The following is a 1,062,774-nucleotide window of genomic DNA, read 5'->3' as shown; positions in this document are numbered from 1 at the left end:
ATGAATAAAGGTAAAGTGGGTCAACCCACCGTAGGAATTTCTGCCCCTTTCCCTGAAGAACGTGGGTTTGTCCAGACTGAACATCAGAACTGTGACTGATCCATCCTCAAGTCCCCCTCAACCTCCTTCTCTCAAACATGGGAGAAAATCAGTTACAATGCTCTAGGCTGCAAGTAACCCAAATGTCAACTAACAGTGGCTTAAAACCTAGGGAGATGTTTTTATTTAAATGAAACTAAGCCTGGAGGTGGGTGATTCCAGAGTGGATTCAGTGGTTTGATGCTGTCATTAAAAACCAGGTTTTTCCCAGCCCTGGCTGGTTAGCTCAGTCGGTTAGAGCATTGTCCCAAAACAACAAGGTTGTAGGTTTGATCCCCTTTCAGGGCACACAAGGAAAGTGACCAATAAATACACAAGTAGGTGGAACAACAAATGAACACTTCTCTCTCTTTCTCTATCTCCCTCTTTCTCTCTCTCTCTCTCTCTAAAATCAATCAATCAATCAATCTTTTTGAAAAACAGGCTTTTCCCATTTTTCTGCCTTGTCATCATCAGTGCATCTGTTGCCACAGCAACATTGCATTCTTACCAAACAGTATCCCAAGAAGGAAGGAAAGGGACAAAATGGGGTTGGGAGGCTATTTGTTTGCAAGATTGAATTTTTAAAAAATAAAGTGGCCATCCATATAGACCTTAGGATAGTACTTATGACATGGTTCTATAGTTATTTCTTTAGCTATGACCACCCCTTCCCGTGCCCCCCTCCCCAACCAGCTTCTTTACAGCAGAGACTCGATTTGGGGAACTGCCTTCAGCAGCCCCTGGCACAGCCCAGGCGCCCAATGGTGCTCTCAGAAAGAGGTGACTCTCAGGGGGGCAAGAGTGAAAGGTGCAGGGGTCACAGGGGGGCGGGGGGCTGTGTCCGTTGCCAGGACTGGGGAACTCAGAGAGAAAGCGGGCATCAGACGCTGCAGCACAGCCAAGAGGAAGTGGGAAGTGGGAGGAAAGACAGGAGAGAGTTGTGCCGAACACTGGCATAGTTGGCAGGGAGACGCAAAAAAAAGGAAGGGTGTATACCCTGAGATTAGTGCCAGTTCAGCTTCCTTTAGGTCCCAGTGTCGCCTCCACCTCCGTGGGCATGTTTTCCTCCCAGAGAGGCGAATGGGTGGCTGTCACCCTCCCCAAGCATTCAAGAGCAAGTGAGCCCTTGGGCTGGTCCTTCTGATGCTGCCTGCAATAGTTGGAGGCATTAAAGAGTTCAGATCCACCTTCTTCTTACACCTTATGGTCCGATGGAATTGAATGCTCAACACCAGGCATGTTTTTAAAGAAATAGAGCGGCAGAGGCTAAAATATTGGGTGTAGTTAAGAGAGAAGGAAGTGGGCAATCTCCTATCTCCCTCCCCCCACCTCCCACTGCCATCTTCCCTCGCCTGTTTATTCTCAACATCTGGCATTCTCCGTAGTCCTGGGTCATGACCTGCCTTAGCAGGGTCCTGCTGAGGCATCCAAGGTGGGACTGGTCAGAGCAGGCAGGGGGTATTTAAAGCTGACAGGGTCCAGCTAGCTCTTATGGTGCCATCAGCTCAGGAAAGACATGCCCACTGCTGTGATCCCACCTTGTGCTTGGAGGTCAGCCCCCCACGGTCCTAGCCCGGCTCTGTCCGTCAGGGCAGGCCCAGCTCCCCTGCCCCTGTATTGCATCCTCCTCTCTCATTGCCTTCGTTCCGCTCATGACCTACTTGGAAGGGCATCATCCCAACCGGCTCAACTGCTTTTGTCTTGCCTGGGGAAACAAAGTTACATTCTGGGGATAAAATCATCTTAATGGCTGGCTGATGCTGCCCAAAACAAAACATCTCTAAGTGGTTTCTCAAAATAACATATCAAAACCCAAAATGCAACATCAAATATTTAAAATATTCCGTATGACTCTCAGATTACCTTTTCCTGCAGAAAGATAATCAGAGCAACAGTCTTCTAGGACATTCTGCACACAAGGGAGAATGTTACTGTGTCTAACAGCATATCTGCCAAGCTGCTGAGGAGGGGAGAGGATTTGAGCCTCACCCTCTGGATGATCAGTGATCTCAGCAAAGGAGTTAGAACCAAAGACTGGGGACCATGGCTGCGAGGCCTTGGGAAGCATGGGAACCTCTGTAACTTGCCCTGTCAGAGGTTTCATTATCTGCTCTTCCCTTCACTGTAGGGACAGTCGGTAAGCCTCTCAAAGGGTCAAGTGTGACTATCTTCAGCAGCGGCAGGGAAAGGACAGACTTTGCGCTGGTTTGGGGATGCAGTGTGAATGGCGTCTGGTTTTAAGAACTGAAGGTCTGAGGACTCCTGGGGCTTGAGCTCAAAAGCAAAGACCACTCAGAGCAGTTCTGGGCCTGAGAGGCCCAGTTCATGCCCAGGACCACCAGGACCCCTGCGTGGAGGGGAGCGAGTGTGGGCAAGCTGAGTGCACAGGGCTGTGGCATTCTCCAGCGCACCTCCCGCTCCTCTGGCTGCAGTGAGGACCAAGGCCCCAGAGGAGTCAGAACTCACTCAGTCCTTCCCAGGCTCCTCCAGGCTCCAGGGCCCTTTCCTCCACCCGCTAGGAGAACTTAGATAAAACAAAGGAATCTGAAAGGCAAGGCGTCAGAACTGGCTGTAGAAAGTGGAAGGAGATATGCTCAAAGTAGCTGAAGACTCAATATTTGTGACAGTGCCTTAAAACTAACTGTAAAGCACTATCCCAATGCTATTACAAAATCCTGCCTCCACCAATTTTTAAGAGAACTTCTGCATAGTAGCCACTAGGGGGCAACCAAGTCCCACATGGTCAATATGGTCCCTGGCCTGGTAAGGTCCACGGTCCACTGAGGGCTGGGAAGAAGGGGCATCCCGGTGGGCCGTGGCCCATGAAAATTCTGCCAACAGCAGAGCCAGTGGCCCCGATGCAAAGCTGTAGCAGGCCACCTTTGTCGGGTGCTTCCTGCCTTTGGCTCTAAACAGTGCGCCCAAAACACTCAGGGCTTCCTGTCTGCCGCCCAGGGCCCCACCCACTCGCTGTCCCACACGGAGCTGCTGCGCCAGCGCTCACCCGCTGCTTCCAGTTTTAGTTCTTATCCCTTGGGCTCTACTAAAATATTGGCTAATCTAAAAAACTCATTTGCACTAAGGAGCTAATGGCAGATGACAATTCACTATTAAGTCCATCCAAGGGATTTGATTCTTAATAATGGTGGTGTAACTTTAGTGTCCTCAGGCCCCTGCATTGAAGGCTTGTAAGACAACATGTTTTCCTGGCATATTCTGCCACTGTTATGGGACCATCCAAAAATTCAAGCGTACACGCTTCTGAGACTTCCAGAGGATGTTGAGCAGGAGTTCCGCCTATGCCCCGGAACTCCACAGACGGCATGAAGATGCCGCTGTTTCCACTGCAACATTAAAGGGACCCCCTACACGAAGCCCAGAGCAGTCTCTTGTTCCCTATTGTTATAATAACATTCATTTCACAGCCAGCACTTTCATAGCACTTATCACATGCCTGGCACTTTCCTAAGTACTTACATGCATTTAGTCTTCGCAACAACTGGTAGGGGAAACTATTGTTAATACCCTGTTTCACAAATGAGAAATTTGAGAAGACCAGAGAGGTTTGGTATATTGAACTAGATCACACAGCTGCTAAATGTAGGAAACAAAAGATTCAAAGGCAAGCTGTCGGGTTTTTAACCAGTGCACACACTGCCTTCTCGTGCTTGGGAAACTATACTGCTCCCAAATATTAGGGGATCTTTCAAAATGAACAGGAGGCGATAAAATATCCCCTAATTTTTGTGAGCAGCGTACATTCTCAGCCTCTTTTCACAGTAGGACTCACTGTGAGGCAGACTCTTGACCTACTCAGCCCCACCCCTTCCTACAGATCTCAGAATCTCTGGGGTTTTTTGTTTTGTTTTGTTTCAGCTAGGCCTGAGGGCCTGGCATTCCTTCCTTTTGTATTTTACCTACCAGGCTTCTCCTACAAACACAGCCCCTCTCCACCACTGCCCTGGGATGCAGAGACAGGCTTGCACTTGGAGAAGCCAGATGCACTTCTAGCAGCCTCTCTTATCTCACCCTACGGGTAGCCACCTGGTCTGATGCTACTACTGGCAGGAATTAACCCCATTAGGTTCAAGTGGATTGTAGGATCATAAAGTCCAAAGGAATATCAATGCCCAAGGTCCATCCTTTTCTTTTACATAAAAAAAGAGCCCTCAAAGGTAAAATAACTTCCTCAAGGTCACAATGCCCAACTGGGCTGAAGCCATGACCAGAAACTAGGTTATTCTGCTAATAACAACAGCAATATCTAGCATTGATTAACCACTTACTATGAGCCAAGTACTAACACTAAGCCCTTTGTATGCAATATCTCATTTATCTCCTTCAACAGCTCTGAAACCCAGCTCCGTTCTATCTTCATTTTATAAATGAAAAAATTGAGATTCCAAGAGATTAAGTAACTTGCTCAAGATCACATGGCTTGTGCTGGGATGGAAGCCAGATTTGTCTTTGACTCCAAAGGTGCTGCTCTGAACTATTACAATTTAAGGGAATCATGGCATCTTTATTAAAAAAAAACAAACAGAGAAGAGATCAAGGTTATATCTTAATTGTGATAGGAGAACTCAAGAATTAGAAATTTATCTTTAGAATTGTTGCATTTAGTTATAATCAATAGGCTTAATGGTTCATGCAAGTAAAAAGCTTTGTTGCTGGTGTGGGATACATGAATGTGCCTACTTGACTTCATGAGGCTGCAAGCAATCCACCCTTGTGCCCCAGGCCCAGGAGATCCACAAACAAAATAGTATCTAAGACCCCGTGCTCCAAGGACAGATGCCTGCTGACAAGGACACAGATAAAGAGTACTGGTCAGCAGATGAAGAAACACTAGAAGAATCTCTGGACTGCAACTTTTATCTAATCAACTTCTCCCTAAATTCCAAACCCTTTACTTATCCCTTTCTTCCCCTTTTAAAAAAATGGTTGACTGAGACCAGGTGTTAAAATGGCCTTTGGTTACAGAACCCCCATCTTCTCAGATAGTCAGCCATCTGGATAAAGCACCCAGAAAGATTTGATCCTTGTCTCTTCTTATTTGGCTGAGTGGTGACAGGCAGCACGGACGCAGATATTTTTCCGGTTTGATTTTGAGACGAGGCTCAGGTACAACAGTACGTGGAGACAGCCTACAATCATACATTCTAGTCCCCTCTTAACGCCTGAAAAAACCACACTCCTGACCCAGGGCCGTCTGGGACAGAACCTGAATCCTGAATCCTGGGTACAATTTGAGTTCATCCACAGACAGTCGGGGCTGGGAAAAGGCAGGTTGTGGGGAATAACATCAGGGCACAGGGAGGGGGAGACTGCTGTGGTGAGGGAGGATCCTGGCCTGGTGGCACTGGCTCAGAATCAAAGCCGAAGTGGCCCTGACTGTGGCGAAAGCCTGCCCTGGCCCCGTGCCTGGTGCCTGGAGGGAAGGTCCCAAGTGCTCCAAAAGAGAAGGCTGACTGGCACAGCTGAATGGGCCTGCCCACCGGGGGCTCAAGTGACTTTGCCGTAAACCTCCCACCCCAAAGGAGGAAGAATGAGGGGTCTTTCTCTATTGGCAGAGAGGCAACCCAAGTAGAATGTCGTATGGCCAGTGTAAAGCCAGCAGGCAGGGCCAGAATCACAGCCGTCCAGCCCATGCAGGTGCAGGTTCGCATTGGATTCGGACAGTCGGTAAAGAAACAACGGAGCCACAAACTGGTGGGCCATAGTCTTTAATTCTAGCTTGCACCCGGTGGGCAAGTAAAAACACACACTGGGCTCCAAAACCCAGTCACATTCAGTGCTCACAAAGCTACTGACTTATCCGAGTTTCCTAGAATCAAAGGTTTCTAGCTCACCAGCCTTATTCTCCTCATCTCCCCATCTCCTTCCTTATCCCAGATACAAACACTACACAAACTGGCATCTCACTCAGCACTCCGCCATCTTGGCTGCTTCTCCTGGCCTCCTCCACGTGGCCTTTCTCTGCTGCTGGCTCTACTCTCTCCTCTAATGATGATCTCAGGAACCAAGCGCCCAAGCTCCCGCTCTGACCCCATTTTATAGTGTAGAAATCCAAACCCTTAATCCAATATACATAATAGGGAAGTCTCTAATACAAAGTCACTTCTCTGAGGCATGATGGGATTGTACCACCCCACATCAAAAAAGGGTGGGAAAGGCTTAATCCCAAAACCAAGCCCCAGGCTACAAGGATTCTCAATACACATTAATATCACCTGGGCAACGGCCTCTTTAACAAAGTGAGCATAATACATTTTATCTGCCCAACAGCCAGCTAGTGTAGATGATGTCAAGGGGTACAGAGCTCTGGAGGAGGCCAGCGGTGACCTCGGGAGGAGTTGGAGTCTTGGCAGTGAGTGGGCTGGTGCCAGGGTCCGACGTGACCTCAGCACATAGAATCGAGAGGAAGGACCCAGATGAGACCTCAGGACTCTGGAGGGCCTGCTCATCCCGTGGCAGGGGTGGGGCAAGAGCTTCAATAAGGGGACCTCAAGGCTCAGCTTCCCTTTAAAATTCTGTGGGGATGCTGATGAAAGCAGTCATTTCTCTCTGTGCCTCTTTAAAAATGTTTATTTTTATTGATTTTAGAGAGAGGGGAAAGGAGATAGACAGAGACAGGAACATGGAGCTGCTCTTGTGTGTGCCCTGACTGTGGATCAAACTGGCAACCTCTGTGCTCTGGGATGATGCTCTAACCAACCGAGCTGTGTGGCCAGAGCTCACTATGCCTTTGGGATGTGCATAAGACCCCTTTGAAAAAAAATCTTCCCAAATATGCCTTGTCTTGACACACAAAGTTGCCCCAAACATTTGGCAAGAGGGTTTATACTCTCTAGATTCAGAAAGAAAAATTAGACACCATGAAATCCATGACAGGGCTGGACGCCCAATTGTAGTTTCCAAACTCTGGGTTGACAGGAACAATGGAATCGTGGGTCAGGAGGTGTGAGCTGAGCTGTGTCCCAGAAGCTCCTGCACCGGCAGCTCGGAGGGAGACGGAGGTTCTCATTGAGGACATCGCTGTTCACAACTCGAGATGTCATCTTTGGGTGACACTGGGGTCAGGCATGCAGATTTATTAACTTTTCCCCCTTCATTGCACATTAAAATGTTTTTTAAATAAATGATTTTTAAGCTACACATGAAACAAAAAGAGCCACAGTGAGGAGTGTCCCTCCCACACGGTCACCCTGTCCCTCCTGCCCTGCAGGCAGCCCCTACAGCCAGTAACACCTGCCCCACACTTTACAGTGTAAACAATGATTTCCTATAACTTATCTCATCGGATCCCAGCAACAGCTCCCTGAAATATGTTAGGGACAATTTTTGATTGCTTCCTTTTACAGATTGGGAGTCCAGCTCAAAGAGATTAAGTGATCTGCTCACAGCTACGCTTCTAGTAGCTGAGCCAAGAGTGAGACCGCGGTGGTCTGAGCCCAGCTTCCAGCCCTTTGTATTATCCACACCCCTCCCTCGGCAAAGAGTCCTGGGTTCTCAGAACTTGGAATATGCTATAAATAGTTCGCTTTCTACAAAGAGAGACTGTGGTTGGTCAGGAAACAGGAAAACTCTCATCATTTCTTGAGTATTTACATTCCAGAGGGGACTGTTCATTCTCTGCTGTGGGGCAGGTTTACAAGGATACTTCTCTGTATTTTAGATAATCCTACAATTAAAAAGTCAGTGTTGAGAATGCGTCCAGGCGAGACCGAGGGTCCTGTGTGGGCTGGCCTCCGAGGGCAGCCAAACACAATGCCACACACTGGGTGGCTTCCATCGACAGGAGTTCACTCTCTCACAGCTCTGTAGGCCAGAGTTTGCTCAAGGTATTGGCAAGTTTAGTTCCCTCTGGAGGCTCTGAGAGTAAGTCTGTTCCGGCCCTTCTCCCAGTTTCTGGTGCTGCCGGCAACCCTCGGCGTTCCTTGTAGATGCATCACTCCAATCTCTGCCTTAGTGGTCACACGGCATTCTCCGTGTGTGTGTGTGTGTGTGTGTGTGTGTGTGTGTGTTTTCTCTTTTTTTTAATTTTTATTTTTAATTCATTGTGTTGACATGGTTTCAAGTGTCCCACTCAATATAACACCCTCTACGCACTGTCTCATGCCCCCCATGCCCCATGCAAACTCTCCGCACCCCATTTCCCCTCTTTGTCCCGCCCCTTTCCCTACCTCTACCACCCCTCCCCCCCACCCACCACCCACCCCCACCCCCCACCCACCCCCGCCACCAGTTCTCTTTTGTAAAAACACCAGTCATTGGATTTAGGGTCCACTCTAATCCAGGGATGATCTCATTTTAACTAATTACATCTGCAAAGACCCTGTTTCTGAACAAGGTCACATTCTGAGAGTCTGTGTGGACGTGAGTTTTGAGGGGATACTTATTCAAGTTACATGATAGCTTCCTGTTGTGTTTAATAAACAAGGACGGCACTTCTAGAATACATACTCTGCACCTTCCTTAACCAGCTGCGTCCTAACCTAGGGAGGGAATGCGGGGACAACCCTGCGCGGAAGGGAAGGAAATAAGACAAATGGAGGTGTCCACAGAGCAGCTTGTCCCTGCTGCTGGCTGAAGCGGACAAGCAACATATGCCGGGCCTGGGGCGGAGGGAGAGGGGCGGAGGGAGAGGGGCGGAGGGAGAGGGGAAGCGCACCGTTTTCTCTGCATGGCTTTTGGGTCGGAATGCTTGTGTTTTAGTGAGCACGAGACCAAGAGTAAGAGCGGGACTGAAGGAAGGAAGAAGGAAGAAGGGGAGCTGGTTTCTTCATGAGAATGACTCCCCCACCCCCACTGCAAGTAGCTATGTTGCTGGGAATTCATTTAACTTGGAATAAATTATTCTTTTCCAAAGACAATTTTAAAGTGGGACCAGTTCAGAAAAACATGAATTAATGAAGAGCTACACCCTGATTCTGATTACAAAAGCTAAATAAAATTAAAATTACAACAGAATATAAATGAAAGACACAACGAGATGCATTGTAAGGTTTAAAAAATAAACAGTAAAACTCATTTGGTGTATGAGTGAGAAAAATGCCAAAAAAAGTGTTTTGGGGGGAATGTAGAATAACTAGATAGCCATTACTATATTTTATTGGGGTAAAGACAAAACAAATTGGCCAGGGGAACAGAACAGAATCTACAGAAACAGACTCAACTTATTTAAGGGCTTGATGTAAGATGAATAGCGTCAACACTATGCTTGAAGAAAGAGTCACTATTTAATAAATATCATGTAAATAGGGACATCGGCATAGATCCGAATTAGCTTATATCCATATTTTGCACACCATGCACTACAATACAGTTCAGATGGGTCATAAAAAGCCAGAGAAGGAAATGAAAAAGCTAATGTGTTTCGACTGTGATGAGAAGAAAACATTTTGTCTATTGACGAAACAGACACCAAGGACCAGACGGACGGAACCAAATGTGTTTTTAAAAGCCTTTTTATGCCACAGAATGTAATAAAACCAACACAAAAATGAAAGCCACAGAAGAGGAAGAAATCCATGTGACAAACAAAGCTTTTTATCCGAAATAGCTCAGGAATTGATACAACTATAAAAGGCCAGTGTCCTGCTCCTTTCCTGATAAGCAGACGGGGGGAAATGAGTGGATAGTTTACACACAAAGCTTTACATAGAAAAATGAGCAGCCCCACTATAAATCTTGAACTTGCAGTTTGAGCAACTTTTCTATTGTTATAAAAATCAATTTAAATGCTAAAAGTTAATGTTCAATTATTCAAATCCCCCGGAGACTAAGTTGGCAAGCACTACAAAGCAAGTCCTATCCTTTGATTCTATAATCCTATTTTTAAGGAGATGTGTAAAAGAGAAATGATTTCTACAAAGGCTTCATTGCAGGATCACTTTAAAAATTAAAAATCAACCACTCGTACACTGATGTCTAAGTCAGTGTTTCTCAAAGGGGGGGTGGGGTCTTGAGCCCCTCTACGTGGGCATCCCCTAGGAAGCTCGCAGAAATGCAGATTGTTGGACCACACTTTAGACTTGGTAGATCAGAATCTCTGAAGGGGGCCTGGAAATATTCATCTGATCAAGCAGGCCAGCTAACTCATAATTTCGCTAAAATTTGGGAGCCACTAAACTCTATAAACAAACTGCAGACCATAGGAGCATTTGGAGAACTAAACTGTGTTTCAAGCAACATGCCCTGTGCGTGCATAGAAGTAAGGAGGGAATGGTGGTGACTCCAGAGAGAACACTGGAGCCTGTGGCCAGTGGCCACAACAGCAGAGAGTAACTGAAGTCCTTGGGTGTTCATTATGTTGTATTTTGTCCTTTAGATTGTTTTAAAAATTCATCATGGTCAGACAGGCTTTCATTTGTTTGTCAAACTCCCAGGAAGATCACTTGAAGAGTTTACAGTGCACTTACAAAGAAACTCCAGGGTTCCTGCCCTAAGCCATGCCTGCCTGGATGTCCCTCCCTGCCCTTCTCCTCCCTGGGGGCCCTGTCCCGGGTAATAACAGGTCCTTTCCACTGCGGCCTGGGCCATGTCCAGTGTTGGAGCCGCTGTGTGGGATGCAGTCCTTTCATCAGGACATTTTACTGACCGTACGTTTTTGTACCAGACTGGGGGTAGGGAGAGAGTTCAGCAGGCAGCATGCTGGACCCTGTTGAGTATTATTTTTTCAGGATAAACAGGGGAGAGAGGTCTGATGGGGTGTTTTGCAAATGCAGCCCTGAGCCTCTCGGGCTTCCAGAGGGCTTCCTTCCTGAGGCTGATACCTGAGGCAGGGAAACGCCAGCAGCTATTTCCCACAGGGACCTCTTCCCTGGAACCCACAGATCCACTCTTGCCCTGAGCCTTGGGGCTCCTTGCCAGGATCTGGGGATGTTACAGATATTACTCTCTAGTCCAGGTTGGCCAACCTCCCCAAGAAGGCTGGGCAAATGCCCAGGACGCCAGGCCAGTAGCACCTGGGTGGGAGGGAAGAGCCCGCTCTCCACCATGGGGTCGCAGGGGGAGAGTGGGATAGCCAGGCCTTGCCCAGCAACATCCCCAAGATGTCATTCTTGATGCTCTGCAGCCCTGAGGGAGAGTACAGCGCCTTCTTTCCAACAGGCACATCCATTCCTGGCCCTGAAATCCCAGCTCACACTCCTTCATGGCTATCTCACACCTGCTTCCCCTGAGTGGTACCCAGCTGTCAGCAGCCCTGCTGGGCCAGCAGAAAGGGCCCCTTTTCCTTACAGGAGACCAGGCAGATGAGAGTTCCCTCAGGACACCAGAGCAGGCCCCTGGGAGCTGTCACTTTGTCCCCGGCCTCCACCCAGCACCCCGTACTCTCACTGCCACCGTCGGCTCTCCTTCCCCTGGGGTCAGACACCAGCCCCAGGAGCAGTCCAGCACCTCCCAGCCTCCTGTGCAGGGACCTGCCCTCTGGAGGAAGAGAGCAAGGAACAGAAGCGGGAGCTGCAAGGAGAGCCCTGGGCAGATACCCGGGCTCCTGCTGCGACTGGTGGACGGACCTTCCGTTCAAAAATATCTCCTGGGCCCTGGCCGGTTGGCTCAGCGGTAGAGCGTCGGCCTGGCATGCAGGAGTCCCGGGTTCGATTCCCGGCCAGGGCACACAGGAGAGGCGCCCATCTGCTTCTCCACCCCTCCCCCTCTCCTTCCTCTCTGTCTCTCTCTTCCCCTCCTGCAGCCCAGGCTCCACTGGAGCAAAGATGGCCCGGGCGCTGGGGATGGCTCTGTGGTCTCTGCCTCGGGTGCTGGAGTGGCTCTGGATGCAACAGAGCGACGCCCCAGAGGGGCAGAGCATCACCCCCTGGTGGGCATGCCGGGTGGATCCTGGTCGGGCGGATCCAGGTGGATCCTTCGGAAAAATGAAAAAAACAAAACAACAACAACAAAAAAAACAAAAAAACCCACAAAAGTATCTCCTGAACACCTGCAATGAGCTCCTGCTGAGCTGAGGGGCTTGGAGCATAGAAAGACAGACATGGCCCTGTGAGCACGGCCATCACAGTCTGGTGGAGGAGGCGAAAACCAAAGGAGGAAGCAGTCACGAAATGACATATCGATATTGCAAAGAGTGTGCAGAAGGAAGCAGTCAGGTGCTGTGATCGGAAGTGGGTCAGATGGTCAGAGACTTCTTGGAGCTGAGTGGGTAGCGGGAGACTTGAAAGGGTGTTAGGGGAGGAAACTTTAGGCGCAGAAGCCCCATGGAGGAAAAGAGCTTGTGTTCTAGGAACTGCAAGTTTGTTGGGGTTGGGGTTCAATAAGTGAGACCAAGACCCCTGGCCTGAGATGACAGGAGGGGGTAGGCAGGGGCCAAGCCAGTCAGGCCAAGTTTGGGGATTTTGATTTTTATCTAAATAGAATGGGAAATCATTGAAGGGTTTTAAGGAAGTGACATGATCTGATTTGATGTTTAAGCATCACTGGGGCTGTAGGTGTGGGAATAGGCTTTAGAAGCCAGACAGGGAGAAAGGTGAATGTTTAGAAGGACAATGAGCCTTGGTCTACGTGCCCCAAGCCTTAGTGTCTAGGTGAGAGAGACATGGTCTTAGACCCGCTGGTGGAGTGGAGAGAGGCGAGAATAGGAGACATATTTGGGAGGCTGGACCTAGAGGACTTGCTGATGGGGCTTCATAAGGAAAGGGAGGAATCAAGGCCGAACCCCAGACTTTCAGCATGAGCAGCCCAATCACGGGCGCTGGCATTTACCACAGTGGAAGATTATGGGAGGGAGGGGGACAAGGAGTGGGAGATGGGAACAGGACAGGGTCCTCAGGCTTATCCTGACTCCAAAGTCAAGGAAGTCATTATCTTGTGTTCCTTCCCGGGTTCTCCCATTATACCTGTTAACTCCTTTATGTAGGCTGGGAAGAGTGGGTTGAGCACAGTGAGTTAAGAGTTGGGGCTGAGAGATAACACCAAGGAAGCAGTTTGCATCTGGGGCTTTCTGCACTTAATCTAGTACCCTCCTTCCCAGCCCCGCTGTGAAACCCATCCCAAAGAAATCACCAGGGCCACTTTCAGCCATCTTGGAAGAGCTCTCAGGACGGAGTGCTCTGGCCACAGTATACCTTATCTCTTCCCTAATCCCCTTTGAGCCTCCCTCCTTTCCTTAAAATGCCTTGCCCGGTGTCCTCTCCTGGGCCGTGCCTATAAGGTAGGGTGCTCACGGGCTGGGACAGGAACTGAGGAAGAACAGAGACCTGAGCCTGATACAGTTTTCTGCTCCTAACTGGTCTGGGTCTGTTATTTCCCTTCTCTGAAAACCTTTTGTTTCTGATTGCAAATGGGACACAATTCCTCCTTTCTTTATGAGGTTGAAAGCAGGGGCTTCTGAGTCAGGAAGACCTCAGTTCAAATCCCAGCCAGCCGTGTAAGCTGGGGCAGGGCAGTTCTCTAAGCCACCGTCACATCACCTGAGAAGGAGAAATGACACCTTTCGTATTGGAGTCTTGTAAGGATAAAACAAGATTATGGAGGCCAAGTCCCTCAGCCCCAGACCATCAAGATAGACAGTGACTAATGCTATTGTATTGTTGTTGGACTCTTCAGGAGACCAACCAGAAGGGGACAGAGGACAAGCAGCAGGAATTACAGGATCCAAGACAATGAGCCTTGGTCTACAGGCCTTAAGCCTTAGACACACACATACACTGTAGTCTGACCTCTGCAAAGTTAGGGTAGTCCAAGGTCAACTGTGCTCCTCTGCAAACTGCCAAGAATAATTGTGCCTTCCTCATGAGATTGTTGTGAAACTTGGTTTAGCTTTTTAAACACTCAACATGTAAAGTGTTTTAGAATAATGTTGGGCACAGGCTCTTGTTTGACTTTGGTACCAGCAGCAGCAATAGCTGTGGTGGTAGCAGCGGGCTTTCATCAGTGTGTGCCCTGGAGGGGGGAAACATCTGTATAAGGACCGCGCACTAACCGATTGCGTCCCTGGAGCTCCGAAACATCTGTACCATCGTAGACTCCCCCTTCTCTCAGCCGCAGGAGGAAAGGATGGCTGAGGGCTGGACTGCTGGCAATGCAACCCACATCCAACCCACCTTACTTGTTCCTCAGACACAACTACCTCCCCAGCATAGGTCATCAGAACACGCTGTCCCCAGCAGCCTTTCCGCCATGATTTATGAGCTAGGTCATGATGGGAAGCCTCTGCATTTTCTTTATTGGATGGTGGTGATCTGCATACACCCAAAGAACTAAAAATAAACAGCAGGAGGGCTGACTTGTCTGAAGCAGGGTCAGCGTTTATTTTCTCAAAGATCAAACCTCCTTGATACGGTGTAAAGTCACACAAATGGGTCTTCGCTGCATGGACTGTGGTCTGTGGTTCAAAATACAGGTGTGTAGGATTTTCACTGAACATCCCAGCTGTAAAATCTCTGTCTTTCTTGCCTTGCTCTGAGCTTAGATCGTGCCTGGAGCATGGAAGACACACTCAGCAGGTCTCCCAGTTTGCCCTGGGGCTCTCTGACTCTACTTCACGTTCTGCCTTGACGGATTGAGCAAATGGTCACCCTTCCCTCGGCCCTTCCCCTTCTGGCAAATGGGCAGATGGAAGAGAGGGTAGGAAAGACAGCAGAATATTGATCTGAACTGTGTAGTGTCATTAGTCCCTGACAAAAAACCTCAGAGCTGGCCTTTCTCCCTAATCCACTTTTCTCCAAGGAAGGGGGGCCAATCTTCCAGGAATAGTGAGGCCGTGGGATAAAAATGGAGCATCAACTTTTACTCAACTATTTTTGGAGAAAATAAATATGGATATAATATAGAGTCAGATGCAAAATTTAGATGACATTTTTAAAATAAAAGATTAAAAAGTCAGTCCTCCAAATTCCCATTCCTTTCCTATTCCTCCCAGAGATTAAAATGCCTGAGCACTGGCCCTCAAGTTCAAGACCCCAAGGAGTGAGCCAAGGCAACCACTGTGTACGCAGAACCATCTGTCCTGTGTGTCCGCTTTACAAAACGGCAACTCCAGAAAAAGGCCCCTAATGCAGTCTACTCCCTGACACTCAGAGCAGGCTTCTCCAACAAGCTCAGTAAATGAAGTACCTAAGGTCCTGTCATGGTTAATTTCATGTGTCAGCTTGCCCTGGAGGAGATACCCAGCTATTTGTGTCTGTGAATGCATTTCTGGGTAAGAGTGACATCTGGAACGGTAGACCAGGAGAGCAGATTGCTGCCCCCCCCCCCCCCAGTGTCAACGGACCTCGTCTAATCTGTTGGAGACCTTAATAAAGCACAAAAGGTGGAGTAAAGGAGAATTCAAGTTCTCCTTCCCTGATTGTCTTCAAGCAGGGACATGGATCTTGTCCTGGCCTCAGTCTCAGACTCAGACCAGAACTTACACATTGGCTTCCCTGGGTCTTGGTCCTTCAGATCTGAACTAGAACTATTCTATCAGCTCTCCTGTGTCCTCAGCTTGCTGACTGAGACTTCTTAGCTTCCAATACCACTCCGGCCAATCCTTTATAGTAAATCTCATAATATATTTATATATCTATATGCCTCCTGTTGGCTGTTTCTCTGGAGAACCCACAAAATTTTAGGGACCCATAAAAATGTTTTAATTTTATGGAAGGATACTTGACTTGGGGTGGTAAACATACGATGCAATATAGAGAAGATGTATTGTAGAATTTTGCACCTGAATCTTATGTAATTTTATTAACCAGTGTCACCCCAATCAATTCAATAAATTTTTTTAAAATAAAATAATATCAGAAAGAATATAATAATGAATGTATAAAAATGAGTCAAGGCTGGACTATATCTATTTTTATACCGATGTAGTCTTTTTTTAATGTTTATTTTATTGATTTTAGAGAGAGGAAGGGAGAGAGAGAGAGAGAGAAAGAGAGAGAGAAACAGAAACATCGATCTGTTTCTTCTGTGTCCTGACAAGAGATTGAAGCAGCAACCTCTGTGCTTCGGGATGATGCTCTAACCAACTGAGCTCTCAGGCCAGGGCCCTAATGTAGTCTTAAAATATAATTTTTAATATATATTTTATAGAGTAATAGGTCCATAAAGACACAAGGACCCAAGGCCTATGACAGTCATAACATGACCCTGCTAATACTCAGTAGGACACCATCCTTGAGGGGTGAGGGTCCTTTTACCTGGCAGCCAGTGTCTACCATTCGTCCAACGGGTTGACCAGGATGGTGTCTATGTGACCTAGCACTGACCCTGAAGAAGAGGTAGGTTATTTCTGGAGCTGTCAGTCTTGATTTGTATCTATTAATAGAACTATGTGTGTTTTTAATGGGGGACAGGTCTAGCAGTGCAGAAAGCAGGGTAGATCAGAACCAAGCATACAGTGGCCATAGCTTCCCCTTCAAAAGAGCATGACTATCAAGGAGCACCCCTCCCTGCCTTTAGTGCCAGTTCCCTGGGTCCTGTCTTGGCTCTTGTCTAATGTGGTGGGCTTCTCTCTGTTATAGATCAGGACGACACATTTAGTGAGCCTATATGGTGTGGCAGACACTGCTCAGGGCAAAGACAGACAACTAGACGCTTTCAGCCCTTGCAGACAGACAGCCGTAAGCACGCCGTCAGAGCACGGGGACACCCTGCCGCGGGAGGAAACCACAGAGGCCTCACCAAAGAGAGAGCATTTGATCAGGGCTTAGGAAAGTGGATATAATTTTTGACCACAAATGTAGCCTCAGGGAAAAGGGGGAGGGCAGGCATGTGTCTTTCCAACGTCCCACGGGAAGAATTCGTGAGCCACGATCAGGAATGTGATAGAACCGCCAAAAGTTATATGAAGTGAGTTTTGTAAGTTGTAAGCCAGAAAGTACAACTCTGTTCTATGACCATGTAAAATGGTCAGAGAAAGAGAGAAACAAGCAAAAATTAAGAGCACCCTGCTTTTAGAAAACATACAACCACCATAAAGTATTCTGTGCCCGGAGACCTTTTTACTCACCTGCAATTGGACAGGAAAAGAAGAAAAAGAAGGGTATTCCAAACCGAGGGCATGATGCAGACGAGGGGAGGCGGGCCTGCGCTCTGAGAACGGCAGGAAGTCCTGTCTGGTCAGACATGGGGATGTGAGGATGGCATGGCCCCAACCAAGCCCCTTCCTAAAGGAAGAAATGGGTACTAAGACAAGGAGTACCCATGCCTCTTGTGGAAGCACAGCAGCCTCTTAATGATGAGCAGGGTAAAGCATGTGCCCAGAGCTGTGGTTTGAGGGTTCTAGCTAGAAACATCTTAGCTGACTGAGAAACTGTATATGTGGCTCAGTGTGCTATAATAAAATAAAAAAAATGGGGGCCCTGACTGGCGGACTCAGTGGTAGAGCATCAACCCAGCATGTGGATGTCCTGGGTTTGATTCCCAGTCAGGGCACACAGGAGAAGCAATCATCTGCTTCTCCACCCCTCCACCCCGCTTCTCTCTCTTTCTCTCTCTCTTTCTCTCTTCCTCTTCTGCCGCCATGGCTTGATTGAAGAGAGTTGGCCCCGGGTGTTGAGGATGGCTCCATGGCCTCTCCTCAGGCACTAAGAAGAACTTGGGCTGCAGAGCAACAAAGCAATGCCACAGATGGACAGAGCATCGCCCCCTAGTGGGCTTGCTGGGTGGACCCTGGTCCCAGGAGTCTGTCTCTCTGCCTTCCCTCCTCTCACTGAATAGAAAGAAAGAAAGAAAGAAAGAAAGAAAGAAAGAAAGAAAGAGAGAGAGAGAGAGAGAGGAAGGAAGGAAGGAAGGAAGGAAGGAAGGAAGGAAGGAAGGAAGGAAGGAAGGAAGGAAAAAGAAAAGAAAAAAAATGTTGCTCTTTGTGCTAGGTCAGGTACATATGCCTAAACCCTTGGAATCTCCTTGGTAAGAGCATCTTTCTTTTGTTTTTTTACTTATTTGTTTATTATTAAACTTATTGGGATAACATTGGTTAATAACATTATATAACTTTCAGGTGTTCAAGACTATAATTTAACATCTGTGTACTTTGAACACATTGCAGTTATGCTAATGAGTTGATTCTGGGTGGGACCCCCAGATAGCTTCAGAATGGGGGCCAATCACCAGAAACACCAAACACAAGATTAGAGGGTGGGATTTTCAGGCCCATTCCCAACCTCTGAGAAGGGGAGGGGGCCAGAAATTGAGTTACAAGAATTCTGGAACAAGGAGATTTGGGGAACTTCCGAGGTGGTGAACACATCCTGGTGCTCGGTGGCTAAGGTGCCCAAAGAGGTCATGGAAGGTCCCCTCTCCCCACACTCGTCTACTTTGCCCTCTGTGTCTTCTCCATTTGGCTGTTCCTGAGTTGTAGATTTTATAGGAACGTGGTAATTGTAAGTGGAGCACTTTCCTGAGTTCTATGAGTCATTCCAGTGAATTACTGGGTTTGAGTGGGGGAGTTGTGGAAATCCCTATTTGTAATCGGTCAAGCAGAAGTAAAGGTTATCTGGGGACCCCACCTGCAGCTGACTTCTAAAGTGAGGTCAGTCTCGTGGGACAGAGTCCTTTAACTTGTGGGATCTGACACTAACTCCAGATAGACAGTGTCAGAACTGAAGGGAATTGAATTGTTAAACACCTCGTTGGTGACGGAGAATTGGAGAATTGATGTGGAAAACAGCACATATCTGGTGTTGGAAAAGAAAAACACACTTTGAAGTCAGAAAAAGTGCATATGGAAATGGTAATCCATAAGGAAACATCGTCAACCAGGTTTAAGGGAGACAAATGACAAAGCAGCTCATGCCTGTCACAGTTTGCTTTGGGCTATTGCAAAGTGCTTTTGGCTTTAAAAGCCAAGCTTATGAAAAACAATCCGCAAAAATAAAGGGGGTATCCCAGGAAAAACTAAACCTTCTGTTAATTTTAATGGCACAGTAGGAGGCCCAGACACACAAGTTCCCAGTCCCTGTCCTCTCTGTCCCGGGACTGGTATAAGAGAAGGCTGTAGGGGCTTCCCGGCCTGCAGTCTCACTGGAGCCGCTCCCTCTGCAAGGATATGGAGAGAGGAAGCAGGACCCCGGGGCCCAGCCTGACTCCCCCACAGACGGCCTCCGTGCCTTTGGGCAAGTTGTCCCCTTCTTGGGCCTCAGTTTTCTCCTCTGTAAAATGAGGGGTACTGGATTCGGTGGTGCTAAGATCCACTCAGCCCTCAGAGTGGGATTCCATGGCTCTGACTCGAGCGGGTGCCCCAGGGTGCTGGAGGGCACTGTTCAGTACAAGCATGGATGTGGGCTTTATCACACTGGATAAGGAGTGCTCAGTAAGAGTTCCTCAGAGAAGCAAACAGCATCCAAATTACCCCTGCCCTGCCAGATGCCCTCCATGAAATGAGAGAAACAGAGAGAGACAGGGTGCTGGCCCTGGGTCAGCAAGGACGCGTGCTTCAAGTAATTGGAAGGATGTCCTGTCAAGCATCCCACCCTCTGTGGTCCTGGCTTCTCCCCAGCGTGTCCCTTCCCAGGAGGGCAGCACAGTTACCGCCCACTCCATTTCCCAGGGCCTGCTAGTCCAGTGAACCATAAGACGTTGGAAGCTCATTTAATATGCACATGACACAGAGCTGCTATGCTGGATAGTAGAATCAGGGTTCCAAAATGCACCTGCTGATTTGAAAGATGGGTTAAAGCTAACAAGGTTATATTTAGCAGGGAGAAATGAAAACCTCAAGCTCAGATCAAAAAGACCAACTAGATCAGGAGTTGACAAACTCCTCCCTGTGTGCTAAATCCAGCCTGCAATAGTTTTTCTAAAAGCAGGTTTTATTGGAACATAGCCATGTTCATTTGTTTATGTGCTGTCTATGTTGGCATTCATGCTGCAGAGGCACAGGGATTTCATGGTTCACAAAATCTAAAATATTTGTTATCTGACTGAACCCCTGAACTAGACAGGGTAGTCCAGTTGGGGAGACTTGAAGTTAAAGAGTTTAAAAAAAAAAAAGAAGTCTGTGTGCCCTGGCCAGTTAGCTCATTTGGTTAGAGCATCATCCTAAAACACCAAGGTTGTAGGTTTGATCCCTGGTCAGGGCACATACTGGAAGCTACCAGTGAATCTCTTTCTCTCTCTCTCCCTTCCTCTCTCTCTTTAAAATCAATCAATTAAAAAATCTTTATAAAAGACTGTGATTATTTAGTCAGCATTAATAGCATTATAATGCTAAGACAAGGAATATATTAGATAGATCGGTCTCCTTTAGAAGTGACCGAAACTAATACAAAACTAGCTCATCTGAGGAGGAATATGTCAGAGGGATGTTGTGATACCTCCCGGATAACCAAGCCCCAGAGAAGGTGGGTGAGCCTCAGAAACAGTCTAATCAGGTACTGTCTCACCATGGCCGGCTGGCTCAGTGGTAGAGCATCAGCCTGGCGTGTGGATGTCCCAGGTTTGATTCCCAGTCAGGGCACACAGGAGAAGCGCCCATCTGCTTCTCCACCCCTCCCCCTCTCACTTTTCTCTTTCTCTTTCTCTCTCTCTTTCTTTCTCTCTCTTTCTCTTTCTCCTCCTCCTGCAGTCATGGCTTGATTGGAAAGAGTTGGCCCCAGGAGCTGAGGATGGCTCCATGGCCTCCCCTCAGGCACTAAGATGGGTTTGGTTGCTGAGCAACAAAGCAAGCCCCAGATGGGCAGAGCATTGCCCCTTAGTGGGTTTGCTGGATGAATCCCGGTCTAGGCACATGTGGGAATCTGTCTCTCTGCCCCTCCTCTTGCTGAATATATATATATTAAAAATACACACACACATACATATATAAAGAAGGAACTTTCTCTACACCTCTCACTTCTTCTGCCTGTTAATTGCTGCCATCAGTAAGATCAGCTTTCTGTACATGGCCAAAACCATGGCGACTACAAGTTTCCTGTCACTAATTTGCTACTTTTTACCAATATTTGGGTTTTTTTCTCTTCTTTCTCAGTACATGGAAAGATGGCATCCACATATCCCAGCCTTCCCAGTAGTTAGTTAAGTGAGGCTTTAGATTGAAATCTTACTGGGGAATGTGGGTGGAGGTGATGTGCATCACTTCCTGCAGAAGTCATTCAGAGCAGGTGGGCCTTCTCCCAGCCCTCCCTGAGCCCTCCACTCCTCTCATCCCCTTCTTCACAGCCTAAAGTGAAAGACATCCTTAGAAGGTGGAACCTCAGGATAGAAGGCTCTTGGATCCCTGAATCACTAATTGGAAGAGAGCCTCCCAGAAGTATCCAATCTCATCAAATGTTGCATGCGATGGAAATACATTTTTATTAGATTAAACCTCTAACATTGCAGGGTTGATTCATTTCTGCAGCATAGCCTACTCTTTCCTTGTCCGTTTATCTGTCAATAACTGCTGAGTTTTATATCTCACTGTTTCAGGCACCAGAGAGGCACTCAAGCCCCCAAACCCCAGAAAATGAATTGATTGGAGCAGCTCACATGTAGTGCCAATCTCTTGGCCAATCAGCTGTCCTTGGAGACAGAACCATAGGTGAACATGGCAGCTCCTACAGGGACCACATGGGTGGGGTTTTGGGGGGTACAGTTTCCAGAAGAAGGCCTGGAGAGCTGGAGGGGTTGGAGGGGAGGATGACAAAGTGAGACAACAGACTATAGTGTGGGCCTATTTAGCACTGGAGTGTTGTGCTCCGATCATTGTATTTTGAAAGGGATCCTGAGTCAGGATTCCTGACAAATCCATTAGAACAAATTGGGAAGAAAGTGAGTGGGGAGGTAAGAAAGAAGCCTCGAAGAACTGTGACCTAAGATGTAGAACAGAAAGAAGCGGGAGATATTTAATCTAGACAATGGAAGACTTGGCAGGGACAAGGGACTCTCTTCAAGTTGGCAAAGGGATGTCCCACGAGAGGGACCCTGTACTCCTCCAAAGGGCCACACTAGGCCCAGAAGGCAGACCTGACAGAAAATTCAGATGGCAGCCCAGCTTCAGGAAGAACTCCTAACTATTGGTGAACCAGGGAGGTCTCAGAGGCTCCGCCTCTCTTAGGAGGGGCTGAGTGGGCCGTCATGATGGCACATCAGCCATCTTGGTTAGAACTGCTGAAGATGAGATTCTAATGTTCCTATCTGTCTGCACTGTCCCCTCCAAAACTGAATCTCAGAATTACTTTAAGTTGGTACCAGTGTGACCAAGAGGCCAAGAAAACTCTAATATGGGGTAGGATATGACCTATCAGCATGGTCCACATTGTCCAGGGACCGCCCACTGCCCTTGTCGTGCCCTGGAGCTTTAGAAAAGGGCTGCGTGGGCACATAGGAAACCCTGGGAAAGATGTTGTCTCACTGCCCCCTGTTGCTGATCCTTGAAGCCGAGGCTAAAAGCAAGGTCCAGTGATGTGGGAGGCAAGGGGGATCGATCTCCTGACGACTGTGGGCCATAGGCAGAGACAACATCCTCTCAGATACAACTCAGAAACTAAGCTAGTGCTACATGGCGTAGAATCAGGAGTCTTCTCCCCTCATTTTACAGATGAGGCCCAAGTGACATTGTGACTTTAGTTACTGGCAAGTACAGGATCAGAATTCTGCTCTTCAAGGTCTTATAGGAAGCAGGGAAGTGTAGGGTGGTGATTAGGAGCACAGGGCAGAGGAAGACCACCTGACTGCTACTTACAAGCTGTGTGATCTTGGGCAAGTTAATTTACCTCTCTGTGCCCCATTTCTCAGATATAAAACTAGAGATAGCACTGACCTCAGACAGCTATTTTAAGGATTGGATTGGTTATTATTTCCAAGGTTCAGAAGTACACATAGACAGGAAGAGACAGATCTAGGATTTGAACCCAGATCTACCTGATCCTGAAAACCAAGGTCCTCCTGCCCCCTCCCCTCACCATGCAGCCTTCCTCAACCCTCAAATGGAAATGTTTTCTGTGTTGTCTCAGGGAGGGCTTCCTTGGTCAAGCCTGTGTATTCAAGAAGCTTAAAAAGCTTCTGTTCTCACACATGGGAAACTGAGGCACAGACCATCATCACAGTGACATGTCACCTCCAGGAAGGGGAGCCTGCGTCAGATGTCTTTTGAGTCAGGTTCTTGAGGTGAAAATAACCCGTGTGCTCACAAGCTGCTCAAATGACCCTGGCAGGCCCGGGTACGTGCTTGGCTCTGTGTCAGAGTCTGGGTTTGACCCAGTTGCCCTTTTTCCTGGTTTCAGGTGCATCGTGAGCCTGTCAGCCGCTGGGCAAAGGCAGCCCCTGAGGCATGGAGCAGGGGAGCAGGGACGGGCGGCACCAGGAACAGCATCCTGGAGTCCGAGTGGTGAGACAGAGGGTCCGCTGCAGGCTCTGAGCCCCGCCTGGCCGGCCTCCCATCGGCCTGCCGGTCCCTGGGATGCTGACTCGCTGAATCCTCAACCACCTTCGCCTAGGTCAGGGTCAGGCTGTCGCCTTCCTGTCCATCAGGGATACACGAATAATTTTAGCTGCGCTTATTTTTTCCCCTAAAAGTTGCTGATGGACTTAGCTGTTCCTAATCCCGTGCCAGGTTGGAATGGTGTCCCTGTCTCGGCCATGGTGGGTCAGAGGCTCAGAGCTGGGGCGGCAAGCTGGGGAGTGGGAGGGGGCTGCTGAGTGAGAAATGTGTGCAGGGCACAGCCATCTGCCAGGCCTTGGCCAAGGTTCCCGAGCTGCAGAGGGAGTGGCCTAGAAAATACCAGGCTTAGAGCTCAGCCAAGAGCATCAGGGGGCCCGGGAGGCAGTGAGCATTGCTGTTACCGTAGGTCCTGCTTCTGCCACCTACCAGCTGGCTGATCTTTGGCTAGTTAAGGTCCTTGAGCCTTATTTTTCTCATCTGCAAAATGGGGAAGAATCATACATTGCTCTCAGAAAGATCTTTTAAAAGATAGCAATTCCTCAGTTATACCAGCACAGCAAGGGCTGGCTGGAGGGCAGCATGGGGTGGGGGTAAGAGCTGGGCTTCCAGGCCAAAGGTGCTTCGGGTTCAGAGCCTGGCTCTGTTACTTCCCGGCTGCTCGACCTGGGAGGGTGCACTTAACCTTTCTGCTCCTCAGTTTCCTCACCTGTCAAATAGTCATAGTCATAGTTAAATGCTTCATGCAATTGTTATGAGGGTTTAAATGGTTTAATACTTGCAAGGCACTTAAAACGGTGCTTGATGCATAATACACGAGAGTCTGCTAAATGCCCAGCTGACGTTCTCATTCATCCTTGTAAACACATGTAGCTTTACCTCTTGAAAATCCTTTTAAGGGTCTGGTAAACAAATCCTCCTTGAAACTGTCATCCCTCCTTCCTTTTAAGAATGGCACTGTCAATCCTTTTTTCTTTCATGTGACACTAACTGCACTGCACCCCCTGACCTTTCTTTTTCCTAGCCTTCTGGACCCCTTGTCCTCCAAGAGTCAGCAGGGACCCCTGTCCACACTCTCCTGCTGGCAGCAGAGCTCAGCTGGGGCTTCCTGACTGTGGGAATCCAAATACTTGTCCCTGATCTAATCTAAGGATCTCTCTCTCTCTCTCTCTCTCTCTCTCTCTCATTCATTCACCAAACACTAATGGGGCACCTTTCACATCCCAGGCACTCTGTGACACACAGATGGCATAAGATGAATAGTTCAGAAATCGAGAGACAGGGAGACCAAAAACTAAGAAAACAGATGATTAAAGTAGACTTTTGTAAGTTAAATGATAAGGGAAACTGGCTTCCATGGGAACACAGAGGAGGAGCCCTAACCTAGGCTGAGGGGTTGGGAACAGTCTCCTGGAGGAGGTGACATTACCAGCAGGGCACCCTGTGCTGGCCCAAGGCAACTATTAAACACATCTGGATGCTGCTGACCACCTGCTGCTGCTCTGACCTCTCTGTTTCTCCTCTTGGCACACTCCCTCCCTTCACTGGGCCTTCCACATACCACCCCCCCTTCCTGCAGCCTTCATCTGTCCCCACTTTGGCTCCCAATAAATGACTTTCTTCTTTTGGATCTTGGCTCACACGGGGCTTCCTCCAGGTAGCTTCCGCTGACTCTCAGATGCTCATAGAACTTTGTACCCCTGACATACACATTATATGACTATTTCATTTTCACCTTTCCTGCAGATCAAACACAAGGTTGAATGAATAAATGAATAAGTAAATAATCAATGAATAAGGCAGGACAATGTGTATGTTAATCCTTATAGACTATGGAAATACTGCCTCTTTTTCAATCACTTACTTATAATAATTATCACTTATATATAATAAAGATCACAAAAGAGTTCATTTGTTGGTTCACATATTCACTCACAAATATTAATGAAACGCCTGCTTTGCTTCAGGCACAGTCCCCAGCAGTGGGATGAGTTAGCCATGTGTCCTGTCCTCTGGTCCTTACATCTGGGTGACGAAGACAGAGAATGAAGAGACAAACAAATGAAAGAAAAGAAATCAGACTTTGGAAAACAACCGATTGTCACACCCCACAGCTGCAGACCTTCACAGCTGGTCCTGTCCTCTAAGATATCACAATGAGAAGGACAACCTTGACTTAAGAAATACAGGAAAACTCCTTGGGGAAGTCCAGCCAGCGGGCCGGGTATGAGCCACTTTGAACTGGCTCCTAGCACAGGCTGGCCAGGGAGGCTCGGTGGTTGGTACCAAATGCCCGGAGCAGCAAGCTGGCCACGCCAGATGACAGCACACCTGAGACCCCGGCTGGTGCAGGCTGAGGGCATGGCTGCTGTCTGGTGCCACATGTCCTCAGCGGGCCAGAGAGCTGCTGTCGGTTACTGACCCCTGTGGCCTGACATTTCCTGGCCTCAGCTGCCAGGAGCTGAGAGCAAAACTAGGCAGTCTCTTATGACAGTGAGTGGGTCCTACCGCCCTGGAAACCTGGGTGGGTGGGCTAGGGTCAGTGCCCACCTCTGCTCCCCTACGCGGGGGTGAACTTCAGGCTTGGGTCTTTGCTGCCTGAAGGAGGGACTTCTCAGAGTGGATTCAGGTGTGACGGGATCAGGGGGGCCTGCTCTAGGGACCGATAGGTGTGGCAGTGGGGCTGGAGTGCAGCCAGCCTCCTCCTTGAGCTCAGAGTTGACGGAATGATGTGAGGTTCTCTGCCCTTCATAGACTCACAATAGCACCTGCTGGTTCTCTCCTCACCCACTCAACAAATGCTTAGTAAGCTCCTACTATCTGCCAGACCCACACTGTGCTGGGTGTTTGGGATGTGGCAGTGAATGAGACCTGGTCCCCAGCCCCGCTAACATCATCTGAGCAATACTTTGTATTTTCTACAGCACTTGTCAGGTTTCAAGTGATCGTCGTTACCATTCCGAGTCCTATGAGCGCATCACTGTCATTCCTGTTTGATGGACGAACAAGAGGAGGCAGGGAAGGGTTAAGGCATTTGCTTAAAGGAAAGTTAAGTTGGACCAGCAACCAGGTTTTGTTTAGTCCTTCGCCGACCGCCGACCGCCGCCCCCACAAGGAAAATCAAAGTGGTATTTTATATTGATTTTTAATGATATACCCTGACGGTTAACTTAATGAGTTAGGGAAGGCTTCATGGAACCCCTTACCTTGTTTTCCTTGGTCACTATTTTATTTTTAGCACTTTCCTCCTGAGCATAACCAAGGCCCTTGACAGGCAAGGGGTACATCAGAGACCTACTTAACATTCTTGCTCTCACCACTCAGGCTGCACCTCGGGTGCCCATCTGACCAGCCCTCTGAGCCAGCCCCACTGGCTGGAGGCAAACCCAGCTTGTTTTGAAGTTGAAAGGTCTCCCAGGCGACATATCCACTTCTTAAAGGCAAGTGATACAACTTATGCTTCTGTGCTTCGTCCAAGCACCAAAGAGCACCCTGTTCCCCGTGTAGGGACTCATTAAACCCTAAGTGATTAGTTGATTGGGAACAACAATTATATAGTCAAAGTGCCTGGAAATACAATCTCCCAAAGGCTGCCAGCCAGCCGGGGGCTCAAGGGACAGGTGTTTTTGGATCAATGTGCTTGCTCATCCCCAAGGCAAAGCTTAAAGTCAGTGACTGAGCATTATTTTAGAACAGTGCAAAACTGGAAACATGCAAATACTTAGCAATAAGGGAATAGCTAAGCTAACTGGGTTATATTAAAATTCCGGAAGACTCTATTGTTTTTTCTAATTTATTTATTTTTAGATTTTATTTATCCATTTTAGAGAAAGGAGAGAGAGAGACACACACACACACACACACACAGAGAGAGAGAGAGAGAGAGAGAGAGAGAAGGGGGGAGGAGCAGGAAGCATCAACTCTGATATGTGCCTTGACCAGGCAAGCCGGGGGCCTCGAACCTACAACCTCAGCATTCTAGGTCGACGCTTTACCCACTGCGCCACCATAGGTCAGGCTCTATTGTTTTTTAAAATGATAACACACCATACTACAATACATTACAGTGCAATACAGAGAAACATGTACTGTTACCAAAGTGGGAAAGGAGAATATGAAAAGAGTGTAGAAATATACCTATATGCACTTAGACGAGACAAAAAACTGACAATTTAGTAGCTTCCTTTTTTGTTTTTTAAGTTCATTAAGCAAAGGGAATAGTTGTAGCAGAGTCACGTTCATCGCACTGTGTGACATAATGGGAAGAGTCCCTGGGACGGTGATCCCGGCGCTGTCATTCTGAGCCATGTGATCTTGAACAAGCCCAATCCTTAGTTTGTAATCTGTCAAGTGGGGATTTTAATAACATGCCTTGCCTGTCTCACAAGGTAAGGATGTAAGGCCATTTAAAATCTTCATTTGCCCCACTTAGTATCATATTCATCGGCTTCTGTGTAGAAATAACACTGTATTTTGCTGCTGGGTGCAGACTCATGCCTGGCTCAGGAGTTACAAAATATATAGCATATAAACGTTACTTTTCTTAAATCTGAAAAGTCTTACAAAATCCCACGGGTTTAGAGTAAGAAATCGTGGACCTGTACTAAGCCTAATAGGTATGTTATTTTATTTAACTTAACCTTTATAATAATCCTATAGAGTAGGTTTTACCATTGCCATTTTACAAATGAGAAAACTTGTGCGTATAGAGGTTAATTCGCTTTCCTATTAGTAATAAGTGGCCCGAGTCAAGAAATGCTTGCTAGAACTTTTGACTTGTGAGATTTACAAAGGAGATTATTTCTCCTAGTATCTGACACTGACTGCATGTTAAGCAGTGGATAAGCATCGTCCCATCTGATTTCCGCAGCGCTGGAAGGTATGGACTATTATTAGCCCCATTTTCAGATGAAGAAACTGAGGCTCAGATAGGTAATATAACACACCCAAATGAGTCAGGGACGACCTAGGATACAAACTCAGATCCAGTGACTTTAAAGCCTCTTGCATCTTTCATTGGGCAATCGGGAAGTTCCCAGGGGAACGTGGAGTGCAGAGGGCCGCATTCTGGAGCCCGAGAACGGGGATGGTTGCACACAGTGATGAATGAGGAGTGACCTGGCTCATTCCCCTTTCTGGTCCTTCCTTGCCCTTCCCCCTTCTTTGCTCTCACTCTCCCTCCTTCTGGACAACAAGGTCAGCTGTCATCTCGGGGACATGAAATGTAAGCCAGGACTGGGTGTCAAGTGCCTTTGGCAGAGTCATAGGAAAGAAAAAAAATACATAAATAACAAGAAGGGATACACAAAAACGTCAATCAGAAGAAGAAAAAAAAAGTTGTTTCTGAGGAAGTTCAGGGCCGACACAGAGGCAGAAACGACGAGCTATTCCTGCCGAGGTGCCATCTGGTCCTGCTGGTCAGTGGGCCCGCGGTCCTGGGGGAGCAGATGGAGTGAGAGTCAGCAGAATAACAACACCTCACGTCATTCTGTTTTCATTTCTAAAGTTATCCGAGGAGGCAGTTCGCCCTTCGCTGCTGCAGAGGGCCAGACAAGGCTCTGCCTCCTGCCTCGACCCTTGGCTCCGGTTCAGCAGCAGAGACGGGGCAGGCCAGGGAGGCAGTGGGCACTCGCTGGCCTTGACCGGGTATCCGGAGACGCTCGGCGGACTGTCTTCCTCTGAAGGACTCCTGGGGACCCTCGTGCGGGAAAGCAGGGCTCCTCAATCAGATTTATCACAATGTCAGCACGGAAAGTCCCACACTCTGGGAAGCCCTTTCGTTCTGGGGCAGCCGGTCACCCTACAACCAGCAGGGTGGTGAGCAGAGCTGGCCAGTGAAATGCCCCCAAGGGCAGTGCTCACAAGACTTTTAATAACAGAGATGTTTAGTGTGCTGAACTGGAATCTAACGCCCTCTCTGGTTGCTCCCAGCATTCTCGCGGTGCGGGTGGGGGAAAGCTAGAATGGGCTCCCTGTCAGTTACACTAAATTGACTCAATTTGCACTAAATTCACTGAGCCAAACCCCAGGGAACGAACTCAGTGTCTTGTCAGAAGCCATGCAGATAGTAAGTGGGCAGAAGTAGGGTTAGAATTAAAGGCTGTCTGATTTGATTCCTGTGCTGTTCCGCGCCCTCCTCCTCACCTGCTCAGAGTCTCATCCCGCCAAGGCCCCAGAGACCCCACGGGTTTGTGAGTGAGATGGGGCGTGAGTTCCCAGACAGCTTCAGGAGGGCTCTGCAGGCCCAACGCACAAAGGTTAGAGTGTACAAGGTGCGGGGTGTGTGTGTGAATGAGAGAGAGAGAGAGATTAAGACTTCTCTGTAAAGCTCTGCAGGACCCAGCCTGGTGCAAGCTACCCCAGAGGGCGGCTGTGCTTGTGTAATAGGCAGAGAGGAGAAACCAAGCAGACCCGAGTTTTAGTTATGCTGACCCCAACCCATGACCCAGCCTATAAGAAGACAAGACAGATGTTAGGGGTGCAAGGGACCCCAGCCTCTGCCTACTGTCTTCCCCTGCCTGGTCCTGCCTCTCAGGAGGGGTTCCCTGGAAGGGGTGGGGCCAGGCCCCCATTCTCCTTTCTAAAATCTCTCATATCCCATCTGTCCTCCCCACCCCCTCCCCAATCCAGGCCTCCAGAGCGCCCCACTCTGTCCCCTGCCCACCTCTCCCCCACACGCTGTACTCCTCACCCCCTTTCTCACTGAGCTCCAGCCATACCAGCCTTTTATCTGTTCCTCAAATGATCCGAACTCGTCCCATCTTTGTGCTTTTGCCCTGGCCATTCCCTCCACATGAAATATTCTTTCCCCATGTTCACAGGGCCGATTCTCCTCATTATTCAGGATTCAGCCCAAATAACCTCTCTTCCCAAAATGTTTTTAAGGGCTACCCAAGCTAATGAATGAGCTCCCTATTCATTGACATACCACTCTGTTCTAACACATACAACCTGCTATTTTCTTGTTGATCATCTGTCTCTCCCGGTCTCGCTTTACAGACATTCCAGGAACCTGGCCTGGCTCCCCGTGGACTCCACCATTCACCCCCGGCTGTTTCTGCAGACCCGTGGGTGCCCTGCCCTCTCTGGGTTCCTGGCCTTTGCATGTGCTGTCTTTTTTTTTTACCTGGTGGCCTGCTCTTCACCTCCACTGCGTCCCCTCTCCTGGCTATATCAGGCATAGAAATATTTCCTGACTCCCCCAAATCAAGTGAATTCCTTTTTCTCTAAGCCATCAGCGTTCTCAGCACTCTATAACTCAGGTGGAGGCATCACGCAGGGAGGGCAGAGCCTGCCTGTGTCTGCCTTGCTCACCCTGGTCCCGCAAGCCTAGCACAGGTCCTGGTGCTTGGCGGGTGAACGGACAAAGGAAGTCTGCCGCACTGGCCACACGGGAAGAACCCACCTGCTGCTGCTGGCGGGCCGTCACAGGGAGCGTTTCCAGGGAGACAGATCCCATCCTGAGTTTGCTGAACTAAATAGGGAGCTGGGGCCAGGGAGACCCGGTGGTAAACAGAGACCAGTGTTGCTGGCTATAAGTGAGCTCCTCAGGCTCTAGTTGGGCCAAGAGAAGGAATAAGAGTGTTGCAGCCTGACCAGGCAGTGGCGCAGTGGATAGAGTGTCGGACTGGGATGCGGAGGACACAGGTTCGAGACCCCGAGGTCGTTAGCTTGAGCACAGGCTCATCTGGTTTGAGCAAAGCTCACCAGCTTGGACCCAAGGTCACTGCCTTGAGCAAGGGGTCACTTGGTCTGCTGAAGGCCATGGTCAAGGCACGTATGAGAAAGCAATCAATGAACAACTAAGGCGTCACAATGAAGAATTGATGCTTCTCACTCTCTCCCTTCCTGTCTGGCTGCCCTATCTATCCCTCTCTCTGACTCTCTGTCTCTGTAAAAAATATAAAATAAATTTTAAAAAAAAGAGTGTCGCAGGGACAGGAGCACAGGGCCTGCAGGTCTGGAGGCAGTGAGCAGGGAGCTGATGGGGAAACTACAGGTCATTCTCCCTGGAGTGTGTGGGACGGAGGGGGAGGCGAGAAATGAGGCCACACCACAAAGGGCTGTATGAGCCTGGCTGAGGCGGTGAGTTTGATCCTAAAGGTAATGGAAAATCATTAAAGCGTCTAGAGTAGGGAGTGAAATGGTCAGAGCTACATGTAAACAGAAGAATCACAACAGCTACCAGAGGCATCTCAGAATGGAGAGCACCATCCTCTCACTCTAAATTCTTGAGTTCTCTCTCAAGTCACACCACACTGGACTCGCAGCTCTCATTCTTAATGAATTCCTAAATGGGTATGGGATACAAGGGCTTTGGCAGAAACCTCCCTCTTAATCCCCATGGAGTGTGAAATGCTGGCCTCCCCAAAAGATATGTCCGTGTCAAAATCCCTGGAAAATGCAAATGTGACTCTACTGGAAAAAGGGTCTTTGCAGGTGTAATTACATTAAGGATCTTAGGATAAGATCATCCTGGATTATGTAGGTGAGGTTTAAAACCAGCGATGAAGTGTCCTGAGAAGAGACAGAAGGAAAGACAGAGACAGAAGAGGAGGAGGCCGTGCGGCCGTGGAGGCAGAACTTGAAGTGATGCTGCCACAAGCTAGGAAACCAAGACGTGTCACAGTCATCAGACGCTGGAAGAGCCTCCAGAGCCTCCTGCTGACACCTTGACTTTGAACTTCTGACCTCCAGAGCTGTGAGAGAATACCCTTCTGTTGTTTTATCCCCCCCCCCCCCACTTCTGGTGCTTTGTTAGAGTTGCCCTAGAAAACTAATACAGTCCTGTACCGACTAAGAAGCTTCATCCTGAGGAAACTTTGTCATCGGTGAACCTTTCTAAACCACAAAACCTCCTTTCTGTTTGAAAGGTGTCATTGTGACAGAGGCAAGGATCCAGACCAGACTATCAGTGGGTCCTTCTTTTCTGCACTGCTTGGCACTCAAAGGACACCTTTTCCTACATCGAGAAAGTGTATCACAGACTGAAGCAATGGACAAATCAATGGAGCTGGGTCTTTGGTCAAGGTCCAAAGACTCTGAGAGGGGAGCTGGGATGCTGTCAGGGCCCTGCAGGGACTAATGGTTTAGAAGAGAAAATAGGACAGTGAGTTGCCATACGGTGGTGGGCACAGACATGGCAGGGAAGCCTTTGTTCAAACGGAATTCCTAGCTTCAGGTTCCCAAAGGAGCCTTGGTCTCTGGAACATTCATCCTGGCCTGTAGGGTAGGCTTGCTGGGGCTGACCCTCAAAAGCACTTCATCCATCAAGAGTTCCTTAAGGCTCTGGCCAGGTGGCTCAGTGGATAAAGCATCCTCATAGCGCTTAGAGATCGTAGGCTCAATCCCTGGTCAGGGCACATATAGCAAGCAATCAATGAGTGCACAGCTAGGTGGAATGAGGTGATGCGTCTCGGTGATGTGTGTGTGTGTCTCTCTCTCTCAAATCAATGGGGACATTTTTAAAAAAGAGTTCCTTAACGCACTCACTATGTGCTGGCTTTTCTCTGCACTGGACCCATTTAGGCACCCCCTGGGCACAGCCTCTGTCTACATTTCCGGACAGTGAGAAGCCAGCCTACCTCTGAAAGCATTGGTACTCAACCTTCAGGTCTGCGGCGTCTCTTCTCTGGGGAACTCTTACCTGTCCCGACAGACAAGCTGGGTCCCTCTGCTGGGGCTTCTCCTTCGGAGGACTACCAACATTGTACGGATGTAACCATCTGTGTGAGCATCCATGCGAGGTCTTTCTCCTCGACGAGCTGTACACACCCCAGGAACTAGCCTGGTCCAATAAGCTCCACTGCAGCTGTCCACTAAGAAGTTGAAGAACTACCCAGGTGAATTTTCAAGCCCATCTGAGTTTTCAGAAGGAGGTTTTCATTTGGTAGCTTCAAACCCTCTGAGAATTGCAGTTGGGAACCCAGGCTGAATCTCCAATAAAAGAAATAGGATCGAAGGGAAAAGGCCCAGGGTATATAAACAAATTGTGTGTGAGAGAGAGGCGTACTGTCAACCCTAAAACAGGGTTGCAAGAGCCCAAAACTTCACAACCTCCCTCCACAGGTGGGGGTCCTTGTGCCAGTTGTTTAAAGTCTTAGCTAAGGCCCTGGCTGGTTTGCTCAGTGGTAGAGCATCGGCCCAGTGTGTGGAAGTCCCGGGTTCGATTCCTGGCCAAGGCACACAGGAGAAGCAACCATCTGCTTCTCCACCCTTCCCCCTCTGCTTTCTCTCTCTCTCTCTCCCTCTCCCTCTCTCTCTTCCCCTCTCGCAGCCAAGGCTCCATTGGAGCAAAGTTGGCCCAGGCGCTGAGGATGGCACTGTGGCCTCCGCCTCAGGCGCTAGAATGCCTCTGGCCGCAGCAGAGCAACACCCCAGAGGGACCAAGCATCACCCCCTTGTGGGCATGCCGGGTGGATCCCAGTCAGGCGCATGCGGGAGTCTGTCTTACTGCCTCCTCGCTTCTAACTTCGGAAAAATACAAAAATAAAAATAAATCAAAATAAATCAAGTCTTGGCTAAGATGGCATCCTGTACCCCCTTCCTTATAATCCCATCTCTCTCCCACTCCCAAACATTAATTTCTCTCTGTAAATAGCATTCCGATGAGTTGGACTTTAACAACATCCATAATCTCATATCAAATTACAAAAGGGTACCTGACTCATCAGAAATCCTCCCCAAAATGTCTCCTACTTATATTGAAAAGAAAGGGTAATGTGGTTCATCCGGCCGCAGACTGGCTGCCACCAGACCTCCCCTGTAAGACAGGGAACAAGCAGGGCCCCCTCACATGGGAGGAAATGCCTTGAGGACTTTCTCAGTGCCCGGCCACAGTGGCAGTCGTAGGCACTGGGGGACTAGAGTGGTAAGAACCACAACTGCTTTTAAAATTAAGACTGGCTCTTCTATCTGCAGCATGATGAGTCACACTTTCGCTGGACCTGTTTCCCTGCCCACCAAACACAGGGAATTCAGCTGTGCCTGGGTTGCGCCGGGGGCAGGACGGACCACACACCCTTCTGAGACACCGCCCCCCAGCAGACAAGGCAAAGTTGTGGCCATTCATTCATTCATTCATTGTTATTAATTAAGCATTAGGCTTTCGCAAAGGCTGGGCAGATTTCGTAAGATGCAGCCTTGGCCTCAGCTCTTCTAGAGAACTTCTTTCAAAGTAGTGTTGTCACAGGGACTTGACTTGGGGAGGTGAACACACAACGCAGTGTGCAGATGATGTATTGCCGAGTTGTACACCTGAAACCTGTATTTAAAAAAAAAGTCCCCTTGGATGGGGTGAGGAGGTAAAGAAGAAAAATACCAAGAAAGACAGGCACCCACTTAGTAAAGGACAAGGGAGCTGGCCCATTGAGAAGGGGCTGAGCCCTCACAGCCTTCTGGTTCTGAACCCCAGCGCTGCCTCTTCCCTGAAGTTCCCTAAGATGGACCTTCCTTCCTTCCTTCCTTCCTTCCTTCCTTCCTTCCTTCCTTCCTTCCTTCCTTCCTCCCTCCCTCCCTCCCTCCCTCCCTCCCTCCCTCTCCTTCCTTCCTTTCTTCCTTCCTTCCTCCCTCCCTCCCTTCCCTCCCTCTCCTTCCTTCCTTTCTTCCTTCCTTCCTCCCTCCCTCCCTTCCCTCCCTCTCCTTCCTTTCTTCCTTCCTCCCTCCCTCCCTCCCTCCCTCCCTCTCCTTCCTTCCTTCCTTCCTCCCTCCCTCTCCTTCCTTCCTTCCTTCCTTCCTTCCTTCCTTCCTTCCTTCCTTCCTTCCTTCCTTCCTCCCTCCCTCCCTCCCTCCCTCCCTCTCTCTCTCTCCCTCCCTCCCTCCCTCCCTCCCTCCTTCCTTTTCTGAAGGAAGAACTTTATAGGTTTGTTCACAATGTCATGTAAACTGTTGGGGCTTTATATTTGCTCATATTTATAAGTGGGAAAGCTTTCAAAGAAACAAATACCTTCAGGTGAGTGGGAGAGGTAGAGGGCCTTCTCAGTGATTCGGGAAGCACACTGCCCACTCCATCTAGGAAACCAGCCAGGGTTCTATGGCCCAGCTGTGGCAGGGGTCAGGGCGGTGTGTGTGTGTGGGGGGGGGAGGGCGAGGAGCATGAGAGGGGCCAAGCCACCGGTAGGAAAGTGAGCAGGGGAGGGTGGGAGGAGGGGAGGACAAGGGCCGCTAGGTGGAGCAGAGGTTCACCCAGGAGGCAGCGACCGCTCCCTGCAAACGCACTGTCTCAGGGCAGGCAGCACTGTCCGGGAGCAGAACTCTGTATCTCCGAAGTGTGACTTTTAACATAACGGGAAGTAGAGAATCTGGCCTTCCAGCTCTTCGACTTGCCTTCAGTCTCCTCCCTTGCGTCCTCCCACCCATGAGACATCACAGGTCATGGCCTGCAGGTTCAGGAGGAGCTTGTCTCACAGGCAGATGCAGTTCACCCGTAACCATCCTGGATACTGCCCAAGGCTCCCCATCTGCCTTCCAGCCTGGGACCAACAGAAGGCCTAGCCCACATTATGCTACTGGTGGGCAGCGGGAATTGGGTGAAGAATTCAGGTTATCTGAGAGGGTCAGAGTGGAGGCAGGAAAAAGGACCGGCAGGGAGTGCCGCCTGCCCTCCCCACGGCACGGCCCCACCCAGAAGCCCTCTTGGTTCAGGACAGCGTGATGCCGGGGGGGGGGGGGGGGGGGGTGGCCTCCAGCAGCCCATAGGGAAAGGGCTCCAAAACAGAAGAAGAGAGAGATGGGTCAGAGCCAGTCCTGGAACACAAACACCAGTATATTTTATGTGCACGAATGTGAAAAGACAGAGACCAACAGAGACAGAGCAGGCAATGGGTGCACAACCAGTCGTGCGTCCTCCTGAAGAGCTGCTGCAGTTGGGGGACAGTCCCCCCCACCTCAAAGTCCCGTTTGCAGAGCCAGGACCTGCAGCTCCTCCAGGTCTAGGGCGGCCTCTGGGCGGAAGGTATTCTTCCTGCCTTGGCCACAGCTCCTCCAGGGCTGGGCCTCTCTCTGAATCCCCCGCGATGATGTCTGCACAGCCCAGAGCTTCATAAACACAGGTTCTCATGAACTGAATCAACTCAGTGGCTGCCTCCCCAGGAGACCCATGCAGAGGGCAAGGGACCAGGACAAAAGGATTCATGGGCACTCCCTAGGTATTATTGCTGAGAATAAGCATAGGCCATTGAGATGCCATTATGTGACTCACTGGCATCAGAGGGAACAGGGCACAAGGGACAGATACCTAGCAGACATGGAAATGGTTCAACCATGCAGGGCAGCACTTGGCGATCTGTAACTCAGAGACGCTGTGACGTCCCGTGGAGAGGCCCAGGACACGGGCGACTCGTACACAGCAAGCAGACTCTCTCCACCAGCCCCCCACTGCTTGGCAGGGCTGGGATTACTCCAAACTTCGAATCCCTGGGCACTAAGGAATTGGGGCCCTGAAAATACCCCCAAAAAGAAGAGTTGAAGTCTGGGCTCTCCCCGATCTGAGCTCTGAGCCTGCAGATCTTGTGGTCCAGCCCTGGCTTATTGCCTCCCTTTGTGGGGTCACTGTGCCCTATGAGGGATAACAGGAGCCACGGGCACCTGGACGAAGCAGACACAATGCTCTGCACACCACCAGGGAGGCAGGTTTGCTCCAGGACTTCCTGCACTTTGAAGTTTAGAGGGCCCAGAAGAGACTGTGCCAAGGAATGCCCATAGGGCAACATCTGGAGTGGCCAGGTCCAATGGGCCATCCACGGACTTGGTGAGGCTGCGAGGCTGAGAACTGTGGAAGTCTTAGGCTGGGAGACATCAACAAGCTGACTACCAGGTTCCATCATGGAAGAGGAGAGCCAAAGTGGGTGGTGTGGTCTAGGGGCCCATATGGGGCCTGCAGGGTTTTGAGGTCCTAGAGACTGAAACAGCATGGAGTTGGAAGAGAGGAAACAATGACCTGGAGGGAACAGGGAAGCCAGACACTTCTTCCTCTGGAATCCCTTCCACCGACAGATGGAAAGCAATCTACTCCCCACCAGAAGCCTAAATCCCTAGAAGCCCCGGAACTGGGGTCACAGTATAATCAAAGGTGGGGCTGGCCCCAGCAGAACACAGTTTGTGCCTGGATGTAACACGCCTACCCCAAGACACAGAGGCTGGGCCACGCCCTTCAGTCCGTCCTGGACGGGGTCAGCTGCAGAAAGCAACCTGCCCAGAACAGTCTCCCAGCCTTTCCCCCAATCCGGGCCCCACTCGTGCCCACACCCAGCCCACCTGCCCTGGCCTGGTGCTGTCTGCACGGTCCAGCAAGGAAGAGGAGTTTCTCTCCACAGGTGGCATCGTCACTTTTTAATGTTCTATAAAAAGGGAAAGGCTGATTTCTAACTAAGAGTTCTAGTGTGGTCCAGAAGAAACTGTGTACCATGGGAGAGACAGGCTGCGTTCTGAGGGACCCCTGGCCCTGGCGAGTGGGGGCAGAGCCGACGTGGGCTGGAGTGAGGATTTCCCCTGTCCACTGCCAGCAACGGGCCTGTCATGGTGGAAGGCAGGGCCACCAAGATGACAATGCCCATGAGCGTGGCAGGGATAATACTGTTTAAGGAGCAAGCACAGTGTCAGCCTTGCTGGGATGGGTGGGGAGGGGTGGCCCTGAGGAGGCTCTGCTGCTCGGCTGGGGCAGAGCCAGAACTGCCCTTTCCCACCAAGGACGGGGGGGTCTCCCTCCTTCATTCTCCGTGGGTCTCCAACACGGGATACTGCTTCCCCATTCTCTAGGATGCTAGACTGCCCAACTGGACTGAAAACCTGGCAGGTTTTACTACCCCTTCCCCATGGCACCCCCCACACACACACTGATTTGTCCCCACTGTGGATCGAGGGGGCCCAGCGAGGCCTGTGCTGTGGGTACCATCTGTTTGTAGCTGGGCCACTGCGGGAAGGGGGTATGGATGGAGAAGAGCACCAGGGGCACTGCCACAGCCCACCAGCCCGGGGTAACAGTGAGGGGAGGCTGCAGAGGGCGAGGGGTCTGTCTCAGGGTCTCTCTCTGGCAGCTGCTGTGGGAGCTGGGGAGTGGGAGGTGGGGGTTGGTGGGTGACTGACATGGATAAAGGGCTGAAAGTGGTCAAGGCCTTAAAATAAGAGAGAATCGGGGAAACGCCACCGAACACACAGGGACTGAAACCTCCAAAAGTCCAAGGTTGGTGGGAATCCAGCACCAGGGGGCCCCCAGAAGGCCAAGAAAGCAGCGTGCGGCCCTGGGGGAGGGGGAGGAGCCAAGGGAAGGCCTCCCGGCCCTGGCGGACCAGCCGGCTGCCAAGCAGCCTCCAGCCGCCCAGTCTCTCCTCAGGCTGCAGCCCAGCAGGCCCCCAGGGAGGTATTGGTTGCAAGCAAGCACCTGAATATTGCCTAATGGAACCAGCCAAAGCCCAACTAAACCAGGTGAGGGGAGCCAGGGGGCCGAGGCTGCAGCCCTGTGCCTCCTCAGGCCTGGCCTCCCACCTTTCGCCTATTTCTCAGAGTCCCTTAGCCAGGACAAGGCCTGCTGCTTCCAAAGTCACCCATGTAGTCTAGTTGCTGCAAAGCCTCAGGCCTTCTGCTGCCAGCATCTGGGCTGGGCTGAGATCCATGGGCCATTCCCAAAATCCCTCTGCTGTCTCCGCAACCCGCCCCCAGAACCAGCCCACAGCAGCGGGAATGGGGCGGAGGCCAGGCTGGGGCGGGGCTTGTGCTGTACAGAAGGAGCAACTCCACCAGCGTGGTACCTTTCTCCACAACGACCGTGAGACACCCCCTCTCGCCCCCGCCATGAGTCCCCCACTTAATCAGTCTTGACATGCCCGTTGGCCAGGGCCAGGGGACCTCCCGGCTCGCCAGGCTCCGCGTCCTTGTCAAAGCGGAGGCGGAGGGTGTTCCGGATGATGAACTGCTCCACGATGAGCGCCCCGCAGAACCAGGGCACTGCGTACTCCAGGGTGATGAGGCCCATGAAGTCAAAGTCGAACTGGGAGTAGTCCCAGGGGCAGGCGTTGAACTGGCGCAGGATGAAGCCGGTGGTGAACTCCCACAGGTAGGTCCAGAGCGTGTAGATGAGGCAGCGCACCAGCAGGGGGCAGCGGCCCCGCAGGCGCAGGTACATGCGCTCCACGATCAGGATGGAGGTGCCGTAAATGAAGAGGGCCCACACGCTCGTGACTCCCGGGAACTTCCAGTTAAAGTTCACTACAAACTCCCAGGCCGCTGTGAACATCACCTCGCAGAAGTAGCCATGGATGGCGTACAGGTACCAGCGGGACAGCGCTGTCAGGGGCTCCGCGGAAGCCATGGTGGCGACTGGGGCCAGCTGCTGGGGACATAAAGGAGACAGGTGGGGGGGGGGGCGGTGAGAGGGCTGAGCTCCTCCTACTGCCTCCAAGCCACCCAGTCCAAGAGTCGGATGTGACCAAGGCGCCCTGGATTTCCAACCTGACTCTACCTTTCTCTTTGGTTACCAGTCACAACCTCAACCTTGTTCCATGTTCATTACTTTATTCCATATTCCTTACCTGAGCCAGGTGGGCATGAGAAATGAAGAAAACAACCCCGCTGGCTTCCTCTGACTTTATTCAAATGCTTGGAAGGTGGTGTCTCTATAAAGTTTTTTGGATGACCTGTGGTCAGTGCAAGTCAGCAGTCCTGGCCCATCAAGCGCCCCCAGTCCCAGGCTAGTAGCACCAGGTGCACTCACTGAGGTCCCCACCTGTCCCTCCACTTCTTCCTGTCTGCCCTCCCAGTTCTTCTCAGGCAGTTCCACACCACGTGCTCCTGAGATCTTTCTAAGTAAGCCATCACACCTGTCTCCCATGCATATGTGTTAACAGGTACATAACATAAAATTTACCATTTTAAGTGTAGTTAAGTGGCACTAAGTGCATTCCCACTGTTTTACAGCCACCACCACCATCCCCTCCCCCAGAACCTTGTATCATCCCAAACTGAACCTCCATGGTCATTCAACACAAACTCCCATGCCCTCCCCAGTCCATGGCAACCACCAGTCTGCTCTCTGTCCCTGGACACTAGACACTAACTCATTGTAATGGAATCATACAATATCTGCCCTTTAACGTCTGGTTATTTCACTTAGCAGAACGTCTTCAAGGTTCATCCATATTGTAGCATATCAGGATTTCTTGTCCTGTTAGGGCTGTCCACTGTCATCTACCTATTAGATTTATTACATGTTGTTTATTCATTTATCCATTAATGGGTTGCTCCCACCTTTTGGCTAGTGTGCATCATGCTGCTATGCACAGGGGTGTACGAATATCTTCTTGAGTCCCTGCTTTCAACTCTTTGGGGACTCTACGCAGGAGTGGACTTGCTGGGTCATCTGGTTGCTCTGGGTTTACTTTCTGAGGACTGGCCTTGCTGTTTTCCACAGCAGCTGCGTCCCTGCCAGCCACGCACCAGGCTTCCCATTTCTCCACGTCCCCGCCAGCACTTGTTATTTTCTGATGATGGCCGTTCTAATGGGTGTGAAGTGGTAGCTCCTTGTGGTCACATTCGTCCTTAACTGCTCCATTAAGCAGGGTTTGGGTGTTTAAGTTTCGATGTTGAGAGGAAACCCATGGGCTGACAGAGGAGTCTTCCCCTCCACTTTTGTTCCCACCTCTCCTTTCTGTGAAACCCAGCCAGTCTTCAAGCCCGTCCCACAGGCCTCTCTGCTTTTTCCTTACCTTTCACTGGTGACTGTCTGGACCACTCGTTTGGCCCTTTGTCAGATGCCACCCTAGTTCCTATTTTAGGTACATGCCTTTTTGATCCAACCAGCCTGTGGACTCCTTGAGGGCGGCAAACGTTCCCAGTCCTCTGTTCTGCAGCCATGACACAGGCCTCCCCTGAGCAGGCATTCTCTAAATAACACGCGTTGTTTCTGGGACGGGGGTGGGGGAGCTCAGGGCTGCGTCCCGAACAGGAAGGCAGAGCACGGGAACACGAGTCCCAGTGGACATCAGGCTCAACACCTCTGCCAGTGCCCTCTCAGCGCTGGGAGAAGGGTCAGAGGGTTACCAGGGGACATCTACCGTCTGCTGGCCTGTCTAGGAACCTCAGTCTCACCTTTCAGCTGCGGCGGCCAAATCCCTGCCTTTGCGCATTGCCCTGTGCTCTTCCAGGCACTCGCATTCACAATTTGTCATTAGTTTCATGGGAAGGGCACGAAGCTTTACTCCCAGTTTTTATTTTATTTTTAAGATTTAATTTATTAATTTTAGAGAGAGGAGAGAGAGAAGGCAGGGAGGAGCGGAAGCATCAACTCGTAGTAGTTGCTTCTTATAGGTAGGTGCCTTGACCTGGCAATCCCAGGGTTTCAAACCCCGGTGACCTCGGCACGCCAGGTCTATGCTTGACCCACTGTGCCACCACAGGTCAGGCAGTTTTACTCCCATTTTTTAAAAAGAGAGACAGAGGGAAGAAGTCATTTGCCCCATATCCCAGGGCCAGTGAATGGAAGAGCTGAGACTACAATTCACATCTCTTGACTTCTACTTCAAAACTCATGCCTCTAGATACAAGTGCTAATGTCATTCCCTTACTCAAAAACATTCAATGGCTCCCCATTTCCTAATGAAACCCTACAGCACCCTTGGCCTGGTATGCAGGACTCCCCACAATCTCACTCCAATCTACTTTTCATCCTAGTTCTCGCAGTCCGGCTCTCTGTCTTACCTCCGGGCCTTCGCATGTCCTATTCTCTGCGTTCGGTGTGCCTCTGTCCTCGCACTTCCACAAGCACAAGCCCAGTCACAGGTTACCTTCAGAACAAACTCTTTCTCATCTTCCCAGACACAAGTCCTCTCTGCCTCCTCTGCATAGCCACCACACATAGGCCGCCTCTCTTCAGTACATGTGATTGTGTTTTATTGTGTTGACACCTTTCTGTCCCCCAGACAGACACCTTTCCTGTGTTCTATGCCTATAATCCCACTCCTCCCTGGACACCTCCATTTAAATGTCCCACAGGCACCTCCAACTCCTTTCCTAAATCACACTCATTATCTTTTCCCAGATCCTGCTTTCCTCCTATGGCCCATCCTGACTACTGGTCCCACCATGCACCCAGTGGGCAGCAGGAAGCCCTGGGGTCACTCTCTGGCTTCCTCTGCTGCATTCCCACTCTAACACGAGGTCCCTGAGAGCAAGTGCCTTTCCATCTGGTTCTAGCACGTCGTTAGTGCCTAGAACGGTGTGTAGCACGCAGTCAGCATTCCATACAAGAACAAAGGCATTTCTTTATCAGTTAGCAATAGCTACATAACAAATCCTCCCCAGACTCAGTGGTTTAAATCTACTCTCATTTATTATTACAGCTCACGTGTCTGTGGGATGGCAGATCTTGAGACCCAAGACTTCCATCCTGAGACGGCGAATCCTCTGGGGGCTCTGTCCTATGATTAGATGGGGTGGGTCTGCTCCACTTGTCCGTCATCCTCCTCCTGGGCCTAGGAGACTAGCCCCAGCGTGTTCTCATGGCAAGGGCAAGGGCACAAAAATGAGCAAGCCCAACCGCACCAGCGCTCTTCAAGACTCTGGTTGTCACGCCCACTAACGTCTTATTGGCCAAAGCAAGTCACATGGCAAAGCACCAAGTCAGCCATTAACTCCTGTGCTCTCTACCTCTTAAATATCTTTGAAATCCATCTTCTCCTCTTCATTCCTCTCTCTCATTCCTGCTGCTCTGGCTCAAATCCTTGTCATCTCTCACCTGGATGACTCCAGTCTTCTCCCTCCTTGCTTCCTTTCCAATTCACCCATCATGCTATGAACGACTGTGTGCAAACAGCAATCTTTCCGAAATGCAAACCCAATGTTTCTCCCCACTTAAAGCCCATTAGTGGATCTTTAACACTGTAAGGCTCAAACCCCTCGGAATGGCTGGCAAAGCCGTCTCTGACCCCCCTCTGCCTCAGATCCTGTCCTCTGGATCGTCACATAGCTGTTTGGGGACCTGGGGTGCCCTTCCCAACTGCTGCCTCTACCCCAGCCCCACTGTAGCCCGTGAACCTGTTATCCGTCAAGAGCTCCTCCTTCATGAAGGCTTTGCTAAGCACCTCCAACTCCAGAGCTGTCCCCTGCCCAGTCTGCCGAACTCTACACCGGTTCACTTCTGTGACTACAGTTCACACTCACTTTTGCCATAATCTATCTGAAGGCCAGCACCAGTAGCCACTTGGTGAATGCTTGTTTAATACGATGGTAAGAGAAAAAAAAAAACAGGGTTCAAAACTGAATATTTAAAATGATTTTGATTTGACAAAGGCATATATAACATGTAAATACACAAAAAATTTAGCCACAACCATCTCTGGATGGCAACATAAGTGATTCTTATCTCTTTTGTACTCTTCTGTATAGCTTAAATTTTTCTTCTATCAAAAAAAAATTTTCTTCTATCAAGTATTTTTATGAAAATAAATTTTACCTTAAAAAACTGTTAAATGGGCCCTGGCCGGTTGGCTCAGCGGTAGAGCGTCGGCCTAGCGTGCGGAGGACCCGGGTTCGATTCCCGGCCAGGGCACATAGGAGAAGCGCCCATTTGCTTCTCCACCCCTCCGCCGTGCCTTCCTCTCTGTCTCTCTCTTCCCCTCCCGCAGCCAAGGCTCCATTGGAGCAAAGATGGCCCGGGCGCTGGGGATGGCTCTGTGGCCTCTGCCCCAGGCGCTAGAGTGGCTCTGGTCGCAACATGGCGACGCCCAGGATGGGCAGAGCATCGCCCCCTGGTGGGCAGAGCGTCGCCCCCTGGTGGGCGTGCCGGGTGGATCCCGGTCGGGCGCATGCGGGAGTCTGTCTGACTGTCTCTCCCTGTTTCCAGCTTCAGAAAAATGCAAAAAAAAAAAAAAAAAAATGTTAAATGAATGCGTATTGCTCATCTTTGTGCCTTGTATATAGAAGATGCTCAATAAATTTGCCAGGCAAATGAACCCAAGGAAACCTGAAGTCACGCAGAATTAACATAGGGTCTTCCTTCCTGGGCCATCGCCAACAACCAACCACGACTCACAGGTCTGAACAGCATGTAGTGGTTAAAGCATGGGGCTCTACATCCTAACTGCCTGGGTTTGTATCCTGGCTGATACCCTCCACCCGCAGGATCTAAACCATCTTACCTGACCTCTCTGTGCCTCGGTTTCCTTATAGGTAAAGTGAAGATAATAAGAGAAACTATCCCTGAGGGTTACTGTGAGGATGAATGAGCTAACAGACACACTACTACGCATACAGCCAACGCTCAAGAAAGGCCGACTCTTGCTCTGGCACAGCAGCGTCTCCTACTTAGACTGCCCCCTTCCACCTGAGACAGGGTCATTTGGCCCCTGCCTCACTAGCGGCCAGTCAGCCTTCTTTGCCAAGAAGGTCAGGTCTTTCCCTCCACCCAGAGCACCAACCTCGCAGCCAAGTAACTCTGTGAAAACAGTAATTGCACAGACAGGAGGATGAAACCTCAGCTGAGGGGTCAATGTGAGCCTCCCGCCCCCACCTCCATGTGGCTGAGAGGGGAGGGCTTGGAAAACAAGGCTGAAGGGAAAGGGCCATGGTTCCTGGCACAGCTCCTCACACCCTCGTTTTATCCTGAACCCCCAACAGACCACTCTGTCTCCTTCCCACCCCACTCAGCCCCCCTCTGAACTTGAGCCTGTCAAACCCTCCTGCACGCGAACCCCTGGCTCCTCCATCCTACAGGCTCGGGCGAAGGAGAGTCACAACCAGCCGTGCAGCAGTTCGACGTAACTACGTTCATCACTCCTCAGCCCCCCACCTTGAGGCTGATTTTGAAAACCCTGCTCTCTCTGCCTCGGCCTCATCTTTTGGGACAGCCAAGAATGGTTTCCCCATTGGTAACAAATCAGAGGCTCCAGTCACTCCTGGAGCAGGCAACTTAGAAGAGCTGGACTCCCACACCCTATAAGCCAGGGGTCCCCAAACTTTTTACACAGGGGGCCAGTACACTGTCCCTCAGACCGTTGGAGGGCCTGACTATAAAAAAAACTATGAACAAATCCCTATGCACAGTGCACATAGCTTATTTTAAAGTAAAAAAACAAAACAGGAACAAATACAATATTTAAAGTAAAGAACAAGTAAATTTAAATCAATAAACTGACCAGTATTTCAATGGGAACTATGGGCCTGCTTTTGGCTAATGAGATGGTCAATGTCTGGTTCCATATTTGTCACTGCCAGATGTAACAAGTGATGGGACGTGCTTCCGGAGCCGTGAGGCGTGCATCCCACGTCACTGGAAGTAGTACTGTACGTGAGCGATGCCATGCTTTGCGTCTCTCACTGACCACCAATGAAAGAGGTGCCCCTTCCGGAAGTGCGGCGGGGGCCAGATAAATGGCCTCAGGGGGCCGCATGTGGCCCACAGGCCGTAGTTTGGGGACCCCTGCTATAAGCAGAAACAAGATTAAAGGGGTAGCTTTCGCAGGGAGAGAGAGGGCACGCTGCTGAACAGAAGAGAGAATGGGGAAGGGGACGGGGGTGCTGGAGGCCTGGACTCCGTTTCTGGAGTCTTCTGTACCTGAGAGAACAGGGGTAGGTGGAGGGGAAGCATATCTAGGCAAGGTCAGACCACGTCCGAGGAGCCATGCCAGGAGAACGAGCAAGACAAACCGAGGAAACCGAAGTCCTGGCTGGGGCCAGGAGGTGGGGGCAAAGCAGGGAACAGGGATGTGAGGCCGTGTCGTCGGCTGGGACAGCAGCTCACACTGTGGTGGGACAGACACTACGATCTGAGGCAGGCACTGAACTGGGTGGATTTTCAGAACGCCACACCCCAAATCCACGGGATAATAACCACGGGAGCTGTGCTTACGCTGTGAGCTCACCCACCCTCTGCGAGGTCCAGCGGACGCCTCTCCCTGCCCTGGCCTCCCCCGCCTGAGCCCTCTGTCCGGGACCCTTCCGGGACCTCCTTGCTCAGCCCTGGGACCAGAGCCTAGGACAAGCCAGCATCGGGAAGAACCAGCAGCACACGGGACGTTGGCCTCTTGCTCCTGTTGACAAGCACGCCGTCCTGAGGACCATGACGTAAAAATGGGACAGCCCAGGAAAGAAAATGTAGGGTGGAGTGAAGAGGAGGAGAGTGTGGGCAAGACTGAAGGTGAGAGAAAGCAGTGTGGAGAGCAGTTTCACAAGAGGGATTGTGGGAACACCAAGTACAAGTGTTGGTGAAACTCCTCATTCTTGTTGACCAAAGGGCCCGGGAACACAGAGCTCCAGCTAAAGGTAAGATCTCAAGGAGACTGGTCAGGGCAGGGCACCGCCCCTCCGAGGGGACAGGCGCTTGCTTTCAGAGCCCTGCTCCCGGGGGTGCCTCACCTGCTGCTCGCAGGGCCTGCTGAGCTATTCCTCAGGGTGGCAGAGGCCAGAGCAAGCAGTTGAGAGGCGCAAAGAGAAGGCTGTAAAAGTCCAAGGCAGGCTGGAGGCAAAACCAGTAAGATGACTGTTTTTGGTTTTGCCAAAAACTCCCATTTGTTCCAGGAACCTGAGGTACCAGGACACAATGACTCAGCGAATTTTGGTCCAGAGGGGACATCTCACTAGAAAATCGGGCTTCCCCTCCAGCAGCCAGTCTGGGCAGGCCTTCCTCTTTCACCCCGTTTACTTCCCAAATCTCACTCCCCATCCTCGGGTACCAAAGTCACTACAATTCTATGCTCTGGGCAGTGCGGGCACAGCTTGAGTGACTACAAGCCCCGTCCCCGGGTGCTGGCGGTGAGTGGAACCACTGAGCCGTCCCTGCATCCGGGTGCAAGATGCAGAGGTCTGAAACCGTCCTGAGCGTACCCTGTGGTCACGCTGGGGGTGGCGGGAGCTTGCGTCAGGGCCAGAGGGAGGCAGGCGCGGGAAAATACCTGGGCCACCGCTGGCCCGACACCAGTCCACCCCCTTGTGCTGTGGGCATCCCCCGGGAAAGCCCGCTGGGATGGTGCTCCCTCCACCTCCCAGGTCATAACAACACTAATAATCAGGCATTGTTTTCAGCACTTTCCATGTAGTAATGCAGATAATCTTCCCGCCCATTTTACAGATGGGGAAATTGAGGCAGAAAAAACGCTGAACGATTAGCCTGAGTTCTTACAGCTATAAAAGGCAGAGGTGGGATTCCTCTGTTCCGGGGGCTTCACTCCCAACCAGCCCAGCGCACGGCGGAGGCTGCTCTGAGGGCACTACTATTTTCTGAGCTTCTGCTTTGGAAGGCTGGGGTGGTACATGGGGAGACAGCGGAAACGAGAAGGAGATGAGCTTCTAGGTAGATCCTCAGGGAAACTCAGAACTGGGTGTCAGAGTGACCAAGGCTTTCAGCCTAGTCTGGGAAACCAAGCTCTAGCTGAGGCCAAGGTCGGGCAGGACCCCCATGAAAGTCCTCTAGGGTCACAAGCGGACCCTCTCAGGACCATGGCAGCCACCTCTCCGGGCCTCAAAGCATGTGCCATTCAAAGACCCCTCACCAGGACACATATTACGTAGCGCCTCCCCGACTGCCAGCCTGTCCCAGTGTCACTGGGAGTCTCAGACGGCCCAGCCCTGCCAGCCAAGAGCGGTGGCCAAGGTGCAGGCTGCCCAGAGAAGCCCGTGCCCGGAGCGGCAGCAGCCGTGTCGGGAGCAACCGTGCCTCACGGGCCAGCAGGCGGGAGGCGCTCGGAGGGTCCCCGCTGGCAGGTGCAGCCCTGGCACAGGGGTTCCCCAGGGCTCCAGCAACAAAGGGCACTCTGTGGACGGGGCCCGCAGGCTGGGCATCCTGCAAAGCTCTCCCCAGACCTCATGTGCTGTCTCCCTGTTGTCATTCAGACCTGAGCTCAACTATCACCCCTCAGAGACCTCTGACCCTCATGGCACGCTCACATTCTGATATTTTGCTACTTGTCCATTGTCTGTCTCCCCCAATTAGAATGAAAGCTCTGCAAGGGCTGGGGCTCTATTCACTGCCAGGTAACCAACCAGTGCCTAGAACGGTGCCTGGCAATAAGCCCCACTAGTGACTACGGAATGAACGGATGGGCCCGAGCAGACACAGACTCTTAAACACCGATATGGGCAGGTGCAAAGCGCTAGCCAGCTCAGCCTTCCTAGTCTCCTCTTTCTGGGGAAATAAAACCTTTTTAAAACATTAATTCTAGCCTGACCAGGCGGTGGCACAGTGGATAGAGCGTCGGACTGGGATGTGGAGGACACAGGTTTGAGACCCCGAGGTCGCCAGCTTGAGCACGGGCTCATCTGGTTTGAGCAAGGCTCACCAGCTTGAGCCCAAGGTTGCTGGCTTGAGCAAGGGGTCACTCGGTCTGCTGTAGCCCCCGGTCAAGGCACATATAAGAAAGCAATCAATGAACAACTAAGGAGCCGCAAAGAATTGATGTTTCTCATCTCTCTCCCTTCCTGTCTGTCTGTCCCTATCTGTCCATCTCTCTGACTCTCTCTGTCTCTGCCACAAAAAAAAAAAAAAAATTAACACATTGATTCTAGCACTTTAAAATATCTTGGTTATTTTTTCTGATGACAAACGTAACGTGCTCACAGCTGAAATTTAAACACTACAGAGAGGAATGACTTAGAAAGCAACACCTCCCATCATCCCACATCGTAAAGTCACCGTTAGTGCTGTGTTGTGTATTTATCCAGATGGAATTTAGTTTTAAAAGAAAATCCATGCATCATAGAAAAGGCGTTCGTAATTCCACCAAACTAGCCATTATCATTTCCCCTCTGCAATCTTTTCTCGTGTGTTTATTTTACAGGTTCCCACCATGCACTTATTCTGTAACGTGACACTACCACTTATTATATCTCATTGGTTTTTCCAAGCTAGTATATCCCATGTGCTCACTATTCTAATGATTGTGTATTATTCCACAAGTGGAGAACTAGAATTTACTCAATGCAGATGTTCAGCAAAGGGAAAACAACTCTTTCCTATTTCCCCTGTGACACTGACGCCCTAAGAAACACCTTTTCTTGTGCCTGTCACAGAGGTAGCCAGCCCTTTTCTTCTCTGGCAATTTCGTAATGAGTAATTCCTGAAGCAGGCCCGCTGCACAAAAGGATACAGCAGATTTAAGGTTGCTGATGTAAATCACTCTGGGATTCCGTGTTACCTGGGGGAAAGGTCTCGGGACTGAGTCATCACACTCCCACGGGGGCCTCCACAGCCATCTCTCCACGCCCATACCCCTCCCGTGGTCCAGGTGCACTCACACTACAAATCAACTACAAATTGCTACAAATCAACTCAAAAGCAACTTCCTGAAAGGACCCTCCTATCACAAACTGACTTTGCAAGCCCAGGCTCAGAGAAAAATAGGTTCTAGCGCTGAGTTTTAAACTCTCAACTGGCAGTAGAGTCAAGCTCTCCCTAAAGCTGAGAAATAAATACCTGGTGACTCTGTCCCCTCCCTGTGAACTTGTCCGTGGAATTGAAGTCTCCGGGTTCCCATGGACGGGCCCTGCTGCTCCCACAAGCTTGTCCAGCCAGGAGTGCAAAGGCTCCTGTCTCCCTGCCCTGCCTTCCAGGGAGCTCTCTGCCTGCTGATCCCCGGTCCCACGGACCGAACGGCCTCAGGCCAGACAGGCCTCTGCCGCTTGGCAGGACAGCCACTTGTCATTTTTTAAAGCATCACCCAGGAAAAGCCAGAGGCCAAGGCTGGAAAGAAAGGCCATGTGAGGACAGGTGACGCTCTGTAGCTGGGGCCTCTCGCCTTACACGAGCTTATCTGGACTGAAGAGGAGACAGAGCTAACAATACAAAAGCAGCAGACGCTCTGGTGGCCACTTTTATGGCAGCTCAGGTGCCACCAACCCCTCACCTCCCAGTGCCCTGGATGCTCCGCTCAGGGTCATGGAACTACTCACGGCACCTGAACGGAGTCAACGTCCCAGGTAAGAACAGTTCCTAAAGCACAGGAGAGCCCAAGGCTTAAGGCATCCATGAGCCTGCAGACAAGAAGAATTTGGCAAGATGCTGTCTCCTGTGTGCTGGGTGTCTCATGTCACTCATGTCGCCAATCTGAGTCTGGCCCAGTTTTTAGAGGCCATGTGGTTTAAGATGGTTCTAGCAAACGACACAGCCTGAAACTGCCAGACAGTCCCCTCCCATTCCTGCCTTATTCTCTGGGACTATTTCTGTTCTCTCTCCCTTGTCTTTCTTTTTCTTTTCTTTTCTTTCTTTCTTTCTTTCTTTCTTTCTTTCTTTCTTTCTTTCTTTCTTTCTTAAAGCGGGAGAGAGAGACAGAGAGAAACAGTCAGACAGGAAAGGAGAGAGATGAGAAGCATCAACTCATAGTTAGAATACTTAGTTGTTCATTGATTGCTTCTCATATGTGCTTTGACGGGGGGGCTCCAGCTGAACCAGAGACCTCTTGCTCAAACCAGTGACCTTGGGCTCAAGCCAGCGACCTTAGGCTTAGCCAGTGACCATAGGGTCACATCTATGATCCCATGTTCAAGCCAGTGACCTGACGCTCAAGCTAGTAAGCCTGTGCTCAAGCCTGTGACCTCAGGGTTTCAAACCTGAGACTTCAGTGTCCCAGACCAATGTTCTACCCACTGTGCCACCACTAGTCAGGCTCTGGCACTACTTCTTAAGGCATATTCCAGAAGTGGGGTCACTGGAAAGAAGGGTACAACAGCTCTTGATCAGAAAACAGGCTCAAACCGGGGCTTCCAGACCTGGGCCCATGCTGCTGAGGCAGGGAGGGCTGGTTATCCCAGGGAGCCTGTAACATACTCACTTATCACACCCTTGAGTGCAGAGCTCAGAACAGACATCGGGATCACTGTCCAGGAGTGTCCCAGGTTAACCTCTGTCCTTGTGCCTGGCTGGGTGATGGTGCCATTCTTAGCGGCGGGGGTAAGCATTAGTCCCAGGGCTCAGCTGATCCTTGGCCAGTGGGCAGGCGGCTTCCATGTGTCCCTGGGAATAGAAGAGGAGGCACTCTTTACCTTACACTGTCTCCAGCTCCGAGTCACGGGCCAGCCGGCCCTGGCTCCGGGCTCAGCACCACACGCCCCACTGCCCAGGCCACCGTACCCCTGTCCGAAACCTGCCAGCCCCTCTAGGATGTCCTGTTTGCTCAGGTCTGGTTAATTCACCCATCAGAGCCCAGGACTCCACCCCACCTCCCATGTGGGGCCAGGACTCCAGGCTTCTTTCACCACGAGGAAATGTGTGCACACGTGTAAATCTGAGCAGGGTATACTTTTAGAATCCGGCTCTATTCTCATTTGGCTTCTTCTAATGCACACTCACCTTACCCTGCAGTGGGTGCACCTGTTCTCAAGGGCAGCCCAGAGTCCTACAGAGGGCAGGCAAGCTAGGACATCTGCGTTAGCATTTGGGGAGTTAGGAACAACACAAAAATAAGCACACCAACAAAAATGTGTGCTAAAACTCTCTGCCCACAACCCCACTGCCCAAATACTTATTTCATTCTATCATTTTTGATCATTATTGTTGAGGTCCTTCCTATTAACATCAGTAACTGACTACAAGCTGATATAAATCTGACTTGATCACACCCCTTACCCCTTTTCGATATATCCCTAACACTTGATGGTTTGATATAGAGCCCCACAGTTTTTGGTTTAATATGAAGGTGCTAAAGCTTCCCTGAATACCCCCTGAATACAGCCCCATCTTCACAAGTCCCAGGACAGGTCCGGCACAACCCTGTGGAAGAACGCACTGGTCGCGTGGAGACCGAGAAGAGTAAGTGACTGGGGTGGGGGCTGGCTCCACCTCCCTATGGAAGGCCGACCAGGGTAGACCACAGAGGGGCCACCCCGTGCTGACACCCACGGTCACCTGCCTCCCTCCCCCACCACAGGCTCTCAGAGCAGGGGTGACTCAGGCCTTTGCTCCCTAAGCTGACAACTTGCAAGACAGCAGAGGAGCTGAGAAGTGACAGGGCAGGAGTTGGGGACCTGAAATTCATTGTGTGCACATGTGGGGGGACGGTATGCACCCCTCGAGGCTCTCCCCTGCACTGGGAGACATGCAGGGAGGGCAGAGGCTGTGACGGGCATTGGGCTCCTGTGCTTTTCTGTGCCTCTGCCCCCCCCCCCAACTCCTTCACAGACTGGAGCCTCCAACCCTGCCCAACCAGCCCATCCTCCCCCTCCCGTCTCCCTGCAGGCCTGATGGTGGGCAGGGGTCACCATGGCACATACCTATCACCCCGAGAAAGGGCTTTCATGGGGCCTGTGCGACACCCCCAGCACCACCGTGACCCTGTGCCTGAAGAGTTCAGTCCCGTCCACCGGTGCAGTCCCCTCCCCTGGGCCCTAAGCAGCCACACCAATAGCACAAGTCAAAACCTAAACAGAAACAGAAACCAGAGCCCACATCCGGGCAGCACAGCTTGCTGGTGGCCGCAGTCAGCCCTGGGAGCCCGTCGCGGGCTCGAGTACCTCTCTGGCAGATGAAGCCAGAGCAGTCAAGCAGGCTCCCTCAGGGCCAGCCTCTCTCTGGACGCCTCCTGCACCCTGGTCTGCAGGGTCTTTCCCCAGGGAGCTACTGGGGGCTGGACAGGGAGGTGATGGTAGAGCAAGAGTCCCAGCCCCCTCTGACACTCCAGTAGATCCTGGGGTGCACAGGGCATAGGCTCCTCTGTGGACTGTATGGTCTGAACCAGAAGTTTTTAGAGTATATGATCATGTGAAGAGCCCTGAAATCAACTAAAGTGTGGATATAACTTAGACATTTTTTAGTGTATTGTTTCTCATGATTCTCCCAAGACTCCTGCAGGGAGGGCAGGAATTAATCACCCCTCGTTCCCATTTTGGAAGTGAAAAAACACTGAAATCTTAGGACATTAAGAAGTTGGGCCCTGGCCGGTTGGCTCAATGGTAGAGCGTTGGCCTGGCGTGCAGAAGTCCCGGGTTCGATTCCTGGCCAGGGCACGCAGGAGAAGCACCCATCTGCTTCTCCACCCCTCCCCCTCTCCTTCCTCTCTGTCTCTCTCTTCCCCTCCCGCAGCTAAGGCTCCATTGGAGCAAAGATGGCCCGGGCACTGGGGATGGCTCTGTGGCCTCTGCCTCAGGCGCTAGAGTGGCTCTGGTCGCAACATAGCGACGCCCAGGATGGGCAGAGCATCGCCCCCTGGTGGGCAGAGCGTCGCCTCTGGTGGGCGTGCCAGGTGGATCCCGGTCGGGCGCATGCAGGAGTCTGTCTGACTGTCTCTCCCTGTTTCCAGCTTCAGAAAAATACAAAAAAAAAAAAAAAAAAAAAGAAGTTAGACGAAATCCAGGCCCTGGCCAGCTGGCTCAGTGGTAAAGTGTTGATCTGGCATGTGGAAATCCTGGGTTCAATTCCCAGTCAGGGTACACAGGAGAAGTGACCATCTGCTTCTCTTCCTCTCCCCCTCCCCCTTCTCTCTCTCTTTCTTCTCTTCCCGCAGCCATGGCTCAACTGGCTCGAGCACATTGACCCCAGAAGCTGAGAATGGCTCTGTGGAGCCTCCACCTCAGGTGCTAAAAAACATAGCTCAGTTGTGAGCATGGCCCCAGACAGGGGTTACTGGGTGGATCCTAGTCAGGGTGCATGTGGGAGTCTATCTCCTCTCCTCTCATTTAAATTAAAAAATAAAAGTTAGACCAAATCCACACATCTGATTCCAACCCTGGTCCATGGGCTCTGGAGTCACCCCCCTCCCCACACGGCATGCCTTCAAACCACTTCCCATCCAAATCTCATTCTTAAGGCGCATGTCTGCGCACACACCTCACTAAGGGGAATAATCTACTTAGTCCATTCTTAAGCTGCTTATCTGTAAACACACAGCCAACTCTGTCCGTACGGTTTTCCCATCACCACGCTAGGTGCTGCCAGGAGCTGGAGGGAGAAGTCACCGCACGGCTTCACGCCCTCCCCACCTGCCCTGCTCTGCAGCCCATCACACCTGCTCCTCCTTGTAGACCCTGCTCCCTCCTCATTCCTTTGATGATGACACCTTCCTCCCATCGTCCCCCAGTTATTCCATCACCAATGTTCCCACAGGCCTTCAAACATCCTTCTGTCGAAACATCTTGTCCCATCTTAAAATTATGATGTGTCTGTTTCCCCCTCCACACGATGAATTCCTTGAGACCCTGAAACTTCTGTTAGATGGATAGACAAGCAAGGGAGAGAAGGGTCCGGCTTAAACTCTTGGGTGATTGCACCATCCAGTGTTATTACCCAAACAGAGTGATGGCTCGGGATCATCCCTGATTTTCAGGCTACCATCATGGAAGGACTTTCTCCCACAAAGCACTGTGAACATTGGTTTACAATGCTCAGGGCTGTCTCTGAAGACAAGGGAAGAGAGAAGGATGTTCACTCTTCTTTCTCTCCACTCCAAGAGCCACGACTCGGGTTGAGAGGTGCAGACACACAAGGTGAGTCGCTTGGGTCCGGACAATCCAGAAGACACGTCACACGAGGTCTGGGGCAGGATCAGAGTGTCCCAGGCAAACCCAGAGACACTGCAGGCTCCTACATGGGCAAGGGGCCAAGCTCAGGCTCAGGTCAGAGAATAACAATGCCTGTTCTGTTATGTCTACAATGTGCTGGTGCTCTCAAAAGGCACAGCCCATTTTCATGAGAGTAGGATTCATTTCCCAAAGAGGTTTAACCAGCAGCTGCTGGCAGGAAATTTCTTCTGCACCATTCTCTCTCCTCTCCTATAACTATTTAGGGTAAGCTAGGCTTGCAGGGTTGAATCTCTGCTTCTCTGACCGGAACCTAAAATCCAAATCTACCCCCATACCCCGCCCCTCCCTCCATGGCCAGGAACCTAACTGGAGGCAGGAAGCAGCAGGCAAAACACTATCCCTCTCTCTCTCTCCCATTCTCCTCTTCCTTAACTCTCCCCAAATCTGCTCCAGCCCAGCGACCCAGAAAGGAAAGAGAAGATGCCTCCCAGGCCCACTGGGAGAGTTAAGGAAGGGTACTCAGGTACCCCCAGTTCTTCCCACGTGACCCAGAACAAATACTTTTATTTGTCGTGTAGTCAGATACTTATGTTCATAGCCCTGAACATAAGTGGATTTGGCAACTTCCCAAATCAAGGAGTGACCACACTCAGCTGCAGATGCATTCAGAATTCCAAATCCCCCCCCTCCTGGGGAAAAGCTGTCTCAATAGCTCCCCCTGGGGGGCAGGGAGACCAGGCCCTGGGGACCTGACTGGCATAGGGCAGGTGGGTGGAAATAGGGGATGGACTCCACTTGACCTTGCCCTTCTACTCTGTGCCCCCCAGCTCAGAGCTTAGAATCTGGGTTTCCCTGTCTGCTGGATGCCTTGCCACCTGCTTTCTGTCTCACCTGGGGGCCACCCCGTCCTGCTACCCTCCCCTCCTCCTCCTCCCCATGCAGCCTACATGCCCCTGGCATGCCCCCTCTGCACAAACCCTGACAGCCCAGCCCCTATACCTTGCAGGGTGGCCTCTGGTCCCATGCCCTTCCCCCACCCCACCTCCTGGCACTGGCTAACTGCTGCCTGCTGCCTGAAAGGCTGGACAGCTGCTGGGCTCTCTAATTAGCTGCCTGGCCTCCATCCCAGAGCGGGGCATGTGTTACTGTAAAGAGCTGCCTCACCTCCCCTTCATCAATAATCCCTGTGCAGATCCCATCAGGTGGCAGCTGAAGGGCCCTAGCGTCCTCTGGGGCCCTCTGCCAGTGGGAAAGGGACAAACAGTGGCCTCACAGCCTCACCGACAAAGTGACCAGACATTTGCTTATCTGGGTTCTCCCTATCACTGCCATGCACTCAGCGTCCCCCAGGTTACCCCACTGAACCACACCTTTGGTGCAACGGGGACCCTGCTCTCTGCTGCCTCACCAGCAGAGGCAGAAAGAAGCCCAGCAGGTGTTTCAGGGGACAAGCCAGGATGGCCTCAGCAGCGTGACACCCGGTGCCCTACTTTTCACGGCCAAGTCACCCAGAGAGTTCTAAACAACCAGGAGACCTAGTCCAAGAAGTCCTGTGGAGGCTGGTTTGATTATTCAAGGTATTGTATTCCAGTAGTCAACAAATGTTTATTGAGTGCCTGCTGCAGGCCAGGCACTGTACTCAGTGTGAACAAGACAACGTTCCCGCCCCACTGGTGCTCACAGGCTGGTGGGGAGACGATAGGTAAACCAGCCAATGGCACTCTGATTTCTGATGTTGGGCCACGCAGCGGGGGAAAGGCCTGACAGGAGGCAGAAAGAAACTGGGTGTTAGAGAGTGAGCCTTAAACTTCGGTAAGGAGGTAGCATTTGGGCATAGATCAGAAAGATGGGAAGAGGCCACACAAAGAGCTTTGGGGAAATCATTCCAGGCTGAGAGAACAGTCAGTGAAAAGACCCTGAGGGAGGAGCAAGCTAAACAAGTCGGAGAAATAGCAAGACCAGAGCAGCTAGAGCAGGTATCATTAAGGGATCAGACACGTCCTAACCCTTACTGCAAAAGTCTTCTGGTGGTCCCTGCAATGCCCGCGGGGCCAGGGCGAAGTGAACATGGCCAGTCAACGAAGACTCCCCCTGCAGGCAGGGGCTGGAAACTGCGGGTCCTGATCAGCTATTGTTGGACGCTGTGTTTACTAACAAATGAAGGAAAAGAGAGATCTTTTTTTTTTTTTCCTGAAGATGGAAATGGGGAGGCAGTCAGACAGACTCCCGCTTGCGCCCAACCGGGATCCACCAGGCACGCCCACCAGGGGGCGATGCTCTGCCCATCAGGGTGTCGCTCTGTTGCGACCAGAGCCATTCCAGCGCCTAAGGCAGAGGCCAAGGAGCCATCCCCAGCGCCCAGGCCAACTTTGCTCCAATGGAGCCTCGGCTGTGGGAGGGGAAGAGAGAGACAGAAAGGAAGGAGAGGGGGAGGGGTGGAGAAGCAGATGAGCGTTTCTCCTGTGTGCCCTGGCCGGGAATCGAACCGGGACTTCTGCACGCCAGGCCGACGCTCTACCACTGAGCAAACCGGCCAGGGCCAAGAGAGATCTTATAACTGATGGCTTGTCATTTTCATCTGTTTCTGATCAAAAGAATTTAAGTAACTTTGCCAGGCCCTCTCTGTCCTGGGTGTTTCACTTTAACAAGAAAGTAAATAATTCCCTTTTACTCTAGCTAGTTTGCTGGGTTTTCTGTCACTTGTAATCAAGAAAATCTTAACATGAGTGATTCCCTCCCCCCACACACAAACTGGAACATACCTAGTTGGCACAAGGATCATATATCTGGGCATCACCTGCCTACCTCTGCTGCTGTGAAAACTGGCCCGTGCAGACAGTAAGGTGTAGAATGAGAGTAAGACTGATCAGACGCCTGGCAAGGCGGAGCAACCTCAACAAGATGGCTATAGCGTTTGGGGCTCCCCCTTCTGGCTACTACCCCAATTTTGTCATATCTTCTTGACTGGTAGAGAGGATGATTCACCTGACTCTTGCCAGCAACCTAACACATCTTGACTATCCTCTGTAAACAGGATCTGTGAATATTAGTCGCCAGAAAACGAGGCATAAGCCAAGAACAGGTAATGCACAAACCGATTATTTTTCTACCAACTCCAGAACTGCACTATCCAATTCGATAGCCACGACCTACATGTGGCTATTTAAATTTTAATTAACTAAAAGTGAATAAAATAAAATATTCCGCTCCTCAGTTGCACTAGCCACATTCAAGTGCTCAGTAGCTACGTGTGGCTGGTGTCTACCATATGGGACAGTGCAGATAGGGAACATGTCCATCATCACAGAAAATTCTACTGGAATGCACTGCTCTAGAACTCACCAAGGGCGACCAGGAGGCTGTCAGGCACACAGACCTAAAGCTGAGCCCCGTTTCCTCACTCTTGGAAATCCTTTCCTTCTGAACTGACACCCCCTGCCCTGTCTCTTCCTCAAGCTCAGGCCACATTAACCAAGGCTACCACTGGCCACGTGTGTGTGTGTGTGTGTGTGTGGGGCTAACCCTGTTCCGTGTGAGTCACTGTCCGCTGTCTGAAGAGTGACTGACATCTAAGCCCCCAGGAGAGGGCCCTGGCTACTGGGGTATGAGGCTACTCCCTGGGTCTCCGGCCATTGCTCAGGCCAGGAGTGCTGCTTGGAGCACGAACAACTCCAAGCCATCGATTGGGCACCGTCTACGTGCCAGGCAGCCTTCACACAGGTCATCCTACTGGTCCCCTCCACAAGTCTGTGAGGCAGACACGAACTCCAGTTTATTCAGGAGGGAAGAGAAGCTCAAAGAGGTCAAGGGCAGGGTCAGCACTCATCCCCCCTACACCACTCATGAGAGATGGGAACAAAGAGACTGAATGTACCTTCAGCAACAGGTCACCTACAGGTGACAACAGGTTCTCATGGCAGACAGTCTCTTTGTGAGCTGCCCCTTCAAGCCCACTCGAGCCCACCCAGGGGCCTGGGAGAGCCGCTTTCCAAGGGTCTGGAACCCATGAGGCCCAGGTTCTGAAAGACATCACCTCAGAACCACAAGCAGGCCTTTGCACAGCTCAACCTGGGAAGGCGGTAGGGGCCAGAACACAGGCACGTGGCATCCGTCCTGGGCAAAGAAGGGAGGGGCAGGATCAAACTGTTGCTTTACAGAGCTTTCTGGACCAAGAGTTCCTTGTCTGTGCATCTGTGTCCCGGATAAAAAAAATTTTCTTTTCATTTTATTTTTATTTTAAGATTTTACTTATTTATTTTAGAGAGAGGGTGAGCAGGAAGCATCAACTCCCATATGTGCCTTGACCAGGCAAGCCCAGGGCTTCGAACCAGCGACCTCAGCGTTCCAGGTCGATGCTTTGTCCTCTGCGCCACCACAGGTCAGGCCTGGATAAAATCTAACATACAGTAGAGACCCAATATCTACGTGTCAAATGGGGGGAAAGGCCAAATGCAGGTCCTCCCAGAGTGAGGGGCCCTGGCCACGGGGAGCCCAAAGGTTGGGCTCGTTGGGGGAAGGACTGAGGAATGACAGCTGTTCTGGGAGCCATGACAGACACCGCCTGCTCTACACCTGACCCAACCCCACCGCCCCTTTCCTTTAAGTGACAGCACAGAGGGAAGGTCCGCACGCATGGGGCTGGGCACTGACCACAGCCAGGCCCCTTACCCTGAGCCTCCGCCCGCAACCTGACTCCTCACGCAGTCTCTGGCTACACAGCTCCATCTACCTCTACAGTACTGGGCTTTGCGACATGCTCAAAATATGGCTTCAAGCTGCACTTAGGCAAGAGTAATTAAAGGAATGCTATTTCACTCAGCCTCTCATTAGCCACGTAATTAGACTGCTGAAAATAATTAACATTCCTTCTGATAAAGGAAACAGAGGACCCATTACATTCATTAGGACAGCCTCAAACCAGCCTAAGCCAGGCCGAGAAGAGAGCTCATCACCTCCCAGTCCTGTGCCGAATGGACAGAGTCAGCATCCGGAAACTCAGAACCGGAGGCGGAACCAGCCCTGGGCCGGGCACTAGGACGAGCTGATGCTCTCAATGCCCTGATGCGTATTATAGATCAGTGGTCCCCAACCCCCGGGCCACGGACCGGTACCGGCCCGTGGGCCATTTGGTACCGGTCCGCAGAGAAAGAATAAATAACTTACATTATTTCCGTTTTATTTATATTTAAGTCTGAACGATGTTTTATTTTTTTTAAATGACCAGATTCCCTCTGTTACATCCGTCTAAGACTCACTCTTGATGCTGTCTCGGTCACGTGATACATTTAACCGTCCCACCCTAAAGGCCGGTCCGTGAAAATATTTCCTGACGTCAAACCGGTCCGTGGCCCAAAAAAGGTTGGGGACCACTGGTATAGATAACAACACACTTGTGCAAGGTCAGAGAAAAACTGCAAGGAAACGCATGCCTGTGCCTAGACAGCAGCCCAGGGGCATGTGCTGGCCTCCCCTGTGGCCAGAAAAGGCATGTGACAGAAAAGGCATTTTCTAGGAAGAATAAATCCTTTGCAGTTCTAGAAAACAAGAAGGAATTATATGGATTCCCTGAAGACAGAAAGCAGATGGGAATAAACATGGAGAAACCACAACCCAAAAAAATAAAATCATGAAAGAATAACAGTAACAACGAGGGTGATAATAACGGGCACTCCCACATGCCAGACGTTGTTCTAAGAACTCTGGCGTATATTATCTCACTTAACCCTCACAGAAACCCTTTGAGATAGAGACTGTTATTATCCCCACTTCATAAATAAGACCCTGAGTTACACAGCTTTCCCAAGGCACGGTGCTAGGAAGTGCCAGGACTAGGATTTGAACCCAGGCAGTGTGGCTGAGATTCTATGCTCAGTCCGACGGACAAGCCGCTCTGGGGGCTCCAAATTTGGAGGCAGGAGAAGCCCGGAGTGGATTTAGAGCCAACGGGCAAGTGGGCCCCCGCCCACCTCTCCACCCATGCTTGTGCCCTGGCCACGAGAGTTAGGGAGGCAAGGGGACACCTGGCCCAGCTCCAGCCAGGCCCCAGCGGGCAAACCCTACGTCCAGGCCACAACCGGTGGCGCTGGCTCTGGAGCACAGAATCAGAACTCAGAGAGGTGACTGAGAGACCTCAGAATATGGAGAGAGGAGCGCAGAACCCTGACTCACCAGACGGACAAAACCAAACCGCGGAAGATGCACCGAATTTAAGAACAGAAGTTCTAGTGAGAAAACTAAACTAACAAAGTTAACGGAATGAAATGTTCTTCAAAGTATGATTAGTGTCCTCTGAGGGACAAGAGGGGCTACTGAATCCTCAAAACACAACCAGCTGTTCGCAGAGAGACATAAAGGATTTTAGAAAAGAAGAAATAAAAAAGATCTTAGAAATGAAGGAAATGCACCACAGCTAACTGGTGATTTCTGGGTCAAAAATAGAGTGACTTCATTAAAATTTTTCTTTATATATTTCTATTTTTCTAAACTTCCTATACTGAATATACATTGCTTTTAGAATCAGAAGAGTTGTTTCTTTAAATGTCTGGCCCAAGGTAGGTGCTCCAATAGATTTGGTTGCAAAGTAGTTATTTCGCTAAGCAAAAGGGGGTAGATCCTGACCCCTGCAACAGCCCTTGGCCCTACAGAGGCTGGTCCGTAATGCATACCCTCCATGCTCCCGTCTCTGGGTCTCTGTGCACATGGTCCCCACCAGGAATGCCCTTGTCCTCGTCCCTCCTCTGTCTACCTATATTTGCCTGTTCTTCAAAGGTGAGCCTCGTTAAGAAAAGGTCCTGATATCCTGCTAAATCCACCTGACCCCACCATCCCGCACCCCGAAGGCACCCAGTTCCCCAGAGTCATGGGACAGCACTGGTTGTGCTGTGGGGTCTCGGGACTGCAACTTCCATGCCCTTTCCCTTTCAGTGAGTCCAGTCTGTCTCCCCAGCTCTACGGTAGGCTCCTGAAGGACACAGAGAGGCCACCAGCCTTCTCTTTATACCCCACTGTGCCCAAACAAAGCCGGGAAGCTTTTGCAAGAACGTTCTCATATGTCATTTGAGTGAATGACAAATGAGCTTCTGTTGCTGGTGGGAGCAGGAAGAGGAAAACTATTGTGGAAATGCAATCATTCAACAGGGCTGGGCCCACCATAGCACCCGGGCGAGGCCCTCGGAAATGGGCCACCTGGTCCAGACAGCTTTGCACTGCCACACCTCATGTGGGATCCAGAAATGCCCTGCAAACCCAGAATTGAAGGTGGGTAAATCCAGGCATGAAATACTGATTAAGAGCTGGAATATTTAGGGTCTGAAGGTATCTCCCCACAGCTTGTTTATTAGTAGCAAGGGGACAGAGTAAATGCACAGTGAAGAAACTGGACAGCACTTTGACCGAGCAATCGATGTTCACACCTAGGGGCAGAGACCATCCAGGGCCTCTGGATGTGACATCTTGAAAAGGATGCACACCACCCACAGAGATCCCAGCCGGGAGTGTGGACCCAGAGTCTAAACATGAGGCAACATCCAACAAATCCAAAGGGGAGCGCATCTTTTTTTTTAAAGGGGAAGATGGAGGCTATATTCTTCAAAAATATCAATGTCATGAGAGACAGAGAAAGGCTAAGGAACTTTTCTGGATGAAAGGAGGCTAGGGAGGCACGGCAACAATATGCAGTTTGGGCTTTAGACTGGACCCCATGACGGAGAGTGCAAATGCCATGAAGGATAAGACTGGGTCAGCTGACAACATTGAAATACACCAGCAGATTAGAAAAATTACTGTGTAATGTTCAATTCACTGAAGGTTATATATAACAATATCCTTATTCTCAGGAAGTCCACACTAAAATATTTAGAGTTAAAAAACCATGATGTAGGCAACTTACTCTGGGAGAGAGAGAGAGAGAGAGAAAGAGAGAGAGAGAGAGAAAGAGAGAGAGAGAGAGAGAGAGAGAGAGAGAGAAAACAAACGATAAAGCTTATAAGGCAAAATGTTAACAAGAGTGAATCCGGATAAAGAGTATATCGGTGTTTGTAGTATTCTGGCAGCTTTTCTATAAGTTTGAAATTAATTTCCAAATAAGTTTTGGGGGAAAAACAACAACAAAAGGGCCCCTTCTACTAGACAGGGGATGGGGAGAGGGCGGAGCAGAGTCGGAGGGTGACTCCGGGGAGAGCGCTGGTCATCACAGGTCTGCACTGGACGCACAAGTTCCAGCTTTGCCAAAATGTCCCTCCTGGCACTTTTCCTCTCTGGCCTGACCCTCCTCTTTTCTCCCTTCTTCATCGACTTACTCCTTCCTCTCCTGAGATCAGAAATCTCCCAGGAGGCCTCTCGATGAATACCAGAAGACAGGACTGATGAACATTTTGGGTGTACTCTTATAGGTAGTTAATATTTTCTGAAACTGTTTTGACACCTGTTTTGTCCACAAGCCCACAATAATGAGGCCGGTTATATTTATGAAGCCTTCTGGGTTTTATAAGGTATTTCATTCCCCCCTTCCCCCGCAATTCTGCGGCTAATGCTACTCATACTGCCGCCTCTCGGCCTTTAGGCCACATTCCTCCCTTCTGAGATTTCGTGTAGCCTTTCCAGTGTGAGTATCCCGTTTCCTGTGCCACCATCACCATCACCAGCAGAACTCCAGAGTAACCCCTCCCCCACCCCACCCACAGGCTCAGCCTCCCTCCCCAGGTTCACTGTTTGTCACAGCTGGGTGCGGTCACTTCAAATAACTCACCACAGCCAGACGGAGGCTCTTTAAGCAGCCTCACTGCGGGCTGGAGCAAACCATCACATTGTACAAATTCATTTACTTATTAATCATAAATCCTTGTATGCATCTTTCATGTGCAGATGATGCAAGCCTAAGCAGGCCGGAGAAGAAAAGCTGACGTTCAGCAGGGCGGCTGGTTGTTTTTAACACGTGGGAAATATAAGCTCTTGGAAACTCTACTGTGATCTCAAACACCAAAAGGCCAATAATAATAATAACTTACATTGGGACAGTGTTTTTCCACTTGTGTCCTTGAAAATATATCTCATTATTCATGTATTCATTCGCATGTTCATTAAGTAATTAGTGTCTGCGTCATGTCACCAGTACATGCAAAGACCACCCAGGCAAAGAAAGACCCAAGGCCTGGCCACAGGAAGCTGATGTTGTTCTAAATGGTCCTGGAATGCCCAACTGATCCGCTAGACCAGTGGTTCTCAAAGTGTGCGCCAGGGCACACCGGTGCACCCTAGAAGATTTCCAGGTGTGCCCTATGGTATTCCAGAGAAATATGTGCCTGTTGGGGACCAAAAATCCAACAGGGTTTTGGAGTTTAGATTTTTGGGGAACAGAGGTGTGGGGAATTGGCTGTAAGCTGACAGTTTGCCCAATGCCCCACCTCACTTGCCTGATTAGGTTGCAAAAGGCTGTTAAGCTGTGGTGCTGGATTGTTTACACTACACCCCATGTTCCCCGGAAAGACTGGAGGCAAGTTTCTTCTATCTTTTGTTTGGTATAAAGTTAAGATGATATGTATGGTGGGGGTTTTCTGCACTCAACACAATTAAGAGTAAAAAGAGAGGAATTCTTCAATGTATTGACGAGGAAATGAGAGTTTGCCTTTCAAATATATGCCCAAACATTGAAGAAATCACTAGAACACATCAGGCTCATGTTTCTCATAAACACAAGAATGAAAAAACTTAACGCATTTAGGCCAGGACCTGCCAAATTTACTAAATCTTACTAGGAATGTATCTATACATATAAAAATATAACTTTTTTGTCGTTTTTTTATTTTTAACCCCTTTTTTACGAATACTAAAAAGCATAACTCAAAAAATGTAACATAAAAATGTTTTTAATGTCAGAATAAATTTAATTTTATCATATTTATTTTGTTTAATTACCATAAAAGCATGCTTGGACTTTATATTTTTTCTTTAATATTTGACTTAATTATTATAACATGTTTCTCAGAAATTTGTATATAGTGCGCCCTCAATTATTTGTAGAATTTTAAATGTGCCCAACTTCAAAAAGTTTGGTCCACTGGACATTCAGAGGTGACAAGACCATTTGTAATTATCTGAACCTAGAACTGAACTCCTTTTCTGAAGTAATAGGGGACCCTCACTGTTTTAATATATGCTGAATTGTCCAGGAACGCCAATGGAGTACAAATTGAAGGGATATGGTACTTTAACTTCTTTGGAACTTTATTAAGAACAGTTCTCCATTTTGGAAAATCACACCAACCTCAGCAGCACCCCTCCTGGTATTTCAGTCACCCACACAACACACCTGTATCTTGTGGGTATTTGTGGCTGCTGCCTTCTCAGTGATTCTACGTACAGGTTCAAACACCTGACTCCTCCCTTCTGTCTTCCGCGTAGCCGTGCCCGGGCAATTACACCTTAGGAAACGTGATATTGTATTATAACTAACCGGTTCTTTCTATCTCTCTTCTATGGCAGTCAAGGCATTTTATTGATACTTTGAAATTTATGTAAATAGGGAGATCATATTATCTGTGAATTCTATTCAGAGTAATTAGGAGGCATTACAAATATTTGCTGAATAAAAAGGGGGCACCATTCTATATCATGTGCCCCTAGAAGCCAGGAAAGCATGGTGCTGAGGGCAAGGTGGGGGTGCACAGAATCGGGGGCTTCGAGGGCTCAATCCCACAGATAAACTCCATGGTCTTTTTTTTTTCTTTTTTTAGAGAGAGGAGGGGAGGCAGAAAGACAGATTCCTGCATGTGCCCAACCAGGATCCATCCAGCAAGCCCACTAGGGGCTGATGTTCTGCCCATCTGTGACATTGCTCCATTGCTTAGCAAACGAACCATTTTTTTAGCACCTGAGGTAGAAGCCATGGAGCCTTCCTCAGGGCCTGGGGCCAACTCGCCCAAACCAATCAAACCACAGCTGTAGGAGGAGAAGAGAGAAAGAGAAGGGGGAGGGGTGAAGAAGCAGACGGTTGCTTCTCCTGGTATCCTGAGCGGGAATCGAACCTGGGACATCCACATGTGGGCCCAATGCTCTGTCACTGAGCAAACCGGCCAGGGTCTTTCAGAGATACCAACATGAAGCTCGTGAATGATGGCTATACTGACAACATGGTAAATCTAAGGGGCTTAGGAAAACTATTCAACTGGGCACCTTTGGGAAATTTCATTTCTATGATTAATTTAAATTATACCCTATCTCAGCATTTTCCAGCGTAATGACAATAGGTAAAAGACCACAAGTCAATATGTAAGGGGCAGGGAAATGATAAATGGTTCAATGTCCAGAGGCGAAGATGCCTTTAGAAGAAGTCAAAGCAATAGATGCCAGGCTTGGTCTAGGGAATATCTTCTTAATGGATGAGAAGATGAGTAAATAGTTTGTAAGAGGATGCTTAAGGAAATGTATTTATGGAAAACGCTATATCGTGAAGCACCGTGGATGGGCACGGGGTGGAGAAATGATCTCAGAGGACCTCCCATAGGTTAAAGAGGCAGGTCAGAAACACTCAGGGCTCAGAGTCTGAGAGGGGCTGGTTATTTAATGGCGGGGATAAGGAGGCGTAAATTCCCATGGGTATGCCCCTCACTGTCAAACAGGGACAAAGGAAAAAACAAATGTGTCCTTCAATCAAGAGGGGATAGCTAACTCACTCATATGTCCTCCCCAACCCGAGGACACGGGGGCCTCGGGAGAAAGGAAGGGACAGTCTGCTTGGCTTGCAGCGCTAATGGGAGGTCCAGAAACAGCTTTTCTGAGTGAGTTCTTCCACTAACACCACCCATCTCTTCTCCTCTCACTTTACTCATCAAAAAGTGAATAAAACACAACAGAACACTTTAAATTCCATCACTGTACATTTTTCTCTTGCTTTCACATTTTTCCAGGGGCATTTGTATACTTAAAGAAAAATTTTAAAGGTCAGGTCAAAGCAGCTGTTGAAATTGACAAGCAGATAGACGCTCAAAGGAGTAGCTGCATCGCTTCTCAGAAGGAAGTAGAGGAACCAGGCTCAGTGGGGTTCCAAAGACACTGCCACACGTAGGACTTGCACCCGGGAACCAATTTACAAGTCCCTCTGGGGAGCCGACTCTGCTCAGGGCTCAACACAGCCCCCACCTACGTTACACTGAAACAGAACAGCCAGCAGGTGCCTCCCACCCCGGGGACACACTAGATCTTCTCGGAGACCAGGAAAGGAGAAGGAGGAAAGCCTTCCAGGTCTAGGAGTCATGCAGAGCTGGGACCAGGGTGAGGGAAGAGAGGCATTCGCTTCAGGCACAAAACTGAAATTTAAGGTATGCTGAAAAAAGCTTAGTAATCAAGATACATGATATGGTAATGCAATATTTTACAAAATCAAGTCGGTAAACTAAGGCGCAGCTGTAGTTGTGCTGGAACCAGGGCCAGGATGAGGGCCAGGCCAATGGGGCAGGGGCAGGTGAGGTTCTGTGATGCTGACAAGAGTCTCACATCACGCCTGACCTGTGGTGGCGCAGTGGATAAAGCATCGACCTGGAAATGCTGAGGTCGCCGGTTCGAAACCCTGGGCTTGCCTGGTCAGGCACATATGGGAGTTGATGCTTCCAGCTCCTCCCCCTGTCTCTCTCTCCTCTCTCTCCTCTCTCTCTCTCTCTCTCTCCCCCCCCTCCTCTCTAAAATGAATAAATAAAAAAATATTAAAAAAATTAAAATAAAAAAAAAAAAAGAGTCTCACATCACAAAGCCCCATCCCACCCCAGTGCCAATAACACCTTTGTGGACAAACACCACACAGAACCACAACCTCTTAGCCAAAACCCTTGGAATTCAGGATCTTAAAGATTTTTTTTAAAAAGGCAATGTAGAGCACATCTCATAGATCATACGGTCTCACAGCAGGGGCTGCGGCAGCACCCCTGCCCCATCAGACACGGGAACATTCCTGTGCCCACATCTGTGAACACTCACGCTCTGCAGAATAGACCACCAGTGGCTTTACATTAGTCCAGGCCAGGTTTTGCCGTCACTTGAGTTAAAGAAAAGCTTTCTGCTTTAGAACATCTTGGATTTTGAAACTACAGCTAGAGGAGTGTGAGTCTTAATAGCATTACATTAGCTTTCTTATAGAAAACGGGCAGCAGACTGGACCCAAAACTTTTTGTTTCAAATTTAGGCAGAAAAGACACCTGCAAAGTCCTCACCAGTGATCCGCCAGGAGAAGGCGATTTCTCAAAGCTGCTCAAGCCCAGAGCAGACTGACAGCAGCATTACCCACCAGCCAACCAACTGATATTATTAAACACGTGTGTGTAAACCTTGTGCGGAGTCCTGAAGAGTACGAGACATACAAGACCAGCTCCAGCCCTCAAGAAGGCACACGTAAATCATAGACTACTGAGAAGCGAAAGGAGCGACTCCACCACGCCCACACTTTAGAAATGATGAAACCAGGCAGTTAGTAGCAGGAAGAGGTCAGAGTCTGGGTTCGCTAACTGCCCTTCACGGCTCCTTGCATAATGATTCCAATTCCATGATGAAATGATGAGAGGAGTAAAAGATCCCAGCTGGTTTGGGTCAAATATACCTTTGCAGCAAAGATGGGCTCTGACTTTGAAAAGAACTTTGGTTTGGGGAGCGAGCAAAGCAGATGAGGGCCATCCAGGCAGGAAACGGACATGAACTACGGGTGGGCGTGTCCATAGCGGGCCAGCCAGGCAAGTGGGGCGGCCTGGTCAAGGGCACAGAAGGAGTTGTTGTTGGAAAAGCAGGTAAAGGCAGTGCACGGAGACCCTGAGTGCCAGAGCGAAGGACTGACACTCCGTCCTGAGGCAGCATTTCCCAGTCATTCTCCTTCCGCCTTCAGCACTGGCCATGGGTGCCCGCTCCCCTTGTGGGGTGAGACAGAGTTTGGTGCTGTAAAAGTATACACTCTGGGGTCAGAGTCTTTCCACTTGAATCCAGGCTCTGATGCCAACTGTGTGACCTTGGACGACCAGCTTTTTAACCTCTCTTTGCCTCATTTTACTCATTTGTAAAACAGATAATCCAAGGCACCTCTCTCATGAGGGTTAAGTGAAGGAGCATGTTCATTGCACTGAAAACAGTGCCTGGCATTCATTGTAAGTACTCAATGAATGTTAGATGCTATTGACCCTTTTATTTAAGTTAAACGCTTAGTTAAATGTATACTGTGGCCTTATCCTAAGCAATAATACCCAGGAAATCATGGGCTGCTTGTGACAGTCTTGGCTTTGATGCTACACATATAACAAGAGGTTAAATCAAAAGTCTTAACTGAGGCACCAAACACAATAGGTCTGATGCCCCCAAGCTGGTAAAGGGGCTTCCACAGGCCCACTCAGGAAACTTGATGTCTGTCTGACCCTGCAAGTGGACTGGCATCTGACCACCACCTGAGACGCCCAAGGCATGAGACACAGGCGGACCATCTGCTGTTGAGGAACTAAGGGAGACAGCTGAGGTGGAGGGGTCGGCCTGCATTCCCAGGTCCACTGTGCCAAAAAATGTGCGATTGGGTCCTTGGACTAATTGTGGGCCACGCACAAGAGAGGCCCCCTGGTCCAAAAGGGCCCCTCAGACAGACCAAGGACCTGAGCTGAAAGCAGCGAAGGAAAGAACAGTGATCTAAAATAGAGGAAATTTGTTCTTTTTAAGACAAATGGAAATAAAGGATCCCAGCAGCTGGGGACCAGGTAAAGGGACCCTCTGAGAAACCATGAACATGGCCCCAAGAGAAAGAATTGTCATGAAATACCTGCCACCCCAGGAAGCTGAAACCTGGCAGGCAGCAGGGCTGGCTGAGTGAACCCTGTCCCGTCCCTCCCAGCCTGGACAGGACTGGACACATTCAATACTGAACTGTGACTGCTAGTGACCACAGGACCTTCTACTGCCTCAGAATGACCAGAAAAGGGATGGAGACCGACTGAGTTTTCATCCCAGGGCAGGGAAAGGATGAATCCCGCTGAAACCATAAAGAGGCAGTAGGAGACAAAATTAAATCACTTTATGGGCACATCCCAGCAAGTCGTGTTTCTTTACACTAATTAGAAACATAGCTATTAAAATGGAATGTTTGTCCCTGTACCAACTAATATCACCTCTCATATTCCCATTGGCATAGTAACCACCATTGGAAATAATTGGTATAGAGGGCAACAATGAACTAAGGGAGAAAGCAAGGCAGGCAGGAACAGAAAAGATTAGCTTGGTGGGTTCAGTTTGAACATGATGAAATGAAATAGAAGGTGTATCGAGGGATAGGAGACTCTGAGTCCTTGGACAAATGGCTTTGTTCAAAGGCAAATCCAGATGGCCCAATTCCATGCCCAGAAAAGCTGACTCCCTGAGCTCCTAAGCTGAGTTTGATGTAATCTTGCTCTTTTACACCATGCAAAGGCAGCAGAGAAGAGTCACCTGGAAAGCAACAGCCAACACCCCCAAGTCCTGGAGCCCTGGAGGCATCCTGGGCTGAGCCAGTCCTTGGAGCTTGCCAAATCCAAGTGCAGAATATGAATTGTGCACCATTGCACAACTTCCCTGCTGCCTTCATGCGGGGACACTGGAGCACAAGGGGGGGGGTGTGAAGTTTAAATTTTAAGATAAGATACAAGGGGTGCTCCCCGCAGTTTAGGAAATAAAAAATACACACCTCTCTGCTGCCCCATTTAAACAATCAAAGGAGGAACTACCCCCTGGCCGGTTGGCTCAGTGGTAGAGTCCAGGGTTCGATTCCAGGCCAGAGCACACAGGAGAAGCACCCATCTGCTTCTCCACCCCTCCCCCTCTCCTTCCTCTCTATCTCTCTCTTCCCCTCCTGCAGCCAAGGCTCCATTGGAGCAAAGTTGGCCCGGGCGCTAAGGATGGCTCTATGGCCTCTGCCTCAGGCACTAGAATGGCTCTGGTTGCAACAGAGCAACGCTCCAGATGAGCAGAGCATCGCCCCCTGGTGGGCGTGCCAGGTGGATCCCGGTCGGACACATGCGGGAGTCTGTCTGACTGCCTCCCCATTTCCAGCTTCAGAAAAATACAAAAAAAAAAAGAAGGAACTACCTACCCAGTCCCCTTCACAAGAAGGTACTTACTCCACCTCTGACTTTGTCCTTTAACTTCCAATTTGGCTTCATTTTTCTGGGGTTTCTCCTTGAAACCCATCTCTGCTTCCCCAGATCTGTCTTCCTACAGTTCTAGACCAGCTGAGTTATTCCCTGAGATGGACCCATCCAGTATTATCACTCCAGCATTCGTATTTTACAGACAAGGAAACTAAAGGACTCATGTCACATGCCCAGTCACTGAGCTGAGACAAGAGTCCGAGTCCCCTATTATTCACTATCATGCGAACTCTCAAAGGGGGGTTAGCTCACCTCCTCCAGGCCAGCACCTCAACCTTCATTCTTCTTCCACAAACATCTCAAAATGGTAGAAGAGCCTCAGAGTTAACTTGCCTGAAATAAACAAGGATGAAAGAGATGAGACTCATCTCAACGAACTAGCTGGTCACTTCTGAATGGAGTGATCAGTGGCCACAACTCCTTCCTCAGGAGGATGGGACAGTCTGCTGTACTTTGCAGAGTGCACCTGGGACCCAGAGTCATGATCAGGTCTCCACAGCTGAGCCGTTAACAATGGGCAGGCGAAGGCCCAGAAACGAGGTTGGAGGATGAGAACTGGAGTCAAGAATCTGAAAAGATAAACTGCTATGACTAGTGACAATAAAATGACAGAAAGAAGAATGCTTCCCGGAGAGCAAGAAGGGGGGAGGGGGACAAAAAACTGGCATCAAAGTGAAATGGAGTTTATGAGATACATGCTATGCCAAGCAGAAAGTCTATTCTCCTCACAGTAACTCCCAGGCCATCTGGTCAACCTCCCCAATGCAGGGTACTGACCTTTCTTTTCTTCTTCCTGAATATTCACTGGGTTGTTTTTCATATAAGAATCTGAATTTCCAAATCCTTTTAATTAGCTGTGTCCAATCCACATCAGCTCTCTTTCTTATGGCTTAACTCACACTACCTTCACTTTGACCATCTCCCCACATGCAATCCATAGAACACAATGGAATCAGACAGATCTCAGTTCAAATCCCAATTTGGACACTTGCTAGTTGTGTGACATGTGCAATTATTTTCACTTTTAGAGCCTCAGGTCTTCCCAGTATGAAATGGGGATAAATAAGTAGCTATCTCATTGCTATGAGAGAAAAAGAACATACATCAAATGCTTAGCCCAGTGCCTGACATATACATAGTAGGTAGTCAATGAATGGTGGCTGTTATTGTTACTATTGCTATGATCACTGAAGCCAGCTGAAGCTCCATTTGTGGAATTAAATCTCCGAGGGCTGAAATGGGCTGTCCAAGGTCATACAAGTGAGTCAGGAAGAGATCCCAGATTTCCTGATTCCAGAAGCCTTTGCCACCCATCAGCTCTGACACCAACGACATCACTGCCCAATGACTTAGAAATCTGGGTGTCTGATCACATCCAAGGACCACAGCTGAAGACTGAATAAGCCCTCACCATGTGCTAGGAACTGAGTGGGCTGTTGGAAGGCTTTCAGGCTTCTACAGATCAGAGTGGGAAGGTCATTTCCTTCTCTATGGCAGGCAAAAACACAATTAAAAACACAAAAATCTGGAGCTGCTGCTTGCTTGTTTTGCCCAGGGGTGACAATATTTCTTGTCTATATTTAAGAGGGTAGATGTAGATGAAAGTAAGACCAACGCTCCAGCTGCCTTAGTCCCAGCTTTGAAAAGGCACTTTTGATTGGGAATAAGAGGGAGGAGGAGCCTAGGGACTAGAGTCTAGAATGGGGTTTGGCCAAGGACAGCAGCAAAAAAGAAGATGGGGTTGGCAGTGGGCTAAATATAGGTCCCCATCATTCCCCCAAAGAATGACGGTTATTGTCCACAAGGTGGGCTTCTGGCTGCACCAGGGCCTGTCCCTCTACTGATGGTGCGAAGCAGTGAAATTGTGGAGCCTCAAGAAGCACATTTTATCTTGAAGCATGAATCACCCTTCAGAAGCCCAGAAAAGAATCCTCTCTTTGTGACCCTTCAATCTTTTGGCTGGCATCCCTAGCTCCTCGGGGCTGCTGTCAAGGCTTTATGAAAACTCGAGATGAGTGACCTTTCTGATAGAAATGAAACACCCAGAAACTCATGTGGGGGAGGGGGTGTCTCTTAAAAACTGAAAGGAAACAGTGAATGAATGAACCAGCTAGAAGGCATTGGTCATTCCCGTCCAACCGCTGATGGACGCAGTCAGAAACGGCTAGCGCGCTCTGACTGCAGGACTTGGGGAGTGGGAAGCAAGGGCTGAAGGCGTGCTCTGGCTAGGATATTCTATTAGATCTCCAGATATTAAGTTAGAACTTGACCGTGCAAACCTTTTGTACTATTTTTTTTTTAAGATTTTATTTCATTGGTTTTAGAGAGAGGAGAGAGAGAAAGAGGACGGGAGGAGCGGGAAGCATCAACTCCTAGTCGCTTCTCATACGTGCCATGACCGGGGCAAGCCCAGGGTTTCAAACTGGCAACCTCGATTCCAAGTTGACACCTTATCCACTGTGCCACCACAGGTCCACTTTGTTTTTGTTTTTTAAACTGCCATGCTTTTAGAGGATGGAGCAGCAGAAAGGAGCAATCTGAGGACCCAGGGCCTTCCCATGTAGACTGCGTGCCCTAATTTCAAAGATGCTGTCCCTTCTACAATACCAGGCACACTGGGGGCCAGGAGCCCTGTAAAGATATCAGAACTCCCTGCTGGGGAGCCAGCAGAATAAAGGATAATGGGAGCTTGATGTTTAGAAACAGGACTTGGCCATGACTTTCATTACTCCTCAAATTGCCACACTGGATTGTGATGGACCCCAAAGGTAGAAGCACGAACATCAGCAGAGGGTGGAAAGTTACCTTTTAGAACCATCCTCCAAAGGAGCAGAGGGCCAATATCACTCTGTGACCACAACCCCATTAAGTTTATACGGAGGGAAACTGGTGTTAAATAAACTTTGAGGACAGCCCCAGGGCGGAGGAGAGCAGAGCCCACAGCTGCAGGAAGGGTGTGAGCAGAGGGAAGGAGCAGAGCCTTCTTTTACCTGGCAGTGTGAGGGAACACTTACTTGGCCTCAGCTCCATCTATGAATGTGAGTTGCAGGGGATGAAAACCACACCATTTCCTTACATCCCAGCAGCATCCCACAGCTCAAAGTCTAAGGCCACGGTGTCTCTGAAACCAAGCACGTGGGTGCCTAAATTCTATCAGTGCATCTTTGTCTCATAATGAAAAAGTATAACCCCTGGGTCTCTTCCAATACTTTGGTCTAAACTTTCTTAAATCCCAGGAAAAGAAAACTTCCCCAACACGGACATTCATTCAAACCACAGCCAGTGTGCTAACTCTTTCCCTCAAGGGAAATCAGAACCAAAAGGGCCACCTCCTAGCCCTTCCCCGGAAATCTGCTTAGGCTTGACTTTCCAAATACAAACCTCTGATTTCTGAGCAGTGGTGGTGGAGAAAGCAGACACCTGACCAGAGAGGCAGACTTTCCTCCTGCTCAGAATATCGAAATCGCTTCCAGCGTTACCTCTTAACCAGGTGTTGCCACAAAGGAGCTGAGAGTTTGCCAAGTAAGGAATTATCCACATCTTAAAAGGAATGTTCTTGCAATGAAAAATAAAATCCAAACCACCTTGTCTGTAAATTGGAGCAGAGGGGAGGAGGGAGCAGAAAAGTAAAGAGATACAAATTTGAAAACAGCCAGGCTGTTGGAGGGTTAGATTTCCCTTCCTTTCAGGACAGCCAGATCCCCATCGCATATGGGTTGCTGATAAGACCAAGCAGCTTCACTTTACTGCCCTCACTCAGGCCTCAGCTTAGAACATCAGTGTCCCCAACACACCATCATCAGAGACCCTTCTCAGAGCTTGGAGGGTGACTGCCCCTGACATCCAGGCTGGACACTGTCTACCTGGAAAAACCCTACTAGGAGGGAACTTGAAGACATCTGGAGAGAGAAACAGACAGAAAAACACTTACTGCCCATGTGCTACAGCAAGAGCCTTTCTGATTAATAACTATACTTTTAAAACCGACACTGAGCTTTCCCTATCACAAAAGCTGTAATTGAGCCCTTTCCCACAAAATGACACCTCTGCCTTTAGAAACAATATGTGAATCAGATACAAGTGAAATAAACACAGTATGAGGCTCCCTAACTCATTTAACATCTTTCATTCAAGGACCTGAGGCTCTTCAATCACTTTAAAAATGTAAAAATTCATGCCTCATTATTTTAAAAGAGGAAATCAGAAGGAGTATCATTTTCACATGTTACTGTCAGGAACAATCCACGGAAAATCCCCTTCTCCCATCATTGGAGGGGGAGAGGTCAGGACTCCATATTATTATCCTCAGCTCTGAATAAATAGCCTGGAATAAACCCAGCGGGGGCTGAGCAATATCAACCCTGCGCATCTAAGGGGGAAAGGACACTAGAAGTGAGACCGCTGGTGCTCTCTGATCTAGAACCTGCCACCGATTCCAGCCACAAGTTCCAGGACCATAGATCTGTAGCTCAGGGGACTTCTTTTCCTCCTGCTGCCTCTTCATGGTCCGGAAGCACCCCTCACTCCTATTCCTTTCTTTTTTTTTTTCTTTTTCTGAAGCTGGAAACGGGGAGAGACAGTCAGACAGACTCCCGCATGCGCCCGACCGGGATCCACCCGGCACACCCACCAGGGGGCGATGCTCTGCCCCTCCAGGGCGTCGCTCTGCTGTGACCAGAGCCACTCTAGCGCCTGGGGCAGAGGCCAAGGAGCCATCCCCAGCGCCCGGGCCCATCCTTGCTCCAATGGAGCCTCGGCTGCTGGAGGGGAAGAGAGAGACAGAGAGGAAGGAGAGGGGGAGGGGTGGAGAAGCAGATGGGCGCTTCTCCTGTGTGCCCTGGCCGGGAATCGAACCTGGGACTCCTGCACGCCAGGCCGACACTCTACCACTGAGCCAACCGGCCAGGGCTCCTATACCTTTCTTTTTTTTTTTTTTTTTTTTCCTTTTTGCACCCTTCTGAAGCTGGAAACAGGGAGAGACAGCCAGACAGACTCCCGCATGCGCCCGACCGGGATTCACCCGGCACGCCCACCAGGGGGCGACGCTCTGCCCATCCTGGGCGTCGCCATGTTGCGACCCTCCTGGGTGTCGCCATGTTGCGACCAGAGCCACTCTAGCGCCTGGGGCAGAGGCCACAGAGCCATCCCCAGCGCCCGGGCCATCCCCGCTCCAATGGAGCCTCGGCTGCGGGAGGGGAAGAGAGAGACAGAGAGGAAGGCGCGGCGGAGGGGTGGAGAAGCAAATGGGCGCCTCTCCCATGTGCCCTGGCCGGGAATCGAACCCGGGTCCTCCGCACGCTAGGCCAACGCTCCACCGCTGAGCCAACCGGCCAGGGCCCTATACCTTTCTTTAAATGACCAAAGTTGATACTAAATTAGCTTGCATTTCCCACCAAGGACGGGATAAACACATTTGTCCAGCCCTCACTGTCACCCAGTTACTTATCTCTTTCCCCAAACATGAAGCCTTGCAGTAGAAGACCAAGCCTCATCTCAGCCCACCCCTGCATGCCTCTCTAGACAAAGACGTCCCGCAGGCCCACCGCTGGCCCAGTCACTTGTATCATTAGCTCATTCACAGGAGCAGGCAGGAGAGTCACCCAGCAGACCAGCTGCCCCTCCCACTGCCACCCCAGTACCTTCTGTCTCCACAGGCAAACAGATGTAGCTCTGCCTTGCAATCAGGGGGAAACCCAACTCTCAAAGGGCTGTTCTTTCTGAGAGAAAGAAAGGCAACGGGCAGTCCTACCTCAGGATAGATGCCAATGGTCACATGCAAGCGGGTTAGAGCTGGAAGAACCTCATTCCTGAAGACACAAGGTCGGGACCTGGGACCTGGGACCTGGAACATGGCCTGATTGTTTTCTAGAGAGAAAGACACTGTACCACCCCCAGGGCAGGCCATTCAGCCCTCCCCTTGACCCCTTTTCCTGGTTACAGCAAAAACAGAACCCAGGCCTCCTGATGACCCAAGTCTGAAGGCCAGAGTAACAGTTCATTTGTTATTAAGTGCTGAGAACACAAGAGCATTGATGAGCAGAGTCCCCAAGGTTACACTGGCCCAGGTCCCACCCCAGGGTCTTGCTGTTTTCTTCCTGGGAGGGCCTGAAGCAGTATCTGAACAACCTGTCACCTAGGCTCTATACCTGAGGCAACTAATCACCCCTCCCCCATGGAGAAAGAGGGAGACATGGTCTCCCTGAGAAGGAAAGGAAAGGGTCATTTTATGACCAGGCATACACAGAAAGGGGGAAAGAAAGGCACCTGGAAAAGTGGCCACTACCTCTCTGCCCCTGCTGTGAACAGGGATGAAACAGTCCCCATCTCAGCTCTAACTCTCCCTCCCAGGTCCTCAGATCAGGGAGGGCAGATGGAGAGCTGGCAGCCACGGGGCTGGCTGCACCCCAGGGTGTGCAGTCCACCATCTCCTAGTTTTTCCATGCACCCCGGGAAGCAGGCAGCAGGGTCATCTTGGCTCGGTTCCCTCCCCTTCTGGAAAGTCCTCAGCCTCAAACTCTGGAAGTCTGTGGTTTCCACTCCCAAACCCTGGCTCCCCAGCTTCCACCCGGGCTGGAGCCCCCCTTTGCCCTCTCTAAGCGGCCAGGGGCGGGGGAAAGCGCTCTCCGCCAGGAGAAAGGGGGTGTCAAAAATTCCCGGCTGGTCCCTTCCCGTAGCATCTCCCCGACGCCTCTTTGTCTTCAGGGCGGGGGGGCGGGGGTTGTCAACATGCACCCCTTCCCAACACGCCCCTCTGTGTGCCCATCCCCCTCAGGGAATCCAAGCCCAGGCGCACCATCTAATCTGCGGCTAGCCCTCCAGCTGGGGCAGCCGCTTCGAAACCGAAAGCAAAGAGGAAGCGGGATGGGGCAGCATCCCCAGCCCGGTCGCCTCCGTGTCCGCCCCGTCGCCGCATCATCGTCCGCACCCCCCGCACTCGGCGCTGGCCGCCGCGCGCGGCCACCTCTCCGGGCGGCGGAAAGGCCTCTCTGCGGGCATCGGGGGCACCTACCAGTGGGGGGCTGGGGCCGCGGGCAGGGGCAGGGGCTGGGGCCGAGCTGGGCCGGCCGCCCGCCCGGCGCAGGTGCGGCCAGGAGCGCCGTTTCGCCGGCTCGCTCCCGCTCCTCCTCCCGCGCCGGGACCCGGGGCGCTCTCCTGCGCCGCCTGCTCTCCGCCCCCACGCCCGGCGTTCGGGCTCCCCCCGCGCCGAGCTGCCGGCCGAGCCTTCCCCACGCCGCCCGGCCTCCCTCGCCGCGTCTAGTTCCGCATTGTGTGTCGGCGGCCGCCGCGACGGCGCGGGGCCCGGGGGGCTGCGGCCGCCGCTGCCCGGGCCGAGCGGAGCCCCCGGCGGCGGCGGCGGCACTCACCCATAGTACGGATGCGATGCCCACTGCACATGCTCGCGTGTGACAGGCGCCCTGCCTCCGGCGCCGCTTAACTCCTTGCTCGCCTGCTCAGCCGCCGGGCGCGCTGCCCCGCCGCCCCGCCGCGCCTCCCAGCCGGGAGTCGGCGCCTGCGGCGCCAGGAAGCGCGCCCTCCGCCGGGCGGCGGCTCGGGCGGCTGCAGTGCAGAGCTCCTTGCCCTCCGGCCCCGCCACCCCGCCCGCGTTTGAGGTGTCTGCAGGAGCCGGGAGGAGAGGACTAGCCCGTGCGACTGCGTGTACAAAATCCACTGTGGGTATCCTGCAAGCCCCGCTACCCGAAGGCCTTGGGCTACCCGGTGTTGCACTGTGTGCCAGCGTTGCAGTCCGTGCAGTCCATTCATTGAAACAGCCCCGCAAGGTTGTTTTTATTAGCCCCATTTTCATGGCGGAGGAACAGGCCTCTGGAAGTTAAGGAATTTACCTAAGGCAAGGCCTGAACCTCCAACGACCAAAATTTGATTTCTACAGCAAAGATTAAACAGAAGATATTCTCTCTGAAGCCAATCTAGGGTCTTCTATCTGAAGGTAGAAAACACAGGATGACATCTGGAAGGCCTGGGGATTCTGGCACATGAACCGTGGGGAATCCTGACTGAGGGTCCTGACTTGAGACAGGACCTTCAGACGGCTCCCAGGTCCTGTGGAAAGGCTGAGCAGGGAGAGGGAACGCAACCCAACTCGTATCCCCACACCATGCCTGGGTCCTGGCCCTAGGTGCCATGGCCAAAAGAAAGGGACATTAAAAAGAAAGTGTAAAAAAAAAAAAGTGTAATGCCTTCTGGGGTGTTCTTTTGTAAATAATTCGTCCAGAGGGGGCGCCCTTTTCAAATTCTCACACCACCCCAGTGTGTGCGTGGGCCTGATCTGAGAGAGCTAATAGCTGCTTCTCTTCTTGTCTCTCCCTTTCTATAAGATGCCGCAATGACAAAGAGTTCTTAGAGCTCTAAGCACGGAGTCTTCTGAGAACCTGAGGTCATCCGGCTGGTTTTGCCCAACTCTGGGTGAGCAACTGGGCTGCTTTCCTACTGTCTGAATCTAATCCGTCTGATCCTATGTCTTCCCTTAATTGCCTGGCGGGGCCATGGGTCTTCCATCAACCTTTTGTCCCTGGTCAGGATATTTCAGAAGTGCATCCCAAACTAGTAGATGAGCGATGTGGACAAGGAGATCTAAGCCCATCCCATACATACTGTGTTCTTGGGCTCGCCGAGGTATTCTTCCCAGAAGGAAAGCACTGGGGTTGGGTGGGAGCAGAAGGAGTTATTATGTCAGGTCTTTCAAACCAGTACAGGAAGCGCAGGGCCATGTGGTGTCTGTGTCAAGGCCTTCGGCTTCCCTGAGTTAGTTCCTCCTCTGTAAGATCCAGGTGATACTGCCTATTTCATAAGTATATTTTGATGACACAATAACATGACGCTTATAAAGTTCTCAGTACACAGTAGGCCTTCGATAACAGAAAAGTGTTTTCTGCTGGGATTACTCTGCAGGGAGTGAAAAGAAAGGGTCAGGGCCACAGTGAGGCAGTGTCCCTAGAACACTGTCAAAGAGCAAGAGAGAGCACCTCTCAGGATGCCTTAGCAAGAAGTGATTTTCATTAATCTGGCAGCAAAGCCCACCTGCTGAAGAGAGACCCTCTCTCCGGACCCCTTGCCTTTGAGGCCCAGTTCTCCCGGTCTGGTCTTCAGTCTGTGGCTGGCAGCTGAGTTGGCTCCCTCCTGGGCTCTGGGAGGCAGCATTGCACGAGGATAGCATCATGGGCCGAAAGGCAGAGCTGAATTCAGGGTGACTTATCCACAAGGCACAGGAGGGGCAGTGCTGAGTGCCTGCAATATTTTAGGGCCCACAAAGAAAAGTTTGCATTCCTTTTAAAATCAGAAAAAAATAATAATAAACTTTGAGGTCTAGAAAAATATTTTCCTATATAATATTAGTATTTTTGTCCTTAGTGTATAGAAGTCATAGCGTACATAAGCCAAGGTGCCAGTTACTGAATCAGAGGAAGGAAGAGTTAGGAACTAAGGCACAAGATTTGGCATCAGCCAGTCTCTATCCAGCTCTCCCATGGACTTAACTCCATGGTCTGGATTTTCCTCATTTCTAAATTAGGAATCATTTCTTCTTAACAAGAATTTATATAATGCCTAACAATCGACATATCTTCTCTCTTTGGGGAAATGTAGCTATTTTTATCCTCATTTTATACATGAGGAAATCAAGACTGAGAGAGATTATATGTTTCGGTCAAGGTTATATTACTAGCAAAGGCAAAATGCAGTTCAAACTCAGGTCTTCTGGCCCCAGATCCTTCCCAACTACACCTGGAAGATTTCAAATAAGAACAAGTATGTGCAGAGCAGTCTGCTGGTTTTAGACCAAACTGCACTGAATGGTTGGTCCCCTGGCTGTTCACCCACAGAAGGCTGGGACATGCACACAGTGTTGTATGAATGGGCAAGGAGGGTGACCCTGGGTACGGGATGACAGTGGTTTAGTGATTCAAGTACAGACTCAAGTTAGAGGGCCCTGGGACAAACCAAGCCCTAAAAGATGCCAGCCCCTCCTTTGCCTTCTTGTCTTATCAAAGCACCCTGGATTTGACCTAGACTCCACATCCCAGCCAGATGATCTAAGGCAATCTGTTTAACCTTTCGAGGCCTATTTCCTCATCTGCAAAATGGAAATGGCAGTAATACCTAAGCCCATGACTGTTGTAAGCACAAATAAGATGATTCACGTTAGGTGTTTAGCCTAGTGCCAGGCACATAGACATAGTTAAAAGCCCCGGTCACAGTAGGGAGTTGATGGTAGTTCTCGTCACATCTCTCTCCCACCAGCAAACAGGGGAACCGGGAGTCTTTCAAGTGTCTTTCTGGTCTCTAAAATGCATTGAAGGCCCTGGCCGGTTGGCTCAGTGGTAGAGCGTCGGCCTGGCGTGCAGAGGTCCCGGGTTCAATTCCCGGCCAGGGCACACAGGAGAAGCGCCCATCTGCTTCTCCACCCCTCCCCCTCTCCTTCCTCTCTGTCTCTCTCTTCCCCTCCCGCAGCCAAGGCTCCATTGGAGCAAAGAAGGCCCGGGCACTGGGGATGGCTCCTTGGCCTCTGCCCCAGGCGCTAGAGCGGCTCTGATCACAGCAGAGCAACGCCCTGGAGGGGCAGAGCATCGCCTCCTGGTGGGCAGAGCATCGCCCCCTGGTGGGCGTGCCGGGTGGATCCCGGTCGGGCGCATGCGGGAGTCTGTCTGACTGTCTCCCCGTTTCCAGCCTCAGAAAAATACAAAAATATATATATACAAAAAATAAAAAATAAAGTGCATTGAATATGTTAGATTCTTAGCCATATTTTCTGTAAGACAAGAACTTCCCTGCCCTTCTACAAAGCAAACCCTCCATGAAAAGGTTGCTCTTGTCCACTATCTGTAATTATTTTGATGGCTTTCTGTATACTTGTTAGTGAGGACTGTTTCTCTGGGGGTTGCCTTCTGACCATAAGTCAGGAAAGGGGAATCTTGAGGGTGATTTCAGTGGAGGGACTGGGCCCGCAGCCAGATGGGGAAGAACCTGAGAAGGAGCCAAAGCATGGAAATTGGAGGCCAAGAGAGAACTATGTATAGTCTGTCCCGGATGCTAGAAAAGAAAGAGAGAAGCGAGGTTGGAGCAGAGGAAGCATTGGGGTCCAAGTCAACCTTGAGTTGGGAATTATTTGGACCAGCTTTACAGGAAAACAAGCTGGGTGAGAGAGAACAGGGGGAACCCCCAGAGAACCAACGTTCTCTAACAAACATACAGAAATCTTTCTGTTTCCCCTGAAAGTCATCAAGAAAATTACTTAGGATGGACAAAAGCAACTCCTTTATGGCTGGTTTGCTTTTTAGAAGGGCAAAAAATGTTCTTATCTTTCAAAAAAATATGGGCATGGTCTTGGCAGTAAGAGAGGGAGTCAGTTTGCTAGAGTTTGAAAATGGGGCAGTATCTTTATAACAGCCTTCTTTTTTCAAGAAAGAAAAAAGCTAAGAAGTGTGGATCAGTATCATTTAGAATTCCTTGCTTGCAAGCAACAGGAGCCAACTTTAGCTGTCTTAAGTATAAAGGAAGGTATTGAAAGGATATGATCATGTATCTCAAGGGAATGCTGGTAAAATAGACTTGGGAAGACTAGGACTAGGACAGCTTTGGGAGCCCAGATAATGGGAAGTATTTGACTTGCCTTTGGGTAGTGGGCAAATGTACACTTGAAACCTATATGATCTTGTTAACCAATATCACCCCCATAAATTTAATTTTAAAATTAACAAAGAAAAATAAAGTCTTCTTAGAGCTCTTCTGCCAGAAAACTTCAATCTTTTTTTTTTTTTAAATCACTTTTGCTCCTGTGTGAAAGAGTCAAATTTGCCTAAGTTGAGTCACATGTCTACCCCTTGGCCAGAGAAGGGCCAGCAACCCACATCATGACCGAGAGGTAAACCAGGAAGAGAAATCAAAGTGTCATTACCCAAAGGAAGAAAAAGGCTGCTGTGCCCCAAAAGTGAATGCTCATGACATGGGGGGGGGGGGCTCACAGGAAATGTACCCAACTCAGTGCCCCTGAAACATTCTTGGCTGTGAGAGAAGGTGAAGGGAGAAACACATAAGCCTCAAAAGAGTAGCAGGAAGCTCTGAAAAGTAAGGAAAGCAGAGATGGCTGAGTCAAGTCACTGCTTGTGCTGGGGTCGGGATAGACCTGGAGCCAGGAGAGGGTTGTACGGACCTGGCACGGCCCTGAGCTGTTCCCCCAGGCGCAGAGGAACTGAGATAAGGGAAGCAAGGACTAAATGTTGTTGAGGATGTCCTTGAATGTTTGTGAATTGCCTCTGAGGGTTGGAAAGGGGCACCAGCGGAGGGGGAAAGAGGAATTAGACCCCGGAGAAATGGTCAAGTTGACTGCAGCTTTATCAGAAGTTTTACTGTCCATCTGTCCGTGTGGGAAAGGCATATGTACTTTCACAGAGCTCTCAAAACAATGTGTGTGCTCCTGTGTTGGGGACAGTTAAAAGGCATGTCCTCTCTCTCTCTCTCTCTCTCTTTTTAGTCATTAAAAATAAAAGGCAGCCCTGGCCGGTTGGCTCAGCGGTAGAGCGTCGGCCTAGCGTGCGGAGGACCCGGGTTCGATTCCGGCCAGGGCACACAGGAGAAGCGCCCATTTGCTTCTCCACCCCTCTGCCGCGCTTTCCTCTCTGTCTCTCTCCTCCCCTCCCGCAGCCGAGGCTCCATTGGAGCAAAGATGGCCCGGGCGCTGGGGATGGCTCTGTGGCCTCTGCCTCAGGCGCTAGAGTGGCTCTGGTCGCAACATGGCGACGCCCAGGATGGGCAGAGCATCGCCCCCTGGTGGGCAGAGCGTCGCCCCTGGTGGGCGTGCCGGGTGGATCCCGGTCGGGCGCATGCGGGAGTCTGTCTGACTGTCTCTCCCTGTTTCCAGCTTCAGAAAAATGAAAAAAAAAAAAATAAAAAAAAAATAAATAAAAAAATAAAAGGCAGTGGATAAGGACTATGCAGTATTTATGAACACCTTGAGCCTGAAAATGAAGAACTCACTGTTCTGTGATAGTGTGAATTTATCTGTAAAGCATTAAGACAGTTATAGTAATGTGTATGCACTAAGACAGCCCTGAAAATTAATGTAGTTTCGTGAGACTAGCGGTCAATTAAGAAGGGGGCACGAGGCCAATGCTAAAAGTATCTAAAGGGAAAATATGAACATACATCGGAACTACACTACTTCTTACTTCTAAGTGTGGGTTTAACTGTGAAGGTTGTAAATCGGGGTGAGAGGAGATAGAGTTGATTATGAAGCTTGGAGATCATGAGGAGAGCCACCCCCACTCCCCAGCTGCTCTTGTTTCCAGCTCAGCAGTCTGCCCAGGTGCTGGGCAAATTTGAAAGAATTTCTGCCCTAGATATTAGAAACCAAACTCCAGGCTGGTCACCTCCCCTCCGTGCCTCCCTTTGCCAGGATACAAGGAGCTTAGTCGTCTGAGGAGGGACAAAGGGGTATTGTGAAGGGGAGCCTGGTTATGTGAAGGCTTTGCAACTAAAAGCTTTTATGCTGCTATCTAAGCCATTCTGCCCGGGGGACTCTGTGTGCCTGTCCCAACTTCGCTGGATCAGTTCAAAGAGAAATTTCAGCCGGACGCAGTGATTGCAGAAGGATATCTGGGGATTTGGCAACATTAATAGGTTAAGAATTTCTATCACAACATCTCATCCAAGTCCCAGTTCCTGGCCCCACTAGGTCCTGGGATGGGTGAGGGTGGAAAAATCCTTCTTTTTGTAGCTCTGAGTCACAGGTTTCTCCCACAGGAGCTGGCTGAGAGGCAGCCCAGCTTGGGGGTGCGGTGAAGATGGGGGTACAGGTTGCATCACCGAGGGTAAGATAAAACCTCTTTCAATTCTTTGTATCCTCCTCATCTTGGCCCTTCTAGGAGAATTCTGCCACCTTCTGGAAGGGCTGCATAGGCCTGACGGGTTAGTGATCCTAGGGACTTCATGGTGTCTGGGGAATTAGTTCACTTGAGGTGTCCTATTAGTCTCATGCTAATTAATTAATAAGTATGTATTTAGTGTTCTCTCTTCCCTAACACTGAAGCTCTGAAAAGTAACCATTGTGAGGCTTGGACTCCTGACTGCAAGGAACTTGTTATTCAGTTCAACAGCCATTCACGTCGCAGGTACTGTGTGGAGGATTAGGGCCAGACAGGTAAAAGATTGAGACCTGCCGTATGGATACGAGAACAATACACAGTGATCTATAACAAAGCATCATCCTGTGCCCCTAGCAACTGCTTTCGTTTCTGCAACTCCTGAGCAGTGGAAGGTAGGCAATTACTTGTGTTCTAGCATGGGGTTGTTTCCATGATCTGGCTTTTTATCTACTGGACTCTATGTGTAACGCAAACTCTCAGGCTTTGGCTCAAAACTGACCAATATTTGCAAGTTTACACACTTCTTTCCGTCAAGAGAATCTTTGCCCCTTTTTCTTGCTAACAGCTTAGGTCAAAGTTTCCTCTTTTATGTCCTTCAACAAGACACAGACCTGGGAAGAGGGTAGTGCCATCTTTGGTGGATTTTTCCATATCTGTGGGCAGTAAAGTCAGGTATATAGGTCTGTGACCTCCTAGGGAATACAGTTAGAAGGATCTAGGGACAGGAGGGGAAGAATAGTGGGGCTTCTAATAACACAAAGGAAGGAAAAAGAAATGCTGATTTTGTATTCAGAGTGCATAGCCTAAGAAGGATACTGACTGCTCTAGGGCCTCATTTTGACCCAATAAGTGACCACCTTATGGACCTTTTTATTATGGAGATAAACACTAGAGCATATCCTTGAGCTTTTACTATTTAAATCCCAGTTCATGACCTAGGAAGACCATGAGCTCAGCAGGTCCCATCTCCTGTCCTAACTGCTGCTAGTGCACCAGGCTGATAGAGCTGGATGGTGTTCCAAATTGCTGAGTGTCAAAGGAAGGGACATGAGGGTCTCCAGTGCTGCAGTGAAAGAGCGTGGAGGAACGAGGGTGGGTGTGGAAGAATGAGACGGGGTGGAGAAAGGACCACAGGCTTCAGACTTTCTCCTTGAATTCATTTACTGGGACGTTCCTGCCCAGAACCTCACATAGGCTTCTGGACTACACCCAACTGGCTTCATGTTCCTTCTTTCCTCAAGAGGAGGACGTGGCTGAATATGGCATTTCCCTCACAGGATGTAAATCAGGTTTGGATTAGACCTAGGCCCAACTTAACTCTGCTCCCAGACTTGTGTCTGCTCCTTCAAGACCTGGGCAACCGCCAGACCACAGGAACATAATGTATAATAGGAATCCAGTAACACTGTTGTGGTCATAGCTTCACTGCTCTCAAGAGGTAACAGGGATCCAGCAATATCAAAGGCATGTGAGTCCCCTCTGATCTGAACATCGACCCCCCACTCCCCCAGTTCTCCACTGGCCATATCCCTCCCCAAGATGCTAATCAGTTAGAAGCAATTATTCAGAGGGACCAGCATTAAACTTGAGGGAAAATTATGAAGACAAATTCTGACTCTTTGACTGGCAGATTGTGGCTTTATCGAATGATTTCTCAACTTCCTTGAATTTCTACTTTACTGATGAGATCAATATTTTTAAAACATTTTAATAGCTTTATTAGAAAAATGATGCATACTCATTATAGAACACTTATATAATAGAAAAAGAACAAAGCAGAAACTAAAAACATTACGGCTAAATTTCTATACCCAAAGTTAACCTCTGTTAATGTTTGAAAAAATAATCTGCTACCCATATGAAGATATATATATATATATAGTTTTATATAAAATAAATCATGTTATACATATTTTCTAGAAATTCTTTTACTTGAAATTAAGTAATAATGAATGTATTTCTATGTCATTAAATATAATTTTTCAACATAAAATTTAATGGCTGTATTGTATTTTATTTTCTAAATGAATCATAATTTACTTAGTCACAATTGATGGCTATTTAGGTTATGTCTTTTTCTCTACTTTGTTGTTATTGTTGCTGATTAATATTGGGGAAAATATTATTCTTTCAACTATTCTTCCTCTAACACAAATTATGAGAAATATTAAATGGTGTAGCTCAAAAAAGGACACAAGAATCATAAAACCATGTCAATGAAAGCAGGGATTTAGACGGGAGGAAAAGGTCCTTGGATCCCGGTCGGGCACATGCGGGAGTCTGTCTGACTGCCTCCTTGTTTCCAACTTCAGAAAAATACAAAAAAAATTTTTTTAGTAATCCTCACCTCTATCATTGATTTCTAATCCCATGATCATTACTATATATGTACACTGCTATCCCACTGGCTTTGAGTGGCAAGTGTATTTAGCAAAATTTCTTACTCGGAATATTCCAGTGGATTTATTTCAACACTAAAATTTTGCTTCCAAAAAAGCCATGCTCTTCCCAAGAGTATTTTTTGTTCCAGAAATCCTGGGTCCATGTAGGAATGACCCAATGCGCTGCAGAGAAATTTCTGTTTTCAGGATCAGACCATTGCAGAAGTCATCTGCGAGTTTCCCCAATGGCCAGTGGGGCAATGTGTAGTGTTTGGAGGGAGCAGCAGCCATGTGTCACTACCCCAGAGGAATGCCCGTCAGTTCGCTATACTAGGAATTTATGTGTTCTGCTCTGTCCCCAACCTCCCTTCTTAGGTACGAGACCTATCTCTCGGCTCTACCTGATTTCTGTGGGTGGGCCTCCTTCTGTAAAGGGAGAAGGACTTATATTCCCTCTTCTGGATGTGGACCACAAAATTCAGAATTTGGATGTGCGCAAATTCCTTTTTGGGAAGGTGTGCTGTGCACACCACTTCTCTGTAAACTCTAAAGCTCACTTTTACATGAACAAAGCTCCCAGCATATGGATTCTCTCAGTATTCTTCTATTTTTTTTTTTACAGAGACAGAGAGAGAGTCAGAGATAGAGACAGACAGACAGGAACAGAGAGAGATGAGAAGCATCAATCATCAGTTTTTCGTTGCGACACCTTAGTTGTTCATTGATTGCTTTCTCATATGTGCTTTGACCGTGGGCCTTCAGCAGACAGAGCAACCCCTTGCTGGAGCCAGCGATCTTGGGCTCAAGCTGGTGAGCCTTGCTCAAACCAGATGAGCCCAAACTGGCGACCTCCGGGGTCTCGAACCTGGGTCCCCTGCATCCCAGTCCAATGCTCTATCCACTGCGCCACCGCCAGGTCAGGGTCCCTCGGTATTCTTAATAGAGCAGTTTAGTTCCAGCTCTATGTCCTAGCGCTTAATCTGTGGCAGAGCAAAGATGATTCTGAACCCACAGCTTTGACTTTGCCCAGAAGAGACTCTTCCAGCCCCTGCTCTCATGCCATGACTGGGTGACATGGAACAAGTGCCCAGCAGATGGTCTGTGCACTGCTAGATCCAGGCGCCCAGAGTGGGAAGGGGGAGAATGTTCTTTCATCTTTTCCTACATCACAGACTTTTAATTTCGCTGAGTTTTCCAATCCCCTTCCCTGAAAATTGCAAAACTGAACAGGAACAGAGCATGTGAAGTTTAAAGTCTCCACCGTAGGCAGAGCTTAAAGTACCATTAATTACCTTCCGATGTGACTTGCTGTGGTCAGATCAGAAGAGAACAGATCTGGCCCTCAGCGTGAATGGAAGTCGAAATGTTGGTGTTCAGGGTCCCTTTAGAAAACAAATTATCCTAGGCATCAGATGGGGGGTATCGGGTAATCACTTAAATTATATAAATGTCTAATCACTATGGTTTACACTTAAAACTAATATAATACTGTATGTCAACTGTAATTGGAAAAAAATTTTTTTTAAGAAAATAAGCATCCGGCCTGACCAGGCGGTGGCGCAGTGGATAGAGCGTGGGACTGGGATGCGGAAGACCCAGGTTAGAGACCCCGAGGTCGCCAGCTTGAGCGCAGGCTCAACTGGTTTGGGCAAAGCTCACCAGCCTGGACCCAAGGTCACTGGCTTGAGCAAGGGGTTACTCCATCTGCTGTAGCCCCACGGTCAAGGCACATATGAGAAAGCAATCAATGAACAACTAAGGTGTCACAACGAAAAACTGATGATTGATGCTTCTCATCTCTCTCCATTCCTGTCTGTCCTTGTCTATCCCTCTCTCTGACTCTCGCACTATCTCTGAAAAAAAAAGGGGGTAGAGAGAAAGAAAGAAAGAAAGAAAGAAAGAAAGAAAGAAAGAAAGAAAGAAAGAAAGAAAGAAAGGGAGAGAGAAAGAAAGAAAGAAAGAGAAAGAAAGAAAGAAAGAAAGAAAGAAAGAAAGGGAGAAAGAAAGAAAAAGAAAGGGAGAAAGAAAGAAAAAGAAAGAAAGAAAGGGAGAAAGAAAGAAAGAAAGAAAGGAAGGAAGGAAGGGAGAGAGAAAGAAAGAAAGAAAGAAAGAAAGAAAGAAGAAAGAAAGAAAGAAAGAAAGAAAGAAAGAAAGAAAGAAAGAAAGAAAGAAAGAAAATAAGCATCCTGACCACTAGATGGTGCTGAGAGATAGTCTGTGAGGACTTCGTTAGGAAAGACAGGTTTTGTCATCTGGACACAAAAGAGCTTCCAGTAGGGTATGAGCCCTGACACTTGTAAAAACCCTGAGCCTGATGATCAGAAGCACAAGATGAAGGCCTGATTGATCAGAGGAGATAACAGACCTATTGGTTTCACACCGAGCCACTGAGTGACGGAGGAGGAAGAGCTGCCACGGCTGTATCTTCTCAGTCCTTTCAGGTGTTTTGCGTCTTCTCTTCTCTGTGAATCCTGGAGCACTTGTTGGTTCACTCTCATAGCAACCATCAGCCTGGAAGGCACCCTGCAGAGAAATGTATGTATCCCTGGAGCAGAGGAAACACACACAGCCCTACGTCAGTTCCCTGCCCCCTACAGTGGGCCACTTCCTGTCAGTAGAAGCAGCTGCTTCCAGGAGGGGAGTCAAAGAGGCCCTCCAAGATCTGGTCTGCCCTGGAGTGAGCCTCCTATTTCTCCACACTCTCCCTCCCCCACACCCTGGCCCACAGTGGGCACTCCCCAAACGTGTATTAAACGTATAGAAGCAGAACCTTGGCTTACCAGACCTCTCACACTGTTAGTTCAACTCTGAGATGAGCTAGTGGGAAATTCAGGCAGAATTGAGTGTGAGGATAAGGTAGGGGTGGGAGGGAGACTTTTCTTTCTCTCAGCTTGGGTCTGTCATCAGCTGAAGATGACAATAATGACCAGCATCTATTGAATACTTATTAAATGCCCATACTGAGCTAAGTGCCAGAGCTGGGATTTGAACTCAGCAAGTAGGACATCAGGGGCCATACACTGTCACCTTGAGAACTCAAGTGACTGGAGCTGCTACATATGTGCCACAGAAAATGAGCCAAGGCCCTGGCTAGGTGGCTTAGTGGATAAAGCATTGTCCTGGCACAACAAGGTCACGGGTTCGATCCCTGGTCAGGGCACTAGAAGAAGCAATTAATGAGTGCACAACTAAATGAAACAACTGGATGGAACAATGAGTTGATACTTCTTGCTCTCTGTCTCTCCCTTCCCTCCTCTTCTCCTCTCTCTCAAATAAGTGAGAAGAAAATAAAAGGAAAAAGGAGCCAAGGTACCACAATCAGCTCTCTGACTGGCCTGAACTTCCTTGGCTTCTTAAAACCCCGAAGTCCCTTCCCACATGGGCTCTCCAGCTGCTTCAGAACCAGCCCTCTGCTTGGATCTGGGCCCTGCCCAGCCCCGCCTGTGTCCAAATGTGAGCAGACATTGTTTTCATGTGTGACTGAAGCTGATGGAGATGAGACAGCTGGTTTAAAACCAAGACGTTGCAATTCGTAAAATGATCTAGAATCCTAGTCAGAAGGCTGGATTTACCAGGTTCTCATTCCCTGAGTTCCATCAGCTGCCAACGCAGCTCCCATTTCTCCCTCCCTGCCATTTTCTATGCCCCCTTTCTGCCCCCGTTACACTGAGCCCCCTCCTTCCTGCTCACTCAGGGAGCCCACAGCTGCACTGGCAGATCATTTTGCAATGATATATGTTGTAATTACATCAGCTCTACCCTGTGTTCCTCCACTGTTGTTGCTCTCTAAGAAGATCAGTGGAGCATTGGAATATGATGTAGGACAAACCAGTCACTACCAGGCACCCTACCAGTCCTATGGAACAGGAAAATACAGACCCCTGTGTCTGCTGATCCCAATGCCCAGGGTTTGAACCCACATTTTAATCAGTGCCCTAGGATTTTGTAACATGAGGTTAGATGAGGAATCACTGCCAACCTTCTCATGGGAGTCCTTCTCCACCAGATCCTCCTTCCACCCACTCCTCTTGTAGTTTCCAAGCCCCTAGTCTTTGGACATCTTGCTAGTCCTTTACCCCTTTATATTTTCATTTAATAACACTTAATAGGTGCCTATAACATGCCAGGCACTGGAGCTGATGCTTTATCTCCACCTGTACAACCATCCTATAAGGAAAGAGTTCTGATTCCTGTCTTACACGAAGAACCCCTCCCCACCCCTTCATCTGCCTGGCTCTCTGGCTCCCGAGCCCGCCGCTGCACTGAACAGACTATCTGTAGTCCTATATGTGGTCATTGCATCAGTTCTTCCCCCTGATCCCTGCTGGGAAGAGCCAAGATTCAACCGCAGGCAAGTCTGCTTCTGAAGACTGTGCTCCAAGTTTACTGGTCACACTTGTCACACTTTGTTTCTTCACAGTGTCTGGAAAAATAGTAAATATTTGTTAATGAATAACTGAGTGAATAAATGAAAGAAGAGTCCATACTCAAAGTTACACACACACACACACACACACACACACACACACACACACAGAATTCTGCCTCTTGGCCGCCTCATTTTCTCTCTATCCTATACCCTGTACTCCTCTGCATGTCTGACCGCTGGTCTCCCAACTCCGCTTCTGGATGGTGACTCTGAGCCTCTGACCCAGCCCGTGGTGGTGGCCGTGGCTGCTCTCAGAGAATGAGCAGTACAATTAGCCTCCTGACTTCTTTGTAACCCAAGAGCTTAGGAAGGGTCTCTTTGGAGCCCAGAGTTCTGCTCAGAGGGAAAAAAAAACTGGGGTTGGGTAGGTGGGGTCTCTAAAAAGCCCAGGACATGAGGAAAATGAATTCTCAAACATTTCACCATTTCCAGTTACTTTAGTCTCTCAGGCCATCTTGCTTATCTATGGCAATCTTACAAAAAAGAGAACTCCTTGGGAACAGATACCACCTCTGACGTAGTAGAGTAGATACCTGGTAACCTAGTAGAGTCCTGGTAAACATTAAACCTCCAGCAAATATTTGTTCCAAGAGTAAGTAACAAAAGCTACCCTTTATATAAAACTTGCTACTGTGCCAGACATCATACTAGCTCATGGAATTCTTTCAAAAACCGTAACAGTCAAGAATTATTATCCTCATTTTACAAATGAGAAATTAACCCTGAACGCTTATGTAAGGTAGCAGGCACAGAAATGGTAAAGCTACAGAAGACTTGGATTGAGGTCTGGTCAATTCAAGGTCCTCATTCTTTCCCACGTTGCTGCCCAGGGAACCAGGCACACACTAGAATGGTGTTATATTGACTCTGTAGGAATTTATATTTTAACTGTTGCAGTCCAAACCGTGTGGTGTGTGTGTATACCCTGACCCCCCCCCCCCAGGGTGGTTAGCATCAGAAGCACTCTAATCAGGAATCCACACTCTGGAGCAGGGGTCCCCAAACTACGGCCCGCGGGCCACATGTGGCCCCCTGAGACCATTTATCCGGCCCCCGCCGCACTTCCGGAAGGGGCACCTCTTTCATTGGTGGTCAGTGAGAGGAGCATAGTTCCCATTGAAATACTGGTCAGCTTGTTTATTTAAATTTACTTGTTCTTTATTTTAAATATTATATTTGTTCCCCCTTTTTTTTTACTTTAAAATAAGATATGTGCAGTGTGCATAGGGATTTGTTCATAGTTTTTTTTATAGTCTGGCCTTCCAACGGTCTGAGGGACAGTGAACTGGCCCCCTGTGTAAAAAGTTTGGGGACCCCTGCTCTGGAGGATGGTTACATAAACACTTCAACTGCCATCCACACTTACACCAGCAGGCTAAATGTGCTTGAGGGATGCTAGAAACAATCTCTCGCTGGTTAAATAAGTGGTTTTCAAAATATAGAGGTAGCCAGAAAGATTATTTGGGCCCTCGCATGAATGATGTGTGAAAAACAGACAGACCAACTCTCTGACTCCTCTAAGCAGGTGTGGAATCTTGGTGCCTGCTTGCTAATAGCTGTTTGTCATTTGGCAAACTTTGGCCTTGCCATTTTTATTGTTTTTTTGTTTGTTTGTTTGTTTTGTTTTGTTTTGTTTTTTTGTATTTTTCTGAAGTTGGAAAGGGGGAGGCAGTCAGACAGACTCCCGCATGTGCCCGACCGGGATCCACCCGGCATGCCCACCAGGGGGTGATGCTCTGCCCATCTGGGGCATTGCTCTGTTGCAACTAGAGCCATCCTAGCGCCTGAGGCAGAGGCCATAGAGCCATCCCCAGCGCCCAGGCCAACTTTGCTCCAATGGAGCCTTGGCTGCAGGAGGGGAAGAGAGAGACAGAGAGGAAGGAGAGGGGGAGGGGTGGAGAAGCAGATGGGTGCTTCTCCTGTGTGCCCTGGCCGGAAATCAAGCCCAGGACTCCTGCTTGCCAGGCTGACGCTCTACCACTGAGCCAACAGGCCAGGGCCAGCCTTGCCATTTTTAATATCTCACCTGTAGGAGGTTTTGGAAGAAGAGACAAATGGCCTCCACTCACCTTGCATCTCCAGTGGCTGCAAGTATAAGAACCTGACAATTGCCAACGGGCCAAATTAGTCCAGACCTGTTCACAATGAGTGCCCATCCAGGCCTCATCCTGCTCTCAGAAGAAAAAAGGAGGCCCTCCATTTCAGTGACCCCAATGACCCTTTGACTCTGGGCATATGCTGACTTTCTTCCTTTCTCTCTGCTGTCAGGCCCCTATTAATAAGCTAACATCGAATAGAAATGAGCTGTAGATGGGGTGGGCACTGGCCCCCAGCTTCAACCTGCCCCTCCTGCGCTCCTCTCTCTACCACTACAGCCCCGGCCACAGATGGTGCCCAAAATGGCTTTTTATTTACTGCAGTTTTACAAAGTCCCCCCTTATAATCCTGTCTTTTCCTCCAACTCTGAAATTGTCTGACTTGAAGAGTAGCTGTATTGAGGAAATAACTTATTCATTTTACACCTGGACAAACTGAGGCAGGAAGCAAGGAGATGGTTCGTCCACGCTTAGAGCCGGGCATCTAATAGTGTACCTAGAACAACTTAAAAGTCAGCTACTGGCCCTGGCTGGTTGGCTCAGTGGTAGAGCGTCGGCCTGGCGTGCAGGAGTCCCGGGTTCGATTCCCGGCCAGGGCACACAGGAGAAGCACCCATCTGCTTCTCCACCCCTCCCCCTCTCCTTCCTCTCTGTCTCTCTCTTCCCCTCCTGCAGCCAAGGCTCCATTGGAGCAAAGTTGGCCTGGGCGCTGGGGATGGCTCTATGGCCTCTGCCTCAGGCGCTAGGATGGCTCTAGTTGCAACAGAGCAATGCCCCAGATGGGCAGAGCATCACCCCCTGGTGGGCATGCCGGGTGGATCCCGGTCGGGCACATGCGGGAGTCTGTCTGACTGCCTCCCCTTTCCAACTTCAGAAAAATACAAAAAAAAAAAAAAGTCAGCTACTATGAATGAATGAATGAATGAATGGGAAGGAGGGAAGAAGAGAGAAATGTGGCGGCAGCTGATGTCATTGTCTGGGTTTGGCCAATAGCCACAGTCAAGAATTTGACTCTTGTCTCAGTTCCACAGAGAGCTAGCTACGTAGATAGTGCTGTAGACAGAAAGACCACGAGAAAATGACAGTGACTCAGTCGTCTCAGCCCTTAATCTCAGGGTTAAGTTGGAGTATGCAGCCTGGAGGCCCATAGGGATTTGTCCCTGAGGTGGAGTGACAATGTGGGGCTGTGGTTCAGGGTGATGTAGAAGCCAGGTCTCATTGGAGCCAGAACAGCTGCTTTTGCTGATTGGGGACCAGTGGGGAGGTGGAGAGGACACCAGAAACCCAACCAGAGTTGCTGGGCTGCCAGCATGGGGTGGCTGGGACCAGGCAGAGGAGGCAACACCAACAAAGGTGACTGGTAGAACAATGCCTAGTTTTAGACTGGAAACTCTGCCCTGCCTTTGAGCATCCCTCGGTGGCCTGGTTATTGATTACTTGCAGCCCCCAAAGAATGCTGGGGCCCAGAGCTTTGGAGATCACTCTGGCCCTGGAGCAGAGGGGGGGACGAGTCCCTTCTCCGCTAATCATCCATTCACTCTGGTGAGTAATTGGTAGGGGCTAATTATAACAAATTTAAGAGCTGTAAGACTTAAGTATAATGATGTAATTGGGACGATTGGGGACATAAGAATATGTCCTGCATCATAGGTGCTAGTATTGTATTGATGTTAAATTTCCTAAGTATGATATTAGAACGCCCTTGTTCTTAGGAAGGTACATGTTAAAGTGCTCAGGAGTAAAAGGCCAAAATATGTGCAAAAAGGGGATAAAAATGTTGTGTACCACTAACTCTCAAATGGGAGCGGGAGAGAGAAAAAATGCGACAATATGTTAACAACTGGTAAATCTAGGTGAAGAGTATATGGATATTTAATGTACTTTTTAATAACATTTGTAGGTTTAAATTTTTCAAAGTAAAATGTTGAGAGGAATGGTTGATGGAAAAAGAATAGCTATCACTTAGTGAACAATAATTGGATTCCAAAACATAAATATATGTAACTTTTATCTGATATAATCCTCTAACCAATTCTAGAGGGGGACATTATGATTCTCATATTAAAAATAAGGAAACTGGGTCCCAGAGAGGCTAAGGAACTTGTCCAAGTTTACAGAGCTGGGAGTAAAGCTGAGCCCAAAGCAGGGGCCAGTCACACAGGTGAGTGTGGTTGGGATACCAGTGGCTATCAGTTTCTTGAGCCTGTCCGTGTTCTAAAATTGTCTGTGCACATCATTTGTCCTCCCTTTCTAAAAGCCGTGGACTTTGTGATCAGTTCCTTCATTGGCACAGGTGGGAGGGAATGAAAGGGCACTCACATATGCTGATAAAGTGTAGGTTGGTGCAATCTCCTGTGAGGGCAATTTGACAGCATCTATTGGAATCTAACATACCTGTTGTGTTTAGAGCCAGTAATTCCACTTCTAAGTATTAAGCCATAAAAACAGTCATACTTGGCCTGACTGTGGTAGTGCAGCGTACAAAGTGTTGACCTGGAAACACTGAGGTTGCCGGTTCAAAACCCTGGGCTTGCCTGGGTAAGGCACATATGGGAGTTGATGCTTCCTGCTCCTCCCCACCTCTCTCTCACTCTCTTTCTTTCTCCCCCCCCCCCAAAAATGAATAATAATAAAAAAGTCACATTTGTGGACCAAGATGTACGAAGACAGTCATTAAAGCAAGGTGTATAATAGTCAGAGTTTGAAAACATCCTAAAATGTCCATCATTAAGAATATTAGGGAACCATTAAAAATAAGGCATCTCTAAGTGTGCTGATAAGTCACACTTAGAGTCAACAAATGGTAATGTCAAGAGAAAAAAGCTAGATACTTCTCTAAAGTTGAGGGGATATGAATACATATGCATTTATTTATAGATACTTACATATGCATAAAATATCTTGAAAGGATACACACAAAAACGTACAACAGTGGTTGTTTGGGGAAGAGTGATCTGAGAGGCAAGGGAGAGGGTGGAAGACTTACTTTTTATTGTTAGCCCTTCTCTATTATTTGAAATTTATACTATGTGCATGATTACCAATTCCAAATGAATGAATGCATGAATGAATGACTCTCCCTTACAAACTCCAGAGGACTGCTTTGGGGCTTCCTTAGGCGATTTCTAGAATGTTGAAGGGGACAGCAGAGGCCAGTGCCCCAAAGACTAGGTAGCTCACCTATCCCAGTCTTCAGGAATTATGAATCTATTTGCAAGTTCAGCCCCGGGAGTCCAATCTGGCCCAGTTGGACTTTCACCCTTGCCCTCCTGAACTACAGGGACCAGCTTTTCATAGTGTCTGGGCCCTTGAAACTGCGTGAGAATCACCTGGGAGCTTGTTAGCTGGGCAATTTCCCCACCTTCCCTCCAGAGACTCATTAAACCTGAGGTGGAGCCCGAGGATCCTTCACCGCCATCTGGACTGAGTCTTTGTAAGTCCTTTAGAGAACCCAGCTGGCGTTTGCCTTTTTGGAAGAAAGCTTTTATCCCATAACCAAAAGTTGAGTGTTCCACCTCTGAGTGTGTGGGATTATACAGGTGACTGAGGAACTGTAAGCCCTTAAAGAACAAGGGTACACTGAAGACAACCCTGCAAAGTGCCCAACAGACAGTGTCCTGTTTGGCTTTCTTCCTTCTTGGCCGGCTCCTTTAAATAAATAATGCATGCACACATGCTCGTGTAGTTCACACACACACACACACACACACACACGATACCCTCTGGGCTGCGGTGGTTTTTCTCCCCCCTCCAAATATAAATCAGAACATTAGTATGCCAGTGGGACAGAGTGTTTGAAATAAGAACTTCTGCTTCAAATATCCTGGCGTTAAAGTTTGTACAGGTCGCCGGACAATGCTGGAACCTCCTCTGGTGGTGGGTGATGGGGGAGGGTCTGGTCTTGCGCCCCTCCTGCGAGGGTCCCACGCTTGTTGGGAGCAGAGCAGATCCAGGGACGACCTCGCGGTCCCTTGTGGCGCCTGGTGCGGCCTCCGCGGAGAGCCGGGGGCCGGAGTCCTAGAGATCCCAACACCCACGGGGTGCCCCACCGCCCCAAGAACAAGCCCCGCGCGGCAGGGAGGTAGGAGGCTGGAGCCTGCTGAGGTCATTTCCTGTGCCTCTCCGCGAGCCGCCCGGGAGCCGAGCCGGCGCTCTGCCTTTAAGGAGCGGGCGGGGAACGGAGGGGCGGAGGGAGCGCGGCGGAGCGTTGAATGGGGCGCGGGGAGGTGCGGCTCGGCTCGCCTCGCCTTTGTGCGGCCAGCCTGCGGGCACCCCTCCAGGCCCCAGCCTCTCCCCGCTCCGCCCACCCCGACCCCTGCTGCCGGGGAACGGAGACCCGGCGGCCGCTGTGGACTCGGACGGGAACGACGCAAGGTCAGTGGCGGACGCGCGCGGAGGGCGACCGGGTGCCAGCTGTGCGGTGGGACGCCCGCGAGCTCGCCGGAGGTGAGTGGCACCGTTCTGCTTTGGGTAGGGCTGGGCTGGGGGTGCGCGCTGGCCTGGAGGGTGCTTGGCGGGGGGAGAGGACCGGGTCCCTACGACCCGGAGGGCAAGTCTGGAGCAGGTGCCTCCCCACCTGGAACGGGCTCCTAGCAGCTGGGAGCGTTGGGAGCCGCGCGGTCGGGCTCGGGAGCCAGCACCGGGAGGCGGGGAGTAAACTTTCTGGGGAAGACCGGGAGTTTGGGACCGGCTCGATCTAGTTGCTCCCTGGAAGAGCCCTCGGAGCGTACTTTCAGGCTTTTCTCCGCGTTGCCTCTGCTGTCGCTGGGTTCCATCCCTCCTTCTGCCCTCCCCACTTGATCTCAGATTTTTCTCTTCTGTGATTTCTCGACTTCTAATGGGTTTAGGCTGGACTCCTAGAGGCAGGTCAGCCTTGCAGGAAAGAAAACAAGTTGGGCGTCGAATGACACCAAGAGCTTTGTGTCCTAGGAGCCTCAGAGAGGAATCGGTCACTAGGGACCAGGGGGCCTTGCTAGGGGGCGGCAGAAGCAGTGAAGACCCTGATCCTAGAGTAGAATCCGTTCCCTGTCGGATTTCTCCCTGCCAGGATATCTCCATAAGCTTTTACTGTGAATCCACCTCATAAAACTCTTACAGACAGAGCCTTAGTTCCAGCTAAAACTTCTGCTTGGAAGATCATTTTAGTAACAATTTCAATGGAAAAGTCATTGGTTCTTTCATCATACTTTTTGAACTGTCTGATCTGCCCCAGGCGCTGTATATGGTAACATCACTTAACGCTTTATAAAACATCAATTCCAGTGTTTCTGCATATTATTATCTCCTTTTTACAAAGGAGGAAAGAGACTCAGAAAAATTGTGATTAGCCCGAGTTCATATAGCTAAAAAGTGGAAGAGGCCAGACACAAACACAAGCCTCCTAAATCCCAAAGGGTTTGGACCGCTGTCCAGTCTACCCTCCCTACAAGGCTGCTGGGGGGGTGTGGGTTTGCTCAGAGCTGAGTTATGGTGGGGTACACCGTGTGCTCCCAAACTCTAACACTGAAGCTTTAACAGCTGAGGAAATGCGGTGCCTCTTCTGCCCTCTTCAGAAACCACCAGCTAAGAGGGAAGACTATGTACCTCCCACGCTACTCCCCTCCTCCTCCAGCCTCCTCACTAGTCCCTTCCTCTCTCTACGGGGCTGAGTAGGTGTATGCAGAATCTGTGTGCTCCTTATGGGTTGTAGAGTGCTTTCTACGTGCTGGGGGTAGGGTGCCAGGATTCCCTCACTCCTGATCCAGGTAACTTCACAGCAGGCTGGCTGCTGAGTCCCCATCCTGGCATACCCTGGCCAGCCCAGCAGAGCCGTCTCCTCCTTCTGTCAAAAACTAATTTAAGGCTCTGACTGGGCAGCTCAGTTGGTGGAGCATGTCCCAATGTGCCCCAGTTGCCAGTTCAGCCCTAATCAGGGTGCGTACAAGAGTCAACCAATGAATGCACACATGGGTGGAACAACAAGTCAGTGTTTCTCTCTCTCTCTCAAATCAATAAGTAAAAATTAAAAAAAAAAAATTCAAAACTGACTTCTCTGGGGGAAACCCGCACATTTTGCTAGTTGAAGTAAAAATTAGAGTAGCCGTCAGGGAGGGAAATTTGGACTATTTGGCCATTTAAAAATATATATCACTTAACCCTACAATTCCATTCCTAAGACTTTATTCTTCAGCTATATTCTGATATATATGAAATTATATATATTCGTTGAATATTCGTTACAGCATTGTTTATTTTAGCAAAAGGTTTCAAACCAAATATCTGTCAATAAAGAACTCTTAAATAACAGTCATGCACCACTTAACTATGAGGATACATTTTGATAAATGCATTGTTTGGCAATTTCATTGGGTGTGAACATCATAGAGTGCAGTTACATGACCTAAGTGATCCAGCCTACTACACACTAAGCTATGTGGTATAGCCTGTTGCTCCTAGATTACAAACCAGTGCAACATATTACTGTACAAAACAACATGAGATTAAATCAAGCACAGGAGAAAATGATGCAATCAACAGATGTGGTAGCTGGCATGACATGGCACACTTTTATAGCAAACTTCTTTTTAATAAGCTGAAACAGCACAATCTAAAATAACAATAAAAAGGATAATAAATACACAAACCAGTAACAAGGTTGTTTGTTATTATCAAGTATTACATGCTGTATATAACTGTATGTGCTGTCCTTTTCTATGACTCGCTGTGCAGCAGGTTTACTTGCACCAGTATTGCCCCAAACACACGAGTAATGCATTTGTGCTATGATACTATGATGGCTATGATGTCCTTGGGGGATAGGAATTTTTCAGCTCCATTATCATATGGGAACCGTTGTATTTGCAGTTCATCATTAACTGAAACATTGTTATACAGCACATGACTGTAAAATCATGTAGTAGCCACACAACGGAGTACAATAAAGCTGTTAAAAAGCATGGAAAGAAAATAAGGCAGATATGTATATTGATATAGGAAGATCTCTAAATTATAATAAGTATAATGTGTTAGTGTGCCACCATTTGTGTGTGTGTGCAACATGTATATGAATGCTTGTCTAGGCACTGAATACTCTGAAAGACACAAAAACCCATAACAGTGGTTGCCTCTGATTAGAACTATGGATGAAGGGCAAGGGTAAGAAGAAGCCTTTACATTGTTTACTTTTTGGTTCAACATTCAAAAATAAAGAGATAAAATCATTTTTAAAAATCCCCTGTGAGCCCGACCAGGCGGTGGTGCAGTTGATAGAGCGTCGGACTGGGATGCTGAGAACCCAGGTTCGAGACCCTAAGGTCGCCATCTTGAGCGTGGGCTCATCTGGTTTTAGCAAAAGCTCACCAGCTTGGACCCAAGGTCCTTGGCTTGAGCAAGGGGTTACTCAGTCTGCTGAAGGTCCACGGTCAAGGCACATATGAAAAAGCAATCAATGAACAACTAAGGTGTCACAACAAAAAACTAATGATTAATGCTTCTCATCTCTCTCCATTCCTGTCTGTCTGTCCCTGTCTATCCCTCTCTCTGACTCTCTCTCTGTCTCTGTAAAAAAACAAAAACAAAAAAACACCATAGCAAATTTAAAATGGAATTAACCTAGAAATCAATAAAAAGTAACTGACAAATACGAAAACACAGATATTAAACACACATATAAATAACACATGGTGCAATAAAAGAAAAATAAATAAATAAAAACAATAAAAATCTCCTGTGAGGGGGCGGGGGAAGGGGATTAAAGAGATAAAAATATATGGTGATGGAAGATGATTTGACTTTGGGTGATGGGCATACAACATAGTCAATAGTTCAATACTATAGAAATGTTTACCTGAAACCTATTTATTCTTATTGATCGGTGTCATCCCATTAAATTTAATTTTCTAAATTAAAAAAAAAATCCCCTGGCCCTCTCTCCGAGGTGGATCTGGTGGTAAGCACATCTGTGGACCACATCTACTCATATGCCCAGGGCACTGTTGGTTCGCTTTTGTTGATAGTAGCTGCCATTTATTGAGTGCTTATTGTGCGCCAGGCTTTTGTAAATATCTCCTCTAATTCTCAAAAAATTTTGTATAGTTCAACCTAATATTTTTGTCCTCAATTTCAAACTGGAACTGAGGCTCAGAGAAGTTGACCAAATGGTTTAAGGTCACAGGATTAATTCGTGCCTGAGCCGGGTTTCAGATCCAGGCCTGTTTGGCACCAGAACACAGGGTCGTAGTCACTATCCTCTGCTGTTTCTCTGTACTGGTTCTGTTCTCCAGGGATGCTGCTCCTGGTTGTCCCAGCCCTTCTTCTGTGTTTAGATCCCTGAAAGCTGGAACTTGCTCAGCTTTCCTGCCCCCCCCCCCTCCCAATCACTGTGAAATGTCCTGCTTGACACCCAGGAGAGAGGTCAGGTGCATGTTGTTGACTTGATCAGATGCTCCACGCTCAGAGGGAGATGTGCCCCTGCATCCACTCCCCCTCCCCCAGCTCCGTCCTCAGAAAAGGGGCTGAGGCGCAGGGCTCTTCCCCTCCCACAGTTGGGCGGGTGGTCAGTCTTGTTTAGCAGAGCACTTTCAGAAGGTAGTGGTTGCCCCTCACAGCAGGTGGAAATCACAAAAGGTGCTCACACTCAGGGAGTGAACTATAGTAAGGTGACACAGGAGAGCCCAGTGGAAACTGTACCCAGAACAGAGTTCCCATGAGGCATCCTCTGATGCCTCCTGCAGTGACTTCTGGCCTCTCTTTTAGGCTCTTGTATTAACTGGCCCCCTTTGCAGAGAAGTTCCAGAATATTCGTGCTGTAGCCCTGAGCCTTGCAACCCGCCAATCTTTATTTCTCTCTATGGATCCAACATTGCATTTAGGAAATGCAACTTAACCAATGTTGGTGGAATTAGATTTAATCTCAGCATTTTGTCCATTTCTGGTCAAATTCCTAAACTTGCCAGACCCTTCCAGGTCAAGTTTGTGTGTTCTCTGATGCAGGCCCAGAGCCTGAAGGTGCCTCCCCACCCCCTGTGCTCTCTTTTCACCACTCATTCTGCCCGAAGCCCCTTCTTGCGAGGCCGATCTCGGAGCGCCTCTGCGGCCTGTCAGTCTGGGGTGCTAGAGGACTCCGAGTTCTGGCTCAGATGCCGGGCCATGCTGTCCTTTGATTCTCACCTGCTCAGCCGGTTAGCATGCTTGGTACTAATCGGAATCAAAAGAACTGGGTTTCACAGGAGTGGCTGTGAGTTGATGATAATTTTGTAGTTGAGTGTAGATAGAGTACATGGGGATTTATCCTACTGTTCCTCTACTTATGGGTGTTTGAAGCTTTACAGAATAAAAAATGAAAAATAACAAACTTTGAGCTTGCTTTTGTCCGCATTTTATGTCCCTTCTCTCATTTCCCTGTCTGTGACTGCTATTAGTTTTTCGGTTTTTTTAAATTATTTTTATTTATTTATTCATTTTAGAGGAGAGAGAAAGAGAGAGAGAAGGGGGGAGGAGCAGGAAGCATCAGCTCCCATATGTGCCTTGACCAGGCAAGCCCAGGGTTTTGAACCGGCGACCTCAGCATTCCAGGTCAACGTTTGATCCATTGCGCCACCACAGGTCAGGCAGCTGCCACTAGTTTTGTATCTGTGTTGGCCTAGCCTAGCCTGGTAACATGGGGCTCTGCCACCACATCGGAAGCATCTTCATGTAAAGAGGATGTTCTGTCTGTTGGGGAATCAGGGTTTTGGGTCCAGCTCTGATACTACGCTTAGCTCTATGTTTCTAAGCAGTCACAGACATGGTGAGCTTTCTCATCTGCTCATTGTCCTGCACCTCAGGGACGTTGAGAGGCTATAAAGGTACACCGTTGGCAATGCTTTGAAATGTTAAGAACCATTCTGTAAGTTTATTTCCATTGGCCCTCGTGCATTTTTATAAGAGGTGATTTAGCAGGTGAGATTCAGCTTACTGGTATCTTCCCTTCACATGCTGGGTTTTTATAGCTGCTGCTCTGACCACCTGCTTCTGTTGGAAGAGCGTCTGGGCGTAGTGCTTGGCAGCAGGCACCTTGCTCCAGATCTGTTTCGAAACTTCTTAGCTCTCACTGTGGAGACAAGCCTAGCAGGATGCCAGCTCTCTGGCTAGCAGCCCCTAAGGCAGGGAAAGGATTAGCTGGCACCAAACTGGTTCAGAACCAAGATGCCGTGAAGGTGCTTGATGGGGGAAAGCACTCCCTTTGGTCTAGGTGTGATCTCAGATGTCAGGGCTGGGCAGAGACCGTGAACATGTTTTATTTCCAAAGGCCCTGGAGATTTTGAGAGTTTGAGTTTCTACTCTCCAACGGAATCTGAGCCACGGCTTCCACAGTCAGTTAGAGGCAATTAAAATTCACCAAACTCTTTCAACACCGCAAGACCATTAAGTTTTCCAGCCCCTTGGTTTTGCCTGGGTGCTTTCAGCGCTAATTCTTAGCCCTGGTCGGCCCTGGCCGGTTGGCTCAGCGGTAGAGCGTCGGCCTGGCGTGCAGGAGTCCTGGGTTCGATTCCCGGCCAGGGCACACAGGAGAAGCGCCCATCTGCTTCTCCACCCCTCCCCCTCTCCTTCCTCTCTGTCTCTCTCTTCCCCTCCCGCAGCCAAGGTTCCATTGGAGCAAAGATGGCCCGGGCGCTGGGGATGGCTCTGTGGCCTCTGCCCCAGGCGCTAGAGTGGCTCTGGACTCAACAGAGTGACGCCCCAGAGGGGCAAAGCATCGACCCCTGGTGGGCATGCCTGGTGGATCCCGGTCGGGTGCATGCGGGAGTCTGTCTGACTGCCTCTCCGTTTCCAGCTTCGGAAAAATGAAAAAAAAAAAAAAAAAAAAAAAAAAGAATAGTAGTGCATGAATTGACTATTTGGCAATATTATTAAAAAAAAAAAAATTCTTAGCCCTGGTCTAGGTGCAAGACTTTCAGATCCTAGTTTTGGATCTTCCAGTTTTTAAAAATTTATCTAAGAATTTTTTTTAATTTATTTATTAAATTTAATGCAGTGACATTGATAAATCAGGGTACATATGTTGAGATAAAACATCTCTAGATTATTTTGACATTTGATTGTGCTGTATACCCCTCCCCCAAAGTTAAATTGTCTTCTGTCACCTTCTATCTGGTTTTCTTTGTGCCCCTCCCCTCCCCCAACCCCTCTCTCCTTCTTCACCCCCTCCCCCCCCCCCCCCCCCCCCCCCCCCCCACCCCTGTTGCCATCACATTCTCGTTCATGTCTCTGAGTCTCATTTTTATGTCCCTTCTATGTATGGATTCATAAAAACAGTGGTTAGATGCCACGAAGTAGGTGGCAATGCCTTAACCGTATGCGTGTTGTTAGGCCCGAAAGCCTCTTCCATCCTTGTCAAGGGGAGTGCTAACCTTCTCTCCTTTCATACAACACTATCTAAGAATGTTTAAAGCATGCAATACCTGACTATTTTAGTCAGGGTCACTGACTGCTTTTCCCTTAGCTTGTCAAATAAAAAAATAACAGCCAACACGACAATAGCCATCTGGTACGAATGAATCAAAATTACACCTTTTTTAATTTTTTGGTCAGATTGGGAAAGAAGATACTTTTTTGGTGTGCCACAGAATTGTAGTAATTTGTTTATGTGTGCCAGGAGATGAAAAGGTCGAAAATCACTGATCCAAGAAAAAACAAAAGCCCCTGAAAGGACAATGGAATCAGATGCAAAGCCTGGTGGCCTTGGGTCCCTCTCTGGAAGCCCCACAAGGTTCTGTTTTGTCTTTTCAGCTGTGATCTTAGCTCAGAAAAGGTCATGTTTTGTTTTTGTCTTTTGTCTTCCTGCCCGTTTCTGTTGGTCCCAGTCCTTTGAGGTGGGAATTGCTGGGAGGTCACAATGTCCGGATTGTTTGGGTTGACAGTCCGGGGGAGCAGCAGCGCTGAGATCATATGTCCAGTGTTCTGAGCAGCCCAGAGCCAAAAGACTTAAGACACTGGACCCGTCAGTAGTCTAATTGTTGGGTTTGTTGACCCTTTAAAAAAAAAAAAATTTTTAATCAGGACACGTGATAAATGTTCTGTGCTAATGGAGCTTATGGTGTCAGAATATTTGAGACCAGAATGCCCTGGAAACTCTGGAAGACAGGCTCATTTTAGCACCAACAATCCTGAAAGAACTTAGAAAATATTTCTTTTATTCTTAACAATCCACCTCACTCTTTGTGAAATCAGAATTTTTTCCGATTTCTGGGTGAGTAAAGAGCACAGTGGCTGAGAACAGGGACTTTGGAATGACTGTGTCAGACTGTCAGCCTCTCAGTCCCTCAGTGTCCCCATGCGAGACCAGGGACTGGTGATCACCCATTGACTCCTGGGTTGCAAGGATTAGAGAGGCACATGTGCCTGGCACACAGCAGGAACTCAATAAATGACAGCTCTGTGTGGTATGTAATGGGAGAAAGCTACTTTAAAAAGTCAAATGGGAGGTGGGAGCACAGTGGTGGTTAACCCAGGGAGGACAGGCCCCTGGTGCGCCAGGGTAATATTTGGCGATGGTATTGGACGTGGCTGGGTCCTGTAGAAAGGGAAAGGGGATTTTAAAATATAGAAATCTCCATGATGGAAAGTTCCAGGCATATGTTCAAGTAGAGAGATCAGTATAAAGCACCCCCATATACCCATCATCCTGCTTCAGAAAATGAACACTTTGATAAATCTTATTTCCTGTATCTCCCCCTGCTCTTCACCCTGTACCATGAAATGTTTTAAAGCAAATCACAGATATTGTGTCACTGTACCTGTAAATCTCTCACAGATGACGTTTTAAAAATATCAACCTAAAAAATAAACACTCATTCTGAGAAGTCACCTAATACTAGGGTGCCCAGATGTCATGGTTTGGGACAGACCAAATTTTTTCCTGTTGCCAAACATAATTATTAATAGCACCCTAGGAGGGGATTTTTAAAGTCCTGATGATAGATGTGTCTTCTAGCCTTTCTCCCCTCTGCGCTCACCTGTGCCCGAGTCTCCTCTCCTGTACACATTCGTACATCCTTCACTTTCTTACCCCAGCCCAATTTCTCCTCTCCAAAATATCCAGAAGACATTCGGATAGATTCCGCTGGCTGGAAAAATTATAGGTGTCTACTTGATGTGTCCTGAATTTGTATAGTGTTTTTCAAAGATTGGTGGGTTTCTCCAGAGGCTGCAGCAAAATATTTACCAATTTCCTGGTTTGCATCTTATAACTTAAAGGGAAGAGTGAGAATCTGTCCCAGTGACAGCAATGGACAGAATTCCACCTAAAGAGAAAAAACAATTTTCCAAGCTGCTTTCCATATTTCCCCACCTGCCATCTATACAGCTGTGGTAGAGCCACAACTGTACTGGAAACCGGGTTTGCCTTCAGTGAGCTGAGTGAACTCGACACCCCCGGCCCCAGCAGAGTCCCCCCGGCTCCCTGTTATCTGTATTACCCTATTTATCTGTATATGGATGAGCTATTGTGATTGCATTGTCATTTTGCAGTGAGACATCCTTGAAAAACTCAAAGGCAAGGGACCTCTGTCATTTATCTTTGCAGCTCCAGGGCCCAGAACAGTGTCTGGCACATACATGTTTGTTGAATGGATAAAAATGTGTTAAATGGAATGATTGAATGGAAAACAAATGAGCCCTACTTTTCACTTTCATAAAACTGAGACCAGGTTCCTGTTATGGTTTCTTAGGAGTGTGGTCCCCTGAGGCTGCGCAGCTAACTTATGACAGAAGGCGACCCACTGAGCTAAGGAAGGGGCCATGAGACTAACTTTCCTACCCCAGCCCCATTTTCTCCTTCCTCCTTTGGTCTCCTCTCCTCCTTTCCCCGCATAACCCCTCCTCCTACACTCACTTCTTTTCCTCTCTCTGTGTGCTGGTTCTCAGGGCTCTCTGGAGTACCCAGAAGTCGATTCCATCATGGCTGAACTCAAGGTGGAGACCCGGGCCAGCATGGACTGGCAGAAACGCTGCCTGGCCCTAGAAACCCAGCTTTTCCGGTTCCGCCTACAGGCCAGCAAGATTAGGGAGCTGCTTGCTGATAAGGTGAGTTTTAGAGAGCAGATGCCTGCCTAAGCTCACTGCAGGGGTCTGTGTCAGAGAGGGGGAGTGGGAGAAGGGGAACTTTGGGGGGGAGGTTATATTTTATTTATTTTTTTGAAATATATTTGACATATAACATCATGTCATTTAAAGTGTTCAACATGTTAATTATTGTAATATAGTTGCCATCATAGTGATAATTAGATCTATCAATTACATAATTATCATTTCTTTTCTGTGGTTGGAATAAATAAGTTTTAGTCCCTTAGCAAGTTTGATGATTTTTTTTATTGATTGATTTTAGAGAGATAGAGAAGCATTTATTTGTTGTTCCATTTATTTATGCATTCACTGGTTGATTCTTGTATGTGCCCTGACTAGAAATCAAACCTACAACCTTGGTATATTGGGAAGACAGGCTAACCAACTAAGCTACTGAGGCAGGGCATACAAGTTTGATGATTATAATACAATACTCTTGACTGTATTCACTGTACTGTGCATTTGATTCTTAGGGCTTACTACTCATTGCAGTAAGGTGAACTTTTTTTTTTTTTTTTTTTTTCCATTTTTCTGAAGCTGGAAACAGGGAGAGACAGTCAGACAGACTCCCGCATGCGCCCGACCGGGATCCACCCGGCACGCCCACCAGGGGCGATGCTCTGCCCACCAGGGGGCGATGCTCTGCCCATCCTGGGCGTCGCCATGTTGCGACCAGAGCCACTCCAGCGCCTGAGGCAGAGGCCACAGAGCCATCCCCAGCGCCTGGGCCATCCTTGCTCCAATGGAGCCTCGGCTGCGGGAGGGGAGGAGAGAGACAGAGAGGAAAGCGCGGCGGAGGGGTGGAGAAGCAAATGGGCGCTTCTCCTGTGTGCCCTGGCCGGAATCGAACCCAGGTCCTCCGCACGCTAGGCCGACGCTCTACCGCTGAGCCAACCGGCCAGGGCAAGGTGAACTTTTAATAAGATACTTTTTACATATGCAAAATGAAACCCACCCAAGATAGCTTTTTTTCTTTTGGTTTTTGTTTGTTTGTTTTGGGGGGGGAGACAGATGAGAAGCATCAACTCATAGTTGCGTCACTTTAATTGTTCATTGCTTTCTTCTCAGATGTGTCTTGATGGGGAGGTGGTGCTCAGGCCAAGCCAGTGACCCCTTACTTAAGCCAGAGACTTTAGGCCCAGGCCAGTGACCTAGGGCTTCAAGCCAGCGACCTTTGGGCTCAAGCTGGTGAGTCTGCATTCAAGCCAGTGACCTCAGGGTTTTGAACCTGGGTCTTCAGTGTCCCAGGTTGACGCTCTATCCACTGAACTACCACTACTCAGGCTTTTTTTTTTTTAAAAGATCAAAATCAAAGCAGTTTATTAAGCTGGAATCCGGCATCTTCCCTGCTCTGCTTCTTTGTATGGCACACCGAAGAAATAACACCAGTTCTCTTGCTCCTTTATCACCTGAGTCACAGGGGGCTGCAGGGGAGTTTCTGATATCCCCTTCACGTCCCTTTAGTGTGGGGGAGGAGGGTGTTTCAGGAGAGAAGGCTGGGAATCCCCATCCTACTGCTCACCCTCTCTTAAGCATACGAGCTGCGTAAGGCACCTGGGTTTCCTGGTGACAAGGACACAGGTTTTGGAGCCAGATCAACCTGGCTCTGCCACTTATTAGCTATGTGACTCTGAGCAGCTTTCTTCGCCTCTAAGGCAAGGACACTAATGTCTATCTTTTGGACTTATCTTGAGAATTGTATCAGATCACAGATATAAAGATTCTGGAATAAAATAGGTCTTAAATAGGAACAGTTAACGTATTACCTCTACAGGTTTGGGAGGGAAAGGGAGCACCACTCATAATGTTTCTGTGGGAAGGTGCATTCTGAACGGCTGACCTTCAGTGGTATTTTGGAGCATAACCCATCCAGACAGTAGAGTCCTGCACTAAAAACATATGTATAATATATAATCTTAACTGAATCAACCATTCTCTCTATAGTTTTGTTTAGTCTATTCATTTGCTTAGCAAACCCTTCTTTAATAGTATAAAAGTAAAATTCAGTCTACCTTTCTCCAACCAGTGTCAAAGTCTTCATTAGGAAAACCTGCATAAGCGACCTGTTTTAGTGACAGGCCCACAAGCTGGAGGCCAGGAAGACAAGTTATTGGCATCGTGACTGCATTTCCACTGCTGACGGGAGTGGCCCTGGACTAGCCTGGACTAGAACTCAGGAACCTTGGGTCTGTTGGCATTGCCATTGCAGAGCGGATTGGCAGGGTTCCTACGGATGTGGTTCAGTCACTGCCAATAGAAAAGGTAGAGTTCTACCACCTCAGGGAAAGGGAAGCAGGCCTTAGACAGTGGGTCTCACGGGGTGGTCCTGGGACCACCTGTGCTAGAAACCTGGCGTGCTTGTTAAGCATGTGCATTCCTGGGCCCCACCTAACCCCGCTGATCTCAGTCTGCTAGGGTGCTGCTAATAATCTGAATGTTTAACAAGCTCCCAGAAGTTGGTTTCATGCGATATACAGCTTGAGAGCCTTGCCTTAGGTCAGGGGTCTCAAACTCAACTCAGCATGTGGGCCGCAGAGCAAGATCACAGCCATTCGGCGGGCCGCACTAGGTCTACAAAAGGCAACTGTTATGCAACACTTTTCTCACTGCAGTTGAAAACAAAAAAGAATCAGTACAAAATTGTTTGGCGGGCCGCAAGTTTGAGACCCCTGCCTTAGGTTATGATGCGAGGGAAGGTAAGGATAAGTAGGGATCAGCCAGTTGATCTAAACACATCTCGGAGGGAAGAGACTTCCATTTCAAGTAATATGGACAACAAAGTTACTTTCAAAATGACCACTGTGGCTTGACCAGGCAGTGGAGCAGTGGATAGAGTATCGGACTGGGATGTGGAGGACCCAGGTTCAAGACCCCGAGGTTGCCAGCTTGAGCACGGGCTCATCTGGTTTGAGAAAAAGCTGACCAGCTTGGACCCAAGGTCGCTGGCTTGAGCAAGGGGTTACTTGGTCTGCTTAAGGCCCACGGTCAAGGCACATATGAGAAAGCAATCAATGAACTAAGGTGTCACAATGAAAAACTGATGATTGATGCTTCTCATCTCTCTCCGTTCCTGTCTGTCTGTCCCTATCTATCCCTCTCTCTGACTCTCTGTCTCTGTTAAAAAAAAAATGACCACTGTGAAACACCTAGACATATGAGATTGAATATTTAAATTATCCTTCTTGGTTTAGAGCAGGACACTGAAAATAGAGGAATCCTCAGAGGGAAGAATAAAGAGGAAACACCCAAGTGGTCCTCACCTCTGGCAGCTGAGTGGGGTGGGGGATGTGTGGTTGTCCTCCCTTTAGTAATGAATGACTTGAGGTTTGAGTTTTTACATCTGTGCAGACCAGTGAGGTCTGCACATTTGGAAGCTGGGTTTGATACTGAAACTTCCATGTAAAATCAGGACTATTAAAGGGTTTTACCCTAAATGAAAAGGTAGACAAAAAAAGACAGTCATCCACCGAGATAGGAAAATGATGGACCAGCTTCTCATACTTAGCTAAGACTCTGGGCAGGAAAAGGAAAAAGAAAAAAAAAATGTTCCCTGAGAACCTGTTGATGATCTTAGTTAAGCATTAGAATTTATACTGTCTTTGTTAATTAGGAACCCTAAGTTCTGGGCCAGAGATCCCCCTGGGGAACCTTGTAGGAAAAGACACAGAACCCCTCTGGAGAAACAAGACCTCAACCCCGACCATACAGAATCTCCACAGGAAGAGAAAAATGTTTCAGTGAAGATGAATATATGATCCAAAATGACTAAGTATTGAGAGAATAATCTATGGTGAGTGAGGGTCCAAATATACAACAAACAACCGGACTAGAGCCACCCACCCAAAGAACTTCTAATAATAGAACTGTTGGCAAGGTTCTATGTAATAAATGAGTTCAAAACTGTTGGATACATAATGAAGTAATTTGAAAACATGAGACCAGAACAAGACACTACCTGAAAAGATCACATAGACTTTAAAAAGAACCCAGTAGAACTTCTAGAAGTGAAAACTGTTTTCATTGAAATTAAATGTTCAGCCTGACCAGGCGATGATGCAGTGGATAGAGCGTCGGACTGGGATGTGGAAGACCCAGGTTCAAGACCCTGAGGTCGCCAGCTTGAGCACGGGCTCTTCTGGTTTGAGCAAAAGCTCACCAGCCTGAGCCCAAGGTCACTAGCTCAAGCAAGGGGTTACTCGGTCTGCTGAAGGCTCACGGTCAAGACACATATGAGAAAGCAATCAATGAACAGCTAAAGTGTTGCAACGTGCAACGAAAAACTAATGATTGATGCTTCTCATCTCTCCGTTCCTGTCTGTTTGTCCCTGTCTATCCTTCTCTCTGACTCTCTCTCTCTCTGTCTCTAAAAAAAAAGAAAGAAATTAAATGTTCTGTGGATAGATTAAACACCAGATTAGGCACTAGTAAAAACAGACTTAATGAATGGAAATACAGACCTGAGGAAATCATGCAAAATGTAGTACAGAGAGACAAAGACACAGGGGCTGAGACATGGATGCTAGAATGGCAGGATCCCATGTAGTAAGATGCTAGGAGTGGGGAAGAATGAAGGAGAGCCTTTACTCAAAAGAATAATAGCTTAGCCTGACCAGGTGGTGGCGCAGTGGATAGAGCATCGGACTGGGATGCGGAAGGACCCAGGTTCGAGACCCCGAGGTCGCCAGCTGGAGCGCGGGCTCATCTGGCTTGAGCGAAAAAGCTCACCAGCTTGGACCCAAGGTTGCTGGCTCCAGCAAGGGGTTACTCGGTCTGCTGAAGGCCCGCGGTCAAGGCACATATGAGAAAGCAATCAATGAACAACTAAGAAGTCGCAACGCGCAATGAAAAACTAATGATTGATGCTTCTCATCTCTCTCCGTTCCTGTCTGTCTGTCCCTGTCTATCTCTGCCTCTGTAAAAAAAAAAAAAAAAAAAAAAAAAAAAAAAAAAAGAATAATAGCTTAAATGGTTCCAAACCTGATGAAAGACATGAAACCCCAGGTTTAGGGAGCAGAATGAGTGTAAGCAGGCCTTTTTTTTTTTTTTTTTTAATTCATGCCTACTATATTAGCTAGATCAGTGTTAGTCAACCTGGTCCCTACCGCCCACTAGTGGGCATTCCAGCTTTCATGGTGGGCGGTAGCGGAGCAACCAAAGTATAAATAAAAAGATAGATTTAACTATAGTAAGTTGTTTTATAAAGATTTATTCTGCCAAATTTAGCAAAAATACAACATAAAGTACTTGGAAAGTAGTTATTATTATATGCTTTAACTTGCTGTAACTCAGCTTTATAAATTTTATAAAGTAAAGTTACTTCTCTACTTTATAAATTACCATTACTGTGGAACCAGTGGGCGGTTAGAAAATTTTCCTACTAACAGAGATACAAAAGTGGGCGGTAGGTATAAAAAGGTTGACTACCCCTGAGCTAGATTATAGTTTGGCTGCTGTAAGAAAGAACCCAGAATAACAATGGCTTAAACCAGACAGATGCTTATTTTCATCTCATGTAGTAACTCAGATGTAAGCAGTCTAATTCTAGGGTGATACCTGCTGCATGTTTGAAGATAGTTCATCCTGATGTCCACCCAACCCCATTCTTTTAAGTGCTTGACCTGGATTAATTTCTCCTCTTCATATCCCATCGGAAAAAACTTGGTTACCCACCTGCAGGGAAGATTGGGAAGGATAGTTTTTGTTCTGGATAGCCATGTACTCTGCTAAGATGGAAGTTTTATTTATATGAGAGAGAAGGGGGGGGGAACAGATAAGGAACTAGGGAATAATTAGCAGCCTGTAAGTCTAGAATTTGAGTCTAGAATAGTAGTAATAACAAATAGAGTATAAAATTTTCGAATCATTGGGCAGGAAAATAGAATAAAGGAAATTTATTAAATTCAGGCAAGGAGAATTAAAAAAAACAAGTATAGGGCCTGACCTGTGGTGGCGCAGTGGATAAAGCTTCAACCTGGAAATGCTGAGGTTGCCAGTTCAAAACCCTGGGCTTGCCTGGTCAAGGCACATATGGGAGTTGATGCTTCTTGCTCCTCCCCCTTCTCTCTCTCTCTCTCTCTCTCTCTCTCTCTCCCCCCTCTCTATAATGAATAAATAAAATCTTTAAAAAAAAACAAGTATAGGAAAAGAAGAGTAAACAGAAAGCACAAAAATGCAACAGTAGAAATAAATCCAAATATACTGGTCACAAGGAGACATACAAGGGTGTATATTGCGGCCTTAACGTTTGAAAACTGGAAATACTCTAAATGTCTATCAACAGGTGACAGATAAACATACTGAGTTTACATCATGGATAAACAATAGGATATGACACTGCAGTTAAATATAAATAAGGTAGAGCTACGTGTGTAAAATCAATAAATCTCAAAAACCAATGTTGAACAAGAAAGGTCAGAAGGATATATCTGCAGAACAATACAGCTTATTTAAAGTTTTAAAACATGCAAAATGGTAGTGTCTGTTGTTTAGGGGTATATACAAATGACAACTGCCACAAAGAGAGGAGTAACATTGGGGAGAAATACACAGGAAGCCTCAGTTATCCGTAGTGATCCATTTCTTAAAAACTTTTCTGATATAAATTAAAATTTGACAAAGGTGAGTGGTGGATACATTTTTTATTAAAATGATTCTCTGCAGGCTTCTATTGGCCTGAAATATTTCATAAGAGATGTTTTGAAATGCTGCCCTCTCCTATTCCCCTGGAGCCTTAAACACATTATTAATAAATACCTTTCTCTGCCGCTCCTTGGGTCAGAGGAGGTTGAACTTTCATAATACCAGCCCCTTCTTCTCTTCCTGGATGTTTTTGATCATCATGTAACCAGAATGCCCTCCCATAAAAATGTTGGGGGCTTGGCCCTGGTCGGTTGGCTCAGTGGTAGAGTGTCGGCCTGGCGTGCAGGAGTCCCGGGTTCAATTCCCGGCCAGGGCACACAGGAGAAGCACCCATCTGCTTCTCCATCCCTCCCCCTCTCCTTTCTCTCTGTCTCTCTCTTCCCCTCCCGTAGCCAAGGCTCCATTGGAGCAAAGTTTGCCCGGGCGCTGAGGATGGCTCTGTGGTCTCTGCCTCAGGCGCTAGAATGGCTCTGATTGTGGTAGAGCGATATCCCAGATGGGCAGAGCATCGCCCCCTGGTGGGCATGCCGAGTGAATCCCAGACGGGTGCATGCGGGAGTCTGTCTGACTGCCTCCCCGTTTCCAGCTTCGGAAAAATAGAAAAAAATAATTAATTAATTAATTAAAAAATGTTGGGGGCTTAGCACGTGACTTGGGTAAAGACGGAAGCATGCCAACATGGGGCAGGAGAGACCGTCTGTGGGAGGGGAGAGGTCAGGAGAGTGTCCTGAGTAGGAGCATCGGCTGGGAGAACTAAATAAGAAAGGACTGAGACTTAGGAAGAGATGTGGACCTCTTGGCAGAAATTCTTACGGCCACACACACCATGTTGCTCAGTGTCAGGCCTACGCCTGTCACCTGCAATCATCCCCAAACCAATTGGACAAGTTCAACGATTCTGTAGAGATTGTCCACAATACATCCAGGTAAGTTTCACACCCCAGGAAGAGATGCTTGGGTTTCTCACGGGAGCACCTGCTGAGGCTGAGCCCAGGGCCTGTCTCTGTCACTCCTCCCACAACCTACTTGTCAGTCATCATCAGTACCCACTTGCACGTGGGTGAGCCAGGTCAGTGGGGTCCCCCTAGCCGGCCCTCTCACTCGCCTGCCCCCTCCACCTCTCCACACAGCTGGCTCGCCTGTACAGTCAAGATGCAGAGCCTGGATTCCTGATGGCCGCTCACTCCCTGCTAGCTCTCTTGCAGGGCAAGCCAAGCATGGGTGTTTCCCAGGGCAACGGGCCCTGCCTGGGATCAGATTCCGCCCATTGCTGCTCAGGCTTAGAAGTATGTCCTCCTCCTTTCCCCACCACGCAGCCTACTCATACCTGACTTCCTCTGGCAGAGTTGCCATTCTACACTTGGAATAATCTGTCCTAAAAGGAGTTGCCTTTTTTTTTTTTAAGAAAAAATGTCAAGGCTATCAGATACTCCCTCACCTAAGGGTGAAAGGGGTTAAAGATGAGAGGGGAGACAGAACTTTAAGCTTTGTTTCTGCTCTTACTCCTTTCAAGGTCTGGTGTGCTGCTCTCCTGGACGCCCAGGGTGCCAGGGCCGCCCCTGGGAGCCAGATGAGCTGTGGGTTCACTTTGCATCCAGTGCGGAGGCGAGGGAATGGCTGATGTCTCAGAGTTCACATTCGCTCCGCTCCCTGGGAGGCATTGCCCCCGCTCCCTTCCTTGGTGTGCTGAAGAAGTCACACAGGCTAGTCAGGTCAATTTAAAACCTCGATACTGTTCTACCAGGCCGTGTAGAGGGGTATTGCAAGTCCATTGGACTTTCCTCATTCTTATCAAACTTGTGCCTCAGTTATCCCATCAGAAAAGTGGGAATGTAGTTTCTACCCACAAAAGAGCTTTATAGGAAGCGTCATGATGAATATGGCATCAGTATTAAAACTGGTACAGGTCCTACATTTTTAAATTTATTTACACCCTGTCTGTTTCCAAAAGGAATTTGAGTGGATTTATTAAAAAAGAAGAAATAAGTAATAAAAACAATTTTCATTTTTTTAGCTTGAATATTTTTAACTGAAGCCGCTTTTCCCAAGACCCGTTCCAGTGGGACCGAGTGCACTTCCTGTTTTCTAGAATCCCTTGCTAATTTTGTCAATCAAGGTTTTGAAATATAGTCACTCAGTTTTATATTTATAGATCAACAATTTGTAATTCAGGATCTCTTTTTTTTTTTCTTTTAAATAAGTGGTTCAGTTAATTTCCTCAAACAATGAACATCGCTCTTCCTCCTTCAGCCCACAGGTTATAGAGAGTCAGTGATTCAGCTTCGGCCCCAGTTTCGCAATGTATGGGTAGAACACGAGCCCAGTAGGTAAAACATCCTTAAGTGGGAGTCTGAGCACTGCGGAGACTGGCTGGAAACGTGCTGAAGTTCGCGTCAGCCTCAGCAGATCTCTTTGTCGACAGATCTGATTTTCTTTGGGAGCCGATGCCCTGTAGAAATTTTATTCAGTGTGTGTGAACATATGTGCATGCGTGCAGGGTGGGTGGGTGTTTGTGTGTGGGGGGGTGGTATTGTCTTCCTTACCCTCTATTTTTGTCAGGTCCACTATCAATAGTATTTCTCAGGAAGCAGAGAGTCGATAGAGCCCTGAGCTCCTGTAAAGCCATTTTAGGAGCCCCGTGCTGCTGGGCCTTGTCCTGGGGATGCCTTCCTACAGGACTCAGTGAGCTGTGCTTCACATTCTGTGGCCAGTCTGGTGTGTTTCAGGATGTGCTCTGTGGACCACCTGCATCAGGATCATCTGGGATTTTTTTTTTTTTTTGTATTTTCTGAAGCTGGAAACGGGGAGGCAGTCAGACAGACTCCCGCATGCGCCCGACCAGGATCCACCCGGCATGCCCACCAGGGGGTGGTGCTCTGCCCATCTGGGGTGTCGCTCTGTTGCAACCAGAGCCGGTCTAGTGCCCGAGGTAGAGGCCACGGAGCCATCCCCAGCGCCCGGGCCATCCCCACTCCAATGGAGCCTCAGCCGCGGGAGGGGAAGAGAGAGACAGAGAGGAAGGAGAGGGGGAGGGGTGGAGAAGCAGATGGGCGCTTCTCCTGTGTGCCCTGGCCGGGAATCGAACCCGGGACTTCCGCACACCAGGCTGACGCTCTACCACTGAGCCAACCGGCCAGGGCCTGGGATTTTCTTTACAAGCACATTCCTGGGCCTGGGCCTCAGATTTGCTAAATAGAAACCTCTGTGGGGAAGGCCCAGGACTCTTCCTGTCACAGGGTCCATATGGATCTTTCCATCCCTGAAAGTCTGAGATCTACCACCATGAGCTCCTGCCACAGCCTTGCCCGGGGCCCCATTCAGCGATCCTTCTAGTGGACGCCTTGAACCCCATGTACCTAGAGGAAGTTCTGGGCTAGGGGGGTGCGGTGGGGCCCTCGGACAAGACTTAGAGGTCTTTTCCTCCTCCCTCTCCTATAGTCAGACACCAGGGCAGCCCCACTGTCATGCATTTTTATATATTTGGGACTAAGCATATGACTTCAACTGAACAAAAGATCTACTAAAACAATAAAGTTGGAAACCATTGTCTTTTTTTTTTTTTTTGTAATAGAGACAGAAAGAGGGGCAGATAGGGACAGACAGACAGGAAGGGAGAGAGATAAGAAGCATCAGTTCTTCATTGCGGCACCTTAGTTATTCACTGATTGCTTTCTCATATGTGCCTTGACCAGGGGGCTACAGCAGAGTGAGTGGTGAGTGACCCCTTGCTCAAGCCAGCGACCTTTGGGCTCAAGCTAGCGACCTTGGGGTCATGTCTATGATCCCACACTCAAGCCAGCAACCCTGCGCTCAAGCTGGTGAGCCTGCACTCAAGCCAGATGAGCCTGCACTCAAGCCGGTGACCTCAGGGTTTCAAACCCGAATCCTCTAGGTCCCAGTCCAACGCTCGACTCACTTTGCCACTGCCTGGTCGGGAGAAAAGCATTGTCTTTGATTGTAACAGTTAGAAACATTTTATAGCTAAAATTGGGGTTTGGAAACTCAAATGCTTGCAAGTAAGTTAGGACAGTGACACTGATGGGTTCTGCAGAGCATTCAAGGGAGTGTGCTATAGGAGAGGAGGAAAACGGTCATTGCCATCAGAAAGCGTAACCCCGGTGTGTCCAGATCTTCTGAGTTTCCAAGAGAAGCTGAAGCTGGCATTGTTTGTGGAATCTGGGTTTTTCCATGACCTGTGAGGGGCACAGTGGCTGACGATAAATAGACTCAGGAGCCAGTCCTCCCGAGTTTAAATCCTGGCTCTGGCTCTCAGCTGTGCAACCGTAGGCAAGTTACCTAATTACCCTAGTTAGTTTCCTTATCTGTACAACAGGGATAATTATACCAATCTCCTAGGGTTGGGATGAAAATTAAACAAGTTAATACATGTAAAGTGTGTAAGCCAGTGTCAGACACATGGAAGTGGCCTGTTTAGTTATATCTCTGTCGGCTAAATGCCCATAGCACTGTAGGTCTTACAAGACACTCTGTTGGCTAAACATCACTTAAACAGACAGGAGGAAGGTCCTAGAAGGATAGTAATGGTTGGCACCCTCTGGCTCAAAGCCATTTTGTGTGTAGACGGATCCTAAGTAGGATAACCATATAATTTATTTTCTAAACTGAGACACTTTGGAGAGAGAAAGGAGGCCCTATTACCAATTATTCCAGATGACAGATAAACAGAATGTCCCACGCAAACTGACGTCCCTGGTCCTAAGTGCCATCTTTGTATATGAAAAACCAACAAGAAGCTTCTACCTGTAAACTGCTCAGTAAGTGCGAGGTTGTACACATGAGTTTACGGGAGGCATCCTATGTGATCTTCACAACAACCTGGGAGGTAGAGGCTTGTTCACTGTCCTTTCACTGGTGAGGAAACTGAGGCAAAGAGAGGTTAAGGGACTTACAGCCACACCGTGGCAGAGCCAGTTGGGTTCCAGAGTTAGCGCTTCCCAGTACCACTTTCTCCAGTGGGTGCAGGGCGGTGGTGAGGACACTGAACCCGCTTTTCAGAGGGAGGCTAAGACCCAGGATGGCACAGCTCTTGGCTGGGGCCACTGCTCGGCAGGCTGGTGCAGTGTGCTGGGAGCGCAGGCGAGCACCCACTGCTCCCACCGCAGCGGGGCTGCTCTTTCACAGCGTCTTGGAGTGTCACAGGAGCTGTGGACACGGGGATGAAATATCAGCCTGGTGCCAAGTGCGTCTTGTCAGGCCGCAGTAGCCGGCTCACGGGCAGCTTATGCGTCTCACTGTGCAAGTCACAGCTGGAGAAAGTGGATCTCACTTAAAAGCTGCCTAAACCTAATGCCTCCTGGGCTGGCGGGTCACCCCAGTCACCCACAGACTACAAGGACAGCTGAGGACACGGTCCTAGGGAACCCTCTGAGAGGAGAAACAGTCCCCAAGTAAAAGGCAGCCCACCCAGAGCTCCAGCCCCTCAGAGCTCTGGGTGTGGCCCTTTACGCACGTGTAATGTGAGTGATCCGCCATCACGACAGGGATGGGTGCTGGGATCGAGGGAGGACATTCCAGCATAGACATGCCTGGGACTCTTTCGACAGCATTGGAGAAAGTGCATTTTCTTTAACAAGTGGATGGAAACATGATGTTTAAAATAATTATTTCCAAACAGGGACAGCAGGGGTGTTGGTAATAATTGGAGCACAGTGATAGATACACAGATGGTCCTTCAACTCTTCTCTTATAAAAGTTTCAGATGTTCAAAATGTTGTACACTTTCGGAAGTTAGTTTTAGAGGGAAAAGAACACTCCAGCATGAAGCTGGATACAAAGTGCTTTGAGTGTCAAGTGTCCTTGCCGGGAAGATAAGAGCAGTTGGGGGGGCACCAGCAATGAGGGCCTGTGGACACTGTCGGGGCTGGCGGGACCTTCCTTCTGTCTGCTGTAGTGACAGCATACCTTAAAGGGATATTAAAATCTTGAGGGGGCGAAATGCTCACTATGTTGTCGATGTGGAGTGATTTCTGGCTCTGTCTGACCAGCATCTCTGGCCACTCTTGACCCAGACGGAAGAGTGTAGCTGGGAGGCAAGACTCAAATGCATCTGTTCTTCACTCTACTTTGGTTTCTCCATTTGTAAAATAGGAAGACAAGTTTGTCCGTCAGATGAAGTTAGAAAGCATCAAACTATCATTGCAGAAGGTCACAAATATGAACAATCACTTCCCATGGAAAGCTTGTGTCTTTTGAGCTACAGAGCAGATGTTAGATCTAAATGGCCCAGTTGGCCCTGGCCAGTTGGCTCAGTGGTAGAGCATCAGCCTGGCATGCAGGAGTCCTGGGTTTGATTCCCGGCCAGGGCACACAGGAGAAGCGCCCATCTGCTTCTCCACCCCTCCCCCTCTCCTTCCTCTCTGTCTCTCTCTTCCCCTCCCACAGCCAAGGCTCCATTGGAGCAAAGTTGGCCCGGGCACTGAGGATGGTTCTGTGGCCTCTGCCTCAGGTGCTAGAATGGCTCTGGTTGCAACAGAGCAACGCCCCAGATGGGCACAGCATCACCCCCTGGTGGGCGTGCTGGGTGTATCCCGATCGGGTGCATGTGGGAGTCTGTCTGACTGCCTCCCCGTTTCCAACTTCAGAAAAATACAAAAAAAAAAATAATAATAATAATAAAATAAATGGTCCAGCTGACGGTCAATGTAGACTTGTCAAGAATTCTCCTTCAATATTTCATTGTATTCTTAAATCAAATATTCTTGCTAATTGCATTACTTAGAGTCTTTGATGTGGGCAAACTTCAGCTCTGACTAGCTTGGGCAAACAGGGAGATTATTAGGAGGATCCTGGGACAGCTCACAGAGCCGAAGGAACCACCTAACAATCACAACGTGGTGAAGTTTGTGCATGTTCTGTGGTGCAGCTGGCTCTTCTCTCTTATTTCTCGATCCCAGATTTCAGATTCCTGGGAAAGAGAACCTGATTGGCCCACTCAGGTCTGGTGTCAAAGTGGGGAAGGTTATATAGTACTAATCTGGTCACCGAGGGCCACCATTGTGTGTCAGCCCCCCCCCCCAAGTAGAATTCTTTTTGCGCTGGGCAGCCACCCTGTATTGGTTTATGCTATATTGTTATCTTCCCTGTAGCTGCAAAGCAAATGTTTGAAGGTCAGGCAACTCCTGTAAGACAGGCCTAAGGACTCTGTGGTTGAGTTGCGAGGTTTGATCACGATTACCAAACCCAGGAGAGGAAGGAAGAGATGTGGGTGTGCTTGGACTGAGCACATGAATGCCTGTCAAAGGTGGTCTTGTCCATTGGGTGCCCAAGGGACATTTTTGTTTTAAACTTTTTTGAAAAATTGATTTGAGAGAGAGAAACATCCACTTGTTGTTCCATTTATTTATGTATTCGTTGGTTGATTATTGTGTGTACCCTGACCGGGGATCGAACTCGCAACCTTGGCATATGGGGATGACGCTCTAGCCAACTGAGCTAACTGGTTAGTTTGGGGCATTTTTGTTTTAAATCTTGAGTTGTACTTGGGAACCTCAGATCCTTTCAGAAGGAATGTGTACTGAAAGCATCCGTGTCTCCCCAACCCCGGAGAGGAGGGAGAAACGGGTGAGAAAGGGCTGCTCTCAGAAAAGAGGTGCCCCAGGTTCTGAAATGTGAACTACTGGGTAACTCTCCTTAGCTCCTCCTCGTTCATCCTTTGATCAGGGAGAGAAAGCAGAATTTCAGCTGAGAAGGGGAAAGAGAAGGAATCCCTCAGTTCATCGGTGAATATCACGCCAGGGTCCAGGGCGGAAGGAGAAGGTTGAGTAGCTGGAACAAAGGCCCCGTCGGCAGAGACGGGTGGGTGGGTGAGGGCTGGGGCAGAGCTTGGCGAGCAAGGCCTGTCTGGCCTCACGGAGGACAAGGCTGGGACAGTGTGCCTCTGATGTGTGTGGCCCTGGGGCAGGACAGGGTGAGGAAGGAAGCAGTTGACTAGCCCTTGGCACATGACGTGTGACAGGAGAGTTAAAAATGAATCACCTCTGCTCCTGCAGGACCTCTGTGTGATGGCGTGTGGCTTGGCCGAGCCTTGACCGGGGGAAAGGTGAGAGCTGAGATCCAGCCACACTCCGCTCACCAACCCACGAACTCACGAAGCTGCGGGGGACGCCGTGTGGGCCGTGGGCTGGGGAGCAGCTCCTCGGGCTTCCGCTTAGATCGGTCTCTGACTGGCCTCCTTGTATAAGGACATTGGTCTCTTTGCTTGGGCCAGTTGGCCTGATTCCAAAATTACCATCCTCCTCAGACCCGGGTGATACGGGTCTGCTGGTAGCAGGATAGCATTTTAAACATATACCTATTTCGCCTGACCAGGCGGTGGCGCAGTGGATAGAGCGTCGGACTGGGATGCGGAAGTACCCAGGTTCAAGACTCCAAGGTCCCGCGTGGGCTCATCTGGCTTGAGCAAAGAGCTCGCCAGCTTGGACCCAAGGTCGCTGGCTCCAGCAAGGGGTTACTCGGTCTGCTGAAGACCCACGGTCAAGGCACATGTGAGAAAGCAATCAATGAACAACTAAGAAGTCGCAACGCACAACGAGAAACTGATGATTGATGCTTCTCATCTCTCTCTGTTCCTGTCTGTCTGTCCCTGTCTATCTCTGCCTCTGTAAAAAAAAAAAAAAAAAAAAAAAAAACAAAACAAACATATACCTATTTCTTTAAGATTAAAGAACTCAAACAAAGTGAGAGCTGGGAATGCCATTTATAGTCAGAGGCACCCTTGACGGGGTGAGGAAGTATCTGTCCCCAGCCAGTGAGCTCTGCCCGGGTGGCAAGGGACATTTTCTCACTGGTGACATGCTGGCAGCTCGTGTGGGAACACACTCCATGCCAGGCACGCGGGTGAGCAGTGGTGAGAGGAGACTGAGGCGGGCCTGAGACTGGGGCAGCCGTGCCTCAGGGCGAATGGCAGCAGTCCTGCTCACCCCCCCAGGTACCTTACACGAGGGAGAAAGAACAGGCTGTTTCTCCCTCAACAGAGCGGACGGTGCTATGGGTTCACCCTCCCATAAAGAGTCACCGTGAGAACGTTTACCCGGCACCCTTGAGCCCACGTGAGATGGGTGTTCAAGCCCGGCCCGTGAAGAGTGTCTGCACCGTTCGCATGTCTTGATGTCACAGGCACAGTAGGGGCACCGTACCTATGTCTCCTCTTTGTCTTTGGTTGAGCAGATGCAGGAGCTGGAGCAGAGGCTGCAGGAGGCGGAGCAGAGAGCAGAGAACGCAGAGACCCAGGTAACCGGGGGAGGGGATTGACAAGAGTGTATGAGAGAAGTGACTGCTGGCCTCTCCTGCCCCTCCCCATGGACTCATGTGGACATACTCATCACGCTGATGAGCTCCCTGCAGGGACAAGGAAAACCAGCAGTCATGCATTAGAACTGCTGAACAAATTAAGGCGCCTGGAGCTTCCTATGGGCATGAATGAGTCTCTGGTGAAGGGCTGGTGCAGTGAGTGGGTGAGTGAATTAGTCCCAGGTAGACTAGGTAATGCTGAGGTGACAAACTGAGTCTGTCAGCTCAGTGGTTCATCACATGTAGTGCTCATTCGTGGTGCCTCTCCGTGGAGGGCAAGCTGGGGGTTCTGCTGCACACAGTGTTTCAGGGACCCGGGCTCCTGGAGCTCCCCATGTTCTAGCTGGGGGTTCTGCTGCACACAGTGTTTCAGGGAGCCAGGCTCCTGGAGCTCCCCATGTTCTAGCTGGGGGTTCTGCCGCACACAGTGTTTCAGGGACCCAGGCTCCTGGAGCTCCCCATGTTCTAGCTGGGGGTTCTGCCGCACACAGTGTTTCAGGGAGCCAGGCTCCTGGAGCTCCCCATGTTCTAGCTGGGGGTTCTGCCGCACACAGTGTTTCAGGGACCCAGGCTCCTGGAGCTCCCCATGTTCTAGCTGGGGGTTCTGCCGCACACAGTGTTTTAGGGAGCCGGGCTCCTGGAGCTCCCCATGTTCTAGCTGGGGGTTCTGCCGCACACAGTGTTTCAGGGACCCAGGCTCCTGGAGCTCCCCATGTTCTAGCTGGGGGTTCTGCCGCACACAGTGTTTCAGGGAGCCGGGCTCCTGGAGCTCCCCATGTTCTAGCTGGGGGTTCTGCCACACACAGTGTTTCAGGGACCCGGGCTCCTGGAGCTCCCCATGTTCTAGCTGGGGGTTCTGCTGCACACAGTGTTTCAGGGAGCCAGGCTCCTGGAGCTCCCCATGTTCTAGCTGGGGGTTCTGCTGCACACAGTGTTTCAGGGAGCCAGGCTCCTGGAGCTCCCCATGTTCTAGCTGGGGGTTCTGCTGCACACAGTGTTTCAGGGACCCGGGCTCCTGGAGCTCCCCATGTTCTAGCTGGGGGTTCTGCCGCACACAGTGTTTCAGGGACCCAGGCTCCTGGAGCTCCCCGTGTTCTAGCTGGGGGTTCTGCCGCACACAGTGTTTCAGGGAGCCAGGCTCCTGGAGCTCCCCATGTTCTAGCTGGGGGTTCTGCTGCACACAGTGTTTCAGGGAGCCAGGCTCCTGGAGCTCCCCATGTTCTAGCTGGGGGTTCTGCCGCACACAGTGTTTCAGGGAGCCAGGCTCCTGGAGCTCCCCATGTTCTAGCTGGGGGTTCTGCTGCACACAGTGTTTCAGGGAGCCAGGCTCCTGGAGCTCCCCATGTTCTAGCTGGACCCTCTGGAACATGCAGCCTCCTTGGTTGCCATGGTAGGGAAGGAGAGCTGGGTGTTTTTCCACCAGCTTTTAAACACTTGAGCCCAGAAATATCATGACATTCCTCTCAGACCCATTGGCTGGCGTGAATTCCATGCCCGTCTAACTGCAGGAGGGCTGGAAATACCGGGAAGCACGTGGCCATGCAGTGAGCAGCACACGCCTCCGCCAGTGAGGTTGGAGCGGTTCCTCTCCTCCAGGGCTGTTTGCCCTGCCTGGCTCATCCCTACCATGGCTCCCAAAATTAGAGGACCCAACTCCCAGCTGTTTCTTCCTTGTCAATTATTTTTTTGTTTGTTTGTTTGTTTTGCCCAGATGAGGTTTAATAAATGGCCATAGAATTAATTGGCCCAGTCGCCCTGGGTAAGGGCCTGGGAGTCTTGGCCTGGTGTATTAGAAAGCGTCCCCTCCCATTTGGTGACCATTTTACACCCCCACATCCCAACCCTATGAGAAGATTGATCCTTTTCAGGTGGGTGTGATGGAAGAGAAGGTGAAACTCTCCAATCTGAAGAATGTGGGCTCAGCAGGCAGCCTGCACCAGAAGTACCAAGAACTGCTGAAAGCCATGCAGGGCAAAGATGAGCTCATCTGCCAGCTGGAGGCGCAGCTGGAGAAGCAGGTAAGGGCTGCCCGGCAGCAGAGCACCAGCGTCCTCTGCAGCATCTGTGTGCATTGGCCCCAGCTGCTGGAGCAGAGCCCCTCTGCTTGGCTCCTCAGTGTGGGGAGCTCTGTTCCTCTTTCATGTGGAGATTTCATTGTTGGAAGGTACATTAAGAGACAGTCAAGACCTGACCAGGAGGTGGCGCAGTGGATCGAGCGTCGGACTAGGATGCGGAGGACCCAGGTTCAAAACCCCTAGGTTGCCTGCTTGAGTGCAGGCTCATCTGGTTTGAGCAAGGCTCATCAGCTTGAGCCCAAGGTCGCTGGCTTGAACAAGGGGTCACTTGGTCTGCTGTAGCCCCCCAATCAAGGTACATATGAAAAAGCAATCACTGAACAACTAAGATGCCGCAACAAAGAATTGATACTTCTCATCTCTCTCTCTTTCTGTCTGTTTGTCCCTATCTTCTGTCCCTCTCTCTGTCTCTGTCACACACACACACACACACACACACACACACGCGCGTGCGCGAGCCAAGCAGAAGCCGCTGATTCTCCTTTTACACACCAATAAGACGGGTTGTAATACTTCAGAGGACTGTCGGGAGAATGAACTCGGGAAATCTGTGTGTTGTATCGGACATGAGGTCGGTGTTTGGTCAGCAGAACTTGACCTTCTCCACCCTGGCCTTGTGCCCTGCCAGCACGTGGGACACAACACTCGCATGGATGTATTTATCAGATCAGCACAGAGCCAGCCCAGCAGCCTCGGTTAGCTGGTTGGCCAAAGTTTCTCAGTGACCCTGAGTCGGCAGAGACCAGCATGCCGCCTCTTCTGAAAAGTGGAGCCCCCTGTCCTGAGCACATAGGAACCCAGGAGAGGCCACTGCCCAGCATTCTGGCTAGTTAGCACCTGTGCTCTGGAGAAAAGACTTGGAACATCCCCCACCAGTTCCCTATACACAACCTCTTCCCCTTCACAACCTCATTAACTTCATTTTAATTCTGTCCCTCCTTTCTGCCATGAGGCTTACCTACCCAACTTTTCCCAGTGCCAGCACGCCTCATTTCCAACAGATGACCCCACAGTGTGACCAGACGACGTAATTTTCCACGTGTGCGCCCTCCGTGAAGGTCCCAGCTAACCCTGGCAGTACCTTGCCACCATCGTGGGCACATTCACGATCACTCATCAGCGTTCACTGACATTTCCTCTGTGGGATGTGGCTTGCTAGTCTGTGGGGCGCCACGTGTTCCAGAAAAATCATGGGAAAATAGAATTTTGACAGATGGACTCGAGTCAGTTTCCATGGATTTTAAAGACACCTCCTGTTCTCTTTTGAGGGGTCCACAGAAGTGACAGCACTGGGGATTGGTGGGCACAATGATTCCTGCTAAAGCTTAGGTCAGAAAAAAATTATTTTGCAATAATAAGTAGGTCAAGAGTAGGGGTAGAAAGAATGCTGCTCTGTAAGCCCGCAGACCTGGTTCTGGTCCCAGCTGTGCCAGGAGCAGACAGAGGTGCATCATTCCGCCCTTCTGGGCCTCGGTTTCCGCAGCCGTGGAGAGAGGGTGTCCAAGTATGCCAGGGGTCAGCAGACTTTTTCTGTAAAGGGCCAGATAGTAAATATTTTTGGCTTTGTGGGCACGTGGTCTCTGCTGCAGCTACTCAGCAATGCCACTGCAGTGTGAGAACAGCCCTTGACCGTGTGTAAATGAATGGGCATGGCTGGGTTTCAATACACTTTACTTCCAAAAATGCCCCCCCACCGCCCCTGCGCAATCAGGCGGAAGGCCCCAGTTTGCAAACCCCTAAACTAGATAACCTTGAGGTCCTTCCAGCTCAGAAATCCTGAGTCTGACATTGTCATGTTCCCGTCTCATTTGCACAGACACCCTTGTTTGGAGCTCGCGTCTGTCATCCTACCTTTATGAGGCAGTTTTTCCCCAGAAGTGGTTACTGCTGTTGTGTAAACGTCTCTAGACTGCCCTGTGTTCCCGTGCATTTTCCATCAGGGAACTTGTACTCACTGTGGACCGAGTTGATTACCTGTGCCTGGGGCACTGTGTGAGCACTTGTCACTTCATCTTCAGGGTGCTTCAGGAGGGAAGTGTGTCATCCTCATTCTCGGGATGGCAGGCAGGCCCCGAGGGTGAGCGGATAGACCTCGGCCAGGATCAAAGCTCCACGGCCTGCATCTCTTCTGTCCTAGGCTGCTGTGCTTTTAGCTAAACTTCACTTCCCAATCACCTTACAGAGTCTTTTGATTATTTTGAGGGAATTGCTGGACTCACGTGCTAACTTAGCTTTATTTTGTTTCTTTTTTTTTTCTTTTTTTTTTTTTGAGCTAGAGAGAGAGAGAGAGATAGGGACAGACAGGAACTGGAACAGAGAGAGTTGAGAAGCATCAGTCATTAGTTTTTCATTGTGACACCTTAGTTCATTGATTGCTTTCTCATATGTGCCTTGACTGTGGGCCTTCAGCAGACCGAGTAACCCTTCGCTCGAGCCAGTGACCTTGGGTCCAAGTTGGTGAGATTTTGCTCAAAGCAGATGAGCCTGCGCTCAAGCCGGCGACCTCGGGGTCTTGAACCTGGATCCTCCTCATCCCATTCCGACGCTTTATCCACTGCGCCACCGCCTAGTCAAGCTATTTTCTGTTTCTTAACTGTAAAGATAGTGCACACATATAGTAAAGAATACAAAAACCCAGAAGACCTATAAAGTGACAATTTTTCTTTCATCCCCAGTTCTTTGTTTCTGCTCCTCACTGTTATCCACGGTTCACTGTAAACAGTTCCTGCTTTGCACGTCAAAGCGCAACATTCCGTGTTCATGTTGTTAAGCCATGCCCTTCTTTGTGGACATTCAGGTGACTTCCACTGTTGAGGCTTTTTTATTTTTTTTTGTTTTTGTTTTTGTTTTTTGTATTTTTCTGAAGCTGGAAACGGGGAGAGACAGTCAGACTCCCGCATGCGCCCAACCGGGATCCACCCTGCACGCCCACCAGGGGGTGACGCTCTGCCCACCAGGGGGCGATGCTCTACCCCTCCAGGCATCGCTCTGCCATGACCAGAGCCACTCTAGCGCCTGGGGCAGAGGCCAAGGAGCCATCCCCAGCGCCCGGGCCATCTTGGCTCCAGTGGAGCCTTGGCTGCGGGAGGGGAAGAGAGAGACAGAGAGGAAGGAGAGGGGGAGGGGTGGAGAAGCAGATGGGCGCTTCTCCTGTGTGCCCTGGACTTCTGCACGCCAGGCCGACGCTCTACCACTGAGCCAACCAGCCAGGGCCGAGGCTTTTTTGTTTTTGTCACTTAATCAAATGGTAACGGTTTCTAAGCTGTGGATTTATTAGTTCCATAACATGTACACTTAAAATGTTGACGGGTGTTATCAGATTGTTCCCCCAAAAAAGGCTTTGCCAATTTTGTCAGAGGGGTTGTTTTCCAACAGTCTTGACGATTTGGGATAATACCAAACTTTTAAATTGTGTTCGTCTGATAGAGGAAAACGATGTCTTATTTTTTTTATCAAATTTCTTAAAATGATGACTGAGGGTGAACAGCGTTCTGTGGGTTGCTCTCCCTCACGTCTCCTGTTTGTCTCCTGTTCGGATCCTTGCTCTGGTTCACAGCCTCTGTGCAGGGGAGGCTGTGGGCACGTTTTCTGGATTGTGGATGCCAGACTGGCCCTCCGTGTCTGTGTCATTTGTGTTGCGCCCCATCCTCCAACTGGTCTTTTGATTTTGTTTAAAAGGGATTCTTTATCTTTATTTTTGTAGACAGTGATTTATAGTGATGATCCGGATTTGGTAGTCTTTTCCTTCATGACTTTCTGGGATTTCTCTGATGCTCAGGAAGGCCTTTCCCACTTCAAAAAATATTAAAAATATTCACGCGTGAATTTATTTTTTTTCCTATTAGGCCACCCCTTCCAGGCAGTCAGTCCCCTGATATGTCTTGTCAGGGCTTCCCAACCCCAGGTACTCGGGCACCAGTGACTGTTGTCATTCACTCCCTCTCTTAGAAGCAGATAAGAGCCGAGGAAGCCAAGAGCGTTCAGGAAAAAGCGGCAAAGATCAAGGAATGGGTGACACTGAAGTTAGCAGAGGTGAGTCCCACCCTCTTCCCGGGGAGCCTGCCCCCTGCTACTTGAGGGGCCTTGGCTGACTTTCATTTTGTCAAACGTTTGTCCTCCCTTCAGCGTGCACTTTGAGACCCTCCGCTTCACGCCCTGCCCCCCGCCCCGCCCGCAGCGGGGTCTCCCAGGAGCCCTGGTAGCTCTGTGGGGTGTTGAAGGGTGAGCCTCACTCCTGACAGGTCGCGTCAGTTTCCTGCTGGGGAGCACGCGTGGCCCTCGCCATCCACGCACACTGAGACCCTCCGCCTCACGGCCCCCCCCCGCCCCGCCCGCAGCGGGGTCTCCCAGGAGCCCTGGTAGCTCTGTGGGGTGTTGAAGGATGAGCCTCACTCCTGACAGGTCACGTCAGTTTCCTGCTGGGGAGCACGCGTGGCCCTCACCATCCACTTTCTCCTCTGTCTTCTCCATTCTTTTTAACTTCTAAAAATGTACATAAAATGTACCATTGTCACTGGGGTTTTTTTAAAGTGTGCAGTTTAGTGGCACTTTCTTCTATCTTTCACAGCCGTCAGCACGGTCTGTTTCCCAGACCATCCCACAGACTCTCGGTACCCAGTGAACATGAACTCCATTCTCTCTTCCCCCAGCCCTCGACAGCCGCTGCTCTGCTTCCCACAAACTCCATCACTTCCTAGTTCATCGCTTCCTACAGCTTTGTTTAGAAAACTCAGGGCTAGAAACTGCAGTGCTACTAGCAAAAAACAAAACAAAAAACAAACAATCCCCCCCCCAAATCCTCTTTCAAAACAGAAGGAAAAAGATGAAAATTCAAAAATACAAATATATATATATATATATATATATGAATGAAAACTCATTTCCCCTCTGTTGTGATACATGGGCTCATCCCTGTGGGGTATTAGTTATTTTGCCTCCCGTTCCTCTCTGTGGATATACATCTCAGTCACCTGCTAGACTACAAGTTCTTAGGCACAGCCCTGACTTCTTGCTAAAAGGTGTGTTGGATCTCATTTAAAAGAAAATGCAGCAACCATGAGGATGGGTCTCACAGACATTACATCGTTCAGAAGAAGCCAGACACAAAAGTACATACTGTACAATTCTATTTATAAAAAGTTCAAAAATGAGCGCAAAACAAACCAATATGTGTAAGGATTCAGACGTAGATGATAAAAACCCAGAAAGCAAGGAAGGGAGTCTCCTGTCGCTAAACAGAGCAGAGTGGTTGCCTCTGGGGAGGGAGGGGCTCGTGATGAGCAAGGGGCAAGCCCAGGGTTGTTGGAAGTCCTGGCAAGTTTCTGAACCTGGATGGTAGTCACGTGAGCACTCGTTTCAGCGTCATTGGTTAAGCTGTTCATTGACGTGGTATGCAGTTTTTTATGCATGTGTCTTTCACAGTTTTAGAAAGCTTAGAAATGAAACTAGGGGAATAAAAGTGCAGGGGTTGCCAAATGGAATTCTATCCCAACCAGAACTAGTTAGCACAGAGAGAGGGAGGAGGTCACAGGGTAGCGCTGTTCTTTCTCGAAGATTTGATCTTTAAAAAGGATTTTAAAGTTCTTTGGAATTATATGTATAAACCTGTAAGCTGAGTATTCTAAATCTCCCATTTTCCTTCTGCCTAGCTGGAGATGGAGAATCAGCACCTGAGAAGCTATAATCAGCACCTGGCAGAGCAGGTGGGAGCCCTTCAAGATGCTCTAGAAGGTAAGCGGGGCAGGGGTGTGTGTGTGTGTGTGTGTGTGTGTGTGTGTGTGTGTGTTGGGGTGTGGTGCTAAATTAAGGGAGTTCTCAATATGTCTGTTTTTGCCCCAACCATAGCTCTTCAGATGACTCCGTCAGAGAGGCTGCTGGTGGTCCCTCAGGGGGACCCAGAGCAGGATTCCGTCTCTTCGGGGCCAGGAGCCCAGCCGATGGGGCCGGACAGCGGTCCTCAGGCCCAGGATGCTCTGAAGGCAGCTCTGCCTGCACCTTCTCCTGGGTCTCTGCAGACCAAGGACTCTGCCCCTAACACGAGAAGCCCCACGGAGGAGTCCAGCTCCGTTGTGGTCCATCCCGGGGAACTGTCAGAAGCCAAGACCCTCCTGCCTCGTCTGGGAAGAGAGGGCTTTCCTGGCCAGCTGTGCATGAAGGTTCGCACTCCCAGACGTGGTCTGACATCCTGGGATGAGGTCCTGGTCACTGCTCAGGGAGGGTCGCTTCCTGGGACAAAGACCTCGGCTAGGGAAGGTGGCGCTGGCTGCAGCCTGACCCTACCGAAGGTGCGGGCTCCCAGCACCCCCCGTGACACCGCCCAGCTGGCCAAGCGGCACCACAGCCAGCCCCAGGTGGGCCCTGGGCACTTCAGCCACCTGGTGAGCATTGAGACTGGGACCCTCTCAGCCCTCCACGCCTCCGGCCTTCCCGAGGTGGCGGCCCTAGTTGGACTCCAGGAGGAACCGGAGAAAATGGAGATGGAGGAGCAAGCCCCAGGCAGGAGGAAGGAGGAAGGGGAGAGCCCGAAGGCCTTCGGAGCTGAGCTGGAGGAAGTGGATTTGGGGAGCAAACCGCCCACACCCCCGTTGCACCGGTTTCCATCCTGGGTAAGAGGCCACCTGGGGGCAGAGGCCACTATTCATGGAGCCCAGCTGCACCCTGATCATGAGAGAGGGCAGCCGTCCTCCTGCTGCCTCCAGGAGGCCTGCCCAGATTGTCCAGCCAGCGAGAGGCAGAGCCAGGATCTGGAGTGAGTGGGCAGAGGCCAGCTGCCCTGTCCTGAGCAAGCATTTGTCGTGTGCCCCTCACCAAGCTGGTGCTGTGTGTACATTTTCTTGTTTAGTCTCCGTGACTCTTGGAAGTGGTGCAGCGTGGTGGCTAAGAGCACAGGTCCCAGAATCAAACCAGTAGGGTGGAATTGCTAAGTCTGGGACCCGTGGCAAGTTCCTGAAGCTCTGTGCCTCGGTTTCTTTATATGTAAAAGGTGGGGACAATAGTCCCTCCTTTACAGGATTAACGTGTAGTACTACCTGCAGCAGTGGGTCATAAAGAGTGGCACGTACCTGTCGGCTGTCATTATTTCTGAGCCTTAGCTTCCTTACTTGCACCATTGGATAAAATGACACGCTGTCTGGTGGCATTGCTTCAGAATCAACGGTCTTGGTGGGCACACTGATTAAATACGACCAGCCAGGCGCTAGTTAATCTTTGTAGAGCTGGGTGACGAGTATGTGAGGTTGGACTTCATTTTGTTCTTTGCACTTTTATGGCTGACGTTTTCCATAATAAAAAGTTAAAATGAAAACAGGTAGAAAACAGGTGTGGGGTGGGTGAGCATTAGTAAGGTTTCACGTGCCAGTGGTGTGGATAAGATAACAGATGTCGAAAGCTGAGCACAGAGTCTGCCACAAGGGCAGGACTCCTTGCCTTTGCAAGGAGTTATGCCTTTTTTTCCCCCTAGATTTTATTTATTGACTTTAGAGAGGAGAAAGAGAGAAAGTTGGGGGCAGAGGAGCAGGAGGCATCAACTTGTAGTTGCTTCTCTCAAGGTAGTTGCCTCGACCTCAGCACCCCAGGTCGACACCCATCCACTGCAGCACCACAGGCCGTTTTTTCTTTACAGGTTAGGAAACTCCTCTCCCCATAGACCAGTGGTAGTCAACCTGGTCCCTACCGCCCACTAGGGTGCGTTCCAGCTTTCATGGTGGGTGGTAGCGGAGCAACCAAAGTATAAATAAAAAGATAGATTTAACTATAGTAAGGTGTTTTATAAAGATTTATTCTGCCAAACTTAGCGAAAATCCGACATAAAGTACTTGATAAGTAATTATTATTATATGCTTTAACTTGCTGTAACTCTACTTTATAAATTTTATAAAGTAAAGTTACTTCCCTACTTTATAAATCACCATTACTGTGGAACCGGTGGGCGGTTAGAAAATTTGCCCAAGGTTATGTAGTAGTTAGTGAGGGGGCAGGATTTAAATATAGGTTTGGCTACTCCCAGAGTTCAGCTCTCGTTACTGTCCTGCCTCTCAGGGGACATTGCAGGGTAGCTGTCATGTGTGGCCTGACCTCTGGATGCTGCTGAGGTGTGAGCCTGAGTGTCAGGCCCCCGGAAGCTCAGGGAATGGGGTGGGGAGAGGGCCAGCCTTTCCAGCAGCACCTTCCAGGGTCTCCTTCTGAAATGCTGTCATAGTCTGGGGAGCAGCCCCAGCCCGGGCTCTGGGTGACATCCTTAGCAGCGATTGCCGTAGGGAGACTTGAGTGACTCAGGACATAGCCACGCCTGGGTTAGAGAGCTAGGAGGTCCTCCAAGCTAGCCAGCCTTCAGGCCAAGCATTGCTGACCTTTCCCTGAAGTCCCTGAGTCATGGGAGGGCCTCTAAAGAGAAAGGGGCAGGTGGGACTGAGGTGGAAAGGCTTTGAAAATGGGGGAAGGAGCAGGCCAGGATGGATGCCATTGGAAGCATCCCTCTTCTTGATCCTGGTGGTAAATACAAATGCTCAGAAATCCTAAAGCAGAGGTGGGCGGGGTGCGCAGCAGGCAGGGAGCCAGAGGGCTCAGCCCCAGCCAGCCCCACAGAACCCGGCCTTTGTTCTCAGGTGACACCACCTGGGCAGTGACCATCTGGGGGAAAAATCAAGACTGAGAATTCCAAGAAGGATATCTGTCTCTCTGAGCCAGGGAATTGGATGCTAAGCCCCTGCTGGTACATGCTGGCTGTCCGTATCTCTTACCTCTTACCTGGCCATCTTACCGCCCTTATCTCAGGCTTACCTTTTTCTGGCCCTTGTGACTCACTAGTCACCTCAGGCGGCCTTTTTTGTCCCTTTATCATGAATGTGGAAAAGAGATATGCAAAAGCATAGGCAGAGCCTGTGGCTGGCTTGGGAGCCATCAAACCCAAAGCCTCCCCAGCCTGTGGATCTCCTGCAGACCCAGGGATATCCGGGGTTCCCAGGGGCCGAGGGTGGGCACCTGTGGTTCTCCTGCAGACCCAGGGATATCCGGGGTGCCCAGGGGCCGAGGGTGGGCACCTGTGGTTCTCCTGCAGACCCAGGGATATCCGGGGTTCCCAGGGGCCGAGGGTGGGCACCTGTGGTTCTCCTGCAGACCCAGGGATATCCGGGGTTCCCAGGGGCCGAGGGTGGGCACCTGTGGTTCTCCTGCAGACCCAGGGATATCCGGGGTGCACAGGAGCCGAGGGTGGGCACCTGTGGTTCTCCTGCAGACCCAGGGATATCCGGGGTTCCCAGGGGCCGAGGGTGGGCACCTGTGGTTCTCCTGCAGACCCAGGGATATCTGGGGTTCCCAGGGGCCGAGGGTGGGCACCTGTGGTTCTCCTGCAGACCCAGGGGTATCCGGGGTTCCCAGGGGCCGAGGGTGGGCACCTGTGGTTCTCCCGCAGACCCAGGGATATCTGGGGTTCCCAGGGGCCGAGGGTGGGCACCTGTGGTTCTCCTGCAGACCCAGGGATATCCGGGAGTGCACTGGAGCTGAGGGTGGGCACCTGTGGTTCTCCTGCAGACCCAGGGATATCCGGGGTTCCCAGGGGCCGAGGGTGGGCACCTGTGGTTCTCCTGCAGACCCAGGGACATCCGGGGTGCACAGGAGCTGAGGGTGGGCACCTGTGGTTCTCCTGCAGACCCAGGGATATCCGGGGTTCCCAGGGGCCGAGGGTGGGCACCTGTGGTTCTCCTGCAGACCCAGGGATATCCGGGGTGCACAGGAGCTGAGGGTGGGCACCTGTGGTTCTCCTGCAGACCCAGGGATATCCGGGGTTCCCAGGGGCCGAGGGTGGGCACCTGTGGTTCTCCTGCAGACCCAGGGATATCCGGGGTTCCCAGGGGCCGAGGGTGGGCACCTGTGGTTCTCCTGCAGACCCAGGGATATCTGGGGTTCCCAGGGGCCGAGGGTGGGCACCTGTGGTTCTCCTGCAGACCCAGGGACATCCGGGGTGTGCAAGGGCCGAGGGTGGGCACCTGTGGTTCTCCTGCAGACCCAGGGATATCCGGGGTTCCCAGGGGCCGAGGGTGGGCACCTGTGGTTCTCCTGCAGACCCAGGGATATCCGGGGTTCCCGGGGGCCGAGGGTGGGCACCTGTGGTTCTCCTGCAGACCCAGGGATATCCGGGGTTCCCAGGGGCCGAGGGTGGGCACCTGTGGTTCTCCTGCAGACCCAGGGATATCCGGGAGTGCACTGGAGCTGAGGGTGGGCACCTGTGGTTCTCCTGCAGACCCAGGGATATCCGGGGTTCCCAGGGGCCGAGGGTGGGCACCTGTGGTTCTCCTGCAGACCCAGGGATATCTGGGGGTGCGCAGGAGCTGAGGGTAGGCATTCTTGTATAGTGGGGTTCTTGGGCCTGGTGAGCTACACAGGTTTTGTAGATTGGACTGAAGCCTAATCATGATGTAATGTTATTACTATAGAAAAACGTGTCCCAGCTTCTAAATAACTGGTTTATAAAAGGTCATGCCCTCACCACGGGGCTCTGACTTCCTTATTGTCAACACCCCACTTCTAGAGGGGAGAGCCTGAGGCCCAAGAGCTGTACAATGGGTCAGATTCACAGACATGGGTAGCTGACACCTCTCCTCTGGAACTTCCTTGCCTCCAGGGAAGGCTGGGGGTTAGCTAGGCTGAATATTTAGCTGCTGGGCACTGATTCTAGTCCAGGTGTTCTGTTTACATTAATAGTCTCATTCGGTTCTCACAACAGCCCAGAAGGTATAATTACTCCCATTTTAGAGCCGAGGACATTGAGGCTCAGATATGAAGTGACTTGCCCAAGATTCCCCCCCTCCAGGAAGCAGCCCAGCCTGGATGTGGACTTAGGTCTGGCTGCCTCCAAAGCCGTGCTTTCCCCCACACCCAGGAGGGGCTGGAGCGGGCACAGCCATGGGCTCTAACCCTCCTGGCGCTTCTCATTCCAGGAGAGCCGTATCTATGCTGTGGCCACGTCAGGCATGCGTCTCTCAGACGTGACTCCCAGAAGTAATGTCACCTGCTGCGGTGAGTCCCACGTGGGGTGTCTGTAGTGGGCAGGGTGGGTATGCAGGGGGAAGAGGATCCTGAGCAACACCAGGGCTGGGGTCCCCTGGCACCGCATTCCCTGTCCCTAGCAGGTGAGGTTCAGGTGAAATCACATCCAGGGTTACCTTGGAGAGAAAAGGAAGCTATGCGGGTTCAGCCCACCACCTAATGGGTGGGAGTGGCCTTGAACAGGCTTGTAGCCAATCACAGAGCTGGAAGGGACTTTAAAGGCTGGGTCCCAGCCCAGCCTCCCACCTGCCCTGGCTTCCCTTCTGCAGGACAAGGGCCTTGGGTGGGGCAAGCCACCAGTACGGGATTTAGATGAGCCTCCTGAGGGAGGCCTGCCCTCTCCACTGTCCCCTGAGTCACAGGCAGCCACGGAGTCCCCACAGTGATGTGCCAGCAAGCCGTGCGTGGTGTGTGACTAGTCATTCACCTTGGCCAGAGTGGAACTGAAGAAGGCCTTGGCCCCCACCCTGAGATCTGTCACCTGGTGTGTCCCCAGAGTGCTGTCTCAGGAAACACTGTGGCTTTCCTCCTCCTAACTCTGCCCTGGTCTCTGCTGCCCCACTCCCCTCACGGGGCTGGTGCACTGGAGTTCATGTCACCCTCTCCCCGTCCTCTCCAGGTTCACGGCCTCCCACATTTTCGTCCCCTGGGCCTTTCTCTGGCCTTGTCTACAGACACTGCACAGCGCCTGTCTACACCGCCCTGAAGGGGGTAAGAAGGTGCTGTCCCGAGGGGGTGTCCCTGTCCGGAGAGGCCCCTTGTCCAGTCAGTGGCTGGAGTGGGGCCCCAGGTCAGGCTTCCGCACACACAGGACTCTGGGCGGGGAGTTCAGTCCAACATGGGTTATTTTATTTTTATTGTTCATTAGACTTTTATTAGAAAGATTCTACCCTTACAAAAATTTGAATCAATATGATTGTGGGCAAAGTAAAAGGTCAAAGGTTAATCCTGGGCCTGCCCCACCTGTTCCCGCCAACTTGTTGGGTGTGTCCCTGAGGTCAGCGCGGCTCCTTCAGAATCATTGATGTTCAAACGTATACTCCCCGTGTGTACTCCCGTAACATCCCTACACTTTTTAAAACAAAAGTTAAACATAAGTACAACATATTTTCATATACATTTTTAACTCCTTTCTTTATTAGTTTTTGAAATTATAAGTTGTACTTTGTGACAATTTTTGTGGAAGAGTAAAAAGCCAGAAGTGGAGTTCCCTCTCCCGTGGCTCTCCCCTCATCCCAGCGCAGAGGCAGGTCACCAGCAGGCGGGTGTGGCTCAGCCAGGCCCCCCGCTGCGCCCACGGACACACTGACAGGCTTTCTCTCTGGTGCTGCCGCTGTCTCTGGCTCACACGCACACAGGCGTGCACGCAGAGGGGCTCACGCTGTACATGTCATCCTACCCCTTGCCTGTCCGCCCAGCCGTGCGCCCGTCTCTCTGCCGAGCCCCCCCTTTCAGGGCTGGCCAGTACCCTTCGGTCAGATGCCCCGTAACTACCTTCCCTGTCCTCCACTGATGGACAGCTTGGGTCCTGTGTCTGTTTCTCCAAAGTAAATGGTGTGGTGAACATTGTGCAAGTACATCTCTGTGCACCTATATATACATTTTTCTGTAGGACAGAGTTCTAGGGGTGGACTTTATGGGCAAATGATAAGCATGTTTTAAAATCTTGACAGGTCATGCCAAATTATCATCTAAAAAAGATATCACACTGCACAGTACCCTGTTCTCCACAGTTTCACCAACAGTCTTTTAAAATGTCTAGCAACTGAAAGCGATCATTCGTTTCCTTAACCCCACACATTCTGTAAATAAAGCTCCTGCCTCACCCTTGGGCCGTGGTGTGGCTCTCTGGCCCCCTAGTGGCAGGAAGCGAGGGTCCCAGCGGTCAGGGGTTCAGCTGTGCGCCCATCCGGCAGGCTGCGTTGGCCACGCCCTGACCAGCGGGCGCTGGAGCGCAGTGCAGGAGGGATAGGGCCTGTTTTGCCATGGGCGCTGCAGTGGGAAGGGGCCTGTCTTGCAGAGAGCCATGCAGATCAGCACTGTGCCCTTTGTGGACGAGTCCTCTGGGTCCGACGACGACTGCAGCTCTCAGGCCAGTTTCCGAACTTCAGCTCCCTGCTCTGAGTCCAGGAAGACCAGTGGACTGGGCAGCCCGCGGGCCATCAAGAGAGGTACGCAGAAGGGAAGCAGGTGGGGCGTGGGGCGACAAGGGGCCTGTCACCTCCTCCCATGGGCAGTCGTATGTGGGGTCCCTGCTTGACCTCTGCCCATGACCCTCAGCTCCAGACCCCAGGGTCCCGGGTGGGTGAGGAGCTGAGACACAGGCTCTGAACCCTCCTGCCCGGCCAGGTGTCTCCATGTCCTCTCTGAGCTCCGAGGGCGACTACGCCATCCCCCCAGATGCCTGCTCCCCGGACAGCGACTACTCAGAGCCTGAGCACAAGCTGCAGCGCACCTCGTCCTACTCCACTGACGGGCTGAGCCTGGGCGCGGTGAGCGGCGTGTGGCCCCCCGGAGGGGCTGAGGCTCGCAGGGGGGAAGCTGCCTCAGTCAGGGGCAGGAGCAGTGACGGGGTCCCTGGGAGGGGAGTAGGGAGGGAGGGGGCCTGCCACTGCTGTGAGGCTGTAGGGAGTGGCTGGGGGTTGCAGTTATGGAGTCGGGCACACGGACCCCCTGAGGAAGGAAAGGGAGCCTGCTGAGCTCATCATACCAAGACTGGGCAGTTAGAAAGCCCACTTGACCCGCCACACCCCAGGGGTTTACACACAGCACCTGGTCTTAGCTCCACGCTGGCCCTGGAATTCTGGGAGCTAACATTTCTTGAGTCCTTAGAGTATGCCAGCCACCATGCTCCATGCTTTCCACGTCCTGTCTCATTTGTCCTCAGTCCTCTCAGGTTTCTAACCCCGTTCTGTGGATGAGAAGCCTGAGGCTCAGAGATATGCTGTTACACTACACGCTGCAGCCAGATCTCCTCCCCCAGGCCTTGCCCCACACCGCCATGCTGCCCCGTCTTAATCTCCCCCGCTCCCAGAGCCCTCCACCCGGCCTGGCTGAAGCACCCATGGTTCCCCAGCCCTCTCCCTTCCCTGCTGCCTGGATGGCCTTCCCCCTCCTGGCTCAGCTGTGAGGGAAAGGCTCGCCTCCAGCACCAGTGCAGCCCTTCCCGGGAGCCCTCCTGGGCCGCCCCTCCCTGTGCAGCCCCTGGTCTGCCATCCATTCGTGGTCAGGTGTGTGCCCAGCCAGCAGGACCTCCCACAGCAGAGCCAGCCATGCTCTGTGTAGTCCTCTCTGAACCCTAAGCAGGACACAGTGCTTTGAACACACACACAACAGGCACTCAATTTTTTTTTTTCTAGTGATGACAAAGCAGTGACTCACCTCGGCCACTTGGGCCTGTGTGACAACCGGAAACCTCAGTGATCCGCCCTCTCTGTTGACCTTCTCCTCTGCACCCTTCCGACCCTGCAGGAGTCGCTGGAGAAGTCAGGCTACCTGCTGAAAATGGGGAGCCGGGTGAAGACGTGGAAGAGGCGCTGGTTTGTGCTGAGACAGGGACAGATTCTGTACTACAAGTCGCCGGTGAGGCCCTCCTCCCCCAGGCCGGTTCGTCTGAAGGACCCCGCCCCAGCTTCAGGACTGTATGCCGGGGGCTGGGAGAGAGGCAGCATGGCCCATGGTCTGAGGGAGAAGGTCTGGCAGGTGGCGAGAGGCTCTGAGTCTCACAGACCATGCGGCTGGCTGGTCACTGGTTGTCACAGTGATACCAGGCACTGAACAAGCAAAGGCAGTTCTAGACAAGTTGGCTTGGAGATTCCTTCTTCCTTCAGAAGCCAAGTTCTTCTTTGCCTGATTCTGTAAAAGAACTGTTCTAACAGGCAAGCCCATTGCCTCCTCCCCATCCTTCCTACACTGTTCCGGATTAGGGAACCTTGGATGTTGGAACCTACTTTTACATGCCCTTCCTGATCAATAACCAATGTTAATGTTTTAGCCTGACCTGTGGTGGTGCAGTGGATAAAGCATAGACCTGGAACACTGAGGTTGCCAGTTCGAAACCCCGAGCTTGCCTGGTCAAGGCGCATATGGGAGTTGATGCTTCCTGCTCCTTTCCCCCTTTCTCTCTCTCTAAAAATGGATAAATAAAATCTAAACAAGCCCTGGCCGGTTGGCTCAGCGGTAGAGCGTCGGCCTGGCGTGCGGGGGACCCGGGTTCGATTTCCAGCCAGGGCACATAGGAGAAGCGCCCATCTGCTTCTCCACCCCTCCCCCCCTCCTTCCTCTCTGTCTCTCTCTTCCCCTCCCGCAGCCAAGGCTCCATTGGAGCAAAGATGGCCCGGGCGCTGGGGATGGCTCCTTGGCCTCTGCCCCAGGCGCTGGAGTGGCTCTGGTCGTGGCAGAGCGACGCCCCGGAGGGGCAGAGCATCGCCCCCTGGTGGGCAGAGTGTCGCCCCTGGTGGGCATGCCGGGTGGATCCCGGTCGGGCGCATGCGGGAGTCTGTCTGACTGTCTCTCCCCGTTTCCAGCTTCAGAAAAATACAAAAAAAAAAAAAAAATCTAAACAAAAATGTTTTTATAAGGGCAAAATGGCCTTGTCTGTGGTACAAATACAGTTGATTGGTAGTGGCTATCTTGAACACCTTGTTGAGGATTCTGGGCCTGTATTGCTCAATAGGCAGGCATGCTCTGATTGATTAGTAATGTCTGCAGTGGCATGGAAATGGTAATGGTGATATATACGCCATTTATTTGCCACACTTGATATAAAGGATGTAGTAGAGCCTGACCAGGTGGTGGCACAGTGGATAGAGCGGCGGACTGGGATGCGGAGGACTCAGGTTTGAGACCCCGAGGTCACCAGTTTGAGTGCGGGTTCATCTGGTTTGAGCAAAACTCACCAGCTTGGACCCAAGGTCACTGGCTCCAGCAAGGGGTTACTCGGTCTGCTGAAGGCCCACAGTCAAGGCACATATGAGAAAGCAATCAATGAACAACTAAGGTGTCACAAGGAAAAACTGATGATTGATGCTTCTCATCTCTCTCTGTTCCTATCTGTCTGTCCCTATCTGTCCCTCTATCTGACTCTCTGTCTCTGTCTCTGTAAAAAAAAAAAAAAAAAAAAAAAAAAAAGATGTAGTAGAAAGAATTTAAGGGCTTTATAGCTTAGCAATAACCTGGTGGCCTCTGACCCAAGTTTAAAGATTCAGTGCAACAGTGTGGATGGACCTAGAGGGTATTATATGACATAAAATAAGTCAGAGCAAGAGAAATACCACATGATTTTACTTATATGTGGGATGTACAGAACAATATAAATGAACAAACAAACCATAAAGAAAATTATGGGTACAGAGAATAAGTGGATGCTTGCCAGAGGGAGGTGTATTGGGAGACCTGGGTGAAAAAGTTGGAGAGATTGAGAAGTACAGATTGGTAGTTACAGAATAGTCATGGGGCTGTGAAGTACAGCACAGGAAATACAGTCAATGATACTGTAAAAACTATGTATGGTTCCAGGTGGGTATTGGAAATATTGGGAGGATCACTTTTTTTTCTTTATATATTTTTTTATTTTTCTGAAGTGAGAAGCGGGGAGGCAGAAAGACTCCCGCATGCACCCAACCAGGATCCACCCGGCAATCCCACCAGGAGGCGATGCTCTCTCCATCTGGGGCATTGCTCTGTTGCAACCAGAGCCGTTCTAGCACCTGAGGCGGAGGCCATGGAGCCATCCTCAGCACCTGGGCCAACTCTGCTCCAATGGAGCCTTGGCTGTGGGAGGGGAAGAGAGAGACAGAGAGAAAGGAGAGGGGAAGGTGGAAAAGCAGATGATCGCTTCTCCTGTGTGCCCTGGCCAGGAATCGAACCCAGGACATCCACACACCAGTCTGACGCTCTACCACTGATCCAATGGGCCAGTGCCAGTTTAAGATTTTATTTACTGATTTTACATAGAGGAGAGGGGAGAGCGAGAAGTCTAGTTGCTTCACTTAAGTTGTTCATTTGCTTGCTTGTTGTATGTGCCTTGGGTTTTGAACTGGCGACCTCAGCATTCTAGGTCTACATTCTACCCACTGTGCCACCATATGCCAGGCTGGGGGAATCACTTTGTAAAGTATATGATCATCTAACCACCATGCTAAACACCTAAAACTAATACAAAATAAAGATGAATATAAACTGTAATTTAAAATATTTTTTTAAATTAAAAAATATTAATAATAAAGATTCAATCTATACATTCTAAGGCTTGGGTCAGAAGACCCATGTCTAATCATTGTTCCATTTAGCTAGAACCAGGATGCAGAACAAGTTGCCCATCATGCATAGCCCAGGAAGGCTAGGCAACCACTTTCTCCTTTGCCTATGACCTGGAATAAGATCATTCCCTTCTTTACAGAGTGATATCATCCGGAAACCGCAAGGCCAAGTGGAACTGAACTCCCACTGCCAAATTGTTCGAGGGGAAGGGGCACAGACATTCCAGGTGAGCATGGTCCTAGCAGCTAGAATTTTAGTCAGAGGAGGTGCTGGGTTTGGGTACGGCTGTGATGGAGACAAGGATGGGGCAAAACAGGCATGGGCGAAGGAAGTTATGTCCACATTTGCGGGTGATCCTAATTTGTGAGTGTGAGGGAGGAAGAGGACACAATGTGAGAGAGAGCGGAGGTAGGAGAGACAGGGAGAACAAGACTGGGGGGGAGGGGGTACCAGGGAGGGAAGAAGGAAGGCCCAGTGGGCTCAGGGACTTGTGCCACCTCAGAGCCAGGTTTCTGTTACTCTATCCTCCTGTCTCCCGGCCCCACCCCCATCCCTCACTCCTGCCAGCTCATCTCTGAGAAGAAAACCTATTACTTGACGGCGGACTCACCCAGCCTGCTGGAGGAGTGGGTCCGAGTGCTGCAGAGCCTGCTGGAGGTCCAGGCCACCGGGCCCCCAGCCCGGCCTCAGGGCGGCGCCAAGCCCACTGTGAAGGGCTGGCTGACCAAGGTATGGCTGCGGTCGGTGGGGCAGGAATGTGGGCCTCCTGAGAGTCAAGGGGGGCCAGGAGCAGGAATGCCGGGAGCATGGGAAACCCTCTTTATACACAGCTCCTTTCTCCAGGCATTTCCTCACAGGCATTAGCTGGCTGTGTGGCCTGACCAACAGGTGATGGTGGGCGAGTCCCTGGGGACAAGAGTCTGAATTGTTAGAACGGTTGTTCTCAAGACGGGGAGGAAGGGAATGTCTTGTACCCATTTTGAGGTCATTAGGGGTTGCCCCTCACCCCAACCTGTACCCACTAGTACGTAGAGAGGGAAGCTGTAACCTAAACAAGGTAGATGTGGTCACTCAGAAACTGACAGCATCCCAGGCCTGCCCTAAGACCTGTGAGTCAGGGTTCTTCTGATGGCAGGGAGTGGAGCAGCCCGTGTTAACCCAAAGGAAAAGGGACGTTCACAAGGAAGCACACTAACTCGGCCCGAACGCTGTCAGGAAGCAAAGCGGCTTGTTGGAGCGAGCCTGGGGCTCGGGGCTCGGGGCTCAGGGCTCAGGGCTCGGGGCTCTGTCTGCCACTGCTACCTGTTCAGTCTCCTCTGGGTGCAGCCACCGTTCCCCACGACTTACTCTGGCCTGCTGCAGCCCCTCCCTCCCCCTCAGTCTTCTTGCTGCTCTAGCCTCTGCTGAGAGAAGTTCTTCCCCTGTTCGCATTTCTGGGACAGGACATCTGATTGGCCTGGTTAATCTTTTTTTTTTTTTAGTGAGAGGAGGGGAGGCAGAGATAGACTCTTGCATGCACCCCAACCAGGATCCACCCGGCAAGCCCACTAGGGGGTGATGCTCTGCCCATCTAGGGCACCACTCTGCTGCGACCGGAGCCATTTATAAGCGCCTGAGGCAGAGGCCATGGAGCCATCCCCAGCGCCCGGGGCCAACTTGTTCTAATAAAGCCATGGCTGCAGGAGGGGAGAAGAAAAGAGAGAGAAGTGAGGTGGGGAGGGGTGGAAAAGCAGATGGGCGCTTCTCCTGTGTGCCCTGGCCAGGAATCAAACCTGGGACTTCCACATGCCGGGCTAACGCTCTACCACTGAGCCAACTGGCCAGGGGCTGGCCTAGTTAATCTTTTAATGTCAGGGTGGGTGGAGTGTCACATGGTACTCACTGTGGAAGGGCTGGTCCCATTAGTAGGGAGTCTGGGTGGCATCTCCACTAAGGACCCGAGTTTGACCAGAGGTTTGACATCTGCCTCCCTGTGGTTTCTCTTTGCCGGTCCTGGGCTTACTCGTGGGGGTCACCTGGTTCTAGTAATGCTGGCGCATTTCTGTCTTACAGGTAAAGCATGGCCACTCCAAGCTGGTCTGGTGTGCTCTCATTGGGAGAACCTTCTATTACTACCGGAGCCATGAGGACAAGGTACTTCCTGACCTCCCGACAGCACCCACTCTCTCTTCCCCGAGACCCCGTTCCTGTGGCTCCACGTCCGAATGGAGCATTCCACGTCCCAGCTTGCCTGAGGGCCTCAGGATTCTGAGAGGCGGCTCCCTCGTCCCCTGCCAGCTCTCCCGTTCACGGGAGGCTCCTGTTCGCAGAGACCCCTGGGCCACCTGCCTGTGCAGGACGCACGCGTAGAGGAAGTGGATCGGTCCTGTGACTCCGACGAGGACTACGAGGCGGGAGGGACCCGCCAGCTGCTCTCCTCCCACTGCACCCTGGTGCTCCAGCCCCTGGAGCACAGCCCCACCTACCTCCTCATCCGCACCAAGCACGAAAAGGTAAAGGAGGGGCTGGGCCCCTGGACACGCCCAGGCCAGTGAGCCTCCTCTCCCCTCCTCTCTTTCCCCGATTCAGGCTTCTCTCCCTCCCAGACATTTTGACGAGTATTCCCTGACTGGGAGGGAGTATTCCTGCTATTGAGTTTATTCCCAGTGCCCATCTCTTCACTGAGGTAGAACCACAGGCTTAGAAACTCGGGTTCATGTTCACCTGATCCCAAGTCTTTCTTCTTAGAGACTGGTGTCCTTGACCTGTGCTAACCAAACCAGCTGAACCCCACGCGGGGCGGGGCCCCCTCAGGGCAGCCTCTCAGGAGCTCTTGCCTCCATCTTCCCACCCCAGCCCCATCAGATGGTCTCTGTCCTCTTCCAGGACACGTGGCTTTACCACCTCACAGTGGCTGCAGGTGGCAGCAGTGCCAAGGTGGGGACCGCCTATGAGCAGCTCATTGGCAAACTGATGGATGGCGAGGGAGACCCAGGTAAGGCAGTGTGGCCCTCGTGCTGGGCTAGAGGGTGCTGGCCAGGTGGCTGTTGGTCTAGAGCTCAAAGAAAGCACTGCTGTCCCTGGTGCTGTTTTAGAACCTCTGGGCCGCAGAAGGGCTCTCCCACCCCGAGCTCCAGGGCCCTGTCTCCGGTGGAGATACTAAGGTGGCCACTCAGCATCTGGGGGAGTGTCTCTGGGAAGCAGACTTCCCAGTGACCTGGGTCAATGTTTTACTTTGTTCCCTCTGCAGCTTTGCTGGCTGGGAAGAGAACTGAGGAAAGGAGGTAGCTGGTTAATCTATAGTTAGAGATGTTAATAAATGATGCCTCAGCTAAGCCAGGGGCACCATGGGGTCTCTGTTTTGCTACAGATTCTTAGGACCCCAAGGCGCTAACAGCACACACCACACACACCCCTTTACTGCAGCTCCGCAGCTAGTTTACTTCAGGCTGAGGCCCCTCTGCCACCCAGACCTGCCCCTGCGGGGAGGGGGCTCCCCTGCACACACATGCTTGCACTCAGGTGCCCACACCTCCCACGCTCGCCCCTCGTGCAGCCCCACGGCAGAGCAGCAGCCGCCTTCCCGTGAGCTGTGCTTGTGAGCGTGCTGGACGCGGCGCGCAACTGCATGCCCCACACAGATGTAAACCCAGCACAGCCCGTGTGTCCCAGGCGGGTAAACCCGTCTTCCCTGCAGATCAGAGTGGGCGGCGGGAGGCGGGTTCCCTGGCCAGGGGTAACTGCTGCTGCCCCCTGCTGTGCTCTGGGCAGACTCCCCGCTCTGGAGGCACCCCACGCTGTGCTACAGCAAAGACGGGCTGCACACTTCCCTCACCACCCTGCCCTCCGAGGCCCTGCAGACGGAGGCCCTCAAGCTCTTCAAGGTAAAGAGGCCATGGAGCCCGGTCCCACCAATTGCGGGTGGGCACCCTCGCCATGTGCCCAGGCTCTGCCCCCAGGATTTATGCCCCACATGGTCATCCTTGAGTGCCCCATGCAGTTAGAGCAGGGGTCGGGAACCTTTTTGGCTGAGAGAGCCATGAACGCCGCATATTTTAAAATGTAATTCCATGAGAGCCATATAATGACCCGTGTATGTTACGCATTATCCAATAAAAATTTGGTGTTGTCCCAGAGGACAGCTGTGATTGGCTCCAGCCACCCGCAACCATGAACATGAGCGGGAGGAAATGAATGGATTGTAATACATGAGAATGTTTTATATTTTTAACATTATTTTTTTTATTAAAGATCTGTCTGCAAGCCAGATGCAGCCATCAAAAGAGCCACATTTGGCTCACGAGCCATAGGTTCCCGACCCCTGAGTTAGAGGGTGGCCCACAGAAGAATCTTAAGAGGGAGGAAGGGAAAGAGTCCCCCAGAGTCCCGCCGTGCCCTGTAGGACAGGGAGGCTGGAAGGCCTGGGACTTTATTCACAGCCCTGGGGAAGTGCCCGGGAGCTTGCCCTTGAAAGCCCCCGCCTCCTGTGGTGAACAGGAAAGGACAGGTTTATGTTGTTTTGGGGCCTGAGAGCTTCTGACCCATTTTAGAATGTTCTTGTGCCTGTCTGAATAGTCTGTCTTTAAAAAAAATTTAAAGGAGAGAGATTCTCCCAGAGTAACCTTCTCAGCAAGCAAAGATGTTCTCAGCAGTAAGTGTTCCTCTCAGAAACATTCTCTGCAGTGAACTGGGACCTCCCTGAGCCCTGGGGGCACGACCCAGTCTGTCCATCGTCATAGAGGACAGTGGTCAGGGGTGTTGGGCTGCCTGTGCCCACTGTCCTTTCCCTGCCAGTCCTGCCAGCTCTTCATTAACGTGCCTGTGGAAGCCGCCTCAGTGGACTACCACGTGTCGCTGGCCCAGACGGCCCTGCAGGTCTGCCTGGCTCACCCTGAGCTGCAGAGTGAGATCTACTGCCAACTCATGAAGCAGAGCAGCTGCCGCCCGCCTCAGAAGCACTCCCTCACACAGGTGGGGGCTCCCCGGCTGAGTGGCTGAGCTTGGTGGCCAGTGGGCAGCCTTCGTCCCCACGCTGCCTCAGCACACGGCCCTCTCTGTGCCCCTTCTTGTTGGCTGTGCAGTTAGATGGTGCGATTGCTATTCTAGCCAAAGCCTGACTGTGCTGGCCGGCCAGTACCCAGAGAAGGCGGGGGCTCTGGTTTGGAGAGTGCTGGAGGCTCTGCAGCTCAGACTGTGAGGGCCGGGGACACGGTAGGCCCCCCACCCACCTGCCTGTCCCCTGCAGTGCTGGCAGCTCCTGGCTCTGTGCGCCCCACTTTTCCTGCCGCAGCACCACGTTCTCTGGTACATCAAACAGCAGCTCCAGCGCCATGCAGACCCCAGGTGGGTGAGCGCCATTTCCTCTGATACTCCCTCACTCTGAGTGTGGCATGACTGAGAGTGTGCGGGGGACTCCGCGGTGGATCAGATCACCCCCACCCTCTGAGATTTGCTCCGTGGTCGTGGAGGCCTCACCGTTGCTATACACGCAGATGGGCACGTGGAGATCTGGGCATGCCTGTGCTTCTCTGCACACCAGTTCACGTAGGCGTGGATGTCGTGTGGGGGCTCATTGCTTCCAGATTATTCCCAAATGTTCATTCTCTGTTGCTATGTTCATACAGGCCCTGAGTGGCAGATGAACACCCCAGGCCAGTCCTCAGGGCTCCTTTCTCAGCCTGCTCCAGCTGCTAGCTTGGTCCTGGCCAGGTCCGGGTGGGGAGCCAGGCTGTCGAGGTGGCAGGGAGGAGTGGATTCCCTAATATACCCTTCTTCCATCTGTCGTTTTAGAAATGAAGCTGGCCAGTATGCCACCTACTGCCAGCGGGCAGTGGAGCGGACCCTGCAGATGGGGGAGCGGGAAGCCAGGCCCTCACGCATGGAAGTGGTATCCATCCTGCTGCGGAACCCCTTCCACCATTCCTTGCCCTTCAGCATCCCCGTGCACTTCGCCAACGGCACCTACCAGGTGAGGGGCAGGCGTGTCCCGGGTCTTCTCACATCCCTGGCCCACAGGGGAGTGGCTTGGGGCCAGGTGGGTCCTAAGCCTTCTTAGGATGGGCAGATTCTTAACAGGCAAACCAGGAAGAGAGTGGGCGGGGGACTGAGGGGTGGCCGTAGGGCGGCCAGGGCCAGTGTGGCAGGAGAGAGGAGCTTGACTCACAGTAGCGCTCCGCTGTGTGATGTCCTGGGAGGTCTTTTTAACCCATTGCGTGGACAGGGAAGCTGAAACACTGACTGGGAAAGTGGCATGAAAGGGCCTCCAGAAAAGTGAGTGAAGGAGAAACAGACTCCTGTCCGAGTCCGGTTTCCGGTGGGCAGGCCCAGCCCGTCGGCACGCACCCTCTGCATGTGTATGCAGGATGGAGGATTTCTTTGGCTCTTGCACTCGCCCATGCTCCTTGCGGCCAGGCCTTTCCACCTCTGCATGCAGACCCATCCACGAGCCCTGGTGAGCATCCCTCCGGGAGCTCCTCAGGGCCTGACACCCCTCCCCTGCAGGTGGTCAGTTTCGATGGCTCCTCCACGGTGGATGAGTTCCTCCAGCGGCTGCACCAGGAGACAGGCATGAGGAAGTCACCCCACTCTGGCTTTGCCCTCTTCACAGATGATCCTTCCGGCAGGGACCTGGAACACTGCCTGCAGGGGAGTGTCAAGGTGACACCTTCGCCACTAAGCCACTGAGCCCCCTGCCCAGCCACCGCCTGGCTCAGGGGTGTGGGTGTGGGGGGGGCTATCTGGTGGATGCCTGTGTCGCACCGTTTGGTGCTGAGCTCCATTTCTGTGCCATCCTACAATGTACCCGTATGGGCAGAGAAAAGTCGTTTGTGCCCTTGTCTCAGGAGAGAGGACCTCTTATATGTCCCTCTCTCCCTCGAGTGGCTGTGCTGCATCCAGGGGACAGGTTGCTTCTCAGCTGCTGTGGGAAGCACAGGGAGGCACTTCTCAGCAGCAGCCCAACCGAGCCCACCGGGCACATGTATTACACGTGCACACACATGTGCGCGCACACCATGCACGTTAAGACGCGCACACACAGGTGGACAGCTGCATGCCTAGGCCCACTGGGTGCCGTGTCCTGCACTGGCACCTCCCTCTCTGTCCGCCAGGCCTGTGCTTCACATACAGGTTCAGTCACATTTGTAGGAGGTGGGTCCTTACAGTATTTCTGTATTAAAGGCCCTTGAATGGGATTAAGAACCGATCTTGTATTGTGGTCTGAAGTTAGAGCCGTGGTGCACGTTAAGGGTGGGAACGTGCGTAGTGCTTGAAGACGAGTGTTTGGGCCCAGTGTCTGCTTTCTTGACAGCTGCAGGACAAAGGCTTCTGTAGTCTTTCACCACTGCCTGGAAACACCACGCCACGTGCCCTCTTTGTAAATGCCAGGGCCTCTGTGAGGCTCTGCTACGTGGCAGGCCTCTGGGTGTACTTGCTGCAGAGGAGAATGGCGGTCAGTGGGATGGAATTGAAGGCCGTGGCTTTTGACTGGGACCTGCCTTCCCTCTGCGGAGGCCCCCTCAGATGTTAAGGCCAGTAGTGGCAGCTGTGCTTTGCTTTCCCGTTCACACCATGCCCAGGCTACACCTGTCTGTCTGTGAGGACGTCACAGGCACCTGGGGTCCTGGGAGTAAGAGCGGGAAGCCCCGCAGGTCACCCTCCTCGCGGAGGACAGTGGCTCGGCTCTGCCCCATCGCTCTGCCCAAGTCCAGCCCTGCCTGGCCATTGTTCCTTCATCGGGCACCTTTCTGACTTCCCTTTTTTGCCTCTCCAAGATCTGCGATGCTATCTCCAAGTGGGAGCAAGTCCTGAAGGAGCTGCACTCTGGAAAGTCTGAGGGTGGCACTCGTGTCGTGAAGCTGATGTACAAGAACAGGTCCTGAGCTCTGCCCAAGGGTGGGAGCATGCATGAGGGCTGCCAATGGGGCCAGCTCATCGCTTCGCCAGCCGGGTCGCCTGTCCGGCACAGGGAGGAGGCCCCCCCCCACAGCACACCGCATGGCGGTCATTAGCTGGGGGCCAGGCACAGGGAGGAGGCCCCCCGCTGACAGCACAACGCATGGCGGTCATTAGCTGGGTCTGGCACGGGAAGAGGCCCCCCCCCAACAGCACACCGCATGGCGGTCATTAGCTGGGTCCGGCACAGGGAGGAGGCCCCCCCCCAACAGCACACCGCATGGCGGTCATTAGCTGGGTCTGGCACAGGGAGGAGGCCCCCCCCCAACAGCACACCGCATGGCGGTCATTAGCTGGGTCCGGCACAGGGAGGAGGCCCCCCCCCGACAGCACACCGCATGGCGGTCATTAGCTGGGTCCGGCACAGGGAGGAGGCCCCCCCCCACACACAGCACACTGCATGGCGGTCATTAGCTGGGTCCGACACAGGGAGGAGGCCCCCCACACACACAGCACACCGCATGGCGGTCATTAGCTGGGTCCAGCACAGGGAGGAGGCCCCCCCCGACAGCACACCGCATGGCGGTCATTAGCTGGGTCCGGCACAGGGAGGAGGCCCCCCCCCCACACAGCACACTGCATGGCGGTCATTAGCTGGGTCCGGCACAGGGAGGAGACCCCACACACACACAGCACACCGCATGGCTGTCATTAGCTGGGTCCGGCACAGGGAGGAGGCCCCCCGCCCACAGCACACCACATGGCGGTCATTAGCTGGGGGCCAGGCTGACCGGGCCGCTCAGGCTCTCAGTCCCTGCACTGCGTGTGCACACACATGTGCACATGCTCACACTCACGCTAAGAACTCAGACAAACCTCATGAGATGGCTGTGTTACCTTAGGTGAGTGAAACTTTGTAGGAATACTAGATATTTAAGTCTAAAAATAAACTCCTATATCAATCCCAGGGAATACAGAAGTTAAACATCCAGACTTTTTACAAATTTGAGTAAGAAAATCTTATCCCAAGATCTATCTCCAGGCAAATAATTCCCATTAGTTTCTTGGTTTCCTAAGTCATCCAGTTCCCAAATAAGCTATGGCTCCTGGTACCAGGTTCCCTTCACCAAATCCATTAAGTCCAATGGTGTGTCCAGAATTAACCACGTGCTACTGGTGCTATGAGATCTGATAGCCTTGCATCTGCCCTGTCATGCTTGCTTGAATTTTTAGGAGATGCCTGACCAGGCAGTAGCACAGTGGATAGAGCATCAGCCTGGGACGCTGAGGACCCACGTTTGAAACCCCGAGGTTGCTAGCTTGAGCTGGGGTTGCTGGCGTGAGTGTAAGGTCATAGACTTGATCCCATGGTCGCTGGCTTGAGCAACGGGTCACTGGCTTGGCTGGAGCGCCCAAGTCAAGGCACATATAAGAAAGCAATCAGTGAACAATTAAGGTGCCACAACCATGAGCTGATGCTTCTCATCTCTCTCCCTTCCTGTCTTTCTGTCCCTGTCTGTCCCACCCCTCTGCTTAAAAAGAAATTTAGGAGGCAACAGAAAATAGGCTCACAAATGGTATTAAGGAGAGTAATTTCTTTCTTTGGAAATCAAGATAAACAGATGTTAAGATAACCTCATCCTTCTGGGACGCCAGCTGACCTGGCTTCTCCCTTTGTTCCCTGTAGGCTATACTTTCGGAGTCAAATTAAAGGGGAGACGGAGCGGGAGCGTCTGCTGCTCGCCTTCCAAACCAGCGGGGAGATAGTGGCGGGGAGGTTTCCTGTCAACAAGGAACTGGCTCTGGAGATGGCTGCCCTAATGGCACAGGTAAGGTTCTGTTCAGGAATCAGGAGGGTCTGGAGACCGCCTTTGGACTCACAGGTGGAATGCGCGACACAGCCCGAAGCAGGAAGTTCTGCAGATCCTGTGGTGCCAGAGGGTAGGGTGGCCTTGCCGTCCCCGGCTGCGGAGAGAGGCTGACTCCTCACCCTGCAGAGCCCTCATGGCAGACACAGGCTGTGTGCACAGCTCCGGATGTGGAATCTAGCGGCCTGGGTTTGAGCCCTAGCCACTATCTGCTGTGAGATCTTGGCCACGTCACTTTAGTTGTATACGCTTCAGTTTCCTTTTTTTTTTTCCTTTTCTTTTTTTTTTTTTTGAAGCTGGAAACAGGGAGAGAAAGTCAGACAGACTCCCGCATGCGCCTGACCGGGATCCACCCGGCACGCCCACCAGGGGCGAGGCTCTGCCCACCAGGGGGCGATGCTCTACCCCTCCAGGGGGGGTCGCTCTGCTGCGACCAGAGCCACTCAAGTGCCTGGGGCAGAGGCCAAGGAGCCATCCCTAGCGCCCGGGCCATCTTTGCTCCAATGGAGCCTTGGCTGCGGGAGGGGAAGAGAGAGACAGAGAGGAAGGAGGGGGTGGAGGTGGAGAAGCAAATGGGCGCTTCTCCTATGTGGCCTGGCCGGGAATCGAACCCGGGTCCCCCGCATGCCAGGCCGACGCTCTACCGCTGAGCCAACCGGCCAGGGTCCAGTTTCCATTTTTGTAAACTGAAAACAAAAATACCTCTGTACGTGCCTCCACAGGGTTGTGCTATGATTCCTAAATAATGCTTATCACATAATGTATGGGATAAAATTTGTACTTAATTCTGTCAAATATTTTAACTAGAATTAGGAAAAGGAACACACATGCAGACTTTGACTCTTCTCTCTGATACCTTTAGGAGGCATGGATCTACATACTGGAAATGAAGAGGAAATAATAGCTGATCTTTAATATAATAAACACTTATTGAATACACTGTAGAGGTCCCTGTGCTAAATATTTTATACATATTATCTTATTTAGTTCTCATTTCCACGTAATAGATGAGAAGATTGAAGCCCAGAGAGTTTCAGTAACTTGGCCAGGGTTACAAAGCTGGTAGGTGGCAGAGCTGGGATCTGCGTCAGGTGTCCCACGCCAAAGGAGTCCTCACTTAATGTCGTCAACTGGTTCTGGGACTTCAAGTGAAACATCTCATTGTTATAATAAAATGATGTTGAACAGAACAGTGCTGTTCGAGGACTTCCTATACTCCAGGATCTGTAGCTTCTTCAGTCCAGTATCCCATGTTTTTGGATTGAAAGCCAACATTCCTACATTGTTTTCCCTGGTCTGCCACTAATTAACTGGGTCTTTGGGTAAGGCGCTTGACCTCAGCTGGAAATTGAAAATTGGTCTAAATAATCTCATATTCTAGGACCTTTACGTTGTTTCCCTAGTGTCTGTGAAACTGGAGATAAAGGGTCTGTTCGTAAGAACTGGTTTTGGTTTTGTTTTTACATCCATTCACACCTCACCAAGAAAGTGATGAGGCAATGGTTTATTTCACCTCTCACAACAGCCCCCCTTACCTCTACCGCCATCCTCCCCCAGTTCTTGACCTATGCCTCCATGTGCTTCCATCACAGGTAGAGTTCGGGGACTTGGAGAGGCCCCTCCCACCAGGTCCTGGGGGCACACCCCCTTCCAAGGTGCAGCATCACCTACAGCAGGTCCTGGACAGGTTCTACCCAAGGCGCTACAGACACCACAGAGCACCCCCTGAACAGCTGAGGTAGGCCACAAGGGCTTTCAGGGAGTTGCTGGGGGACACAGTCTCAGAGCTGCCACAAAAATATGTTGGTACTTGACTGCCACCATTTCTGTCCATCTGTCCAAACCAGGCACCTTGTAGATCAGCTGACCGCAAAGTGGGCAGCACTGCAAGGCTGCTCCCCTCCTGAGTGCGTCCGCATCTACCTGACGGTGGCCCGGAAGTGGTCCTTCTTTGGTGCTAAGCTTTTTGCTGCTCAGGTAAGTGCAAGTGGTTTCCAGTAGGAGTGGTGCCCACACCCTCAGAGATGCCCCGTTTCTCCAGGAACTGCTGTCCCTGGTCACGTTTGAGCCAGTCCGTAGCGCCAGCCTGCAGGCTAGCAACCACCAGGGGTCGCTATCTCTCCACCCATTTCCATGGTCCAGAGCAGTTGATTCATTGCTTTGGGGCTAGGAGTATTTCTGGGTGACCCTCATCTTTCCTTTATTGACTCCTTTCTCAATGCTACCCCTGAGGGGGGGGAGGATGAACTATGTAATTACAAAGGCATATTTATTACAGGGGGCCCCACTTTAAGAAGCCGGGGAAAGCTTCTGAAAAAAGTTATATGACTGCTTCCCCAACCTTTTGGATAGGAGAGGTGGGAAATCTGGATTGCTCTACTGCAGCCCTGGCAAGTGAAAATTAGTTATTCCAGGAACTGTCCACCAGTCACTTTTCTTACTATTAGCATTTAAGGCCCGTAAGATTGCATTCTTGGTTTCCTATTTCTTTTACAGTCCCTAGGAAGTTTTTTGCTTTGTTTCTTAATTTTTATTTATTGATTTTTTTTAGTGAGAGGAAGGGAGAGGGACAGGAACATCGGTCTGTTCCTGTAAGTGCCCTGACTGGGGATTGAACCAGCAAACTCTTGGCTGCAGGATGACGTTCTAACCAGTTCTATCCAGACTGGGCGGTTCCTAGGGAATTGATTGAAGCAAGATGCACATCAGCTGGGAGAGACTGGGTGCAATGCTATCAGTTTCTGAGAGCTAAGAGGAAACAGCCTGTTCTCCACGCCCATGACACGGCAGCCAGGGATGCTCTCTTCTATAGCACAGAGCTCCCCAACCAGTGTGCTGGGGCAGGAGAGGCTAGAGGTACTCTACAAAGCGGTCCTTTCCACCTTGGCTTGTTAGTAGGTAGCCAGAGCCCCAAGGCCAGATGCCTCCTGTTTACTCCAACGTGCTGTACAAATACCGTCTTCTGTGTTTTCCAAGACGAGGGGAAGTTGGGACATTTCTAGCAGACCCCTGCATCTTCCTTTTTCCTCACAGCACTCTGATAGTTCAGAATCCCTAGCTGTAGATATGTCTGATGGGATTTTCCTGGTTCCCCAGCCTGCACAGCTGTCTTCCAAGGAGAGCGCTCTGGTGTGGATTGCTGTGAATGAGGATGGTGTCAGCATCCTGGACCACAACACTATGGTACCGGAGGATGAGGGCTTCTGACCCCTCCTTTTCCTGAATAGTCTTTTCTCTTCCTCTCTGGACTCAAAGGCCCGAGCTAAGTGACCGTGGTCCCCCTCCCCCACCCCTTACCCAAGCACTGCTATTCTCTAGTCTAGATACAGCTTGTAGATATTGAAGATGTAGAGTTACAGATTATGACCACTTCAGAACTCTTCCTTCCCGGTGAATACTGTCTGTGCTTAGAAGAGACGGGATGCTGGTGCCTAGCTCCAGAGGCAGATGGAAAGTTTCCCTAGAACTAACCGGCTCTTTCCTGCAGCGAGTGCAAGTCACCTACCCCTACTCTTCAGTGATGACCTTTGGTGGCTGCCGGGATGACTTCATGCTTGTGATTAGATCCATTCCAGACCAGAGCTCTGGAAAAGGCCACATTGAGAAGTTGATCTTCCGGATGGCCACTCCCAAGGTAGGTCTGAGAGCTACTAAGACATCTTACTCTGATCTGGTAGGGAAAGTGGGCTTGGAGCTTAGAAAGGAAGCTGGGGTTATGACAGTATTACAGAAGAGCCCTGCCCCAAATAAGACTTTTGGCCTTATCTATAAGTATTGTATTACTCCAGAGGGTTCAGGGAGCGCTGCATCTCAGTCACTGCTGAGCTGGCAGGTGCGGGGCTGGCTAGGGAAGGAACTCCCTCTGGCCCAGCCACTCCTATTCTGTTCACATTCTCTTTCCTAGTTCTCTCAAGCCTCAGCACCAGGCAGGCTTGAGTCGAATGCTCACTTGCTGTTCTGCAGCAGGCCCAGGGCCAGGGCTGCTGCCTCCTCAAGATGTTCTCACCTTATCCTACACTGGTCACAAAGTGGGACAATCTGCGTGGTCCCTCTTCCTTCCGATTTTTTTTTTTGAGAGGAGGGGAGATAGTGAGACAGACTCCCACATGGCAACTCATCTGGGGCTTGAATCACCCAAGCTATCAGGTCCTCAGGCTGACGTGCTCAGACCAACAGAGCTATCCTCAGTGCCTGGGGCAGACACTCGAACCAGTCGAGCCACTGGCTGCAGGAGGGGGAAAGCAGCCGATAGGTCGCTTCTCTTGTGTGCTCTGACTGGGAATCAAACCCAGGACATCCAGACACTGGGCTGATGCTCTGTCCGGAGCCAACCGGCCAGGGCCCTTCAGATCTTGAAGACCGTGCAAAGACTTCTTTGCCTTACAGTCTTTATTCCCACTCAGTACAGGAAATGCTGACTGGCAAAAGTAAGAATTACAGACTCACAAACCTAAGTCCTGACTTATAGTGCCTGGCTTCTTTTTGAGAGTAACTGGAAATCATGTTGCTTTAATCGTAAAGTTGGAGTTTTCCAAATCTCCCCCTCCTTTAATACCACCCGACAAAGAAGCTAGACAGACCCTGTCCTCCAGGGAGGCTCCCGTCCCTAACTTGGAGCTAACCAGAGTGCACGTTGCCTCTCCTGTTCTCAGGAGGGTACTGTCCATCTCAGAGGACCTCCAAACCAATTGGCACCCATTTCACTGGGCCTCTGAACCTCACAGTAGTGACTGCCTTTGTACATTTTCTCCTGGGTGGGTATTTTAAGAGATAAACTGAAGCCTAGGAAGGTTATATACCCTGTCTAATAGCTAGTAGGTGAGAAAGCCAGTCCTCGAGCCACGGCGAGTTCCATTCCCATATCTCTGTTGTCTCCTTAGATCGCAGAGGCTACTTTCGTCGTGGCCAGCTACATGAACCACTGCTCCGTGACTGGGAACCCACGTACCAACCCACCTGCTGCCCACCAGCCATGGGAACTGGATGGACGACAGTTCTTTGCTTCTGTTCCCTGTGCTGCCAAGGGGCCAACGTTGCTGTGAATAGTTCTCCTGCCCCTTTCCCAGCACCACCTGGTGCCTCTGGGGTTGGAGATGAATGTTCTGGGACAGGATTCTACTGTGATGGAGCAACCCCCACCCTGGTTTGTTCTGTGAAATGTGTATTTCAGGGTCCACGAAGTCTTAACATTCAAGGTGCCTTATAATGTTTCAGGGCCCAACTTTTAAAAGTCCAGACCCAGTATAAAAACCACTCTCTTTTCCACAAGAATACTGAGCTCTGGATACTACCTGCTTCTAGACAGACAGGGATGGTTACTGAGGGCAACGGTGCTGTAAGTGAGAGCGCTCCCCACTGACACCCTCAGGGAGGCTAGCATTTTTTATGTTGCATATACTCCTTATGTGGGGTTTATACTTGAAGTTTTCCTAACATCCCTGAATAGGTCTAAAATTTCCACTTCACTGGGACTCTTGACAAAAGCCTAGAACTCACTAAAACTAGACTTACTTTCCCCAGTGGGAAAGGTGTGGGCAGGGCTGGAGAAAAAGGAGTAGTGTTGTCTTTCCCCTCCCCCTGCTGCAGATGAGCAGGTGTTCTGCCCCGCCCCTCGGGGGCAGCAGCTCCTGCCTTTGTAGGACAGGGAGCTCTCCCTGCTGAGACTGAAGCTGTTTTCCCTCACACTGGACTGCAAGCCCAACTGGGTACAAGCAAAGGCAGGGGGCAGCTCCAGCCTGACCTCCCGTGTCTCACTGTAACCACTGGACGGGGCCCAGAGAAGGCTGTGCGCACTACTGGAGGACGAGGTGGTCAGCACTGTTTCCTTGCCCTTTGAAAGCCCAAGCAGATGCACTCTGCTGTTTGCTGCTCTGTGAGCCACCAAAGACAGTCGGAAACAGAAGAACCCTCCAGGCTCGTGGGCCTGGATTTGTTCCTCAAGACTTCTGGCGAACTTCCGCTGGGAATTAGTTTGAGGGCAGAGAACACAGGATCTTGGTCCTAGCCTAAGAGCATCAGGGGAAGAAACTGAATGATTCTTTCACCTTTTGCCTTCCTAGTGATGCCAATCTCCCCTATCCCCAACTAAGGGACGATCTTTGTTTCCACCCTCCCCTAACAGAAAAAAAAGACAAAGAGTTCACTGATACTCTGATTTTCCAACAGTGGAGAAACTGAGGTTTATTCCATAGCTCCAAGGCAGTCCTACTGGTTGTCAATAAAGTGCTGAAAACTGTATGGTTTTAGCAGTTGTATCCAAGAACCCGGGTGGGGTGGGGTGGGGTGGGGTGGTGGTGTGTGCGTGCACACGGCTGGAACTAGTTTTGTGAACACCTCAGCTCTTGTACGCTTTTCCCTCGTACTTTAAACTGACAGGTGTGATGGAAAGGAAGAACAGGAGAGTGTCTGCCTCTTTTCAATGAACTTGGCTTTGCAAGGCTGGCAGTTTCACAGCCTTCTGCCATTTTTTTAGTGAGAGAGACAAAGAAAGCAAGAGGAACAAACAGACAGGGGAGAGAGATGAGAAGTATCAGTTCTTCTTTGCAGCACATTAGTAGTTCATTGATTGCTTTCTCATGTGCCTTGACCTGTGGGCTACAGCAGACCAAGTGACCCCTTTATCAAGCCAGCAACCTTGGGCTCAAGCTAGCAACCTTAGGCTTCGAGCCAGAGACCTCTGGGCTCTAGCCAGCGACTTTGGGCTCAAGCTAGTGACCATGAGGTCATGTCTATGATCCCACGCTCAAGCTGGATGAGCCCTCGCTCAAGCCAGCGACCTCAGGGTTTCAAACCTGGATCCTCTGAGTCCCAGGCAGATGCTCTATCCACTGTGCCACCTGGTCAGGCCCATCTGCCATTTCTGTTACTGCCTTTCCCCCAGAATTTAGGATCTAGTTGGGACAATTCTACCTCAAACAGGTCAACAAATTACATGTACCACAGGCTTCTGAAGAACCCCTCCAGGACTGGTATAAAAGGCAAATAAATGATCACTCTGCTTTTGTAATACCTTGAGTATCTCTAAGGCCCATGAGGATTCTATAACAGAGGTCCCCAAACTACGGCCCTCGGGCCACATGCGGCCCCCTGAGGCCATTTATCTGGCCCCCGCCGCACTTTCGGAAGGGGCACCTCTTTCATTGGTGGTCAGTGAGAGGAGCATAGTCCCCATTGAAATACTGGTCAGTTTATTGATTTAAATTTACTTGTTTTTTATTTTAAATATTGTATTTGTTCCTGTTTTGGTTTTTTTACTTTAAAATAAGATATATACAGTGTACATAGGGATTTGTTCATAGTTTTTTTTTAATGTCCGGCTCTCCAACAGTCTGAGGGACAGTGAACTGGCCCCCTGTGTAAAAAGTTTGGGGACCCCTGTTCTATAATCTACCTGGATTATTAAAATTAAAAATTAGAATCCTAAGGGCCCTGGCCGGTTTGCTCAGTGGTAGAGCATCGGCCTGGCATGCAGGAGTCCCAGGTTCGATTCCCGGCCAGGGCACACAGGAGAGGTGCCCATCTGCTTCTCCACCCCTCCCCCTCTCCTTCCTCTCTGTCTCTCTCTTCCCCTCCCGCAGCCAAGGCTCCACTGGAGCAAAGTTTGCCCGGGCGCTGAGGATGGCTCCATGGCCTCTGCCTCAGGCGCTAGAATGGCTCTGGTTGCAACAGAGCAATGCCCCAGATGGGCAGAGCATCGCCCCCTGGTGGGCATGCCGGGTGGATCCCGGTCGGGCGCATGCGGGGGTCTGTCTGACTGCTTCCCCGTTTCCAGCTTCGGAAAAATACCAAAAAAAAAAAAAAAAAAAAGAATCCTAAGGAAAAAATAAGAAAGAATAGAGCTATATTTATACTGAATTTGGGGGTCAAGCTATCTCCCCCACCTGTTTCCTTCCTGACCATTCAGGAATCCTCCCTTAGTTGATGGATTTCATACAGAAGAAACTGCCTTATGAACAAAGGCTTCTATAGTTTGCATGTTTGTCCTTCTGGAACATGCCTGGAAACCAGTCCATTTCTCTCTGGCCTTTTGTCTCATCCTTCTTGGCAAAAGAGGCTTTGAAACCATACACAATGCTGAGTGACAGAAGAGTAGTAATGTACTTGACACCCCATGCCTGAAAGTCACTAAATAATTTGTCAGTAAAAAGCAGCTGTCTGTGAACCAGGCAATTACTGTGTATGTTTAGGAAAAGATACCTTTTCATCAAGAGAGTCATCATAAATTAATCCTGTACAGACACAGGAGGTAGGTAGACAGAGACTAGTCTTACTAGTCTTTTGTAGGACATTTCCTGCTAACCCAGTACTTGAAGGGCTTGACTTTTTCTTAACTTTACACAGGGGTACTATACAGTTAGAAATTGTCTTTCTCAAGAAAGCTGGTATCAATTTCCCATTGTCTTGCTCTACAAATTTCAACAAAAAGTAAACTTGAATGTGCTTAGGTATTTCACAAGTGCTCTTTGTCGACATTACCTTTGACGTATCCTTTGAGCTCTCCCCTGGTTGGCAGAGTAGGCAATATCTCACAAGGGGAGCACTGAAATGCACAAATACTCTGCTCAACACCACACGGTGAGTTGGGTTTCCAGTCATCTGCTCTATGGCTCTGAGCTCCGCTGCATCCATCCTGGTTCCTAGGACCGGTCCACACGATGGCAGGGGTACCCCAGCTCCTAGGGCTTGGGAGTCATTTCCCACAGAAGACAACGCTGGCCTCTGAATGCTGGGCCTCATGGGGTTCTGGATGTGGCTTTCTGACGGGCCAGGATCTCCTGGCAGCTCCTGTACACTTCGATCAAGCAGTCCAGCCGGGGCTTGGCATTCTGAATTCCAAAGGGGAGAGATGCACAGCCGAGATGAACGTCAGAGTGCTTAGCAGTGCTGCATCCACGTGCCCCTCAATCTGCCACCAGGCCAAGGGGTCTGTATGGCACAGGTGTGAGCTGAGAGGCGAAGTTCGACTTCATAGCACCTTGCCGGCAGAGTCCCTAACTAGGCCCATGCCCAGCCTATGAATTGTGTGAAGCAGGATCTTGAAAGATAGTTTTTAATCTGTATAAATTTCATGATCTCCATGAAATCTCCATGAAGAGCAAACAAGAGGAGTAACAAGGATAGACCCTCCTGGGAAGTGTCACAACTGTGAAACAGTCCTCAGAGACAGGAAGGGACATTTAATATGTAAATATGGAAAAGTAGTTTGTATAATGAAATGTAATAAAACCCAAATTTTAAAAAATGTCACAGAGGCCCCGGCCAGATAGCTCGGTTGGTTAAGAACATCGTGCTGAAGCACACAGGTTGCCAGTTTGATCCCCGGTCAGGGCACACACAGGAACAGCTTGATGTTCCTGTCTCTCTGTCTCTCTCTCCCTGCCTCCCTCACTAAAATCAATAAAAAAATAAAGTCACAGAATGGGAAAAACATGTGGAAAGCATATTTAATAAAAGTTTGATACCAAAATATGTAAGTTGTTACAAACACATGATCAATATCTAGATTCTACTTGACTAAGAGAGGAGATATGTATAGTTTAAAACAAAAGGAAATACAGGTTAAGTGTAAGGAAATATGAAAGTCTGTTCTTTAAAGATATACAAATTGGAAAACTTTAAATTATCTACATACTAAACTAAAAAATAGCTAAACCCATTGTTAGCCAAGACTGTAGAAAACAAGCACAAATTCCCAAAGTGTGATAAAGTTGTCCAATCTCTGGAACCAAATTTCTAACACTGTAAAAATCTATAAAACTGTTCATAAGCTTTACTAAAATAATTTTGATGTATAATGCTTAGCTGCTTTAAATACTTTGTGAGCCCTGGCCGGTTGGCTCGGTAATAGAGCGTTGGCCTGGCGTGCGGAAGTCCCGGGTTCGATTCCCAGCCAGGGCACACAGGAGAAGCGCCCATCTGCTTCTCCATCCCTCTCCTTCTCCTTCCTTTCTGTCTCTCTCTTCCCCTCGAAGCCAAGGCTCCATTGGAGCAAAGATGGCCCGGGCGCTGGGGATGGCTCCATGGCCTCTGCCTCAGGCGCTAGAGTGGGCTCTGGTCGCAACCGAGCGAGGCCCCGGATGGGCAGAGCATCGCCCCCTGGTGGGCATGCCAGGTGGATCCCGGTCGGGCGCATGAGGGAGTCTGTCTGACTGCCTCCCCCTTTCCAGCTTCGGAAAAATACAAAAACAAAAAACAACAACAAAAAAATCCTTTGTGAAACAGGGCAGTGAGGCAGTTAACTACATACATAAATTATACACCTATAAGGTAATTTAGTATCATTATGTTTGTATAAGTGGTTTTTTTTATAAGAGCAAAAGAAAAATCCAAATGTAATTTCAAAAACTAGCAATAAAGCCTGACCAGGCGGTGGCGCAGTGGATAGAGTATCGGACTGGGATGCGGAAGACCCAGATTCGAGATCCCGAGGTCGCCAGCTTGAACGCGAGCTCATCTGGTTTGAGCAAAGCTCACCAGCTTGGACCCAAGGTCGCTGGCTCCAGCAAGGGGTTACTCGGTCTGCTGAAGGCCCGCGGTCAAGGCACGTATGAGAAAGCAATCAATGAACAATTAAGGTGTCACAATGCGCAACAAAAAACTAATGATTGATGCTTCTCATCTCTCCGTTCCTGTCTGTCTGTCCCTGTCTATCCCTCTCTCTGACTCTCTCTCTGTCTCTATAAAAAAAATAAAAATTTTAAAAAAGCTAGCAATAGAGTGGCTAAATAAACTGATACTTGACATGATATAATTACATAAAATAATAAATATAATGGCCTTTGTAGATGCATGAAAATATGCATGTTAGATTTAAAAAAGCAAAATACAAAACAGTGTACAATATATGTATAGGTCAGCAATGTCTCTGTAAAATCATATTGGTAGACTGAGCCAAAGTAGATGAATGATGATTTATAGGCTGAACTTGCTATGCACTTCTTTTTTCGCTAAAATTTGTAGTATTTCTGAAAGCCTATATTTGCCTCAGAAAGGAGCTTCTGAAATAATTAAAATTCTAATTTTCACTAAAAATAGCTGTCAGGTATCCTTAAATGATCCTGACAATGAAAGTTGCTACTAAACATAAGTAGCAGTGGATACGTAAGAGGGAGGAAAGGCAGAGGATGTCTTTGGAGAAGAAAGTTAAGCAAAGCAGTGTTCTGTGCTCACCTGGAAGACAGGTACTACTTGGGATATTCGATGTGGTTCCAACGGATCGTTCAATAAAATGCACAGGTAGTAAATCACCTTCTGCTATAAGAAAATAAGCCAAACAGCAAATAGCTAAGTGAAACTTATTTTTTCCCTTAAAGGAAAGGCTAAAACATTTTTGTGGCCTGACCTGTGGTGGCGCAGTGGATAAAGCGTCGACCTGGAAATGCTGAGGTCGCCGGTTCGAAACCCTGGGCTTGCCTGGTCAAGGCACATATGGGAGTTGATGCTTCCAGCTCCTCCCCCACTTCTCTCTCTCTGTCTCTCCTCTCTCTGTCTCTCTCTCTCCCTCTCCACTCTAAAATAAATAAATAAAAAATTAATAAAAATTAAAAAAAAAAGAGTAAGGATTTGTTTTAAAAAAAAAAACATTTTTGTAAATGGTTATCTCTAAGTAGAACGCTTGACAGCTTTTGAAGTGAGGGAGAAGTTAATTCTCATGCTTTAAATGGAAAAAAAAATAACAGCAATAATAACCAGAGAAGATTCTGAAGCTGAGCTAGAAAAGAAAATTGAAATGTTGTGTCTCTTCGAAAATAAAAGGATGCTCTGGACAAGTAGCCAAGTTGGTTAGAGTGTGGTGCCAATACACCAAGATTATGGGTTCGATCCTGGGTCAGGGCACATACAAGAATCAACCAATGAATAAGTGGAACAAGTGGATGTTTCTTTCTCTCTCTCCTTCCCTCTCTCTCTAAAAGCAATAAATAAAAAAACTTTTTTAATAGATATATCTTTTTTTAATGTTTTATTTTTAGTTTTTAGACATGCCAGCCCAAAAGGAAACACTTCATTTTTTTAATTAATTAATTAATTAATTAATTTTTTTAGAGAGGAGAGGGAGAGACAGAGAGAGAGAAGGGGGGGGAGGAGCTGGAAGCATCAACTCCCATATGTGCCTTGACCAGGCCAGCCCAGGGTTTCGAACTGGAGCCCTCAGCATTTCCAGGTCAACGCTTTATCCACTGCACCACCACAGGTCAGGCCAAAAGGAAACACTTCAAATAGTACTGGCAGAAAGTCTCCAGCTTTAATTTTTTGACATCTAATACTTTAGGTATTAAAATAGTTCAAATCCAGGCCTATCCCAAGGGCTCCCTCCTCCCAAGAGAGGGGTGTAATGCCACTTATATACTTACCATGTAAATAGCCTCATTAATGATAATATCCTTCACATCACCCATTTCAATGAAGGTGGTGCTTTCTTTGCCAGAGGCGTAGGATGAAGTCATCTGGATACCAAGGGAATCAATGATTAACAGGGTCTCTTGATCAATCTTCACAAAATGGAGGTAAGCAAGCAGGCCTAAGAGGGTGATGAAGATGGCAGCAGAGAGGATCATGCTGTTCTGAAGAGAGAGCCAGACACAGGCAGTAAGATTACCCAGTGGTCCTCTGCATATATCTGCTGTTTAATAAGTCCACTCTAGGCAATGCGGTAAAAAAGCCTGTATTCTAAAGTGAGTTGAGCACATGAGGGAAACAGGCATGAAGGAAGAGGAATCACCTTTGTGTTCTGTAGAGCTGTGAAAGCATATGATGAAATAAATCCAGACAATAAATGGATAGGCCTGTGGAGGAGAACCTCCATCAGCGAAATACCCACCATCACACCACTCAGAAATTTTCCTTCCAAATTGCAACTTAAGGACTCAGACCTTTTCCTCTCACACTCCCTCAGAACAATACATAGTGCAAAATCAGACTGAACAGGCCTGACCTGTGGTGGAGCAGTGGATAAAGCGTCAACCTGGAAACGCTGAGGTCACCGGTTCAAAAACCCTGGGCTTGCCTGGTCAAGGCACATATGGGAGTTGATGCTTCCCGCTCCTCCCCCCTTCTCTCTCTCTCTCTTTCTCTGTCTCTCTTCTCTATAATGAATAAATTAAAAAAATCTTTAAAAAAAATCATAGACTGAACAAATAATAAAACTGCTTAGCACAGTGTTAATAGATACTACTCAACAACCATTCCTTCCCTTTTTTTTTTTTTTTTTGGAGAGAGAGAGCAAGAGAGAGAGGGGAGCACGGACAGACAGGAAGGGAGAGAGATGAAAAGCATCAACTCCTTGTTGCCGCACCTTAGTTGTTCATCGATTACTTTCTCATATGTGCCTTGATGGGGGTGGGGGGCTTCAGCTGAGCCAGTGATCCCATGCTCAAGCCAGAGACCTTGGGGTCATGTCTGTGATCTCACGCTCAAGCCAGTGACCCCAGGCTCAAGCCCGGTGAGCCCACACTCAAGCCGGAGACCTCAGGGTTTTGAACCTAGGTCCCTCAGCATCCACTGTGCCACCATGCCACCACCTGGTCAGGTCAACCACTCCTTCCTAACTTGGTTAGTTCCCACTCTTACCAATGACTGGTTTAGAAATGGACACATGATACAACTCAGACCAATGAGATGTGAGGGGAGGTCTGCTGGAGGGGCTTCTGTAAAACTAAGTCCACTTTTCTTTTTTAAGTTTTCCACTGATCTGAGAAAGAAGGAGGGTAGAGAGATGGGTGGAGAGAAAGAGAGAAGAGAGAGAAGCATCAACTCATTGTTCCACTTAGTTGTTCCATTTAGTTGTACACTCATTGTTTGCTTCTTGTACGTGCCCTGACTGGGGATGGAACTTACGACACTGGCATGCCAGGATGACGCTCTATCCACTGAACCATCTGGCCAGGCCTAAGTCCATCTTAAAAAGAGATCTAAGGAAGATAAGTTCCCTACAGCCTGAGGTTCTGATGTCTGGAAGTACTGTGGACTCTGTCGGACCATGTAGAAGGCTAGGCTGAGAACAAGTAGAGTATATCAAGATGAAGAAAACAACCTACTGAGCCTTTTATGCCCTCTAGAGCTCTCCTACCTACTGACTTCCTGTTTTGCCAAATAATAGAGATATTATCATTTAGGGCTCTTTTAGTCATTTTGGGCTGTGACTGATATGTTAAGGGCTCAAAATGGAATTTATTCCTTTGATTTTAAGACACATTTACAACCTTTTATCATTTCTGAAGTTGAAATGTGTTTCTTTCATGTGGCATTGTTTTCTTTTTTCCATAAAGCTATTATATAGAAGGATGGCACAGAAAAAAATCATTGATGACCTAGAATCAAGAGATTCAGTAATTTATGACTATCATTCCTTGAGGGCAGGAAGTCTCTCATTATTTGTTACTGACAAGATGCCCTCCTTGACCTAACTCTAGTCTAGCTCTTCTAAGCCCCTGGCGTTGGCATCCATCCTTGTTGGGCCTACATTGCCCAGCTGTAGCTAGAATCTCGCTAAGTCAGTTCAGAGAGAACCCCCACCCTTAGTATCTGATAACCCTGGCCTGTCTTCAGCAAGAATCCTTTCAAGTCAGTTTAGCCAGAATCACCCTTTACCCCTGATGTTTCCTTTTAGTAATTTCCCATCCCCCAACCCCCATCCTGCTCCTAGGCTATAAATTTTCACTTGTCTATGCTGTACTCAGAGCCCAGTTCTATACTAAGGTCTCTTTTCTCCTAGTTTCTGAAGCAAATCTGTTTTTACCACTTTACTGACCAGCTCTGTTTTCTTTGAAAGTATCTTTCTACTTCTTTCTACCTCACAGATACTAAATGTTAGATCAGAGGTCTGCAAACTATTTGGGCCCATGATCTATTTTTGTCTGGTCCACCTTGAGCTAAAAATGACTTTTACTCCAGCCCTGGCCGGTTGGCTCAGTGGTAGAGCATCGGCCTGGCGTGCAGGAATCCCAGGTTCGATTCCCAGCCAGGGCACACAGGAGAGGCGCCCATCTGCTCCTCCACCCCTCCCCCTCTCCTTCCTCTCTGTCTCTCTCTTCCCCTCCCGCAGCCAAGGCTTCATTGGAGCAAAGTTGGCCCGGGCGCTGAGGATGGCTCTGTGGCCTCTGCCTCAGGCACTAGAATGGCTCTGGCTGCAACAGAGCAACACCCCAGATGGGCAGAGCATCGCTCCCTGGTGGGCATGCCGGATGGATCCCAGTTGGGCACATGCGGGAGTCTGTCTGACTGCCTCCCTGTTTCCAACTTAAGAAAAGTACAAAAAAAAATGACTTTTACATTTTTTAAAGAGTGGTTAAAAAAGAGAAAGAAGAATATGAGACAGAAACCTATAAAGCCTAAAATAATTATCCTTTTTTTTTTAAGAGAGAGAGAGAGACCAGGAAGGGAGAGACAAAGGAAGGAGAGAGATGAGAAGCATCAACTCATAGTTGCTTCACTTTAGTTGTTCATTGATTGCTTCTCATATGTGCCTTTACCAGGGGGCTCCAGCCAAGCCAGTGACCCCTTGCTCTAGCCAGTGACCTTGGGATCATATTGATGATCCTGCGCTCCAGCCAGTGACCACGCACTCAGGCTTGAAAGCCTGCACTCAGCCAACAAGCCCAGCTCCAGCCAGTGATCTCAAGGTTTCAAACCAGGGACTTCAGCATTCTGAGTCAACACTCTATCACTCTATCCACTGCACCATCGGTCAGGCAATTTGACATTTTAAAGAAAAAGTTTGCTGACTTCTGTGCTAGACAACTATTTGGTTTTTGGTTTTTTATTTTATTGAATTTATTGGGGTACTATTTGTTGATTAACAAATGGAGGATGGAGAAATCTATGTGCTGCATGTCTGATGTTTCAGAAATATCTGCTTGGAGTCAATTAAATGCCTAGCATCTAGTATAGTATCTTGTATATAGTTTGCACTGATTTTTATTTATTTTTTTTTAAGATTTTATTTATTCATTATAGAGAGGGGAGAGAGAGAAAGAGAGAGAAGGGGAGAGGAGCAGGAAGCATCAACTCCCATATGTGCCTTGACCAGGCAAGCCCAGGGTTTTGAACTGGCAACCTCACTCAGTGTTTCCAGGTTGACGCTTTATCCACTACACCACCACAGGTCAGGCTAGTTCACACTGAAAAAGAGTTATAGAAGTTTGGAGAGAAGTAAAATTCAGCCTTGGCCTTAACAGGTTTATTAGAGGCAAGATTAATTTATATATAAAATATTTCTGGAGAATGCTATAATACTGACTATAACTCCTAAGAAGGGGGGGTGAAGATTAAAGCACTAAGGAATGTCCCATGAAGACTTCCAACGAAATAAGATTTAATTGGTGCAGAGGTCGTGGTTATTGAGACATCTACTTAGTTGAGAAAAGTAAGGGGAAAGAACAACATTCTAGATTGCAATAAATAAGATAAAAACCTGGAATTTTAATAGAACTGGGAATTCAAAAACTGGGAAGAAGGAAAGAAGAAAAGTAAATGCTTAGAGAATTTGATCCATATCAGTTTTTCAGGAAGGTAATTTCTGCCCCAAAGATTACTACCTAAATATGTAATGCACCTAGTGCTCAACTTACGACCACGATTGGTTTCAACAGACGGGTCGTAACACGATTTGGTCATAAGTTGAGTAGGCTATGTGTACAGTACTGAGAAATGATGTTATAAAAATCTTTAAGTCATATTTTATCATAATTTTCTTTCATTATTGTTATATATCATAATTTTCTTTGTTCATTTTATGCCATTTGTTCATCTCTACACCATTTTGTTTCTTATTTTTACATTCATCAGGTTTAAGTAAAACACTGCATTACCAGTACAACTGGTTTAATATCTGCAAAGACAATTTCCTCTTGGTAGACATCTTGGGAGGGGTTTGATGAAAAATATCCAGGACACAAAACACAAATTGCTGTACCGAGTCTGGGATAACAGTTGAAATGGTGCACGCAGATGGTAGTGCTGCCGGATGCTGGTCCGCACTGTTGTGTGCCCAGCTGGGCAATGCTTGCGCTGCCAGTCAAGGAGAAGTCGTGGCTAGCGATTGTGGTCGTAAAGTCAAATGGTTGTAAGCTGCATAGGTCGTAAGTCGATCGATATTTGTACTTCATTTTTCTAACAATTCAATATTCATTTAGGTTGACGTTAAGCCATGTTTTAAGAAATTCCTTTGTGCCTGACCAGGCGGTGATGCAGTGGATAGAGCGTCGGACTGGGATGCAGAGGACCCAGGTTCAAGACCCCAAGGTCGCCAGCTTGAGTGCGGGCTCATCTGGTTTGAGCAAAAGCCCACCAGCTTGAACCCAAGGTCGCTGGCTCCAGCAAGGGGTTGCTTGGTCTGCTGAAGGCCCGCGGGTCAAGGCACATATGAGAAAGCAATCAATGAACAAATAAGGTGTTGCAACGCGCAATGAAAAACTAATGATTGATGCTTCTCATCTCTCTCCGTTCCTGTCTGTCTGTCCCTGTCTATCCCTCTCCCTGACTCACTCTCCGTCTCTGTAAAAAATAAAAAAATTAAAAAAAAAAAGAAATTCCTTTTTCAGATTTCTTCTCACTCATAGCTGATTCATTACTCTGATGAACAGTTTTGAATAGGAGGAAAGATAAATTTTGGTTACACAGAGCCCTTAAGAAGTGTTGCAGGGGAGTTTAAAGGAAGATGAGGTTACAGAGTCCTGGGCATTTGAAGAGGCTAAGTGATATCATGATGAGAGAGATAAGTACAAAAGGGAGCTGGCACAAAAATTTTGCCTAAGCAAGCCCTCCCTAAGGAGGAGACATCACAGTTTAGTGGGAAAAAAAAGGGTTTCAGAGTTAGAAAGTCCTGGGTTTGAAGAACAAGTATGCCACTTACTGGCTTTGTGATTTTGGATGTGATTACTCTCTCTGGGCCTTGTTTTTCTTCTAAGGTTGCAATGAGACATTCAGTAAAGTAGCTGGCACATTAAAAGCAGTAGGCATTTAATAAGTTTATGTGCCCTCCTCCTTACAGAACCACATGGCCAGAACTCAGGCTAGCATTAAACTATATTATAAATTAAATCATTTTCAGGGGGGAGGAAAAGGACTGTCCTGACAACTTAACCATTTTAACTTACCTATGAACAAACTTTTAAATACAATTTGGTACAAATTAAGGCAGTTTTAATAATGCATATATCATTCTCTGATGGCAAAATAGATAATGAATGCAGAAAAGGATGCAGTAATGGAAGCAATATTTAAATTACAGAAATAAATAGCCCAGTTCTACTTAGCTCTGCTCAGGTCACTCCTGGAATAATATATTCAATTCAGGGCACTACATATAAAACGGAAAAGGGCAAGTAGGATGATTCCTTTTATTTGAGGGCTGTCACAAAACTACTGCATGTGACCCTCACAATATTGTGAAGCTGGCATGGCAGCTATTAATTCCATGTTAGAGAGGTGGAAACTGACACTAAGAGAATAAGATTGAGTCTGAATTGAGCATAGAAACCATCCACCTTGGAAATTTCATAATTCTTTAGAAAATACTTGAAGTTGGGGAAGCGGCTAGGAGGAGGGGAATCAGATTGCTTGAAAAAGTTATTAGAAAGAACTACCAATATTAAGCTCTTAAATAACTTGTATATAAATTGTAATTTGTACACACACGAACACACACACATACACACACACTTACAGGGGAGACAGGCAGTTTCTGGATATAGAAACTGAAATATCTATATGCCGGGGTATCCAACCGGCATATAGCAGTGATTCCTCTGGGGAGTGGAAGTGATGGGTGAGGACGATCCACTCACTAGTTGTCTGAACCCCTGGAACTGAATTACGATGAGCATGTACTCATCAAGCACATGGAAGTAAAAGTTTTAGATTGTCTTGGAGGACTAGGTGTATGCTGGGTGGACCACAGAGGACAGCAGAGACCCAGGAGAGGGGTAAAGCACGTAAGCACAACTTTCACTAAACGTAATTTAAAGCGCTGTCCAGCAGCCGAACAGAGTCCCCAGGGCCAGCGAGTTCCTGCCCTCCGGCTGTAGGAGAGTCGGGAGAAATGTCCGGGCTCAACCCGAAGACCTCAGAGACGGTTCCACAATCGAGTCCCGGAACACCGAGCGCGGGAAGGGGCGGACCTCCGATTACCTCGCAGAGGGCGAAGAGTCCGTAGGCCACCAGCCACACGGTGCAGGTGACAGCGGTCAGCGAGCGCAAGGAGAGCCGAGGGCAGCTGAGGCAGAACTCCCGGCAGAACGGGGAGTAGCAGCGGCGCTGCAAGGCCAGGCGGCCGCCGTAAATGTCCGAGAAGCTCATCTCTTCCTCCATGGCTGGAAGGCACCCCCCTGCGGCCGGCCGCCCGCCACAGCCGCCAGACCGCGTCCTCTCCCGGGCTCTGGGCCCACTTCCGGAGAGCGGAGTTGGCCACGCCCCTCCACGCTCCGCGCAGCCTCAGTTCCGCGCCGAGAGTCCTTGAACTGTCTTGCGGGATCGGTATTCCGCGCTGCGAAGTCTAGGGCGGTGTATTCCAAAGCGTCTTAGGGGGCCAGCAACCCAGCGGTCAGCTTAAAAACGCTATTAACGTCCGTTTTCTTTTATTTTTAATTTTTAAATGTATTGATTTTAGCGAGAGAGAGACAGGAACATCGATCCGTTCCTCTATGTGCCCTGACGGGGTATCCAACCGGCAACCTCTGTGCTAGGCATGATACTTTCAACGGAGCTACCCGGCCAGGGCAAACGTCCTTTTTTCTTGATAAACTGATATCTATTTCTAAGCCAGGGTACACACCAAGGAGACAATCCATAGGTAATTAGTTCATTCTCATTCATTCATTCAGGTAATTTTAGGTGCTGAGAGTACAGCGGTGAACAATACTGACAAGGTCCCTGCCTTTAAGTAGCTTTCTTCCTGGTAAGAGAAGCAGTATGGAAATTATTTCAGAGATTGCTGTTGGCAATAATATGGCCGGTAGGGATGGCTTGGGGACTGTCAAGAGAGCAGTCAGGAAAGCCTCTCCAAGGAAAGACACTGGAGCTATGAGGATGAGAAGCCAGACTGTTCTGCGGGAGCACTGGAGGGGGGATTTGCGGGGAAGGAAGACCTGGAAAAGCAAAGCCCCTGAGGCTGAGACAGGGTTGGTTTATTGGAGGAATTAAAAGGTCAGAGAAGCCAACGCTTGGAGAATATAGTTGGAACTAGGTGAGGCAGGTAAGGGTCAGATCCAGGAGAGTCTTGCAGGGCCTGGCAAGGAGTTTGGATTTCACTGCCTGGGAGTTCTCTCTCTCAAACCACTGAATGGAACATTGAGTAGGCAGACAAATCCAAGCTGGGAGGTAAGCAAAAGTGAAAGGCGCAGAAGGTATGGAAAATAAAATTAATAAATTCATGAGTAATTGCAGCCTCTGGGTCCTTTTTCTTCTTAGGATGTGGCCCTAATGAATGGCAGTGTGGCTTGTTAAAGAGTTATGGTGCTTCAGACCCAAGGCAGCACCATGATTAAAGAATCCATCTTTTTGTGTATAAAGATAAATCGCATAACAGTCTCACCAGCTTTAAGTCTCTCTGATGAAAGTGAGGCCAAGTTTTTCCATCTTCATCTGAGATTTTGTTTCTCTTTTTTTTCCTAAAGGATTTTCAAATATTGCTTTGTTTTTCCAATTTGTATATCCTGAATCTTACCAAGCAATACAGCCCTCTCATTTTGGAAAATATGATGTGATATACTTTATGATTATAAAAGTTGTTTTGGTTATTGTGGAACATTTGAAAAATGCAGAAAAGAAGAAAATTTTAAATAACCTATATTTTCACCACTTAGAAATAAACACTGTTGATGTTCGGGAGCAACCTCTAGTCTAGTTCTTAACCTGGGCTCCATGGGTAAAAGGTAAAGTTTGATCTTTAGTTTCATTAACTTCTAATTAAAAGAGAAACTATAGCCCTGCTCTGATAGCTCAGTTGGTTAGAGCATTGTTCCAAAACAAAGAGGTTGTGGGTTTAATCCCTGGTCAGGGCACATACAAGAGCAGATCGAGGCCCTGGCCGGTTGGATCAGCGGTAGAGCGTCGGCCTGGCGTGCGGGGGACCCGGGTTCGATTCCTGGCCAGGGCACATAGGAGAAGCGCCCATTTGCTTCTCCACCCCCCCTCCTTCCTCTCTGTCTCTCTCTTCCCCTCCCGCAGCAGCCAAGGCTCCATTGGAGCAAAGATGGCCCGGGCGCTGGGGATGGCTCCTTGGCCTCTGCCCCAGGCGCTAGAGTGGCTCTGGTCGCGGCAGAGCGACGCCCCCTGGTGGGCAGAGCATCGCCCCTGGTGGGCGTGCCGGGTGGATCCCGGTCGGGCGCATGCGGGAGTCTGTCTGACTGTCTCTCCCCATTTCCAGCTTCAGGAAAAAAAAAAAAAAAAAAAAGGGCAGATCGATGTTCCTGTCTCTGTCTCCCTTCCTCCTTCTCTAAAATCAATCAATAAAGAATTTCTTTTAAAAAAGAAACTATATATAATATACCTTCGTGGATATTTTGTTCTAGTTGTCTGTTATCTTTTAAAAAATTAAATTTATTGGGGCAAGGCAGCGACCTTGAGCCTGGGCCACATCCCAGGCAGGTGCTGTGGGCAGGGCTGGGTGTCCCTATGGTGGCAGCGCCTCTGCTCCACTGGATCCGTGGGCTTCCCCTCTCTATACACAGTAGGTTTGGGCTTCCCCTCTCTGTACCCAGCGGGTTTGCCTCGCAGACTGAGGGGGAAGCTCAAAGTGACATAAATTCTGAAAGAAAACTTTCCTTAAGCTACAGGTATCAAAGTCACTGACATTTCAGGAGGCTATAGGTGATGTACAAACTCATCCCTATTGTCCCCTTCACCCCCAACACTGTCCCTGGCATCCATTCCTGCAGCGCAGACATCCAGCACCAGAGAAAAAGACCAGGGTCGGAGTGCTCATTTTCACTTGCCAGTATGTGCCCTGATTTGGAGAGGAGGTCATAACTGATTAGAGGAAAAAGGCCTGCGCCTGGACTTTGAATTTCAGGAGGAAAGTCTCAAAGATAGCATAGTAATAAAGGCACCTTCCAATAATCGGGAACATCTGTCCCCCCATGGGTTCTGGCCTGGGCCAGTGGCATTGTGTGGAGCCTGTCCCTACCTGAAAACTTCTTTCTCTCCTAATTCATGAGCCGGCAGGATGTGGTAGCTGTGCTTTCAGAAGGCCTTCTCAGAGGCACGTGTCAAGTGGACAGTGTGGTTCAGCTCATCAACGACGGTACCAAGGTAGCAGTTAGCAAGCATGGCTGAACACCTCTGGTTCTCACTGTCAATAAAGGCCATCTTTCTGTGGTCCAGCTCTTGCTGAAGGCTGGCTGTAACCTTGATGTTCAGGATGATGGGGATCAGACCACCTCGCATTGGGCTGCGGTGGTGGGGAACACTGAGGTCATCATGGTGCTCATCCAGGAGAGCTGTGCCCTGTACTCACAAGACAGGGACGGAATATGGCCCTGCACAAAGGGTCCTGGCACAGTTCAGCCAGTCAAGCTGCTTGTTAAAGCAGGAGCCAACGTGCTTGCCAAGAACAAGGTAGGGGATATGGCCCTGTACCTGTCCTGTCAGAATAGCCACTCCCAGAGCACATGCATCCTCCTGCTGGGTGGGACCCACGCTGACCTCAAAAATAATGCAGGTGCCTGACCTGTGGTGGTTCGGTAGATAAAGCATTGGCCTGGAACGCTGAGGCCGCCCGTTTGAAACCCCGGTTTGCCTGATCAAGGCACATATGGGAGTTAATGTTTCCTGCTCCTCCCTTTCTCTCTCTCTCTCTCCTCTAAAAATGAATAAATAAAATCTTTTTTTTAAATTTTTATTTATTTATTCATTTTAAAGAGAAGAGGGAGAGACAGAGAGAGAGAAGGGGGGGAGGAGCTGGAAGCATCAACTCCCATATGTGCCTTGACCAGGCAAGCCCAGGGTTTTGAACCGGCAACCTCCGCATTTCCAGGTTGACGCTTTATCTACTGCGCCACCACAGGTCAGGCAATAAATAAAATCTTTTTAAAATTTTTTAAATAATAATGCAGGTGACACCTGTTTGCATGTTGCCATGCGCTGTAATCTCTTGTTCATCCATAAGCTCCTCCATAGTGCTTTCTGTTCTGTCCATGCAAAGAGCCAGGCTGGAGACACAGCACTTCATATTGCTGCTTCCCTAAATCACAAGAAAGTGGTTAAAATCATACTGGAAGCTGGAGCAGAGGAGATCAGTGTTAATAATGCAGGCCAGACCCTGCTGGACACTGCCCACTACCACGATATTCTGGAAATTGCTCTTCTCCTCAGTAAAGCTCCCAGGTCTTACACTTCAGTTGTGGGCAAAGCCTGAGGAAAAAGAGAGGCTTGAGGAAGAGAGGAGAGCTCAGTCTGTGCCAAGAGATGAGCTGGCACAAAGCAAGGGAAGAGTTTCTGCAGGAAACAACCAGAGCAGTGATCAGGCTGCACAAAGAAAAGAAGAGGCCCGAGGCCGATAAGATTTCCTATCAGCCTCTCCCCCGGAGTCCTGAGCAAAGAACAGCAGGAGGTGAAAGTCAGGGTCCAAAGTGTCAGCATTTTCTGACCCCACCCCACCTGCAGAACAACAACCTGGACACCGGAACTTGTACGCTCATAATACCCTAAAAAGAAACCCAGTTGTCGACGTTTACCCCAATCCTTTCCCCAACGGGTTCAGAGCGAACCAGTTCTACACACTGTACTGGGGCAAGGACAGGAAAGTGATGCAGGCACCAATATACAGTTGTCAGTGTGAACCCCTAATCGACAATCTGGAGAATCAGTAGGAGGCAACTGTGGAGGAGATCAAAATGCAATATCTGACTATGAGTTTCCAATTTTTCTCACATCCTATGAGTTGGAATTTTTGAGAACTAATAGTGCCCTTTTCTCACAGCCATACAATTGAAGGTAGAATAATTTGATATAAACTTTAGAGAGGCCCTGGCTGGTTGGCTCCTGCATCGGCCTGGCATGCAGGAGTCCCGGGTTCGATTCCCGGCCAGGGCACACAGGAGAGGAGCCCATCTGCTTCTCCACCCCTCCCCCTCTCCTTCCTCTCTGTCTCTCTCTTCCCCTCCCACAGCCAAGGCTCCATTGGAGCAAAGTTGGCCCAGGCGCTGGGGATGGCTCTGTGGCCTATGCCTCAGGCGCTAGAATGTCTCTGGTTGCAACAGAGTGATACCCCGGATGGGCAGAGCATCGCCCCCTGGTGGGCGTGCCAGGTGGATCCCGGTCAGGCGCATGCGGGAGTCTGTCTGACTGCCTCCCTGTTTCTGGCTTCAGAAAAATACCAAAAAAACCCCCAAAAAAACAACAACAAAAAAACTTTAGAGAAATCACCACAACAGCTCATACATAGACAATCTTTGTGCCTATTGCAGAAAGATCATCAGCGACGTTCTAACTTCAGACCAAAACAATCTAACAGACAGACTGCCTGCCTTCACTCCTTCTGAAGATGATTCAAGACAGACATCTAGAAATCTTGACTATATGCCTTCCGAACACAGAAACCGATATTATAGTCCGCTCCAATCATAAACCTCTACTTTTCTTTTGATTCCATAGAGATGCCTCTTATTAAATATCTGATTGCTTGCAGCATAGGTTTAACCTTGGGAGCCCACTGGCATTACCCCCTCCTGAAATGAGACACAACTGTTTAACTGAATTGAACTTCTCTTACAACCGAGACTGGTTTAATGAGATATAGAACAATTGGCCAATCCAACTTCTATAATATGAACCTTCCAGGGAAGCTTCAGAGGGGAGGGTTGTAAGGGTTCAGAAAGAGCTAACCCAAGATGTGCCTCTGTGGTATGTGGATTATTTTGAGCTAATGGCATCTGAAACCCTGTGGGCTCAAGAGAAACTTCTGTCCCCCACAATATAAACTTATAAGTAAATTATATTAAAAATGAAGATAATGCCCTGGCCATTTGGCTCAATGGCAGAGTGTCGTCCGATGTATGGAGGGTCCAGATTCAATTCCTGGTCAGGGCACACAGGAGAGACGACCATCTGCTTCTCCACCTCTCCCCCTTCACCTTCTCTCTCTCTCTCTCTCTCTCTCTCTTCCCCTCCTGCAGCCATAGCTCAATTGGATCCAGCGAGTTAGCCTCAGGCGCTGAGGATAGCTCTGAGGCTTCCACCTCAGGTGCTAAAAAAATAATGGCTTGGGCCTGACCTGTGGTGGTGCAGTGGATAAAGCGTCGACCTGGAAATGCTGAGGTCGCCGGTTCAAAACCCTGGGCTTGCCTGGTCAAGGCACATATGGGAGTTGATGCTTCCAGCTCCTCCCCCCTTCTCCCTGTCTCTCTCTCTCTCTCTCTCTCTCTCTCTCTCTCTCTCTGTGTCTCCCTCTCCTCTCTAAAATGAATAAATAAAAAATAAAAATATATATTAAAAAAAAACTTTATAAAAATAAATAAATAATGGCTTGGGTACTGAGCAACGGAGCAATGGCCTCTGAGGGGCAGAGCATCACCCTTAGTGGGCTTGCTGGGTGGGTCCTGGTCAGAGTGGATAAAGGAGTCTGTCTCTGCCTCCTCTGCTCTCACTAAAAAATAAAAAATTAAAAAATAAAAATAAAAATGAAGATAATATATACTTAAAGCCTATCATTGCCTTATTATTTTACTATATCTTATTATTTATTTGTGTTCTTGAGATTTTTTAATGTTGATTGTATTTATACGGTAGAAATATTATATGAGCACCTATTCCCAATCCATGTTCAGTGACATCACAACTGGGGGGGTGGCTATTTATACCACGGAAATTGACAAATGCCATAATCAGGTCTTACCTACTCGACGCCCCCCCACACACACACTCCCAACAACCTTTCAAGGGATAGAGTGTGTGTTGGCAGCCACTGAATTCAATAGGAGAGGCTTCTCCCATAATGAAGAACAAAAGCAGAACAAGCTGGTTTATACCTGGGGAAGGGTCCTAGAGCTATGTGATCATTGAGTACAAGTTTTCAATTTCTAAAACTTAGCTCATTCTTTTATGACTTTTATAACCTTAGGATATTATCTTTAATAACTTCTTTGGAAAATAAATGCCCATTTTGAAAATAAGAGACCAGTTACTTGAACTTCGGGGTTTTTTAAATGAATTATAAAAATTTCAGATATATAGAAGCAATTTGAATTTTAAAGGATAATAATATAACAATCTACTGTTTAGTCCCCTGGTGCATAATAATGTGGAACTAGTAACTTACTTCTGACTAAGCCAAGGGTAGTGGAAAACCACTGAAAGCAGGATTAATTTAGAATGGTCAGTCTGGTAATTCCCAGAAAGCATTAAAAAAAAAAAGAGGTTTTTGCAATAGTCCAGGAGATCCTGAAGTAGTTGGTGCCAACATCAACTTCAGAAACATAGGAAAGAGAAAAAAAAATTAGATGTGGTGATGGGCAAGAAAAAGGTACCAAAATAATTCCTGAGGATCTAAACAAGTGTGACAGTAACTGACTGAATTCCTGACCCCACCCCTGTGGTTCCCTACAGCTCTCCACCCTGGAGAGCTTGTTAAAATTTAGGTTGCTAGTGCCCCACCCCCAGAGTAACTAAGTTTAGGGATAGGGCTCAATAACTTGCACTCCTGACAAGTGTGCAAATGTTGATGCTGCTGATTTGGGAACACACATTGAACACCATTGCCTTACAATAATACCCTGCTTGTTTTGCTAAGGATTCAAAGACATTTCCTTTTTAAACCAGTAGGGGGAGACAGGTATAAAATTTATTCTCTAAATAGAAACACACTGCCTTAAACTACTAAAGCTGCTTGGAATTATGTTGTTGCCATGGAGACTTCTGAAATATTTTGGAAAGCTGCATGTAAGATGACATCAGGTGAAATATTTTTCATGTGTTTACATAAAAAATTATTTTGGTAGGACTAACGTCCAGATTCCTATAAGCCATAGTGTCATAGTTAAGAGTTTGGAATCTGGAGTCACAGAGCTCTGTCACTTTCAAGCTACATGACTTTGGAAAAGTTACTTATCTTCTCTGATCCTAATTTCTTATCTTTAAAATAGTCTCTATAGCAGTCCCCCCTTATCCTTGAGGATATGTTTTAAGACACCCCCCCATGGATGCCTGAAACCATAGATAGTACTGAACCCTACTATTATTTCTTATACATATATACCTTTCACTTAAAGGAAGCACTCTAGAGCTTCTCTTTGGCATATCTGAATTGCCAGCATCATTACTCTTGCATTTAAGGGCAATTTTTGAGTAAAATAAGGGTTACTTGAACGCAAACACTGTGCTGATGCAATATGGGACAGTTGATCTGATAGCCAAGACATCTCCTGAGTGCCTAACGAGTGGGTATCTTACACAGCTGTGGATAAACCAGACAAAGGGATGATTTACGTCCCAGGCAGGATGGAGAAGAGTGGAGATTTCATCAACAACTCAGAATGATATGCAATTTAAAACTTAAGAATTGTTTATTTCTTGAATTTTCCATTTCATATTTTCAGACCATGGTTGACCATGGATAACAAACCTGGGAGAGCAAAACCAAGGATAAGGGGTGACTACTGTACTTGATAGAATTGTTAGAGGGCACCTGATCTGTGGTGGTGCAGTGGATCAAGCATCAACCTGCAATGCTGAGGTCACTGGTTCAAAACCCTGGGCTTGCCTGGTCAAGGCATATATGGGAGTTGACACTTCCTGCTCCTCCCCCCCCTCCTCTAAAATGAATAAATAAATAAAAATTAAAATAAAAAAAAAGAATTGTGCCTGACCTGTGGTGGCGCAGTGGATAAAGCGTCGACCTGGAAATGCTGAGGTTGCCGGTTCGAAACCCTAGGCTTGCCTGGTCAAGCAAGGCACATATGGGAGTTGATGCTTCCAGCTCCTCCCCACCTTCTCTCTCTGTCTCTCCTCCCTTTCTCCCTCTCTGTCTCTCTCTCCTCTCTAAAATTAAAAAAAAAAAAAAATTAAAAAAAAAAGAGAATTGTTAGAGGGCTAAAAGTTCTTAGAACCTTCGCTGGTTGCTATAATTAAACAATTATTATACTCTAGTTAATTGTTACTTTCAGCTTTTCAGCCTCTAAGATTTAGAAATAGTCCAGATATGTTGCTATGTTTAGTTTTTAATAACCAGTGCTTCCGTTATTTAGGTAAAGAATAAAAAACATCTAGAAGGTAATTGTTTTGTAAATCCTAATTTTCCCATCCACAATACCTAAAATGGGTGGGATTTTATTAACATGCCTGGCCCAGAGAGCTCTAATCTATATTTGATTTCCTAGCCTTCAATTCCCAAAGGTAAGTGCATTGCTGATCATGAGCTCTGAGATGCAACGGAGCAACTGATGTCTACTTGGTCTTGGAGGGGTACTCACATGGGATCGGGTCGGACCAAGCCCAGCCCAGCCGCTTCCCGCGAGTGGACACACCTGAACGTAACCACGCTCTTAATGGCCAGTCTCTGATATTGGCTTTATGGCGTCAACCACAAGGGCTCGTCTCTAGAGGGGGAGCTGCCTCGGCCGGTGGTGGTGGTGGGGGTGACATCAGTGAAGGCGTGTTCGGCCCGAGGAGCAGGGGCGGGGCCTGAGGGAAGGTGTGCGGGGGGCTGGTCGGGGGCACGGCCGTCGGGGCGGGGCCGTGACGTCTCGGGCTGCGCTGTGCGGCTTCCGCACCCGTAGGTAACCGCAGTTCCCGGCGGCGGCGCTCACTTGAGGCGGGGAGCCGCACCGAGCAGCTTGTAGCTTGGCGACCTCCGGCGTTGCCCTCATGTCCCTAAGAAGCAGCCTCTTGCGTCTCCGGACGCAGGTGCATTTCGTCCTGAAAAAGTCTGTCCACTCTGTGGCTGTGATTGGAGCCCCATTCTCACAGGGACAGGTGAGAATTAGGATCTAACACCCTGGAGCAAAATCTCCTCCGCCCTCAGAACCTGACAATGTGTGTGTGTGGGGGGGGGGGGGGATGGGGACGAAGCGAGGAGAGGATGAGGAGAAACCTAGTGGGGACGGACCTGGTGGGTTCCCGCGATTGGGCACCGGGAGAGCACGTGGGGTTTTCTCCGCTAGAAAATGGGGAAGGGGGAGGGGATGGAGAGCACCCTGTGTGCGAATCAAACAGGGGGCAGCGAGCTGGCGGGTTTCTGCGGCCTCCCCGGGAGGAGCGAGAAAGTGGTGGGTCCCGCTTGGGGTGATGGAGGAGAGGGAGAGTATTCCAAAGAGAGGCTGAAGGAGGAGAAATCGACGTGTATCTCCGGTGGAAAACAGCTATAGAGAGCGAGCTCTAAGAATTCAGCATCCATTCTCAGCACTAATTAGAAAGGAAATTGGCGCTGGTCGCTCTAGCCGCGGGAGGACGGCGAGGGGCTGTTCTCTCCTCAATGAAGGGAACGTGCAGGGCATTTTCACAAACACCCCAGCTCACTGGTGGGGAAGCTCGGGATCTAGTCTCTGCCAGCCACACACCCAACAACCAGATAGATCTTCACCTGGCTCAGCCTGTCCTGGCTTCCGCTTGCTCTTCACACATGAGCTTGGAAGATTAATTTGATTCCAGTGATTGTTGTTTTCCCCTCTTTCACTGCAAGTGTTCGAAATAACAAGATCTCATGTGAAAATAATGATAATGTCAGGTGTCCCGAGGGACCTATTAGAGTAGGTCCCTCCCTCAGACTTGCTTTCCAATATTTCAGTTACCCATGGTCAACCGTGGCCTGAAAATATTAAATGGGAAATTCGATTAATAAACAATTCATAAGTTTTCAATTGCACACTGTTGTGAGTAGCATGATGAAATCTCGAGCAGTCCTTCTCTGTCCTGGCAAGACCAGCAGCATCCCTTTGTCCAGTGTATCCACGCCATCTGCACCACCCACTGGTGAATCACTTAGCCCTCTTGGTTATCAGATGACTGTTGAGATAGCTCACTGCTTGTTCTGCTAACCCTTATTGTTATAATTGTTATATTTTACTGTTGTTAATCTCTTACTGTGCCTAATTTATAAATTAAACTTTATCATAGAATCTGGTACTATCTGAGATTTCAGGCTTCCACAGGGGTGTCCTGGAATGTATTCCTTGCAGATAAAAGAGTGGGGAGACTACTGTATAAGATAGCAGATTTCTGTATTTTTATGAACTATAAATTTCAATCATCTTCCCTCACATCTCACTGTGTAATTTATGTGTCAGAAAAGAAAAGGAGTGGAATATGGTCCTGCTGCTGTACGAGAAGCTGGCTTGATGAAAAGGCTCTCCAATTTGGGTAAGTGGGGGATCTGAGATGTCTGTGCAGGGAGGTAGCAGACCAGTTCAGAGTCTTCGATCCAGGGACCTCACAGCATGAGCTATGCATTGGCTTGGGAAGAGTCTTCCTTGTATTCCATCTACAGCTTAAGATCTGTCAGTCTTTTTTTTTTTTTTTTTTTTTTTTACAGAGAGAGGGATAGATAGGGACAGAGAGACAGGAACGGAGATGAGAAGCATCAATCATCAGTTTTTCGTTGCGACACCTTAGTTGTTCATTGATTGCTTTCTCATATGTGCCTTGACCGTGGGCCTTCAGCAGACCAAGTAACCCCTTGCTCGAGCCAGCGACCTTGGGTCCAAGCTGGTGAGCTTTGCTCAAACTGGCAACCTTGGGGTCTCGAACCTGGGTCCTCTGCATCCCAGTTCGACGTTCTATCCACTGCACCACCGCCTGGTCAGGCTGTCAGTCTTCAGGCAAAGTCTTGTTGCAATAAAGAGTGTGTGGAAGGCAAAGAGATAGAGAGAGGGAGGGCCAGGAACAAGCTGCTAATGAGAGCAAAGTTGTGTAAGAATGCTAGCTCCGACTCGAACTTCACAGTCGATCTTTCCCTCTAGAAGTCTAGCCTTCCTCACTCAATCATGAGGTGCATTTGACTCATCAGTCTGGCCAGTTTCCTTCTTCAAATCATTCATTTCTTCCCTAGGATTAACAGCTTTATATTACTATAAGCAGAGCCTTAGATTAGTGTTTTCTAAACTTTCCTAATTAGGAACATCAGTTGGGCTGCTTGTTAATAATACTTATTCCTAGGCCCCTTCATGAAAGAGTCTGATTTATTGGCACTGAGATAGGACCGGGGCATTTTCACAAATACCCCAGGTAATCAGAAGTAAAGTTGCAGTCCTGTAACTAGGATGGTACTATAAATTTATAGAAGCAGAATCAATGGGACCCAGAGATGAATACTATTATAAAGTAATGGAGAACCCTTCTTTTAGAAATAGGGCACCAAATTCCATCACCTTTATGGTAGGAAGGTTCTTCTCTATGTCTAACCCAAGTGCTTCTAGTGGATGTTAGGGGTCGTTTCCTCCATTCATATTAGTACCATTCACATGTGTCTTTTCCAGAGCTGTAAGTGCAAAAGGCATGGCAACAGGAAGCTGTAGGTCCTGGAGCTAGTAATACAGAATCTAGGTGAGCTACAATCCTCTCATTCCTGCTTTGAAACCTCCTCAGCTGATCATTGGGTCCATTCCAGATGGTTCATCTCCTCCAAAATACAGCGGAATAATGAAGTCACTGGAATCACTTTAAGTGTTCTTCATATGCCTCTGGGCTACATATGGATATGGTATTTTGGGTTGAATGCTCAAAACTTTTCTTGTTAAGTAATTGAGGTTCCTTCTTCAATAGGGTTTCTTTCTTAATTATTTTAATTATTCCCCAAGTTCAGCATGATGATCAAAGATAAATTATTACAATTTAGTTTTAATGTGTCACATGGTACCTAATGGAGGAGGTTTTTATTCTTGCTTGTAAGTGAGGATGCTGTCTCTTTAAATCAGCTCTACACATTCTGCCTTTTAAAAGCACTATTTTACACTGAAGACAGCAACCTCTGATAATCACTATTTTTAAATACTGGACAAATATGCAGCCCCTCTGATGAGCTGGGCCTGGCACTGCTCCCATTGCTTGCTCATTGCTGGATTCAGCCTTCAGAGACTCCTGACAAGAATCACTTCCAGCCTCTCACACAGGAGACAATATTCAGTGGAGGCGCTGAATGAGGAGGATGGGCGCATTTGTAGCAGCCTCTTACTCATGCTTTGTAAGCCTCCTTTCCTGTCCCAGTTCATGGTATTTTTCCACTCCAACCTGAGGCAGCCATTCTCCCTTAAATAGTATAATACTTCCTCTGCAAACTCTCAACCTAAAGTGATGTGTTTTGTTGTTCTTTTGTTTTTTATTTAAGATTTTATTTATTTTACAGAGGGGTGGCAGCAAGAAGTATTAACTCATAGCTGCTTCACTTTAGTTGTTCATTGCTTGCTGGTTGTATGTGCCTTGACTGGGCAAGCCTGGGGTTTCAAACCAGCGACCTCAGCATTCCAGGTTGACCCTCTATCCACTGCACCACCACGTCAGGCTCCCTTTCATTTTTAAACAATAGTTTTAGTTTTATAGTTTATATTCTTACATTTCAGTTGATTGGTAGATCAATTGGTAGCCCAGACTGATGGTGAGCAGTCTGAAATAGAATCGCATTGCGTATTTATAAGATTGTGGCACTCAGCAAATTTCCAGCATGTGGTTGGGCTAATCTCCAGGAACATGTTAGAGAAAAGCACTGAGAGAAATTTCAATGCTCTATTCTGAAATAGTACCAAAATAACTTAAGTCCTTCAAGCACTTTCAAATAAACAGCATGGGTCAAATTTCAAGAGAGAGAAGACCCATGGAAAGGTAACTTTCACAAATCTCTTTGTTCCTTGCTCTCTGCTCTGATGTCACAGGCTGTCAGTGTTGCCATGGCATCAGTTAAACTTTCTGTTTTCAGAAATGAATGGATTTGACCTATTGTCTGGGTTTAGTGAGGACAGTCAGTGGTTCCTCTCTCAGGTAGCCACTTAATTTTAAAATGAAGAGAACCTGAGAGAAATAAAAGAGGCAATTGGCCTGGCAGGGCTCAGATGTAGTGCCCCTGCTCCCGATTCCGGCTGGCTCTGATAGCCATGGTAATTTGCCCTTTTTCCTTCAGAAGTAGAATGAATATTCTGTGGGGAAAGGCAGCTGTAAACTAAGATGAATGGTTTGAGGTCTCTCTCATTGTAGTTATGGTAACTTGACCTAGCTGTGGTAATCAAAAGAGGTGACAGCCTCTGGCACAACTATCCAAATGAATATGTCACTGTGACCAGGCCAAGAGTCCTGGAGTTCGGTAAGTCATTTGGGAGCTATCCTAACCCATTTGGAACATTTATTCCCATTTATTTGTCCCAATTTAGGATATCTGTTCTTTATGTTCCACTGGCGTGCCATCAAAGAACCGGAATCGCTTTGGTTGAGATCCAAGAATCTAGTCTGCTTCAGCAAGAACTGATAAGAGGCCCTGAGAGAATTGTTTAAACATAAGGACCTGAGGTTTGAGAGCTGTTTCTCTAGAACAGATCAGCATGTGAGTTCAGGGGTTTGTATTTGCTTTCAGTGGTTGATGGAGAATGTTAGCAATCACAAGTTTAGTTGTTCGACAGTGATGCTTCAGCATGGTTCTCATCCAACCATTCCCCAGAAATGGTCCATCTTGAGCAAGCTCACTGATTTGTCAGCCTTTATTTTTCTGGACATCTCTATTGCACAACTAACCACTTTATTCTTGAAATATTGTGTTAGCCAAGACTCCACTCTCTCCTGAGTCCTCCCTCTCCATTGACTGGTCCTTCCTGGACTCCTCTGTAGGATCCTCTTCCTCTTTCCAACCCTCAAATGCTGATGTCCCCACTTTTCCTCCAACTTTGCTCTAAGTAATCATAACTCTCACAGATGGCTCAAACTCAACAAATTCTTTATCTTTTCCCTCAAATCTGCTTGTCCTGCTGTCTTTCCATTGTCTCTTTCATACTGTCATTCATTATCTACTCAAGTTGAACTGCAAGGCAGTCACAATTCTCTTTCCCTTTTGTCCCTTACATCTGCTGCTCACAGTCCTGATTTCACTCCTAAAGGGTTAGAATTCTCTAGTGGCACTGCTCTGGCTCTGCCCTCTCCTTCTCACACCTGGCTATAACTTTCCAATGGTGTTTCTTGCCCCGTATTTGCCTTTCTCAGTTCACATTCTTTCCTGCCACCAGAGTGTTCTAAGACTGTACTTCTCCTTTGTTTAAAGTCTTTCTATTGCTCTTTACATGCAACGATGCTTCTCAATTTTGTCAGATGCCATCTAATTTGCTGTCACATTGTATATTTTGGTGTTTTTTTTTAAGTTTTTTTTTAGCTTTTATTTATTCATTTTAGAGAGGAGAGGAGAGGAGAGAGAGAGAGAAAGAAGGTGTGTGTGTGGCGGGGAGGAGCAAGCAGCATCAACTCCCATATGTGCCTTGACCAGGCAAGCCCGGGGCTTCGAACTGGCAACCTCAGCGTTCCAGGTCGACGCTTTATCCACTGCACCACCACAGGTCAGGCTGGTGTTTTTTTAATTGGCTTTAAAGCTTCATACTTTTATTTTTTAATTTATTGGCAGTAGCATTGGTTAATAACATTGTTTCGTGTGTACAGTTCTATAATACAACATCTGTATATTGCATTGTGTCAGGCTCACTACTCACACTCTAGTCTTCTGTCACCCCTTTCTCCTTTCCCTACCCCCTTACCCCTCTGGTAACCACCATACTGTTGTGTGTACCTATGACTTTGTTCATTTGTTGCTTTCTCTTTTTTATCCCACATACGAGTGAAATGATTCTTGTCCTTTTCCAACTGACTTGTTTCACTTAGCATGATACTCTTAAGATCCATCCATGTTTTCACAAATGGCACTATCTCTTTTTATAGCTGTGTACTATTCCATTGTACATATGTACTACAGCTCCTTTATCAATCATCTGTCAAAGGACACTTAGCTTATTTCCACATCCTAACTATTTTTTTTTTTTTTTATGTGCCTTGACCGCAGGCCTTCAGCAGACTAAGGTCTTCCGCATCCCAGTCCAACGCTCTATCCACTGCGCCACCACCTGGTCAGGCTCTTCTTTTTTTATTCTTTTTTTTTTTACAGGGACAAAGAGAGAGTCAGAGAAAGGGATAGACAGACAGGAACAGACAGAGATGAGAAGCATCAATCATCAGTTTTTTGTTGCGACATCTTAGTTGTTCATTGATTGCTTTCTCATATGTGCCTTGACCGCGGACCTTCAGCAGACCGAGTAACGCCTTGCTGGAGCCAGCGACCTTAGGTCCAAGCTGGTGAGCTTTTGCTTAAACTAGATGAGCCGGCGCTCAAGCTGGCGACCTCGGGGTCTCGAACCTGGGTCTTCTGCATCCCAGTCCAACGCTCTATCCACTGCGCCACGCCTGGTCAGGCAAAAGTAGCCATTCTAATGGGTGTAAGTAGCCATTCTCATTTGGTATTTCATTGTGGTTTTGATTTTCATTTCCCTTATATTGTAGCTAGTGAGGTTGAGCATCTTTTTATATATCTAATGGCCATCTGTATAACTTCTTAGGGAAAATGTCTGTTCAGGTCCTCTACCCATTTTTTCATTGGAGTATTTGGGTGGAGTTTTCTTATTTATTTATTTATTTATTTATTTACTTTTTTAGATTTTATTTATTCATTTTTATTAGAGAGAGAGGGGAGAGAGAGAGAGGAAGAGATAAAGAGAGGACAGGGGGAGGAGCAGGAAGCATCAACTCCCATATGTGCCTTGACCAGGCAAGCCCAGGGTTTTGAACCAGTGACCTCAGCATTGGGTGGAGTTTTCTTTGTTGAGTTGTATGAGTTGTTTTTTTTTATATTAGCCACTTATTGGAGGTATCATTTGCAAATATATCCTCCCATTAGGTGGGTTGCCTTCTTGTTTTGTTGATAATTTCTTTTTCTGTGCAAAAGCTTTTTTAGTTTGATGTAGTCCCCTTCATTATTTTAATTCAATTAATTTCCCTTGCTTTTGGGGTCAAGTTCACAAAAAAACTCCCTTGAGACCAAGGTCCATAAATTTAGTGTCTATGTTTTCTTCTATATATTTTACTGTTTCACATCTCATATTAAAGTCTTTAATAAATTTTGAGTTAATTTTTGTGTATGGTGTCAGATAACTGTCTAGTTTCATTCTTTGGCATGTGGCTCTCCCAACACCACTGATTGAAGAGGTTCTCCTTTTGCCATTGTATGTTTTTCGCTCCTTTGTCAAAAATTAGTTACCCATATATGTGTGGGTTTATTTTTGGACTCTCAGTTCTATTCCATTGGTCTGTATATCTGTTTTTCTGCCAGTATCCTACTGTTTTGATTATTGTATTATAGCCTTGTAGCATAATTTAAAATCAGGGAGTGTGATAACTCTCTACGTTTGTTCCTTTTTCTCTGGATTGCTTTGGCTGTTTGGTGTCTCTTGTGGTTCCTTACAAATATAATTTTTTTGTTTGTTTTTATTTCTTTGAAAAATGCCATTGGAATTTTGATTTCATTAAATCTGTATTACTGCTTCAGCTAATATGGCCTTTTTAATATGTTAATTTTTCCAATCCATGAACAGAGAATATCTCCATTTCTTTGTGTCTTTAATTTCTTTCAATACTGTCTTGTAGTTTTCATGAATAGGTCCTTCACTTCCTTTGTTTATTCCTAGGTGCTTTACCCATTTTCTTGCTATTGCAAATAAGATTGTTGTCTTCGCTTTTTCTTTAAGATTTTATTTATCAATTTTAGAATTAGGAGAGAGAAAGAGAGAAAGGTGGGGCCAGAAGTGGGAAGCTTCAACCTGTAGTAGTTGCTTCTCATATGTGCCTTGACCAGGCAAGCCCTGGGTTTTGAACTGGCAACCTCAGCATTCCAGGTCAACGCTTTATCAACTGTGCCACCACAGGTCAGGTGTTTTCTTCATTTCTTTTCTGATATTTTATTGTTAGTATATAAATATGCAAAGTATATTTCTATTACTGATTTGTATCCTGCAACTATATTGTATGTTTATTGTTTCTAATAGTGTTTTGGGTAAAGTCTTTAGGGTTTTCTCTATATAGAATCATGTCATCTGAAAATAATGACAGTTTTACTTCTTCATTCCCAGTTAGGATGCCTTTTATTTCTTTTTCTTGCTTGATTGCTCTGGCTAGGACTTCCAGTACTATGTTGAATAACAGAGGTGCGAGTGGACATCTTTGCTTTATTCCTGATCTTAAAGGAAAAGCTTTCAGTTTTTTATTGTTGACTGTATTACCTGAGGGTTTATCACATGTGGCTTTTATTATGTTTAGGTACTTTCCTTCTATACCTATTTTATTGAGTGTTTTAATCATAAATATATCTTGTCAAATGCTTTTTCCTGCATCTATTGATGAGATCATATGATTTTTATCTTTTATTTTGTTAATGTGGTGTATGACATTAATTGGTTTGCTTGTGTTGAATCATCCTTGTATCCCTGGAATGAACACTTGATCATGATGTATTATCTTTTTGATGTATTATTGTATTTAATTTGCTAATATTTTGTTGAAGCTTTTTGCATCTATGTTCATCAGATAATGGCCTGTAATACATTTTTTGTGTGTGTTGTCCTTGCCTGGTTTTGGTGTCAGTGTATTGTTGGCCTCATAAAAGTAGGATGTATTTCCTCTTCTTCAATATTTTGGAAGAGTATGTGGCTGAAACAACTTTGCAGATAGAGGGAGTTTCTTCTGCCCACATAGTTGGCATCATGAATAGGATACCTCACTGGCTGGGCACTGCTTATGCTGAAGCTCCTGCAGTAGAAAGATCCTGAGACTTCTAGAATGAGCAGACAAAGGTTAAAATTCTTGCCTGGGCACACTCCTGTGCATATAAAATATCTTTATATGCAGAGTTTGGTCATGTACTCTTCCAAAAAAATTTAGATTAGCAGGAGAAAACTTGGAGTCATGTACCATCTAAATTGCTATATTTATTTTGGTTATTTTTTTGATTGGATTTAAAGTTTCATACTTTAAAATTAACCTGTCCCTACTATAAACAATGAAATCTCAAGCTTGTGCTAGATACATCTTTCTAATACATTTTCATTTTAAGTTTTACATTTTGGTATTTGTCCTTCAACCATGACTGGTGTGTGTTCCACACTTAACCAATACTATAGGTCCTCCATAATTTGACCTTCACCTAGCTTTTTAGACTTATCTTCACCCACATCTCACCTTGTTTTCATTTCAGCAAGGGCTATGAGCACTTGACCTAAGCTCCGCCAACAGAGGCACCCATCCTAAACTTTGATTTGAAATTCAAGGAGAAGGGGAAGCGAAGAACTCATTTTGTGATGGGCACTGATGGCAGCAGCAGAGCAGTAGCTTCTGTCCAGTGTCATGGGGATCAGCCATGTAAGCTGCTAGTGCCTTTCTCTAATAATGGAGGCGACAGGCAACAGTATCATTACTGTTCCGTCCTGCAATGTGATCGTTGGGGCCATTATTTCTGCCAGTCTGGCCTTTAAACCGGATTTGGGCCCTCTTAATTAAAGATTCTGTGAATTACACACACACACACATACACACACACACACACACACACACACACACTTCTATGAATTATACAAATTGAGCAGATGCTTTTCTGCTGGAATTAGCCAGAACAGGTTTCAGTCGTCTGAAACTTAAAGAACCTGATTGATGATAAAACAGTTTACAAATTCCATTGAGAAACAAACTTTTAGAGATAGAAGCAAAAATTTGGAGATAGAAAGATGCCTGGAGTGTTCAAGGACCAAAAAGCTATTTTTGGGCTCTAGCCAGTGGTTCCACGTGGGAAGAGGAGGGCTTTCTACTCTTCGCTTTTTCAAGAAATGCCAGAAATCTAAATTTTAAAAAAATTATTTTTATTTCTTCATTTTAGAGAAGAGAGATAGAGAGAAAGAAAGAGAGCAGGGGAGGAGGAACAGGAAGCATCAACTCCCATATGTGCCTTGACTGGGCAAGCCCAGGGTTTTGAACCAGCAACCTCAGCGTTTCCAGGTTGATGCTTGATCCACGGCACCACCACAGGTCAGGCCAGAAATCTAGATTTTAATGGGAAATTTGAATTATTTAAAAAAAAAAGTGATACATCCACACAATGGAATATTATTGAGCCATAAAAAGGAATGAATTGCTAATTCATGCTACAACATGGATGAACCTTGAAAAAGCATTATACTAAGTGAAAGAGGCAGACACAAAAGGCCACATATTGTATGATTCTGTTACATGAAATGTCCAGAACAGGCAAATCCTTAGAAAGAGAAAGTAGATCAGTGGTTCCCAGGTCCTGGGGGGAGAGGGGAATGGGGAGTGACTGCTAATGGGTACTACTTTCTGTAGGGAGTATGATGAAGCTTTCCCGGAAGTAGTAATGTGCTGGCGCCTCACAAAAGCATAGACTACCAATGATGAGCCTGAATATAGGCAGATGTATTATTGGAACTTGAAAAATTTAAGTATAACTATATCCTTCCTGCTTATAAAAGCAGCAAATAATTGAACGCACCTCTTTTATTTCAAAGTTGTTATATATCTAACATTTACCATGTTCTAGACACTGTGCTAAGTTCTTACTATTTTGTCATTCTTAATCTGTTAAAAGCAAATTATGATACCCATTAGGATGGCTAACATAAAAAAAGAATTAACATGTTGGAAGGAAGTGGAGATACTGGAACACGTGCACCTGGTGGGAATGTAAAGTGATATAGGCACTGTGGAAAACAGTATGATGGTTCCTCAGAAAGTGAAAAATATGATCCAGCAACTCCATTCTGGGCATATATCCAAACATTGAAAGTGAGGTCTCGAAGTGATATTTGTACAGCATTATCCATAGTAGCCAAAAGGTGGACACAACGCAAGTGTCCATTGATGGATGAGTGCTTGAGCAAAATATGGTACATACATAACAATGGAATATTATTCAGCCTTAAAAAGGGAAGGAAATTCTGATATATGCTATAATATATGCTTGAAAACATTGTGCTAAAGGAAATACACCAGTCTCAAAAAGACACACGTACATTTACAAGGCACCTAAAATAGTTAAATTCCCAGAGACAGAAAGTAGAACGGTGTTTCCAGGGACTGGGGAGAGAAGGAATGGAGAGATATTATTCAATGGATACAAAATTTCAGTTTTGCAAGATGAAAAGAGTTCTGGATATGGATGGTGTTGAGAGTTACAGCACAATGATGAATGAATGTACTTAATACCACTTAAAAATAGTTTAAGATGATTATTTTTATGTGTATTTTACCACAATTGAAAATATAAAAGGGAACATTTAAAAGTAAATTAAGATAGCCTGACTGGTGGTGGCGCAGTGGAAGAGCGTTGACCTGGGATGCTGAGGTCCAAGATTTGAAACCCCAAGTTCGCCTGCTTGAGCATGGGCTCATCTGGCTTGAGTGTGGGGTCTCCAGCTTGAGCATGGGATCTTCAACAGGATCCCATGGTCACTGGGTTGAGCCTAAGGTCTCTGGCTTGAGCAAGAGATCATCGGCTCGGCTGGTGAACAATTAAAGTGTCACAACTACGAATTGATGCTTCTCATCTTTTGCCCTTCCTGTCTGTCTGTCTGCCTCTTTCTCTTTCTGTGTGTCTCTTCTCTTGCTTAAAAAAAAAAAAAAAAAAAGGCACACTCCCAGCTAAAACTCCTGCCTCTCTAGATGGGAAGAATAGATATTGGACAGGTATCACTTAGCCCACCATGTCCCTGGGCTCTAGATCCCTTGCCCTCCTGTGTTCTCCCATCCAAGTACTAACCAGGCCCGACCCTGCTTAGCTTCCGAGATCAGACGAGATCGGGCGCGTTCAGGGTGGTATGGCCGTAGACCCTCCTGTGTTCTGAGGGTCCTTGATCCTGTAGTTGTCCCTTCTCTCCACTTGTTTCTCAGTTTCTACTAACCTGGCCCTTCGATAATTAATCTTATCTAATCTACCTGCCACCCCCTTGGCCTGTGTAATCTTCTAGATGTTATAGTTATTTTGTTTCCCTTCTGAGCCATAACTATCCTGCTTTCCCGTCTGCCTTCTTAAACTTCAACTTGCCATAGTAGTGTCCTGACCCATCACTGAAATGAAACTGGTTTTGCTGAGTTGCTACTTTCTAATATTGTAGACAACATTCACCTTATTTGAAACATAAACTATTCCTTCCTTACTGAAACTGACACCACCCTCTTCTGGTTTTAACTCTTCTGGTTCCTATACTAACTCTTCTGCTTCCTACTCCTTCCATGTTGGTGGTCCTCAGGGTTCTGTGCTTGATCCTCTGCCTTTATGTTATCTGGGTTGACACTGTCCATTTCCATGGCTTTCCAATCGCCTGTTTGCTAAGGCCTCTGAAGCTTAGTCTCCAGCACTTATTTTCCCTCCCAGCTCCACACCTGTATGCAAGCAGGCCTAGATGTATCTTCTCTTTTTATTATGGAAGCGTTCAATCATAACAGTATTAGAAGTGGGAACATGATGAATTTCATGCATCTATCACCCAGCATCAATCATCAGTACACAGCAATATTTTTCACCCTGCCTCCATACCTTTTGAAGCAAACGAGATATCATAGTTTTGTCTGCAAATATTTTATTATATATCTTTAAAATAAAAGAATTCTTTAAAACTTTTTCACAATACCATTATCACACTTAGAATAAGTTAATATCAACCCAGTGTTGAGTAAATATAATTTTTAGAAATCTCAACTGAGAAAACCTTTCCACAAAAGTAGAGGAAGAAAACATTTTATTATTGAATAAGCATTAAATCAGGCAATCTGCTAATAGGTTGCAAAGACAAATCTCACCCTTTTATATAGCCAAGCAGGTGCAAGTCGTTAGATGTTTTCAAGCTAAATAACTAGTCCTCCAGTAAGAGGATTTGATAGTACCTTTGTCACATAGAGCACTTCCTAAATTAAGGAAATTGGAATGGCCTCCTGGGTTGGTTGATTGGTTTTACCTGGAAGGGACTTTTCATATCTTAACTCAGAAGGTAGTTTTGCAAATTAGAGCAAGGCACCCACCGCCTGTGCCCACAGAAGTTAGCCTATTCTGCTCCCACAAAAAATGGGAAGTGGGGAGGGGCTAGGTATTTACATTTCAAAAAGACAGTTCCCAAATCCTTGAGGAAACATTCTTGGGTTGTGAGACTGGGAAGAGGCTCATTTAGTCATTTATAAAGGTTTACAAACATTTGAAAAGGACAGAGAAAGAAATTCTGTAAAGGAGGGAATAAGTCTATTCCTTTATTTTCTACATTTGTGTCTGCCCTTGCACCTTTTAATGTTCTCACTGCTCCTATTAACTTACACTTTTTATGTTTATTTTTTTACCATTTCCTCAGCACCCTGCATTCTCTCCTCTCTCACTCTGCAAACATGGCTTCTTTTTCTGCCTTGTCTTCTTTTCAAAACTTTCTGGCAGGAAAACCTCTCCTCCAGCAAACATTAGCAAGACAATGACCCTTCCCAAGCAGGAAGGTAATTTGCAATTTCACAGACCACATACACCTGGTGTTGCCCAGCCCCCAATGCAAGCTATTAGTGAACAAACAAAAAAATCCTATTTTACAAATTTCTTTGACCAACAGTAGTCTCCTGCTGTGCAACGAAACTAGTTTGCCCATGTAGCCCGTAAGTAAGTACAATGCTAATGGCATAAACTGAAACACTCAAATCTCTTATTTTTTTAAGTTTTCATGGGAGTGAGCATCATAAACTCAAGATGTATGTCAAGACTGCTGTAACCCGAGGGCCCCTTGTAGGTTCCTGTTATTTCCTCCTTTGTAAAGCCAGTATCCAAGGCCACCATCACAGCCGCCTCCTGGCCCATGCAGGTTCGCATTGGATTCGGACAGTCGGTAAAGAAACAATGGAGCCAAAAACTGATAGGCCATTTTCTTTAATTCTAGCTTGCACCCGGCGGGCAAGTAAAAATACACACTGGGCTCCAAAACCCACTCACATTCAGTGCTCACAAAGCCACTGACTTATCTGAGTTTCCTAGAATCAAAGGTTTCTTGCTCACCAGACTTATTCACCTCAGTTCCCCATCTCCTTCCTTATCCCAGATACAAACTCTGCACAAACTGGCCTCTCACTCAGCACTCCGCCATCTTGGCTGCTTCTCCTGGCCTATTCCACGTGGCCTCCTTCTGCTCTCTGCTCTGCTCTCTCCTCTAATGATAATTTCAGGAACCAAGAGCGTAAGCTCCTGTTCTGCCCCCATTTTATAGTGTAGAAATCCAAACCCTTAATCCAGGGGTCTCAAACTCGCGGCCCGCCGAACAATTTTGTGTTGCCCGCAGACCTGCTAATCCAATATACAAAATAGGGAAGTCTCTAACACAAAGTCACTTCTCTGAGGCATGATTGGATTGTACCACCCCACATCAAAACCGGTGGGAAAGGCTTAATCCCAAAACCAAGCCCCAGGCTACAGGGATTCTGCCTGCCTTTAGCCCACTCCCAACACACATTAATATCACTTGGGCAACAGCCTCCTCATGGGCAGCGTCATATTTAACAAAGTGAGCATAATATACTCTATCTGCCCAACATCCTTCCTTGCAGTTTATTTGTAGAAGAAACTAGGTCATGGGTCTGCGGACTGTCTCAGTTTGGATTTTGCAGATTGCATCCTGTAAAGCCAATAGCCCCACCCACCATCAGAGCAGCCTGGCCCATGCAGGTTCGCATTAGATTCAGACAGACAACAGACGGTAATGAAACAATGGAGCCAAGAACTGGTGGGCCATCATCTTTAATCCTAGCTTGCACCAGGTGGGCAAGTAAAAACACACACTGTGCTCCAAAACCCACTCACATTCAGTGCTCACAAAGCTACTGACTTATCCGAGTTTCCTAGAATCAAAGGTTTCTAGCTCATCAGCCTTATTCACCTCTGTTCCCCATCTCCTTCTATCTGCACAAATTCTGTACAAACTGGCTTCTCCTTCCACACTCCACCATCTTGGTTGCCTCTCCTCTCCTCCATGTGGGCTTTATCTGCTCTCCTCTCTGCTCTCCTCCTAGAACATAATCCCTCTTCCCTGGAACAACAGGTTTCTTTTAAAACCTTTTGGCGCGAAAGCCCTCTCCCAACACACATTAATATAATCATGGCCATCCCAAGCAAGAATATTATCACCTGGCTGACGGGCTTCCACGTGAGCAACACCATCTTTAACAAAGTGAGCAGTGTGTGTGTGTGTGTGTGTGTGTGTGTGTGTGTGTATATATATATATATATTTTTTTTTTTTTTTGTATTTTTCTGAAGCTGGAAACGGGGAGAGACAGTCAGGCAGACTCCCGCATGCGCCCGACCAGGATCCACCCGGCATGCCCACCAGGGGGCGACGCTCTGCCCACCAGGGGGCGATGCTCTGCCCCTCCGGGGCGTCGCTCTGTTGCGACCAGAGCCACTCTAGCACCTGGGGCAGAGGCCAAGAGCCATCCCCAGCGCCCAGGCCATCTTTGCTCCAATGGAGTCTCGGCTGTGGGAGGGGAAGAGAGAGACAGAGAGAAAGGAGAGGGGGAGGGGTGGAGAAGCAGATGGGCGCTTCTCCTGTGTGCCCTGGCCGGGAATCAAACCCGGGACTTCTGCACACCAGGCCGACGCTCTACCACTGAGCCAACCGGCCAGGGCCAAGAGCATAATAACATATATATTTTATCTGCCCCATGTCATCCTATGACATGTGTTTTTCTTATTTTTTTTTTATTTTTTTAAAAATTTATTTATTTTTAGAGAGGAGAGACAGAGACAGAGAGACAGAGAGAGGAGAGGCCGAGAGAGAGAAGGGGGAGGAGCTGGAAGCATCAACTCCCATATGTGCCTTGACCAGGCAAGCCCAGGGTTTCGAACCGGCGACCTCAGCATTTCCAGGTCGGCGCTTTATCCACTGCGCCACCACAGGTCAGGCCTATGACATGTTTTTTGTCCTCTGTATATCCTGTAAATTGGTAATTGGATCAAGATCAGATTTACGTTCAATTTCTTTTTCTGGCAATTCTGCTTGATAGACTGCGTATATACTTTCATCAGAAGTGATGTTATCAGCCATTAAATATTGCCTAGAATTGAGTCAATAACTTGTTTCTGTTTGCTGCAAAGTTAGCTCTTGGTTCTTGAGTCTGGCAAAGAAAGAATTCAGAGCCAAGCTAGCACAAGAGAAAGTTTATTGGCCCTGGCCGGTTGGCTCAGTGGTAGAGTGTCGGCCTGGTGTGCGGAAGTCCCGGGTTCGATTCCCGGCCAGGGCACACAGGAGAGGTGCCCATCTGCTTCTCCACCCCTCCCCCTCTCCTTCCTTTCTGTCTCTCTCTTCCCCTACCACAGCCGAGGCTCCATTGGAGCAAAAAATGGCCCAGGCACTGGGGATGGCTCCTTGGCCTCTGCCCCAGGCGCTAGAGTGGCTCTGGTCACGACAGAGCGACGCCCTGGATGGGCAGAGCATTGCCCCCTGGTGGGCGTGCCGGGTGGATCTCAGTCGGGCGTGTGCGGGAGTCTGTCTGACTGCCTCCCTGTTTCCAGCTTCAGAAAAATACAAAAAAAAAAAAAAAGAGGAAGTTTATTTAGAATGCAAAATGAAAATATATTCAAAGAGAAAAATTAAGTGGCTGCTCAAAGGCTGCCTTTTAGAAAGTTAGAAAGGCAAACCCTGGCTGGCTCAGTGGTAGAGCATCGGCCCAGTGCATGGATGTCCTGGGTTCGATTTCTGGTCAGGGCACACGGGAGAGGTGCCCATCTGCTTCTCTACCCCTCCCCTTCTCACTTCTCTCTCTCTCTCTTCTCCTCCTGCAGCCATGTCTCGATTGGAGCGAGTTGGCCCTGGGTGCTCTGGATAGCTCCATGGCCTCTGCCTCAGGTGCTAAAAAGAGCTTAGTTGCTGAGCAATGGAGCAACCCCCAGATGGGCAGAGCATTGCCCCCTAGTGGGCTTGCTGGGTGGATCTCAGTTGGGGCACATATGTCTCTGCCTTCCCTCCTCTCACTGAATAAAATAAAAAGGACGTCACAGAGGCAGAAGAAGTGAGCTAGTTGGGCTGTATGGACTCAACAAATAAGTTATCAAATCAAAAGAAGGGCCCTTGGAGGCAGGGTCAGAAGTGTAGCCGGGGATGAGCTGCTGCTGCCTGCTGCTCCCCTGGTTGCGTGTCTTGTGGGAATTCTTAGAGCTTAGAAAGAAAGCAAAGATACACACCTGAAGAAAGAAGGCGTGGAAGTGATCTAAAGAGAGAGCATGCACTGGGTCCTTTGTGTTAAGGGATTTTGGCTGTTTACTAAAGGCAGGAATTTTAGGGGTGGTCTCAATAGAATATTAACCAACTTTCCAACTGTGTCCTTTAATATGCTGATTAATCAAAATGAGCACATAGGGTCAGGAAATTGGTCTCTACTGATTGGCTGGTGCTAGGGCAGGGGGTCATTGGTCATTATATCTGGTCCTAAGGCCAGCCATGGTATCACTTTGTCTGGTTTTGCTGCTTTTATAGGCCTTGAGCTGAAATACAGCTGAAGCCTAGATGTTAGCTCTAGTTTGACCAAATCTCTGTCACTGTAGTCAACAGATGTTGTGAGGCTTTGCTCCTAAGATTATTTTATGCTAATCAGAACCCCATTGTCCTGAAGGCTTAATGCTTAAAGGACTGGTTGTGTAAGGGAAATGGAGGCAGGTGAGTCAGGGTGCTGGATGAAGTAGTTTGAATCAGCTATATGTCTCAGTTTCCCCGTTCCACTTGCCCAGGAATTTTCCTCGCTTCTCACTATTCTGCCTCATTTCCGTGTTTGTTTTGTTTTTGTGACAGAGATAGGGAGACAGAGAGAGGGACAGATAGGGACAAACAGGAAAGGAGAGAGAGAAGAGAAGCAACAATTCTTCATTGTTGTTCATTGATTGCTTTCTAATATATGCCTTGACCGGGGGCTACAGCAGAGTGAGTGACCCCTTGCTCAAGCCAGTGACCTTGTGTCCAAGCTGGTGAGCTTTTTGCTCAAGCCAGATGAGCCCACGCTCAAGCTGGCAACCTTGGGGTTTCAAACCTGGGTCCTCCACGTCCCAGTCCAACGCTCTATCCACTGCGCCACCACCTGGTCACGCTCCATGTATTTTCAACAGGATAGTCAGGCACCCCAATGCTAACATAGTCAAAACTCAATTTATAATCTCCACTCCTTTCCCCTGTGTCTTCCTTAAAATTTGTCAGTTGCAGAACCAGAAAGCTGGAGGGCAGACCCATTATCTCTCCTCCTATCCCCTTTAAGTGCTGCTGGAATCTGTCAGTTCCCTCCCACTGCCCTCTGTGGAGCTGCTCTTCTCCCGGCCTGTTCCTTTTCCACAGGACACCAGGTCTCTAGATTCATAGTGCAGACTTGATTTGCCACTTCCTAACTTGAAAACCTTATTGATTCTCTAGTGCTGTTAAGACTTGGACCCTGATTCTCTAGTGCTGTTAAGACTTGGACCCTGCCCCCTCCTCTTGCTTCATCTCTGCACAGTCCTCCTGAATGACCTCTGGGCAACAGAGATTGGATTGTTCTGGGAGGGCTGAAGATATGCGCCTATTCTGCTTGGTAAGCCTTTCCCATTGAGTCCTGGCTAAAATCTTCAAGATTCAGATGTTGCCTCTTCTGAGAAGTTGCCCTGGGTCTTCCTGGCTCTGAGTCAGCACCTGCCTTTGTTCTCACCACACCCTGTGCACAGCTGCATCATAGCAGTTAGCACAGAATGTGCTTTCCCTGTCTGTCTGCTGACCAGGCTGTGAGCTCTTTGAAAGCTGCAAGCCATACCTTCTCTCTCTATCCCTAGGGCTTAGCAGAGTGCCAGGCACACAGTAAGTACACAGCTTTTGTGAAGAAAGAGGGCAAAGCATCTGAAAGGGTAGCAGATATTGCCACCTAAAAATGCCTCTTTGGGGTGTTGATTATTTTAGGCTGGTTAATTTTTTTTAAACTTTTTTTTTTTTTTTCTGAAGCTGGAAACGGGGAGAGACAGTCAGACAGACTCCCGCACGCGCCCGACCGGGATCCACCCGGCTCGCCCACCAGGGGGCGATGCTCTACCCCTCTGGGGCTTCGCTCTGTTGCAACCAGAGCCACTCTAGTGCCTGGGGCAGAGGCCAAGGAGCCATCCCCAGTGCCCGGGCCATCTTTGCTCCAATGTAGCCTCGCTACGGGAGGGGAAGAGAGAGACAGAGAGGAAGGAGAGGGGGAGGGGTGGAGAAGCAAATGGGCGCTTCTCCTGTGTGCCCTGGCCGGGAATCGAACCCAGGACTTCTGCACGCCAGGCTGACACTCTACCACTGAGCCAACCGGCCAGGGCTAGGCTGGTTAATTTTAAGGAATGACAGGCATGGGAGAAGCCAAATAGAAGTTACCCTCAGTAAAAGCACATTTATGTTTGTAAGGGAAATCTCCATTTGTAAGCGTGTCTCCCTCACTGTAGCAGGCCTTCACCCACCATGAATGCAAAAGGTAGGGACTTAAATCCTCGTAACAATCTTACCCTTGTTTACTGTGGTTTACCTGGTAAGCTCCTATAACTGACTCTGCATCCCCCAACGTCTTTTGTCTTTAGCTAAAGATAGTCTTTAAAGTGGTGGAACTAAGTGGTCCTGGGTCTCTACCGTGTATACTGGAGGTATGCATGTGGTTACATTTTGTTTTTCTCCTGTTAATCTATCATGTCAATTTGATTATTAGACCAGTCAGAAGAGCCTTGAAGGGCAGAAAAAATTTTTCTTCTCCAACACATTGTGTTTTTCTCCTATAACTTCAGTTGACATAAGAACATTCAAATCTGTAGGGAAAAAAATTTTATTGATTGATTTTCAGAGAGCGCAAGAGAGAGAGAAACATCGATTTGTTGTTTTACTTATTAATGCATTCACTGGTTGATTCTTGTATGTGCCCTGAGTGGGAATCAAACTCTCAACCTTGGTGTATTGGGATGATGCTGTAACCAACTGAGCTACCCAGCCAGGGCCAGAAAAAAAAAATTTTATTTATTGATTTTAGAGAGAGAGGAAGGGAGAGGTCAGGAACGTTGGTCTGTTCCTGTATGTGCCCTGACTGGGGACTAAACTCACAACCTCTGTGTTTCAGATTTACATTCTAACCAACCAAGCTATAAGGACAAGGCCAGAACATTTTTATAAGAGTCGTTTGAGTTTGAGTTATGGGGGAGTGTAAAGCCAGTGGCCAGGGTCACCATGACAGCAGCCTGGCCCATGCAGGTTCGCATTGGATTCGGACAGTCGGTAAAGAAACAACGGAGCCAAAAACTGGTGGGCCATCATCTTTAATCCTAGCTTGCACCCAGTGGGCAAGTAAAAACACACACTGGGCTCCAAAACCCAGTCACATTCAGTGCTCACAAAGCTACTGACTTTTCCGAGTTTCCTAGGATCAAAGGTTTCTAGCTCACCAGACTTATTCACCTCTGTTCCCCATCTCCTTCCTTCTCCCTGCACAAACTCTGCACAAACTGGCTGCTCACTCAACACTCCGCCATCTTGGCTGCTTCTCCTGGCCTCCTCCACAAGGCCTTTCTCTGCTCTGTGCTCTCTCTTCTAATGTTAATCTCAGGAACTAAGAGAGCAAGCTCCCGGTCTGTCCCCATTTTATAGTATAGAAATCAAAACCTTTAATCCAATATACAAAATACGGAAGTCTCTAATACAAAGTCACTTATCTGGGGCATGATGGGATTGTACCACCCCACATCAAAAAGGGTGGGACAGGCTTAGTCCTAAAACCAAGCCCCAGGCTATAAGGGTCCTGCCTGCCCACAGCCCGCCCCCAACACACATTAATATCACCTGGGCAACAGGCCTCTATGTGGGCAGCGCCATCTTTAACAAAGTGAGTATAATATATTTTATCTACCCAACAGGGAGGAAGAAACTTTCCTCAAGGTTCTTTCAACTGATCTAATAATCAGATAGACATGAGACAGATTAGCAAGAGAAAACAAACTAAATTTAATTACATGCATATCTATGGGAACCCCACCTACAGGAGAGGTTCAAAGATCATATACAAGACATTCCGAGCTAGGGATGAGGTAGGGCACCGTGAGGGCCTCAAAGGGAGCCGATGTTTAGTAAATAGAAGTTTGCCCTCCCTAATAGGTGAAAAGAGGTTATCTTTTATAGGCAGGGCCCCTAATTTAAGTCCTAGGTAGTTAAGGGAAGGACAGAGCCTTCTCTTGAGTACAGCTAAAGTTAACTTTAGCTCAGAATCTACATACTACTGAGTCACATCTCAGGGTGGCAGTTCTGAACCCCCACAGAGCCAGAGGATCCACCTGCAAGCAAGATCTCAACAGACCGAGAAAATGCTCCTGAAAATGACAGTTTTGCGATTTCTTTTATATATTTGAAATTAAGGAGGGAATTTAATGAAGATTACACGAAGGAGGATTACACAAAGGTGGGAGAAAGCAAGGCAGGGATTGCCCCTAAGGGGTCTGAAAAAGGATTACGTTGACAAACAATGGATAGAGCATTCTTTTTTTTTTTTTTTACAGAGACAGAGAGTCAGAGAGAGGGATAGATAGGGACAGACAGGAATGGAGAGAGATGAGAAGCATCAATCATTAGTTTTTTGTTGCAACACCTTAGTTGTTAATTGTTTTCTCATATGTGCCTTGACCCTGGGGCCACAGCAGACCAGGTAACCCCTTGCTCAAGCCAGTGACCTTGAGTCCAAGCTGGTGAGCTTTGCTCAAACCAGATGAGCCCGCGCTCAAGCTGGCGACCTTGGGGTCTCGAACCTGGGTCCTTGGCATCCCAGTCCGATGCTCTATTCACTGCGCCACCACCTGGTCAGGCTGGACAGAGCATTCTTAAGGCATAAACCTTTTACTAAAGAAGTCATATGCATGGGGTGTGACTACCCACCAATGACCTGCCGAGTTAGTAATTTACTTTCAAAGTAAATTACACAGTAAGTACACAGTTTTTGTTAAGAAAGAGGGCAAAGCATCTGAAGGGGTAGCAGATATTGCCACCTAAAAATGCCTCTTTGGGGTGTTATTTTAGGCTGGTTAATTTCAGTCACTGGACTTGTCAGATTTGTTAGAGCCTCTTTTTCATCCACACTCCATTCACTGACCCATGAGATTTTCCTAGATCACTACTTCCTTCCTCTTAAAAGTGATTTGCTCCCTAGAAGCCATCTGGTCTCCCAGATTTTTTTTTTTTTTTTTTTTTGTATTTTTCTGAAGCTGGAAACGGGGAGAGACAGTCAGACAAACTCCCGCATGCGCCCGACCAGGATCCACCCAGCATGCCCACCAGGGAGCGACGCTCTGCCCACCAGGGGGCGATGTTCTGCCCCTCCGGGGCGTCGCTCTGGCGCGACCAGAGCCACTCTAGCGCCTGGGGCAGAGGCCAAGGAGCCATCCCCAGTGCCCGGGCCATCTTTGCTCCAATGGAGCCTTGGCTGCGGGAGGGGAAGAGAGAGACAGAGAGGAAGGGAGGGCTGGAGAAGAAGATAGGTGCTTCTCCTATGTGCCCTGGCCGGGAATTGAACCCCGGGTCCCCCGCATGCCAGGCCGACGCTCTACCGCTGAGCCAACCGGCCAGGGCTGGTCTCCCAGATTTTTAATAATGTATGGCTCAAAGAATAACTCTCACAAGGTGTTTGGTTACCAGATAATGATGTTAGTAGGGGTTAATGGCCAGTTTTTGCCCCCCCTTTTTTATTGCAGAGACAGTCAGAGGGAGGGACAGATAGGGACGACAGACAGGAAGGGAGAGAGATGAGAAACATTAATTCTTCGTTGCGATTCCTTAGTTGTTCATTGATTGATTTCTCATATGTGCCTTGACCAGGGGCTACAGCAAACAGAGTGAGCCCTTGCTCAAGCCAGTGACCTTGGGCTCAAGCTGGTGAGCTTTTTGCTCAACCACATGAGCCCGCACTCAAGCTGGCGACCTCAGGGTCTCGAACCTGGGTCCTCCACATCCCAGTCCGATGCTCTATCCACTGTGCCACCGCCTGGTCAGGCTGCCCCCTTTTTGAGATATAATTGTTTTTGAACCAGGACCTGATGATGACCGTTTCAGGTGAGGCTGACTTCTAGTTACTTAGTGTGTTGCATTATTCCTTCAGTATCCAAAATAGCACATTTCAGAGGCCCAGTTACTGTGGTTGGTTTAAATAATTTAATCCTTGAATAAATTTACTCTCTATTTAATGCTCTTGGTAGTGAGTGTGTGTTAATATAATAAGTGTGGTAATGCTCAGATTTTAAAAGAAGGATGAAATCTTCCTGGCTCCCTCTCTCACCTGTAGAGGCCAGAACCTGAATAGGAAGAGAAGTAGAAAACACCTTCCTGTGTGACCCAAGAATTGAGCCACAGCAGGGTGCAACACAGTGGTTGGCAGGGTTTAGGGTGTTCCAAGATTTAACTGGGTGTTGACATAGCTGTAGTGTTTTTGTTTGTTTGTTTTTAGTTTAAGCCAAACTGATGACAACTGCCAGGAAACAAGATCTCAAATGCTATGGAAAACAAATTTTGCAATTTCCTTTATCATTTGGAATTTAGAAGAGAATATAAGTAAGATTGCATTAAGGTGGGAGAAAGCTGTGTGTGTGTGTGTGGTGGGGCGGGTCCTCTATGATTGGATTACAGGATAGTTAAAAAAGAGGTCTGGAAGAAAGGATTACTCTGTCATTTCAAAAGTGTGTATGTAAACCCAGATGCACAAGAACAATGGACAGGGCTTGCCTGAGGCAAAGATAAACCTTTCATAGGCTTGGGCAGTGACTACCCACCATAATCTGGCCACAATTCCCTCTTTGGGTCATAAATCAATCGGAAGGATGCATCAGTGACCCACCTCTGGGTCGGACAGTGTTGCCTCACATCGCTAGGAAGGCTTATTCCTAGGAAGCCTCAGTGTCCACATCATCTTGTTGCATTTTCCCAAAAGGGAAGGGCGGGTAAGTGCAAGGCAGTCAGGTCTCGTGGCCTTCATTGCAAAAGTACTGTAGATCATTTCTACCGTGATCTAAGTTTTGTCACCCTTCTCATTTTTCTGTCTTTTCCATCTAGTACAACATTTACATAAGACATAACAGGAGGATTAAAAGTTATTATACATGTTTAGTAATCATTAACAGTTGGAATATATAGAAAAATCCAAAGAACAAGTATATCTTTTTTTTTTTTTAATTTTCCATTGATTTGAGAGAGAGAGAGAGAAAAAAAGCATCAACTCATCGTTCACTAAGCTGCTCCATTTAGTTGTGCATTCACTGATAGCTTCTTGGTATGTGCCCTGAACATGGATCAAACTTGCGACTTCTGGCACACTGGGTCAATGCTTTATGTACTGAGCCTCCCAGCCAGGGTCCAGGTATAGTTATGTTATAGCTAATATCATTAGCAGACAGGAAAAGATAATCAAAATAGCTGGTTTCTGAATTCAACGTCAGTTGTTAGGTATGTAGGCCTTGTGGATGTCTTGGGGTAGCTGTCTACCTCTGATGTCAGTGGCTTCTTGTCCTTGAGGAGTCTTTAGTGCCTGTTGTAGGTGGAGGCGAGTGTCAGAGTCAAGGGTGGTGTCCACTGACATTAGGCACCAGATATGGTCCCTTATAATGAGGTTGGAAAATGTTATTTTATTTATTTATTATTATTATTATTTTGTATTTTTCCAAAGCCAGAAACGGGGAGGCAGTCAGACTCCCGCATGTGCCCAACTGGGATCCACCCGGCACGCCCACCAGGGGGCGATGCTCTGCCCATCTGGGGTGTCGCTCTGTTGCGACCAGAGCCACTCCAGTGCCTGAGGCAGAGGGCACAGAGCCATCCTCAGCACCTGGGCCATCCTTGCTCCAATGGAGCCTTGGCTGCGGGAGGGGAAGAGAGAGGCAGAGAGGAAGGAGAGGGGGAGGGGTGGAGAAGCACATGGGTGCTTCTCCTGTGTGCCCTGGCCAGGAATCGAACCCAGGACTCCCGCACGCCAGGCCAACGCTCCACCACTGAGCCAACCTGCCAGGGCTGTTATTTTATTTGATATCCTTTCCTTTTCTTAAAAAAAAAGAAACTTTTTAAAAATTGATTTTAGAGAGGGGAAGGGAGAGAGAGAAAAACATGGATTCTGTTCTACTCACTTATGCATTCATTGGTTGATTTCTCTATGGGCCCTGACTGAGGATTGAACCCAAACCTTGGTGCATCAGGACAATGCTCTAACCAACTAAGCTACCTGGCCAGGGCTGGTGTTTCTTTCTATAAATACAATCTCCAGGTGGTAGCCAGTGATCTCTAAAGTCTTGGTATCCTGGGAGTTCTCTGTGAAAGCAAGCAGATACCTACTCGGCATTCTCTTAAAGTGACTTGATGAAACCTTGGCAACAGTGTAAGATGTTTCCTTTCAATAAGTTCCTTCATCTAATTCAAGTCCAGCTTAAATGCACAATGTACGAAGGAACATAAAAACCAAAAAGTGAGGTTTGCCAGGGAGCCCAGAAGAACCAAGCAGCTGTTTTGGGTTTCCCATAACCCCAACTATTTGTTTAATTTATCACCATTGTTTACCCATACTATTTACCCATGAAGGTTTTTTTTTTTTTTAATCGCTTATTTACAATGCTTCCCATAGACTGGGCTTGCCTGGTCAAGGCACATATGGGAGTTGATGCTTCCAGCTCCTCCCCCCCCCCCCCCCTCTCTCCTCTCTCTCCCTCTCTCTCTCCTCTCTGAAAAAAACCCAAACAAACAAACAAACAAACAAACAAAAAAAAAACCCCACAATGCTTCCCATGGAATTTAACATTAAAAAAAAATCTTTTGAGGTGTACCAGAGGCCCTTCTGGAAATACCACAAAGTTATTCCTACAGATATTGATATTTTAACCCTTGAAACCTCAATTTCTATTGAAAACTAAGAAGTAAGCAATTAGCATTCTTTACGTTGGACAATTTATGAAGACATGAAACCTCTGGAAACATGTTTCATAGACATCAACATTAATTTTTTTTTTTTTTTTTGACAGAGACAGAGAGAGTCAGAGAGAGGGATAAATAGGGTCAGACAGGAAGGGTGAGAGATGAGAAGCATCAATTTTCTGTTGTGGCTCCTTAGTTGTTCATTGATTGCTTTCTCATATGTGCCTTGACGGGGGGGGGGGGGGGGGCTACAGCAGACCGAGTGACTCCTTGTTCAAGCCAGTGACCTTGGGTCCAAGCTGGTGAGCTTTGCTCAAACCAGATGAGCCCGCACTCAAGCTGGCGACCTCGGGGTCTCGAACCTGGGTCCTCCACATCCCAGTCCGATGCTCTGTCCACTGTGCCACCACCCAGTCAGGCTCAACATTAATTATTAACATGGACTTATGTTTGTTAAACCTGGGTAAAATACTATATATTATACTTAATATAAATAACTCAAAAGATATATCTGTTCTACTTAAACCAACAAACTTTAACTTATTTACTATGGATTAACCTTAGATCACATGAACTTGAAAAGCATTTGAGTTAGTTTCTACATTTCTGAGAATTTTAGAATATTGAATCCTTACAACCACGAGGAGAAACTTCGGTTTATAAAAATTTGGGTCTAGATCTTGTTTTGGCAGTTGGGATAAGACGACAAAAAAAGAAGCAAAAAAATATGAGATGAGTTTTATCTGTCCTTGACAAGTCAAGCAAGTTTCAAATGACCTTCCCACTTTTAAAGTAAGGACAGCTGTTTTCAATACCTCAAAAGAATTGGGTTGCCACCTAAATGACATCATAGGTTGATCCATTTATTTAAATCTTTTTAAAGCTTTGGTTTATTAAAGCCAATTTGGTGACATATTGGGAAGCAATTAAATATGCTTTCCATTCATTCTGCCTAATTTTATAGCTGGGTTTTTCTATGTAGTTGTGTGTTCAAAAAATTAATTTGGAAGTATCAAAGAATCCTCATTTTGGCAATCTCCCTGCAGGAGTATGAATGGGAGGCTGACTAAGGTTAGGCTCTTTGGCCTCGGAGGCATGATTTCCTACATTAATTTGTTTCCTTTGAGATCTGTAGTCTGAACAAACTTCTAGAGAAATCCAGCCTTTACGTGCACGGCTCCGACTGAGCCAAACGCAGTGGATATCCCTATAGCAGTGATTTTCAACCTTTTTTGAGCCAGGGCACATTTTTTACATTTACAAAATCCTGGGGCACACCACCTACCAAAATGACACAAAATGACACTCTGTTAGAATTTATTTAAAGTTTAAATAAATTACATTTATTAAAAAAAAGTTAAATAAAAAAGGATAACCCCCTCTTATATACAGTCCTATGTAACATCCCTCATATATACAGTCCCACGTAACATCCCTTATAAATAGTCCCATGTAACATCCCCTCATATACAGTTCCATGTAACCTCATATATATAGTCCCATGTAACCTCATATATACAGTTCCATGTATCCCCTCATATATACAGTCCCGTTAATAGATACTGGAGCTTTCATCAAGGTTGTGGGTTCAAATCAATTTGGCGAATACTCTATATAGAGACTGGACAAAATCAATTTTAGAAAATGTTGGGTACTTGTGTAACATCATAAATCCTCAGAGCATCTCTACTGTCAGATTGAGAAGTTTGCTTTCTAGGTAAGGATTCTGATAAATACTAGAGTTCTCCCTTAGGTTGTGGGTTCAAATCCCATGGTCAGCTGGGTGCAGGGGCCTTGGTTCTGTCTGTTTTGGTGGTGTATATAGAGATTTGAGCTCTTTAAGAAGACCCTTGGCCCTGGCCGGTTGGCTCAGCGGTAGAGCGTCAGCCTGGCATGCGGGGGACCCGGGTTCGATTCCCGGCCAGGGCACATAGGAGAAGTGCCCATTTGCTTCCCCACTCCCACCCCCTCCTTCCTCTCTGTCTCTCTCTTCCCCTCCCGCAGCCGAGGCTCCATTGGAGCAGAGATGGCCCGGGCGCTGGGGATGGCTCCTTGGCCTCTGCCCCAGGCGCTGGAGTGGCTCTGGTCGTGGCGGGGTGATGCCCCGGAGGGGCAGAGCATCACCCCCTGGTGGGCAGAGCGTCGCCCCCTGGTGGGCGTGCCGGGTGGATCCCGGTCGGGCGCATGCGGGAATCTGTCTGACTGTCTCTCCCCGTTTTCAGCTTCAGGACAAAAAAAAAAAAAAAGAAGACCCTTTAGGAGGCCTTATACAATATAGATAACATTGTGATGCATTGTATATCACCTTCTGCGGGGACCTCTTTTAAAAAGAAAAAGGTCAAATATCTTTATATACCATCAGGATAGACATAACCAGCTGAGGCTGAGGCTTCATCTAGTGGTGGCAACATTTACCTCCAGTCCTGACTAGGATTAGAAATTGGGACCATGGGGAGGAGTAGCAGCTTCAACTACTCCCCGTGGCCACATAATGACCTTCCTGGGTGTGGATGAGAGGCGGCCTACTATTGGTTTATCGCTAGTGGTCGGGATGAATCCTAGAAGGTGATTGGTCAGTGAGCGTTCCCTGTGCCTCCAATCTTCCTGTCGCTGATAGCTGGAGGGATTGTGAGGGGAATATTTATGTTCAGATGGAGGCGGCTGGCGGCAGGCCGAATAAATAGCCTCCCGGACCATATCCGGCACGCAGGCCGTAGTTTGGGGCCCCATGTTTAATTTCCCCATGGCACACCTGACCATGTCTCACGGCATACTAGTGTGCCGTGGCACAGTGGTTGAAATACACTGCCCTAGAGGACTGCTTCACGTCCTGGAGGACATTTTTCCTCGGGCTGTCTCACAAAGATTTTTCTTCATTTAAGAATACCTGAGATTTGGGTTGTGGAAGCAAGTTCCTATCTAACAGCTACAGAGAGTTCAGTCTCATTTAATCAGTTAAGATTTTGTGTATAGACTCTCAGTAAACAGTCCACTAACAAGCTGAAATTAAAAGCAGTCACTCATTTTCCCCCTTTTCCTGGATTATCTCAACCCTTATCCACTCTAAGATTTTTTTTTTGTATGTTTATTTTACTGATTTTAGATAAAGGAAAGGAGAGAGCAGGAAAGAGACAGCAACATTTGTTCCTGTGTGTGCCCTGACCGGGGTCTGAACCAGCAACCTCTGCGCTTCAGGACGATGCTCTAACCAACCGAGCCATCCTGCCAGGACAGGCTTTTATAACAACAGCTCAAAGTCAGGATCTGCCACGTAAAGTGGGAGGTCTGGAATTCCAAGTGAAAACTCACCCAAGTTCACCCAATGCAGCATAGAAGGGAGTGGTGGGGCACAATGGGCCCATGCTGGTACCTAGCACCAGGTTCTGGTCCACTGGGTGATCGTGGGTGGGCTTCTTCAGAGTCCTGCTGACTACTCCAAGTAAATTTTGATGTCAGAGATGTCCAAACCTGTGGAAAATTTTTATAAGGGTTTATTAGAGCCAAATTGGTGACATATTAGGAAGCAAGATCTCAAGATCTCAAATGCTCAGGAGAATGATGGTTTGGCAGTTTCTTTTATATTGATACATTTGGAATTAAGGAGGGAAGTTAAGACAATTATATAAAGTAGGAGAAAGCAAGGTACAGGATAGTTAAGATTATGTGCTGCCCTGAGGGTAGTTACATAAAAAGAGGTCTGGAAAAAGAGGATCACTTCTATCATTTCAAAAGTATACTGTTCACAAAAATTAGGGGATATTTTATAGCTTCATATTCATTTTGAAATATCCCCTAATTTTTGTGAACAGTGTATATAAACCTAGATGTACAAGAACAATAGACGGGCCTTCTTTCTTTTTCTTTTTATTTTTTTTGTATTTTTCTGAAGCTGGAAACGGGGAGAGACAGTCAGACAGACTCCCGCATGCGCCCGACCGGGATCCACCCAGCACGCCCCTCCGGGGCATCACTCTGCTGCGACCAGAGCCATTCTAGCGCCTGGGGCAGAGGCCAAGGAGCCATCCCCAGCGCCCGGGCCATCTTTGCTCCAATGGAGCCTTGGCTGCGGGAGGGGAAGAGAGAGACAGAGAGGAAGGGGGGGGGTGGAGAAGCAAATGGGCGCGTCTCCTATGTGCCCTGGCCGGGAATCGAACCTGGGTCCCCCGCACGCCAGGCCGATGCTCTACCGCTGAGCCAACCAGCCAGGGCCCAGGCCTTCTTTCTTAAGGCAAAGATAAACCTTTTACCGTATATGTCTGACTAGCCACCATGACCTCCCAGTTAGAATTTTATGGTTATATTACCATGATGTTACTTTTGGTCCTTTATTACTGAGCCCCTTTTTCGTCCCCATGGCCTTGCTTTTATATCTTTTTACAGGGAATATAGAAAATTCAAGCTATATGTGAGAGTTGGACTCTTTAGGAACCATTTCAATGAGAAATCAATGGATCTGTGTTTGTTTTCTAATTCTCACCAAAAAGTGCCTTCAAATGTAAGATAGTCATATTACAGACAGGTTTTGGGAAGTCTTAGATTACACCATTAGTTTCAAGGAAAAGAAAAAGGGTAGAGTGGGGGTGAAGGAATTCAGAAGAAGCCTCCCCAAAATATGCCACTTTGGCATGTGGATTACTTTCAGCTAAAGTCAGCCAAGGCCCAGAAGACTCAGCAAGAGCTTTTTACTTCCCCTTTAACTGTCTAAATGAATTTAAAAAATTTTTCTTACTGATTTTGGAGAGAAACATCGATTTGTTCAGGCGTGGCCAACAGTTTTTGCCCCTGGGCCAGATTAGAAAGAAAATATTTTTCACGGGCTGGACAAAATACTAATTAAAAAATGTTAAATAGCCCTAGCCGGTTGGCTCAGCGGTAGAGCGTCGGCCTGGCGTGTGGGGGACCCAGGTTCGATTCCCGGCCAGGGCACATAGGAGAAGCGCCCATTTGCTTCTCCACCCTCTCTCCTTCCTCTCTGTCTCTCTCTTCCCCTCCCGCAGCCAAGGCTCCATTGGAGCAAAGATGGCCTGGGCGCTGGGGATGGCTCCTTGGCCTCTGCCCCAGGCGCTAGAGTGGCTCTGGTCGTGGCACAGCGATGCCCCGGAGGGGCAGAGCATCGCCCCCTGGTGGGCAGAGCATCACCCCTGGTGGGTGTGCCAGCTGGATCCCGGTCGGGCGCATGCGGGAGTCTGTCTGACTGTCTCTCCCCGTTTCCAGCTCCAGAAAAAAAAAAAGTTAAATACAAAAACAATTTGTTTAACTAAACAAAATTTTATTGTGTAATTTGTTTATGAATAAATGTGAGTGAAAAAAATTTTAATATACGATATTATTTTAATAAAAATATAATTACATACTGTATAAATATCCAAACTGTATCGCAGTCAATTAAAATATTTAATTAATAGAATGAGCTTGAAGGGTTTATATTTCAAATAAAACAATTATTTCGTTTTACAAACAGCCTAGACATGTTTTCAGTTATCAACTTCAGGTATTGTCTATACTACAATGCCAATTGATTCAGCACACATAACCACAAAAATAACAAACTGTTTGAACTTGGGTGCGCACTGGCAAACTCCGCCTAAAGAATGTGGGTTTCACATCGCCACTAAACGTCAAACAGTTCATATTGAGTACAGATGAGTACAAAAGTTGTAAATCTTTATAATGGAATTTAAAAAAAAAAAGAAGTATCGTGAATCCATTCGACCAATTATTGGAAGTTAACCCTAGATTAGTCACACGCGGAATTCTTTTCCGCCTATCACTATCTTCTTAAATATCTCGATTTCCAATAATCAAAGACGCTTCCGCTTCTGAGTTGCTGAGATTTTAAAGTAGCGGAGAATATTAAAAATTTAATCGCGGGCTTCATAAACTCATTATGCGGGCCGCATCAGCCCGCTGGCTGTATGTTGGCCATGCCTGGATTTGTTCCACTTATTTATACATTCACTGGTTGATTCTTCTATGTTCCCTGACTGGGGATTGAACCTACAACCTTGGCAGATTAGGATGAGGCTCTAACCAGCTGAGCTACCCAGTCAGGGCTGCATAAATGAATTTAGATAGAAGGCCTGGTTCAGGAAGAGAATTATCCCCCGATATAACTGCAAAGAGTATGGGCTAGGTGTGGTAAGTGGAGAGAGCTTAGCAGGTCCTGTTTGCTCCAAGTCCAAGTCCTCGGTTTCTGCCCAGTATGGCAAACGTTCATTTACCAAAAATTTGCTCTTCCCATCTGCGAATTGTCCTCTTTGCCTTTGAAGACCCAGTCACCCCCTTCTTCAATTGTCTGGGGGAGTTGATTTAATCAGTCAAAGGACCTAGAAGGGAAAAAAGAAAAAGCTTTCTTCCTCTTGCAGGAGGAAAACCAGAGATAGATACCTCATCCAGTTGAACTGATGTGTAATTCTTAGCATATGTAGACTTTTTATTTTTTAAAAATTTTTATTGATTTTAGAGAGAAGGGAGAGAAACACTGATTTGTTGTCCCACATATTTATGCATTCCTTGTCTGTGCTCTGGCCAGGGATCAGACCCGTAACCTTGGCATATCGGAACAACTCTAGCCCACTGAGCTACCACCTGGTCAAAGCCCAAATCACATTTTAGGGATAAAGAAATTCTGCTTTCTTCAGATGGACTGAATGAACGCTGGCCTTTTCCCAGGTTAGACCACCTGTAGGAACACTGCAGCTGTTTTCCATCAGCTGGCTTTCCAGGTGCAGCTTTGGAGTTCTCAGAATTAGCAGGAGCATCCCTTTAAAATACTAGAATTCTCTTTGCGCTGAGCTAAATCTGCCATGTAAAATGTTTGAGTCTATAACTTACTTTAAAAGCCATTAGGATTTGGAGTCTGTCAGCACCACATGAGATTTCAGGGTCTTTTTCTCCAGGTTTCACTGATTTGTTACCCCTGACAAGTCAAACATTCCATCCTATTCAGGCACAGTTTGAAAAAACTGCACATAGACAGGCCCCTAGCTTTTTTCCAAATTCATTATTCTGCCGATGGGATGCCTGGGGCTCAGTGGACTCTCCCTTGCGTCAGCCCACTTTGAAACCCTTCTCTCTTGACTTGCTGGGGGCCTTGGGAGCAGCTGGAGTTGCCTGTAAGTGAAAGTCAGAGCAGTAGGGAAAATGGAGTTACCTTAATGCAATTTAAAAAATGCCTGTTCCCTCGTAATACTGTTTTCTGTGAGTCTACAACCAAAGGGTCATTCAGGCTTGCTCAGTCGGAGCTATTTAACTTTACTAAATTTCTCCCTCCAAAGTGTGTGATACCATCAGGGGGTCGGAGGATTAGCAGCTATCTGTAGAGCATCTGGCAGAGTGTGGTGCGTGGAGGCAGGTAATTCTGTTCCTTTTCCTCCTGCCTGTCACTGGCTTCTTTCAGGGATTCACTAGTGATCAGGACCCTAAATAGAAGTGCTGTCTATGGACACTGCTAAGGTCAGGCAGGGATGTTTTGATTTCTTCCCCAGCCGCTGGTTGCATCATTCTGTTGATGCACTTGTTTTCTTGTTTCACTCCAATGGGGCCTGTAAATGTTTATCAAGGCCCAACTTGACACCTGGGCCTAGAAGATCATAATATTATTCAGTGTATTTTTATTACCAGCGCTGGGAGAGAAGCAATGAGGCTGTGTCAGTCTACACAAGCTTTGCTTTTTCCCCACTGCAAGTCAAACATGAGAGCCCTCTCAAGTTGTTTCCAGATCTGTTTGTCATACGAGCTTCCTTGAAGTTTCAGATTCATTCTGACCTGCAGTGCCTTCCTAAAAGGAAGGGAGGAGCAGTGATGAAACATCATGTCTCATCTAATCTAGATTTGTGTATGAGTTGGCACAAAAATAGTTCAAGAAAGGCACAGCTCCCTCAAGCATGACAAGAAGATATTCCTTCCATATTACAATATTTGCTCTTTTCACTATTACTCTAAGACTTTAAAAACTAGTGAGAACATTTCTTGTGACTCTTGAACTAGATTTGCCACAGCACTCTGATAAAGTCATAGCTTCATTATTACTCAGTTCATCGTGCTCTTACTCCCATCAGCCTCCCCCACTCCTCAGAAACTCTGGCCTGTGGGTTGCAAATCGTGTTCTCTACAACCTCATGTCGCAATGCTCCGATATGCAAACTTCTCATTTCTATTAAATTGCTTAACTCATTTCCCAGCATGACATGTGCAGTACAGTTCTTCTTTCAGATCCTTGTTCACTCTCTAGAAACCAATCCTGGACTCGACTCCACTAGGCTTTTTGGTGCTACAATGTATTTGGAACAGTAAGCATTAGAGGAGAAAGCTCCTGAGAGGCTAATCAGGCTGGCACAGTCTATTCACTGATTGAGCTTTCTAATGAACTACAATAGTTAGGATTGCCAACAGTTAGGATCAGCAACATAAGCTTTAGTATTTGAGTTCTTAATCACTTAAAGGTGATGGCTGTAGAACTTAAAAGGACTCATTGTGGCAAAATCCATTCTTATCACCTGCTGGCCAGTGCCATGTGAGCAGGGATGATGTGCCACTTCATGGCCAGGGCCTGTAAAAGTAGAGCTATGTCTTCGCAATTTTTTCTTCTCTCCCACTGCCTTTAGCCTGGGGAGAACTAAGCTTGGCTACAGAGATGGCAAAGCCCAAGCTATGGCAGAGCCACAATCCAAAAGGAGCCTGGTCTCTGAATCACTGCCCAAAGGATAGCCTCCTGCTGACCTAGAATATCCACCTGGATGTTAAATGAACAAGAAACCAATTTATTGTGTTTGAGCCATTGTGTTTGGTAGGGTTTATTACAGCAGTTTAGCTTACTCTAACAACCTTATTTAAAAGAATTTGCCCTGGCCCTGTCGTTCAGTTGGTTAAGTGTCATCCCCACACACCAAGGTTGTGGGTTCAATCTCTGGTCAGGGCACATATAAGAATCAACCAATGAATGCATAAATAAGTGGAACAAATTCAGTGTTTCCTTCTCTCTCCCCTCTTCCTCTTTCTTCATCTCCCTTCCTCTCTCTCTCAAAAGATTAGTATTAAAAAGAAGTATGATGGATTATGTTTATGCATAAAGGTCTGGCAGGGGGAGTAGTCAAGCCTAGGGAGTGGGATAGGGGACTTTCATTGTTAGACACTTCCTTGTTAATTTTACAAAAGTTTTATTGCCAGTAAGGAAAGAAAATAAAAATTAGCAAAAGGGTGCTGGTCCAAACTTTCCTTGCTGTAGGAGTCATTCCTTGACCACCCTCATTGTCGGCGAATTTCCTTTCACTTCTTTAGCATTCATTGTCCCTAGTCCTTACCTGGAACTTACTGTGGAAATTAAAGAGCGGAGTGGGGAGTATAAGGCCTGTTACTCAGGCGGGACCTCCCAGGATATTAATCTCTTCAGAGGGCCTGGCCCTCAGCTTTGCAGATCCAGGTATGTGCAGAACTTAACAGGCTTTCGGACCCAGAGATCCACGCTACGATGTGTCACCCCAAATGCCCATGCATAATGACAGTGAGCAGCAGCCCTTCCAGACCCACTGTCAGGAAGCCCTGTTGCCAGCATGAGGGCAACTAGGAAACTGAGTATCCTGGGGGCTGTTTGGTGAACGAACAAGAAATCAGAACATATGGAGCTGAATAATCTTGGGGAACCCACCATGCAATACAGCGGTGAATTAATCCAGTGATCCACTCCAAAGAATTACACATTTAATGACCAAAATCCTTATATGAAATTCAGTCTCTCTTCCTTGGAGAGCGCGGCTGTAAGACTGCCAAATTGGAATTCAAGTCCTTTTTAGATGTCCTGTAGCTTTCTTCTGATAATAGTGAGCCAAGTACCGTTTTCTGTCATACTTCTCCAAGTCTACATCTTAAGATTTCATGACTGGACTTGAGAGTTTCCCAAGTCCTGTCACTTATCCACCAGATCGATCGCTTTACTTCCATATATTTCTCCTTGGACATGTGAAGATTAAATGAGTTATTTAAAAAAATTAGTATTATTTAATTAGATTAGACACCTTTTCTATTTATACACCCAATACAAAACACCAGACATGCCCTGGTATCTTATACCTAAGAACATAAATGCTTGATGTGGTTTAAGGAGGTACTGAGATAAACATGGATATGGAAGGAGGAGCTTCCAAGGGTAGGCACTGCCATTCAAACTCTGCCCAGCCTAAGACTGTGTTGCCAATAATAGCAAGACCCGATATTGATTTGAAAGTTAAGTTAAAGCTTCATTCCCCTTAGAGTGTCCTTGCATGTTTTGAGATTGGACAAAGTGCACAGTGACTTTATTCATGGCTTTTTTTTTTCTTAAAAAAAAATTATTTTTGTTTGTTTGTTTTTTTTGTATTTTTCTGAAGCCAGAAACGGGGAGAAACAGTCAGACAGACTCCCGCATGCACCCGACCAGGATCCACCCGGCACTCCCACCAGGGGGCGATGCTCTGCCGCGACCAGAGCCACTCTAGCGCCTGGGGCAGAGGCCAAGGAGCCATCTGCAGCGCCCGGGCCATCTTTGCTCCAATGGAGCCTTGGCTGCAGGAGGGGAAGAGAGAGACAGAGAGGAAGGAGAGGGGGAGGGGTGGAGAAGCAGATGGGCACTTCTCCTGTGTGCCCTGGCCGGGAATCGATCCGGGGACTTCTGCACGCCAGGCCGACGCTCTACCACTGAGCCAACCGGCCAGGGCCAAAATATTTTTTTATAGATGTTTTATTTGGTCATCTTTCCTCTCTTGGTTCCCAATGTCTTTGGCCTGGAATCCTATTCTTCTCCTACCTTCAATACCTTTCCCCCTCATTTTTTTTTGTATTTTTCTGAAGTTGGAAACCGGGAGGCAGTCAGACAGACTTCTGCATGTGCCTGACCGGGATCCACCCAGCATGCCCACTAGGGGGCGATGTTCTGCCCGTCTGGGGCGTTGCTCCGTTGTAACCAGAGCCATTCTAGCACCTGAGGAAGAGGCCATGGAGCCATCCCCAGCGCCCGTGCTAACCTTGCTCCAATGGAGCCTTGGCTGCGGGAGGGGAAGAGATAGATAGAGAGGAAGGAGAGGGGGAGGGGTAGAGAAGCAGATGGGCGCTTCTCCTGTGTGCCCTGGCCGGGAATCGAACCTGGGACTCCTGCACGTCAGGCTGATGCTCTACCACTGAGCCAACCAGCCAGGGCCCCCTTCCTTCTTACGTAGTTGTCCAGATCATCTCTAGTTCTAGATCTTTAAAATCATTATTCTTTTAAGTGCAGTGACTAAAAGACACATATAAAATTCTAGCTGCAGGTGCATCTTACCTTTGATTGAAAATAGAGTAAGGTTTTCTGTTTTGCTTCCAGTATCCCTTTTCAGCTTGGGTTACAGGCCACTGCTTCTCAAATTTATACATTTTATCAATAGTTTGGCTTTGGATTGAGTTTTGGATTCAAGAGGTATAGCTCAAAACTGTATAATTAGCCTGACCTGGCGGTGGCACAGTGGATAGAGCATTGGACTGGGATGCAGAGGACCCAGGTTCGAGACCCCAAGGTCGCCAGCTTGAGCGCGGGCTCTTCTGGTTTGAGCAAAAGCCTACCAGCTTGAACCCAAGGTCGCTGGTGCCAGCAAGGAGTTACTCGGTCTGCTGAAGGCCCACGGTCAAGGCACATATGAGAAAGCAATCAATGAACAACTAAGGTGTTGCAACATGCAATGAAAAACTAATGATTGATGCTTCTCATCTCTCTCCGTTCCTGTCTGTCCCTCTCTCTGACTCACTCTCTGTCTCTGTAAAAAATAAATAAAATTAAAAAACAAACAAAAAACAAAAAAACCCCTGTATAATTAAAGGAAAGATGGGTCCATGTTGGCCATAATCCAAATCTTTAACACAAATCTCTGCAAAGATTAAGATGTCTACCTGTTACCACTTCCCCTCTCCTTCCCCCACCCCCTACTGGGACCATACATAAACTCAGTTTAAGAAGCAGGGTCTTAAGGCTGCAATGTATGGTCAATTCTGTTCTAATAGTTCAGATCCCTTTCTGACGGAGTTGGATTATTTAGTCCTCACCCCTACATGTGGTTAAAATGGAAAGCCTAGTACTTACACCAAAGATAAAAATAAACATGTAGTGGCTGGGTGTCACAGTTCATTTGAATATGTGAAACCTGGGTAGGAAAATTTTATGGCTGTCAGAATATATCACTAGCTCATTAAGAAAAAAAATTTTTTTTAGAAGAGTCTGTGCCTTTATTAGCTAAACAAGCTACTTGGAGGGTGATGAAGCAGGAGAAATCGGTGGCCCCAATGCCAGGCCAGCCTGGCTTATGGGCTTTTCTAGGCAGTGGAGAACCTGCCCGGGTAGTGGCCGGTCATCTTGGGCTTGCTTCCTACATGGGTGCAGGTCTGGCTGTTGTAGTCGCCCACCATGCTGCACACCGTCTTGGGCAGGACCATCCCGTCCTGCAGGTACACCTTCACCCCTCTAGCTTCTCCATTGTGGTGCCTCCTGCTTGGCTCTGCACAGGCACTTGCTGCTTCAGCTGCTGCTGCCAGGCACTTGCAGCTGCATCATGGTGACCGCTGCTCGGAGGACATGTCCAGCAGCTGGTCAAGGTGCAGGCTGCGGTAGGTGACCTTACAGAATGTCTGCATCTGCTTCAGTGCCATGTCTGCCATCTTGTCAGTTCTTCAGAGAGAGCCCTCTAGTTCTTAAAAGTGTCACAATCAAGCCTGACCAGGCGGTGGTGCAGTGGATAGAGCGTTGGACTGGGACATGGAAGACCTAGTTCGAAACCCCGAGGTTGCCAGCTTGAGCACGGACTCACCAGCTTGAGCACAGGGTCGCTGGCTTAAGCATAGGATCACAGACATGACGCCATGTGACCCCATGGTTGCTGGCTTGAGCCCAAAGGTTGCTGGCTTGAGGTCCAAGATCACTGGCTTGAGCCCAAGGTCGCTGGCTTAAGCAAGGGGTCACTCACTCTGCATATAACCCCCCAGTCAGGCACATATGAGAAAGCAGTCAATGAACAACTAAGGAGCCACAATGAAGAATTGATGCTTCTCAATCTCTCTCCCTTCCTCTCTGTCCCTCTCGCTGTCCCAAAAAAGTGGGACAGAGAGATTCTTTGAGAGACAACTGCATAGTCAAGAATACAAACTTTGGGGGCAGATGGCCTGGATTTGGATCCTGATTCTGGCATAAGGTAGCTGTGTGGCCTTTAGACATAGGTTTATAACATGAACAACTCTGTGTATTTGTCCTAAATTAATAGTACTTAGTATTCTTTAAATCTTGTTAGTTCCTCTTTGTTTTTTACTTCCATGCTGTAACTGAGGAATATCTGAGGTCCAATTGCTACAAATTTTGTGATTGTTAGGTCAGTTAACATTTCCAGGCTTCATTTTCCAAAACCCCTTTTTAATCTGCAAAATGGTGTTCCTAAAAGAATCTACCCCATGGGACTGACTGCTGGGAGATAATCCTTCCAGTCATGTTGCATTTTGAACTTTTTTTTTTTTTAATAGAGACAGAGTCAGAGAGGGATAGATAGGGACAAACAGGAACGGAGAGAGATGAAAAGCATCAATCCATCAATCATTAGTTTTTCGTTGCGACATCTTAGTTGTTCATTGACTGCTTTCTCATATGTGCCTTGACCGTGGGCCTTCAGTAGACTGAGTAGCCCCTTGCTCAAGCCAGCGACCTTGGGTCCAAGCTGGTGAGCTTTGCTCAAACCAGATGAGCCCGCGCTCAAGCTGGCAACCTCGGGGTCTCGAACCTGGGTCCTTGGCATCACAGCCCAACACTCTATCCACTGCACTACCGCCTGGTCAGGCACATTTTGAACTTTACTATGACAAAATGATGATGTGTACTTTGTCACAAGTTAATATGTGTGGCCCAGTCCAGTAAGAGTTGGAATACCATTGCCAATTCATCTTATCATTCCCCTTGTTCCCAGGCTGCCGTCTAAAAGACTTTGGAGATCTGAGTTTCACTCCAGTTCCCAAAGATGATCTCTACAACAACCTGATCGTGAATCCTCGCTCAGTGGGCCTCGCCAACCAGGAACTGGCCGAGGTGGTTAGTAGAGCAGTGTCAGATGGCTACAGCTGTGTCACAGTGGGAGGAGACCACAGGTGAGCTGGGAGCCAGGGGTGGCGGTGGTGCTGGACTGCATGTTGCTTTGGGCTGATTGATTAGCTTGCCTCCGTTTCCTGAGTAAAATACCCTTCAGGATTTTTAGGGTATGATGTAAAAGAAATTAATACACAGAAACCTCATTTAAGATGAAGTATGGAGGCCAGAGGGGAAGTGCTCATGCTCTGTCAGTTGATCTCCGAGCACAGCAACAGGAACTCTAACAGCCCTCCCAACTTCCTCTCCTTTGTTTTAGTGAACTTGCACGTAGCCCACCATAGTTACTTGTTCCAGGTTACAATTCTGTTATTCCCGAAGAAAGTCATTTTCCTGGAGGAGTATCTGGCTGACATGTTAAGGTCACCGATGTGCATAATAGCATGAGCTGCTGGAGGCACATGCAGTTTCCTTTGTTAGGACATACTGTGTGAGGACAAGTTCAGAGGTAGACTAAGCAAAGTTTTTAGATACAATACAGTGTTTCATGCTTACCTTTTGGAAAGCTTTCTTGAGAAACTGTCTTACAACTTACATTTGGCTATTAGGACAATTAGAAGGATTCACTGATAGGCTGACATTGGGCCTTTTTTTTTTTTTTTTAAGCATTCCTGCTAATAGGTTTCTTCCAAATTCCACATTTGGCGTATGAGTACACTCTCACATACCTCCACAGTAACTGATCCTAGGTGACTGACATAGTAAGATCCTTCCTCTCTTAGTGAATTAGCATGTACTCTATTAAGCACTGTTCTGAGGTGTTCTCAAGCAGCACTAGGGATTGTGGGAAGTTTGTGATGTTAGGTCTAGATGAAATAAACACACATGGAATTAAAAAAAATGAATTCTACAGAATTTCAGAGATCAGTCTGCGCTAGAGTAGTCAGATTTCATAGGGGAGTATGATTTGCACTAAGCATTGAAGATTTTGTTAGAAAAACACGGCATTACTAAGTACAAGGAGTACTGAATACTTCAATATATTCTCAGTTAAACATAATATTGACATGAAGCAAATAGGTTTTATCTAACTTACTATTGGGAACACTGAGGGACAGAGGTTAGAGAACTTACCCAAGGTCTAGAGCCAGGAAGTAGAGCTGGGATTCAAATCCAATGTGATTTTTATAGGCATTTAACTTCTTTTAAGATCCAATCTAGCAACTTTTCCTTAAGGTGCTCAGAGAACTTTTCAGATCACTTAACAGAAAAGTTAAATCTTTGTTACAATTAGAAAGGTAGGCAGATAACTTATTATGAATAAAATTTTAGGTAGAATAAGATAGTCACTGGTTCTCTACTGAGATTCAATTAAATCATCCAGACTGTGAGTCTCCTGCCTCTTAGGTCAGTGCTATCTCTCCAAGTTCATTTATATTGTCTTCTCATTATGTGACTATTTGGGGACTGCTTATCAATGTAATTATCATAGTCTTTGCTTTTTCTTTTGCCTGTAGCTATCTATACTGCAGCCCTGTCACTGCCCCTAATTTCATATTCAGTGCTAAACCCTAGGCTATCTGGAAGATTCCAGACAGGAAGGGATGAGTGTAAAGGATGAACAGCTAGCTATTAAAGGTATTTTTAGGTCATACTGCTCCTTTTATACAGCACAACATACAGTATTGCCTTAATTATCAAACCAACTCTGACTTAAACAGGCCGAGATTATCATCCCTATTTTATAGAAAAGATAACTCAAATCTAGAGAAATCTGACGACTTATCCTAGATCACAGTCTTCCTGGAAGAAAAAGAGAAATAGTAGCATTCTCACTTAATCCACTGCTTTTAGCACTAGAGACCATAATAATATCCCTTAAAAAGGCCCTATGTGGGGCAGCTTAAAATGCTGCCTCATGCTATACTGACCAAGAAGGATGGCTATAGTTAGTTCCTAAGATGCTTAAGCTGCATTTCCCATCTATGTCAAATTCTTTGGTTACGGGTAAGCTGGGCAGCTTTCCAACCCACAATTTCATCAGCTATATTTCTACAGTTGAGATAGGGCAGTTGGCTAGTGTAAGGAGAGGCCAAAGACAAGGAAAGGGAAAAACAGAAATGAATTTGAATGTCATGCCAAATAAACTATTTTATTTCAGTGCTCTACATGAGGTCTTTAATTGGGTTGCCCTGTTACTTTAAAAACTTCTTAAAGGCTTAACCTTGATTTTTCGTTTTAGAAAATATGTTTTTAAAAAGCTGTAAGGCTGATTCTTATTCTTAAAAAGTTAATATAACTAATTCTTTGAAAGTGTTTAGATCTCCCTGATCTCCCTTAACAGGTATTAAACAGTATCTGTGAGTTGTTACATATGTAGACAATATCCTTTAACTGCATATCATTCTTTTTTTTTTAAGTTGGAAATGGGGAGGCAGATAGACAGACTCCCGCATGCGCCCGACCGAGATACACCGGCATGCCCACCAGGGGGCGATGCTCTGCCCATCTGGGGCATCGCTCTGTTGCAACCAGAGCCACTTTAGCGCCTGGGGCAGAGGCCATGGAGCCACCACCAGCGCCCAGGCCAACTTTGTTCCAATGGAGCCCCGGAAGCAGGAGGGGAAGAGAGAGACAGAGAGGAAGGAGAGGGGGAGGGGTGGAGAAGCAGATGGGTGCTTCTCCTGTGTGCCCTGGCCGGGAATCGAACCCGGGACTCCTGCACGCCAGGCCGACGCTCTACCACTGAGCCAACCAGCCAGGGCTGGATATCATTCTTGAACAAATATTCAAGGTCCTTTGCTGGGCCAGGGCTAATGGGTCAAATTATCGGGATGTGGGGGCAGTAATGACATCTGGGGCACACTGCAAGGAGGATAGCCAGTTGTCAGCCTTGAACCTTTAGAGCCTTCCATCTTTCCCTAACTCACTCAAGGTTAATCTTAGGGAACTACAGCCGCTGGTATTGTTTCTCATCCAAATCTATCCTTAATCTGGGGCCCTGACTTTGCCCTGAGGGCAAAGTATGAGCTGCACTGGCTAAGGATATTTGTTATTGGAGATGTTTGCCAAACGGAGGGCCTTGAAATTAATGTTCATCTGACCCTTGAACAACTCAGGGGTTAAACCCCCTTGCTTAGTGGAAAATCCAAGATAAGTTGACAAATCAAAATCTTAAGCTGTCCTTTGGTATCTGCAAGGGATTGGTTCCAAGACCCTCCTGTTGATAACAAGACTGGTGAATGCTCAAGTCCCCTATATAAAACGGCAGACCAATGCATCCAGTTGGCCCCCTGCATCCACAGACTTCTAATCATGGATTGAAAATAGTTACAGGTATTTATTGAAAGAATGTCCACATACAAGTGAACCATGCAATTCAAACCATGCTGTTCAAATGTCAACTGTGTTTGTTCTTTACAGCCTGGCAATTGGTACCATTAGTGGCCATGCCCGGCAATGCCCAGACCTTTGTGTGATCTGGGTTGATGCCCATGCTGACATCAATACACCCCTCACCACTTCATCTGGAAGTCTCCATGGACAGCCAGTTTCATTTCTCCTCAGAGAACTACAGGACAAGGTCAGTAGGCAAAAATGGGAAGTTGAATGGCTTGCAGGGGCTTTGCAGGTCTTGTTCAGTAAGACTGCTGTGAAAGATGGGTTGCTAGTGGTAGAAATGCTTACCACTCCTTCATTTGTTCATCAGACATTCTAATGGGCCAGTCTATTAGATGCTAGGGATATAAAGATGGTTCCTGCTCTCAGGGGCTTCATAATTGTCTAAGACAGGAAGTGGTACTGGGTAACTCTAGTGACTGATGGGCCCACAACCTGAAGACCTCTTGGTTAGAGGCTCCCAGACCTCACTTCCAGACCCACTGGTCTAGAATCCAAGTAAAACCATGATTACCTCTAGGTAATATTTTTCCAGCTGTTCAAAAGACACAGGAGTCCAGGCATAAACTAGAATCTGTTTATCCCTCCCCTCAGTGAGGGACCAAGTTAAACCAGGAATAACAGTAGTTATTCATTAGGCAGAATTCATGTTTTGGCTGTCCGCAACTTGAGATAACAACTGGGTTATGTTTCAAGAACCAATCTGTAAATAATTCAGTAATGTGAAAAGGGCTAATCAGCAGTATTCTTGCTTTATTTAGGTAAGTTAATAAAAAACTGAGACCACCTTAGAAGAAGAGATTTTTTTAAAAATCCTTGGGAAAGTTATACTGTGTTTTTCCGTTGCCTTTCTGAATCATTTCCACTTGGGTTAGTTCTCTTTCCCAGATGAAGTATGTCTTGTGTTGCAGTAAGCATGTCCTGCATACAGGAGAGGAAGGCAGATTGCATACAATGGGAAGCATGTGGTGATAATCTTGGTGAGACCAAAAATCCTTGATGAATCCTGTTCATTCATCTCTTCATAGGTACCACAACTCCCAGGATTTTCTTGGCTCAAACCTTGTATCTCTTCCCCAAGTATAGTGTATATTGGTTTAAGAGATGTGGACCCTCCTGAACAGTAAGTTGATACACAGTGTTAAAGTTTGGGCCTATTCTGGCCACTTATGTTCCATTTGATAGGTTGTTCCTTGCCTTAACCTGCTGTATGTAGGTCACTTTAAAGACAAAAATCTTCTTTAAACGTGTATTTGATTTAAAATGCTGTTTAAGAATTCCTTCCTTTATATCTATCTCATTGCAGTTTTATTTTAAAGAATTATGATATCCAGTATTTTTCCATGAGAGACATTGATCGACTTGGTATCCAGAAGGTCATGGAACAGACATTTGATCTCTTGATTGGCAAGTAAGTAACTAAAACAGATGTCAATGTCTAGGTCCCCAGGGGAATAAAGCAGCTCCCAGTGGGCAGCATACTTTAGCTTTTTTCTTGAGGACAGTAGTTTTTCTTTCAAATAAAAGCAAAACATGTAATTTAAAAAAATTTCAAATAACTTGCAAAATTTGTTAGAGGATAAAAATGTCAGATGAATGCTAATCAAATGCTAGTTTTAAGAGTATTTTCCCAGTGATGAGTCTTTATTTCTAGATGATTAATGTAATTAATTGCCACCTGTTATTTAGTTAAATAGCACATAGGTCTTGCATGTTAGTTATAGGCACTGGACACCTGGGCTAAGCTAAAGTTAGAATTGGGAGACGAGAGGATTGCTGATATAAAATCAGAGTCAAGTTCCGCTGCTGTTACACTCTGAGAGAATAAAAGGCACTGGAATCCAGTTGAAATCATAATTTCAGAGCCCAAGGTCAGATGGCAGTGAAGAATTCCCTTTATCGACAGCTGTTAAAAGACTTTAATACCCAGGGTAAGTCAGAAATATAAGTTGGAATTAGTCTGTTTTAGGCACACAGAACAAATAGCAAAATTAAGAAATGGCATATAAAAGCTAATATGCAAGTACACAGTAATTCCCAAAAGAGAAACCTGAAAATCTGCTGTATTAACAAAGTACCAGGACTGACAGCAACAAAATCAAGGAATCGCATCTGTAGGAAATATGAATGTTCAGGCACAACTAAATGACTCTTCTCTTACCCTTCTCCTTTCAAGAAGACAAAGGCCAATCCATCTGAGTTTTGATATTGATGCATTTGACCCTACAGTGGCTCCAGCCACAGGAACCCCTGTTGTAGGGGGACTGACCTACCGAGAAGGCATGTATATTACTGAGGAAATACACAATACAGGTAAGTAGTGATAAACCTGATCACCACATAAGTGAATATGCTGAAGCTTCTTGTCTGCCAGGGAAATTTTTTCTACTATAGACATTGTTTTTGCTTAAACTTGTTATAAAGTCATGTGGTCAAGCTAGGTTGGATCTGGCTCATACCCAAATATAGTAAGGTAATACTGAATAAAAAGTTGTCTTCTAGCCCTGGCCGGTTTGCTCAGTGGTAGAGTGTCGGCCCAGCATGTAGATGTCCCAGGTTCAATTCTCGGTCTGGACACACAGGAGAAGCACCCATCTGCTTCTCCACCTTTCTCCCTCTCCTTTCTATCTCTCTCTTCCCCTCCCACAACTAAGGCTCCACTGGAGCAAGCTGGCTCAGGTGCTGAGGATGGCACTATGGCCTCACCTCAGGTACCAAAATGGCCCCAGTTGCAATGGAGCAACGGCCCCAGAAGGACATAACATTGCCCCCTAGTGGGCTTGCCAGGTGGACCCCAGTTGAGTGCATGTGGGAGTCTTGTCTCTCTGCCTCTCGCTTCTCACTTAGGAAAAATATAATAAATTAAAAAAACGTTGTCTTCTGAAACACTTATTAAAGAATAACCTGCCAGCCTGACCAGGTGGTGGTACAGTGGATAAAGCATCGGACTGGGATGTAGAGGACCCAGGTTCGAGACCCAAGGTCACCAGCTTGAGCATGAGCTCATTTGGTTTGAGCAAAGTTCACCAGCTTGGACCCAAGGTCGCTGGCTTGAGCAATGGGTCACTCGGTCTGCTATAGCCACACAGTCAAGGCACATATGAGAAAATCAATGAACAACTAAGAAACCGCAACAACTGATGTTTCTCATCTCTCTCTCTTCCTGCCTGTCTGTCCCTATCTGTCCCTCTGACTCTCTGTCTCTCCCACAAGAAAAAAAAAAAAAGGACTTTATGACACCAAAGTGGGGCTTTAAAAGAAAAAAAGAATAACCTGCCAAACTGATGTAGTTCTTTGCATCTGCACTGTTGAAAGGCAGATTCAGATTAAAGGCAAGGCCAAATGGCTACGATTTTTACCTTAAATTAAGAAGCTGGGTCACTGGGAGTTGGGAATGTGGAATCAAAGCTTCTCTTGAAGATATTTCAAAGCTAAATACCTCGGGTCCTTTCATGTAGGGTAAGTCTTATACTGGAGCTTGATTAATAGGAGCTTAAACATAGGGATCCTGGAAGATGAATGGTTGACAGAGAGATTAGTAGGATAAACGCTAAATTATCAAGAGTGGCTACCAGGGGTTACTGTTCCCCAAACTCATACTTGTTTGCAAACACTTTCCATGTCTGTCAGAAAGCTTCCGGTTTTTTTTGTTTTTTTTTTACAGAGGCAGAGATAGACAGGGATAGACAGACAGGAACAGAGAGAGATGAGAAGCATCAATCATCAGTTTCTCCTTGTGCGCTGTGACTTCTTAGTTGTTCATTGATTGCTTTCTCACATGTGCCTTGACTGTGGGCCTTCAGCAGACCGAGCAACCCCTTGCTGGAGCCAGGGACCTTGGGTCCAAGCTGGTGAGCTCTTTGCTCAAGCCAGATGAGCCTGCGCTCAAGCTGGTGACCTCGGGGTCTCGAACCTGGGTCCTTCCACATCCCAGTCCGACGCTCTATCCACTGCGCCACCACCTGGTCAGGCAAGCTTCCGGTTTTAATACTTTAAGTGATCTTTAATTGAAAAATTTAGACTACCACGATACTTCAATACCATCTCATGAAATTAAAATCTAAATAGCATAGAGACTCCAGAGTGAAAAGTCCAGGGCTATTGGAAACCCTCCACTAGCTGGAATAGATACGGAAATTGAGTAATGGTCTCTCTGGCTCTGGAGCCAAGTAGACTCTTAGGCACTACAGAAAGGAAAAGAATGCTTGTCTATCAGATTTGACAGTGGCAAGGTAGTCTCCTTCTCAGACCCACAATCTTAGATGTTAACTGTCCTTGGATTAATGGCCAGTGAACCTGGGAGTTCAATCTCCATTTTGGTTCCCTTGTCCCTCTTTCTCCTATTACTATGTTCTAAAATAGAGTAATATTATGTCTATCATGATGCTGTCAAGATACATAAAAAGATCCATGAAAGTTTGCTTAAACTAAATATATATATATATATATATATATATATATATATATATATTTTTTTTTTTTTTTTTCCCCCTGAAGCTGGAAACGGGGAGAGACAGTCAGACAGACTCCTGCATGCGCCCGACCAGGATCCACCTGACACGCCCACCAGGGCGACACTCTGCCCACCAGGGGGCGATGCTCTGCCCCTCCGGGGCGTCGCTTTGCTGCAACCAGAGCCACTCTAGCGCCTGGGGCAGAGGCCAAGGAGCCATCCCCAGTGCACCCGGGCCATCTTTGCTCCAATGGAGCCTTGGCTGCGGGAGGGGAAGAGAGAGACAGAGAGGAAGGAGGGGGTGGGGGTGGAGAAGCAAATGGGCGCTTCTCCTATGTGCCCTGGCCGGGAATCGAACCCGGGTCCCCCACACGCCAGGCTGATGCTCTACCGCTGAGCCAACCGGCCAGGGCGGCAATATATATTTTTAATAGCTCAAACCGTCTTGATTACTTTGGGGGTATGGTGAAAGCCCAGCCTTAGTCATTGGAATTCAGACACACAATTATTAGACGCAGAGGCATGTGCAGGAATTGGTGGAAATGCTGCTGTAATGTGCCTGCTCACTGCAGTTTTGCACAGTGCACTAAACTATGCACTGCTAACGAGGGGCAGCACACTGACAGAGGTAATAGCACTGAGCATGTCATGTGATAGCAATAACCAATAGGTATATTCACCCACATTTCCAAGCTTTATGGCCACCCAAAATATTCTCATACTTGTATTCTTTTTTTTTTTTTTTTACAGAGACAGAGAGAGAGTCAGAGAGAGGGATAGACAGGGACAGACAGACAGGAATGGAGAGATGAGAAGCATCAATCATTAGTTTTTCGTTGCGCGTTGCAACACCTTAGTTGTTCATTGATTGCTTTCTCATATGTGCCTTGACTGCGGTCCTTCAGCAGACCGAGTAACCCCTTGCTGGAGCCAGAGACCTTGGGTCCAAGCTGGTGAGCTTTTGCTCAAACCAGATGAACCTGTGCTCAAGCTGGCGACCTCGGGGTCTCGAACCTGGGTCCTTCTGTATCCCAGTCTGATGCTCTATCCATTGCGCCACCACCTGGTCAGGCTCATACTTGTATTCTTGAATACTAGTTTGTTCAGATGAGTCTTTTTTCTTTCTTTTTTTAAATTTCTATTTATTGATGTTAGCCTGTAAGGAAGGGAGAGAGAGACAGGAATACTGATCCCTTCCTGTGTGTGCCCTGACCGGGACTGAACTGACAACCTTCTGTTCTTCGGGTCGATGCTGTAACCAACGCAGCAGTCTAGCCACGGCCAGATGATTCTTGAAGATGTAGACTAATTTCACTTAGAATACCCAACTAAAAAGTTAACTACCCCCAAATAAATAGGGAGAGGTTAGGAGGAAGTAGAAGGCAGGTCTGATAGATTCTTTCAGTCTAATCTGCCCTAGACAGACCCCACAGGTGGTAACTATAAACAAAGTACAGCCAGGTCTTCCCTTAACCAAGTGTCCGATACTGGGTCACCCTGATGGGAGATCTAAAACAGTGTCAGACGCGGCACGTGCCCTCAGAGCTCAGACCTGCAGTAAGACATGCAACTACACTTGAGGGCACGTGGTGGCTTATGAGGTACAGTGTTTGAGTTCAAAAGGGAACAGAGACAACTGGGAGTTCTCTTCACACAACTACTGCAGGCAGGGACCTGGAAGTTTCCTTAAGATTGGAAATAGTACATATTTTCCCAACAAGTAGGTTGGAACCCCACCCCCCACTTTCTTCATTCTATCCAAAAAGCCTGACAGCTGTGCCATGTATGTTAATTGAACAGGGATGACTGACTTTATAACCTTAAAGGATTCTTTCAACCCTCGTTTAATATAGCAGTGTTTTAGTAAATTCATGCTCAAAATGAAGTGTAAGGGGCTTCCTGACAGTGGATAATTTTATAGTAGAGGACTCTTCCCCCTTGGCTTATTCTGTCTGGGGGTAGGACCCCCCAGAACAGCAGCTAAGAATTCTCTGAGGTGTTGTCACACTTGGTTCTCTCAGGGTTGCTGTCGGCGCTGGATCTTGTTGAAGTCAATCCTCAGTTGGCGGCTTCAGAGGAAGAAGCCAAGGCAACAGCTGGCCTGGCCGTGGACGTGATTGCTTCAAGCTTTGGTCAGACAAGGGTGGGAGGGCACAGTGTCTACAACCAACTTCCTACTCCTAGTTCACCGCAGGAGTCAGAAAATGAAGAACGTGTGAGAATTTAGAAAATACTATCTGCTGACACGTGTTTGTCACAATGGGCATTCCACAGTTGTGAGGTGTTTGAGGGGACACTACATGGTCACCTGGGTCAATACTGCCTTAATGAGAACATTTATGTCTTCTCACAATTGTAAAGCTTCCCTCCCTTCTCCGTGATGGTGACCAATGCTACTGTAAATGTATTTGGGTTTTTTGCAGTTCACAAGGTATTAATATGTTGGAGTAGTATATAAATTTAAAGAAGTCATAAACAGCATTTATTACCTTGGTATTTCACACTTGTCTTGTTGCTGTTCCTTCACATTTAACTGGTTTTCCGTCTTCCCTCCCTCTTCCCAAAGTCTGGCTACACAGTGCATCCTTGAACCGTTAGCTCATAGCAGCAATATGCTTATTCCATACCTCTAAACCATTCATTCGCGGGGTCAAAGTTCTGGTCCACAAACCCTCCCCTGCAGAAAGTTCAGTGTTTGCGAAAGAATTTGTAATAAACCAGGCCTCCTAGGATGACAAGCTCCAATAAGATGACAATAGAAAGTAGCAACTTGTTGGTTGTCACTCTACAAACAGAAGCAAAGGGAGTAGTCAGAAGTCAGATAACCTTATTTCTCTCCAGTCTTAGTACACAGAAGTTTGACCTGGGGCCAAGGTTCAATACTATGAGGCAGGCTGAAGGTTTGTTTGGTCCCACAGCCACTCAGCAGTAAGTATACACAGGCACACCTCAGAGATACTGCAGGTTTGGTTCCAGACCACTGCAATAAAGTGAATACAGTAACTAAGGCAGTCACGTGAAAACTTTCCCCCCCAATGCATCTAAGTTATGTTTATATTAGACTGTAGTCTATTAAGTATGCATACTGTAATTTAACAATATTTTATTGCTTAAAAATGCTAACCATCATCTGAACTTATCAAAAAGCTGGCACTGATAAACTGCTTCAAACCTTCAATTTGTAAAAAACAGTATCTGCAAAATGCACTAATTCAAGGTATGCCTGTAGAAGGTGCTTTTTAGCTGGTTAAGTGGCAACTCAAAAACTTCTTTAGCTGTATCAGAAAAAACACTATCTACCTCACAGAAATGTTCAAATTGGAATATATATTGAAGGATAAGAATTGTTTATTCATTCTAAAATATCTTCAAATAGTTATTTCTTCACTTTAAAACTAGCTTTTCTAGATCTAGTTAGAATAGTAGTATTAAATATAATGTGAAAAAATACATCATTTCTGAAATCAGGTTGAACCCTATTTCAAAATAGCAGTCCCACGGTATCATTACCAGGGGTCCCCAAACTTTTTACACAGGGGGCCAGTTCACTGTCCCTCAGACCGTTGGAGGGCCGCCACATACAGTGCTCCTCTCACTGACCACCAATGAAAGAGGTGCCCCTTCCGGAAGTGCGGAGGGGGGCCGGATAAATGGCCTCAGGGGGCCACATGCAGCCCATGGGCCGTAGTTTGGGGACGCCTGAACCAGAGAACAGCATCCATTACAGACCACAGCTGTGAGTGTGTGTGGGAGAAGAGTGGCTGACTTGCTGGTGTTGATGTCCAGTTTAAGCGTGGGTCCTAAGTAACCAGAAGCTGGGTAGTACCTCTCTTACTTTCTCTTGCCCCATGAACCCAAATGGGTATCTCTACAAAGGTAATAAAGGAGCTTTATTTAAGAAAAAAATTTTTCTTTAAAAGAAAAAAATTATTGTCTTTTGTTACTACAAAGAATCCAAGCTCTGGCTGTCATGTTCGGCCTCAATTTCCCGTTTAGGAGAACCTCCCTCTCCTGCTAGGCTCATGGCCCGGTTGCAGTTTTGTTGCACGCACACATCACTAACCCCAAATTCATCCTCAGTGGCAATACTTCCCTTTGCCCCTGATTTTGTTGCTGTCAGCACTTATCTTACATCAAAGATTTTTTTTTTAAGTTAACTTCTTTTTTTTTTTTTTTTTTTTTTTTTTTTTTTTTTTTTTTTTTTTTTTTTTTATATTTTTTTATTTTTTATTTATTCATTTTAGAGAGGAGAGGGAGAGAGAGAGAGAGAGAGAGGGAGGGAGAGAGAGAGAAGGGGGGAGGAGCTGGAAGCATCAACTCCCATATGTGCCTTGACCAGGCAAGCCCAGGGTTTTGAACCGGCGACCTCAGCATTTCCAGGTCGACGCTTTATCCACTGCGCCACCACAGGTCAGGCCAAGTTAACTTCTTGGTAACAAGACAGAACTCCCAGGTAAGGGGGCTGACTCCCATAAAGAGCAAGCAGAGCCAAAAGCAAGTATTAAGTAGCAGTAAAAAGTTTTCTAATCAAGTTTTCACAAATGTGAAGCTCTGTCACTCCCATGTGCTACCTTCTCAAAGCGGTGTGAGCTAGGATTAAAAGTGCTTCCAGTGGACACATTTTACACTGCTCCAATTCTGCACATCACATACTTCTTTTGGGGGTGAGGGGATGTGAAGCATCAACCTGTAGTTGCATCACTTTAGTTGTTTACTGACTGCTTCTCATTCCTGCCTTGACTGGGGGGAGGAGGGGGGCTCAAGCTGAGTCAGTAACCCCTTGCTCAAACCAGCAATCTTAGGATCATATCTATGATACCACAGTCAAGCTGACAAGCCTGTGTTCAAGCTGGTGACCTCAGGGTTTCGAACCTGGGTCCTCAGTGTCCTGGATCAATGCTCTATTCATTATGCCACCACCAGTCAGGCCAGCACAGTATTATGTTTTTTTTGTTTTGTTTTGTTTTTTGTATTTTTTCTGAAGTTGGAAACAGGGAGGCAGTCAGACAGACTCCCGCATGCGCCCGACCAGGATCCACCCGGCACGTCCACCAGGGGGTGATGCTCTGCCCATCTGGGGCGTCACTCTGTTGCAACCAGAGCCATTCTAGCACCTGAGACAGAGGCCACAGAGCCATCCTCAGCGCCCGGGCCAACTTTGCTCCAATGGAGCCTTGGCCACGGGAGGGGAAGAGAGAGATAGAAAGGAGAAGGGGAGGGGTGGAGAAGCAGAAGGGCGCTTCTCCTGTGTGCCCTGGCCAGGAATCGAACCCAGGATTCCTGCACGCCAGGCTGACGCTCTACCACTGAGCCAACCAGCCAGAGCACAGTATTATGTTTAACAAAAGATTTTGTCTTGGGATATTTAATCACACAAGACAATATTTTTTATTTCTTCAGCTTTATTAGGACCTTTGCAAGTCACAGTTTAAAGCTTTGACATTCTTGGCTGAAAGACATTGGAGTTAAAAGAAATTAATTTTGTAACTATTAAAACTTACTTTCTGGCCATTGACCGGAGAATCTTTCGACTTTTGCTCAAATTTTCATTTGTGTTTACCAGCTGAGAAGAGAAAATAGCAATTATTTCCCCTTCTTTCAAAAGTATATACTCTAACATTTTAATAGTCCTAAACTGACAGTGGACACTAAGGGGTTTAAGTTGAAATCAAACCAAATTTAAAGGTAGCCTCAGTGTACAATTAGAAAAAACCAGAGAGGACAAGATATTTTACTACTTGTTAAGCAGGCTTAGGAACTCTTATATCCCAAGGCTGTTGGGAGGGACTTCTAGAACAAGGCTGATCCTTGGCTGCTCAGAACAGGCTTCAAGCGTACCTTGCCAGTAACTGTGAAGCAACTGAAGATTTGAATTTCATCAGCCAAACTCCAGGAGAGCCTCTTGAGTTACAGTTTGTTTTTGTAGGCTGGTGGATTATCACTTTTGGGATATGGTTGTTTTTATTTACCCTTTTAAGAGATACTTACATTGAATTATGAAAGGAATTAATCATTTTCAAGTCTTTTTATTTTTAAACCTTCCCCTTTTGGTGTCCTCGTACTAACCTAGATAGCTCGAGGACATTTCAATCGAAACTACCTGCCATCTGTCCCCAACCCCTGGCCTTGGTAAGTTGATCTCTCAGATCATTCCTTGCCTTTTAAATTCAGCCGATCCACCTGGTATGTTCAAGTCAAAAACCAAACAATCCATAAGTTGCCATCTTTACAGTTTACCTTAAATTCAGTCTTTTATTGTGAATTTTCACTGAGGGAAGGGTATAATTCTCATTTAAGAATGGAGAATTACAACTATTAAAATTTATGAGAAAATCATCTCAAATCTCCAAATTCAACTAATATTTTCCCATCTACGTCTTGTCCATAGTATCTGTTTTTTACTTTGGATTTGCCTCATACATTAAGTACACAGCATTCCATTGGCAAGTTGTGTTATTTTCAAAATATCTCTGTAGAGGTATGGGAAAGAAGGAATGAGTTATTTTCCACAGTTTCTTAGAGTGATAGATTAAAAGCTCCAATATAACCATCTCTGGCCAATGTCCATTTTCTTCTCAACGATCCAGCTACCTTAGGTAACAGTAAAGAGTTACAGTCCAGGATTGAACCTCTATAAATTGCCAGTGGTACTATTTTATGATGTGGAAAATAGCCTTGACTCTAAAGACAGGAAAGCTAGGATCTTTTCAGTAAATGCTGCTTTTATAAGAACAGTAGAATGTTCCACTGGGTATAAAATAAATCTCAGATTGGTAATACAGGAATAAAAGGATGGAGTAACTGTAATCTTATGTTTATTTGACAATCTTTAATAAATGCAGAAATCGACTTTCTTCAGTATTTCTTTTTCCCCTTCCAGTGATCTCTCAGCCATGCAAACTAAAAACTGAGAAAAGCCGAAGAACCCAGAAAGCCATTTACCCTGAATTCAGAACTGCTGTAGCCTTCGGCAGTAGCAAGGCATTTGGGGTTTAATGGGCCCACCTACTTGACCCACTCTGGCCCCTTTCCCATCTGCCCAGACTTACTCTATTCTTAGTACGTTCCAACTGGTCACGTTGCTCCCCCAGCTCTTCTATGATTTCTGAGCCAATCTGGTCTGTCTCTGTGGCAATCCGATGAGAACGCTCAATACTCTGGGTGGCCCGGTTCAGGCTGTCAGTGCCTTGCAGAAGTAATGCCCTTTGAGACTGTAGCCGATTCTGACAGGATTACGAAGGAAAATATAAGACTTCTTCCCTTATAAATTCATTTACCAGCACAATCTTTATGACCTCTCTTATGTAAGATGGGATACAGTGTGCAATAATTTTCATTATTTTAAGACAACTAAGGATGCTAATGATTATAAGATCCTATTCAAGGTCAGACTAAAGTAGAACTTCAGATCCAATACAGGATCACAGTACCTCCCACTCCACTGCTTGTTATACTTAAGTGAGACGAGGTAAGAAGAATTAACACCAGAGCAAATACCTAGCCCACTAACTCAGTTGGTTAGAGCATCATCCTGATATGTCAAGGTTGCAAGTTCAATCCCTGGTCCAGGCACATAGAAGAATCAATCAATAAATGCATAAATTACAAATCAATGTTTCTCTCTCAAATCAGTAAGTAAAAAAAAAAAAAATCAGAGCATGTTCCATGTGATTGTAATGAATTCGAACTGGTTCATGTGTTTGTTCAACTAGCAACTTCTGGGGCAGTGGCCCAGATTTGGGGTGCAGCAGCTACCTGAAAATGCATATAGCCTGTAACTTTGATGGGCAGCAATCAAACCAACTAAACACTACAGCCCTAGAATACATTAATTCACTGAAGATTCCTACCAGATTAATACTGAAAACTGAAGGACCATAAATAAATATAGAAACCAGAAGTCTGGGTGGGACACTGCCACATTCTGGAAAAACTTAAGTGACTAAACTCTTGGTAAGCCTAAAGAGAATTTCACTTTGGGCCAAACAAGAAACAAAAATTCTGAAGTTGCCAAATGTTGATTTGCTCTCAGGGAAGGCGGTATCTGGGGCCAAGTAAGGTGCCCTAGCTGACCTAATTTCCCAAGTGCCCTAATTTTCTAAATCCCCACCAAAGTTCTTTCTACCTATAATCCTAAGCACAGATGACATGAAGACAGAAGTAGCCTTTGTCATGCCAGAATTAACCAAGGACAGAAATGGGTGCAGCTCTAAGTTCTTAGCTATTCAAAGCACACACATACCTACATACATACACACATGCTCACACACTCAGAAAGGGGTCAGTTCACAAGGCCTAGACCTGAGCACTGGGCACCACCATCAAAAAGTCAAAATGGCTTCCCAGATCAGAAGTAACAAGAAGTCTTCATTTATGGCGTATGAACAGGAAAAGATGGTAAAATCACATAAATCAAACCCAGATTTGGAGCATAATTCTACGGAAAGTGGTATATTCTAAATTGCTTTTGTAATTTCTGAAACTAACTTTATAGCAAAACTATTCTTTGGATTTATCTACCTCTTTTTTGTTTTGGGCATTTTGATTTGTTTTTGTAATAAATGACTAGTCACTTTACATCTCTCGTCTCATTTTTTAAAATTTTTATTTATTTATTTATTTATTTTACAGAGACAGAGAGAGAGTGAAAGACAGAGGCAGACAGACAAGAATGGAGAGAGATGAGAAGCATCAATCATTAGTTTTTCATTGTGCATTGCAACACCTTAGTTGTTCATTGATTGCTCTCTCTTATGTGCCTTGACCGTGGGCCTTCAGCAGACCGAGTAACCCCTTGCTGGAGCCAGCGACCTTGGGTTCAAGCTGGTGGGCTTTTCCTCAAACCAGATGAAGCTCAAACTGGCGACCTCGGAGTCTTGAACCCGGGTCCTCTGCATCCCAGTCTGACGCTCTATCCACTGCGCCACCGCCTGGTCAGGCTCTCTCGTCTCATTTAACAGCCTCCACCTGCCCGCCATTTTCCATGTTCCTCCCTTCACAAGTGAACTTTAGAAATTTTACACCGTTCTCAAATACTCTAGTTTTGACATCAGCAATGTCAGGCCAGTAGCAACTGAATGTCTCTTCAACTATAATCAGGGTGCATAATGAAATGAGATTTGTTTATTTACATCATGACTAGCAGCCTTTCTACACGAGGCTGTCTGCACTTCCACCTGTCTCCATGCTACTGCCCAGCCAGCTCTACTCTGTACTATGGGATACAACCCCAAATACAACACCTTACAGTTAAGCTTTCTGAAGTTTTATCCTTTTAAATTCTCTAGTTTTTCTAGATAGTTTCAGAATATAGATTCCGATCTAGTCAGTCTAACTTCATAAATCGGAACACAGGAGGCTAGAGAGGCAATTTGGTTCACTTTCTATTACAGCAGAGCAAGGCCCCTTAAGAAGCATCCTGTCTTCACTATTGTATCTGGGCTATTGGGCAATCTTGATGTAAAGGTAAAAGAAAGCTTGGCTTAATTTTGTAACAATATTCTTTTTTTTTTTTAATTTATTCATTTTAGAGAGGAGAGGGAGAGACAGAGAGGGAGAGAGGAGAGACAGAGAGGGAGAGAGGAGAGACAGAGAGGGAGAGAGGAGAGACAGAGAGAGAGAAGGGGGGGAGGAGCTGGAAGCATCAACTCCCATATGTGCCTTGACCAGGCAAGCCCAGGGTTTCGAACCGGCGACCTCAGCATTTCCAGGTCGACGCTTTATCCACTGCGCCACCACAGGTCAGGCTGTAACAATATTCTGGTAAATTAAAAACCTAACTGATTTTTTTGGCACATGTAAAAAAGAAACTGGATCAATGGGTCAAAATACAGAGTTCAGACATAAGATTAGGTAACACTTTTACACCAGCACTACAAACCAAGCACTTTTATACATAAAGAATACAAAGAAATGTAAATAAGCATATGGTTTGGAAAGATCTGCATTAAATACAGTAGGGGCAAACACCCCATGGGAGAAGAAGGGGAACTGGATGCAGAAAAGAGAATAAGGTGGGAATAAACAAGAGTGCAATATACACTTTAACAAGAACTGTACTCCACAAGGTTAATTCTTATACCAGAGGCCCTAACAGGGGGGAAAAACCAGCTTAAGCTTACCATATGCTCATTCTCTACAGTGTATGTGCCATATTTCATATCTCCTCGACCCCCAGGTGTGGCTGTCAAAGGTGTGCTTCTCACTTCCCGGTGGAGTTTGGCAAGGTCCTTCCGGTAGGTTCGAAGCTTAGACATCATAGGATTTCGGAAAGACAAGGGTGCATAACGTAGTTCCTCTTCCATTTCTGCCAGCTAGGAAGACAGAAAAAATAGTGAGTAGACGGCCTGGTTCTTTTCTGTCTCATCTGGGCATATGGCTAGTTTGGCTTAATCAAACCACACATAACCCAATATGTACGTGACCACATGCTCACAAAGGCAGGGACGTCTGCACAGTGCCTGTCAAGCACAGAACTGGCTCACCAATATGTGATGAATGAGTGAAAACTATCAAGTACCTTATAGCTTATTAAACATTTTTGGCCTGACCTGTGGTGGCGCAGTGGATAAAGTGTCGACCTAGAAATGCTGAGGTCGCCGGTTCAAAACCCTGGGCTTGCCTGGTCAAGGCACATATGGGAGTTGATGCTTCCAGCTCCTCCCCCCTGTCTCTCTCTGCTCTCTCTCTCTCTCTGTCTCTCTCCCTCTCTCCTCTCTAAAATGAATAAAATAAAATAAAAATTTTTTTAAAAACCAAAAAAACATTTTTATACACGTTCACTTCATCCTCACAGCAAATCAACAAGGTAGGAAATACTATTTCTATTTCATATATAAAGACTTGAAAAAACCTGCTCAATATTATACAATGTTCAAAATCTTCAAATTCTCTTTTCCATATACTGTACCAAGTTCTTAGCCTGTTATGGTTCAAACGCTGTCATGAAGCGCTTCCAAGTCTACTGTACTAAAATGACAGGGGCCTGCCGTCATGGTTCTTCCCTTCCCTTCCTCTTTCTGAAAATCAACTGTTTGTCTCCCTGTCAGAGATAATCACGGGTCCAAATCAGATCTCCATTTTTCTGGAATAAGTAAAATATAAAGCCCAAACATGTTCACAAGAGGCCATAAATTCTTTTCATCTGCCTAGGTTGGCCAGAGTAGGATTGGATAATTTTGCTAAATCAGGAGAAAGAAAGCCCCAAACGAATAAATTGGTATTAACAAAGAGATTTCTTTTAAAGTGCTACCAAGATGTTAATCAAAAAAAGAAGACTGGCTCTGTAACAGTCATCGTGGATATGCCCCGCTAGCTGTACACAGGTATTAAGAAAAGTTTCCAGGCCCTGGCCGGTTGGCTCAGTGGTAAAGCGTCGGCCTGGCGTGCAGAAGTCCCGGGTTCGATTCCCGGCCAGGGCACACAGGAGAAGCGCCCATCTGCTTCTCCACCCCTCCCCCTCTCCTTCCTCTCTGTCTCTCTCTTCCCCTCCCGTAGCCGAGGCTCCACTGGAGCAAAGATGGCCAGGCGCTGGGTATGGCTCCTCAGCCTCTGCCCCAGGTACTAGAGTGCTCTGGTCACAACAGAACGATGCCCCGGAGGGGCAGAGCATCGCCCCCTGGTGGGCAGAGCGTCGCCCCCTGGTGGGCATGCCGGGTGGATCTTGGTCGGGTCGGGCGCATGCGGGAGTCTGTCTGACTGTCTCTCCCCGTTTCTGGCTTCAGAAAAATAAAGGGAAAAAAAAAAAAAAAAAGAAAAAGAAAAGTTTCCAGTACTCCCATTAGAAAGGGTATCGTTTTCACAGTCTGGTCCTTCTTAAAATATACTGCTCACAAAAATTAGGGGATATTTCAAAATCAATATGAAGCGATAAAATATCCCCTAATTTTTGTGAGCAGTATAGATATACAACAGAGAAAAGGATGCAGATAAGCTTAACGTCTCAGAACATCACTGGAGTAGGGACACTGTTCTTCAACAAGCAAGAAAGAAGTTGCCTGACCGGGTGGTGGCGCAGTAGATAGAGCGTCGTACTGGGATGCAGAGGACCCAGGTTCGAGACCCCAAGGTTGCCAGTTTGCGCGAGGGCTCATCTGGTTTGAGCAAGGCTCACCAGCTTGGATCCAAGGTCACTGGCTCAAGCAAGGGGTTACTCGGTCTGCTGAAGGCCCGCGGTCAAGGCACATATGAGAAAGCAATCAACAAACAACTAAGGTGCCGCAATGAAGAATTGATGCTTCTCATCTCTCTCTCTCCCTTCCTGTCTGTCCCTCTCTCTGACTGTCACAAAATAAATAAATTAAAAAAAATAAAATGCTTTTTTAAAAAAAGAAAGGAGTCTGATTTGAAAAGCATTTTCCTCAACGAAAGACTGATGATTGGTGTTTCTCATCTCTCTCTGTTCCTGTCTGTCCCTGTCTGTCCCTCTCTCTGTCTCTGTAAAAAAATTAAAAAAAAATAAATAAATAAGCCTGGCCAGGCGATGGCTCAGTGGAGGAAAAGTATTTTCCTCAGTCTATGCTAGGATAGCAAAAACTAGGGGCAACTAGTTCTGCAGAGTACTACTAGGGACCTGGATTTTAACCCCAAACCTCTAAAGCAGTGGTTCTCAACCTGTGGGTCGCGACCCCGGTGGGGGTCGAACGACCAAAACACAGGGGTCGCCTAAAGCCATCGGAATCCGATGGCCTAAAGGGTTTGCTGAAGCCAGTGCATAATGGAAACATTCTCTTCTACTAGGTAAGAGCAAACCTTTTTTTTTTTTTAAGCCACAGATTAAGAGAGAAGCAGTTGTTAAACTGCTCAGCAACATGGATCAACTTCTGACAGCTCTGGGTTCTGATTGGGAACTCATCCTGTCCATGCACATCTTACCCAAGACACCAAATCCAGCCACTATGTTGTCTTTTAAAACAGAAGGGAATGTGGCTAGAACCCCCTCTGAGCTACATTTTCTGTGACAGTAATTTTAACAAACAAGAAAAACTTTTTTTTTTTTTTTTTAGTGAGCAAGAGACAGGAAGGGAAAGAGATGAGAGGCATCAACTGGTAGTTGCGGCACTGTATTCATTTATTGTTTTCTCATATGTACTGTGACGGGGGCTCCAGCCAAGCCAGTGACCCCAGGCTCAAGCTGGTGAGCTCATACTCAAGCCAATGAGCCTGCGCCCTCAGGGTGCAGCACCCTTAAGCCAGCAACCTCAGGGTTTTGAACCTGGGTCCTTAGCGTCCCAGGCCAATGCTCTATCCACTGTACCACTGCCTGGGTCAGGCAAGAATAACATCATAATGGCTAGATGTTTTTTTAAATCACATGCACCTTGGCCTGACTTGTGGTGGCACAGTGGATAAAGCATCGAAACCCTGCACTTGTCTGGTCAAGACATATACGGAAGTTGATGCTTCCTGCTCCTCCCCTCTCTCTCTCTCTCTATCCCTCTCTCTCTCTCTCACATACACATACACACTCACTCACTCTCCTCTCTAAAATGAATAAAAATTAAAAAAATAAATCACATGCACCTTTATTTAAATAAATTTCAGAGTAACTTGATAGAAAAAGGTTTTCTTTGGAAATTTTTGTTCCTTCTAATAAAGACTGGTTGCCAGCTTTAAATGAGATTTTAAAAGACAGGTAAAGGTATGATAATGCTCTTTACAACTCACATCAGGAATGTATCATCAAAGCTTCATTTCAGGACTCTTCAAGCTTTACCCATTTGTGTTTGTTAAACCCCATCCCCAACTCCCATTCCCATCAATTGGTCTCATTTAGTCAGAAATAATCAAAATCAGGATCCATAGGCAGGAACAGTTCATCCGTGATCAGGTCATAAGCATTACATTTGGAAAAGATGAATACCACATAGAAGGAATAAGGACATGTTCCCTGTTCTCACCGTTTCATTTGCTTCCTGTTGCTTTTCATCAAAATCTCTGATCAATTTCTTCTTCTCTTCTGGAAAAGATAAGACAAGTTTTAAATGCTCAGTCCTGCTTCCACACATTTGTAGAGTCCGTTCCCTCTGCATAGAATAAATTCCGCATCCCTCACCTGTTGGAGGTAGCATTACTTAATTACTCCCAAAAGGCATTCAGAAATATTTGGGAACTGCCCAGACCAGGTAGCTTGGTTGGTTAGAGCACAGACGTTGCCAGTTCAATCCCAGGTCAGGGCACATAAGAACAGATTGATGTTCCTGTCTCTCTCCCCCTTTCTCTCTCTCTGAAATCACTAAAATAAACATTTTAAAGAAATTTAAAGGCCCTGGTCGGTTGGCTCAGTGATAGAGCGTCTGCCTGGCATGTGGATGTCCCAGATTTGACTCCTGGTCAGGGTACACAGGAGAAGCGCCCATCTGCTTCTCCACGCTCCCCCCCTCTCTATCTCTCTTCCCCTCCCACAGCCATGGCTCAGTTTGAGGGAGCTGGCCTGCTTTGGGTGCTGAGGATGGCTCCATGGCCTCACCTCAGGCACTAAAATAGCTCTGTTTCAGAGCAACAAAGAAACAGCTCCAGAGCCTGACCTGTGGTAGTGCAGTGGATAAGGCGTCGACCTGGAACTCTGAGGTTGCCAGTTCAAAACCCTGGGCTTACCGGGTCAAGGCACACATGGGAGTTGATGCTTCCTGCTCCTCTCCCCTTTCTCTCTCTCTCTCTCTGTCTCTCTTCTCTAAAACGAATAAAAAAATTAAAAAAATAAAAATTATATATATATATAAAAAAAGAAACAGCTCCAGATGGGCAGAGCATTGCCCCATAGGGGGCTCGCCAGGTGGATCTTGGTTGGGGCACACATGGGAATCTGTCTCTCTGCCTCCCTGCTTCTCACTTAAGAAAAAAAAAAACAGCCTGACCAGGCGGTGGCGCAATGGATAGAGCGTCGGACTGGGATGCAGAAGGACCCAGGTTCGAGACCCCGGGGTTGCCAGCTTGAGTGCGGGCTTATCTGGCTTGAGCAAAAAAGCTCACTAGCATGGACCCAAGGTCACTGACTCGAGTGGGGGGTTACTCAGTCTGCTGAAGGCCCGTGGTCATGGCACATATGAGAAAGCAATCAATGAACAACTAAGGTGTCACAATGAAAAACTGATGATTGATGCTTCTCATCTCTCTCCGTTCCTGTCTGTCTGTCCCTATCTATCCCTCTATCTGACTCTCTCTCTGTCCTTGTATAAAAAATTAAAAAGAAAAAAAAAATTTTTTAAAAAGAATTATATAGGAACTTGCTATCATGATGACTGAGGAAAGGGAGGTTTATTATTACTGGCATTTAGTGCCCAAGAAACAAGGATATCCATGGTTGGGACAGTCCTGCATAACAAATATCTGGCCCCAACAGCCAATAGTGTCCCTACTAAGAAACACTACAAGTCTAGATTAATCATTGTCAGCCCCCCTCCCCCAATCCTGAGAGAGAGACCAGAGACACTATCATCAGTAAGAATGTTTAACAATACAGGTTCTCTGAAATCCCTGTCCTCACTTTCACCCACATTATGAATCACTTATTTAACCCTTATCCACTGCTTTCCTGCAAAACAATTCAAACCCCCTATTCTGCTCGCTGGGGAAGGTACATGGTATGGTGCATGTTCCCTGCCATACCCACTACCGGTGGCATAGAACTGACTCACATACTGAGAAAGTTTTCCCCCTTTTGATTCTCAATCTTTTGTATCATCTCCTTTTGCTGCTAGTGTCTTTAATACCTAAAAATTACTTCTCTTTTAACAAAAATAGAAGAGTCTTCAGCTTCCAAGCAATTAACATCTACCTAAAACACCATTTAAAAAAAATGTTTATTGTATTAATTTTAGAGAGGGAGGGAGAAAGGAGAGAGAGACAGGAACATTGATCTGTTTGTTTTTTTCTTCTTTCTCCTGTGTGCCCTGGCCAGGACTTGAACCCGGGACTCCCGCACGCCAGGCCGATGCTCTACCACTGAGCCAACCGGCCAGGGCCAACGATCTGCTTCTGTATGTGCCCTGACCGGGGATTGAACCAGCAACCTCTGTGGGTCAGGATGATGCTAACCAACTGTGCTATCTGGCCAGGGCTAAAACAGAATTTTGCCTTCCCTGTATTTTTTCTGATCATTTAGATATTTCCACAGATTTTCCATTTAATGTATATCTACATATTTTTTTATTTAAGTGAGAGGAGGGGAGATAGACAGATTCCCCCCACATGTGCCCTGACTGGGATACACCAGGTGACCTGTCGAGGGCCAATGCTTGCAATGAAGCTATTTTTAGCACCTGAGGCAGAGGCTCCATGGAGTCATCCTCAGCACCTGGGGTCAATGTGCTCTAATCAATCAAGCCATGGCTGCAGGACAGGAGAAGGGGGAGAGGAAGAAAAGCAGATGGTTGCTTCTCCTCTGTGCCCTGACTGGGAATGAAACACACTGGCTGATGCTTTACCACTGAGTCAACTGGCCATGGCTCAGATTTTTCCATTTAAAGTAGTGATACAAATTTTCCTTTTAAATCTCTTCATGTATTAAATAAATGTATTTTATATGAAATAAGATGATTTAAAGAAAATGATTAATAGTAAAAATGGTAGTTGGATATAGCAAAAATGATGAAGGGAGTCCTGGCCCGCTGTCCCTTGGTAAACATTAGTACAGGGGAGAACTGCTGGTGTGTAAAGGAGATCAAGTTCTGGTCCCAGCTTTAGGCTTGAGTTAACATGTAAGCTTGGGTAATGCTTTTCCTCTCCTTGGGACTTAACCTTCCTTGGCTATACAGTGCGGTACATCATCCCTTTATATATTAGAAGCAAAAATTAGCCCAATGTATGAGGAGCTTAATTTTTAATGTATACATTCAAATGAATGTTCGCCTTGGAAATCTACACATAATCTACTTATTACCCCAAAGTCACCACTGCTTATAATGTTTTTTGAACATTTAGAATTACCTTCACAATCTACATATACATTATATATATAATTTGCCATTTTGACCATTTTTAAGTCTACAGTTAAATAGCATTAAGTACATTCACCTTGTACAACCATCACTACTATGCATCTCCAGAACCTTTTCATCATCCCAAATGAAAACCACAGTCATTAAACACTAACTCCCCTTTTCCCCTACCCCAGACTCTGGTAACCACCATTCTACTTTCTGTCTATGAATTAGACTACCTCACGCACTTCATGAGAGGACTCACACAATATTTGTCGCTTTGCATCTAGCTTATTTCATTTGTCATATCTTTGAAGTTCATCCATGCTGTAGCATGCATGGGGCCACAGTTCTTTTACTTTCTTTCTTTTTTTTTACAGAGAGAGAGAGAGTCAGAGAGAGGGATAGATAGGGACAGAGAGACAGGAACAGAGAGAGATGAGAAGCATCAACCATTAGTTTTTCGTTGTGGCACTTCAGTTGTTCATTGATTGCTTTCTCATATGTGCCTTGACCATGGGGCTACAGCAGACCGAGTGACCCCTTGCTCAAGCCAGTGACCTTGGGTCCAAGCTGGTGAGCTTTGCTCAAACCAGATGAGCCCGCGCTCAAGCTGGTGACCTCGCAGTCTCAAACCTGGGTCTTCCGCATCCCAGTACGAAGCTCTATCCACTGTGCCACTGCCTGGTCAGGCCACAGTCCTTTTCTTAAAAAAAGTATTTATATGTACTTTTAAAGATTTTAGTTATTGATTTGGGGGGTAGGGGTAGGGGAGGGAAGTAGGAAGCATCAACTCACAGTAGTTGCTTCTCATTTGTGCCCTGACCAGGCAAACTGGGCGCTTTGAACTGGTAACCTCAGCATTTCAGGTTACACTTTCTTTATCCACTGCGCCACCACAGGTCAGGCAGGGGCGAGTCTTTCAAGGCTGTGTATTCTTCATTCAATGTGACTCCTAAATACAAGCCAACACTTCCATCAACTGAAGAAAGAGCAATCTTTTCCAATGCCAAAGAACTGGCTTGAGTTGGGCTTATGGAGGGACAGCATGTGGGTATTCAAACTGTCCTAATATTTTCCTGGGTAATTGTTTACCCTTAAACCTTGCCTTTTAGGCCTGACCAGGCGGTGGCGCAGTGGATAGAGCGTCGGACTGGGATGCAGAGGACCCAGGTTTGAGACCCCGAGGTCACCAGCTGGAGCGTGGGTTCATCTGGTTTGAGCAAAGTTCACCAGCTTGGACCAAAGGTCGCTGGCTTGATCAAGGGGTCACTCAGTCTGCTGAAGGCCCGCGGTCAAGGCACATATGAGAAAGCAATCAATGAACAACTAAGGTGTCGCAACGAAAAACTAATGACTGATGCTTCTCATCTCTCTCCATTCCTGTCTGTCTGTCCCTATCTATCCCTCTGACTCTCTCTGTCTCTGAAAACAAAACAAAAAACCCTTGCCTTTTAAAGCCAATCCAATATAAGATGTAATACTACTACAGTGCTTTATATGGATTTATACTTATGTTAATCACAAGAGCATTTAGCATGACAGTTGTCTGCTGCTTTTTAAGTAATTATAACTTTTTTTTCATAATTGCTGGCTTCATAAAATTAACTTGGGCGTCTTCCCTCCTCTTGAATTTTTTGGAATAGTTTGAGAAGGACAGGTGTTAGTTTTTCTTTGAATGTTTGGTAAAATTCACTTGTGAAACCATAATGGTTCAGGACAATTTGTTAACTTTTTTTTATTACTGCTTCAATAAGTGATTATAAATCATTCTGGATGTGTACATTCTATAGTTTCACTTGAGATCAAGCTCCTCTAGAAAATGAAATTTTACTTTCTTTTATAGGTCCCATAAATTCTAGAACTTTAAACCTGACAATACACTCTTTGTTACGCCTCATTTATCATGTGACGTCCCCAATATACACAAGGCACTCCAGGTGAACCATTTCTCACTCCACACCACTCACAAAAGCCAGGGTCTGTTGCTTTAAAAAAACAAAATAAAAAGGAGAAAATTCAGCCATGGCAAATGGTCTGCACCTTGACCACTTTGATGAAAGAAGCACCAAAGCAGCTGTTATCCCTGAGTGGGCTGTGTTTCCAGCCACCGGAAGTAAAATAATATCTGCAATCAAAAATGGTTACTTCCACGGAGAGGTATCAGTTTGTCACAAAAGTGCTGAGTGTCACCACTCTTCTGAATAGGCCTTTCTCCAATTCAAGCCACTCACTCCTGATCCAAGCCAGACAAGACAGTATGAAGTAGTCTATATGAGTGCCTTCCCTTCCTAGCTCAGATCTTTTTACAACTCTGTTAGTCATAAAATCCTTTCCTACATCCTTCGTTAAAGGATATAAAAATCTGTGTTGAGGCAAATTCTAGAATGATTCAAAATGTAAAAATAAGAGGGAGTAGGGGCAAGGTAACTAACTTCCCTGCATGATTCTGTTCTCAGTCTTTTTGGAGCTGGAATACTCCACTCTCTACCTGATTTTGAGAGCTAACCCTGTAATCACCCACAAAACAGCAGGTCTGCATACTGAATAAAATATACGTCAAGTATGATATTCAGCTCTGAACTCAGCCAGAGGAAGCCTACCTTAATGTTCAACAAGGTGACAGCCTCTCTTCCTTATAGGAGGTTTGAATTACCAGCTCAAGAATGACTATCCTTGGCCCATTAGAGCTGTGGAAGTAACTTGTTTTCACCAGGATCTTTAAAATATGCGACTGATTTGCTTTTGGCGCCCCACTGTGGCATTTCTAAGACCTACATTCTCTTTTTGTACACTGATTTACCTCATCTCATACCATGTAGAAGTTAAAAGCATCAGATCTAAGCCTGTTTACTCATCTGCAAATAGGAAACACAACAGCACTGACCTCACAAAGTGGTCTGAAAGGGTGAAAAGAGACAATATACACAACAAGCATTTAGCAAATACCAGGTATATTAAGGGTTCAACAAAGAGTAACCACCATTGTTTTTTTAAAGTAAATCCTTAAGCAGGAAGAACTAAGAGCAAAAATAAAATGTACTGAAGAATATGAAGTGTTGGAAAAATTAAAATTCTGTAGTTTTTACCAATCTGCTACATAGGGTCCTACATTGTGATTATATTTTTGGGTTCACAAAATAATGAGGTCTCATGTATAGATATTGAAATTTAAATGAAATAAAATAAAAAACTTGCAATAATTTTAAAATACTCATAAGACATGTAAAAGAATGCCTTCTAGTGCTACAAAACCAAAACCAAAAATCATGACCACAGACACACTGTATTAATTGGGTATGAATTTACCACACTCTAAAGTATTTGGAAAGACCTTTCCAGATGCTGAAAAACTAAGACTAGAAATTATGACCATGGATAGTAATATTAAAATGATAGGAAACAGATTAATAATTACACTGGGGAACAAAACACTTGTTCTTACCTAATTCAAGTGTGCTGGTCTCAAATCTGACATTAGTTTTCCTCTGTAAGCTATAGTTTTTTTGCAATTCAAGGTTTTAAATTTTTATCTTATTATAAAATTTTCAACATTTAGTTTAACATTATGAAGTAGAATGTCTTCTTGGGCATTATCTTTGTGAAAATATAATACTTTATATAATGCAGTAAATACATTAATACAGTGGTCCCCAACTTTTTTTGGGCCACGGACCGGTTTAATGTCAGAAAATATTTTCATGGACCGGCCTTTAGGGTGGGACGGATAAATGTATTACGTGACCGAGACAAGCGTGAAGAGTGAGTCTTAGACAGATGTAACAGAGGGAATCTGGTCATTTTTTAAAAATAAAACATCATTCAGACTTAAATATAAATAAAATGAAAATAATGTAAGTTATTTATTCTTTCTCTGTGGACCGGTACCAAATGGCCCACGGACTGGTACCGGTCTGTGGCCCGGGGGTTGGGGACCACTGCATTAATACATTAAAAGATATGACTGCATCAGAATTTGTCTACAATTTTGAAACAGAACATATTAAAACACTTATTTTAATCATAAAATTTGCAAAAAACATTTAAATTCTATTCAGGCAAAAATTTGTATTTGTAACTCTTGCATTTGTGTACTTAAGGACAATCTCGTTTGATGCTCCAGCAGTAGTCTGCTCATCACTATCAGCTCCAAGATTTTTGGGACACTTATCAAGGTGACTGTTCAGGAAGTGAATCTTAACGCTCATGTTACATCCAATGTCATGGAAAGCCAACAGCATCCTTTGAACCAGAAGTTCATAGTTTTCTGTTTTGTTGCCAAGGAAGTTCTTTGTAACTGCCACAAAAGACTGCCATGCTGCATGCATTCTTCTTATTCATCTTCCTGGCAAATTCTTTGTCACATATGAGGGTTAGAATTTGAGGTCCATTGAATATACCTGTTTTTATCTTCTCAAAATACAAGATAGGAAAAGCAGAAATAATATGTTGAAAACATTCACTTTCTCTATTCAAAGCCTGAACAAACTGCTTCATTGAGCCAAGTTTGATGTGAAGTGGAGGGAAAACGATCCTGTCTTGATTAACTACAGATTCATTCACAGTATTTTGCATCCCTATTTCCAGAGCTTCATGTTTCGGCCACTCCTTCTGTGTCCTGTGTTTGTCCTGAGCTCGGCTGTCCCACAAACACAGAAAGCAAGGATACTTCCTGAAACCTCTTTGTTGTCCTAGCAGGAAATTTACCATTTTAAGATCCACACAAATGATCCAGTTATGCTCCTCATACTTCAGAAAGTCAAGGACAATTTTTATGTCATTCTTACTAAGTCATTCAATTCAGGTTGGCTAAACTACTCAGGGGTTAATGACTGCTTGGCATCAGAAGAAGACCCTTCAGATTCTACAACCATTTCCTCATGCATCTTATCAAAATACACTTGATTACCATGTTCACTTTCTTCATCCTTAAAAGAAATAAAACCATTGAAAACTGGAACCGGGAGTGTCTCAGAGTGTGGGATAGGTCATATTGCTGAAGGAATATTAGGATATGTGATCATATGCCATTTTTTCTTGCCGATGCCCTTTGTATGGATCAGACAGAAATAACAGTCACTGCTGTGGTCCTTAGGTTCACGCCAAACCATGGGAATACCAAAAGGCATTCCTTTGCATTTTCCTTTTGTCCAGTCACAAAGCATTTCCTCACAATTATGACACACAATATGAGGGGCCCAATTCTTGTCTTGATCGCCAAGGGGAACTTAAAAATAGGCAATATATGCACGTGTCACAAATGATGAAATATTGCGCCTTTGACATTGAAGTGTGTAACAGCCACATATATAATAGAAGGTGTCAGGACTATTCTTACATTTACACCTACTCAAAGAAGCCATGATTCAATCTTAAAACAAAATAAGAGGATGTTTTTATCAGATAATAATTTTTTTACATTTAAAAACAACTACAATTATGTAAAAGTGATGTTTGTAAAACATTAATTGCCTTGTGGTTATGTTCAATCCAAGAGTCCTTGCCCTTTAACTCCAATTTAAAAACCAATGCATGCCATTAACTGTAATAAAAAGAAATTAAAATTGTATAAAAACTAGAGCATGCACCAAAAAATGGATTTCAGATTTGGAATCAGCGATGCAGAAATATATAGAAACAGTTCTAAAACCTCATGCAACAGAAAATGAAAAAAAATTGTTCCCCAGTGTTATCACATATGAAATGGGTTGTCGTCACTGACACATAAGCTTTCTAAAATAGGACATACTGTGTGTCTGTTATCATTTAAAAAGTGATAAAAATGTGGAAGATGGCAGAGTAGAAATAAAACCACATTCCTTTCAAAACCCAATCATGTATTATTTTCTTCCCAACAATCCATAGTATTTATATATATAATCTTCAACATAATACTTATGGACAGTGGTGGGATTCAAATAATTTAACAACCAGTTCTCTGTCCTAACGGCCATTTTAAGTATAAAAAAAAGATATACTGAAAGGTAGTTTATTATTTCATGCATTTAATACTTAAATAAAAATAAAAGTACACAAAACTAGATAAGAGTTTTAAAATATTAATGAAAATATTTTAAATAATACCTGACAAAAAACAATAAAACTGTTATTTAAGATATTTCCATATTGCTTTTTGATTGGCGTCCTCACTTGCAATTTTTTTCACCTATGGACAGAATGAACATTACTATGGATGCTTAGAATACACTGTTGCGCAGATGAACATTAAAAAAGAGTAAGGAATGTGAATTTGTGATTTACACACTGGGCGGCTGCCCAGGTGCCAACCTTAGAGAGAGCCCTGATTACAAGTGCCATTTTAACAATCGGTTCACCAAACTAAAAAAAAAACACTTAGGTATTGGTTCTGCCGAACCAGTGCGAACCAGCTGAATCCCACCACTGTTTATGGAGCACCTAGTATGCTCTAGAATTAGGTATATAATAGTAAGCCAGACAAAATATACAGCATATGACAAGAGGAGGAAGGAACATTTCCAAACTCTTTTATGTGATCACCATTACACTGGTACCAAAACCAGACATGGACCCCACCAGAAGAAAAAACTACAGGCCAATATCCCTGATGAACAAAGATGCAAAAGTCCTCAACAAAATATTAGCAAACTGAAATCAATAAGACATTAAAAGGATCACACATCATGATCAAGTGGGATTTTATTCCAGGGATGCAATCAGTGATGGTTCAACATTCACAAATCAATCATGGTAAAGCATGTTAACAAAATGAAGGATAAAAATCACAATTATCTCAATAAATGCAGAACAAGTATTTAACAAAATTCAACATTCATTTATGATAAAAACTTTTTAAAAACTGATATAAAGGGAACATATCTCAATACAATCAAGACCACATAAGACAAGCCCACAGCTGCCATCATACTCAACAGTGAAAAGCTGAAAGCTTTCCTCCAAGATCAGGATGCCCACTCTCACCATAGTACTGGAAGTCCTGACCAGAACAATTAGTCAAGAAAATAAAAGGCATCTCAACCAGAAAGGAAGAAGTAAAAAACGGTAACTATTTGCAGATGACATTATAAGTAGGAAACCCTAAATACTCCAAAAAAAAAACTTTTAGAATAAATGAATTCAGTTCAGTGATAGGATACAAAAATCTACACATGGTTCCCAACTTAAGATGGATCAGTTTACCAACTTCCACCTTTATGATGGTGTGAAAGTGATATGCACTCAGAAACTGCACTTTGAATTTTGATTCTTTCTTGGGTTAGCGATAATATGGTACAACATACCCTTATGACTCTGGGCAGTGACAACAAGATGATTGTACCCAACTGTAGGACAATGTAACTGTTCTGAGCACATTTAAGGTAGGCTAGACTAGGTTATGATGTTTGGTAGATTAGGTGTATTAAAGGCATTTTCGACTTATATTTTCAACCCACAATGTGTTTTATCTTTATTATATGCGGCTTAAGTGTCTGTTTGTCGCCGATAGCTTATTGGTTGCTTACGTAACTGTACTAGCCAATGGGGTGAAGTTGCCATGGCTGAACGCAAATTGAGCATGTCAGGGGGAAGGTGAACATTTGTTTGCATTGGCAATCATCTGTTTTACATAAAAACTACGTCTTAACGTAATTTCTTTTAAGAATGCCTCCTAGAAAATACAGCACTGAAGAGGAGAGAAAAGGAGCTAAAGCTGCACAAAAATGGCTTTCTCGACAAAAAGAAACCACTGAGCAGAGAAAGACAAGGCTTGCTTCAGTTGCAGAGCAAATGCGTCTTTCTCAGCAAAATGAGACTGATGAGCATAGAGAAACAAGGCTTGCCTCAGATGCAAGACAAAAAAGCCTGTCTCGACAAAATGAGTCCCTTGAACAAAGGCAGGAGAGAAATGCAAAAAAATGACAGAGTAATGCTGACAGAAACGCAAAAAGGATTAAAACAGTTTCAAACGGAGAAACTTTAATTTTTGAGTATTCCTCTGGTGACATGAATATTAAATGTGAACACTGTCAGTCCTTAAACTTCAAGTTAGAAACTAATCGATTTGACTGTGGCAAGAAAGGATTTTCTCAATGTTGCAAGTACGGAAACATTGTAGTTCCACTAATTGAGAATTATCCACCACTCTTGAATAAATTATTGACTAATCAGCATCCAAATAGCAAACAGTACATGGATAGCATTCGATCCATTAATAGTTCATTTGCTTTTGCGTCCATGGGAAACAAAACAATTGACTTGCCTGGACCAGGACTTTATTGCTTTCGACTTCATGGTCAAGTTTACCATCAAACTGGAACTTTGCATCCTTCTGACGGGAAAAGAAAGTTTGCTCAATTATATATACTTGATCCCTCAGAAGCCAGTTCGGCACATTTAGAATGGAATAAAAGAGTTCCTGAGACCTGACTTAATGAAATGGGGGAATTATTTCAAGACATTAACCCATTTGCTACAGAACGGACGTAAAATTAAAAATAATTTATGGTCCTCTGCAAGGCGAGCTTAAAAATGATGGAAAGATCTACACAAGAAATGTTGTGTACAAAGAGATCTTTGACATGTGAATTAACATTTTATTATTTAAATCACCTTTATTTATTGAGCTAGAGGTGGCTCTTAAGAAATGTACCGCCAGTGGTTTCCTTCATTGCACTCTACTTTAAGCAATTAAGCAAGTAGAAGGGGGAAATCCCGTGGGGCACTAAGCAAAGGGGCATCCTCGCCGCCTGCCCTGGGTAATTGAGTTTGAATTAGCAGACACCTTTGCACAAATCATTTTAATTACAATTTATAATATCTAGAACAGCGGTCATTTCGTATGACCGCCGGGCTTTCTAGTTGGAGCATAACCCATCATAAGTTGAGGAGTATCTATATACAAAATGTGTTATATTTCTATACACTAATAACAAACTATCACAAAGAGAAATTAAGAAAACAATGATATTTATAGTTGCATCAAAAAGAGTAAAATACCTAGAAATAAATTTAACTTTGACCTTAGGAGGTCAGTCCTGTACTCTGAAAACTATAAAACACTGGTGAAAGAAACTGACAGACACCAGTAGGTGGAAAGATATTCCATGCTCATGGACTGGAAAAATTAGTACTGTTAAAATGCCCATACTATCCAAAGCAATCTACAGATTCAATGTAATCTGTAGAATGAAACAGAACGAAAATTTGTGTGGAACCACAAAAGACCCTGATTAGCCAAAACAATTTTGCGAAAGAAGAAAAGTGGAGTTATCACACTTCCTGACTTCAAACTACTACATTACAAAGTGATAGTAATCAAAACAGTATGATACTGGCATAAAACAGACACAAAGATCAACAGAACAGAAAGACCAGAAATAACCCACATATACGGGTTAACCCACATTTTATGAGGAACCAAGACTATACAATGGAGATAGGTACATATTAGGAAAACCCAGTCTTTCCCCTCCTATGTCTTTATCTCCTGTATAGGGGAAAAAAACCCAGTCCTTCCTCCTGTGTTTCTTTCCTGTGTGTCTCCTTTGCTACTCACACAGAACACTTCACTTCTGGTGACCAAATACGTAGGGGGTTTCCCCTACACCAAGAACTGTGACACCATCGGAGTCTCCTACAACTCAACTAAATTCTGGTACTATCCAGAGATAGCATCAGATTCCATAGGTTAAGGGCTCAGTTCCATATGACTGTCTCTCCCTGCCCCCTTTAAATGCCAACTGCAAGTAGCCCCAAGGTTACCCACAAACTTCTGCCCAATTTGGTGATAAACTTGAAGGTTCCCAGGACCCTCTCCTCAAGTGGGATTAATTTGCTAGAACAGCTCACAAAATGCAGAAAAACATTTACTTAGGTTATCAGTTCATTAAATAGTATGATAAAGGATATAGATGAACAGCCAAATGAAGAGACACACAGGACAAGGTCTGGGAAGGTCTCAAGCACAGGAGCTTTTGTCCCCAAGGAGTTGGGGTGCATCACCCTCCCAGTGTGAATGTGTTCACCCACCTGGAAACTCTCTGGATCCCATCACGTTGGGATTTTATGAGGCCTCCTCACATAGGCATGATCAATTTTTAAGTCCAAAGAAGTAGGGAGCAAGGCTGAATATCCTGCTGCTAATCATGGGTTGGTCTTTCTGGTGATCAGCCCCCATCCAAGAGCCACCTAAGAGCCCACCCAGGGTTGCCTCATTAGAACAGATGCTTCTAGTGCTCTTATTACTAGGAACTTACAATGGTTTTAGGAGCCCTGTGTCAGGAACCAGAACAAAGACCAAATATTAGAATAGGATGCTCCTAGTGTTACTATTTAGGAAATTACTAGGGTTTTAGCAGCTCTGTGCCAGGAACTAGAGACAGAGACCAATACTGTATATATATTTTTTCTATCATCTCACCAAAAAGGACAGCTTCTTCAATAAATGATGGTGGGAAATCTTGACAGCCACATACAACAGAATGAAACTGGACTACTTACTATCTTATACAACACACAAAAAGTAACTCAAAATGGATTAAAGACTTGAACGTGGCCCTGGCCGGTTGGCTCAGTGGTAGAGCGTCGACCTGGCGGCGTGCAGGAGTCCCGGGTTCAATTCCCGGCCAGGGCACAAAGGAGAAGCGCCCATCTGCTTCTCCACCCCTCCCCCTCTCCTTCCTCTCTGTCTCTCTCTTCCCCTCCCGCAGCTGAGGCTCCATTGGAGCAAAGTTTGCCCTGAGGATAGCTCTGTGGCCTCTGCCTCAGGTGCTAGAATGGCTCTGGATGCAACAGAGCAATGCCCCAGAGGGGCAATGCATCTCCCTCTGGTGGGCATGCCGGGTGGATCCCGGTCTGAATGCGGGAGTCTGTCTGACTGCCTCCCCATTTCCAGCTGCAGAAAAATGCAGAAAAAAAAAAAAAAAAAAGAAGAAGAAAAAAAAAAGACTTGAACGTAAGACCTGATGAGTATCGCCTCACACCTGTTAGAATGGCTATTCTAAAAGGCAAGAAATGCCCTGGCTGGATAGCTTGGTTGGTTGGAGCATCATTCCGAAGCAGAGGCTGCCGCTCAATTTCCCGGTCTCAGGGCACATATACAGGAGCAGATCAATGTTTCTTTTTCTCTCCCCCCCCCCTTCCTTCCTCTCTCACTAAATTCAATAAATAAAAATTAAAAAAAAAAAAAGTCAAGAAATGACAAGTGTTGGCAATATTGTGGAGAAAATATATAGCTTATGTTCTAGCTCAGAGACTTTCAAAATTAACATGAATCAGAAATCCCCTGGAGTGCTGGTAAAACATACTGTTGTTTAAGTACAATAGATAATGAATAATTAATGACTGATTAACCCAAGAATTTGCACTTCTAACAAGTTTCCATTATGTTGATGCTGCTGGTTCAGGGACCACAATTTGAAAACCACTGTGCTAGTGAAAGAAAGGCAAATAATACACTATAATCATCATAAACATGTAAAGTGCCTAGTATGTTAGAAGATAAGTGTTCTAGAAAAAATGGGAAAATAAAGCAAGGTAAGAGTAGCTGTATATAGAGCTCGTGTTCCTATGTTTTGTTTAAATAAAATATCCAGTTTCCTACATAATAGTATCAATGGCTAATTGCTCTTACTACTGTCAGTCAGTATCCTTAAGAGCTTTACATACATTAACTTATTTAATTCTCATAAATCCCCTACGAAGTAAATACTATGATTTGTTCTCATTTTGCAGGGGAAACTAAATAGGTTAAAGTAAGTTGTTCAAGGTCACACAGCTATTAACAGGTGGATCTAGGATTTGAACCCAGCCAGTCTGGTTCTAGAATCATTGCTGTTAAACATACAACTATATTGCCTCTCAATTCACATTTAAGGCAAGAACTGTTGGAACTCTTCAGGGCCCAATACAGTGACTGAAACATAAGAATTCTCAAAAATGTTTGTTGAAACCAATGACCGAATTCAATTACAGCACCTAAGCCTAATAGTCCTGTAATTCCTAATGGAGATTAAAACTCTGGAGAGCTGATGAAGTAGTCCTGAAACTAGAAATAAGGATTCAAAGATGAGGCCCCAGGTGTCTGCTTAATTAAATTCAATTTATGCAAGAAATATTCATTGAGATAGAAAGTTGTTGAAAGTTTTTTCTTTTTAAGATTTTTTTTTTGTTGTTGTTGATTTCACAGAGAGAGGGAGCAAGATCATAATTGCTTCATTCTGGTACATGCCTTGACCAGGCAAGCCCGGGGTTTCGAACTGGTGACCTCAGGTTGATGCTCTATCCACTGTGCCACCACAGGTCAGCCAAGTTGTGAAATGCTTATCATAATCTGGGGATATGTGTATATTATATTTATTTACCCATTAAACAACTAAGTCCGTTAACCAGCAACTTATGCTAAGAGTATTTTGTGCTTGGGTAGAAATTCACATAGTTTTGATTGTACTCTTTGCAGAAATGAGAAAAAAGATGACAAAGGTGAATATAATAACTTTTCTATTTTTCAAACAGGATGCATTATTTAGCCTTACAGAAATGAGTACTGCAAAATTTAATTCTGCACACTAGGCTTTAAAAACAGTACATATTTTCAACCATGTAAATCAGATCCCATCACTCTCTTGTTCAATGTCCTTTAACTACATCCCATCTCATTCAGAAAAAGATGCAAACCTTTTCCGTGGTCTACAAGGCACCACACCACTCCATCTGGCCCTACCTACTTCTTTCTAGCTTCATCTCCTACCACTATTTCCTTTGCTCCTTCCACCAATAACTGGCCTTCTTGCTCTTCCTAGAACATACCAAGTTCATTTCTGCTTAAGGATCTTTGCAGCACTGTTCCGTCCTCCTGACTCTCACTTCTCCCAGATTTTTACATGGTTTACTCCCTTTATTCAAATCTCTGCTCAAATGCCATCTCTTCAAAGAGGGCTTTCACAGCAGCCATTCCTTTGCCCTGCTTTATTTTCCTGTACAGGCAAACCTTGGAGATTTTGCGGGTTGGGTTCCAGAGGACCACAATAAAGTGAGTCGCATCCGTTTTGCAGGTCGTGAGTCTTGTCTTAAATTTGTTAAAAACACAACATCTGTCAAGTGCAAAAGGGGAACTGCAATAAAATGAAGTATGCCTGTGTTGCCCTTAACACATCCCCCTAGTATTTATATATCATCATCAACCCATTAAAATGGGAACTTGGGCCTGACCTGTGGTGGCGCAGTGGATAAAGCGTCAACCTGGAAACGCTGAGGTAGCCGGTTCAAAACCCTGGGCTTGCCTGCCCTGGGCTTGCCTAGTCAAGGCACACATGGGAACTGATGCTTCTTGCTCCTCCCTCCTTCTCTCTCTCTCTCTTTCTCTCTCTTCCCCTTTCTTCCCTCTCTATAATGAATAAATAAAAAATAAGGGAACTTGTAAGTCTTTTCACTGTAATTTGCAATATTAACAATATCTAGGACAGCGCCTGCATACAGTAACTTCTCCCAATAAATACAAGTTAAATAAACATATGAGTTTCATTTTCACCAGTCACTTAATTCATATGACCTTGGGTAACTCACAAAGCTAACACTCAAGCTCTGACCCTTAAGTAAAAACAATTAAAAAAAAAGTCTTATCCGTCTTGCCATCAAGACCGATTTCGTCATGAGGCCAAGAACTGTGTTTCCTACAGATTTAACAGGACAACTCTGCAGGAACCTGAATTTTGAAATAATGGGGCAGGAAACAGTCTAAGCAGAAAATTCGTAAGAGAACTAGACCTAAACGCCACAACCCTGGTTTTAAAGACCAACGCCAAAAGCTATGATTTACTAAATTTGGGTTCTTTTGGCGCTACGGATCCTTTGCCAAGTCTGGTGAAAACTGTTCACCTCTCTTGAGAACCACCATTTAAATGCATAAAAATAAAAAATACAGAGACAGCTACAAAAGCAATCAATTCTCCTGAAACACAGGACCGCAGATTTAAAGTCTCCTACGCTCTTCCTGCCACAGTGAAAATGAGACGAGAAATCTGAAGGCTACAGGAGGAAGCGACGCTCCGAGGTTCAGCACTGAGCACCGACCTAAGTGGTCGCAGCGACATAGTGGGCGCCGGGCTCGGCCAGCTCCGGGGGCGTGTACGAAGAGGAGGACCGGGGAGAAGAGGGCCCGGGGCTGGGGAGACGCTGGGGGCTTCTCCTCCTGGAGCGCCGCGGGGCTCCCCGGGCTCAGCCCGCCCCCGCCTCACCTGTCCCTCCAGTCCCCAGGAGCCGCTCCGGCACGCCTCGTAGATCTTCATGGAGGCCGCGGAAGATCTCGTGCAGTTTCTCGAAATGCTCGGAGGAGGCGGCGGAGGTGGCCATGGCGCAGGCCGCGCTCTAGAAGCGGGCGCCGAAATTCCGGGCTCGGGGCCCTCTCCTAGCCCGGCGGTCAGCCGCCCAGCCCGGCGGGCATACCGGCGACCACCGCCACCGCCGCCCAAGACGAGACGCTTCCGGGGCCGCAGCGAGGTCCTCCCGAGCCGGAACGCCCACCCCTTTCAACCCGTCACTGCGGGAGCGCCGGGCGCGAAAGCCTGACGGAAAGTCGGGCGGGCGCCGCTGCCCGGGCGACTCTGGTGAGAGCAGCAGAGCGCCCGGGCTATCTTCAGTGCCAGAGCTCCGGGAGAACCCACTGCGAGTTTGGGGAGAGCGCCACGGCTGAAGACACTGTGGGGGCGCGCGTGACAGGCAACGCGGCCGCCCTTCGCCGGAGTTCCGCCTCCCGGTGTAGGGCGGACGCCGCAGTGCATGCCGGGGGCTGTAGTTCGGCAGGGGTGGCGCTCCTACCGGAGGTCACGCGCTCACTTTTTCTGAGGTCAAGCGACCAGTCACCTGCTTTCAGAAGTGGTCCCCGACAGTGTTACCCCCAAAATATACACTCCGCCTCTCGCTGCCAGGATGGCCTTAGCGCTTTTCGTTCATGCAGCAGGTGTGTGTTAATATTAAGCATTGTCACAGTGCAGGGGTCTGGGCATACGTTGTTGAATAAAAGCTTGTGCTTCGGTAATTCATAAAGTGGTGAGCAACGGGGACCCGGTTTCAAGTCGCATTCCCAGTGTAACGTTAACAATTACAGAGTCCTTTCCTGCACTCTATGGGCTTTCATGGCTCAGTGGAAGGGAATTCCTATTTTCACTGATATGGTTTGCACATTTTGAAATATTTGCTTGACAGCCCAATACTTAAAAACTGCTCACACATATTAAAAGATGTATGTCTGTCCAGGAGGGAATGATTTGGTGACTTATATCTCTGGACCCTTCTTTTTACTAGATTTAGTTCGCTAACCATTGATTCAAACTCGCTGAGCTCCTATTATTAAGCGTAGAGAGCTAGCAAAGTCTGAGCTTGTTAGTGGCAGTGTACTGTAAAGTCACATAGCAGTGTTATATGAAGGGACAAGAACAAAAAGGAAAGGTAAATAACCTGGGATGGCAAAAGTAATTTTTGAATAGCATCGGAAAAGAAAAGTAGAAGATGGGTGAATGATCAAATTATCACACAACTGAAGTTAATGGTATTTCAATCAAGAGTGTACTGTATGTAGCTAGACTCTGGGACAAATTATCCTTAGAATGGGAAATGATTGCATAACCATAATAATGAAGTGTTTTCTTCATTTGACTCTAATTAAACATTCATTTAATTGTTTTCATCTGTTGACTTTAAACTTTCCTTTAATTCTTATACTTTTTATTCTGGTAAATTAAAACATGGTAAATAATCAAAACTTTTTATTTGTCCTTGACAGTTCAATATAAATTAAGTAAAATATTAATTCAGTTATTCCACTGCACTGTTATCAAAAGCTATCTAATTTTTCCACAAAACGATCACTTCTAAATATATAGTTTACAGGTCAAAACAAGTTCAACAAAAGATTATTAATTTACAAATATGAGAAGACTGTGGTCCTTTTACTCTTTCCCCCACCAAAGTAAATATACAATTGTTGTTCCAAGCAAATCACAAACTCTATTAGAATAACATACTATAAACAAGTGACGGAAACATTACCAAGTCATAGACTTCCTTTGGCAGCATTACTTTTTTTTTTTTTTTTTTTGGCATTACTTTTGATAAAAGTTCTTCAAATAAAATGTAGTTTTAGCAAACAGATGTTTTAATCTTGTCAATATAAAGTAAGAAAATGCCCTAAAAAATTCTTAAATTGACTGTAACTGCCAATATCAGTCTTTAAGATAACTTGGCTGAATAAGGAATTAAGGCGCGTTTTGTTTGGGGATTTCTTCTGCCACATTGGTTGAATGGTGCTTAAGATAGTACCCTAGCAGTCTTGTTAACTCAGGTGCTCACTCTTAGTGCTTCTACAGGTGGATATTGCCATCTTAAGCTTTTTTTTTTTAATTCTGTCAGGGGAGGGGAGGCAAAGACAGACTCCAACATATGCCCTGACCTGGATTCACCAGGCAAGCCCACTAGGGGGTGATGCTCTGCCTATCTGGGGCATTGTATTGCTCTGTTGCTCAGAAACTGAGCTCTTAGCTATGAGGCCGAAGTTACTGAGCCAACCTCAATGCCCGTGGCCAACTCACCCCAACTGAGCCATAGCTGCAGAAGAGGGAGAAAGACAGAGAAGTGAAAGGAAGAGGAGTAGAGAAGCAGATGGGTGCTTCTCCTGTGTGCCCTGACCAGGAAATCAAACCTGGGACATAACATGCCGACTGATGCTCTACCACTGAGCCAACCAGCCAGGGCCTTTTTTTTTTTAAATCCTTAACTAGTCCCTTCATTATCTTCCTGGCTTGTTCTCTTTTTTGAACTTCTTTCCAGCTACCCATGTGCTTCCTGGTGGGCAGTTATCAACATACAGAGTCTGCTTTCCCCTGTAGCTCTACCCATTTATATCAAAGACCGGATGACACTGGCTTGCTCCAACTGGGATCATTTACCCGCATCAGGGTCCAGTTTAATACTGTTCCTCTATGGCTATTTTGAATTTTGTGGAAATAATTCCAACTGCAAAAATACACAGTAACACATATACTCAGTAACATAGCATACTCATAACCAAATAGCCTTTCCCATCTTCTGGTTTTCTAAGAAAAACTAAGGCACAAAAGGGAGGCTTCCATGGGTCTCGGGCCAGTAACTGAAGTTAGGAGGCCTACCTCCTCAAACTGCTCCTTTCATTATCTCCTTGCTGGCTGGAGAAATAGCAGGAAAATGAGCGTTTAAACTTTATTTTTATTTCTGCCTTCCCCCCTATTTCTGCCAGCCTCCAAAACCCACAAACTTCTCAGAAAAGGAAGCTCTTCCATTATCTAGGCATGGGAAAGTGTCTTTTAAATTATTTTTTTTTATTTATTCATTTTAGAGGGGAGGGAGAGAGAGAGAGAGAGAGAGAGAGAGAGAGAAGGGGGGAGGAGCAGGAAGCTTCAACTCCCATATGTGCCTTGACCGGGCAAGCCCAGGGTTTTGAACCGGCGACCTCAGTATTCTAGGTCGACGCTTTTATCCACTGCGCCACCACAGGTCAGACTTTTTTAAATTATTTTTTTTTATTTATTCATTTTAGGGAGGGAGAGAGAGAGAGAGAGAGAGGAAAGTGTCTTAACAGCAGTGGTTAGGTCATCAGAGATAGAGCCATGCCACAATCCAGACTCAGTTAAACTTCCAGACATAATCCAGATGTTGACACCAGGATGGTTTTCTTAAAAGATAAGGGACAAGCCTTGCTCTTGAGCCGAGCCACTGTGACTCTTGCAGTTCAGCTGAAGCTACAGTTTGGCCGTCCTGAGGTGAAGGTTGGTTGGTTAGAACCACATTGTGAACAAAAAGGGTAGAAACTAGCCCGAACTGCCACAAATCAACACTGCCAAAGTTTAGGTTCTCCTAAGTAACAGGTTTCAGAAGGAAACCGTGAGCCCACTGGTCATCAGTGTGTACTTCTCCTATGATATCTCTTGTAACTGGCAGTAACAAGAGCCAAGTAAATCTTATTTTTGGTGAATTTAGCAGTGTACACTGGGCTTTTATCAGATATCAAGTTGGCAAGGCTGGAAGGCTTGTTCTCTTTGTGCTCAAGGTTTTGGCTATCCTGAAGAATCATTTTGGCAAGGAGTACTGAGCAGTCCAGCTGCACACTTGTCTTAGGTCCAACTGCTGCCACCTGTCAATCCATAGGAATGCCCAGCAGGTCACAGCTGACGTCCCATAGCCGTCTTGCCGTTGTCTCATTACGAGCCTGGGCAGAGACCCATGTCACATGGCAGTCACTGGAAGGGAAAGAGGGAGGTTTAATGCACAGGGTTAAGAATGGAGTCTGTTTTCTGCCTGAGATAAGGAATATGACAGAAACAACGCAGGGATAACATGTCCTTAGACACTTCACATATCCAAGGTTCGTCCTATCTCTTCATTCTCGGCTTTACCCGAGGGAAAATGTAATTACTATTTTAGATCTCACTGGACCAACTCTGATCAGAATACTTTGGTTGATATAAATGCATACTATTTAGTCTTAATAGTGCCCTTTGAATGTCTATATTTAACTGTAACATCAGTGCCTGCCTGACACCTGTGTATGTCGGAAGCCGATCAACAGCTGCTGGTTGACATAGTCACAGCCAAGAAGATCAACAACTGCTGGTTGACACAGTCACAGCAAAGAAAAGGTGCAACACTTCCCCCTTTAACTTTTTGAATTAATTTGGTTTTTTATCCCCCCTTTTCTGGGTGTGTGTGCTATCATTTATGGCACAGGGATAATAGCACCGTGCTTTCCCTGCAGATTTGTAGTAATTTCTCTGGAAATGAGACAGAGGGTGTGAGTTCCACAGAAAAGCCTATAAACCCCCTTGCCTGGGCCCATAGACATAGGAGGCTGGCTATGATATCCCCCAAAAAGGGTTAGTCTGTGGGAAAATTCCCTCCTATAAATCATATTAGAAAAAAATAGATAGTGACTTATGAATAGGTAGGAAACAGTAACTATACACAAAAGCACCTTTCAGCCTTTACCTAATCCATTACTTTACTTCCTTAGCCTTTTCATATAATAGAATAGAAAAACTTTCCTCTTGCATACCTGACCTATAGGTAGTGGAACACTCTGAGAAAAATAAAGTTAGAACTTAACTGGTATATGAATATAGTAGACAAAATTTGACTAGACAATAGGACATTAGGTAAGGTAGAGTTATTAATCAATACTGACCTTTTAGAAGCTTGCAAAAAAAAGGTTGTTGCTGTTTTCAAGTTATTGTATAACTACTTAGAATGACTTACCACCTGATTTATAGCTTATAGCAGAGATCGGGAACCTCTTTGGCTGAGAGAACCATGAACACCACATATTTTAAAATGTAATTCCATGAGAGCCATACAACAACCTGTGTACATTACGCATTATCCAATAAAAATTTGGTGTTGTCCCAGAGGACAGCTGTGATTGGCTCCAGCCACCCGCAACCATGAACATGAGCAGTAGGAAACGAATGGATTGTAATACATGTGAATGTCTTATATTTTTAACATTATTATTTTTTGTATTAAAGATTTGTCTGCGAGCCAGATGCAGCCATCAAAAGAGCCACATCTGGCTTGCGAGCCATAGGTTCCCAACCCCTGGCTTATAGAAATGTACTAACCATTGACTAGAAATATGTAACCATAGTGAAACAAAAACAATTATTAATCGATGTATTCTGTATACCATGTGATTGTAACTTAGTGTGTGTGTAAAAATATAAAGCTATACTAGCCATTGGCGGAGATGCCTGGCAGTGAATGCTAAAGAATTCGGCTCTCTCCCTCGTTTTGTGCCGACGCCGTCTTTTCCTGTGACCCCTGAATTCTCCCCGGGGCTGGACCCCAGCAGGTATGCCCATCTTGCTCAAATAAGTCTCTGAGCTCCATTCTATATGACCTTGTACAGTGTCATGTAGCTGAGATCCTGTATTTATGTTGGGCACATACTTGGAGTGGTAAACAAAATAAAACACAACACGAAACACTTCTTATTTCTAGTCCACCTGGTTTTAAACTTGAACAGGTGAAGTCAGCTTCAAAAGATAATGAGAGAAGAAAAGATGATATCAGAAAAGAAATGGTAACAAGGTACCCAGTGTTTTATATACCTTCTCTTCATTGCCATAATTCTAATTATTTTAAGTCGCCATTAAATGCAGGAGGAATATCCCAACTCTGCATGACTCAGAAAGTTTTCTAAAGGATAATTCTTTTTTTTGTTTTTGGGTTTTTTTAAAAAATATTTTTCCAAAGTTAGAAGTGGGGAGGCAGTCAGACTCCCATATGCGCCTGACCAGGATCCACCCGGCATGCCCACCAGGGAGAGATGCTCTGCCCATCTGGGGCGTTGTTCCGTTGCGTCCTGAGCCATTCTAGTGCCTGAGGTGGAGGCCATGAATCCATCCCGGCACCCGGGCCAACTTTGCTCCAGTGGAGCCCTGGCTCTGGGAGAAGAAGAGAGAAATAGAGAGGAAGAAGAGGGGGAAGGGTGGAGAAGTAAATGGGCACTTTTCCTGTGTGCCTTGACCAGGAATTGAACCTGGGACTTCCACACGCCAGGCTGATGCTCTACCGCTGAGCCAACCGGCCAGGACCCAAATTCTTTTTTTTTTTTTAATTTTTTATTTATTCATTTTAGAGAGAGGAGAGTGATATATGTATGTATGTATGTATGTATATATATATATATATATATAGAGAGAGAGAGAGAGAGAGAGAGAGAGAGAGAGAGAGAGAAAGAGGGGAGGAGCAGGAAGCATCAACTCCCATATGTGCCTTGACCAGGCAGACCCAGGATTTCAAATTGGCAACCTCACCGTTTCCAGGTCGATGCTTTATCCACTGCGCCATCACAGGTCAGGCCCAAATTCTTTTTAATTAAAAAGAAAAAGGAGTCCAAAAAGGAACAAAGAAAACTGGATTGATATAAAATATAGGAATTAAAAAAGAAAAACAACCAGAAAGTATAATCATCAGTATAAAAGACAACATGAGGCCCTGGCCAGTTGGCTTAGTGGAAGAGTGTTGGCCTGGTGTGTGGATGTACCGGGTTCAATTCCCTATCAGGGCACACAGTTTCTCCACCTCTCCCCCTCTCGCTTCTCTCTCTCTCTCTCTCTCCTCCTCCTACAGCCATGGCTTGATTGGAGTGAGTTGTCACCGGGCGCTGAGGATGACTCCATGGCCTCTATCTCAGGTGCTAAGAAGAGCTCGGTTGCTCTTTGGGTCAACAAAGCAACACCCAAGATGGGCAGAGCATCATCCTCTAGTGCAGTGGTCGGCAAAATCATTAGTCAATAGAGCTAAATATCAACAGTACAATGATTGAAATTTCTTTTGAGAGCCAAATTTTTTTAACTTAAACTATATAGGTAGGTACATTCCTTATCAAGGTAGTGCCCGCACATGGTATTTTGTGAAACAGCCACACTCATGGGGCCAAAGAGCCACATGTGGCTTGTGAGCCACAGTTTGCCGACCAAGGCCCTAGTGGGCTTGCCAGGTGGATCCCTGTCAGGGTGCCTGTGGGAGTCTGTCTCTGCCTCCCTTCCTGTCACTGTATAAAAAAATTAAATAAATTAAAGATGACATGAATAAAATCAAACCAAGCAGTTACCACAAAAAATGTGAATGGGTCAAATTCCCCTATTGAAAGATGAAAACCCTAGAGTTAAAGGACAAAGGCTATGTTAGACAATGTATTTTTTAAAAAGGGTGTGGTATACCAAACAAATCCAAAGTATTTCCTTTAGGCAATACAATTTCATCTTCAAAAACAGATACATTCATACCTGAAGTGCTTCCCACTTAGATTCTCCAGACCTTCCGTTAAGGCACAGTAGAGGCTGGTCTGGGCTCCCTGCTGAGGGGTCTTGATGAAGAAGGAGAAGAGCTGCCACATCAATCTCATAAAAGATGAGTGCCGAACCAATTCCGAGTTGACTGTGCCAGGGTGCACAGAATACGCTGTAACGCCAGAGCCTGGTGGGGGTGCCACAGAGAGAGGGCGAGACAGGACTTAATGTTGCTGAATGGCTGAGGAGAGCAGAGGATATGAATCAACACTGCCCAGTTTCCAGCCCTACCACTCATCAATTGTGTGACCTTGGGCAAGCTACAGATGTTGTGACTCAAATTCCTCATCTGTAAAATGGGAATAATCCTCCCAGGATTGTTCTGAGGATTAAATGAGTCAGATGTAAAAGAGCTTAGAATAGCATCATGCATTTATACATATGCTATTTCAGGTTCCCAATACTTCACTAGAAACCTTGGGGCCAGAAATGTTTCTATTTATTTCTGCATTATAAAAGTAACATGTGCCTGACCTGTGGTGGCGCAGTGGATAAAGCGTTGACCTGGAATGCTGAGGTCGCCGGTTCAAAACCCTGGGCTTGCCTGGTCAAGGCACATATGGGAGTTGATGCTTCCTGTTCTCTCTCTATCTCTCCCTCTCTCTCTCTCTCCCCTCTCTCTCTAATAAAAATGAATAATAATAAAAAAAAGTAACATGATACATATACTATCTATTAACAACTCGCTCTAGTACAGGTGAGGTTTTGTTGCTCAATGTGTTTTGGTGTCAAGCTTATAAAGAAAATGAATTTTCAGGCCTTTGTAGATTTCACAAATTGCAGATAAAGGACTGTGGACTTATTTTCAACTGGACTTCTACTCTAGAGGACCCCTATTTAATATTCTATGTTCTAACCATAACGACCTCTTCATTTCTCAAACTGAGCCCAGAACCTCATGCATTCTGCCCCCTCTACCGGAAGGCTCCTCTGCCATTTCATCCCACCTACACTGTAACCATTCCATTTCTAATCATCCTGCAAGGGCTCAACTTGCAACTGACTTCCTCAGAGAAGTCTACCCTGATTTCTCAGACCGAATGAGACCCCCTGCAAATTCGTTTCAGGTCCTTGTACTTCCCCTTTATAGCATTTACCACAATTATAATTATACAACAACAGCAAAAAGGAAATAATCTAGATGTTAAGGAAATGAATAAGTAAACTAAGTACAACTCTATACTAAGAAAGACAATGAGGCCAACAAAAGGAATGGGATAAATCTCTATGTACTAAATAAATCCCCAAAATATTGTGTTGGAATTTCAGTTCCTTATATATGATATATATATCTAAATGCATAAGATGTTTGGAAAGGTGCACAGTAAAAGTTGTTGGCAGTGTTTTTCTTTCTTTCTTTTGAGAGCGAAGAAGAGAGAGAGAGAGAAACATTGATTTGTTGTTCCACTTATTTATGCATTTACTGGTTTATTTTTACATGGGCCCCAACGGGGGATTGAACCCACAACCTTGGCATATCGGGATGACACTAATCAGCTGAGCCAGCCAGGGGCTGAGTTACCCAGGAGCATGGCAGTGGTTTCTTGAGGAAAGAAAAGTAGAGAGAGGGGAATAGTGAAGAGGGTTTTTCACCTTTAACTCTACATACTTCCACCTTATTTGAACTTTTACAATGAAAATGATTGATGTATTACTAGGCTGTTTTTACATGTGACAACTGTATAAATACTGGATAATTATCTCTCCCCCACTGAATGCAAACCAAATCAAGAAATGGTCTGGGCCTGACCTGTGGTGGCGCAGTGGATAAAGCGTCGACCTGGAATGCTGAGGTTGCCGGTTCAAAACCCTGGGCTTGCCTGGTCAAGGCACATATGGGAGTTGATGCTTCCTGCTCCTCCCTCCCCCTTCTCTCTCTCTCTCTCTCTCTCTCATTCTCTCTCCTCTCTAAAAATTAATAAAAGTTAAAAAAAAATTTAAAAAAAAAAAGAAAAAGAAAAAGAAATGGTCTGTACCTGTCTTGTGCACTACTCCATCCTAAGCCCCTATTCCAGGGGTCAGGAACCTTTTTGGCTGAGAAAGCATGAACGCCACATATTTTAAAATGTAATTCCATGAGTGCCATACAACGACCCATGTACATTACACATTATCCAATAAAAATTTGGTGTTGTCCCAGAGGACAGCTGTGATTGGCTCCAGCCACCCACAACCATGAACATGAGCAGTAGGAAATGAATGGATTGTAATACATGAGAATGTTTTATATTTTTAACGTAATAATTTTTTTTTTTTTGTATTTTTCTGAAGCTGGAAACGAGGAGAGACAGACAGACTCCCGCATGCGCCCGACCAGGATCCACCCGGCACGCCCACCAGGGGTGACGCTCTGCCCACCAGGGGGCGATGCTCTGCCCCTCCGGGGCGTCACTCTGTTGCAACCAGAGCCACTCTAGCACCTGGGGCAGAGGCCAAGAAGCCATCCCCAGCGCCCGGGCCATCTTTGCTCCAATGGAGCCTCAGCTGCGGGAGGGGAAGAGAGAGACAGAGAGGAAGGAGAGGGGGTGGGGTGGAGAAGCAAATGGGTGCTTCTCCTGTGTGCCCTGGCCGGGAATTAAATCCAGAACTTCTGCATGCCAGGCCGACGCTCTACCACTGAGCCAACCGGCCAGGGCCAAAGTAATTATTTTTTTTATTAAAGATTTGTCTGCAAGCCAGATGCAGCCATCAAAAGAACCACGTCTGGCTCGCGAGCCATAGGTTCCCGACCCCTGCCCTATTCCAATGCACAGAACAGCCCAGGCACTGAATACCTGCCTCTCGAATGGATGAAGAAATGACTCTTCACACAGAGGTTTCTTTCGTTGCACCACAGAGTTGCCCACCTAATCCTCACATCTATCAGACTTCCTCGCTCATGCAGCCTGCTTTATCTGGAGCCTCACAGCGGAGCCCATTTCTTACCTCCAGGCCACCCTGGCTCCCTGACCAACCCTTTGGATGATTCTCACCATTCTGATCTTGATCCACCCTGAGCTGATAAAGGATGCCATGCCCTGGGCATAGACTGGACTTATGAACTAGGCTGACCAGCAGCTTCCTTCCTCCCCATCTCAGAGCTGTCCAAACTGTTTCATGATCCTGTTCCAACAATGGGACTCCTGTGCCTGACTCCTTAAGCCTGAATTCTGGCCGCCTCAGCACCTAAGCAACTCCAACTGCCCACCCTGGACTTCCTTTCTCTTCACTGAAAATCCAGAGTGGATGATGCTAAGGACCTCTGTCTATCTGTGACTGAATAGTCCCCTGCGTAAGCATACATTTTCTTTTATTTGACCCTTTGCTGTTAGGAGACAACTCCCTCTCCCCTGTCCCATCCAGAACTGTTTTATCCTCATGACTGTAGCTGGTGCCAGGTCAGGTCCCTCCCTTCTGCTTAGTTTCACTATGAGTAAAACCTTAACTTGCTCATGAAGCCTGCATTATTTATGACAATAACCTGTAAAGTAGTCTCATTCTACCTGTGAGGAAGTAAGTCTATCTTGAAAAGTTAATATTCTGGGAGAGAGAACTTTGACTTTTGATTGACAATTTTATTATAACTAAAATTAATACCAGTAAAATGTGAAAAAACCCTCATTTTTATATATAAAAAAAAAGAAAAGAAAAGTTAAGTAACTTGCTATAGGTCACACAGCTAGTAGTGGCAAAACCAAGCCTTCAGACTCACAGAATCTCCCGTCCTCCAACAGCCACCTGCAATATTCAGTTGTGGGCTGTTTACTAAAACTGCATTTAGTGATAGTCATGGAGGCAGGTCCTGGCCAAAGGGCAGGTTCCAGAAAACAGGTTCTATTTCTGTGGCTTTCGACTACTTCCCCAATTCATGTTTCCATACTAATTTCTTCTAAGCCTACCTTTTAGTCTCCGGGCCAGTTCCCGAGTGAAGAGAATGTTGGCTAACTTGCTATGGCAGTAAGCCAGACCTGCACTGTAGAATTTCTCGCCCTGAAGATTACGGAAATGGATCCTTCCCAGGTGATGTGCTAAGGAAGACACATTCACCACCCTTGATGGGGCTGATTCCTTCAGCTTCTCTAGCAGCAGATGGGTCAAGAGGAAGTGACCTGTAAAAAAAAACTAGAATTAACAGAGTTCAGAGCCAATGCAGGGGTGAAGGGAATAGTGGTGTGTAGGGCGCAGCTATGGGAAGCAGAGGACTCAGGAATAAAGCTTTCTGTCGTGTTAATTCGTTATCAACTACAGAGCAAATTCAGTAAGGGTTCAGGGAAACAGAAGCAGTCAAAGACATGAGATGTGTCTGGATTACGTGAATATGAACACGATGTTCCATGTCTCATTCCAACTTTGATTAACAACACCTTTTTTTTTTTTTTTTTTTTTTTTTACAGAGGCAGAGATAGACAGGGACAGACAGACAGGAACGGAGAGAGATGAGAAGCATCAATCATCAGTTTCTCGTTGCGCGTTGTGACTTCTTAGTTGTTCATTGATTGCTTTCTCACATGTGCCTTGACCGTGGGCCTTCAGCAGACCTAGTAACCCCCTGCTGGAGCCAGCGACCTTGGGTCCAAGCTGGTGAGCTCTTTGCTCGAGCCAGATGAGCCCGCGCTCAAGCTGGCGACCTTGGGGTCTTGAACCTGGGTCCTTCCGCGTCCCAGTCCGACGCTCTATCCACTGCGCCACCACCTGGTCAGGCGATTAACATCACTTTTTAAGAGCAGACAGCCTCTACCTGATGCTAGCCACAAGGATCGCTTGCTACAAAGAAATCAATACAACCCCCAATAAAAATAGGCTGTTCAAAAATGTCCGAAGGTAAACTGAATCCGAATCACAGACTACAATGTGGGCCAAACTGAGTGGGCCCCAAGTTTATCCTGGCATTTTCCAGCAGAACCAGGAGATTATTTACTTACAGTCTATTATGGCCCAGAGGTCCAATCACACCCCAAAGAAGGCTTCCTCTGGCCCCTAAGTTTTCCAAGGAGAACATAGGTTCCCTCTAGCTTTTGTGGTGAGATCAGATTCTTACCCAAGTGGTTGACTCCTATATGCATCTCAAAGCCGTCTACTGTCTTGGAGTAGGGACACATCATCACTCCTGCGTTGTTGATCAGAATGTGGAGATGCTTTTCCTCTGCAGGGAAGAGGAGATAGAGCCATAGCTATTGCATCTTAGAAATCTGCCTCACACCCCATCTCTGAAAATGGAGAAGCAGAACTTCAATCTTTCCTCCATGTTCCCTTCATATGTATTTTTTTTTAATTTTTAATTTTATTTTATTCATTTTTTTTTTAGAGAGGAGAGAGAGAGAGAGAGAGAGAGAGAGAGAGAGAGAGAGAGAGAGGAGAAAGAGAGACAGGGGGGAGGAGCTGGAAACATCAACTCCCATATGTACCTTGACCAGGCAAGCCCAGGGTTTCAAATCGGCGACCTCAGCATTTCCAGGTCGACGCTTTATCCACTGCGCCACCACAGGTCAGGCCTCATATGTATTTTGTACTGGTTTCATTCTAAGACTTTAGATGAATCCTGTATACTTTTACGACAGAGCAAAATTTCATCTTACACACTATCAAGTGGCCTTTCCAACCTCTCCACTACAGGAGCTACTTACTTACTGCTTCTGGAAAGTGTTCCGCCCACTTCTGCCAACAGAAAGATTTCCCAGCTGGGAAGATTCCAAAGCATGAGAAAAAAAGGACGTGCTGTATGCACCCCCGCCAGTGGGATTCAGGCCCCAAAAGAAATACTGGTTTCACTTCTTTGTTGTATCTGTTAACTTTCTCTCATGCTGCACTTTCTCATGTGGTTAGCAATTTCTGACTATAAGCTCGTTTTGATGGAAGTTTTCCTTGGGAGGCCTAGCTCCCTGGGTTGAGGAGACATGCCTACAGAATGCTCTTGGATTTGCTTTTCCTGTGATACTACTGTACAAGGTTTTATGTTAATTTCTCAGTTTAAGATACTTACACTATTCAGAGGTATGAATTCCACCCTCTCCCATAGGGGTGCAAGCTGGAGGTTCGTGTGTGTGTGTGTGTGTGTGTGTGTGTGTGTGTGTGTGACAGAGACAGAAAGAGGGACAGACAGGTAGGAAGAGAGAGAGATGAGAAGCATCAATTCTTCGTTGCAGCATCTTAGTTCATTGATTGCTTTCTCATATGTGCCTTGACGGGGGTGGGGGCTACAGCACAGTGAGTGACCCCTTGCTCAAGCCAGCGACCATGGGGTCATGTCTATGATTCCATACTCAAACCAGCAACCCCACACTCAAGCTGGTGAGCCCATGCTCAAGCCAGATGAGCCCATGCTCAGGCCAGCAACCTCAGGGTTTTGAGCCTGGGTCCTCTGCGTCCCTGTCTGATGCTCTATCCACTGCACCACTGCCTGGTCAGGCTGGAGGTTCTAATTTCTTACAGATGATTCTTTATCCAGCTATGTCTTGAAGAGATGATAAGCTTCTTCTTTTTTTTTTTTTTAGTTTTTTTTTTTTTTTTAGATTTTATTTATTCATTATAGAGAGGAGAGAGAGAGAGAGAAGGGGGGAGGAGCAGGAAGCATCAACTCCCATATGCACCTTGACCAGGCAAGCCCAGGGTTTCGAACCGGCAACCTCAGTGTTTCCAGGTTGACGCTTTATCCACTGCGCCACCACAGGTCAGGCCTAGAGATGATAAGCTTCTTTGTCATGTTCCTCAGTTGGTGGCCTGGGGGTTCTAAAGCTCCTGTACCATGGACCAGATGGCCTTTTGTGAATCCCAACCTTTAGTGGAGCCTCAGATACAGCCTCCCCAGCTCTTAAAGGGCCTGAGGCCTCATCTTAGACACTAAAACCCATATTGGGTTCTGGCACTCCTGTGAGATTTTTGGTTGCTATCACTTTTTGAATTGACTTTTCGTTTCTGCTGTTTTGTTACTAATGAGTTCAGCTATGTATTGAAAGCGTCGGATTATATTTTATCTACCATTTCTAAATATTAGAGAGGGAAAGGGAGCTTTTCCTTTTAGCTAAATCTGCCATGTTGATCGCAAGACTCACAACATAGTCTCCGGTTCTACACTCACCTGCTAAGAAGCCCTTAGCAAAGGCTCGAATAGATTTCGTATCAGCCAAGTCCAGTTTCCGCACCAACACCTGTTGGTTCCCTGTCATGGTCTGGATCTCTCTGGCCACCAATTCCCCCTTTTGCACATCACGGCAAGCTATATATACACGGGCTCCTGTCAACCAACATAGAAGAGACAAACTGTCAGCTCTGCTTTTGAGTGGGAATGAGAGCCCTAATGATGCTGCATGTAATTTTCTACTGTTTCATTGATCTTACTACTACTCCACATCAGAGGTGTCTGAAAGAAAAATAAATCAATAATATTCAGTCAGCGTTCATTATATGTAGAGCATTGTGCTAGCATTGGACTGCAAGCCAGCGGGGCACTTGGAATGTTCTTAAATTCCAGGATTGGGAGAAAATAAATGAGAATGGTCATCATTGTGAGAGGTAAAATGGCAATAGCAGCAGGGAATTAGAAGTAGACAAACTTGCCTCTTTGAGCTAGCTCTTTGGTTGTTTCCTTCCCGATGCCTGTGTTGGCACCTGTGACCACAGCCACCTTCCCAGAAAGCTGGACAGTTGATGTACACACCCCGCTGGACAGCATTTTCCTACAGACAGAGGAGGGCTCATCAGTTCTTCATTTTTCCTTATTTCAACCAGAGGGTTCCGGCTATCTCTCGTGTCTTCAAATCCCCCTGTATGAGGTTTACTTTGGTTTCTTTTACTGCTGTCCTTTTCATAGGCTTAAGGAAGGTTGGGGGAAAGAAAATAAAAGCTTTCTGTTCTCACTCAAAAATAAAAGTGAGGCTATAACAATTGCTTAGAGCTATTCCCTACAGTACCAGAACTGGATGAGTAGTTGATTAGCCAGGCACCTGGCTTTGGTTTGAGCTCTTGTACAGGCTTAGGAAATCACAAGACTCAACCGGGAGAAAGAAAGAACTGGTCCACTCAGGTCAATCGGTTTATTCGCTGGCACTGTATGGCCTTGATAACCAGCTAATCCAACACAAAATGTGAAAATTGTGAAAGCCCGTCAACCCAGGACAAAACAAAAAGAAAAACATATAAACACACAGTTAAAAATAAGACAAAGAAAACATATAAATCAATACAAATGGGACCTGAAATTCAAGTTTTGGTTTGAATTAAACCAAATTAGAGTCCTCATTTTTAAGCCTTCTTTTTTAAATATACAAACAGGAATTAACAGGCCTCAGATTGTTCTTTTCTGAATTTATTGACCAGGAGATGCACTTTTAAAGGGCATTTCAGCCTTTTTCACTGAACTTGGAATTGCAAGGTACACATCCTAGCCATTAGAGCTACCGGTCTAGCGCAAACAGGTGGATAAGAATAAGCCTCCCTGGCTCAGTTTCCCTGCTCCCTTCAGCTTCAGCTCCAGCTCCAGTGAGGACAATGTATCGAGACCTCTACTGGGCTCTTCTCCTTAACCAGCAGGAAGGACAAAAGACAATTAACCATGGACGTCCAGCTCTGGTCTGGCTCCCCTGAACTCACTAAGTAGTTAGGAACATGCCTCTTGGAGTACAATCTTCCTCAAAAAAAAAAATCTGGCTGAGGTATGAACACTATTCTCATTTCAGGTTCAACTTTTCATTGAGATTCTATTATGTAGAGAAGAGGATTTTGTGGTGGACAAGGATAAAAAGCAGCCGTTTTCTTCTGAGTATGGGCACCCAGGTGTGCCTAGAGGTGGGAGCGTTTAGAGGGGAGGAAAAATACAACTGGGTGAGAGGCAAGAGGGGAGGCAGGGAGAGGAAAGCAAAGGTGACGTCTGTAAGCAATAAAGGCGTGTAATCTAGCGCGTCCCGCACCACCCCACCCCTCAGGAGGGGCCGTGTCCCTTCAGTCACTGGTTCACCGTCACTACGGGTGATTTACTCAGAACCAATCAGCAGGCTGCATGCTTTGCAGTTCGGGCTGATTCTCTAGGCGCACTGGGTCAGCTAGTGCCAGATTATCACCTGGTTGAGAGACCGCTACCCTCATCCTCTCCGCCCCACCCCGGAGACCCCAGGGCAAGACTCCGATCCGAAAGTCCTGCTCGGACGGCAGGAAAGGGCTCAGAATACCATTTTCTCTCCTTTACAATATCGTCCAGAGAAACAGCGAATTTAACTGTAATAAGAGAGCAAGCAATGGGGCTGCAGATGTCACGGTTCCCATCAACGGCCAGTTTCAGAAAGCAAAAACCTGAATCGCTCCATTGTACTTTAAGGTGGGAAAAACTAGAAAGGGCTGATTCAAGGCGTGGGAGTTAAGCGGAAAGCCGTCTTGAGGTCCACACCTTTATTTTGGGGTCTGAAATGCCCAACGCTGAAAACTCACGTGTTTGAACTAACCCTGCACTTGGGGTTCGCTGGAGCCAGACGCAAGGGTTACTGAGACGAAAAAAAAAAAAGGCCAGGAAAAACAAAGCAGGGTACTCCGGTCTGCAGCCCCTTCCCACGGCCTGGGCTCTGATGGTGTCGACCTCCCCGCATCCAAGGCCGCCAGACCTCAGCCTGCATGGAGCCCCCCGGGGAGTTTTCCTTTTCTTTCTTTTAAACAACAGAGCTTCAGTAAGGATTAATGCCCCTCCCCGCCGACTTCTCAAGAGAAGGCATTACATTTGCACCGACCTGATTTGGGGCGTAGCGATGTACAGGAGAGAAAGGAGGAGAAGGAGCAGGAGCAGGACCCCAATCATCTTGCGGGGCGACACCTGTGACAGGCGACACGAAGGGAGATGCAGCAGCGGAGGTAGATGCCCAGCGGTTCTCGCCAACTGTGGCTTCCTTCCCAGACACGCCCTTGTAAAGTACGGCAGCAAAGCCGGGAGCAAAGCCGTCTGGGAAATGTAGTCCAATGCCTGGCGTGGGCTAAGAGCCGATGAACGTGCTGTTGTTCCCAGACGCCAAGAGAAGTCGAACCGTGCACCGGACACGCTGCAGATCCCCAACAATATAGTGTCCAGGGCCCTTGGGATCATCCAAACACCTTCCCCACAGCCCTTCTGCCCTCCAGCGGTTCTCGGGAGATCACGCTCCCCCGACCTCCTGGTGCCCAAGTCCTGACCCGGGTTCACTTTTCCCCAATCATCGTTAGGCAGTTACCACATTGTTTCTCACGGAGGTCAAAGTCTTTACACTGGAGGAGAGCGAGTGGAAGGCAGTTGGAGGTGAGAATTCCTCCTCAGGGATTCGAGGGGAGCGAAAGCAATTGGTCCCTGAACACACTGCTGAGAGAATACCTTATTGTGTCTACTTTGAATTATAATGATGACTATCATAATTTTACTGGTGTTCGAGGACTAACTGATAATAGAATATAGTTTTCTTGATGACTTGGGTTAGTTATATTAACTCCCAAGGTAGCAATAAATTTCTCAGGGTAGCCACACAGTTGGGTGGGCCAACTCACCTTGAATTAGGCCATAAAAATTCTCTGGGAGTCAGCAGGTTCCTGGTTCAGTCATTCCTTTCAGTTCTGCCATCTGAGGCCTGTCTCTGGTTTGCAGGGGGTGAAGGTGGAGGATGTTTAGTCAATATCTGGCTGTGATTCTAGATTGTACCTCGCTAATGTCTTCTGGATCTTTCTTCTGGTTGATTCATTTCCATTTGATTAAAAGATACATGGTCCAAGGTCAATTTGAATCAATATTTTATATCACTTGGAAAGGAGAGGGTTTCCTTCACGCAAAACAAGTTTGTACTGAGTTGACATTAGGTTATTTAGTTTGTCACATATTCATTATTGTGTTTCCTAATATTGTACAGGACTTACACCTTTATTAAGAGCCTTTCACATGTTTTGTTTCACATGTCGTGTTTTTCTGTTGAGATGTAATAGGGAGCCAGGCAGAAATGACTGTGGCCTGTCAGGGAAGACCTTAAACACACAATTACTGTGAATATATCATGATAATAGGTACTAAGGGGAAAAGAGAAAGTTTTGGGCACTTATAGGAGAAGGCCCCTCCTGGCCTGGAGATCAGGAAAGGCTTCTCTGAGGAAACAACATTTAAGCCTGAGGGAAGGTCAGGAGTTAGTGGGCAAGCAGCCTTACAGGCAAGAATGCTCTGAGCAGAGGGAAGAGCTTACCTGAGGGTTCAGAATCAGAGAGAACAGGGGGCACTGGAACAATGGGAAACACTGGTCTACCTGAGCAATGGGCAGGGCAGAGTGCCAGAAATGGGAATAGCCAAAGCTTATATAGTGCTTGTCATGTGCCAGGCCATGTCAAGTGCTTTATATATATTAATTCCCTTTATTTACTTACAACTCTGTGGAGTGGGTACTATAATTTTCCCTATTTTACAGACAAGGAACTGATGCAACAGGAAGGTTAAGTAAGTCAGCCCAGGTCATAGTGGCCAAACTGGGATTCAGATATAAGCAGTTTGTATCCAAGATCTGTATCCTTAACTACTGAACCATGCTGCTAAAAGATGAGGCTCAAGACATAGGCATATCTGCATATCCACACAAAATTTGCATGCAATTTTATCCATAGAACCTAGATGAAAAGACACTGGTTAAGCCTGATAACTGAAGATGGGTAAACAGATGAGTTGCTTAGAGGGATTGTACTAATAGTATGGGCTAGGTAGAGGAAAGTAAACCCGAAAATGGACTGAGAAAAAAAAGACAGAGATTAAGAAGATGTATTAGATTGGGTTCAATCAAGTTGGAGAAAACAGATAGCATTTCGACAGGGAAAGTTTAAAAAACTATTCATCACACTAGAGGATTGGAGTAATGAGAGATGTGCTAATGGGTTATTACACTTTTTCTGTAAAGGAAAATAAATATTTTAAACTTTGTGAACTATGTGATCTCTGTTGCAACTGAACTCTGCTGTTGTAGAGTGAAAGCAGTTATAGACAATAAATACATGGATGAGCGTGGCTTTGTTCCAATGAAACTTTATTTAGAAAAACAGACAGTGGGCTGGACTTCACCTGTGGGCCATGGTTTGCCAATCGTGGCCCAGGAAGAAGTAAAGAGAAATCAAAAGGTAAAAAGAGCAGATATAATAAATATATAATAGATAAAATTTAAAAATTGATGAACAGATATAATATAATATAAATATAATAAACTATAACACAGGGGTCGGGAACCTATGGCTCGCGAGCCAGATGTGGCTTTTTGATGGCTGCATCTGACTCACAGACAAATCTTTAATACAAAAAATAATAACGTTAAAAATATAAAACATTCTCATGTATTATAATCCATTCATTTCCTACCGCTCATGTTCATGGTTGTGGGTGGCTGGAGCCAATCACAGCTGTCCTCCGGGACAACACCAAATTTTTATTGGATAATGCATAATGTACATGGGTCGTGTATGGCTCTCACGGAATTACATTTTAAAATATGTGGTGTTCATGCCTCTCTCAGCCAAAAAGGTTCCCGATCCCTGTTATAACACAACATAATACAATATATCATAGCCACTACCTGGGGCTGAGATAGAGCTCCCAGTAACGAGACCCCATCCACTCCCAGGCTGAAGTCCAGACCTTGCTGGAAAGGAATGAGAATAGCACCCTGAAAAGCACAGAAGTTACTTGGTGCAACAGTGAAATTTGCTGGAAATCCACTATTTAGGGTGCCGGGGAAAACTTGTCCATAGGGAGGTGTTTCACTGGAGGCACTTTGCTACAAAACCATCTGGAGAGAGAGCAGCTGGGCAGGAGCTGCTGGCTACTGAATGCTGATGGAATTGGGCACTGAAGCAGCTAAGAGCACTGCAGGAGCCTAGTGCTATAGGGTGAGTTTTTTTGTATTTTTTCCGAAGTTAGAAATGGGGAGGGAATCAACAGACTACCGCATGCACCTGACCGGGATCCACCCGGCACGCCCACCAGGGGGCAATGCTCTGCCCATCTGGGGCATTGCTTCCTTGGGGCAGGAGTCATTCTAGCGCCTGAGGTGGACACCATGGAGCTATCCTCAGCACCCAGGCCAACTTTACTCCAATGGAGCCTTGGCTGCAGGAGGGGAAGAGAGAGAGAGGAAGGAGAGGGGGGAAGGGTGGAGAAGCAGATGGGCGCTTCTCCTGTGTGCCCTGGCCGGAAATCAAACCCGGGACTTCCACACACTGGGGCCAATGCTCTACCGCCAGAGAGCCAACCGGCCAGGTCCTCTCCAGTGCTACCTTTTGACAAAGCTTAACATCTTGCCAGATGGCAAAGAAAAAATATGTGAACAGTCTATTTGCACTTTTACAGAACAAGCAAACAGAATGAATTGAAACTAATATAAATTGATAGTTGGCACATGAGGCAATCTGGAGAATGTCGTGTAATAAAATGTATTAAAAAGGTATATCAAGAAGTAGTCACTTACAACACCAAAAGCATGATTCATAGAAGAACAAACTGATAAAATAGATTTCAACAAAATTAAGAATTTCTGCCCTATAAGAGATAACAAAACGACATCGTAGACTGGGAGAAAATATTTGCAAAACACATATCTGATAAAGGATTTGTAGTCAAAATATAAATTTTTAAAAACTCCCAAAATTCAAGATTAAGAAAACAACTCAATTTTTAAATGATCAAGTGGTTTGAATAGATACTTCACCAAAAAAATATATAGAGATGGAAAATAAGCACATACAAAAAATGCTCGGTATTATTAATCATTAAGGAAATAAAAGTTAAAACCACAATAAAATCACACTATACAGCTACTGTAATGGCTAAAGTAAAAATGACTATACAAAATATTTTTTTAATTCTATTTATTGACTCTTAGGAGAGGAGAGGAGAAAGAGAGAGAGAGAAAGCAAGAGGGGGCAGAGAAGCAGGAAGCATCATCCCAGAGTAGTTGTTTCCCATATGTGCCTTGACCAGGCAAGCCTAGGGTTTTGAACTGGCGACCTCAGCGATCCAGGTCTACACTTTATCTGCTGTGCCACCACAGGTGAGGTGATAACAAGTATTAATTAGAATATGGAGCAACTGGAACTTTCATACTGGCTTTTGGGAATGTAAAATAGTGGGACCACTTTGGAAAACAGTCTGGCAATTACTCAAAAAGTTAAATATGTTAAACACACACCTATCATTCTAGGTAATTTTCCAGGAGAAATAAAAGTTATTTATATAAAGACTTGTATATGAATGATCATAGACAACTTATTTCTTAAAATCAAAAGCAGGAAACAATTCAAATGTTCATCAATAGATGAATGAATAAACAAATTGTGATATATTTACCCAATGAAATACTACTCATCATAAGAAGGAAGAGAGTTCTGATGCACTCAACAGCCTGAATGAGTCTTCAAGTAGTTATGGTGAGTGAAAGAAGCCAGACCAAAAAAAAAAAGAAAGAAAGAAAAAGAAAAAAGAGTGTATACTTTATGATCCCATTTATATAAAATTCCAGAAAATATAAATTGTAGATTGTAGTTGTGGCAATAGAAAACACACCACTAGCTTCCCAAGGATGAGGGAAAGTGAGGAAGGGTGGGAGGGTTTTACCAAAGAAAACAAGGAAAGTTTTGGGGGTGATGGATATGTTCATTGTCTTGACTGTGGTGATAATTTCAATTATACCTCAATAAAGCTGTTAAAATTGGAGAAGTAGGAACTGGTCAAGTGTACATGCTAAGAAGTCAAGAAACATGAGAACTGAAACATGTCCACTAGATTTAGCATCATATAAGTCATTGGTGACATTGTGGAGAACAGCTTCAGAGAAATGGTAGGTGGAAACCTGATTGAAGTAGGCCGAGTTGTGAGTAGAAAGTATGAAAGTGTTGCCTTGGCCAGATAGCTAAGTTTGTTAGAGCAGTGGTTACCAACCCCTGGGCCGCGGATTCGGTACCGGTCCGCAGAGAAAGAATAAATAACTTACATTATTTCAACTTTATTTATATTTAAGTCTGACGATGTTTTATTTTTAAAAAATGACCAGATTCCTCTGTTACATCCGTCTAAGACTCACTCTTGACGCTTGTCTCAGTCATGTGATACATTTATCCATCCCATCCTAAAGGCCGGTATGTGAAAATATTTTCTGACATTAAACCGGTCCGTGGCCCAAAAAAGGTTGGGCCTGCATTAGAGCATTGTCCCGAAGTGTAGAGGTTGCTTGTTCAATCCCCGTTCAGGGCACATACAGGAGCAGATGTTCCTGTCTCTCTCTCCCTCTCTCTTTTCCTCTCTTTCTAAAATCAATAAAATAACATTTAAAAAAAGAAAAGAGTGTATGAAAGTGTAGCCAACTCTTTCAAGCTGTAAAGAAGAGAAGAGATTAGTATCAGGAGGGGGAGGTAGGATGGCAGGAACATTTTTTTTTCCTCAAGTGAGAAGTGGGAAGACAGAGAGGCAGACTCCCTCATGCGTCCTGACTGGGATCCACCCGGCAAGCCCCTCGCCTGGAGATGCTCTGCCCATTTGGGGCCGTTGCTCCATTGCTCAGCAACGGATCTATTTTAGTGCCTGAGGCGAGGCCATGAAGCCATCCTCAGTGACCAGGGCCAACTTGCTCCAACTGAGTCATGACTGTGGGAGGGGAAGAGAGAGCCAGAACAGAAAAGGGGAGGAGTGGAGAAGCAGATGGTCACTTCTCCTGTGTGCCCTGACTAAGAATTGAACCTGGGACATCCATATGCTGGGTTGACACTCTACCACTGAGCCAACTGGCCAGGGCCAGGTAAGAACATTAAAAAAACTTTTTTTAAATGTATTGATTTCAGCGAGAGGAAGGAGAGAGAGGGATGGGAACACCAAGCTGTTCCTGTATGTGCTCTGACTGGGGAATCAAACAAGCAACCTCTGCACTTTGGTATGATGATCTAACCAACCACGCTATCCAGCTAAGGAAGTAGGAGGATTTTTAAGGAGGATAAAAGTTGAAAATAAAGGGGAGATAGGCAATCAGTGACAGAGTAAGGTCCCTGAGAAAGCAGGAGAGGATGGGCTAGAGAGAAATTCTTCTTAGGAGGAAAGGAAGATATGATAAGCATGAATTCAAATAGACTTATAAGCTTGGTACCAGGATATCGATCAATTTCCTTCTGATGGTCCCTATTTGTGTGTGTGTGTGTGAGAGAGAAGAAGCCAGGAAACATGCTGAAATTGAGGGGTAGGCAAGAAGATTAAGAAGGGTAACAAATATTTGAAATAATTATTGTGGAGATTAAGGAAATTTTAAAAAAAGGTTTTCAGTTTAATTGGAGGCCCTGGGTTATGTTGATAGCTATATAGTATTTATAATGACATCAATATGCAAGGTGAACCCTGGCCAGGTAGGTGGTTAGAGCACTGTCGTTATACATCAAGCCTGTGGGTTTGATCCCCCAGTCAGGGCACATACAAGAATCAACCAATGAATGCATAAATAATTGGAACAACAAATTAATGTTTCTCTCTCTCTCTAAAATAAATAAACAAATAAATAACATTTTTAAAAGCATGCAAAGTGATGTGATTTTTCTTTAGCAGCATTCATCAGCCAGCTGCAAAAAGACAGATGAGTTCATCCATAGTTGGGATTTATCAGGCTCTTGGGGCAAAAAGACAAGAGGGCCACGAGGCTGAAGATATTTTGGCAAGAGAATAGCTGAAATGAAAACTCAATTGGATAATTCTAGGAAGTGATGACAGAAGGGACTTATAATGGTCTGGAGGTCCTCCTAGGGTTAAATAACTGCTGTATTGAGATTTATGCCACAAGGGAGCGAGGTGAATAGGAGGGTGGGAGGTCTGAACGTAGGACTTTAGAGGGGGATGATGCCCAGTGCTGACAAACTGAAGGCAACGGTAAGTTAGAAGAGAAGGTTCCTGGAGAGGAAGAGGTCAACGTGTTACTGGAATAAGCCAGGGTTCGAATTGCCCTCATTGCCTCAGAGCCAATCACAGAGATGAATACTGAGTGGAATATGAGTGCCTTTAATCAAATTGCCAGCAACCTGAGAAGCAAGGGGCGTCACTACATTCAAAGCCTGCTTTACCAGCCTCGGCTGACTGGCCAGTTAATATACCTTGGGAAGTTAGTAATAGCAGTGTGCAGGAGGGAGGAGTCTGGTTTGCAGGAATGTTTCCCTGGAATGTCCTCTGACACTGGCGCAGGTCTATCTGGTGTCCTTGATGTTGCTCTGGAATGGCTGAGGTCTGGTGCCTCTGGGAACCATTTGCAAATAAGACTCCCTGTACTGTTTAGGAAACAATGTAAAAATTAAGATTTGTGAACTAAACTTCTAGTTATCTACAGTGCCTTAACTCCTTACAGGAAAGTCTGTGACTGAGCCCTTACAAGAAACTATTTTAATTTAATCCCTTATAAAGAGCCTGAAGGTTCAGGGAATTGCCAGTTCATCTGTAAGATAATGAAATCACTATAAACATGTGTTACAAGTCTCTCTGTAGATATATGTTTTCATTTGTTTTGAAGATATATCTAGGAATGGAATTGTTAGGTCACATGTTAACACTATGTTTAATTGTTTGAGGAACTATCAGACTGTTTTCCAAAGAAGTTATATTATTTTACATTCTTACCAGCAGTGTATGGGGCTCCAATTTCTTCTCTCTCTCTCTCTCTCTCTCTCTCTTATTCAGTGAAAGAAGGGAAGGCAGTCAGACAGACTCCCACATGTGCCCCAACCGGGATCCATCAGGCAAGCCCACTATGGGGTGATGCTTTCCCATCTGCGGCATTGCTCCATTGCTCAACCAAGCTCTTCTTAGCACCTGAGGCAATGGAGCTATCCTCAGAACGGGCCAACTCGCTCCAATTGAGCCATGACTACAAGTGAGGAAGAGAGAGAGAGAAGTGAGAGGAGGAAGGGAGGAGAAGCAGATGGTGCTTCTTCTGTGTGCCCTGACTGGGACTCAAACCCAGGACATCCATGCACTGGGCCAATGCTCTACCACTGAGCCAACTGGCCAGGGCCAGGGGCTCCAATTTCTCTGCATCTTGCCAACACTTGTTTTGATTTTAGTCATCCTAGTGGGTGTGAGTGATATCTCATAGTGGTTTTGATTTGCATTTCTTTGATTACTAACAATACTGAGCATCTTTTTAGATACTATTTTTTTCTTTTTGAATAATTAAAAGCTTTTTATTTGTTGAAAATTTCCCTGAAGATACGTCTATTCTGATCCTTTGCCCATTTTTAATTTAGTTATTTATCATTTTATTTATTTTTAAAAAGATTTTGGACCTGGCCGGTTGGCTCAGCGGTAGAGCATCGGCCTAGCGTGCGGAGGACCCGGGTTCGATTCCTGGCCAGGGCACACAGGAGAAGCGCCCATTTGCTTCTCCACCCCTCCGCCGCGCCTTCCTCTCTGTCTCTCTCTTCCCCTCCCGCAGCCAAGGCTCCATTGGAGCAAAGATGGCCCGGGCTCTGGGGATGGCTCTGTGGCCTCTGCCTCAGGCACTAGAATGGCTCTGGTGGCAACATGGCGACGCCCCGGATGGGCAGAGCATCGCCCCCTGGTGGGCAGAGCGTCGCCCCATGGTGGGCGTGCTGGGCGGATCCCGGTCGGGCGCATGAGGGAGTCTGTCTGACTGTCTCTCCTTGTTTCCAGCTTCAGAAAAATGCAAAAAAAAATAAAATAAAATAAAAAATAAAAAGATTTTATTTATTTATTTGAGAGAGAGAGAGAGAGAGAGAGAGAGAGAGAGAGGAGGGGGAGGAGCAGGAAGCATCAACTCCCATATGTGCCTTGACCAGGCAAGCCCCAGGTTTGAACCGGCAACCTCAGCGCAGGTCGATACTTTATCCACTGCACCACCACAGGTCAGGCTATCACTTTATTTTTAAGAAAAGTCAGGATTTTCAACCCAGGATTGCAGCCTGTAGGCTTGACTCTAATGCTGTCCTGCTTCTTGCTTTGCACCATGGTTACAAGGTGGTACAGATTTTGCTTTATTACTATTTACTCCATATAAGAAGTTGGATGAAAAGCCATCTAAAAGCTGGAAAACAGTTTCTTTTAGAGGTGTAAACTGTTTTGGTTTGGGAAAATATGCTTATAGCAACCTTAAGGAAAGAGGGGAAAGAGCAGACAGTTTAATAATGAGACATAGTTAAATTTAGGCATAGCTAAATTGCCTCATATGAGAAAATAAAGGAATTTGGGGGTTTAGGAGAACTATAAAAAAAGATAGACAACTCTTAAGAAGAGAATTAACAAATCACATTGTACAATGTAAATATCTTACAGTTTTATTTGTTAATTAGATTTCATTAAAGCTAATAAAAAGAGAGAGAGAGTTAAGAAAAATGTCAGGAACTAGATGGTTTTTTTTGTTTGTTTGTTTTTAAACAGAGACAGAGAGAGAATCAGAGAAAGGGACAGACAGGGACAGACAGACAGGAACCGAGAGAGATGAGAAGCATCAATCATCAGTTTTTCGTTGCGACACCTTAGTTGTTCATTGATTGCTTTCTCATATGTGCCTTGACTTTGGGCCTTCAGCAGACCGAGTAACCCTTTGCTCGAGTCAGTGACCTTGGGTCCAAGCTGGTGAGCTTTGCTCAAACCAGATGAGCCCGCGCTCAAGCTGGCGACCTTGGGGTCTTGAACCTGGGTCCTCTGCATCCCAGTCCGATGCTCTATCCACTGCGCCACCGCCTGGTTAGGCAGGAACTAGATCTTATAGATAAAAGTGACAGGTAAAAATGTTCAGTGACAAGGTATCTAAAGGACTTTAAAAATAGGGCTGTTTAAAGTCTAGTATTGTCATTTATGTTGTTAAATTTTAAACTCTCTTCATCTTCCCAAACTTTTTTGCGAAGTCTGTTACATAGACAAGGTAAGCCTCAGGAATTCACAAAAATTTGTTGTTTTAAGATGAAGGGAGGGGAGGGAGAAAAGGAGAGGTTTACAGTTCTTCCTCCTGCTCTAATTTGTAAGGACTACCTTCTAGAGTAAATAGGACAGAAATGACCAGGTGGCCAGTGTATTATAACCCCATTGGAATTCAGACCAAGCCTGACCAGGCGGTGGCGCAGTAGATAGAGCATCGGACTGGGATGCGGAATTCAGACCAAAGGAATTCACAGAGCAGCTTTCCAGCTTCACAGCACACCCTCCCTTTGGAGGACAGCATAACCTTCTGACCTGTGATTCATGTAGCAGAAAGAGCACTTCTTAATTCTGTGGCAAGTGGCCTGACCTGTGGTGGCGCAGTGGATCAAGCACCGACCTGGAACGCTGAGGTCGGCAGTTCAAAACCTTGGTCTTGCTTAGTCAAGGCACATATGGGAGATGATGCTTCCTGCTCCTCGCCCCCTTCTCTCTCTCTCTCTCTCTCTCCTCTAAAATGAATAAATAAATAAAATAATTTTAATTCTGTGGCAAGTGATTAATGAGTGCTTCTTCATCCGTGAATTTCAGATCCATTCCTGTACTAAATCCTGTGGTGTCTTCCTCCCTTTCTCCCTATTATATATAGTATCAATATATCTATTCTAGCTCGGATTGATAGCCCTTAAAACAACAGGTATGAGATTGGTTTGTGATTCCTTTTGGTGTCAATTGCAGTGATGAGGTAGGTAGGTCATGATGATGGCTTTGCTCATGCAGCAACACATGTTTAAGAATGTTTCAATACTGATTTGAGAAATAGCTTTATTTTGTGGTATCACAGGACTAATTTAACCAAAATGAACAGGTTTTTTCCAGAGTTATTTGGTTCTTTTTGCTAAAAACTTTAATTTTTAATAAATCATAGGTTATTGATTCACAAGATACAAAAGGGTGCATTCAGTACAAAGCCTTATATTCCTGTCCCCGTTCTCCTAAAAGCAACCATTGTTGTCCTTTTCTTGTTATCTTATTATACAAATATGCTCATCTATTCCCTCCATTTTTTTTTCAGAGACATAGAGAGGGATAGACAGGGACAGACAGACAGGAACAGAGAGAGATGAGAAGCATCAATCATCAATTTTTCGTGGCGACACCTTAGTTGTTCATTGATTGCTTTCTTTTATGTGCCTTGACCATGGGCCTTCAGCAGACTGAGTAACCCCTTGCTAGAGCCAGCGACCCTGGGCTCAAGCTGGTGAGCTTTATGCTCAAACCAGATGAGCCTGTGCTCAAGCTGGAGACCTCCAGGCCTCGAACCTGGGTCCTGGGCATCCCAGTCCGACGCTCTATCCACTGTGCCACCGCCTGGTCAGGCTTCCTCCATTTTTAACCAAATGGTAGCATATTATAAACACTGTTCTGCTCCTTGCTTTTTCACCTAATATGTCTCAAAGAGTCTTCCATATTAATATGTTAAAAAAGTGTTTATTCTTTTTCACAGCTGTATGGTAGCCTGTACTGTTGATGGACATTTAGAAGGTGTCCAAACTTCTGCTACTACACACAGTGGTGCCATGAGCCAGCCCAGCTAGTAATTCCGGGTCCTGAGTGAGAACAATGCAGAATGAAGAAAATAAACTTAAAGAGAAATAGGATGAGATTGAGAGATCTCTGCAACGATCAAAACAGCCCCAGGTTTGTTTTACTATATAGCCATATGTAAATAAGGAAGTCTCCAATACAAAGTCACACATCTCCAAGGCAACCCAAGAATTATCCTAAGTGCAGAAACCCTACACCCTGCATAACTGAAATCAACCAACATCAGAACAAACAAAGGGTGAGAGGAAGGGCATGTAAATTGCTTCCAGCAACTTAAGCAAGCAAGTGAAGTGGGGGGATAGGATGAGTGCAAATACTCAGCTTCACAGCCAATATGGAAGTGGGGGGTGGAGAACTTAGCCTTTTGCTAAGCCTCGAACTGCAAGGGTTTTGCCACCTGCAGTCTCCTACACAGTGGTGCAAAAATGGCAAACATATGAATATGTGGAAGTGGAATGTTCAGGTCAAGGAGTATGTGCATAGCTTTAGTAGATGCTAGCATGCTTCTCTCTGGAGGCAGTAACAATCAGTGCTCCTACTAGTGGTGCATCATTGTTTCTTCACACTCTTGTCAATGGACTGTGTGATAGGCTTTTTGATCTTTGTCAATCTGATAAGTGGCTCCCAGTGTGATTTTAATGTGCATCTCTTATTCTGAGTTAGGCTGAAGAGCCGCTTATATTTCCTTTTCTGTAAACTGTTATTTTAATTGCGTTGTTTATTCTTTTTCTTAGTGATTTGTAAGAGGTCTTTATCTACTAAATAAATTAGACTTGTGTACGATGCTTGCTGTGACTATTCCCACACCACCACCCCTGTTTCTCTTTTGTTTTGCCTTGTGTGTAGTGGTTTCTGTCATTAAGAATTTATTTTGTATTATCTTTTTCAATTCCTGGGGTTCCTATCTTATTAGAAAGGTCTTACCACTCTAAAATTATTTTAAAATTTGTTCAGTAGATCTTATTAATACTTAAATGGTTTAACTTCATATTTATATCTTTTATCTATTTTGAAATTTTGGTGTAAAGAGTAAGGTAAGGATCAAGTTTACTTTTTCCCAACTGGACAGCAAAATATTATAATACTTTATTAAATCATTCATCTTCCCCCAACACTGATTTGAAATGGTGTTTTTCTAATCATATCTAAATTTCCATGTGTATTTGGATCTATTTCTTGGTTTTCTGTGTGTGTGTGTGTGTGTGTGTGTGTGTGTGTGTGTGTGTGTGTGACAGAGACACAGAGAGGGACAGATAGGAACAGACAGACAGGAAGGGAGAGATGAGAAGTATCAATTCTTTGTTGTGGCACCTTAGTTATTCATTGATTGCTTTCTCATTGTGCCTTGACCAAGGGGCTTCAGCAGATCAAGTAACCCCTTGCTCAAGCCAGCAACCTTAGGCTCAAGCTGGTGAGCCTTGCTCAAACCAGATGAACTCGCACTCAAGCTGGCGACCTTGGGGTTTTGAAATCGGGTCCTCCGCATCCCAGTCCGATGCTCTATCCACTGCGCCATCACCTGGTCAGGCGGTTTTCTATTCTTTTCTATTGATTTGTCTGACTATTCACTTGCCTGCACCACACTATTTAAATTATTATAGCTTTGTAATATAGTTTAACATTTGATAAGACTAATCAATCACCTGATGGTGGTCTTTGGGTTATAATATTTAACATATTCTTTTTAACACACTATTTGTGTATTTCCATGACTCTAGATGCCTTATATACCTTCTAATATCTTCTCTATGTTGCTCCAGAGCACTACATGCTGTATCTTAGAGTTCTTTGCTTCCCAGATAAACTCAAGATAAATTGAGCATCAACTCCATTAATGCAGGGAATATTGGATTTGATTCATTTGAAATAAGGAGCCCAGAAGACATTAGTACAAAGGTACCCTTATTGAGGTTATTAGATATACTGTCTAATATAGGTATAGCATTGTGTCTGTTGTACTAGTTGACTGCAGCCCTGACTACATGGGGTAAGTAGGACTCTTAAGCATAAATCACCAACAGATCTTATTTTTACATATAACCTATGAGGTGTGGCAGACCTAGTGTCAACAGGTGTTGGGAGCAAAGGGCTCAGAGCAGCAAAGGGCTCTGCCTTGGGTCAGCCGATAGTATGTGGGTTCTTGACTTCCTGCAAAAAAAATATCACAACATGAGTCCAGGTGACTTTGAGAGTACATTTATTACATCTGGGGACAGTGAAATGAATGAAAGGCTTAGGAGAGAAAAACAACAGGAGAAAGACTAGAAGGAGCTGCTTTGGCTCTCTAGAAACATTACGGGGAAAAAGTAGGCCACACTGGGCTGCATGAGCTCACTGAGAAGTAAATGTCAAGGCAGGGCTTCTGTCAGTTCACTGGAAAGTCAGAGAAAAAGGAGGCCTTTGGGAGCAGGTTCATGGAGTTAGCCCAGGATGAGCTGCTGCTGCTCACAGCTCTCCTGTTGCAAGTCTTATGTGGACCCATAGAGTTTAGGAGAAAGAGAGCAGAGATACACGCTTAAGGGGAAAAGGCATAGGTGTGCTCTAGAGCAGTGGTCCCCAACCTTTTTTGGGCCACGGACCGGTTTAATGTCAGAAAATATTTTCACATACCAGCCTTTAGGGTGGGTCGGATAAATGTATCACATGACTGAGACAAGCGTCAAGAGTGAGTCTTTTTGTTTGTTTGTTTGTTTGTTTGTTTTTGTATTTTTCTGAAGCTAGAAACGGGGAGAGACAGTCAGACAGACTCCCGCATGCGCCCGACCGGGATCCACCCGGCACGCCCACCAGGGGGCGACGCTCTGCCCACCAGGGGGCGATGCTCTGCCCCTCCGGGGCGTCGCTCTGCCACGACCAGAGCCACTCTAGCGCCTGGGGCAGAGGCCAAGGAGCCATCCCCAACGCCCGGGCCATCTCTGCTCCAATGGAGCCCTGGCTGCGGGAGGGGAAGAGAGAGACAGAGAGGAAGGAGGGGGGGTGGGGGTGGAGAAGCAAATGGGCGCTCCTATGTGCCCTGGCCGGGAATCGAACCCGGGTCCCCCGCACGCCAGGCCGACGCTCCACCGCTGAGCCAACCAGCCAGGGCCAAGAGTGAGTCTTAGACGGATGTAACAGAAGGAATCTGGTCATTTTTAAAAAATAAAACATCATTCAGACTTAAATATAAATAAAACAGAAATAATGTAAGTTATTTATTCTTTCTCTGCGGACCGGTACTAAATGGCCCACAGACCGGTAACCAGTCCGCGGCCTGGGGGTTGGGGACCACTGCTCTAGAGAGAGCGCTGGTTGGGTCTCTAGTCTTGAGGCTTTTTATTTTTTGTCAGCCAGCAGGAATCCTAGGGGAAATTTCAGGGAATGGTCTTAACAAAATATTCATTAACTTTCCAGGTGTGTCTTTCAATATGCCGATTCATCAAAATGTGCCTATAGAGCAGTCAGAGTTATTTTCTGGTTAGCTTTATTTTCAAAGAAGGTCATCCATGAGGAACTGGGACTGAGTCAGGTCTGCCTCAGGATGGTCTAGAATGTGTAAACCATTTGCTCCTAAGTGTCCTTGGTTAGGAAAGATAAAACCTTGTGATTCGTTGGCTCAAATTGTTTGGCCTTGTTTAGTTATTTTGTCTCAATTTTCCTTATTCCACTTGCCAAGGAATTTTCCTAACTTCTTTCTGTCCTGACTCAAAAGGACTCTGTTCAACTAACAGCACAATGTTAGCCCAGTGGACATCAGCATCTAGGAGGTGCCAGCAACAAGATGTTAGGAGCTTCTGGAACTTTGATGTGCCTGCAGCTGACATTGTAGGTCTCTGCAGGAAACTGGAGCCCCATTGAGAGAAATGGGAAGAGATAGGAAAAGCCCTGGGGAATCAAGAGCGATTCTGCATGTAAATTATCTGGTTAGTTCATGTTTTATTTATCAGGCCCATGGGATTCCCAAGGGGCAGCAACTGTGCCTTTTAAATACCTGGCACAATGCCTGGTACCATGAAGTATGTATATGTTAAATGGATGGATGGATGGATGGATGGATGGATGGATGGATGGACGGACTGAGGAGTGAGGGCCTGAGTACCAGCATGCCAAGGAGTCTTCTTTCATCACCCTCCTGGAGCCTCTGCAGCTTCACAGGAAGGAGCAGAATTGGGGCATGACTGCCAGGGTCTTGTCCTGATTCCTTGCTTGTTGTCCTGCCCAAGAGAGGAATGCCGAGTGAGCAAGTGCTGTGAACCCTACCTGTCCACCTCTAGAGGGCTCTGAGAGTTTCTGCTAGCTTTCCCCCTTGTGTTTCCTCTCTTTAATTGCACTCGATTGAAACATCACCCTCATTCATTACCTCTCCCTTTTCTACACCAAACCCTTGAGTAAGGCAAGTGGGATAGCAAGGGAGACAGGAACGAAGGCAGCCAATTTTCACAGCCAGCTCTTGTACAGCTAGTCTCTGTCTCAGATGGTCTACCTATTTAATTACCTGTTTAATACTTAAAACAGGTAAGTATAAATTTTTATTATGTCCTTTGTACAAGTGAGGAAACTGAATTAACACGGATGTTTAACGACTTGCACGGGGCTATGGAGCTTGTAAGTGCATCAGTTGGGATTTGAAGCAAAAAGTCTGTGCACTGAAAGACTATACCTTTTCCTTGGCATGTATGTGTGTGTGTTAACTTCATTGAAGTATAACACAAAACACAGAAAAGTACACAAATTAAGTGTATGACTCAATGAATTTTCACAGAGTGAGCTCACCTGTGTAACCAGGACCCTCTTTAAAGAATGAAACACTATCGGGTTTCCCAACATGTATCTTCCCCACCTCTACCCCTTCCCCACCAAAGGAAACCACCGTCCTGACTTCTCTCACCATCCTTCTAGGGCAGGGGTCGCGAACCTATGGCTCACAAGCCAGATGTGGCTCTTTTGATGGCTGCATCTGGCTTGCAGACAAATCTTTAATAAAAAAATAATAACGTTAAAAATATAAAACATTCTCATGTATTATAATTCATTTCCTACCACTCATGTTCATGGTTGCAGGTGGCTGAAGCCAATCACAGCTATCCTCTGGGACAACACCAAATTTTTATTGGCTAATGCGTAATGTACATGGGTTGTTGTATGGCTCTCATGTAATTATATTTTAAAATATGTGGTGTTCATGGCTCTCTTAGCCAAAAAGTTTCCTGACCTCTGTTCTAGGGTTTTTTTCCTTGTCTTTCTATTTTAATCGCATTTGTATTTCAAGTATCATGGGGTCTGTTGCTAAAGCTAAAAGTACTCTATCTTGCAGGAGTAGAAGTGGGTGGTTAGAGAGAACAAATTCACTAGATACAAGAAATAATTGAATGTGGGAAAGTTAGAGAGCAGTTGTCATTTCTCCTTATTCTCTTTGCTGGTTATTGTGAGGCTCTACTCCTTCTTCCGTCCTCCTCCCCCAGGACTACATCTCCCAGCAGGCTGTGCTCTGACAGCTCTCGGATTTAAATAGGATTCTGGGCTACACTTAGAGCCAGGCTGTTGCTGAGAGCAGGAGAGGAGCTAGGAGAAGAAGAAGCAGCAAGAAGCAGCCAAGAGTTGGAGCCAGACCAGGAGCCTGAGTCAGAGTTAAGAGACGAAGTTGTTTTTGCAAAAGCCACAGCAACTAAAGAAGTTGAAAAGATGATGGTTATCTTGGGACTGCTCACCTCCTTCCTTTCCTTCCTGTACGTGATAGCTCCATCCATCAGGTTTGTCTTAATTCAGTAACTCATACAATATTTTACAAAGCCCTATGTCGGGAGCCACAGATCTTGTAAACAGATTAATTCTCAGTTGCTGAAAGAAGAGAAAAAGGGACAGAGCTCAAGGGAGAGAAAGTCAGGGCAGACAAAGCAGAAAGGAAGGAGGTAATTATAGATACCATGAAGGAAAACAAGAAGGAGGCACCTGGGTCTGGGAGTGGCATTCTGATGCTAGTGGAAGGCTGAGTGGATGACTATTAAGTAGCTTGACAGACAACTTAGGTGGAAGTCCTTGCTCGTTCACTCAGTTCCCGTGGGTTCCTCAGAAGGTCTTCCTTTCTTCGTTGTTTCTAGTTCAGGTGGCCCTGCTCGGTTGCCATGGGTGGTCATTATTGAGGGACTCATTGTTAAGTACCAGGCATTTAGGGGAGGAAACAAACTCTCTTTCCTCAACTAATGAATATTTTGATGACTTTTTGTTTGTTTGTTTGTTTGTTTTTTACAGAGACAGAGAGTCAGAGAAAGGGATAGATAGGGACAGGCAGACAGGAATGGAGAGAGACGAGAAGCATCAATCATTAGTTTTTCGTTGTGACACCTTAGTTGTTCATTGATTGCTTTCTCATATGTGCCTTGACTGTGGGCCTTCAGCAGACTGAGTAACGCCTTGCTGGAGCCAGCAACCTTGGGTCCAAGCTGGTGAGCTTTGCTCAAACCAGATGAGCCTGCGCTCAAGCTGGCGACCTCAGGGTCTCGAACCCGGGTTCTTCTGCATCTTAGTCCAACGCTCTATCCACTGCGCCACCACCCAGTCAGGCTGAGATGACTTTTTTTGCTGTGGGATTTCTGGGGGTGTCAAAGAAATGTGTGTTCTGAGTAGAGAATTTTTAAGTTGCTGAGGATAAAGACGGTTCCATGGACATAATCCGGCTCAGAGTGTTGCTCTAGGTCCTGGCATAGGAACCCGTGTTCACATTTCAGTTTTGCCACCATGAACAAATGACTTGAACTTCTTTGAGCCTCAGTTTTCTCTGCTGTAATATAGGGATAATAAAAGAGAGGCTGAGAGGATTACAATAAATTTCCTATGGAAAGTACCTAGCCTAGTGCCTGGCAGTTGAATGATACTCAGAAAATCATCTCCCCTATCCCACCCTCAATTTGGAACTTGTCAAGTAAACTTTATATAAAAAGATGCTCTCTGCAGAGGTCTGACAAGGGAGGTTTTCTCTCTGTGAACTGATGGCTAGAATGACATCTCTGGAAGAATGACAAAAAAATCTCTGAAAGATGCTGGTTCTCTAAAACTAGAGAGAGAGCCACATGTGCATGTGGGACCCCTTGAGGTGGTATCATCCGCTATTCACTGTTGACACTTACTGAAGACCTAAGGCTCAAGGACCACTGATTCCACTAATGCACTTTGCACATGTTTTAATGCAAGTTAGAGGAGGAAGCTGATTTCCGGGGACCTCTAGAGATAAGAACTGTCTAATAAGGAAGGTCCCCCTTGACCCGGCTCACGAGCGCTTATTCTGTTTGCCAAGATGATCACTGTAGCATCCGGACACATGACCTTCCAACCTGAGTTGATGAGCAGGAGATCCCCTTGCCCACCTGGAAAATGTCTCCTGGAGATCAGCTTCTTTAGGTCTCCTGACAACAACTGAAAGAAATTCTTCTTTGGGGCTGGATGGATTTTATGTATCTCGGTATGGAATTGGGAAGGGTGGTGCATGAATGCTTTTGTTTCCCTTGCTTATAGGAGGTTCTTTGCTGGTGGGGTTTGCAGAACAAGTGTGCAGCTTCCTGGGAAGGTAGTGGTGATCACCGGTGCCAACACAGGCATCGGCAAGGAGACGGCCAGAGAGCTCGCTCGCAGAGGCAAGTCCCCCTACTTCCCTGTCCACAGGGCGGGACACCACCTCCTGCTGTTCTCCCCGGAGGGCTCTGCCCGCATTTCCTCGTCTTTCCTCCTGGCCTTGGAGGTGCCGGCTAAGAATTCAAGGAACCTGGAATTCAAGTCCAGCTGTGACACCAACTTACCTTGTGGCCTTAAACAAACCTTCTTTCTTCCCTGCTCCCTCCCTATTATATAAAGTAAGAAAAACAATGGTGTCTGTGTATAGTATTGGTCCAGTCTATTATTCTAAAAGGAGATGCTAAGCAACATTAAATATCAAGAGTGTAAAAACCAGGGTTCCCAGCCTGGAGTTAAGCTGATAGCAAGGAGGATGAGCAGTATGGCAGTGAGAATCCTAAAGTGGTGATATAGCCACTCATTGCTATAGGAATGACGGGAGAAGGCTTTGTCACCCAGTCCCAAGTTCACTTACTATACTCTTGTTTCAGCCTAGGGTCTGGACATGTTGCCTTTTATTTTCTTCCCCAGGAGCCCGAGTATACATTGCCTGCCGAGATGTACTGAAGGGGGAGTCTGCCGCCAGTGAAATCCGAGCTGATACAAAGAACTCCCAGGTGCTGGTGCGGAAACTGGACCTATCAGATACCAAATCCATCCGAGCCTTTGCTGAAGGCTTTCTAGCAGGTAAAGCCCAGGTAGATAGCTCAAAAAGCAAGATGCTGGGTGTGGGCGGAGCTGGTCCACCTGAACCGTCTCTGACCCTTACATCAGAATTATCATGGAATGCACTGGACAGGTTCTGCCACATGAACCAGCAGGGCTGGGAATTGACAAGGAGGAGGCAGGTGGACGAGCTGGGCAGGATCCTTATCATCCTTTGCTTCTGTACTGGGAATGCACCAGCTCCCTGTCCAGGCTTGTACCTTGGCATCAAGGTACGGCCCTGATGCCACTCACTATTTTCATTCTGAGAAGCAAACTTCTGTGGCCACAGGCACCAAATGAGGTTGTGTTGCTGCCAAAATTCTACTGTATCTTGGAAAATAACCAACTTTTACTAATGACTATGAAATCCATGAGGGACAGGTACCACATCTGTCTTGTTTTACTACTGTATGACCAGGGCCCAGCAGAGTAGGCCTGGCCCACAGTCAGAACTCAGTACGTATTTGCTGAATGAAAGGATGTATGAATGAATGGTGTCCAGGAAGATATCGATAACCAAAGTAACAGTGGTTACTGAATAGCACTATGATAGGTCCAAAGGCATGAAGTAAAATAAATCCTCCGGACTGTGATGGGCAGTGAGCAGACTCCTTGCTAACTACAGGGTCTCCTTGGTTGTGTTATAGAAGAAAAGCAGCTCCATATTCTGATCAACAATGCAGGAGTGATGATGTGTCCATATTCCAAGACAGCTGATGGCTTTGAAACCCACCTGGGAGTCAACCACCTGGGTAAGTTCTTTTGAGTGACTGAAAAGCCAGGGTGACCCCACCTTGTTTTCTGTAGGTGTAGATGATCTTACACCAGTGCCAAGAATCTCCAGTGGTCCTACTGAAGGCTAGGCTTCCAATAGACTAGACATACTGGTTTTTTGATCACCATTCTTCTTCTGCCCATACCATTAAGAAACCCCTAAAATTTGGAGATATTAGGAAGAAAAATGCCATTCGTGAGTGGGGATGTGGTAGTCAAGCCTTGCCAAGCAGGGCCTGGCATGAGGGCTGCAGGAGTCTGTGTTTGGCTGGAGGGAGTCACATCTATAACTGAGGGCCAGGAAAGCCAAAAGTGGGTCAATGGAAGAGGCAAACCTTGAGGACCTGAGGTATGGGAGAGGCTGGGGTTCAGAATTTAGGGTGACTGGTCTAGAGAGGAGATCATTGAATGTATTCCCTAATCCTAGACAAATGTTCTTTTTCCTGATTGTTCCACTCTCCCCTCTGTACCGGGTCTACTTGAACCCACAGCTGTGTGATCAAGGCCATAAGGGGTTTGGAAGCCAGCAGGTGGCATTTATCCTGACCTGGGTAAGGGCAGAGATTCAGACAAGTACAGGTTAAGTCTATATTGCCTTACCTATAGTTTAGCTCTGGCCCTTGCCTTATGGAATCTACTTACTCGGACTGCTTGATCATTAGCACTGAGTTACTGTATTTTTCGCTCCATAAGACACACCTAGGGTTTTAAGGAGGAAAATAAGAAAAAAATAATTCCCAAATGGTATGTTAAACTATTTAATAAAATACCGTATTTTTCGCTCCATAAGACGCACAGGCATTTTCTCCTCCACTTTTTTTTTTTTTTGGGGGGGGGGGAGTGTGTCTTATGGAGCGAAAAATATGGTACATCAAAATTTGTTCACACACAGAAGATAGTGAACTAATGCTGAAGTCTCCTGTCATCAGCCCCCATCCCCTGAGCCTGGGCAGCCAATCCACTCTTCAATCTTCCCTGCTGGTTCTCCTTGCAGGCCATTTCCTTCTCACCCACTTGCTCCTGGAGCGGCTGAAGGAGTCTGCTCCTGCACGGGTAGTGAACCTGTCATCAGTGGTCCACATTGCTGGCAAGATTCGCTTCCACGACCTCCACGGTGAGAAGCGCTACAGCCGGGGTTTTGCTTATTGCCACAGCAAACTGGCCAACGTGCTTTTTACTCGCCAGCTGGCCAAGAAGCTCCAAGGTAAGTCTGGAGAAAGGGCTGGGGCTGGGATAGCAAAAGCAGGGTCTTCAGTCCAGATCGGAGGTTCACAGAAATTTCTGAAGTAGCTCTATGCACTAAAGAGAATGAGGTTATAAGCAGAATAAAAACAGAGTTCTTGCACCTGGGAAGCTTAAAATTGAATAAAGGGAAGGAACCTATATATTGACCTTACATTTATGTCAAATCTTTGATCTATTCCCTCATTTTATCTTCACAAAAACCTCTTGCAACAGGCAGAGCAGATATTATTATTATATGGATCCAAACGGAGGTCCACAGAGGTGCCAGCCCAAGCTTACATGGCAAGTGAAGGAGTTGGGGCCAGAATGTAGGACTCCGCTTTAATCCAGGGTACTTCCTTCTGTGTGCTATTGGCTGAGTTCATGTGGTGAGCTGAGTGACAGGTGCTACTGTTCAGGGTCAGAGAGGTGTAGGGGTGGATGTCGACCCCCTGAGTCTGAGTTCTTGCTCCACCACATACTAGCCACATGTGTATGTGAACACGTCCCTTCAACCTCCCCTGACTGCATCCCCTCAACTTTAAAATGAGGTGAGGCCTCTCTTAATCCTGTGATTCTGTGTCTTCCTGGAGTTTTCCTTGAGCTGCTGGCTTTGACATCTGCAAATCACGGGGACTGTTTGCTACGCTGAATAAGCTAGAGTTCGGGAACAATGGTATTTACTCTCAGAACACAGAAGGTAGAAGAATAGGGCAATCAGGAGAAGAAATGATAATAATGACAATAATAATTGAGAGTTTTGCATGTGTCATGTACGGTAGATGCCTTAACTCATGTAACACAGCATTCCTCTGAGGTGGGTGCTACTGTTTTACCCTACTCTACCAAAAAAAAAAAAAAAGAAAGAAAAGAAAAAAAGAAGGCACAGATACATTAAGAAACTTAGGACTAAGCATGTTTCCTAGCTGGGTCAGGATTTAAATCCAGAAAGTGTAACTCCAGAGTCCATGTCCTTTTTTTTTTTTTTTTTTTTCCGAAGCCAGAAACAGGGAGGCAGTCAGACAGACTCCCGTATGCGCCCGACATGGATCCACCCGGCATGCCCACCAGGGGGCAATGCTCTGCCCATCCGGGCCGTCGCTCTGTTGTGACCAGAGCCATTCTAGCGCCTGAGGCAGAGGCCACGGAGCCATCCTCAGCGCCCTGGCAAACTTTGCTCCAATGGAGCCTTGGCTGCGGGAGGGGAAGAGAGAGACAGAGAGGAAGGAGAGGGGGAGGGGTGGAGAAGCAGATGGGCGCTTCTCCTGTGTACCCTGGCCGGAATCGAACCCGAGACTCCTGCACGCCAGGCCGATGCTCTACCACTGAGCCAATCGGCCAGGTCCCAGAGTCCTTGCCTTTACATGGAGTTCAGACCTTGGTCCTGCAACCTCCTAGGGCATGACCTCGGGCAATTTACTTAAACCTCTCTGTGATGAGGCCTCAGTTTCTTCAGGTGTAAATGGGCATCTTGATATAACCTATCTCACAAGCCTCTTTGAGAATCAAATGAGATAATGCAGGTAAAGAATGTAGTAAGGCCCTTGCACATAATAAGTATAAATATTAAAAATAGTGGAGGCACCAGGGGTGCCTGGGGGTGTGTTAACCCCCACCATCCCCATCGACTCCCCTCAATGTACACCTCACATCATGTGCTTGTCCGACATATGCAGCTCAATACAGTAGCTTCCTTCCTTTCAAACAGACTGCTTCCCTTAAGCCCTTCCTCTAGAAATTCCAAAGACACCACTGTCCATAACTGCTACTTCTACTGCTACTAATAGTAGTATTAGTAGCACCACCGGTACATGTCGTCGTTTCTGTTATTAATAGTTACACCACAGAGAAAGGTGACGTTATCGTAGAAGAACCTTCAACCAAGCATCCTGTTTGGAGCACAGAAGGCTGAAAAGGCTATTAGATCATTCTGGAAGAGATCATTTAATTATTAGGCAGGTGTTACCTGGCCAGGAGTGGCACCTTCTGAATCATGGGGTTCTGCTTCATGAGTCCCTTCTTCTCACCTGTGCATTCTGCAGCAGGAAGTGAGCTGTTTCCTGGGGCTCAGAGCGTGTGCCCGGTCTAACTGTGCTCTCTCCGCCCTAGGCACGGGGGTCACCACCTACGCAGTGCACCCAGGCATCGTCCGCTCCGAGCTGGTCCGGCACTCCTTCCTGCTGTGCCTGCTCTGGCGGCTCTTCTCGCCCTTCGTCAAGTCAGCACGGCAGGGGGCACAGACCAGCCTGCACTGCGCCCTGGCTGAGGGCCTGGAGCCCCTGAGCGGCAAGTACTTCAGGTGCGTGTTGGCAGCGCAGGTTCTCTTCCCACTTCTGTGCGTGGTGGTGAGACGCAGGGCGCCCTGGCCTTTGCGCCCCGGGTGGCCGAGTTTGTGCCTCACAGCCAAATCCAGGTTTGGGTCAGGCCTGCAAACCAAGTGCTGTTACTTTTCCACAGGAACTTACATGGGAAACTTGGCAAGAGTTGCGTTTGTGGCTCTATTGTATACCTGTGTGCATGTTCCCAGGAAAGATTGTAGCTTTCTGAGAGCTGTTAGAGAAAACTGTCCCTGTGATTGTGTTTCGAAAGGACATTAGCAGGCTCTCTGGATCCTTGCTTTCCTCGTTGAAACTTCTGGCTGACTTTTTTCATGCATTCTTTTTTGTTTCATTTTTCCGAAGCTGGAAACGGGGAGGCAGTCAGACAGACTCACCTGGCATGCCCACCAGGGGGCAATGCTCTGCCCCTCTGGGGTGTAGCTCTGTTGCATCCAGAGCCATTCTAGCGCCTGAGGCAGTGGCCACAGAGCCATCCTCAGTGCTCGGGCCAACCTCGCTCCAATGGAGCCCTGGCTGCGGGAGGGGAAGAGAGAGACAGAGAGGAAGGAGAGGGGGAGGGGTGGAGAAGCAGATGGGCGCTTCTCCTGTGTGCCCTGGCCGGGAATTGAACCCGGGACTCCTGCACACCAGGCCGACACTCTACTGCTGAGCCATCCGGCCAGGGCCTTTCATGCATTCTTTAACACCAGTTAGCACACAGTGATGGGGCAAGGTCACTGTCCTCGGTGTGAACTCTGTTTTCCCGTGCTGCCAAGATTGGCACTGTTGGAATATAGAGATAGATATTTCGATGTTGAGTCTTATCACAAGCTCAGTTTGGGAATAAAGGGAAGCTCGGGATTAGAACTCCTTCCTTTTTGCCTGACCTGTGGTGGCGCAGTGGATAAAGCATCGACCTGGAACGCTGAGGTCGCCGGTTCAAAACCCTGGGCTTGCCTGGTCAAGGCACATATAGAAGTTGATGCTTCCTGCTCCTCCCTCCCCCTTCTCTTTCTCTCTCTCCTCTCTAAAATAAATTAATAAAAGAAAAAATTAAATATTAAAAAAAAACCCCAAAAACAATTCCTTCCTTTTCTATGGCTTGATCCAGCCCAGCCTGCTCTTCTGTCTCACTTTGTTCTGGACTGTTCATTGCTGCACCACTTCTAAGTGAAGCATTGGAAATAACCTTAGTGTCCAACAATAGGGCAATGGATAAATGGTAATAGTTAATATCATTTGAGCTCTTGCGAAGTGTTGGGCACTTTTCTAAGTATTTTACATGTATTAACTGATACAATCATCACAGCTCTATGAGTTAGATAATATTATTATTCCCATTTTACAGGTGAAGAAACTGAGGCACAGAATAGTTAACTTACTCAAGATTATATAGTTTGTAAGTGGTAGATCTGGGTTTTAAACCTAAGTCGTCTGGCTCTAGAGCTATGCTGTTCAGGATGGTTGGCACCTGTCATATGTAGCTATTAAGCACCTGAAACATGGCTAATTGAAATTGAAATGTGTTGTAAGTATACTAGGCACCAGATTTTGAATAATATGAAAATAGAAATGTAAAATATTTCATTAATTTCCCCCCATTGATTGAGAGAGGGAGAGAAAGAATTAGAGAGAGAGAGTAGCATCAACTCATTGTTCCACTTAGTTGTTCCATTTTTTTAGCTGTATAATCATTGATTGCTTCTTGTATGTGATTTCACTGAGGATTGAACCTGTGATTTGGGTGTGCCGGGATGACAATTTATTCACAGAGTCACCCGGCTAGGGCCATTAATAATTTTTTGTAGGCCTGACTTGTAGTGGCACAGTGGATAAAGTATTGACTTGGAATGCTGAGGTTGCCAGTTTGAAACCCCAGGCCTGCCTGGTCAAGACACCTATGAGAAGCAACTATAATGAGTTGATGCTTTCTGCTTCTTCACCCCAACCTCCTTCTCTCGCTCTCTCTCCTTTCTCTAAAATAATAATAATAATAATAATAATAATAATTTTTAATAGTGATTACAGGCTGAAATGATTTAACATTGGGTTAAAACATACTACTAAAATTAACTTCACTCATTTATTTTTACTTTTTAAAGCATACTTTAAAAATTGTACTAGAAAAGTTAAAATTACACCTGCGGCTCACATCGTATTTCTATTAGACAATTCTACCCTATGGTATATTTAACATCACTGCCTTAAATATGTGATAAAATATTATGTAATCACCAAATAAAGTATTTTCAAATAATATTTAATGGAAAAATGCTCATGATATAATATAAGAAAAACTGCAATACAAAACTATATAATTATCATTGTAAATACAATTAAAACAGTCTGGAAAGATACACGGCGAATCATAGTAGTGGTTAGTGTGAAGGATTTTGAGGGACACTCAAAGGGAGTGAGAAGAATTGTTAACTTTTACTCCAGGTATTTCTTTATTATTTAAACAACATTTTTTAAAGATCACATATTTATTAATTGTACAATTGAAATATACTCTGTTAATCACAGAAAGATATCCTCCCCAAAGTAGATACAGTATGATTTCAGTTTGTATAAGAGAACAAAAGACTATATATCTGTTTACATACAAACAAGCAAACAAGAGTATAAGGAAAGTAATGAACTCCTTGACTTTTCTTCTTTATCTGTACTGCCTTTTCCATGAAGGGAGGCAATGACCTGCAGTATAGTAATGATACCTTTGACCTGGTCACCAGTAAAAGTATAATATTTTCATGTCACCTTGCAGTTATTGTAGATTTCTCAAATGTCACTTCTGCTTACTACTACTTTGAAATCCAGTGCCAATGTAGACCCAGCTCCAGCTCTTGTTACAGAATACATTAATAAAGAAGCCTAAGTATTACTACATCATGGATTCTTTTACAGTATTTAAAACTGCATCTTAATATAATTAGTTTTCTTTTCATCCAATATATTGTATAGTTTTAGAAATATATTTTGAGAAAGAGACCATAAACTCTTCCAGACGATCAGTTTCCACTCCTGGATGTTTACGTTGTTTCTCTGTCCTCCAGTGACTGCAAGAGGACCTGGGTGTCTCCAAAGGCCCGGAATAACGAAACAGCTGAGCGTCTGTGGAGCGTCAGCTGTGAGCTTCTAGGAATTGAATGGAAGTAGAGCTGATAGAAGAGCCTCTGCTTTATCTAGCCTGCGCCATAACGAAAGGGGACCAAGAAGAAGGCCAGCCCTGAAGGATTATCCTCCCAGTGGGCTGCTGTTGCAAATCCTGCACTCCTCCTAATCTCCTGACCCTTCTGGAAACCTTTACACCCAACCCTCTTGTGAGGCTGGCTCATGGCATGAGATGTTCACACCATGAAACATTTTTCTCTAAGACTTGCAGAGTCAGCCGCCCTCTCTGGGCAGGAGTAAGCAGATGCCAGACTGAGCACAGAGATGATGAAAGAGCCTGGAAAGCTGGGTCAGTTTCCTCATCAATACCAGAAATGCCAACCAGCCAACCAGCATGCTCAGCTGAGGTGACAGGAACATCAGTGTTATACATTTCTAGGGACTATAGACTCAAACTCCTGACTGATCTCTTTCATCTTTGAAATACTAGTCACAACTCGGGAGTCTGGACCAACTCAGGAAAGTCTTGGCTTAACCTTGGCCAACTTCGGTTCCTTCTTCTGAGCCACTGGAAAGCTGGACATTCCTATTTTCTTTTTCCACTTCTTCTTAAAAAATTAAAAATTTATTATTTATTGATTTTAGAGAGAGAAGAAAGGAGGGAGAGAGAGAGAAAAATATCAATTTACTCTGTAACCACTTATTTAGGCATTCGTTAGTTGATTCTTGTATGTGCTATGATTGGAGATCAAACCCACAACCTTGGCATATTGGGATGATGCTCTCACCAACTGAGCTACCTGGCCAGGGATGGACTTGTCTATTTTCAACGATATAGATGGTTTCCTTTTCTAAAGCATTCCTTTTTCCTCAATTTTTAGAGGAACCAGACTACACATCTTATTGCCTATTTTCTCAGGATAGTAAGAGAGAAATGGAACAAAGCAGGGGAGCCAGCCTTCTAGCTTAGTGGGTAGTATCTCACCCTACTCACCACCCATAATCCTTTTATAATATCAGATATTTTTTTTTTGTATTTTTCTGAAGTAAGAAGCGGGGAGGCAGAGAGACAGACTTCTGCATGTGCCTGACTGGGATCCACCCAGCCTGCCCACTAGGGAGCCATGCTCTGTTGCAACTGGGGCCATTCTAGCACCTGAGGTGAGGCCATGGAGCCATCCTCAGCACCTGGGCCATCTTTGCTCCAATGGAGCCTTGGCTGCAGGAGGGGAAGAGAGAGTAGAAAGAAGGGAGAGGGGAAGGGTGGAAAAGCAGGTGGATGCCTCTGCTGTGTGCCCTCGCTGGGAATCGAATCTGGGACTTCCACACACCGGGTGCATGCTCTACAATTGAGCCAACCGGCCAGGGCTTATAATATCATATCTTATAATGCATTATTAAGATGGTGTAAAATAAGATGTTTTGGTTGTGTATTTCCTCAAGTTTCTTCTAGTCTTATATTTTATTATCTACGAAGTGATAGAGTGACCTCAATTACACAGATGCTAAACTTCACTAAAGATCAAGGCCAGAGGGAATATGGGACTTCATTTAATTTGATACAAATATGCAGAGAAATCAAGACCTGATAATCCCTCTACCTGAAATCATAGGTCTTCTCTCATCTGGCATCCCTACTCGCCTGTGCTGTGACCTCAGATGACCTACTTCTTGTCTCAAATGCGTGAAGTCACCAAGAAGAGTCAGAGAGTCATGCCTAATCTGTAAGCCAATTAACCCAAGAAGTTGTGTTGTGGCATCTGGTGACAGAAATGCCCTTTTTTTCCATAGCAAGTAGATTAAAAAAACACACACACACACACCTTTTTATTATGGAAATTTTTAAGTAGACAAAAGTAAACAAATAATATCATGAATTCTCATGTACTTGCCTGTCATCTAGCTTCAACATTAACATTCTGTCAGTTTTGTTTCATCTATATTTCCCCCATGACATTTTGGGGATGGGGTGAGATATTTGAAAGCACATTCTAGTATTACATATTCATCAATAAATATTTTAATATGTTTATCTAAATAAGATTAAAAAAAAACCCCACAATACTGTATGCAAACAAAAAAGGGGCTACACGGTAGACCTGACAAGCTCAGGGAGGCCACATGGCAGGCCCGACAAGCTCAGTGATCAAAAGTTAACCAGACAGGATGGTCTGATCACAAAGTTCTAACTGGGAAGGTCATAGCAAGTAGTCACATCCAGGCCTATAGCTTCCTTAGCAAAGGTCAACCTTTACCTCAAGTGAGCTCTACCCATTGTTCTTATACATCTAGGATAATGTATCTTTGAAATGTCATTGTAGCCTGACTGGTGTGGCATAGTGGATAGAGCATTGACCTGGGACACTAAGGACCCAGATTTGAAACCCTGAGTTCACCAGCTTAAGTGTGGGCTCGCCAGCTTGAGCATGAAGTCGCTGACTTGAGTGTGGGAATCATTGACATGATCCCATGGTGGCTGGCTTGAGCCCAAGATCTCTCGCTTGAAGCCCAAGGTTGCTGCCTTGAGCAAGGGGTTACTGGCTCTACTTGAGCCCCCCTGGTCAAGGTACATATGAGAAGCAATCAGTGAACAACTGAAGTGACATAAGTACACAGATTAATGCTTCTCACCTCTCTCCCTTGCTCTCTCTCTCTCAACAACAAAAAAAGTGTCAGAGTATTTTTCTTTTCTGGACCCCTTGTTGGCACAACCAGCAACAATGGAGCACAGGATCACAAGACCACAGAATCCCTCATTGTTATCCCCTGATTTCCATCTCTATATGCTGTGAATGTTGAGTAACTATTCTCTACCAACCAATGTTAAAGAAGTGTGATTCTCCATTTTGCCTTTTATCTAATTCCTATGTTTTCTCTCCTCACCCCGCCCATGTTTTCTCCCGCCTCCTTCATCTACCACCAATGGATTTCATGTAATTCCCTTATGTTTCCTCCTTTGATTCCAACGTATAAAATAAGTGGCAAAATTGCCATTCTCCAGTTTTCTCAATCTGTTGACATTTTGCTTCCCATCATATGTTGTCAATTTGGCTCAAATAAACTCATAAGAATTTTCTACAGGTTTGAATGTTTCTTACATTGACACATAACTACTAACAACATTAATAATTCCTGAGTATCGTTTAATACTTGGAATTCAAGTTTCCCTGGTTGCCTCACAAAAGGCAAATTAGGGAGAGAAATCGTCCTTCTGAAAAAAGTGGAAGTTTATTCCCCTAGAATCCCCAGCAAATTTCCTTATGCCTCATTGGTCTGAATGAATACTGGGCTCCCTCCTGAACCAATCTCTATGGCTAAGCATGAGCTATATTAATTAGCCTAAACCTAATCACATTCCACACTTGAAGCTAGGGTTCATCCCACCCACCCCACCCAGTAGGGAAGAATAGTAGGTAATGTAAAGCACTTATGTTAATTAGGATCACCTGTCCCCACAAGGACCCTCTGGGTAGGTACTATTGTTATCCCTATTTTACTGACAGGCACAGAAAAGTTAAGAAGCTTGCCCAAGTTCACACAGTTGATACATGGTAGAGTGGATCCAGGACTCTAGAACCAGCATTCTTTTTTTTTCTTCTACTGTAAGGTCAGTGGATAATGGGGGATGGTCAGGTGGGGAACCCAGACCCGCGAACTTTGGCTAGGACCGCCCACAACCAAGCGCACCAAAAGAAGCTTCACAGGAACCCTTTGGAAAAAAGTGACCGTCTGCCAGCCAGTGAGATTTCACCACGTCATATTAGCTCGACTTCCCTAGAGGGACCCTTTAAATATCTCCCACGTGGTTTAATCCTTGCGACTTCCCTGGCCTCCATCTTTCCTCGGGGCCAGGGAACCTCGCCGGGCGGGCTGCGTGCTCTGTACTCAATAAAGCCTTTTGTTATTCCACACTTCGTGGCTCCAGACCCTTCCTTCCTTCTCAGCGGGGGGAAAAATATCTTACATCTTCTTTTCCAAGTGAGAGGAGAGGAGACAGTGAAACAGACTCCCGCTTGCACCCCAAACTGGATCCACCTGGCAACCCCTCTGGGGCTGATGCTCTGCCCGTCTGGGACCATGCTCGCAACTGAGCTATTTTTGCCCCTGAGGTGGAAGCTCCACAGACAGAGCCATCCTCAGCACCCAGGGCCTGTGTGCTTGAACCAATTGAGCCATGGCTGTGGGAGAGGAAGAGAGAGAGAGAGAGAGAGAGAGTAGGGGGAGGGAAGGGTTGGATAAGCAGATGGTCACTTCTCCTGTGTGCCCTGACTGGGAATTGAACCCAGGACATCCACACACCAGGTCAACACTCTACCATTGAGCTAACTGGCCAGGGCCTAGAACCAGCATTCTTAGCATCCATGCTCTATGGCTTCTCAAGATGAAGGAAAACTCGGGAACATGAATGAACAAAGGAGTGAAGGAGATACTGGGGAAGCAATCAATATGTGCTCACTCCTGAGGCCTGGTGCCTCATAGGCTGTTGAGTGCCCTGGAGAGCCTGGTGAAGAAGGAAGGGGAAAAAAGAGGAGGGGGAAGGGAAACAGAAAAAGATTATGCAAGGGAGGGAGACAGGGCTGGTCAAGAGCCTTGTAGGACCCGTAGTTGCGACCATCGCTGCTGTTCACATGCAGGTTCCCATTAGATTCGGGCAGACGGTAAAGAACAGTGGAGCCAAAAAATGGTGGGCCATTCCTTTATTCTAGCCTTGCACCAGCTGGTGAGTAAACACACACAGGGCTCCAAAACCCTGACACATTCTCCGGTTCCACAACCAGGAGAATCTTCACTGGTTATTTCTAGAGTCAAAGGCCGCCACCAGTCTCAGTCACCTCTGGTTCCCTATTTGCACACCTTCTCCCTTCTCCTCTCTGCGCAAACTGGCTTCTCCTTCAGCACCCGGCCATCTTGGCTTCTCTCTCCTTTCCTGCCATCATGGCTTCTCCCTCAGCACTCTGCATCCTCTCTGCTCACACTCTGCAAAAAAAAAATGGCTTCCTTCCTCCCTTCTCCTTTTTCTTCTTAAAACTTTTTGGCACGAAACCCCTCCTCCAGCAAACATTAGCATAATGTTGGGTAGATAAAATATATTATGCTCACTTTGTTAAAGATGGTGCTGCCCACGTGGAAGCCCTTTGCCTAGGTGATTGCTTGGGATGGGCGTGATTATGTTAATATGTATTGGGGGAGGGCTTATTGCACCAAAAGGTTTTAAAAGGAAGAGAGATCACGTTGTTCCGGGAGAAGAGTGATTACGTTCTAGGAGGAGCCCATGCTGTAGGAGAGCAGAGAGAAAGGCCACGTGGAGGAATGGAGAAGCAGCCAAGATGGTGGAGTGCTGAGGGAGAAGCCAGTTTGTGCAGAGTTTGTGTAGAGAGAAGGAGATGGAGAACAGAGGTGAATAAAGCTAGTGAGCTAGAAACCTTTGATTCTAGAAAACTCAGATAAGTCAGTAGCTTTGTGAGCACTGAATGTGAGTGGGTTTTGGAGCCCAGTGTGTGTTTTTATTTGCCCGCTGGGTGCAAGCTAGGATTAAAGGTAATGGCCCACCAGTTATTGGCTCCGTTGTTTCATTATAGTCTGTCTGAATCTAATGCGAACCTGCATGGGCCAGGCGGCTGTGATGGTGGCTGTGACTACTGGCTTTACACATAACAGTGGCCCTTCCCAAGCAGGAAGATAATCCGCAATTTGCAATCAACTGCCCTGCTCTGAGGGCAAGCACACACATGGCTGCTCAGCACCATTTTTAACAATAAAAGTGAGCAAATTCCAAAAATACAAAGTTTACAAGCTCATTTGCCCTGCAAACCTGCATGGCATTGATGATCCTTGATGTCTCCCCTGGGTTGGAGGAATAAACAAATATCAAAACCAGGAGCGTGCAGGGCTGCCATTGGTACAGCAGGGAGAGTAAGCAAACCATGAGTGTGAGAGCAAAGAGGCATACCTGTGTACAAGTTTAAGAGGTAAGCAGTGTAAACATGAGGCAAGTGGCATGGGCTTGGGGTAGGGGCTTTTACGCATGTCAGAGATGGCTGGTTGCAGATAGAAGAAACAAAGCCATGCGTGGGCTGCAGGGAGCTGGCTCCAGTTGCCACATTTAGGCAATGTGCTGGTATTGGTATTGGTAGCGTAGGGTTTTTGAGTCAAGTTCTTCCACTTCCACACATTCAGATACAGTCAGTTTTATTAAATTGGAATCTTCTCTCTATAGAACTTATTTTTTATTCCAGAGAGAACAGAATGCTAACATAGTCAAAAGATTATTCCTTAAAATATAGAGAATCCTTATATTATAGGTATTTGAAATTCTTTGGACTATACCATTTTAAAACTTTTTATGTTTGCCAGACTACTTGCTAGTATGATTGGCTTAATAAAGGTCACCCTAGCCCTGGCCGGTTGGCTTAGTGGTAGAGCGTCAGCCTGGCGTGCAGGAGTCCCAGGTTCGATTCCCGGCCAGGGCACACAGGAGAAGCGCCCATCTGCTTCTCCACCACTCCCCCCCTCCTTCCTCTCTGTCTCTCTCTTCCCCTCCTGCAGCCAGGGCTCCACTGGAGAAAAGTTGGCCCGGGCGCTGAGGATGGCTCTATGGCCTCTGCCTCAGGCGCTAGAATGGCTCTGGTTGCAACAGAGCAACATCCCAGATGGGCAGAGCATCGCCCCCTGGTGGGCATGCTGGGTGGATCCCAGTCAAGCGCATGCGGGAGTCTGTCTGACTGCCTCCCCATTTCCAACTTCAGGAAAAAAAAAACCCAGAAAAAAAACAAATAAAGGTCACCCTATCCTTTTTTTTTAATTAGAGATTTTTAAAATTTATTCATTTTAGAGAGAAGAGAGAGAGAGAGAGAAAGGGGGAAGGAGCAGGAAGCATCATCTCCCATATGTGCTTTGACCAGACAGGTGCAGGGTTTTGAAATGGCCACCTCAGTTTTCCAGGTCAACGCTTTATCCCCTGCGCCACCACAGGTCAGGCCTGTCATCCTATTCTTGATTTGTGTCAAATATCTGAAATCTGAAAAAACTCTCTGTATATTCTCTAAGACACACAGAAACCTTAGTGCTGGCGACAAGGGGCTAATAGCCTCAGTCTGGAGTACAAAGGCTGAGGAATAGCAAGGGAGCAGGGAGCGAAACTCAGGGCTAAGATAGGAGCTTGTGCCTGACCTGTAATGGTGCAGTGGATAAACCATCGACCTGGAAACACTGAGGTCACTGGTTCAAAACCCTGGGCTTGCCTGGTCAAGGCACATATGGGAGTTGATGCTTCCAGCTCCTCCCCTCTTCTCTCTCTCTCCTCTCTAAAATGAATAAATAAAATATATATATATAAAAAGACAGGAGCTTGCTCGTAGGACCCTCAGGGTCTGTAAATTTTAGGAGGAAAGCAATCTGAGTGAGTATCTGACACCCAAAAGGGAAGAACTTTGCTTCCTACAGCTAAATGGCCTTAGGAACTTTGTGGGGCTGAGGGCTGACCTTCAGGCCATGATGCTTGGTGGAGAAATTCTTCCCTTTGAGTTTTAAGGAAGGGGGTATTCTCTGCATTATCATCTAACCCTGATCTCTGGAAAACACAGAAGTTGCCCCAATTCTACTTCCCTTATCATAACTTTCATATTGTCTATCCCCTTCTTTCCTGAAAAAATGACGGTATGAGTCCTTTCCTGCCCTTTTTAACAAGTGGTACAGCTCAACCAGGTCAAAATAGCACAGAGCTGGGGTGCTTTCTTCTAATAATAAGTCCTAACCTCATGTAAAGAAGTCTGTGCACTATTATTTGGCCAAAGAAAGTATTTTAAATCTGAAGTTTTCTGTTTTATCTCAAATTGTTGGATATACTTACACCTAACAATAGTGACACAAAATATGTGAGAACTAAGCAGCAAAGAATGCCAGAAAAAAAGTTGTGGGCATTAATTTTACATGTTATTGGCATTTTCAGAATATTGAACAGTAGCTGTTGCCCTTGTTTAGATTGTGGATTGCCATTTCTCATGCATACAGGGTTCCTACAGGACTCGGCCTCCCTTAGCACCACAGCTCATGCCTCTGTATAGCTTCTTGCCCAACACCAAAAGTGTTGTCTGGTCTGCTCAGCCGGGCAAGGAACAAGTGCCAGCCTTGGCCTCTTGTCATGTTTCCAGAAGAGACTTGCCTCAAGTTAACTACCAAGAAGGGAAAGAAAGGCCTTAGCCCAGCATAAATAACCATGGGAATCCAGTGTGAATCACCATTCAACCTTCGCATCTCTGTTCCCTAGATCCTCCCATGACCACAGAGGCCATTTCTCTTCAGGTCTGTTTGTGCTCTAGATAAAGCTTCCTGCCTGGCAGAGTGCCCCTAGGACACAGGAGACAAGGGCTGGATGAGAAGGGCTCAGGAATTACAATTATCCTAGACTTCTCTGCTCCTAGGTGCTTTTGTAGCTGCCCCAGGCCCACTGCCTTCACGATTCCTGGCTTCTGTTACGCTCTGAGACCCGTAGCTAGCCAAGTCCAATGGAGGAAAAGCTTTTCCTTCAGCTCAACTGAGACTAGCTTACATTTATTTATTTATTTGCTTATTTTTGACAGAGAAGAGAGAGAGTCAGAGAGAGGGACAGACAGACAGGAAGGCAGAGAGATGAGAAACATCAATTCTTCCTTAGTTGTTCATTGATTGCTTTCTCATATGTGCCTTGACCGGGGGGCTACAGCAGAGCAAGTGACCCCCTGCTTAAGCCAGTGACCTTGGGTTCAAGCCAGCAACCTTGGGCTTCAAGCCAATGATCTTTGGGCTCAAGCCAGCAACCATTGGGTCATGTCTATGATTCCATACTCAAGCCAGCGACCCTTCGCTCAAGCTGGTGAGCCTGCGCTTAAGCCAGCAACCTCGGGGTGTCAAACCTGGGTCCTTCGTGTTCCAGTCCAACACTCTATCCACTGCGCCATTGCCTGGTCAGGCTAGCCTAAATTTCTTAAAAATAAACTTGTCCTGGAAATTAAAGGAAAGAAAACCAAGGAGACATATGAAAGTCAAGAAGCAAACAGTTCCAGAGCACAGATTACTGATGTGATGCTCAACTGCCACAGACAACCTTGGCTGGACCCTGGCCCTTGTACAAGTCAACTTTGTATTCAGTGTCTCCATGCCGCCAAGCCTCGGAAGATCTATCTTGTGTCTTTGGCCTCTTTTATCAATAGTTACAAGATGGATGTCTTTCTGACTTCCTTTCTTCACCTTTAATTTCTTCACCTGTAAAGTGAAATTTGGACACCTGGGTCATTATACTTTTCTCCACTGCAAAGATTTGTCATCTTCTGTTAATTTCAGCACAGGGGTAACTGATCTAACATCTCAATACAGAGTCTAAATAGTTTTGGCATACTTTCACAGGTGTTTATCCAAATTTTAATCTATGTTTACAATCTTTTTTTCTACAGGTAGACATGTGGTATTTCTTAACCAAAACAATCAGCTGAGAGGATCATAGAATATGAAGTACAATTTGTTCAGATAGAAGATTAACTGCTGAATTGTAGTTAATGCTAACATGAACAATAACAATGCTAAATTTTAGTGGCTTAGTACAATAAATATTTATTTCTTGCTCATAGCACAGTCCAATGCAGGAATAGGAGTGGGAGAGAGGCTCTGTTCTACATGTCTTTCAACTTAGTAAAATAATTGAATTATGTTGCTATCATCATCCAATATTTTGTGTTCTAATGCTAGAAATTAGTTATTTAGAGGATTAAAAAAATACCAAATGCAATTATATTCAAAGTTTATGCAACTTTAACATATTTTCATAAAAATTTAAATAAAAGAAAGGCAAAAATAAAAGTTACTTTTAAATATTTTAGGTTCTTTTTCTTTTAAAAAAATTTATTTATTCATTTTAGAGAGGTGGGGAGAGAGAGAAAGAGAGAGAGAGAGAGAGAAGGGCAGGGGGAGGAGCAGGAAGCATCAACTCCCATATGTGCCTTGACCAGGCAAGCCCGGGGTTTCAAACTGGCGATCTGAGTGTTACAGGTCAACGCTTTATCCACTGCGCCACCACAGGTCAGGCCACGTTATTTTTCTTCTAAAATATTTAAATTATCTATCAAAAATTGAAAGGAAAATACATTATTGCTATGAATCTCAACATTTTAAATATAGTTTTTGGGGTTTTTTTTTGCAGAGACAGAGAGAGGGATAGATAGGGACAGACAGACAGGAACGGAGAGAGATGAGAAGCATCAATCATTACTTTTTCTTGCGACACCTTAGTTGTTCATTAATTGCTTTCTCATATGTGCCTTGACCATGGGCCTTCAGCAGACCAAGTAGCCCCTGCTGGAGCCAGCTACCTTGGGTCCAAGCTGGTGAGCTTTGCTCAAACCAGATGAGCTCACGCTCAAGCTGGAGACCTCGGGATCTCAAACCTGGGCCCTCTGCATCCCAGTCCGATGCTCTATCCATTGCACCACTGCCTGGTCAGGCAAATAAAGATTATTTTAATAAGGCTAAATGTTTTAGTTTTTAAATTTAATTCTATGAACTTTTTTTTGTGTGTGTGACAGAGAGACAGAGAGAGGGACTGATAGGGACAGACAAGAAAAGAGAGAGATGAGAAGCATCAATTTTTTGTTGTGGCATCTTAGCTGTTCATTGATTGCTCTCTCATATGTGCCTTGACCAGGGGGCTACAGCAGACTGAGGGACCCCTTGCTCAAGCCAGCGACCTTGGGCTCAAGCTGGTGAGCCTTCTTCAAATCAGATGAGCTTGCGCTCAAGCTGGCAACCTCAGGGTTTCAAACCTGGGTCCTCTGTGTCTCTATCCACTGTACCACTGCCTGGTCAGGCTAATTCTATACAGAACTATTCATGATCCTAACGAATGCTCAATGTCCATTTAGTTGCCAGTGTAAACAATGGATATTATACTTCATGCATGTTTCCTTTACACCTATATGACATGTCTGTCAATTTTAAAACAATATGAGTCTGACCTGTGGTGGTGCAGTGGATAAAGCATCGACCTGGAATGCTGAGGTTTCTGGTTCAAACCCCTGGGCTTGCCTGGTCAAGGCACAGATGAGAGTTGATGCTTCCTGCTCCTCCACCCTTTTCTCTCTCTCTCTTTCTCTCTCATTTTCCTCTTTAAAATGAATAAACAAATAAATAAATAACAATATGAATTGTTTATTATTACGCCTCTGTATACAAGTGTTGCAAACATACGTTAGCATGTGAAGACAGACAAGAAAATAGACACTTAGCATTATTGAAAACAATACCTGTTTTAATGTATTTATTACACTCATGCTACTAAAGAATATGACAAGTTAATTTGTCTTTCTCCTCCTCAACAGCTGCCTCTGTTCAAATCTTTCCTGCACTCAGAAGCAGCAGCACAATCTACACACCTTCAAAGCAGTTGGATGCAGTCAAGACGTGTTAAAAAAAAAAAAAAAAAGATGTGTTTCCCTGGGGTTTAAACAGTGTTAGTCATGAGAACAGATGTTCCGGCTGTCAGGCTGTGTTCTGTCAGACCTTAGTGACAGAACCTCAGTGACAAAGATGTCCCCTTAAACTTACCATATTCTTGTGGATTTTTTTGTGAAATGTAGGTTCTTTCTAAGGTGTGTGACCAAGGGAAGGAGCCCATCTTGCTGGGTCTAAGGGCATTACTGTTTGTATAGTCCTGGCATGGGTACTGGAAGCCCAGCCCTGGGAATTCTAGAAAAGAGGCCCCTTTCATGTGCCTGAACCCATGTTGACCATTGAGGTTTAATGTCAATCTGGAATGAAAGAAAGATTGAGTGTTTACTGAACATATAATTTTGCTTTATAAAGTATCTGAGATGGCCCTGGCTGGTTGGCTTAATGGATATAGCATTGGCCTGATGTGCAGACATCCCCGGTTCGATACCTGGTCTGGGCACACAGGAGAAGTGACCATCTGCTTCTCTTCCCCTCTCTATCCCCCTTTTCTCTCTCTTCCCTTCCTGCAGCCAGTGGCTGGATTGGTTCAAGCATTGGTCCCGGGCACTGAGAATAGCTCAGTTGATTCGAGCATTTGCCTCAGACAGGGATTGCTGGGTGGATCTTGGAGTCTATCTCCCCTCCTCTCACTTAAAAAAAAAAAAAGAAAAAAAAAGACTTGTATAGATAACTTCAAAATGTTTATTTTCTCAACTATTTCTTATTCAGGACATACTATAGTCTATATAATTTAATTAAACAAATCTTTATTTACTGTTAAATAGCACACAGGTAATTTGTAGGTAACTCAAAGGTTAGCAAGAGGTGATCTCTGCCCTTAAGGAACTTATGGTCTATCAGATAATCAAATAACAAATACAAATTGTCGGTCAAGTGGGCAGAATAGGAAAGCTTGAAGTGACACAGAAGGGTTAAAGGAGTAAATTTTATGTCATGTATGTTTTAATCATAATAAAAACAATTAAGTGTTCCAAGGATTCTGGGGTTTGTATCTGCTTAAGAAGACTTTTCATACCTCAAGATTATAGAGAAGTATGTTTATTCTTCTAACAGTATTATTTACTATGGAGTTGATAGGAAGCGCACCTTTTGGATAGGTGTTTGGAGTGAAGAAAAGAGGCTCCTGTGACAGTCAGGGGAGGAGGTGACTAGGACCTGAAGTGAGGTAATGAATCAGAAGGACCAGATTCTTGCAACTGGAGATGTAGGATGATAGGACCTGGTTTTCAACTTGGTATGTGCTTGATACACAGTAGGTACTTGAATGTTCCTTGAAGGAGGAGGGGGAAGAAAGTCAATACAGAGAACCCCTGAGGTTTCTAACCCAGGCAGCATACACAATAGTAATAATATTGATTAATACTAGTATCTACTGAAGGAGGAGGGTCACGTTTATGGGTGGATTAGGATGTGTCACATTTTGGATGTGCTAATTAATGTTTTTAGGTGTAGGTCAGCTATGTAGGTGAGATCCAGAAAGCAGTCAAAAGGCAGGTCTGATGTGGAGAATTTAGGTAGACAAACTTGGTTTAGAACTCGAGATGATTGCTGAGACTAGGGGCTTGAAGGGGAGAGTATAAGAGTGTCAAGAGAGAATGGATAGAACCTGGAAGAATTTCGGCCTGTAAGTGAAATAAAGAGAACATATACCCAGAGAAGCAAGTAATTTGTAGGATGGCACTGCAAAAGGGCTTGGAGAAAGGGTTCTGACAGCAGAAGACTGGAAGGTGGTGACAAAGGTGGTGAAGGAAGGGTTCCTGGCAGAAATAACAGGGAGAAACAGGGAGTGGGAAGCACTCCTCCAAAGGTGGCATCCAGTAACCAGCTGTTGAATGAATTTATTATAGAAGTGGAAGTTTCAAGGATGTGTTAGTGGAAGAGAGGATGATGACCAAGAAAAGGCCATTTCCCTCGGGGATACTGTGACTACTGCTGTTTGGTGGTCACTCAGGGATGGAGAGTCTGGTTAGCATTTGACACTTCGCTTACGCTCCTCCAGCCAAGGGTATCTGGTAACTTTGGAGCGTCTCAGGTTTCCAAACACGGTCAGTGGTCCTCTGTCCTAGATTTAGATTGGGTGTTCCAATTTTCTTTGTTGTGACACATCTTTATGCCATGTCTACACCAGGTGGTTTTCAGGTGTACTTTTATCATTACTGTGTGTGTGTGTGTTAATGAGAAATTGGATGAGATCATGTTTCTGGGGAAAGGAGATATACAGCAATGCTACTGTCCACGGCTCAGGTATCATACTGCAAACACACGCTCAGAGGTGGCAGGAAAACAATATAAGCCGAGTCCCACTTTCCCCAAAGACCCTACGCCTGGTTTCAGAGATTCACAATTTGGTTAATGTTAAAGAGGTAGGATTTAAAAAAAAGACAGGCAGCATTAAAAAAGTTTCAGGCCTGGCCTGTGGTGGTGCAGTGGATAAAGCATCGACCTGGAATGCTGAGGTTGCCTGTTCAAAACCCTGGGTTTGCCCAGTCAAGGCACATGCGAGAAGCAATCAATGAACAACTAAAGTGAAGCAACTATGAGTTGATACTTCTTGCTCCACCCCTCCCACTCCTCCCTCTATAAAAAAATAAATAAAAATTTCAAAGTGCCACTTTTCATTCATCACACCAGCAAAAACCTACCAAGTTTGATAACTGTTGAGGCAAGGGTGTGGGACAGCAGGCACTGTCCTACCCAGCTGGTAGGACATTTATCTGCTGTCACTTGTTTGAAAGGCAACTGGCAATAGTTATTAAATGCACGTCTCCTCTGACCCAGGCTACTCTGGACAAGATAATTAACTGCAGTATAATTAGTAGTGACAAAGATGGCAATGGCCTATAATGTCCATTAATAGAGGCTGGTTAAATAATTATAGCATATCTTCACCATGGAGTACTTTAGTTATTACTGTTGTTTATGCATAAAATGGCTCTGGAACTACACATAGGAAATTGCTGACACTGGTGGCCTCTGGAAGGGGTTGGGCTGAGGGGACAGGGATGGGTGGGACTTTTTACTAACCTTCTATAGCTGATGAATGTGTGACTGATCTTCACCCACTACCCCAACTGAAGCAAAAAATAATAATAATAATAAATCTGGTAGTAGAGAGTACACTAAGTTTTTAATACTTAGCAAACTTGAGATAAAGTCATTAGTTATAATGGGAATCATTTAAAAAAGTTCAAGAACTGAAGGCCATCTGACCTTTCCCACCCACTTTTTCCCTCCACACAGAACATGAGGCACAAAGGAGGGGAAGGGGAAGAGCAAGACAGGACAGTCATGAAGCCAAGACACTGGCAGGACAGACTTTATTGTGGTTGCTTGTAGCAAAACATTCAACCCTTGAACATGTGCATTAGTTTTTTATGTTGTTGTTGGAAACCACAGTGTGATGTTCAAAGGCCTTCAGCCTCATCTTATGTCAGTCTAGTCAACGGCTGCCTATTTTATAGCTCAAATAGAAGAAACAGTCAGGAAAATGTGGTTTAACATCCCAAAGTAAGGGCTGCAAAATCTGCAAACCATCCATATAAAGTGCTTCTGTTCAGTGCAGAGAGGGCCGACTCAGAAGGGCAAGCAGACACCAGGGAATGACGCTTCCTGGGAGACAGGTGCATTCTGTGACTCGAAGGAAAAGCCACTTGTCAAAATTCCCCAAAAGGGATCTAGTATTTTGTTTGCAGTCTTTCTACTCTCTAACAGGATGAAAACTGGAGGGTGGAGCCTAACAGATGTCCATAATAGTTGTTTATTTTACTATCAAAAAACCTGGCTCAGAGAGAAGTCCACAGGGTTCTAAGCACCAGAGATACCAACTTCGCTTCTAGTTCCTGTCTGTCTCAGCAGCAGATGTGAGATCAACTGGCTGAGCTCTGGCTGGGGGGAGGCTCAGAGCTGCAGAGCTTTTCTTAGGCCTCTCATTTCCAAATCCAGTCACTGAGTGCAACAGCCTGTTTCTGAAACTGTCACATCTCGGGTGGGGAGATAAGCCCGTATTAAAGGAGCACATCCCCCAATTTCACCAACTGGATGGGACCTATTTGCAGTCTCCTTGTCTGACTTGTCTGCAGGCTCACCTCCAAAGCAAACCCTTGACTCCCTCTGTTAAGACAAAGAAGTGCACTGCCTTCTAAACGACCCTAGGTCTCTGCTTATCCGTCCTGCGGTCCTGAAGAGACTAGAGAAGCAAGACAGAACAGGAAGTGGTTTATAACTCAAACTTTCATTCTAGAATCCTCGTTACAATAGCTCTCCCCAGACTCTCCAAGAGGGAGTGACATCCACTCACTTTGCAGCAGGGATATTCATCAAAGCCAGCTCTGTGCTTGTAAGCAATCCCCCTGCATTCCCTGTCTGGACAGGCTCCCCGTTCTCTCCCTGCTGGATGTAATCAGGGGTGCCCCTCCTGCCGTGTCTGGGGTTCCGGACCTGGTCACTTGTAGGGGCAGCCACAGTTATCGGATGCCAGCACCTGGCATCTGCCTTCTGTTCGGACCACCATCCAAGACCCACGGTAACTCCTTGTGCTTTTGAGAGGAGACACTTGGAGCAGTGTTATTCCACAGAGAGCACTTGCCCCGAAGCCATTCTGAATGTTGGGAAGGTAAGGGATAGGAGGCAATCTTTTTTGTGTGGTTCTATCATTCTCAATAACCCTTCTAGTCACGAGGAGCTACTGGAATGTCTCCACACTGAGGGGACTGTGTACAAACAGGATGACCCGGGTTAAGAACCAAAACGCAGGGAAGGTTTACAGACCGGCAGAAATCTAAAACAAAGTGCCCCTTTTCAGTAGGGGGGGGGGAGTTTCATGTGCTCAGAAGTGCCTGGGCGTAAACATTAACGCACAGGGTGTGCACACACACTCACTCACTCTGAGGTAGGAAGAACTGGCCATCTCCAGACAAACACACAGATTCCACGATTTTAGAGAAACATGGCACTTGTGTGAAGGGTCCTGTCCTTGCCCGGGATGGCAAGTAGGGTCCAATCCAGCTCTTTCTGACCTGGGCAGAGCCAGGGGATCTCACTGCACAGGAGGGAAGAGGTGGAGAGCATCTCCACCCCTCCTGTCTCACAGCTCTCAGCACCTGCTGCCCCAAGTCACTTCCTGGAGCCTGAGCCGAGGGCACCCCGGCTGTGGTTTGTCAGAAGCCACTGGGCACAGATGTCTTGCACGACAGCGTCCCCGCTGCTCCTGGCGGCCTGCTGCACCTGCTGGACGAGGACCTTGGCCCGTGAGTGTTCTTGCTTCACGGCAATCAGATAGGCAGAACGAAATTTGCAACACGTCAGGTAGGCCTGAACCTGGCAGCGGGAATACAAGACAGTGGGAAGGAAACATCACTGATGAACCACGGAGAAACACACAGCGCTGCCTCGGAGCTCAGGCCCACGAGCTAGTACTTCTCACCCACCAAATCAATTACTGGGATCTTACCTGTTACTACATTATAGCAACTCCTTACATATTTTGGACACTAGGCTATTACACTGTGTTATTTTATAGTGTAAAGTGTTACTATAGGCCCTGGCTGGGTAGTTCCGTTGGTTAGAGCATCAGCCCGACATGCCAAGGCTGCGGGTTTGACCCTGCTCAGAGCACACACAAGAATCAAGCAGGGAATGCATAAATAAGTGGCATAGCAAATCAATGTTTCTCTCTCTCTCTCTCTAAAATAAATCAATAAATACAAATTTTAAAAAATTATTACAAATAAGATGGGAATTTCAAAGAGAAGGAGGCAAACAGGAAGGCAGAGTCTGGCCTCTGTCCTTCCCCCTGAAGCCCTCCTCCTCACTATCCCTGGCTGTCCAGCGTCCTCCTGGCTTCACTGCCCTCAAGCTGTTACTTTAGTTCAGGGGTCCCCAAACTACGGCCCATGGGCCGCATGCGGCCCCCTGAGGCCATTTATCCGGCCCCCGCTGCACTTCTGGAAGGGGTATCTCTTTCATTGGTGGTCAGTGAGAGGAGCATAGTTCCCATTGAAATACTGATCAGTTTGTTGATTTAAATTTACTTGTTCTTTATTTTAAATATTGTATTTGTTCCCATTTTGTTTTTTTACTTTAAAATAAGATATGTGCAGTGTGCATAGGGATTTGTTCATAGTTTTTTTATAGTCCGGCCCTCCAACGGTCTGAGGGACAGTGAATTGGCCCCCTGTGTAAAAAGTTTGGGGACCCCTGCTTTAGTTATTTGGGTGATTGTTTCATTGATGTCTGTCTCATTGACTAGACTTTAAGATCCATGAGGGGAGGAATAGTGTCTGCTCTTTCTACCCTGTGTTCCTGGTGCCTAGCACAGGGCTTGGCCTGTAGTAGGTGTTCAGTAAGCATGCATCAAGTGAATGAATGAATGACTGGACAATTATCCCCGTCCCCAACAATGGGCCCGTAGATGTCACTCCATGATTTTTCTGTTTTTAACCTGCTGAATTCAAAATATTTTAATAGGAAATTTGGGAAATAAAACTTTTAACATAATTAGGAAAGATCTAACTTTTGTTGTTTGGGTCAGAGGAAGCTTAGTTTTGAGTACAGGTGGTGACTCTCCAACCCTCTGGACAACCTTGATCTCACGAAGTCCTCAGCGTGGTGAAGACGAGAACCCCTTCTCCCGGCCCCGATCTCACCAGCACCTCCCCGATCAGCCCGTGTTCCAGGTCAGCCAATAGCAAGGCCCTCACATGCTGCCTCCGAGCTTCCACTTGAAGCTGCCTTTCTGCCGTGACAGTCCCTCCTGGTTGTTGGAGGGGACTCGTGTCTCTTTGTGTTTTAATGCTCCATATTCTTTTTTGTCTTGGTCACTAGAATTTTTCTTCCCTAAGCTCAATTACATATCATCTCCAGCTAGAAGATGTCTGGCATGTTCTGAGCTCACTAACATGATCAGGCCCATGATGTCAGTTCTCAGCCAGACCTTCAGGTCCACTGAGCACCCACGTATGTGAAATACACAAGCTGGAAGGCAAAATTCCTTAGAGTAATGACTGTCTAGATTTTAGTGCATGTCTTTCCCAGGGATGAAGCCCCTTTCCTGTCTAGTGGAAGGCTCACTGAAGGCTTGGAAAAGACTGTGGTCTGGGGATAAAGAAATGGGAAGGCAAAGGCTCATGTGGTCAGTGTTCACACACTCCCTTCCATTCCCTCTCATCACACCCCATCGGGGCCCCAGCTCCCCCTCTGGATAACAAAGAGGCTGAGATACAGGCTGACTGGCACTGTCATAGGGAGCAAGGAGTAGAGGTGACAAGGCAAGCTCAAGGTGATGTTCATGAGCAGCAGCAGGGCTCGGAGACGGTTCTGCTCACCTTGTGGTCATCGCTGTGTATCGCCTGGATCAGGCCCTCCAGCTCCTGGCGGTACAGAAATACAGCAGCTGTGAGAGGAAGCGGAGTCCCAGTGGGAAAGCTGGGCCCACTCCAGTTTCAGCCCAGCTGTTCTGACCCCAGGACGGGGATGCCCGCCCCACTCCTTTATATAAACTCAATTCCTGCCATAAGAGCAACAAAGGAAATCTCATGCTAACACTGGGCTTAGGAACTCAAGGAGACGGAACAGCGCTCAAGAGGCCTGTCCTGGGTCTTCACGAACGATGCGGCTGTGTTACAGGGAGGCAGAATCACAGGCTACATGCATCCAAGGCCACCCACAGACCCCCCTTGACCTCCAGTCACAGGGAGAAGCTCAGCTCCAACAACCCAGACACTTCCAGGTGCAAACAACATAGAAAAGGAGGCGGAGGGCCACCTTCTGGGTACAGAGCTTATCATCAGGAATTTTCTTTCCAGAGAAGGGTTTATTACAGTGAGGCCATTATCACAGAGGGGTCAGAAAGATAAACGGATCCTGTAGAGTTTCAGGTCAATTGTGGGGACAGAAACATAAACAGGAGGATGTGAAGACACTGAGACAGGAGGAGGAGCAAGTGGCTTGGGAGGGCGCGCACCTGCGGTGGAATTCTCCCGAACGCCTCCAAGCAGTTGAGGAGGATGGTGTCCCCATCGCTCTTGGCGGCCATGCCTGACTCACTGACGCATTTGAGCAGCTGTCGGATCTCGCTGTATTTCTCTCTCTCCACGAGCTGCCGGGCAGCTCTGCAGTATGTTGCAGCAGCATCCAGCTGGAAGTCCTAGAATACAACGTGGGACAGTAGGAGTAGGGTGGCAGGGGACATCAACAGCAGGAAAGAAGGCACCATTTAAAAAGCTCCCACTATCAGAGTGTTGGACTAGGACGCAGAGGACCCAAGTTCAAAACCCCGAGGTCACCGGCTTGAGCACGGGCTCACTGGCTTGAGCGTGGCATTGCTAGCTCGAGTGTGCAATCATAGACATGACCCCATGGTTGGTGGCTTGAGCCCAAAGGTCACTGGCTTGAAGCCCAAGGTTGCTGGCTTGAGCAAGGGGTCACTCGGTCTGCTGTAGCCCCCTGGTCAAGGCACATATGAGAAAGCAATCAACGAACAACTAAGGAGCCACAATAAAGAATTGATGCTTCTCATCTCTCTCCCTTCCTGTCTGGCTGTCCCTCTCTCTGTCTCTCTGTCTTTGTCACAAAAACAAAACAAACAAAAAACTCTCACTGTCGACAGCCATACCACTCTGAACACGCCGAGCTTGTCTAAAAAGTTCCCACTATGCTTGGTGTAGGTAAGCCATCTTGATTGTAGTCACAGTAGAAAACAAATACATAACAAGTAAAACAAAAAACAAAACAAACAAGCAGAGAGTTCCCCTTTTGGAGGTAAGCAGATATTTAGGAAGCAACCATAAAGATCACATTCATTCTCCCCCTAACAAGTCACCCTTTCTTGGGAAACAGATGTTGTGGCTGGTATCTGCTGTCCTGGATGCTAGGTGCTGTTAAGAGATATCTTAGTGTTTGGAAACCGACCAATTCACCACAAAAGACCACTTTGCTGGAAACTGCCCGATAAACACTAACTTGAAGCCTGGTCTGGGGCGATCCCCGCTCCCCAGGGTCTGGGAGCGGCTGCCGCTCTGCCTGATCCCCAGGGGTATCAGTGTATGGAGAGCTTTGCCCAACACCGACACTAGGTGGGAACAAAGAGATCTGTTGATTGGTCATGAAGCCACTGGTCCTTCAGACACGCATAATGCTTAAGTTTAAGACCCTGCCTGCCCAGAATGAGGCAGTGGCCTTGGTATCTGCGTGTAGCTGTGGGGTGGGGGGCGGTCTGGAGGAACCACTCTGCTCCTTGGGGTCTCAGTGTTCTGCTCCGCCTCTGCTCCAGTGACACAGCTGTACCTGTGTCCTCAATCACAACAACAGACAATATACTCATCAAGCCGCTGCTGGACACATGGAGGACAGAGGGGCTGCCTTGCTGGCCACCTCCTCCAGGCAGTCCCGCAAAGGTGAGTAGACACTCTGCAGGGAAGCCGCTGTGGGTAGGTGTCTTAGGCTTTGTCAAGTATTTGATAGCTTTTGATGAATTTATTATTGGTGACTTGGCATTTGGCAAAGTGGCCTAGAGTCTGAATTTGACCCAGTTCTGTCATAGCCCCCTCCTTGATTTCATCCTGATACGCATATAAATCTTCTTTTCTTGGGATAAAAACTTCCTGAGGAATAATCTCTCACGGAATTGGTCAGGTGCCGATTGCCCTCAGCATAATCTCGAGTAATCCAAGTCATACCTGCAGAACACGGAATGCAATTCCAAAACCGTCTTCTACATTTTTCCCTCCTAGCATGACCTGGAAAGGAGAGGGAAGCATGCTTACAGAAGCAATAATTACGGGAGTAGCTCCTCAACTAACCGTAGGGGCCCCCATTTATTCATTCATTCAACAAACATTTGTTGAGGCTCCAATACGAGCCAGGCACTAGGGACACAGAGTAATCAAAATGGGCCTGCTCTCCAGGCTTGTGTGGCTCACATTCCAGGGAGGTGACAGTCATCAAACCAACAACTGAAATGATTATTAGACCATCCCGACTGTGATCGGCGTTCTGAAAGAGAACAGCTGCTGGAGGTCTGGGACATCGCACATACCTTGCAGGCAACATCCACTTTCATGTGGTTGTTTCCAAACAGGGTGGGCAGAGGCAAGGTGGTGATCTGAGAGGTTCCAGCACTTTCACACCGATGTAAAAACCTAGTCACTTCCATCTGCAGCTGGAGTGTGTTCATGTGCCTACGGTGACAGGAGATGCACAGTCTAGCCTCATGAGGGGCTTCAGGAGAGACATGACCGGGGCTGGGTGACTGAGAAATCATAAGGAAATGGCAATGGAGAAGCAAAAGAGATGATGTGGAAGGAAAAGAGATAAAAATGCCCTCTGAGCAGTTACGACAAGACAGAAATGGGTCGTCTAGTGCCCTGTACACACGCACAAGAGTAGAGGTGCTTTGTGGAACTGGATGAGGGCCAGTCCTTGACTCAGTAAGTGCTCCATGGAGCACCTATGTGCTCCTACACGGAGGTCAAGAGAGACACGAACTCTGCCCTCACGGAGTCCACAGGCTGAGGAGAGCTGAATAATGAACAAACATGTAAAATAACGAGCAAGTGGTCTACGAAGCAATGAATGGGGCAGTGGAGCACTCACTGGCCTCTGGGAGGCCAGTGTGACTGACACTCAACAAGGAAGAAGTGAGTAGGTAGGCGGTGAGATGGAGACACAGGCAGGGGCCACATCATGCAGGATCTCTTGACAACAGTAAGGGGATTGGGAGTTTTGTGTGATTTTATTTTATTTTTCTAAATTATTTTTTTTAAGAGATCATTTTTATTTTTTTAAGACTTCATTTATTCATTTTTAGAGAGAGGGAGAGAGAAAGGGGAGAGAGAGAGAGAGAGAGAGAGAGAGAGAGAGAAAGAGAAAGAGAGAAAAGGGAGGAGCAGGAAGCATCAAGTCCCATATGTGCCTTAACCGGGCAAGCACAGGGTTTTGGGTTTTTTTTCTTTTTTTTAATTTTTTTAATTTTTTTTTTTCCGAAGCTGGAAACGGGGAGAGACAGTCAGACAGACTCCCGCATGCGCCCAACCGGGATGATCCACCCGGCACGCCCACCAGGGGCTACGCTCTGCCCACCAGGGGGCGATGCTCTGCCCCTCCGGGGCGTCGCTCGGTTGTGACCAGAGCCACTCTAGCGCCTGGGGCAGAGGCCAAGGAGCCATCCCCAGCGCCTGGGCCATCTTTGCTCCAATGGAGCCTCGGCTGCGGGAGGGGAAGAGAGAGACAGAGAGGAAGGAGAGGGGGAGGGGTGGAGAAGCAGATGGGCGCTTCTCCTGTGTGCCCTGGCTGGGAATCAAACCCGGGACTTCTGCACACCAGGCCGACGCTCTACCACTGAGCCAACCGGCCAGGGCCAAGCACAGGGTTTTGAACTGGCGACCTCAGTGTTCCAGGTCGACGCTTTATCCACTGCGCCACCACAGGTCAGGTGAGTTTTGTGTGATTTTAATATGTGATCCCAAGCCTCCCCCCACTCTCCTTTCCTCCTATATCCTCCTCAGTAGGCTTTCCAGGCTTGTGCTAGACTGTCTTCACAGAATAATTCCTTTTGGATGAGTATGTTTTTCCTCCAAAGGTTTAGGGATGGGCAAGAACAGCATTATCTCCAACAGACTCTCCAGTCTAACCTTTCTGCCCAACCCTAGTTGTTCCCTGGACCTGGAGCTACCTCGACACATCAGCTGCAGTCATCTTCTTTCGGAAGAAGGGGCTTTTCTTCTTTCTAGAGCTGCGGGAGGTCTCTTGGAGGTAGATCTTCAGGTGGTCCTTGGCCTTAAGCAGCCACGGAAGCTTCTCTCCCAGGTCCGTATAGGTCTTCGCTTTGTGACTAAAGAACCAAATACAGGTCATGGCGGCCCGGACTTGGTCCTAGAAGAGAAAAACAAAAGCACAGGTGAAAGGAGGTCAGGGATATTGGAGGGCGGGGGTGTGCAGGGAATGCTGATCTGATTCCCAGTTGTGCGCTTGCTCACCAGCACCCAGCCCACTGCCAGCTGCATGGCTGTTTTGATTCAGTGACTCCTACACCCAATGATCCCACACTGGGCTCTTGGGTGGGACATTATTCTACCACAGAAGAGATCTCAAAGGATCCAAAGGATACTTTTGATTCTCCATTCAACCTGGCTCCCCTCTTGCTGCGGCACTGAATAAACAGGCTGTGATTTAGCACGGGCAACCCTCAGACAGACGCTTCTCTAAAAACACCTGCTCCATCATTTCTTAGGAATTTCGCATTCATGCCTCAGGTTTATCTTGAAACTACCCCCTACCTCTTTTTCACCTTTACATCCCTTGAATTCTGAAGAATGCCATTCCATGGCAGGGCATCAGCAAGAGACAGAAGGCGGGCTGGGGCCTCTCACCTTCATAAACTGCTGCAGCTCGTACAGAATGTGGTAGTAGTTCTTCTTCTGTAAATGTTGGCAGGCAGCGAGCAAGTACTCTCCCCAGCTCTCCAAAGATGAATCAGTGGATTCTAGCAAGTTTTCCAAGTCGTGCAGCTTTCCACTCTTATAGCTTGGCTGGAAAATGCCCTCGATGAAGACTTCTGGAGGACTCTCCTAGAGCCGGGCAAAGCAGAACCTCAGAAGTCTGGAGCCTGGGCCTGGCACTGTCTGGGACCCACTCTGAACTTCCTTCAGCTTCCTTCTAGAGCAGTGCTTCTTAACCTTTTGAGTGTCACAGGCACCTCTGAGAGTCCCACTCTGGTGACTGTTCCACTCTCCCCTTCCCTTTACTGAAAGACCTTTGGCAGACCTAGCTATGCTCAGTCTCCTATTTAGCTCCTGTGATTTTCCTGGAACCTACTCTTAGATCACCAGTGGCCTCTATAGTATTAAATCTAAAAGTTAATTCTTGGTCCTTGTTTTCCATCTGATCTATCAACATCTTTTGCTACAGCCGGTGGCTTCCTCCTCCTTGAAAAATTTTCTCTATTTGGCTTCCAGGACACCACCCTCTCCAGGTTTTCTTTCTACTTTTCTGGTTACTTCTTTTCAATCTCCTTTGCTGATGTGCACAATCCCCCCAGGGCTTAGGAAAGCTGTTCATCTTTCTACCTATAGTCATTCTTTTGGTGATTTCATAGAGCCTCGTTGCTTTAAACAGTATTTGCTGACTACGCCTGACTCCCTATTTCCAGCCTGTTCATTCCTTCCAAACTCCAGCACTATATATCCAACTGATATCCAACTGCCTATTCAACATGTCCTCTCAGGAACCTAGAAAACCGACTCCATCTAAAACTGTACTAGTGATTGCTTCTTCCAAATCTGCTCTTTCTACAGTCTCCTCTTTCTCAGGCGGTGGTTTTGTTTTTCTAGTTGTTCAGGTCAAAAGCCTCAGTCATCTCTCCCCCCATATCCCAACATCAAATTCGTCAGCAAATTTTATTGGCTCTACTATCAAAGCACATACAGAACATGTAGGGATCTGACCGCTTCTCACCACCTCCGCTGTACTAACAGCCTCCTCCCTGGTCTCCCATCGTCTACTTCTGCCGCTCTCTTGTCTAATGCCAATAATTTAACCTGTGTAAGTCTGTAAAACATGAGTCAAGTCATGTTATTTCTCTGCTCAAAATCCTCCAATGGATTTTTTTTTAAGTGAGAGAGAGAGAGAGAGACAGAAAGAGACAGACAGACAGGAAGGGAGAGAGATGAGAAGCATCAACTCCTAGTTGCAGCACCTTAGCTATTCATTTATTGCTTTCTTAAATGTGCCTTGACTGGGGGCTCCAGCTGAGCCAGTGACCCCTTGCTCAAGCCAGTAACCTTGGATTCAAGCCAGCGACCTTGGGCTTCAATCCAGCTGCCTATGGGCTCAAGCCAGTGACAATGGGGTCATGTCTATGATCCCATGTTCAAGCTGGCAACCCTGCAATCAAGTTGGTGAGCCTGCGCTCAAGCTGGATGAGCCTGTACTCAAGCAGGTGACCTCAAGGTTTTAAACCTGGGTGCTTAGCATCCCCGGCTGACACTTTATCCATTGTGCCATCACCTGGTCAGACTCCCATGGTTTTCTTCGTCACTCAGAGTAAAACTCAAGTCCTCACAATGTCCACCAAGCCGTATATGATCTGGCCCCTTTCTGAACTTACCTGCTCCTACCTGTCCCCAGCTCACTCTGCTCTAGCCCCTTGACCTTTGTTGCTCCCTATGCCTGGGCTGTGCTTTCTCTGTAACTGGCACGGCTCACTCTGACCTCCTTTAGGTCTTTACTCAGATGTCATCTTCCCTTGGCATCCAATCTAAAATTGCGCAACTCACCTCTTTCTCCATTTTATTTTTCTTCTTATTACTTAAATATATACTTAAATATATACCTACACTATATATTTTATTTACCTGGTTTATTGTCTCTCTCTGTCTCTACTATAACATAAGTTTTAAAAGGGCAGATATTTGTGTCTGTTTTTTTTTTCACTGCTGTCTCTTTAGTGTCCAGAAAAGTTCTTGGCTATATAATTAACATTTCTTAGATGAGTGAATAAATGATAAACATTATGGAATTCTTCAGGAAGGTGTACTCATATACTAATCCCCTTACTTCAGAGACCTTGAGTCATATAAACCCCTATTCCAAGTCATAGAAAAGAAAATCATTACGGCATTTAGATTTTAGGTTAGGACTAACTAATGGAGAGTAAAAGAAGGCTATAAGCTCATGATAGTACAACCATGTGGCCCAGTAGTGCTGGGTATGAGCTGTGTAGAAGTGGTTGAGATCTGGGCTTTGAGGACAGCACGGTGGGTGAGAGCTCCTTTCCTGATTCTGGCTGCTACTGAGAAACCCAGACCCAACCTAAAAGCTGAAGGACAGGCTTTAAGAAGCAGGGGCATCAACTCCATAGGAAAGGTGGAATTCCTCAGAAGAGCAGCACCTTAAGAACTTCCATTTCATTCATTCATCTACCCACTCATTGCCTGATGACACAGATTAGGAACATACAGGCCTTTTCAGTCCCAGTGGGAAGACACAATCGTAAACAGATTGCTGCGGTCCAGTGGGATAAAGGCAATAACAGAGTTATGTCCTCAGGATAATGGTGGTGTAAGGAAGAGATTTTTAACATTACTTGCATGTTCTGTGCATGAACAACAGAGAGGGTCTGAAAAGATAAAAAAGCATTCTCAAAGAAAACAGGAGGCGCAGGGCATTCTCGGTGGAGAGACAGCGCATGCGGACTTGCGGAGGTGAGAGAGTGCCTGGCGCAAGTCAGAAACAGGTCGTTTGGTAAATCTAACACGCAGGGTAAAGGGAGGATTTGTTGTGAAAATACACGGAGAAGTAAGGGGGCCTGATCCTGGTGCATGCTAAGGCATTTGGACTTCATCCTGTGGCTATGGGGGCCCACTGAAGGCCTTTTAGAGAGGGGACTAGCAGGACTAATGAGTAACATAAATAGCATGTATTTCTGTTTTAGAAAGCTCACTCTGGGCAGTGTGGTCAGTAACGGGGTGAAAGGGCAGAAAACAGGCCAAAACATAACACCTTCCATAGGCATTCAGTCGCAGTTGTCACAGTGTTCTTTTTCTATTGTTCCCAACCTGCTTGAGAATTAGGTAAGATGTCTCAGTTCAAGGGTAACTGTGATTACAGGACAGGAAAAGAAAGCTGCTCTCCCAGCTCTGGCAAACGTTAAGCGGGGCAATGCTGCCGTCAGCTTATTCCAAGATAAGAAACTAAGCAGCTTAACTCTGACTAGTCATTAGTTAGTAGAAACGGAACTGGGTGACTTACAGTCTCCATATGTACTTGGGAGAATCACATTTACCTCAAAACTCACTTGGAAACCGAGGGAAAGGAAAAGGTTAGCCATTAAACTCCAAATACTGTAACTCCCACATTATTCTTGAGACCTGGTTAGTAGCTAAGGCACAGTTAGTGGCTAAGGCAGTGTAGGGAAAACATTTCCGTTTCACTGCCCTGCAGAGGTTTGGTTAGGACTCTGGACTACTGGCTGCACCTGGAGCAATCCTACAAGATAGGTCTATTTGCAAACGTTCATTGACTGCCATTTTGAATTAGGGTGGCAGACTGAAATTACAGTATACCTTGAGGTCCTTTAGTTTGATATGAAATTTGGTATGAATCAGCCAATGCCTCATAAAGTTTGCATGGAATATTCAGATAAAGAAGGGAATGCCACAGGGTCATGGTGAAACCAAGTCCTGACTCTGCCTAACGACGGCTCCAAAGAAATATTGCCCGTCAGGGGCGCATGTGCCTCCTGTGGGAGGAGGGCGGCGGGGCCAGAGGCAGATGGGAGCACCCTGTCCATGTAGTCAGCACTGGAGCCCAAGTACAGGATCTGTACTGTTGGTGATTCCTGGCCCTGTGGCAACAACTCCAAATGGATGAGCAGCTGGGTCAGCAGCGGGCACGGTCCCAAGGCAGGTGGGAAGTATGTGTAAACAAAGAAGTCAAGCGGTTTGCCCAAGGCCATACCACTTATGGCCTTCCATTTCATTCATTCATCTACCCACACATTGCCTGATGACACAGATTAGTAACATACAGGCCTTTTCAGTCCCAATGGGAAGACACAGTTGTAAACAGATTGCTGCAATCCAGTGGGATAAAGGCAATAAACAAACATCTTATTCCAGAGGTTACACTCTCAACTACTATTTGATTCAGCTGTATGCTTTGGGAGAAGGGATGACATTTGTCATTGCCAGTCAGAGGGCAATTTGGGATCCAGGTTACAATTTGTTGCACACTCATCAAATTATGATTTGTGTGGACAGAACCTCCCATTTTGACCTGACTCTTCCAGAGGTGATCTTACCGCTCAACACAGGGTTTAGCTGAAGGGGGCTGTCCCCCAGCCCCTTAAAGCTGAGTGGCCAGCGTGAGAGGGCAAAGCAGGCAGGGCCCCTGCGGGCTGTGTGTGTGCCCACCTTGTTGAGGAGGTGCAGCAGGGCCTCCCGCACGCAGCCGTGCCTCATGTAGAAGCTGATGATGGCCAGGTTGGTGCTATAGGTATGCAGGTAGAAGAGGCATTCTTGGTAGTAGGTGTTGTTCATGACCTTCCCTTCAGGAACCACCTCCAGTGAGAGGCTCTGGGTCCGAAGGGTCGCTTCCAGTTCCTTCAGGGTGGCCAGGTAATCATCATCTTGCTGATGGGAAAGGACAGAGTGGGAGGGAGAAAGGGAACTAGGTAAGTTCTCAGCAGCGCCTGAAATGACTGTTTTCAAAGAATATCTAATAAGGTGCAAAAATGCGCACAATAATTTTAAGGATAAAAAAAATAGGCAGGGTACAAAATTCCATATAGTATAATACTGTGTAATACCAATTCCATTCAAACATAAAACACAGAAAATTCACCAAAATCTAAATACCTGTACTACCTATAGTCTGGATATGAGATTATATGTGATTTTTATCATTTTAAAAATAGTTTTCTTAAAAATGAAACTGGCTCTGTATTATTTATCAAACCATATATAGTTAGTTATCAAACTACATATAATGAAAAGAACAAACTACAGGCTGGTGGCCCTGAGCCAGGGCTGCCACTTTATGCTGGATGGGAATGACCTTTCCCCAGGTCATTATTGCTCTCCGGCCTCCCCGGAGTGGACCCTCTGCCTGCAGGGCTCTCACCAAGGACAGGAGTGGCCTCGTGGTGGACTCCAGGTACTCCACCACATCCTGGACCAGTCTGGAGCCGTAATTCAGCTGATTGGGGTCCAAAGGGGGCTTCAGGCAGCGACTGAACTTCTCCCGTGCGGCAGTGAGGTTCCCCGCCTTGAGGCAGGCCATTCCCCAAGCGTGCCAGGCCCCAGAGGTGTCCAGCCCAGTCTTTGTGGAGACCTGAAGGAGAAATCACTCCTTTTAGTTAGAGGGACCTACATCAAAGCCTGAGAGTCCCTAAGACCCATCTATCTCCTTGTTGCCAATCAGCTCTTCCTACCCCCACCTTGGCAAACTGGTCATGCCCCAAATACTTCCCCATAGCCAAGAACAACTGGGAGATGGCAGTGCCTGTTTGCAAGGCTGGGCAAAGGCAATTCCTTATAGTGGGGTAGAAGTAAGCTCTGTCTTTGCCTCACCTCAACGCCGAGTTGGTAGTACTCAGCTTCCAAAAGCTGGTTCCTTAGCCTGGTCACTGCAGCTGGCTGCAAGATCTGGTCCAGAGATGGCACGTGGCGATAGGCAGCAGCAACTAAAATATTCAGGACATCTACCTTGCTGATGTAGCTACAGGGAGGAAAAGGGCAAGGCAATGAGGCTCCGCAGTCTTACTACGAGTGGTTGCTGCTTGAAGGTTTTCTATTTCATGTCCAATGTGAAATGTGCTCGTGAGAACTGAGAGGTTCGTAGACACTATGAGGGAAGGCTCTGGAGTCAGACTCTGAACCCAACTCCATTGCTTTGCAGCTCTATGATCTCGGGCAAGTAAGTTAACCTTTCTTCGTCTCAATTTACTCGCCTGTAAAATGAATACAGAAATGAAATAACCCAAGGAAAAGGGCTTAGGATAGTGTCTGGAACTTTGCACGCACTCATTATGTTAGATATAAATACATGGAGAGGGGACACTTAGGTCTTTCCTTTGAGGCAAAGCCTTTACAGGAAATGTTGGAAGCTCATGAGTTACCTGTTTGCTTTTCTTTTTTTTTTTTTTTTTTTTTGTATTTTTTGTATTTTTCTGAAGCTGGAAACAGGGAGAGACAGTCAGACAGACTCCCGCATGCGCCCGACCGGGATCCACCCAGCACGCCCACCAGAGGCGACGCTCTGCCCACCAAGGGGCGATGCTCTGCCGCGACCAGAGCCACTCTAGCGCCTGGGGCAGAGGCCAAGGAGTAATCCCCAGCGCCTGGGCCATCTTTGTTCCAATGGAGCCTCGGCTGTGGGAGGGGAAGAGAGAGACAGAGAGGAAGGAGGGGGTAGGGGTGGAGAAGCAAATGGGTGCTTCTCCTATGTGCCCTGGCTGGGAATTGAACTCGGGTCCCCCGCACGCCAGGCCGACGCTCTACTGCTGAGCCAACCGGCCAGGGCCCCTGCTTGCTTTTTGGTCCTTTCACACCCTGCCTGCTTGGGAGAGCACAGAGACCAGATCGATGGCCTGCATTCCTGGTGAGTACAGAGGTCACATCACTACCATTCCCTGGGCTGCTGCTGGGCAGAGGCTTCCTGGCCCTTCCCTTGGATTCTGGTCCCTTAGACTTGATATACTTTCTCTGGGCTCACATTAGAGCCTACTAGGACTGTACCTTTGATATGGTCCTGACACCTGGTGATTGCAAAAACCTCAGACAGCCCAGAGAGCTGGATTACTCAGCCTAGTGCTGCCTGAACTCAAGGTTCTTAAATCTTGTATCATAATCGTAGCAAAAAACCCTGTGGATCCTGTCTTGTCCACTGATTTCCAAGAAAAGGGATTCAGTGCGTCACCAATGTTCAACCTAGTGGAAACGGAGTAGGAAAGTATAGAATGGAAAAGCAAATTTGTGGCACTGCATAGTGTTCATGTGTAATAGGTGGTGAGAGTTTTGTATGAGTGTGTTAAAAACAGTAAAAAAATACTCTGCGAATCAGTAGTTCTAAACACACGTGGGGGATGTATCCACTTCCTTCAGCAAACTGAATCCGGGGTGGGGGAGAAAGAATGTGTAATTTGAAACCAAGGCGAGAATCCCAGTGAAGTGAGGACTCCCTTAATATCCACTGCCCTCAGCCTAACACAGGAATTTCCTCCATCTACGTGAGATTTTGAAGGAAGGATAGGAATTGATGTTAAATTTGTTCCCCTTCCTAATCTGAATTTCTTGTTCTTTTAAAACAACTTTATCTCACTTCCATTACTTATATATTTGAGCTATATTTATAAAACATATTTTTATTGTTGCCTTATATTTTATCTTTTTGTTATATTGAGAGATTTCTGTTCTTTTCCCTCTTTCCTCCTCTATTTCTGGTAAATTGGTAGCTTTTTGGCTCTTTTCATGATTTTTAAAAAAACTTTACTTAACATGTTATATATATTTATTCATTTATCAACTTGAAAAATGATGTAGAATCTAGGGCCTCTTGATATAAAAGAGCAAAATTATCTCCTTAATACTTCCTTCCACTTTCTGTCCCACCCCTCCTGTCTTTTTCAACCTTTTTCTTTTTGTTAATAAAAAGAAGAAAGCTAATCTTTTTGGATTAGTTTTGGATTAGCTCTGTTATTAGCCCTCTGCATGGATATTCTCACTTTATCCTCATAACAGCCCTCAGAGGTAAGTATTATTATTGCCCCCGTTTCACAGAGGAGGAAACCGAGTCCCGGAGTGGTGAGCAGATGCGCCCAAGGTTACAGAGCTTGGAAGTGGTGAGGCTCCGAGCAAGTGCCTGCGCTGCTTACACTTCAAAGAAAATTACGCTCTCCGCTCCCACATCTGGCAAGGACTGACTACTGGGAATACACAACATGAGTCACACATCTGGGTGGATACGCTGGGAACTGTGTGTTTTCATTGTCAAGTTAATAAATGGAGGCAGAGCAGGTTGTACAGGGACCTGAGGCCTAATCGTACCTTTCGAAAGGTATTCTCCTTTATGACTCAGACTGCTACCTGTGACACAGGATACACAGTCCCCAGCATGCTTTATAGCTCTGTTACTCAGAACACCTCAAGGCCACAGGTTGAATTTGGTTGAAGTTGGGGTCGAGCTTTGATCAAGGCCAAGCATTGGACATTTAGGGAGGATACATCTTTAAAAGTCAGAAAGTTACACATAGGTTAAAGATGCTCCTCTAATCTGTTTTTAATTACAAATCAACCAGAGTTTTAATTTCTTCCTGACTGGGTACAGCTATAGAATACTCTGCTGTGAGGACCCACTCAGGGACCAAGAAGGAAGGACATGGGCTGAGAAGGTAGGGGAGGAAGACGGTTTGTGGTCTGGTATCAGCATTGCATTAACATCAGAGTGAGGTGCAAACATTCAGTGAGTCTTGTCAGAAAAGATGGAGAGGTGAAAACTCACAGTGGGGTCAGGAAAAGAAGATGGATAGAAAAGAATGCCGTGCAGAAGAACAGAGACTCAGTCCCATCACCTGTCGCAAAGGGCCAGGTCCTGGCTGCGGCCGGCCTTGACGAACATCACCTTGGCGCTGAAGAGCAGCTGCTTCATGATGTCGGTGAGCAGCCCTGCGTCCACCTCCGGGTTGGCGAGGCCCTGGGACAGCCTGCAGCAGTGCTCGATCAGCTGGTGGCCACAGGCAGTGCTGTCCCGGTGCAGGTTCAGGATGGCGATGCATAAGGAAGCGCTGGGGGCCTGGCAGGTGCGAGGAAGAGAGAAACGCACAGTGAGTCGGGGACCAAAGCATTCTTCAGATGCCATTAGAGAGCAGAATCATTCTTCCTATTTCACAAAACATGAAAAACACTGAAGAAGGAGCCAAAATCCCACCGCAAAGCAGAATGGGAACTAAGCAAGTTTCAGATGTCCTCAGTGGCGCCGCCAAAGCTCTGGGAAGAAAGCCAGCTGTGCTCATGTGTCACCTGCTTCTTAGGATGCTCGCAGATCCCTCCTTTTTCCAGTCTATGTCCCACTAACGCAGGTCTTCCTTATCAACAGCCTGCACTATGATAGTCACCTTGCTTTCCTGACCACCTGGAGAAGACTCTGCTTTAAGTCAATGGACACACTGCTGCTAAATTAATATTCCAAAAGCACATTCCAAAATACTATTTCATGGTCCCTGATGCCTCCTAAATCCATCATATTCCTTATTGCAGAATTGAGGTCCGTAAACATAAACAGCCCATTTCAATCCTACTGTTTACTACCTCTCTATTAACATCCTATCCCTTGAAATGAAACCATGTCCAGTTCCCCTGTAATTTCTGACACTGTGCTTTTGCTCAGATGTTCTAGTTTTCACTGTGCTTCATCCATCCTCACTCCCCTCACAACCCCCGCATTTCTGCTTGTCCAAACTCCTGCCGCTCTTCCAAGGCTCATCATAAATGCTACCTCCTCCATAAAGCTTTGTCTTAGCTCCTGTGCATTTCCCAGGATGTTCCTCATTTTCTGCCTTACTGGTTTACTTGTCTAAGCTCCCATACACTAAGCAAGCTAAGGCCAGGCTGTGCTCACCTATCTCTGCCTTTCCTGCCATATGACTACACATCACAAAGACACTCAAGTGGCCATTACATTTTATTGCCATTACCTGCTCATAGTAAAATTCATTCCGCACCAGCTCATTTTCTTCCTCGTTCAGGTCCAAAATCCACTCCACCTCAGGTGCTTTGGGGACTCTCACCACAGCTGAGAACGGGGGGCTTTCCCTCCTGGAGCTGTCTGGTGCTAAGGAGAGGAATGCCATCCATGTGTCAGCCACTGGCCAGCAGTGCCGTCCAGCCCAGCCCAGCCCAGAGAGCTGGCGTGAGTTGCAGGCAGATCCTGGCCTGCTATCTGAGTGCCCTTCCTCTTTCCTTGGTCCTTTTAATTTCCTTTAGGAGATCTCATTACAGTATCTCAAACTTTCTTTCCCACGGGAGACCTGCGAGGAGTATTACAGTGTTTCTCATACAACCCTGAGCAATACATGATTCTCAGATGGAAGGCTGAACCACTGGTTACTCAAAAACTAACCTGCTATGAAAGGATACAGGCCCAACTATTCATAGTGATTAAGTGGGTGAAGGAGGGGGCCTTGGGAGGTAGGATGATGGTGAAAGGGAACATAGGAGTTAAAAAAAAAAAGAACCTACTAAAAGTTAAGAACCAAATTTTTTGGTTGCTGGCCTTCTCAGTGCTGGAAGCTAATGGGCCAGAATGATAGGTTACTATGATGATAATCTTTAAGGGAAACAGACAGCTTGACTCACATGCTACAAATTTTCTTTGGCCAACCAGCTGGACTGAGATGCCATGAACGGTATCAGTTGTAGCTGATACTGAAGGAAAAGCCAATTTGAGCACATAAACAAAGAGCCCGGAGAATGTTCCTCAGCCTTACCTTCTGCTTGTCCTGGATTCTCCTCTGGTGCACTGGAAACAGAGGAAGAAACATGAAATGCCTGACTCTCTCCTCCTCATCTTTTTTTTTAAATTAATTTTTATTTATTTTATTTTAGAGAGCGAGATAGGAAGAAAGAAAAACATTGACTGGTTGTTCCACTTATTTATGCATTCATTGGTTGATTTTTGCAGGTGTCCTGACAGGAGATCGAACCCACAACCTTAGCATATCAAGACGGTGCTCTAACCAGCTGACCTACCCTGCCAGGGCTCCTCTTCTCTGCCATGAGCTTGGTGTACAGCATTGACATTTACTCCGTTACCTGAGTGAGATATCAGGGAATTATCCAGAACTCTCTTCTCTCCCTCACTTGTCACAGCCAATCACTCACCATTTCCTGTCCATTCCATTTCCTAAACTCTTCTTTAAATGTCCCCATCTCTCACTTCATCCTTGCCTCGGAGAAAGTCCTCATCATTTACTAGTAGAGACTTTTCAATAGCTGCTCAATTGGTCTCCTTGCTTCTGTCAACCCATTCTGTACTTTGCAGCTACAACAAGCTTTCAGAAATGCAAATCTGGTCAAATTATGCTTCTGCTTAAAATTCTTCAGTAGCTCCTCAGAGTAAAACCATTCCACATTTGCAGTTCAGACGACAAAGCTCCCTTGTGACCTGACCTGGCTACCTCTTGGGACCATCTCCTGCCACCCAAGACCTGTGCTCAACCAGCAGAGGTCCTGCCCACTCTGCCACCAACTCTGGTCAAATTCAGGTGGTACCAACAAACACTAAGTCCCTATGCTACAAGCCAGAGCCCAAGCCCTGAGTCATAAATCATGACTTGCATGAGAAGCCTGCTGGTCAACCCCAGCCCATGCTGTCCAAAGGCAAGCTGCAAGCCCTTGTGCCACCTCCTAAGTCCTCCCGGCTCAGCGGCTAGCCTCTAAGTCCAGGACACACTGATCAGAACCTAGCCCCTCACCAACTTATTTGCACTTCCTTTGCAGTAGGTCCTCCCACTTCTGGGCATGCTCTGTTTTATCTTATTTTCCTACTCATTTCTCATCTTCTAAGGCTCAGACCAGCTGCCACACCTCTTGGAAACCTTCCTGACCACTGTACTTATTTTAATTTTAATTTTATTTATTTATTATTTGACAGAGACAGAGAGAGAGAGTCAGAGAGAGGTATAGATAGGACAGACTGACAGGAATGGAAAGATGAGAAGCATCAATCATTAGTTTTCGTTGCGCGTTGTGACACCTTAGTTGTTCACTGATTGCTTTCTCATATGTGCCTTGACCGCGGACCTTCAGCAGACCAATTAACCCCATGCTGGAGCCAGTGACCTTGGGTCCAAGCTGGTGAGCTTTGCTCAAACCAGATGAGCCTGTGCTCAAGCTGGTGACCTCGAGGTCTCGAACCTGAGTCCCCTGCATCCCAGTCCGACGCTCTATCCACTGCGCCACCGCCTGGTCAGGCAACTGTACTTATTTCATGACCTTGTGGTCTATTTGTTGGTTGTCTCCCCACTAACATGGGGGTTTCTTGAGAGCAAAGTGATTATTGCTGAGTGATTACTTAATGAAAGAATCCCCATCAATACTAACTGCGCATTTAAAATCTCAGCACTATGGCAGGTAGGTAATTCCCTGGCCCCACCCTGAGGGAGGCAATGGCATGCCAGGATCACAGAAACTGTAGTATAAGCATGACACGCCTGCCTTCTTATAAGATCAGAAATCATCATGGTAAATAGTGACAAAAATGTCATTTTAAAACAAACACAAAAATGCTGTTACACTATTGAGCAGAAGGTAAAATCTACTTCAGTCTATAAGTAAAACATGAAGTAAGTTTGCTTCATGGTTGCTTTGGCTCAGATGTTCTAGGAGTCTTAGTTTTACCCCCTTTGCTGCTAGAAGTAGTGGAAAAAAACTGAGCAACACTGAGCCAGCCAGCACAGTCCTGATCTCTCTTGCCAGAGGTAGGAGCAGTTTCTGAAATTTGTCACTAAGTGAACTGTGTGTGGGAAAGTACAGGATTAGTGGGAAGGCTTCTCTAATTATGAACAAGCCAGGATGACTAGCTGGATTAGAGCTGATGAAATTGATGTCTAAACATTCAGCAGGTGTGACTAGGCTGCTCTGAGTCCAGCTGACACCAACTGGAGTAAGAGCGGCTGTAAAACAGGAGAGCGGGTTGGGGACCTCAGGTCACCGTCAGGGGACGGGCTGTAGAACCAGCTGTGCTGATCTCAGGGCACATCATGGACGAGCCTTAAACTTGGCTTCCTCTCACCCCTATTTCCTTTCTTAGAAGTTTCTCTGACCAAGGTCACACATTCCACTGTAGAGCTAACGGCATTTAAGTGTGCATGTGAAGTGAAAATCTTTGTAATTGTTCCATATTCGAGACGCTCTCCACACTGAGCCTCCTAGGTGTGAGCTCTTGCGGGAGGGTGCAGTGGTCAGGAGCAGCAGCAGCCCCGCTGCCGGACACTTACTCTTTGTTGTAGTAACCATAGCACTGGTCACACACACGAGTAGGGTTCTCTCTGCAGCCTTCCACAACCATTTTCTTGGTGGAGCAGGAACTGCACACTAGCCGGCCGCAGCGGCGACAGTGATGACGTCTGTTGAACTGAGCAGGGTCAGAGGGAAGAGAAGGGAAGGGGGTAGGGGAGAGAAGGTGAGATTGCGGGAACCGGGTGTATAACTGTTAACCCATTTATCCTTGGTATCGGCCCCTGTGACTTATTAATAACATCAGGTGCTTGGGCCTCTGTTGAGAAAGAACACACTAGTGCTTGCCTTCAAGAAGCAGAGATTTAAAGATACCTCTCAGCTGAGCAGCAAAGGTGTCATGGACGGTCTTGCAATAGCTCCTGATAAGTTCTATCTGTCTGCGGGGCAACATGTAAAGGTAGAACAAAAACCAGTGGGGAGGAAGTAGCTTTCTCAGCCAAGGCAGATCTGATTTCTACATGGGATTAATGATGATGAAAAATTATTCTTTTTTTCAAAATATTTCACAAGTACTGCCTCATGCCATTATAAGAGGTTGGTAATCATATTACACCTCTTTTATAAATGAAGAGGAAACAGACAGAGAAATTACAACATCATTGTTTTCATCAGCGCTGAGCTCATATACCAGTCAGGCACTGTGTTAAGTGTAGCAACATTTGTTATTGTGAATAGTCCTTACAGTGACATGAACCAGATACCATATCCCAAGTATATAAGTGGGTATCTGAGACTGAAAAAGTTAATAATTACATTGTTAATAAGAGGGAGAGCTAGGATTAGAACCCAGATCTTCTGTCTCCAGAGGCAGCACATACAACCACTACCAGGTCATCTGTTGTATCCTAGGGGAGCTAGGAACAAGATCTTCTAATATTTGGTGACTCCTCTGCTCTACCAGTCTACCTTGTTTCTGTTTTTTCATGAGAATGGCAAGGATTTTAGAATTTAAGGCTATTTGAGGGCATCTACCTCCTGTTTGAATCCAGAAAATACATTCTGGTCAGGTCAAAGATAAATCCAAAGTCTTAGATTTGGTAGTTCTTTTGGAAATAGCAATATTTTCTTAGGGACAGGAAGTGATTATAAACCGAGATTCGTGAACGAGAGTTTTCCTTCAGATGAAGTTGGAGACCAACGCTGCTTACCATGGTGAAGTGCTCTCCGCGGCAGACCATGCAGACGCTCTCACTCTCGTCCGGTACCCACTGGTGCCTGGCCGGCGGTGTCGCCGGGGGCACAAACTCCAGCAGGGGCTGACTCTGTGGGACACTCTCCCTCGGACTGGGGGAATGTACAGCGGAGACACCTGGGGGTCAGAGACAGAAGTCAGAGTAAAAGGTGATCAATAGTTCCGTTCATAAATGAAGGAGGAATGAGAGAATTCGAATTTCACTATTTTACAAATCTCTACTGAAGTAACAGATCCAGCTAATGGTCATTGATGGCTGATTGCCCCACAAGAAGACAGACAACTGGACATTGTATATGTCCCAATGGGAGGCACACAATCATCCATCAAATATGCTGCCCAAACTTGAATCAAATCAAGTTTCTAGATCTCTCTCCCAGCACACTAGAAATTTAGGGGACAGAGACCCAGCTTGCCATGGGGCAGCAATCAGCAAAAGCCAGCATGTGGGATACTCTTCCGGACAAATGACCTACTTTCCTCCACAAGTGAAAAAGATATAGGGAACCTATTGATTAAAAGAGATTTAAGAGATATTTTAGCCAAATGCCATGTGTGAACATTATTTTGATCTTTTTTTTTTTTAATTTATTTATTCATTTTTTTAGAGAGGAGAGGGAGAGACAGAGATAGAAGAGAGACAGAGAGAGAGAGGGGGGGAGGAGCTGGAAGCATCAATTCCCATATGTGCCTTGACCAGGCAAGCCCAGGGTTTCGAACCAGCAACCTCAGCATTTCCAGGTCAACGCTTTATCCACTGTGCTACCACAGGTCAGGTTATTTCGATCTTGATTCTAGGAAAAACAATTCTAAAAAATAAATCTTTATGAGACAACAGGGGAAATTTGACTACTGACTGGATAGTTGTTAACAATAAGGGATTGATTGTTCATTTGGTTTTAGGAACGATAATAAAACGTTATGGTTTTGTTTTATAAATGTCCTTACTTTTAGAGATATATACTGATAGATTTATAAATAAAGTTATGTCTAAGATTTGCTTCAAAATAATCCAGAAGAAAGACAGGGGTAGAGATGAAGCAAGAATGATCATCAAGAAATGAAAATTACTGTAGCTCCTTTTGTGTTTTAAAAACCTTTTACAATAAAAATAATAATAATAATAAAAGCCCCAAAATCATAAACCAAAGCTGCTCAGGCCACCTTGCGCACGTGTGACGCGGCCCGTGCGCCTGAGTCTGAGCCTCCCCACAGGACTGCGGGTTCTCATGAAGCATGGCTAATTCTCAGAGAAGGGCCATGAAACGCCACGGTCTTTGCTTTATGGTGTTTAAGGAGATTCCCTGTCGCCTTGCAGAGCAAGGTTGGCAGGTCACAGACACAGAAAACTGAAAAACATAGTGACTCTTAGCAACACCCAAAAGAAGGAGGCTCCGGATCTGTCCCCGGAATCCTCCTCTGACCACTGGCAGAACAAACACTTGCTGAGCTTCTTCTCAATGTGGGCCACTGCGCAAGGGGCCAGGCTGGGGGGGAGAGCGGTAAAAGGGGCAACCAACACATCCGTGGGGGTGATGGACAGAAGTAATTAAGAGCAGCAGAGCCGCAGAATAAACATGAGGACTAAATACAGTTGATCCTCCTTATCAACAGATTCTGTATTTGTGAATTTGCCTATTCACTAATATTTATTTGTAACCTCAAGATCGATATTGACATTGCTTTCACGGAATGTGGAGTGGAGAATAATTTAAGTCTCCGACAACAGGCTCTCAGCCGAGGCTGGACAAGGTGAGGTGCTGCTCTCTTATTCTAGCTGTCACACAGAGATGGCCAGAGGACAGAGACGGCCGGGGACAGGGCTGTGCAGGGCAGAAGTTCCAGCTCTGGGGCTAGCTGGATAGTGTTTAAATTCCAACTCCGCCGCCAACAGTGGGCAGCCTGAGGCAAGTCACTGAACACTTTTGAACTTTTGCTCTTTTGTAAAATAAGTAAAATAGAATCTACTGGTACAAAAACTGTTTTCAATTCAAGATTATAATTGATGTGATATATATATATTCCTATATAAGTATATAAGATATATATATGTGATATATATCTTATATCCACACGTGCACATATTTTCGTAGCAGCAGTATTCACCAATACAGTGTTTGTAGACACTAAAGATATACTACCTTGAAAAATGAGAATTGCCTGTATGCTGAATTTTCTAGGGTACACAAAATTGGACAAACCAAGAAAAACAGATAGGATGCTGTAACTGGAAATAAAGAATCAGAAAGTCAGAGTAAGGCAAGATGGAACTGAAAATCGGGTAGCTCTCGGAGCCTGTTCTCACCAGCGCCAGCAGCAGAAGGGAACTCGACTGATGGGGACCTAGCCAAGGTCTCGAGGTCCGCAGCCTGACTGACAGATTCTGGGAGGTGAGTCACAGATTCTGCAGAGGGAAAATGCGGTCAGAATATTGTTCTACCAGAGGCATCTCTACTCACTGTGCTGGGCATGTAGTTCAAAGCCCTGCTGGTTTCACTGGTTGTCATTCCATGATTCTACCAGGTATAAAGGGAACGGTAGAGGCACTTCTAAGCCAACAGCATGCATGCGTCTTAAAGTCCTCAACAAAGTATGTTTATAAAGGCACATGAGAAAATAAAGTAGATGCTAGTATTTACAAAATAAATAAAACAATGTCCAGAGGGAAGTGGAGGATGATGCCCCTGGAGGGATAGGGAGGAAGAAAAAGAGCTGGTGGGAACATCGGCCCGTATTTCATTCTTGAAGAGGCTGAGTCAGCTCACATGCTGGTGATAGCTGACGAGACCCTGGGGACGGAGCATACCCTCATACAAACTGAGGGCACCGAGGAGCCCACGGCCCCAAGGCCACACAGAGACCACTGCAGCCTGTCCGTCTCCCGAACCTTTATAAGCACACAGTGATTATCTACCAATTTACAATTCTGGTTTGCTTGCTACTTTCTCCGAGACCAAGATCTCTTCTACTCTCCTTCAGTCTTCATCAACTCAAGTAATAAGAGCGAAGAAATTAAAGCCGAGGATGTAGCATAAGCACTTCTTCCTCCATGTAGAACCCCCATCTAGGGTGCAGGCAGTTACCTGATCGTTTCTCCCTCAGCGGGTATGGGAAGTCGAGGGCTTTTCCCGCGTACGTGGAAAGCAGTGAGTCGACCTGGTCCATGGTGAAGCCGATCTCCTGCCCGGCCAGCAGCTGGTGCAGAGTCTGCACAGCCACTGTGGCCCAGTCCACTTTCATGTTCATGAGCAGCTGCTCCAGCATGAGGAGGGGGTTAGAGGACAAGTGGGAATAGCTGGCCCGGTGCTGCTCAGGCAGGGTCAGCAGAACCTGTTTGTGGGGAACATCCACAGAGTAAAGAATACGGTACGCAAACCTCAGAAGAAAGCCCAGAGTCCTACTGGGAAGGGGCGGGAGGCCAGGGACCGAGGGTACACAGCTAACTACTAAAACTGGCCAGCAGTCTTTTAGGAAGCAAGGCTGGATTCCTAGCTAAATCCTCCAGGCGGCAATAGGAAGGACACTCCAAGTACCTTCACCTAGAGGAGGCGTCCGCAAACCTTTACTGTAAGAGGTCAGGGAGTAAATATTTTAGGTTTTATGGGCCATAAAGACTCCGTTGCAACTACTAAACTATGCCAATGTAGTGGGAAAACAGCCACAGATAATATGTAAGTGAGTGAATGTACTTGTGTTCCAGTAAATCTTGGTTTCAAAGCAAGCTGAGGAGTGGATTTAACCCACCAGTGGTAGGCTGCTGACCTCTGGCCTAAGCATGCTCTAAGCATGGTTGAGTTCTGCCTGACCTTAAAGCCAATGGCCTCTCCATTTCAGGCTTTATTAGAACGAGCAATATAAGGTATGTCTGTGGACTTCCTGACCTGGCACCTCCAACGTTCTACAGGTAAATGATGACTCCAAACTTCTTCTAGAGGTTGTTATCGCTAGGGTTGAAACCTTTTCACTGGCTCTTCTTATTGTCAGTTTTCAAGGAGTCCTCCATTTAAGTATAGTACATTGAAAAGAAAAAATAAGATTATCTTCTTTAGGAACATTTTAGGTAGTTGAACTTTTTAGCAAGTGGCCAGTCATCAGATTTCTGGCTCTCTCAGTATCATTCTATACTGCTCACAAAAATTAGGAGATATTTTATCATTCATATTCATTTTGAAATATCCCCTAATTTTTGTGAGCAGTATATTTTTGGGCAGAGTATCTGACTACCAATCAGAATTATTAGATGAGTGTCAGAGGGCCCTATTTCTCCCCAAACATTCTTTCACTGGATTACTTTTTCTGCTTTATAATTTTTTTTCTATTTGTGTCTCCAAGGTTATGTATCAGAGATAAGGAGCTACCTCATCTTATTACCTAGCCCCTGGTCAGCAAACTGTGGCTCGTGAGCCACATGTGGCTCTTTGGCCCCTTGAGTGTGGCTCTTCCACAAAATACCATATGCAGGCATTACCTCAATAAGGAGTGTACCTACATATATAGTTTGAGTTTAAAAAATTTGGCTCTCAAAAGAAATTTCAATCATTGCACTGTTGATATTTAGCTCTGTTGACTAATGAGTTTGCCAACTACTGTAGACAATTAACCCTTTATCATGCAGTACTCTCAAATCCTCACATCAGAGTTTCTTTGGAAGAGAGCCAGGCCCTGTCACAAGAGATTCAGTTTTAATTGATCTGGGGTAGAGGCCAACTACTGGTATTGTTTAAAAGTCCAGGCGATTCTCATACACAGTCAGAAATGAGATAGCAAATGCCAGGGAAAACAGAAAGAGCCCTTAAGAGGACCAGGTAAAATTCACTTTGGTGGGGGCAGTAAGAGAACGGCAAGTGCCAAGGGACTCGGCCAGGGTACGGAGGGCTGCTAGGATAAAGGTTTTATACAGCACGAGCCAAAGATGGCCGGTGCCTGGGAGAGCCACCAACAGGGCAAACTCTGAAGCGGGAGCTGGGTCAGCAGTCCCCCCTCAGGGGAGCTTTCCCGGCACCCGCTCCTCCCTACCTTGGATCCCATGTACAGCGCCCGGATCTCACGGTGTCGGAGAGCAGTCAGCTTTCCATAGAAGTGGGTGGTGAGGTAGTTGGCCAAGAAGTGAGAAGTGGCTAAGCTGGGGTGCTGGTCGAGGGACTGCTCTGTGACCTCGAGGCACATGGAGGGGTCAGGAATTCTTCGCAGAAGCTGTTGTGGGAGAAAGGTAGAGGAGAAAGGTGAGGCCTATAGAACAACTTAGTCCAGCCTTGTTCTGTTTGAGAACAAAGATTTATTCGTTTTGGACGAACCCCTCCTCTGTGCTCATTTTTCTCAGCACCCCCGTAGCTTCACAAATGAGGGCTTGCACAGGACCGGAGTGCAGCAGAATCCGGGACCCAGCTGCCCCTCTGGCACCTAAAGCAGGGGTAGGCCCCTTCTGCTCAAGAGTCTGACTATAACCAGCTCCTGAAGGACAAGAAGGGGCAGATATGAGGTTGCGCGTATTTGCAGAGAAGTAAGCAGGAACAGAGCCATCTGATTTGACTAGCCTTCCTGTCCCTCCCAGCCTCCCCACCAAAACGGAAAAATGTTGGGAGTCTTACTTGCACAGCCTTTTCATGATCTCCTCTTTCTAGAAGGTAAAGAAGATGCTTTTGATGTAGGCTGATTAAATGTTCTCTTGGAATGGGGTACAGGCTGCCCCATTCCTCACACAGCCCGTACTCCTGGAAGAAAACATACACACGCCTTCAATCCCTTTAAATGACTGGCCGTGGCATTCATCCAGCTTTTGCCTGATTCTTCTGAGCGATCGCGAGTCTGCTAAAGTCCCAGAAAGTTTGGTAGGTGCTGATGGGAACTTCACTACAGGATTAAAAAGGGATCATAAACTCAAAGGATTAGCGTGGCAAGGAAAGTTATGAAAACGATCAAAGTGGGTTGACTGCTAATGATATAATTTTCATCATTATAAAAAGGAAAAGCAGATGACAGACAGTGACTGACACTTGGTGTCAGCCCTGAGAGAGACAATGCAAGTGGGGAGACTGTCCAGAAGGAACAGTGCCTGCTCAGCATTGATCGTGGCCTGGAATGTGCAGGTCCAGTTATTAGACTTTAAAACGTTAAAAAAAGTCCCTAACTTAAAATGTTGGCAATGAAATCAACACAAAAATAAAAATTCTGCAGACCAGTACTGGATAGGCCAAACAAACATGTTTGGGATTGGATTCTGTCCTTGTCGCCCTTTGCTCTTCACCCCACCCCCTTTGGTGGACGCTGGATTAAAGTTCCAGAGAAGAGTATTACAAGTATTACAAGCTTGTATACTCTTGAAGTATACAAGCTTCGTCCAAGTATTCTAACGTGGCGGTGGCGTCGAGAACGCCCTCCCCACAGCTCTGCCTGCTGCTGCCTCCTTCAGGATGCTTTCTTGTTTCTCAGGCTACCTTAGGTGTCCTGCTGATGTTACTACTACAATCTGGGTTTACTGCTGTCACTTGACACCTAATAATTACCTAGGAAGATATCTCTCATCTTCCCAAACTGTGAGCTGCTTGAGGAGAAGGACTGAGCTTAATCATCTTTGTGTCACCACCGTATAGCACAGTGCCCATCAAATAAAAGGTATTTGATAAATGTTTTCTGGATGACTGAGCATCTGAATGAGCATAGCTCCATTTTGAACTATAGTATATCAGCTCCTTAAAAGGTAGATAACTTCGGTCCTGGCCAGTTGGCTCAGCGGTAGAGCATTGGCCCAGTGTGTGGAAGTCCCGGGTTCGATTCCCAGTCAGGGCACACAGGAGAAGCACCCATCTGCTTCTCTACCCTTCCCCCTCTCCTTCCTCTCTAACTCTCTCTTCCCCTCCCATAGCCAAGGCTCCATTGGAGCAAATTTGGCTTGGGTGCTGAGGATGGCTCCATGGCCTCACCTCAGGTGCTAGAATGGCTTTGGCCACAACAGAGCAACGCCCCAGATGGGCAAAGCATCGCCCCCTGGTGGGCATGTGGGTGGATTCCAGTCGGGTGCATGCGAGAGTCTGTCTGACTGCTTCCCCATTTCTAACTTTGGAAAAATACACACACACACAAGAAGGTAGATAACTTCTATATGGCACTCAAATGTCCGAGAAACACATGAAGACATAGCCAAGGTCATTACTAATCACAGAAAGGAAAATTAAAACAATGACATATCATCCTATTGGCAAAAAGTGAAAAGTTAGACAATAGCAAAAGTGAGTAAGGATATGGAGCAATAGGAACTATGGCGGGAGTAGAAGCGGGGCAACTGATTTGAAGAGCAGTTGGTAACATCTTAGTGAAGGTGAGATGCTCATGCCCGCTGACACAGCAATTCCACCGCTATGTGTACATCCTATACCCAGTGTATGCAGTGTAGAAAGTCTCAAGTATGAATACAAGGTGATATAGTATAAAAGCATCAACTGTTATTATTTCTATACTTCTCTATATATTGGTAAATTCATACACACACACACACAAAAGAAAAAAGAATGGGATGTAGTTATAAAAAAATGTGGACATTGATATGGGGGAAAGGGTATACACAACTAGCTAAAGAGTTGTAATTCTGCAAAGAGGAGGAAGGGGAATGCCAGCCAGGAACATGGTACCTTTGCTTCTAGAATCATGTTCATGACAGTTGATGGGTCCTCAATGCAACAGTTCCTCAGGGTCTGCCAGTTTCTCCACACTGGGGTAGCCTGCAGACCTAGAATCTAAGGAAAGACAGAAAAAGCTGTCAAACCACAATGCCGCTTCTTCCTCCATTAACGAGTCATTGGAGTTTCCAGGGAGGAGCCATCCCTAAGTCTTTGTCCCGAAGTCAGGCTGTCATAACTTGCCGGGAGAGAGGAGAAACTGGAGCAAATGGGGCAAAGATTGTTTAGAGGAGAGCGAACCCATCAGAGTTCAAAGACTCAGTGGGGAGGGCAGGATTGGGGCCTTTCACTGTGAGGGCAGTTCTCAGGGGTTTCTGCACCTTTCAGCTTGTTCACCCTTCCAGGGCCACTTGTCCCAGGCTCCTCCATCTCAAAACTCTACTTAGATATCCTGCGGGCTTGAAAGCTCTAAGATAGCCTGGGATCATCTTTCATGCGGCATTTAGCTTTGCAAGACAAGGGCTGAGCAAGAGTGGAAAGAAGACATTTTTCACCTGACATTTTCCCCTGCCTTTCCCTGGTGGGGCTCTGAACTCTGTTCAGTTCCAAGTACACACGGAGAAACTGGCACATATTTTACACTTGCTGTCACCCAAATCTGTCTCCCCGAGCATCTGTATCTTGAATGTAACATATACCCTGCAAGAATATTTACTTTTGAAATTGTCACTTGAATGCATCCTTTCAAAATGGCTCTTGAAATTCAGCTGAAATTTAAAACATTCTTTTTTTTTTATTATATTAACTTACCACTCAGACTGCATCCTCTCACTCTTACTCTCCCAAAGGAAGAGAAGAATGATCATCAATAGCAAAAGGCAGTTGCACAAGCAACACCAAGAGCCGGCTTCACGTTCTTAAAACATTCTTTAAAAAGACATATTATGAGGTAAGTTCTATAAAAAACTCCTGAAAAATAACAAAAGACTGCAATGGACATAAAACATCCACAAAGCTCAAATATAGTGTGTCTGTAAAGTCATGGTGCACTTTTGACCGGTCACAGGAAAGCAACAAAAGACAATAGAAATGTGAAATCTGCATCAAATAAAAGGAAAACTCTCCCAGTTTCATACCTATTCAGTGCAGTTCGATGTGAGCTCATGCACAGATTTTTTTAGGGCTCCTTAGGTAGCTACCTTGTATAGCGTCTACAGACTCGTCATTGACTGACAGCCTACCAGAACGGGGTTTCTCCACCAAACTGCCGGTTTCCTTCAACTGCTTATCCCACTGAGTAATGTTATTTCTATGTGGCGGCGCTACGTTATAAACGCGCCAACATTCACATTGCACTTTGGTCATGGATTCGAATTTAGCGAGCCAAAGAACACACTGAACTTTCCCCTGTACTGTCTACATCTTGACTGGCATGGCCATGGGCTGCTCTGCTGTATACACGGTGTTACATCATCATCTGCACTTGCGCACATGCTGCCACATCATCCTGCAGAAACTGGGAGGGTTTTCCTTTTATTTGGTGCAGATTTCACATTTCTACCGTCTTTTGTTGCTTTCCTGTGACCAGTCAAAAGTGCACCATGACTTTACAGACACACTGTATACAGGATGGCCTGACCGGTGGTGGTACAGTGGATAAAGTGTTGACCTAGAACGCTGGGGTCACTGGTTCAAAGACCCAAGGTTACAGGCTCTGAGCATGGGCTCGTCAGCATGGGGTCACTGGCTTGAGTGGGGCCAGGGGTGTGTGTGTTCATCCACATGATCTCAAAGCTCAGCAGCTTGAGGCCCTGGTCAGTTGGCTCAGCAGTAGAGCATCAGCCCAGCGTGTGGAAGTCCTGGTTTTGATTTCTGGTCAGGGCACACAGGAGAAGCGACCATCTACTTCTCCACCCCTCCTTTTCTCTTTCTCCTCCTCTCTCTCTTCCCTTCCCTCAGCATGGCTCGAATGAGTAAGTCGGCTTCAGGCATTGAGGACAGCTCCATGGCCTCGCCTCAGGTGCTAAAATAGCTCAATTGCCAAGCAATGAAGCAGTGGCCCCAGATGGGCAGAACATCAGCTTCAGACAGGGGTTGCTCCCAATCAGGGCACATGTGGGAGTCTGTCTCCCTCCCTTCCTGCCTCTCATTTGATTAAAAACCAAACCAAACCAGATAAAACACCTCAGCAGCTTGAGCCCAAAGGTCACTGGTGTGAAAAGCGTAAGATCACTGACTTAAACAAAAGGACACTGGCTTGGCCCTGGTCAAGGCACATGCAAGAAGCAATCAATGTATGTACAGCTAAAGCGAAAGCAATGACGAGTTGACGCTTCTCAACCTTTCTTCCCCTTCCTGTCTCTCTCTTACTCTCTCTTACAAACCCCCCCCCACACACACACACGGTGGGGCAAAAGTAGGTTTATCATTGTTTATATGAAAAATAATACAATTAATAAATAATAATACAAGAATAAACTCTGTGTTTTGCATAGTCACAACGGTAAACTTACTTTTACCCCACCCTATATATGTGAAAGGCTTTGTGGACTATAAAGCATCATCCAATGTTAATTTTTTTATCCTTGTTGGATGCATATATAGTTAAAATTATAGGAATAAATGAAATAGGAACCAGATGGGCAGCCTCCTTGCTATTTACCTAAGAACAGAAGCCAGATGTAAAGCAAAAGCCAGGCCTAGATTTTCAGTGTCTGAAAATCCACCATCATGTGAGAATAGACAGAGCTGGTAACAGAGTGAGAGGTCCATTTCCTTTTTCTTGATGCCACAGGGCCCATACCTTCTGATACACCCGCAGCTCCGCCAGCTTCCTCTGTAGTTCACACTTCAGTTCATCTGGGACGGCTGGGTCTGAAATGCAATAGGCCAGGATCTCCAGACACGACTCTAGGGGCCACCTGTCCACAAACTTCAGGGTTAACCGACTTCTCAGAGATGCATCCTTCACAGGAAACACATACTGCCAACCTTCTTTGTCTACAAGACAAAAAGATGCCCAGAGGCAGCAAGCTTGGCACGGGAAGTACTCCTGAGTCTGGGCTACTTAAGAGAAGGGCTTTGTTCAGTTTCATGAAGAAGGAGCTTCAGGTCCATCCGACCTTAACTAGTTTTAACACTTGGAATCATTACTATATGGCAAGGAGAAATGTTATGCCCCCATGTTTTTCTTTATGTAAATTTAATCAGAGTCATAAAGCTTTTTGAAGAGAGAGGACGAGAAGGAGAAAAGAGAGGAATAGGAAGGAAGAAAGGGAGAAGAAAGGGAAGAAGAAAAGACAGAACAGATGAAGCTCTCCGTGTCCTGGCATCTTGCACATATAGCAATGTTCCAGACTTCAAGGAGTCAGTAGAACTTGTAGTTTTGCCTGCAATTTCCACTCTGTGCCATCTATAATTACTTGAAAGTTATTTCAGGTACACTAGCTTCACTGCCTCAATATCCTGTCATTATTACTTAGTAGATCTCTTTCTCTCCCACACCTATCTCAGAGCTGAAAAACAGACTCCAAGCAGTTAAGACCGTGTAACCAGTCAGTCAGTGGATCTCCCCCCTTCTCAAGGACAGATGATCTCCTTTCCATAGGGAAGCCAGGCCTTCTACCCAGAAACCGTTCACTACAGCACGCCTGATCTTGCGCCCCCTAGTGGAGTTTTGTAGGTCATTGGCTGTCAACACGGGTCATACACACATCAAAATTTCCTAGGGGTACGGTTTATTTTTACTTCTTTCCTGGGGAGCTTTTAAAGTAGGTGTTGTCAAACAGGCCCAGAATCTGTTTTTTATAAATAGCTTTATAAAAATATGGCCACACTTATTTGTTTATATATCCTCGATGGCTGCTTTCCTGCTACAATGGAGTTTTGAGTAGTTTCAACAGAGACTATGGCCTTCTAATCCCTTAAAAGAAAAAAAATTGCTGAACCCTGTTTTAAAGTAAAGATTTACCTAACTTCCATCCTGGGCTTTTGGGGATGGAGTTCAGATATTTGTGGTTTATAGAATTTTCCAGTGATTCCGACATGCAGGGTTGAGAATATTAGTTATGAATACATGCTCTAATAAAGTTAGATGAGACTGCTCCATCACTCACTATCCTGGGTAAGTTTCCTACCCTTACGATGGCACCTTTCTCTTGAGTTATCTGAGGATCAAATATGCCGATACACTCGGTGAATGCTGAATGCTATTCCCACCCGCGAAGGAGGAGGCAGGGCGCTCCGCTCACCACACGCCGCAGCACAGCTCCGGACTGCATCCTGAACGCTGCTCCAGTCCTCCGCGTCTCGCCCATACACTTCAGTGAGCTGAAGCGCCCGGGGCCAGTCTCTAGCCAGCAGTGCTTCCTTGAAGGCCTCAGTGAGCACATCCGGGGCGACAGGAGAATGCAGGCCCAGGAGGACAGTGGAGAGGCTGGCATGGCCACAGAGACTCGCTGCCAGGCTCTGCTCCTGCGTGGAAGAACCTCGCAGGGGCTCCCAGGCAGCCAGGAGGAGGGCCTCAAATGTAGGGAAATGTTCCAGAAGGCGCTCACACTCCCGGGCTACCTGCTCCGCAGTCAGAGGTACCTCCCTGCGACCACGAAGCTCCTTCCACGACAGGCTGGGCTTGGAGACCTTTGTTCCCCGGGAAGCTCCCAGACAGGCCACCGTAGCCAGCAGCTTTGAGCAGGATTTAAGGAAGGCCAAGGCAGAGGAGGTGAGGGTTGAGGATGATGAGTCCCTTGGGGAGGAGCGGGGCTTTTTCTCTGGCGTGGGGTTCTCAGTTGGCTTTAGGGAGCTCTGCGTAGCAAGCGGGACGTCCTCTAGGCAGTGGGAGGAGTGCAGCTGGGCCAGGACACCCAGCTGGGTCAGGAGGGATGATGTCTGCTGGCTTTGCAGGGAAGAGCAGAGGGCAAGGGGCTCACAGCAGCAGTTGACAATGACCTTTGGCACACTCAGGCTGAGTCCCTCTCTGGCCAGAAGGGCTGCTAGCCTGGAGGGAGAGAAGAGGAGGCACAAGGCCTGAGTGAGAGCACAGGCACCGTCCCCTGATCTCAGAATTTCTTAAGTTTCCACAAGGAAATGTAAACGCAGGCTCTTTAGTTGCCCCTGCCCCCACTTTTAAACACAAAATGTGGCCTGTTAGACATACTGCCCTGCCCTTCGCTTTTTTACTTCATAATATATCTGAGAGGCCCTGGCCGGTTGGCTCAGCGGTAGAGCGTCGGCCTGGCGTGCGGGGGACCCGGGTTCAATTCCCGGCCAGGGCACATAGGAGAAGCGCCCATTTGCTTCTCCACACACCCCCCCCCTCATTCCCCTCTGTCTCTCTCTTCCCCTCCCGCAGCCAAGGCTCCATTGGAGCAAAGATGGCCCGGGCCCTGGGGATGGCTCCTTGGCCTCTGCCCCAGGCGCTAGAGTGGCTCTGGTCTCGGCAGAGCAACGCCCTGGAGGGGCAGAGCATCGCCCCCTGGTGGGCAGAGCGTCGCCCCTGGTGGGCGTGCCGGGTGGATCCCGGTCGGGAGCATGCGGGAGTCTGTCTGACTGTCTCTCCCCGTTTCCAGCTTCAGAAAAATACAATATATATCTATCTATCTGAGAAATCTGTTCCTATCCCTTTACAAACAGGCCCCTCATTTCTTTTTATAGTACCTAGTAGTCCATTATGGGAATAAACCATAACTTAACTAGTTTCCTGTTAGTGGACAATGAATTTTTCTGATGTGTTCCTATTACATATAGGACTGTAATAAAATGACTTTGTATATACATCATTTTCCACAGGTATAATAAAGCCGCAGGATAAATTCCCCAGCATGGATTGCTAGGTCAAGGGGTATATGAATTTGTAATTTTAGTAGATATGGATGAACAAACTGACTTCACACAGGGACTTGTACCAATTTATATCCCACCAACAATCTATGAGAATGCTTGCTCTTTGACAGCCTAACCAACTAATGTGTTATCAAATTTTTGGATTTTTGCCTATTCCCAATTGAAGGCTCTCCCCTTAATTTTATTTGTGACGTCAACTTTAGTGGTGGCAAGAGAGAAAAGAAGGAGGCACAATGAATTTGAATGTAGCTGTATAAGAGAAAATACAAATCAAGGGCAAAATCTAGAAGCCCCACTCCCTATTTTGAACCCAAGCCCAACCCCACAGGGCGCTCAGTTTCCTTGATGAGACAGTTAGGAAGATCCACGCTCTACTCCCACAGGGTAGCGCCTACCTGTCTGGGGGAACCTGTCGCTCCAGCAGGAGGTGTGACGCCAGCTGAGAAGAGCTCTGTTGCAGAAGAACAAAGGGGTTTCCTACTTTGACCGCTACATGATCTGCAAGGGTAAAGAAAGTGACCTCTGTTGCTTGCACCACCTACTGCAACAGTTCAGAGCCCTGTTTTTCAGAACCAATAAAAAAGTAGTGTCAAAACAAAGACTACATTGCAAGTCTTTCTGTTGCTATTTTTTTAGGCAAACGGTATTCTCAGCATGACCGTGACCACAGGTTTGTGTACACCTTACCACTGCTCTAAAGACTTCCAACCATAGACAAATTTCAGTGGGCAGGTCTAGCCACAAACAGCTTATCTTGCTCACCTAGCATGCAACACTGGCTCTGTGGACTCAAGTAATAGTCTGGACTCGTCTTAGATTTGACTCCTCTGCAGGGTCCTCAACATAATGGACTGAAGGTCTGAGAGGTATGTTTGAGTCATTAATGCTGTTAAAATTTATCGAGCACTCCTACGTGCTGTACAACAGCTGTACTAGGTATTGGGGAGGCAAAGATGAATGACAGAGGAGAGTAAGAGAAAACCTGATAAACCTAGCTTCCTTGGCTACTGCTGTGCCCAGAACCTCTCGACTGAGTATCTTTCTTCCTTGTTGCTCTAAACACCGGCAGATCAGTCCCACCTCTGCTTCCTCTTTCTTGCTGCTCACCAGGCTCAGAGCGCAAGCTCTGAAGGAGGACCGCAGCCAGGGTACTGCAGTAACTGAAGAAGGTGCCCATGTAGTCAGTCTGCTCGCTGCCTGCTGGGGTCTGTTTGCCCAGGTTCTTCCGGAGGAGCTGGGTCTGGATGTGCACAGGGTGGGCCTCTGCCTCCGGAGCCTTCTGGGCCCCCTGCTCCACCAGGGAGGAGAGTGGGCTGCTCGTGGGCTCTGAGGGGAGCAGTGGCAGAAAAAGTGTGGGCTTTAGTCTGTGCATCCAGCTTTGGGTCAATTTCCAACACAATTACGTGAACGGGGCCTCTGTACACTGCATGGGGCCTCCTATAGCTCGCGTGTGACACATACGAGGCAGCTATAAAATCCTAAATTAGCCTGACCAGGCGGTGGCGCAGTGGATAGAGCATTAGACTGGGATGCAGAGGACCCAGGTTTGAGACCCAGAGGTCGCCAGCTTGAGCGCAGGCTCACCTGGTTTGAGCAAAAGCCCACCAGCTTGAACCCAAGGTCGCTGGCTCTAGCAAGGGGTTACTCGGTCTGCTGAAGGCATGCGGTCAAGGCACATATGAGAAAGCAATCAATGAACAACTAAGGTGTTGCAATGTACAATGAAAAACTAATGATTGATGCTTCTCATCTCTCTCCGTTCCTGTCTGTCTGTCCCTGTCTATCCCTCTCTCTGACTCACTCTCTGTCTTTGTAAAACAACAACAACAACAAAAAAAACCTAAATTGGTCACATATACAATTGATTCCCATCTAGGAAGAGCTCTGAGTCTGGAGAAATCAGGGTGGATGGTTTTGTTTTGTTTTGTTTTAAGATTTTATTTATTGAATTTAGAGAGAGAGAAAGGTAGTGGGAGAAGCGGGAAGCATCAACTCGTAGTTGCTTCTCATATGTGCCTTGACTGGGCAAGCCCAGGGTTTTGAACCTGCAACCTCCATGTTTGAGGCTGATGCCCTATCTATTGTGTCACCACAGGTCCAGCTGGATAGGTATTTTCACCCCAGTTTTTCTGGGGTGGGAATGGCTTTATAAAGTGCACATCAATCTTTTGGGGAAGGGTTGATCAGTATTCACTGAGTAACTTCGTGGCATAGTGCTCACTCCTGGCTTTTCCTCTTCCTAGTTCAGTCCTCATCTGCCCTTACACGTGGGCCGGTACCTGGCAGCTCGAGTGCCTCTCTTAGTGACTGCAGGCCCTGGTCCAGCTGCTGGGACAGGGTGGCGTGGCTGGCAGCACAGTCCTCGGTTAGGCTGGGCCAGCACGTCTGAAGCAGCTCCGCAATGCTGCACCGGGGAGGGCCGCCTCCTCTTTCTTCTGCACTCTCTATGGAAAGCAGAAGAGGAAGAAACAGCCAAGTCTGATGCGGACCTAATATGCTGAATCCAGGAGAATAAAAAGGGAGAAAGGCAACTCACCAGATTTAGTTTGTCCGGCTGACATAAGTGAGTAATTGAGAATCTTACTGATTTGCTGAAGAACAACTGGAAAACCTCGAATGCCATCAGCATTGAGGAGGGTGTGGTCTGGCCGTCGACCTGGGAACAGACGAAGGGAGAGGGAATACAGAAGAAATAGGTATTTTCAGGGATTGTTACTCAGTCCTGTGTGTACTTGTACACTTTTATCTTCTCCTATATTAAGAAATATACTCTGTGCCATTTTGGGTGACAACAGCACACCTGGCTTTTCCAGGCCTGAGGGTTTAGGGAGACCTCCCGCCAGACGCTGAGGCTGCAGTCAGTGTCAGGCCGAGACTCTCCGACACTGCTGCCGGGTGCTGTCCCAAGCCAGTCGGCACTCGTGGACTTGCCTTAGTACTGGCCTCAGTTGAGGACTTGACCAGATATCATACCTGTCCTCTAACTGCTTTAAGTAGGATCTTGCACTCTGACTAGACTATGAACAATTTTATAAAAAGAGATTAGTCATTATACCTTTCCTGTATCCCCATATACACTGGGTAATCTGGAAACACAGTTGGTACTAAAAGAATTCCTAATTGACTGACCTGGAAACATTTCAGCTACTAAGCAGTTTGAATTAACATCTCCTTTCATTTTAGAATGCTAAGTGCTAGATGAGGGGGAGGGAAAGTGTTCCCAAAAAAAGAGTTGTGTGTGCCACAGTATACTGTCTTAGAAGGACTCTATGAACAGTAAAGGACATTTCAACCAATCACTCAGAAGTGATTTAGAGAGGTGTGCAGAAAAGTTAACATAGCAAGTCTGAGACTTCTATCCTTAGCCAGGCAGCTTGCAAGGTTGGCCTCTGGCCGAATTTGACTGATAAACGGTTTCCTATACTGATATAAAACCTTCCTGCAATGAGGAGAGGGGCTCACTGTGCCTGCACTCTTTGTACAGGGAGTTTACAGGGAACACCGCTTTCCTTCTGCGAGTCTGGAATTTTGGTACACAATGGGTGCCTTTGTTACCAGCCCCCAGTAAAAACCTTGGGCACTGGGTCTCTTAACGAGTTTCCCTGTAGACAGCACCTCGCCCTTGTCACAACTCATTGCTGGAGGAATTAAGGCCATCCTGTGTGACTCTTGGAGAGGACTCTTGGAGGCCTTTCGTCTAGTTTTCTCCAGACTACCCTATGAGCCTTTTACAGAAATAAATCTTAGTCATGAGTATGACTGCATGTTGAGTCCTGTGAGTTCTCTAGTGAATCTCTGAGACAGGGAGTGGCTGTTCATATTCTAACTCAGGGATCCCCAAACTACAGCACGCGGGCTGCATGCGGCCCCCTGAGGCCATTTATCCGGCCCCCGCCGCACTTCCGGAAGGGGCACCTCTTTCACTGGTGGTCATCCTGTGCTCCTGGAATACTGTATGTGGCGGTGCCACAAAGCGCGGTGTCGCTCACATACAGTACTACTTCCGGTGACGTGGGATGCACGCGTCACGGCTCCGGAAGCGCGTCATATCACTTGTTACAGCTAGCAGTGACAAATATGGAACCGGACATTGACCATCTCATTAGCCAAAAGCAGGCCCATTGAAATACTGGTCAGTTTGTTTATTTAAATTTATTTGTTCTTTATTTTAAATATTGTATTTGTTCCCGTTTTGTTTTTTTACTTTAAAATATGTGCAGTGTGCATAGGGATTTGTTCATAGTTTTTTTTTATAGCCCAGCCCTCCAACGGTATGAGAGACAGTGAGCTGGCCCCCTGTGTAAAAAGTTTGGGGACCCCTGTTCTAACTTATTCACCATTCCTCCCTCCATGTTACTGAGAGAGACATGCTCCTCTCTCCCTTGCTGATCAGTCCTTCCAATGTTTGGGTTGTGAACTTTGCCTAATTCTGTCTTCATATTCTTTTTCTTCCTCTAAGAATTTCATGTACACATTTTAATATCATTTAATCTTCTCTCCAACTGGTATGCAACCTGGTTTACAAATTATGACTATTCCCAGGTTACTTTTAAGTGGGGTTTACTCAGAAGCGAGTGTAGTCTAAAGACACAAATTCCATTCACACCATTTCTAAATGTGTATTTATTCCTTGAATTTATCTATAAATCAGAAAAGAATTTCCCCAACTGATGACAGATTGCTGTCTAATAGGAAGGCAAGGCTCTCAACAGATTATATTTCTGCCATTGGATTGGACAGGAGGAAATTAACTAATAACCCGTGCTCCCTGTCCCTCCTCCCCCAGTGAGTACATTGCACATTCTATTGAGCATCTCAGAAGTTTGTCTGAGAAGTGAGGAATAAAGCTGGAGAAGCACACTCACCCCGGCTCTCGAGGCTACTGTTCAGACGTCGTTCCGCTGTTTCCAGGAGCTGCTTGCAGGTTTTCCAGAGCTGGCACTGAGAGCAAGCGAGGTCAAACGCAGCCATGGCCGGGGGGCTGAGGTCTTCCAGAACTTCTCTCAGGGGATTGGTGGGCTCCATGAGGGTACTGCTTATCCAAAAGTCCTCCTGAAGGATGGGGATGGGGTCTCCAGAGGTGCTGAGCAGCTTGTCAGTCACGTCCGAGATGGAGTAAAACACAATCCCTGGACACCCAGCAGTGGAGTAAAAAGTAAGAGGTTAAAGTGATTTTGTATCCCACTTTCATTCTGAAAGGTAGTTACTTAAAAAATGTTTTAAGTCCTTCTGCACAGGCTATCTTCTATGCATATTAGGACCAGCACTGAAGCCCATGCATATGGATCACAACAATGGTGTGGGAAGGAAGACCAAGGGAAACTCAAACCGGCTTCTTCCAAATAGGATCTCAAAGTCGGTTGATAAAGAATGGGGTGGGTTTGTATGCTAATCAGAAAAGATCTCTAAAACACACTGTGAAGAAAGCAAGGTAGAAAACAGAGCTTAATGTAAGAGCCCACTTATATTAACAACAAAAAGGAAGTGCAGATAGATATATATTTGACTAGATATAGAAAATTTCTGGGAGAATAGAGAAGGAGCAATGTGTGATGTTACTTGACACACAGAGCCTAGACCAGTAAGATAATGTGAAGACACGGGACAAGATTCCATCTGCAAGAAAATGCATGGGTTTGGGTTTATGGCAGGCCTGTCCCCTGGGTCTCTCATAGTGTCCCATGCCAGAGCAAACTGTGGCCTCAAACCTCAGCCCATAGGCTGCGGGCACTGAAGGGGATGGCACAGAGAAAAAACGGAAGAGAGAAAGAAAAGAAATAATGAAGAAGAGCTTTTGTGGTGCAGCCAAGGGTGAGAATTGAGGCTTGTGACTCACAGGCCACAGATGTTATACACAACTTCTTCATTTTACTGAAAAGTTAAAAAAAATATGTTTTATCCCTGAATAATTACATGGTAAGGAAATAAAGTTCTAACCATTTGCCAAAGCCCAAGACAGTGGCCACGAAAACACATGGTGAAAATAGCATTCGCATTCTTCAGTTTAAGTCACACGGGACAAGGAACGGAGTAGCCTGAGTGGCAGGTAAATGACCACCATGGTCAGGGAATGGGCATAGCTAGACACCGACTCTCAACAGGTCAGGACTCTGCTCTTCAAGGCAAGCGTCCCGCTCCGGGTTTCTGCTCACCGCACGATGAGCTTATCATTCGGGCGGCTCCCCCCCCCCCCAGACCTCCTTCTCTAGCTACCTCACCACCTGTGGCGGCAGCAGGGAAGCCTGACCTGCCGCCGCAGCGCTGCCAATGGCCTGCAGAGTTGAGCGGCCACTGCCTGTTCTTCGAATGGTGCTGCTTCCCCCGTCTGAGTTCTGGTTCTCAATCTTGTGCTCTACTCGGGCCAGCTCCTGGATCACCTCCTGGTAGCGCTCCACAAACATCAGTTCCCCTGCGCTGGGCGAGGACTTCAGGTTGAACATGAACACCACCTGGTACGGGAGAGGCAGGAGTGGGGGTTCTGGTGGGCCCACTGGGTTGGGGAAAGCCCAGAGCTATGGGATCTTCCTATCATTAGACGCTGGCCCTGAAACATCTGCTTTAAGGGTGGGAAGAGCAGCGCTCAAATACAGAAGTAACTCATCCCAGCCTGCAGGAAAGCCACCAAAGCCCCAGTGGGAAGTGGTGGAAGACATGGACAACTTTGAAGAGAAAATAGAGACGACTAATCCACAGATGAAAGATGCTCCCCCTTTCAGTAACCCAGGGAGTTTAAGTCATTTTCATACCATTTTGCAGCTACCATGACAAAGTGTAAAAATAGACCCTCAGGAGGTGGTGATAAAATAAACTATCACAACTTTTCTTTTGGCAAGCAATTTGGCAATCCATAAAGCTTTAAAAAGGTTTATTGTCTTTGACTCAGTCATTTTTAAGAGAAACTTTCTTTTTTTTTTTTTTTTTTTGTATTTTTCTGAAGCTGGAAATGGGGAGAGACAGTCAGACAGACTCCCGCATGCGCCCGACTGGGATCCACCCGGCACGCCCACCAGGGGGCGACGCTCTGCCCACCAGGGGGCGAAGCTCTGCCCCTACGGGGTGTCGCTCTGCCGCGACCAGAGCCACTCTAGTGCCTGGGGCAGAGGCCAAGGAGCTATCCCCAGCGCCCGGGCCATCTTTGCTCCAATGGAGCCCTGGCTGCAGGAGGGGGAGAGAGAGACAGAGAGGAAGGAGGGGGGGGTGGAGAAGCAAATGGGCGCTTCTCCCGGGTCCCCCGCATGCCAGGCCGACGCTCTACCGCTGAGCCAACCGGCCAGGGCCTCTTTTTTTTCTTTTAATTTTTTAAATTCATTTTAGAGAGGAGAGAGAAAGGGGGAGAGAGAGAGAGAGAGAGAGAAAGAGATACAGAGAGAGAATGTAGGGAGGAGCTGGAAGCATCAACTCCCATATGTGCCTTGACCAGGCAAGCCCAGGGTTTCGAACTGGCGACCTCAGCGTTTCCAGGTCTCGACGCTTTATCTACTGCGCCACCACAGGTCAAGAGAAACTTTCTTAAGGAAAAAATTCATAAGACTTATTGCCTAAACGTGATCATCTTGGTGCTATTTATGACAACTGTTACAAGGGTAAAAATACCCTAATTGTTGAGTAACAGAAGAATAGTCTGACTATTGTAAGGTCATTGAATCAGTTACAAGGCAAATGTTAGAAAGGCATTATATAAAGTTTTCAATTCGAGCCTGACCAGGTGGTGGCACAGTGGATAGAGCGTTGGACTGGGATGCAGAGGACCCAGGTTCGAGACCCAGAGGTCACCAGCTTGAGCGTAGGCTCATCTGGTTTGAGCAAAAGCCTACCAGCTTGAACCCAAGGTCGCTGGCTCCAGCAAGGGGTTACTTGGTCTGCTGAAGGCCCGTGGTCAAGGCACATATGAGAAAGCAATCAATGAACAACTAAGGTGTTGCAACGTGCAATGAAAAACTAATGATTGATGCTTCTCATCTCTCTCCGTTCCTGTCTGTCTATCCCTCTATCTGACTCACTCTCTATTTCTGTAAAAAATATAAATAAATAAATAAAATTTAAAGTTTTCAATTTGAAATAACCTTGGCTATATAAAAGCCACACATATCTTGGAAAAATAATGGCAAAAACATATTTTACCTTTAATATTGGTTATAGGTAATATTATTTTCTTGTTAATGCTTTTTAATACTTACTTATAATTATGCATGGCTTATTCTGTAATCAGGTTTAAAAAATAAAGCTTTTTTTTAAAAAAAAAAATAAATTAAGGGCTCAGGAAAGGAGGAGGAAGTGAGGACATTCAGGGGTCAAGCATAGGCGTGTCCAGAGGTTCAGGTGTAAGAAAGGCTGGTGACGGTCTTATCCTCCCTAGAGGGTTAGAATGATTATTATCATGAAAGTATGGGACCTAAAATGACCAGAGGAAGCAAACACTCTTATCGTCTATAATACTCCTCGGTTTAGTCCTCAACAACTGAACTCACACAAAATAAAAATTCTGGCCTACGTGTTGAGGGACGAGGACAGTGTGATAAATATACCAAAGGAGTGTCAAAAATTAGAATGGCAGGTTATTATGCAATTAAATTTAAATAGCAGAAGATTCTTCTATTTCTCACAGCTTGTACAGAATCCTCTCACATTTCCATGAGGGAGCACAAGCAGGTGTTATATTTAACTCCAACTTTCAGACGAGGATCTAGAAGCTGAGAGAGGGTATGTCTTTCTTTCTTCTTGTGCTTTTCCCTAGACAACAGGAACATTTTTGTTTGGTAGCCCCTATACTTGTATATTGAACCGGCATTCTATTTATTATTAAACACTCTCTGCATCATGATTTTTATGCACATAAAAACATGTATTTGTTCAGAGAAGGCTTGTAAGAATCAAAAATATTTCCATGTTTTGCCCAACCGGGCGGTGGCGCACTGGATAGAGCGTTGGACTAGGATGTGGAGGACCCAGGTTCGAGACCCCGAGGTCGCCAGCTTGAGCACGGGCTCATCTGGTTTGAGCAAAAGCTCACCAGCTTGGATCCAAGGTTGCTGGCTCAAGCAAGGGGTTACTCGGTCTACTGAAGGCCCACAGTCAAGGCACATATGAAAAAGCAATCAATGAACTAAGGTGTCACAACGAAAAACTAATGATTGATGCTTCTCATCTCTCTCCATTCCTGTCTGTCTGTCCCTATCTATCCCTCTCTCTGACTCTCTCTGGCTCTGTAAAAAAAATAAAAAAAATAAAAATTTATATATATATACATATATATTTATTTATTTATTTCCATGTTTTGAAAATGGTGGGATTGGAGCTGAATGTTTGGTCTTGTTAAAACACTGTTTATGTTAAGAAAACAAACCAAAGATTCAACAGTTTAAACCTCGTCCAGTGTGGGTCTTGAAATCTGCATTGCTGAGGACTAGGCCTTGTACATGGAAACTCTCTCCTATTTGTGGTCCCTCAAATACTCCCAAGTGGCTCTGGGTGCACAGGTATCCAGCTTTACCCGAGGCCCAGCAGGTTCCAGACAGCTAGGGGCAGACTTTGCGTTCTTTACTATGACAAGGCGAGGCCTAGCCTACTAACGCCGGCTGCCCTGCCCCTTACCTGATGGGCTTCTGCGAAGTTCCCCCGGAGGATGCAAGAGGCCAGCAGTGACTCCGGTGGAGAGAACATCATGGGGATGAATGAGCTTTGAGTCTGAGGCTGCAACCGGCCGCCCCGCTCATTCCTTTCAGACACAGTGTTCAGACTTCCCTCTGTTGGGACACAAGAATGTGGGGGCCAAGGAAGTCACAGAAATTAGGGAAAACTATAGTGCTGTAACCTCCCACCAAACTCTTATAACTTTAAGTTTCTTTTTTAAAAGGTGTGTAAATGTGTATTGATTTTTCCTCAGTAGAAAGGCAAACCTTATGCTGTCACCTTTGAATACAAAGCTTAAGTATACATTTCTCAGGTATTTAATTCTGCTTTCTCTGCTGAGGGTAACTCAATTGATAGTAAAACGGCCCTTTCCCTGCTGAAATCTGTTTGGCCATTTGCAGAACCAAATTTTTTAATTGATATACATATATAATTGACATGTAACATTGTATTAATTTTAGGCATTTAACGTAATGATTTGCTATATTGTGAAATCATCACAAAGTTTAGTAAATATTTATCATTACACATGGTTGCAAATTTTTTTTCTTGTGATGAGAACTTTTAAGATATACTGTTAGCAACTTTCAAATATACAATATAGTACTGTTAACTATAGTCACCAGGACTTTTATTCTTTATAACTGGAAGTCTGCCTCTTCCTGAACTGCTCAGTCCAGGTTTTCATACCACGGTATATGGCAGCTCCACACCAGGGCAAAGCTGCTTGAAGTTGGCAACTGGTTGGGACCCTCATACCTGAAGTACTTGTGCTCAGCTCACTACTTGTACTTTCCAGGGATGGATTGGAACCTCTGTCCCGGCCATCTAGAGGTGTTAGGAAGAAGAGGGAAAATCAACCATCAACTTCTGACAATGTAGAAAGCGACAAGTTGGCTTGAAACTAAGATCTAGGTCAGGGGTCCCCAAACTTTTTACACAGGGAGCCAGTTCACTGTCTCTCAGACTGTTGGAGGGCTGGACTATAAAAAAAAAAACAACTATGAACAAACTCTATGCATACTGTACATATCTTATTTTAAAGTAAAAAAACAAAACGGGAACAAATACAATATTTAAAATAAAGAACAAGTAAATTTAAATCAACAAACTGACCAGTATTTCAATGGGAACTATGCTCCTCTCATTGACCACCAAGGAAAGAGGCGGCCCTTCTGGAAGTGCGGCGGGGGCCAGATAAATGGCCTCAGGGGGCTGCATGCAGCCCGCGGGCCGTAGTTTGGGGACCCCTGATCTAGGTAGTTAGATTGAGAAGATAATGAATAACTACTACACCTACTGCTTCTTCTACAGCAAACAGGTTCCTACAGACCAAAGGAAGGGCAGGCTTAATATGGCTCCAACGCTCATTTGGGTAATAGCTTATACCAGTGGTCTCCAACCTGTGGGTCTTAGAACCCCAAGGTTTTCAAGTTACTCCTAGGGGTCAGTGACCATCTGCTCACCAAACACTGTCAATGTACTGAAGTAAATAACGCACAGCTATTATGACCAGAAACTAGTAGGGTGCAAAGGAGGTCACAAAATTTTCTAACATATAAAAAGTTGTTCTTGTCTGACTGCTGGTGGTACAGTGGAGGGAGTGTTGACCTGAGATGCTGAGGTCCCTGGTTAGAAACTCTGAGGTCGTTGGCTTGAGAGTGGCTTGCCAGCTTGAGTGCAGGATCATCAGCATGATCCCAAGGTGGCTGGCCTGAGCCCAAAGGTCGCTGGCTTGAAACGCAAGGTCTCTGGCTCAAGCCCAAGGTTGCTGGCTTGAGCAAGGGGTCAGTGACTTGGCTAGAGCCCTGGTCAAGGCACGTATGAGAAGCAATCAATGAACAATTAAAGTGAGGCATCTACAAGTTGATGTTTCTCATCTCTCTTCTCCCTCTTCCTTCCTCTTTATCTCTCTCTCTGAAAAAAAGTTGTTCTCGCCCTGGCCGGTTGGCTCAGCGGTAGAGCGTCGGCCTAGCGTGCGGAGGACCCGGGTTCGATTCCTGGCCAGGGCACACAGGAGAAGCGCCCATTTGCTTCTCCACCCCTCCGCCGCGCCTTCCTCTCTGTCTCTCTCTCTTCCCCTCCCGCAGCCAAGGCTCCATTGGAGCAAAAATGGCCCAGGCGCTGGGGATGGCTCTGTGGCCTCTGCCTCAGGCGCTAGAGTGGCTCTGGTTGCAACATGGCGACACCCAGGATGGGCAGAGCATCGCCCCCTGGTGGGCAGAGCGCCGCCCCATGGTGGGCGTGCCGGGTGGATCCCGGTCGGGCGCATGCGGGAGTCTGTCTGACTGTCTCTCCCTGTTTCCAACTTCAGAAAAATGCAAAAGAAAATGCAAAAAAAAAAAAAAGTTGTTCTCATACTTGAATAAGACCTTGTCTGTCAAAGACTGCATTATCTAAAGCCCTAGAGGAAAACTTTTCAACATCTGCTTTTCTTAGTGAATGGGGGCTCATTATTCCTTAGTGTGGTCATTCGAGGGGTAATATCAACCCCATGCAAGGGAGTCTTCTTGGCTCACTGTTTGGAAAGGACACACAGCTGTAGGAAAGATGGCCTGTGCACTCTTGGGGTGGATGGGTCAAGTGGATGTAAACTACACCTTTTGACTCAGACAAATTAATTGAGCAGCTGTAGGGCCTGCCACAGCAACTCAGCCTTGAAGTTTTCCAAGTTTTTCTCATAACATCTTCCATTCTACCCATTATGGTCACTCCTCTCATTGTCACTTAGATGGAGCCTTCTCATTCTTCTGAGCTTGGTTCAAGAGTCAACTTTTCCATAAAATCTTTAGATCATGTTTCCATGACTTCTGTACACTGTTCTGATCTCCCCTTCTAAGAGATATGTGCTGTGTTCAGGCAGTGCCTCAGTGCAGTGTAAGTTCTTCATGTATACCGTCTGTGCAGGTAAATTATACATTCTTTAAAGGCAGCTTCCTGATACATGCCTCATTCACCTTCCTCAAGATGCACAGTATTGTTTAGCACATAGGAAACTCTTATGAATTCCCTGTTAATTATTTTAAAACCAGCACCAAACACCATAATGCAATTTAATTATCTAAAAATTTAATACTCCTATAATGCTCCTGTATAAAATTCCATTAAAAAAATTCAAAGGCAAAAGACAAAATGGAAGAAATCTGTTAGCAGATAATGACAGGATATTACCCACAATGTATAAGGAGCTTCTTACAGTTCAACAAGAAAGATGAACCCAATAGAAAATATGGACCTTAGACATGAATAGGGAGCTCACAGAAGAATATAACTGGCCAATAAATATATGAAATAGACATTCAATCTTAAACTAAAAACTAACATTAAGACAATGACACATTGTCATACTAATCATAAATGCAGATTTGAAAAATTCTGATACTACTAGTTTTTTGGGGGTTTTTTTGATACTACTAGTTTTTAATGAATGTATGTGCAAATGGGCACTCATACATTTGGTGGGAATGTAAATTGGTTTATCGTTTTTTAGACAATTTGGCAATACCTTTATTTTAAATCCACATATTTTTAACCTTGCTATTCTATGGTGAGAGTCTTATCCTATAGTCATACTCACACAGGTATGCACAGACATATGTATAGGGTTGTTTACTACAGCATTGTTTATATTAGTGAAAAAACACCCTGGAAACACTCTGAATGTCCACAAAGGGGTACATATGACAATGGAATATTAAATAGCCTTTACAATAAGTTAAAAAGAGTAAATTCTCAATATACATAAGTGAAAACAAAAGCTATAGTTCTCAATGATACATCTGTATATATAAAAGGATATATATTTTTGTACTACATGGGAAATTTGTAGAAGGAAACTATTAGCAAGGGTCACCTTGATAGAATAGGACTAGGATAATCTTAGATGACTTTTGTTTGTTGGACCATGTGCTTTATCTTAAAGAATACATATTAGACAGGTGGCACTATACCACTTGCCTGGTGCATGGGCACGGGGCATGAGGAGCGCTCGTCAGATTACCTGCCCGGCTCCTTCGAGTCCGACGACCCCGGCGGAGGCTAGGGTGCTGTGTGGCAATGGGCCGGTATCTTCGGGAAGGTTGCTCCTCTGAAACAGCAAACCCAATGGGTCACGTGGCAGAGTGATCAATTTTGATTTGACCCACTTCCTAGGGAAGATCTCAGCTGAGCTCGGAGCCATGGTTCTGACGCTAGTTGCTATGGTGATATGCCTTGAGTTATGGTGTGACTCCCATGTACTCTTTGCTCTCTCCCACATTCCTGGGGTTCTTCTCCCTCCTCCCTTTCGGGACCCACTGGTTCCGCCACCTCCTCTCACCTGAGCCCTGGTTGCTGGTTACCACCTTGTATCTCCACTGGGCCTCAGAGAGCACCTTGGAGAAGCGGTGCAGGCGGCTCTGCAGCCCATCTCTGCCTCCCGACCTCTGGCCTTCCGGCAGCTTTGGCTCCTCGGGGGCGCCGTGGCTGCTGAGCTCGTCCAGCTGCTCCTGGAGAAGCCTGAGGAAGGCCCCGACTGCCAATTCATCAGCCAGGAACCCATTGAGACCACCAGTCAAGTGCTTTAGGTCCAAAAAGCTGTGTCCGTGAGGCCCTGGAGAACTGTCATTTGGCTCTGTCTTCAGACAGCTAGGAACTGTATAAGCAAGGCTCCTGGGGACTCCCAGGGAACCCCGTTCTGAATTCCTCTCTGGTTGTGCTATGTGCTGAGGGCTGTCCGGGGGGGACCTCAAACCCACTGGGCCCTTCCCCTCAACATCCTCCTCCTCAGCATAGTCCTCGGGCAGGTGAGGCTCTGGGTGGAGATCGGCAGAGGTGATGAGGAGCAGAGAGAAGATGTTTTCTAGAAGTTCCAGGCACAAAGAGTCAGGAACACTGCACAGATACTGTTGACACCTGGCCAGGTAAGTGGAGAAGAGAGTTGGAGCACCTGAAGAAGCATGTACAAGAGAAGAGGGCAGAGAAAGAGAAGAGAGACAATGCAGACGTTAGAAACATTACTTGCCAGACTCAAACATTCCCACAACTTGAACTCATTTACTTATATTTTCATGACTAAAGAAATCACAGCTATAGTCAGAAGAATAAGAGATTCTTCAGCAATGTCTTTTTATGACTTCCAGAAAGATTTTGCTACCTTAATTAGAAATATAGCTAGCTCACCAAACACTTACCTTGTTTTTGCTTTTTTAATATTATATTATTCCTCATCTCTGACAAGCACTCCAGCATACTGGCTCCTTGTTCCTCAATTCTGTTTTCACTCATTGTTACACTACCGAGGATCAAGGGCTACCTAGATGGCTTAAGAAATACTTACTGCTCAGCCTGACCAGGCAGTGGTTCAGTGGATAGAGCACTGAACTGGGACACAGAGGACTCAGGTTTAAAACCCTGAGGATGCTGGCTTGAGTGCGGGGTCGCTGGCTTGAGCATGGGATCATAGACATGACCCCATGGTCGATGGCTTGAGCCCAAAGGTCACTGGCTTGAAGCCCAAGGTTATGAGCTTGAGCAAGGGGTCACTCGCTCTTCTGTAGGCGCCCCCCTCCGGTCAAGGCACATATGAGAAAGCAGTCAATGAACAACTAAGGTGCCACAACGAAGAACTGATGCTTCTCACCTCTCTCCCTTCCTGTCTGTCTGTCTCTATCTGTCCTTCTCTCTGACTCTCTCTGTCTCTGTCACACACACACAAAAAATTGTAACTTATTAAGAAAAATGAAAAAGGACAGGGAATAGGTTCTTTCACACTGTAGCTGTGACCCATGACATTGACTTAGAGGCTGCATTAAAAAAGATGAAATAAACCAAAGATGTAATTAAGAGTGTGCTCTGTTTGGAAGGGTGAGTGTATTGTTTCTTAAAACTTATTTCAGCCCTGGCCGGTTGGCTCAGAGGTAGAGCGTTGGCCTAGCGTGCGGAGGACCCGGGTTCGATTCCTGGCCAGGGCACACAGGAGAAGCGCCCATTTGCCTCTCTACCCCTCTGCCGCGCTTTCCTCTGTCTCTCTCTTCCCCTCCCGCAGCCAAGGCTCCATTGGAACAAAGATGGCCCGGGCGCTGGGGATGGCTCTGTGGCCTCTGCCTCAGGCGCTAGAGTGGCTCTGGTCGCAACATGGCGACCCCCAGGATGGGCAGAGCATCGCCCCCTGGTGTGCAGAGCGTTACCCCATAGTGGGCGTGCCGGGTGGATCCTGGTCGGGCGCATGCGGGAGTCTGTCTTACTGTCTCTCCCTGTTTCCAGCTTCAGAAAAATGAAAAACAACAACAACAACAACAACAAAAAACTTATTTCAGTGTACAAACCAGGTGCAAACTGGAGTGTGATGTGAGATGCTATTTTAATGTGGTTTATAGTAAAAAAAACCCCAAAACATTTGGAAAACACTGCTCTGTATGATCAGACCCTATTAGAACTTTGGCAAATCTCCTGCTTTCTCTATGTCTCTTTGATTAATGAAGGCTGATAAATGGATAAAATTATTGCTGGGTGTAATAAAACCAAGGGTCACCTTCCCAGTCCTGGTGCTAAAGGGTTCCCACATAAAGAACTCTCCGGAAGAGGTTGTTACCACCTTATATCAGGATGGGTGAGGGGTGCCGTACCTGAGGAGGAGACAGAATCATTCACTGGCTCTGTAGCCATGGCCAGGTCGTCAGAGGGGCTGTCCTTGCATTCCTGGCACTGGGTGTGCTGGTGGGAGTTCACACAGAGGGCATAGATGGCATACTTCATGGCACAGAAGCTCTGGTAGAGTGTCAGGTTCTGACATCGGCTCAGGTGCTCAGGGACCGCGGCATCAGCTGAGTCTGAATGGCGGAGAGGAACAGGGAGAACGTCAGAGTGGTTCCTTCGGGTGCGGGCTGCAGGTCTGGCTGAGGCAGAGATGCTGCATCCCCTTCCTGTCAGCACGGTCTGCGTCCCTTCCAGGCTGTTCCCTCCATTCAACATCAGCTGTCAGTGCCCTCTGTCTCCTTTCCCCACCAACCTCTCTTCTACATGTCGGTTCAACACAGCCCTGATGGCTGCTGAGCAAGTTTTGTCCTTACACGTCTTAAAAAATATCTGGTATTTTTAAGAAAGCAATGAAGCAAACCTCATGGGGGAAAAAAACACAAACTCTGTTGAAATTCTTTGTGCTTATTTAATAATTTCTCATTAAAAAACATTAAACTTGAGGAGAAAAGGTGGGCACCATAATCTTTAAGGAGTCTCCATAGAAACATCTTAATTTGGCTTAAATCCTTTCCATAGCAAAAGTACAACCTTCTCAAAGAAAAAGCATTAAATGTAGCAAAGCAAAAAAGAAGAAAGAAAATATCTCCCATGATCCTACCAGCTAAACATAACCATTGTTAACAGTCTGTTTTAACCCCTCTTATAGTTTTGCATATATGTGTGTGTGTACGTTGAGCATAACAGTATCTTCTATACTATTTCATTTTCCTACTTTTTAAAAATCCATGATAGTATAAGCATTTGTTTGTTTCTTCATAACTGAATTTCTTTTTTTAAAAAAAATTTTTATTTTATTTATTCATTTTAGAGAGGAGAGAGAAAGGGAGAGAGACAGAGAGAGAGAGAGAGACAGAGAGAGGAGAGAGAGACAGGGGGGAGGAGCTGGAAGCATCAACTCCCATATGTGCCTTGACCAGGCAAGCCCAGGTTTCGAACCGGGACCTCAGCATTTCCAGGTCGACGCTTTATCCACTGCGCCACCACAGGTCAGGCCATAACTGAAATTCTGATGGTTGCATATAGTTCTACTGAGGCGAATTCCTCCAGGGTGGGGCACTGCAGTAGTCAGCAATGCTTCGCTACTATCATGTTGCAACAAACTCTTTTATGTATAGGTTTCCTAGTGATTACTTCTAGGAAGCTCAGCTTTGCCAAAGTCAGGGTAAGAAACTGGAAGAGATCAATACTCCCCATGCCCCTGGCCTCTATGTTGCATTATTGCCCAAGGCCAGGACTTGCGAGCACTTGCACAGCCCTGAGAGCGAGTGGTTCTTTAAATTTTGTACCCAATTCCTCCCTTGATTCACCCTAGTCCCAGTCCTATCATTGCTCCTCTCTCACCTTTTCCAAGTTTTAAGTGTGTCCTGGTGGGTCACCAGGGGTCAGATTTAAAATACTTCTTTGGAAGCATTTTGACTTGTATGTAGAAAACAGAAAGTTTCAGTTCCTTTAGGAAAGCTGTTAGACAAGTTGCCTACCTTTCCAGAAAGAAATAGAGAATGCAGTGACACTGGTTTTCCAATTAGTGGTAGGTCCTTTCTCAAAGTCAGTCTAAGCAATCTCCAGGTTGAGCAATGTCTACTGCTACATGGGAGTGTTTGTTTCTCACAAAGCTGAGTGTCCCAGGCCTGTGTGGCAGGTTGTGACTCCACTAGAATATTATTTTTGAGAGCAAAAGAACTTGCTATGGGGACTTTCATTTTAAGCCAAGATCTAAGGTTAAAACATGGCTTTGTTATTGTCTCAGGTAAGTCTTTCTTCTAAATTGCTTTATCTGCTCAATAGAGTTTGAGGGAGATAAGGAGGAGAAAGAAGGCAGACATAAACGGAGCTACGAGAAAGGTTTTGAAGGAAAAAGAGACTCATCAAGAATTTGCATACAGCCCTGGCCGGTTGGCTCAGTGGTAGAGCGTCGGCCTGGCGTGCAGAGGTCCCGGGTTCAATTCCCGGCCAGGGCACACAGGAGAGGTGCCCATCTGCCTCTCCACCCCTCCCTCTCTCCTTCCTCTCTGTCTCTCTCTTCCCCTCCCGCAGCGAGGCTCCATTGGAGCAAAGATGGCCCGGGCGCTGGGGATGGCTCCTTGGCCTCTGCCCCAGGCGCTAGAGTGGCTCTGGTCGCGGCAGAGTGACGCCCGGGAGGGGCAGAGCATCGCCCCCTGGTGGGCAGAGCATCGCCCCTTAGTGGGCGTGCCGGGTGGATCCCGGTCGGGCGCATACGGGAGTCTGTCTGACTGTCTCTCCCCGTTTCCAGCTTCAGAAAAATACAAAAAAAAAAAAAAAAAAAGAATTTGCATACATATTGCCAATGACAATGCTGTAAATTCAGAGAGCACTTCCTAATTCTGTTTCATGGGAATGAAGTTATGTTCATGGTTCTTGAGATGGTTCCACGAGGACAAAGATTCCTCTGAAACTGTTCGCACAGGATTCCTTATACCTCATCCAGAAAGGGAGGCAAACCGTGATCTCTAATTTAGAGGGCACCTGCTGGACCACCCGTTTTGACAGATTACACCTAGATAAATCTTGTGCTGAAAGAAACTCGGACAAGATTGTCCTAAGAGGAAACCTTGCCCAAGTGACTCCATCACCAACATACCATGCTCTTGCTCGGGGTCCTTGGCTGGCACCTTCTGTAAGAGCTTGAGAACATCTTCCTCCCTGAGGGCTGGAAGGTTTGTAAGGTGATGGAGAGAGTAGAGCACTGAGTGGCTGTCTCCACCATGTAAGTGACACAGGAGATCTCTCTTTGGTATGGGGTTGCTGGAAGGGAAAGTGGGGAGGATGGAAGGAGAGATAGTTTATATAATTGCTCTGAGAAAGACTGATCTTGATGCCCTCTTGCTCTTTCTCTCTGGCCCATAGAACCATAGGTTTCACTTCTTCAAACTCCACGTTTCAGTTGGTCTGGGATACAGCAGATCATTTATTTACCCTCAGGGAAGTACAGCCATCAGGTTAGCTCTACTTGTCTAGAAAGGACCTAGAAAGGGCCTTTCTGGTCTGTAGGGTCTAGAAAGAGCCTGTGGATTAAGCTTTTCAATTTCTATACTCTTCCTAGCTAAGAAGTGGCACAAGCTATCTGCTTTACTTTGAGTAACAGCGTCTCTCTACTTCCCACTCTGTCTTCTCTGCTTCAGGAAGTGCTGGTGAAGTGGGTGAAGGACAAAACAGGAATCCAGATCTGGGGAAGACCTATGGCCACATTATCAGGGAAACACAGCTTAACCACAGTCCACAGGCAGTTACTGAATAAAAGTGTGATCCAGGAGAACACATGGTTAAGTATGTGGACCACATTTACTGTGTCACTTTGGGCACCTTTAATACCACCCTACCTTTAAAATTAGGATACTATTGGTTTCTACCTCATAGGATTGTTGTCAGGCTTAAGTGAAATCATCCACATAGAGCTTGGAGCTAGGTCTTGCATATAGTAAATACTCAGAAAATGTGAACTGTTGTTCTTTTTATCATTGTCATCCTTAAATTATCCTCTAGTTATAACCTACGGCTGTGGTGAAGATAAGTATTACTTATGTTTCTTTCTTGGTTTAATAGTTGGAATAATTATTTGTAGCTGGTCTACATTGTTAACTCAAAACATTTATGTGGAAGACGTCTTAAATTGGTCACATGCGCAGAACACGGGTCAAGTGTGCCCAGTGGTGGGAAGGGAGCGGTGGCCCAGGGCTGTACCTGCTCTGCTGTACACACCACTCCAGGACCTCCAGGTGAGCCCACAGCCCATCACAGGCTTCCCTGAGGAGCTTGTCACAACCTTGGTCCTGTGTTGACATAGACGAAAGAGACGATGACTCAGGCATCAGGGATTAGAGACTGTAATGAGATTCAGGACCTTGCATTCTGCCTCAGCCCAAAGTCCCACAGCACTCATTTCTGAGCACCTCGGGCCACAAAGCAAGTTACCTGGGTCCTGTGGAGCGTCTGGAGCAACGTCTTGGCTGACGTGAGGCTCTGGCAATGGGTCCAGCCCAGGAGCACAACCAGTCGACTGAGAGGCCTGAATTCTCTATCTAGTAGGCAGCCAAGACTGGAGAAGTCTTCCTCCTTCAACAGTGTGAGTGCTGTCACCTATAAGTCAGAGGCTGCTATAGGCCCTTATGTGGACTTGCTGCTCATTAGGGTAAGAAGCTTTTTAGTACAGCAGGGAGATTCCGACAAAGACAGGAGTGGCCAGTGAATAAAAAAAGGTCCACAAAACATAAGCGCTCGGAAGGCAGGGACTGGTTCTATTGTACTTCCACCTCCTCGTACAGTACAGGGCACATAGGATGAGGTTAATAAATATCTGTTGAATTAAACTGAAGCTCAGTTGGCGTCTGAAAGGAGGTTAGAGTAATTAAATTCCCGCCAGCTAGGCAACACATTGCCACTCTGCCTTTTTTCTCACACCTTTCAGAAAGCTTACAGGTATCCAACATTTTAGTTCTTGCCAAAGGACTGATGGAAAATGACTGCAGTTTTCATTATGAATGATATTGGTTCACGAAGACTTCTTTCTCCTGGGACTATGTGATGGACAGAACCAAATGCCTCTCCACTAATCAGACTGCTCTGTGTTGGATACATGAGTGGGAGAGAAGTGGGGAATGAAAAAGCTTGGACAGCCCCTGGGTATTTCTGTGATGGAAGATATGTACGTTTGACCTACCAGGATCTGCTCGAGGAAGTGCTTGCTGTTGCTCAGGCAGTAGAAATAGGCCGATTTCCAAGCCTCGGCTGGGTCAGGGTTGGAGAACAAGGCTAGCATTGCCCTCTCGGGATCTAGATGATCCGCTGAGACTGCAAGTCAGACCAGACAGGGTTATGGGGGAACTGCAGCTCTTCTTTCCTAAGCTGAAGCCCATTTGAAAAACCATCTATTAAAGTTCACTCTTTTAAAAACTGAAGCCAGGTTTCCTATACGTCTATATTAAAGACACTTTCCTTCTCTCAGTAGCTTCTGAAAAGCTCTTTGCTGTTACAGCTATTACTTTACTCTTTTTTCATCACTCCATCTTAGACTACAACATCTGTGCTTTTACAAAAGAACATCTTATCCTTTTTTTGCTTCGCCTTTCCCATTAGACTTTTGAGCAACCTGGAAGGTCCCAGCCTAGAGGAACTCCAGGGAGGTGGGGCACAGGGGATTACCAGCAGCAAAGGGAACAGACCTTTCCCCGACAACGGGGTCTTCTCTGCACACGTGTGGCTGTACAGGGACAGCAGGCCCCGGCTGGCCTTGTGCAGCAGGCAGCTGAGCAGCCGCTCCTCCCGCAGGGGGCTCCCCGCAGCCCGGCAGGCCTCCAGGAGCTCCTCACACAGGGAGCGCAGCTCAACCGCCAGCGGCTCTGCAGGGCAGCGCAGAGCCCGCAGGGCTCCGTAGATGGCGTCTACTCCCCCAGGGTGCCCAGCGGCAGGGTCCCGCAGAGCTCGCAGCGCCTTTCGAATGAAGTCCACCAGCACCTTCTGCAGAGGCCAGCCGCAGAGGCCGGTGCCGTCATCTTCCCTGAGCAGAAACTCCAGCAGGGCCTGCGCTGGCTGGGGAGCCTGGCTCAGAAGATCCAAGAGCACAGAGACAGCTTCTGAGCTGAACCGAGGGACCCAGCTCTCCTGCCTTTGATTTCTGTCACGTACAGGGTCTACAGAGTCTTGGGATAAAGCCTCATACAGCTCCTAAATAGAGAGGGATGTATGGTGAGCATGTTTAGAATGTTATCACCTATATGCTTCTACGTTTTCCTCTTTTCAGTACGTGTGTGTATGTGTATATGTCTATGTATATATATGTGTGTGTATATATACATATAGATACATGTACTGTATACATATATATACACACACACATATATACTTATATATACTGAAAAGAATATGTATATATGTATGCATACATATAAAATAGTAACAGTAGCAAACACTTCTATAGTAGTTACTATGTGTTCGGCCCTTTATGCAGAAAAATCAAATTAATACCTGTAACAACCTTAAGATGAAGAAGCTACTATTATCCCCATTTTATTAATGAGAAGACTGAGGCAAAGAGATTAATCCAACTGCTCAAGGCCTCCATGCTCAAACCTGTCCCCCCTTACTGCTTCCAAATCAGGGACTGCAAACTCACAGACCAAGCAGGTAACAAATGGAAATATGACGTTATGCACAACTCAGGCATTGAAATTCAATTTTTAAAAGAACATTTACGTACTAGTTTTTAATCCTTAATCTAAATCCTAGCCATGCTTTAAGGTATAGCCCATTCTTTATCCATCTATAAAAATTTCCCCAATACCTCCAATCCACACAGCTCTCCTTTCTTATTTGGCTTTCAATGTACTCGAAATTAATACAATATGATTTATAATCGTCTCATGTATCTATTAGTCTTTCCTCCCTGACTAGATTAAGCCCTTAAAGGCAAGCACCTCGATAGCCTATAATTTTTTTGCAGGGTGGGGGCAGACGGAGAGAAGGGGGTGCTCTAGCACCATGCCCATGGATGGTGCTCAGGGACGCTTCGTCATTAACTGCCTCCAAGATGATCACAAGACCATGAGTCCTTGACTTAATGTAAGTGAAAGAGCGTACCTCAAATCTTCCTGCTAATATGTCTTTATTAGCTGGTGGCAGGGTGATGAAGAAAGTAAACACCAAGCCTCAGAACACACTTCAGGCACTTAAACATAAAACTAGTTAAGATTTAGCTTGAATCTAGCCTCCGAAGGTTGTTATGAGGATTAACTCTAACTCATCAAGTGTAGTTGTTACAGAGCAGTTATTCAACTAATACTAGTTCTTTTCTCCTTTCACATTCCTGACCACTACTGGTGAAAAATTTAAACACCTAGTTTAAATCCAAGTTGTGCGTGCTTTTTTTTTTTTATTTATTTATTTTATTTTTATTTTTATTTATTCATTTTTTTAGAGAGGAGAGAGAGAGAGGAGAGAGAGACAGGGGGGAGGAGCTGGAAGCATCAACTCCCATATGTGCCTTGACCAGGTAAGCCCAAGGTTTCGAACCGGCGACCTCAGCATTTCCAGGTCGACACTTTATCCACTGTGCCTCCACAGGTCAGGCTCTGTGCGTGCTTTTTACATGAAACGAAGAACACCCTTTAATCCACAGTTAGACTTAGTACTTCTGGCCAATCCACCTCTAGGAATTCTAAAATCAGTTAAGTTTACCCTAATTCTAAACTCCCCTCAGAGGGGTTTCTATCTAGCCCGGTCCTGCCTGAGAACAGAGTGTAGTCAACCTCTTGGGGGCCTGTCTCTGCTGGATCCCTAGAAGCTGAACTGGTTGAGTAACTATGGCCCTGGGCAGACGACTCCAGAGCCCTCTCTCACCTTGAGGACGTCCTCTGGAATGTTACCTTGGAGGTCTTCTGACAATAAAAGAAACTCCAGCTTTCTCCGGAAAACAGCTGGGAGTAACTTCTAGAAAAATCGCAAGAAGAAAGCACAGCGATTAGGCATATTCATTAGTTAACAAATTGTAAGTAAATATTTCTCTCCAGTTACTTTTTTTATTACTGCAAAGAAAATTTTATTTTATATACCACTAGCCATAAATTTTTGTCATTAGTTTTTACATAAATGATGCTACCTGGTACTATTATCCAAGTGGTATTTATCATTTTTAAAAAGAAGGTTTATTGTATTGATTTTTGGAGAGAGAATAGGGAGAGAAGGACAGAGACAAGAACATTGATCTGTTCCCGCATGAGCCCTGGGCGGGGATCAAACCGGCAACCCCTGTTCTTCCGGAGGATGCTCCAATCTGGCCAGTGATCATTTTATATCTAGAATTCACTCTGTATTTACAGAATTTTTTTCTTTTAAAGATTTTCGTTTATTTATTTTAGAGAAGGGAGATGTAGAGAGAGGGTGAGAAAGAGAGAGAGGGGGAAGGAGGGAGGAGCAGGCAGCATCAACTCCCATATGTGCCTTGATGAGACAAGCCCAGGGTCTCAAACCCGCGACCTCAGCGTTCCAGGACTATGCTTTATCCACTGCACCACCACAGGGCAGGCAGAATTTTCATGATTTACACAGGTATATCTATCAGTGAAGGTTTAATACTGAGATGCAATCTAGCATTCATAACACAATGTTTTGCAGATAGCAACATAGAAGAGATGTACAGTAGTCTCTTGCCATATTGTGGTTCACTTTTTGTGGTCTCACTGTATTGCAAATTTTTAAATTGTATATATCTAATTTTGTATTGCAGATTTTTCACTATATCACAGGATTTTGCAGTATATAGGTATTTTTATATATTTATTATTTTAATTATTTTTGCGGGAAAATAAACATTTTCTAGCCTAAAAAATGAAAACAATATGAAAATATTAATTGAAAATATTAATTAAAAGAATATTACTGTATATTCACTGGTGAGCACTCATATAGAATTTATATGTTGTTAAAATTACGTAGGTTTAAGAGTGTAGAAAGTGTTTAAGAGCATAGGAAGTGTTTATAAGAGTGTGCGGCCCTGGTTGGTTGGCTCAGTGGTAGAGCTTCGGCCTGGCATGCAGAAGTCCTGGGTTCGGTTCCCAGCCAGGGCACACAGGAGAGGCGCCCATCTGCTTCTCCACCCCTCCCCCTCTCCTTCCTCTCTGTCTCTCTCTCCCCCTCCCGCAGCCGAGGCTCCATTGAAGCAAAGATGGCCTGGGCGCTGGGGATGGCTCTGTGGCCTCTGCCTCAGGCGCTAGAGTGGCTCTGGTCGCAACAGAGCGACGCCCCGGATGGGCAGAGCATCGCCCCCTGGTGGGCAGAGCATCGCCCCTGGTGGGCGTGCCGGGTGGATCCCGGTCAGGCTCATGCGGGAGTCTGTCTGACTGTCTCTCTCCGTTTCCAGCTTCAGAAAAATAAAAAAATAAAAATAAAAAAAAGAGTGTGGGAAAGGTTAACAACAGTGTTGGAAAGGTTATAAGAGTGCGAGGAGGGTTTATAAAGCCTTAAAATATATATAAATAATAAAATAAATATAAGGTTGCTACTTCGCTGATTTTCGCCTATCACGGGGAGGGGGGTTCTGGAACCTAGCCCCCATGATAGACAAGAAATCACTGTATTTTAAATCACCTTTTCATTTGAGTTGCCCTATGTAAAATATAAGTAACTTAGCTGGCCTCTAAAGGGGATTTACCATTGCGTGCACAGAAGTGGTTAAAGATTACGATGGTCAGAAACAAATTCTATGTCCACATCCTCCTGTAGTTTCTTTTTTTTTCTTTACAGAGACAGAGAGAGGGTCAGAGAGAGGGATAGATAGGGACAGACAGACAGGAACGGAGAGAGATGAGAAGCATCAATCATCAGTTTTTCGTTGTGACACCTTAGTTGTTCATTGATTGCTTTCTCATATGTGCCTTGACTGCGGGCCTTCAGCAGACCGAGTAACCCCTTGCTTGAGCCAAGGACCTTGGGTCTAAGCTGGTGAGCATTTTTTATTTTGTTCAAGCCAGATGAGCCCGCGCTCAAGCTGGCAACCTCGGGGTCTCGAACCTGGGTCCTCGGTATCCCAGTCCAACGCTCTATCCACTATGCCACCGCCTGGTCAGGCCTCCTATAGTTTCTGTACCATTTTGTCTTCCAGCTGCTTCCCTTTACACGCAGGAGGGGCCCCGGTGAGATTAATGTTTCACTTGACTTCTTTGATGTCCTGAGCTTTCTGTAGTTCTTCATTTTTCTTCAACCTGTTCATTATACATTTAGCTGGACTTTCCTGTTTGATCTCTTTGATTCTCTTCATTGCATTGATCATTTTACTCCACAGCTTTTGCTGGTAGTTAACAGGTTCACGTCTACGTTTTCAACTTCAAATGAATTATCCATTGTAAGCTCTTTACTAGCTGCTTTAAGGAGTGCTGTAGTCCACTTAACGTTGTGAGGACTGTACTTCTTTTTCAAGTTATTATGATGCTTGGATTTATAGAACATGAATACCTTGTAATTATTGCCGTGGCTAGGGTATACAGGCCCAAAACAGAAATAACACTTTCTACCTCTCTAGTTACTTATTTCTGCTGTTTCTCTAAGAGAACTGTTCAATTCCTAGAAATGATTTAAATACTTTCCTTTATAAACAAAAATACAATAGCTAAGCTTGAATGCATTCCCTACTTAAATACTAGCATTTAAATCCCACACTGATTAGCCTCAAACTCCAAGGTTTGCTTCATTTCATTGACTTTTTCTGTCACTTGAAGTCTTTCTCCAAGAATCCCTTTCAGTGACCAAATTACCTAATTATGAGTAAGCCTGGGAGGGAATGGACCACATCATCCCCTTTTGCACCAAGTCCTTGAATTTGGTATTCATTATAGGTTGGAAAACAAAAGTAAATGGGACGGATCTAATGTTTATTAAACACTTATAATGTGCCAGGTACTGTGTGCTGTATTTTCACATATTTTGAAAAATCTCATTTAATCTCTAAATCAAACAAACCTGTAGCATAAGTAGATATTTTTAAAAATAATCTTTACTAAAAATGAAATGGTTAGGAAGTACTTTTCAAGCATGAAAAGGAAAAAGTGATCTCTATGTTAGTGAGACACATCATCGGAGAAGACCAGAGTATAAAGTAAGAGAAAGCTTTTCTGACTCTTTCAGTCCCTGCTTGTTTCACAATCATTTGCCTTCACCTGGTTCTTTTTTTTTTCCCATTTTTCTGAAGCTGGAAACAGGGAGAGACAGTCAGACAGACTCCCGCATGCGCGACGGGGATCCACCCGGCACGCCCACCATGGGGCCACGCTCTGCCCACCAGGGGGCGATGCTCTGCCCATCCTGGGCGTCGCCATGTTGCGACCAGAGCCACTCTAGCGCCTGAGGCAGAGGCCACAGAGCCATCCCCAGCGCCCGGGCCATTTTTGCTCCAATGGAGCCTTGGCTGCGGGAGGGGAAGAGAGAGGCAGAGAGGAAAGCGCGGCGGAGGGGTGGAGAAGCAAATGGGCGCTTCTCCTGTGTGCCCTGGCTGGGAATCGAACCAGGGTCCTCCGCACGCTAGGCCGACGCTCTACCGCTGAGCCAACCGGCCAGGGCTCACCTGATTCTTAAAACTAAAGTTACAGTCTCCCTTTCTCTAGACACAAATAAAAATATATAGTCTGGGACCAATCCTGACAAACACAGATTTAAATCAGAAGCACCCATAAATCATGTAGCTGGTTAAAGCTTCTAGAAGCTGGGTTTTATTGAAATGTCCCCTAACTCAAGGCAAGAATGACCTGCAGGATTGTGTGTGTGTGTGAGGGGAGTTCACAACACAAGATCACACTTACTCTATTCATATGCCATTCATCACATCAGAGGCTAACATGATCTAGCATGTTGTTGGTCCAAAATCCTACTTCTTCTTACCACACCCTTCCCTAAGGCACCTATACCATCTGAATGCTTGTGTAATAATGGTGATTGCAAGTTGGTGGAGAAAATTCATGCCAGGAAGCTGAAGGTTAGTGCTTCTACTGAGGACTAAGAGGAGGGAATGGGTAAGATGTCTAGACAGCAGGCCCTTAATAAAAGAGCAAAGTCTGGTAAAGATTTTAGAACTTTAATCTATAATTCTAATTCATTTATATTTATTTTACTGGTGAAATTATATTATCCATATGCATGGCTCTAAATGACTAACATTTCTAAAACAAGCAAGAACTTGTTCCATGTTTCTCAGCACAGATTTTCTTACTTATGAAAGCAAGGTATGTTCAAAGTAGAAAAATTAGAATATACTAATAGGCAAATGACACCCCCCTAAAAATCTTCTCACTTAAAAAAATTACATTATTAATACTGTGGTGTAAGCGCATTAGACTATTTTCTTTTTCCCCCCCTTTATTAATTTTTAATGGGGTGACAGTGATTAATTAGGGTACATAGATTCAGAGAAAACATCTCCAGGTTATTTTGACAACTGATTATGTTATATACCCATCACCCAAAGTCAAATTTAGACCATTTTCTACACATGCATCTATGCATGCATATCAAATCTACTGTAGTCTAAACTTTTTTTTTTCACATAGGGGAGTATGAACATTTTTTCCATGTCATTGCAAATTCATTTTAATAACAGCATGGCATTTTATAAATACACGAGCACGTGTTGTGGACATGGGCGTTGTTTCCAGTCTTCCTCTGTTAGAAGCATAGAAGCAGCGTGGCAGTGAACACTTCTGAGCTTAAATCTTTGCACACATACTCACACCTGTACAGATAGATCACTACAAGATAAAAGGGCAGCAGGCAAAAGTGGATGAAGGAAAGGGAAGATGGAACGACTGTTTCAACAAATAATTAAAAAGGAAACTTTTGGCAAAAGGTCAGAGAGAGACTTGGAAAGGCCAGGCAGCCAGCAAGCCCCTAGAAGATGAAGGTTATTCCAGGATAATGACTGGCCTTGTAGAATTATTCCAAGAATTCACTTGAAATCTTAGCTCTTTATACAGGTCGTTTTAAAATTCTTTGAGGTCCTTGTTTAAAATTTCAAACAGTCCCACAATTGTTAAAATAATCGAGGCACTGGAGCATTATGGACCAAATGATCTTTGGTGTTGGCAAAAACAAGAACAACTCAGTCTGTGCAGAGGAGTCAGGAAAGTGTAATTCACCGCATGACTTGGTCGAGCAACTGTCCACAAAAGAAGTAACCAATCAGCCATAAAGTAAGCAGACACTCCTTAAGTGGGAAAAATTCATCTGGTTTGCTAAATTCCATGTTTCTACTGGAACCATCCTTAGTTAGTAAGAATAAAACTTTTTTTTTCTTTTTCTCTTTGAAGATACTATTAAATAATTTAGCTCAGTTTGCCTCTTTTAAACCTGAAACTACAGCCAACTCTTAATTATCCTGGGGTTGATTTTTCAATTTTGTTTCTCTTTCTTGCCTCTTGTCATTTCTCTTTGTAGACAAATTGGCAAAAGCCTGGATAAGAAATATATTTAGATTAGTAATTTCTGTTACTTTTTGACAGCTCTGTGGAAAGGGTAGGTGTCAAGCACAACTGAAACTAAAGACAAAATTAAGTCTGATGACTGAGAGAAGTAAAAAAAGAAAAGTAGCCCTGGCCAGATAGCTCAGGTGGTTAGAGCGTCATCCCCAAGCACAGAGTCTGCAGGTTTGATCCCGGTCAGGGCACATACAGGAACAGATGTTCCTGTCTAAAAAAAAAAAAAAAAAAAAAGTAGGTTAATGATAGACACTTATCAAATAGAATCTATGGTTTCTTACTTTTAAGCCCATGAAGGCTAAAACTAACATTGAAGTGAAAAAAGCAGAGGAATGGGAACTCAAAAGTCAGATCTTGGTTTCTGCTCTAGTTTTGCCAACTTTATGGGAAGTCATTTCTCTTCTGAGTCAGAAGTTCCTCACTTAAATCTTAAAGTCTCAGATAAGTATCAATTTGATAACTATCATATACTTCTTTTTTATTTTTAGGTTCTTTGTATTTACTGATTTTTAGAGAGAGGAGAGAGAGAGAAAGAAGGAGAGGGGAGGAGCGAGAAGCATCAACTTATAGTAGTTGCTTCTTGTATGTGCCTTGACCGGGCAAGCCCAGGGTTTTGAACAGGCAACCTTGGCATTCCAGGATGTCATTTGACCCACTGTGCCACTTCAGGTCAGGAAATCGCATACTTCTAAAAGGGCTATTTCATGGCAACTTTTCTTTTGAAAAGAAGATCTTCATTACAGGATTTCTTTCAGTATTAATTTGCTCACTTTGTTTCTGTATTTGGTAAATTATCACTCAATTTATGTGAGTTACTAAATTATTAATTAATGATGTTTAAAGCTACACAATTTCACTGGACTAGTTAAAATAATATTTTTGTAAGAATAAGCAAGTTTCATTTCATTCCATTCTCCATCACTTGAGAATTATGAGGGTTACACTTTATGCCCCATATTGTCACTCTGACTGAGTTTGGCAAAGGTTGTTTCTGTTCAGGCGCAACTCGCACAATACTATTTAACAAAATTATATTGTTATACACCTGAAATTAATATAGTATTATTTGTCAACTGTAATAGAAAAATAAAAATAAAGAATTATTAAACAATCCTTCCAAAATACTCCAAAATGGTATCACCTCAAATGGTATTACATATTAATGTATGTTAGTGAATTAAAAAATGAATTTAGGTAAGAAGACAGCAATAAAAATTTAAGCCATTCTCATTGTCAATACAGAGAGAGGATATGACAAACCTCAGAATAAAGGAAGTAACAGACAGAAGAGAAATCTCATAACTACTTCCAAGTAGTTCTCAGTCTTGGCCTCAGGAGAAAATTTGAAATAGAAACTTACTTACCTTTTCCCGGGCAAACCATTTTTCCAGTACAAGAAGCCAGATCCAGGCTAATCTTTGAGGGTTGATGTCCTGTCCACATCTGAAAAATGAAAAAAGAAAAAATTTCTATTGACTCTTTCCCTTTTGTTATCCATAAATTAGATCTCACTGCTCAGCTGATTATAAACCTGAACAGGCGAGATGTTCTAATGAGAAATTTTTGAATGTACATGCCAAATCAATAAAACTAGAACAGGAATGGAGCTAGTAGCTTTGACAAAAAAAGAAAAGGGTCTTAATCCTACCTCCCCTTCCCTATCTAGTCTTTATTCTTTATTTCTTTATTTTTTTAAATGGGAAGATTTTTTTTAAAATTTTATTTATTTATTTATTTATTACAGAGACAGAGAGTGAGTCAGAGAGAGGGATAGACAGGGACAGACAGACAGGAACGGAGAGAGATGAGAAGCATCAATCATTAGTTTTTCATTGCGTTGCAACACCTTAGTTGTTCATTGATTGCTTTCTCACATGTGCCTTGACCACAGGCCTTCAGCAGACCGAGCAACCCCTTGCTGGAACCAGAGACCTTGGGTTCAAGCTGGTGAGCCTTGCTCAAACCAGATGAGCCCGCACTCAAGCTGGCGACCTCAGGGTCTCGAACCTGGGTCCTTCCGCATCCCAGCCCGATGCTCTATCCACTGCGCCACCGCCTGGTCAGGCTATTTCTTTATTTCTTAATGAGAGAGAGAGACAGACAAATACAGCCAGAAAGGAAGGGAGAGAGATGAGAAGCATCAACTCATAGTTGCGGTACCTTAGTTGTTCACTGATTGCTTTCTCATATATGCCTTGCCTGGGGGTCTTCAGTGGAGCCAGTGACCCCTTGCTCAAACCAGCAACCACGGGGTCACGTCTATGAGCCTGTGCTCAAACTGGCGACCCTGCACTCAAGCTGGATGAGCCTGTGCTCAAGCCGGTGACCTTGGGGTTTTGAACCTGGGTCCTCAGTGTCCCTAGCCAATGCTCTATCTCCTGTGCCACCAGCTGGTCAGGCTCTAGTCTTTACTATTTTTTAACAAAATAATACTACATGAAAAGCATACAAGCAAAGCTATCTAAAGTATATTCTTAGAAAGAGAAACTGAATCAAGTAATCTTAAAGAAAAAATAGGAACTTGATAAAGATTTATTTTTAACTCTATACTATACACCTTTTTTTGAAGTTAGTAATTTAAATTAGACAGTAACAGGCTAGAACCAAAATATAGGGGGGAAAATAAAGGAAGACAGGAGTCACCTAAGTGTCCACTCTATACAGGTGGGCAAAAATAGGTTTACAGTTGTGAGTATGCAAAAGAGTTTATTCTTGTATTATCTACTATAAGAACAACTGTAAACCTAGTTTTGCCTTTCCTTGTATATCCTAATACATACGGTACTTAAACAATATAACTGCCAAAGAAAAGTGAAGGAGAGACTAAAGAGTACATTTAATTCCTGTATCACTAATTATTAGCAATGCCAGGAAGAATTATATAAATATATAAAATGTACATAGAGAACAGTAGTTGTCAGAGGACAAGGAGGGGGTCAAAATACAAAATACAAAGAGGTATTCTTAGGGAGTGAGGGAATTCTTTTGTGGTGATGAAACAGTGGTGTATCTTGATTATAGTGTTTGTTACAAGAATCTACACATGGATAAAATTGCTTCGAACCAGCCATATAAAAAGGAGTGCAGATTAAAAAATGGTGAAATTAATAGTCTATTACTTATTAATACTATTATTAATAGTCTTATTATTTAATTGGTAATTAGTAGTAAGTGCCAATATTAATTCCCTGATTTTGTACATTGGCTATTACGAGATGTCACAAGCAGGGGAAGGCATCAAAAGGATACATTTTGTATTGTTTTTGCACTTCTTATGAGTCTATATTTCAAAATAAAAAGCTTTAAGTGAATTGACTTCCAGTTCTTTGAAGTGAATTCACTTCAATTTCATAAGTAAGAAGAGAGCACGGTTTTTGGAGGCAAAGAAAATACTCTCCAAAACAGTCCCACCATCTACTTTAATGACAATAAACAAGAAATGGTGGTTTTAGGCACAATTTGCTGATCAGGCTTAAACACAGTTCCAAATGATAATTCAAAGCCAATAATGACTAAGTAATAGGCATGTATTATAGAGGTAAATTTTCAGAGCATATGAAAAACACTCACTCTTCCTCTGTTGATTCTTCAGAAGGTAAGTGAGCAAGGCACATTGACCAGAGCCCAATTATTGAACCTTGTGTCTCCCAACATGTGACTGCCTGGCAGGAAGAGCAAGCCCTTACCTCAGCTGATTCGGACACACCACCAGCGCCTGTAGTATATGCTCCACCTTCTGTGGGATATCCCCTTGTGCCTCCTGCAGCTGAGGTACACATGCCTGTGCCAGCTCCCATTCTCCCCTCCGTAGGCACTCACAGAAAAATCCAAAAAGCTCTTCCTGGGAAGCAGTTTCCTCTTTTCCAAATGGATGATTCATTTTCCCAGCACAAAGTGCAGGGAGATAGAAAGAGATGAATTACGCAAAACACATTGTCAATTTTCTCATTTGTGGAGCACCTCCTATAAACAATACACACCAGAGTAAGAAGAAATGGAAGGAGCTGTATTTGGACTAATAGCAACAATCAAGCCGAGTGGGAAAGGCGGGACTTACTTTCCTAATTATGGGTGTAAGGTTGATTTGACACGTTACTATCTTTTTTTTTTTTTTTGAGAAGTCCCACCTTTCCCTAAGGGGTGGATCTCATCTCTCCATATTCAATTAATATTTATGGTCGTATTAGCCTGGGGCGCAGAACCATAACTCCATTTTCTTATTCCCTCCTAAACTTCATACCCAGTCTGGCTTCAAATCCCTAGGTGGTTGCCTACTTCAGGATGAGAAATTCAGCAGCAACCTTCCTAGTTTGAGCTCTCCCTTAAGGCAAATGATTGAAGATCCGGAGACGAAGCTGTGCCAGAACTGGAGGGCGGTGGGGGTTGAGGCGCAGGGACGGTCCCTACAGGGGTCTTGCGGAAAGCTCCCGCCTCTTCTGGGGTGCCTTACACTCACCTGCTCCCGGTGCCCAAAGCAGTAGTGCTTCAAGAGCAGCCATGTTTGAATCGAGTCAGGTGACAAATCCCATTCGGTAGGTTGCCGGGAGTATGGGGTGGGGCGGGGCTGACGATTGACAGCGGCCATTCCTATTGGTCAATGGAGGAAAGATGCAAATAAAGCGCCATATTTGTTTGGGTCACGTGACACCACCTCCTGGCACCAGAGAAAGCTAGAAGGCTTGGAAAGAGTAAATCAGTTACCTAGCTAAGAAGCAATCTTCCAAGGCTTTGGTTTTAATTTAGAAATTAAGTTTAATGGGGTGACATCGGTCCACAGGAACACATAGCTTTCAGGTATACATCTCCATAGTATGTGAACTATTCATTGCCGTTGGGTGCCATCACCCCCCTCCAAGCTTTGACAGCTCGTCTGCTCCACACCTTCAGTTCTGCGTTTGGCGGAGCAGGCGGCAGAAATAGCTCTGTCTCTTGATTTTGTTCTTCCGCTCTCTTTTCTCCCTTGCGTTTGATTTCTGGGTTTACTGAGCTCCAACCAGTGTCAGTACTTTGCCAGGACTTGGGAGGATACCCAGAGCAAGACCTGATTCCTTCTCCACTATTAGTCTATACACTTTGGGCTCTCTTATAATCTCAGAATCCTGCGTTCTGAATTCCCATGTCCTGTTTAACTTTATTAACGCATTTTCTCATTTCTCGACAACCGTTAATTGATTGGTGTGCTAGCCTTTAGAAGCTGAATATTTGTGGTCCCTGTCCTCAAGGAGCTCACAGTGTAGTGAAGGGTGCAGGTCAATGATTAGGATAAAGTGAGCTAAATTATAAGATAAAAGGATGTACAGGGGAGATAAGAGTAGAGTGAGGAAAGCTTTTTGTCTATATAATAATCTGAAACTGAGGAAGTAACGGTTTGAGCAATTTTATTAGCATTTCCCAAACTATTTCACCACAGAAGAGTGATGAAAAAAGCAAGCCAAAACAAAGCGTCTCCCAAAAAACCTCTCCTGTTATATGTGGATTCTCATCTATTTCCAGACAACTAACATGGTCTCTCTGATCCATTAAGCAATTTTTAAATGTAGTGACAAAAGAAACAAAAGAGAAAACTGCAAGCGGAGTTTCCCTTGGCTTCATACATTCCTTGCTGATGTTTTTCCACCGCATTTTGATAATCACTAGATTGAGAAACAGAGATTTACAGTTTTATTGCAGAGTCGGAACTACAATTCCTAGTAAGCAGCGGGTCCGACCTGGGCCTCTGCCTACCTCTGATTGGATATTTCGCCAGGATGACGACCCAACCAGCGCTTCGGTTGTTGCTTTGAGGCGCTTTCCGCGGGGAACTGTGTGCTGGGTGGGGGATACTTTGAAAGTTGGATGCTGCAGACCCGGTACTGGAAAGTTTCGTCTTGGGGGCAGTTATGGGGAAGTGAGGTGCGCGCATTATTTTCTGCTCCCTCTCTGGGCTCGTGGTATTGATATTGGGGCAGCGGAGAGTCTTTGGTCGGGTGCTGGGCACGCCCCCTGAAGTTGGAAGGTATCTTAACTAGAACCCTACCGCGGACCTAGGGGCTTCCTAGCTTTCTTTGTGGGGTTGCAAGGAAGCTGCACCTTGTTGAAAATCTTTTTAGGGGATTCTGGGGTGGTGTTTTCGCTTCTTGATGCCCATTCCCACTTTCACTTCCGGGCAGATTGGGGTCTTGGCAGGGGAGACCGTGATTGCGAGAGTTTAGGTTCTGCCCGCCTTCAGGTGGTATTGCAAGAGAAATAGGTAATAGCGTAGAATCTGGAGTCAGATCCCTGGATTCGAATGCGGACTCCATCATATGCTAGCTGTTAGCCTGTGAAAGTTTTCAACTAGTTGCCACTGTATTTTTGATCTGTAAAACGAAGTAATAAGGGCTCAATAAATATTAGTAGCGTTACTTTAGAGTTTTTATTGAGTATCTAACGGGAGGATTTTTCTTCCTTTGCTTGCTGAGGGAGGATTCAGTCTCCAGGGTTGAGTATCTTCCTTCATTCCCATTCACATGAGCGCGTGTACACACATACAGAGCAGGAACTTACAGGCTCCGGTGGAAGAATCAAATTTGCAAGCCATAATTATTGGGTAGATATGTACAAAGTGGTGAGAACACTAGAGAAGAAGAGACTAAGTTTGTGTAAAGCTTTGTGGAGGGAAGTCAGGCAGGATGGCTGGAGAACAGGTTAAGTGAGGCAGCATATGAAGTTTCGATGAATGAATTGATCATGGTAATAATTGTTAACCTTGAGCATTATGTGAAGTCTTTAACTTTGCTTACATTCCGATGGAGGAGATACTTGAATTACCCTTGTTTTACAGGTGAGGAAACTAAGACGAGGAGGTGAAGTAACTTTGCCAGGAAGACCAGGATCTTGGCCTTGCAATCTGATTGATGTAGGAATGAAAAGGAAATGAGGAACCAGTTTATGAAGGATCTTAATCCTAAAAAGTGTGGAATCTATCCTGTGGTCTAATGGTTCCATAGGCAGTTTGAAAGGATGAGAGTGACAGCATTGGAGCAACTTTTTAGGAAGCTACCTCTGGCAGGATTATGGCACTGGTATGAGCTTCTCAGGCCAGTTTGGCCCTTCTTCCTGTCTATAGCACATTTAAATACCAATGATAATCCTTATTGTAATACTAGTCATTTTTGTATACATGTCTTCATCTTTTACTGTGAGTTGGCAAAGGGGAGGGCATTTGCTTAAATGATTCTTGTATCCCAGAGCTTAGCAGAGTGTGTGCTTAAAAAGTGTCTGCAGAAGGAGCAAATGAATGGGAATTTTTTTTTTGTGGGTGAGGCAGAGCGTTACAAGGGACAATTTGCAATACTCCAGGCAAGTGATGGGAGTGGCCCTAATCAAGGCAGAGACAACAGTAAGTCATTGTTAAAGTACAGGTAGTTTGGGGTTTTCAGATCTCCTTTTTGAATGAATTTATCAGTCTAAATGGTGTCAGTGCCCGTAACTACCTTGTCTGTGAAGACAGTAGGCCAGGCATGGCCAACATCGGGCCCGCGTAATGAGTTTATGCAGCCCGCGATTAAATTTTTAATTTTCTCCGCTACTTTAAAATCTCAGCTACTCAGAAGCGGAAGCGTCTTTGATTATTGGAAATCGAGATATTTAAGAAGATAGTGATACGTGGAAAAGAATTCCGCGTGTGACTAATCTAGGGTTAACTTCCAATAATTGGTCAAATGGATTTGCGATACTTCTTTATTTTTTAAAAAAATTCCATTATAAAGATTTACAACTTTTGTACCCATCTGTACTCAATATGAACTGTTTGACATTTAGCAGCGATGTGGAACCCACATTCTTTTAGGCGGAGTTTGCCAGTGTGCACCCAAGGTCAAATAATTCGTTATTTTTGTGGTCAAGTGTGCTGAATCAATTGGCATTGTAGCATAGACAATAGCTGCAGTTGATAACTGAAAATGTGTCCAGGCTGTTTGTAAAATGAAATAATTGTTTTTCTTGCAATATAAACCCTTCAAGCTCATTCTATTACTGTAATTAAATATTGTTTTGATTGATTGTGATACAGTTTGGATATTTATACGTATGTAATTATATTTTTATTAAAATAATATTGTATATTAAAATTTTTTTCACTCACCTTTATTCATAAACAAAATTACATAATAAAATTTTATTCACTTAAACAAATAGTTTTTGTATTTAACATTTTTTAATTTTAATATTTCGTCCAGCCCGTGTAAAATGTTTTCTTTCTAATCTGGCCCTGGGGTAAAAACTGTTGGCCAAGCCTGCACTAGGCGATGACATAGCACATGTCACTTCGTAAACTTCCTACTGGGGAAACAAATCAATACTGACTACTTTTCATTAAGAGAAATGAGAGGGATGGATTCCCTGATTGTGGGAGATGTGTATGTGTGTGTGTGTGTGTGTGTGTGTGTGTGTGAAAGAGATAGAGCAAGAGAGAGAGAGAAATATTTAATCTTGTACACAGAGAATCAATCTGATTCAAAGAATTTAGATGTTAAATAGAAATTTGGGTCATGGTATTAGAAATTCTATACATTTTATGTATATGTTTTTGTTTCCAAATTTTACTTTTCTGATTAGATTGCTTTATCCCTTGGAACAATGAGGAGTTCCTGTTTTACTCTATCCAGAGGATGTTTTGACATCCCAGTGAGATGCACAGCCTTTCCTTTGTATACATTACTAAGGGACTCAGTGATTTTCTTCTAGCTCTCTGAAGGCAGTTATTTCAGGAGACTCATTTAACCCTAGCAAGGTGCAACAGGAGTGAAATTTAATAGTGTGTGGGAATGTGGGCAGCTAGTATAATAAACAATTCAGCTTGTACATGACATCTGGAATAATAAAATCTCATTTGCTTCAGAAGATTTGCTCTGACTCATAGAAAAAGTTAAATATGATTATGGACTTGTAGCAAAGTGTAAATGTAAAGGTTATGAGGATAGACCTCAGAGTCGGACTTCCTGGGTTTGAAATCTGGAATCACCATTTACTTTTTCTAGTGATAACAGAATAGCTATACTTTCTAGGCTTTTGTTTTCTCATATGCCAATATGGGGTCAATAGCCTTCCTTCAGGGCTGTTGAGAAGATGAAATATGGTAATTGACGTATAGCAACAGTGCCTGGTAAGTAGAAGCTCAATCAGTGGATTATTGTTACTGTGCAATGAAAGTCAAGACTTTTTAGGAGTGTTCTTTTAGAGTAGGCCTCGAAGGTTACTTACACATCCAAATTTTTAAATGCGTTTAGAATCTGATGATACTTTACAAATGTCAAGTGGTGTCACTACCCCATGTTCTAAGCATCAAAGAGAGGTGTGAAATGCATGTTCTTGTCTTGTTTCTCTGTGTGCGTGCTTGACAAACAGTTGTCTTCCATATTTAAAACATTTAGAAAGGTTTTAGAGCCTTCTTTTATTTTTATCAATAATTTTTTAAATACTACATTTCATTATGCATATGGAAAAATTTGAAGAGTTTTCAGTGTTTTGGACAGTAGCCACCTATGATTACTTATGCTATTTTCCAATGTTTTTTCAAGGTGATTCTTTCTTACTTTTTTTTCTGGCATCTGGAGTCATGGGCAGCAAGAAACTAAGGCGAGCGGGTTTGTCACAAGAGCTGTGTGACCGTCTGAACAGACATCAGATTGCTACCTGTCAGGTAAACGTTTTTGTTTTTTTTTTTAGTGAGAAACTTTAAGTACAAATTAATGTTAAGTATACCGTAATAACTTTTTTTAAAGATTTTATTTATTCATTTTAGAGAAGGGGGGAGAAAGAGAGAGAGAGAGAGAGAGAGAGAGAAGGGGGAGAGAAGGGGGGAGGAGCAGGAAGCATCAACTCCCATATGTGCCTTAACTGGGCAAGCCCAGGGTTTCGAACCGGCGACCTCAGCATTCCAGGTCGACGCTTTATCCACTGCGCCACCACAGGTCAGGCCCATAATAACTCTTAAATAAACTTGAAATATGAAAACTTAGGTTTATGAAAAAAAGAATAAATGATGGTGTTTCTCCATAGACTAATTTTAAGTGATAAGCCACTTAAGTTATACTTCCAAATAACATTTCATTTATCCAAGTTCAATATTTTTGCATTTTGGGGGGTTAGGATGCTCATGACATAAGGTGAAGCACACTGGTAGCATTAATTTGGGGTTCTAGAGAAGTTTTACCTACTGAAAAGAAATTTTGTAATTACACGAGAAATATAACTTTAATTCTTCTCAAGGGTGAGGATAAGTTTTTAAATATTTACCCAGCCAATAAGCAAGTTTAATACGCATACTTTATGATGTAGAGTAAGTGATGATGGAAAAAGTTAGTATTAGAGAGGTAGGAGAGTTCTTTTGTGTGTGTGTGTGTGACAGAGACAGAGCGAGACAGAGAGAGGGCCAGATAGGGACAGACAGAAGACTGAGGAGATGGTATTCAATATGGATAATTGCTCTCAAAAGCAAGAGAATTTAATAGTTAGGATCATTTTCTTATTGATGGAGTGAGGCAAATATATGGAGAAGATGTATTTTTTTTTTTTTTTTTTTTTGCATTTTTCTGAAGCTGGAAACAGGGAGAGACAGACAGACTCCCGCATGCGCCCGACCGGGATCCACCCGGCACGCCCACCAGGGGGCGATGCTCTGCCCATCCTGGGCGTCGCCATGTTGCGACCCTCCTGGGTGTCGCCATGTTGCGACCAGAGCCACTCTAGTGCCTGGGGCAGAGGCCACAGAGCCATCCCCAGCGCCCGGGCCATCTTTGCTCCAATGGAGCCTTGGCTGCGGGAGGGGAAGAGAGAGACAGAGAGGAAGGCGCGGCGGAGGGGTGGAGAAGCAAATGGGCACTTCTCCTATGTGCCCTGGCCGGGAATCGAACCCGGGTCCTCCGCACGCTAGGCCGACGCTCTACCGCTGAGCCAACCGGCCAGGGCCGGAGAAGATGTATTTTTAAGCACAGTAGTGAAACAAATTTCTTGGGTTAGATGAGATTTAAGGTTTTAGATTAGAACTTAATCCTTAATAAGACAGACTTTGAGAACATGCTATAATTTTTTAAAAATTGCTCTATGTGTTAAAGGTTTCTTTGTCTCTCTGTTATACATTTAATAATCATGTTCACACTTTGAAATGCTCTTAAAAGTATGAAATTTAACATTTCATGTGATAGTTTTATTCTCTGTTTATTATCAAATACTTTTTCTGAATGATCTTATGTAGCTTAGGAAGAAGTGATTTCCACCTGACACTTTCTGGGTGGGTCCAAGTGCAGTGTCATATACCCATGGGTTGGATGCTGCTGCCACATGATGTCACGTGGTGTGTCCTCTGGTAGATGCAAACTAAATTGGATAATCACAGCATAAGACTCATCATATCTTCTAGTTAAGGCATATTTTGAGGGGAAAGTACTATAAGGAAAATGTAAATCTTAGATCTGTAGTAAATTTCATTTTTTATCTACACATGGATACCATCAGTTGAAATTTTCCTATTAATTCTAATATCTTTGTTACATATTTATTTAAAATGTTATCTTTATGTCTCTTTAGGACTTTTTATGTCTTTCCCCACTGGAGCTTATGAAGATCACTGGCCTTAGTTATCGAGGCGTCCATGAACTTCTGTGTGTGGTTAGCAGGGCCTGTGCCCCGAAGATGCAAACGGTATATATGTATATGTGTTTTTTTTTATTATGATTCAGTTCTGATTTTTATTTTAAAATGATTCTTTATCCCATTTAAAATCTTTTTTTGGAATGAGGCAAAAGCAAAAATAGAGGTCAGTACCTCAAGAATTTTGAGTCTTACACCAGAGCTAGTCATGTAATGAGAATATAATGTAAGTAGTTTACAAGCCCAGGGGAGATAGTTCCTAAGTATGGAAATGAGGGGCAATAGCAAGTTATTTTCCTTTTAGCTGAAAGTAATATTTCAGAAGGTCATCTTTCTCTTTTGCTTGTTTGGGTAGGATTTGTGGACCTCGTGCTTAAATTATAATATACTTTTAAGTTTAGAACTCTCCTATCTCTTGCCTGACCAGATGGTGGTGCAGTGGATAGAGCATCGGACTGGGATGTGGAGGACCCAGGTTCAAAACCCCGAGGTTGCCAGCTTGAGTGTGGGCTCATCTGGTTTGAGCAAGGCTCACCAGCTTGAGCCCAAGGTCGCTGGCTTGAGCAAGGGGTCACTCGGTCTACTGTAGCCCCTCGGTCAAGGCACATGTGAGAAAGCAATCCATGAACAACTAAGCCTCAACAAAGAATTGATGCTTCTCATCTCTCTCCTTTCCTGTCTGTCTGGCCCTATCTGGCCCTATCTGTTCCTCTCTCTGTCTCTCTCTGTCTCTGTCACACACATACAAAAAAGAACTCTACTATCTCTCTAATACTAACTTTTTCCATCATCATTTACTCTACATCATAAAGTATGCATATTAAATTTGCTTATTGGCTGAGTAAATACTATTTAAAAACTTGAGAAGAATTAAAGCCTTTTATAACAAGCCCTCATCAAGTTGTACTATTTTGTCATATTTTCTGTCTCATGACTTGAGCTTTTAAAATTACAGATTTTATGCATGGTAGAAAAGATACTGTTTTCCAGAATAAGAGTTGCCTAAAAATCTGTTCAGTGCTTTGCAAATGTATTTATTTAGGTGGATTGCAAGTTAATTACTTTGCTATCTCAATTTCAGTATGAGATAGCAAAGTAAGTATCTTTCCTGTGATAGAATAGGGAGGTCATTTGAGACTTCTGACACAGTGGGCAGATAAAAATTTCCTTCTGTTCAGGCTTAGCTTATAATCTAAGGCAAATACCCTAAAGGCAGAGCAGGCAGAAGGAGAATTAGAATTGGAGTTTGGGCTTGGCACCGCTCTTAGATTTGTCAGATTTGTCATTGATCTCGTAGCTTTGGATGGCTCACTTTGTATCACTGGAGAAGTTAGAGTTACAATAGAATGTAACTCTAATGATTCTATGACTAGATTTAAAATAACCTGTTACTATTTTGAAGGTTGTAAAGCACCAGGAAATCCTTTCAATTTGACATCTGTCATTCTATCCAGTCAACATCTATGGCATATTTCTAAGTAGGTAATAAGAGACCACGGGCAAGAAGTTCATTTCCGTCTCCACTTACATCACCACTTCATCTGCAACCTCAGTACCATTCTAAATGTCAGTTCAAGAGTTCATCTTTCTCTTTTGTTGTACATTCACTCTTGTAGCATTCCTTAGATTTGAGTCCTGCCTTAATATTGGCTTACCCTTAGTTTATTCTTTCAAGAAGGATTTTTTACCTATTTCTTTATTCAGTCATTTATTCTTTCAACCAATATTTACTGAGTGCTGGCCATGTTTCAGGCACTTGTCAGGTACTGGGGATATTGTAGTGAATGAGATCGATAAAGTCCCTGCCCTCCTGTAACCTAGTGGGGGAAGACAGCATTAAACAAATAATAGTTACATAAATATTTAGTTAATTATAGTAGTGATAAGTCCTATGAAGAAAAAATTCAAGGAGCTTTGAAAATTTTATATATATATATATATATATATATTCTTTCATTTCTTTGTTTTTTAAGTGAAAGTAGGGAGATACAGAGACAGATTCCTGCATGCACCCTGACTGGGATCCATCTGGCAACTTTCATCTTGGGCCGATGCTCTGTCCATCTGAGGCCGTACTTAAAAACGAGCTATTTTTAGCACCTGAGGTAGAGGCTCCACAGAGTCATCCTCAAGTGCCCAGGGCCAGTGCACTTGAATCAATTGAGCCATGGCTGTGGAAAGGGAAGAGAGAGAGAAACAGGAGAAGGTGAAAGGGGGAGAAGTAGATGGTTGCCTCTCCTGTGTGCCTTGACCAAGAATCAAATCCGGGACTTCCACATGCCAGTTGATGATCTGCTGCTGAGCCAACCAGCCAGGGCCAGCTTTGAACCTTAATAATGGGACATTACTTAATTTAGGGAAGGACCCTCCCCCCACCAAGGAAGCGACAGGCTAAAACCTGAAGGATGAATAGGAGAGAGATCAGCGAAGGAGTTGGAAGGGAGGTGAGTGGAGAGGAGTTTGCAGGCTTGGGGCCAGCAAATGCAGAGGCTCTGTGAAGAGAGTCAGACTGGTGGTCGCATGGCCGTGAAGTCACGCTGGTGTGACTGGAACGCAGCAGTGAGGAAAGGAAGAGAATGACAGGCGCTGAAGTCAGAGGAGCAGGCAGGAGTCAGATCACTGGGGCCTGCAGACAGTGCTGAGGATTTGGGACTTTATTGTGGGAGCAATGAGAAGCCATAAAAGGGTGTAATCTATGTTTTTAGAAACTCAGCCTTGAACAGAGACAAGTGATTGAAAAGGAGCAGGAGAATATTTGTAAAGAATAGCTAGGTATCAATATACTCTAGACCAGGGGTCTCAAACTCGCGGCCCGTGGGCCGCATGCAGCCCACCGAACAATGTTGTACTGATTTTTTTTTGTTTTCAACTGCAGTGAGAAAAGTGTTGCGTAACAGTTGCCTTTTGTAGACCTAGTGCGGCCCGCCGAATGGCTGTGATCTTGCTCTGCGGCCCACATGCTGAGTTGAGTTTGAGACCCCTGCTAGACAGAAAGCGATTGTGACATAGATTATTAGTGTGGTATTAATGCAGGTGGTATAATATTGATTAATATGAGAAATATTTAGGAGGTAGAATGAATAGGATTTGGTGACTGTCTGGGTAGTCATGAGTACAGGAAAGTCTCAAAGATGATTCCTTGATTTTTGCTTTGAGAAGCTGGGTGGCACCGTTTCCTGAGAGAAGGAATACTGGAAGAGGATCAGGTTTGAGGAAGGCAGACCATGAATTCCCTTTAGTAGTTGTTGAAATTAAGGTACTTGTGAAACATTGATTGGAGATGTGAAGTAGGCAGTTAAATACAGGGGAGGGGGGGCAAAAGTAGGTTTACAGTTGTTTGTGTGGAAAATACTACAATATTAATGAATAACACAAGAATGAACTCTGTTTCGTTACACCTGTAAACCTTCTTTCGCCTCACCCCGTGTATGGTCGTGGATCTTGGAGGAGAGGTCTGCATTAGAAGTACTGTATGCATGTGGGAGTCGGCAGTGTAAATATGATAGTCAAAGCCATGGGAGTGGATGAGCAATTGCCTACACGGTTTGTATAGGGAGAAGATAATTTTCCCCACACCCAAGTCCTGAGTGAAGCCAACATTTAAAGGTACGCTTAGACAATAAAGAATCTGAGAGGAAGCAACCACCAAAGTAGGAGAAAACTATTGGAATGTCATATCACAATATTACTCTTTGTCTCCTTTATGCACATACTGTTATTCCTGGAGTCTTTTTCTTTTTTTTTTAAGTTCACTTTATTCTTTTTTTTGACAGTCACTAAATCTATTATTCTAGTAATTACACTTAGTTACAAATGAATCACTTTAATGCTGACAGATTGGACTGCCTTTACATGTTTGATAAAGTGTCCACACGCCCACCTATGTTGCCTAATGATGAATTGTGGACAACATTCACGTATTTCTAAATCACATGCAAACCACACAATTTTGACCATAGCTTTTCTAATTATTTTATGTGCCTGAATATAGCCGTAAAAATATCTGTGGTAATCCATGGTTTCACTGAAATAATTCAATAGGTAAGGTCATAAATTTATTAAATTGTAAATGTTAAGGGGGTAGAAACTATATCTATTTGACCGTTGTATTCCCAGAGGAAGCCATAATCTATGGCAGGCAGTAGGCACTTTAATTTATTGAGTGAATCCATTTTTTTTTAACGTCAATGCATTTTTATGGTTTCATTTCATTCATACAAATGAAATTTTTAATGATAGAGATTGCAAGAGGCAAGTGTTCTTATACATTACTGGTGGGCATGTAATCACATTCACCCCATCTACAAAGATCCTTTTCCATATAAAGTAGTAGCATTCACAGGATCCAAAGATTTAATGTGGATTATTTCTCAACCTGCCACCCCTACCTTCTAGCTATTCTTCACAAACCAGCCTCGGTTTGAAGTGATGACTTGGTCATGTCTCTCTTTGTTGCTGTCGGCATAAACTCCAAACTTGAACAAGGCTCTTTGTGATCTGATCCCTGTTTCTCCAGCCTCATCGCCTGTCACACTGTGACCACACTCTACCTTTCAGCCGTTCTAAACGAACTCTTTATTTTTTGTCGTTTTTGTTAGTTTCTGTTTCCTCCCTTTATTGCCCCTCCCCCATTGCTTCTTGGCCTTTGCACATTCTCTCTTTGGCAGGAACGTGCATGTTTCCTTTGCTTGGTCAGGTGTACTGTCTTTATGTCTCAGCTTCCCTATCACAGTAGCTCTTATTAATTATATAGTAGCCGCCCAGTGTCCAGTTCTAAGGGTTGACTGTAAGTACTGAGAGGGCAGGGGCTCTGTGTGTGAAATCACATCCCCATAATCTAGCTCAGTCCCTGGCAAAGAGTAAACATTGGTGGAGCAAATAAATAACAGAAGATAAAAAGATAAAATTAGTGTTCAGCTGCTAAAATTTGGTTTGTGTTTATGAATAGTTATGGAGGTTGAAAAGAACATAATTGTTTTCTTGTTCAGGCTTATGAGATAAAGGCACGAAGCTCTGCGGCTCTCTCGCCAGCGTCCTTGCCTACAACCCTGTCTGCTCTGGACGAAGCCCTGCGCGGTGGTGTGGCTTGCGGATCCCTCACAGAGGTACAGGAGACGCTGCAAACCCCCTCCAGTCACCCGCTGCTTTCAGAGCCGGGGAAGAGGACACATTATTTCATGAATACTAATCTGAATTAAAGTATAAGTACCTCAAGGCGTGGTTCTCTACTCAGTGTCTAGTGTAGTTGCTGTGCCAAAGATGTTTGAAAAAATCCTTGCTGACTGACTGGTCTGCTTGGGTTGCTCTTTGTTTGAATTAACTTAGAAAGTGATGAATATTCTGAATTAATATTAAACAATTTGGGGGAATTAAGAAAAGGATTACTACTGCCTGGTCAGTGGTGGCACAGTGGATAGAAGGTCGACCTGGGACGCTGATGTTCCAGGTTTGAAACTCAGGTTGCTGGCTTGAGCATGGGCCCATCCAGCTTGAGCGCGGGGGTCACCAGCTTGAGTGTCGCTGGCTTGAGCCCACAGGTCCCTGGCTTGAAGCCCAAGGTCACTGGCTTGAGCAAAGGGGTCACTAGTTCAGCTGGAGACACCCCCCACTGCCTTGGTCAAAGCATGTATGAGAAACAATCAGTGAACAACTAAAGTGATGCACTTATGAGTTGATGCTTCTCATCTCTCTCCCTTGTGTCTGGCTATCTCTCACTAAAAAAAAAGATCACTACTTAATGCAGGGGTCGGGAACCTATGGCTCGTGAGCCAGATGTGGCTCTTTTGATGGCTGCATCTGGCTCGCAGACAAATCTCTAATAAAAAAATAATGTTAAAAATATAAAACAGGCCTGACTTGCTGTGGCGCAGTGGATAAAGCATTGACCTGGAATGCTGAGGTCCCCGGTTCGAAACCCTGGGCTTGCTTGGTCAAGGCACATATGGGAGTTGATGCTTCCTGCTCCTCCCCCTTCTCTCTCTCTCTCTCTCTCTCTCCTCTCTCTCTAAAAAGGAATAAAATTATTAAAAAAATAAAACATTCTCATGTATTACAATCCATTCATTTCCTACCGCTCATGTTCATGGTTGTGGGTGGCTGGAGCCAATCACAGCTGTCCTCTGGGACAACACCAAATTTTTATTAGATACTGTGTAATGTATTGTACATGGGTAGTTGTATGGCTCTCACGGAATTACATTTTAAAATATGTGGCGTTCATGGCTCTCTCAGCCAAAAAGGTTCCCGATCCCTGACTTCATGTATTAGGGAAGAAAATTTGAAATTTTATTACCATGTGGGCAAATTATAACTGAAATGAGCTAGTTTTACTTCCTGTTCTGGATAGAATTTGGTTCCAGGAAATGATAAGTATTAGTTATGTATTGTTGCATAAAAATAATGCCAAAACTAAGTGGCTTAAAACAACACAAACGTTTATTGGTTTTGTTTCTTTGGGACTGGCTTAGCTTGGCGATACTGGCGAGGAGTGAAGTATCTGAAGGCTTGGTGGAGCGGGAGGTATTTCCGAGGGGGCTCACTCATGTGATGACACGTTGGTGTTGGTTGTTGACAGAAGGTCAGAGTTCCTTCCCAAATGGGCTCTCCATAGGCTGCCTGAGCGTTCTCATGACGTGGTGGCTGACTGATCAGGATGAGTGATCCAAAAGAAGGCAAGATAGAAGTGATGATGCCCTTGATGATTTCTGTGTGTGTGTGTGTGTGAGAGAGAGAGGAGGGGAGATAGTGAAGCAGAGTCCCACATGTGCCCTTAGCGAGATCCACCTAGCAACCCCATCTGGGGCTGATGTTTGAGTACCAACCTATTTTTAGCGCTTGAGGCTGATGCAATCCAACAGAGCTATCCTCAATGCTTAGGGTCATGCTGGAACCAACTGAGCCACTGGCTGCTGGAGGGGCAGAGGGAGAGAAAGGAGAGGAGGGAGAAAGAAGCAGATGGTTGCTTCTCTTGTGTGCCCTGACCGGGAATTGAACTTGGATGTCCATACACTGGGCCGATGCTCTATCCACTGAGCCATCAGCCAGGGCCACCCTTGATTTAACTGTGAAAGTTACACCTCCTTACTTTTGCTACATTGTCTTCATTAGAAGTGAGTCATTGCCCTGGTCAGATAGCTCAGTTGGTTAGAGCATCATCTCTGAGTGCAGAGGCTGCTGGTTTTCAATCCCTGGTCAAGGCACATACAGGAACAGATGTTCCTTTCTCTCTCCTGCTCTTTTCCTTCCTCTCTCTAAAAAATCAATAAAATAAAACATTAAAAAATTATATATACAGGCCCTGACCGATTGGCTCAGCGGTAGAGCTCAGCCTAGCATGCAGGGGACCCAGGTTCAATTCCCGGCCAGGGCACATAGGAGTAAGCACCCATTTGCTTCTCTACCCTCCCCCCTCCTTCCTCTCTGTCTCTCTCTCTTCCCCTCCCGCAGCCAAGGCTCCATTGGAGCAAAGATGGCCCGGGCACTGGGGATGGCTCCTTGGCGCTAGAGTGGCTCTGGTCGCGGCAGAGCGACGCCCTGGAGGGGCAGAGCATCGCCCCCTGGTGGGCAGAGCATCGCCCCTGGTGGGCGTGCCAGGTGGATCCCGGTCGGGCGCATGCAGGAGTCTGTCTGACTGTCTCTCCCCATTTCCAGCTTCAGAAAAATACAAAAAAAAAAAATATATATATATATATATATAATATATACACACACATACATATATATATATACATGAATATATATATATATATATATATATATATATATATATATATATGAAAGAAGTGAGTCATTAATTCTAGTCCATGTTCAAGGAAAGGGAAATTAGGCTTCTACCCTTTGGAAGAAGTGTCAAGAATTTGAGGACACTTAAAAACCATCACAATTCTTTTCCTTGAAAACTGTATTGGTGTGCTACTGGTCCTGATGTGGTGCATTGATAGACCATATTTACCAGTACACTCCTGATGGCGTCCTTGCCTGAGAATTCCAGGGGTATAGATAACTTTAAGCAAACTTCTAAACAAGAGCAGACTCTTACATTCTGATAGTCATAAAATAAACTGTAAACTTTCCCCTTGAATATTGGAAGATCTAAAATGCTGTTTTATTTTTTTATCTTTGTTTTTAAAAATAATTTATTGATTGATTTTAGAGTGAGAGAGAAAAAGAGGGAGTGAGATCATAGTTGCTTCACTTTAGTTGTTCATTGATTGCTTCTCATATGTGCCTGGGGTTTCTTTATTTTTTTATTTATTGATTTTTAGAGAGAAAGAGAGAGAGGATAGGAGAAGTGGGAAGCATCAACTCAATAGCGGTTGCTTTCCATCTGTGCCTTGAATGGGCAAGCCCAGGGTTTCCAATTGGTGAAAGCCTGGGTTTCAAACGGCAACCTCAGTGCTCCAGGTGGACTCTCTAAGCATTGTACCACCATAGGTCAGGCTCTAAAACCCTGATTCAGATACTAAACCTTATCTTATTTTCTATTTTCCAAGAAAGATTTTTAAATGTGTATTATGCCCAGTATTTATCTATTACTTGGTAAATAAATGAATGAGGGAAGTAATCTTAAAAAAAAAAAAAATATATATATATATATGTATATATATATATAAACTGCTATTGCAGAGTACTGCCACCAGATGGTGCCAGACTTCTATTTTAGAAATATAATTTGTGATTTTGTTGGACCCTTGAATAAGTTTTTAACAATAGTGATCCATAGTTATAAACTTATTTAAATAACAAAAAATTGAATGTAAGAAAGATGAATCAACAACTACTTATTTTTTAATTTTTAGAATAATTTTCAATATTTTTTTTATCAATTCTTTCTGAATGCAAATGGTATTTACAAGCCATGTATGTGTTTTGGCATGATCCACTTGTCTGAATTAGAATATAAATCTCTTACTGTTTATTAGTAGGAAAGTCTCTATTTCCTGTTTCAGTGACAGGTAGCCTCTTCAATCTTCTTGGGATCTTTTAGTTGAATACAGGGAGTACAGTATTTCTGTTTATTTTTTATTAAAAAACAAAATTTTAATATTTATTTTATGTGTACAGAATTAAATATATCCTGCATGTGTAAGCTGTGAACTCCTGTGTGGCCATGACCTAATATAAGAACCAGAATAGTACCAAAACTATTGAAACTATCTCTGGTCTTGTTAGGAGGTTACCTCCACCCTGAGTTCCTACCATTCCTTTACTTGTTTTTCCATTAGTTGTCCTTTACTGCTTATATATATAAGAGCTATAACACTTTATTTAGTTTTGCTTATTTTTGACCTCTATTGAATCATATATCTGTGGTTAAGTCATAGCTTATTTCTTCTATCTGCTTTTCACTTAGTATTTCTTTCTAAGGTTTGTCCATGTTGTTGCAGGTAGCAAGAGTATACAGTGTGTCCGTAAAGTCATGGTGCACTTTTGACCGGTCACAGGAAAGCAACAAAAGACGATAGAAATGTGAAATCTGCACCAAATAAAAGGAAAACTCTCCCAGTTTCATAGCTATTCAGTGAAGTTCTATGTGGGCTCATGCACAGATTTTTTAGGGCTCCTTAGGTAGCTATCCCGTATAGCCTCTACAGACTCGTCACTGACTGATGGCCTACCAGAACGGGGTTTCTCCACCAAACTGCCGGATTCCTTCAACTGCTTATCCCATCGAGTAATGTTATTCCTATGTGGTGGTGCTTCGTTATAAACATGCAGATATTCATGTTGCGCTTTGGTCACGGATTCGAATGTAGTGAGCCACAAAACACACTGGACTTTCCTCTGTACCGTCCACATCTTGACTGGCATGGCCATGGGCTGCTCTGCTGTATACACGGTGTTACATCATCATCTGCGCGTGCGCACATGCTGCCACATCATCCTACAGAAACTGGGAAGGTTTTCCTTTTATTTCGTGCAGATTTCACATTTCTATCGTCTTTTGTTGCTTTCCTGTGACTGGTCAAAAGTGCACCATGACTTTACGGACACACTGTAGTTCATCGCAATATCATTTTCCTTTTGAAAATATGCTACAATTCATTTATCACTTCTCTTATGAGTGAACACTTGGGTTGCTCCCAGTTTTCTACTAATATAAACAAGTTCTCTGAAACTGTTGCACATGTCTCCTGATCAAGGTACAGGTATTTCTTTAGGGTGAGAATTAGCAGACTACTTATGGCTACAGTGGTCAAATCTGGCTTACTCCGTTTTTATAAAGTTTTATTATAACACAGCTATGCTCATTTGTTTACATTTTGTCTGTGGCTATTTTTGTGATACAAAGCAGAGTTGAGTTAGTTGTGATAGAGACCTCATGGTCTACAAAGCCTAAAATATTACTGTCTGGCCCCTATCCAGGGTGTCTGCTTTGGAGTGACTTGCTGGTTATAGGGATGTGTAAGTTTGCAGAATCAGGACAAATTGTTTTCCAGAGTGATTGTGTCTGTTTACGTTCCTATGAGCAGATGTGCATGAATTCCTCTTGCTCCATATTTTCTTTTGGTATTATCAGATTTCTTAGTTTCTGTTCATCTTTGTGATCTTAGTTTTCATTTTCCTAATTACTAATGAATTTAAATATCTTTTCATAAATCATTAGGCTATTGAGAGAGAGAGAGAGAGAGAGAGAGAGAGGGACATCGATCTGTTTCTGTAAGTGCCTTAAATGGGGATCGAACCAGCAACCTCTTCGCTTTGTGATGATGCCTTAACCAACCTAGCTATCAAGCCAAGACTATCATTAGGCTATTAAAAAAAAATTTTTTTTAATTAAGGTACACTTTGAATACTATAAAATTCAACCATGTAGCCTGACTGGTGGTGGTGCAGTGGATAGGGCACTGATCTGGCCTGCTCTGTTTCCGACCTGGGCCGGTTCACCCCTCCTTAGGCAACCTGGTGGTCCCCCGCTCCCGGGAGGTCACCATATTGATGCTGAACTTAGTGCGGACACCCGATCGGCATAGCGCACTACAGCCCAGAACTCCTGGGCTCAAGTGATCCTCCTGCCTCAGCCTCCTGAGTAGCTGGGACTACAGGCGCGCGCCACCACGCCTGGCATGGGCACTGATCTGGAATGCAGAGGTTGCAGGTTCGAAATGCTGGGCTTGCCCAGTCTAGGCACATACAAGACTCGACTACTACGAGTTCATGCTTCCCATTCCTCCTTCTTGCCTTTCTCTCTCTAAAAATCAATAAATAAAATCTTTTAAAAAATTCAACCACTGTAATTGTATAATTCAATTATAATAGTGAACCCATATTAAATCACCACCACAATCCAGTTTTAGAAACTTCCATCATCCTAAAACCCACTTGTAGTTGATCTCTGTTACCATCCTCAGCCCTGGGCGCCCAACGATCAGCTTTCTGTCTCAATAAATTTGCCTTTTCTAAACATTTCATATAAACAGAATCATAATATGTAGTTCCTTTGTGCCTGATTTCTTCCACATAGCACAATATTTTTGAGATGCGTCATGTTGTTGCATGTATTAGTTTTCCTTTTAAGTATTGAATAGTATTCTACTGTATGGCTATAGCACAATTTGTTTATTCATTCATCAGTTGATGGACACTTGGATTGTTTATAGTTTTTATCTATCGGGAGTAATGCTGCTGTGAACGTTTACAGATGTCTTCGTGTGAACATTCGTTTTTGTTTGCCTTGGGTAGATTCCTAGGATTAGAATGGCTACATCATGACAGGTGTATGTTTAATACACTGCTCTCAGAGATTAGGGGATATTTTATAGCTTCATATTCGTTTTTGAGATATCCCCTGATTTTGTGAGCAGTGTATTGAAGAAACCGTCAGACTGCTTTCCAAAGTGGCTATATCATTTTACGTTCTCACCAGCAATGCGTGAAGTTTCGGTTTTCCACATTCTTACTAAGACTTAGTATAATCTTTTTGATTTTAGCCATTCTAGTGGATGTGCTATTGTATTTTGTTGTTGTTTCAATTTGCATTTCCCTGATGACTAAAGATATTGAGCATCTGTTTATGGGCTTATTGGCTATTTGTATATTTTCTTCAGTGACGTGTCTATTCGAATCCTTTGCCTATTTAAAAAAATTTTTTTCCCAAGTGAGAGGATGGGAGATAGAGAGACAGACTCCCACATGCACCCCAACTGGGATCCACCTGGCAACCCCAGTCTGGGGCAGATGCTCTGCCCATCTAGGGCCATGCTTACAATTGAGCTATTTTTATTGCCTGAGGTGGAGGCTCCAAGGAGCCATCCTCAGCATCTGAAGTCAATGTGCTTGAACTGAGCCATGACTGCAGGAGGGGAAGAGAGAGTGAGAGAGAAAGAGGAGGGGAGGGGTGGAGAAGCAGATGGTCACCTCTCCTGTGTGCCCTGACTGGGAATCGAACCCAGGACATCCACATGCCAGGCCGACGTTCTACCATTGAGCCAACCGGCCAGGGTTTCTTTTGCTTATTTTTTAATTGGTTGTTGTGTTGTTTTAAGTTGTAAAAGTTCTTTATATATTCTGGATTTGTAAAGTCCTTTATCAGATGTATGATTTACAGTTATTTTCTTCCAATCTGTGACTTGTCTCTTCATTTTCTTAGAGCTTTTGAATTTTATAATTTTGGTGACATTCAATCTATCAGATGAGGCTGTTAAAATAGTCTATTATTTTGTTGAGTTGACAAGTTCACTTCTAATTCTATTATTTTTCACTTTATATATTTTGAGCTTCTTCTATTATGTTAAATGAACACATTCAGAATGGTCATACACTCCCGGAGGACTGAATGCTGTACTGTGTTCTTCTACATAGCACTTGTCACCATTACAGTTGTGCTGGGTTTTTTTGTTTGTTTGTTTGTTTTTTACAGAGGCAGAGATAGACAGGGACAGACAGACAGGAACGGAGAGAGATGAGAAGCATCAATCATCAGTTTCTCGTTGCGCGTTGTGACTTCTTAGTTGTTCATTGATTGCTTTCTCACATGTGCCTTGACCGCAGGCCTTCAGCAGACCGAGTAACCCCCTGCTGGAGCCAGCGACCTTGGGTCTAAGCTGGTGAGCTCTTTGCTCAAGCCAGATGAGCCCGCGCTCAAGCTGGCGACCTCAGGGTCTCGAACCTGGGTCCTTCTGCATCCCAGTCCGATGCTCTATCCACTGCGCCACCACCTGGTCAGGCCAGTTGTGCTGTTTTTAACATTTTTTTTTTTAAGATTTTATTTATTGATTTTACAGAGAGAGGGATGGAAGGTGAGAAGTATCAACTCGTGGTTGCTTCATTTAGTTGTTCATTGATTGTCGTATGTGCCTTGACCAGGTAGCCCGGGGTTTTGAACCTGTGGCCTCAGCAATTCCATGTCAAAGTTCTATCCACTGTGCCACCACAGGCCAGGCTGTTGTGCTGTTTTTTAATTAGTTAATGTATGTCTTCCTCATTGGAGAATAAATTCCAAGTTGCAGGGTTTACTTCTTTGTCTTCCTATTATTTTATCCACAGTATTCAGCCATGAAGAAGGTCCTTAATACATATTAGTTGAGTGAGTGAGTGAATGAATGAATGAATTTGTTTTCATTTATTTATTTTTTAGCACTTAACATAGCGCTTCTTTACTATAATGTTTTGGTTTCTGCTGCCTCTCTTCCACTTTCCCCTTTATCTTCGAATAACCTGCCTGACCAGGTGGTGGCACAGTGGATAGAGCGTCTGACTGGGATGCAGAAGAACCCAGGTTCGAGACCCCGGGGTTGCCAGCTTGAGCGTGGGCTCATCTGGCTTGAGCAAAAAGCTCACCAGCTTGGACCCAAGGTCACTGGCTCGAGTGGGGGGTTACTCAGTCTGCTGAAGGCCCGTGGTCATGGCACATATGAGAAAACAATCAATGAACAACTATGATGTTGCAACAAAAAACTGATGATTGATGCTTCTCATCTCTCTCCGTTCCTGTCTGTCTGTCTATATCTATCCCTCTATCTGATTCTCTCTCTCTCTCTGACCCTGTAAAAAAAAAAATAAATAAAAAATAAAGTAAAAAAATCTTCAAATAACCTAAACTTTAGGGACTTTTAATCCTCTTGCTATTCCAGGATAGAGGATTTATCTTACAGTGGCATTTTCATTTGTATACCATTTGTTTTTTCAAATCATCAAAGTAGTACATTTAAGGAATATGATTTTCCGACTTAACAGATTTTTTATTAATGAATATCAGTGATCCTTTTACTTTAGAAGGTTTTTTTCTTATATGTTTTAAAGTTATGTATCTCTAATGTCTATACATCTATATATTTATATATTATTTTTGCTATAGGTTGCTGTTTTACAAATCATTTCAAAGCTTAGTGCCTAAAAACAACAATAAATATTTATCTCACACCGTTTTTGTGAGTCCGGAATTCGGGAGCAGCTTAGCTCGGGGTTTCTGGTTGTGGTCCCTGATGAGGTTTCAGTCAGGCTACTGGCTGACGCTGCAGTCATTGAAAACTTGACCCGAGCTGGGCGGCTGCTTTCGAGAGCACATACGTGGCTGGGAATATGGTTCTGAGTGTCAGCAGGAGGACTCAGTTTCTGGCTATAGGTCTGCTTGAGCGTCTTTGTGACATGGCTGCTGACTTTCCCCAGTATAAGTGATCTAAGAGAACAGACTAGAAATGGCGATGTCTTTTACGAGTTAGCCTTGAAGTCATAGACCGACATATCTGCTGTCTTCTGTTAGTCACGCGGACATACCTGATACAGTGTGGGAGGGCATGAATACCAAGTGGGGATTGCAGGGTCCTTCTGAGAGACTGGCGATCATTCTGTGTGTGTGTGTGTCTGTGTGTTTATATGTGCATGTATGCATATACATGTGTGCATGTACATGTGTGTGTTTGATTTATTGCCTCTCTATTCCTTGAGATTTTATGGTAGGCAGACTTTCTAAAGTGTCCTTGCCATGATGCTCTGCTGTAATCCCTGGAACGTGTGACTGATGAGATGTCACTTCCACGGTTATGGCATGTTACATGGCACACTGACTTTAAGATAGGGAGATTATCCCAATCTAAGCCCATGAGCCCTTAAAAGCAGTGAGTGTGCTCTGGCTAAAGAAGAAGGGAATGCCAGAAAGATTCAAAACATGAAGGCGGAGGGGCCATGTGAGGAGGAAGGATGGTAGCCTCGAGGAGCAGTGAGCAGCCTTCAAACGACAGCCAAAAATGAAACAGGCCGCTCAGACCCACGATTGCAGAGGGGTGGATTTTTTTTTTCTTTACAGAGACAGAGAGAGAGAGTCAGAGAGAGGGATAGACAGGGACAGACAGACAGGAACAAGAGATGAGAAGCATCAATCATTAGTTTTCGTTGTGACACCTTAGTTGTTCATTGATTGCTTTCTCATATGTGCCTTGACCGTGGGCCTTCAGCAGACCGAGTAACCCCTTGCTCGAGCCAGTGACCTTGGGTCCAAGCTGGAGAGCCTTGCTCAAACCAGATGAGCCTGCGCTCAAGCTGGCGACCTCATCTCAAACCTGGGTTCTCCGCATCCCAGTCCGAGGCTCTATCCATTGCGCCACCGCCTGGTCGGGCCGGAGGGGTGGATTTTGCCAACAGCCTGAATGAGCTCAGGAGTTGATACTCTCCTCCTACCCCCTTCCAGCCTCAGCCTCCAGATAGGAACCTAGCTCAGCTGCCACTTGGATTTTGGCCGCATGAGACTGAGCCGAGGACCCAGGCTGGCCCATCAGGACTGCTAACCTACAACAATATGAGATAGCAAATGGATATTGTTGCAAGCTGTTAGGATTGTGATAACTTGTTACATAGCACTAGAGAACTGATACAGATATCAATGGAGTTGTCTAATTAATTACATGGCATGATCTTTGTTTCTGGGTTAAGAGGTCAAGCCCAGAGTCCCGGACATCAGGTAGAAGTTAGATCTGGTGGAGATGAGGGATGAGGCAACTGGTTGAGTAAGCTTAGACTAGGCCTGAAGGCGACCGAGGGAGTAAAAATAAATCTGGGAACATTCTGCTGTCATTCGTATAGCTGCTCTTTTCAAAATGCCCTAATTCGTTTATCATCGGTTTTGATTTATGTGAACGTCACCGAATCTGTGTGTATTCAGTTACAGTGTCGAGATGAGCAGTGGAACTAGAGAAGCGCTGCTCGTGCCAAAAGCAGATGCAGTGGAGGAGGAGTCAGCGGGCAGCCAGCGAACTGCAGGGCTCTGTCCTGTTCCCTGAGAACAGCAGGCACTCACTGTGGAATATATAAGATCATTGTGCATCTGTTATAACTGAGTATTGGTAGCAAAGATACCTTTGAAGTTGAAATGTTGAAGCTTTACGTTATGTGGAGTTCCAGCCACGTCTGGTGGCCTTGCCCTATGAGAACGATAGAGATCAGAGCAGAGTTTCTCGCTTCTTTCCATTATCGCCCCAAAGGAGCTTTATAGACTGTTTTTCTCCCTTAATCACCCCTGCGATGAGATTTGGCTACCACACGCACACACTGTATATCACTTTATGGACTGTATGTATATCTGTGCTTTATACATAAAAAGAGTAAAGTTGCCTCCCTTCCCAATCAAAACCAAGTATCATCCTTGCGGTTAGTATCGCCCCTGCGGAGAATGTATGACAAAGACGCTAATGTGACTAGGTAAAATTAAGATTGTATTTACACTTGATCTTAGCCAAAAGGCTGAGAAGCAGTACATTAAGGTTGTATTTAAAGGGATCTTCAAAAAAGGTATTTTCATATTGTAATCCCGAGATTACAGGACTGGAGAACTGGCCCAAACTCAAGTTAACAAAGAGATGTAAGTGCCTGTCTTAGTCCAAGTACCTCTGGAAGAGCGACCGGGGAGCGCTGCCAAATCGCTACAACATTTCAGAGTGCTGATTACACTGAGATCCCTGCTCTAAGTAATAAGAAACAGTGTAGCACATTCCTACACTATTTCTGTTTCTACACTTTGTTCCTGATTGCAGGAGACTGGGTGTCTTCCTTGAGCCAGGCAGTTTTTTCTTTGAAAGTGACCATCCTTGTGCCCTGAAAAGTAGAGAGGCAGGATGACAGTTCTGGTACGACATCCTGATCATGCCTCAGGACAGTTGAATATTCCGGTTCTTTTTCTTTCTCGCTGGTAGAGTTGGCCGTGGCCTACAGGATCACAGGGCCAGGCCCGTAGTATGCCTGCAAGGGCCAGGCATGTGATAGAAATGAATGAACAGTGAAGTGTAAGACATAAGTATTTTATTAGTCAATTTTGGTTGCTTACACTGCTTACAACAACAGTATTTTTTTTTCTTTTTCTTAGATTTTATTTATTTATTTTTAGAGAGAGAGGAGAGTTAGACAGTAAGAGGGAGGAGCAGGAAGCATCAACTCCCATATGTGCCTTGACCAGGCAAGCCCAGGGTTTCGAACCGGTGATCTCAGCATTCCAGGTCGACGCTCTATCCACTGTGCTACCACAGGTCAGGCAACATTTATTTTTCTTGCTCATAGGTCTGCAGGTCGGTCAAGGTGGGTCTCGTCTCCTTCAAGCCACGGTCAGGTTCAGGTCTACTCCACATACAGCAGCAGCAGTAGGAAAACTAGGGAGAGATTTCTAATTGACATTCCTTGACTCTAGTTCCTTGACCCAGTGTTTGGAAGGCAGGATAATTAGGCCTCTGTTCTGATGTAACGTTTAGCATCATCAAGGTGGTTAACTCTTTCACAGACCAGCACGAAGTTTCCAGTGGACCAGCAGTGGTCCGTGGACCGGCAGTTGAAAAACGCTGGTTTAGCATGTAGTTCACTGGATTGTAGCAACTGATGCAACGTCTTTCCCTATAAAGGCTTTGTGGAATCTTTCTTACGGCACATGTTATCTGATTGTTAAATGACTGATTATATCCTTTGATACTATTTAATTATTCTTTAGCTGTGAAACTTGTCATTTCCGTGTCCTTCTTGTGATTTGTTCCCCTCCCTCCCCTTCCTCCCTCCATTCCCATTTACTTCAAAAGCAGCAGCAGTCAATGTGAAATGAGGGACTGGAGCAGAGAATACAAGGAATGAAATCTTCTGCATGTTGATATAAAGTAATTTAAGATCAAGGCTTCTTTGATAAGGCAAAGTGTTACCTGGCCTTTTCGAGATTGCTAGCTTTTTGTTCGTTTCAAGGTTTAGAGAGTTAGTTATTTTTTCAAAGAATTCTGTAGGTCTGAAGACCTAATTATATTTCTACATAATGGTAGCGCAAATAGACACAAATAGTTAGATGCCGGTTAGGGCTAGGAGTTCGGCGGTGGTCTTTACATAAAAGATATGAAATTTCCACATGCCTTTTTCTCAGATCAGAACCCAATAGTCCTCAAATTGCCTTCTGCTAAGTATTGGGTTGGAACGTTGCTCCATCCTGTTGCCCCCATCTTGAATGGGGGGAGAATTAACTTGGTAAAATTTTAGGTCCAAACAGGTCTGGGTTTCACATTCATCTCAACCATTTAATCCTATTGAAGATGAAAATGACTAGGCTTTATTTTTACTTTAGTACAATGAGACTTTCTTTTCTTGGGTATAATTCTCTTTCCTCTTTAAACCATTAATACGCTGTGTTGGCTTTCTTGTTGATATTTGAGTGACCTTCACGACTGGTTGTTTTCTTTCCGTTTTTTGCATTTCTCAGGCATGGTTAAAACTCAGGCTCTAACCCTCTGAAGCTGGTTGTATTTTACTGGTGTCTTCTGTGCGTAAACGTTGCATTCATTCTGAGTTTCCAAGAAGCAAATAGCTTAGACTATTCTGGTTTGGCCTGTTCTCTGTCTCTAACCACATTGGAGCTGAACCCGGGAACCGAACACAACTTGAAATTCTGTGGTTTGGCAGCTAGAATTAAGAGCTAAACTATCTGAAACTGAAAATTATTAATGTGGAAATGTTTTAACCTACTAAGTAAACCTGAAAAAATAATGAAATTCTACTTTTATCTAGATGTCAGATGTGTGAAGGATGCTTCAAAATGATACCAATATTGTTAATCCTATAACAACTTATACTTATGTGTGAAGGATGCTTCAAAATGATACCAATATTGTTAATCCTATAAAACCTTGACTGCTAAAGTGTAGAATTTCTGTAGTGCTCTTCAGCGAGAAGGGAGAGACCAGGGCATTGATTTGCTTGACCAGAGCTTCTTTGGCTATCTCACAGTAAAGATGGTAAAAGAGTTGTTGAATTTAAAGATGGGTGAAGGATTTTTAAAAAAATGAAATGACAAGCCTGACCAGGCGGTGGCGCAGTGGATAGAGCATCGGACTGGGATGTGGAGGACCCAGGTTCGAGACCTTGAGGTCACCAGCTTGAGTGCAGGCTCATCTGGTTTGAGCAAAGTTCACCAGCTTGGACCCAAGGTCGCTGACTTGAGCAAGGGGTTTACTCGGTCTGCTGTAGCCCCATGGTCAAGGCAAATATGGGAAAGCAGTCAATGAACAACTAAGGTGCCGCAATGAAAAACCGATGATTGATGCTTCTCATCTTTCTCCTTTCCTGTCTAACCCTATCTATCCCTCTCTCTGACTCTTTCTCTGTCTCTGTAAAAAAAAAAAAAAAAAAAAAAAAATGACAAGATATGTCAAATTTGCTGACTTTTTTTTTTTATGACCAGTGGCTACGTTACATGTTTCATAGCAGATTAAAAACAACCAACCAACCAACCAACCAACCACTCAACCAATGGAACACCCTTCCTCCATCTCTTCAAAGTAAAGGTGATATTTTAACCATGAGTGAAAAGTAATTGCCTTTGTAAAGACAAGAGATTAAAATACAGAGAGAGTGTTTTTTTAAGTCACTGCTTGGAAATGTTTCTTTTATAATGTGATATTTGTTATAAGAGATATATGTGTCTAATGAAAACTTTGCTGTCTGCACACTTAAAAACTTGCAACAATGTTTTCTATACTATTAAAAATCTTCCAAAGCAGCCCAAATGTCCCTTAGTAGATGAGTTTAAAAAGCTGTGGTACATTTACACAATGGCATGCTGCTTAGACATAAAAGAGAAGGAAATCTTACCTTTTTGTGGCAGCATGGATGAACCTGGAGAGTATTATGCTAAGTGAAATAGCCAGTCCGAGAAACACAAGTACCATATCACTTATATGTGGCTCTGATGAACAAAATTAACAAACAATTAAAAAAAAAAAAAAGAAAGAACACCTTCCAAATAGATTTTTAGACCAGTTGTTAAAAATGTAAAAATGATGGCCCTGGCCGGTTGGCTCAGCAGTAGAGCGTCGGCCTGGTGTGCAGGAGTCCCGGGTTCGATTCCCGGCCAGGGCACACAGGAGAAGCGCCTATCTGCTTCTCCACCCCTCCCCCTCTCCTTCCTTTCCATCTCTCTCATCCTCTCCCACAGCCGAGGCTCCATTGGAGCAAAGATGGCCCGGGCGCTGGGGATGGCTCCTTGGCCTCTGCCTCAGGAGCTAGAATGGCTCTGGATGCATGCAACAGAGCAATGCCCCAGAGGGGCAGAGCATCGCCCCCTGGTGGACGTGCCGGGTGGATCCTGGTCGGGCACATGCGGGAGTCTGTCTGACTGCCTCCCCGTTTCCAGCTTCGGAAAAATGAAAAAAAAATGTAAAAATGAAATATCTTTTTTTTTTTGTATTTTTCTGAAACTGGAAACGGGGAGAGACAGTCAGACAGACTCCTGCATGCGCCCGACCGGGATCCACCCGGCACGCCCACCAGGGGGCGATGCTCTGCCCCTCCGGGGTGTCACTCTGTTGCGACCAGAGCCACTCTAGCACCTGGGGCAGAGGCCAAGGAGCCATCCCCAGTGCCCGGGCCATCTTTGCTCCAATGGAGCCTTGGCTGCAGGAGGGGAAGAGAGAGACAGAGAGGAAGGGGGGGGGAGTGGAGAAGCAAATGGGCGCTTCTCCTGTGTGCCCTGGCCAGGAATTGAACCCGGGTCCCCTGCATGCCAGGCCGACGCTCTACCGCAGAGCCAACCGGCCAGGGCCAAAAATGAAATATCTTTTGATTGGTTTGCAAGAACAGTTGATTGACGGGGGGGGGGGGGGGAGATATAGGAATTTATTAGCCAAAATTCAACGGAAACTAACTGATGAAAAGTTACTGAAAAATGAAAATAGTGATTCAGTAAGTATAAAAATGATATATTATTTTAATTTCAGGCCTTGCATATTTGCAACTATTCTTTACTCTACAGCCATTACAATTAATTACTGAAATCAGTGGGACTTAGCACCTGACATTTCAATCACTGAATTACAAAATATTTATTTAAGCAAAAGTTATTTATAGAGTCACCAAAGTAGAAGAAGTGAATCGTGGAAGACAGCAAAAGAAGGCCCGTGGACCTCAGGCAAAAGAAAGACAGAGAGCTTGCTCCTGGGGGAGGGGGAGGGAGAGGGGAAAGGCGCAGGCATGCTCCAGAGATAGCTTACCGAATTACAAAATATTTAAATCAATATTTAAAACCATCCTGTTTATTTATTCTCATTGTTATCATCGCTCCACTAAAAGCAATAGTGAGTTTTTATGCGAGTGAAAAGACCTGTACAGCTGTTGGTGGTGAGATGGCACCAGGTGTTCAACGGTGGGGCAGACCCGACCTCAGTTCAGCAACAGCCGTCTTTGAGTTCTGGCCCAGAGGGAAGTGAGAGCCAAGGCTCCATCTATGAGGGAAAGTTTATTTAGAAAGTCGTGGAGGTAGAAGTAGTGAGCTGTAGAAGAAATGGGCTCAGCAAACAGGGTACAGAGGCAAAATAAGGCCCTCGGAGCAAAGGAGAGAGACGGGGAGGGCGGCAAGGAAAACAGGCCGGGGAAAGGGAGTGGGGAAAGGCTGTCTGTCTGTAGCGAGCTTTTTTTTCTTTTTCTGTCTTGAAGGCTTTTTATCTGCTCTCCAGTGGAGGGGCACTTCAGGGGAGGTTCCGGGGGAGGATCTCAGTAGAATACTGACCAGATTTCCTTGTTCCCTCAGCGTCATGGTTTCCTGATTAGTTGGCCCTAGGGGAGGGGTTTATTAGTCAAGGCATCTGGTCCTGATGTCAGCCATGGCGACACTTCATCTGGTATTGCTGCTTTTCTGGGCCTGGTTCTCAAACACAACTGAGGCCTAGATGGTATTATCCCCAGGGGTTAACGCTTAAGGGTGTGGTCGTGCAAGGAATGCATGGGACTCTCCTGAGGCCACTCTCTGGTCCTTGGTTCCTCCTCCAAGGGGGTCTCCTGCATGACTAGTGACATGCCAAGGAAGAAGGCCAGGGGAGGGTTTTAACAGTGTGACCAACTGGGGGAGGAAAAGTCACCCTGGGAGCGAGGTCCTTGTTTTTCTGGTTTTGCTGTTGCTAGGCATTTGGGGCTTTCCACCCTGGTGACCCGGCCTATGGTTCTTGCTCTGCTCAAGTCTGTCTAACTGACTAGCACACAACTGAGATATGAAAATATTTTTAAGCACTTGTAACCTGTTCTTTTTTAATCCCTATTTTGTGTATGCTTCATACTGTATAGAATGTCTTAGTAAAATACTGTTATTTCCCCATGTATAAGACGCTCCTATCTATAAGGCGCATCTTAATTTTGGGGCCTGAAATTTGAAAAAAAAAAAGTATTATATAAAGTTATTGTACTCAAGTTTTATTCATCATAAAATTCATACAACTCCTCATCACTGTCAAAACTCCCATCCATTAGCTTGTCCTCATCTGTGTATGATGACAAATCACTGTCTTCAACAATGAGTACGAAAACAAGCGCGAAAAAGCGGGAAATGCAAGTAAAAAAATCTACAACCACCGTGTAAGATGCACCCAGTTTTTAGACCCCAAATTTTTTGGGAAAAGGTGCATCTTATACATGGGGAAATACAGTGGTATGTATATAATAAACATGCATGCATATATTATTGGAGGACCATACTAAATTTTTGTTCGTTTGTTTGGTTTGGTTTGTCAGAGTATGAAATCAAAGAAGTTTGGAGACCTCCTTTCACTGATCCACTCGTGATCTGGCAAATTATTATTGGTGGTGACAACTATTTATCCTTGCATTCTAACTCACCATTTTAGAAACTATAAATCAGCACATAGTTTTTCACTTGTGAACTTTTTTTTTTTTGACAGAGAGAGAGAGAGAGTCAGAGAGAGGGACAGATAGGGTCAGACAGGCAGGGAGAGAGATGAGAAGCATCAGTTCTTTGTTGCGGCTCCTCAGTTGTTCATTGATTGCTTTCTCACATGTGCCTTGACCGGGTGGCTCCAGCAGAGCAAGTGACCCCTTACTCAAGCCAGTGACCTTGGGCTCAAGCCAGCGACCTTTGGGCTCAAGCCAGCGACCATGGGGTCATGTCTATGATCCCATGCTCAAGCCAGCGACCCTGTGCTCAATCAAGCTGGTGAGCCCACACTCAAGCCAGAATAAGCCCTCACTCAAGCAGGCAGCCTCAGGGTTTCAAACCTGGGTCCTCTGTGTCCCAATTTGACACTCTATCCACTGTGCCACTGCCTGGTCAGGCGTGAGCTTTTGTTTTTTAATGTGGATCCTTGATAAATGAAGTTTAGCTTTAGTCTAAATTCCAAAACAATGGTTCTCAAGAGCATAGTGCAGCATCAGCATCACCTAGGGACTTGCTGTAAACATAAACGTTCAGGCCACATGCCAGACCTCCTGAACCTGAGATGCTGGTTATCAAGGTGGCTGGGTAATTCTAACGCTTTCTCAAGTTTGAAAAGCACTAGCCTAAGTGATTTAGACTCGTGGATCATCCCTTCTTTCTTTCTGCTTCATGACGTATCTGAGACAATGCCTGCATATTATGGTATGTCTCAGCCTTAGCTCAGACTTTTTTCATCTCTACCTGAGATTTGCTTCTCTTCTCCTTCCTGCCTCTCTTCCCTCTTCCTATTGTGAAACATTCATTGGTGTCATTTTCACAAAAGGGCTGGTGTTTTGGTTCTTAAATTTTGCATACCACAGCCAATGTAACATATGTTAAAGGGAATATTTTAACATTTTCAAACTAATATTTGTTAACTACTTCTAGTTGGTTTGGAGTATGCATATGATTAATTTCCTATTTTTTCCATCTATGTCCTCTTGATTTCAAATTTTATAGTCTTTAAATACCTCTCTACCAACTAAAATTTCAGAACATACATTTCAAAATGTGAATCACTTAGATTCAACAATCGTTGAATTTTGTTACATTTGCCTATCTCTTTCTAGGCATACATGCACACACAAACACCTTTTTGCTGAACCACTTGATAGTAAATTGTATACACCAGTACCCTTCACCTCTAAATATTTACTTTTAAGAATAAAGATTAAATAGTTTTTAAGGGGACTAGTCCCAAATTGTTCTGAAAGGCCATTCATAGCAAATGTTAAACCAATTATTAAAGCCTCTTAGATATTTTCAAGATCCTATAAATGTCTTAATGAGGAAAAGGTATAGAACTCCAAATGGTGAATGTATAAATGAATCCTCCAACCTTTTTTTTTTCCTTAGATTTTTTTTTTTTAATTTAGAAATTAAATTTGATGGGGTTACATTGGTCAATACGAGTATATAGGTTCCAGGTAAACATTTCTATCGCATTTGAATTGTTGACTGTGTTGTATGCCCATCACCCAAAGTCAAATCATTTTCCATCACAGTATATTTATCTTTCTTTATTCTCCTCCCCCACCCCCTTCTTCTGGTAACCATTTCACTTTTATCTATGTCCATTAGTCTCGTTTTTAAATCCCACCTATGTGTGAAACCATACAGTTCTTAGCTTTTTCTGATTTACTTATTTCACTTAGCATAATGTTCTCAGGGTCCATCCATGTTGTCGTGAATGGAAATATGTCATCATTTCCTATGGCTGAGTAGTATTCCATTGGATACCACATCTTCTTTATCCAATCCTCTATTGAGGGACACTTTGGTTGTTTCCATGTCTTGACCACTGTGAATATGTGGCAATGAACATCCTCCAAAACCCAAAGTTTTTCATCTGAACTAAAGAACACAAAAGATGATGAGTGACTTATTTTCCCATTTCTCCCAAAGATGGTCCATGACTGGTACCAATCCAGCTGCACAGGGAGAAGTTAATTCATTATATACAGTGATGTCTCTGGGAGTCCAGATTAGTTGGACTGTGTATGTGGCAAGTTCTTGAAGGATTTTGCTCTGACTAGCTTGTGATGTTTAAACAAATAAATTTTTTTAATTTTTATTTTAGATTACAGGTCCACCAGGTTGTGGAAAAACTCAATTTTGTATAATGATGAGTGTTTTGGCCACATTACCCACCGACATGGGAGGATTGGAAGGAGCTGTTGTATATATTGACACAGAATCAGCATTTAGTGCTGAAAGGTAGGAGATTTATTATTTTCCATTGTAATACTTTAGTTTTGTAACATGTATGGCATGTAACATTTTCAATAGGTTAATATTTAGTTTAGGGTTTTTTTTTTTGAGAACACAGAATACTAGATACTGTTTTAAAGGAATATTCCTTTTAAAGTTGACAGGGGAAGCAGTTTCTAGCCAGTTCTTGAACTTGAGGAGGAGCGTGAGGGAACCCCTGGTTCATAGCCTGTCAGTCAGTACCAGAGAGCTAAGACTTGCGGTTGGTGTCAGAAGTGGAGGCAGTCTTGTGGGGCTGAGCCCTTAACTGTGGGGTCTGAGCTAACTACCTTAGGACACCCGGTTGGTGTCCACAGGAAAATGGGGATTGCTTGGTGCAGAAAACCCACACATTTGGTGTCCGAAGCATTGTGAGTATAAACAGTTCATAAACACAGAAGCCTGTTGGCATCACAAAATGATAGCCGGTCATTGTGGTACCTCCTGATGGAAAAACAATCAAACCTGAATGGGATGAAGCTTTCAGACCCACGACCGGTTCACAGCACACACAGAGAAGAGAGGACCAAGTCGGGCCTCACCAGAGGGATGCAGTCAGTGAAATCTACCACTGGGAAGTGACAGAGCAAACGGTCTGATTTCTTTAACAAATTTGTAAGATTAAAAAAAGAAAGTGTTAGAGGGGGAATCTGTGGATTAAAAGAGACTTAAAAGATGTATTGCTCTCATCACATTGCATACTTTTTATTTAATTTTTAACATTAAAAATAATTTGTGTTTGTTTTCTTTTTATTGAATTTATTGGGGTGACACTGGTTAACAAAATAACATAGGTTTCAGGTGCACAGTTCTACAGTCCATCATCTGTGCCCTGTATTGTGTTCACCATCCCAAGTCCAGTCTCCTCCCATCACCACTTATCTCACCTAATCCTTCTCCTTCTCCCATTAACCCCCCCTAACTTTTCAATTCCAACATGGCTTCTTTATATTCTTAGTTATAGCGAATCTATTCAGCTAGTGTTCAGGCAGTTCCCAATGATGGCTTTATGATTTAGTTATAATTTTGTTGTGACTGTGGGAAGAACAGTGCCTTCAACAGAAAGAGATTTATTTTTTTCACATGACAAAAAGACCCGAGTAGGTGGTTGCTGGCACTGGTTCTGCTGCTCAGTGACGACAGAGAGACCTGGGGCTGGTACATTTTTGGCATCGTATCCATTCTGTCTATGCTTAAGCCAGTGAGAAGGGAAAGGGCCAGCTATGTCTGATCAGGAAGGCTGTCAGAAAGGCCACCTCCTCCCCTCTGCTGATTTCCTTCCTGTCCTCTGGAACCCTCCTGCAGGTTTCTCCCTGGGCCACCCCTGTGTGAAAGGGGGGATGGGAATTCAGGGGAAAGATTGTTAGAACAAGCATGACGAATGTCTGGGGGCTGGCCAACATTGCTGCCTGAATAACATGAGGGTTCAGGGCAAGGAAGAAGAAGAATGGATATGAGCAGGTAATTAATAGTGCCTGCCAGCCTGACCTGCGGTGGTGCAGTGGATAGAGCGTCGACCTGGAAACGCTGATGTCCGGTTCGAAACCCTGGGCTTGCCTGGTCAAGGCACATATGGGAGTTGATGCTTCCTGCTCCTCCCTCCCCCTTCTCTCTCTCTCTCTCTCTCTCTCTCTCTTTCTCTCATTCTCTCTCCTCTCTAAAAATTAATTTAAAAAATAGTGCCTGCCACAACTGAGTTGATGTCTCGACTTAGCAAAGAGATAAAGCAGGAGGAAGACTCAAAAAGAAATATATTTTAGCTCTCAGTATGTCCCTGTGTGTGACATTGTCTCCGTTTTTTGCACTTAGAAGCAAGCTGTCTGATCAGCTGAAATGAGAAAGTGAACTGAAGGATTAATATGAAGGAAGTTTTTAAAAAATTGATTTTAGAAAGAGAGGAAGGGAGAGAGAGAAAGAAACATCGATTTGTTGTTCTCCTTATTTATGCATTCATCAGTTGATTCTTGTGTGCGCTCTGACTGGGTATAAAACCCACAACCTTGTCATATGGGGATAATGCTCCAACCAACTGAGCTACCTGGTCGGGGCCTTAATATGAGGGAAGTTTAAAGGATTTATATATAGAGAATTTAAGATGAGTGCTGAAAATGGAAAAATAACTTCTGCCAATAAATTACTTCATACCTTTTTATCAAGAAGGAGGGAGAAAACAGAGGAAGAGTAAATAAGAATTGCTTTTGTTTAAAATGTACTTTAGTCAGCCTAGTGTGCGGAGGACCCGGGTTCGATTCCCGGCCAGGGCACACAGGAGAAGCGCCCATTTGCTTCTCCACCCCTCCGCCGTGCTTTCCTCTCTCTCTCTTCCCCTCCCGCAGCCAAGGCTCCATTGGAGCAAAGATGGCCCGGGCGCTGGGGATGGCTCTGTGGCCTCTGCCTCAGGCGCTAGAGTGGCTCTGGTCGCAATATGGCGACGCCCAGGATGGGCAGAGCATCGCCCCCTGGTGGGCAGAGTGTCGCCCCTGGTGGGCGTGCCGGGTGAATCCCGGTCGGGCGCACGCGGGAGTCTGTCTGACTGTCTCTCCCCTTTTCCAGCTTCAGAAAAATACAAAAAAAAAAAAAAAAAATGTACTTTAAAGAAAGAAAACCTTGTGGGTGATGTACTTAAAATCACTTTGGAGAGATTAATTATATATTTTTAAAACAATACATTAGCTTATTTTTACATGTGTTTGAAAAGATAATCTAAAATAGTGTATTAATCATGCTTGTTCATCATAGACTGTGACTGTATCATCAAACTGCTTAATAACTAGATGATAGTATAACCTGGTGCTAAACCCTCGGGCAGTCAGGCACTGCCTGGGGGGGGAGGGGAATGCTAAGCAGGCAGAATTCTGATTGATTAAGAGAAAATTGTCTGTGTTTATTCTATCTATTGGACTTGCATTTAAGATCTGACAGTCTTAGATGCTGTGCACTTATATATACCTTGAGAATATGGATAAATAGATTAATCTAGTCATCTATTTATGGAAAATTTGGCCACCAGGAGAATTCCAGGATATATGAATTGAGTGACTACTATATTATTCCTATTGGAGATAATTAGGAGAAGATGGAACTGGAGGGTTAAAAACAGAAAACTAATATATATATTCCAAATTGAAAAAAAAAAGGGAAGGTAATATTGATGGTACATACATTAGTAAGAAAGGCTTCAAAGTAAAACTTTGGCAAAAATAAAATGGAGACAGGAAAATAAAGCTGAGTCTTAGTACTACAGATAGACTTGTAAGGAAAACTGAGGGATCTGGGGGAGGAATAGATGGGACCCAGGTCCCCGGAAGGGGACCTGAGGAGATAGGATATAGGATTGGAATACTAGGAGGTAGAAACAGACATTCCTGAGTTGTCATGAAATCCGAAAAACTTTGAAAACTAGGAAGAAGACATAGTCTAAAAGGGAGAAAGGCATTAATCAAATAATCACAAAAATGTAAAATTATAACAGTCATAATAACTAGGTATACAGAGGAGGGGTACGTTTTGCATTGGTGCTCTGGGGAAGCCATGGCCATGCTTAGAGCTGGAGGAGCTGACGTACTTAGTACTCATGTCTCTTCTGACGGTGTCAAGAATCCTAAAGCTTTTAAATCCTACCAAACTATTTAAAGTGTCACTTTTTGAAAACATGTTGCTCCAATTAGAGGAGAGCTATCTTTTTTTTTTTTTTTTATATTTTTCTGAAGCTGGAAACGGGGAGAGACAGTCAGACAGACTCCTGCGTGCGCCCGATCGGGATCCACCCGGCATGCCCACCAGGGGTGACGCTCTGCCCACCAGGGGGCGATGCTCTGCCCACCAGGGGCGTTGCTCTGCCGCGACCAGAGCCACTCTAGCGCCTGGGGCAGAGGCCAAGGTGCCATCCCCAGCGCCCGGGCCATCTTTGCTCCAATGGAGCCTTGGCTGCGGGAGGGGAAGAGAGAGATGGGGGGGGGGTGGAGAAGCAAATGGTCGCTTCTCCTATGTGCCCTGGCCGGGAATCGAACCTGGGTCCCCCGCACGCCAGGCCGACGCTCTACTGCTGAGCCAACCAGCCAGGGGCTGAGAGCTATCTTTTAAAATTAATTTTTAGAGAGAAAGAGAGGAAGGAAGAGAGAGAAATACTGATTTGTTGTTCCACCTATATATATATTCATTGGTTGATTCTTGTATGTGCCTTGACCGGGGATTGAAACCACAACCTTGGCATGTTGGAACAACACTAACCAACTGAGCTCCTGGGCCTGGGCTAAAGTATTACTCTTTCTGAATCAGTATATCAAGCGGGAAACAGAGGCGTAGTGGCCAGCCATGACTCTGCCTGGTTCTGCAGGCAATACCAATATGGTCTTAGTTACCTATTTGCTAGTGGGTGCAAATCCAAAAACTTTGACCCAGGGGTAAAGAGAAAGGATAAATTTATTCTTACCTTTTTTTTTGTGTGTGTGAGAGAGACAGAGAGAGGGACAGCTAGGAACAGACAGGAAGGGAGAGATGAGAAGCATCAATTCGTTGTGGCATCTTAGTTGTTTGTTGATTGCTTTCTTATATGTGCCTTGACCTGGGGGGCTACAGTAGAGCTAGTGACCCCTTGCTCAAGCCAGTGACCTTGGGCTCAAGCCAGCAACCTTTGGGCGCAAGCCAGTGACCCCATGCTCAAGCTGATGAGCCCACGCTCAAGCCAGCAACCTCGGGGTCTCGAACCTGGGTCCTCTGTGTCCCAGTCTAACTCTATCCACTGCGCCACCGCGTGGTCACACTTCTCTTACCATTTTTAAAGCTGGTTTCATGAGTCTGGGTAGGTTTTCCTTAGTCCAGCCTAAGCTGTCCTATCATTTGTGAACCGAGGTGAATTAGTAGGGAGGGATACCCTGAAGAGCTTCTAGGATTGACAATGGAAATTAGTTATAAGTACTTATTATTACTAAATTTTCTGGAATCTGTAAGGGACTAATAGATTCACATTATTATGTTTGGTAATTCCAGAATACAGAGCAAGGACATATTGAATTAATGAACAGGAAAATATTACATATGTACAAGAAGCTTTGAAAAGCCATAAACTTTTATTTCAGCACATTTATGATGCGATATTTCAACTAGACTTTTCTAAGGCTTCTTTTTTTTTTTTTTTTACATTAAGCATATGTTTTGTTTTATTGGCATGTGGTCACTAATGTAAAGCTTTTAACCTTCCTTTTATACAAGAACTGTGAAGTAATGGGGGACTCAGGACAAAAACCTTGATCCAAATCCATTCTTCTCCATTTCAATGAATGGTTAATTCCATTCTTCCAGAGCTGACCCAGTTATTCAAGAAATCCCTTCAGCTGAACTACATCTTGGGTTTGTTTACATCTGATCACGGGAGCCATCCTGTTTAGACCAAGACCCCGTCATCTCTTACCAGGACTCCTGCACTGGCTGGTCTCTCTTTCACTATTGTCCATCTATGGCTTCTTCACTTGGTAGCTAGAGTGATTCTTTTTTTTTTCTTCTGAAGTTGGAAACGGGGAGGCAGTCAGACAGACTCCCACATGCGCCCAACTGGGATCCACCCGGCATGCCCACCAGGGGGCGATGCTCTGCCCATCTGGGGCATTGCTCTGTTACAACCAGAGCCATTCTAGCGCCTGAGGCAGAGGTCACAGAGCCACCCTCAGCACCCGGGCCAACTTTTTGTTCCAATGGAGCCTTGGCTGCGGGAGGGGAAGAGAGAGACAGAGAGGAAGTTGAGGGGGAGGGGTGGAGAAGCAGATGGGTGCTTCTCCTGTGTGCCCTGGCCAGGAATTGAGCCCGGGACTCCTGCACTCCAGGTTGACGCTCTACCACTGAGCCAACTGGGCAGGGCCTAGAGTGATTCTTTAAAAAGAAAAGAAGTCAGGTCATGTCCATCCTGCTTCTAGACGTTTACTAAATAAAATCCAAACCAAACCGACAGGCCTAAGGATCTTGTGTGATTTGGGCCCCTGGTTAGTCCTCTGACCTATTTCTTTTTATTCTCCCTCCTGCTTCCAGTGTTTCAGCTACATGAGCCTTCTTGTTCTTCGGCAGACACCCCAGGCTTTTGCACTTACTGTAATTCTCTCTTCCTATGCACTGTTCCACTGGATATCCACAGGGTTCATTTTTTCATCTCCCTTAAAAACCCCAGATCAAGTGTCACCTGATGAAAGAGGGTTTCCCAGACCACCTATGTAAAATGGTACTTGCTTCCATCTGTCACAGTCTGTGCCCTCATCCTGGTTCGCTTTTCTTTAGAGCATTTATTATATATATGATATGCTATGTTTCTTTGTGTCTCAGTAGAATGTAAATTCCACTAGGGAAGGATGTTTTTGTCTTGTTTTGTTGTTGTTCGTTACCATATCATTAGCACCTAGAACAGTGCCTGGCATATAGTAGGTCCTCAATAAGTATTTGTTGAATGAATAAATCTTAAGTGCTTCCTTTGAAAGGAATATTTTGTATAAAAAAGATGTCCACTAGATGGCATTGCTTTCAAACTTTATGTAATTAATGTTTGGGAGCAAAAGATAGGTTCTTTTCTGTTGCTTGCTCCAAACAACACGGATCTTTGTGATGAAGATTGTCATAAAAATTGCTATGATTAATGTGATGAATATAGAATACTACATTTATATTTGGGTTTTGGTTTGTATATTTTTAGATATCATTTCTAAAATTAAACATTTGGAGAAACTTAACAAAACTACTGTATTTTAGTATGTGAATAACCATTTGATAGTTATTTAGCCTTATAACTGTATTTATTGTTTTTTTATCTCTGTGCACAATTCCTAAGTTGGTAAGGTTATTGACCCTAAGTTTAAGATCATTAAACTTGGCCTTGGAGGCACTACTATTCCACTTAAACCTTTTGGCAAAAACCCTGTATGATTTTATTTTCCCCTGCTATCTCTAATGGTTATTAAAGTCAGTAAGGTTCTTTTAATTTATTTCATACTAAATCAGATTAATTGTGCGTTTTTAGGACGGAAAGAAAGAAAAGACTGCCATTGCCTAGTAATGGAGTCTCTGATGTATTTACTATTTAGAAGTGAATTTTGTCATCAAGAGCTGTGGCCTCTACATTTCATGGTGTTCAAGATCCCGTCGCTAAGCCCGCTCTTCACCAAAGCATTAGGGAAAGAAGAGGATGTGATAACTGAACAGTTAGTTCATGTCCATGTTGTGGCCACCTTCCTTCTGAGGGACATAAATGGAATGAGAGAGCAGTAATAAGTTGCAAAGCCTCATATCACTTGGCTGCTGGTTGAAATGTAGCCTGGTGTTGGGGGCAGAAAATTATTGTCTGTCAGCTGCTCGGTTGGTGCCAGTGAGTTAGGTGTTCTTAGTCTGGTTCCTAGACTGAGCATCCAAATTTTGAAAACATTTTATGTTTCTGATAGATGTTGTCAGACCTGTCATTAAAAAATCAGTGGGTTCTAAGTGCCAGAGCTTTTTAGCTGATTTCTTTGACTGGCACAAACTAAACTCAGCAAATCATTGCCCTAATCAAAAAATTTACACGTTTTCTCAAACTCTCTAAGTATTCCCGTTCTGCCTCTGCCAGTGCCATCTCATTTCTTATTGCCTTCCTCACTACCTCATTTCCTTTTTAAACTCTTTTCTATTTCAATTCCTGTGCCTTTCTCAGGAACTTCTCCTGAATGGTCATTTGGTTCATTTGGTTCTCACTGTTCACATATCTTTTAGTACGAGTCCTTACTCCTAAAATAGTTTTTTCGCTTCCTGTTCAATCTAATGATATTTTTTCTTTTCAAATTGTTCGAAATATGTTTTAAAAATATTATTCACTAGATTTCTTTAATGTTTCTTCCTGTTTTGGATTTTTCTCTTTCATTTCTGATTATAGCATATGTGAGGAACTTATTTTGTTTATCTACTTCAAGCTCTCAGTCTCTTCTTGGAACTCACCGGGTGTCTAGAAATGAAAACACTGTTCTTTTGTACTTTGTATCTTTAAACAGAGCATAAAATAGAGGATGGGTTTTTTTGTTTTGTTTTGTTTTTTTAGATTTTATTTATTCATTTTGAAGAGAGGAGAGAAAGAGACAGAGAGAGAGAAGGGGGGAGGAGCAGGAAGCATCAACTCCCATATGTGCCTTGACCAGGCAAGCCCAGGGTTTTGAACCGGCAACCTCAGCATTCCAGGTTGACGGTTTTATCCACTGCGCCACCACAGACCAGGCGAGGATGGTTTTTGTGTTCCCAGTCCTTTTCCCCGCTCGCCCTTGGACGGTTAATACAGGGCTCATAAAGTATCCTTTTAAGTAGAGACGGTTCTACTCACAAGTTTACATTTTTAACCAGAAATATGTGAAATTTCTAGTGCTGCTCTCCATGTCTCGTACTATTAATGATGGCAGTTGCATCTGTTGGTTGCTCCTGTGCTTGGCCTACCCCAAGCCTTTGGTCCATCTTTGAAGTCAGAATTTAGTGTTCAGAAAATCATTTTTATTTATGAAGGAAATACTGGACAACATTCATTTGTATAGAGAATAATTTTTATTTACCAAGGACCTACTGTATAGCATTTATTTTGTATGGTTTTTTTTGTTTTTTTTTTTTTTTTTTTTGGTCTGAGTCATGGAGACTTACTGATACTTGATTATTAGAATAATAATATTCTATATTTTATAGAACATTTTTCTTATTTACTAAACATATAGTATTGCTACCAGTCAAAATATTACTTATAAAAAATATTTATTCCCAGAAACATTTATACTCAGGGGCATTGTTGCTTGCTAAACATTAGATGAGATTTTTAAGCCCTTGCTGGTCTCGCGCTCGGTCTGCTAACCTCTCTTAGTGCTTATAAAAGAGGCCTTGCATTCCAAACCTGTATATTATCCATTTTGCTCTATTGATAAGGCTTTTGTTCTAGTGTTCCTTGGGGCTTATGAGTTTCCTAAGTAAAATTCATTAGAGGTTCAGCAGTGTGGCCTTAAATATCATTGACTATTTTCGCTTATGCTATTTTCCCCCCCAGGCTGGTTGAAATAGCAGAATCTCGTTTTCCCAGATATTTTAACACCGAGGAACACTTACTTTCGACAAGCAGTAAGGTTCACCTTTATCGGGAACTCAGCTGTGATGAGGTTCTACAAAGGTACGCCATTGTAGATTTGGGGCTTTTAGTAATACTTTGAAATTTGTATTTTGTTTTTCATGTTTTCAGTTTCTGAGTGAAAAAGTAGTCCCTACATATTAGGATTAATGGAAAATAATTATTTTCATGTTCTTTATTCACTATGGTCTGTTGTTGCAGTATTTCTTTAAAAATGAAAAAGCAAATGAATAACATGGTTTATATTTAAACAATTAAGTGGTATATTAAGTATCTATTGTTTCATTAACAAAGTACCCCAAAGTTTAGCAGCTTAAAATAGAAAACGTGTTATCTCACACAGATTTTGAGGATTAGGTCTCTGGGAGTGGCTTAGCTAGGTGTTTCTGGCTCAGGGTGGCTCAAGAGCTTGAAGTCAAGCTGTTGGCCAGGGCTGTGGTCATCTCAAGGCTTGCTTGGGGCTAGAGAATCTTGGGGAATTCCAGTCACTCATGTAGTTGCTGGAAGGCTTCTCTTCCATCCCAGATTTTATCCAGAGGCCTCTGTTCCCTGCCATGTGGGTCTCTTTATTGGGCTGCTGACTGCACAGCAACTAGCCACCCCAAAGCGAGTGAACTGAGAGAGAGTGGATAAGTGAGAGAGAGCCCAAGATGGTGGCTGTTGTCTTTTATAACTGACTCTCAGAAATGCCACACCACCACTTTGTCATATGCTAGTGGTTACACAGACCAACCCTGATACAATGTGCAGAGACTCCCCAGGGTGTGACCAAAAGGTGGAAGTGAATGAGGGCTATTTTGGAGACTGGTTACCACAAGTAATTTTTACCCTAAAACTGGATTTTTTAGCAATGTCACAGGAGGACTAAGGAATGAAAACATTTTGGTTTATTTCCTAAAGTGTGCCATAAGTATAAAAGAGATATATGAAAATAAATTCTGTTTATTGAATACTGCAGTCATCACTATAATTTAGGAATAAATAATTTGTTGTTTTTAAGTTGGTTGACCTTTGCAGTGCCCTATTTTTTTTTTTTTGTATTTTTCTGAAGCTGGAAACGGGGAGAGACAGTCAGACAGACTCCCGCATGCACCCGACCCGGATTCACCCGGCACGCCCACAAGGGGCGACGCTCTGCCCCTCCGGGGCGTCACTCTGCCGAGATCAGAGCCACTCTAGCGCCTGGGGCAGAGGCCAAGGAGCCATCCCCAGCGCCCGGGCCATCTTTGCTCCAATGGAGCCTTGGCTGTGGGAGGGGAAGAGAGAGACAGAGAGGAAGGAGGGGGGGGGGTGGAGAAGCAAATGGGCGCTTCTCCTGTGTGCCCTGGCCGGGAATTGAACCCGGGTCCCCCGCACGCCAGGCCGACGCTCTACCGCTGAGCCAACCCGCCAGGGCCTGCAGTGCCCTATTTTTTAAAATTGTATCTTAATACTTACCTGGCAAGGTAGATACCATGATCATGAAGGTGGTTTTCCCAGGGCAAGGCTTATCCATTGCACTCCAAATGTGCTGACCCCTGTGATTTCCCCAAATGTGGGAAACTCCACTGCATAATTTGTGGTAGTGGGAGACTGCGTTCACGCTCTCCCCTAAAAAAAAAAAAGGAAAAGAAAAAAAATTGTATCTTAAACTTTTCTATTATTTTACAAATTCTACTTTTATAGGATTGAATCCTTAGAAGAAGAAGTTATTTCAAAAGGAGTTAAACTTGTGATTATTGACTCTGTTGCTTCTGTGGTAAGAAAGGAGTTTGATACACAACTTCAGGGCAACCTGAGAGAAAGGAACAAATTCTTGGCAAGACAGGCAGCTTCCTTGAAATACCTGGCTGAGGAATTCTCAATCCCAGTAAGTGTTTCTTTCTCTCTCTTTTTTCATTACCTTTTTTTTTTTTTTAATACTAGGTTCACTGACATAATATCAGGTAATGTCATTAGAAGGAAATTTAAAACAAATGACTTTCTAAAGGTAACATAGTCTAACTGTTATAGCAGACATTATCATCTTATTCAATTTGTTCATCTACTGAGATTATTTTCTCCTTTTCACAGTTTGAGCCTGGGGCCGATTTGCTTATTGATCGACATACAATATTATCCTAGGTTCAGGTATACAACATACCATTGTGATTAGACATTATATAACTTCCAAAGTGATCAACCCATTACTGTTGGCATGGTTTTTAGTAGTGGGAGCTGTGATCAGGATATCTGAAGATGAGGATATATTGCAAGGGTTTGTGGTAGGCAAGCGGCAAGATGCACGTGTTTACTGAGGCGCATTCCCATTGGCATGTGCGTCCGGACGGTCTGCTCGTTCTTCAGTCTCAGCAGCGTTCAGTATTGTCAGGCCTTTCGACTGTAGCTGTGTATTATCTCGACAGAAGATGAGACATTCCTTAAACTGAGATAAAATTTAGTTATGATTTCATAATTTTTAGGTTTGTGTTTGAAAAGGTAACATAAAGAATATATACCAATATGGTAAACTACCACGCAGATTTTGAGATTTATTAAATCAAGTGAGAAGTCAAAGGAGAAAATGTGGCATAACAACAGGTTTTACATATTTTAATGGCTTTTAAATTCATATTTTGTGATGTAATTCTTTTTGAAGTCAAGTGCTGTATATTGGATGATGCTCATCTTTATTTTTTAACTTTTATTTATTTATTTTTAGAGAGTGAGGAAGAGAAAAGGAGAGAGAGAGAGAGAGAAAGAAACATTTATTTGTTGTTCCACCTATTTATGTATTCATTGGTTGATTCTTGTTATGTTCCCTGACCAGGGATCGAACTTACAACCTTGGCGTATCTGGATAACACTGTAACCAACTGAGCAACCCGGGCTGGCATGGTGCTCATCTTTTAAATTTTATTATAGTGGCTTAAAATAATACAATCAAGTTCATGTTTTCCCTGGTCAAGCAGAGTAAGGGAATTAAAAATATTTTATAGAGTTACTTAATTGAGTGAAAAAGTATATATGCTTATTTTATTAATTTATACTGTTGCATGAGTTAATCCTGTGCAAAATATGAAAATTCACTTTTTAAAAGTTGTATTTGTTTGCTTTTAAATAGTAATTGTAGGCTAACGCTTTTTGGTATTTTCTGAGGTGATTTATTTTCCCAAGTGAGAAAGGGGCTCTGCTTTTCATTGTTATTAACAGAGCCCTCTAATAGAACAGGTATTTAGTATTTCCATATCTCTTTGTCTCTGCCTTTGTTTTTCTGTTTAGAGATAAATGCAGGGGATACTATGTACTTATATAACACAGTATGGTATTATTGATTTTTAAGTGTTTGTTTTAGAAGGCTTTTGAAAAATACTTCCTTTAGGAAATGTCAGGATATTCCTAGCCTAATTAACTCATTTAAATGGAAAATGTTGAACTTTTAAGCTTATACACTATACTTTGAATAGGTGGCTTTGTATGGAATTGAATGTCTTAAAAAGTATGTTGTTGTCTGGTTTGTTATACCTTTCAAATTAGTAAACCTTATGTTCCTTGTAGTTCTTAAGATATGTTCACAAACATTTCTGCTTCAAGAAGTGTTTGCTGTTCCTTAGCCAGGAATATTCCTTCTCTAGATTTCAATATGGTTTTTCTCTTCTGTTACCTTGCTGGTGAAGACTTCCCTGACCATGTAAATATTAGCCACATTCCCGGCTTCCCCATCTCTCTTTCTACGCTTTATGCTTCTCCATCAGAGATTTTACCTTCTAGCGTTATATACTTATGTGTATGGCTTGTGTGTCGCCTCTGCCCCGTGCAGGTTAAAGGGACTCGGTCTACTTTGTTCACTGCTTTATCCTCAGTATCAGGCATAGTAGTGCCTAGACAAGGTAGGCACTCAGCAAACACATCTGAAAATATAAATTGTATATACTGCCTTTCTTCTTGGACTTGAATTAATCTTATATATATTCATATTAAAATTAAATATTAGGCCCTGGCCGGTTGGCTCAGCGGTAGAGCCTCGGCCTGGCGTGCGGGGGGACCCGGGTTCGATTCCCGGCTAGGGCACATAGGAGAAGCGCCCATTTGCTTCTCCACCCCCACCCCCTCCTTCCTCTCTGTCTCTCTCTTCCCCTCCCGCAGCCAAGGCTCCATTGGAGCAAAGATGGCCCGGGCACTGGGGATGGCTCCTTGGCCTCTGCCCCAGGCACTAGAGTGGCTCTGGTCGCGGAGAGCGACGCCCTGGAGGGGCAGAGCATCGCCCCCTGGTGGGCAGAGCGTAGCCCCTGGTGGGCGTGCTGGGTGGATCCCAGTGGGGCGCATGCGGGAGTCTGTCTGACTGTCTCTCCCTGTTTCCAGCTTCAGAAAAAATACAAAAAAAAAAAAATTAAATACTGATATTTGCTTTTGACCCTATTTGGTACTATCTTTAATATTATTTGTTGCTTTTCATAGTAATAAAATATAATTTTAGATGACAGAATGACATCATATAGGAGCTGTACTCAGATTACACTGGCATCTTCTAGGAAGAAAAAGGATTCTTAAGATTCTTAAACTTGATAAAGCTGTTAGAGATCTAGACAGTCTCAGAGATCCAGAAAGTAGAGACTCTCTCTCAGTTTGGTGGAACTAGGGTAATGGAAATCAAGCATGGCGGCCTGCTCTTGGGCTGTGGACCTAGGGGCTGGCATATTGATACATACTCCAGATATCTTTCCATTCAAATGAGAGTAAAGAGTCAAACCAACAGGGATGGTAGGAAGAGTACTGTATTGAATTTTAAAATATCTCTACAATGACCATGTAATGATTATAAAATGTGGGAAAAAAGGTTAAAACTGTAATTTGTACTTAATTTGGATTGTCATATTGTTTGTTTTTTTGTTTTGTTTTGTTTTTTCATTTTTCCGAAGCTGGAAATGGGGAGGCAGTCAGACTCCCGCATGAGCCCAATTGGGATCCACCAGCATGCCCACCAGGGGGCGATGCTCTGCCCCTCTGGGGCGTCGCTCTGTTGCATCCTGAGCCATTCTAGCACCTGAGGCAGAGGCCATAGAGCCATCCTCAGCGCCCGGGCCATCTTTGCTCCAATGGAGCCTCGGCTGCGGGAGGGGAAGAGAGAGACAGAGAGGAAGGAGAGGGGGAGGGGTGGAGAAGCAGATGGGCACTTCTCCTGTGTGCTCTGGCCGGGAATCGAACCCGAGACTCCTGCACGCCAGGCTGACACTCTACCGCTGAGCCAACTGGCCAGGGCTGGATTGTCATATTGAATATAGTTGTGTACAGTATCTGTGGATGTTTGTATGTAAGCATGCCATGCTAGTAGAGGTTACAACCTCCTCTCAGTAATGGATGGAATGAATAGAAAGAAGACCCGAATAACATAACCAACTTGATCTAATTGACATTTACAAAACATTTACAAAATTCCACTCAATATCTGCAGAATATTCATTCCTTTCAAGTACACATGAGATCGTCATCCAGGTCAATCATATTTTAGGCCATGAAATAAACCTCAACAGTTTATAAGATTGAAATAGAATACAGTATTTTTTTTTAATAAGTAGAAGTTTGAAGTTTATACCTTTTATTCCTCTTACCTTTTACACATTCTCCCCAACCCCTCCTCTGGCAACCATCACTTTGTTCTCTGTATGTGTGTGTCTCTTTGTCCTGTGTGGTTTGGTTGGCTTTTTTAGATTCCACATGTAAGTAAAATCATATGGTCTTTGTCTTTCTCTGACTTACTTCACTTAGCATAATACTCTCTAGGTCACAAAGGGCAAGATTTCATTCCTTTTTCTTTTAATTGCTGAATAATATTCCTTTATATATATATAACACACACCTTCCAAGTACGTTTTCTGACCAGAACAGAATTAAACTAGAAACTGATAAGAGAAACATATGTGGAAAATCCCCAGATATTTGGAAAGTAAACAGAATCACTTTGAAATAACCCATGAGTCAAAGAATAAATGAAAATGGAAATGCACATATCAAAATTTATGGAATGCAACTCAATCAGTGTTTAGAGGGAAGTTTGTATAATTAAATGCTTATACAAGCATACCTCAGAGATACTGTGGGTTCAGTTCGAGACCTTCGCAGTATAAACACCACAGTAAAGTGGGTCCCACAAACTTTTTTGGTTCTCCAGTGTTACCAGATGGGTACCTCTCCTGGAGTGGGTCTGTCTTGAGTCGGCCAGTAGTATGTGGGTTTTTGACTTTGTGCAGGAAAGATTTCACAACACAAATACAGGTGATTTTGAGAGTATGTGTATTACAGCTGCTTTGGCTCACTGAGAAATAAAGGTCACAGTGAAAGAAGTGGGCCAAGGAGGGCTGCTGTCAGCTCACTGGGGAGTCAGAGGAAAGGGGGCCTTGGAGACAGGTGCAGGGGTTATCCCCGCAGGAGCTGCCACCACCCATTGCGCCTCTCATTGCAAACCTCATAGGGTCCCTTAGAGTTGAGGAGATAGATGTACGTCTGGGGGAAGAAGAGGGGCAAGGGAAAGGCACAGGGTATTAGTGCTCCCAGGAGGGACGGTGCTGGGTCCTTTGTGTTTTTTTGTTGTTGTTTATTTTATTTTATTTTATTATTATTTTTAATTTATTCATTTTAGAAAGGAGAGAGAGAGAGGGAGAGGAGAGAGAGACAGAGAGAGAGAAGGGGGGAGGAGCAGGAAGCATCAACTCCCATATGTGCCAGGGTTTTGAACCGGCGACCTCAGCATTTCCAGGTCAACACTTTATCTACTGCGCCACCACAGGTCAGGCCAGGTCCTTTGTTTTTGAGGGTTTTTTTTTTTTTATTCATTTTAGAGAGGAGAGGGAGAGACAGAGAGAGAGAGAGAAGAGACAGAGAGAGAAGGGGGGAGGAGCTGGAAGCATCAACAGGCAAGCCCAGGGTTTCGAACCGGCGACCTCAGCATTTCCAGGTCGATGCTTTATCCACTGCACCACCACAGGTCAGGCGTTTTTGAGGGTTTTTAAAGGCTGGTAGTTGGGGCAATCTTAGAGGAGGATCTCAATAGAATACGGCTTTATGCTGATGTGCTAAAATGAGCTTTATTCCCCCGACTTCATCTGTCCTTGGGTGTGGTTGGCACTAATGGCCCTAATTGGATTTCTATCTATCTCCCTGAGCAGGGTGATTTAAGCTTTTTACCCTCTGGCTAGGGAGAATTGTAAACCATTCATTCCTAAGTGTCTTTGGTTGGGGAAGGTAGGATTTTGCAATTTCCTAATTGGCTGTAAACTGCTTGGCTGGTTAACTGTCTGTCTCAGTTTCCTTATTCCACTTCTCCTGGCTCACTAGTCTGTCTCACCAGTCCATATTACAGTTATGTTTACACTATACTATAGTTTATTAAGTGTCTAATACTTAAAAAAGTACATATCTTAATTTAAAAATACTTTATTGCTAAAAAATGCTAACCATTATCTGAGCTTTTGGTGAGGTGTAATCTTTTTTTTCTATTGAGAGAGAGGAACAGAGGAAGAAAGAAAAGGGGGGGGGGAGAAGCATCAACTTGCAGTTCCACTTAGTTGTTTCATTTAGTTGTGTACTCAGTAATTGCTTCTTGTATGTGCCATAACCAGGGGTTGAATCTGCAACCACGGTATGCTGGGATGATACTTTATCCACTGAGCCACCCAGCCAAGGCTTGGGTGTAATCTTTTTGATGGTTGATAGCTGCTGACAGATTAGGGTGGTAGTTACTGAAGATTGGGGTGGGTGTGGCAATTTCTTAAAGTAACACAATAATGAAGTTTGCCTCATCTATCGACTCTTCCTTTCATCAATGAGTTCTCTGTAGCATTTGATGTTGTTTAGCATTTTACTCATTGTAGGACTTCTTCCAAAATTGAAGTGATTCCTCTTGCTTTACTAACTAACTTTATGTAGTATTCTAAATCCTTGGTTGTCATTTCTGCGATCTTCATAACATGTTCATCAAGTGTAGGCTCCATATCAAGAAGCCATTTTCTTTGCTCGTCCAAAGAGACGACTCCTCATTCAGTCAAGTTTTGTCATGAGATTGCAGCAATTCAGTCACATCTTCTGGCTCCACTTCTAATTCTAGTCAGTTATAATAGTAACATCAAAGATCACTGTAATCTTTGTTATTGCAGATCACCATATGTAAAGCCAGTAGGCACGGCCATGTCATAGCTGCCTGGCCCATGCAGGATTGCATTAGATTCGGACAGACGGTAATGAAACAACGGAGCCAAGAACTGGTGGGCCATTACCTTTAATCCTAGCTTGCACCTGGCGGGCAAGTAAAAACACACACTGGGCTCCAAAACCCACTCATTCAGTGCTCACAAAGCTACTGACTTATCCGAGTTTCCTAGAATCAAAGGTTTCTAGCTCACTAGCCTTATTCACCTCTGTTTCCCATCTCCTTCTATCTGCACAAACTCTGCACAAACTGGCTTCTCCTTTAGCATTCTGCCATCTTGGCTGCTTCTCCTCTCCTCCACATGGCCTTTATCTACTCTCTGTTCTCTTCTCTAATGCTAATCTCAGGAACCAGAGAGAGCAAGCTCCCGGTCTGCCCCCATTTTATAGTGTAGAAATCAAAACCTTTAATCCAATATATAAATAAGGAAGTCTCTGATACAAAGTCACTTATCTGAGGCATAATGGGATTCCTCATGAGAGTGCACCACCCCACATCATGCAATCAGTCAAGGGTGTGGGGAAAAGCTTAGTCTTAAGACTAAGCCCTAGGCCCATCAGGGCGAACCTTTTTATAAAAACCGTCCACTTTTGCAGTGCTGGTCAACCTGGTCCTTCCCGCCCATTAGTGAGCGGTCCAGCTTTCATGGTGGGCTGTAGTGGAGCTACCAAATGGCGCCGTGATTGGCCCACCATGAAAGCTGGACTGCCCACTAGTGGGTGGGAGGGACCAGGTTGACCAGCACTGCAAAAGTGGGCGGTTTTTATAAAAAGGTTTGCCATCACGGCCCTAGGCTATAATGACCCGGCCTGCCTACAGCCTGTCCCCCACACCTAATACAAACCATAAGCGAGCAAACATATATAAAAACTTATTTGACCAACACCATAACAGTATAATAATGGAAAAGTTTAAAATATTCAGCATGAGAATTACTCGAATGTGCCACAGAGACAGCTGGTGAGAAAATGCTGTTGGAAAAATGGCGCTGATAGACCTCTTGACTCCGAGTTGCCACAGACCTTCAATTTGTGAAGAAGTAAAATAATGTACTATCTGCAGGGCGCTGACACGAGGCGTGCCTGCACCAGAGAAGAGGGTTTCTAGTCGGTGGGCTGAGCTTGTAAAAAAGATACCCAAGATAGGCAGAAGAGAGGAAATAATAAAGGTGAGAGCAAAAATTAATAGAAATGAAAACAAAACACTGGAGAAAAAAGAAATCAATGAAATCAAAGCCAGTTCTTTGAGAAGATCAATAAAATTGATAAAACTCTCCCAAGACTGATCAAAAGTAAAAGGAGAAACAAATTAGCAGCATGTGGAATCAAAGGGGGGTATATTACTATAGGCCCTTCAGGCATTAAGTGAATTATAGGGGAATATTATGAACAGCTTTATTAAGTGTGACAAAAGTAGCCATAAACAATTTGAAAACAAATGGATATAGTTGTGTTTCAATAAAACTTTGTTTACAAAAATAATGGAGGGCCAGGTTTGACCCATGGGCTGTTGTTTGCCAGCCTCTGATCTGGGCCCCTGCCCTTACCCCTTAGGCTCAGATCTCAGGGCTGAGTCTACCCCTAGTTTAAGGGTAAGAGAGGCCTCTGCTCATAAAGCAATGTTTTCTCAAACTAGTTTAAGGCATTGTGCAAATAATAGTCTCATGAACCCCCACTGTTGACGTCAGTTTTATTATAATGTCACAGAAATATATAAAATTATACATTGTGTATGTATTGTATATATTGTATAAATATATACTGTAAGTTATGTGATGACTAAACTTTCTCACCCCTTTTCTCTGTTTGAACTAGTACACATCTTCTTCTGTTTGGGAAGGGTGACATCATTTGGGCCTCACCTGAGCATAAGTGCATTAATGTTTGAATTCTGCCATTGTTCTTTTCTCATTAGTTGTTGACAGTTAAAGTGGTACTACCTGGCCTCACTTGATTGAAAACAGACGTCCACATCTTGTGGCGGTTTTCAATGATAAAATGACTAAATTAATATTTGAGACTATTTTTGAAATAAACATTAAAAAATTCTCAGCGCAGACTTACAAACCTTTGAATATGTTTATACTGTAGTTTGAGAAATACAGTTATACAAGTTTTGTAGAATCCTTCTTTCCTGAATTTTATGGGCAAGTGTGACACTCTGTTGTTGGAATGTAAGATGCAGAATCTTTGTCTTTTATTTATTTAATTTTTACATTGATGGGGGTGGGAAGGTGGAGAGGGAGAGAGAGAGAGGCAGACAGGGAGAGAGGAGGGAAGCATCAACTGGCTGACCCACTTAGTTGTTCCATTTAGTTGTGTAGTTGTGTACTCATTGATTGATTGATTGCTTCTTGTATGTACCCTAACCAGGGATTGAACCCACAACCTTGGTGCACTGGGATGGCACTTTATTCACTGAGCCACTCTGCCAGTGCAGAGCCTTTGTCTTTTTTTGTTTTGTTTTGTATTTTTCCAAAGTGAGAAGGGGGGGCAGGGTGATCGACTGATAGACTCCCTCATGCACCCAACCAGGATCCACCCAGCATGCCCCCCATGAGACGATGCTCTGCCCATCTGGGGTGTTGCTCCACTGCAACGGGAGCCATTCTAGCGCCTGAGGGGGAAGCCATGGAGCCATCCTCAGCACCTGGGCCAACTTTGCTCCAGTGGAGCCTTGGCTGCGGGAGGGGAAGAGAGAGACAAAGAGAAAGGAGAGGGGGAAAGGTGGAGAAGCAGATGGGTGCTTCTCCTGTGTGCCTTGGCCAGGAATTAAACCCGGGACTTCCACACACCCGGCTGAAGTTCTACCGCTGAGGCAACCGGCCAGGGCCGAGCCTTTGTCTTTTTAAAGTGTGTTTATGCTAGTATTGGAAAAGACACTCAGTTGAGACTGTAGATACTTGATGAAAGTAACATGAGAATTTAAATATTGCCTGTCCAAAGTAAATTGTGGTTATGGTTATTTATGTTTCCTGTTTATCATTGACTTCTAATTATCATACATGGAACAGTTTTTATACATATTGTAAATTATATATCAGATTAAAATAATAGGATTTTCTTGCCAAAAAAGACCTTAAGGATCATTTAGATTAGTCCCTTCATTTTACAAATGGCACTCAGGAGGAGAAGTGACCTAACTTAATCAAGGTTATTTAACACAGGAGAGGACAGTGGATGGAATGCAAGATCATTTGTATGCCAGTTCTGAGATTTTTTTCTACAGTAGGATCATCGTTTTTTTCTGAGACCTACAGAATGATAGAGGACCATAAACTTTTTAAGGACAGGATTGTATCTTTTAGCTCTGATTTCTAGGGCCTAGTGCTATGGATAAGAAATATTTAGAAAGTAACAGCTAATAAAATTACAATTATCGAGTCATTATGCTGTACACCTTAAACTAATATAATGTGACATGTCTATTATATCTCCATTTAAAAAAAGCATATATGAAATCCTGAAATAATAACACATAGTTAACTTCAACATCTGCAAGGAAGAGCTGAAAGTAACTTGTTAAATGATGGATAAATAAAAGGTATGGCTTAGTGAGACATGTACCTGATGCCTAAATAAGAGGGACCTAATTTTAAGCGCATTGTTAAGTGACCTGAAAAGTAAAAAAAAAAATTTACTATTGAGGTTTATATACTTCCAGTTATATTATGTTCATTTAAATATTTATCTTTTAAAATCTAATTTGAATTTTTTCTGCTCACTGCTGAAATTCTTAGCTTGTTTTTTGTATTGTCTTGACTTTTGTAATGTGTTTTTTGTTTTGTTTCCCATCTTGAGTTTTATAAGCATTTGAGTAAAGAGAATAAAAATATCTTGCTTAGTTAAAAGGACTTTAACTGTCAAGATGCTTCTTTGAAAATGCTTCAATTGCATTTTTGAACAGGTCAATACAGATGCTAAAAATGTACAAAATGTCAAGATGTAAATTATTGTTTCAGATAATTCAACAAGTTCAGTTCAGTTGGTATATGAGTAGTGTTGAAGTTTCATCTCTTCCCCTCATTTCTTCCTACTTTCATTTCTTGATACTGTGCAAATGTTTTCTAGTATAAGGTAGCTAGTACCAGTTAATACTATTTAGAAAAGTGGCATATCAAGAAAACTTTGAATATACTATTAAATACTCCAAGAAGGAAAAGTCTTAATTTCATTGAGAGATGCTGTTAAAATCTAAACTATCTTACTGAGATATGATTATAACTAGTTTTTTGTTGTTGTTGTTGCATCTGAATTCTTGATTATGTGCCTTTTGAGAATATGCATTGTGCTAATTCAATGAATTTCAACCTGTATGCCGCAAGAATTTTTAAAACATGTAATACCTGGCTGTTGAGTTAGGGGCACTGACCTCTTTTCCCTTAGATTGTCAAATTAAAATATGACAATAGCCAACACAACAATAGCCATTCAGTGGCAATGAATCAAAATTATACTATTTTTTTCTGTCAGATCAGCAAGAAATATATTTTTGGATATGCCATAGAATATTACTAATTAGTTTATGTGTACTATGAGATAAAAAAGGTTGAAAATTGTTGCTCTAGTTTATTGCATAACAAAGTTTATTCTCAGATCTTTTTTTTAATAAATAAATTTTTATTTTAATGGGGTGACATCAATAAATCAGGGTACATATATTCAAAGAAAACATGTCCAGGTTATCTTGTCATTCAATTCTGTTGCATACCCATCACCCAAAGTCAGATTGTCCTCCGTCACCTTCTATCTGGTTTCCCCTGTGCCCCCCCCCCCCTCCCGTAACCACCACACTCTTGTCCATGTCTCCTAGTCTCGTTTTTATGTCTCACCAATGTTTGGAATCCTGCAGTTCTTGTTTTTTTCTGATTTACTTATTTCACTCTCTATAATGTTATCAAGATCCCACCATTTTGTTGTAAGTGATCTGATGTCATCATTCCCTATGGCTGAATAGTATACCATGGTGTATATGTGCCACATCTTCTTTATCCAGTCTTCTATTTTTTTTTTTTTTGCAATGATTAAAGTCTTTAAGCAAACTCTTGGCCAATACAGCAAGAATCCATAAAAGAGTATCTCAGATCTTAATGCTCATAACATATTTAAAGCTATTTAGAAAAATGAATTAAAATATGTATTTCTTTTTATTATTTCAAAGGCATAAAGCTTTAAAATTATTAACAAGTGGAAACAGTTTTTGTTTTAAGTAAGGCAAATATTATAAGTTAGACTTTTTATTATCATTTGTAAACAGTACAAAATATGTTCTGTGTTCTGAGTTTAATGACAAATTTCATATGGGCCACAATTTCTTTTCTTTTACTGTTAGCTGTCCCATCATGCAAAGTGGGTTTAATCTGGCAGGGTTATACCTTATCTTAGATATTAATAAATATTGAAAGTTCTTTAAAAATAGAAAAGTAGGCTAGTGCATTTAAAATAATTAAGGTTTTATTAATTACAAAATTGCAATACTGTGTTTATGATTAGTGGCAAAGAAGAAAAAAGAATATATGTACCAAATTTTGACATTTGTTCTTTTCACAGACATAAAAGTTCAGGGCTTGCAATTCTGTGAAAGCCAAATGGGCTTTCTCTGATTGTAACATAGGAATTCTAGACTCTACACACATGAAATAACCCGTCCTAATTGTAGAGTTACATTTTGTTATTGTATAATGTTATTGTGTGATTTTCCAGAAATCCTGTACTTTTTGGTTTCTGTGATGACTTTCACTTAGTTACTGAAATCAAACACTATAGGACTTCTGTGAGGTAGAAAAGAACTTTACTATTTTTTTTTCTTTTCCATAAGTGCCTTTTGTTTGCTCACTAACATTTGAACTCAGGTGATTATTATATTTTTTAAATTGAGTTTTATTGGGGTGCATTGGTTAATATACTTTTACAGATTTTAGGTGCCCAATTCTACAGCACATCTCTGTACACCATATTGTATGTTTAGCTCTCAAGATAAGTCTTTGTTCATCACCATTAATCCTACACTCTACACCCCCACCCCCGGCATGAGCTCAATTATTTGACAGCTACCCTTTATTCATTCAGGTGGCTGAAACTCACACTGTATACTAAACCTTTATTTCATCTTTCAGTGATAATATAATTCTACAAAGAATTTTATTTTTTGTAGCTCTTTATGATTTCTAAAACTTTGCTTTTATTGTTGACTAGAGCAAAAAGCTAGAAACAAGTTGAAGATTAACGAGTAGGTGATTGGCTAACTCAGTGGTGGTACATCCATATGACAGAATATTGCGCCGTTGTGAAAATGAATGAGGTAGCTCAGAAATGCATTCCAGGTTATGTAAGAAAGCATTAGCTCAGCTGGTTTGGGCTGCTGAAACCCAGCATATTTGGAAGAAAGGCCTGTCTTCAAGATTGGCCCTTGACTGGCTCTTGGGAGATGAACTCTGAGCCCTAGAACGTTCTGCCTACTAAGAGTGTTTTTGTAAGCCTGAGGCCCTGGACCACACAGTACCAGCTCTATTAGATAGTTTATGCAAAAAATGTGTTTTATGGCAAGCACCTATTTTGCTCTGGGGCCGGCATTTGAATAGCTGAGATCAGTCGTACAGGCCCTGTGTTTTTTTCGGACTGACCCTCAGTAAAAACCATGGACACCAGTGCTTGGACAAGCTTTACAGGTTGACATCACCTCACTCGTGTTGTCACACATCATTGCTGGGAGAATTAAGTACGGCCCTGCGGCTCCATTGGGGGCTGACACCTGGAAGGTCGTGCCTGGTTTTTCCTGGACTTGGCTCACGCTTCTTTTCTCTTCACTTATTTCATTCTGTATCCTCTGCTGTAACAGCTTTTCTGAGTCCTGTGGGTCTTTCCACGGTGAATCAACGAGCCAGAGAGTGGCCTTGGACACCCCTGGCATGCACAGGCATCAGTAGATATGTGCAAGAATATATATGGCAGCTCTATTTACAATTGCTCAAAAGTGACAAAATTTAGTTACTATTATATCACTCTTAATGTAGTGTTTTTGATAATTGTACTATGCTTATTCAAGATGTTAACATTAGGGGATGCTGGATAAAGGGCATATAGGAACTCTGCTATTTTTGCAACTGTTTGTTGAGTCTAAAATTATTTTAAAATAATAAATGTTAAAGGAGAGTGAGGTCGGGTGCTTTTATATGCATAAGTTGGCTCTGGAAGCTCATAAAGAAACTCTGTTGGTTGCATCTGGAAGAGGAAAGTAGGGGCTGGAAGGGTACTTACAATAGAGGCATTGGGTCTTATCCATTTAGTCATTGGTCCTATAGATGGTACCTAATACCTCTTTAATTTAAACCCTTCATCTTTTAGCAAATCTAGTTGTCTCCAGTTCAGTATATATTCTGTACTTGATTACTTCCCACCTTGATTACCCTGGTTTCTGGGGGTTAAGAGTATAGGTTTTGGAATTAGATATTGATTTGAATCATGGCCTCTCTGCTAATTTTATGACCTTGAGTTAGTTATTTATCTTCGCTCCAACTCTTAGTTTCCCATTTGAAAAATGGGGATAATAATATGTGACTCATGCGGGTGTGAGAATTAAATGAGATAATGTCTGTAATGTTTAATGTTCTTTGCACAATGTTTGACACATTCAGTAAAAGGTAGCCATTAATGATTAATTTTAGTAGTTACCTCATTCCAGATGCTTGGTATATTTTATCTTTCTTCTCCTAACATTTTTTATTTTCAAAAGGCTTCAAGATCCTCAAAAGAAATAATTATTATGTTTTTCTGTCGTATCTCCTTTTAGCTGTTTTGTTGATGGATATTGTTCCTGTCTGGACACTCCTTTACCTGGTTAACTCATTCTTTGGGTCTCAGAGTCTCTCTTTTTTCCTTTTGAATTCCACCCTCAGAGTTTGTTTACAAAACTCTGTACTAGGCACTGTGAGAATATAAAGATGAATAAGACATAGTCTTTGCCCTTAAGGCTTCTATAAATAAGTTAATTGTAGGAGACAAAAAGCTTTCTGTGGTATAATAGAGAATGAAATAAGTATATTGTCTACTGCTCTTTTTCTCTTTCTAACAGATATGTAAGTAGCTTGGTACCTCACTTCTTTGTTCTTTTTTGGGACTATAGATTACACAGAAAGAAATAAAGGCAGGTAGCCTATAACTTCATAGGCTCTAGTTAAACTCTATTATGTCTAACCCTGACCCTTGCTGTCCAAGAAGCAGTTACCTAGTTGAATATGACCAACAGCTACTTCTCTCCTGGATTATTATTACAGTGTCTTTTTTTTTTTTCTTTTTGACAGAGACAGAAAGAGACAGGGACAGACAGACAAGAAGGGAGAAAGATGAGAAATATCAATTCTTCATTGCAGCTCCTTAGTTGTTCAGTGATTGCTTTCTCATATGTGCCTTGACTGGGGTTCTACAGCAGAGTGACTCATTGCTCAAGCCAGTAACCTTGGGCTCAAGCTAGCGACTTTGGGCTTCAAGCCAGTGACTTTTGGGTTCAAACCAGCAACCATGGCGTCATGTCTGTGATCCCACACTCAAGCCAGCAACCCCTCTCTCAAGCTGGTGAGTGCTTAAGCCGGAGGAACCCACACTCAAGCTGGCGACTCTCAGGGTTTCCAACCTCGGTTAACCGTGTCTCAGTCTGATGCTCTATCCACTGCGCCTCTGCCTGGTCAGGCGTACAGTGTCTTAATTGGTCTGCTTATCTCTCTCTTTTCCTCTCTCTGTTTTTTTTTTTTTTTTCTTTCGGTTAGGGACATACTGTTGACCTTAAACAAAAAAATAATGCTTATTCTGGAACAACAAAGAATTGTGATTCAGGATATGTAGTCTAATGCAAATTTCTTTTACAGAGGAAAGGGGAATTCAATGGGCTGCTATAAGGAAATAGTCCATTGGAGGAAACTGGGTATTTGAAGTGTAGTGGCTTTTCATTGGCTGAGTTGTAATACCTAGTCTTTCATTGGTTGAGGGTTGCTGGGTAAGAAGGTCCTTTTTCTACTGGAGTAGCAGAGAAGAAAAAGATCTTCCTGTTGGAGGTGGAAAGTATATGTCTCTTCCTGTTTGGAGTAATTGACAACAATCCATAGGGTGCCTAGGGTAGAGCCCCACAGGCCCTTGCAACTCTGATTTAAATGAGGTTTCTTTTTATTAATATTCACAATGTCACTGCTACATAAATTTCCCAGTGTCTATATGATCACATCCTCCTCTGCTCAGAAGCATTGCCTGGCACCATATATTTTATAGAATAAATCTACTAGACTTTAATCACTGTGAGGGCAGAGAACATATCTGTTTGTTCACACTTGTATCCTTTGCCTCCAGGACAGTGCATGGCACATAATAGTTGCTCAAATTAATATTTGTTGAATGATTAAGTCTAAATTCTTGATAAGATGTTCATAATTTGCTTCCATCTGGCTCCAACCTACTCTTCCTGTCGTTTTTTGTTTTTTTCTTCCGTGCAGGCTGCTGGTCTATCCCTACCTCTCTATGTTTATTCTAGCTGTGGATGTCCTCTCCTTTCATATCCCTTTTCTAAATTTTATTTGCTCTTCTTTCATGCCTGAGCTCTCAAGTTTTGTTTCTTCTCTGAGATTTTTGTACTGCTCAATTCTAGCTCCAGTCAATTTTACCTTTCTTTGTAGTGCACACAGGATTTAGCCCCCATCAATTCTTTTTTTTTTTTTTTGCAAGAGAGACAGAGACAGACAGGAAAGGAGAGAGATGAGAAGCATCAATTTGTAGTTGTGGCACCTTAGTTGTTCGTTGATTGCTTCTCATATGTGCCTTGACCAGGGGCTCCAGTTGAGCCAGTGACCAAGGTTGCTCAAGCCAGCAACCTTGGGCTTCAAACCAGCCTTCATTGGCTCAAGCCAGTGACCATGGGGTCATATCTATGATCTCGCGCTCAAGCTGGCAACCTCATGCTCAAGCTGGTGAGCCCTTGCTCAAGCTAAACGAGCCTGCACTGAAGCCGGTGACCTTGGGGTTTCGTACTTGGAACCTTGGCATGCCAGTTCTACACTTTATCCACTGTACCACCACTGGCAGGCTAGCCCCCATCAGTTCTGTCTTCTTTTGTAGTATACATGGTTTTAACCTCTTAATTAGAACTTTAATCATTTATTGCCTTGCAGTGGCATTTTAAATTTTGATCTCCTTAATTTACTAGAAAGCTCCCTGAAAACAGAATACTTGTATACTTCCTCCATAACTGTCTATAGTGAATAGTGTCCGTATTGAATAGGTACCTAGTACATATTGGTAGAATGATTGTGTCACTTTTTCTACTTATGCAGTTTCTGAAGTGTATGTTTCATTAGGTGTCTACCTCAATTCTAATACTTCTTAAAGGGATAACATTCTAACATTCATTCTAAAAAGTGAAAATATACATGGAAGTTAAACTTAGGTGTCTCTCCCCCTCCCTCTTCTTTCTTCTTTAAAATTGAATGGAGGAGATGTGCTGATAATATGAAAGTTCTGAACCTTTAATTTAGTGATGCATGAACTTGGTGTGAGACATCAACAATTAAGATTTTATACAACCTGACCAGGTGGTGGAGCAGTGGATAGAGCATCAGCCTGGGATGCTGAGGACCCAGGTTAGAAACTGTGAGGTCGCCAGCTTGAGCGTGGGCTCATCTGACTTGAGCGCAGGCTCACCAGCTTGAGCAAGTGGTCGCCGGCTTGAGCATGGGATCATAGACATGACCCCGTGGTTACTAGCTTGAGCCCAAAGGTCACTGGCTTGAGGCCAAGGTTGATGGCTCGAGCAAGGGGTCACTGGCTCAACTGGAGCCGCCTCCCCCAATCAAGGGACATATGAGAAAGCAGTCAGTGAACAACCAAGTGCCTCAGCTACAAGTTGATGCTTCTCATCTCTCTCTCTTCCTGTCTGTCTGTCTCTTTCTCTCTCACTAAAAATATATATATATATATATATAGAGAGAGAGAGAGAGAGAGAGATTTTATACTAAGAACTGTGATTATCAAGCCCAGAATGTCACGTAAGTGCTCTGTATGTACTATTACTGTAATGCCTTATTTAGAAGTTTAACAATGTCACATGATATTCTACTTTATGATTTTTATATAAAAAAAGCAGTGTAGGGAAATTGGATCTTGTGTTTAATGGAGCCTGCTAACAGCTCACTATTTAATTAAACTCAAATAAATAATTTGAAACACAACCTTGGCTGTATGAGAGGTTGGTCAAAGGTCACTATCTTATGTTTCCAATCAAAGACAAAAATTGTGACCTGACCTGTGATGGCGCAGTGGATAAAGCCTTGACCTGGAACGCTGATTTCGCCGGTTCGAAACCCTGGGCTTGCCTGGTCAAGGCATGTATAGGAGTTGATGCTTTCTCTGTCTCTTTTTTCTTTTCTCTGTCTCTCCTCTCTAAAATGAGTCAGTCTTTTCTGGGAAATGTAAAAGTAAAACATTAAACATTAAAAGTAGAACATTAAAAAGAAAAGTAAAACATTGAAATCAAATGATAGCTCTTTCATCCTAAAACTGTTTTGGTGGTTAAAGGAGGAAAAAAATGTGTGTGGTTAAAAAGAGAGTAAGGGCTGTGTTCTTATCATTAATGGTTTGTAAAACGGAGCTCCTTTTAAAATTACAGTTTGATCATTTATGATTGGGTTTTGAAGTCTCCTTTAAGATCAGGGACCTTAGTATCTTAGACTTTGTGTTGTTTTACTAGCAAAAACAAGTAGTTGTTGAAATTGTCCTAGTTTATTTAAATAATATACTGTCTTAAAAGACTAATAATAAAACAGCAGCATCTTATTGAATACTTAATTTTGTTTCAGGTATTGTAGTGAGTACATTTCAAACATTTTTATTTAATACTTTAAATAACTTTGTGAGGTAGGTTATATTATTCCTGTCTTATAGATGAAGAAATGGAGGCTTTTCATGGTTAAATAACTTTCCTGATACCACATGGCTAGTAATTAGAAGGGGTAGGGTTTGAACTCAGATCTGTTTGAGCACTCATGTTCTTATTTATGACGGGACACTGCTTCATATTGCAGAAGTCAGAATTATTCTGCTCCCTTGCCTCTATTGACTAAAAGCTATTCAATACTCAGAAGAATTATTTCTTCTGATTTTTTTTAATTGAGAGGAGGTGAGATAGTGAGACAGACTCCCACATGCTCCCCAGCCAGGATCCACCTGGCAACCCATCTTGGGCCAATGCTTGAGCACAGAGCTATTCTTAGCACCTGAGGCTGACACACTTGGACCAACCCTCTGAGCTATCCTCAGCTCCCGAGGCCATGCTTGGACCAATCAAGCCTTTGGCTGCAGGAGGGAAAGAGAGAAGGGGAGAGGGAGGGAGAGAGAAGCAGATGATTGTTTCTCTTGTGTGCCCTGATTGGGAATCATACCTGGGACGTCTGTATGTCAGCCAACATTCTATCCACTGAGCAACTGACCAGGGCCTTCCAATCTTTTTTCAATGAGAAGTTTCACACCTTCCTTTATGCTTTGTTGCTTTGAAGTGTAACTATAGAGGTGCTTCTGTTAGTGGTATTAGTATTTCAAGTAAGAGAAATACTTGAATACTTGAAGCTTTGATTGCATTTTCACTTACATAGAAATCATATGTCTATGTTAAGATTATAATTAAAGCCTGACCAGACGGTGGCACAATGGATAGAGCGTTGGACTGGGATGCGGAGGACCCAGGTTCGAGACCCCGAGGTCACCAGCTTGAGCGCGGGCTCATCTGGTTTGAGCAGAGCTCACCAGCTTGAACCCAAGGTCGCTGGCTCGAACAAGGGGTTACTCAGTCTGCTGAAGGCCCACGGTCAAGGCACATTATGAGAAAGCAATCAATGAACAACTAAGGTGTCGCAACGAAAAACTGATGATTGATGCTTCTCATCTCTCTCTGTTCCTGTCTGTCTGTCCCTATCTATCCCTCTCTCTGACTCTCTCTCTGTCTCTGTAAAAAAAAAAAAAAAAGATAATTAAAGCCTTTTATCTGCTAGTCAGTGTGCTAAAGATTTGTTGGCTGTCTGTTTTCTCAAGCTGAAATTGTCAAACTTGTAGTTTAAGTTCTGCGATAAGTATGCTTTAGGAAGATGATTATTAAATACTTGTATTTTGAACCTCTTCTGGGGAACATCTGAAGTACAGACAACCTCCTAAGATCCTGCTTTGAGCTTTAATGAAGACTCAGTACATGCTGTGACTGGACAAGAGACATTTTAGTTTTATGACATTGCCAGATGTGTCCAGTAAAACTGGCGGTTCGTGAATTTAATTAAAAGTCTTTAGGAACTTACAACTTAAGGTAGCTTTTATAAACATCATGACTGAAAGGATTTTTGGTGTATATATTTGAGGGAGGGACAGTTCTGACATGAACTGGGAAGTGATGCTTGCAGTTATATGTACCAAAGTGAAATATTTTAAGGAAATACTGAAAATGTTATAATGTAAAAAGTGCTTTTTTATGCTCCTAGCTTAAAGTTACTAAAATTGGTTTTCTTTCTTTTTTTCTTTCTTTCCTTCCTTCCTCCCTCCCTCCCTCCCTCCCTCCCTTCCTTCCTTCCTTCCTTCCTTCCTTCCTTCCTTCCTCCCCCCCTCCCTCCCTCCCTCCCTCCCTTTCTCCCTCCCTCCCTTTCTCCCTCCCTCCCTCTCTTTTCTTTCAAGATCTTATTTGCTGATTTTACAAAGAGAGGAGGGGGGGGAACAAAGAGTAGTTGCTTCACTCTAGCTGTTCATTGGTTGCTTGTCATATAGACCCTGACCAGGCAAGCCCTAGGTTTCGAACCAGCAACCTCAGTATTCCAGGTCGGCACTCTATCCACTGTGCCACCACTGGCCAGGCAGGTTTCATTTTTTAGATTATATTGTAATGAACCTCTTTTTTGTTTTCTTTGTGATCTTTAGCTTAGTTTACTGGGTTGTCCAATGAAATGGGATTGGCCTTCCTTCAGCCTTAGAAATGACAATGCTGGGTCAAACAGTAGACTCTGCCTTTCACTTTTCTCTCCCAGTCTCTGGGTATCATGCTTGTAAAAGCAAACATTGTACAGAAGCAGCATGATACAGCAGAAAGTACCAGAGTTTCAAGTCAGAAGAGGTGAGTTTTAAGAACCAAGTGTATTTCAGCTAGCTGTGTGATCATGGACTAGTCACTTCTCCTTTCTGAGTCTCAGTATCCTTATCTGTAGAAAGGGGATAAAAATTCCTGCCTTATAAGGCTTATTATTATTATTGATAGTAATGTTCATAGATGAATAGTAGTAACTATATATTGCTAGATCACTAACCTTTATAAAGGTTTTTATAGTATGCAAAGTACTTTTATATAATAATTTTTATATATGTACACACATATATATATATGCACACATTCACACACAAATACACAGGCAGCCCTCCATATCCACAAGTTCTGCATCCTCTGCATTGTGGACTCACCCAACTTGGGATCAAAAATATTTGATAAAAAACAACAGTTACATTGTTGCTGATGCGTACTATGTAGTTAGGCCTACCATGATTACATCTGTCCTGAACATGTACGGACTTTTTTTTTTGTCATATTCAAATATAGTATAACAGCGATTTACATAGCATTTATATTGTGACTAGGTATTATAAATATCTAGAGATGATTTAAAGTATACGGGAGGATGTGCATAGTTAACAGCAAATATAATACTATGCCATTTTATATAAAACACTTGAACATCATTAGATTTTGGTATCTGCAGGGGGTCTTGGACCAATTCCCCGGATAATAAGGGATGACTGTATATATCTATATATCTATATCTATATCTATATATCTGTATCTGTATCTGTATCTATATCTAATCTATCTATATGATGTATATGTATGAGAGCACTTCGTAAGTTCTGAAGCACTGTGTGAATATTAGTTGATATTTTCATAACCAGCTGAACCTGAACTAGTGCCTCTTTTCAGCTCTAGTTATTTGAATGAAGCATCATGGTATTCCAAATTCAGATAATGAACTTTATTTAGCTAAACTAAAAGTTTTGGAATGTTTTCTGTTAAGATTATTTTGAAATGAAATTTTAGTGACATCTGTCTGGTTTCTATATTCTTATTATTTAAAGAAACAGAGATAGTGGTTCAGTAAAAATCATGAGTGGTCAGGAGTACTTGGGGGCTAGTATCGTTTTGGGGAGCTACAGTGAGGTTCTGCTCCACTAGGAGTCAGCTTATCATTCGGTGAGGGATAAGTCAGTGTGGTTATTTAAGAACAAATATTTAGGAACTTTATGCTTATAAAGTACCCTGCAGTTGTTAATAAGCTTACATCAATGTTTATATTTTGTTCAGGATTTGCAGCACTGTTGCAATGACTTATTCTGATTCTGGAGTTAGTTGATATTTGTCTCTATAGTGTAAGGGATCTTCAGAGTTTACTCACTTGTTCATTTACACCCCGCATTTTCCCAAAGAAGTTGTTCTGAAAAGCTCTAGAAAAAAATAATAAAACCTTTTCTATTTATTTGTTTTGGAGCCTCACAGTTTCTAGGACCTAAAGATTCTAAAGTGTAACCTAAATATTTCCCTTCTAAAGTTAAACAGCTAATAGTTTGGGAGTAACTACTATTTAAGGCATTTTGTAACGAAGTAGTCTTTGCCTTTAAGACCCTATTATATCTTATTGGTAGGGAAAGATATATTTAAGAGAAAATCAACATGATACTAAGGTAGATAGTAAGTATTAAGTAAGGGGTTGTGGTGCTGTTAGTTGCCTACCCAGTACTCATTTCCATCTCCCCCTTGTTGATAGAACCCTGAGTGTGTGTTAGTGACAGTGTGCCCTCCTTAACTAAAAGTATGTGGTAGTCATGTTCCCCGATTTCCCAGGCTATTCCACAGCAGCAGGTGGGCTAGGAGATCCAGTTCTGACCAACTATATCTGTTTTAGTTCTGTATTACTGTTTAATAAATTGTCCCAAAGTGTAGTCACTTAACTGTCAGCCTTGGCCAGGTTGCTCAGTTGGTTAGAGCATCGTCCTGATACGCCAAGTTTGCAGGTCCGATTGCTGGTTAGGACAGATACAAGACTCAACCAGCCTGACCTGTGGTGGCGCAGTGGATGGAGTGTCGACCTGGAAATGCTGAGGTCGCTGGTTCGAAACCCTGGGCTTGCCTGGTCAGGGCACGTGTGGGAGTTGATGCTTCCAGCTCCTCCCCTCTCCTCTCTCTCTCTCTCTCTTTGTCTTTCCCTCTCCTCTCTAAAATGAATAAATAAAAAAAAAAAAAAAAGACTCAACCAATGAATGCATAAATAAGTGGAACAACAAACTGATGTTTCTCTCTCTCTCTTTCTCTCTCTCTCTTTCTTTCTCTTTCCCTCCTTCCCTTTCTCTCTTCTCTCTCTCTCAAAATAAAAATCAATAAAAACCCCAATTATTTATTATTTCCCATGCATTTTTTCTCACCTGGGCCTGGAACTCAGATAAAGCCAGTGAGGACAGATTGTTTCTATTCATGGTGTGTGAGGTCTCAGCCAGAAGACTCGAAGGCCGGGGGCTGGAATCTTATGAAGGCTCGTTCATGCTGTTTAGCTGTTGAAGCTTGTGTCACCTGACGCTCAGCTAGAACAGTCACTCGTGGTTTCAGTGTGGTCATTGGGTTTGAAGAGCTCCTGAGACAGAGCCCCATATGGAAGCTGTATTCTTTTTGTGACCCCGTCTTGGAAGTCACATAGCATTACCTGTACTTCTGCTGTACTCTGTCGGTCGAGACTATCACAGGTATCTTCCCATATTCAAAGGGAGAGAGCATGATTTCTCAGTTGGAGTGTCTGTCACATTGTAAAAAGAACACATGGGATGGGATAAATACAGTGGTGTGGCCATCTTTGAAATATGCAGTTTACCACAACATTTAAGGGAAGACTTCTTAGTGGGGAGGGGGAAGCTACTAAGAAAGTTTTTATTTCCCAGGTAAAAGGGAAGTGATGTGCCTGGCACGGTCCTTTGTTGTTTATTCCTTCATTCTGCCCTGAAGGAGCAGCAAGCACCTGTGCCCATGACATGACAAACCAATATGCTAAGGATGGTGACATCATTGGATGTCAGGTCTGGACTGTATGCTTCCAGACTTTTTCTTCTATGAGGCAAATAAATACTTATTTATTTAAATTACTATTGTAAGGCTTCTAGTTTTTTATAGCCAATCACAATGACCTAATCTCGTGGTTGTCAACCTTGAGTTGGCACAGCAGTCACCTGGATGGCTTGTTGTTGCTGGCTTACAGGGAGGGATGGAACTTGGGAGAGATAGGTAAGATTTGGACAGTTAAAATGAGGGAAGCAATTCAAGTATTACAAACAGTATGAGCAAATACATGCAGGCAGAAAAAGTGTAACTTCATTTTAGGACTTCTGAAGGCTTTACTCTTTGGTCAGCATTTCCCCATTTTGCCCACCTCACCCGTCCGAAACCCCATTCTACACTTTGTTTCTATGAGTTTGACTTTTTTTCAGAAGCTACACATAATGGATCATTGTCTTTCTCTGTGTGACTTACTTCACTTAACACAATGTCCTCCAGGTCCATCCATGTTGTCACAAATGACAGTTGCCCCTTTCTTAAGTTGAATGATATTCCTCTGTGTGTGTGTGTGTGTGTGTGTGTGTGTGTGTATGTGTGTGTGACATCTTTATTCATTCATCAGTTGACAGACAGGTAGGTTGTTTATAAATCTTGGCTGTTGTGAATAATAATACCCTTTTGATTTTTACATTTCACTAGGTTTGTGTAGTGCCAGATTTTGCAGTGACTTGAATCAAGTGCCAATTAGAATTCAAGTCGAAATGCATAGATCTGTATCTGAAGATAGCCTTGTATAATAATGCATATTGTGCATTGTAGACGTAGAAATAGTGATCCCAATCTGTAAAATGATCACATTCCTTTAGGATTAATAGTTTAAACAACAACAACAAAAATCTCATCTGTTAATGAATTATGACTGAGATGTTTGCCAAGTGTTTTCCTAGGAGCAACTGTTGTGCAAGCTTTGAGCTGTGCAGTTGACTGAAGCCTTTGCTTTTTGTGTAGTAGCAAGCAGTGCTTCTTGCAGAGAGCATTACATGTCCTGGGTCTCAGAGTTCTGGGCGGTAGAGCCACATTAAGGGTCAGATCACACAGCCCGCATTTTGGGCATTGCTTTCAGGGATCTCTGATGCAGTTTATGTGATCTTGATTTTTGTTTAAACTAAGCACTAAATGTTTGGCATAATTGACACATGTGGCTACATCTTTTTTAGCATTTTTTCCACAAGTTGTTGCTCTGTATTATTAGAGGGAAGTGTTTTTTTAAATTTTTTTAAAGCAGCTTTACTGAGGTATAATTTACATACCATAAAGTTCACACTAGGAGGAAGTTTTGCTTCCATGAAAAGATTGATAAATTTATGACCAAAGCCCCCATTTCTTTCTTCATTTATTTATCTGCAATATGAATTTATTTTTTACTTTACTGCAAGGCTATTTTTCCAGTTGCCATTATTATTATTAGGCTATAATTTTCTAGATTCTGAAATAATTTTCTCTGTCATTTTAGATTGATGAAAGTATTTTGGAATTACTTTTGTAGTTATACTCTAGTATGAATAAGTACTAATAGAGGAAGGAGCTTAGAAAGCCGTCTTGTAGAATGATTTTTAAATACTATATGCCATCTGATAGTAAAGATTTCAAATATACCCCAACACAATGGGATTTGTAAAATCAGGAAAAGTTGATGTAGTGGATGCAGATCAAAATGACGACTTTGATGAGATGAGGGAGGAAAATATTTACTCATACTGGATGTTGTTTATTGCCTGCTAAGCATCTGTTTCTCATTCTCCTGGCCTAATGGACCCATGGTCTTTCTCTGTGTAACCAGTAAACATCAGGAAACTTGATCCCACCCTCAGTTCAGGAGTAGGACTTGCTGACCCAAGGAGTATCTACTCTCCCTTACTAGTCACTGGTCAGGCATGAGCACATGACCTAATTCTGGCAAATAGGATACAAGGAAAGTCTTTTAAGCTTCTGGAAATGTTCTTTCTTGCACTTATAAGAGATTTGTGAGAAGATACTTTGTATCTTCTGCAGTACATGATCAAGGAAGCATGTAGACCTGGTTATTATTGTCAACCATACTGTATCCAAGAAGGTAGAAGCAACCTTAGGACGAAGCTGACATTTTGGATGGTGGAGCAGAGAGATAGAAATGCTTGGGTCCTTGATGACATTTTTGAACAGCCTTTTCTGTGAGTTTCCAGATGTTAATCCGTATATTTCTTTGTGGTTTAAGTCCTTGGTACTGAAATTGTGGTCCATTTATTGGCAGCATCCACACCACCTGTGAGGCTGTTGGAAATGAAGAATTTCTCTCCCAACCCTAGTCCTACAGAATCAGAATCTCCATTTTAATAGAATCCCCAGATGATTTATGTGCACAAAATAGCTGGATAGCTTGGTTGGTTAGAGCATCGTCCTGATATGTAAAGGTTGCGGGTTCAATCTCCGGTCAAGGCACATATGGTGACAGATTGATGTTTCTGTCTCTTTCCCTTCCTCTCTCTCTGAAATCAATCGGTGAAAAGAATACTTTTTTAAAAAAGCTGGAGAAGCATTATTTTAAGCCACTTTGATTGGGTTTTTATTTATTTACAAATGAAAGCATTCTGATATGACATTCTAGAGTTTTTACTCTGAATAGTTACCACTTCCTTTCAGGCATGCCATATAGAAATAATGGTGGGGGGGGACCATTTCTGATTATAATGGAAACAGCATTTATTGGATCATGATAGAGTTTAAAAAATTTTCATCACACTTTGATGTATGAGTTTTTTTGGGGGGTTGCTTTTTATAGTTATTTTTAGATGAAACCTAAAACTATAGTCCTTACTACTTGTGGTCAAAAAGACCCTAATGTTATTTTTGGCAAGTTAGGAGATGTGAGTATAGTGATGCTGGCTGGAAGCCGGCTTTGAGAGTTGCATTCTACCTCCCTTTGGGTTACCCCTTCTCATTTTCTCTGCAGCTCCATTCCTATTGCAGCTCGAGTTCTGTACTATATTTCTATTCCAGAACCGCTAGCCTCTGGGGAGTGACTCCTCCGGACTGCTGCCTTTCAGACCAGCTGTGTGTTTTGGTCACATGAATAGAGAAAAGAATTTTGTCCCCCTGCTGTAAATTGTAAATTATCTGTGTCTATGGGGGTTAAAGATAGCGTAAATGAAATCCTGTAGCAAACTAAAACTTTTATTTGAGAATTTTCCCCTCAGTTTTTATACAGAGTTAGTTGCAACATTCCAAAAAGGGAAAACATATAAAATTCTTGTTTGCCTATTTTCTAAAAGCTTTAGTGAGCCTGTGGCAGGATAAATTGGATGATTCAATTCACAAATTAGATTATCTTTTCTATAATTAATTGAGAATGAACTGTGTTCATGGCATGCTTTAAAGTGATGATTACCAAAGGTCTGTATTCACTCAGAAAGGTCTCAGCTCTAAAAGGACTACTTATAAGGGAAATGCAATTTACTGATTGATTTTATTATTGTTATTTGTTCAGTTTTACAATGTGCTAGGCATAAGTTATGAGAATTACTATGAAAATTTATCTCTGACCCTAAAATGCAAATCATTTTATCACCATTTTAGACATGATAAAATTGAGGCTTTAAAGATGAAATAATTCTCCCTAGCACCCAGGACTGGTGCTCCCAAGCTCATATAGGGCCTCTAGGTGCCGAGCAACAGAGCAGTGGCCCCAGATGTGCAGAGCATGGCCCTATAGGAGGCTTGCCGGGTGGATCCTGGTCGGGGCGCATGTGGGAGTCTGTCTCTCTACCTCCCTGCCTCTCTGCCTCTCAATTAATTAAAAAAAAAAAAGGATTTTTCTGATAAGACTGATGGTGTTTAAAAGTGTTAATACCAGGAAGATCTTCATAACAAACATATTCAATGTGACCAGTGCATGGTATAAAATCATTCAAAGTGCAAGATAGAACAATGGATTAAAAATTTTTTTCTTTCCTCTTTTCTAAGTGAGAGGAGGGGAAATAGACAGATAGACTCGCACAAACACCTCGACAGGGATCCACCTGGCAACCCCCATCTGTGGCCATGCTCTCAACTGAGCCATTTTTAGCAGCTGAGGTGGAGGCTCCTTGAAGCCATCCTCAGCGCCCAGGGTCGATGCATTTGAACCTGTCAAGACATGGCTGTGGGAGGGGGAAGGAGAGAGAGAGAGAGTGAGAGAAAGAGAGAGGAGAGGGCGGAGTGGAGAAGCAGATGGTCACCTCTCCTGTGTGCCCTGACTGGGAATTGAACCCGGGATTTCTACATGTTAGGCTGGTGCTCTATCACAGAGCCAACTGCCTAGGGCCAGAACAATGGATTGTAATGTAATGGAAAGTTCACTGATAAAGCTTCAGAGTCTAAATTGCAACTTACCTTTAAAAAATGAACACTTGAGGTTTGGTATACTCTCAAGGAAGGATATCCATAGTTACCTGAAAAGCCATTGAAATACTTCCTTCTCCAGCCACATATCTATGAAGCCACATTATCTGCAGAGACATACTTCAACCAAAACTGCATTGCAATTGATTGTAGAAGTTGACATGAGAATCTAGTTGTCTTGTGATTTGCAGACGTATAAAACAGTGCCATTCTTTCATGAATTCTTTTTTTGGAAATAGAGCTATATTTTGCAACACTATGTTATTTATGTTAAAATGCAAAGAGTTTATTATTGTTACCTTAAAATATATGAATAGACAATTATTTAAGCATTTAATTAGCTTTAATTTCAAATAGGGCACATGTGAATGAAAAAGGGGCTCTGTAAGAAATCTAACCAAAAATAACCTCATAGGATGATCTGATTGTGGATTCCTAACTGGGCAGCTCATGGTGGGTAATCACTCCACAGGTCTATAAAAGGTGTATTTTCTCCTTAATCAAGCCCTGTCCATTGTTTTTGCACATCTAGGTTAATACGCTTTCAAAATGCTTCTTTTTCAGACCTCTTGGAATCATAATCACCTCCAAGAGAGTGTATAATCTTGTAAACTATCCTATAATCCAGTCATAGAAACTTCTCTGCCTTGCTTTCTCCCAGGTTCACATAATCTTCCTTACCTCACTCCTTAATTGCAAATGTATAAAATAAACTATAGAACTGTCATTCTCTGGAACATTTTGATAGATAAAATGGCTACTCAGCCACCATCTTAAGAACAATGCAGGCCTGAAGAAGGAAGAAGGACTTGCTTATTCAGTATTCTAGCTCAGACCGCTCTTGCAACTGGATGCTGATAAGGGATAGTTGAGTCAGGTACAGCAACATCAGCTGCTTTTGCCCACGCCCTTTGACTAATCCATGTAAACCCTGTCCTACCCCTCTCTTGGGGCTGACACCCTTGGCTGGTCTCAGCCTGCCTGCACCCAGGCTCTTTTAAAGTACATTTACCTTTTGGAACACACTAGCCTCGTGTTTTCAGTTCAGCCCATGGTTTCTGCTTTTCACATTTGGGATTTTTTTTTAAACTTCTTTGTTGATTTAGAGAGAGAGAGAGAGAGAGAGAGAGAGAGAAAAGCATCAACTCGTTCTACTTAATTGTTCCATTTAGTTGTGCACTCATTGGTTGCTTCTTGAATATGCCCTGATTGTGGATGGAACCCATGACCTCAATGCTCTAGGATGATGCTCCATCCACTGAGCCACCTGGCCAGGGCCTCAGATAAACTCTCATAAAAATTCTCTATAGATCTGGATACTTCTAAAATCGACATAAATATTAATGAATGAAACCCACATATAAAACTTTTTGGGAGAACCTAACTAATTTTTAGAAGTGTAAAGGGGTTTCTAATGCAGGGGTCGGGAACCTTTTTGACTGAGAGAGCCATGAACACCACATATTTTAAAATGTAATTCCATGAGAGCCATACAACGACCCATGTACATTACGCATTATCCAATAAAAATTTGGTGTTGTCCTGGAGGACAGCTCTGATTGGCTCCAGCCACCCGCAACCATGAACATGAGAGGTAGAAAATGAATGGATTGTAATACATGAGAATGTTTTATATTTTTTTAAAATTTTTTTAAATTTATTTATTCATTTTAGAGAGGAGAGGGAGAGAGAGAGAGGAGAGACAGAGAAAGAGAAGGGGGGGAGGAGCTGGAAGCATCAACTCCTATATGTGCCTTGACCAGGCCAGCCCAGGGTTTCGAACCGGCGACCTCAGCATTTCCAGGTTGACGCTTTGTCCACTGTGCCACCACAGATCAGGCCGAGAATGTTTTATATTTTTAATGTTATTATTATTTTTATTAAAGATTTGTCTGTGAGCCAGATGCAGCCATCAAAAGAGCCACATCTGGCTTGCGAGCCATAGGTTCCCGACCCCTGTTCTAATGAATTGAGTGTTTCCTGAAAAGATATGTTTAAGTCCTAACCCCTTGTCTCTGTGAATGTGACTTTATTTGGAGATAGCATCTTAGCAGATGTATTCACATTAAAATGAGGTCATAGTGCAGGGGTCAGGAACCTATGGCTCGTGAGCCAGATGTGGCTCTTTTGATGGCTGCATCTGGCTCAAAGACAAATCTTTAATAAAAGAAATAATAACGTTAAAAATAGAAAACATTCTCATGTATTACAGTCCATTCATTTCCTACCACTCATGTTCATGGTTGCGGGTGGCTGGAGCCAATCACAGCTGTCCTCTGGGACAACACCAAATTTTTATTGGATAATGCATAACATACACTGGTTGTTGTATGGCTCTCATGGAATTACATATTAAAATATGTGGCGTTCATGGCTCTCTCAGCCAAAAAGGTTCCTGACCCCTGTCATAGTGGATTTAGGTGGGCCTTAATTACGTGTATCTTTGTAAGAGAAGGAAAAAGGAGACTTGGATATAGAGACACAGAGGAGACACAGAGAAGAATGGCATATGAAGACAGAAGCTGATTGGGAGTGATATAGCTACAAGCCAAGGAAAACCAAGGGTTGGCTAGGAGCCACCAGTAACTAGGGAGAGGCAAAGAAGGTTTCTTCCTTAGAACCTTCAGAAGGAGTGCCAGTACCTGGATTTCAGACTTCTAGCCTCCGGAATCGTGAGAGAATAAATTTCTGTTGGGTTAAGCCAACCCATTTGTGGCGCTTTGGTATAGGTAGCTTTAGAAAACTAATATAGGGTCTTAAGACCAAAAAGTTTGAGAATCTTTAAACTAGGCTATTATAATTAGCTACTCATCTCTCTTCCAGGTACTGTCCTGTCAATACATGCTGCTCATTTCTGCCAGATTGCTTATCCTAAAACAATTATTATGCTTTTCTTATTAAAAAAGTATCAGTGGTTCCTTATTACCTAAAGTTCAAAATCAAGTTCAAACTCTTTAAGTGTGTGTTCAAAGCCATTTATAATCTGGCCCTAACATATCAATACTTTCCCACTGTGTGTTCCACATTTTCTAATATACTTCTTTTGGAATATTTACTTGCATGTGCATTCATTCATTTGCTCATTCATCAAACAAAAATACGGGTCCTTGTTGAGTTTTTCTTGTAATACGGCATTGTCTAATATGGTAAGCACTAGCCCCAGGTGGCTATTCATTTTAAATTAAATAAAGTTAAAACTAAAGGTTCAGCTCTTTTGTTTCAGTAGCTACATTTCAAGTATAATAGCCACGTGTGACTAGTGGCTGCTGTATTGGGCAGCACAGATATAGAACATGTTCACATCATAGGAAGTTCTTTTATATAGTGCTATTCTTACAACTAGTCCACTCTCTGCACCTTGTCCCCGGATCACCTTGCATTTTCCTCCTTCTTCAGCACTCCTAACATGCCCTTCCTTTACTGCTTCTCCTCACCATCCTCTACTCCTTCCACCCATTCCTTCGCCTGCTTTTCTTCATGTTACTTACCAAAATCAACCTTGGCTTCTGACTCAGATACTACTTCTTTTAAGATTACTGTGGCTGGATATATAACCCCTTATTTCTGTTTCTGTAACACTCATTTTATTCTGTCACGTTTGTACTGACCTGTGTTTGTCACCTGGCATGTAGGATAGACGGGTATAGAGATGACCTGATGGACAGCTCCTACAAGTTTATTGACAGTAGGAACCTTGTCTAATAGACTGTGGTAGACTTACCATCTTATTGCAAATAGAAGAAAAGGGGGAGGGACACACAAATGAAACAAACATTCAGAGACTATATTAATTTTAAAATCTTAAAATTATGTTAGAAAATCTTACCAGGTACACCTCTGTAAGGTGGTTAGGATGCCTTAGGAATAAGAATTAGATTTCTATAGTTGTGGGGTTTTTTTGTTGTGGGGGGGTCTTCTGTTTCAGAGCCCATCTAATTGGTTGGTCTGTCTTCTTGGATTTGCCGTAAGCTCTTCAAAATTGGAAAGCTGAACTTCAAATGCATGCGTAGCTCCTATTGGCCAAAGATGAGAAAATTTGAATCTAAAAATAAAAAAATCCAACCAACCAACCAACAAGAAAACACCCCCACTCAATAGATTGAAATGCATTTAGTACATAAAAATCATGTATATTTTAATAAAAGGAAAATATTCAACATTTCACTGGAAACTATTGAAACTAGGTCACTAACTCCTTAGTCTGAAAAGTGGGAATGACAACATTTACCCTTTTGTATTGTCGGTACTTCACACTGAGGAAGTAACCCTTAACAGAAGAATCCCAGCTAATAAATAGGAAGGAATGATGGAAATAGATTATCGTCTTGGAAGCCCTGGAAACAAAGTCACCGATTCAGGCAATAATGATCAATGGATGAATTTTGAATGGAAGGTTAAATATGATTGTTTTATTCCTTTATCTAAACATACATGATGCCCATTTACCTAAATATGTACCTTAATAGTAGAATGTCCTTCAAGTTTTCTCATGATTAGATGTAGGATAAACTTTTTTCTTGACAAGACCACCACAGAAGTAATGTGTGTTCCTTTCAGTGTATTCTATCAGAAGCTTCATGCTATTTTAACTTAGTGCTGGGAAGGTCTTGGTGATGGAGTTGAAATGAGCAGAAGTAGGAAGTAAATAAGAAAGGAAGAAACATTTAATGATCGGAAAAGCTGTTTAATGAAGGGAAGAGGATGATGTTTTGAATGATCCCATTTTATTATTCATTTGGTTAATCTGAGATTGAATGTCTGTGGAGTAAGCTAGTGGAAATAATTCTAGAAGTATAGCTTCCAGACTGCCTTTACCATTTTCCTGGAGTTTGTTAGCAGTTTGAGTGAATAAAACCATAAAACCATTACCTATACAGTTTTAACCCTGAAAATTGACCTTTGTCTCATTTCTGAACTTTCAGCTTTTCCAGAAGTCAAGAACAATTCGCAGTGCTTCCAAAAGCAATAGAAAATGTTTGGTGAATGCCTGATATTAGAATGTGTATACATGTGTACACATATTCATATACTTGTACATATACACACACGCACGCACACACTTTTTTCGTTACTCTCTGGGAATAGTCTAGTGTTCAAATGATTCCATAAGGACTCAGTCTTCTTTTCTTGCTCTTTTTGTTCTACCTTCTTCAGTGTTCCCTTCACTCTTAGGGTCTACTTTTGGCAAAATTGCTTTAGACCTATGTCGTCTCTTTTTAGCTTCTGTGCATGTCCTTGAGGTTCATTTAGATTGGACTGGCCTGGCCATATGCCCACTGTGGCTGGGGAAATTGTTGTTCCTGCTGGATGTGGTTGGCATGCTCTACCCCTGTTGTTAGGTATGCAGCCCCTCCCAACACCCGTGGACTGAGAGCCTGGAGGGGTAGTTTTCCAAAAGAAATGGGGTATATTTACCAGAAGAAGGTGGAATTGGCAGTCAGGCACAACGAGCAACTGTTTGCTGCAATACCTAAGTAAGGTTTGTTGGAGAGACCTGAATTTAATAGTGAATAAGAAAAATGGTGGTACTTTGGAGAAAGAAAAGGGCCTGAATGAAATCTTTGGGCCTAGACTTCTTTCTGCTTGCTTTCTCCCTTGCTTTGGCAATAGCTTACTATTTCCCCCAGAATTCAATCCTCTGGCTTTACGGGCCTCTATCCTTGCTAGAGGGAAATGATGTCAGGTAAGTAGGGAGTGTGAAGGAAAGTAAGCACAAGGGTCCTGTTTCCCTACGGCGTCCGTCCTGCCTCCCAGACCTACTGCCAGAGACACGTCCAAGGCCTCGTCCCAGCTTTCACCTTGACCTTAGGGACTTAAATTTGTCATTCTTACATAACACATAGGATATTTATCAAATGACATACTTGTACCACAGGAGTTTGATTTTCTTTGTTAGTGTTCTCTACAATTATAACATGTGATAAGTCTCTATCTTTGCTTTCTAAGCTTGCCAATGCAAAAAAAAAAAAAAGTAGTATTTCCTTTTGGAGCCTGAAGCTTTATTTCTCCTTAGCTCTTACTTAAGTAGAGTATGTAATTTAGATGTTTGAATAGGAATAGATGGAGTAGCCAAAAACTTTTCAATAGTCCAGTTAAAATACATAATAGCATGTGTTTAAAGCAAATCTTTGGAGGAAGGATTGGAAATTCCTGGATAAAGTCATATATCACGTCCCTCAAAGGCACTCCTTACTGAGTAAGAGTGGGAGGAAGCAGTCTGTATCCTAGCAGAGGGTCAAGGGTTCTTACTTAAAGGTTTCTGTGGCAACTTGTTCCCATCTTGGTAGCTGAAGATCTCAAAGAGATTTCCAACTTGGCTTAATCTTTTGGATTTTGTGTTGAGTTAAATGCCATCACATTCTATAGCCTATTTGCATAAACACTCTCTCTAAGAATTTATACAAAGGAGTATATTTTTCTCTGTATTATAAGTATGACACCCCTTCAAAATACCCCCCCTCCAGAAACCAACTTGGAAGTCTGTGGAAAATTCACCTTATTTTAATCACAGACATGGATGAGGGGCGGTCTAACTTTAAAATGTGGACTTTGGCCCCAGGCCAACGTAGGTTCTAACCAAGTATTTTATGTTTTGGGTGTGTGTCCTTAGACAAGTTAATCTCTGTAGACCTCACTTCTGTCATATATAAAATAGTTAATCATTCATTTCACAAATATTTAATATTATTTACCTTCTAGATGTTGGGGATACATCAGTGAAGAAGATAACAACGATCTCTTTCTTGGTGCAGCTTATGTTTTGGTGGGAGGAGAAGCAACAAAAAGAAATTGTGTGTTAAAGATGGTACTTTAAGAAAAGTACGAGTGGCAGGGTCTGGGAGATAAGGAATAGGGAGGGGAGCAGGTGCAGAATGAGGACAGGCAGCTGGCATCCCTGAGAAGTTGACATTTGAGTGAAGACTTGAAGGAGGTTTCATAGGCTTCCTCTGTTGCAGTCTTGAGGATAGACTGTCAGGGGTGACAGATACAAGCAGAGAGAATTGTAGGAGCTTTCACAGTAACCTAGGTTAGAGGTTAGAGATGATGGGGACAAAGTAGCACTGGAGATGGTGAGAAATGGGTGAATTCTATATACATCTGGGAGTTTCAGCGAACAGGATATTCTGAAGGTTTGGATATGCTATGTGAAACAAAAAGAGGAGGCTAGTCTTTTATCTGGAGGAACTGGATGGATGGAGTTGTTATTAACTGACAAGAGGAAGATTGTGGGTAGAACGAGTGTTAGGGGGAAAGATCAGGAGTTTAGTCCTGTTTATATACCGTATTCCCCCATGTATAAGACACTCCCATGTATAAAACACACCTTAATTTTGGGGCCTGAAATTTGAAATAAAATGTATTACATAAAGTTACTAAACTTAGGTTTTATTCATCATAAAATTCATACAACTCCTCATCACTGTCAAAACTCCCATCTATTAGCTTGTCCTCATCTGTGTCTGATGACGATCGCTGTCTTCAACAATGAGGACAAAAACAAGCTAAAAAAAAGTGGAAAATACAACTAAGAAAACTACAACCACTGTATAAGAGGCACCCAGTTTTTAGACCCCAGATATTTTGAAAAAGGGTGTGTCTTATACATGGGGAAATACGGTATATTGAGTTTGAGATGTGTGTTAGGCATCTACATAGGGTTAATAACATTGACCGATAAGTAGGTTGTGATAATTAAATATGGTGAACGTTAGTCACTGAGCACAGTATCTGCCATTATTATTTCTGTGACGCCAGAGAATATATCATGACATGAAACAAGAATAATGGATTATAAAAGGGATATTCAGGGGAAAATGTCACAAAGGAAAAGGGATTAGCAGAGTGTCAGACTTTTCAAAAGTAACACTGGAAGCTGGTAACAGTGGAGCAATGCTTTGAAAATTTTTTTCTTTTTTAAAGACTTTATTCCATTTTTAGAGAGGAGGTGGGGGGGGGGGAAGCAGGAAGCATCAACTCCCATATATGCCTTTACCAGGCAAGCCCAGGGTTTCAAACTGGCAACCTCAGCATTCCAGGTTGACGCTTTATCCACTGCGCCACCACAGGCCAGGCTGCCTTGACAATTCTGAGGGAAAATGATTACAAACATGGATTTCTGTGTCCAGCCAAACAATCAGTTTGAGGATAGAATAAAGATATTTTCAACATGCAGGTTCTCAAAAAATCTATCTCCTATACATCCTTCCTCAGGCAGATATTGAAGGATCCAAAAGAGAGGCAAGACATGACAGAGACATGTAAGAAAAGAGAAGACATGAAAACGGGGTGTGTCACTGGAGAGAGAGAAAGGAAACTCTCAGGACAGTGGTGAAGGACAGCCCGGGACTACAGCTGACAAAAGGTCTAGAGAGAACAATAAGCATTGGAGCAGGAGGATATAAGATCCAGGGGTCTCTAAGAAGGACATTGAACTGAGACATGATATGTTTGACCATTTTGAGAGTTTCATAGTGTGTTCAGAGAGCGATGGCATAACCGTTCCGAACTGAAAGGAGCTTACGTACATTGCTGTAGGGGTTCACTCAAGTGAATAGGAACGCAGTATTCTGTTGAGGTCTGTCAAGTTTAGTACTCTGTTTCTAGACCACCTGTAGCTGGATAGAGGCTTAGCAATGTAGTATTTAGCTCCCTGAGCATCTCTAATTGAACTGGGAAACCAGCAGCTTCGACCTGACTGTTGGATTAGGTGAGGAACAGTCCCTACCACACTCAGAAAAGAAAGCTTTAAGAGAGGGTTTTTTTTTTCTTTTTCAGAGAATGGGCAAGGGGAAACCATTGTTTATTATGAGTTGGAAGAATGTAAAGTTCATGTATACATATATGTATGTATTTATCTGTTTTTATTTTCAGGTATGACACTTTCATGTTTATAAGAACGCCTTATTTTTACAATGACTGTGCAGTAATGCAAGGGAAAAAACTTTCAGTTGTTACTTTTAGGTATAGAAAGAAACTGCATTTCATATATAATAATTTACTTTACCCTTCTGGATGACTTACACCCCATTGACTTATGCTCTCCCAGTAAAGTAGTAGATTTTTAAAATGGAATTATCCACTATAAAGTTCTTTTTTAGTTGGAGATTGAATAAAAACAAATTAAAATTTTACTGTTGAAATTATGCTGCCTAATTCATTATAAAACTATTTGATCTAAACTTTGTTTTTTCTTCTTTTGTGCACTTTACAATATAAAATGTAGCCGTTTTATGTTAAATCAATGTTTCCCATATAAAGGTGGAACTATGTTTAGGTCTCATTTAATTTATCATTTGATCAGTTATAATGTACACAGATAATGAAGCAAATATATGAAGAAAAACTGCAAGGGGAGAAAAAGATAATCTAAATGAAGATTATTATTAATATTGTGTAAGATTTTATTGCAGTTAAATTTCTATAATACATGGTCATCCAGAGGGACTGGGAACATTAGTTAATCCACTCAACAAACATTGATATGTCAAGCTCTGTGCTAAGTTTTGGGAACATAAGACAAGTTATGACATCATTTCTGCCCTGTAATAATTCTCAGTCCAAAAGAAAGATGTGAAATATAAACAAGCAAATGGAACACAATAGAGTTAAAAGCGCTCTAAACTGTTACTAAATGAATAAAGAGAGAAGGTCATCTGAAGAAAAGATGCATTAAGAAGACAGACACGGAGATGTAACACTATTAGTGGAACTAGCAAACATTTCTGTTTGTTTGTAGCATAGCCAGAAAGGCCTAGGGCCACACCTGAGAGCCATCTCACTGAGCATGTGTGCTGCCTTCCAGAGTTAAACAGTTCCTCCTAAACAGTGTTTCTCTTATTTATGCGATTACAAGAATCACTTAGAGAGTTAAAACAAAAACCAAATTCCTAAACTTCATCTTAGACTGGGAAAAATCAGAATCCTCAGAGGAGGCCTGGGAATCTGTGTGTTTAACAAGTTCACTGGTAGTTCTTATAACCAAATTATTGAGCAAATTCAATTTACTAGGATATAAGCAAGTATTGTTTCCCAAAATTTCTAGTCTGTGTGAGATTTCAAGCACACATTCCACAACTTTTCTCTGTTGTGTGTGTGTATGCATGCACATTTTGTTACTATTAAAATAGCACAGGCCAGCCTGACCAGGTGGTGGCGCAGTGGATAGAGCGTCGGACTGGGATGCGGAAGGACCCAGGTTCGAGACCCCGAGGTCGCCAGCTTGAGCGCAGGCTCATCTGGCTTGAGCAAAGAGCTCACCAGCTTGGACCCAAGGTCGCTGGCTCCAGCAGGGGATTACTCGGTCTGCTGAAGGCCCACGGTCAAGGCACATGTGAGAAAGCAATCAATGAACAACTAAGAAGTTGCAACGCACAACGAGAAACTGATGATTGATGCTTCTCATCTCTCTCCGTTCCTGTCTGTCTGTCCCTGTCTATCTCTGCCTCTGTAGAAATTTAAAAAAAAAAAAGAATCAACCAATGAATGCATAAGTAAATAACATGGAAAAAGGATGTGGTTTTAAAATAGCACAGGCCAGCGTCAAGTTTTCGGAAATATGTCCTCCTAGCGCAAGGTGGCGCTGTGACTCAGGCTGCTTGTGGTCTAGCTCCAAGATACTGTGTCCTCCCTCTTCAAGATCCAGATTCTCTGTATTGGCAACAGAGTCTGGAAACAGGGGAATAGGTGGAGGGCAGTGTTTTCAGTCTTCCTGTGTCCAATTTCACCCAACCCCTTCTCTCGGTGAGGACCCTCACCGAAAAGGGTAACCATGGCTTTGCCCACTGGTCATAGGGTGGGTGTACTCCTCAGCATCGCCGTTTCCCCTCTTTCTTTTACTTCCCACTGCTGCTCTGAGGGTCATTGGAACTGATAAGACCTCTTATATACCTTTCAAGGGCCACAGTCCCTTTTTTATTAGGCAAGCTGCATACTCTACAGCAGGGGTCCCCAAACTACGGCCCGCGGGCCACATGCGGCCCCCTGAGGCCATTTATCCGGCCCTCGCAGCACTTCCGGAAGGGGCACCTCTTTCATTGGTGGTCAGTGAGAGGAGCATAGTTCCCATTGAAATACTGGTCAGTTTGTTGATTTAAATTTACTTGTTCTTTATTTTAAATATTGTATTTGTTCCCGTTTTGTTTTTTACTTTAAAATAAGATATGTGCAGTGTGCATAGGGATTTGTTCATAGTTTTTTTTTATAGTCCGGCCCTCCAACGGTCTGAGGGACAGTGAACTGGCCCCCTGTGTAAAAAGTTTGGGGACCCCTGCTCTACAGTCTGTTTTGGGATTTGGACTTTGGGCGTGTACTCCTCTAGCCAGTCCTCTTCTTTCAGAGATCTCCAGACAATTATCCACGCATATCTCGATGTTCAGGCACTGCCAGGTTCTGCAGCTCAGTAAGCAGCCTACTTGAGACCAAGCTGTCATCTCTCCTTGCAGATATCTTCACCTCCCAGTCCGAATGACCAACTCCCTTGAAGCGCTAACTTAGTCAGTGATGCCGCCTCCGTGAGTCCAGACTTCCAGGCGCTCCCTTTCCTTGTCTTAGTTCTGTCCTTGGGAGAGTTGGTTGAATGCACCAGCCAGTTTTGTTATTTCTTAGCAAACCCTGGGGAACATATCTGGACATAATTTTTGGTGCTTTCCCTCAGATTTGGACATTTACTGCTCCTTGCTCTCAATTGTGGTTCTGCATCACCAATTCTGGGACAGTAGGACAGATACCATTTTGCGAGAGAGAAAGGGAGTGAGGGGAGAGAGTAGAGAGAGTGAGAAGCTTCAACTCGAAGTTGCTTCACTTTGGTTATTCACTGATTGCTTCTTGTATGTGCCTTGACCCGGGGGCTGCAGCTGAGGCAGTGACCTTGGGATTGTGTCGATGATCTTGTTTTCAAGCCAACAAGCCTGTGCTCAAGCTGGCAACCTTGGGATTTCGAACCTGGGACCTCAGCATTCCAGGTCGGTGCTCTGTTCACTGCGCCACCACCTGTCAGGCAACATCTTGTTAGATTATTGATCAGGTAAGTTTAGGAAACATTGTTGTAAGTAGCAGAAAATGTAATCAGATTTGTATTTTATAGTGTTTAAAGCGTAATTTAAATAAAAGATCTCAATGGAATTGTACCTTTTCTAACTGTCAGAATTGAAATAACATAATTTGTCTGCTTTAGGGTGAGAAAAAAAGTAAATATATGTATGACCATAAATCTTTGTAGAGTGTCAACATTTGTAAGTTCTGACAGTCTGGTTGTTTCTATGAAAATACGTGGGTTCAGTGGGTCTGCTGCTGCCAGAATATCAACCTGGCACAACAGAAGAACTGGAATTCATTGATGTTTCTTAGTTAACTTTCAGATTTTCCAGATTTATTATCTGGAACCTTTTGGATAAAGGGAGATTAGACCACTAGGTGGCGCTTTATAATTAGAAAATGGAAGTGCTTTATTGCTACCACTAGGATCAACCTAGTCAAAGCAGGGGCCAGTGAGAAGAGCTGGTGGCAGTCCTAAACATAGGTTTAAAATAAGAAGGAAGCTAAACACAGAGAAAAGAAGTAGGGGGAAAGAAAAAAGAAAAGAATAAATGAAACGGGTATATTGCAAAAGAAGTTGTACAATGGCATCCATTACTTCACAAAAATGGTCTGTGACATTTGTTGCTGGTTCATTTCTTTGATTACTAATTTATTTGACATGTATTTAATGAGAATCACGAAATCTGGCTGAGGATTCTATGGTGAAAGATATTTTCCTCTACCTTCTGAGTTTATAGGTAGCGGGAGCTTAATGTATATATTTGAACTTAAAATTTCGACCCCTTCTTTGTAGAGTATATTAAATAATATAGAAAAGAATACTTTTTAATGTTATATCCTCTGCTTTATTTTCTTATCAGATAAAACCTTTCCCCAGCCCCTGGCAACTACAGTTTTCTGTCTCTGTGGATTTGCTGATGCTGGGCATTTCATAAGAATGGAATCATACAATCTATGGTCTTTGTGACTGGCTTCTTTCACTTAGCATATTATTTTCAAAGTTTATCCATGGTGAAGCATGTAATCAGTACTTCATTCCTTTTCCTTGCTAACTAATATGCCATTGTATGGATTTCCTCATTTTGCTTATCCATTCATTAGCTGATGGACATTTGGTTTGTTTTATATTTTTGGCAGTTATGAGTCATGCAGTTATGGGTATCCATGTACAAGTTTTTATGTGTACATATGATTTCATTTCTCTTGATTATATACCTAGGAGTAGAGTTACGGGTCATATGGTAACTGTGTTTGACATTTTGAGAAGCTGCCAAACTGGATTCCAGAGTGGCTTCACCGTTTTATGGTCCTATCAACAGTGAATGAAAGTTCCAGTTTGTTCACATCCTTGCCAATACTTGTCTTTTTCTGTGTAGTTGTTTAATTATAACCATTGTAGTCATGGGTATGAAGTGGTATCTCATTGTGGTTTTGATTTGAATTTCCCTAATGGTTAATGATGTTGCGAATCTTTTATGTTCTCATTGACCGTTTGTGTATCTTCTTTAGAGAAAGGTCTTTTGAAATCCTTTGCACATTTTGACTTGGATTGCTGGTATTTTTATTACTGATTTTCAAAAGCTTGCTATATATTCTGGATATAAGTCTTTATTAGATATTTGATTTTCAAATGTTTTCTTTCATTGTCTTTTCACTTTCTTGCTTCTTCGGAGCACAAATATGTTTATATACATATAAATGCAATATTCACAACATAATGAAATAAGATGGTTTACATTTATTGCAATGAGTGTGCTAGATTGTATCATGTAGATTGCCGTGAAAGGGGATGAACAGAGTGTTGACAGTTGTCTTTTATTGATATTCAAAGCTGTTCCCTAAATCAATATGGAATGCAATTATAGGAGGCCAAAAAAAAGAAAAAAGAGCTAAATTACTAAGAGTGAAACATGATGTCCTCTAGCATAAAACATGCCTTCTGCATACTTTCTTTGTGTTATCCTAGTTACAAACTAGTAGAGAAATGTTAGGGGTTGGGATAGTGAGAAAAGAATAGTTGTTTCCTTCTTTTATGGCTCACGCAAGATATACTCTTTGAGATACAGCTAAAAATAAAACAGAAACAATAGAGGACCAACTGGTTTCAGCAGCATTTACAGTAGTTCTGCTTTAGTTAAATCACTGTTGGAGAAATGCCTTCACAGTTGATCAAGTTAATGCTACAAGCTCTTGTTTTTCTTTGACTTTAAGTATAGCGAGAGTAACTCTTGGGTACAAAACTCGTATTTAGATGGTGGAGGGGAAGTAAATGGAGTGTGTCTTTGTCACAGCCTGACTGGAGATGTTTCTCTATTAGTAATTGAGCAGGTAATCTACTTTGATGATCACAAAGTGACACACTGAGATGGTTGTGATCACTTGCTCATCATTTTGGCCAGTATCTCCAAGTGGTGCATTCGAGAGAATTATTTGTCCCCTTACTGCACTTTCAGCTTGATATCAAAGTGCAATGGTAGTAGAGAAGATATTTTTTTAAATTGACTTAGATAAATTAAGAAATGGTCAGCCTGACCAGGCAGTAGCGCAGTGGATAGAGCGTCAAACTGGGACCCAGAGAACCCAGGTTCGAAACCCAAAGGCTTGAGTGTAAGCTCATTGGCTTGAGTGTGGGGTCCCTGGCTTGAGTGTGTGATTATAGACATGACCCCATGGTCTCTGGCTTGAAGCCCAAGGTCGCTGGCTTGAGCAAGGGATCACTCACTCTGCTGTAGTCCCCTGGTCAAGGCACATATGAGGAAGCAATCAATGAACAACTAAGGTGCTGCAACAAAGAATTAATGCTTCTTGTCTCTCTCCGTGTCTGTCTGTCCCTGTCTATGTCACCAAAAAATAAAAAAGAAAAAAGAAAAAGAAAGAAAAGAAATGGTCATATCTGACTAATGATAGACATGGATGAGTGATCTTATTGTCTTTTTTTTTTTTTGCGTTAAAAATTTGAAACAGAGCACTGAAGCCTTCTGAGAAAGACACTCACCTTCTCGAGGCTTTTCCCTGGAATGGGCTATCAAATCCAATGAGGATCTTTGGCTAGGACTTCTCAACTGTATTACTGAAGGGATGTAGGTTTTGTGAAATAGCCTGGCATGTGCTGCAGTGCTTTAAAAATTTTTTTAACTTTCATATTTTTTTTTACAATATGAGAATCAGTTCCAGACTATAGTTAACACTTATTTATGTGAACAGTTCCCTAAACTTTGCTTCCTAAAATGTAATAATGAAACCTTTTGGAATTACGATGCATTTGTCTTTTAAGAACAGTCCTTTAGATGGATGTCCTATGACTGGTTGAAGTTCCTCAGGCATACTCCCTCTTGACTCCTTTCCACACCCAGAAAGATATTTTGGATCTTTTTAAAACTTAATCTTGTGCTTTGATCGGAGTGAAGGGATGAGTCAGAGAAGTTTGCTAACACTAGTACTTCTGGGGGAGGTCGCACAATATAATTTGGAATCTGAAGTGGCATTAACTGTCAGTTTTGCTCTTTCAGTCTGATGGATAAATTTGTAATCATGAGCATATTGCGTAATGGTGACATAATTGAGGGTGTGAGCTTATTCTTTAGAACATAACCCCCAGGAGACTTGTGTTTGGTCCATAATATAAAGCTATTTTAAGATGGTTGTGAAAGTTTTTGCTGTCAAATAGCAGGGACTTTTCAGTCATTTGTGTATAGTTTTCTTGATAGATGATGCTGTCCTTGGTTGGAAAACAATGGATTCCTCCAGTCTTCCTGGCCTCTGGTTAAGTATAGCTCAAATACTATGAAATTAAATTTATTTATTTTTTGACAGAGACAGAGAGAGGGACAGACAGGGACAGGCAGACAGGAAGGGAGAGAGATGAGAAGCACCAGTTCTTTGTGGTGGCACCTTAGTTGTTCATTAATTGTTTTCTTATATGTGTCTTGACTGGGGGGCTACAGCAGAGTGAGTGACCCCTTGCTCAAGCCAGCAACCTTGGGCTTAAGCCATACACCTTGCGCTTCAAGCCAGCAACCTTTAGGCTCAAGTCAACAACCATGGGGTCATGTCTATGATCCCATGCTCAAGCCAGCAACCCTGCGCTCAAGCTGGTAAACCCACACTCAAGCCAGATGAGTCTGCACTCAAGCCAGCGACCTCAACCTCAGGGTTTCAAACCTGGGTCCTCTGCGTTTCAGTCCAACAGTCTATCCACTGTGTCACCACCTGGTCAGGCTTAAATTAAATTATTGTGTGATAACGTGCTCTCTCAGACTAAGGAGTCAGCACTCTATGAGTCTTGAGGATGTAGTCTCATTTGACAATTTCACTGCCACTTAAGATTTTATCTGGTGTGTGATGAGGTGATATAGTGACTATTCTATTGGCTCATAGCCAAGGGCAGTAATTGGTAAACAGGGGCCTAGGGCTTGGAGACAGGAACTCTGTCATAGAAGAAAGGTAATGATCAAAAAAGTAGTATTTATTGTTGTTAATCAACTCTTGAGTGTGAAACATTTAAGGCTTTTGGGCTCTAATTGGAAAGAGTAGTTGGTACTTATTCTGTGCCCATCACTCTGGGAAGTTAAAGCAAATAAAACTAATTCCTAATCTTGAGATACTTACATTTAGGGGAAGATAGATATATAGGCAGGTGCTATTTTTCATAGATGGAGGTAAAGACCTTTTCTCCCCCATGTGAAAGCATACACAAACGGGGTTACCAAATACACTTGAACACTCCATCAACAGTGGTGAAAACTATTTTTATAAAGGCAGGAATAAAATAAATTCAACTCAGAATAGTGATGCCCACGGGAGAGAGGCAGAAAGATGGGATTCAGGAGGGGACCATGTGTCACTTCACTGGGATGGGTAATATTCTAATTAAACTGAGTGAAGAGTTCATAGGTATGTATCTTATCATGCTAACCTACATTATATATATATGTGTGTATTCTTTTGTATCTATCAACTGTTATACAGTTTAAAAAAAAACCCCAAGATACTTTAGTAAACATTTCCCAATCTTAATTTATTAAAAGCTTTCATTCACTTAGGATAAATTGTAGGAGAAGAACTCACTTAGCCAAACTATTTCTCTGTTTACTATCTATCTATTCATCCATCCCTCCATTTTTTACTTTGGTTTTGAAACAATGAAAATAATGTAGAAATCTTTTCTCATGACCTGCATGTCCTGTTTCCCTGCTCTCTAAGGGTCCATGCGCTCTGTCTAGAACTCAGTTTATAGGTCAAAAGGATTCTGTCTGGGTTGGCCAGCCAGACATTTAAGTAATTCATTCTCTCAATCTCTCTCTCTCTGTACTTAATGTTTGTGCATGGCTTAACTAGGGATTTTGAAATCTTTGCTGGATGGTTTTAGAATTAAGGGCCATCAGTAGGGGGAAAAAAAAAACACAAAGAAAAATACTATTTCCTCTTTCATCTATGTCCCATATTATACAAGTGTTCTGAAAATAGCACCAATTTTCTGGGAAAGGTCATGACTGAGACTTTTCTCACCCTTTACCCCTACTCTCCAATTCATGTTTCCTTCTCATAATGTGGTCATGTGCTTGCCCAAGTCTGGCTTATTAACCGTGTAGAATATTTGTGCAGTTTTGTTTTTTAAGTCCTATATTGTGCACATGATGCAGTATTTCATTTGAAATGAGCCCTGAGTTCAGTCAAACGTGCTTCTTGTGGTGTTTATCTTGGAATGCATGAGTAGGAGGGAAGTATTTTTGCATTTTATACATCTGGACATTGTTCATGGTCCTCCTGTGACTTGGGAATTCTGTGTGGGGCAAAATCCAAAGAACTGTTTTAAAAATAACATGGGGTTATAATGGCATCTGACTAAAAACCCCTGAGAATATGCTTCTAATCCCAGCAGAGTTTGATTTTGATGGTGAACTTTTTCAATTGTGCGGTTCACTGTTGGCTTGAGTAGATTGCTGGGATTAGAAGGTTACCCGATACGCTCGCATGTAGGCTAATGGGCTGCCAGACTCTCTGAAAGTCGACAGCAGACTTGGCTTGTTGGGGGGAAGACTTCTGCCTTGGTTTTGCACAGGGTAAGACAGGGAAAGTAAATTCTGCGTCCTGTGCCCGTGCCTCTGCACTCTTGCTCTACTAGCATCGTGAGAGAGACCTGTAGGGGCCCTGACTTGATCCTGCCTCGTGCCACCTGACTTAGAGCTAAAGGTTGACCCTGGGAACACCTCAGGCGCTGTGTCAGGGCAGGGGCAGCAGGGGTAGGGGCAGGGGTGGGGGGCCTACAGTGTAGAAACTTTATACTTTTTCTGAGTCCATTTGAAAAGTTGTTATTTTCACCAGGATTGAACATGGTATAGTACAGTAACCTCCTCTGGCTAGGGGTCTGCTAGGATGGACTAAGTGGGGAGGGATGTGCGGAAGCCATGCTGCTCTTTGAATGAGTTTGCATATGGACAGTGTTGCTTTTTGGCCCCAGTCTGGGTTTTCTTTCATTCCCACATCTCATCTTTATGCAGCTGCAGAGAGCAGGCTGGGAAGGCAGAACGAGCTTCCAGCAGATTTGCACTTGAATGAAAGAAAGAATGATTTCTCTTTCTTTTCAGAGTGGAGACCAGTTTGAGGAGAAAGTTGTTTGCTTTTTTACTTTCTGGGTAAGGACTGTTTGCTTTCCCCCCTTCAAATGTAGTAAAGAGAGGGAGAGCTAATAAAGCGGTTGGACCTGTGAGTGATAATTCATATAGAATTTTCAAATGTGCTCAGTAAGTTTCCTCATGCGATTATAGAAGAAGTAAATAATTGGAGGGCAAGGGTCAGCATTCTGCTGAGGTCTTAGAAGCAGTTGACTGTGAAGTCGTTTGAGTGCTTGGATAAGACCACGCAAGTCGGAGCTGTTTGTCTTTGCTGGTTATTTTGGCCTTTCCTCTGGGGATTTTTCCCCCCTTTACTTTAGTAATGCATTTTGCAACTTTCCGTTAAAAATTCATCAAAGTTTAAACTTTTAGTGAATAAACACATGCTGGTCCTATGATGGGAATCACAACACAACAGAGAACGGGATGCCTTCAGCTGGAGAAGGTTAATGGTAGGGACTCCAAGGGCTGATACCAAGATCGTGCTTGTTTAACGTTTTAATGACTCCAAAAGGAAATGGTGAAATCTGCTGATGACACCAAATTGTTTTTGCTGATCCAAACAGGGATTTCTGGGAAGTTTCTTCAGAATATTTGGAAGTGTGGAAGAATTGGGCAATGTGGTGGCAGACACACAGAACTTGGAGTGACATGTTTCTGTGAAGTAGCGGGAGTAACGTCAGTGTATTGACATTACGAAGCCTGCCAAGCCCTCTATGAGAAAGGCTGTGAGTCCCTGTGAAGACCTAGCTTTGATTCCTCCTGTGAAAGGAAGACTTAGGACAACTAACATTTTGGTGTATAGATATTAAAAACTACCATGGCAATAGTTGCAATGATAAAGTGTAGTGATTGGAAGATATGGTGTCTGAGTTCTTTATTAATCCCAGCAGTAGTATATTTAAAAACAAAAGCTGTTTCCCCTGAAAAGGTCATAGAAGGTTATATATTCATTTTATGTATGTCCTTTCTGTGGGGGAAATAGTTCCGAGTACATTCTTTTGACTGTTTTCTGTGGTGGTAGATCTTGTTTTTTTAGGTTACTCTCTCTTCTCTGTTTCTGTGAGCTTGAATTTTTAGATTCCACATGTAAGTGAGATCATGCAGTATTCGTCTTTCTCTTTCTGACTCATGTCCTTCAGGTTCTTCCATGTTGTCACAAATGGCAAGACTGCCTTTAGAATAAGCTCATGATTGATTTGTTTCACATGCATCACTGAGATATGTAAGTTGTAGGGGCTTGTTAAAACACTTGTTTCATTTTTCATTGCATTTTAGACACACCATATTTAGAGGTGACCTTCTCTTTTTAAAATTGTTGGAGTTCAGTGTCCCCATGTGTACTTTTAGGGAGGATCCAGGAGATTGTGTAGTAACTGGAGATTCCTTTAATGCATTGATATTTTCTTTCTAAAGCCTACATCTATGGAATGAAAAAGACCTTGTGGGTTAATAAATAAGATAGCCACTGCCACGGTAGCTGTGTGCGAGCCATCTACATCCATCCATCATTCCCTTCTCTCTCTCTCCCTCACTCCCTCCCTCCCTCTTTCCCTCCCTTCCTTCCCTCCCTTCCTCCCTCCATCCCTCCATCCCTCCCTTCCTTCCCTCCATCCCTCCATCCCTCTACCCACTATCCCTCCACCTATCCACCATCCATCCATCCCTCCATCTCTTCATCCCTCCATCATCCATCCATCCATCCATCCAGTCAGCCAGCCACTTCCAGAGAACAATGAGTCACAACCCTTGACCTCAAGATACTTGGTTTTATTACATGGTGGTCTATCCATGTGAAACAAACAGCAGTCAGTGGCACCAGTGTCAGTGTGGTTTTCACACTTTATCTATGGAAATTTTGTTTTGATTGAGCATTAAATGGTAATGGTGCTAACTCCTTGCCTTCTCTTTTCTCCCTCAGTGAAAATCCCTGAGTAATTTCCAAAAACCTCTAGTTCAGAGAATAAGTTACCTGGAGAGTCAGAAAAGGATTTGTGTACAGAAGCATTAGGAAGACTTACTGCATTTCTTTCTTACTCTCTGAGATTATTAAAACAAAGTAAAAATTTCCATTTACCAACCCTAATTTGAAAGTCAGTGGAAACACAAACCCCCATATTTAAATTTATGACAGAGTTTTATCTTCACAGTTTTCTGTATTTAAACACTAAAACAGAAGGAAAAGGTAGGAGAACTAATCTAAGAGCAGATGGACAGCCCAAGAGAAGAGCATGTCATAAAGCCCCATGTTCTCAATGCAGGGCCCACACTGGCTGGTTCAGAGTCTGGGGAGAACTTGTTAAAAGCAAAGGTTTCAAATTCCAGCTCAGACATCAAATCGGAATCTCCAGAGTAAGGCCCAGGTATTTGAGCAGTGTTTCTCCGCATAAATATAATGCCTTCTATAGATACACACAAAGAAGCCTGAAGATGGAATGATGTGATAATGAATTGGAATAAAGCATGAGGTAGAGTTTGTCTTATGCAGTTCTGATGACAGAAGTATGATGAATAATTCTTTGAACCCTATTGATGGTACTAGAAAGCTTGGTATCATGGTTAACAGATGGATTCCAGAGCCTGAATGTGTGGGTTCAACCATAGTTTGGTCATTTACTAACAGTGTAACCTTGGGAAGAATTTTAATAATTCCTCTGTGCCTCAATTTCCTTATTTGTAAAATGAAGATAATATTCGTGGCACCTGTCTCAAAGGTTTTTTGGTGAAGATTACACGAGACGTGAGTGAAAAGCACTAAAAACACTATTTGGCACACAAGTCAGCCCTCAATAAAAATTGCTGTTACTGTTACTTGTACATCTAATTTATAGAACTAAGCATTTTGGTTCCTATTGCCATACTTGTTATAATGAGTTCACAACTAAGATGAAAGTAAAAAAAACCCACAGGAACAATGATTGTTCAGATATGAGAATGTGTATGTGTGTGTGTGTGTGTGTGTGTGTATGCATTTATATTTAAGTATTTCATATAAAAATATGTAATGGGAAAAAAACACCCTCTTTAATTTCTTTAGAGCAAGACTTTAAAGCAGGGGTAGACAACCTTTTTATACCTACCACCCACTTTTGTATCTCCGTTAGTAAAATTTTCTAACCACCCACTGGTTCCACAGTAATGGTGATTTATAAAGTAGGGAAGTAACTTTACTTTATAAAATTTATAAAGCAGAGTTACAGCAAGTTAAAGTATATAATAATACTTACCAAGAACTTTATGTCGGATTTTTGCTAAGTTTGGCAGAATAAATCTTTATAAAACAACTTACTATAGTTAAATCTATCTTTTCATTTATACTTTGGTTGCTCCGCTACTGCACCATGAAAGCTGGAACATCCACTAGTGGGCGGTAGGGACCAGATTGACTACCGCTGCTTTAAAGTAACAGATTTTAAATTTGCTACATTTTGCATTCCTGTAGCACTCTGAGATAAAACCAACAAATGTGATGTAACCCTAACAGACACAGTAGGTGGCGCTTCAGACTTAGTTTTTAAAGAAACCAGGACAAGAGGAAAACTGAAGCACATTTTAATGGGCTTTCTATTTTCACTACTAAGACGATTTCATCTTAGAGTACATGCCTGTAAGATGTAAGGATTTTTCTGACAGAGCTGGATAATAATTTTAGCAATAATAAATCTCCTAGTTGCTATATTTGGGCCAGGTTTGTCACTTGGAAAGTATTAGTTGTGTTTTCAGTCACAGATATATGTGGAAGTTATTTTGTTTCAAAATGCTGCCTTATTTATGAGTTTTTCCCCTCTTTGTCTTGGTATTTAATATTTTCATTCTCAGTTTTTTCCCTTTATTATTAATTTTATTAAATGTAGTCATATTTAATAATTCAGCTCTATTTATTCTAATAGGCTCTAAAATATAGGTCTACATTAAAGGATAATTGTAGGACTTTTGTTTACCATTCTACTGTGCTTTATGTACTTGATCTTACTTAATCTTAGTAATAAGTCTATGAGAATTATTATTCCCCTTTTCAAAAGATAAACAAATGGTCTCAGGGATGTTTAGTAACTTGCCAAGCTCATATACTTAGTGGTTGAACAAATAGCTCCTTTAAGAGTTTCATGTGTGCGTTAAAGTTGTATACTTTGAGAACCTACTGTGTGGCAGGCATGCTGAACACTGGACATAGTATAGTGAGCAAAACTGACCAGGGCCCTGCCCTTATGGACCTTGTAGATTATTAGATAATTCACAGAGACTCTTTGAAATCCACAGAATTGGAAGTAGGTCATGAAGACACAAAGATATGTTCAGAGACACTGTGATTGTTGGATAGACCAGGGAGCAATTTCACCAGAGAGAAAGAATCATACCTACCTTGACTGTATTACTGTATTAAAATATTTACTTAGGTGTACTCATTGTAGCCAAGAGTAAAGGAAGACTTCCATTCTCCAACTCCTGACGGTTAAATCATAAAATCAACAATAAAAAAACAATATAGCCCTGGCTGATTGGCTCAGTGGTAGAGCGTCGGCCTGGCGTGCAGGAGTCCCGGGTTCGATTCCCGGCCAGGGCACACAAGAGAAGCGCCCATCTGCTTCTCCACCCCTCCCCTTCTCCTTCCTCTCTGTCTCTCTCTTCCCCTCCCGTAGCCAAGGCTCCATTGGAGCAAAGTTGGCCCAGGCGCTGAGGATGGCTCTGTGGCCTCTGCCTTAGGCGCTAGAATGGCTCTGATTGCAGTAGAGCGACGCCCCAAGATGGGCAGAGCATTGCCCCCTGGTGGGCATGCCGGGTGGATCACGGTCGGGCTCATGCGGGAGTCTGTCTGACTGCCTCCCCATTTACAGCTTTGGAAAAATACAACAAACAAACAAACAAAAATATAGGCCTGACCTGTGGTGGTGCAGTGGATAAAGCGTTGACCTGGAATGCTGAGGTTGCCGATTCAAAACCCTGGGCTTGCCTGGTCAAGGCACATATGGGAGTTGAAGCTTCCTGCTCCTCCCCCCTTCTCTCTCTCTCTCTCTCTCTCTCTCTCTCTCTCTCTCTCCCCCCCCTCTAAAATGAATAAATAAAAATAATTTAAAAAACAATATAAACTGTCTACTAGATAAGAATCAGAAAAGTAAGGAAAATATGAGTGTACTAGAATGTCAAAATTTTTCATTGGTTAGATCAGGGGTCTCAAACTCGCGGCCCGCCGAACTATTTTGTGCAGCCCGCAGACTAATCCACGAAGTTCAAAATATTTTGGATAAAATTAAGTAAGCCTAGGGGCCTACTTGTATTTTTCATTTCTCTAGCATCCTAGCTAGATATTAGCTTAGTTAACAGCAGTTGTGATGCGAACTACAGTTTCTGGTCGTTTTGTGACACTGAGTAAACTGCATGTACGATTGTGCTTGTTGTACTGATTTTTTTTTATTTTCAACTGCAGTGAGAAAAGTGTTGCATAACAGTTGCCTTTTGTAGACCTAGTGCGGCCCGCCAAACGGCTGTGATCTTGCTCTGCGGCCCACATGCTGAGTTGAGTTTGAGAACCCTGGGTTAGATGGTGTTAAAATATCTAAAGCAAGACAGTGTCAGTCGGTAGTGGGAATCTGTGAGACTAATGTAGTTTGTGCACAGTACGAACATGGTAGCTTCTAGATGTTTTGTGCCATTTGGCGAAAACGTTTTATGTACAACCAGGCAAGTAATGCCCTGAATTACTAAGAACCCCCTTTCATCTTGGGACAGTTAACATTTTTCTTTTAATTATTTTTTGTTCAAAAAGCTTCATTCTCTTATTTTCAGGCTCCTGTGACCTAGAAGGTATGTCATTGATGAGGAAGCATAGACCAAGAGTTTTAAATTGAGATCCCTGACTAGGCTTCAGTAAGTCTATAGAACTCCTGAAATTCTGTAAAATGTTATGTGTATCTACTTAGGAGCATTACTCAGGGAAGAAAGGTTAACTAGCCTTCACTAGATTCTCAAAGAGTCCTCTGACCTTTAAAAGGTGAAAAATTGTTGTAGTTAGAACTTTCCCCAAAGTGATCTGCTAGAGTCAGTCCAATTCAGCATCATCAAACAGATGACTCTTCCCAAATAGGTGAGAAGGAGGCACCGTTCTAGAGGAGCTGATTATTCTAGGAGTTAAGAGTTTCCTGCAAGGCATGTTTACCTTTTATTCATGGATTGATGACAATATGGATAGCTCTTTTGATCAGAAGAAATATATAATGTTATCACATTGATTTTAAGTTTCACTGAGAGAGAGGGAGAGAAACATCAATTTGTTGTTACACTTACTGATGCACTCATTGGTTGATTCTTATATGTGCCCTGACCAGGGATGGAACCCGCCACTTTGGCATATTGGGACAACACTCTATCCAACTGAACTATCCAGCCAGGGCAGAACTATCTTATTTACCTCGTATTATTAGCTCTCATTTTAGTGTCTGGCCCATGGTTAGTATTCCGTTGAATATTTGTCTTCATCTGTGTATGTTTTCTTATTTGTTTTTCACTTAGTTTCCAAAATAGTTGCTGTTTCCATATTCAGAATGTCTTATGAGAGAGTCACATTTTTCATTGATTAAAATACAGATATTTTAGGGATGACGCTATTTTGTTTAAAGCAAATTACTTGGGACACAAGAGTTCATTCAACTTAACATTCAGGCTTAATACTTTTTTGTAGAAAGGCAAGTATTTGGTCTTAAAAAGCAAACTTTATTTTTATTCATGTATAGTGTTGCAGGAAATCACTAGTGTTTGACACTTCAGTCACCTTGTGTACTGGTGTATATATGATAATGGAAAAACTTACTGCCTAAAAAGCTATATCTTCAATAAGATATTTAAGACATCTCCTATTTTAGAGAATTTTGCATAGCCTAGCAAAACATTTGCAACTATAGGAAACATGATATTTTTCAGAAATGGATACTGATTATGAGAAGTATGGTCACTGTGACTAAGTTAGGTAAATAGTTCAAGGAAAGCTCTCTGCCTTTTGGAGTTTATTTAGATTAAGTACTAAATTGGACATATGGGGTTAATTAGTGTTCCTATTGCATATGAGATCTAGATATACATAGGCCCAGAGTAATTTGTTTTAGTCTACAGGAACGTTATAGATAGGACCCTTCTGAAAAATGGACTCTCATCAGACTTGGTTGGTTCTAGAATCACCCAAGGTTGACTTCAGGTTAGGGGACACTTTCATTTCTTTGGCCATAGAAATATTGTCTTCTTATTTCCTACAAATAGACTGAACTCTCGACATCTTACAGGACAGAGTAGAAATAGTACAGATCTCTTGCAGTATGATTTGGGACCTCAAATCCTACTTAGTATACAGTTACAGTATTTTTGTCTTGGTGGTAAATTTGCTTATAGTATATACAGTTAGTGTCCTGTGGTTTTCTACTCATTGAAATATACTATCACTCATTGGTCTGGAATCTGGTGAGGTCTGTAGTAATAATATCTGGTTGACAAGGGCTTTTGGTCCTTTTCTTCTATGGTAGTGTGCTAAAAGTCAAGTGACATTTTTATGAACATTTTTTCAAAGAATAGACATTGAAAATTAAATTATTTATTAACCAAATAAGACAACCACCTCTAGCCTTTAATGTAGCATTCATTTTCTTGAAACATTGTCTTCTTTGTTTAAAAGACCTGAAACTAGAGGAGTAAGAATGGTTGAAGGTTTGAAATTGGAAAGTTGAAACCTGTCTCTCCTCTTGATCATATGATCACAAGAGTCACAAAGAGTGGTCCTTTCTATCAGTAGACAAGAGTTCAAGTTTATCTGAATTTAGAATATTAAATTATATTTTAACCATAGTAGCATGTTTTTAAAACTTACTGTAAATCCTAACTGAATTGATACTATTTTGTTGTTTTGGAAGGTTCTCTCATGTGGCTGCCAAGTTGTTTATAGTTAACCCTGAAGTTACCTCATTCTCAGAAGGGCATCTTCTATAGCTTTGTGTTTATTTGCAAAATAAACCACATTTTTCCTGTCTTATTAAAATGATGAAACCATTTTCTAGCAGATGGAAACATTTTTGCATCTTATGTTCTTTTGAGCACATAACTCCATGTGATTTACAAATGTTGGTAAAAGCAATAGATATTTCCAAATGCTATTAGAATGTTCAAACTAATATATAGCTATTTAAAAAAATTATTCATTGAGATTAAATGAAGACCAGAATGAATGATGTATTAGTCACTATTTTCAGTGTTTTAATTTCAGAATTTCTTTCATTTTTATTGCAACTGTAGTATCAGTATCATCACAGACTGTAGTCATTGCCTCAGGTTATTAGATGTTGCCCAAACCAAAGGTAGGACATTCTTCTGGCTTTAAATAGAGAAAATCATAACTGGAAATTTAAAAAGTCCAAACTTTTGATAATATCATTTAAAGCATCATTGTCAATAACAAAGTACATACCAGTGTGAGATTTTAAGCAGATAAAATCTGTGCATGGAAGAAGAATGAAGTGTTTTGCAATATCAATGGATTATCAGCCATACGGGGAGAAGGAATATTAAACCGTGTCACCCAGTCTGGCAGCATACACGAACACAGCCAGCGCGCTGATGCAAAACAGAACATAGCCCTGCTGTAAGGTGTGTACCTTGTGGTCTAAACCTGTTCCTAAGTGCTATTTTGAAGTTTGTCTTGGTCTAAAAACATCTTTTGAGGAAGGAGACATGGTATAGCTGCTGTCTTTGAGGAAAAAAAGAGAGTGACATCACAACCTTACCTTAAACGTAATGAGGTGAAATAAAGATGTCCTCGGACAGACTGGTGAGAAGAAGACAGAGGAGAAAACAGATGCAGATTAAGAAGAGATCTTTTGGGCCTGACCTGTGGTGGCGCAGTGGATAAAGCGTCGACCTGGAAATGCTGAGGTTGCCGGTTCAAAACCCTGGGCTTGCCTGGTCAAGGCACATATGGGAGTTGATGCTTCCTGCTCCTCCCCCATTCTCTCTCTCTCTCTATCTCTTCCCTCTCTATAAAGAATAAATAAAATCTTAAAAAAAAAGAAGAGACCTTTTGGGTTCATGGTTTTGAGGTCACAGATGGCTGTTGAGGAGATAGTTTTAGTACAGTGATGGGGTGGGAGAATCCAGGAAGGTAAAGAATAAGTAAATTATAAAGAATGAACTTAAGTATGGTAAACTACTCTTTCAAGGGTTTGGGAGATGAATGGGAGTCGAGGTGAAATGTTGGCTACAGGGGGAAAGGAAGGCTTGTTTTCTTTGTCCTTTTTTTTTTTAATGGGAAAATGAAACTTTTTTTTTTTTTTTTTTGGTGGGCCATTACCTTTAATCCTAGCTTGTACCCGGCGGGCAAGTAAAAACATGCACTGGGCTCCAAAACCCACTCATTCAGTGCTCACAAAGCTACTGACTTATCTGAGTTTCCTAGAATCAAAGTTTCTAGCTCACTAGCATTATTCACCTCTGTCCCCCATCTCCTTCTCTCTGCACAAACTCTGCACTAACTGGCTTCTCCTTCAGCACTCCGCCATCTTGGCTGCCTCTTCTTTCCTCCATGTGGCCTTTTTCTGCTTTCATTTCTCTGCTCTCTCCTCTAATGCTAATCTCAGGAACCAAGAGAGCAAAATGAACATATTTTTAGGCAGAAGTAAAAGAGCTTTTGGCGAAGGCGGGAGAGAAGGCCCTGGAGAGTAGGAGGTTGATTACTGACTGGCAGATCTTGGAGGAGGCTGGAAAGAAGGAGATCAAGTGCGTGGGCTGAGGTATTGGCATTGGGGGAATAGACAGAGATCGGAGGAGGAGGAGGACAAAAGATGGGTGAGGGAACTTCCTTAGAGAGGACAGATGCGAAGGGAGGATGTGCCACAAGGCCCCGGACATTAAAGAAAAGTGAGGCCATTATCTAGGAATGCAGAGAAAGGAGAGAGGACGAAAGATGTAGTGCAGTGGCAGTGATAAATAGTACAAATGAGATAAGCTGTTGAGTTTCAGTGAGAATACAATTAAGGATAAACAGTTTCACTTTTTGGCTTTCTTTAGTAAAATTTATGTGTTTGTTGTTGTTGTTATTGTTGCTTTTTCCTTAAAACAACAGAAGAAAATTCCATGAAAGTCTGTACTCAGAATTGTAATAACTTTTTTTCTTCTAGCCAAGGGACCTTAATGACTCCAGTGTCTTGAAGGCGTGTGACATGGCTTTACTGTGGCCAAGAATTGTGAAGACTTGTTTCCAGCTAGTTTATGCTGATGCACATGTCTTAGATTCAGAAATACAAATGATGATGGTACTGTTACTACTTATGACTGGATCACAAAAACGCAATATACACTTCAGATCTGAAGGTATTGTCAAGTGTTATAAAAACCCCAGAATCTCTCCAGGGACTTGTTTGAGGAATGTAGCTTGGGATTTCGCCAGGCATAGCTTTTCTGTCGTTCAGTGGCATGGTTTTGCATGACACAGTGTCTGACTCCTCTTGTTTCTGATTTCCTCTGTTTCATATGAAAGATATTCTCTAGGTTTGGAAATACACCAAACCAAGAAATAGCCTGATGTGTAAAAGATGTTTGACTCAATCCGAGAAGACTTTTAATTTTTAAAATTTGTGGTGTTACAAATCAAGCGTCACATATAGATATGGGTTAATAGCTCAGAAAAGTGAGACATTAAGTTTATGTGGCTAACATGAATTGTATTTAGTGAACTTGACTAACATTTATAGAACAAATCAGAATTGAACCACCTGAGGGGACTCTGGAGGTCAGACAGATCCCATCTTTCTTGTCAAGGTGGACGCTTCATTGAAGGAGGGGTATATGAGCTAGACATGGTGGTACATATAAAACTTGGGCAGGTTAAGATGGGGTTGGGGTAAGAATTAGGCTTTTGGTGAATAAACCAGCATGAGCAAAGATGGAACAGAAGTGGAGATGGGAAACATATTTTGGTAGCTGCTTATTGATACTGTGGGGGTCGTAGTCCAGGTAACAACATCTTTTTTTTGTTTTGTTTTACTTTAATATTAGTTGTCTGGTTTTTAGTTTTACCTGCTACTCTTAAACTGGAAAGAGAATAAAAGAGACACCAAAGTCCTCACATATGAGCAGTTGGTATCTCCATTCAGTTTAACTGTGCAATGTTTTATTATTTTTTTTTTATTTTTATTTTTTAATAAATTTTTATTAATGTTAATGGGATGACATTAATATTTCAGGGTACATATATTCAAAGAAAACATGTCTAGGTTATCTTGTCATTAAATTATGTTGCATACCCCTCACCCAGAGTCAGATTGTCCTCCGTCACCCTCTGTCTAGTTTTCTCTGTGCCCCTCCCCCTCCCCCTAACTCTCTCCTCCCTCCCTCCTGCGTCCTCCCTCCCCCCACCCCTGGTAACCACCACTCTCTTGTCCATGTCTCTTAGTCTCGTTTTTATATTCCACCAATGTATGGAATCATGTAGTTCTTGTTTTTTTCTGATTTACTTATTTCACTCCGTATGATGTTATCAAGATCCCACCATTTTGCTGTAAATGATCTGATGTCATCATTTCTTATGGCTGAGTAGTATTCCATAGTGTATATGTGCCACATCTTCTTTATCCAGTCTTCTATTGAAGGGCTTTTTGGTTGTTTCCATGTCTTGGCCACTGTGAACAGTGCTGCAATGAACATAGGGCTACATGTGTCTTTACGTATCAATGATTCTGAGGTTTTGGGGTATATACCCAGTAGAGGGATTGCTGGGTCATAAGGTAGTTCTATTTGCAGTTTTTTGAGGAACCACCATACTTTCCTCCATAATGGTTGTACTACTTTACATTCCCACCAACAGTGTATGAGGGTTCCTTTTTCTCCGCAGCCTCTCCAACACTTGCTATTACCCGTCTTGTTGATAATAGCTAATCTAACAGGGGTGAGGTGGTATCTCATTGTAGTTTTGATTTGCATTTCTCTAATAACTAATGAAGCTGAGCATCTTTTCATATATCTGTTGGCCATTTGTATTTCTTCCTGGGAGAAGTGTCTGTTCATGTCCTCTTCCCATTTTTTTATTGGATTGTTTGTTTGTTTGTTGTTGAGTTTTATGAGTTCTTTGTAAATTTTGGATATTAGGCCCTTATCTGAGCTATTGTTTGAAAATATCAGTTCCCATTTAGTTGGCTGTCTGTTTATTTTGGTATCGGTTTCTCTTGCTGAGCAAAAACTTTTTATTCTGATGTAGTCCCATTCATTTATCTTGTGCAATGTTTTAAAATAGTGACTGTATATAAGATGATGATGAACAAGATAAAAGTCCTGCCCTCAAAAATTGCATACTCTGTTTAAAAAAAAAGTTAATTTGAGCAAGCTGCTTTAACATTCAGTATGTGAAGCCATATAAGCAAACCCAGTTATATGTAATATTTCATATTCCCATTGTGATTCTAGAGCTACACTGTCTAATATGTATACCAGCAGCCACATGTGACTGTTAAAATGAATGGAAATGAAATAAAATGAAAAATTCAGTTGCATTGTCATATTTCATATGCTCAGTAGCCACACATGACTAGTGGATATTGCCCTGGATAGCACAAATATTGAACTTTTCTTGGGGGGGGGGAGTGGCAGAGAGGTATGTGCCTTGACCAGGGATTGGACTAACGACCTTGGGCTCAAGTTGTGCCAAAAACCCCTTGCTCAAGCCAGTGACCCTGGGCTTGCTGGCAGCCTTCGGGCTCATGCCAGTGACCTCGAGATTGTGAGGATCCCATGCTTACACCAGCCGGGGAAACCACGCGCAAGCCGGTGACCTCAATGTTCTGTGTCGACGCTCTACCCACGGTGCCACCACGGGTCAGGCAGATACTGAACATTTTCATTATTGCAGAAACCTCGGTTGGGAAGTGCTACTCGAGAGGGTGTAGAACACATTTTAATTGTTTTGGTTACATGATTGGCTTAGTCATTCACCTCTTCAACAAACCTTCATTAAATGGCTCCTATGTGCCTGGTGTTGTGCTAGAGCCAGGCAAAGAAAAATCCTATTTGCTGCCTGCATGGACCTTTCAGTATCGTGGCTGATAGAGATAATAAGTGAATAAAATAGGATGTGATACGTGCCAATGTAGGAGACATCCAGGAGGCTGTGAACATATTTTAAAAAAAGACAGAAGCAAGACTCAAGATTCACCTCCGGGGAAAGGTGAGTAGGATCAGCTCGGTTAAGTATGAGGGAGCGAGTGAAAGGATGACCAAGCTGTATAAATACTGACTCTAGAGAACATGGCATATTCTAGGTATTGGAAGATGTTTACTGTGACTGGATAATTTCTAATGTCTCTTAATTCAAAGTCTTTTTATGATGTATTTAAATATTTAAAAAACAAGCTTCTTGCCCTGGCTGATTGGCTCAGCGGTAGAGCGTCGGCCTGGCATGTGAAAGTCCCCAGTTCGATTCCTGGTCAGGGCACACAGGTAAAGCGCCCATCTGCTTCTCCACCCCTCCCTCTCCTTTCTTTTTGTCTCTTCCCCTCCCACAGCCAAGGCTCCATTGGAGCAAAGTTGGCCTAGGCCAGGCATGGCCAACATGTGGCCCATGGGCCAGATCTGGCCCACATAAGAGTTTATGCAGCCCGTGATTAAATTTTTAATATTCTCTGCTACTTTAAAATCTCAGCTACTCAGAAGCAGAAGTGTCTTTGATTATTGGAAATCGAGATATTTAAGAAGATAGTGATACGCAGAAAAGAATTCCGCATGTGATTAATCTAGGGTTAGCTTCCAATAATTCGTCAAATGGATTTGCGATACTTATTTTTTTTAAAAATTCCATTATAAAGATTTACAACTTTTGTACTCATCTGTACTCGATATGAACTGTTTGACGTTTAGCAGCGATGTGAAACCCACATTCTTCTAGGCGGAGTTTGCCAGTGCGCACCCAAGGTGAAACAATTTGTTATTTTTGTGGTCAAGTGTGCTGAATCAAGTGGCATTGTAGCATAGACAGTAGCTGCAGTTGATAACTGAAAACGTGTCCGGGCTGTTTATAAAACGAAATAATTGTTTTATTTGTGATATAACCCCTTCAAGCTCATTCTATTAATTAAATAATGTTTCAATTGATTGCAATATGGTTTGGATATTTATACGGTATGTAATTATGGTTTTATTAAAATATAATTTTATTAAAATAATGTATATTAAAAATTTTTTTACTCACTTTCATTTACTCATAAACAAATTACATAATAAAATTTTGTTTACTTAAACAAATCATTTTTGTATTTAACATTTTTTAATTTTGATATTTCATCCAGCCCGTGAAAAATGTTTTCTTTCTAATCTGGCCCTGGGGACAAAAACTGTTTGCCACGCCTGGCCTAGGTGCTGAGGATGGCTGCATGGCCTCCACCTCAGGCGCTAGAATGGCTCCGGCCGCAATGGAGAAACGTCCCAGATGGGCAGAGCATCGCCCCCTGGTGGGCATGCCGGGTGGATCCCACTCAGAAGCATGCAGGAGTCTGATTGCCTCTCACTTCTAACTTCGGAAAAATAAAAAACAAGCACACACACAAAAAAACAAACTTCTTTTTTGAAACTGGAGGGAAAAAGATCCCTGTTTCCTCCCCCCCATACAGTATTTGGGGAACCTCTTAGAGGTAGTTGTCTTATATCTGTAGATCCCACAGTTAGAGGAGGACAAAAAAGGGTGAAAAGAAACTGGGGAAAAGAAGGAACAAAGAGATGAAGATGGCGAGAGAAATCAAACAGGTGACATTTGATGGGAAATGACAGCACAATTTATAGCACTCAGACTCCCTGTCTCTGATTAGAAGTTCAGGTCAGCTGTTTCGAAAGTTCATGTCCCCAGATGATTAACTTGGTATCATGAAGTATATTATGGAAGAATATTTTTGATGAGGGATTTAAAAATTGAGTTTCTATCCTGATTCACTTCATTAGAAATCATAATAGAACTTTCTATGCTATATTCTCATGAGTCTATGTGCTTATGGTAGATACAACCTGGAAGAAATTTAAATGCTGTTATTTCGTTTTCATAGGACAACAAATTGTCACTGTAAGATTAAAACTTAAGGTTACATGAGAAGTCAGAGATAAAGTAGGATCAGGACACAAAAGAATTGTATCTTTAGTCAACTCTCACCAATTCCAGAGATTATTTTATGTATTATACAAAATGCATTGCACATAATAAATCTCTCACATTTTGTAAATATTTAGCTGTTGTTGATTTATTTCTGCCCTACTGGCAGCCATCATGTCTCTCTCTGTTCTATGTTGTGAAAGTCTGTTTATATGTCTGTGTCGACATCCTCTGCTTTTGCATGGAGGCCTCTGGAAGGCAGGAATCATGTCTGTTTATTTTGCATAATGCTTAGCATAAAGCTCTGTACACGAAACTTTATTTTTATTTGATGGTGATAATTTTCTTTATGCATTTTTCTCTTTCCGGTCTTCAGATTGACCGACTCTGCCATAACTGTTAATCTAGTAGAATACAGAGAGGTGGAATTAATTGTCAACTAGTCAGTCTGGGCAGCAGAATAAGGTCTCATGCCACTGCACAGAGGTAGCCTCTTGTAAAAAGATGAAAAATACAGAGATGCCACCCACGTTGGTTTTCATGAAGGAAAATGCTAGTGTCTAGTTTTACCACCAAGTGCCTGTCAAATAAACTTGGTATGAAATCAAGACTGAATATAGTAAACAGAAAATTTAGATAAAAGCTATTGTGAAGAAATATTTCTCTTTATTTTCATCCCTATTCATATTTGGGACAGGCTTCCAGAATAGTGTTGGAGGGTTGAATGTAAATTTGATGAAATAGAGCTGGAGTCACATAAGTTCTCAATACTTTTTTTGAAGATGCTCAGCTCTTGTTTTAGTAAAAACAATTTTTCTAGTCTGTCCTCCTCTAAAGTGACCCTCTATTTTAATTAGCATCACTAAATCATAAAACAGGGCATCCAAAGTCATTATATGGACACAATAGTTTAGTTTTCTTTGGTAGAATGTTCTAGACACTAAAAAGAAACCTTCTAAACTGATATGATAGCTTTTAAATAATTCCTTAAAATCTTTTCTCACTTATTTTGCCCTTTCTACCCTTTATCTAGATTTATCATAAAATTTTCTATGATATTTCAAGGAAACTTTAGAGGTTACTAGCTACATTTTAAAAAGTTTTTTTGCTCCACCTTTTATTGTAGTCAATTTTTTACATCCGTTTTTGTTGTATTATATTATGTGTCATTACTTGTATTATTTGAGTGTTAGATTCTTCTGTTTTATGTTTTATTTATTCTCTATTGAGGTGTATATATGTAAAATAGGGATCAACTGCCAGTGTCATCAATCCTGGAATTTAGATTTAGATTTTTGTTATTTTACAATGTTTCTGTTTGATTCTCCTGGGTTCCTCTAGTCAACACTTTCTTTTGAAATTCTTGTTAGCACTGAAAAATAAAGATATCCAGGGATACATATGCGGATGTATCTCTGAAGTGTTATGAGATGATTAGTGATTAGTTTATAAAATAGTCAAAAGTTATTATGTTATATACACATATATCTAAAACTTTATCAATTATGTATTTCCTTGTTCTTGCTAAGAATGAAACTTTCTTTTTAAAATCACTTTATAAACTTTAGAGAAACATATAAAGTTAGTATTCTATATTAAACATATAAATGCACTACTTGGCAGAAATAATACTGTCCATGTACTTAGCAAATGAAGAATCCAGTTTAGAGAAGTTAAATGGATTATTCAAAGTCACACAACTTGATAGGAGCTGAAATTCAAATTCAGGATGGTCTGCCTCCACCTATGACATAATTTCATCTTTCTAAAGAAACAAGTTCAAAACTTTTATGATTGTTTTCTATAAATCATGTTTGTTTTCTTATCCATCAATGAAGGTTTTTGGGGTTTTTTTTTTTTTTTTTTTTTTCAGTTCAACATTTCAGAAGAACCTGTAGTTTTTATCTTTCACTTTGAAAAAATAGGTTTTTGTTCCAGGACACTGTTCCAAGATTTCAGGAATGTGATAGCATCAGAATGAGCACAGGCATATTAATGTACCTACAATATATCTAAGAGGAAATCAATTTAAGAGAGAGACCTTTTCAAGAACACTGAGTGGAGCCTCCACATATTAATAATCTGCCAGACTATGAGAGGCATTTCCTTCTCTAGATTCAGCTGTAAAGGAGAAATTATATGAGGTCTGTAATGTTTAACTTCCGAAACAGAAGAACAAAATCAGTCAGAAGAAAGTAATAATTTGCTCTCAAAGTTAGAAGGATTTTTACAATTAATATTCTTTGAGTGAAGAATTTACTGAATTTCCCCATATATAAGGCGTACCTCTTTCCAAAAAATTTGGGGTTCAAAAACTAGGTGCGTCTTATACAGTGGTTGTAGGGTTTTTTACTTGTATTTCCCTGTTTTTCGCGCTTGTTTTCGTGCTCATTGTTGAAGACAGTGATTCGTCATCAGACACAGATGAGGACAAGCTAATGGATGGGAGTTTTGACAGTGATGAGGAGTTGTATGAATTTTATGATGAATAAAATTTGAGTTCAATAACTTTATGTAATACATTTTATTTCAAATTTCGGGCCCCAAAATTAAGGTGTGTCTTATACATGAGAGCATCTTATACATGGGGAAGTATGCTCTTTTTAGGCTTTAACTTTTCTAAGTTTTATTTCAGCTTCTGTTAACTTTAAGTAAAATTGAATATATATGTATTTATTTTTGAAAGTGATTATACTCTTACCCCAGAAATAATAAATTTGTTTCTTTTCATTCATCCACCTGTGTATGTGAAATAGTTGTCTAGAGTGATTTTCAATAAATATTAATACTGAATATTTCTCAATGATGAGATTTTGGATAATTTGTTGCATTTTTCATTTGTCTATTTTACTTGTTTGAATATTGATAGAATGTTTTAGTGAAAGTGAGATAATGAATTTATTGCCCTGAAAAGTGTATGTACGATTTCATGTTTTTTTTAAAATTTTATCTATTCATTTTTAGAGAGGAGAGAGAGAGAGACAGAGAGAGAGAGAGAGGAGAGAGAGAGACAGAAAGAGAAAAGGGGGGAGGAGCCGGAAGCATCAACTCCTATATGTGCCTTGACCAGGCAAGCCCAGGGTTTCGAACTGGCGACCTCAGCATTTCCAGGTCGACACTTTATCCACTGCACCACCACAGATCAGGCCTGATTCCATGTTTTTTTTATACATGCTTTTATATCTTCATTTCTTTAAAAAAACTTTCATGACCCTTTTTTCTTGCCATCATGTTTAATAGCTACATGATATTTATGGGTGTGTTACATTTATTCTTCCAATCTTGATCTCAGTTTCTTCATTTGGAATGACAGAATTGGATTAGATTAGTAGTTTGCAATATTTTTCTTTAAACTGTAGAACATTCCAACAAATAAAACAATTTATAACTCTTGGAATATAGTTCCAAAGCTGTATGAATTAGGTAATTTTTTAGGTTTATTCCAATACCATAAAAACTAGTTTTTTTCTTTGGAATATTTTTTTGAGTGAGTGCTTTCTGTGTTAAAAAAAACAACAACAACAGGTAATAGCCATGATCTTGAGTCAAAATTTTAAAGTGAAAGGGAGGGGCATATACAAACCAGCCAGTCAATTTTCCTACCTTTTAGATACAAGGAAACCAATTTGAGTTGCTTGACTAAAATGAATGAGACTTGAGCCCAGATCTCCTGACTTCCTGTGCTGTTCTTTATCCTACTGGTACAGAGTGTGTGTGTGTGTGTGTGTGTGTGTGTGTTTAAATGATGGGCAGGAAAGATGCAATTTTATCTTAACCTATTTCACATGTAGACTAACTTGTAAATGTCAGGATATATACTTAATTTATAGCGTATTTATTTTCTCCTTCATGAAAAGAGATCAACAGTGCAGGCATTATTGAACTCTTAAGTTCCAGGAGTTAAAAGGAAAGTGAGTGGGATTCTGGCGAGGAAGAAAAAAGCATTTACTTGTCAAAGATTTGGAATTTACTGTGGTTACTGAGATTAAAATAAAACTAAAACTTCACTTGGCAGAGGATTAAAAACAAAGCAGCTCCAAAGTGTGTGCACATCATGGAGAAGATGCCATTTTGCCTTCAGGCGTCCAAGGGGGAAGGGAATATTTTTTCTTTGTGTTGCCTGAGCTGATTTATTTAGTTATGATTTCAACATGCCTACAAGGCAAACCCCGGAAAACAATGCACAACAACATTAACCAGAACAAATGGTGCTTTTTTTTTCTGTGTCCCCTCAACTTGGTTTAAGGTTTTCAAATAAAACTGCAGTGTTTCTTGTTTATTTCAAGTTGTTTATGTTGATTGTTGGGTGTGGCGGGTTTTAGAACCTTTAGGTTGTAGTACAGGTTCCTGAACAAGAAAGAGAATGAAAGGTGATGTGTCTTGATTCTTGGAATGTGTAGAATGTCAAGTTGTGAGAGGATTATATAGCCTGCCCGAGGCTGCTCTTAGTAATAGACCTTCTTGTTAAAAGCCCTGTTATTATTGGAAATTTATTTTGGAAACTACAAAAAAAGAAATTTGACAGAAAAGTGGAATAAACCACTTTGTCTCATATTTCCTTTCTACACAGGCACTTTGAAAGAGATTCCTTAAATATTGTGAAGTCTTAATTATCCTGGGATAGGGTACCATTATCACCATCCTTACAAACTTGAATTCAATGCACACGGCATTGCAATTGGTGTAGCAGAGAAAATTAGTAAACAAGATTGCATCTTTTGGAGTTTAGGAAGATTGATATCCAAGCATGGCGTGCAGTTCCACAAATCCCGCACTTATTTTCCACACACTCCGTAAACAAACCCCTCCCTTCCTGTATTCTCTTCTTCTTTAATGGCTTCCCCATCCCCTCAGCTGGAAACCTCACATTCATCTTGAGTCCTTATGTTCCCTTAGTCTCCACAATGAATCTATCAACAAGTGCTGTCTCTTCTATCTCCAAAATTGCTTTTGAATATGTTTGTTTCCTCTTCTCCATTCTCAGAGCCGTTGCCCTGTGTAGGCCCTTTTCATCTTTCAGTTCAGTTCTTACGAGAGTTGCATCTCTCCTTTCAGGCTTGACATTTTCCAGTCCATCCTCCATACTGCTGTCAAGTCTCTTTCTCTAAAGACAGATCTGATCATATCATTCTCTGGCTTAAAAACCTTGGATGGGTCCACGTTATGTTTAAGGGATAAAGTTGAAACTCCTTAGCTTGAAATGCAAGGGCCCATTCTACTTAGTCTTGAATCATTTTCTGCCACGATTTCCCCCACCCCCACTTTCTGTTGCCAAACACGCATATACATTTACTCTTTGAAAAAAAGGTATTTATTTATTTATTTTTGAGAAAGAGGAAAAAAGATAGAGAGAAACATCATTTTTGTTGGTCCACTTATTTATGCATACATTGGTTGACTCTTGTATGTGCCCTGACCTAGGATCGAACACGCAACCTTGGTGTATCGGGATGACATTCCAACCGAGATAACTAGCCAGTGCCGACATTTACTGTTGTCCCACCAGCTCTCTCATAGCCCCCTGAGCTTGCTTTCTCCTTGTGCTTTTGATCATACTGTTCTTTGCTGGAGCTTATATGGAGGAAGTGAGGAAACCAAGATTTTTACAAAGAATACCATCGGCAAAATAGGGTGGAAAGAAACAAGCCATGTGCATAGAACCAGGAAGTAGGTGCAACCATTAGAAAAGAGTTCAGGTTAGTAACTGCAGACTGCTTCCTTATGAGGCCAACCAGGAGGAAGGACCTGACTCTGTAAGGCACTGGAGCCAGGGCAGTGATGAGACCGGTTTGTAATGGTAATAAATGAATGCCTCCCTCCTAGTAACACAGATAGTCAGGAGCCGGCCTTTATTTTTATAGCTCGAGGATAGAGGATGAGAGCCATAGTAGATTCCTGGTGGAGAATCTGCTAAGCTGAAGAAAGCCCATTACCCTCCTCTACCTACTACTCTAAACTTATTTCCCTTTCCAACGTAGTAAACGATGGATAGGAAACCACAGGGTTAAGAGTCTTTACATTGATAACATTGCTAAGGAGCCGAAGAAGAAAGCCAGAGATAGTGAGTGTAAGGAGTGAACTGAATGAAGCTCTTTACCTCAAGTTGTGAGGAAACAGAGACTTTCCCCTGCTTATCCTAGGCATGCTTCTGCCTCACCCTTGTGCAGTCTTGATTAACTTTCGTCCATTTTATACACATCTGGCTCTTTAAAATTTTTTTTATTATGTAATATATTAATATGTTCAAAACAGTCAGACTTTCTATGGAAAGAAACTACTTTACGTTTCTCTCACAATTGTCTGCAATTCCAGTTGCCTCCCCACCAAAGGCAGAAAATGAGGACAATTTCCAGTTTGGGGTCTATCCTTCAAACCTTTTTCTATGCATTGACTTAGAAATAGCAGTATTGGTGTATAGGCTCATGGAAGATACATGGCATTTCTTTTTTTTTTTTTAATTTTATTTATTTACTTATTTTTTACAGAGACAGATAGTGAGTCAGAGAGAGGGATAGGCAGGGACAGACAGACAGGAACGGAGAGAGATGAGAAGCATCAATCATTAGTTTTTCATTGTGCGTTGCAACACCTTAGTTGTTCATTGATTGCTTTCTCATATGTGCCTTGACTGCGGGCCTTCAGCAGACCAAGTAACCCCTTGCTGGAGCCAGCGACCTTGGGTTCAAGTTGGTGGGCTTTTGCTCAAACCAGATGAGCCCGCGCTCAAGCTGGTGAGCTCGGGGTCTCGAACCTGGGTCTTCCGCATCCCAGTCCAACACTCTATCCACTGCACCGCTGCCTGGTCAGGTGATACATGGCATTTCTTTATTGCTGTGTGTGTGCGCGCTTTCCCCACAAAAACAATATTGTACCACCTTTCATTTGGCAAACTTGCTTTTTAGATTCTATAATATATATTAGAGATCTCTTCATATTTGTACATACAGATGATTTGTCACATCTTTTTCAACTTCTACTACATGGTTTCATTTTTAGTGCTAACCTGACATTTTTCTCTTTTTTTTTTTTTTGGTAGTCTTATATGGATAATTGAAAGGTAAAAGAGAAAAAAAAGTACAGCAACCAACTATTGATTCTGATGGCAGTTATATGAGGGATGAATAAGGTTGCATTTGTTGGCTGGGGGAGGAATGTTTTTCTTAAAAATTAGAATGCCTTGCCTGACCTGTGGTGGCGCAGTGGATAAAGTGTCGACATGGGAACGCTTAGGTCGCCGGTTCAAAACTCTGGGCTTGCCTGGCCAAGGCACATATGAGAGTTGATGCTTCCTGCCCCTCTCCCTTCTCTCTCTCTCTCTCTCTTTCTCTCTCCTTCTCTCTCTCTCTCTCTCTCTCTCTCTCTGTGTCTCTAAAAAAAAACTGAATAAAGTTAAAAATAAAATATTAAAAAAAAATTAGAATGCCTTAGAAACACTGTTGGACCCCATTCAAAGGACATCATTGACATTAACACCCCTTGCCTTCCCTTTCCCTGTACCCCCATCCCCAATTACTGGCATTGCTGGAAACTAAATGTAACCAGGGATCTTTGTGGTATGTATATACATCTGGGTTTTCCTTTTCTAGTGCTTAAGTCCTCCCTCTCAATTGCTTCTGTTTAGCACTGAATTTAAATTCCCAAATTAACTCAAGAAGCAAATTTGAAATCTGTAAAATGAGGGGATTAGATGATCTATTAGGGCTTTCACACCTCTAGGATTCTTTTAAGTTATAGACAAAAAGAAGTACAGGACTGAGAGTGAATGGAGGGTCCGAGATGTTTGCACTTGACCACACGCTCTGGATGTTTAAAGATTTAGGAGGTGCCATGGAATACCAGGAGCGAAGGGTTAGGAGTCAGGAACTGGGGCGGGGGGGGGGGGGAGGGGGGGATCAGTTCCCGCCCACTGCTGACTCTCTTTGTGATTGCAGGTCACTCCTTGCTCTTAAATTTTCCATCTGTAACATGTAATAGATTATTTCTGGCTCTTAACTTACCCGGGGATGTTTTGTATAAAAATAAAGATAATCACTGCCAGTTAGTCTGTGCTCCTCGGTAAAGAGCCTACCTAAATTAATGGCAGCAGTAGGGCGGTTAATTGCATTATTTAAGAAAGTTCTTGAAAGTGACAGAAGTGCCCAGAATAGGTCACCTAAAGTTTTTATGATTTCTCTCAGGGCAACGAAGAGTGTTCTGTGTTAAGCAGAACAGTGCTGTCAGGTGATGGAACAGTAGGAGCTTTGTAACAATGTAGGAGCCCATGGATGCTGGATAGAGCTCATTCCAACTGTGATGTTGAGACATTTGGTGCCTTTTATAGAAGTTAGCAACCTATCTTTTAGTTTAGTTTTTCTTTTGTGTGTGTGTGTGTGTGGTATGTTTGTATTTTTATGTTGTTCAGATATTCTCAGTGAGTTCTGTCTTTCAGATAACCCTGGAATAGAAAATCATGTAAAATTTGCCGCTTTACTTGAATTGTAACCCTTCCTGTAGAGTTATTGTGTCAGGTTTTCTGTCTAAATTCCACTTTTCACCTTCTTGTGATTGGTTACTTTTTGTTATAAGAAACACGTAAGAGACTCTTAACTTCCTTGAAAATATTCCTGTTGTTCTTTTGGTTGATAAAAACCACCAGGAAAAACCTTTTCTTTAAAGAAAAAAACCCCCACAATTGTAGAAAAGGAGACGTTTCTTTGAGAGAAGAGTTTGAAGGAATGCATTCTTTTCTCAATGCACCACTTTCCCAGCTGATGTCACCCCAGGGGGTGTGAGGATTCTTTCAAAGCCTAGGAGCAAAACCGACAGACAGCCGAGGGCCCGGAGTCCAGCAGGGCTTGCTGGATATTTTCTGCAGCTGGAGACTATTCTGCTATGATGTGAAAAATTAAGATTACAATTTTTAAAGTATATATTTCACAATCAAAGTATTTATAAACACAGATGAAACTTGTTTTATGTATAACCTACGAGAACTGGAATGGCCATGTTTATAACTCAGTGGGTAAACTGCTCTGGAATGCTTCAGAGCCGTCTCCGCCGAGGCAGGACATTTTGAACTGATTTGGTAAAGGGCCTGTTTCCTGATTCAGCAGTTTCAGATGAATTTAAAAAGATGGCTGGTGTTCGGTTCAGTTTCCAATTTGTTTGTTATGCTTCTTTTGCCAGCAGAACAGGTTTCCTTTCTATCTGCAGATTTAGTAGAATTGGCCTTGGAATATGGCTTTGCAGGGTAAAAAAAAAAAAGAAAGAAAAGAAAAGGTTTACTTTTTTGATTCCTCTTGTAACTTTAGAATTCAAATCAGTCAAGTAACCAAGAAGGGGGCAATTAGGGAGGCTACCATTGACGTGCTTTGCACCTCTCCTGTTTTTCCTTTCTTTGCTTGAAAACTTAAGCTGAATTGCAGCTTGGTACTTTAAAAAAAATTTACTATTAAAATAATAGCAGTTTAATAGCATCATAGAAAATTTGGAAAATGGAGAGAGGGGAATGAGTGGTAATAGATAGGATTTGCCCTGAGTCTTGAGGAATATGTAGTTCTTGATGTATTCCAGATTTCCCTTTGGACAGTTTTTGTTCTGTGGGAATGTTGTGTGTTATATGTTATGTGCCTGCATGGGTCATGCTGCCTGGGGGGGGGTGTTGTATATTTATTCTTTAATTACAATATAATTTTAACATGTGACTTGGATGAGTCATATCACTCTGCCTTGCCTTAATTTCTTCATCTGTAAAATGGTAATGGCTATATAATTTGAGATTTATTTAATTCAGTGGAAGCACATCTTTTAAGTTACAGAGATGACTTTCAATGTGAATGAATTTAGGAAGATAGCATTGCCACATTCGTGCATTCTTCTTCCTTTAAGAATGGAACTTTTTTTTTTTTGCATAAAAATAATGATTTGACTCCCAAGATAGTTTGAGTGCCTGATGCATGTTCTAGCTGGCAATAATCTTAACCATCTTGCAATTCAGCATCTGGTTTATACACGAGACCCCTATAATTAGCCAGGAGTACCTCTCGGCCTTGTCTTTCAGGAAGATTTATAGTATACCTCAGGTGGTGTCAAATAACAGGCAGAAGACGAAATAGCTAGTTCTCTTAATTTAGAAAAATTGCGTCTCCTTCATACCAATATTGTTAAAATAATTTTTTTTAAATTGGTTTTTCTCTGCATTTGAAATGATTGATAATTTTACTATCTGAACAACCTAAGAGGCTTAAATTTCTTGGGTGTGGTTTTAGAGACTTAGGAAATCTGGGAAGAGCTAGTCTTCAGAGGGAATAGGCTTGCGGTGTGTTCTGGAGTATTATGCAAGGAAGAATGATTAGGCCAGGTGCTTTTCATGTCTGTATCTGCCAGAGTAAAAAACTCTAGAGGCAAGAAAGAGTTTGTCTCTGTACAAGTTTTTATGTGTTCTCTTCCCAGGGCAAAACTACTTTTTAATACATGCAAGAGTCCAAATACATTTTAGGTAATCAGTATCAACAAAAGGTGAGTTTGTTTCTGATTGGTTACAAGTCAATATACACTCTGATTGCTGTATTCTGTTTAAACGATAATTAGAGAAATAGTGTTAAATAAGATTTTCTGAAATGAAACTTGTTAATTACATCAGACCCTTTGGTTTTAGGTGGAACTGTTATCATGGTATGAATTGAGAGCAGATTATGCAAAATACTTATTTGGAAAATTCTTCACCCCAAATTTTGTTTCAGATCCATGACTTTTAATAGAAAGGGCATGATGAGAGGCAACAGATTTCTAAACTGAACCCTTTTCCTTCAAAATTCTTCAGTGATCAAATTGCCTTGTATGAGTAGATTCCCATCAAGGGGTTGGGATTGGTTGATTTAAGGACATTTTATCTAAACATTCTTTTAGTAGGTCAATGCTGGTTAGACCCGTAGGAATCAAAATTATCAACACAGTGATGACAATGTAATTAGCCACATCTATCAGCAGTGCATAATCAACTATATCTGAGGCTGCTGAAAGGTCCACTGCTCTACCCTTGACTCACATTAATGACCCCAAGCATTTTGGACTGAACTCTGTAAGTGGCATTGAATCTAACCTGGAATGTTCACTGTACTTGTAGGTGAAAAGTGTACAAAGTTAGGAAAATAGATAAAAATAAAACCTTACAGCTAGAACAAATTATGATACAATTAGAAGTGGGCGTTAGGAAGTTTTTAGTGAATAGGACCCTCAAAGGAAGCTTAAATAAGTGCTTTGCTGCATTCAGGCTTATTAAAAAAAATTGCTAAACTGTTACAGTAGATTTTATGTAAATTGTTCATGCTAAATACTTGCATTATATATTCCGGTCTCTTTGTACTTCCCATCTGATGAAGTTTTCAAACCGTGGTTAGCTGGAGGGGAAAAAAAGAACCCAAACCGCATAGAACAAATTGAATTACAAACCTGGTGTGGTCCTTTAACTCAATTACATCTAATTTGTGTTATTTTAGTCATCCTGGGTGGCAGCTGTTCTGCGTGAATGCCCACAAGCATTTTCAATGGAAGTATTTGCCCTGATTATAACTCCTTAAGATTGGTAGTAGTCTATTTCTATTTTAGTGGGCAAAGTTAGAGATTAATTTGGTGTATTAGGACCATTTTAAAAACTAAAAATTTAGTCAGTTCTTTAAATAGACGTTGAAAAAGTTAAACATCTATTGTGTATTTTAAATGTTAATTAAAAAAATTTTTTATGACTTCACCCCATTTTCTTATTTCTTATGCTTCTACTTAGGTTTCTCCTAAAAATATCCTCTTAATTACTTTATTCAGGCACTTAGCAATTTGAGGGCAAGGAAATACAAAATTTTAGATTTTGAAATATGTACCCAAATAAATATTTTGACATTCTAAACCAAAATTTGGAATGATCTGGGGAGAAAGACATGAAAAAATATTGTTCAGATGGACGTCCAGTCAGAATTGAGTCTGAATTTGCAGAAATGAAGACATTGCAACCCAAAAAAACTAGTGCATAAGCTGATACAGGAACCACTTATGGGATTGGTGTCTAACCATGGATACTAACATTCTTCACCCATCTCCCTGTGTTTAGTTATTATTTTTCTTTTTCTGGAGATTCATCTATTGAGCAAATGCTTAGTTTAGTTCACTGTATGTTACTAACTTGGGTAGGAAAAGGACATTGGAAGTGAAATATGCAGAATATCAATGCAGAAGAGAACATACATGATAGAAGGACCCCCGACTAGCTTTCTAAGGTGGACAAATGCTAAACAGAGGATAATAGGGAAGAGATGCTAACAAGATAGACATGGGAGAAAAATCTTAATTCCTCAAAAACGACTTATGATATATGACTGTGTTTGGAAAAACATGTTTTTCTACTACATTCAGTAATTTTCTGTTAACAACCGAACATCTGCTGTGGATTAGGTATTGTTCTAGGTACTGAGCCTTCAAAGATGAATAAGTTACAGGTCCCTGCTTTGGAGGAACTTACGTGTAATGGGGATGGCAAACATGTAAATAATAATTTGTAGCACCATGTGGTTGAGTCAGAGGTTTGAATAAATTCAGAGCTTCATATTTGTTATAGAGAGAGTATTGGCTTAAAGTTAGTGTATTAGATCAAAACAGAAGTATATTTAAAAAGGATATTCACTACCCTATATGAGACATACTTTTCACTAGCCATTTAATCAGTTACTAGTTGGCCCCATAGACTTGGAATATAAATTGTTTAAATTTATGATGTCTTCAGCTGCTTACACTATTTCCTTATCATTCTCTTTTTAAGGAAGAAAGAAGTAACAGTATATTTTTTTCACTTTCTCTGAAATTATTTCATTTTAATTAGTTGTGAACTATACCAAGTTCAATAACATTTTTAAAAATTATTTTTATTTATTCATTTTAGAGATGAGAGAGAGAGAGAGAGAGAGAGAGAGAGAGAGAGAGAAGGGGGGGGGAGGAGCAGGAAGCATCAACTCCCATATGTGCCTTGACCAGGCAAGCCCAGGGTTTTGAACCAGCGACCTCAGTGTTCTAGGTCGATGCTTGATCCACTGCGCCACCACAGGTCAGGCCATTTCTTAAAGCTTTCATCACCCTGTATTCCTCTTTTAATCTGACCTTGACTGTTCACCTTTCTACTACTTGAAACTCTTCTCCACCTGATTTTCAGGGGCAGTGTTTTTGTTTCCTCTCTTGCTTTTCTAACCTTACTTGGTGTCCCTGTTGCTGGCTTCACCTCTGCATAGTTATCTGTTGCTGTAACAAGTTATCCTAAAAAAATAGTGGCTTAAAATAACGAACATTTATTATCTCACAGTTTCTGTGGGCCAGTAATACCCTATCTATCTTATTCACATTCACATGATAAACATTCAAACATTCAATAAATATTGTTGAATGCTTCATAAACAAATGCTGTTATTCTAGTGGAGGTTCTCATCATTTCACACCTAAATGGCTCCACCAACTTCTTTGCTGACTTCCAATCTTTATCCCCACGCTACTGTTAAACCGCCCTCTCTAAAGAAATGCAGGCCACTACATCCCTAACCAGTAACCAAGTGTGACTCTCACTGGCCCAGTCTTTAAGTTTATATTGGTCTTTTGGCATTCAGAGCATTCCATAAACTTATTTATTCAAGAATGTTTCTTAACAAACACTGACTTCACTGAAACAGTGGTTATTTATACCTTATACCAACCCCTAGCCCCATCCCTAATACTGTGCTCAGTCTTATTTCTAGGCTTTATTACTGATTTTCTCCCTCACCTATAACTTACTCTCCTTGTGTTTTCATATCTTCCTGATTCTCTCTCTTAGCTCAAATCTCAAGTGTGTTCCTTTCACCTTTTTCATAAAGCCACTTTGGACTTTTCTGGCTCAAACAGCCTGTTTCTTTATCTTTCGTTTGAGTTAATTTCCCTTCCCAGCTAGAATTCCAATTATCTCAGAGCATAATCCTTTCACTTCTTAGGTCTCTAATATACTGTGCTCTATAAGTTCATGTTGGATGATTGAAAATTAGAAAACGACTCAGGCTGTAAAAATTTCTCTTCGTGATGCTGCTGGATGAATTTTAACTCCCAGAGCCATAAATGAGGATAAACCGGGACTTCAGGACTGTTTGGAACTACATTTCATCATCTTCATGAAGAAACATTGCTGTATGAAGAGAGTAATTTAAAAAAATGTTCCCTCTGGCCGACTATCAAAACTGGCTTTTCGCCTTGAACTATCAAAGCTAAAGTTTCAGCGTAGCCTGGAGCAGAGCAGGTATTAAGTAGCAAGCAATTCAAGGTCTCTGATCCCTAGCTTGCTTCAGCTGTGGGCCTGGCCAAGCCCTTTGGCGCAGATAAGTAGAACAAGGAATGTCCTTTTATCTTTTCTCTCTTGAAAGTTTCATGGATTCAATTCACAAAGAAAGGGCAATAATTAAAATTGTGTGTCAGCATCTTCTCATTCACCTAGAAAAGTTAAAGGCAGGTAATAATATTAATCAAAATCCAAGTACACAGACAGCCTGAAAGTAGTGTTGGGTTAATTGTGTCCTATACGAGTCTCGGGGTTCTTTGTACCCGTCCTGGAGAACGAGCCTGAGAGCCAGTGGGAACCAGAGCCTTGTTTCTTTCAGTGACTTTAACTCTAGCTCCATGCTTTGCTAAGATAGAACACTAGTCACGTTATTAGTGTCTACTACTAATACTACTTCGTATTTGCATAGAACTTTTTTTGTTTTACCTCTTTCTCTGCCGTTCTGTTTCTCTTCATTATTTGGCCAGGTTTAGAATTTATAAGAGGAACATTCAAATTTCCATTACAGCCATCTCAACTTCTTCTTAGGTTTGTATTTTAAGGTTATTCATCCTATCAAGATGTGTGACTTTGGTTACGATTTACACATTTTTTATTTCCTTGTGGCTAACTTATTGATGTTTATTCCATACAAAAAGGGTTCTTTTCCCCTTGGTATTTTGTTCATGTAGATGTTTCCAGTCAAAAGCCCTGCCTTTAGTTCGCACTGGAATACTTGAATTAGAGAAATTAAGAGAAATTGAAAAGGTTAGAGCTCTTGGTTCTTGCCTCATATATAGTAATGACTTTGGGCTATGTATCCTGGAGAAGATGAAGACTGTCAGTTGTGAATTTACCTGGTTACTGTGCGGGTCACCTCAGTTCCTGCATCCTGCCTTGGCATTTTTTCCTCTAGAACCCCTGCCCCAGGGGCCTCCTCATGATGTCCAGTCCGATGGTAACAACTCTGTTACATCTTAGTTTTCTTCTTTATTCATCCTGTCCTCCTCCACTTACATTCCACTTATTTACCCAGTGAGCAACCTCCAGCTGTACATAAAGGTAAAAGAGGTTAAGAAGTGGGAGAAGAGAGTGAGGTAGGCATGGGCAGAGACAAACAGGAAAAAGTGTCAGAAAGGAGTGAGCACGGTCCTCCAGGGACTCAGCCGCCTCTTCTCACTGCTGCCCTGCCTGTCCTGGTCCTCTTGCCACCCATTTCACGTCTCTAAAAGGAGTTTAAAATAAAAATTAGGCCCTGCCCGGTTGGCTCAGTGGTAGAGCGTTAGCCTGGCGTGAGGAAGACCCGGGTTTGATTCCCAGCCAGGGCACACAGGAGAAGCACCCATCTGCTTCTCCATCCCTCCCCCTCTCCTTCCTCTTTGTCTCTCTCTTCCTCTCCCGCAGCCAAGGCTCCATTGGAGCAAAGATGGCCCGGGCACTGGGGATGGCTCTATGGCTTCTGCCTCGGGTGCTGGAATGGCTCTGGTTGCAACAGAGCGACGCCCTGGATGAGCAGAGCATTGCCCCCTGGTGGGCATGCTGGTTGGATCCTGGTTGGCGCATGCGGGAGTGTGTTTGACTGCCTCCCCGTTTTCCAGCTTCAGAAAAATACAATATATATATATATATATATATATATAATAAAAATTAAACAGATGTAATTCAAAATTTCAGTCCTCAGTGCTCAAATAAAAGTACTTTTCTAAAAATCTCCACTGATGTCCTTAACACCCCATCTCACGGGTTTTGCTTAGTTCTCATCTGCCTTGAGTACACGGCGGCATTTAACTACAAATTTGAATATTCCCTTCTTGAAAAGAAATAATTTATTAAGTACAACATTTGCCCCATGAGGTCTTGTCTAATCAGCCTCATTTGAAAGTGCACCATTTATTTGATGGCATTTGCAAATGATCCCGCCCCCACCAGAACTGGCTATATGAAAATGCTTCCATATGCTAAAAGTTTGTGCACACATTTTGCTGAAGGAGAAAAAAAAATAGGAAAATATACTTTACTGACTTGCTGTTTTGTAAACATGTAGCTCCAATCCAGATTCGGCAATGGTAGCCCCTCCGAGCTCACTGTAAACAGCTCTGCATTCCGAGGCTTCATTACTGTTCAAGATGAGCAGGGGAGAGTTGTATTTGGTCCGCAAAAGTAAATTGTTAAGCCTGACCAGGCGGTGGTGCAGTGGTTACAGCGTCGGACTGGGATGGGGAGGACCCAGGTTTGAGACCCCAAGGTCGCCAGCTTGAGTGCGAGCTCATGTGGTTTGAGCAAAGCTCACCAGCTTGAGCCCAAGGTCACTGGCTTGAGCAAGGGGTCACTGGGTCTGCTGTAGCCCCACGGTCAAGGTACATATCATATGAGAAAGCAGTCAATGAACAACTAAGGTGCCCCAACGAAGAATTGATGTTTCTCATCTCCCTCCCTTCTGTCTGTCCCTATCTGTCCCTCTCTCTGACTCTCTCTGTCTCTCTTACAAAAAAAAAGTAAATTGTTAAAAACGCAATTGTGACTTGTATATGGTTGTAAAATACTCAGTATAGTTAGCATATAGTATTAAAGTCTGATTGCTAACGGATTTGAACATTTACTACATTTGCTTTCAGATTCTTTGTGTGTCATAAGGCATTGGTTTCAATAGTCTCTCCTCTGGTCTGGGCTCCGGGCACCCCATGGCTAGATTATATCATATAGCAATAGTCTTCTTGATCTCCCTGCATTCGTCCTTCTCCCCTTTAACCTGCACTGTCTACTGTTATGGGGTAAACTTTCTTAAATACCATTATGCCTTTTCCCTTCAATTGACCTCATTTATTGTAATCTCACCAATATTTCTCTCAAAGTCTGATTTATAATTTTCTGTAAGGGATCTTTGTGATAATCTCACCTGGCTCCATTTTTCCACAGTAATTTTTAACCAAACTCCTACTCTATTATATTTATGTTGATTTTAAAAAAATTGTTGTATGTGTGTTCTTTTCTTTCCAAGGATATATTAGTGTGATAGAAATACTATCTTCTACTGAGAACCATATGACTTTACACATAGGCATATATAAAACTGAGACTCATGAACAGAGATAAAAATGAATTGGTTATCAGGGGGAGGGGGTTCTAAGGGAGGGATGGGAAAAGGGTGTAAAGAGGGTCAAATATACAGTGACAGGATGATTTGACTCTGGGTGATGGGTATACAACATAATCAACAGTTCTAAAGCTATAGAAACATATACCTGAAACCTGTGTACTCTTATTTTTTTAAAATTATTTTTTATTTATTTATTTATTTTTTTAGAGGGGGGAGAGAGAGAAAGAGAGAAGGGGGGGAGGAGCAGGAAGCTTCAACTCCCATATGTGCCTTGACCAGGCAAGCCCAGGGTTTTGAACCAGCGACCTCAGCATTCCAGGTCGATGCTTTATCCACTGCGCCACCACAGGTCAGGCTATGTACTCTTATTGATCAATGCCACTCTCTTAAATTTAATTTTCTCAATAATAATAATAAAAAAGAAATGCTACCTTCTATTTATTTTGACTGGAGTCTGATACATATAATTGGTATAATGAACTCCCATATGCCATTCACATAGTTTTATCTGTTAACTTTGTGCCAGATTTCCTCTTTCTTTGTCAAATACACATAAACATACATCTCATTATTCTTTGGTTCAGAACCATTTGCTAGTAAGTAGTAGAGGTTGTGACTATTCATCCTAAATATTTTAACGTGTGTCTATTAAGAACAAAGGCACTGTTTTTACATAACTACAGTATATTGATCAAATTCAGTACTATATTATCTAGGATATGGTTCATATTCAATTTTGGCTATTATCCCAGTATGACCTTTATGGCCGTTTTTCTCCCCAATCCAAGGATTGGTAGGGTAGGACTTTTTTCTTTTTTGGACATATCTCTTTAATTTCTTTACTAGAGCAGCTTCTTAGCTTCTCTTGGTCATTTATGACATTGGCATTTTTAAAGAGTACAGGTCCATAATTTTGTGGAATGTCTCATTTGGGTTTGCCTAACTGTTCCCTCTATACTGGATGTCCCCCTTTGGGGTAGTTGAATTCTGTGTGTGTGTGTGTGTGTGTGTGTGTGTGTGCACGCGCGCGCGCACGCATACTTGTGCTATGTGCTCTTCTGATTGTCTTCTTTTCCACGCTGGACTGTATGTTCCTTGGAAACAGAAGAGACTTATCTTATTCATTTTTGTCCTTCATCCTTTCAAGCACATACAAACTTTGCCTATAATAAAAATGAAATATATTCAGAAGTCAAAAGTTTTTACCTAACCCTGGCTGGAGGGCTTGGTTGGTTGGAGCATCATCTCTGTACACAGAGGTTGTGGGTTCAGTCCCCAGTTAGGGCACATGCAGAAGCAGATCAATGTTTCTCTCTCTCTCTCTCTCTCTCTCTTTCACTCTCTCTCTCTCTCTTCCTCTCTTTTTAAAATTAATAATAAGAAAAGTTCTTACCTATTCTGTAGGTTAAAATGATGCTTTAAAACATACGGAGAAGAATATATCAGATTAATGAACTCAGTAATGAAGGATGTCAAAGAATGTCATGGTAACAATAGGGGCATTATGGTTTCTTTCATAGAGTCTTGAAGGAAATTGGCTCCCACAGAGTGTAATATAATATGGGGCATGCACAGGACACTGTGAATCCTGTACTAATTGACATAGGTTATTTCTTTTTATCATTCCTGTAGGGAAATCTTTAGCAATAATGTTCTACCTTGTTTCCATAATAGAGTTACAAAAGAGCGTTTGCATCAGACCTGGTGTGTCAGCGGGCACTGAAATGAGCACGAAAGATTGTAGACTTTAAAAATCTTTCTCAAGATTGGAAATATCTAAGATTGTCAAGAAAAGGTCTTTTTGGCCTGACCTGAGGTGGCACAGTGGATAAAACATCGAACTGGAACGCTGAGGTTGCTGGTTTGAAACCCTGGGCTTGCCTGGTCAAGGCACATATGGAAGTTGATGCTTCCTGCTCCTCCCTTTCTCTCTCTCTCGCTCTCTTTCTCTCTAAAATGAATAAATAAAATAAAATAAAATAAAGAAAAGTTCTTTTATTATCATTAATCCTTTGAGTAGTATGAATGCTCATGTATGTCCTCGTGCCTCCTGACCATCCAGAGTATGATCTATTTATTTTAAAAATGTGTAAGGCGCCTGACCAGGCAGTGGCGCAGTGGATAGAGCATCGGACTGGGATGCAGAGGACCCAGGTTCGAGACCCCGAGGTCGCCAGCTTGAGCGCGGGCTCATCTGCCTTGAGCAAAAGCCCACCAGCTTGAACCCAAGGTCGCTGGCTCCAGCAAGGGGTTACTTGGTCTGCTGAAGGTCCGTGGTCAAGGCACATATGAGAAAGCAATCAATGAACAACTAAGGTGTTGCAACGTGCAATGGAAAACTAATGATTGATGCTTCTCATCTCTCTCCGTTCCTGTCTGTCTGTCCCTGTCTATCCCTCTCTCTGATTCACTCTCTGTCTCTGTAAAAAATAAATAAATAAAATTAAAAAAAATGTGTAAGGCAACATTACAAAAAGGCAAATATACTGTATTTTTTGCTCCATAAGGCATACTTTTTCCCCCAAAAAGAGTGGAGGGGAAAATGCCTGTGTGTCTTATGGAGCAAAAAATACGATATTTTATTAAATATTTTAACACACCATTTGGTTCAGAATATTTTTTTTCTTATTTTCCTCCTTAAAACTGTAGGTGTGTCTTATGGTCAGGTGCGTCTTATGGAGTGAAAAATATGGTATGTTCTTTTTGTTTCCATAAATTGGTTATCAAACAAATATGATTAATAAAACTGGAACTAGAGCCAATTTTATTTTATTTTATTTTATTTTTTTTCAATTTTATATTTTGAAAAGAAAACTCATTCTGGGGTCAGCGAACATGAAAAAAGCTCACTACTCAAAGGGTTAATTATTCTTGTCAACTATGCAGAGTTGTAAGAAAGTGACTAATCCAAAGTTTTAGGAACAAGCACAAGTCAGAAGTTTTTCGTTTTGAAGTCAGCATCTGTAAAGAGCATTTTAGAGGCTCTGAAACCCATTACTTATTTGTAAATCTACGTGAGCTTGGATTTGATATTTAGGATTATTTAGGATCTTTAAATTGGTAGGATTTCAGGAACTCTCAGAACGTTGTTTTCTCTTTATTTTGATGAGAACATTTAATATACTGCTTTTCTTAGTATTGACTTTCATAACTCATCTGGAAGCAGTTATTATCCCAGTTGATTATCTCTGAAGGCCTGTTCTAAGTCTACATTTATCTGAACTTACTGCATAACTCCACATTACTCAGCACATACTTTAGTGAAGATACTCTTAGGAGTAACGGCTGACATTCCCCATATTGTGGTTTGTCTCTGTGTATGTGCCTGTGGATAACTTGGCAATCGCTTCCTCAGTGAAATAACAGTCAGTGTGGTTCAGCCAAAGTTTAAAGGAATGAAATAACCGAAGTGGGAGTTTTTTGCATAATGCCAAGTGATACTATCCTTGGTGCTTTTTTATTGAATTGTTCAGGTGGTAGGTAGTGTTTCATTGCCTTGGAAGGCATTGAAAACAAAACAATACAAAGCAAACAAACAAACAAAGAAAAACCAACAACAACCAACAGACAGGAAATAGCAGATAATTCAGATGCTGTACTTTCTTGCCATGGTATTAAGCCAAGAACACTTCCTGTAACTCAGAAATGTATACTTAGATCAGATTCTGACTTTGAGAATGAAAAACAATATCTTGTCTACTTTTTGCAGGATCAAGTTTAATGGAAAAGTGATGATGCACTAATCTTTTCATAGACATGACTTGGGAATGTTTCATATGTTTGTCAATTTAAAAAAAAAATAAAGTTTTTGAGGTTTGTTTCTACTGCAGCAGGAAGAGGCACTCTGATTCACTGAATTGTGTGAATTAAAGGCATGATCAAGGAACAGGCCATTGGAAATGATGGCCCCTGCAGTGTTAAAAGTGCTTTGATCTTCTGTTTTGACATGTTGAGTTTATCTTTAATTATATGTGATGACATTTGATTACTATACACTTAGACTATTATAATGTGGTTTGTTAAATGTCGTTTAACTTATAACTTCAGCACCCGTTTTTCTGTAGTTTGCAGAGAGATGTTTTAGTTTTATGTGGAAACTGTTAGATTTCTGAATTAGTAGACACTTCAAATGTAAAGTGTTTGGCTGTCAGGAAAAGTACAATTTCTGTATAGTAAGGATTATCAGAGTGCTCTGTTGGACCTAGTGTCTTATTTTACAAAGGTAACAGAATTATGTGTGGTTATTTCTGCTAACTGGCTGTTTGACTTTAGATAAATCACTTAGGTCATCTGGACCTTTGAAACATGAAAGCCTCAGACTAGGTGATATCACAGGTTTTGGCTCTGAAATCCTATGATTCTACTCTTCTGTAAATGTTCATGATAGACACAAATGAGAATACAATAGCAATTCCTGACACATTTTAAAAAAGATGTTTTAAAAATATTGCATGAGTTATTGGCTCTTGATTTTGCATTTTGATAGGAAATGAGATACTTAAAAAAAACAAAAACACAATGACTTTTCCCACAACTGTAGGGAGACCTTGCATTTGGAATTTCTTGTATTATGCCATCAGCCGAGCCTCGAGGATATGAAGCCTTTGAGAAGGCCTACCTTACTTGCGTCTACATGCTGAACTCTGGAGTTTTCCCAATTGCATGCCCCACCTACGAGATGTCCTTAAGAGTTTGAGCTGGCTGTACTCCTCCAGAGGAGATTACAGAATAATTTTTTTCCTTTTTGAATAGTAGCCAGATACAGTGATTTGACTTTTAACACTATTTAAATCAACATTGCCAATGTTCCTAATGGGACAGTCAGGTAAGAAACAAAAGCAAAACAAATAAACAAACAAAATCCTTCAAGTCCAGTAGCTATTTAGAGACTATCGTTAGGGAGCATGATATTCCATGTGTTTTTATCCTGAGTTTTTGCTTATGTAACCAGGTGCTATTAACACTTGCTAAGAAAGATGTCTTTCTAAGAAACCTGTCCCTTGCTAAGAAACCTGTTCCTTGCTAAGAAACTTGTCCCTAACTAAGGGTAGGACCTTCTAGAAGCATGTACAGTGATAGATGCATAGTAGAAACTCAAATATTCAAGTGAACTACAATTTCAGAAATATTTTTCAAACATAAACCCAGAAGACTTAAAAGACTGCATTAATGCTTGAAGTTATGAAACTTCTTAACTAGTGTGGGAGTCGTCTTTGTAGGACAAATGAATTGTATTTTTCCTTCTTTTTTAATTGATTATAAGACTCATTATTTTTAGTTCTTAGGCAGTAAATAATCATACTCAGATTATATTTGAGTTTTGTTGTACTTATATTTGAGTTTTGTTGTTTTTTACTGAAGGGTCATAATATCAATACATTTTATGTGTAGGTACTTTGGGATTTTTGAAAGCTAAAAACTTATACATATGTGTGATTCGTTGTAAGTAGATGACAGCAAAAAGCAAAACCTGTAAGGTATTATTGTACAGCTGCAGCTCAAGCTACCTCTTTCTTGTGCACAGACTGTTGCTGGGTTAAGATGTTAGCATTTGTTTCTTTTTAGAGAGAGTGGAAAGGTGAAGCCTTAATAGAAACCATTTCAAGGTCGTTAACTGTATCCTGTAGATTAATGGAGAAGAAAAGTAGTACAGATAAGTCAAAACAGTAGATAACGATTGCTCTTTATTGGTATAAAGATCATGGGAAAGGCATTTGGGAACAGGAGCTGGGTGGGCACTTGAATATGGAAAACTCATTGTTGGTGTTTTATGTATGTCCCTCTGCCTCTGTCTGCAGCCTTGGTCAGGATTCTTTGAGATAGAGCTTTGGACAGAAGGATGAAGGGAGCAAAGAAAGCAAGCAAATCACTGAGCCTACGGCAATAGCACCTGTAGATTCTCTCTCTTCCTTGTTCCCTGTGCTAGTGAATCTGAGTGAACTCTCAGTAAGTTTCAGGTTAGATGATTTAGCAGATGATTGTTCAGTACTGAGAAGGAAAGTTATCTAGGAGCTGGTCTGAGTTTACAAAAAAAGATTATTATAGTTTAACCTAATTTTATTCTTCTTTGGAGGATTATTAGACTGTTAATCACACAATACAAGTGTCTTAATTTTATGCCGCTTTTTGGTATGGTCCACCATGATATCATTGTGGGTAAAATGGACAAGAGTGATGTGATATGATAATATAGTTATGTTGATATGTAACTGGTTTAACAACCATCTGAAGGAGAAAGAGAAAAAGTGTTAACCTGGAAGGAAGATTTTGAGATACTACAGGAATTAGGTCTTTAGTTTCATGTTATATTAACAGAGTTAAAAGAAAATATAGCTGGCACACTGATCAAATTTGTAGATAATACACAATTAGAGGAAGATGGATAAAATTATTAGGTGATAGACACAGAAGTCAAAGAAGGTTTACACATACTAGAATGATGGACTTGAAGATAAAATTTACTGATAATTAGTTTGAAATGTAGTATATAATACTATGTATTATAGAATCGGGGAGAAGTGGCTTAGATGTAGTGGTAGGGAAAAAGGAGATGATATTCTTAAGTTAACTGGAAATTCAATATGAACAACTTTATGGTTTTTTCCAGAACACACAGAAGGATCCTAGGCTAGCTACACTAATAGAATGTCTAGCGTAGGGTCGGTGATAGTCCTGCTTTATTTTATGTGTACCAGACTATTTTGTACTAGATTGTTACAGTTTGGGTAACAAACTTCAAGCATATCCAGAAGAAAATGGCTAAAATAATAAGGGGATTTAAAACATATAAGGCCTGACCAGGCGGTGGTGCAGTGAATAAGGCATCGGACTGGGATACAGAGGACTCAGGTTTGAAACCCTGAGGTTGCTAGCTTGAGCGCAGGCTCACCTGGTTTGAGCACAGCTCACCAGCTTGAGCCCAAGGTCGCTGGCTTGAGCAAGGGCTCACTCTGTCTGCTGTAGCCCCCCAGTCAAGGCACATATGAGAAAGCAATCAGTGAGCAACTAAGGAGCTGCAACGAAGAATTGATGGTTCTCATCTCTCTCCCTTCCTGTCTGTCTGTCCCTATCTGTCCCTCTCTCTGACACTCTCACTGTCACACACGTACACACACAGACAAATATATATATGTAAGCAAACTAAAGAAAGAAGGGATGTTAGCCTATAAGGTGTCATCATAGCCATCGTCTAACATTTGATGGGCAACCCTATAGAAGAGAGGTTAGAACGAGACAGTGAGGCTCCAGAGCGCAGAAATGATGGTAACTCTTGGTTAGATGTTATATGGAGATGGATTTCGCCTCTACAAAAGGAAGAGTTCTGCAATCCTAGGAGGAGTCCAAGAAAGTAAAACAACTGCATGGGGAATTAAATAGTGAATTTTCCAGGGTGCTGCTGAATTACCCTGGAATTCAGGGTGGTGGTAAAAGAAATTCATTCATCAGATAGGGACTAAAATCAGTTGATTTTTAAGATGCAGTCTGACCTTTTTTGGTTGTGTGTTCTCATAAACAATCTTGCTTTCTGTTATTTGGCTAGAGCACAGAGAATCTCTTTGACCATAAATTGAGAAGCAGGAACCATCTCTTATTCTTAAAACATGACTATTGCTTTGTAAGGAGCTTTATTCTTGTCTACTCATTCCTAAAATAGCTTTCTAAAATGGAAAGAAGTTTCATTCTTAACATAGGAGTTTAGAAAGGCTGATAATGTTTCCAGGAGACATTATTTACATATCTGGCACATTTTGATTCGCACCAAAACCAAAGTGATCATATGACAACTATTAGCAGATCGTACTACGAAATGAATACACACAGACACGTCAGAATAACCAAGTTCGTTGTTTGTTCACTCATTTATTCTTTCGTTGATTCGTTCACTAATATTTTTTGACTACCTGGTAAGTGCTGGACACTCTACTAGGTGCTGGGAAGTTGATATTTAATATAATTTCTCTGATTAAAAACCTGTTAATCGACTTTGTTTCTTACAGTGTGCCAAGAAACACTTTTATTAAAATAATAAACAAGTGTCACTTTTTCAATTTTTATTTTTGATGATATTAATTGCAAAGGAAAGCATAAAAGAAACTGTGGGAAGTCCTGTGTTTACCTCTGTATGTTAGCGATTGTATGCTCACATACAAAGATCGCACCTTTGTGTATGTACATCGTTAATTATGAACATTGCTTTGAAACTGAATTCTGAGGCAGAATGTGGCTTTTTAAGGTTCTCTTCATATAGTATCAGAGTTTTGCATATTTGCTTCTTGTTTCTTTCTTAGACTGTTAATTTCCATGTTGCTCTTTGAAAGGAAAAATACAATATTGTGTAAGGGGTTTAAAAATACATACTAACTACTATTGTTTGAAGAAAAAAGCTTCTCTAGCTCTCTTGGCCAAATGTTTTCAGCCAGCTTTAATTTCAGTGTGTGTTATTGCGAGGTAGACAAGAATGATCTTGAAAAAAGAAAGCTTTTGAAATATTAAGACAACAAAGGCATTGCCTGCAGGATAAGTTAATAGTTGAACGTATTCATTGGTTACACTGCCAAGTTTTATCTTTAATTTATTTTAATATAAGATGGTTTATTCTCTGTCTTTCATCTTAAAAATACACCTATTAACATTGGCTTATAAATCATTCTCACACCCAGGTAAGGTAGATTAGTAGTACCTAGTTTTCCAGTTAGAAATATGAAATGAGAAGCCAGTGCTTCTCTGTGTGGCTGTAGCAAAGCAGGGTTTAAGGCAGGGAGGGAATCCCCACTGGTTGATATTCAAGTCATCGATATGTGTCTAAGACTGTGTTACTGCCGTGTTGTCTCTCTCTGAACTTTACCAGGAATCTTTGGCAAAATGTTAGCTCCTGCCCATTCATCTTCCCCTCTGCAACTTATGGTCTCCTCTGACATCTCCCATCATCATTTTAAGAGTGAAGAGAAAAGGAAGAGATAATTATACATTTGTGTTTCTTAACAGCATTATTCACAATAGCCAAAGGGCGGGATCAACCCAAATGTTCATTAAAGGACAAATTGGTAAACATGTGTTATAAATGATACATACGGTGGAATATTATTCAGCCTTAAAAAGGAAGGAAATTCTGACACACGCTACCACATAGATGAACCTTGAAGGTATATGGTGAATAAGCCAGTTGCAAAAACACAAATAGTATGTGATTCCATTTATCTGAGGCATCTACAGCAGTCAGACTCCTGGAGACAGAGAGTGAAATGGTGGCTGCTAGGGGCTGGAGGAGTGGGGAGATTGGAAAGTCTTCATTCTCTTGTGTAGGTCCAGGTTTTCACCAGCATCGTCTAACTTCAGCCTGACGAATGTTTTCTAACATTTCTTACACTGCAGATATGCTTATAATAAATTTGCCCAGTCTTTGTTTTTCTAAAAAGAGCTTTATCTTTTATTTATTTATTTAAAGTAATCTTTATTTGGAGTTGACATATTCCTTCAGAATAATGCTTCCTTTGGTGATACTGCAACTTAATTTTCTTTTGTTCTCATATTCTTATTCTTTTTATTAAAACTTTATTTAGAAAATTAAATTTAATGGGGTAACATTGATCAATAAGAATACATGGCTTTTAGGTAAACATTTCTATAGCATTTGAACTGTCGATTATGTTGTGTACCCATCATCCAAAGTCAAATCATTTCCATCACCATATATATTTTGTCCCTCTTTACTCCCCTCCTCCACCCTTTCCCTACAATCCCCTCCCTTCTGGTAACCACTTCACTTTTATCTATGTCCATGAGTCTCAGTTTTACATCCCACTTATGTGTGAAATCATATAGTTCTTAGTTTTTTTTCTGATTTACTTATTTCACTCAGTATAATGTTCTCAAGGTCCATTCATGTTGTTGTAAATGGAAATATGTCATCATTTCTTATGGCTGAGTAGTATCCCATTGTGTAAATGTACCATTTTTTCTTTATTCAAATTTGATCTATTCAGTAGATATTTTCCATGATAAATAAAGCTCTATCCTCTTGAATGATTTTGCAGTTCATTTTGTGCTATCAGTAATACTTTGTTTTAACATTTTCAATTACAGTTTACATTCAGTATTATCTTGTATTACTTTCAGATGTACAACAAAGATTTTTTAAATTTTTTAGGTACTTTTTTTTTAGAGAGAGAGAAGAAGGAAGGAAGAACAGAGAGAGAGAAAGAGAGAGATTTGTTCTTCCACTCATCCATGCATTCAGTGGTTGGTTCTTGTATGTGCCCTGACCAGGGATTGAACCTGCAATTTTGACATGTTGGGACGATGCTATCACCAGCTGAGCACTGGCCCAGGGCTTACCTTTATTTTTAAAGAATATTTTTTGCTAGATACAGAATTATAAGTTGTCAGTCATTTATGTTTTTAAAGAATATTTTTTTGCTAGATACAGAATTATAAGTTGAGAGTCATTTATGTGTTTCCCTTGTCCCAATTTAAAACTGTCATTCCATTGTATTCTGGCTTGCATTGTTTCTGATGAGAAGTCAGTAGTAATTCTTAGCTTTGTTGTGTATATAATGCCATTTTACTGGTTTAAATTTTTTTGTTTAGCATTTTAATTATAATGTGCCTTTGTATGGTTTTCTTTATGTTAATCTTGCTTGTCATTTGTTGAGCCACTTTTATCTGTTTTTTAAAATAAATATTTTTTCTATTTAATTTATTGTTTCAGATCTTATGTTTTGGTCTTTGATCCATTTTGAATTGATTTTTGTGCAGGGGGACAAACTGTAGTCTAATTTCATTCTTTTGCATGTGGCTTTCCAATTTTCCCAGCACCATTTATTGAAGAAGCTTTCTTTTCTCCATTGTGTGTTTTTGTCTCCATTGTTAAAGATGATTTGACCATATATTTGTGGTTTTATTTCTGGGCTCTCAACTCTGTTCTGTTGGTCTGTATATCTATTTTTCTTACAATATCATGCTGTTTTGATTATCATGGCTCTGTAGTATAATTTGAATATCAAACTAAAAAGCTTCTGCACAGCAAAAGAAACTGATGACAAAACAAATAGAGAGCCAACAAAATGGGAGATGATACTTGCAAATCACAGCGCAGCTAAGGAGTTAATATCCAAAATATGCAATGAACTCACAAAGCTCAGCAACAAACAAGCAAGAGATCCAATTTAAAAAGGGGGCAGAACACACAAAGAGATACTTCTCCCAAGAAGATATACAAATGACCAACAGATATATGAAAAATTGCTCATCTTCACTAGCTATTCAAGAAATGCAAATCAAAACTACAATGATTTATCACCTCACACCTTTTAGATTGGCTATTATCAACAAGACAGGTAATAACAAGTATTGGAGAGGCTGTAGAGAAAAGGAACCCTCATCCACTCCTGGTGGGAATGTAAATTACTATAACCATTATGGAAGAGAGTCTGGTAGTTCCTCAAAAAATTAAGAATAGAACTACCTTATGACCCAGCAATTTCTCTACTGGGTTTATACCCCCAAAACTTGAAAACATTGGTACATAAAGACACATGTTTCCCCATGTTCATCGCAACATTATTCACAGACATGGAAACAACCAAAGTGCCCCTCAATACAGGATTGGATAAAGAAGAAGTGGTACATATATACAATGAAATACTACTCAGCTATAAGAAATGATGACATAAGGTCATTTATGACAACATGGGTGGATCTTGAGAACATTATACTAAGTGAAATAAGTAAATCAGAAAAAGCTAAAAACAGTATGATTTCACACATAAGTGGGATACAAAGCTGAGACTCATGGACATAGATAAGAGTGCAGTGGTTACCAGGGGGAGGGAGATGTAGGGGAAGGAGAGGGGGGATGGGAGAAGGGTGTAGAGAGGGACAAATATAAGGTGATGGAAAATGGCCTGACCAGGTGGTGGCGCAGTGGATAGAGCATTGGACTGGGATGCAGAGGACCCAGGTTCGAGACACTGAGGTCGCGAGCTTGAGCGCAGGCTCATCTGGTTTGAGCAAAAGCCCACCAGCTTGAACCCAACCAAGGTCACTGGCTCCAGCAAGGGGTTATTTGGTCTGCTGAAGGCCCACGGTCAAGGCACATATGAGAAAGCAATCAATGAACAACTAAGGTGTTGCAACGTGCAATGGAAAACTAATGATTGATGCTTCTCATCTCTCTCCATTCCTGTCTGTCTGTCCCTGTCTATCCCTCTCTCTGACTCACTCCCTGTCTCTGTAAAAAAAAAAAAAAAGAAAGAAAGAAAATGGCCTCACCAGGCGGTGGCATAGTGGATAGAGCATCGGACTGGGACGCAGAGGACCCCAGTTTGAAACCCCAAGGTTGCTGGCTTGAGCACAGGCTCATCTGGCTTGAGTGTGGGTTTACCAGCTTGAGTGTGGGGTCGCTGGCTTGAGCAAGGGGTCACTAGCTCTGCTGTAGCTCCCCAGTCAAGGCACATATGAATAAGCAATCAATGAATAACTAAGGTGCTGCAACAAAGAATTGATGCTTCTCATCTCTCTCCCTTCCTGTCTTTCCCTTTCTGTTCCTCTCTCTGTCTCTCTGCTTCTGTCATAAGGTGATGGAAATGATTTGGCTTTAGGTGATGGATATACAACATAATCAACTATTCAAATGATGAAGTGATGTTTGCCTAAAATCTATGTACACTTATTGCTAAATGTCATCCAGTTAAAATTAACTTTCTAAATTAAAAAAATATATTTTTTATCAAATATAATTTTGGCTATTAACTTTTCAAATATTGTTCTTCCCCTCTGACTCCATCCATGGTACTCTTAAATTACATGTGTGTTAAATAAGTTGATATAATTCCACAGATAGTGAGTCTTTGTTAATTTTGTCTTTTTTCTCTGTGCCTCAGTTTGGATAATTTCTATTGTATTTCAGATTTAGTGATCTTTCCTTATGTCTAATCTGTGATTAACATGTGCACTGCCTGACCTGTGGTAGCGCAGTGGATAAAGCATCAAACTGGAATGCTGAGGTTGCTGGTTCGAAACCCTGGGCTTGCCTAGTCAAGGTACATATGGGAGTTGATGCTTCCTGCTCCTCCCTTTCTCTCTCTCTCTTGCTCTCTTTCTCTCTAAAATGAATAAATAAAATAAAAATTAAAAAGATCAAAACATGTGCACTTCCACGGTGTAATCTGTGATTAATTTTACCCAATGAATTTTCACTTTAGATATTGTGTTTTTAATTTCTAGAAGCTCTCTTTTGTTGTTGTTCATCTTTTGGCATCTTTGATTCCTCTTATTTTTATGTTTTCCTTTACATTCATGAGCCTAAATTTGAATCTTTTACAAGTCTTGACTGCTATTTCTATATCTTTGTCATTTACATGCCTGTTTTATATACTGACTTTTTTCCTCGTTTATGGGTCTCATTTTCTTGATTCTTTGCGTATCTGACATTTTTTTTATTTTGTATTTTTCTGAAGTTGGAAACGGGGAGGCAGTCAGACAGACTCCTGCATGCACCCGACCGGGATTCACCCGGCACGCCCACCAGGGGGTGATGCTCTGCCCATCTGGGGCGTCGCTCTGTTGCAACCAGAGCCACTCTAGCGCCTGAGGCAGAGGCCACAGAGCCATCCTCAGCGCCCGGGCCAACTTTCCTCCTTGTTAAACTCTGAACTCTGTTCACTCCAGCTTGTTAAGACATCTATACCCTTCTTCTGTTACTACTTTTTGTGTTTTATTCCAGGAAGGGCTTCCAGACACACACCAGGGCCATTTGGGGTGTTACTTTTTCATTTTCCTTTGCTTAGGAATCATAGTCCTATACTGACTTTTGTCCATGTGTGACAATAATTCCTTTGTGTATTTTGTCTAATTTTCTTGCTGTACAGCTGTCATCTCAGTTACCGTGGTATGTCAGAAGCCAGGTACTTATTTTTATGGTCTTGAGTTCATATGAGAGCTAATTACATGAGAAAAATGAACATTGTATTAACTTCTTCACATTATTTCTGCCACTACTAGAGTGCTGTATGTACTACACACTAAACACTGCTAGGACAGGAGGACTCAAACCTTAGAAGCCTTTGAAGCCTTTGCCTTCAAAGATCTTTTAACCTGCAAAAGCAGACTGACATATAAACAACTCACTGTAAGTCAGTCTGTGATAAAGGCTATAATGGAGGCAGTATGAAATTATATAAAATCCGTGGACTATGAAATCAGATAAGCTTCATTTCACCTCAACTCCATCACTTATCATTGTGCTATGTAACCTCTCATGGCCTTAGTTTATTTAGTAAGACAGACTGGGCAAAACAGTACTCTGTAGGATGTCAAAAGGATTAAAATAAAATATTTTTATAGAGCACTTGACATGCAGTTGAGGGTCATTAAGTGTTTCTCCTTTAGAATTTGCATAGGACAGGGACCTGGCCAGGTAGCATAATTGGTTAGAGTGTCATCCTGATACACCAAGGTTGTGGGTACTATCCCTGGTTGGGGCACGTACAAGAATCAATCAATGAATGCATAAATAAGTGGAAATGCAGGTCAGTGTTTTTTCCTTTCTCTTCCTCTCTATCTAAAATCAATAACATTAAAAAAAAAAAAGAATTAGTATAGGACCGAGGAGCAGTTAAATATTACTATAGAATTCTTCAGGGAGAAAATGACATTTAAATTGTGCCCTGAATGTTGACTAGGATTTTGATACATGTTAGTTAGATGGGTTCCAAGGGCATTCTTCATTAAAGGAACTGAATGAACAATGGCTCAAAGGTGGGGAAGCCTGCAAATACTTTTGAAAGTTAACATAGTGTAAAGCCATGAAAAAAGCAGTTTGTATATTAAAAACAAAATAAAACAAACAGACCCACCACCACCACCAGAACAAAGAGCCTAGTAGTGGGAAAGTAAAAATGAAGAAAAAAATCAAAACAAAATATTACCCATAGTAAAAGTACACTTCCTTAGGCTAGTCCTATTTACTGCCATGACTAATAAATTTGGGAAGGCCTGTGGAAAATTCCTGTGGGCTGATATTTTCCTAACCACTACTCAAAACTACTTTAAGATGATATTCTAAGCTGATCATTTCATTAATATTAAACTCCAGAACATGTCCCCAAGTTTCCAGGAGTTTGCTAAATTGTTTTCTTCTGTTATCTGTTTCCTTGGGTTTCTTCCATTTTTTTTTTTTTTCCTTTCTCATCCTGTAAAAATGGATTCCCTAGGTTTTCTAAGATTGATAATATGAAAGTACTGAGAAGACAATTCTTAGACTCTGGTGTGTCTTCCTGTGTTCACATGTGGTGAGAGTACTCTCAAGGGCTTACTAAAATGTATAATGCACTTTTTACATTTCTTTTGGTGGGGATTTCTAAATTTAAGTGCTTGATTTCATTGACATTAAGATTTGTCCTAATGAGGGACTTCTTGTTTGTCTTAAATTATTATATTTTTGCAATGTCTAGTAAGAATCACATGGCTTCCTGGATTGAGTTTGTTCCATTTCTCCAGTGGGTAGCTGTTATCTGACCTTTAGATATTTATTCTAATATTGTTTTGTTTGGTTTCTGAAGCTCTGGAATGTTTTAGGAAAAATAAGGCTCATGGAGAAGGGCTGTTATTCCTAAAAGATGCTAAGGCTAGAAATGGGGGAAAAAATGAGAAATAAGGATATCAGTTTTTAAAAAGGTTTTTGATACCAATCACTTGGAAGTCTGTTCCTCTCCTCTGTGATTTGTTATCACAAAAAACCTTGTGTTAGAACTAGAATTATATTGAGTTTATAAATTAAATTGGAAAAGAATTTACTTATTTACTATACTGAGTTTTCTCATTTATGAAAATGGTTTATTTCTCTATTTATTTAGGCCTTCTTCAATAATATAGAGTTTTGTCCTCAAAGATTTTGCATATCTTTTATTAAATTCATTCATAGGTCTTTTTTTTTTTTTTAGCAAGAGAGATAGACAGACAGGAATGGAGACAGATGAGAAGCATCAGCTCATAGTTGCATCACTTCAGTTGTTCATTGATTGCTTCTCATACGTGTCTTCACTGAGGGGTTCATGACCCCTTGCTCAAGCCAACGACCTTGGGGTCAAGCCAGTAACCTTGGTCTTCAAGCTAGTGACCTCTGGGCATAAAGCAGCAACCATGGGATCAGGTCTATGATCCTATGCTCAAGCTGGCGACCCCATGCTCAAGCCGGATGAGCCCACACTCAAGCCAGCAACCTCGGAATTAGGAACCTGGGTCTTTAGTGTCCCGGGTCGACACCCTATCCACTCAGCCACCAATGGTCAGGCTCATTCATAGGTTTTCAAGTTTTTTTTGTTTTTTTTTTGAGACAGAGAGAGAGTCAGTGAGAGGGATAGACAGGGACAGACAGACAGGAATGGAGAGATGAGAAGCATCAATCATTAGTTTTTCATTGCGCATTGCAACACCTTAGTTGTTCATTGATTGCTTTCTCATATGTGCCTTGACCGTGGGGCTACAGCAGACCAATTAACCCCTTACTCGAGCCAGCGACCTTGGGTCTAAGCTGGTGAGCTTTTGCTCTAATTAGATGAGCCTGCACTCAAGTTGGCGACCTCGGGGTCTTGAACCCGGGTTCTCCGCATCCCAGTCCGACACTCCATCCACTGCGCCACCACCTGGTCAGGCGGGTTTTCAAGTTTTTAAAAAATGGAAGTTATTTCCGAATTGCTCAGGCAAATTAGTTATTGTCTCAGAAAATTGATTTTTATATATAGATTTTGAGTTCAGTGAGCTTGCTCTATCTGTTGGTTATGAAAATGATTTGTCAATTTTCTTGGATATTCCAGGGAGAGAGTCTTACCGTATGCAGTGGCAATTTTTCTTTTTCTTTCCAAACCTCATACTTCATTATTCTTGAATAGAAGTAGTGATAGTGGGACCTTGTTTTAAAGATCTCATGTAAAGGGGATTCCTTCTAACATATTTTTTATGTTAGTGTTTTTTGTTGCTGGATGGGTGGACATTTTTTAAAAGTAGTGAATCAATATGGAATTTTATAAATTTTTAAAATAATGTTTGTTCAGCTAAATCATATGGGTTTCTCTTTTATTATGTTAATGTAGTAAGATAAGTTAATGGCTTTTATAATGTTAAACTATTCTTATATCCTCAGGCAAACTCATTTTGGTAATTTAAAAGTAATATATTGCTAGATTTCTTTTGTTAATATTTTGTTTAGGAATGCCCTGTGAGTTTTCTTTCTAGTATTATACCTTTCAGGTCATAGAGTATATTTTGTAGCTTCCTCATTTTCTATTATCTGGAAAAATTTACATAACATTGGGTTTATTTCTTTCCTGAAGGTATGCTAAAATTTATTTTATATCCTCTTTACTTGATGGGAATTTTAGGCGGGAGAGTGTTTTTGTTTGTTTTTTAGATTTAAAAAATTGAAGTATGAGATACATATGGAAAAGTACACAGTTTCATAAATGTATATAGCTCAACGAATTTTAACAAACTCAACAAACACATATAACTAGACTCCAAATCAGGAAACTAAAACTACTAGCCCCGCAGAAGTCCTCATTGTATCCCTTTCCACCATTGACCCCCCCAAGGATGACTACTACTCTAATTTCAAAACCATAGATAAGGGTGTTTTTTTCTTTTTCGTTTCTTTGTTTTTGAATTAGATATAAATGGAATTATACGGAATGAATTTTTTTGTATATATGGTTTCTGTTACTCAACAATATATTTGTGAGGTTTATCATGTTGTTTTGTATAATTGTAGTTCATTCATTTTGTTTTCTGTATAGTAGTCTACTATATACTATATTTATTTATCCATTCTACTCTTAATGGATTTTTGAGTACTTTACAATTTTTGGCTAATATGAATAGGGCTGCTATAAATGCTTTTACTATGAACATTCTTACAGATATTTTTTGGTGAAGATATCTATGTGTTCTCTTTAAACTAAGAATTGAATTATTGGGTCATAGAGTTTGAATATATTCAGCTTTAGAGGTGTTGCCAAACAGTTAAGCTGTTGAACTGATTTACATTTTTTATTAACAGTGTTTGAGTTCTGATTGCTCCATATTCTTATTGGGGCTGGTATTTAACTAATTTAGCCATTCTAGGAGGTATGTTGAGTATCATAATATGCTGTTAATTTGCTTTTTCTTGATGATAAAGTACACTAACCACCCTTTTTATATGCTTCTTGGTCTCTCTCTCTTTTCTTTTCTTTTCTTTTTTGGTATTTTTCCAAAGTTAGAAGTGGGGAGGGCAGTCAGACAAACTCCTGCATGCCCCTGACCGGGATCCACCCAGCATATCCACCAGGGGGCGATGCTCTACCCATCTGGGGCATTGCTCCATTGTGGCTGGAGCCATTCTAGCACCTGAGGCAGAGGCCACAGAGCTGTCCTCAGTGCCTGGGCCAGCTTTGCTCCTGTGGAGCCTTGGCTGAGGGAGGGGAAGAGAGAGATAGAGAGGAAGAAGAGGGGTAAGGGTGGAGAAGCATATGGACACTTCTCCTGTGTGCCCTGGCCAGGAATCAAACCTGGGACTTCCACATGCCAGACCGACGCTCTACCACTGAGCCAACCAACCAGGGCCTCTTGGTCATTTTTGTATAGTCGCTTTGGTGAAGTGCCTGTTCAAGTTTTTGTCCATTTGGATTGTCTGCTTTTCTTACTGAATTTTAGAAGTTCTTTATATATTATGGGTGCCAGATCTTTATTAGATTTATATACTGCAAATAACTTCTTTGATGAGTAGTTTTTAAATTAGTTTTTCAATTTCTGATAGTTATTTAAATTTTCTATTTTCTTTTGAAATCATTTTAATAACTTTTTTCTAGCAAGCTGTTGACTTATCTGTTTTAAAATCTACTGATGTGCCTGACCAGGCGGTGGCGCAGTGGATAGAGTGTCGGACTGGGATGCGGAAGACCCAGGTTCGAGACCCTGAGGTCACCAGCTTGAGCACGAGCTCATCTGGGTTGAGCAAAAAAAGCTCACCAGCTCGTACCTAAGGTCCCTGAGCAAGGGGTCACTCGGTCTGCTGAAGGCCCGCGGTCGGGGCACATATGAGAAAGCAATCAATGAACAACTAAGGTGTCGCAACGAGAAACTGATGATTGATACTTCTCATCTCTCTTCGTTCCTGTCTGTCTGTCCCTATCTATCCCTCTCTCTGACTCTCTCTGTCCCTGTAAAAAAAAAAAAAAATCTACTGACGTAAATTTGTTTCATTTAGTCTAGGAAATTATTGTCATTGTCTCTTTAAATATTGCTATATAAGCATATGTATGTATATATATATTTAACATAACTGATAGCATACTTTGCATACTATTTTGTAGTTTCTTTTTCACTTAATATTTTTTAGAACTACTTGCTTTTCTAAGATTTCACACATAGGTGGGATATAAAACTGAGACTCATGGACATAGATAAAAGTGTAGTGGTTACTAGGGGAAGTGGTACATAGGGGAGTGGGATGCAAGAGGGGGTGGGGGGATGTTGTAAACAAATGTAAGGTGACAGAAAATGATTTGACTTTGGATGATGGGTATACAACATAATCAACAGTTCAAATGCTATAGAAATGTCTTTCTGAAACCTATGTACTCTTGTATTTTTCCAAAGTGAGAAGTGGGGGGAGGTAGACAGACAGACTCCCGTGTGTGCCCCACAAGGATCCACCAGGGAGCAATGCTCAGGCCAACTGGGGTGTTGCTCCACTGCAACCGTAGCCATTCTAGTGCCTGAGGCGGAGGCCATGCAGCCATCCTCAGCACCCAGGCCAGCTTGGCTCCAGTGGAACCTTGGCTGCGGGAGGGGAAGAGAGACAGAGAGGAAGGAGAAGGGGAAGGTGGAGAAGCACATGGGCGCATTTCCTGTGTGCCCTGGCCAGGAATTGAACACAGGACTTTCACTCGCCAGGCTGATGCTCTACCACTGAGCCAACCCACCATGGCTGAAACCTATATACTCTTTTTTTTTTTTTTTTTGCATTTTTCTGAAGCTGGAAACAGGGAGAGACAGTCTGTCAGACTCCCGCATGCGCCCAACCGGGATCCACCCGGCACGCCCACCAGGGGGCGACGCTCTGCCCACCAGGGGGCGATGTTCTGCCCATCCTGGGTGTCGCCATGTTGCGACCAGAGCCACTCTAGCTCCTGAGGCAGAGGCCACAGAGCCATCCCCAGCGCCCGGGCCATTTTTGCTCCAATGGAGCCTTGGCTGCGGGAGGGGAAGAGAGAGACAGAGAGGAAAGCGCGGCGGAGGGGTGGAGAAGCAAATGGGCGCTTCTCCTGTGTGCCCTGGCCGGGAATCGAACCTGGGTCCTCTGCATGCTAGGCCGACGCTCTACCGCTGAGCCAACCGGCCAGGGCATATATACTCTTATTGATCATTGTCACCCTGTTAAATTTAATTTTCTAAATACAAAAAAAAAAAAAAAAAGAAAAAAAGAAAAGAAAATCCTTGCTATTCAATATATAGGGAGAGAGCTCCTAATTTTTAAAATAGATTCAGGGTATTTAATAATATTATGTGAAATTTATTTATGCAGTCCCATGTTGATGGACATTTGAATTATGATATTTTCAGTCTTTTGCTGTAACAAGCACAGCTGCAATGATAACAAATTCACAACATGGATTCTGGTCTCATTAACTTCTTAACTGGTACAGTATTAACTTTTATGTTTATTGTTCTGCTTTTAATTTTTAAAATCTTTTAAAGATTGAGATCTTATTCACATACAGTGAAATTCACCCTCTTAGAGGGTTTAATTCAGTGGGTTTATTTGTTGGGTTTTTTTTTGTATATTCACAGAGATGTGAAACTATGACCACTGTCAAATTTCAGAACATTTCCATCATCCCCAAAAGAAACCCAATTTGCAGTCTCTGCCTTCCCCCAGCTCCTGGCCATCACTAATCTACTTTCTGTCTCTGTATTTGCCTATTCTGGACAATTCATGTAAATGGAATTACATAAAATGAGGTGTTTTGTGTCTGGCTTCTTTTATTTAGTATGTTTGCAAAGCTTCATCCATACTGTACCACACATTAGTATTTCCTTTTGCCAGATAATATTCTAATGTATGGATATACCATATTTTCGTTGATGGACATTTGGCTTGTCTCTGTGTATTGGCTATTATCAATATAACTCCTCTCAATATTTGTGTGGACGTTTTTATATGAATATACACTTTCAATTCTCTTGAGTCTATACCTGGGAGTAGAATTTCTGTATTATATACAAACTCTAGGTTTAACTATTTGGGGAACTATCAAACTGTTACCAGCTCCATCATTTTATATTCCCGTCAGCAATGTGTGAGGTGTGAATTGCTTCACATCTTTGTCAACACTTATTTACAAAATAGCTTTATAGTATATAAAACTTTACATATATATAAAATAGCTACTTTTGTAATGAGTGTGAAGTGCTGACTCATGGTTTTGATTTACATTTTCCTAATTAATGATATTGAATATCTTTTTTTTATGTGCTAATTGGCTATTTGTATATCTTCTTTGGGAAAGGTCTATTCAGATCCCTGCTTGTTTTTTAACTGGGTACTTTCTCCTCATTGTTGTGTAGTAAGAACTCTTTATTCTGGATACTGGACCCCCATCAGATATCTGATTTGCAACCTCCCATTCTATAGGTTGTTTCTTAACCTTCTTGATAGTGTCATTTGAAGCAGAATTTTCAAAATTTTAATGAATTCTAATTTATTTTTTCTTAGTTCAATTTGAGAGCTATTGCCATTTTAACAATTTAAGTATTCTTAAATCTGTGAACATGGGATGGGATGTCTTTCCATTTGTTTTTAGGTTTTCTTTAACTTTTTTCAATAATGGCTCTTGCCACTTCTATTCAACACTGTGCTGGGGGCTGTAACAAGGGCATACTGTAGAATGTGTTATCATTATTAAAATTTGTCTTTTAAAAAATGGATAGCCTGACCAGGCAGTGGCGCAGTGGATAGAGCGTCGGACTGGGATGCGGAAGACCCAGGTTCGAGACCCCGAGGTCACCAGCTTGAGCGTGGGCTCATCTGGTTTGAGCAAAGCTCACCAGCTTGGACCCAAGGTCACTGGCTCCAGCAAGGGGTTACTTGGTCTGCTGAAGGCTCGCGGTCAAAGCACATATGAGAAAGCAATCAATGAACAACTAAGGTGTCACAGCGAAAAACTGATGATTGATGCTTCTCATCTCTCTCTGTTCCTGGCTGTCTGTCCCTATCTATCCCTCTCTCTGACTCTCTCTGTCTCTGTAAAAAATAATAATAAAAGGGATAAATTTCTCTTTGTGTATGTTAATGTTAAGTGAAAAATAGCAAGATACGAAGTTATGTAAGGAATATAACAGTTCTATAAAAACAATCACCCACACCGCAACCATTGAACACATACATGCGCATACATATAGAAAAATAAATGTCATCATATTGGAAAGAAATATTTTATCATATGGACAACAGCTATCTTTCAGTGATAGAAAAAAAGTTTTCTCATTTATAAACTTGTGAATTTTCCATACTATCAAGAATAAATATATATTGCTTTTTAATTAGGAAAAAGTACAATAATTATGAATAAGTTGGTTCACACAGATTAAACAGATTATTATGGCATAGTAAGGATTTTTTCCATATGGCCCTGGGAATTTCTTCATTTGGCTTATGAGTTCAAAGTTCCAGCTCATAAGTTCAAGTGCTGACAGTTGTCAAAAAATTATACCTATGTTTTTTTGTTAGATCAGCAAAAAATATATTTCCTGGTGGGCCACAGAAATTTAGTTAGCTAAGTGATAGGAAGCAGCTTTGAAATTAAAAGTATTTTAAGTCCTAAGGATTTACAATGAAGAGAATACTTGGACAAATCATGTCAGTAAGTCTTGATATGTATTACTAACTTGTCACTAATGGTTAGCTTCTGTGTAATGGTAACTGTTATTCCTCCCCCTTTATTACAGTGTTCTGTCCCAGCCTTCGCCAAGCCCATATAGATAGTTCAGTGTTGCAGTAATAAACATTAGGCTCATTTAGGTAGTTTTCTCTCACTCTAACCTCCTTCCAAAACCTATCATTGTTAACTTTAAATGTTATAGTTTATTTACTGTTGTGAATTTTTAAATAGGATTCCTCTAAATAAGAAGAGCCATCTCTCATCATGATCGTTTTATTATAATAGAGTTTTTATATGATATCTGGAATGGAAATCTGAGTTAATTCAACCTTGCTTTGCATCTCCTGTGTGGCACTGTACTGACATAAAGGTATAACAAAGAGTAGACTGTGATCCCAATGGAGACTTTGTTGTATAGAAGGCAGAGGACAGCATAGTAATTAAAAGAATGAGCTACTTTATGGGTTTAAGTGCTTGCTCTATAATTTACCAGATTGTTATTTTACCTCTCAGTATCCTTATCTCAAAAGTAGAAATAATAGTAATTTCTTCCATCACTCTATTTTAGCTATTTTCTTTCTTTCTTTCTTTTTTTTTAATTGAGAGGAGAGGAGATAGAGAGACAGACTCCTGCATGCGCCCTGACTGGAATACACCAGGTAACCCCCATCTGGGGCCAGTGCTGTGCCCATCTGGGGCCCATGCTCACAACCAAGCTATTTTTAGCACCTGAGGTGGAGGCTCAACAGAGTCATCCTTAGTGCCTAGAGCCATCTTCAGCTTCGTGGGCCAACACACTTGAACCAATCAAACCATGGCTGTGGGAGGAGAAGGGAGAGAGAGAAGGGTGTCAGAGGGATGGGAGGAGAAGCATATGGTTGCTTCTCCTGTATGCCCTGACAGGAAAGCAAACTTGGGACATCCACATGCCAGGTTGACAGTCTATTGCTGATCCAACCAGCCAGAGCCTATTCAGCTATTTTCAACCAGTGTGCTGCAGGAATTTTGAAAACATGCAATACTTGACTATTTTGTCAGAGCACTGACCTCTTTTTTATCAGAGTCAAGTAAAAAAGTGACAACAGCCAACACAACAATAGTCATCTGGTGTGAATGAATCAAAATGATACCTATGTTTTTTGTCAGATCAGCAAAAAATATATTTCCTGGTGTGGCGCAGAAATTTAGTATGTAATTAGTTTATGTGTGCCATGAGATGAAAAAGGTTGAAAATTGCTACTTTATTTCTTTATATTTTTCCCTTTTCTTCATTGGACTTGTCACTTCCAAGACATTGTAGTTTTGTTTATTTATTCACAATAATGTAAAATTCTAGAGTACAATCACTTTGTCTGGTTCATTTGTGTATTTCTAACATCTAGAATAACAGCTCCCAATAATGCTGTTCCATCTGGGAGCATTGTTCCCACATATTTGCACATAGCGCATCCTCATGCTTGGTTTAGTTCTTTGTACAAGTATTACCTAAATCAAGAGGACTTGCTAGACAACCTCTTGTATAAAATGACATTCTATTATTTTCCCTATTTTTTCCTGCTCTGTTTTTCTTCATAACACTTCACTCTACCACTCTCCCTATATGATATTACACATCTCTCTGTTGACTTGCTTCTGTCTGTCTTTTCTACTAGAGTGTCAGATCTAAGAATGCCAGGACTTTGTTCACTCCTTTATCCTGTTTCTCACCGGGCGCATTAGGCTCTCAAATGTCTGTTGAATGAATAAATGAATAAAACTCTCAAATATGTGGATGAATAGGTAAAGGAATAGGACTTACTTTATAGGGTTGTCATGAAAATAAAATGAAAAATTCAGGTGCGGCACTTTCATGTTGACTACATGTTTTTATGTCGATACAAGTTGACATTTAATAAATACAACGTTCCTCAGAATTTCTGATTCTTCCAAATTCTCAAAATTAGTATTTTTATTACCATTTTGTTGAAGAAGAAATTGAGGCTAAAGATTTGTCCAAGGTTTAGTAAGTTCCAGCTCATAAGGACTAACTCAGGAATTCATGTCTACCTTATTCCTTAACTATAGGCCTTTTCATTCTGCTATGTTGCTTTCAGAAGAATCAAAGGAGACTCCTGTGGAAGGTAACATTTGAAGTGACTTTGAAAGGTGAATGAGAGTTTGCTTGGCACACATTTGGGGGAAAGGCATTCTAAGCAGGGGGAACACCAGAACAATGATATGAATTATGGTTGTACAGGGGCATTTGTGCAAAGAGCCGCAGCCTAGCTTCCAACCCTGAAGAGCATCAGCAGAGTTTTATAACTGGCATGTTGTGGCCACTCTTGCTGCCAACACTGTCAGTGGATTTGACCAGTTTTTAATGGGTCTGTCTCTGGCCCACATGCAGTAGCTGTCCAAAATGGTAGCCAGTAGACACCTGTGGCCATTTAAATTAAAATTAATTAAGATTAAAGTAAAAAAAAATAACTTAGTTCTTTAGACGCAGTAGCTGCATTATAGGTGCTCAGTAGGCACAGGTGTCCTCTGGCTACCATATTGGACAGCACAGACATGGAGCATGTCTGTCACTGCAGAAGGTTCTGCTGGGCAGCATTGTTATAGTCAACAAATTACTTGATAGAGCATTCTAGCAAAACATTGATATATAGAAGAAAGGATTGTTGAAAAAAATGTTTCCTCAACTAACAATTCTTTAGAAAACACTGTGGGGAGCAGTTATTGGAAATTCTAATCTAATCAAGCTTTAAAAGGCCAGTTAGGCTTTTATTTTTCTTTATAGATGAAAACTTCAGTTTATTTGACTTGGATAGGGATATGAAGCCAAAAACTTCATACTTTTGGGAAATCACTTTATGGATATAGAATAAAAAGCATCGAAAACGCCCCATCCCTCCCCCCTGTTAGCCTGGCTTGCCAAAATAAATGAAGTCAGCAACTTGAGATAGTCAATCCTTGGTCTAGGCTCTGAACCATTTAGACTAGTCATTCATTACACTGCTAACAAAAATTAGGGGATATTTCAAAATGACTATGAAGCGATAAAATATCCCCTAAATTTTGTGAGCAGTGTTAGGTAAAGAACTGACTTAACCAAATATGGATCTATAATCATCTTCACATTTATATAGCTTTATATCCTGACTCTTCTCACTTTATAAAAACTTCACATAAATTCTCAAAATATCCCCATTAGATTGGCTTTATTTCTTCAGATAAAGAAATAAGAGTGCAGAGTGACTTGTCCAATATCAGATAACCAGAAGGTAGCAAAGCCGATATGCAAGTCTCTGATTTTCTGATTCAGAAGTCAAGTGCTCCTGAAATCTTCTTTACAATAAGGACACATCTCTTCACCCAGGATAAAAAGGAATGGAAAACTCTTAGGACCAAAATGAGAAGATCTCAGATGAAAGACAGGATGCATGCCCTTAGACAAGTGACTGTTGGAGTGTAACAGGCTGACCTTCAAAGTCATTGGAAGTCACTAAAGCCCTCTCTTTAGAGTAGGAAGAGTAGCATGATGAAAGCAGTCTGCTAAAATTTTGGTAATTTATTTGCTCTCTTTAGGAATAACTGAGTTTGGCCTGACCTGTGGTGGCGCAGTGGATAAAGCGTCGACCTGGAAATGCTGAGGTCGCCGGTTCAAAACCCTGGGCTTGCCTGGTCAAGGCACATATGGGAGTTGATGCTTCCAGCTCCTCCCCCTTCTCTCTCTCTGTCTTTCCTCTCTCTCTCTCTCTCTCTCTCTGTCTCTCCCTCTCCTCTCTAAAATGAATAAATAAATAAAAAATAAATTTAAAAAAATTAAAAAAAAAAAAAAGGAATAACTGAGTAAGAGATTTGATGCTGGGGTCTGATGAAATATTACAAACAAAAGAGGACCTATGTTTGAACTTTGTTAGTAGAAAGAGATTGGGGGGGTAGATCAAGGTGCATTTTGAAGAAAAAATGCACATTATTTGGCAAAAGTACCATTTTTCCAATGATCACTCAGACTTAAGGTGTTGGTCTTCCCAGTTCTACTCAAGATTGTGTCATCCTCTGGACTACAATATTATGTTGTTTATGCAAGTATTATAATATTCATTATTTTTATGGACATCATCTATCTCCCTTACTAGATTTTGAGCAACTTGAGAGTTGATCTATATTTAAATTTTTGAAGGCCTTGTACAAAATAGGGTCTCCATAAAGGTTTGCTGATCTGAAACTAATCATCTTTCTATCTTATTCTCATACTTAATAAGTTACCAGTTTGTGACTTTATTTTTGGGCTCCCTCAATCTATTTATTTGTTTCTGTGGCCATTCTCTACTTCCCCTCCCACCATTCTAGTTCAGGCACTGGCCACCTATTGTGAATAATAGTTTCTTAATTTTGTTTTTTGTTTTCTTTAGTCCTTCAACCCTTTGATCTAACCTGCATAAGACATCTAGATTACTTTTCTTCAAATAATTGCTATTATTATTTTTGTTTCATTGTCTTGCCATGATCCACTGAATTTATACTAATCCTTAAGTTAGTGTTCAAAGCTCTTTGTATCTAATTGAAAACTACCTTTCCACAGCGCTAATGAGAGTTTTAAGAAGTCTGTAGTTCATAAGATTTCTTTATTGATATGTTTAGATAGCTATGAGACTCAAAAGATTTTAAAGATATAAGAAATTACTTGAAAACAATACAGACTAATATAGTATAATCAACTGCTTGACCATGTGATTAGTCCACAGATCTTATGATTAAAGACCATTGAAACCTTGCATTGTTAGACATATATCTTCATTGGAGAAGCTGATAGTTTTTTGGGATCCTGTAACACTTACTCATTTCATTTATTTAGATCAAATCTCTTCTTATTTTTCTAATACAAATATACATGATTTTAGAGTAATGGGCACTATTTTATTGGTATAAAAATATTTCCTGTGTCAGAATTCAGATACTTATAAATAAATACTTCTGCTTAAATATCATTCTTGTAAATGTTATTGGATCTCTTCCCAGTACTTGGAAAATGTATATACCTGAGCTGTTTCTTCTGATCAGCTTCTACTGTGGACACTTAATTTGAAGTCATATTGGAATAATTTGAGAAAAAGTAGAATTTGGCAGATATTACAGTGTTTGAGTTTCAATCATAAAATTTAGGTTTCAGACAGGGTATGGCATGGTTTAAGCCCAACTTATAATAAACAGAGTGTCAATTATGTAGTAATATAGGTTCAAAAGTGCTATTTTTATAGGTGATAGGTTTTTCTGTATGGTTAAATGCTCTATTTTGTTTGTACTTAATGCATATAAATTTATATTTCTTTGTTGTTGGATGCAAGAAATGTAGCGAGTCATACACAATGGTAAAAAATATCAGATACCATGAAAAATACTTCTAATTTTTCAGCGATTTCCAAAAACAGAGGATGCAAATTGGATAGTAGGAACAACTTTTCTTACTAATTAATTTAGCAAGGCAACTGATTTCCATTAACATGGTATAGTTAACACCCTAGCTACTAGTAATCAACTTACATATATTCTCAGTCTATAAAGAGAGCTGTCTATAAACCAGTACTTACTGTTTTTTACTTAAATTTTATTTACTTTTGCATTCATAAGAAAAGTGAATAAAAGTTTTTTACATATGAGTTCATTTCCTCACTCCAATACTCATTCCAGTTTCTAAGAGCTTTCTGATTTTACAGGCTCTCAAGAAAACTTTCCTTTTCCAGTTTGAATTTAAGTAATTAACTTCTTTCTAATTTGGAAGCTCAGTTTGAAAACTTGCGTGTTTGATTTGGCATTAGACTGGGCATCCTATTCTTCAATGAGATCACGTAGCTTCAGTTTTAGATGACCACAGACATGCTTGCCGAACAGCATCTTTGTAGCTTTGAGGAAGCTGGAAAACAACTTTTTTACTAAGATGACGATTTTTCTGGACAGTCGCTTTAACTACAGTTCGGTATGGCTGTACCAATTCCAGTTTAAACAACTGGACTCTGAATCTGTTTTTGTTCTGATGAAGAAGTTTATTTCTATGTTCGGGAATACAGTGGCACAACCTGTTAACAGCTGTAAATTTGGTTGATTAAGCTGTGTGTTGACTAATTTACAAGCAAAAAAAGAATATGTGATAAAGACTTGTGTGTAGCCTTCAAAGGCTAAAGTGTTTATTTTCTGGGCCTTTAAGAAAAAGCTCGCCAATCCCTGGTTTATATTAGTAGTGGTCATAATGACAATCCATTGCAAGGATTCAGAGTGCCATCTGAATCAACAAAGCAAGATGAAAACATGTTTTTTATAGTTTTAGTCTTGGGATATTTTATTTCTGATTTGCATGTGAGATATAAAATAGAGAAAATACAGTATCCTTATAGGATGTTTAGGAGTGTTAAATCATGGCTCATTGCAGTACTTTACACATGGAGGACAGTAACAATTATTGCTGTTGTTATAAAAGTATGTTAGATTCTTGACAGTTGTTTCTATTTTGTTTTATGAGTCTCTCTTCTGTTTTATTTCTTTCCTATTTGCATAACATTTAATTTTGTAAAAGATTGAGAAAAATGCATCCCAGAATGACTGTTTGCAGCTTCCTCTATGCATTTGGAAAAAAAGGAATGTAAGGAAGAAAGCAAGTTGGAGATTGGATGACAAGATAATTGACAAGATTGTGTGTTCTCTTGAGAGTGGTTTCTCTTCTGAGGGGATCTGTACAGAGGCATTTCAAAGGTGTGTGAACCTAGATGCATAGAAATGGACAGGGCGTGGTTAAGGCAAAGGTAGAACTTATACTAAAAAGTTAATATGCCTGGGATATGACTACCCACCATAACCTGCCCAGTTAAGAATTTATGATCAGATCATCTTGTGAGGTTAATTTCTATACAACTCCTTTTCCATCCATACCACTTTAAAATCTTTTTGATTTTAGTTGAAAGGCAAATCTTAAGTGTAGCAGTGTTACTGTAGGATAACAATGGCAGTTTAACAAATTAGCCCAACATTTAGTGGCATAAAACAATCAGTTATTATGCTCACAGATTCCGTGGATCATGAATTTGGACAAGGCACACAGCAAGGATGTCTTCTCTTTGTTCCACCATGTCTGAAGTTGGAAAACTCAAAGGCTGGAAGCTGAACTGTCCGAAGGCTCATTCCTTCACATGTTTGGCAGTTGCTGCTGGTTGTTGGCTAGGAAAGTTCTAGTTTCTCTATACATATGTCTCTCCTTGTGATCTCTCCAAATGAACTAGTTTGAGCTTCCTTCAGTGGAGTGTCTGGGTTCCCAGAGTATGCATTCCAAAAAGAGAGCTGGGCAGGGGCTGTATTCTTTCTATGACATGGCCTTGGAAATCTCAGAACAACATTTCAATCCTCTGTTGATCAGAACAACTCACATGTACCTGTAGGTTCAAGGGGAGAAGAATGGACTTTACTTTTTGGTGGGGGATGGCATGGTTCTGGACCAGTCTGTGGGACCAGAAATAGGCCTGGGGACATTTTTGGAAATTCAGTTTACTACACTTGTATCACTTAATTAATAATCACACATATAGCACTTAATCCGTATGCCAGGTATTATTCCAAGTACTTTACAAATATTAATTCATTTAATCCATAACAGTCTTAAGAAGCAGAATATTGGATTAATTAGAATACAACTTTCTCTGACCTTGAAGGATAATGATGAAGGCACTGTGATTTTTTTAACCTTACATATAGTATTGTTTATTTAAACATATTTCAAATTTAAGTATATTTCAAATGCAAATTTATTTTTCTTGGATTAGTTGGAAAGAGAGGCACAGTATTTAATGAGTAATTTTTAAAACGAGTATAGTGGTCAGGCCTCCAAGATTCCATCCTTATGGATTCTTAGAGTTGGCTTATGGTAATAAAGTTGGAATTTGTACATGAAGCAGTGCCCAAATGAATCAACGAATTATGAATAATGCTCTGACAGCAATTTTGTACTAACTTAAAAACTTGATTGATAAATTGATTTTGTGATCCTTTAGGAAAACAAATACAATATTTGTCTTTGATGTGATGATCTCACCTAATGGCTATCTTTTCCTTCATTGGTATTGAAATGAACACTATCAAAGTCTGTTGGACATATTTCAAACCCTGTTTTGTTTTTTACATTCATTGATTCTGCCCTGGAAATTTAGCAGTCTCTGATCGGGTTGCTTAAAGGCTTTTCAGTCTTGTTTGTCCCTCAGAATTCAGTAGGGCTATTTTAAGGGTGGGTCAAAGTGACTTTTACCCTAATATATTTGTGACACAGTTACACTGTGTCTCCTAGTCTCTACTACATATCTAAATATGCAGTAAGTGTGAAGTACATAGATAAGAAAAAAATTTCCTTTTGTTAGATTTCAAAACTGAAATGGGGTGTCTAACATTTTTTTTTTTTTTTTTTTGTGACAAGGACAGAGAGAGGGACAGACAGACAGGAAGGCAGAGAGATTAGAAGCATCAATTCTTTGTTGTGGCACCTTAGTTGTTCATTGATTGCTTTTTCATATGTGCCTTGACCAGGGGATTACAGCAGACAGAGTGACCCTTGCTCAAGCCAGCAACCTTGGGCTCAAGCTGGTGAGCTTTTGCTCAAACCAGATGAGCCCGCGTTCAAGCTGGCGACCTTGAGGTTTTGAACCTGGGTCCTCCCCGTCCCAGTCTGACGCTCTATTCACTGCAATACCGCCTGGTCAGGGTAACATTCTTCTTCACTATGTAAATACTTTTCTTTCTAATTGGAAAATTTGGGATAGTCTTTAAAAACATATATTTGATTAAGAGTATATGTGGAGATCAAAATTTACCACTTCTGGGGCTGACTTAATTTATATTTTTAAATTTAGAGATCTAAGAGTAAGACCTGTAACACTATGAATGTGAATGAACCAATTACATCGGCTGTAATTAAATGTGACTTCTTTGAAGGCTTTATAGTAATTTGGGAAAATACCATGTGTTTAAGAAAAATGACAAGAAAAGATAGAATGCTGAATATCTAATTTATGTAAGATGATCAAAAATTTTAAAAAATATGCTAACTAGAGAGATGGTGAGGATATGGCTGTATTTTTTCTTTGTCCTTTTCTTCACTTTCCAAAATGAGTGTATTTTATATTGATAATGAAAACAATATTTTATCACTAAATCAAGCTATAATTAATAGCTCTTATTTTTTGTTGAGTTAAAAGGCATTATTAAAATAGATCGTTTCTGTTTTAAAAGTTAAATATTTTCTTCTAACAACTAATAGAATATACAAATAGAATTTTCTTTTTATATACTAATACTGCATTCATTTTACCCCGACTTGTACAGGCTATCATACATTTCCAGGGAAGATTCTGGATTTTTATAAAAGCATTCTACAGTAAAAATTTTTTAAGCTCCAGCATTATTTATTTTAAAAATTGCTTAGTAGTTAAGTAACTATCATTTTAAGAAAACTGAAGATACATTGTTCCAAAATTGTGACTGGGTCCTGTTTCCACATTCCTATCTTATCTCTGCATTATAAAAATTTTATCGACTGTGTAAAGCTCCCTTTTGTAGAGAATTTTTTTAGACCTTTCCAAATTTTTTTCAAATACAAATAATCTAATTTCACACATTTCCAGGAAAGAGTTTTAAATTTTCCCTCTACCTTTTTAGTTAATAACTGGTTACCTTTAGTAGACACTTTAGAAAAGCTAAGCTTCCCCTAAAGATTACGATGTGATGAAGCAAATCACCCGTGGCATACCTGACAGAAGCAAAGTGCTTTTTTGGGGGTGACTTTTAAAAGGTAATAATTTAAATATCAAACTAAGTTCTATTAAATTTTTATCTTCATTTCAAGGTTGTAATGTCTCTTACCACATCATTTACTTAGTTTGGATAGATTTCAACAAGGATTTGAAGCATTTCATGATCTCTTGAACTCAGCAATCTCTCCTTTCTAGCACTTCATATTTCTGTGTTTTTCTCATGAACTATTATTCATGTTTTAAATTGTTTAGCTTATATTTGTCTGAATCTTCTCTCTAAATAAAATACTGTAAACTCCTTGAGGCAGAGACTTGTGTGTGCCATGGGGTATATAATGGGTAGTAGACTTTAGAATATGTTAAGACTGGATTCAAAATCTGACTTCCCCTTACCAGCAATGGGATCTTGGGTAATTATTCTTCTGGCCTCAGGCTTCTTATCTTTGAAATGAATATAATAATAAACTCTAGTTTGGAGAGTTACTAAGCAGATTAGAGATAAAATATGTAACATATCTGGCATATAATAGACATTCAATACATAATTGGTTATTATGTAGTCAGTAATAATTGAGTATGTTTGGGCTGTTATTTAAAAAAGACTGGGTACTTAAAAAGTAGAAGTTTATTTTATCATAGTTCTGGAGGCTTGGAAATCCAAGATCAAGATGTCAGCTAATTCAGTTCCTCTTCCTGGCTTGTAAATGGCCACGTTCTCACTGTGTCCTCACATGGTCGGGGGAGAGAGAGAAAAGAAACAACAGCAAGCCTTTTGGTGTCTCTTCTTTTTAAATTTATTTATTTATTTATTTAAACATAGTAAGTTTTTCAGAAACAGACATTCTTTTTTTTATTTTTTATTTTTATTTATTCATTTTAGAGAGGAGAGAGAGAGTCAGAGAGAGAGGGGAGAGAGAGAGACAGGGGGAGGAGCTGGAAGCATCAACTCCCATATGTGCCTTGACCAGGCAAGCCCAGGGTTTCGAACTGGCGACCTCAGCATTTCCAGGTCGACGCTTTATCCACTGCGCCACCACAGGTCAAGCCTTAAATTTATTTTTGATGTCTCTCCTTCTGGGCACTAATCCCATCATGAGGGCCTTACCTTCATGACCTAATCTAAACTTGATGACCTCAAAGGTCCTATCTTTAAATACCATCATATTGGAAGTTAAAACTTCAGCACATGCAGTTTGGAGAGACATGATTAAGTCCATAGCAGACTGCTTCAGGGAAATCTTGATTATTAAAGCTGCCATTAAATGCATATAAAAATTTACCATAGTCAAAACAGTTTAGAAATAAAGGAGTCTAATAAAGAAACTGAAAAGGAACAAATAGAGAGATGAGAGCAAACTCTACAAAGTATTGACTCAGTGGAGAAAAGCATCTGAGAAAGTTGGCATGGTCAACAAGGGCAGAGTCTATAGAGTTTAATTGGGAAGAAGGTTGAGAATTGGTCATCTTTGAATTTGACCATGTTTATTATTTACCAGTTTCTATTGGTATTTTTGTTTGTTTGTTTGTTTTAGTTTTTGTTTTGTTTTTTTACAGAGACAGAGAGAGAGTCAGAGAGAGGGATAGATAGGGACAGACAGACAGGAACGGAGAGATGAGAAACATCGATCATTAGTTTTTCGTTGCGCATTGCAACACCTTAGTTGTTCATTGATTGCTTTCTCATATGTGCCTTGACCGCATGCCTTCAGCAGACTGAGTAACCCCTTGCTTGAACCAGTGACCTAGGGTCCAAGCTGGTGAGCTTTTGCTCAAACCAGATGAGCCCGCGCTCAAGCTGGCAACCTTGGGGTCTCGAACCTGGGTCCTCGGCATCCCAGTCCGATGCTCTATCCACTGTGCCACCGCCTAGTCAGGCTCTATTGGTATTTTTTAATGATCGTTGTGGTTTTTTTGTTTCTTGTTTTGTTTTGTTGCAGAGACAGAGAGAGTCAGAGAGAGGGACAGACAGACAGGAAGGAAGAGAGATGAGAAATATCAATTCTTCGCTGTGGTTCCTTAGTTGTTCATCGATTGATTTCCCATATGTGCCTTGACTGGGGAGCCACAGCAGACCAAGTGACCCCTTGCTCAAGCCAGCAACCTTGGGCTCAAGCTGGCGAGCCTTGCCCAAACCAGATGAGCCCATTGGCAACCTCGGGGTTTTGAATCTGGGTCCTCCACATCCCAGACTGACGCTCCATCCACTGCGCCACTGCCTGGTCAAACTAATGATCATCGTTGATAAAGGGATAGGACTGAATATAAGACATGATGGAGGGAAAGCAGTTTAGAAGGTAATTGTATCAGTTAACATTAGGTTGACTGCATACAACAAAAAAATGAAAGATCTATCTTATTGCTCCATGCTTCCTCATTTCTAGCGTGCCACCTCCTGGTCCAAGATGGCTGCTAGAGATTCAGCCATCTAGTCAGTATTATATCTAGAAAGAAGGAGAGAAGAACAAGAAGAGCATGCCCCTTCCCTTTAAGAGCACTTCCAGGAAATTGCACATGGCACTTCCTCTTATGTTAAAATTTAGCCACATGGCCGCAACTAACTGCAAGAGTGACAACCAGGAAATACTGTCTTTTGGTTGAGCATTAATATAGGGAGGTAAGACTTGGGATTGTTATTACTAGGAAGTTGAGGAAAATGGGCAGTTGGGGCAGTTAGCTATTGATACTGCAATAACCATTTTTATTTTCGAGTGTTGCAATATTTACTTGGCAATTGATAGTGTGTTGTTTTTCTTTTTCATTTTAAGAAACATGTACAAAATCTGAGTTGTTTGAGATCACTCATGGAATACATTTTAATTACTAGTCCTGATCTATAGAAAGTAATGAGCATAGACCCTAACCTTGTTTTTATTTAATATTGAAAGTTTTAATTTCCTGTAAAAAAACATTTTAAATTATTTTTTAAAATTACACTAGAAATGCCTTTTCATTTAGAAAAAAAATCAGAAAATATAGAGGATTAAAAAGTAGAGAAGTAAAACTGCCTGCACTAGCCACCATTAACATTTTTGCCCGTTGAGACTTTTTCTCTATTCATATGTCAAAATCCATTGTTTTCAGAGATAAAGTTTGGGAAGATGAAAAAGTTTGGAGATGGGTGGTGTGGAAGTGGCACAACAATTGAATGTGTTTCCTGCTACTGAACTGTACACTCGAAACTGGCTAAAATGGTAAATTTTATGTTATGTATATTTTACTGCAAGAACAAAATTTTGTTTGCAAAATGAGATAATATTCAACATCTTATTTTATAACCTGCTTTTTATACTCAACAATGAAAAGAGAACCCCTTTCCACATAAGTAAATAATATTTTTTTGCACTGTGAGTTTTGTGGCCAAATATTTATTTTATCCTTTGGATGTACCACCTTTTATTGAGGGCAATGTTAAAGCAAATAAAAAGGAGTATCAGCCCTTTCCTTCCTAAGTGGATTCACAGAGAGCTTTGTGATGCATGGCAGAGGACTGGGGAAATAACCAGATGGTGGAAACTGAAAACCCCCCTGGGTCCTCAGACTGTGTCTGCCTTGTTCAAATGACTCTCTAAATAAACTGCTTTACTGTTCTGATGTCAACATGGCAGCTTTGCTTTTTTTTTTTTTCCAACCATAATTTTTTTTTATTTGTCTAAAAGGATGTTTATTCCAGACTAGTGGTTCTCTTGGATTTCTTCCCTACGACGTTAATGTCATATTAGAGGGATCTCGGCAAAGAGGAGCATCGATGGAGAACATCCCACCCTGAGAAATGGCTCCTTCAGGCAAGGATCAGATACCAGTGATGGCAGGCTGGTCTGAAATTTCAGCATTGGTACTGCACTCTTAGGGAGGCTTTTCTCCTGACAAGGTCTGCCTCTCCCCCAGGAAGCCGTGTCCCCTGGAGCCTTTCCGAGGGGAGGCTCTTTTTCCCACACCTTCACTGTGGCAGGATCCTTGCCCTCCTGAGTCCCCCCCTTCCACTTGCAGACCACCATTTCTTTGCCTGCTATAAAATTCTCTGCTACTTTGAGTAAACGTTTGCTATTAGGTGAACCAACTGTTATTTCTTTCTTGTGCTCTCATGCCCTCTACTTTATTCTTTGTCTTCTTAAACAGCCATCCCTCCTTATCCACGGGGGATATATATTCCAAGACTCTCAGTGGATTCCTGAAACTGCAGATAGTACCAAATCCTGTATGTACTACGTTTTTTCCTATATGTATATACTTATCATAACGTTTAATTTCTAAATTAGGCACAGTAAGAGATTAACAAAAACAACTAATCCAAAAATAGAACAATTATAACAATATGCTGTAATAAAATGTTGTGTGAATGTGGTCTCTCTCTCTCCAAGTAACTTGTATAGTTCTCACTTTTCTTCTTGTCATGGTGTGAGATGATACAATGTCTGCACAATGAGGTGAAATGGGGTAAATAAATGACAGGCATTGTGACACAGGCTACAGTAAGGATTACTTGGACACAAACAAACACTATGATACCACAATAGTCGATCTGATAGTTGAGATGGCTATTAAGTGACTCAGGGACAGGTAGCATATACAGCAGAATGGATATACTGGACAAAGGGATGATTGATGTCTCAGGCGGGACAGGGAGGGATGGTGTGAGATTTCATCACCCTATTCAGAATGGTACACAATTTAAAACTTATGAATTGTTTATTTCTGGAATTTTCCATTTACTATTTTCAGACCACAGTTGATTAGGGGTAACTAAAACCACAGAAAGTGAAACAGCGGATACAGGGGGAGAACTGTACTGTACCTCCATTTCTCCCATTATTCTTCTTTAATACCCTTGTCTTTCCATTAAAAAAAAAAAAATCAGCCTGACCAGGCGGTGGTGCAGTGGATAGAGCGTCGGACTGGGATGTGGAAGACCCAGGTTCGAGACCCCAAGGTCACCAGCTTCAGTGCAGGCTCATCTGGTTTGAGCAAAGCTCACCAGCTTGAGCCTAAGGTCACTGGCTCGAGCAAGGGGTCACTTGCTCTGCTGTAGCCCCCTGGTCAAGGCTCATATGAGAAATCAATCAATGAACAACTACGGAGCCACAACGAAGAATTGATGTTTCTCATCTCTCTCCCTTCCTGTCTGTCTGTCCCTATCTGTCCCTCTCTCTGACTCTGCCACAAAAAAAAAGAAACAGGGAAAATAAAAATACATGTTAACCATATTCTTTAAATAAATAAAAATTATTTTAAAAAATCATGTCTTTGAAACCCTTTTCTTCCATGCCCTCTTATCTACCCTCTTTCCATCTTTTTTTCTGAAATTCCAATGTTTTCCTCTTTGGCCATAATTTCTTTATCTTTTCAGGACAGATGGCAGGTCTTTAGTCTTATAGGGACTAGCAATGATGTGGGACAAGTTCCTCATTATTCTTTCTCTTGAGTTTAGATTTCATGGACCATATCTCTAACTTCTCTTTTTTTTGTTGTTGTTGTTTTTTTTGTATTTTTCTGAAGCTGGAAACAGGGAGGCAGTCAGACAGACTCCCACAGGCGCCCGACCGGGATCCACCCAGCACGCCCACCAGGGGGCGATGCTCTGCCCATCTGGGGCGTTGCTCTGTTGCAACCAGAGTCATTCTAGCTCCTGAGGCAGAGGCCATAGAGTCATCCTCAGCACCCAGGCCAACTTTGCTCCGATGGAGCCTTGGCTGCAGGAGAGGAAGAGAAAGTCAGACAGGAAGGAGAGGGGGAGGGGTGGAGAAGCAGATGGGCGCTTCTCCTGTGTGCCCTGGCTGGGAATTGAACCTGGGACTCCTGCACGCCAGGCCGACGCTCTACCACTGAGCCAACCGGCCAGGGCTTCTAACTTCTCTCTTAACTTCCTAGTCTTGCACTCCATTATCACTCACATATGCCTGGTAGATTCCCAACCGCAGGGACCTTTGAGCTTTTCCAGTGGTTTCTCATGAACTGCTGAGTTCAGTATGAGAAAAATACAAGCAAGGCAGATCAGCATCACTGTAAGTACCTGGGCACCTACCTCATCTGTCCTCTCAGAATTACCCAGCAGTGTTGTTCCAGTCCCTAAATAACTCTCTCCTTTATACTGCATGACAGTAGGCTTCACCTAAGGCTTCTTTTGGTCTTAGCTGATGTCTACTGCCTGACACCCATCTTCCCATGAGCACCTCATTAAAGTGCTTCTCCCTAAACACTCGGTCCCATTACCCTGCTGAATTTTCATGATTACAGTATCACAATTTGAAATTATCTGATTTGTTTACTTGCTTATTTTATTTGTTCCCCTACAAAAAATTAAGAATCACGTGAACAGGAATTTTATTTTTCTTTTTTCACTACTGTCATCCGAATAGGACTGAATACACAGCGGGCACTACAACTTTTTTTCAGTGAATGATTGAGAATTTCAGTTATTTTCTACTCTTCTCAAATGTCTTACTCATTAATTCTGTCTTGATACTCAGCAGATAACTAGTTTTAGGTCAATAGGAGAGAGAGAGAGAGAGAAATCTTTAGATGGAAGGAAAACTTCCTTATCTGCCATCAAAAGTAGAAATCTTCCCATCTGGTTATTTTTCCTCTGTCCCTTCTGTTGTGAAAAAAGTGTTTATTTTATTTTGGTTTCTTTTGTTTTTAAATTTCTTAAAGTCTAGGTCCCATCCATTTTCACCTTAGAGGGTTCTTGATTTTTCTGTAATTCTGTCTCTCTCCCAAATCCTGTATGTAGCCCCATGATTATGAGCATTGGACTTTGTAATCAGACATACTTGGATTCAAATTTGAGGTCTATCTTTATGATATCTCAGGCAAGTGATATAATATCTCTCAGCCCAGTTTCCTTATGTGTTAGTTTGGGAACATCATAGGGTTGTTGTGAAAATTAAAAGAGATGATGTCTTTGAGATGCTAAGCTCTGTGACTGATACAAAGCACTCAGGAAAGGTCCTTGCATTATTACCATCTCCCTTCCTGCTGGCTCCTAAGCTTACTAAGTTTGTCTTTAAAAGTTACTCTACATCAACTACATATTGAGCACTCAGTCTTTTTCTTCCCCATACACCTATTCTCTCCTTTTTATCTCCTACTCACCTTTGGAATCCACTTCCTCCGGCTTCCCAAACATTTCAAATTTGTTCCCTGTCCTGACCTCGTTACTTTCTCATCCCTTCTTCTCTAAGCCTGTTCTGTCTCCATGACTTCATCTCCCACTGGTTCAAGTCACAAACCTGTAAGAGACCCTTGTCTCCTTCTCCTCCCCTCCCTGAATTCCATTACCAAAACAGAATTTCGATAATTTTGCCTCCTAAATGTTTCCTGAAGTTTCCTACATCGCTTTTACTTTAGAAGCCACCATTCTAGCACAAGGGATGATCATTTCTCAGATTTGTGCAGTAGCCTTCTACCACTTACTCCTGGATCACACTATCTCCTATTCCATGCTGTAGATAGAGTGACCTTTGGAAAAAATGCAAAGCTGATAACAATGTTATTCTGCTTTCTAAACATCCCAATGACTTATTGTCCTTAGCGCAGAGCCCTTGTTGATCAGGTTCCACTGTCTCTTCAGCTTTATTTTGCACCTCTGTTCACCTTGTACCTGCTTTAGCCCTGCTGAAGTTAATTTCTTTGCATTTTGTTCAGTGCTCTTGTAACTTTGAGCTATCTCACATACTGCTCCTCTGCCTTTTTCATCATCTCTTTTTTTGTCTAATTCCTGCTTAGCCTTCTGGTTTCAAGCCAAACCTTGCTTTCTCAAATAGGTCTTCCTGCAGGCGTGGTGTCCTGTGGTTTGTTCCATATTGCCCTGTTCATAGGGTTTGTTACGTGTTATAGTTCCTTGTCTCCTTTCAAGATCTCCAGTGGCAGGATCCGTGTTCTTATGTTCATCAGTGTATTTCTTAGTCCAGTGCCCATAGCAGGCACTCAGGAAAATGTAGTTAAATATCACTGTTACATAATTAATTCAGCGAGGATTAAGAACCATTCTCAATCACATTCGTTAGGACTGCTGCACACACGGAGCCGCCCAGAGGGAACCTGTTGATGGATTAATGATCCTTCCTTTCTCAGTTGTCACTGGGCTGAAGTAGGAAATGAAGCCGAATCATCTCTGATGTGGAAAAATGAAGACTCTGACAAAAAACAAACAAACACAAAAAACAAAGAATATCTGGAAAGACCCGTGTGACTCTATCCTGCTAGCTAAGAAGCATTTTCTTCAAGTTTATTTATGAAAGCTTTATTATGGAAGGGAGTTGATAATGAGTTTGATTGTGTTGTTCCTAAGAAAGATGTCTGTTTTTTAAAATCTGAGATACAAATGGATCATTATACGCTAATTCTCCCTGTCTTACTAATATGACTACTAACTATTTTATTTGCTAATGTAATCTGGGGGCACTTTTGTTCATATTTATTATAGTACATCTTAGATCAAAAACATAATTAGGAAAATTTTGCAGAGAAATACTCCTAATCTTGTAATTACTAGGCCTTTCGTACCTTGGAAGATAGGATTTGTCAGAACTCTTTTCTGGCTCAGCACAGTTTATTCTTTTGTTTTTAGATCAGTAATGATTATTTGCCTTTAAGTTAGGTCTATAACAAGAATATTAGGGCCTGAGCAGTGGTGGTGCAGAGGATAGAGCTCGACCTGGGATGCTGAGGTCCCAGGTTCGAAACCTTGAGGTTGCTGGCTTGAGTGCAGGCTCATCTAACTTGAGTGTAGGGTTGCCAGCTTGAGAGTGAAGTCACTCACTTGCGTGTGGGGTTGCCGGCTTGAGTGCAGGCTCACCAGACTGAGTGTGGGCTCACCAGACTGAGTGCATGGTCACTGGCTTGAGCAAGGCGTCACTGGTTTGGCTGGAGCCCCAGTCAAGGCATGTATGAGAAGCAGTCAGTGAACACTACGAATTGATGTTTCTCATCTTTCTCTTTAAAAAAATGTTTGAGAGTTTATATAACCCCATTTGATACAAAATTATCATCCACGAGATTTAATTAAATAATGATTGTTTCCTGTGCACAGTTTCAGGCAGACTGAGATACCACTCTTAGCAAAAAAAGGTAAATCTGTTGTTTTAAAGTCCCCCAGTGGAAGGTTATGCACAGTTATGTAAAAGTCCTTTAGGAAGAGAGAATAAGCCATTCCATTTTTTTTTTCTACTTCTTCTTTGGCAATTGTCTATACCCAGAGAACCTGGACAGCTCATTTGAAGACCTAGGGATTCCTAATGTTGCAAATTAGGCAAACTTACTACCACGAACCTTGGATTTCATGCCAAAGCAATAAGGGGTGATGACTGAAAGGACTGAGCTTTGGGTCTCCAAAGTAAAATACATGCTAAATTCATGTTGGGGATAGGTCTGCTTCCTGGTTGCAGTGTGATCTCACGTTATTTTGGACTCTGATAATTTAATTTACCTAGTTCTTTTCTCTTATATATATTAAACTGTGGAGGTGTTTCTTTTTTCTTCTTTTCCAAATGAGAGTAGGGGAGATACAGAGAAAGACTCCTGCATGCACCCCAACAAGGATCTACGCGGCAGCCCCATCTGGGGCCGATGTTCTGTCCATCTGGGGCCATGCTTACAAACAAGCTAATTAGCTCCTGAGGTGTAGGCTCCACAGAGCCATCCGCAGTGCCCAGGGCCAGTGCGCTTGAATCAATTGAGCCATGGCCGTAGGAGAGTAAGAGAGAGAGAAAGGGGGAGGGACAGGGGTAGAGAGGCAAATAATTGCTTCTCCTGTGCACCCTGACTGGGACTTGAACCCAGGACATCCACACACCTGGCTGCTGCTCTACCACTGAGCCAGCCAGTCAGGGCCCAGGGTTTATAATCATGAATTTCATAATTTTATCTCTCATTTCCAGAGGCTGACTATTTTTTCCTTTTTTATTTATCTTTAAAAAAAAATAACTTAAGGTGTTTGTATGTTAGGAAGGTTGCAGTATGTCAGTTTTAAAGTATTCAAAAATGAATTGTTTTTGTTTTCTGGATAGGCTCAGATACTCTGTGAAAACATCAGCTAACACAGGGATAATGAATTCAGAGTCTTTAAAAAATTGTGAAGCATTACTTTCTCACAAGTTAACAGGCTCTGAGTTATATTCTGGGTGGGATACAAAAATAAGCAAATATCATGTTGCTCTCTCCTTTTTGTGTATTAATATGCAAGCAAAGCTTACCCCGTTACTCTTTTACAACTGCAGCACTGCAGAGGGTGGGGTCTAGCCACCATTTATAAGGTTAACTCTATTCATATGGGAAAAATATATCCAGAGTTAGGGAACAGCAATCAAAAGTTTCCTCATTTCCCCACTTACTTTGGTTTGATTGTAGTAGAAAGGGTTGGGGCAGCAGGAGCTGCGACCAATACCCTGGGTACCCAGAGGGCGCACCCTCCTCTGGCAGCGCAGACGCAGACGCACTGCCCACTGGTGAGAGGGGCGTGGCCTAGGGGAAGAAACAGGCATTGGAAGCTCAGATCCCTAGTCTGCAAATGATTTGGTGTTGAGTCTTAAGCAAATTGCCTTTTCTGAACCAATGAGGGATTAAATGACTTTAAATTAAGAGTGAGAAAAATTACAACTTTTTATTTTATGGTCTAATTATTTTATGGTAGAGCTGTGGGCCTCCTGTTAGGGCATAAAAAAGTAGACACAATCTTCAGAGGTCTGTTACTGTTATTGCCCTATCATGGACCTTGATACCAATTTATTATTGACATACACTGACATATGCTATGACACCACATTCAGGTATCCTTGTAGCACAAAGTCCCACTTAAAGTGACCTACCACTCTTTCCTGGTAGATGGTAACAATTAAAGGTTGGTTATATGATAGATTTCAGACCCTAAGGATTAGGATTGTGGTCAATGGAACAAACACAGGTTATGTCAAAATATATCAGTTTTGCTCAGATTGTTTATATACTCAGTTATTCTTTTTTTACTCTGGGAGATTTGGTATCACATTATAAATCTCTAAACACTGTTCTGTTGTCGTATAGTATGTTAGTAAGAATCTGGCATTTGAAATGTGTGGCAATTATGAATCAAATGTCTAGGGAAAGAAAGAAACTGTTCCCATATCATCATATGCCCAATAGTTAAAAAATAGAATTTATGTACATTACAGAAATTAGAGACTTCAGGGAGAAGATTCCGTTGAAACCACTGTACTCTGTAACTTAAAATGCAAATACTGGCATATATCCAGGAATTAAGGTCAATTAAGTGCAATTGTTTCATCTTGCAAAATCGTTTTTCCATCGAGAAATCTTGGCAGCCATCTTGATGACTTCTCATGAGAGAATCAGATGGGACTATAAAGAGGCCTGAGGTTTACCTTTTAAACTGACTTTCTAATTCTTCATTCTCTTTTAATGTCAAGAGGGGCTAGGCCTGGAAATCAAGAACCCGGTTTCTCCTCTGGTTTTCCTATCATGAGTCTGGTTGCTCTTAGCTATCTCTTACCTGCTCGGATGCTGTAATTTGTGGTGATGGCATAAGTGGATGTAAAAGAAGTGAAAATTGGGTATGATCTAGATGTTAGTTTATAGACTTCATTTCAAAGACCATTTTTACCTGGAAAATACATAAGAAGAGTACACAGGCATTTTCTAGTGATTGGTGGTTTATCTTTTCTTTGTGTCCCACGTTGGCTTAACACTGCTCTCTTAGGAACCTCTAAAACTTCCCCGCCTACGTCAGAACTCGTTTTTTCTCCTGAAGAGATCAAAGCTTTTATGGGTATTATTTATTGTAAGCCTCACAAAATAGTCTAAGGAGCTAAGTAGAGGTTATGTGGCCTATCTTTATTTTTAAAGACAAATGAGGAACAGATAAATCAAAGCTCTTCTTGAAGTTACAAACTGAGGCCTGGGTAGAGGCAGAAATAGACGTCTTAGGAGCATAGCCTAATTCTGGCCCTTCATGTCTCAGATGCAGTAGGTTGTTTGGCGTTTCTCTAAACAGGCCTTTGACGCTTAGAGCGTGTGGAAAGTATGTGCTTCCGTCAAAGAGCTTTGCTTGCTTAGTGCTTCTTTGCCTGTTAAAGTAATGACTGTAAGACTGAAGAAAATAGAAAGAACATCCAAGCCTGATTTCAGCCTCTGCACTCAGTGCATGCGAGCTTTGGACAGAAAGTGCTTTTATTTCCTTGGGATTACTTTTCTGCCTTTATAATTGACTCAGAAAGATTTTTTTCTTCATGGCTTCTGATATTCAGAAATTTGGGGGAAATTGTTATTTTTAATTAAAGTTTTAAGTGTGAAAATCAGACTTTTGAAATATGTTTCAATACAAGACCATAGCAGGGGTCTCAAACTCGCGGCCCACGGGCCGCATGCGGCCCGCCGAACAATTTTGTGCGGCCCGCGGACTAATCCACAGGCTTACTTAATTTTATCCAAAATATTTTGAACTTCGTGGATTAGTCTGCGGGCCGCACAAAATTGTTCGGCGGGCCGCATGCGGCCCGTGGGCCGCGAGTTTGAGACCCCAGAGGATTTGGGGAGATAAACTGCAAAATTCTGCATTTTATAATGTAGGTTTAATGTTTTGTTTTGTTTTCTTTTTTGATAGAGAGTGAGAGTGTCAGAGAGAGGGACAGATAGGGACAGATAGATAGGAAGGGAGAGAGATGAGAAGCATCAGTTCTTCATTGTGGATTGTTTTCTCATATGTGCCTTGACCAGGGAAGGGGGCTACAGCAGAGTGAGTGACCCCTTGCTCAAGCCAGCGACCTTTGGGCTTGAGCCAGCAACCATTGGGTCATGCCTATGATCCCATGCTCAAGTCAGAGACCCCACGCTCAAGCCGGTGACCTTGGGATTTTGAACCTGGCTCCTCTGCATCCCAGTCCTGTGATCTATCCACTGCACCACCATCTGGTCAGGCATGCTCTTTTTTATTTTAAACCTAAAAACCATTGCAAAAATGGACTCTATTTTTAAATTATCTTAAGTTAGTAATTTATGTTGCTATACATTAAAGTTTTTAATAGACGAAAATTGTCTGCTTTATAATATTTTGTTGAAATTATTTTCAGCTGTATTTTCATTTGAATATTTTCCCCTCAGTGATAATTTATTTTATTGATTGATTTTAGAGAGAAAGGAAGAGAGAGAAAGAGAGAGAGAAACATCAACTTGTTGTTCCATTTACTTATTATTCCATTATTTGTTATTTCATTCATTGGTTTACTCTCAAATGTGCCCTGACCAGAGATTGAACCAGGAACCTAGGCATATCGGTGATGCTGCTGCCAACTGAACCAACTGGCCAGGGACCTCAGTGTCTATTTAACTTATAATTTAAAAATTTTACTTCTTCTTCCTCTTCTTCCTCCTCTCCTTTTTCTTCCTTCTCCCTTTTCTCTTCCTACTCCTCTCTTCTTCATCATCATCTTCTCCTTCTTCTTCTTCTTCCATAATGCTTATTTGGCATTTTTAATACAAGGTAGGAATTGATATTCTTCTTTCCTTTTCTTTAAGGTTCTACTTCTCAAATTAACCTGCACGCCTAAAGCTGTGTTATATTTCAGAAACAATAGTAGATGCTTTGTCACACAGTCAGTGTGTAAAGCCAGCTCAGCACCACTGTCCTCCCGATCTCTTAAGCATTATAATTTTTATAAGCTCTGCCATGGGCCTCCAGCATCCCCAACTTGTGAACGAATCTCACTGCATTTATCTCTGTGTGTACGTCCATGGTTTGTTTGGCAGTGTGATAACACTTGACGGCTGTAAGTTTTTCCATATGCTCCATCTTGTAGAGATAAACAGTGTGTGTGTGCTGGACATTTCTCTCAGCTTTGAAGACTTAGTTTTGAAATAAACAATTTTGTAGGATATTCTAGTAGGTTTTGGAAAGTCATTCACACAAGCATATTTTCCATGAAAGGGGAGGTAGTGAGTTTTTTTCACCCTTTTAATATTAACTGGTTAATTGAACTTTTTTGCTCTTAGTTTTTAAGGATTTACCAGGGCAATGCAGACCTGTTTTTGAAAGTCTTTAAAAGTGCTAGTTCATATTATAAATGACCATTTTGTGAAATAAATTCTTTCATTCTCCCGGTGGTTTACTTTGGCTGGAGGGATCAATGAAATATTTCTTTGGATTTCCTTATAATTTTCCCTTTTATATTTTACAAACTAAAACATTAGCACTGACATTTGGATGACACCTAAAGCATTCATGTTGTGGTGGCTGTTTGTCTATAGAAAGAATCTTTGTGATTCATTTATAAGCAGCTATTTCTTTTATTTTTGGTTCCCTTTCTGTTTTATTTGTGAAAATTGATGCAAATATCTTTATTCTTTGCTTGGTGTCCTTTTTTACCCAAGTGAATATTTATTGCTTTCATTTCTTTCCCCCAAGATGCAAAGCTGCTTTTTTTATTAATTGAGTTCCTAAACGCTTTGGTGCATAGATATTTCCTAAGTTTTCTATTGTTAACTACAAACTTGGCTGCATACAAAATGCATATCACAGCATCCGAGGTTATTTTTTGTTGTTGTCTCTTTAGCATACAAAATTCACCATATTTCTCCAAGAGATGTTTAATGTAGAAAACTCAAGTGATATGTAACCTGGTGGAATTAGCAACAGTGTATGGGATGTGGTGTGTGTGGCCAGTGGTATCCTGGTATCCCTCCAGCTTCCACGAACCAACTATTAAATTTTCCGACCCAGTTATCATTAAAAATTAAACTTATGAGCTTAGAATGAAATAAAAAAATAAGTACTCAAAAGTCATCACTTCATAATTATTTTTGCTACATTTTACTGTTTTATCTGCTCTTGAAGTAGTTTGTGTTTACTGTATCTGATATTGGAGATACTGTGTAATGATGTACAGTATTGCCATCTCTTCCAGCTCTGTGCTCACGAATGCACGTTTGTAACTTGAAAGCAGTTAGGCCCAAGCCAGATAGTTTGGTGGTCAGAGTGTTGTTCCAAATTGCAGAGGTTGCCAGTTTGATCCCTGGTCAGGATACATACAGAAACAGATTGATGATCCTGTCTCTCTCTCCCTTTCTCTCTCTCTAAAAATTAATAAATACGTGTTTAAAAAAAGAAAGAAAGCAGTCACAGTAAAAGTATTAACTCCATGAAAATGGACAAATCAAGACTTGATTTATTGCTTTGTTAATTGTTCAGACTTAAGAAACTGATGGAGAAAATGTTAATAATGCAGATTACACTTTAATTGTGTCATGTATATAGCTATTATATTATGAATTGCACACACAAAAAAACAACTTGAGAACATATTCTTCCAGCATTTGAACGTGTTATCCTAGTCAACAAAGAGGTGGTTCACATCATGGACAAATGAATGAGTGAAGTTCTGACATATATCTGTGTTCACTTCTTTACTCATTAACTTGAACAAAACCATCAACTAACTCTGGCAGAATTGTAAGAATGATGTATTATTCCAAGTACACCAGACATCAGATGCTAAGTTCATCAGGAAGACTTTTATAGTTCTCTTTTGAAAAGCATACTACTCACAAACACGCTGCCCCTTTTACAACGCATATGACTTCAGACTTCCTTTCTTTTCTGTAAAGATGGTTGTTAAAGGGTATGACAAATTCGTTTGTAAAGCAATCAGTCATTCACATCCATTCCTTTGACCACAAATTACATTAGGATGGTGTTACAAAATGTTGGTGGGAAAAGAGAAACATCATAATACTGGATTTATTCAATCATAGCTTTCCTTCCTTGGAGGCATCATTCTGTTAGCCCACTGTTAGGAAGTCGTTTAGATTGGTTAATTTGTATATTAAAGGGGAAAATGGCTTTATTCCATGGAATTTGTTTTTCTTAGCCTCACGGATAGTTTGATGATCCGTGATAGCATCGTTATGCAATTTGCAGAAGTAAGTGTGGGTAAGAATATTATTTGGTTAAAATGTGGCCAGTTCAAAATACATTCAGAACTTAATCACATACTTGTTCCTTATAATGGGAGAATGGGATAATCTGGGCAAGCCCCTGACTTCAGGAACTTAGTGACCCCGTGTGAATTGATGGTTCCCACACTTTAGTCAGTTGAGTATCACGTTCATCGTTATTGTTATATCCACGTATCTCTTGTACCTTTATTTATTTAGTAATTTTTAAAATTGACATTTTCTTTTAACCTTAGCTTTATCTTACGTGATATTACCTATGAAATCTTGAGTTTAAGGTGATGATTACTTTTTTCCTAACACCTATTAAAATATTGCTTTGTGATTACAAATTTTAGATGTCTGTGCTTGTAGCACCAATGGAATGTGTATCACACTGAGGGAAATTTTGCTAGTGCTGGTGATGGTGGTAACTAGGCATTAGGTTAAATATAGTTTTATTTTTCATGTCAACTTTAGGTAGGCATTACTATCTCCATTTAATAAACTGAGGAGGTAGAGCAGTTAAGTAACTTGGTCAGGATCATGAGGCAAGCCAGTATTTACCTGACCAAGGTCCATACTAACCCTTGCTACTCACAGTATGTGTGAAACAGTCATCTTAGCATTACCTGGGAGTTCACTGGAAATGCAATAGCTCTGCATTTCAGACCCAATTAATCAGTCCCTGCATTTTAACAAGATCCCTAGGCGATTCTCATCATAGTCAAGTTTAAGAAGCTTTGATCTAGACCAGAGCCTCTGCCTCCATAAGAGAACATGGATGACTTGGCTATTGATTTAGCTGGTCTCCTTGTCTATGCAGTGTTATTTCCTGAATGCCTTGCTACTCTGAGCTACAACTATTTTTAAGAAACTTGGTATTGATGAGGAGGTAAGAGATAATAATATTCTCAATCAGTTTGATTATTTTGTTCTCTTAAAGTCATCTTTTGTCTGCTTTCCTTCTTTCCTCAATTAGTATAAGAAGACTAGGTTGAGAGGTCAACATTTCCACTATTTTCTCTCTGTTTCCTTCCCTAGCATCCACAAATCAAATTCTTGCCCTTTCCATTGGCCTTGGTGATCCTTTTCCTGCCTACCCAAACTGACATAGGTCCTGAGAAATGTCTGTAGAACTACACTGATTTCCACTGTTCTTGGATGGTTTTTTTTTTTTTTTTTTTTTTTGTATTTTTCTGAAGCTGGAAACGGGGAGAGACAGTCAGACAGACTCCCGCATGCGCCCGACCGGGATCCACCCGGCACGCCCACCAGGGGCGCCGCTCTGCCCACCAGGGGCGATGCTCTGCCCCTCCGGGGCTGTCGCTTTGCCGCGACCAGAGCCACTCTAGCGCCTGGGGCAGAGGCCAAGGAGCCATCCCCAGCGCCCGGGCCATCTTTGCTCCAATGGAGCCTTGGCTGCGGGAGGGGAAGAGAGAGACAGAGAGGAAGGAGGGGGACGGGGGGGTGGAGAAGCAAATGGGCGCTTCTCCTATGTGCCGTGGCCGGGAATCGAACCCGGGTCCCCCGCATGCCAGGCCGACGCTCTACCGCTGAGCCAACCGGCCAGGGCTCTTGGATGGTTTTAATAGTATGTATACTATCCTGACTCTTGGCCTCTTAACTTCCCGTTCCTATTTTACTATTTTACTGCTAGCTTGCCTTTTTACTAAGGTGTGCCTTGGCTTTCGGGAGGCCTCCGTTTCCAGTCTCCATGCATCTCACTCTTGCTGTTGTTCTCACAATTGTAACTTTTAATACCAGGGATAGCCCCAGGAGATCCCATAAAGACACTTTTCTGGAAATGGTCAAAGTGTTGGGAATTTGATGGTGGGACCTGGGAGTATCAGGAATGGCTGTGCCTGACGAGTGTAGCTGGCTATAAATTCTGAAGTATTCCCGTGTGTGTTCAGAGTTTCATCAGAGTATTGTCTGTGTGGTTTCTTCATAGACTCTCCCTGTGAATCCCATGCCTGGAGCAGTCGGCAGTGTTGTCACACACCGCACCCAGTTTGTACGTTTACAGGCCCTCTTTCTTGATATTTATATAGTTGTCTATTCAATTTCCAAAATGACTAGTTATTTTAGATGAATAGAAGTTAGACCTATTCAAAAGTCCAGAACTTGCCTTCCTGCTCACTGGTGGCTCCATTCAGGTTATAATAGTATTTTTTTTAACTTTGAATTGTGTTACAGGGGAGTTGACTCATTTGAATTATATGAGGCACTGAAAGAAAACTATATTATTCATTACATTTTGTAAAATGAGAAACAAAGAGAAACAGTTGTTTCTTACCATAGTCATTTCAGACTTTGAAAGATTTATCAGCCAACTGTAGACACACCTATCCCAACCCAGGGTTTTTTTTTTGTTTTTTTTTAATGGTCTTCAGCTTTGCAATCATTTGGAATTGAGGTTTTTTCCCCTCCTTTCTGCCACATTTTTTCATACACACCCTCCCCTTTGCCATACTTTTGTTTCTTTGAGAAAAGGAGAGTCCCTCTTAGAGTGTAGAATAAACATTTCTTTGTGAAGTGTGACTTATTTATGCTTCAGGGGTTGTCAGTGTATACACAATAGAGGAGGTGATGGAGGCCCCGGGACTTGCCAAGTCAGCACTTTGTGCGTGTCAAGGCCAAAGAGCACGTTAAGCAGGCTGAAAAAAAATTTAACAAGTCAGAACATTTTACAATTTCCATATTTATCAAACATGTCAGGGGATGGGATCACAAAGCCTTCCAGGGGATTAACTGCCTCTAGGATGTGAACTGTTTTATTAAGATGGAGGAAGCCAAGTTCTCAACACCCCATGATTTGCTCTAATAACCACAAGAGTTAGAATGCAGGTGATCCTTGCTGAATGAAAGGTAATCCTGGGGCTAAAATGCTCCTTGAATGGGGGGGAGAAAAAGAATCTTCTCTCAACAAATGAACTGGATGTGAATCTATGTGACAGAACTTTGGAGTTTGAGGTCTGTTTACCTAGAGCTTCAGCATTATTAATCCTTTCATTGGCAGTTCTTGACCTTTGGCACTCAAAGACTTAGTATGCGAAGCCTAAGTAGAAGATGTTTAGAAACACGCATCCTCAAAGAGGGGTGGCCATTGACTTTCTGGAGCTGGCAAAGCATCCAACAGTTATTATTTGTATTCAGATGTTTGGGGTTTGGCAGAGACTAACCTCCATTTTGCCAAGCACTTTCCTTTGAATTTTAGTACAGGAATATCTTGGGTGGAATTTAATTGCTTTTTTGGTGATTCATTTGCATAATACAGATCAGAGTGTTAGTTTGGGAAAGATGTTTGATGACAGAAATATTAGGAACTTTACAAACGGTTTTTTAGTACCAACTTTTTTTTTTTTTTTTGTGGGGATAAAGATTGGAATTTAAGCCTCACATAGTTTTGGTAAGATTGGGAACTTGGAATCTTTAGGTAGTAGTTTCCAGATTTGCCTGTGTTGCTTTCCCCACAAAAGCAAAGCAGACTCGTTCTCTGGTTTGACTGGCAGATCTTTAGAAAAGCTGCAAAAGCTGACCTGCAACCTTGGACCAACACTTAAACTGAAAATTAATGGTAATAAAATGTTTTCAACAAGTAGGAGAGAGAGTAAGGCCCCTTCTGGAGAAATAAATTGGAATTAAAACAACAACAACCCAGGAAGACAGCATAGGGTTGATTTTTGGTTCTAAAAGCCAAATTACCAGGGATGACAAAACCCCGGAGAGGACTCAAGTTACATAAGGTGCCATGAAGTAGCTGGTCCATTACAGTCTGTAGAAAAGGTTGTAAAAGTAGAAAGCATGCTGAGACTTTACAAACGACTACACAGCCATCAACTTTTTAAAAAACAGGGAAAGGACATGACTAAATACGGCACTGAACTTTTTATTGCCCGTCAGGTTGTAACAAAGCACTACGATAAAAAACAGGTTTCTTATTGTCTGTCAGCTTCCTTTCCTTTGTTAACAGGCCCAGAAAAATCATTGCCAGGAACTTGAATGACTACTCACCGTCTCCTAGAGAAAACAGTGCAGCTAAGCATCCAACAGGAGAAGGAAGAAGTATTTTAAAGAAGCTGACTTGGGTGTTTCATGTTCAAATTATTTTGCAACCCAACTGCTAAGAAGTGTGGGGGAATTCTAGTTCTGGATTCCTAAATCAGTCTAAGGAGAAGGACACAGTAATTCAGATTTGTATTTGCTGTTAATAGTCTGGTTATAAGCTATCTTTGGGCCAGTGTTCATGATTTTCTCTTCTCCTTTAATCCATATGTTCCTTAAACTACTTAAAATGCCAAAGAAGCAAGATGATCTGTTTTGAGTCCTTGACTGTATCCTGGCATTGGTGTAGCTAGTGAGAACATTAGGTGGTCTGTAGAGGTCCATACTGGTGTGGGTCTAAAATGTTTCATTTGGGCCAACTTTCCACATATTTAAGTACTTCTAAGTGTTCCTCACAGTATAAGAAAAATAATCGTGTTTTTTCTTCTTCAACTTTCATCCTGTTTACTTTGAAACAGACAAGTTATTAGTAAAGATAACCTTTTCTTTCTTACTTTTCTTTCTTCTCTTTCTCTACCCCTCTTTTTATATCCCTCCCTCCTTCCCTTCCTCACTGGTTATACTCTAATTAGTGACTGTGATGATGATGACCAGTGGCAACACTGTGACATGTTACTTTTTGCTCAGCTGTAGTCTGTTCTAGCAGGCAAGATCTGTGTGAAGTGGAGAGGCAAGTCTGATGCCATTACAGGGGTCCTCGGGTTATGACAGTCTCGACATACGACATTTTGAGTTTATGACACTCACTCCCATAAAAACTAAAATAAATTGAGACGTGTTTCGGTTTATGACATTAGCATCATACTTGTTTTTGCACTCAGTTTTTTGCTATTTTTTTCTGTTACTACAGTACAGTGTAGAGCACAGTGTATTTATGTCTTTTTCCCTTTTCTGTGGCTTAGTTGTGTTTCTATGTTCTAGATTATGATTTTACAACTGTGTTAGGATAGTAAGTGACTTAGGCTAGGGTGTGTTTTGACTTACACTAAAATTTGGGTTACATCACTGTTGTAGGAGCAGAACTGTGCCATAACCCAAGGAACCACTGTACTTGTTAGAAAATTGAAATGACTTGTTATATCGTTGAGGTCTTACTTTAGGTTTGGGTAATAAACAATATATATAAACATTTTAAAGGGCAGGTCTTGTTTTATACTTCTTACTGCCCACAGTATCTTTTACACAGTAGAAGCTGAATAAAATAAAATGTTACCGATTTTAATTCAGTTGATATTTTAGTACGAGGGAAGATCGTTTAATTCTGCATCTTAATGTGTTATCCACCAGTAGTGAACAACATTGTCTGCCAAAAATCCATTAATTTTACATGAAACAAACACCCATGAGAATCATATAAGTAAAAAGTAACTTAATTTAGTTTTTATAAATTGCTGTATTTTTTGTTTTTGTTTTTAGAAACCAAATGTTCTATACATCTACATTTGAAATTAAAATCAATAAGCAAAGAATTCTCATGAGTAGATATATGAAACAAGAATGTGGAAATCTCTTAAGTTCTGTAACTATTGCTGGCCTACAGAAGGTGTTAGTGACTGGGGGACAATATGTGATAGGAGAAAAGAGAATGTCTTAGTTAGCTCTGATTGCTATGCAAAATACCTTAGACTGAGTAGATTACATAACAGACACTTATTTCTCATATTTTGGGAGGCTGGAAAGTTCAAGATCAAGGTTCCTGAAGATTCAGTTCTTAGGGAGGGCCCTCGTCCTGGCCTGTAGACAGCTGCCTTATTACTCTGTCCTCACATGGCCTTGCTTTGTGCATGTGTGGAGAGAGCAAGATCTCCGTGTTCCTTTTCTGATGAGAGCGCTGATCTCATCATGATCTCGTCATGAAGCTCCCACCTTCATGACCTAATCGAAACCCAATAACCTATGAAGGGCCCTACCTTCAAATACCATCACATTGGGGGTTGGGGGGGGGGGAGGGACGTTCAACCCATACCAGAGAGCAAGATATTCAAGCCCTCATGGATGATGATTTAAACTGCTTAAAAAGAAAAGCCTTGTCGATTTGTTCAGGGTTTAAAATTAGTATATTTAAAATGTTTAAATATTTTAATTTTTATTTGAATCTAGAAGCGGCAGCCTTCCTCGTTTTTTCTGTCCTTAGATTTGGCATCAGTACCTTGAGGAGCCCTGGCTTCTTCCTGTGGAGACTGCAGAGAACCGTATCTCATAGTGGAGAAGATGGTTCTGTGGGATAACGTGTTTGCTTTGTGTTGGTGCCTTTTGGAACATTCTTCTAAAAAACTTAAAAAAATAATCTCACCTTTTAAAGACATCTGCAAACTTTGTGATTGTCAGTATGCTTCTCTAAACCAGAATTATGCTTTGGTCCAGCTCATTGGGTGAAAGGCCTTCCATTCTAGTATAATGTTTATAATAGGTATACATTTTAAAAAGTTTAAAAAATAGGATAATAGGATTCTGGGGATTTGGGGGATTCTGACATTTCCTAATTTCTACCATATTAAGAGGCTATGTCACATCATATACTCCCTATTGGAGACTTTTATTAAAATAAGTCATATATATATATACATACATAAGATTTCTACTTAGAAGTAAGCTTCTTTAGAATTATTTTTTGCTTGATATTTTTGTTCATTAAAAGCTTGTATTCTTTGAGGTCAGAAAGCAGAAGAAAGAAGAGTAGGTAGACAGCTTTCAAAGTAGAAGGAACAGCGGAAGGCAAATAAAGTTTCTGAGATGAGGCAGGTCCTGCCATTAAAGGGAGCCAAATGGTTCAACAGAGGGAGAGACAAAATTCTCTCAGTCTCTGCTTGCCAAGAGCAGTGAATGCCTTTCATGGCCCCTGTTCTGTGCAAAATCATGTTACTATTAGATATTTTCACATTATGTTTATTAAAAAATATCTGTGTGAGCTTTGAAAAGAATGAGGGAAAATAAAGAAGAAACACGAACCAACCACCTAATACTATCACCTAGAGGTAATGACTCTTTTTTACAGTTGCATAACTTTATTTATTTATTTATTTATTTTAGGGAGAGACAGAGATTGGGACAGATAGGGACAGACAGGGTCAGACAGGAAGGAGAGAAATGAGAAGCATCAATTCTTTATTGGAGCACCTTAGTTGTTCATTGATTGCTTTCCCATATGTGCCTTGACCCAGGGGCTCCAGCCCAGCCAGTGACCTCTTGCTCAAGCCAGTGACCGTTGGCTCAAGCCAGCGACCATGGGGTCACGTCTGTGATCCCATGCCCAAGCCAGCGACCCCGTGTTCAAACCGGTGAACCTGTGCTCAAGGCTGCGATCTAGAGTTTCAAAACTGGGACCTTTCTGCATCCTAGTTTGATGCTCTATCCTCTGCACCACCACCTGGTCAGGATGCACAACTTTATTAATATAATTTATTTACTTATTTTTTCATCTTTATTGAAATGTGATTGACATATAACATTGTGTAAGTGTAAGATGTACAACACAATTATTTGATATATGTATATATTGAGAAATGTTTACCACAAGAAGTTAGTTAACACATGTATCATCTCACATAGCCATAATATTTTGTGTGGTGAGTTGTTTTTTATTTTTATTTTTTGGTGAGAACTTTTAAACTCTATTTTTTTTTAAGATTTATTTTTTATTGATTTTAGAGAGAGAAAGGGAGAGAGTGAGAGTCAAGAACATGGATCTGTTCTTGTATGTGCCCTGATCGGGGATTGAACTAGTAACTTCTGTGCTTCGGGACAGTGCTACAACCAATCGAGCTATCTGGTTAGGGTTAAGGTCTATTTTCTTAGCAAGTTTCAAATAGTCAATATAGTATTGTTAACAGTAGTCACCATGCTGTACATTAGGTCCCCAGTACTTACCTTAAAACTGAAAGTTGGGGTACCCTTTAACTTCCTTCACCCCGCTGTCACCAAGCCCCTGGCAACCACCAGCTCACTGTTTCTATGAATTTGTTTTTTTAGATTCCACATGTAAGTGAAATCATATAGTATTTGTCTCTTTATGCCTGACTTATATTACTTAATACCCTCAAGGTCCATCCATGTTGTCACAAATGGTAGGATTCCTTTTTTTTTTTTTTTTTTTACAGAGACAGAGAGAGAGAGATCAGAGAGAGGGATAGATAGGGACAGACAGGAACGAAGAGAGATGAGAAGCATCAATCATCAGTTTTTTGTTGCGGCACCTTAGTTGTTCATTGATTGCTTTCTCATATGTGCCTTGACTGTGGGACTTCAGCAGACTGAGTAACCCCTTGCTCGAGCCAGCGACCTTGGGTCCAAGCTGGTGAGCTTTGCTCAAACCAGATGATCCCACTCTCAAGCTGGCGACCTCGGGGTCTCAAACCTGGGTCCTCTTCATCCCAGTCCGATGCTCTATCCACTATGCCACCGCCTGGTTAGGCTACTTTATTTTTTCATGGCTGAATAATATTGATATATATGTACATCACACAGCTATTGTGAATAATGCTGCAGTGAACATGGGGGTGCAGTTATCTTTGAGAGTGATTTCATCCTTTAGATATGTACCCAGAAGTAGAATTGCTGGATCATATGGTAGTTCTATTTTGATTTTTTTCTTTTTGAGGAGACTCCATACTGTTTTTCATAATGGTTGTACCAATTCACTGCCCCACCATTGCATACAAGGGTTCCTTGTTTTCCACATCCTTGCCTGTCTGTGTTATCTCTGTTCTTTTGATGATAACCATTCTAAGAGGTGTTGAGGTGATATCTTATTGTGGTTTTGATTTGCATTTCTTCCCTTGATGATTAATGTTGTTGAACATATTTCCATGTACTTATTGGATATGTATATGTTTTCTTTGTAAAATGTCTATTCAGGTGCTTGGCTCATTTTTTAACTGGACTGTTTTTTTCTGTTGAGTTATATGAGATCTTTATATATTTTGAATGTTAATCCCTTATCAGATATGTGATGTGCAAATATTTTCTCCCATTCAGCAGATTGCCTTTTTATTTTGTTGATTGTTTCTTAATTTTTAAAGCATATTTCTTTCTGCCCCTTTTTCCCATGTAATTTAATACAGTTGAAATTAAGCTGAAGAAGCTCTCTTGGGCTGCTGCTGTTTTTGTGGACCTCTAGCTTGTCTTTTCACACTGTGTAGTCATAGCGTGCCAGGCACTGTGTTAATAAGCATTTCACAGTGACCTCTCATCAGTATTGTGAGGGTGGGAATTGTGCCGTGAAATTGTGTTTCAGGGAAACTCTGCAAATGAGTCGGCGTCCTTAGGCGGATCTTACTCTATGGAGAGAGTGTAGACAACGGGAAAGAAAGCTAGCCTTTTCTCACGTAAGCTCTTCTCTCTTTTTTTCTCTCTCTATCTCTAACTCTTTGAGGTTTTATTTGGAAGAGGAGGAATAGGAACCTATTCTCTTTAAAGAATGAGATAGTTTTAACTGAAGCCTTATCTGCCGAGATTAGTGTGTCAACAAGTCCTAAATTGTGAAAAAGTCTTATCAGAAGGACTGCTGCTTTGAAAATGATATGGACGTATTTGTTGGGCGTTTGCTCTTCCAACGCCTAGTGCAGTATACAATGGAGTAACTGAATTTTGCAATATTTAGATAGCTATATAGTGAGTAATCAAAACATTCCTTACGCATTTACTAGGTTAAGATCAGTCTATGTAGAGATGACATAAAAAACTGAATCAAGCAATCAGTAACATGGCCACTTTGTTAGCTGTCAGAGATCGTATGCAGACTCTGGGCCAGGCCAGCACTTCCCTGTAAAGTTCTGGGACATGTCAGAGTGCATAGAGACCGCACTTATGCTTACCCCAGAAAAACCTATCCAACCAGCACCCCTGCTCCCCACCAACATCCAGGGCCTCTCCATCTTTCCTTCTCAGAGTCACTCCTTGCCCTCTCCCTCCTAATAAATTGGTCCATACTCCCAAGGTTCCAAAATAAATTCCAGGAGCCCATTTCTTCATGTGTAACTCAACCTTTCAGAACCATCCAGGAGAAAATAGTCCCTCTTTTCTAACTACATTCTAAAAATCTAAAATAAATTAAGCAATCCTCTAGCTTCCCAATTCTGAAAGGACCGTTCTGTTAGAAAACCAATCAGTATTTAAATAGCAGCACCCACACACAGCTCAATGAAACATGAAGGTAAATAACATTCTTTCCAACTGAATGGACAGATCTACTCCTTTTTCCTATGTTTGAAGATCAAGTTTTTTATGGCTACCTATAAAACTAATGGGTGATAAGACACAACAGAAAGAGACCAAAAAGGCACAGTTTGTTGTTCATATGACAGGGAGGCATGAATGTTAGAAATAAAAGGAAGATACCAAGAAAGAAAAAGAGTAACCCTGGTAGCTCAATTAGAGCATTATTTTAACCAACTATATTCTAATTAAACTATAGGTTTGATCCCCAGTCAGGGCACATACAAAAACCAGCCAATGAATGCATGGATAAATGGAACAACAAATATCTCTCTCTCTCTCTCTCTCTCTCTCTCTCTCTCTCAAGTCAATGAAAAAAAGACAAAAAAGAGGAAAGAGATCTAGAAATGACTAGAGTTAATGAAACAGGAGTTAGGAATAAGGGTAGAGAAAGAATGTGTAGGCAAATCTTTGACAAGAATAAGATGTCTTTGTGGCTAGTTTTTCTAATACCTTTTATTGAAGAGACTGTTTTTTCCCCATGAATATACCTTACTCCTGTATTGGCATGTGTGCCAATATCCTTCTGTTTTGATTACTATAGTTTTGTAAGATATTATAGTTTGAAATTAAGCAGCATGATGTTTACAGCTTTGTTATTCTTTCTCAAGATTGTTTTGGCTATTTGGGATCTTTTGCGAATCCCTACAAATTTTAGGATTGTATGTTCTATTTTTGTGAAAAATGCCTTTGGAATTTTGATAGGGATTGTGTTGACTCTGTAGATTGTTTTGGGTAATATAGACATTATAACATATCTAATTCTTCCAGCCAATGAGCACAAAATATCTTTCCATTTACCCGTGTCATTTTCAACTTCTTTCATCAGTGTCTTATAGTTTTTAGTGTACAGGTGTTTCACCTGCTTAGTTAAATTTATTCCTGGCTTTTGTTCTTTTTTTTTCTTTTTTTTTGCACATGAGGGAGAGACAGAGATACTGAGAGAGGGACTGACAGGGACAGACAGACAGAAAGGGAGAGAGATGAAAAGCATCAGTTCATAGTTGCATCACTTTAGTTGTTTACTGATCTCTTTCTCATACGTACCTTGACCTGGGGGCTCCAGCTGAGTCAGTGACCCCTTGCTCAAGCCAGTGACATTGGGCTTGAGCCAGTGACCTCTGGGCTCAAGCTAGTGACCATGGATCATGTCTATGATCCCATACGCTCAAGCTGGTGAGCCCACGCTCAAGCCAATGACCTCGAGGTTTCAAACCTGGGTCCTCAGCGTTCCAGGTCATTGCTCTCTATCCACTGTGCCACCACCTGATTTTTTTGTGTGTGTGGTTTTTTATTCTTTTTGATGCAATTATAAATGGAATTGTTTTCTTAATTTCTCTGTCTTATAGTTCATTATTAGTATATAGAAACACAACTAATTTTTGTATATTGATTTATATCTTGCAACTTTACTAAATTTGCTGATTAATTCTAACAGTGTTTTTGGTAGAGTCTTTAAATTTTTCTACATTTAATATCAAGTCATCTGCAAATAGAGACAGTTTACACATTTCTTTCTGATGTGAATGCCTTTTATTTCTTGCCTAATTTCTCTGGCTAGGACTTCCCTGCTATCCATCTTAAATAAATGAAAAGAGTGGGCATTTTGTTTTGTTCCTGAAAAGTTTTCAGTATGATATTAGTTATGGGCTTGTCATATATGACCCTTATTGTGTTTAGGTACTTTCTCTATACCCCCTTTATTGAGAGTTTTTTAAATCATGAATGGATGTTGAATTTTGGCAAATGCTTTTTCTGCATCTATTGGAATTGTTATATAACTTTTATTCTTTATGAGAATAAATGTTTTCTATTTATTGATTTTTAGAAAGATAGGAAGGGAAAGAAAGAGCATGAGAGAAAAACATGGATTTTATTGTTCCACTTATTTTTGCATTCATTCATTGGTCCTTTTGTGTGCCCTGACTGGGTATTGAACCCACAACAGTGACATATTGGGAAAATGCAAACCAATTGAGCTACCTGGCCAGGGCCTAACCTTCATTTTGTTAATATGGTGTATCATAGTGATTGATTTGCAAATGTTGAACCATCCTTGCATCCCTCGAATAAATCCCACTTGATCATGGTGTATGATCCTTTTAATATATTGTTAAATTCAGTTTGCTACTGCCCTGGCTGGTTGGCTCAGTGGTAGAGCGTCGGCCTGGCGTGCAGAAGTCCCGGGTTTGATTCCCGGCCAGGGCACACAGGAGAAGCGCCCATCTGCTTCTCCACCCCTCCCCCTCTCCTTCCTCTCTGTCTCTCTCTTCCCCTCCCGCAGCGAGGCTCCGTTGGAGCAAAGATGGCCCGGGCGCTGGGGATGGCTCCTTGGCCTCTGCCCCAGGCGCTAGAGTGGCTCTGGTCGCAACAGAGCGACGCCCCTGAGGGGCAGAGCATCGCCCCCTGGTGGGCAGTGTCGCCCCCTGGTGGGCGTGCCAGGTGGATCCCGGTAGGGTGCATGCAGGAGTCTGTCTGACTGTCTCTCCCTGTTTCCAGCTTCAGAAAAATACAAAAAAAAAAAAAAAAAAATTCAGTTTGCTACTGTTTTCTTGAGGGTTTTTGCATTTAGTTAATTAGGGTTATTGGCCTGCAATTTTCTTTCCTTGTAGTGTTCTTATCATGTTTGGTATTGGGGTAATGCTGGCCTCGTGTAAGATGATTTTGGAAGCATTTCCTCCTTAATAAATTCATCAGGGAATGAATGGTTATTGATTTAGTTATGTATTTATATATGATATGAGTATCCAAGAACTCTGATGATATTTCTGATCTGCAGATAAACAGTATTATTTTATATCCTTTGCTACCTACATTAAGAGAGAAATTCTTTATCATTAAAGGCAATAATTCTCCCCTAAAAGTGGCTCTGAAAGGGGGTTAAAATGCCAGCAAATTGGACAATCTAAAAGAAATGAATAAATTTCTAGAAACATACAAGGTTCTACCAAGATTGGATCATGAAAAAATAGAAAATCTGAACAGACTAGTTACTAGTAAGAGATTGAATCTGTTATCAAAAACTTCCCAACGAAGTCCAGGATCAGATGGCTTCATTGGTGAATCCTGTCATGTGAGATGGAGAGCTAAAGGTTGATAAACTATGCTTGCTATAGAAGTCTTATTGAATATTAAGTAGTATAAGATTATATCTTAAGTCTTTATGAAAACATGACACACACTTTCTGGATATTTATAATACCTATTAGAACTGGGTTACAGTATTATCATTTGCTACTATCTGATAGGATATTTTCTTAACAATCAGAATATTGTATTTTTTTATATTCCAGGCCACAAATACTCTTTAAAGAGTTAGTTTCCTCCATTATCTATTTTATGAAATGAAAAGTTTATATTTTAAGTTTATAAAAAATGAAAATCATTCCAATTATCTTGAATATTTAACATATACTTCTGCCAAAACTCTGATATGTTTGAGAAAACACAGAAGGTATCTTAGTGGTATTTTTTCTTTATCATCATTTGTAGCATTCATGGTGGGGCAAGAATAGATTTGCAATTGTTTGTATAAAAAATAATACAATAATTAATAAATAATAATACAAGGATAAACTCTGTTTCTTATACTCACAACTGTAAACCTACTTTTGCCCCACCCTCTATATTACTAGCAGAGCAAGTAGTCTAGAATTTCAATGATCCTGCCTATCTCAATGAATTCTAAATCTTTAGTAGATGATATTTATTTTATTGCTGCCGCACCGTGTTATTTTAATATGTAGTCAAAATTCATTGAAAATATGAAAAATAAAATTTTTTCTTATTGTGTATATTAGACTATATCTATACCATCTATTTTCAAATGAATTTTATTCATTCCTATTTGTTTCCCAAAAGAATGCGTGTTTCTCTCTCCCTCCCTCCCTCTCTCTTTGTCTCTCTCTCTCTCTCTCTCTCTCTCTCTCTCACACACACACACACACACACACACACACACACACACAAACACACACTCACACCATCCTGGAAATCAAGGACTATGTCTTTTCCTCCTTTCTCCCAACTCTTTTACACCTGGGCTAAAATGATACTTTGTATGCATGAAAGCCATACTTACATATTATCACTGGTAATTACGTAGTTCTTCCCAGATTTCCTGCAGAGCAGGTACGAACAACAAACGCAGTCTTCTGGGATAAAAAGATTAGGACAGTAGAGTATGACATCAGGGAACTTAACCTTAGTGTTCTTACTCAATCATCTTTTGTAAACCTGTAATTTTTCCACATATTTACTTTTCTGCTTCATGCCTTGATTTTTTTATTTGCAAAATAAGATAGAAACAGTTGCTTACCATTTACTTCATAAATAACTTAAGGATGAATAGGCTAGTATTTCCATCCCCAGATATATCAACTTAATCTTATTTGTATATTTTCTGTCCATACTTCTGATTCTGTAATGTCCACTTGTATATATATTTTCCATTCTTTTATTTACATTCTTTTCTTTCTCTGGGATTTTTCAAAATCAAAGTGTGTTAATCACATTCTATAATGCACTTGAGTACTCAAGATACTTTTCAGATATGGCAAATGTTTGAATAGTTGCATTTGTTCTCGAGTGTCTATCAAAAGCCAGGGCTCAGACAACTGTAGGGTATACCAGGAGAGCTGTCTCCAGTCTGAAGTGCAGAGAGTTTCAAAGGTGAGTGTTCCAGCCTTTCCGAAAGCCCCTCTCTGGTCTGCCTTTTTTTTTTCTTTTAACCTAGACAACCATTTCTGAATCAGTGCCATGGCTGAGGTTTGAGTTTGATGGTCTCTTCAGGAGCATTAACTGAAAAGTCTAATTTCTCATCTGAAGAACAGATGTTTCCCACAGTCTTCACCATGTATAATGCCTGGTGTGTCTGATACTAATTGAAAAAAAAAAAAAGAAAGAAAACATAGTTTAGTAGTCAATATATGGTATCACCATCAATTATATATAAACAATTACCAGTTAGATTTCAACATAAGTAAAAAAGGGAGGGCACTGAAACTTAGACATAAGCTATTCTTTGATAGAATTTCATGGAGGGTCAGAGCCAGAGTAATGACTGTTTGTAAGGCTGTGCAAAGAACCTGACCCGATCTGAGTTATGAAGTCCAGCGAGAGAAATACTTAGTTGATGACCCCATCTTCTTTAGTACTAACATGACCTGAAAAGAATTATCTTGTTCTGGTAGATTTTTGAAGTTCAGGAGTTCACAATTATAAGTCTCTATCATTTTAATGTGGCTCTTGCAGATTTTTAAAAAATTTGTCCTATAATGAGATACCTTTTAATGTGGTACCCAGGAAAGACAGTTAATGAGAGAAAAAGAGCCATTAGAATTGTTACATATTGGCATTGGTTAGATGGTCACTTGATTAAGATAGAAATGGAGATTATATCTTATTTCTTGATTTTCAAAAAAATAAGTTTCTACTCATGCAAGTGAAGCATCTTGATTTAGGTTTTTTTGTTTTTTGTCTTTGTTTCCTGAGAGAAACATAAAGAATTCCACTTATTTATTTTTTATCTTAGGAGTAGGAAACATCAACAAGTACAACAGACAATAAAACATACTTCCCAACTATGTTCTAGTTGGTTAAATTAAGTGGAGAAGATAGACAGGGGATGTCAGGTAAGGGAGAAACAATCTTTTTGTTTTCCAAAGTCATGGAAACACAAAAATTAAATGTGTGTGTGTACATACACGTTGGGGTATTTTGTTATGGTGTTTATTTTATCTTTTTGAGAGAGAGAGAGACAGGCAGGGAGAGAGACGGTGAGAGGCAACACCTTGTACTGTAGTTGCTCTCACCTTAGGTATACATTGAGCTTCTGGTACGTGCCTTGACCTGGGCCATGCCAGTCGGGCTGGCTTGAGTGACCTTGGGCTCAAGCTGGTGAGCTTTGTGTGGACGATTCTCCACTCAAGCCAGGGAGCCCATGCTCAGAGCCAGTGACCTCACCATTCTGGGCCAACAATTTTCCCACTGCGCCACCACAGGTCAGGCCATTGTGTTTATTTTTGTTGTGAATGAGTAGAGAAAGAAAGCCTTAAATAAAGAAATGAATAAATCACATTAGAACTTGTTACAAATACACATTTTTTTTTTATCCCCAAATCTGGAATGTTATTATTTAAATTTTATCTCCTTTTATTTTTTTAGTTGGAGAAACCTATTAACTTTTACTCTAGCAACTGGAATGTGTCCTATTTCATTTTACAGGGGAAATGAATAGACTTATTATCATTGTGACATCCTGGTTGCATTTAGAACCCGTGTTACTATGGTAGTGCCTTCTTTAACTACAGACCTGGGCATTTTTGACATGAGGACTGTTCTGTACATTGTAGGATCTTGGGCAGCGTCCCTGGCTTCCATCTACTAGCTGCCAGGAGCAACATCCTCTGTGGAACAAAATCATTCCCGACTGAGCGCCACTCCTGTAGATATTAGTATACCTGGTGATGCTACACAGCAGGTTTAACTGTGGGTCCCACACAGTATTCAACAGTCCGACACAGCTCCCCAGAGTTTGTGACCTGGAGCAGCACAGCAACACAGAGACACAAATTTGGGGGCAATACACTTTTCTTTCCCAGAACCACCTCTAAATTTTCAGGAGATTTTTCAAGAAACAGTAAAGCTAGCCCTTGGGCTCTGAATTGGTTGGTTGATCAATCGGTGGATTTATTCATTCAACAGAAATACGTTGAGCTCCTGCTATAGGCCAGTCTTCGTGTTGGTGATCTGGATGGCGCTGTGTGGTTCTTGTGGCTGTACGTAATGATTTGGTGGGTAGTCAGCCTGCAGGTAGGGCAGTTAAAAAGCTGTTGGGTGTAATATAGATGAAAAATGATGGATGCCTGGATTTGGGTAGTGACAGGGGGATGATGGGGAAATATTTTATATAGTGATATTTGGAAGGTAAAATCATTAGGTTTTGGTGATTGATTTGAGAAAGGGAGGAGTCAAGAATAATTCCCAGGTTTCTGGATTAGTTCAAAGGCTGAAGAGTGGTGACATTCATTCAGGTGAGGAATAGAGTGAGAAGAACCTCTTTTTTTTTTTTATTGATTTCACCTTTTGACACTTTCAGTTGGAGGGGCCTTAAGATCTCCAAGAGGATGAGCTAGACCAGTGGTCGGCAAACTAATTAGTCAACAGAGTCAAATATCAACAGTGCAACGATTGAAATTTCTTTTGAGAGCCAAATATTTTAAACTTAAACTATATAGGTAGGTACATTCCTTATTGAGGTAGCGCCCACATGTGGTATTTTGTGTGAAGAGCCACACTCAAGAGGCCAAAGAGCTGCACGTGGCTTGCGCACCGCGGTTTGCTGACCACATGATTTGGGGATTGCAGGAATCATGTCTATTTTATTCCTTGGTGAATTCCACGTTCTTTGGTTAGCGTCTACATTTCCAGGGATGGAGACAGGTTTAGGCTTGGGTGTACAGATTTTGTATTTCTTCAGGGTATAGTTTGATTAAAATCAAGGAGGCAGCTGAAATTGTCCAAGAAAAGTGCTAATAGGGAAAAGAGGGCCTATCTAGCATAACAACATTCTGGGAGGTATGTTTTGTTCAAGGAACTGAAGAGGAAGGGCTGGAGAAGTATGAGGAAAAGCAGGAGTGTGTGGATTACGGATGCCAAGGGAAGAGAGCATTTCAAAATGAAGGAAGTGTTTAATTTTTTTTAATTGAATATATTGCGGTGACACTATTTATAAAATTATACAAGTTTCAGGTGCATAATTCTAGAACACCATCTTCTGTACACCATATTGTGTGTTCACCCCTGGCCTACCAAAGTCAAGTTTCTGGCTGTTGAATGGTTTTAAGTTCAACTAAGAGGTTAAGTAAAACAAAGACTGAGAAGGCCATTGACTTTTACAATTAAAAAGTATTCATTTTTGAGAGTTCTGGTGGTTGCAGAAACTCAACAAAATTTTAAAAATTATTTATTTATTTCAGAGAGAGAGAGAGAGAGAGAGAGAGAGAGAGAGAGAGAGAGAGGAACATAGGTCTGTTCCTATATGCGCCCTGACCGAGGATGGAACCTGTAACCTCTGCACTTAGGGACAACACTCTAAGCAACCGAGCTATCCCGCCAGGGTAGAGTTTAGCAAATTGGGTTAAAGTAGAAGTGGGAGGAGAGGGAATGGAGTCAGCAAGTGCAGGTTATGCTTTCACATATTTTGGCTCTAAACAGGAGAAGAGACTGAAGCAAGCAGATGAAGGAGGTAAGGGAGTGGGGGAGGTATGTGGTGGGTTTAACCATGTTAAAATGCTCATAGGAGGGAATCAAGGGAGACACAGAGGTTGGTTTAGGATCAGAGAAAATGAGGATGGGAGTAACTCGAGATGGATGGTTGCAGACCACAGGGAGAAGTACTAACCTTAAGTAGGGATGCCCTTTAAACTGGAGGAATGTTGTTAGTGATGGAGAAGGTCCAAATTCTGCTGGAATTAGCTTTCAATCTTGGGAACCTTTTCAGGAAATTATACTTCTGAGGCTTCCTGAAGGTTCAGAGTTACAGAGGCATTAAGATACTCCTGGCGGCCCTGGCTGATTGGCTCAGTGGTAGAGCGTCAGCCTGGCGTGCGGAGGTCCCGGGTTCAATTCCCGGCCAGGGCACACAGGAGAGGCGCCCATCTGCTTCTCCACCCCTCCCCCTCTCCTTCCTCTCTGTCTCTCTCTTCCCCTCCCGCAGCCGAGGCTCCATTGGAGCAGGGATGGCCCGGGCGCTGGGGATGGCTCCTTGGCCACTGCCCCAGGTGCTAGAGTGGCTCTGGTCCAGGCGGAGTGATGCCCTGGAGGGGCAGAGCATCGCCCCTGGTGGGCAGAGCATCGCCCCCTGGTGGACGCATGCGGGAGTCTGTCTGACTGTCTCCCGGTTTCCAGTTTCAGAAAGGTGCAAAGAAAAAAAAAATGTAAAAAAAAAAAAGATACTCCTGACAAAGTCTGTACAACTTAACGAATTCTTTAAGGTCCTTTGTTACTGAGAGGTTCCATTCATTTAGTGACCCTCTTTATTTTGGGTGGCAGACATACTATAGAATTGGATTTTGAACCAATGGATTAGGTAAGGGCTTGGAGTCTAATTTTAATTGAAATAATCAGAGTAGCTGGGTGTTCTGAGCCCCTATGGGAACTCACCCAGCTGTTGAGTACAACCTGGAGATCACCTACAACCAGACTACTTTAATTAGCAAATATGCCATTCTCATGATGAGTTTTTATTATTATTGATCTCTATGATAGTTTATTATAGGAAACTCTGGTTTATTTTAGTAGTATGCTTAAAAATCTATACTGTTTAGCCTGACCAGGCGGTGGCACAGTGGATGGAGCGTCGGACTGGGATGTGGAGGACCCAGGTTCGAGACCCCGAGGTCTCCAGCTTGAGCGCAGGCTCATCTGGTTTGAGCAAAGCTCACCAGCCTGGACCCAAGGTCGCTGTCTCGAGCAAGGAGTTAATCGGTTTGCTGTGGCCCCATGGTCAAGGCACATATAAGAAAGCAATCGGTGCACAACTAAAGGTGTTGCAACGAGAAGCTAATGATTGATGCTTCTCATCTCTCTCCATTCCTGTCTGTCTGTCCCTATCTATCCCTCTCTTTGTCTCTGAAAATATATATATATACTGTTTAAATGTTAAAGGGTTTTATGACAGCTCAGTTTCTTTTGTGGTTTAATAGAAAGAGGTAGGCTTTGGAGTCAAAATAATTGGATCCAAATCCTGGCTTCATCACTGACTAGGCTTTATGTGACCTTCAGCAAGTCATTTCCTGTATGCACCATCATTGTAATACCTGGTAATAATCCAACTTGCATTCTGTTTACAAAGATTGGAGGTAATAAACATATACCAGTACACTGTTGATATTAAATAAATAGGAGCTGGCATTATTTTTAATTTCTTAAAAATAATTTATCACTTATTATTATAGGGCCCTTAGTGAGCATACACTGAATTTATCGTTAGAATTCCAGATCAAAATCAAGGATCTTATTTTTCTTTCGGCCTAAGAGAGATTAGTGGTGATGTCCTTGGTTTAAATTTTGTCAGAGACAGAAAATTACAGAAGTTATCCTGGGCCAACTAAAAACATCTTTCATTGGCCTCCATGTCATTATAGTAAATAAAAAGAAAAGAATTAAAATTCTGGATTCTTAAGATATATGGAAGTTAATCAGATTTTTATTGGGTCCCTGCTATTTTTCATTAATGTATCTCAGAAGGTGTTACTTATTTTTCTATTTGCTATTATTGTTGTTGTGTTTTTTTTTTTTTACAGATTTAGCTTCTTCATCCCATCTTCTCCTTTTCCCTTTCTTCTCCCTCTTCCTCCTTTTCTTCAGATTATTAGGAACGTTCTCATGTTGCAGCATTTGCTGCAATCAATCATGCTGGGAAAGCTTGCTGTGCACCAGAGGCGCTGTGATGGGAGGGACTGGGGGAAGGGGAGGAGGAGGGAGAGGGGGAGGGAGAGGGGAGAGGGGAGAAGAGGGGAAGGGTTCTGGGGAGAAGGGAGAGGGGGAAACGGTGTCTAGGGTCATTGTGCTGGTGTCTTTCCCTCGAGAGAAGCTTCAGGTATCTGTTTTGCTCTGGCCAGGTCGCTCGATGGTTGTAACTGAAGGAGGGCTTGGAGCGGGGGAGAAGGCAATGGAAGCCTGAACTCTGGGAAGGCTCTTCTTAACGAAGCAGTGAGGATGGGAAAACAAAACGCCTTCTTGGGCTTTATTTCTGTTCTCCCATCAAGAGTCTGCGGAAGGACTGGCGTTCTCATCCCTTAAGAAAAGATAAGTTCAGTGTAACAACACTGGGGAAAATTTTCTGTAGTTTTCAGAGAAAGTCATCTTGATTTGACCCATATCCTCCTCACCAGCTCCACCGCCACCCCAACACCGAAGCGCCCAATTCTCCGGAGTATTAAAGGAGACGCTCCAAGGATCTGACTGCTCGGCTCCTTTGTGTAGCGGGCTTTTGGTCCTCGCTGGGCGATGTTCTGAAAACTGAACTGCTTTTGCACACGAAGCCCGACCTGTGCTGTCCCTCCCTGTAACTCGCTGTGTGATTTGTTCCCACCTCCTGTTAATGACTCATTAGTCGCTAAGTACAGAAAAGGTTGCTCCTCTGAAATAAAAGGGACAGACCCGGCTAGGAGTCCTTTTTCGCCTTTTCCTGTGTTTTATTTGGGTGCACTCACAGTTCTCCACTTTCATTAGTGACCTGGCAGGGGGCTGGCACAGTGCTGAGACTAGTTTTTGCTGGTTCCCTGGGGTTGTATCAGAGATCTCAGAACTCAATACCCTACTACAAAAATAAAATACTGTGCTTCAAACAACCTTTTGATGGAACAAAGCCATACGTCCCAGTCGGCCTGGGCCTCTCAAATTGCCATCCTTGCCAAGAGCCTCTGTTGCTTTTCGCACAGGCGTCCCCTGCCCCCAGCTCCCCCCCCCCCCCCCCCCCCCCCCGACTGTGGTACTTTTGGTAGCCAGGTAAATGTTTATGTGCGTGCGTGAAAGTGTAGGCTTTGGGCAAGAACCTTGTGTATTGAAAGCACACTTTAGGATAGTAGTTCCTTAGGAGTGATGTAGGCAGCAGATAATTGAGGGCTTTGATGCCCCAAGTGTTACTCATTTCAGATTTACATGTCAAGTTTGGGAAAGTACGTGAAAAGTAGAGATGCTATAGAAAACCGAGTTATATGTTTATAATTCAAGTCCCCCCCCCAATTTCCCAGACTGACCAGATTGTTGTCTTACTGAAAACCCAGGCATCTGGAGAATTTTCCCTGATTCCAGGGTCCTGTGTGTGTGAACTCCACGTAATAAAGTGTGACATGAACAGCAGTGTCCATCAAACCTTTCCTTAAGGCAGTTGGAGTACTCAGAGCATTGTGCCTTGTGAAACTTCCAGCTTTTGTATGGTATCATTCTTGGGAACTGATTAGTATACTTATTTTTAAGGCAGCATGGGAAAATAAAAATAGGAACATTTTGTTGTTAAATGACCAACATAATCTTAGAGAACTCAAGTTTCTTATCGATTGTTATCACGCCATAGCTACAATAATAATAGGGTAAGATTTGCAGTCTTAATAAATTGTTCTAAATTCCTTAAGTACTGTCTCAAAGTACATTGTTATTGTATTTATATTTAAAATAATATTATTCAGACTGAATGAGATATTTAGGGCCTTTGTAGAAAGTAATCAATTAATTTAAGAAAAATTCCCTTGATTCTGTAGGAATGTAATAAACTTTTGCAAATGTGAGATGTTATTTTTGTTTTATACTTCAGGTTTGCGGGCATGCTCTAATTTTCTACAGGAAGTTTATGATAGACTCTTTTTTTTTTGTATCTTTCTGAAGTTGGAAATGGGGAGACAGTCAGACTCCTGCATGCACCCGACCAGGATCCACCCGGCATGCCCACCAGGGGGCAATGCTCTGCCCATCTGGGGCACCACTCCTTCGCAACCAGAGCCATTCTAGCGCCTGAGGCAGAGGCCATAGAGCAGGCGTCCCCAAACTACGGCTCTTTATCCGGCCCCCCGCCGCACTCCCGTAAGGGGCACCTCTTTCATTGGTGGTCAGTGAGAGGAGCACTGTATGTGGCGGCCCTCCAACGGTCTGAGGGACAGTGAACTAGCCCCCTGTGTAAAAAGTTTGGGGACCTCTGCCATAGAGCCATCCTCAGCACCTGGGCCAACCTTGCTCAAATGGAGCCTTGGCTGCGGGAGAGGAAGAGAGAGACAGAGAGGAAGGAGAGAGGGAGGGTGGAGAAGCAGATGGGTGCCTCTCCTGTGTGCCCTGGCCGGGAATCGAACCCGGGACTCCTGCATGCCAGGCTAACACTCTACCACTGAGCCATCCGGCCAGGGCCATGATAGACTCTTTGTCTAAGAAAGTCTACTGGCCCTGGCCAGTTGGCTCAGTCAGTATAGTGCATCGGCCCGATGTGCAGACATCCCAGGATTGATCCCCAGTCAGGGCACACAAGTGAAGCTACCATCTGCTTCTCTCCCCCCCCTTCCACACCCCTTCTCTCTCTCTTTCCCTCTCATAGCCAGTGGCTAGGTTGGTTTGAGCTTCGGCCTTAGGCACTGAGGATAGCTAGGTTGATTCAAGCATTGGGCCCAGGCTGGGGTTGCTAGGTGGATCCCAGTTGGGGTACATGTGGGAATCTGTTTCTCTGTCTCCCCTCTTCTCACTTAAAAAAAAAGTTTACAGAGATAAAAGATATATATTTTCATAGTCTAGGTCCATTCAATTTTATATCACATAAAGAGAAGTGGTTGTCTCTTCTTTTCTGCTACCACAAATAACGGTGTGAGGAACATTTTGTACTCCGGGTATGTACTCAGGAGTAGAATTACAGGGCCGTCAAGAACATGCATTCTGAAAGTCCCTAAGTGCTGCCAGATTGCTTCCTGAAGGGCGGCGCCCTTCTCCATCCCACCAAGAGTAGATGAATGCTCCTTGCCAAGATTTTATATATTTAGACTTTCTCATTTTTCCAAACTGATGGGTGTAAAGTGATATTTTGTTTTAATTTGCATTTCTCTGATTCCTAATGAAGCTGAGCATGTCTTTATATGCCAGTTATTTGGCTTTTTACTATCACGACTTAAGGCTTTATGTTAATGGAGATCTTGATTTTCATTTTTTCAATTATATCACTTTTTCTTTCTTTCTTTCTTTCTTTTTTTTTTTTTTAACTATACAGTTTATGCTTTTAGGATTCAGGGCTACATGATTACTGTCTGACCTGACACTCTTATTATGTTTGCCTCCTTAAACTTTAATTCACCTTGTGGTCACTTTTGGATATAGCAGCGTTGTATGAGGTTGCACATTCCCATCTTGGGAATACAGGGCAGCAGTCTGGTCTGAACTAAGGGCCATACTGCGTCATGGATACAGTTTAGAAAGATGATTTAATGTAAAACAAAAGAATGCTACGCATAGTAGATTACCACTTACGAAAATTTTAGAACATGTATATCCACAAAATAACACTTTACATTTTTCAAATAAACAATACTTACCCAAAGACGGATGCCAGACAAATAAGTGTTTGCTCATGTAGGAGGAGAGAATGAGGATTGCAGAGAAAGCCCGGGGGGAAGGGATTAAAATTAAATAATAAAATCGCCAGTCTGTGCCAGAGAGGAACCTTGCACAAACTGATGGTAACAGTATACTCCAGACAGAGAAGTGTGGTTAGCCTCGTGGTCTGGGACGGGGTGAATATAATTTAGGAGCGATTACCAGAAAATAGGTTAGGTGAACAGCCAAAAAAGGCTAATTGAAGGAAAATAAAAATACAGTATTTTAAGTGTTATTATTCATAAGTAGGCTGCCTGTAAGGAAAAAAATGCTCCTGAATAGCTACATCTGGTTGTCCTTTTTTTTGGCTTTTAAAGCTTCTTGGGAGAAATAGGAATTTCTCTTTTTTTCCTTTGGTGAAGATATCTGTGAGAACGAGAGCAGATGTTGCATTTTAAGTGTACATGTACACCTGCCCTAGGACAAAATAACTAGTTACTATTGCAAGCAGGCTCTGGTTGTTTCTTATGTTGCTTGTTAAATTAAAAATCTTTCCCTGGCAAGTATAAGTATATAATTAAGTCATTTATCATAAGTGTTCTTTTTGGCTGCATCTTAAATCTGATGACATACAGAAGTGATATGGGGGTGGTTGCTTAGAAATTAGATGAATGAGTTATTTTATTGGCCTTTATCATTTGATGTATAGGTTCTTCCTATTTATAACAGACATTGACTAATTATATGCAACGGAAGGAAACAAGAAAGCTCTTGGTCTAGAGCTGTATTCTCAACTTATCTTCAACCCACCAACAGTCCTGAGGAATATGAGACAGTCCCATGAACAAGAGTGCGCTCTCCTGGCATCATACCCAGTTATGTCACAGTGCACATAAGCTTTTCTTTGCTAGATATGGAGTCCATGTTTTCCACCTGTGAGTACCATGTATACTGTTAGTACTCTGCCCAGTACCCTCTCATTTGTTTTATGTGCACATACTTAGCACTGTACTGGTACTTTATATTTTTATCTCATTTATTCCTCATTACAACCTGCATACTATAGATAGGGGAGACAGCCTCATAAAGGTTAAGTGATTTTTCTAGAATCATACAAATCCATTTCTGTAGTGTGTGATGTCTTCACTAGGCTCCTTCATTTTTTTTTTTTTTAAGTGAGAAGAGAGGGTATAGACAGACTCCTGCAAGTGCTCTTAATGGGATCTACCTGGCAACCCTAGTCTAGGGCCGATACTTGAGTACAGATATATCCTCAGCACCCAGGGCCAATGCTTGGACCAACTGAGCTATCCTTAGTGCCCAGGGCCACTACTCGAAACAACCGAGCTATTCTCAGTGCCCAGGACTGACTCTGAAACCAATTGAGCTGCAGCTGCAGGAGGGGAAGAGAGGGAAAAGGGGGAGAGGGAGAGGAAGAGAGGTAGATGTGTGCCCTGACTGGGGATTGAAGCTGGAACGTACACACACCAGGCCGATGCTCTATCCACTGAACAAACTGGCCAGGACCTAGGCTCCTTCATTTTTTAAAGAGGACTTGAACCCTATCGTCTGCTCCAGCTATTGATTGCTAAAGAATATGGTATTTTAAAGTTACACCACAGACAAACCTGTGTTCAGATTTCTTTTAGAAGATTTGAACTTCAAACTCTGCTAACTGCTCAAAACCCTGTTTATAGAAGATTGTTAAATCACTGGCCTTCAGTGATGGACGCTACAGCAAACAGCTGGATAAAAGTCCCTATTCTGTCTGCGATGGCGTCTTGAGAAAGCTACCTGGTACACCACACCACATCCTCTTTGAGAGGACCAGGAGAGGGGATCCCTCTCAGATCTCACGGTCAGTTTATTTTTAGGAAATAAACATTTATGTATTTGCTAAAAAAAGGTCTTGAGGCTATGATGAATCTTAGATTTGATTGTATTTTCTTCTTTACTTTGATTACTAGGAAGATAAGAGCCAAATTTGCAGACCATCTCTAATAAGCTATGGAGCAATAAACAATATCCATTTATGTGCTAATCTTACTCCTGGCATTATTTTCCTATATATGTTTCCCGTTCATTTGTTTGTATTGAATATATTTTCATAAATGGCCACCAATCATCTTGCTGGTGATAAATGTAAATTCACAAATATCCTATGTAAGATTAATGAAAGGCTTCCTGACTTGACCCTTAAATCACTTCCTAGCAGGAATGTCATGTACACATGTTCATCTTTCTCATTTTTTTCCTCTTTTCTTTCGCCTCCTACTAATTTCCTATTATGTTTATTATGGATGTCCCCCTTGATTAACAGATTAGTAAAATTTCAGTGGTGCTTTTCATTGTTGAATATGAACATAAAGTGTTATTTTTCTTAAAAAAATAAGTCTTCATGTGTATTTCTCTTAAGTTCATATTTTTAGTAAAGGTATAAATTTAATTTTTATGAAAACGAAATTTCACTAAGCTGATTATGTTTTCATCTGAAAATAAAAACAGGGAAAGTTGGAGTTTCAAAGCAGTGCCATTATAAGAGTTTTTGAGAGATTATAGAGAGGGGAATGCTTTTTTTCCATCCAATTTGTTGTCATGAAGGGAATTAATTCCATTTATTGCCCAGTAGATATCTCTAATTAAATATTCAAATCTTAAATCAGATGATCTGAAATGACACATATAATTCCCCTCCCCTAAAAATTACCACTATCATTTCCCCCTGACACTTCCCCATTTCACCACCTATTTTGGGAAAGGCATGACTCCGCCTCTAGTCACCCAAACCATAAACATGGCAGTCATTTTGGAATCCTCTAGTCAGCCCATCAGTTCTTTATATTTTACCTACTTCACAGCTTTAAACTGGCACTTTTCCATTCCCATTGCTGTTCCCTATTCCAAGTGCCTTGCCTGAGCAGGCGGTCTGAACTCCTGAGCTCTTGGCTGAAGAAATGAAATAATGAAGGAATGCGGAGATGGAGTGTCCTGGTTTCATTGACTCTGTTGGGACTACTGCCACATCCTATCTTCTGGTCTCTACCCTTGTCCCTGCTAATGTTAGCAGAGTGACATTCCTAAAATGCAAGTCAGGTCATGTCACTCTTCTGCTTAAGACCTTCAATGATTCCTTCCAGCTTCCTTAAGTTTAGTTCAGTATCAAGGTCCTTCATGCTAACTCCCCTGCATCTTACTTCCCACCATTTCTCTCCTTTAACCTTATTGCTTCATCCTGTGGCTACATATCCCATTTCCTCCCGCATGCTGTTTATCCTGCAGAACCTGACTGGATCTTCACTGGGAGAGCCTGGCTGACTCTGCCAGCCCGATGCCGATGCCTCTTCCCCGTACTCTCATAGCTCTTTAATGCACAGTGCTATGGCATGGCCCATATTAAATTGCCATCATGACCTTCTTATCCAGGGGCCTTTTCTTAACATAGGTTCAGGTTCTTTAGTTCTAGACAGTGTCCAACATTGCGTGGATAACCAATAATTGTTAATTGATGAAATATGGAATAGAATAAGTCTGTAGGTTAGAATCCAGCCTAATCATGTGTTCATTCAATGGCAGATGTTGTTTGAGAGGCTGAGGTTATAGCAATGAACAAAAATAGTACATACCCAGACATTAAAAAGGAAGCAAGTGGATATATAGTGTTGGGTAGGGTTGAGTACTGTAAGGGAAATGAAAGGAATAAGGGGATTCTGAAGCATGTGGTCAAGTAAGGCATGTCTGGGGAGGAAACCTTTGAGCAGAGACCTGAATGAAGTGAGAGAGGACACGTGTGGCCCTGGTAGTCACATGGGGTTGGGGAGGATTTCTGGGCAGAGAGAAGAGCATTCCAGAGCACCTGTTATGTACCAAGCCCAATTTTAGGGGCTCTGGAAACAGCGGGAACAAGACTGTTAAACATCAACGTTATGTATTATTTAACTGTGCAGCCTGTTCTTTTTCTATATTATCTATCACATCTTTCTTTAATTGCTTGATTTTCTGAAATTGAAAATAATCCCGTTGTGGGAATGTCCCTTTTTCTCCCTAACTGCTTATCACTTCCTACTGTTTTCTCTGAGAGAAGAGCCCATAGATCTTTATTGGTTCGAGTTTCCTGACACAGTAGGGTACTGACTCAGGGGACAAATCTCCGACCTGTCCATACTTAATCACGGTGTTCAGGGATATGTGAAAGTATCTTTGAGTTGATCCAAATTGTGGATGTGTCTAAAATTCTCTTACCTACCCTTTCTTTTTTCCCAGGCCCCCAACCCAGCCTGCAACCCTGGATAAAACCATCTTAGACCCCTTTACAGCAATAAGACAAGAAATCACAATTTTGGATGCTATTCCTTGGTCTGTCTCCAGCTTACTGCCTAAGTTAATCTGTTCTGTGGCAGTTTTCCGTTTATAAGAAGGGTACCCTTCCCGTTAAGTTGCAAAAATCTGTGCTTAAATAAGCCCTATGCCCCCAGAGAATAGGAGCTACAGACACATAGAGTCCAAAGGGGGGAAAGAAAGAAAGAACATTCCTAAGAAAACTGTGTAAATTTGCAAATTTGTTGTTCTCTGGTGGCAGCTGACAGGTGGAATGACAACCCCACCACATAACACTGTGGCCATTGTGATAGGAGGGAACTTAATATTGTTATTGTTACGCTTAGATGATATTTGTGCGAGGCTATGCCAGCTCTTGTATTGAGAAAGCGCAATCAGGCGGAAGGCTGCTTTCTGCATTTAGAGCGGCCCAGCGACCGAGGGAAACCGATTAAAACTCGAAGGTGGCAGCTCACTAGACAGGCTTCTCCAGGCACCTTTGAGGAGAATCAAAGATAAATAAATACCACGTTTTATGAGAGGAGTGTGGGGTGAGAGGGAGTGCCTGGACAGGAGTTAATATTTCAAAGGGTGGGAGACGTTCTCACTGACTTTCTGCCTGGGTAGACTCCTGTCTCAATACCCCCGCTCCTTTTGGGATTAGAGCCGGCCCTTGTAAACACGTGTGAGTTTGATAGGAAAGGAAGGGGATGGATAGAAGTATATTCCCAACAACCCCACCTGTAGAGGGCCGTGATCAAATACCAATTTCTTTATTATAAAAGACTTTTAAAACTCTTTTATTAATCATGTTGAATGCTCATTTACCTTTGGAACCTGTAAAAATCTGGCCTGTTACATAGACGTTTAATTGTGAAAGTGTAATTTTTTCAGGAAAGTTTATGGATTTGCAGTATGGCCCCTGTTCCAAATTCAGCAAGCTACCTCAAGGTCAAGTGGTTTTTAACTTCTCTACTTACCAGCTATGGACCCTGATCTCTCATCCTGCCATTGTGCATACTTTTATTATTATTTTTAATCTTTATGAATAATTTTTATTTGAGCTTGACCTACCCGCAAAGGGGCCATGGATATTGAATTGGATAAAAATAATTCATTCTTTTCATACATTTATACAGCTTTAGAGATTATTTGATCTACCTCTGTCACTTTGCAGAAGGTGAACTAAGGCCCTGAGAGGTTAAGTGGCTTGCTTAGGGGCCTTCAGCCAGCAAATGCAGGACTCTTAACTTGGTCCTGACCCCAGCACGCTCTTTTTCCTGTACGCATGTGTGTCTTTTTAGCTGCTCAGGCTTCAGTATTCCATACAATGGAGAGAACTGCACGCAGTTTACTTTATTGACTTATAAAAATAATTAATTAAATAATTAAACGAATTCCTTGTCTAATTCAAAACTTCATATGAGGCATCATAATAGTTTCAATCTCTTTTTCCATCTAACCTTTTAGGAGAGCCAAATAGCAAATAAATTGCCATGTTGCGTTTCAATTTGTTGTTTTTTTCTTCCCGCTGTGGAGAATGTGATTAAAAAGAATAATAATCAAATGAAGTAGCCCCAAGTTAGGCAACCAGGAGGTGAAGAACAAAAGCAAAGAGCCAATTAACAGAGATTCTAAAGTGTTGCTCCTACAGTGTGCTCGCTGTGACTGTTACAATGTTTTATGTCTGTCTCCACATCCTACAGCAGTTCCTCATTCTCGTTCTCCCCAGTGTATGAAATTCATTGAATATGTTAGTAGGAACTAAGGAAGGGAAGCTTTTCTAGATTTTATTAGAGGGAAAGCTGAATAAGGAAGGGTCCTCGCCCCAGCTTGGATAAAGGAGAAGAAAATATATTACCGACTGCTTCTGAGAGACCACTTCAGACAGGGAGCAAACAAATTTTAAAAAAATCAATTAAAAGAAGGCATTTAGTATCAAATAAGTCCTAGAAAGGCACTTTATGAATGAAAAATGTAGTCATTTACTCCCATAAAAATGTAGGGAATTGTGCAGGTTCAGTATATTTTGTTCTTTCTCAGAAGTGATTGTTGGTATTTGTAAGTACTAGTTGTCAGTTCTAGTTGTCAGATTAGTTGTGGCTTGCCTGGCCCATTGTCCTCCTGTCTTTGTTTTAGGGAATAGAACTCACCCAGTCCGTTTTCAGAGGACTGATGTAACCTCCTTCAGTGTGACAACAGTATTGTTTATGTTGGAGACAGATCCCAGAAACTCAAGGTAACAGCATACACAGAGTGAGAGAGTATATCCGGGAGATTTTTATTTGGCATTTTTACTGCTAACAATCTACAGAAGTTTTAGTATTTAGTGCCAGGTCAGGCTGAAGGGGCGGTTTCTAAAGCTGTGTGATTTTGAAAGGTTTAAGGAATCAGCAAAAGATTACATAAGAGATAATAGAAGGGAGACTTCTGGCTTCTATAGAACCTTGCAAAGATATGAGGGAAGGCAAACAACTGCTTCTAGTTTTGTTCTTGAGGTTTTTAATTAAAATAACTCAAAAAGAACAGGGTGTTTTTTGGTTCTTTAAGCAAGGCCTTTGTTTGTCAAAAGTCTCTGAAACCCCTCCCGGTCTCCAAACCAATAAATCCTTTTGTGATCAATTTAGAAAGCAGGTAAACTGAGAAACAAAGCTCCTTGAAGATAGGCCTGGCTTACATGGTGTGACCAAAACAATTCTGTGTCTTAAAAGTCAGTGAACTAATCTACCCACTCCATGGCTTATTCCGCTAGCATTCGGTATAAAGTACTTTTCATCACGGTAGAGTTTTGCTGTGAGCCCCGTGGCTTGGGAACAGGGCTATCTCTGGACTGCTGACATCATGTCTCGCTCACATACCAATTGGGTGAATATTGGCCCACATGGTTCCTGTAAGTGGGTTACAAGGAATCCATGATAGATTTCATTCACTTCTGATGAAACCAAGAACTTTGGCGAGCTTCTTAATGAGATATTCTTATTTGTTTACTGCTGAAGGTACATGTTGGGGGTTTGTTAGCTCTCTGAATTGTTAGGAGCTCAACTGAGAAAATAAAATCCATCATTTTACTGTACTTGCACAGGAGTTAGCTGAATTCATAAGGTTTACACTTAATTTTTACTTGTCTATGTAAGACTACGGGATCGTGCATAGAGCCGTTGAGTCTGCTCAGGGAGCACAAGAGCTGTTTTAGATGAAACGAAATGAACACTCCGACTCCCATGGAGTGAGAGGAGTGAAACAGTAGGAGAGACTTTAACAATTTGTATCTTCTTCCATTTAAACTAAACTTCAGGAAATTATTTTTTTTTTATTTGAGAAAGATGTTCTAAAGTTCATTAGGAGATAGTAATAGTATCTTTAAAATCATGCAAGGAAGAAAATATATACTAGAGTAGTGAGAGTTAGGAATAGCTCTAGTAGTTAACTTGGAACGAGTTAGCTAATGAACTGAGTTTCAGTTTCCTGAACTATAAAACAAGGAGATTAGTGAATACTTTCCAAAGTTGCTTCAAGCTCCTAGGTTCTCTAATAACTATGCAGGCATGCACTGATAATTAAAAAAATTTAGATATATACATCATTTTATGTTGTAATAAAGGAGATGGTTTATATTTGTCAGTAATAGAATTGAACTTTCTTTTGTGTATGTATGATTGGTTGTACTAGCCAATGCATGAAAGTTTCAGATTGTTAATAAGATACAGTTAACAGTGGTTTCTTTTGGGGAGGAAGGATATGGGTCCATGAGTAAGAGCAGGAGAATTTTACATTCATTTTTTACTATTTGTTAGCTTATATATGTATAACTATGTCTATGCAGTGTTTGTTTGTTTATTGCTCCCATCAATGAAGGGGAAACTTTATCAGGATCCAGGATCATGGGGTTCAGGCAGAAGGCCTCCCTGTGGCCCAAGGAGGTAGTGGAAGAGCTTTATTGAAACTTCCTCTTGGGGCATAGGTTGTTGATGTGTCCACACTTGTTGTGACAGTTGACAGTGCAGGGGGGCGTAACACTTGCAGCAGACCATCTTGTCACAGTTGTACTTCTGGACGAGCCGGCAGAGGGAGGGCTTGATGATACCACCCCGCAGACCAGGCACCAAGTGCAGGGCGGACCCTGTCTGGGTAGTGCAGTCTGAAAGCGTGCGGCCAGCCTCCAGTTGTTTGCCCGCAGAAGTCAGATGCTGTTGGTCAGGCGGGATGCCCTCCTGGTCCTGGAGTTTAGTTTTGACATCCTCAGTGGTGTCACTGGGCTCTACCTTAAGGGGAATCTTATCGCCAGTCAGGGTCTTCACAAAGACCTGCATCTCTACGTCTGATGGGGAGGCTGCTCTACGCCTTGTTGAAGAGAAAGAGGATAGCTATGCATTGTTTAAAAGTTGAAAAAAATATTTGGTTTTATTATTTTTAAAAATGATAACAAAAAAGACAAGTAAAAAAGAGAAAAGAACCCAAAAAGATAAAAGGAAGACTCAAATCATTACAGAATGCATAACCAGGATAAAAACATTCGGAATTTAATTTCAGACTCCAAATATTTCATTTAACCTAAAAGTATTATTTGAAATTATTGGTAACTTTTATTTTTATTGTATCAAGAAAGGTCTTTTAAATCTTGGCTATCAATGAGAGCAGCTACTTCTGTTGGATGAAACAAGTAGCTTTAGAAGTATAGAAGTGAGGTTTAGTAATGTCAAGGACAGGATTATAGAGCTTCTGTTTATTTGGCCCTCTGAAGATTTTATTTCTTTATCCTATTTGTGACAGTTTCTGGAATCATCTTTCTTTGATTTGCAGCAATGGGAATGAAAGAGGTGGAAAAATATTGGTTTTCAAACCAACTAGTAATGAGGAGTGCCAAGTTGAGAGTGTCTCAGCCTTCTTGCCAGTCTTAAATGTAAAACAGTAGCACTCTCGTAATCTTGTTAGAAGATAAAACTGCAGGAAATGAAAAAGCAGCTTGTTGAAACATCAGAAGGCGTTTTTAGAGGCTGCATATGGCAGCTGGACTTGAATTTTGGTTTCAGCATTAGTTTTTGTCCTTTTTTCCTGTGTTTATAGATGCTTCTGTAAAGTTTTGAGAAACTGGGAGAATGCATAAACTAGATGTTTTTAGCCTGGTGTATTAGTGGATTTCTTTTTCTTTTATCTTTTTCATTTATCTTTCTTTCTTTTTGAAAAAATGAACTTTACAGAAAATGAGAACCTTAGGAACATTCCATTCTATTTGAAAAAAATTTTTTGAGTACGTTCTTAGCACTGTTAATGTATTTATTTATAAGTAGTGTAATATGGACATGGAAAGTTTTTTTTTTATTTCCTGTTTTATCAAACCTCAAATGTTTCCCCATATCTGAAACAATGTTTTTTAGACTTTCTCGTATTAAACAATAGCAAGTAAGCAAAAATTAAGGAACTGACACATTGGAGGTGTTAAAGTTTTCATTTGTTCTTATCAGATTTACATTATCTCTGGCTAACTTTATTTGTACTTTTCAGGTTATGGTATCACTATAATTTGGTTTACTTGTTACTTCTTTGGAGCACTAGGTTATTTATGCTCATGTTGATTATCTCATGAAAATGATGATGGGGTAACTATTGTTGTCATTTATCAAGCCCTTAATTTTGCTAGATACGATGTTAAACATTTTATTAATTCATCTAGCAAGTGTTATTGAGTACTTTTTATGCCCAGGCATTGATTTGGGGGCTAAAGATATGATAGTGAATAAAACAAACCCCTTAAGAAGCTATGTTTCATATATTGTTTCTAATTTATATAAAATTGTACAAGGTAGATATTGCCTCAGTTTTATGAATGGAACAGCTGAGGCCAGAAAAGGAAAACATTTTCCAGTATTCTGTAGCCTGTAAGTGACCAAGTTTTAGTTTGAGCCTGTCTGATTTCATTCAATCTGCATTCTGCCCATTCTACTGCGTCATGGTAATCAGTACTATTTCATCCTTCATTAAAGGTGTTTATAAACATCCCAGGATTGGTCTAAACATGCTTGACTGTGGATATAATTGTTCCTTTTTAACTTGGTGCTTTGAGAAAGCTACAAGAGACACTAAAACCTAATGCATTGAGCGTCAAAAATAATACAATATTTAGAAATAAATTTAACTAAAAATTTTGCAGTACTTGTACATCAAAAACTATAAAACGTTGAAAAAATTAAAGAAGCGCAAATAAACGGAAGATTTCTCATGTTCATGATCAGAAGACAATATAGTTAAAATGAAAATATTCACTAAATTGATCTATAGATTCAATACAATCCCTATCAAAACTACAGCTGACCCTAAAATTCATTGAAGTCCAGAATAACCAAGATAACCTTAACAAGAAGTACAGAGTTGAAGGGCTCACACTTTGCAATTTCAAAACTTTGTACAGAGCTATGGTAATCCAGCTAGTGGATGCTGGTATAGGATAGAAATACAGATCAATGGATTGGAATTGAGAGTCTAGAGCTAAACTTTTATTGATGGTTAATTGAGTTTTCACAAGGTTTCTAAGACAATTAAGTGGAGGAAAGAATAGTCTCTTTAATAAATAATACTGGGGCAACTGGACAGCCACATGCAAAAGAGGCAAGTTGAACTGTTACTTCACACCACATACCCAATGGATTTGACACTTAAATGTAAGTTGTAAAATTCTTAGAAGAAAACATTGGTGTAAATCTTCATGATCTTGGATTAAGCAGTGGTTTCTTAGGTTTAACACCAAAAGCACAAGCAACCAAAGTAAAAAAATTAAATTTCATCAAAATTAAAAGCTTTTGTAGTTCAAAGTATATCATCAAGAAAGTGAAAAGACAGCCCACAGAATGAGTGAAAATAATTGCAAATGTTATATCTTATAAGGATCTAGTATTCACAAAACATAACTCTTAGAACACAGTAATAAAAATATAAATAACCCAAATAAAAACAGATGAAATAGCCTGACCAGGCAGTGGCGCAGTGGATAGAGCATCGGGCTGGGATGCGGAGGACCCAGGTTCGAGACCCCGAGGTTGCCAGCTTGGGCGTGGGCTCATCTGGTTTGAGCTAAAGCCCACCAGCTTGGACCCAAGGTCGCTGCCTCCAGCAAAGGGTTACTCGGTCTGCTGAAGGCCCAAGGTCAAGGCACATATGAGAAAGCAATCAATGAACAACTAAGGTGTTGCAACGCGCAATGAAAAACTAATGATTGATGCTTCTCATCTCTCTCCGTTCCTGTCTGTCTGTCCCTGTCTATCCCTCTCTCTGACTCACTCTCTGTCTCTGTAAAAAAAAAAAAAAGTTACACGCTAAAAAATTTAAAAAAACCCAGATAAAATATTTGAATAGACATTTGTCTAAAGAAGACATACAAATGATCAATGGAAAAGATGTTGAACATGAAAAGATGCTGAACAGAATCAGTCATTGGTGAAATACAAACCAGAACCATGACATCACTTTGCACCACTAGGATGGCTATAACAAAAAAATAGACTGTAATAGGTGTTGGTGAAGTACGGGAACATTGAAATTCTCATACATTACTAGTGGGAATGGAAAGTGATGTAGGCACTTTAGAAAACTGTTTGGCATTTCTCAAAATGAGTTAGCATACGACATAGCAATTCTACACCTAGATATTTACCTACAAGAATTGGAAGCATTTCCAGACAAAAACTTCCAACCTCTAATATTTATGGCAACATTATTCATAATAGTCCCAAAGTGGGTACAACCTAAGTGTCTATCAACTGAAGAATGCATAAACAAATGAGGTGGTATATTCATACAATGGCATAGTATTTGGCAATGAAAAGGAATAAAGTATTGATACATGCTGCAACATGGTTGAACATTATGTTAAATGTAGTCACAAACAGCTTTATATTGTATGATTCTGTTTGTATGAAGTGTCCAGAATAAACAAATTCATGGAGACCGTAAATAGATTAGTGGTTGCCAGGATCTACATCGAGGGAAATATGGGGAGTGACTACTAATGACTTTCTTTTGGGGGCAATGAAAACGTCCTGGACGAAGGTATTGATGGTGGTTGCACAGCTCTGTGAATATACTAAAAAATACCAAATGGCATACTTTGAGAGAGTGAATTTTATGGTATGTGAATCATTTCTCAATAAAACTGTTATGTGTGTTTTTTTAAAGTCTATTACTTTGGTTTTGGAGGTTTGGATTCAAATGAATTGTGTGTGTTTTGAGTTATTTCAGTTTGAGTCCAATGGGATCTAGACTTATTCTTGAGGACCTTTAATCTTTTTTATTTTTCTCTGTTTGTCTACTGGCCTACTTTACACCACTAACCTTATTACATACAGGCAACACCACTACAGAATTAAATGATGTCGTTCTGTTTATGTTTTCTTGATCCCTTTCTTAAAAACCTTAAGGTTATATTAATTTTCAAACCAAGAGTGGAGTGGCATATTGTTATGATTACATCACATGGAAACGTGTTTATTTTCAAGAGTGTGAATTTGATTTAGAAACTGCTTTTGTGTGTGTGTGTGACCATGGCACTTGATAGTCACACATTTGAAATGTTCCCTGGCCAGACCACAGAGTCTTTGGGCAGTGGTGGTGGTGGTGGGGCAATGTAAAAATGATTCATGGCTTGATAAAATGCAGGCAGGTTGAAGAAGACATTTATAATGTGGCTGTGAGCCCAGTCATGGTATCAATTCATACATGTCTCTTTTTATTTGTAAACATGAACTTGAAGTAGGTTTTATTTCTTGGATGTCCTGGCACGGTGCTGGTAAGAAGTGTGAGTGCCCTACCCAGAGCATTATATAACAGGAAGCAAAATTTTCTGAGAGAAATAAGGAGCTTGGTAGGAAGAGAAGATAAAAATCTTTTGCTGGGGGACAGTTCTTTTCTATTGATATTCCCACTGCATTTTCCCAGGGTGTGCCTGGGGATCTTCTGCTGCGTTGCTAGACAAAATTCCTTCTTATCCAGGGTGATTGGATGAAGAAACTAGTGATTTGGGGCTTGGAGTGTAGACAGCAGGGAGACATGGTTCTGAATGTGGTATCTGGCCCAGGCTTTCTTGCTAGTGATGGCAGCCTGTGCTGGACAGGAAGCGGTGGGCGGCCGTAGTTGATAACACGAGGCACTGGCATCACCAGTTTCACTTCTGGTTTTCCTTTTTAAAGGAGATTATGTTTTAGTTTCTTGTCAAATTGACTGCCGAGTATCCCTGGAGCCATTGCCTGCCAAGTCATTGACGTACATGGAGAGGATTCTCCAAATCAGCTTGTTTCCACCCACGTCTGCAGTGTTCATTTTAATCAACTCTTGTATGCATTGGTCCTGTTCACCAGCAACTTTTCCTCTTTGCCTCTTAGTCCTTCTGCCCAATTCAAGTGATAGCAACCTCCAAAGTTACCAACCCTGTTCCCCTGACTGACCCTAATGTTGTTGCTTTCCGTGGCCCCCTTGGAGGTTGGCATATTTAAAAAATATATATTTTCTATTTTTCAAAGCAGTTTTTTTATTAATAAATAAATTTTTATTTAATGGAGTGACATCAATAAATCAGGGTACATATATTCAAAGAAAACATGTCCAGGTTATCTTGTCATTCAATTATGTTGCATACCCATCACCCAAAGTCAGATTGTCTTCCGTCACCTTCTATCTAGTTTTCTTTGTGCCCCCCCTCTCCCTCTCCCTCCCCCTGCCCCCCATAACCACCACACTCTTGTCCGTGTCTCTTAGTCTCGTTTTTATGTCCCACCAATGTGTGGAATCCTGCAGTTGTTTTTTTCTGATTTACTTATTTCACTCCGTATAATGTTATCAAGATCCTACCATTTTGTTGTAAGTGATCCGATGTCTTCATTTCTTATGGCTGAGTAGTATTCCATAGTGTATGTGTGCCACATCTTCAAAGCAGTTTTGAACCTAGATTAATAAGTGCTCCATCTTACTTAAGTGAGAATAGATTATTCAACTTGTAAGGTGACTCTTTGTTCACCTGAGATTCTAAAACAGAAGTTTTTATGCTAGAAACATATTTTAATTATTATCCCGTCTGGGAATTAAATGGAATCTTGAGATAGCATTCACCTTCTTCTCCCTAACAAAATGCTTTAGCTAAAACCATCTTAGGAAATGAACAGTCTTAATTTTAAAAAACCTCTTAGATAACTCATTCCAGAGTTTCTGTTTTTCACCATCAGGAAAATTGTTCTTTAAAAAATTTTAAATTGATTTACTTTGAACGGGTAATTCAGTTTTCTCTTTCATTTTTCCCTAATATCATATGAGGTAGATGTTGGATATATTCAACCTGAAGCAAATCATTCTTCATTATTTTACACTAAACATTTCTCCTTCAAATTGGGGAAAAATCTTTGGACAAGTGGCTTCATAGTTACCCTTAAGTGTAAGTTGTGCTTGAACTGTCCATCGAAGTCTGGTTTTATTACCCGGAGAGATGCTGAGACTTAAGTATTAGAGCCTGGAAAGCCTAATTCCTGCTGAAGTTTATAACTAGGCAGCTGCCGTTCCCAAGGTCTGTTCTGTTCAGGAGCGACTGAGAAACAGGAAATGAAGTTTGCGGTGTCTTCTGCGAAAGGCGACAGTGTACGATGGGGCAAGGCTGCGCGGAGGGAGAGCGGGCCTGTGCTTTGAGGTGCCCTCAGCATTTGAGATCCCCTGATAGGTTGGAAACTGAGAGGATGGAACAGCGAACATGAGGGGCGGGCTGAAAATAAGTGGAGGATGAGAACACTCTGAACTGTGCTAAAGAAACTGGGAGGCATTCACACTACTCCATGATTCTCTCTTCTGACCATTATCGCTTAGGTGAAAGGACAAAACTGAATTTCCTTCCTTTCTCATGTTTATCTCAAGGCTGTTTTCTACACTGGATGAAAGGGAGGTGTGTGTGGGGGAACAGAGTGGCATGTCTTGTTAATTTTTTTTTAAAATATTTTATTTATTGATTTTACAGAGAAAGGAGAGAGAGAGAGGCAGGGAGAACAAGAAGTATCAACTCATAGTTTCTTAACTTTAGTTCAGGGGTTGGGAACCTATGGCTCACGAGCCAGATATGGCTCTTTTGATGGCTGCATCTGGCTCGCAGACAAATCTTTAATAAAAAAATAATAACGTTAAAAATATAAAATATTCTCATGTATTACAATCCATTCATTACCTACCGCTCATGTTCATGGTTGCGGGTGGCTGGAGCCAATCACAGCTGTCCTCCGGGACAACACCAAATTTTTATTGGATAATGTGTAACGTACATGGGTCGTTGTATGGTTCTCATGGAATTACATTTTAAAATATATGGCATTCATGGCTCTCAGCCAAAAAGTTTCCTGACCTCTGCTTTAGTTGTTCACATTGTCGTATGTGCCTTGACCGGGCAAGCCCAGGGCTTCAAACTGGTGACCTTAGTGTTCCATGTTGAAATTCTATTCACTGCGCCACCACAGGTCAAGACAGTTTTATTTTATTTTACTTTATTTTATTTTATTTTAATTTTATTTTATTTTATATGTCTTTGGGTGCCAAATTCTTATTTATGGTCAATTTAGGTTATCATGAGCAAAAGTAGGAATAATAATTTTACCATTTATTAAACATAGGAAGTGTGCTAAGCACTTTAAGACATTGTTTTATTTGATCTATACAACTCTGTGATACAAGCATTTCCCTAAGTTAATACATGTAAAGCACTTAGAATAATGCCTGAAATATAGTAAGAGCTCAATAAATATTAATACTCATTTTGGAGATAAGAGGAGTATATCTTAGACTAGCACTGGTAGAATTTGAATCCATGGCTTTGAAATTCTAAAGCCCCTGTTCTAAACTGTGCGTTTCTCTCTCCTTCAAGAATACAGCTTCCTTTACAAACGTTTTTCCCGATATTCTCTTGTATATGCATTCTAGGGTTGTATTTGTTCTTTAATTCTGTCTTCTGACTTGTTCCAGTTTGTGAGTTCTGCATCCTCCCCCCCACCCCTGCATTTATCCCCAGAGAAGTTTGTTTTTCAAATTATCAAGGTCTGGACCAAATTTATTTAGTGAGAATGTAGAATTTTTCTTACGAGATTTTAAAAGGACAAGTAAGATAATTACATGAAAGGATCCATTTAGGCTCTTTTTGCATGGTAGGGGGTGGACCAAATAACCTTTGGATCACTTCCACTTGTATAATTCACCATTTCAGCAGGACAGCAACATTTCAGGCCAAAGTTCAACTTTTTTTTTATTATTAAATTCTTTTATCGTCGCCAGGAAACTAGAGAAAATGAATTCTTCACAATGTGCTTGTGCATGCAACATGAAACGGTTTGCACACTAAATGAAATTAAATGAAAGACAGCTGTTTGGGAAAGAGCTGTCAGACACTGATTGGGTTCTGCGAGAGGAGAATAGAGGCTAGGAATAGGTTTTCAGAAACAGGATATCGGTGGCTTAGGAGGCGAGCACATTTACATACACAAAAGCGCTCCCAGGCTCGTGCTGTTGCACGCCTCCGCAGTTCATCCATCTTAAATTATTATTTGCTCTTGGCAAGTAGGTGTCTGCTTTCAAGACTTCCCTTCTCATCTCAAATGTGCGGCAGTTCTTTCTTTTCTGAGAAGTAAATATACCACAATCCCACAACAATGCCATTCTAAAGTACATACTTTGGTTTTGGTTAAACGGCGAATCCAGTAATGTTCACCAAACCACTTCCTTTACCCAGAACCTCTTTGTTCCTGCCCAAATACCAAAGGTGGCCAGAGGTGCCACCAGAGTCTCCTGAAATGACTACTAGCAAGAGGGGAGCAGTTGCATCTCAAACCGGGCTTAAAGTAGATGGGCACCTGTGGTGTTAAGTATTGACAACTTTGTTGAGTCTTGATTTGTGAGTGTACTTTGTACTTAACAGGCACCCCGGTTATGTTACCTGTGTGATGCTCCTCCCTGCCCCCCCCCCCCAAGACCTCATTGCTCATAGTTTGGGCATTTGTTCTTATATCTTACTTTAAAGCCTGCTAGTGCCGAAAGGCTTCATTTCGCTGTCTTTCCAACCCTCCTTGCCAGATGGTGGCTCATAGTAGGATCTCTGCTGGGCCCTCCAGCGGCAGGTGCCGCGTTACACATGGAGATGCTTTTAAAGGAATTTTCTCAAAAGCCTTTTGGGATTTTACTATTGAAACATAAGCTATCCACAGCATAACCTCATACAGGAAATTCAGTTAGCATTCAAAGTTAGGAGTATAACGTTGCACTCTGGAGCCCCTGCTTACATTGAACATTTACATTTTTGACCCTTTTTAACAGCAGTTTTCCATACTTCGCTGAGGCCCAACCTCAACTGCCTTCCTTTGAGATCTTGCTGGCTATCCCTTTAGTACCTCCTTTATTTCTTCTGATTCGAAATACATCCACTTCCTTGGTTGAAATTAAGGAATCACATGATTCATCATGTGGCCATCTACCGTTCTCCCTCCCTGCCTACCTAGCTTATCACAGTGTAGATAGGATCGCTGCTCCTGGAGCACCAGAACCCTGGTATCCAGCAGACAATGAACTAAGTGTTATTCGAGGACCTACTGTATATGAATAAACTAATGACTTCTCTTTGATCACACTACAACTCCTATACTCCACAGAGTAAATGGGGCAGGCACCAGGGCAGAGGGACCAGCGAGGTTCTCCATCTTTAAAATGCCATTCATAGATATCACTATTGATAAGGTGACCAACTTTTTTACAATGAAAAGGAGGGCAAAAATAAAATGAAGAAAACAATCTTGTAAATAAAAGAAACATTTTATTCATTGCAACAGTAATATACTATAATATGGTAAATGCATAATGAAAACATTTGTAATATTTTATATTGTAATTATGCTTACATGCCTATTAATTTTTAATAATAATTGTAAGAAAAAAGTACTCATTATATACAAATACATCACATCACACGCAATGGATCGACTCTGCATCAATTGAACACGGACATTTACAGATTAGTCTTCCAATATCAAAAAGGAGGACATGTAGGAGGACACTTTTCGAAGGAGGATGGAACTTACAAAAGAAGGACTGTCCTCCGACGATTGGTCACCTTACTACGGAAAGTAAGCTGTGAATTTAACAGTGATTTTGTTGGTGAAAACATTTGCTCCTCACTTCTGGAAGTGATTCTGGTTAACTCCTCTGAGTGCCTTTTTCCTTTCCCTGCTGGTTAAGATCCAGAGTAGAGACCAAAAATATTCCTCTGTACAATCAGGCAGTTCTTAAGCACTCATTCTGAGAGAGTCATGGCTAGAAGGGCTAGAATCTATGGAAATTAGGACATTCTACTTCTTATTTCTCCTGCATCACATAGAAGAATTGTATCAGCAGACTTGTCCTATTGTCATCTAGTTAGAGACTTGACTATTGTATAACTTACTTGTGTATTCTGCTCCAGCCTTCTCTTTCCTTCAGAAAACATTTATTGAGTACCTGTTAATATGCTAGTCACTATGGAAGGACTGATGTCAGAAAAACTGCTACGCTGTGTTCCCTGCTGTTGGAGATCTTATGGTCTGGTGAGTTGTGGTGAGGAAAGTGTTTTTCTGAGTGTTGATATGATGATTACTTGCTCTTAATGACATTTATGTCAATAATAGGCCTTAGTAATATATTTCTCTTCTTTATTTGGACAACATAATATATTTATCCCCTTCCCAAACTGTAATCAGCCCCTTTTGTCTTCCTGACCTTAAATGAGGTGACAAAATGTGCATAAGGGTATATGATGACCTAGCCACAAACAATTCTTTATGCAGATAGTCTTTCTGTGTTCTTGGCAAATTAGAAATTTTAACGTTTCAACTCTTTGCCGTAGTAATTCAGATTTAATTATCATGTGATCAAGCTGGAGTGACTGTTTTTAGTGCGGCCACAGAAAAATCAAAGCTGACAGCTGGGCTGCAGCTGTGTCCCAGCTGGTTCTGCTGAGCTCTGTTCAGAGGGGAAACGGGTGGCAGCTCCCCGGGCGCGCAGCTCCAGGAGAGGGTCCTCCGTGGTTATCCCGGGCGATACCTGCCAGACGCTTGGGAAGCCAGTGCAGTTAACACTCAGGAAGTGAGACGTCAATAAAACGGCATTAAGAATACAGTGCATGTTTAGTGGGCATGCCATCATCGCTTTTTTCTTTACTTACTCAATAAACTGGCTACATGGAGAGACTATTTACCTTATATAATTAATTAGGCAATATTTTTCTTCAATTGCAAAGATTTGCTTTTAAGATTGGCCGTCCTAAAGGTCTTTGCACTGACATGAGATTTTGACCAATGATGTCTAATTTTTGCCCTGAAAATCTTTTATAGAGCCTCTTGGGTAGAATAGCATACTGAGGTTTAAAATATATTCCATTGATTTACAGATTTTATTAATTCTCACCAGAATTTGCATTAGCTACTTTTTAGCTTTCTTGGGGAAATAGTATTATTTGTAGCTTAGATTAATAGTATTATTTGTAGCTAAAAATAGTATTATTTTTAGCTTTCTTGGAGGAATAGTATTATTTGTAGCTTAGATTAATCAATACCGTACCTATTGTAAATGATTCTATAATGGAAGCTGAAGTAAAATTTGGCAATGCATAACAAATGAGTGGCTGATATCCATAGTAAGAATTGTACAAATCAATTAAAGAAAACCCATAAGAAAAATAGGTAAGAGTTTTGAACAAGTAGTTCATAGATGAAGAAGTACAACTTGCCAATAATAATAACCTCAATAATACTTAAAGAAATGCATATTTTATTACCTTACACAGCAGCAATTTTTCATCCAGTGTGCTGCTAGAAATTTTAAAACATGCAATCCCTTACTATTTAGTCAGGGGCACTGACCTCTTTTCCCTTAGATTGTCAAATAAAAAAAATGAAAACAGCCAACACAACAATAGCCGTCTGATGTGGATGAATCAACATTATACCTATTTTTTTATCAGATCGCAAAAAAATATATAATTTTGGTGTGCCACAGAATTTTAGTAGTTCATATGTTCCATGAGATGAAAATAGCTGAAAATCACTGTTCTATAGGAAGACTCTTCCTAACTTTTTGAACTGTCAACAGAAAGGTGTCATACTCCGGAGACTGGTGCAAGTAGGGTCAAATTCCTTTAGTGGGCATTGTTAGATTTTTCTTGGGAATGAGTTCTCACTCTGTTGAAGGCTCCTTGCATATAATACATTCATATGGATTTCTGCAGTATGGAGCCCCCGCTTTACAATTAGATCTGATTCCTATTAGAAGTTTTATCACTTTAAAAAACTAAATGGTTTTCCTCTGGTGTGTGACTGCTCTGATGCACACCAGAACTGATGTCTGGCTATCAGGGTGACTGGTGGGAGCCCTTTGCACAATCACTGTGTCAATAGGATGTAAGTATGAACATGCTGAGGCTTCTTCACGTTTGACCTGCTGGTGAAGGCCTCCTCACAATTAGTTCCTCTGTGGGTTTGAGTTTCTCCTGTGTGAATTAAATAGTGCAGTTGAAGAGGTGATTTCCTAGCAGAGGATTTCCTACAGATACTATATCTGCGAGACGTCTCTGTAGTATGAGTCTTCATTAGTAATCAGCTCTGACTTCTGTCTGAAGCCTCGCCAATATTCAGTACATAGAGTTTCTCTGGAAGTATTTTTTTGGTATAAAGAAGTCTTAATTTTTTGGTGAGATTTTTCTCACATTCAGCACATGTATATATATTTTTTCCTCCCGTGTGAACTCACTGATGCCCTAGGGGTTGTGGACCCATGCTCATTTTACTATTTTATCATAAATACATGTAATCATTTTTAGTGACTGCCATCCAATCCTGAGTCGTGGTAGAGCTGCCAGACTCATTGAACAACACACTTTGCACCAAATTTTATATATATATATATATATATATATAGAGAGAGAGAGAGAGAGAGTTTTATATTAGACTCTCATAGGTGGAGTTGTATTATTTTCTGTTACAATATGGACAACCATTTGTTTAATATTGACCCATTTATATAGATTGCATACCAACTTGCCACAATGTTAATCTTTCAGTTATGCAATCTTAGTGTAATGCAATTGAATGACAAGTTATTTTTCTTATAGACCTTCTTAGTGTGATAGGCGTTCTTTCAGTTGAAGCTTATGAGGACTGTACATAGCATTTTGTCATTAAATTTATGCAGTTATATATGGTGGGTTTTGTGTTATACATATTTTATAATAGATTAAAATTAAAATTGTTATAACAAGAGTATTTGTTTTTGTAGTCTTGTTACTCTCATTGTAATGAGTTTCTTATCAAAATATGAGCTAAATATTTATTAACTGTATTTCATTGTCATGGGATTAATGCACAGGTAGAAATGGTCTTACTTCCCTACATCTTCCACAACGTCATTTTTATTGGACATCAATTAATATGTCAGTTAATTATTATTAATTATATATCATTTTAACAAGGACTAGGTATTGTGTGCTTAGTACATAACAGACAATGTGCATAACAGATACTGTACTATCTCTTTTAATCATTTTAGTAATTTTTAATCTGACACTGTGTTGTCAAATGGGTGATTGTTTCAGACCTGCTAAGTAAAGCATGAGTATCAAGAACAGTGATTTAAAGTGATCCACCAAGAAAATATATAAAACTAGAGCAACAGAGGCTAAATTATTCAACTCTTGTTCAGATATAAGATTTCCTTTTAGTTTTCATAGGATTCTGCCCATTGAATAGTGAGAAAATACGGTCTTCCTTTTAAGCAGAGGATTTGAGAGTCATGAGATTATAATATGAGCCTTTAAGTTTTTATAACTAACTCTGTAAGTCATTACATTGCTGTCACAGTCCCTAACTGGAATTGCTGAGTGAATGTGATCAAGTATTACTGAGGCACATTTTGTGCATTCACCAGCTTCGAGCATTTGTGAATACTGCTTGGTTTTGGTTAGTTGTGTTTGTTTCTGGTTCTGTTGAATTGGACTTGGCTTATATAAAGAAGTGTCTATAAAGCCACAGGCAAGTAAAGTTGGAGTTTCTTCCTTGGGGAAATCTGAAGTATAGAGTTATAAGCAAATATTAAGGTTCAAAGTGGGCAATATAATGAGCACATTCAAGGAATTAGTAAGTATTTATGTAACACTTCATGTGAGCAAAATGTTTTACAGCCATATTCATTAATTTACATAAGCCCCCTGGAAGGTAACAATGTTATTACATCTGTTTTATAAGCAAGACAGGCAAAATATAGGCAAATTAAGTGGCAAAAAGGAAGAGAAATTAGGACATTGATTCTAAGATGTAGATCTGTATTATATACCATGTTGCTTCATTAGGGAAATAAAGAAATAAAATGCTTCTGTTTTGTTATAGACTTGGGCATAGTGCCTATTTGGGTAATTGTTTATAAATATTTATATAATATTATATATTTTCTTCTACTTTCTTTTACTTTATGTGGCTCAAAGTCCTTCCAACACAAATTCCAGTGAATGGATAGCGGAGCTTACTGACTGATGGATAAGATCTGGGTTAAGCATTCTCAATAAAATATTGCAGCTCTGATGATCAACAGATTGGTGAATATGTCCAGTGGATGCTTAGTATTGATCTAGACAGACTACACTGTTAGACCAACAGAGGTTTGTGAGTGTCACATTGCCTGTAGGCAGCTCTCTTTCTGTCCCTCTGTTTTTCTTTGTATTTTCCTTTTCTCCCCAAAGAATAGCAAATTTATGGTAAAGAGTAGTAAGTTTGCTCACACTGTCAAAAAGGCAAAATGAGAAAGTCTTCCATAACAGAAGAGATTAAAAAGTCACCCAGACTCTTGCATCAGAAAGCAGGAAACATGATAAATTATTGCATTCAATTAACTTTTCGTTTACTTACTGAGTGCACAGAAACTGCTTTAACACGCTGAGGTGTGACCATAAGGTAATGAAGAGTGATTTTTTAAAATAAATATACCTTAAGGTACACTGTTTAAATGAGTGCTATTCTTCAACATAGCCACTCTTTACACTAATCCAACGATGCTGTCACTGCAAAAAATATTTTTAGAACTCGTCCTTTTGAATTGCCTTTAGAAGCCGTTTATGAACTGTAAAAGAAAACAGTCTCATATTTACTTAAAGTCACACCAGGTTTTTTAAATCAACCCCTCCCCCGCAAAGAAATCCATTACCCACACAGATTATTGACCTTTTCACCAGCCTTTGTTCTGCACTAATTTTTCTTTTTTTGTTTGTTTTGAAAACCAGTTTTGAGCTTAAAAAGATAAAGATTTGCCATCCGTGAGCATACTTACTTATTTTTTAACTTTTTATTTTGAAATTATTGAGAGACTTACACAAAAGTTATAAAGATAACATCGAGTTCTATCCTTCGCCCAGCTTCCCCTAATGTCACATCTGACTTAAGCATGGTACAGTTATCAAAATGAGGAAGTTAACACCAATAAAATCCTATTTGTTAATCCATAGACATTATTTAAATTTCTCTAGGATTGCCCGCCTAATACGCTCTTTCTGCTTCAGGACACAATCCAGGATCCCATACTGCTTTTAGTTGCCATTTGTCTTAGTCTCTTCAAATCTGTGATAGTTCCCAAACAGAATATTTAAAAGAACCCTCCACTCCCCCCGCCCCCCCCCCAAAAAAAAAGAAGAGCCATACACTCTGAATGTAATTCCAAAAACAATCTCTGGCCCTGGCCAGGGAGCTCAGTTGGTTAGAGCATTATCCTATTATGCCAAAGTCACGGGTTCAATACCCAGGCAGAGCACATATAAGAATGGATAAATAAGTGAAAAAATAAAATGATGTTTCTCTTTCTCTCTCACTTCTTTTCCTTTCTCTCTAAAAGTAATACATTAAATTTTTTGAAAACCACATCTCTGTCACTGTCATTCTCTTGTCAATCCTTTCTTTCATTTATGTGAGTTGTGAGACTACCGTGTACCTGATTTGTGTTGATTGCTGCAATAAAAAGAAATATAAGACATGCTTGGGCACAAAGAAGCTCACAGTGCGTGAAGGCAACCAGCCTGTCCGTAACCGGGGTGCAGGTGTTGACTGAGCTGTGGATCTTCTCCTGATGCGGAATCTCTTACAGCTCTGCCTTTCTTTCCATTTCTTCTGCCATCATCTTATTTCAGATTTTCACTACCTTGTTTCACTTCTCTCTTGCAATAATTTCCAAATTGGTCTTTTTGGTTATAATCGTCCCCCCCAATTCATCTGTAAATATCTCTTTACTAAAGTGGCCAACTTTTTTACAATGAAAAGGAGGACAAAAATAAATTGAAGAAATCAAAATCGTAAATAAAAGAGACATTTTATTTATTGCAACAATAATACACTCTGATATGATAAATGCATAATAAAACATTTGTAATATTTTATATTGTAATTATGCTTATATGCCTATTAATTTTTAATAATAATTATAAGAGAAAATTATTCATTTAGTAAAACTAAATATCAAACAAAACCACTAATTTGGAGTGATATTCAGGTGTATTTATCATTTTCTAATTCAAAAATGTCTGTTTTATGGAACTATTTAATCAAAATGCATTATTAATAGATATGGTTTGAGGTAAGATTTCCACTTTAAAACTCGAATTTCTGGAAAATACTTGTAAATAAAGTTATACGTATTTGGTATATCGTGTGCTCTCTCAAGGCCTCCCGTACAGAGTGCATGCGTCTCATAATCGTGTCTCGCCACAATGTACTGATCCTGGATGAATCATCATGTCAAATATAAATACGTCACATCACACGCAATAGATCAACTCTGCATTGATTGATTATGGACATTTACAGATTAGTCTTTCAATATCAAAAAGGAGGACGTGTAGGAGGGCACTTTTCGAGAGAGGACGGAACTTACAAAAGAAGGACTGTCCTCCCTACAGGAGGACTATTGGTCACCTTAGCTTTACATATATTCTTTTTCCATGCAGTGACTCTTTCCAGCTCTCCCCAAGTTTAATTTCTCAATACTTGTCCAATTTCTTAACTTGGCAGCTCTAATATTTTTGTTAATCACTGAGACTACTCCAATAGCTTCCTAATTGGCTGACCTGTCTCTGCTCTTATACCCTCATATAGGCAGCGTGATCTTTTCAAAATACAGATCTGATCACATCATGTTTCTGTTGAACTCTTTTAGAGATTTCCCATTGTTCTTAGGGTGCCACCCAAAATCTTTAGCAAGACCTATATAGGCTTTGTATGATCAGACCATAATATTATTGCCTCATAAGTCTTTTGAAAGTATTAGAGCAGTTAGAACTCATAAAATGCTTAGAAAAGTGTGACTGATTTTACTTATATGTGGAATCTAAAAAAGAAATAATCAGAGCAGAAACAGACTCATAGATAGAACATTTTGATGGTTGCATGTAAAAGGTGGAAGGATTAAGAAGTACAAATTGGTTTTTACAGAATAATCATGTACTACAGTAAAGTACAGCATAGAGAATGTAGGCAGTAATATTTAAATAACTACATATGGTGTCAGATGGGTTCTAGATTTATTAAGGTGATCACTAAGTTATATGATGTCTGATCACCGGGTTGTACATCTGAAACTAATATAATATTGTATGTCAACTTTAATTGAAAAATAAAAAATTATTTAAATTAAAAAGCATCTAAAGATACAATTATAAAGCTGGTGAAAATGAAGCTAAAGTCATGCAGCAAAAGAAATGTTTAGCCTAACTAGGTGGTGGGGCAGTGGATAGAGCATCCAACTGGGATGTGGAGAACCCAGGTTTGAAACCCCGAGGTCACCAGCTTGAGTGCAGGGTCGCTGGCTTAAGCATGGGATCGTAGACCCCATGGTTGCTGGATTGAGCTCAAAGGTCTCTGGCTTGCACCCAAAGTTGCTGGCTTGAGCAAGGGGTCACTCCTTCTGTTGAACCCTCCCCTTCTCCCCGGTCAAGGCACATATGAGAAAGCAATCAATGAACAACTAAGGAGCTACAACGAAGAACTGATGCTTTTCATCTCTCTCCCTTCCTGTCTGTCTGTCCATATCTGTCCCTCTCTCTGTCTCTCTGTCTCTGTCACAAAAAAAGTGTCTAGAATGTAGTTAGCAGTCAATGAAAATATGTTTATGTAATTAAGAATGTTAATCAAGAATGCTGAATTTCATTTTTAGTTTTTATTCATTTTAGGGGGAGACAGAGAAAGAGAGAGAGAGAAGGGGGAGGAGCAGGAAGCATCAACTCCCATATGTGCCTTGACCAGGCAAGCCAGGGGTTTTGAACTGGCAACCTCAGCATTCTAGATCAACGCTTTATCCATTGTGCCACCACAGGTGCTTTTCATTATGTATAGAGGTGATAATGCCATTTTTCTCTTTCAGTGTTCTAATATGGTAAGTTATGTTAACAGATTTCTTACTATTGAACTACCCTTGCATCATTTCTAGTATGAGCCCCATTTGGTCATGGTGATTATTCTTTTGAAGTGCTGCTGGCTTCATTTGCTGATATTTTATTTAGAATTTTCTATCTACAATGAGTGAGATTTATCTGTAAGATTGACTTTTTTATGCGAATTCCTTATCCTCTGGTCTTTCTGGTAGATATCTTATGTCCCTTTTATGGAAGTTTTTGCTTCTCTAATAAGTAATTATTTGTACATTTATTTGTTTGATGTCTGTTTTTCCTGCTACAATGTAAATACCATGAAGGCAAGAAACAACTCTCTTTTGTTCATCACTATATCCCTAGCACCCAGCACAATTCTGAGATCACAGTGCTCAAAAATATATATATACTTATTGAATAAATGAATTTATTAATTGGTAATAATTAAAGAGAAAAAAATATATTTTTATGCATTTCTATAGTTGACTTTGGCTCCTACTAGTACAATAAGGGGCTGTGTCAATACTATACAAATGCTTTAAAGTTAACCAATTGCAAGCAGGCACATTTTAAACAAATAGTGGCTCTTTTTCCTGTTTCCTTTGGAGTCATAAATATTGAGATTTAATAAAGCAGTCAAGTGAGTTTGTGGGAAAAGTTATCGTATTGTTTCTTAACTATAACACTTCCAGTTAGGCTATACTATTGACCTTAGCACAACATGGCTTTGAACCGCACAAGTTTACTTACATGCAGATGATTTTCAACAAATATTGTGTATGTATTTTCTCTTCCTCATGATTTCTTAACAGTTTCTTTTCTCTAGCTTACCTTATTGTAAAAAATGCTGTATATAATACATATAACATAACAAAATGCGTTAATCGACTATGTTACTGGTAAGGCTTCTTGTCAGCAGTGGGCTATTAGTAGCAAGTTGGGGGGAGAGTCAGTGTTATTTATGGGTGTTGACTGTGTGGAGGATCTGCACCCCTAACCCAAACATTGTGTCTTGAATAAGAAAGGCTGCATTTGCAAAACTACATGTGGCAGAGGGCTGAAAAATATAACTTAACACTTTGCTACTTGTTCTCAAGATTCTGACCATTTAGAACTTTTTGACTTTCTGGTTTTTTTCCTAACACTTAACGTTTTAAAGGAAAAGTTTTTGTTTTGTTTTTTTTGCATTTTTCTGAAGCTGGAAACAGGGAGAGACAGTCAGACAGACTCCCGCATGCGCCTGACCGGGATCCACCTGGCACGCCCACCAGGGGGCGACGCTCTGCCCACCAGGGGGCGATGCTCTGCCCATCCTGGGCGTCGCCATGTTGCGACCCTCCTGGGTGTCGCCATGTTGCGACCAGAGCCACTCTAGTGCCTGGGGCAGAGGCCACAGAGCCATCCCCAGCGCCCGGGCCATCTTTGCTCCAATGGAGCCCTGGTTGCGGGAGGGGAAGAGAGAGACAGAGAGGAAGGCGCGGTGGAGGGGTGGAGAAGCAAATGGGTGCTTCTCCTATGTGCCCTGGCCGGGTATCGAACCCGGGTCCTCCGCACGCTAGGCCGATGCTCTACCGCTGAGCCAACCGGCCAGGGCGGAAAAGTTTGACTGTGAAGGATAACCCACAACTGGCTAGCATAGTTGAAGGGGAGGACCTGATGGGTCCAGATCAGCTTTTAGTAACGGGGCACTGACCCATCCATAGATTGTGGATCCTTAGGTCGTTTGGTATCTTTCATCCACTTGGTGGGGATGTGGGGGTTGAATCACATGGCATCAATCATGGTTGCTACGCCTTAACAGGGTGAAATAACATCTCTAGAAGCATGTAGGTAGGCAGGTCATAAAACATGTATACTAGAGCATCTTACTACCATGAATCATTGGAAAAGTTTCATAAATACTCTGGCGTTCAGTGCCTTCACTTTTAAAATAAGATTAAAAGAAAGGCTTCTGGTTAAGATGGCGGACTAGGTAAATGTCGTACTTGCATCCTCCCACAACCCCATCAGAATTACAGCTGAACTACAGAACAGTCATCTTTCAGGCCCACCTGAAGTCTAGCCGAACAGAAGGTGCACAAAGGGCTGGGCGCACGCCCATGTGTGTTGGTTAAAAATCCGGAGGGGTATCTTGGCTGTGGAGTTTCCCCCAGGGGGGCAGTCCCATACCTACCAAACCAGGCTGCCCAGTCCAGAGTTCCAGTGCCAGGAAGAGAAGTCTCCATAACCTCTGGCCGTGAAAAGCAGTGCGGATGGTGGCTGAGTGAGATGGAGGGCTATCCCTCCTTACTTGAACTCAGTCCCTCTGAGCTCCAGCACTGGGGCAGCAGCTTGAAAGGTGCCAGGGACATATGAGGAGGAACTGAATTGTCTGTGTCGGGACAAGAGTTGGAGGGGCAGTTTTGACCCCAATAGAAGTCCATTGTTCTTTGCTAGGGCCTTCTGCAACAGAGCCAGCAGGTGAGTCCATATCTGTGTCCCTATGAACCTGGCTAACACTGAACATCCATCCCTGCTGAGTCCCTGAGAATCACCATTTCCAGTGGCTTTTCCGTATAAAGGGCCTGTTTTGGCTTATGTTTTGAACTTTTCTAAAATTTGTCAAAGGTTCACTAACTCCAAACAAGCAGCATCTGGAGTCAGTGTGCCCTGTATCTTTGCTAAGTGGTCCAGGTCTGGCACTGGCAGCCCCTGGCCTTGGTTTGCAGTGTGCCTTCTCTCGGGCATCTTCAAGCCCAGCACTGTCTGCAGATCACTCTGTAGCTCATGCTGGGTGGCCCTGGGCAGGGCACAGGAGGTGGCTGATATTAGCAATTTGGAAGATAAGGAAGCAGAAAACACCCAATCAGAACAGAAAAAAAACCAAACCCAAAATAAGTATAGTTTAAGGACCTCTGGGACTTCAACATTTGCATCATGGGGGTGCTAGAAGAAGAGAGGATGAAAGGATTTGAGTAGCTATTTTAAAAAATAATAACAGAAAACTTCCCTAACCTGGTGATGGAAATAGACTTACAAGTTAAGGAAGCACAGAAAGGCCAAACAAGATGAACCCAGAGAGGCCCACAACAAGACATGTGATAATTAAAATGCCCAAGATTAAAGACAAGGAGAGAATCTTAAAAGTAGAGAGAGAAAAACAGTTATTTACCCTTAAGGGGGCTCCCATAAGAATATCAGCTGATTTTGCAACAGAAACTTGCAAGAAAGAAAGGATTGGCATAAAATATTCAAAGTCAAAGTGATGAAAAGCAAGGACCTACAACCAAGATTACTCTACCCAGAAAAACTATAATTTAGAATCAAAGGACGGGTAAAGAACTTCTCAGACAAGAAAAAGCTAAGAGTTTATCACTACCAAACCAGAATTACAAGAAATGTTCAAGGGTCTTCTTCAAAAAGAAGAGGGAAAAAAAAATATGAATAATTAAATAACAATAAATACATTTCTATCAACAATTAATTTAAATTTAAATGGATTAAATGCTCTAATCAAAAGACATATGGTGGCTGAGTATATAAAAAAAGACCCTTACATATACTGTCTACAAGAGACTTACTTCAGGCCTGACCTGTGGTGGCACAGTGGATAAAGTGTCAACCTGGAAACACTGAGGTTGCCGGTTCAAAACCCTGGCTTGCCTGGTCAAGGCACATATGGGAGTTGATGCTTCCTGCTCCTCCCCCTTCTCTCTATCTCTCTCTCTCTCCCCCCCCTTCTCTCCTCTCTAAAATGAATAAATAAATTTAAAAATGTATAAAAAAAGTTACTAAAAAAAAAAAAAAGAGACTTACTTCAGATTGAAAAACACACCCAGACTGAAAGTAAACGGATGAAAAACGATATTTAATGAAAATAGGGGATAAAAAAAGCTGGGGTAGCAATATTTATACCAGATGAAATAGACTTTAAAAGAAAGGCTATAGTAAGAGACAACAAAGGACCTAGCATTTCCACTTCTGGGTACTTATCCAAAGAAATCCAAAGCACTAAATCGAAAAAACCTTTTCGTTTCAGTATTATTTACAGTAGCCAAGATATGGAAGCAACCTAAGTGTCCATCTAGAAATGGATAAAGAAGATGTGGTGCATATATACAATGAAAATATGACTGAGGCACTAAAAAAAAACAAGAATGAAACCTTGCCATCTGCACCAACATGGATGGACCTAGATGGCATTGTGCTGAGTGAAATAAGTCAGACAAGACAAAAGCCATATGATTTCACTTACATATACATTCTAAGAAACAAAATAAATGAATAAGCAGACCAGAAACAGACTCATAGGTACAGAGAACATTTTGATGCTTGCCAGATGGGAGGGATTTCGGAGGGATGGGTGAAAGTGGTGAAGGAGTTAGGAAGTACACATTGGTAGTTACAGGTGTTTGCAGCCACCACCGTGCCCCTGTCGCTCTCTAATGCCAGCACTTCCTGTAGCTCCCTGAGCTTCAGCTGGAGAAAGAGAGAAACAGGATAAGTAAAGAGGTCTCTATACCATGGCTCATCCCAAGCAGACTGCCTGCCAATCAACTGCTGGTAAAGGAAGCAACTGGCTGCCAAAGCCACTGGCAGCAGTGCGCCCACTACTGGTGAGGTGAAGAAACAGCGTTACAAGCCTGTGACCATGGTAAGTTCGTGTAATTAGACATTATCAGGAGTGCATGGACCCTTTTTTTTCTTCCTTTTTTTTTTTTTTTTACAAACTTTCCTTCCAGCGTCTGGTGCGAGAAAATTGTTCAGGACTTAAAAAAAAAATTGTGCTTCCAGAGTGCAGCTATTGGTGCTTTGCAGGAAGCCAGCGAGGCCTATGTCCTTTGTCTTTTTGAAGACATCAACCTGGTGTTCTCCATGCCAAACATGTAACAGTTATGCCAAAGACATCCAGCAAGCATGCCGTATAGGTAGAGAACGTGCTTACACATCCACTATGACGGGAAACATTTCAGTCTTTTAAGATTCTTCTCTTTTTCCTATTATTGGTAGTTTCTCATGTTAGCTATATTTTCTATGGGATCAAAAGGTACCTAAGTATATGATTGAAAGTAGAAAATAGAGGACAGAAATCAGATATTGGCAGTTTTTCCAGAAAGCATTAACACAAGTCAAAATGTTTCCGTGAACGAGTTTCAGCGGCTCAACTTTATGACAATATAAATAAAGCTGTTAAATGTTTTTTGGACAATGACATTTTGATTTTTTTTAAACAAATAAATTTTTTTTTTTTTTTTTTGTGATAGGGACAGAGACAGAGAAAGGGATAGATAGGGACAGACAGACAGGAAGGGAGAGAGATGAGAAGCATTGATTCTTCACTGCGGCTCCTTAGTCTCCTTACTTGTTCATTGATGGCTTTCTTGACCTGGGTGGCAGGAGGGGCTGCAGCAGAGCGAGTGACTCCTTGCTCAAGCCAGCAACCTTGGTCTCCAGCCAGTGACCTTGGGCTTCAAGCCAGAGACCTATGGGCTCAAGCCAGCGACCATGGGGTCATGTTTATGATCCCATGCTCAAGCCAGCAACCCCACGCTCAAGCTGGTGAGCCCATGCTCAAGCCGGATAATCCTGTTCTCAAGCTGGCAACCTCGAGATTTTGAACCTGGGTCCTTTGCATCCCAGTCCGACACTCTATTCACTGCACCACCGCCGGTCAGGCTAAACACGTAAATTTCTTATTGATGGCAACTAAATGGTGTTTGTGGTGTTTTTATTCTACAGTAGATCCCTCCCATTCACCATACTTATTTTTCTGAGTTGTTCTACATGCAAGTGTGTGTTTTTAACGGTGTCTGTTTTCTGTGCTGTTCCTATAAGTTTGCTATTAAAATATTAAACTATTTTTAAAAATTGGTTGTTACAGAATGATCATGGGGATGTAAAGTACAGCATAGGGAATATAGTCAAAATACTGTAAAAACTATGTATGGTGTCAGGTGGGTACTAGATTTATCAGGGTGATCTCTTAGTTATATAATGTATAATCTCTGGGGTATATACTTGAAACTAATATAATACTGTCCATAAATTGAATTTTATTTATTTGTGAAAATAAAACATTATTTAAAAAATAAAATAAGGCTAATAATAAGTCAGGGTTGCAATGTTACTACAATAATTAGAGATAATATACTGCTCACAAAAATTAGGGGATACTTTAAAAAGGAATATGAAGCTATAAAATATCCCCTAATTTTTGTGAGCAGTATATATGTCAAATGCCTGGTGTGCAGCAATACTCAATAAGTTATAGCTTGTGTTATTAACCTAAAATATAATAATTTAAAATGTTCTTATGTGGAATACACAAAAGAGATGTCTCTAACTTCCATGGGGTAAAGAGATATTGTCATGAATTCAGAGACACTAACTTTCTTATAACCCATTCCTCCACATCAATTTTTACATTTATACCATTTGTAAAGAAATGGTTCTTAGAATTCCACTTCTAGCAATATATTAGAAGATGAGTATATTACACCTAAAAATTCAGCCTAAAATATAAAATTTCTCTATTTAAAGCATGGTTCAGCTTGGAGACATAATAAGAGAAATGACTATTGTACAGAAACAACATTTCTCAGAAGGAAAAAAACTTGAGGATTTTCCCCTGAGAGAGGCTGCAAATCCTTACTGAACCCGAGGTTGATTTTAATGGGCACATGATATACTTGTTGAGAGGAATATGGCACAAAGCTGGGGCTGAAGCATGATAAGAGGTTAAATGGGAGACCTCTACTTATAGCTGAGACTCCCAAAAGGTGATACCCTCAATGGGCAAATTAGAAAAAACTCACCCTTCTGAGCCATGGCTCTGGATAGGTCAGGGGTAATAAGGTGTGTGTGTGAGGTCTCCCATTCAAAAATGGTGCTTTAGCTGCCTTTGGACTCTGACCAGTGGTCAGAGACCTATGATGTGCTATTTAAATCATCTAGTAAATAGATGTTTAGGGATAGAATTCTTCCCCCATTGAAAAAAAATTTTTAATTTGTAATGGTGACTAATTGTGTGATAAGCACATATGACGATTACAGCCATCATTTTGGAAATGTTCTTAAATCGAAGGAGGGAATGTAAACTCATCATCCCATCCTATTGTGCAAGTCAAGCCTTATTTTTTGTCATTCCTACTACCAAGCTTCTGAGTAACCCTGAGTAAGCAGTTTCGTTCCGTTTTGACCTCAAGCCTTTGCATTTCTCATGGAGGAGCAGTGATGTTGGTACATTTCTTATTTGGAGAGGTAGATTAATGAGACTGTGAGCAGTTTCAAGCTTCTTATAGACAAAAAAGACTTTTATATACAAGATGGTGTGAGTTTGCACGTACACACTTCACATGACCATCTCTTCTTTGAGGCTATATGAGGTAAGTTTCTCCTCGGGGAAGACAGTGACCTAGCTCTTTGGTGTTTCTGAATTTGCAAGTTGTTTTTGTTCATTTTGAATCCAATCCTAATACTAATAAAAAGAAGAAGACAGGTTTTTCTTACTGTCATTTTAATGATGAGATAAAGGTACAAGTAAAAAGAGATTTGATAACTTTCTCAAGATCTCATGACAGACAGGTGACAAAGCTAAATTTCCCCATGTAATGTCATACCGAATGATAAATGTAGCCTTAAAACATTACGTCTGTGAGTCATAGGCTTTGTGGAGCTCCCAACGCCAGTGGTAACATTACTGAGCCCCTATTAAACACAAGGCAAAGTGGTCTGAAAATTGGATGGGGCTCCAGCATTCATTTATTCAGCATTCAAAACACAATTAACTTAGAGTCAAGCAAGTGGAATTGCAGAATTTTAAGGGGGTGAGAAACGAATTGTCTGTGTCCACTTCCTTTTTTATCCTCTCATTTTCTTCAGTTGATGTGCTTCTCAGATGCCAGAGACCAGTCCTGGTTGCCAGATGCCTGGGCTCCGCTGGCTCATCAAGAAGCTGTGGCCGTGCTTGTTTCCATGAGAGCTGGAAGAAAGTTGCAATGGAAAAAGCACATGCGGGCGTTTTTAAGTAACCGGCTGTGTAATTCTCAATGCCCTGTGTTCCTCTAAACGTGAACTTAGCCTGATGCTTCTTAGAGCGGAGCGGAGGCTTCGTGAATTAAATTACAGTGCAGATGAGCTGAGCTTAAATGTGAGCAGTGGCAGGGCACTCTGGTTAACCGTGTACACGCCCAGGTGTGTGAGGATAATCTGCGTGATTTGACTTTGGTCGCTTTGACTGCCAAGGGGATTGGATATGCCTGGGAAAAGACATCATTGTCGCATTTCTGGAGCTATTATAGCCACTTACATATTTAAGAGATGTATTTTTTTTAAAAGGTAAATCTCTTTTTTGGGTTATCAGACAGTTGGCCTTAAATACAATGCAGTCTGCCATGAAATTTGCTCTTAAAACTGTAGTTCCATCAAAGCCCATTCTCATGGTGTCATTTAGAAGTATAAGTAATAAAACGAGGTCCCATAGGATCACATAAATATAATGTCTATAAAATAGTTACTGAAATGATACTTATAAATTCAAAGCAAGATGTTCCCATACCTGATCTTCATAATGTCTATCAGTGTTTATGTTGATGGGAGCTTGAATTTAACCTGGTGTTTTCCATGGCTTCTCTGGTGCTAGATCTGACATGAGTAATGTGGGTGTAATAATTGTATTGAAATGAAAATGGAATTATATACATCTGTGTCTTATAGCCACTCAGTTTGTTGGTGCTGATAATAATGTGTTGTTGTTTTTCACATAGTAACAAAAATTATTTTTCTATCAGTTCGTATTCATACTTAGCTTTTAGTTTGTGTGACCAAATTTTCTGATCACGTTCATTTTGGTGTTTCTATTATTGTCCATATTATTTTTCTGGGGGAGCCATTTAGTTTTGTGTATTCCAAAAAACATTGTACATTCAGCATTTGCAAAACTTTCTTCTATATTCAAAACTTACTTTATTCTATATTAAAGTCCTCTAGTCCTAAATCACTGTCAGCAAAGATTAGAAGCATCAGTCAGGCATCTTGTCCTTTGAACAACTATCTAACACTATATCTACCCTCCCACCCCCAAAATGTGTCTTTTAATTTAGAAATTAAATTTCATGGGGTGACATTGTCCATAGGAACTCATAGGTTTCAGATGTACATCTCTATAGCATGTGAACTATTCATTGCAGTGTGTGCCCATCAACCAAAATCAAACCACTTTTTGTCACCATATATTTGGCCCTCTTTACTCCCCTCTCCCTCTGCTAACCACTTCACTTTTAACTATGTCCATGAGTCTCAGTTTAATATGAGTGAAATCATATAGTTCTTAGCTTTTTCTGATTTACTTATTTCGCTTCACATAATAGTCTCAAGGTCCATTGTGTTACAGTATTAGAAATGGCAATATTTCATCATTTCTTACAGCTGAGTAGTATTCCATTGTATATATGTACCACATCTTTATCCAGTCCTCTATTGAAGGACACTTTGGTTGTTTCCATGTCTTGGCCACCGTGAATAATGCTGTGATGAACATGGGAGTGTATATGTCTTTGCATACTAATGTTTTCGAGTTTTTTTGGAAGATATTCAGTAGAGGGATTGCTAGGTTGTATGGTAACTCTATTCTTAATGTTTTGAGGAACTGCTCTACTGTTTTTCATAGTGGCTGTACCAGTTTACATTCCTACCAGCAGTGAATGAGTGTTTCTTTTTCTCCACAGCCTCTCCAACACTTGTTAATACTTTTTTGTTGATGAGAGCCAATCTAACAGGTGTAAGGTAGTATCTCATTGTAGTTTTGATTTGCATTTCTCTAATAGCTAGCTAAGATGAGCATCTTTTTATATATCTGTTTGCTGTTTGTATGTCTTCATGAGAGAGGTGTCTGTTCAGGACCTCTCCCCACTTCTAATGTGATTGTTTCTTTGTTGTTGAGCTTTATGAGTTCTTTATATATATTTTGGCTATTAACCCCTTGTTGAAGTTGTTGTTTGTGAATATTATCTTCTATTTGATTGGCTGCTTTTTCTGTTTTGTTTTGTTGTTTTTTTTTGCTGTGCAGAAGCTTTTTAGTTTGATGTAGTCCCATTCATTTATTTTTGCCTTTACTTCTCTTGCCTTTTGGGTCAAATTCATAAAATGTTCTCTATGGCCATGGTCCATAAGTTTAGTACCTATGTTTTCTTCTATGTAATTTGTTTCAGATCTTATATTTAAGTCTTTGATCTATTTTGAATTAATTTTTGTGCAAGGGGACAAAGTGTAGTCAAGATTTATTCATTTACTTGTGGCTTTCTAATTTTCCCCACACCATTTATTGAAGAGGCTTTCTTTTCTCCATTGTGTGTTTTCAGCTCCTTTGTCAAAAATTATTTGCTCGTCTACATGTGGTTTTATACCTGGGCTCTCTATATGTTCCTTTGGTTTGTGTGTCTGTTTTTCAGCCAATACCACACTGTTTTAATTGTTGTGGCTCTATAGTATAATTCGAAGTCAGGTAATGTGAAACCTTTAGCTTCAGTCTTTTTTTCTCAGGATTGCTTTGGCAACTGGTGTCTTTAGTGGTCCATACAAACCTACTAATTTTCTTCCTACTTCTTTATAAGTGACATTGAGATTTTAATGATGATTGTATTAAACTTGTATATTGTTTTAGGTAATATGGCCATTTTAACTATGTTGATTCTTCCAAATCATGAAATCGAAATATCTTTCCATTTCATTGTCTTTTTCAATCTCTTTTAATATGCTTTGTATTTTTCAGTGTGGAGGGCTTCCACATCCTTTATTAAGTTTATTCCTAGATATTTTTGGTGCTGTTGTTGCAAATGTAAAAGGAATTATTTTTTGGTTTTTGTTTTCTTTTTCATTTTCTGAGGTTTCATCATTGGTCCATAGGAAAGCGGTAACTTTGTATGTTGATTTTGTATCCTGCAATGCTAAGGTATCACTTTTTGCAGATGACCTGATTCCGCATATAGAAAACCCCAAAGACTCCACTGAAAAACGATTAGAAACAGAATGTGTTTTATATTGTGATGCCCCTGCTCTGTAGGAGATAGATGCTGGGCTGAAGAAGGGGCTGTGCAAGGACTCTGGAGAGCTGAGCTGACTTGTACTCCCTCTGTGCCCAGAACACAGCATCTGTTCCCTACCCAGAATGCACAGCTTGTTTTCCAATCAAAATGGATTCTTCTACAATCCGGCCTTTTTTGGAAATTAGCTATACTTTCCAACGTATATGTTTTGAGGCCCTTGGGTATTTGAACCATTTCCTAGTCTACTTTCCCAGACATAAAAGATACCATGTGTGAAATATGTGGAATGAGAACGTCAAGGTGTTTGGGTGGATTCTTTCTGCAGGAAATAGATTTGCTTATTGCAGTTTCTCTGTGAAGACTTTAAAGTAAGTAAGGAAAAGTCTGAAAGCGCCTCTTCAGGACTGAACTCATTTATGTCTGCTGGTATGAATAGAGCCTTCCAGAGTGTAAGCCAGCAAGCCACCTGAAATACCACCTCCTTTATGAAGCCTTCTTCAATGCCCCTGTGAAAAGAAAGTCATCTTCCGTGCTCTGCTTTTCCAAAGCACGTTCCACTTCCTTAAAAGCACTTCTCTGATATCTCAGTCTGCCTCTAATTATATTCTTTCATTTTTTCCACCTACCATTGAAATCAGAGTAAGGATTTTGTCCAACTAATTTTTGTATTCCCTCTATTGCTACACCCAGGTCCCTGAATGTAGTCATAGATCAAGCGTCCGCGCCAACCCACCTGGTTTTCTCCACTAAGAAGGTCTGTTCACTCCCTGGTCTCTGCTAGGATTATGTGCTCTTAAAGCACCATTCACACACTATTCCAGTGATTTGTTTACATAGCTGTTTCTTCTATTAGACTGTAAATTTCATGGGGACAGGACTATGCCCTCCATCTGTATTTCCCCAAGGCCTAGCATAGTGCTGGGACACAGAGAGTGCTCATTAAATTTCTACTGAATGAATGTTGGACTTATTCAGCAAACAGTAACCTCGAGTTATATAAATGGAAAAGATAGGGGCCTGTTTTCCAAAGTTAGCTTGACTGCATAATAATAAGGCATAAATAACAATTGCACATTATAATACATATACATGCCATAGTGCTTTTTATCCCTGGAAAACTAAGTACCAAAGAAGTGTTTTGCTTCATTATGTCCATATCGTGATAGGAAGAATATGTTGCTTTTCACTTTAAAACCCAGAGATAGTAGTCTGGGATTTTGAGGTTAAGTGGAATTAATGGTTATTTATAGCTGATGCACTGCAGTGGAGCTATCCTCAATGCCTGGGGCCATGCTCGAAGCACTTGAGCCATTAGCTCCAGGAGGAGAAGAAAGGGAGAGAAAGGGGTGAAGAAAGGAGGGAGAAGCAGATGGTGCTTCTCCTGTGTGTCCTGACTGGGAATCGAACCCAGGATGCCCATACACTGGGCCAACGCTCTATCCACTGAGCCACCAGCTAGGGCCTAAAGAGAAATGTTGAATCCTTGTGAAGATGTTGGTATTTGCAAGTTAAAATAGGGGCCTGGTGTTCTTTGTTCCCAGATTTCCTTTAGATGGTTACTCTTCAATCCTTTAAAGCTTAATCCTGCCTGTTTACCTAGCTCTCTCTTGGAGTCTTGCCCAGAGAAATAGACTTTCAGAAAGGTAATGTGGAGAAATCAATTAGATTACAAGAATTAATTTTCTCAGCAATTGAATTTTCTGTAATTTGAAGAGTGCCTCTGATGGAAGTGCCAATTTTGTTCATCTTTATTAGGGTTTATAGATCCTGTTCTGTATCTTTATTCTCACTTGAAATGAACTTACTATTAAACATAAAGCTCTTAATAACTTATTCTCTTAATCTTTTTTCTTTCTTTTTTGTGACAGAGACAGAGAGACAGGTAGGGACAGACAGACAGGAAGGGAGAGAGATTAGAAGCATCAGTTCTTCATTGTGGCACCTTAGTTGTTCATTGATTGCTTTCTCATATGTGAGGGGCTACAGCAGACTGAGTGACACCTTGCTCGAGCCAGCAACCTTGGGCTCAAGCTGGTGAGCCTTGCTCAAACCAGATGAGCCCGCGCTCAAGCTGGCAACCTCACGGTTTCGAACCTGGGTCCTCTGCATCCTAGTCCGACGCTCTATCCATTGCACCACCGCCTGGTCAGGCTATTCTCTTACTCTTAAAGTAGCATTGAATAATTTTAATGTAAACTCTAAGCTATTTTTTTTTTAATTTTTTCTGGCTGCTTCTCAGTATTTATTTTTTTTATTTATTTATTTATTTATTTATTTATTTATTGGCAGAGACAGAGAGAGTCAGAGAGAGGGACAGATAGGGACAGACAGACAGGAAGGGAGAGAGATGAGAAACATCAATTCTGTGTTGCGGCTCCTTAGTTGTTCATTGATTGCTTTCTCATATGTGCCTTGACCAGGAGGCTACAGCAGACCGAGTGACACCTTGCTCGAGCCAGTGACCTTGGGCTCAAGCTTGTGAATCTTGCTCAAACCAGATGAGCCCATGCTCAAGCTGGCGACCTCAGGGTCACGAACCTGGGTCTTTCCACATCCCAGTCCAACGCTCTATCCAGTGCGCCACCACTTGGTCAGGCAACTATAAGCTATTTTTAGTAACCCTCTATTTAAAAGTTAATATGTAACTTATCACTGAAACAAACATCTCTGTACCCAAATTTAACTTCCTAGAGATGCAAAGATGTCTAGTCTTTCTCACTTCTTGTGAGATACTGTATAAAATTAGCCACTTGCAATACCATTAACTACTTTACATCTTTCTTTTGTCATCACGGACACTGGGCTTGCTTCTGGAGCAATGCACAATGAATGAGAACACCACGCAGCACATTAGAGATCGCCCATTCTGAGCTCTTCATTTTACATATGAGGAAACAGAGGTGCTGCGGTGTTAACCAACTTGCTGAGATTACACAGCTAGTCCATGGTAGAGCCTAAACTGGAACCCAAGTTTCTTCAGCTCCTTCAAGACCTTTCCTACTGTGCCTTATGGGCTTTCTTTATTTAGTGAGGCAAGAGGCTCACTTCCAGGCGAACACTGATGGAAACACTGCTGAAACTATCAGGGTTGTATGAGGGAGAGGTCAGGGGGCGGCACACAGCTAACATATAAAGACTTCAATACATTACATTATTCTTTCACTAGAGAGCCAGACACTAGGTGCAATGTAGACACCCCAGGGGAACAGTAGTGAGGTGCCTCTCACTTAATGAGGGAAATGAGGTTTTCCCTTAGAGAGTTCAAATAAACTAGAAATCAATAAGTGCTGGGCTGCAGTGGATAGTTACACAATTGTCTTAAAAGAGTCCAATCCCAAAGCAAAGAAGACTTCATTGCAAAACTAAATGCTAAGTATTAACATAAATATTAACATACCCACGTACCCAAGGGTGCGTCAGTCAGAAAATATGTTGGTCAGCTATTGAAGCAGAGATAAGTAAGGATGAATCACAAGGTAATGTTTACCTGTGCTTACTTAAGCATCATGTACTCAGTGGTTCTCAAACTTTAGTGTGCTTCAGAATTAGCTGGAGGGCATGTTAAAATATGGATTGCTGAGTCCTACCCCCAAATTCTTGTGGCCCAAGAGTTTGCATTCTAACAAGTTCCTAGATGATCCTGACGTTGGTTGGGGAAACTCGACCTATTTTGAGAATTACTAGTCTATAGGTAAACAGACTTTTATTGCAATGTAACAAATTACTAAACTGTAGCAAATTTAGCAGCTTAAAACAACACCTATTTATTAGCTCATAATTCCATAGGTCAGAGATCTGGGACAGCATGGCTGAGTTTTCTGTTCAGGCTGAAATCAAGGTGTCGGCTGTTAACATTCTCATCCGGAGCTTGGAGTCTTCTTCCAAGTTCATTTCTGTTATTGGCAGAATTAATTCCCTTGCCACTATAGGGCTGAAGTCATGTTTTCTTACTATCACCTGGGGACTGCTCTCAACTTCTGGAGTCACTCTCAGGTTCGTAGAAGCTGCATTCAAGGGAGAAAGTACACTAGTCTGGCTGCCTCGAGTGTTCCTGGTTCATGTAGTATTGAATTTCTCTCCATAGATTAATACCTCAGCCTCTGTGAATTCATTTAACGTGGATCTCCTTGGAATGGAAGGTCCCACTGCTGCTGTGGTGAACAGATTGGGTTTTGAGACTGATTAGTTGACATTCAGATTCTGGATGAAAATAAACTCACCAAGAAGAAAACCAATGCTGGCAGCGGACTGGACAGCATCCTGACCTCGTGGGCATCATCTGTCTCTATTTCTTCACCATGGCCTTTGTTCTTCAAACTTCTCATGAAACAGCATATCCTAGACTGCAGCCATGATTAAAAGTCAAATGGAAAAGTTCTCAGAAATTCAAACAAAACATAGAAATGATTTTTCCTTAGCCAGTTTCCCCAAACTTGTTTTGTGTGGGAATTGATTCTTTTACTGAAGCTTTGAGATCTCTGAGCAATATAAAGTTTCTGAACTGAAGTGGGATCCTGACAATAAAAATTTTAAAGGTGAAACAGTGGCAGCTTCATTTCCCATGGGAATTCCAGCAGGCTTCAAGGAGACATGCATGGCACTTGCAAATAGTTGAAGAATTAACAGATAAAACTTTGTGATCTACTGGTTTTTAACACCTGGCCTATATGCCTAAGTGTGTGTGTGTATGTGTGTGTTTTTTTTTGTGTGTGTGTGTGTGTGTTACTTCCATTTGCCTGGTGTTTCTTCATTCCTTAGGAAACGTCTAGCTTTATTTGAGTATACATGGCTCAGAGGTCCTTTTATACAAATTTAATCAGCTGATTCCTTTATGCAACTTAAATATCCAAACGTAGAATTCTTATATTCCTTTAGTAAAGCTTCATAATCATGATGATTCTTAGTTCATCTCTTGATCCGAGTAGGCTGGTCTCACATTGTCAGGAAATAAAACTCAGTCTCTATTTGAATTTGTTCCTCAAGTCAGGGACAGCTAACTATATGAGAGCATTGGTAATAGTAAACCTTTGAAGACCAAACTGAAATGAACTATATAAATCCAGCAAGCTGAAATGTCACTTAGATTTTTAAAGTCAAGTATATAATTTAGGGCTAGAAAGATTTAATTTAATAGACATTAATATGAAAATGATTAAATATTTTAGTTATCTATCAACTCAGAACCTGCCATGAGTCTTACATGCAGGTGACATGGACTTTGTCGCTGTATTAACGTAAGCACACATGCCGGCGATGACGGACATGTCAGCCCTAGCTCTATTCTGGTTAGACCACCTTTCATTAGACTGTTCAGAATGATTTCAATAAATGAGTTTATTTGGGAGGAATCAGTCTGATTAAAGACTGGAAAGCAAGTCACATTCAGTAATATAGTTCAACAACCTGGGATTATTTAGCCTAAAAGAGACAAAACTTTTGGGGTATGTTTAAATTAGGATCCTTTGATTGCATAAACTGGTTAACTTAAACAGTAGCATACCTTATTGGAAGGGTATCAAGGAGCTTACAGAGTCAAAAGGAAGGTGGAAGAATCAGGCTTAGAAATTAGAAAGAACAGGGGCCAGAGATACTCAAGAGGTCCCAGTGGTCATATTTTTCAGGGCTCTACCCCCAGGGTAATAATGCTCCAGCAACTTCCAGCTGTTTTGTCAAGATTCAACACTAGGGGCTCTGGCTTGGGCCATATGCTCCCTTTTTTGACTAAAGCAGGGGTCTCAAACTCGCGGCCCGCTGAACAATTTTGTGCAGCCCGCAGACTAATCCACGAAGTTCAAAATATTTTGGATAAAATTAAGTAAGCCTAGGGGCCTACTTGTTGTATTTTTCATTTCTCTAGCATCCTAGCTAGATATTAGCTTAGTTAACAGCAGTTGTGATGCGAACTACAGTTTCTGGTCGTTTTGTGACACTGAAAAGTGTTGCGTAACAGTTGCCTTTTGTAGACCTAGTGCGGCCCGCTGAACAGCTGTGATCTTGCTCTGCGGCCCACATGCTGAGTTGAGTTTGAGACCCCTGGACTAAAGGAAAGCAAGGCAACTGGACTCTCAGTCTCACTAGGCTACATTCATGGGGCAGAAGTAATTTCTCCCGAAGGATTGGGGTGCTGTTATTAAAATAATTGGGGAATGTATCCTGCACAGACAAAAAGTAGCAGATGTTCACAGCAGGTTATGTGATCACAATCTTTGAATATTTAGAAAAGGGGTGAGACTTGATGTGGATGTAGGGCAGTGTTTGGAATGCCAGGCAGGGTTTACTGTGTTTCAACATGAGCAAGAACATTCTAAAGTGAGAGCTATTAACAGGCTGCATTGTTAGGGTATGGACCTACCCATTTGTATTAAGATTCTTTTGGTTGCATATGGCAGAAATTTGAGTTGCACTAGCCTGGAAAAAGCAGGAAATGATTAGAAAAATACCAGAAAACCAGGAAACTCTCCTGTGAACCAAGAAAGGAGACCGGCCAAACTGTGGGAAGGGCAGACATCCCACTGGGCCTCAGAAGCAACCAAAGTGGTTACTCCAACGAAGCTGACCCATTTTTTCCTTTTCTCAATTGTTTCTCTGAGTATTGGCTTTATTTTCTCTCTGTGCACACTCTGTCTCATGTACATCATGTGAAAAAGTCCCTAAGTTTCAGATCTCGCACCACAGCAGAGAAACTCTTTCATCATCACGTTTAGCGAGAAAAATCTTGGGCAAAGATTTGGACACCAGGTGTCCAACTTTGGGCAAACCAATCAAGGCCAAGGAATAGTACACCCAGTTTGGTTCAGATGCCTTTTCTGGACTGAACCGGGGTATGTGGAGAAAAGCAGCTCGTAGAAGGAAGAGGGGTGCCTTAGTCAGAAGGGAACGTGGTGGGTAGGTGAAACAGCGTCATCACTCATTTTTATTTTAGCTCTGCCACTGTATGTGTTCAAACCAAGGTTGGATCAGTCAGAGGTATTATGGAAAGAAGGCTAAAGTTGGTGGAAATCTGAACTGGAAGACTTCTCTAAGTTCTTTCCAACTTGGAGATGCAAAAATTCCCACTGCTTTCTAGGTAAAGCAGAACACAGTGGTTCTGGGTTATAACTGAAATGATCTTTTTCTGTGTATTTTACCTTAAGGCTTACTCTCGTTGGAAGCCAAGGAATATTTACTCAGCTATTTTTTTTTCAGTGAGAGAGAGAGAGAGAGAAAGAGAGAGACAGCAAACAGACAAGAAGAGAAAGGGATGAGAAGCATCAACTCATAGTTGCAGCACTTTAGTTGTTCATTGATTGCTTCTCATATGTGTCTTGACTGGGGAATGGCGGGGCTCTAGCCAAGCCAGTGACCCCTTGCTCAAGCCAGTGACCATGGTTCAAGCCAGCGACTTTGGGGTTCAAGCCAGCAACCTTTGGACTCAAGCTGGTGAGCCTGTGCTCAAGCTGGATGAGCCCTTGCTCAAGCTGGTGACCTCAGGGTTTTGAACCTGGGACCTCAGTGTCCTAGGTTGATGCTCTATCCACTGTGCCACCACCAGTCAGGCATACTCAACTATGTTTTTGAGTTTGAAAATGGAGGAAAATATTTTATTACTTTAAAATGAATTCCCAGTGGAGGAGGAGTCATTATACTTAACAAAAATATTCAACCGTGCATGAATTACCTTTGAAAGGATAGAACACTCTTAAATATGACTGATTTATTTTAAGATAATTTTAAAAAACTTTTTAATACTGACACCAGTATAGATTCACAGGAAGGTGCAAAAGAAATGTTCAGGGAGGTCTCATTTACCCTTCAACCAGCCTCCCCGAATATTAACAGCTTGCATGATTCTAGTATAATATCAAAACCAGGAGACTGACATTGGTAAAAGCCATAGAACTTAGTTTTCATCGGTATATGTATTCATTTGTATGTGTAACTATGCAGTTCAATCACACGTAGCCACCAACGCCATTAAAATACTTAACTGCATATCATTACTACAAGGTTCTCTGTACCCACATCCACACTACCACCCACTCTCTAACCTCTGGCAACCACTAATTTGTTCTCCATTTCTATACAGTAATTAATGTTATTTCACAAATGTTACAGATATGGAATCATGAAGTATATGTATTTTTTTGAAATTGACTTTTTTCACTCAGCATAATTTCCTTAAGATTCATCCAAGTTATTGCATGGTTATAAAATCCAGTCCCTTTTATTGCTGAATATTATTCCATGGTACGGATGTACCATAGTTTGTTTAACCATTTACCCTTTTAGGATATTTAGATAGTTTCCAGTTTGGGGATATTATGACTAAAGCTTCTAGGAACATTCACCTACAAGTTTGTAAATAATTTTCAAACATAAGTTTCATTTCTTTGGGATATGTGCCTAAAAGTACAATCCTGAGTTATGTAGTAAATGCATTTTTAGTTTTATTTTATTTATTTTTTTAATTTTTATTTATTTATTAATTTTTAGAGAGGGAGAGAGAGAGACAGAGAGGGAGAAAGAGGAGAGGGGAGGAGCTGGAAGCATCAACTCCCATATGTGCCTTGACCAGGCAAGCCCAGGGTTTCGAACCGGCAACCTCAGTGTTCCAGGTCAACGCTTTATCCACTGCGCCACCACAGGTCAGGCGCATTTTTAGTTTTAAAAGGAGCTCTCACACTGTTTCCAGAGTGGCTGTTCCCTTTTATATTCTCACCTGCAGTGGGTGAGTCATCTAGTTTCTTTGCATAAGCATTGGTGTTACCTCTAATTTTGATTTTAGCCATTTTGATAAGTGTGTAGTAACATGTCACTGTGGTTAAAATTTGCATGTTTCTAATGGCTAATGTTATGGAACATCTTTTCATGTGCTCACTTGCCATCTGTGCATATTGTTTTGCTCATTTTCTTATAGGATTGCTTATTTTTTCAAATGTTGGGTTTTGAGAGTTCTCTTTATAGTCTACACATATGCACTTTGCTGGATATATGGTTTATAGTTTTTTTTCTCCCAGGCTGTAAATGGTCTTTCATCCTCTTAACAGGGTCTTTTTCAAGACTCAAGTTTTAAAATTTTTAAAAATTTTTATTAAGTGAGAGGCAGGGAGGCAAAGAGACAGACTCCTGCATGCGCCCCGACTGAGATCCACCCAGCAAGCCCACTAGTGGTCGATGCTCTGCCCATCTGGGGCCCTTACTCCATTGCTCTAAATGGAGCTATTTTCAGCACCTGAATGGAGGCCATGGAGCCATCCTCAGTGCTTGAGGCCAAATTGCTCAAACCATTTGAGCCATGGCTGCACAAGGGGAAGAGAGAGAGAGAGAGAGAGAGAGAGAGAGAGAGAGAGAGAGAGAGAGAAGGGAGGAGGGGGAGAGGGAGGGGTGCTTCTCCTGTGTGCCCTGACCCAGGACTTCCAAATGCCAGGCTGATGCTTTACCACCAAGGCAACTGGCTAGGGCTTGAGTTTTAAATTTCAATGAAGCAGATTCTATTTGAAGTAATGAAGAAATAGATATTTGTGACTGATCTAAAAAATTTTAGATTGCCAAATTACCTGCTCCATCTTCTCTTTTTTCAGCTTAGACACGATTAAATTTAAGATGAATAAAATCATTCACTATACAGTGTTCAAATGTAGTGGAATTTCTGTGTGTTCTAATTTCTCTGTTTAGCAGTGTTTAATTAATAAAGAAAAAGAAAACTTAGCTGTTTTAAGGACATGGTTTCATTTTGAGTTTCAGCAAGATTTCATTACAGACTGGAAAGAGGATATGTCATTTCTGACATATCAAATAAAGACACACACATTACTAATATTTTCCTCTCCACACATCCCAAACATGCCAGACATTGCAGCAGCGTCCATGTTGCTTGTGTGTACACATGTCGCCGTGGCTGCTCCATTGCAGCAGCGTCCATGTTGCTTGTGTGTACACATGTCGCCGTGGCTGCTCCATTGCAGCAGCGTCCATGTTGCTTGTGTGTACACATGTCGCCGTGGCTGCTCCATTGCAGCAACGTCCATGTTGCTTGTGTGTACACATGTCGCCGTGGCTGCTCCATTGCAGCAGCGTCCATGTTGCTTGTGTGTACACATGTCGCCGTGGCTGCTCCATTGCAGCAGCGTCCATGTTGCTTGTGTGTACACATGTCGCCGTGGCTGCTCCATTGCAGCAGCTTCCATGTTGCTTGTGTGTACACATGTCGCCGTGGCTGCTCCATTGCAGCAGCGTCCATGTTGCTTGTGTGTACACATGTCGCCGTGGCTGCTCCATTGCAGCAGCGTCCATGTTGCTTGTGTGTACACATGTCGCCGTGGCTGCTCCATTGCAGCAGCGTCCATGTTGCTTGTGTGTACACATGTCGCCGTGGCTGCTCCATTGCAGCAGCGTCCATGTTGCTTGTGTGTACACATGTCGCCGTGGCTGCTCCATTGCAGCAGCGTCCATGTTGCTTGTGTGTACACATGTCGCCGTGGCTGCTCCATTGCAGCAGCGTCCATGTTGCTTGTGTGTACACATGTCGCCGTGGCTGCTCCATTGCAGCAGCGCCCATGTTGCTTGTGTGTACACATGTCGCCGTGGCTGCTCCATTGCAGCAGCGTCCATGTTGCTTGTGTGTACACATGTCGCCGTGGCTGCTCCATTGCAGCAGCGTCCATGTTGCTTGTGTGTACACATGTCGCCGTGGCTGCTCCGTTCCTCGGTCTGTTCATTCCGCAAACATAGCACACCTACCCTGGTGCCGGGGTTAGCGTGGGGAACAGGATTGAACATGTAAGTACGGCCCTCATGGAGCTAAATTTTCATTCTTCTTGTTATTTTAGGCTTGTGTTGTCTGTCAGTGTTTCACTGATTCAATTGAAGATCTTGACTCCCCATCTCTGTTTAGGGGATCTTTCTCACTTATCTGAAATACAGTGTGTCTAAATCTCAGTGAATGGTTTTAAGTCTTTGGGAGTGGCTGCATTCCATCAAGATGAAAACCAAGCCAAGCAAGTAACACTTACAAGAATGCACATGAGAATATGTGATGAGGAGGAAGGAAGATCCTCCTTGTTAGTGACTTTCTTGCCCATAGGGGAAATTTTTGGCAGAGCCTTAAGTTACCTTGAGCCTGGCTGAAGATTCTAAATATGATACCCAAAGGCTGCAATTCAACATACTCAGTAAAAGGAGGCGCAGCCATTTGAATGACCCAATTAATTAAATACATTTTGGATAGTCCGTGATTTTTTTAAAATCCTGCTCTTGTATCATTTATAAAAACTGTGACTTCATATTGGCATTGTTATAACTGAGATAGATGGTTTTCTATCTGTAAATAGGCGGATTTATTTGTAGGGTGGCTTGAAAGTAACTTGCCCAAAGAAGATTCTAAAATAGGATCTAAAATAAACTGTGTTGGTTGAAAATCAAAATTAGTTAAACATTCAGAGTTGCAGGTTTATTTATTTATTTATTTGGGAGAGACAGAGACAGGAAGGGAGAGAGATAAGAAGAATTAACTTGTAGCTGTAGCATTTTAGTTATTAACTGATTGCTTTCTCATATGTGCCTTGACCGGGGGGCTCATGCTGAACCAATGAGCCCTTGCTCAAGCCAGAGACCTTGGGCTTCAAGCCAGCAACCTTGGGGTCATATATATGATCCTTTGCTCAAGCCAGTGACCCTGCGTTCAAGCTGGCCACCTCAAGTTTCAAACCTGGGATCTCAGCATCTCAGGTTGATGCTCTAATCTTCTGTGCCACCACCTGGTCAGGCACAGATTTAATTTTGACTTAAAGGTTTTGTTACCCAACAGCCTTTAATATTTTGTTTGTTGTGAGGAGGTTGCATATATATCAGCCATATTTTAAAAAGTTTATCATAACACAAACACTGCTCACTCTGTGCTTGGGCATGTTTTATGTTCTTCACAACTAACTACTATTAAATCATCATATTATTGTTAGATAATATTATTAGATAATATTAGATGGTAAAACTGAGGCACAGAATGGCTAGGTACTCTGTCCAAAGTCACAGACTTAATGAGAAGCAGAGTCAGGATCCAAAGCCAGTCCACCTAGCTTTAGAGGCTATGCTATGAAACCCTGTATAATAGTTTCATACTGTAGTTAATCAATTACTTCTCCTTATAACGAGATAAAATCACGGAACTGAGATTTTCCTATCTTTGAGGAAGTAATATGGCAAAGGAAGTAATACATAGAACTTTTTGGTAGAAGGAAAACTGGGCCTAGGTCAGAAAATTTGAGTTTGACATTACCAAGACAAGCTGGGTAATTTGGGGAAAGGCAATTATGTGTATTACTTTTCTGTTGTTACCTTCACAAATTACCACAAATTGAGTAGCATAAAACAACACAAATTTATTCGCTTGTAATTCTGGAGGGAAGAAGTTTGAAGTCAAGGGGTTGGCAGGGTCACATTCCTTTTGGAAGCTGCAGGGAAGAATCCATTTCTTCCCCCTTCCCAGCTTCTAGAGGCCACCTGCATTCCTTGGCTCACAGGCTCTTCCACCTTCAAAGGGTATCACTCCAGTCTCTACTTCTGTGGTTGCATCTCCTTTTACTGTCTTTTACCCTCTTGCCTTCCTCTTATAAGGTCCCTTACTGCATTCGGCTCACCTGGATAATCTAAGATAATCTTTCCACCTCAAAATCCTAATTTAAACACATATGCAAAATCCATGTTGCCATGTTAGGTAACATATTGACAATTTCTGGAGCTCCGAACATAGTCATCTCTGGATGGCCTTTGTTCTGTCTTCCACAGTTATTTATTTCTGTGGACCTTAGTCTTCTCACTTGTACATGAAGGAGCTGAACACGGTCATCTTTGAGGATACTTCTAGTTCAGAGAACAATGACATTTCTAATCCTACCCTGAATTCTTATTGTCTTCCTCCAAAGTAGAGTTTTTACTATGGAAATCTTGTTTGCAAATGCAAAATATTTTTTGTATAGCATTTTAATCTTAAATCTCTCAGAGGCAAAGGTGATAGGATAAATAGAAATGAGTAACAGGGAGAAAGACGCTAAGGTGCTCAGATCTGCGAGGCAATATTCTTTTAGCATCACTGTAGCCAAACTTTGGGACCTACATTTCACCGCGGTAAAGAGTTCTTATAGATTTTTAGTAGTGCATTGACTGGTTAGAACCTTTTTATTATAAAGTAAATATATCTATATATATAGACAAATAGATACACACACATACATACACACACACACAAATCACGATTAGGTTGCATCTGTCTATAAGTTATAAAAACTTCAGCTCCAAATGATTTAAACAATAAAGACATTTACATTTTGTTCCCTTACAAAATAAGAATCCAGAGTTGGTAACAATTAAGCAGCTCAGTGGCTTCGTTAAGAACTGATGTTCCTGGCCCTGGCCGGTTGGCTCAGTGGTAGAGCGTCAGCCTGGCATGCGGAAGTCCCAGGTTCAATTCCCAGCCAGGGCACACAGGAGAGGCGCCCATCTGCTTCTCCACCCATCCCCTTCTCCTTCCTCTCTGTCTCTCTCTTCCCCTCACGTAGCCGAGGCTCCATTGGAGCAAAAGATGGCCCGGGCGCTGGGGATGGCTCCTTGGCCTCTGCCTCAGGCGCTAGAGTGGCTCTGGTCGCGACAGAGCAAAGCCCTGGATGGGCAGAGCATCGCCCCCTGGTGGGCATGCTGGGTGGATCCCGGTCGGGTGCATGCAGGAGTCTGTCTGACTGCCTCCCCGTTTCCAGCTTCAGAAAAATACAAAAAAAAAAAAAAAAGAAGAAGAAGAACTGATGTCCCTTCCATTGCTCTGCTCTGCCATCTTGAGGCAGTAGGCTTTGTCCTTCCACTGGCTCCCCCCATGTGCACAGATGACTGCAACATCTCCGTCACCTTCTAAACCGACATTATCCAAAGATGGAAGAGAGACCATCTCTTGTATAACTTTGTTAGGAGTAAAGAAATGTTTTCTAAAGGCCACTTGACAGACTTTTTCTATGTTTTATTGACCAGAATTCTGTTACCCATTTTTAAACCAGTTTTGGGTGGGAGAATGGGATTACCATGTTTGACTAGATCCCTCACTGTCCGGTAGAACTTTTTTAGTGATGGAAATGTTTTGTATCTGTGCTGTCCCATGCAGTAGCCACTAGCCACACAGGGCAATTTCTGAGCACTTGAAATGTGGCTAGTGCAACTGAGGAAATGAGTTTTTTACAATGAATTTAAATTTAAGTAACCATATGTGGTTAGTGGATACCACCTTGAGCTACATTGACCCAGGTCAGTCATTTGGGGCAGAATGCATGTTGGGTAGTAAACTAGCTACCATGTTCATTACATCTTTTAAAAAACAGTGGACAGGTAGTGTATTTGTCTTTAAAACTTAAATCTAATTATTGACCCACATGGGGAGCTCTTTTGGAGACAAATGAACCAAGTAAATACTTAAAACCAGCGCATGTGTTTACAGGGGCTAACAGTGGCAGGATCTCCTGGGGGAAGGAAGAAGGTGGGATATCATGGTATACTAGGATGTGCCAGCATGTGGCATGGTTCAAACTATAGTGGGGTTTTGATTGGAATGTAATTGACTAAGAACTCTAATGGTGAACAACAGGCTGCTCTTCTCCATTAGGAAGCTACTTTGTTTTACAATATTGTAAATAGGGTATGGCAACTTTTATTAATATATGATGCTTCAGCCTGCCTGCCTTGGAGATTATGCAGGTAAGGAGGTACATAGATGGCATCTGGGAGGATTCATTTAGCCAATAAATATTTATAAATCACTTGCTGTGTGCCAAGAACTGTTCTAGGTGCTGAAAAATTGTGAACAAGACTAAGTCTCTGTCCTCATAGAGCTTAGTTGTTTCAAACAAAAAGTAATAATACATTTTGAAATATGATAAGTGTTAAGAAGAAAACAGAGCTCAAGGTAATAGAGAGTGAATGAAGTAAATCTTAACAAATGCCTACATCTGTGACTTTCTTGTCAAATGCTCAGGGTTTTTAAGTTTTTCCTTTGGGAAGAGGACATTAGGTTTATAGGGTTATTCATTTCACACAAACAAAAATAAAAGGGCTCTGTTTGTTTTATCTGATTGCTAAAAGAAAGCAGAATTAAATTAGTTCCTGGGAAGGCAGTATATTTCTCTGCTGTTTGAAAATTTAATTTTGCCTGCTATGCTGAGCCTTGCACTGCCCAGTAATAGGATGAAGTTTGTTTCTAGTTTGATCATGTTCTATATCCTCAGTATTATCTAGAGAACTTCTGGCTATCTCAAGTAAACTTCTGGGCTCTAGTTTTCTCAACCATAAAATGGGATTATTATTGATCTTTACACATTAGCATTTTCATTTAAATTGAGCGAGTCATTAAATTTCTCTAGGTCTTAGTCTTCTTCTTCTTACTATTTTTTTTTTTTAGTGTTAAAACAAGTAGTTGTAATATTGTCAAAATGTTAGCAATAGATCTTCTCTTTCAGTACAGCTGGAAATTGGTATAACCTTTCTGGAGAGCCAGTAAGCAGAATAATTACAAATTCTCTAAAAATGTGCATAACTTTTTGCCTCAAAGAACAGAACTGAACAAGTATTTGAAGGTGCATGTTTAAGGATATTCATTATACTGTTGTTTATAATGGCAAAAGACAGTAAACAAATGTTGAGCATTAGGAATTGGTATAATTATGGTGTATTCCATGTGGAATTCTACACAATTACTAAAGATGATGATAGCATTAATAGATATTAATAGAGTAGAAAGAAGTTCACAGTGTACTAGCATTTGTAGTGATTTATGCCTCTTTATTTTGGTGTCCTATAATCAGGGGTAGTAATTATGGTCAATTTTTTAAAAAATTTATTGACTTTAGAGAGAATATGAGAAAGAGAGAGAGAGACAGAGAGCCATTGATCTGTTCCTGTATGTGCCCTGACCAGGGATCAAAGCCACACCTTTGCATTTAGGGATGACACCCTAAGCAACTGGGCTATCCAGCCAGGGAAATTATAGACACTTAAAAAAAAATCTAGCAACAATGGCAGATAATTATGGAGCATTACTATGCCCTTGGCACTATACTAAGCTGTATCTACTATCTTGAAGTTTCATATCAACTCTATTGAGTAAGAACAATTTGAAACCTCATTTTGCAGATGAAGAAACTCGGGCTCAGAGGAATAAAGTAACTTGTCTAAGGTCTTAATTCAGAGGTGGCAGAGGCAGAATTTATACCCTGGCATTTGATCCAGAACCTACATTCTGAAACCATGAACCCGGCTGCCTCTCTGTAAACCATCTTTAGGTTCTACATGGGATGACCGCCACAGGTATATTATGGAAATTCTTTCACATCCTCTCCTGTAAGCACTCTTATTTGAGAGTCCTTAGACCAGAGCAGTGGTCCTCAACCTTTTTAGGGCCACGGACTGGTTTAATGTCAAAAAATATTTTCACAGACTGGCCTTTAGGGTGGGATGGATAAATGTATCACATGACTGAGACAAGCGTCAAAAGTGAGTCTTAGATGGATGTAACAGAGGGAATCTGGTCATTTTTTAAAAAATAAAACATCGTTCAGACTTAAAATGGAAATAATGTAAGTTATTTATTCTTTTTCTGTGAACTGGTACCGAATGGCCCACGGACCGCTACCAGTCCGTGGCCAGGGGGTTGGGGACAACTGGGCCAGGGTATGTGGCAGAGGAAGGGGTGGTCCGCCCTTTAATACAGAGGCCTGCAAACTACGGCTCATGGGCCAAAGCCAGCATGCCCCTGTTTATGTAAATCAAGTGTTACATAGCAGTAACTATGTAACACTGCTACATAGCAGTATTCCTAGTATTACTTCTTCGTTTAGGTATTGTCTATGGCTGCTTTTGCACTCCCCGGGCACAAATGAGGAGTTTCAACAAGACCATATAGCCCACAAAGCCTAGAGTTTATCTGATCTTGATCTTTATAAAAAAAAAAAGTTGGCTGACACCTGCCTTACTACATTAGAAATCTGGAAGTTATGTCTGCCCCATTACAGTGACCACTTTATTTCCTAAAACAGAGTAATTTAAAAAACAAACCAGTTTTAGGGTTTCTATGCTGCAGAAGTACAGGCCACAGGCATCCAGTCAGTAGCTGCAGGGTTTTCTGGGGAGGTGAACAAGAGCCGTCTATTTCAGAAGGACTGAGGCCCTCTGTGCGTGGTTGCCTGGCATTCTCCAACTGGGCCTTCTCAGCCCTCAAGCTCTGCCTGTTGCTGCCCCTTCCAGATGGAATGTGTATTCACAAAAAATGAGGCACTCCATTAGTCATGGTGCATTTCCTGGGCCCTGGAGACACGGGCGTGACATCACCAAGGGCCAATGAGAAAGGGCCCTCTGCCACAAGCCCTCAACCCTCCTTAGAGGACCTTAGACTGTGTGTGCTGTTCCCTAGGCCTCAGGGTGTGATTTGAGACTGCCTCCCTCATCCAGCCATATTCTGGGCATAAAAGTCTAGCTTCCAGACCCAAGAGGCCAGGGCACGCCTGAAAATCTGCAGGGCTGGAGGCAGGTTCCCACTGAGTAGTTTTTTCCAGAGCTCGGTTTGTATTCCCACAGTTTTCCACTCCGAGGGACATTGGTACTTCATGTGGTGAATGGTGGGTGGTGAAAGATGACGTCTGCATTAGATAAAAAAGATGTGTGGCAGTTAAAATTGCTGGATAAGTATAGGTTGGTATCATAACAAAATCAGAAGCATATTGTGCCGTTTTCTTACACTGCTTTTGTGTGTAGCTTAAGATAATAAAACAACATCTTTTAACAGCGAAGGCTCCAAGCAAAATTGGTGTGGCTTAGAATAGGGCAATTACCAAAGGAACTTTACTGAGGGGGGTTAGTAGCTCATTAAAATTTTTATTTTCAATTAGAAAAGAAACTCCCCCACTCCAATTCTCTTTTCTTAGGATTTCAGAAAGCATTTTGGACAAAAGCCTCTTTCCTTTATCTATCTAATCTATCTATCTATTTATGAAAATGATTGTAGAATTTATTCCCAGGGGGAACTTTGTTAATTCTGTGTACCAGAAAGTTTATTCAAAGACTTGTTTTCTTTTTTTATTTTTTATTTAATTTGTTGTGTTTACATAGATTCTAGTGTCACCCCGAATGCATCCCCCCTGCCCTGAATTCCCCTCAACATCTTCCTTCCCCCCCTCCCAACAGCTCCCTCCTCCCTTCCCTTCAGGTTTAATTCTGTTCCTCAGTTCACATTGTTCCTTGGATTCCTCAAATGAGTGAGGTCATATGATATTTCTTTTTCTCTGCCTGGCTTATTTCACTTAACATAATAGTTTTCAGGTCCATCCATGTTGTTGCAAAAGGTAATATTTCCTTCTTTTTCATGGCCCCATAGTATTCTATTGTATGACATATATATATGTACCACAGCCTTTTAATCCACTCGTCCACTGACGGACACTTGGGCTGCTTCCACATCTTTGTTATTGTGAACAATGCTGCCATAAACATGGGGGTACATTTCTTTTTTTGAATCAGTGATACAGTGTTCTTGTGATATATTCCTAAAAGTGGGATGGCTGGGTCAAAAAGGCCGTTCCATTTTTAATTTTTTGAGGAATCTCCATACTGTTTTCCACAGTGGCTGCACCAGTCTGCATTCCCACCAGCAGTGCAGGAAGGTTTCCCTTTCTCCACATCCTCGCCAGCATCTATCATGTGTTGTTTTGTTGATGAGCGCCATTCTGACTGTTGTGAGGTGGTATCTCATTGTGGTTTTAATTTGCATTTCTCTAATGATTAGTGATGTTGAACATTTTTTTCATCTGTCTATTGGCCAGCTGTATGTCCTCTTTGGAGAAGTGTCTATTCATTTCTTATGCCCAATTTTTGATTGGATTGTTTGTCCTCCTGGTGTTGCGTTTTTACAAATTCTTTATAAAGTTTGGTTATTAACCCCTAATCAGACGTATTGTTGAATATGTTCTCCCATTGTGTGGTTTGTCTTTTTATTCTGTTCATATTGTCTTTAGCTGTACAAAAGCTTTTTAGTTTGATATAGTCCCATTTGTTTATTGTCTTTTATTTTACTTGCCCGTGGAGATAAATCGGCAAATATATTGCTGCAAGAGATGTTGGTGAGCTTACTGCGTATGTTTTCTTCTAAGATGCTTATGGTTTCATGACTTACATTTAAGTCTTTTATCCATTTTGAGTTTATTTTTGTGAATGGTGTAAGTTGGTGGTCTAGTTTCATTTTTTTTGCAGGTAGCTGTCCAATTTTCCCAACACCATTTGTTAAAGAGACTGTCTTTACTCCATTGTATGCTCTTACCTCCTTTGTCAAATATCAGTTGTCCATAAAGGTGTGGGTTTATTTCCGGGTTCTCTGTTCTGTTCCATTGATCTATATGCCTGTTCTTATGCCAGTACCAAGCTGTTTTGAGTATGATGGCCTTGTAGTATAACTTGATATCAGGAAGTGTGATACCTCCCACTTTATTCTTCTTTTTCAAGATTGCTGAGGCTATTTGTGTTCTTTTTTGGTTCCATATAAATTTTTGGAATATGTGTTCTATATCTTTGAAGTATGTCATTGATATTTTAATTGGTATTGTATTGAATTTTAAATTGCTTTGGGTAATATATACATTTTAATGATGTTTATTCTTCCTAACCATGAACATGGTATATGATTCCACTTGTTTGTATCTTTCTTGATTTCTTTTATCAATGTTTAAGTTTTTCCAGATACAAGTCTTTAATCTCCTTGGTTAAATTTACTCCTAGGTACTTTATTTTTTTTGGTTGCAGTGGTGAAGGGGATTGCTTACTTAATTTCTCTTTCTGACAGTTAATTGTTGGTGTATAAAAATGCCTCTGATTTTTGTGTATTAATTTTATACCCTGCCACCTTGCTGAATTCATTTATCAGGTCCAGTAGTTTTTTGACTGAGACTTTAGGGTTTTCTATATACAGTATCATATCGTCTGCAAATAATGATAGTTTTACTTCTTCTTTTCCAATTTGGATGCCTTTTATTTCTTCTTCTTTTCTGATTTCTATAGTTAGGACTTCCAGAACTATGTTGTTTGTTTGTTGTTGTTGTTGTTTTTGTATTTTTCTGAAGCTGGAAACGGGGAGAGATGGTCAGACAGACTCTCGCATGCGCCCGACCGGGATCCACCCGGCATGCCTACCAGGGGCGAAGCTCTGCCCACCAGAGGGCGATGCTCTGCCGCGACCAGAGCCACTCTAGCGCCTGGGGCAGAGGCCAAGGAGCCATCCCCAGCGCCCGGGCCATCTTGGCTCCAATGGAGCCTTGGCTGCGGGAGGGGAAGAGAGACACAGAGAGGAAGGGGGGGTGGAGAAGCAAATGGGCGCTTCTCCTATGTGCCCTGGCCAGGAATCGAACCCGGGTCCCCCGCACACCAGGCCGACACTCTACCGCTGAGCCAACCGGCCAGGGCCCAGAACTATGTTGAATAAGAGTGGTGAAAGGGGGCACCCCTGCCTTGTTCCTGATCTTAAGGGGATTGCTTTTAATTTTTGCCCATTAATTATGACGTTGGCTGTGGATTTTTTATAGATGGCCTTTATCATGTTGAGTTATATTCCCTGTATTCCTACTTTGCTGAGAGTTTTGATTATAAATGGGTGCTGGATTTTATCAAATGCTTTTTCTGCATCTATTGAAATTATCATGTGGTTTTTCTTCTTCCTTTTGTTTATGTGATGAATCACATTGATTGATTTACGAATATTGTACCATCCTTGCCTTCCTAGAATAAATCCCACTTGATCATGATGTATGATTTTTTTCATGTATTGCTGGATTCAGTTTGCTAATATTTTGTTGAGGATTTTAGCATCTAAATTTATCAGAGATATTGGCCTATAATTTTCTTTCTTTGTGTTGTCTTTGCTTGGTTTTGGAATCAGAATTATGCTCGCCTCATAAAAGGAGCTTGGAAGTCTTCCTTCATCTTAAATTTTTTGAAATAGCTTGAGAAGGATAGGAGTTAGTGTTTTGAATCTTTGGTAAAATTCATCAGTGAAGCCAACTGGCCCAGGGCTTTTGTTTGTTGGGAGTTTTTTTATAACTGTTTCTATCTCATTTGTTGTAATCATTCTGTTTAGGTTTTCTGATTCTTCCAGATTGATTTTTGAAAGATTATATGTTTCAAGGAATTTGTCCATTTCACCTAGGTTGTTTAATTTTTTGGCGTACAGTTCTTCATAGTATTTCCTTACAATATTTTGTATTTCTGTTGTGTCAGTTATTTCTCCACTCTTATTTCTAATTTTATTTGAGTCCTCTCTCTTTTTTTCTTGGTGAGTCTGGTTAAAGGTTCATCGATCTTGTTTACCCTTTCAAAGAACCAGCTCTTGGTTTCATTGATCATCTGTATTGTTTCTTTAGCTTCTATGTCATTTATTTCCACTCTGATCTTTATTATTTTCTTTCTTCTACTACCTCTGGGCTTTACTTGCTGTTCTTTTTCAGTTCTTTTAGATGCAGGGTTAGGATGTTTATTTGAGCTTTTTCTAGCTTTTTAAAGTATGCCTGTAGTGCTATGAACTTCCCTCTCAGTACTGCTTTTGCTGTGTCCCATAAATTTTGAGTTGTTGTATGTTCATTTCTAGGAATTTTTTTATTTCTTCTTTGATCTCATTGTTAACCCATTTGTTATTAATAACATGCTATTTAGTTTCCATGTGTTTGAGTATTTTTCAGTTTTTCTGTTGTGGTTGATTTCTAGTTTCATGCCATTATGATCAGAGAAAATGCTTGATATGATTTCAATCTTCTTAAATTTGTTGAGACTGCTTTTGTACCCTAACATGTGTTCTACCCTACAGAATGTACCATGAGCACTTGAAAAGAATGTATATTCTGCTGCTTTAGGGTAAAAGGTCTGAAGATATCTATTAAATAGAGTTGATCTAGTATGTCCTTTAAGTCTGCTGTTTCTTTGTTAATTTTCTTTCTTGAGGAACTATCTTGTGATGTTAGTGGGGTATTGAAATCCCCTACTATTATAGTATTGCTGTTGATATCACCCTTTATATCCACCAAAGTCTACTGTATATATTTAGGTGCTCCTATATTAGGTGCATAGATAATTATAATGGTTATATCTTCCTGTTGTATTGCTCCCTTTAGCATTATGTAGTGACCTTCATTATCTCTTTCTATTGCCTTTGTTTTAAAGTCCATTTTGTCTGATATAAGTATTGCTACCCCAGCTATTTTTTCATTTCCATTTGCATGAAATAATTTTTTTCATCTTTTTATCTTCAATCTATGTGTATCTTTTGTTCTGAGGTGTGTCCTAGTAGACAGCATATGTATGGGTCGTGTTTTCTTATCCACACAGCTACCCTATGTCTTTTGATTGGATCATTTAATCCATTTACATTTAAGGTTATTATTGATATGTAGTTGTTTATTGCCATTTTATTCTTTAAAGCTATATTCCTCTTTTACTATATTCTTTTCCCCCTTTGTTCTGTTTACAACAGGCCCCTTAACATTTCTTGCAGCATTGGTTTGGTTGTAATGAATTCCTTGAGTTTCTTTTTGTCTGGGAAGCTTTTTATTTCTCCTTCAATTTTAAATGATAGCCTTGCTGGATAAAATAATCTTAGTCGTAGACTCTTGTTCTGCATTACTTTAAATATTTCTTGCAATTCCCTTCTGGCCTCAAGTGTTTCTGTTGAGAAGTCAATGTCATCCTTATGGGGGCTCCTTTTTTAGGTGATAGCCTTTTTTCTCTAGCAGCTTTTAATATTTTCTCTTTATCCCTTAGCTTTGGTATTTTAATTATAATGTGTCTTTTGATGTGGATGTCTTTGGGTTTCTCTTTAATGGAATTCTCTGTGCTTCTTGAACTTGTGTGGCTTTTTCCTGCATCAGTTTATGGAAGTTTTCAGCTATGATTTGATTGAACAAGGTTCTATCCCTTGTTCTTTCTCTTCTTCTCCAGAAACCCATATGATGCGGATGTTGTTTCTCTTTAGGTTGTCACAGAGCTCTCTTAGAGTTTTCTCAGATTTTTTCAGCCTCTTTTCTTTTTGCTGCTCTGCTTCTGTGTTTTTGTTTATCTTGTCTTCTAAATCGCTGATTTGATCTGCTTCATCCAGCCTGCTTTAATTGCTTCTGGTGTAGTCTTCATTTCTGATATTGTATTTGTTATTTCTGATTGGTTCTTCTTTATTATTTCAATGTCCTTTTTGATGCTTGTTATCTCTTTATTTATGTGCTCATTATGTCCATCTATTGTTGTTCTAAGATCTTTCAGCATTCTAACAATCATTACTTTATACTCTGCATCCTGGTAGTTTGCTTATTTCCATCTCACTCAGTTCATTTTCTGGAAGTTTCTCTTGTTGATTCATTTAGATTGCACTTCTCTGTCTTCCCATTTTGTCTGTGTTGTCCTGGACTTCCCTGGCTGGGGCCTGGTGAAGATCAGTGGAGATCACTGCCTGTGACTGGTTCTTATCCACCTTTTGGGAGCTATAGGTTATCCAGATCTTGTGGCTGTCTCTGCTGGGTCCAGATGCCATTGTAAATACCAGCTGCACTCCTAGGTTTGCTTTTATCTACTCTTGGCCTGGGAGAAGTTCCTTTAAAAGTTCAAGTTCCCCTAAAATTTGCTTTCTGTTTCCTTTTATTGCTGGCTACTTGTTGGGCTCAGTACTGTAATTCAGTGATTAGGTACAGTATTAGATGTGGCCTACTCCTTAACCTCAGGTGTCATTCTATCCAGACATTTTATTATTTCCTTTTCTTTACAGGAACAGAGAGATTTAGAGAGAGGGATAGATAGGGACAGACAGACAGGAACGGAGAGAGATGAGAAGCATCAATCATCAGTTTTTTGTTGCAACACCTTAGTTGTTCATTGATTGTTTTCTCATGTGTGCCTTGACTGTGGGCCTTCAGCAGACCAAGGAACCCCTTGCTCGAGCCAGCGACCTTGTGTCCAAGCTGGTGAGCTTTTTTTTTTTTTGCTCAAGCCAGATGAGCCCGCGCTCAAGCTGGCGACCTCGGGGTCTTGAACCTGGGTCCTCAGCATCCCAGTCCGATGCTCTATCCACTGCGCCACCGCCTGGTCAGGCCATTTTATTTACCTATTTTATTTTGTTCTTATCTTCTTTTTCAGCACTCAGTAGGGTATAGTCACAGGAGTCCAGTGGATGTGGCCCCTGTGCTCCCGTTGTGTAGTCTGTCTACCGGGCCATTGCTGCTGTTGCTGCCTGGGGCTTTTGGGTTCACATGCTGCTGGCGCCAGCCCACCTCCGTGGCTGCCGCTGTAATGGTTGGACTCGCGCATGCCCATGCCCCCGTTTGTACTGCTTCCGTGGCCTCCCGAGCCTCCACTGCCTCTGAGAGCAGGTCTGCACTGTGGGTACTTTTGCTTACGAGGCTGTGTGTCTGCCTCTGCTTTCACCCCTGTGGGTGGGGCTTCCCATGCCCGCTCGGACCACTTCCGGGGCTGCTTCGGCCTCCGCTGTTGTGGAGGGCTTGTCAGCATCGCTTGAGGTCTGCTTGTAGGCTCATACCTCAGCAGCTGCCTGGGGTGGGGGCTGCGCGCACCAGCTCGGATCACCGCCAAGGTCGCTCCTGCTTTTGCAACCACTTGAGGACGTGGCTGTACCCCCAGCAGGTTTGCGTGCAGGCCCGGATTCCTGCAGCAGCTGCTGTGACTTTTGACCTCGCTGCTGGGACTCCGGCCAGCAAGAGTGGGCCAGTCAGTGAGCAGGACTCTGTGTGCACTTGGCCTTCCCCAGCGGGGACTGCTGTTTCCGGCTCTGCGGCTGTTTTGCACGTGCTCACTCGAACCTCCGCAACTGTGCGTTGCTGCCTCCGGTCTGCCTGCCCAGGGTGAGCACTCAGCAGTGTGGTGCATGGTGTAGCTTAGACCTCTGCACTCCCTATTTGTGTCCCTAACATAGTGCCTAGCTCAAAGTGCCTTTGTTCTAGTTAGGGTAGGGGAGCCTCCAGTGGACGGAGCACTTTCTTTCCTTTGCTAGTGATGCTGTTCCCAGGAAAAATGTTCACTTTAAATTTGGGGAGTGACTCAGCCCAGGGGTTAGGGTGTCCTGGAGGTCTGGGAAAGTGGCTATAAGTGAGGTTGTTCATGCAGTTCATTTAATACGGAGCCTGGGTCTGAGAGTCCTGCCTCCTTCTCTGAAACTGTTTCTAGGCTTTTTTCTTAGCCAGATATTGTCCATAAGCCCCTTCCAGGCTCTGGGGCTCTAGGCTGGGATTCCAGTTTTGGTGATAAGGACCTGCAGCTCGCTGGACAGCCCTCCCTGTCACAGAAGTACTCCTGGCCACCGCTTGCTCCTGGGAGTGGGGCAGCCCTTTCCACGTCTCTGCCTTTCCTATCAGTCTCAGTGTGGGTTCTTTGGTGGTCTTTGGCTGTAGAATCCTCTTAATTTAGTCCAAAGTTTGTCTTTCATGATGAATGTTCTCAGATTTAAGTTGTAATCCACCTTGGTTCTGTGAAGTCGGAGTTGGAGCGTCTGCCTACTCTGTGGCCATCTTGGAACCCTCCAAAGACTTGTTTTCTAATTGGTAAGAATAGCTCAGCCTCTTGCTAACAAGCCATAATTGTAAAACTCCACCTTTAAAAATTACTCAAGGAAACTGAGGCTTCAGATTCAATGTGAGATTACACTGGGCAGAATTTTATAGTTAAGTTCAGGAATTGAACCCAAGAGTTGTGTTTGCCAGTCTCACTGGTGATCTGTGGTTGAATAAGAATGATTCCTCTAGTGTTTGTTCCTGTTTTGGTGATGTCTAAGAGAAATTGGGAAACAGCCATTTTTGTTAGTATGTTATCTATGGGTGCCTTCCATCACTTAGGATGCCACCCCTGGTGTTTAGAAAAAGAAAAGAGGTTCCTTGTTTTTTCTGCAAGATGAAGATGATTATTTCTTGTAATTATAGAGTTTTTTTATTTTTAAAAATCACCTGGAAGCATATGAATTTGTCCCTAATTCCTAAGATCAAATATACTAGCAATTATCAGCATTTCCTCTACAACTCTGCAATACCTTTTCAAGAGGGCACTGTTGATCCTCAGAGATCACTGTGCACTTCAAAACATTACTTGTGAACATTTCTAAACATCTCTTGGAGATAGATACTCAAATGGTATTTTTTTTATAGCTTTTATAGATGAGGAAATAGAACTACAGATGGAATGTTCTGCCCTGTGTTGTTTGGGGAAGCAGATATTGATGCTTAAGTCATTCTCATCAAAACTCTTCTGAAGACATTCTTCTGTGTCTTTACATAAAATTGTCCTTGTTTTTCTTTGACAGCTTCAAGCTTTGCCTCATTAGCAATAATGCTTGTTTTTTACAACCCTTTGATTGGGATAAAAAGCTGGTCTAGCCTTGCAGAACCAGAGGAGGCCCCGAGAGGTGTCAGTTACCTTATCAAAGTAAAGGTGTGGGGCGGGGGCTACTGCCTCCCTCTTGGCAGAGGACTCAATTCTCCGCCACTCTGCCCCTCCCCCATTTTCCCCACCTGAACTAATATTTGCCATCTTTCAGAGGGTTGCTGTGAATAGTGAGGAATTTAATGTTGATAAAGTGCTGTGAACGTTTGGAAAGAAGGCTCTTCGGTAAGCGCGCCGTTAGTATTGGCCGCACAGCTAATCACAAAGTTCCTGAATGGTCAGGAGGCGCTCCTGGAGTAGGCTCACCAGATACCCCGTTTTGGTGAGAAGAGACTCTTGAATGGGATCTGTAGCTCCTTTGAGAATACACATCTGGTTTGAAATGGTGAAATCCAGGTGATCCTTTGAGCAGCAGCACAGGGCCGTCTCCTTGCTGCTTCTGTTGCCTGCTGATTTGGGGAGCAGCAGATGCCTCCCTCGGAAACCCCTCCAGAGTCTTGGCATGCCACGCTCATCATCTCGCTAAGCCCTGCACTCTTCCTGCAGAAGACAACTCTCGAAAGGCTAGTCCAGAATATGACAGTGAGAGGTCATGACAAGACTGGTTTATGTAAAGTTAAGGATGAATCATGTCACTCCTAAAGGAATTGGCATCAATTTATTACACAAAACCAAACACTGAAAGAAGAAAGCCTATAGTCTCATTAAGGAACCCAGACAAAAATCCCACTTAATCCATCTTACTTTTCCTTTTCCTCTAACTCAGCTGGTGTGCAGGTGTAGGGCCATTTGGCAGAAGCTTTGAACATTTGGAAAAGGGAGTCATTACTGAAAGTCACTGACACACACTTCCCTTGGAATGCTGCTGATGTCATGGAAAGCTGGGACCTTAGCAATAACCCCTAACAACCAGAGCTACAGTAAACAGTAAATGTTACCTCCACCAAGGCATTGGTTTTTGAAGAGTTTTAACAGGCTAGGGCTTGCCAGCCGCAACTCGTAAAAATGTTCTTATAATTTTACCCTGCTCTCTAAAAGCACTGGATAACTGCTGGGGTTTCTCTGCCACTTGGGGATGCAAAGCCAAGTTCACGTCAGTTTCAAGGTTCACTAGTCAGAATTTACAGCACTTCTTTTCCAGTCCTTTTCATACCCCCCTGCCGTGCTCGCAGGGTTAGGCCTGGTAGATTGAATACTTTTTCAAAGAAGTCTCTTGTCCTACTGAGTTGCCTCAGTTTCTGGTGATTGGCTGATTCTGTGTGTTAGGTTTTGCCTAGTGTTTTATTAGCCTGCTGGTTAATCCTGTCTGGTTCATTTGTAGCCCTCAGTCTATAGGTTATAATCCAACCAGTTTGAAACTGTTGGGCAGAGTGACATCTGTAGTTCAGATTCTGAACTAAGTGCACCGTCAGAAAATAAGCAGCATGTGTTGTCATGGAGAACTGTCAAAAATGGCTGTTGTCAACAGTTTAAGAAGGCAAAAGAAGACACAAGAAAGCATGAGATCAGGAGGAAGTTTTCCCCGTGATTGGCTGCCTTTTAGGAGAAGTTGGTGGACTATTGCTACGGAAACCAAATGCAGTTTGACTTCTTTTAGACCTGTCCACACGATGGGAAGAAGCAGAATGTTAGCACTGCTTTTGCAAGGCCTTGTGAAGGTGACCATAATTCCTCATTCAAGCTAGGCTACTTCTGAGAGTGAAGGGGCTCTACTAACAATTACTCTAGAACAGCGGTTCTCAACCGAAAAATACATATTTTCGGCGGGGGTCGAACGACCAAAACACAGGGGTCACCTAAAGCCATTGGAAAATACATAGGTTGAGAACCGCTGCTCTAGAACAACAGGAATCAACCAGGACTGTTCCATAGAAAGGAGGGATAGGGTCACCCTCATCATTGTGCCAGGACCCCCCCCCCCAGTGCAAGCTTCTTGAAGAGGTAGTCTTCACAATGACAGAGAGAGTGGACCCATTTGTGCAACCTGAGTTGTCTCAGTTATAAGAGAACAGGTCCACTCTTAGAATTAGCGGGCTAAGTAATAAAATGTTACAGCAAGGTGCCCCTAAGTTAAAACCTCAAAGTGAGGTTGAATTCACATTCTTAATTTACCGAATTTTGAACATTACTTTATTGCTATTGACTGGTGGTTTGAAAAGATGGCCTGAGATCTCAGGGGGTCCCAGAAAAATCCTTTCTTTCTTCTTCTTTTTTTTTTTTTTGTATTTTTCTGAAGCTGGAAACAGGGAGGCAGTCAGACAGACTCCTGTATGTGCCTGACCCGGATCCACCTGGCACACCCACCAGGGGGCGATAATCTGCCCATCCGGGCATCATTCTGTCGTGACCAGAGCCACGCTAGAGCCTGGGGCAGAGGCCAAGGAGCCATCCCCAGCGCCCGGGCCATCTTTTGCTCCAATGGAGCCTTGGCTGCAGGAGGGGAAGAAAGAGACAGAGAGGAAGGAGAGGGGGAGGGGTGGAGAAGCAGATGGGCGCCTCTCCTGTGTGCCCTGGCTGGGAATCGAACCCGGGACTTCTGCACACCAGGCCAACACTCTACCACTGAGCCAACCGGCCAGGGCCGGAAATCCTTTCAAGGCCCTCTGTGAGGTCCAACTATTTTCACCATAATATTAAGACATACCGTATTTGCGTTTTGCATTTTCATTTCCTCATGCGTGTACAGTGGAGTTTTCTAGAGGACACGTGAAGTATGGTATTATAATACCTGAAATGAGAAACCACATACCAGGTTCTAGCTGTTGTGTATTAAGCCAGACATTAAAAGAATTTGCAAGAATGTAAAAACAATGCCTCTCTCCTCACTAAATTATTTTTTGTATTAGAAAATAAAGTTATTGTCATAAGACTATATTATTTTTGTTACGATGTTTTGGGTTTATTGCTTTACTTTTAAGTGAATTAATAAATACTTTAAAAATTCATCAGTTTTCATTTCTAATATGGTAATCACATGCCCAAAAATAAAAGCTCTGAGTCCTTAATAGTTTTAAGAGTATGAACAGGTCCCCAAACCATTTTGAGAATTACTGCTCTAGACCTTTCTCTTTCCCTGAGAAGTAGCATGCAGGTAAAGTGAGATGATCATTTCCCTGATGAGAGAGACCAGATTTATTCATTACATTCACTTGTATTCACTGCATCTACTCTAGCACCTAGCAAAATGCCTCATGCACAGTTAGCACTCTGTATGAGTATGGCTAGACAGAGCTCCTGTGACACTCTGAAAAATTACCATGTTCTCTCATGTTTGGGCATCATGTTAATACTGATGTTTCGTTTGTTTTAAGTCTTTGTTTTTAGGTATTTAATGTGTCCTAGTACTTTGTTTAAAATTTTATTTTGACATAACAATTTCATTTTTTGTTCAAAAGTTTTATGGAATAGATAAAATTCTTATATGCAATGAGTATGTTAGATAAGAAGAGGGAATGGCCTTTTTTAAATTTTATTTTAAAGCCTGGCTAATTCTTATTTATTCCTCATCTCAGCACGTGCTTCAGTTAGCCTTCCTGAACCTTCCTAAGCTTGCCTAGTACCCCTCGTACGTGCTTCCGAAGCATCCTTCATCACTGACGTATGTACTCTCCTCACTCATTCCACATACATTTTGGTTTCCCTCAGTTAACTTTCAGTGCCTTTGTGTCACAGAGTGTCTTTAAGCTCCATATTCCCAGAATTAAATAGTGTTTGGGATAGGGGGAAACACTTAAAAAAATAGCTGTTAGATGAAAATGTACAAGAGGAAGGAAAAGTTAGCTAATTTCACCAGTTAGAGAAGTATCTTCTCCACACCGACCCAATCAGTAGAGGACATTTATTACATCTTTAAAATACCTTTGGTGTCATCTAGCATCTTGTTTCCATAGATGATCAACTTTTAGATCTTATTTTTCGCTGAACTGTTCTTTTTTTTCAGACATTGATACCATCCAAAAACTTTGTTATTCTTGTCTTTAACTGTTGGGGCTTACTGGATCAAAGCAGCTGAATTTGAAACAAAGTTCAATGTTGTGCCTTCAAGAATTAACTTATCTTTCTGGACCTGAGATACCCTGTATGATTTCCCCCCAGGAAATTTTGGATTTCAACAAGAGACCTGTTCTTCTGAATAATGATGTTGGTGGGGAAGTGGGCATACAAAGACTTCGTCTTATAATGGAAGCCCAGCATGATGCCCTTGACCATGTTTGGTACATGACAGCAGATGGTGTGAACCCTGGCGGTCATCTCTATTTTCCCACCATTTGTCAACCTGGAGCCTGTTACCAAGGAGACTGGGTTCTACATTGATGTGACTGGTGTCCATCCTCAGGGTTCCTCTGGGGCCCTTCACAATCACTGTGGTCGCTTCAGAGTGAGGTCAACATTTTCTGGAATGTCAACTGTCTAACTGTTGAGAATGGTCTTCTCACAGAAGATGTGGCAAAAAGAGGTGAAAAAATTTTTTTTTAGTGTTACGTAACATGGTTTCCATGGCACAATTTTTTTTTGTTTGTTTTAGTAGAAGAAACTATAATATGAGAAAGGATAGATTGCTTTGTTATGACTTTGCTTATAGATTGATTTATATCCATCTACCCCTCCACACTCACAAACTCCATTTCAGAGTTAGAATCTTTTAAGCCTGAAAGGTTATCTATTTCTGAGAATGTAAGTCTTTCTCAATATCAGAAATTTCCACTGGCAAAAAACGGGAAAATTGAGTAATAACTTTTGTAATTCAGGTTCAGTTTGGTCACAAATAACATTTTATTCTTTTTTATGTTTGTTTTTCCTTATTTACTTTCAAGTGAAGATATTTCCTTCTGTTCCTTGAGCTAGAAATACTATTTTAAAAAAAAACCTGCTTAATTTAATTTAAATGGTGTCTCCAAGGCCTGAAATTAATCTGCGACTTTGCAAATCAATGTAGCAGGATAAACTGAGGCCACAGTTTTTTTTGGGGGGTAGCAGCATTATTCTCATGATTTAATAATAGTGACAAGTACATATAAGTGAAAGTCAAAAATCTAAGTTTCTGTAGCTAGCTTTTAATGACACACATTCTGCTTGGCTTTAGGTTGGGTGTTTTTTTCTGAATGCTATTAGTTATATAAGTTTCCAAGTTTCTTTTGCTCAAGATCTAGCATTTTGGATAATTACTTAGATGTAAATTTTTGATCAGGAAGCAGAGCAAGAGAGAGTGCATTACAATTCTTATCATGCAAAAAGGGATGGGCGAGGGAGACTGGTGTTGGCTGAGACGGAGCCTGAAGAGACATCGGCTCCTGTGGACAGGGCGCTGGCTGGATGGGAGTGGGGCAGCTGGACACTCGCCCTGACTCTGCTGCTCCCTAAACGTCAGCGTGATTTCCGATCACCGTCCTTCTCTGTCTGCTTGGTCCCCATCTGTAAAAGGAGGCTGGACTAGGTGGTCTCGGAGGTCCCTAATAGATCGTCTAATTCTACAGTTTGTTTTGTACTCTCGTCAGGATCTCATGTTCTTGTAAGTCCCTTGTTGACAAATTTGGTGCAGGAGGAAATGACACAGGTTTGAATAACCAAAATGGGTTTTGTCCGCACGTATGTGCTAATCCCCAAAGAAGAAGAAATACAAGTGAGCCAGGGGCTGAACACGGACATGGTGACAGCGAGGAAAACACTGAAGCAGACAGCTGAGAGCTTCACTCCTGGCCCGCCCGCCATGAGAAAGGCTGAGCCTGCCAAGCCCTTCAGGCAGTCGAGGCCAGAACTCTGGCTAACTCGGATTTTGAGCTCCCCTCGTACCACACACACAAACCACACAGGAAAATAGCCTCTCAACCTTCGTATTTGTGCCTTTTGGCTACACTTCTGTATGTGCCAAGTCCTCGCCTAGGCCCCTCCTTGCAGCTGTCACTGTGTTCTGTCTGCTGCTTTCAGGAGCTTTGAGAAGCAGCTGCAGTCTTCAGCGCGGGCACAGCGGCGGTGGCCTTGGTGGTGGGGTCATCAGGGTGTGTGGACACTGTCAGAACCAACAGCTGCTTTGACCTGGTGTATAGCACTCTGACCAGTGCTCCTGCCCTCCTTTCTTGGCAAAGGACAGAGCTGATGGCCCCCGCCCCCTCCGCTCATGGCCCCCGCCCCCTCCGCTCTTCCTCTTTGGGGAGTCTTTTCCCCCTCTGCATTCCTCAGCCCTTTTGTCTGCAAACATCCTGTGGAAGACTTGGGTTTGTCTTAGGCTCTTTAGCCAGACTGCTCATCTTTTTCTTTCTTTTCTCCACATAAAACACATTTATATAGCTAGAGAGCTTAAGAGGGATAACCAGAGCCCCTGTGCTCTCTCAGAAGCTGCAGAGTACGACCCCTTGCCCTTGCTGACAGAGTGACCGTCTCAAACCACGAGGGCTCCCCTGGCCCCTGGAGCTCTTTGCCCGTTGTGTGCCCGCCCCTGCGGGCTTGGTGTCCTTTCGCCTCTGGCCTGTGACGTTTGCCCATGGAGCTCATCTGCGTACGCTCACATTGGCTTTTAGTGATGGCAACTGAGCAAAGAGGCATTTGGTTCTCATCATTTTAGAAAACTGAGACAGAACCAGGAAATCTGATTGAAGAACCTTGGCTGAATAGGAGAAGCCATTTATTATGAAGGTTTTAAATCATTGTACTATGCTCAAACTGATTGTGCTGGCCTGAATACTGAAAGCAAAGCAAAAATTAAAAAAATTCACCACCACTCTTTTCTATTAGAACATTGTTGTTTTTTTTTTAATTAGAATAGAGCTTTTAAAATATCAATTGTTCCTCTCTGCCAGTCTTTATAGAAACTTCATCAATTCTCTTGCATTACACCTGGCAGTGCCCACCCATGCATCTTTATATAAGAGGAACCCCCCACCTGGTGGCGCAGTGGATAGAGCGTCGGACTGGGATGCGGAAGGACCCAGGTTCGAGACCCCGAGGTCGCCAGCTTGAGCGCGGGCTCATCTGGTTTGAGCAAAGAGCTCACCAGCTTGGACCCAAGGTCGCTGGATCCAGCAGGGGGTTACTCGGTCTGCTGAAGGCCCACGGTCAAGACACATGTGAGAAAGCAATCAATAAACAACTAAGATGTCGCAATGCGCAACGAGAAACTGATGAATGATGCTTCTCATCTCTCTCCATTCCTGTCTGTCTGTCCCTGTCTATCTCTGCCTCTGTCAAAAAAAAAAAAAAAAAAAAAAAAAAAGAGGAACTCCTCGTAGTCTTTAGAACCTTATGGAAAAAACAAGACTCAAAGCCTGTCTGTATTTGGGTTTGTCTGATGGTTCCTCATGTCTGTATGTATTTTGTATTTTATTTCAAGTAATCTAAATGTTAATTGATGTTAAATTCAAACAGGTGAGTCTATTTGATGAAAGGCTTTAGTGATAGAACCTTGTTTAACTTTGTATGTACATACTATATAAAATCTTTTTTGGTTGGGCCGCATGCAGGAATCCGTCCCTCTGTCTCCCTGCTTCTCACTTAAGAAAAAAAAAACACCTTTTTTATTCATACTGGGAAAATAATACTACAGAGCCGGTTGTCTTTCATTTCTGCCTGTCTGTCCTCCTCAATCCCAGACTTGTGTGGCTCTATTGTTGTTCCTGCCCAGTTAACTCTTCTCTCTCTCATCCTTCCCCCCTATTCCTCATTTTTTCATTATCTATAATTTATAGAACCATAGTATGGTAAAACATTGGAGCCAGAAGGGCCCTTAGATGTTAGCTACCCAAAACTCTTCATGTGATAGATGAGAAAAATAAAGCCTACAGAAGTAACCTGCTTAGGCCAAGGTCACGCACCAGCCAGTCTAAGCTCACGTGTGTTTTTCCCCTGTACTACCCCAGGCTCCATGTGTGGGGAATCTTCCAAAGCACTGGACTAGTAGTAAATATTTAATGGAGAGGAATTCCATCTTACTGGAAAGGGCACAGGTTTGGATTTGAATATCTTGCTCTGACACCTACTGGCAGGGTAAGTGGGGCAAGTAACTAAAGCTTTTGGGGACTTTGTTTTTTCTTCTGTAATATGGGAATAGCAATAATACTTTAGGATTATTGTGAGCATTTAATTATATAATCTGTTGAAAATAGCTGTTATATATTGTGTTCAATAAATTATTAGTATTATTATAAAATATATTGATCATAGGGGAATGTCTTATCATATGTATGACTAATAATTTAAAGTAGGTATTTCATAATTGGTTATTCCTAGCCTCTTTTATTCAGTAGTATTCTCCTAAACTCAGCATTTAAATATGAATGGAGTGAGTTGTCGGGAAATGAATTCCCAAAAGTTATTTATACCATGACTGTGATTCAAGCATTTCCCTTTTCTTTATGGCTTTCATCTGTACTTAGCTGCAGTGTATCTTGTCCAAAAACTTTTGTACAAGTTGAACTCATTCAAAGAAGACATCTGGAGTTTCTTCGGGTTTGGTCCCTGCTTTTCATTTAGCTAAACACTAGGATATAAATCTAGAATATAATCTGTAAGGAATGTTGCATTCATATTTTTGAGAAGCTTGAGATGTTTAGTGTTATTCTGAAACTCATTGAGCTGTGTGCTGAACAGCTTCAACATGAAGTTATATGTACCTGTTTGAAGTACAAGTAGTGTATCTTATGCGCAATGTGAAGGGGCCCAAGATTGTTCTGTTCAAAGGAAGCAGAACTACATTGTTGAACCCAATAGTACGGGGAAAAGGAATGAGTTGGCAACAAAAACTAAGATGGAGTTAACAAAGGCCAGAAACAACAAAAGAAAGTTCGGAAGCTTCAGAAGAGGTGATTGAGGGAGAATTTCAGTTGAGGGCTTTTCAGATTGCATAGATGTCGTTGGCTGACTGGAATGTACTTCATCTTAAAGTGGATGTAAAGACCTTGAGAAACTTGACAGAAAGGATTTTGGTTCTCTAATAAAAAGAGAGCTCCGGAGAAAGAGCTTTGGCTTAGACCGTAGAGGGAAGTACAAGTCAAAAGAGGCACTGTATGCTTTTCTCCTTATGGAACTGCTAATTGCCAAGGAACTTTCAAGCTCATGTAATTTGGTCCATAACTGTGATTAGATACATAAAAGCTGTAAACACTCTTCAGGCTTTCTTTATAATTTTTTTCAGTAAGATAAGAGGGAAAGAGAGGGCAGAAGTGAGGCTGTGCATAATGGCTGTCCCTTGTGCCTGCTTGTACCTGGTATCATATATTGGATTAAAAACTGTAGGCCAGAAGTTTCTAAAACATAAAAGTAGACATGCTTTTGGAGGAATATTGGATAATCAAATATACCCAGGAAGTGGAGGTGCCATTTTGCTATATTTTGGGCTCATTCAGATGGGATCAACCCAGAGAAATTTGGCAAGCATTGGACTCACCGCTTAGAACCACACTGAAATAGTTGTGGTAGCAAAATAATTTCTCCAGGAGTCTTACTCCACTTGAGGCGTAACCGCCAGAGAGATTCCTGGTCCTTGAGGAGAGAGTGCCAAAGCTGGTGAATTTTAGAATAACCCACTGAAGTGTTCAATTACATGATACTGGGATTATGCGTTTCCGTAATTTTCATACGGAAGACATACTTTGAGTAAGTGTGTCCTGGAATCTACTGTTTATAATTAGCTCTTCCCTAATCTCATATCCTCCTATTGAGATTTAATATATTTCAGTTTATTAAATGAGAAGATTATAAAATAATTTGACTTTAAGAACTTGTATTTGGCTTCTGTATTCTGTTTGAAATTCTGACATATTAACCTTGCCTTTTTTTTTTTTTTAAACTTTCTGGCAAGAGCTCTCTGTGACCTAAAATTTGCCTTCCTGTTTAATCATTCTCTGAGTCTTTTTATACTCTAACAAAGTAGGCTACACCTGCCACTACACTTTATCATTGTTGATATTACTTGTCCCTTATAGTTTGACGTCTACCCTATATCATCCAATTTTATCCCCTTAAAGTGCCCAGTCCACTAGCTTATATAGAATATGTTTTCATTAAATGTTTTTATTTAATGAAGAAGTAGTTTTTTATATTTTAAACAATTAACTATGATGGAGAAAGACTCACATAACTATATTTATGGGAGTCTATTTCTGGGCTCTCTATTCTATTCCTGATATAGTTATCTACTCATTCACTAATACCACACCGTATAGATTATTGTAGTGTTATAGTAAGTCTTGAAGTTAGGTAGTTTCAACTTTTTAAAATTGTGTTACTGTTTTATTGTTTGCTTTTCTATATAAACTTTAGAGTCAGTTTGTCCATTTCTATAAAGTAACTTGGGATTTTGATTGGAATTGCATTGAAGCTATAGATCAAGTTGGGAAGAACCAACATCTTGACAATATTGAGTCTTCCCGTTTGTGAACATGGAATATCTCTCCATTTCTTTAGATTGTCTTCGATTTCTTTAGTCAGAGTTTAGTAGTTTCCTTATATAGATCTTGTACATACTTTTTTAGGTGTATACCTCAGTATTTCTCTCTTTTTTATAGTGGTAGTGTAAATAGAGTTATGTTTTTAATTTGAAATTCCAGTTCATTGCTAGTATGTAAGGAAGTAACTAACTTTTGTAAATCCACCTTGTATTCTGTCTTCTTTTGGATTAATTTTTTAATTTTACTTTACTTCCTTGTTGTCTTATTAGCTGTAACTCTATATTTAGTTATTTTTGTGGTTGCTTTAGGATTGGAAGTATACATCTTTAACTTATCACAGTCCATCTTTAAGTGATATTATGCCACTTCACATGTAGTACAAGAAACTTATAGTAGCCTTGTGGAAGTTGTCATATATTTTACTTACATATCTTATACATTTATAAATCCTATAGTACAGTTTAGTTTAAGTAACCAATTATCTTTAAAATATATTTAAATAATAAGAAAAGATATGTATTTACCCAGTAGTTACCATTTTCAATGTTCTTCATTCTTTTGTGTAGATCCAGATGTTATTTTTCTCCTGCCTCAAGGACTTTATAATTTCTTATAGTGTAGGTCAGTTGCATCACTTTAGTTGTTAACTGCTTATTTCTTATACTTGCCTTGACTGGGGGGTCTCCAGTCAACAACCCAGTGACCTGATGCTCAAACCAGTGACCTTGGGCTTTAAGCTAGTGACCTTTGGGCTCAAGCAGTGAGATCATGTTGATGATCCCATGCTTAAGTTTGTGACCCCATCCTCAAGCTGGTGAGCCTGTGCTCAAGACAACAACCTTAGGGTTTTAAACCCAGGTCCTCAGTGTCCTAGGTCGATGCTCTATCTACTGTGCCACCACTGGTCAGGCCATCAGCTGTTATACTTTTGAAGAGGTCTTTATTTTACCTTTGTTTTTGAAAAATTAGTTTTGCTGGGAATAAGATTCTAGGTGAACAGTTTTTTCTCTCAGTTTTATAACCTTGCTGCCGCACTGTTTTTTCACTTCCCTGTTTCTATAGAAACTGCTCTCGTCCTTATCTTTCTCTGTGCATCACATATCTTTTTTCATTATGTTTCTTTTAAGTTTTGCTCTTCTCGTTGGTTTTGAGCAATTTAATTATGATGTACCTTTGTGTCATTTTCTTCATGTTTTTAGTGCTTGGGGTTTGTTTATCTTTTTTAATATGTTGGGTTTATAGTTTTCATCAAATCTGGCAAAATCTTACCCATCATATTTTAAAATATATTTTTCTCTCTTGATTGTCTCTTTCTTTTCTGTTACAAATATATTAAGTCACCTGCAGTTGTCCCGTGGCTCACTGATGCCCTTCATTTTTTTTTCCTCTCCGTGTTTCATTTTGGATAGTCTCCACTGTTATGTCTTCAAGTTCTCCAGAGTGTGATTTACCATTAATCTCATTCAGTGTATTTGTCATTTCATACAGTGTAGTTTTTATCTCTTGATGTTTGACTTGGGTCATTTTAATATGCCTACCTAACTTTTCAGACATATAAAATATATAGTAACTCTTTTATGTCCTTGTCTGTTTATTCTAGCACATGTATTAGTGCTGAGCCCATTACAATGGTTGGTTTTTCTCTTCATGGGTCTGCTTGTTTGCACGTCTGGTTATCTTTGATTGGATAGCAGGCATTGTAACTTTACCTTCTCGGGTGCAGTGTGTTTTGTATTCCTATAAATCTTGAGCTTTGTTTTGAGATGCAGTTAAATTACTTGGAAACAGTTTGATCTTTTTGGATTTTGCTTTTAATTTTTGTTTTGGCAGGACCAGAACTATTAGTTTAAAGGTAATTATTCTCCACTATCAAGGTGAGACCTTTCTGAGTGCTCTTTCTAGTGCTCCATGAACTATGAAGGTTTCCAGTCTGGTTGGTAGGAATAGGCATAGTTCCTGGCCCCGTGTGAATACTAAGCACTCTTCTCTCTACTCCTCTCAGATCATTATTTCTCCAGCCTCAAGTAGTTTTCTCACATGCATGCACTAATCAGTGCCAGTGATTTGAAGGAGACTCTCCACAGATCCATCTTGTGAATTTTATAGCTGTCTTTTTTTCCTAGTGAAATAATCAGGGGGTTTGCTTGACTCCACCTGGGTTCCCTCTCCCCACACCACAGCTTTCCAGTAAGCAGGGGCAATGATAGTGTTTTCCTCTTTAGTTTCTTATATTTCAGAAACCACTGTCATTCAATGCCTGATGTCTAGTGTCTTGAACAAAATGTTGTTTCATGTTTTGTCTTTAAAATTTTGGGGGGTGGTTGTTATAGGTAGTAGGGTAAATGCGGTTCCTGTTACTCCATCTTGGATAGAAGCGCAGGAGCTTCTTTTAAGTTTCCAGGGGTGGTTATAGAAATGGCTACTAACAAAACAGTTAGAGAGTCTCTAACTGAAAAAAAGCCATGGTGTTTTATCATAAATGGAGGGTTTAGAGAGAGAATTAATTTCAGAATTACCATTATGTATCCTTCCTCCCACTTACATCCTTCACAAACATTTGCATAACAAAATTGCTTGTACACATGGTTGACCACATCAATAGGTAGATTATTAAATTTTGAGGGAATAGATACACAGGACACTAGATTTGTAAGTTTCAGAGAACACATAATGTGAAAAGGAAATGATGAGAAGGGAATTGAGCTGGTGTTATTTTAATTACTTTGTATCAGTAAATAGTTGTGAGATTTTTGTTTTGCTTTGTTATTTGTGCTTCCCTTGGGAAGCCAAGTGAGTTTTGGCAAGAAAAGAAGCAGGAAAAAGTACCAAAACAAACAAACAAACAAACCCATGAGAAAACGTAGGTCCTGTTCTTCTTTTTTTCTTTTTTTTAGGTCCTGTTCTTATAGCTCCTATAATGTTAGCCAAGTCAATAAATGCTTGCAAAAATATAACTAGAATGTGATAAGGTAGTTGTTTCAACTGCTTTCTTCTTTTGTAGATAGTTTGAAAAGTAGAAAAGTTCGTGGATAAACAGCAGTAATCAGACTGAAATTGTGAATTTAGGGCACAGTTTGCTAGAGTGAGTTTAATATTAACTAGGCCCACAGGGTAGTCAGAGACTCTTCTAAGTTTGACTAGTAATGCACAAGCTTTGGAGTTCATCAGTGGAGTTCTATGTGGCTAATTAGAACTGAGTTTCTTCAGTAGGGGCTGGTGAAGTAAGAGCTAGATACTCTTTGTAAGATCTTTTATTTTTCTGTTTTGTATTTCTTAAAAGAGGGACTTGGACTGTTGGCTTGGAATGGAACAATGAAACAGACTTTAAAATGAAGGCCTGACATGTTGGCTGCTTGCCTGCTCTGTCCGGCCAGCTCTGGCTCCAGGGAGAGAGAATGCTTTTTTTTGTTTATTTGTTTGTTTCCAGACAATTTCCTGCGTCATCACATTTTTCTGTGAGCCAAGTATTGAGGCTGGTGATGTTGACAGAGCCCTTGAAAAATGGAAGGAGTTCATCACCACAGAAAAAGGCTTTTGTGTTTTAGGTTTTAACATTTCAGAATATTTTTCTATTACATTGTCATTTCTAGTTTGTTTGTTTTTTACAGAGACAGAGAGAGAGTCAGAGAGAGGGATAGATAGGGACAGACAGACAGGAACAGAGAGATGAGAAGCATCAATTATCAGTTTTTCATTGCAGCACCTTAGTTGTTCATTGATTGCTTTCACATTTGTGCCTTGACCGTGGGCCTTCAGCAGACCAAGTAACCCCTTGCTCGAGCCAGCAACCTTGCGTCCAAGCTGGTGATCTTTACTCGAACCAGATGCTCGACCTTCAGGGGTCTCGAACCTGGGTCCTCCGCGTCCCAATCCAACACTCTATCCACTGCGCCACCACCCAGTCAGGCTCATTTCTAGTTTTTTTTAATGCTTTTTTTTGTGGAGGAAGACTAGTCTCCCCTTTACCTTGCTATCAGGTGGATCCCTTTTTTAAGTTGAGCAAGGACATTAGCGAAAACTATTTCTTTTGGAATTTGTGAAACTAACAATAGCATGCCTTGCTTGGCATGGTTCTTAGTTTGACAAGTTGTATATGCGGTATATCCCAAAGGGTTAAGGTATTTTTTTTATTGTAAATTCTATGTTAATTCATATTTAATTTCACTATAATGGGATCGTTGCATACAGTGATATTTATTCATGAAGTGTTTGGGAAAATAGAAAATACGTTTGAATTACAATGATTTTCACTTATTTACTAATTTCCCTTTGTTAATAATGCACTGAAGGACATTCCAATTGGAGAACAAATTTTGATACATCTTTTCTAGTAAGGTTTTGAACATTTTGCATAGAGGTATAGACTCTTTCTCCTAACAGAGCCCTGAATCTGGTTTCTAAGGCCTCTCTGATATGAAGAGGCTGCTGCAGTTTATAAAAGACTAACTTTTGGCACTGGGGGTGGAGGTGTCAGGAAGGTGGGGGTGAAGGGAGAGGGATTAGGTATGCAAACATTACCTAGTGTGTGTTATGTGCCAGGTGACAGCTATATGTTATCAGTTTATAAACTGCCATTTGTGAATCTCAGAAAATGGCCTGATTGATTGAGAATTTGAGCAAAACTAGATAATCTTCTCTTTTTTTCAGTCTACTCCTATAAAAGAATATTATTAAAAGGTGATTTAATAGGAATGCTTTTTTTTTCAGCTTCAGATTTAAACTGGGTTTTTTATTTTTTGAAGCTATCAATAAAGAGATGATTAAGCCTGACCTGTGGTGGCGCAGTGGATAAAGCGTCGACCTGGAAATGCTGAGGTCGCCGGTTCGAAACCCTGGGCTTGCCTGGTCAAGGCACATATGGGAGTTGATGCTTCCAGCTCCTCCCCACTTCTCTCTCTCTGTCTCTTCTTCTCTTCTCTAAAATAAATTAAAAAAAAAAAAAGAGATGATTAACATGTAAAAAAAATTTATTTTGACACAAAGAGAGAGAGACAGAGAGAGCGACAGACAGATAGGAAAGGAGAGAGATGAGAAGCATCAGTTTTTCATTGCGACAACTTAGGTGTTCATTGACTGCTTTCTCATATGTGCCTTGACTGGGGGGGAGGGCTACAGCAGAGCAAGTGACCCCTTGCTCAAGCCAGCAGCCTTGGGCTCAAGACAGCGACCTTTGGGCTCAAGCCAGCAACCATGGGGTCATGTCTATGATCCCATGCTCAAGCCAGCGAGCAACCTCACGCTCAAGCTAATGAGCCTGCGCTCAAGCCAGATGAGCCTGCGCTCAAGCCGGCAACCTCGAGGTTTCGAACCTGGGTCCTCCATGTCCCCGTCGATGCTCTATCCACTGCACCACCACCTGGTCAGGCTGATTAACATTTTAAAGCATGTTAGATGAAAGGGCTGGTGTTATAAAAAATGGCAGTACTACATAGAAATAATAGAATAAAAGGCATGGAATTATGTGGGTAGTTTAAGAGTTTTAGAACTAAAAATAATCTTAGAAATCACTTGGAAATATCTGACATATGAGAATACTGCTGTCCTCAAGGTTACTAGCCTTACCCAATAGAGCTAGTTAGTGTAGAAAACGTAGGTTGCGTAACAACCAGTTCACTATATTCTCTACTATATTTTAATTCTGTTTTCTGCCTTGTTTTAGAACCAGCAATCCACATGAGTGCCACATCCTGAATAAAAAGAATAATAACATAAAACTATTATGTGCAAAACATAATTTAAACTGATTAAAATGTTGTTTGGTTTATTTTTATTTGATTTGTTAAAAAGCCTTAGGAAGCCGGGTGTTGGGTTGCTCATGGCCTGTAAAGTTATTTTCAGTGTTGGAGAGAAATAATTGGAGAAGACTCTCCCTCTTGTATAAACATTGAAAACTATTGGTGTGAATGCTCAGGTAGCTATGATCTCTGTTGGGATGGTCCTCGAAGACGTTGCTCAGGCTGCAACTGACTGTGCTCGAGGCCATAGGGAGAGAAAGAGCCTTTGCCCGGATGCATCCCATGAAAGAAGTAATAGGCGACATCAGAGAAACCTTGCTCGTGGCAGACTGTTATCCCTCTACCCTTCCCTTCGCCCTTTTCCCTCTCTCTGTCCCTCCCAACCTGCTGTGACTAAATGCAATGAACAGGAACCATGGTATGAAACGGAAGGAAAATGTCTTAAATAGATGAAGTTATAATGACTTGGTAAGTGCTATAAAAATACTTTGTAACTGAGTTGGAAGTTGCATCACCCACGCCTGTGACACTATGGACTGGGCCCAAATGGTATAATTCTCAAGTGGAATAATACTGAAGTCATTTTTTCATCTGCCCAGTAAATATTTTAGGTTTCAAACCTATGAAATGGCCAGCTGTAATTGTTCAATTCCAATGAACCACAGGTGCATTTAATTTTATTTCTTTGCTTTTTGCTGTCTTCTTTAGGTTGTCTGAACCAACTAACTAAAGATTGTGTTCTTATACGAATTTCTAAAGTTGGCTTTACAGTCAGTTGATATATTTGAATGCATATATATTATACAGCACTACTCTTAAATATGCAAACTCCTTAATAGAACATAAGTCCATTGCACTGAGAGAAAACAATAATTTTCATCCACTTATGTTGTCATAATGATAGAGGTGGAATATCTTAATGACAGCACATTAGGATCAGAAAAAATGGATTTACTTTTGCCCCAACTGTTGATTTTTCATTTGAGCTGGCTTGAATTACTTCCTTTTTCTTTAATTTCAGTATTTTCTAAAGCTGAATAATAATCCTTTCATTTGCCACACAGAGGTGCTGGAAGAATGAAAGATAAATTTTCCCAAAGCACTTAGAGCTGCTTCAAAGAAAGGCTTATTTCAACAAAAGTTGATTCCATGTTCTATGTTGTTTTTTCTTTGGTTCAGAAACCACAGTAAGTGTTAGAAGGGGCTCAGAAGGTTTAGTTATTTTTCATAACTTCATTTGTAGTTAAGGAGGAGAGTGGAATTGCCTACATTTTACCAACAAGGAAACTAGAGCCCCAAAAGATCTGTTTGAGGCTTAAAATGAATCACCCTTTATGAGAATTGGGGGAAATTAGTGGGAGTATAGATGCAGTAATATTGGCCATGAGTTGATAATTATTGAAGCTGTAAATGGGTATATGGGGAAACATTACACTATCCTGTATATATTGTCTGTGTTTGAAATTTTGCATAATATAAAGTTTAATATTGATTTGAAAAATAGCCCCTATTTTTTATTTAAAAACTCCTTCTAAAAAGCTGCTGGAGTCCCATTATCTCTGAGGCATGGAGCAGTTTTTATTACTTAGGGTTCAACAACAAAAAAAAAATTGAAAAACGTTATATGTATGGACCTGAACACAGACATTTTTGTTTGTCATATTCAGTTTTTACATTTCCAGAGCTTTCTAAACCGCTTGCTACTTTTAGCAGTTTTAACTTACCATGCTATATAAGAGATTACTTTTTGTTTTAAACTCCTGTTCCAGATGCTTGTCACCTTCTCTTTGTCATTGTCGATTTTAGATTTTCATTTTCCCATTTCTGGAAATTGTTGGGAATTATGAGCAGTCACTTATTAACCCGATTACTTCATGCTTAATGAACTTGTCAGTGGGTGGCCATGTGAATTATTTCAGCTTTTAGAGACATAGATCAACCACGCTACCCTATACCCAGAACAGAAAGCTGCCGACCTCCCCATTGTAGGATCTTGTAATCGAATGACATTTAGAACATGTGAGAGCACTCCTATTAAACAACCAAAAAATTATACTCAACCTGGGTTATTTTCACTAGTAAACTCGAATGGTTAAAACTTTTCATTTCATAAGCTCTTAGATAACACAAATGTTGAACTTAAAATATAATATAGTCTGTATTCATTTGTTTTCAGGCATCAAAGGAAATCACATTTGGAATGTAATCATAAGAACTCCAGAGTTAAGAAAGATCTTAATAATCATCTGGGATAGCTTGGTTTATATATGGAAAAAAACTAAAGATTAGAAAGGCCAAGTAATTTGCTCAGTGGTATACCTTAGTACTGGCAGAGCTGGAACCTGAACTTGAGTTCCTGAGCTTTCTATTCCGAGTTCCTCACTAGGTTGTCTTTCAGGTGAGGACCTTGAGGTTGTTTGTGAACACTAGCTATGTCTCTGCTTCTGACAGCTCAGAAATTTTACTCTATTTGCAATGTCCTATTGCTACTTGCTGGGCCATATTGGAGTCTGAGGCAAAATGAAAAATCAGTGATACTGATCCTGTCATTATTTGCAATTCTGATATTTTCTTCATCGTGGATTTTTGGTATTTTTGAATTTAAAAAATATTACATTAAAATATTATTTGTCTTGATTAATGAGTTTTTGGCAACCTCTAAAAGTTTGCATCTGTGGCAGGTGCCTCACTTGATTCTTCCTAGCCCCAGCCCTGCTATTTTGATTTAATCCACTAACTATATAAAATAAATCAAGCCATGGAGCCTTTCTACTCAAAGCAAACCTTTACTGTTGGCCACCTAAAAATGACAGTAACAAAGAAAACAAAATAAACCAGAATTGGCATGTGCTATTCATTGACTTGACTGTAGGGAACTTAAAATATTTATACAGTATGTTTGGCTCCAGGAATTTAAGCTCTGTTAGAATGTCTACCAGTTTATTGAAAAAAACTGAAAGCTAAGTCATGGGCCCTGTTCTGTTATTATTTGCTGTATTGTCTTTTGAACTCTTACATAATTGTGTTTGTTTTGATTTCTATAAATTGGAAATCAAGGGAAGGAAGCTCTTTATAGGCCTATTGTGTTCATTATTTTATGTGGTCCTCTTACCCACTGTTTGAGGTCGGTAATTTATAGGATGGGACTCTTTTGGTTTCAAGTGACAAACCCAGCTCACACAGACTTAAGTTAAAATGGAATTCCTTAGCTGATGTAACTGGAAGCTCTGAGGGGTAGATCTAACGTCAGGTATGACATACTCATCATTTCGTCAGGTCTTGGTCTCTCTGCCTCTCCTGAATGTGTTTTCCATTGGGTTTGCTTTTCCCACACAGAAGCTCCAGGGTCATACTCTGTTAGCTTAGCAACTTCAGTAGAAAGGGAATGAATCTACTGATTGCTCCAGCAAAAGCCTGTGAGTTGAGTACAGTTGGTCCAGCATGAGTCACATCCCATCCCTGACCCATTCGTTTATTAAGGCATGGGATATGCAATTATTTCATTGGCTCAGTCTGGTTCACATCCTCAACTCTGGAGCAGGGGCTAGAATGAGAGAGGAAGAACTTAGAAAAGGAGAAAAGGACTTCTTAACCCCTTCCTCCCAAAAGGGATGCTAGATAACAAAGACCAATGTCTAATAGCATGTTATTATTCCCATTTCACTAATGAGGAAGTCAAGACTTAATTAAGTTAATATTTACAAGGTTCCACAGCTAATGAGTGGTAGAGTCCTAATTTGGATTCAATTCTGCCTAACTCTTACCCAGTCCTTCTTTTCTCCACACCTTGTTGTGTCTCTTAGAATACCATGTTCCTTCTCCTAAATGAAACTATTATATGATGGTCCGCCACTCCTTTATAGCAAGTTTTCAACTGGGGGTGATCTTGCTTCCAGAGGAAAATTGGTAATGTCTTAAGACATTTTCAGTGGTCAGAACAGTGCGGGAGGTTGGAGGGGTGTGACTGGGTAGAAACCAGGGATGTTGTTAAACATCTTACAGTGCACAAGATAGCCCCTCACAGCAAAGCATTACCCAGCGTAAAAAGTCAGTAGAGCAAAGGTTGAGAAATCTTGCTTTATAGGTCTCATTTCCAGGCTGTTCTTATTAGCATACATGTCCAAAGAAAGATGTGATACAAAGCCAGACTGAAAGAATTCGAGTATTGAGGTATAATTAAGTACCCTCTCAATTCAGGGAAGCTTTGTTTTATTTTCATAGCAGCCAATTTTAGAATGTTGAATTGAATGCCTTTGTTTAATTGGTAAATTGAAATAGCACGTATGTTCCTTTTTAAAATTTCATTGTTTTATGCAGGCTTTAGCTTGCTTCCTGGTTGTAGTTTTTCATTCCAAAGTCATAAATTATTCTCAAAATATAAATCTAGGGATATTATAAATCAAATACTAAATACTTTCAAAACAAATATGTTTATCTTGGAAGCCTTTTAAACATTTCAAATAGAAGATTCTATACCAGGGGAAATAGTTGTTTTTAAACCTCTCAGCCAATGCATTTTTAAAAATTCTGATAATAGATTTAACATATTAGAAAATACAGAAACATTTTCTTGCTCTAAGCGAGGGCTTTGTGAACAGATGATGAATGCAGAAGAGTACATTTAATGTACTATAGTGGTTAGGCTGTGGGTTGACGAGTGAGATCAACCTTCTTGTTTAATGACATGAAATAGTCTTCTTGTTTAATAGACATGAATAGTCACAAGGAAGTGCCTGCCTCCTTGAGCCTGACAGTGGTGTCTAAGCTGTGTGAGTCTGAGTAACCCTCGGAAAGTTGTGCTCCTGCTGTCAAACCGCAGAGAGGATGCCAGTATAGTAATTGAATGATTAGAGGGACACTACAGATGGCGCGCATGTATGAAATCTTTCACAATTCAGCAAATCACATTTATTACTGGAGTTGGGAGATTTGGGACTTAGCATTTTCTAATTTTGCCAACCCACACAAATAATTTTTCAGTCTTATTTTCCAGAGCCTCATTGACTCTGCACGCCTGGAATTACAGATCCATTTTTCAATCTGGTTCTTTTCAGCCTCATTGGACCCAACCCTGATCATCAACATTTTCTGTGATTTCAACCAGATAATTCTGACTTGTCTTGATATCTCACATGGAACACCCTCCTCCCATCTCTCTCAATCACTTGAGGTTCCTCAGAGTCATGCCTGTGATCCCCACTGGCTTGACTTCTCTCCCTCACCTGGCCATACTACCTAATCCAGGAAATACTCATTGGTTCTTTGATTTCTTCTGTTTTTCTTTGGCTTTTCCTCTCTCCCCTGTGTTATGTTTCCTCTTCGCCTTTGGTTTTCCAAGCCTTATTTACTGGCTGCATATCCTTAGACTTCCCTATTTCTTAGTTCATTTCCTCATCTACTAACGCGTCTGCTGTCTGCCCACCTAGCACGTTATGGTAAGGTATCGTGTGCAGGCAAGCCATCTCATCATTGTTAGTAGATCCCTTGCAGTTTCCTTGGAAATGAGGCAGCTACTGATCTGCAAACCACCCAAGGGCTTAGTCACTAGAATGCAAGTTCCTTTGCACAGTTAGGAGGGGCAATGATATTTGTCTACTAAAAGATATTGGAAAAATACCTTGCTAAGTGGTACTGGGTTAAATGTTATAATTTACAGATTGATATCTTTCTATTTTCCTTGTGAAATGATCTTGGAGATTTGGAATTCCTTATCTCTCTATTTATAAGCATTTTCCTGGTGCTGTCAGAAGTTTACTTCTCTCTTTGTGCTGTAGGTTGGCATTCCCAGTTTTATAGAGCAGAGAGATGAGAGGCCGCTTTACTAATAAACAAGTCATCTGACTTGTTTAGAATTTCACAGCAAGCTAATTGCAGAGCCCTTGAGTTTCCTGTCTCATAGCTGCTGTGACATAAATAAAACATGATTTATTCTGCATTGCTTATTTATATGAGTGCCTTAGAGCATTTGCTTTCCTTTAATAAAATCATGAACACTATTACCTGGTAAATAAATTGTTAGGCCAGAAAAGACATGAACTAAGTATAATGTACCTGAATTTGGTTCCTGCCTTTTCAACTGGCTTGTAATAGGGATGTTGGTTCCTACGCTCTCCTCTTTTGTTTGTTTCTTTTTCTTTCTTTTAGTAAATCTTTTTTGCTTGATCTTTGGTGGGGTTTTTTTGTTGTTGTTCTGTTTTGTCTTTATTTATTTATTTGTTGGTCTCCTTTTGAATTGAGAAAACTATACTCATTTTATTCTACCTTGGTGATGTTCCTTAAAGTCCTTTGAGGGTGGAAAACAGAGCAAAACGCTGTTATTGATTAACTTAAAATGACCCTGTTTGTTTGCAGAGCTCCCAGCGCTTGCTGGGGCCGGCGATCCTGTTGGTGAGTTTTGTGGAGTGTGGTGGGAAGTAGCTATGTCTTGGTAATTTCTTTTGGATTTCTAGAACCGTTTTTCTGTTGAGTCGAACTGGGAAAACAGTTTGTGGAACTGCTTTTGGTACTGCCATGAGTGTGTTTGGGAAGAAGGAGAACATTCCAACGGTATGTTTGGGGGATATTAACTGTTCGGGAAAAATAACCCTCACCAAAGTTAATGGCTCCCACTAGCATTTTCAGTAACATGTACCAGATGTGGATAGTTAATTATTCTCAGATCTGATAAGTACCTGCCAGCCAAGGCTAATTTTATTTTCAGTAAACAGTGGCCAAAGGTCCTAGCTGTTCATTTGATAGGATAGGGCCTGTTTGCACTTATCTATTAATAAAAGCACAACACTCCTTTAGTTTTCCTTTCCCAGGGCCAGATAAAACATTTCAGACACTCAACGTATTTGTCTTAGTAAATCAGACAAAGTAAACAAATCTGGTAGATTAACTTGGTAAACAGAGAGTGGTTAAGTGTTACCTTTCGAATTTAGCTCAATGCCATATAAATAGCATTAATCGTGTGGTATTTTCAATAACCTTTATGGAGCAAGACAGAGTTTTTTCTTTTTTCCTTCTTTCAACCACTAGGGATATAGTGTGTTTCTTAAGTACTTTCAGATGTCCTTCTGTAGGGGGATTTGAAAATCACTTTAAAATGAAATTTATTTTTTTGTCCCATTAGTTAACACATAGGAACTTTGCACCAGTTGGTGTATAAACCTGGAAACCTGTGTGGTTCATCTCAGAAGGAGAATAAGGCTGCACAGTGGCCTGCAGGCTTTGGCAGACAGAGATAATGACCATTGAGAGGTTATTGATTTGGATGTGGAGCAGTGAGAAAGGGGTTAGCGTTCATGGTGGAGAGAGGGGGTAGGTAGGCGGAAATTCAGACTTTATTCATCCAGATTTTTTTTTTCTCTTGGGAAGAGTCCTGTTAAGGTCAGAAGTGCTATTTATTTTGTGATGTAGATGTTTTTCTTGTGAGAAGTGTCATGAAACAGACCACTTATTTCACACTGGACAACAAAGCACTATTATAGCAAAATAACTCTGGTCACACCAAGCCTGGACTAGATCTGTCCTTGTGTCATGGCAGTATAGGGCATCAGGTCTTATGCCAGCTCTCTGGGTCATCTCCCTCAGTCAACTTTCTTTTATAGTAATGATCATAAACAACTCTCTTACGTATCATCTTTTGCATTGGCTTTATACTTGAGATGGCTAGTACTTTATAAAGTTCTTTTTTAGTTCTGCATACTCTGTAACAATCCACCTCATTTGGTAATAATGGTACATAAAAGAAATAGCTGAAAGGCTATAGAGAAAATTCCCTTACCTACACCTTCACCCACCCCTCTCATAATCTCTGCATTAATATCTTATTCTGTAAGAGGGTGGCCTGACACTGTGCCCTGAATATAGGGCCGGGTACCCAGCTGTAACATCCTACAGGGGACTGATGATAATGACAGTGCAGAGGGGAGAGCAAACACCGGGGGTTTGGATACCTGTGTTCTGTTTCCCGCTTCACTTTAATGACCTACTGGGAATTCACGGGCACGTTGTTTCTCCTCTTTATGTTTTAGGTTCTCCAGCTCCGACATGAAGATAAAAGGCCTAGTCCATTTGCCTACCTGAAGGCATGTTGTTAAAACTAATGAGAGAAAATACAAAGTTCTTATAGCCTGGAGGAAGAAAGGTGCTATAACCAATGGGGAGTGAATATTATTTATGCAGTTTAGAAGAGTAAGCCTTTGGAGTCAACTTTTTTTTTTTTTTTTGGTATTATTTTCACCAATCTTGTATTTAGCAATCATTCGGTGTATTTAATGGTTTTTCTCTTTTAATTAGACCCAGAGTACAATAAAAGCCACAGCATGACTTTCAGAAGCAGTTATTTTGCGATCTGTACTAACTGCTCAATTAAATAATATATTTATAGCTATAAATCAAGTTGTATCTTCAAAGTGTTTTGATTTTAAATGACCTGAGAACACTTATCTGTGGAGAGTGTTGGAAAAATGTTGCTTAGTTCATAGTTCCAGGTAGTCCCAATCTGTTAATGATTCTCAAGTCTATATATCTATATATATATATATATTTTTAATGTATTCATTTTCAGAGGGTGGGGGGGGAGAGAGAGAAACATCGATTTGTTGTTCCACTTATTTATGCATCCATTGGTGAATTGTTGTATGTGCCTTGACCAGGGTTCCAACCTACAACCTTGGTGTATTGGGGCAATGCTCTAACCAACTGAGATACCCAGACAGGGTATCAATCCGTATTTCTACTCTGGATCTTTCTTCTGAGTTCTAGATGCATAAGCTCAAGGAAGTAGGCAACTTCTTTACCTGGATGGCCTATAATAATTTCTAGCTCAACATGTACAAAAGTTAAGTTAATATAGGCCCTGACTGAGTAGCTCAGTTACAGTGTCGTCCCCAACATGTGTTGCCCGATCAGGGCCACTTGCAAGAGTCCATCAATGAGGGCATCAATGAATGGTACAACAAATCAATGTTTCTTTCTGTCTCTTTCCCTCCCTCTCTCTCTAAAAATCAATAAATTAAAAAAATTTTAATTCAATATACTATTCCTGAACTTTCTCTGTCTGTGGATAGAATCACTGTCTCTCAAGCCAGAAACTCTCACCCCTTACCCTCAAAATCTGTCAATTCAACTATTTGTTATTTTATGCTACTTTTCTCCATCCCCACATTACTACCTTTATTAGACTCTTGTACTTCTGCTATTGGACGGCTGCAGTTGTCTTCCTGCCACCAGACTTATCCAATCCCAGTCTGCTTTCATACCATTTCCATATTAACCTTGCCAAAATGCAAATCATAAAGTGTTACTCTCTTACTTAGGCCCTGGCCAGTTGGCTCAGTGGTAGAATGTTGGCCCAGCATGTAGATGTCCCAGGTTTGATTCTGGCCAGGGCACACAGGAGCAGCGGTCATCTGCTTCTCCATCCTTCCCCCTCCCCTTTTTCTCTGTCTTTCTCTTCCCTTCCTGCAGACAAGGCTTCATTGGAGCAAAGTTGGCCCAGGCACTGAGGATGCCTCCATGGCCTCTACCTCAGGTGCCAGAATGGCTCCAGTTGCAATGGAACAATGGCTCAGATGGGCAGAGCATCGCCCCCTGGTGGGCATGCTGGGTAGATCCCAGTTGGCCACATGTGGTAGTCTGTCTCTCTGCCTCCTGCCTTCACTTCAGAAAAGTACAAAAAAAAAAAAGTCAGTAGTAACCTCTTATGTCCTACAGAACAAGATTTAAACCCTTATATTAATTATTAAGGTTTTACAATTTTTATCTTGTTTCTAACTAAAATCCTGTTGTGACCTATGTTCCAAAGAAACATTGAGCCTGACCTGTGGTGGCGCAGTGGATAAAGCGTCGACCTGGAATGCTGAGGTCACTGGTTCGAAACCCTGGGCTTGCCTGGTCAGGGCACATATGGGAGTTGATGCTTCCAGCTCCTCCCCACTTCTCTCTCTCTCTGTCTCTCTCCTCTCTCTCCCTCTCTGTCTCTCTCTCTCTCCCTCTCTCTCTCCTCTCTAAAAATGAATAAATTAAAAAAAATATATTTCATTTATGGCCTGACCTGTGGTGGCGCAGTGGATAAAGCATCAACCTGGAAATGCTGAGGTTGCCAGTTCAAAACCCTGGGTTTGCCTGGTCAAGACACATATGGGAGTTGATGCTTCCTGCTCCTCCCCCTTCTCTCTCTCTCTCTCTCTTCCCTCTCTATAATGAATAAATAAAATCTTAAAAATAAATTCATTATTTAAAAAAAAAAAAGAAACATTGAAAATCTGTGGTTCTTAAACATCCTTGTTGTGGTACATGCTGCGCATTCTCCATCTATTACTTCTTTGATTGGCAAATACCTATTTATTTTTTAAAACTCATTTCCAGCATAAAATCTCTTGTGACTCAAATGGAATTAGCTACTCCCTCTTTGTTTCGTGTCATATCCTGTGCACACTTCTTACATTGTTCCTCTGAAACCAATGACACTTATTTTGTATATGTCCTTCTCTTCATACTTGATGACTGGAGGGATTATATCATATTCAACTTTGTATTTTTATGTCCAGCTAAGTGGTTGGCACAGAGGAAGGACGTCGTTTGTTGAGGGATGGGTGGGTGGGTGAATGAATGAAGTCAAGTCATATGACCATACCTTCTTGCTCAGGTTCCACTGCCTTTTCAGTGTTGCATGGAAATGGCCTTAAAAAGTTCCCAGGTTAGGGCACATTCTTCTTTGAGCATGCCCACACCTCCCTTTCCTCAGGAGTGTATCTTGCTTCTCTATCCTAAACTCTAAGGGTGCCCATGAGGTGTACATCCAAGGCAGCAATGTGCAGTGTCATCTTGTCCCAGGCTCCCTCCCCCCACCCCGCCCCGATCTTGTCTCCAGGGTCCCTTCCTTTGCCTTACTTTCCTAAGCTTTAATAAATTTACTCTTACTTAAAAATAAATGTACTCAGATTAAGACTTGGTAGGTAGGCTAGGTCTTTACTTTATTGTCATGATTGAAGAGTCAGCAAGAATGCTTCCATAACCCCTGTACTGCCCCAAAGGTTTCATACACATTCTTGAATTGTGTTACATTACGGAGGTTCATTTGTTAGGGTTCTGATATTCTGCTGGCATTCCCTGCCCTCTTTAGACTTTATGATTACAAAGGCCTTCCATAAGCATTATCTAATTTTAAAGACAACCTTATGAAATAGATTTTATCATATATACTTTAGAGATGAAGACATATACCTTTAAAACGAGTCACTGATCTGCCAGAGCTCATCCTGATGTCATGGTGGAGCTAGGGCTTGGGCCTGGGTCCACGGACTCTATAGAGTTCTTTCTTCGCCCTTTGCCTTAGAAGGAGACACAAGTTTATTAGCTGTTAAATTCCTTAGTGTATATTAGTCACACAGATCACTTCTCTGTGCCAGCTCACCAAGAGAAGAATTCTGAAGAAATAAGAATTTTGATTTCAGCCCTGACCAGGTGACTCAGTGGATAGAGTATCATTCCTGCATGCCAGGGTCATGGGTTTGATGTCAGGGCACATACAAGAAACAGTCAATGAGTGCACAACTAAATGGAACAACTAAGTGGAATAATGGGTTAATGATTCTCTCTCTCTCTCTCTCTCCCTTTTCCTTGCACCCTTTCCTTCCTTTCTTTCTTAAATCAATGAAAAAAAGAAGAAGATTTTTGTTTTCTACATTGAAAAGAAGCAGTACAGAGAGAGGAAATGGAGGATAATTTGGGAGACTGAGGCAAGCATAGGGAAGTTAGACTGCTTTAGTGAGAGGTGACAGTGGGCCTAGGATTGACACTATCTTAATATAAATATACCAAATTTATATTTCTTAACTCACCACTTCTTTGCTAAACTACACTTTAACTTAACCATAATAAAAGGTGTATTGAAATTCCATTCATCATTATATTGATAGATCTGACCTAAGTATGAGATGCTAAATATTGAAAATTATATCCTTAATATTCTGAGAAATGTTCTTTAGAGATATTTAATTATTTCATTGGGAAACACAATTTCTTTTTATGACACAGGTAACACTGATTGGGTTTTGATTTGTTTTTGTCTTTCATGTTGGAGGCTTTCTTTGAAAAGTTTGGTGCTTTTGACAATCCGTTCATGTTGATGTGCTTGCACACACACATTGGTGGCTCTAAGTATATGGGAATTTTTTTTTTTTTTGGTATTTTTCCGAAGTTAGAAGTGGGGAGGCATGTGCTGGACTGGAATCCAACCAGCATGCCCACCAGGGGGCGATGCTTTGCCCATCTGGGGTGTTGCTCTATTATGACCAGAGCCATTCTAGTTCCTGAGGTGGAGGCCATGGAGCTGTCCTTAATGCTCAGGCCAACTTCGCTCCAATGGAGCCTTGGCTACGGGAGGGGAAGAGAGAGACAAAGAGGAAGGAGAGGGGGAGGGGTGGAGAAGCAGACTGGTGGTTCTCCTGTGTGCCCTGGCCGGGAGTTGAACCCGGGACTTCCACATGCTGGGCCAACGCTCTACCGCTGAGCCAACCTGCCAGGGCTGGTATATGGGAATTTTTATTGATTGGTATCTTCATGAGGTTTTTGGCAGAAATCCCACCATTTTGTTGATGGATCTCCAACTGTGCACATCTGTATGTCTGTTTTCTATAGCTCATCTCTTCGTCCAGGGAGGAATCTTCTCATTTTCTTTTTGAGGGTTAAACAGTTGGTTGCCAGAGTTTAGGGAAAGAAGGAAAGAAGATAGCGGGAGGGGGGGGGGTGTCATCTCTCCCAGGCTGTAGACTTTTACTTAATCTTTCATTTCAGTTCAGTTCAGTTCAATTTAGTACCTTCTCTAGCCCCATCCTCTGTCTTTGAGTCCAGAACCCTTTGAATTCATTTCTCCAGGAATAAATCTCAGAAATATGTGTAGGATGTCACATCTAAACTAAAAGTGTGGACTAGGACTTGAACACAAGGAGGCAAGGAAACCTTCTACATAAGGAATAATATAAGCAAAGACATGATGTTGGAGGGAAAGAAAACAGAGTGAATGGAAGTAGCCAGTAGTTTACTTTAGCTCGAGTGATGTGATGAGCTGTGTTAGAGGAAAAATAAAGGTAGGAACAGAGCCTGAAACTTCTAAGACTAAGAAGCCTCAACTTTCTTTTGGAGGAGTTAAAGGGCCAGCTTCTGCTTACTCACTTATTTCTTTATTGTGACAATTTTCAAGTGCCTGGTAGATCAAGTAGGTTTAAAATGAATTAGATTGGGCTGCGGTTCCTGTGACTTTGACACAAATCACTGTTTTTCAGTTGAGTTCTCAACATGGGAAAGACTCCATAGGTATGAGGTTGGACTCATGGAGCCTAAGAAGGTTGATATGCCTGGGAGGCTTGATGTTCTTTTTTTTTTTTTTTTTTGTGATCTGCACCTCTCTGGCAGTGCAACTGGTTTGTTAGAATGTGAGAGCTTGGGAGTGTCTCTCATTACTTTGTCACTAGAGGTTATTAGTTATAGCACAAGTATCTTCCCTTGGGGGTAGGCTGCATGGTCATGGGACCAGAGATACTCAGATGAAAGGACATTATCACTTTGTAAACAAAATCTTATTAACTATAATATAAATAGACTTCTAGGATTTTATGCCAGTTCATTAGGACCAAAATACAAGACAAAACTTTTGTATATTCCCTAGTACAGTGTACAGTTTTGCAGAGACCTTTTATGCTTTTTAAAAAAATTCATTTTAGAGAAGAGAGAGAGAGAGAGAGAGAGAGAAGGGGGGAGGAGCAGGAAGCATCAACTCCCATATGTTCCCTGACCAGGCAAGCCCAGGGTTCCGAACCGGTGACCTCAGCGTTCTAGGTGACGCCTGATCCACTGCACCACCACAGGTCAGGCCCTTTTATGCTTTTGATGGTGGTGATCTTTTTCGAAGCAGTTTTTACCCACATATGTATACCATGGTAAGACAATTTTCTTCCTTAGCGGTCTAGGAAGAACATTATTTTTATAGACGTCAGATACAAATTCTGACCTTCAGACTATTTGCTGGAACCTTAAAAATACAGCATGATTACACAAGCACTCTGGAATTTAGATTAACCAGCATTCAATTTGAAAATCTAATCACATCATCTAAATATCATTAAGTTATAATAGGCTGATTGATAGGGACCAAAGAAAGCTGTTTTTGCCTGGTGCTGCATGCCTTTCACTCAGCCAGCCTTTTCAAACTAAGATGTTGATAAAGGCATCTATAAATCTTAATAGTCGGAGACAGTTTAAAAGCATAGTTCACGGGGTAAGGTCACACCCACTTAAGTGACCTATTTGGTATACTTTTCAAAAATAGGTTAATTAACTTAATAGAAATAATAGGACTCTCGTATTGATGTGCAATTACTACTAAAACAAGTTTTTTCTTTTCCAAGTGAACATGATGTTCATGAAATTGATGGCATAATAGCCATGACAAGAACTAGGCTTAGCAGGCAGGTCATGTTCACTGGGTATATTTCAGACTTGTCCTTTGAAAACCCTCTTTTATTCCGGTCCTAGGACATGGACATACCTCCACCAAAGCATTTCACTCCTGGCACTCTCCGATTTCAGTTTTCAGGAGGGATTATTCTAGCTGTTGTTTTCCTCATCACTGGAACAGCGGTTTATAGGAAGCTCAGTGAATTTCCGTCTCTGTTCTTTTTCATCTGAGTCTGTTTTCTTCATTCTTCTAACAGATGACTCCTCTGGTATCCTGAGAAGCCTGGTTTCAGAGGAGGCTGCCGTGCAGGAGGGCAGAGGAGTGCCCAGGCCAGAGTCACATTTGGGACAAGTTACTGTTGTCCTAAAGTACCCCAGATTAATTCGTTTGTTTGTTTTCCCCCTTGGCTGTACGTTGGCTCCCTTTATCTGTTTAGTGCCTGATTCAAATTTTTTACTCTCAAATCGTTTTATCCTACTTCTCTAACCTGTTGATGATTATAACCTTTTCATTCTATAGTCACTTAACTTGAGACAGTGTGATTTTTCTATTTATCTGTTTCTTAAAATATGCCTTATGAATGTCTTTTGTGTGTGTGTGGCAGAGATAGAGAGATAGAGGGACAGATAGGGACAGACAGACAGGAAGGGAGAGAGATGAGAAGCATCAGTTCTTTGTTGTGGCACCTTAGTTGTTCATTGATTAGTTTCTCATATGTGCCTTGACCAGGGGGCTACAGCAGAGATCTTGCTCAAGCCAGATCCCACGCCTAAGCCAGTGACCCCACGCTCAAGCCGGAACCCCATGCTCAAGCCAGTGACCTCACTCTCAAGCTGGTGAGCCTGTGCTCAAGCTGGATGAGCCCGCGTTCAAGCCGGCAACCTCGGAGCTTTGGACCTGGGTCCTCTGCATCCCAGTCTGACACTCTATCCACTGCACCACCACCTGGTCAGGTGCCTCATTAATGTCTTATATTTTACATTGACTACGTGGGTTTTTATTCTATTATCCTTCAGCACTTTTAAGTATATTTTAAGTAGCATATTACATTTTAAAAAGTTAATCCCCTCCCTCAATGTGACATCTGGGATCACAAACAAGTCTCTCTGTGGGTATTGCTGAGTCCCCATGGCCTGTGGCCCAAGTGGTCTAAGAGGCAGTTAGTGATGCGCAGTCACACGAGGAAAGATTCTTGCAAATTAGTTGTGCTGGACACATTTTGAAGTGGGCGGGGGTGTATTTTGAACCGGAGGACCTAGGTGGACTCCTAGTTCGCTTTACAGCAATGCCCCTTCCCCGCTGGTACTGCCCTGCCCTCCTCCGCCCTGCCAGCCCAGCCCCGTGGGAATGGAAACAAGTCTGGTTTGAACGGGTGCGTGCATATACACTGAATTTGGAAGATACTGCTATTCTGTGGATCTAGCTGTGGTAGAAAGGACCTTTTAACCAAATCTCTCTCTCAGGTTCTTCATTAGAAGAATATTTTTCTTACAGAGAGTTGTAATGGTTGTGAAGCTCAGTTTCCTGACTTCTTGGTTAGAGCACAGACAAATGAGAGAACTCAGTTTTTTTTTTAAATAATTTTATTTTTTTAATGGGGTGACATCAATAAATCAGGATACATATATTCAAAGATAACAAGTCCAGGTTATCTTGTCCTTCAATTATGTTGCATACCCATCAAGAGAACTCAGTTTTATGTTGAGTGACAATGAGGCTCACTCTCCAGTGCAGGATGAAGCCCATCCCATTTGAATAAACTGTGTTGCTCTGTCTCTCAGGACAGCATGAGGGGTTTTCCCTTGCGATCATTAGCTCTGCAGTTTAGCAGCATCTCTTTCTTGAAAGCAAAGACTCATTTACTATTTCTTTCATATCCTCTAATTTGTGTAGTACAGGGTTCAATTCTGAGCAAGCGTTCATTAAAAACATTGTAGCTAATTAACTATGAAACTTCTTGTTTGGGCTTTAGGAGAGAATGAGAGATTGGGTCAGGTAAGTACTGGCATACAGGAAAATTAAAATCAAGACGAGTTGTAGGGTTTTTTTTTGGTTACTATGTTTTTTTTATAATAAAAGTATTTTATGGGTACCTTGTGGAAAATTTGGGAGCACAGTGCTGTTTTAGAAGTCACCCATATGCTCCTAGGTGTGTGCCTAAGATAATTGAAAATAAATTGCACACAAATGTTCACAGCATCATTATATTTATAAATATAAAAAGTGGAAACAGCTTAAATATCTATTAATGGATGAATGAATAAACAAAATGCGGCATGTCCATACAATGGAGTATTATTTGACAATAAAAAGAAGGGAAGTCCGGATACATGTTACAACATGGACAGACCTTGAAAACATTATGCTGAGAAAAGCCTGTCACTAAAGACCATACATTATATGATTCCTTTTTATGAAATATGCAGAAGAGGGAAATCGATAGAGACAGGAATTAGATTAGTGGTTGCTTTAGGGATGAGGGCGCGCTTGCAGGGCACAGCGAAAGGGTACAGGATTTCTTTTTGAAGTGATAAAAATATTCTAAAATTGATTGTGGTAAAGGTTACACAGCTTGGTGAATATACAGTGGTACCTTGAGATACGAACAGACCAACATACGATTTTTTTTTTTTTAAGATACAGCTGCGACTTGGTTCGGTTTTTTTTTCGAGATCCGAGCAAAATTCTGAGATACGAGTCGTGATTCGGAAAGCTGCCGCTAGTTGGCGCGTTGGTGCACAGGTCCAGTATTGGCAGTTTGATATACGAGTTGACTGATTCACGAGCTCCATTACAGAATGAATTACAGTTGTATCTCAAGGTACCACTGTATTTAAAAACCAGTTTTTTGAATGACTGAATTGTTGAGTATCTGAATTATATCTCCTTAAAGCTGTTATAAAAAAATTAATTACCTTGCCTGACCAGGTGGTGGCACAGTGGATAGGGCATCAACCTGGGACGCTGAGGACCCAGCTTTGAAACCCCAAAGTTGCTGGCTTGAGCGCAGGGTTGCTGGTTCAGCTGGAGCCCCCATTCAAGGCACATTTGAGAAAGCAGTTGATGAACAACTAAAGTGCTGCAACTACGAGTTGATACTTCTCATCTCTCTCTCCCTTCCTGTCTGTCCCTCTCTCTCTCAAAAAAAAAAAAATATATATATATATTTATTTATTTATCTCAAACCACACCCTGAAATGTCTGCTGTTAATCACTTTTTTATATTTTCTTCTAGTCTTGTTTTATATAAATTTAAATTTTCACATTTAGCTCATAATTCATGTAGTTTTTAGCCAGTATTTTCACTTACTTTATCATAAACATTTTATTATCCTATTTAAAAACCTCTTTGTAAACAGACTTCTAATGTCAGTATAATAGTCTGTCTCATGATTGTAACAACTATTCTGCTAGGTGTTGGACATTTAGGTTGTGCCTGTTTTTCATTATTGTGAATAGCAAGCTGCATTTTGGAAAGGCTGTGAAACCTTTTATTCTCATTTCTAAATATAAAAGTTTATGTGAAAGAAAAAAATTGTGCAGAGAGTAATGCATCCATTTGAGTTTTAGACCAAAGAGTCCAAGAGAAAAGCTCTGGGTGGCTCAAAGTGAATTTTTATCTGGAGTCAGTAACCGGGCAAGCCCCACTTACGCAGGGAGACTTCAGGTCATCGTGCAGGTTAGCTCCTCCACCACACCCCAGCCCCTAGCCCCAGTCTCTTGCTTTTTTGTGTGCACAGGTGGGCCGGTTCTTCACCTGATAGAGTTCATGCATTTACGTAAGAGATTCTCTTTTTCTTAGGGAGGTTCTGCCTTCTTTGAACCTTCATTATTTTTTCTTTTTTCTTTTATTTCTTTTTTTTTGTTTGTTTTTTTCTGAAGCTGAAAACGGGGAGAGACAGTCAGACAGACTCCCGCATGCGCCCAACTGGGATCCACCCGGCACGCCCACCAGGGGCAACTCTCTGCCCACCAGGGGGGAGTGCTCTGCCCCTCCGGGGGTCGCTCTGCCACAACCAGAGCCACTCTAGCGCCTGGGGCAGAGGCCAAGGAGCCATCCCCAGCGCCGGGCCATCTTTGCTCCAATGGAGCCTCACTGCGGGAGGGGAAGAGAGAGACAGAGAGAAAGGAGGGGGGGTGGGGGGAGGGAGAAGCAAATGGGCGCTTCTCCTATGTGCCCTGGCTGGGAATCGAACCCGGGTCCCCCGCATGCCAGGCCGACGTTCTACTGCTGAGCCAACCGGCTAGGGCCTCATTATTTTTTCTATGTGTAACTCTCAAGCTTGACAGAAGGAGAAAGGAATATACAACATTGCTGCAGTAGGATATTCTATGGAGAAGAGGATTAAAGACTACAGGGTTGCCCTGGCTAGTTGGTTCAGTGGTAGAGCACTGGCCTGGCATGTGGTAGGTCCAGGTTTGATTCCCAGCCAGGGCATACAGGAGAAGCACCCATCTGCTTCTCCACCCTTCCCCCTCTCCTTTGTCTCTACCTCTCTCTTCCCCTCCCACAGCCAAGGCTCCATTGGAGCAAAGTTGGCCCAGGCACTGAGGATGGCTCCATGGCCTCTGCCTCAGGTGCTAGAATGGCTCCAGTACAATGGAGCAATGTCCCAAATGGCCAGAACATCGCCCCCTAGTGGGCATGCCAGGTGGATCCCGGTCGGGCGCATGCGGAGTCTGTCTCTCTACTTCCTTGCTTTTTACTTCAGGGAAAAAAAAAAAGAGAGAGAGAGTACAGGGTCTTTTACTGAAAGTTTTTATTTGACTATTTTCTAAATAAAAAATTAAATTTAGAGTTTTAGATGGTGATTACCTTTCATCTTATTCGTTATATTTCATATTGTTTTGGCTGATGAAAATATTTAAGACTTTAACTCATGTGTATGATAGCCTCGCTTAAATTTGTATATCTGCCACCAGTTTTAATGTACGTACTTTCTACTACATTCTGTTTGGTCATCAGGTGAATGGTACTTCCCCCATGTCACTTCGTACCTTCCCTTCTCCCTTATGTTGTCCAGCTTTCATGTACATAGAAGGGGTAAGGAAATGCTTTTTCCGTTGTTTAGAGAAGGATGTGGATCCTGTATGTTTTTCAGTCGTTACATTCTTCACCTATTACACGCGTATTTGTCCTGTCCTTACTAACTTGACCTCTGATCACATTGCAAAGTACAAACATATTACTTAAGGAAAAGAGAGCCAGGCACTAATGGGCTTGTCCCTTCATTAGCCGGAGCCTGATTCATAATCTCTGTTTTCTAACTTGAGGGAGTAAGAAGCTTAGTTTCTTACTAGAATGAGAGACTTGTCTAAGTCATATAAGCAATAAGCTTGATGGAGAACTCTGGCCATACTCTTCCACAAGGATTCATAAGCCTATAGGGGCTTATTCATACAATAGGTAAGAAAATTGAATATCTGTGTATCCAGGTTGAACTGATATGTCCCAAATTTCAAGTGAAGGACATCCCTTATAAGAAGAACTTAAGAGAATTAAAATGATGTGACCCAAACCATGGTTTCTTTCCCATTCGATTATTCCCTTTTAACCACTGATAGCTCTTTGTGCTTGGTTGGGTCTGTTTCCAGCTAGTCAAGCCTATGTTATGAAACAGAAATAAGACACTGAGTCCTGTGAATGATTAACCTGCACTGGCCTCCCTCCACAGCAGCTTGCCCTTCCCGTGTGGTAGTCTGTTTACTCATTTCTGAGCCAACTCTCCAAGGTCTCTCATTATTGAGTGTAGAGACACCGGGATCACAGGGAGTTGGGCCTTTGTTTTATTCTGAAGATGATGTGACTGATTATATACCTCTAGGCATTTGCATTTTTCAAAGTCATTTTAAAGTTTATTGCTTGTGAAAACCCAGTTAGTGAAATATCATTAAAAAAAAAATTACAAATGAGGAAGTTGAACTCAGGGAAGTTTTGACTTGCCAAAAGTTCCACAACAAGTCAATGGCAGAATTCAAATAGGTGCACACCCTTATATACTTAGCTCAGTGTCTAACTCATTGAGGCATTTTTTTTTTTTCTTATTTAGAAAGCCAAGTAGGGCTGGCTTGAGTCATTTGTGGTTAATAATAAGTTTTTGTGTTTGATCTGTTGCCACTGAAGCCTAGGTATGACTTAAAGATAGAATTATAGTCTCTGCATTCTTTGCAAAGAGCTGATTGCCATTTGGGCACACTGTGGGAGAAACCAAGACTTTCTTCTCCAAGACCGCCCTCAGTAGGTGCAGTGAGACCTAACTAAAGGATAACCTATGGACTGCAGATTTTCCTTTTGTGAACAGGAAGTCCTAATCTCAGTGGTGACAAGAACAGAGTGATTGATTATGCACTGATTTAAATTCCAGGGTCTAGGCACCTTTTGTGGGACAAGAGTCATGTGGAATATGAGTAATTTTGTGTAAGTTCTCTAGAACTGGGTCCAGTTCTAGAACAGGCTGTCTCAGTTCCTCAGCAGAGGGAACTTAGAGAAGAAATGATGTTTTGCATGGTCATAATGAAAAATAGTAACAGCAGATGGGGCAGTATCCATGTTTCTTGGCTTCTTTCCTTGGGCTGTAATCACTACACAGCATAGAAAAATATTTACTCAAGGAAGAATGCATAGGAGTGAAAGAGTGAAGTCTTAAGATGGGTATAAAATATACAAAATACTCCTACATAGGTCATTATATTGACATTTGTGGCCACATATTGGTCCATGAAGGGGAAAGTTCTAGCCACCGAAACCTCAAAAACTAGAAACTTACTCTGCAGGCTGTCTTTGTAATTACGGCACTGACTGGCCCAAGTCTTCCTTAGGTTGTTTCATCACAATGTTTCCAGATTAGCATGGACTGCATAATGTGATTAGCAGCTGCCTATTATTCCTACTTCTCCCTTTACCTTCCTAATGACCTTTACATATTTTTCTGTCTGTCCTTACTCTGCACATACTAGTTGTTACTTGGCATGTTTAGACATCAGTGGAGGTGCTACTAAGTTCTACTTTCTGGTAGAGTTTAGAGTCCAGGATAGTCAAGGAATGAAGAACAGAGGGAAAGAGAAAAATAGCATTTTGACTAGACAAGGATATAATGTTGATGGGCACTTCAATGACCACGGGCTAAGATAAGAGCAACTTAGATTTAGTGTTTTGATTCTTGATAAAAAAATATTTTAAAATAAAGCATCTAGGCATCCTGGCTGGGTAGCTTAGTTGGTTAGAGCATCATCCTGATACACCAAGGTTGTGGCTTTGACTCCCAGTTAGGGCACATAAAAGAATCAACCAATGAATGCATAAATAAGTGGAATAACAAATGGATCTCTCTCTCTCTCTCTCTCTCTCTCTCTCTCTCCATTCCTCTCTCTAAAATCAATAAATAAAATCTTTAAAAATATTTTTTATTGATTTTAGAGAGAGTAGAGAGAAGTGTGGGGGTGGGGGGAATGAGAAGCATCAACTCTTAGTAGTCGCTTCTCTTATGTGCCTTGACCACGCAAGTTCAGGGTTTCGAACCGGCGACCTCAACATTCCAGGTGGACTCTTTATCTACTGTGCTACCACAGTCAGGCAAAAATCAATAAAATTTTTTTAAAAAGTGTAGGAGCATAGGACAGAATACAATGGAAATATAGAAAAATGGTGGTGTAGCCAAGAGCATGTGGTGAGACTCCTCTCAGTGGGGACAAGACCATGGGCACTGGGGTGGATCAGCGTTAGTGACTAAAATGCTCATCTCCCTGATACACACATAATTAACTTCCTCATCCCCTTTAAGCCTTTGCTTAAATGTCACCTTCTCAGTGGGGCCTACACATTTATTCTCACCAACATATATAAACATTCGTTAATTGAAACCTCGTGTTGATTAATCCTGCATTACACAAGAAAATGTAATGCTATAGATGGGGAATTTAGTGGTATAATCCACATCTTAGTTTTTTTTTTTTTAAGTTTAATGCTCTTTGCAAATAATGGTATTTAGTGTAAATATTAATAATATTAGCCCATGAGAAAAGGAGCGGATGTTTGCTCCCTTTCTCTAGCTCTACTTTGAATCCTGGTGACGAGGATTTCCCTGAAAGATTAAACCAAAGATGAAGTAAAGCAGGAGACTGATTTAGTTGGACTGTGTGATCTTCGTCAGTCCTGGCAAACCGCATTTTGTTGTTTAATTTGTTTCTTTCCTGTGTTTTTTTTTCCCCTCACTGAAAATTTGCAACTTCAAACTCCTTTTTCCATCCTTTTGCCGTCTGTGATGAGGGAAAGAATTCAAGGTGCATTTGTTGAACTTAGAGATACTTGGTGTGTTTATAGTAGAAATAAAGCATACCAAAGAGGCACAGCACTTGAATTTCATCATTCATACAGGGTAATTTAAGACTTAAATGCATCAGCCTGATTCTTTCCCCTTTATTCCTTGTAGGCAGGACCGACCTGTGAGGAGCTGGTAGGTGTATTTGTCCATGACCCTCCCACCTGCGTTTGGGTTGAACTCGTCATTACTCGAAAACAGAGCTGACAGGAGAGTCTTTACAGAGAGAGTCACCAGGGACCTTTGTTTGGGACTGCTTGGGATGCCTTGACTCACACTGTGATGCTTTTCTGTCTTGGTGCAAGGGCATGACACTGAGTGAGCTGGCGCCTCACCAGTAGGACCAGGGTTCTTTTACGGTTCCCAGCCAAATTCAAGTTCTAGAATGATGGTGTCTGTTTAAATTTCACGTGACTGAGTTCAGTTCTCAGTTAACATTTACCCATTGGATTCCTATCTCCTTGTAAATTCAGAGTATGTATTGGTAGAAAATGCGCAGCAGTCTGACCTGGGTTCAGATCTGGCTCCTGCCTCATACTATTTGAATTCTGTTGAATATACCTCTCTGGGTCTGTACTTCCTCATTTGTAAAATCTGACAGTTCCAAGACAATGGCTTCATCATTTCTCAACTACATACTCACTTCTTACAATAGGTGCAAAGTGTTGCCTGCTCTCCTCCCCTTGCTCAGGTTTCATGGAAGCTGCCCCAGCAGCCTGCTTCCTGCAATCATCAGGAAATGGGCAGCATGTGCTCTGATAGGTTGGCTCCTCTGGGCTGGGACTCCACTTGGTGCTGTGTTGTCTGAGCTGGGCTCTTAGAGTGTGTGCCAATTTGCCCATCTATCTAATCCTTAAAACACCTCTAGGAGATGAGGAGGAGGCAGGTTTTACTTCTTAGGTATGCATTTTGGGAAACAGACCAACTCACACCTGTCTGCTTTTTGGGGGGCTTTGCATGGATGGGTGAGTCACTTATCCAAGTGAGTCACTTATCCAAGATCCACAGCAGTGAATCTTGGAACTGGGATTCAAACCAAGGTCCAACTAATTCCAAAACCTGTATTATTAATCAATGTGCTGTTTTCAGAGTTCATGCTCAAATCCTTTACGATTTCTAAAACTAAGATAGTAAGATTTAGTGCTGCAATAGTGGATCAGGAAATTCAGATTTTACTTCTTAGCTTCATTGATGACTCCGCCTTAGGCAACTCAGTCGTCCCGGGAGATTTTCCCATGAGGGAAATGAGGATCCTGCTGTCTCTCCCTGTGGGGTGGACTGAGCATTAGAAACGGGAACAAAATAGCGCCAGTAAAGCCCTTTGTCTCCAGAGAGGATGAAAATTATATGAATTTACAGTGTTAACATTTCATATTGAAAACTTCTGAGCATGTCCATTTAAAATACAAAACAGTAAACTTTGGACCATGAATATCCTGATTCTGGGAATTAAATGGCAACCAACCTTGGAATAGTTAGAGCCGTGTCCAAAGAGGGTAGGCTAAGGGAACAGTGTCACCCAGGTAACTAGCTGAGAAGCCTTCTGGATTGTTTCAATTAGCAGCAAGAGATGAATTTCATGGGCCCAGGCATATTAATCAGCTGCCCTGTGCCAAGACTGAGTTCTGTTTTTTACTAGAGATCTGTTCTAAATCACTTTGTTCATAATATTGTCATCAAGTTTGCCATCCACAAATGAGGAGCGTCACAAAATAAGCAATGGAGAATTCCCCCCCAGAGTATAACTACCAGAGTGAGCCAAGAAGGATAATGTTGAGGATTAAGACTTGTTTCTGGGAAAGATTTTTCTTCCAGATTCTGGAATGCCACATATCGACTCACAAGGTCAGACAGCACAAACATACTCAGCGATGTTTCCCCTGGAAACTTCGGAAAGTACCACCTTTTCTTGGGTGCCAGAAAGGCACTTAACCTACCAGCAGCTGCATCTGCTTGTGTGCGTGTGTGCGCACATGTGCGTGTGTGTGTGTGTGTGTGCACATGCATATGACAGCACTTAAGTGTTTTGTTCTTGTGTTTAAGAATGATCCTTGTTGCTGGCCAGTACCAGAGTGATCTACTTATATAGGGTGGGGCCAAGGTAGGTATACAGTTGTTCATATGGAAAATAATACAATAATTAATAAATAATAATACAAGAATAAACCCCATTTCATGTACTCACAACTGTAAGCCTACTTTTGCTCCTCCCTGTGTCTGCTTTACTGATTCCATCTACCAAAACTTATTTTTCAAGTTCAGGATTCTTCAATAGACTTTTCCTTAAAAAATATGCAATTAATCACATGTGGTTATTTTTTCTCTCATTAGGATAGAGCAGAAGTCCATTCATTAAGGAGAAAATATATAAAACTGTTCAAATGTTTGCATTATTGTTGAAGCTCCTCCCAACAACTTCAAATTTATGAGAGAATCGGAGACAGAGATAGCAAGGAGGAGGCAGAAGAGGAAGAAAGGAGATAGGGGTATAGAAGGGAGAGCTGGAGGAGAAGAGAAAAGGAAGAAATGGAAATAAAAAGCAATTAAACTGTAAAAAGTCAGTCGAAACTCCTGGCAACATATATAATATAAATAAATTTACTTTAAGAAAGACTTTCAAGGGTTTAAAGAATTTAACTCTCCAGCCAAGAGGTTCAAACCTTCTGACCTTTGACTAAGCTTTCACAGTCCTATCTATTGATCATTGAGCCACTGCTGAGATAAACAGATGACCAGGTGCTAAGCACACTTTAAAAAAGGTACATTGCCAGGAAACATTTCATTACTCAGGTATCTTTAACAGCTCAGTGCACATGACCTTGGCATTACCTGAAAGGATGCAGCTCATCCAAGTAGGTAGGTCATCTTGGCACTGCTTTTATTCATAATGCTCTTTTTCTAGTATCGAGCTGGTGATTATGCTGTTTTCTTCATTTTGCAGTAATTAGGGTCTTGTTTTTTCTTTCTCATCTTCCTTCCTTGCCCTGAGGCCTTTTTGACAACTGCAATTACAAACCCCTGTATCTTTGCAGAACAAAGACCTAGGATGAATTAATAAGTGCTTTTTAAAGTATTTAACCTTTGGACCCATTTATCAGAATTCTATATAAAATTATTTCCTGTTGACCCAGTTAATTGCAATATGCCTTCTGAAGCTGTGGGAGAAGGACTTATTATTTTAGAAGCTTTTGTCATTAGTTTAGTTACATATCACTTTCTATTTTGCAATGTGCTGTGCATATTTTTTTTCCCTGTTATTGTCCACCCTGTCTCTACTCTACAGTCTCATGAATGAAGAAATGGTGTTAGCTACTTCACTGTAACCACTTGAAGAGCTGGTATTGAATAGTCAATTAAGACTTCAATCATCCAAGTAATTGGGCTAGGCACAGCCTGTTCTGTCCCATTCCTTTTCAAATCCTTCTTTGTGAAAAGTTTGAAGGTCAGGCATTTTGGTTTTCTCATATTCCTTTAAGTCAACAAAGAAATTTCCAGGCTGTGTCTACAGAGTTTTGACTTCTTCCCAGTTCTGGTTCATAGCTAGCATATTGGAAATTGGCAGAAGGTAGAGTCAAGAGAAAGAACGATTTCTCAATAAAGCACCATGAAAATTCCCCTGCTCTACCACATCCATTTCATTACCCCTGTTTTGTAGGACTGGCAACCGATGTTGTTTGGGTTATTAAAAAAAAAAAATCTTGCCCCATTTTTTTTGGCAGACTCAAGACAGGATTCTTTGAGGTCAGAAGTAGAGCAACGTATTTAGTTTTGTTGAAGAAGCTGAAATAGAAAACACTTTGAAGGAGACGTGTAGCTATGTGTGGCTTTGGTCTGTAGTACAGAGAACGTCAAATGTTTGGTTGTAGAGGAACTGTGGGCATGTGCTTCTGTATTGCCATTGTGACATAGAAGCAGGTGAGATCAATGTCACCTTCCTGCAAAGTACTGTAAAATCCCTTCTTCCTTCATTAATGTTTTCCCTTTGAAGATAAAGGAGCTGCTTTCAGTATGTGTAGACATTCCTTTTTACAGTTAAATTACTATTTATTGTAATGTGATTTCCTTGTTATACTAGAATGTAGTAGATATTCTTCATGGATAATCCCCAGATTTCAGGCTATGCTTTTAGGATGAGGCTCTGTTTTCTTTTTTTCCCCTTTTTTGACAAGAATCTGTTTGGGGATAAGACACATTTCATGCAGCAAATTAAAAATAAATATTTAAATTAAGTTTTTACTTTATTTTAAAAGTTCAAAGCATTTATACCCTCAGGTCAATCCTCTGAGACAAATGTTTTTGTTTTATCATCAACCTACAGTTAGAAAAGCGAAATACAGAATATTAAAGGTATAGTATCACAGTATCACATGACACACTTATTAGGTTCTTAGTAAGCCTATAGAATAGTAGGTTTCTTTCTGATATTGGTCTAGAGCAATGGTTCACAGCCTTCTTATGTCATGGTACACATAGAAGTCAGTACTATTTATATGGCACATGGAATATATTTTTCAAAGAACATCTATAGTACTAACTTAATTTAGCAAGGTTCACAACTTAGAATATGTTATGCTACAGTATTATTGTATTATTGTATCTATTGGGAGCAATACTTTCAGAGAGCCCATGTGTTAGAATGCTGGTCTGTGACATGGGTAAAAAGATAGCACATCCGTAGGAGGGCTGTGCCCAACATCATGCTGGAGGTACAAATGGCTTTCAAGGAACTGCAAATTAGGACGCCAGCCAGTTCAGGTCTTATTTGAAGACAATGGATTCTTTTTTTTTTTTTTGTATTTTTCTGAAGTTGGAAACGGGGAGGCAGTCAGACAGACTCCCGCATGCGCCCGACCGGGATCCACCCGGCATGCCCATCAGGGGGCGATGCTCTGCCCATCTGGGACGTCGCTCTGCTGCAATCAGAGCCATTCTAGCGCCTGAGGCAGAGGCCACAGAGCCATCCTCAGCACCTGGGCCAACTTTGCTCCAATGGAGCCTTGGTTGCGGGAGGGGAAGAGAGAGACAGAGAGGAAGGAGGGGGGGGTGGAGAAGCAGATGGGTGCTTCTCCTATGTGCCCTGGCCGGGAATCGAACCCGGGACTCCCACACGCCAGGCCGACGCTCTGCCACTGAGCCAACCAGCCAGGGCCAATAATGGATTCTTGCGCAAATGGTAGAAATGGGTGTACTCTCCACATTCTACTTTTTTATTGCCATCTGGCATTTTCTGTCTCAAGCTGGACCTAGAAGACCGATGCTTCCTCAGTCCTGAGGAACGTGTCCCGGTCAGAGCATTGCCTAACTCGAGTCGCCATCCTAACAGTCAGGAAGAGGTTTATCACTTGTCACCTTCAACTTCTGGTAGATTCTGAACCATTGATTTTTAGAGCATTTAGTTTAATGGACTATGGAGTGTTTTGACAGCTCCATCCCTTACATCATTATTTTGCCTTCATGTAGTATTTTGCCCAAACTCGTTTATCCTAAAGCATGTTTACAGATGCCTGCTTGACCTAGCTAGTTGTGGTTTGGGAGTAGGAAGTCATCCTGCCTGCTGACAGACAAGGGAATTATACTGTTAGAGAGGGCCAACTAGAGGAGTACTTTTAAAATTCTATTTTAGGGCCCTGGCTGGTTGGCTCAGTGATAGAGCATCGGCCTGGCGTGCAGGAGTCCCAGGTTCGATTCCCGGCCAGGGCACATAGGAGAAGCGCCCATTTGCTTCTCCACCCCTCCCCCTCTCCTTCCTCTCTGTGTCTCTCTTCCCTTTCCGCAGCCGAGGCTCCATTGGAGCAAAGTTGGCCCAGGCACTGAGGATGGCTCCATGGCCTCTGCTTCAGGCACTAGAATGGCTCTGGTTGCAACAGAGCAACACCCCAGATGGGCAGAGCATCACCCCCTGGTGGGTATGCCAGGTGGATCCCAGTCGGGCGCATGCGGGAGTCTGTCTGACTGCCTCCCCGTTTCCAACTTCAGAAAAATACAAAAAAAAAAATCTATTTTATTGCGGGGGGGGGGGGGGAGAAGAGAATAATATTTAATGAAATCAGAATATTTTTTAAATCAAGATATTAAGTGAAAAATAGAATATGAAACTCTGTATATGGTTGATTTTGGTTAACATATGCACAGACAAATCATGAAAATGAGACACATTAAAATGTGAATAATAGTAGTCTCTGTGAGGAACAGATAACATATTCTGTTACTTTATTTTATATCTTTTGTATTTCCTATAAAAATGTTTTGTTTTTGCTATTAGAAAACAGGATAGAAATACAATTACCTTAAAAAAAAAAAGGATCTTTTTTCACTTTCATAGTACTTTATATTGCTTAACAACGTATAGTTGTTTGCTACTTGGTGTGTAATTGATAACTATATTCTCTAACTTCTGAATGAAACTCAAAGCTTCTCAACCTTATTTCAGCTCCAGAAAGAACCCAAGGGCAGGTCAGAGACTAATGGAAACCCCAGAAATTCAGCAGGAGCCATAGTGGTTGGAGCTTGGGTGGAGTGAGGAAGACATTCCAAGCTCTCTCTTACTGTGACATGTGTCTTCTTTCTGGATCACTTCCTGTCGCTTCTCTCGCTTTAGAGGAGTGTTTTGTTGTTTTTTTTTTTAAAAAGAAAGTAGTTGACCTTGATAACGAAGATATTATGATAATCATCATCATACTAATTGAGTGCTTTACAACATTTTAGTCACTGTTCTAGGATCATAGATTTAATCCTTATACCAACTCTATAAAGTGGCTACCATCATTACCCCCTTTTTACAAATAAAGACACTGCGGCAAAGACCAAGTAACTTTCCAAGGTCAGACAGGGAGTGAGTTATGGAGCCAGAATGCAAACCAGAATGTCTGACTGCAGAGCCTGTGAACTTATGCTCCCCTTCTTCCCTGAGTAGATGGGGGTGGGGAGAGACACTGCAGGAGCAGAGGCACAGAGAGCAGTAGTCACCGTGCTGGGCAGGCCCTGTGCTGAGTTATATTTCAAGAGCTGCAGACAAGAGATTGGGAATTGTGGAAAGACAAAGGGTTTTCCTGGGTGGGAACAGCCATACTGGTCGCCATGGACAAGTTGGAGCCTGCCAGGTGTCTATAGTAAGACCTCTTCTCCGTCCAGGTTGGGGACAGTAAAATGGAGAACTGGCAAGACAGGAGATGAAAGGGAAGCGAATAGTAGAGGCATTGATCGGTGTTTTGTATTTAGGTGAGCACATAGTCTGATGCGGAAACTCACTCATTAGTTACATCAACCCTGGATGTTCTTTAAAAGGTTTCTCAGGAGAGGGATGAGAATGATTTGAGGGTGGGTTTTGGTCCTGACCCTGAACCACAGCAAACAAAATGAAACTTTCCTTGAGCTAAAGGTAATTGAGATGAAAGTGTGTTTACATAGATGAGCAGTGGATTTACCCAGTGCCTCTGGAAGGTAATCCCAGGGTTCAGTGCTCCATGAATACCACGCTGTGTTCCTAAGCTGGTAAATTACTGGGAGCGTTTATGAGAATGGATTGTGGGAAGCATGGAGATGCGATTCAGCCTGTTTCCCCTGGAGTCCAGGGCCCACTAATGCACTCCAGGTGTGCAGGCTGCCTAGGCTCTCTGCCGTGGAAACCTCAAAGAAGAACTTACATCCCAAAGGGGAAGCTTTGAAGAATACCAAGGCCCTTTCTATCTCTCCTTATTTTTTCGTCGTCTTTCTGCCCACATTTGGTAATTGGAGCTATTTGTGGCATTAAAGCCAGACTTGTTCCTTCTCAGCCTGTCCCTCCAACAGTGAAACTGTAAGCCCACGGCTCCAATTGTGCACACCGCTGGTTGCTCTGCAGCGGCCCACACATGTAAAAGGAGAACGGCTGAAACACTAGGAAGGGGAATAGAAGAAATCACCAAACAACAATTTTCCACGTCTATAGATCCTTTCATCTGAGGGCAAAAGAAGCTGGAGTGGGTGCCTCCAAAAGGGTTGGGGGAGGGGCACACAATTTAAAACTCTCTGGTTATGGGCTCAGGAACTAAAGATCAAAGGGCCGTGTCCTCAGCAATACAGTGAGTCACTGGAAAAAATCCGAGTAGGAGTCGGGCATCCTGTTCTCCAGTGTTCTAGGACTAATAAGTGCAACTGGCTTTAAGCAGTACAGTTATTCATTTTCTTTCGGCCAGACCTGATACCACCCTAAAGGATATAATTCTACATGCCTTATTGATTAACATGTAGAAGCCCTAGAGCATCACCAGGTATTTTGCCATGATGAGAACAGTGGGTGAAGAAGCGAGAAGGTACATAAGAAGCGCTCATGTCCAGTGTGCAGGCCCCGTGCTCCCCTGGGATGTTGGCCCCTTTGCAAACCACTGCCATTATTCAGGCCATCTGGTGGCTTCCCTTTAGAACTTCCCCTTTAAGGGAATTTTTTTCCAAAGCTAAATTAACAGCTATGAGGTGTACTAGGTAAGTTTGTGACTTACTTTTTCCAGTTCTGACTGCTGTAAGCATTTCAGTCTATTGCCCACGAATACAGATCAGCACCTTGGTTTTAACTTTATCTCCAAATATAACAATTTAACATATTACAGAGAAATGTGTTTGCAGACTTGAGGGCAGCAGGATTTGCACGAGTAGGGAATATGTAAGTTCTTTAAACTACGTTTTAATATTCCATTTGGATTCTATTTCATATGTCCCCTTAATACACATATACCAGTTTCTGATTGTGGGTGAACTGACTTGAAGGTCAGGTGACTTGAAGTGCAGATGGAAAAGTTGTGTGTGTGTGTGTGTGTGTGTGCGCGCACACACACACACACACAATCACACATGTGCACATGGCTATTTATATGATTAAAGAGAGCCAGAGAGATCAGAGAGATGTTCACCTTCCTACCTCCTACCAGAGCTGGAAGAAACATCCACTGCAGAAATGAGTTGTAAGGCACCTTCCAAAGCATGTTCCAAGAGGTCACCTCCCAGGGTAAATTTGAGTCATTTGCCTTTTTGTTTCTTAGTGATTTAAGGGGCACTGACTCTCAGTGACTGCATCTGGAGTGGTGAGGCATAGGACAGTCACCTTTGGGGCTATGCAAGAAGTGCATCAGAGTCAGGGAAGCTTTTGCAAATCACTTGAGAGGCGTGCAGATAGCAAGATGGCAAGAATATAGAGAAAACAACATGAGCTTTGCCTCCAGACAAACAAGGGCTAATGTTGGCCCTACCACTTCCTAAATGTGTAACTTTAGGTTGATTACTTTATCGCTATGATCCTCAGTTTCCTCTTTGTTAAAAATGAGCATAGCAATAACTACCATACAGGTCTGGTGTGAGGATTAACTAAGAATACATATGTGAAAGCTGCTAAGATATAGACTTTCAATAAATATTAGTCTTACTTTCCTTCTGTCTTAGCCACCTACTCTCTCTATCCTCACATGGCAGAGAGCAGAGAGAAGGAGAATGAAGTTATCTTGTGTCTCTTCTTATAAGGACACTAATCCCAACATGAGGTCTCTACCCTCATGACTTAATGACTTCCAAAAAGCCCCACCGTCAATAGCATCACAGTAGGAATTGGGGGGGGGCATAATTTATAACATTTTCTCTCCTTCCCTTTGGCATATTGATTTGAAAGATCTATACGTCCTATTTTGTTTTAATTATGTTTTTCTCCCCATAAAAAAAACCTCTCAAAGATCTCTCAAAACTTGAGTGGACATTTGGATTTTGCTGAATCTTTTCATGATTTGCTTATAACACATGTGTGATTCCATTTGTCATTTGATTTTCTTAAACCCACGTAAAATTTAAGATGAGAGTTCACTGACACAAAGTTATTCAGCTTGCTGTTGGCACTTGTTTGTCAAAGCCTGGAAAGCAGATATGCCCGAGACTGAGGAAGACAGGCTGATCCATGACCATGTCAGAATCTGGCCTTGCCCACACGGCCTGCTGATACGGCGCCTGTCAGGGAGTCTGCAACGCTAGTTGTTATATTTAAACCTCCAAACCTCAATGACTTAATAAATGCACATTTATTTCTTGCTCACGTCAGGTTTAATTAGATGTTCTTGATTGGTAGGAGGCTGTTCTCCAAGCAGAATTCTATTTTATGGCTCCACCATTTCCAACAAATGATTTCTAAGGTCACCCTGGAAAAAGGAAGAACATGAAAGACTGCAAATGGGAGGTTTTTAGGGGCCAAGCCTGGAAGTGTCTTGTACCATTCCCACTCCCATACATATTTCTTTGCCTAGGACTTACATGGCCATACTGACCTACAGGAACAACCAGAAAACGTGATCTAGCTATGTGCCCAGGAAGAAGAAGAAACAGGTTTTGTGATCAGCCAGCAAATCTCTGATGATGTATTTGTTGGTTTAACCTCATCCTCACAGACTTGTATTTCTTTCCTCTCCTTGATTAACACTTGTTCCAATTTTTGACATTGGTTCGTGAATTTGATTCTAGTTTGGTTAACTCCTTATTTATGGGAGTTTGATTCACTTAGGTAACCCTCATCTGATATCCTTTGGAGTCAGATTCTTGACCGTATCCTCTGGCTATTTTTCACTCAGAGACAATTAGAATTGTTTCAGAGTTAGAGAATTTTAGAGATCACTGAATTTGACAACTGTTTTAATACTGGAGGTGCTTTTTGCTAAAGACCATTGGTAAGTTTACTTGGAATGTGGAAACAAAACATGAACACATAAAAATCTGTGTATGAAGTTTCTTCTTTATAATGTTCGGGCATTTTGAAAGAAGATCAGGTTAGTAAGAAGTGAACTTCCTGCTATGATGGAAAGTATTCATGGGTCAGCCTTAGCGTTGACTCTCAGTAGCCATATGAAACTTTCCTCATCTTTAAATGGGCTTAATGGAATATAGAGAAGAAATATCGGAAACCTATACACCCAAGTATAAGCAATGTTATGGCACTATGAATGATTCTTTGGCTTTGCTCTGTTTTGTTTGTTAACTGTTTTTTCCTCCAATTATTATACACTACAAATGCATTCCTTTTGTATTTGCAGCCCCTCCCAAGCCCAATATCTCTTAAAATGTAAAAATCTCGAAGTATACAAAGGATGGAGATATTTATTTATTTATTATTCAGTGAGAGGAGGGGAGGCAGAGATAGACTCCTGCATGTGCCCTGACCGGGATCCACCCGGCAAAGCCCACTAGAGGGCGATGCTCTGCCTATCTTGCCTATCTGGGGCTTGCTCTGTTGCTCGAGCTCTTCTTAGCATGCGAGGCAGGTATTAGAGCCATCCTCAGCACCGGGGCCAACCTGCTGCAATTGAGCCGTGGCTGCAGGAGAGGAAGAAAGAAAGAGAGTGATAAGCGAGAAGTGAGAGGAGAAAGGGTGGAGAAGCAGATGGGCGCTTCTGTGTAACCTGACTGGGAATCAAACCCGGGACATCCACACGCCAGGCTGATGCTCTACCACTGAGGCAACTGACCAGGGCTTGATGGAGATCATTTCCAGCTCCAACTACCTCAGAGTTATTACGAGAATCTCATGAAACAAAGAAGCCACTTTGGAAAATGAAGAATAACCATGTAAGAAAGTATTGCTGGCAGGTTATCACTAGCAGGTCCGCTTTGGCCTTAAACATCCACAGTTTCTGTGGAGGGGAAGGGGGATGCACGCAGAAATCTTCACTCTGAATTCGCCATTTGAGTTTGTTGCTTCTACAAGAGGAGAAAATTCTGTGAGCTCCAAACGCAGATTTGTTCTCACAAAGGCAAAAACTGAAGATTATTTGCTGTTCATACAAACTGACAGTAAACTCATCAGCATAAGAAGCATCATTTTAAAGTCCGCAAGGAAAAAAAGTGATCTTAGCAAGGAATCATACCATGCTCTTGAGTAAATTAGGGAGGGAGAATAGAAGGCAGATAGATGAAGATTCCTGCTAATCTGAAAAATCTCCCTCTGGTATGCTGTGCTGACCACACAGAAATGGGTCGAGGCCCTGGCCAGTTGGCTCAGTGGTAGAGCGTCGGCCTGGCGTGCAGAAGTCCCGGGTTCGATTCCCGGCCAGGGCACACAGGAGAAGCGCCCATCTGCTTCTCCACCCCTCTCCCTCTCCTTCCTCTCTGTCTCTCTCTTCCCCTCCCGCAGCCGAGGCTCCACTGGAGCAAAGTTGTCCCCGGTGCTGAGGATGGCTCTGTGGCCTCTGCCTCAGGCGCTAGAATGGCTCTGGTCTCGACAGAGCGATGCCCCAGATGGGCAGAGCATCGCCCCCTGGTGGGCGTGCTGGGTGGATCCCGGTCAGGCGCGTGCGGGTGTCTGTCTGACTGTCTCCCCGTTTCCAGCTTCAGAAAAGTCCAAAAAAAAAAAAAAAAGAAAGAAATGAGTCGAACCTGGTTGTTAGTGGTGAAGTTTGCATGGAACCACTTAGTTCACCCACCTGGTTTCCCACAGCGATTGTGATTATAGACCACCATCGAAACATTTTGTTTAAATTCAATTGATTTTCAATGTGTTTTTCTGTTTGTAGAAGTAATACATACTCATATAATTCAGGCTTTTAAGAAATATATTATGGAGAAAAAGAAGAAGTCCCTCATAATCTTAGACTTAACTGCTGTTAACAGGTTTGGATGTTATAATAATGTATTTTTTTTCCCATATTACATCTTGGACGTAGTTCATAGGAGGATTTTTGATACCAGTTTTTTAACTTTTCTCATATTCCTTCTGAGCCCCTTAGACCCTGATTTGGATGGTAAATATCTTACAAAGTTAAAAAGGAGAGAGTTGGAGGGTGATTTCCTTCTTCCCTTTGTCCCTCCCTCCCTCCCTCCCTCCCTCCCTCCCTCCCTCCCTCCCTCCCTCCCTCCCCCCTTCCTCCCTCCCTTTCTTCCATCCCTTTTTGGGTTTTGCCATGTCTCTACTTTCATACTGGCCAACCCATTACTGTGATTTTCATATAGATAGTATGAATCATGAATTAACGACTTCAGGAAAGCAGTTTTCCTGCCCCTCTGACCTCTCCAGCAATGGGCTAGCGAAAACTAATTAAATCTAAGGGTAGTGTTGATCTGCTTTGGAAAGATGGAATGTTATCCACTTAGAAACAAATCTGGTCCAGTTACTCTCCTATTAAAAAAAAAAAATCCCTCTCGAATTCTCCTCTACAGGATAGAATCCAAATTTATTAACTTAATGTGTCCGATTTTCTTGGCGCCTCTCTCTAGCCTCAACTTCCAGCCTCCCATTCCATGTACATATGCTTTAGACACCCTGCTTTCTCAAAGCTTCTTACCTTTGTCTTTTTGTATAGCCTCCCTGTCTACTAGGTGGCTTTGCGCTAGCTTCTTTGCTTGCTGAAGCTCACGTGTTCATCAGTTCTTTGGTGAGGCTTTGCTCGATTCCCTTGGCAGAATAAAGAGCTCCTTCTTTTCCCTCTTCTCCACTTCTACTATGGTGGTTCTGATGCTATAGTATAACTCACTTGATCTGTCGTAATCCTTTTGATTTTTTTTTTATTGTGGTACAAATCGTAAGTGTATAGTTGATGAATTTGTCATGTCTGAATTTGTACCTGGACTGTGAGCCTTCAGAATCTAGGGACCGTATTTTAGGCATTCTTGTGTCTCCAGAAATATTCAGTAAGTGCTTGAATGAATGAGTGACCACTAGAATTTCCTCAGTTCATCTAGTGTAGTAGATTTCTTTATGGAAAAGGGACATTAAATGGTGTTTTTAGTAGGATTGTGAAACCTTGCCATTAGCCTCACAAGTTAAAGAGAGATAACCTAAAATACTATTTCTTAGTGGCAATTAAGGATTCACAAATAGAGAGAAATTTCATGTATTTTTCTACTCATGTGATCAAGTTTTATTAGAAACTATAAATCTTAAGACTTATGATATTAAACAGCAAAGAGCTATGGTTAGGATCAAACTGCCTTATTTATTCCTTGTAGAAGAAAGCAACTCACCATCCCTTAAATTCCTGAACCTAGGTTTAGATTGCTTAAGAAATGGAATGACATTAAATTTCAAAATTACTTCTCCCACTAGAAGTTGCTGACATATTAAAGGAAGTGGTATTTATGCATGTTTCTTTTTTAAGCCAGATAACAGAAAACTGGCTCAGAGTAATTTGATTTAACAGAAGAGTTTGGTAGTCTTCCTTGAAAGATGATCCTGAAATCAATCTCTTTCATTTCCGTAGGTCCTCAAAGGAAGTAAACACGTTTCCCAGTTTACAAAGAGGCTGGCCCAGTTATCTCTTCTGTGCTAGAAAATCCAAGTTGAAATATCACTACACCAATTCAAATTGTAAACTCTTCTCTGAAATTAAAAAAAGAAAAGAAAAGAAACAGGTAAATAAGAGCACCAAATGGACATTTTTTTTCTACTGTCCTTAGTGACTTAGATGGCCTTATGCCTTCTCAGTTTGTCCTAGTTTTATTATACAACTGCCTTTCTTCCATTAATTAATTAATCAGTCAGCCCATTCATTCACATAATCAGCCATTATTTATGCCTATTACGTACAAAGTATTCAGTACTCTGGAGATACCAAGATGACAAATTTAGATTAAAATTTATTTCAACTCTCTGTTTTTAAAAAATTAGTTTTTACTTTCTGTGGTTAATTGGCTTAAGTTAATGAGTGTCCATTTAGGATCTAGTGCTCAATACTGTTCAAATTATAATCCATAATCTCTAGAAGCTAGCAATTTATCCCATTGATTTAAATAATGACTAATGAATTTTAAGTTCTTCATGTGGTTAATGTTGTATATTTCATTAGTAATAATGAAATTCAAGCAAACCCCTCTTTCCTGGGAAATATGTAACTCCATTGTTCCCAATACAAATTATCTAAATACTTTTTGTTAGTGATATATCACTACAGGCCTTTTAAAAAATAATATCCTTGGCCCTGGCCGGTTGGCTCAGTGGTAGAGCATCGGCTTGGCGTGCAGGAGTCCCTGGTTCAATTCCCAGCCAGGGCACACAGGAGAAGCGCCCATCTGCTTCTCCACCCCTCCCCCTCTCCTTCCTCTCTGTCTCTCTCTTCCCCTCCCGCAGCCAGGGCTCCATTGGAGCAAAGTTTGCCTGGGCGCTGAGGATGGCTCTGTGGCCTCTGCCCCAGGCACTAGAATGGCTCTGATTGTGGCAGAGCGACACCCCAGATGGGCAGAGCATCGCCCCCTAGTGGGCATGCCGGGTGGATCCCGGTCAGGTGCATGCGGGAGTCTGTCTGACTGCCTCCCCGTTTCCAGCTTCAGAAAAGTACAAAAAAATAATCATAATATCCTTTTTAAAAAGGATATTATAAATACACAACAAATTTCTGTTAGATAAATGTTATTATTCATTTTTAGAGGACTTGAGTGACTTGTTGGCAGAGTTGGGAATAGAACTGTGAGTGCTTAAATCTTAAATTGCGTTAAGATATAAAGTAGTGGCGAATCGACAAGAACTAATTGTGTGTGTCTTGATCATCATTTTATAGAGGCCATAGGTCTGCTTTATGGAAATTTGAGTTTCTGTGTGACAGAGTTTAAAACAATCACATGATCAGGCCACTCAATAGGACAACCCAATAAAAGGTAATTTGAGGTCCTGTGGTAAGAAACTGTCCAGGTACTTAGTGATACGATTACTTACCAATTGAAATGAGAAAAGTCAAGTTCTTCCTTTAGTTTTCATCTGTTGTGGGCATGGGGGAAGCAGTTCTTAGAATCAGGTCCAGAACCCATCTAACTAAGACTTGGGGGGGGGGCGGGCACTGGCAACTTTCCAGAGCATACTTTCTAGGGAAGGAGATAACAGATGCTCCCTTTTCCCTGTCTTCTCTAGTCTCTGTTTTGAGGGCCCGGGTCTTACACAGGATTAGATCCTAATACAGAAAGCACAGATTGCTTTGCTCTTAGCCTGTAAACCAAGAGGCGAGCCTTTTTCTATTCTCCTTAAGAGAGTTCTGCCTTCAGGAGAGGGCAGAGAAAGAGAACGTATGTCATTAATCACTTGAGAATTGTTTACCATGTTAATCTAGAGGGCACTTGCCCATGGCAGGCAGGAAAGTTACCTTGGTTGTTGAAGAATAACCTGAGTGTTTACTCAGACTGTTTGCAAATGTTTGGACATTATTCAAGGGCTGTCCTAGACTGACCAATTAGCTTGGTTTTTCACTTCTTTTCTTAGATTTACCTTTATAGCATCCAATCACATTGAGAGGACCCGAGGTTCCCCAAAATTGCAACACTACTGACTTTCCAGCCATGTGACACAGCTTTTCAGACACCGAGTTAAATTTCAACCCAGACATCTCTCTTCAATTCAGTTCACCCACAGGCCAGACAAAACCAAGGTCATGTGTTGAACCAGCAATATAAGGAGTTTTGTTGGTTGCGATAACTATAATGTTATTCACTGGTTGAAATACTATACCATGGTTAATCATAAGTTGCAGCTGTTGTGTCCCTTTATTTATGAGCCCTTAATCAGGAGGACACAGCAAGGGCCTCTGTTTGAAAGGGGCCTTTCACGAGGTCTTCCTTTTGGGTGCTCCTTCCCTTTCACTGTGAGAAGAAGAGGACTTGCAAAAAGTTACTGAATATTATGTATCAGCCTCCCTGAAAACAAATTTTTCCATTCCAAATTTAAATGATCAAATTGTAATCTTTACGTTTCTGCTAATGACAGAAGAAACATTAAACCAGTGCTCTGCAGACAGTTCCTCTCCGTTGGCCCCAAACTTGATTAGTTCTTAAATGTCAGACACCAAAAATTATATATTGGCTCTCTGGAAACAGACTGTGTGATCCAGAACTCAGGTTGTCTGTTTTTAACCGTATGTTTCCACAGATGTTGATGTAAGCAGATCGGGTCTCTCCAGCAGCTCTGCTCACTGCCCCTCAACCTGAGGGATGAGACCTTAAATGTCAGCCCCCCCCAACCTCTCAGCCTTTATACTGTACCTTACTTTATGAGAATTCACTTGTGAATTACTTTCAGGGGATCATATATAATCAGAAATTTGAATACAATCATTATATGAATGAGTTTTAGAATAAATCATGTGAACGAATGGATTTATTAAACTGAGAATTTAGCTCAGGCCGATTGGCTCAGTGTTAGAGCATCAGCCCGGCATGTGGAAGTCCTGGGTTTGATTCTCGGCCAGGGCACACAGGAGAAGCACCCATCTGCTATTTCTCTCTTCCCCTCCTGCAGCCCAGGCTACATTGGAGCAAAGTTGGCCTGGGAGCTGAGAATGGTTCCAGGGCCTCCGCCTCAGGCACCTGAATGGCTCCAGTTGCAACGGAGCAATTCCTCAGGCAGAGTATGGCCCCCTGGTGGGCATGCTGGGTGGATCCCAGTCAGGTACATGTAGGAGTCTGTCTCTATGCCTCCCTGCTTCTCACTTCAGAAAAATACAAAACAAAAAACCCTGAGAATTTAGTAATGATGTATGTTCTCAAATTTGTGGATTTCTTTAATGCCGGTGGCTGAGGCCAGGCAGATCCACATTGGATTTGGGCAGACAGAAGAAAAACTGTGGAGCCAGAAAGTGTTGGGCCCTTCCATTTAATAAAGTCTTGCAATGGCAGAGAAGCACACAGGCAGGGGAAACCACTTCTCAGGCAAAGAAACAGCAAGAATGGCCCCTCATGGTGTCGAGCAGGCAGTCCACCATCTACAGTCTCTGAGCGCAAGCACCCACAGGCCACACACACGTGGTGCTGCCATGCGCTTACGCACCAGTCAGGCCAAGTGCTTGCAGCCGGTAAACCATCCGGCAAACCTAACAGAGCTGCCACACAGTTTGTCAGCTCCACCCTAAATTGGACTTGTGACACTATCGCTGATGTCACTGCTGCTCTCTGAGGCCCTCAAAATATTTCCAAGCTTTAAAATTGCATTTATGGCCCTGGCTGGTTGGTTCAGTGGTAGAGTGTTGGCCCAGCATGTGGAAGTCCCGGGTCCAATTACCAGCCAGGGCTCACAGGAGAAGCGCCCATCTGCTTCTCCACCCTTCCCCCTCTCCATCCCCTCTCTCTCTCTCTTCCTCTCCATTGGAGCAAAGTTGGCCCAGGCGCTGAGGATGGCTTCATGGCCTTTGCCTCAGGCACTAGAATGGCTCCGGTAGCAGTGGAGCAACACCCCAGATGGGCAGAGCATTGCCCCCCCTAGTGGGATGCCCGGTAGATCCCAGTGGGGCGCATGTGGGAGTTTGTCTGACTGCCTCCCTGCTTCTAACTTCGGAAAAATACAAAAAATAAAAATTGCATTTACTTTCAACTGGTAGCTTTTTGGTGGATTTTTCTCACGTGGACTTCTACTCTCCACCTGACGATCCCTCGTGAACCCTCTGCTTCAGCCACACAGTGTTCATGTAGCTCTCTGAATGCAGCACATATTCACCCCCCTTTATGGGTTGGGTTGTGCTGTTACTCTGGACCCAGTGTTGTTTTCTCATCTCCTTCTACAAGTTTTGACAGCCTTCGAGACAGGGCTCAGAGCTTCTTCCATCATGACGTCTGCCCCCTGCTTTCCACTTAGACTAAATGCTGCTCTTTGCAGCCCATTATTTGACCTTTTACTGAAACACTTCATTCACTTAACCTTGTGTTTTAATTCTTTCTGTGCACATTCTCCTCTTCGATGAGAGGCAGACTTATTGACGGCCAGGACTACATCTTCACCCAGCCTCCATCCACATGATTGGCTTGACACAAAGTTGCCTGCATCTCTTATTTCCTTATAAACATATGAAAACAATGACATTTAGATTTCTCAGAACTACTGTGAGGAAGGACAAAGTGGACTGTCAGCGAAACAACTGGTCAGATCCAAATTTCTCTTAAAAATAGTTTTATTTTCTCCTCAGAATGATGTAATAACCTGAAGTTTTCAGTGACAGATATGTGGCATCACAATTTGCATTTTTCTAAGATAGCTAAAAATCAGGATGGATAGTGGGCTATCCTAGAAGGTGGCATCTGCCTTTGGTCCCCGTTTTGACCTAGTAGGGTTGAAGCAATGAATTTTTTCTGACTGAACATGTTTGTTTAGGCCCCCTTCAAGTTTCTTAACCCTTGGCTTCCTCTTTGTTTGCTTCTTGTGGGGGATGGCAGGTTAGCTCTAAGAAGTGATAGGAGTCATGCTCATTATAGCAGCAAGAATCTGTCTGAGCCTGATCACACTCAGTGGACAATCGACTACCAGGAACTCAAGGGGAGGCAGCATGGGACATTAAAACAAACATACAAGCTAAGAGGCCTGTCTGTGACCAAAGGAACAGTTACTGGATTTGTTTAAAGAATTAAGCTTGTGAGTTACGCTTTTCCCCGGTTGCAGCGCAGATAAAAATCTTTGCTTGAGGAGTATGTTTGGCATCACAGCTGCACGTATAACTTAAGATGGAAAATGTTTTTCACTTGGAAAAGAGGCAATCGCTATTTGGTAATGGAAGACTCGGATGTCTGGAGATAAAACTTGCATGCGAGAAGAACAAAGCTTAATGAAGGGAGTGAAGTCTGGTTTAACAAGCTCTAAATCAAGAGATCTCCATTTCATCTTACTGGTAGACCCATCAAGAAAGATGAAGTGTCTACTGTGTTCAGGGCTGCTAAGCATCATGGAGATACAGTAAAAGAAGATGACACAGTGTCTGTCCCCGAGGGAGTTTAAATTTAATAGGCAGCTCATATGTACCAGAGTCAGCGAAGAATGGTGTTAACCAGGGTGTCATCAAAATGTCACATGGATGAGTACAAACCAGAAGGCAATGAATGAATTACTGTGCACTCTGATGCTAGGTGGCTTTAGATTTCTTGGAGAGACTCCATGACTCATTTATTTTCTTTTAAACTGAGGATTATACCTGCCCTCTGTTTCTATACCAAGTACATGGGAATAATCTGAGTAATGTTTAGACTGTGAACTGAGAACTTTGAGTCTCTTGCAAATCTGTAAACATAAAGTGATAATGAGATACGATAGTGTGGTAGAAGAGGACTTTTGAAGATTTACTCTCTGCAGTAAAAGGAATGAGTGCTTTTATAGTATGGTTATCATGGAAGATTTTTCTTCTGGTTTTATAAAATGTGAAAAAAAAGAAAAGAAAAACCTATCCCATTCATTTACTCTTTCTTGACTTTAAGAAACATAGGATATTTCATTTTTCCATAAGACTGATTGCTTTATTTATTTTTATTTTACTCTATTCATTAACTCATTCAGCGGGTCATTACTGAGCATGTACTATGTGTCGGGTCCTGTGGTGGGAGCTGGGAATATAAAGTTGAAGAAGGCATGGACCCTAGCTCTAAAACACTCAATATAAGACTGAAGAAACCAAGGGAAAACAAAAACTAAGTTTTTACTGCTTTAAACAAGATAGATTTCTCTCCTACAGTTAAATTTGAAGAAAACTATAATTTTAGCTAGATTTACTGTACTATCTTCATTAACTCGTTTGTTCAGTCATCCATTCATTCGTTTTTCAAGTTAATGGATGCTAGAAACCTGAGTCATCCTTGACATCTCCCTTTCATTAGCCCTTGAAATACAATCAGGTTCTTTTGAATGTCTGTCTCCAGGATGTGTTGAATCTGCCCACTTCTCAACGTATTTACCATCCTGACTGCTTCATTTACCTCCTAGCTGGTCTCCCAGCATCCACTCTCCATTCCCTCTAACAGCTTTCAAACTTTTTTGACCATGAATCATACACACATACACACAAAATATACAATATGTATGATACCCCAATACCTATACATATGTATAGATACTGTGGATCTATAAGTAAATCTGAAACAAAAGATTCCTAAAATAATACTTGCCTTTTACTCTGTGTGATGCAGTTTGATATAGAAGAAAAACTACGTTTTCACTCTGAACATGATCAATTAAATTCATTCCATGACCCACTAATGGGTTGAAATATGCTGTGTCGATCCCTTTCAACGCAGCAGCCAGGGGGATAGTTTCCAGTTTCCCTGCTTACCTTTTTTGGCTTCTGGTTGCACTGAAGATTACACACAGAAATAATAGCATGGTCTATGAGGTCCTGCATGGTCCAGCCTCTGCTTCTCCTTAACTCTTTCCCACCTCTCAACACCTTTAGACATGTTCTTCCTCCTCTGTGAAAGTCTTCCTTTGCTCAGTCTTTACCTGGCCAGTTCCTGGGCTCCTTCATGACTCCGTATGATGATCACTCCCTTAAGAAAATTGTGTTTCTCTTATACTCCTCCATTCTTCTCTTTGTTTTTTATTCATTGTATTTATAATATTATAATTATGTGTTTCTCCGTATGACTTTTTGTTTACTATTGATGGCTTCCACTAGATTGTCAGGCCCATGATAGCTAAGGGCAGGTCTGGTTTGCTTATTGCTGTACGCACAGCACTTACCATAGTCAGCAAATACTTTTGAGCACCGACCCTGTGTCAGGCTGTGCTTGGCCCTAGGAATACAGAGGTGAACAAGACATAGTCCCTGCTCTCGGGGAGTCTGGCTTTTCTGGCATTTAGTGTGTCTGAAGAAAAGATATCTAAAAGGCATAACAGGTTAATAAACACATTAGAAAGGTTATTAGAATGCTGGAGTTCCTGTAAACAATGCTTTCTTTAGTTTAAGACTCTAACTGGAGGAAGATTTCCTTATGTACTCATAATACAAACTCAAGAAATGGTAGTGGTATGATTGAATGACTGCAAATATTTACCATTGCTATAGAGAATGACTTAAGCAAATGATAGGCATCTTTTATTTTTAACATTCTTTCTGTCTCATTATGTAGTTCGCAGGCTTAGAATCTGAGCCTGCGAGAATCTAACAAGGTATGGAGACCAGTCTCCCACTTAATGCTGGAATACCCAACGATAACATTCCCGACAGGTGCTCGTTAGACTTGGATCCATCCAATACTGGAGAAGTAACTATTACACAGAACAGCCCAGTCCATTTTTGGAACAGTTCGAATTATTAGAAAGTTTCTTTTGTTATGTTGAGTTATTTTTCTGCCCATCTATCTGCCCTTTGAGATCATGGAGCTAAGTTTCCTCTCTCTGCCACAGAACAACTCTCCAGATCTGTACAGATAACTAACCTGCCCAAGAAGTTCTTTTTTCCCAGTCCAAACAGCCCTCATTTCTCCATTATGCCTCATGTGACATGATTTCCACACCCTCTCCCTTCCCGTGACACTCCGGCCAAGCTCAGTGTTTCTGTGTAGTCTTTGAAGCTTGGCACCGGCAGGCGGGCAGCACTCCAGCCGTGTCTAGACCAGCCGGAGCGCAGGGGGGACTGTGTTTTCCATACTCTGAACACTATACTTCTGCGGGGCTGGACTTAAATTGTGTTGGATTTTTCAGCAGCCAAGTCACACTGTTGGCCACTGTGCTGCTCACAGTCATCTAAAACCCCTCGCTCTCTCTCACACCAACTCTTGTTCAGCCTGGCCATTCTCTCATCCCAAACTGAAGGCTGCAATAGTTTTTCTGTCTTGTGTCCATGTCATAGATTTTTACATGTATTCCCCGTTAGCCTTATCTTACTTAACTTCACACCAACCTCCAATTCAGTCGTTGGTGGAGTCTACAGGCTTGGCAAAAGAAAAAAAAAAACCAACAAACTCAAACTCCAGTAAATACCACAAACAGCTATTTGCTTTAAGTTCAGGAAATGGAAAGCTATGCTGGTTTTGTGTTTCTCCAGTTGCCTCGCTCCTCCATCCCCCCCCTCCACACACACACACAGTATTTTGGTTGGAGGCCCAGAGGAGGAAGTCTGCAGCTAGACTGTGAATTCGGAGAGGGCCCACTCTCATCCTCACACACGCTATGCAGTGATGGCTGGGCTGTCTTGCCCAAGTTGAGGGGACATCCAGCTCCCCTGAGAAAACCTTCGCTGCCTAGTGACATGAAACACGCCACCTACTTGACCCAGAACTTTGTCGGACAGGTTTGGCCCATTGTCTCCCAGAGAAAACAGAAAGCCACCCCCCCTTCCCTTCCCACAACCTCTTTTGTCCCCACAATCCAGCTCTGGAAAATCTCTGAAGGCCACAGAAGTGGGAGTACCCTTTGATGTTTATATTGGCTGGCTCCTTTTCCTTTTTACTCCTTTTTTTTTTTTTTAATAATCAGAGTAGTAGAAAATGTGGAGAATTAGCCGCATGACAGCAGCAGAGGAATTCATTAGAGAAACTGAGATGGATTCCGCTCCGATTTCAGGCTCTCAGGCAGGAGTCACAAAGGAGTAATCATCTTCGAGTTGTTTTTAATCATTTCTTTTGTGGCCCCTTCCTTGTCCGTGAAACCAATCCCGGTGTCCGGCGTGAGGGAGCCTGAGAACATGGCCGCGCACCGCCGGGCTTTGACTTGGGGATTACTACGGTGATATTAACTAATTCCTTCTAACCTCCCTCTGACCAACTGGAGCCGGTCCACCTGGGAGGGGGCAAGGGACAGGACCTGTCACTGCTTTCACTTTAAGTGTTGCCCATTACGAATTTGTTTGAAAATTGTAAATAATGTGCATCAAACTTGACTGCAGAAAATTCTTAAAACAGACCAAAACGATTCTGAGGACGGGGCTTTGTGAGTACGTTTCCTAATTGAATCCTCAGAGGCCTTCTCTTTTATGGGTCTGAAAGGTGGCCTTAGTGGTGGCTTTGCCCATGACTTAATTTATGTCTAAAATTTTACTTGTAGGGACTCGGTAAAATAAAACAGTTTTCTCCATAAGTGTATGAAGGCAGCAGCTGACCCTCCGAAGCTACGGGAGTGTTAAGATTTCACTCCTAGGCCTTGGCCGGTTGGCTCAGCGGTAGAGCGTCGGCCTGGCATGCGGGGGACCCGGGTTCGATTCCCGGCCAGGGCACATAGGAGAAGCGCCCATTTGCTTCTCCACCCCTCCCCTCCTTCCTCTCTGTCTCTCTCTTCCCCTCCCGCAGCCAAGGCTCCATTGGAGCAAAGATGGCCCGGGCGCTGGGGATGGCTCCTTGGCCTCTGCCCCAGGCGCTAGAGTGGCTCTGGTCACGGCAGAGTGACGCCTGGAGGGGCAGAGCATCGCCCCCTGGTGGGCGTGCCAGGTGGATCCCGGTCGGGCGCATGCGGGAGTCTGTCTGACTGTCTCTCCCCATTTCCAGCTTCAGAAAAATACAAAAAAAAAAAAAAAAGATTTCACTCCTAAGTAGTGCTACCTGCTTTGCTGCTGTTCTAATTCCTCACGGGTCTGTTTTTAAAATGAAATCATATAGGGAGTCCTATATTGAAACTATTTAGGAGAAAAATCTTTTCTCAAGCATTTTTGCACACTTTAGAAACTCCTATTGATATATAATGTATTGATCTGATACACAGAAATTATTTGTACCTATTTATTAAAACAGGCCCCGCAAAAGCCCCTTCTCAGCCAGACATTCCAGCATCATTCTAATAACTATGTCTACCAGAAAGCAGTGAAAAGGACAGTTCTTGAATCGTCGTGATATTTTTGGAAAGAGAATTTATTAGCCTGCCATACTCAATCAAGCACATAATTCATTTTAAACCATTTGGTTTTACCTTGAAGCTAACCCAGGCAGCTGGTGCTTTCAGCGGACATTTGGGGTCTAACAGCGACGGATCTGGCGTCACCAAAGCTTGCCGAGGCAACACTTGCCTCGTGGCTCATCTTACGGCACAGACCGTAGGACCTTCCCCGGGACTCAGAACCAGGCCACTGGCGAGGTAGTGACCTTTTCATATCGTGTTTCTCCTACCTGCCACGTGGAGGCGCACGGACTTGTTTGTCACCTGCTGGTCAGTGAGAGAATGTATCTTTCTTTGCATCAGTGCTAAGCAGGAAGGAGTGACAGCTGTGGCCTGCAGAGGTTCCAGGGGAGGATCTGTGGAAGAGGGGAGGCCTGTGTGAGGCCTGCGAGATTACAGAGGATGTTAGTCATTCAGTGATCAAAATGGTCAAAGAAAAGATCATTTTTTGAGGACTTCTGATAACAACGACATGTAAGCGATGTTGCCGGCTTCTGATTTGCATTGGCAACCAGGAGGCATGGAGGCGGCATGAGACAGGGAGTGGAGGCATAGGGGAGAAAGCTCTCAGTGTGTTTGTAGACAGGAAGTACTTGGAGATGTGATTCAGTTTCAGTTTGAAAAACATAGTCCTCTATGCTACAAATATGTATGCAAAATATTTTTATTTGTGATATTTATCAGAATGAAAAATTGGAGAGGAAAAAACCCCAGAAGACTGATTAAGTTAAATTACAAGTATAAAATTATAGCTCTATAGCTATAAAAATAATATTTTATAAAAATATGTGTTGAAATGGGCAAAAACTCATGGTATAGAGAAAAATGAAAAAAGCAGTTTATAAATGGAATGTACAGTATGATCACAATTTTATTCAGTAGATTTAGTATGAAGAAATAATCAGGGATGGTGTACAAGCACTGTTAATAGTGGTTGCTGCCTGACCAGGTGGTGGCGCAGTGGATAGAGCATCAAACTGGGACACGGAGGACCGACATTCGAGACCCCAAGGTCACCAGCTTGAGTGTGGGCTCGTCTGGTTTGAGCAAAAAGCTCACCAGCTTGGAACTAAGGTCGCTGGCTCGAGCAAGGGGTCACTTGGTCTGCTGGAGCCCCCGGGTCAAGGCATATATGAGAAAGCAATTAATGAACAACTAAGATGCTACAACGAAGAATTGATGCTTCTCGTCTCTCTCCCTTCCTGTCTGTCTCCATCTGTCCCTTTCTCTGGCTCTCTCTGTCTGTCACAAAAACAAAACAAAACCATGGTTGCTTATGTTTTAAGACTGAGTTACTTTCATTTTATTCTTTGTGTTCCTAGATATTTTCAACTACAGTATTTGCTACAATGAAAATTCACTGTTTTTCAGCTAATTTTTTAAAGTTAAGCTAAGAAGTTAGGCACTTGTTTGTTGTTTTGTTTATTTTAGACAATATAAAGTCCATTATGAAAATTTGAGTAGATGAGTGACAAAATGAAAATCATATTGTTGGGGAATAAATGGGATACATAACTGTAAGATGTTTTAGAGTAGAGATAGCCTGGTGCTGGAGTGATGCCTCTGCAGAAGGTAGCAATACTATGTTGTAAAATGATAAATGTATGAAATAGGGTGGTGGTAGTATAAATTCTACTTACCTACCAATCATCCCACTATGTATGGTATACATATACATAATAGACTTCTGGCCTATTTCAGGAAAAGTTACACTCATCTTGATTTTTAATCCCCACATTACATCGGCATATATTCTCAAGAAAAGGGATAGTCTCTTTTAAAATCATTGTAGAGCCCTGGCCGGTTGGCTCAGTGGTAGAGCGTTGGCCTAGCGTGCGGAGGATCCGGGTTCGATTCCCGGCCAGGGCACACAGGAGAAGAGCCCATTTGCTTTTCCACCCCTCCGCCGCGCCTTCCTCTCTGTCTCTCTCTTCCCCTTCCGCAGCCAAGGCTCCATTGGAGCAAAGATGGCCCGGGCGCTGGGCATGGCTCTGTGGCCTCTGCCTCAGGCACTAGAGTGGCTCTGGTCGCAACATGGCGACGCCCAGGATGGGCAGAGCATCACCCCCTGGTGGGCAGAGCGTCGCCCCATGGTGGGCGTGCCGGGTGGATCCCGGTCGGGCGCATGTGGGAGTCTGTCTGACTGTCTCTCCCTGTTTCCAGCTTCAGAAAAATGCAAAAAATAAAAAATTAAAAAAATTAAAAAAAATAAAACAAATAAAATCATTGTAGAGTTCTCAACTTCAGTGAATTTGATTGAATCTACCATTTGTGTTCCAGTTTTGTCCATCGACCCAGTAATGCAGTAATATCCTTATAGCACGTTTTCCCCGTTAGCCCAGGATTCAGTCTAGATTAGGTGCTGCAATTAGTTGCCATGTCTCTTTAGTCTCCTTTCATCAGGAACATATCCATAGTCTACCTTTTATGACTTTGACATTTTTGAAGAATATGAGTCTCCCCTCCCCTGTGCCCTTTAAAACTTTGATGTTTCCTCATGATTAGATTCAGGTGAGGTCTTGTCAGCCAGGTGATGTTTTGTTCTTCTTAAGTCATCATCTCTGTAGACACACATAATGCCCATTTACCTCTTACTGGTGATGTAAGTTTTGACCACCAGGTCAAGTATTATCCACTTTTTTTCTCTATAGGGTTACTCTTCTTCCCTTGCAAGCACTAAGCCGTCAGTGGGAAGTAAGTGTCTTGCCCCTCCTCCTCCACCCGGATTTAGTGTCCATTGATGATTCTTGCATCATTCAAGCTTTAGAAATAGCTGCAAAATCATGATATGATCTTTCAACTCTAACATTCCCTCCACATTTGCTAGTTACCATTAGACATTTTCCTGCGAGCAGTAGAGCTCTCTCTTCTCCTCGTCTGTCCACCTGCCCCGTTGTTGATCTGTTCATCCGTTCAGCCCTCACCAGTCTGGACTCGTGGGTTTCTGTTTTTTTCGGTAAGTAAAACTGTACTGAATGATTTTGGTACTCTGATTGTCCCAGATTTAGCCCGTGTGTTCTGCTGTCATATCTCAGTCACTCTTTTTATTTTATTTTATTTTTTTAGCACTTTCTTATTTCTTGGCATAATAGGTTATGCTGAGCTCATCTTGTACCTGTGCTTTGTCAGCCCTCACATCCCCCATTTCTCTGACAATCCTCAGTTCTTTTTTAGTGGAACTGGTATTAGAGACCAACCTTTGGGGAGTAAGTGTGCTCGTTGTTGAGGCTTCCTTGCTTCTTGGCCCTTTCAATGGACAGGGCAGGGAAATACGCATGTATACGTATTCATAGTTTAGAAAGCATGAATTCATTCTGATACCTCTCATTTCAGTCCACTCCAGTAGGGTTTATTTTCTTGCTTAATTCAATCTTGTATGACTTCCAAGTTTGGAATAGAGAGGCAAAATGGTAAAAATGTCTAGCATGCGGTAGAAAAGATTGAAAATTGAAAATTACATGACAAGGTCAAGTTTAGTGATTAAGGATAGGATCTTAACCTGACCTGCGGCAGCGCAGTGGATAAAGCATTGACCTGGAATGCTGAGGTTGCTGGTTTGAAACCCCGGGCTTGCAAGACACATAAGAGAAGCAGCTACTACAAGTTGATGCTTCCCAGTCCTCCCCACGCCCCTTTCCCTCTCTCTCCTCTCTCTAAAATCAATAAATAGCCGGGTGGATCCCGGTCGGGCGCATGCGGGAGTCTGTCTGACTGTCTCTCCCTGTTTCCAGCTTCAGAAAAAAGAAAAATAAATAAATAAAATCAATAAATAAAATATTAAAAAATTTTTTTTTAGAAAGGGTAGGATGTTCTTTACTCACACATAGTTAGAGGTAAACACAACTGGAGTTTGCCAACTCCGAAGACAGGACCATAAAAGAATGATACCTAAAGAGAAGGATGGCCACTGAATTTTGAGATCCAAGAAGAAGTTGTGGTAGAAGAAGGAGAAATAAGAACAGCCCAGAGAAGATGCTGAGAATGAAGTCCAAAATGAAGGGGGAGGGCCTTACTCTGTAGAGACATCGTCAAGATTGGACAGGTTTCCAACAAATACTGCGCAGTGGTCAGAGAAAACTGAAGACTGAAACTGGACCTCTGGATTTGATTTGGTTACCAAAGATTGTTAAAACTGGATTTAGGAGCTCATTTGAGTGCACAACTTTAGAGTAGCAACACAGCTCACACTAATTAATATTTGATTAATGTTTTGGGGACATTTGTATTTAGCTTTTAGCTGTGTTCACCAAATATTATCTTTGTTTCTAATTACATGCTAAGCAAGTTATGCTCTGTGTATAAAGTACCCAAATATAAGAGGCATTGTAGACAGGCTATTTTTAGGGAATTCATGTTTGCCTTTAAAAGCTTGGTTAACATTTGGAATCGATATACAGTATAATATTTAAAAGAAAAACAACATACTTCCTCATCCCCCAAGAGGTTTCTTAAAATAGCATGTAATCTTACCTACAGTGGGAAAAGTCTCAAATTTTATAAATTGGGTTGAATCTAACTCAGATTACCTGGCCAGGAGAGACCCCAAGAAAAACAAGGTGTGGCAAAGGTTATAGTAATGGTAATTAAGAAATTTGTGTCCTGTGTTTTGGGCCTCCCTCACTAAATGCAGTGACCCTGCTGTGGCTACTGGCACCGTTTCTACTGCTGAGACATGCTGCTTTTTAGAGAGAAGTCCAAACCAAATCTTTGCCCAATTGGAAAGCCAAAATATTCTTCTCATTCCTCTCAGCCACAGAAAGGGCAAAGCTTTTGCTAACAGGATCCATGTCTTTGTGACCTGTTGATGCATCAACCTGTTTTCTCTGCAGCATGTAAGCAAGAGAAGGTTTCATTTTAGTTGCTTTTCTTCACAGAGTCATGGAGTGTTTAGAAGGGCTAGACGTTAGAAAGGATCTTCAAGGTCAACCACTTTAAGCCTCTTGCTTTCCAGATGAAAACACCAAAGCTCAGAGAGGTGACATGATGTGACCATAGCCCCTCAGCTGGAACATAGTAGAACTTGAATTCAGGCCATCTGACCCTCCGCCTAGGTCTGCAGCTGTGCCATACATTATAGCTTCTCTATTGTACTTTATACTCTAGATGTTGTGTGACAAAGCTGGGTTGTGACAAGCTGTGCTGTTACAGAGTTGTACTGTGCTTGGCATTAGTTTGGTAGCCGGCACCCCACAAGCAAACCCTGTGGGCAGTCTCAGAGTAAACTCTCTTCTGAGTTGAATGGGATTAGTGGAGAGTTTTGAGAGGCTTGTCTGGCTGACGCTGTTCTCTAGGTTGTAGCACTGTGTGGAAACCCCTGCCTCCTTCACGGTGGATGATTCAATCTGGGGACTCTGGTGGACCTGGAGGATATTCTCATCCTTCAAATAGCAAGACTGAAGGACATTAGATTCAAAATAGGTTGTCTTTCTCCTTTCTTTCAATGCAGAGCAATTCAACTCTAGTACATTACTTATCTAACACTTTGGGACAAACGGGAGCCTGTTCCATTTCATCTGACCTCATTGGGCAAATGCAGAACGCTGTGTGAGCCGGACCCCGTGCTAGGCACTGAGGCTAATAAGGGTGTCTGAGAACCGCTTGTCCTCCTTCCTGACCTCAGGGCAGTGACAGAGTGCACAGCGGCCTCTGCTGACTGCCCTACTGTGGCCTCTGATGGGTGACATCTCTGGCTTCCAAGAGCTTCCCTGGTCCTGCCTCAGGGGACACTGTTCCCTTCCACTAAGTCTTCTGCAAAAAGATGAGGTTTTCCAGGAGAATTTTAAATGTTTCTTTGTTGTCTTATTCACTTCATTTTCTTCAACGTTTAAAAGACCCAAAGTGCGGACAAGGAGAAAGGAAAATAGGTCAACTACATTGAAAAATGTAAGTGTCCCCTTTAAATCTACTTTTGAGAAGATGATTTTAAAATATCCTCTACCCTCAGGGTTCTGCTGCCCATTGGATACACTTGTGTTACCTACCCTCCAGTTAGAAGATTCTGTGTTTAGGCTTCAAAGGAGGAAATTACACTGGGAACTTTTAGTGATAATTCTTTTATTGTAACCTTGGTTTTCTTCCTCCTGCTAATCTTTTAAAATGGGTGCTGCAGGCAGCCGCTACACCTCCCAGGGAGGCAGCGCCTGATCCTTTTACTCACTTGGCACCGAAATTTCATCAGGCTCCACTCATTTGAGTGAAACACACTCTAGGAATATCTTTGAAATAGTTCTATGTTAGAAAAGTTGAGACTGGGCAGCAACGGAACCACAGTTTTCATATGCCATGCTTGAAGCAAATAAAAGGTGATCAGTATCCAGGCTGCCATATTCCAATATACCGGGGCAAATAGCTAAGACTGCCTGAGAAACATTCACGTCCATGTGTGTTTCCTTTGAAAGATGGTGGGGAGGATAACACAGTGTTGTTGTGTATGTGCCCATGAATCATTGCAGAATCTGGCCTTGCTTGTTGGGATGACTAGGCCTTGGGCTAATTAAGGGTAATGGAGTGATCATTGTGTGTATCTTGGTTGCCTTCAGTGAAGTCTGGGTGGGTGTGGTGGCAGCCCTAGTGGCTGTAGTATCATGGCAGAGAAGGGGATTGAATTTATCATAGTTTCCGTGCCTGTAACAAATGGACAGTAATGTCCACCTGGAGAGTTTGTGTGAGGGTTCGCTGAGAACATAACTGGGAATTGGTTTTGTAATCACTATAGCGTTCTGCCAAAGCAAGGACATGTGCTTGTGATCGTTATCACTGTGACTCAGAGTGAGCTGTTCCCAAATACTCATGGTAAGGTTGTCAATAGAGAGTAGGTGGGTCACTTTACCAGAGTTCTGTGTGTGTTACAGAAACTCCCGGTTTGAATCACGGAGTAAACAAAGGCCCTGAGAAGCATGCTCCCTTTAAAATGTTCGTTTCATTTTCACATTCCACGCTCTGCCCACGAATGTTTCACTGCACGTCCAGTCACTTTCACTTTCAAGTTCTCGAGCTTCGGTTTAGTGTCAGCGATATTCCCACACCGAAAACTCTGTCTTGTCTTCCTCAACCTTCCCTTGGAGAAGTCTGTTTATCTGACTGATGGTGCGCCGTAGTTAGAATGAGGGCATTGCTTATGGTGTGTGTCCTAGGTAGGAATGTCTAAGATCAACAAGTGGCGCAGTCTTGAACATTTTCTGTGACCCTTCCCCCTCCCTTCCCCACCCAGTGCCTGGGGACTCTGATTTGTTTGTGCACAGGGCTACTTCCATTTTTAGTTCAAGGACCTGATTCCTGTACACAGGGCCCTGTTCGTGCACTGTGGTTTGGAGCCCTTATTAGTGTCTGGCTACCTGCTTCTTCCTCTAAGTGAGAGTGTTATAACAAGGCGGTAAACCCTTCTCTGACAGACTCTTGAGGACCCAGGGGTGTCTGGCTCAATCTCAGCAGTTATGGTCTAGAAAAGATGCCTACCATATATATACCTATCGTCTTTCAGCACCCTTCTCATAAACCCGAGACAATATTTACCTAAAAGAAAAGCCAAGCAAGTAGGATCATGCTTCGTTTATTATCTATGCTGGTGGGGGGGCCTCTAAGTGTCTGAGGGGGAAGAGGATGACATGTGTCTTTTGGGACCCCAAGTGACAGAGCTAAGGCCCTGGGTGGAAGCTACACAGTCAGATTTTGACTTAATCATATGAAGATTGTTCTAACAGAGCTATGCAGAGATGAAATGAACTGCCTCAAGGGTCTGAGTTCCTATTACTGGAGGTGTTGAAGAGTAAACCAGACAACCAGGGGAAGTATACTGTAGAGAGGATTTAAATTAGGGAACTTTTATTTTTTATTTTTTTGAAACTGTATTGGAATTTTAACCATGAAAATAACACTTACATTTTATTACAAAAAAAAACAAACCAGACTAAAAATAAGTCAATAATCCTTTTTCTTTCTTTTTCTTTGGCTCACATTACCCTCCCTATACCTTATTTCCCCGTTGCAACTGATATTTGAAGAAAATAAAACAATGTTAACTGAAAACAGAGACGAGAACATCTTAAATTCTATTTTTGTGCTACCTTCACCAAACTGAATATGATAGATATGTCTTTAAGAGGTAAAAAAAAAAAGAAAAAGAAAAGAAAAATAAGAAAGATGGTGGGAGAGCTCCTAGCTGTCTAGAGCAGGGGTCCCCAAACTACGGCCCGCGGGCCACATGCGGCCCCCTGAGGCCATTTATCCGGCCCCCACTGCACTTCTGGAAGGGCACCTCTTTCATTGGTGGTCAGTGAGAGGAGCATAGATAGTTCCCATTGAAATATTGGTCAGTTTGTTGATTTAAATTTACTTGTTCTTTATTTTAAATATTGTATTTGTTCCCGTTTTGTTTTTTTACTTTAAAATAAGATATGTGCAGTGTGCATAGGAATTTGTTCATAGTTTTTTTTATAGTCCGGCCCTCCAACGGTCTGAGGTACAGTGAACTGGCCCCCTGTGTAAAAAGTTTGGGGACCCCTGGTCTAGAGCATGAACTAAGATATAAGGAACTCGGGAAATAATATATATAGCCACCAGAGAATGGATCGGAGCAGAGTTATGCATAGTCACCTAAAGGGAGCGATTGTCTCTAGGCTACAGACTGGCATAAGCATGAGTAAAGCACAGATGTGTCAGAAAGGGAGCTGGCCATCATCAGAAGCACCCAGAGATGAACACTGGTTGTGCCCTGTGCCCCCAGTAACTGCCTGTATGGATGGGAATGTTGGCAGTCTTTGAAGTTTCAGTTTCACTAAAAAGAGTCCTCCTCTGTGGGGAATTCAACTTAACATTCAAGTCCTATAGTAAACTCTACTTATTCTTATACCTGGTGATTATTATTTGCCTCTGTAGGTATAACTGTTTGAAGGGGAGGATACCTGACTCTGTTATGAGTATCTGGTCTGTATAATAAATGCATCACTATTTGTAAATTGGCATTTTGGCTTCCTGCACCAGTTTGTTGTGAATGTTTGTTAGGGTGAGGCACCATGTCTAAGTCTAGTCAACGCTAGGATACTGATAATGTCAAGTTTCTGGACCCAAGCTGTACAGCTCACATAGCTATAAAGTACTGTTGAGTACCAACGGGAGACAGTATTATGCTTGGAGAGAAGTCTGGGCTCTAGAATCTGATTGACCTGGGTTTGAATGTGAGATCGGCCACTTACAAACTATATGACCTGAGCCTGTTTCCTTCTCTGTAAAAGGAAGAGAGGTGATCATAACACCAACCTCAAAGGGTTGTTTTGAGGATTAAATTAGATAGTCCATGAAAAATGCTTGGCTCAGAGCTTTACATATAGCTGCTCTTGTCATCACCACCACCACCACCACCACCACCACCACCACCATCACCATCACCACCAAGGCAGAAGACTCCTTATTATGATTATTGAGAGCCTTTATGAGTTCACTAAGAACAAAGCATTCCTATTTCTTTTTTCTTTTTTCTTTTTCTTTTTTTATTTTTTTGTATTTTTCTGAAGCTGGAAACAGGGAGAGACAGTCAGACAGACTCCCGCATGCGCCCGACCAGGATCCACCTGGCACACCCACCAGGGGGCGATGCTCTGCCCCTCCGGGGCGTCGCTCTGTCACGACCAGAGCCACTCTAGCGCCTGGAGCAGAGGCCAAGGAGCCATCCCCAGTGCCCGGGCCATCTTTGCTCCAATGGAGCCTCGGCTGCGGAAGGGGAAGAGAGAGACAGAGAGGAAGGAGGGGGGGGGGTGGAGAAGCAAATGGGCGCTTCTCCTATGTGCCCTGGCCGGGAATCGAACCCGGGTCCCCTGCACGCCAGGCCGACGCTCTACCGCTGAGCCAACCGGCCAGGGCCGCATTCCTATTTCTAATATCCTTTTATTCTTTCACAATTCATCTGATTGGTAATGGGAATGTCACACACTGGATTTTTATTTTCAGGAGGAGTCTAGTAGAGACTTTTTATGATTTTCTTGTTGTCTAGTTGGGGTTAATTAAATAGATTCATTTCTGGTTGACCAAGTGATTTGAGCTGATAGATGTCCACCAGGAAGGAGGTCATCATGGTAAGCCTCAGGAACCTGTTTGCTGAATGCTGTTCTGAATTTCTCATTTAAAAATTCTAATGAAAGCAAAAAATATGTGCTTAAAAACATATGGTTAGCTCAAAGTTGGTGGAAATGGCTAATGTATCTAATAAAGAGAGAGGATTTTAAAAAGATCTGTGTACGTTGATGGGATGGATTTGTTAATAATAACCACAGGTAACATTTACTGGGCACTTAGTGTGTACCATGCAGAATGATAAATGTGTTAACATGGATTCCCTTATTTAATCCTCACAATGACCCTCTGAAGACTATGCTATTAATATTCCACATGATAGGTAGATACAGTGGGCACAGAGATGTTAGATTATTTACTCAAGTTCCATAACCAAAAAGAGGCACAGCTGGGACAGGAACTAGTTATCTAATACCAAACCCATGCTCTTAACCACTACAATGCTACTAGAACCAGTGAGTCAAAATTTTACAGAGGTTGGTATATTGTCCTACACTTAGGTTAACAAATTTTAAGTAACAGGTAAAAGTTTTAAGGATGTTTATTGATAATAAACTCAAAGTGAGTCAACACTGTCATGTATTTGCTTTAAAAAGAAAAAAGAGCCTGACCAAGCAGTGGGGCAGTGGATAGCGCGTCGGACTGGGATATGGAGGACCCAGGTTCAAGATCCTGAGGTCACCAGCTTGAGCATGGGCTCATCTGGTTTGAGCAAAAGCTCACCAGCTTGGACCCAAGGTCGCTGGCTCGAGCAAGGGGTTACTCAGTCTGCTGAAGGCCCGCAGTCAAGGCACATATGAGAAAGCAATCAATGAACAACTAAGGTGTCTCAATGCACAATGAAAAACTAATGATTGATGCTTCTAATCTCTCTGTTCCTGTCTGTCTGTCCCTGTCTATCCATCTCTCTGACTCTCTCTCTGTCTCTGTAACAAAAAAAGAAGAAAAGAAGAAAAAAAGAAAAAAGAACAATGATTTCTGTACTCTGAATCAGAGAGAGGGGAAGAAAACTGATATCTGCACAAAGATCCTTCTTGGAATCCTTGGAGGGGGCTGCAGAAAAGGCTGTGATGTTACTTTAGCAGGAGGCCCTTCGTGGAAACCTTAGGGCGGAGAAGGTGTGTTACCCTTGGTACTTGTCAACCATAATTCCAGGGAGGCAGCCAAGCCAGTGGGACACGCTTGTCCCTGAAATGTCCAGCATCTGTGTGAAAAAGACTCTTTCGGCATTATGGGATTTGGGGGTATAGGTAACTTTTAGAGCCTCCCTCCCTAAGTTTCTCTGAGACCAGTTAAGACACGTATTAAACAATAACAACTCCGCGTTAAGCAAGTCTGTGATTTAAGAGCCGAGTCTGTTTGAGCAAGGAGAGGCGGGCAGTGTTCTGAGTGTTGAGGCTGGTCATGTTCTGGAGGAGGCTCTACTCCAGCTGTTTGTTCAACAGTGTTTTGAGTTAAAGGGAATGACAGCCTTCAAATTTATGTACATGGCGCTTCACAGAATAGAGAAGGCCAACTTCTGGCCTCACAGCCACATGTAACAAATATAGCTGATGTCCTTCCCTCAGGACTTAATTTGCCAGCCTCTTTATTGCATTGTGCTGCAGTAACAAGTCCCCAGCTTTGCGGGCAGTCTGTGACAGCATCTTTCCCTTGATTTCAACCTTCTTGTTGTTGTTTTGCATTTATACTGTGAATTAGATGAACTCTTAGGGGGGTCCCAATTGTATCATGGAAAAAAGAACTTGGAGTTCTGAGAACCTGAAGAACATTTTGTTTTCCTCAGCTAGATGTTTAGGACTTTTAGGATTTGGTTATCATTTTCCAGAAAATTTGAGAAGATTAATCATCCCTGTCACCTCAAATGTCAGAGATGTAGTGTATTCAGTCCTCTCCTGAGCTATAATCATAATAACTGTATTCTTATATGGTCTTTTACATTTTACAGAATGCTATTTTACACATGATAATCATCGCAAATAATCCTGTTTGGGAGGTAGAAGAGAGGAGACAAGACAGGCATTATTGCCCCGTTTCAGAAACTGAGAACTTGGAACTCAGAGGGTGGTGGTAACAATTATAACATGTTTTCTGAATCCCAACTCAGTGTCAACTGCCTGCAATAGTTCATTTAATATTTTAAGTAAGAGATATGCAAATGAGGTATTATTATCTCCACTGTGAGACCCGGGAAGTCGTGGCTCAGAGAGTAACCTGCTCACGGCCACACTGTTGTAAGTAGAAGAACTGAATCAAACTTGGGGCTTTTTTATTCTGAAGTCCATGCTCTCAGTCAATAGATTATTACCACCAGAGAGGTTGTGAACCTGCCAGGGACTCGGGGTGCAGGGTGGAGGGGCACCTGGCTGCCCAGGGCCAAAGTAGAGCCAGAATCTATGTTTTGGGGCCGTTGAGCATATTTGCTGTTATATACTGTGGCTGCCTCACTGGTTTTCATTAACAGTTGGTTCTTTTCAGTATATAAAGAGGGAACAAATGAAAATTGAGGCAAATTTTGTTTTTATAATGTAAAGAACCCACTCAGAATGAGAGAGAACTCCAGGCACGTACGGTATTCCACGTTCCTGAAGTTCTCCCAATGCCGATAGCCAATTTGCTCCCCATCGCCACCACCATCATCGTCAGTAAACGCAGGGTGTTCTTGTCTGACAGTGAGTGATTCACCTGTGTCCTGTGTCAGGTGCACCTGTCTTGCTATGTTTGACATTTATAGAAGCAGTCTGTTTCTGAGCCAATTTTTAGGAAACAAGTTCTGATGTTAACTGTAGCAGAAAAACAAATAGAAAAGCCAGGGAAGTTCAGCTGAAGGACCTCAGACCAACCTTTGGTATTAATCTGAGCAGCGTTCAAAATCGCAGCTCAGCCTCTTCCTAACGGGGGCACCTTAAATAAGTTACTGAATTTCACTAAAAATCTGTTTATGCACTTAAAAATGGAGATGACACTTGACTAATGGGTTTGTTACAAAGAACAGATGAGAAAGGTAATTAAGTGTTTATTGGACACGAGGCATATGGTCACTGTGGTTCCGTTTAGCCGCGATCTCCATGACAGCCCCCAGGGAGAGGTGCTCTTAGGTGTTCTCTCACTTCTAACCATTTGACAGATATGGAAACTGAATCTCAGGGAGATTTCATAACTTCCCCAAGATGGACTCTGCTTCAGTGTCTTGTAAAAGTTTAAGAAGCATCAAATCAAATATACCTATTTCAGTTTGCCCCAAGCCATGAAATATCCCTAAGTCTCCCTAAAAGATTACCTGAATAAGGCTATCAAAGTTTTGTTCAAGATTCCCATCTAAGTTCTGCTATCCCAGCTGTTTCTTCACTTTGTTATTTGTTGTCATAATAAATCTAGAATTCCATAGAAATATTTTAAATGTATATGATATTCCTCTGTTGTATGGATTTCTGTATTACTTCCTTCATCATCCAGGGGTCAAAGGAGGTATATATACTTCAATAGGTTCCCACTTCCTCAGACTTCCCCACCTCCATCAGTAGGGGCCAAGGCGATCCCAGAAAACCACCCCTCTCTGAGTCCACTCTCCTCTCAGCCTAGTCACCAATCCCTGCCTCCAGGAACGCAGAGCTAATCTCAGTATGCTTTGAGCACGGTTTAGATGTTACAAGCGGCCCCAAATGTAGGAAACCCTTTACCTCCCAACCTTGAATTCCTCTCTTCCACCCTTATTTCACTTCTCCCCAAGTCCTTTGTCCCCTGGAATTCAGAATCTGGCACCATCGAAATCTCCTGTGTTCCCAACCTCTTCTTGGAATGTTCCTTTCACCTTCTAACTAACAGAAATGTGTCTGTCTCCTGAGCACTCTGCCTTCCTAAGTGCTATAGTTTTATTTTCCACACTGTTCTAGCAGTAGGCCTTTTCCTCACTGCTGCTTCCACATCAGTATTCATCCTTTCTTCCTGACCACCCCCAGCTTGGAATCTCAGGTTGTCACTAACACAGAGATCTGGGGGAGGTTAACCCTGTATGTATGGGGCAAAGGCAAATCTTTTATGGTTGATTAATATAAATGTGGTGTCTCTTTTGCAAAGAAGGATCTTTCGTAAAATGTCCCTGGATCAAGAACATAATTGCTCTTTTAGTCACTTGGTGTTTTATGATGGGGTTGTGCAGGACAAGGGAAGTGGGTGCAGGCTGCATCAGGCTGACCAGGAGTTAGGCACTTAGTCTGCTGTGAGTTCAAGGACTGCTGTAATAACAGGTGGACACAGTGTCTAAAGTGTGCTTCTGGGATCTGTTCTGAACAGTGAAAATATACCATCCTGGCCCAGAGTGAGATTCACAAGATATTTCAGACGGTGTGGCTCTGGGCCACATTAAATTTGACACGAACCTCCTTTTCATAGTCTTTGTGGAGGAAAAGGACCTGAAAAAAAATGTGGTGTGGAGAGCTGGGCACTCACGTGGAGAACGTTTTTCTAAAACAGAGGAAGTCATGGAGGACTCGGGGTCTGGAGTATAAAGTGCTGGTCTACCCGATTTTGAAAGGACGACTTGTCATAAATTAGCAAGACCTTCTTGTTTAACTAGTCTCAAACCAGTAAGAGAGACTTGTTGGATTTCTCCATAATTTTCAGTAGTTCCCAGAGGTCAGAACTACTCCTTATCTGTAAGTAGCAGGCCTTTAGCTTATAGACCTAATGGGGATATAACTTTAATGTTGTACAGTTAAACCAACTTCACACTATTTACAAGGCATGTCATACAGCACCGAAAACAAGAAATTAGAGTATGTGGAAACTATGCTACTAAAACTAAGCAGCATAAGGAAAATTAATATAAGCCTATAAGTCACAGCTTGACTTCTGTTTCAGAAGCTGACCCAGGGGCAGTGGAGCCAAAAACAATTTTAAGACCTGTTCTGTTCTGACTTGTGAAGATTATTTGATGTTGTCTCTCCACCCCCATCTCACTTCCAAGTTAGTATTATGGGTTAGAAAAAGATTGTAACATTGCCTGATTCATTTCTGGTCTAACTTTGATTCTGGCTTTAGTAAGGTGAGATGTCTACTTTTTTGTTAAGTATCTTTGGGAATTGGTAGTGCATTTTCTAACAGTTTATGTGCTGCCAGTAATATCTGTCACACTCTGAGGATGGGCACTGGAGACAAATTGGAAAGCACACCGTTTGTCCGTGATGACCTTATTTTGCTGTTACCTGAACATGAGTGCGAATGATGTGGCATTAACACGGACTGTATCTATTTAATCAAGAGACCGAAATTTCGAATGGATAATTATAACATCAATGTATTGGTCTTTCTTCAGAGTTTAAAGACACATAGAATTGTGAAAAAATCACCCTAGTAATATCAGAAAAGTCTGTATTGAAAAAGTAGGCAGCTAACATAGTTTACGACATAATCGAAGAGCTTGAATCTGTGGAATTTTCAGTATGAAATGCTGATGTTAGACGGCGGTATGTATATATATTATCAAAGCATGATACCCCAACCGGGCACTCCTGGATGTGGCAGCACGTGCAGTCAGAAGTAGAAGTTGTCTGGACAGGGGCCGAGGAGCAGGCGCAGTTCAGCTAAGCGCAGAGCCTGGCGACAGGGCAGTGGGAAAATTCCTAGGGGCTAGCAGAAGGGCGGATGTAGGCTGACAGCAAAGATGCTTTCAGAATTAGGGGAAACTACAAAATTCTACACAAATTAATAAAGAGAAAAGGAACTTCTAAGTAGGTAAAATTCCCAGCATGTGAGTGTGGTTGATGGTGCACCTGACCTTTGTATATCAAAGCTTCTAACTTCATTTGGAACAATACTTGCTAATTTTTTTTTTTCTTCCAAGAGAATGCTTTATGAAGGAAAACAGCAACTTGTACTTTCACATAAGCCTGGTTGGACTTCTTTATGTCTTCCCTTTTATCCCACTCGGTTATCTTAAAGTAGAAAGAGTACCCTCTAAAGCACCATAGGGACAGATTCCCAAACACGGCTTTGCAAACATTCTCGAAAAATCCTGAAACCTCTGCCTTTTTTTTTTTTTTTTTTTTTGTATTTTTCTGAAGCTGGAAACGGGGAGAGACAGTCAGACAGACTCCCGCATGCGCCCGACCGGGATCCACCCGGCACGCCCACCAGGGGCGACGCTCTGCCCATCCTGGGCATCGCTATGTTGTGACCAGAGCCACTCTAGCGCCTGAGGCAGAGGCCACAGAGCCATCCCCAGTGCCTGGGCCATCTTTGCTCCAATGGAGCCTTGGCTGCGGGAGGGGAAGAGAGAGACGGAGAGGAAGGAGAGGGGGAGGGGTGGAGAAGCAGATGGGCACTTCTCCTGTGTGCCCTGGCTGGGAATCGAACCCAGGACTTCTGCACGCCAGGCTGACTGGCCAGGGCCTTTTTTTTTTTTCTTTTCTTTTTTTTTTATTTGGTATTTTTCTGAAGCTGGAAACGGAGAGGCAGTCAGACAGACTCCCGCATGCACCCGACTGGGATCCACCCGGCACGCCCACCAGGGGGCGATGCTCTGCCCATCTGGGGCGTCGCTCTGTCACGACCAGAGCTATTCTAGTGCCTGAGGCAGAGGCCAAGGAGCCATCCACAGCACCCGGGCCACCTTTTGCTCCAATGGAGCTTCGGCTACGGGAGGGGAAGAGAGAAACAGAGAGGAAGGAGAGGGGAGGAGTGGAGAAGCAGATGGGTGCCTCTCCTGTGTGCCCTGGCCGGGAATTGAACCCAGGACTTCCGCACACCAGGCCGACGCTCTACCACTGGGCCAACCGGCCAGGGCCACCTCTGCCTTTTTAAAGAGATCTTCAGAGGTGGTGGAGAGCCCACAGGCTCTGTTAGTAACACTGCTGTTTGTTAAGCTTTCTGTGAAAGTGTCTTTAGTCTATTGTCCTCTGAGTCTCTTCTTTCTGCTGTTTCTTGGGAGGAGGCGTAAAGCAGCTGTTACTGTTCTCTGCTTAAGAACCCTTATATACTTGAAGAAACAATGATTAAATCATCCCCTTTGACTTTGGATTTTTATATAGACTCTTTCCCATGTCTTTAGCATTCCATGTGTCTTCTTTTCCAAGTCTGATCAGCTCTCTGGCTGCCCTGTAAACCGTCTGGACCCCAGAACTGGATGCTGCAGTCTGTAGGACCTGACCAATGCTGAAATAAAAGGAAGATTGTTTTGTGATTCCTAAGTTCTCCTTGTTATGAATATCATGGTTTTGCTTGATTTTTTTAAACTTATTTTTAATTGAGCTAAAAATCACATATCATAAAATTTATTTATTTAAAGTCAAAATTCAGTGGGAGTTTTTAATGCAGTATGTTCACTAGATTATTCAGCCATCAATATTATTTAATTCTAGAACATTTTCATCACCCCACAAATGAAACTGCAGTGCCCATTAGCGGTCACTCCCAATTCCCTCTCCTTCAGTTGCTAGAAACCACTGGTCTATTCTCTATGACTATGGATTTAGAAATTCTGGACATTTCATATAAGTGGAAATATTTCTTTTTATGGCTGAATAATAGTCCATTGTATGGATACATCATATTTTGCTTATTCTTGTTTGATTTTTAAATTCAGGTTTACATTAATGCCAAATAATTTACTCTGTTTCTCCCCTAAGGATTCTCTGTCCAATTTGAGGCTTCAAATCTTAGTTAGCTTTTTGATTCTTTATTCTCCATTTTAATGAGAGCCCTTTGAATTCTTCATTTTAGTGTCCACCATGGTATTATTTACAAACTGAGAAGACCCAACGCCAACCTGCAAACTGCCCAGAACATTACTGGTTTTGTAATGGTGATGGGTACGGCAACCCCCTTTCATCCTAAAGTTGGGACATTCACTATAGTTTTAGAGAGGAGTACTTCCCAAAGTATGCCAATTGGCTTCTCAGGTAGTCCCAGGAGTGGGCAGGGTAGATGTGGGTGGTTTCTGGCAGACCCTAAGTGATTATCCAACATCCCTCTTATTGCTAAGAGTGATCACGTGTTCCCTTTTCATGAGGAGTATATATAGCATGAGGATTTTTTTTTTTTTTTTTTACAGAGGCAGAGATAGGGACAGACAGACAGGAATGGAGAGAGATGAGAAGCATCAATCATCAGTTTCTTGTTGTGCGTTGCGACTTCTTAGTTGTTCATTGATTGCTTTCTCACATGTGCCTTGACCGTGGGCCTTCAGCAGACTGAGCAACCCCCTGTTGGAGCCAGCAACCTTGGGTCTAAGCTGGTGAGCTCTTTGCTCAAGCCAGATGAGCCCGCGCTCAAGCTGGCGACCTCGGGGTCTCGAACCTAGGTCCTTCTGCATCCCATTCCGACGCTCTATCCACTGCGCCACCACCTGGTCAGGCCATGAGGACATTTTTAAGAGCTTGGATTTACTCCTGTGAACATGAGAAAAATTTGGGTGTCTTGGCTCATATTTGTACCCTAACTGTTGCATCTATGAAATGGACTAGTAATACCAACCTTGTAGAGTTGATGTGATGTTTAAATTTAATAAGTTCTATAAAGCAGTTACAAATAATGCCTGTAACATGTTATGTGCTCAGTAAGTAATAGTTGTTCTCATCTAGAGTCCAGAGAATTTTTCAAAGAACTAAATGATATAATGGCACCTGTTCTCAAGGAGTTTAGTATTCTAATGGCAGAGACAAAATTTACCATTGATAACTCTAAATTTAAGAACAAAAAAAAACTTAGAAAAATATACTGAGAAGGTATAGAAAACGTAAAATAATATTTTTAGGTAACTTTAATTTGGGAGGCTAGCATAGGAGAATTACCTCTGATATCAAGAAAGAAATGTTTTGCTCAAATACTCTTAAGAATAGTCATCTCCTTGAGGGCTGGAACTCCATCTTCTTTACCTCTGTATGCCCAGAAGTCCCTTGTGGAATGACTACCGAGTAGTTACCCAAAGGTGTTTACTAGGGATGACGTCAGAGTAATGGTGTGGTAGGAAGTGATACCGATAAATCTCCCCCAAAACTCAACAAGATCTTCAACCAGAAACAGAAAAACCTATCCTTGGAGCCTCCAGATGTTTTGCAATACACCCGAAGGTATGGTCGAGTGAAAAATTGGCTAAATATATAATCAAACCCCGAAGGAAATAGGGAGTAAGAAATGCTCCACCTTCCTCACTAACCTAAACAGGGCAGCTTTCACTGGGAACTGAGAATATAGAAACTGAGGTGGGCAAAGGGGGTGAATAGATCCAGGCTGCGACACAAACGGCCGAACCAGGCTGTGGCACGGAGATCCAAGCCGAGGAAAAACTGTTCCTGTCGCAACCCGGGCAATACAAAGGTGTTTATTGAATTGCTGTGTGTGACGGCATCTGGGCACCCTCCTTGGTTCTCCTCTCACGGCATGTCCTCCCCGGCGATACCTCATCCATGTCTGTGGCATCAGCTCGTGTCGGCTGGGCTGTGAGCTCTGCCTTTAGCCCCAACTTCTCTCTCAAGCTCCAGCACCCCAGATGTTTGCTGGAAGCGTCCTCCTTAGATGTGGTATAGTGACCTGCAACTCGGAATACCTAAGTCCCAACTCTTAGTCTTTCTTTCCAAAGTGACCATCTCTCCCATTTTTCCTGTCTTGGTTAGTGGGAAAATCATTATCTACATAGTTTCCTAAGTCCCAATTTAGGGGCTAGGAAGCCCCTTACCACCTATATCCAATCGAATATGTTTACATTCCTCTTCCTCCTTCTGGTTTAAGATCCCATCCAAGACAGAGTCTCTTTCTCATTACTTGTTATTATCCCAGCCTGGTCCAATGCCTACTCTAGGGTGTGTGTGTGTGTGTGTGTGTGTGTGTGTGTGTGTGTGTGTGTGTGTGTGTGTGTGTGTGTTTAATAAATATCTAATGAATTGGCACTTCTTTTCTATAGCTTTTTGTTTTTATGAAAGGACCTATACCCACAAACACATGTGTATGGCTGGGAGCACATACATGTAGTATTCACGGCAGTCTTCCAAGTTCCCCAACTGCCGTCCAGTCTTCTAACTCCCTCCATTTACTGGTGAGATTCTTACCCAGCACAAGCCTGAGGCGTGCGTGCTTGTACAGGGGATGTGGACTGAGAGCTCTGTCATGATAAACCCAAAATTCCTTCTGGCTGGCTAAGCCACACACTCCATTCTGCCAAACCATTCTCAGACATTTCTCAACCATTTTCCTTCTCTTTTGTTAACAAATTTCCAAAAACTTAAAAAAAAATGGGGTGGGGGAGAGAGAAAAGAAAATTCTACCCTAAGAAATGATCTTGGCTACGATGAGAATATAGTTTGGATCCCCAGTTGACCATTTTCCATTCTGTCACTAAGATGTATTTGGAGAACAACAATAAGTAACCCTCGAGCATTATTTCTTTATGGTTTATGTTTCATGCTCCGCTGCTTAGCCGGCAGGGAGGGAGGCTTAACTGACAAACCCAATTTCTGTAGCTGTGCTGATATCATCCATGATTCAAAGCCACAGTGAAAAATTACAAATCACCTTCAGCCACATTTTTTTTTGTAGTTGTTCTTCTTGCCGAGAAACACACATGCACAGACAAAGGAGTCCCATGTTTGCCAAGTGGGACCAAACAATCCTGGCGTGGAATGAAGAGAAATTGTGAAACTGTAGCGGGCGGAATGATTGAAACCATAAAAAGCAGATGACTCTGTTTCCCTGGATCGCCTGGCCTTTCAGCTGCCTCCTTGTGTGCGTTCCCGTCCTGCACAGAGCTGGTGGCGTTAATTAGTTGTTTTCTTGTCCCAAGATTGCACTGCAATGGCGTGACTCTGTTAACAGTACTTGGATGACTTCTCGAGAACAGCTTTTTACTGGAAAAGTTATTGTAAAAATAGCATCTCTCCAAACCCCCAGCTTTGTTCTGTCCCACTCATTCTTTTGGCCAGTATCTCGTTAGCTGCGGAAAGGATGCTGTCCTGCCTTCCTTTGCTCATTATTGGTTCTTCTTGGCATGTGTTTCTTCGGCTCGAGTGTCAGTCAAAATCCTCCTTGTTCCTCAATGTTCAATTTAAATGTCATCTCCTCTGGAAAGCCTCTCAGGTTTCTATTATGCTTTGTTCATAGTGCCCGATTAGTAGGCATCTGATAACTATTCATTAAGTTGATGTTCATAAATGTCTCAGAAAAGTGCTAATTTCATCCCACCATGCTCATAATTTTTTTATGTAAACAACAAAAGACATCTTAAAAAGTTATTTTCTTTTTTTAAATATTTTATTTATTTATTTTTTTAAGTAAGAAGAGCAGAAATAGTGAGACAGACTCCCGCATGTGCCCCAACCGGGATCCATCCTGCAACCCCCATCTGGGGCTGATGTTCTAGTACCGAGCTATTTTCAGTGCCTAAAGCTGATGTGCCTCAGCACCCAGAGCTACGCTCAAACCTTTTGAGCCATTGGCTGTGGGAAGGTAAGAGAGAGAGAAGGGGGAGAGAGTGGGGAAGAAGGAGATGGTTGCTTCTGGGTGCCCGGACTGGGAATCAAACACGAGACGTCTATATGTCGTGCCAATGCTCTATCCACTGAACCACTGGCCAGGGCCATTAAAAAGTTATTTTCGCCTGACCTGTGGTGGCGCAGTGGATAAAGCGTCAACCTGGAATGCTGAGGTCACTGATTCAAAACCCTGGGCTTGCCAGGTCAAGGCACATGTGGGAGTTGATGCTTCCTGCTCCTCCCCCCTTGTGTCTCCCTTCTCTCTCTCTCTCTTTCCTCTCTCAAATGAATAAATAAGATCTTTTAAAAAATTAAAAATAAATAAATAAAAATACAAGTTTATCTTTAAAAAAAAGTTATTTTTTTTTCAAGCCTCAACAGCATATATAGAAAACAAAGGAGAAAAGTATGTTTTGTTAAAGAAACAATTTAGGTATACTATTATGCAATTTAGCAAAATTGTGCAAAGAAACAGAAAACAGTGTCGGAATGATATGTGTTAAGTAAATTGTGCTTCTTAGATTCCACTGCACTAATGTTGGAGAAGGGATACACAAAACCCAAACTTACTTACATTTATATTGATATATATTTTAGGATTCCTGTCCAGCTAATTTACTTCTTGTGTCTTACCTGGGTTTTTATTGAAGTTAGTCTCCCTGACTGCTTGGAGTAGTGAGAAGCATGCTGCTAGTGGAAAAATAGCCCATTCAGGTTTACCTTGGCCATGGAGAAGATGCAAATAATCTCTTCCAGCCTAAATTAAGGTGGCCTATAGTTTTACAAACAAAGGGGTGATCTTGGAATGCTAATTTATGGAACTGTCCTGTAAAAGCCATGATACAATCAGTGTACTAGTCAACATTGGAATCATATTTGGAAACTGTGCCCAGTTCTGTGATTAGTACTTAATGGGGAGGGGTTGAGTCTAGAGGTGGCTGAGAGTTCAGCCACAAAGGTGATTAAAGTATTGGGAAAGGAGAACTATGCAAAGAAACTGGGATTAGTCAGCTTGGAAAGAAAGGAGGACAAAGGGCAATTTAATAGCAATCTTTGTGTACGTAAAGACCCTTAGCAGAACATAGTGACCTGCATTTTGTGTTTTCTGTCTCACCTGAGGATAACACAGAGACTTAAACAGCAGGATGGAGGATTTGGGATAATAAGGAAATATCTACTAACAAGCAAAACTGGAGTAGACTACTGATAATTTAATAGGGTAGAGTTCTGATCTCTGAAAATTAAAAACTATATACTCTTTAGGTGTTTTGTGATTAGTCTTGCTCAAGACAGTCATGTGGCATTATTTATTTTTTATTTTTTGTAACAGAGACAGAGAGACTCAGAGAGAGGGACAGACAGAAAGGGAGAGAGATGAGAAGCATCAATTCTTTGTTGCGGCACCTTAGTTGTTCATTGATTGCTTCCTCATATGTGCCTTGACCGGGGAGCTACAGCAGACCAAGTGACCCCTTGCTCGAGCCAGCAACCTTGAGCTCAAGCTGGTGAGCCTTGCCTAAACCAGATGAGCCCACACTCAAACAGTGACCTCAGGGTCTCGAACCTGGGTCCTCCATGTCCCAGTCCAATGCTCTATCCACTGTGCCACTGCCTGGTCAGGCTATTATTATTATTTTTGATAGAGACAGATAGAGGCAGACAGGAAGGCAGAGAGATGAGAAGCATCAATTCTTTGTTGTGGCTCCATAGTTTCCTTAGTTGTTCTTTGATTGCTTTCTCATTTGTGCCTTGACCGAGGGGCTGCAGCAGAGTGAGTGACCCTTTGCTCAAGCCAGCAACCTTGGGCTTCAAGCCAGTGACTTTTGGGCTCAAGCCAGCAACCATAGGGTCATGTCTATGATCCCACGCTCAAGCCAGCGACTCTGCACTCAAGCTGGATGAGCCTGCACTCAAGCCAGCAACCTTGGGGTTTCAAACCTGGATCCTCCGTGTTCCAGTTCGATGTTCTATCCACTGCACCACCACATGGTCAGGCTATTTTTAAAAGCTTCTTCATAGATGACAGAGGAGAAGCATGCACAGCTAACGAGTTGAGAAGTGGTGTGATACAGCAGAAAGGTACCAGGCTGAGAGCAAGGGAACTTGGTTGTGGTCTTCTCAGACTTTTCACATGACTCCCCTGTGCTTTAGTTTTCTCATCTGCAAAATGAGGAGACAAGCTAAATGAGAATGGAGTTTGTAGACACCCTCAGGTTTTTTAAAAGCCTCACCTGGGCTAGGCCTTGAGCAAGACTCCTTTACTTATTATCTTTTATAGTTCATATTCTCAAACCCATTTTACTGTGAGCTAGCTGAGGGTCAAAGAGTATAGGAGACTCACCAGTTGTCTACAGCTGGTAGAACCCAGACCTCCCAACTCCCAGGCCAGTACTCTTTTAATGAGCCTGGCCTCTGATAATCATGCTGATACAATATTTGAGAATCTTTGCTAGTTTTTCTTAACCTTTACTTCCCTTTTCTTCCTTCCAGAAATTTATAGTGTTTTATTAAATTTTTTAAAAATGTATTGATTTCAGAGAGGAAGGGAAAACGAGAGAGCGAGAGAGGGGGGAGAGGGAGAGAGAGAGGGAGAGACACTGATTTGTTGTTGTTCCATCATTGGTGCATACATTGGTTGATTCTTGTATGTGCCCTGACTGGGGATTGAACCCTTAACCTTTGCATATTGAGATGCTCTAACCAACTGAGCCAGGACTATTGTGTCTTATTAATATGGTAGGCACTGTGCCATGTGCTGGCCGTATAGAATGGAACTTTGATGGAACAAGCCTTCAAGTATTTTTAATTTAAAGAAAAAGTGTTGCAGGTAGTGAAAGAGACTTTTGGACTTTTCAAGGCATGTAGATACCTTTAATGGTCCAATAATGGCCCTTGTCCCAAGCCTGTGGTCAGAGGCAGAGTCGCAAGGGGAGGAGGTACACGTCTTCCCAGGCTCTGGCTCTGCCTGAGGAGGCAGCTGGGCTCTCCTCCCTTTTCCCAGACAGTCCTCCCCATTTTTCTTTCTTTCTTTTTTTTTTTTTTTTTTTTTTTACAGAGACAGATTGAGAGAGTCAGAGAGAGGGATAGACAGGGACAGACAGACAGGAACGGAGAGATGAGAAGCATCAATCATTAGTTTTGCGTTGTGACTTCTTAGTTGTTCATTGATTGCTTTCTCATATGTGCCTTGACCGCGGGCCTTCAGCAGACTGAGTAACCCCTTGCTGGAGCCAGCAACTCTGGGTCCAAGCTGGTGAGCTTTTTGCTCAAGCCAGATGAGCCCGCGCTCAAGCTGGCGACCTCGGGGTCTCGAACCTGGGTCCTTCCACATCCCAGTCCAACGCTCTATCCACTGCGCCACCTCCTGGTCAGGCCCATTTTTCTTTCTTTCCACACCCTCTGAAATGGGCCTCAGCATGGCTGAGACGTAGGTAGAACTTTTCCCACTTCCAGGGCCTGGTTCTGGAGCCACAGAACCATACCCTTCTTCTCCCTGTGAGGCCCAGGAGTGTAGCCAATCATTCAGGCTAAAGACTCCCTGGATTTAAATCCCTATTCGGCCACCCCCCAACAGTTGACCTTAGATTAGTGCCTTAGGCCTTCTGTGAAATGGGAGGAATGCTGACGCCTGCCTTTGAGGTCTTTGTAAGGACTCAGTGACACGGTACAAGTGAAGCTATGATAAATAATATGAGGAAAGCAAGAGGTGTTAGAACTCAGGAAGTTTTAGCAGTTTTGATTTTCAAGACAACAACAGTACTCTCTCCTCCTTGCCAAGGGTCCCTTCATCCTGGCTCCCAGGAGACCAGACCCGGCCCATGTCCTCTCTGTTAAACTGAGCTTTCCTCCCGAGGGTCGGTCTACTAGAGTGTGTTTCTATTTGGAGACTTGCACAGAGTGGCCATGTGTTCAGGTTCTGTAGTCTGACCAACCTGAGTTCAAATTCCTACTCTAATGGTTAATTGGAGGAAACTTCCCTGTAAGTGTGGTGGACATGCCTTTGGAAAAGCTCTGAAGCATGTCTGCTGGCCGTGCATGTATTTAGTTTCATTCCGATAGAATTGTCCTATAGGTCATATTATTATGCCTTTAGTTATCATCATTAGTGATAAGAATGACAGATAATATGTATTCAGGACATATTCTGTGCCAGCACTGAGCTACATGACTTGGCATACATTATATCTATTTTTTACAATAATTATCTAGGATAAGTGGTTTCATCCCCATTTCAAAGGTGAAGAAAATTGGAAGTAAAGGAGGGTTAATAACTTGTCCAAGGTCACAAACTATTAATGGCAGAGTCGGACTCTAAACCCAGGTTTCTCCAGCTTCAAAGCCCGTGTGATTTTCACCACGGCTCCGTCTTTGTCACTTTCGGCAGGACAGGAGTCTCATATCTAGGGAGGGCTAGAGGTCCTAATGGTTTCTTGACCTTTCTGGATATAGTTTCTAGGCCTTATCTTATTAAGTTAGTTACTAACTTAGTGAAAAAGTTCTGTGTTGCTGGCAAAACAGTTCACATACTGCCTAATGGATATTGAATCGTTATTTCTAGGATTGTATATTATTTCAACTTTTGTCTCGTGTCTCTTGCCTTCAGCACAGTGTGAAAATGTACTAACACGTTGTGAGGCGTCGCCTTAGAAACCAACTTTTCTGTTGTTGGTTTTTTTCAAAAAAGGAACTTAGTTCTAGTTATCCTTTTGTGCTTACCTGTAGCAACTCCTGGCATATCAGGTGGGTTTCATAAATTTGTGCTGAATGAATGAGAATTGAGTAGCTTTGTTTTACAGCATTTGATGTAGTGAAACAAGCTCTGGACACAAGTCAGATCATCTGTGCGCGAGGTTTAGCCTGGCCACCAACCAGCTGTGGGATATATCAAGTAACTACTTCTTTTTGGGGGGATACGGGGAGGATCAAGGTAATTACTTCTTGGTTGGCCTTCACATGCAGTGTGACCTTTGCAAAATGATGGAATTTAATCTAAGAGATTGCTAAGGATGTTTCGAGGACTCAGCTTTTGTAGCTTTCTATAGACTGTGAATGTGGGACTCGAGTATGATTGGGATGCTAGAAACTAGCAGATTTGAGGAGAAAACCGACAAATGTTCTCTAAAAATACTCTAGAAGTTCTTAACTTAGAAACATCTCTATGTTTCTAAAAGTTGACTTGTTCCTAAGCCCCCAAAGATATTATTCATGCAATAGCTAATCTCTTCTGCTGGTGCAGAACATTGATTAGCACATATTGAAACATAGCTTTATATTTTTCAAAGTTCATAAATTGAAAGTTCATTTGTAAATAAATGTCTACAGACAGTGAGAAGTAATTATTTTCTCTTTTTTTTGTGTGTGTGGCAGAGACAGAGAGTCAGAGAGAGGGATAGATAGGGACAGACAGACAGGAAGGGAGATAGATGAGAAACATCAGTTCTTCATTGTGGTTCCTTAGTTGTTCATTGATTGATTTCTCATATGTGCCTTGACGGGGGGCTACAGCAGACTGAGTAACCCCTTACTCCAACCAGCAACCTTGCGCTCAAGCTGGTGACCTCAGGGTCTTGAACCCGGGTCCTCTGCGTTTCAGTCCAACGCTCTATCCACTGTGCCACTGCCTGATCAGGCAGTAATTATTTTCTCTTGCTTTAAGTTCTATATATTTAAACCTTTTATACTGATTTATAGTTGTTCGGCTGCCCAAGCTAAGCTTTTCAATGGCCAGGAGCTGAGGAACTTAGTCATTACTGGCCTGTGTTCTTGTCCCACCTGAGGAATTCTTGGCAGTTAGTCTTTCTTATAAAACTCTTTTCTAGAGGGACCTTTGTGGACAAGATGAGCAACACATGCCTGACCAGGCGGTGGCGCAGTGGATGGAGCGTCGGACTGGGATGCAGAGGACCCAGGTTCAAGACACCGAGATCGCCAGCTTGAGCGCAGGCTCATCTGGTTTGAGCAAAGCTCACCAGCTTGGACCCAAGGTCGCTGGCTTGAGCAAGGGGTAACTCAGTCTGCTGTAGCCCCACGGTCAAGGCACATATGAGAAAGCAATCAATGAACAACTAAGGTGTCACAACGAAAAACTAACGATTGATGCTTCTCACCTCTCTCCATTCCTGTCTGTCTGTCCCTATCTATCCCTCTCTCTGACTCTCTCTCTGTCTCTGTAAAAAAATAAGGATGAGCAACACATTGCATTTTAGAATGACATGTGATCAGAACCAAGCTGATGAAACTTCTGAACAATTTTCATTATAGGTGAGAGTGTGACATTATAGAAGATGCCTTGACTTACTCATCTTTGCTGTGACAAGAATGGCCAGTTTCACGGTCTTATGTGTTGCAGAGTGAGAAAGAAAGGACCCTATGGAGTAGACATCTTCAATAAAATATGAGTTAATCTGCTTACAGCCAGTTTTTATAGTCAAGCAGTCTTCAGTCTCCCGGATATTGGGAGTGACAAAGCCCTGGTCTCCAGTCCTCGGCTCAGCTACCTATATTCCTTTAAGGTCCTTGGCATATGCTGGATGGTGCTCCCTCTTTAGCTGGTCAGTCACCCTGTCTCCAGCCAGAGAGGCTGGCCCTGAAAACTAAGCAAAGGGAAGAGTCCCAGCTCCAGTGGGGGCTTGCCATATCTTTTTGGTTGCACAGGCCTTCCATTTGGGGCCAGGATCAGAGCTGTGCTGTAATCAGTTGCGTCTTTGTATCTTGCCCTGCTCTCTAGATGGCCACATCTCTAAGTTAATGACTTAGGATTCGACAGAAGAGTTTTGACCAATGTCTGGTGCCGTTATAGGCCAGGCTATGATAGTCTCATCTCATATAAAAACTTCAACTTTGACTAGATTGAAGGAACTCATGTTATTCCTAGCATGTCACTGCGTTCTGCCCTGCTCTTCAGAATCAGCTGTGTGTCCAGGGCTGAGAAGGTACAGAGAACAGGCTCGTAGTTAGTTGAGAGGTTGCAAAAAACATCAAATTATAGACAGTCTTACACAGGTAACTTTTTGATTCAACATAATGTGGTTGTATTGGTTGAGTCTTATTGATTGATTGATCGATTGATTGAGAGAGAAAAACATCAATCTGTTCCTGTATGTGCCCTGACTGGGATCAAACCTGCAACCTTGGTATATCAGGCAATGCTCTAGCCAACTGAGCTATCTGGTCAGGGCTTGGCTGAGACTTTTTGATTGTAAGCAACAGACATTAACTGGCTAACTTAAGGAAATAGCAATCTTTAGTGGCCCTAGAATAGGTCATAGACATGAAGGAAGTTTTTTTTGTTTTTTTTTTTAATTTTTTTTTTCTTTTTCATTTTTCTGAAGCCGGAAACAAGGACAGTCAGACAGACTCCCGCATGCGCCCGACCGGGATCCACCCGGCACGCCCACCATGGGGCGACGCTCTGCCCACCAGGGGGTGATGCTCTGCCCATCCTGGCGTCACCATGTTGCGACCAGAGCCACTCTAGCGCCTGAGGCAGAGGCCACAGAGCCATCCCCAGCGCCCGGGCCATCTTTGCTCCAATGGAGCCTTGGCTGCGGGAGGGGAAGAGAGAGACAGAGAGGAAAGCGTGGCGGAGGAGTGGAGAAGCAAATGGGCGCTTCTCCTGTGTGCCCTGGCTGGAAATCGAACCCGGGTCCTCCGCACGCTAGGCCGACGCTCTACCGCTGAGCCAACCGCCCAGGGCCTGAAGGAAGTTTTTTATAACAAGAAGCTATATTGAGGATTGTAGAGCAGATTTCCAGAGCAGGATAGCTCTAGGAAAAGGAAACAGAAACTAATGATTACCTCACAGTATCACTTCTGGGATGAATCCACTCCAGACATTTCCTGATCTTTATTGTTCAGCTAATTATTCAGATTTCCAGAAGAGACTCTGATTGGCTGTTTGGCAGGGGAAAGTCCCTGAACCTTGATCAACAATCCTACCAGCACCACCTATAATGAAGGTCAAGATAGTTCCTCAAACCAGGGTGCTACTGCCAAACAGGGAAGGTTCAAAGACAGCAGATGTCTACTACAAACCCGTTTCATAGGATTCTGTAGCATAGGAATCAATTAGTCCTTAAAGCCAAAGAAATGGGCAGCTATGCAGGGATTTCTTTTTCTTAGGAGTCGCCATAAAGATATTTATCCAATTTAGGGGTGCTTCGCTGTACTTTTCATGTCCTTCAGTCTCCAGTACACTTTCAGAATTTAAAATGAATTTTAAGAAATTTTTTTGAATGGGATAAAATTCGCTGCTGTCATCATTATCATAAACAAAAGGCCAGAATAAAGGCATGTCAGTCATTAGAAGTAAACTGGCAGAAGATCCCAGCAAGTTACTTTCTCACTTTTTGAGTTACTTTCTCGCTTTCAAGTTGTATAGATTGGCAGGATTTGAGTGAGTCTTTAAGGGCTTTGATGAGAGTGACTGACTTCAAACGGATCAGCAAGACAGATATTTCTGGTGCTATAGGCTGAAGGATTTATAACAAGAAGCTATATTGCGGATTGTAGATTATAATAACAAAGGGGATTTAAAAATAAGGGTGACACATTGATTTGGAATGTTTTCTCATCTGTATTTACTTATTCCGAAGCACTCTCCTCCGTGCCTTCTTGTTCCAGCGGATAGCCGGCTGTGCGCCACCTTTTTCTCTTCCCTTTGCCTCTGTTCCTGATTTCTGTCTTTTCCTTCCGCACCTTCCTCTTTCTGATCTTGTCTTTTCTCTCTAACTCCATTTAATCTTTCCCTTTCTTTTCCTTATTTGGCCTTACAGTCCCTAACTTCTGTTCTTTCCCTGAAATTCCTTTTCTTTCTCCTCCTGCAAATCAACTTCCTAGTCCCCAACTCCCAAGCTTCTTCTTATCTCTTCACTGTTAGTCCCTAACGGTGTTTACTGACCTGTGGGCAAAGGCAAAACCCCCCAGGGCCCTGTCTTCCTGCCAGCGCAGTGAAAGCAGCTGCTATCATTGCTCAACAAGGCCTTGTGAAGCACAAATCCGATGGACAGGAACCCTGTCAATGAGAGTTTACATACGTATGTTTGTACGCATGTTTGTGCAGATGACAATGTTTAAGCAGCTAGTTTACTGAATGAAGAGGTACTTGGGTATTTTTTTTTTTTTCTGGCAGGGAAGACAGCTAAGCAGAAAGCTTGGCCTAAATTTATTTCTTTATTAAGTTAAAGAAATGGATGAGGTCCTAAGAAATGATGTCAGGAAAATAGAGGATATTAAAGAGGGAAAACAGGGACAAGAGCCCAGTAAGCATTCAGGCATTCGTATACCCTGCTGACGCCTTGGTGACAGCAGACACAAAGATGCATCGCAGATGCAGTGACAGAACAGAAAGTAGAAGCAGGAAATAGGGCAATCAGTGGCAATAAAACCCAAGTGATTCATACGTTTAAATGAAAGGGAGAAGACAGAGGGCAGTGTGTGTAACGTGAAAGGGCAAGGCAGTGGAGGTGGAGGCTGAGACGCATCAGGGGAGACAAAGGGGTCGGAGCCCTGAGAGGCTCCCCTTGCCGCAACCATACATTGCATGTAAATAACAAACGGGGCACATGCAGTTATACTGCCCAGGAGCAGTGTCTGTAGTCCTCTATGGGGAATAAAAGCTACACTTAGGGCAGTGTCTTAAAAAAAAAATGCAACTTCAGAAATCAAGTCCCTGATAAAAGAAAGGGGAAAATTTAAATGGATGAAATGAGGCAAGGGACACAAATCATAAGCAAGAAAAGTGATTTTAAATGGTACTGTCAGATTAACAATGATCAAAAAGAAAGGCAAGATGCTGGGAGATCTGCCTAGGTGGGCCTGAAAAAGAGCAGGCCCACCTACTGTTTGCCAAGCACTGTGCTAGTTGCTGTACATAGATTTCTTCTTTAAGCCTCACTCTGTATAAAAGTGAAGCCAAGGACTGAGAACGACATCCATCGGAAGGAAGAGGCAGAGGGAATTTTCTGAGCCAGTTCCAGAGTCATAAGCCTCAGGGGGAATAACTTTGGTTTTGTCAAGTCCCAGCAAACCGCCAGAGGCAGCAGACATGGGATATTGTCAGAGGTAAATCACCCGGTTCAGTCTGTTCCGTCTTTATTGCGAGGTCAGAGGACCACAGCGAGGCGGCCAAATGTTTTCAACTGTGGAAATCCCCTAACTTTCCGATGGCTGTAGTCCCACTGCTCTGAGGTTTAATCACAGGATGGCTCTCTTCCAGCTTTCAAATCTCTCCAAGTTGATTAATCATTCTCTTCTTTTGACTCATTCAGGCCCCTGGTGCTGGATGGCTGTGCAGATCAAGGAGGTCAGATGAATCGGCTTGATGTTAGTTTATAGAAAATCCTAGAAGGTATCGCCAAAAGCACTCATGCACAGTCCTCAGACGCTAGTTAATGTGATGTGGATCTATAGCCAGGGGCCACTGGCGTACTGATGTGTTTAAAGCAGGATATTTTCATGTGCATTAGGAAACTTGGGTATGTGTGGGCATTTTAATTTCTTAATATGAAGTCCGGTATTGTAGGCTACTTAGAATTCCAGTATGAGAACTTTTTTTTTTTTTTCATTTTTCTGAAGCTGGAAACGGGGAGAGACAGTCAGACAGACTCCCGCATGCGCCCGACCGGGATCCACCCGGCACGCCCACCAGGGGCGACGCTCTGCCCACCAGGGGGCGATGCTCTGCCCATCCTGGGCGTCGCCATGTTGCGACCAGAGCCACTCTAGCGCCTGAGGCAGAGGCCACAGAGCCATCCCCAGCGCCCGGGCCATCTTTGCTCCAATGGAGCCTTGGCTGCGGGAGGGGAAGAGAGAGACAGAGAGGAAAGCGCGGCGGAGGGGTGGAGAAGCAAATGGGCGCTTCTCCTGTGTGCCCTGGCCGGGAATCGAACCCGGGTCCTCCGCACGCTAGGCCGACGCTCTACCGCTGAGCCAACCGGCCAGGGCGAGAACTTATTTTTTTTTATCTATTTAGAGGGACTAGAGGTCAGCTTATAACCCTCTAATAATAATAACAATAGCAAACACGCCCATCCAGATCTTATTGTTTCTCAGGTACTATACTAATTGTTTTTCCTGAGAGACCATATTCATAGGACTGAAAAATCAGTTCTGGTGGTCTAAGCCAAGGCCCTATATATTGTGATTACATTATTATTCCTCATCAAGAAGTTTCTTTTGGAAGAAATGTTCGTTTTTAGATTCCTGATTATACTTTTAAGTTATAATGGAAAGTCCACTTCACTTGCTTTTATAATGCTTTAATCTCCTGGTTTATTCATTCAGTTCACAGACATTCATTAAGCACTATCCTCTACTAGTGACTACGTTGGAGATAGAGTTGTGAATAAGACATCACCATGGGCCAGAAGTTATACATTGTATTAGCGCTTTGTGATTGGTCTGAGCAAAATATTTAGGAAAGCACAGAAGCAGCAGCAAGTATTTCTGCAAAGAAACATTTGAGTTAAAACTTTGAGAAGGTATTGAAATTCTCCAGATTGACATAGGTGGGAGAAACATCGATAGAGGGAACAGCATGTATAAATGCAAAGAGGTGTGAAAGAGCATGTTTACAATAGAATGCAACATTTTTAAAAATGGAGTTCTGGCAAAAAATGAGCTTAAGTAGGTTATGGTAAGTCAGGGTAAGACTGTGATGGGGCCTTGTTTAGCACACAAAGGCATTATTTTGTAAGCACCGAAAGAAGAGGCTTATGGGATTTTAAAGAAAGAGTAACTTCATTTGATTGTGTTTTTTTCAGAAGAAAATTTTGACAATAGTGTGGGTTGGAAGAAAAGAGACAGACAGCTATTGCATAGTCTAGAAGTAGTAGTACAGGGGCAGAGGTGTGGGACAGATTCGCTATGCATCTTAGAAGTCAAATGGGCAGACAACAGTGACTGGTTGGATACAGGAGTTAATGTTTGGACAGAACCCAGGTTAGGGACTCAGGTCAGCCTTGGGGAATGATGTGGTCACTTTGTGACAGGGTGAGTTGAAATTAAAGTGCTAATGAGATGAGCCTTTCAGGTGGATAAGTCTGGTAGGCATCATAGTCTGGGTCAAGCAAGAGATCAGTTGAGAAGTACTGAAGTATTTGAAGCTGGTTAGATCAATCAAGCAGAAGGGAAAGGGGCCCAAGGATAGTAGAGTGTATTCTGTCTAGATTGTGGGTCAGTAATCTATTCATGCTGCGTAGAAAGACCTTTAGGAATCATTAACTGGGTATTTCGCAAGTGTGTTTGTTGTTTCTATGGTAGAACACACTTTGGATTCTGTTATGTTCCTACAGATGACTAATATACTTTCTAATGAGGTTTAGGACATTGCCCTCTTCTAGGCCATCATCTGTGTGTGCTGCTTTGGGGAGGAGCTGGGGAATCATTCTCAGAGATGCAGAAATACATGTTCCCAGTCCGCTTTCCCTGGCTGACCTGGATTCCAAATGACTGCTGACTCTAGAGAGATTTGCAGACGTTCCACACAAAAGGAGCGTCATTTGTATGCAGACCCTTAACTAACTGTAACAATCTGTTCCTTATGTCTCTGAGAAAGCACACAGATCGATTCTCCAGTACTTGCTTATTTTCAAGGACACCTGTATGACCCTTCATCAAGTCAGCTGACCCCTCCCCCTTTTATTCACCTGCTATTTCAATTATGTGAGCAGTGATGTATCTACCTCAAAACTCCCTGTCCTGGGAAATTTCTTGAGAAGAGAATTATTGGAAAAAAAAAGTTATTTCTGCTTTTGAGCCAACTCAGGGATTTAAATCTCTTCCAGCCTACGGAACACCTGGATTGGAGTGTCTGTTCCCTTCTGACTCTGGAATAATGAGCTGCATTTTGAATCGACACTCATAAGCACACTGAGAAACTATGAGTCCGTTTTCTCCCGCTGTTCACTGAAGCAGTGAAAATAAACCAGTTCAGCTAGCCCAGAGTCAGTTTTAAGTCTCCCAAAATGGGGCCCAGCAGTGTGCCAGCACTCAGGAGCCTCATTTCCGCGCCACATGCAAAACTGCCGTGTGCAGATGCTGGAGCCGCCACCCCCACAGTGCCCCACTGTCCGTCTGTGGGTTATACTCGATTTGCACCGCCCCTCCCTTCTAGTGCTTTACACCTACAGAATCTCTGACAAGTGTTTGTCAGCTGCTTGGATTTTTCCAGATTGTGGAGGTTACTTAATATATAAAGGCCTCCAAGGTCCTTGAATGCAATCAACTTTACTGATGGCAAAGACAAGGTCACAAGTTGGCAGTTTTGAGATTCTCAGGCTCACAGACACATTTTACTTAACTTTCTTTTCTTTCTTTCTTTTTTTTTTTTTTAGTGAGAGGAGGGTAGGCAGAGACAGACACTCACAAGCGCCCCAACCAGGATTCACCCGGCAAGCCCACTAGGGGGAGATGCTCTGCCCACCTGGGGCCCTTGCTCTGTTGCAACTGGAGCCATTTTTTAGCGCCTGACACAGAGGCCATGGTGCTATCCTCAGCACCTGAGGCCAACTCACTCCATTCAAACCATGGCTGCAGGAAGGGAGGAGAAAAGAGAGTAAGAGAAGTGAGAGTGGGAGGAGCAGAGAAGCAGATAGGTGCTTCTCCTGTGTGCCCTGACTGGGAATTGGAACCAGGATATGCACACATGGGCTGACGCTCCTCCACTGAGCTAACCAGCCAGGGCCAGTGCTTAATTTCTTGATCATGTTGTAAGAAAATTTGAATTCAATGTCAGTATTTAAAAATTGAGAGAGAAGCCCTGGCCGGTTGGCTCAGCGGTGGAGCGTCGGCCTGGTGTGCGGGCGACCCGGGTTCGATTCCCTGCCAGGGCACATAGGAGAAGCGCCCATTTGCTTCTCCACCCCCCCCTCCTTCCTCTCTGTCTCTCTCTTCCCCTCCCGCAGCCAAGGCTCCATTGGAGCAAAGATGGCCCGGGCGCTGGGGATGGCTCCTTGGCCTCTGCCCCAGGCATTAGAGTGGCTCTGGTCGCAGCAGAGCGATGCCCCAGAGGGGCAGAGCATCGCCCCCTGGTGGGCAGAGCGTCGCCCCTGGTGGGCGTGCCGGGTGGATCCCGGTCGGGCGCATGCGGGAGTCTGTCTGACTGTCTCTCCCCGTTTCCAGCTTCGAAATAAATAAATAAATAAATAAATAAATAAATAAATAAATAAATAAATAAAATTGAGAGAGAAAATTTCAGGTTTCTGACTTCTCTTGAAGATTGGAAGGCTCTGGCAACACTGGGCTGCATTCTTGCAGGGTGACAATTGATTAGCCCTGCATAGCTGCTGCCTCCTTTAGAGTAGGCTGGACCCTTCCATTTCAAAAGCCCCCATAACTCCCTGCTTTTCTTTTCTTTCTTAAAACAAAAAACTTTTAAATATTTTTATTTATTCATTTGTATTAGAGGGGGGGACAGATAGAGAGAACAGGGGGTGGAGCAGGAAGCATCAACTCCCATATGTGCCTTGACTAGGCAAGCCTGGGGTTTCGAACCGGCGACCTCAGCATTCCAGGTTGATGCTTTATCCACTGCGCCACCACAGATCAGGCTCCCTGCTTTTCTTACACTGGACCACCCTTACTCATGTCTGTGTCATGCCTTGCTTCCATAGGCTTTTCTTTGTAGGCTCTGCTAGGAAAATTATTTAGAACATTTACAAATTAGCACGATGCTTCAAAAACACTTTAACAGCTTTATTGAAATGTAATCGCATACCATAAAATTCAGTAGTTTTTGGTATATTCAGTGTTATACAACTCTTGCCACTGTTGAATTTTAGAATATTTTCATCCAAAAAGAAACCCTGTACTCCTTAGCAGTCACATTCTATTTCTTCCGCTCACGCCATCCCCCAGCCCCGGGCAACCATGAATCTACATTCTGTCTGTATGGATTCAGGTTGTTTCTGCTTTTTAGCTATTGTAAGTCATGCTGTTACAAACATTTGTATACAAGCTTTTGCAAGAGCATGTTTGCATTTCTCTTGGAAATATACCTAGGAGTAGAAACATTTTGAGGAATCACCAAATTGTTTCCCAAAACCAGTATGCCGTTTACAGTCCCAGGTTGTATGAAGGTTCTGGTTTCTCCACGTCCGTCCTCAGCAGCTCTTGTTCTTGTTAGTCTTGTAGCCATCCTAGTTGTTGTGAAGTGGTTATTTCATAGCAGTTTTTGTGTATGTGTACATATATGTATATATTTGTATATATGTATACTAAAAGAACACATTTAAAAATATAGAATTCTTGAATTTTTACAAGGAAATGTGGCTGATAGATTATGGTCATTGTTACTCATTACTGGAACTCTCCCTCGGTCTCAACTCTTACAGCCAGACTGTGTCGTGTAATGCAGTGTGTTCCTGGGTGGTGTGGTCTGTGGGGGATTAAGGAGGCCCCAGAGAGCGCTCTTGCTCTGTCCACCTGTGAGGATACAATGAGAAGACGTTAGTCTACAGCCCGGAAAAGGGTTCTTACCATAACCCAACCACACTAACACCTAGTCTTGAACTTCCCAGCCTCCAGAACAGCGAGAGATTTCTGTTTACAAGCCACCCAGTTCATGGTACTTTGTTACAGCAGCCCAAACAGACTGAGACAGCGAGCTTCCAAGGAAGGAAGCAGTTGTCCTGCTGCAGACACATCTCCTTAAGAAGCCGTGCTTCTTCAAACTCACTTTTTTCCCCACTAAGCCAAAGGACTCCAGTCTAGTGTCTGACTTTAATATGTTTTCTTCACCTTACTACTCTCTTCTTTTGTTCACTGGTTTCTCTGTCTTTCACTCTTTCTCACCTCCACCCGTCAGCCCAGCCCAGTGGTACCCATGCAATTCTGAGACTCTAGAGTCTTCTTTGTTGTCACCACCAGCCACAAGAACCACACGAGGCTTCTTTGTCTAGCAGAATCTAATATAATTATCAGATGTCCCAGTAATCTCATTTCCAATAGTCTCTTCCATTGTCTCCTCAAATGTACTTTACTGACAAGGTTTTTAGTTGAGAAAACTTGGCCAGCCTAAGTGTAATTCAATATCTGAATTTAAAAATGCAAGGTCTTAGGTTGGGTGCGAAAAAGCTACATTAGCCACAGTGTTCTGGCCCACAGCTGTCCACCCAGTGTGACCACGGGAACATTCATATAGGCATCTGGAGCAGAAAGAGGCCTCTTCACTAAGTGTGACACTGAGATTTCCCAGGAAACCCCAGCCTCTGTTTATCAGCAGCGGCGGTTTTATAGGGCACTCTTATTACCCTGGGTGTTACATCTACAATAATAAAGAGGGCCTCGGATCTTTCGTTTCCTTCATCTCAGAACAGACCTCATTGTGTATATTAGAGCCGCAGCCCGTGCCTGTTACATCTGTAATGAGTGGGATGACTTAAAACAACACCTTTCACCCAGGATCTGGAAGTCTTTAACAGCCCCAAACTCCACACTCCCGAACACAGCCACTTAGGGATGAACAGACAATAAACAGGAACTTCTGGCAATCATCCGGTCAGGGAGAATGCAGAGGAAAAGAAGGTGGTATGCACTAGCGGCCTCTGCCTTTTGTCCTCAGGCCATTATGACCTAAAGCTCCTGTGATCGTCCAGTGTATTTTTTTCAGCAAGCATTGTAATCAATACTTTTTACTTTCCTAACCTTTTCCTAGAAGTGCTTTACTCATCAATTGCCTGGAGGGTAAATGGTGATAAAGGGCAATTATTTCTGGAACTAAAGGAGTTAGAAGTTTCAACTGGCACAGGGACTTGCTCTGTATGATGAGTCACTGGTAGAGTGAGATAAAGTATCCGGAGTACAAAAGGCCACTTGTTTGCCTGTGACCCGATGTTTGTTCCCGTCCCTGCCATTTACTTCTCCAGGAGACAGGTCCTGTCCCCACTCCCAGCCCAGCTCCCCCACAGGTAATGCCAGAACTCGAGGACTTTAACGCACGGAAACTTAGCCTTGGTTTTTCTTTCTGCAGATGGCTGGGATTATTTTCTATTTCTCCAATTTAAGCTATCTGAGAAAGAAAGGTTATCTTACCTTTTGTTGGATGGGCTGGGAAGAAGCTAAGAAGGAAGAGGAAAGACACTAGCATTTGCTTTGCCCCAGGCACTGTGCTGGTCATTTCACATATATTATTTCATTAAACTGAAATAAAGCCCAATTCATACATGACACGTCTGCCGAGAAAAGCAATTCCAGTGAGCTCGTCATCTTCACAGATCTGTCCTTCATTCTGTGAGCCAGTAGCTGTTTGTATGTGGTCATGGCTTTAACCCCAGGCACCCACCAGGGCACGTTGTGTGACATCGTCTTGTCTCCTCCTTAAAACGTGGCTCTGGCACATGGACAGACCCAAACTGCATGTCCTTTCCTCTTGTAAGCTGCTGTTCAAGGTCGCAACTTAGCATTGAGCCACCTTCTTTTTACTCTCCATTTTTCTTTCCTTTCTTCCTTTGTTGTGAGAAAAACATATTTATGCTCTTTTTAAATGGTCAGTCATAATGTCATGATAAAATACTCAGTTTATCATTTGGCTAAGTGTAATAAAAATAGGATCCATTGAAATGTAGATTCTTTCAGTTCTCAGATTTTGTTTATTTTAAACTTGTCATTTCTGCCTGCCTTCCCTGGCCCCACCATCCCCCACCCCCAGTTAGTCCAGTTCAGGTGTTTTCTCTACCACTCAAGAGACTGTCACATGAGTCCCCTGCCCATGCATGTCTCTCTCTTCATGCGTCACTTCTGAGCTGTGTGACCTTGTGCAGACGCTGCCTCAGTCTCCCTGTCTGACGATACTCACTGAGTATCAACCAGCACTAAATGACCTGGTAGTGTCTGCCCTGTCTCTCCCCCACCCCCACCCCGGGTCTCCCCCATACACAGCCGACAACAACTCTTCAGTTTGTCTGGGATCCATTTATCTCAGCCCGGCCGAATGTCCCCTTGGCATCTAAGGTCCTTCCAGGCTAGTCCACACTGCCCATTCCAGACCCATGCCCGCTACCCATCCGTGTAAGCGGCCACCCTCCAGCCAGCCTGAACTCCTCATTCACTAAAGATACATCTGCTTTCTTTATGTCACACGTGGCTTAGTCCACCCTGTTTGCCCAGGATGAATTCCTTTACTCATCTTTACTCATCGAAAACCTCAGCACCAGAATCCCAAGTGGCCGCCATAGCCCATCGAACTAGGGAGCGACTGGAGGTGACCTCTGCCCTCAAGGCCTGGAGAGTCTGTGCTTGTTTCCCCTTCTAGGTGGTGAGCCCCATGAAGGCAGGAGGTCCACTTTTTCTTACACACCACTGCTTAGTAAATATTTGTTGAACAAATAAAGAATAAAGCTGCCTTTGTCACCTCTTTGTCTCCTCAGTTGAATGTGATAGTTTTCTCTTATGTACTCACGAGGAAAGTAGAGGACCTGTGCATGCGATCAGGATTTCGCCCTACTTCATGAGCATACGCTTTCTGAGTCCCTGCTCAACGTTAGGAACTGCTCATTGCTGGGGTTCAAGTCATAATTATTGCTGCAGTTTACTGAGCCTTCCTACGTGCTAGAAACCATGCTAAGTAAATACTTTTCGCATGACCTCACTTAATACTTATTTCAACCTTCTGAGGAAGATAATATCATGTAAAGCCACTGGGTCTCAACTGCTGGTCTGCAGACTGGTCCGCCAGAAATTCCGTGCTGATCCGCAGAAGAGTTAAGCGCCCTGATGTTGTATGCAGATTATAGACCCAGTGATCTTAGTCAGATTCCCTCATGCTTGGGGTGATTTCTGTCTCAGCAGTCCCTGAAATAATTCTCCTGTTTTCACCAGTTCCCAAGTGTAAAAAGGTTGAAAACCACTGATGTAAGCTATAGATTAGAAAACTTAGTAACTTGCTCAGGGTTACCCAGCTAGTCAGTGACAGAGCCAGGATCTGACCCCAGGTTGTCAGCCCCCACACCTGTGCTCTTAACCAGATAAACAAGGTATAGTTCTATTTTTTGAATTACTGTCTGTCCAGTAGTGAAGGTATGTGAACTGGTCTGTTCCATCTCTGATTTTCTCGTAACCCTGCATTTCGGCCACACATGCCAGATATGTTCCTGCCTCAGGACCCTTCTACCTACAACAATCCAAACACCTGCTTGGAATGCTGTCGCCCCTTATCGTCACATAGCCGGCATGTCTCATTTTTCAAGTTTTGGTTAGTCATCTTCTAGAGAGTCTTCCCTGAGCTCCCTAGCTGGGGTAGCGCCCCACTTCTTACCCCCTCCCCCTACACTGTCTACTCCAAGTACCCTGCTTTATTTTTCTCTGGGCATTTATTATTGTCTGAATTGGTCACACTTGCTTGTTTATATATTTATGGTCTGTTTTCCCCTGCCAGGATTGAAGCCCATCAAGAGTAGGGATTTTTTCACCACTGTATTCCCAGTATCTACTTGTTATGTGTTCAGTGAATGGAGGAATTTTCTGAGTGGCTAGCTGTTTCTGATTGGGTTTTACAGAAGCAAACACTGCGGCGGACTTTGGGGTACAGGATGCAGTCGGGGTCAGGTCTGAAAGGAAGGGAAAGGAGCAGGGTTAGCAGAGGCAGGAATCAAGTTGTGAAACAGACCCAGCAGAGCATCAGCCAGCCCTGTGCCAGGTTAGTTCTAGAGTGAATAGAAATTAAAAAGTTAGCCTGACCAGGTGGTGGCGCAGTGGATAGAGCGTCGGACTGGGATGCGGAAGGACCCAGGTTCGAGACCCCGAGGTCGCCAGCTTGAGCGCGGGCTCATCTGGCTTGAGCAAAAAGCTCACCAGCTTGAACCCAAGGTCGCTGGCTCCAGCAGGGGGTTACTCGGTCTGCTGAAGGCCCACGGTCAAGGCACATGTGAGAAAGCAATCAATGAACAACTAAGAAGTCGCAACACGCAACGAGAAACTGATGATTGATGCTTCTCATCTCTCTCCGTTCCTGTCTGTCTGTCCCTGTCTATCTCTGCCTCTGTAAAAAAAAAAAAAAAAAAAAAAAAAAAAAAAAGAGAACAGAGATCTAGAAATTAAAAAGTTAAAAATCCACCCATTAGCATTATTGTTTACAATCAGGTCCACTCTAGAGCAGGCATCCCCAAACTATGGCCCCCTGAGGCCATTTATCTGGCCCCCACTGCACTTCTGGAAGGGGCACCTCTTTCATTGGTGGTCAGTGAGAGGAGCACTGTATGTGGTGGCCCTCCAACAGTCTGTGGGACAGTGAACTGGCCCCCTGTGTAAAAAGTTTGGGGACCCCTGCTCTAGAGCTTGCTGTGGTCTGTATACCCACCCCCTGCTGGAAGGGCATGACCTTGGATAAGGAGGCCTGCTAGAACCGAGGCTGGCCCTGCAGAAGTGGATGTTGGAGGCTCTCTGCTGGCCTTTAGTACGTTTCAGTGTCCACCAACTAACGATAATACCATGGATAGTATGTACCTTATGCATCATTATCACTGTTAATTTAAGATGCTTTTCAGAATTACCATATTTCCGCATGTGTAAGACGCACCATTTTTCAAAATTTTTGGTATCTAAATCCTGGGTGTGTCTTATACAGTAGTTGTAGATTTTTTTACTTCCATTTCCCACTTTTTTGCGCTTGTTTTTGCACTCATTGTTGAAGACAGTGATGCGTCATCAGACACAGATGAGGACAAGCTAGCTAATGGATGGGAGTTTTGACAGTGATGAGGAATTGTATGAATTTTATCATGAATAAAACTTGAACTCAATAAATTTATGTAATACATATTTTTTCAAATTTTGAGCCCCCAAATTAAGGTGTGTCTTACATACTTAGGAGTGTCTTATACATGGGGAAATACGGTAAGTTACATCTGAAAGCTGGGACTATTTCTACCAGAAATGTTAAAGCAAATCAGTACTTGTTGCCTACAAATTATTTCTTTGCTTTGATTAACATATAATAATCAGTGACATTTCTTTTTCTTTCTTTTTTTTTTTTGTAACCACAGTATTTGATATTATAATTTCTGGAAATGCACCCAACACTTGCCTAGAGTTATTACTCCTGTTTTCTCGTTTGTGACATATCTTCTGGTTACAGCTACATTCTTAACCTTTGCAAATTTCAGTAAACTGAAGTTTCTTTTTTTTTTTCCCCCTATAAAACATGGTTCAGATTTTCCCCTTATGTTTTGCAAACCTTTAAGCAAAGAGAAATTTTTTACATATTAGTTCATAGTTTTAGTAGTTTATCTTTTTGGTTAGGTCACATTGCATGTAAGAATTCTTGAGTAACATCACTTTTAAATTGTCACAGTTGGTGTTGTTTTGTATTTTCAAAGGTCCAGAGCTTGCTCAGGATTTTGATCCAACCTTTTTTCTTCCTTGGGGAATTCGGTTTCCCTTTGTTCACTTATTTATAGCTCTGCTGTGGGCATGGTTTGGAGCCTGGGTTTTTATTGCTTCAATTGCTCTCTAGTAATTGACACACGACACATTCCAGGCCCCATGTTCCATTTACATACGGACACACACTACTTGATGACTCAGATAGACTATAATGAATCCCTTTTATCCTGGGATATCGCTGGGATTCTGGCTCACTGTGTCGGTCTGTTCTCCTTAAACACGGGACTGACAGCACCGACTATTGGGAACAACTGACCTTTTCTTTCTGCTGGTGTTTCCTCACCATGGGTGCATCTCGGTGTAATTAGCTGTTGATCCGTAATCAGCAGAGGCTTCCTCTCATTTAATTTTCTGCTGACTTTATTTTATCCTGTTTCAGACACCTCCAGGATGATTATACCAATTTCAGTTTCTTCAACAGGTTTCCTTTCGCGAAAGCCTGCTGTCAGTCTTATTTCTTCTCTGTTCAGTCCACCCATGTGACCTGCTTGAAAGCAAACAACACAAAATGCCAGTAGGTTGGTGGGCTCTGTGCTGCCATCTAAATTGTTACGGAAAGAACTATTTATGTTATTATTATTGCTATGAATTAGTTCAGTGGCCCACATCTCTCTGCTGTATGAAATGTACTTGACCTTCAAAGAAAAAAAAAAAGCCTTAACCAGATTCCTCACTGAGGTCTGTTTCGGCTACAATAAGAATTCATCAAAAACATAGAGGCTGCATTTCCTAGGAAATCGAGGCTCTTTCCTGTGTGGGGGGGAGTGGTAAAGGATACACCCAAGAACTTGGAACAGATACAGCATTGGCAGATAAACAAAAAGGTCTGTAGAGCAGGACTTCCTTTTTATTCCCTGAGCTCTCTGTCCCATTGTCTGCGAGAAGATGGGGCAAATACCCAGACAGAAGCTGCTTCAGTATTGTCTCTTATTGCTGGGCTGCTTGTGTTCAGTGATTCCTCTGGCCTATAGTGTCTGGTGGACAGTTGGAGGCTTTTTGAAGCCATTGTATTGTTAGAGAATAATTAGGGTGAATGAAGCAGGGGGTAGGGGTTAACAACAATTCTTTGTTGCAAGCAATTGCTAGTCTTGGCATCAGTATTGGTAACAAGGCCAATCTACTGGAAGGAATCTAAACAAAAGATGGAAAGGTTGCGGTTGGTTTGTCTAATCCATCCAGCAAATCCACCCATGCATGGCCATTGTGCCCTGTGAGCTCTCTGGAAATGCCTTTGGTCACACTGCATTCCAAGCCACTGGGTGGGTGATCTCTGGGCAGTCTTGTACATGGATTTCCTAGAATGCTTCCCAGAGCAAAAAAAGGGGATGCACAGGTGTTGCCTTGGCAATTAATCGGCATACTTCATAAAGAAAATAATCTCCTAACATTTGGGTAGATGAATGAGGGCTATATGAAAGGCTCTTGGTCTTTTCCTTTGAAGGACGAGTTAGAGAATGCCCTAACATAAAAGAGCTGGGATGTATTGATTGACACTCGGAGAAAACACCTAGGCAGAACCATGACCTGTGTTCTCATTGTTTCCTCCATCCTCTCTAGGCCAGTTGGTCCCTGTCCTGTTTCTGGTGCTTAATTCCACATCCCCAGCCAGGGTGGGGTCTAGCACACCGGGGTGGCTATCAATTTAATACCTTTATGGAAGTGGGTCTTACCGGAAGGCTTTACAGACCAGATGCCTGTCTACTGTCACCTGAGTCAGGTGGACTTCCAGCTGCGGTTGATCAGATTCTTGATGAGTTAATAATACTGGATATGGAATGGTACCTTACACAGGGGCCCCCAGTTCCTACTTAAGTGTGTGCTACTTCTTACATCCTCCTAAATCAGCTTTTCGATAGGAATTCCAAGCAGAGATGCCTGCCTCAAATATTTGGTTCAAATTGTGCAACAAAAGTTGCCCATGTGTCTTTCTGTGTGGCTTATCACAGAGGACAGAGATACAGAACAGAGGCAGTCTGCAAGTGGAGGTAGGCATGTCTCCAAGGAGATTTTTGACCTCAGACACACATCCCCAAAGGGTGAATGCCTGCTCTCACGTACTGAATAGGGCTCTGATTCCACAGTCTGATTTAGACCAGTGACGACCTAACATTTTGACATCTCAAACCAGGAATGTCCAAGATCGATATTAATCTCTGAGCAATGAGACAGATGGGTGCACCTACGTCTCATTTTGAGAGTGTCTGACTGGGCTGGTCTGTGAGGAGCGGTTGTCAGGGAGCAAGGGAGGTGGTATGTGGAGGAAGGGAGGGGGACAGCACTGTGCTTATTTAAAGTTTGTCAGCTGCTCTGGAGAACTGCCAAACTGAATGAGATACAACAAGCCTTCAGGGTTGCTGTAAGCCAAGGAGAGGCAAGGCTTTTAAGAGGCTCTGTGGAATTTAGACTTAAAGTTTCATGTGTATTTGGTTTGGGGCAAAAGTGAAATCCCTGAACTTTCCCCAAGAAAATGTTCGCTCCCGGGACGCACAGTGGACCCTTAAGTCTCTGCACAGAAGTATGTCTTGAGGAAAAGAATTCAGTACCTTTCCATTTAGCCTGCTGGCTCTGTTTGGCCAGTGGGAAAAGATTGATGAGAACCCTGATTAGATCTGTCTCCATGGCCTCCAGCAGATTATTGGAAAGGCCTGACAAAATCCTTTTGATACAGGGAGTAGAAGTTCCAGTAGACGGGGGAAGGGAAGGGACTAAACCTTCCTGGCCAAATGTGCCAGGATGTGTACAAACAGCAGCCGGAGAGATGGAGTGTTTTTACAAGACTAGGGACCGGCATCATCCTGGGGGAGAAGGACTCGGGGGCAGTTAAAATAAAATAAAGAGCTACATATGGGAGGAAGAGCTTGTAAAGCCAGCGTGGTGGTGATTTCTGAGGGAGAAACGAGCGGCTGGGTTTTTCTAGGCATGAGTTGTATCCTTTATTGGCAATCATGTTCCAAGACTGATTCCTCTGCAGTGTGACTTTGGTCGTGAAAACCCCAGGCTCTTTGTGCTGCACTCCCAAGTTAATGTTGACATTTGTAGGGAGAGAGGAAATTTGGATAAACAGAACTCTTTTCTTGGCATTGTGAAAAATATTACTAAAAAGAGCAAAGGGTGTTCTCAGAGCTAAAGTCGAGCTTTTCTTTGGAATTTTGAAAGCTCAGGTAGGTGGCTGGGTAAGCATTTCCTGCAGCCTGTGTTTTTGTTTGTTATTTGTTTTTTGGGGTTTTTTTTTGTTGTTGTTGTTGTTTTAGCCCACAGTGGTTTCTGAGCAGTTTTAAGAGACTCTGATCGAAGCCACAGACGCACCCACACTCCATCAACCATCTCTCCTATGGCTGTCCTTTCTGTCTTCTCACAGAACATTTGTGCGACTTTTGGGACTTTTCTGAAGAATTGCAACTAAAGCTGGTCTGCCACGATCTTTGAGTTTTCTTTGAATTTGGCTGTCAAAAGCGGAAGAACAACTTTTCATCACAGAACGGGAAGGAGCTGTTATTAAGCTTACCCCTTACTTTTTGCACACTCGGAAACTGAAATTGAGAGCAGTTAAGTGACTTGCCTGAAGTTACACAGCTTAATTAATGTGGGAACAGAAATGAACATCTCTATGTTTCCTAATGCCAGGTTTATAATCACAACGTGTGTTCTGCCCACAAGAAGGAGAGTTCAGTTCAGATTCTCTGTAACCTTAAGAACTTGGACAATATATCAATTTTAGTAGAAACAGCTAATCATTTTTCAACAGGACATAATTTTAAGGAGAAACATTTGGAATAACCTGATTTTAAACTATAATGCTAATTCTTTATTAGTCCAGTGGGGAGATTTTTGCTTATGTGGCATGAAATAGATGACATTTTCTCATTGAATACTTCCTTAACCGTAAAAGCACTTTCTTGAGAGTGTACACTAGCACACTAGGACATGTTCATTTCACAGAGCCTTTACATGAAGGGCCACATACATGTGAGTGACAGCCATAAGCTGGGGAAGGAAATAACGGAGGGAGAAAATGGTCCTCACAGTGCTTTGTCATTGACAGAGTGCCTTCGCGGGCATCATCTCATTGATCCTCAGGACAGCTCTGTGAAAGTAGGAAGAATAGATATCAGTACAGCTGTTTTCCAGAAAAGGAAATCGAAGCTCAGAGATCCTGAGCAGCTCACCCAGCACAACTGGGCAGCTACTGCATTGGGACCCAAACCCAGGCTCTCATTCTAAGCCCACAACCTGTTTCAGTATCTCCCTCCTGATGCCTTAGCCACGAAAGGATAAGGCCTTATATAGTAATCCCGTTTCCCTGTTTACTTTTTTCTCTCTTCTGGGTAGAAACTGCGGTGGCTACACTTTCCCCGTCAAGTTCCAGGTGGTTTCACTTCCTGCAGTGTATTATTGTATTTGTGGCATTTACCTTACATGGAGGGACCAGGCCTTTTAAAAATCATTAAAATGGGTTTTTGAGGTTATACTTCTTTCTCCTTCACATCCTAAATTTCAGACCTACCGCTCTCTGGCTTTTCGCTCAGATGAGGACAGTTGTGATTGTTGGGGCTGTCTCCGGGCTGGCAGCACAAAAGAAGGATGTCCTTTTTTTTTTTTTTTTTCAGATAGAAGAAAACCCACAAAACAATTAGCAATGTTCTTGATCCTTTTTACTTGGGTAATAGCCTGTATTTGTAAAGATATTGTTGGCTTGTTTTCATGCGTGACACTAGGTGGCAGAATAAGCACACCACAAAGCACAGAGCCTTTGTTTCTTGCAGCTCTCAGAGGGGACCTGAAGAGCGAGGCATAAACCATCTGTGGCCGCCTGAGATCCCACCAGCCAACCTGGCCAATATTTTCTTGACAGGGAACTGGCTGCAGTGATTCTAAAACATATGCTTCCAAGATACTGTCTTTAAGATTTTCCTCTTTCGCTCCCCCCTCCCCCCACCGCTCCAGCTCCCCAACGTTTTAACTTTTCTGCACCATTGCACGCATGTAGCAGAGGGCAGACAGGGAGGGCTGCAGGCAGCTGCTTTGAAATGGCAGATTGGGATGGATGCGCCCAGTGGCGCTGGCACCCTTGCCCTCCGTGACAGTGGGTCGTGGAGAGTTTGGGGGAAGGGCCAGAACCCTTGCCCTGTGTGGTGTCAGGTGCTCTTGGCAGAGGGGCAGCCATGGCTGAGCAGCCAGCACTGACTCAGGGGGACATGTAGGGTTTGGTTGTGAAGAGCAGCCTGACTGTGGTGTAGCTCTTCAGCTGGTTGAGAAATCCTGCTGGCCAGGCGGTGGGACATGGCCTCCACTCTTGTCTCCTAGTGACTTGCTCGTGTTGCGGCTCTCCCGAAGCGAAGCGTCTGCCACCCGGGATGCCTCGCATGCCACAGACGGCACCAGAGCTAAATAAAGCTGCAGCACTTTTGTCCTTTCATGTTGCAAAGAAGAGTACGGACTCGGGGTACAGCAATACTTCTTTGAATTTTTGCTGAAAAAGAAAACAATGACAGTCAATCAAAAGAGCGCACGTGTAAGAATCGTGGTAACACTCTAAGTATACTCTGGTTCAGGGACTCCAGCAAAACCGAGTCTGAATTAATAAACTTGATCAAACGGAAAGAGTTTATTTTAATTACAAAAGCATTCTTTACTTTACAACTGGAACCACAATCGGATTTCATTAAATAGCAAGTTCCTGATGTGAAGTGTAAGTGATTCCATTTACAAAAATGGAAGGAAAAAAAAAGTATTTAAACCTTGACTTTTCAGGAACCCACGTGTTGCCTAAAACAAAGACAAACTGGACTGTAGTTTTACACACACACACACCACACCCTCCACTATTTTCCAACTGGGAGGCTCAGGGTATTTTTTAGTGTGTAGCTAGGGGTGCTGATAATAGCCTAATTTTGCAGACAAGGCCTATGGACATGAAGGGGCCTTGATCACGTGACCCAGGTGAGTCACAGTCATCAGGGTAAGCCTGGAAGCTAGAGGCATGGGGGTTTGTTTATTTGTTTGCCTGCCAGAGCTGCTCTTTTTTTTTTGTAATGAACAAATTTTGGAGAATACCCAAAACAACATATGTAAATCAGACTGAGGATATCAATCATAGGCCTCCACCACAGTGATTCTTTGAAGCTGGAAGTAGGTTGTGAGACCTTGTTTGTTAAGAATGAAATGTCATAAAAATTCCAAAGCAGGGCTCAAATTTCCAGGGGGAGGGGACCTTTTTATTGTTTCCTCTAATAGCTGCTTTGGTGCTTTAGTGAATAAATGTGTTGAACAGAGTAACCCTAGTTCGGTCTCTGCACCATAGCCTGGCTTTGCTCCCGCTTTTGTATGTGTAGCATCCATTCTGAATTATATTTTTATGATATTTTTGCTGTGGTTTGTCATTCCTGCCTCCTCCCTCCCTACTGCTCCCCCCTCCCCAACATTCGTCCCAGTTTTATTTTCACACCCTCCAATTAATTGATATCTTCTGCCGCCGGGACTTCAGCAAATGTGTCTGCATTTCATGTGGACCCTCACTATGCAGGCCGTGCTTTCAAGTTTCTGGAATACACCAGCAGTGAAAATGAGTCACGGGCTTGCTTCTATATTTGTTTCTGAGTCCAGAAGCTTAATTTTCTCATTATAAGGCTCAAGAGATAGAACTATAGAGCTGGTTCACTTTTAAAGGAAACAACCAAAATGTAGCTGCTTTAATTAGACGTTTTCAAGTATTAGAGGACTCTTTGGATTTGTATTTCCAAAATGAACAGCAACTTGGTAGTGGGTTTATGATTTGTATTTATAGGTAGAAAAAGAACATGTACCAAAGAGCCCAAATCCTCTCCCAAGTTCTCCGGGAACAGGCCTTTCGGGCATTGCCCAACACGTTCATGGCCCTAGAGGACCAGCCTCCACTCACTGAGGGCCTTACACCGACCTCTGAATGAATGACAGCCCCAAACCACAGATCTGAGGGGCCGGGCTCTAACAGTGAGAAGATAGGAGCGTAGAGGAGCAGAGGGCACGACAGGAAGGGAGAGACATTGGTTACACAGGATGACAGGTGAGCTGGGGGTGCAGGGCAGGCTTCTAGCAAAGGGTGACCAGAAGTCCGGCACCTCCACCTTCACGCACCTAAGTTGTACATATCAGTTTCCCATGGTTTTCGGCATGAGAAAAGCAGCTAGTGTTCTTGAATGTTAGTTTATTGAGCTCTCCACTGCAGCCTCATAACTTATATTAATTGGGAGGAAAATGCTTCCAGAGCAGAGAGAGATTCTGGACAAAACAACTTTGTCTTTGAGTAGTTGTCAAGGCCCTGCTGTCCGGAGCCATTGACAAGTCCTTGGTTCTTGTATGACAGATGCAGAGAAAGAGAGTGATTCATCTTCTTCTGTTGCACCTTTCAAGGAGGAATTTTTTTTTTTTAAAGACAGATTTTGTTTATGGACTTAACATCGCTGGCCATGGCCAGTGGGCTCAGACTCCTTTGTAAGGTATAATTTACTATTGTCTCCTTCCTCCTACGTTTGCGCACCTCCAAGAGTTTCATCCCATTAAAATTCCTTCTTAAAAGCATAAGGTGAAAGAGCCACGCACGTGTTGTTTTTGTAGAAGGGAGTGGAGCTACAGAAGAGAAGAGGTCCCCAGCCTTTTTCTCTTTTAAATGCTGGTAAATACTTAAAACCTGTTAAAGCTTTTGAAGGAATGTGGAGGAGTGGTCTCTTGACTCTTAAGATTTAGGAAAACAAAATAATGGAAACAATTTCAAGAAAAGAGACTTTCCCATGATTGGGCTGTATTCTCTGAAGTATGCAGTGAGCGTCACCTCTGTTTCTCCATGGATGTGAGCTAACTTCAGCTCCTCCATGTCTGCTGGGCTCAATGTCCTTGCTCACTGCCCTGCTGACTTTAGTACTATCCTTGTCAGTTCAGCCCTTGTAAGTGTGAAATACTGTTTTTTGACTATGAAAAAGAATAGCATTCTTTGAAGGTGATTTACTAATACATTTATGTAAAAATCCTCTGTTTTTTTTAATGTTATGGGAAAAATACCAGTGTCTGTTATGACTGAATGCAGTTCTCGGCTATATTATCTCAGCATGCACATAAAAATGGACCTGTCTGCCGTTTGGGGAAGATATCATAACCTTCCAAATCTGTAAGGCAGAACCAGGAACTGGTTTTTATTGAGAATTTAAATGGAGTGTTTTTCACAGCCTTTTTCCTGAGTCCTTTATTTTTAAAGAGTCTTTTGCAGCTTCCACAAAGAGAGAGCGAGAGAGAGCGAGAGAGAGAGAGAGAGCACAAATTCCTCTTTTAATCCTACAGCTTGAAGGAATTGAGTATACCGATAGCCAAGCAGCTAAAACGTGAAAACAGCAAAGGTCAATGTTAATAAACATTTGTTATTGTATTTTAGCTGTGGAAATGTTTAGCTTTAGAGCATGATTAGGTCCTGGGTTTTATTTGTTTGTTCTTGTTTTTGAAATAGGCTGTGCAAAGATTCAAATATAGGTCTTGAGAAATTATATGAATGGGAGATGGAAGAATAGGAGCCACTGAAAATAATGTAAATCTAGCTTGGATATGATGTGTGTGTGTGTGTGTGTGTGTGTGTGTGTGTGTGTGTGTGTGTGTGTGACAGAAAGAGGGACAGACAGAGAGGAAGGAAGAGAGATGAGAAGCATTAATTCTTTGTTGCAGCACCTTAGTTGTTCATCGATTGCTTTCTCTTATGTGCCTTGACCTGGGGCCACAGCAGAGCAATTGACCCCTTGCTCAAGCTGGCAACTTTGGGGTTTCAAACCTGGGTCCTCCGCACACCGTGTCCCAGTCCGACGCTCTATCCACTGCGCCACCACCTGGTCAGGCTGTATTTTTTATATGTATTTTTTAACTTACATTTAAACATTTAGATTCTGGAAATTCAATATACTCCTCCTGGCCTTAATCTATTTTCCTACTTCTCCTTCACCACTGGTTCTTCCATCACATACACATGCACACACATACCCTTTTTGTCACATAATAGAGAAATGTACACAGTATTTTTAATAGGGTAATATTTAAACTGGTTTTGCAACTTGTTTCTTTTTACATATAAGTGTTGCAGAAGAATATACTCTATTCTTTTTCAACAGCTGCCTATGGAGTCATGTTAAATATATGTACACATATTATATATCTTTTTAACTCATTTGTTATTGATGGACATATAGATAGTTCCTAATTTTTCACTATTCCAAGCAATGCTGCAATTTTATCTATTTTTTTCCTATTAAAAGGTAAAATCTTTATTGTAAGTTCAAATTCTCCATCACAAAAGCCAAAAAAATATAAAGAAGAAAATAAAAATCACTTATTCATAATCCTCTATCCAGAGATTCTTTTAATATTCTGGTACATTTCCTTTCCTGCTTTTTTCAATGTATTTGTGTGAATATCTATAAAATTGGTATCATGTTATATATTGTTTTGATTCTATTTTTTTCTTTCTTGTTTCTTTTAAGTGAGAGGAGGGGATATAGTGAGACAGACTCCCTCATGCACCCTTACCTTGATCCACCTGGCAACCCCTGACTGGCTTAGATGCTAATCAATTGAGCTATCTTTAGCACCTGAAGCCGACTTGCATGGACCAACCAAGCTATCCTCAGGGCCTGGGGCTGATGCTCAGACAAATCCAGCCACTGGCTGAGGGAGGGGAAGAGGGACAGGAGGGGGAGAGGGAGGAGGATAGAAGCAGATGGTTGCTTCTCTTGTACACCCTGACCAGGAATAGAAACCGGGACGTCCATACACCGGGCTGATGCTCTATACAGTTAGCCAACTAGCTGGGGCCTGGTTCCAGTTTTTTCTACTTTACATTTTACTTTAGGTATTTTTTCACATCCTTAAATCTTCTTTCGAACAAATTTTTTATATGTTGTGTTTTGTCTTTCTTGAGTTGTAGGTTCATGTTTTTTGTTTATTTTTCTATTAGAATATTAATGTGTTTTTATATTGATTTGTAAGAATTCTTTATATAGAAAGGCTATTAACCTTTTGTCTCATATTTGTTTCAATTCTTTTTGTTAGTTTTTCATTTGCCTTCTAATTTTGTTTATGGAACCACTGGCATACAAAAATTTTAATTTTTTTTTCCTTTTTTTTTTTTTTTCATTTTTCTGAAGCTGGAAACAGGGAGAGACAGTCAGACAGACTCCCGCATGCGCCCGACCAGGATCCACCCGGCACGCCCACCAGGGGCGATGCTCTGCCCACCAGGGGGCGATGCTCTGCCCATCCTGGGTGTCGCCATGTTGCGACCAGAGCCACTCTAGAGCCTGGGGCAGAGGCCACAGAGCCATCCCCAGCGCCCAGGCCATCTTTGCTCCAAGGGAGCCTTGGCTGCGGAAGGGGAAGAGAGAGACAGAGAGGAAAGCGCGGCGGAGGGGTGGAGAAGCAAATGGGCGCTTCTCCTGTGTGCCCTGGCCGGAATCGAACCCGGGTCCTCCGCACGCTAGGCCGACGCTCTACCGCTGAGCCAACCGGCCAGGGCCCAAAAATTTTAATTTTTTTGTGTAATCAGATACACCAGTATTTTTCTTTACACTTTCTTTTAGGCTTAAAAGCACCTTAAAAGTAGCCAGAATAATAATAGTCCTAATAATAAGAAGAAGACACATTTTTTTAAGCAGTTAGCTACCATGTCATCTGTGTTATATGTATATATTTATATGTATTTACTCTTTACAGCAAACCTATGAGGTAGGTAATGCTATCTCTGTTTCACTGATGAGGATGTTAAAGTACAGAGAGGCATATAGATTACATAAACCCAGGCAGTCTGGCCCAGGGGCCCACGTCCTTCCCCACTTCATTGCATTGCTGTATGTTTTACTGGTGTACCAGTGGTCGGCAAACTCATTAGTCTACAGAGCCAAATATCAATAGTACAACAATTGAAATTTCTTTTGAGAGCCAAATTTTTTAAACTTAAACTATATAGGTAGGCACATTCCTTATCGAGGTAGCGCCCGCATGTGGTATTTTGTGGAAGAGCCACACTCAAGGGACCAAAAAGCCACATGTGGCTCGCGAGCCGCAGTTTGCCGACCAGGAGGTTAGCCTAAAGTACTATATTAAGTCCTGCTCTGGCCCGACCAAGTGGTGATGCAGTGGATAGATCGTAGGACTGGGATGTGGAGGATCCAGGTTTGAAACCCCGAAGTGGCCAGCTTAAGCTTGGGCTCATCTGGTTTGAGCAAGGCTTGCCAACTTGAGCCCAAGGTTGCTGGCTTGAGCAAGGGGTTACTTGGTCTGCTGTAGCCTCTCCCCCCCCCCCCGCCCCCCGTCAAGGCACATGTGAGAGAGCAATCAATGCTTCTCATCTCTCTCCCTTCCTGTCTGTCTGTCTCTATCTGTCCCTCCCTCCGTCTCTCTCTCTCTCTGTCACACATTCACATATTTTTCCTAGAGTTTTAAATAGTTTTAATTATGTTTATTTCTCATTTATCCAGATCACACCTTGATGGGTGGTATGAAGTAGGACTCCGATTTAATTTTTTCAGTTAACAGAATATCCCCACTATGTTAGCACTTCTTTAGGAATTCGGAAAGGACTTTCCTTTTCCAAGAAGCCTTTATAATTAGTACCATTTTGTGTTACTTGTTTCTTCAATTGTATTTCTTTAGAGTTGTTGATATCCTCAGCAACTTTGGTCTGCATAATTCTGTGGAGTCTCATGTTGCTTCTAGATTTAAAGATTCATAAAAGAAGAGAGACATACTCTTCAAGTTTTTATTCTTTATATAAGAATAGGATAAGTAGGATGAGATTTTTATCCTGGGGTCAAGAGACACTGCCCTCCATTCAGGATATCCATAATGTGAATAAGAAAAAAATTACATCTCCATTTTCACTCACCTTTAACAAAAATTTAGCAATTTTGGATGTAGGCAACAAACCACAGTAGTATTAGTAGTACCTGTGATTTTAAACTATAGATACTCAATATTACATTTTGAGTCATTCCAGATACCTTGACCTATTCTTTATAATCATCACTGCTTTGACATTATAGTAGTTATATTAGACCCACCACTAGGTTTGGCTATATAATGGAAGCACATTATTGGTCAAATAAGTTTGTAAATACGATATATATGTTTGCTCACTTATAGTTTGCATTGGGTGTGGGGGACAGGCTTTAAGCAGGCAGGTTCATTATAGACTAAGGCAGGGGTCGGGAACCTATGGCTCACGAGCCAGATGTGGTTCTTTTGATGGCTGCATCTGGCTCACAGACAAATCTTTAATTAAAAAAAATAATATTAAAAATATAAAACATTCTCATGTATTACAAGCCATTCATTTCCTACCGCACATGTTCATGGTTGCGGGTGGCTGGAACCAATCACAGCTGTCCTCCGGGACAACACCAAATTTTTATTGGATAATGTGTAATGTACACGGTCATTGTATGGCTCTCACGGAATTACATTTTAAAATATGTGGCGTTCATGGCTCTCTCAGCCAAAAAGGTTCCCAACCCCTGGCCTAAGGCTTAGTTTTAAGACTAAGCCTTCCCCACACCCTTGACTGTTGCATGATAGGGGGTGGTGCACTCTCATGAGGATCCCATTATGCCTCAGATAAGTGACTTTGTATCAGAAACTTCCTTGTTTGTATACTGGATTAAAGGTTTTGATTTCTACACTATAAATTGGGACGGAGGATTAAAGGTTTTGATTTCTACACTATAAATTGGGACGGAGGAGCCCATGCTAGAGGAGAGCAGAGAAAGGCCATGTGGAGGAGAGGAGAAGCAGCCAAGATGGCAGAGTGTTGAAAAAGCCAGTTTGTGCAGAAAGAAGGAGATGGGGAACAGAGGTGAATAAGGCGGGTGAGGTAGAAACCTTTGATTCTAGGAAACTCGGATAAGTCAGTGGCTTTGGGAGCCTGAATGGAAAGGGAAATTTTTCCCACTGTGTGTATTTCTTGCCCGCTGGGTGCAAGCTAAGATTAAGGCTAATGGCCCACCAGTTCTTGGCTCTGTTGTTTCATTACCATGGGTCTGTCCGAATCAAATGCGAACCTGCATGGGCCAGGCTACTGTGATGGTGGCCATGGCTACTGGCCATACATTAATAAAACAATGGAACCAAAAACTGGTGGGCCATCATCTTTAATCCTTGCTTGCACCTGGCAGGCAAGTAAAAACACACACTGGGCTCCAAAACCCACTCATTCAGTGCTCACAAAGCTACTGACTTATCCGAGTTTCCTAGAATCAAAAGTTTCTAGCTCACCAGACTTATTCACCTCTGTTCCCCATCTCTTTCCTTCTCCCTGAACAAACTCTGCACAAACTGGCTTCTCACTCAGCATTCCACTATCTTGACTGGTTCTCCTGGTCTCCTCCACGTGGCCTTTCTCTGCTCTCTCCTCTAATGCTAATCTCAGGAACCAAGAGAGGAAGCTCCCGGTCTGCCCCACTTTGTAGTGCAGAAATCAAAACCTTTAATCCAATATACAAAATAAGGAAGTCTCTAATACAAAGTCACTTATCTGAGGCATGATGGGATTGCACCACCCCACATCAGAAAGGGTGGGAAAGGCTTAGTCCTAAAACCAAGCCCCAGGCTACAAGGATCCTGCCTGCGCACAGCCCACTCCCAACACACATTAATATCTCCTGGGCGACGGGCTTCCACGTGGGCAGCACCATCTTTAACAAAGGGAGCATAATATGTAATATTTTATCTCCCCAACAGCATATCACTGGGCTTTATAAATACTCACTAGGTACTGCGTAATCAATCGGGAGGTGATTTGGAAGGAGCTGGGAAACAGTTCAGTACGTCCTTCTCTGTTGCCTTAATTTTTTCACTTCCGGAATAATTCTCTTTAATTGCTTGTTTTCTTCCCTGTCTTTCCCCTTTCACCTGCCCCCTTTTTACTTAGGACCTCTCTCTTTCATTTCTCTCTCATTTTCTTCCTCCTTCACTCTGCTCCTCCTCCCTTCTTTTTTCCTTTTGTTCCTCTCTCTGGACTCTATGAAAACATTACTATCTTAAAGAGTTTACATTTCAACTATTTTTAAAAAATGTTTTCCCTCTATTGACTCTAAGAATTAACTCAAGGACAGAGATAAACAAGGGTTGATAGGAAGAGTTTATAATATCAACAAGAAGTTGAAAGCAGATTTGCCAAAGATAAGCATAAAGTAATGACCTGGAGATAATTAAGAATTGACCTTAGAGGGCACCTACCTGGTGTGTTTTTCTGGCCTCAGGAAAGAGCTTGTGTACCTTGGTTCTGGCCCCATTGTTCCAAGCCCTGCTTTCATATCTGACTTACCCAACTTCTTTTATAAGTTGTTTGCCTCATAAGATAATAATTTACTCTAATTTTTGAAGTACCCACAGGAAGGGACCTGTTTGGGAAGAATGAGACAATTAGACTGTATTATTGAGTTGCAGTCATTTTTTGGGGATTAATTCAAAAGTATATATATACATATACAGTATATATATGGGCAGAAGTTATCACACAATTCGTTCACCTAACGTGGAATGTTTCTGATGCCTGGAATACATTAGGATTTAGTTTCTGAGATGCTGGTGCTGGGGTCTCACCTACCTGCCAAAATGTAGCAGTGATTCATCTTAGTCATTGGTCATGGATGCCTATTGATACAATCTGTACAGCTATAGAATTTTCCCTTCTTTTTCTTAAAGTAAGTTCTATGTCTGGGATAATGCCATTTTTCTACACTAAAAACATTAGCTCGTCTTACAGCTAACATAAGCTGAAAATTAGAGGTGCCTAGGGGAGGGAAATGAGGCAGATGGATTGTTTACATGAGTGCTATAGTTTCACTTTCTATGCACCAGTCACCTTGGAAGAATTAATGCCCTGTAAGTTTGCCAATCAGATTGCTTCAGTCATCTCTAAACATTCCATTTGGTTTATTAGAATAATAAATACTGTGCAAAGAAAGTTCATCTGGATCCAGGACATTATACTGTGGTCAACCAAAGAAATATGTGCTACACCTTACCTCTGACTAGATTTGGTCAGGTGACATGCTGAGTTTGATAAGTGGAGACAGATTTACCCTATTTGGCATTGAACTTGAGGACCAGTCACTGGAGTTAGAGCCCTTCTAACTGGAGTTATAGCATCTTTGTTACCTGTCCTGACCAATGTTGCTGGCCATTTCCCTGGGCACTTCTGACACTTGGTGTCTGCTAAGTGCTCTCTGTGGAAAGGTAGATTGGGTATCTGAAGTCACTCTCAGAAAAGACTTATTGAAAAGTTCATTTGAATGTTTCATCTGATCTGATGACTGTGACTCCGAATTAATTTCAGTTCAGATAGTGTCAGCTTTTGACATCTGCCTTTCAGGTTCTTTCATGATAGGACCCTTCTCTGCTTATCCAGGCTCGTTGCAGCTGCTCCCCAGCAATACCTCTGCTTCTGTCAGGGAACTTGCCCTGTGAGTCACTGTGCTCAATCACTATACCTCGGTATTTTCCCTTAAGCGGTTTTCTTATCTGTAATGTTCCTTTTTCTGAGGTCTCCAAAACCTGGGTCAAATCCCACCCCCTCTGGGAGCCTTGCCTATTGTCTGAATCCTCCACCAGTCTATCTCACTGCTAAACTTCTTTAGCTCTGACATTCAGAACAGAAAGATAAACTGTTGGAGTAGGAAACAATGGAAGAGTCCAATAAATACCAATAGCATCAATATAAAATCTGGTTTTATTCATATAAGGTATATTAAAGAGATCATAAATAATCAATATTTCTAAGAACAAACTTTATATTATGATATTTTATTGCTGAGCTATAGGTCCTAGAAAAAAGTAATAAAATTTGGAGTTTATAAAACATTACAAGTGATCGATCCACTAATCACATTAATTGCAACATTATTTAGAAAGGGAAAAAAATGCCTTCAATATCTAACAATAGAAGAATGACTACACTATAAACATGCATACCTAGTACACTGTACTTATATAAATTGATAACAATTTAAATTAAATGATGACTCTGAAGACTGCATTGATAAAGATTTTTATAATAATAAGCAATAAAACAGAATATAAAATTGTAAAAATGTGTATATATAGATCAAGATAATAAGAGGACATGAATCAATAAAAACAGTTGATTTGTTAAAATAGTGGGATTGGTAGTTCTTTTTTTTTTTTTTTTTTTTTTTGTATTTTTCTGAAGCTGGAAACGGGGAGGGACAGTCAGACAGACTCCCGCATGCGCCCGACCAGGATCCACCTGGCACGCCCACCAGAGGCGAAGCTCTGCCCACCAGGGGGCGATGCTCTGCCCCTCCAGGGTGTCGCTCTGCTGCAACCAGAGCCACTCTAGCGCCTGGGGCAGAGGCCAAGGAGCCATCCCCAGCGCCCGGGCTATCTTTGCTCCAATGGAGCCTTGGCTGCGGGAGGGGAAGAGAGAGACAGAGAGGAAGGACGGGGGGGGGGGGGGGGGGGGTGGCGGAGAAGCAAATGGGCGCTTCTCCTATGTGCCCTGGCCGGGAATCGAACCCGGGTCTCCCGCACGCCAGGCCGACGCTCTACCGCTGAGCCAACCAGCCTGGGCCGGATTGGTAGTTCTTTTAGTTCAAAGAGTCCCATCATAAAGTTACTATAAAATCCTAAACCTTATTATACAGGTATCATCAGATTTTAGGTGGTGTTTTCTCTGATGTATGCTGGCGTGCTAACTCAACTACAAGCACTGTAAAGGTGGAGTTCATTGTGCCTTTTATTTTTGCCATACCCTGTACTTTTAAAATGGTGAAGAATCATGACATAGAAAATGCTTTTGATTAATGGATCGATTTATTAATTATGAGGAAGGTAAGAACATTCAAACTCCAGGATGGAACCGATATTTTTTTAATAACTTAGTCTGTGTAGACATGATGCTGAGTGTTAATGTAATAGTTTCTTTCATTCAAATATTACTAAAACCCTAAGAGAAAGTTATTACTACTCACCTTTTGACGATGAGGTACCTGAGGTTCAGAAACATGAGTTGTGTGAGAGGATGTGGTTAGTAAGATTTGAGATCAGTTGTTGATTTGAATTTCTTCCTTTTTTTTTTTTTCCTTATTCAGAAACATATCTCTTTAGCCAGCGATCCATTCTTGTGGCCCTGGAAAATTTCCATGAGATTTGTATCTTAAAATTTAAAGGCTGTAAGTTCTCTGACTAATAAAATAGCATGTGTATGTATGTTTGTGTGTTACTAATAGTGATTTCTATAGTTCTTTAGACATACAATTTTTTTTTTCTGAAGTTGGAAACGGGGAGGCAGTCAGACAGACTCCTGCATGCGCCCGACCGGGATCCACCCGGCATGCCCACCAGGGGGCAATGCTCCACCCATCTGGGGTGCCGCTCTGTTGCAACCAGAGCCATTCTAGCACCTGAGGCAGAGGCCATATAACCATCCTCAGTGCCCGGGCCAACTTTGCTCCAATGGAGCCTTGGCTGTGGGAGGGGAAGAGAGAGACAGAGAGGAAGGAGAGTGGGACGGGTGGAGAAGCAGATGGGCACTTCTCCTGTGTGCCCTGGCCGGGAATCGAACCCAGGACTCCTGCACGCCAGGCCGACACTCTACCACTGAGCCAACTGGCCAGGGCCGACATACAATTACTTTATTAACTATGTCATCTCAGGGATAGAGATCACAATGTAGACCACGATTTCAGGGTGTGTGTGTGTGTGTGTGTGTGTGTGTGTGTGTGTGAAGCCTTTCCCACAGGTTGCCTGTTGTTTCAGGGCAGTTCGTGACCATCCTATGAGACAGCTGGCGGGAGAACATTATTCTCCCTCCCTCACACATGGGTAGTGGTTGATTTCGACTTCAGTGGCTGTGAGAAATAAAGACCCCCTACAGCTAGCTCAGTTGAAAATCAGTTTACTATAAGATGGGGAGGCTCTCCTGGAAGCCCAGCAACAAGAGCGTGATAGTATGCTGTTGGGCAGATAAAATATATTATGCTCACTTTGTTAAAGATGGCGCTGCCCACGTGAAAGCCGTCGCCCAGGTGATATTACTGTGTACTGGGGGCAGGCTATGGGCAGGCAAGATCCTTGTAGCCTGGGGCTTGGTTTTAGGACTAAGCCTTTCCCACCCTTTTTGATGTGGGTGGTGCAATCCCGTCATGCCTCAGATAAGTGACTTTGTATCAGAGACTTCCCTATTTTGTATATTGGATTAAGGGTTGGATTTCTGCACTATAAAGTGGGGCAGACTGGGAGCTTGCTCTCTTGGTTCCTGAGATTAGCATTAGGGAGGAGAGCAGAGAAAGACCACGTGGAGGAGGCCAGGAGAAGCAGCCAAGATGGCAGAGTGCTGAAGGAAAAGCCAATTTGTGCAGAGTTTGTGCAGGGAGAAGGAAGGAGATGGGGAACAGAGGTGAATAAGTCTGGTGAGCTAGAAACCTTTGATTCTAGGAAACTCGGATAAGTCAGTATCTTTGTGAGCACTGAATGAGTGGGTTTTGGAGCCCAGTGTGTGTTTTTACTTGCCTGCCGAGTGCAAGCTAGGATTAAAGATGATGGCCCACCAGTTTTTGGCTCCGTTATTTCATTTCAATCTGTATGAATGCAATATGAACCTGCATGTGAATGGCCACGATGGCAGCTACTGACCTCACATATGCGCTTCATGGAGCAGGGCTCCCGAGCAGGAATTGGGGAGCCTCTTCCGTTGATGTGTCTCAGCCACATCTGAGCAGCTTCTCCTGGGCCCCCATCCACTGGAAAATCCTCCTCTTACCCTTTGCCCTTGACTCGGTTGCTTAACCGGCCTAGTCAACTTTGACTGGGAATAGGCCATTCTGGTCTGAGAAACAACCACTTAGGTCCCTGGCAGGAGAAGCTCTAGAATTTTACCCAGAAAGGCAGAGAAGCAGCAACATAGTCAGGAAGAGGGGAGGAAGGATGCCACTTTGTGTTGCATTTGCAGAAAAATTTACAGAAAATGGTATTTGTCTAGATCAAAGAGTATGAGGAGGAGGAAAGGGCTGTGCCTTGTACCAACACTGGTAGAGGGGCTGTAACAGGTGGCCTCCCTGAGAAGGAGGCACGGTTGTGGCAGGGCGAGGTGTCTAGCACAGGGATGTGAACCAGAATGTTGTTATTTATTCAGGTACTTTGGACTTGCTTTCAATTAATTACTGACACCTAGACCCATATTTAGACACAGAGTTCACTCAGAAGTAAGAGTTAGAGTCCAGTTAGAGATGGGAAAATACACAAAACCTAAACTGGAGGAAATCAGACTTGTGAAATGTCACTTTGTGAACTGTAGTCATTGGTCAGCTTCCTGACCTCTGCCTGGCTCCCTTTCCACATTGTCTTTATAATCATTTTTGTTGACCTTATTACCCATGTCGGTCATCTATCTCGCATTCTGGCTCCTGAAGATGATTCCTCTCCCTCAAGAATCTTCTCTTCCATCTTACTTCAACAACTGATGATCTTATCTTATGCCTGATGTTACCAATTTCACCATCTCCTCCTATAAAGCCATGACCTCAAGTATCCTTTTCTCTGACCATCACCTCCTCTACTTATAGCTTATTTATTCTATTATCCCCACTCTGACAACACTTTAACCACATCAAGACCCCCAAACCAGTGATTATATCATTTTTTAAAGGAAGAGAGAGAGAGAGACAGATGCAGAAACAGAAAGGAAGGGAGAGAGATGAGGAGCATCATCTTATAGTTGCAGCACTTGAGTTGTTCATTGATTGCTTCTCATATGTGCCTTGACGGGGGGGGGGGGGGGACGGACTCCAGCCGAGCCAGCGACCCCTTGCTCAAGTCAGCAACGTTGGGCTTCAAGCCAGTGATCTTTGGGCTCAAGTCAGTGACAGTAGGGTCATGTTTATGATCCCACAGTCAAAAACCAGCGACCTTGGTGTTTTGAACCTGGGTCCTCAGTGTCCCTGTGCACCGCCACCTGGTCAAGTAATGATTATACCACTTTTTAATTATTTCAAGGTCCTCAGTTCCTTACCCAAAACTGAGTCTATGGTCCATTGCAAATCATTACTTTGTATGTACCTTCAACTTCAACTTCTTTCCTTTCCTTTCTTTTCATCATACTCACTTAGGAAGACTTCTATACAAATTGAACCGAACCCAACTCTTTGTCAACTCTGCCTTCACTGAAGATAAACACATCCTGGCAGAATTTATATTCACAATCTGTATTTGAACATCTTCAGTCCTGTCCAGCAGTCCTGATACTCCCTCTTTGAGATAACCATTTTACATGTTCTCCTTTCTCTAACTTCTAATAGTTCCTCTCTACTCCTCCTCGATGACATTTTTTTCTAATTTCCCAGGGAAAATGGACGCAATCAGAAGGGATTGTTTCTCACCCTCACTACAAAGATCGGAAACTGTCTTCCTAGCTGAGATCTACTTTCTACCTGTGCGGTGGATCCTGCTCGCTCTCACCTACTCAAATACCTCACACTTCACACCTCACACTTCTTACCTCACACTTCTTACCTTAGTTGTTTTCCCCTCTCCACTTCCTATCAGCTTGAATATATGCTGGAGTGACTCGTGTTTAAAATCCACCCTGGACTTCATACTTCTCTTCTAAGCGACCCTTTGTTTCACTTAACTCAGAAGTTTTACCTAAACCATCATCCATTCTCTTCTCAATCCGATCTGATTGGGCTTTTGCTCCTCCTGTCTCACTAAAACCACCCTTGTCAAGGTTACCAATGACCTGCACCCCATGGGTTCCAGTGGCCAGTTCTCAGTTTTCATCTTATGTGCATTCTCAATAGCTCTTTACACAGTTGATCGTTTTCTTCACTTGGCTTAGCTTCAGAGACATCAGTTTCCGTTTTTTGGTTTTTTGTTTTTTTTAAAGGCTGGTCCTCTCTGTCTCCTCTGTCTCCTTCTCTTCCAAGCTCAGTGTATCCCAGGGCTTGTGCCTTAACTTTTTTTACCTTTGTACCTTTGCGTATACCATGTCTCATGACTTTAAATATCAGCTAAATACGTCAATAATTTCAACTCTAATCTCTCTCCGTGTTCTAGACTCATATGTCCAAATGCCTCTTAACACTGCCACTTGAATGACTAATAGGTGTCTCAAACTTAATGTATTCAAAACAGAGCTCTTGGTTTTCTCCAAAGCTGCTGCTTCCCTAATCTGCATGATCTCAGTTAGTGGCACACCGTTTGCCCAGTTGCTGAGAACCAAGAGCCCCTGAGCCATTTTTTATTCCGTTTTTCCTCATTCTCACATTGAGTCCATCAACAACTCTTTCAGCTCTGCTTTCAGAATAGGCCTGAACCCCGTCCTCCTCTCGCCCCTTCCACCTCTACCATGCTAACCGAGTCAACATCACTCGTGGTCTAAGCAATCATAATGGTCTGGCGTCCCCGTTTCTACTGTAGCCCTTGGAAATCTACTCCGAGGGCCAGGATAGTCTTTCCGAAACATGCAGCATGTCCTATCACTCCTCTGTTCAGAAACCCGCAGTTGCTCCTCATCTCTCTCAGAATATAACCCCAAACCCTCATTGTGGCCTCTGAGGTCTTGCATGGTACCCCGTCTTCCTAATCACTTTCTTCTTGAGGGCAGCTGCACTTGCCCGCTGTCCGTCCTCCAAATGGCACACCCAGTGAGCTCCACTGGGGCAAGGACTCTGTTTGGGCCGCTGCTATAATCTCGACACCTGAAGCAGAGCCCGTCACATATAAGGTGCTCTATAAATATTTATAAGCGAACGTTGTATGAAGTGACTTGAATTACATCAGAGTCTCTTTTCAACAACAGAAAGAGGAACACTGAACAAGTGTCCTCTTCAGCTGTCATCAATGAATACAAGTCATTTGTCCAAAGTATGGGATCTTTCCTTTACTTCTCTTTTATAAATCCACCACTCCTAGAAATTAATTATTGCAGTGCCCTACTAAAATTATTGATTTTCTCAAGGAAATCTAAGTGTTTCTTTTAGATGTCTGGGGATGGATTTTTAAAAGTTGAAAGTCACTTCTAGATGAAGCAAAGATTTCAGGAAGTTCTGGAGGGCGTTGCCACCAACATGCTGGTCTTTTCTCACTTAACCTTTACCCCATTACTTTCTTGCTATTTTGAAAAACAAAAACCAAAAACAAACAAAAAAAAAAGGCTGAGCAAAATGTAAAGAAAAGGAGGATGATTTAAAAACCTTCAGAGCACAAATAGAGTGCTTTAAAGGCCTTTGCTAAGGTCATCACATATGATTTAACAAGAAGGCATTTGCCCTTTTTTAGGGCCTAAAGATCAATTGGGCACAGTTAAGTATGCAGTGCCAGTTGTAAGCTGCCAACGTGGTTATAAATGACCATAGTTTCATATGATTCCCAGCGTGACGGATGGCAGGCCATGGTGAGCACAGGTCCTGGGGGGGGGGGGGATGTATGCACTCAGCACCACTGATGGATTTATACTCAATTCAGATCTTTTCAGAGAAGCTAGGGACACATTTTATGAAATAAATTCTCTTAGTCACCCTAGGAAATTTTGGTAAGCAGTCAGTGATTACATTTACTGTTGTCTTTTTTATTTTTAGTTAGAGATTTCCAGTGGATCGTTGTACCAGAAATTTCTGAATAAACAGATGCTAGAGCTCAGAAGTGGTGTCATTTATTTCTGTGCCATCTGGAAAAGAAGTGCCTTCTGGGATCCACCGCTTTCCTGAGTTACATCCTCTTAAAATTTTGTTTTTAATTTGCAAGCTTAAGTGGTTTTCACTTAAAAAAAATAAAAAGCTGGATTTGGAAAACTCATTTGATGTGTGGTTTTCTGTCTCACAGAGATGGGTTATGTGATATCTTGATCAAGGAAATGGTTGTGGGCAAATGAAAGGAGGTTTGGATACTGAATCTCACAATTCGGGTCCCAGCCCTGATGCGTGTCCACACCAATACCTTTATCACGTCACTCTGAGCCTTGATTTCCTCGTGTGTAAAAATAAGGTAAAAATCGTGTATCTACCTTGTATCGTTACTATAGGAATGAAGTGACCCATGTAGAAGTAACTGGGATGATGCCTTACTCATTAGAAGGTACTTTGGGAAATATTTGTTGACCTATTCATCATGATTTATTACCATTGTACCACTCTATTCTTGATTCTCTAGTTAACTATTCTTTGTTTTTTATAAATCAGAGTATAGGGACACATGAATTTGTTACTATTGGTTTCCTCAGCCTTCTGTATATTTTCTTAAGTGGATTGTTGGTTACAGTAATAAGTGATTCTTGAAGAAGCAGTCTTTGGTACTTCCCGTCAGCCCTGTATGTGTATGTGTCTGTCTTATGCCTCCTGCCGTTCAGTCGTTGGTGCTGAGCCCACCGACTCTTTCTCATTCCAGTGCCCTCTGTAGCACTTTGTGCAGTGTCTGGTCCACAGTGTGCTTAGTAAAGTTCTGCTGAATTGAATTCTAGCAGGTACCATACCAGGAAGTAGGTGTATTCCTAGGTCAAGAAAGAAAGCATCACATGCCTAAAGGGTATGCCATAACCTTGCTTGCTTCCCCTTAAGACCCTAGATTAGAACGCTATGTTCTTATTGAGTCTGGCTTTTGTTCATGGCATGAGAACTTGGTTCTGTTGGAGATCTCAGACGGGGATAATCCTAACCTAGGTGATGGTTCTGCGTCTCTGATCTTTCTCTCCTCTTCTTAGTAGTCAGACAAGGAAAATGGTTTATAGAGAAACCTCAGACTAATCAGTTCTATGACAATTTTTGACTGTCTATAATTAGGCTCTTAAAGCTTGATTTTTTTTTCTCTTGTCCTTTTCCTAGTGCTTTAAGGCAGCAATTTTCAACTGGTGTGCTGCAAGAATTTGTAGAACATGTAATACCTCTTTAGTCAGGGGCACTGACCTCTTTTCACTTAGATTGTCAAAAACAAACAAAAAACAAAACAGCCAACATAATAACCATCCAGTGGGAATGAATCAAAACTACACCATGTGTGTGTGTGTGTGTGTGTGTTTGTGTGTGTGTGTGTGTGTGTGTGAGAGAGAGAGAGAGAGAGAGAGAGAGAGAGATTCGCCAAAAATATATTGTTTGGTATGCTACATAATTTTAGTAATTTTAGTTTGTGTGCTCCGTGAGATAAAAAGAAAAGAAGGTTGAAAATTGCTGCTTTGAGGTATCAGGCAGCAGTTAGGCATGGCGCCTTGACCATGATACTGTGGTACAAGCAGGAGGGCTAAGCTTACGTGGCCAGAACTTTATAGTTATTTTGCTCATTTGTTCTCTCATGAGATATTTACTGGACACCTACTGTGCACCAGGCATATACTAGGCATTGAGAACAGAGTGGTGAACAAGACAGAGATCCTGTCCTCAAGGAGCTTACATTCCAATGGAGATATTCAGACAATTAGTAAAATAACAAACATACCAGGTATTTCCAAATAGTGATTAGTGTGACAAGGGGCATAAAACCAGGGTAGGGATAATGGCAAGATGGGGGGGTGAATGGAGAAATTGGCTGCTATAAAATGAATGGTTAGAGAAGGCCTCTCTGAGGAAATAACTTGAGCTAAGACCCAAATGATGGAAAGGGTCCAGTCATGGAGAGAACAGTGGAAAATATATTCAAGATAGAAGGAAACATCTGGTACAAAGGCCCTGGGGTAGGAGTAGGTATGGAGTATTTCAGAGCAAAAAGGCAACCAGCATGACTGAGACATTGTTTGTGTGTATATGGGAAGAGAGGAAGATAGTGGGGATGGTGGCAAGAGATTAGCTTCTCTTCTCACATTCATAAGAATATTCAACAACCGACAAACAATTATGGTGGTAGATTTAAAGATATACTCAGAGAATGAGTTCTTAAAAAACAGTACGTACATTCACAGAATTATTAATCTCCCAATAATTTTAAGGGCCTAATGTAGCTTTTTGCTTTAGCCCAGGCATCAGCTAGAATGTACCTTTCTTATTTATTGCACAGGATTTTTTAGAATTAATTTTCCGGTAAGGCTGGTGCACCTTTCAGAGCCCTTGGGCCAGTCTGTCAGGAAGGACCCCATGGCTCCTCAAGGCGGTGACTGGGGGTGTTGCTGTTTAAGGAAGCATCTTTCACAGCCTAGAGTAGAAGTTCTTGCCTGCATTTTTGACCAGCTTTCTCTCTCAGAAATCTTTTGTTCCTGCAACAAGGCAAAAACAGGAAAAGAGATCTGTGTTGAGAATGCTTTCCCTTTTCCTTTTGTGGTGTGTATCTTAAGATGGTCTCAGAGGTTCCCGGAGCTGTTTGCCTTTTCATGTAAATGGAGCCCGTGAGCCTATTTAGAAGTGAGCGAGCGAAAAGCCTGTGGGTGTCGGGTGAGAGATCTGGAGAGCGCAGCGTCCCGCTTAATGTATTCAAGTTCAAGTTCAGCCGTGCACCCTCTTTCTTGTAGGTAATTAAAATTACTGCAGAATTGTATTTTGCACTTGTAACTTTAGTTATGCGCTATACGACTTACTATATACACATATTACTGTGCAGTGTTGTAACTATATATTTCACACTGGGAGGTTTAAGGGATTTTCCAGGGTAATTTTGACTATGTAAATGTGGCCTTACATGCCGACGTTAGACACAATCCCCATGTAAAACACAGCCCTCTGTATCAGATATTTTTAAAATCCCCGCTTCTCCCAAAATAAAAGAACGAGTATAATTGGGACTCATGTTCACAAATCACCCCCAAACCTGTAACAAGCATAGGGTTGGTATTGGGCTTTGTGGGTAGAAAAGGGACGAGGCTGAAGGAACTTGTGAGAATCAAACAGAAAAGAGAGAGGAGCCAGGGAGTCTGAGGCAGGAGACGCTGGGTTGGGGGTTCCAAGGTCAGGCTGGGGAGGGGGCTGAGGGATAGTTAGTTCCTGGATGAGACTGTCCCCCCCCCCCAGCAAGTGCAGAGCTCATACTAGTCGAGGGGGCTAACCCCCTGCCGGATGACATTGCTTCATCCCTGAGAATCCCTTCACTTTGTAACAGTGCTTGCCACGCGTGTCTTGTTCCATGTGAATGTCGCTGCTGTGCGTATATTGGTGAAGTTGTATACTGAGCAGGAGAAAAGATAACAGTGCAGGTCAGAAGGGACAGGGAGGTGTGAGGATTTAGAGGCCAAGGTTTTAGGAGCAAGTTCTGCGTGTACAGTTCCGAAGCTGGGGCAGTATTAGATGGGGACCTGAGACACTGGGTGGTGAAGGGCGTGGAAGGTCAGAATTGTCTGAACCCTGCAGCTGGTATCCCAAACTGCCCACACCACTCCTTACCCCCGCCACCTCCTCCTCCATCCCCAGGGCAGAGCCTGTTTAATCAGATGCAGAAAACAGTTGGATCTGGTAGTGAGGAAAGATAAACTACCTATCCCAATACACCGTTCAAACTTTTTGCTAAGTGCAATAGAAATATATATTCATGGACCACTGCTGTGGAATTTCACCTGCCCCCTCATCCACCTCCTTAAGGTGGATAGAATTCTGAACTATATTCGCTGGGTTGGAATCCTCTCCGGGACTCTTAGTGAGCCATTCGTTTTTGAACGAATCTCTGAGCCTCCGTTTCTTCATCTGTATGGTGGAGAGGGCACTTACCTGGCTGGTGCCTTGGGAGCGTGAAGGTAACCAGACACCTGCAAGCACTTTCCGCAACTTTTGCAGATTGCCTATGAAACAAACCGTCCTAGCAGGAGAGATTGGACACAACAGATTCTAATGCCTAATACAACATTTTAGCCGAGACTCTTTCTTGCAAGGGATAAAATCCCAGACCTAACCAGCTTGCACAAAAAGTGAAATTTCTTGTTTCATCAAAACCAGGGCAGGTCTAAGGAGTGAAAGGCAGCCAAGGATGCTCATAGACACAGAGAATGGATGGGATGGCGTGAGGGCTCACGGTGTAGACAGTCCCAGTGATGTTAACGACATATTTTCAACCCAAATTTAAATATGGTTTTTGAACTTCAATTTTATTTTATAATAATATTCATTATGAATACTTAATTCTAACCTGACATTTTAGATGTATTTAATATCATTACCTATACAGGAAAAATTAGCACATTTCGCAATGCTTTTTTACCCTGACACTAGTTCTTATTTGAACACATAAAACTTCATTTTACTTTAAGCAAAAAAAAAAAAAAGAATATGTCGGGCTTTCATTTCGGAAACCTGAGTCAAATCTGCACGGTCTCCTGGCGGAGGAAAGTTGTAAGACCTACGTTCTTTCTTTCGTAATGGGCCTAGCCCTTCCCCCTCATCTGACATTTTCTTGTGGAAAACATCTGGTTTAAATGAGCCCTAATAGCAGCCTTGATCATCAGAAACCAGAATGCAAAAATCATAAACATTGTATAGTAGGTAGAAGGGGTACCAAAATGTAATGTGCAAAGAAAAGTCAGCGGCACATTTATTTAATATGTAGATTTCACCTTTTGGGTGCTTGTCATAGAGCTGCCTGATGTTTCTTCTGGGAAAGCCCAGGCTCTCAGAACACAGGGGTGGGTGGTGGTTCCACTCTGCCAAACCCTGCAGATGGCCCTGCAGACACACCCTGAGACCATGTGCTTCCTTGCCACTACATCTGGATTCACTGAAAACAAAGGCTAGAGCTCTAGGAATATGGGCATGTTGCTAGGATAGAGGTGAGGGTGTATTTATGCAGCACTATGCCTCCTGAATTAATAGGACTATTTTAACTAGCTATCTTCTCCTGGTAATCAAGGTTAGGGATCTCATATTGGTTAATATGTCTAATCCATTAACACCACCCTAAAGGAAATCTGAATGCCTAAAAAGTTCTTAGTTTTCTAGGATTTTTTTTTTTAAGTGAGAGAGAGAGGAACAGAGACAGGCAGGAAGGGAGAGAGATGAGAAGCTTCAGCTCTTCACTTTAGTTGTTTATTGATTGCTTCTCATACATTTCTTGACCAGGGAACTCCAGCTGAGCCAATGACTTCTTGCTCAAGACAGCGACCTTGAGTTCAGCTTGCAACCCCATGCTCAGGCCAGAGGCCTCAGGCTTTTGAACCTGGATCCTCAGCATCCCAGGTTGATGCTCTATCCACTGCGCCAGGACCAGTCAGGCAGCTTTCCAGGAATTCTGGGACTGAGGATGACTTACAAGGCAGAGATGGACTCTATCAGACGTTTATAAGCTTGTTGATAGAATTTACCAGAGTAGAAAATAAGAGAAAGTTTTCTGAGTACCTAGTGTTTTGGATGGCCAGGGGTTTATGAGAAAATTTTGAATGAACCTGTAAGAGATACTATGGCATATCAGGGACTATATACCACTTTGTGGGGAAGGCCAGGCGTGCAGGAGGCATCTCCTAGGGCAGCGATTTTCAACTGGTGTGTCACAAGCATTTTTAAAATGAGCAATTTTGCCTGGCCTGTGGTGGCGCAGTGGATAAAGCGTTGACCTGGAAATGCTGAGGTCACCGGTTTGAAACCCTGGGCTTGCCTGGTCAAGGCACATATGGGAGTTGATACTTCCAGCTCCTCCCCCCCTTCTGTCTCTCCTCTGTCTCTCCCTTTCCTCTCTAAAATGAATAAAAAAATAAAATAAAATGAGCAATTTTTTTACTATTTAGTCAGGCATACTGACCTCTTTTCTCTTAGATTGTCAAGTAAAATGACAGCAGCTATTAAAACAGTAGCAATCCATTGTGAATGCCCTGTCTCGAACCATAAACATATAGGCCATATAATAGAGTTGCATCTTATCGGTCATGTTGTATAATAAAGCTGAGTCTGATTGGTTAATTCTTGGTACCAGAAATCCTTATCTACAAGTATAGGAACATGATTTTAAAAAAAAAAGTCACTTTGGAGCAAAAAGGGTAGGTAATTACTATTATTTTTTTTGTAAATCAATAAAAAGTATACCTATTTTTTGTCTAATTGGCAAAAAAATATATATATTTTTTTGGTGCGCTACAGAATCTTAGTAGTTTATGCGTGCCATAAGACGAAAAAGGTTGAAAATCGCTGTCATAGGGTATTTACCTTTTTAAAGACTAGGAAACAGAGGAAAGGGAGAGTAGATACTAATTGGTTATTGGAACCTTTGTGGAGCCGTGAGACAGTTATCAAGGGCAGGAGGTTGAGTGGGATTAGTCCAATCAGAGAAGAGGATTGTTGAGGGGTGGGAGTTGCAGATCAGAAGCTTTCAGGATCCAAAGAAAGTAGATGGCATGAAGTGAGAGAGGGGGTGAGCATTGTATTTAACCCCTTTTACTTGTCCTGTTTCTTGTCTGGGTAGTGCCTATCTCACTTTGAAGGTTTGTTATGGAGGCTGCACGGGGCACTATCGAGTCTGAAGGCCTTTACCTCAGAACCAAATCTCTACCGTAGCATCTACTACTTACCACAGGGCCTGGCGTGAAATAAATGGGATGGTAATCTAGGCCAAGTGGATTTGATGGCATACTGGACAAGTGGCCAGAGTCTTAGGAGGAGTGGGACAGTTTTCGATTCCAGCTTCCTATTCTGTATCCAGTTCACTTTAGCTGATAGGCCTTCCTGTTACCCGAATGTCTGGAGCAAGTAGACCCTTATGAACCAGAGACCTCTGATAACTTTTATCAGTGGTTAAAATAGAAGTCTTAAATGGCGTTTGGAGGTGGCTCATAATGGTCGAGTTACTGTGTCTTTGGGACAGTGATTTGGCCTCAGTCAAATTTGATCTCTTAAATTTGATCACTCATTTATGGCTAATAAATCTCAGGTAATTGTTAGGTCCCATAGTTTCAGCATTCATTTCCTTGGGATCTGCTCTGTGTCAGGTATTGTGCCATAGCACGGAGGTGAATGCAGCACGGTCCTTGTTGTTAAGGCGGTTCCTGACAAACGGGACAGACTGGTAAGAAAATAACTACACAGTGTAACAGTAAATGCTAGTCTGTTGGTAAGAATCAGTAGCACAGAGGAAGAAAGCAGTTTATTCCAGAAGATCAGTGAAGAATTCAGAGAAGGGAGTAGGGTAGCTAGTGTTTTGAGGGATGAATATTATGCTTAGCAAAATATGAGTGATAAATAGAGCGATGTTGGAAATATACAGTTAATAGAATGTGGTGTTGGCCCTGGCTGGTTGGCTCAGTGATAAAGTGTTGGCCTAGCATGTGGAAGTCCCAAGATCGATTTCCAGTCATGGCACACAGGAGAAGTGACCATCTGCTTCTTCACCCCTCCTTCTATTTCTCTCTCTCTCTTCCCCTCCTGCAGCCATCTCTCAATTGGCTCGAGCGAGTTGGCCTCGGTTGCTGGGGATGGCTGCATGGCCTCTTCCTCCTCAGGCATTAAAAAATGGCTCCATTTGTAACGGAGCAATGGCCCCAGATGGGCAGAGCTTCGCCCCCTAGTGGGCTTGCCAGGTGAATCCTGGTCATGGCACATGAGAGAGTCTCTCTGCCTCCCCTCCTCTCACTAAAAAAGAAAAAAAAAGGCCCTGGCTATTTGGCTCAGTGGTAGAGCATCGGCCTGGCGTGCGGAAGTCCCGGGTTCGATTCCCGGCCACGGCACACAGGAGAAGCGCCCATCTGCTTCTCTACCCCTCCCCCTCTCCTTCCTCTCTGTCTCTCTCTTCCCTTCCCGCAGCCAAGGCTCCATTGGAGCAAAGATGGCCTGGGCACTGGGGATGGCTCTATGGCCTTTGCCTCAGGCGCTAGAGGGACTCTGGTCGCAACAGAGCGACGCCCAGGATGGGCAGAGCATCGCCCCCTGGTGGGCGTGCCGGGTGGATCCCGGTTGGGCGCATGCGGGAGTCTGTCTGACTGCCTCCCATTTCCAACTTCAGAAAAATACCAAAAAAAAAAAAAAAAAAAAAAATGCAGTCCTAGCAGGTTGAACAGGGCATTTGTACTGGAGTAGATGGAGGAGCCCATCCTGTTAGTTCTGTATTTCTCTTCCTATACATGAGAAAGTCCTCATCTAGCAGAGTGATCAATATTTACACAAAATAGGCTTCGATGCTGCCTTCTCTGTAAGGACATGGCCTTTTGATCTAAGTGCCGATATTAGGGGCAATATGGTATAAATGGGTAGAGGGCAAGCTATGGGACTAAATTATCACTCTACCCCTTAAGAAGTGAGTGTCTCTGACAAATTACATCTACTGTATTCCTGGTGACTTTGATATCTCTATGAAATAGGATGAATAGTGGGACCAACCTCACAGGGCTGTTGCCTCAAGTGCACCAATAAGTGTGAAAGTGCTTTGTAAAGTTCTGTGAAAATATGTAAATGTTACTTTATCAACAACATTAGCAAATCTTTTATTTATGTAAAATCCTGTATTATGCAGAGCCACAGACACAGGGCCCATCTTCTAGGGAAACAGAATCAGAATTCTGGGCCAGCTCCAAAACAGGAACCCGAAGCCGCGAGTGCTAAGTGCGCTCACCTTGAAGAGGAGGCCGGTGTGTGTCCCTGGACACCGGGCCCCAGGGAACTAACTGGCATGCTCTTCAACTGGGTGAAAGGCAGTATGGGATGGGGAAAGAGTATTGTGCTCTCAGGGAAGACCTCGCCCTTTTTGCCTTTTAGAAATTTTCACTCTTTTGACTTCGAGCTCTCAATGTGGGTGATGCAGATAGGTCAGATCCCCCGAGTAGCCCTAACAATAAGAAAACTGTGAGAGCCACACATATTATAAATGTACCTCAATTTAGGCAACCAAGGTAGGCAAATACATATGACGTTCTATGAGAAAAAATTCCCCCGTGCAAACCTGGAAACATAATTTAATGTCATAGCACTGAACATCAAAGAAGTGATGACACAGAGAACATGTTTATCCCTGGAAGATTTGATTTTTTTTTTTTTACAGGGACAGAGAGAAAGTCAGAGAGAGGGATAGATAGGGACAGACAGACAGGAACGGAGAGAGATGAGAAGCATCAATCATCAGTTTTTTGTTGGGACTCCTTAGTTGTTCATTGATTGCTTTCTCATATGTGCCTTGACCGTGGGCCTTCAGCATACCAAGTAACCCCTTGCTCGAGCCAGCGACCTTGGGTCCAAGCTGGTGAGCTTTTTTTTTTTTTTTTTTTGGCTCAAGCCAGATGAGCCCGCGCTCAAGCTGGCAACCTCGGGGTCTCGCATCCCAGTCCAATGCTCTATTCACTGCGCCACCACCTGGTCAGGCTATCTCTGAAAGATTTGAATGAAATAATTTGTTTATGGAAAGCAAAGTTGGGAAATTACATTAACATCAAAATTTTTAAAACTTAATTTACATATAATAAAGTGTCAACTTTGATGGATTTTGTTAAATGTGTCCACTTACTAACCACATTTGCATCAAACCCAAAAGTTCCCTCATGTTTCCTTACTATCAACATCGCCTCACCTGGCCTCTGGCAAGCACTGATTTGCTTTCTGATGCAATACTTTTGCTAAAGTTTCATTTTAATTTGTATTTTGGTGGTTAACAGAAATGATGATAGTTATACATCATTGAAATTTAAGATTAGGATCCTACTTCCTTTACAAAGTGTAATTCCAGTAGCTTCTCTGAGCCTTAGTTTTTATCATATTAATGAGGATAATAACATTTCTATTCACCTAGAAAGTTGCTATAAAAAAAAACACAAAAGACAAAGCCTGATCAGTGGTGGCACAGCAGGTAGAGTGTACGCTGAGGTCTCTGGTTCTAAACCGTTAAGTCACTAGCTGGAATGCAGGCTCATCAGCTTGAGCTCAGAGTCACTGGCTTGAGAGCAGATCATCGACCCAATCCCAAAGGTTGCCAGCTTGAGCCCAAAGTTCACTAGCTTGAGCCTGGGGTTGCTGGTTCGGCTTGAGCCTGAGGTCTGATCTCTTTTCAAGGCACATATGAGAAGCAATCAATGCACAACTAAAATGAAGCAACTACGAGTGGATGCTTCTCTCTCTCTCTTAAAAACAATAACAAAAGATAATAGATGAAAAATTTAGGATTTAGGATTTGATGGATTATTTAGCAAATATTAGTATTAATAAAAAGTATGGCACTTCTAGATAGAACCATTTCATAGAGAAATTGCCATGCCTGAGCATCTAGTGTGCTGACACAGACTTCCAAAGGGGAGCGCTCCTGTAAAGCCAGTAGCCAGGGCCACCATCACAGCTGCCTGGCCCATGGAGGTTCACATTGGATTTGAACAGATGGTAATGAAACAATGGAGCCAGGAACTGGTGAGCCATCGTCTTTAATCCTAGCTTGCACCCGGCGGGCAAGTAAAAACACACACTGGGCTCCAAAACCCACTCATTCAGTGCTCACAAAGCTACTGACTTATCCGAGTTTCCTAGAATCAAAGGTTTCTAGCTCACCAGACTTATTCACCTCTGTTCCCCATCTCCTTCCTTCTCCCTGCACAAACTCTGCCCAAACTGGCTTCTCACTCAGCACTCCACCGTCTTGGCTGCTTCTTTTCTCCTCCATGTGGCCTTTCTCTGTTCTCCTTTTCTGCTCTCTCCTCTAATGCTAATTTCAGGAACCAAGAGAGCAAGTCTGCCCCACTTTGTAGTGCAGAAATCAAAACCTTTAATCCAATATACAAAATAGGGAAGTCTAATACAAAGTCACTTATCTGAGGCATGATGGGATTACACCACCCCACATCAAAAAGGGTGGGAAAGGCTTAGTCCTAAAACCAAGCCTCAGGCTACAAGAATCCTGCCTGCCCACAGCCCGCCCCCAACACACATTAATATCACCTGGGCGACGGGATTCCACGTGGGCAGTGCCATCTTTAACAAAATGAGCATTTTACCTGCCCAACACCTCCCCATGGTTGCGGATGAAGTTCTCTTTGAAATAGTTGGCTCATAGGCCCAGAATTCAGTCCCATGTCTTTCTAGCTGACAGCACAGGATTATAATCTGTTCATCTGAAATGTCTGAGTTAACATCAGATTCATATATATCACTCGCTTTAGGTATGAATAGAATATAAAAGTGTTCAGAGTGGCTCCTGTCTTCCTAATGCTTCCTTATCTTAAATTAAACAGTTTATTTCATGCCCAAGCTCCCCACTGCCCCGATTCTGAGGTGGGTCAAAGTTGCCATTTATTTTTTAGTGTCAGCTGATTGATTTATTTACCCCTTTTGTTATTGAGGTGAAAATCACATCGTATAAAACGAACCATTTTGAAGTGTAGGATTCAGTGGTATTTAGTATATAAACGCTGTGAAAGTTCCCATTTTACACAGATAACGCTGAACTTTCAGACATCCAGTAACGTGCCGGAGTCTTCCACATCGTTATATCAGCTGCTGTTATAAATTGCCCCACAAGTGAAATTGTTGAGCGGAGCATAGAGACTAACATACAGAATCAACCCTCTGATTGAGGTCTGACATTCTTCAGGCAGCAGAGAGAATTGACGTTCCTGCCGGCCGGAGAAACCAGACTAGTTGTGTCTTCCCTCTAACTGCAGGCTCTGTGTAGGCACACCTGCCGTATTCAGGTCTTGCTTGTTTTTCTTGGATGAGCTGTTAGAAGGCTTATGTGTGTGTGCTGCACATCACGCTGCCATTTGCCCTGTGTTTGTACATGTATCATGTGTAGACTGTGCGTTTTCAAAAAAGACAAATGCTCACCAGCTGGTCACTCTCACTTCCTCCTGTGTACATTTTGTAGCTTCCCCATAGGGAAGTGAAACTGGTGGTGGGTTTGGAAGAGATTGAAATTTGCTGAAGCAGATTCAGCTGAGTGGCTGTTAATGGGTAACCTTTGTCTTCTTGGGGATAAGAGCAGGAGTTGCAGGATTCTGGCAGAATGTCTCATCACATCTCATTACAGCCATGGGCTTTGTGGGTTCTTTTTTTTTTTTTTTTTTCCATTTTTCTGAAGCTGGAAACAGGGAGAGACAGTCAGACAGACTCCCGCATGCGCCCGACCGGGATCCACCCGGCACGCCCACCAGGGGCGACGCTCTGCCCACCAGGGGGCGATGCTCTGCCCATCCTGGGCGTCGCCATGTTGCGACCAGAGCCACTCTAGCGCCTGGGGCAGAGGCCACAGAGCCATCCCCAGCGCCCGGGCCATCTTTGCTCCAATGGAGCCTTGGCTGCGGGAGGGGACGAGAGAGACAGAGAGAGGAAAGCGCGGCGGAGGGGTGGAGAAGCAAATGGGCGCTTCTCCTGTGTGCCCTGGCCGGGAATCGAACCCGGGTCCTCCGCACGCTAGGCCGGCTTTGTGGGTTCTTTACCCGAGAACGGGATGCACCAGCAATCCAAAGGCCTGGGTTTGAGCTCTACCTCTAAATGTGTCCATGTATGTGAAGGTAGTTTTGTGTACCACTGTGGACATTTTCCCTCTTCTCTTCTGTCTCCCCTCTGAGACTTTCAAATCCTCAAAGGCACACTGCATCTGTAATTTACACAATGTTACTTTTTCATCTTTCTCTGTTTCCACACTGCATTTGTTAGGAGATAAAAGTACTTGCCCACCAACAGAGAGGGACCACATCCCACCTTGGATGACCTGGAATTCTATTTGAAGGAGTTTTCAGCTAGAAATATTCTGTTTCAAGTGCTACTGCTGCTGTACAGATTCAACTGGATAATTTTGTTAACCATTGTCACCCCAATAAATACAATAAAAAAGAAAGAATAAGACACTCAGTTAAAAAAAAAAAAGATTCAGCAGAAGCAGTGTGATCAGCACCGCCCCCCCCAGGTGTCACCCTTTGTCCACCTTGAGAAGATGGGGCTGTGAGACCCCCCCCCCCTGCTCCAGTCAGAGTCTTCGTGGGGCTTCTGGTGTACTGTGATTTAGAGACCCTGTGTTTCGGTCTCTCCACGTTTCCCAACTCTTAGCAGCCTGGAGAAGAGCTTTATTGGATATATTCCCCCTCCTTCCCTACTTTTCTCCCTCCCTCTCTTTCTCTTCTCAATCTCTCTCTCTCTCTCTCTCTCTTTCTCCCTCCCTTCCTTTTTATTCTTTCACCAAGAGGTACTAAACTCTCATGAATATTTTAAGTGGGTTTCACGGAACACAAAATCTGTACCTTCATAAGGGGTGTTAACATGTTGGAGTTTTAATTCCCCAGAATCGGCACATTTAAAAATAGAAACTAGATGGTGTGAGTCTCCTACTTCAAAGCTGCCTGCGGCCCCCACCTCCCTGAACACTAAACCCAGAGCCTTTGTGCTGGCCACCAGGACGCTGCCCAGTGTGACCTTGCTCATCATGGCCTTGACCGCTCTTCTCTCTCACTGGTCTCCAGCCTCACTGCTATTGAGTTCTCAGGGCACCCGTACCTTTTTCCTGCCTCAGGACCTTCCTGCTTGTCTCTTCTGCGTGGGACTCTGCCTTGAGCTCTGTGCCTCCCCCAGAGTTGTCCTCAGATCTCAGCCCAGATGTCCTCTCTCAAGCCTTCTCTGACCATATCATCAGGGGCCCTGCACACGGTATTTTATTTCCTTACGTCACACATCATAACTGAAATTGTCTGGCTCATCTCCTGGTTTCCTTGCATGTCTCTGGGTCCTGATTATTGGGTGTCCTCCTGCCGCAGGGAAGACAGAGGCTTTATTTATTAGTCCTGGCTCTGTGGCCGTTCTGGAGCTTAGAACCATGCCCTTCACCCGGCCAGCGCTCAGTAAACGTGTGAGAGGTAGAATCTGGTTATTTACCCCTCTCGTGGCTTTCCTTCTCTATCTCTCTCTGTTTCTCTCTCGTGTATTGTGCAGAAACTTTATCATGAAAAGCCGTGTGCTCTAATGTTGGAGCACAGGCCTTGGGCCTGTCATTTGATCTGAAACTTCTGGTCATGCGCAGCTGCCGACTGCAGAGAGCTATTGGAGAGCCGCTCTTTTCCCATTGGTCAACAAGTAAATCAAAACTAGAATTCCAAGTAATCTGCAGTATTTTACTAACATTACCTCTGGTGATAGCTTTTCAACCTTAGCCTCCATTATCAAACCTCTTTCTCAGTTTGCTTTGTTTTTGTTGTTGTTTGTTTGTTTGTTTGTTTTTAATCTTTTTTTTATTTTATTTTTCTGAAGCTGGAAACGGGGAGAGACAGTCAGACAGACTCCTGCATGCGCCCGACCGGGATCCACCCGGCACGCCCACCAGGGGCGACGCTCTGCCCACCAGGGGGCGATGCTCTGCCCCTCCGGGACGTCGTTCTGCCGCGACCAGAGCCACTCTAGCGCCTGGGGCAGAGGCCAAGGAGCCATCCCCAGCGCCCAGGCCATCTTTGCTCCAATGGAGCCTTGGCTGCGGGAGGGGAAGAGAGAGACAGAGAGGAAGGAGGGGGGGGTGGAGAAGCAAATGGGCACTTCTCCTATGTGCCCTGGCCGGGAATTGAACCCGGGTCCCCTGCACACCAGGCTGACGCTCTACCTCTGAGCCAACCGGCCAGGGCCAGTTTGCTTACTTTGTGAGATGCCCTGCGATCCAGCCCGATACAGGAGAGGCCCTGCAGGAGATATATATATATATATATATCCATCCTCAGATACGGCCAAAGAAATGTACTTGTGGACTAGGAGTGGAACACTGCCAACCAGGGACCCCTCAGAGGGGGGCCAGGTACCAAAATTCAGCGCTGAGCTCTAACTCTTCCCTATTAGAAAGTTCAGACTAGAAAGAAGGATACATTCTCGGGATTTTCCTAATAAAGGAATTCTTTTCTTTTTTTATTTGGATTAAGAAATGATGTCTGTTACTTCCCGCAGTCATGGGCGGAACTCCCCGGTGACCCTTGCAGTGCAATGAGCTCCTGCAGCAGGATGGCCTCGGCTCCGTGTCCTCGCAGAGAGGGACGCAGCTTGCCTTGTGGGTTTGCCTAGAGATGTCACATTTGGGTCACAGGAGGTCAGCCAGCCTTTGACTGTTACGCAGAGCAGTTGTATGGGAATATTCTGTAACGCTAACGTCTGTAGTCAGAGCTTGACGAGGACCTCACCCAGATTGCTGGGGGAAGGGCAGTACTTTGGGAACTAATTCTTTTTTTTTTTTTTTTTGGGGGGGGGGAACTAATTCTTGATAGGTAAGATAGTTAGCCTTCTTCTCCTTTGCCTGGGCGCGGGCACCCAATCTCACCATTTCCGTCTCTGGTGGGGGACGAGCTGTGCACGTGTCTTCTAGTCACCTTGCCATATACAGTTTTGGCATCTAGGTGGCAACACCAAGTCCCTTGGCTTTTTAACTTGTCTGCTTCTTTGGTGTTTCTACATGGGATAAAATGTTAAAGAGTTAGAGGATGTGTCTAAGGATTTCTGGTGAGGAGATGCAGAACTTACTGATATCCCACGCCTGCTGCCCTGAGCATCTTAAGTCTGTTTTCTCCTTTCATATCTCTCTTTTTCTGTGAGGCCTCCCTTGCACACTCTGATTAAAATTTCAACCTGTTTCCATACCTTATAGCAGTAATTTTCTCCCAGTGTTGCACAAGAATTTTTAAAACATGTAACTGCTGACTATTTAGTCAGGGATACTGACCTCTTTTCCCTTAGACTATCAAATAAAAAAATGACAGCAGCCAACATAATAGCCATCTGGTGTGAGTGAATCAAAATTATACTCCCTTTTTTTCTGTCAGAAGAGCAAAAAATATATTGTTGGTGTGCCACAGAATTTTAATAATTAATTTATGTGTGCCATGAGATGACAAGATTGAAAATCGCTGCCTTATACTAATTCCCATTACTCTAGTTTATTTGTTTCCTGTAGAAATGATTATTTTCTGATATACTATATCATTTACTATTTATTTTGTTCATTTTCTACCTCCAACTGCTAGGATACAAACTCAACAAGGGCAAGGATTTCTAGTTGTTTTATAGTTGTTTACATTGCATCCTACATGCCCAGAACAGTGCCTGGTGCCTAGTAAGCTCTCTATAAATATTCCTTGAATGAGTGAGTAGCATCCCAGTGAAAGGAGAGAGAATGCCGTGTAGTCATGAAGCACTTGGGCTTTGGAGTTAAATGATCCTGGATTTGAATCCTAGCTTTGCCACTTATCAGCTGTGTGTCTTCAGAAAGCAATCTAACCTCTCTGAGCCTTTGTTTTCTCATCTGCCAAATGATGAGAGCACTAACCTTGAAAGTGTGCTGTAAAGATCAAAAGAAATAAATGAAGAGGCAATAGAGCTTGGTGACTAAGAGGCCAGGCTTTGCATTCCAGTAAATCAGGGGTCAGGGCTTTAGCCTCAAGGCCTGGCTCTCCCATCAATCACCTTGTTCAATTTTCATAAAGTCTCTAAACTTACTTTTTTCACCTGTGAAAGGGATATACTGCTCCCACTGCCTCGTGGGACTGTGGTCAGGATTAAAGGAGATAATCTGGGTAAAGTGTTTAGCAGACTGACCAGCTCATAGTAAGGATCCATTAACCTGAGCTATTTTGAGGAGATGATAATGTTTATAAAGTTGGTTCCATTGCGCCCTGGCCAGTTGGCTCAGTGGTAGAGCATCAGCCTGGCATGTAGAAGTCCTGGGTTTGATTCCCGGCCAGGGCACACAGGAGAAGCGCCCATCTGCTTCTCCACCCCTCCCCCTCTCCTTCCTGTCTCTCTCTTCCCCTCCCACAGCTGAGGCTCCATTGGAGCAAAGATGGCCCGGGCGCTGGGGATGGCTCCTTGGCCTCTGCCCCAGGCACTAGAGTGGCTCTGGTCGCAACAGAGTGACGCCCGGGAGGGGCAGAGCATCGCCCCCTGGTGGGCAGAGCGTTGCCCCCTGGTGGGCGTGCTGGGTGGATCCCGGTCGGGCGCATGCGGGAGTCTGTCTGACTGTCTCTCCCCATTTCCAGCTTCAGAAAAAGACAAAAAAAAAAAAAAAGTTGGTTCCATTGCTGCACATGGTAACTGCTCAATAAATGGGAGATTTGAGATAATAACAATATTGTTAGAACTCTGGGAACTTTTAAATTGATGTTGCTGTTTCTCTTTGCATTCTCCCTTGTCCAGGGGGAATAAAAAACAAATGCCTGTTATTTTTATGAGATACTTGTTGCAACTTGAAAATGGGACAGTGAACAATTATGTGCCGTAAAATTCTTTGACCTGTAATCAGCCAGTTCTGTTCTGATTTTAGGGGTGATGTTTAAATTTTTGGATTCAGTTGCCACAGGAGCTTTGTTCTATTGGGGGATCATTGGTGTGGGAACTTTTTATATCTTGGCTTTCAGAGCTAATGGAATTGGTTCCAGTGGCGATGGTCTGGTGATATTTTGATGTCTCAGGAGATCAGTTGGCTTCCACTCTTCTGCATGTGAGATGCCTCTTCCCAGCTCTGCTCCCCACGTGCTGTGTGAGTTTCAGCCAGAAACTTCACCTCAACCGGACCCTCCGCCTCTATGGCCCGAGTATGAGCCTGTGCTCCTCCATTTTGCTGTGATCCCAGCCAACTTATTCAACCTCACTGTGCCTTATTCTTCACCTTTGTAAATAAATAGGGAAAATATAGAATGGACCTACATCCCAGGGTTTTGTGAAGACTGGATGACAAATTAGATGTAGAAGTATTTTAAAAGTACTTAATAGTGTTTATTATTATGTTTCTTTATTTAAAAATTGAAGTATTTTACTACTGTGTAGTTTAAGTTGATGAATGCTTTCCGTATTTTCAAAGTTCTGCAGTTTAGCTTCTGCCTGTCATGTCCAGTGGAATTCTGAAAGCGCCGCGCAAAGAATAACTTGGCATGAGGAGAGCCACAGGTATCCACTGTGTCTTCCTGGAAGCGGTCAAACACAGCTGCCTCTCCATTACTAGTGTAATAACATAGGGAAATAATAGCCATGATCTGGGTTGTTGTGAAAGTGTTCAAGGTAATGTAGGGATGACCCTGAGATTAGGGTGGCTCAGGCGGAGGAAGCTGCTAGCCAAACTCAGGAAGTCTCACAAAGTGGTCTTTACCTGGTGATCGGGCCTGGGCCCAAATATTAACCCAGAGCTTATCATACTCAGGTGAAACTAGCCCTGTTCTTGGTTCCAAGTCACAGGACAGACTAAGCTGTAATAGCAGAATGCCAAATTTTTAATTTTGCAATGAAAGAGAAAGCGTTTTATGTGCTGGATAGGCACAGGTGTCTAACTAGTACTTTTCCCCTTCAAGGCAAGTTAAATGGGAAATCAAATTATTGGCAGGCGACTTGGAAAGTACGGCATGGACAGTGAGGGAGTAGAGAGAGTCAGATGTTTGCAGGGTCAGGCTCTGTTAGCCCGCCACATCTCTCCTTACAGTACCTATCCCCACAGTCCAGACTTACCTGTTGGGGTCTGGGGGCTCATGTGAATCATGCTGGGCTCCCTGGCAGCGTGGGGAGCTGCCAGGGAGCCCAGCACTATCACCATTTGCCTCCCTGATTCTCTTTCATATTAGTTTTTTAGCTGATAGACTTTCCCCCCACATCCTTCTGATTTTTTTTAATTTAAATTTTATTTTCCATCAAAGTAAAATATGTATGTTGTTTTCAAATCTAACAATCATGTATACTCAAAGTGAAAAACAGCATTTCCCTGCCCCAAATCTCCTTCATCTCTTGGAGTCTTACTCTCTGAAGCAGCCGCTTTCAAATCATTGAGTTGCTGGTTCTGCTAGTTACCTCCATATCTCCGATTGATACGCGTGACTTGCCCTTTCTTGGTGTTTCTATTGGAGATGACCTCTGTGGAAGATGACCGTTACACAGTTCCACCACTTTATCTTTCGGTTTCACTCTGCACCTTCTTTCTAATATGGTCATGTCTTGCTATTTAGTTAAAACCATATTTATTATTTACATTATTGTGCCAATGTAAGTATTCATGGTGACCTACTCAATGTAACATAATTATCATCTCCCTCCTCTGTCCCTCCCTCCTTCTCCTCCATTCTTGTTTGCATATTTCTCCACCCACCTGCCATCTTTAAAATGATAAGGGCATTTGAAATCATAATTGCTATGCCTTCACCACAACTAGCAAAATTAACAACAGTTCATTAATAGCATCTAATACCAGCCCATGTTCAAATTTCCCTGATTGGCTCAAAGATGTCCTTTTACAGTTGGTTAGTTTAACTAAGGATCTAAATAAGGGAACTAGATTGTATTTGGTTGTTATATTTTCTAAGTTTCTTTTATTCTATAACAGCCCCTGCCCCTTTATTTGTGACATTGATTTGTTGGAGAGATTGGAAGATACCATACATTTATTTGGTGAATAGCTTTCTCGTGATGTTGCTTGACTTGTTCTTCTTTATTCCCATGAACTAGTGGTTATTAGCTTAGATTTATTTTTAGGTAAAAATATTCTGTAGGTGATGCTGTGTACTTCCGTTTTGTCATGCCAAGCGGCAGTGATATCTGGGTAATGACCTTTACTGGTGATTAATGTGATCAGTGGGTTCAGAGGTAGCAGCCAGATCAGTCCATTGCCAAGCTCCCTATTGGCTTTCCAACACTGATGGTCCTTAGCTAGGTCCAGTATTTTATGGGGCACATAATCTGTTTTTTGCTTGTGTGATTCTGTCCTAAACCAATAGGTGCTGTTTTTACCCAGTTTAATCTCCTTATTTCCAAGTGTTGGTTGGGGTAAGGGGTCTTCTCTGTGAACCCCATGTACTACCAAATAACTGACTGAATGTATATGAAGGTAATATGCCTATATGTCTTATTGATTAACATTTTATTTATTTATTATTATTATTTTTTTAATGCTCAGACTAACCGAACTATCATCAGCACCTGGGGCTGACGCTCTAACCAATCGAGGCACTGGCTGCGGGAAGAGAAGAGAGAGAGAAGGGGAAGAGGTAGGGGTAGAGAAGCAGAGATGGTTGCTTTTCTTGTGTGTCCTGACCGGGGATTGAACCCGGGATGTCCATACGCTGGGCCGACACTCTATCCCCTGAGCCAACAGGCCAGGGCCAGATTAACATTTTTATTTGAACGTCTAATTGAGTTTTTCTGTTGGCTTTGGAAACATAAATAGAAAAATGGAAAGCTTTCCTGTCAGTCATGTTGAAAAGTAACTGGCAGGGGGAAAAAAAAAGATTTTTTTTTTTTAAATCAGTGGAACAAATCAGAGGACTCTGCTCTGACTTACAATGCCTCCCTTCTCCAGGGTGGGGAAACTTGGAAGTCTAACGGGGTCTTTCTGCCTGTGAGGGAAGGGATTGCAGGGAAGCCACCAGAATGGGCACTGATGACACAGTTATTTGAGGACTTTTTGGTTGTTTTTAGTTTTTACTCCCCTAGTTTGCTAAGAAGTCTTTCATAAAGATTTTTCCTAAACCCTCTTGCATATGAATTAGGGCTTTTCCTTTCCTCTGTAATGGGGCCTGGTACCCTTTGATGTGTTTTAGCAGAATTCAGCTTCTAAATACAGTTTGAAACTTAGCTGTACAGTTTCTCTCTCTCTCTCTCTCTCTCTCTCTCTCTCTCTCTCTCTCACACACACACACACACACACACACACTCACACACACACACACACCCTGACGTTCTCAACTGACTTTTTTTTTTTTTAACTGCAAGAGCCTGTCCTGTAGGAACCAACTTGGATGGCAAGACAGAACTAGGCAGATAACTTGCATCTCCTTCCTGAAAGGTTGGGAAGTTCAGACATGAGAAGCTTTGTGTGAGGGGACAGCCTCTCCAGTGTCTCTCAGCTGGAGGTCCCCGCCTCCATTGCTATCAGTGTCCTCCTCCTTTAGAGACAGCAGAGGTGGTCTGCCTATTATCTTAGAAAGAGAAAGATGGGTTACCTTCTTACTGATTTCCATTCTTCCGGAGTTTAAATACTCCACAGATCCAAATTCTTATAATATTGGTGCCTCTTCTGCCGTTGGAAATGACCTTCCACAGAACTCTCAATGACCAAATGGTGCCCTTCTTTCAAGGGCCAGATCAGGTGGCACTTTCACTCAGCCTCCTGGCGCGACGTCATCTCGTCCCATCTTCTAGACTCCAACCGCGCTCTCTTTTCATCCTCATGACAGGGGTTACTTGCTCCCTTTCATTATAGTTTGTTCACACACTCATGTTACTTCTCCTTTTTAACAGAAAGATATCCATCTCTGCTTTGTTTTGACCATAATTATTATTTCATAAATGTTTTGTTACCGTTTTAAATGTTAATTATTAAATTACTTGGGTAACTTGATTTTGTCAGCTAGTCCTCTTATATTTCCACTGTGCTTCAGCTACCTGTGGTGTTGTGTGTGGGAGGGGGCTGTCAGTCAGAGGGGCTTTTCTATTTCAGAAGAGGGAGGAAAACAATGTAGAGGAATGGACATGGAATTCTGAGTTAGAAGACCAGACTCATGACACCTCTAGCCCTGCAAAGTCACTGCTTTAGAGAACCTGCTATGCCACTAGGGGCCCTTTCTGGTAACATGGGGGCCTGAAACAGAAGTCACCCACGGCTTATTGAAAGTTTAGTTCATCAGAAAGAGGGAAGGGGAGAAGGACTGTGTACATTTATGAGTGGTTTCGGATGGTGCAGAGATGGAGTCTTGGGCTCTCAAAGCCCTTCAGGGCAGTGCCAGCCAGAGAAAGGAGGTCTTCCAGGGACCCCACCCCAGCTGTGCTGGGAAGGATGAGAGTACAGGGCATACGGCAGGGGTAGGGGGAGCCTCATGTATACACTTCACTCTTTAGCCTTCTTGCGGTCTTGCCCTCCACCTACTTGCCCCAGCTGTGACTTTCTCTCATTTCTTGCTTCTGTTACCCTTTCTTGGGAACACCTTGGCTGAACTAATTAATACATGGGACCACTTCTGATAAACCATGACCAGCACTGACACTGAACCTCACATTAGTAATGGAGGACCATCCTCAGAGAGAGCACAGAGGTTCTAACACTATTGATACTCACCTCTGTCGAGAAAAGAGGTGAATCCAAGATCCTGTTGCATTGGGCACCACCACAAGCAGTTTGTCCTTGTTTCAGAAAGATGCTGAGAACCAGCTTTCTCACGGAGGTTGTCCCTTTACCATTGGTCTGCCTCTCTACGGGAGGTGCACTCTCCTCAGGATCAAGGAGTATATGGAACATGGGATCTGGACTCAGTAGACTTGGGTTTATGTCCATTTATATGCTGCAAACTTTAGGCTAGTCACTTTTCTCTCTGATGTGGAAAGAAATGTAATACCTGCATTATTGCTAGATGGTAAGTAGGTTCAGATGAGATTGTATATTCATATGTATGTGTGTGATATATATGGCACCTTCATTATTCTAAAGCAACATAAGGAATCTTTCCCCATTACCAAGTTATTTCAAAGCCTACATCTTGTGTGGGTGAGAATCAGAGACATGTTGTGGTCTATGGCTCTTTTGCTTACTACTGTGAGCAGTTCCCCACACCACTTGGCACCTTGCTTTCCTCTCCTATGAAATGGGTGAGAACACCAATAGTTTAGAGAAGAGACTTTTTTCTTTATTAAGTGAGAAGTGAGGAGGTAGGGACAGACTCCCACATGCACCTCGACCGGGATCCACCTGGTAAGCCCTCTACCAGGTGATGCTCTGCCCATCTGGGCTGCTGCTCTGTTACTCGGCAACTGAGCTATTTTAGTACCTGAGGTGAGGCCATGGAGCCATCCTCAGCTCCCAGGGCCAACTTTGCTTGAACCATTTGAGCCATGGCTGCGGGAGGGGAAGAAAGAGAGACAGAGAGAGAAGGGGAGGAGGAAGAGTGGAGAAGCAGATGGTTGCTTCTCCTGTGTGCCCTGACCCGGAATCAAACCCAATACTTCCACATGCCTGGCTGACGCTCTACAACTGAGCCAACCAGCCAGGGCCTAGACAAGAAACTTATATAGCATGGAAGATGTGTTAAGTAGGCCAAGGACTGCTGATTATGCTATTTTCAATACTACCTATTTAATTTTTTTCCATCAGGGTTTAGAATACCACAATAGTTTTCTAGTGTCGCACTTGAACGTGGTGTATCTGGTTAAAGGAAGTGATTTTGTAGTCCTGTGATGTTACTGCTTGATAAGCTAGTTACAGGATTTATGGATCCTTAAAGCAGAAGAGTAATGTTACCTCCTTCATAAGATTGCAATGAGGATTAAAGGAGGTTATTGAAATAAGCCATTGAGCATGGTGTTTGGCATCCAGTGAGTACTTAATAAGTGGTAGTTTTCTTCCTCTAGATTATAAATTGCTCTTCAGTTTTACTCTCATCCAGTAGCACTGACTAAAAGTTCCAAATAAGCATAGTACTACTAGGTGCTTTTCCTTTAACAGGGTGCTAAGGGAAGGTCAGGTTGGGGTAAAGGGTGGAGGGAGCCAGTTATGTTTGTTTATTTTAAAATAAACAATAGCGGTATCTCATCTCCTTCCCTTGGTCCTGCGCCTGCTGAGTCACTGTCCCAGCGTCCTGGCCCCTGATCTCTGGCTGTGTCTGTGGAATCAGCAAAGCCCACAAGAAACCAGCACTAGCAGAACATTTTGAGGGATTTTGTTTGCGTTCCTGTGCTTGCTCTCCTGGCAAGATAGGAAACCTTTAATAAGACTTTTCCTAAATGATGCTGCATGTGCGATGTGGACTTCCCCCCCCCCCGTTCCCCTAACAAATGACCATTTCATGAGGTTTCTTTTCATTTTTTTTTTCTTCTTCTTCTTTCCTGCTACCCCATGCATTCCACAAAGAGCTTATTCCTCTGCTGGTTACTGATTGATGGTTCTACTCTGTGTGCCCTTTAATTTTGCAATAAACCAACAAGGAGTTGAGACCACAAACTTAAAGAGAATTGACTTATTTATTTGACTGGATTCACTAGAGTGACAGGCAGTTTGAGTCATTTCAGTGTGGTCCTGGGGAGGGCAGGAGGAATCCATGAGAAGGAACACTGGGCGGTAGATAACTAGACAGAAAAGAGCTTCCTTGTCCTCCCATTCCAAAGCAGCTGGGCATCCATGCTCAGCAGCGGTCCCTTTCCAGGCCTTGATGGGAGCAGGAAGTCTTCCACAAGATGTGCCCACAGCTCCGGGGTTCTGAACTCAGTGGGACTTGAGATGTGTGGAAATGGACAGCTGCCCTCCATAGGGCCCGGATCACGTACTTTCAAGTATTGCAGACACCTGCCTAGGTCTTTTCAGGCCTTGTCTTTTGGCTGGATGATTTCAAAGACCAAGAACAAACCTCTGCCCCTACCACCTCCATCCCAGGTGTGTTTCCACCATAAGTTTGGGGGTTCCATCAGGAGGTCAGAGGCACTAGTACACTTCATGAATTGATTATCAAATACGCTAAGAATCAACTAACGTTTTCTCAGTTAGCACCACCATTGTACAGAGTGACCAGTCTGAAAATAATATAAATGAATATCATTTCAAGTAGGAAAACGAGAACAAACTCCTCGAATGGTTCAAGTAGAGACTAAGTAAACTGAAGATAGCCCTTGCAGAACACATAAATACTATTATCGTTTATGTTTCAGTATTACTCCACACCCAGGGCTGCTCTCTGTGGGTTGAAGGGAAGCTGGAAAGACAGATGCCCCCACGGAGTTTGTCCCAGCTCTGAACTCCTATTCCCGATCCCAGTGCTGGCGGTGGTTCTACCACATTTAACCCGCTAACTGCCTGTTCTTCCTCTGCTCTTCAGTGGCAGCCTTCTTCCTTCTGAAACTCTTGTCATCACTTTTTAGCAGAAGTGAAAATATTAACAGAGTAGGTAGTGGTGGAGACAGAAATAAAATGCAAGAGTTGTGTCCTTTCTGTTGCGTACCTGCTGGAGCGTGGTTCCTGCCCGGCCCGCGGACCGGGTTTCCCACTCTACCAAACAGCGTTCTGAAAGTCAGCCAGCTTTTGCTTGCTGCTGAAAATTTGTCTTAAATGTTTTGTCCTGGTTTTCCTTTACATGTGACTATGTGTTAAGCAACGTGAGGCTTGGTCAATCTGATATCAGCAAATGCCTTGCTCTGAAGAAATTAATCAACAGTTATCTATGAGGCTATGAATGTTCATGTGGAGACTCTTTTATGTGGTAGAACCAGCAAAGGCCAAAAAGCCAGACAGACCTGGTTTGAATCTGGCCCTCCCACATGCTATCTATTTGGTCTCAAATAATTGCTCAACTTCTCTGAACTTAAGCTTCCTCATCTTCAAAACTAGGATAATACTGTGTACCTTACTGAGGTGTGAGAATGAAAGGAGCTGATGTATGTTAATCACTTGATACAGTGTCTGCTCAATAAACATTAACTTCCTCCCTTCTCCCTTCTGCCCTTTAGAATGGGGACAAGGATCTGGAAGTACACAAAATCTCCCAACATTTACACTGGAGATAGAGGGATAGGAATAACTTACATGAAATAAGGAGAAAAACCTTCTTGTACTAAATTACCTGGCACTGACTCTAAAGTGGGAGTATTAAGAACCGAGAGGTCAGCTGGGCCCAGCATAGTTAGAAAGGAGTTCATCGAAGAGACTATGTTTGAACTGGCCCCAGAAAGGTGAAAATTTGAAGAGTAAATCACGAGGACATTTCAGACTGAGACACTTGGGTTGACGATGAGAGCCAGAGTGAACCATGGAAAATGTACAATGTCAATCTCACAAAACTCACTCTTCCCACTGGAAAAAAGTGAAGTTAAGGGAATAATAAATAAAAGGCCTCTATTTGTTAGGCACCTGCTAGGTATTAGGTCCTGTCTTAAGTGCGTTATATGCCAACTCATTTGTCCTCACCGTAGGTACGATTATTATTTTAAGTAGCCTGACCTGTGGTGGCGCAGTGGATAAAGCATCGACCTGGTTGAAGTTGCCGGTTCGAAACCCTGGGCTTGCCTGGTCAAGGCACATATGGGAGTTGATGCTTCCAGCTCCTCCCCCCTTCTCTCTCTCTGTCTCTCTCCCTCTCTCTCTCCTCTCTAAAAATGAATAAATAAAAATTTTAAAAATGCTTTAAAAAAATAAGTATATAGTTGAAGAAAGTGAGGCACAGAAAGAGAACTTACTCTACCTGAAATTATACAGCTAGTAGGTGGTGGAGCTGAGATGGAAAACCCAGGAGGTCTGACTGCAGAGTCCACCCACCAAACACTAAACAGCTGCTTTCGTTAACTTCCCGGCTTCCTTCATGAGGTAGTGAGGATCGGCTAAGACCATTCTGTGAACATACTCTGAAAAATATGAAGCACCCTACCTGTGTAAAATGGTCTTATTATTCCTGTTAATGACATCAGATGATAAGTGAACATGATAGCCAACTGGAAACGAGGGAGAAAGCGCTCCAGGGCAGCACTCAGGTGCATTTATGCCGTGCAGGCCGAGCAGCGCGTGCGCCTTGCCACCTCCTCAGCCACTCAGCAGCCTGCCACTACCTCAGGGTCCCCGCGGGGCAGTGCTCTGGGTGGCTGTTTCCAAGCTATCAGAATGGGCATTGAAGACTGAAAACCTATTTGTCATCTGGCATCAGGGCCTGTGCCCCGAGTGTGATCTGTCTCTGGCCAGCACATCTGTTTTATGGGCCTGTAGTATGGGGCTGGAAGTTGGCTTGTTAGTGACCGAGGTGGAGCATCTCCACTTCAAGGGCATTGCCATGCGAGGAAGCCTGCCCTCTACTCACTGTGTAAATATTTAGTCATTTTCATTTATTTTTTCTAGGCCTATTCTTGTGTCTCTCCTGTGTTGACTGTATTGAATTGTAGGTTATTATTGTTTATTTGTCATTTAAATATGGACATAGACAGCATTGCTTCCACTCCCAACCCCCACCTCCATCCCCTTTAAAAAATATATAACACCTTACACAATATCCCTTCCTTGAGGTTAGCAAGTAAATAGTTTTTGTTCAAAAGCCCATCTGATGAGGCGGCTGCTTTGGAAATTTGTTCCTGGACTGACCTTTGACCTCCTTTGAACAGATAGTAAGTGACCTTTGCTTCTGTTTTATACCACACATTCACTCTGGAGGTAGAATTGGATGCACACACTTTGGGTTTCAGAGTTTGGAGAGCTTTGTGGTTAATATGCTGTTTGCCTTGGTGTCATAGAGCTATGAGAAGACAGAAAAAAATAATCCCCCCCTTTGGAGATTTCTCACAGGTGAAGTGAGACCAGAGGCCACTCTGTCAGCTTTTCCTTCCCATCAGCCCCTGCAGCCACAGTATGTGTGGCTGGTGCTGGACAAGAGCAGAAATGGGTGTTTTATCCTGCTGGACTCCCCCAAGAGCTGTATTTCAGACCCACCGTCCCCCTTACCGCCCCCCAGGGAGCAAGTGACTCAACAGAACTGTTTTCTTGGTTTCAAATGAGTCTAAGGAGGGGAAATCAGTTTATAACAGCCGTCTGTGATGGACTGATCACAAAGCTGTGTCTTTCTAATCCTCCTTGCAAATCAAAGGGAGGGGAATCCCCAGAGCCCAGAAGGGCACATGAATAGAAAGCACCATCAAGTAACAAAAACACCTAAAAAGGTCAGCAGAAACTCAGGGGGCTGTTGGAAATTCACCTCCCCGGCCTGTCTGTGGGGCTCAGTGGGCAGTGAGGGAGTGGGCGAGGACAACCAAACACACTGCGTGAAAGCTGACGAGGCCACAGGAAGTGTACGGTGCAGTGCAGGCTGGCAGGAAGGCTTCTCCCACGTCCGGGAGCCGCAGAGCCCGCCGGACAGTCGGCCGTGCTCTTTTGCGAGCCCTGGGCTGGACTGAGACCTCCTTGGGGCCGTGCTAGCTGAAAACCTGCACGCAGTGGCCGAAGGCAGCCTCTGAAGCTACAGCGAAGGCACTGCGCAGCTCACCGGGGGTGCGTGCTGTTTCCTGCAGTGGGCCCGCGATCAGTACAGGATGCTGCCGAGGTCGGGCGAAGGTGGAAACAGCACACCAGCCTGCTGTTTGTGGCCTCATGACAAACCGTTGCTCCCTCCGAGGCCCGGCCCAGAACCAACGCGTGTTAACCTCAGCCCCGTCGGGGCCAGTGGAACAGCATGCCGACGGTGGAAGCGAGCTCTTGACGCCTATGTCTGTGGCGCGGTAGTCGCTTGCCCTGGGTTTCCACTGCATCCCCAGCATGTGCATCCCAGGAGAAGTAGGCCAAGGAGAAAGCCACCCTGCCATGCCACACGGTTTTTCTTATGTTTACCTTGGCCAGACGGCAGACACAATTCTACCTCAATGCCTTCCCTCTGAGCTCTCAGTGGTCTCGAGGCCATGGCGAAAGTGAGGTGGAAGGGGTGTTATTATCAGTCCCTCTGTGATTGTGTGTGTGTGTTTGTGCAAAGCTGTGGAGATTCTTTTCTTCCTCCTCTTGCCTCATACTGGGTGGATGTTTTCTTTAGGGACTTGGACGAGGCAGTGTTTTTCTAGTCTTTCCTGTGAATTTCACAGTGAAATCTGCAAAAGAGGTGGGTTTCCCCCCCTCCCTCCAGGTTCACAATAAGAGGTGTGAATTTTATGAAGATTTCTCCCTCCTTCTTTTTTTTCCTTCCCTTCTTCCTCATGGATCCTCAGGGTTGGCAGAATTCAATTAGGAATGCCTCAAATGCTGGATTTCTTAAGGTTGGAGATGATGAGAACCAATGATAATGGGAGAATTCTAAGTACCACCAAATACTAATGCAAATTGAAATGTGTGACGTTTTTCACATCAGCCTTTTACATTTATATATAGATGTAACACAGTTATTTTCTTCACATTTTCTGTGGACTTAACACTTAAGTACAGAGAGGTTCGGAGCATTTCCCAGAATTGCACAGCAGATTAGTGACCTAGCCAGCAATAAAAGGCAGCTGCCCGACCCCCACGGCAGTGTCTTCTTCAAGCCAAACTGAAGTCCGATCATTTTACCACAAATGTTTCAAAAGGAAAATCCCCAGAGCCTTTCAGATTTCCCCAGAAAACAGTTGTCATGTAGTATTCAAGATGGGAATAGCAGGCTGCAGTACGAAAACTCTATCAGCGCTTTATTCTCGAACTGACAGTTGATATTCTCTGGGCTGAAGCTAACGAAAAAATTACTTTTTTCCATAACAGAATGATTTATAATTTTCCAGAGCTTGGGAAAACTAAGCCAGTGGATAGTAAAACCAGATTTCTGATGCTTCAGCTCTAAAATATTTGGTCTGACTTCTCTCCTCACAACAAATACTGGAGATCACTTTTCAAAGCTGGGGAGTGATGGGAAGGGGGTGGGACACAGAGTAGTCAGGGGAATGGCAGGGGTGACTCCCTAGACCCACTTTGGGGGGGGGACATAGCCTTATACCCTCCCTGTGCCCAACTCCCTCTTCCCACTCTTCTTGTCGTTTCCCCCCCTGCCCCTCACCCTTCCCTACCCACCCCCATGCTCCTCGCCTCTCCCCCAGCTCCTGTCACAGCAGATGGGTTGGTGCAGACACCATCATGGTCGGGAGGCAAGAGGAGAGTATGGTGACAACCACTCCAGGGCCTTTCTCTCAAACCTGGGTGATGAAAGGACTCAATGAACCTCAAATTCCGGCCTCTATCTCCTTAAAAGCAAGACATTCAGCAGCCCTTACCAGAGCAGGATTAAAACTCAGAATTTCTGACTTAGCCGAAGTCTCTGCTTGGATAGGAGGGCTAAGTCACTGTCATCTCTGTTAATTAGGATCACTGCTGGTACCCAAACCAACATTGTTAAAAAGTGTACTTTAAGCAGATAAACCATTTTTAATTAAAAAAGAGAAAAAATGAACAATGCCTGCAGAGTCCCTGGGGAGTGCTGGGCACAGCAGCGGGCAGACAGACAGTTTGTGAAACATCAGCCCCCGCAGACTCTCTCTGGCCCTCCGAGGCGGCCTCTCCTCTGGCGGGCCCGGGTGTGCAGCGGGCTGCCTGTTTACTGGGAGCTGTGCGTATCAGGACAATCACTGCATCTGGCCTCCGTGCCCAGTTAAAGTGATTCTGAAACTCCTCTGATTCTCTGTGTTAGACGGTGGCAGGTTTCTGGCAGGCAGTGGGCGGGAGGAGGAAGCGGGTGTTTTTATGGGCAGAGACCTGTCCCCGAGATGCCTGAGGTTGCCTCACGATTCTTCTAGCCTAGCCTACCTTTAAGCTTGGAGTTCCATGAAGAGTTTTAGTTTCCAGGCCTCCTGTGGGCCTTGAAAATAACGAGCCACATGCATCTGAGGGCACCGAAGACCACCAAAAGGGTTGGCAGAATTTGTGAGGAATGCCTCAAACACTGGACACTTTCGTCAAAGCTGAAGCTATTTACCCGTTTGACTTATGGTTAGTTATTAGTGTCAGTCCAGAAGGACTCTTGTTACAAGATTGTGCTTGCTACAGTGTAATGTTTTGATAATATTATAGTGTCTTCTTGGACATCAGATCCCTTTGTTCATTGCTTTTATAGCTCAAGTTCTGTAGATCAGGACATCAGGGCGGCCTGGTAAGGTCACCTGTCTGTCCATGGAAATGTAAGAGTTCTCCTCTCTCCTCTGCCCAGCGGTGCCTTAGGAGCAACAGTGGGCAGGGAGGCCTGCAATTCTGTCTTGTCTATTACTAATGATTGATCTCAGACCGATGATTCTAGTTCACTCTTTGGAAGGCATGGATCCCCAAATTTGCCTCTTACCTGTCCCCACAGGCCTTAGGTCTTTAAAAAATCTTACTTGTAAATATTAAGTTGTTTTGCTGACCATAAATATCTCTTTAACTGAGCAAACAGGGCCAGATATCCTCTTCCAACCTATTCTGTCCCTGGCTGACTACACACTGCCATCTTCTCTGTCACCTTCCAAAAGTCAAATAAAAGGAGCTTCTTCCATCAAAGACTGTGCCTGTAGGCCTGGCAGTTTCCCACTCTGATTTCTCCAGGGCTGTCCCATTTTTTCTCCTGCCCTCTATTTTCTAGGACTCAGTGGGTTGAATATACCAAGTAGCTGTCCATAGAAGCCCCAGCAAAAATACTCCCAAATATTTCAATCTAGGGTGCATCAGACTATAGACACATACTGTGGCCCCATATATTCTGGACTGAGAACAGAAGGTGTGAGTAGGTCATGGATATAGCCTAGAGGTGGTCTGGTCATAGCATAGCTGAAGAAAGGCGGGTCCACCACAGGTAGGTGGCCCTTTAGACACAGAGACGACTAGTGGAGAGTCTGTTTCCTGACTCTTGGAAACTGATGGTTCTGCTGACCGGCTTATTCTGCTCCTACCCTCTTGGCTCTACGTATTTGTGCTCTTAAACTATCTTTTTGATACTTAGCAGAAATGAGTCATATATTTTTGTCTGTGTATTGGTTGGTTTTTCATCCCTAGAACCCTCTGCCTTCTGACCAAAATGACGTTCATTCCCACTCACCTGCCTTACTAGGTCCTGACTGGTTTCTGTTTCATCTCTTTTTCTCTAGCTTATAATACGTATGTTGGTTCTTTATGAATCTGTACCCTTAAGTTTCTTCATTGTTTCCATAAACTGAATATACATGTTAAACTACTGTACACAGAAGGATCAAGTAGGATGCAGGTAGAGAAGCTAGAAACTGCAAGGGAAAACTTGGAACCCAGGGGCATGGTCTTTGAAGGGAGATATCTCCCCTCATCCCTTTGTATGCTTTGCCTTTGGAGGGGAGTGTTAAAAATAAGGCTCAAGGTCTATGGGATATAATATAAGGGACAATTTCCTATTCAAGTGTACCTGAAGTATCCTACAACCAACAAGGCAGTGCAAGGAAACCCTGGGAGTAAGTGGTCACTCCATGTATAAAGCTGAGTGGAACCCTGGGTGAGTAGCTCAGTTGGTTAGAGCATTGTCCTGATATGCCAAGGTTGTGGGTTTGATCCCCAGTCAGGGCACATATAAGAATCTACCAGTGAATGCTTGGATAAGTGGAACAACAAATTGGTGTTCTTGCTCTCTCTTCTTTTCTCTTTCTATAAAATCAATTTAAAAAATAAAAACAAAAAGCTGAGTGGAGACAATTACTACATTGCAACTTGCTGGGCTTCCTTAGTCCCCCAAGTAGCTGAATGGTATTCTTCCTGTAGAGTAAACTAAGTTGGATTCCATCTCCTCCTGGCTTCAGATGTAATCATAACTATTTTTTAAAGAGTATTTCTTCCTTTAGTCCGAGTTGCACTCTGGCCTTCGGATTTGTAATAGAGGGTAGTGGGTGGATGTGGGGTAGAGGTGGGAGGAAAAGGGGATGTTGTATGGTTTAAATAAGCCATGCTTTTAGAGAAATGGCAAAAATAGCAGAGGCAGTTTCAATTAAATTTGTGTTGCTTTTGAAACATGTCAATAGCAAATATTTGTTCTTAGCAGTAGGCTTCTGCTGTAGGAAAAAGGGATCAAGCATGGGTTTTGTATCTAACCATGCAAGGTGCAAGTCAGCACAGAAGAATTAAAGTCAGTGATGGGGCTAACCTTTAGTAAGCATTTACCATTGGCCAGGCACCACACTAAAGATTATATACGGATTATCCAGTTTAATCCTCAAAACCCCATGAGTTAATTATTATCATGCTCAGAGAGGTTATGAAACCTGCCCAATGTCACACAGCTAGTAAGTAGTAGAACCCAGGATCTGATATCAGGTCTGTCTGACTCCAAAGTCCTCACTTTATTCACTGTGCAAACTGCTCTTGCACAGATTTGCTTCCGAGCTAGAGAAGTTCTAATCTTTGCAACAGAGGCGAAGCAGCAGGAAAGCCCCTTGGAGTGTCAGTCTGAACTCACTGTCAGAAACCAGATAGTGTTAAGACTTTGTTTATAACTTGTAACAGTATTTTATAAGTTATTTTAAGAATGTAGTTTTCCAATATCCAGATTGGCTCAGAGGACAACACATCTATAGGCTTCTGCCCAAATTGTGATTATTTGTCATCAATACTATTTAAAAATGTACCCTTTTTTCTGTACTCAGATGCAACAAACACAATGATTCAGTAAGATGCTGTGATTAGCACCGCCTTGGGTTTGGTTGCTATGTGTGCCTTCAGTGACTGGAATCTCAAAGTCCTAATGAGAAAAGGAGAGGACGATTAGCAAGACCGCTGAAGAGCTTGTTCTTGGCCCGTTGGAGAGTGAGAGTGTTTTCTCTCTCTACTCTTCCATTAGAAGTGGAACTGAGAGTCATTATCTTTTGAGATCCATCTGTGCAGTAGTTTGGTTTTAAGCTCTTCAGGATATCATTGTATCATTTTAATTCTTATGTACAATAAAATGTCATCTCAGTGCAAGTTTCCACTATAGGACCAATGAAATAGTAGTAAAAGTGAGAAAAAGTGGTCTATTTTAGTAAGTGTCTTATTTTTTAACATACAAGTTTCTAAAGAAGGCCTACAATGCCGTTACTTCTTTATTTTTCTCTCTATATATGATGACATGCTTTGCATGGTAAGTCTTCAATAACTTCTTATATTATTACTGTTAGTATATTAATTAGAGTTCTATTTTAGAAGAATCCCCTTAAAAATAGAACTTACCTATTTAGATCTCTCAGAAGCTACACATTGTTTTTTTAACTAGGACAGATAACATTATTTTCTTCGTTGGTAGATAAAGCACATAGTATTTCCAGACAATGCCAATATCTTATTGGTCTTGGTTTAAATAATTACTTTTTCTTACTAATAGCTTTAGACAAATTTTCTGCCGTAAAATATTGCTATTCTTTTCTTACTGAGATTTTTACACAAATTCTTAGCAACTAAATAGAATTTCAGACTAAGATTGGTAGAAATGATCAATTACTAAAGTATATCCTGATAGAGAAAATTATGATCCAGTGTTTTATTATTATTACATCCAATTGTCTGAAGCGTAGAGAATATACTAACTTACTAACCTATACCGCATCATTCAGAAGAAAATAGTAATAACAGTGGCTTCTGTTTATTGAATGTTTACCATCTGCCAGACGCTGTGTTAGGTGCCTTACGTTGATTATCTCATTTAATTCTCAAAACAGTTCTATAAGATTGGTATTTTACCTACGAACAAATAAAGCTCCAAGATTTAAGTACTTTTTTTTTTTTTTTTTTTTTTCATTTTTCTGAAGCTGGAAACAGGGAGAGACAGTCAGACAGACTCCCGCATGCGCCCGACCGGGATCCACCCGGCACGCCCACCAGGGGCGGTGCTCTGCCCCCCAGGGGGGGATGCTCTGCCCATCCTGGGCGTCGCCATATTGCGACCAGAGCCACTCTAGCGCCTGAGGCAGAGGCCACAGAGCCATGCCCAGCGCCCGGGCCATCTTGGCTCCAATGGAGCCTTGGCTGCGGGAGGGGAAGAGAGAGACAGAGAGGAAAGCGCGGCGGAGGGGTGGAGAAGCAAATGGGCGCTTCTCCTATGTGCCCTGGCCGGGAATCGAACCCGGGTCCTCCGCACGCTAGGCCGACGCTCTACCGCTGAGCCAACCGGCCAGGGCCTAGATTTAAGTACCTTTTCCAAAGTTCACAGTGTCAGAGCCAGAATTTGAACACAGTTTTAGTGAACTCCAAAGGCTGTATTATAAAGAGAGAAATGAACACAATCCCTATTCCTGCCCATGCATAAGAATATTTGTTTCTAAAATTATATATATATATATATTCCTGCCCATGCATAAGAGTTTGTTTCTTACAAAACAAACTCTTCTATGACCCTTTCCAGCCATTTTAATTGAAGGCGTCGCATATGTGGCTCTTACTAATCCAAATGAAAAGTAGCGATATAAAAGAACATGAACGATAAGCTCAGCAAATGCTCATGCAATGCTGTAATGTGTGATCGTGGCTGTAGAGCAGCTGGAGACTCCTGAGCCTGGTTGACACACAGAGACCTGGGGAAGGTTGTCTCTGCTAATAGAGCACTTCATTTCTTCACCTGACCTTGCCACTGTGCTCCCCGCTCAGCCCTCAATTAAGCTGCCATTGGGATAGGATTTATAACGTGTCACTGGCCATTCAAGAGACAGCAACAGAGGTGTGGCTGAAAAGCTGGACAATAAAGAATGGAAATGATTTTCATTTCTGTTCAAATGAGGATGATAACAAAACCATAACTGACCCCCTAGGACAGAATAATACAGTCCAGCTAGGTGCATATTTTGGGTACTAAATGCCTCGTAACCTTTTCAGAAGGTACATTTTCTCTGATGGACCAGATGCTGGTAGTTTCTTTCTACCCATGATGGGAACGCCCAGACCTAATGATTAGTATTAATGATGTTGCAGTTTTCCAGGAGAGAATCTGTATCCTGGAGGTTTCTAAACAATAGAGTAAATTTTGTGAGAATTTTAAAGAAAAATCATAGTTGTTTGTTTTTTTTTGGACTGAACCAAGTATGAAAGTATTATGTGGCAGTGGGCCATGAGAATTAGGTAATTTTAGTCTTATCTAGGAATTTCAAGTGTGATGAACTTCATTTTGAATAGGTAGGATTATATTAATTTGCATTTCAAATATATAGTGAGACTTTGGAGTTCTTTTGTCAGACTTCAAGTAATTTAAAAGAAGAGTGTTATTCCTTGAAGGATGAATCTTATTTTAATTTCACGAATTTGCAAATAAAACTCTGCCTTTTGACTGAACAAGGGGAGAAGCCACGGGCATCCCGATTTTGAATTGTTGCTTTTATTCAGTACTAGTAGTTAATATCATGGGTTGTGGATATAATCTTAAAAATTAAAGTCTAATAAAATGTGTATGCATGCATATTAATTTTCTTGTTAGCTTTTCTTTATTCAGCAAATATAATGTGTCTCAGTCCCAACTTATTCAGCCTTTAGGAAGAGTTGATTAGAGGTTTAAACTCTGGAAAAAAAGTCAGCCTGTTTCCTCAGTGTTCCATGTTTTGAATGACCAGTGGGCATTGCCAGATATTCGGGCCTACAGATAAAACTGATGAAAGTCAGAGCTGGGGTTTTCCTACCTGTGCACTTATCAGCCTTCCCCTAAGCCACAGTCTGCCTTTTGATAGCTCTAATAATTAATTTGGTCTTCTCTCTTCTCCCCACCCCCCACCTTCTCCCTGTCTGTTCACAGGTTATCTTGACGAATCAAATTACAACCCATCTGAGCAGAGCCCTCGCTTCTCAGGCAGACCTGGTGTCTCCAGCTGATGATTTGTCCCTGTCTGAAGGTAAGAGATCTGTCCTAGAGGGGCTGAAACTTGACACTGACATACAGCCCCACCACCTCTCTGCCTCCTGTTGAGGGCTGGGAGACGCGGCTAATAGGCCCTGGCCAGTGAACCCAGAGGAGCCTGGTGGTTTAGGCTTGGCCACCTTTCCAGGCATCTGATCCCTTATATTTGGAGAGTCTCTTGCTCTGTCACCGTAAGTGAGCTTCCTTTTGCACCCGAGTGTGTCATCTTAATAGGCATCCATCACCTTCACCTTGAGGACTGTCACTCCTCCATAGGTTGTTTTTGGGTCCTTAGTATGAGGGCAGGTGAACTGCTAAATGACTCTGTTTTTGAGACCAGTGGTCAAAGGGTGGCTTTCCCAGTGTTCCCACAGCACGCCAGCCCTACCTGGTGCTGGGCACTTTCAGACTGGGTGAAGGCGGACGCCAGCAGGCTGTGCTGGTGATGCGGCACTCCCTCTGAGCTTTACAGAAAAACGCCCCGCGCTGGTAAATCTGCAAAATTTTCTCCACCCTCCCATGCTAGCAAAGGTCAGGCTGGCTATGGTTTACGTAGCTAGGGGAATTACACCACGGAGCCAGTGGGTGGTTTCTAGTTTTGTTGAAAGTTCTTACTTGACATTTCTGAGTTCTGCTAGGCCTTACGTTCCTTTCACCCTCGAGTCTGTGCGGTTCCTCTTTCCAAATACGTCTTCCCTCTGTCCCTTCTTTTCTTGTAATTTGTACTGTGATCAGCTGACTCATTAAACTCACCGCTGGATTATTTCAGTCACATTCCAAAGTGTCTTCCCAACTCCGGACTCCGCCATGTCCGTCCTGCTGCCACCAAGTGGAACTTGCCTGGCTTTCCTTTACTGTGTCACTCTCCTACTGAGAAATCCTGGAGTCGTTTCAGCCCGTTTTCTGAGAATGGGCTAAGTTGAGAAACTGATTTGAAAATATCCAGGATATATTTACACCATGGAAGTCAGCAAATGCTAAAAATCAGGGTTTTGTTGTTTTTTGTTTTGTTTTGTTTTGTTGTTTTCCTTTTCTTTTGCATGCATCTGTTTCCAAAATACCACTAGATAAAGTCAATAATTCTTAACGCGTTGCAGTCTGGTCTTTCCTTCCTGTTGAACCTGTGGTCATGCCGTGACCGTGGCTGGAGCTCCTACTCCAAGTGCGCTGCCTGCGGCCCCATCCTGCCCCCGTGCCTCTGCCGGAACAGCTTGCCTGTTCTTGAATAGCATTCCCCTTTTTTACTTCTTCCTCGCCATTTCTTCCCAAACCCCCCTACTCTGTCAAGGTTTACTTAAAGGCCACCTCTTCCACAAAACCTCCTTGCCTGTTCCAGCATACATTGGTCTCACTCTCTGTTGCTCCTCTGTGGTCCCCGTATCTGCTCTTCTATATAAAGAAAAGGTCTAGAAAAAATTAATTTAACTTTTCATGGTTTCCCCTGACTAGATGGGCAGATATTTTAAGGACACCGACTATCCTGTATTCTTTTTGTATCCATATTGGGCCTGAGTGACTAGCAAAGTTCTAGGCACATAATAGGAGGTAAATAAATGCTGAACAGATACCATAGTAAATACTTTGTAAGCATAGTAACCAGGACCCTGACCTGTGGTGGCACAGTGGATAAAACGTCAACCTGGAATGCTGAGGTTGCTGGTTCGAAACCCTGGGCTAGCCTGGTTAAGGCACATATGAAAGTTGATGCTCCCTGCTCCTCCCCTCCTTCTCTCTCTCTCTCTCTCCCTCCCCCTATCTAAAATAAATAATATCTTAAAAATGAAACAGTAACCAGGAGAGACTCATAAAGCACCTATGAACATCATTAAAAATTGTTTTATTTCATACACATCACAAACATTTATTCAGCTCTGAGGAGAAGAAAGTATCTTGTTTCCTTATTTGAAAACCAATAAGTAAGAGTACTGTGCTTTGTCTCGGCTTCCTGGTTTATCTTAAGCAAAGAAGAGGAGTGGAACAGATAACGGAGGAAATTGCTTTGGGGCTCCAGTGTAATCGCTTCAAAAAAATGGTAAGGTGATGTTCATGGCAAAGGAAGGGTTACCAGCTAGTTCTTAGTTCTCTTTTTTTATTATGAAATCCAAGGGAGAATGGAGATGATTGATTTTTAGATCTTTTCCTTGCATAGCTGAGCAGGTAAAGAAGCTATAGAAATATTTTTCCTGAAGACTATAATGAAGTTACTTACCAGTGAGTTAAAATGGACAAGTTTCTTAGGATATTTATACCTATTCAAATATAATTAATTACAATGTTTGTTAATGTTACTATGATTAATATGTATAAATTACTTTGTTGTTATTTCAGGCATTTGTGGTATCAGCCTTGCCATTGTTTTATTAGCTCTGTGATCTCGAGCAGGTTTTAATCATTTTGGCTTCAGTTTTTGTTGGGTTTTTTTTTCTGTTAAATGACAGGTTGAATGAATATAAGATTGCTAAAGTCCTTTCTAGCTCTAACACTGTGAGATCCTAATGTGGATCTGAAGATACTCTGATTTTTCAGGGTGGGAAGAATGACCTTGTCCTAATTCTGCATAATAGGAAAGAGCTTAAGGCATCTTGGCATCGATAACTTTGGTGTGCCTATAACAGTCTCTTCTCCTTATTGCTGCCTCTTTATCTAGAAACACTTCTGGTCTTGTCTGTCTCTGCCTTTCCACCACACAAACGTGTGCACAAGTGTGAGCAAAGTAATGTGAGAAGCACCCTGCTGAGTGAGCTCCAGGTCCACCCTGTCCTGTAATGGAGTTCAGCTGCAGAGCAGAGGGCACTGCTCAAACAGTGCTCCCTGGAAAACAGTTGCGGGGTGAGAACAAGCGGCCACCGAGCAGCCAGCTTATGATAAAATGATCTGAGTTGACCTGAGAGAAGTACCCAGCAGGGGCTGATTCGGGGAAATGAAGTCCCCCTTTGCTCTGACACAGAACAGGGAATGCAAGTGACCTGGCCCAACTGAGAGAGCTTTTCCACCCCAGTGGATCCTGTACTATTAATATCAGCCAGCTTCAGGCCCAGAGCATCGCCCTGCTGAGATCAAAAGAGCCCCTATCTTCGCTGGAACAAGGTCATCTGCACGGGGCTGTAAAAGCAAGCCCTGGCTGGCTCAGGGACCTCTGTAGGGGAGGAGAAGTCAGGAGATGGGAGGTGCTCTCTCACGCTCCTTTAATCTTGGCTGACCAGCTGTTGCCCTCCCAGTGTTTGTAAAGTTGAGAGTTCTTTGTTTTTGTGTTGCTTGTGTGTGTGTTTTTCATATTACATTGGTGGCTGTGTTGTTCCTTGCATTATGTAGACCCATGTTCACTGCTTGGGTCCGCGGTACGATTCCCGTCACTGAGGTTTTGTTCCCCTGTTGAATCATCCAGCCCCCAGGCAGGAGAGCGGAAGGGGGAGAAGGGGACCTCGAGGCCGAGGACTTCCCTGCATTGCTCCTGCCCCGTAGCCTTGTGCCTGGAGAAGGAATGAGAGGACAAGTGGAGTTTTCCCTGTTTACTTATAACTCCTCATATGTGCAGTGTGCTTGCCAATGTTTAGCCTCTTTCACAAATTTATTTCATTCGTTTGGGAGAATGGAACTTTCAAGACTTAAAAATTGACCAACGTTATACTGTGAGCCTCGGGTCAGAAATCAGGATTTGTGTTTTTATGATCTATATTGCTCTTGAGCAGACATTGTGAGTCAAAGTATTTCTCTAGTTTTAAGAAAGGTGGCCAGGACACTTTCTTAGATGCCCTTGGAAGATCTTCCCAGTGGTCGATGAAGATACTAAGGATGATTGGGTCCTGGCCGTACGGAATATCCCTTTTGCCCATAGTGATCAGGAAAGAAAGGATCTAATAGTCTAGCTGGCCTAGGACACCATGTCTCTTATTCTGAAGTCATCGGGATTTGAGCAGAAAGACTAGCTGAACCCCTGAGGTGAGACTGACATACAGTGGCAGTAGGCGTTGTGTGAAACCGAAGCTCTGCTTAACCTCGCCTGTTAGCTTGTTTTCCTCTGCTGATTTCATGGGTTAGCTGGCAGTTACTTCAGGGGAGTAACACAGCCATTTCAGCAGCCCCAGAAGGCTTCACGGAAGGGAACACACTGTCAGGCTGCCATCCTGGCATTCCAACATCTGGCGCGTTAGTCTTCTTTTATCTGTGTTAATAGTTTTCGATAGATAGTAACACATGAAAACTGAAAATGGAAAGTGCACAAATGGGTCAAGGAAAGAACACAAGAGAAAAAAGTAGTATTTGCTAGAACTGAGAGCGGTTACTCGTTTTCGTATTGGAAGCCTTTATATTTTGGTTGAATCAGTGGCTGATTTCATGTGTAAGAGAAAGTAGTTTAGGATTCAGACTCCTAAACTGGTTTAGGATGGTTTCCCTAAGAAACCATCCCTGCAAAAAAGCTGGAGTTCATTTGAAAGATTATAGGCAAGTGCGTGGCTTATGTCTCTTCTGAAATAAATTCACCGAGTAAGAACAGCTCGGAATAGTCGGGGCGGATTGGGGACTCGTGGTTGTGAAAGAGGCAGACTTCAAAGCGTGGTATGAATTTTCAAGTTTTATTTCCACTCTGGCTTTCCAGCTGGCTCTGCTCTGGATTTACTGCAGGATGTTTGAAAATGTGGCTCCCTGCTAATCTCAGACAGTTGCTGTGATCAATGGTTTCTTTCATTTCCGATAAAAAACACTGGTGTTTCTGCTTAAATTGTGTGTACTTTCAGCTTTATTATTATAGTTGTAATTTATTGTCCAGCGTTACCCAAATTTGTAATCCATTAACCACAGACTTTGGGGTAGGTTGGTCAAGTTAGCAGATCTTGCTCCGCGTTAGCTCCAGAGCTCTCCCACAGCCCAGTCCCAAACTAAATGTTCATTGGTTTGGGTGGGACCATGTACAAATGGTTATGGGTGGAGCAGCCTTAAAAAATCCACCTCTCAGGTTGGCTATAATTAGCGCTTTGAAAACTTAAAGTGTCACCATGTGACTGCAAGGTTAATATTAACAGCTGCGATCAACATTGTTAACATTAGCATTTCCATAGCATTTTTAAATGTCTTAAAATGATGAATCACTCAGTCCACCTCCCTCAACTGCCTCAACTGAAGCATGAAGGAGAGAAGGGAACTGCTCGAAGGCCACACAGAGTGAAGGACGGAGGTGTGGGGAGCGGAATTCGGAGTCCCTCCGGGACATCCTAGACTGGGACTCTGCTGCCTCTTAGGAGTGAGTTTTGGGTAAAAATGTCTACGTGTCCTGGTGACCTTTCCGTTTCTTATTCCAAAGCCACAGGCATATATATACATCAACACATACAACTTACTTCCAGCAACTGTTCAGATGCCATGAAAGGCCTAATTTATAGAGAAAGATTAAAAGCACCAAAAACCTATGGCGTTTTGCTAAAGAAAGCCTAAATATTCTGTGAGCTGGGGGTGGCTAGAGTTCAGAGGGATTGGGCACAGCCTACAAATGTCTGAAAATCTAGGAACTAGCAGATTTTCAGCAGGGAGGCCAAGGGTGCATGGAACCAGGGCAGAGGGATCAAATGAGAAAGGGAACAGTGCAGTTAGCCACCAGAAAGTTAGCCCCTGGTCAGGAGCTTTGTTTTGTTAGTAACAGTTTGCCAGAGAGACACATTTGAAGCAGATCAAATCAGATGGAAGTCAGAAAGTATCCTTTGAGAAGCAGTCTTTGAGATGGTTTGTGAGAGGGCTGGGCTAGATTTTTGAAAGTATTTTCCTCTTACCCTCAGTCTTCTTCACTTTTTAGAATTTACTGGTTAATTTCCCAGATCTGCATATGTTCATGTTAACATCTCAGTTGTCATGAAAGCAGGAGGGACGAGAACACCAAAGCCGATTTTGTTAATTTGCTTCAACTATAGAGATGACAGGGCCAAAAGCCCAGAGCATGGGCTGCCAAGAGGTGGTGTGATCCCAGAGGGCTTCACGTTGGAAGATGCCTCTGATTCAGCACCAAACACGAGAGGCCTCCAGGTCATATATCGGAAAGAAAGGAAGAATGACAGTTTTCTGGGAGTGGTGCCTTAGTTTCTGTTGTAATGTGGCATGCATTTTTTATGTTTACTAGGATTTGGGGAGGATTGTAGCAAGGTCTGCCAAGGTGGTCTGCTCCAAGGATACTCCAGCTGAGCTCTGACCTAGGTTCAGATCTCTGACGGCTTTGCTTGTCTTCATTTTTCTGATAGGCCATTCAATACACACTCTTTGGACTAAACTGTGTTTCATTCAGTCATACCAACATTTCCTGTGCATTAGCTGCATTCCTGCATATATTAGCATAGTTTTAGAGCTATGTTTCCTCAAAGAATTTTCTTTTGGCTGGCTGAAGAGACCTTCAATTGCCTTTCTACCTAACGATTTCATGAGTTGTGGAGCCCCTACCATATGCACTATGTCAGTGTTACCGGAAATCCAGAAATGAACAAGATCCTTTCCTTCCAGGAGGTCCCTGCCCTCAAGATATTTACAATGTAGTTTGGAGAGAATTCTAAAGGAGACCAATATTAGCTGGAGTGTATGCGGTCCTTTCAGACAGTATGGTATGCACCAGAGGCTCCAGGGTTTAGTTATCTTTCAGTGGAAGCGAATCTGAAGGGTCCAGGGAAGAAGATGTAAGAGACAGATACGATTTCAATAGGCAAAAAAGAAAGGAAGAATGGCGGAGATATAGACAGAGAAGAGTCAAGATCAGGGAATACAATGAACAAAGGCATGAAGTTCACAATGGGCCATGTCGACCCTTATCTCCTATCATTCTCTGCCTCTCAAAATCTGCTCTAGGCCCTGGCCATTTGGCTCAGTGGTAGAGCATCGGCCTGGCGTGCAGGAGTCCCAGGTTCGATTCCCGGCCAGGGCACATAGGAGAAGCGCCCATCTATTTCTCCATCCCTCCCCCTCACCTTCTTCTCTGTCTCTCTCTTCCCCTCCTGCGGCCAAGGCTCCATTGGAGCAAAGATGGCCCGGGCGCTGAGGTTGGCTCTATGGCCTCTGCCTCAGGCGCTAGAATGGCTCTGGATGCAACAGAGAGACGGCCCAGATGGGCGGAGCATCACCCCCTGGTGGGTATGCAGGGTGGATCCCAGTCGGGCGCATGCAGGAGTCTGTCTGACTGCCTCCCCGTTTCCAACTTCAGAAAAAATACAAAAAAAAAAAAATCTGCTCTAGCCACACAGCCTACTCTCTTGTTCCTCCAACTCAACAAAGTGTTCCTGCCTCTGGGCTTTTGCATTTGCTGTTCCCACTGACTGGAGCACTTGTTTGGATCTTCCCTTGGCCTGTTCCCTTCCTATAGTCTTATTCAAGTGTCATCTTCTCAGAGGGATCTTCCTTCATCTCTCTAAGGTGCAGCCCCTCCCCTATCTCATTCTTCTCTGTCTCCTAACCCAGCTTTATCCTTTTTTATTGCCCTTATCACAGCCTGACCTCTACTATAAATTCATTTGCTTATGTGTTGATTGTCAGCCTCTTTTGCTTTCATACGATCTCCTAAGGGGCAGAGTCTATGTCATGATCACTTTTGTAACTCCTAGTTCCTGGAGGGTGCTCAATAAATATGGGCTCTGTGTTATGGGGAAATGTAGGGCGTGTTGGGAAGAGGAAAACGGTAAACATAGCAAGGTCATATGCAATAATAAATCTAAGAGTAGGTTGGGGCCAGACTTTTGAATAACGGACTGAATTTAGGTTTTATGCTAAAGTGATTATAACGATGAGAAAAATAGACTGTCTGGATGAGAGGTGCAGGATAGGGAGGGAAGACTGAGGTAAGGAGACAATGCACTCATCAGGCATTTAGGAAAATGGGGCAGCCATTATGCACCAAGAACTATACTTATTGCTGAGGATACCAAGATGACCTTCTAGGTAGATCTGTCATTACTAAAGATATGGTGGCAAAACCATAGTCATTTGAGGTACTGCCAGTCATTCCTTATGACTGGGAGTGCAGGGGCCATGTAGGAGAATGGCAAAGATTTAGACTTAAGTAGTAGGCAGTGTGGAGCACGGACATCTGGCATGCCACGTTACAGAGCTTATGATTTTTTTTCTGGAGCCCCTGAGAAGAATCTGAGGCTAATCCATTGGCAGCACGTCATTTCCTTGATCAACATGATTGATGAGACTTATTTGACTGTCTAGGAATGTTTCTCTTTCCTCCCTTAAAGTTCCATGTGCATCCCTTCCAAAGCCACATGCTCAATCAAAAAAGTTGGATGACTCCCCAGAGAGAGTAGGGCTGTTCTTCAGTCAAGAATATGGAGTGATTGTGTTTCCCCACTGAAACCTTTATTCCCGTGGTTCTCAAACCTTAGTGTGCAGCTGAACCACCTGGAGGGGTTATTAATGCACACACTGCTGGACTCTCACTCCCAGAGTTTTAGTCCGTCTGGGGAGGGGTCAGAGAATTTGCATTTCTAACATATTCTCAGGAGTTGTTGGTACAGCTGGACTAGGACAACACTTTGGGAACTACTGCTTTAGTCATTGAATTTCTTATCTATGTTAGGCACCAGGGATACCAAACAAATGTGTCTCCATCTGAGATCTCAAGGAGACAGTGTCCTAAGAGGGGAGATCGGCATGTAGAGGGGTGTCATCAGGGCTCATGGCAGCCATTTGCCTTCACCAGGTCACAGGTGCTGTTCTCTACAGGCTTTGCTCAGACCTGGGATACAGCAATCACCAGTCGGTTTCAGGGCTCTTTTAGTAATAAGAAACAAATAGCCACTCAAATATAATTTTTTAAAAGTTAGGTCTATTAACAGTAGCTAACATTTATGGACTATGGATTGTGTGCCTGGCAATATATCTGTTATTGAATTTAATCCTCACAGCAGCACCCTGAGGTGGATGATAACCATTATCTCATTTTATAGATGAAGGAACTGAGGCTTAGAAAGCAACACAATTATTGGAAGAGCCAGGATTCCAACCCAGGCAGTCCAGTGGAAACTTAGGTCATTCTCTTCGTTTTTCTCATATCTTCCTCGGCTCTCCATGGCACTGACCCTTGCCATTGTGATCTGATTGGCCCAGTTTAACTTTTCACACCTGGTAATTCTGTTGATGGGCTGTCCTTTGGTCCAATCAACCATGGCTAAGAAGTCATAGGATTAAAAACATGGCCATGACGTATGTCTGTTTTCTCAGTTGGGTCTGTGGATAGAAGGCATTTCCCCTTTTTAAGAGATTGGGTAAGAAGGGCAGATTTCTTTAGAAAGGAGCACTGATGAAGTGCATACCCCAACATAACACTGAGTTGAAGGACTTTGTCCTGCTGAGCAGATGTTATGTAAATTTGCCCAGTAAGTCTGCTGATCTCTTCAGAACTGTCCATTCTCAGCATTTCCCCTTCTTCCAGATCAAAATTTTAATTACCTATTACTAGTTCATGCCTTCAACCCAATATACTGGATTTAAGAAAAAAAAAAATTGAGAACATTTTTTTGTCTACTACCAGATAACTGTCTGGCTACTCTTCGATCTGATTTTTCTTTATACCCACAGTTACCCCTAGAGTTTCTCTTCAGGGGAGAGAGAGGTCTCTTCTGTTAATCTGGAATTCACTACCTACTCTAAAAAATTATTTCATAAGATATGAGGCCTAAAATTACCTGTGTGTAAGTCACCTCTTATGTAGGGACATATGACAGGCACCCCAGCACAGATCATACCCCATGACCAGCCTTTATTTACCACTGCTTAAGACAAGAGAAGCCAAGATGGCAGCTGGAGAACGGAAATATTTGCATTGGAGAACTCTGTGTCTGCCGGTTACAGCTTTTCTATTATTTATGATATTCTTGAGCAATATTACTCCTACACTCAGGAGTGGGTCTGAGTTTTATGGGTTAAATACAAGAACGTGTTTGTGTGTGTGCATGCCTGTGTGTGTTAGGGAGGGCTTTCTGTTTTTTAATTGAAGACAGTGAGTTCTTTATAAGTTCTGATGTTGGTTGTCTTGACCATGCTTCTATGTAATGGCCCCATAAAAGCGCTAAGAGAACCTAAATTTCTTGGGAGTATGACTTCCAGCCACTGAGGATGGATGACAGCTTAGTGGGCCAGGGATTTGCTTTGTTTTTAAATATAGTACATAGATAAAGTAAGCTAGGAAAGTACCAAAATAAATGACTTCTGAGTTGAGTAACAAGGAGAACAGTCCTCCAAGAGAGCTCTCGACCAGATATGGAATATATGATTGAAATCCTTAAGGCACAGCCCAGGAAACAAACGCCAGCGAATGAGGGGCTGCCAGAGCCCCAGGGTGAAGCCAAGGCCCAGTCAGGAAGAACCTCCTTGCTCCTTCAGAGACCAAACTAGAACCAAGGGAAACAGCTTGTACTCTGGTGTAATAGTACACAGTTCGGGTCAATTAACTAAAAAGAAACCAGTCTTAGAGTCATTAGACTCTAAGATCCTTGATGACAAGAATCTTGCTCTGTCTCTCTTGTTCACTGCTGGGTCCCCAGAGTCTAGAGCAGTGCCTGGTAATAGTAGTTACTCAGTACATATTTGGTAAATGAATAAATCACCTACAGCCACAAGGTGGGGCAATCAAGGAGTTGTTTAAAGTTTTAGACCTGTGGTCACGGAAGAGAAGCCTGAAACTGATGTATCATGTATGCCCCAAAGTTCCTACGAAGTGCAGGCAGCCTTCACTTGTGCACCTGCACTGACCGTGTGGTAAACAACTGTGGACAGCACAGGGCCAGTGGCAGGACAGGAGGACCAGAAACTTAGCAGCTGTACCTTTGAAGGAGACATTTCCTACATTCCCACAAAAGTGGTGACCGAAGTAGTTTAGTCTGATGAACAATAGGGATGTTTATTAGCTATATACTATCGACTAAGTCCTGTGCTAGGCAGATGCTCAGGATACAGAGACAAAAACTACAATCCCTGCTCCTCAGGACACGCACAGTCAGGCCGTGGTGGTGGGCATCCTTATGGACGAGCATACAAAGCCTGTGATGATGGCTCTAGGGTCAGCATACAGAGGAGTCCTGGTCTGGGGATGGCAGCTCTCTAAGAAGGCTTTCCAGGAAGGAGACACTTGAACTGGATGTTGAAGTATTGGTAACCATTCCCAAGAGGAGAAGAGGAGGGGAAGGTGCTCGTAGCCAAAGGGAAAGCCCCTGTAATGGACGAGAGACCAGGTGTTATGGGAGATTTCTTTTTTTTTTTTTTTTTTTTTTTTTTTTTTTTCTGAAGCTGGAAACAGGGAGAGACAGTCAGACAGACTCCCGCATGCGCCCGACCGGGATCCACCCGGCACGCCCACCAGGGGCGACGCTCTGCCCACCAGGGGGCGATGCTGTGCCCATCCTGGGCGTCGCCATGTTGCGACCAGAGCCACTCTAGCGCCTGAGGCAGAGGCCACAGAGCCATCCCCAGCGCCCGGGCTATCTTTGCTCCAATGGAGCCTTGGCTGCGGGAGGGGAAGAGAGAGACAGAGAGGAAAGCGCGGCGGAGGGGTGGAGAAGCAAATGGGCGCTTCTCCTGTGTGCCCTGGCCGGGAATCGAACCCGGGTCCTCCGCACGCTAGGCCGACGCTTTACCGCTGAGCCAACCGGCCAGGGTTATGGGAGATTTCTAAGTCCACTATGGCTGACATGGAAGTGAGTGGTGAGAGGTTGGGCTGTAGAGACAGGCGGGGTAGGGGTGGGGGCAGGCTGTGAAAGGTCTTGTCCAGCATGCTAGCCAGTTTGGGTTCTTTCCGGAAGATGAAGGGGAGCCACTGAAATAGGAAAGTGATAGGGTCCTTTTGTCATTCAAAGTGATTCCTCAGGCCGCAATTCACAGGTTAGGGGGATGGAGATGAAACTGGAGAACTAGGATTTAGATCTCTTTAAGGAGATGCACCTTTGCATGGGGCTGTCTCTAAATTTCTGAGGGCAGCAGAAACTTCACAATCAGCTTTTACTGTTCTAAAGCCTGGGTGGCCAGGTGTGGTTGGGATTTCTACCTCATCCACCTGGGAGAGATGGCTTTGGTGCACAAGGCTTCTGAGTAGCATCAGGCAAGCCCTCAATTTATCGAGGTGCAACACAGTTAGAAATGCCTATCTGTAACTCTTTGCTAGGTGGTGAGAGAAACTGTCCAGTGATTCAAAGTACTCAACAGCACAATGAAAATAAGTACATTTTCATGTTCCTTTGCTAGTGATTATAATAATAGTGACATAGTATAGTCCCTCTTAGTATCAGGCACTATACTACTCATGAAAAACTCTAACAGCTTTGCAGGGTTTAGTTATTACCCCCATTTTGCAAACAAAGAAACTGAAGCACAGAGTGTTTACATAAGTTGATGATGATCCCCTAACTGCTGAGTAGTTGGGATTTAAACCTAGGGAGCCTGGCTCAGAGGCTGCGCTCCTGATCAGTAAGTACCCTGCACTCGGCCATACCAGGTGATATTAGAGCGACCTCATAAAGCCTGTGATCACATATTTCTGTCCTCGCTAGAGTAGAGAGGATTCCGTGCTTCAGTGTGATAACTGTGGTCATTTCTTTGTATTCCCCTGAAGTCTCTTTACAGGCGGACATTAGAGAAAGAGTGTGTTTGAGCAGCAGATAAAGCGCTGCATTTGGAATTTGGAGACTGTGTCCAAGTGCCAGCTCGACCACAGAACCATCTGTTGTTCTGAGCGAGTCAGTTAACTTCTCTGGCCTCAGTTCCCTCAGCCCACATACAGAGGGGGCACATTGTGTGATGTCCTCAAAGGGCAAGTTGGTATTTTCTCTTTTAAGCTTCAGACAGACTTCTCTGATTATCTTTTAAAGATGAACAAAGTAAACCTCAGGCCGGACCACCACCACCCCCGTGAGCATTTTGGGACACCTCTTTGTCACTCTTGTATTAGATATCTAGAGCAGCAATCGTCACAAATTTTAAATCTACGACCCATCATTTTGGGGCATTTTGGAAATTACCCCAAAATAAGTAAAGCTGTTATCTGTAAAATATAGTGCTACTGTACTCTGAAGTTATATAAAACACACCAGAAATAGATACTGTTTTTTAAAAAATATGAGATAGGTTCTGATATTTTCTTCCCACACCCCAATGAGTCATCATACACATGCCTGTCGCTGATGTCAGGGGGAATTCAGATTTCTCCCTACCATGTTGTCATTGCAGAGCTCTTGACTGTCCCGAGAAGAACGAGGCTGAACCCCAAATGTGAGCATTGGCTTCAGTCTAGCCATTGTTCATTCATTCAGTTACGGAGCATCTGTAACGTGAAATGCTGGCGGGGTGTTCACGCGTCACAACAGTAGTGTCAGGCTTGGCCTCTGCCCTCCAGAGCAAGACAGCTAACTCAACTTTTGTCATCCTTACCTAGTGGGAACCCTAGAGTCCCTGTATAGTATAAGACAGCTAAACCTGACACCTAAACTGTCTGTATGTGTTGTACTACAGTGGCGAGGACAGGAAGAGATAAGAAAATAAGGAAAGGTCAGAATAGGAGATCCACACAGATGACACAGTTCAAGTCTCACTCTAACACAGCACCTATGACTTGTCACACTGAGGAAGGCAGAGTTTTCATGTCCCAGGCACTCCGGGAAAGAAGAGCGCATCACGATCTTCCGGTGGCTTGGGCCACCATCTTAGGATGTCAGGGCAGAGCCAGGATGGACGCCCCTGTCGGTCTATCCTGAATCCTGGTATATGCAGAGCTCTGGACCTCAGCCCACAGACAGCCTCCATCGCGGGGTTAGACCCGCTCGTCAAGTGGCAGGCTGTGTAAATCAGCCCGTGTTTCTCTGAGAGCTCACCCAGGCTGGCCAGGGTTCCTCGGTGTAGTTTAGCACCTGTGGTGGGCGACTGTTTCTCCAGGCCAGCTGTTTAATGAGCACCAAATCAGATAGACTGCGCTTGGCTTCTATGCTCTCTCCAGACACAAACAATTAAGCACATCCTGCTGGAATTGGTCATGTTAGGGAACCTGGCTTTCCTGTGCTGATCATCTGGTTTCCCTGGCCCTCCTAGGGAGGATGCTAGAGTTTGGTGAAATTATTGAAGCAACCTGGAGAAGCTGTTAACCCTTAAAATTTAGCTTTTTATCACTAAATGTATTCAAAAATGGTTTGCAGCCAAAGCCTTACTATCTTTGGCAGTATTAAATAATGATCAAAGTCATGATTTTATTAATTTCGCCCAGTCCTCAGGGTTGAGCTAGAGAAGTAGGAGATTGTAATTCATGATTCCTTTTCTGGTTTTGTAACCAACTGGCACTCTCAAGTTGGGTTAATAACCTTGCCCTCCTTAGTTTATGCATCTGGGGCCTGGGGTAAAGTTGCCCATGCCTCTGGTGAAGCTCATGAATAAAATCTCATATAGTTGGGTTTCCGATTTTGTGAGAAATCATTTCTCTTCATGAGAATGCAGGTCAGCTGAGACTAGCGTGATTGATTCTGGACACGAATTACAACTAGCCCAAGCTGAACAGCTCTCCCAGAACAAGTCGTCTAAAGTCGGTCTGTGTGACCCAGCATGGCCTTCGACCGACCGTGCTGGCATGGAGGAACTATAATCTCGATCTCTGGGCCTGCTGATCATCACCCTTGCATGTCTGAGTGTACCTGGGATTTGTGATAAGCGTGCATTTGGGAAATCTTTGAAAACACTTAAGTTCATAATGCTGTTTACTTGGGAAGATGTACTTACATCTCTTTAGCGACCGCAGCCCAGTGGGAAGGGCCTCGGTGGAGAAAGAGCAGGAGAGTGTGTGTTGCTCACTGCAGGACAGATTATGGTGTGCCAGGTAACGATTGCACCATCAGGAAAGGAATCTAGAAAGGCGAGGGGACTCATGAGAAAGGAGGCAAGTTCTGTTGACAAGTCCCCATTGTTCAGACTCAGTGGGGATGAGAAAGGAAATCCAGAAACCTACATGACAGCTTTTCTTGGACTGGCCGAAAATATTGATTTTTTTTTTTTTCTAGCTGGAATTTGACAGGGTCAGTTCATGTCTGGGTTTTCAGCACTTAATACAGGGCCCTTTTGTCTTGGGAGGCGGCTGGACTGGTTTTTCCTCCAGGCAGGTGCACAGAGGGCGTTTATTGTAGCCTGAAACACAAACACCGAGCCCCTAGGCCCTGATCCACATGCTCTCCGGCGTGGCTCAAGGAAATAAAGTGAACAATGTCTCTTGCAACAGGCGAGCACTGTAAATGCCACTCCTGAATGAAATATTTCTTAAAACTTTGTATCCGTAACTTGATCGTCTCTTAAAACTTAATTATATGTCAGGGGAAAGGAAGCTATTGGCTCCTCCAGCTGTCCAGGTTGAACAAGAGCGCACAATGGAGCATATCCGATTCGCGGCCTTACTTAGGTAATCAGATTAATATCTCCTGAATTGAATTTACCCTTTTGATACGGAGTCTTTCAGCTGCCTTGTTTCACATCTCAAATTCTGACAAAGCTGCGCGGCCTTTGAGTAATTTCCCTGAAATCTATATGCGGGAAGCCTGTGCTCTTTCGAGCACTTTTTGGGACTTGTACCAATTAAATCTGTTTCTGGCACACTTTTAATGGCATACTTTCCCCTGAGTCAACAACTGCTCCAAAATCTGAGGTCATTTGTTTAATTTAAAAGCAAAGGTTATGAAACAACCATTTCAGGCTCCACCAGCCAAGGCCCCTGTGGCTTTGAAAGCGGTGATGAGACAGGGGAAGGCCAATAAAGTGGATTTCTTACACACAAAATAAATTAATTACCGTGTTTCTGTGAAGTGGGTCCGAAGCCAGGTTGGCCCACACCCTCCCCGCCAGCCTTGCTGTCCCTTTCTCTTCAAACATATCCTCTCCTCCCCCGGTATGCCTTTCATACCCAGGATTGAGGTTCACCCTTTCGCTGTTGTTTTTCAAAACAAACATCTGGACTGGATTTTTGTCAGCTGGAGTTGAGCGAGAACTGTAAATGATGCAGTGATTTTTTTTTCACCCTTATTAAATTTATTTATAGCCGGTCTAAAGCCAGGAAACATGTTTCTAAATGGCTGAAGCCCTTGATTGGAGGTTCTCGAGGAAATACAGTGGATGGTATTTTTCCCCCTGCTGTTTCTAAATAATATCAAGGGTAGAATTACATAATTCCTCATTTTATTTTATTTTTTTTCCTGGAGGACCCTTTATGAGGACGTTTTGTGCATCAGAACTCTTCCATGGTAATAGCTTATCCGATATGCCTTGTTTTCTGTTGGTGAGAGAAAGGAGAATGACGCTGGTATTTCTGAAAAACTGCAGCAAAGAGAATGAGTTTCTGGTTGTCAGAGACATGAACCAGTGGTTCGGGTGTTTCCTTTTAAAGGACACAACTTGGATTCTATTTCTACCTTTCCCACTTAACAACCTCTAAAATCTTAAAGCTGCCAAGTCTTAAAGAATCTCATTCATTTTCTCATTATTTAAGATAATAAAAGGCTCCACAAGGGACTTACTAAAATAATTTATAAAATTCTTTGCTGTGCCCTTAGACCTTATTAAATAACAATGCCTTAGGCTTTATATAATTAAAGAAACAAAACCTTCGAGAGGGGGCTGAGTCAGATGATGGTTATTTTGAGGTCCCTCTACGATTTGAGATGGGGTTTTTTATTTCTTTCACTATCATTGGAAAGGAGGAAGGAAGGAAGGAAGGGGAGGAGGAAAGGAGGGAGGGAGGAAGGAAGGAAGGAAGGAAGGAAGGGAGGAAGGAAGGAAGGAAGGAAGGGGAGGAGGAAAGGAGGGAGGGAGGGAGGGAGGGAGGGAGGGAGGGAGGAAGGAAGGAAGGAAGGAAGGAAGGAAGGAAGGAAGGAAGGAAGGAAGGAAGGAAGGAAGGGGAAAGAAAGAAAAGGAGGCTGTTTAGGAATGAGGTTTGCTACCCACAGGCTTTTTCTTCTCCACAGAAGAACCTGTCCTGCCACCCAAGTCAGTCATCCTCAGCCTGAACAATGGAGTTTAATGTTCTCCATCTTGCTAAGGGCCAGTCTCTGTTGTTGTGAAAGTGAATTGAAACCAAATGCACTTTCTATTGGAAAAGCTGCCATTGACCTCAGCTCGTAGACAACACTAAGATGGAAGGCGCTTACAGACGGAGGGAGGGAGTCCTTGCTGTCTTATCATCACACCAGCTGTTTCACTGTTAGACCCCTGAACATACCTTTGATGCAGCATTACTCCACTTTATGATGTTCCTGGGTCACTTGAAGGTTGGTGTTCCATTTTTAGTCCTTAGAAATGTTAACAGATCATTTAGTGAATTATCTTTTTAATAGACTGGGAAAGCTATTCTTACAGCAAGACCCTTCTTTAACTAAGAGGGCATGAAAGATTGGTCATGCTCTCCACCAGAAGGGCAATTGTTTTGTCCTTCTGATAGGCAGTGTTTGAGGCACAGTGGCCTCATCAAATATGGGTGACTGCCACCCTCTTTCCAGTTATTACAGGTAAAGCCAAGTCAACGGCACTGATACTGGCAGTGAAGTGAGCCACAGAGAGCTCATCGTTCATCACGAGCATCACGACGGAGAGCTCTGTGTCAGAAATGGCAGGCCGAGGTAAAAAGCATTTATATTAAAGTAGGGAGAAAGAAGAATCTCTCTCTCTCTCTCTCTCTCTCTCTCTCTCTCACACACACACACACACACACACACACACACACACACACACGTAAAGGGCAAAGATGAATCCAGCTGGACATTAAGTAACACTGCATCTCCCAAGATCTTAAAACCAAATAATTCATGCTAGTTTAGCTTTTATTATGTTTGGAGATGAAGATCAGAGGGTGGATGGAAGAGCCCGGGACTAGCTGCTGCGGCCCGCTCCACACACAGGCTCGGAGCTCTCAGTCTGCACCGAGAGCCTTCCACGATATTTTCCTAACAACAATAACAGGAACGGAGCTAATAACCCCTTTTACTAAATCCCCCTAAAGAGCATCCTTAAACACATTATTATTTGCTGTGAACTGTTCTAACTTATGGTAGTGTCAGGCTCTGCCTGAGATGTGGGGAATTGACTGACAGAGCCGCTGGTGTTGGACACTTAAGAGTTAGTTCCTCTGACCACAAAAGATGAATAATCATGGGAAATGGTTATTCTAGATGTGATGCTTAGGGGATTTCAATAGAAAGTGATGTTATTCTATGAGGAATATTCTTAGATATACCAGCAGGCTATACATAAATCCGTTTAACTGGTTATCATGGGAAAATGTAATTTGATTAATATGAAGATTTTTTTTTTATAAGATGTTATTTGGTTCTGCTATAGTTTTTGTTAGTTTGGAGCCATTGTGGACATTCTTTAGTTTATATTCCTGTTCTTTATAATTCAAGGCCTTAGAAGTAAATTTGTTTTTTATTTTTATTTTTGTTTTTGTTTTCCAAGTGAGAGGAGGGGAGATAGAGAGACAGACTCCCACATGTGCCCCAACTGGGATCCACCCGGCAACCCCCATCTGGGGCCATGCTCACAACTGAACCATTTTTAATTCCTGAGGCAGAGGCTCTACCAAACCATCCTCAGTGTCTGGGGTTAATGCACATGACTCAATCGAGCCATGGCTAAGGGAGGGGAAAGAGGGAGGGGTGGGGAAGCAGATGGTTGCTTCTCCTGTGTGCTCTAACCAGGAATCGAACCTGGGACATGCGCATGCTGAGTCGACACTCCACCACTCAGCCAACTGGCCAGAACTGAAGGAAATTTGTTTTTAATTGGCCTGTTGCCACATAGAGGCCCCTGGGGAGTGTTGTGAAGCTTCTTGAGGATGGCCATATCTCTCCTGTGTGAAGTCCTTCTCCTCTCCTCTACAGCTGGTGGGAGTGACATCAGATGCCCTGTCCCTCTAGGCTGGAAGAAATCACATCAAAATTTTGTGGGCTCTTTGCCCCTCTGGCACTCAAACCCGATGTTCTGTGATCACCTGATGAATTTTTGAATGTCTTACTTTTTCATCCTCTGTGCTTGTGCTTTATACAAAGTTAGGAAGCCTGTGAACCACATCACAGGTGTAAGCACAACGTGCTGGAGCACTCCATGCTGTTGTCAGGACCGTCACAGGTCTGAGTGTTGAGGTCTCTGTGTGTGCTTTATACAAAGTTAGGAAGCCTGTGAACCACATCACAGGTGTAAGCACAACGTGCTGGAGCACTCCATGCTGTTGTCAGGACCGTCACAGGTCTGAGTGTTGAGGTCTCTGTGCTTGTGCTTTATACAAAGTTAGGAAGCCTGTGAACACATCACAGGTGTAAGCACAACATGCTAGAGCACTCCGTGCTGTTGTCAGGACCGTCACAGGTCTGAGTGTTGAGGTCTCTGTGCTTGTGCTTTATACAAAGTTAGGAAGCCTGTGAACCACATCACAGGTGTAAGTACAACACGCTGGAGCACTCCGTGCTGTTGTCAGGACCGTCACAGGTCTGAGTGTTGAGGTGGGACCCGTCGGGCCGGAGGTGAGGGGGGTGAGGGCAGAGTCTCTAAAAAGCAGATCAGTTTCTCTCTGAAGAAAGCCAGTCTGTGTAAAACAAAAATCTACTCCACAGAGTTGTTCATTTGAACCAGGTTCCAGACTTTTTCTCTTGCTTTTTCTCATTCAACCCCTCGCCAGCCCCTTCGCTTCCTGTCTCACAGACTTTCCCAGGACTGCGGTCATGGCGCACCTCCTCTGTGGAGGGTGTGTCGGCCATGTTCTCTAAGCAATCTGACAGTGTTCACTGCCCTGGAGACGAGCCTGTTTAGGTAGTTGCCGCTTACCTCTACATATCCCATCTTTCCAGCCCTGTCCACCTCATCTTTGTGTGGAACGAAACTCAGAAAATTCCCCATTAGTGGGGGAATGCAGAGTAAAGTGTTGATACCGTGGCTGCTTTAACTGCAGCCCAACATGTAATCTAGTAAAAAAGAAAAAAGAAAGGAAAACCAACAGAATTAACTTTAACAGACTACCCTTAGGCAGCTTTGTCTGAAGAGGAAATAATTGCAGAAGAAATGAGACTTAAGTAGGCCATTTGGGAAGCGGGCAATGACCATTGTAAAGGCTTGAAGCTCTAACATGTGTGTGTGCTCTTTTTCCTCCTTGTCTTGCAAAAAGATAATGTTTTGCGTCAAGAGAAAAATCAGGAAAAAAGCCTTTTTTTATTTTCAGGAAATCTGGCCACTGTGTTCTGCAGCTAGTGATAAATGACAATGCCACCAGCAGTGACCTAGGACATCCTGAATTCTTGCTCTTGTGAAGAGCTGGCATTCTCTTTTCAAAGGGTATCCTGTTCCTATTGCAGCCTTCATGCTATCTCAGCTAGAGATCATCTTTTCCCTTGTGTGATCATACTTAAAATAGCATGAGTGCGGGTCCAAAGGCTCTATCTACACATAGACGCTGATGTCATCTGGCGGGGGCGCAGGATGAACAAAGAAGGTAACCGGATATCGGCCCCCAACATATTACAATTCAGCAAACTGACTGAAACTCAGCTGGTAGTTCAACTCATGTTGTATAAATCAAATACTATTTTGTCTCTTTGTGGGAGCAACTGAGAACTGTCCATCCACACAAGCCCAAGTCCATATAGAATAGTAGCACCATGATGGAGAACTGTGGTGTTAAAAAAAAAATAAGTCCTGGTGAAAGCTGCTGTACCCAGGAGTGAATCATGCACAGAACAGCGCTTTCTGATTATGAAGATTGATCTCCTTAGTTCTCATTGACTCATCTAAGTAAGTGGGAAGGACAACAGGACGTTCCCTAGAGCCTCTCGTTGCTTTGTATCCCTACATGTTTAAAGCAGAATGTAGAACCGATCTACACAGTCTTCCCATTTAAAACATGCTGCAAACTAGAGTCCAGTGGGAGGAGACTCTATTGCTTTCTTCTCCAGCCATCAAGGCAAGGTTGGCAGGAAGGGCTTCACAGACAATGCTGATCCCTCAGTCTTAAACCTGGAGTCATCTGAGGGTGGCTGGGTCAACAAGTACACCTTTTCTTCCCCCTGAACCAAGGCAGCTGGAATTTGGAGGGGATGTGGTAGGGATGGAGGAAGACCAATTGTAGAAACCATGTGACTATTTCTCAAAGCCTGATGAAACTAGAATGTCTTGTTAGCAATCACTTCCAGTTTGTGGATTTTGTCAGCAGAAGCATCACCAAGCTTTTCCTGTTTTCTCTTCTTTGTTTGTTTGTTTGTTTTAATTATTATTCAGTAAGAGAAGGGGAGGCAGAGAAACAGACTCCTGCATGCACCCCAACCAGGATCCACCTAGTAAGCCCACTGGGGGGGGTGATGCTCTGCCCATCTGGGGCGTTGCACCATTGCTCAGCAACCAAGCTTTTCTTAGTGCCCGAGGCAGAGGCTCAGCAACCAAGCTCTTTTTAGTGCCTGAGGCAGAAGCCATGGAGCCATCCTCAGCGCTGGGGCCAACTCACTCCAGTTAAGCCAAGCAGAGAAAGAGAGAGAAAGAAGTGAGAGGGGGAGGGGTGGAGAAGCAGATGGGCACTTCTCCTGTGTGCTTAGAGGATTTGATCAGAGTCATTCACTCTTCAGAGAAGTGTCTGGAAAGATTAGTCCAAGAGTGCTGACAGCAAGCTCCCTATCTTCATTCTGCCTAGAGAAAAGTAAGCATTTGATCAAAGGATAGTTCCACTGCTCAGGTTGCCCCCACTCCACTGTGCCCAAGTTTAGAGGGAAAGGGAATGATACGAGTTTTGAGGTCCTTGCCGATTTTTATTACAAACATTATTTTAGTTTCCAGTAGGCGATTACAACTGTGATTGCTTGTACCTGGTAAATTCTGATCTTCTGTGTGAATGGCCCTGCATGCATGGGGGGGGGGGGGTTCCATCTGCCTCCTTTCTGACTCTCTTCCCTTTCTGTGCCTCCAAACTTGGGCCCCAAAGAGGGGTACAGCAGCTGAATGTCATGCTCTTGGGCCTTGGCCCAGACATGCATCTTTCTGGAAGGATGACTGAATCCCGTTCTTAAGTCTAAAGTTCCCCTTGATTAGCAGCTCCTTTTGTTTGTTGTTTTTAACGGCATCTCTGTCTTTCATGAGTAGCTTACAGGGATGTGTTTGAGAGCTCCTTCCAGCTGGGAAGCTGCCCAACTCCCACCAGCTGAGTTGGGGGACGGCTTCCCTTTAGTTCCGCTGCTGCCTGTGGACTACAAGGACTCCACTTCCAGCCCTGGCCACAGTGGCCCTTGTCTGCTGTGCAGACTTGGCTCTGTTCTCTGGGTTTTCATTCTCCAGCCATCTGGGCATTTTGAGCACCCCTCTTATCTTAGTACCTTGGCACTCAGGACCACATGCCATCCTATCATAGAGATGGGAACAAAGAAATCCTTCACTGTTGGCCTGCAGTTCCCCAGGAACCATCATAGGTTGAGTGACAGTCAAGGAGATTATAGGGGTCGGGGATAGGTCTGGAGTGATGTAAATGGTTTTGCTGATAGAAGACAAACTGAATGGTGTGACAATAGCTAGAATTGTTCAGTCCCAGGATTCCTAGTGACTAGTTTCCTCCTTTTTCTCTTGGTTAATTGAGGAGCAAGAAGATAAAGACCCCTGTGGCCTATGATCGCTGTCCCTCTCAGGCCTGGCGGCCTAAGCCGGGGGGCTAGCAAGGGCTGTGTGCTGGAGGAGTGAATATGGCTTCCTAATAAGAACCACCAGCTTTTAAAATTCCTCCTTCTACCTATTCAGTTTCCAATTTGGAGAGGATTTGATCAGAGTCATTTACTCTTCAGAGAAGTGTCTGGAAAGATTAGTCTGAGAGTGCTGACAGCAAGCTCCCTATTGTCATTCTGCTTAGAGAAAAGTAAGCATTTGATCAAAGGAGAGTTCCACTGCTCAGGTTGCCCCCACTCCCCCGTGCCCGCATTCAGCTCCTTCACCCTGCGCAGACCTCTCTCAGAGGCGGTCACCAAGGCATCGCCAGGCAAAGAACATGCAGCCCAACAGCAGTGTTAAGTCGCTTCCATTGGACCTCAGTAGTTGGGTGGAGCTGGAGTGTCTTGAAAGGCAGACCTAAAATTCTTGCTCCTCTTCAGAGAATCTGATTTCACATTTGGCCACTGATCACTTGGTTACTGGCATTCATTCATATATAGAAAGCCCAAAGCTTTCACACACTTGAATCTATAGAGCTGTAGAATATTAACAAGACATGTCTTGATTATGGAACAAGAAGGTGAGGCAACCTTATTTCACACCGAAACGTGTGGGTATATTTATTTATGTTTTAATAGTTGAGAGCAGCAAAGACACAGGGAGGGTCAGAAATCCCTTCAGGGTCATCCAGTGAGCCCAAGTTTTGATCCTCTGGTCTCTATGACAGGCAGTGGTGATCACTTTCCTGTAGAGCATGTGACCAATGTAACTGGAACTGTGGGTTCCAAATATGACTCCCTCTCCCCACCTACTACCTCCACCCTCCAGCTGCCAGAACCCAGTGGTTTTCAGGGTAACACCAGTTGATACTTTTCATGGGTCCCACCAGAAGGCCTTTCAGTCTTTGTCTCATTTTAGATGTTCATCTTACCCAAGAAGATAACTTGTTGCACGTAAAATTAACTCCCACTAGTTTTCAGTTTCTTTCCGAGTATTACCGGTTGTCAGTCCCCAGTCCTCTGCTTGCCTGATGTAGAAGAAACGATGGAGTACAGAGAGATCATTGCTCCCAATGCACATGAGTGATGCGCTCACCTTTCATGTATCTGTAAATGAGCTCAGAAGGAATGCATACTCTATGGTACATGCTAGCTGTACCACATGGTTTGAAGTAAATGGCCATTTTATCTCACAGTAGGAAGAGACACTTGGAGCAGCTTGGCAGCAGATCTGTGGCCGGGTAATTAATCTAAGAACTAGAGCTTTCTTCCACGTAGGAGATTAAATACCAGTCCTTGGTCAGATCAAAGTGGTCCCCTTGGACTATCTGATCTTTGCAAAAGGCTCCATGTTGGGCCAGCACCACAGTCTTTGCATGTATTATTCCCTATGTCTTTTTTTTAAAAAAGATGATTTTAATGTGTTTAAATAATGTCTGCCAGCATTTTTAGCACTTTAGGTCCAAAGTAAAACCTTAGTTTTACTTGCTCTGACTTTATATCAATTTCTACTACTAAAACAAATCACTGTCTCCCAGAGTTTGAAAAAAAGTGGGGCTTTTCTGAATGAGAATAGCAACATTGCTCTTTGGGTAGCATTACAATAAACAACATCTTAGACTAATAATGGCATTTTCTTAAGGGCATTAACATGTAGAGTTTACATAATCTCTCATTCATTTTCTTGACATATCATTGAGACAGTTTGGATCCTGGTGCTATATTCCCCATCTACAAAATGGAAAGAACCAGAGTATTAAATTCCAATTTGATGGATTATAAGAAAGAATGCAGACATTTGCATGATCTGTTTTGCCAAGATGCTGCCTAGAGCTTTTAAATTTTGTGAGTTATGCATTTCACCTACCCACGGGGGTCTGAGCAATATATACTTTGGTCCAGAGTGCAGCAGGCCCATGGCCAGGTTGAACTGGACAAATAAATGGAACTGGTTCCAGTGTTTACCAACCTGGCACTAATTATGTGGTGGTCAAAGAAGTGTTTTTCAAATCCTGGGGAAACACCAGTAGAAATCCATTGGTGCTTTGATGGTGGCCTTTGGAGATACTTTTATAATTTGAAACCATTCTCATGGCAGGCCCAGAGAGAGGTCTACTTCAGCCAACATGCAACATGAGGCAGAAGAAATGGGGCCTTTCTAAAGGCTGACCTGACCTGTGGGTGGGCCCTCATTCACATGTTTCTAATTAGGGATGCAAGAGAGAGTAGATATTCCACGGTGACTCTCCTTTCCTTCTCGGCTATGAGATAGAACAACGGCGCCTTTGTGGTGACCTCTGCAGAGCTGTTTACGTTTGGTGACCTGCCTGAGCACCCCTGCCAGGGGATGCTCTTCCTGGCTAACAAAGAGCAGCCATGCTGTCTGTTACTATGGTGGGCCCTAGAGGTCAAAATAAAAATAAGATGTTTTCCCTGTTGTGGAATTGTTTCAGTCCATTTTTTCACACATTTATTGAGGTATAATTTACATACCATAAATTCACCCATTGTGAGTCAAACAAGTCCATGATATTTAGTAAACAGAGAGTTATCTTACCATCACTACAATCCAGTTTTCAAATTTTTGAACTTTAGTTGGACTTATTTTGAGAATACCAAATAATGATTGTAATTGGAAGGCAGGTCATGCTGAAGTATATACAGAATAAAAATTTGAGGCTATCTTGGATCAAGGAAGAGGGCTACTCAGGAAGTCACTTAAAACAACTAAGTTTCAAGTTTCTTGAAGTACATAATGCCTTGAGATTAGCATTTATATTTAAGAAGATGTTTAATATTTCTGCTCATGTAATGCTGTGACCTGCATGCAGGAACCAAGAAACTGTCTGCCACAGAACCTACCTCACATGTCAACGTTAACTAATGTTTCTTGGTTATAAAGAGAACGTGCAGAAGATGAGGACGTGCGGACCCTCCCCTCAGAGAGCTGTCGTCCATTTTAAACGTCTCATTAGACAGTTACTTGCATGCCTGCTCATTTTCGGGTGTGATGTTAGGCACTACAGACACATATAAGAGTGTACAGTCCAGTGGCTTTTATGTAACAGATAATTTCAATATGATATCATAAATTCTGTGGTGGAGATAAGCACTGATTGGTATCAGAAAGGTCATCAACAAGGATTTCCTATAGAAGTTTTTACTAAGAAATCAAAGACGTGATTAATAATGGCATCAACCCTGCTGACATAGATTAAGTCCCTGCCCTTGGCTCCATGTGGCCGAGGCTCAGCGAGATCCATTCCCCGCCTTCCGGGGGCTTTATAATTGGTGGGGTGATAAGGCCATCACTACATAATTCTAAGTAGATATAATAATGGTATAAAAGTAGAAAAAGCAAAAGATGCTAGGACTTTGGAGGCAAAAGAGAGATCATTCCAAGGATACCTTCCCTGTGGAAGTAGCCCAAAGGCTACTTTAGAAGCTTAAAAGGCTCAAAAGCTGAATTTGGACAAATAGATAGAATTTTGGCAGGAACGGGTGAGAGTTGGGAAGCAGTGTTGAAGAAGAAAGGCTTGGGGTGGGAGAACTCAGGATGTGTGCAGAAAACAGTGAGTAATCTGAGGTGGACTGATACATGTCATAGAGTGTAAATCAGCGGTTCTCAACCTGTGGGTCGTGACCCCGGCGGGGGTCGAACGACCAAAACACAGGGGTCGCCTAAAGTCATCGGAAAATACATATTTATTATACAATACATTTTTAAATAAAATATGTATTTCTGATGGCTTTATGGCTTTAGGCGACCCCTGTGTTTTGGTCGTTTGACCCCCGCCGGGGTCGCGACCCACAGGTTGAGAACCGCTGGAGTAAATGATTTCTATCGCTCTGTGTCAGAACCAGGGAAGCAAAGTGCATCACAAGCTCAAGACTTCTCTTGACTGCATCAGGGAAGGCTTTCAGGATAAGCAGTTCCTGTCACACTGTTGCTTACATGTGCTGTATGCCAACGTGATGAGGTAGTTTGTTTTCTTCTGCAGTTTTCTTCATGGCTCCACATACAACCACCACCTGTTGGGCCAAAGGAAAGCACTTGTGGATTTTGACTAGTGATTCCTCATGATTGATTGATTGATTGATTGATTGATTTAAGTGAGAGACAGGGAGGCCAAGAGACAGATTACCACATGCGCTCTGACCAGGATTCACCCGGCAAGCCCCCTACCAGGTGATTCTCTGCCCATCTGGGGCTGCTATTCTGTTGCTCAGCAACTGAGCTATTTTAGCACCTGAAGTGAGGCCACACAGCTATCCTCAGTGCCTGGGACCAACTGCTCAAACCATTTGAGCCATGGCTGCGGGATGAGGAGAAGAGAGAGAAGGGGGAGGGGTGGAGAAGCAAATGGTCACTTCTCCTGTGTGCCCTGACCAGGAATCAAATTCAGGTTGTCCACACACTGGGCCAATGCTCTACCACTGAGCCAACCAGCCAGGACCTCCTCATGATTTAAAAAAAACAAAACACAGTTCTTTGACCAGCAGATTTTTATGCTAGGTTGGTGAGCTAGAACCCATTTTATTTTTTGTCTGGCTCAACCAGGCCACAGGCCTGTTGCGTCCTGGCCTAGAAGTTTAATGTAATACTTTCAAGGAGAGTAAAGAAAAAACAACCTCTGGAAATATTGGCTGCTAATCTTTTAAGGGATAATTTCTGTACCTGAGTAGAATTAGGAAGTGGATGGGAAGGCAGAGAAGAAAAAAGAAGAAGAATGGTACCATTTGCTAAATTTCCAGGTCTCTGCAGGGTAAGCCTATTTCTAAATATAAGGGGCTGAGGACCTTCAACCTGGGGTTGCTTTGGGATATTTTGGAAAGTAAGAAATACTGTTGGCTTTCCATCAGGAAGGAAAGAACTTAGCTGGTTTTGATGCAAACAAGGAAGAGGAACTTTTGCATTTGTTTGTTTGCACGGCCGGTCCACCTACTGTGTGGCCTTGTTCACGACACGGCCAACCTCTCCCTCTGGGGTTGGGGTGAATAGCCAGGCTGCAGCTGTAGCGAGAGACAGTGACCAGCTCTGCTGGGCATTGTGTGTCAGATCCTGAAGGTTAATTTCATAGTATTTTGTGACATTGAACCTGCCAAAGAAAATGCTACTTCATTTGGGGAAATGTAATTTCTGTACATGTATTTTTTTCATGAGGAATAAAGAAAGAGAGGTTTTTTGGAAGGACATAATGTATCCTATTGGCCTTGCTAGACAAGATGAAAAAGCAAGACACTAGTACTCTTACAAGCGTCATGTGTTAAACGTCAGTCTACTGATAATTACTTACATGCCCTAGAAGGGAAATCCCCTCCATTGTTGTTTTTTTCTCTTTAGACTGAGATACTTAAAAAAAAAAAACCTGAGTGGGGAAATGATATTTTTTTAAAAGCCTGTAAATTTAGTACTGTATTTGCTGAGAGGGAATAGCCCTAGAAACTGTGGGGGTTTGGGGTGCAGTATTTTCCAATGTGGGACTAATTATGGGTGGGAGGTGACTGCCTTGCCACTCTGCAGGTTAGAAAGGGTAGCTTCGGCCCTGGCCGGTTGGCTCAGCGGTAGAGCATCGGCCTGGCGTGCGGGAGACCCGGGTTCAATTCCCAGCCAGGGCACATAGGAGAAGCGCCCGTTTGCTTCTCCACCCCTCCTCCTTCCTCTCTGTCTCTCTCTTCCCCTCCCATAGCCAAGGCTCCATTGGAGCAAAGATGGCCCGGGCACTGGGGATGGCTCCTTGGCCTCTGCCCCAGGCGCTACAGTGGCTCTGGTCGTGGCAGAGCGACACCCCGGAGGGGCAGAGCATCGCCCCCTGGTGGGCAGAGCATCGCCCCTGGTGGGCATGCCGGATGGATCCCGGTCGGGCGCATGTGGGAGTCTGTCTGACTGTCTCTCCCCGTTTCCAGCTTCAGAAAAATACAAAAAAAAAAAAAATTTTTTTTCTGAAAAAAAGAAATTTCTAGAAAGGACAGCTTCTTGGCCACTGTTTAGGGTTGCCAGATAAAATACAGAATGCCCAGTTAAATTTGCATTTTAGATACATAATTAATTTTTAAGTTCAACTACATTCCAAATATTGCACTGGAAAATACTCACACTAAAATATATTCATTGCTTACCAGAAATTTTAACTGGGTGTCCTTATTTTTATTTGCAAAATCTGATGACCCTATATTACTTCTGCAATAAAAAGGCTGCCCAACAAGACTGGGAGTTTTTATGATTACTGAAAGTCACTATGTGTTTTGAACCAAAACAAAACAATATGGGAGATAAAACTGAAAATAGAATCAGGTCAGTCATACAAAGGCGAAAGGAGCCCTTTCTCATTTCTTTATCTCTGTACAGTGAGCTCCGAGGATTCATTTCTATTGGGAGTGGCCCTTCTAGGTTCACTCTTGCTCAGAGTCATACTTTGTAGAGCACCTGGATGGCTTCTTTGTTCCAGCTTTAACTCAGATGACCAGGTTAAAACTGGGGCTCCCTTTAAATGTAAAATACTTACCTTAGGGTAGCTTTGGATCCTCTTGAATTCTCCTATAAATTTCCTATTTGGTTTAATGCATTTGGGACTGACTAGACATGCCTGAGAATAATAATAATAGCTATCATTCACTGGGTGTCTATTATATGCCAGTGCATTACTACAGTATGTACATTGACCTACATGAGTTCATATTGCTCCTAACAACCCAATGAGACAGGTACTATTACTTCCATTTTACAAATGAGGAAATGAAGGCCCCCCAAAATTAAGTAACTTGATGGGTCACACCAGAACATTGACTCTCAGCCTTTCTCCTCTGCCTCCTGCCACTAGGCTACCTTTCTCCTACTTCCTGTTTCCTTTCACCACTAACTTCTCACAACTTTAATACATTCACAGAACCACTGAAATGCAGAGCTGGGATTAACACTCAAGTCAGTCTGACTCCAAAACCCCTTTGCTTAGCCACTGCGCCCATAGTGCCCTTACAGATGGGCTCTTTTGCTCTCCACTCCTTCCCCAACCCCCCCCCCCTCCAGTGGACCTGGCAGTGTAATGATCCTTTCTCTCCTTGGTCCTCAGTGGCTGGAATCACTAGAGAACTTTCCATCTGGAATTGGCCCTAAGTATTCTTTTTTTTTACATAGGCAGAGATAGACAGGGACAGACAGGAACGGAGAGAGAGATGAGAAGCATCAATCATTAGTTTCTCGTTGTGCGTTGTGACTTCTTAGTTGTTCATTGATTGCTTTCTCATATGTGCCTTGACCGCGGGCCTTCAGCAGACCGAGTAACCCCTTGCTGGAGCCAGAGACCTTGGGTCCAAGCTGGTGAGCTTTTTTGCTCAAGCCAGATGAGCCCGTGCTCAAGCTGGCGACCTCGGGGTCTCGAACCTGAGTCCTTCCGCATCCCAGTCCGACGCTCTATCCACTGCGCCACCACCTGGTCAGGCGGCCCTAAGTATTCTTTGTCCACATAGGTCATGCAGTATTGCGATCACCTCAGAGCTTTGGGCACTGGAGTGTTGACTTTGGACGCTTTCTATTTTATATAAAAATGGTTAAACCAATGGGGACAGAAATCCCAGGAACTTTATTACAACATTTTAAAATGTGTCATCATTTTAATATTTTTAAAGAGCCTGAAGAGACTTTCAAGCATTAGACTGTAAATAGCTAACAGTGCCAAGATGAGCTTACATAGGAATCACATGATTGTTCCAAAATGGCTGTTTGTCTGAACTCTGCATGGCGGCTGAAGTGCTCAGCCAGCTGCCCCCGCCTAAGGCAGGGCTGCTTCCTCCCCACCCCCCTCCTCCCTGTCCTCCCCCTCCATCCTGCCCCCTCCTCCCCATCCCTCCTTTTCTACACCGCCTTCTCCCCTTCCCCTCCTCGTCCTCCCCCTTCCTCCCCACCCTCCTCTCCCCACCCCATTCCACTCTTCCCTGTCCTCCTCCTCCTCCAGCCTTCCTCTTGATGGGGAAGTAGCAAAAATACATTGCGCAGCACCATTTTCTTTTTGAGCCAGCACGTGGTCTTCCTGGTTCGCTCATTATATAACATGATTTGTCAGCAGTTTGAGTTCATGAAGTAAAATGTTTTACTTGTTCCAGCTGGGAGAGTTCATGAAGTTAGCCATTCCATTCCCATCATCTGCCATGGTCACAGTTGTTAAGTGTAAAATATCTCAATGGGTGTGGTCTACCAAGTATTCCAGTGGCATTTCTCAAACTGTGGGTTATGGACTCAAGGGTCTGAAAGAATTTCTTTCCTAGGGTCACACCAGAACATTGACTCTCAGCCTTTCTCCTCTGCCTCCTGCCACTGGGCTACCTTTCTCCTACTTCCTGTTTCCTTTCACCACTAACTTCTCACAACTTTAAAAATTAAGTCCATCTAATTCTAAAAAGAAATTTAAAACAACAACAAAAAAAAATGGGAAACCAGGAAAACCAACAGAGGTGGGGGCATGCATGATGTTCCAACCTTCTTCCTGAGTCCTGTGCATCTGAGTGAAGTAACCCTTCTGTTCTCCCAGATTGGGCAGCCCAGCCACGCCCTTCCCCTTCCTTCTCCCTCTTCACATTCCTCTGTCCTTTTGTAACCTCTCTCCCCGCTTCAGGTCTAACTTAGTCAATTTGTACACTTGGTCAACTTGCCAACTTTGTGTTTCCCTCCCTTTGGGTGACGGAATGCTGGTGCCACGGGGACTTGCAGGAACAATTCAGTAAGCGATAGTCTTAGATTTCGTCAGAAGCTCTGGGGAGACATTACTGATTAGTCAATCTTTCCCTTCGTATTTTGTGGCCTCTGAGAAGCTCGGAAACAGAAGCATTGGTCCTTAATCTGCCCTTCAGCTAAAGCAAGATGGGCAGCACAGGTATAGATCTTGAGCGAGTCACTTAAACTTTGTACTTTTGTGTCCCTGCCTATAAAAGAGGCTAAATAATCACTCTGAACTGCTGCGAGGATTCAATGAGTTAACGTTTACAAATCACTTAGAACACCAGTTAGCACGTACTAAGCTCTATATTAAATAAGTAAATATAACGAAGCTAATAGTAATTATAATGTCCTCCTTTTGATCCATGCCTGAATAACTATATTCAGTTTCAGTATGATACCTTAAAGGTCTACAGCAGGGGTCCCCAAACTTTTTACACAGGGGGCCACTTCACTGTCCCTCAGACCGTTATAGGGCCGGACTATAAAAAAACTATGAATAAATCCCTATACACACTGCACATATCTTATTTTAAAGTAAAAAAACAAAATGGGAACAAATACAATATTTAAAATAAAGAACAAGTAAATTTAAATCAACAAACTGACCAGTATTTCAATGGGAACTATAGGCCTGTTTTTGGCTAATGAGATGGTCAATGTGCTCCTCCCACTGACCACCAATGAAAGAGGTGCCCCTTCCGGAAGTGCGGTGGGGGGCCAGATAAATGGCCTCAGGGGGCCACAATGGGCTGTAATTTGGGGACCCCTGGTCTACAGTAATTCCAAGTGGCAGTTTGCAAGGACTGCAAAATGCCATATTCCATCATTTCACAAGGACTTTGTCAGTCTGCTCCTAAACTACCTCTTCTCACCTGTATTTTGGCCAGAATGATTGACTGATTATTTTCCATTCTAGCTCCCCATTCAAATTTCCTGCCCCACCCCCTCCACGTGTATCTGATTGGCTCTACTGCCTGCACCTCCTATTGGCTGTCAGCCTATCGGCCAGCATTATTGGGTATCTGTTTAAATGTAAACCCTTCTCTTCTAGATCAGAAGCTTCTTTTGAGGAATGGAGGCCACATGTCTGATGGTTGTGTATCATTCTTCATGCCTGTACTTAAGTAGTGCTCTGTAAATGCGTTTTGAGTGGCTAATTTGAGCTTTGAAGACTAGGAAGTATATAGTTGGCTTAGAGCTAAGTGGCACCTAATCGAATCTTGCCTCTGTATTCTGCTGAAAGGCCAGCTCCTTGGTTTGTTCAGGACACTGGGAGCCCCCGGCATAGGCCAGGGCAGAGCAGGCCACTGGGAGGGTAGGGGTGTGGGGGCCAGTGTGCTGGGGCCAATGTGCTGGGATCGAATGCGAGGTGGAAGGGCGGTATCTGCAAGCCGAAGGCAGAATGGTGTTGGCTCTGCACAATTACCGGGAATGCTTTGAATTACCACCTTGAAAAGGTTTGGTTAAAAGGGATAATTAAAATACACTTTTTATAATACAAAGAGCTACTTCTGAAAACCTTCCAACTTTGCAGGCCTTGTAGAAAAAAGGACTAAGTCCAGCAACTGGAGAAATCACAGCCCCTCTGCTAAAAGGTGTACAGGTGGGAGCAAAATGGAGAAATTGGCATGTCCATTAGTGCCGCTTTCTAAAAAAACAAAATAAACCAGTAGTGGGCTATTATTTCTATCTTCTACAATCTCGGGTGGGTGGATAAATAAAATAAAATATGGGAAAAACTGTTTCCTAAAAGTAAGTTGTGCCACTCCAGCACAGTGATACATACGTCCACACTTTTATAAATATATACAGGAACCCACATGGCCATGTGACTCTCACATGTTAGGGATATGTTGGCAAAAACAGAAGAATTAAAAAGCACTATGTGTTTTTTTCCCCCATTTGTGGGTAATGTTTGATGTTCACCGATGCATCAAGGTTTTAATAACCTTGACTAGCAGATATGGCAACGGTGAGAATCTAGAGAGGGGAAGCGGCAGAGGAAAAGCATCCATTGTTTGTAGGGCACTCACCCTGGCAGCGCTCAGCTCAGAGGCTGTTTGTTCTCCCAAGAGAGCCCAGGGACCAGATAAATAGCCCTTCCCAACCCAAATATGGGAGCACCAGGGGGACTGTAGGATCTGAGTGTGGGAGCAGGCAGGAGGGGGGAAGTATTTGGGGTGAGACTGGCACTAGCGAAGGGGCTGGACGGTCAGCCAGCCTGTGTCCACTGCGCGTTGTTGCTCATGCAGACAAGGGTGGGAGAGATGTGAGCATTTGTTTGCATGTTTCTTTATTCATCAGCAAACCTTTACTAAATGCTTATTATGTGCTGGGCTGAGGCCCTGCCTGCGACCCTGAGTTCGAGGCCTTGGCAGCTAAGGGTGGCGTTCCTTAGAGAACCTAGAGGTCTGTGCAATACAGACAAGAATCCCCAGAGAAGCCCAGCCCCACCCCCAGGAGGCGAGCCACAGATGTTCTGTACCCGGAGAGCAGACGCAGGAGCAGAGAGACCTTTTTCTGAGGGTTTGAGCTTGACATTCGACCATGAAATTTAGATAATAAGAGAACTTGCAGTAGGGGTTTGGAGACACTGCTGACCAGGGCGTGCCATCGTAAGAATGTAGTTTAGAAGCTACGATGACAGCCCGGAGTTGCAGGAAAAGAAGCCGAGGAAAGGAGCGAGGACAAACATCCCAGTCACCAGTGGCCAGAAGACTTGACTAACCTCTCAGAGGATCGTAAATAAAACCACAACCACAGTTGTACATACTATAGTTTACTTTGTAAATGCCATATCGGTAGGTTGTATGTAGTTTGCTGACAGAGCTGCTTTGGTTGTTCTTAAATAATCTCTTGTTTTATGTTCAAAAGTCCACTCAGATAGGTTAGGATGGGCCATCCGAGCCCAGGTAGATTGAACAAATCCTCTGCTCCCATCCGCACATCTGGGCAAGGATGACTCTGGATGAACCTCCCAGGCTGCACCTTGTGGACTTTTTGTTCATCCCCGTTATCATGGGGATCACAGAGTTTTATGGTAAATGGTGAAGCACTTTATCTTTCCTTGCGGGTTGGTTCCCTGTCCTGTCATCTCCGTGTCTCCAGTTGCTGGCGCACAGGGAGGCGCAGACCAGTCCCGTCCCCGGGAATGGGCCGGCCTCGTCCCTTCTCACGCTGACAGTGGGCTCCATTTGCACATGTTCCATTCTGAGCTGTCCTGCTTTTCAGTGGTGCCTTCTAATGACAGAAGTGGCCTGACTTCTATAACATGTTTCCTTTTATGCCATGTAAATAATGTATTTCAGAAATAAACTGTTGTGTTTCCCGTTATCGACTGATGTTGAATATACTTATTCTTTCTAAACTACGACCATGTTTTTTGACCACTCATTTCACATTTTCATCGGGATTTCTGTTCAGGTCTCCTCTTCTGTGGAAGTTTCTCTCTGGCTGCTTTCCACCATCCACTCAGCGCTTTACCGTAGCAGTGCTTAGGCCCTCCCTGGTAAATCCTCACCTCTGCCACGTGGTACTATTAATGCCAGTGGAGCGTTCAACCTGACTACCCTCTCCCCTAGCACGTGTGCGTGCCTTCTTCAGGGAAAACTGTCTTATACAACGCTGCCTCTTCCACATCGATGGAAACAGTGCCTTCCACTCCGGCCAATGCTCAGCAAGCGTGTGCTAATAAAGTCCCATCACTGGTGAAGTAGTTAGGAGCAGGTATGAGTTCATTAGTGAGGGAGCAACAGCAGATGTGTTAAGAGCTCAAAGATTTGAGTGGAACTACCCATGATTTAATCTTAGCCCCTTAATAAACTACTTTGAGGAGTTTGGGAAATCTGCTGACTTCCCTGTGTCCCAACTTCTTCATTTTAAAATGAGGATAACAATAGAACCTATATAATAAAGATGTGGTTAGGTTAAGATGTGTACACTTACACAGGGCCCAGCCCTTAGTGAGCTATCCTCAACAACCACCACAGGTGTTTATGATCAGAAGTTGGGGTTTGAATAAAAGAAGTTCCTCTAGATCAGGGGTCTCCAAATTTTTTACACAGGAGACCAGTTCACTGTCCCTCAGACCATTGGAGGGCCGCCACATACAGTGCTCCTCTCACTGACCACCAATGAAAGAAGTGCCCCTTCTGGAAGTGTGGTGGGGGGCCGGATAAATGGCCTCAGGGGGCCGCATGTGGCCTGCGGGCCGTAGTTTGGGGAAGCCTGCTCTAGATTGTATTCTTGCCAAGTCTGGACTGGAATGCACCTGCTCAGATTCCTCGCAGAGCACCCTGTGCCCAGGCCTCTTCCTGCACAAGGAATGTGTCTGCTTCAGGATTGTAGGCCATCTTGACTAAGAGTATTTTTCTTTACCCCTTAGTCCTTGACCTGTATTCACCTTTTGGTATGCAGCAGGTATATTGCTGTCCTCAGATTCTTAAAGGGGGAAGTCTATAACCTAAAACCGGTTAAACACCACTGAGGGAAACACTGATGACGTTCTGTTAAGAAGAATGAGAGGGAACTTGTGCATACAGTAGACACGAACATTCAAGACACACAAATGTGACTACCCATAGCTTACCATCCTACCGTCCCTTAGAATTTAACACTCTCGTGCATCTCAGTAAGTGTTTCCATGGGTCCCTACTAAGTGTCACTGTGCTAGGGGCAGGGACCAGAAACATGACTGAGACGTGGTTCTTGTTGTTGAGATGCATAGGGTTATAGCAGTTCCTTTTATATTTTATCAAGTACTAATTGAATCATTTTATCACTTGCTAATAAGTAAGACATTCCTCCAATTGAACTACCTGTGTGCTCAGTACTGTCCTGGACACTTATTACAAGCAGTGCCGTTTGCCCACCACTGCCCAATGGAAGGAAAGGGCCATAGGTTGTAAGGATGAGGTGGGAATTCTGCAGACAGTGAGGAGGAGGCACCAGGGACGTGTCAATGTGGTGAGAGCCAAGCAGTCCTGGTTCCAGCACACTCTGTATGTCGCAGTTGTAAGGCGAGGACTGAAGGCTTTTTTGGTCATAAACCTCCTTATGCGGAGGCTTGGCCTGCATTCAACTCTAATAAAAAATAACAGTAAATGTTAGGACTAGAAATAAAATGAGGCACAGGCTGCCACTAGTACTTTTTCTATAACCCAGTTACTTTTTCTTCAACCACATACATTACATATTATATCAGCCAGGAGCCCATCACGAAAGAGATGACACACTTTGATTTGGATCATTGAGGAGACTTGAATAATAACAGGAGTACTTGTTCAAGCAAGCCACAAGGGCTTGTGCGGTATTCCAGGGCTGGTGACCGTGGCCTCCATCAGTTTCCCCAGACCTGAGAGGTCCAGGGGCTGGGCTGGGACTCTGGAAACAGGAGGCCAGGAGGACCGCCTGGCAGGATCTGAGACCTGCTGTCCAGAGGCTCAGGCCACCCCTCGCCCAAGGCCAGTCCACCATCTGCAGTCTCCTGCTGGCGCTCCCCAGTGGCCAAAGCCAGGCAAAGCCAGGTTCCAGCACAGAGCAGGGTGGAGAGGAACAAAGAGCAAGGAAGACATCCAGCAAACATGTTTTCTGTGTTTGATTTTAGAGGTAAGGGTGTGTATTTCCACTTTTTCTGTTTTGGCAAGCTCCATTTAAAAAAAAAAAAAAAAGCTAATAAAATGTTTTTCCCATACTTATGACTCCCATCATTCGATGAGCTCAGTTATTTTTCTCGGTGTCTTTATTAGTTTCGCCCTTTTTTGAAAGGGGAAGTTGTGTATGCATTCGCCTGTTTTTGTCCACAGCACGTGGAGAATTAAAATGCTGTTCTTTGGAGATTTTTCTTGTTATGAAGAGAGTTGTTCTGTTTCCCCTCGCTTTTTCTCTCTGCTGCTTTCTCCTTCTACACTTAGGCCAAGAGTATATTACGCTTGGAGGCATCTAGCATGCTGCTTCCCAAACCTTTCTCAACCAAAGACTCCTTTGGGAATCCAACTAAATTTCCTCGTTCATTTTTGCTTTTAAAACCAATGCCCATATTAACCAACGAGGTTATTTTTATTACTTACAAATATTTTTATAATTAACTTAAGACTCAACAAGGAACCAAAGGTAAACAGACTGTAATTATTTCAAGTTCTAACCACTATGAGTGGACATTAATCTTTGAGGGGGTATTATTAAGACATAGTATGAAATAATCATAAATTAAATATCAAGTCATAACTGCAAAGGGATATCTGTGATTATTGAAGGCAAAGCAAACGAGAATTTAGAAGTTCATCATTGAGCCACAGTAAAGGTGATTGCAGCCCATTTCAGCACCGTATTTCTGAGTCTCCAAATTTTGTAATTATTCACTGACATGCATTCATTTTAGTATGGTGTTCAGCAAGGAACTCCTTAAATCCATTTCAAAAGGCAGGTAATTTCCTAGAACAGCTGTCCGCCCTCTGTCGAGCACACTGTGGTCCCTCACTTTGCTGTGGGGCCCTCTGTTCTTCCTCCCTTCCCATCAGTGACTTTCTGCACCGTTATCCAGCCTTGTTTCTGGGGCCACACTGACTATTTTCCTGAGCTGCTCTAAAATCAATGTAAAATTTTGATCAGAAACTCACTGAACCTGGGATCAAAGAAATGGCTAAGGAAGTTCTCATGAAAGGTTTTAAGTATATGCTTCTTAGATCCATGTGAGTGATTTCTCTAATTCTTGGGTTGGCCTTCCTGTTATTATACAGAAAGGGCTGCATCTTCTCAACTCTTTGCCCTTCACCCCTCTCCCTCCATCCCAACCCAGGCAGCCTTTTCTTGTGTGCATCGCTTGGCAATGGCAATGCTGCTGTTGTTTCTAAGTGTTTGAGGTCACGGGCTGATAATGGCTCGCTGGTCCCAGAGGGCCAGGCTGCTAACCAGTGATTCATTCTTCAAGCCTTTCCTGATCCATGCTGTGTGTCACTGCCTATGCCATCTGTGGACTCCCTGAAAGCCATGAGGAGACACTGAAGGGCTGTGAATAGAAAAGTCCTGTGTCCTCCCCTGCCACGCTTTCCTTCCCCCTTCTTTTGGAAACAGCACCTCAGTTTTCCTTTGGTGAAGGACCCCTTCTTCATCTCTATTTATGTGGTTCAAACGGGGCTGATGCCACCCTCAGGCTCTAGAGGTTGGCTTGGAATCTGAGCAGACCAAATAGAACTTTGGTGACTGGTTTAGGAATAAATACGTGACCCAAGCTGAGGACCTGAGAATTCAACACAGGAGTTTGGCTGGAGCTACTGGGAAAGGGGAGCCCCTCTTTCCTCTCAGGTCACTACACTGGAGGAATGTTAGCCTACAGCCACCAAATAGGGGAGCCCACCTAAAAATCCCAACACACTGGAAAGCGTAGCTAAAAATGGAGAAGGACAGATTCTCATCATCCTTTGAGCTCTTGGGTCCAGCTATCATGGTGACGTGACCCATTAATATGCCCTACCTATTGTTTTGCCCATAATGACAATTTGAGATGACACTCTGTCACTTTTAACCTGGACTCCTGAGTCTAAAGCATCCACGTACCTGAGAAGTCAACACTTTCTGGGACCGCCGACCCCATGGAGGCCACAAGCTACTAAAAAGTTACTGTGTTCAGCTTGAGCTGCTAGTACCAGAGAACTGCACAGTGTTAGTCCTTTTTTTTTTTTTTTTTGCATGATACACGTGGAATTCAGGCATCCCAGGAAGAGACTTGGGACTGATAACAAGGCGTACACCAGCGTGTGTGGCATCTGTGATTAAATACATTACAAACCCATGAAGTCTGGGTTTTACCCTAGAAAAAAGCCACTCTAAATGATCTGAGGACTTTTCATTTTTGAACAAGTTAATGTTTAAAGTATTTTTTTGATAATATAGTGACACAGGTCAGAGTAAAGAATCCGTTTTTACGTATATGTATTTTGTATGTGTAGTTTAAGCACACTTCAGTATATAACATGATGCTAGGCTGTGTGATTAGGAGCTTGGCAAGAAACTCTGGGTCCCCATATTCAGCACTAATGAGACACTCGGAAGCAAAGCTCTCATTCAGCTCCCATGCCCGCTCGGGCTTCTGCATTTTGAGAGGATGTGGAAAGCAATTGACATGATTAAAAGCATGGAAAATCAGATCTCTGAAGAACGATGAAAGTGGGCTATTTAACCTAAAGAAAAGAAGATTGGAGGGAGAAAATAAATGGTATTTAAGTATAGAAAGAGTTCTTAGAAAGAAAAAGATGGCAGATGTTTTCCCCTCCCCTTGAGTATATGAGGAGAAAATTGCCTTAGAAAAGTCATTTGTACAAAAGAAGGATTTTTTCAAGCAGATAGGATTCTTGTACTGGTAGAGTGGTTGGACTAGGTGTCCTGCAAGAAATCTCTTCACTAAGACTCCATGATGACCAGATCGTGAGTTTGCTCATCAAAAGAATTGGGAGACCATTTGCTGCATATCTTAGCAGGTCAGATGACCAAGTAAAGTACCAACTGGTTTGGTTTAAGTGTATTTCTTCCCGGTGACACTTACATACTCATGACGTGCCTATGAAGAAGCAAATATTGTATGTGAACAAACAGCATATCAGGAAAACAAAAACAAAAAATACCTAGTGGTAAAGTAATGATAAGCCCTAGGTTTTCTATTTTCTACTCCTTCATTTTCGCTGTTAGGCAGCAAATCATAATTAGTTTCTGCGTTAATTGTATACATTAGACAAATCATGGGATAGCTTAGCATCAGTGCCAGTGTTTTTGGAGGGGTAGAATTAAGTGTATGGGTTCCATATTGAGTCAGAAGCATTTAATGTTGGCTCTGGGAGGTATCTGGCTTATTTCCTACTGTAACTTGACTAGTCTAATTTGGGATCCAGAGACTTCAAATCAAGACTCAGGAAAATGGATTTAACTTAGAGAAACAATTCTGCTTTTACATATGGAAAAGCTATTCTAAAGAACAATAGCTTTGGCTTTGGTACCATTTTGATGGATCTAGATTTATTTAAAAGTTAGGATTAAAAAAAATAATTAAAGGCCATATGTTGCTGCACTTTTTTTCTATACTACTTGGGCCATTGCATTATGTTCTGTGCGACGACTCGTGTTGCTTTGCTCAAGGACGAGCTCGTCTGACTGTAGTTTTCGTGCATCCACATATCTACTAATTAGCTTCACAATCAGGTTCTGCAGTCCCCTCCCTCCGCCACACGGCTTAGACGCTGCAGTTTCCACATATTACACCCCAGCAGTCATTTCCCCTTCATGGAGCCCACACGGTCACTTAAAGTAACTCACCCAGGAGGCTTTTTAGCCTTTCAGTGAATCTGCTAATAAGCAGAGGTTGACTGACTTACAATCAGCTATTCTAAATAAATTCAACTGATAATTTCTAGATCTGTATTTTGCAAGTTACAGGAAGTCACTGGGAAGAGGGAAGAACAGCAAGTCCACAAATCTATTGGAAATACTGGAGGGAGAATTTGCAGGAGATAGTGATTTTGAGAGAAAGGGACCTTACGCTACCCCACCCCTACTCGTTTCCCAGTGGAATTATGCAAGAAAAATCTACTGGAAAACAAAACCAGGTGATCAAACCCAACAAAATATCTCCAAATAACAACAGCAACAAAAATCCAACTTGCAGAAAGAATTCACATACTGTGTATGTTTACTTCTTAAAAACTGATTTAGAAACAGGAAGCTAGTTTCTAGTTTATTTCCACACTTGCCCTCTGAACCCTGTCTTGTTGAATGATTCAGGGTATCGGATTCTCTCCCATAATTTCCTTTCAACAGAACTTACTGTATTACCCACCCATCCCCTACATAGAAATGGCTAAAACAGCTGGCTCTTTCACTCTTGGTATATACACACAAACACGAATGAGGTGCACACACACATACGTATAATATACATCTCTGCATATATAAACACACACTTCGGTCATTTATTTTTTTAACAGCATAAAGGTCATTAATCAAAATATAATTCATTTTAACAGTCAAGGCTTGACACGAGATCATTATTTCAAGAAAACCCAAAGAGACTAAGCCCCCTTTCATAGCATTGTTTTCTTTCTAAACCTCTGTAGGGTGCATGGCTCTTCTCCACGGAGAACGTTAGGGACAGCGCCGCATTAAAAGACCGAAGTTCTCTTGGGGAAGGCTCTTATGCTGCATACTCACTGCCCTCGCAGAAGAGAACATTTTACATCTGTTGTATTTCTAACTGTAGGCTGTCTTCAGTTAGCCCCAGGGCAAAGGAAACAAAAAACGTGTCCCCAGTTTCTCAGAAGAATGAACTGAGGTACAGAGAAATTAAACCAGATATCTTTTTCTTATTGCATTTCAGTTTAGTTTCATCTGCACTTCCACATGTTGTAAACTGAGAAGAAACACCCTTCATTCAAGAAACATTTTTCATCTATGGGAAACCTTTCTTTAGAAAGCTCCAGAGATTCCAGACCTTTTTCTCCTTCATTTTGTGGCTCCGTAAGAGATAATGGAAAGGCTGGGGTATATTTTTCCTCCCCACTGACTAGGAAATAGAGGTGCAGAGTAGCACCATGATGAGGACATGACTAGGCAAATGGAAAAGAACCCAAGAGTTCTGTCCACTTACTCACCCAGCCGAGTAACCAGTTCACTGGTTCCTGAGTAGAATGATCTCACTCTTTCTGCAGTTGAATGTGGGCTCTGCTACAAAGCCTGCCAGCAGATTGGGTGGCCCATTGGCACACTCAGGATCAACCAGGGACTCCCAAACTAGGCTAACCTATGACTCTCTAGCTATAAGAAGTTTGGCGTATTCATTTTCTACAGATAATTAAGAAAAGACACCAACTCAATAGATAAGTGGGCAAAGGCTATCTATCAACTGGCAACTTTTTTATTTATTTATTTATTTACTTATTTATTTTATAGAGACAGAGAATCAGAGAGAGGGATAGACAGGGACAGACAGACAGGAACGGAGAGATGAGAAGCATCAATCATTAGTTTTTCGTTGTACATTGTGACACCTTAGTTGTTCATTGATTGCTTTCTCATATGCGCCTTTTACCACGGGCCTTCAGCAGACCGAGTAACTCCTTGCTGGAGTCAGCGACCTTGGGTCCAAGCTGGTGAGCTTTTTTGCTCAAACCAGATGAACCCACGCTCAAGCTGGCAACCTCGGGGTCTCGAACCTGGGGTCTCGAACCTGGGTCCTCGGCATCCCAGCCCGACACTGCCTGGTCAGGCTCAACTGGCAACTTTTTAAAGAAGACACCTGGGTGTTAAACTTTACCAGCCATTATAGAAATGAAAATTAATGCAAAAGTGAGATACCACTCTTACCCATCGATTCCCATCTCAAAAGAAATCCCCACTGAAACCAAAAATCCCAGATTTTTGGTTTGAAAACAAAACAAATCTGGCAGATTTGAAAACAAAACAAACTTTCAAATCCCCTAAATGTTGGTGATCAAGTGAGGAAATAAGAACTCACTGCTAATGGGAGAGTGAATTGAAAGCGACACTCAAAGAATAATCTGGCGGTGTCCAATAAGATTATATACAAAAAACTGCATTTATATCTCTACGAAAGACTAGAAGGATAAATACCGAATTCTTTTTTTTTGTATTTTTCTGAAGTTGGAAACCTGGAGGCAGTCAGACAGACTGCCGCATGCGCCCGACCAGGATCTACCCAGCACGCCCACCAGGGGGCGATGCTCCGCCCATCTGGGGCGTTGCTCTGCTGCAACCAGAGCCATTCTAGCGCCTGAGGCAGAGGCCATAGAGCCATCCTCAGCGCCTGGGCCAACTTTGCTCCAATGGAGCCTTGACTGCGGGAAGGGAAGAGAGAGACAGAGAGGAAGGAAAGGGGGAGGGGTGGAGAAGCAGATGGGCGCTTCTCCTGTGTGCCCTGCCGGGAATCAAACCTGGAACTCCTGCACGCCAGGCCGACGCTCTACCACTGAGCCAACCAGCCAGGGCCTAAATACCAAATTCTTTATAATGGTTTTCATCCAGAGAAGGATATGTGATTGTAGTCCTTCAGCTTGATATATTACTTAATATACAAGACAAAAAAAGAAAAAGAGAAAAAAAACTGAAGGAAATACTGAAGCAAACATAGATACATGTTTCTTTTATATTTTTCCATATTTAAAAATTTTTCAAAGACACAAAAGGAAGGTAGCCATCCATGCATTTGACTAGTGTGATCAGCATACTGTATTTAGTTGTCAGTCATTTTCAGATTTGCATCTTTCCAGTCCTGAAGCAGTCAGCTTTTCTTTACGGTGCTGACAGATTTCAGGGCCACTAACTTGTCTGCCTGGAGCTGCTTCTAAGCTCTGTGAAGGTATTGCTGTGAAGACCCAACCCTGTGGAGCATTGGAGAAGAGGCCTGAAACCTTTTTCTTTTTTTTGTGGCATTTCAGAGTGGAAAGTAGCCTCAAGAATCATCTAATATAATTATTTTATTTAAATGAGGAAATGGAGGCCTTGAGAGGCTTGTTCAAATTCACCTGGCAATTAAAGGTGGAGCAGGGACCAGAATCTGTGACTGCTGATCTTCCAAGTGACAAAAACATGCACAGGGAAAGTATGAAAGGTCTACAGAGCCTTCCCTGTGGACCAACAAGTAGCCACACTGGGTTTGGCACTGTGGAAATAGCCATTCGGCCAGCAATACTTTCAGACACTAGAAAGAGAGAAATGAAAAGTCTGTATGGTCACTACATTCCATGAAGCAGTACAGCATAGAGCTTAAGATGTTTGATAGAAATCACGTTTGCCTGGGTTCATATCCTGGCTCTGCCCCTCCCAGTTACTGTACCTTGGCTGTTTCCTCTCTGTTCCACAGTAAAGTGTGAATAATAATAGAACCTATTTCAGGGTCTATAATGAGGATGAGAAGAGTTAATGTAATATGTGAGAACCATGTCTGATATATATGCAACAAATGTTAGCTATTATTTTTATATCATATGTATAAGAACCTGTTGAGGAAACTGAGTAATTATAGTTCTGCCATCTTTTGCCTAAAACCACATACCTATCTCTCAAAGTTGTCATTAGTATCTTTCTTTGTATTTGACTTGGATGAGTCTCAGTTTTGCAGTTGAGAAAACAGAATTCAAAACGTTAAGGTAATTTATTTGTCCAGAATGGTGTCATAAATGTGTGATAGTGATTATGTTGTCTTCTTATTACCATATTTCCCCATGTCTAAGACATACTTTTTTTTTCAAAAAAATTTGGGGTCTAAAAACTGGATGCATCTTTTACAGTGGTTATAGATTTTGTTTTACTTGCATTTCCCACTTTTTCACGCCTGTTTTTGTGCTCATTGCTGAGGACAGTGATTCATCATCAGACACAGATGAAGACAGACTAATGGATGGGAGTTTTGCCAGTGATGAGGAATTGTATGAATTTTATAATGAATAAAACTTGAGTTCAATAACTTTATGTAATACTTTTTTTTTTTCAAATTTCAGGCCCCAAAATTAAGGTGCGTCTTATACATGGGAGCATCTTATACATGGGGAAATATATTTCACTCAACACTTATTCTTCCCTGGTACACATGGGGCTACACAAGGGAGATACCAAGCAGTGAAGTTGACAATCAGAGGACTCAGCCTCCTGGGATCTTACTGTCCAGTGACCAGACTGCTATCACTGTACGCTCCAATCCATTCCCAGCAAGTTCTTGAAGTTTCTGAAGAAAGAAATACCCTGCCACCACCTTCCATCATTTTGACAGAAGTGCCTTGAACCTTAACATAAGATGATGACAGATTTCTATTATGTGGAGGATATTTCCACATCCCAGATCAGATCCTCTTTCTCTGCATCGATTTACTGAAACTCTTGTTGTTGTATATTAATCCTAATGTGACTGTCAGACACTAAGCTAGGCACTGGTGGAAAATTCACTCCTAGGTTTATAAGACAGCTAATTATACCTTGATTTGTTCCCAGTGCCCCTTAATCAAATAATGTAGTTCTTATAAGATGTATTTCTATAGTGTACATTATAAATTTCCTTTTTATGGTTGTTGAAAAAACATTTTCTACAAATATTATAGTAATTTTTCTTATCTACCCCAGAAAAGATCTACTCACTAAACCTTTGTCAAAGGAATAAGAGGGTGATTTTATTTATAGTTTTACTTACTAATTTATTCCATAATTTGGGTATTAATCTTGCTGTCAGATGAATACAATCAACTTTTGGACTCAATTTCTTCCTGTGCAGGGGAGAATTTCTCTACCAAATTCCCACTTAATTGCCTCTTTTGCACACACCCACATCTTATTTACATTTGTTCTTAGCTTATTGCCACAACCTATAATTGTCTGGCTAAGTAATGTTTCTTTAAGATTCGATGCTTCCAGGTACCCAAATGGTTTAGATTCAAAGCTGTAGGGGATTGTTTATTGATTTTTGAATCAAACCTGAAATAATTCAAACGCTTAGAACTTTAAATCTCTTTCATGACAGATGACTGGAGCTGGCCACAGTGTGTTCGGCGTGGAAGTAGATGCTGAGTTAGTCATTTGCAGCATACAGCTTTGTGGAAGTGGTGTGTGCTCTCACACCCTGTTGTTGCTTCTTCCCTTTTTGCCATTGTCATCTCAGTTTGAAATGTCCTCTCCCCTTTGATGCCAAGCTTTCTGCTGTGTGCTGGTTGCCACTCCGTGAGCGATAGTTCTCAGGCTGACTTTTTGAAGTTTTACCCACCCGAGCTCTATCCCAGACTGCTGAGGCAGAAGCTAGGGCAAGGCTCTCTGTGTTTTTAAGAACCCCTTGATGGCATTGTTATGCTCAACCAGAATCAAGAACCACTGTCTTATTGCCTAGGTTAGAAATCTTATGTTTTTTAAATAATTGAAAGCAACTCAAGTCATCTTAATGAGAAAGCAGAATTTGCCCTAAAGAAGCAGGAGTATCTCATAGAACCCCAGGGTGTGAGATCCATCCAGGCCTCCTGAGAGACCAGAGTCTGGAACCGCAGCTCTGATAAGGACCCGGGAAGCCAGGCTCACTGCCCCACTGCCCCCCCCCCCCCCCCCCCCCCGTGCATCCCCTCTGTCTGCCTGGCTCCCTTCAGAACCTGTGGACTCAGAGCTCTGCCTCTCTGTATATCTGCTTCCTTTCTCTCCTTTTCAGCTGGCCACTTTCACTGCTTTGTGAGCACATGGCCAAACATGTACCCAAGTTTGCATGTCCTCCATTCAGGGTAACTAGCACCTCTCACTAACTTCCTGCAAGAAGATCTGGTTATTGCAGGATAGGTCATGTGTCTGCCCTTAAGCCATCAGACGACATGGATCAACGTGGCTGCAAAGGTCCACGTATGTGTGAGTTCAGATCAGAGGCTGTTCAGATATCTCAGAGTGTTTCTCTACATTTGTCATATTCTTATGTGTTTATTATACCAAAGAACTTTATCTCTAACTTCAGCTTTATTGTGATATTTTTACCTTTAAGGAGGGTGAGAAGAACAGTTCCTACATATCAGGGGTAATCTAATCATGCAGGTACCTCTAGAACATTGAATTCTTTGTCTCTGTCTGTGCCTACTTCCCCTCCTTATAAATGTGAGTCAGTTATAATGTTGAGAAAACTAGAGCCTCAGGCAAGCTGCCTCTCTCAAGTAGAGTAAGACAGCAGTTGAATGGTACCAGCATTTTTTATAATGTATACCATTTTAATAATCCAAATAAAGAATGTTTAAAAAATGTAAGGTCGTTTGTCACGGACGAGGCTGATAGGTAACCTTATAATGATCTTTCACAGGAAAGACTCCTGTTTTTTGTTGTTGGTTTTTGTTGTTGTTGTTGTTGTGGGTTTTTTTTTTTTATTTTCTTTCTTTCAAAAAAAGAAGGAAAGATTTTAGCAGAAATGTGACACTGTGCCTGGCACAGGATTGGCATTCAATAGTATTTTGCTAATAGTGTTTGCTTAGAGATATTTACTAGAAATAACTTTCAGGTGGTTTTGAAACACTGAAATGAGTTACCAAGGAAAGTAAACAAGCTTTCATTTCTTTTTTTTTATCATCTTAACCACCGTCTTGCATAAGTGGGATAACCAGAGATATCCTTGATATTGGGCTCTCTGAGAGAGGGAAATTTGGTAGGGAAAGTGAATACAAAGGCAATGCATTACACTCCCACCTGCTCTTCACAGGTCTCCACATGCTCTCATAGGTTCTTAAAGGGTAAGAAGAGGAAAATAGGGGTCACCGTCTCTGTTTTACCACTGAGTCAATAGAGGGTCAGTCATTCCTTCATTTTAAAAATTCTAACCTTACTGATACTTTCACCTTCAGAGAATATGAAGAACAACAGGTTGCACACATTGATGGCAACTGAACCTTGCAGGTACCACTAGGTGAACTGGGCAGAGAGAATGTTAAGATAAAGCATGTTAACAACTAAATTAGACTTGAAAATTAAGCTGGCCTCTAAAGGGCAATAGGAATAAATATGACTGTATTTCAACAAATCGTAATGCCAAAAAAGTGCACAGTGGATAAAATAAATCAGAGAAACATGTATTAGTGAAAGCTGAGCTATAAAAATGACATAATAGGAAAAATGAAAACTGAAAGTGATAGTTGATAAATGATACTCTATCAGAGTATCTTCATCATTAAATGACACTGTGATTTGTAGAATAATTGGCAATTCCTAGAACATATCTCTCATAGCACTAAGGCAGTGGGGGTCTTTATAAAGTTTTATGGAAGTCTCAACATTAATATCTTCCATTAAAGACATGATAGGAACAATCTGTAAGAAATGTTTTTAAGTAATTTGTAAGCTTATGATACACACTGTATTATCCAGGGCTCTTGGTTGCATATAAGAGATTCAATGGAATTTATTAGCTGATGTAATTGGGGAGTCTAAGGGGTAGGTCTAACTGGCTTTCCAACAGTGCCATTGTTGTTTCTACTACTATTTTATCTCTCTGATCTGCTTTCTTTCTTTGGTTTTATTCTCAGTAGATTTTGCCACATGATGGCAAAGTGGTTTTCTTGGTTCTTATCACTTAAGATCTGAAAAGGCATGAGGTCCTTTCTCTTTCTGCCGTTTAGTCATTACTTCCAAAAAGAGTCCAGTTGGCCCACTGGATCACTCACCTACCCCTCTGCTGAGAAGGCAAGGGCCCCAGAGGTGGGGCTGGGGCAGTTCTCCACAGGAAAAGAAGGCTTCCGTGGCCAGAAAAGGGGGAAGAGGTGTTGAGTAGACAGAAAGAACAGATGTCCATCCATACATTACACAATTGCATGCCAGGCACTTTCACATCCTGTGGTAAATGAAAAACCTGCACTAATGGAGAAGAAATGACAGCTTGAAATATTGTTAGTAGTGAGAGAAAAAAGTCAAGGTGCTTTTTAATATTCTCTCCAGTCCCCAAAGTCACAACTAATTATTATGTCCTCTTTGCTCCCAAGTATTTGACTTTCCCCTCTACTCTCAGTCATCTTCCTTCTACAGATCTATCCTCCTTCAATACAGTGTGAACACTTGAAGGTAGAACCTTGTCTTTTATCTCTTTATTCCCAGTGCCTAGTCCAGTGCCTGGAACACAGAACCCACTTGATGTTCACTGAATGGAACTGGGTTCTATCGGACGTACTGCTTATGTTAGGAAAATAATAATAACTAAAAGTTTGTTAGGTAAGAGCATTAATGGACAGTCCTTATTCTCCATAAGCAGGGGTTTTCTCTTTGCCACTTTGGGCTTATCTCTGTGTCTTCACCACCCCTCCTCAGGTAGCATGGATTGGCTCGCCTGGTTGCTGGGCTCAAGCTAAGGAAAGAATGTCCCACATTCAGGCATGGTCCCACATCAGCCACAGAGGCAGGGGAGCCACTGCCTAATTCAGCCTGGGGGAGCTTACTGTTGCTATGCATCCGAGCAGTCTTCCACCTCTCGGTTTATTTTGATAGGTTCAGAATTCAGATGTAGAAAAAATGTGTAATTTAATGGTCCCCTCAAACCTCACACAAGAGTTTTAGAAAGATCCTGTTTTCGTGTCTGGATATGTGAAGAGAATGAATTTGAAAAGTAAATATTTTGGCATTTTGTGTATCACTTATTTATATCCTATCTTTTTCCAAAACAGATTTAAGGTGACTTCGTGGTACATGGTAATCTAATGCATGACATTCAAAAGCCACAAGGACAGAAAAAAATTTTTGAGATACCCTGAAGCCCAACTTTATTTGGTATGGTTTCCTAGTCTAGATCATAATCAGGAAGGCATTGATTCCTTTTACCGTTTTGGTTTTCTTGGTGGGTTTTTTTTTTTTTTTTTTTAGCAAACGGGATGCTCTCCCTCCTCCTTTATTCATTCTCATGGTGAATAGCTCCACCATTACCCTGTCACCAAACCCAAAACCTGGAATGCACTTAGACTACCTTTCCTCTCCGCTGCCCCTTTCCCGACATCCGCTCCCTCCGTGACACAATCACTTGTCAGATTCCCCCTCTCCTGTCCAGTTCCCCTCCAGCATCTAAGTTCACGCCTTGAATGTCTTCTCACCTTGACCTGTCCAGCAGCCCCGCTCTGTAGTCCTTCATCCCCTCTTCTGTATCGTGGCAAGTGTCCTTTCCAGTGCAACAGTGTGATTGTGCTACCCTGTGTGAGAAATCCCTCCGCGGCCTTTCCCTGCCTCTAGGATGTAGTCCAGACTCCTTAGCGTACGTGCAGGGACCTCGGGGAGCTGCCAGCTGCCGAGCCCCGCAGCTATATCTCTCTGAATGGCTTCTCTCTCGGCCTCATTTCTCCATCACCCTTCCTCCCCCAAAACACATACACTAGAGCCATTGTGAAGGACTCAGAGTACCTCTTATGGGCTCGGCTAGTTCACATTTTTGGGTTGCGTTTGCTGTTCTTTTGCCTATAATTTACCCCTTTCAGCCTCCAGAAATGGCTCAGCTTTCAAGATGCAACCCAAATGCCACCAGCTCTCTGAAGCCTTTTGGACGCGTCACCCTCAGGAAAATTCAAGCCCTCTCTCTTCCTTGTATCCCCCTTTGTGTCTTGGACTCCTCAGCACATTTTTGTTTTTCCTGAATTGTTTGCAACGCGGTTTGCCTCCGGCAAGCTGAAAGATGCTAGGGTCCAAGGGCAGGTCATCCTCGGTTTGTTGTCTGACACATAGCACGTACCTAACCCCTCAGCCATGTTCCAGAAATGTTTGTGACTAACTGTGTGTTTATGTGCATGAATGAAGAGCAGTTTAAGAATTTTCGTTGGCAGTATTCCTTTACTTCCTACAACTTTGAGGATATAGAATTAGCTGCTCCCACAGAATGTTGGGGAGGTATGACAAAGATTTTGCTTTTAAGAAGCAGGCGTGTGAACAGCAGCAAGCTCTGCCTATGGTGGTTTCAGCTACTGATGTTAGCAGCCTTTGTTCCCTGTAGGGTTCCACGGGCTGTGGGTCACTTTTGGTCTTCATTTTATAAACGCCCACACAGAAGGTTTTCATGGGCTCCAAGCAGAGGTTCTTTGTGCAGACTGACAGAGGACTTTAAACTTTAGAAGGCCTCGTCTTTCTGGAGTGGTTTAAATATGCATCTCTCTGGGAGCAGCAATGAAAGAAATGAATGGCTCAATATTCCATCCAGACTCTGAAAATCAAGTCAAGAAGAATAGTGGCGAAGTCCCCAAATATTTACTGAGCGACCATTGCACGGCTTGTGCCAAGGGGCACAGACAAAACTTAAGTCAAAAGGACAGTCCTCGAAGAGTTTACAGTGCAAAGGTGTTGACGTCATAAAAAATGGCATACCTTCTGTAATGAGGTCTGAGGGTAAATGTAGACCACTTTTTAAAACTTATTTAAAAATATAAATACTCAACAAAACACAGACAGTATTCTTCCAGTTGAGAATGGTTGAAAAGAAGAAAGTCCAGACTGGGCTCGTGGTCTACCTCTAAATCAGGTCGTAAGCTGATGCCCATTGGGGCAGAGATATACCATAGTTTCAAATTTAGGAAATTTTTAATAAAAATTAAGATTTCTGACTCACTTATGGTTTCTGCCTGGCTCTTAAATTCGTTCGACTTTGCGGTCTCAGGTCTAAATGGTTCGCGCATAAGAATGAACCATTCTAACACATACCTTAGTATGTGTGTGTGGGGGGGGAGCTGTGCAAAGTCTTTCAACTTTCCATAGATGGGTTCTCAGATAAACACAAGGAGCATTTGTCTCCCTTGTGAGTTCCTAAGTGTAAGACATAGGTTTGTTTTTTTAAAAAAAAAGGCAATGAAAGATTAATATTGCCTTTGTTTCATAGTTTCGATCTGAGATCTACAAACCTTCTCTGTAAAGGGCCCGAACATGAAAGTTTTAGTCTCTGCGCTGCAGAGAACATGGTCTTTGGTCCTTACTGCAGCTGTCCAGCTCTGCCACTGCTGTGTGGAAGCAGCCACAGGCCGCCCATGGACAAGTGAGCGTGCTGCGTCCAATAAAACTTTATTCACGAACACTGACTTTGACTTTCATATACTTTTTTTTAAAAATAATTTTATTTTTTTCACATTCTTTTTTTTTTTTTTTTTTTTTTTTTGTATTTTTCTGAAGCTGGAAACGGGGAGAGACAGTCAGACAGACTCCCGCATGCGCCCTACAGGGATCCACCCGGCATGCCCACCAGGGGCGACGCTCTGCCCACCAGGGGGCGATGCTCTGCCCCTCCGGGGCGTCGCTCTGCCGTGACCAGAGCCACTCTAGCGCCTGGGGCAGAGGCCAAGGAGCCATCCCCAGCGCCCAGGCCATCTTTGCTCCAATGGAGCCTTGGCTGCGGGAGGGGAAGAGAGAGACAGAGAGGAAGGAGGGGGGGGTGGAGAAGCAAATGGGCGCTTCTCCTATGTGCCCTGGCCAGAAATCGAACCCGGGTCCCCTGCACGCCAAGCCAACGCTCTACCGCTGAGCCAACCAGCCAGGGCCAATTTTATTTTTTTAATGGGGTGACATCAATAAATCAGGATACATATATTCAAAGATAACATATCCAGGTTATCTTGTCATTCAATTATGTTGCATACCCATCACCCAAAGTATATACTTTTTATGTCACCAAATGCTATTTTTCTTTCATGTTTTTCCCAACTCTTTCAAAACGTAGGAACAATTCTTAGCTCGTAAAACCATAGGAAAGCAAGAGGCAAGCCTCATTTGGAGCATTGGTCTAAAGGATGTTGGATGATTGATTGTGCATTGCAGATTCTTGGTCCTAGGCTTTTGGGGGCTGGCTATCCCAAAAGGAACAAGCTGGGATGTTCTTTCTCCCTTATCGTGCAGGGGAATTCTACGCTCTTCACTTCTGCTTATTCAGAGGGAGCTGGGCTGATGCCCCTCTTGAACATGGAGGATTCGAGTCGTTCACCTTGCATTTCCCAAAGCCTCAGAGACTAGTCTACATTTCAGCTCAGGTGATGAGTGAGCCTTGTGTTTTCCATGAGGAACTCTATCCCTTAAGCATCTGTATCCCAGTCACACTTATGCATGGAAAAGGCTAAGTAAAATCTATTAATATCCTAGCTAGAAAGAAAACTATAAAATTACACATATATGCAAGCTTGTGTGTATTCTGCAGTTCAAAGTATAGTCAGCAAAAAAAAAAAAAAAAAGCCTGCATGCTATTGCACTGGGAGGAAATCGGTGTCTTTGAAATCAAATACCCTGCCATTGGCATATCCAGGCTTGAAACCGGGCTGCAGCTTTTAGCTTCCACCACATGTTTACATTGGAAATCTCTCTGTGCTCATATAGAGTTTGTTCTCTTATGAAATCATGTCTCTAGGGAAGGATAATTTAAAGCCATTTCCGTTTGTTATGTCTGAGCTGAACTAGACTATTAGGGCTTGTTAACGCGGGATAAACTTGAGCCCTATAACTGCCTTCATCTGCAGATTATAGAATCTGTCCAACAAATTGCATTCTGATGTTTTCAGATGAAGGCTAAGCAAGCAAGGGCCTTTTAATTTATATTCTATCACCATGGTTGTCTTAGGAATCACAGTTTTGACTTTCATGCCTCCTTGGTCTAGCGGAGATAATATGACTCTTGAATAGGCCAATCCAGAAGTAAGTGAGACACTGAACTACATCTGCATGCTGCTCTCGCGGAGCGGGCGGAGGCTGCCAGTCCAAAAAACTGCTGGCTAAGCATCTTTCTTCCAAGCGCCTCCCTTCCCCCAGTCTCAGCATAAATCAACTTTAGGTCCACCAAAATTTCGTGTGTGGTCTGCATTTAGAAATTTCATTTGAAATTATATTGTGGCAACCATGAGACAGATGGGTAAAGTAAAACAAGTTTTCTTTAGGCTCGTGCTAAGTAAATAGAATTCAGTGAAGATAGACGTTTCTCTGATTTAGTGAAGGGGAGGCAGTGGCTGTCCTGGGGTGTCCTGCCCTCCACCTCCATTCATCAAACCCACTGAGCAGACTCACCGGAATGCTCACATCTAAGTAGTTGGCTGATTATCATTCTCCATGTTAGATAGTGGGATATCAGAAGGAAGGAATTCTATTTGTTTGACTTCCTTTTTGTTTTCTTTCTTTCTTTTTATTTATTTATTTATTTATTTATTTTTTACAGAGACAGAGAGTGAGTCAGAGAGAGGGATAGACAGGGACAGACAGACAGGAATGGAGAGAGATGAGAAGCATCAATCATTAGTTTTTCCATTGCGCATTGCAACACCTTAGTTGTTCATTGATTGCTTTCTCATATGTGCCTTGTCCGTGGGCCTTCAGCAGACCGAGTAACCCCTTGCTTGAGCCAGCGACCTTGGGTCCAAGCTGGTGAGCTTTGCTCAAACCAGATGAGTCTGCACTCAAGCTGGCGACCTCGGGGTCTCGAACCTGGGTCCTTCTGCATCCCAGTCCGACGCTCTATCCACTGCGCCACCTCCTGGTCAGGTCCTTTTTGTTTTCTTAAATACATATCTAGCAGAATGGCTAGCGCCCCTTCAGTCAAGTCTTCAACAGGACGGTGCTGGGCAGCAGTGTGGCTGCACACCGTGGCGTCCCCTGTCTCTGGACAAGGACTTCTTCCTTCATGGCTCAACCTGATTAACAGTATCTCCACTGATTTTAATTCTTTTCCATAAACTCGTGGAAGGCATTGTCCTAAGCCCTGAGGTTGGTAACAAGGGTGAGGGTGGTGGACAGAAACAAACAAGGCCTGGACCATCTCAAGAGGTGACTGTGTATGTACATCACCTGAATCAAGACCGGAGTCAAAGAATGTCACAGATGAAAGGGCAGGCACAGGACAGTGACATTTAAACTGGGCTTTGACTGAGAAATAGGGTTTGATTTTTTTTAAACAATTTTATTTAGAAAATTAAATTTAATTAGGTGACGTTGATCAATAAGAGTACAGAGGATTCAGGTAAACATTTCTACAGCATTTGAACTGTTGATTGTGTTGTGTACCCATCACCCAAATAAGGTTTTACATAGCAGGATGGAAAAGAATCTGCTAGACTGAGCGAACCCATGAGCACAATTCCAAAAGTAGCGATGAACAGGACATGTTGAGGGAGTGTGGGAAGGAGGCCTGCCCCTGCTTCCTCCCTTCTCTCTTTTCTTTACTCAGTATTGAATGAATGCCTGTGGTAAACCAGACAGAAGTGGCCCCGTCCACACAGAGTTTACAGTCTAGAGGAGGAGGCAGCCATGGATTTAAGAATCCTGATGTAAATGACAAAGTACAGTTGTGATTCTTACCTCAACGGAGAGGGGTGCATTGGCTAAGAGAGAACATTACAGGAGAATCCACTATACTTACCAGGTGGATTTGTTGAGAAATATCCTGCAGCTTAAGGGACAATAGGCACTGATCAGAGGAGACTGCTGCATGACGACAGATCAGAGTGTGCACAGCACATGTGAGACACAGCAAGGGTGAGGCTATGTATGGTGTTTGATGCAGCTGACCAGAGAGTCAGGGAGCAGACCAAAGTAGGCATTTGTCTTTACTCTAAGAGTAAAGGGAAGCCATTGTTTCAAGCAAGGATTGGAATGAGGGGATGATGACATTTGCTATTTGGAAAGGTCACTCTGGCTATAATGTAGAGAATGAATTAGAAGTGTAGACAGAGCAGGGAGTCTTCCTGGGGGCAGATGTGATTGTCCAGGTAGGATATGCTGGTTGTTTGGTGGGTAATGGTAGTGGGGATGAGAGAATGGAATGAATTCAAGGTCTAATTATGAAGTTGGTCTCAGAGACATTGAACTTGAAGCACCTTTGAGACACTGAAAAGATATACCTGAAAGATATAAGGAGTCTGGCCATCAATGAAAAGGTCTGGGCTGGAAATAAGCATTTGAGAGTCATCTTCCGATAGATGGTCATTGAACCATGAGTGTGGATATATAGATAGTTGAGTGAATGAGTGATAGAATGAATTAATGGATGAGATTGGGTGAGGAAAGAACATAGTGTAAGAAGAGGGCCTGAACAACTGTGTGGTGCTGTAGCTCTGTAACTACTAATTGTCAGTTGTGATCATTGACTTTTTTGTCCTAAGGGTGACTCTCATGTTTTACATGGACATATTCTGAAAGCTAACAAGAACCTGGCAAGTGACCAGCCCATCTCCTGGTTCACATGGAAATACCTCTCCTTACTCTTCCAACTTACGAGTGAATGGCTCTAAGAGTTCACATAAATGATGGTTGTTTAGATTGTAAAACACTCTCCCCAAAAGAAGCACCTAGGTTACTAGGCTGATGCCATCAGATGCCCAAATTGATCAGGATTCCTTCTGTGAGACATTGTGTTTGGTAGGACCTTGGGGTAACAGGACAGATTTTCTTCGTTGCTGTCTTATGCTTGGGCCTGGGGACCCCTCTCCATCTTCCTCCCGTCACACTTACCAGGGAGACAGCACTGTCCACCTTGCTGGCATTGGGGGGCTCAGTGACATCAGAGAGGGAGCCCTAGGGGTTTCTGGGACACCTCAGAGTGCAAGCTCCCTGAGGCTCTTCCATATCTGCGCATGAACCCATTCATTCTCTTTATATCTTTTCTGAGGACCGTAGCAGTTGGCCTGCCTGTGTCTCTTGCTTTTACTACCAGCAGGTAGGAATCTGGTGGGACAGGAATGGAGGGAAGGATATAACATGGGATTTGGGGGGGGGAGTTCTGTTTCTTTCCCCATGTCTATCTGTAAGTATAGTCATAAAACTTTTCCTCATCCTTCTAGTAGTTCCCGAAGCAAGCATACAGCTCTTTGGAAGTTTCTCAGGGTTTTTATTACTAACAATGTCAGAAAGCAAGTTGAGTGCAAAACAAACCTGTCTGAGCCTCTTCTTTAGCCTGTTCTTATTTTGTGTTGTTTTCCTTAGACCTAGTATGAACACATATCCTAGTTTCTGAAGTCAGTCTCTTTAGTGCCTGGTATCTTAGCATAATTACCATTAGCACCCCCTTTCTTTAAAAAACTTTTCCCCCTTCTTTTCCAAATGCAAGGAGGGGAGATAGATTCCCGCATGCATGCCGACCTGGATCCACTCAGCAACCCCCATGTGGGGCCAGTGCTCTGCCCATCTAGAGCCGTGCTCGCAATGGAGCTATTTTTAACACCTGAGGGCAGAGGCTTCAGGGAGCCATCCTCAGCACTGGGGCCAATGCACTCAAACCAATAGAGCTATGGTTGTAGGAGAAGAGATAGAGAGAGAGAAAGGGGAAGGGGAAGGGGAAGGGTGGAGAAACAGATGGTTGCTTCTCTTGTGTGCCCTGACCAGGAATCAAACATGGATGTCCACATGCTGGGCCCATGCTCTACTACTGAGCAAACCAGCTAGGGGCAAAAAAACACTTTATTTGTTTACTTTTGTAAAGTGAGAGGCAGGGAGGCAGAGACAGACTTCTGCATGCACCCCCATCGGGATCTACCCAACAAGCCCCCTACCAGGCAATGCTCTGTCTGTCTGGGCCACTGCTCCACTACTTGGCAACCAAACTAATTTATCACCTGAGGCAAGGCTATGGAGCCATCCTAAGTGCCTGGGGCCAACTTTGCTCAAACTATTCGAGCCATGGCTGTGGGAGGGAAAGAGAGAGAGATATAGAGAGATGAAGAAGGAGAGTAGTGGAGAATGCTTCTCCTGTGTGCCCTGACCAGGAATCAAACCCGAGACTTCCACACACCAGGCTGACGTTCTACCACTGAGCAAACCAGCCAGGGCCACAAAAAAACTTTAGAAGACAAATTATGGCCACCAATTTAACCCCACTGAGAAATATAAAGTGATGCATTGATGGTAACGGTGAATTTACAAAGGACTGATATCCTCTTTCTCTGAATTTTAGAGAGGCCATATGAGCCAGCAGGAATAACTTCCTTGGTGTCTGGTCCCTGGAGCGGGACTGGGCCTGTGTGTGTGGAGGTGGAGGGGATGCCATATTGGGAGGGGGGCATAAGTAACACTCAGGACGTGGGCTGAGTGCTGCCACAGAAGTATGCCTGCCGTTTCTCCTGTCGCTCCCTCTCTCCACGGCCAGGAAACTCACCAGCACTTGGCAAGGTGATGCCAAAGGCCGGGCTAAAGAAGAGGGGTTTTCAGGCAGCTATAGGATCAACTAGAGAGAGGGTAAAAACTTGGAAGCAGAGGTGGAGACAGGTTATGACAGATGGAGTGAGTGTCGGGAAGGGTCTGGGCCATTGTCTGATTGTCACAGCAGTGGGAGAAAAGCACAGAATTAGCGACATGTCCCTTCACGTTTTTCTGAGAAGTTGCCACTTTGGAGGAATGGTTCAGGAAGACTTTCCCTGTATTCACACAGCTCTGCTTTGATGAAGAAGTCTCTGAGCAGCTCAGGCCACCCAGCTGGTGAAACCATGTGGAGTACCCCAGGCTTGAGGGTCTATAAGAAATGCACTTAAATCACATGTATGCAATACCAGAACCACCCATGATGTTAAACAAACAAACAAATGTGTGCTCCTTTCTCATTACCACTTCTATGAAACCAGAAACTATTGAGAAGTGTTGACTAGAGTGGTAATGTGTTCTTGACAAAGAGATTACTTGTAAAGTAATAAAGAATATTAGAAAAATGAGCCATAGTCACTACTATTTGTGGTGCTATACAGGCAGTATGCCTTTTATACGAAGTTTTGCATCGTCTAATATGTTTTTTGTTTTTTTTTTTTGTTTTTTTTTTCGTCTAATATGTTTTAAACTAGAAAAATGAAGTTAGTCCTTGGGCACTCAGAAGTGTAGAAGCCCAAAGAGCTTGTGCAGTGCGGGAGGGAGGGTGACAGAGGCCGGTCCTTTGGCATGCTGCAGGCCAGCCTCTGAGCTCACTCCTGACTGGAGAATGCAAGTGAAAACGCGGCGGTGGACTAAGGTCTGAAGTTTGAATGGGTGGCCCCATTTCAAGCACTGAGGTCTGAAATGCCTTTGTGTAAACCTCTTGGTCTTGTGTGACTCGGTTTCCCTTTCTGTAAATGAGAAGATGATCCCAGTATTAGGGCAGTGTCTGAGTACCTTTAAGCATGTAGGGACAATTCCAGTGAGGCGAGCTCACTGCCTGTGGAGGGTCCATGATGCACAGCGAATCGTCTCATCCTGGGAGGGGTATGTGCGGCAACTCGGGAGCAGAGATGGCCCCCCGCTCTGGTGAGACCAGTGCAGATATAGCTTTCATCTCTGTCTCATATTGCCTGTTTATGGAGACATGGCATTTTGTTGTTTAACTCTTTTATTGCGTAAAGAACATTAATGATTCAAATCTCATTGAATAGTAGGTTAGTTTCAATATCTTCAAAGTCAATTGAGCATTTTAAAATTCACCTTCATGTTATATATCTGAAGCCCAATTTACCTGGAAAGTTTAGCTCACTCTTTTATTACCAGCTCTGTAACTACCTGATTCTGGAAACAAAAGTAAAGTAGAACTTGGGCTTGGAAGTTTACTAGATTCTCCAGCTAAATCCACCCATATGTCTCTGGGGATATTCACCCGGCCCCCACCCCGCTCCTATTCCAGATGTCAATATACTCTTTCTGTTATCATCTGGGCCATGGAGCCTCTCTGGTAAATACCTCCCCAGAACGAAACTGAGTAACTGGTCACAGTTGGAAGGCCCATATTAGTCCAGTGGTTTGGGATTATTTTTCCCCTAAGATGAAAATAAGCATAGTTACTATTTTCTGATTTTTTTAAAAAAAAAGTATAAAGGAAACAGTCAGTTTACATCCTACCCCTGAGAGAGGCAACCTTTTGGTGTGCATCACTCTAGATGGCTCTCAGAACGTGCGTACTCAGATTCACACATGCCACTGTTAGAAAACAAGATCACACTGTACTTGCTGCTTGTGACCTTGTTTTTCTCACTCAAAGGTCTGCTGTGGATAGCTCTATGTTCATAAATGAGGAACAACGCCATTAATTAGAGTGGCTCCACGTAATGTGCCATTAAATAACTTTGCCTTAACCTATTTTATGCATGTTTTCCAGTTGTTGGTCATTAAGGATTTTTTTTTTTTTACTGTGGGGGTGAGGGGAGAACATTGCAATGAACATCCTTTTACAGACCTATTTCCCAACGTGTCTAATGATATCTTTAGGATGTATTCCTGAAGTGATATTGGTGGTCCTGTTTTCACATGTATTGCCACACGGCCCATCAGTGAGGTATCAGTCTGCCTGCCCATCATCTGGTTTGTCCATTCTCCGCCCTCCGTACTGTCACCTACACGAGAGGCTATTTTTTTCCCCGATCTTTGTGAATCCCTTAAGTGAAAGAGTTACCTTGTTGTTTATAGTTGCTTCACTCTGCTTGCTAGTGATATCGAGCATCTTTTTGTGTGTTTCTTGCCCATCGGTCATTTTTTTGTTGCTGTGACTTGCTTGTTTAGTCCAGCCCGAACGCTCTGGGAGGGCTATGGTCTGGTTGCTCCACAGAATGCAAGACTTGGGCTAGGAATCATTGTTCAGTTAGACTGCATGACAGAAAAGTCCATAGTCAAGAAAATTTTCAAAACCATTAGAGAGATATTTTAAGAATATTCTATCTTATGAATAACTATACCATGGTGTTTGAGTATCCCTAACGAAAGAAGAAATTCACAATGCTAATTGGAGACCTAGTCCTAGAGAAGGTGGGACTGGGCTGTGCCCTCTGCTGGGGTCCCAGCAAGCAGTGGCAGAGTTCTTGGAAACCTGTCCACATTCACACCGCCCCACAGAGGGGCTGCTGCGACAGCCCAGCACACCCCACCTGCTCGAAGCTGCCATCCGCCAGCCTCTCTGAGTTTTATGATGCATCTGAAATGAACTTTTACTGCCTCCTCCCTTCAACTCACGGAAAAACCACAGGGGAGGAAAGAAAACAGAACCCACCAAGAGGAACAAGCAGACCCGTCCAAGGCCAGGGAATTGGCTACTCATGGGGCAGCGGAGAGTAAACTACAAAAGACATAAAGCACACCTTGCTTTAATCCTTTCCATCCGCCCCCAGAGTCCCCAGAAAGCTCATAAAGTCTCCCTTTCTGGGTGATCAGATTCCTTTAACTCAGGGGCAGGCAGTGCTGTTTTGTTGTTTGGGGAGGGCCTGCGGGGGGGGGGAGAAGGCAGTCACTGGAAGAGAATGAGAACTAAGTCCCTCTCTCCCTGCTTCAAGGTAGTGAGTGGCAAATAGGTTTAAAGGGCTGCTGCCCAGAACATATGCAGGGCCGGCCGCTCATTCCCGGTGGCAGTTCCCTCCCCCAGAAGACATGCATAGCGGCGAGTTCTGTTACCTTTTGAGGGCTCCTCTTGGCTAACTCAAAGGAATCGTTCTGAATGCTGCTGGCACCGATGTGCTGAAAGTTGTGTGTGGTGGGTGGTGTGTTTTTTTCTCTCTCTAAAAAGAGTGGCTGTTCTTCTCTGCCGGTATTTAGAAGCTGGAACTGTCTGTCCTTTTTGTTTGAAATGGAGACTTTAGAGACCAGTCTTTTCAGAGCCTGGAAGAAGGAGAAAGGAAAAAAAAAAAAAGAAAAGTGCTCTGGTTTGCCTTTGGCCTGGCTACTTCTGGCTTGTTTATTTTTGACCTTTCACCATGTTTGCAGGCTGCGGGGGAACCCTGGTCAGCCTGGGCTGGGCTCCTGGGTCTCCAACAACAAACACTCAATCCAGAAAGGAAAAACAATTCTTTGGCAGTTAAAAGAAGAATCTCCTAAAATGTGTGTAGTCTTCCTTGTTTTTGAACTCCCGGTGGAGGCAGAGGAGAAAATGCACTGCTCGTTCTTCTCCATCTGGTGGCCCAGACCCCTTTCTGGCCTTCCTCCATCCTCCTTACTCCCGCTCCCCCACACAGTGCGAGGCTGAGCTGCTTCCTGGCTCAGGGCCTGCCTTCTGGGCTCCTCTGCCTTTGCAGGTGCCATTCCCTCCCGGAAGGCTTTTCCCTACCTGTCCCGGGGCGAAGACCTCCTCCCGTATATGGCTGCCCCCTGTGCACTGAGCTTGCCCTCCAGTGGCTGATATCCTTGAAAGCAGGCCCCAACCTTAGGTGTCCAGCACAATGCCTGTGGTACTGGGGACAGCAGTGGAATTCGTATTTGCAGCAGTGTTAGCAATAACAGTAATCCTTAACTCTTTATCAGGCATGCGCCATGTGCCAAGTGCTGTGCTAGGTGTTTCTCACATGTCTCTAATCCTCCGAATCACCCTATATCACAGGAAGTGTCATCCCCATTTTATAGATGAGGAATTTGAGGCTTAGCAGTTAAGAAGCTCAGCCAAACCTGACCAGGCGGTGGCGCAGTGGATAGAGCATTGGACTGGGACACAGAGGACCCAGGTTCAAAATCCCGAGGTCACCAGCTTGAGCGCCGACTCATCTGTTTTGAGCAAAGCTCACTAGCTTGGACCCAAGGTCGCTGGCTTGAGCAAGGGGACACTCTGTCTGCTGTAGCCCCACAGTCAAGGCACATATGAGAAAGCAATCAATGAACAACTAAGGTGCCACAACAAAATATTGATATCTCTCTCCCTTCCTGTCTGTCTGTCCCTATCTGTCCCTCTCTCTGTCCCTGTCACCAAACAAACAAAAAACAACAACAACGACCACAGAAAGAAGCTCAACCAAAGTCATGTTACTAACAATGGCCGAAACAAAGTTGGAACCCAGGTTCTTACTCATTTCCCCTCTTCTTTGGGGCCTCTTATTAGATGCTCAGTGAATACCTATTGATTGACTGAATGGCCCTGAAATTCTTTTCTGAGCTTGGGAAATTGGTCCAAGAATTTCAAGAGTCACAGCTTTCACACTTGGTCCCTTAACTGGGATCCTGATCTCTTGTCTCCTTCCCCCAAAGAATCATGCCCTCTTATCATGTGTTAGCTGAGGGCGTGTGTGTGTATGTGTGTGTGTGTGTGTGTGTGTGTATAGAGCAAAGGTTACCCTCCTTGTTTTGAGTATCCTTTTTTCGTAAACTAGTCTTTGTTTCCCTAAAGTCTCTGCAATCACCCTGAAGAAATCAGGCTAAATGAAATGAAGTCACTATTTTTATAGATGAAAACCAGTTGAAGATCCGCCATATTATATAGTTCAAGTTAATGCATTGCCTCTGTCAAAGGCCTTAAGATGCCTACAAAATTCCCTCACAGAATTGTTGCAAGAATTAAGTACATATATTACATGTAAGTGAACACTAGTGCCTAGTACATAGTGAGTTCTCAAAACATGTAAATGTTAGCTCTTGCCATTATTATTATTAATCTCTGGGTAGTGAAATTCCTGAAAGGGAGAGTGACTAGGGACATACATTAATTAATATTAATAATTTCTATACCAACTTTATTACTATGTGCCAAGCACTGTTTTAAGGATTTCTCCTGGATTAACTCTCATAAGAACCTGATGGTGTGGGTACAGTTGCCAGCCCCATTGTACAGGTAAGGAGATGAAAACCATAGCACCAGGCCCACAGCGAACACCATAGAAATGTAGGGTACCAATCCCTCCCCATTCTCATCTCCCGTTTGTCTTTTCATGGGAGGGAGTGCATTGAGCAAGGATGTGTCTCTGGTGTTTCCGCACAGTCCCCGGCCCCACCAGGAGGAGAGAGGGCAACCAGAGAGGTCTCTGTCCCTGGGAAACACTTTTGAATGGACAGAACCCTCGTGCCCCAAACCCCGCTTCCCCAACCGTTGTTTCCCAGTCACCAGCGTGGCACAAAAAACCCGCATTGCCACAGGTGAGACTGTTTTGTGAGGGAAGATTTTTGGTACAAATTTTTTTTTCATATTCAGTTACCTTACCACTCTTGTTAACCTTGTGACTGCAAAGCACATGTCTCCCTGTTTACAGAGGCCAAAACAAAGTCAAGGAGTAGACACAACTTTTGCAACTCTTTTTTTTCATAAATTGGTACTATGCATAGAGTAAATATTTGGTGAGTGAACGGAGGTGATTGTACAGCTCAGTGAAAAGAAGTGTATGTAACCATATGACATAGTTATGTGTTTATATATAGGTCAACACATAACATCTTAATGCTCTTCGCTTATCTGTGTTTTCTGAATTTTCTCCAGCGTGGAGACAGATCATCTTCAAGCGTGCAGCCTCTGAATCAGGCGGCATGCTCCTCAGAGCCTATTCTTGTCCTCTGTCCCCGTTTTGGCTTGTCACCCTGTGGTTTTCATAGTTCCGTGGTTCAAGCAGGAGGGCCAGGGGCAGAGGGCTCTGAACCAGTGTTTCTAGCAGCCTTGGACCCTGCCAGGGAAGGGTGGAAACTGAGACTGGTGGTGGTGATGGGGTGTTGTGTGTGTTGTGTGTGTGTATGTTTGTGTTGTCTGTGTCTCAGTGTGTGTTGCAGGTAGAGGTGCCAGCTTAGTAAGGCTCAGAGCCTGCACTTCACGGTTGTGTCTCTGTGTGCCCACATGGAAGACGGAAATTCAGTCAGCTGCTCTATCGCACAGAGGTCCCAAAGAGGAGGTGGACTCAGTGGTGTGTCCGAGTCAGCTGGAGACTGCGCTGTGGGAAGGCAGTGCTAGCCGGCTGCGCGCTCACGCTCATGCACACACCCGGACTGCGAGCAGGGAGGGGCGCGGAGGCTTCCTCTCCAGCTGGCCGGGAGCACAGCTTGTGGCAGAACGAATGTCTGCTGGTACTTCCTGGGCTTGCTCCACCATCCAGCTCAGCCTCACTCTTTCTCCTCCCCTGCCTCCCTCTCCTCTCTCTCGGGACTGCACTTGTTTGTCCCCAGTCCGCCTGTCCCACGTTGCTCTCTGCTCTCCTCTTCTCCTGCGACCCCTCTGTCCTCACAGGCCTCAGAGAAGCCCTCTCTTGACTCAAGACACCCATTACCAGAGTAAAACACTAGCAATCATTGGGCGCTTTGTGAGGAGGGCCAATTAGGGCCGAACTGACCAGGGCGAGCAGCAGGACATCCAGAAAGACGCTTTGCTTCTGGGGATGAGGAGCCTAATCCCGTTACTGGCTGGCTGGAGACCGGGGCCCGCTGGGCACGGAGGGCTCTCATTGGAGGATGGCTGCGCCACGGAGGGACCGCTCGCCAGAGCCCCCCTCCCTCCCGGCCCCCTCGAGCCTCTTTTCTTCTGCAGTGACACACACTGCAGTGCCTCTGAGGTCATTTGTTTCCCACAGCCTCACAGGGCGCTGTGGCAGCAAAGGGGACAATGATCTCTCACAGGAATGATGGGAGGCCTTGTTTTGCCTTAAATAAGCTCCTTCAAGGGAGCAGTAGGGTCTGTTGCATGTGTGGTTTGTTTTTGCAGAAAATCCTTTTGCACGTAGTCGCAGTGTGAAGTACTCAGGCAATTTCAATCGAAGACATCAAGCATCTCATGTGCACGTGTGTGTGAGGGTTTCATTTTATTTTTATTGCTGTTTGAGACCAGGATCGTGTTTTCCCTCCTGCCAGTTCCCCTTTTCCCACTCGTGCTCTCTAGACCCCCCGGGCCCTTTGGGCAGTTTTGGGCGGGAGTCAGCAGGTGTCGGTGCCTAGAGATGCCCGTGTCGCTGTGCGGGCATCTGGCTTCCCTGCGCTCCGGTGGGGCGCTCCGGGGTGAGCGTGGGGGACTCAGACCTCCAGCAGGTTCCTCCTCTCATCCTGGGCCCGAGCAATGCTGGCACTGCTGCATATCTAAGCCCGGAGTCCACAGCACAGTGGAAGTGAAGTGGGAGGAGAGAGGACTCTGTGGGCCACCTCGGAACCCACCCTCAGCTTTCATACCACAGCTGCAGGGGCATACGGGCAAGGAGGAGTCCTGGATATGAAACGGGAATAGAGAGAAGTCAGGTTCTATGCCCAAGCTGGCTGTTTAATAAGGAAAGATCTGAGGCTATTTCTAGTCAAACCCTGATAGGTCACTAGAAAACACAGAATTGAGCCATTTGGCTTATGCTGTCCAGGGTTTTAGGTCTTCAAACCGCTGTAGGTAGTTTAACCTAAGAGTTTTTATGTGTAAGCATTTTTATTTGTAAAGGCTTTCTATTTGGCAAGTCATGCCATATCATGTGATCTAGATATTTCTTCTGGAGAAACTGAGGTCACGCAGATTCAAGACTTTCCCAAACCCACGCAATGGATTAATTTCAAGGTTTGAAAATTAAACCCAGGCCCTTTAGTTTCCAGATCATTAACTAATCAATGTGATCTATGAATTCTTTTTCCTTGTTCCAAAAAATGGTAATCAAAGCATTCTATCTGAGCAGTAAGTATGTCTTGTAAACTGTATGGCTATCTAAATTATAGTTTAAAATGATCGTTTCTTCCTTTATAAATATGTCTTCCTTTTTTGGTAAATCATATCCTCAACTCTTTTATTTTTTAATTAAGTGAGATACGGGAGATACGAGATGGCAAAGACAGACTCCCGCATGTGCCCTGAACCAAGATCTACCTGGCAAGCCCCTACCAGGCAATGCTCTGCCCATTTTAGAACTGCTACTCTGTTGCTCAGCAACCAACCTATTTTAGTGCCTACAGCGAGGCCATAGAGCCATCCTCAGTGCCTGGGGCCAAATTTGCTTGAACCATTTGAGCCATGGCTGCGGGAAGGGAAGAATGGCTGTGGGAGAGGGTAGAGAAGCAGATGGTAGCTTTTCTTGTGTGCCCTGACCGGGAATCGAACCCAGGACTTCCACACACTGGGCCAACACTCTACCACTGAGCCAACCAGCCAGGGCCATATCTTCAACTCTTTACAAAATCTTGTCACCTCTTTAACATACCAAACTCAAAAGTGTTGGCTTTATGATTGGGCCACTAGAAGATTATATGTTTTCCCTTAACCTTTTATTTCCTGACTTTTTCCCAGTGATCATTTTAATACATTTGTGAAATACTTAAGGCAGGAAGTAGAGTTCTGCAGATATTTCTATTGATTGCACTATTGCCAACACTGACTAATTCAGACTGGTATCACTTTTTGGTAAATTGAAGAAACATTTTTTCTAGTAACTGTTTATCCTAGAGTTTAATAGTCATACCTAAGATTAACTCTTACCAACCTCAGGGTCATTTTAATTTGTTCACAAATCCTGAAGTGGGAGTCCTAGAAGGTTTGCTGAATTGATTGACCTACTGCCTTATGTCTCTGGCCCATCTTTTAAATGCTTATTCTCAACTGTTCATTAGCTTCGAATAACAAATACATTGCAGTCAATTCTAACAGATAGCCTTTGTCTTTTTTTTTTTTTTTTTTTTTTTACAGAGACAGAGAGAGTCAGAGAAAGGGCCAGATAGGGACAGGCAGACAGGAACGGAGAGAGATGAGAAGCATCAATCATTAGTTTTTCGTTGTGACACCCACCTTAGTTGTTCATTGATTGCTTTCTTATATGTGCCTTGACTGTGGGCTTTCAGCAGACCGAGTAACCCCTTGCTCAAGCCAGCGACCTTGGGTCCAAGCTGGTGAGCTTTGCTCAAACCAGATGAGCCCACGCTCAAGCTGACGACCTGGGTCTCGAACCTGGGTCCTCCGCATCTCAGTCCAATGCTCTATCCACAGCGCCACCGGCCAGTCAGGCAGCTTTTGTCTTTTTGACATTGATAGGACACTGGCCAGAGCATCTTCTCTCTGGTCATGAGGAAGTGTTCTAGTCATAGCTAAAACTAGACTGGTTCATGCTTTAATATACAGTGTAAAGAAAACAACAGAAACGAAGAAATAAAAAACAATTTTTTGTTTTTTATTTTTATGGCAGATGATCAGTGGCAAAAGAAAGCCCCTGACCTACATTAACGTGCTACCTTTGGGAAAGTGTGGTTCTAAGGAGTGCAGATCATGCCTGGGCTGCCTGGGCCAGAGCAGCCTTCCCCTTCGGGCTCATCCGAACGTCTCCCTAGCGAACATCTCCCTAGTGGTTCCTTGACTACTGGCAAATTCCATTGCGTCGTCCAGATGCAGAGAGGATGAGTTTGATTAAGTCCAAAATGGTCACCAAAAATGTTGAATAATAAGAAACTGGCAGTGGGAGCTTTGGGAGCTGGTAAATAAATAACAGGCTGTTGTCCCACACCCTAGTCTAATGCTCTCAAGAGGTTCTTATGTTGCTCGCATTAGTGGGCATGTAAATGAAACCCCTGTTGGCCTTGGCAGATATTGGCCTCTTCTGTGACCTTGTTTGACTGAAACAAAAAGTCATTGGTGGAACAAAATTTCAGGGCTCTGAACTTGGTTGAAAGAAAAGGGCAATTCTCTGAATTGGGTAATTGGATCACTGTCCCAAGTGCCCTAGGGCTTATATCAAACATATAAGAAGGGGATTAATAACTTCAGTGTATAAAGGAGCTTCAGGCGGCTTCCAACTGTAACATTTCACTCTCAGGAGCTTTCGGACAGAAAAACAGATTTTTCCAGAGCATTTTGAAGTGCTCTTTTTATAAAATGCAGGAAGGGACTTTAGATTGCTGTGGAATCCTTGTGATTGTGTAGGGTCTAGGCTGATGGGCGGGCAACCTGGAGCTTCTGCCAAGTAGCCATTACATAAAACTGTTCATGCGATGTATCATTGGAACCGAAAGACGACAGTCACAGTTTCACAAATTATGCTTGATATTCATTTCCTTGGTCATAATTTTATCTAGACTAACCTAGATGTATCTGTCAGGCTCGCCACATTCCTGATTCTCACAGTGGGGCTGGAGGACTCCCAAGTCTTACCACAGACCTGTTTGATGACATGTGAGTTGTCAGGGGCCACTTGAGAAGCTGAGGACTTAAAAATTTTTATTTATTATTTGTTTACTCAATATTTACTTAATGCCTACTATATACCAGGCTTGAGAGATTAAAAGGGCAACTACTGGGGTGATCACTTCATAAGTTATATAAATGTTTAATCCCTATGCTGTACACCTGAAACTAATATACTGCTCACAAAAATTAGAGGATATTTCAAAATGAATATGAAGCAATAAAATATCTCCTAGTTTTTGTGAGCACCGTATAATATACTGTATGTCAACTATAATTGAAAAAATTTAAAAAGCAAACCAAAATAATGCATATATATATATATGTATATATATATGGGCATAAAGTAGAAAAAGACCCATGAGCAGATATTTGAAATACAGGTTCCCAAGGATCGGAGAAGGAACACTTGAGAAGGGAGCCGGTAGGAATGGGGAGGTTCAGAGAAGGCTAAAGGAGGTAACGAGAAGGGAGTCCGCGAGGCAGGAACATGGAGAGTATTCCAGGCAGAGGGTTCACAGAGGCGGCGTTGGTGGTGAATCTGGTCGGAAGATGCAGGCTAAAATGGTCATTTTCCTCTCGGAGGAGAAAGGTAAAAGGTGTTTCTATTAGTGATAGAGGCAACTATTGGGGTCACAACCTGGGTACAACAGGGGAAACAAGGGAATACTTCTGAAAAATACATTGTTTGGAAACAATGTATCTTTAAGGGTATGAACATTCTGAGAATTCCGGCAACTACATAGAAAAGAAGAGCTCATGATTCTTATCTTAATGACTGTAGATCTATCTGGCTGCCTAAGAGAGTTAGCAGAATTCTGTTATTTATTTATTGCTGATTCAATTTAAAAGTGGTATTTTTTTACTGGGGAAATATTGCTAAAGCTGGGTAGAGTTGCTTCTGAGAATTAGAACACCAGAGAACTGATCAGAAAAGGAACTGACTTTAATCATAGGCTAAGTATCTATTTTCATTCTTATCCTATAATTTTTATAGAAACCTGTGAGGCAGGTGTTTTATCTGCATAGTCACATGAGAAAATAGCCTCAGAGAAATTAAGTGCATTCCCACAGCCACTGTTGGCCACGCCTATGCCCTCTTCATTGCCCACACTCCCGTCTGTCACAGTTAAATCTTCAGGCTTATGCCCACCTATAAGAGTAAAGGCAGACTAGTTGAATTCTCTCACATTTGTTTTTTGTTTGTTTTGTTTTGTTGGAGTTCTTTTGTATTTTTCCGAAGTTAGAAGTGGGAGGCAGTCAGATAGACTCCCGCATGTGCCCAACTGGGATCCACCCGGCATGCCCCCCAGGGGGTGATACTCTGCCCATCTGGGGCGTTGCTCTGTTGCTGCCAGAGCCATTCTAGCACCTGAGGCAGAAGCCATGGAACCATCCTCAGTGCCTGGGCCAACTTTGCTCCAGTGGAGCCTTGGCTGCAGGAGGGAAGAGAGAGACAGAGAGGAAGGAGAGGGGGGAAAAGTGGAGAAGCAGATGGGTGCTTCTCCAGTGTGCCCTGGCCAGGATTCGAACCCAGGACTTCTACACGCTGAGCCGACATTCTACCGCTGAGCCAACCAGCCAGGGCCTCATGTTTGTTTTTGAAAGTAGGCGTGTATCATTCATTTTTTCCCTTTGTAATACCTGGGTGCTTCTAGCCAGAGGTGCACATAGGTTCCATCTTCCTTTCACCTCCAGATGATCAGTAGTGGCTGCCTGGACTGCTGAGCTGCAGCTCCTGTGGGCTCTTTCTTGGGGTGGTAGTGGTATGTGGGGGCAGCTGTGGTACGTAGGCTACATGCCTGTTGTCAGGGCTGTTGCTTTAGCATCCTTCACCCCTAAAGTAGTGAGTGAGATAAATCATCAGAAGTCCGAATACAAGAAAGCCATGCCCGCTTCCCAAACATTCTGCATCAAGAAAATAGAAAAGAGCAGTGAAGTTATGAGAGAGACGTTCAACCTCAGAGTGAGGAGGGAAGGCCTGGAGGAGGCTAAATGAAGTAGATTACAAACATCTGAAATGTACTGCAGAATCAAGTCAGGGTTTTTGTGGCTCAGGTCGGGGTCACTGCTCGAATCTGTTTATTGTTTTCTTTTCTTTTTTTAGGGTTACTGTATTTTCCCCCCTCAGTGTGTAGCAAGATGGCAAACCACAAAAAGCAACAGTGCCCTGTGCCTCTGGGCTGCACAGTTCAGCCAGCACCCAGCTCTCCCCTGGCTTGTCCTGAAGACAGGCCAGTGACTCATCCCTCTGGGGAGAGGAGATGTGGTTCCATGTTGATATCACCCATCGGGCTCATTGCTTGAATCCCCAGATTGTTCGTGTGTTTGTTGACTTTTCATCTAAAAATAAAAGTCACTTAAGGCAAATAGCTTAGTGCCAGTGGGTTTGGCTATTTGTAAAATTTAGAATCCCATTTAGGAAACCACCCTCAGGATTTTCTTGGCGCCGTATCAGATTTGGCATAATGAACTTCAGCGCGCCAGCCCTTGCACGGATTGGGGCCACCGGGCTGAGTTATGGAAAACCTTCCTGAGAAAATGAAAACACTCAGGAAGGTAGTACCGGTGATCCGAACAGCATTGCTGATCCTCTCAGGTCCTCTCCTGGTCACACCATTGTTCCTTTTTCGGGGAAATGTGAAACTGGGACCCCCTTCTCATAGAAAAAGTGGTAACTGTGTGGCTTTGGAATTTTGATGCAATTCTGTCCTTGACTTTTCTCTCCCTTAAACTCCTTCTGTTCTTTAAAATGGTGCCATCTCCTTCATTTTCCCTCTCGAGTCATTGTACATTATTTCTGACTGCTAGGTTCCATTCTAGAGCCGATGGCATTTAAGTAATGGATGGCATGATTGTAACAAGCTAGCTTGATACACGTTGCAGAATTGGAGAACACAGCCTAGTCATCTCTCTGGGTCATATAGAAGTCACTTCTGGACAAAAAGTGCTGTATACGATGTATATTTTTAAAAATGATCTTTACTTTGTGCTGCAAAAACAAACTTTGAGGGGATGGTTCTCCCACAGGATATGGAAATGGCCTTGGACCACATCCAGGGTTAGTGACACAGCTGCTGTTTCCTGTAAGGGACATCCCACATGTAGAAGGGGGAAAAGACAAAGTTAAATATATAGCAGGAGGGTAACGACTGAACCTATTAACAAGAATGAGAGGATTTGCCTGTTATACGATTTGTAATAATATATGGCCCTTGGCAGGAATTACAGTTTATGTTTGGAAGACATATTTAAAACTCTTTGCCAGAGGTCAACTGATCCAACAATAACCATAGCAACAACAATATCATTTACTTATGGCACCTAATAATTTTAAAGTTTCTTTTATCTCTAATTTTATATTCATAACAATCTGGTTGGGCTGTTAAGTTGGAGGAAGAGGTGAGCGTGGTTGAGGATACGTAAAACAAGATAGGTAGTTTGGATTTTATTCTAAGTGTGATGCAAAGTTTTCGTCAGGCATGGAGAAGACATGGTTTACATTTTAGCAAGATCATTCGGCCTACTGTATAGAATGTAGACTTATGGGTTGAGAGTGGAAACCAGGAGACCAGTCAGGAAACATGACATTAATTCAAGTAAGAGATAATGGTGGCTTGGACTGGGTGATGGGATGGAACAGGTGAGAAGTGGTTAGATTTAGGGTAAGTTTTTTTTTTTGTTTTTTTTTTGTTTTTTTTTTGTTTTTTTTTTTTCATTTTTCTGAAGCTGGAAACAGGGAGAGACAGTCAGACAGACTCCCGCATGCGCCCGACCGGGATCCACCCAGCACGCCCACCAGGGGCGACGCTCTGCCCACCAGGGGGCGATGCTCTGCCCATCCTGGGCGTCGCCATGTTGCGACCAGAGCCACTCTAGCGCCTGGGGCAAAGGCCACAGAGCCATCCCCAGCGCCCGGGCCATCTTTGCTCCAATGGAGCCTTGGCTGCGGGAGGGGAAGAGAGAGACAGAGAGGAAAGCGCGGCGGAGGGGTGGAGAAGCAAATGGGCGCTTCTCCTGTGTGCCCTGGCCGGGAATCGAACCTGGGTCCTCCGCACGCTAGGCCGACGCTCTACCGCTGAGCCAACCAGCCAGGGCTAGGGTAAGTTTTGATGAAACTGCTTACAAGGCCTGCAAATAGATCGGCTGTGAATATTAGTCTAGATTTTGGAGCCTAGATAACTCTCAGAATGGTGTGATTTTTTTTCCTATGGATTCTGTGGATTTATTTAGATAAAGAAAAATCTAGGAGTGCTGAGGTGAAGAGCTAATTGGATAGAGGGAGCAAGGTGGGTTTAGGGGCTCTGTCCTGGAAGAGTTGAGTTCGAAATGTCTGTTAAATGTGCCAGTGGAGATGTCAAGAAGGTAGCTGGATATAAAAGTCTGGAGCTTAGGAATAGGTTGAGCTAAGGACAGGAAGAGGGCAGGGGACTGATCTTGGGGATACAGCTACATTTAAAAATAGAAAAGAAGAGAAATCTACAAAGGAGACTGGGAGGGAGGAGACAGTAGGGTGTGCTGAAATCCATGAGAGTATGATTTTCTGGAAGCCAAGTGAAGCAAGTATTTCAAGAAGGAAGGAGCTAGACTCAGTGGTACTGAAAGATCGGGTAAGATGAGGACTGAGAACTGACCCTTAGGTTCGGCACGGTACAGGCAGTGGTGACCCTAACAAGACTGCTTTCAGTGGTGTGTTGGGGACGTTAGCCTAACTGGAGTAGGTTAGAGAGAGAATCAGAGGGGAGAAAATAAAAAGAGAGAGCATGGACAATTTTTAAAGTCTGTTTTGCTATAAATATAGCCAAGGAAATGGAGTGGTAGCTGGAGAAAGTCAGAGGTATTATTTTGTATTTTTTGTGATGCACATGATTAGTGGGAAGGAAAACTGTGACAATGCTGGAGAGACAACAGGATAACCACTGGCACGAAACCCAGGAGGATGTAGAAAGGGATGGGATACAGGTCTAAGCGGATGGGCTGGCCCTAGGGTTGAAGCAGGACTGTTTCTCCATTGAAACAGAAAAGGAGAAAGACTCCAGGACTTTAAATGCAAGCAGTTTAGCAGATTTGATGATGCGAGGATGAAGCAGTTCTTTCTTATGGCTTCACTTTTCTCAGTGAAAGAAGACCTGATATGGTCAGCAGAAAGTAAAGAGAGGGACGGGAATGCTAGGGACTGGAGAAGATCGGAAATAGTCAGATCATCTTCATCCTTTGCCACCACTGCATTTGGCTCCTAAATGATTTCATGAGTAAATAGTCCCCAGGTGTAGACTTGGTAATTGACTCAAGCGCGAGCCCAGGACTCCCTAAGTGGCTGACGGTTCTGTGGGCTTGCGGAAGTGGATCTGTAAAGAAAGGATAAAATGGTGTCTGTGTGAAGTGAACCTCCTCTGAGGACTCCCCCACCCGATCACACCCCCCTAATACAGTGTGTGGAGGGCAGAGGCTCCTTCCAAGATGCCCCACTTGACTGAAGTCATGAAGTCTGAGGCACATTTCCTGGCTCTCCCAGGGGCCGCGCTGACCCAACCCATTCTGTCCCTTTCCGAGTTGCCAAACAAAGTCACTCCCCGTCCACATTATGCCTCGTGCATACTTATGGCAGAGCTCTTGGCCCTGGTGTCTGCAGGTACTTCAGACCAAACAGTGGGGGCTGGGGGAAGGAGGGTACTGACCGGAGGGCTCCTCAGATGGTGTTTCCTGATTCTGTTTCCTGGCAGGTCGCTGGGTTCTGCTCAAAAGCTGTCAGTCGGTTTGTTAGGCTTAATTAGAATTCTGTTGGTCTAAGATCTTTGCTTAGTGTTCTGATAACAAGAAAGTAAAAGAGCTGGGCTTGTGGATGATTAAGGGAAAAGCAGTGAAATTAAAGGAGATGCCCCTTTTCTTTGGAAACCACTGAAAGAGTGGCAACACAAGAGCCGAACAGAACTTTCTTCCCTCTTTAAGAAGGTCAACTCATCCTTTCACTGCTTCTCCGCAGGGAGCCTGCTGTGGTATACTCTGTTCTTAGGGTAATGATGTTCACTTTTGATAGACATTTTTGTACCTCTATGAATAAGTGAAGTAAATGGAAAAGAGTACGTACAAATAGTATGATGGTAATTAACTCAAACCAGTCCCACTGAGACAGGCTCTGTGTGTGTGCGTGTCCTCATTACTTGCTAATCACCCAGTTATTCACTACTGCTTATTGATCGCCCTAGGTGTGATGAACTTACCCACTTATGTAATCCTCAGAACTGCTCTGTCATTGCTGTTTTAGAGATGAGGGCATGGAAGCCCAGAGAGGTTTAAACAGCCTGTTCAAGGCCACATTTTCAGTAAATGGCAGAGTCAAGAATCTTGCCCTGGTCTCGCTGTTTCCGAAGACAGCCCTCTTTCTGCTACACCACACTGCCTATTAAAAAAAACAGTGATAAGAATGGCTTGGTTGTTTGTATTTGTGAAACATCTTTTATTGAAACCCGGTAAACATTATCTTTTTTGTGATGTGGAGACAGGAATGACAGAATAAACATTTATTGGACACCTTCTGAGTCAGATGTAATTTTAGGCGCTTTCACACACCAGACAGGCTTATATTGACTTTGTCTTCTAGTTTCCGAACAGAGGAATCCTGGTGCTTAAGAGTCAATCCTGGCCTGACCAGGTGGTGGCGCAGTGGATAGAGTGTCGGACTGGGATGCGGAAGACCCGGGTTCGAGACCCCGAGGTCGCCAGCTTGAGCGTGGGCTCATCTGCTTTGAGCAAAAGTTCACCAGCTTGGACCCAAGGTTGCTGGTTTGAGCAAGGGATTACTCGGTCTGCTGAAGGCCCACAGTCAAGGCACATATGAGAAAGCAATCAATGAACAACTAAGGTGTCACAACGAAAAACTAATGATTGATGCTTCTCATCTCTCTCAGTTACTGTCCGTTCCTATCTATCCCTCTCTCTGACTCTCTCTCTGTCTCTGTAAAAAAAAAAAAAAAAAGAGTCAATCCTGGTGCTTTTCCTCGGCAAAGTCCAAACTCCATTAGAGCCGCGAGTGAGTCTTTTTTTTAATCTCTATTATATTCCTAATGTCTAGTACAGGGTGTGACTCTGGCACATAGTAGGTGCTCAGGGAAAGTTTATTGAATGCGTAATGATTGAATGTGCTGTAAGCTGCAATTTGAATGCATCCAGCCTTGTGTTGTATTTTCTGGAGTCTCCCAACGGATGCTGACAGGATACTGCGAGAAGGTTCTGAAGCTGGAACAGTGAATGCGAGTGTGTTTCTCATTGCAACAGCGTTGCCTTTCTCACAACTGTGCAGTCGAAGCGATGGAATTGCTTTTCTATTGGGAAAACAAGTGCAGAGTTACCTCGGAAAAGGATTTTCAAGTCAGTGGACAATTTGTGGCACAACTGAAATCTTGAGATTCTCACCTCTACAGCCCTAACCACTTAACAACCCCGTGGTCCTGGTGGGGTTATAGCTTTCCATAAATCTGGTACTTAATCATTTAAAGAGATGGCAATTTATCTTAAATACGCACCTTATTATGGATGTGACACACTTAGCACAGATGGTCTCAGAAGTTTTTCCTGGCTTCCCCTACCCTAACAGTATCTAGTATGTTAATGTCAATATTAGCTTTACTGTTTTAGGTAACTCTGGTATGCTTCTCATTAGCTGGAACTGTAAAGAGCTCAGTTTTACCTGCGCTGAGGGATCGCTAAATTCCTATTGGCATCTGAGCGCACAGTCCCATGTCGAAAGTGAGGTCATGTTTCTCCTGGATTGTGCCTGTATCTGATGAGCCTAGGCTGGCGTGCATCCGAGACAATGAAATAATCACACCCATTAGCTCACCAGGGTCCTATTAAGATGTGGCCTGGCTTTCCATCTATTTTCTCCCGCTTGGAAAAACTGACACAGTCATGGTTTGTAAAGGTTAGTGGAGATGGAACTGCTTCAGCAGCCAAAACTTAGCACTGCCCTGTTTAGACGTGGGACCAGCCTGCTGCTTAATCTTGGGAAATAGCCTCCAGGAGCCAGGGTGCAAAGATCTTCTTTAATCTTCTTGTGCGTGGTGGTTGAATTTTCCTAACATTCTCTCCCGCCTCCCAGCTTCTGCGGCTCGTGGGGCACTCTGGAGCAATAGCTTCTAAACTGCACTGTTTCCTACGGTTCTTTTAGAGACCCTGCATTCTGAGGGTCTAGTAAGCAAATTATAATGGTTAATAACATAACAGTTCAGTTTTCTTGTTGATACTTAGTGTCATATGCTGAATCATCTTCTGCCTTCTGTCGTATTTTCTCAGGAACACCTTCCCAGGCCCTGTGACCACTCCAGGGTTGTGGCCTCCAGTTACACCTCACAGAGTACCCTTGACCTCACTCACAGGGCTCTTTTCACAATTATAACTCATTATTTCTGTAACTGTTTGCTTGCCTGGCATGTAAGGCCCCACACGGACAGGACCCACCCCCCTGTCTTATTGTAGCTTTTCCCCAGGGCCTGAGTCTTTGCTTAACACATAGTGGGCACACAGGCAGCATTTGTTGAATGAATTAATGAATTAGCTGCTTTAATGTCAGTGAAAAATAAAGGAAACGTGCCCCATGTACTGGCTTAGTAAGCCTTACCCTGTGTAAATTTGATCGAATTTTTGGAATATTGACTATCACCATGTGTAGCATAAAGTGTTCACTCTAGGTGGGAGAAAAGATAATGCTGTTGGGGGCGGGGGTCATACAAGAGGCTTCCAGAATATTCATAATGTTCTGTTTCTTAAGCTAGAAGATTCTAGGGACCCAAGAGCCCTGGGCTTACTTCTGAATGAGAGAAATATGCCAACTAAGGCTCCTGCATTTTATTTTATCCCTACCCAAGGCAAAGCTGTCTGGGCCACCTAAGAATTTTAGAAAAAGTGTGAGTATTATTCAAGTAGCCTTATTTCTAGAAAGATCTTATGATTGTTCGGCTGCCTTGGAAAATACCTATTTTTTTCTTTGCCCACCTCTTTGGAGACATAGAGAGCCACTGAAAACAAACCAGTCTGCCTCTCTCTGGACATCTTCTACCTCTTGAACCTATCTCACTTTCTTAAACCACTCATTTAAACTAACTGAAATTAAAAACAAAAAACAGCCCATTCACCCAGCAATGGTTAGCTGAACACCTACTGTGTGCTTATATTAAATGCTATAATTAGAATACTTTGAGTCTTGTCCTGAGCTTCTTGGAGTTTTCTGGGTGGATATCATCATGCAAGAATGAGAAAATTATTGGAGAATGGTCTGATGTTAGGGTGAATGTTTTTTTAGTCTTTCCTACTAATCCGATACCCTCCTGTGTGGTCACAGTCTTTGGAAGTATCAGAGATATGTTGGTAAAGTCACGGCACCTGCTAACACAGTTGGACAGGGACCCAAGAGTTAGTAAGACCGGCACTGCGTTGCTCCCTGGTATTCTTGCTAGGCCCGGCTCCTGGGGCATGTCAAGGGAGCAGGCCCAGTCAGTCCTCTCCTCAGATAGCAATCAAAAGTCTCTTGATAAATCAGTAAGGCTGAAAATATTCTTGGCAGTTTAAATAGGCAGTGGTAAGAACATGCTTTCTGTAGTTACAATGAGTTCATTATCCAAGGGCCGGAAGTGACCAAAATCATTGATTGTCTAATTATACATAACTCAAGGGTCATAATGCATTAGTCATTATGTGGGACTATTCATAAAGCACTTGAGTTCAGCTTCAATAAGAAGGGGAAATGCATCCAAGGAAATTGCAGGGTAAAAGTCTGGGAATGCAGATAGTATAGGATATTACTGGTCTGAAATGGAAGGTTTCATATATAGTTTTTCAAACAGATTCTTGGAAAATGGGTTCCCTAAATCTTTCCCAGTTTTCAGATGGGATGTAAAACTAGAGGCTCTAACCTTTACTTGTGGTTGTCTAAAAATCTACCCTATATTTCTTAGGAAGGGAAGCAGTTGCCTTAACACTTGGCCAGCGTCCCAACTTGTACAGGGTGGCCTGTTTAAAACAGGCCTGTGGATGCTTCAGAGTGAGGAAAGGGGTTTGTTGTAAAGCACCATGTGTTTGTGGGTGTTTAATGAATATGAGCTGATTAAATTGGCCACCCTGAATTATAACCTCATACCTTCTGCAATTCCTCTCCGGTTTTTAGCTTGAGACAATATTCTTTCTACTTTTCTGCCCAAACTTGTTGGGCAGAAATACTACCACTGTTAAAACTGCTTGTTTCTTCTACCCAAAGTATTTTTATTTCAATGGTGAGCAAAAGAATCCAGCCTTGGAAATACCTCTCTTACAAATTGCTCGCCTAGCCGCAGTGATGTTCTGTCCGCCACACCCACGTCACCTCCCCTTTAAACCTTCTCACCTCCATCTGCTTCCCTGTCTCTGAGCTGACACAATACCGCTATCTGTCTGGGGCAGATAGTAAGCTCTGTCTCAAACAGAGGCGGCCTTGTCTAAAGAAGGAAAAAGCTCTGCTCTAGAAACCAGGCTTATGGCTTGCTTTTGCTAAGAGCCATATGTGTGGGTTAGGGAGTCACTTTGTCTCCACAGGCCCAAGTTTCTTCGAAGAGGTGAGATAGAAATCAAAATTTCTTCAGCTGGGGGCTGTGAATACTTGAGGTTTGTAAGTCCTATGAGATTTTAAAATTTTTATGTTTTTATCTTAAAGATTTTTTATTATAAAGATTTTTTTTATTATACTTTGCAATCAAAAGGTGTTTTCAAAAAATAAATCTTAAGTTTCCTAAGTTGGTGGTTCTGAAACTCACTCAGTCTAAGGTTTCCTAGAGGTTTTTTAACTGTGTTTTGGCTCTCTCAAATACTTTTTTCCCTTAAAAAAAAGGTCTGTTTATCACTCCAGCTTGAGAAACACTGGACTGTTTCCATATATTCATAAACTGGATGTAGAGATGGGGCAGAATAGTAGCTTTAACTTTCTTATCCTTGGCCCTGGCTGGTGCTCAGTGGATAGAGTGTTGGCCCGGCATATGGATGTCCCAGGTTTGATTCCCAGTCAGGGCACACAGGAGAAGCGCCCACCTGCTTCTCCTCCTCCTCCTCTTCCCCTCCCAGAGCCAGTGGCTCGATTGGTTTGAGCGTGACCCCTGCACTGAGGATAGCTCCAGTGTAGTGCATCAACTTCAGGGGCTAAAAATAGCTTGGTAGTCAAGCATCAGTCCCAGATGGGATTGCCAGGTGGATCCCAGTCCAGGAGCATGCGGGAGTCTACCTCAATATCTCCCCTTCTCCCACTTAAAAAAAAAAAACTTTTTTATTCTCATCCTACTGGACATAATTACTTTCGGACCATCCCAATATATTTACGTCTTTTAACAGATGGGCTTTTTTTGTTTTATCACTGAAATATTTTCTGTTTTCAGTCACTATATATTAATTTATAAAGAGCATGTTTCTCCCAATAGCTACTTCTCTTTCTCTTTAAGACTCAGATGATTAACTCATTGGTGACTGACCTCATGGAGACCACCTTCTTCTGTAAAGGCTTCTGTGTTTTTTAAAGTGAAGGGATGGGCTACCCTTATCAGTAATTAAGTAATCCCAACAGTAGTTTATGTATGCCTTACACCTTTTTCTAAGTTTATTGATTTTTTTTTTTTTTTTTTTTGTATTTTTCTGAAGCTGGAAACGGGGAGAGACAGTCAGACAGACTCCCGCATGCGCTCGACTGGGATCCACCCGGCACGCCCACCAGGGGCGATGCTCTGCCCACCAGGGGGCGGTGCTCTGCCCCTCCAGGACGTCGCTCTGCCGCGACTCTAGCGCCTGGGGCAGAGGCCAAGGAGCCATCCCCAGCGTCCGGGCCATCCTTGCTCCAATGGAGCCTTGGCTGCGGGAGGGGAAGAGAGAGACAGAGAGGAAGGAGGGGGGGTGGTGGAGAAGCAAATGGGCGCTTCTCCTATGTGCCCTGGCCGGGAATCGAACCCGGGTCCCCCGCATGCCAGGCCGACTAAGTTTATTGATTTTTAAAGAGAGAGGGAGGTAGGGAGAGAGAGGGGGAGAAACATTGGTTTGTTGTCCCACTTAGTTGTGCATTCATTGGTCAATTCTTGTATGTGCCCTGACCAGGGATCAAGCCTGCAACCTTGGTGTATCAGGATGACACTCTAACCAACTGCACTACCCAGCCAGGGCCTACATTCCACCTTTATAGTATACAAAGTGCTTTCTTTCTTATACATGATTTCTTTTGAGCTCTGTGCAATCTTTTTGGTAAATGAAACAAGTAGAGTGATCACCATTTTACAGATGAAGATACTCAGGCCCAGAGAGGGTGCCTCACATCTTCTGACTCAGTTTACTTGTTCTTCCCAACAATGCTCCTTATCCGATATCAACAACATATATAGTGAGTAGCTCTATGCCACATTGTGCTGTTTCACTATTATCTGTTTCATGAAACCATAAGTGGGGCTTCTCATGCAAGGGCAGACTGATGGGATCAGGCTTGGTCAGCCTGACATTAGTCACATGCCATTATTTATTATTATCATTATTATCTCACCCAGCCCATGTCCTTGTACCTAGAAGTTACTCAATAAATACTCAATAAAGACATATTAGATAATGACTGAATGAATTAATAACCCCCCCCCAATCATCTCTTTGATTACAATTTTTACATTGGAGGTAATTTTTGCTTTGCTGCACAGATTTATGCCAACATTTTTTTCAAGTTCTAAGTCTGATTTACTCAAAGACTGCCCAGTGCCTTAAGGGGGAAGAACGAGGACCTAGTGAGAGAGGAGTACACAGCAGGCCGCGGAGGGATTCCCTCACCCACTTTCCTGTCCAGGATCGCGTCCTAAGCCTCTCAGGGAATCTGGGTAATGGAGTCGCTCTGTCTGCCTGGAGTTGACTGGAATATTCACTGTCACCACAGGGAGAGGACAGGAATGCTGAAGGTGTGTGAGAGTCAGTAGAAAGGCAGATACGTGTCACCAAGGTAGAAGGTCAGACGGAGAGCAGGAAAGTCGACGTGAAGACAGTTTCTGTGATCTGGACCCAGCTGAATAGAAAGGGGAGGGATGTTTTGTCTGCTCCTTCCATAGTGTGGTCTGGCAACTTTCCCTTCTCTTCCCAAGAGAACCATTAGTGACCAGGGACCTCGCATTTTAATCAAGACAGCTTTTGCCAGGCTGGTGAGCCTGGTTCCCATGGGTGTCATGAAGTGATAGCAGGGGGGAAAGGAGCCTGCCAGTCACAAAGGAATCCACCCATCCCCTTCCCTGTCAGCGGCCACCCTGGTGTCTCTAAACATATCTTATGTGTGTGCGCATACTCATAATGCTACTTACTGTCATTTGACTGTGTTCTGTGAAAGTGGATTGCCTGGGAAAAGTAATTTCACTTTATATATATATATATATACACTTTGTCCCTGGAACCACTTGCTGGAATCCCAGGCTTTTATTTCACTGTCATTGTCTTAAATTGTCACTTTCTCAAAGCCCCCAGGTCCTGGAGATGTTCTCGCACTTCTACTGTGCGTCTGAGTAACTTCTGGGAACGAGGTAGTATTGTTGGGCTCCGCCTGGCCCACGAGGAGGCCACTCTCTCCCCCCCCAGCTACTCCTCTCTGACAGGGGTTTGTGGTCCTCTTGGAAAAGCTAAGAATGCGAGGGGACCAAAGTGAAATTGCAGAGCGTAGTCACCCAGCCAAACTGAAACACACATGATTAACTGACCACACACATGGTCTCGAAATGACATCTCACTTGTGGAGTATAAGCCAAGGACGGTGGTTAGTGCCCCAGCAGTCCCCAGATGGTTAGAGTAAATATACACCCATGCTTTCTGCCAGATAGTTTTCATCAGTTTCCTTAGGATGTCAATGTGTGTGTATCATTAAGAGTATTTAATCGTATTAGAATTCCCCGCAGAGAGGTGGCATGGGGGATGGAGTAGGGATCCCTGGCTTTTACACCCTTGGTGAGAGCCATCCGTTGAAAAAGAAACAGAGAAAAGCCAAGTGTCTGGGCTGTGTCTGTGCCGTCACTCCCTCCGAAGTCTCCTGGCACCGCCACCCCTGTCATTTCAGTGAAAATGTAATCCCACCTCTTCGGTTGCGATCTCAGGGTTCTCAGGGTTGGGTTAGGGTACTTGGATCGCAGGAGGAAAGTTGGGCTCTGATTTACCTCCATCAAGGCTGCAGGTTGCATATACCACATAAGACAGCCTTCAGTCTGAAAGTGTAGTGACTACAGTCTTGTGAAAATGAATGGAGGTGGGCACTTCAATCATTGTAAGTTAGATTTGATCAGAAGGGTGAGTTTAATCATTATCTATTGACAGGCTTCTAAATGAAAAGAGCAGAATCTAAGCCATGAAGTCATTTTCATGTTTATTCTAAATCTCTCACTTTTCCCAGTTTCTCTGTATAGTCTCCTGTCTTCATCCTGTCAATCACCAAAGTTAGCTGCTGGAAATGATCTCTTATTTTGGACAACAAAAGCAAATCCCATGGACGCAGTGTGATTTTTTTTTTTTTTTTCAGAATCACACAGCTGGTTAGCTAGTTAGAATCTGGTTCACCACAATTCCAGTCTGTCCCCTTCACCAAGTAGGTATCCCTCGAAAAATATATTTTTATCCATTTCTTTGAAGGGTTTTACTAATGTGAGCTTCACTTAAAGTAGTACAGATATATTTTCTAATTCCCTTAAATTTATCGTAGTGAATTTCTGTTTGAAAGCTGTAGAATAAGAGTTTCTCTACAAGCCAACTCTAAAACCATTTCTTCATTCGTTGATTGAAAGAAAAGCTATTGCAGATGACACTGTGTCAGGAGTTCTGCGAAATCTAGATGCAAAGACAGACCCTCCCCACAAGGACTCAGAACTTAATACTCTTTCAGGGGTCGTCAAACTTTTTATAAAAACCGCCCACTTTTGCAGTGCTGGTCAACCTGGTCCCTATCATGGTGGGCCAATCGCAGCGCTGTTTGGTTGCACGGTAGGGACCAGGTTGACCAGCACTGCAAAAGTGGGCGGTTTTTATAAAAAGTTTGAAGACCCCTGCTTGCTCACCGATTCTAATAAAGTTAAGAGGTAGTATTCCCTTATCTGGCATCGATTTGGACCAGCCATTCTCCTAATTTTAGGGAAAAATACCCTAAAATATCACTTTAAAGACATATCCTACTGATGGTATGTTGATAGCTTCCTGGGATATGAAGCTGGCGTGGTTAAAGCTGAAAGGATTCTTGGGGACAAGTGGAAAAAAATTTAAAAGAAAAAAAACCCCAACGCTGTTAAATCACTAGCACATGGCTCTTTTTGGCCCAACTGGACCCAGCCCTATTAGTCTTTAGACTCAGACTACTATACTACTTGATATCAGTAGCTTTGTTTATATTCATTATAGTTCTTTAGTTTACTCTGATCCCTCCTTCTAGCTAAGAAACCACAAATCATTAGATCTTAATTTGCCCTTAAATGTTTCCCCATGGGACCGAACCAATGCCTCTTGTCATTTAGTGTTAATTCCCCTTTACTATTTTAATCGCTTGGGATATTTACAAGTTGGAATTTAGTTAAAGAAGATAAAAAATATATTTTACAAGTAATTAGTTAACTTTTCAAGTAGCAACCCTAAGACTATGAAGTCTCTCTTTTTCGCTTTTTTAGAATCTTTAACTAGAGTCCTAGTGGTTCTCATCCCCAGGAGATGTGGCCCTCCAGCGGACAACATCTGGCTATGTCTGACATCATTTTGGTGGTGATAGGGCAATGCTACTAGCAGCTACCCAGGGATAGATCCTGCTAAACATCCTACAGTGCAGAAGAAGCACCCACAAGCAAGACGTATCCAGCCCAGAACGTCAGCAGTGCTGAGGTTGAGAAACCCTGTGGTATGCAGTCCAGATATAGACGCTGAAGGAAGCGTAACCGAGCGAGATGTTGATTAGTTATCAGTTTCACTTCTTCAGGCTGCTCTCCTCTTTTAACAGGAGGTTGTGCCTGGTTACTTCCCATGAAAGCTGACCCTTAAGGTTGGAAGGTGTGTTCTGCAAGGAGGTCCCTTCACACTGTTACTCTCTGTACTCTCTGTTCAAGCTTCCCACCAGCAAATGTTGCTGCCCCTTATTATCAGGCATGTAACCCAAGGAGAATATAAATATCTCCTCGAACATCATTTGGTCTGAAATCGACCCTGCCCACTGGTAAGCTGCAAGTCTCACAGCTCTGATCACTTGTATTGTGTCAGTCCCTAGGCTCTGTTCTAAGAAGACAGAGGTGAGCAGATAGCCCCCAAAGGGTCACTGGGTAGGAAAGTTTGGGGGTAGGTGTGGGAGTGAGGAGTGTACTTTCTACTTGCAAGGTTCTTTCTCAATATCCCTACTTGGGCACACATTCTATTGAATAATTCAGAGATCACTTTAAGTTTCTTCTCATGAGTCAGCTTTTCACTTTGCAAAAGCAAAACTCATTTGCAACAACAGAGTTTAACTTAATGTTTTAAAGTTTCTTATTACTTTATTGAATAAAAATAAGTAGGTAAAAGAGGGGGGAAATAAACCACTTACCAAAATGCATAAATTGGGGATTTTTAAAACCCCTTTTCTTTCCAAAAGTCTTCTGTTGTTTACATGGTTGGGATTTTACTACTAAGGAAACTTTTTACTATAAAAATGAACCAATTTTCAAAAGTGTCAGGCAGGATTTTCCAACATAGCTTTGTCCTGGCTGATGTTGGTGCCAGGTGAGTCTCTCAGCAGCTGGCACCGGAAGGCCACCTGGAAGCAATGACCACTGGAAAAGAAGTAGAAAAAGACCCTGAAAGAGGCATAGGGTGGTAGCTAACTTGAAAAGCAGGTGTTTGTCTCCCACAGTGGCACAGTCACCATGTCTGGTCTAAGGACCACTAAATCGTTTATCACATGTGGTAAATGTCTATGGAGGAAACTCTTCCACAACCTGTAGTTCTGTCTACACAGAACTTGTTTTGGGGTCATAATAAAAGTTCCCTTTCTTGTTTTCATCCCCAAGTCACAGGTTACACCCTCTTTTTAGCATTCTTATATGCAACCGTATACCTTTTAAGCAATTGTTAATGAGAAACATATTTTTATGGAACTGTCACAATTCAGTAAAAATAACTTTGCTTTTCCTCTAGAACCAGAAGTCAGCATCTCTCCAAAGCACCGGAAAGACATCCTCCCCACCTCTATACCCCACTGGTGCATGACAGTTATGTTTAGAAAGCAGTATTATAGCTCCCTTGCAAGCAGGATAGTTTCTGCGTGCCCATGGTCTTCCAGATGGACAGAGAGGGCCAGGCAGGGTCAGATAGTGTGGGGACAGAGGAGAAGCTTGTGGGAGTGCACAGCAAACAGAGATGGGCGAGTTAAGTTACTACAATTGCCATCTGTCTCTGTTTTGCTAACTCATTAGCTCGGACACCACATTGTGTTAATCCCCACTTCCCCTGGCTATGAGCTCGCTCCAAACCTCCAGGGAATCACAGGACAGCTCGGCTGGCTCTCCCGTCAGCTGGGCCACAGCCTTTCTGCAGCCGGCTGCTTGCCAGGCCGGCCACTTACTCCTGCTGCATCCTGTCGGGCGCGGCTTCCCCCAGCCGGCAGAGCAGAAACGCAAGCCTCTGGACTTCGCTCTTTCCTCCAAAAGTGTCTTTATCAGTGTGATAGATTTTGGTCTTTATCCCCTAACATCCCCCTTCCTCCCTTCCTCTCAGCACCCCTTCAAGGCAATGGGCAATTTCAGGCAACCACCTTGAAAGTTTAGCACCAGCCAAATGCTATCCCATGCTTTCTGTGTCCCCTGGAAGGGCCCAGTGGGCAGTTAAGAATGACTAAGACCTAATTTGTCTCCCAGGACTATACACAGACAGACCTGTCTTGCTTCTGGTCCTAGTCTAGCATTAATATCATCCAATGAGGATACTTATGTCACTTTCTAAGAATCGTCATTCAGAAATGCCATGGTCTCTGTTGGTGAGCTGGCTAGGATATGCAGATCATGTCTATTGACGTATTTTGTCATCTCTGGCCCTTGGTTTTCTCATCTGTGAAAGGATGCCTTTTGAGAAGGACTAGATATTTGTAAAGTCTTTTGTATGCAAAAGATGAAAACACACAGTTCTCATTAATAGTAAAGTTTGCTGATGTGTATATTTGTGCCACCCATTGCTCTGGGCATTGAACGTGTATGAGCTTAGTTAGTGGCAAGTACTATTACTGCCTTTGATTTACAGATGAGAGAACTGAGGCACTGAGAGGGTATGTCGTTTCTTCAAAGGCAAACAACTAATAAGTGGCAGAGCCAGAATTGAGCCCCAAGGCTGGGCGCCCAGAATCTATACCTTTCCCCATTTACTGTGGTCACTTAAAGTGGTCCCTTAATCACCTCATCTGCCCTCTTTCTTCAGCACTCTTTCCAAAGTTTGCAGGTTCTTCAGATGTGCTCTCATCAACATGTAGGCAATTTCCTTTGGAAGTGAGTTATTGTGCCCCCTCCCTTTACAGATGGAAACGTTGAGATAAAAGCACTTACATAAGACCATATACAAGCTATGGGCAGAACCCAAGCACCCTGCGTTCCCTCCAGGGGCTCTGTCTACTAAGCTTCTCTCTCAGTCAGTCATAACTACGATGAACAGAAAATTTGAGTATTAGAGGTTAAGGATTTTTTTTTTACCTCCTTAACCCTTTCAACCAGGGCAGATCAGACAGAGCTCCATAGACAACAGGATTCAGTTCCCAACTCAACTGCTGAATGATCTGTGCAGCATACAGAGCACTTACAAGCCTATGGCTCCTGTAGATGTAGCAATACCATACCATTCCCCATCCCCGTCCTTGCTGTTAGGCACCCACTAAATATCTCACACCTGTCCAGGTGGCTGGAGTTACAGCGAATCCTGAAAGTTTCCTCCCACAGTCAGTCCATACAGGGCCCATCCAGGGATTTTAACAGCAAGAGGTGACGGGGAGCTGGCTCTTTGGCCCTTTCTTACTCTCTGTCCTAGTACCCCGTCGGCCTTTCCCGTCTCCTCCAGTCTCACCAGATTGCCTGTGTCTTTAAGCACTGGACATTCGGAAAACCGATCCAGAGCTGCCCTTCATGGAATTCAGTGTCTCTCTCTTCGCAGTCCCAGGAGTGGTTTCCCATCAAGCAGTGGGCCGGTGGCTGCCCCTGCCTCTCATTTAGTCCTGCCTTCCCAGCTTTCTACCGCTAAACTGCCTGCAAAGAAATCTCAGGAACTGTAGCAGCATAAGCAATTTAGGATACCCAAGGACTGATTTGAGATGTGGAAAAGTTGAAATCAAGATGAAACTGTATGTTCATTGGTATCAGCTCTCCTGTGCATGTCTGGACCAGATAGAGCAAAATGAAAGACGGAACCAAATACCGAACTGATTTATGGCATTGAAGGCACAAAGGGATTTAGGCAGTGGTATCAGGGATGACAGCTGCTTTTTCCTCAGCAAAATCAAACCACGGACCCATTCTCTCAAACTCCAGTTTCATGGTTAACAGAAGATATACAGAAATAAATGTGTGTTGGTAGGAAGACAAACCCTGAGATGAAGCAGGAGGGGTGTTGGCTGATAGAAAAGATGTTATTTTCATTTCTTTTACACTGCAGCAGCCTCGGATGGATAGAGTCCAGGTAACCTATAGCACCTGCACCTTATTAAACTCCTGTTTGATTCAGAATTTACAGCCAAAATGCACCTGGAATACTTCAAGCTGGAACTAAACTTTGGTTCATTTGTTCTCAAAGAGGATGTACAAATTGATTGCAACCTACAGCAAGTGACAGGAAAACCTTCAGAATAGAGATTTTGTTAATAACTTTATTTCTTGGTTTATAAATTCTGCAATGCTGGTTCAGGGTCAGCCCTTCGACAGCACAGTGCCTGTAAACAGGACGCCCCGTGAACGTATCTTTTCTGTATTTATCTCTATGAGTTGGGATTATTTTTATTGCACGTGGCAGAAACCATATCAAAGTCGCTTAAGCAGTAAGTGGGAATTAGCATAAGGACACTCGCATACCTGTAGAAATGAAGGACCAGGACACACCTGACTTCAGAAACAGGTGGAACGGTGTTAAATGCCATCAAATCAGTCCCTCTCCCCTCTCTCACTCTCTTTTCTATATACAATCCCAGTCATCTTTTCTGCAAGAAATTCTACCATATAGGTGTCCTAGACCTGCACTGTTCATCCAACAGCCCCTAGCCATGTGGCTATGAAGCGCTTGAAATGTACTATGAGTATAAAAGACACACTGGACCTCAAAGACTCCACTTTGGAGAAAACAATGTAAAATGTCTTAATTTTCATATTGATTCCATGTTTAAATCATAATGTTTTGGATGTGTTGTGTTAAATACAACATATTACAATCTAATCCACCTTTTTCTTTTTCTTTTTTTCATGTGGCTAGAAACTTTTAGTTACATTTATGGGCTGCATTATATTTATATTGGACAGGGCTGTTCTAAATTATTTTAACACCTATCTACAGCAACACAAATGGCCCCATGCCTTAGTGAGCCTGATGTAACCTACATGAGGAACACAGAAAGGACAATCAGAGACACATATCACCCATCAAGTATACATGATGATACGCCATCCTCTTCCCTTCCCTGTACCATCCGTGATAACTGCTACTTGAGCTATAAACAGTTTCATCTTTTTGAAAGTGAATTTATACACTCACTCACTTCAAACAGATTTATTGAGCCGCTGTTCTATGCCAGTTATTGCATGAGACACTGAGGTTACAAGGTCCAGGCCTTCACAAGAGCCTCTCATCCAGCGAATTTAGCCACTTGCAGCTTGTTTTTATGAATGTAAGCTCAGTGCAGAAGTGCACCTCCCAGTGAGGCTGCGCCTGGTCCAGGCTGATTCATCAACTCAGAGAGTGAGCCTGATTTAACTGAAACCTTGGATTTCCAGAGTCACCATGAGTACAGTGTTGTCAAGGGAGCTGGGAAGGACGGTAACAGGCACGACTCAGGACCCTTCAATGCCAGAAGTTTGTGTTTCTCTTCCTGCCTTTATGGAACCAGGTGCCAGAGCCCCGGAGCTCGGGAGATACTGTTTATCTCCTCCTTGTGATCGTCACCCCACAAAGGAGACAAGAACATAATTGAAAGCACAATTTGTAAGGCCTCTTCCCCCACTATCCCCCACCAAGTGTCCATTTTTCTAGCCTCCCTGACAATCTTCTGGGTTCAGGCTTTGTTTTGTTTTCATTGAAGTGACTTGTAAGATGAAGTCTAGCAGAAAAATGTGTATGCATCATAAATGCACAACTCCATGAACTCTCTCAGTGAACACGCCTGTGTAACCAGCACCCAGATCAAGAAAAAGAATGTTAATGGAACCCCAGAAGCTGCCCTGTCACTACCCTATTCCCCCTTCCCCAAAGACAACTATGACCGGGCTTTCTACAACCAAAAATTAGTTTTGCCTGTATTGAACTTCATATAAATGAGTCATATAGTGGGTTTTCTTTGGTACTGCTTTCTTTTGCTTAACATAATGTTTATAAAATTTATCCATGTTGTTGTATACACCGGGGGAAAATATGGATCGCCAAAAAAGAAAAGAAAATTTACAATGCTGTTGTCAGAAGATAATGTAAAATAGCAGTGTTTGTAACTCTAGCCACTTTTCTATTTACATGTAAATTGTTCTAAAAAATTAGACCACAGTGTACATACACACTATTTTGTGATTTGCTTTTTTGTTTAACATATGATATCTACCAAAGTAGTCTGTTAGTCTGTCTTCAGGAGGCTGCATTCTGAATTACCAGAAAGATAATGAAGGAAAGTGGAAACTTACTTTTTAAAAAAAATCAGGGCCCTGGCCGGTTGGCTCAGCGGTGGAGCGTCGGCCTGGCGTGCGGGGGACCCGGGTTCCATTCCCGGCCAGGGCACATAGGAGAAGCACCCATTTGCTTCTCCACTCCCCCCCTCCTTCCTCTCTGTCTCTCTCTTCCCCTCCCACAGCCAAGGCTCCATTGGAGCAAAGATGGCCCGGGCGCTGGAGATGGCTCCTTGGCCTCTGCCCCAGGTGCTAGAGTGGCTCTGGTCGCGACAGAGCGAGGCCCCGGAGGGGCAGAGCATTGCCCCTGGTGGGCAGAGCCTCGCCCCTGGTGGGCGTGCCGGGTGGATCCCGGTGGGGCGCATGCGGGAGTCTGTCTGACTGTCTTTCCCCGTTTCCAGCTTCAGAAAAAAAATACAAAAAAAAAAAAAAAAATCAGGAACACATATCAGTATCTTTATTAGCCGTTTTGATAGATTTGGCCCTTCCTGGTCAGACTTCCAGAAGACTTCTGAATAGAGGAAGTAAGCAAATGGCCAGCGAGTGGCCAGGGAGGTCGGACTCTCCACACTGAGATGGAGCTCTGTTTCTCAGTGAACATTTTGACTTTTTTCTCGACTGTTTTCAACCCATGTACAGGGGGGTCATTGGGTTACAACAGTTTCGACATATTATGTTTTGAGTTTATGATGTTCACTCCCATAAGAACTTTAAAAAAAATGAGATGTGTTTCAGCTTATGCTGTTAGCATCATTCTTACGGACTGTGTGGGTGAACTAATTTGGTTGTGCAAGGCAGAAGAATACGCAGTATAGTGTACAGGACAGTCTATTTATGTCCTTTTCTGTGGCTTAGTTGTGTTTTTATGTTCTAGAATATGATTTTACAACTGTGTTAGGATAGGTAAGTGACTTAGGCTAGGGTATGTTTCGACTTACACCAAAATTCGGTTTATGTCAATGTCGTAGGAACAGAACTGTGTCATAACCTGAGGACCCCCTCTATTCTGATCATGTGGAACCCCATTAGCAATCCAGATAATTCTGTGAGTGGTATGTTGGAGTCTGTGTTCAACTCCTAGCTTACTCTATCACCTGAGACAAGTCTGTTAAAATGTTCCTTATTTCTCCAATGGAAAGCCTCATTTTCACATCTGTTGAGTATCATAAGAAATACTACTTACATAACATTTTGGAGTCTTTGAATGAAGAGTTCCTTGTAGTTGCTGACTGTTCTTAAAATTCTCAACTACCATTGTGGAATCCCATTGTCATGGATACAGTTGCTGAGCTGAGTCACAGCTACACTACAAATCTTAGACAGTGGAAACATCTAAGCCTTGAAGTTCTAGTCACTTATTTAAAAAGCTACCCATTTATTTCCTAAGCATTCACACTGAGTGCTTGCCTTGTTGTCCCCTGTTGTAGTTTGGTTTACATGCTAAATCTTCCTATTTGGATCTTGATCCTTACCCATTTGGGATTGTATCATTCTGCATATGCCATTGGGTTTTTCTGAGTGAGGTCACCTGGAACACTAGTATTCTAGCGGTAACTTTCCTCTGTAGGAGTCAAGAGAAGTAAATATTCCTGCTGCCCAGTAAAGCTTGACTTCATGACCTGAGACTCCTCAGACACTGTCAAGGACCCCTGGGAACCAGCATTGGATGAAACTTAAAAGACAATATATTGTAGCTAGAAAAATGCTGGAGACAATGTATGCAGAGATTCAATAGCAGTAGGGCATCCTAGAGATGGAAGAGATGTCCAGCTCCCTCATTTTTCAGATGAGGAAACTGAGGATGAAGGAAGTCACAGAATTGAGTTGGAAGCTTACCTTGATGTTCCATCAACTACCCAAATGTCTGTGCTATGTAGGAGATCCAGGGAAAAGCTGTGTGAGGAGTGGTTAGGGGTACTTCTAGACTACATTAGACCAGTATATGATTCCTGGCAAGATCTAAACCTCACTCTTCTCTGGGCTGCCCAACAATAAACTGAGAGTATCAATTCATTCTTCCTCTTCCCTCGCCTTGGAATCGATTGTGAGAGTGAGAGGAACTTGGCATTTTTCCTGGTCAATGTTGGACACTTGGCCTTCCACTGGGGAATTCCAAAGTTCAGTATGGGAGATGCTTTCTTCCAGAATCAAGTGATCAAGATCAATTCTTATTAAATTTATGAGGTTTCTCTCTCTCTCTTTCTCCTACGCTCCCTCCTTCCCTCCCTTTCTTCCTCTTCGTCCCCTCCCACTCCCCCTCTCCTCCTCTCCTTCCTTCCATTCTTCATTCCTTCCTTTCTTATTTCCTTCCTTCCCTCTAGTGTTATTTTTTTAAACTTGTGTCTGATGACCTCTTAATCTTCAATTGCATTTCTGATGAGAGATAATATCAGGTTTTGAGTCTCTAACATGCAGAGGTACTGAGCTTGCCCTTTGGAAATTCTTCCGGGGTCAATTTGCCTTACGGTCTAGGTCCAGGAAATGAGAATATTTCTAACTCATTAGGGACTGTCTTGGCCTTGAGCAGCAGTGGGGTCTGAACCATTACCTAAGAGAGCTTTGTAGATTGTCACACTTGGCAGCCTCAGGACTTGAGCTAATCCTGGAAATTCTTTAACTTCCCAGAAAGAAGGTTCCACAGGGTCAGGCTGAGGTCCTCAGGGAGAGCAGATGGAATAAAGCTTGCAACTAGTTGCTCATACAGCGGGACTTGAAGATAAATAAAATTATACCCATTTTTTTTTTAGATGATTGAGTCTTTGATTTTCAGGAGATATCTGTTCTTTACTCCTTTTTTTCTGTATGTGGAGAGAAAAAAAAAAAAGAATACACTGTAATCACTGAAATAAAAGCAAGTAAGCTTGTTGACTCAGTTCCCATGGTGAGTGCAGGGAAGGCCAGGCCAATAGAAACAACTAAGATATTACAAAAATGTGTTTCTCTCTGGCAACTACACAGTCAGCCCTTTATATCCAGTCACTGTAATCAGCCCATCACCCAGAACTCCTTCCAAGCCCATTCTTCAGGTTGCGGGGGCTGCTACTCCTACAAACAAATGTTGATTTTACTGAATGTGCTCTCTCTCCAACCCTCTCTGTGGCAGCAGAGAGTATCAAAGCATCATTTAGGAAAGGAAAGTGTAAAAGACTAGAGAGATCAAATATTTTAGGTTTTCTAAAGTCTCAGGTGTATCTGGCTCGAGCAACACAAATTACAAACTGTCCAGCCACCTGTGAAATCGGTATTAATTAACTTGGGGGCATGTCTATGTTATTTCCCTTAAATGAAATTTTGTTTAAACGGAAAACTGCCACTACAGGGTACATTGTGCCTTTATTTGCATGGGTTTGGGGTGAATTCTGTATTCGGAAAAACCAAAGCACACCCTGTTCCTTTGGGGCCTACTTTTATGCTTTGAAGCACTTACCCTAGGTTCCTGGGAATGGGGGGAGGGCCCCCTGGGAGGGCCCGGGGCAGCTCCGTGGTGTTTGCCAATTCTTCTCTTTGAGACCCTTCTGGTCGTCTGTGTTCCTGCTCCTTCCCTGTCTCCATCCCTCTTTAGTCCATGGCCCTCCGTCCCTAGGACCCCCTCTTCCATTTCAACCCCACACTGACTGATTGGACCCCCACTACCATTTGGACAATGGATGACCCAGAGCCTAAAGAGACAAGATGCTATTTCAGGTTTAACCAGAGAAATGAAGCCCAGCTCGTCACAAGGAGCTGGTGAAAAATACAGCCCCTCTTTTGAAACACTTCACTGATTATCTAAGAGCTAGAAGGGACTTTAAAGATCCTCTCATCAACGCCCCCCCCCCCTTTTCCCGGGCACTGAGACTCCGGGTGAAGTGACTTGTCCCAGCTAGTTAAGGCCATCATGAGGGGCTTCTCCACCTCCACTCCTGCCCTTTCCCCTCCACCCAGTGCCCCAGGCCTGTGGACCTGTTGATTACAACACAGCCCACAGCGAGCATATCCCGCCCTGTCAGCAGAACGGCCTTACAAGCTGACATAGGACATGTGCACATTTGGAGTCAGGAGGACGGTGGAGTTTTAGTTCCAGTTCTGCCTCTGCTTTGTTGGTGCAAACCAGTCACCTCTTCCTTTGTCTATTTCCCCTCTTGGTAAGGAGAAGATAATGAACCTTTCCACCTATCAGGCTCACTTGAGTGTTATAAAGAATAATGAGGTGATATTTGTAAAGTGCTTTGAGCGGCTGGGAAAGAGGTGGGGGGTGGACTCAGCAGATAGCATTATTAGCTGCAAGCACTTAGCAATTGAGCCGCTAGACAATAGCGGAGAGCAAGAAGACTCAGAAATGAATTCCAGGGCCCCGCCCCGCTTTGAATTGAGGAGAAGGATTCGTGGGGGGACCTAATAGGTATGCCACTTCTCCAGTTTCCCCAGTGTACTGTCAGACTAGGAAAGGCAATTACATTCTTCCATGTCAGATTCAGCCTGGAGTTTCAATTGGGATGTCAAAGTGTCCTTGTCTTCTATTCTGATGCTGAGGCCGTGTTACGCTGTGACTATGAAAGCCTGGGGCATCTTCTGTCCCCCTGGGGGAATTTCACTTAGGAGCTATACAAAGTAATTTCTATGGGGTGGCTGGGCTGCTTGCTGTTTATAGGGTTGATGAGTGGGGCTTCCACATCTAAAGCGCCTGGGGAGCAATTTGGAGGATGCAGGGAAATAAAAGGCAAGGCCTTCAACAACGGTTGATCTTTTCTTATGATGCTGCTCCTGGGAATTTTGTCAGTAACTCCTGTGTACATGCAGTACCAAATCTGGGGTTTGCTGGCCACTGTGACAGCCTCTTTCATGTGGAAACGGAGACCTAGCCCAGGTAAAGGGGAACTGGCCAGGTCACTAGACAGATTTAGAACCACCTTTCGACTTCCCTTCCTTTTACCGAGGGTTGGAGGAGAGTTAGTTATGGGGCCTGAGACATGTGAGGATGTTTCCAAATGATTATTCTGCTGAAGGATCCATATCTCCAATCTCACCGCCCGCCTGCCCCTTCTGTGTGTCGGGACCCTCACCCTGAGCTCCGGTCTCTCTCATTTCCAGGGTCAGGGAAGAAAAGAGAGGGGAATCGGAACCAGAGAACTGCTCTGGGCTCGTGGAGCTCTCTGTAGGCCGCCCGGTCAGTGAGCCAGGAGGAGTGTGGCTCCTCCTAGGCAGGCAGAAGCGGGGCTGAATATAGCATCATCCCTTCGAGGGTGCAGGGAGAGATGTCAAGAGGTCACCTGGAACAAAAATTTTCAAGATCAAAGTTATATTAAGGAAATTGCACTGATTTAATCTTTGTCCCTGAAGTTTATGGGCCTCTCTGTAATCACTGCTTCCTCAAACACTTCCCCCTCTTTGCTTGAGTTCTCCAGGCCTCCACGTGCAGGGCCTGACTGTCCGGCCCCCACCCCCACCCCCACCCCAGGAGTCTAGGGTGCCACTCTGTGGTGACTTGTGAGTCTTCAGCCACATCCTCCAGGGTGGTGCCCTACAAGCCGATAGCCCTAACGCAGTCTAGTCCCGCCCCCCCCCCGCCCCCCGCCCCCGGCACCTGAGGCCTCTCTGCACCTCCTGTCATCTCACTGGGTCGGGCAAGCCCCATGTTGAATTCAGCACGTCCTGGGCTGACTCAGACCTCTGAGACCCGCCCCTGGATTCCTTCCTGAGTCTGCCACCAACTCATTTTTGTGTTTCCTCAGCAAATCACTTCTCTGCCCCTAGACTCCCATGAAATAACGTGGGGTTTACTTGGCAGGATCCTGTGACCTCTTTCAAGGACCCCAATTTTTTATTTATTGTAGTTCGAAAGTCTCAATCCTCTAAAAGCATCTGGAAGATGTTCTTCATTTTCCTCTCCCAAGGTATCTGTTTTGTTCCAGACGTGCCCTTCCCCCACCCTGGCCCCCACTGTGTGTTTTCGGTCCAGGAGGGACGCGGGCACGTTGGGCGCCCGCTGCTGTCCTCTCCTTCACCTCTGTTAGGGCAGAGCCCCGCACTGGGCTGACCCCCCAGCCCGGCCGGCCAGAAGAGAAGGCCGTGGAAGCCCCCACGCCCCCACTGCCCTTCCCTCTGTGGCCACACAGCTGCATGCCCTCCCCACCCCCTCGCCTGCTCTTTCTCTCAAGGAGCTTCAAGCCGTGCCCGGCGAGCCTCTGGGAACAGAGGTCCGTCCCCTGCCCTGGCCTCGGCTCCCCACACTAGAACATTCAGGCATCAATGGGAAACAGCGAGATCTGTCAGCGTCGCCCCTTTCTTCAAGGCTCGGAGGGCCACATTCTCCACGGCCATCTGTTCCCTTTCACCTCTCTGGACAATGTTGCTTTTTAAAGCCAGCGATTCTTCCTCCTTTATCCCCTCCTTCCCCGCCTCCCCTTCTTCTGCACCCCCGCCCTGCCCCCCTCACCTCTGTCTTTTCCCAACCCTATGACATGAGCCTCTCTTGAAAGAAAACGTACCCTCTTCCACACAAAGCTGTTTTGTGACCACTGTGGGTTTTTGAGTTTTTATACTTTTTTTTTTTTTTTTTAGAAGTCAGAGTTTGTTACTTTTAAAGTTTGTGGTTGTCTTGGGGGGCATTCTTTTGATAAGGATGGGACTGTGGGGGAGGGGAGGAAAGGAAAACTTTTCAGTCCTGTAAAAGCAGACACAGAATAGAAGGTTTTAGGCCCCTGCTGGCAGGGACTTGCCTCTTTCAAGAAGGGACTCTCCCTTTCCTTCCCTTGAATGGTCAGTTTAAGGAAATTTTGAAACCCAGAGGCTTTTGCCGCCATTTATTTTATGATTATTTTGTAGTTGCTGCTGTATTGTTGCTGTTGTGCTGTTTTTAATTTCTAGCAGGGGCTGCCACGAAGTGGGTGCAGCCGTCCCTCTGGGCTTACACAGAGCTGTGTTCGGAGGCGCCCGAGCGGGGGGGGGGGAGGGGGGTGCAGGGGGCGGGGCGGCTGGTGTCTGCCCCATGAAGCAGCAGGTCCTGAGGCAGGTCCTGAGGCTCAAGGAGTGTATGTGAAGGGGCGTCTGTACCAGTACTGACCCGTGACTAAGTGTGTGACGTGACCTTAGGCATGTCACTTTCCTTAAGAACAATGATGATAAAATCTCCCACTTAAAAAAAAAAATGCTTATTACGTGACTCTTCAGTTTGTACCATTACTGTTTCATAAACAAGATGAGTCTATGGTAATGTCTTGAAAACTTTATGGGCCATCCTTGGCTGAGGACAGTGTAATAATCCGCTCAGATGTACATAAAGTGCAGAACATCAGACTCAGCTGTTGACATGAGAAGTCAGCTGGAACAAGGCCTCCCAGTTCTGGCTGCTTGTCAGAGTCACGGGGGAGGCTGGAGCAGGGGCTCTGGGGCACGGTCCTGTCTCTTATCACTTCTTAGCTGTACTAATGTGTGTAAAGTTTCATCATCTATAGAATAACAGCAATAATAGTATCCAACGCCATATTGTTGTTGAGATGATTAAGAGATTTTTATCGTAGAAAGCACCTGGAAGTGTTTCTGGTGACACTGTTCATGTGAATGTTAACTGTGATCCTGCCCCCCCTTCCCACCCCACATACAAATATGGGTGAGAAAATGGACTAACTGGCTTCCTGTGGGGCTCCTCTGACTCAATCACACGTACCTTTCACTGTACAGTTAACATTGATAGAAGACATAATGTAATTACCAATGGAGTTGTAATGATGGTTAGCATAGCGGTTCTACTTAGAGAGGTCACGAAATGTAGGAACACTCTAAAATATAACAAGGGTAAGTCATCATGTCCTTCTGGCGAAGGAAGGGAACCAGATGTGAAGAGTAGAGCCACAGAAGGAAAGCCAGGCATGATTTTGGCATATTTTACATATTTTCAGTTGGAGATCTACAGAACCCGGAGATTCATTTCCCTTCGGTATCAATTTCTAGAAACCTATCATATGACAAAGAGTTTCCCAACAACAGGGAGGGAACAGGATTCAAGCATACTTTTCTAGACAGGCACAGATGACTCTGAATGGGAAACTGAATATTGCAATTTATGAGGAAAAGAAAGAATATCTAGAAAATGAGGTGAGGGGTCTCCGAGAGTTTTTCCTGAGAGAAAGAGGCCAATGGTCATTCATATAACACTTTCTAAATGGCTGGAAGAAACAATGAAAGAAAGGAATAGTCGGACTGCTAGGGTCAGATCCTTGTGCTGCCACCTGCTAGGTGACCTTAGGCTGGCACTTACCCTCTGTAGCTCCACTTCCTTCCCTGGAAAATTGGTATGATAATGGCACCTCTCTCATAGAGATAATGTATATAAGGCATGGAGCTTAGTGCCTGGAAACTTAACTAATTTTCCCAAAAATGTTACCTCATAATTTTTGCTGTAATGTCTTCTACCCACTGATGTCTGAGACATGGGACAAGTTACACCAAGTTGGTGGTCTCGATCACTTTGCTGAATCTAATTGTTTTCAGTAAACCCATAGTTCTTCCCCATTTCTAGATAAACAGTGGCCTTCAAGGAAGAAGGAAATTGCTTTGCTTAAGAACTGGTATTTCACAGATGTGTACTGACTGCCTGCTGCCACCAAACCAGTTCCCCCAATTAAAATAACCCTGTTCGCATCAGCATGTTTTGTTCCTTGTTTCCCTCTCCCGCCCTGAGGCTGCTGCCTGAAGGTAGCGGCTGTATGGGGGTGGGGGCACATGCTCTTGTGAAGTTAAACTTACCGCCATCACCTGAGATTGCCCACAGCCTAGCCTAGCCATCTGCACGCAGTTCAGACCTTGCCCCTTGTGGTCTAGGAGCCACTGGGAATTCCTGTTATAAATGGGGTTTTCCCTTTTTCTGTGCCTCCCGTTTGTTGTGAGCCTTATGCTTCGTGATGGCCACGGGGATATCCCTCCTGCTCCATGTGCCCGTGCGTGTGTGCACACCCCCAAAAGGGAGAAGGGCAGCAGCTTCTCTTAGCCTTGACTCGGTTTCTCTTAGCTCCAGAGTTCACAGAAACACAAGCTGAACTGAAGGAACTTCCACAGCCAAGCTGAATTCACCAGTTTGGAAAATAAACCCAAAGAATCTTTGGCAATTTAGGATGCTGAGGACTCTGTGATTGCCTCACCAAACTGTTCAACAGTCTCCTTGTCCCCCCACCCCCGGCTCAGAGCCTTCGGGGGAGCAAACGTATGTGATGCCAACATTCCATTCCCTCCCATGCCTGGAAGGACCTTGATTCCTATCAGGATCAGTCTCCTTCCCAAAGGGGTGCTTGAGATGGAGCCGGAGGAAAGCATGACCATAAATCATCGCACTCCAGGCAAGGTGATAATTAAAAGCATTCTCCACAATGATGTGGTCTCTGATGCTGAAAAGGAGGCAGCTGGGACATCAGAAAGTCACAGGACGGCTGGGCTCAGGCCTGGCGCTGCCACTGCCCAGGTGGGCTCCCGCCCTCAAGTCACTTTTTTGTCTATGGAACGGGAATAGTGATTGTGCCAGTGTGGCGGGTGGAGTGTGTATCAATGTACTTAAAGGTGAATTCGTCGGGTACACTTAAGTTCTCTGGAGTTTTCAAAGTACCTCGGGGTTCCTGCCTTCTGTCCCACTTTATTCTCTTGACCCTTCACTTATACTCTTCCTTTTCAGGCTAAACGAAGGGAAACTTGAACTCTGAGAGCTGAACTGCATTTGGTATCTAGAAGAAGTGCAGGTTAGGGATTCTGACTAAGGGGCCTTCATGAAGGTCTCTGCCTGCGTGGGGGCCGGGGCCCCATCACTCGCCCTGTCCTGCTTCCTTTCACAGGCTGTCGCTGCCCCTCCTCCACTCTGTGAATCAGGGTTTGGGGTGGCTCCTCTGAGAGTAACTCCAACAAGATGAATGATGGCATTTATATCACTCCTCCATTCCCCCAGGAAGTAGAGTGGGGGATCAAGTCAGCAGATAGGATTCTTAACAACTGGGCCGAAGGGCATTCGCCAAGATGATGTCTTCCATGATGAAAAGGATGTAGAACCTTGTTACAAGGAACAAGGTGGATATTTTGTAATGCAAATGTGCCCATGGCAGTACAGGGACCATCCCTGGGGTCTGAGAAGTCTATAGTTACAAGCAAAATGGCAGATGCTTAATGCATAATTTTTTTCAAACTTTGGGCTGTATGGGGATCATCTGGGAAGCAGACTCCTGGGCCAGACCTCTCAGAGATTCTGAGTCATTAAATGGGATGGGAATAAGGATTCTGCATTTTTAAAAAGTAAACCAAGTGGTTCTGATGCATAAAGAAATAATGCCCTAGTAATGTCTCCAGAGAGCCACCGTTTCCTGATCTTATATCAGATACACAGGTCATCTCTTAGGGTAAACCAGCCTTTTTTTTTTTTAAGTTTAAACATACATAAAAATTCTAAAGGAAGTTCAAGGAACTCCCATATATCTTTCACCTAGATTGTTAACATTTTGCCACATTTGTTTTATCTCTCTCATATTATTATTATGAATTTGTTTTTTATAATATGAATTTACTATTATTATCTTTGCTGAACCCTTTGAGAGTCAGTTGCAGATAGTATGACCTTTCATCCCCAAATACTTTAGCTTCTATCACCTAAGAACAAGAACTTCTCTTACATAACCACAATACAATGATCTCACCCAGGAAATTCACACTGATATAATCCTGTTATGTAATAAACCAGCCATATTCAGACATTGCTAGGAACTCTAATAATGTCCTTCTGGCCATTTTGCGGTTGTTTTTGTTTGTTTGTTTGTTTGTTGATCTGGGATCCAGTCTAGGATTAGGCGTTGCATTTACTTGAAATGTCTTTTTGCATCAAGGATATTTTAAGCATGTTTTCACAGAAATGTTTTCTTTCAGGAACAGAGTTCCTGATAAACAACAGCATTTCTTTTTTCCTTTTGTCCCTATGACTTGCAAAGAGCCAGTGATACCAGGCAGCCCCAAGCAAAAGCAGATATACCTGGGCCCAAATCAGCCTCAGCCGAGGTGTTGGGAAGGACCCCATCTCAGTCCTGGGTTGGCCTAGTGCTGTTTTCCCAAACGCATACCGCATAACTGCTAGTGTGCTTCTTCGCTGAAGGGTGGGCTGTCCTCTGATGTACTCATTGTACATACCAATTCTTTGCATACCTAAAACTGCCAAATATTACTTCACTATAGTTTAAAACTGATAAAGGTATGCCACTTCGTACTTTTCCCAGCTTTCTCCCAAGGCGGTTGGCTGAATGCAAACATCTGAGTGTGATTTTTCCCCCCAGCAGCCAAGGCAATAAATAATCTGAAATCAGAATAAGATACTTATCAGAATAAGGATTTCTTCTGCTTCAGCTAGGAAAAAAAGTTCCTTGAAAAAAAATCTGGTGGTCAAAAACTGAGATGATGACTATATCAGAATCCAGTCGCCCCTGGTTCTGCAATGGAAGGAGAAAAGCAAAGGTCCCACCGTGACGCCAATCACACTGGCATGACTGGGAGAATTCACTTGCGCATGGTGAGCAGATAGAACCCACTGTTGTGAAAGAAAACCTTTTTCACATGAACATCTTCCTGGCTTGTATTGAATGAAGCCTTCAGTCCAGAAAAAAAAAAATACTGCAGATTCCCTTAAATGGTTTGGGTTTTGTTTTCTTTTCTTTTCTTTTGCTAGTAATTACTTAAGGATAGTATGTGTTTTCTCTAGTGAGTGAATTTATTTTTAATTAAAGAATTCTTTTCAAAGGGTCAGGTGACCTAGCTACAGGTCACCATTCCGGATTTTTTTTTAAATTTTTCCCCTTAAACAGAAGCTAGCAGGAAGAAAGTGGTATTATTGGAGAAGGATGCAATAATATGGCCTCCTGGGGAATGTTAGAAGCTGAGTCAGGTAGGGAGGAAATTGCTTCTTTCTATTCAGACACCCTCGTTCAAGCCTACTGCTGTTTTCCTAGCTATCTTTGAATGCCATTGCCAACATAGCAGAGAAGTCCTAGGCGCTGTCCCCTGTATAACTTTTGGTCGATAAATGAGATGGATTCTAGACTGACCACTTTCTTGTCAGGGGGGAGCATCCTCATACCGATTTGGGGTATTTCCTAGGTGGTTTCGCTGTCAAGTGACCATACATCTTAGTTTGCCCAGAATAACCTTGTTTGTTATTTCAATATAATGACTTAAATGCCCCAGTTTCCTTTTCAAAAGTATCCTGATTGGATGATAACTAGTATAACCACTCTAAGACTCTGGGAAAGTCAAAGGATCTTCTCCCCCCACAAAAGCCAAACGAGTCGTTTCGGCGGTTTGTGCTGGTGCGTACCAGTCATCCTCCTGGCGATTAGCTAACTCGGTGTCTGCCTTCTGCTGCGCAGGAATAATCCATCCCTGACTCTTGCATTCCAAAGGTTCTGACTGCCCCACCTTTTCGTGTCTTCTCCACATTTCTTACCTTCCTCAGTGATGAGTTTTATTGAAACTTGGATCAGCCAAGGTGTATTGTGTAAGTAAAGGCTCTGACCAGCATTCACCTCTTTCACCTCTAGTCAAGAGACATTGGGAATGAAATTTTCCGCTTTACCGAAGTGCAGGAGCCTTGTTTTCTACCAAGCCAGATGCCTTCCTCAGTGGGCAGATGATATTGAGGCAGTTATTATGTGGTTTTATGCCTCGGATCCTTTGTTTGTAAATCTGAAAGAAGACTAATAGCTTTAAAGTATCTTGAGAATCTCAAAGCTCTGAAGATTATAAATAACAAAAGATTTTTTTTTCCTCATCTAAAATGGCAGCAAGAGTCTGTGGTTACTTGCTTAATAGATAGCATGTGGTCCCTGGGCCATTTGCAGCTGATGGGTTTTTTCCAGTGCTCTATTTATAGAGCTAGGTCAGAAATATCACTTCCGTTGGAACTTGACCTACAGACCATTGTCAATTTTCGAGGCCCAAGGAAGTAGAGTGCATACTAAATGCAGCTGGTTCACAGGTTCGGTTAGTGAACCACAAGCCCCCAAGGAAATTAATTTTGCTGGAGGATAGATGCCTAAGCCTATGTGATACTTCTGCCCTGTGGCCTCATGGAGCCTATAGGTCTTCTTGAGTGCTTCTTCTAGAAATAGCCTATGCTAGGCAGTCTTCCTCCGTCTTTTAAACCCCATTCATTGCCTTTAACATTGGTTGTTGAAGCTCTGCTTTTCCGCATTAACTAGAACAAGAGCTACTGATCCACTAACAGAGGTAGTTATTATGAAATTGTGTTTGCTAGGACTTGGCCACTGGTCAACAAGTGTTTATCTATCATTAGGTTTTAGTAGGTAGGACAGACAAAGAAACAGCCTCATCTGGAGAGAAATCTGCTCTCAGGAAAAGAACCATACTCTCTTCAGGCTTAAATGGGTATTGGGTAGGTCACAGCCATTCAGAGATAGCACATGGAGTAGGGCACTGATTTTCAACTGGTGTGCCACAAGAATTTTTGAAACATGCAAATACCTGGCTATTTAGCCCTTGACCCTTTACCCCTTAGATTGTCAAATAAAAAGATAACAATAATGAACAGCTGTCTGGTGTGAATGCCTTGTCTTGAACCATAAATGTATATGTCATGTAATAGAGTTTTATCTTATTGGTTGTGTCGCATAATAAGTTTGTGTCTGATTGGTTAATTCTTGCTACCAGAAATTCTTATATACGAGTATAGGCATCTGATTTTTTAAAAAGTCACTTTGGAGCAAAAAAGAGTAGATAATTACTATCATTATTATTTTTGTAAATCAATCAGAATTATACCTTTTTTTTCATATTGACAAAAAATATCTTTTCTTTACATGCCACAGAATTTTAGTAGTTTATATCTGTCACAAGATGAAAAAGGTTGAAAATCGCTGGAGTAGAGCATTCTCAAACTTCCTGGATGAAAGGAGGTTCAGAAAGAGGAACTAATTTTTTGTCATGAAAATACCTAGACTCAGAGGTAGCTCAGTCGGTTAGAACGTCATCCCAATGCACCAGTGTTTCTCTCACTCTCTCTCTCTCTCCTTTCTTTCTCCTTCTCTCTAAAAAAATTAAAAATAAATAAATAAAAAATTTTAAAGACAAACAAAGTTTTTAGTTAAGCAGAAACTTTGAAGGTCATTTTGAACAACCATTTCTTGTTATGGATGAGGGAAACTGAGGCTCAGAGAAATTTAAAAAACAAAAAGAAACTGGTGAGCACTGAGGCTGGCTCTGCTGTGCACTGTTACTTCACTCTCCTCTCCCACCTGGCCTCACTGAAAGCCCACGTCCAAGACGGAAACAGAGCTTCAGGGTCCTGCGCCCGCCCGGCCCCAGCTGCCCCTCTGCTGTCATGCGCTTTAGGGAACGTGGTTTAGAAAGTGAAGACAAGAGATAAGAAAGCGGATGTCAGTTTCAATAGTGACATACCATCTCCTTCCCTTTCAGTCCTCAAAATATTTTTCTTTTCTTTATCTTTTTATTTTTTTAATTTCCTCTTTCTAGTCTCAGTAAGTTACCTTTCATCTGACGGGCTAAGGAGGGACCAAATGTTCAGAATATCCAACCCTCGGAGGGCCGTGAACTTTTCCTTTCCCCGAGTTTCTATTCTGGGAGTCATGGCTTATTTACACTTGAATTTTTAAAAAAACATGGAAAAGCCTATTCTTTTCAAGTTGACCCTTTTGCTACACAGCGGACACTTTTATGTTATGTGCTAGAGATTCGGTATGACCTCCTAGAAGTGCTTAGCCACAGGAGTCATAAATTGAAATGTTTTCAGAGAAGAAGCTTCCTCACGCAGAACCCTTCTAAGGATTGACACGGGCTGGTACCAGACGCCCATAACCTTTGTGGAAACCAAGGCTACATAGCAACTTGCCTATCCTCCCCCAGTCTGATTGCACAAGACTACACTCCCCGGGTGCACAGAGCAGAGAGAAAGCCCCTTGCCTTTTGAGAAATTTGTCTTCGTAACCTACTCCCACTCCAAAGGAGTGGGAATTGGATCCAAAAGATAGTGTGTAGTTAGTTATGAAAGAGATTCTAGAATCCGAATCCTGTTGTTTTAACCACTTCATTACTGAACTTTACTAGCTTGCCTCATTATTATCAGAATAAACAATGTAGAAGATGATGATTAAACTTCTCAGATTTTGTCTGTAGTGTTTGATTGCCATTGTTTCTGTCATTTATACTTACCAAGTATCTTCATCTAAGGGTCACCAAGAACTTTTGGTTGCCCGGAGGCAAGAATTACTGTTCACATTTTACAGATGGGTAAGCAAACACAGAAAGGTAATACGCTTTGACTTACCTAAAAGTGTCCCTGAGAGTGTGGGAAATGAACGTTCCCACAGTCTTTCTTAGAGAGACCTGACTTCACAGTAAATCAGATTTCTCTATGTAGTTTATTCAGATACTTCTACAGACTCAATCCTGTGGCAGTGAAAAATTCCCAATAATGAAAAATATTTTCAAAACCCAGTTCATTTATTTGATTTTTAAATTTGTGTTAAAATCAACCAGATTCCAGTACAATGAAGTCATATTGCCTTTGGCCGGTCTAAATATCACAGACATCAAACAGGAGAGAGTGCCCCAATTTTCAGAACTTCTGCTTCAAATGAGCAGAGACAAGGTTCACTTATCTATTTCCTAACCAATTAGGTCATTGGGCAGGAAATCACCTTTTCTAAAAAGCCAGTAAGCAGATTCCTTCTACCTTAAATTTCCCATAAACAACATTAATGAGCATTTACACCAGCTCTCACACAGGAATGCCTGAAAGTCAAAGACATAAGAGACCACTAAGTTTTCCAGTTGAAAAAATTAATTACAAATTTATACACTGACAGCTCCCCCACTTCAGTTTCTCCCAATTCTAGTGATTTCACCACCTGTAACCACCCTTCAGTTGTTTTCCCATATCTGAGACCCTATTAAGTGAAAAACCTTCTAATCCTGATCAGATTGTTAGCGTTCAGCCAGAGAGGGTCAGTTTTAGGCTGCGTGACTTGCATGAATCCAGCTGCTGGGCCAGTTGAGCAAGGTTAAATACCTTGCTGAGCCAGGGCAAGCATGTCTTTTTGGAGACCCCTTGCCCTGGGTTATTATCACTGTACATCAGAAAAGAGGAAGCCGAGTGTGGAGCCTGAGTGACTGAGGAGTTGAGATGAGTGATAAGATGCTCACACACACCCCATTAGTGTCTTCCTCAAGATGGGCCTTCAGGCTCTTCAGGCCCTTCCTGGGGGCCCTCGGGGCTGGCAGAGTAGCAGGCCATTTGACATAATGGGCCTGGAGAAAGCTAGTTGGAGAAAAGGTTACGATTCTGTCAGCCTGGTTCGGAGCACTAGCTCTGTCATTACTCCACCATGTGACCTTGGGATGGTTGCTTAATCTCTCCTAGACTTAGCCTGTCAATAGGGACGACATTGCCTATTTCGTAGAGTGGTTGTGAGGGTGTAAAATGATGGAACTAAGATGTGGAACTCAAACAAGATATTAACGGCTTCCCTTATTAAAGGGCTTATCTAGTGGCTTAGAATATAGTGCTTTAAAAATACTGGCTTTTATTATCATTAACTTTCAAGGCCTGGCTATGATTACTCTTGTGAGTGGCTTAATGCTTATAAGCACCCCTGAAATTTTATCTCCTCAAGCTTGTTGCTCAGGGTCTCCTCTGGAATCTTTTCTGTGCTCATGGCTCATACTAGCACCTGAACTCACCTGCCCAGGAAACAGCAAAGGATATGGTACTTTTAAATACTATTAGGAGCATGGAATTCTTTAAATAGTGGCTACTGGCCCAGTGTGGCTCTGATTTTTGAAAACATCTTCTAGACCTGGGATGCTCTTAGTTTTATTACCAGGAAAAAATGTTGAGAGTGCTTAGCTAATTAACATCTTCTAATTATTCACACGTGGCCTTCTCCTGGCAGACTTGAAGGCTCGGCCTCACTTCCTCCTACCACTTAGCAGGCATCTGCACAATACACTGCTAGAGTTCGCTTGGAAAATGTCAACCTGTTTGTTTTAGCTTAAGCAAGGTAGAATTAAGAATGTAGATCTGCTGCTAAGACAAGTATTAACATGGTTCAATGTTTGGTAAGAATAACTTATTAACTGTCCATTTAACCAGTATTTATTAAGCATCCTCTGTGTCTCAGACCTTTTGTTAGGTGATTCAGGCACACTGGCATGCATCAGACATGGATTTGGCCCTCGTGAAAGACATATTACGGGTCATAAGTAAAGCACACTAGTAACAACATAGAAAATAGCAGTAACAGGGCAGAGCGAAAGTATTATAGGAAGTATTATAGGTGTTTAGAGGTGGCAAACATGATCTCTGTGATGATCAGGGAAGTGGCCCAGAGGAAGTGGTTTTGGAGACAACGTGTGGACCAGAGGCACCCCAGGTCCGGGGGGCGGGGGGCTGTGCAGAGGAAGGGAAAAATTGGAGCAACATCTACACGAGGTGGAACGGAGGGGAGAGGTGTGAAAGGCAGCTTGGGCTCAGGCCAGAAGAGCCTTGAATGCTAGTCTTAAGGTTTAGAACTCTTTGAAGACACCTTGGGGCCACTGAAAGTTTCCAAGCACGCCAATGATCAAGGGCAGGGTACTGTGCTCAGATGTGTGTTGGGGGGTTACTTGGGCCGTAGGACAGAGGCTGGGCTTTCTGTGGGGAGAAGCTGACGACAGCATGGACATCGGGTGCGAGGCTGTAGCACTCATCCCCAGGTGAACGCTGCTGTGGGGCTGGTCTAAGTTTGGGGTAGGACTGATGGACGGTGAGATTCTACAGTTAAGCCAATTGATTGGAAGTGAGGAGTATGGGAGAGGGAGAAATTTAAACATGGATCTGAGGTTTCAAACCAGATTCAATGGGAGGCCAAAGACAAGGATAAAGAAAGAAGGGTAAGGCCCTGGCCGGTTGGCTCAGTGGTAGAGAGTCGGCCTGGCGTGCGGAAGTCCCGGGTTCGATTCCCGGCCAGGGCACACAGGAGAAGCGCCCATCTGCTTCTCCACCCCTCCCCCTCTCCTTCCTCTCTGTCTCTCTCTTCCCCTCCCGCAGCCGAGGCTCCATTGGAGCAAAGATGGCCCGGGCGCTGGGGATGGCTCCTTGGCCTCTGCCCCAGGCGCTAGAGTGGCTCTGATCGCGGCAGAGCGACGCGCCCTGGTGGGCAGAGTGTCGCCCCTGGTGGGCGTGCTGGGTGGATCCCGGTCAGGCGCATGCGGGAGTCTGTCTGACTGTCTCTCCCCGTTTCTAGCTTCAGAAAAATACAAAAAAAAAAAAAAAGAAAGAAAAAAAAAAGAAAGAAGGGTAAGTCTCTATCGGAATAAAGCATGAGCTTTATTTGAAGATACTGAATTTATGGTGCTCCAGTTGGTTATGTCTGACGTACTGGTCTTGTGGTTCCGAATGGAGGACAGGTGCTGGGGCGAGTCAGGCTGAGACAGAGGCTGAGAAAGCACCCTTGTGGAGCAGACATTGCCGGCATGGTGGGAATGAGTCATCTCTGGCCCATAAAAGCGTGCTCAGCCATGTGTTTTTAAAAACTAAACAATTAAACCAACATTTGAAAATCAGGAGGTTGTACTTAAAATATTGATTTCTGACTTCTCTTTTAAAAATCAAAAGATGTGGCTAACCATGAACTCATACTGTCACATGATAAAAACAGTTGGAGCTGAACAGGTGCTTCCCCCTTGAGATCCTGGATGAATTCTCTCATTCACCACAGTATCCACTACTCCCCTGTCCCTCCTAACACTGAAGATTAAACAAATGTAGATCAATGGTTGCCTGGGGCTGGAGGGCTGGAGGCTTAGGGTTAAGTGGTGTGGGGCTTCCTTTTGGGGTGATGACATGTTTTAGTTGATTGTGGTAATGGTTGAATAATTCTGCATATAGTAAAAACCAGTGAACTTTAAATGGGTGAATCGTATGATCTTTGAATGATCTCAATAAAACTGTTTTATAAAAATGCAAATTAAAAAAAAAGACAAGTCAGTTGCTCGTGCCCTTGCTGTGCTGGTGTTCTTACAGCAGGAGACATTTCTCTGTTAATGTGTCTCTAATCAAGAAAGGAAAAATGAAAGACTGAGATTTTTTTTTTTTAAAGAAAAATGGAAGAGTATACATCTTTTTTTGTGGTAGTAAAGAATTTCTACATGTTAAAATGCAAACACCTGGCTTCTGTATTAATTTATTCCCTAGCCACTAGAGGCACTTGGATACTAGGGAAAATGTTGGCCATGGCCAGCCCCCTGATGTCCACCCACTAAGAAGGAATGAAAAAGAAAAACAGAGAAGAGAAGGCAATCACCATGGGACAAGGAGAAGCAAAAGAGACCAGGTTATTGGATGTCAAAGGAGGAGGACGCTTTAGCAACTGCTGACAAGAGGTTAGGGAGGTTGAGGACAAAGAAGTCAGGAAATGACGGGAGACCATCCAATGAGAGAGCTTAGAGCAAAGGAGCCAGAGAGGGGCAGAGGCGCAGATGACCGAGTAGTGTTCAAAATTTAGTATATATTTTATCCTCAGGCACAAAGGACTGCCAAAGGATTTTAAGTTAGAGAGTGATGTGATCGGAAGGTTAAGGCCATGCACAGTTGGCAGACCATGCTGAGAGATGTGTGGCCCAGGAGGAGACCAATTCCTCGTCCACATTGAGGGGTGAGAAATCAAATGATGCTGTGAGTGGACTACAAATGAGAAATTCAAGGCCTCGTTTTATTTTAACTAATTTACACTTCAGCCTCTCTGTACTTTGTCTCCTCATTGAAGAGAGACAGTATCTTAAGGGTACAAGGCAGACTAAACTGGCCCTCTGTGCCCCCTCCCCCCAAGACTAGGATTTCTTCCACAGCCCAGGCCAAAAGTGGGCCCAGGAGTTTGGAGGAGACCTAGATACGATGGCAAAGGTTGGCTACTAAATGGTGGAACCTGTAAGCCTGCCTCTGAGGAGGAAGAGGCAGCAGCAGCAGCAATGGCTCCTCCTGGTGTGTCTAGAGGCCCCACGAAGCCTTGGAGGTGTCAGACAGTAGCTGAAGGGCACCGTGGAGGACTAGGAACTCAGAGAGTTTACTTCAGCTCCTCCTCTTTAGGAAAGTCTTAGATGGTAAAAGAATGTTTCTCTTGGGATAAGGGTGTCTAATACAGAGATAAGAAATGGTGAAATCTTCTAGATTCCTCTTTCGGGTGGGTGCGTGTGTGCAATGGTTGCAAGGGCAAAGGAATTTTGTATGTGTATATCATCATTTCTATATTGATGAGGAATTAAAATTCTTATCAAGCTAAAAAAAAAAGGTCTTACAACTCACCCTGGCCAGGTAGCTCAGTTGGTTAAAGCATCGTCCCAATATGTTGCCAAGTTTGTGGGTTTGATCCCTGGTCAGGGCACATGCAAGAGTCAATTAATAAATGCATAAACAAGTAGAACAACAAATTGATTTCTCTCTCTCTCTCTCTCTCTTTGTCTCTTTCTTGCCTTTCCTCTCTTTGCCTAAAACCAATAAATAAATAAATAAATAAATAAATAAATAAATAAAATTTTAAGTCTTACAGTTCTATTAAACTAATACTGTTTCATAACTGGCTCTTAGTCTATGTAGTAGCATTTTGCCTTTCTACCATGGATTTTCAGTGGCTTCATTTAGAGCTAGCAATGCAAGCTCTCATATATAACTCTGTTACCTTTCAGCCCGGTAGTGGTCACTTTCCCTGAAGCTGAAGGAAACACATGCTGGCTTTTATGTTTAGCTTCATTCCTTAACCCCTGTCCTTCTCTAATTCATCAACTTCTGTATAATGAACTGAGCCTCCTAGTACTCCCCAAGCAATGAGCAATGACTGGCCTTTGGTTTATGTGAACCACCCTCACAAGGAAGGGCCTCCATGATTGTCACTGTGCCCTGCTTCCTTTCAGGCTCCTCTGGATCCAGCTGTGTGACAGCTGCACTAGGAAACACCTGGAGCCACAGTGTGACCACACGGCTGATTTTCCAGTACCTTGGTTCGGAGGGAAGACAGGTGAGTGCTTTGACATTGTGCTGTGACCGTCAAGGTCACGTTGTCTGTCCTGGCCCAACCCTGCCAGGAGGTAGCGGGGAGGAAACCCAACATCCCTGCCTGCCCCAGTAGCAGTTAAAATGAAGTGAGGAGCCAAGTCATGCACAGGAAAAAAACTGTAAGAATAGACCCAAGAGAGTTAGCATGCCTCCTGATATTTGCCAATAGCTTGTATGTGACCAAGGTACGGGCACACCTCTAGGGGTATTAAATTCTCTATCTATAAAGGGTGAACGATCACCCTATTTGTGGAGCGCTAGAGAATTCATGTACAAATTAAATTGTGATGGTGCTTTTTCTTGGGGTTAGTGTGTTTTGAAAACCTTAGGCCAGACAGACCTTGCCAAGTGAATAAACTGTTCCCCAGTTTATTCTTTTGCATTAACTCATAAGCCAGTAGTTTCAAGTCCTGGATGAGGCTAGAGAGACCTGCAGAAGGGTGACGACTCTCTCAGAGCTCCCTGGTTATGGTTCTGCCCTGGCCTCAATGGAGAATTTGCCCCTTTCGCACAGAAAGGTTCGTTTCTACCCTTCTCTTCATCTTCCCTCCACACCCGAAGAAAGGACCACCACAGCCTGGCCTCTTTGGTAAGATGTCTCCTAATTAGGAAAGTTATTCTTCCTGATGTCTCCCTTCAACTTTATTCTCTGCGTGGACTAGGCTCCATCAGGACCTCCCCTGCAAACAGGAGGAGAAGGAAGACGGGGTGATTGTTCTGATTCGTCGCAGGGGGCAGAATCCAGAATCCAGATTTGCCCGTTTTGCTAAATATATAACAAATCCAAGTCATTAGTTAAAGAGGCATGAAGTGTTATGCCGGTGGTCCTTTCAAGAGGAGGTGGTGGGAAGGGAGTTGCAGCCCTTCACCTGCATTAGGTACATTGGCTCTTTTTCAAGGAGTCAGGCACCACCAAAAACAGACATGAGCCTTTGCCTGTTCCAGACATAACTTTTCGAGTGCCCTTGGTTACAGACCAGAGGATTCTTCTGGGTTTGCTTGGGACTGTGTAAATAACATTCCAGCGTGATGATTGAGTCAGCCATGTTCTGAGAACGTGGAGCGGCTTGTTTTCATTTAGGGGAACAAACCCAGTGTGCTCATGATTTCAGTGCTACCTTTTCCCGTATCCTGGCTTCTGAACCCATTACTTCTCTTTTCAGTTAAGCATGTCCAAAGATATTCTTGCAGACCCTAATGACCTGGGGTTTGTACCGTAGGTTCCAGATTTGTTAAATAAACATGCATGCAGCTCTCAGACATGTCGTTTAGGCTGGTCCAAGCACTACGACCTGAGCTCTTCCTGGCGGAAGCAAAATCCTGTGAATCAATGTTGATTCACTCATTTTCATGGACCCTGAACCCCTCTCCTAGAAAACTTATAGTTTATCTCTGTTCTGGATTTTAGAGGACACACACTGATTTTGTGAGTCTGTCTATATGGTTTCATGGAATTCAGGCTCCTGGATCCGAAGAAATTAGAGCCACGTTTTTCTTTTCCGTTTGTTTTAAAACCTTAACCAATTGTTTCTATTTTGTTAGTGTCAATGGGAAGTGGCTAGTAGGACACATGTTATTATTTTGTGTCCCTTTGGTGCCTGGAACATTTTGGTGGCTGTTGGTTCTTGGTTCTTAAGGTCAAATGCAGGCCACTTGTCACAGAAGGACCCTGAGCAAAGCATGATGGATCAGTGACACTCTATCAACTCATATTTTATTCGATGGGTCAGTGGTGTTATCTTAGTCTATAAAGGACAACTTGTTACTAGCATTACTAATCAATCAAGAGCATAGTTAAATGCTTTTGAATCATGTTTTGAACAATAATGAGCAATTAAAGTAAGATATGACCAGCAGTAAAATGGCCGACCCAAGCAAAGAGGCCTGAATCTCTAGAAATGTGCGTGCTGTTTGGGACCAGTTGTTAAATTTGTGGTCTGATAACTAGAATAAAGTTTGATGTAGAAAACATGTCTCTATCTGATGACCTGATCTCGCCTTACCAAAGGCCATGTGAGCTTAGTGATTCATTGAGCTTTCCTGTGGTCTTACTTCATGACAAAGTAGGGAAGCCATCTGAAGATAAACCTTTTCTGGGATATGTGCTTTAAGGTAATTGCTCCAAATAATACTTCTTTATAACACCACTTAGCAGGAGCATGTGCCTAGATCATTCCATAGGCAGACTATGGAACACCAGCTACTAGGGGAAGACACCAGGAATAGCTTTGAGGTTTTTTCTCTTTTTTTTTTTCTCTCAATGTACAAGCAGTAGCCACTACACTAAAGGATGAGGGTTACACTTGATCCTGTTTCTATGACATTGAGCTCTACACCAGGGCTCTTGAATACGAGGCTTAGTTTGAGATCAGAGGGCTAGAAGGGGGTCAGGTCAAGCTGAGCAGATCTGCTAGCTGATTAACCCAAGAGATGAATTGGATAGTCCAAGGGAAGGAGTCCTCCCCGGCTGATTATTTTCTTTACACCCTGGAAACATCGTAAAATTATATAACCAAGTAAGAAATCTCCTTATCAGGGCACAAGCCAAGTTAATTCTCTTGTTTATTCTGCTCCAGTGTTCGTAAAAGCTCTCGTAAGAAGCTGGGAAGCATTTTCTTTTGGACTAATTTAGCTTTTTTTCCATTTGACTTTTATTTACTCTTCCCCTCCTCTGTTTCAATTCTGCCCCACCCTTTGTGCAACATTTTTATTCTGACTGAAGACATGTCCTTGGAGTTGAATTAAAAAAAATTTTTTTTTGTCTTTGTTTTTAGTGGTTTGGATTTGTTAAAAAAACACTAAAAGTAGGATTTGGTTTACCGTGTAGATGATGTGGGGGTACAAAGAAGGAGAAGACAGTTCCTGCCTTTGAGTTTCCTCTGGCCTCCTAGGAGAGGTGACTGAGATGTGGAATACACATGCACACACACATACATACACACTCATGAACGATCAAAGTGGAGTCCAGGAGCTAGAGAACAAGCTCGTACTGAGATGCTGTCACATGATTTGTTACCTGATAAGTGGCTGAAAGAACAACTGCTTTGAATCCAGAGGAAGGTAAACTCATCAGAGGCACATTAGTCTTCTCAGAGGAAGAAGGTGGAACTCGAGTATCACTTAAAATCAGTGTTTCCGAAGTCTGGATGCGTGTTAGACCTATCCCAGGAGCATTTACAAAACACCAACACTAGGGCCCCACCCTGCCAACATTTCTGCTAGCAAGGCCAGGCGTGAGTGTAGATTTTTATTTGTTAAGCTTCCCCCAAGTGATTTTTTTATTGTGGAGCCCAGTCTGGAAACCTCTGTCTGAAATAGATCAAGATAGGAAAGGAACTCCCGTTGGTGTTGGGGTGAGGGTGAACAGCAAAAGAAGAAAATCTATTCAGAAAACATGGGTTGGTTTTTGCCAGTAATGAGAGCATAGGATTGGTGTACCCATTCCATTTGCCAAACTTTTATTTAATCATCTCTTCTCTACTAGTTATTATGTGCGATGCTTATAAGAGATTCAAAATATGATGAATAAGTGAGTGCCCTGCAGCTGTTCACCATCAACTGGAGGAAGTAGGTAAACATGTAAACAGTAGGTGCTGTGTGAACACAGTGAGTCAAGTGCACGTATAGGAAATGGAGGGCCCTACAGCAGAGGGAGGTCCCCTCTCAATGGATGAGGCAGCGGCATCCAATTAGAGGGGCTGAGACCTTCCTTCAGGAAGCTCTCATGGTAACCAGGTGGCCTTGTAATGAAGGACTGGAAAAGCTAGAGTGAGGGTAATTATACTGGAAAGAACGATGAAAAAAACTGATGAAATACTCATATTATTTCGCATCAGATCCTCATGATCTCTGTTCCTACAAACCACATATGGGATTATATAAATTTTTAAGTACCCTAAAAGGAGTAATGAAGTAAATTAATCCCAACTAAGCTTCACACTCCTTGATGAAATAAATATTATGACTCTCTTATTTCAACAAATTGGAAAGAGGTGACTTTTTCATCGAGAAGGTTTATTTAAGTGGGCTTTATAATAATATTTTCATCTTCCATTTAGAAGGCACTGTGACGTTACAGAACACTTGAGGGAAGGGACTAATACGAGACGTGAATTGTTGACAGGATCAATAATTTGACCCAAGCTCCTGACCCTTATTTGAATCCTTAGGCTTTTCTCGAAGTCCCCAGTTATTTTGCATCTTGGAAGTATTCAGTGTTTCCTTTCTGGCATATAAGTCTTCTTTTGGTGTCTGTCTTGTATTTTAAGACTTGCTGACACCCCGGCCTCATTCAGCCCCTCTGCCCTCAGTCTTGCCCACAGTTGCGCCTGCCACTGTCTCTGTTCCTGTGCATCTGACACTCGAGTGGCAGACCCCTTGGGTGCTGTGCCTGACTCTCACTGTGCACCCTCAGAGGCAAGGTCAGGCGTGACGCTTACACATTCGATATGTGCATTTTGAAAGAGAGAGAAAGAAAGACAGAGCAAACTCCAGGGTCCGTATGCAAACCTAGTCCTGGGGAAGGGCATTCTGCTCATTTAGAATCAATCTTCCCCGTAGTGGCTGAGTTTGGCAGTGTAATAGTTCTTTGAAAGTATTAGTAATTGTCTGTTAAAAAGCCTCAAACTTAACAGTTACAAGCACATACTTATATAGAAACACTCTGGGAATACTGAATACAGGGACTTTTTGTAGAACAGGCCTGCTAGTGGGTATGGGAGAGTGAGAAGCAGGCTTCCCTTGAAATCCTAGTTGGAGTTCCTTTGTGTAAGCGAGCCAGAGTCCTCACCCAGGCCCAAGCAGAGTGTGGGAGGGGCCCACCCCTGCCTTCTGGGAGCAGGCAGCGTGGGGGCTGTGGCTGACGGGGAGGGGAAGCAATCTTTGTTGCCATCTTCACAAGACATAAGTTCTCTTCTTGTGGTTGGAAAGGCTCAGTGAAGGACTGAATAACTGGGGGGAGGGAGGGGAGGCAGAAAGAAAAGATGAAAAATCTTTTAAAGCTGAAGGGTAGATTTGGGATAAGAATGTCAGGTATATATCCATATATACCCAAAGAGAGACATTGGAGATGCGGGTGTATCTGGTGTAAGTCATAGTTGTAACATTTCCCTACTCCCAGAGTGCTCCAGGGAGGAATTCAGGCTGAGTTGTCCTCATTTAGAAACGAGCCCTTCTTCCTTTGTTAAATGGATCCAGGTCACCACGTCTGTTCTCTTGTTTTCTACCCCAGCTCATCTGCTGCTTTTAGGCGAGAAGACTCTTTTTTTTGTTTGGTGACTAGATCCAGCCAGAAGAGAAGTTTGGCTGTGCTGCAGGGGTGGGAGAAATTGTTTTTTAAGCATAAATATCTGCAGAAATAGCAAAGGGAACAGACCAGCCCAGCCGAGTGCATTGCCTTGGGCCTAAGTGTTTACTTCGTTCCCAGAGCTGCTGCAGTGTGAAATCCAGCCCCGACCCGTGCTCGTCCATCAGAAGTGTTCTAACATACTGAGCAGACTGGGAAACGTATAAAAAGCGAACCCAGAAGGGCGACTCTTAAAAAGATTCTTTTTTTTTTCAAGTCACCAGACAAATGTATTAAAATCTTTGGGGAAATCCAGCTCTGGCCGAATGGTTCCATGAATAAAGTATCATCCTGATGTGGAGGTCTCAAGTTCGATCCCCTATCAGGGCATATAAGAGAAGCAATCACTGAGTGCACAGCTAAATGAACAACTAAGTAGAACAACAAGTTAATGCTTCTCTCCCTCCCCCCCTCCCCCGCCTTTCATCCCCCTCTGTTCCTCCTCTCGCTCTCAAGTCTATGGGGGGAAAAATAAAATCTTGGGAAATCCTTCCTGAAAGTATGCAGTAACAGCGCATGAATGCAGTGAGGTGGGACTCACAGAGCATAAAGACAGACTCCATCTGGGAAGGAACAACGCAAATACCCAAGGGCCTACTTCCTGTTCCTAGCTCCACATTTGAGATAAGAACATCAATATCTTCCCACCACCTAACAAAAAAACCAAAATAAATTAGAGAGAGAGAGAGAGAAAAAAAAGAAACTTCCATGGGGCTCCCTTTGAAAAAAGTCAGTGTACTCAAAACTTACTACTTTTGAATGGATTCAAGTAGAAAAAAACTTTCCCTTTGAGAGGTTCCCCTGGAAGTTACCAGTTAAAAGTGCGTCAGTGCTATTGCTCCACGGTCTGGTGGGGGTGTCTCCTTCTCAGATACATTGGCTGTGAGAGTGCATGTATCTCTGCTGATGGGGAATGTTGGTTTTTCTTACAAGATTTTGAGTCACATGGGGTCAATAAAAGTTCAAATTGAAATCCAAACAAAACAAGGGTGGGGGTTTAGATATCATTTTTCATCAAGTAGAGTTGTAAAATTGTTACCACCACTTCCAAAAGGAAAAGGTGCTTTAACACCAAAAAAGCAGAGAAGATGCATCTGTGAATAAAGAATACTACTGTGAACTGCATACATTTGTTTTCATGAAACAATACGTGTCCTTATATATCTCTCTTAAAGGGTCATGATCTCTGACCATCAGGACCTGAATGACTGGTTCCCTCACAGAACATTAAGATGACTTCCCCTTTAAGGAGCCACTCATATCACCAGTATTTTTATCTCCTCTGTCATTCTCCTCCAGCTCTGGCTAGTTTTATTTTTATACACTGTCTGGTACCACATCTTCTTATACAGTGACCCGTCCAGCTCTAACTTGCTAAGTAAACCAGGGCAAATATGTGGATGAGAGATTTCTAGAGAAAGCTCAGCTGTTGCAGGAAGTAGAAGAGACACAAGGCTTTGGAACCGAACAGAAGTCCCCGTTGTCAGGCTAGGGAAGAAGAGTGTTTTCAGTTGGAAAACAACGTATGAAACATCGGCAAGATCTCTTGGACAGGCAGTGACCTGAGGGTCAAGGATGCCGAATTTTATTTGGCTCATTTGAGAGTGAAGGCTGGATAGGATGTTGTATTTTAGCCTTGGTTGGTTAGCTGTGAGTGAGAAGAAAATGGGTCAGCATCTTTGGTTAGCAAAACCAAAAGGGGGAGAAGGATTCAGTATCTTCTTAAACTCAGCACTTTCACTAGAAAGAAAGTATTTAGGATCTGACAGTGTTCCTTCTGAGATGCTCTACAGAGATGACCTTATCCAGAGATTCTCAACTGCAGTGAACCTAAGAATCACAGGTGTTTGTTCACAATGAAAGTTCCCAGGCCCCGGCCCCAGTGGCCGTTCAGTGAGGGCAACCACGTCCAGTTGTTCTCACAGAGGTGGTCCTCAAACCCACAGTATTTTCTAGTCCCCTCGTGTTACAGATGAGGGTAAGCAATTGAGGCGAAGTGATTTACTCAGAGTCACACAACTAGTAAGTAACAGAAATAGAATTGGAATTCAGTTTTCCTGACCTTATCTGTTGCTATTTTCCCTGTGCTGGGCTGTCTTTGAGCAGGTAAACTCCAGACCAAAACGTCCCCAGGCCCAATCAAACTACTGGGCTTGTAGGTGATGTAATGTTTATATCCCCTGTGACTTCCAGTGGTTCATAAAAACATTCTGCAGGGAAAAAAAAGGCATTATTAAAGGCATTATGACACCCCGCATTGCAATGAATTGCCAGATGAAAGTCAGCATTTTAAATTCTTGGGTCTAGACCTGTAAATAAGTAAGTTTTTCCAAGTTGAACTTCACAATGAGCATAGTCTTCCCAGCCAGATGACTTCCCTTTTAGACAACATCTTGCAAACTTCTCTTCCCCTCTCCTGCAAATAGTCATTTGTACCCATGGAAGGTCACCCTTGAATCTTGAGCTTCCTGTCACCTGTCTTCATCAGGTCAAGGTGTGTGATGTTTTGGGAGGACTGGAGTTCCCTGGTCTTTTGTGTGTCTGGTCTCCTCAGTGTGAGGAAGGCTTTGTGGTTCTCAGATTTCTGAGTCTTTGCGTCAGAGCGGGACACAGAGGAGCGGCAGGAGGCAGCTGGTGTGGGAACCCGTTTCCTGCTGTCTTGTGATCCCACAGCTCCGTAAGGAAGAGCATCGTTGCTCTGTTCTAGTGCTCCAGCGAGCTAATGTAAGCCCCTTTATTTCCTGGGGAGGGAAGGGAGTTAGTTTTCATTGTGTCCCTAGGGTTGCAGGCATCACATTCGGTCTCTTTCACTGCATTATTTCCATCAATCCCCACTGCACCCCTTCATCGTTGTTCTAATCACCTCCCTTCTTACAAATAGAGAAACTGGGCTCAGAGGATAAGTAACTCATATTCAATAGTGGCACCAAGATTTGAAATCAAGTTTGTATAACTCCAGAACCTAAGTTCTTTTTGTTATACCATGTGAGATGTCAGCTTTAAAAAAAAAAAAAGGAATAAAATGAGGTACTGGAAAATGGAGCTTTGACTAAGTGATGATTCTTTTGGCTTGCAGTGAATGGTTATTATTAACTTGCTCCCTGATTTGTGCCCAAGGATGACTAGCCCTAGAATGTCATTTAGCTTACCCCCAAAGCTTACTGAATTACATATTAGAACAGCACCTTCCCCTCTGGGACCAGGGACCTTAGGAAGGAGCTGAGGAGCTGCTGCTTGCTTTAGCTCTTGCTCTTGCCATCATTTGCCATAGAAATACATCTGGCATGTGACGGTGATCCAGAAATGTTCCTTGCCCTGTCTGTGATTTGAAAAGCACACACACGGGCTGAAGCAGATCCAGCATGGAGAATTTGTAGCTGGTTACTGTTTCTGGGGAGTTTGCTTACCTGAGGCCTCCGCCTTTCTCCAGGAGGCCGCTGTGGCCCTGAGGGTCACAGCATGGTACAGTGCTGGTGTGCACTGCAGTCTGATTGGGGCGGTGGGTGGGGTGGGGCTTCAGGCCCTTCCACAATCTTAAGAGCTTATGAAATTAGGTGGGTGGGGGGTGGGAAGCTGACAAAGGATTAATGTGGTGGAGGTGGGAGGGAAAAGGAAGCAAATAGATCTCTAGCATTTGATTTAAATTTATGTAAGTCCAATTATGTTACCGTAACATTTTAAGATATGCTAAACACTGTCCGTTGCCTGTGAGGTTGTCGACTGCAATATAAGTCATTGGGCTCTCCTGGTTCTGCGGCTCTAAATAATTTGGAGTTTTCAGTTACCATAGAGTTGATACACTCACTCCGCCCTTACACTGTCGCCCCTCTCTCCACGTGCAATAACCTTGCCTAGATTTTTAAATCAGTCAATGGCTGCTGGCAATTACCTTAGAGTTCAAATGCTAGAAACAGATTTTTCCACAGAGGGTCTCTTTCTGAAAGTTTTCCTTCTTGGCTTGGCAGAGCTTAAGAGTTCTGGCATCTAGGACAAAGAGCATGTGTGCTTGAATCTTGGACCCTTATTTTATTGTTACCAAAGGGACTATGATTATGAGAACACCTTTGGAGAGCCAAGCTCCAGTGGCTGTACCCGCTGCCTACCTTCTGAATTTTTGACTCAGGATTGGCAAAAAGAGATTGAGGTGGTATTATGACCCCCAACTCTGAGTAACAGAAGTATCTGAGTGTCAAGCCTCCAGAATGAGGTACATCATTATAAACCTTAAAAGGGTAGCGCTGAGGCACCTGGAGTCTCTGGGAGGGATTGAGCACAAGTCATCCAAAGCCCCCACAGCCCAGACTTTTATTTTGTCTACCCAACCATTTATTGAAAGTTTCCTTTGTGCCAATTACTCTGCTAAGTTGCTTTGTGGGTATTTTCGTGTTCAAACCTCACAACTACCCTATGAGATAGGTATTATAGGTGTCCTTTAAAGATGAGTACATTGAGTTTTATAGAGCTTTAACAAATTGCTCTAAATCACATGGTTTCTAAGGGTCCCCCCCCCCATACACATCTATATACTTACCTCCGTTGCTGGGTTTTAACCATTATCCTGTACTGTGAGTCCTATGTTAATGTTAGACTATCCGTGCACAATGCTCGGAAAATGTCTCTATTCTACCACTGGTGCAGCTGCCTTCAATGGCTGTACCATGTGGGATGATCCCTTCAAAAAGTGGAATGAGTCATCGCTTTGAAAGAGCTTTCTCTATCCCTGTTAAATAAACATAGTTATGTCCTATAACAGTGTGGCTCCACGTGGCAACAGAACAGTCCTGAGGAAGAATGAGCTCCATGGGACATGATCCTCTGAAACTCATGGATATACCTAGGCCCTTTGTCTCCCAACTTGCAAGTTCTGGCCTTTCCAGTCAGCATCTTTGCCAAGTTTTGGGTTCGCCTTCGGTGTTTCGCCATTTATTGTCAAAACAGAGAGTCTCTGTGGAGTCTTGCCCACAGAGAGGACAGACCTGTGCCCACTTGGCCATGGCCTCCTCCAGCAAAAGCCTGCAGGGCCAGGAAGTACAGCAGTGTGCCCAGTAAAACATCCCTTTCTTCATGGATGATGTATGTGACATCTCTCCCTTAACTCTTTTCTTGCACAGTCACTTTCCCCACACTGTAATCAGTTTTATGGTTTGCCTTTTAAACCTTTCTGGATTGTCTGTTCTTCTCAGAAAATATTCCCCTAGGACCTTAACAAAAATTCTGTCAGGTGTAGTAAAATGCGAGAACTCTGGCGGTTGCCTCATTAAAACAGTTTCAGTAGGTCCAATATGGCCTCTTACCTGTCAACAGCCATGCCTATACCAAGCTGTTCTCCTATTTGTAGCTATTTATACAGCATTCTATCCAGATATACTCTTCTCTACTGACCTGCATTGGAATGTTAGGCTCTTCTCATGACTGATGTCCATTTCCTACTTGTGACCCTATTTTGACACCAGCCTTTCCTATGTATACCCTTCTCCCATTTAATCTTGCTTTAAGCTTCCTGTGGCTGGCTCTGCTGGAAGTATGTCAACATTGGATCCCATTGCCTTGAATAGGTCAGTCCTTCTCAGGAACCAGCCAGTATTCCCAGTTTAAATTAAACAGCAGGCATTTCTACCAAAGGTTTCATTCGTCTCTAGGACCCCTGTGCTTAGGGGGTCTCATTACATGTTTTGGTTGTCCAAAGGCCAAGTATTTTCAAAGAAAACCCACTGAGACAAGTTGGCTGAGTGACTACCATAGCATCTGTGAAGTCTTGGTCGTTTTTTTCATCTCCTCAAAATCTAATATTTTTCCTCAATTAAGAAACAGTATATATTACAGCTTAAAATCTTTAGCAATAAATCTTCTAGAGACTGTAATTGTAATAATAGTCCTTTGTGTGTGCTCTAACCATAGACACGGATCCTCTTATAACTCTTCTATTTTTATCTAGACTAGACCATTAAGTATTCTTTGTGTTGGACACTCCCTTTTCATTCCATCCTCCCCTCCCTTTCTCCTCTTTTTCTACTTTGAGATCTTTTCAGGGTAGATATGAGTGCCAAAGGCTGGGAATATGCAGTCCAACAAAGCCCAATTTTCTGCTTTGAAAAACCATACTAACAGAGGGAGAACACCCAGTAGAGGGGAAGCAGACATGTGAATACTCACAAGAAGGTACTGAGGGACATGCGACAGGGTCCGTGGGCGTCAATATTGGATGGTCAGAACTCTGAGAAAGAAGGCGTAGTCAGGGAAGGATTCAGAGGAGGGCACAGAGTTTGAGATAAGACTTGAAAGGTGTATCAGTATTTGCCAGGTAGGTGCCGAAGGAGGCTGAGGCAACTATACAAACAAAGGCTTTGAGGTGGAACTGCAAATGGTCTTTCTTTAGCGCTACTGAGAAGGGTGTGTGGGTGTCCGTGCAATTGGAGGTGCAGAAAATGGGACGTGTATATAAAGACAAAGCAAGGACAGGAAAGGTAGGACAAATCAGACATGATCCTGAAGGCTCTCAGGTCTCCACTGAGAGATCTCCGTTGTGACATCAGATTTGTACTTTACAGGCCTCTGTTAGGCAGGAGTTGGCTGTACTGATTTGGAGGGATTGGAAATAGGATGCCAAAAAAAAAAAAAAAAAAGAGGGCCCAAACCAAAGCGGTGGCCACTGGGATGGAGAAGAAGGGAGAGATGTGAGCGGTGAGGAAACAGGATGGACAGCAGCACAGAGAGAAAGGATCTGGAAGGAGCTTGGAAGGAGGGGTCATTTCTGGTGTGAGTGAGAGAGCAGAGGAGGTTGGCGCGCACTGAATGGGCTAGTATAGAGGACCAGCAGGCCTGGGACAGAGACAGGAGCTGGCCCTGCCCAGGACACGCGGTCCCATGAGTAGGGGGCAGTGTGGCTGCCTCCATGCTCCCACTTCAATGACTGCCATTAGGAACTCTCTTAGAGATGTAGGGGATTTCTTACATTGTGCAGAATTTCCAGTCAGCCCTCCACCCTCATTGCTTCTAGCCAATCATTCCCTTTTCTCCCCCCTCAGTGCTTTTTCCTTATTTTAGAACACTGGCTCCTAGAAGGAGATGCTGATGGGGAAAGTGGAAGATGCAAACTAGATTTGCAAAGGAGGTCCAGGAGGAGAGGGCCCTGTGGGTAGCTGGGTCTCCCTGGCTAGTGAATTCTAGCAAAATTAAAGTCCAGGGCTATGGAGTCAATAGCTACTACCAATTTAGGCTTCAGTATTTTCTAGAAGATTTCCATCTACAAAATGAGAATCAGGAATCCCTGCCTTAGTGGGCTGTGTCTCTTTGCTCTTAGATCCACACCCTGCCTTTCCCTGGTTCTGCTTGGAATAACACGGAACTGACCCAGCAATCTATATTTCTTGAGCTTCCTTTCCATTGATCCTGCTAGTGTAGTGTCCCACAAGGAGGATGAAGGACAGAAGTATGAGAGAAGCCGTGCGTCTCTAACCCCCTCACCCCACTTCCAGTGGTGTCTCAGGCTGTAACGTCAGTTCCTCCTCCATGATCCCTTTGTGGTTTCAGCTCCTCAGAGAGCCTATCCTCTGAGCTCTGGTGACAGCACCTCATCCTTTGTTCCTCCAGCTCTAGGAATAGGGTAGCTTCTTACTGTTACTAATCTTTGGTTTGCCTCACGGTCCTCCATTTTCCTTTCAGCTCCTCCAACACATTTGTAACTAGTTCCCAGCATTAAATTCTCTCTCTTAGTCTACCTGGGATGCGTCCTGTTTTTCTGATGGCCCTTGCGTGACACGGTCTACATAAGTTCTCTGGTTGACACGTTGTTAATATAGGACCCCAGATATCCTCCACTGGCCCTGTTCCCCAAAGGGCGCTACCATGTCTACCATGATTCTCCAGCCTTGGGAGTTGGGTTCCTGGGTTGTCTTGGAGGGCAAACATTTTGTGCAGTGCTTCCTGAGTGACATGAGAAAAGGAGCTCTTTTGGCCCTGTCTCCTTCCTGTGGTATTTTCCAAAACTTTCCAGATGTATCTAAACTCAGGAAACATTTTAAAGGCTAGAAATAATGCCTCGTGGGGGTTGGGGGTTTGAAACCAAAAAACCTCCTCTAAAAGAAGTATGTTGCAATACATGTACCCAGACCCTGCCCCTCCCCGTGGAAGGCATGGCAGGCTCCCACTCTTCATGAGTTCTCATCATAGAAGAGGCGCAGGCACCCTCTGCATGCATGGTGACACAGAGCAGAGGAGCAGCTCCGAAGGCCAGAGTTCTCTCAAGGAGGGAAGGGATGGTGAAGTGGTTAGCTATCCATTTGGATTTGGATTCGGATTCCACCTCAGATTCTAAAGGAGACTTCTGTACTCCCCTTTTCTGGCCAACAAAAACAGTCATAAGATTGATCTAAATCATAAGTCTTTTCCACGGCCATTGTTACTCACGTCATGAATTAGAACATTCTGAGATTATTGTGAGAATACGCCTCATCCAGCTGGAGAATTCATTGATTTCTTCAAACAGGCCATCGCTTTCACTTTGCTCTGCTGCCTGTGTTTCACAGCAACTTTCAGAAGTGACTCTGTTGGAGGATGAAGGCTATGTTGTTCCAAAAAAGTAGGAACGGAGGAACTATACCTGTGCACTTCTCAATTCTTCTAGTATTGGACCAAGAAGTAAAAAGTGATCATCATTTCTAACCTGTGGGGGCAAAACCCCAGCAGTTGCTAAAAGACTCTTACATGCTCCATCACTACAGGAAACAGATGAAACTCTATCCTTTGGAGAATGACTGAATCTAATCCCATATTGGTTTATTTGAGCTCTGTCTAGGAAATTCCCAAATTCTTTAACATAGTAACCACTAACTGGGATATTTGTGTGGTTATTTGATGATGCACAGAACTTTATAGACCTCAGGGTCAGGTATATGTTTTATATTAGAAGAGTAGGGTTTTAATGGAAGGAAGCAGGTGGTGTGCACCAATGTGAGTACAGTTTCTGGTATCTCTGAGATGTCCACCATTCCATTGCATTGTTACTTCTTCCTTCTGACCAATTTTATTCCATTAGCCTAAGGGAGCTGATGGAATGACTCAGCCCCCGAAATAATGTGGGAGGACTTTTCCATTTGGAAATGGATAATTTTTTTAAAGAAAATTCTTTCAAGGATTAAAATTGAATCATAAATTCTGGCATATAATATATATACATAAGCCCACTCTCTTCACCTGTAGGTACCCAGAAAAAAATATTCCTCATTGTGAGAAAGATAATGATACTTTAGAATTAAGTTCTAGCTTTGCCTCTAATTAGATACATGATCTTGGGCAAATGACTGAGTCACTGGTTCCTCTTCTATAAAACAGTTAATGATCTAGAAGAAGCAGCAACATCATTCTATACCTCATTTACTGTTTTGTACAATGGAAGCATTCTTCGTTATTTTTAGTAGCATCGCTTGTTTATGCTGAACCATAGGATACAACCATAGTACTCTGCTCATTTATTTATTCGGCTGATGACTTCCTCTTGTACTGTTTCCTGACCAGTGGTCAGAGGAGTACCTCTTGGAATCCACTTCCTGCACTTGTTCAGACTCAGATTCCTGGGCATTCCCAGCCTAACTCAGCAGCACTGGGAGTGGGCCGATAAATCTGCTTTTTTTTTTCTTATTGAAGCTGGAAACGGAGAGAGACAGACAGACTCCCGCATGCACCCGACTAGGATCCACCCGGCACGCCCACCAGGGGTGACGCTCTGCCCACCAGGGGGCGATGCTCTGCCCCTCCGGGGCGTCGCATTGCCGTGACCAGAGCCACTCCAGCGCCTGGGGTAGAGGCCAAGGAGCCATCCCCAGCACCCGGGCCATCTTTGCTCCAATGGAGCCTTGGCTGCGGGAGAGGGAGAGAGAGACAGAGAGGAAGGAGGGGGTGGGGGTGGAGAAGCAGATGGGCGCCTCTCCTATGTGCCCTGGCCGGGAATCAAACCCGGGTGCCCCGCACGCCAGGCCGACGCTCTACCGCTGAGCCAACCAGCCAGGGCCGAAATCTGCATTTTTACACATGCTGCAAGTGGTCCTTGGGGACACTAAAGTCTGAGCTCCACTGCCAGTCAACAGCACTTGGTATGTTCTGTGGTGTGAATTCGTTTCACTCCCTTTGCTCTGTGCATGCAGTCAGCGGGGTCTTCGCTCCAGGCCTACTGGCTGGATGGCTTAGCCACCTTTTTTCATCTCTCTAAGACTAATTCCTTACTTATAAAATATTGGGACCTGGAGTATTAATCTCTAAGGAATCATTGGGTTCTAAACAGTCTATTAACACAGCCCTCTAGTGACCTTTGAGTCACCGAACCCACCTTAAAAAATCTTATTTCTTGAGTGCCTACTATCTGCTGGGCATTGTGCCACTTTGACATGTGTTTCATTTGTTCTTTACAGCAACCTATAATCAATGCTGTCATCATTCACCTTGGACACATGGGGAACTGAGGCTTAGAAAAGTGAAGCAACTTGTCCGAGTCTGCTTAGTTAATAAGCGGAGTGGGATTAAACTGGGGTCATAAACACATAAAGAATCACCTTGGTTGCTGTGCTCCCAAAGCTTCCAGGGCCTGGGACTTGTCCAGTGTGCCGCTCATTCACCCTGTGCTCCACTCTCCCCGAAAAGGAGCCTGGTGGTTTCTTTAGATGTTTATTTGGTCTATTGCTTAAGCATTTGCCTTTCCTACTCAATAACAGTGAAAGGACCCTCCCCCCCCCCCAAAAAAAAACTGAATCCCAGGGCTGGAAACATTTTGTTTCCTACAAAAAGAATATTTTGCAGCCAGCTCTGTGGTCAAAAGTATTTTTCCTGTGGTCTAGGGATGGGTTGGATCCCATCTCTTGTTGGCCAGTGTCTGAGAACTAAGCCTGTGGCTTCCCATCAAGTCAGCACACAGTCCGCTGTGTTTTTCAAACGAGTGTCTAGTGGTGTTGAGTATATGCACAAACGGACGAGCAGGTCTGTCTGGGCGCCCAGGAATGTGTACACGCACCTCTGGCCTCTCCGGGGCAGAGACAACCTGGGAGTGGTTTTCCACATGCTGTACATATCAACATCGCTTTTAAGTTTTCATCACTCACACGACAACCAAACAAATTCAGATGCTGACAAATGAGAGGGGAGTGATATGTGAGCCTTCGCTGGATTTGCAAGTAATCAAAAAGCCCAGGGAATCTGAGATTTTGACCTGTCACATTTCTTTCCATTTTCAAATGTTCAAAACCAAGACATGGGGTTGATGTTATTAGATGGCAGGGTGGTCTGAGGGTGAAGCAGATGACAGGAATCCTGAGGTCTGCCTCCAGCCTGGATACTCACGGAGTTCAAGACACTCACCTTTGTCCAGCCTTGCATAAGTTGCTTCTCCTCAAGGAATGCATTTTCCTGTCTAAAAACAGAAATGTATTTTTAAAAAAAAATTTTAAAAACAGCTGTGTGCTTCATATAATAAGAGCTCTTCTAGTGCGAGATGAATTTTGAGCGTTCAAACAGAATTCACAGATAGGGCTATTACTAGTGCTAGGTACCTTTACTCATAATTTAGACGTTTCCAGTAAGACTTTGCAGTGTGTGGTAATGCCTAGAACTCCCTAGGCTTACTCCTTTTGCTCCTACTGTATTACCTGCCTGGAATGCCCTTCCCCTTGAAGAAATCCAACTTTTCTTTCAAGGCCTGTCCTTGATGACACCATCTCTTTACGTTCTTATCAACCACCGTGCAACAGCGGCTCTCTGGGTTCCCACTGCGCGTGGTTTCAGGTGCGGTCACCTGCTGCCTCTTCCCTGCCGCGTTAGCTGTTAGCTAGATTAGAAGTCAGGCTGACTCCCCTCTGAGAGTCCTGGCGCAGTGCACAGAGCAGGTGCCCAACGTATATTTGTTGACTTAAATGAAATAAACTTCTCCAAAGATGACAAGCTACCATTTGTAACTCAGATCTTCTTGTGTATGTCCTTTATTTGCTTTCCATTTGGGGTATTTATAGAATTCAAAGCATCACATTGTCCGGCGAAAAAAGTTGTAGTCGCTGAATGGGGGGTGGGGTGGGGCATTTGAAAACACAAGCAAATCCCAAGGGTGGAAGGAGTTATGAATCCTTTTGGGGTTTTTTTTGTTTTTTTCTTGTGTGTGTGTTTTTTTTTCCTGTATTTTTCTGAAGCCAGAAACGAGGAGAGACAGTCAGACAGACTCCCGCATGCGCCCGACCGGGATCCACCTGGCACGCCCACCAGGGGGCGATGCTCTGCCCCTCCGGGGCGTCACTCTGTTGCGACCAGAGCCACTCTAGCGCCTGGGGCAGAGGCCAAGGAGCCATCCCCAGCGCCCGGGCCATCTTTGCTCCAATGGAGCCTCGGCTGCGGGAGGGGAAGAGAGAGACAGAGAGGAAGGAGAGGGGGAGGGGTGGAGAAGCAGATGGGCGCTTCTCCTGTGTGCCCTGGCCGGGAATCGAATCCAGGACTTCTTCACGCCAGGCCGACGCTCTACCACTGAGCCAACCGGCCAGGGCCTCCTTGTGTTTTTATACATGTTAGGGGGAAAGATGTTAGGGAAGATTTGGAAAGCTATTGGAAATAACAGTTAAACCATCAAGAGTGCTTCATTTTGAAGGAGAAGATATTGAGCTTGAGATGGCAGCGCCCATGCCCAGATTCAGCCTTGGTGGCATTGGCTTCCGGGCTGTACCTACCCTGAGATGCAGAAAGTGGCCCAGACAGGTCAGCCGGGGGTTGGGGGGGATGGCCACAGACTGGTGAGGGTTCACCAGTGGGAAACAGCTGGCATTTGCTCCATTCCCTTACACAGAGACAGCGGAGTTATTCTCATGGTTGGGGTGGGGTTGGGGTAGTGGTGGTGATTTTAGTAAACCAGTTTTCTGATGACGGGGATGTTTCTGTTTTTACCCCTTAACAATGAGACAACAACCCAAATAACAGATCCCACAGTACATTGAAATGCCAAGGCTAAATGAACTGGTGGAACTTTGTGGCTTTGGCTCTTAGCTCACAGGCATATCCATGCATTAGGGCCAAGGCTTGGCAGTAGACAAAGCGGCTATGTGGGTCCTCAGGGAGTGCTGGGGCTCTGTGGCTTTCTTTGATATGCAGTTGAACTTTGGCAAATTTTTCCTCCCAAGCCTGTTTATGAGGTCCAGAGGTAAGCAGAGACCCTTATTATGGAGCCTAAAGCCAACAGCAAACTAGAACTACAGGATGTCTTCCCACGTTCACACTCTGCCTGCAGGCGTGAGAGCTGGCCCACAAGGCTTACAGCAAAGGGACAAGTCAGGGGAAGAGACTGCTGAATTCTCTTCCCAGCTGCACACAGCTCTAAATCTGCAAGTGTGGTCAGACCCTTAAATTTTTCTTCTTTCAAAAGGAAAATATCTATTTGTCAAAGGACCAGTAAGATCACTAGTTTACTGGTTTCCAATGCGATCCTGCTTAAGAACAGCAACAACCAAGTGCTTAACCATTTCCCATTATACATGTAATTATCCATTTAATGATCACAGCTTTGTAGGTAGGTTCTATTATCTGCATTTTACAGATAAGGAAGCTAAGGCGCAAAGGTTAAGTGATTGTTAGTTGTTGTTCTTAATTATTCTTCATTAAATTTAAGGTGCAACTCTGCAGACATAACTTAAAATCAACTGGCTTTTCTGAATGCCTACCTCCTCAAACTATATCACTGGGCCGCAGATAATAAAATTATCACTACTAAATAAATTATTACTATTAAAACAATTAGCATTTTTAATTACCGACTTGCCTTAAATTGTAACTAGGCATTCAATGGCCATTTTCAAGTTATATCATTCTTATACTGGGAAACCTAGAATCAGGGTTTTTTTAAAGTCAAGGACAGGTATATAGAAAGTGAGCAATCTGGCCAACAAGTGGGATTGCCTGTCCTGTTGAACTTATACAGTAGACAGAAAACGAATGTCATGTTGGGCCGAGAAGAGTTTAAGGAACTGGAGTTTGTTCAAGTGCCAAGATCAAGCCAGTAGACTGACTCCAGAGGGGCTGTAAAGTGAGGCTGTACTCTATGGTTTGCCTCTAAGTTGTGACTCTCACCTTCTTTTCTACCCATTCTATGGAAAAGAGCCTGTGTGGTATAGCCTTTATGCTTTCCATAGCTTCCCTGAGAATGCTGGTAACGTTAGCGGCTGCCGTTTCTGTGACAGGAACATGATAACAGCTATGCAGACATTATCTTTGTAATATATTGTGAGTAATATATTGTAATATATTGTAATATAATGACGGTGAAGTCAACCTAGAGGGAAACAAAACCAAGCGATTGAGCGAGTGGGTTCTTACTATAACACTGTGAAATAGATAAGATTACCCTGATTTTACAAATGGGGGGAAAGCTCAGAGGGGTTTAAAAATGTTCTGAATCTAAAACAACTAGTAAATGGTAGAAAAGGAGTCAAACTCAGGTCTAATTCTAAAGTGATTTTTAGCCACTAGATTGTCTTGCTTTATAAATGGCATGGTAGACATCTGGTATTTTTGCTTGTCCTTGATCTCTTACTCCTTCTTTTATACCTACACCCTTATTTTCTAATAAGGAAACACCCCTCTACAACTTTCAGCCTATGTTACCTAGGCAGGGCCAATGGTACCCACTAGCCATTGGTCTGACCAAGGGAAGAATCACATACCCTTTCTATAAAGATTGGTTTACAGTAGTCAGTTACCCAAGCTTAAGCCGATTAGAGTAAACCCTGGTGGTCATCTTTGCCATTGTACAGAGGGAACCCACTGGAGAATGACGGTGAAGTCAACCTAGAGGGAAACAAAACCAAGCGATTGAGAGAGATTATTTCATGGGGGATAAGAGGAAGTTCTGAGGTCATCAGTTGAGGCCCTGGGTCCAACTGTGCCAGCGGTGTCACTTACTCCGGAACATTCCAGTGAAGTGCGCCAATAATTTTTGTTTGTTAGTTTAGTCTCAATTGCATGTCTGTGACTTGCAACAGAAAGAAGACTGAATACTAAGCCAATTAGATGCTCACAGTCATGTACAAATGTGAGAAAATTCTAATGGTGAGAACTTCTATTATTAAGTTGCTGTTTATATCTTCCCATTAGGTAGAGACCAGTTCTGATTATTCAGGTCTGCCTTCAGAGTTGCTAGATGATTCCGCGCCCTTGCTTCTCCTCCTCTTCTCATTCTATTAGCTTTTTTTCTCCTTGGTTTTCTTTTGGTCTTTTTGTTAATTCACCTCAACTACTGTTGAGAGAAAAATGCATGACACTTCCATTAAACAACTTTTCTGGGTTATAAGGCTTTTTGAAAAGGTTCAGATAAAAAGTAAAGTTAAAACTAATGACTTAAAGGCAATTAAAAAATCATTTGGGGGTTTTAGTTAGCCATGACTTCTTTGCCGCATATTAAACTTTATGAAAGTCCTTGATGTCATTTCTTCCACGACCAAACTACAGCACTTTCTGGTTTAGTCTCACTTAATCATTAATGACAGCCTGTAAAATATTCTTTCCAGTTCAAAAGTGGCATCAAATAAAGCAACTGAGATGGAATTAGTAATAATTTTGGACCTGTAGCCATTTAGCACTCTGGCCTTTACTGAACATCTACTCTGTGTTAGACCAGGTTCTGGAAAAAACAAAGACTAATAAAATAGAGTTTTCTAAATCTAGCTGGATTGGCAACCCCAGGAACCACTGACCATAATGTAGTGTGATGGGCAAGCAGATAGTAAAAATATTTAACAGCTGGTCCTGCGTAGGGAGGGACCCTGCAGGACACATGCCAGACCTTGAGCGATGGGGGTCCTGGAACATCCCCCTCCACTGTGCAGGCAATAACCCCCTCGTCACTGGATCTCATAGGAGGGTCCTGGGGCAGGTGAAGCAATGAGGCCTTTGGGAGCCTTAGGAACAGCAGCTATCTGCCTAATGGCATGGCAATATTTCAGTATCTTAACTCAGAATGGGCTAGGTAAGAGCCTGGGAGTTGTTCTATAATCAGTTTCTTAAAGGGCGGTGGGGTGGGGGCAGCCGATCCTGCGCATGTCAGAGAGAAGAGGTGGAAGATAGCTTCACGGCAGAGGTGACTTTGGAGTTGGACTCTAAAGAAGTCCATCCAGGGAAAAGAGACCAGCCCAAGTAAAAGCGTGCCTGACGCATTTAATCAGCAGTTAGGTGTGAGAGGGGCCAGCATTGGGAGAGGTGAGGGGTGAGCCTGGAGCAGTGAGTGAGCCTGGGTTGAGAAGAACCTGCTAAAAATATGAAAAGCAGACATTACAGAGCCAAGAATGGTCTTCAAGAACTTAAAAATGTGGTTGTCAAGCGGTAAGGACTTTTGGTGTATATGCAGGGAGTCGTGGTTGTCTGATGCACAGAGAAAACTCTTGTTTGGATTTTATAGCTACATGAGCAATGCGCTCTCCATGGATACCTCTTATATGAAGTGATCCAATGACTCTGGAAAGGCTGGAAGTGCAGGCATTTAAGCCTTAGAAGTCTTGGACTGCTGCTCACCCTTTGGCAAAAAGCAGGAAAGCCAGTGTTATTCAGTATGTGTCATCTTCCGAATTCCCGAGGACTTCTGGGTTACTTCAAAGCCTACCATGTAGCTCCTTATGGGGAGGGATCTCATCCTAGTCATCTTTGTTTTCCCTATTATCTAGGTCAGTACCTGGGACATAGGAGATATTCAGTAAATATTTGTTCAATTCGTATAACATGAAATAAGTCATTCAGTTCTAAGTAACCATCGCTTACACTTATTGTAAATATGGTTTTGTATAATTGCAAAGTGAGTCTGCCCTTTTTAGGTTCTCTGTTTCCATTCAGGCATGATCTGCTCTCAGTGGCATTCAGCTAGAGGTCTCTGCCTGCCCAACAGGAAATTTCTGGAAACAAGGAATTGCATATCCTGGCAAGGTTGATGACTAAGTACGGCAAAGCACTCTCTCGTTAGCTTGACTTTCCCTACCTGTGTGATGGAGAGAATGGTTTTGTTTATTCTGAAATGGAAAATGTGAAAGTAATTCATGCTTGTTGTGAAAAAAAAAAAAATCAAGCACTATAGAATAATAAAGTAGGAAGAAAAATCCTCCAGAGGTATATAATATTTTAGACATTGTCCATGCATATATGAAAAGGGTGTGTGCTCACATATATAATATGCAGTAACCTGTTTTATAAATTATCCTTACATCATAGAAAATCCTTCCACGTGAGCATAAGTACTAATCTTTTTTCATAGCAGCATAGTAGTTCGTGGTAAGAATATACAGAAATGTAGCCAAGAGAGGATAATGACATCAGAATGAATGAAATATTGTGTTCCTGAAACTCATCAGAAAGTCTTTAAGTTTCCCTCTTTTAAATTTCCTATTTAAAAAGTAACAAGCAACTTTGTCCAAGCTAGAAAAATAGCAATCAACAGCTTTACTTCAGAAACAGCTGGCTTAGTCTATTAATATTGTAGGCGTGCTCGGCTTCATCGTTAACCTTGCCTAACCTCTTCTACCTAGGAACGCCAAAGAGCGTAGTAAACATACAAATACTCCATGAAAGTTGTTCTGCACTGATCTGGACTAAGTGGATCTTTAACTATAGTTATTTATTAATGTCTTTACTAGGGCCCACTTTAGTTGGTCCCCTCTCTTGATCCTAATTTTAAAAGAGAAGAAGGGTTCAGAAACTGCTCTAAGTCACCAAATAAATCTAAGCTCAGAACAATCAGATGCCTTCAGGCCCATCCCCCAGCTGTCCCCAAGATCACACTCTCTCATCATGTGACTTATGATTGTCCGAGGTCCTGCAGCTGTGGGAAGAGGTCTCCTGGCTCTTGGGTTGCTAAACCTGGCTTTTGTGTTCCTTTTTGCTTCCATTCTCTTTTTTCCTGCCTTGCTTCCTCTTTGGTATCTCATTCCTCATAGATTTCTGGCCTGCTCTTCTGGGGAGGAACCTGCCTGCCTGTGTCTGCAAGAATCTGCAGTGTCAGTAGAGTGGTAACCTCTAATTCGTTCTTCATTGCCATTAGAAAAACTCGGCCTGAGAATTGAAGAAAACACTTCAATGTCTGGGCTCTTGTCTTTGTGATAAAAGCTTTTGTCCCATAATAATTAGGCGGAGCTCTAGTTTACTTCTAAAACATGATTAACTCCTTGGGAAGGAAGGGGGGGGGGATGAAGCACTGTTATTTAAGATGGGTACCCTGAAAGAACAAAGAAGAGGCCTTTCACATTATTGTGCCTCCTAATTGGGCCATGCCAAGGTTGCTGTGCGCCATTCCGAAAGGCAGTTCCCTGCTTGCTGGGAGAATGGGAGCAGAGGAGTGACAGATTGAAGCTGACGCTGCGAGGGCGTGGGACCACAAAGAGCTTAGGACTTTCTAAGGCCGGGTCCTCTGGATGCCTCCTGTCCTTCCTCCAAAGGGCCCTGGGGGAGAAAGGGGAGCTCAGACCCCTACACCGTGCTCTGTAGTTCCTGCTACAGAGTTCCCCCAGAATCCCTGAGAAGGGGCTGGTTTGCTTTAGTCGTCATACTCTCTGTATTGCTTGAATTGTTTAGAGTGAACATGTGTTATTTATATAATCATGAAAACATAAAGCTATATTCATGGTGTGGAAAGGGGAAAAGAGAGAGAAAGCCAATTGTTTGGTGGGACAGGCAAATAAACAGTGCAGTCACAAGTCAATATTAGGACTAAAAAGTGCTTGGGGGATTATGATACTTGAAAAGGCCCCTGAAAATTCTGAGCAGCGCTAATCCTTAGCACAGTGACAGGATAAGAAGACTTTAACACCCCCTCATTTACTACCTTTGGGGGCTCAGTGCCAGGCTGTGCTGGACCCCCCACAAAGGCCTTGTCCAGACATCTCAGCCCTGGGAACATCTTATTTTGGAAAGTTGTCTGACCCTTCTTCTGACAGTCACTGTTGGTCTACATTCTCAGCTTTAGAGTCCTGTGTTTCAGGCAAGATTACCTTGACTTGTTCCGGAGAATGCACTCTGCCTGGTGGTACGTGTTTTAACCAGGGAGGCTGCTGGACGACACAGACTTAGTCCAGCTCTGAGATGCTAATGAAAAGTTCAAACCCCGACAACTCAGTGAGAGGAGGAAGGTTCTAGGAACCTTCTGAAACCACTCAAATCAGATCCCGTAAGTGGTTGCCTGGTAGGCTTACTTGCTCTCTGGCTTCTATAAGTAACAGTTCTAGGCATGGGCAGTGAGACATTCCCCTGTATTAGTCAGTAGACTTGCTTGACCTGTAACTAAGTCACCTCATTGATTAAATGGGGATAATAATAGTATTTACCTCGTAAGGTTGATATAAGGATTACATGTCTTAGAACAGTGCCGGGCACAGAGCCAGAGTTTAAGCAATAAATATTAGCTCTTATCACTGTTATTATCCCAAGTTCACCAAGAATCTTGATGTTTGTAATGGGCCCCAAATGGAAATCTGGTGAAATCCCAAAGATCTATCAAGCTCTTTTTACCAACTTCTTTCTAAAGTCCTTCTCCTACAGATCCCCATTAAAAAAAAAAAAAAAAAAAAGTTAGTCTATGAGCCTATTTTTGTGGGATAAAAGTACCTTAATTCTCCAACAATACTTGATAAATGAGTCATTCTGTGTTTATATACAGATTTAGAAGCAGTCACATTAAAGATATTAAAAAAACAAAAGCCTAAACGACAGGTCTCTGGTTCCTGACAACACCCAGGAGAGCTGTTGTATCGAGTTTCCACTCTCCTCCATCTTCCTGCGCTCCTTGTAAAGACTAGTCCAAACTGGATTTAGTCTAAGCCCTAAAGGAAGGGATGGGAAGGGGACACTATTGTCTGCCTGCTACACCCTTAAACTCATCTGAAATTCTGTCTTGTGTTTCCTTCTTGTCCTTTGCCCTTTTTTTTCCACTGCAGAAGGGCTTTAGGGAAATAAGAAGAATGCTGTGGTAACAGAGGGAATTAATTTGATCGTGCTCTGAAGAAAGAGCATGTTGCTTTCCCACTAAAATAGTTTCTCCACCCATCCGAGCAGGGCCAGGGATGTGGTACATTACACAAACCAGTCCCACTTGACCAGCTGTTTTTGGAGATCTCCAGCCCAGAGTTCGGCCTCTTTACACAGAAACATGTTGCCTTCCTCGAATTGATTCCTGTGAGACTAAAGAAAATCCCGTGTGGCCCAAGCATGATGTAACCGGGATGTGTGCTTCACAATTCAAGACACACCCTCGGAGTTCCTGGCATCTTTTTACCATAATAATTGCACAGCCACAGCCTTCCTTCCGTGACCCTGCAGGCCAGAGCTGCCTCGCCTTGGCTGCGTTTCCTTGCGGGCCTGGACCAGGAGCTGCAGCTCTACTTCCTGCGGGGCCAGGGACATTGCTGGGAGTCAGGCCTGCCTCTCGGGATGCTCAGAGTTCAGTATTCACATCTAGATGGAGCTTCTTCTGTGCCTCTTGTTTTTCTGATCATTTTTATGTTCCTGATCTGTGGTAGGGAAAGGGAATGGGACGCTGTCATTTGAAATCGCCTGTGACAGGACTTGGTTGCTTTAGTTGGAGCTTGATTGAAATTTCCAAATTCAGATGTGTCATTACCAAATGCAGGTTTCATTACCACATACTTGTTGATATGTACTGATTTGAAAGTTATCGATGGTGTTTACATTAACTTTTGATTCTAAAAAAGCTTAAATGTAGTAACGATGGCCATGAATTTACTAATGATAGTCAGTTTTAATTCTTCCTTTAGCAGCACCCAGAGGTAATGTTAACAAATGGTAACATCAACAGGTCAGTCTTGGTTAGAAACCTCATTTGAACCCTAAATGCTGTAGGCTATGTGTGAGATCGTATGTTAACCTTACATACTCACACGGAGGGCAGGGAACTCTAGCTTTCAAGATGAGAAGTTACTAACTTTCCTTCATTGACTTCTTCGCCCACCACAGTGGAAAGAAACCAACATTTCTTCAGTTTTTATGAAGTGCCACATTTTTTTCGATAATGTCATTCATTTTATTCTTACAATAAGTTGATGGAGTTGGTATTATTGTGCTCATTTTAGAGAGGAAGAAAGTGATGCTTTCAGAGTTTAAAGTATCCAAAATCATACAGCCAAGATTTGAAGCTATGATGGACTAAATGTGTCTTACATTTTGTAATGAGGATGATTATACCTGGCTCCAAACCACCTTTTCTTAGGCCCCTTTCAGAATGACTTGATGATAGTTAAAAATTATACTGCACACTCTTGAGAGGAGTTATTTGGTGTACATAGTACTCATATGTATGGTGTGTATGTGTGTGTGTGTGTGTGTGTGTAAGTGACCCTCAAAGCTGGTATTGTCATTCCTCACCATATTGCAGTTCACTTTTCATGGTCTCACTATATCGCGGATTTTAAAATTGTATGTATCTAATTTTGTATTACAGATTTTTCACTATATTGCGGGATTTTGCGGTATATAGGTATTTTTATTGTTGGGCAGATAAAGTATATTATGCTCACTTTGTTAAAGATGGCACTGCCCACATGGAAGCCCATCACCCAGGTGATTGCTTGGGATGGGCGTGATTGTATTCATGTGTACTGGGGGTGGGCTGTGGGCAGGCAGGATCCTTGTAGCCTGGGGCTTGGTTTTAGGGCTAAGCCTTTCCCACCCTTTTTGATGTGGGGTGGTATAATCCCATCGTCCCTCAGATAAGTGACTTTGTATTAGAAACTTCCCTATTTTGTATATTGGATTAAAGGTTTTGATTTCTACACTATAAAATGGGGGCAGGCCCTGGCCGGTTGGCTCAGTGGTAGAGCGTCGGCCTGGCGTGCAGGGGACCCAGGTTCAATTCCCGGCCAGGGCACATAGGAGAAGTGCCCATTTGCTTCTCCACCCCCCCCCCCTTCCTCTCTGTCTCTCTCTTCCCCTCCCGTAGCCAAGGCTCCATTGGAGCAAAGATGGCCCGGGCGCTGGGGATGGCTCCTTGGCCTCTGCCCCAGGCGCTGGCAGAGCCACGCCCCAGAGGGGCAGAGCATCGCCCCCTGGTGGGCAGAGCGTCGGTGGGCAGAGTGTCGCCCCTGGAGGGTGTGCCGGGTGGATCCCGGTCGGGCGCATGCGGGAGTCTGTCTGACTGTCTCTCCCCGTTTCCAGCTTCAGAAAAATACAAAAATACAAAAAAAATTAAATTAAATTAAAAAAATAAAATGGGGGCAGACTGGGAGCTTGCTCTCTCTCTCGGTTCCTGAGATTATCATTAGAGGAGAGAGCAGAGAAAGGCCACATGGAGGAGAGGAAAGGCAGCCAAGACGGCAGAGTGTTAAAGGAGAAGCCAGTTTGTACAGAGAGGAGATGGAGTACAGAGGTGAAAAAGTCTGGTGAGCTAGAAACCTTTGATTCTAGGAAACTCGGATAAAGTCAGTAGCTTTGTGAGCACTGAATGAGTGGGTTTTGGAGCCCAGTGTGTGTTTTTACTTGCTTTCCACGTGCAAGCTAGGGTTAAAGATGATGGCCCACCAATTTTTGGCTCTGTTGTTTCTTTACCGACTGTCCGAATCCAATGCGAACCTGCATGGGCCGGGCGGCTGTGATGGTGGCCATGGATACTGACTTTACATTTATATATTTATTATTTTAATAATTTTTGTGGTAAAATAAGCATCTTCTAGCCTAAAAAATTGAAAACAATATAAAAAGAGTATGGGAAAGGTTAATAACAGTGTAGGAAAGGTTTAAAAGAGTGTGGGGAGGGTTTATAAAGCCTTAAAAATATATAATAATAAAATAAAATAAAAATAATAAAATAAATTTATAAAATATATAAATAAATATAAGGTCACTACTTTGCAGATTTTCACCTATCGCATGGGGGTGGGGGGAATGTCTGAAACCTAATCCCCGCGATAGACGAGGGACCACTGTATTATAATAATAGCACCAGCCTGACTTGTGGTGGCACAGTGGATAAAGCGTCGACCTGGAAATGCTGAGGTCGCCAGTTCGAAACCCTGGGCTTGCCTGGTCAAGGCACATATGGGAGTTGATGCTTCCAGATCCTCCCCCCCTTCTCTCTCTCTCTCTCTCTCTCTCTCTCTCTCTATCTCTCCCTCTCCTCTCTAAAAAATGAATAAATAAATAAAAAATTTAAAAAAACAATTAACACTTTAAAAAAATAAATAAATAATAGCACCAAATCAAGGAATGAAGATAGAAGAACTTAAGCTCACGAGAGGGCCTCCTCTTTAACATTGAGGTTTTGACCTCTTCTATGTATCTCCATGATCTTTATGAAATTATTTCAGTTTAATAAAATATAATAATAAAAGGACAAAGCAATTGAGAATCTCTTTGAGACGTAAATAGGTCTCAGCAGAACATTGGAAGCCGGGATGTGATTGAAGATCGACAAGCTATAACAGAGTGAACTATAAATCAGACTGCCTTCAACATAGTGTAACAGTAGTATGCTTGAGAGATTTCCTTAGGACTTGGAAGTACCAGGCATCACAGAAGGCAGAGAAGATGGAGACAGCAGACTGAAAATTGTATATGATATATATGAAGTAGTTGGATCCTCTTTCTCACTCTAGACAGCTGGATAACAAATCTTCAACCCAGGTTGATGGCCAAAATGTATCTTTGGAGAACATGAATTAGGGAAATTTCAGACATGGAACCCAAACAAAGTAGAGGACAAGGGGATGCATTTGGCTAAAACGAGGGATTACGTCTTCCAAATGGTGAATCTGAAGACCCTTTTTCAGCCCCACTTTAAGAATGTAGCAACCAGATAAGAGATTGCAGAACTCTCTTCTGTAAATATCAATCCACCTTTGAGAGGGTATTTTTATGTATTGACATTGATCACTCTGCACGGTTCCCACTAGTGGACAAATGCTGTCCATGTATACAGTGCTTCTGATTATATTTTTAGAATAAAATATATTTTTAATTTAAATATGACTAAATACCAAAGATCGCCAGACTTTATTTATATCAAAGAGAAAACAAAATGAACAGAAAAAAAAAAGCCATGAATAATTAGAAGTAATACAAGATTTTTTTAAAAACTTTAAGTCTGACCAGGCGGTGGCGCAATGGATAGAGCGTCAGACTGGGATGTGGAAGACCCAGGTTCGAGACCCCGAGGTCACCAGCTTGAGCGCGGGCTCATCTGGTTTGAGCAAAAAGCCCACCAGCTTGAACCCAAGGTCGCTGGCTCCAGCAAGGGGTTACTTGGTCTGCTGGAAGCCCACAGTCAAGGAACATATGAGAAAGCAATCAATGAACAACTAAGGTGTTGCAACGCACAATGAAAAACTAATGATTGATGCTTCTCATCTCTCTCCGTTCCTGTCTGTCTGTCCCTGCCTATCCCTCTCTCTGACTCACTGTCTGTCTCTGTAATAAATAAATAAACAAATTTAAAAAAAACTTTAAAACTATAATTGGTATACTCAGAGAGTTAAAGATAAAATAAAAACCAGAATAGGTTGTGCTGAATTAGAAATACTCAGAAGACAATGAAGAGCTCCTGGAAATTAAAAATATGAAAGCTGACATAAATTCAGTTAAAGTGGTGGAAAATAATACAAAATGATATTATTTACTATTTTAAATTAATGTGTGAACATTAAGTTGATTAAAACAAAAAACAGCCTGACCAGGCATGACACAGTGGATAGAGTGTTGCACTGGGATCTGAGGACCCGGTTTGAAACCCCAAGGTTGCTAGCTTGAGCGCAGGCTCATCTGGCTTGAGCTTGAGATCATCATATGACCCCAGGGTCTCTGGCTTGAAGCCCAAGGTTGCTGCCTTGAGAAAGGGGTCACTGGCTTAGCCTGAGCCCCCCAGACAAGGCACAAATGAGAAAACAATCAATGAGCAACTAAAGTGCCACAACAACAAGTTGATGCTTCTCATCTCTCTCCCTTCCTGTCTGTTCTTCCCTCCCTCTCTCTCTGTCTCTTCCTCTTGCTTAAAAAATAAATAAAAAATAAAAATAAATAAATAAATCTTTTAGAATTGTGAAAATGTGTAAAATAAAAAATGAAAGTGGCAGGGTTGACTGGGGAGAGATAACAAAGATGAATAGTGAATCAGATTGTTTAAAAATCTGGGTTAGGATATTCAAGATACAGAACGGTGGAGTAAGAGATACGCAAAATCTGTACCTCCAGAAAAGTAAATAGGACTTGGACAAAAACTATCAAAATCAACCTTTTCAAGACTCTGAAAATTAACTAAAGGCTTACCACAATCTGAGAAGTGTTTATTCAAGAAAAACAAGCGAATTTTGGTAAGAACAACAATCTTTGTGGCATTTTAACTTTCCATAATCCTCCCCTCCCCTCCCCAGCTCTGCAGTAACCTTGAAAGCCAAATGTCTTGCAACTATGATAGCTTTCTAAGCCGGCAACATAGCAGCCACTGGCAGATAGGTTTGGAGCTTCCCAAAAGCCCAGTCCAAGAGAATTTTCACTATTGGACCTGACTGACAGCTTACTGAAAGTTCTATTATATTTTCAGGGCTTCTCTTTATTTGACTTGACAAAGTTTGTTCTGTGTGAACAGTCTGGCCCACAGGGCATTTGCCAAAATTAATCAGTGGCAATTGCTTACCATCATGGCTACCTAAGAACCCATTACCAGGTAAGGCTAACAAGAGACTGGAAGTGACAATAGCAGCTAGTATTTGTTCTGCAGCAAGCCATTATAGAAGCACTGAGAGTGGCACCACCCAACTCCTTCCCTGGGAACCATACTCAACATTTCAACATTAAGATGCCATAGCTTTGCACTAGGTGTGAGCATCTGAGCTTTATGTTGATTTATTTTGTGCATCCATTAGCAAGCTGTGTCCTAAGGTACCAGAAAACCCTAGAGAGCTCATAAAGGTGTTACATTTAGTGTGAAACTGGATATGATTAAGTATTTCAATTGTGTTGACTGAAAGAAAGACATTGTTGTACATTGAATTCTGGGTCTTGAATGCTCAGATTTTTTTCCATATAAATTAATGGTAATTGCTTCTTTGCTTTCGGCTATTTCAACTTACGAAAGGTTTCATGGGAATGGTCTACTTTTGGACAGCGGGGGGATCCTATATTCAAACTGCTGGAACAAAGACTGCCATTTGAAAGTATAAGGATGGAAAAATATATAACATGCAAACAATATAAAAAAAGAGCTTGACTGTATACTATCGTCAAGAAGAATAGACTTTAAGACAAAAATTATTACTAGAAACAAAAAGGGACATTTTTATAATGATAAAAGGTGAATCATCAGGAAGACATAACAATTATCAATATATGTGCAGCATTCTCCTGGATAGACTATACATAAAGTAGACCACAAAACGAGCCTCAGTAAATTTAAAAGGATAAAACCATGCAAGCTTCTCTAATCACAAAGGAATAAAATTAATAACTGAAAGAAATTTGGGGAATTCTCAAATATTTGCAAATTAAACACTCACTCCTAAATAAGCAATAGATCTAAGAACAAAGCACAGGGGAAATTAGAAAAACTACAAGAAAATGAGGACAAAAATACAACATACCAAAATTTATGTGATGCAGCTAAAGCAGTGCTTAGAGGAAACTTTATAGCTTAAATGCCTATGTTAAAAAAGAATTTTACTGCATGTAAATTATACCTCTGATGTAAAATATACTGCTGATATTTCATATAAAAACAATTAGTGGCCCATATTCTTTGACTCCATAAATTTGCATGCTATCACATATATGCAGTCACTAAATTCTCTCTGATTTTAGTATAATTTGGGAAAAATCACTAATTCTTTCAAACCACATATAAAGTTCATAGGAAAAAGACTCAACATGGTTTTAAAAATATATGAACGGATATTAAGCTTATATGTAATTATATGTGTGCTGAAGTATTCAGAGGAGAATATTGACATTTGCAACTTACTTGGAAATGCAACAACAAAAAATAAGAAAGGTTGATGAGATAAGGGATAAATGATTTAATAAATGATTAAAACAAGTATAATAAAATCAATAGTAGAATCTACTTGATAGGCTTATGGGTATTCACTATAAAATTCTTCCAACTTTGCTGTCTATTTAAAAATTTTCATAATAGCCCTAGCTGGATAGCTCAGTTGCTTAGAGCATCATCCTGAAGCGCAGAGGTTCCCCTTTTGATCCCCAGTCAAGGCATATACAGGAGAAGCTCAGTGTTCCTGTTGCTCTTTCTTCCTTCCTCTCTCACTAAAATCAATTAAATTAAAAAAAAATTTTTTTCATAATAAAATGAAAATGCTACTCTGACACTGAGATATTACTAGGTTAATGTTCTATCAATCTGAAGAAATTATTGTTTTCTTTAAGGGCCTCGCTCTTTTAGTTTAGATACTTTGGGAATCTGATGTATTATAGAAAATCATTTTTAAATAAACACCAGAGAGATGTTATAAAAGAGAACAGTGATTCTCTGTGGGGGAATAAGATCTTGTAGGCTCAAAGCCAAACTTTCTAGGAGAATCTTCCCAGGGTCTAGAATTATATTTCATTAGGGATTCAGATCCACTTCATTTCTGTCCCCAGTGTGTGTAGGAAAAGTTGTAAAGCAGCCCTCGTGTAGATAAATGAATAAAGTTACACCTGCTCACAGCGGTTCATGCTTCTTCCCAGTCATTATCCAGCACTATGTTATTGCTACAGATCTTACTCCTCTATTTTGAAAAAACAGTTTGGATGCCATTAAACTCATTTCTTCTCTCCCCTCATAATCTTTCAAAGCTGTTTGTACTGAGGCTTCAGTGTTCTATGGACAGTGATTTTCCAAGTGATGAAGCAGATTTTAATCAATGTCAGATCTAGATATGGACTGGGAGCTGGACCTCTGCCACATTTCCCTTCAGCTCTTCTTAACACAATGACTTGGGAATTCCTTTGAGGATCGCTGGGTACACTTCAAGCCCCCCTGATCCTGTGGCCTCCTTCCAGCCACTGAGATCTTCCTGTCTGGTGCATTTCCGGCCCTTGTGTCCCTTGGCTTGGAGGGTTCAGCTCAACCTGGGGAAGGGACAGAAGACTTGAGGTTATCAAAAGCCTGTTGAATTATCTGCTGCAAGACTGACTGGCTTGTTTGCCTCCCTGGCTTTCTTCCTGGGCTTCAAAGCAGCTGAGAAAACAACCCTATTCTAAGTCTTGGACAAGCCGGAAAATCCCTGGCATGAAGAATTTCTGTCGCAGACACTTGGCACAGCTTGAGGAAAGGTTTGTTTAGCTTAGCAGTGGGTTTTATGAGCCCAGGCATCCAGTCAGAGTGAGATAATAGGGAACCTGGTGCAGAGTCAGTGGGTTTCTTCTCCTGCTTCCCAGCAGGACCCGTGCACGCAGATGGAAGTCTTAGAGGCATTCAGCAAGGACTGGACCACTGAACTCATCAACATACTCTTGCTGATCATGGGAGAGACTCAGACAGGGTTAAAAAAAATCAGCAAGATAGGAAATTATGGATAGGTGCAAAGTCCTATTTCTGAACTCTCTACCTCAATTGCTTCCAGTTATTTTTAGCTGAATATATTACATAGTCTTTGGGCTCTACGTCTTGCCATGGAGAGCCGGGAGAGAAAGCAAGCCAGACCGACCACCTGCCCCTGCAGGAAGAACTTCTGCTTACACTCTCTTGCTGCCAGCTCTTTTTACTCTGCCCTTCACCCCGGCCAGTGTGAGAGTCAGAGTGGTGGGAGGCAAGGAGAAGGAAATAGAAGAGAGGAAGGAATCGTTACCGGTGTTAAAGGAAGCCTGCCTGGCACAGGCATCAGAGAGGAGAAAGTGGAAGATGCGGTGCCAGCTTACTCTCAGCACATGGCTGCCTATCGTGCTGCTCCTGGGCCACAAAGGCAAAACTCACTTTTTCCTAAATGCGGGACTCCAGTGCCAGAACTCGTGCATGCTGCCAGGATGCTATAAAAGGAGCCTCCGGGGTAGCCTGAGCCCAAGGTCCCTGACATCTTTGTGCTGCCTGCTCCACCCTGGCCTTCCTGGCCACCCGTGGAGGAGAAGGGGTGGGCTGGGTTGATCCAGATGAAGCTGACACCTATATTTTAGAAAAGGACACTGGCTTTTCCCTAGATTTAGAAGGTTGTCACCATCCTGGAGGAGGCCCTGAAGTTCCTATGGCCAGCACTTTCTGTTCTATGGCTCCTTTTCCACTTTCTGAGACTCTTGGAAGTATGATCAGGCCAGGAAAAACATGTGATGCTATAGTGAGTTGAAACCAAAGACTTGATTTTAGGCCCGCCCAAACCGAGCAGCTTGGTGGGGATGCCCTGGGCAGCCTGCTCTTTTCTATGGCATCTTCTAACTCCCCAACTTTGGGAGGGGGGTGCCAGGTAAGTCCTCAAAGTGGTTATTAGTACTTTTAAAGATCACCAATTTGTGCATTTAACCACTCATTCATTTTTGTGTTTCATGGTGGAGTGTGTTTACAGCACCATACAAGAGCTTGGTGGGACTAGAAACAGCAACAATGATGACGGTGGTCTCTGCCTTCAAATACATGGTAGTAAATTCAGTGGAGAAAGCCCTGCTGCTGTTAGAGAGGTACAAGTATGATGGAATTAGAAATTACCCTATGTTGTAGAAATTGGCATGTACTTTCCGGAAGAAGTGACATTTGTAAGGGGTTCCAACAGTAGATAGGATTTGGACATTTAGAAATGAAGGGCAGAAGGAAGTTGCAAATGTGGAAGTTTGTGAACAGCTGAGGCAACCTGCATTGAGGGCCTGTCCAGTTCTCTTCTTTGTCTTCAATGGTGCAATGTCTATGCTGCAGAAGGGAGGGTGCCCTATTTGCTATTATGTATCCTGCCTTAGTTGATTTATTATCTCAGGGAAGTGGATTGAACTGCACATGACATATCCGGGGCTACTGTCGTGCTGGTTAAAAGTATGGACTAGCCTGACCAGGCGGTGGCGCAGTGGATAGAGCGTCGGACTGGGATGCGGAAGTACCCAGGTTCGAGACTCCGAGGTCCCGCGCGGGCTCATCTGGCTTGAGCAAAGAGCTCGCCAGCTTGGACCCAAGGTCACTGGCTCCAGCAAGGGGTTACTCGGTCTGCTGAAGGCCCACGGTCAAGGCACATGTGAGAAAGCAATCAATGAACAACTAAGAAGTCGCAACGCACAACGAGAAACTGATGATTGATGCTTCTCATCTCTCTCTGTTCCTGTCTGTCTGTCCCTGTCTATCTCTGCCTCTGAAAAAAAAAAAAAAGTATGGACTATAAAATCAGGCGGCCTGAATTGGAATCCTGGCTTCACTACTTCCAAGCTACCTACCTCAAAGGGTTGTTGTGAGGAATAATGTGTGTTGGCTGTTGTTGCTTTTGTCATCATCATCAGTACTGTAGGACCCTGGAAGGCTCCCCCACCTACCCCAATCCTGTGGGATTTGCCACCATTTAGGACCCATTGAGCTCCTTTGAGAATCTTATATTAACATACAAACATACCTGAGAGGCTAACATGGATAGGTTTAAATCAGTAATCACCTTAGAGTGAAAGAAAATCAGCTGACACTTATTTGCTCAGAGCAAAACAGGTAACTGAAGGGAGGACCGTCAAAGGAGTCCTGTGAGGGCGCTACTGAGCTCCAAAGGCCCACTTCTTCCACATTGGATTTAGAGCAGGTCAGCCTCTGTGTTTTCACTTGTAAATTGGGAGGAGCCTTCACACGTGCAGTGTAGGGATAAAGTGAAGAACAGGAGGAAAATGCCCACCAATCATTTTAGGAGTTGCAGCTTGCAAATCATTGCACTTGGCCCTATAGAAGGGAAGGGCAAGGGATCAAAGAAAATGCCCCTGATCTTTGTAATCCCATTAAGAATTCAAAACACACATTTAAGAAACAAATTGAAGTTGAAACAGATGGAAATCTTTAAAAAGTGCCAATTCATACAATGCAAATTGAATCTTCCTGGCCCATAGTAGGTACTCAATAAATGTTTATTGTGTTGATGGATAGCTTGAATGAATGAATGTGTACCCAAGAATGAGGGGCTCATAATAGAATGTTAAAGTCAAAAACAGCCCACAGCCTAAAGGGGACCCATATTGTCTGTATATTGTCTGTCTTCTGCCACCAGGATGTCAGCTGCATGAGAGTGAGGACCTTGTCTCTCTTGCCTCCTCTATGTCCCCTGCACCTGGAACAGTGTCTAGCACAAAAGAAAGTGCCCAATGAATATCTGTAGATTAAAATAAGTACAAAAGCCTGGCCTGTGGTGGCTCAGGGGATAAACCACCAGCCTGGAATGCCCAGGTCGCCGGTTTGAAACCCTGCGCTTGCCTGGTCAAGGCACATACAACAAGCAAGCAATGAACAACTAACATGAAGCAAAATGAGTTGATACTTTTTGTATCACGCTCCCCTCTCTCTCCTGTCTCTGTAAAATCAATAAATAAAATATTTCAAAAAATAAGTACATAGAAGGATTGGCGGATGGTACAAATAATGGAAATTACTTCCAGATGGCAGTGGGATTTGGGACCCAGCATCTAGTACATAGTAAACACAGTATTTAAAAACATTGAGGACCACGTTTCTTGCAATAATAGGTGAAAATATATTCATTAAGGTGTAGTTAGAGTTGAGCTGATCTGATGTGAGGGAAACATTCAAGAAAAAACAATCTGGCTGTTTGCAGGAGGTGGAATTAATAGCTCATAATGCCATAGACCTGTCTGGGGGAGCGCTCAGCTCTCTGAGTCACATATGTCTGCATCACTCTTGCCCCACATCGCATTTCCATGCATCCTCCTCAGAGGGTTCCAGAACCACCTACACACATTGCACACAGGGCCCTAGAGTCTTTTTTTTTTTTTTTTTTTGTATTTTTCTGAAGCTGGGAACGAGGAGAGACAGTCAGACAGACTCCCGCATGCGCCCGACCAGAATCCACCTGGCACGCCCACCAGGGGCAACGCTCTGCCCACCAGGGGGCGATGCTCTGCCCCTCTGGGGCATCGCTCTCTAGCGCCTGGGGCAGAGGCCAAGGAGCCATCCCCAGCGCCCGGGCCATCTTTGCTCCAATGGAGTCTCGGCTGCGGGAGGGGAAGAGAGAGACAGAGAGGAAGGAGAGGGGGAAGGGTGGAGAAGCAGATGGGCGCTTCTCCTGTGTGCCCTGGCTGGGAATCGAACCCGGGACTTCTGCATGCCAGGCCGACGCTCTACCACTGAGCCAACCGGCCAGGGCCTAGGGCCCTAGAGTCTTATTAAGCAGCCAGGGCCTCTTTGTAAAGCATCATCTATTGAAGAAGATAGAATGACACTTGGCAACAGCCCAAGTCAGACAATGATTAGAGCAGCGCAAATATATGGGGTGACAGAACATCTGAAAACAGAATGGCCCAAATTCTCTGCTAGGAAGGATTGTTTGCTTTGGAAGAGGATGATGTATAGTTTGAAAGGTGTAAATGCACAGAGCACGGGACATTGATTCATGTCTGAAAGCGGAAAGAATCTATGCGTATTCACAAAGAGACATGACAAGCGTCACTTCTTCTGAAATCTATTAGGCTAGAAAGCTGATTTACACTCCCCTTCTCTACTGTGTGACACCCCAGAATCTCCAGATCAGAAAAATCATATTAAAAACAATATGCACCTTCATGCCAGGCCTCTCACCATCATGTTTGCATTGAAGTGGTCATGGTGTGTGTGTGTGGTCATGGGTTCCCCTGGGTGTCTAACCACCTTGATGGTCTTGCAGTTGTTCTGTTTGTCAGTTTCCCTTTGGGAATTTAAGCTCCAATCCAAATGCATTGCACCCAGCATGGTTTGCTGAATGAGGAGCAGAACAGGACCATCATTTCCTTGTTTTAGATACTGTCTTCATATAACCTGAGCCCACACTAGATGTTTGTGACCCACATCTCACAACCAACTAGTATGGAATTGTAGTTCACTAACACTTCTGATCCATTTTCTGAATCTAAATCTCATCTCCTCATTCCGTAACCAATAGCTGGTCCTCTGTTCTCAACAAAAAGGCCTTATATATATTTCAAGAAAATTGCATTCTAAATGATTTGTAGGCTTTGTCCCAATATTGTAACCAAATTGAGATTTGTTTTGATATTATGATTGTCTAATGCAAAATATTAACTCTCTATATTTTCCATCTTCTGTTACCATATTCAGCATTCCATCAATGGGTTTAATTTCATGACCCTCAGGTTCAAATGTCATCTTTTCAGTGAGGTCTTCTCTTACTGCTCTATTTAACTTTGATCCAATGTACTTCCTATACTTCTCTGCCTTTTTTCCCCTTCATCATATAATCGTATATATGATTATATAACCACCTAACATACCATATATTTTATGTATTTATTTTGTTTACTATCATTTTGCCTCCTTTAGAATATAAGCTCTATTAGGGTAGCAATTTTTGTCAGTTTTGCTCCCTGATGGAGCCCACATTTGTTGCATGAATGTGGTTGCATACATCAGCGTCCTTATCCAGGTCAGTAAGAATGTTGAACGTGACAGAACCAAGGCTGCATTACAGTACATTCAGCTAGAAGTTGGGCCCCTCCCCAGATTGCTGTTAATCTACCAATCTGGAAGTTCTTTCCAAAAACAGGAACGAGGATTCATCTGACATAACTGATCACTTCCTTTTTCTAGCTGCACACAAATCGTCCTTTCAATGACCCATTTTAAACCTGGCTTGAGAAGGGCATGGTATTAATCAGTGGCCTGTCCAAACCCCTTGATTGCCTGGAAAGGAGAGCCTTCCAGATGTGAGGTCCCTCCAGGTGAGGTCCTCTGGGCTGGAGCTCTATGCTTGCTCACAAAGTGGACACGTGCTCTCCGGGAGAGTAAGCAGGCAGATGTTGGCGGCAGCACCCCTTAGCTAGAAGGCTTAGGCTCAGATGCCACTTGTTGAGTTGCATTGGAATATCACATCCTTTTTTTCTCCTGAGTTTTAATTTTTCAGTTTATAAAATTAAGATGGTGATACAATTTTCAAAAATATAGTACGATATTTTATTATTATTTATTTATACTCATTTGGTTTCATGTTTAATTGCTTCATGCAGACGATAAAGTCTTGGATATGTTTCATTTATTTCTATTGCTCTTTGATCTAAAGGATTTTTATTTCTTTTATCCATTCTCTTTTTCTCATTCTTTCTAACATAGCTGTGGTTTAGGTCCTTGTCATCTCATCCCTGAATTATCACTATGGCCTCCTGACCAGCTTCATGACTCCCATCTCTTGCTTCTCAATCTTAGGGTCTTTATTCAGGCTAATTTCCTGGAACCCAGCTACTCAGAATGTGGTCCATGGACCACAGCATCAGCATCTCTCGGGAACTTGTTGGAAATGCAGACCTTCAGACCTAATCAAAACCTACTGAATCAGGATCTGCATGTCAACAAGATCCACCAGTGATTCATACAACATTCAAGTGTGAGAAGGGCTGTCCTCTCTTTTATCACACCGTTCCTGCCCCCAGTAAGGGGCATCCATAAACCTCACATTGAACCCTCCCCCAACTGTCTCTGTCAGAAATTTAATTTAAAGGTGAGATATTTTTTACATGAACATGTAAATGCCCATTCTGTGGTCCTTGATCCTGAGAATGATGAGCAAGTCTATCTATGAAGATAACTTTTGAGCAATTGTGAAAATGATTGGGATTCGACTTGAGTTGAATCCTTTTGATAAAAGCAAACAAAATTGGTTTTTGATGAGTGAAATTAAGGAGTACTTGGGAAGTAGATATGATGAGTTTGTTGGAAATACTCTTGTTAGTTGGACACAGTAACAGGCATTTTATGTACTAAATTTAATCCTCACAATAATCTCATTTAGGTGGGTGGTATTATCCTCGTTTTACATATGAGGAAACTGAGACTCAAAAAAGTTTGGCGGTCCATAGCCACAGTATTGGTTAGAATTCAGGCTACACCACAGTCACACACATCCAGAATACAGTGGTTCAGACAAGTGGCTCTGTCCTGGGGTAGACAGGTGACCCCACATGGGAGGCATTGATACTTTGTGAGGTCACCCAGCTTCCTTCTCCTGTATTGCTGTGCTGTCCCCCAGAATGTCCACATCTGTGTGGCTGAGTCTGGTTCCTGCCCTTGGGGAGGGGGAAAGGGAAAATGAAGAGCACACCCTTTTCTTATGAAAACGTAATCCAGAAGTTCTACCTGCCACTTATACTCACATTCTGTTAGTCAAAGCTTGCTCATATGGCATCCCTACTTGCAAAAGGGGCAGAGGAGTGTTAAAACTTGATAATTTATTTACTAAAAGGAAGAAAGGGGGATGGCTATTAGGAGGCAATTGCAAGCCTTGCTATAGACACCCAGCCCCAGACTCCATGACTAAACCTGCGATCCCTCAGCACAGTGTCCCCCCATTCCTCATAGCTGACAGTCAGGGCGTGTTTGCTGAACTGAGATAGATTGAGATATTACATGTAAGCCTTTTGGTTATTTGAAATTATTTCTTCCTTCTTCCTTGCCTCCTTGATGGCAAGGACCCACAGGTTGAGAACCCACAGGTTGAGAACCGCTGCTTTAGGATAAATATTATAATAAAATAATCCACTAGTCCTTTGAAGTTCTGTAGAACCATATAAATATATGATACTGACCAAATGACCATTCCCTTTAACATAAGTTTCTTCTTAGGAGAATGCCATTGCTCAAAATATATTTGGTATTTTATGTTGGCCGGTCCATCAGTTAAGTCACGCAGCAGTTAGTGCCTCATGACAACACCAGCTCTCAGAGGCACACAGTAATGAGCATGTATCTGACTGTGTTTGTGGGTCTCCTGGGGGTTGCTATTTGAGATGGGCCTGGCTGGCCAACGCTGCTCCAGGTATCTCTTGTCCTCCTCCTGAGAAAGCTGGCTAGCTTGGATTTGTTTGTTTGCTTGCTTTCTGACAGTAGCAGAAGCATAAGACAATACGTGGAGATACATTAGGCTTCTTGAGGCCTAAGTTGAGAACGGGAGTCATGTGGTCAAACCCACAGTCAAGGCCGTGAGAAATATTCTACACCTTAACTAGTCACATGTTAAGGGATATGAATACAAAGCGAACTACCATGGTGTTACCCGGGGCACATCAGTATTTTGAATATTCGCAATGATGGTAAATCTTTATCTCTTAAGGGAGCTTTGAAATTTGCTTTAGTAAAATAGCTAAGTTCATGAATAAAATTAGGCCCAGTTTATCATTGGCAGAAGTCATTGTTTAAGCATGTGACGTAAAATAATGAAATTTCTTTCTAGAAAATTGGTTCAAGAATATGGCAATTGGGGGCAGGATAGCTGGAATAAATGTATAGCCTTCCAAGGTAATCAACTGATTGACAGAATAACACTCATTTGGTTCTACAATTTTTCTTAAAAAATAAACCTCGTGGCTTGTAGTCATATGGTATCAATCTGTCTTGAAGTGGGAAGGGGACTGAGAGGGGCTTGGCTCTGTACCTCCCTCCACTGACCCTGGGGAAATGTGCTTTATGTGCAGATTCTCATCGCCAAGTCCCCTCTGGCTCCCTTCACCTCATTTGCCTATACCATCGAGAAGGAAGGCCTGGTTCTTCAAGGTAAGATCCTTAAATTAAGCTGTTTCTTTAAGCTGATCATGCCCAGTGCTGCTCGCTGCTGTTGGTAATCATTGCTACGCTCCTGATCAAAACTACTACTTTGGGACAGAATCAAAGGCCGAGAGGGATTGCCAGTGGTATCTATGCTGATGAGATGGCAGAGATTGGCAATTGTGGCAAGAAGTTGACAGAAGTTGGCGGTGGGGCTTAGAAAGAACTACAGAATTTTCTAACAGTGAGACAATCAAAGAATGAGGATCAAACCAAGCAGGCAAAGACCTGGCCCTGCACCCCCAGGCAGCGAGTCTCTGGCACTGAGTGGAGGACTCAGCACTGCCTCAGAGCCCTCCTGCTCAGCAGGCTAAGGTGGCCAGCAGCCCATGGGATACTCGGTCTGGCTCCATGAACATTACTTCTCTGTCCTCCTTCCGGTTACTCCATTTTCTTTCACCATGCTCAAGTCCTGACTGGGGGCCTTGCTGACCTACTACACCTTGTGACATGGGCCTGAGGCTCAGAAGGAGCCAGGTCCTGGCTCGTGGTAAAGCAGCCTGGAGCTCACTGATGCAGAACAGCGGTTCACTCCCAAATGCTGCATCCCCTGGTTGGTGGGCACGGCCTCCAGTTGCAGGTCTGTCCTGAACATAATGAAGCCCACAGGGCCAGATGCCCCAGACTGCTTGGTGAGTTAAGAAGTTTCCCCACAGAAATGCTTAGGATACACATCTGCCCCCCACGGCCAGGCAGAAGGCCCTATGCACAGAGTTGCATAGGTGAACATGTAGCCTGAGGCACAGAGGACCATATTGTCCTGCTGTCCATGGGAGGACATCTGCCCTTTAGGATTTTGTGAGTTGAATATTTTTCCCAGGTTTGTGAAACAGGGTGAGTTGTTAAAATCCCCCCCCCCTCAGGGAGACACATTGTACTGCAAAGATCTAGTGGGAATGTTGTGGGGCAGGCTGGAAAGTTCGTGCTTCAGACGAAGTCGCAGGCTGCAGCCTTCCCTTTCCTGCCCCTTCTGAAATGTCTGCTTCGTCATGGGCCCGGAAAGCCGGGTATTTGTTTGGGGCAGCTGAGCTCCACAGCAGGGACTCGGGTCCAGGGAAATTGGGGTAAGAACTACTGACCTTTGGCTCTTAGCCTTTGACTTATGCTATCCAAGTTCCTTGGTAAATATTTTTTTTACAATTGCAAATATTGTTTTCTGACAAAGGAGCGGAGATTTTAAGACCAGATTAAGCAAAGCAAACAGCAGGCCCCTTTGTTACATACTCTCTAAGGGTGTATAACTAATAAGCAATCAGAAGGCTCGAGTTTTATTTACCCAGTGCACAGTGTGGCTTTGGCTCTTCATCTTGAAAGCCTTGCTTAAAAGACTAGAAGTCTACTAAATAGCAAGTTTTCAAGAAATTCTATGGAAGATTACAAGATGATTTCGCAGGGGGCGGGGGGGGGGGGCTTGTACCAAGAGTTGATCACTAGGCATTTTGGTAAATAACATTTCTAAGCTGGGTCTAATTTGGACAACTTTTAGGATCGTATCTGTGGAAACACGATTCACAGGGTTTCCTCTCTCTCTCATGATCATTGCTAAGATCATGGTTTTGACAGGAAGGAAGAAGTGGTTAAGAGATAGAGACTGGAATTACAATCCATTTGGAGGCGTTTAAAAACTACAAAGAAAGACTATTAGAAAAAGTTGGAAAACAGGGGAGAACGTGGGTTACTAAAGGACGCTGACCTGAAGCTGTGTGTCCAGGAAAGGGAAAAATGTCGGGAAAGTGTCTGATGATACAAGAACCCCAAGAAATAAATGGAAATATCTGAGAGGCTGCAGCGCCTCACCTGGTGGCTTTGAAAGCTGTTTTTTCCTTCCCCTGCCCTCAAGCTGCGCCTCTGTCTCCGGTTTTCCCAGACAAACTCTTTGCTCCCTCAGCGCTGCGGATGGATACAAACCTCTGGGCAGGCCCTCCCCTCCAGCTGTGTGCTCCTGAGCCTTTGGGAAAACCAAAAGCAGCTGTGATCCTTAGGAAAAAAGACGCCCTCTCCTTCATTGGAGAGAACCCACCCCCTTGGGTTTCCACTCCAGCTCTGGTGTGATCCTGAGAAACTCTGGCACATTCATTTTGTCAGCTTGAAAATGATAATGACTTCGATTAGTGCTTTGCGAATTGTCACAACCCATTAATGGGTGATCAAGTGAAAGAGATGAGTTACAATCAGCCTATTGTATTGTTTCATGAAATTTTTGTTGTGTGATTTTGTGCGCGCGCGCACGCGTTTGTGTGTGTGTGTGTGTGCGCACGCACGCACGTTATGAATTCGGGATTGGAGGTGGCAGTACAGATGTTTTTCTTACTTGGATGGTAATCTCTGGCCTGGGTGACCTCCAAAGGCCTTCCCAACTTCAGCAGCATCTGGTTTCCTAGGAGATGGTATATTACCGGTTCACCTAGCCCAACAGAGCTATATAGCCTTGAGATCTCCACTCACTGGAACATAAAAGCTTATTTTTACCCCCTTCTTACTAGACGACTGAGCTAAAAGAAAAAACAACAACAACAACAACAAAAACCACGTGCACATTTCCCCAGGTTTAAAGCAAAGAAACCTTTCATCCCTGGGTGGTAACCTCGGAAAGGTACCAGCAGTCGCAGCCAGCAAGCGTTCCTTGTGTGAGGGGTTGCCCTGGCAGGACAGCCCCGAGTGGGCATGGAGGTTGGGACCCAGAGCTGGAGGGGGCACAGCAGCCCCTTCATGCGTGAGAGACACAGGGACCATGAGGGGACGCTCCTGTGAGGGCAGCTCCTGTGGCACCAACTGAAAGAGGAAGTGCCCCCATCCTCAGTCTGTGATGGAGCCAGCCTGGAGCCATGGGAAAGAGTACCCAAACAGGCTACTTTTGGGGGGCTGGGGAGCTTTTAATGAATGTGGGAATGGTCCCTTGGTGCCTTTTACACCCTTAGCAAGCCCCCAGATTCCCGCTGGCCAGTTAGGAGGATGTGTAATACCTGCAGAGCGCCGCAGTGCACACGCAGAGGGGAGGCATCTACAGCGGGGCCAGACCTTGGTGCACGGCTCCGGCTCCGGCTCCGCAGGCTGGCCGCACCCCTCACCGGTTCTCAAGGATTAGGATGCTGGGAACAGCCAGCAACTGGGGGCTGATGCCCTTCCCGCGCCTTTGTTCCCTGGGAGGGGAGGGACAATGCAACAGAGGCTGAGGGGCTTGCTCAGACGTTTCTCAGGCTGCTTTTGAAACACTTGAAGGAGCTGGTCCCTGCTATTGTTGTAGTAAAATAGAGAGCGGAACTATTCTCCTTCTGCAGAAAAAAAAGGAAAAGTAAAAGAAAGAAACCGCCCCCCTCCCAGCATCTTCAGGAGGCCCCGGGCTCGGGCCATTACCATGGTAATGCCGCTGTTTGCGTTGTCTTTGTCTGTCCGGCTTGTCAGGGATGCTGGCCTCTCCCGGTTGGGCCCAGGACCCTGGAAATACTTAGGCCCCAAAGGAGACGGAGCTCACAGCCACCAGCTTCTCCTGGCTTGACTCTGAGAGGGGCCCGGCCCCAGCAGGGGGCAAGGTCAGCTTTTCTGTGCAACTTAAGTGGGAAAGGTGAAGAGGGCGAAGGTGCTGTTTATCCATTTTCTCTTCTGTTTGCCATGAGCGGCCCCGCACCGCCGAGTGGAAAAGCTCAGAGGTTTGGCTAGCCCAGAGTTAGGCTCAGGTGTGGGACTGAGTGGAGAGGGCAGAGCAAGGATCGGCTTTGGGAACTGGCCTCCAAGGGCCCGCAGAACCGCGCGGCTGCGGAGGAGAGGGAGACTCTGCGGTCTCCACCGTGGCTCTCCTCTGCTCTGGCCTCGTCCTCTGTTTCCCCAGGAAGCCCCAAATGTTGTGCCACCCAGAACACGGTTGGGAGCCCTGGACCTGTGTGAAGGCTGGGAATAAAGATTCTGTGATTACAAGCAGCCAGGCTGTGTGGCTGATGCTGTGGGGAGCGTCAGGAAACTTGGGCCTGGCTCTCCTGAGCCACCCAGGCTTTCACGGGCTCAGAGCAAGAGGCCTGCGGGTCCCGAAGGAGGGGCCGGCCAGGGAGAGTGAGGAAGGTGACTGAGGGGCTCTCCCTCCTTCACCCTGCTCTGCTGCACTCTCCTTTCCCTCAGGGATCCTGGGAGGTTGGAAAAACAAAAGGCAGACTCTTTTGAACAGGATAGAAGATAATGGCTTAGCTTCTCAGTAGGACAGAATTGTTTGTTTGTTTGTTTGATCAGAATCAGGTACAACAGGTGGAATTCCAGTTCTGGTGCTGGCCTCCACTAGTGCAGGTCCGAATAAGCCGCATCAACCTTGGGAAGGAGACGGGGAACCTAAGGAGAGCCCCGGGCCCCGGAGATGGATCCAGAGAAGGTGCTAGAAGCAGAGCCTGTTTCCTGTTTTTCTAACGACCTAGTGTAGGGGCTTAAAAGAAACCCGAAAACAAAGCAGTAAAACAATGATTTTTTTTTTTTAACAGCTGGAAAGCTATGTGCCTCATCTTTCTTGTAAAATTGAGCGGTCGTTTGATCGCCTTTTAAGCATATTGGGAGAGACATTAATCTCCTCTATTTGTTCCCTTGTCACAAAGTTGGGTTAGATTCTTCCACTCCATTTTCTTAGTCACTGAGCCAACTGGATGATTTATTGAAGAAGTCTTTTCCCCCCCAAATACCACCATCTGAGTTCATCGGATTTCAGCCTGAATCAGTAACCCATCTAAATGTTTTCTGCCTGGTGGACTCAAAGTGACCCAGAAAATTCTCAGTCTATTTCCATCCAGGTATGGAGGTGTCTGCTTGGTAAATATCACCCACACACCACCTGGCACAGCCTGGCATTCTTGTGGGAGCCTGGGCAGAGAGCCCTGGGATTCAATGGAGCAGAGAGAGTGAACTTCTTTCCCAGAGGTCACAGAAAAGAGGGCAGAACAGGCCTGTAACACTGTCCCTGTGGCTGCTAGCTGCCAGTGCAGCCTCGGAAAGCTCATCCAGGCCCCAGCACTGTCCTGTGCAGTTGCCACCTGCTTCTGGGTGAGGAGCTTCCCGGAGAAAATGAGGAAGGAAGGACTCCCGTCTGCCCAGTTCTCTTCTTCTCTTTTAACATTCATTTCACATTCCCTCCCTCCATGACATCCTCCCACCCTGGCCCTCAGCTTTGTTCACTTTTCTTACTCTGGCTATTATCCTCCAAGAGAGATTTGTTTTGAGTGCTTTCCTAATCGGCATAAATGATTTATTGCATACATCATTCCATAACTTGCTTTTGTCACTTAATATTATGTTTTTGCAGTATATCCACATTGGTGCACGAGACCATGTTCTTTCACTTTAATTGAGACATTCATAGTCATTGTTTGAATATACCACATGTTACAATTCATTCTTTTATTGATGGAAATTTCAATTGTTTATTAATTTAATGAATTCTGTTGCACATGTTTCTTGGTATACAGATGTGAGGCTTCCTCTGGGTAAATATCAGAAAATAGAATGGCTGGTCAGAGAGTATGTGATTATTAATCTGGATGGCCAGGAGTACAGATGAATTTGGGGAATTCTACTACCAGGAGAGAGAGAGCTGCATATTCAGTGAAACAGCCCTTTTAGAGGAGGCCAGTTGTAGAGATTAGATCCCATGGTGTAATAGTACAGACCCTAGGTCTGGGCTCATTTCATACTGTTGAAATGCAACATAAATATTTTGTGTTAAAAATGCTGTCACGACCCTCTTTAGTAGAGGCTAGAACAGAGAAGTAGGATATCACAGTCAGTGATGATGCCCCAAACCAGCACCCAAAAATCCTGCCCCCCCCAAATAGAGTGTATCTCAAGCAGAAACTTTAATATGTGTCTTGCTATTATGCATGATGCAAAAATGATATTTGGATGACAGCTACTAGTAGTGCTTATAGCACAAGGTAGGGTATGAATTTGGGCCCAAAGTCATAGACTAAACACCTTTTTCCCCCAAAATGTTTTTTTTTTTCTATCTCCACAGTTTTTTAAAACATGGAACAAGATGTTTGTTGGAATAGGGTTATAGAGAAAAACTCTATTCCAGGGTCTGGACTACAGTTAGTCTGAATCCACACTCCTCTTTTAGAACTTGGAAGCCATTTGGCCATCTTTGCAGAGTTAACAATTTGCATTTGTGAAAATGCCCAGGTAGGAACACCAAAAGATGTTAAATCAATCCAGGTTGTTGATTTTCTTTGAAAACCTCTTCTAGCCCTGGCTGGTTGGCTCAGTGGTAGAGCATCAGCCTGGTGTGTTGAAGTCCTGGGTTGGATTCCTGGCCAGGGCACACAGGAGAAGCACCCATCAGCTTCTTCACCCCTCCCCCTCTCCTTCCTCTCTGTCTCTCTCTTCCCCTCCCACAGCCAAGGCTCCATTGGAGCAAAGTTGGCCCTGGGCACTGAGGATGGCTCCATGGCCTCCACCTCAGTTGCTAGAATGGCTCCAGTTGCAACAGAGCAATGCCCCCAATGGGCAGAGCATTGCCCCCTGGTGGGCATGCCGGGTGCATCCCAGGCGGGCGCATGCTAGAGTCTGTCTCTCTGCTTCCAGCTTCTCACTTCAGAAAAATACCAAAAAAGAAAAAAGAAAACCTCTTCCAGAAGGACGTGGTGTTCCTTCTGGAATATGACTTAAGTTTTATTTCAGTGAGCTCAGTTCAGCAGGTATTTGTTGAGCAGCAATTGTTTACACACCATGGTGCTCAGGGGATATATGCTGGGGGGAAAAATGGTTCCTTCCTTGTAGTAGCTCTGAATCTACTTATTTCAAAACAAAATAAGTTTAATCAAAGCCAAACTGTGACACATCTTACTGAGGTTCAACATGGAATATGGAAGGGTAGAGGAGATAGACTCATTCCAGCTAGGATGGATGACTGAGGAAGGCTCCCAAGACTACGTGGGATTTCACCTGGATGTCAGCTCCTGAATGCTGATGCAAATGGCATTCCATTGCCTCTTGACAGAGGCCAGTTTCTTTGGCCGTGTGAGGACAGATTTGGGGACGCTGGGGAATGCCGATTAGTGCCATGTGGCTAATGAATCATGCTGACTGATGTGTTCTAAATGGATTGATTTGACAATGAAGGGAACATTGAGAGTCAAGAGTTCAGGCCCTGAATTGCACCATGAAATATAAATCACGTAGTCTCAGTACTTCATTTGTTTTTGGTCAATTAAAATGTGCTCATGATGAGAATCCAAGTCACCTTGACTAGAAAGTGCTTTACAGACCTGAAGGATAACAGAAATGCTTAACATCACCACCAGGATAGGCTCATGCAACCTCGGGTCATTCACAGTACACCCGGAATCCGAACACCCATCGCACACTCCTCCCCAGCCGTGCGAAGCTTTTATTCTCTCAAACGGGCCATGAGAACTGGCAGACAGTGCACCGCACTCTCAGAAACTGACAAATAGAGGAGCTTTTGAAAAATCCTCCTATCTACCTACTGGGGCGTCTGTTTTTTTTTGCAACAAATGTCACCACAGAACTAAGAGCTTACATTGCACACACAGCTCTTTCTCTCTTTTGACATCTCCCCAGCTAGACTGCTTGAGAACCTGGCCTTCCGTGTCCAGATGTTTACTGAATTCTGAAGGCCCCCCAAAGGGCCCAAGTTCTTTTGTTGCTCTCCAAATCATTTCCCACAGAGACTGACCGATGTCCTGAAGGAGCCCTTCAATAGGGAGAATAAATGGAGGCAGATGAAGACATGACCCCCTGAGGCTCACCCACGTCCACGCTAACAAAGGCTCTGAGGCACAACCTTGTAAGGAGCACTTTGGTCAGCAGCGTCCCTTCGAGAGGCCGAGTCTCCCCCACAGGGCTGCTTTCAATGGCTACCATCCTAGTGGAAGTACCGGGCATTTGTTAAGGGCTGGGCTAGGCTAGAGGTAGGACAAAACATCTAAATCATGGTCCCTTGCCTTTGTGAGGACTTCCTGGCTACAGATGGCAGCTGGCTTTCTCAGGGGAAACCTGGGGTTAGAGGAGGAAGCTGAAGAGGGGCTCTGGTTTCTCCGGATGACCTCTTCCCACCCAGCCCACAAAGACGCCCCTCTGTCTGAAGCTATCGGCAGCCACGCCTGGGCTGCGGGGCCCTAACCCAACCTCCGCTGTGTCAGCTGTGTAACAGACAGGTGTGTGTGTCAGTGGAGCACTGCTGGAGGGAAAGCTTCTTTTCCACTGCTAGGGAGCTAATGCTTTTCATGATGTATTTTTTTGTTTTTGTTTTGTTTTCACACTTTCTTTCTCTCCCTCCCCCCCCCCCCTTTAGGCCAACAGAGGCCATAGGTACACTATGACCTTTGTCTAGAGCTGATGAGAGCGTGATTTCTGAAATGAAACAGGACCGCGCTACTTGGAAGAAGGAAACGGAAGCCAACCTAATGGGGATTAATTAGTTGATTGCTGTTGAGGTGGTAACAGATTTGCCCTCGTACCATTGAGCCAGCCATCTCAGACCTAGCAGGGAAGGTGAAGATGAAGTCTTTGTTCAGGTCTCTAGGCGCGGGACTGGAGCCTTGGCCGTGGGATGTCAACAGCCTTGATAATAATTTGCGCTTAGATAGCACCTTTCAACCCAGCACCTCAAAGCGGTTTAACCACATTAATTAATTAAAGCCCACAATCCTCCTGGGGAGAGGAGGAGGATGACTAACAGGATTTGTAATTACAGCGGGGAACATTTCCGAATAAAGTATTGTTCACCAAATAAAAAGAGGAGGTGTATAAGAATTGGGGTCTCCAAAGAGTAACTGATTCAGAAATGAAATCATGGAGAAATGGGGGAAGCTGGGGGTGGGCATGGGCGTGGGGGTCTGCTCTTGTGTCAGAGGGAGGTCAACAGGCTCAGAATTCACTGACAGGTTGGGATCCAACTGTGAAGCGGAACATGTATGGTATTAGTGGCATTTGGAAGGTCATTAGTGGCACAACTATTGTGGTGTAAATTCAAGTTTCACTAGTATATTGTGTATAGCCCTGCATAACAAAGAGTGAGATTCTTGCAGTATTTAATAAAGGATGAAATGATTTCTTTAGATTTAAAGCCCAAAGCTGGGCCAGTCAATTAGCAAATAAATCAATTGTTGACCCATAGGATAATTTAGTCGTTTCCAGCACAACACCCAGCCTGCCCCCTCCTACAGCCATAAGGCTTCCCATTAAAGCTTCAAGAAAGGTTCAGTGCAAGGCCTGGGGGCTTCAGCCCTTTCAAAGCCAGGCACCAAAATCTTCCCAGCCTTTGGCATTGGGACTTCTCTTGTTCAATTTAGTGACCCTAAGCTGTCCTCTGTATGGTCACTTTGCACTTGATCTCTGTACAGAGATTTTTAAATGTCCTGTAATCTAGAATCAAGTCTTATCCTATCTCGTGTCTCCTATTGGTGCCCAACAGAGTACTGTGCACAAGGTAGGTACAGATTGGTCAAGAGTGGTTAAATGGGTCTTGGCTGGGTAGTTCAGTTGGTTAGAGTGTCATCCTAGTATGCCAATGTTGCAGTTTGATCCCTGGTCAGGGCACATACAAGAAGCAACCACTGAATGCATAATAAGTGAAACAACACATTGATATGTCTCTCTCTCTTCATATCTCTCCCATTCCTCTTTCTGTAAAATCAATCAATAAATAAAAACAAAAATTTTTTAAAAAAGGAATAGTTGAATGACTAAGTCCTTTTACAATTCAATATTTATTGAACACATAACAAGTGCTAAGCTGAAGCTCAGAAACAATAGGATATGAACCCTGTCCTTGAGAACTCTATTACAAGGAGCGGAAGAGACTCATACGCTACTAACAATAATATAAAACAGAATAAAATAAAGTGACATGATAGAGGCACATTCCAGCCACCTGCTGCAAGGGCAGAAGAAGGAGTTTCATTCCACTGCAGTGAACCAGGGACCGGCATTCCTGGAGAGCAAGCAGGGAACAGCACTCTGGGCGTTGGAAGGTGCGAATGGCTTGGGAAGACCTAGAAGAGGTGGGGGAGGCCGACTCCCCGACTGTGCTCCCTCTGAGTGAGGTGGGATGTGAGAACCTGTGGTCTTCAATAGGACATTTGTGAAAACCAAGCTGAGTTTTCACAGCTGATTAAATGTAAATTTCCCATGAATTCTTATTACATGAGTTGGCTGATTTCAAACATCCAGGGAGTATTTGAACAATTAGGAAAGATGTTCTGTTCCCTGTGACTATGAATTCAGTCTTTCTGCACTTTCACTATCTGCCAAGAAAGAGAAGCTCAACAGTTCACACATTCAAACAGGGAACTCAGAAACGTCTTGAAAAGGTACAAGGAAAACATATCTCAATCACAAATGTCAAAGATTAAATGGCTTCCTCCTTGAGACTGGTTTTTTGGTTGTTGTTTTTTTTTTTTTTTTTTTTTTACCCCTGTACACACTAAGACAGTGCTCTACACCCAGCAATTAACAAACCAATCCCAGCGCTTTCCAGCTCCGAGGCCCACCAGGGTGTTTCACCACAAGCTGTACTGCCAGGACAGGACCCCCGAGCACTGTCTCTGCACCGTGCCAATGTTTATTGAGTGTTGCTGCATGTCCGACACACACACAGTACACGCCTGAGCTTACATAATCTCCTCACCACCTGACAGGTTAGGACTCACCATTCCTTCCTACAGATGAGGCCCAAGCAAGAAGGGTTTAGTCTCTGGCTAGAAAGTGACCGAACGTGGATTGGAACCCAGGGCATCCTGCATCACCCCTCACCCACGTTGTCTTTCTGTTCGTCTCTGTCACAGCCTCTCTTGGTCACTCTCAAGGCACTAAAGTACTCAGCATAATACTGTACACATAATAGGAACGCAGTGGATATTTTCCAAATAGACGACTCACCAGAGTGATGCCAGTGTTCTGATCGGCGCCGGGGAGAGGTGGCTGCAGGAAGCCTGCGCTGCGGAGCTGGGGCCATGGCAGAGGCCCCATCGCTGCCGTCTTCTCTTCTCACCATTATTAAAGGTTAGGAGACATGCGCAGGAAAATCGCCCCGGGAAATGTTAGCAAGAAAGAAGACACAGGTAGTATTCATGAGCTGAAAACCTGCCAAGCTGGTACCACCCTTGAGATGCTAGGAAAAGCATCCTGCTTTGTTAATTACTTTTATTAAACTTGGATGCGATGCAGTGACTTTTCTTTCTTTGGTGTATGTGTACAGACACAGGTGTAAGACTAAGTCCAACCTTTTCTACCTCATTGTGCCAGCTTCCTAGCTGATGTGCCGCCATCCAGGTGAAGCTTGAGAAGTGTGTGGTCCCTGTCGGCCCACAGAGTGAATGTTTCTGGATTAACCCATCTGGGTTAACCCAGAAGTGCTTCACTCTATGCATAGTGTCTTTTATGGTGTATGTTGTGAGCAAAGTTCCTGCTCAGAGACAAGGTTGTAAAAGTTTGTCCAACAAAACCAGACATGCTTGACCAGGCGGTGGCGCAGTAGATAGAGTGAAGGTCTGGGATGTGGAGGACCCAGGTTCGAAACCCCGAGGTCGCCAGCTTGATCGCGGGCTCATCTGGTTTGAGCAAAGCTCACCAGCTTGGACCCAAGGTCGCTGGCTTGAGCAAGGGGTTACTCAGTCTGCTGAAGGCCTGCGGTCAAGGCACAGATGAGAAAGCAATCAATGAACAACTAAGGTGTCACAACAAAAAACTGATGATTGATGCTTCTCATCTCTCTCTGTTCCTGTCTGTCTGTCCCTATCTATCCCTCTCTCTGACTCTCTCTCTGTCCCTGTAAAAAAAACAAAAAACAAAAACCAGACGTGCCAAATGACAATTCTGGAGCCAGGGAATGAGGATGAGGCAGTGGGGGGAGGGGTACGAAGCAAGAGGAAGTGCTAAATATCAGATTCTGACAGAAAAACTGTCGTCTTAAAACCACTTGGGAGTGTCATTTTTCCCCCCGAGATTTGGTTTTAATAGTGCCACCATCACTTCTGTCCTACGTCTGTGAAAGGACTTTTTTTATTCCTCTACAGAATTCAACAGAGGCCTCTTTTGCTTAGATGGAAGAAGCCCATCACGCTTCTCAGAATAATATCCTGAGTGTTGGAGGAAGCACATTGCCTACTTTCCTAAATTTCACTGAGGGTGGGGTTGCAGATGGAGCACAACAAGTTCTCCAGAACCTCAAATAGATCTGAGAGGAGAGAAGACCAATAAATAGTGGGCATGTGTCAGGACAGATGTGCTGCCTGAACAAACATCTCCCCAAAAGCTCAGTGACCTCAAGTCTCCTGGGCCACTGTCCCCCACGTGATGACTCAGCATCTCACTTCAGCACCAACAAGCACGTCCACGACGGCCGCTGCAGGGGAAGGGAGACAGAGGCTATGCACTGGCGCTTAAAGGAACAACACCCACCTCTTCTCTCATGGCCAAGCCGTTATGTGGTTGCTCCCAGCTCCATGGAGGTAGAAAGTACAGACTCCTACTCCACCCCGGCAGCCTGAAGGGAAGCAGAACTGGGTGTTAGTGAACCCTGTGATGTCTGCCACATTCCGCTAGGCCCCGTGAGCTGGCAAAGGTCTCCTTTCACGTTCCCTCCTTTCCCTTAGTGTAATGGGTATAGAGCAAAGACTTATGGGGTGGAGGCGGGGCTGAGGAAGGGAGACCAAATAGTTCTGCGGCTTATTTGAGTCTACAGGGGACTTTTTTTGAAAAAGCGTAGACCAGGAAACCGGTGTGGTCTGTCTGGGTCCTTTTTCCTGGGAGCTACCAGATGCTGGTAATGTGAGCAAAGGATAGCAGGGGAGAGGGAGCCGTGGTCTGGTTTCAACAACACATCTGAGGTGGAACAGGACCATCGTGCTTTCTATGAAGAGTCTTCTGGAGATGTGCCCTTCCACCTCCACTCTTCCCCTTGTTACCAGACATGATTTAAATTCCCTGTAAGCCCTGTGACTTTCCAAAAAGCAGCTCTCCCTGCAGCAGAGAGAGAGAGAAAAAAAAACACCCTTTCCCTTATTATTCTTCTAATAATGAATTCCTGCTCTGAGTGGGCCGCTTCCATGTGTTTCCAGTCAAGTGCTGATGGCAGCCTTGCCAGGGGACATCTCCAAGAGGCTGTGGACATAATAGATGAGGGCTCGTACTGACAAGAGCTGCTCTCAGTTTTCCTTCCAGTTTAGTCCTCCTGAGGCCTGAAATCGGGGATGAGACATGACTCACGAGACCTTGTTGGTGAACAAACATGGCTGCCACACCTCTTCGCTCCTTTTAACTGAGTAAAAGAGTCATGGTTTTAAGGCTTCCCTCTTAGCCATCTGTAGACCAGGAAACTGAAAAAGGACTTAACTTTCTCAGACCAGACCAGTTCTTTGTAGATGGCACCACTTCCTATCTTCAAGACTCAAGCATAATCCGGGCCTTCCCTGACATCATCCGAACAAAGGGAGAAATGAGGTCATACCATGTCCTCCCTAAAACCTAATCTCAAGTACACAAGATGCTTACAAGGAAGCAGTAGTGGTAGGCCATGACTGCTGAGGGAGCCCACCTACTTGTTCTCCCCAAAGCAAATGTCTTTAGATCATACTTGAGTTGCAGATTTCCTATGTGGAACTTGTACAAACTACTAGTAATGGGCTCTGGGCGTGGAGGAGAATCCCAGTGACCTCAGGTGAAAGGGGACAGGTGTTGTTAAGGAGAATGGTGGCCTAGAACTGGAAAGCCTCTACAAGCAGAGGTGGCCCTGGGGATTCAGTACCTGGCGTCTCTGCTCATCTCTGCACTTCCACCCTAGTCTCCGGAGCTCCTCCCTCTACACTTTAGCCTTTCAAATGCAGTTCCCATTGGCTTTTCTCTTTGGTATTTTCTAGTTAAAATTCTTAGGAGAGAATCTCATTGGCTTGGGCTCATCTTACTGTTTTGACTCCGATAACATCGTTGGTCACTAGCCAGCTGGTCAGTTGTGGGCTGAGGAAGGAGCTGGAGGCGTGGCTGCCCAAGCGGCAGCAGATGTGGGCAAGGCTGCTTCCATCAGAGAGCTGAGGGGATGCGACCGTGATGAGCTCCAGGGCACGCACGTCCTTCACTGGCTTGCTGCAAGGACACTGGCTCTCTTTCCTGCTTCTTCCTCCCCTCGTTGTCACCGTAGCCCTGACCTCCCCTGTCACAGCCTAGGCCCCACTACTGCTCACCCCCACCCCCCGACTCCCGTGTCCTGCTTCACGCCTTGTTGAAGCGCCCAAATGGGATGAGTGAAGGGGGAAGAAAGAGCTCTTAAAATTTATAAATATCAGAAGACTGAGGAAGGTGTGGTGTGGAAGGAGGAGTGGAAATGAAATCCTTTATTGGGTAAAGAAAATCTCATTCTCACTATGACATCCAAGTACCTTTCTCATTTCTCCCAATCTTTGGAGCAAGTTCCCTTTCCCCAGAACTGGACATCAGCAGAAGCACGAGAAAATTTCACTGACGAACCCTGACTGACCAGAGCAGGAAGACACGCTAGTCCACTCATCCCCCGAACCCTCTTCTGACCTCGGGTCCCCACCCCAGGTCCTTGCCTTTCCCTAGGCCTCCACCCCCAGGCCTCATGGAGCCCTGGGCCCAGATCCTGGAATCACAAGTCCCAAGCAACTTACTTTCAAACTAAGGTTTAGGACACAAGCGAAGGACGCTGTTTAGATGAGACCTTTGCCATCTGTGTTCTCCCAGGATGCCCAAAGCTCTTCACTGGCAGTTTTCACAGATATTTGTGTTTTTAGAGGACTGGTTGTGTGTGGTGTTTCCCTGTCTCAACTGAGCCAGAGAGGCTTTGTCTGAATTCATACATCAATGAAGGGACTAGGGGAGAAGCTGATTTATGATACTGGACTTTGCCTTTTATTCATTAGAAACCATTGCATTTATACCTCATCAGATGGTTAAACAGCCAACCCAACCCAGTTCAGATCTCAGTATTCCCATATTCCTGTTGAGTGGACAAAAGGCTAGAAGTGAATTAGAGGCAAATCTAAATAACCCAACATTTCTCTGCTCCTTCCTGGACTCTGAGGATGCCAGTATTGATTAAATCACTGGTGAATCCTTGTCCTGTGACTGACACTTTTATCTACTGACTAAAGTTGCAGTTTCCCTAGGAGCCTATGAGGCCGCAAAGGTAGTTCTGATGGTGTTTCTAAACCTGCTGCCGTGGGATTCTAGAGCCAGTGCCTCTGGACCACTTCCAGATCTCTGCTTCTTCCATTTAGAACCCCAGGTGGGAGTCTGCTGCCATTGACTGTCCCAGGGATCTGAGAACCTATCTGGGGTTTGTCCAGCCTCTCCCTCCAACACCGTCATCCCAACTCCTGAGTCATTACCATTTCAGCATCGTGAGAGTTGATGCAGAGATGAAGCAGAAGCCAGCTTGGCTTTCTCCCAGTTCTTTAGGCCCCTCTGGGGTTAATCAGCAACCACCTACCTATCTTTGTGTTAATAACATAAGCCTCTCTAACTAGAACACCTGGAGGAAACTCATAGGAAGGCTTAAGATGAAGCCAGTTTTACAGTAATTATTCTCACCATCACTGTTTTAAGCTGGACTCAGACTTTCCAGTCAAAACAGCATGCTAAACCCAACCAAGTAGAGGCTCTGACCTGTAGCACTCGGTGTTCCATAAGCCACCTGGCGTTTTACTACTATGTCTCATGCTCACACCTCAAGGTCCAGAGTCTTGTGCCTTGAACCTCAGGCAGCATCTCCCTGCTTCAGGTACACAGGGTTTAGTGAGATGTCCCGAGTGCAGCTCACTGGAATTCTTTAGTGGCATCTTCCCAGCCCATCACATCACTGGAGTAATAATAGACCTTAACTGAATTGCTGACCACTTGTCTTAGTAATTAATCCAGGTGGCTTTGGGTGTTAAGTGATTGCATATTCATGGGGAAGAGGGTAGGGACTGGGGAGGGGGAAATGGATGGGGGAGACACATGGAAAACAGTTCCCTGCTGTATTAGTCTGCTAAGGCTGCCATACACAACACCACCAAAAAGCCCAAGCAACAGACATTTATTTTCTCACTGTTTTTGAGAGTGCAAGTCCATGATCAAGGTGCCAGCAGGTTTCTCCTGAGACCTCTCTCCTTGATTTGCAGACAGACACCTTCTCACTGTGTCCTCACATGGTCTTTCCTTTGTGTGCATTCCTAGTGTCTCTTGCCCATGTAAGGACACCAGTGCTACTGGATTAGGGTCCCACTTTTATTACCTCATTTACTCTTTTTTTTTTTTTCTGAAGTGAGAAGCGGGAAGGCAGAGAGACAAACTCCTGCATGCGCCTGACCGGGATCCACCTGGCTTGCCCACCAGGGGGTGATGCTTTGCCCATCTGGGCATTGCTCCTTTGCAGCCAGAGCCATTCAAGCACCTGAGGCAGAGGCCATAGAGCCGTCCTCAGCACCCAGGCCAACTTTGGTCCAGTGGAGCCCTGGCTGCGGGAGGGGAAGAGAGAGACAGAGAGGAAGGAGAGGAGAAGGGTAGAGAAACAAATGGACACTTCTCCTGTGTGCCCTGGCCGGAAATTGAACCTGGGACTTCCACACGTTGGGCCAATGCTCTACCACTGTCCAGGGCCTGACTCCATTTACTCTTAAGTACCTCCTTTAAAAGGTCATATCTCCAAATACAGTAATAATGGGAGTTGGGGCTTTAACACCTGAATTTTTTTTTTGGGGGGGGGGACACAATTCAGTCTATAACACCTGCCATAACTCTTTTTCCTCATCAGATCATCTTCCATCCTCTGATGCTGCCCTTCTAATCCTAAGTAGACATAGATATTGATCAAGAAATGGTAGGCGTGACACTGTGCAGTCAATCTGAGAATAGCTAAGCTAGGTAGGGAGGGTGCCTGAGAGAGGCAGAGTGAAAAGATGGATGGATGGATGGATGGACGAAGGATGGGTGAATGGGAATAGGAAGAGATGGTTGCATGAATACACAGATGGATAAATACATATATGATTTGGGTAGTGCATCAATAGTGCCAGGGAAGACAACGCATTCTATTATTTCTTTAGGATTGTAGGTTTTTGCTTTGCGGGGGGTTGCAGACTCAAATGCTCACATTAGACAGGTAACGAAGTTGCAAAAAGAGGCCAGTTCACAGGAAATGGCAGTAGTGGGGACTGTGACAGATTGGAAAGAGTATGACCTGCAGGGACAGGAGGTACTCAGCTCCGGCCAGTTGTTACTTTGTGGGATGCCCACCTGATTCTACCACAACTTCTGATTTTTCCAGGGGAAAAATCCAGAAATATGGATTTTATCAAATGAAATCTTAAAAAAAGATCTTTAAATTATGGCACCAATTCAAAATTGATAAAATATTGGGTGAGCCAAGTGAAGACATTTACAGTCTGCATGGACCCGGAGGCAGCCCGACCTCCACTCTTGGACTACTGGAGAGACATCTGTAATGTCATCACTCGAGGATGCAGGTGTTTAAGATTCGGGCTCATGAGTACACTGCCTGGGCTCATATTCCGGCCCACTGCTCACTAGCTTTGTAATCTTGAGCAATTTACTCATGTCACTCAGAGCTGTAAGCACGGAATTAGTTACTACTTGTAGATGCCGAGAGCAATGCCTGCTGCCAAATGACAAAGCAATAACTGAGCCAGGATTGTTAGGTAGTATCACTAAACCTCTTGGTTTCCTCATCTGTAAAACGGAGACAAAAGTTGCCTTACCTGTCCCCCAGAGGAAGAGAAGAATATGTACAAAAGGGCTTGCAAAAGTGTGCATGTTGCTGGGCAATACACCACGCATTACTTCTGTTACTGTTCCCATAAAGGAGGCTCGGCCTTGTCTGGAGCAGGGCTGGGAGTCGAGGGGGAGAGGGAGGGGGAGGAGGGGAGAGGGGAGGAGGGGGAGGGGGAGGAGGGGGAGAGGGAAGGGGAGGAGGGGGAGGGGAGGAGGGGCGGAGGGGGGGGGGGCGGAGGGGGAGGAGGAGGAGAGGGAGGGGAAGGAGGGGAGGGAGAGGAGGGGGAGGAGGAGGGGAAGGAGGGGAGGGGGAGGAGGGGGAGGAGGGGAGGGGGAAGAGGGGAGGGGGAGGAGGGGGAGGAGGGGAGGGGGAGGAGGGGAGGGGGAGGAGGGGGAGGAGGGGAGGGGGAGGAGGAGGGGAGGGGGAGGAGGAGGAGGAGGACCATGGTAACTAGAACCCATCCTTTTGGTTCCAAGAGTCATGTGGCTGTTTTGCGGTTCTTAGAATCTTTTTAAATTATGAAACTTTTAAATATTCAGAAGCGTAGAGAAAACAGTCTAATGAACACCCAGCACTCTCATCTAGATTTAATCATTGTTGACGTTTGTCGTATGCGCTCCCCCTCTGTGAGTGCTCCTGGCAGAGGCACAGTGAGGAGCAAGGAGGGACGGAGGCATGGCAGTGTGGACGCAGAGCTGAGCGCCTTCTTCCTCGGGGACGCCTTCGTCTTGAAAAGTAAGACCCAGTCAGCTATAGATGGTTCTCTTTTGGACAGGACCCTGAAGAAAGGATTTTTGTGCAGGATAGTTTGTCATAAATGATACATTGTTACCATCTTAAAGTGGTATAAACTGGGTGACAGATTCTTTTATTATTTATTTCATGTATTGATATTTTTAAGGTTTCTTTTTTTTTTTTGCCAAGAGAATACATATTTATGAATGCTCGTGTAATTGCAAATTGAAAATATCTGAAGAGACTTTGGATGTGGAAAGGTCTCTGTCATAAAGAATTCAGGAGCTGGAACCATGCAGGGTCTCTGAGAGCCCAGTAAAATCATGGTAATAAAAAGACATGTTGGTCACAAAAAACGAAAGGTTTTGGGAGTAAAACACTCAGATTCAAAGAAATCAGAAAGGGGCTCTTTTTGTTCAAGTATTTAAAAGAGTCTCTAAGACATATTGCCCCATTTCTCAGCCTTTGCTATTACTGCATTTAAATGTGAAGGCTTCTCCCTGGAAAGGATGTCTTACAAAGTGAAAGCAACCCAACTTCGCCTGAACATTCTATTATTCGGGCCATTCATTAATTTAAGCTGACATTCCTTCTCAATTGGGGCAAATCATCAAAGCTTTATTGTATTGAGAACCTTGAATTCAGCAACAAAGAGCTGGTGGGGTTTGGAGGGAAATGTGGGGGAGGGGGGAGGGGCAGCTCATGAGACTCAAAGAAAGGAGGGGAGGAAGGAGCTGAGCAGGAGGGTGGGAGGGACAGACCCAGTGTTTAGAGGCAGAGGGGAGAGGGGAGGGCTTAGCGAGGCAGAGAGCAACTATGGAGGGGCTATGGCAGACCACAGGGGCTCGGAGGGGCCCGAGCTGCAAAGCTACCCATTGAGCTTTTCCTGATCAAGAGGCACAAGCTAAACCAGCATGCAGCTTTGCCTTCACATGGTGTTTTTCCAGAGTAAGGATAAAAAGGGGAGAGAGAACAGAGGAAGGGAAAGGTTTTCCTATCTTCCTTCATTCAGGTGCCTCTTGTCTGCCAGTAGAGCCCTGCCCAGCAGCACAGAGCCTGGCAGGGTCTGCTGGGTAGGGGCCTGGAGCCCCGGCCTGACGTTGGTCCCGTCTACCGCGGTGGCACCTCCACCCCAGGCCGCCAGCAAGGCCCGCTCTCCCTTCTGGTGTGATTTGCTGTTGGCCACGGGATGTACTAGGTGGACTGGATGGGGTTCACTGTTGAGGCATAAGGCAAGGAAGGATCTTTTGAAATGTGAGTAAATTGTCCGCAAACGTTTATTGAGCATCTATGACTTATAACTAGAATAAAATAGATTTGTAAGGTGAACTTTAAAGCCTCAGGGAAAACTGGGTTTTTCCAGAGTGTGTCACTTTAATAAGTAAAATACTAATTTCAAAAACCAAAACAGTCCCCAACAGTCTTTTCTCTGAACTGAAGATGTCCTCAAGGACACCAGAAACTCACGCGGATACTGTGGAGCAGATAGCTCCTGGTGTCCAGTAACCTGTCTGAGACCAAGTCAGGGGAGGCTATAGGCATCGGTCCCCAGCCCACCACCTTCTAGCTCTGTACCCTCGAAGAGCTCCTGTGACCTCTCTGAGTCCAGATTCCCCAATGTGTAAAAAGGGAATAGAAATAACCTAGTCTTCATCCCCAGGAGCCCATTGGGGTGACCACATAGCTGGACGGATGGTTTTTCCACCAGCTTTTTCAAACTGTAAAGTGCTGTGTGTAATGTCAGGCCCAAGGGCCTGCCACAATGTATACAGCCAGAGTCTAATTGTTAGAGGGGTTGGGGGCAGAGGACAGATGGAGTCAAAGCTACTGGACGCTTGCCCTCATTTGGGTCTCAGCTCAGTGGCCAGCAAGCAGCAAGGCCTTACCTGCTGCCCCTGTCTTTGATCCATACAGCACGACTGCAATGATTTCAGTCTGTTTGTTAAGCAGCTACTATAAGCTAGACAGTATCTGTACCCAGTTCACTGCAGAAGAGATCCATGAAACTCAGCCTTTTCACTATTGTCTATCCAGTACAAGGGTACCCAAACTACGGCCTGCGGGCTGCATGTGGCCCCCTGAGGCCATTTATCCGGCCCCCGCCGCACTTCCGGAAGGGGCACCTCTTTCATTGGTGGTCAGTGAGAGGAGCACATTGACCATCTCATTAGCCAAAAGCAGGCCAATAGTTCCCATTGAAATACTGGTCAGTTTGTTGATTTAAATTTACTTGTTCTTTATTTTAAATATTGTATTTGTTCCCGTTTTGTTTTTTTACTTTAAAATAAGATATGTGCAGTGTGCATAGGGATTTGTTCATAGTTTTGTTTTTTTTATAGTCCGGCCCTCCAACAGGTCTGAGGGACAGTGAACTGGCCCCCTGTGTAAAAAGTTTGGGGACCTCTGATCCAGTACCTCATACCAGGCCTGGCACATGTAAGGTGCTCAATAAAGGCTCACTTATCTCCCTGACAACCCTCTGAGCCAGGCACCATTAACCCCATGTTACAGGTGAGGGACGCATTCAGCTTTACCGTGCTTCAGCTGTCACACCATGAGTGACAGAGCACGGATTTCAGTTCTGCTCAAACTCCAGTCCTCTGAGGGAAACTTCAGGTTAGTCCATCCCCCTGGGTTTCCCTCAGGTAGACCTGTCTCCTGGCCACACCAGGAAACGGGGAGGGGAGGGCTTGTCTTTTCTTCCTGGTGGTGCCTTCCCCAGGTGGGCTTACTTCTTCCTCTTGTCCAGTTAGCTCACCTGGAGGGGTCTCCTGCCATCTTTTGAGTAACAGGCCTGCCTTTTTCACCCTCCCTGTCTGGATAACCCCAGAGTACTGGTGGTTCATCTGGAATCATAAATCAAGTTCTGAAAGACAGCGCAACTTTGTGCTCAAAATCTCCCTAGAGGTCAAATTCTTGATGAAGGCCATTTGCTTTATGAGTAGAATAATCAATTCATCATGTCTGTCCCTTTAAGAAAAATCTGAATGGTATCTGCTGGTTTCCCCCTGCCACCTCTAAAAAATCAGCCCTAGTTGGCCATTTAGTGCAACTAACTCCCTTCCCTTGGACCCCACACTAAGGAAAAGCTCCAATCATGTTGTCTTGTTACATAAACAGCAATCATTTATAACTAGCATGTTCATTGTGCTTTTCATATACCCGCTCTCCCCTGGAATTTTCTTTCTTGGCCATTGTCGAAGTGTAGCGTGCCAGCTGTTTACACTGCGTATAGGACATCACAAGTGAGTATTGGCCCAGGCCTATTTTGTGGGAGCAGCCTCTGAATCTCCACTTCCCAGAACTCTAGCTCTGGGAGAAAGCATCTCCATGAGTCTGATGTTTTCTGCCAGATTAAATTTTCTCTTGGAAACTTTCGAATTTATTTCAGAGTTGCCTTGAGAGGCAATGGTGAACTAAAGATCTCAGGCAGGTTTTCGTTTTCTGGGTGCTTTTTTATTTCATCTAGAACCAAGAGTGGGCTGAAGAGACTCTTTCTGGAGGTTTCATGATCAAAGACATGAGGTTGGAGGAGCTCAGGGTTGAGCTGAGTGTCTGAAAGACACTCAGTCCTGCTCAAGCAGTGGAAGGCTGACTTATTCGGTTATATGGGGCTGTCCTGAGTTATATGGGGGGACATTTGTTCTTCCTGCCTCACCCACCAAATGCAAATGCCAGGTACACACACACCCCCAGGAACTATTAGAAGCAGAGTGCCTGTAGGTCACATTCCAAGCGCCCTGGCTTGACAGCACCAGTGACAGTATCTCTAAAAACAATGGTGAATTGGGGGCAGATACCATTAAGTTCGCCGTTGGTAAGGTGGCCAGTCTACTCCAAGGGGCCCCTCCCTCCCAATGTAAGTCACTTCCTACCCTTGTTGCCTCAATGACCTTTGTTTGCCTTCAAGTCTGGTCTTGATGAACATTGTTTTAATATTCTTAATGGGGAAAAATCCTCCTGGGAAGGGTCCTGTTCTCTGGAATGACTTTAAACTCTTTTTCAAGTGAATGATTGAGACAGTTTACTAGATGTAAGTTCCCAAGCCCGGCAATCAGAGTCAGGGATAAAAGAGACAGAACAAAGGCAGAAACAAATGAACTCAGGACCCAAATATTGTACTGCAGCAATAGGCCTTCTCTACCAACACCGCACGGCAGTCCTGACTTGTCAATCCCTGAGGACTGCCCCTCTTCAACCCACAAGCATGGCAGGTTCTCTCTAATTTCTAGAAATCTCAACATTCTCAACAAGGTAAACGGCCAGAGTCGGGACCTTCTAAGACACGGATTCTGTAACTCGCAGAACCTGGAAGAACATGACTGTCTATCAAGAACCATCCAGAGAGGCTGTCAGATGAATCACTGTGTCTGTGCTTGTCTCACTTCTCATTCCTCTTGGACGTGATTATCCACACATGCCAACGCCCCAGCTTGCGGGCCATCTATTCAACTCTGCACCCCGTGCGCCTGTCTCACTGGGGCTGCGCTCTGTGCTCTGTGCTCTGTGCAGCTCTTGGCACATCCTGTTTGTTCAGTCCCCTTTGTCTCCCACTGGAGCAACAGGGAGAGAGGATTCCTCTGAGTCCTCTGGCTTCGGGCTTTGAAATCAGATCCTGGAACACCTGATTACACTCAATAGCTGGAAATGGTAAGGATGTCCGATGGGCAGAGAGCTCTTGTTTTAAGCTCTGCACACCAGGAAGGCAGGGGCTGGGTCTCCTCTTAGGGACTGCCCTGGAGGGGGCAGGATGCTCTGGCAGGAAAAGCAAACAGTGTAACTAAAGGGAAATTCACTTGAAAAAGAACTTGGAGCACCTGTCCATCAAGCAGCATAGAAGCCCTCCCTGAGGACACAAAGTAGGGTTCAGTTGGAAGTACAGTTCTATACTGCTCACAAAAATTAGGGAATATTTCAAAATGAATATGAAGCGATAAAAAAAGCATTTGATTTTTTTTTTTATTATTAAACAAGAACATCAGAAAGGCAAATGACAAGCCAAAGAAAGTTGTTTGATTATGCAAATGAGATGCAAAACCAATTTTTATTTCATTGGTGAAAATGCACTATACAAAAGGCTGAAAGTACTCACGTATCTACGTGTTCCCTGATCCCCTAATTTTTGTGAGCAGTCCACCCGAGGGCCAGGCTCAAACCTCTCTGTCCTGCTTTTTCTGTAGAAGTATGGCCTCTGAGACCTTGGCAAAGGGAATTTTAAAAAAAAGTGACTTACACGCCACCACAGTGGGAAGCTCAGCAGGCACTGGAACACGAAAGGGGCAACTCCTAGGCTCCCCAGGGCTCCCCAGTCTCCATGCAAGGCAAACTTTCCAATAGAGATGATGCCCTAGTATGGTCAGTGCAGTGGAAAGTGGACTAGTCCATTGAAAAGTCACTAGGAAAATTTCGCTGTACAAAAAGGCATGAAGAGCTTCCTCGCACCCACCATCTGCTTTAAGAAATAAATGAACTACCGATGCAGTTAAAGCCCCATGCCCTCCCCGAACCCATCCTCTTCCCACCCTCTCCAGTGGCAACCTATCAGTCACTCCAGGCATTCCCTATATGTTCCTGCGATGTATGCAGCCCTTTTTGAGGTAATTACTTTTTGAGCCTCCCTGCCTTTATCTGTGTAAAGGGGCTACTGAGAGGAGTAAAAGAACAGATTTATGGCAAATATTTGACTGGTGTTCTCATAAAAAGGAAAAAGTCAGCAGAAAGAATTGGGTCAAATGCAAGGCCCTCCCCAGCCGGCTCTGACTTGCCCGCACGGCTGCTCTCCTTCCCGCAGCCTCTCCAGCCTTCCAGAGGCTGCGCTCCCCACACACGCCACCTGTTTTCATGCCTTTGGGCCAATGCGGATGCTGTGCTTACTTGCCTGCAACACTCATGCCCTGTCTTAATCTTTCTTCAGCTCTAGGCTCAGATGTCACCAACTCTGGGAAGCCTTTCCCATCGCCCCCGGAGGTGACACCTGGCGCTCCCGCGGCCATCTCTCTGAGCACTTACTGGCAAGATGGCCATGACATGCTCAGTGTGCCTGCCCTGCTTTCACACTTAGCTCTACAGGCAGCAAGGACGGGGACTGGGTCTTCTCTGGCTCTTCTAGCCAGTGGCCTAGCCCATTGCCTGCAGAACCATGGCAGGCCCAGGTTCGGTAAGTGAATGGGTTAAGGCATAGTGAATAAACAGTTCAGTCATCAGACTTATAACTTTCTGCCCCAGTTAACACCGGGAAGTCCCCACGTCCCACGTTCTTCATACAGGCATTTTTTTCTCCTCTAAGTCCCAAATCCTCTCTGTTCTGGAAGCACAACACTACAAGGTCTCCTCCTGTTCCTCAAATAAATCTGGAGCAAATGGGAGCGTGAACTTGCTTCCTCTATAACTTTAGCACATAACAATTTCAAAGAGAACGCTCGGGTGGGGAGACTTCACCCAGGTGTGGCGCATCTCTGTCTGGGTGCCTTACTGCTTTTCTTCTCGCAGACTGTAGAAATTTTAAAGGCAGAGAAATGTCCAAACCTATTCATCTCGCTTAGAAAATCCATTTTACCACCACCAAAACAAAATATTGGCAAACAACAGCCTGGCTATTAAGGTGTTCTCACCCACACCCATTGTTCTCTGCTGAAGTTTGGTTGCTACCGGGTAGACTCAGCATTAGTCATGGAATTTCAGAGGATGTGTCTCAGAAGGGGATCAAGAGCAAGCTTGATAGTAATCTGCACCAGAAGCTGATCCGGTGCCCTGGCACTGACAGTGGGCACATGGGTCTGTGTCTGAGGGGAACCTCACATATTGGCTCATGGTAGCTGAGAGCGGGGCTCACAGCTCACTTGAGGATGGAAGGAAGTCAAATCAGCCCCTCCTACCTATTTGAAAGCATGGCAAAAGTCAAGACCACACTCTACAGAACATTTACTACATGCTAGGTAAATTATATACATTATCTCATTGGATCCGCAAAACAACCCTCCCTACAGGGTCATTATTCTCAACCTCATCTTACAGATGAGTAAACTGAGGCTCAGTTCAGGGTCATTCAGTGAATGATGGTGGAGTCGGACCCTGAACCAGGTCTACCCGTGCTCGATCCACAGGGTTATGACAGCAGTCGTTCTGGTGCCCTACAGTGCCCACAGCACCCAACTGGCTGACGAGCAAAGATTCATTTACTTTCTGAATATTAGCACCACTGGCAGTGTAGTCTGGGTAACGAAATGATCAAGGTTAAGGTTGCTGTGAGCACCTGTTCAGACCCTCTTTAACAGCAGATGGAGGGCAAGACATCTGCGTTCAGAACTAATACTGATCAAGATCCTGACACTATTTGGGGCCCCTCTCTTTATCAGGATGGGCTCAGGTGGGCTGTAGGTGTCAGGAATCCTGTGCCTTTCCCAGAGTCCCTGTCAGAATTTTGGAGATCAAAGCCCCTCTCCCTTTTGCTGTAGCTGGGGCTGGGGTGTGGCTAACACAGCAGCTTCTTTGCTGTCCTCCCAGCATTCCACACTGGAGGGAGTGCAGGAGTGGGAGACGACCCAGGAGCCTGCCAGACTTCCTCCCACACAGACCTCTGCGCAAGATAAAGTCAGACAAGGCTGTGCCACAGGACAACAGCATAATAAATTCCCCTCCGGCCTTCTCCCGGCTCATTGTTCTATTGCAGGAGTTGTTTTGAGTATGATCAAAGGAAGGAAGAGCCCTGTGCTATCAGGCTGGGGAAGAAGGATGCTCTCCTGACCGCTCCTGTTGCCCTTGGCCACCCTCATTTTAAATATGAGGAAACCACAGGGCAACGTGCAGCCTAACCCCTCCAGCGTGGTAAGACACAGAGGGCCATGTGGGGGCCCCGCTGGACCTCTGGGGAAGCAGCGACCCTGTCTAAACCCGCCACGGCCACCGTGGTCAGCCAGCCCTTGTCCTTTCACCCAGTCTGGGGGTCTGGGAAGCCCGAGACCAGGGTCACTGGCAGTGTGAGGAGGAGCCAGACGTGAATCCTGGACTGGATGTTTACCCTGAGTAGAGAACTGAGGCCAGAAGGCCACACTGTTGGAAATAATAGGCAAAAAGGAACTTCCCGAGTTTGGCTGGCCTAGTGCTTACCGCTCAAGACAGTGAATAGCTCCAGTTTGCGGAAATGTAGTCAACCTCAGGATGTGGCCATCCCTACACTGAGTCCAGGTTCAGGCACGGGCATGGGGCGGGCGCGGTCAGCCCCCATGGCTGGATTCCTGGAGTGCTCAGAGCAGAAAGCATGTGCTGCCCTCAGCCTGGACTTCAGAGGTGGGAAGGGTGGAGCTGGAGGTTCCCCCGACAGACTCTCAGGCTCAGGGAGCCCTTGCCCGTCTGGGACATCTACCCTGCCAACACCGAGTCTGGTTCACCAGGTGCCCAGCTGCAGCGGCCCGGTCACCTTTGTCTGGGCTGGAGGCCATGTCTGAGCCATCAAAGGAGCCTCATCGGGGGAGGATATCAATGTGCTTCCTCAACCAGAAAGGTGGTTTGAGTTTGGCCAAAGCAGCCCAAGCAAACAGGCAGAAGCCTGTCAATGGAAAGATAGGGGCTGCTGGGAGATTACACGGCAACAAAATGAGAACCATTATCAGTCTCGTCCCAGCCTGAAGGAGGGAGAGCCTTTGAAGCCACAGACAAGCTGAACAGAACTTTCCACCTGAGAGACGCTGGAGATGGGAGGTCAGACTGCATGCAGCCCCCACGAAAACTGATCAAAGCCCGCTGCAGAAGGGAGGTGGCCCACAGCTGCAGCCCCGCTCCCCCCGGGGGCCCGCCCAGGGCTTTCCAAAGGCAACCGGGCTGCCTCTGCGGGGCCTGTGGGAAAAGCCAGCACGGGCGCACTGTGCAGCCAAACCCCCGAGCACTGCTGCGAGAGGGAGAAATAAACCCCTCAGTGGTCCTGAAAAGGAGAGGCAAGGAATCAAAGCACACAGAAAACACTAAGACCACCCACCTGATGAGCGCCTACCTTTCGGAAACAAGTAACTCCTAGCTTCCCAGGCGCGCTTCTAAAAGAACAAACAGACTGAGCACGCTGCCTCAAAGCTCCATACATGGGAGGGTGGGGGGGAGGCTGTCGGAAGCCTGGCCCCTTCTAAGCATCAGGAGCTTAATTAAATTGTGTTGGCCTCTGTGGTGCCTATTCCAGGGCTTCCCTGCATCTGCTCCCCTCCCTGGCAACCTGAGAAACAGCAAGAAGCCTCATTCAGGGAGGGACAGGGTCCTAGGTGGATGCCATTAGCATGCTTCTCTCAGATCAGACAAAGGTGTCTGTCAGGGAGTGTTCTAGGGGCATCTTCCAGGCTTGATCCTGGGGATGCGGGCACCTGTGAACAGGTTCTGCCTTGGACACTGTGTCCGTCCTTGCTAGACGGGTCCCTGGGGGACAGCCTCCGCCCACCCTGGCTGAAGCTTGCCTTTGGAGGACCAGCACTTTATGGAGCCCACAGTTTGGTCTTTTCTGAAGTGGGTGCAACAAAGCAAAGCCATTTCTACTGTGCTCCTCTTCTTAAAAGAATGGAAAGGTTCTTTTCTGCTCCTTAGCAACGGGTTTGGGAGCGGAAGGAACAGGATACTACTGCGGAGGGCTTGGAGGTGTTGGGGTGGAGGAGGGGGTGTATGGAAGAAGCGGGGTGCCCAGGAGTGCAGGGGTGGCCGGGGGAGGGAGGGCCTAGATGAGAATAGGTTCCAGAACCGCTGATTTAACCAGCATTCTTTCCAAAATGGATGAACAGGGATGGACAGAGGGCCTCAGGAAGGAGGAACAGAAGTGGGGATAGAGGCATCTCCTTCCCTTTCTCCGGAGGCCAGACCCTACAGAGGGGAGGAGGCATCTGGAAATTACTGACCTCCCCCACACTCCTCACTGGGAGATTTAGCTTCTTTTTTATTTTTTACTTTGCCCCATGAGATGGATGGGATTGTTTCCATTTTACAGGCTACAGATTCCGAGAGATGACCAAGGCTCTCTAAGGACACGTATGGAACTGGTCGATCTAGAACTCAGCCCTCAGGTAGCCTGGCTCCGAGATTCATAAAACCTGCCCCACTCTTCCCAGTCCTGCCCTGCCCCTCCGGGCGAGGCCCACGTTAATAGATGTTCCATAAATATTTGTGGAATTGAACCGAACTGAGCCGCTGAGCTCATGCAAGCCCCTTTCACCCTGACCGGGAGGAATCCTTTGAGGGTCCGGGTTATGGAAAGAAATTCTCTAAGGCACCAAATAAAATCCTGCTCTGAGGTGCAAGGAGGCCTTTTTTGAAATTAATACCTAATAAAGTTTACACGGACCCCCAAAAGGAAAAACAGAAGGGAACTGGACAATAAAAAAGCAGAGTAGGTAGATAATAAAACTTCACAGTGCTGTCTTTCATCCGGGAAGCTCAAAGCGTTCACAGGCTCTAATTACGTCTTCATCCCCACGGCCCCGTTCTGAAGTCGGTAGACGCGTGTTTAACAGCCCCCTCATTTGAGGCACGCACAGGCTTGGGTACCAAAATCCATACCAGTTCTCCCCAAGGCAAACAGAGCACAGAGCAGAGCTGGAACCCGGCTGCACAGCCTCTTTCCCCAAACCTGGGTTGCACGTTACCACTAATGGTGTCTCCTGGCTCAGCAAATAAAGCCAAGTTCTTCTTTGAGAAGTTTGGGGGTTGGGGGTCAGAAGGTCAAGAAATGGGTTGGGGCAGAGCCATGGAACTGAACCTCACTTTTGCCTGCACACAGTCTAAGTCCCTCTTTCTCTGGGTATAATTCTATGCGTATTCTTTCATTTAGGCATGTGTTCATTTGTATACATCAGTGGGCGCTCACAGCCCTGAAGGCCCAGGGGCCTGGCCTGGGGCACCCACTGTAAGTGTGCCACACCAGATAGCAAGCACCTCTGATGGTGGAGGCTGGAGAACAGCCATCCATGAAAGTCTGGGGGTAGCTGCTGCTGGTGGGCACAGGGGATGAGTCTCAGGCAGCTGGGGACGGGAAAGGTGGCTTAATCGCAAAGGAGTGATCCTTTCTTTGCTAGTTCATGTCCCACCATCGTGTCATTTCTTGGCTTTAAAAATATAATAATCCAAATTGCACATGGCTTTTTAATGGCTCTCCAATGCCAAATAGCATTAAGCACAAAGTCTACTGGACCCTGAAGCCCTTTCATTGTGTGGCTCCATCCAGGCGCCTGGTCTTATTTCTTGCTTCTCCCCTAATTCCTGTACAGTGATTCTCGACTGGGGAGCTGCAGACCTGTGGAGGGCCGTGGTGTTTCTGCGAGGGGTCCCTAACTCTCTGCGCCACACCCAATATGGGCTGCGGCCTGACTCCATAGTATGTAAAACCAAGGCTAACGTGAAAGGGTTGTCACATTTCTAGCAGTTCTCCGTCATTGTGTGTTTTCTTGGGTATAAAGTTCAATAACTAATACAGGAAAGGGCCTGCATTGTAGTAGTGGTTTTCAAACTGGGATCCAGGGTACCCCTCAGAGAGTCCCAGCGGTGATGGAGCCAGAGCAGATGGAACCCCGCCCTCCCATCAACACACACAAGTACCTCATCTGCCCTCCTTGTAAAGTTTTACTTGAAGAAAGGACTCTGCTGGGAAGGGGAGTGGAGTGGAGTTTACAAGCAACACTGAGGATGACGTACACATCCTTCTAGCCAGCCCCTTGCCACTGTTCAGTGGCACACAGTAACAAATCTGCAACACTCCCGGTGTGCCTACCATGAGCGAGCCGTGGGGTGTGCACGAGGCAGTGGTAGGCACTCCCGCTGCCCAGACCCACACAGGATGCACCCTGGGCTTGTTAGTGTCTTAGATGCCGCAAGTCCACCTGGCTCTTGGAGATAAGAAACGTTTGTACAGGAGCCAGTTCAATGGTCAATGCAAAGACAGCACCCCCCTTTGTATATGCAGTGCAGCATTTACTGCTCCCTTGGGAGGGAGAGGGAGTTCTGTCCACAGCTCGTCCTTGCATGATGTCATTTCATTCAGCGTGGCTTCATGACAACACTAACGAGGAAAAAGGATCGATTCCCGGACAGGACCACCGTCTCAGTGCAGTTCACACGTTCTCCCCTATGTCTGCGTGGGTTTCCTCCCACATCCCAAAGATGTGCGTGTGGCGTGAGCTGGTCTACATTGTCTCGGTCTAAGCGAGTGTGGATGTGGGTGTGTGGGGGCCTCGGGATGGCTCCCACCTGGAACCCTGAAGCTCTGATTAGCCGGAAGTGGCTCCGACCACCTGAGAACCTGAACTGGAATAACTGGGTTGGAAAATAACGATCTTACTTGTTTTTATTCTTCTTTCTTAAATGTATGTAGAGCTCACATGTATTTCAATGTTTAATATTAGAAGTGTTTAAGGTCTTTATTTACAAGTTTTGTGACCAGAAATAAGTATAGAAACTTAACTCTTGGTTATATGAATTAGCCTATGGTAAAATTGGTTTCTTTAGACGTCATTTTGTTTAAAGTCACAGTTTCCAAGAACTGATCCACGACGTGAAGCCATGTGCATTTCTTTATTATTATATTGTTAAAGCCAAAGTTCCCAGAAGGATAGCGTTCACCGGGGGCTCATTTTCATCTCCTTTCGTTTCTACCCAAATTAGCCTTCACTGGTGTGGCTGGGGCCTCCCACTCAGGCACAGTTTGCCCTCGGGCATCCTGGGCCTGGAAAAACGGGAGAGATGGAGGTGGCAAAGCAGGATGCTGAAACAGGACTTCTGGAAATTCTTCAGCTGAATAAAGAAACACACCCCTCCCCCCAACAATCCAGAACAGAGCTCATTAGTGGGTGAAACTCAGGCCGGAGTTTGGAAGGAATGCCTTTGTCCCTGCTTTTCGTGCTGCCATCCACATGTACTTTTAAAAAGCTACCTTCCCAACACTCAGGCCTACAAACTGATGGCACACCTCTCTGGTACACCAACGCCCACTAGAGCCAAGTGAGAAACAATAGCAAGCAGACCCAGACCTGTCTGTCACAGCTGTAACTGAGCCAGCTGTAACTGAAAATGGCTGTGTGTGTGTGTGTGTGTGTGTGTGTGTGTGTGTGTTCACAGGTGAATGTAAACTTCTTGACTCTCAGTTCCTGTGTGCTGGGGATATGTTGAGGGGGCATAAATTTCTGTGTGTGTTAGAGAACGTGACTGGGAGTGCCCACAAGCTTAGATGCTCAAATTTATATATGGGGGGGGGAGTGCAAGGAACCAAGGGGGAATTTCAAGAACAGGAGCATATCTGCATATGAACACATATTTCTGATTATGTGTTTGGGGGAAACTGAGGGGAAATTTTGCATTCAGGTGTGTGTGCATGGTGCACTGCTCTGTTGGAGTCCCTGTCACCTTCAGGCCATTCATAGTGGGTGGTGGCTGTATGTGCATCCAGGTGTGCAGAGGGGACGCTGAGACAAAGTTTCAAGAGTCTGTGAAAATTCTCAGAAAGAAAAAAAAATCTGGCAACTCCCCATACCACAGGTTGGTACACATTCAATGCTTGTGAAGTTCATTTCCTGTATGAGTTACCAGTCCTTGTTTATACAGGATACAAAATATGGTTTAGAGCAAAAGCTCCAGGTATGAGAGGAGAGTTGAGGGAGAGGGTATTTCGAGAGGGTGGGGAAGGAGAGTGAATGGGGTTGGTCACTGCCCTGTGTTTTTTGAAGGACCAATGGAATCAGTTTTCAATATTAGCCCACAATTCCCATTCATCTGCTTGGGCGGGCGAGAAGGAGCGCTCTTATTGTAAAACCCTGCCCTTTTTCAATGCTCTGAAGCCATGTTAGCACCCAGTCCGCTCAGCCAATAGCAGCCAGACGTTCTCATGTGTTTATGTGTTTTTAAGCTTGTCTGGCCTGCTCCATTCAGCTTTAGTTTGGGAGCCCAGCCCCAGGAAGTGTTTATGAGCTTCTCACTCGCTTCATTCTGGCCCGCCTTTAGATGGCACAGAAGGGGAGAGCCGACCTTAAGCACTCTTTATCTGAGGGCCCCCGACCACTCAGGGTCCTTGGACTGGCATCTGCAGCAAAGTTAGAGTGTGGCCCAACCCTGCCGTGGCATGTGTATGGGCAGACATTTCTGCACGCCTCTAGATGGGGAGAAATTGCACTCTACAAACAACTCCTTGGCATATGACCTTCTCAGATTCTGTCTTGCTGGTGTGTTCATCCATGTGGCACCTAGCTTGTAATGAATGCTCAGTGGCTGCTAATTAACCATAGTGCATTCTGATCTCTTCCAGGGCCATGAAGCCATTACCAAAGTCAACAGAGCCAACAACCATTCTTCAGCACAGCACAGAGCCTGGCTGGGTCGGGTGTCCTGCACCCTGTTGGGGTCCTGATGCTCCCGGGTGGGAGTCATAAGCCTCTGCTCCTCCTCTAGTCTAGATTCAAGGAAGTAGTAGCAAAAATCTCCTGGCTGTTGGGTTCCATGGAACAGAGAGCCTGAACCTATCAGAAACCAAGTGCAGACAAAACAGAGCTGTGAGGCTTATACCCACAACCCCTTGGGCTGATGGAATCAAAGAGTTCCCCTCAGGAAATATGCTAGAGGCCCACTGAGCGGTAGAAGTCACAGGAACCATGCCTTGTCCACACAGACAGTCTTCCTTGGCTGTTCCCCAAGCTCAAAGCCCTGTTTAAAGCCATTTCTGAGCACAGAGTTCCTATCAATGGGTGGGACCCAAAGATGCTGATGTGTGGGAGACTGCAAGCTGGCAAAGCCCTCACAGTTTAAGGCGTAAGCTAAAGGCTAAGCTCTTCCCCACAACTCCATATTGGCCATGAAGCTGAGTATTTCTACTCCTCGCATCCCCCCACCTCACTTACTTAAATTGCTAAAGGCAAAGTTCTTCCCCACAACCTCTGACTGTTTAAGTTGGTAAAGGCAATTTACATACCCTTCTAGACACCTCCATGTTAGCTACGTTTACCCTTTGTTTTGCGAAGTTAAGATGGTATGCAGGGTGGAGGGTTTTCTGCACTTGGGAGAATTCTTGGGTTGCCTTAGAAATGTGACTTTCTATCAGAGATCTCTTTGATTTGCTAATAACTTTGCTTTGCCCTATAAATAAAGCGATTTGAGGGTGGAGATTTGCTCTTGCAAGCTATCAATCCCATCCTTTTTCTCTCTGAGTTTATTTCTTTGTTCCGCACTGTTCTCACTCAGGACCTGGACAATTACTAGATTTTCTGGTCTGCGGCACTGATGGGACATTTTCCAGGCTTTGCCCTGGTCCAGTGTAAGACTTCAGTCATTTATGGTGAAAGAGTTTGCTTTGTATCCCACCCTTGCACAGTTGGGGTCCCTCCATCACCCCCAGGCGATTCACAATCTTTAGTCACTTTGACACCTTAGGAAAATAGCAGGACTCTAAAGATTGGGCTCTGTGACTCCTCGGTGACTTCTGAACCTCCTTTGAGGCACTGCCTAAAGTTCAGGGAGAAGCTCGCCAAGGGAAAGGGGCCTGAGGATGGCAGTGGATATGGGGGCAGTGAGACCGAGACCATTATCCTGTATAGAAACTCTCAGCTCCTGTTTGCTGGGGACCTAGACATAGAGGTGGCAGTCTGTTGATCTGTGATTCTGTTTAGAGCCCAACATAACCACCTTCCAGAGTGTTCTAGGTCACTGTGATGGCAGCATGGGAAGATGTCCTGCCCTGGCCGGAGGGTCCCCACCTGGGAGCAGGGCCTGGCTCCGGAGGAAATGCGTCCCTATGGGAAGAGGCCTGCACGTCCCCTCCTGCTCCGAGGCAGCATCGTCCTCGGTGTCATGGTTTGCTTGCCGGGGCTAGTCCCTGAGAGGAAGCGCACTTCTCAGGCTTTCCTGCCTGTCCCCACAACGGTCCCAGCAATCCTCCCCGCGAGGCCTTGGGAGGGGGCCTGATGGCGTTTCCAGCCAGCCACGTTTGCATTGGAGGCTCTTTACACAGGTTTCCGTGCAAAGGGATTCGCTACTAGGGAAGAAGGGGTTCGTTCCTTTTCTCTGTTCTCCCCAAGCACCCCTGTACCCCTCCATCACTCTGCCTGTCCTGGACTCATCATTCTCCCCTTCCTGTGTCTTCCCCTGTGAGCCTGGAAGTCCCTGAAGGCCAAGGGCTGTGTTAGAGGCACACGTAGAGGACAGTGGAGGGCAGCCTGGGGTCCTGATTGAATGAGGGTCAGCAAGGGTCCAGAAGGCCTGGGCTGGGTAACCCCCAGCACTCACGGGCCGTTGGGCCTTAGTGAGAGTTTCTTTTCAAGAGGTATGTGCAGTCTGGCCTGATTCTCATTGCCACCCACTGATAATCACTGCTACGGTTCTCTATCTAAATAATGGGGCTCTGTTATTTTGAGCCCCTCATTGGACAGTTTGTAGAACCATACATGAACACACTTTGTAAAGCTGCCGATGCAACACACACAAGGGAGTGGCGTTAGGTTAAAGGCCCCAGCTCCCTTGCATTGAGCGGAAAATCCTTCTGTAGTGCAAAGGCCCTGCTCTTCCTAACGGTTCTACCTATCCCCCCCCCCATGACCTTCAGTGAGGTGCTTATCAAAGTGACTGTTTCTTCATCGGTGAGACGAGAGTGTGGGGTTCTCAGGGATGTGGCCCGTAGCCTTAGTTTGCTGACTCCTGCGTTAGCTTATGATCAGTGCCCAGCAAAACCTGGGACATTCACTTACTGAAAATAGGTGAGTAGAGGAGACTTCTCCGCTTATCCAGATCCTTGATTTTAACTCTGTTTCCTCAGGCCCGGGTGCTGGGTTCCTGTTGTGGGGTCACAGCAGCAAGACCCTCCCCCCTCCTCTTCACTCCCCTCCCCCCAGCTTTAAGAGAGCACAGGCTCATTCAAACCTACCCGCTTAATGGGGAGCCGAGTTTTTGTTCCTTCCCAGATCTGTCCCCCTCCCCTTCCCCATCCAGGGCCTTTCCCCTCCATCCCATTTGTGGGACACACAATTTGTAATCTCCTTAAAACCAAAGCAACGAGGTCTCTGATTCATGTAGATTAAAATCAGCTGCAACCTATTAATGGCCCAGAGCCCAAGACAGATCTTAGGAAACAAAAACACTGGACCAAATTAGACTGAACTGGCCCCTGTCTCCAGGGGAGGGGGGGTGGGTAAGAGACTGGGGTGAGGGGAGTGGCCATGTGGTTTTAATTAATTTGGATTCTCATCGTGAAGTTCATTCACCCAACACAAAGCATGTGTAGCATCATGGAAGCGGTCAGCCTTGGAGCTGGGCTCTCCCTGGTGGAAACCCTGGTCCGGGGGGGGGGGGGGGGGGGGGGGCTGGTGGTGTGTCTGTAATTAACAGGTTTCAAAGTGGTTATTTTGGAAAAGAGAATTTCAGCGGCACGTTAAAATCCTTTCATCAGCCATCAACCAGCGTCCCTGGGCCTTCAGCAAGGCCCTGGTCACTTGCAGCTTCGGAGAGCTTTGGCTTCCCAGGGTCTTGTTTGAGAACGCGAAGTCTCCATCCAACCATGGTTTATTAGGCGGATGGTTGCCGTGATTTTCACCATGTGGTTTGGTTACTGGGATCATCAAAATGTTGCTGTCTTCCTAGAGTCCCTGAGAACGTTAAAACCAAAAGGAAAAGAGGAGCCCCGGCCTTTGTGGAGGTTCATAACATACATGGGAAAGGGCTGCGGGAAGCACAGGCTGGGAGAGGCGGGCAGCAGGCGGCACCCTATCCGGACCTCACGTCTGAAGAAACTGAGGCCGAGGGCGCTGCCCCCGCGGAAACCAGCCTGGGCTCCTGCTCTCAGACTTCTGCCCGGTGTTTTTGTTTGTTTGTTTGCTGCTGGTGTATTGAGGCTGAGAACAGAGTTCGAAAAAAGTGGAGACAGAGACCAAACTCTACTGGGTATGGTGCTTGGGGACACGGCTAAGAGTGGGAGGAAATGGTCAGACTCACACGCAGCGCAGGACGAAATGCTGCACAGGCAGGGACATGACCGGCCATGCTGAGCGTTTCCATGGCGCCTGCGGGAGGGGGGCGGTCCTCGGACATTGAAGGGGCTGCACTGAGACACTGACGGGACGAGTGGCTGCAGCCCTCACTCGGCACCCACAGCCCCGCGCGGCAGAAAGGAGGGAAATAGGTACGGAATCCCACAAGCCACAGAGATGATTTCTTACCACTCTGAATATAAAACCTCTGAAACCTGGTCGAGCTCCAAGAATCACCATATGGGGGTGACAGGAACTTTGGTTAAGCCTGTGTTATCTGATAAATGGAACACTAGCCGGGCTTACTTCCTGTTTTGATGATGGCTACCTTCCAGAACCTTCTTTCATGAAAAATATTCTGGGAGAATTGCTCGTAATTAACTTCTGGTGCTTAAAAACAATGGATGGTCTCCAGAGTAGCAGGCCTTGCTTTCAGCAAGACACAAGTAAGACCTGGTCCACAGGAAAGCCATGAAGGCATGTTCAGAGAACTGGAGTGGCACACTGGGAGGGGAACTTGGGTACAGCTGGTGCAGGTCTTTGTTTTACAGATAGGGGAACAGATCTTGGAGCTGGAGTAGGGTGTCAGCCCATGGCTTCTGACTACCAAGGTTGGCTCAACTAGACCATTTGTCACCAGTTCCAGGTCCCCTTTCCCTTGACATTTCCATTCACTCATTCAGTATTCATTGATTGCCTCCTATGTGGCAGACACTTCTAGGCCCTGCTACTTTTGTTTCTTGGATGGCTTTAGAGGTGCAATAAGAGAGATGAATTTCTGTAGGATATATAAATATTAAGGAAAGAAAGGAAATTTTGCACCCCAAAAATCCAGGTTTTAGGAAAATTTTGTGAGCCTGGCCGCCTTAGCAAATACGTGCAGTTCTGGGTGTGCCTTTTAGATGGCTGAGTGATTTCATTGTCATGTAGGGGTGGAACTTACCTAGGCTGCCTCTGCTTATAGTCACTGCCGCACTCTCATCAGCCATCGGGGCAGTCTGGCCCATAGGACTCTGGGGGTGAAAATTGTCAGGGGTTGTCTGCACCCAGGTCTGAGCAAGTGCTGGCAGGAACCCAGGCCAGTTGAAGGCACGTACGTTGTATGGGTACCTCGGTCTGCTTCCCATCATCCTCCCCCTACAGCTCACTTGTCAGTCCTTTGCTCTTGTTTACCTCTATGTGAATTATTCCTCTATTATAAATCAGAAAACCTGGCACTGAGTGTTGGATTATCTGTGAGCTTTAACTTTCCCAGGGCAAAAGAAATAAAATCAACAAATCCCTTTGTTTCTTGTGGCTCAGTACCCAAATCATGGACACACTGATCTGTGTGGAGTGAGCCAAGCCCGAGCCTACCCCACCCTACCCCCTCACACTCACGGCCCCCGGTCCTGCATGCCTTCATTCACTGATTTCATCGATTCATTCAACAAATACTCAGTGAGCACCTATGTGTCAGACTGTATTCTAGAGGAGATACAAGGGGAAAAAAGAAAAAGACAAGGTCCCTCTCCATACCATTTATATCTGAGTGGCAGTGACAGACAATAAGCAAACAAACCAACCAAATATATCGTATATGTATATGCCTTGAAAAAAGCAGAGCGAGGTTAAGGGATAGGAGTGAGGAGTGCACCACTCTACAGAGGGGAGTCAAGACTTCTCTGAAGAGGTGACTGGCAGAGACTGAGTGAAGAGAGAGGAGACCTCAGTTGATCCTGGGAAAAGAGCCTTCTCATTAGTGCAGAGGCCTGGGACAGGGACAAGCTTGATAAGTTGGGGAACAGCATGGAGGTCTGGAACTGGAGCAGAGGGAGTGATGGTGACAATAATGGGACGGACATAAGGACAGAGAAGTGGGCAGTGGCCAGCTCAAGGACTGAAGACTTTAGCTTTTGTTCTGAGCATCGCGGGGTGTATTTGGAGGCTTTGGAGCAGGGGAGCGGCGTGCCACAGGTGGACAGCGGGAGGCAGTGGAGAAGCCGAGGAAACCATGACCGCCCAGCTCGGGATGAACGTCTGCACTCAGACACAGCGTGGATGATAGCCGTGCTCGTGGGCGGCGCCTGAAGTAAAAACTTTTGAGGGCTACATGTTTCGACAGGGTGAGGCTGGGCCTGGGAGCTCACTACCTCTCTACCAATTAGTCTTAAGCCCCAAAAAAGGAAATACTGCTGTTTAAATAGCAGGGTTGGGACCCATGACTCATAGAACCCTCAATCAACCGGACCACCACTGGTAGGCTCTGGGAAGTGGCTGGTGCAGGGTCTCAACCCCCAGCTGGGCTGTCTGGCTGCCTGCCAGGGCCTCTGTTGGGACCCCCAGACATGCTCAAAAGAAGCAGGCTCAAAGGCAGACCCTGCCTTTAGAGGGTCTGGCTTTATTGCTGGCTGATTGTATGCTATCTAGTCAGATTCCTTCCCAGGGCCTTAGACTTGGCAAAGTGCAGGCCAGCTCACTGGGGAGCAGTGGCGAGAAGGGAGAAGTCATGGACTCTTGACTTTTCAGAGGCAACCCTTGCCTTGCCGTTTAACAAGCTCTTATCTTAACAGGCTTCTAAAACTGCTCTATCCAATACAGTAGGCAGTAGCCACTAGTTGCATGTCTATTTACATTTAAAATGAAGTGAAATTAAAAAAAAAAAATCAGTTCCTCAGTCCCGCTCAGCACATGTCAAGCACTCAGTAGCCTCATGGGATGGTGACTTCTGGTATTGGACAGTGCTGATACAGAATACTTTCACCATGGCAGGAAGTTCTGTTGGGCGGTTTCACTTCTTCAAAAAGAAAGTAACCCATGAGAAATGAACAAGTTAACACACACAAAGCGCAGAGTACTCCACCTGGTCTTATTAGAGGGGCTCAGGAAATTGACAGTCACTGTGATTTGTCATATGAATCTCTGTTCTGGCTGTGCTACTGGCTGGCTGTGAGGCCAGTCATTCAACCTCTCTGAGCTTCAGTTATCTGATCTGTAAAATGGGAATAACAAGTGATGCTCAGCGTATTTCTCATAGCATACCAGGACCCTGTTGTTTCTCAGTTCTCCCTAGACCTATGAGAACTGCATACATTGCCGACTCTCAGCTGACCTATCTAGACCTAACTTTGGTATCTCCATACTCAGCAGGAAGCCTGACTTACATAGTGGCTCAGCAATGGATTCTGAGGCTTTTAGCCATTTTGAAGAGTTTGAACCTGGCTAGTTGTATGAAGTTCTACTGAGACAAAGGGGCAAGTTTGATCAAGAAAAATAATCACTTGATTCAAGTCAGGTGTTTGCTCTGCTCGGATGCTCTGCAAGCAGCCCGGCCTCGGGCCCCCTGGCTTCCTTACCTACGGGTTCCTCCTGGGGGTGCCGCCCCCGGGGAGAGGCTCTCAAGCAGAGCTGCTATCTGGGCCTCCCATCACTCTTCCTTTCTCCACTTTGGGATTTTGTTGTTGTTTAATGTTTATTAACCGCAGGAGGCATTTGGTGGGTGGAAGCTGGGATTTGCCTGGGGCTGGGAGGAAGTCATTTTCTAGTCCAGGATAAGGTGTGGTTTAAGAGTTGAAGCTGGAATCCCCTTCACCTGTTTCATGCATTTCAGGGGAGATTTGTATTCAACTCCCAAATTACCTGCTAGGATTTCTAGACCTGAGATCCTATCTCCCCTGGCTGTTTTCTTTCATTTCCAATTAGAAAGACAAAGGGGGAAAAAGAGAGAGAGAGAGAGTGAGAGGCTGAAGAACAATATTCTTGTACTCTTTTAAATAAATTGCATTCAGGGGGTGATTTTCTTTACTGTCTTTATAAAGCAGGTGTGAGAAGGACCCATATAAGCCACCAGGACCTGTTTTCCTGGGGAGGTATGCCTGGGATGTGGGGACCGAATGCATCTGAGGTTTTACAGAAAACTCAGGGACCACATATGTCTACTGGAACTTTCTAAATCTCTCTCCCCTGCAACCCCCAGCTCCAACCTTCAAGCTGTTCAGGCCAAAAACCGACATGGAATCGTCCCTGACATCCGACTTTCTCTCGGGGGTAACCTATTGGCCCTGCTTTCAAACTCTATCTAAAATCTAACTGATTCTCATCAACATTACAGCCAACATCCTGGTCCAAGCCACAACCCCTCTTCCCTGGTCAGCTGTGAGAACCTCCTCCCAGTCTCCCTCTGTCCACTGTTCACTAAGTGGTCTCCCTACTTCTGGTTGCCCTTCAGTGTATTCTCAACATCATAGCCAGCTCGGAGCCCATCCCCCTCCGCCTCAAACCCCCAGATCGCCTCAAAGTGACTCCCATGTCACTCAGAGTAAAAAGCCGAAGTCCTTACAGTGGCCCTGGAGGCCCTGAAGGATCTGGCCCCTGCTGATGCGGACCTTCGCGCTCTCCTTCCCCGTGACTCGTTCCTCTTCTCTCGCACTGACCTCCTTGCTTTCTTCAAACACGTCAGACATGTGTCTACCTGAGGGTCTTTGCTTCACCCACCTATTCAAGTCTTCACTGAAATTCCACCTTCTCACGGAGGCTCCCTCTGACCACCGGAGTTAATCTGACAAGCTCTTCACTCCCACTGCCCTTGATCTGAGTCTACCTTTTTTTCCCTCACTGCACTTACCATTTTCTAACATGCTACATAGTTTGCATATTGGTGATGTTTATTGTTTCTCTTCTCGCTTCTAGTATTTTAAGGTCCATGAGGGCAAGGACCCTGGTCTGTTTAGCTCACTGCTCTCTCTCCAGTGCCTGCAGGCATTGGGCTCAGGGCTGCTCTTCTTTGCCCGCTGATGGCCCACGTTTGTCTGCTGGTGATCCGCTCGTGGAGACATAGGCTGTTCAGGGAGGCTGATCCGAGAACCCCAAAGGTGAAGCGAGCCCCAGACATCACCAGGCAAATACCAACACACCAAGGTTAGGATAAAGGTTAAACTCATAAGGGAACCCCCAATAAATTCAAGTTCAGAAGAAACAGAGCTAGAAAGAACTGTCCCCAAGCTGATGGAGGATAAGTGAGCAAGAGAAATGATAGTGTAACTTTAAGCACCAAAACAAAAAAGGAGGAGGAGGAGGAAAGACCCTTTTAAGATATAGATCAATTCTTTTAAGCTGCCAGCTCTCAAATTTTTTTGGTTTTAAGGATCCCTTTATACTCTTAAAATTTGCTAAAGACCCCAAAAAAGCTTTTGTTTATGTAGGCTGTATGTACTGATAGACCCTGGGGTAGGTGGCTTCTAAGATAGCCCCCAGTGATCCTGTCTCCTAACATTCATGCTCCCCAACCCCACATTGAATCAGGACTGGTCTAGGTGACCAACAGAAAATGGCAGAAGTGAGGGTGTGTGATTTCAGAGGCTTACGTAACGAAAGGGACTACAGGTTTCTACTAGGTCTATTCTGTCGTTCACACTGGAGAAAGCCAGTTGCCACGTTTTGAGTACACTGGGAGAAAGCCACGTGGAGAGACCTACTGAGACCCGTCGCAACAGCCAGAAACAAGTAAGCAGGCTTGTGAGTGAGCCACCTTGAAAGTAGGTCCTCCAGCCCCGGTCAAGCTGTCAGATGACTACAACCTCATGAGAGGACCTGAGCCAAACTACCCAGCCAAGCCTCTCTTGAGTTCCTGATCTACAGCAGCTGAGCAGGGGCAGTGATGATGATGATTGTTACTTTAAGCCACTAGGTTTTCGGAGTATTTTGGCATTCAATGGCAGATAATTAAATCACCATATTAAAAACTAAAACACAAAAATACTGTAGTATTTTAAATATTAAATTAATATTAGCAATATTAATGTATCCTATTAATATATTTACTTCTGAAGGCATTTAATATTTATTAACATGAATACATTTATATTTATTAAAATTCATAAATTTAGTAATTCATTAAAAATAACAATCTTATTAAAATTACTGTGTTTTTCCAAACAGAACAAAATTTAATGAGAAGCATGACAGTGTTTTACATTTTTGCAAATCTCTTTAATGTCTGGTTTAATGGAAGACAGCTGGATTCTCATATCTGCTTCTGCATTTAGTCAGCTGTGATAACGTTGTTTTGGTTGAAGTATATGAAGGAAACCCAGCCTTACGTAGATATATAGCTGGAAAGGGAGGAATATTTTAATAGCCTTTGTAGATAATTGTGGATATTCTCCTTTGACACTCTACCAAAACTCCACAAATAGTTTACTAAAGCTTTGTTGCAACCTGGAATCTGAAACTGTATCAATGAACTTTTTGTATGCAATTACATTGAAATCCACTTGGTCTGCCTTGCCCTTTGAAGGGATATTTTTCCTCAGGCAGGATTTTGTAATACCACGCACGGTCATTTGGAAAATACTGCTTCACTAGATTCTGCAGCTCTTTCAAATCTGATATACTGTGTCATTATGAAAACTAGAAATTCCCATTTATTGATATCTCTATTGATCTCATAAGAAACTTGCACAAGTATTGGGGAGGTGTTGAACTCGCTGTAGCAGAGACAGGTTTTCAAAAGTTCTAATTTTTGCTCAGAAGCTTTTGTTTTGGCAACAACTACTGTCAGTTATCTTTCTTGAAGTGAGAGGCTCAGTTTGTTCACTTCAGAAGGAACGTCTGTCAAATAACCAAGTTTGGGTGACCACCGTTATTTGGTCCCTTCCCATAGACACGGTGTCCCATGGAAGTGGTGGGTGCAGCTCACGTCCCAGACACTCTCACAAGTGCCTCTCATCCAGACAGTTTTGTCCTCTGGAATACACCAGAGGTGCTTTATGCTTCCCTTCCAATTCACCACTTTAAGTCATAAAAAGACGTACTTTGGACAAGATTTCATAAAATTAATCGCATTTGCTGCTTCATCAAGGACATTCTTAAGTGAAACTGGTCTCTTTCTTTTATTTTTTTTCTGTCCTACACCTTTGTGGCAGTGAAGAACATCACGTCTGCCAGGACAGTGTCTGGGCCAGCAATTTCCCCCAAATGTCAACACAGTGAAGAAGGCAAATAACACCTTAGTATCATTATGAAAATAGTTTTGACCTTGCACATACCCTGATAAGGGCCTCAGGGACCCCGGTGGGCCACAGATCTCATTTTGAGAGCCATAGCATTCGGGAAGCGGGTACTGTTCATCACTGGCAGCATTTCTAGGTGACGGTGCCACCTGCTCAGACCTATACGGTCTTTGTGTAAAATTGTCATGGCCACCATCTGTCGCATAAGCTAGAAAATATTTTATTAGACATCAGCTTAGTCTTCTCGATGGACTAGAGATGAGATGGGTTCTTTATTTACAAGAGGTTAGGGTTTTTTTTATGCTTTTTTGTTTCGCCCACCTTTAAAAGGTGTGTGGATAGTCATAGGAATCTAGGCTGTGAGCATCTCTCGGCCTGTCAGTGTCGAATAATTAACAGCAGCACCCCTTCCTTTGTAACCGTTTTCTTCTCTCCCTTGCATGGATTGAACAGTGAGAGGACGTCCTCTCAGGGTACCTGGGTCCTTCAAGCTCCAGGCTTGAAAGGGCAGTGGTCTCACTCACATGGGCAGTGCCCGCAGTGCGGGATGAGGGGCACAGCAGGTCCCAAAGGCTGCACGTGCTCAAGCGGTCGCGGCCCCCATAGGACTTTCACTGTGGAAGGACGAAAGGCCCTGCCTCTCCTGCGCCCTCGGCGTTCCTATAAAGGGGGCTTGGAGCAGGACGGCAAGGGCAGTGGTTATTTCTCACCCCGTTCAGTTTAGCACCTGACCGGCCCCAGCTCTTCAGCGAGCAACTGCGTGGCTGCTCTGTCTGATCTCAGGCCCCGTCTGCAGGCGGGCAGCAACAAGCGCTTGTGTCTGCGGCCCCGGGAACTGGAGACCTTTCCACATCTGTTCACCTAGTCGGGGGCCGGAGGAAATCGCCAAAACCTTCCAACATGGGGCCAGAGCAGGGGACAAAGGGGAGGTCTTAAGCCGCTGGCAGCCCGGTCCCCCCCCCCATGCCTTTCATCCTCCCCGCCTTTTCATCATTCTCTAGGTCAGCAGGATCAGGTTTACGCCCGTTGACCAAAGAGCTTATCAAACGAAGGCAAAAGCAGGTGTTTGAAAACCTCCCTGCCGAAAGCTGGTTGAAGAGGGTTGCCCACGTGGCTGAGGCCAACATCCTCCGTGAATTGCATTTTCTTTCCTGATGCTCTTTCTCTCTCCCTTTCCTCTTTTTTTCTTGTTTGGAACCCTGAGAAGTCTCTGGGAACCAGTCACCAAAATGAACCGTTCAAAGAGCTAAGGATTTAGGAAGGGAAAAAAGAGCTAGGGATGTAACATCATGGACTGAACAGTGGCCCTGTCATGCCGGGGCCCAGGAGCCACCATTTGGGGGCATCAGTGGTATCCTAAAACCAGTTCCTATGAGCTTGTAAGGATTGAGTGCACACACCTTTTCCCGGTTTCAAAATCATGATCTCATGTTGGTAGCTTGAGTTGACCGTTGCGGGAGAATATTTACACCACAGAAATCAACAAGCTGCGAACCAGGCTTCCTCCCCTCCAGAACGAGTTATTAAACATTTACCAGTGTGCCGGTGCCTCCACTGGAGAGACTGTTGCTCAATGTGTGATTCTCAGACTAAATATATCTGAATTTCCGAGAGAAAAGAGAAGGGTGTAGGGAGGGGTTGTTGTTATTTAAAATGCAGATTTCCTGGCCAACCTGAATGAACTGAATCAGATTCTGTGGAAGGGCGGTGCCTGGGGAAATGCATTTTTAGCAAGCTGTGACTGTTATTAATAAATTCAGTGAAGTTTGAGACTTGAGGCTTAAGGAGTGGGAGAGGAGAGTGGGTGTACATCTGGCTCTTGGCATCTGGAAGGAACAGCTGGCTTCAGTCCCAGTTGGCCTGAGAATGGACAGCTGTTTTCCCTCGAGATATAAACTTCATGACAGGAGCAGGAGGTGGGAACGCTGAGGTCCCAGCCACCCACGGACAGCATGACTGGGTCTGCCTTGGGTCTCAGCTGGTCTCCACTTTCCAGCCCTGAGACTTGGATCCGAGACAACATGGGCAAGTGCCCAGACATATGCATTGCCATGAAGGATGTCGCCCTCATTTGTACTCTCGACAGGCCTGGGGTCAGTTGTTTCTTTGAGCTTGCTCAGGACAGCACTTTCTTTCCGACCTGTACAGGCCTTAGCAGGAGCTTTCCCAATCAGCTGTGATGTGTAAAGCAACTTGTTTGCTTGAGCCCACTGAACCTGGAAGCGAGGACCCTTGAAGGCAGAAAGAACAGGGGGGGGGGGGGAAGAAAAGATAAATCTATCTTTTCTCAGATGTGAAACAGAAAGTTTGCAGAGGGCCCAACTCTGCTTTTGACTTATTTTGCATCTACCCGAGGAAGTGGTTCGGGTTAACTTTTCCTGAGAACTTGGCTGCGTTTCATAACAGTCCTGGGAGACAGATATTGATGAGAACGCAAAGGCCAGGCCACAGAACGTGAAAACAGAGCTAGGAAATGGCAGAGATGAGAGTGGACCCCAATTCTCATGACCAAAAAAGCAAGGCACTTTCCACCCCTAAAATACAATGCAGATGCAGTATTTTCTTTTTCTTTCTTTCTTTTTTTTTTTTTTTTGCACGTGATTGGACCTCAGTAGGAGCACTTACCAGGCACTGGGACAGTAACATTGGACATCTGAGCCCAAAATACTGTGAATTTCTAAACCACTAGAGCTCCTATATCCTGATGCAAGTTCAGAACCATATCCAAATTTTGTAAAACTTTCCAGGTTATATGTTATTAAATTACAAACTATTAGATTATTGATTATTAGATTATCCACTGGGATGGATAATTGAGAGTCAATCATGGCTATAACTATAATTTAGGCACTCCCCATATCAGATATTTAGGCTTGCCATGGTTCCTGAAGTTCAACAACCTACTATGTTTAAGGGGATGGCCTTGGGAGAGAAGACATCTTGAGGTGGGGGCTGTGACGCTACATCCCCCAGCCCCCAGCTTCCTTAATCATTCCAGCAGGTTCTTTTCTTCCTCCCCTGCTGAATCCTTAGTCTTGGAAACCTCCACCGCATTCAGAATGGTTCCTTTGGCACTCGTGGCCATGCCCTGCCGGTTATGTTAGCTGAAGTAGCTGACGCCTAATGAGCACTCACCATATGCAGGGACGATACCAAGCACTTTACATGGTTGACCTCATTTAGATGTCACCGCAACCCTATGACGTTGAGCCAGTCACCATTCTTAATCTATAGGTGAAGCCATGGCGGATTAGCAGTATGAGCCAGCAGCTTGTGGACACACAGCTAGTAGGGTGGTGACATTTGAAGCTTGCTCACCACTCCGGGTGGTGTGGGAAGGGTGCGAGCTTGAGTCTGTCCGTGTGGGTCTGCTGTCCTGAGAGCACAGGAGTGACTCCTCGATCTGGCTGTCCACCCTTACTATGCCTGGCTTCACCTGGCCCTGTTCTGAGGCCTCACAGGGTGACAGCCCAGGCCAAGCCCACGGTGGCTGATTACAAAAAAGATGGGAATTATGTGGGGTGTCAGCTGCTGTCTCTTGAGAGAGGACCAGACAACAACAACAAAAACAACAACGCCTCTTGCATTTTCTCGGATGAGGTCAAGGATACAATCTTTTCAGGCTAACCCTCTGAAGCAGAGCTTGACATGACCGCAGAAGAACGTGGAGCCTCCCTCACCGTTTCTGAGATGTCCAAATCCTCCCTGGAACAGAGCTTTTTGGAAGTTTCCGTAATCCTCCCTCTCCTGGCTCAGAGGCCCAGCTTCTCTTTATAAAACAACCCAGAGCCAACTGATTTGAAGCATGTACCAGCTCGTGTGTGCAAGACAGTAATTACCTCCAATTCCAGTTAGGAAAGCTGAAACCTGCCTTTTTCATGCCTCAAACAATTATGGAAGCGCCTTTTGAAGCTCGGGATAGAATAGAAAGCAAAACAAACCAGAGCCAATTAGAGCCTGGGACTTGAGGCTGGCTTAGTTTTGTGTCTCAGGACTCAGGAGGAACTGTAGGAGAGGGTCAAGGGTCACCCCAAACCTCCAGCTGCCTACTGACTTTGCTGGAGCCAAAAGAACCATTATTTTGTATTTAAAATCAAGGCCTTTTTTCCCTGGCTCAGGAACTGTTTGCGGCAACAACCTCTGCATCAGCTGTGAAGAAGGCTCCCTGATTAGATAAGGCCTGGAATGCATTTGAAGTTAAGCAAAACAGTTCTCTGACAGCTTTCCTTACATGCCATTAGAATGTTTTTCCCTCAGCTAAAACTTGGTGAGATAAACCGAAGCCCCAGGGACTTGTTTGCTTGGGGGTGCATAGTTGAGGTATTTCGGTGGCCTCTGTGCCATTTAGAGTTAAGGTTCTCGGGCCCTGAAGCTCTTCTGGCCTTGGTGATGGAATTTGGCCGTCTGCAGGCAGGCCAGTGGCTACTACTAAGAGAGTGGGAAATAGAATACCAAGCATGAGGTCAGAGGTCAGCAAGCAGCCCTGGAGCAGGGCTCATGCTTCTTTACAGAGCCCTAGGGCTGTTCTGTGTGCATTCAGCATTGTGCCACAAAGTGCAGAGGTGGAAGTGGAGCTGGAGCATGGATGGAGGTTTGGAGCCAGGTGAGAATGATCAAGGCCAAGATCCACTCATGAGAAGGATTGTCCGGTTGGCCTTTTGAGTTAACAGAATGGTGTTGACTGTTAGGGCAACATGACACTGTCCTCGGAGGCTCCCTTTCGAGTGTGGAGTCAGGTAAACTGTGGGCACTGAGGAGTCCCATGAGAACTCACCTTGTGTGTCTGTGCCCCTTCCCCAAGCTGAGAGGTAGGTGTTGTCATTATCCTCATGTTGCAGAGGAGGAAACTGAGTCAGAGAGTGGCAAGCGACCTGCCCAAGACCACACATTGAATCAGTACTGCTCATGATAGGCCAACAGAGACAGCTATTGTCATGACTCTGCAGTGGCTTAGAAGCACCAAAAAAAATTTTTTTTAAATAACAAGATGCTTAGCTTTTATCACTCCAACTTTTTCAGGCTGGTCAGACTGAAGTATATGGCTAGGGTAAATCCTAAGTGGGTAACCCAATAGGGGGTCATGTTTCAAGACCAAGAGATACAAGGATGTTGCAAGCACTACATTTACTGTCCTCGGAGGTAGATGAGCTAAACATACCCACAGGCTCTAGCTGGGTTTAAATACACTGTGCCTAACAGATAAAAAATACATGACTAAGAAATATCCTAGATACATACTTCTGAGGGTTTTTTAGGGCTGAATTAAGTGTGGAACATGCTCACATTGTCCTACAAACTGTATCATGTGGTCATTCCCACGGGATAGGTCTCTTTTAATATGCTTAATCTTTCCATTGATTTGAGAGAAAGAAGGGAAGGGAGAGAGAGAAAGAAACCTCAACTCGTACCACTTAGTTGTTCCAAATTTTTTTACATTAATTAATTTTTTTAGAGAGGAAGGGAGACAGACATAACCATCGAGCTGTCTCTGTATGTGTCCCGAGCAAACCTGCCATCTTTGCATATCAGGGCGATGCTCTAACCAACTGAGTTATCTGGCCACTTAGTTGTTCCATTTAGTTGTGCACTCATTGGTTGCTTCTCATATGTGCCCTGACCAGGGATTGAACCTGCGACCTCAGTGTGCAAGGATGATGCTCTGTCTACTGAGCCACCCAGCCAGGGCCAGGATAATTCCTTATTAAGATTTTGATGGGGCACAGAAGCACTGACGCTCTAAACCTCTAGTGTGTGTTTTCTCAAGAGCATTGGTTGCATCTGTAGCTCTTTAAATACTGTGTGAATTCCCACCAGTGAGTCTTCTCCAACATGCACCAGAGACTGTCAGCTGCTTGGCAGGCTTTCAACTGGGTTGCAAATGTTCATGATAGGGATTCTCAGCTTTTCCATTTGGGCTAGGCTATAATAGGCAGAATAATGACCTCCCAAAGACGTCCATGTCCTAATCTCTGGAACCTGTGAACATGTTATATTATATGACAAAGGAGAATTAAGGTAGCAGATGGAATTAAGGTTGCTAATCAGTTGACTTTATATAGGAATATTATCTGGATTATCTTGGTGAGCACAGTGCCCTGCAGTGTGTAAGGGAGAGGCAGAAAAGTCAGTGTCAGAGTGATGGGAAGTGAGAAAGATGATGAGCTATCGCTGGCTTTAAAGTTGGGAGGGGGCCACAAGCCGAGACATGCAGGCAGCCTTTAGGAGCTAGGAAAGGCAAGGAAATGCATTTTTCCATAGAGCCGCTAGAAAGGAACACAGCTCTTCCAACATCTTGACTTCTATCCATTGAAATAGGTGTCAGACTTTTGACCACCCAAAATATAAGATAAAGTTGTGTTGCCATTGCATGTGTGGCAATTTGTTATAGCAGCAATGAAAAACTAATCCAGGATATGAATGACAGCTGCAACACAAAAGACAACGATGTCCTCCAGGTCCCAAGACTGGGTTGAAAACTGTGAGGGCCACCTTAGCATTTCCCAGTGACTGGAAACTCTCACTGGCCCCAGCCAAGCACCACCTACATGTGCACACTCCCGCCATCTGAGTTTTTCCTGGACAGTGCCTCTTCTTGACTGGGGAAGTGCCACTTCTGGGCACTGCTGCTGGGGCCTCCCCCAGTGTGGTCCAGACAACCTATGACATTACAGCTAGCTGCTCTTCACACCCATTCAAATGCCAGACACTTCCGGCCAGCACACGGTTTGGGGGTCTTTTCTCCCCTTCTAGGTAGCCAGCTTCTCTGAGCACTGGAATATTGAATTAGCATGACAGAAACTAGACAGGCTGTGTGTGGTGGTGGGGGACAACCTTGGGTTTGAGAAGCTATCTCGGAAGATTGTGATTTTTATCCAGACTTCCACTATACCTTTCACACGAACATCCAAGTCAAACTTTTGAGCTGGGTTAAGAAGCTAGAATTCCCAAGATTCTGGGTCAGCCTCTTCCTGACTCTGTGACATTGGCCAAGTGATTTAAAGTCACTGTGCTTCAGTTTTCTTACCTGTAAAATGGGAGAGGTACATGATTTAATATATATAAAGCGTTTAGAGAATTGTCTGGCACACCTTTAGTGCTATTTAAGTGGCATTTGTTGTTTCTAGCGATGATGTTGTTCTGGTTGTTTTTTATTATTAAATGAGTCCCAAACCTCAGGGGCAAGTCATTGGGCACATCAGGAAAAGTGGCTTTGTGGTTGGCCATGTATACACTTCCAGCAATTGAAATGAATTAATTACTACCTCGTAGAATCTTGAAGCTCAGGTGGGTGACATCCTCTTTTAGAACTTTTTTTCCCACAAACAAGTCCTCCAGGAAGCAGGCTGCGGTGTGTCAGGGCCAGATGAGTGATGGGAGAGACAAAGCCCTGTGTTTACAGTTATGCAAGTGCGGTGCAGGGAGGGCATCTCGGTTGCTGATTCACACCTGCTGGCACCCCAGCCTGATTCACCCAGACTGCTCAGGGCTCTCTACTCCCGGAATCTCAGCTCACTGCGTGGCCAACCAGGAGCCCTGATGTTTATGCCTCTTGATTCTTTGAGACTCGGCTCATAGGTTCCCAAGAGTGGCGACAGTGAGGGGAGAAAATGGGCAACTTTTTATCTAGGAGATACCCCTGGTGCCCAGAACCCCGCTTGTGTTGGCCAGAGGCCACCCACAATAGGCTGCCCCTTCTGAGTGTGGCAGCCAGCTGTCCCTGGCTGGCAACCGTGTGGCCTGGGTAAGTCTGGAGGAGAGAGCGGGCTCTTAGTGGCCACTTGGAGGCTGCTGCAGGGCACTCTGGTCTCTGACTGGCTCGAAGTGTCTGTGCAGATAAGGGGGCGTGAGAGAAAAGAAAGTTATGTCTGCCCAAAGCTTCGATCATTAACTCCAGTAATAATAGCAACAAACAAGAATCCTCCATGCTCGTGGTGTCGAGGAGACTGAAAACCACAGAACTGGGATTCTTGACTCCCTTACCTTTATCCCCATAAAAGAGCTTTGAATTACAATATTTCATCCAAGCAAAACCATCAGCATAGCTGCCAGCGCTCACTGGGAAGCATAGACAATTGAGCTTCTTCACCTCCAGCAGGAAGGGGAAGGGAAGAAGAGAAGAGAATAGGAAAAGAACAAGCTTCTGCTATCTGTGTTGGCCTGAGCCAGCTGGGCTGTCAGACCCAGGCATCCCCCATGCCCAGGAGTCCCAGGTGAACAGCAGGAGTCAGGATCATGCCTGTGTCTCAGAGAAGCAGCACCTTGTCAGAGAAAAAGACAGTGCTGCCCAGTGGGCACACCCAAATTTGTGGTTTTGCTCCTTCCTTCAGGGTGTATGAATTAGATGAGTGACATAACCTCTCTACAAATAGGAAGAACTGCCTTCTACTCACCTGTTGGTGTTAGAATGACTGTAAGTACCAATCCAGTGTCTGGGGCACATTAGGTGTCCAAGTGGCGAGTACTAGCTGTTCTTAGTATTTAATCTAACAAGCCTCTGGGCCAAAGGCCACCAGGTTTATTGAGTCACCAAACTAGAAGAAAACTGCAAGAAGTCAGCTAACATAACTATGCAGAGAAAAAGGTCTGAAAGGAAATGCATTAAAGTTTTAATAATGATTGTTACTAGGTGATGGGATGGTGGGGATATTTTAGTTTTGTTCTTTATACTCTTTATTTTTCAAATCTTCAGTAATAAATGTTAGTTTTATTATCTAAAATTTTAAAAACATTATTGTTTAAAAGTTTCCTGGCTCCAGTCAGATTTGTAAGCCATCCAAAACCAGAGTCGTCCAACCGGTTGCTACAGCTGTGAGGGTGGACTTGACCATCCACCTGCAGGGAATTCCCTCTTCTTCTGCACCATGCAACTTGAATGGAGTTAAACTCCAAAGGGTTTCTAGCTAAACTATCACGATCTTGCTAAACTATTTAAGACAGAGCTTTAACCATTGAGAATTATGTTACCCAATCTCTTTTTGTCTTTAGCTGCCAAGAAGCCTTGAACAAATTTAATGCCCAGTTATAGTGATAATTGGGTTTTGGCATAATTATTTACCTTCCCTTCTCTGTTTTTTTTTTTTTATTTTTTAAATAATTTTATTTAGAAAATCAAAGATAATGGGGTGACATTCATCAATAAGAGTACATAGGTTTCACCTGACCAGGCAGTGGTGCAGTGGATAGAGCGTCAGATTGAGATGCAGAGAACGCAGGTCTGAAACCCCGAGGTCTCCAGCTTGAGCGCGGGCTCACCAACTTGAGTGCAGGGTCGCTGGCTTGAGCATGGGATCATGGACATTGCCCCATGGTCACTGGCTTGAGCTCAAAGGTCGCCGGCTTGAAGCCCAAGGTCACTGGTTTGAGCCCAAGGTCACTGGCTTGAGCAGGGGGTCACTTGCCCTACTGTAGCATCCCCCATCAAGGCACATATGAGAAAGCAATCAATGAACAACAAAGGTGCCACATCAAAGAATTGATGCTTTTCATCTCTCTCACTTCCTCTTTGTCTGTTCCTATCTGTCCCTCTCTCTGACTCTGTCTCTGTCCAAAAAAAAAAAAAAAAAAAAAAAAAAAGAGTACATAGGTTTCAGGTAAACATTTCTATAGCATTTGAACTGATTGTGTTTGTGTACCTTCTCTATGGTTTAAATTTCTCTTTTTCTTATTCATCCAATCTATTGTACATGTATCTTTTGTTGTAAACTATCTCAAGAATCCTTTGAAAATTGGCTACAAATCAGAAAGTATAAACAAAACAAATGAAATTTTACCTGAGCTTTTATAAAGAGCTCAGGTAAAATTTATATTATTAAACATCTTGAACAATAATTATCAGTTTACGAAAAGGCAAGAAAGAAGGAAAAAATGAAGAAACAAAGAAAGATAAATAGAAAACTCTCAATATAATGGAAGAAATAAGTCATATATATATATATATATAACCACTTAAGTGCAAATGGATTAAATGTATGTAACTAAAAAACAGAGATTATCAGATTAGAATTTTTAAAGTATCTATTGATAGCTATAAGCTGTCTTCCAAAGATACACATAGACCAAACCACACAGAAAGTTAGAAATAAAGAGTGGCAAAACATATACCAGGAGTTACTAACCAAAATTACTAATAGTGTCAGAGTATAAATAGCAGATGTAAATAGTGATCTTAAAAAAGTCAAATGGCCCTGGCCGGTTGGCTCAGCGGTAGAGCGTCGGCCTAGCGTGCGGAGGACCCGGGTTCGATTCCCGGCCAGGGCACACAGGAGAAGCGCCCATTTGCTTCTCCACCCCTCCGCCGCGCTTTCCTCTCTCTCTCTCTCTTCCCCTCCCGCAGCCGAGGCTCCATTGGAGCAAAGATGGCCCGGGCGCTGGGGATGGCTCTGTGGCCTCTGCCTCAGGCGCTAGAGTGGCTCTGGTCGCAACATGGCGACGCCCAGGATGGGCAGAGCATCGCCCCCTGGTGGGCAGAGCACCGCCCCTGGTGGGCGTGCCGGGTGGATCCCGGTCGGGCGCATGCGGGAGTCTGTCTGACTGTCTCTCCCTGTTTCCAGCCTCAGAAAAATGGAAAAAAAAAAAAAAAAAAAAAAAAAAAAAAAAAAAAAAAGTCAAATGAACTTACTAGGGAAGCAGTGTAGACTTTCTGAGCAATATTGAGTACTCATATGAGTACTGCAGTAGTCATGCATATAAAGTAATCAGTCAACTCAGTGTATTATTTTCTCCATTAACTTTAAACTGCCTCAGAGCCATTGCAGCCTAAGCCAGTAGTTGGGTCAAACTGGTGTGGGGTTGTGCTAGGCAAGTTTGGCATCAGGAGAGAAGTTCAAAGGAGTTGAGGATATTAGTAGGCCATGTTTATAATAATGGGCCATAGATTTGCTGATGGGTAAAGAGAAAAACAAGGACATGTGATTAGGTGATAAATAGAACAGAACTATAAACATATAAAAATAAATAAACAAGAAGGTGAGATTGATTGGAGAAGAAATACTAGAAAAAGTTGGCTGAAAGATGAAACTGGTGGTGGCATCACATGACAATTGAAATTGAGACTTGAAAAGTGGTGATGACAGGTCTAGGGTATGGCCATTTTAAACTAGCTGAAGAAGGTGGGAGAACAGATCATTGGAAGTTAGGAGGTCAAGGAACTCAGAGACCAGGGACATTAAAGTCATCAAGAATGATGACAGAGATACGGGTGAAGGGGAGGAGGGTGAGCTCAGTGCTCTAGTGTTCAGAACTGAGTAATGGCGAGGTTGATGATGGCAACAAAATGAGAGAAGGGTTATATAACATGAAGGATTGAGCATCCAAAGAGCTGTTGTTTCCAAAGGATGAGGAGGAGGAAGGGTACGGAGGTAGCAATAGGAAGCAAGGAAGCCAACTCCCCCATCTTTAGGCTCTGGGATGTGTGGACCATGGCAGAAAAAGCCAACCCCACCTTTGAGTGCAAAGGAGGAAACCACATCCTCGAGACCAAGTAGGTTTCAGTTAAAGAACCGAGATGAACAGCATGTTTAATGACAATAAGGATTTAAAGGAGTTCCAGAAAGATTGGTGGAAAAGGCAGACATTGGGTCAGATAATAATGGGTCAGATATTAAGAATAGCACTAACCTTTTTTTATGGTCTTTCTACCACTAGGATAGAAACTTTATGAGAGAGATCTTTGTTTTGTTCATTGATGTATCCTAAGGACTAGAACTGTGCCTGGAACATTATAGATGCTCAATAAATATCTGTTGAATGAATAATGGTAGCTAATAATTATTGAGCATTAATGTGCCAAGGCACTGCTGAGTGCTTTATAACTTGCTAAAGCAAGTTTCTAAGCATGTGATTATTAACACCCCATTTTATAGATGAGGACGTTTAGGCATAAAAAGGATAAATAACCTACCCAAGTTCATGAGGCTACCAAGCATTAAAGCTGAAGTTTGAACACACTCTAGTTGTAGTTTGGCTCTAGATCTCCTATATTCTTAACCTCCAAATCACCCCACCTCCTTACCCCATCTCTCTGTGTTTGGTGGACATGCAGAGCAATATCAAGATGAAAGCCCAGGCGATGGTAAATGACCAAATAGCAATGAGGTTAAAAGTTAAACAATAAATATTACTACTGATTTCAAAAGCTACTCTAAGAGGTAGTATAGGGCATTGGCTATCCTTAATGTCATAGACTTTTTCATCTCCCACTGTGACATGCACTCTCTGCTGTCAGTTCCAATCCTTTTCATGTCCTTCTTCCACATCATCACTTCCCACCCCCACCCAAATCTCCCTTCTTTGTTATTTTTAGTTCCACCTGGAAGAACCTCAGTCTTTTCCACTAGCTTTTTTCAAGGCAGTCAGGCGCATTGGAAGCAAGTTTCTAAGCATGTGATATTGACACATCGATCTTACAGCAGGACTTGGGATCACCAGGATGACTCACTGTCATGATTCCAACTACATACTCATTCTGGGAGCGCCCTTTGAAGTGGTGAGATTCTGCTGGCCATCTTATCAGCAGCTCATCTTACTATGAAGTGAAAAACTAGCTGCACATTCCAACATGTCAGGAAAACCAAGAAAGAAAATGAGTATGTGTAACTGGGTAGAGGGAGCCTGGGATAATGTCACTGTTCCTGTATTATGCCTCCGTATCACATCCCTCCATGAGGTATATGCTCCCCCCGGGGTCAGGGCACACGAGGGTCTCGATAAGCATCTGGTAAACTGAACTGAAGGTCAGTACCCATAGTATATTGGTGCTATTTTATCCACTAAAACTCTTTGATTGCATGCAACCGAAACACCTCTAACATAAGCCAAAGGGAGTTTAAAAGAATGATATAGTGGGCCTACAGAATTAAAGGGAGAATGGAGGAACCAGTCTAAGAAACAGGCAAGAATCAATCAAAAAGCTCCAAGAAGCAAGGAAATAAACACCATAACAAAGGTCATAAATGTCTAGTCAGGATACACCATGCAGATGGGATGACATTCCTAATGTTTCCACTCTCTGTCCTTCTGCTCAAAACTCATTCCAGGCCCTGGCCGGTTGGCTCAGTGGTAGAGCGTCGGCCTGGCGTGCAGAGGTCCCGGGTTCGATTTCCGGCCAGGGCACACAGGAGAAACGCCCATCTGCTTCTCCACCCCTCCCCCTCTCCTTCCTCTCTGTCTCTCTCTTCCCCTCCGGCAGCTAAGGCTCCATTGGAGCAAGGATGGCCCGGGTGCTGGGGATGGCTCCTTCGCCTCTGCCCCAGGCGCTAGAGTGGCTCTGGTTGCGGCTGAGCGACGCCCCGGAGGGGCAGAGCATCGCCCCCTGGTGGGCAGAGCCTCGCCCCTGGTGGGCGTGCTGGGTGAATCCCGGTCGGGCGCATGCGGGAGTCTGTCTGACTGTCTCTCCCCGTTTCCAGCTTCAGAAAAATACAAAAAACAAACAAACAAACAAACAAAAAAACCTCATTCCATAGAGGGAGCATCTGATTGGCCTAACTTGGGTCACAAATTTCCAGGTTATCCACTCTATCCACAGACTGTATCCTACAGAGAAGAAATTATCCCCCAAAAGGAGATCAGGGTGTTGTTAGGAAAAGGGCATGGATACTAGGCATTCTAACACAACAAGTACCCACAATTCCCAATTCCTCCAGGGATATTTAAGAAGATATGAAATCTTATCTCCTCTCCTGCTGTACTTTCAGAGTCAGTCCTGGCTTGGTCTAAATAGAAAGATATCTTTTAGTACCAGGCTAGGCATGCTTTGACATGATTGTCAATGTCGAACAGTATTTCTTTGGAAGGAACTCCTAAAATTGCTGTCATATAAATGTTCCTTGGTATACCGAGTTACCCTTTGTACAATTTTATTTGCCTCTGTGGTTTGGTGTTTTTTTTCCTTAAATCTTTAAAAATAAAATTACTGACTTGCTATTAGTTTAGGTTCTTGTGGAAATTTTTAGTTTTTTCCATTGAGAGGGAAGACTCTCAATGAAAAGTACTATAATTTCAGTTCTAGACTTAGCCTGTATCTTGGGATAAAGTATATTTGAATGAAATACTATGAGTGAAACCTTCATATATATGTACCCTTTGATAAAATGTGTGTCTCTGGCAGTTATTATATTCTTAACCATCCTTTTTATTTCTCTATTTAATTATTACTTCTAAAGTATTTTTTACTGCATAATCTCATTTTATTTCTCAAATGAGGTGAGAAAAGGTATTTTGTCCCCATTTGATTCAAGTAGAAACTGATTTATCAAAAGAATGTGATCTACCTGTGGTCACATAGCTAGTTAGTCATAATACAGGCCAAGAATCAAGATATCTGGGCATTTGATTGTTGAAGCCAGGGATCTCAAATTGATGCCAGTACCACACTTACATCTTTGGGGAGCATTGTCTTGGACCCTGTACTTTAAAGGGACTTATTTTGGTCCTTGTAATAACCCCATGAGCCAAAGAGAAGTGACCACTCAGAGCCTATGCTCTTCCTTCTAGACCACAGTCTGGGCCCCAGGAGTTTTCTGTCAAATGTCTTCAAGGGCAGACTTCACCCTTGCAATGGGCACCACTAAGCCAGAGGGGCAGCCAAGGGGTGGCCATTTTGGATGTATGGGGTGAGGCAGAGCTAGGACTTGTAGGCTGGAGTATCCACATGGGTGTGCAAGGCCCCTGCTAATGCAGAATGGAGCTGGGGGGTGGAAAGAGAAGGACTTGGGGCCAGGAGCCAGCTCTCCCTCTGCTGCCCCATTTCTGTAAGGAACTCCAGGGTGTCCAGGACTCTGAATTCACACCTGGCATCCAGAAAATTAAGAAGGCTTATCTTTTCATCTTAGGTAGACAGAACATATTGCCTTTCACAGTTAATAAGCTTGATTTGTACTTTTTCAGCATTTAGGCATATGATGCATGGGCCTCCATTTGTACTATTGCCCCAGGCCCTGTAAATGTGGGGAGTGGGCTTGCAATATGCCAACATACTTTGGCTAACGTGCTGGGGTTTCTTGTTTTGTTTTGTTTTTAACATCTTGAATTAGTTTCCAACATTAACAACTGAGAGATTTCCTATAAGAATAGAAATTTCTGGTTTTTCTTTTTAACAAAACACAGACCATCATGTCATTCCGGGCCCGCCTACCTGGATTGCAGAAAGGGTCTGAGTCTGAGTAGCGACCGCCTGCTCCAGATAGAACAGATGTTTTCTTGTTGGCCACAGTTCCCACCTGTCTCCCTTCACTCATCTTGGCCACCTCTCTGGCCCCTGGGGGCATTTGAGTGGTCACCCCTGATTTAAGCCCTTCATCAGGTATGTCTTTTCAATAAAAAAAACATTATGCTAACACATTTAATACATTTTTTTTGCCTCTTCTCTCCAACTTCCTCCAAGAAAACTGTCCCTTTTTCTTTTTTTCATTAGCTGTAAGTGTTATTCCCTAAATTTTCATTTGGATGAATGCTTATAATTGTGGCATCCTGTTCCCTAACTTTCTGAGTCTTAGGGAATCATTCAAACAACGGCTAGGAATTTCAAGAGAGCAGTCTCTGGGCAGGGCTCACCCTTCACCACCAGGCCATGCGAACTGGAAACCGAAGGGACCGGGTTTTCTCACTTTGACCCTGGCGAGGGAGGGAGATTTTTGATAACTGACAAAGAGCTTTTGTTCAGGTTTGCATCAGGATAAATCAGCCTGTCCCCCTGCCTGGCCCCTTACTCTCCTGGGCTCATCTTCCCTCGCGGCCCCTGGAAGAGCCCCCTGCTCTCCCTGCCGTGTGCATTGGGGCCACAGCCCTCGGTGGCCTCCTCGGGTCTCCGACATTCTACCCCCTCCTCCCCCCCCCGCCTCTCAGTCTGGAAAACAGCTTTGCACGTTAACCTCCAGGGACATGCACTGGGTTTCCAGCGGGGTCCCCAGCCCCACAGGCTGCCAAAACAGGCTCTTTACACCCCATAGATGGGAGAGAAAAATCTGCTTGTTCGGTTGCAACTGTCAAGCAAAGGACGTGCTGAGCTCAGATAGAAATAGCAGCAGGGTCAGGGCAGGGCAAGGCCCCAGCATTTCATTAGCTCCGCTGGCTAAGGGTGATTAAATGCACACAGTGGCCCATGAATGGGGCCATGGAGGGCAGCCACACAGCACAGCACAGAAAAATCATTCTTTGGCCGCTGTCAGCTAGCTGAATGGGACTTAATTATCGGGATAATGAGAACTGATTTTCATTGTTTTAATTTTGGGGAAGGGGTGAGAAAGGAGGGACTTTTTTCCCTCGCCAGGGTGGAAGGATGCTAAGCCACGGCCTCCAACAGGGCCCTGCGTCCTCCAGGCCGCTGCGGGCTAAGCCTCCTGCGTTTGCTGTTTGCTTTTTTTCACAGATGCAATAAGAAAGGGTGTTAGGCTTGTCTTCTGTGTCAATGTTTCTTTTAGGCCCTGTAATCCTGGCAGGATGTGTCCTTGTAAGAGCATGTCTGTGCTGGCATCTGTCCCCAACAGCTGTACCAAAGTGACACAGGCAGAGAATCCACTAGGCGGATCTGTCTGTTCTCAGCCCTTCCAAGGGCTTCCAGGTCATATGCTACTCTTGTCCTGTTCCTTTGTTTTGTCTTAACCCAAGATCTAGAAGAATCCAACAAGCTGCTTGGGTCAAACACAGGATAATTCTGAGTTCCTTGCACTCTCTCTGAGGTTCAGGATCCTAGGGTTTCCCTGCAGAGGACACTACAACAGCGTGGGGTCATCAGAACTTTTAAAAACCAGAAATCCTTGGCCCTGGCCGGTTGGCTCAGCGGTAGAGCGTCGGCCTAGCGTGCGGAGGACCCGGGTTCGATTCCCGGCCAGGGCACACAGGAGAAGCGCCCATTTGCTTCTCCACCCCTCCGCTGCACCTTCCTCTCTGTCTCTCTCTTCCCCTTCCGCAGCCAAGGCTCCATTGGAGCAAAGATGGCCCGGGCGCTGGGGATGGCTCTGTGGCCTCTGCCCCAGGCGCTAGAGTGACTCTGGTGGCAACATGGCGACGCCCAGGATGGGCAGAGCATCGCCCCCTGGTGGGCAGAGTGTCGCCCCATGGTGGGCGTGCCGGGTGGATCCCGGTCGGGCGCATGCGGGAGTCTGTCTGACTGTCTCTCCCTGTTTCCAGCTTCAGAAAAATGAAAAAAAAAAAACAAAACAAAAACCAGAAATCCTTGACAACTGAGCTAAGTTCTGACCCCATGAGCCATGAAAGTCATTAATCCATCTCCCCCCCCCCATTCAGCTTGATTCACTTGCCGCTCTCCCAAGATCTGACTCAAATAGAAATGAGAGGGTGTTTCATCCTCCAACTTGACCACTCATTTCTCTGTATAACATTATTAACTGGATGGTCAAACAATGAGTATTTGTAAATTGGGTTTAGCACAGTTCTAGGATCCATGATACATAATGACACACTCCCCCAAGGAAGTCAGCTCGGTGGACACGAGACAATGAGAAATACAAGAGGGGCCCTAACTGAATGTGGAATTCTGGCTCACCTGGAGGAGGGAGAGAGGGTGGGTTCAGGAGCTGTAAGGGAAGTTTTATGAAGCTGATGGAGGCTTGCGAGTGCGCCAAGATCGAGTAGGTCAACCAAAAGCGAGGGGTTAAATTAGCTGCTAGGTTTGAGAGAGGGAAACGAACATTATTGGAATGAAGAATCCATGTGAGGAGTAAGATTTAAGATTTCAATTGCAGAGTTAGGCCAAGTGACGTAGAGTAGTGATAATCAGAGCATGCTTTTTTTTTCCCTTCCTAACACCATCTTTGGCCCTAAAAAGTGGTGGTTATTGCTTTTGTTTTGTTTTTATTTTCATTTGCGCCCCCCCCCCCCTTTCCAAGTGCTTAAAAGCAAAAGGCAGAAAGGCAGAAAGGCAGGAGGCATGCCCCCTTCAGGGAGCAGAGAGACAGGCTCCCGCTGGTGTCTCAGGATGTCTACATTTAGGCTCAAGACCAGTGCTGGCCCCTTCTCAGGGACTGCCCAGATGTGGCCCTTGGGGAGTTCCACAGATCCTTACCCTGCCCCGTTTAGTTTAGCCTCTTCTTTTCCTGAAGACTTGACAGAATATAGTTATGTTATTCAAATCTGGCAACTGGGTTCTTTGCAACAAGGAATGGATGGCTAAGGAGAAAGGGCTATAATAGGTTAATGGCCTACCTGGCTCCTTCCCAAGTAGAAAAGATGTCCTTCTTCCCAGAAGCCACAGCCTCTATGCACAGTCTTGACAGAACACGTTTGCCTGTCTGAATTAATTAACCATGCCTGTCGACAGTGGGAATGGCCCTCTTTGGCTGCAACAGTAGCTACAGCCCTTCTGATTAAAGAATCCTTTGCCTTGGAAACCCACGTAGGTCAGAGGGGAAAGTTGAGTCTGAATGTCATGCTGTATTCTTAGGGTGTGTTTTCTTATCCCTGAAACCCATTCTGTGCTTTTATGTCACCCAACAAAGTTATGCCTGTCGCCAAGCTATGTTGTCATTGCAGTCTTTGTGGCCTTCCTTGAACCTAACACTATTCATTTTGAAAAAAAGAGAGAGCTGGCAAAATGGAATTTGTAATAATAACTCTTAGTAGTTACACCTTTTGTTTCAAGATCTCCGAGCACTTAAACAGCTGGAGTGCTCACTCGGCAGCATGAATTTCCCTCTCCACGTGGCAGTCCGTGGCATCTTCCTCAAAAATGAACCTAAAGCCCTCTCTCCCCTTAGACTTCCATTGATTCTCTATTGTCTATAGAAATAGTCTCCAAACTTTTTCCTATGAACCTTCTAAGAGGAAATACTTTTTGAATATGTACTCCTAACATACGTGTATTTTTACATTATACACATGTATTACTTTGTTAATACATTATGTACATTATACAGAAGATGTACAATTAAAATTTTTAAAGGCTGAAATAAAGATGAAGTAAACAATAGGTTCAAATATCTTGCTTGTTATGATGGCTTCTTCATGCTTTCAGTAACTAATCAGAAAGCAAAAAGTACTTTGGATAAAGTTCATTGTAAATGATGATGGGTATAAATCCACATGTCTAATAGTTCTCTTGGGATTTTCTGATTGTTTTGGCTTGACTTCCTGTCATATCTGAAAGTTTGGTCATTGTTTTCAACTAGTTTATGGCTAGAGAGAACTTGTTCTAAGAGAAGGGTCAAGGCTACTTTTCTCACCAGTTGTCTATTCTTATGCTAATATTATCTTTGATCTGTTGTTTCAGTTCTAAAATATGTTTAGTCTTCTTGTCCATTTTTGTGTATGTATGTTAGGTTAAACTAGATAATATTCATAAGCTAATGAACCAAGAGAATGTAAACTACAGCCAGTGATTCATTTCGTTAAGAAGCCTGGGGCAGAGCGAGGCCTAAGGCCACCGTGGTTGACTCCTGGGCACTGTGCAATCCCTGACTCTGCTCTAGGTGCTTCACTTCCTGACCCACCATGACTCATAGCCATAGGCCATGGATGGAGGGAGGGCCCCATTGTCAATATGTATATTAAATTTTATAAAGCCAAGCCTGACCTGTGGTGGCGCAGTGGATAAAGCTTCGACCTGGAAATGCTGAGGTCGCCAGTTCGAAACCCTGGGCTTGCCTGGTCAAGGCACATATGGGAGTTGATGCTTCCTGCTCCTCCCCCCTTCTCTCTCTCTGTCTCTCCTCTCTCTCCCTCTCTGTCTCTCTCTCCTCTCTAAAAATAAATAAATAAAATAAAAAAAAATAAAAAATTAAAAAAAAAATTTTATAAAGCCAAATGTCTTAGATAAAAATAAAGTTAAAGCCCTGGCCGGTTGGCTCAGCGGTAGAGTGTCGGCCTAGCATGTGGAGGACCCGGGTTCGATTCCCGGCCAGGGCACACAGGAGAAGCACCCATTTGCTTCTCCACCCCTCCGCTGTGCTTTCCTCTCTGTATCTCTCTTCCCCTCCAGCAGCCAAGGCTCCATTGGAGCAAAGATGGCCCGGGCGCTGGGGATGGCTCTGTGGCCTCTGCCCCAGGCGCTAGAGTGGCTCTGGCCGCAACATGGCGACGCCCAGGATGGGCAGAGCATCGCCCCCTGGTGGGCAGAGCGTCGCCCCATGGTGGGCGTGCCGGGTGGATCCCGGTCGGGCGCATGCGGGAGTCTGTCTGACTGTCTCTCCCTGTTTCCAGCTTCAGAAATATGCAAAAAAAAAAAAAGTTAAAATTCTAATAATCTCTGCCTGAATCCTCCCAGATCATCTTATGTAACTCTGGGTGTCCATCTCCTTTGGTATTTGGAGACCACAAAGGTCTACAGGATTATTTCAAACACATCAGCATTGAGTTCAGAGGGACCTTCTCTGTCCAGCCGCAGCCCCTCTTTCCAGCTTCACCTCCCATTGTTCCGTGTCGTACACCATTGAGACTTCCCATTGCCTCCTAAACATGAAATATTCTTTAATAACTCCCTTTTACTTACTGTTCCAGTCAACTGGAATGCCTTTCTCCTGTTCTCTGCTGGGCTGGTTCCTGCTCAACATTGGGGACCCAAGTGAAATCTTTGAAAGACTCAAACTCCTTAAACCAGAGATCAGCAAACTATTTCTGTAAGAGGCCAGATAGAAAATATTGTCAGGGGTTTATTTTGTTTGTTTTTTTTGTATTTTTCTGAAGCTGGAAACGGGGAGAGACAGTCAGACAGACTCCCACATGTGCCCGACCGGGATCCACCCAGCATGCCCACCAGGGGCAATGCTCTGCCCACCAGGGGGCGATGCTCTGCCCCTCCGGGGCGTCGCTCTGCCGCGACCAGAGCCACTCTAGCGCCTGGGACAGTGGCCAAGGAGCCATCCCCAGCGCCCGGGCCATCTTTGCTCCAATGGAGCCTCACTGCGGGAGGGGAAGAGAGAGGTAGAGAGGAAGGAGAGGGGGGTGTGGAGAAGCAAATGGGCGCTTCTCCTGTGTGCCCTGGCCGGGAATCGAACCCGGGTCCCCCGCACGCCAGGCCGACGCTCTACCGTTGAGCCAACCGGCCAGGGCAATATTTTCAGTTTTGCAGGCCATACTGTTTCTGTCCCAACCACTTAATTCTGCCATTGTAGGGCACAGTCATAGACAGGACGTACACCAACAAATGAACATGGCTGTGTTCCAACAAAACTTCCTTTATAGAAATAGGTGGTAGACTGAGTGGGCCCTAGCGCCATAGTTTGCCAACCCCTGTCCTAGCGAGCTTGTCACTCTTCTACTGTCTCCCTTCTAGTTTTCTCTCCATGGTTGTCTGTTTAAGAGCATATCTTCCCCTAAGGACTGAGTTCTTTGAAGTCAAGGACTTTTCTTCTTAGTTCCTAGATGCCAGAAGTCTGGGACCTAGAAGCCATTCGTTAAAGATATAGTATTGAAGCGTTATCATAATGTTCTTGATGGGAAAATGGAGAAAAATCATTTTACTGGGTATAAGATTGAATGGCTGACTTCTAAGAATTATCCCAAATAAAAAAATTATGTAAGAATCCTAATAACGAGATTGGTGGATTTGCCGTGAGTTGGCAGTGGGCTTGCTAATGTGGTGGTGAGTGTCCCGCCCACCCCACCACCCACAGTCATGTCCTCCTCACCTTGTTCCGGCCCCATAGCTTCCACAGAACCTGGGGAATCACTTCATTTCCTACCACACAGCCACTGGGAAGGCTAAAACCTTTATGTGTTGCTTTATGATTTTTGAAGCAAGTAGCACAATTCCCATTTTGTAGATGAGGCAAGTGAAATGACTTGCTCAGAGATAGCTGGGACTTGGACTCTGGTTTACTAATTCCCCAGGTAGGCTCTCTGTTATACCGACAGCCCTGCAGAGAATTAGACAAAAATGGAACAATGCAAAATTTAGTCAAAGAAGAAATTAATCATATTTGAAAGTCCAAGGAGAACTTAGGACAGTATAGGTGAGAATTATAAACGTATTTTGTAGAGTTGGCCCAGTGGGAAGTATAGACACCCTCCCAACTTTGCATAAGATACATAAATCTCAAAAATCAGTTTAACTGACCTTCATTGATCTTGGAAACATAGAAACTGAAACGAGCACTTGGCTTGAATGAAAAGATTCACACCAAGCCTGCATCTCCGCTGCTCTTGTAAAATATTTCACGAACCCCAGGGTTGAAGACCTCACTGTTCTGTTTGACTGTGAAGGCCGCCTACACGTCCTTGCTGCCAGGGGAAGGTTAATACTGACTCAGAAGCAAGGGGGCCACTGGCTGAATCACCACCACTTACTACACTCCTCTGCTCTGTATTCCTTGGAAGCCTGTTGCCTCAGTTTGGGCTTGACCCAACCCACTTAGAAGGAGAGAGCAATTTTACAGCCCTGCATGGAGGGACTCCAAGCCAATCGTATCTATTTCCAAACGATCTGACGCAGCGAATGGATCATGTTTCCTTTGGAGGCTTGGCTGAGGACAGTTGGATTGGCAACACTGGACCAGAGTGAATAAAAAAGGCTGTCAAGAAAAATCTCGAATAGTCCCTAAGGACCATTAGTCCTAGGCCCTAGGACTAATGAAATGCTCGGGTCAGGGGTGGGGTGCTTTCTGGGGAGACTGAAAGAAAAAAAAAAGGATGAGGTGACCATATGTGAAATTCAAACACATCCACACTGATTTGGGAAAGTCAGGCAGATTGGCACATGCCCAGGACCTTTCTGAGAGCCGGCACCAAGCCTAAAAAAATTCACAAATTCTACCTCTTATTTTTATTCTTACCTTTAATCAGATTTTTTTGTTGGAATTTTTAATGATTGGTTCCCTGTCCACTTTCCACCCCTACCCCCCACCCACCCACACCCGCCAAAGGAGGCAGGGATTCTTAATATATTTGCAAAGACCCACAGACCTCTGTGTTCAATTATTCTGGTTTTAAGGAATAGCAATTCGGGAGTTCCAAAAACGGGATGTGGGAAGAACAGAGAAGTTAGGATTCGTGCAAGGTCCTTGAATAGAAGCAGGTACCCCAGGTGACCAGGATGGCAGCGGAGCTGGTGCTTCACAGACCCCGGGAAAGGGTAAGCTGAGTCCTGGCACCAACTCCTGACCCAGGGGAGTTTCTATTCACATGGACACAGGCAAGATCTTTACATGCCAGTTTCCATGGGCACGTATCTGCTTCATTGTTCTCCGCTTTGGTTGCGCAAAAATATTTTCCAAGGCAAAGATAAAGTGACAAAGTTGGGCTCTTTGAGGCTATTCCTTGAACAAGAGGAGGTATGTTCCTCTGGCTGTCCACTTGGCAATGGATATCGTCACACTCCTTCTTTCCACCCAAATATTTTGGCCACTGTAGTTTTTTTTTTTAAACAGAAAACAATTTAAAAGGACAACAATCACTTCCCTTTGCTTCCTGCTCTTCACAGTCAGCTGGCGAGTGGCAGGCACCGCCGTGTGCCAGGCGTTTATTTTCAGAATGGAACAGAACTGCCCTTGCCCTCGTGCCTTCGCAGACACAGGACAGGCGGTCGGATACTAGAAGTCCCCGGGGCAGAGACAGTACAAGGGACTCTGTGGAGACTCAGGGTCAGGAGCCGCTCTGCGGAAATTTCACCAAAGACCGGGTGTGAGAAAGGGGAGAGGCCTTGACTGTAAAGGGGACCCTGCCCACCGTTCGTTCCTCCACACATTGATTCCCCAAACATGTATTACCTGCTTGTTGTCTGCCAGGAACTAGGGGCTTGGGATTCAGAGATGCCCAGGACGTGGAACACAGGGCAGAGGCCGGAGAGAGGTGGGGGTGGGTAAGGAACTGGGGGGTGATTTGGGCCAGATTGGCCAGGGCGCGCTGTGCCAAGCTGAGGAGCGAGAACTCTGTTCTGTAGGCGATGAGGGGCCTTCGAAGGTCTTTATGCAGGTGGTGGCACAGACCCCTCCCCCCACACTCATTATTCTCCACCCCCACCCTGACACATTTCTCTTACTACAACTTAGAAGTGTTTGTTCACTTATCTGTTTTGTGCTTTTTTTTCCTGTCCGGCTCCCCAGCTGGGATGTGAGCCCATGAGGACAGCAGCTCCACAGTCATATTCACTGTTGTGTGCCCAGTTCTGGGCACACAGTGGGCCCTCAGCAAATAGATATTGACTGAGTCAGACCTGTGTTTAGGCAGTGGTCTGCTGTTTGTAGTGCGGAAGGTGGAAGGAGATCCCAGGCTGGGGTGAGGGGTGGGGTCCAGCAGCAGGGACCCGGGGTGGCAGAGAGGCGCGAAGAGCCTGCTCGGGGCCCTGGTGGCACAGAGGGAAGGGAGAGAGACTTAAAAGATTCATTGGGGTTAAAGCTGACAGACCTCGATGAGGGAGAGGGAAGGGTCAGGGGTGACTCTGAGGTTCCCATTGGGATGTCTAAGTGGCGGGTGATGTCACTGACGGAGAGAAAGGACGGGGAGGCACCCGAGGAGGGCCAGCCGTGGGAAGCTGGAGAGCGTAGATAATGAGATCAGTTTTGGACATGTGGGATCTGAGGCGACTGGAGAAGGCCCAACTGGAGACGCTCAGCAGACAGTTGGGAATCTATGTGGGCAAGTCCGGGGACGCGGGGGCCGAGGCCACAGGGTTTCGGTGATAAATGAAGCCAGCAGAGAGTAAGGCTGCTCAAGGAGCGCAGAGTTCGAAGAGAGAACAGCGGCTCGAACCCGGAGGAAACCGGTTTAACGGGAGAGTAGGAAAGAGGAGCTGGGAGGGAAACAGAAGGCAAGGTCTAAGAGGTCGGAGGGAAGAGAAGAGATGGGGACTCCTGACCGTTGTTGAGAAATAGGGGCCCCAGCTAGGACAGAGCCATGGGAGTAGGAGCCGTCACTTTGGGTGCCTAACTCTGCCCATGGCTCACCGTGTCGATGGTGAAGGGAGTTCATAGCAATTCTGGGCCACTGAGAACAGAAACACGTCTGTGTCATTTAGTTTATCAGGAGTTTCTCCTAACAGACCCCGAGGGTTGGGGTGGGCGTGGGTTGCAGATTTAGGCATGCACTGAATGGAGTGAGTGCCTGTTGGAGGATGTCTTCAGCTTGGAAACATCTTCTGGGTGGGCAGCTACAACTCAAATACCAGCACATCCTCCGACCACGATGGCTCATGTGGACGAGATAGTCGCGTCAAGAATGGCCCCCGCTTTGGGGTCTGAGTTCAGGTTCCAGCCAGTTATGGCAGGCAGCAGGTGGTCCCAGTTCTCTAAGGGGGGGCCGTCTTCCTCTGGGAACTGGCTCGCACATCAGTGCCGATCGTGACCACTCTTTGGTATCCCCGGCCACCTCCAATCCCATTTCTGTAGGGACCTCATTCTGCCGTCCACCTAGCCACCTTGCCTACTAGTAAAGGCCAGTGAATTCCACACTTACTCTAGTCACTGGAAATGTTGTGGAAATGGGATGGAAACTTAAAGAGAATCCCAGGACACAAATAGACCAAAGTGGAGAGGCTCTGGCCACAGGGACAGTGCCGGGGTCCAGGAGTCCTGCTCGCTCAGTCCTGCAACCTCAGGGCCTGTGCTCTGAGCCTGCGATGCGGGAGAAACAGTGCTCGTCACAGAGTCTGTGGGCCTACACTCCTTAGTTCAGTCCTGTCCCCTCTCTCTGTTGTATTTAGGTCCCTCCTGACTCCGAACTCCTCTGTGAGAGCGTCTGCCGGTCATGAGTGTCCACTCTCTTTTCCTGAGCAGTTTCCTCCCCAGGAAAAGAACAGGCCAGGCTGGGACAGAGTGTTGGGATACCCTGACACAGAGCTCCATCACCCGGACTTTCAGGCCCTTTTTATGAATGGAGTCCTTTAGTCTCTGTGAGTTGACCAGAGCTTCCCTGGAAAAAGGATGGTGGGACAGGGACTCCAGACACGGGGGGGGACAGGGTTTATAACACACACACACACACACACACACACACACACACACACACACACAAACTGAATTTAAGGAACCCTGTCATGGAGGCCTCAACAGTTTCCTCTTAGGGTAGGTGACAGAAGGAAGAAAGGGAGAAGCTTTTTCTAAAGTTCGCATTGCACAGTCTCATATTTTGTGTGTGTGTGTTGTGTGTGTGCATGTGTGTTGCTCCATCTCTTTCTAGAAGACTGACATGCTGGGGCTCCCTCACCCCTCTCCCACCTCCCTTTGGTGCTGGGTGAACCCAGTCCGCCACCCTTCCTGGGCGTCCTGCTCCTGCCCTGTGACTCGCTCACCCTGTGCCCAGCCCGGCCCTGCTGCATACTTCTGCTCAGCTCATGCGTCATGGCTATTCATCTTGTTTAGCGCTGGCTCGGCTGCAGATGCTGTAAACATGGTAATTTTAGACTCCCTGATTGGAAAGGGTTGCAGGGCAGGGAGGAGAAGTTTGGTTTGCTCTGTTGGAGCTGGTTCCAAGCTGGTTCTGCCACTCTCTGTGTGTTCTTCTTCTCCAAGTTGTGACCCCATCAGGGCCCCTCTCTTTGTGTTCAGTCCTGACTCTGGAGTCTGGGTGGAGTGAGAGGGACAGAGGACATGTGTCTGGGCTCTTGGCCCCGGAGACTCGCGGGTTAGCATGGAGCACCACGGCCCAGAAGCCAGTAATGCAGCCAGTGACGCATGGGTGGGGGTCTGACCCTGCCAACACAATGCAAGGGCAGGGGGCCTGGGGATTAGCTCCCCACCCAGGGCCATGTTTCGTGACATACTGGGGATGAAGTGGGGGCCACCAGAGGTCTCTGACCCCTCCAGAGCTCTCTCCTTTTTTTGTTCTTTCCCTCCTGACCTTCCCCATGGGGAGCTGTCAGTCCCAAGGGCCTTAGGCGGAGCCCCCAGGGTTGTCAGCTAATCCCTCCTCTCACCCCCCTGGTGCTTAAAGGCATAATTTGCATTTGATTAAAGCACCCCTGAACAGTTGGTGGATTCACATCTCCAGGGAGTGACTGCCAGGCTGACATTTAGGCCCAGAGAGCCAGGGTGGGGACTGAGAGAGTTTTGAGCCCAGAGCTGTGTCAGGCCCTTCAAAAACCTCCAGATACAGCGATCCGGCTCACGCTGTGGAATCCTAATTCCAAGGCTCTGAGTGGCAGTTGGAAGAGTCCCAGTGTTTGAGCCACTGTATTCATACTAGAATGTGACTCAGATTTCTCTGAGCCTTAACCCCACTCCCTCTGACCATGAGAAGTGACTTGGACCAAATCACAGGCCCAGGTACCCATAACATCGTTAGCCCCTTTCTGGTTGTTTGTCCTTGCCCTGGACACATCTTTATAGAAGGTTCTAGAAGAAGGAAAGAAGGGCCTGACAAGTATTCCTTTGTTACTGATTCCATCACTGCTATCCCTGCTGGTGTTGTTGAGCTGATGTCTGCTCTCCTCTGGTTATAAATGGAAATTCTCCATCTATGAAGCAGCTGGAGAAAGTGCTGGTCATCTCTGACGGTTGCCTAATAACTCTTTATGGCTGCAAACTGTTCTGCTGTCCACCAGCATGTTTCACTGGTGGGGTAGGACCTGGAAGAAGGATTGGGAGGTCTCCACAGGGCGGCATGGAACTCGTGGGACTCGGACATCTTCTGAGGGTGCAGCCTGGAGAGGTGATCTCAGCTCCTCAGCAGGCCCTGCTGCCTTCCTGGGTCTGGGCAGCAGAGGGCTCCTTCCCCGGCCGTGTGCTGTCTGTCCGGCTGCCACGTGTTGCATTTGTTTACTTCTCCTCCTGGAAATACGGATACAGGGTATCTTCCTACCTTCAAAGCATGGGTTCCTCCCAGGACTTTTAAGGTGTGTGTTTTCCACAGACAATCGTACATCAATTACTGGGCAGGGGGCGGGGGTTACATGATTATTCTTGGAATCTTCCGTATTAAAGATGCATGGCAGGGAACCGGCACCGGTTTGGACTAACTCGGCATGTGGTCTAAAGCACCTTAGTGGTCGGTGTATGGCTGTCCATCCCATCACACACACCGGAACCACAGCTTACAAAACCTTTCCTGGGAGAGGTGTGCCCCAGTCAGCTTTGAAAAAGTTCCTGGGCCTCATGAGCAAACAGCGTTCTGACTGTTGGGATGTAAATGGTGTCAGAGTACTTGGAAGCAGTTTGTTATTTTTGTGGATTAATAATCCCGCCCCCCCCCCATAGGCTGATAGGATGGGATGAGAGCAGAAAAGCGAATCCCGAGGGAAGGGGGGAGGGCGTTACGGGGAGGGGGCCGGGGGGGGGGTGATGTACTGGGGAACACGGGGGAGGGGAGGATGTATTCGGGGGGGGGACGACACTAGAATCTATGTAAACACAGTAAATTAATAAAAAATGATAATTTTTCCTCCTGAAAAAATTGTTTCACAGAATCTGCTAAGTATACCTTTCTTTCCCATTTGGTGTGGGATCCCATAGCAACCAGTCCCGGTGGCTGAGAGCTTTGGAAGCTTTGCTGCCGCCAATCCATCGGCAACGTTAGTTGTGGTCTGTGTTCTAGAGAGGCCAGTGGAGGTCAGACGGGGAATATAAGTTCAGGCTTTCTGTGAAGAATTGAAAATAACAGCATATAAATGAGAGAAGAATTTGCTTCCAAATTTTTCAAGACTTGTTAAGGAGAGGGCCTTTCAGAAGCTCATGCCTTGTCCCTCAACTGTAGGAGGCCAGGGAGCACATTTACACCCCGGGGCACTGAGAGAGTGCCTGGCATGTAGTAAGCACTCCATTGTTCTTACGGTTTTATACCCTCTCCTTAGTTTAGGCTGCTCCTCGGGGTCCTTTGCTGTCTGGACCCCATCCCCCACCCCTCACTACCACCTCCTTCCCCAGAAGTGCCTGTCTCTGGCCTCCTCTCACTGTCGGATGTGGGTCACATGCTTCTATCTGGCCGGCTCACAATGTTTCTGTCCAGGGTTTATCTCTTCGCAGAAGGAAAACACCTCCCGGTCAAGGGCTTTCTCTCACACTTGTTTATAAGCCCTCAGCACCTAGCACAATGTGTGGTAGGCAGTAAGGGCTTGGTGTAGACTGGGACATCCTTAATAATAACAATGGCTTTGCTTTGTTAAGCATTTTCCATATGGAAGGCCTTGGGGACTTCTCCTGCCTGGACAAATCTGGGTAACAAACAAGTGAGTATTCTCCTTAAGTTCTGGGTTTTTTTTTTTTAATGAGGTAGGAAAGTGAGGGTCAGAGGATGTTCACTTGCCCTGAAATTGTAGGTAGTGAATGGCAGAACTGTGAATTGAACCCAGGATTGTCCACACTGGAACTTGAACTTCAGCTCAGAAGGGCTCTGTTACACTCTTGTCATAGAGACAGGACTGTGTCTTTCCCAAAGACAGGGCTGCAAATTGGCAACCCGAGGCCCAAATCTGGCCCACAGATGTGTTTTGTTTGGCCCACACGGTGTTTTTTAAAAATCAGGAAATTTTACATCATCGTCCACATTTCTGGCTTCTCTGGAAAACCTGGGAGATCCAGTAACCCCGGCTCTCGCCATGGCAATGCCAGGCCACTGCTGAGAGGCAGCTGTCCCTCCTTCCCCCGTGTCCCTCCCAGAGAGTGTCCGCATCAGCTGTGCGGCTCAGGGTTTCTCCTCCTGCGTGCTGGCACCTGGGGTAGGTCAACTGTGGTTACCTAGGACTATCCTACACACTGTAGAATGTTTACCAACCCTGCACTGAATTAGTACCGCCCTTCCTTCAATCATTTTAACAGTCAAAAACACACCCAAACTCCTTCCCAAAGCCCTTGGTGAGGGGTGTCACACTATCCCCTGTTGAGAATCCGGGGCAGATAGCCCCGTGTATCACCAGTGCTGGCACACAGTAGGGCCTTAGGCCACTAGAGTGGACCCAGAACAAAACACCCATAACTGACTGCGTGGTTCCGCATGTTAAAAGTTCCCATGAGCATGGAGGCAGAGAAATGAAGTCATCATAGTATTTTTAAAAATAAATTGTCTGGAGCAAATTTAAGCACATTCCCCTAAACACCTGTCCCATTCTGGGGGGAAATAATTAGTAATAACATGTTCCCGTTGCGGCATTTCCATCCTGCATGCCTTGGTTCCCGCTATAATATTAATTGGTTATGGTTTTCTTTGCTTCTAGTCCTTACATGTAACGAGAGTTACTGTACAGCTGTCACCCAGATGCCACCCAGGACAGGCTGCATTTAAAGGGACAACAAGAAGAACTAAACCAAATGGTGCTTTTCCACTGGAGAAATGTTGCTCGTAATATTTTTGCTTTTTGTTCTAATTATAAAAATACTATATGGTTACAGTAGAAATTTTAGACTATAGTGAAGTACTAACAATCAGCCATAATTTCACCACCTGATGATAATCACTGTTTTTATACTTGTGTATATTTCCTTCCAGTCATTTTTCCCCCTCTATGTACATATTAGCGTTTGTTGTTGTTGCCAAAGTTGTTTGGCTTTTAGCAAAATTGGGATTGCATTGCTTATAAGTTTTCCTTTGCCAACGCAGGGCTGTTCCTATAGTCAGTGTAACCAATGCCCTTTTGTTGAACGTAGAATTGCTTCCCAGTTTTTGCTATTCTTAACAGTACAGCGATCAACTTCCTTATTCATAAGCCCTTTTGAGTCACTCTGATGTTCTCTATGGGAAGGGTGACACGGTTGCCCTCGCAGGAAGAAACCGTCCCTGCACCAGCATTGGAGACAGTGTCGGCTCTCGAGCTAGAAAAGATGGGTGGAGTAAAGGGTAGAATGGGTTCTGGTAAGGAATGTCCTGGCAGGGAAGAGCCCACATTGTTAAACTTGCACCTCGTAGTGTATCCAAAGCAAGGTCGTCATCAGCCCGACGTGAGGACAGGAAAGGGGACGTGGAATCGGAGACTTGGATTTTAGTTCTCACCGAGGGAAGCAAACAACAGCTTAACCAGAGGAGGAAAATTGTTTGACAACAGTGAGAGCCCAGCCGAGGTCACACCATGGAATTTATAATAAAGGCCGTTGGCACAGACATGCAGTTCTCTCCAGTAAGACTGAGAGACAGCAGCCAAGGTGAGGTGGGGGTGGGGGGTGGGGAGACTAGGGTTATCTCAGGTTTGAGAAATGGCCTGACACCTCCAGCTGGAGTTCAGAAGGGCTGGTGAGAGCCTCATGAAATCTTTTCCAACACAGTAAGCATAACACCAAAGTAAAACTAGTCTTTGCAACCTAGCAAACATCTTAAAAATTTTGCCTACTAAAACGGCTTTTACGGACCCAGCATGAGCTGGACACGGACCCTGAGTTGCTCTTATAGTATAATAATAACGATGATCAGTTTCTATGGCACATCACAATTTACAAAGAGCTTTATCCACTATATTACCCTGGTATTTTGGGGCGGGTGTTATTGCATGTACCCCTCACTTTGAGAAGAGAGGGGTGGGGCTCAGAGAGAGATTAGTCTGAACACAGACGGGTGGCAGCAGAGGAGTCAGGCTTCCGACCGGCGTGAAGGGCGGAGGTGTGGTTGTTAATCTGTTCTCTCGTGACCACCTCTTCTATCCTTGAGACATGACTGTTGTTGGAAAACAAATATGTACTTCATCTGCGACCTTGACTTGCTTAGCAAGATGCATCGCCCAGGTGAGCCGGTTCTCCCCATGTCTCGAGAGCAGCCCTGTGTTCACCTACCAGACTGGCCCCCCTCTGGGCCGTGAACAGACCATGCACAGCGCTACCGCACGGTTGTTACCTTTGCACCTGGAATCCTCTCTCCCAGAGGCTGCCGTGGCTCCTTCCCTAAACTAACCTCTTCAAGTCTTTGCTCTAATGTCACCTTCCCAAAGGTGCCTTCCTGACGACCTTACTTTAAATTGTGCCCTTAACACTGCCTAGCCCCGACTGTTGACACTTCCTGTCTCCCTTCCCTGCCTTATTTTTCTCCACAGCACTGATTACCTGTCTGATATACTACGCATTCTAGTCATCTCCTTGTTTGCTGTTTGTTTTCTCTACTAGAATGTAGGCGTGATGAGGGCAGGATCTCCGTCTGTTTTGTTCCCTGCTGTTTCCCCATGCCTGGAACATACAAGGTGCTCGATAAGTAATCGAATGAACAGCAGGTAGAGATGTTAGAATAAGTGAAAAACCCTTACAGGCACTAGCACAGTGCCCGGGAACCCACATGTATTGGGTTTTCTTTCCCTCCTTCCCTTCTCCTATGTTGAATATTATCTCAGCACAGCCCTCTTTTAAAATTAAAATACTTCTGGTAAAGATAACACATGAAGCCCTCACATCCAGCCCATGAAGCCGATACTGCAGAGGAAGATAACCCACACTGGCCCTCCCGTGGGCAAATCACAACCTGGGCCAGCCAGGGTCTCCCTGTCCGTTGAATGAGGGACGAGGGGAAGTGTGGTCTCAAAGGGCGGTTTTAGCGTGGCCTGTGATCCCACACAGGTGAGCATCAAGGTGGGGGGAAACAGGATACAAGCCTGGGGGACCCAGCTGGGGTGAGGCTCCCTCTCTTCCACCCGCTGGAGGTGCCGTCTCCCCCAACAGCCGCGTGGGGGGATGTGGGTCTATGTTCACTGACCCGTGTAGGGAGGAAAAGGTCTTCCTTGACCCTCTCGGGGCCCCTGGCTGGGTCTGAAAATTAAACTCATGTAGACAGATTAGCTAGCAGCAGAAAAGCATACGCATTTATTTAATATGTTTTCTGTGACACGGGAACCTCTCTAAGGAAATGAAGCCCCAAAGAGACAGTTTGATCTGAGAGTCTTTGCGCTGGGTTTGACGGCGAGTGAGCGGTCGTGGCCACGAGGGAGGCATTGTCAGCTGGGGGAAGCGCAGCAAGGCCTGCCGGTGAGGGTTCTTCTCGGCCTCCCTTTGCCTTTGGAGATAAGCTATACCTCTGGGTGTAAGAAGGGCACCTCTCACCTGAGGGCTTTATGGCGCCTTTCAGGGGAGAAGCCTGGAGGTGGATGGTCAAAGTGACCTTCCTGCTTCTGTGTGTCCTCAGACTCTCAAAATACTGAATGCGCCAAGGTGCCGTATTTCGGGGTAGAGTGTCCGAAACATATACCCTGCTGTGGGGTGCAGAGGGTCCCTTCTCTTCAATGGGGCACTGCTGACTTGCTCACTTCCACGCTCATGCCTTCATCCTGACATGCACTTATTCCTTGGAGGTGTCCTGAATGTCCACCATGTTTTCCAGGTTCTGGCACCTGGAACAGCCTGGTGAACAGAACAGACACAGGCGCGTGGCTCCCGGTGGAGTAAGGGGGACAGACCTGCAACGTGCATGTGCATCCAGACCCCCCCAGCCTTCCCCCCCCCACCCTGAGTGTCCCACTGTGCCCTGAGGAAGCCCCATCCTTTCCTGCCTCTCTCACCCCCATTCCTGCTGTTCCCAGGAGCCCTTGCGTCTCTAGCAAAGCCATTTCTCCTTCCACTGTGTCCCAAATCCCTACTTTGTTTTCACACCCCTGCCCATAGCTGGACCACCTCTTCCAGGTAGCCCCTCCTGACCACCAGCAAGCATCTTCTGTTCTTTTCCACACCACATTCCAACCTCTCCTTGAAGGTTTTCCATAAACTTCCTCATGTGGAGGTTATTATCTCAACAAACATGACTTAGCTGTTGCACCATCTAGATCAGGGGTAGTCCACCTTTTTATACCTACCGCCCACTTTTGTATCTCTGTTAGTAGTAAAATTTTCTAACCGCCTACCGGTTCCACAGTAATGGTGATTTATAAAGTAGGGAAGTAACTTTACTTTATAAAATTTATAAAGCAGAGTTACAGCAAGTTAAAGCATATAATAATTATTATTTACAAAGTACTTTATGTCGGATTTTCACTAAGTTTGGCAGAATAAATCTTTATAAAACAACTTAGTATATAGTTAAAGCAATCTTTTTATTTATACTTTGTTTGCTCCGCTACCGCCCACCATGAAAGCTGGAACGCCCACTAGTGGGCGGTAGGGACCAGGTTGACTACCACTGATCTAGATTGTAAACCCTTTAAAGACAAGAACTAGGAATTAAAATTCCTTTTATCCTGCACAGACTTACTACCATACCATGCACCTGGAGCCCCTTAAATCACTGCCGATTCAATTAACTTCCCAGGGCAAGCCCTGGAGAGGCTGCCCATGGCGGGGCAGCTAGCAGCGGCAGTCAGCATCCCACATGGACCTGCCCCCCTTTGGGTCTGGTCCCTAGGAACAACTCCAGTGGCCTTGAAGAATTAATATTGCTGTCAGAAAGGCTGCCCTTCAAAGGGTCCTGATAGCTCTTGTTATATGCAAAGTGAAAAAGGTAAGGGGAACTGGTCTCTGCATTTCCTGACTTTCAATTGAGTGAGGACAGACAGATGATTTATTGGGCATTTCCTAGCCTCTCCTTCACCATAGGAAATCAGCCTGGAAAAAAAAAAAAAGGTGCAAATTTTAAAAAGATGTGTGGCTGCTTTTGGGGGGTATGGAGGGGAGAATTCCTGCGTGCCATTAAAGTGAAAAAAGAAAACTCTGGTACCAGCAGGAACTCTGATCTAGAGGCACACTAACCGTAAATTTCCACCACCCTCTGAGAGCTCAAAGCACAGTTCTGGTGCCGGCAGGGAATGGGGCAGGGGAGCGCGCTTCTGAAGTGCCTCGTCGCTCAGCTGTGTTTCTGGACGATGGAGCTCGGGTGGAGGGTGGTGGCGGCGTGGCCTCTGCCATCAGCCATCACCACCGAGGAGCAGGGGATGTAGGGACCTTCAGAACCTTTCAAGTGTTGGTGTCATGTTGGAAACAGTTAAATATCTCCACCCCACCCTTCTTCCCCTGAGACAGAAAGAAGAGGAGGGGTGGGGAGAAAGCCATGGAATGGGGCCAAGAACTGGGGCTCAGCAGATGGAAAAGCCGGACCGACAAGAAGGCTCTGCTTCCCCTCCGCTCTGCCGTGGGAGCCAGACTCGTCTCCTAGGCCCGCTCTAACAAGGCTCCGCATACTGGTGTTTAACGGCAGAAATGCATTGCCTCTCAGTTCTGGAGGCTAGGAGTCTGAGACCGAGACGTCAGCAGGGCCGTGCTGCCCGACTGCTCCAGGGAAGAACCCTTCCTTGCTCTTCTAGCTTCTGCTGGTTGTTGTAATCCCTTGGCATTCCTTGGCTTGTAGGCGCATCACCTCAGCCTCTGTCTCTATTCACATGGCCTTCTTCTCTATGTCTTCTCCCTCTGTCTGTCTGTCTGTGTCTCTTCTCTTCTCATAGGGACACCAGCCATATTGGAATAAGGGCCCTCCTCTTAACTTACATCTCAGTTACATCTGCAAAGACCCTATTTCCAAAAAAGGGCATATCCACAGATAAGGACTTCTCTATATCTTGTTGGGGAACAATTCAGCCCACAAGAGGAGTCAAATGTTTGTTGTCTATTGCCACATTGGGAAGACTTAGGTTACTTAACCTACAACTGTGTATGTATCTGTGATTTGTACTTATATAATATATATATAGTATCATATATACACACACAAATACCTAAACATGTGTTATACACACACACAAGTACACAAGGTATTTATTTATATATAAATACATTATATATATTTAAATACTTATAATAGGTATTTACTGGCCCTGGCTAGTAGCTAGTAGAGAGTCGGTCTGGCATATGGATATTCTGGGTTCGATTCCCAGTCAGGGTAGTGACAATCGGCTTCGCCCTGCCCTCCCTTTCCCTCTTCTCCCCCTCTTCCCCTCCCATAGCCAGTGGCGCAACTGATTCAAGCGTGGCCCTGGGCGCTGAGGATAGCTCCATTGGAGTACATCAACCTCAGGCGCTGAGGATAGCTCCAGACTCAAGCATCACCCCCAGATGGGGTTGCTGGGTGGATCCCAGTTGGGACGCATGCAGGGGTCTGCCTCACTATCTCTCCTCCTTTCACCTAAAAATAAATAGGTATTTACTTATATATACATATAATATAATATGATTTGTATTTATACAATGTATTTATATATGTATGACACTATAGAGATGACATTATATAACTAGAAATGACAAGCATTTGTGATTTGTACGATACAAATCTACATAATATATATATGACACTAATATATACATATATATGTGTATACATAAATATATATGACACTAATAAATATGTATATAACACTGTATGAATACAAATCATAAAAGCAATTCCGAGTAATGCCCTAACTGTAGTAATCTAAAGTATAAGACCAGAGAGCAACTCTTAATGCTTTTCCTGTGGTTTCCCCACTAAAGAGATAGTGGGGAAAGTCTGTGTGTGTCACAGACACTTGCCCAGGTGGGCTCTGAAGAAGACTCAAGCCTGCAGGTTGGACGAAGGCGCTGGGTATCCCCAGAGCTACAGGGCAGCAACTCTGCCGGCCATGCAGGGGCCTTCTGTGCCTGGTGTCAGAGGAGAAAACCCGGGCCCAGAAACCTGCAGGATGGATGGAGGCGCTGGGTATCCCCAGAGCTACAGGGCAGCAACTCTGCCGGCCATGCAGGGGCCTTCTGTGCCTGGTGTCAGAGGAGAAAACCCGGGCCCAGACACATGCAGGGCCTGTCCAAGTCCACATGGGCACACACAGTTCTGAAGGGGAAGCGTGCCCCTGCATACCTAACGGCACCCCCCAACTCACACCACTTCCTTCTGTACCTCCTCCTTGCCCCACTTTTCTGACTAATCTTCAGATTTTTCACTTGAATTTCTTCCACTGAGTATGCCCAAATGTTATAGGTGGTCACAAAAATAGCACTATTTTCCCTTCAAGTAAGCTGAAAAATTATTTTCATGGAGGTCTGACTGCATGCCAAGTCAAAAGTACTTTGTGTTCAGTTGTTCTGGGGTTGGTGAGATGAAGGGGGGGGGACCCTTTCTTTTTTAATTTTATAAACGGTTTTTTTTCTTCATTGTCTCCAAATTCAAATTGACTGACCAAAAGTTTCATCTGGACACAGAGGCCTGCCTGGGATGTCTTTCAATACGCCTCAAAGGCTCAGGGGTCTCGGGCTGCCTCTCTCCCCAGCCTCTTCGGAAGTGACCTTCAGAGGCCCGGAGATGGCTGCCCCCTCACAGACACTCCTGGGCCCCTGCAGCTGCCCCCTCCTCTCCGCAAGGCTGCCGGCTTCCCTCCTGGAATCCCTCCGCCCTGCTTCCCTCTCCATCCCGCTTGCTGGGACCATCCAGCAGGAAACAGCCATTTTCAGGAATGCTTTTTAAGTGGGGCTCCGAAGGCATTCTGCTTGGAGCCTTTGCCTGGGAATTTTGTGCCAGGACCCTCGCCAATCCGAGACTGGCAGACAGACTGGCAGAGACGTCGTGCGGCCTCCTACGCTTTCCTCTGCCGTGCCCGCTTCCCTTCGCCCCGGCCTCCCCGATGGAAGAAAACCGCGTCTGTACCCAAATAAAGCGCCAGCTCAGTGCGCAGTGCCCACTCCACAGCCTCAGACAGACAAGAAGCAGAGCTCAGGGTGACACTGCCTGGTTCAATATCTCCTAGTTCATTAAAAGAATAAACCCTAAATTGTAGGCTTCAAACTTCAGGAGACAGCAGACTCCTTGGGGAGCTTATTAAAAATGCAGATTTCCATTCCCACCGCAGACGATCTTATGGAGAATCTGCATTCTTGAAGCAGGGAGAGGGTTGTGGGGCTCGTAGTCCAGGGGCAACCTTGGGGAAACAAGATGTCATTCTTGGTCAGGTGCGCTGACATGGGCTCTCGACCTCCTCCATGGGGAAGTGCCTAGAAGGAAGTAAAGACCAGAAGTAAAAGGGTACAGAGAGAGACACAAACACCAGCCAGGCAGGATGGCTGTGGGCTGTGCCTGGGGAGGGGGTTGAGGAAGGGCAGGCACTTCCACGCCTGACTGCTCAGGGACCTGCCTGTAGGGCTCCACGTGGAAACTGCCGGGACAGTGACTGCAGAGACGTTTCAACCTGCTGCTGCCCACATGGGGGCTAGCAGAGCCTGTCCCTGGGTCTGGGTGGGCCATCAGGCCAGACAAGGAGCTGCTCCGACGGCCATCATTCTGCGGAGGGAGCTCCTTCAGCTGCTCCCCGGAGAAGGCACAGCATGGTGAAGAAACATCCTGACTTTGGAATCACCCTGCCTGGGTGATTGTCTCTTGCCTGACCTCTCTGGGTAAACTTAGGCAAGCCACACACTCTCTCTGTGCCTCTGTCTCCTCTGGAAGAGGAGGACAACAGCACCCACCTCAGAGGGTTACTGAGAGGATTGAGCGGGGTAACATGTGCAGAGTACGTAGCAGCCCTGGGCACAGCAAGGGCTGGATGAGCATGAGCTGTCGTCTGTTCTGGCTGCTCCCATCTGCCTCACAGCCCATCTCCTGTCTTCTGCAGAATTAGAGCACAGGAGTAATGTAGATAGCTGTGAGTGTCCTTGTCTTGCTGTTCCCAGAAAGCTTTTGGGTTTCCCTTTTGCTCCCTCTGAAGGCTCATGACACCTGCAAGTGCCAGTTTGGCATAGGTGTCCCCCTACCTCTCCAAGTGACCCCACCTCGTGGGACATTTACAGCCCTTCCGTGATAATGAGGGAACCGCTCAACAGATGGGGGCCAGACCTTTGCAACTGAAAACTGCAGTTTTGAATTCCAAGCCTCTGCCTGACGAAGGCTGCATGATCTACAAGGTGAGATAGGGAGTTCCAGGTTGGAATCAAAGGCCCCGGAGCAGATGGAGAGAGGAAATGCACATACGCAGAGGCCCGGACAGCACCCAATTAATCCCCCATGTCAGCCGTGCGCGGCTTTTGTGCTGGTTTCTGCCTCTGCGTGTTCTCTGCCTCGGTTTCCTCCTGCAGGGCGGAGCCAGCAGCCACAGGCGTGGTGCGCGCACAGTAAACCAGCTCCTTTTACGTGCTGTACAATATTAGGAGCAATCGCACTTGGATCTCTGTTCCAAGGGGTCAGCTGTGAGGACCTCAGCAAATAAGAGTTGCTCTAGCTTTAGACATAAAAGACCCCGATTTTATCGAGTAGCCCTGTGTTCCCCACCAGCTCGTCACTGTCATCCCCCGGGGCCCTCATCAACAGCTCATACTCTGACCGTGAAACCGGTGTTGCTTTGTACTCATATGGCGTGTGGCACAGACATCTCCAGGGGAATATTCCTAAGCCAGAGGAGTGAAGAGAGACAACGCAACACCTCTGCAAGACGGACTTGGAAACCTTTGGGCGTGTTCCCCAGGCAGATCGTGGCCTGAAGCTCCAAACACGGGCTGTGTACCACCCGGTGGAGGGCCTTACTCCCATGCTCCAGGGAAGGAGAAAGAGCCACAGTATGCCATGGTAGCTGCCCAGTGCAGAGAGGACTTCCCGTTTGCCTTGGCTGAGGAGAAAAGTTCTTTCTCCACCCACCCCCCCCGCCTCCAGGCCTGCCAGCCCCAAGGCTGAGGGAGAGGACCCCCTCCCTTCGTTGACCCCCTCACCGTGACTGCAGAGTTCAGTGAAAAGCCCCCACCCCACCGGCCAGGCTGGGTGTGCGGGGAGCTGCTCTCTCCCCAGTGCACACTCATGCTTCCCTTCCAGATCAGCACGGCAGTCAGCCGTCTGGTGATACTCCTGAGCTCCCCCCCCTCCCCCGCTTTCTTTCTCTCTTTTTCTTCTAAGTCTAGAGCCCAGTTATTTACCCAAAGAAAACAAGGAAGTGACAAGGTAACCGAGTACACATGTTGTGAAAATATGCAGGCCGAGGCCGAAGAAAAGAAAACATTCTTCCATAAGTAGCTGCCTTGTTAATTCATTTTTTTCTCCAGATTAGAACCAGCCATTTCTTGTGCTCCTTCAAGCACCTTCTGTGGTTTCCTGACAGCTGCCTTCAAGGGGTGAGATTTGGCTTGAAAAATGGGCCATCGGTCATGCGCCGGAGGGGGGAGGGCAGACGCCGAAACCCCCGGGTTGCTCCAATGCGCTGCTCTCTTTCTAGATGGGAGCTCAGGAGGGAGAGGTGGCGGGACAGATTGTATAAACTCGGAGGCGTCACCTGATTTTCCATAAGAAATGACAGCTCAGTAATGAACAGTCCTTGGACGTGCTTTCTTACCTCCCCTGAAATTGGTTTCCAATCCCTGGCAAGCTTGTGCGCTGCAGCCTTGAGGAGCAGCCACAGGCCGAGTCTTGGCAATTAAGAATAATATTGGCCCTGATGGAGAACTCTGGGGCACCCCCCCCCCTCACATACACACCCTTTTCATTGTGTGCCAAAGATCACTTTCCCAAACCTGTCTCAGAACAGCTGGCTGCATCTGAGGATCGGACTCCAGCCCTGCATACCCTGGGCGGACTCAGGAGGAGCCGCGTTATTAATAGCATTTGTCCCACCTGGTGTTTGGGGGGCAGAAGAGGGGGTAAACAGTGTCTTTTGGGGAAGTTGGGCCATAATCAGTTTGAGGCCCAGTTTTTCTTCCCTGGATCCTTGCAGGCTCGTGGCTGACAGGGAACGGCAGAGTGAGGCTGCGGAGAGGCCGGCTGCAGCCAGGACCCCTCAGCACAAACCCTCACGCTTCTCATTTTTCCTCCCTTGGCCTTCCTGGCCTCCTTTTCGGCCTGTGGGTGTTGGCCCACAGCTTGGCCAGGCTCCCTTCAGGAGGGGTCACACCGCAGAGGACTGGACTGTCCCTGTTAGCATTGCTGTGGTACTTTCTGTTAACAGGCGGCCTCTGGCACTGGGCAGCCGGTCCCAGCATGGGACGGGCATGTGAGAAGGAGTGTAAAGTGTCTCCTTTTCCCAGAGTGAGCCTGGTACCCTGAGGGGGGGGGGGGAGCTTGAGTTGAAGGAGCCTCCTCATCCTTTATTTACATTCACGGAGTTTGTCAGTCCCCCCCCCAACACCCAGTACCCTTCACGTCAGGATGGGTGAAAATCTGACTGTGTCCTCACATGGCTTGCCACCATCACAAGGCACCTTCCTAAGAGCCCAGGAGAGGGCTGGACTTCTGCCCTGGAATGGTCTTGATTTGGTTGGGATAAAACCGAAGTGGAAAGCCCTGAGATCGAGGTAGGTTATGGGTCTGAGGAGAAGATTTGGCCTCTGATTGAGAGGGCTGGTGGGCAAAAGGCACTTTCAAGACCTAGTTGATCAAGGGAATCTCAAAGTGCCTGTGTTTGGAGCAGGGGCTGGGAAAGCCCAGCCATTCCCCCTAGTAAGCATCCTTAACATCGGCCACCAGGTTCCCACTGGGCGAACACAGCCTCTCCCACCCCGGGCTGGGCTCCAGCCTCTGGCCATAGGTGAAAGACTATTTCCGATAATTGTTTTCAGATGTTCTACATCCAGTGCAGAAAAACACAATAGTGACAGGAAAAATCCACTCCCCCCACTGTTCCCCCGATACAAAGGTGGTCCCATCTCTCACCTCTCGCTATGAGGAGGTCAGAGGACCCTTTTCTCATTCCGGGCCTTGATGTGGGTCCAAGGGAAGCGGTGCCTTTGAACTCGGCGACATCCACAGCAGGCCCAGCTGCGAGGGTGTGGACTGAGCGCCAGACCGGATGTACTGCCTTATCAGGGGCCCATCTCAGGCCCTCCTGTGAGGACCGAGCTGCTTCCAGCAAAAAGTGACTTAGAGCCATTTGTTCAGCCGAAAAGGCCCCTGGGCAGTTCAGATCCAGGTCTGGCCAGGCCAGGCCTTTATGTTGGAGAGTTTCTGCACAGGTCCTTGCGAGCAAACCTCCATGTGTTCTAGTCCCAGGCAAGTCTCTCCCTTGAGCTAGGCCCTTCACTGTCTCCCCTCTCCATTTTGCTATCTCTAAATGGACTCTGAGCAGCAGATAATGGCACAGAGAAATGATTGCTAAGACTTGGAGAAGAGCAGGGAATGAATTCTGTTGACATTCCGTTTTAAGAACCAGCCTTTGGGCTTCTGTAATTGTTGCTGAAAGGTTTTCCTCGGGGTTCTGGGTGAGGCCAACCCTCAGAATCCTCCTGCTCTTCAGACCTCTGACTTCCTTTACGTGGATCTGAGATTTGGAGCGTTGAAGGGCTTTGACTGCTCATGGAATCCAACATCTCCGCCGATACAGGACGTTCCAAAAAGTGACCATCCTAGGGTTTGAATCCTTCCAGCATGGTACACACTGCTTTGTAAAGACAGCTGAGCCATTGTTTGAATTTTTCCATCCTCAAGAAGTCCTTTCTTATATTGAGGCAGACTTTGCCACTCTGTGATTTTAATTCATTAGCTCAGTTTTGCAATAATTCTTGCAAGCTGGACAGCAGTGTGGCCAGGTTCCAATATCAGGCGGAGCGGACACATAAAAAAGCCCGAACCCTTTCCCCTCTGCTTCTCTCTCCATCTCATGCCTGATCATTAACATTTTGATTCCGTATTGGACAGACTGACTCTTGGTTTCACCCTAATATAATTTCATGATGGGCTTTTAACATCTTTGTGTCGATATTACCTGTTAAGATATTGCTGAAAAGATGCTTTATTTTTTGGAGAATATGCTCAGAGAAAGCAACCGCCCCCTTGTGTGGTTTACTCCATCAGGGTACCCCGGTGCAGCTGGGGCATGTCTCCTGATCTCTTCTCCGTCATGTCCATCCCCAGTACCACTGTGGCCGAAGCCACTGTTACTGAGGGAAGTGTATCTGTTTGTGTCCCTTGTATATGTTAGGAGGAAAATTTGAGGACTGCTTTTCTAGAACCAGGTAAGTTTATTCGTTCTTTGTGGTGCCAACCCCTCACATTTCTCTGGTTTCTGTCACTCATCTCTCCTGGTTTCCCTAGGGTATGCAGTTCCAGGACTCACTCTTGTCTACAGCCGATGAGAAACTAACTTTACATGGCTTCTTACTAGAACGTTACCTCTCAGAGGGCAGGGAGTTTGTCTATTTTCTTTTCTGCTCTGTCCTCAGAGTCTGTAACGATTGGTTGAGTGACTGGCTGGTTCCCAAGATGCTGAAAGTCACATCTTTATCTCTTACACTTTGTACTGAAAATCCAGAGAATGAACAAGAATATGAACCCGGTCCATTGGCCACAGCGTTGTCTTGATTAGCATACTTGTTAGATATTAAGAAACCAATATTAATTTCAAATGGGAAGTAGGCAGCAAAGCCCAGCCAGCCCCTCAAGCTTGAGTGTTCCTTGTCTCACATGCTCTGTTATGCCTGTTTCACTCATCATGTGACCTTGATCCATTTGTAGAAATTTCCTGCTCATAAAGCACTGTGGGGTCACACCCACTGTGCCAGGTCAACCGTGCTCTTCCACAGCTGTTCATAGACAGCCATGACATCATAGCCTACACCTCCAGAGCTGGGAGAAACCCCTGGTACCTTGATAACTGGGAGAATGTTCTAGTCTGTCTTCTCTCTAACCTCTCATCCAATCCCACTACTGTAGCTACTATTTTTTATTATATCACTTCTCAGCTCTAAAGCCTATTAGGCCTTTTTATGTTCTCCAAAATCAAGTCCCAACTTCTCTGCTTGGTCTCCAAGGTTCTTCAGCTTCTGGCCCCACCTTCCCTGTCCTACCTAGTTTTTCATTACCCTTCAGTGTATGCTCCCTTCCACCATCTATGGTCAGGTCCCGTTGTTCATTGTCTCCCCTATGTCTTCCTTTTAAAATATGCTTGTTTTTATTAATATCCCCCAGTAAGCTCATACTTCTGTTTTTTAAATTAAACAGACTTTCTTTTTTAAGAGCAGTTTTAAGTTTACAGCAAAATTGAGCAGGAAGTATGGAAGTTTCCTATACACCTCCTATCCTTGCACACGCTTACTCTCCTATCAACATCCCCTCCCACTGTGGTATATTAGTTACAGTCAATGAATCTACATTGATTCATCATTTTCACCCAAGGTCCGTAGTTTACATTAGGGGTCACTCTTTAGTGTTGTACATTCTATGGTTTTGACAAATGTGTGTTGACAGGTACCCACCATTATAGTATCCTACAGAATAGTTTCACTGCCCCCACAATTCTCTTTTATTTCCATACCTTTTATTTATTTATTTATTTATTTATTTATTTATTTATTTATATTTTTTCTGTATTTTTCTGAAGCCAGAAATGGGGATAGACAGTCAGACAGACTCCCGCATGCACCCGACCGGGATCCACCCGGCATGCTCACCAGGGGGCGACGCTCTGCCCCTCCGGGGCGTCGCTCCGTTGCAACCAGAGCCACTCTAGCGCCTGGGGCAGAGACAGAGGAGCCATCCCCAGCGCCCGGGCCATCCCTGCTCCAGTGGAGCCTCGGCTGCGGGAGGGGAAGAGAGAGACAGAGAGGAAGGAGAGGGGGAGGGGTGGAGAAGCAGATGGGCGCTTCTCCTGTGTGCCCTGGCCGGGAATCGAACCCAGGACCTCTGCACGCCAGGCCGACACTCCACCACTGAGCCAACCGGCCAGGGCCTCCATACCTTTTTTTTATAATTGTGTTTTCTATCCAGTCATCATGGATAGTGCAAGTTCTGCCTTCTTCACAAAGCCTTTGCCAATGGCTGTAGTCCAGACCCATCTCTCCTTTCCCAGGACTCCTGCTGTATCCACCCTTGACTGTGCCATCGCCATATTAGCTCTGTCTCTGCAACTACAGTAAGCATCTAGTACTTGGATTCCCCCTTGTGCCTGGCTTATGGTAGGAGTTCCGTAAGCAGGGCCACCATATTGCATAGCTCTAAGAGCCTCGTTCACTTATGAATGAGAACCCTGGAGTTACATAATGCCTAAGTCCTTGGTGATTGAATAAAACCCAATTTAGGACCTTAAAAAAATAATTATCCTTATCATAATTTAGTTCAATCTTTAGGTAATTACTAAATAGCTACTATGTGCTAACCAGCGACTGAATAAACGGTAATTCCCCTCAAATGAATTATCGTCATGTGACAGAAAAGCAAGTAAACTGATCAACATAATACAATGTGAGCAGTGCTAAGATATAAATACGTATAAAGAATATAGCACTTGATATGTAGTGCCTGAAGAATCAGCAAGAATTTGCCACGTAGGTGAGTGGGAGGAGGGCATCCCACCAGGAAGGGACAGCATTGGAAAAGTGGAAGTACGTGACTTAGTCAGAGACTTGTAAGTGGTACAGTTTATTTTCCAATGATAATGTCAGAAGTCCAGTAGTTAAATGATTGCCGGTTGCCCCGAGTAAACCTGTGCCAGATCTTGGTACAGTGGGATGGTATGTTCACTCTCAGTTACTGCTTCTGGGGTCAGAAACAAAAGAACAGAGCCCTCTCCTGCCTAGCCATCTCTTGCTCTTCTGAGGACTGGGTGGGATGGTTTTTTCACTTACACTGTGCTGTGTGTTGCTTTTGCACAATCAGGTGTGTGCTCCAGCAGTGGCGGTGGCTCCTCCAGGGCCCTCGTGGCGCAGCCTCAGGAAGGGCCAGTTATCCACTTGCTTTCTGGGGAAGCTGGCACTGTACTAGCCTACCTCAAAAATGTCTTCCTCTTCCTCCTTTTCTTCTTCTTCCTCTTCCTCCTTTTCTTCTTCTTTCTCTGCCTCCTGTTCCTCTGCTTTCTCATTTTCTAATATTTCGAATATTAGAAATCTGGTTTAATCAGCTCACAGCCCGTGTGGACACACACAGAGCAGTTTCTGCCCCTTACCTGGCTTCCTCTCCCCAGCCCAGTTGCTAGGTGGTCAGTCTCTGGCCGCCATGTTGGAGCTTAGATGTGACTGGGCTTCCACAGTGCGTGGCCCAGCCCCAGTCCCCGGGTGTGAACAGAGTGTTGGGGTCTGGCTGGATGAAAGGGCTGAGGCCAGTGCTGTGATTCTGGGCACCTCTAATTTCCCCTTTCTCTCTTCCCTCCGCATCATCAGCAGGAGTTTGTCTGCGCCTTCTAGCACTCGCCTTTGTTTCACCTGGGAAAGTCCCTGCAGGGAGAGCTAAGATCTCCCTGGAGGAATGGGCTGGAGCCCTGACCTCTGTCACCTGAATTGTTTGGACGAAGAAGTCCCCATAGGGGTTAGGAGGGTGATCAATTGGCAACTTGCAGAGTAAAGACCTCTTTCTCCCTCTCCTCCCTCTGCTTATTGTGCTTGGAAGGGCAACGGGGTCAGCGGCAGCAAACTGAAGGGCCGACCAGCCGAGCCTTGAAAAGGGCTCGTTTTGTGTTTCAGTAATGAGCGCTCTCTCCTTGGATGCACTCAGATTTCATGAGTTACAGGGAACCTGTCAACTGCTGTTTTCATTGTATGGGGCTCACAGGGAACTTGGATATAGGGCAAGCTTGTTCAAAGAAAGCCGGGGAAAGAAAGTCGTGAATAGATGCAATGTGCTGTCATATGCAGATCACAGCCCCAGTTGCTATGGGACCCCTCTGCCTGCGCAGAGGGCAAAATGCTGAAGGTCCTGTATTGACGTGGCCGCCTCCTTGGAGATGGGAATGTCACTGGTGAAAGGGCACAGCCAGCAGCCGCACGGCCATGGGCTCTCAGGTTTACCACAAAGCTGGTCCGACAGAAGCCTGAATCCCAGCAGCCTCCGGCCCCCACTAGCTGTTCGGTAGGGGCCCCTCACCTAGGAGCTGAAGGAACAGGACAAGCAATCCTGGAAAAGTGCGAAGAGGCAGAGAGAAAGGGGTTCTCTTTCAGAACCACCCGCCCTCTGCTCACAGGAGGCCACAGAGGGCCACGGTCGGGAACTGGGCCCTGAGGTTAAAGACAGGGTTCGCCTTCTTTGTTTGCCGTGCCCTCTGAGAGCACTTGGCAATAACGTTCCTTTCCTGATGGGTTCATTTTGTAACGGACAGACATTGTTTTCTTTCCCCTGTTTACATAAAGTGGTCCAGGGTAATAGGACAGGCCATGCCAACAAGAGGGAAGAATGAGTCTGCCCTGGTGGCCCCTGGGTCCCCAGACCCAGGTGTCTCTGCACGGCAGCTCCTTGTCGCCACCCCTGGGAACAGAAAGTAGCTAGAGGACTGTCCTGCCTGGGGAAGGGACCAGAACAGTACCTGCAGGGGAACCTGAGAACAGGAGAGGACTCAGAGCTAACACGCTCTCCCCGGGGTTCTTTGACTGTGGGTAAGAAGGTCTGTGATTGAACAAAGCCGTGGGAAACTAGTCCTGCCCCTTTGCACACAGTACAGGCCAGAGTAGCCAAGGCCAGGAGCATCTGGAGGCGTTCATGGCGGACCTGAAAGAAACCAGGGGGAGGTACTGAGAGAAATACGTTTCCAATAACTGTTTACCAAACACCCTACTCTATTTAAAGGGCAAGAGCCTGTCCCTGTCACTGGGGAGTCTGAGTCTGGGGGCTGCAGCTGAGCCGGGAGGTGAGGCCAGTGCCCTTGGCAACCTGGTTTGGCCTTCTGACCCCCTTCTTTTCACCCCTGTGCACACTTTTACCACAGTAAAGTTTCTCCCTGTAAGGGTTACCAGGACAAATAATTAAGTCCAAACGCTTCAATTCAGGGAGAGGATAACTTTTGCACATAATGGAAATATCATGTAAGATGTTCTGAGCAGTGCACTAAGGGGAGCAGCTCGGGCCAGGCAGAGGCCTTGGGCATGGTGGCTGGAGAGTCACACACGCAGGAAATCTCTTACTCCTTGGTGACTGTGTTCACTTCCCAGTCTGCATTCACACGCATGTCATTTCTTCTCAACCTCAAGGAGCAGCAAGTGTTCCTAACTGGCTGGAGCGCAGGACAGGCAACCTTGGGGAGCCCAGGACAGTGACCTCACGACCTGAGGCTAGAGAACCAGGCTGAGGGCCCCTTATGCCGCAGCATTGGGCTTGACCCTGCGGAATGCAGCGTTTGGATGGTTAGTGGGCTCATTTTCTAGTGCTGCTGTAACCCATGCCACAGATCTGGTGCCTCAAATAAATAAAAATTCACTATCTTAGAGTGCTAGAGGTCTGGGATGGGTCTTGCTGGGCTGAGATCAGGTATTGTTAGGGTGGTGTTCCTCTCTGGAAGCTCCAGGGGAGAATCCAATTTTCCCCTTTTCTTGCTTCCAGAATCCACACACACTCCTTACTTGTGGCTCCTTACTCCATCTGCAAAGCCAGCAGTGGAGAGTTGAGTCCTCACATCTCATCACTCTGACCACCTCTTCTGCATCCCTCTCCCATTCTGAAGGACCTTTATGATTATACTGGGCCCACCCAGATAATTCAGGACAGAATACCTATTTTAAGGCCAGCCAATTAGTGGCCTTAATTCTCCTTTGCCTTGTAAGTATCATAGTCATAGGTTACAGAGATTAAGACATGGGCATTCTTGAAAGGGCATTTTCTGCCTACCAGATTTGGTTAGTAAGTTAGTTATTAGTTATTTAGTTAGTTATTTGCTGTTGGACTGGGTTTTTTTTGTTTGTTTGTTTGTTTGTTTTGAGATCCTCTCTCAGGTCCTTGCCCAAGAGACAGATAATCAAGTTTGTTAGAAGAAGGGAAAGGCAAGGGTGTACAGTCTCAAGGGGAAGAAGGAGCTGCTGGAGGCAGACACAGGAAGCAAAGGCTGATTTTATCCCATTGCCTATCAGAATAAATCTACAAAACACAGTCCCAGGACGAGAAAACATGCCATCTGGGGAAGTGTGTTAGCCCACCCACCCCCTGAGACCCTGGCACATAGCTAGTTCATACTTCATACAAAAACTTGGTCTCGGGTTCTTGGTTTCTCTCCCGTGTCCTCTGGTTTAGAAGCAGGGATATTTGTAATCCATTTTTAAATGCCTGGTCAAACTTTAGAAATATTATCTCTAAGTCAAATGCACTATGGGTCCTGCTAAGTGTCTAGTGATCCCTTGGTGCTGCTCAACCCTACAGTGGGTTGTCTCTCTACCACATCATGGCCAACCCTGCCTAATGGACCCTGCCCAATCACCTCCCAGACCTCACATCCTGCGAGCTGGACTGTTAGCAGCTGCCCTACATCCTACCTTGTTGGAAGCTGAAGCTTGTACTTCTGGCACCCATCAGAACTCTGGAAATAAAATGTGGGCACTGGTTGCTTGCTCTTGAGCTGTCCCTAAAGCTGGGCAGTTCCTCAGCTGGACCTCTTGGACAGCTCCTTTTTATGCTCTGCCCAGGACCCAACTCCTTACCCACCCACCCCCCAGTTTCCTTACCCTGACCTCCTGATTCCAGTCAGCCACCAGATAACTCCTAGGATGTTGCCCACTGCCCACCTGCAGACTGTCGCCTGGCCCCTGGAGCTGAGCTGTCCACATATCCTTGACCCACTGTTTATCCTGACCTCCCAGAGAGTCCTGGCTTCCGTGGCCAAGCTTCCACCTTGGCACCCCTTTACACCTGTAGACTTGACTTCACATCTCCAAACTGCCTGTTTTACACTAGCAGCAACATCACAGTGTAATAATAGCTAATGTTTGAGCTCTGACTGTGTGCCAGGCACTGTGCATATATCACCTCCTCTAACCCTTACAGTAACCAGAGGAAGAACTATGAAGAATGGGTTCTAGTCCATTTTGTACAGTAACCAGAGCAAGAACTATGAAGAATGGGTTCTAGTCCATTTTGTACAGTAACCAGAGCAAGAACTATGAAGAATGGGTTCTAGTCCATTTTGTACAGTAACCAGAGCAAGAACTATGAAGAATGGGTTCTAGTCCATTTTGTACAGTAACCAGAGCAAGAACTATGAAGAATGGGTTCTAGTCCATTTTGTACAGTAACCAGAGCAAGAACTATGAAGAATGGGTTCTAGTCCATTTTGTACAGTAACCAGAGCAAGAACTATGAAGAATGGGTTCTAGTCCATTTTGTAGGTGACACAGCACAGAGATATTAAATAGCTTACCCTAGGGCAGTGATTTTCAACCTTTGTTTCTCACGCACTCATAAACTAATTACTAAAGAAAAAGGGGCCCTGACCTCTTCTTTTTTAGTAACTAATTTTTTATTTGTGCCATGAGATGAAAATGGTTATATTTAGTCAGGGGCACTGACCTTAGTAATTAGTGTGTGTTTGTGCCATGAAAAAAAAAAAGGTTGAAAATCACTGCCCTAGAGGATATACTTCATTTATGATGAAGTCAGTATTCAAATCTAGGTTGAGGGGTGCCTTCATGCTTTTCCTGAGG

General features: G+C 44.1%; 9 protein-coding genes, 2 long non-coding RNA genes, 2 other non-coding genes and 6 pseudogenes across 38 annotated transcripts; 8 read left to right on the top strand and 11 right to left on the bottom strand.

Moving 5' to 3' along the window:
• Nucleotides 1-36,131: 36,131 nt before the first annotated feature.
• Nucleotides 36,132-79,076, bottom strand: TMEM229B (transmembrane protein 229B). 12 transcript variants are annotated; one of them, XM_066274338.1, is made up of 3 exons: nt 78,312-78,546; nt 71,200-71,280; nt 36,132-39,707 (listed from the first exon to the last, which is right to left on the bottom strand). In XM_066274338.1, exon 3 carries the CDS (start codon nt 39,687-39,689, stop codon nt 39,186-39,188), a length of 504 nt encoding a protein of 167 aa, XP_066130435.1. In that variant the 5' UTR covers nt 39,690-39,707; nt 71,200-71,280; nt 78,312-78,546; the 3' UTR covers nt 36,132-39,185. The 12 variants fall into 12 exon arrangements, 10 of the variants coding, with proteins under 10 accessions (XP_066130435.1, XP_066130433.1, XP_066130438.1 ...); XM_066274336.1 differs by having other exon boundaries at nt 36,132-39,710; nt 78,312-78,545; XM_066274341.1 differs by lacking the exon at nt 78,312-78,546 and adding an exon at nt 77,953-78,305 and having other exon boundaries at nt 36,132-39,710; nt 71,200-71,275.
• Nucleotides 79,077-97,906: 18,830 nt separating this feature from the next.
• PLEKHH1 (pleckstrin homology, MyTH4 and FERM domain containing H1) lies at nt 97,907-160,709 on the top strand. The gene is made up of 29 exons (XM_066277247.1): nt 97,907-98,173; nt 107,612-107,770; nt 123,635-123,697; nt 125,626-125,775; nt 129,781-129,864; nt 131,481-131,562; nt 131,677-132,437; nt 136,767-136,845; nt 137,495-137,586; nt 138,896-139,046; nt 139,225-139,367; nt 140,347-140,457; nt 143,276-143,362; nt 143,704-143,865; nt 145,189-145,269; nt 145,446-145,628; nt 146,002-146,110; nt 146,887-146,999; nt 147,910-148,086; nt 148,361-148,458; nt 148,906-149,083; nt 149,617-149,772; nt 150,888-150,988; nt 152,696-152,837; nt 154,469-154,614; nt 154,724-154,853; nt 155,973-156,059; nt 156,364-156,510; nt 157,757-160,709. The coding sequence occupies exons 2-29, from the start codon at nt 107,645-107,647 to the stop codon at nt 157,916-157,918; spliced, it is 4,101 nt and encodes a 1,366-aa protein (XP_066133344.1). The 5' UTR covers nt 97,907-98,173; nt 107,612-107,644; the 3' UTR covers nt 157,919-160,709.
• LOC136336714 (U6atac minor spliceosomal RNA) lies at nt 104,993-105,118 on the bottom strand. The gene has a single exon (XR_010731541.1). It is a non-coding gene; the product is annotated as a U6atac minor spliceosomal RNA (small nuclear RNA).
• PIGH (phosphatidylinositol glycan anchor biosynthesis class H) lies at nt 139,380-172,258 on the bottom strand. 10 transcript variants are annotated; one of them, XM_066277252.1, is made up of 7 exons: nt 172,002-172,258; nt 165,227-165,436; nt 164,046-164,129; nt 161,352-161,701; nt 140,257-140,373; nt 140,019-140,173; nt 139,380-139,786 (listed from the first exon to the last, which is right to left on the bottom strand). In XM_066277252.1, exons 1-4 carry the CDS (start codon nt 172,179-172,181, stop codon nt 161,609-161,611), a joined length of 567 nt encoding a protein of 188 aa, XP_066133349.1. In that variant the 5' UTR covers nt 172,182-172,258; the 3' UTR covers nt 139,380-139,786; nt 140,019-140,173; nt 140,257-140,373; nt 161,352-161,608. The 10 variants fall into 10 exon arrangements, with proteins under 10 accessions (XP_066133349.1, XP_066133350.1, XP_066133347.1 ...); XM_066277253.1 differs by lacking the exon at nt 140,019-140,173 and having other exon boundaries at nt 139,380-139,548; nt 139,648-139,786; XM_066277250.1 differs by lacking the exon at nt 140,019-140,173.
• Nucleotides 172,259-175,022: 2,764 nt separating this feature from the next.
• On the top strand, nt 175,023-176,764 carry LOC136335405 (ankyrin repeat domain-containing protein 6-like; annotated as a pseudogene).
• A 4,798-nt stretch (nt 176,765-181,562) lies between these two features.
• On the top strand, nt 181,563-232,177 carry ARG2 (arginase 2). The gene is made up of 8 exons (XM_066277475.1): nt 181,563-181,778; nt 183,089-183,161; nt 221,714-221,891; nt 225,253-225,412; nt 226,257-226,351; nt 226,535-226,639; nt 227,405-227,541; nt 231,703-232,177. Exons 1-8 carry the CDS (start codon nt 181,671-181,673, stop codon nt 231,906-231,908), a joined length of 1,062 nt encoding a protein of 353 aa, XP_066133572.1. The 5' UTR covers nt 181,563-181,670; the 3' UTR covers nt 231,909-232,177.
• Nucleotides 193,582-193,699, bottom strand: LOC136337084 (5S ribosomal RNA; annotated as a pseudogene).
• VTI1B (vesicle transport through interaction with t-SNAREs 1B) lies at nt 211,094-261,090 on the bottom strand. Of its 2 annotated transcripts, XR_010731380.1 has the most exons (7): nt 260,814-261,090; nt 243,580-243,638; nt 239,803-239,994; nt 236,731-236,904; nt 235,183-235,244; nt 232,309-232,466; nt 211,094-211,238 (listed from the first exon to the last, which is right to left on the bottom strand). XR_010731380.1 is itself a non-coding variant. In XM_066277476.1 (6 exons), exons 1-6 carry the CDS (start codon nt 260,926-260,928, stop codon nt 232,370-232,372), a joined length of 699 nt encoding a protein of 232 aa, XP_066133573.1. In that variant the 5' UTR covers nt 260,929-261,089; the 3' UTR covers nt 232,137-232,369. The 2 variants fall into 2 exon arrangements, 1 of the variants encoding a protein (XP_066133573.1); XM_066277476.1 differs by lacking the exon at nt 211,094-211,238 and having other exon boundaries at nt 232,137-232,466; nt 260,814-261,089.
• A 1,821-nt stretch (nt 261,091-262,911) lies between these two features.
• RDH11 (retinol dehydrogenase 11) lies at nt 262,912-278,517 on the bottom strand. The gene is made up of 7 exons (XM_066276004.1): nt 278,144-278,517; nt 275,988-276,106; nt 275,509-275,664; nt 273,472-273,576; nt 272,333-272,542; nt 268,392-268,581; nt 262,912-264,845 (listed from the first exon to the last, which is right to left on the bottom strand). Exons 1-7 carry the CDS (start codon nt 278,491-278,493, stop codon nt 264,743-264,745), a joined length of 1,233 nt encoding a protein of 410 aa, XP_066132101.1. The 5' UTR covers nt 278,494-278,517; the 3' UTR covers nt 262,912-264,742.
• A 16,902-nt stretch (nt 278,518-295,419) lies between these two features.
• RDH12 (retinol dehydrogenase 12) lies at nt 295,420-308,688 on the top strand. Of its 2 annotated transcripts, none has more exons than XM_066276297.1 (7): nt 295,420-295,619; nt 297,379-297,497; nt 298,006-298,161; nt 298,830-298,934; nt 299,951-300,160; nt 302,290-302,479; nt 305,555-308,688. In XM_066276297.1, exons 1-7 carry the CDS (start codon nt 295,552-295,554, stop codon nt 305,655-305,657), a joined length of 951 nt encoding a protein of 316 aa, XP_066132394.1. In that variant the 5' UTR covers nt 295,420-295,551; the 3' UTR covers nt 305,658-308,688. The 2 variants fall into 2 exon arrangements, with proteins under 2 accessions (XP_066132394.1, XP_066132393.1); XM_066276296.1 differs by having other exon boundaries at nt 295,421-295,595.
• An 11,510-nt stretch (nt 308,689-320,198) lies between these two features.
• On the bottom strand, nt 320,199-391,094 carry ZFYVE26 (zinc finger FYVE-type containing 26). Its single transcript, XM_066272422.1, has 42 exons — nt 391,040-391,094; nt 390,270-390,546; nt 387,948-388,026; nt 380,966-381,055; nt 378,793-379,294; nt 378,291-378,421; nt 377,546-377,710; nt 377,315-377,403; nt 376,215-376,378; nt 373,483-373,686; nt 371,196-371,804; nt 370,878-370,964; nt 367,637-367,705; nt 366,839-366,990; nt 363,495-363,696; nt 362,113-362,376; nt 359,784-359,903; nt 359,527-359,691; nt 358,355-358,573; nt 357,643-357,745; nt 355,657-356,402; nt 354,210-354,406; nt 351,419-351,523; nt 349,382-349,504; nt 348,810-348,986; nt 346,877-347,123; nt 346,099-346,197; nt 343,750-343,910; nt 342,580-342,716; nt 340,069-340,100; nt 339,277-339,413; nt 338,155-338,375; nt 335,156-335,303; nt 334,707-334,916; nt 333,998-334,216; nt 329,456-329,653; nt 328,759-328,958; nt 327,124-327,265; nt 326,765-326,824; nt 325,051-325,233; nt 324,413-324,457; nt 320,199-322,406 (listed from the first exon to the last, which is right to left on the bottom strand). The coding sequence occupies exons 2-42, from the start codon at nt 390,461-390,463 to the stop codon at nt 322,203-322,205; spliced, it is 7,599 nt and encodes a 2,532-aa protein (XP_066128519.1). The 5' UTR covers nt 390,464-390,546; nt 391,040-391,094; the 3' UTR covers nt 320,199-322,202.
• Nucleotides 352,220-352,339, bottom strand: LOC136336840 (small nucleolar RNA U3; annotated as a pseudogene).
• Nucleotides 362,876-362,997, top strand: LOC136337136 (small nucleolar RNA SNORA42/SNORA80 family; annotated as a pseudogene).
• Nucleotides 383,196-386,876, bottom strand: LOC136333854 (probable ribosome biogenesis protein RLP24 pseudogene; annotated as a pseudogene).
• Nucleotides 391,095-392,372: 1,278 nt separating the features above from the next.
• On the top strand, nt 392,373-979,073 carry RAD51B (RAD51 paralog B). 4 transcript variants are annotated; one of them, XM_066276397.1, is made up of 12 exons: nt 392,379-392,432; nt 393,386-393,626; nt 396,123-396,244; nt 398,131-398,244; nt 403,182-403,298; nt 423,420-423,556; nt 432,612-432,731; nt 434,355-434,538; nt 815,835-815,931; nt 927,255-927,358; nt 969,290-969,368; nt 977,701-979,073. In XM_066276397.1, the coding sequence occupies exons 3-12, from the start codon at nt 396,161-396,163 to the stop codon at nt 977,715-977,717; spliced, it is 1,053 nt and encodes a 350-aa protein (XP_066132494.1). In that variant the 5' UTR covers nt 392,379-392,432; nt 393,386-393,626; nt 396,123-396,160; the 3' UTR covers nt 977,718-979,073. The 4 variants fall into 4 exon arrangements, with proteins under 4 accessions (XP_066132495.1, XP_066132494.1, XP_066132493.1 ...); XM_066276396.1 differs by having other exon boundaries at nt 392,381-392,475; XM_066276398.1 differs by lacking the exon at nt 393,386-393,626 and having other exon boundaries at nt 392,373-392,432.
• Nucleotides 434,119-434,282, top strand: LOC136336763 (U1 spliceosomal RNA). Its single transcript, XR_010731584.1, has one exon. It is a non-coding gene; the product is annotated as a U1 spliceosomal RNA (small nuclear RNA).
• Nucleotides 594,689-595,064, bottom strand: LOC136335163 (ubiquitin-ribosomal protein eL40 fusion protein-like; annotated as a pseudogene).
• Nucleotides 673,106-779,692, top strand: LOC136335239 (uncharacterized). Its single transcript, XR_010731289.1, has 3 exons — nt 673,106-673,258; nt 703,672-703,822; nt 779,506-779,692. It is a non-coding gene; the product is annotated as an uncharacterized lncRNA (long non-coding RNA).
• Nucleotides 979,074-979,208: 135 nt separating the features above from the next.
• On the bottom strand, nt 979,209-996,909 carry LOC136335241 (uncharacterized). Its single transcript, XR_010731290.1, has 4 exons — nt 996,860-996,909; nt 981,810-981,894; nt 980,289-980,392; nt 979,209-979,475 (listed from the first exon to the last, which is right to left on the bottom strand). It is a non-coding gene; the product is annotated as an uncharacterized lncRNA (long non-coding RNA).
• Between the last annotated feature and the right edge of the window lie 65,865 nt (nt 996,910-1,062,774).

Source organism: Saccopteryx bilineata, chromosome 4 (assembly GCF_036850765.1).
Source record: "Saccopteryx bilineata isolate mSacBil1 chromosome 4, mSacBil1_pri_phased_curated, whole genome shotgun sequence".
Taxonomy (NCBI): Eukaryota; Metazoa; Chordata; class Mammalia; order Chiroptera; family Emballonuridae; genus Saccopteryx; species Saccopteryx bilineata.
The sequence above is the reverse complement of the archived record's forward strand: the minus strand, read 5'-3'. Positions and strand labels throughout refer to the sequence as shown.

Bases quoted from the DNA above. Each gene is read 5' to 3' on its own strand.
- VTI1B (XM_066277476.1), bottom strand. From the start codon at position 260,928: ATGGCCACCTCCGCCGCCTCCTCCGAGCATTTCGAGAAACTGCACGAG. The intron at 235,245-236,730 runs GTAAGTCTGGGC...TTCTCTTCTCAG, and splicing joins TGGAACGTACTAAGAATAGA to CTGGTAAACACAAATGAAAA. The intron at 232,467-235,182 runs GTAAGTTTTAAT...TTCTGTTTGTAG, and splicing joins CTCCGGTCAATGGCCAGAAA to AGTGACAACCAACAAGTTGC.
- RDH12 (XM_066276297.1), top strand. From the start codon at position 295,552: ATGATGGTTATCTTGGGACTGCTCACCTCCTTCCTTTCCTTCCTGTAC. The intron at 295,620-297,378 runs GTTTGTCTTAAT...CCTTGCTTATAG, and splicing joins GTGATAGCTCCATCCATCAG to GAGGTTCTTTGCTGGTGGGG. The intron at 302,480-305,554 runs GTGCGTGTTGGC...TCTGTCCTCCAG, and splicing joins CTGAGCGGCAAGTACTTCAG to TGACTGCAAGAGGACCTGGG.
- ZFYVE26 (XM_066272422.1), bottom strand. From the start codon at position 390,463: ATGAATCATCCATTTGGAAAAGAGGAAACTGCTTCCCAGGAAGAGCTT. The intron at 379,295-380,965 runs GTGAGAGAGGGC...CTCTCTATTTAG, and splicing joins TTCCAGAGGACGTCCTCAAG to GAGCTGTATGAGGCTTTATC. The intron at 366,991-367,636 runs GTATGAGGGTCC...GTGTCCCAACAG, and splicing joins GCTGAGCACAAGTACTTCAG to AGGGAAGTCTGAACACTGTG.
- TMEM229B (XM_066274338.1), bottom strand. From the start codon at position 39,689: ATGGCTTCCGCGGAGCCCCTGACAGCGCTGTCCCGCTGGTACCTGTAC.
- RDH11 (XM_066276004.1), bottom strand. From the start codon at position 278,493: ATGATCCCAAGGGCCCTGGACACTATATTGTTGGGGATCTGCAGCGTG. The intron at 273,577-275,508 runs GTGAGTGTAGAA...TCTTCCCTGCAG, and splicing joins TGCTAAGGGCTTCTTAGCAG to AGGAAAAGCATCTCCACATT. The intron at 272,543-273,471 runs GTAAGAATCTGA...TTTTTTTTACAG, and splicing joins TATAGGAGTCAACCACTTGG to GTCACTTCCTCTTGACCCAT.
- ARG2 (XM_066277475.1), top strand. From the start codon at position 181,671: ATGTCCCTAAGAAGCAGCCTCTTGCGTCTCCGGACGCAGGTGCATTTC. The intron at 221,892-225,252 runs GTGAGCTGGGAG...TGTTCTTTACAG, and splicing joins ACAGTGGGAGGAGACCACAG to CCTGGCAATTGGTACCATTA. The intron at 225,413-226,256 runs GTCAGTAGGCAA...ATCTCTTCATAG, and splicing joins TCAGAGAACTACAGGACAAG to GTACCACAACTCCCAGGATT.
- PIGH (XM_066277248.1), bottom strand. From the start codon at position 172,181: ATGGAGGAAGAGATGAGCTTCTCGGACATTTACGGCGGCCGCCTGGCC. The intron at 164,130-165,226 runs GTAAGTATATAA...ATTTTCTTATAG, and splicing joins TTAATGAGGCTATTTACATG to CAGAAGGTGATTTACTACCT. The intron at 163,043-164,045 runs GTGAGCACAGAA...ATTTTTCCGAAG, and splicing joins AAGTAGTACCTGTCTTCCAG to CTGGAAAGGGGGAGGCAGTC.
- RAD51B (XM_066276398.1), top strand. From the start codon at position 396,161: ATGGGCAGCAAGAAACTAAGGCGAGCGGGTTTGTCACAAGAGCTGTGT. The intron at 815,932-927,254 runs GTAAGAGATCTG...GCTTCCTTTCAG, and splicing joins TGATTTGTCCCTGTCTGAAG to GCTCCTCTGGATCCAGCTGT. The intron at 927,359-969,289 runs GTGAGTGCTTTG...CTTTATGTGCAG, and splicing joins TTGGTTCGGAGGGAAGACAG to ATTCTCATCGCCAAGTCCCC.
- PLEKHH1 (XM_066277247.1), top strand. From the start codon at position 107,645: ATGGCTGAACTCAAGGTGGAGACCCGGGCCAGCATGGACTGGCAGAAA. The intron at 152,838-154,468 runs GTAAGGTTCTGT...CTTCCATCACAG, and splicing joins TGGCTGCCCTAATGGCACAG to GTAGAGTTCGGGGACTTGGA. The intron at 154,615-154,723 runs GTAGGCCACAAG...TGTCCAAACCAG, and splicing joins GCACCCCCTGAACAGCTGAG to GCACCTTGTAGATCAGCTGA.